General features: G+C 41.3%; 8 protein-coding genes and 1 long non-coding RNA gene across 47 annotated transcripts; 3 read left to right on the forward strand and 6 right to left on the reverse strand.

The window, feature by feature from the left end:
- Positions 1-7709: 7709 nt before the first annotated feature.
- PPFIA1 (PTPRF interacting protein alpha 1) lies at positions 7710-97617 on the forward strand. 14 transcript variants are annotated; one of them, XM_043548508.1, is made up of 32 exons: positions 7710-9264; positions 10728-10991; positions 35942-36043; positions 37427-37591; positions 40364-40438; positions 40948-41049; positions 41279-41500; positions 43018-43164; positions 45567-45701; positions 46617-46691; positions 47082-47165; positions 47823-47954; positions 50502-50564; positions 52224-52303; positions 52522-52672; positions 53600-53823; positions 55315-55549; positions 59200-59229; positions 60148-60299; positions 61090-61262; positions 61947-62040; positions 68923-69004; positions 69123-69323; positions 72029-72091; positions 72584-72610; positions 75337-75512; positions 75597-75694; positions 76923-77098; positions 77717-77785; positions 82081-82246; positions 83198-83268; positions 96080-97617. In XM_043548508.1, exons 2-31 carry the CDS (start codon positions 10728-10730, stop codon positions 83254-83256), a joined length of 3822 nt encoding a protein of 1273 aa, XP_043404443.1. In that variant the 5' UTR covers positions 7710-9264; the 3' UTR covers positions 83257-83268; positions 96080-97617. The 14 variants fall into 14 exon arrangements, 11 of the variants coding, with proteins under 11 accessions (XP_043404443.1, XP_043404437.1, XP_043404439.1 ...); XM_043548502.1 differs by lacking the exons at positions 46617-46691; positions 72584-72610 and adding an exon at positions 66074-66085 and having other exon boundaries at positions 7711-9264; XM_043548504.1 differs by lacking the exons at positions 46617-46691; positions 72029-72091 and adding an exon at positions 66074-66085 and having other exon boundaries at positions 7711-9264.
- Positions 97618-106436: 8819 nt separating this feature from the next.
- Positions 106437-142935, forward strand: CTTN (cortactin). Of its 5 annotated transcripts, XM_043548722.1 has the most exons (17): positions 106591-106724; positions 112458-112541; positions 114169-114242; positions 116623-116752; positions 122126-122236; positions 122961-123015; positions 123998-124108; positions 125054-125164; positions 125844-125954; positions 127221-127331; positions 129276-129331; positions 130650-130719; positions 135048-135196; positions 138399-138488; positions 139342-139531; positions 140616-140687; positions 141220-142935. In XM_043548722.1, the coding sequence occupies exons 1-17, from the start codon at positions 106626-106628 to the stop codon at positions 141354-141356; spliced, it is 1761 nt and encodes a 586-aa protein (XP_043404657.1). In that variant the 5' UTR covers positions 106591-106625; the 3' UTR covers positions 141357-142935. The 5 variants fall into 5 exon arrangements, with proteins under 5 accessions (XP_007068014.2, XP_043404655.1, XP_027685924.2 ...); XM_007067952.4 differs by lacking the exons at positions 106591-106724; positions 127221-127331 and adding an exon at positions 106437-106584; XM_027830123.3 differs by lacking the exon at positions 127221-127331 and having other exon boundaries at positions 106563-106724.
- Positions 142936-170339: 27404 nt separating this feature from the next.
- On the reverse strand, positions 170340-782399 carry SHANK2 (SH3 and multiple ankyrin repeat domains 2). 2 transcript variants are annotated; one of them, XM_043548746.1, is made up of 27 exons: positions 782033-782399; positions 733490-733553; positions 730195-730264; positions 727195-727283; positions 696278-696506; positions 669600-669803; positions 666471-666542; positions 665378-665486; positions 664930-665081; positions 663667-663834; positions 656000-656116; positions 644861-644938; positions 596388-596454; positions 518543-518852; positions 509992-510161; positions 485630-485743; positions 393230-393305; positions 365630-365712; positions 363906-364030; positions 219055-219190; positions 215752-215832; positions 215410-215418; positions 212447-212467; positions 194475-194605; positions 190227-190338; positions 185838-188247; positions 170340-174575 (listed from the first exon to the last, which is right to left on the reverse strand). In XM_043548746.1, the coding sequence occupies exons 5-27, from the start codon at positions 696479-696481 to the stop codon at positions 174002-174004; spliced, it is 5523 nt and encodes a 1840-aa protein (XP_043404681.1). In that variant the 5' UTR covers positions 696482-696506; positions 727195-727283; positions 730195-730264; positions 733490-733553; positions 782033-782399; the 3' UTR covers positions 170340-174001. The 2 variants fall into 2 exon arrangements, with proteins under 2 accessions (XP_043404681.1, XP_037755925.1); XM_037899997.2 differs by lacking the exon at positions 733490-733553.
- Positions 782400-878789: 96390 nt separating this feature from the next.
- LOC102931639 (actin, aortic smooth muscle) lies at positions 878790-899108 on the reverse strand. 3 transcript variants are annotated; one of them, XM_037899998.1, is made up of 9 exons: positions 898995-899108; positions 894052-894270; positions 891987-892115; positions 890347-890457; positions 886142-886226; positions 884047-884208; positions 883094-883285; positions 881362-881543; positions 878790-879066 (listed from the first exon to the last, which is right to left on the reverse strand). In XM_037899998.1, exons 2-9 carry the CDS (start codon positions 894178-894180, stop codon positions 878923-878925), a joined length of 1134 nt encoding a protein of 377 aa, XP_037755926.1. In that variant the 5' UTR covers positions 894181-894270; positions 898995-899108; the 3' UTR covers positions 878790-878922. The 3 variants fall into 3 exon arrangements, with proteins under 3 accessions (XP_037755926.1, XP_007068018.1, XP_043405974.1); XM_007067956.3 differs by having other exon boundaries at positions 894052-894228; positions 898995-899066; XM_043550039.1 differs by lacking the exon at positions 878790-879066 and having other exon boundaries at positions 881260-881543; positions 894052-894228; positions 898995-899066.
- A 5795-nt stretch (positions 899109-904903) lies between these two features.
- On the reverse strand, positions 904904-970431 carry LOC102938434 (golgin subfamily B member 1). 11 transcript variants are annotated; one of them, XM_043550049.1, is made up of 29 exons: positions 970181-970431; positions 964027-964084; positions 962449-962592; positions 961011-961160; positions 957696-957818; positions 956919-957086; positions 956303-956488; positions 954335-954457; positions 953976-954089; positions 950630-950951; positions 950134-950243; positions 949622-949739; positions 948754-948845; positions 947543-947693; positions 942844-942953; positions 942034-942124; positions 938354-938484; positions 935263-935372; positions 933694-933862; positions 931976-932080; positions 920822-931660; positions 920258-920409; positions 917407-917566; positions 914403-914555; positions 913491-913658; positions 909931-910028; positions 907532-907666; positions 906568-906682; positions 904904-905562 (listed from the first exon to the last, which is right to left on the reverse strand). In XM_043550049.1, exons 2-29 carry the CDS (start codon positions 964069-964071, stop codon positions 905404-905406), a joined length of 14541 nt encoding a protein of 4846 aa, XP_043405984.1. In that variant the 5' UTR covers positions 964072-964084; positions 970181-970431; the 3' UTR covers positions 904904-905403. The 11 variants fall into 11 exon arrangements, with proteins under 11 accessions (XP_043405984.1, XP_043405985.1, XP_043405981.1 ...); XM_043550050.1 differs by having other exon boundaries at positions 970136-970412; XM_043550046.1 differs by having other exon boundaries at positions 942001-942124; positions 970181-970377.
- Positions 970432-1018199: 47768 nt separating this feature from the next.
- Positions 1018200-1025995, reverse strand: CD59 (CD59 molecule (CD59 blood group)). Of its 3 annotated transcripts, none has more exons than XM_037900002.2 (4): positions 1025416-1025995; positions 1020776-1020859; positions 1020229-1020330; positions 1018200-1019250 (listed from the first exon to the last, which is right to left on the reverse strand). In XM_037900002.2, exons 2-4 carry the CDS (start codon positions 1020855-1020857, stop codon positions 1019054-1019056), a joined length of 381 nt encoding a protein of 126 aa, XP_037755930.1. In that variant the 5' UTR covers positions 1020858-1020859; positions 1025416-1025995; the 3' UTR covers positions 1018200-1019053. The 3 variants fall into 3 exon arrangements, with proteins under 3 accessions (XP_037755930.1, XP_043404902.1, XP_043404901.1); XM_043548967.1 differs by having other exon boundaries at positions 1025335-1025716; XM_043548966.1 differs by having other exon boundaries at positions 1025460-1025715.
- Positions 1025996-1042060: 16065 nt separating this feature from the next.
- Positions 1042061-1103604, reverse strand: FBXO3 (F-box protein 3). Of its 5 annotated transcripts, none has more exons than XR_005225455.2 (12): positions 1103472-1103604; positions 1101591-1101680; positions 1096896-1097059; positions 1088768-1088882; positions 1085965-1086169; positions 1082975-1083020; positions 1079815-1079899; positions 1077849-1077971; positions 1077213-1077328; positions 1075871-1076061; positions 1048682-1048759; positions 1042061-1042162 (listed from the first exon to the last, which is right to left on the reverse strand). XR_005225455.2 is itself a non-coding variant. In XM_037900004.2 (12 exons), the coding sequence occupies exons 1-11, from the start codon at positions 1103570-1103572 to the stop codon at positions 1074561-1074563; spliced, it is 1284 nt and encodes a 427-aa protein (XP_037755932.1). In that variant the 5' UTR covers positions 1103573-1103604; the 3' UTR covers positions 1067711-1067910; position 1074560. The 5 variants fall into 5 exon arrangements, 4 of the variants coding, with proteins under 4 accessions (XP_037755931.1, XP_037755932.1, XP_037755933.1 ...); XM_037900004.2 differs by lacking the exons at positions 1042061-1042162; positions 1048682-1048759 and adding exons at positions 1067711-1067910; positions 1074560-1074608; XM_037900003.2 differs by lacking the exons at positions 1042061-1042162; positions 1048682-1048759 and adding an exon at positions 1066803-1067910.
- Positions 1103509-1116423, forward strand: LOC119566414. Of its 2 annotated transcripts, XR_005225457.1 has the most exons (3): positions 1103509-1103646; positions 1111101-1111299; positions 1111588-1116423. It is a non-coding gene; the product is annotated as an uncharacterized LOC119566414 (long non-coding RNA). The 2 variants fall into 2 exon arrangements; XR_005225456.2 differs by lacking the exon at positions 1103509-1103646 and having other exon boundaries at positions 1109009-1111299.
- Positions 1116424-1118893: 2470 nt separating this feature from the next.
- LMO2 (LIM domain only 2) lies at positions 1118894-1130968 on the reverse strand. 2 transcript variants are annotated; one of them, XM_043548732.1, is made up of 4 exons: positions 1130889-1130968; positions 1126658-1126835; positions 1122594-1122809; positions 1118894-1119860 (listed from the first exon to the last, which is right to left on the reverse strand). In XM_043548732.1, exons 2-4 carry the CDS (start codon positions 1126696-1126698, stop codon positions 1119641-1119643), a joined length of 477 nt encoding a protein of 158 aa, XP_043404667.1. In that variant the 5' UTR covers positions 1126699-1126835; positions 1130889-1130968; the 3' UTR covers positions 1118894-1119640. The 2 variants fall into 2 exon arrangements, with proteins under 2 accessions (XP_043404667.1, XP_007068023.2); XM_007067961.4 differs by lacking the exon at positions 1130889-1130968 and having other exon boundaries at positions 1126658-1127643.
- Positions 1130969-1136023: the final 5055 nt, after the last annotated feature.

Here is a 1136023-nt window from a genome sequence, read left to right on the forward strand (position 1 = left end):
GGGGCTTTCTCTGAACAAGCAGTGGACCAGAGTTGAGAACCACTGGTTTAGGTGTTACAACTAGTAAATTTACAATCAGTCACAGAAATATAATGTTTAGGTTGCTGGTGTCCTTTGAAGCAAAACCAGAGGTGAAAGTAAGCCGGTACAGCGTACTGGCAAGAGTCAGTGCACCGTACCGGGGTGGATAGGCTTCCCCAGGAGCAATGTAAGGGGGCTGTGGCTCCCAGCAGCGGCTGGAGCCCCCGGCCCTTTAAATTGCTGCCAGAGCCCCACTGCCGGAGCCCTGGGGTGGCAGCGATTTAAAGGGCCCTAGGTGGTAGCGGCCACCGAGCCCTGGGCCCTTTAAATCGTCCCCGGAGCCCCGCCGCCACTTCCCCAGGGCTCCGGCAGGCTCCGGGGACAATTTAAAGGGCCCGGGTGGTAATGGCGGCCGGAGCCCCGTCACAGGAGCACTGCTGCCAGAGCCCTGGGGAAGCGGTGGCGGGACTCTGGGGATGATTTAAAGGGCCCAGGGCCCTTTAAACCGCTGCCAGAGCCCCTGGCTGCTGCTGTTACCCCGGGGAGGGGGAAAGAGGCACTTTCCGGTACAGGGTGGAGCGGTGCTGGCTATGACCTCCCCCAGCCTCGCCCGTCCTGCCTGAGGCCCCGCCCCTTCTGGGGGCCAGAGCCGGCCCCAGCCCAGCCCCGTACCAGTAAGTCCCTAGACTGACTTTCACCCCAGAGCAAAAACAACATATGTAGCCTGTCTGAAAATTGTTTAACTACTATGGTTACAACTAATGCCTAAACTCACTATAAAGGAGAATGATTAGGGAAAAGAAAATTTTGTGTAGTGTTGCTTGGCCCTGTTCAACAGCTACTGAGGTGGATACATTTTGGTGGTGTGTGAAGATTGTATGTCAGTTTGTGGACTTGATCCTGCAAAATCCTCCAAAGGGATCCACAGGGCTGGAGCCTTATTTCCTCAGTCCTGCTGAAGTCAACAGAACTCTACACAGGTGCAACATTTCACTCATGCAAATCCTTTTCACTTCATCGTGACTAACATACATGTAGACTAACTTCATGTATAAGTATTAAAATAATAACTTGCATTTCTACAACTCCTTTCATCCCAAAGGATTTCACAGCACTTTACAAATTTGGCCCAAATCTTGCAGGGAGTTCCATACAGGCTGACCCCTGCACCCTCTTGGGGCCTCATTGGTTTGAAGACTGAGTGGGCACAAGACTTCGCTTCCACAGAGCTCACTTTAAGGTCAGTGCCCAAATCTGTAAAGTGCTTTGGTATCCTTTGAGATGAATGGAGCAATAGGAATACCAGTTTTTTGGGGGGTTGATTTTTTTTTTTTTAATTAATGGATTTTATTAGTGCAAGGGCCTCATCTACACTATTGACATCAATACGAGTTTTGATTGACTTCAGTGCAGGCTGGATCAGGCTCTAAGAGAACATCATTGCATTTCTCTTCATTCTACTATTTTGGGCCCAAATCCTGCAAATACTTACACAGGTGGTTAACTTTAGTCCAATTAAAATTAATAAATCAAAAATGAGCAATAATGACTGAATCCAAAGCAATAAGCAGTTATAGCTTGATAACACAACTGTTTATTTCTGTCTTCTTTCATGTTCATTTTGGTTTATTTCTGCTACTAACACACTTTGCAATGTCTCCCAAACATTTGAGCATTTTGTTAGTTATTCAAGAACCATGGCACATTGGAGCTGTTTCTGAAATCCTACCTCTAGCCACTTCTTGTTTTATTGTTATTCTCAATTATCATTGCTGTCACATGCTTGTGCACGCATCTGGCCCTTCCAAAATGTAAATTTTAATTAAATGAAGAAAATGCATGTGACAAAGTAAATAAGAAATGGATCATTCTTCACATCCACTGTACAATCTTACCTCCCTCATTTATAATTGTTTGAATTTTTAAATTGTTTTTTTAAACTTCATGTTTTCAAAAGCTATTTGATTAACATTTATTAAAATTTCCTTCCTGATAGTCTAGTACATATTACTGAATTTTGGTGGATGCTTACTTTGAGTTAAATCAAAACTATTTATTTTAAAAATCTTCCCAGTTTGGAGATACTTTTGTGATTTATAATTGAGAGGGATAAGTAATAAGACCTCAGTCCTGAACTGAGAATCACACAAGCAAACCCCTAGGCAAAGGGCCCTTTATGTTCAGCAGGGCTGCACTTGGGACTGCCTATACAGTTCTCATTGCAGGAATGGGGACTACCGTTTTGAAAATATCGCAGGATTTTTAGCCATGCATGATTTCCTATCAAATAAAGGCTATAAGCTCATCCAATACCTTTGAAACTTTAGCCACAAATTTCTTTGTTCAATTTTGGGGGAAAAATTGGAAAAGAACATCTTTCATGCATATTAAGAGATCACCAGAAACCTGGGCTTTTTTTTTTTGCTCTAGCTAAATCAAATAAAATATATGATATTGATGTGTCCTTTTTTGTTGTTGTTTATTTTCCCTTGGCTTATACGACATGCATCCAGCTCAAAAATGCAATTCTTTAGTGGACCTGATTTTGACTTTATTTATACTAGTGTATATATCAGGAGCAACTCCAGAAAAATCAATGGAGTTACATCAGTGCAGAGCTGATATAAATGAAAGGTGAATAAGACCCTAGTTTCTGGAAATCTTGAATTCTATAGCCAAAGGGCTGACCTACATTTGAATGCACTTATCTTTATAAATGGACACTACCATTAATTCTGTCCTCTTGTCTGTAGGTTACCCTCAGGCTTCTTCTCCTCTTATTCCTTCTCCCTAAAGTGTGATCTTTCTTCTACCTACTTCAAGATACATCTTGTATAGCAAGGGCAGAGTCTAAGTCACATCTATCTATTAACAAAAGAATAATCAGTGCTGTTGGCAAACCTATTCTCTCTACCCATTCAATTCAGCAGGCTATGACTTTGAAATGTGTACAAAACGCATTTTCCTGATAAGTCAAAGTCATCTATACAAGACAAGGGGTAAATAAGGTACTTTAAGCTCAACTCAGAGGGGAAAAAGCTATGCATGCAATCTTTGATTTCCCAGTGGATCTTTTATGTAAGAGGGTGGCTTTGAGGCACAAAAAGAAAAATCTCAATACAACTGAACCACAGTGAACTATGTGGGCAGCAATTGAATTTAAGGCATAGATACCATTATATACTGCCATGAAAGAACAGCCCTTTTTGTCTGTTCAGATTCTGATTGCATGCTCTATATTATAGCTGACGGGTTGGGTTAAAACCTTTCCTCTGGACTCTTATACTGAAACAGGTGTCTGTTCTCATTGGACAGCTGAACCCAATGACCTTATTGTGTAAAACTAGGTAGGACTATAAGAGAAAGAGGGTGGTAGGAGTTGCTCTTTTGCTGAGCTTGATAAACACTGAGATCTAATTTACCATGTGACCAAGAAAAGAAGGCTTTTTCCTCTTCCTATTTCCCAACTTCTCTTGTTTCAACTTGATTATATGATTGTCTTGTGGTGAAACAGCTGAACAAGACATTTAACATGTGGGATTCATTGTGCTGATTACTTTTTCACTGACACAGAGAATGGCTCTATGTGGACATGGCTAAAAGTATAACAACATCTTATTATTCATTGAGATACACCCAACTACCAAGCCAGCTTGCTGATCTTGTGCAAAGAGAGGTGTAAAACTCCTTTGATTATAGGGAACTAAGGTGCCAAGGCTTTCTTCTCCTCATGCAATGCCTATTTATATGCTCTGGTTAAGTTTTTGGTATTTTTCTTGATATATTAGAGAGTGAATAGGAACACTAATCTGTAAAATATACTCTTTGTAAAAACATGAAAATAACTAGGACTTGCATTGTTTTTATATCCAATATACATTATAGGTATTGCGTACAGACTATAATATTACTTGATACAAAGGTTTCTAATTTTGGTCTTGATCCTGAAATCTGCTGCCCAGGAGCAGACACTTATGCCTATGTGGAGTCCAACTTAGCTCAGTGTGGTACAGCATGAGGGGCAGGGTTTCATGTGCATAGGTCTGATTGCAGGATCAGGGCCTAAGGTATTTCTACAGTGCACCTCTAACTGTTGTATTTAAGAGCTTCTGATACAAAAATCATGGCATATATGCTTCCCTCTACTCAATGTGTGAAAGAGAAGCAAACGGGATACCAATGGCAGATACAACTCAAAAAATATCAGGAGAAAGGAGTCAATTCTACATACTCCTCCTTTCCTAGAAGCCTCTGCACCCGTAAGTATCTGTGGAGCCAGGGATCTGTGGGACAGGGAGAATGATGGAACTGGGGTCATCTGGAATTGAGGGGAAGCTGATAAACAAAGTAGACAAAATGCTCCCTTCCAACATCAATAGACTGCTAGAGAGAGTTAATGTTGCTAGAAGCAGAATTAATTCTCTTCTGCAGCTCTAGCCTTTTCCAACAGGGAAGGTAGTATGAAGCCACAGAGGAGGAATCAGAGCAGTGTGGCTGACAACGTGGAGCAGGGAAACCTTCTTGCAACATTTATTAATAAAATAAAAAATTGGAAATAGAAAAATAAATCAGAAGCTAGAAATTGATAAGGAAAGCAAAGGGACGTAAGGAGAAATCTATGGCCTACAGCATTAAGGACAATAAGATGTTTACGTATATTAGGAACAAAAAGAATCCCAACAATGGTATTGGGACACTACTAGAAGGGAATGGTAGAATTAAAAATATTAAAGCAGAAAAGGCAGAAGTGTTCAGTAAATATTTCTGTTCCATATCTGAGGAAAAAACAGATGATGAAGTTCTCTCCATTCAACTAGCATCTCAAGAGAATGTGTGCAGCAACTAAAGTTAGACATGTTTAAATGAGACGGTTTGGATAACTTGCACCCAAGAGTTTTAAAAAGCTGCTGAGGAGATCGCTGGACCATTAATGCTGATGTATAATAAGTCTTTGAACACTGTGGAAGTTCCAATAGATTGGAATAAAGACAATGTTGTGCCAATATTTAAAAAGGATGACCTGGATAATTATAGATTTGTCAGTCCAAGGTTGATCCCAGGCAAGAAAATGGTGTGGCTGATATAGGACTCAATTAAAAAAGAATTAAAGGAGGGTAATATAATTAATGCCTATCAAGATGGGTTTATGGAAAATAAATGCTGGGAAACTAACTTAATATTTTTTGATGCAATTACAAAGTTGGTTGATAAAGGAAATAGCGTTGATTATACTTGGATTTCTGTAAGATGTTGGAGTTGGAACGGCAAAACATTTTGATTAAAAAATTAGAATAATTAAGCTGCGACATATTAAAAGTTGGATAACTAATAGGTCTCAAAGTGTAACTGTAAATGGGAAATCATCAGCGAGCAGGTGTCTCTAAGGGATCGGTTCTTGGTCCTATGGTGTTAAACATTTTTATCAATGATGTGGAAGAAAACATCAGATTATCACTGATATTGTTTGCAGATGACCCAAAAATTGAAGGAATGGTAAATAATGAAGAGGACACATCACTGATACTGGATCACTTGGTAAGCTGGGTGCAAGCAAACAATGTGTTTTAGTATGGCTAAATGTAAATATATACACCTCGGAACAAAGACTGTAGGCCAGACTTACATGATGGGGGACTCTATCCTGGGAAGCAGTGACTCTGAAAAAGATTTTGGGGTTGTGATAGCTGATCAGCTGAACACGAGCTCCCAGTGCAATGGTATAGCAGAGGCTAATGCAATCCTTGGATGTGTAAACAGGGGAATCTCAAGTAGGAGTAGTGAGTATTTTACCTCTGTATCTGGCACTAGGGTAACCACTGATGGAATGCTGTGTCTGGTTCGAGTCTCCACAATTCAAGAAGGATGTTGATAAATTGGAGAGGGTTCAGAGAACAGCCAGGACAATGATTAAAGGATTAGAAAACATTCCTCACTGTGATAGACTCAAGAAGCAAGAGAAGGTGACAGTCTATTGGGAACAAGTATTTAATAATGTGCTCTTCAGTTTAGCAGAGAAAGGTGTAACAGGATCAGATGGCTGGAAGTGGAAGCTAGACAAATTTAGACAGGAAATAAGGTAGGGGTGTGTGTGTATATATAATATATATAAATTTTTTTAAACGGAGAGGGTAATTAACCATTGGAACAGGGGTTTTGATAGATTCTCCATCACTGGCAATTTTAAAATCAAGATTAGATGTGTTTCTAAAAGATTTTAGAATTATTTGGGGGAAGTTCTATGGCCTATGTGATACAGGAGGTCAGATTAGATGATCACATTGATTTCCTACTGGCCTTGTAATCTATGGACCACTTCTTGTAGATGCTTGGACTCCAAGAGGGTAGGAGGAATGAAACAGTTAACAATGTTGACGTTTAAATGATCAGCATCTTCAGGTTTGTCTACCCAGCAACTAGACACCTTTGGCTGGCCTGTGCCAGCCAATGTGGGCTCATGGGGGTTGGGCTGTTTCATGGCGGTGTAGACTTCTGGGCTCAGCCAGGAGCCTGAACTCTGGGACCCACCCACCTTGTACGGTCCTACACTGATCCTGAGCCAGGAAGTCTACACAGCAATGTAACAGCCCCACAGCCTGAGGGCTGCAAGCCCAAGTCAGATGGCCTGGTCCACCACGGCAGGTGTCTAGTTGCTCTGGAAATATACCCTTTGAACCTCAGTCACATGAATTGGGCAGGTCATGCCCAATTGAACTATCGTTCAAGGCAGTCTGCAGTCACCAAGAGAACTCTGTTCATGTTTCTGAGGTTTTCTTCACAACTGTAACAGCTAGAGTCTTTGGGGCTTGTCTACACTAGAGAGTTGTCCCACTTTAACTGTTTTGGTATAGTCAAAGCAGTACACCTCCCACCCCCCGTGTACATGCACTAATGTAGGTATAAAGGTGCTTTATACCAGTATAGCTATTCCCATATAGGAAAGGGAATAAGTGCCATAAGTCACCTTTATATAACAAGGCAATACTTCATCCACACTAGGGATTTTATTGATTAAAAATTACCCCCTTAACTGATATAGTGATATTGGTACAATTTTAAGTGTAGGATGATCCTTATTATTTTAAATAAAAGCTAACAGTTTGGAGAACAAGGAGTAGCTGGGGGATTGCTGACATGGGTTTCGGCAGCCAGGCCTATGTCCAGCAGTGAACAGTACAGCGGACAGCAAGTGGGCAGCCTCAGGGCAGTGGCTCTAATGCCTAGCAGAGGGGCTCTCAAACTGGGGGCTGCGACCCCCTCAGGGGGTTGCGAGGTGTTAGCCTCCACCTTAAACCCCGTGTTGCCTCCAGCATTTATAATCTAAAATATATTAAAAGTGTTTTTAATTTATAAAGGGGGGGGTTGCACTCAGAGGCTTGCTATGTGAAAGGGGTCACCAGTACAAAAGTTTGAGAACTTGCCATGCACCGTGGCTGGAAGGAAGAAATCAGCGTTTGTCCCTGTATTGCACGAACAGGCGGCCTTGCCACACGCACAACACACACCTCAGTGTTGTTCACGCTCACTGCCCAGCCCCTCCCGTGGTGACTATGCTGCCTCCATCCTGAGCCCTCCCTACCACCGACTCTCTGGCTGAACAACCCTGGTCCCGCCCCAGCCGCGCAGGGCAGCAGCGCGGTTTGTGCACACAGCAGAGGCACGTCACTACTGAGCGCTCTAGGCCGGGCCGGGCTCCGCTAGGTGGGGGGAGGACGAGGAGAGTCTCGAACCGGCAGGCTCCCAGCGTGGCGCAGACCCGCAAAGGGGACAGCAGCTCCGTGAGCCCCTGGCGCCGCGCGGTGCATTGTGGGACCCGCACTGATTTGGGCCCGAGCCGCGGAGGGCGCCGGGAAGAGTGGCGGCGGGGGCTGAGGGAACGCGAGGCAGCGGCGGCGCTGGTACTAGTTGCGGTGGGTGCGGGGCCCGGCCGGCCGCTGTGAGGGGAGCCTGCCCACCCCAGCCGCCGCCGGGACACGGAGCGGCACCTACCCGGCCTCGGCCAGTCCCGCACCGGCCACCGTGGAGGTGGCGGCGGCGGCGGACGGAGCCGGGCCGGACCGGACCAGGAGAGATCCCAGCGCCGGGACAACCTCTGCCCCAGGGAGCCGGGAGAGAGAACAGCCCCCGGCGGCCGGGCCCCCTCTGCAACTTCAGCTCCCACCTCCGGGACCCGGGAAGCCCCAGCCCGACTCCTCGCTAAGGCTCTTGGGAGCCGAGACTACTCCAGCAGCTCAGGGGAGCGAGGCCTCCGGGAAAGGGGCCTTTCCCCAAGCCGGCGCTCCCCTGGGGCCTCCGGCAGGGGAAAAGCCGCCTATCTGCTCCCTAATCCACCCTCGCAACTCCTGAGGGGTTGGGGCCTCTGGGGAGAGGAGAACAACCCCAACACCGCAGGGACCTCGGCTCCAAACCATCGATCTCTTCCCCCAGTTAGTCTCTGGGCCCTGGGACCCGCCTTCCCCACCTGTGCCCCCCGCCTCTGGGATACCCTTTTGTTTAGTTTTTAGAGGGGACTGGTTACTGGGCTGGATCAGGACATCTCAGCGCCGGAGCCTCTTCTCAAGAGTCATTGGTGTGAGGGTAAGTGGAGGGAACAATAACCGAAAGTACAAATACCCCAACAGCCCCACCCCACTTTCAAAACAGCATCCAGCAGCACCCACCACTGGGATTATAAATGTGTGAGAGAAGACCCAGGAAACCGAGGGAAGGAAAGGATCCTACCGTTACTAATAGAGGGGGGAAAAGAGAGAGCTTTTCCAAATTCCCCACAAGAAGAGCTATCCCCTCTTTTCTTTCTATTTTTACTCTTTTGAATAGTGCCATTGTGACCTTAGAGGGATTTCTGAACCATGCACTGTTGAAGCTTGTTGCACCAGCAGGATAGAAGTGGCTTTGCCTTTGCACATGTTTCCCCCACCCGGGCTGTTGCAGGAACTGTGGGCCATCAGTAGAGAGAAGGGAAGCTGAGACTGGTTTCTTTGCACCCATTCTTTTTTGCCTTGGGGACTTCACTGGCCGGTTGAAACCATTGCTGCTCCTACTGGACTTATACTTTGCTCAGCAAGTTTATTTATCGTTTTGTGTGTGGGGTTGTTTAGTAAATGGACATTGTACCCAAGGTGGATGGCTGCTCTACAGTCTGAAAGGTGTTTTGGGATCACACAAAGCTGCTAAAAGAACAAGAAAGATCTGGTGTTGCTGGAATTTTGGGGGCTGTTTTCAAGCCATTTTGTTTCTTCGAACAAGGTAAATAAATTAGTGGTGTTTAAAATAAAGGGCCTCTGATGGTTTAACATGATATATATATTTTTTAAATAGTGAGACAGTATCTCTGAAATGCATTGTAAAATCTTTCTTCCCAAGAATGAGATCTTCAAATTAATTCTGAAATGTAAAGTTTATTCGTCAGATTTGGAGACAAATAAACTTTTACTGATGTAGATGTTCAGATGAAGTATGAAGTCTGTTTTCATTATATAGTAGTTGAAAGCATGGGGGGAGTGTGCAATGTACTTTTTCAGCCCCTATAAGAACATTGATTGCTTCACTGCTTGTATGTGTTTGCAAATAGATTATTATTCTTGTAAGCTTGTGAAGAAGGTTAAGGCACACTCTGTCCCAAGAATTCCTGAGGTCTTAGTGGCTCAGTGCTAATGCTGAATAACAGTGCTTTCTCGTTTCCATTGCATTTAAATTTGAGGAACAGAAATTTCTCCAAGTTCCGTTTCGAAATCATGATGGCTGAGCATTCAAAACGGGCTGTAGGGTTCTACTTAAATTGATGATTTTCCAAGTTTAAGCTCCTCTTGTAAGGCGTTGTTACTTTTTTCACCATTTATTAAGGATGATAGCACAAAAATACTCTCATATTTTTATTAAATTTCTGTGCCTCAGTCTGTTTTTCTTTACAGGTAACTTTTACTATTGGTATCTACAGTGATAGCCTATAATGTACTGCAGGCACATGTTGAAGCCTTGTTGGTTTTGTTTTAGTACTATTACCTGAGAGGTTTAATGTCCTTTCAGATCCTTAATTTGGTTTTAATTTCCCCTGGGCTAATCTGTCTGATTTTCCAGTTGCTGTATCCCGATACAGAAATGTGCTACTGCTAATTTTCTTGCAGCAAACTGCTACAGTAGAGATTGTATGGCCAGTATAACAAGATCAAAGTACTGGCTTTCTGTCATGAATTAATCCAGTTGTCTTGATGTCAGAATAGAGTTTCACGAGTTTGGGGGAACCATGTTTTGCTCTTTCCAAATAGCTGAGCAGTACAGTAGATGATTGGTTTAACTGTATCTTTTTTGTTGGCTGTGTGTGGCTTCAGTACTTTTTGAAGGTACTAGCTACAGTTTAAAAAGAAAAAAACATAAATCTCTTAGAAAATGAGGTCACAAGTAGTACTATAGAAATACAGTTTTGCAGGAAAATCACTAATATTTGTCAAAACTGAGTCTTCAATGAATTGGCTCATTGTACACTGCATCTCTGTAATAGTACATGACATAGCGGTAAACACCTAAGTTACGTCAGCCTCTAGTGTTGGTATCACTGGGGAAGCTAAATTGATGATGTATTGTGGATGCTAATTCTTCTTGGATAGGCAGGGTCATTGTGCATATTGGTTTACCGACATTTTGTTTGGACTTGTACTCTTTGCACTTTTCGGTTACTATTAATAACTTTACATTGAATCTTTTATTTCAAGATGATGTGTGAGGTGATGCCAACCATCAGCGAGGCAGAGATTCCCTCAGGGGGAAATGGAGGCCATAGTTCAGGCTCTCCTTTACAGTCGGATGCTGATTCCCATTTTGAGCAGTTAATGGTATCCATGTTGGAGGAAAGGGATCGACTTCTGGACACACTAAGAGAGACTCAAGAAACACTAGTATTGACCCAGGGCAAGCTACATGAAGTCAGTCATGAAAGAGATTCCTTGCAGAGACAGCTCAATACTGCACTTCCACAGGTATGGATGCTTTGAATGGCGGATATCTTTTAATAATCTTAGTGTTCGTTTTATTTTTTTATACTTTACAATGTGTGTGAATGAAATAAAATATTCCAGAGAGCACATATAGGTTGGTTGTTGGACGGAAAGTAGGCCTTTCTGGTGGCTTTTATTTAAGACCTAGGAGATTCTGTATGTATCTTTTAAACTACGTCTAACAAAAACTTTGAAAGGTTAGGTCTGATACTGTGTTAATGCGCACTGTGGTGCCATGGCGGAGCAGAAGTCTCAGAACACTGCAGAATTGACTTAGCTCAATAATTGCATGTTGGGGTTGGGTTTGTTTTTTTGCCTTCCACTGAAGTATTAGCTTTTCGCCTCTGTAGGGGAGGCAAATTACCAAAGAATTTGTATCATGTGTTGTGATATATAGGCATTGTAGTGTGTGGTCAGGAATGACTAGCAGTGTTTATGCACCTTACTGCTGCTTTTTATTTATTTATTTTTTTTGGGAACCCTGCTGCTCGGCTTTAGCTGCAACCCTGCAATAACCAGTGCCAGCAGCAGTTCTGGCTCCTGGGGGGGCACGGGGCTCCGCGTGCTGATCACCGGCTCTGCACTTCCATTGGCCGGGAACAGAGCAATGGGAGCTGGGGGGCACGGTGCCTGCGGGCAAGAGCCACACAGAGCTGCTTGCGTGCCTCCGACTAGGAGCTGGACCTGCTTCTGGCTGCTTCTGGGGTGCAGCGCGGTCCGCAGTGCCAGGACAGCCGCTGACCGGGAGCCGCCCGAGGTAAGCCCATGCCCCAGTCCTCTGCCCCAGCCCTGATCCCCATTTCCCCCCCCCCCCCCCCAAAAAAAAAACCCCAGATCCCCTCTTCCTGAAACCCAAACCCCTCATCCACAGCCCCACCCCAGAGCCTGCACCCCCAGCCCGGAGCCCCTCCCAGCCCTGCACCCCCAGCCCGGAGCCCCTCCCAGACCCTCCTATATAGTGAAACCCTCATTCCCAGCCCCACCGCACAACCCTCATCCCTGCACCCCAACCCTCTGCCCCAGCTCTGAGCCCTTCCCACGCTCCAAACCCCTCCTCCCCATTTTCTGCATCAACCATTTTCTTCAGCTGGCTTGCCAGAAAAAAAGTTTGAAAACCACTGCCCTAGTGAACCTATTATTATTATTTATTATTATTTTTTCAGTAGTCCATATGCATACTTCCCCTTTCCATATGTTCAGGTAATATTTAGGGTTGTTATACAGTAGAATGAACTGGTGTTTGTTTATGAACACTCCAGAGCTGTGTTTGTGTGAAAAAGAGATGCAAGATTGCTGGGGTAACTGTATTTGTAGTAGTAATGCATTTTGTTGTTGTACTCTGGTTTACTAATCAAGGCACTGAATCTGTGATTGGGTCTGCATGGGTTCATGCCACTTGTGCAGGTTCAATTGTAGGATCACAGTTCAGTCACTATTTGTTTACTTATTTATGGTACTGTTGCTAAATTCATAAAATTGTCTTGTAGTTTGTGCTCTGAACACAGTATTGTTTAAAAAAACACAAACAAATCCTACTTCTCAGACACATACCAGAGATAGCTAATATTCTTCTAGTACAGTAGTCCCATCAGTTACCAAAAGGCCTGTGTTAGCTAATGGAATGCTGTGACAAATATATAGGCTACTAAAATAAAGGAAGAAATATAAAAATGGTGGTTCAGTGCTTTTTTTAACTGTTTGGATGTGTTACCTATAGAACTCACTCTAACTGAAGTAGATTGACTGATACGTAGCCTTGGTCAACTTCACTCTCTGTTGCCCAGAGCAATGCTTCCTTCATAGGAGAACTAAGCTGCCTTTCCTCTTAACTTAACTGTAGACTATAACCATCAAATGTATTCTGAACTATTGGGTGCACTTAATGTATGAACAGTGTACGGAAGCTTTTGTAACTTTGCCAACACTACTGGTGGCTCAGGTTAGTGCTATATTAGACTTTAAGTTACATGAACACAAATATTTGCCACAAATAAAAGGGAAGAAATATAACTGGCATGCATAGCAACTTGTGCACAGGTGACAATTGCAGCATATGTTTTTTACACAAATTCTAGATGTTGCTAAAACAAACTTCATGCTAAGCAATATAGAAACAGATATTTCTGGATATCAGCTCTATTATTAAAAGGTGTGCTAATACATCCTATTTTTTGACTCACCGTCTTGCATGGTATAAAAACAATAGCGTTATGGCTTGGAATCATTTATCTTCTGTATTCATGGTAGTCTTGTTCAAAATTTCTTTATTTCAAAAAATCAAGTTTATGTAAGTCAGGAATAAGCACTGCATTGTGCGTATACATCTTTGAGCTTCTACATCTTTGGAATGCAGAGCCTGAATGAGGAGAAAAGCTGCTTATGGTTTTGGTTTGGTTCTAAGTTTTATTATGGTAACAGTATGTAGTATTTTATTTTAATTAAGACCTTGATCCACAATCTTTGCTGTACCATTTTGATTTCCACATTTTAGCACTTTTGGGGTGTAAATATTGATTGTGAGTGTTTGCAAATTATATTCAAGTGAGAGTTCAGGTGCAGTTGTGGTCGTAAAAAAAATTCAGGTAACTATCTATATAAACATCTCTCTCAAACCATATAGTGAACATAAATAATCCATTTTTGGTTTAATCACATTCATTGGGAGAACATGAACAGATATGTCAAATGAGATTCTTACAAAACAATGCTGAATATTTAATCTGAAGACAAACTTTTTAAGATCATAATTTACAGTGATTACTTATGTTGCAATGGCCAGGAATCAGTTGTCTCATCTTTATAATTATTGACATTTTTAGCAACAGTTGATTTTCTTTGTGTTGTCAAGGAGCATCCTGGATTTAAATAATCTAGAGTTTTATAGATTAGAAACAACATCTTTAATTACAGTCGGATATGATGAACACAAATATAATGTACTCTCTGTGGGAAGTACTATTAGTTAAGTGACATGTTTTGCAGCAGCTGAAGTTTCCTAAGGATCTTTGGATATAGCCCTATGTAGAGTTTGTGAAAACAATCCAGTCTTGGGGTGGCCCAGGCTGTACCTACTGCTGTAGCAAGGTCTGCATTTGATAGCATACCTTATGGCTATCAAATTTAAAAACAAAAGCTTTTGGTCACAGCTGCAAGTTAGTTATCCAGAAGCAACAGGAATCTCATAAGACTTTCCGATTTGTGCAAATGTTTTCATAGAACCTTGAGCTTGTTTGGTGGTTCTAGCAGGGGAGCGCAGCTACCGTAAACCCTTGACCGAAGAACTGTACTCCTCTATCTGGGAGGTCATCCTCTTCGACCGAGCGCGTGCCAAAACAGGCAAACTCCCTAAATCAAGGTGGTAAAAATAAACTGCTGATTCTTCCAATTGCTTCCCTCCATCAGCTAAACCTCATTGAAGCTGCAGTCTCTTAGGCACTGGGTAGATTTGTTTACAGCTTCATTGATTGATTGATTGATTTTTTTCACTAAGAGGGTGGTGAAACACTGGAATGCGTTACCTAGGGAGGTGGTAGAATCTCCTTCCTTACAGGTTTTTAAGGTCAGGCTTGACAAAGCCCTGGCTGGGATGATTTAACTGGGACTTGGTCCTGCTTTGAGCAGGGGGTTGGACTAGATGACCTTCTGGGGTCCCTTCCAACCCTGATATTCTATGATTCTATGATTCTATGATTGGGTTGAAGGAGATGTGGGAATCAGAATACTGTCTGCATATTGAGAATCACTACTGTTCATAGTGCCTCGCTAATTTTCCTAATGGTTCCCAGCTTTCCACGTAGAGCAGAAGGGGTGATGGAATGTAGCCTTGCAGGACCGTGTGTCAAACTACCTTCTGGGATCTCTGAGTAGACTTTGAGCTACTCCAGGCTCTGCTTGAGAACGTTCAGGACATCTGTATGTTACTTTAGTCTGTAGCATTTGGTTTGACTGCTCAGTTACCCTAATTTTAAATACATTTGTGAAAATCCTAAAGGGTTTATTTTAGTGGTTGCTTTTCTATTAAAAAGCGAAATCCATCTGTAACCAATAGATGAGCAGATGTTAATTGATCGTATATGACTGATGATATTGTGCCCTTATTAATTTTCAAATTGATTTATCATTCTTATTTAAACAGACCTGTTAGTTAAATTTGATTTTAAAGTGTTGAGCATTTTATGTTTGTGAATTAACTTCAATGTTATCCTGATGTGTTAAATCCTCAAATACAGATACATTTTTAAAAATAACCTGAAATTGTCCTCAGGCTTTGTTTTTCAAGTAATGTGTTAGGCAGTTTGTAAGTGGAAATTTTGGAGATAAACTAAATATTTGGATTGCTGTCTAGTGAGAAACTTTTAGAAGAGGCTTAGTTTAGATGCAGCTTTGAAAGGTGAGTAAGCCTTCCTTTTTATTTATTATTTCTTCTGAGGTGTTATGTAGAGGTTCCAGTTGGGATAAGGGCCCCAGTATGCTAGATCCTGTACAAATGCATAGGAAGATAGCCTGCAGGCTAAAATGAGAGGTAGCATGCTAAGTGTGTTGTAGGGGAGAGGGCTATGATTAAAGTATGCAGAGTCTTTTGATACATATTTTTGTGCATATTTATAAATAAATGTACTTCACATGCACCCAGTTTCTCCTCAGTTTAATTAGTTGTAATTACTTGTAAATATCATGGAATAACTGAGTTTTGCAGAGGGATTTGAATGAAGAGAGGCTAGTGGCTTAATGGATAAGTCATACAGAGAGTACCTGCACTGAATTAATATTTACATATTGGCACTGTGCTCAGGACTGTGCAAAACATATAAAGACAATTCCTGACTGAAGAGGAAAGATTTAATTATTTTACTCCATTCTGAATTAGCTCACTTCACTTTTAATATAATGTTGTGCTGGGAATGGTTGTCTGTTTAAGTTTAAATGATCCATCGTTAAACACGGAAGTTTAATTTTCCCCTGATTTTGAATGAAAACTTTTTCATTAAAAAATATTTATTTGGGGTGGAGCATTGACCCATCTTTTCCAGTACAATAGAATTTTAAAAGAGCGTTAAACGTATCCCACTCAAGAATGCTAAATGGAATGAATTCTTTCCCCCTTTTTCTTTGAAAAATGTTTTTCCACAGAAAGGCAAGTATTAGAGCCTTAGTACAAGTCATTGTCATGTGTTTGCAGGTTCAAGGTAAAAAAAAAAAGTACTAATTAATCATGTTAAGATGAATCAGTTTTCCAAGTTTATTATTTTTATTTTGTAAGCAGAGATTGATACCATTGCTGAAGCTTCAAAACAGTGACATGCCTGCATTGGTATTTTTTTTGCTTATGGTTTTTTTGGAATAAGGGATGTTTACTAAAAATTTAAATATTGGAATACGAGGAAACGAAATGTCTTAAATACAACTTTGAGGTAGTAAAAATACTTTCTAGAACAGCTTTCTTTCTGACCACTTGGCTACATAAGTAAACTTGCATGTAGAAACATGAACAACTTTGATTTATTGACTTGATTTTCAGTATAAAAGTAAATAAAAAATGTTCAAACAAAAATGTGAAGTTTTGTAGTTTTAGCAGTCTTAAGATCCACAGGACTCTGACTTGGCTTTCACAGCTCTGATAGTTTTTAAAGGAGAGAGAAACGTTTCACTCGTATCATGGGATTCAGTCTTTAAAAATTTTATGTTTGTGCGTGTGCTTTTTTGTATTTATTTATTTTTTAATTGTGTTTGTAAGATAGCTGGCAGTCTTTTAGAAAACTATTTTCAACAAAGGTATTTTTGTGTAAAAGTTTGCAAGTGTTTGAAAGGTTTTAAGTGAACAGACTTATTTTCTGTACTTTGTCCTGTCAGGCTTTTTTTACAGGTTGGATAAAAATCAATTATTTTTTAAAAAATCTGATTTTTTTTAACTTAACATATTTTAAATTTAAATTTTTTTTATTTTTTAATTAAAAAAAGTAAGGCATAAACTTATAATCTGTTAAACATTTACATTAAATACAACAATAATGTTAAGTAGTACATATTTTCTGCCAAGTTTTAAAGAAAAACTGCTGAACTTGTGGAACCCATGGGCCAAGAGTTGTGGAAGTGCTAAACCAGCTTTTGACAGCAGTAGCCTTCTCTGCAGGTACAGAGAGAATATTTTCTTCATTTCAGTTTATTCAACTGGTTCAGTTCAAAGGTAGTTCATTCAAAGTTGAGAAACCAATTGAGAGTTAAAACAAGCTTTTCTGCTCTCTCTGTCTTCCGAGGTATGAACAAAAACTAAGTGTGAGGGAATGAGAGCCCACTAGTTTTAAAACCTTGAAAGATATGGTGATCAGAAACAGTCTATTCACTATCTACTAAATACTTCTTTTGTTTAATAAATGTTAGTTTTAAATGCAAAACATGTTGTGATTTTTGACAAACACATTTTAACGTAGTTTTAAAATTTAAATGCTGTATTTGTGCACGTTTAAGTGGACTTACATTGCATCTGTATTGAGCATGTTACAAATTACAATTAAAATTATCTAGTAAAAAAGAAATACGTTATTCACCATTGTCTAATATTACAAAAAAGTAAAAAATAAGAATATGAATAATATATATAATTGCTTAATAGATACAGTGTAATCTCTTGGTTAGCAAAAAGTAGAAAACTTAGTGTAAAGGCTATATTTAGATGCAAATCAACACATTTTAATTGTTACCAACCAGTGAGAATCAGCCTTTCTTTAGGAAAGTAACTAAAAGTTACAAATGCAAAATACAATTAAAACCAATTATTTAAATCAGTGTTTCATTCTTGCTTATTTAAATCATGATTAAAATTGGTGATTTAAATCAATCCACCCTGCATTTTTTACCTGGTAAAAGCCAGTAAAGTGAAAATGTTGATTTTTAACTAAGACCATGCATATACGTACAATGCTGCAGTGGTGCAGCTGTACTGATACAGCTGCAACGCATCTGGTGAAGACGCTGTATGCCAAAGGGAGAGAGCTCTCCCGTCGGCATAAAAAACCCCCCTCTGCGAGCGAGATTATCCCGCTGACATAGCGCTATGCACATGAGCACTTATGTTGGTGTAACTTACGTTGCTTGGGAGGGTGATTTATTCACACCCGAGCGACGTAAGTTATGCTGACATGGGCTATAATGTAGACCAGTAGTTTTCAACCTTTTTGTGGGGGCCCAGTTGAAGAAAATTGTTGATGTCGGCAACCCAACAGAATGGGGGATGAGGGGTTTGAGGTGTGGGAGGGGCTCAGGGCTGGGGCAGAGGGTTGGGGTGCAGGGGTGAGGGCTGCAGGGTGGGGCTGGGAATGAGGGGTTCAGGGTGTGAGAGGGGGCTCTGGTCTGGGGAAGGGGGTTGGGGTACAGGAGGGGGTCAGGGCTCTGGGGTGGGGCTGGGGATGAGGGGTTTGGGGTGCAGGAAGGGGTTCCAGGTTTGAGGGGGGACTCAGGGTTGGGGCGTGGACTTACCTCAGGTGGCTCCTGGTCAGCGGCACAGTTGGGGTGCAGAGGCAGGCTTCCTGCCTGTCCTGGCGCCACAGACCGTGCTGCGCCCCAGCAGCAGGTCCGGCTCCTAGGCGGAGGCGTGCAAGCGGGTCGCACAACTCTCACCTGCAGGCACCGCACCCCCCTATTCCCATTGGCTGGTTCCCGGGGCGGGGGCAGTGTGCGGAGCCCCAGGGCTCCCCCTGCCTAGAAGCCGGACCCGCTGCTGGCCGTTTCCGGGCGCAGTGTCATGTCGGAGCAGGTAGGCACTTGCCTGCCTTAGCTGGGCAGCACCGCCGACAGGACTTTTAATGTCCTGATCAGTGGTGCTGACCGGAGTGACCCAGTGCCTGACATGCTGCAACCCAGTCCTGACCCGAAGTTTGAAAAATGCTGGTGTGGACAAAGCCTAAGTTTACAGAGAGTACTCCTGTATAGCATTGCAGTCTTAATCAGAAAATGTTATGTTTTGGGGTGTGTGGAGATCACTGGTGTTAGTTTTTTAAAAATAAAAAATTCATAAATGCAACATAAAGGTTTTGCAGTTATAAGTTGTCAGGAAGTGCAAATATTAATGTTCTTTCAGCAATGTTAATTTTGCTATGCTATGCATCCTGAATGTGTTCGGGTGGACTGATTTAAATTACCTTGATTTAAATCACCAAGTGGAAAGCCTCAGTTTAAATCTATTTTAATCAACTTTTCCATTTGTACTCCAGTTATTTTCTAAAGAAGGTGCATTCTCATGTTGATTTGAACAGAGCCGTTACCCTAGATTTGTACATTCCTTTGCTACCTTGGAGGGTACACTACATATACACATTTATTCAAGCAATTATGTAGCTTAATATTTTCAGATTTTTATTAATTTTACCTTTTTTGTCAAAGTGGTGAATGATATCTTACTTATTAGATCATTTACTTTTTGCTCATGATTTGTGTGAACTTGTATTAGGATGGTAATTAGAATTTAATTAAACACACAGAACAGCATATAAAATTTATTTTTATTAAACCAAACAATCTTAAATGTATAAACTTCTCTTCTCAAAGCACGTTTCATATTTCCAGTCAATGATTTATTAAAGGAACGGGGGATTACCTGGGGTGAGTGAAGTAAACTGGTTGTGATAGTTCCAGCTATTTTGTCATGATGTTCTTCACAAATTATCATCCAAATAGGTCATTTCAAATAGCTCAAAACAGTCAATCACTGAATTCCATCTTTTAGCTTGGGGAAGAATTAGTTGGGATCCTCCTGCTCCCTTCAGTGACTCTCAGAATCATTGAAATGCAAGACTAGAAGGGACCTCGATAGGTCATCTAGTTCAGTCCCCTGCATTGAGGCAGGACTAAGGATTTATCTACACTTGAAATGTCACAACAGGGGTAGTCAAATTTATTTTTTGTCAAGCTCCAGATTTCTTGGTCAAAGTATATTCAAGGTCCAGCCCCCCCTGCCAGCTTCCCAATCACCTGCCAGCTCCCCGCCTGCCCTGTCCAGAGAGTAAGGTGATCTTATTTCCCTAAATTGAAAATGTGACGCATGAGGCTGACCTGAGCCACCTGGCGTGGCTGCTTCCCCTCCTTTCCCCAAACTTTCCTTCGTGCCCCCAGATAAGCCAAGTAGCAAATATGGGGCAGCGGCAGGGAGAGGAATGGGTGTGTGCTGGGATCTGGGCAGCAGAGGGTGTGACTGTAGGGTGTGACTGTTGGAGTACTTTTGAGCTCAGAGACTGGAGGTGAAGCCATTGGACTATGATCCAGCTACCCTTTAGGCTCTGGGATAGCAGAGGGGCAGGAAGGAGGCTCCGGGTAGTGGGAGGGACCAAGGAGACTCCAGATAGCAGCCCTGGGGAGATGAGGGGAGGCCAGGATGTGGCAGAAGTTGGTGACTGGAGGTGGACTGGGAAGGGAAAGAGGCTGGTTGGGAGGTGGGGGAGGGGCCTGGAGAGGGCTCTGGGGACTGGCCCTGAAGGGGAGGGGGCTCTGGGGACCGCCCAGGGGTAGTGGGCTCCGGGGACTGCTCGGGAGTGGGGGGCACAAGACCGGAGGAGGGTGTGCTCAGGAGACAGGTTTGGACGGGAGGCTCTGGGGACTGCATGGAGCACAAGCATGGTTCAACATGGATTCAGCCCGTGCGCGGAAGTGGCCTGTAGTTGTAGCTAGTCGGGGTGGAGGCACAAATAAAAGATTCTGGGGGGTCACATTCCTCCTCCCCCAATTTTTTTGGATGTCCAGAAGCGAGGAAGCAGCACTCCCGCTGGCAGTGGCACTCTCCATGAGTTTGCTGAGAGGGAGGAAGCAGCAGGGTGACTGACTGAGCTCCTCCTCCCCCAGTTACATGGGGCTGCTTCGCCTTCTCTGTTGCTGGAGTCCCACGCATTGCCTTTCACCTGTAGATGGTCTGCAGAGCAGTCAGCACCCTACTCCAGCAGCAGGGAAGGGGAAAGGGTCCCATGTAGGAGGCGGGGAGGAGTTCAACTAACTGCCATGCTGCTTCCTCAGTCCCTATGCTATACAGGCACACTGAGAGCGCTGCTGCCAGGAGGAGTGCTGCCTCTCCGCTTCTGGGCATACCTTCCAGAGCCATCCAGAGCAATTTTTGGGTCGGGGGGGGAGACATCACCCAGCATGGCCTGCCCCTGTGGTCCATTGAAAAGCGTCTGGCAGTCCGTATTTGGACAGCAGTCCGTCTATTGATTACCCCCCTGCTACAGCATCATAGCTGCAGCACTTCAGTGTGGACACTACCTATGCTGACATTAGGGTTCTCCGGACACCATAGGTAATGCATCTCCCTGAGAGGAAGAAGCTGTTCAAGGTAAAATATAAAACAGATTTATTAACTACAGAAAGATAAATTTTAGGTAATTCTAGGTAGCGGGCATAGAGATCAAAGTTGCTTACATAAGACCTAAAAATAAATTTGTAGTGTAAATTCTATAGACTAAGCAAGATTTGAATCAAGCAGTTTTTCACCCTAAAAGATATTACTGGCAGCTCAAAGTTCTTAATACACAGGCTGTATTCCCATTCAGGCTGGGACCAATCTTCCCCACTTTAAAGTTTTTGTATTCCAGATGTTGAGATCGGGGAGGAGAGAGGCCAAGTGATGATGTCACTGTCCCTCTTTTATACTTTCTTCCAGGGGCTAGAAAGATTCTGGGTTCCCCTTAATGGGCCATGGTTGGTCCTGATGTAAGTGTGTCTTAGTAGATGCTCCTTTGCCCCTGAAAGGCTGGCTGTGGACGCGCACACACCCACACCCAAAACATCATAACTTCAGATACAATGGTAACACACACAATTCAACAGGTATTAATGTTCAACAAATCAAGACTTCTTAAATGATATCTCACAAGGCATATTTTGCACAAAACATAAAATCATATCACAGTGGTGAGCATGGGGCTTCCTGGGTGCTATTCTGAGGTACCAGAGTATCACAGAACTTTTTCACTTCCATGTTCTAATTTTTATAGACTGTTTTTCACTGTAACTGTTTTAGTGCTTGATGTAGTTATTTTTGTATATCTAGTTTTAAAAGCTGCTTTGGGCTGTTATGGATTCTTATTTTTAGGAAAAGTATTTTATGTGGTGATAACTGAGTCTTAGGCTTGTAAGTCTGGAGTTGTATTTTTGCAGGTTGGCAATCAAAGGTGGTTTTCAAAAAATCCACAGAAAATGCTGTGAAGACTACAAAGTTTTCATTTACACTCAGTTTTTCTCTTGGTGTTGTCTCACATGTTTATAGTTGCATACATCAGGCAGGCAAGTGTAACTAGAGATTTTTTTGTTCCCTTAGAGCAGTTTGTGCTAGCCTTCAAAATGTATTTTATGGGTGGGGTTCAACAATACCATCTTCTGAAACTTGAGACTTTTTTGTTCTATACTCCTCAATACAATTAGTTTTTGCATCCAAAGTAGGATGTGAAAATTCTAAGACGTAAATCACCATTTAGTTGTGCAATATCAATATGTCTCCATGGTCTAAGTAGGCTGTAGGAATTGGGAAAATACTTAGTACTGCTTGGTATAATTTGAGGTCAAATGTTTAGACAGCTGCACCCATTTTTCTTGTCTCATAGTTTAAAAGCTCATAAGCTTTATAATTGTTAATTACAAATTATTACGAACATTGTAATTACTATTGGAATTTCTGATCATGGTGGTAAAGGTGATTGATTCACTTGCAGAAGAGTGACGGTCACACTTTCAGAATGAGCTCTTTGGAGAAGGCTTCTAAACTCAGAGCCCTGATTGTCATTTACACTAACGCCTTGTCTGTGTATAGAGATTTTTTTATTCAGTGTAATCCAGGGGTTCTCGAACTGGGGGTCGGGACCCCTTAAGGGGTCGACAGGTTATTACATGGGGAGTTGTGAGCTGTCAGCCTCCACCCCAAACCCGGCTTTGCCTCCAACATTTATAATTGTGTTAAATATATTAAAGAAATGTTTTTAATTTATAAGGGAGGGTCGCACTCAGAGGCTTGCTATATGAAAGGGGTCACCAGTACAAAAGTTTGAGAACCACTGCTATAATCTAAGATATGAATTTACATCAATATAGTTATAACTATGGTTGACTTCAAAACTAAACTTTTTTTTTTAGCTTGTATAATAGATATTAAATTCTTAACTATGTTTTAAAGTAAGTATTAGTAATTTTGGGAGGAGAGGAATGCACTGGGGAAATTTTTGACATCTTTTTCTTAAATTACTTTATTAGATAACTGTACCAAAATGTCATGTACATATCTGTTATGAAGATGTTATCTTCATGTTTAGGACTGTGACATATAACAAATGAGAAATCAAATTACAGGCTTAAGATTGCTAAGATTCTTTTATATTAGCCAGGTTGGTTTAAAGCGTATTTTTCAAAATTACTTCTAACAAATTCTTGAACTTCCCAGTATATGTTTCAGTTCCCATAGCTATTAACCCTAGGGTACACTTACATTGTAGATCAACAAAATGAGAGATTTTACTTTACTTTGCACAGAGTGAATGCCAAGTTCTTAACTGGCAAATAAACTTGGATAACTAATATTACTTCCTGTATATAATATAGCATAAACATAAGTTATGGGTGCTTAAATTTTTTATTTTTAGTTCTCTCTCAAATGTTGGTAGACTTGTTACAGGTATCTGTCCTTATTGAGCACTACCTGCTTGAGCAAGTTTGGAATTATAAAACCACGCTGTTCGTCACTTGGCAAAAAAATTATATATGAGAGCACTGAGGGCGGGGGGAAATTCTTGTTGACGCTTGCCTAACGTGTGGCTTGGTTAACCTCCAACAGATGTTCCCAAAACACTCCCCTTAACTCAGTTTGAAAAATTTACTTTATAACTGATAGCCATAGCCCTAATTCTGCCAGCCAGAGGCAAAGATGAATGACTGTGTGGGTCAGGGCAGTGCCTCAGCTGCTTCTCACAGCTTTCACAAAAAGGAACATCATTCCATTGAAACTATTGTGCAGAATGTTTTGTGACCAGCATCTGTTTTTGCAAGAATATCTAGATTTGGTGTCAGTAAAATCTAGGTATTAAATACCCATGTAGTGACTAATTGTCTTATAAACGTTGAATTGCAGACACATCTTAACTGTATAGAAAGCCTAAAAATGTATTTAATACTAAAATGCCAGTTGGCAAGAATTCTACCATTATTTATTGATTTTGAATACAAAGTGTGCTTGGTAATTTACAAACAGAAACATACTTGTAAGTTCCGTTGGGCAAATTGCAATTCAGTAATGTTTGATTTCAGAGTATTTGATGTTTCAGTACACTTTGCTTTTGGTCAGTCCTGTAATGTGAGGTCCCAGCAGAAAAGCTGAATCCTCATTAAATTTTCACAAATGTAAATATACTGTAACCAGAGCCAGGCTTAGAATTTTGGGGACAGGAACCATACATACCATCCACTCTTGCCCCTCCACACAGACAGGCTCTCTCTTTTTCTCTATTATATCCCAGCATGTGTGGGATTCTAGTGGATCTCAGCCAGTTTTTTGTGGGGGAGAGGGAAAGAGTGGGGGAACGTTCTTAAGAAAACGTCTCAAAGATGTAATTGAAATTTAGATGGGTTTGCCTCATACCTTGTCAAACTGGTGGCACAGGATTTTTCTTTTTTAATTAAACTAAAAGTGTATCCTTTGCCATAATGGTGGTGAGGGATGGGGAAAAAGTAGGTGTGGGAGTTTCTTCACTGACATGAGCTCCATAGATAGTTGTAGCTTTAGGCATCTCTGAGAAGTCATGCAGTATCAGTTGCCAATCAAAACATGACTGGGGGATGGTGAAGAAGATTCTGAATGTTCTTATTGTGAAATCCTGGAAAGATTCTTTAGTCCCGAAGAGTGTTAGACTTCAATAATTTAAGGTGGTAATAAGAAATGCGCCTGTGTTCATGAGAGGTTTAGACCCAATGCCACTGAAGAGTGAAATGCAGAGCATTATAAGACTTTATTCCTATATTAACTACAAATATTCTTAGTTTGTATTTAATCTGCTGTAGTTTTGAGGAAAATTCTGTATTGGCTAGGACACCCACTAATGCTGTTTACCAGGTCACAATAGCTGTGTGTAATTCAATTAGAAGTCATACACTGCAAAATCATGATTTATACTTTTTTTAGCAATTAAATTTAGTATTTGCTTTTAAAAACATTTTTCTTTTTGTTCAGATTCAACAGGATATGTGGTTCATAATAAGTCTTTATGTGTGTACTGTAGGTACACTTTTAGTGGAAATATGCTGTCCAACCAAGAGCAGCTAAAGTAAAATACGTTTCATAATACAAGAAGTAACAATGGCAGCCATACGATGGAGGGATGATCGCTATCACCTGTTTATGAATAAATATTCAGGTGTCACTTCAAGTTGAGAAGAGTGCTCTTGTTTGTGATGATATTCTTGTTTGCTAGCTTTTGGCTGTAAGTTGCTGCCAGCATTTGAAAGTATTACTTTAAGAAGGCTGTTCAGTGAGGGAGAGCAAACTGAATAAGCCATTTTCAATCGAGCTTCAAATTTTCATTTGTTCACAAAGGATTAATACTGTTAGGAAATATTTGTTGTATCCAAATATTGGACATAGTTTAATCTTTGATATCTTTTTGGATAAATGAAGCTTCTGCTGTACAGTATTGTCCATTCAGATGAATATGAGGTCGTTGACCCTTGAGTCTGTCATTCTAGAAGATTTGAATTTGATTTGTTTTATAGGTGTAAAACAATGTAAGTTGTAGTGACTTTAGTGTGTGTGTAGCATAGTAACTTAAAAATATTCGCAAAAAGAAAAGGAGTACTTGTGGCACCTTAGAGACTAACTAATTTATTTGAGCATAAGCTTTCGTGAGCTACAGCATTCGGAGCATTATGCATCCGATGAAGTGAGCTGTAGCTCACGAAAGCTTATGCTCAAATAAATTAGTTAGTCTCTAAGGTGCCACAAGTACTCCTTTTCTTTTTGCAAATACAGACTAACATGGCTGCTACTCTGAAACTTAAAAATATTTGTGATTTAGTTGTGTTTGACATTAGAGGAAGTGTATAGAAACTATTTTCAGTCCTTTGCAATGTTTGCTTAAAGACGGAGGCTTGCCTTCTAATAAAAGAGCAGGATGAAAATAAGCTTGTATCCATCATATGAATGGATGTATCAGTAAAAGAAATTTTAAGTGTATTGGCAAGACAGCATATTCTGTGGGCTTTCCTAGTCACATGAGGAAGGGTCTAGTTCTTCTCCATCGATTTTTACTGCACATTAGAAGCAAGAGAGTTGAGTAATGTCTAGACATTACCCCCCACCTCCCTCCTAATTCCCCTTTAAAGTGTGGGGAGAGAGGAGGATTACAGTGAAGTGATTGTATTTATTCTATAACTTCTTTAGACCTATACTCAAAATATTGTACTTAAATTGAGCATTACATAAAGATATACAAGAAGGAAAAACATGAATTTCTAGAAAAACAAACTGCATCTTATGTGTCTTTATTAAATGCCTAAAAACTTCATTAATGCAGAGTTAAGTTTGCCCAGTGATGACTCTCATGTCTTTCTTGAATGTAGAGAGTGGCTAAACATAAACCTCTGAAAACCAGGAAATGAAGCATTAAGGTAATGCGCACTTAAATCTTTGAAAACCGGAAATAAAAAGTTAAGGCAAATGATGCCCCCACGGTGCAGTTGCAGCACTGCCCCGTTGAAACTGGCAATAGCTACTGCAAATTGTTTAGTAGGGCTAGTATGAAGCTAGCAAAGAAAGTGGTGGATTCTCCATCTCCTCAAGTCATGACTGGATGACTTTGAGAGACTTTACTCAAACACAAGGTACTAGGCTCAGTACAGTAGTAAATGGATGAATTTATCAGGCCTGTTATGTAGGAGGTCAGATTAGCTGATCTAACGGTCCGTTATAATCTCTGAAATCCATGAATCTGCAATAAGTAGACATGAGGAAGGACTAGGCAGGGGCGGGCAAACCTTTTGGCCTGAGGGCCACATCGGGTTTCCAAAATTGTATGGAGGGCCGGTTAGGGGAAGCTGTGCCTCCCGAAACAGCCAGGCATAGCCCGGCCCACGACCCCTGACGGCTCCCCCGGGACTCCTGGCCCATGCAGCCCCCCCCCCCCCCGTCTCCTGATGTCCCGTCCCCCCCGGGACCCCTGCCCCATCCATTCCTCCCTGTCCCCTGACCGCCCCCGGAGCCCCCGCCCCCTGACTGCCTTCTGCTGTCCCATCCAACCCCTCCTCTCTTTCCTGACTGCACACCCCGGGACCCCTGCTCCATCTAACCACCCCTTCTCCCTGACCGCCCCTGGAACCTCTGCCCCTGACTGCCCCCCGCCGCCCCATCCAACCCCCCTGTTCCCTGTCCTCTGATCGCCCTGACCCCTGCCCTCTCTCCAACCCCCCTGCTCCCTTACCGTGCTGCCTGGAGCACCGGTCGCTGGTGGCGCTGCAGCCACACTGCCCAGAGCACCAGGACAGGCAGCCATGCCACCCAGCTGGAGCCAGCCACACCACTGCGCAGCACAGAGCACTGGGCCCAGCAAGAGCTCGCAGCCCCGCCGCCCAGAGCATTGCGCCACCGGTGCAGTGAGCTGAGGTTGCGGGGGAGGGAGAACAGCGGGGCAGGGGGAACAGCAGGGAAGGGTCCTGGGGCTGGCCTCCCGGGCCAGCAGCTCAGGGACCGGGCAGGAGGGTCCCGCGGGCATGCCAGCTGTCTTCTTTGTTCGGTATAACTGAGAAGTGATGCAGGGATTAGCTGGAGCAGTCTGGGAGAGCTGTGACTGATATGAAGAAAGGTGCATGTGTACCTTGAGATTAAGTATGCCTCATTTCAATGATAAATTTGAAGGTTGTGTCAGTAGAGGAGCACAAGGGTATCTTCTTGCCATAAGGAATGTCAGCAGCCTGGTGGAAAACATGGCAGTGATCTCCAGGGTTTTGTGAATGGTAAGTGAAGGCAGTATCTCAGAAGGAATCTTCAGGGCACAAGTGAAGGGGCTGTGGGTGGGGTTGTATGGTGCAGGCACAGTGTTTAAGTGTAAGTAGATCCTGTTTGCCACACCTGGCCTAAAGTTTTGCCTTAACAAAGAGAAGATGTTAAACTTCTTTCTACAGATCTCAAGTGCTCTCTTCCCAAACCGTTCTGTAGCATCTTTAAGGATAAAGCGCTAAGGCTATGTCTCCCCTAGAGAGCTTACAGTGGCACAGTTGTATTGATGCAGCTGTGCTATTGTAAGATCTCTAGTGTAGCCACTCTGCTAGTGGGAGAGAGCTCTCCCGTCGATATAATTAATCCATCCAATCCATGCGGTGATAGCTGTGTTGGTGGGAGATGATCTCTCACCGTCATAATACTGTCCACACCACCGCTTATGTCTGTGTAAGTTATGTTGCTCTGGGGTGTTATTTCACATCCGAGTGACATAAGTTATACTGACATAAGTGGTAGTGTAGACATAGCCTAATATTCATAGCTCAAGGAGAGAAGTGTTAAATTTACATTGCAGGGGTGTCATTTACCTTTTTTCTTCATATCTTGGTTTTCAGAGGCTTCAGTTTAGCCACACACTACATTCTCGAAGGTCTCAAGGCAACACTGGGCAACCTTAAGTTTGTGTTAAAGTTTTGGGTAATTTAATTTCCTTGTTTTTAAAAAAAAAAAAAAAATTGTCAGGACCCAGTGTACCACAACGCAGCTCTCCCTCTCTTGCTTCTGGCTTTTTGGCAGCGATTACCCAGCCACAGGCTGCACTGGCCACATATAAGTCCATTTGCTGTGCCTGCATGATCTGCTTGTGTCCCATCTCTCTGCCTATCCAGCACAGTCTGGTTCTTGCTCTTGATTCAGCCTTCCCCACCATGAAGAGGTAGGCATCAGCACAGGATCTGCAGGTTTAGAAGCTGAGGAGATTGTGTAGGGTAGGGGTGGCCAGCCTGTGGCTCCGGAGCCACATGCGGCTCTTCAGAAGTTAATATGCGGCTCCTTGTATAGGCACCGACTCCGGGGCTGGAGATACAGGTGCCAACTTTCCAGTGTGCCGGCGGGAGGGTGCTTACTGCTCAACCCCTGGCTCTGCCACAGGCCCTGACCCCGACCCCACTCCACCCCTTCCCTCCCCTGAGCCTGCCATGCCCTTGCTCTGATCGGCTGCCAGTGGGCAGGAGGCGCTGGGAGCTGATGACATATTACTGTGGCTCTTTGGCAATGAACATTGGTAAATTCTGGCTCCTTCTTAGGCTCAGGTTGGCCACCCCTGGTGTAGGGACTAATATAGAGTCAGTGGAAATCTTCTGAAGTGGAGACAGACATGAGGGGGACATGTATGTTGGGTTATTGAAGAGACAGGTGAAGCTATTCCAATATCCTCTGCTGCTTAGCTCTGGCTCGGAATAATTAAAACAGCAATATATTAAAAGGGTTGCATTTTTAAAATGTTTGTAACTTTCTTCTCAACATTATTAGATCTGTCCTCAGAGGATTAAATATATAATTATTTTGAATGTCAGATGGAAAATTAAAACTGGTTTGCTTTTTAAAAGGTTGATAGTTTTAAAAAACATGTAAGCTGTTATCTAAATAGTTGCGTAAGACAACAATTTGCTTGATTTTTATTCAGGTGTTCCAAGTTGTATTCAACTTCGGGCTGAGAGGTAAAACTTCAAAAGTTTTTGTGAAAGATAAGTGATGAAGATAGGTATTGGAATGAAAAATAACTTTTGTAATTGTGTTATAGTCCTGTTGGTCCCAAAGGTTAGATAATTTTTCACAATATCTATTTAAATCCATTTTGTTGTTAAGAATTCTGTTTGAAGCTTTAAGTGGGATGTGTCAACCTCTTGGCTCATGTTAGTGGGTTTGACTGGTTTGTGACACAAGTAATTTACTACAACCTACTTGCTGCATTCCTATGTGCTTAATTATTGACTAATTTATCTTCAGTATTGAGAGATCTCAAAACAGGTTTTTATTTTAAATGTTTAAGGGGAAAAAAACTAGTTTGATATCCGCATTTCATTCTGAACTCTTCTATTCAGCTTTTTTTTTAAAAAAAATCTTTTTATTGTGCACATTTTAAAAAACCTTGAGATTAAGAAAAAAATTGAATGTAAACATGTTTCACTGTTTTCACCTGTAGATAGAACTGCTCACAGTGTAAAATTTTAATTTCAAAAAGAAAAAAGAGCCTACTCAGCTAATGGTTGAAGTCATATATTTCCTTCCTCAAAAATTATCTATTTTGAAATGTATTCTGCCTCCTAGGGTAAGAGTGTGTAAGTTTCTGTAAGTTCTTTTCTGAGAAACACATTTTGTTCTAATCACAAGTGAAACTCGCAAGATGAAATTGAAAAATAATGGCAAAAGTAGAGAGATTTACTGAAGTTCTCCCGTCAGCAATAGTGGAGATACTAAATTTTTCTCTCTTATAAAACCAGCAACAACATCATATGGAGGGAGTGTTGTTTTATCCTGGCATTGTAAAATTCTGTTGGATAGTGCTAAATAGAGATGTGTCTTTTTACACGAAAATGATAGCCTGAACAGCTATTTATGCAAATCTGGCATAAACTGCGTTTTATCGTTTACCACTTTGTCATGTGTTTTTGAGTTTAGTAGTGCAGATAGGTATGTTTGTTGCATTACGCATGTTTATTCAGACTATAATCCTAGTATTCTCTTTAATGTGCAAGGTGCAAAAACCAATTAACCTATATACTCTATTTGCATGTAGCTATACAGGCAGAACCAGACTTGTCAGTCACTGATAAGAGAGGGTGTGGCTAGCTACCCTGAATAGCCTGCCAGTTTTTCATTCTGCCTCTGACTATAAGAAGGTTTGGCAGACCTGTGGCTGCATAACAAAACAACTAACCAACTTTGGCCACACAAAACAACCAACCAACTTTGGCCATACATTTGCCTTCTGTAGCTGTATTTCTGGTTCTTTCTCAACAATGGGATTTAATGGCCTGTCTGCTGCTTAGACACTATTGGTGCATCCCCTCCTCTCCCACCATTGTGGAGTACAGTATGGGGGGGAAGGGGATAAAAGACAAGAAAATGGGGAAACCACTGTCTGCTCTACTCCACTTGTGGAATACCTAGATGGGGATCTTTGCATGTTCTGTGATCGGGATAGTTGCATTTCTCAGCAGTGATAGACATGGCAGGACATATTCATGAAGTTCCTCTCCCAAGCTAGAAGCAGCAAATCTGGACCCTGAACAGTAGGAACCTGGAGCAGGTTTCAGACCCCTCTCCCTGCATGACAGGGGAAAAAGGGATACAAGAGGACTCCTCTATGGAACAGGACAAATCTTCCTAGATGGCAGTTTGCATTAGTGTTACCATCTTTCAGGTTCCCAAAAAGAGGACACTGCTGGAGAGCATGGAGGGAGCTGAAAAGGGGGTTACAGTTTGTGGGAGTGCTGGAGGGGGTATATTCACCTCACTCTTGAGGTGGGAGATAGTGTGGTGTGGCTCCCTGTCACAGTGGCAGGGCAGCTGGCCCAGGCCCGGGATGCAACACCAGCTGTCTGTCAGCACCTCTGTGTCTCTTCCCCTCCCCAGAAGTCCTGGGAGCCCAGGCTCCCTGAGCTTCCTGGCTCTGCGAAAGCTTGATACAAAATGCGTTTGACTTTCTAAACAAAACTTTTGGAATTCCGATTCTTCAGGAAACTTCAACATTTCATTTATCTTTCTGTTCCAGACATTTTTTTTGGAAACTTGGAATTTCCTGTGGAATGAGAATTCCAGTTTCCAGCCAACTCTAATAGTTATAACTCAGCTATTCGAGAACTTCCTTTTTCTTCCCATGTTGTCATTTTAGTAATGGAATGAGGGAATGGTTGTGTGCTTTCTGTTTGGCGTTATTAATGAAGAACTTGTAAGGACACGTTTTGCTTTAGTAAGGTCTGCATCTTGGCAGCATTAGAAGGTTTTAATTTATGTAGGCAACTTAGAATGAACAACATTTGAAATACATCTTTGTGTTTTTGATTGTGTATTCCGTATTAGGTTTTCATTAAATGTATTAAACTGTCCTAATGAAGTTTTATCATCCTCCTGCTTGAAAATGGCAAAAGAATTTAATTGTCATGCAACAAGAGTAAAGACGTTTTGCTTTTCCTATTTTGTTAAAGGAGGACTCCCTTTTTCCTCAAACGGAGCAATCTTTTATGATTGACTTAAAAAAACCATTTGAACTTCACTCTCAGTAGTAATCTGAATTGTTTTTCCACTGTATAGTTTTTTGTTTTGTTTTGTTTTTTTTAGCAGGGAGGGTTCATGATAGTCATGGATTGTATGTCATTGATGACAGTGATACCACTATTGGTTTTTGTAGTGACTTTCAGCAGTCTAATGTGTCAGGAGTCCCAAGAGCATATGCCACAGAAGTTACTTTTTGTATTTTTTTTTCCAATCCCATGTATCTTTTGGATACAGTTTACAGAATGAAGCTTTGTCTACACTGCCAATTGAACGACAAAACATTTGTCATTCACAGATGCTTAAAAAAGGCCCTCCCCCACCCCGAAAGACACAAGTTTTGCTGCGGCAAGTGGCAGTGTAAACGTTGGCAGTGTAAAAGTGGCAGAAGCGCTCTCCTGTCGACAACGCGAACCCCGCCCACAAACAGCGTTTACACTGCCCGACGTGTCACTAAAAGGTGTGTTGTGTAGACAAAGCCTTGGGCTCTGAAACTTTTGTACATCAGCTTTGAGTCTGCCTGTTTTAGTTGCACATGTTAACATTAGTTAGTAGTGATGTTTTAGGTAGAGCTGAGGCGTCCTTTCAAAGGAATTTGTTTTCAGGCATGTCTAGCTGAACTCAAAGCAGCTTTGTATTAAAGCTTTAGACTTAGGGCTTGGCTACACTTGCAGATGTATAGCTCCGGGAGTTAAACCAGCCCTCGGAGACAGCAGCGGGGAGAGTGCTGCCATGTGTTCACACTGTCAGCTGCAAGCGCAGTGGCATGGCCGTATTTGCAGCACTTGCAGCGGCATTTGGAGTAGTGCATTGTGGACAGCTATCCCACAGAGCACCTCTTCCCATTCTGTACTGGTGCTGAGGCTTGTGGGAAGGGGGAGGAGGGTGCATGGCATCCTGGGTCCTGTCCCAATGCCCCATGATGGATCGCTTCCATCTACATTTGGTGCCATCTTTCAGTGTGTTTTGTACTGCACGCTCTGTCTTCCCTTTCGGTCTGCGGGAATGGATCCCAAACTGCTGAGGAATATGCTGATGGGTCTCGCCAGCACGTCATGAATTGCATTCAAGTTAATCCTTATGCTACAAAGTGACAGTGAGGAGTCTGACGATGATGTCGACACGCATAACGCATACGACACGAGATTACTTGTGGCATTCACGGACATGCTTACCGCCATGGAGCGCCGTTTTTGGGCTTGGGAAACAAGCACTGAGTGGTGGGATCACATTGTCATGCAAGTCTGGGATGACGAGGAGTGGCTGCAGAACTTTCAGATGAGGAAAGCCACTTTTATGTGACTCTGTGCTGAGCTCACCCCCACCCTGTGGCACAAGGAAATGAGATTGAGAGCTGCCCTGATGGTGGAGAAGCGCGTGGCGATGGCAATCTGGAAGCTGGCTACTCCAGACAGCTACCGATCGGTTGCTAACCAGTTCGGACTAGGCAAGTCTACTGTTGAAATTGTGTTGATGCAAGAGTGCAGGGCCATTAATCGCATCCTGCTCAGAAGAACTGTGACTCTGGGCAACGTGCGTGACATTGTGGATGGCTTTGCACAAATGGGTTTCCCTAACTGTGGAGGGGCGATAGATGGCACGCATATTCCAATTCTGGCACCAGACTCCCTAGCTTCTGAGTACATAAATCGGAAGGGGTATTTCTCGATGGTTCTCCAGGCTTTTGTGGATCACCGTGGGCGTTTCATGGACATTAACGTAGGTTGGTCTGGAGAGGTGCATGATGCACTCATCCTTCGGTACACAGGCCTTTTCTGGAAGCTGGGACTTTCTTCCCGGACCAGAAGATCATCGGAGGGGAAGTTGAAACGCCCATTGTGATCATTTGAGACCTTTAATGCCCTGGCTTATGAAAACATACACAGAGAGCCTTGACAGCAGCAAGGATCTGTTCAACAACAGGCAGAGTCAGTGCAGAATGACTGTGGAGTGTGCTTTTGGCCATTTTTGGTTGCTGGGGGCCCCTATACTCAACGCTGTCCCCACATTTTCCACGGGATGGGTTCGTCCTGGAAGATATCTCGCTGCTGAGGGTGACCTGGAAAGCAAGGGAGGGTCTTCCGCAACAATGTGGCTTCTGCCCTGGCCCTTATGTGGCTTGCCTGTATGCAGCAATGGTCCCCCCGCCCCTAATGGCACAGTGGCACGGACATGTTAGCCTTACTGGGACAAGGAGCACAGTAGCTCTGCCAAGGAACCTGCGCAAGTGGATTGCCCAGCTTCTGCAGGAGACCTTCAGTGAGATCACTGAGGCCGATTACCATGATGTGAGAGAGCACATCAACGCCCTATTCCACATCTAGGCATGCATGCAGCCCTAACCCTTCTTTCTGTAACGCTCCTCACGCCAACAGCCCGTACCCAACAACTCCCTTCTCAAAATAAAAGCTGCTTACCTCATCTGCTGTTTGTTCTTCCCCAAGCACTGTCCACTGCGACTGGTTACCTTCCTCCTGGTTTGAAAACAGCGCCTGGCTGCATGCATCTAGGGATACTAGGCCGTCCTCTGTCTCTGGGCCCCTCTCCTCCTCAGCACCCTCGCTTCCACTTTCTGCCTCCTGCCTTTTTGCACTCTGGGCTGCCATGGCCTCAGAAATGTCCATGGTGCTCTTCGGAGTGGAGGTGGGGTCGGCCCCAAATATCTCATCCAGCTCTTTGTAGAAATGGCAGGTCATGGGAGCAGCTCTGGAGCGGCAGTTTGCCTCCTGCGCTTTGTGGTGGGCATTCCGCAGCTCCTTCACTTTAACCCTGCACTGCAGTGCATCTTGGTCATGGCCCCTTTCTGTCATGGCCCTTGATATCTGCCTGTAGGTATCTTAATTCCTACAGCTGGAGCGCAGCTGGGACTGGACAGCTTCCTCCCCCCAAACACTGATGAGGTCCAGCACCTCGCCATTGCTCCATACTGGGGATTGCCTGGCGCGTGAAGGCATGGTCACCTGGAAAGCACGGCAAGCACTCCATGCCTTGCTGAGCAAACAGGAAGGGGACTTTCAAAATTCCCAGAAAATTTAAAGGGCGGGTCTGACAGTTGGTCACCTGAGGGCAGGACAGTAGAGTTCAAAGTTATGACCAGAGTGGCTAGAACAGGCATTGTAGGACACTTCCTGGAGGCTGATCAGAGCGTATTAATAGACCAGGTGTCCACACTGGCACCGTGGTGCTCCAGCTGGGGCGCAGCAAGCTCTATGGTGCTTGTGGAGGTGGATTACCAGGGGTGCTCCAGCCGCAGGGTCCGCGCGCTCTACCTGCCTTGCCAGTGTGGACTCCTCCGGAGTTAGGGCGCTTGGGGCTGATTTAATGCACTCCAACTTGCAAGTGTAGACAGGGCCTTAGTGTATGTGTAGACCTCAGTAAACAGTATATTTTGCTAGGCTTGAAAAGTTTTTAAGAAAAAAGGAAATAAAAGCACAGATAATTGAAGTGACTTGACTCATACCACACGAGATTATTCACATACTGAGGAGAATCCATGTCTCTTGACTCCCAGTCATGAGCCCTGTTTCCTGGAAAACATCACCCCTCTTCTAGCATCACCATCCCCTTCCTGGATAAACTTTTTCCTTAGATGTGTTGAATAAAAATAATTGATTACAACTTTACTGAACTACTTATTGTGGTAATAATTAATATAATTGGATTGCACACCGTTTACGATACTGATGTATTGTTGTTTGCTTTATTCCAGGAGTTTGCAGCACTTACTAAAGAGCTTAATGTATGCAGGGAACAGCTCCTTGAAAGGGAAGAAGAAATTGCTGAACTGAAAGCAGAAAGAAATAATACAAGGGTTAGTTACTTGTGTGATCTCTATTGATTATTGTCATCTGTGGCTGGCTTACCACCCGGAGCCGGTCTGTCCCTCTTTTTTGGCAGGCCCTTTAAATTTTTCTGTCTAGCTCCACCTGGAGTGGCTGCAATATTGTTTGTTTTAAAATGAAATTACCTCAAATACAAAACAGGTGTCTCTGCTGGTGTGCTGTATTCTAGGTCTCACCAACTCAGTACTTGCTCTCCTGGGTTGGGAGGAGAGGTCAGCAAGCACACAGTCCTTCCTGGATAATAACATCTGCTCTCAGTAAGAACAGGGAGCTTTCTCTGCTATCCCCTACCTACCTGGGTTTTGTCTTGTTTCGTTGGATGATTGATTGAGCGATTAGGAGACAGGGAGCTACAAATATCTATACTACAAAAGTCTTGGCTTCAGGCCTTTAAATAGTCTCTCCAAGACTGTCTTCTCCTGAGACCATTTCCTCTCTCCCCATGTCTGCCCCACTTCTCCGCAGGATCTTTGGTCTGTTGAGACTCTTGGAATGGGGAGACACTTGACTTCATCCCCCTCCAATTCCTCTTTTACTTAAAGGACCAGTAAACCCCATTAAACCATCATTAAGGAAAATATAATTAATTGGAGAATTGAACTTAATATTGAGATTCCCTTCAGACTGTGTATCATGCTCTTATACACCAACTTAAAACTCAAAGATAAAAATTTGTAAGTTCTTCTTTGAGTATTGTCCATATGGATTCTCGCTGCTGGTACAATTGTGCCTCATATAAGGAAGTGACAGTATAGCAGTGTCTTTTAGGGCTGTGAATGCACCCTGTGTATATTCCACCTAACGGCAGATAAAGGACTGCAGCTCTGACTGCCAGAGGGTTCCTTCATGATAAGGGATTCTGAATTAGCGTAAGACTCTGAAGTAGTGGAGTAGAAGTGCAGGTCATGGAGATCCACACAGTTCGTGCAACCATGGTTCGAGCAGTTGCTCTCCAACAACTTCTTCATATATTTCCTGTGTACAACCCAGTCCTGGTGATTAGAAAGCAGTTCCCAGACTTGAAACAGACTAGGACCTGAGAAGTCTTATCGAAGCAAAGATTAATATGAAGCTCTGTCAAACCTGGCATCTTACCTAGAGGCTAGGTCTGGGGAAGAATGCTGGGTAAAAGGGTGAACAGTGGTCCATGTTCCATTTTATTAACTTTATACAAAGATATCACTGAAATGTTAAAGGCAAACAAATTAATATATTTAACACTGAACTTTGACTCCTGGGTTGAAAGTTCTTAAATCAAACCTAATATTTTAGAAAGTAAAGTCATTCTAGTCTGATGTTCAAAACAGGTATAAACATCTTGTTCCTTATTTACTTTTTTGTTTTTATTTCAGCTGCTTTTAGAACATTTGGAATGTCTAGTCTCCAGACATGAGCGGTCCCTTAGAATGACTGTTGTAAAGAGACAGGCTCAGTCTCCAGCAGGAGTTTCTAGTGAAGTTGAAGTTCTTAAAGCACTAAAATCACTATTTGAACATCACAAAGCCCTTGATGAAAAGGTAACGAAGTGTGCCAACTAATGTTTTTCCTCCCTCTCCCCCCTCTTTAGTACGGTAGATGTGCTGTACTAAAGCAAAACCAGTGTAACTTACTATATTAACATACCAATGTAAGCTGCATTAGTGTAAAAAGCCCTACTTTGTGCTCATGCAACATATCTACATTAGGGGTTTTCACACTTATTTTCTTGTATTACAGTAACACATAAAAGGCATCATTGACTAGGTACTGTACACACGAAGTAGAAGACAATGGACAACAGGTGGTCACAACAAATAGATAGTGGGAGCACAGAGTAACAATGCTGAAGCTTATGCTCAAATAAATTTGTTAGTCTCTAAGGTGCCACAAGTCCTCCTTTTCTTAATGCTGACAGTTGTGGTTAGAGAAATAAGCAGCAGTTGCAGCATACCAGCTGTCTAACCATTGTCAAGTGTTTTGTAGTCGTCATGTATAGGTGAGTTTTAAGGAGAATAGTGTGGTGTGGCTATGTGGCTTTTGCAGGGTACTGTTCCCATGAAAAAGAATTGGCATGGGAGAAAACAAACATATATGCTGGAAAATTTGACACAGGCAATCAAGGCTGGCATCACTGATGGAGAGAAAATAGAGATCAGTCTGATCTGAGGCCACAATGGGCATTAAAAATGAAAACAAGTAGTTTGTACTTGATGCTGTGGGAAAGGGAAGCCAGTGAAATGATACAAACAAAATGGTGGTGTGGTTGAAACAACAAACCAGGAAGACTTTTTTTTTTCCCCCCAGCAAGAGTTTTAATGAATTTAAGAGGACAGAGACAGGTAAGCTGGCATTTATCAGTGTTGGAGGAGGAAATTAGGGATATGAGAGGCAAGAGAAAGGGAGATGTGATGGTTGTGGATGGCAGAGACATTTTTTATAAATAGGGTTTGGGTATTCCATTTGGACTGGAGAAAAAGGGTGAAAGGGAAGTTGCTGGAGGTGGTGATGATAGGGAAGGTTCAGGGAGGAGTCGGAGTCAGACAGAGTTGGGGTGGATGTTACCAGATGCAAACAGAAGAAGGCAAGAGAGGAAGCGGAGGTATGATTTGTGAGAGTAGGAGTGAGGAGGTGGTGGAATGGGACAGGAAGAACAGAAGAGTGAAAAGCTGATGGGAGTAACATAGGGAGAGGGTAGAATGGAAGGGGAGATGAAGTAGGGGAAGGGAGAGAAAAAGGGAGATAAATGCAATGCAGAGAAATGGTAAAGTTAGAGATGAGAGCAAAAAGTGTAGAGTGGTACCAGTAATCAACAGTGCAGTGTGGTTACAAGGAATCTACTGATTCCTACTGTCTCTGTTCCTAATCACGAATACAAAATCAAATGCTCAAGGGACAGTTACTTGTGTATGTAAGTAGTTAAATGAGAGAAATCAGTAGCAGTGTAGTGAGTGGCTCCGTACTTAAGGTGAACAATTACACCAGGCCTAGACAAGGCAGATCAAAGAAACAGTTAAGTGAACTAGTGAGTGAGTCGGTGAGGAGGTGATGATAATTACCGGTTCAGTCAGTGCAGTCAACAGGGAAAGCAAAAACGTGTTTTCATAGAATATCAAGGTTGGAAGGGACCTCAGGAGGTCATCTAGTTCAACCCCATGTTCAAAGCAGGACCAGTCCCCAATTTTTGCCCTGATCCCTAAATGGCCCCTCAAGGATTGAACTCACAACCCTGGGTTTAGCAGGTCAATGCACAAGCCACTGAGCTATCCCTCTTCCTTAATGTTGTGAAGTCGTGACACCTTTCTGTATGCTCTACTTGGTTGGAGTTTGAGTGTGCTGCTGCTTCTTGCTGCAAGAGCAGCGAAGATAGGATGGTGGCTGCTCTGGGGCTGGGGGAGTCATGCTGCATCTGGGGAAGATTTAAAGAATAAAATCTCTTCAAGGAGCTTATTTGCACTAGTGTTACACTTTTTTGTAAATTTTCTTAATGTAGAAAATTCATTCATTCTACCCCTTCGTCTGCACATGCTCTTCATTCTTCATAGCCTCACTTTCATCCCACTCTTCCTTTCACTGGTCCACACATCCTTTCCCTTACATTGACAGCATATGTGTGTAACAGAAGAAAATGAAAAAAGAAGGAAAGATAGTGAAGTAGGGCTAGAAAGGGAGGGACAGGGGAAAAACTCCTCTCTGCCCCCGCCAACCCTGGATTTGTTACACAGGAGGAAGCTGGTTAAAGAGGGAATCCTGGAGCTCCTCAGTTTACCTGTGCATTGGGCCTGCTACCATAGAGCTCAGCTGTGCAAATGGGCGCAGCTTAAGATAAACCCCACTCCCAACTAGCAGTTTGATTCCTAAATTTTGTGTCTGGTAAAACGCTTATTTCTTATAACTTGCAAATTCTATAAATTGAAATCATTAACTTCTCCTTAGATAATACAAACATTACAGGTCTTTGAGTATTCCTTACAAGGGGGAGGTATATTTTAAATACACAGAATTTAGTCTGGTTTTAAAAGGTGGCAGCAAGTGGAGTTCACCTGCCCAATGGAGAAGTTCTGACTCCTTGTTAGGTAAAGTGTCAGTCAAAAGTTTATCTTAAAATCTTAGTCAGTTTTCCAGAAGATCCTTTCTGTGATGCATGTTAAAACTTCAGAATTTGATGGTGTAAGTCATTGACACTGATGGAGCAATTAAGCATACTGAAATGGGAAGCCATACTGCTAGGCATATAACATTTTTGTCTTGTGTTCACAGTTGCTCAGTGCTAAGATAGCTATAAGATTGTTACTGATGACTTTATTTTTCAGGTAAGGGAAAGATTACGAGTAGCACTTGAAAGATGTAGTTTATTGGAAGAAGAACTAGGTACTACGCATAAAGAGGTAGGTCCCTATAGTAAAATAAAATTTGGGGGGATGTTTGGGTGGAAGAATTTATTCCATAGCATCAAATCAGTATTCTTCCAAATATTAGTATATACAGATGATTCTTAGTTATTTACTAGTAGTTTTTTGTTTAGTTAGATCCCAATTGGATGAGTTTGATTTCACCTTAGTTTTTGTTGATAGAAGTCTGTATAGGAACTATACATATGAGCTGATAATTCTGTCTCACAGATAGAATTTTTTCTGGTTTAAGACCAATGGCGGTAGCATAGCAGGCATGGAATAGGTTTTTAGCTGCCTGTATTACATCTTTGCCCATGCATACATGCATCAGTCTCTTCTTTAAAGCATTAATAATCTTCTAAAGATTAAATCAGTAAAATTCATTACTCCAAACTTACTCATTTGCTTCAAAGTGAGGTCATTGTACTATGTTAGCTATTGCTTATGTCATAAGTGAAATACAAAGTGAAATGTGCTACAGTTTTTTTTACTTTTGTTTTTAGTTAATGATTCTGAAAGAGCAAAACAATCAGAAAAGAACACTAACTGATGGGGTGCTGGATATAAATCATGATCAGGAAAATACACCAAGCACAAATGGGAAGGTAAGGTTGTTTAACACTGATGGATTTTTTTTGTCATGTATGGGTTGCAATATTTGTCCACTCTTAAGTATATAATTAAAGCACAAGGTAATTATTACAACTTTATTATTGGATAGACTGCACAAACTAACTTTAATTAGCTTTGTTATATTGAAGCAATATAGTATATTTCAAAGCTCCATGTAGTGTGGAAACTTAAGGTGGTGGTTTTTTTTTTTTAATGTAATAGAGATCTTCTGATGGTTCTTCAAGCCACGATGAAGACCTTGCTAAAGTTATAGAACTCCAAGAAATTATAGACAAGCAGACCAACGAGCAAGGCCAAATGAAGGAACGTCTCACTGCTCTTTCTAGCAGAGTGACAGAGCTGGAAGAAGATCTTGACACAGCTAGAAAAGATTTAATAAAATCAGAAGAAATGAATACAAAGTTGCAAAGAGATGTACGAGAGGTGAGGAATGAACTGTGAAAGTCTCAGTAGTTCCAGCTAAGCCAGACGCTACGTGGGTGTACTAAGCCCTTTCCCTCTTATGGCGATAGGTGCTTAAGTCTGGGGTTCATGGAGATGCTACCTCATTTTAGCAGTCCATGGAGGGAATCCACCACCTGGATTTAGGTGCCTAAATCCTGGATTTAGGCGCCTAAGTGCCTTTTTGGATCTGGGCCTAACTGCTTAGCTCATTCCTGAGTGCTAATTTTCTTGATGTTGTATCGTTCAATTGTGTATTCTCAAATTTGTTTCTATTAATTGTTTGCTAAAGTGATGGTTACTAATTAATTAGTAGAAACATTGACAATCTTGTAGGTGTCCTACATTCTGCCCTCTGGGCTGGAAGAAATGTATCTTGCTAATTGTCAGCTAGGGTCTAGACTTAGATCAAGGAAAATTTGGTGTTGCATATATGTAGCTACCCCAGGGGGAAAAAGATGTGGAATTTATCCATGCTTGCTTTAGAATAGATGTTCTACCAAAAATTCATGAATACACAAATACGATAAACATTGCTATCTCTGTAATCCTCTAAGAGCAAGGCTACTCTAGGAATAAGAATAAAATTTAGATACCCTAACTTTTGTCAATTCTTTTTTTCCTTAAGTTAACTATAACAAATTGTTTGAAAAATGCCTAATATCTACAGTATAAAACATTTCGTATTTTCAAAGATTTCAAAGTACAGAACATAATCCTCACAGTTTCTTTGATTTGTGGAACTTCGTGTAATAAGACCAACTGTTCTAAAGGTGATTTAAAGTGTACTTAAAAGAAGCTGGGAGATAACATTCAATGATATTTTTAAAATAAATTTTAGTCTGGAAATGTAAGCAGTGCTGTATACTATGCAAAAATAGACAATCTGGAAAAGATGTCAAAGCCTAACCCCAAATATTCAAACTTTAATGCCTAAAATTAGGCTCTTAAATCCATATCTAGCTACCTAAATAAAGATCCTGATTTTAAAGATACTGAGCTCCTGCAGCACATCTGAACTTTAGTGGGATTTAGGAGTACACAAAACCTTTGAAAATAGGACACTTTTTAAAAAATTTAATGGCTGAATATGAGTTTAAGAGCTGAATTTAAGGCTCCAAGTTAAAAAATTGAAGTGCGTTAAGTTCAGTCTAACATACTATAAGGAAAACTACTCTAATATTGTAATAATTCTGAGGTAAATAACAATTAAGCATTCTGTAACTCACTACTTGACTCTTTGCTAGTCCTTTTTTTTATTTTAAAGTGAGTGTGTAATTTAATAACACAATTTTTCTAAGTAAATATTTCAACACCTTATACTTTCTCATTCCTACAGCACAATCAGTAAGTATGTTTGATAATCTGGGCTAAAACAGTATCATAGAATTCTATGAGTCTATGATACTGTTTTAGCCCAGATTATTAAATAAATAATGCATAGCTTTTAGTGAATAAATGTAATTTCTTTATTCTGACAAATGTTTCTCATAACATAGGCCATGGCCCAAAAGGAAGACATGGAAGAGAGAATTACAACTCTTGAAAAACGCTACCTCGCTGCACAGCGTGAAGCTACATCTGTGCATGACCTCAATGATAAACTTGAAAATGAAATTGCTAATAAAGACTCCATGCACCGACAGGTAATAATTTTAATTAAAATAAAATATTAAGAAAATTCTGTTCAATATATTCCTGATGAAGATGGTAATATTTAAACTATAGTAGTACCCAGTGTGTGCTAAGGCACTTACTTTTTATATGAAGAAGATTACGATATTTTACGAGCAGTCATACTTTAAAAATAAGTCTAATGTGCTATGGTTACCTATGAAAGTCTGAGGTCAAAGTTAAGGTTGTATTTTAGATTGTTTTCTCTTTGAAGAATTAGAATTTTCCTTTTATCCTTATTGCCTCTGTGCATGCATGTCTCTAACTCAGTGATCCCCAAACTTTTCACATCGTGCCCCTATTTAGCCCTGCCCTCTTCCTCCTCTCTCCCTCCCCCCCACCCCTCCCCCGGGGAGCTGGGGCTGGAGCCATGGCCAGGTGCCAGGGAGTGAGCTGGAGGCAGGGCTGGGAGCAGAGCTGAGGCTGGAGCCGAGGCTGGGAGTGGCGCTGCAGCCAGGCCAGCAGCCAGAGGCCAAGGCTGGGGCCAGAGCTGAGGGCATAACTCGGCTGGGTGGTGCTTCCTTCCTGCCCTCTGTCGGGGCTGGCCTGGGCTCTGTCATGCCCCCCTGAATGTTTCTCAGTGTCCCCCTAGGGGGGCTCGCCCCACAGTTTGGGGACCACTGCTCTAACCTAGACTGAGCAAACCTGTGGGAGGCAATGGATATCATATCAGGAATCCCTTTGAATCTTAGCAGAGAGACAGCACAATAAGATGAGCAGCTGGCTGATGGCTCTAGCTAGGGGTCTAGGAAGGGAAGCAGTTAGGTGAGTGGGGCTACCTGGAAGAGAGGACAGAGTGAAGGAAAGTGGACTGCTTGGGGATTGAGAAAGTAGGTAGGGAGCAGGGGCTTGAATACAGAAGAAGCAGTGAAGTGCCTAAGCTTTGAAGTTTTACTATCTTTGATAGGAACTGTCATAAATATAAAGGGAAGGGTAAACCCCTTTGAAATCCCTCCTGGCCAGAGGAAAAATCCTCTCACCTGTAAAGGGTTAAGAAGCTAAAGGTAACCTCGCTGGCACCTGACCAAAATGACCAATGAGGAGACAAGATACTTTCAAAAGCTGGGAGGAGGGAGAAAAACAAAGGGTCTGTGTGTCTGTGTGCTGCTTTTGCCAGGGACAGAACAGGAATGGAGTCTTAGAACTTTTAGTAAGTAATCTAGCTAGGTATGTGTTAGATTATGATTTCTTTAAATGGCTGAGAAAAGAACTGTGCTGAATAGAATGACTATCCCTGTCTGTGTGTCTTTTTTGTAACTTAAGGTTTTGCCTAGAGGGATTCTCTATGTTTTGAATCTAATTCCCCTGTAAGGTATCTACCATCCTGATTTTACAGAGGTGATTCCTTTACTTCTATTAAAAGTCTTCTTGTAAGAAAACTGAATGTTTTTTCATTGTTCTAAGATCCAAGGGTTTGGGTCTGTGGTCACCTATGCAAATTGGTGAGGATTTTTACCAAACCTTCCCCAGGAAGTGGGGTGCAAGGGTTGGGAGGATTTTGGGGGGGAAAGACGTGTCCAAACGACGTTTCCCAGTAAACCCAGTTAAAGTTTGGTGGTGGCAGTGGAAATTCCAAGGGCAAAGGGTAAAATTAATTTGTGCCTTGGGGAAGTTTTAACCTAAGCTGGTAAAAGAAAGCTTAGGAGGTTTTCATGCAGGTCCCCACATCTGTACCCTAGAGTTCAGAGTCGGGGAGGAATCTTGACAGGAACCATTTCTGATTTTGAATAAATTTGATCCATCTCTTTCCTTTGACTTAAACAGAAACAGTTGCACCAAATAATGCTTATCACTTTCTTTCTTTCTTTTATTGAAAAAAGAAAACTGGTTTATGCTTGAGATTTTTGTGTACAACTAAATTAATTTAAACTTTGAAGGATTATAAGCCAGTCACTTAGCTAGAGGGAACAGAAGGAAACATTAAGTCATTTTTAACCTTAACTTCTAAAATACTGAACACATTTACTTTTAACTTTGCCAGAAAACTAAGTGTTAAATTTAGTGCTCATATAACTAATTTTACTTAAATAGCAAAGGAATTTGATCTCCTCTATAACTGCAAACCTCTGCATAACCTTAAAATTGGATCCATTAGTAGTGCCTTCATGATAGTGTGCATGCTGTGGTTGTGTTTATGAAGGAATTCAATTTTTAGTGCAGTGAAATAGCACTTTTATTTGACAAACTTAATTTTAAAAGTTAGTTTGGGAAGCTGCTTTTCTCCTTTTTGTATTTGGAAAGTACAATCAGTGCTGAAAAATTGTTTTCCATTAGTCTAATAAAGGAAGCTGTCTCTCTACTCCAGTATTTGATAAAGGAACAAGTAGCTACCATGTTAGTTGTAAATGGTGACTCTTGCATTCTCGATCTTTAGAGTGAAGATAAGAACAGACAGTTGCAAGAACGACTGGAACTGGCTGAGCAAAAGTTGCAGCAGACTTTGAGAAAAGCTGAGACTTTGCCTGAGGTGGAGGCTGAACTGGCACAGAGAGTTGCAGCACTTTCAAAGGTGGGACAGTAATTCACTGCATTGTGAGAGTGTCTTTTCTGTGGTCATTCCAACTATAGCAATTCTGTTCTCAGTCTTATTTTCACTGATTTTCCAAACAGAATCAGTAAAATGTTTTCTATATTCTGTGCTTTCTGTTTATTCATTCTTCTAATTATCTAGCATATGTTCAAAATATTTAAATTCTAATGACTTCCTCTTTCTGTATTTCTATTATTGGGAGTTTGCTGTAGCAGCTTTTGTATCAGCTTTGTGTGTTGCATTGTGAAAAGTGTTTCCTTTCCCTTTGCTGTTTGAATTTCTATTTTTGTTACTGTATAGAACTGCTTTAGTCGAGAAAGAATGTGCTGGGAGTCATTTAATACGATCAGCAACTTATGACTTGGCAGGGAAGAAGACAACTTCTTCCTTTTTTTTTTTTTTTTTTTTTTTAAATTAAGGCCATCTCTGCACTACAGCACTGCTGCTATGCCACAGTAGTGCCATCGTGTAAACAATTCCTACAGCAACAGAAGGGGTTTTTCCATCGCTGTAGGTAATCTACCTCTCTTACCAGCGGCAGGCAGATGAACGGAAGAATTCTTCTGTTGACCTAGCTGCATCGACACTGAAGGTTAGATGGGCATAGCTGTGGTGCTCAAGGGTGTGAACTTGTCACACCCTGGAGTAGCGTATCTGTTGACCTAACTTTTAGGTATAGGCCAGGCCTAAGCAAGGATTGAGCTGAAGATTTTAAGTAATGGGCCGTCAAATTTCAGCTTGCATTATATGTCCTTAAATTGCTGCAGGGAGAATAGCGGCTTATCGTGTGAAGTAATAGTATGTCTAGTAGCTATAAATGGACTTCTTGAGTGTCTTTAAAGTCTGTTTTCATTTTTTTTTTAAATCTTTCCTATCCCTTTATTGGCTTTGTAGTCTGACCCTTTGTCTTCTGGGAACTCTGCTGCTAAAGAGGCTAAACTGTTGGAACTTGCCTCCAAGTTTAGGAAGGTAGAATTTGTACACCGGTCCTTGTTTCTGCTTGCCGCTTTCTGCTTTTCATGATTACTAACATAGGCAATGGGGATGAGTGTAGAGAGGAAATCATGTGACGGGATTTATACATTATTGCATTGTTGGAAATATGAATGTAAATTTTCCTGGTGAGAAGTCCATTGTCAGCAATGGTTGAACCATGAAATTCTGGTGTGGGAGGATTAATTGATCATCATTTAACCTAATGAGGATTCTTAGGTTCTGGTAGTAAGCTGTTTTGCACTTCATATAGACAAAAATGGCAGTTTGCACGCAAAAGCATGTTATGCTTCCTGCTAGCACATCACTCTTCAGTACATTCTTAAAGACTTAAATACTAGTTCTAGTTTGTTTTCAAATTGACAGGCTGAGGAGAGACATGGCAACATTGAAGAACGGTTACGACAGATGGAAGCACAATTGGAGGAAAAGAATCAGGAATTGCAAAGGGTATTACAAAAATATTTTTTGGTATAGAAATCAACCTGAAAAGTAAAACTCTGATCCCTTGCATGGTAGCCTGTGGTTGAGCTGGGCCTTCCCTTCTTCTATGTCCCACCTCTAATGTGGTGCTAAAAGTTGCAGCGAGGTTGGGGGATTTATGATGATTGCTAGTTGTTGCTCTTAATTAAAGTTAGTGAACTTGATTGTGAGCTTTGAGTTTCCAGCTGAAATTTGAAATAAAATGTTGAAAAGTACCGGTCTACCACAATTTATTCTAATTAGATCTCCCTTCTCACAAAAAAAAGTCTTCTGTAGACATACTGAGTCAGCTGGCCTTGGAGTTGGCTCTGCAGGCTTTGAAATCGACTTAGTCACTATACTGTAAACTCACACTTGGAAGCCAGTGAATCTAGTACTTCTGATTATCTGAAGTTTTGGGTATCCCTGAAGGCCTTTGGATGATCAAGGTATCTGGATTAATTCTGAACCTTTGAGGAAAGTGTCTTTCATTGGAGAAAATAAGGAGTTTGGGTTTGGTGAGCCTTACAGTTTTAACAATCTGGAGATCTTTCTAAATGTCACTTTTTTTACAATGTTTTGTAGGACAGATAACTTCAACAGCTTTGAATTAATCATACTTTTAATGCTTCCTAAATAACTTAGGCTAGACACAGAGAGAAGATGAATGAAGAACATAATAAACGTTTATCAGATACTGTTGATAAACTTCTGTCTGAATCCAATGAAAGACTTCAGCTTCATCTCAAGGAAAGGATGGCTGCTCTGGAAGATAAGGTAGAAAATAATTTAATGTGATGATGAAAGTAGCTTAGAAGTTAATGAAATGTACAGCAATATGCTTGTTACACATTTTACAATACATATATAATTTAGTCTTGTAACTTTATTTGTTAAATAATGTATCTTTTATCATAAACAACTTCCATTTAGAGACACTATCAGCATGACTTTTTGAAAATAGCTGATTCTTAGAAAACTAAGCCAATTTATCAAGAGTGCTTTCTATGTCCTAAACTTAATTCTTAGGGGATGGGGAGGGGGATTCCTTTAATTTTTTTTAAAGGATTTTTATGCTTTCTATTGACGATTGGCGTTGTCCGTATAAACATGTTTGTTTTGGGTCATACAAGAAGTCTGTTGCAGAGTCAGGAACAGAACACAGATCTTGAGTCCCATTCTTCTCCTATATCGTTTTCCCTACTCCTCCTTTCCTGTCTAGTCCAACGTTTCCTGGATCATAGTGGTGATCCTGTCAGCTAGAGAAATATCATCTTTCCCTCACAGGAGAATGTCTACTTGACTATAAAAATGGTCACTGGACCAAGTGATCAGTTATTGCATGCTTCAGACGTCTGTCCAAGGTTCTGTTCTTTGCCCTCCTAATTCAGCTCCTCTTCCAGCTTGTGACATCTTGCAGCCTGCATGGACTTTCACTTATTGGCTTACTTTCATCTGTAGTACTTCAGAGATTCCTCTTTGAAGAAATGCAGTGATTCCTCCCAGTAGGATGAAAGAATCCTTAAAGGAAAACAAGGAAGTTCCTTCTGTGGTAGCATTTTCTCCTTTTGTTCAGTGATCATTTCAGTTTGCATTCTCCCATATTGAAGATGTAGATTCGAGTCTTTTGTAATACAGTGCTCACCTGGGAAAACTCTTCAGTAAAAGTTAAATGGCCCTTTCTTTAAAGACTTCAACACGTTGGCATATTTTATGATCCATCTGAACTTTCGGAGGCACTTGTTTTCACTGTGACAAGCAAGTGGTCTGTCTCCAGCACCCCAGCTGAGTTTCTGACAATACTGTTCCGGGGCTCTAGAGGCAGATGACTTCTTTGCTACAATCCCAAGAGAGCTGGGGTTTTGATTTCCTCTCTGCTTTTGTTCTCAAAGGGAACTGAGAAAAATCAGGCATGATTGACTAAAGCTCTGCTGTGGCCCTCTTGGCTAATTTTGGGAGCTAATGAATTAAGTGCTTAAAGTTAGGCTCCCTAAATCTGAAATATTTGGCCTCTGGCTTTGTAACATAGTGGGGAAGCAAGATTCAAAGCACTGACCTATTCCCACCACCAGCGAATATATTTTATGCGCTGTGTCACAGTGCCTGTATGTTTGACCTAACCATGATACAAAACCTCTTTCTGGAATAAGACTGAACTCTCTAAGTTTGAGATAATATTCATGAAGTAAAAAGACATTTTTAGATATACTTCACTGTTAGTATTAATGCTCAGAAAAGTACTGTTACTTTTCTGTATAAATGAATGATTAATAGGAAACCAACAAAAATGTATAATTGAATAGAATCTCATTTGTCTCTATCCAGGTCATTAAGCCTTTCTCCCCAGAATGTCCTATATTGTAGCTTACAGTGTTTCAAAACTGAATTAAGATGCAAACAATTAAAAACAAGAACTTTCAAGATAAGTGTGTAACAGGTTTGGGCGGGGGAGGAGAAAATGAGTCAAAAGGTTATAAACTTCCTAAAACAACTTCCCTTTTGCAGTGACAATGCCATTTTCATTATTATTGTTTACTACAGTCGCATACATTATTGGAGATCTTGTTCTTCAGCTGAAGGAAGCCAGATGCTTTGGTGGTGGTGATCTTTGTAGCTGACAGACAACTTTCGTAGTCTGAGTTGGGGAGTCAGTTTGAGCATGATCGTAGTAGCTAGTTATTGTATAAAATGTGTGTATTTATAGTACAGATATTGATAAACAGCCATATGATGACTATGCAAATCCCTGCACTCTTCTTAATGAGAACTATCAGAGTGCCGGAGTTTACAATACTGTATAGCTGACAAATTACTGTATGGTGGTAACTGTACCACAATCCTGATTTGATTGTCTGAGAGTCATCTTTTTCATTAAAATTATTTCTGCTACTTAGAATAACTTTGTCAAAAGGAAACTAGCAAACAGATAAAACCACTGTTTGTTAGTAGAGCCCTGCACAGATACAAAATTTGTATCATCCAATCCTCAATCCACAAAAATGGTCCGCAGATTTGCAGGGCTCTAATTATTAGTAGTAATTGTTTAGTGTTCTGGTAACTTTTATCACTAGTAATTTAATCATATAGAGGAGCACAGACCCAGGAGTCTGAATCTATTTTAATTGTATTAAAAAAAAAACAGTGGTATGCCCAACAAATAGTTTTCTTTAGTTAATAAATTAAGTAGCTATGAGTTAAAAGAGGTATTGCAGTTATGCCGTATGTAATGGACCTTTGTAATAGCTTTTCTTAATCACCCTTCAAAAATTGAAAGATCTACAATGATTAACAGTAACATAACTTGTGCAATAAATTTTATTTTAGAACTCTCTTCTTCGAGAAGTTGAAAATGCAAAGAAGCAAGTAGAGGATCTTCAACATGAAAAGGTATTATACAGATACATTTTGATTTGAGAAACTAACTGTTTCAGTGGGACATAGCTGGAATATGATATAAACTATACTAAAAAACTTTCTAGTTATAGCAGGTTGTGTAAAAATATTTAAACTTCCTTGGTTTCTTGCCTTGGTCTTGGTAATTTCTTGTGGCACAATTAGTACTGTTTATTGTAAAAGGTTGGTTGCCTCCTTTGGTTCAGAGGATTATTGTTGCAGCTTTTACAGGTGACTTAAGTTTTTCAGCAGAATTATCTATTTAATTTAATTCAGGTAAGTACAAACTAGGTGAAAACAAGAGGGCTGTATTGATGATTTACCAGGATTCTGAAGGCCCTGTCTAACTCATATTTTTTGCATAGCTTATGCATTGAGCAGTAAAAACACAAATAAAACTTTTCAGTGGCAAGTGCGTCTTAATGTATATTTTATAACGGAGGCATCCAGTGTACATTTTAAGAAGCTTGCTACTGAACAATATTGTAAAATTTGTACACTACTGTTTTAAAAACTACTTCAAAAATTATGGAGTGGGACAGGAGAAGCACCTATCATACTTGGCTGCTGTGTTGAGCTCTTGTCGGTCGGGGAAGGATTAAGCAGCTCAGAATCATCAGGAGCAGAGCTCTTTTCACGAAAGGTGTTGAAGATGTTTTGGAGGAGAGGAGTGGATTATACTTTCTGGGCATGGGGTCTCAGAATGCACAAAATTCCTTTAATTGTCTGGCCATCCCACTTCTTTCTAAATAATGTTGGGCACAACCTTTCATTGACTGTTTCCCAAAGTTGTGGTGATTCACATTGTGAGCAGCTATGGGAATGTCTGCTCTGACATCACAATACTTGTATGGCTTATTCAGCAATAATATGTACTATGTGTTCTAAAATACTTTGCTGTGAAGTGAGTTTCAGGTTGGCCAAGTTGCACAGGTTTTACATCAGTTATGCAGATTTAAAGAAACTAAGAGCTACAGGTTATATTAGTGTGTTCTGCAGGATGGGCTTTGAATATCTGTGGCATGGGACAAGAGTTCTCAACCTGGGAATTGCCACTCGCCATTGGCTATCTAGGTTCCTAATTTCACTCATATCAGTCTTCTGTTGAAGTGACTTATTCAATCATTCAGTTACTACTTACATATAAAGTTCTGGGAAGCATGAGGAGATCCTAGTTGCAAGTGGCTGGATTTAAGGTCCTGTTTTGTACAGAGCTTCAGCCATCCTCAGGCTGTCTTTACTAATTCAGTTTTCTCATTTACTCTAATCAGTGTTAGCCGGTCATTCACATGTGGATACATCTCTTATTCAGTTGTTTCAATTAAAAGAAAAAATCAGCATTAACCTTGCATAATTGAATGAGGCATCTCAATTACCACAGTACTTCCAATACTGCTCTCTGGTGTTTGGTAGATCAGTAGTGGTGATTTAATGGTTACCACTGTTAATATGGCAGAAGTCTTTTGAAGGTCTGCTTCACTGAGGAGTAGTTTTGAAGGCAATCCGTTGCATGGAACACATAATAGTGGAAATGAGCTCTATGGGCCTGGAAGATGTACACATTATTATTACTGTTTTTTTTTTAATGAATGTAATGGCAGAGCTCTTGTATGTTTGTTTCCTGATTTGTTTTTCTTGTTCTATTCTTTGCAGGATCAACTGGTACTAAATATAGAAGCAATGAGGGCTGAAAATGACCAAATGAGGATCAGAGCCACCTCTCTTCATCATAGGTACAAGCATTTAATGAGAATACTGTTTTGCTAGAGATTAAAATCAGCTTTGTTATATTTTGTTTTTCTATTATAATTTTAAACATGTTTCCTGAGTGTAGTAATGAATATTTCTATGCCAAAGTTACAATATTACTTTCAGTTTAAAAATTAAAACTGGAGGAGCAAGAATAGTCTTTTCCAAACATCTAAAGATTTAATCTATGTTCACGTTTTAGCCGACCACATTTGGGTAGTGTACCAGATTTCAGATATCCGATGACACCATTATCTGTGGCTGACAGTCATACGGATCCCTATACCACCTCATCAGTGTTAAGACGGCCCCAGAAAGGGCGTTTGGCAGCTCTACGTGATGAACCTTCAAAGGTAATGGAACATTATTACTTTGATAGCAAAATATGGTGGGATTCTTTTGATCTAATAGGCAATTGCAAGTTTGTAGGATAGAAGTACATAGTATGTGGCTGCTGCATAGTGTAGTCTTGTTAAATAATGACACTAGAGTTTTTCGCACTTATAATATTTATTGTTTATCATAGTATTTTTCCCAAAGTGGGCTACTTAGAGGTTTAAAAACTCTTCTTTTTCTTTAAGGGATTGACGTTTTTATTTTGTATACTAAAGTGTAGGTTTTTGCTAGATTGTGCTTTTTTTGTACACACTAGATTTCCTGTTTCACTAAAATACATAATTACCCGTACTTTTAATGTATGTTTTAATTATTATTTAATAACTGAAAAAGTAGGGATTTTGATACTGTGTTCGTTGTTAAAAAGTGTGATAGAAAATATAACTTTGAAACTGAAATATATCATCTGAAACAACCCAAATCCAGATTTTAATTTGTGTGCACATTCAAAGATGATGTAGTTTCAATTTAATAATCTAGCACGCTATCCATCATTTGGCAAGCAATCTCTCTGTACCTTTAAATACTTCAGTTTTGACAGGGCTCAGTTCCTAAATATACTGAGTTGTCCCTCAAACATATGATGGAATTTGGATTAATATTGTTGGCAAACCTTTGCAATATTGCATTAGAGTTGGGTGGGATATGCATAAGATTTCTATGACTTGAACCATTACTATAAGTCTGCAGTTTTCTAAAGAATTGGTTTTGTTTTTACTGTTTTCTAAATATTGCTTTCTTGATGGATACCTACAGCATGTAAGTGAGAACTTGTTGACTTTGTTTTTATATCTTTTTAGCTTCTTGAAAGTAATTAAATAGTAAAGGTTTTATATTGTTTTTCAATTAGATTGGGATTTCTAGTCTTTTTTTTTTTTAAACAGGTTCAAACGCTTAATGAACAGGATTGGGAACGTGCACAACAAGCAAGTGTGTTGGCAAATGTAGCACAAGCATTCGAGAGTGATGTTGATGTCTCGGATGGTGAAGATGACAGAGAGACTATATTCAGTTCAGTCGATCTTTTGTCACCTAGTGGTCAGGCTGATGCTCAGACTTTAGCCATGATGCTTCAAGAGCAATTGGATGCAATTAACAAAGAGATTAGGTATAGTTTCTGTTAATTACAATTATGATAAAATAAGCTTCTTTCATAGCAGAAATTAAATATCTTTCATTGATTTGTGTGTGGTTATGAGTAAGCCACACAACCTCTGTTTTATTTGAAAAAGAAAAAAATTAAAAAGTGGTTATGCTTGGCCAACTTTGTAAAATGCTTTTGATGCTGTATATATGGATGGACATTACCATATAAATGGTGGTGGTAGTAGCTGTTGCTGCTAATAGCAATTGAGTGCAAAACTTAATCATCATTTAAACTGCCATGCGATAAGTTTCTGGCTATTCTCCCATAAATTTTTCTGTAGTAACTACTACTATCGTAGTATTCTTCCAAGGGTGTTAGAGTGGATGATCTTCTGTACTGTGCAAGAGGTAAAATACCTAGGCACAGTGGAGTAATAATAGTAGAAAGGCTGGTTTCAGAGTAGCAGCCGCGTTAGTCTGTATCCGCAAAAAGAAAAGGAGTACTTGTGGCACCTTAGAGACTAACAAATTTATTTGAGCATAAGCTTTCGTGATCGACAGCTCACTTCATTGGATGCATCCGATGAAATGAGCTGTAGCTCACGAAAGCATCTGATGAAGTGAGCTGTAGCTCACGAAAGCTTATGCTCAAATAAATTTGTTAGTCTCTAAGGTGCCACAAGTACTCCGTTTTTTTTAAGTAGAAAGGCTGTAACTTCTTTGGATTTCCTTGTTTCTGTTTTTAAATAGTACCTTCAGTTTTCATTTTAATTATATTGTACTTACTAAATAATAGTTACCACATACTTTGAATATATAACACTTTCATATGAGATTCTTGAAGCATTTTACAAATAAGCTTCACAAAATTCTTGTGAAATAAGGAAGTGTTGACCTCTTTTTATAGATAGGGAAACTGAGGTATAGAGTGGTGTGATAACTTGCCCTTGCTTACAGAGGAAGTCTGGTGCTTTTGCCACAAGGCTAGCCTTCCTCTTAGACTATCTTTCAGTTTCTCAGTCCAAATGATATTTTTACAATATTACAGTATATTAAAATTCGTCCTTCTATACAACTCCCTGTGTTTGGATCCCTCTCCTTAATCTGTGCCTAAACACTCTTTTCAAGCTCTTCCTTTAAAATAAATTCTTCCGAAAGGCCTACATATTATTCTGCATTGTGAAGTTTTACTAATTTGACAGAACATAAAACACCTGAACTGCAATACTAACAAAACATCAATCACAGTACCTTTTGTCACCTCGTATTTCCTATTCTTTTTATATGTTGTCTGTCTGAATTGCAGCTGTCTTGTCTTTCCTGTCTGTAGAGGTTTAGTTTTCTAGAGTCCTACAAATAACCACACAGAACTTAAAACTGTTATTCAGCCAGCCCCATCACTTATCTCAGTGTAATTGAGTCTCACATTGCTTTTGCAAATATACTTATTTTACAGTGAATTGATCAACTTTAAAAAAAAGAAAATCACCTAGTCTTTAAACTTTTTTTTTAGATTGATACAAGAAGAAAAGGAAAATACGGAGCAGCGAGCAGAGGAAATTGAAAGTCGAGTTGGTAGCGGGAGTCTAGATAACAATGGACGATTTCGGTCAATGAACTCCATTCCCCTTCCTTTTATTGGTGGGTCCCTCGCTGGTTCCTCTCCTCCTGGCAGTGGCCGTTCCACACCAAGGCGGATTCCACATAGTCCAGCTCGGGAAGTGGACAGACTAGGTATCATGACACTAGTAAGTATCAGATTTTTTTTCTCTATAATAGAAAATATCTGCATTCTAAATAATAACCCCAGTAACCTTTGTCCTTTGAATCATTTTCCTTTATTGAATTTTTTTTACTTGTGTCCTTTCACCTCCAACATCAGGTTCAAACTGCTGGTCTTAACTTTCAAAAAGTCTCCAAGAGTTTGATGTCTCTTTGCTCTGCCCACATCTCTTACCTACGTTTTGTCTCCTCATCCTAGTCTTGCTCTGTGCTGCCGCCTGTGCCTGGGAGAACTTGGCCTTTTTCTTCCAAATCCTAGTGCAACAGCCATTTACCCCCTTCTTTCTTAAGTCTATTCAAATCATACATGTTTTATTGCTGCCTGTTGGTCGTAGTCCACATTTGTATTGAATGCTCAACAAATAAATAATTTTATATAAATATGTGAAACCAATAATCGTGAAGGTTAATGATTAAGTGTTATTTACATTTCAAATGTACATCTATGAAGTGAACTGAAATGAATCTATTTGAGCTAGCAATTTATAGAGGAAATGTTTTAAGCAAGTTCTAATCTAAATATTTTCTTTGCAGAAATTGACTCAAAAATGAGTTTCGCAGCTGTTTCCATGAAAAAATAGGTCAGAGTTTTTATTCCCAAGGCTTCCTCTCCCAATGCAGCATGACTTTTTTAAATCTAGTGTTAGTGAGCCAAAATAAGCTGCAAGTCCTGTACCAGCTAGAAATTGTCATGAATTTTTTTGTTCAATAGTAACTGAAACTGTAATTGATTTAAACTCCAAGATTTAAAGGAACTGACGAAATCACATGTGGTAATATTTAGCCGAGCTATTGGCTTATTCTATAACTGAATAATTTTTTGAAGTATGGTAATATAAAGATCCTAAACTTCCTCCAGAACTACAGTAGTGGAGATACTGGATTTTTATTAATGTGTATTGTGAATAATGGATTATTTTTTTACATTATTTTGTAGTTTCCTGATAAAAATCCGCTTTATTTATGAACATTAGCTAACATTAAACCTGTTAGCTTGCATTAAGCCCATGTCATTGTATCAAATGCTATCACAGAGATAGTACTGCTGCCTTGGTTCCCCCCCATCCCCGTCCCAGATTTATGAATGCAAGCTAGTTTAATCATGGTTTTAAAAATTCAGTGCTGTTACTTTTTTAGTTTAACTTAAAACTAGTGAATTAAAAGCTTGTAGCTGTCTTTAACAAGTACTGGCTGACACTATTTTTTTTCATTAGTGTTGATTTCGTGCAGTGGTGTCTTTTACTTTAGCCATCCCCAAATTAACTGGATATTGAGGACTGCATTAATCTATGATTTTATTCATTTTTCTATTCTGTTCACCTGTTCCTATAATGATTAAGATTTTCTTTACGAGGAATGGATGATGTCCTTGGCTGGTATTTAAATAGCACATTTAGACCCTGAATCCATGTATGTTTAATATTTGATGTACCTTTCAAGGTTATCTAATTTATTTTCTATTGATGGAAGTCTCAAGGGTAAACTAAGTCTATACTGTGATTTGATTAGCTTGTTCTTTCTTATCTGTCATGTTGGGGGGATGGGGGATGCCAGTAAGTCAAAAATTCTGGTTAACTAAGAAGGAGGGACTTTGGGTGCGGGAGAGGGCTCGGGCCTGGGGGTTGGGGCATGAGAGGGGGTGCAGGCTCTGGGAGGGAGGGAGTTTGGGTGTGGAGTGCGGGAGGAGTTTTGGGGCACCGGATCTGGGCGGCACTCACCTTGGTCTGTTCCGAAGCAGAAGCGCAGCCAGGCAGCTCTGCATGCTGCCTCCACCTGCAGCTCCATTGGCTACAGTCCTGGTCAATGGGAGCTGCGGAGCCAGCACTCAGAGTGGGACAGGGGCAGCGCACGGAGCCCCTGTGGCCGTTCTTCCATCTAGGAGCAGCAGGAATATGTCGCCACTTGCGAGGAGCCATCTGAGATGAGCGCCGTCTGGATCCGGCACTCCACAACCCCTCCTGTGCCCCAACCCCCTGTCCCGAGCCCCCTCCTGCACCCAAAGTCCCTCCCGTAGCCCTTCCTGAAATGTCAGTTTCTAGAGCTTTCCTGTTGGTAAAGTGCCGGATAACACAGCTTTTACTGTAGTAACATTGATAATCAAAACAGAAATATTTGAGTGAAGATTGAGCAAATCTTTACACATTTTCCTTGCTTGCTTACCTTTTGCATATTTTTAATCCAAGTAGACTTGGCAAGCCAGTCAATTGACCAGTCAAGTAATGTCAATCAGTGACCTTATAATTGACCGCGGCCAGTATTCTCAAATATTCCAACAAAAATACCCTGATGTATGTGGCAGCCTACTATTTTAATTGCATCATGGTGCCATCTACATTTTTATTATTTAATTTAATTGTGTTTTGCATTTTTCTGAATGAAAATAACTGATGTAATTTGTTTTTTGTAATTGGGCATAAGTATCTCCCCTATGCCTATTGGAGACGATAAAGTTGTACTTTTTTTTTCTTCCTGTTACTGTTCTAATATATTAGTACTCTAAAATATTTGTCAATTTTTGAATTAATTGTTAATATTTGACCGGTCAATTGACCAGTTATTTTTGGACCGAATGCCCAAACTTACCCTATCTTTTTAAACATTCTTTGTTTGTAATACAAAGTGCATTGAATTTTTGATACTCAAATTTTTTTTGCCTACAAGTCCTTTTTTAAAATACGTAGCCAAGTACAGTGTAAATCTGTTTCCTAAACTATATGAATGTAATTTTTTACCAGTATCAGTCTGATATGATTATGCTCTATGTACAACTTCAGTTAATGAACAATCTTTGATCTTTTGCTCTGCACACTGTTAAAGGTTGGGAATGTCTAAGAGGTGAGATTCAACAGATTTTGGTGAGGGTGGGGGAGAAGAAGTAGTGGTGATAGACTGGGCATATTCATTCCAACAACCTAAATGTAAGTTACCTCACAATACTGCTGCCAGAGTTCTGGATTTCATGATTAATACTGTAATGCATCTGCTTATATAAAGTGTAGAAAAGGGAACAAGATTCCAAACTGGTCAGAATGAAGAGTGTTTGAAATTCATAGGATCTAACTCAGACAACATAGAAATCTCAGTCCCTGCCTTGAGTACCTTTTGGTTTTGTGATCAAGGGATCTCCATGCATCTGAAGAAGTGGGTTTTTTATCCATGAAGGCTTATGCCCAAATAAAACTGTTAGTCTTTAAGGACTCCTCGTTGTTTTTGTGGATACAGACTAACACAGCTACCCCTCTGATACGTGTGATCAAGGGAGAGTCTTTGCCCAAGTATTCTCCTTATTTAAAAAAAAAAATGAAAACAAAATTTCATTTACTGGTTTTCTTGCTGAGAATGTTTTTTTTGTTTTCTTTTTTAATTTTGCCTTGTAGATATGGGTGAAATATTGTTATCCTCTAAAACTACTATTTAAGTATCTACGGTATTTCCATTATAAAGCTAGATTTTTCAACTATATGGTGGTCTAAATATTTTGTAGTTTTCTTCCATATATGTTCTGCTATATTCTCCCTAATGTGTTTTTGTCTCTGCTAATGCTTTGAGTTTGTGCTACAGAGTTTGCAATAAATCTGGTTTCCCTTAATTTCTTTTCTTTGCATGCATCTGTCAGCCTAGTGATTTAAGGAAACACCGTAGAAAGGTAAACTCTTTAGCCACTTAGTTACATTCTTTTGCTGTGTCATTTACAATAAAGTATGAGTGCAAATGAGATCCGTTGCAAGAGTTACATATTTGTGAATAATTGCAAATTATTTCATGTTCAGATTTAATCTCTGCTATTAAAATAATATTAAATTAATAAAAAATTATGGGAATAAAGAAATGAAAAGGAAGATGATCTGCTTTAGAGGAAGAAATAGTAATTTAGTTTGAAACACTTTTACCCCAAGTGTAAACAGTATGTTATCCATTTGCAGTAGCCATTCCTCTGTCTCTGTAAAGGCATACTTGCATTGAATTTTGAAGATTACCAGCACACAATTAAATTACTTAGTTTGAATTTCTGATCCTCATCACACTTGAAGGAACTTCATAAGTATTGACAAAGGGATTCCTGATTTCAAGAAGTTGTGATTAAATCTGGTAATCATCTAAGCCCATGACAGCTAGAACACCTTGTTTAAAACTCTTCTGGTTCCTCATAATTGGAGTTAGAGCAATGCTTTACGTGGCTTTACTGAAAGAACTAATAAGGGTCGGGTGTGTATATATTGTAATATTAGCATACTTAGTTTTAGGGAGTTGTTAAAGGGAATGTATACTTGCTTTGAGCCCTACTTGCTGGATAGGGAGGCAATGAATTCTATATAAGATTGCCACAGTCCGATTTCCAGCAGAAATATTAATTCAGCAACACTGGTTGTCTACAAAAGTAAGAGGAAGTTCAGAAGAATGAAAGAGTAGAAATGATGGCCCCAGAATAAAAGAGCTGGGAGAACCTTATCACTGTAAAGTGAAAAAATAATCAATACATTTTCTTTTAATTCTTTGTACAGTATTAATGTAGGATTCATGCTAAAAACTAAACCTTAAAGTTTTCATTCTTTTTTTCCTGTAGTCTCCAGTTTCTGGAGAAGAAGTACGAGATGACAAGACCACAATAAAATGTGAGACATCACCACCATCTTCGCCTCGATCTCTGCATTTGGATAGAGTCCATAAAGGAGCTTTGCATACACTGAGCCACGAAGACATCAGGGACATAAGAAAGTAAGTAAGCAAGATGGCAGAAAATATGAGGGTAATATTCGGATAACGTAGCTAAGGTTCAGATTTTTAAAAAGCTGATTGACTACAAAGTTGTTGTTCAAATCATGCAAGTTTTAAGAAATTGATTTTTAAAACTTCTGAAAAGTCAAAGTAAATGGAAAAGTCAGAATAATTTGTCAGTTGATTTGCTAAAGTTAATCTGTATAAGCAGTCCCCTTAGCACATTCATTAATGGCAGCTGGTTTTCTATGGGGAAGTTTTCAGGTACTAGCAGTTTGCCTTTCTTTTTATCACTTTATGTAAAAAGCATATTATAGAGAAGAAACGTAGATGAAGGGAAGCTGGATTTTTAATTTATTATGCAACTCATTTCCAGATCTATGGCTTAAATTCAACCTATGATCATCTGAACTTGGCAGGGAATCTGACATCTAGTGGATTGTAATATACATAACAAAAGATATACAAATAACCTGCAGTTGCTTGACATAGGTCAGTCACCCTAATAAGATATCTTAATAAGAAAAGGGGTAAAGTGTTGAGATATTGGATGTTGTCCGGTATTTTTATTTATGCTCCATTTAATCTTTTGATACATCTTCTTGTGATGCTTTTCACATCTTTTGTAACGAGAAATGTTTTAAAACTGGAAATTAATTTGCTGAGGTAACTTGACAGTCTTAATCAGCTTCCAACAAAACCTCAAATTGCCATAAAAAATGTATTGTGCTGAAAGCAGGGATTATTTTATGTGTATTCTTTTACAAACTAAAAAGTTTTTTCTCTAAAGTTCTACAGGTTCTCAAGATGGGCAAGTAAGCAACCCCAGTAGCAGTAATAGTAGCCAGGATTCCCTTCACAAAGCCCCTAAAAAGAAGGGGATCAAATCTTCCATAGGTCGCTTGTTTGGTAAGAAAGAAAAGGGTCGACCTGGACAAACCAGCAAAGAATCATTGGGACAAGGTTGGTTTGTTGTCTTCTAACTTGTGTATTATCAACAGTATAAAAGGAAGGAAAGACTTAGGCCATATCTACACTTACTGGGGATTGATGCTGCTGCAATGGATGCAATGGGGGTTGATTGAGCGCGTCTAGTGAAGACCTGCTAAATTGACCACAGAGCACTCTCCGGTTGACTCTAGTACTCCACTAGAACGAGAGGAGTAAGATAAGTGGACGAGAGAGCATCTCCTGTTGACGCAGCGCGGTGTTATTCACTTAGTTGAAGTATCGTAACTTAGGTCGACTTGCTGCGATAGTGTAGACAAGGCCTTAGTTTCATGGTATACATTTTTAATGTGTTTTTCTAAGTAATGTTTGTTTTAGATTCTAGGTGCATGACACGTGGAGTGCGGAGAGAATAAAGATATTCTGAAATGCTTGTTCATGTCTCATATTCAAGTACTATATGCTTTAGTGTATCTCTGGGGAAAAAAGGGCTATCTTTTTAATTTCTTCTCCTGATCACATCTGATTAATAAAATGAGTTACCAATAGAAACATAATTGGACAATTACTGCTGATTAGTACATTAGAAAGTACTAATTACTTTGTTCCGGAATATGATAGTTATGCTGGTTTATACCAATAAATTCAAGGTAAAATACAAAAAATATGTCACTAAGTACCTTGCTTTATTCCTTGTAGTTGGCTTGGCAGAAACAGACAATTCTTCTCAAGATGCCTTAGGACTCAGCAAACTTGGGGGACAGGCAGAAAAAAATAGAAAACTACAGAAAAAGTAAGTTATCAAATATGTAATTTAGGGGAAATGAATAATTTGTGTTTAAAGGAAAAATTTCAAAGATTATGCCTGTTGCAGGAACAAGCCTCATTAAGTTTTGCAGATTTATTTTTTACATACATCTCTAATATAGTGTGTTTAAAAATGAGTTGTGGTCTTGGCAAACCTGATGTGATGGCATTTAGCACTGAAATCATTACGGTAAAAAATGATAAATGAATTTTGGAAAAGTAAAAATGGACTTAGTAAAAAGGTTTCTTGAAACAGAGATGGTCATTTTTATATTCCTGTTCTTGAGGTTTGTTCCTTCTGTAAATTGCTGGCAAGAGTCCAACAAGTGTCTTTGGCTGCCAGCTGAGAGCCACATAGTGCAAGCCTCCCTTCTTGGAACATTAGGGATCCCTAGTGTGTCCAGTAGCTAGTTCTTTTTAACAGTTGACTATGAAGCAGTTTCCTTTTTTCATTTTGTCTGCTCACTAAATTTATTACTCAAGATTTTTCTGTTTCCTCTTGTCTTTTCTCATGGCTTTTTTTTTTTTTTTTTTTTTTTTTTTTTGGCACATTAGTTTGCTGAACACTTACTTGTCAGTCTTTGGGTATATCTACACTTTGAGCTCGATGTGTAATTTCCAGGGTAAGGAGACATACCCATGCTAGCTCTGTTTGCATAGCATGTTAAAAACAGAAGTGGGAAGCGTGGCTGCCTTGAGTAGAATCTCCTCTGAGATGCTAGGTATGTATTGGGGCAGCTAGCCCATCCCACTGCTCTCGCCACCCTGGCTAAACTTCTGTTTTTAGATAATTTAGAGCTAACATAGTTATGTCTTCTTGAGCTGGAGATTGCACATCCAGTTCGAAGTATAGATGTGCTCTTTTAAGTGACATGTTTTAAAGAGCAGTAATTTTTTGCCTGTTTCTGGAATCTTTCCAATAAGAATTAAGGTGCAAAAAAATTTCTGCTTTGTCTACCATTTAAAGATGTACTGCATTTTGTGGTGTTGCCAAATGAACCAGGCAGCAGAGAGGTAGCAAAGTCCATGAGTGCAGAAGGCAGATGAGATCTTTCATGGTGGTAATCTGTGACTTCATATTTAACTGGCAGAATAGAATACCATTGAAAACTTGAACAGGTAGGCAGAATTAGGATTTCATTGGGTCCTTCCCACTCACCCTCTTAATAAGATACTAGTTGGCTGTCATTATGTTGTGCATTATAAAAACAAGAACATATATTTTTTATACATCTATAGTATTACTGTTTTTAATCCACCCAACTATTGTTTTCCTCTGTGTCAGAAACTAAGCTAAATTGATTTGAGGTCAATTATGGATGTCTTGCTTCATCTTCAGGAAGATTAGGTCGTAAATGTGCAAGAAGCAAGCACATCAGAGTTTCCCTTTTAAATGAAAATGACTCCTAAAGTGCTGAAAATATGCTCTTAAATTCAGTAGCAAATAAAATAAATGTATGGTTAATTGCCAAGAAAATTGGTAACATTTTTATTTGAAAACTTCAATATTGGTAATCTATTTTGACTGTAATGACACAATGAACTGTTGCTCCTGAAATTGCTGATACGTGGAATCCCACCTTGTGACTAAATTCTGTTCTAAAGATTTTGATAGTTTATGGAGTTTTCAGATACTACCTCTACTTTCTTGAAAGAGAAATGTTAGCCTAGCTATATCACCAGCAGCACCTATTACCATAGCTTTTTGTCTTTGCTCCCCCCCCCCCCCCCCCCCCCCCCCGCCCCTGGAAAATGTTCTTGATTCTCAATGCTGGGTAAAAAAATTCACATTTTGCAAAAATAAGACCCAGCAAAAACATTCACATGCAATTCTGGCTGGCTTCCACCAACTCAAAAGCTACTTCTTGCAGGTGAAAAATAATCATTTTGCTTTGAAAATTAATATGCACTTGCTTCCTGGACTGCCTTTCCAAATTTTGTTACCACTGCTGGAAACTACATTCAGATCATTGGCTGTTCTCCATTTACTGAGTTATTTTGAAAATATTTACCTGCATTTGCAAGTATGATACAAGCATAATCTAACTAATCCTTTAAACAACCCCATGATGTTTATCAGGTATTACATATCAAGTTATAATTTACAAATGACAAATCATAATTGGAAATTGTGGCTTTCCCAAGATCAAAATATAGGATTTCATAAACTCTGATTCCCAGTCCTGTACACTCAGTCCTGTCCACATATGTGCTTACTGATCAATATGATGGGGTTTTCATAGTTAATTTCAAAATGCAAAGAGTATTACCCAAAAGGCATAGGTTGTCATTAAAGCCTTGTTATGCTGGTGGAAATATGTAGCAAAAATGTACATTTTCTTTAATTTTACTGTCCCACAGGACAGAGTGTAGGACTCTTCAACCTGTATGAGTTGGGGTCTAACATAGGATTGCCAGTTGTCCAGTTTTCGACTGGAATGCCTGGTCGAAAAGGGATCCTGGCAGCTCCGGTCAGCAGTGCTGACCGGGCTGTTAAAAATCTGGTTAGCGAGGCTAAGGCAGATGCCTGGCTCCGCACGGCTCCCAGAAGTGGCCGGCATTTCCCTCCAGCTCGTAGGCGGATCTGTAGCCACGGGGGCTCCGCGCGCTGCCACCCCGCCCCCCCCCCCGGCGCTGGTTCCGCAGCTCCCATTTGCCGTGGTTGCGGAGCTGCCTGGCTGCACATCCACCTAGAAGCCGGAGGAAAATGCCAGCTAATTCTGGGAGCCACCTGAGATAAGCGCCACTCGAAGCCCGCACCCCAGCCCTGAGCTCCTTTCCGTACCCAAACTCCCTCCCAGAGCCTGCACCCCCTGCTGGACCGCCCCAGCCCTGAGCCCCCTCCCACACCCAAACTCCCTCCCTGAGCCCACACCCCAACCACCTACCCCAACCCTGAGCCCCTCCTGCACCCAAACTCCCTCCCAGAGTCCGCACCTTCTCCCACACTCTGAATCCCTCGGCCCCAGCCCCCCCCTTTGTACACCCCAAACCCCTCATCCTTGGCCCTGCACCAGAGCTCACACCCTCAGTTGGAGCTCTCCCCACATCCCAACCCTCAGCCTGGAGCCTCCCCTTCACCCTGAACCCCTCATTTCTGGCTCCACCCTGGAGCGCACACACCCAGCCCCACTCTCCTACACCCCAACCTCCTGCCCCAGCCCAGAGCCCCCCCTCATACCCTGCACGCCTCATTTCTGGTCCCAACCCAGAGCCCACACCCCTAGCCAGAGCTCTGACCCCCTCCTGCACTCCAACCCTCTGCCCAACCTAGTGAAATTGAGTGAGTGAGCGAGGGTGGGGGAGAGCGAGAGAGGTGGGATGGAGTGAGTGGCGGGGCAGGGTCTCAGGGGCGGGGCAAGGGTCTTCAGTTTTCTGCAGTCAGAAAGTTGGTAACCCTAATCTAGCATTCTTCAAATTACAGTACTATACTTTTATCAGTGTATTCCAAAAACTTGCCAAAGTGCACTGAACACGGGAAGCACAAATATGTTAGAAATAACTAGAGAGGATCCATCGCCACCTCAGTGGGAGTAATCATAAACATGAAAAGGATAGTGTCAGAGCAAATTCTCAAGGCTAACCGCTCATTTTCAAAAACATGTACACAGTGAAGAGTATCTGAGTGACTCAGTAAGATTCCATACGCTATGTTGCAAATCAATATTCTGGTAGCTTTTATGAAAAGGATTAAGAATTTCACACTTCTCTGAAACCTAATGTAAAAAGTAACTGTAGCAGCAGTGACTAAAAAGCTACTTTGTGCTTATTTTATGTATCACTTCATATCTTTTTGTTTTGTTTCTGTATACACAATCTCAAACATGTTTGCAACAGGCATTGTTACCGTTTTATTTGAAGTCTCTATTAACAATCTTATGTTTAAAGAACTGAATTACAGTATTACATTATTTCATTCTGTTTGTTTCTATATTTGTGTTACGAGTTCAGTTTAATTATAGTTTTACATTTTTCCTTCATTGTTTTATTTCCTTATTATTTACCATTTGATGTGGTAGTGCAAAATCAGGGTAAGTTTATATTTAATTTATTAGGATTGTTGTGGATGTGTGAGAAATTTGTTTGGAAACTTTCTCTGATTTTAATGATGTATTAGAAGCCCTAATTGTTCAGCAAATTAAATGCATGTTTTTACAAGAGGTGATGTTTCTATATTAGGCAGTGAAATGTTCTGTTGAAGCATTTATAGTGAAAGCCTATTAACGGTATTTGTTAAGGCATTGACAAAAACAAAGCCGTTTATCTTACACTGCATGCTGTGAGTGTACATAATGTGAATTTCGGTACTTCATTTAAATGATAAAAATATACGACCTAACAATTTTAACTCTGTTTTGGAAAGCTGTTTAATAGTACTAAATTTTTCAGTGTTGCTGTAGCATTGCTGTGGTTGTCCATTTGCAAGGTTGACTGTTGTGCTTTATTCCATGAGATAACGTCATGCTTTTTCTTGCTTAACCTACATTGCTTTTAATTGTGTTGCATGTGTCACCTCTCCATTCTGTGAATGACACCAGTCTCGTTACCCTTTTTAGCATCTTCACCACTACAGTGTTAATGCTTTTTCATACTGTACAAGTAACGAAATGATACAAGATTATTGGAAATTGATTCCTTGCATGGGAAATAGAATTTTGTCATTTCCTGGAATTTTTTCTTTTGACCTTACCCCCTAAAATTTGCAAACCCATATGTAAAATTGAGTGTACACAGTTGATGGGACATGGGTCATGGATTATGTGGGAGTAGGGAACAGGATGTATCCCTTAACTGTTCAATTCCAGTTTAAAAAAAAAAAAAAAGATATAGAATTTCTTAACAATGTAAATCGTTTTGGACTATTAGCTGGACTTCATTAAAACATAATTTTAGCTTTAACTTTTTTGTTTGTTGGTTTTGTTTGCAAATAATTATTTTAAATAATTTCTAAAACCAAGATTTTATCACAAAATAAGAAAATAACCTGTCAGTTTTAGGTGTTCATTTTCTGGATGAGTACTTGTTTTTTGCTTGCAAAGTTATTCTCAACCTTATTACTATCGTCTAGTTGGGACTTCAGTTGAGCATTAAATCATTCACCTACAAAAAACTATAGGAGAAACAATACAATCAATGATCTGTCTGTTGATCGCCTACGACTGGCTAATTTCTCATAGTCTTGACACTTCAATATATATGAATAAAATATAAGGCTTTTCTGTACCCTGACCGTAATTATTACATTGCAGAGCCGTAGTTCTACTAAAGTAATCTTGTGGCTGTAGCATTCTAAGGCTTCTGAATTTTGACAATTCCTTAAGACAAGAATCATTCAATATTATAGGTCTAGAGATGTGGACATTGTTCACTTTTGATGAACACCTATTGACTTAAATGGAAAGAGATCATGAGTATGTAGCCAAGGATACAGTATCTTGTTACTGCATATATATTTTTAATGGAATACTGTACCAGAGATGGAGCTGGATTAGTAAAAGTTTTTGGTGACTGTTGTATTTAAAAAATTCGTGGAAATTCATTCGTGAGAATAACTGGTCCAAATTTATAAGCTGGATAAACAGTGGGGAAGAAGAAAAAGCAAAATTGAAATATGTTACAAAATTCATCAAATTAGCTAGCTCTAACTTTGGCTGTTTAAAAATATACTGCCAATGTACAAAATCATGCTGTCAGTCTAAATTTATTTTTTGTTGAATTTTTCACTCTTACCTTTAATTAAATATAACATGCAAATACTGTTCCCATGGTATAAATGCCACATAATGCAAGTTCTCATTTGCCTGTTTACTTGGGTCTAATTGTGACAAAAGCAAGTTTTGACCACCGTCTTTGGGACCTCTTCAACGGCCTTTGTAGTGCGTACAATAACTACATGCATACTGTAATGCAAACAGTTGGGATTGTACTGTCCATACTCTAGCCTTAGTCTTTTTTCATTACAAGCAGGCAAATCCTGGTAGCTTAATGGACAAAACTGAACTTCAAAAGTCCTTACATAAATTCCATCTGGTGCAGAATGCCGTTGCTTAGGATGTCTGAATTTATTTCCTTGTTGTGGGTTTCAACAGTGTTGATTATGATTTCTTTAATTTAGAAGCCATTGAAGAGTCCCTGTCCAGTAATATTTTTTTAATGCTGTGTATCTGTATTAGAATCCAAAAAGCCAAACATAATTTTAGTCCAAGTTCTTTTTTTCAGATCTATGAGTGAGACTGTATAAGCTTTATTCTCCCTTGGGAGGATGAGGAGGTATAAATAAGTGGGGAAGAGAGAGGTTGGGGAGTATGTCAGATATTTTATAGAAAACCGAGTGAAACTTTTTCAGTTAGTGTTTACAGAGGGTTCCTGTGACAAAGAAATATGTTGTAATAGTTGTAAAGTATATTTATTCACTGAATAATAGCAAAATTGCTACATAAGCAGTAAGTGATGTCCATTTTAACCAGTCTCTCACCAGCGTAGATTGATGGTTTTCAACCTTTTCTATCAGATCTTCTTGAAATCCTCCTCCAAATTACATGGGACTCCCCTCTCACTTAGCAATATGGTAAGGGCAGGATGAACACAACCATTTGGCGCATGTTTGCAAACACCTGGCACAGAGCATTTTCTAGTTCCAAAAAAGCAAGACTTAGCATTTCTGCTGTACTGAAATTTTACCCTGATCATGCCATGCCGCATTTGCTATGGCCCTGTCCTCTTTTCAGGTATCTTAGTGTCTGTAAGATTGTTAAAGGAGAAAAGCTGGATGAAGGAAACAAAATACCAGTGTTAAATAAACGAAACATAGAGTTAAATTACTATTTCAATATTACTCTTCATTTAATGACTGTTTCTATAATTTTAGACATGAATTGCTTGAGGAAGCTAGAAGGCAAGGTCTGCCTTTTGCACAATGGGATGGCCCTACTGTGGTGGTGTGGCTAGAAGTAAGTGATCCCATTTTAAAACGTAGGGTACCTATACTTGTAGCATTTTTAGTAACTTGAAGATTTGAAGAAACATATATTTACATATATTACTGACATATTATTTTCTATTTGCCAGTTATGGGTAGGGATGCCAGCATGGTATGTGGCTGCTTGCCGAGCAAATGTGAAAAGCGGGGCCATCATGTCTGCCTTGTCTGATACGGAAATACAGCGTGAAATTGGAATTAGTAATCCTCTGCACAGGTTGAAACTGAGGCTTGCCATTCAAGAGATCATGTCACTAACAAGTCCATCTGCCCCTCCTACATCAAGAACGGTAAGAAAAAAATTGGAAGTAACTTAAGCTAGTGGGAGGGAAATTACTTCTAAAACAGCATCAGATATTTTTTTCTCTGCTCTGTTAAATACAGAAATTTCTTCAGCAGATTCCAGAATTCTAATGTAAGAATATCTGAGTGGGAAATTTTGAGTTTTTAAGAGAAATTTTCAGAAATGTACCTTAAATTGCTAAGGACCAAAGTTTAAAAAGAGGAGACTTCTAGTTTCCAAAAAACTCACGTGGAATAACTATCATATTAGCTTATAATAGCTCTTACTTTACTGCCAAAAACATTAATATTGTAAAGCGGACACTGTATGCTATTGAAAAAGTTGAATGAAGATGTCTACTGATTTTTTTGTTTAGGGAAAGATTAGCTTTTTTTCATTTCAATATGACGGTCTATTTTAAATGAGGGAAATATTAAGAATAGGTATAATTTGCCAGGTGTATATTGAATCATTTTTTGATTAAGGAATATAACATACATATATGTAACTGTTGTAAATTAAAGGAAGAGTTCATTTTAGAATTTGTAAAAGATTGAGTAAGTTGCTATCAGAGAGAAATTAATTTAGCCGAACGGGTGATAGGAATTCTGAGCAATGGCAGCATCTCAGTATTATTGATCATTAAGTCTGCGAGTCTGTCATGGAGGTCATGAAATCCGTGACCCCCGTGACTTCTGCAGTGGCTGGTGCTGGCCGATCTGGGCAGCAACTGAGCCAGAAGCAGCAGTTTGGGTGTATGGGAGGGGGCTGGGGCAGGGAGGTATGTATGGGGGAAGTGCACCCACCTCGGGGTGAGGGGCTCTCCGGCTCCCACTGACATTGCTCTACAGCTCCTAGGCAACAGAGGGGCCGGGGGCCTCCATGCTGCCCAAGCCTGCAGCTCCCATTAGCTGCAGTTCCCAGCCAATGGGAGCTGCAGCAGCCGGCGCTTGTGGTGGGAGCAGCATGTGGAGCTGGGTAGGGAGCCCCTGTCAACCCCCCCTTGGCCCTCCCCCACAGCAGCAGCAGGGGTCCCACTCCTGGGCCGCACACTGCCCCCCATTTTAGTCCAGGTATTTTTAGTGAAAGTTATGAACAGATCACAGGCCGTGAATTTTTGTTTACTGCGCGTGACCTGTCCATGACTTTTACTAAAAATACCGTGACTAAAATGTAGCCTTATTGATCATGAACCGTGACTATTGCCATGAGAAACTGTCTGTGATTTTATGGGCTCCATGTGGGCATAGTGGTCCACCTGCACGTAGCCAGTGGCAGTATTGGGGCTTGTGATTGGCACGTTCCATATATGCTCTGAATTTTGCTGGAGAACTGCCATGGTTTAAAAACATTTGAGTTACTTTTTCATAATTTAAAGTATTTCTATAATTGCATGAGACATTTCAGTAAAAGGAGAGGGTTGAATTGATATAATTGTATTCTGTCATGTACTGTTACTAAGAGGCGCACTGACTCCTCTTGGAAAATACTGGAAAAAATCCTGGGTAAAGGATATTCTGGTGATTTATTCTCATTCCCCTTTTTATGTTGCTAGAGATATTGTACAAAAACAAACTTCTTGTTGTTGCTGATTATTTATTTATTTGCTTTTAATCTGAAGTCAAAGAATTTTGACAGATCATTATGCCGTAAAGGGCTAAATTCAGAAAGGAATAAGCAGCAGACAAAATATATTAATGTAAATGTTAGTAACTTAGGAGGAAAAAAAAGGGAAAAATTCTCCAGAAAATAAATCCGTATAGTTAGTTTTAAATACTATGGCTTTTTAAGTACTATATTTTTTTCATACCTTTTCCATAAGTTAGCAATGTTTCGTAACGTAGAATGTCTTTTCTATTAGGGAATGGGTTCTTTTGGTACTTCCTTACTTAGTGGGTTTATGCAGATGTGGAAAAATTTGTTCCAATAATAATAAAAAGTCATCTTTGTTTATATAACCAAAATCAGATTCTCAAATTATAATTATGCTAAATCTTACATAGGTCTCATCCTGCATTCATATTGCACCCAATGGTCTATTTACTTAAATGGGAGTTATGTGGATCTTTGTCTGCATGAGTATTCTGACTACCATGTAGGAAAATATTTCTGGAAATATTTGAGGCTTGAACAGAGAGCAAGTGGCTATTGCAGAAACTGCTAATAAGTACTGGTAATAATTTTAGCAAAATGCATATGACATTTAGTAGATTAGTATCACTTCTCATGAAAATAGTGACTTAACAAAAAAATCAAGAATACTTTCAAGTGTGCAGAATTACAAAAATGTTTAATAAAATTAAAATTGCAGTTGTGTTAGAATGTTGTCCAGAAGTACATGTAACACACCAAAGGAAAATTTGTAGTTAAGAACAAATAGCTTATAAAAGGGACATTATTAAAATGAGTATTTTAGAATTTTGTTCAACATTACAGTTCTTGTCATAGTTGATTTGTTAATCACATCAGTGTAAACTGTTTCACACACTTTGTAATTGTTAAATAATCTTTGAAGGGAGATGCCCCATGTCAGTGCACCTTTATGCTACATTATCATTTTAAATAAATTTGTACTTCAGACTTTAGAAACCATTGCTTTTGCCCATGCCTGCTCCTTATTTGTACCTATTGCTTTTATATTCTGCAACCTTTCCTCTTTGTTACTGCTTTCCTTTCATTGGATGTGATTGGTTCACTGTGGGGTCATATTAGACTACGGGAAATGTCTGGGTAACACATGAAGAAATGGAAAATCTTACAGCCACGCCACAAACGGTTAGTTACAGCACTACACTTCTGTTCCTTATAGTGCTTTTCCCACTTTTTGATTGCTTGAATCATGTGCCTTTTAGTCTTTCAAAGAATGAAAGTATTAAAAAAAGCTCAAGTATTTGGATTATGGCTTCCTTTAGTTACTAACCCTATATGAAACTATAATTCACACTTTACTCTTTTTTTCCCCCTTGGGGACAAAAAAAATCAACAGTGATTTTTATTGAAGGCAGACTAACTGTATTGTGTGTACAGCCAAATTAATTTATTTGTACATAAATTTCTTCTTTACAGAAAACCCAATCAGTACAAGCATTTTCCTATTTCCATTAAATTTTATATTGTTTTTAAATGCATGGTGCTTGCATTCTTTAGATTTTTAGCATGCCATAAAGATACTGCATCTGCTTTACATCTTTAACTTTGCTCTTAATACTAAACTTATAAATACTAATATTTGTGTGTTCTTTTGCTTTTCTAACCACATAACATCAGGAAGATGAGGAGGGAAGCTGGGCTCAGGTTGGAGATTTTATGTAATTTATTATACAGTATATGTAAAGCAACACAATGCAATTAGAGCATGAATGATAATCTTTGTTTTCCTCTGAGAATGTTTTGATCTAAATTTGTAGACACTATTACTAATCTTATAAACTGGCAATGTGTTTCTCAGACTGTATTTTATAGTTCACTCATTTTAAAATTTGCTAGCACATCATGAACAAATTTGAAAAAACACATTTTGTTTAGAAGAAGTTAAGTCTGTCATAATACAGTGGGCACTGCACAAGTGTCTAAATAAAAATTTGTTTTTCTTTCCTCTTAATTTCCAAGGCTGTTTAACATAACAGGAATATTCAAAAGCCCTGCTTATTGTTTGTTACTTAAACAATTTGTCCTCTATGACATTATAACAAGTTAATGTGAAAGCTGTTCTCTCTTAAACTGTGGTCTGTGACTTTTTTGGGCTGAGCAGCAGAACAGATCAAATGGTTAGAGAATTGGTTTAATACCAAATAACTCCTTATTGCATCTAAAGCCTGGAGTGCTATGGAGATGCTGGCTCTGTGTCAGGCCAATGGTTCAAAGAAAATATCTGCCTTTATGGAAGACTCTACTACAGTCTCACCATTATCATGATCACTGGCCAACTTCTATTATCATAGAGATGCTATGTCCAGGCACAGTGTGTTTTTTGTGTCACCAGTAGAGTCCTGCTTGCACAGTTGTTCAGCCTTAGAGCTGTAGTAAATCCCATTTGTAGTCTCAACTAATGTGATGGAGTCTGTCCAGGTGTGTGTGTGAGAGAATATAATATATAGAAAAAAGGATAAAAAGTAAAATAACAGAGAGCTTCTTTAACCCAATATCTTTGAACTATACAACTTCGTTTCCTCTCTGGCCTCCGGCACAGTCCTGTTACGGAAAGTATAATTTCTTCTTCGAGTGCTTGCTCATGTCAGTTCCATCCTAGATGTGCGCGCACACCATGTGCATAGTTGCTGGAGATTTGTCGCTTAGTGGTATCCTTAGGGCTGGCCTTAGTGCCCCCTGGAGTCCCATGCACATGCACCGGTATAAGGGGCACCGCTGGATCTGCACCCTCTCAGTTCCTTCTTCCCGCCAGTGACGGTTGCTTGGAACAGTCGTCTTCTTCTTGCAAGGCTTCCCTAACAGAGGTCTGTATCAAGCAGAACATTTTTCTGCCTGTCTTCTTTCTGAAGCCTCACAGCACTGCTCTGGAACAGAGGCTTCACACATTAGACGTAGTGGCCTTCTATATCGAAGGGACTAAACTCTTCCGCAAGACTATGCAGCTTTTTGTAGCTGTGGTGGACAAGATGAAAAAACTACCAGTGTCTTCCCAAAGAATCTCATCCTGGATAACCGCCTGCATCTGAGCAGGCGAAGATTCTGCCTCTAGCTATCATGACAGTTCATTCCACAAGAGCCCAGGCTTCATCAGCAGCATTTCTCATGCAGTTACCAATCTAGGACATCTGCAGGGCTGTGACATGGTCGTCGGTTCATACCTTCCCGTCCCACTATGCCATCACCCAACAGGCCTGTCACAATGCCAGTTTCGGGAGAGCGGTGTTGCAGTCGGCATGTCTGTAAACTCCAAGCCCACCTCCAGGGATACTGTTTGTGAGTCACCTAGCATGGAATTGACATAAGCAAGCACTCAAAGAAAAAACTATTACTAACCTTCCGTAACTGTTGTTCTTTGAGATCTGTTGTTCATGTCCATTCCATGATTCGCCCTCCTTACTACTCTGTCAGAGTTACTGGCAAGAAGGAACTGAGAGAGTATGGAGCCAGTGGCACCCCTTATACTGATGCACGTGCGCAGGGCTCCAAGGGATGCTAGAGGCGGCCCTATGGCTACCACTGAGGGAAAAAACTCCAGTAACTGTACACATGGTATGCGCACCCCTAGCATGGAATGGACATGAGCAACACATTTCAAAGAACGACAGTTATGAAAGGTTAGTAACTGTTTTATTAAAACCCCTTTGAACTACTTTTCCAGCTAGTTCATTGGCAGAATAATTGTCATTTGAGCTCAAAGCTTAATGGGAATCAGACACCTAACTGCACTTTGAAAATCTCCCCCAGAGCTTGTCATTCAAAGGCCAGGAGTCTTCAAAATAGGGAATAGCAGTTACAGCTATGAGCCCAGAAAAAGGGTTTTTGTTTTTTTTTCCACCAGTATCGGATCCCCAAAACTCCTGTTAATATTCAAAAGTGTGCAGTGAATTTGGCTGTCTGAATGGGGAGAGTATAGGATAATAAAATAAATTGCACCAATTCAGAAAAAAAATTCAGTTTTTTTTCATGAGACATGGTGTGTTCAGTATCTCATCAAAGTTATGTTATATTGTTATGGTGTCAAACTGATGTATTGAAGGGGTCTGAATTTGAGCAACATGTAAAAAGTCATCAAAATTTGATATAAAAATTAATGGAAATTTTACTTATTCTGAACGTTTTTATATTCCCTTTTTTTTAAAAAAAAGCATCCTTTTCCAATGAAAAGATTAAATGTAAAGTGGCAAACTTCAGCTCAACGCTTTCATTAGTGTGTTTTTCCCCAAGTAAAAAGGACCAGTTAAAAAATGGAAGGCAAGGCAACTTTTAAAAATATTTTTTACTAATGTGAAGTTTAGGGAAATAAATTTAGTGTTTCTTTGCCTTTTGATATGAGAAAATCACACTGAATAATTCTTACTTTTTAAAAACAGACTCTAGCATACGGTGATATGAACCATGAGTGGATTGGCAATGAGTGGCTCCCCAGTTTGGGACTCCCTCAATACCGCAGCTACTTCATGGAATGTCTTGTTGATGCTAGAATGCTAGATCACTTGACTAAGAAAGATCTCCGTGGACAACTTAAAATGGTTGACAGTTTTCACAGGTAAATAAATTTAAAGAAGTCTTCATCATACTCTTGATTAAGTGTTCTAGCTTATCCCTAAATATGTTTTTATTTTCCCAACAGAAACAGTTTCCAGTGTGGTATTATGTGTTTGCGAAAATTAAATTATGACCGAAAAGAACTGGAAAGAAGAAGAGAAGAAAGCCAGAATGAAATAAAAGGTTAACTATTTCTGTCTTGGCTTCCCCTTAGATTTTAAAATCTTCCCAGTAAGATGCCTCAAAATTGCATTACTTTAAAATTAAGTCAGTTACTTTAAATTGGAAAAGGATTATTTCATGGTGTCGTAAAAGTGCCATATGGAAGCAACCTATTAGTAGGGCCCTGTGTAGTCTACAATTCTGTAGCTACAGAGTATGCCACAGAACCCACTGTAGAACAATCGTGCTCTGAAATGAGCTTTCATTTAATTTTTTTTCTAACCCTTATTGTTCTGAAGAAAATTTTCCAAGTGTGAACCAAAGAAACTGTTTTATTTAAAAAGCATCTCTGAGATGACAGTTGTCCCCGTTTTTTCAGTAACTCTGAAGCCTACTGTTATGTGATAGTTCGTGAATATTAACCATTTTGTTACTGTGTGGTGTTTTTGGTTGGTTTTTTTTTTTAAATTAAAAACATACAGTTAATCTCTGGATACTGAAGAGGGGATGGAGGTAGTGGGGAAGCAGGAGTAGGAATTCAAGCCCGCACCTTGCCTCCTGCATTCCCAGGAAAGATCAAGTGCAGTAGTAAACTATAAGGAAAATCACTGTTTTTAAAGAACTGAAATAACCTATCAAAATATAGAATTGCCCCTGCTCTCCAAGGATAGGAATGTCTAACCATTAAAGGGGTTTGTGGGATGGAAAGAGCTTCTCCACCCACATAAGTGCCAGGCTAAAGGTGCAGTCCATGCAGTCTAAGGAGCACAAGAACTGCTCCATCCATACTTTCTCACAGGCAGGGAGGAGGGTGGGCTATATGCCCCACTTCTTCACACCCACCCATAAAGCAGGACAGCGTAAAATGCAGCAAATGAAGAGATGTGGCAATGAGCACTGTCTCCCTTTGCTCTGTGGAGCACAGGAAGGAATTCTGTATTGTCAATAAAAACATCTGCTGCATATTGAAAATTTAGAGACCGCATAAAATGAATATCAAATTAAATAACCCAAATATTTTATACATATGGAAGTGACCTTATTTATATTGATACTTATTAAAGCAGATTTCTTCCTCTGAACTCTCTGAGACTAGTTGGCTTCATATCACCCCTTGCTGTGTGGCCTGTGCCTAAATGACACAACTGAGCCCTATGCCAATGCGATATAGAAGAAACAAGACTTGTAGTTATTTGTATAGACATTTTGTTATGCAGTTTTATATAGCATATTTGTTTTTCCTCTTTAGATGTTCTTGTATGGAGCAATGACAGAATGATCCGCTGGGTGCTGTCAATCGGTCTTAAAGAATATGCAAATAACCTTATAGAAAGTGGAGTTCATGGTGCACTTGTGGCCTTAGAGGAAACTTTTGATTTCAATGCATTCGCTCTATTATTACAAATACCTACTCAGAACACACAGGTAATAACTTCATGTCTGCTGATTTTTTTCCCTAGCCATTTTAATAAACCATATGGTCATACAATCTAATTTTATGTAAGCAAGTAATTGTTTTAGTCAACTGTAGAAATTTTAAAAATTGAATGTTATCTATAGTGTGTCTTCTACCATACACTTGGAAACATATCACAATAAAACTTAAAATTTTCCATAATCTCTACCATGTGTTCTAATTTAATGTATTTGTGTTTAAACAGGTTTGTTTTCTCACAGCACATCTTCTCCTATAAATTGGCTTATCCTTTATTATCACTTATTTGTCTCTGGTAATACCCACAGTGTGCTAGGTGCTCTGTAAATACAAAGAAAAGGTGCTGTTTTCACTGTGAATTCATTAATTTTGCATCTGATATCACGAATTTTCATGACAGATATAAGATTGACTGCACTGAAATCCCCCTTTAAATGTGTGATTGCAACTTTGCAAGTACTAAATTAGTGCTGTATTACTGTGATAATAGGGTTGCCATATACTCTTTTTATAATGTGTACATCGGAATATTTTTTTAAATGTACTATAGATGCTTGTGGCTTGTTAGCCTTTCAAGACTCACTTTAATGTTTTTATTTTTAATTTAGGGTCGTGCTGTTTTGGAGAGGGAATTTAATAACCTTCTTGTTATGGGCACTGACAGGAGATTTGATGAAGTGAGTTGATTTATTGGTCTGTTTTAATTTGCATTAAGAATCCTGATCTCTGATCAACCTATTAAAATGAAGGAATTTGAATTGGATAGTCTCTTTTAAACTATTACTATACAGAGAATGGTTTTTAAAAAGTGGAAGCCTTAACTTGAATTTTCTTACCTTTGAGTTACGGTATGTATTTTGTGTGTATTAAGCTTATATTTAGACAGAATTATTCTGAACGTCAATGTGTGAGGTGTTCAGCAAATTTGTGTTGCCTATAACTTTAACCATAGTTAGTGCCAGAGATTGCCTTTTTGTCTGAGTCTCTCTCTCTTCCTAAAATATAAGAAAGTAACAGACTACTGACACTCACTTAATAAGGCATAGTATATATAGGTGTTGTGTAAGCATGTAGCTCTGCCAACGTACCTAGCCTTAATCTACAGCAATCCTTCTGTTCTAATTCTGGTCCACTCTTGAGCACACTACTAGTAGGCTGTTGGCTTTATAACTTGTAAAATGTAAACTAAAATAAAATTACCAAATTCTCGTATACTTTATATCCTTATCCAGCTTATGATCTGAATGCATTTTTAAAGCAAGAACATTTTAGTTCTGAAGCAATGTAGGTGCAAATAGGTGTTTATCATTGCTGCTTACTACTCAAATGGGTTAGTAAATTTTACTGAATCATGATGCTGTAGTTATTTGTATTCAGAAGTGATGTTTATTTTCAGGTGCTTATAAAACATGGACATAGAGTAGAAAGTCACAGTTGTTAAATGAAAATTTAGAAGTGATACTGTAATATTATGGAAGCTGGAAAATAAAAACAGTAGCGATAAGGTGAAAGACAAGTTTTTTATTCTTCAAGTGGCACCAGTGGGGGATTAAATATTCAAGGGCTTGTGTTGATTTGAACTTTGGTGCTGCTGATGTAGCCAGATGTGCAGTGCAAAGTGCATCGTAGGCAGACTACAGATTGGTTGCCTGCTGAGGTGAAGAAAGAACAAGTGTACTTTTATGATGGAACTTACTGTCCAGTGACAGAACTTATAAAGTGGTCTTATGAACATTTGAAACATCTCAGAGGAAGTGGATTTCCCCAGCACATATGTAGCAATGTTTATTTAGCACTCTTATCAAGAGAAATAGGATGTTGTTCCGATGACTTTCAGTGCAGAGATGCATGAAAATCACCAGAATGCCCTTCAGAGGCCATGCATGACCTTTGAGGTAGGAGGAAAAAAGTTACTTGCTCAGTGAGAGAGAGAGCTAGTCCCAGGAAAGCTACATCTATTATTGCTCACTTTGGTTTTTGGTGTTCTTTTCTAGTGCTGTTTTTAGCAAGTGGGACCCATCTGATTTTCATCTAAATAGTTCAGCATCATTCTGTGTTACATGAGCTGCTTTTTTCCAGTGCACAGTACTTTAGGTAGCTTATGACTTGCCATTTTTTTACTGGAGTGGATAGTGAGAGTGGGTGAAACTGGAACTGTCTGCCTTCTTTACAAAGAACAATTTAAAGCAGAACTTCCTTCTTCTGAAGGCTGCACCCCATGCCACTCCTTTTCACAAGTCCACCCAATCAGCTGTTTGTGTTTTCCCCTCTTTTTAATGCCCAGTTATCCAATCTATATAGATCTTTTTTTCCAAGAAATGTTTTTAAGCTGTTGCCTTTTCAGTTAGCAAGTGCATGTAAGCATGGCTTGGAGCCCATGCTATAAGGCAGTGCTTTTGTGAGATCAATTAAGTAGGATAGTGTCTGTTCCATACTTTGGATATGAGACTAATGGAAAGCCTCCCAAGTGTTGCAGTAGTGGTAATGACAGTTCAATAAGTGGCACTTACTCTGTTTCAGTACTTAACTGATGCCTCCACATAGTGCCTGGGGGATTGGTGCTGGAGGTGCCCATTTTCCAGAAGAGAGTTAAGACCTAGAGTTTTTCCATTTGCAGTTATTAAAGATATATGGTACTTTTTGAAAGTAGTGACATTAAACCCTAGTTTCCCAGCCAGATTCCAACTTGCATAGTAATACATTGTATAGTATTCATGCAGAATTTCCTACCAGAGACAGCTACATGTCACTAATAGCCTAGTGATCCTTTTTTAATCTTTCAGGCAAGCTGGGATCATTCATAATGAAAGCTTCATGTAAATATTTTTAATGAAAGCTTCATGTAAATATTTTTCTTCCTCCAACTACTTAGAAGACCTATTTAAAGTAAATTCCAGAAGACATATTAGGAAATTGAAGAATTCATTTTTTGAGATTTTTGTGGTGCAATTCTAAGCCTTTGTCTACACTGTATACGTCTGGCAGCGTCATGCAGTATACATGTAGCTGCATAGTGCAGCCAAAACCAGGCTGCATCCATGCTGTGGTGTGTAGCTACTAGTCCATGAAAGGTCTGGCAGAGGGGAGAGAGCAGGGCTTTCCCCCTTGCCTCTCCCCTGCTAGAGCCTTTCCCTTTCTCTGTTGTGGGGAAAGGTTCTAGAAATGGGGAGCTGCTGGAATCTTTTCTGTGGCAAAGAAAGACTTGGCCATTGGAGGCAGCAGGAAAAGGATGAACCTTTCCCAGCTGCCTCCTCCTGCCAGAGCCTTCTCCTGGCTGGGGGAGTCTCTTCCTGCAGAGGGCAAAGGCTCCCGCAGCAGGACACTATAATAATAAAAATAGCAGTGTAGATGGGGAGGGGTGGCTTGAGTGAGTAGAAAGCACGTAGGGTATGTACTCACAAACATACCCACACCCTTCAGGCACGTCTTTACTCTGGTTGCCTAAGCTATGCCACACCAGCTACACTGCCGTTTATACCTGTGCTGGGGGGGCTATGCAGATATGTACTCTACATACCATCGAAAGAAGTCTGTAATGTAGATGTACTTAGGAGGTGGAAGAAGTACTTACGGCGGCCATAAGACACCCTTGTGCTCTCTGATCTAGTGCTGATCCAGGGTCCCTACCATAATTTAGACAACACCATGGGCGGACTGGCAAGGGGGTGTCTAACTTGCCTCCCCAAGCTGCACTATAGGCTGCAGCACTGCCTAGTTGGAATCTCTGCCTTACTCTGTGTTGCAGCCCCACCCTGACATGCCCCTTCTACCCTCAGCTTACCCTCTAAACTACGGCTTGCAAGGAGGGTTATTGGAAAGTACCTTTACCGCTATCTTCCATGGTGACTGTACCAGAAAATCTTCCCACAATATAAAAAGGAGCTTTTAGGGCACTTTTGTGCCGCTCCAGCCTTTTTATGCAGCACAAGGGCCAGAGCAAATCGTGGGGGTCTTGCTTTAGGAAATGATATTTGCATCCATTTAATTCTAAATCCTAAAGAAATTGAGCTAAATATTTTTAGATAAAAATAGATGTTCAAAATGTTTAATCAGATCATTTGTAGTGGATTGTAAACAAAAAGAAAAGGAGTACTTGTGGCACCTTAGAGACTAACCAGTTTATTTGAGCATAAGCTTTCAAAGCTTATGCTCAAATAAATTGGTTAGTCTCTAAGGTGCCACAAGTACTCCTTTTCTTTTTGCGAATACAGACTAACACGGCTGTTACTCTGAAACCTCTAAATATAAACAATCCATGGATATGTATGCACATAAACATACAAGGCTTTTTTCTACGGGATATTGTATTTCTCGGGCAGGGCTCCAGCTGTCTTGGTTAGTAGGTCCAGTGTCACTCTTGTGAATTAAAAAACATCATTTTTTAAGCTGTACACTACTACAGAGTAGGGGGAAGGGGAGGAAATAGTTCAGTTTGAGGATGCACTCTGTTCCACATAGCCCTATTAAAAGGTTCCAAATCACTTAAAAATGAAACAATACATAGGTTAGGGAGGTACTGTAGTACTGTACTATTGGAGTTTTGTACTGTTTTCGTTCACTAGTCAGTCGTTTCCTCTAATCTTTTGTGCCATAGTGCTATATTTCAATATAGATATTCCGGCAAAAGTGGAATTTAAAAGGGCAAGGGGATTATTTAAAGTAATTTATACCCGGTTGTTAATGTTCCCAAAATATGTGTTCTCTTGTCTTCTCTTATAACTCTTCCATTTACTTCTCACTACTAGATTATATGGCATTTGTGCATTATCTTAAATCCTAAATCACAAATATACCCTAATGTGCAGTTAAGTTAAAGATAGGCAGCCAGATCTTTTTTTCCAAGAAATACTAAGTATCTTGACTCGTATAGATGCTTGGAGTTGTGGGGAAAGGTATTGACCCCGCTCTAATTTTAATTTATGGTAAATAATCCTGTTTTTAGAATTACTAATGATACTAATCAATCTGACAGGATGATGATAAAAGCTTTAGACGAGCACCTTCATGGAGAAAGAAGTTTAGACCAAAGGACATAAAAGGCTTAGCTGCTGGATCTGCAGAGACTCTTCCTGCAAACTTCAGAGTTACCGCCTCAATGTCTTCACCTTCTATGCAGCCAAAGAAGATGCAAATTGATGGTACAAAAACTACTTTGCTATTTTTAAGCATGAACTTTTTTGCCTGAGGTTGTAAATTAATTAAGTAGCCAGAATATTTTAATTTTAATCTGCATAAAAGCATCTGCCTTGTGCATGTTTATATATGTAAAACTTTTTATTTCAAATATAAGTTTATTTTTGTAGTAACTTGTGTGAGCTTTCTACCAGATATATGGTTCCTTTTCAGGTTTTTTTCCTCTAGGAACAGACTAGAAGTTCTTTTTATTTAGGAAATACTTTTTCTATATCTCGGACTATGGAAATAAGATGAATATCAGTGCTTGCCACATGGAAAATGTTGTTGGTGATGGAATGTACCAGGCAATTACAGTTTGAGAACATCCTTTGGGCAAATTTGGACCAAAGGTCCTTGATAGTGTACCTATTTTGTTTGAACACTTTAACTAAATACATGAAGTTTAAGAAGAACCCCAATATATTACACAAATATTAAGAATGTTAGTGGGATGCTTAAAATTGTAAATATTACTCTCACTAGTGTAAAATATCTAGTCCAGGAGTTCTCTGCACCGTATAATGTTTAATTTGATTTAAATGTAAAATATTAAACATTCACATTCTAAAAAGTCAAGTTTTCTTCTCCATGTGCAATCAAAAGCTGAGAGAAATCTTAGAAAGAAGAATATTAATAGTTGTACTTCTAGACATGATTCACTTCTGCCATTTACAGTGCCCTAGCTTGCATGAGTATTGTTTTGTTGGGAATTTTTTGTAAAGCTAAGCACTGAAACTAGAACTAGTAAATAGATGAACTTAAGGTTATTTTAAATTCTGCTTTTCTAATTTATTGTAACCTTAGTTGAGTGTGTACAGTAGCTGTAATCACATTGCTGTGTGATTTTTTTTTTTTTTTGAAGACTAACTGCATGCTGTGTTCTGCATGTCTTCCTTCTATGATTGTTGAAACAGGCAATGTATCAGGAACACAAAGGCTGGATTCCACTACAGTAAGGACTTACTCCTGTTAAAGGCATCTGTTGGTGAGTAAAAAAGATAGGTATAGCAGGAAAATAGGCCACTTTGTAAAATATACATTTTAAAGTTTAAACCAAATCCAAAAACTTAATATCTAAATGTAAAAAAAAAAAAGGAAAACCAACCAGTTTAAAATATAAATACTACACTGAGAATTTTAAGGTAGTTCCTTCTAGCTAAGGCTGTCAACCTTTACATAATATAATCCTAATTATAAAGTTAATTTGCAAAGGAAAATAATTGGTCTTTTCTTTTTTGCTCCTTTATGATATATTTTTTTAAAAGGCATGAAAGGGTTTTTCTGCAAAAAGTGTTGGATTTTTGGTCATCTTTACATTAGGAATTCAGGCATTATCTACTTCGATTTTCCTCAAGGACTTCACAGGGTCATCTGGTAGTCCTAGCTGGATTATGAAATCTCAGACACCCAGAAAGTGAAACCTACATTGAGAGGGAGAAGTGAGTAGTTTTCATTCACACTGGGCAGAGTACTGTTGCTCTAGTTTCAGGGCGAAAAGAAGTGAGAGGCTGGAGAGGGAATAGCCAACTAGAGAGGGTCAAGGGAGTTTAGTATGGGGTGTCATGGCTCAAGGCTATCTGCACTTCTTACCCCTTCCTTGGCCTCTCAGTGCACTCCCTCAGGTGTGAAGCCTGTTGCCTTCATCTGTTCTTGGATGGAATCCCACATTTCGCCCACTCTTAGACCTGGCCCAGGACTCTTGTATGAACCAGGATTGCTCAGCAGGTCTGACTAGGTTTGGCTACCTGTGGTGGTTCTTCGAGGAGTATCCCTGTTGGAGCTCCACTTTAGGCGATTGTGAGCCCCAGTGCTTGTAATCAGAGATTTGTAGGAGCAGTGCCTGGTTGGGTTGCACATGCGCTTTCCCTGTCTTGCGCCGCTTCAGGCAGTTACATAGAACTGTGCGACCAACCCCTCCTCAGTTCTTCCTCTACCGCCCTCGGCTTCAGATGGAGCACTTAGCAGTGCCTCTCTGCTTTAGAATAGTTACTGTACTTATTTAGTTAATAGTTTTTTGTTAGCTAGCTTTATAGTTACTTCTCCTTCACTGTTTTTCTTCTTTTCTAAAAATAAAAACAAAACTTTTTTCTCTTATAGGAAATTAAGTTTCAGTTATTAGATGCCCTTTTAGAATAGCTTAGTTACTCCACATTTTCAAATGCTGGAAACACCTGCTACCTCCGATCCATTCAGAGACCGTCTGACCCCATTCCACCTAGCCTGGCAGATCATCACGTCAGACAAATGGGTATTAGAGATCGTTGAGACTGGCTATTCCATCCCATTTACCTTCATTCCCCATACCCACCCTCCCTCCTAACCGTCTTCAGAGACCTCTCTCACAAACATCTATTGTGACAGGAGGTAAACCATCTCATATGCCTAGGCACAATAGAGCCACTACCAACACAACACAGTGGGAGGGGATTCTACTCACATTATTTTCTAACCCAGAAAAAATCTGGAGGTTGGAGGCCTAATCTCGATTTAAGAAGATTCAACAAATTCATGAAGACCCAACACTTCAGGATGGTCACGTTAGCAACCATAATTCCAGCACTGGAAAGAGGGGACTGGTTCTTAGCCCTTGACCTGCAGAACACACACTTCATATAACAATACATCCCTCACAGAAGAGGTTCCTCAGGTTTTTTTAGGAATAAACCATTTTCAGTAGAAAGTACTGCCCTTTGGACTGTCCACTTCCCCAAGTGTATTTTCAAAAGTTCTCACGGTGGTGGCGGCGGCTCACCTCCGCAGACAAGGGGTCATAATATTCCCCTATTTGGATGATTGCTTACTCAAAGCAGTGACTCAACAAGGAGCAGTGAAAGCTACTCAAAACACAGTAGCTGTTTTCACATGTCTAGGCCTACAAATAAACACACAGAAATCAATGTTCACATCTGTGCAGAGACTGGAGTTCATCGGGGCCTACCTCGACTATCCAGAAGCTACAGCTTTGCTACCCTGACACTGATTTATGACTTTACTGAACCTAAGCTCCACAACACCAAACAGTCCCCAGACATCAGCCAGGATCTGCCTCCAACTGTTGGGCCACATGCCCAACAATGTTCGTGAAATATGCCAGTCTCCTCATTCGAGGCCTGCAGGCCTGACTCCAGACAGTGTATGTTCCACACAGACACAACCTAAACAAACATCTCATGATGCCAACCAAAGTAAAAAAACTCTCTATATTTGTGGACCCAACCAAATGATGGCTGCACAGAACCCTCCAACAATAATAATAAATACAGATGCTTCCTCACTAGGTTGGGGAGCACACTTGCGCAATCGTAAGGTTCAAGGCTGCTGGTCCCATTGGAATTCATTCTACATATAAACTTACTGGAGCTGTGGGCAGTTCACAATGCATGTTCCCATTTCCTACCTATGATCAAGGACAGAACTATAAATATCCTCACAGACAACGTTGCTTGCCTGTTTTATATAAACTGACAAGAAGAGGGAGGCACGGTCACAATCCCTGTGCACAGAAGCCATGCTATTATGGAATTGGTGCATCAGTCACAACATCGACATCTCTGCTTCCTGCCTCCCAGGATGCCAAAACATCACAGCAGGTGCATTAAGCAGAAAATTTTCCCAGGACAACGAGTGGGAAATGAACCTGGAATACTACAGAATATATTCAAATGGGGGGTTCCCAACTATAGACCTTATTGTGACGATCCAAAATGCCAAGTACCCGCACTTCTGCTCCAGAGCACGATTGGGATCCCATTCCCTGGGCGATGCTTTTCTCATCAAATGGGATGAACCCCTAGTATATACCTTTCCTCCAACCCCTCTTCTATCCTGGGTGATACACAAGATCAGGACACTAGAGTCCTCTTGAAAGCCCCCCTGTGGCCGACAAATTTGGCTTCCTTACCTCTTAAAGATGGCTGTGTGCCCACCCCATACGCTTCCTCTTCTGCCTCATCTCATCTCTGTCTCAGGATGCAGGCCAGGCCCTCCACCCAAACCTGGCAAGATTCCACCTCAAGGAAGTAAAGGACATTCTCTTAACAATTTCCATCCCACCATCAACCTCAGCCTGGACCAGGCCACACAAGAGATCCACTTCCTGGACACTATGGTGCTAATAAGCGATGGTCACATAAACACCACCCTATACCGGAAACCTACTGACCGCTTTACTTACCTACATGCCTCCAGCTTTCATCCAGACCACACCACACGATCCATTGTCTACAGCCAAGCTCTACGATACAACCGCATTTGCTCCAACCCCTCAGACAGAGACAAACACCTACAAGATCTCTCTCAAGCATTCTTACAATACCCACCTGCTGAAGTGAAGAAACAGATTGACAGAGTCAGAAGAGTACCCAGAAGTTACCTACTACAGGACAGGCCCAACAAAGAAAATAACAGAACGCCACCTTCAGCCCCCAACTAAAACCTCTCCAACGCATCATCAAGGATCTACAACCTATCTGAAAGATGACCCATCACTCTCACAGATCTTGGGAGACAGGCCCCCCCCAACCTGAAGCAAATACTCACCAGCAACGACACAACAAAACACTAACCCAGGAACCTATCCTTGCAACAAAGCCTGTTGCCAACTTTGTCCACATGTCTATTCAGGGGACGCCATCATAGGGCCTAATCACATCAACCACACTATCAGAGGCTCGTTCACCTGCACATCTACCAATGTGATATATGCCATCATGTGCCAGCAATGCCCCTCTGCCATGTACATTGGCCAAACTGGACAGTCTCTATGTAAAAGAATAAATGGACACAAATCAGGCGTCAAGAATTATAACATTCAAAAACCAGTCGGAGAACACTTCAATCTCTTTTGGTTACTCGATTACAGACCTAAAAGTGGCAATTCTTCAACAAAAAAACCGTCAAAAACAGACTCCAACGAGAGACTGCTGAATTGGAATTAATTTGCAAACTGGATACAATTAACTTAGGCTTGAATAAAGACTGGGAGTGGATGCGTCATTACCCAAGGTAAAACTATTTCCCCTTGTTTATTTCCCCTCCTACTGTTCTTGGAAAGTGCTGAAAATGGCCCACCTTGATTATCACTACAAAAGGTTTCCACTCCCCGCCCCCGCTCTCCTGCTGGTAATAGCTCACCTTAAGTGATCACTCTTGTTACAGTCTGTATGGTAACACCCATTGTTTCATGTTCCCTGTATATAAAATCTCCCCACTATATTCCACCGTATGCATCCGATGAAGTGAGCTGTAGCTCACGAAAGCTTATGCTCTAATAAATTTGTTAGTCTCTCAGGTGCCACAAGTACTCCTTTTCTTTTTACAGATACAGACTAACATGGTTGCTACTCTGAAACTTCTTAAACAGTTGTTGTAGACCAACTATACAACATACATACCTGCACAAATGGAGACGATTCAATACATGGTGCCAAAATGGATAAATCATGGTGGTTTCCTCTCTTCTACTACTGGTACTGGACTATATATTGGAACTTAAACAAATCGGCCTCGCCATGAGGTCGATCAGAGTACACCTCACAGCCATCACTGCATTCCACCACAAGGTGGATGAGTTCTCGATCTTTGCTCACCCAATCACCAAGTGTTTTCTCAAGGGCCTTCATAACATTTACTCAGAAATACAAGCCCCTACTCCATCATGGGACCTCAATCTGGTGTTACAGGGCCTTACTGGACCCCCATTTGAACCACTCGTGATCTGTTCACTACTTCACCTTTCAGTGAAAGTGGCTTTCCTCTTGACCATCACATCTGCCAGGTGAGTAGGGAAATTGGGAGCCCTTATGGCATCTCCTCCCCCATACACAACATTCTTTGAGTGCTTGCTCATCTCAATTCCATTCTAGGTGTGTGCGTGCGTGCCCTTGTGCACACTCATCAGAGACTTTTGCCTTAGCGGTATCCATAGGGTTGGCTGTGGCACTTCCTTGAGTGCCGTGCTCATGCATCGGTATATCAGGTGCTGGCGATCCTGTGCCCTCTCAGTTTCTTCTTACCGCCTGTGATGGTTGGTCAGAGTGCCTTGGCTTGCATTCCAAGAGTGTTAGCCGTTCTTTCAGTCCATTGTTCTGTCTCCTTTGTAGTTAGGTTTTTTTAGGTACTTTGTTTGACCAGTAAGTTAAGTGTTCGATAGTTTTAGTAGTTAGAGTCCCGGCTGGGACTTCGCTGCAGAGTGGGGCATGCCCCATTCCCCAGGCTTTAAGCCATGGTCATCATGTACCCGGCCAATGCCCATTAGTGACCCGCACAATAGCTGTTTGAAATATCAGGGAGAATCACGTAGAAAACACCAGTGCAAGATCGGCAAGAACTTTCACCCTGAAACTCAAAGGGAGTGGGATATCCACTTGAGGGCCCTCCTTGCGCTTCATCTTGCTTTGGAGCCCTTCCGGTCAGACTCCATGCCTAGCACTTCAGTGTTAGCGCATAGTGCACCACCGGCACCGGAACCCGCCTGTCACCATGCCCCTTCCCCAGTTCCCAAGAAGCGGCTGAAGCTGAAGGGCCTGTTGGCACCACAGGATAAGGGGGCTTCAGGGAAAGGACCTTTGTTAGGCCACATGCTGACCCCGGAGCTACACAGGGGAACTTCTGTGGCCAGACCCCCATTCCAGCCAGGGATCCTGACCCCTTGTAGGGCTACCTGTGCCCGAGGCAGCCCTAGCGGCCAACAACCAAGTACAGTAACTCCGCACTTAGTCGTCCCGGTTAATGTTGTTGTTTCATTGTTATGTTGCTGATCAATTAGAGAACATGCTTGTTTAAACTTGCGCAGTGTTCCCTTATAAAGTTGTTTGGCAGCTGCTTGCTTTGTTCACTGCTTGCAGAAAGAGCAGCCCGTTGGAGCTAGCTGGTGGGGGCTTGGAACCAGGGTGGACCGGCAGCCTCCCTGTCAGCTCCCCACACCCCTAAGTTCCCTATGCGGCAGCCGCCCAATCAATTGCCGGGCAGTTCAGCTGTCCCTCTCCCCACTGCCATGTGCTGCTCCTGCCCTCTGCCTTGGAGCTGCTCCCCAGAGCCTCCTGCTTGCTGTGCAGAGGTGGGAGAAAGAGGGGTGCTAATGTCAGGGTGTCCCCCCCACAACTTTACCCCCTTTCCACAGAGCCGGGGGGGGGGGGGGCACGACAGGGCTCAGGATGAAGGGAGCTTGCTGGCAGCAGCTGCTGTCCCAACTTGCTAATCTACTGGCTGTAGCCCATGAAAGCTTATGCTCAAATTTGTTAGTCTCTGAGGTGCCACAAGTACTCCTGTTCTTTTTTGCGGATACAGACTAACATGGCTGCTACTCTGAAACCTGTCATTAAAAAGGCAATGTACTTAGAGTGGCGTCAGCATACTTAAAGGGGCAATGCTCGTCCGTCTCTCTCTCAAACACATTGTGTGTCTCTCTCTCTCTCTGTCATGCTGTCTCCCCTTCCTCCATTCATGCTGCCTTGTAGAGTGTCAGGCTATATTAACAGTGTGTTAACCCTGGAGGGCTCAGCCGAGTGCTAGTTCGTTATTTAGCAGTAAGGCATTCCCTGGGAAATATTCCACCCTCTGATTTGACCACCTCAACTAAGCTTCACAACCATCATTCCTGTGTACAGTATTAAATTGTTTGTTTAAAATTTATACTGTGTGTGTGTGCGCATATATGTGTGTATATATATACAGTGTCTTTTGTCTGGCGAAAAAATTTTCCCTGGAATCTAACCCCTCTTCCCCATTTATATTAATTCTTATGGGGAAATTGGATTTGCTTAACATGGTTTCACTTAAAGTTGCATTTTTCAGGAACATAACTACAACGTTAAGTGAGGAGTTACTGTAGGCCAGCTGGCACTGCAGACGCCAAACCAGGTGATGGACCCAGTTAAGGCCCAGACCTCTAAGGGCTAGCCTGTTATGGATCTCCTTCCAAAGCAGTGTAGTGTCCCCAGTCCCTGGACTGCAGGCGTTGATCCCCATCACTGCAGCCTTGGACTCTGGCGCTGCAGCCTCGATCTCTGGGTGGAAGACCCAGGTCTCTAACACCAAGGTCACCACCTACAAGGTACGGGATGCCCAAGTCACAACTCCAATCCCCGTACCCACGATACCACTGAACCTCCCGCCAGAGATCACCGCAGCACAGATTCCCATTGCCTAGCGGTCCCCCCAGCATCAATCCCTCTTGGTGCAGATCATTTTTGGTCATGGTACCATGCTTCAGGGCAGGCACCGTTCCTCGCCTTGTCCTTACCAGTCGCCAACAGACTTCTACAGCTTCTTCTAGACAGGTATCTACGGTTCTGCCCTGGTCAACAGAAGGGCAATGGTTGGAGCCAAAGGGAGAGTTCAACTTCTCACCTAGGAGAGGCAAATCGCCAACGGCCCGCAAGACGGGCATGGCCCTGGAGGCAGTAGCATGGTAGCAAGGGCAGTGGCCAGCCCTGTGGCAGTATTGGAGCCCATGTGGTGTATCCGTCATGCTGGTTCCGTATTCCCACCATTCCTCTCAGGCCGCATTGGACAAACTGGTGATGGCTGTGCAAGAGGCAGCATGGTGCTGAGTCTGATGCAAGAGCGGTGCAGCAGGTCTCAATGGCCAACAAGCCATCCCTGGACAGGCAAGTGGAAGCCGCCCCTCCCCCTGTGGTGCAGTCATCCTCTTCGTCTCCGGACTAGGTGGTGGCGGGCCCCTCGCAAGCAAGCAGCCCCCCTGATAATTTTAAGAAGCACCAGGCACTGCTCAAAAGGGTGGCTGCTAACCTGAACCTGGAGGTTGAGGAGCTAGTGGAGGAGTCCAATGACCTCTTCAGTGTCATACCCTCCTTCCACTCCGGCCTGGGTCGCATTGCCTGTCCACCCAGGGGTCCTGAAAATTGCCAAGTTGGTGTGGCAGACCCCCTCTTCCATTCTGCCTATCTCCAAGAAAGCAGAAAAGAAATATGTTCCTGCAAAGAGATTTGAATACCTGTATACCAACACTTCTGCAGGGTCCCCGGTAGCGTCAGCACCCCCAAAAATAAAGACACCAAAAGACTAGCCTTATTTAGCAGAAAAGTTTATTCAACAGCCAGCCTGAAATTTTGGGTATCTATCAGGCCTTGCTAGGCGGGTACAATTTCAACTTGTGGGACTCCATCAGCAAATTCAAGGAGGGCCTTCCACAGGACAAAGCCCAGGAGTTTGCCGCCAGTGGATGAGGGCAAAGCGGTGGCGAGAAGCATCCTCCAGATGGCCTAGGATGCTACAGACTTGGCGGTCATGAGGTGCAGCTCCTGGTTACAGTCCTCTGGGCTGTCCCAGGAGATGCAGACTACTCTCTATGATCTCCCATTTGAGGGAGCAGGGCTCTTCTTGGAGCTGACCAGTGCATGGCTCTAGGTCCTTAAGACTTCCATGCCACCCTCTGGTCCTTGGGCTTGCACACCCCTCAACAGGCTAGAAAGCCATTCCGGCTGCTGTCTCGCTCGTAGGGTGTCCCCCAGCCCAGCTTCTACAGAAAGAAGGAGAAAGACAAGGGGTTTAAGTGACATCACCCTTGGTCTTCCTGCTCCTCTGCCCAGCAAGGCCCCTCTCGAGATCAGGGCAGCCAGAAGCAGACGATTTGAGGATGCGCCTGAGGATGGCACCCCAGCCACTGCCTAGGATCCACTCCCCCGCTTTTTCCTCGACTGTCTACATCCCTTCCAGTCGGCCTGGTCAAAGCTGACCTTGGACCGTTGAGTGCTCAACACAATTTCTTTGGGCTACACCTTGCAATTCATGGCCGACCCTCCCTTCCGCCCCACTTCGGGGACCCTTCTCACTAGCAACTACTAGTGCAAGAGGTAGAGAACCTTCTGCATCTGGGGGTGGTGGAGGAGGTCCGTCCAGACATGAGGGAAAGGGTTCTATTCCCGTTATTTCCTAATACCGAAAGCAAAAGGAGGCCTCAGACCCATTCTAGACCTGCGATACCTCAACAAGTCCCTCAAGAAGTTAAAGTTCTAGCCTCCATTATCCCCTCCCTTGATCCGGGAGACTGGTACTCCACTCTCGACTTAAAGGGCGCATATTTCCATTTTCTTGGGGTACAGGCGTTTCCTCCATTTTTGTTGGGCCACTGCCATTTTCAATTCACGGCACTGCCCCTCGGCCTCTCCTCAGCACTGAGAGTGTTCACAAAGTGTATAGTGGCCACTTACCTAAGGCACAAAGGCATGCAGATTTACCTGTACCTCCACGACTGGTTAATAAAAGGCTGATACTGAGATCAGGTACGGCATCATCTCAACCTGGTTTGCTCCATCTGTTGCGACCTGGGGCTATTGATAAACAAGACAGTCAACCTTAGTCCTGACGCAGCGCAGAGAGTTCATTGGAGCGGTCCTTGACTCTACCCAGGCCGGGGCTTTCCTTCCGAGGCCATGGCAGACCTGATCTCATGCTCACCCTCAGACAAGCTCACCCTCTCACCAACACATGCCTACAGCTGTTGGGCCCCATGGCAACCTGTACTTGCGTGGTTCAGCACGCGCGACTCCACTTCAGGCCACTGCAGACATGGTTGGTGTCAGTCTAAATCCCCAACAGACACAGCGTGGACCGTGTAGTCAAGGTCCTGGACCACACTGGGTCGTTACTAGCATGATGGCAAAAGCCTGCATTTAGTGGTGGAGTGAGTCCTGTTCACAGCTGCCGCCCCCGCCCTCCCCCCCCCCGCACCGCTGTCGGTGACCCTTGTCTCCGATGCTTTGGACCTGGGATGGAGAGCCCACCTAGGCAATCTCAGTACTCAAGGTCACTGGTCTCGCCTCAATTGTTCACCACACATCAATGTCAGGGAGCTCAGAGTGGTGCGGTTGGCCTGCCTTCCTACCTCACCTGAAGAACAGGGTGGTCCAGGTCCTAATGGACAATACAGCGGCTATGTTCCATATCAAAAGCAAGGCGGAGCCAGGTTGTCTGCCCTTTGCTGGGAAGCCCTCAAGTTATGGGACTTTTGTGTGCAACACAACATCCATCTTGTAGCCACGCACCCTCCCAGGGCCAGGAGCGATTTGGTGGATCACCTCAGCAGGACCTTCTCGTCTCACCACGAGTGGTCTCTCCATCCAGAGGTGGTCAGCATCATCTTCCGCAGGTGTGGTACTCCCCCGGTGGACCTGTTTGCATCCAGGCACAACAGGAAATGCCACATCTTCTTCTGCTTTCGGGGGTCTGGCAGAGGCTCTTAATTGGACGCTTTTCTGCTCCTGTGGTCGGGGGCTCTAATGTATGCCTTTCCCCCAATTCCACTGATCCACAGAGTCCTCGTGAAGATCAAGCAGAACACAGCAAAGGTGATCCTCATAGCACTGACTTGACCTCAGTAAGCTGCTGGACCTCTTGGTGGCAGCTCTGTTTTGGCTACTGCTCTGGCCGAATCTGCTGTCACAAAATCCCGGCGCCCTCTTGCACCTGAACCTGGCAGCATTGCACCTGATGGCTTGGCTGCTGCATGGCTAAGTACAGAGGAGCAGGAGTGCTTGGCCGGAGTCCAGCAAGTCTTGCTGGGCACCAGAAAGCTCTCCACTAGAGTGACTTACACGGCCAAGTGAAGGCAGTTTATGTACTGGTCCTCAAATAAAGGTATTCCACCTGAGCTGGCTTCGCTGCAGTTAATCCTGTACTACCTTCTGCACCTCAAGCTCCTTCCTCAACAATGTCCCCATTATGGACATCTGCAAAGCAGCAACCTGGGCGTCAGCCCATACGTTCACACAACATTATGCCATAGAGCAGCATTCATCATCAGATGCTCTATTCAGACTTATGGTTTTATCATCCGCCATGACTGTCATCCAAAGTCCCTGCCTTCCACTGAACGGCACTGCTCTACAGTCACCTAAAGTGAAGCACCCACAGGGACACTCCTCAAAGAAGAAGAGGTTACCCTGTGCAGTAACTGAGCTTCTTCAAGATGGTTGTCCCTGTGGGTGCTCCTCTACCCTCTCTCTTCTCCAGGACTTCAGAGTTTTCGCACTAGAGTCTCTGCAGTAGAGAAGGAACTGGTGGGTGGGGGTGGGGTTGGTCACACGGCACTATGTAATCACCTGAGGTAGCATGAGATGAGGACAGTGCACGTGCGACCCAAACAGGCATTTCTACTACAAATCTTCAATTACAAGCGCAGGGGCGCAAAGTCACCTAAAGTGGAGCACCCACAGGGACATCCATCTCTAAGAACCTCAGTTACTGCACAGGGTGAGTGACATCTTCTTTCCTTTGGAAGCTGAGATCAGTGGAGAATACAGTGACCCAATGGAGCATTGTTTAACCTTAATAGTAGGATCACAGGATAAGATAAAAGGATTTTTAACACAATAACCAGTCTGTACATACATCTATCTTACCTAAAGACTTAGGTTGGCCTATCTTATTCCAGAGACCCCCATCCTCTCGGGACTGGGCTTCAGTCTGCTTCCCAACAGTGTCTGCCTACTCCTGTCCTTTTTATCCTTCCAAATAGTTTTGTTTCAGTTTTCCCACTTTGGGGGTTCCTCCCCTTTATAAGCGTGGACACTCCCCACTCTGTGCCATGCCAGACTGAATTCATCATGGTCTTCAAAGTGAAAGATGCCTTTCATTGTCCTTAAGTTACAGTAAATGGGGCTGCCTGAAGCTGTTGTTACCTGCATGTATGCAGGAAAGGAAACCTCATGTAATCCTGTATCAAACACACTGAGAAATAGATGGAACATATAATATTCATAAAGTATTACAGGTAGCTCCAAATACTTCACATAGTGTGGGGGAAGATTTGAAGGGGGCACATGAGAGAACCAGAGGGATGGGGCTGTGACATGGGGGAACTTGAAAATGAGCCAGATCAGGGTATGGCTGGGTATAGATGGGGAAGCAGGTGGGGAGAATTTATGTAATAAATACTTATGTAAATGACTTAGTACATATTCATATAATATGCAAAATAGGACAGGGCATCATTTTTCATATTCTCTAGTTTTCCAAATTCACAGCCTTAATAGGTAGATGGGCATAAGATGCCCTTTTAACTGTACCTCAGAAGATCCTACAACAAGGTGGGAAGGAGCCTCTATGTTAGGTTACATCATATACATCTCAAAAATCGATCTCTGTTACTTCTTAAAGAACAGGCAGAAATTCCGAAGTTGTCTGATTTAAGTCTGTCACTTGCAAGCGAAAATCATGTTTCTGTAGTGGTGCTTAAAATATTTTTATCGTCTATATTCCTAGTTAAATTCAACGTTCGCTCCAGGGAACTTGGTGCTGATAAGCTTTCATAGCAATCGGTCAATTTCCTAGTATAGTTGGAGCTTCAAAGTCTGTAGCCTTTAATATATAAAAGTACTCTAAAAGAGCTCTGTAGTATAAAATGCTGAGAAAGAAAGCTCCTGCAGGTGAAGGGCAATTTAAATGAGCTGGATCCATCCCTGTATAAATCAGGTAGATACTTTAAAAACATTTCTTTGTGAATGTTAAAGCTCTTAACTCTAATTGCCTTAATATTGTTGTTGTTTTTAATATATATTACACAGTAAGATCATCCAGAAAAAAAAAAGTTAATCTCTTATTGGGAATTGAAGGTATTTGACCTTTGGCCTCAAGCTTCATATTGCAACTGAAACATATATTGGGACCAATAGAACTCTATACTTCACAAAATGGTAGTAATCTATTAAATACATGCTACAACAATGAGCTGTTTAGCTGAGAAACTTGGAATGTAATGTATGTTTGCTTTTTTATATATATATATAACATAAATCCTGAGACACTGTATAACAGATTTCTTTTTTATTTTGCAGTTTACCCACACTATTTCTACCGGTGATATGCAGCATTTTGAACTCAAAGACCATATTTTAGAAATCAGTGGAATCTTTAATTTGTTAATACTTGTTAAATGGACACTTTGAGATATTTTATTACAGAGTTTTTAATTAGCAAACAAATTCATGAGTACCATAGAGAAAATATTTTAGAATTAAATGTTTCTTATATTTAAGTAAACCTATGTGACTTCATTTATATAGTTACTTACCATTTCCATCTGTATTCAGTCTATAAATCAAATCCTTGCTGATTTTATCCGTAATTTTAGTCTTTCCAACTGAATGTACTGTAATGCTTGTAAGTATATGTCCCTATAAGCAATATAGGGCTTTTGTAAATTATGCAGTTATTGTAATTATCATTGGGTTTTTTAATAATGAAATTGAAGGTGAAAAGGATTTTCCTGTCTTTGTAAAAGTATCATGACACCAAGCAGTATATATTTTGTCTTTTGGAAATATTAGCTAGTTCTAAACATGAAATAAACCAGCCTTTTTCAGATAAGCATTCAGATAAACGTTTTAGTAAGCAGGTCTAATAGATTATTTTTATTTCTGTTGATAGTTGTACCTTTTTTACAAAGAAAATTTGTCAGGGTGAATTTGTCTTCATTTAATGCTTTAGTACATTTTTAAAACGGGGGAACATAATAACACTATGGAACATGTTTTAGAATTGGTTAACTCCTTCATAACTTCCAGTCTGCTGTATTTGTATAGCATGTCTTTACAATGACTGAACATAAGCCATAAACTGAGAAATGTTTTCTCTCAGCCAAGGAAGAAAGACTTCATAATAGCTCCTGGTAGTAATCCACAGGCCACAAAAAGTGCTTTCCTCCCATATCCTTTTGATTAAAAACATTTGTGGAAAGGCACTGATGCAACTATTCTTAGCGGACCAATCATGAAGCACTGCAGTCTAATATAAAAAAAAATAGTAAAAGATGAAGCCACAGTATGCTGAAGAATAAAGTAGTGCAACTTCTAATAAAGGCCTTATTTTTCTTAAGTCATCTTTTTGCATTCATTTGTAAACTTGTTCTAAAAATTGTCCAGATTTTTTAAAATTTTTGATGGTTGTAGCCATTTCAGGCTTTGCGTAGAAAATGTATCATTGAATGGCACATTAAAAAGCCAGTAAGAAATCTGTTCAGATCATGGTGCATTATTTATTATGCAACAGCATATATAGCATGTCTTTTTTTTTCCTTGTTTGGTTTCTTCTTTTTAGTTTACTTGTACAACTGAAATTCATTGTTACTGTTTTGTGTTTTTTTCTAATCTTTTTTGTGTACTTCTGATTATTGAACGAAGTATGTACAGCCTAAGTACTTTGAACTATTTTTACCACAGTATTATTTATTGCTTTCTTTCAGTAAAGTTCTGAAGCATTTTTCCACTGCCAATAAAATGCTATTGAAAAAACTAAGATGTAATCGTATGCAAAAATGAATCTATTTTTTGTGGTGAATGCTGGAGAGTTGTCAATAAAGCATCTTAACAATTGATTGCTGCTATAGATCTCGCTTCAAATGAAGACATGACTGATTCTTTCAGCAGATAACTGATGTTCACTATGGCTTCAATTCAATTTTCTGATGGAGGTCAAAGTTCACATTTGATCCGTTATATTATTCAATTTAATATGTTGATTTTATTTAGGTCTGTCGATTAATCGCAGTTAACTCACGCGATTAACAGCTGTTTTAATTGCACTGTTAATAGAATACCAATTGAAATTAAATATTTTTGGATGTTTTTCTACATTTTCAAATATATTGATTTCAGTTACAATACAGAATACAAGGTGTACAGTGCTCATTATATTTTTATTACAAATATTTGCAAGGTAAAAATGATAAAAGAAATCATATTTTTCAGTTCACCCCATACAAGTACTGTAATGCAATCTCTTTATTGTGAAAGTGTAACTTACAAATGTAGATTTTTTTCTTATATAACTGCACTCAAAAACAAAACAATGTAAAACTTTAGAGCCTACAAGTCGGCCCAGTCCTACTTCTTATTCAGCCAATTGTGAAGACAGACAAGTTTGTTGACACTTAGGGGAGATAATGCTGCCCGCTTCTTATTTACAGTGTCCCCTGAAAGTGAGAACAGGCACTTTCACATCGCACTTTTGTAGCCAGCATTGCAAGGTATTTACGTGCCAGATATGCTAAACATTCGTATGCCCCTTCGTGCTTCGGCCACCATTCCAGAGGACATGCTTCCATGCTGATGAAACTTGTTAAAAAAAAAATGCGTTAATTAAATGTTGACTGAACTTCTTGGGGGAGAATAGTATGTCTCTTGCTCTGTTTTACCTGCATTCTGCCATGTATTTCATATTATAGCAGTCTCAGATGATGACCCAGCACATGATGTTCATTTTAAGAACACTTTCACTGCAGATTTGACAAAACGCAAAGAAGGTACCAAAGTGAGGTTTCTAAAGACAGCAACAGCACTCAACCCAATCGGAATCGGAAGTGACTTCCAAAATCTGAGAGGGATGAGATGTGGAACATGCTTTCAAAAGTCTTAAAAGAGCAACACTCTGATGCCAAAACTACAGAACCCGAACCACCAAAAAAGAAAATCAAACTTCTGCTGGTGACATCTGACTCAGATGATGAAAGTGAACATGCATCGATCTGCACTGCTTTGGATCGTCATCGAGCAGAACCTGTCATCAACATGGATGAATGTCCTCAGGAATGGTGGTTGAAGATGAAGGGACATATGAATCTTTAGCGTATCTGGCACATAAATATCTTGCGATGCCGACTACAACAGTGCCATGCAAACGTCTGTTCTCACTTTCAGGTAACATAAACAAGAAGCATGCAGCATTATCTCCCTTAAATGTAAACTAACTTTTGTCTGAGTGACTGGCTGAACAAGAAGTAGGACTGAGTGGACTTTTAGGCTCAAAGTTTTACATTGTTTTATTTTTGAATGCAATTTTTTATACATAATTCTACATTTGTAAGTTCAACTTTCATGATAGAGATTGTACTACAGTACTTGTATGAGATGAAATGAAAAATACTATTTTTACAGCACAAATATTTGTAATAAAAATAAATATAAAGTTAGCACTGTACACTTTGTATTCTGTTATGTAATTGAAATCAATATATTTTAAAATGTAGGAAATATCCAAAAATATTTAAATAAATGGTATTCTATTTTTAATTGTGCAGTTAATCACAATTTTTTTTAATAGTTTGATAGCCCTAATTTTATTGTTTCAACTGATGTCTGGAAAGTAATTCAATAATGTTTAAGGTATATCCTTCCACTTCACATCTGAGTAAATTAAACACTCAATGTCTTATTTTGCGTAGAGGAAAAAAGGTTAATGTTCTTTTCATTAGTTTGAGTAAGTTCAAAGATTTCTGGCCATTAGAAAGCTATAAGTACAAACTGCCCCTGTTAATATATTATTCTCATAGTCTGAATTTTGAATATCGGAATGTTTAGAGGAAAATACATATTTGAGTAGTACAAGCATAAGCTAAGCCACTCTAAGAGAACCACACTTGGACTTGCACCAGTTTAAACGGGTTTTCAAATCAGTGCAGCTTGTGTGTAGACAAACCTTTACCTTTCTGTAGTTCATTTTTCAGTGATGAGATGTTTCAACTTGTCCTCCAGGTCAACAGCTTCATGTTCAATGTGATATGAGGAATGGAGAAATCTTGTGAGTGATGTTTTAAAATACAATCACATAACACTTTGCAGTTTGCCTTTACTTGCATAAATGAGCTTCCCTTCAATCATTTTGTAGGTCAGCCTGGATACATTTCTAATTGCAGAGAATAATTTTCTCGCTAGCAAGAGATGAAACTAAAAGAAAAAGAAAAAAACTCTCCCTCTCCCTTTGCCTTGCCTCCAGTTGAAAAGTTTGCTGTCCTAAAGCTGTAAAGATTTTTCAGCACTGAAATGAGGGAAGCTGTCCATAGTTAAAAATGTCTAGTAGAACATCTTGGAAGTGGGGAAATACTGGGGAATAGTCTCCCATAGAATGTGCTGAGAACATTTTTGCATGGGGTAGTCAAAATGACAAATGCTACTTTATGTAAAATGAGGAACAATTAGGAATTGGTAGGGAAATTGAGTAGAAGGCCAAATAGAAAAGTGGTAATGCTACTGATTTTTTTTATTGTATTAACTTTTTAACAAATCTTTAATATAATTTTAATTAAAATTTGACCACCTCTCTCTACCACCAAAGAAAAACATAACAGCAATATGCCATTCTTAACTTTATGTAGGAACACTTCTTGGAGTGTTAAAGTAGATAAATCTCAGCCTGAATTTTAAATAAAGTAGATTATATATTTAAAAGTTTTGTGTATGTCATTATGCAAAGTGCCAAATGTATTCCAGATGCTTGCGTCACAACAGCTGCAGTAAAAGTGAAAAGTTTGTGCATATGACCAAGAAGCGAGCACTTCATTAGGTGATTTAAGAAAAATGATAGTCAACTGGGAAAACTTTAAAGAAGTAATTTTTTTGGAGATTTTAAGAGCAGGAACAGTCTCGCATACAGAAAACACAATTTACCCAGTTCAATCTCCTCTCCCTTCTTACCTTCTCCTATAGTTTATATTTATAAATAAAAACCCTTTGAAAGAAGGGTGACAAGCATTTTTTACTGCTGCTGGGCCTGTAGGCTGTATAAATTTATTAGTCTGAAAGTTGTATGATCAGAGATCCCTGTTTAAAACACCTAATAAATTTATATGACAGAATAAACTTGGATTAAACTGCGGATCTCTCAAGGCATCTAGATAGACTTATGTGTAGTGCTGGGAGGAGCTGGTGGTCGTGGTACATGTAGGTACCAATGACATAGGGAAGGATAGGAGAGAGTCCTGGAGGCCAAATTTAGGCTGCTGGGAAAGAGACTGAAATCCAGGACCTTTATCGTGGCATTCTCAGAAATGCTTCCAGTTTCACACGCAGGGCCAGATAGGCAAGCAGAGCTTCAGAGTCTCAATGTGTGGATGAAATGATGGTGTAGAGAGGAGGGGTTTAGATTTATTAGGAACTGGGGAAACTTTTGGGATAGGGAGAGCCCATACAGGAACGATGGGCTCCACCTAAACCAAAGTGGATCTAGACTGCTGGCACTTAACATTAAAAAGGTTGCAGAGCAGTTTTTAAACTAAGAGATGGGGGAAAGCCGATTGTTGCAGAGGAGCACGTGGATTGCCTGCAGATCGAGGGACGTGATCGTTCCCCTCTATTCGACATTGGTGAGGCCTCATATGGAGTACTGTGTCTAGTTTTGGGCCCCACGCTACAAGAAGGATGTGGAAAAATTGGAAAACGTCCAGCAGAGGGCAACAAAAATTATTAGGGGACTGGAACACATGACTTATGAGGAGAGGCTGAGGGAACTGGAATTGTTTAGTCTGCGGAAGAGAAGAATGAGGGGGGATTTGATAGCTGTTTTCAACTACCTGAAAGGGGGTTCCAAAGAGGATGGTTCTAGACTGTTCTCAGTGGTAGCAGATGACAGAACAAGGAGTAGTGGTCTCAAGTTGCAGTGGGGGAGGTTTAGGTTGGATATTAGGAAAAACTTTTCACTAGGAGGGTGGTGAAACACTGGAATGTGTTACCTAGGGAGGTGGCGGAATCTCCTTCCTTCAAAGTTTTAAGGTCAGGCTTGACAAAGCCCTGGTTGGGATGATTTAGTTGGGGGTTGGTCCTGCTTTGAGTTGGACTAGATGACCTCCTGAGGTCCCTTCCAACCCTGATATTCTATGATTGGACAGAGACTTCTCTTAAAGGAGAGTCTATTGATAGAGATTCTCTGTTTTAGTCAGGAGGAGAGGATGGAAGAGGATAAAGTAATGGCCAGATCAGATGAGAAACATTCACATAAAAAAGAATCTGACACATCAGAAAAGGGCAGACAAATAAACAGTGACAAGTTTTTAAAGTGCTTGTACATAAATGCTAGAAGTCTAAATAATAAGATGGGTGAACTAGTGCCTCGTTTTAAAGGAGGATATTGATATAAGAGGCATCTCAGAAACCTGGTTGAGTGAGAACAATCAATGGGACATAATCGTTCCGGGGTACAAAATATATCGGAAGGACAGAACAGGTTGTGCGGGGGTTGGGGGGGAGTGGCACTATCTGTGAAAGAAAATGTAGAATCAAATGAAATAAAAATCTTAAATGAATCCACATGTTCCATAGAATCTCTATGGATAGTAATTCCATGCTCTAATAAGAATATAACAGTAGGGATCTATTATCAACCACCTGACCAGGATTGTAATGATGAAATGCTAAGGGAGAGTAGAGAGGCTATCAAAGAACTCAATACTAGTAGGGGATTTCAATTATCCCCATATTGACTGGTACATGTCACCTCAGGACAAAATGCAGAGACAAAATTTCTCGATACTTTCAATGACTGCTTCTTGGAGCAGCTGGTACTGGAACCCACAAGGGGAGAGGCAACTCTCAATTTAGTCCTGAGTGGAGCGTGGGAACTGGTCCAAGAGGTAACAATAACAGGACTGCTTGGAAATAGTGACCATAATATAATAACATTTAACATTCCTGTGGTGGGAAGAACACCTCAACAGCCCAACGCTGTGGCCTTTAATTTCAAAAGGGGGAACTATGCAAAAATGAGGAGGTTAGTTAAACAGAAATTAAAAGGTACAGTGACTAGAGTGAAATCCCTGCAAGCTGCATGGACACTTTTCAAAGACACCATAATAGAGGCTCAACTTAAATGTATACCCCCAAATTAAAAAACACAGTAAAAGAGCTAAAAAAGAATCACTGTGGCTTAACAACCATGTAAAAGAAGCAGTGAGAGACAAAAAGGCATCTTTTAAAAAGTGGAAGTCAAATCCTAGTGAGGTAAATAGAAAGGAGCATAAACACTGCCAAATTAAGTGTAAAAATGTAATAAGAAAAGCCAAAAAGGAGTTTGAAGAACAGCTAGCCAAAAACTCGAAAGGTAATAACAAAATGTTTAAGTACAGCAGAAGCAGGAAGCCTGCTAAACAACCCGTGGGGCCCCCTTGGACAATCGAGATACAAAAGGAGCACTTAAAAGACGATAAAGTCATCGCAGTGAAGCAAAGAATTCCTTTAGTTTCTGTCTTCATGGCTGAGGCTGTTATGGAGATTCCCAAACCTGAGCCATCTTTTGAAGGTGACAAAGCTGAGGAATTGTCACAGATTGAAGTGTCAATAGAGGAGGTTTTGGAATTAATTGAGAAACTTAACAGTAACAAGTCACTGGGACGAGATGGCATTCACCCAAGAGTTCTGAAAGAACTCAAATGTGAAATTGTGGAACTATTAACTATGGTTTATAACCTGTCCTTTAAATCAGCTTCTGTACCCGATGACTGGAAGATAGCTAATGTAATGCCAATATTTTAAAAGGGCTCTAGAAATGATCCCAGCAATTACAGACCAGTAAGTCTAACAGCAATACTGGGCAAATTAGTTGAAACCATGATAAAGAATAAAATTGTCAGACACATAGAAGAACATAAATTGTTGGGCAAAAGTCAACACGATTTCTGTAAAGGGAAATCATGTCTTACTAATCTATTAGAGTTCTTTGAAGGGGTCAACAAACGTGGACAAGGGGGATCCAGTGAACATAGTGTACTTAGATTTCCAGAAAGGCTTTGACAAGGTCCCTCACCAAAGGCTCTTACGTAAATTAAGTTGTCATGGGATAAGAGGGAAGATCCTTTCATGCATTGAGAACTGGTTAAAAGACAGGGAACAAAGGGTAGTAATGGTCAATTTTCAGAATGGAAAGGGGTAACTAGTGGTGTTCCCCAAGAGTCAGTCCTAGGACCAATCCTATTCAACTTATTCATAAATGATCTGGAGAAAGAGGTAAACAAAGTTTGCAGAGGTGGCAAAGTTTGCAGATGATACGAAACTGCTCAAGATAGTCAAGACCAAAGCAGACTGTGAAGAACTTCAAAAAGATCTCACAAAACTAAGTGATTGGGGATGAATGGCAAATTAAATTTAATGTGGATAAATGTAAAGCAATGCACATTGGAAAAAATAACCCCAATTATACATACAATATGATGGGGGCTAATTTAGCTACAACTAATCAGGAGAAAGATCTTGGAGTCATTGTGGATAGTTCTCTGAAGATGACCACACAGTGTGCAGCGGTAGTCAAAAAAACAAACGGGATGTTAGGAATCATTTAAAAAGGGATAGAGAATAAGACAGAGAATATCTTCTTGCCCTTATATAAATCTATGGTATGCCCACATCTTGAATACTGCGTACAGATATGGTCCCCTTATCTCAAAAAAGATATACTGGCATTAGAAAAGGTTCAGAAAAGGGCAACTAAAATGATTAGGGGTTTGGGTCCCATAGGAGGAGAGATTAAAGAGGCTAGGACTTTTCAGCTTGAAAAAGAGGAGACTAAGGGGGGCTATGACAGAGGTATATAAAATCATGAGTGGTGTGGAGAAAGTGAATAAGGAAAAGTTATTTACTTGTTCCCATTATACAAGAACTAGGGAGCCACCAAATGAAATTAATGGGCAGTAGGTTTAAAACAAATAAAAGGAAGTTCTTCACACAGCGCACAGTCAACCAGTGGAACTCCTTGCCTGAGGAGGTTGTGAAGGTTAGGAATATAACGGGGTTTAAAAGAGAACTGGATAAATTCATGGAGGCTAAGTCCATTAATGGCTATTAGCCAGGATAGGTAAGGAATGGTGGCCCTAGCCTGTGTCAGAGGGTGGAGATAGATGGCAGGAGAAAAATCATTACCTGTTTGGTTCACTCCCTCTGGGGCACCTGGCACTGGCCACTGTCGGTAGACAAGAATCATAGAATATCAGGGTTGGAAGGGCCCTCAGGAGGTCATCTAGTCCAACCCCCTGCTCAAAGCAGGACCAGTCCCCAACTAAATCATCCCAGGCAGGACTTTGTCAAGCCTTACCTTGACCTCCAGGATACTGGGCTGGATGGAAGTCCGTGGAAAGCACTTCAAATAACTTTTTTTTTTTTTTTTTACCACCCATGTAATTGAAATTCATTTTCAAATATTGTATTGATAGATTCATGTAGCACTCAGATTTGCAAGTCTAGTTCATTTGGAAAGAGAGACTTTTATCTTTCCTCTTTATTATTTGGCAGGAGGGATGTGTTTTACATTAGAAATTCACTTCCTGTCTGCCTCCTGTTTTTTCTGAGACTATGAACTATAGCATGACTACATAACCACATCAAGCAAGTAAAATCACCATATCAATTGAGGTTGAGCAATTTTTACTCAGACTTTAAACCAGTAGCATTTATTTAATTCAGATGGCCAATTGACCTGTCGGGGAAGGGAGACGGAAGAGGGAATTTTAATTGAAGTGCTTGTTGAATCTTTATGAAAGAGATGAAAAGTCATATACATCAGAGCTCTCCAACAAGTCCTTCCACAAAATCAGGAAGGACAGGATGTGACGTTCGAAAGTACTAAAGTACCTACCGTCCTCCCCAAAAACTAACCCACCTTCTCTCCAGGGAAGAAGCAAAAAAAAAAAAAAAAAAAGTCTATCAATCCGTTATTTTCCAATAACGGTCCTCTATAAAGCAAGGTTTAAAATTGGAATAAAGTGTTTTTAATGAGACATTTAGATTATCCATATTTAATGCCCCTTATTCAAATTATAACATCCCTGCCTCAAGGTAACTTTTTGATTTCATTGGGTCCTTTGTTCGGTTAAATTCACGCTAACCAATATTGTTGCAATGGGGTGGGGGCGATACTCTGTAGAGTTATCACGTTTTATCCTTTGGCAAAAAAGTCCCCACTTTTTGCTTATTTTATTGTATTTTATAGCCGTTTAATAGGCGTCTCGATGTTCGTGTTTTCCGTAGGTCTCATCGCCACAGTATGTATCTAAGCGCTCCCCCGGAATTTGCAATCCTTCGAGACTGGTACTTTCATGTGGCTCATTCAGGTTCTCCCAGTTTGACAAGCCTGACTCGTTGAAATAAGCAATAAAAATAATGTTGAAATGAGCTCCGCAGAGCAGCAGCAGGAAGGCGCAGCACCAGAGAACTGCGTAGGATGCATGGATAATGGGCTCTGGAAAGCTGCCGGAGGGTCAGAGAGAGTGGGAAGCGCAATGGAGACGGTGGGTTTCCCGGAGTGCGGTCGAGGGAGCAGCTCCGAGCCCAGAAGCAACGATTCTGGCGCAGACAAAGGGATCCGGGAAGCTGCCGGGCGGCAAGCCGACAGGGGCACTCGGGTAGCGCGGCTCGGGCCGCAGGCGGAACCCCAGCAGCCCCGGAGCTTGTGCCGCCATACCCCCCTCCTGACGTGCGATGGAAGAACAGGAAATGGGAGTCTGGGAGAAACGGAAATTGCAACAGCAGCCGAGCTAGGAAGCAGCAGCTGCAGAAGCTGTGCAGTCGGGAAGTGAGCTGGGAACAAAGTAAGTGGCATGGGCGCAATCCCCGGGGCAAAAAGCTGGGGATGAGGAGGAGACATTTGCTTTTCTGTATTCTCCCCTTTCCCCCGGGGGACGCTGCGGCCGCCTTCATCTCTGTGCCAGTTGTTTTGCTCTTCAAAGCGGTGGGTGTCAAAAGGAAGTCAGGCCACCCCACCCCCTCTTTTTGGGGGGGGGGGGACGACAACCGACCCGGGGTTGGTTCACCACGTCTCTCCCTTTTAGCCCCAGTAAAGCTAGCGGGAGCTAGTCTTAGGCTTGCCCTGGCTTGAGTGGGGGGCGGGGCTGGACGACTGTGGCTGCTGAAGGTGTGGGGTTAGAGGAGGCTGCGCCCGAGCTGTACTTTCTCTTACGGGCTAACCCCCCCCCCCCCGCCCAGGTGAGCACCACGGTTTTGACCGAGCTGCGGCTCTGTGCCGCGGTCTGAGCGGGGGGAGGCTTAGGGTGGGGGCAGGATACTGGCTGCCCCAGAGGGGTGTTAATGACTTGGTCTGCAGCACTCCCCCCTGATACGCACTGTGCAGCTACATGACTAACTTTCTTTGTTTTCTCTCTCCCCCCCCTTATCCCGTCCTCCTGAACTGTGGCTGTTTAACCACGGCCTTCAGCTAGTCCCCCCCTCTCCCTGGGACATGCGAGTGAGTGTGTGTGGGGAGGGCGGGGGGGGGGGGGGTTGGTATGTGTGTGAACTAGGCAGTTTGAGCTTTTTCCTGGGTCTCTCTTTCTGAGATGTGGAAGTGGACTTCTCTGGGATACTGGGTGGGTGCAACAGAGCTCTTCATTCTTTCCCTGGGTTTACCCGTTTGAGACTGGGGGCAAGGTTTCCACTCTGTGCCTGGGAGGCTTGTGGTAGCTGTCCATGTTACTGTCTAAAAGCCAGTCATCCCCTACTGAATCTGTGATTAAATGCAGATGGGTGTGACTGATTCCAGGGCCTACAGCAGCTGTCTCTGTATAAGACTTCAGGAGGGAACGGGGTGTCTTTCTGTAATCAGACAAATGAAGAACAAAGCATCATTAAGCGCAGCTGACTCCTAATTCGTTTGCCTTTGGAAGGAGTCACTGTCATCTGGGAAAAAAGAAAAGGAGGACTTGTGGCACCTTAGAGACTAACAAATTTACGGCTGCTACTCTGAAACCTGTCATCTGGGATTAATTTTAAGTCTGGTTTTTAACATGACCTCTGGTGATGAAAGATTCTTCATGTGTCTCACTCACAGGTTATTTCTGTGTGTGACAACCTCATTCATTCAAACTGTCAAAGCTTGATAGCCCTGCAGGCCTGACAGTCTTTCAGTGTCTATCCGGGGTAGAAAACTGGTTATATCCTGAATGAGACAGTAAATAATTAGTGCAATACACTTCTTTTTCATTGGCTTTCTTGGTGCTTTCCAGTAGGACTTCCACAATTGGGTACTGTGATGGATTTGGAGCTACTCAGTAATATTCATAGGTATTGTATGTTGATCTTGTTATTGGGATGCTTACCGTGTGACTATATTGGGTTAACTCAGTAAAGAGCTGTGTGAAGAAATAGGTAGGTAGAATACTGAATGAAGGTAGGCACTTCTCAGCAAACAGAAGGGACAGTGCCAAAACTGCTAGCTTTGATTATTTTTGCCTCCTCCAGCCTACAAAACTGGTTTTGACCAGATGCATTGGGAACACCGATTAGAACAAAGAAGCTCTGACAGGATTGAAAAGAGTCCCTTTCTCAAGAGAGGGCCAGTAGTTAAACTGTTCAGGGGAACCAGACCAAGACACACAACTGCCCCTGGCTGTGTCTGGAGACTTTATGCCTTTCTAGGTTCTAGGAGGGTGGTAAGCTGGATGTGCATCTATTGCCATTTTAAAATCCCATTTTTCTTCTAATGCTTTGGTCTGTTTTGAAGAAAGCTGTGTGATCACTGGTCACAGGCTTCCAAAGGTGCCTGCACTCAGTTGGGCCTGCAGGTTAATAATGGTGGATACACAGGCCTCAGTTCCCAGAGAGGTGTGGGAGAATTGCAAAATTCCTCTTGAGATAGGCAAAGGCAGGAGGCCTAACATCTGAATGGGTGCACTCTGAGAGATCACAAAGGGAAAAGAGGTGCAGTTAGCCCTTTCATTTTGACAGGTACCCATCCATTATTTTGACTCCAACAAGCACCTCTAGATATAGCATTGCTGACCGAGTTAATTGACTGGCACCTCCCTCTTGTTCAGGGAACCTGTTCTTAGCCCGTTGTGGGAGAAGGGAGCTTGAATTCCTCTACTTCCAAATATGCTCTGTGGAAAACTCTGTGGCTGGTGATTCGTCAACATAATAAAGGACAGAAATGGCCTGATAAATTAAAAGCATATATTTAGTCTCTGTGTGTTTTGAACTGCAGTTCCCTTTTTCCAGAAATTTGACCATATGAGTCAGTGACTCCTGGATACAGTATGGATCATGTTTCTCTGTAGTCTAGTTGGAAAGAGATCTGCCAGAGCAGCAATTACTGAGGAAACCTATTATGGTGGGGTTGCAAATTATACCTAGTAGAAAATGTATCTGATTTTAATTATTATTGCTATATCTTTATAGTTACCCTAACAGAACTCTGGTTGGGGGACAGAGGGGGGAGCGGATGGACATTTGTTATAGTATAGTCTCGGACCAGGATTTTTTAAAATACTGTTTATAAAAAGTCCTTCAGCTTCCAGTCTTTCTTGATTACCACTTTTAACAAGTTTGAGGAGGAAACAAATACATTCAGAGTTAGGCTTGAATATTGCTAAACTCAGAATTGATATTATCTTGTAACTTGTAGGCTGCAGTGCAAACACTGAACAGCCATGTAATTCACAAAAGCCAGTTTATTTGTTGGGGAGCTGCCTAAGATAGCCAATGGGAAATGCTGACCAGAGGGGTCGGTGCTAAGCCCCACACTTCTCACAGAGATAAGTACCTAAGTCCAGGCTGCAGGGAGGGGCCTACCTGTACATGACAATCCACGAATGGATACCACCACCTGGAGTCAGATGGCTTAGGTGCCTAAGGTGTTTCTTGTGGAGAATGAGTTAGGCACCTGCCTCTCTTCCAGCAAAATGGCTTGAGGAGGAAGTGGTGTGGTGCTGATCTTTTAATTTTTAGCCTAGTGATTAGAGCACTCATCTTGGATGTTGGAGATCCAGGTTCATTTCCTGTCCTCCCTTCCCCCCAGAGAGGAGGAGAGAATTTGAACCAGGGGCTCCCTCTGTTCTGTTGAAGCAGTTCCACTGTGGATAAATAATGAAAGAGTGGTTGGAGCGTGGGATTTGGATCCAGAGTCTCCCACCTCCCAGGTGAGCACCCTAACCACTGGACTACAGTGTTACTTGTATTCTTTCTCTCTAGCTCAATGAGAACAATCATCATGAGAGACTGAGGGACCCCTACATAGTTCAGTGGCTAGCACGTGTTCCTGAGAGGTAGGAGACCGCTGTTCAAATACTTTCTCCTGCTCTGTTAGCAAAAGGAGAGTTGAGCCTGGGTCTCCCACATCCCAGGGGAGTGCTCTAACCACTGGACTAAAAGTTATAAGGTCCTCCTCAATTTTGAATGGGATCAAATCTGGCAGGCTCCCTCTGGACACACCTGTTGTAGTGGGCCCTTGCACACAGCTTAGGTGGCCTGTCTTCCCCGGTTCATGAATTGCCCTAGGGGTTAGGTGAAAGATAGGTGACCAGATGCCTAGAGGTTGTGTACTGCTGCCTGAGGCAGAAATATAGGCATCAAGTAAGTTTAGGTGCCTATACAGTTCGGTGGGAGTTTTGTGGATTGCATGGACGTAGGTGCTTGAGTCTGGGGTTTAGGCACCAAAATACTTTTTTGGATCCCTCCCTAAGTGACTGACAGAAATGGAAGAATAGTGTAATCGCATGTAAAAGCACATACTTGGAACATTTATGTATATATTAAAATATATATATAGCTGGCACTGCAGAAGCCCTCCTGTCGACAGAGCACTGTTTACACTTGGGGTTAGGTCAATGTAACTGCATCACTCAGGGGTGTAGGAAAATCCAACATAAGTTTGTAGTATAGATCAAGCCTCAGTCTTTCTAGCAGAACAGAAGCAATTATGTTCCCTGTCCTAAGGCACTTACAATCAAACAACATCAGACAGTGCAGTCCAACAGAAACACCAAGTGGAGGTTCAGTGTTAAAATGGTTGAGACTCAAAAATGTGCGTGGCTAAAAGAGTTGCTTTGAATGAAGGCTGGCAGATTTTAGAGGGGAGGGAATTTCTGGTATATGGGGTGGCATGGAAAAAGGCACAACGTTGAATGGGAGAATATACTAAAGATAAGAGCATAAATGCAGAAAACCTAGTATTTAAATTAAAAAACTTGAAAATATTGAATTTTAGAGAGTGAGTGGTTTAACAAATGTTTTGTCCTTAATTTTTATAGAAACTGGAGATGGGGAGGTATATAAGGTTATCATGCCTTTTTGTCTTCTCCGCTCCTATTCTTTTTAAGGCCTCCCTAGAGATTACTCCATAGTTTTCTACCTCAGGGCTGTCTATATTTACAGTGGTGCAGTGGTGCAACTGCACCACTGTCGTGCTTAGTGAAGATACTACCTATGCCTAGATACTGCACCTATGTCTAGAGCCCTGCATGGATACACGAATGTGTATCCACATCCGATCCATAGATATCCACAGATAATTTTTGCGGATATCCGCATCCATGGATTTGCAGGGCTCTACGCTGGGGTCCAGGCTGAGGCTCCAAGGCGTCCTCCCTACAGGAGCCTGGTTGGGGAGAGCCTCATGGGCAGCTGTGGAGCACCCATACAGAGTTGCAGACACTCCACGTGCCCTCAGCCGGGCGGGGAACCTTGGGGGCAGGGACACGGCTGGGGCTGCTCTCATCATGGGCAGGTGGAGGGTCTGCCACAGCTTCCTGGCTGGGCTCCATGCTTGTCCGGCAGGGGGGAGTGGGCAGACCTGTGGAGTTGCCCAGGGCAGGTAGCGGCTCCCCACAGCTGCCCGCCCAGCTCTTACCGTGGCCAGGCTGCGGTTCCGAGCCGTTCCCCATCCCTGGCCGGAGCTGAGTTGGGGAGAGCCACGTGGGCAGCTGTGGGGAGCTGCGGCGGACTTAAGGGGATTTTTTCCTTCTGCTTTATACTGAAACATTATGCAAACAGAGTAATAATATGTGTACATATTTTTAATCAATGAATATCTTTAAAAATGTAGTATGTGTGCTATTATTGCCTGAAAGTGGACAAATGCCTTCTAAATCAAAATGGTATTCAAACATTTTAAATTGTTCAGATTGTTTTCATAATACTTGATATCTGAATCTCATTAATGTAAAACATGAAAGGAACCTACAGAATATAGCATTTAGCAATTGCTGTGCTCATCATTACTAAAGGCTAGAAAAAATATTACTTTTAAGACATAAGTACACATATAGTATCTGAGTTTTAATAGCTTTTTGTGAAGCAAACTTTAATGAGAAGACCCATTTGAACAGAGCTCATCAATGGTTTATCACATGTTACTAATAAATGAAGTAAGCCCACACATTTTGACTCTTACCAGAAGAAACTTCCTCATTCTCTTTGAAAGAATGCCAGTTATTATTTCTGGCCTTTTTTTAATGCCAATAGAAAAACCACAGGGAGCTATCAGTCTGGTTTGCAAATGCAACTGGACAACTGATACTATTAGTAACCACATCTGCTGTCACTGCCAATATTACGAATGTTGTTTAGTTAAATAATTTACTTCTCTAGTATATTCGAAATATTGGACTAGTCCTTAATCAACCCAGTCATAATGTGAAATGAATTTAAATGTAACTCCAGTGTGACAGTACTTCATTTGATGGTGTTTCAGATGTGGAAGGCTACTGCAGGTCATGCCATTTCAGTCAACCAGAGTGATGGAGCTGATGACTGGGAGACAGATCCTGATTTTGAGGTACAGTAACTCCTCGCTTAACGTTGTAGTTATGTTCCTGAAAAATGTGACTTTAAGCGAAACTATGTTAAGCGAATCCAATTTCCCCATAAGAATTAATGTAAAGGGAGGAGGGAGGGTTTAGGTTCCAGGGAAAAAATTTTTACCAGACAAAAGACTATATTATATATATGTATACACAGTATAAGTTTTAAACAAACAATTTAATACTGTACACAGCAATGATGATTGTGACGCTTGGTTAGGGTGACCAGATGTCCCGATTTTTAGTTCTTTGTCCCACGGCCTGATATTGCGGCTTTGGCCACTCCGGCCGCTTTTTTTTATTTTTTTTGGTTCGGCAACTCGGCTCCGGCCGCTTTTTTTTTTTCTTCCCCCATGTGTCCTGATATTTTGTCCATTTCATCTGGTCACCCTAAGCTTGGTTGAGATGGTGAAGTCAGAGGATGGAAGAGGATGGGATATTTCTTACAGGGAATGCCTTACTGGTAAGTGATGAACTAGCACTTGGCTGAGCCCTCAAGGGTTAACACATTGTTGTTAATGTAGCCTCATACTCTACAAGGCAGCACAGATGGAGGGAGGGGAGACAGCATGGCAGACAGAGACACACACCCTGTGTGAGAGAGAGAGGGAGAGATGCACATTGCCCCTTTAAGTACTCTGACCCCACTCTAAGTACATTCCCTTTTAAACTAGATCAGGAAGTTGAGACAGCAGCTGCTGCCTACAAGCTCCCTGTCCTGAGCCCTGTCATTCCGCCCTGCTCTATGGAGATGGGGTAAGCAGGGTGCAGGAGCAGGGGGGGAACATTAGCGCCCCCCCCACCCCAGCAAGCAGGAGACTCCAGGGAGCAGCTCCAAGGCAGAGGGCAGGAGCAGCACATGACAGTATGGGGAGGGACGGCTGCGGAAGTTGATAGCCTGTTGATAGCCTGCTGGGCGGCTGCCACACAGAGAACTTAGGGGAGCAGGGAGCTGACAGGGAGGCTGCCAGTCCATCCTGGTTCCAAGCCCCCACCAGCTAGCTCCAACAGGCTGCTTTTTCTGCAAGCAGTGGACAAAGCAGGCGGCTGCCAAACAACCTTATAAGGGAGCATTGCACAACTTTAAACAAGCATGCTCTCTAATTGATCAGCAGCAAAACAGTGTTAACCAGGACAACTTTAAGTGAGGAGTTACTGTATGGTTCTCAAACTTTATTATTTAAGCACTAACGATGCTATATGATGAAGATAGTTCCTGCTCTGAAGAGCTATATCTAAGCAAGATATGAAGTGTAGATGGGAAATATTTGGCAGCCTGTACGAGAAAATAAGTAGTATCCTTCTGTGTGCGTGTGATTGATTAAATTGCTTTATTTAGGTGGGCATTGAAGGAAAAGGAGAAGGGTTTAAATGAAGACTTTGTAATGATTTTGAACTGGGAGTGTGTTCTATTCATTGACGATGACAGAAAAGACAGGGAGGTGGTTGTAGTAGAAACAGGTGAATGCGGCAATGAGGTTGTTAACTAATCTTTCTTGTTTCAGTGGCATGAGAGAACCTTAAGGCCTTCAAAGTGCTGAAACTCTGAAATCTTGGGTTAAAGTCTAATAGTTTTTAACTTATTTTACATGTCTTTGACAGAATGATGTGAGTGAGAAAGAACAGCGCTGGGGTGCTAAAACTGTGCAAGGATCTGGACATCAAGAACACATCAAGTAAACTAGCTCTTCTTGATTCCTTTGTGACTGTTAATGTAGGCAATTTTTGATAAGTTCAGATCCTTAGTAACTTACATCCTGATGGATAAAATACAAGAGGCTCTCTATAGAGCATTGGTTACACAAATCCTTTCCAAAGTTGCTAGTCCTTTATGGCTCCCAGCATCTCTAGTTGTAAAATAAGATAAGAATTGATGTTATAGTGTTTTCTTCATTGGAAACATGATTCTTCTTGCCTCCTTTGTGACTGCAGGCACCTAAAAAGTCTTGCTTTCTGGCTACAGGTTGTACAATTGCTCTTTGTAATATTCACAGTTACACACTGGTGCTCAGCTGTGCTCAGGTGAAAAGATGTATATCACCATATGGCATGGACATTTTTGGGGCAGGTGGTACACATAGCTCCATTTCCTGGGGATAGGTTTAGGCTCTATATTCCTAGAATTGGCTTAAAAAATTGTCAGCCTAATTTCTAAAAATTCTGGCATGCCAAAATATATTGTAACAATTTTAGCCTCTATCTGAAAGGAAAATGCATGTGTCACAATGGACCATCAGCTCACGAGCTTGTTTAAATGGTAAGGTGCCTTTACAACCAAATTCTCAATCTCGTACTTCTTAACAAGGCATGCTTGAAATTTTAGTCTCAAAACTGACTTCTGCTTTTGAAAGCTGAAGAGTGTTCTAGCTCTTCCTTCTATCTTACATATTCATAGGGCACTAGTCACTGCAGTATGTAGGTGCCCATTGTTTGCTGAAGGAGTAAAAGGTCGCAAATGCTGAAAATAGGGAATTATTTTTAATAGTTAAATGGCCTACTTTGAGCAGAAAACATCTGCTCAATGTGCAGCAGTAGTGAAAAAAGCTAACAATGTTTGGAACCATTAGGAAAGGGATAGATCGTAAGACAGAAAATATCATAATGCCACTATATAAATACATGCTATGCCCACACATTGAATGCTGCATACAGTTCTGGTTGCCTCTTCTCAAAAAACTGAAATTGGAAAAGGTACAGAGAAGGACAACAAAAGTGGGGTATGGAACAGCTTCCATGTGAGAAGAGAATAAAAAGACTGGGACCATTCAGCTTGGAAAAGAGATGACTAAGGAGGGGACAGTATGACAGGGGTCTCTACAGTCGTGACTGGTGTGGAGAAAGTGAATAAGGAAGTGTTGTTTACCCCTTCACATAACACAAGAATCAGAGGTCACTCAATTAAATTAATAGGCAGCAGGTTTAAGAGAAACAAAAGGAAATACACCTTCATAAAATGCACAGTCAGCTTGGGGAACTCATTGCTGGGATGTTGTGAAGGCCAGAACTATAACTATTAGCTAAGATGATAAGCGATGCAACCTCACGGTCTGGGTATCCTAAGCCTCTAACTGACTAAAGCCGGGAGTGGACAACAGGGGATGGATCACTTGATAATTGCCCTGTTCTGTTCATTCCCTTTGAAGCATCTGGCACTGGCCACTGTTGGAAGACTGGATACAGGGATAGATGGACTGTTGGTCTGACCCAGTACAGCAATTCTTGTGTACTTTAGGGATCAGTTTTACTCTCTGGAGTACATTGCTGATATTTACAGGCTAAATATACAGCAATTATGCTTTAGGCAGCTTTAAACTCATATGAGAAGTGTCAAGCACAGATCATTGGTTTTCCCTCTACATCCAGCCTCTTTTCCTATTTCCAGAGAGAGAGCTTGGCGGAGGGGAAAGGAAATCAACCTATTTTCAGTTCCTCCTTATTTTATATTAGAGTAATGTCCAAAAGCCTCAACTGGGATTAGGACCCCATTGCAGTAGGTATTGTACAAATGCACTGGAAGAGATGGTCCCTGCCATGAAAAGCTTACAGTCTTTTTTTTCCCCCTCTCCCCCCACACAAAAAAAACCCCACACTAGGGGAGAACTAACAAGAAAGGAGGGGGAAGGGAGGAGGGGAAGAGAGAATGCTACAGTGATGAGGGTCATATAAATACCTAGATAGGGTAAACAAAAAAAAATCATATTTGGTAACTAGGTAATCAACTTTTCAGGATTAATATCAAATAGCAAACTACTCTTCCCTGTTATAGCCCCAATGCAGGATGGTAGATCTTTTTAAAAACAGATTTCACAATGAAATGAATGTCAAAGTTCTTAAAACCAGACTTGAAGTGCTTGGTGTACTGAAGGGTTAAAAAAAAATAATAATTAAATACATATTGTACACTTACCAGCATTTATCTTCTAATCCTAAAGTTAAGATCAGGTTTTTGGGTGCAAAATTAGCACATCAAGTAGAAAGTCTTGTCTCTGAGGAAGTCTTAACGTTAACCATGTCTATAAAATTTATTATATAACTACCAGATTCTCTGTTTTAAAGCATTCACCAACTGAGAGAGAATGTGTTCCAAGAACACCAGAGCCTCAAGGAGAAAGAGCTTGAAACAGGACCAAAAGCTTCCCGTGGCTATGGAGGGAAGTTTGGTGTGGAACAAGACCGTATGGATAAAGTAAGTGTAAAATGTCTTCTCAGGAGATGTATTGCGGATGGGTCTGATAATGCAAGCCTTACTCACCTAAGTAAATGCCATTGTAGTCAGTGGGGTGGGATGGGATTATTTTTGTGAATTAGGTGTGTCTATATAAAAGTTTTGCTGATTTAATTATATCAGTACAGTAAAAGTTGCAAACTCCCTAGTGTATATGCAGTTATATCTGTATAAAAGTGTTCATACTGCTATAGATTATTCCAGTTTGGGAATCAAAATAACTTATGGCAGTATAAACCATCTTTATTCTGGTATAACTGTGTCTGCTCTAGGGCTTTTGCTGATGTAACTGTCAGCAAAATTATCACTCCACTAACGCTAGTTATACTTGTAAAACCTTTCTGTAGATCTAGGCTCTGTGTGATCAGGTCCTGTGTCTCATTTTACTCAAGGGAGTTAATGGGTCATCTGTGAGTGACAAAGGGAAGCCTTTTTGAGAACTGATGCATTGGTGTTCCACACCTCTTCCTGGTCTTGTGATTTTTAGATCTGGTCTGCTTGCTCGTGTCATGTGCTCATTAGTAAGGCTAAGATTTAGTCATGGGTAATTTTAGTAAAAATCATGGACAGGTCACAGGCAATAAACAAAAATTCATAGCCATGTGGTCTTTCTCCTCCTGTAAATGTGTAGGTTTCTAAAGATACTCTTCTAAATTAAGAAAGCACCTAGATATGAATAAATCCATTTTCTATTTAATTTGCTGCATCAGTTCTTTGTGTACTTGAGACTGCCTAAGAATGAATGAATAAATATATGTATTTATATTTTCTTGAATTAGAAGCTAGCACTCACTTCAAAAAAGTATGAAAAAATGAGCAGCGAGAAATAACCCAGATACCCAGAAAATGGCTTTGTATTTTAGGCAGATTGCAACTATCATCTTTGAAATATAAACTATTGAGTCAATGTTTAAAACCACTGTCAACATCAGTGCAAAGTATAAATACTAATGATCCTTAGGTTTTTTTTTTTAAAATAACTGCATGCTTACTGATGGTATTAACATTAAAAGATGCTGACTAGAAGTTGTTCTAGTTGCTCATCTGCCCCCATTAGTTATCCAACTTGTAATATCATTGCAGCACAATACTGTACTATAAGAAAATTAGAGCTAAAATATTGAGGCCTAAATAAGATTACATTTTAGTTTCTTGCTTAATTAACTTTGTGGGTACCTAACAAGATGGCTTCCAAGATACTCCATTACCTGTTAATCATATCCAACAGATTTTGGTTTGTTTGTAGGCAGGGCCCTATTGTTTCACAGAACTTTGCTATATAACCCTCTGTACCCTTAAAACAGGCTAAGAGAATTATTGGATTAAGTTATTAAGTCTACCTTGTGGACTCCAAGCTCTCTCATGCTGGCTACTTATGCCTCCCCTCATCCATTTAGGATTCTAACTGAATGCATTAAATAAACAAATGCTAAGACTGCTTCTAAGTGGATGGGGTGGGGGGGAATGGAGTTAATAACAAATATTGCAGATAGTGCTGTATTTGTAACACTTAATTTCGTTCTTTTACAGAAAGTTTTAACTGTCTGGATGTCTGCCCCATCAGTACTCATGATGGTACAAACAGGTCTTTAAAATGATACCACAATACCATACAATTATTTATCCTTTAAAAGATCAGTCCTTTCCTTTCCAAGAGCATCTACCTAGCTCTTCACTGCAGGCGAAATCCTGTTTCCTTTTAACTCAATGGGAGCTTAACCATTGACTTCAGTGGGCCAGGATTTTGCCCTGAAGTCTAAGTGTCATAAGTTTGATGTGTACCTAACTGATCACTTGCATAACTGCATGGGTCAGAGCTCCAGGATTAATTAAAATCTACCAGAGTACTGCTTCACCACTGGTTTCCAGGGGAGCTAGGTTTTTTTAAATCAATCTTTTGAATATTTTAAATATACAGAGATACATCTTTGAGTACTTGACACTTGGTGTTTAGTTATGGAATAGGAAGAGACACTTTCCATTCTGATTTGGTGCCATGGAAGAAGATAAAACAGATAGTGTACAGATTTAATTAGTTGAATTTGATAAAGCAGGAAGAAAAACATCTAGCTAAACATACAGTTTAAGACTTTCAAAACAGTGCAGTGGGATTTAGCCACCGATCTTCCACAAAGTTATTGAAAGGTGTGTGAATAAATTATCTGTACTGCTTTGAACATTTTTTTCCATCCCCTTAAAAAAATCATTAATGTCACTGAAAACTGGCCACCACACGTTATCAACAAGCTACATGAAAGAGACATACTGGGTTGGTCAGAATTATAAAGAAGTATCTAACCTACATATAAATCAGAGTTGACATGCAGAATTTGGCAACATCTTTATTATATTCAGATTCATAATTTCCACATTTTGTAAGTGGACAATTGCTTCAGAATATTATGTTCAGCAAAGCTTCACCTCTCTGTTTTGAGAATATAATTCTTTGCAGCTGGAGGTATTTTGAAAACTCACCTTTTGCTTAGCTAGCCAAGGCTTCTGGTGACCTTGTGCTCATTTAAAAAAGAGTCCAGTTTTATGTTTTATGCCAATACTGAACTGCTCATTTCACAAGGATTTCAACTTGGGACACTCTTATTAGTGGCTCTCTGAATCAGCAGCAAACTTCCCAAAGCAAGGCTGATTGCAAAATTCAGTCTATTGGATTCTGGTATGGGCTGTGCATGTCTCATTTTTGTATTGTATTATCAGTCATCTTGACTCATGGAAGCAACTTGGGTAAGTGTTAAGAAATGTATATGTGTTTCAGTGATAACATGTTCCCATACAATTTTCAGGCCAGTTGCCCGAACGCTTCTCTGGACAGAGTAGATGGTAGAAGTTTGAGCTCAGGTGGCTCATTTAATAAGATATTCGAGAATTCCAGTATGGAACTACACCTAACATCTTCCTATTGAATGTCTTGTATCAGGGATGGTCAGCTGAATTTAAAATTCCAGTGTACTCCATGTATGTCTGCCAAAGATATTAAAGCAATACTGTATTCTACAGAGAAAGATGCTGATTTGGGAATCAAGGTTTTTAGTCTTTTTTGCATATCCCAGTAGGCTGAGAATGAAAAATAAGCATTCCTCAATGGCCAAATGTTCAGTGCAGATTGTTCTCAAAACCATCAAAAACTAAAGCACAAGTATTATATAGCTGCCAGGGTTCTGCTGATATAAGGTTATGTTCACTTGAATCAAAACCAATTCTCTACCTCCCCCCACTCATCTACAGATCCATGGGTACAGAGGGGCCTGATGCAGCGGAACCATTGCCATTCCACTGCATTGGACAATATGCTGTGAGCCAGAGCTAGAGATCTATGCCACAGAACTCAGCTCCTCAATCTTTGGCAGAGCCATGTGCAGCAGACTTTTCATTCATGGAGAGGAGTTGTGGAAGGGCTGTGGCAGCAGCTCCAGCCATTAGATTGGACTAATAATTGCAGAGCCCTCTCACTCAGCATAGGCACACTTGTCACATTTTCCAGTGTCTGACCAAATTATTCAGTTTGGACACAGAGTGCAGAGTTTGGGGGTTATACTAGTACTATATTAGTGCAAATTTGAAGCTTTATCAGTAGCTAGAGTAAGATGCACTTTCTAGTGTGTAATTTCATACCATCTTGTCTTATTTGAAGATTACTTCCGGCTCCTTTGTAATTCAGTGTGACATAATTGTACTTTTAGATGTTATGCCTGGCTCATGTTCCAGTGACTGATTGGAACAGAAGGGAGGGGAAAAAAAAACATTAAGCCGTGAAATGGTCATGAAACCAGACTTTGGAAAAGCTGTTGACTGATAAGAGATGTAATGTGCTTTGTACTGTCACTGGCCATTTTATACTGTATAACAGTGATAACTTGAAAAGCAAATGGTGGGGAAGTGGTAAGAGTCATCTCTTTATTCTGATATAGACTTTGGGAAAGAAAGAACGTCTAGCAGCTTCCTGTAGCATACTTAACTGAAATATTCATGGAAACGATAGCCCTAGCAGGAAGGTGTTTACAGCCATAACTCTAGCTTTCTGTACCATAAAACAGAAATGTGCCAATGATCATGGGAACCAACTTCAATTATATTAGTTTTAATGTTTACTCCAGTAATCAAATACCTTTCAACAATTAGCTGCCTACTTTTCTACTGCAATGGAAATTATTTTGATTTTACTTCAGTGATCACCATTAGTCTTTTAGCAGATATCTGTTCTCTGTTTGAAATTGTCTCCTTGCAAAGAGAGGAATTTGTGATAACTGTGTGTTGTTTGTAAATAGAGTCGGATTACTTTTCTCTCTCTCTCTGGTTTAAAAAATTCCTTGCCAAAGTGTAATGAAGTGATTGTGGAATAAAGTGAAATAAGCATAGTGTTCCTAGAAACACATTTTGTTGTTCAAGTTGCATGGGGCTCAAATAGTAAACTAGTGATCTGAGGCAGCTAATGACATTTGACTAGAATTAACATAGTATATGAGAGAGTACATTTTCTATCTGCGTAACTTTTGGATCAATGGATGGTGTTATCTTCCAGAACTGTCATTCCTGTTTTCCTAAATTAATGATTATTTCTTTTAGGCTATGAGAATTCTTGTTTTTTGTTTGTTTGTTTTTAATTTAATACCACATCATAGCCTATATTAGAATAATTTTCTTGCTATCCAATGATAAATTTAATGTCTGGTGGATGTGAATGCTGCATTCAGTCTAGGCACCCTTTGATGTTAGCCTTTTGCTTTAAACTTGCAGAATTCTACTAAGTTTCTTTTGTCCAAGAAGTATCTTGTGTTTAAGTTTGTAGTGATGATTTTTCTACTGTGTATGGTCGATAGCTGCATACACCATTATCACTCCTTGTATTTTATTGGAAGTGAGGGCTCCCTTGGATCACGGCAATAGGATTTGATTCAATATCTTTCCTTTTACCACCTCTGTAGTTTATAAATTTAATTTATAAATCCTGAGTAAAAACACACACACACCCACCCACCCACCCAGTATATAGTCAGTGCTGCCAGACTCTTTCCTGGGATTTTGATCACTTTCTTTCCTAGGACTATATTGACAACTTGGTGACACAATCCTACAGATTCTTATTCTATTCCTATGAGAAATCTTTACGTGGGTATTTTGCAGAATTGGACCCTTAACATGCATGGCTTTCACTGTGCAACTGCTACTAATGCTGACAAGTTGCATGTCTAAAGAGCCACATAAATTATAAACAGGCCTCTAGGTGGTGCCTAGTCTTTTGTTTTCAGACTTACTAAGTGTAGTGTGTTACCATTTTTGTTAGATGCAGTAATCCATTTTTGGATTTCTAACTTCTTTCAGTCAGCTGTTGGCCATGAATATCAATCTAAGCTTTCTAAACACTGCTCCCAAGTGGACTCAGTAAGAGGTTTTGGAGGCAAGTTTGGAGTACAAATGGATAGAGTTGACCAGGTAAGTAATTTCCTACAGTACTGCAGTTACTTACAGCAGTTGCGTTCATCAGTTTATATAAGGTATTGGTTTTATCACGCTAAAAACTGCTACTGCTAGGTGTAAACATCGCTGTCCCTCATTTTTAGCACTGCACTCTGTGCATATCAGTAAATTGGCTTTGGTTATTATGGATATTAATACTTTCTTAAGAAGCAAAAATTCTTCCCCCACAATTAAGTTGGAGGATGGCCCGATTTGAAAGAAAAGATTAAAAACTTGCCAGTTAGCCAAGCTACATAAGTTTATGTGAACGGAAAGATGAACCCCAAGTAGTGAAGGAATTTAGCATGGTTTGGGGTGCCTAGCAAACTGAACCACTAGGCTGACTATCAAAGTGGGGAAACTTTCCAAGACTGGTACAATAACCTCCCACTGACAGTGGTGGAAGCTCCATTGTACTGAATCACTAAACCTGACAAGACCCTAATGTACTTCAGGGAACAATCTGCTTTGGCAGTGGCTGAGAAAGATAGCTTAATGGATCTGTTCTTCTCTAATGTTTTGAGGATTTTGGCCCAGAAATCTAAACAGACACTTATGCTCCAGAACCAAGAGGCTTAGAGCATCACTAAGCTCTGATTTCTTTTATGCTGAGTATTTTTCTGTTGAAGCAGACTATTGTGCTACTAATGTTGGACATTTTTTTTTAGAAATGCTTATAACTGTATTATTTCTCCTACAGTCTGCTGTGGGTTTTGAATACCAGGGGAAAACAGAGAAGCATGCCTCTCAAAAAGGTAACGTGTTGAGGTGAATGTGTGTATGTAAATAAATAACTTTTATCAATATTAGCTCCTTGTTGTAAGACTGTACTACAATAGCATGTATATGAAACTGTTGAGGAAACACCGTTTGTAAGGTGCCTAGCACAATGGGGCCTCAACCTGCATTGTCAGCTATCCAGTTATTCTGTGTCCAAAATGATTTACTACTCTCTTGTAGTAAGTGGACTCAAAAACTACTCGATTGGCCTTAACAAAATGAAATACTCTGTTTGTCTTCAAGGGTCTTGTCCTTTGTTCCCCACCCCCAAAATATTTTAGACTGGGCTCCCTGGAGAGGCCACTGCTCCCTAGATTTCAGCCACCTGTTCCTGGTGAAGATAAACCCCCAGGGGCAGCTTTAACTTATGCCAGTTCCCACAAGGACTATATGCTAGTGGAGAATGGGCCATAGCAGAGCCTTGCTATTCTGTGCCCCGTCCTTCTCCTTGTAGTGATGATCTTCACCACAAGCCCTCTCCTGCCTCCATGACAGGAAGTGGAGGGGTAAGATCATACTAATGTTTAAAAAAATGCTAGAAATCAAAATAAGAGTATAGGCTTGCATTTAATCTCTTGCTGGTGGGGAGGGGATTTTAATATGGTTAATATTAATGGAATAAATGGTTCCTGTGTTTTGGACAACTATCAGTGAAAGGGCAGACTAAACCCTAGCAGAACCCATGAATGGTTCCACTAGCTTAATTTAAACACAGAATTACCTTAGGCAGAAGTTTTAACAGCATCCAGATTTACAAATAGGGAACACTGACACATACATGTGACATCATGAGCCGTAATACTATGCTAAATTCTGCTTGTTGTGTTTGTACATTTTATTTTGTGGGCTAGTAGCTATTTTGAAACTGAGATATTATGCTGGATTTCTGCATTGCAACATTGACAACGACACATGGTGAGTTCATTTGTTTGATTGTGCTTTGTTCTCTGGACTCAGATTACTCAAGTGGTTTTGGTGGTAAATATGGAGTGCAGGCCGACAGAGTAGACAAGAGTGCAGTGGGCTTCGATTACCAGGGTAAAACAGAGAAGCATGAATCTCAGAAAGGTTAGTCAACATACATGTTTTTGTTCTATTTTTGATGTGATGCGGGTGCATTTACCAGGAACAGTCTTGTAAACTATTTCATTTTGGTAAATATTGATAAATTTTTTTGTATCGTTATGTACACTAGATAAGTCATAAAGGTTACTGAAAACTTTTTCTTCTTGAAGGAGAACTTTAAACCATATACTTTAGTTTAACTAACACAAGGCGAGGTCAAGTTTCAATTACATTGTAACCAGAGCTGATCAACAGCCTTTTTGCAGAAAAAAATAACTTCTGGGAACTTTGAAATTTTTTGACCAATCTAATATTAAACCCTTAAACGCTCAAACACAGCCGTGAGGTATTTCTAACAAAATCACCTGATACTTAAAATGTAAATTTTACTAATATGAAGGTAACACTTAGGGATTTCTAGAGTTAATATAGTGTTGTTATAGCTGGTAAAAAAAAAAAAAATGTTTGTTTGTTTGTTTAAAAAAATTTTTTGAAATTTTTCAGCAAACAAAGGGACACCTATTTTTCTCAAAATCTTCCCATTTTCTGACCAGTGCTAAATAATGTATTTGCATCACATTATCACGTGAAGTAATAAAAAAGACAACCATACTGCTCTTGATGTATCCTTAGAATTCCATTGTAATTTCACTGTTTCAATGCCTAGTTACAACTGAACTCTTTGAAAGATTAAAGTTACTCACATCGTTCAGTGCTTTGGCTAGCTTTTACACTGCTGTTTTGTTTTCTCCTGCTTAAGGGGAAAATGTTAGGTGATACGTTCTGAAGAATTTAAGACTTAATATCCTGGATCTAGATTAGCCAGGGAGGTCAGTATTCTTCTAATACATAATTTAAAACAAGTGGCTATGGTTAAAGCAGTCTTGTCTTTATAGTGTCTTGTTACTGTACATTTGTAAATAAAACTGTGTTTACTCCTGTCTCCAGATTATTCCAGAGGCTTTGGTGGTAAATATGGAGTTGACAAGGACAAAGTGGACAAAAGTGCAGTTGGCTTTGAATATCAAGGCAAAACAGAGAAACACGAATCACAGAAAGGTTTTTATTAAATTTTATTAAATAAAAGTTTGCATGGGTTGAGTCTAACACTCTTAAGTAAGGGTGAGAATTTCAAAGCTGGGAGGTCTACTGGTAAAATATCAGCATTCTTGCCAGTGAGACTTTTTTTAAACTAGAAAGTATGTAATTGCAAAATCCATCCCCAGTCTTGCAATCTGATCCATATGGGAGGACTTTGATATGCATGTGGAGTTTCACAGACGTCAATAGGACACGATGGTCTTCAGATGCAGATCAGATTGCATGACTGGGACCTTTGTAACTAATAAACAGCAATAATAATGATATCTGGATAAAGAACCATATCATAATATGTTTTTTGGTAGTGTAGGGATGGTGTGCTGCATGCACACAATTGTCCTTCTCTTACCTGCCATGTAGCTATTCTGTGAATGTTGAGACACTTACTACAGGGTAAATCAGAGTATAGTGTGGGTGGGCTATTCTGCACTTTCTGACTTACATTAGTTTTTCGGATAGCTGTTTCCCCCATTCCCCATTAAAGAGATGACTTGGCAGGGGAAAATGGACCATGAAAATAATTCAGTACCATTAATGAAATACTAGGGGATAAAGTCCCATCTATAATATCACTATTTTGTTCAAAATGTTATCTGTAACAATCACACTAATGGCTTGTGGAATTTTATGTACATAGATTATGTGAAAGGATTTGGAGGCAAGTTTGGTGTACAGACAGACAGACAGGACAAATGTGCACTTGGTTGGGATCATCAGGAGAAAGTGCAACTGCACGAATCCCAGAAAGGTATATTTGAGTTAAACTTCTTAACTACACTATTAACACACTTCTGGTTCATGTTACAGTTTATTTTCTCTGCAGCTCTGGTAAAACTGTTTCATAGTAACATGGTAGTTGCTTCTCCATGTTTGAAATGTTACTGTGTTGCAGTTGGTGGAATGTCTTTACAACCCTTTAACAAATCATGACTGGTATTGAGTGCCACTGAAAATATTGACTCAGAGTGCTGGGAGATACGTTGAAATAGCCTTATGAATCTGCACTTAGCTTGGATTCTTGATTTTTTTTCAGTGAAATTCTGGAAGCCAGCCTGTCAGAATTGACTGCTATCTTATGTAAACTGCCAGTTCATATTCATGGACAAATTCTGCTCACTGTACTCAAACTATTTTCCTCTTCCTTGCCCTGTCTCCCCTCCTACACCTCCAGGAGGTAGAAACTCAGCATCAGTGATTCTGACCTCTTCCTTCTCATCCAGATTTTCATGGCCTCCATGAAGATGGGAAGGTCTGCAGCCATAGTCTTTTCCACAGTGGATCAGTCTGTGCTGCCCCCATGCTGAAAGGGGATCTCATCTTTTCCCTTTGCCACTTCCTGTGGTATTTCCTGTGAGAAGGGATGATCTGTGCCCTCATCTTAGCACCTTACATCAAAATGGCTGTGCCAGAACAGCTATCAATGAATGGAACAGTTCTGAACACAGATTTTTTTTTTTTCTTCCCTGCAGAGCAGTAGCAAGAATATTCCTTATTTCTGACGGTGCCAAATAGGAATAACTTTAGGATTTTTTCCTCCTGATCTGTATTCCTTTCAAAGCAGGGCTATAAAGTACAAATGGTGATGGTATCCATGAAATAAACTTAATTTGCTCCTAAATGTTGTCCTACTCACATATTATATTTTTCTTTTGAGTACCTATGAATACACACACAATCTGATCATGAACATATTTTAATATCCGAGTGCATGTTTACAGTATAAGCAGTTGTGCAGAGAAGTGTTGTCTGCAGTATTGGAAGAGCTGCAAAATACAGCTAAGAACATGGAATTGTCTCTCTTATATTCCTGTTAATATTAAGTGGAGCTGGCCTCTTCCTAATCCCAAGTGGAATTATTCACATTCTGAATATACGCTTAAAAATGAGTGTTCAGATTCTTCTAAAAGTACTCCTGATTCATCAGAATTGCTGCTGACGGTTATGTTTTTTTATTGTTTCTAACTAAACTTACCTGTTTCTTTTTCCCCTCCTTTATTACATGTGGCTTTTTCAGATTATAAGAGTGGTTTTGGAGGGAAATTCCATGTTCAAACAGAGAGGCAGGACCCATCTGCTGTGGGGCTTGAATACAAGGAGAAACTAGTGAAGCATGAGTCTCAACAAGGCACAGTCTCCAGTTGTAACTTTCCTAGTGCAGTCGCTTCTAACACAGACTTAAATAGTCATGTAAAAAGACTGATGTTTGCCATAAGTAATCTAAAGAAGACATTCTCTTAAATTTCTATCCCCATGTTATCTAGCAACATCAAGCTATTTCCTTAAAAAGAGATGTTAAACATGATCTCATAACAAGCCTATGTTAAGGATATGGGTTCATAAAATTCCAAATGCTGCAGCTAATAAAATAGAAACAGATTTCCAATATTTAGTTCACGGCTCTACACCAGCATTCAATCACACCAGCTTAAAAGTCCAAATGTAACCCTTTGCCTTAGTTGAAATACACATCTACCCCAATATAACACGAATTTGGATATAACGCAGCAAAGCAGCGCTCTGGGGGGCGGGGCTGCGCGCTCGGGCAGATCAGCGTGTCAGCATGCCTACCGACACTCTGCTCTGAGTGGTGTGTTAAGGATGCCAGGCCTGGGCCAAGGGGTTGAATAAGGGGCAGAGGGTCTTTGGGGGGCAGTCAGGGGACAGGGAGCAGGGGGGTTGGGTAGGGGTGGGGTCCAGGGGTGATTAGGGACGGGGGCATCTCGGGAGGGGGCGTTCAGGGGACAAGGAGCGGGCGGGCTTAGATAGGGGGTGGAGTGGTTAGGGGCAGGGGGGTCTCTAGAGGGGGCAGTCGGGGGACAAGGAGCGGGGGTGTTGGATGGGTCAGGGGTTCTGAGGGGTCAGTCAGGGGGCGGGAAGTGACAGTTAATTAGGGGAATGCTCAAGGCCAAAGCAAGTTCGATATAACACAGTTTCACCTATAACACGGTAAGATTTTTTGGCTCCCGAGGACCGCGTTCTATCGGGGTAGAGGTGTAGTAGTAAAGTATAGCATGTTATAAAGCTGCCTTTGTTCATTGTGAGATAATTCAGGTAAGAACTACAAGTTCTATTTTCTGCTGACATCTTAAAAGAGAAGCCTGATAGTGTAGAGTCTTTTGGAAACCCTAAATCAGAATAGTATAATTGCAATTTATGAAGGTGGTTAATAAAGCCATGCATTTATTCTGATTGACAATACACACTAAAGAGGAAGATAGCTTGCCTGCTATTTCTAACAGCAGCCAATATTTTACGTACTGTCGTGATCTAGTTCCAAACATTTGAAGTCTAGGATAGCTTTAGGAGGAGTTCAAATATACACACACAAAGTCACTGATTAGTGGACCCTATATTTTGGGAATGGGAGCAAAGGAAGAAGTTGTAAGTCAGTTTTCCAAGGCACTCTTCGAGCACTCTTCATTTACATGGTAACTGTTCGTTTTTCAAATAAGGCAAAAGGGAACTACATGACACATTCCCATTGCAGATACATGGAACACCTGTCTTAATTTTGCATGAACCTTGGATCAATACTGAAATAGCAGAAAACGTGAATTTGGCAGCCGTGTGTCTTTACTTGATCAATTCAATGAATGCCATGCAAATAAAAAATATTTCAGTGACACTTGTGCCCTGACAAGTGTTACTGCAAACTTGATAGCACACTACTCTGAACAAAGGAAAATAACTTGGGTAATATGACCTATACTACAGGAAATAACAGTTAGTACTGTGAAAGACTGTGGTCTAGAAGTGGTGCGTTGTGAGGGGCCATCCCTTATTTTTTGCTTGGTTCCTGTCAACATAGCAATTATTAGCTTAACTTTCACTAAAAGAATGTGAAAAGCATGCACATAGTTCACGACATCTTTCTTGCCTGCTGGTATATGAAGAGGCTTCTGTAGATAGATATGTTTATATATATTCTGATTTGCATCAAAAACAAGTTGTATTTTCTTTGGAATTCTGCATGTAGCTGCTTTTTGAAATGGCCATTTGCATTTAACAGACCTTAAAAAAGGGAAAAGATTAAACCTGCCTACTGTGACCTCTTTATCCTGTTTTTTAGATTATTCAAAAGGGTTTGGTGGAAAGTATGGAGTACAAAAGGATCGAATGGATAAGGTAAATTGTTTGAAATGATCATGAATTCAGTAGTCTGGCTATTGGTTTAAAATTCCATCATTATTAGTGAGGCTGCATTTGTAGTGCTCAGATCTCTATACTTGTATCCTGCTTAGGGAATTCTCCTCTCCAATTCTTTATGGTATATAGCTTTCATCTGAGGATCTCAAAGCATTTTACAAAGGTGATTATTGGTGATTATTGTGATTTTTACAAAGGCCATTATATACAGGGGGGAAATTAAAACACAGGGCTTAAGTGATAGTGAAATTCCCACTCAGAGAGGAGCAGAATTAAGAAATATAACCCTGAAATCTAGCTGGCCAGTCTTCTCTTCTAACCACCAGACAGTACCTCATCTTACACCTTGTGAATGTCCTCTCAACTAATTAAAAATAGTTGGCTCTGTGTTTACCTCATTTGTCCATTTATAATTTAAAGGGATGTTGCTATGTTTCATCATCCTGCTGCAGTAAATAGCACACCGAACTGTTTGACTAGTCATTTACCCACTCCACAAACTAAAAGTAGCTCTGTCTAATACACCCCGGATAGAATTTCATCAGAACCCACAATTCTAACTTCAGTCTTTTATGTAAACTTTCAAAAATACTGCTTTATTTCACAAGTTTAAAAGATGAAGGTCTGTATACAGACCTGCTTACCACAGTAAATAAACCTATCTGTTAACTTACAGAAGTATCAAAGCTTCAAACTCTTCTACTTTATCAGTGTATTGTCTTACCCATGATTCCAAACATCAGGAAATCTTTAACTGAGGGAACTCTTTAATTTATTTAGTTATTTTTATTGCCTGATTTAAACACCTATCTCAAAACTACCTCTCTGTTTAGGGTTTGCTTTTAGTTATTTTTTATGTTTTTGGCTGGATGTTTTATCTTGGTAGAAATCCTTCTGTTATACAGACTGAAAGATTATTTTGTATTCAGAACAACAAGCATTCAGCAAATTTCCCTGTCTCCTACTCTTATGATTCATCAATATATAAATGAGATTAATCAGTAATAAAATTAGTGTTAATAGGAATCTAGTGTGACGTGTCTCTGAATGAAGGTTAGCCCTAAATAGTGTGGTGTATTGAAAGAATTAATTCCCTTTTTCATGTTTTAGTCCCAAAAATGTAGTGGGCTTTAAAAATAATAATAATAATTAATAAACCTTGGAGGTGGAAGTCCTGATTTAGAATGTTGCAGCAGAAGATCATGCAGGTGTGTGCTGCCTTGTTTACTGAATGAGCATGTGATGAGAGAACTGGTGCTGCTTTGTGTAGTAGTTGATACTTTCTCATTTCTGGTAGAATGCATCGACTTTTGAAGATATTGAGAAACTGTCATCAACTTATCAGAAGACCAAGCCAGTAGAAGCTGGTAAGATTATATTCTTGATTACAGAATCCCTTTTTTATGTTTCTCTCATGGGCTGTAGAAGGTGGGTCACCTTACTCTGGCACCCCTAAGGTTATTTCACCCCCTTTGGTACCAATGAGTAAGAATCCAGGCTTCCTTTTTGTGACCTTGGCAGGTCAGTAGCACCCACATATGCCTTATTTTACTCATTGACTGTAGAGTCTCCTCTCTGAGTGACAGGTGACACTCATTTCCCCCCTCAGTATTAACATTTGAGTCCAAATTAGAGTTGCATTTAAACAATACATTGTTTCTTTGTGAGGGAGAAAAAACAGTACCAAGAAACTAAAAAGCATCTCCTTGATTCTCACACAGGCTGAGACTGTGCTAAGCTTTTCTAGAATGGGCTAGACAACTTAGGCTTTGTCTACATGAGAAAATTGTACTGATTAAATTAGTTTAGAAATGGACTTAATTAAATTCGGTGCAACATCTTGTGAAGATGTTCTGTTTCAGTTTGAAAGTCATTTATATCAACGTAGGTTATGTTAGCTAAGTTTGGTTTCTAAACTGACTTAAACCAGCACAACTTTCTCATCTAGACAAGGCCTTACAAAGATCAAAGGTAAGTAATGTTGATGTTGCATGTCATTTCATGTTAGCTAATTGCTTTTCTCCTTCCCCCTCTCCAAATCTTCTGGAAGGCTGTCTAGGAGAGCCTTTCTTTCTCTCTAAAGAAGGCACTTTCTTGCATAGAAATATTGGCCTGAATAAATATTGACTGGCTTTACTTAGCAATCTTATTTGCTTTCCACAAACACTGGGTTGAGTTAATTTTAGTTCTCAAAGTATCACAAATACTACTACTCCTGAAGGAATTCTGCACCAAAAGTTTAAGAATTCGGCACACGATATTTTAAAATTCTACAAAATTCTGCACATTTTATTTGTCAGAATAACACAATATTTTCAATTATTTGCTGACAAGTGTTTTGAAATAAATTACCAAAATAATTGAAAATGATGTGATTATGTTGTTGTTTTTTATTGTGTTGTTTTGACGAATAAAATGTGCAGAATTTTTAATTTTTGGTGCAGAATTCCCTCAAGAGTACCAGGGTTCTGTGTGGTGCAATCTGGATGCAGACAGCTTGGTGGGACGTGTGTGTGTGTGTGTGTGTGTGCGTGTGTGTGGAATCTGGATGCACAGGAGCTTGCGGGGGTGGGGAGGGTCTGGGTGCCAGGGCAATGGGACTCTGCAGGGGAGTCCAGGTGAAAGTGGTTAGGGTGCAGCGGGGCAGTGTCTGGGTGTGGGGGAATCAGTGGGAGGTCTGGGTGCTGGGAGAGTGGGGATTGGTGGGGTGGGGGTCAAGGTGCAGCTGGTTGGGGCTCAGTGGGGTGGAGGTCTGGGAGTGGGGGGCTCCGGATGCAGGGAGTGAGGCTCGGGGGGATTTGGGGTGGGTTCGAGGGGGGGGGACCCTGATGCAAGGGGTGAGGCTGAGGAGCAATGGGGCCAGGAAGTTGGGGAGGGGGTCACTTTATGGGAAGCCGCTACCCCTGTGCATCTGGACCCCCCAGCACCCATAACCCCGCCCCGCACCCATAACCCCCACCCCACAGAGCCTCACCCCCTGCACCCAACCCCCTCCTCCCACAGTGCAGAGCTTCCTGCAGTTGGGGGAGGTTTCTGGGGGTTGATTTGATTCAGCCCCGGCTGCTCAGTGAGGGGGCAGGGAGGAACTCAGTCTCCATTGTCCTGCCCCACCCCCGTGGTGACTTACCTCTCCCTGCGCTGCTTCAGGTGCCCGAATAGACACACCTGCACTGCCAGGGAGGGGTGAATGAGCACTAGTGCAACCTCTCTTTGCTCCCCCACAGAAACCATTTTTCTGTGGGGAAGCAAAGAGAATCTGTGCGGGGACACGTTACTGAGCACGCGCAGTGGTGCAGAATTCCCCAGGAATAATTAAATACACTCACACCAGAATTGTTTGCACAGCCACCTTGACAGCACTCCAAGTAGGGAACAAACAGAGCATTGTGACAAAAGGGTCCAGTTGCACTAGGCAAAATTCACCCCTGTGCATTGGGCCAGAACAAAGGCTTTGTACTGCCTGAGTCCTGCTAAGGTCCTCAGAAGTCTCTGGGCCTGATCCTGCAAGCCTGTTGTGCACGTGGAACACCCATTAAATGCAAACAGAGGTGGTTTGCGGGACTGGGCCTTATGCTTTGAATGAATCTTGGAACAGGGAATATTTCTTTTCCTTCACATGTTAGGGGAGGGAGAAGAAAGGGCAGAGGAGTGTGGTTAAGATGTATTTTGACTATTGGCAGTGTAGCTGCTGAGATACCATGTCTGGGCTGTGTCTGTCTGCCAAGACTTTGAAATATGACAAAAAGCTAAGTGCTGAACCAAGTTGTTGTAGAAGAAGGGCTTGTAGTAACTGAGCTTAAAGAATCTTAAGAACTGATACTTAGATGTAAACAGCTCTCTTAAAAAGCTTTAGTACTGATGGTACTATACTTCTGTGTCAGGTTTCTTTAGTGAAATCTTCCTTTTTTTTAGCATTGTTAGCATATGTTTGGGGTGGCAAGAGAACGAATCGCACATCAGCTCCCAAAGACACATTGAATTTATACCAAGAGGATGTTGCTACAGTGTATGTCAATTAATTGGCCAAAAGATACGAAGCTCTACACTCAACTCAGTGGCATTTGTTAGTATGTCTGTAATACAGTAACTTTGGAATGCCACATCCCAGGAATCTTAAGTGCCTCCTGCTACTAGTTACATCAGGGGAGGGCAAACTACGGCCTGCGAGCCGGAGCCGGCCCCTCAGGGCTTTCAGTCCGGCCCGTGGGATTGTCAGCCCCGTGGCACAGCGGAGCTAAGGCAGGCTCCCTGCCTGTCCTAGCCCCGCGCCACTCTCGGAAGCAGCCAGCACCATGTCCCTGCAGCCCCTGGTGTAAGGGGGGGCAGAGGGCTCCATGCGCTGCTCTCGCCTGCAGGCACCGCCCCCCATGGCTCTCATTGGCTGAGAATGGGGAACCACAGTTAGTGGGAGCTTCGGGGGTGGTACCCATAGATGAGGGCAGCATGCGGCAGAGCTGCCTGCCACCCCCAGGAACCGCTGCCGGGCATGCTGGTCACTTCCAGGAGCAGTGCGGGGCCAAGGCAGGCAGGGAGCCTGCCTTAGCCCCGCTGTGTGCCGCTGCCACCCCAGAGCCACGTGCGGTAAGCAGCACCGGGCTGCACCCCACACCCCGAACCCCTTCTGCACCTGCACCCCAACCCCCTGCCCTGAGCCCTCTGCTGCACCCCAATCCCTTTCCCTGAGCCCCTTCCCACACCGCCTCCTTTAACCCCAACCCCCTGCCCTGAGCCTCCTGCTGCACCCCTCCTGCACCCCAACCCCCTTGCCCTGAGCCTCTTCCTGCACACCACATCCCCTCCCACACTCCCTCTCAACTCCCTTCCCCAGCCCTACATTCCTGGCCCTGGATATAATTTCGCCACCCAGATGTGGCCCTCGGGCCAAAAAGTTTGCCCACCCCTGATCTGCAGATATCAGAGGCAGCCGCTCTACTTGCTGCATGGGGAGAGTGTAGCCTGGACTCTAACAGAAATAAGAAAAGAGCCTAACAGAAAGGATTTGGGGACAGGAAGCACAACGGTCCAGAGAAATGGGGCTGCACTGGTGAGGGAAGCAGGGAGTGGTGGGAGCAGGGGAGTGGACCAGGTGGCGGGAGGAAGCAGGGACCTGGAAAGGACTTAGGGCCAGTGAGGAAGCAGGCACCTGGAGGAAGGAAGGGGAGCAGACTTGGCAATTTGGGGGAGCAGGAACCCATAATGGGATGGAGAGTAGGGGTGATGAGGAAAGCAGGAATTGGGTGGGTTGGCATGGACGTGGGGACCCAGAGTCAGAGGAAATGGAGATGGGGAAGGAAAAATGGGGCCCTCAGAGAGGGGAACATGGACCTGGAATGGGTGCCCTGGGGAAATGGGGACCTGACAGGGGTATGGTGGGGGGAATGATGACCTGGCAGGACACTGAGCCCCTCCCATGGTGGGTGAGAGAAGAATGGGATCCAATGGTATGAGGGAGTGAAACATGGGTGACACAGAGCCCCTGCCATGAGGTAAGGGTAGGGGGACTTGCAGGGATTCCCATCAATAGAGAAGGATGGCACACGGGAAGCCCTCATGAAGTGTGTGTTCCCCCACTATGAAATCTGGCTGTAAACTGACTCCAGTATGGCACCTTGCAGAGATTCTGTCCAAGTAGAACACTTTTTTCTGTTTTTCATTTTGATCTTAAATTTTTTTTAAAATATTTGTAATGTTACAGTGAATAATAAAACAAGCAACATCCGAGCTAACTTTGAAAATCTAGCCAAGGAAAAGGAACAGGAAGACAGAAGGAAAGCAGAAGCTGAGAGAGCACAAAGAATGGCCCAGGAGAAACAAGAACAGGAGGAGGCGAGAAGGAAACTAGAAGTAAGTAAGATTCAGAGCCCTTCTGGGCAAACTCTGGTGGTTTCTGAGTGTGGAGTAGGAGAGGAGAAGGGTATATCCTCTAGAAAACATGCTCCTTTCTTTCTCTTGCTAGACTTGGACATTTAAGTATCCTGGTGCTAGCACTTCACCTGGGAGCCAGGGCCCCTTTCTAGCAAACTGCACCTCCAGACACACAGCTGGACTCCCACAAGAGCTATAAAAGTAACCTCTGAGTAGCTAATGGAATCCTAGAACTGTAAATGGAGATAATGTTGCTTAACCTCGACATGCTTCATAGAACACAGTGATGCTGGAAATGTGCATGGTTTTTAATTTTGAATAACTAAGTTCTACTTAGTAGTCATGACTGTCCCCTATTAATGAGACTGGATGGTTTGAGTGTTAGCAATAAATGTTCTTTCACATCGAGGTCACTGGCTGAAATCCAGGCAAGGTTGATAGTTGCCATTCCTGGGAAATGCGTTGGTGATCTCAGTCTTGTCTCTTAGGGGACAGGGCGCCATGTTACACATATAACCATCCTTGTTAACAATTTCAACAGACGCCAAGGATTGAATGGGTCTAGAGAATGAACTACCATCTCATCTCTGTGGGGTATTGTGAGTTAGACTGAGGGAACCTTGCACAGTTTCCCATAGACTGAGGTCATCTGCCTCCAAGATGGTCAGTGTAGCCCTGCATAGATTTAAAACCTCTAAAAATTGGCGTGTTACATTCTGTGTGGAAGAGAGATTTAAAATACCACAAAATAAATTCATTTATTGTTACATAACCCAAGCTATGTCTAAACAAAGAAACATACAACTAGTGTACGTATAGTCAAATACAATAATAGCAGATAGGCTCGTTAATTCACAATTGAACAGCTGATTTTTTGCAGTATAGGTTTCGTAGGGCATGAATGCGAATTCTCCCACTCCTGTGTCTCCAGTCAGAGGGTGGTCTCTCCATCTAGACTGCTTCAGCTAATTACCTCACTGCTTTTGTTGGTTACATGAGATTTGTTTTGTTTTCCCTCTCATGCTTCTTTCACTTCTAGTTAGGATGGTGTTCAGGAAGCTTTTCTTTAAATGCTGTGTTGAATCAGCCAATTTCTAACAATTGTTAGTCTCAAATGCTAGAAGTTGCTTTCTAATCCAAGCTTCATGTAGAGCAATTTATGGTGGCAGAAACCCAGCTCTGGGCTGCTTGGCAAGACCATATTTTAAGCATCTTAATGTTATATGGAAAAGCAATTACACTGTTGGCATCTAAACTACAGTCTGAGAAGCACATAGCCATTTTAAAGAACATTATAATTCAATCTGTACTTAGATTTCTGAGGCTGCTAACTTAGGTTGAAAGTATTTAATGCTATTTTTAAACAGAGAATTTCACTTATTTTACACTTGTACCAATTTAAAGTAGTATAATGCTTGGCACTTTTCCAGTGCTTTTCATCCAAAGAACATAAAGCCTTTTTCAAAGGTGGATGAATATCAGTGTCTCCACTTCATTTTTAGAGGTAAGGAAACCGAGGCACTCAGTTTAAATAGCTTACCCAAAATCACACAGTCAATGGCAGAGCTAGGACTGGGAATCTGTGAAACCTTTCTTTTGGGCTACACTGCAAGAAGTCTATCTAATGCTACAAAATATTATGTATAAAATAATAATTACAGAACTTAAAGGTGAACTGTAAACAATTTTTTTTCCATTATTTTGCTTCTTAGTAATGCATAAAGAACACCTCTAACTTTTCTCAACTTTTTTTTTTTTTGCTTGCTTGCTTCATCTACACATCATACATTTCAGGTCTTGGATTCCCTATTGCTATAGAACTCCCTGAGAAGACTCTCCAAGATACTAAAACCTGAGCAATTGCAAAGAAAGGGGAGACTTGTTCACACTGGGACAGATTTTCATAAGAGCGCAGCACCAGTGTGTTGAGTTCTTCAATCTGGGCCAATGTTCAAGACTCTTGTCCTTGTGTGTTGGTTATACTTGTTTAACTCAGCCTCTTGACAAACAATGAGGAGCAAAGGTTTCTGTATAAGCCTTTTAGCTGTAGGCTGGGATTTCTACAGAAGGTCTTACAGGGAAGACTGGGCTTGATAGTCCTAATTTTTTCTAAAAAGTTGAAAAACACAGTATTTTCCTGTCTTTACCCTTCCTTTTTTTTAAATTGTGAAAAATGCCCTGTTTTTATCATAAGGGAGCCATAAAAAGAAAAGATATTGGCTGTGTCCCTGCAAAGAGCACATACTTCTATTCTCGGAGTACTGCATGCTCCTGAAAATGTCTGTTACATTAGTGAGAAGAATTAAACATAGGGCAGACATGTTAATTTCTGTTGCTGAATGGCACAGGCAGTTACTCCTGAGTATTGCAGATAAAGAGGCAAATACTAACTAGCTGGCAATGCCTAACTTTTTAAAATCACGGTAATATTAACCTTTCTGTATTTTAATATCCTACCTCGGTCCAAAATTAACCCAAAAGATTCATGCATCCTTTTGCCTGAAGATTGCACCTGAATCAGGGGCAATATAACATGCAGTGGACTGTGTGGAGCTCCAAATTGTTGCATCCTGTGTGGCAGAATGCGGTGGTAGTGTTGCTTTTGTTTACACCATGTGGAAACCTTATGGAAGTTCAGGCCACAGCATTGTAGCAAATTTAGTTCTGTCCTAGCTATTCAAAGCCTGTTGCCTTGTCAGCTGGTTAACATGCCAGGAAAAGCTTAAAAGTTTGTTTCCCATCAAAAATGACATGTCAGTTTTATAACTAGAACATGTGGTATCAAGTTCCCTACACTTGAATTAAAATGCAGTTTGAAGCCCAGTTCATGGATTTTAAAATACTGAATACAAATAACCTACAGATCCTATGCAAATATTCCAAAGAGCAGAATCAGGTGCTCGCTTTACATTCTACACATAACCTATATAAATTACTCTTTTTCTTCTAATCCGCCCTGTTTATTCACACACCTTATGGCCAGTCTAAACAAAACACGCAGGTTTAATTATGCAGTTAGTTAGATGCTGTGTTTTCAAGTAAAAAAAACCCATCCTTTGTCACCAGTCCTTCTAGAGTTAAAGAGCACGCTGATCATTGCACCCACACTGCTGTTACTTCACTATCCTGAAGTCACTGTTCAAAGTTATCCTGAATTTAATCACTTTTCTTTTTGATAAAGGAACAAGCGAAAGCCAAAAAACAAACTCCACCTCCATCTCCCACCCCACAGCCAGCTGATGAGAAGCTGCCCTCAAGCCCAGTTTATGAGGTTAGTTAAAATCACAATTAGTAGCTTGTCCTAAACACATCTCAGTAGTGAATAGGCTTTATATTTGTGGGTAATTTTTATGGCTTTGCTATAAAGTTATGATGTCCAGTAAAGTGGTAAGCTGCCTTCTTGTAGGAAGTTCTATTTAATGGGTCATGGCGTTTGGGTTTTAAAGCTAGATGTGTCAATGTAGGGAGATATATAGGTAGCCTTGTATCCATTCTCTCCTGTTGAAATATTAATAAGGGGTTAATGTGGGAAATGGAGTACTTACAACAATTAATGTTAGGGTTCAGCCTTAAAGGGTGAAATTGAAATAAAGTGAGAGATGTTTATTCTTCCTAGTATTAAAATGTGATTGTTTTTGTTGTAAATAAGAAAAATATAAATGCAAGCAAAAAAGTGTCTAATTTTGAGAAATAGACTTGTCTTGTATCATAAACCACCATTTATTAGCAATATAACAATATTTACACAATGGACCTGTTGACATTAGACACACGTGTCTGCTTAGTTGTAATGCACTTGTTGTAATGGTATCTAGAGATTTAAAGGTATCGTGTCACTAGTTCCTGGAATCATAACAGTGATGGCAGACTAACCTGATATCTGTAGAATAGCTGAGCTGTTCTGTTGGATTCTAATCATACTTAGGGTGACCTCAAGACAATCCTGCACATGTACATATTGTTGTCGTGTAGTATTGAATATTGCCATTTTCAAAGGAAATGTTCTCACTAGTTTGAATTCTAGTGCTGAATGCAGTACCTAGGAACTTCTCTTCTGCACTATTGATGTCATGCTTGAGGGGCTGCTTATCTGACCTTGACAAGTTTCATCTTTGTTTTTCTAGGATGCAGCTTCATATGAGTCAGATGCAACCTACAAGAATTCCAGTACAATATATTCAACTGTACATGAGCCAGAATCCAGCTACAAAGCTGAAGAGTCAGACTACCAAGAAGCAGTCAGTCAGCGGGAGTCAGAATATGACCCAGAGACAGTCTATGAAGTGGCAGGGGCAGGAGACCTCTATCAAGCAGGTAGAGTGCTCTTATTTCTGAGTTGGTACCTTCAAATGGTAGGTAGTGAGTCAGTGAATAATTGTGCTAATATGTCCCTGTCACTGGTTTGGGCAGCAACATAATCTAAGTTGTTAACATTTTAATTTTTAATTTAAATGTGCTGATATCAAATTAAAGGGGCAATATGGCAAAGAAGAACATTGACCTGCCTTTATAATGAGTGGGCCTTATTTCCAATGCTGAAAATAAATAAGATTCATGATTTAATGTTGAACTAACTATAAGGCAAACTAGTGACTGCTTTTAGCTGAAGTTTAGAGAGAGCCATCCTCTTGCTTCTACATATGTCATGTAACACAAATTGGATTTGGAAAAAAATACAAAGGTGAACTTCAAATAAAGGCTTATTTTAGCTAGTGCTGGCCAGCCATCTTGAAAATCCTACTAACAAATAATTGCCTTTAGAATTAAGCAACAGACGCATCTTTTAACCTTTGCAGTCTGGGACATTAAGCCTAGAAAGTTAAATCTGCTGGTCGGGAGAGTAGAGATTGGAAGGGTGTGTTCCTGTTTCATCATGTAACTTCGGGGGTGGGGGTGATATAAGGTGTGCAGGATAGTACTTTTTTCATCTTGTAAATGTATTGTTGTTTTTCTCAAAATTTCTTCATAAACTAATTCAAAGCTGCCTGTCTCTTACCCTCTCACCAAGGCCATGCGAGAATGAAATTTCTCTTCAAAGTTTGTCCCTGGATCTAGTCACATTTTATAGACCTTTTCCTGAACTAAAGCTGTGGGGCTTCATTTCTACCCTCTCATGCTCCTTTCTATAACAGCCTCCCCATCCATCTCAATTTCTAATTTGTTATAAAAATATCAAAGAAACCAATCAAAACCTATGCCAATATTGCCAAAATTGTGCCTCTTCTGGGTGCACACTGACACAGTTGGCTAGTTTTTTTCCTTACTTCAATCTGTGGCCCAAATTACAATGGGGATGTGGAAGATGGGTGCCAGATTACACTTTCATAAATGAGGGCTCTATCTATACATAGTGTGGTTTTAGTTCTCTAATGTGTCTGTCTTTTCTAACACTCTTTAGAAGAAAATACTTATGATGAATATGAAAATGAACTTGGAATTACAGCCATTGCCCTTTACGATTATCAGGCTGGTAAGCGCGGGTCTTGTTCTCTTTAATTTTGTAACCTATGAATAACTTTCTGTCTAGTGTAATATTAGCATAATACATATCCTCCACCCAGAATACATTAAGCCCAGCTCTAGCAGTTAGATATTAAGTGACTGCCAGGGCTGAAGAGTAACATGAATATTACGGTTATAGAAAGTTTTCCTTGGTGTGATGGGTAGCAGTCACTATACAAGATTAACAGCATACCCAATTTATAATAGATAAGAATTGAATGTTCTCCTTTTAGGATGAAAGCTGCCACTAAAAACAAGTAAGAGGGAGTCTGTTGCTCAGAGAAATCTTTTGATTATCACATTTTCTATCCTGTTTTAAATGTCCTTGTTTGGCGCATTGGAGAGAGGAAGGTAGCTAACATTACTAAGGCTCCTCTGTGAATAACTCCCTTTTAAATCACTTAATGCTACTAAAAATACCATTACGTAGGAAAAAGCTGACCACAGTAAAACTTCACGTGAGAGTACTGAACACATTGCCTCTTCCACTCTTTTCTCAGCGGGCGATGATGAGATTTCCTTCGATCCAGATGACATCATCACGAACATAGAAATGATTGATGACGGCTGGTGGAGGGGAGTGTGCAAAGGCAGATATGGGCTTTTCCCAGCCAATTATGTTGAGCTGAGGCAATAAAGAATATTGTCAACCGATTATGCCTTAATGCCATAGTCATTAAACCTGATTTAATACACTACAAATCATGATGCTTTTTTGAGGATGGAGGGGTATATACATATTGCTTTTATATTTAATACTTTGCTCATGCTTTTTAAAATGTTTATGCCACAGAATTCGCTAATATATTATAACTCTTATGTTCCCCACCAAGGTCCCTGGTAACGGTTCTTACGTATTTTGAAATATTTTTCCTTATTCTTTGCCAAATTAGTGATTGGCATTAAATGCCATTTCAAGGACTCTTAGCTGCCTGTCATAAGAATGCATGTTTCACTCATACCTGTAAGTGAACAGAATTACCTAGTGATTAAGTCTAGTTAGTCTTCCACTAAATGTTGTCAGCTAAAGATCATGGCTATGCAGGTAATTTGCATTTCCACTTAAGAAGGAGTACACCTGTATTTCCATATATAGTGTATGGATAAGGGAAGAGAAGGACTTGAAAGTTTACAGTTAATGACAACTACCTAACTTTGAATATTGGCCAATGGTTAGAAATATATTGATGCTATGAAGGAAACAGTCCAGTTATTCGTTATTTCATTTTAAAGTGAGGTCTCTTGGCTCAAACATGGACTTTCTCGTGCTACCACTTTTGTCTTTTCCCCTATGGACATCTTAGCACTAGCTCTTGCTAATCGCTTCGTTCTCTCCCCCCTCCCGAAAAACCCTTTTAAAGTTGTTACAGAAATGCTTGCAAAATTCCAGTGTTGACTCACCCAGGGACGTGCTTGGTCTTTTCAAGGAACCCCAAACCGGCATCCAAACCAGTACCCCACTACCTACAGTAACAGTCTCACTGCTTTAAAGATTAAAAGGCAGTACAATGTTGCTATATTGCATTGTATGTACAAATATATTTTTGCTCATACAATGAAACAGGCAGGCTTGCAGTTCAGTAAGACAGTTATAACTGGATTTCAGTCAAGAAATGTTAATACAAATAGCATGAAACCATTCCAGATAGTCTCCACTTCTGATCCACACAAAAACAACTGTCCTCTTTATATTTCAGCAGAAACTGCCAGTAACATTTGTCCCTAATGATGGAGTTAATCCTGTTTTTTGCCAAAACAGAAGTTGAAGTTCTTGTCACTTTTAAAAATTGGTTTATTTCACCACGAAAGTTGGTGTCCCTACCAAAGATAGTAAGTTCCAGCTAATAATGCATATGTTAAATGTGTATATTGTCTGTATCCACCTTCTCATAAAAATGAGAATGGCAGTGTGGAACTGGCACATTTGGACCAGTGGAGAACAGAAAATTTTTGTATAAAATGGCACAGTGTATCTAGGAAGAAGGTATCATGTGGAAACCAAATCTTGGGTGATTGGGACAATCTTTAATGAATGTCATGTATGTCATATGACTATATTTTTTTTCTCTCCCATGGTTTCATTTCTTTGTCGTATTTCATTAATAGATTGGGTTGGGTTTTATACGCAGTTTATTTTATCCAATTTTGCATAGAACACCACATAGGAGATATGATTTTTTGTAAATTAAATATTCAAATAAACTTTTTGAACCATTTTCATGGGATACTTTTGTATTTTAAAGCTGATGTTTCAAGAATGTTGAGGTTTCAGTTCAGAGATTCTCTTGGTTCACTCATCTGGTCACCTTCACCATATCTGCTTCCATGTCAATCAGACCCTTAACACCATGAATAATGAGTATTTCCAGTGGACACTGCTATGTGGTGACCAGTTATTGCAGTGATAGGTACCTTTCTGAATGAGTGTCCCAGCAGCGCTCTGCTGAACTTTCTGAACACTTCCCTAACACGCAGATCCACTGGCTAGCCTCCTGTTCCTGCCCCCATGTGGAAACATTTAGATTTTAAAAAAGGGGGTTATGGGCCAGAGTTTCAAAAAGAGCTTAGCTCTCATTTAGGCACTTCAGTGAAGTGAGCTGACTCCCCTGCCCAAAACAAACACATGCAGTATGCCACAGCTCCCTTCAGAGAATGAGAGGTGCGGAGAACAATGGGAGCTACAGGATACTATGGTTTTTTGAACATTTGACTCCCCTAACTGTGTTTTGTGAGGGAGAAAAAAGCTGTACATAACTGGCTCCTAAGAAAACCAGCTGCTGCATGGGTCATAAAACTTTACCTTCATAGCCCTGCTATTCAAGGTCCTGAAGCATTAGCTTCTCCACTATTTTTTTGATACAAAGCTAAAGCAAGTTGCATATCTGTGTTGTAGAAACCACCTTGGAAGAAGCTGGATGGGAGTAGGTTGTAGCTGTCCAAGGAGACAGCCAGGCCTTCTGGCATCTGGGTGGAAATTGTAGATGGCTTGGGATTTTGTGTCCAAAGAGGTAGCTGAGCCTTCTGGTACTGGGGAAGAAGATACATGTTCTCCTTTTTTCCCCCTTCCCTCATGTGGACAGGGTCATAGGTGACATAAAATTCTGGGGGGCAACTTGAATTCCAAGTTCCCCATCGCACTAACCCTTCACTAGCTAGTAACTAGGTACCCCCACTGCTCTTCCCTTCACTGTGAGACCTGGATCACCTGAAAATGAGTAAGTATGCTAGGTGCATGTTGTTGGAAAAAATGATCATAACTGGAAAGAGATCCTTGTTAACTGCTACTAGGGTTTGGCACTAACATCCACTTGAGATTAATGAGGCTGATACATATCTCAGAGCTTGTGGCTGTCCGCAGACAGAGGTAGGTAACACTGCATTGCTTTACATTTAGTTCATACTTTGAAGGTTTTCTTTGTAACTCAAAGAAAAAATAAGTTCCTAACCCTTTATCTTAAATTCTGTTGCACATTTAGGGGAGGGGGCAATGGGACTCTGCAGCTGGGAACTTGCCCAATATAGGGGTCTCTGCGTATACCAGATATATTAATTTAAGCACTCTTGCTTTTAAAATAATTTGGACAGACACATAAGCAGCATTAAAGAATAAATATACATGACAATTACTTCAGACATTCAACAACAGCTGATGCCTGGTGTGGAAATCTAGGCTTGCAGTGTCAAGGGTTAATTTTTATATCAGTGAAAGTATAATAGTGTCATAGGATGACTGGCCCTTTAAGGGGGGTTAGAGCTGAGATGCACCTGTGCCAGAGAAGCTTGCCTCCACAGGTGGAGGAAATGAATTCACTGTGGGGAGGGAATGCAGTGGCTAAGAGCTGGCCTGCTTGGAAAAACAGGAGCAGTCTGTGGCTCTCAGAGAGGGAAGAATCAAACAGAGGGACTACAAGCAAAGAAGCCCTGTGGGTCAGCATTCTAGAATGTGTAGGAGCATAGCTAGGAGTACAGGAAGAGGCCCTGGAAAGGCTACAGGGATCGAAAGCCCAGGCCAGTTGTGTAGGGTTCACAAGGCTGGGAATCCATAGAAGAGAATGGGTGTGGGCTCCCCTTATGGTGCCACCCTGTGAGGGGGGTGCAATGACTCCCAGCCATTAAGGAGAGGACTGAGCTGTTGGTTGTTGCTACCTTTCTACCAAGCAAGATGAGGCAGTGACCTGTGCCAAGAAGGGGAGGATAAAGAGACTGAGCAGAGCCCAGGAGGGGCTAGAGCTTCACCCAGAGGCAGGGCAGAGGTAGAGAAGGAGACAGACCCTCAGAAAACATGGCTGTGCCCAGCTTAAGGCTGGGACAGAAGACTGGTTTTGTGTTTGTTTGGACTTTGGTACTCTGGAAGAGTCTGAATTGGCTGGAGGGCTGAGTTACCTCAGCAACTGAACAGTGCAGAAGGTGAGAGGAGATGATAAACTGAGACCGCAGTTGGGCCTGGAGCCAGACCAGGGAGGCTCCAGTTATGTGTAGAACAGAAACAGTGTCTGCAAACTTTAGTCTGTGTTGGTTCTAAAAGCCCCTTCATGCATGATGGCAGTAATTGTGTGCTGCTGTGTGGGTAGGTGCCCCTGCAGCAGAGGACTTTCATGCTAACTGATCGACACTCTCTCAACAGTGGTAGAACTGATAAAGTGGGAAGTAATAATTTTATTAAGATAATCTTGAAATAAGAAACGGTACAGAGTTCAAGTATAGAAGTTTCTGGTTGTCAGGGGATAAGGTACAGATTATCAAGGGGTGCAAAATTTGATTTAGGAGCTGGTGGAGCAAGGGTCACATAATAATCTGCAATCTCCCCGACTGGGGGAAAAGTTTAACCGGTCAGAGTACAGACATCGAGATATGGGGTAAGTTATCCACACAACGGCTATGTTCAGTATGCTGGGTATAGTGAGTGAATACGGGGGTGGGGATGGGTCTACCCTCATTTGGTGGGGTTTAATGTTCAGTGGGTTTACGTTTCCAGTTCATACGGTCCGATGGGGAAGGCCTCTCGGTCTCTTTCCCACAGTGTGTGCACAACGTCGTACCGGCTCAGTCCTCCTGGTGCTGTCGGTGGCCGGTGATGTGCTCGATGTAGATGTCCCTGGACCATCGGATGGTGTCCGAGACCATGAGGCGCAATACATAAAGAAGAAAGCCAAGTGCTTGGCTTATGTCCTCAGAAGTGACACATTGTTAGTCAAAAGGGAGGTAAAGAAGGATCCATCTAACAGGAAATTGGGGAGATTATGTTAACGGGATGCTATCAATTTAAATCATGCCTCAGCTTGATTTTGTTTTTTGTTTTTCAATCTGAATGTTAAAAGACACCTAAGATCATTGTAACTGAAAATTTAGAGAATATTTTTTTCTTGTTTTGTTTCATGTATTTGACAGCACTTTTGAGTGGTTAGTTCTAGGGCTTTCCCTGTGCAGTCAGTTTTCCCTTTTTTGTAAGTTTTTCACAATCTACTCAGGAATTACTTTTTTTTTTTTTTAAACTAAAAATATAAATTTAAAATTTAAAAATTGTCAGGGAGACTTCGGAACAAACACAGCATCTGAAACTACCATACTTCTGACTTTGGTAAGGAAACTTTGACTAGACTGCCAGTTGGCTGGTATCTTCTGAGACTTCTAAAAAGGGTAGTAATTTGCATGAAGTAATTTTCCCCTTTAAATGGAAGTAAATAAGGGGCCAACTATGGAGGGAAAAGCCCTGAAGGCAAAGATTAAATTATCCTCTGCAGAAACTTACATCTTACAGTTTTATATGTGATGTGTATATAACCTCAGTTTTAGGCATTTGACAATAAAAATAACTACTGCAATGCTACTGTCTCCTGATCTAGAGAATGGAACTCTCTCATGTAACTCCCTCTATAGTGGAGATGAGATTATACCTAATTTGTTAATTTAACAGCTTCCCAGTATCTTAGAATAGGTGACACTTTCCATACATAAATACAAGAATTTCCAACTGCAAATTCACAAGAAATCTGTGGTCTTGCCAACTAGCCCAATCTTAGGAAGATAAGAGGTGCCTTAGAAGTAGTCTATATTTGTTACGGCTGTAATGGTGCAGCAAAGTTTTGCAGTACTATTTTTTTGATTATGTGCTTTTTTTCATTAAATATTTATATTCTGGTAGCACCCATAGATGCTGTGTGCCCATGTTATTGTTGCCTTCAAGGTATTTTCAGGCCTTAGAATAGCAAGATAGTTGATTCTTGTTCATAAGTAGTACTTGCACTCATGAGCAATCTGCAACAATACTCTTGTAAGAACTATCCAAGTGTAAAAGTTACCCTAGTGGGTAACTTACAGGAGCAGGAAACAGGACTATTCGGTTCTCTCACTAGCTCTGTCATTGATTCACTGTATGACTTTGGGCAAGTCCTTTAATTTCTCTTTGCTCCCAGTTACCCACTCTGTAAAATGAATAGAAATAATACTTAATTCATAGGCATGCTATGAGGTTCAATTGATGTTTAAGATCCTCCAGTAGACGGTGCTCTGGTAGCATTAAATATTTGTATGCAGTATCCAAACATTTGGTTATTGAATCTTTTAAATGTTAATATTTGTTTATTTACAATATGATTAAATGTGTAATAAAAATGCTCCATAAAACATTTAGACTTTCCCCTTCCCTGTGTCTGTAAAACAGTTAGTAGCAGTGATGCGAAGAACATCATCTGAAGGGCAGTTATGTGGGAGGTGGAGAAATATTCAAAGAATGTGAAACATCCCTGATAAATGCACTTGCATTTGTACAGCAGGAGCTGTGATCATCTGTTGTGCTGTGTATTTTCTTTCCCATTACTTCCTGACTATGTGTTGAAGCCATAGGCGCCGACTCCATGGGTGCTCTGGGGCTGGCGCACCCATGGGGAAAAATTAGTGAGTGCTCTGTACCCACCGGCAGCCAAGCTCTCCCCCGCCCCGCCCCACCTTCTCCTCCCCGCCTTGAGTGGGCCGTGTGCCCACTCCTCCGCCTACCTCCCAGTGTTTCCCGCCTGGCCACACCAAACAGATGTTTGCATGCTCTGGGAGGAGCAGGAATGTGGTGAGCTCAGGGGAGGAGGCAGGGCCAGGGCAGGGATTTGGGGAAGGAGTTGGAATAGGGGCAGGGAGGGGGCGGAGTTGGGGTGGGGACTTTGGGGAAGGGGTTGGAATGGGGGCAGGGAAGCGGTGGGAAGGGGCGGGGCCTCATGGAAGAGGTAGAGTGAGGGAGGGGCTGGAGCAGAGCTGGGATCGAGCTCCCATGGAAATGAGGGGAAGTCGGCGCCTATGGTTGAAGCAATGTGATTCTAACTTACTTATGGTTTCCCTGCGTATTGCTATGAAATAGTTAAGCAAGTGTATACAAGATTTCATGTTACATGTTCTCAGCTGGTAGAAATAGTTATTTTGTGTATGGTAGATCTGAAGAGCTTGTCACACTTTGTGCCTGAGGATTCTCTCCTCTTAACTGCAGGCAATCCTGATGCCTTCAGGGAGCCCTCTGACATTCTCATCCATCAGATAAAATGTCCTAAATAGGACTGAGTAGCCCTGTCCCTTCCTGCTAGTTTGATAGCAATTAAACTATCCAGATATTTCAGAGAGAGAGAGAGAGAGAGAGCTCTTGGCTAAGGTGAAGACTCTAGCAAGGGTGTCTTTTTAATTTAAAAGGTACTGTAGGTAATGCTTTAACTATATATACAAAGAGGCCGATGAAGATGCAATCCACAATACGTAGCTAGGAGGGTTAGTTAGTATATCAGAGTTGTTTTAAGAGCCTAGCAAATCTTTATCAATGTATTTATAGACTGCATTTTCTAAAACCTCTCCGTAAGCTGCTGCTTTACTTTTAGTTTGCCCAGATGGCAGGCTTAAGAGGATGGTGAAGGATGCTTTTGCATTCAATTTGTTTTACATAAAGCCTTGAAGCTGTGGAATATTGTGCTAGATTTTTATATGCAATGGGTCTTTTCCTGCTGTTTTACATTGTGACCGGACTCCCCATAGTGGGGATAAACCCAACAATGCAGTTTGTGACAATTAACTAGAAACAATGAGTGAAGGAAATTACAGTCTGTAGTATCATGGCAGTTGCTCTGAATGCGAGATTTTGCTTCAGCAGAGTGACATGAATCATCCTTTTATGATATCAGGTAAAGGGCATAAAGAGAGCCTGCATGTGGGTCTCAGTAAAATCTCACATTATATACAGTACCAGGAAATAGTGCCCATCGCTGGTATTATCCAAAGCTTGAAAGACTTGCAGCACTAGTCTCAAGATACTTCAGGTCTCCATCATGTCAATTGGAGCTGTTTTTAGATACCAAAGTAAGAGGTGCCTCAGATTAAATAGTCGTATTCGAAGAACACTTTTGCAAACACAGGATTTATGAGCAAGCCCACATATTTCAAGCCACAAATATAAAATCTCCTAGAAGACTTTAACCTATCAGAATAACAGCAAGAAGGTGGGAGTGTGGAAAATATGAAACAGTATGACTGTCAGCGAAACCATGAAACAAAGGACTAATGACAAAGCTTTTTTCCTATATAATGTACTAGGCATGATTGTAAACCTGACCCCAGCAACTGTCATTTTCTGGATCATCTAGAGCAGGCAGAGCAAAGGAGAGGGTCATTAACACATGAACAATGAGTCATTTCACTATGATAGAGCGCTCAGGGTACGTTTCATTTCATATAGTTAGCATTTACCCTTTTACTTAGAGACTGCAAGTGTTAATAAGCATCATACAACTTTCAGACAAAAGTACAAATAATTAGTGTATATTTTACGATACTCAAAGTAAAGGATATTTGAAGGATTATCCTTATCTGCAATATTATGTTATACTGAGAAGAAAAGTTTATTAAATTTAGGGGAGGATTTTGTGTGTGTGTGTGAGATGTATGTATACATGTGTATAACCATGCATTCTTAATGGTACTATTGGCCTCTCACATTATGTCACATTGGGCAAAATGTTTGTAGGATGGTTTACAAATAACAGTCATAACATTGCTTCTTGCCTTAGAGATTGAGGCAGTGATGGGCAAATGTTTTGTTGTTGCCACATAAGGAGGAAAACCCCCAAAGTCAGTCTAAATTTGTAATGCAAAGGAAGGGAGTAGTATCCTGAAAGTCTCCCAAATGCAGAATTCAAATTGATGACAATGTGGTCTATTGAGGGCCTTCTGAAGGAAAAGGGATGGCATTGCCTTGAGTTGTGTTGAGAGTACCTCCAAAGAAAGTTGCAAACAAACAATAGAGCTTTCAGCAATGGCTGATTGTAATGATTAACTTTTAAAGGTCAGCTGGAATCAGGCAAAATTCATGAACAATTATTCTCACTTACATGTAAGCTTCCAGTATACTTAATGGTCTGCTAGTTTATCATCCATGGTAGGTTGGGATAATGAAAATAGGAGACTCACTGCCACAGTCAGAAGATACAGTGATCTCTCCTGTGTAAGCGAATTGTGTTTTCTCATAGACTCTCTCTAAACCTTTCCCTTTAGGTCAGGGTTTAAACAAACCATAGAAATGTAGGGCTGGAAGGGACCTCAAGAAGTCATTCAATCCAGCCCCCTGTGCTGAGGCTGGACCAAGTAAACTTAGACTTAGAGAACTAAACCTAGAAGTGGTGACCTTTCAGATTTAAGATAACTATAGACCTGGTGGCTTCCAAATGAGAGGTGACGGCAAAGAGTCTGCTTCCTCCTGTCTATCATCCCTCATTCTTTGCCTGTCCCACACAAGATGAGAAGTAAGATTATCATGTAGGCATGTATTTGGGGGGATTCATTTCCTTCTCTGTGTAGCTGAAGGTGAGGAATCGAAACTGGTTGCAAAAGATGCTTAGATGTGTGCCTGACTAGTATCACCAGTTCAGCTGCCCAACCATCTCCCTACTCTTGGACCACTTGTGAGAGCTGATGGGTAACGCATTCTGTAGAGTCAGGAGAACAAGTTTTAGCCACCATGTTGCCCCTGACATACCGAATAATCTCAGACTTGTAACAGCCTCTTTCTGCCTGTTTCCCCTTTACAAAATGGAAATAATATTTACCTTTGGGAGTGGGGGGGAAAAGGGTGCAGGTGGGATTTCAAGGCTTAATATGCCAGTGTTTGTAAAGCATTTAAGAGTTTTGGATGTTAGTACAATCTACTGTTAAAATATTAGAGAAGCCCAAAATAGCAAACAAGTTATTTGTTGTGCTAATCTATCAACCTCATCAGTTTTTTTATCCCCAAAAAACTCACTCAAACAAATCACCAGCCCTATGTTAATATTGATAGTACAGGGCTAGAACTAGAACAGTGCTAAGATAAGGATTCAATTTAATTGTTTCTTTTAAATATTGCACGATACCTACATGAACCAAAGCCTCAAGGCAAATTGTATGATTGCCTAATCTGTATTTCCTATCCAAAGTGGGTAAATGTAATCCTAAAATATTTTATTCATTGATATTCCCACTAGTCTGTGTCTAGCAGTAAAGTTAGCACTGACCAATTATTGGTGCTTTTAAAGTGAATGGTGAAATAGATTCCACTTCAAAAATATCAGTGATTGGAGAAAGAAAGCAGCAAGTGTTCAAATACTGCAGGATGGGGAAGTGTTATGAACTAGAGATTACAGCTCAGGGCTAAGAATCAGGAGGAGGCTGGGTTCCATTTCTGCCTCTGACACTGATTCACCCTGCGACCCTGAGGCATTCACTTCACCCTTTGGTTAAATAGGGATCATGAAATTGTCCTTTCTATCTCTTACTACTTGCCCACATCTTAGCATCCCAGTTCTGAAAATGGCCTTTCACCAGAGAGAGCACATATTCACTAGTAGTCACTGTGTCTCTGTGGGTCACAAATGAGAATATTAAATTCAGGACAAGCTGCTGGGAAAAATGGGCAGACATCCCCCCTCAAAATCAGTGGTTATTCTTCCATGAGATATAGCAATCCAGCAACAAAAGTAAACTTCTGTCTCACCACACTGGCTAACAAGAAGTCAGAAATGCAGCCTCTTTAGGTATTCCAGTCCTGGATTCAACACCCAGACACTAGACTTAATGATAAGTGGTTATTAAAAAACAATTTCATCAAACAAAAGGGTTCTTCTGATCCTAAAGGACCAGCCACATTCCCAGGTCAATATATAACTCAGTTCTTACCCAATAATCACGCTGTTGCCAATCCTTCAATATCTAATATCTAAAGGTTTATTTATAAAAAGGAAAGAAAGGTGAGAGTTAAAATTGGTTAAAGGTATCAAATACATACAATAATTGCAAAGTTCTTGGATCAGGCTTGTAGCAGTGATGGAATAAACTGCTGGCTTATCAAGTGTCTGGTTGCTTCCAAATCATTGGAAGATCCTCAGTCCCTTGGTTAGAATCCTCCCATCAGTATAAGTTCATAGTCCAGAAGTCTGAGCAGGAAAGAGGTTAAATGGAGATGTTTCCAGGGCCTTTTATAGGTTCTGCCAAGTAAAGGGAAACCCACTGTTCTAGTTTGTGGAAAATTACAGGTAACAAGATGGTGTTTGGAGTCACATGGGCAAGTCACATGTCCATGCATGCTTTGCTTAGTTGTAGCAGAGGCCATTACCCATACTCTAGTTAGAATGTTCACATGAAAGTCCATCAGCTGTGGATGGTCATCTTCCATGGTCCATTGTGAGTTGTATTCCTTGATGGGCCATTTAACTTGAACAGTTCCTTCTCGATGTGCTGTCTAAATACCTTGTTGGCGTTACCATAGGAGCAAACATTTGAAAGATAGGTATAGAGTTAATATTAATAACTTCAGGTACAAAAATGATACATACATGCAAATAGTATAATCATATTCAGCAAATCATAACTTTTCTATAGACGTCTTGCATGACATGTTTTGTACAAGATTTGTTGCAGTTATCTATATAACAGTGGTAGCAACAATGATCTCCATAGTCATATTTTAATCAGATAATGTCACGCTAGTACTAAAATGTAATTGATGTACTGTGTCAATAGATGTAGCACCACAATATGGTAAAGGGGAGGTAAAGACAGAGAGTAGTCAGATGCAGATAATGGGACTTTCATCATGTACTAGTCTTTAAATAATGGTTTCATGTGAGGGGAAGTGGAGAGGTTGTCTCAACTGTCCATACTCCTTCTAGTATGGTTTCAGATAGAGGTATTGCTGTCATGGGATTTTGCATGTGTTCTGATGTATGAATTAAGACATTTTCCCCAAGAATTTGAATAGTTTTTTCCATACCACCCCCTGACTCAAACTATGCAATTGCTACTCCATTGTGGAATGGAAACACTATCTGGACACCAGCATGCCCTCAGCTAGGAGGCTGCTGCAAGATAGACTTCCCTCAATCCTTCTGCTCTAATGCTTCTCTACCACTGTAGGACTGGGAATTCCCAAGCCCATATTTAGTTCAGTATTGTACCAATTTGTGCAACTTTACATAGATAAGTTGTCCCACTGGCATCAATGGGATTATTCACCCACATAAAATTATCCATGTGTAAGTGACTTCATTGCTTTACTCTTGTCCCTATTCCATGGGTAATGGTTCTTTACTGCTGAGCTCCGTGGCAGGTTCAAACACGAGAACTATTTAGGGCTCACTTGGGTTCAAAGTTCATTTACTTTGCACTTTGAATAAATAACTTTCCTCAGAACATCTACTGTATATTCTCCACAATGTACTCCTAGACTAACCTGACCTTCCTGGGCGTCAGAATGTGCAATGTGGGCCAAATTCAGAGCATGTGGCTCATGATCATTAGTCTAAAAGCCATAATTACAGGAGACTGGGGGCAACAAGATGGCTGTTTCTTGCATGTTACCACTTATTTAATAAGAATACGTCTTAAGTGGGTTGCAAGTATAAGAGATTAATTAAAAATTAAGCTATTTGGGGAATTAATGTTAAAGCCTGAAGCTGACGGAATGATATTGTCCTGCAAGAATCTACGATAATACTGTAGAACTGTAAAGAGAGTTATTAGAGTTCCCCAGGCTCAGCATAAATTGGTATATGAACAGTTTGTTAATGGAGTCTACACTGTAAACGACTGCTTAGGACTGAGTGAGATTGGAGATACTGTACTTGTTAATGTGTGGGACTGTGCTGTCATCTGATTAGGTCTGAAGCTGCATTATACAAATCGGTGGTTACATTCATTTAACTTATTCATGATGATTATGGTTGGCAGTGACTATTATTGATTGAAAAATAAATTCTATTACTAAAGCCTTACTTTCAGATGGTGATAGCTTTGAGAAACATTAATCTTTTGGACTGAAATATTCCTGTAAGATTTATCCCAGGTGTAACATTGCAGGAAGCAGAGCCACAGAGTACATCTAAACTAACATTTTTCTCAGAGAAGCTAAGATGAAACTTAGTGAACTGTCATCTGGTTTCCCTCTGATTCACATTTTAGTTTAGACATGGTCCCCAAACTGTGGGGGGTGCTCCCCTAGGGGGGCTTGGAGAATGTTCAGGGAGGCACGGAGGGGCTCTCGCCAGCCCCCCCGGGGGGTAGGAAGGGCGTGCCACCCAGTCCCACCCCCAGCTCCACTCCTGGCCTCGGCCCTGCTCCCAGCCTCAGCCTCAGCCCCCAGCCTGGGCTCTGCTCCTCGCTCTGGCCCCAGACCTGCCCCCAGATGCGGCCCCAGCTGTGGCCCCATTACCCTGTCCACATCCCCTCCACCTCCTGAGTGCGGCCCCACTCCCAGTCCTGGTTCCAAGGGGGAGGAAGCACAGGGACTGGGATAAGGGGGTGGGGGGGGCGCAACCCTGAAAAGTTTGGGGACTACTGTTTTAGTTTATGTAAACCTGCTGGATGAATGCCATTCTATCTAATATGGGAAAACTACTTGCTAGTCATTCAGCTTGTCAGAGACATCCTCTTTTCCCGCTCTGTGGTGAACTCCAGACTACCAGAAAAGAAGGAAGCAAAGACTAGTAAAAGGCACCAGTTATAAGAACAAACTCTTCCACCCTCTTCTAGGTAAGTTTTAAAACCATCAACTCCCAACCCGAACAGGACACGGGAGGATACAGGATGGGAAAAGAGGAAGAACAACAAACCCAAATTGCTAGTGAGTCATTTCCCTTATCATTTATTTATCCCCTGTTGTCTCCCATCCCGTGAACAAATTCCAGACTACAGGCATAGGTAACCAGGTACTCATTCCTAAGAAGCAGCTTGGAAAACTTAAGGAGTTAAGTTTCCCTCTGCTGTCTTTGTCCATCTGGAAAATTGAGATGAAACATAGCTCAGAAGGAAGCAACGTTACAAGCAGATTATGAGAATCTTGCACAGACAGAAAGTAGGCAGTATTGCAGGCCAAGGGAGTATGTAGCATTATGAGAAGGGGACAAAAAAGTTGGAAGGAAAACTAGCACTGAAGAGAGGAGACAGATGCTACCTGAGGACAAAGATATGCCAAGTTTTTTTTATTGAGCTACATAGGGTCTAGCACTCATTATTTGGTGAGGGCAGTTGAAGTCCCAAGGTCCAGCAATTTCTTTTCTGGAGGGGTGGGAGAGATGCTGTCTCAGTCTATGACAGCAGTTCCTGGGAAGCTGAATTCATGTAATATAGACTGTCTTTCAGGGAGCTTGCTGGGTTAACCAGAAGGTCCAACGCTCATGTGAGAGTCACAAACCAGGGAGCCGTGTTCACAGTTGCTGGGACATGACAGAAAGCAAATAAAATAAGATCTAGCAGCAAGCGTGCCCTGTTCTAGGTTAGCAGCAGCAGCTTCTGCTAACCAGAGCCACTTGCAGTAGAACCTCCCAGCCAGGATCAAGATGAAGGAACCTAAAAGCCTGCACAGAGGCTAGTGGTGCCTGTCGGCCAGTGTGCTTTCCCCTGGAACTCTGTGTTGGGGAGGGAGACCCTTTCTTTATTCAGATTCCGCTAGGGAAAACCTGAGGATGGGGTGGGAAAAAGAAAGGGGGAAAGAGAGCCCCAGCAAGGGTCTTCTATATATTTAGCTGAGTGAAGAAGGAAGAGGGAAGGAATGAGACAGCAGTAGAAACTGAAGGAGCAGCAAGAAAAGGTGCAGAGTCAGGCTGCAGAATCTGAGAGAGAGCTGGAGGTGGTGGTGGTAGCAGCGACACGGAATGAATACATCCGATGAAGTGAGCTGTAGCTCACGAAAGCTTATACACAAATAAATGTGTTAGTCTCTAAGGTGCCACAAGTCCTCCTTTTCCTTTTACAGGTCCCAAAAACGTCATGAGCATTAACACCACTACCAGAGGAGCCTGGTTGGCTGGAATCTATTTGGTGGGGGTGGAAGGGATAAAGGGTTTGAGAAGAAGAATCCTATGCCTCCAGAAGCAAGGAGGGAAGGATCACGTACAACGTGCATGCAGTCCGGTCAAAGTTTCTCTCTGAAAATGTTCCTGCCACTGGGCCTGCACAACTGCACAACCTCAAGATTCTTTATGTACTGGGAATCTGTACTGTTTTCAGTTGGCAAGCGTGTTCTCTCCGTGTGCCGGCCTGGCTCTGTGCAGATAGACAACCCAGCAGACCATGATGGTATTCTCAGAAAGACCACAGTTTATTGCCTTCAAGATTAGGGTGACCAGATGAAATGGAGAAAAAAAAGTGGCCGGAGTTGCCGAAGCAAAAAACAAACAACAACAAAAAAGGCTGGAGCGGCCAAAGCCGCAATATCGGGACAAATGGCATCCCGACTGTGCATCGGTCATTTTAAGTGAAAGTAGTGGTTTCTGTGGTGTTTGTTCTACCTGTTTCTCCAGATTTTTTATTACACTTGTTGGAAAAAATACCTTTCATATACGACTTTTTTTGCGCATTGAAAATGCTTTCGTAGTTCTTCTAAGATTTACATGGGTAGTCTCAGTCTATTGCTGACATCTAGACTCTGTTGGAGCATGTGGCAGTCTTTGCTCAATATACCTAATAGTGGGCTGCTCTTGTAAAACTGACAGATCCCAGTAGTCTGTGGGCAGGATTGAACCTGGGACCACTGGAGCTTAATGCATGAGCCTCTACTGTATGAGCTAAAAGCCATATCCTTTGTAGCTAAGGCTGTAGAGCTGACTCATTAATCTCTCTCTTTAAGTGGTCTCAGTGCCACTAGATGGAACAGAACATCGCACCCAGAAGATGTATGGGTTACACTCTTTTTTTATTTTACTTTTTATTCAGCCCCATTGCAAATTTTATTACTTTCTCATTGTAATCTAAAGAGTGTCTAATTGCTAAACACATCCCCTTTCTTATCCATCTCCTAGGAGACAGGAATCTGTTTGTGACATTCGCCTCTGGCATTATCTGGACCGGTGATCTGCTAGGCCACTCCAATCCTTGACTCTGGGAGCCAGTCTTACCCTGCTCTGCTGTGAGAACCCCCACTTCTGGGCTGTTCACGCACAGCCTCTGGCATGTAAGCTGCTCCAAGCTACTTGCAAGCAAATGACACTAGCCAATATCTCCAGTCCCAGAAACAACCCTAGGAACCTCCATCTTGCAGTGTCCAGTTATGCCTGCTGGACGCTGCAAGCTTATATAAGTTTGTCAATTTAACAAAGAAATTGATATGTACCAGGCTTGTTATCCCAAGGGGAGCCCGTGACATGCTTCAAACCAAATGCACTGCTTCAGGTAGAACAAACAAACAGAGTTATTAAGTATAAAGATAGATTTTAAGTGATTATAAGTCAAAGCATAACAAGTCAGATTTGATCAAATGAAATAAAAGCAGAATGCACTCTAAGCTGATCTTAACACTTTTCAATGTACTTACAAACATAGATGCTTCTCAACACAGGCTGGCTGGTTGCTCTTCAGCTAGGCTCTCCCCTTTGATCAGTGGTTCAGTTGATTGGTGGTGGTGGTGGTGGTGTATGTAGATGGAAGAGAGAGAGCATGGCAAAATCTCTCTTCCCTTTTATCATGTCCTTTTTTTCCTTCCGGCTTTGCACCCACCCGCACCTCAGAGTCAGGTGAGCATTACCTCATCGCAGTTCCAAACTGCTCAGACTCCCTCCAACAGATTCTTTTGTTGCTGCCTAAGCCAGTGTCCATTGTTCCTGTGAGGCAGGGCTGGGTTTGTCCCATCCATGCCCTGACGAGGTGTGAACTGCCTCTCTGTTCTTGAAGAGTTTTTGCATGGGCTTGCTTTAAGCCAGTGGTTCTCAATCTTTTGTACGGGTGACCCTTTTCACATAGGAAGCCTCTGAGTGCGACCCCCGCTTATAAATTAAAAACATGTTTTTATATATTTAACACCATTATAAATGCTGGAGGCAAAGTGGGGTTTGGGGTGGAGGCTGACAGCTCGTGACTCCCCCCCCGCCCATGTAATAACCTCGCGACCCCCTGAGGGGTCCCGGACCCCAGTTTGAGAATCCCTGCTTCAAGCCACGAGGATACATTTTCAGCCTCATAACTATATAAATTAAATTATAACCTTATTTTAACATCCCTATAACACCAATGCTCAGTGCATTATGAGCTTTCCGAAGACAGCCAACATGACAAACTTTGCATTGGATACCACACAATCATTTTATGTTCAGCATTCAAGCACTGGGGGTATGGGATGAGAGAACAGTGCAACATTCAGGCTTTATTCCTTCTTCCACATATGCTGTGCTCTCTCACCAAGTATTTCCCGAAAGTAGAGTTCTCTAAGGATAAGTCTGCAACTGGGGCTGGAGGCAAAATTTCCAGCTTGGGTAGACGATCAGCGCTAGCACATGTACAAGCTAGCATGCTAAAAACAGAAGTGTAGCTATAGTGCTGTGAGCAGCTGGATGGGCTAGGGGCCCTGAGTAGTTACCTAGGGTTTCAGATGGGTATGTAGTGGGCTAGCCTGTCTCCGACTCTCACTGCTGTGACTCAGTCAGCGCTAACCTGGGTATATCTACCCAAGCTGGAAATTAGACCTGCAACTCCAGGGTCAGCATATCCAAAGTTCATCTGCATACTATAATCATACTTAATACTCTCTATTGGGAAGCTACTTATAACAACAGAGGGATGCGCCAGCCCTGTCCCCCTGTGCTAGCAGCAGGGAGAGGGCTGGCATAGGCGCTGCTGTGGAAGTTCTGTGCCACTCAGGGAATCTTCCTGTGCCCAGATGGCTGGTGTTAGGGCTGAGTTCTGCCAGCAAGCCATTGTAGGCTTGCCAATGTACCAGAGGACCAAAGCTAGGATTCTTTAGATGGCAGAACAATTCCTACTTTGTTTTCAATATGTTTTATTGGCTTAAGCACTCTAATTTTCCCCTTTCAGGATCAGACCTCTGAGAACTAGCGTTGTGATTTTTATTGGCCGTGCTCTTGGCTGATATCACACTGGACCAATATTTTTGGACCCTTCTACAGTGATGTATAGCGTTTTTATATACATGATACAGGAAAACTTGTCAGATATTTTCTGGGATCTTGGGCAGTAGTACTTGCCAACATATTAAAACAAAACAGGAACATGAGCCTACTAATAGTTTAGAAATAAAACTTTACTAACATGAAATCTCGAAGACAGGCTCATGGTACAGTATGTTTGGAGAGTGATATACATCACTAAATGTTAAGGGACATTTCCATTGCAAAGCCTATTCTCCGGACTCCTGATTCTGATGTCACTTCAGTTCTACCTTGGAGTAATTAATTTGATAGAAATGGAATTACCCTTGGTTTATACTTGAGTAAGTAAGAAGCAATTCAAGCCCCAGCTGTTTATATGTTCACCTTTTTAGTTTGTTTAATGCAGACCCTACTAGACATGGATACGCTCTAGAATGTTATTGCAATGAAGCCGTTAGTATTAATAGTATAAAATACAGCAGTGTTCATTTTGAAAGGACTTTACACACATTAGAATTTGTTCTGCTGTCACTGTCCTTAATTGCACCGATGCAGAGGGGGAACATTAAAATATCAGTGTAGAACTTTAATATGTATGCACAGAAGAGAGAGCATCCCTATGGAAATGCAAAGACAGCTCTGCGCTAGCATGCGTACCCAGCAATCTGTAAGGCTAAGCAAAAAAAGGCACACTTTCAGACTGGAATTCAAGGGGGAGGGCCAAGTTGGACCAGCAGCGATACTTGTATTTATATGAAAAATGCCAGTTTTATCTAACGATGGGCCCCCTCCAACAGTACAGTACCTCCTAGGAGCATGCTGGGACACTGGTGTTAACACTGAGACAGAGACTAGGCTGACAACTGAACTACAGCCATTTATTGCAGCAATTAAGTTTGCCTTAGAAGTCTTTAAATACCCACTAGACCTGAGCTTTATATGCAGATCAAAAAGTCATGCTCCCTCCAACTTTCTTGGCCACTTCACGGCTTCGTGTATAGGTCTGCCATGAGCACAGGATACATATCCCTGAAGTTTGCCCTGTTCCATGCTTTGAACCAGTTTTGTGGCTTTCTGCACATTGAGTCCATGAACATAGGGGGTGGTAGCATGACTGATTGATTGGCACCTAAAAATCTTTACTGTGGAATGATGTATGTGTACGAGAGAGATTATGATGTGGAATATGGAATGGTTGGGCTCTTATAATGGAAGATAATAGTGAAGCTACTAGGATAGTGTGGAATTTATGGTTTTTGTAAGGCTTGGCTAATATTCTCAACCCTCCACCCCACTGCTTGCTGTGGGGTAGGGAGGTTTGGCTAGACTCACAAAATCTAGATTCCTGGTTAGCACTGGAACAGCAATAATCCCTTCTTGATAGCCTCATCCATGGGCAAGGCTTGGGCAGAGCTCAGGGAGAGGCCCTTAGTTGCCACCCTTCTCACCACCAAAGCTTGACTGGTCCACTCAGGGGCCACAAGGTACTTCACTAGCCCTGGAGCCAGCCTGTTATAAGAGCTGATGCAGCTTACATTGCTCCTGCAAGACATGGGTCAGCATTGTCACCCTTTAGTCTCTGCCCCACAATATATTTCCTTTGTGAGTTGTTTTTTTCCCCTGTCTCAGAGAGGTTGGGAGATTAGGGGCAAGTCATGTATCGATAGTTGTTAGCACTATGGCAGGTGCCCAGTTAAGGTTAATTTAGGTGGGGCGGGGGGGAGAGATTGTCACCGAAGTACCAGGCATTGGCCGTATACCATCAGGCTGGGTCCTTGCTATGTATTGCAGGCATAGATGTTTGGTACAGAAAGACGTACCCTTTCTTTAAACCTCATCTCTTGTATGAGAAAAAGGCACTGGGGCAAGGGTGGTGCTGATCCCTGGGTTAATTTTACAGGACGCTTCTCTTAAGGATTGGTGTTTGGAAACTATAGTGGACTCTTCTTGGGTAGTTTCTTCGGGAAGGAGCTGCATGACTGTCCTCCATTAATTTGGTTAGATAAAGTTGCAGCTGTAGCTTTTTCCATGACTCTATATGGAGCATCTTATGCTCTAGAATATCTGGGCTAAATGCAAGCAAACTTCATATAGCCAAAGCGTAGCCTTGCTGTTGAAGAAAGCCTGTGGACTTTACGTAGTGTTTTTACCATTGGTAATAGTTCTTGAGTTGACTCAACCTCTTATTGCTGAATGCAGGTAGAATGGATGGCCAAATTTTATATATAATAAACATTCAAAGCATTGATTCCAAACTATTGTTGGCTATAGAGCATGCAAACCATGAAATTTAGGTGATTAAATATACATAACCCTTTGTATGGCAGAAATTATATTCAATACTTCTTGCCTATGTGTCTCTAGAATGAGGCTGCTCCAAGCCATGTGCACAAACATTCCCCTTTTGTATTTTACATTAGTGACAAGGTATAGACACTTCTTTGTTACAGCAGATAACTCTGCATGGAATATATCCTCCCATATATAGTGGTTGTAACATGTGACACAGTAGTTAATGTTGTGGGCTGTGATTTTTGTTGGCCAGCACATGTCATAGCAGAGATGTGCCTGCTGCTCTCAGTGAAGCTCAGGGAATAATTTGTTGCTGACAGTTTCTAAGAACCCTCTTTATTCCCAGAGGTCTGTAAATGTTTGGTAGAACACACTTTTGTTCACAGCTTAATCACATTGTTGGTAGTTTGTTTTTCTAAGCATGCTCTCATTTATTAAACCCAGGCCACGATGTATGCAATAACAACTCTTGAAATACTAGTTCAAGAGGGACACGCCTGTTCAAGAAAAAAAAAAAAAGCACAGTTCATACGACGAATGCAAGTAACCTTTAAACAGTACAGTCATTGTTATAAATGTCCAAGCTATTGGCATTTACTTAAACACTGCATACTCTTTAATACATCTCTCAAACTTTGTGTCAAATACACACATTGATGTTTAGCTATTGTTAAAGTTACTTATGTCCGAACACATGCTGTATACACAATATATTATGCATTATGTAATGACAGTGCAATTCTTGAAAATCTGAGTACTTCAGGAGGATTTAACTCGAGTACTTGGTTTACAAAGGGATCTGATTTATAGACCTAGTCCTTAGGGCTAAAAGGAAATTTGCTGTGGTGGCCTCACACCTCTAACCTTATGATTGCTATTTCTTGGTCTCAAAGGTGAAATCTATTGCCTATGGTAGACCTACTGTAGTTAAGGCCCTGCATACTTTGAGGCATGAGGGTTGTACATTTTGTGGTAAAGCCCCTGGATTCTGAAGTATGCTGAAAATTGTCCATTTCCTTTAAATGTTTAAAATTGAGGTATTTAAGTATAAAAGTGAGCAATATAAACAAAACAGGGCCCTTTTATTTTCCTATTACAGTCTATTAATTTTGTTAACTTCAGCTTTCAGTGTAGTTTTGGCAACCCATAACTTCAACAGAAGTTGTCAAAATAGAGTTGGAAGCTCTGGGAGATTGTCAAAAGCCACAACTGTCCTCTACTACTCAGGAAAGCAAAGCAGTAGTTTTGGGTTCAGATGTTAAAATGAGCAGCAGTGCTATAGTTAATACTTGCTATTTACACTGACACATTTTACGTTTGAGTTAATACCCCAATAAGGCTGTCCAAACCCTCCACATGTGTTGTTTCAGGCACAATATCAGTGCCTCGGTTTACATTGATTTGAGGTTTTCAAGATTTTCTTCACAACCACAAGCAAGCAAAAACCTTTTGTAAAATGAAATCTTGGATGCTGAAGCATAGTTCTTCAGCCAAGGGTGGATTCTAGGGCAAACTGTGCAGCTGTGAAATCTCAAACTATGTGGGCCCCAGCTTATAATGCTCTTGACTCATAACTGCTAGGGTCTTACCTCAAACTCGATGGCTTAGATCCATCCTGCAGTTCCTGTTCCACAGAGGTTTATTTTGAGTTCTGGTTTCAGCATGTGCATGAAAGTGTTCTTTGCTGTGTTCTATTCTGTGGACTGTGCTATGGCCTCCTCAAGCAAGTCACCACTAGGGTGCTCAAGTCACAAGAGGAAGTCACCACTAGGGTGCTCAAGGGGCACACTTGGGGCGGGGACGGACGGACGACACTCCAAAGTGCATCTTCTGAATGCAACATTGTCTTCTTTAGCCTATGAAGATAAAGTACTAACAAACTTGTTCTCTATCTGGATAAACTACAGCTGCATCTGTTTTAGGCATTGAGCGCTATCTCCATAAAGGGCCCATAGGACTCAGTGTTTTAACACCTAATCTTTAGGCAACGTACTGCCTAATTGAATCCACAGCCCTGAGTTAGGAGCCAAGATCCGTGTACTACACAGGGGGAAGAGGATGGGATCTACAACAGCCAGAAAGCTGAATAGGGAACAACCTAAAGTAGCCAGTAGGAAATGGTAAGGGGCAGGGCCCTAAATCCTACCCCTGAAAGGAGTTTGGTGCCTAACTCTGGGCTGGATAGAGGCACCTCCCCCTCCTCAGGATTCACAGCCATGAACCCACTCCCTGTCAGTTTTCCTTTTTTTTAAAAAAAGGTAGCAGTGCCCAGTTGGGACTTTGAACTTGAATTTCCCACATCCTGGGGGAGTGTTCTAACCACTGGCCGAGCAGATAAGAAGGGCAGCAAGCGCCCCACCACCACCCTCCTCGGTTTTGCAGAAGGGCCATTCTCATAGATGTGTTTAAGGCAGCCTCAGGGTGTGTCTACCAGAGCAGGTCCTGCAGGCAAGATAGGTAAGGAAAACCATACTGTGAATAATGACAGGTTTCAGAGTAGCAGCCGTGTTAGTCTGTAACCGCAAAAAGAAAAGGAGGACTTGTGGCACCTTACAGACTAACAAATTTATTTGAGCATAAGTTTTCGTGAGCTACAGCTCACTTCAGCGGATGCATTCAGTGGAAAATACAGTGGGGAGATTTATATACACAGAGAACATGAAACAAGGGGTGTTACCATACACATTGTAACAAAAGAGTGATCACTTAAGGTGAGCTATTACCAGCAAGGGAGGGGGAGGGGGAAATAAACCTTTTGTAGTGACAATCAAGGTGGGCCATTTCCAGCAGTTGACAAGAACGAATCCCCTCCCTCCCCCCACTGTTCCTCAGATGTTCTTGTCAACTGCTAGAAATGGCCCACCTTGATTATCACCACAAAAGGTTTTTTTTTTTTTTTCCTCTCCTGCTGGTAATAGCTCACCTTAAGTGATCTCTCTGGTTACAGTGTGTATGGTAACACCCATTGTTTCATGTTCTCTGTGTATATAAATCTCCCCACTGTATTTTCCACTGAATGCATCTGACGAAGTGATGCTCACAAAAGTGATGAAGTAGCTCACAAAAGCTCATGCTCAAATAAATTTGTTAGTCTCTAAGGTGCCACCACTACTCCTTTTCTTCATACGGTGAATGGCACCAGCGCTGAGGCATCACATAGGGTGCTGGGCTGCTCAGTGGTGCATGTCCACAGCAGAAATTCGGCACTTTACCAGTACGAATGTAGGCATCAACAATGTCAGAAGGCAGCAACTGAGCAGGGGTTTCTGTGATGAGTGGTAGCTAAATGGTGTAGTTAGGTGCCTAAAGGTTCAGTTAAGCACCTAAATTCCCCTAATGACTCTAGCCCTTATTTGCTAAAGAAATACTAGATATATTCTTCAGCAAACACCACAGAAGAGAGAGAGAGAAATTTAAAAAAAAAAAAAATCCTGGATTTAGATTTTCCTCATCTAATTTAGTGACTAAGGGAACAAATAACACTTTTGCTTTTTTGAAGTCATGGGTATACTTATGCATCTAGGTCATCAGGCTACCGGACAGCACATAAATTGCTATTCTATTTGTAATATTACAACTTACTTATGTTTCAGCAGTTGTCTCTTCACTTTGAAGTTGTAAAAGGTTCATGGCAAAAATATTTTACAGATGGTCTTGATGACACTTTAAAGGTTTCCTAATTCCTCTCCATAATAGTGTAGCAATATAAGAAACTATCTAAGTCCAGAGATGATGGACTAGAAAGGTTATAGTCCATGTGTCTAGCTCTGAAAGTGCATTGCTCATCATTATAAAATCATAGGATTGGAAGGGACCTTGAAAGGTCATCTATTCCAGTCCCTGCACTCATGGCAGGACTAAGTATTATCTAGATCATCCCTGACTGATGTTTGCTGAACCTGCTCTTAAGTCTACAACTTCTCTAGGCAATTTATGCTAGTGCTTGCCACCCTGACAGGAAGTTTTTCCCAATGTCCAATCTAAACTGCCCTTGCTGCAATTTAAGCCCATTGCTTCTTGTCCTAGTTGCAGAGGTTAAGAAGAACTGTTTTTCTCACTCCTCCTTGAAACAAACTTTTATGTACTTGAAAATTATTGTGTCCTGTGACAGGATCCCTGGCAAGCAAGCAAGCAGAGAGCAGGGTACTGCTGTGTCCCATTAACTCTCCAGCCTGGGCTGTCTCTTACAATGCTTTGATAGTGACAAGCATCAAACTCTTCCAGGCACAGTTATCACCCAGCCCAATAGCAAATGGAGCCCCCACCACACATCTGGATTGTATGAATGCTCCCTGAGCCACTCATGAATCACACAGAAAGGCACCAGGCAATTCCCCCCCGAGTTCCCAAGCCTTGCATCTCAGAACTGTAATGTCTTGCCCTGGTCAGAAGCCTGACCAGTAGCCATATAAGTTTATTACCTTTCCACCCCTCCCTGTGTTGAGCTTATAAACTGAGCTGAGATTTTCCAAGCACTTCAACCAAAACATTGTTTTAGGTGAAATAAAATCTTTCTGTAGTTAATAAATCTGTTTTAAAGTGATTATAAATGGTAGGCACGAAAGGTCAGAGATAGTTACCAAAAAAATAAAAGGTAAGCATACAGTCTAAATCTTATTACAGTAGGCAGTATTGGGATCAAGCAGTTTTCTCACCTCACCGAATGTTACAGTTCTTAAAAACTTCAACTGAGGAGACTGATCCCAGGCTTATAAGGGTAAGCCTGCGTATTATCTTCCCTGTGTTCATGTTGCTTCCAGCATAGATGGGAGAGGAGAAAGGCAAAAGCATGATGCCACTGTCTATTTTATATCCTCAATCCATGTGCCTGGAAAACATTAGCCCAGACATGTTCCTGGTGGGCTTTGCTGAGTCACAGGGTTGAGCAATCCCCCATTATGTGGTGTGTGTCTTACAGAATTGTAAATCCCTTGCTAACAACTCCTCAGCCGAATAATGGGTGTGGAGCACCACCCTTGTCGTCACTGGGGAACTAGCAGTTGAGCCTCTCAAACTTCCAACATATTTCAGTAACAGCCATGCAGCAAAATCTCAACTTCATGCCTACTAACGGTATACATATTTGGATGGAACAATGGGTTTCAGTAGATCATGACTTTTTCATATGATATCTTACATGGCATGCTTTGTAATAAATATAATTATACAACAGGGATGAATATGGGGATTTGCTTTGAGGTTCAGAGTACCACCTGTCTTCCAGACTAAACAAATTTTTTTCAGTCTTCCCTCATACGTCACGTTTTCTAGACCTTTAATCATTTTTGTTGCTTATCTGAACTTTCTCCACGTCTTTCCTGAAATGTGGCACCCAGAACTGGACACAACACTCCAGTTGGGGCCTAATCAGCAAGGAATAGAGTGGAAGAATTACTTCTCACGTCTTGCTTACAACACTCCTGATAATACAGCTCAGGATGAGGTTTGCTTTTTTTGCAATAGTGTTGACTCATATTTAGCTTGTGATCCCCCAGATCTCTTTCTGCAGTACTCCTTCCTAGGCAGTCATTTCCCATTTTGTATGCGTAGAGCTGATTGTTCCTTCCCAAGTGAAGTACTTTGTATTTGTCCCTATGGAATTTTATCCTATTTACTTTATACCATTAGTCCAGCTCATTTTGAATTTTAATCCTATTCTCTAAAGCATTTGCCCCCCCTTCCCCCCTCAGCTTGGTATCATCCGCAAAACACTTCACCTTTCTGTGCTTCAATCTCTGCACCTGCAGCGAACACTTACCAACATTTCTAGAGTGGTTAGAGCTTCTCAGAGCAAAGTATTATTGTGTTGGTAAAGTATTACATTTGAATGAAAGAGAACAGGCAACAGTTTTGGAATGTTGCTTATACACAGTGATTCCACCCTTCCCTGCATAGAGGAAAGGTAGCTGATTACATTGTTGTAACAAAATGGATAGTGGATAGGAGATGTGGCCTTACCGGAGTAATGGTAAGAAAGTATTATTTTAGCAAGATGCATTTAAATATATACCTCTAGTTTGTCTATTTAGAAATCTGATTAAAATTATTTTGAGGTGTTCTGATAAACTGGCAACAGCAAAGAAGCACAATTTCTAATTCTATACTAGTCTCCTTTGCATCTGGAAGTCAACTCCCCTCACCCAGCTCATGTGAGAAAAGTTCATCAGTTCTCTAACCTTCTGGTGATGGATCTGAGACTGCTACCTTGACTTGTCATGAATCTATTTACATTATCAATATTAATTTAGAAATAGCCATGATGCGGTCACACCAAGCCTATAATTTTCTTCAGGCTCATCCTTAAAAGAGAACATACCTATGCATCTCAGTGGAAAAAAAAAGTTTTCAGAAGTTTGTTCAAGGGGAAGAGAATTAACTGAAGCCTGAGATCTGGCAGATAGCCAACATCTCACCTCAGTTCTTATATAAGGAAGTTTAAATAGACAATTTAAGGTTATGGAAAGGCGTGAGTGGAAAAACTAGTTCTTTAAAATACTAATGTTATTAAGTACAGCTTGAGATTTCTCTACAGTGGCTGTTGTAGAATCTCGGAAGGTAAAAGCAGTATAGTAGGCTGAGCATTTATACCAGTACATTTTAATAAATATAGTGCTGTTCTCCAACTCACACATTAACTTCTAAACCTAACCAGGAAACTTCAAGTTAGAAATCCATACTCACACTCTTTAGAGTTAGGCCTGCATACACTGTCGGTTAAAAAAAATCCAACCACAGTTCTGTATCCACATTTTGGGAAATGACCACCAGCCATTACGATCTACTGAACTAGCTCCCCCACTCAAAACACCCTGAACTTTAGGGCATTTGCAATCTGGATTTGAAAATTCTGGCTTATCTTTAACATTTTAATGAAACTTTTTTAGTGGTCCAAGATTTTCAGTGTGGTAGGCAAAATCTATTTTCATCTTTTGTCACCCTAACAGAAACATGCCTACTAAAGTTGAAGGGGCAGTACAAAGATGCAATCTGAAAAACACATGTTGCAATTCCTTAAACGCTGCTTATTTTCTGAAAAAATGTGACAATAATTCAGCCTTATTCTTTGACTTATGTAGTTGGCCCAACATGCAGTTGTCAGATTCATTTTGATGAATTTCTGTTGAAAGAATGCGTATATTAATTATATTTTAAAGCCAAATAAATAAAGGTTTTAAAACATTCTGTGCCTATATAAAAACCATGGCCCTCAAAGACCACTAGATGTCAGCATAAAACATTAACATAATTAAAAGCAAAAGCTTATTTGTTCTAGTTATTGTATCTGTTACCTTGCAATCAAAATACAGTACACTAAACTAAATAATTACATTCTAAGTGTATGTTCTAGTAATACATTTGTTAATGGAAATTAACAAACACAATCTGATTTCAATTTTCTTTATTTTATTTAGTTTAACTTAAATGACTGTGATTAAGTCATATAGTCTCATGATCAAGAGAAGGCCCCAGAATATCATCTAGATCTTAACATTTCAGTTTTTTTAACCATTTTTAGTTGTGCATTGATAGGGACTTCTCAGTTCAGAAAACAAGGCACTCTAACTATTTTATCAGCTACGACAATACATGGATGATAAAAATGTTCCTTTCCTCTAAGTACATCATTTGAATACAACATGGTTTTATGCAGATCAGATTCAAAACATCCAAGGCACACACTTGTTTTCCTTTGCGTGTGTTTTGAAGCATCATTGAGTTAGGATTTCCGATAACCATACTGTTCCAGATTAGTTGCACTGGACAGTATTTTGTTGTGGTCTTGGACATAAAACTGTGAAGACTGTGAAGACTGTGAAATGCAGAAACATGTTACAGGAACAAGAGAAAAAAAAACCACCAATATAATTTGGATAATAATATAAATTATTAAATATTCTGCTCTCAGAAAACTGGTTGTATAACCACCTTGATTCCCACATAGAATTAGCAGTTCCACAGCATGCTATAGTTGTGTATTACACAACTATTTTTTATGATTAATTTGATCATGTACTGACATGTATACCGACAGATACAAAGATATTCTGTATAACTGAATTATTAAAATACCTGAAATAAAACAAAGCTGTTGATATTAGAATAATATGTAGGAAAACAGGAAATAAATCCAAAAAAAGTAGAAGAAATAGATCATCATCCCAGGAAAAAAAAGAAAGTATTAGATATAAAACAGAATGACTGCCGTTAAAATATTTATTTCAATATCTAAAAAAAATTCTTCAAGTTACAATTAAAGATAGAAGAAGAATGTGGAGCCCAATTTATCCAAAGTACTAATGAAGTCTGGTGGTAGTGTCTATCACAAGAGGTCTGAACTCTGGATAAGGACTGCTGCTGCTTTTTCTTCACTGTTTGTAATGTGGCTCTCTCCTACAAAAACCCTGTTAGAATTTCACCAGATTGCTAGGTCGGCCAACAATTCAAATGTCTTGCATAATCAGCTACCCTTATTTGATAACACCAAAATAAAGACCGACCTCAAGTCCAGAAAAATGATCAGCTGAAATCACTTCCAAGCCAAAAAAAAAAAATTCCATCACTTAACGCAAAAAGAAAAGGAGTACTAGTGGCACCTTAGAGACTAACCAATAAATTGGTTAGTCTCTAAGGTGCCACTAGTACTCCTTTTCTTTTTGCGAATACAGACTAACACGGCTGCTACTCTGAAACCCATCACTTAACAAAATTCTTTACTTTTCAAATCTTATATGTGAATCTGAAATTCAAAACCTATTTGGTTTCAGCATTAAAAACCTTTAACTAAAAGATAAACCAAAGCAAACTCCCCCCCCCCAATATTTGATAAACCCATTTTCTCTCTAGCTATATGCAGTTAAAGCATTTTCTGCTGTTTCAATAACGTTACATTAGATTGTAAGTTTGGCAACTTTTTAACAAAAATTCAGACAGCTTTCACTGTTTGCAATCAGAACCACAACCTTAGTGCAATATTATATTTATTTCTTACAGGAATTTTGGTTGCCATACAAGAGTATTAAGGATCGGGGAAAGTGCAAGTTACAGGAGCTTGATTTTTAATCAATTCGAAATAAGAGGAATTAAAGCACAAAAATTACAGCAACATAGATAACGTGAACACAAATTGTTACACAAACTATATTGAGAAACATTAATATCTAGAAAAGAAAAGAAAAAATGTAATGGAAAAATTATCAATATTTGTGGCTTACACACAATCATTGCCAGATCAACTGGGTAATGCTTGTTTAAGAACTCAGAAAATCACTATTTTTATTAACTTAAGTACCACAAATAATTAGCTTTTGTGATATGTAAATTTTGTAAATCAACAGTCACATCTAGTCATTTTATAATATATGAATTAAACTTAAAATGTTCCCAGACACTCAGGGAAAGGAGCCTGCAGTTATACACAATTTACATCTTGTGTGATTTTGGTATTGTATACACAAATATTACAGAAACTAGGCATGTAAATGCAATTTATTTAAATTACAGTATATAAACAAAAGTTGATCCTAAAACCTGGAATATCATAACATGTTTCATAGATCTCTAACATTTTCTTCTCCACTATCATAGTAGCGTGAAATAATAGGGCCATTCCCCCACCCCCATATTTCCAAAACTGATGAAAATACTAGGAGTTATATCTGTTACTATTGCTTTCTGTAGCAAAGTCATCAAACAGAGCTAGAGACCAATTCATCTTGGCAGAGGTGTATTTTATTGGTAAAAGTAGATCCTTTCAGGCCCTGTTACCCTTTAGATCATAAGACACAATGTAAAAATAAACTATTTCATTAGCTCTTTAGTGTTTTTAATCTCTGTTCTACTAATTATACTGTACCTATTCTTTAAGTGCCTGAAAAGATACATAAGCAAGAAACAACACTTGTTTAAGAAAGGGATTACCATCAACTGTAATTTACTTGTGTATGTCAGCACTCATTAAACCTAAATTCAACAATAAGATTGTGATTAAAAAGCAGCTTAAAAGTCATCTTCTACATTTTCTTTTACTACCGTATTATCTAATGTATTTTCTGGCACATATTATAGAGGTAATACCAACTGTAGTCAAAGAAACAAAAAGGAGCATGGCATTAGTGGTTTATTTACTGAATTCTGTAATATCACCAAATGGAAGACAATGATGGCTGAATTACCATTTTTACACTTTTTATAGTATTTGATGGCCTTAAGGTGCCATTATTGAATATCAGAATGAAAATGTCATTCTTTGCAACAATAGCCATGTAACTATGGAAAAACTCAGTACTCTTGAAAGTAAAATGCCTCAATATTTGATTTTTATTACAAGGTTACTTGGAACTTTCAAATACAAATATAGACCTGCAAAGGGTGTAATAACAGATGTTAAGTCAAAAGATTTGTTCCATAAAGGGGGCAGGAGGTTGAATAGTTGCTTTGCTAATGCATTGTTAATTGTGTAATTACTTTTGAAGAAGTATTCATCCTCCTTTGAAGAAGTTCTAGGAAAAATAGAAAATATAACACAGCTCTGCTGGTTCAGATGCATCCAAATGAGGTTGATTTAAAAAGGTCAAGACTTATTATTCCACAGAAATAGTATTAAACCACAAAAGTGTTTTTTTTTGTATTTTATTTTGTATTTTTTTTTTTTTTTTTAGTTTTTAACATTCTAGCACTGAAGTGGCACAAAGGCTGCCCAGTAGACCAGCCACTTATTTTCTTAAAATATTGTGCTTATAAACTATCTGTACAACTATTTAAACTTGCAGTAAAGAAAGGTATTTAAATTGCTAAACTTTATGTACTTGTTCTAGGGCTGTTGCAGACCTAATTAGACACTTGATTGTGAGAAGAAAAAAAAATTATAATTAGAGATCGGCTGGACCATACCAAGGGAAAAAAAAAATCAGGAACCTTCCAAAAGATGGGAGAACCTGATGGTATGGTAGGTTGAGAGTCTGGCTGTCCATACATGATGTGCCTACCTTGAACAGGTTGAATGTTCAGAAAGCAAGACCCACAAAACTCCTACAGAAATTAATAGAGGTGTTAATTATAAAAGGGGTCAGATAGAGAAAATTGTTAACTTTAAAAAAAAAAAAAAAAAATCAAATCTGCCAAAATGGTGTATCCCCAGGACGCACAGAGAGTGCAGAACCAGTCAACGATCAACCCCAAAGTGGGGCCAATTGTCTGTAATACTGATGAGGGCTTGATGGATCACTCTCTGGACCCTGCCACTAATAATTTCTGATTACAGTAAAGAAGTCACTAGAGAGTGATGGGAAGCTTTCTGCTCCTTTAGGCATTGACTATGCTTCCTCTGCCAACAGCCCAACCCAGACTAACCAGGAAACGGAAATGGGGAACCAAGTCCATAAATCTGGACCTCTCTGTTTTCCTGGCCCTTTGGAACACTTGCATTCTAGGACACCACATGTCCCCTCCCTTGTTAACATTTACCCTTTAAATATTTTTTTAAACTGTAGATGATCACCTGCTGAAACATTTTTATTTCTACAAACAGGCCTTATCCTGCTCCCAGTTAAGTCAGTGGTAATGCTCCCACAAACTTCCATGGAAGCAATATCCTGTCTTCTATCCCAGTTTTTCAGAGTTGTTGAGCACTTGCAACTCAATGAATTAAGCAGGATCTGTGGGGGCTCAGCATGTTTGAAAAATCTGACTATAAAAGTCTAAAGATGCACATGGACACAGTATAGCTAACACTCGTCACAACCACATTTTAATCTGCTCAGATAGTCAATGTTAGGCCTCATTAGCAGTTTATCTGGCTGCCAAATGGGGGTGTCTGGTTCAAACTAGCCTCATTTCTTTGTATCTCAGAGAATGCTCTTCCAGTCTATACATAGTTTCCACATTCTACTTATCACGTCAGTACACCATGTTTAAAACCTGTTCTGCTACCTTGGAATTGTGCTAAATATAAACGCAGAAATAAAGAAATACCTAAGTAAAGCAGAACAGTTACCTTTGAACAAGAGTCTCCAACAGCACTATCAGCTTCACTGCCAACAAACCAAAGATCTACACTGGATCAAAATGACATTGTGAAAGAGGGGGTGAAGTAATGCATCTGCTATTTATTGATTAAAAACAGGTAAAAAAAAAAAAGTCAAGCATGTGAGGATCTATTTAAAAAAGCCAAAAAGGGAAAAAAGTTGAGATTCCATGACAAGAGTGTCAAGAACAGATTACCCTGGATGGTAGGGGAGAGGTGTATATAAAGTAAGGTGTTTTCTGCTCAAAAATGAAATGCTTGTGGTTTTAAACCAAAAGAAAAAACGTACACGTTCTGGGTCCAGCTGAAGGGCATCATAAATGGATAGGTAATATTTCAAAGTTAACAATTATCTTTTGTCTCTATCTCCACCCCACACCTCCCCACCCCCACCTTTGAAATAAAATAGCCCCATTAATTTCATTTACTTGGGTTTAAGCTTGGGCACTAAACATACAGTCTGCATTACTGAGTACCAGCAGCTAAATTAAACCTTTTCTTCTTTTGCTGGCACTCACAGACAGCCAAGACATTTTGCGTATTTCAGTACCAGCCCATCTCTATTTATAACAGAAGTCTGAGAGGCAAGAGTAGCCATTTTTATCTGTCCAGTAGCTGTTTCAAAGCTCTTTCTATATTCATTCTGTGCCCAACTCTAGTCACTCCAAGGTCTATCAAGTCTTCCTTCTGAAGGTTTGGTAAATGGGTGCCATCTATTTCATTGTCCATGAAGGTCTCTTTATGTTCACCTAAGTTTAGACTTTCCAACCAATCTGCCACATCTGGTTTAGTCCACAGGTGGACAGGCTTAGTTGTAAAAGGCTTATTTGAGATTGGCTGTTGCAATATTGAGGGAGAAGGAGACCTGCTGCGACCTGTGTTCAAGCCAAATAAGTCCCCAGAAGGAGGCTGGCTGGGTAGGCTAAATACATCAGAAAGAGTTGGAGAAGGAGATGAAGCTGAAGCAGCAGGTGTCAGAGGAGCAGGCATGATGTCTTTGTTAATCTCTGTTGGTGAAACCACAGGGCTTGGAGCATGTCTCACTCCTGATGTCCTACTGTCATAGTCTGGGGACCTGCTCTGCAATGTGATGGGCTGGCTGGGTCCAGGCCGGACTGTAAAAGTGATGGTTGTACTTCGTGTACCTGAGACAGTACTCATTACTTCTGTGCTCCTGAAATTAAAAACAGAAAACATCCAGAAACGTCAGCAACTGAAGGAAGGATTTTTCTTACCAACAAGAGAAAAAAGTGGCTTTGGAGTAACAAAAATGAAGTTGTTTTTTTTTTTTGGGGGGACAGATCTCACACATGAACGTACTTTTTGTAACAAGGTCAGGTTAAGGCACAAGCACCAAGAAGTTTCCACAGTTCTTTCCCACAAAACAAACCCAACTCTCTATGATCAATGGTAAGCCATATCATCATTATAAATTAAAATCTTGCCTATGAGACGTTTAAAAAAATCCAGAGAACATGTTAAATTTACATTTTCTGCCCTCTCCACGATCTCTATAAAGTAATACAAAATTAAATGAGAAACTTAATGTTACAAACACAAGGACTCTTCGGGTATGAGTTCTAGATATGTAACTAGGGCATGAAGTTTAGCTCTGAATATGAACACCCCTCAAATACTAGGAGTGGTTGGTTTTGGTTTGGTCCCCTCTCTGATTAAGTCAGGATTTAAATCTCACACAGTGAAATAGGGTAGCTTAAAAAATGCAGAGCTTAAACATGAATTTGAAACTTACTTGAAGCATGTTATTTACTTTAGCTTTGAACTTAAAAATATCAAATGACGAGTTAATTTTAGTGCCTATTTTGATTCCTATTCACTTATATAAAAAGTTTCCTGAATCTCTTCAAATGATCCCTGCAGAGACCACCTCTTGGAGAGAAAGTTTAGTTTAGTCTTTAAGTGTCCACTAAAGCCTTTGCTGACATTGCCTAGTGAAGGTGCCAATAATTTATATGGATATGGGTACAGGGGATTGGCATCACCAATCTTTTGGTGGAGATTATGACTTTTGTTTATGTTTATGAAAACTACTGACCTGGGCAGCATTTGAACTACCTACCGGTAAAAAGCTCTTTATCCCTTTACAAATATCTTGGGCCATCCAGTCATTGTTTTTTGGAAAATTTGCTTCCAATATTTTTTGACAACAAACAGGCAACCCATCATAAGTGTGACGAGAGTACCAATCAACCAACAGCAAACCCAATTTATGTTTTAATAGTCAGTTCTTCTTTCCTCCCACAATGTTGCCACTTTCGGTTTCCCTAATCAGATTTTTTTTCCCCATGGCAAATGACTATCTGTTCCTCATGATGAAAAACTTTCCAGTTATAATTAGATGATCAAGGTGGACATCTCAGGCCTTAAAAATCTATGAATCTATTTTCCTTTGTGTTAAAATGACAAATAAAATAGTTTTTCAGTTTTAATTTATTTGGCACAGCTCCAGTTACTGTGGGTCAAATTTTGTAAGATGCTAGGTGCCTTCAACTCCCTTTGACTAGAAGGAGAATTGAGGGTGCTCAGAGTTTTGACAGCTCAGTCACTTGAACAGCAAGTGTCTAATAAAAATATGGCCTGCCTATTTTTTTGTGAACAATGCGGGGATGTCTATTTGTGCCCTGGAAAATGTTTTAAATGACGTGTGAAGTGATGCAGTTCCAAATTTATACAATCTGGCTACCATGAAAATGGTTAAATTTAATCTGACTGTTTCATCAACTGGTATTCTACAGGCATATTAATTTTGAGCCAATAGTTCATAAAGATGTTCAAATACAAAACACCTGTACTAGCAGTATACACTATTTCAATTATATTCACTGTGATGACATCTAAAGGTCAGATAAATCAGATTTATCTGAAAAACTCAGAGTAACACAACATATCAATTCTTAGCAGGGCCTGATCCTGCAAAGCCTTATTTTTTGAGTAATTTGTATGCACACAAGCAGTACTAATTTCACACACACCATTTCACAGGTTCAAAGGGAACAGGCAAAATCTTTTAAGGCTTGCAGGGTCAGTCCTTTAGTTACTCCAAAAGTATAGTAGGAGCCATAGTTTCAGAATTTAGCTATTATTGCACAGTATTGTAATTTGACCAAGAAAGGTAAAAATCTGCAAGGTTTTCAGTACCTTCTTGTGAGTTTCTTGTATCCTAATGGCTCTCAGCACCTTGCAGCATTGAGCCCAAACAAACAGCACTAGCAGATTGTAAGACATATATAATAGGAAAGAAATCAGTGAACCAAGAGAAGTAAATAACTTTACTAATTTTAACTTAGAACTAAGTGGCCACACTCAAATTCCTCAATAAGGCTAGACATCATTTGAAGACCATGGTAGTTTTGCTATGAAAAAGAAGGATTGCACTCTATGGCCATGATTTACATAAACGGCCTAATCCACTAGCATGTGAAAACCTCTCCATATGCCTCCACCTACTGTGTGTCTTTGATTTAAATTTCCTATACTATTATAAAAAAAAACCCAACACAGTTTGACTATTAATCCACGTGCATCACAGTGGTGTCAAGGGTCCCCATTGTGCTAGGCACTGATATTTTCCTGTTGCATAGCAGTGATATAACTGACAACATTGGGTTCCATCTCCCATTTCAAAACGTACAGTCACTGCACATAAATTACTGCTGTAATGGACTCCAAGTATATGTTTGTTCAGAAAATCATTACTGTATCTTTTACATGGAAACTGCATTATGCAGTATGTTCTTATCATAAATATTTATACTATTTCTATGGCACTGTCTGATAGATGGGACAAATCTGTTTTTGTTGATTAATGAAAGACATTAGCAGCTCTATCTCAAACAAACATACTGTAATGATAACATTTACACTTTTATAGCACCTTCATTCCAAGAAACCCAGAACACCCCACTAACATTAATGAATTTAACTTTACAATTGCAAGCCTCCTCTGAGGTAGCTGTTAACATCATTGGATGGATGGGACAATAGACACAGAAGTTCTGTGACTCAACCAAGGTCACATAAGAAGTCTGTGGCACAGCCAGAAATAGAACTCTCCTCCTTTCCTCATTCCTAGTCCTGTGCCTTAAATCACACAACCCTCCTTTGGCTGTCCTTACATGCCATGCCAATCATTGCATTAAAACATGTGCTATACAGAAATCTATATAGCTTCTTCAGCATACTCTGTCATAACATGAGACCATCGTACTTTTGTGTAAGAAAAAAATTGAGTAACTCCCATTCTGCCGATGTTTTGTTATTCCTTTTCTATGGCAACTATTTTATTCTAGACTCTTTGAATTCATTTTCTTTCCTTTCATTTCTGTTTTTTAAAAAGTTATATATGAAAGACTACATATCGGTTCTCTACTGTTGTGTGGCTCATCGTTAAGACAGGAAGGTCAGCAAAACGGTAGCAAATGGATTCATATATTCTAGTTGGTGAATATAAAGGTGTGAGTGTTTGATCATATTATAGTAGTGATATGAATGTTCTCCTGCCTAAAACCAAATTTCTTTATAAATTACAGACTGAACTCTTGCCCTCCCTTACTTGCATACTTGAAAAGGTAAAGAACATGATTATTTTAAATAAATCTATCCCTGTTAAGAATCAGCAAATGACAATATTTTGGTGTAGACATTCACTTGTGCGTGATTGCACTGGTTGCAATGCATATTACACTGTCTCATATTACATCATAATATATAAAGTACTGTGTCACAATGGTGTATTTCCCAAGTGATAAAACAGTCCATGTGGCTTGCAAACAAGAAATCTTACTAGCTAATTCTGAATCATATTTGCATGATTTAAAATTAAAAATATAAGGGTGTATTTAACAGAGATTCAGTGGCCGACAGCATGCTGTAGTGTATTCTATGGCTCCCTTGCGGGAAGGGGGAGAGGGGGAAAACAAAACCCTGCATTATGCTCTCATCAGAGCTATTTTTATATAGTGACTTGCCTAAAGGCCTGCTGTCTATGACAAAGCTTTTCCACCTTCTTTTAGAAAAAAAAATCTTAGCGAAAGAAAGAGCCAATAATATATAAATAGCAATACAGTACGAAATAAGGTTATTCAAGCCCTAACTTGTGGCAACAAAAATTTTCTTTAACCACAAATGTTTGTATTTTACTTAAGTTCAGCACAATAGACAAACTGAAAAGCTATTTGCCAGAATCTGTTTGCTAGAGCGATCAGAAGAGGCCCTTGGGTCCCATTGTGAGGTGGTTTATGGGAGGAAGGAAGTGAGGCAGGATCACGAATCCTGGTCCTGGGGCTGGTGAAGATAAGGGACAGTGTGCGGGTTGGTAGGGCACAGACTATTTTGCTGAGTAGTTAGTTCAGTGTTAGCTAGGAAGGATTGGGAAATGATCTGTGAAGGGAAGTCTCTGTTCAGGGGATATGGTTTCAGTGGGAGCAAAATCAGATGCAACTTCATTTTGTCAAAGTCTGAACAAAACTGATCTGTGGCCAAATAACTCATTTATCACTGGGGTTTATTCAGTTGGTTCAATAATGAAGCAGACTCATGTGAAAATGGTAAAGCAAAGCAAGAGGATACTATGAGGCTATGTGGCTGCGTGTGAAAAAGCTTGTTGAATCATCATCTGGGATCAATGTAGTGAGTGGGTTTTGCTGTTGAACTGTCCTACGCTGTCCCAGGTGAATGATTGCTTTGGAGAAACTCTGTATGATCTGACAAATTTTGTGAATTAAAATATTGCAGAAACATTGGTAGTTAACTCATTTTGCAAACATAAAGAAGTCACCCACTAGCGAAGAGTGAAAAAAAGAGAGCTTTATCCAATAGAATAATAGTATGTAAACAACACATAAAACCCTCACAAACACACCAGCAAAGCTCTGAGCACACCACATATTTGAAAATCAGGCCACTTATTTAGGCACCTAAATATGGATTTAGGAACCAATTTAAGAATTTAGGAACCAATTTGCTGAAATCTTTCTCCATGAAAAAGGTGGCTTTAATCTCAGTTTGAAATCAGATCCAGTTCTGTAAATTAGTGGTATTAGAATGGCTACCATTTCTGGATTAGGATAAACTAATCCCAACTGCAGTTAGGAACAAAGTTAACACTAAAAATGTGATACCAATGAGTGAAAATTAAAGAAAAGAGAAGGAACAACATAGAATACTCTATGCTTTTTGTCATCACTTACTTCACAGCACTTCAGCATGACACTCTTCTGTTAACAGCAGTCATGGGAGCAAATAAAAATGACAAAATGGAATGACTAAAACATGCAAAATAACATACAAAAGCAAGAGATCCTGTGAAACTGGCTGACAGACAATTAATGAGATGAACTGAAACTAATGGACACAATAGTAACCGAAAAAAAATCACTGGTGGTTTGTATGTTTAGAATAGTCACAAGAAGATGATGGTGTTGAGTTAAAGCTGCAGTCACCTTATAACCAAATGCACTGATATTTACTATGCATAACTCGCTACTGAATTTAACTCTGCCTTACCTGGCTGCCATATAATTATGTCACTTCTCTAGGTAAATATTATAAAAAATTGAGACAGGTAAGAAAACATTTATAACAACAAGTTCATTTACAAAAAATCATACCAACACACTACTGTTTTTTTCTCCCTTTAGGGCTCAGTCCTGCAAGCTGCCTAAGCACTTTTGACTCCCATTGTTTTCAATGCAAGTTGAAGGCACTTAGCACCACCACACAGAATGAGGCCCACTGCTAACATAATAAACATCAAAACATTTAATGAAACAGAACCATATAAGAATTACATCCTGAATAAATAACCATTTCTGTCTAAAGCACTGTGATTTGGTAACAGTGGTGATAGTAAACTACAATAACTATCATTACTATTTATTCCTTATTAGCATGTTGAATCAGACTGGTGCAATTAAGGAAACTCATGGTGAATGATGCCCTTTTCACCTTGGGCTGTTCTGCTGCTTTTTTCTTCCGCTTTGGAGCCACTTGGTTTATTTGGTGTTAATCACACTGACATTATTCACTGGATCCTCCAGGTTGGATCATTATGTTGCTAAGCAACTACTTGGTTCACAGAGTACACAGTAATCTGTTAAAGTGGTTAAAAACCCCTGATTTATTCTCCTATTTTGCTTTATCAGATCCATATAGAAGCCTGTAGGTTTTAAAATGAATTTATAGAACTGCTAACATTAGCTCCCAACATTATGGGAAAAATATAACTCCTTCGCTGCTACAATGAAGATTTATTTTCCAAATAACTGCTAAGTTTTTTTTTAATAGATGAACCTAAATCAAAATCCCTGAGGCTGAATATATCCAGCTATTATTAAAACCTCTTTTTTTATATTGGGCTCAAATAGAATCCCCATGAATGACAAAGCCTAACCTTTTTGGGGAGAGCAGGGTGGAGAGGGGGAGGATGAAAAGGGAGGCAGTGAGAATCAGATATCCAGACTTGGGGTGTAAGAACTTAGGTAATGTAGGAAGATATATTAGACAGACTCTATATAACATTTTGCAATTAGGATTGGTCTCCAAAACTGCCTGAACTAGATGGTTGGCAGGAACTAGGGGTGGGGCTACAGGCCAGATTCAAACACAGATCAAATCCCCTCTCTAGTTAGTTATCATTTCTTCTTTTTGCAGTGTAATTTAAGCAAATGCATCCTTTGGATTTCTCATCTCTTTCTTCCTGCCTTTGCGCACAAATTAGGTAATTCAGTTGAGACACAAGTAGACTTTCTAGCTAAATGATTCTCAATATTAACATACGTTCAGTGTCCCAGGGCCATCACAACAACACACAAGAATTATTAGCATGGCAAGGTATGAAGAAAGAAAGGTCTTGGTTCCTTCTACTTGCTTAATAATTGAGGGTGAAATTCTGCTCATTACTGTACAATAAAATCTCTGTAGTCCTCATTTACCAGAAAACACACAGAGGTCATATTTCATTATTCTCTTTGACTAACGCTCACAAATTATCTATAATTTAATGCATCTATGATACCTTAAAATTTTGATCAGGACCATGAAATGATATAATCACCATGACTGAGCTACAGTTATGACAGCTACAAAGCATCATATAATTGGAAGTAAGCCTTACAGTTAAAGCATCTGTTGCTCGCTGTGCAGAAATCATTTTAGTAACGTTTAGGAATGCTACATAGGCTGTAATTTTGTACATTTCACATGAACAATGTATGTTCTAATTTCATCAGGCATCTGGTGCCGAGTGTTGTGAGCATAACCCAAGCTAACCTGTGAACAATGCTTGTATGTGTACCACTGCTTCTCTTTGGATAGGCCTACTAAAATGTCTATCAGTTTCCTTTGGCAGAGCTAACTGAGCTGTTCCTTTAATTCAATACGATTTCTGCATTTCTGAGGTAAGTTTCTTAGTTCTCTTTCTAATACTACTTTGCAGAGAGAAAGGCAGCAACCCCTATATTTAGCTTGCCCAATGCTTTTGTATATTAAAAAGAATTCTAATGCCTTGAGGGCTTTAAAATTTGGCAGGAGGATAGTCCAAAGTATGTTGGAACTTAGCAAATAGTTCTGTTTATCATGCACAAATAGAAAAAACAATCTTGAACTTATTCAGTCGTAGTTGGGATAGGACTAAAAGCAGTCACTGAAGTCAGCATGTTTGACCGAATACACAGGGTGAAACAGATCTGCTGAGTAAGGCAGTGATGCTTTTAAACAGGCAGTTTCTGGAGAAGAACTACAAATTTAAAGTGGAAAGTTCTAGACATTAACATGCATGCTAGGGCCAGTTTCAAGTTAATGCCAGGATGGAGAGCTAGGCACTCTGTCCACTCCCATGAGTTTGCCATTAGCATCTCACGCCCTCTCCTCTTCCTCCTCTCCACCCCATCCAGGAATTTGTCATCCATTCTTGCCCCTAGACAGAGCACAGAGGAAGTTAAGCAGAAAAAAGACCTAAAGAGTCCAATCCTACTGCAGTCATTGGCAAGGCTCTCAGACCTCATTGGGAGCAGATCAGGCCTGAAATGCAGAGTCCTGTGCATATTAAGCAGCAGAAAGCTTTCCTGATATTTCACTTTCAGCTCAATCTTATTACTTCAGTTATATACTCTCCTACCTCCCCCTTGTAAACACACTAAAGAATTCCTTTCACCATTGATTTTTACATCCTTTAAATAGTTGTAGACCATCTCTTGCCCCCATTTCCTCAATCTCTGCTTAGCCAATAAATAATTATTTAGCTCTTTTAAGTCTTTTCTCATACATCAATCATCCAGCTCCTCAACTCCCTTTTTTCTGCTTATCTTTAAATATCTCATGTGTGTCTACACCTTTCTGATACTGAATTAAACAAACAAAACCTTTTCCCTCCCCAAATATTCAAGAGGCATTCTACTAGAATTATAGAAAGAGTGAAATCCTTGTTTGGTGAGGTGATGCATCTTTATATGCAGACCAACACTTTATAGGCCTCCTTTTTTTTTTTTTAAACTGTTATGTCACATTGTCAACACATGTCTGATTTGCTGTCTGCTATACAACCTAGGTCTTCCAGCATTACTCCTTCCCTGCATTCTCTGTCCCTAATATATGTTTGGGATTATTTTTCCACAGAATAATTAGCTTGCTGTCAATTTCTCCCCCCAGTAAATGCAGCGCTTAATTTTGACTCATTAAAGAGTTCAGTGAAATTAAGAGTTCTGATTATTTCAGAATAGGAAGGAATGGAAAAGCATGTGCTAGTTATTTGCCACACAATATTTGGAAATAAACAGGAATGTTCAGTTCCACTGTAACCTGGAAAAGAACTCCTAAATATGACAGAATTAAATAAGATTAGGCATATAAAGCCAGGTATACTAGCTGTTTAATGTGACTTTAGACACAGAAAAGCAAGAACTGCACACATTTAAAAAACAACCCTGCAGTCATGAAGGTAACAGAAAGAGACTATACAGTCTGGTCTTGTCATCTATGATTCGGCAACGTTCTGTTTTACGGGATTACCTAAGGCATCCTCAGTTCAGTTTCTGCTCCACCTTTGGCAAAAGACCATCTGCCTTAAGCAACCAAGATATGTTGGTCAATTTGTACAAATTTCATTGAAATGGTCTTTTTTGTATTAAGGCCTCTCAAGTGCATTAGACAACCCACCTTATGTTCTCTGTTTATGTCAAGCACAACTGAAAGGCATTCCACTCCCCTGGAATTTTTTACCCATATCTTCAGTCTAGGAATGCTGTATGATCCTTCATACCTTCCTTTATGGCCACCAGTTCAACAGCTTATATCCAGTGGGAAAGAACAAACTTTAACTACTATCCTCTAAGGCTTGAGATAATACTGAGAGATCATTTGGTATTAAAAAAGGCCACTCTTTCTATAATGCCAAACATCTCCCTGATGTACCCAAAGAGTGGGAGCCATGTTGTGTTTCTTCTTTTGGGGCTACTGCCTACTCAGCACAGTAATTCTTGGGGGGAATGATTTGGATAGTAACTTTAATATATAGTGGCATTACATTTTTGCACATATGCTCCAAACAAAAATAGATTTCCACATGGCAGATCATATCAAGCAATTAACAACACTGCAGACAAAGATGGGCTTGCAGGTCAGCAGCCACTCCTAAACTCTGCATAATGCCAAACCTCTTCATACCACAAAGAGGATACCATATTTTCTTAAAATATACAGGTCAAGCCCTATTATTCAAATCTCTTGTAGGACAGTGGTAACATTCAGAAAACTGGAGTTAAAGATAAACAATTTTTTTAACCCAAATCTAGGATTTAGAGGAATATATCCACTTTTCAGATGTGTGGCCTACCTATAGTTACTTTAGCAAAATATAAACACTTTTCCATTTACCTGCAGGCCTCTGCACATGCCTGTCATCAAGGATTATTGTACCCCTGTTCTTCCAGCTCATTTTTAATGACAATTTTTGTGTTCAGTGTAATACAATATACATTTAAAAGTGCAAGGATATAAGATATCCTGTGGGATCTCTTCGTAGGACTTTTGTAGTTATTCTTTGGAAACCAATTCCATAAAAAATGCATGAGCTAGGCTGCAAAAGGAGTGCTGATCTAGAAACTTTTCTAGCTCCCTGAAATTTTCTTTCACAGATTGTTCAGTAAACAAATACGTGCAATTGAAATATAAATAAAAAAACCTGAAAACAGTAAATATACCAGGTGATTTACAAGGATATTGCATACAGGGGTTATTTAAATCAACAATTTAGTGGTAACAATGTGATTTCAATAAAAAGCTTCATGAAATTGCTTTGTGGATCATGTCTTGTCATACTATAAGGATTAAATTTAATGTTGCTGATTAACTGAGTTATCTAACTAAATCAAATAATGTTATGTTGAGTGCGTGAAAAAAGACTTAAGTGAAAACTGATATTTTATCAACCTCAATCAGTTATGGAATGGAATAAAAATTTCAATATAATTATAATTGTTGAGTAAAACTGCAAGAACTCTGTTGTATAAATATTATTGTAAAAGAAAAACCACACCAGTTCTTAAACATAAACCTAAATAATTCACATCAAAATAATGGATACTCTGTCTCTCAAAGGGATAGCAATTGAGAGAACTCATGTAGGAATGTAGATAAGGTAGTCTTGGTGCTTGTTTACACAGTGGGGCAATGCAAACACTACTGGGTGTGATTTTTAAACAGTGTTAATGTGTTGCACATTAATTCAACTATGTAGACCCTTCTGGTGCGGACTAAAAATTCCCTACTGCACCTTAACATAGTACTGTTTTGAGCAGCACTACATTAAAGGACATTAGGGAACTTTTAGTATGCATCTGCAGAATCTATGAACCAATTAACGTGCAACACATTAGTGCATATTGCTGCTCCATGTACACAAGCCCTTCAAGTTAGTGTCCACAAAAACAGAACTTAAAATGGAAACAACTAATTATAAACTTCCCGCTGGTTTCTGCTTCTTGCTTTTGCTGTTTACTGAACCTTCCTCGAAAGGAACTTCCACAGAAACCTAAAATTTGTGTGTTAAAGGCGTGATATTCTAGCAAAGGGAATTACAATAGAGCTAACTGTAACTGGTAGCTAGGGATAGCCTTATTGGCCAATGTGGTGGGTTTTTTTTTTAGAAGCCTCAGAAAGTGGGCTCATTTTTCCAATGAAAATATACATTACTTTCATAAGTACTCATTATTTTATACTGGAAATTAGCAGAATAAGAAGGGTGAAAATTGTCAATTATATAGTGTATTTATATCTTAGGGTGATCTTTTAATGTTAACAAAATTCCTATGGTGGAGCCTGCTTATGTAAATTCTCAAAAGCATACCCTTGTTTAAGAAACTGAGTAATTACATCTTGAAAGAAGTATAGATCTTGTTTTAATTCTTTTAGTTTCATTTACCTTGTACTGAGACTTGCAGTTTTTGTTCCAGAAGGCGACTCCAACCCTTCCCCTGGCTTTGAGGATTTCTCTCTGTTCATTTGTTGTAGTATTGAGTTCAATTCACTAATAACATTAGCCTTTGGGCCTGAGAGAATTGGGCTTTTTACCTCAGTTACATCACCCCATAGCTTGGAGGTCCTTTGCTGTAAAACTTTAGCTGTACTGGGCTGTGCACTGATAGGAGGTGGGGGTGGAGCAGGTGGAGGGATAACAAAGCTATCTACAGTTTCTTCAATTAGAGCATCTTTGTAAAGTGCATTGCTTTTGTTGATTATGGGCTTCATTTTTGGCTTAGGAGGTACTGGGGGTTTGTCCACCAGAAACGTTTGCCCATCTGCATAGACTGTACAGGTATCCAAGTTCTCACCACCTTCAGAGGATAAGGTAGAGATGCTGGACACTGTTGAGATAGTGCTGGTTGTCTCTAAGTGATGGTCACTACTAGATCGACTGTCTACCTCCTCAATCCCAGAGTCAGTGACATGATCAAAACTTTCAGGGGGTGGCAGAAATGAGGCAGGCAAACAGTTTGAAAGACCCACTTGTTTTTTACTGTCTAAAGAATTCGTGGATTGGTTGGGGTTAAATGAAGCAGATGTAGGTGTTCCATTTTTTCTTTGCTTAAGTAAGTCCGTTAGAGCAGAACCTGGAGCTAAACGGTCATCGGGGATATCAAAACTGTTAGCAAATTCTAAGGGAGGAGGTAATGGCTCAGTAAAAATAAATTCTTCATCAATATCAATAGATGCTAAAGGGGGTGGAGGGATGCGAAATGGCAAAATGACAGGGTCATCAACAGAGCTAGCTGCTACAATAGTTTTGCAGGGAGATGCAGGTGGCTCAGGTGTAGCAGATACATTCAACCCACTTTCTGCTTCTTCACTATCTTCTGGCATCTCCGATGGAGAATTGTCTGGATTCATTTCCATTTCAACTCTCTTCTCATCATCTTCAAGGGTGTCATCAGACTTTGCTGCATCCACAGTATGAACCATTAGTAAACCAGCTGACTTCTGCTGTGACGTATCCATAATATTTATCAGCATGTTTTTCTTTTCTTCAGGCTTCTTCTCTTTCCCCATATCTGTTTCATATTTGTTTTCAGTCTCCTGCCTTCTCAGTGGGCCACGTGTATTTTGCCTGGTAACAGCAGCAGTCACAGGAAATGTTGTTTCAATATTAGATCTCAGCTTTGTATCAATATAAAGTGGTTTATTAAGGTCTGCTTTACCAGTTTCTCCTTTGCCTGGAGTTTGTTGCGTTTGTTCTTTCATGGCTCTATCTCTTGCAGAGAGCGCGAGTGCTAGAGGTGAGTTTGGATCTAATAGCTTTCCTGTGAGTGGATGAACATAATTATCCGAACTGGACACATTAACGGTCTGAGTTGCAACCATATCGTTTTCAGTACCTTTTTTTATGGATGAAGAGTTTAATGTCCTTTCATCACTTTCATTGCTAGGTTCACTGCTATTAAAAAGATTTTCAGATTCTCTAGGTGCAGGAACCGGAGAAGGTGACATAACTTGCCTAAAACTATCTTCATTACTAAACATGTCCTCATCAGTAAATTTAGATTGCCTCATACGTGGTATTGGGGGCAACAGGCCAACATCCTCATCTCCCAAATCTGTAGAAAGGAAAGCTGGAGAATTACGCCTAGCTTCTAATCTCTTTTCCCTGTCCCTCACTGCTCCAGCAATGGCCGCTGCAAATGGACTACTGACGTTTAAATTATCATCAGGTCTGAGCTGTCCAGGCTGCTCTGAAGACTGAGGGTCAATCTCCATACTGCTTCCTTGGCTACTTTTCCCACTACTGCTGGTAGATGGTTCTTTCACAATAATTGTTGGAATTGGAATAGAACAGGTCTTTTCTGGACTATCCTCAACATTAGACTGTTTCACTAGCATTCCCTTCCGCCTTGCTGGTTTGGCTGGCACGTAAACTGCTTTGCTTGCTATTTTCCCAACTTCAGAATATGGGTTTTCTGGCATCTGACCCCTCTTGTTTCTGAAGTTTGCCTGCAACGCAGCATTCCTACTATACAAGTCCTCAGAATCTAGAGAATAACGGTCCAGTTCTCTTCTGTAATACATCCCTTTGTCCCTCATTATTGTTCCCATATGTTCAGATCTACCTGAAGAAACCTTTGAACCTGAATTCTGATTAAATGCAGGTTTAATTGTTCCATAGCTTCTTGATGTTGGAGATTTGGGAGAGTTATAAAGGGAGGGAGAAGGAGGTGGTGGTGAAGGGGGTAGAGACTGTGGTGGAGGGGGGATATCTTCAGAAGTGTCTGGCATGGATAGACTTCTGGTAAATTTCAACATAGGAGGAGCCAAAAATTGACGTTCTTCCTCTGTTATTCCTAAGAAAATGAATAAAGGGAAAACTTTAAAAATCTGCAGTATAATTAAATACAGTGTTATATTATTTCCACTAAAGATATGACCCTAAGGGAATGTCTACACAGCCCGCAGGAGCGAGCCTCCCAGCCCAGGTCAACAGATTTGGGCTAGCAGGGCTCATGCTACTGCACTAAAAATAGCTGTGTAGACAGCATTTTGAAATTGTGGCTTGGGGTGGAGCGCAGGCTCTGAAGCCCACCCTTCCCCCCTCTGTAAGCTTCAGAGTTAGAGCAACAACTTCAAAGCACTGTTTATACAGCTATTTTTAGAGTACTAGGGTGAGCCCTGCTAGCCCAAGTTTGTTGACCTGAGTAGGTAGGCTTGCTTCTGTGGGCTGTCTAGACATACCCAAAGATGCTACAGCAATTTTGCATGGCATGGAGCAGATCTGAAATAATACAACATGGCTGGCTTGTTGATTCCTGCTCATTAAAAGTTCTCTAATTGTTGAATTTCCATAAAGCCATATGGTAGTATTAAAGAGGAGTGAAACAGCAACAAAACTGAACCGTTTCAGAGTAGCAGCCGTGTTAGTCTGTATCCGCAAAAAGAAAAGGAGTACTTTTGACACCTTAGAGTCTCTAAGGTGCCAAAAGTACTCCTTTTCTTAAAGCTGAACTGATTACTGATTGTAGGCAAATGCTTTTGTTTGATGTACCTTCGGAGCCAATATATTACTCTTCAAAAGAAAGTGAAAGTATGAAAAAAAGACAAAAACTACTCAAAGCAACATTAAAGATTCTGTATGAGTGTGAGGTAATTGCATAGAAGGGAATTTTCTCTGAAATGTATCAAGAAGGGAAGGCATTCTTATACAGAGAAACTGTGTTTCTGACTCTAGCAATCCAGAAACACACAAAGTAATGCTATGCTTACACAGCAAGTACAATATTAAAGCATTTCTGGGAATTTTGCCTGTATTGTTTTAGTAAAAGGAATATAGAGAACCATCAATATTACATAAAAAGTGACATTTTAATTTTGGATAACATTTTTCAAATGCAATTAAGTGATGTAGGAGCCTAAGTCCCCTTTTCAAAAGTGTTTTAGGCACTTAGGAACCTCTTAAGTCCCTTAGATGTTTTAGAGAATGTTAACCGCTGGTACAGAGGGTCTCAACCTATTTACTATTGTGGGCCGCATATGCAGCTCTCTCTGTTATATGGGCCACATCCACACAGTATATACACTACCTTAATGGCCCTGAGGGTGTCATATGGGCCACAGCTGTGTGCTGATTGGGCTGCAGGCAGCCCAGAGGTTCAGAACCACAGCTCTATGTAATAAAAGTAATTTATGATTTTACTCAAAGAGGATGGCATTTTGTATAAAAGGTGGCTATGCCATAAGACAATATCTGGATATATTGTGTGTATTTTGCTGAACAGCTTTACACAAGCACAATGCTTATAATTAGTTCAGAAATACCTTGAGTAAAGTAGATCAATTTTAACAGCAAATGCACCAAAAACTAAGTTTTCCCCCCTCCTCCCAGTAAAGAAAAAGGATCACTTTGAATTTAAAAAGTGAGCTTATTTTATACATTTGACCAGTAGGATGCATATCACACCTTGCATAGCACATGATGGTATTTTCATGTCAATAAAAACATCTGGATGACTCTTAGCTATAGTTGATTTATGACAATAGATCTTCCTCGATTCTTTTTCTTTGCACTTTCAAAATTCTGGCCTTCCTTGTTAAAGGCAATTTTCCATAGCCATTACAACCCCACAACACTTGCCTAAAGTGATCAAAGCAACACATGGAAGTTGTACTAGTTTTCAGGCAAACTGATTTGGTTTTTGAGCTTTGAATCAGAACTAATGACTCAATTAAGTTGAAGAAAAATGGAGTCAAAATGTTTTAAGCAAGAACAGAAGTTAATAAAAGGTGCCAAATGAATGCATGTGTAGAATTTACATGAGAAAAATTTTACCTATAGATTTTTGTCTTCTCATTGTACCCCGAGGTATACCTAGAAAAAGACCTTGAGGAGTCCCAGGTACAGTAGGTGGCATCACAGCAATACCCTGTCTATCGTACATGGACTACGAAACAAAACAAAAACGTTATGTACAAAAGGGCAATGTTAGAGAGAGACACCATGAGAAAAATAATTCATCTCCTGTTCCACATACTACTATGTTGTTCATCTTAAATAGTCAGTGGTCAAATAAAATTATCTATTCTTCTAGCACATTTTAAGGGTAAATTTGAAGGTATCACAAGCAATCGCATTTCTGTTTATCTCCCTCCTAAAAACATTGCCACAAACTGCACCGCTGTTCAAGTCACCCTGCACCTACATCTGGGTTCCAATATTTTGACATAGAAGAGAGACCTTAAATTTTCTAGGTGTAGTGTGTTAAATACTCAGAGTTCTAAATCTGCTTATACTACACAGACGAGTAGCCCCACTGATTTCAAATGAAATTATTTGTGAGACTCAGAATTTGGTCCTAAACTTATATTTTGATTTTATGAAGTTGAAGAGTTTTGAGGAGGAAATTATAGTTGAATAGCATGGTTTAGCATGATCATCAGGAACAGAACAGAACAGGATCTCAGCATTTCAGAAATAGTGTTTTTATGGAAAGATGTGTGTCTTCTTCAAGTGGCCTCACCATTGAATCAGAAATATTCGAGATCAAGTAGACAGAATTAGTGACAGCAGTTTCCTACCTAGGCTTATTCTGGGCCTAGATGCTTGTAGGGTATTCATTACAGCCAGAGCGGGGAGTGCTGCCAACAGTTAAGGCTACCTGTTTATAACTGCCAACTTTAACCATCTGGGATGAACTTTCCTATGCTAGCTGTCTGACTCGTTCTGAAATTTTATTTTATTTTTTTTAAAAGGAAGTTTCAGCTACTACGGTTCAGTTATTTTCAAGAACAAGGATAGGGGAAAATACATAGTTTTGCCCATGTTAAAAAAATGTTCAACTATATAATTAGGAAGCTCCAGGTCCTCCATGCTTTGCAGAAGGGACTTGAAGTTTGGCAGGGGGACACCCTGGTGTCAGCGATGCACCTTGTGCTGTCTCTCTGAAACTCCACACAAATTTGGCCAAGTTCTCCAAACACTGTAGTTTGCAGATGCTCAGTAGAGACTTGTTAGAGCTTGGCAGTTACTGAACAGTCTCCCATATTTCGTGTGCACTGCCATGCTCCAGTTCAGGGGCTGAGAAGGACTTTCCCTGCAATTGCTCCTTACTGCTGCCTGGGGCCCATTGTGGTGCCGAATATGGAAAATGGGAGCAGGAAAACTGTCCTTCAGTCTTAATGCTCCCCCTGCTTGCAGGCAGGCAAGTGATGAGAAGGAAGAAGCTGCCTGACTGGAATGCAGAGGGGGAGGAATAGGGGAAGTGCTGTTACAGGAGGAAGGAGGGGAGGAGCCATGGGACTCCGGTGGGAGGGGGCAGGAGCAGGATCAGTTGGGTGAGTAGGACAGAGCAGGAAGGGGCAAGAAAGAGAGGTTATGATTTTTAAAATATAATTATGCAATAAATTGACAATTAAAAAATAGAGATACATCAGGTGGCTGTTATCAAACAGTTGAAGGAGAGACAGAAAGCCATCTTATTTTCCAGTCAGCGTGGAATACATGCAGATCAACAGAAGAAATTAGTCCTTGTAAAATAGATTGTGGGCACATCTCAGAACATGGAATAATCAGTAGTCTTCCCCTTTCTCATTAGTGTTTAGCCCGCTTCTAGGGCACCCCTGATCCTCAAGGGGTAAAGCCCCTTAATTCTTCCCTCATCTCTCAATGGGCCTGGGTTCTTTGCACTTGGTGCCTTCACCTGGGCTCCAGCCCAGTGAAAAACTAACAGACATTTGGCATTACAATGTATAGTTACAGGGAATCTAGGACCAGACAAACTATAAGGATATACAACACGTTATTCCTGGAAAAAGATAGGGGTAAATTGAGGATGGCCTCAAGCCCCAGCTGTCTCCAAGCGCAGGGAAGGCCTACTGGACTCAGCTAGCAGTCAGCCCTCCAAGGCGGAGTGGAGTCTTAGGGCTCAGTCTCTTCTTTGTGGAGCTGGGTTCTCCAGATCAACCCCCCTAGTTAAGACACACAAAATGGCATCTCTCTCTGTGCTGCAGAGAACAACTCCAGTACTGCTTCCCCTTTGGCTACTGTACCCTGACTCCTTTAAACTGGCTCTGGTAATCATTTGTTGTTCACCAAACCCTTGAGGAGGAAGGATAAGGGGCTCTATTATTTTTGGGATCAGGAGGGGGGCTATGTTAGCATGGCAGCTGAACACCTTCCCAAAAAATGATTGTCTGCAACTCACTAAAAGACATTGCTGCTTATCCTAAATCTGTACCCCCCGATCTGTCTAACAACGTACAGGTTGTCCTCCAAGAGCCTCATAATGAATTTGTGATTTTTATCCTCACAATACACTTTTGAGTTAGGGAAGTACTATTATCCCTATTTTACAGATGGGGAACTTAAGTAGAGAGATACTAGGGCTCAGATCCACAAAGATATTTCAGCACCTAACTCTCCTTGAGAATCTAGGCTTAAGTGACTTGCCTAATGACTAGGGACCGAATGGCTAGGCAGCAGTTCTGCGGAAAAGGACTTAGGGGTGACAGTGGACGAGAAGCTGGATATGAGTCAGCAGTGTGCCCTTGTTGCCAAGAAGGCCAATGGCATTTTGGGATGTATAAGTAGGGGCATAGCGAGCAGATCGAGGGACGTGATCGTTCCCCTCTATTCGACACTGGTGAGGCCTCATCTGGAGTACTGTGTCCAGTTTTGGGCCCCACACTACAAGAAGGATGTGGATAAATTGGAGAGAGTCCAGCGAAGGGCAACAAAAATGATTAGGGGTCTAGAGCACATGACTTATGAGGAGAGGCTGAGGGAGCTGGGATTGTTTAGTCTGCAGAAGAGAAGAATGAGGGGGGATTTGATAGCTGCTTTCAACTACCTGAAAGGGGGTTCCAAAGAGGATGGCTCTAGACTGTTCTCAATGGTAGCAGATGACAGAACGAGGAGTAATGGTCTCAAGTTGCAATGGGGGAGGTTTAGATTGGATATTAGGAAAAACTTTTTCACTAAGAGGGTGGTGAAACACTGGAATGCGTTACCTAGGGAGGTGGTAGAATCTCCTTCCTTAGAGGTTTTTAAGGTCAGGCTTGACAAAGCCCTGGCTGGGATGATTTAACTGGGACTTGGTCCTGCTTCGAGCAGGGGGTTGGACTAGATGACCTTCTGGGGTCCCTTCCAACCCTGATATTCTATGATTCTAAGGTCACATAAGAAGTCTTCGGCTGAATCAAGAACTGAACCATGGTCTCTTAAGTCCCAGTCCAGTGCCCCATCCTTCCTACCTGTAGACGTCACAAACCTACTTATTTTCTACAATACTGCTGATATAATTCAGAACACTTTGGGATTCCTTCCTCTGCAGCTGACAAGAGCGAAGCGTATGAATAAGGATTGGTGCTACTTCAGTGGGAAACAAATGCAGCTAGACAGTAGGGAAAAAATTATTTTTTCCTCATAAGACTTTACAACCAGTGGAAGCAAACTCAGATCTGAGGGTGTCTACATTTGGAACTGGGAGCGTAATTCCCAGATGAAGGAGAAACACCCAAGCTAGCTCTGATCAAGCTAGTGCTCTAAAAATTGAGCGTGGCCACAGAGGAACAAGCACCCAGAAGCGCTAGCTGCCCCAAGTGTGTGCCTACCATCTCCGATTGGTTTGTACTCGGGGCACCTAGCACTCTATTTTTAAGGCATTAACTCAATCAGCGCTAGTGTGGGTGTCTTTTCTTCAACTAGTAATTACACGCACTAACTAGTTTTCCAGGATATAGCATTTCAGTCGTTAGTGCTTTTTATAGCATTATTGCTATCTCCTCCCCTTATAAATTACTCAACTTTATCTAGTCAAAACCAAAACAATCAATGTTGTTGGGAGTAAATAAACCCAGTAATGAAACAAGGGTTCATGTTAGGATTATTGTCAATGACGAAGCTTAGAATGGTGATAAAGAATAACCATAATGATTAACTACATTTATAAACCCCCCATTGCTGGTGTATACATAACAGCATGGCAACTAGTGGGTATAAAAAGACTGGACTTACTAAAGCAGTACTAACTAGAACCACAGCTTCATAAGTGAAAGCAAGAATTTAGGAACCACCACGTACATTCATATCTGTAGTTGAAGGAAAGCATCTACTGGAAGGCCGCGGTTTAATCGTTGCCACTCTTGAGTCCACAGTTACATTGTCTGTAATTCTTGATGGCTTGGAAACTGGTACAATTTCATCCACTTTATCTGTAACATAAAAGTATTCACTAAAATAAATATAATTTGTCCAAAGACTGAAAATCTAAATATTGCAAGGTCAAAGGAAGAGTTTTACTTTTCAAAAAAATGCAAAGAAAAAGGGTGGATTTTTTTTTTTTGGCATTTTAACAAGGCAATGCTTGAGCATCAAAAGTCGTGCAAGCCGAGCACTTATTTATTGCTGCTGCGTAACATGCATGCTTTAGTTTTAAGCCTGCATGCATTTAATGTTTACTTAGTGTGACTCGAAAAACAATCCTCTTCTTCAAACCTTCAAAATGTGAAGGGAGAATATCTATATAGAAACGGAAAGAAGACCTTTAGAGATAATGAACCCATAGAGCACTGTTTCACATAGCGATAAGCAGACAGTACTTAGTCACCAGAATTTCAGTGATATTTTGGACAACAACAAGTACTTCAAAAGTGCTCTTTGTGTCTATTCTTCTTCTCCAGTAATTACTTTCTAATCTATTCATCATGTCAGTCTATTAGACAATATAACTTAGCATTATTGGAAACTGCTCCATGTCTCTCTGTTTAATTAAACTTTAAATGTGCTTTATATTAGTTTTGGTTAAAACTATCATATATTTGTGGTCAGAAATGGGCCCAATAGGCAAAGTTCCAATCTGGATCAAAACTTTCCCAACGCTGGGGAACAGTGGTTCAGAACTGGGATTTTGATTTAGCATGCTATATAGTGATAGGAACCATCTGTGAACATGTGAGATCCCTCAAAGTTCAGGAGTCTTTGGACCCAGGCCCAGCTCCAGTTGTGACTATAAACCAAATGCAGCAGTAATACTATTGAATATATTTAGCACTAATATAACGCCTTAAGTCCAAGGATCTCAAATCACTATGCAATCAACCATAGTCTTACAATTCCCTTATTACAGGTTGGGAAATTGAGGCACAGAGTAATTAAGTTACTTGCCTAAGGCCACTGAGTCATTCAATCTCTGAACTTGGACTAGAATCCAAAACTTATACTCTAACCAATAGCCTTCCGCACTGCCCCTTTCACCCTATCTTTTGTCCCTGTGAACTCTCAGACTGCCAACTGGCACTATATGTACTACCCCCAGGCTGGTAGTCATGCTAAGCTAGGATGGCATTTTTCTTTTTAATTTCTCTAAAGCAATAGGGCACCAGTCACGCAACCTATGTGTATTCTCAGAAATAATGTACTAGAATGAACCAGAAGTGATTCCTTAGCCTGGCAGCTCCTCTTGTCTTAGGCTTCCACAACTTAAAATTTTTACAAGCATTAGTCAAGCCACACCTTACTTTTCAGGAGTTAAGTATGGTATGTCTTTGTATGGTATGGTAAGGTTTGATAATTTAGTTTAGGAGAAAATAAAACTAGCGCATTAGGTTATTACTGACTTAAAAACAGTTGGAAGTCTAGAAGTGGCACCACTATGCAAAGTATCAAATTTGAGCTTGATCCCTCACTGGAAAAACAGCTACGCTCAGACTCTAGGAGTGTGGTAAGGGACAGGAAGTAGGCAAGAGGAAGAAAGATTTGTCTCTCCCTAACCAGCAGCTCTGGCTGGTGCAGAAATGGAAGAATTACATTCAGCCTTCTCTGGTTGGGAAGACACTTGTTTTGGGAGAGGAGACTTTTGGAGCACTGGGTGACAGGGAGAGAGCAGGAGAGAAACAGCTGCTAGAATTATTAAGTTGAACATTGTAGGTGGTTGGCTTACTCGGAAGTGTTACTGTCTGCTTTCCACTGGAATTAGTATTACATTTTTTGTTTGCTTTATTTATTTTCATATAATAGACCATCCAGGGGGAGGAGGAAAAAAAAACACGCTTAAAACCTTCACAAGCAAATAAAATAAACATTAAAAAAAAATCACATTCCATATGGTCTTAACAGTAATTCAAACTGCGCACTTTTCAGAAGAAAATACCTGTAACCTTCTGATGGGCAAAAGGTATCAGAAAACCATGGATTTAGCCTTAAGCATTTGAGCTACACAGAAAAAAAATATTGCTAGATTGCAGAATCAAGTTTAGGGGTATCTACCATTGATTGTAACAAGGGCATGGGAATTTCATGTTACATCTCTCCAGCCCTTTATATGATCCCAGAAGACCAAACACTTGTTCTTGGGATCCAGACAGAGGGGTGTTTTGGGGACTGAAGCCCTAGACACCCAAAATTTGTAAATAACAAATATACCATATAAAAACGTATTCCCTTTATTTTGAACAGACACATAACCATACACCTATTCAGACAACAAAAAAACTACAGGGAAAGAATGATGAGGCTATGACAGACACTTGAAAAGCATGGAAATATTCATTTAGGGGATGAAACATACATACTCTCCAACTGTACTGATTTTGCAAGACAATACTGGAAGTCAGATCTTAGTATTTGACCTGACCACAATATCAGTTTGTACAGATTTCCTAACAAAATCTGATATTGCTACCACATCAGCTTGTGGGGAACTTTATTCTTTGTGATTTTACAGCTTTAATGTTGTCAGCTCCTCAGTCCTTCTCACCCTATAGCTGCTCCCATTCAAATTGTATTTGGTTCCTTTCCAGTCATAGCTGAGAACAGCTGAAGCAAGTTGGAGTGGGGAGGGAGAAGTTGATATGATTAAGTTGTTTTACAAAAAAAGTCTTTTTAGGGGCTTCTTGCACCTAGCAGTGGTTCTAACTGCAGTACAGGCAGTGTTGCTAATGCTGCCCAACTTGTCCTTTTGCACTGCTGTCTTTGATCAGAGCACAAATGTAGAACAGTAAGATGGCATTTTAAAACTAGAACAAAAATTTTGAAGCTTCCAAAGCAGCTAGGGTGTATGTGGGATGAAGTAAAAGTCATCCAAAATGGCAGCAGCTACATGGCGGGTCCTGCAGAATATACAAGAATCTTAATATATGGCCCCCACATTCCACCACGCTTTTAAAGTGACAGCACTATGTAAATAAATACATTTTCATTATAATATTAGATATGTGCTACCTACGTCAAGAGTCAACTGGCCTTTTCTTGACTTGTGTAATTCCACAATAAACTCATCCAAAAGAAATAAAAAGTAGATATTTAGGACAAATTTTTCAAAGGGCTGTGCCCTTAAAATAGGTTGTTCATGTCCGCAGTAGTAGTGCGCAAGCCATGTTTGGGCCAGTAATGCATCTTCAAAAGGCAGCACACTGGAACACTTTTTGTCAACTTTGCTAGTGGACTTCTCCTCCCCCATCTCCTTTTTTGTGTTTTGACATATTTTTGTAATATGTATTCTTGCACCACTAAGAGGGGCTCTCACATGATGTTACTGGAAATGTATTTATTTATGAGGCTACCTATATAAACAAACAAAATTTAGAAGAGGCACAGATGGGGTGCAAATGAAATGCAGGTGCAAGAATTTACACCTGGCATGAGTGGTGTGTTGGCGGCATGGCCAAGAAAGTGGACCAAAATGGAATTCTTAAAGGGTGAGCGCCCGCATGCAGTTGGTCATAGGAGAAATATTTTGAACTAGAAAATGTATCTGCAACATGCCTACACCAGGGGTCAGCCCACACCAGTGACATTTCATCATTAACCCAGTCATTTAGCAAAATGCAGCCACAAGCAAAACAAACTGTTATGAGGAGCAGTTTGTGGCTAGTTTGTAGAATAGTAAAATGTTTCCTGCTCACATTTTGACCAACTTCAGTCTCAGAGAAGGGGAAAGGGAAGAGGAGTATCCACTGGCTCAGCAGCCAGAGCACAGCCCAAATGCATCCACAGGACAGGATTTTTAGGCCAAAGATTAACGTCCAACATTTGTCAGAGGAGAAATTCAGTATGCTTGACAATCAAACTCTCCTGAATTTTAATGAAAACTTACATGGGGATCTGGAGAGTCAAACACAGGTGCCATGCTACACCTGTGATAGTTACAGACACCACTGCTCAAGGGGCTCTTGATAACTGGAACCTTTCAGAGGACCACAGAGATATCACAAGTATAAGCCAGTCTGATGCCTCTGCATGCATGCAGCAATTTCTGAGTGCCACTGTATTAAATTTCCCAGAGAGAGGCAGCACCAACAGTCATAAAATAATTGTCTTCCAAAGTGCATTTTCTGTATGTCCTGTGTGCTACTGATCGCACCTATATTCTGCTCAGGGCACCTCCCCTCAGGAAATTAGATGGCCTAACGGGACGAGGAGGAGTTCCATTCTATCAGTGTGCAGGTCATTTGTGATGCAAAAGTTTAATCACAGAGGTAGTAGCACAGTGCCCAACAGCATGTCATGACTCTTACATTCTCAGGAGGTCTGGCTGCCAGGTAAGTAGCATTGTTATGTTTAAATTAATATCTGTGATATTACTAGGGATGGTGTCCCCTCAATAATATATTTATTTGTTGAAGAAAATCGTATTTATCCCATAAAGACATGGCGAATGACTCCTGTTCCAAATTCCCTGACTCTCTCAGAGGAAAATTATTATGCTGCCCACCCATCAAGCCACCAGATGCATCGAAGAAGGAACTCTGAAAATGAGAGTCAGGTGCCCAGTGGCACATTACTGTACAGGCCCCACAATATACCATATAATCCTGGCAAGACTGCATATTACACAACATAGCCAAGAGATGTGGATTAGCTCCACCTGAAGGGCTAGAGATTGACCTTGTCAGACCCACAGAGGATAAGAATGATCATGATCCAAAAAGGCACTTCCAGGCTAACCCCAACACCTCAGGCCAGCATGCCAGAAACACCAGGCAAAGACTGATTGAACACAGTTTCTGAGGCTAGTATTGCCAAGACCCGTATACTTACCACCAAGTCCATAATGCTTGCTCAGAGGGGATGGAGGTAATGGAGAAAAAAAAACTCAAAAAACAGCTGCCTCAAGAAATGACTTGTATTTGTAAGAAAAGCAATGAATGCCTGGCACAGTGTAAAAAAATGCTCTCATGAGGCTAAAGTGAAAGAACAGAGGCAAATGTTCTTCAAATACCAGCAGCACACATTGTTAACAATGCAAATATAAACTACAAAATGTTAGACTAATCTAGTCAGCCAGAATACAATGTTAGCCAAAATGTAGAAATGGTTGAGTTCTGCCACTCATGGCCTTATGGCTAAGAATTAAAAGGACAGGCACATAAAAAAACCCTAAAAATCCTATCGTTATTGTGATTATTTTTTCTTCCCTCCCCCTTTTGCCTGGCGTGTAGGCATGGGCAACGAGGCCCTCTCAGTTATGGCTCTCTGCAGCCGGCCACTGCGACGAGGCACAGTGGCCTGTGGTGGTTCTCGAGAGACACTTGTTCCTTGATCCCCTGGTAAGTATACAGTGGAGGCTGCCACTGCATCCTCACCAGTCCATGTTGAGGCACTGGTTAACTCAACATGGGGGGTGGCTCTTTGGGAGATACGTGTTTCAAGGACCTGCGTCCTTGGCTGTTTGAGGAAAGCTAAAATCTCAGACAGGTAGTTATGGATGGCTCTTGTGGATGTAGCCACAATGCCTAGCTGCAGCTCCATGCGGCCCATGGACTGTGACATGAGACCCATGGACTGTGCATGCTCCCTCTTGATATTTTCCAGCAGCTGCACAATCCTACTGTTGGTTTCCATCAACAGCCTTTCCCCCTCTGTTAGGTGGGGCTGCCCTCTCCAACCCTGATCCCTAGGGACAGGCTGAACACCATGGTGCTCTTCATTCATTTCATCATTCCCCTCCTCCTCCTCAGGAGAGTCACTTTCAAACTGAGGAGTCCTACTGAGTGACTGATCCCCAGGAGACTGTATGTCCATTGTACACTCTGGAGTCCGCTCTGGTGTTTGAAATCCCTCAAAATCTTCCCCAACGTTGCTGTGCGTTTCAGATGACGACAATGGCCACTGCCAACTCTCTGTAGTTCTGGCTGGTGAATCTTCGTCGGAAGCAGGCTCTGAAGATTCCTGTTCTTGTTCAGGCGTGGAGGGTGAGCTCGCTCTCTGACGTCTGGGTTGCCCCGAGCATCCAGGAACCTCCCCATCTTGTTCCCCAGTGACATCTGGCAATCAAATAGAGGAGCAACAACCACTGTATCTGAGGCCAGGAAGATGGAGGAATCTACATGCATTGGACAACACATAGAAAGAAGCCAATTGGGAAAACCACAGTGTTTGTGTTTGGGCAAACAGAAGGGCAGACTAAAGTTTAGTGGCTGAACTGGGTATGTGGCAGTTGAAGTTACTAACCACTTTATATACGTGCACATTGTCCTGCACCCATAACACACACAACTGTGCTGGATCCCACGGCATAACTACCAATACACCTCATTGTGATTGTGACAGAAAGTGTCAGTGAACCTCTCAAAAAGCTCACCTATGAATTGCAGTGGTGTCACAGTCAGAAATCCCTGTGATCAGCTCAGGGTCAATTGTCCAATTGAGTCTCCTGTGGTGTCAGATGTGCTCCACCACTGGCCTGTGTGGTAGCCCTTTGCTGTTCTGAAGCACTGCTGGCTATCTTCTCTTTTGTCCGACGTTTCATATCACCCCTCCACCCCCAGTGTTTTGGGCCCCCCCCAATCATAGCTGTAGAGCAACTGTTGTTGCCAACAACATTTATCCTGTGGGCAATGGCCTCCCAAGCCTTATCTTTTCTGTATGCATTATTTTCTCAGTGCTTTCTCCAAACAGTATGTGATCCTATTTGAGGACATTGCTCACCAGGATTTTTTTTTTCCCATATAAGATAACCTTCATTTTGCTCTCTCCTGGCTGTGTCTTCCCTTGCCTGAGGACATTTGGTGGAAATGTGCAAGTGCTTCCCTGTGCACAATTTAATATGGAAGGAGGAGTGGTTAATTATGCTATTGAAGAGGACATTGCAAATGTGCTTAATCTAAATCCACCCATATATAAAAATATACTCCCACCAACTGAAAATGACTAGACTTTTTGCACGCACATCAATCATCGGCTCTCATTACCGTATGATCTACTCAGCACCATTTCTGAATTGTTCACATTTGTGGCTAGAACCCTCACCCTATTTATGCTTGAAACAAATAAATAATGAGTATCACATGTTTTGGGGAGACAATTTGACTGTAAGAAATCTATCTGGGGCTGTTCAGCTAATACAATACAATAATTCAGCCCAAAGAGCCTGCATTTTTCACTCAGGCAAGGGATATGTGGAAGAACCACTGTAAGACTATCACATCTAAGTAACAGCAGCTGCTGATCATCACTAACTGGTTGCTCTGTAGTGTTGGTGCTAGGATGTGAGGAATGGTGATTCCACGTCATATCTACGCCCTGGCACTACAATCTAGGAAAATGTTGCTCTTTAAGGACTACATTCTGCTCTTTGATACACACCATGTGCTGCTCTTAAGAACTTCAGCTGGAGTTGTGCATTTCTGTCTGATGGGTGCTTTTGAGGTCAGGTTAATCATTTTTGTTAATGGGCTTATTGTTTGTTCAGGAGTTCCTGGGATGATTTTTATATATATTTTTGTTCTTGGTTTTTAGGACCCCTTCTCAGAGACCCAAGGATCCATCCCTCTATCAGCACATTTATACACTGATCCCTGTCTGTCTAGATCGTCATTAGGGTCCTCATCACTCACTATCTGAATGCCTTGAGTATTATATTTATCTAAAGGGCTACTTACAGTTAATGATTTAATATAATTATTTAATGTGATTAATTTTTGTGCTGGATATTATTTGTGCATTTAATATATTCACTACTTTAAAGTATTCACATTCAAAGTATTCACATTCGGTCTGTGTCTGATTGGACTGTCCAGTTGCATGTTTTATGGAAAGTGAGGATGAGATCGTATTTGTAAAAAGGTATGAGCTCCTTATGGAAATGAATATTAGGGACAAGTTGTCATGCAATCATTGGCTGTGCCACTGCACGAAAATTTTGAAAGGGACTTTGACATTATCCCTCTGGAATACCTGTTGCCTTTGCAATTCTATTTTCTCTAACACAGCCACAGCTGTTACCTTTGTTGCCAAGTATCTTTTAGCAGCTACAGTGTAGGACCATGAAATTAATTCTCAACACTTCTCTAATAGAGTAGACATGCAAAAACAGGGGACTTCTTTTTACCACACAAAGCAAACACACATTCCAGCTAATTTGTATGGAATCAGAGAGATAAAGGGAATATATATTCCAGTTGTGCCATTGGTCATACAAAATGTGTCATTCTTTTGATATATCATCAGAAACTTCCCCATATTTGAATACTCCATTCTCCTGACAAACACTTTGAACAGAGCCCTCCTAATGATGGTAAATAACAGAGTCAAATTTTTTTTAAAAAAAAAAGAGCAAAAACTGAAAAAAACTAATTTGTGAATATTTTTGTCAACATCACTTAATTTAGTTTGATGGGAGGGGCGCGTTATTTTTGTTGTTTACACATATTTGGGCACCTGTCAGATATTTATGAAAGTGTCCGTGACCCTGGAAAGTTTCACAAATATTAGCACAAGTGGTTATTTCTCTAAAAACAGAATTATGAAAGCTTACAATTTGTCATTCTCCTACTTAAATATTTTCTGTCTCCAAGTCAGGGAGCTGAAACGGTATCATCTGGCAAAGCATTATCATCACCACACAAATGACAAATATCCTAAGCAAACAGTTTGTGAATAACTAATGGGCTGATAGTTATTAAAACTATTGGCGAATACATATGAATAATGAATACATTCACAGATACTGGGATAGGTTTGCTAACTAGCCACTAATGAAAAAGGGACTAAATTCATAAAGCATTCAACCAACTCAAATAACTATGTTCTTGTAAGCTTTATTAAATATTGGCATGGGCCATGGGTGCATCACAGGCATAGCCTTACACATACTTTCATTCACTGCAGGGCAATCATGGAAACTTTAGCTCAGGGTCAAGAGCTCATGCCACAGTGTCGAAGGTATCAGTTTCTGCCCAAGAAATCCTTTCCTTGATGACTAAAGGTTGCCCTGATTCAGACTGGAACTCGTTAATATAATGGCACCAGCTGCTATATTGGAACTGTGAAAGTGGTGTGTCAGCTACCATAGTGGAAATGGAAAATTTGGTTTCCCTAGAAACTGTACTGCTCAGCTGGAGGAATGGATGGCCAAGTGGCTCACTGCCCTGACAACTGGTGACAGGAGGATTAAAATCAAAGTTAAACTGTTACCTAAACTAACTGCCTCAACCCTACCTCCTGGCAATGGGTTGACTCTTCACAAGCAACAGTAAATATGCCAGGTCATTGGTGCAACAGAGACCATAAATGTCTAACAAAATGTGAATCAACAAACCGATTCTGTTCTTAATTGGCTTAAACAACATTTCTCTTTTTTTAAAAGAAGTTTTAAACATAGTGGGCACGAGCACCATGTTGTGGCTGCCCAAGATGCGATGCCAATGGCAAGGGAAATGTGAGGAACTGTCCAGACTCCTTCTGACCTCAATGATAATTTGCATCTAATCAAACAATGCCTGTACCCACATAAGACAGCTTGGCAGCCTGCTTGATCACAGTGGTGCATAAGACTGCACAGTTGAACACCTGGCTTACACTTCTCACAAAGTCATTTTATTTCCTCGCAGCATACAAATACCTTAAGGGGTGAAGCAACAAGTTTTGATGGTCTCATGAATTGTGGACTCCTTCCACGTCCCTGATCCCACCTTGCCCTGACACAATGAGACTTTAGCCACAGCCCAATTTGTCCAGTAGGGAAATAAGACAGGTGTGCGCACATGATGAGTGGGGAAGATAACAAGGATCTGGGAGTTTAGGGCCCATTGCCCTTTTAAGTTTAATGTTTGGTCACACAGTATGCACCTGTTTTCCAAAATCAAAATGGCCTTTTCAGATCTCTGGGGGATGGTTTCTGCTTCAGCCTATTGATTCTATTGCATTTATCACCAGACGTGACTATTTCTTCAAGCTGGCCTGTGCATAGTGACTAATGAGCCAGTATTAGAGGCCTCTCTCTCCTCTGTGTTGTCAAATGAGTCCTCTGTTTCTCTGGCGAAAGACAAGACTGACTGATTATGTGCACACTGTACTGACACTTTCATGTGCCTGTTGCACTTGATCAGTCTTTTCTGATGTGGTAGCTTATGCAGTGTTGTAACTTCTTCTGAGGGCCAGAGTGACACATTTCTCATGTGTCTGTTCATTATTTTGTGTTTTCTCATTCCCTGCTCTGTATATAGCAAACTACATATCCTGGATGATGCATGCAGGACATCTACTAAATAGTGCTAGGAGGCAGGACTACACCAGGTTTCTGGAGGCATGGATAAGGTCATGGTGTTGGAGTACTGCTTTGTAGTGCTGGCTCCTTGCACCATGAAAGGCGTTGTCCCACTTGCATGGTATCAGTCCTTCCAGTTTGCCAGTAAACATATTTAGAATGCTGGAGATTGTTTACATTGTGTTTTCTGGTTTGTAATCCAAAGAGAACTGCAAGGCCTACCCAGCTGTAGGGATAGCAGGCCAAGAACAGAGCACAGGCTACACTGGGCATTGGACAGCAGACAGACTCTAGGGACAGCAGAAGTATTTAATTACTTTTTGTTCATCTGAGATAATTTGAGAGACTTAAGCCTGTGTTGTGCCTTACCTGCCACTTGGACTGGCAGTGGATCCCTCCCCTGAAGTGTGCTGCTCTTTAAGAATCCCTCCTTTTCAAATCCCACAATTTCTTTTTCACCTCTGCTACTGGATCGTTGCCATTTCCATTATCTTTAGTTTTCCCCACAAATGGAGTTGTTGGACTTGAGTTGTGGGGCAGCGTCTTCCTGCTGACAGGTAGGTGGAGATGTTCCTTGGGCACAACAAGTGTAGCTAGGAGCTCAACAACAGCTGTAATGCAGTTGAGGAGCTTCCTGGGACCTGCCACTGCTGCTCTGGACCTGGGCCTCTGCCTGTATCTGCATCATGCCTCCTGTTGCAGGTGCATTTTTCAAACTGCTTAGGTACCAAGGTGATAGGTGCCTTGTAAATACCTAAGATAGATACAGACAGAAACTGTGCCAGGCACAATCAATTATACAAAACTTAATGCAATGCCAATTGCATCTTCATACTGTGGTTTCACCCACCTTTTCTAGCATCCACATTCAAAGATTTTGCATGTACATTTTTCTTTTGAAAACTGATGGCCATCCAGGGCACCCATCCCTCCCGCACTTTCAAGCTTTTGAAACCTTAGTCCTTTATTTATTTAAAGCACACAAATTCTTGATTCCCTGCCTGATCTAAATGTAAGATTGCAAAGTTCATCTCAGTTTCACTACTTTCACAACCACAAACAATAAATATATGCTTCCTTTTTTCTTGTCATGAATCTGCAAAAAGCACTTATTTGTCTTTGTCAAATGGCAACGGGACAAATGTACCTTATTATCTACCTCCTCCCTTGGAACAACTAGATGCATCTAGATAGTACTGGAACCAAAGGTATAATCAGTTATGCACAGGTATTGGAATGCATGTGTATTTTTAAAATCGGTTTGTCAACAGTGTGCATTTATTTTTTGTCAGAAATTTAACAGCTTTTGTGCAGTTATTTTTGGTTTATGGAGAATTTTCATTGTTTTTAGCATAGAGATCAGAATCAGAAGTGAGTACAAATTAGGTAAGCGAACTACAAGGGGTCTAGGCCAACATTTACAAGCTTGCAAGCTTAAAGTTAGGCATCTAATTAAGTAGATGGCTGGACCATGATGGGCTGAATACCTGCAATCCCATTGTGTGCCCTGTAGATGTTCATCACCTCTGAAAAATCAGGCCATTCACTTATGTAGGTGTCTATAGATAGAATTACATGACTAACTTTAGGCAGTCATGTTGGATATTGTTAGCCTTCGTTACCTGTACGAGTATGACTGGGTGGACAAAATTAGCTCAAAAGAAGAAAATTTAGCAAGGAAGACTGAAGTATTGCCAGCTCTTTAGTGCACGGGGTGATAACATAGAGATGGCCCCAGCCAAAACCCTGGTTCTGAAATGCCACCCTGAAGGGTAAAATCCAGATCCAAATTTTCAACTTGGGATTCTCGCTTGTTTATATTGCTTTCTTATCACAATCAAAATCTGCCAAATAAATGCTTTTTAAATAGAAGAATAAAATAATGCAAAGGTTTTAAAACACTGAATAGGTTAAGTGACTAGTCTATGTTAGATTCAAATGGCCTCTACAGTGTCTTTTTAAAAAAGATATCTGTGCCAAAAAAATTATATATAATAAAATATTTGCAGTTTTCCATTCAAAGTTAGGCCAATGTTCATAGATAACATAATAATTTTAAATTGCTCCATGGTGGAGAATTTGCCACAGTGGACATATATATTAAATCAGGAGCAAATGTGGACCACCGACTTGCAAGATGCTCCACGTGGTCACAGGGCTCCACTCAAACAGCAGTTTGCAGGATCACACCCTAGTTATAATACCAGATTCAAACAAACATTTACCGTGGTGAAAATACGATGCAGAAAATTTAACTTCAGCGGCTAGTAAAAGGAGAAAGTAATGCGGGCTTTGACAACATAGTTCCAAATAAGCTACAGTTTCTAAACAGCATGAAAGCAAAGACAAACCATCTAGAAAAAGTTTCCTTTTAAGAAAATTGGATAGAAATACAATGTGTTTGTTTTGAGATACCTCCCATTATACTGGAAGACCAAGAAAAAGATAAAATATCTAAAAATAAATATTAAAACATAAAAACTGTTTGCTGGTAACAACAGATTAACATATAAATCATTCACCTTAATATCTATAAACATCAAAACATGATACATAAGAGTGTTTGGCATATATCTATTCACAATTAAGAGGAATCTAGGCTATTTTTCCAAGCAGGCTTTATATGTACTTTTATGACTCAGTATTTTCACCCCAGTGCATATAGATCATGTTTGCATATTATGAACATATCATAACCTTAAAAGATAATTCTAAGAGAGGCAGACACAGACAAGTGCTATTTTTGGTATCTTAAAATTCTTATTATAGGCCCAATTTTCAAGCACCATCTCTTTAACAGTATGTCCAATATCCGAGAAGCACAAAGGCATTTAAAATGTGCCTAAAGCCTTAAAATTCAACCTACCTTACAAGGAGTTTCCTACCTTGCAAGAGGAATGGTCATTGTGTATCACTGGGTCCCTGTATACAAAATAAAAACAAGAACAGAAAATAAAAACAAAAGACCATTCCCCATCCTGCAAGTCAGGTGGGATTTTAAGGACTGAGAACAGAAAATGGCATTTGAATGTCCTGTTTAAGAGACAGCATTTGAAAACTGGGCTCAGTTGGGTAAAAAAAGAAAAAGAAAAAATAAGATGGATAGAAAGAAAAGAAATTAAGTCATTTTTGCAATCTTTTATCCTGTGAGACGTACTTTTCACACCAAGGAAAGAAAATCAAACCACCACGAGTTATCCAAAACATTTATTTTAAGCTTTATAAGAAGTTAATGAACATGGAATAATGAACAATTGAAGAAAAAAGGGAAATGGCAAGAAAAAAGGTTTTTTGGGTGAGATGCAGGAGATTGTCGTGCATCTCCCTGGTTCCTGAAAGAGAGAGAGAACATATTAAAAAAATTGAAAACTTTTATATTTATGCAATTGTATTACACTGGAAACATTCCTGCCTTTTATTTTTTTTTACTACTCATAAATAACCCATTGCTCTGAATGCAGTACTACATATTTAGCTGACGATGACTCATAAGAGTTCTCTTCTAACAAATGCCAGAGCATTCCCATTCACATGGGCCCAAATGCCACAAAAACATGTTTCCTTTGAACACTTACGATTTCTTTTCCAGCTTTTCCCACAAACTGTTGTCTTATTTGGATAGTTAGGAAACCTTCTTCAATTGCTGTTCTGTGGCAAAGAAAAACAACTAAGTACCTGTTATGAAAGGGCTTCATGTTTAGGAATAATCAGATTAATGCAGTTTAAAGTAATAAAAATTCATAATAATAATAATAATTAATACTGATTGCAACTGACAGCTGTATGTTTATGTGGAGACCTAAAAAACCTCATTTCTATTCACTACAGTCAGTGTTTTCAAGAGTGACAATTTTATGTGCCCAACTTTAGACACAGACCCTGACTTTCAGAAGCATCCAGCAATCACTGTTTACCTATTGACTTCAGATGAAATTGCCAGAGTTTGTTTCTGAAAAGTCAGACTTAAAGCATTTACAGCTGGGCACCCAAAATTATGGATACTTGAACGTGTAAGCTAAGTCTTTTCTCTCCCCAATACTCTAACTCCAAATACTTCTCTTTTTAATATTTTAAGATATCATAGCTATGGCAAATATGTGGGCCAGATTCTATTCTCTGCTACACTGGTGTGAATCCACAGTAAATTCTCTCAAGTCTAAATAATCACTTTTAGCTACATCAGTATAAATGAGAGCAGAACATCTATAATCACAAAAATAAGAGAGGCATACAAGTTCTAAAATCTGTCATCAAAAAGCATTACTGCATGTCCTTGTAATGGTAACAATTCAAAGATTCGTTATCATTACTTGTGACTACAATATCAATTAACACTTCCAATAAGTAGCAAAAATATATTACTTACAAGAACATTCTACAGGTACTCTTCATTAAACCTGGAGCTGCAGTGCCATTTTTTTCTTATCTTTCAAATGTAGTGTCTGGTGAAGGTCTGGAAAACCTTTTTCCTATTTACAATCAATGTTGGTAGCGGAAGTTATCAAAGGAGTTGCAGAAGGGGTGTTATTTCCATTTTATTTCTGCAGACAAATCTCGGTCATATATTCCACCACGTTGAAATTAAAAATGGTTTCTGAATCCAGGGACTTCTGTGCATGATTTCTTCAAACAGGGTAACTTTTTTGTTTCAACCTTAATATAGCATTCACATATTTATTTGCTCTGTGATTTCATTGTTTCAGATGCCATTAAGGTGTGCCACCTTTGAAACAATGGACAACAGTAATGGAATGGAGTATGAATGTTTGTTGGAGGACAGAGCCAATAATATTCATTTTGAATGCTATTAACTGATATTTTTCTCGTAAATAAATACTATTACTTGATGCCAGATACCCGACAGACTTCTGTGCTGATGATTATTATATACCTGCAAGATTGTACCAGCATGTAATCTGGCCAAAAGTAGGGAGAATCCTACATCTACATTTATACCTTAAGTCCAATAAACAAAAATAAATGTTTTCTTTTTGAATTGGATACTAAAAGGATACCTTCTAAAAGTTTACAGCCATCACTAACCCAGTATTTTGTAATCCAAATTTGTTTTCCTCTCATCTAATCCATACTTTGTTGTATTACTGTCTTTGGTAGGCTCAGCAAAAATGGAATTATATCTGTGTTATCTCCAATTCTTAGTTTCTCTCTTGGCCTTTTAAATTTCTCTACTCCAGCTAAAACAGCTAATCCTTGCTTTTCTCTGCAGAGGCCCTAAAAAATCTGAAGTTGCTTGATAAATCAAATCCATTCTTTGCTAGAAAATCATGAGATCTTTGGACCTTTTTGGATGTAGAGCATACATCATAATCAAAAACTTAATTAAAATTAAATAGTCAAAATACTAATTGAAGATAAATTAAAAGCAGCTTTTCACAAGCCACATGAGTTCCACCTATTTATTTTTTAATGACTAGAGTTCAAGATTCTCTTAATTCTTTTAAATATAAATTGCAAATTTCCAACATTATTTGTATGACTACTGAAATAAAATGACAAATTATGGTGGGGAAAAACGTATCACTTAGAGTTCTATGTCATTTGATTAGTGGCTTGGAAAGATGACTTTTTAGCTAATATTTTATTAATTTTTGTCATGAGGTAATAAATGAAGTGCAATATTATGAAGATTTTCTTCCCCAAATAGCCAATTAAACAATTTTGTTTACAAATATACCATAAGTTAAATAAATTCATTTTTACTTTTTAAATTTGTTTCTCCTCTTTACTTATTTTAATTTACTGCATGAAATTTTTATTTGATCTTCCCCAAGACTGATGGGGGCACCTGCACACACCCTAACTGTGGCTTTAAAACATGATGCTGCAACATAAAAAGATTTGTTAGCTAACAGACTGCTATGTCTCACTCATTCACTAATTCTTTACCTACAAGCAACAAAAGAAAAAAACAGAAAGGATTCTTACTTTAAAAAAAGTGTGTTTTGAAATCTGATGCTGTCCCTCTGTAGTGGGCAATTGTGGTGAGCAGAAAACCTCAGTGCAGCAGACTTAGTATTGTTGAGGTTTCAGTGGTCTGTGATATGACAACTTGAGTAGAAGCTAGAATAATGCCTAGGTAATTTTTTTTCTTTGAGGTTATATGACAAAGTTTTTATTACCTAACTGGAACTTTTATGTATGGATGTTAAATGGTATCCCCGATCTGAAGAGAAGTACCAACAGCCGATATACCCTTCCCCTCAACCAAACCAAAAACAAGCACACTCTCAAAAAAGTCTCCTCCCTGTCACCTATAACTAGGAAACATTAATTTTATCGAGTTATCCTACAAAAATGAATGTAAAAATTCTTGATAGTCATATAATGAAAATATATTTGTTGCTATAAAAATCTTATGTCAGAAAACCAATAACTGTTTATTCCTTCATATTCTGAAGAGACAGTTTCTAAGTAATCTTGCTTTGAGCAATAAATGTACCAGCAGTTGATCTTGCTAGCAGCAGAAAACAGTTCCAACATAATGAGAGATCAGGAAAGATTAAAAAAAAGCAAAAATGAAGAAAAAGAAAACAACTAATTTACTCTGTATTATCCTAACAAGATATAGAAGAAATAGTTCTCTACTGAAGAGGCATGCTACCCACAAATAAGCTTCTCTATCAGCAATCTTAACTTTCCTTCCACTGATTAGAACTATACTGAAGTATCACACAGAGGCTCAGTCAGAATTGAGGCCCTCCCTTAGGCAAGGTGCTATGCAGACACGTAAAGACACAGGCCCTGCCCAAAAGAGCTTACAGTCTATGAAAGTAAGTGATATACAAAGGGTGAGGAAAGGAGGATACAGCTAAACACAAACAAACTTGTATATACATATGTATATTTACATTCTGGTAAAATATTAAAGGTCAATCTATCTGCCCCTCCACCTGGCCATCATTAAGTGGATGACTGCTGTATAGAAATCCCAGCAAATGTGGGTCTCAAGGAGAGATTTAAATGAGAAGAGGGTAGTGGCCTTATGGATCAATTCAGGGAGGGCATTCCATGCATACGGGACAGTGTGGAAGATGTTATATTAAAAACAAATTGTGCAGAGCAGCATTTCTCCAGGTCAGAGTTTAAGCTGTGTGTGAAGTCCCTATTTCCTGAGACAGTGTGATTATGTGAGTAACATCTGGCCATTAGGAGGGCAAGTGAAATCACTCATGTAGGACTACACTGATATCATGTTACTTGCCACTGTTTCTCAGTGATTGCCAGTTAGCACAGTAACTCTGAGGGGAGGATATGGAAGGGTTTGGGAAAAAATCTGAGACAGAAGAAAAATGGGGGTGGACGGAGAAGAGAACACAAAGGAAGAAATGAGGGAAATATTTTCAAATGTGTTCTTCTGACTGAAAGTTAGTTCTTTATGTGTTTGCAAGTTATTAGCTAAACAACTAAAAACATATACAATATTTAATGTACGTTTGACACCATAAAATAAACTGGACCATATGCCAACATTTATAGTTATGCTATTATCTTTCACTATGGAAAGGTGAGAAACAGATTAAACAAGAGACAAAATGCTTCCCCTTACCCTTCTTCTTCCGTACTGAAGCTTGGAAACAGAAAGGGAATGAATTGTAAATCAATTCTGAAGGTAAGCCCATTTTAAATGCTAAATTCTTGACTGATTTTTGAACACAAACATTTTTCTTCTATTCTTAAGAGGTCAGTCTCTCCATGCTAACTGTGGATTGTGCATGTATTTTTCAAACCACTTTAAACAAACATCTTGGCATAGCCCAGTTTATCAGGGTTTATACTTTGACTATATAGAAAATTACTGAGTTATAAAACTTAGATACCTCGGCTATGCAGTGTGAGATTTATTTTTTAAAATTAAAAATAATCAATTTGGGCACTTTTATGATATATAAATGGGCTATGAAAATAGGGCATTTAACATCATTGCGGTTCGGAAGTGGAATGAATTGTAGATACATTTTATATGCCATTAGTTAATACTTTGGATTAATTTCTTTGTAGGATAACAGTAACTGCCATTGGTTAGCAGTAGATGGGACACCCATGCACTATTATGGAGAACAGAGTAAAATATGTCAATACAAGCAGAAATAGAAGGGGTTTGGAGACAGGCAACAAAAGTGATGGGAGAGACTTCCATATGGAGAGGTTGAAAAGATTAGGACTACCTAGATTAGAGAGGGGACAGGATAGAGATATACAGTATAATGAATGATATAAAAGGAAGGGAATTCCTTTTTACCCTTTCTTGCTATAGAATAACAAGGGAACATTCAATGAAATTAAAAGGCAACACATTTAAAACTGATAAAAGAAAATACATTTGTACATAGCACATAAGTAGTGGAAACTCTTTGCTACAAGACATCATTGAGACTGAGTTTACTAGATTTAGATGAACAATGGATGTTGTCATTATTCACATATATAAATCTAGTATAAATACACACACCCTCTCTCATACTTCAGGACATAAACCAACCTCTTTTTAATGGGGAGTAATAAGAACTTTTCTGTATGAGCATCTTATTTCATTATTGTACACTATAAGGTTTCGTGTACCTCCTGTTTATAGCCACAGCTAGTGACAGTACATTAAACTAGGCAGACCACTGATTTTATCTAGAATGGCAGCCCCTATGTTCCTTGGGCTGGTGAATGTTAATATCATGGACATGACGACTGTAATCTTGTAGGCACAGAAGAATTTATGCAGTGCTCTGCAGCCTTTTAGGGGATAATGAACCTCCGGATTGAGTTTAAATAGTATTCTTTGGACCAAGAAAGCCTTGAAAATGGAGCGTTTGTTTAGTCCCATCAGGATGGAAGTGTAGGGAAAGACATGCTTCAAAAAAAAGAAAGTGCAGGTAGCTTACTGATTCTCAAAATAGTTTCTGATTGGGATGCCAATAGCCATAAAGCCTCCACTGTATGGAGCTAATGAATACCACCTGGGATAAGTAGGGCTAGGACTGAAGAATGCTCCACCTTTGGGTAGAGAACACCTCCAGCTACACAACAACGTTTTGAGCCAGTTAAAGCACTGTTCCTTCCTGAAGTCGTTCTTTCCAGTCCTCCTTTGCTAGAAGGATGGTATGATTCCCCTGCTCACATACACATACTTGGGATTGCTGTCACTGAGCAAGTGCGAGTATAAACAGCAGTGTATTGTAGTGGCAATGGAGACACGGCTTAGCCGTACTGAGTATGTACCTATGGGGTTCAGGAGGGCTTGTACTTTGCACAGTTAAGTCGTGGCTTCACTGCGGCTACCTGTGCTACTGCAGCAAATATTGATATTTATACTTGTGCTAGGTTGAGAAGAGCTAGCACAAGCACATGAGTGAGAACAGGGGAACTCACACCCCTATCTCATAGTGTAGATGTACAGAAGAACTGTAAAGAGGGAGAATTATAGGAGTCTCCTCAGGCTCCATAGTGACATGGAAGATTTTGGTGGTGGGCGGGTAGGAGGGCTGCCTAAATAATATTTTGCTTATAGCAGATTTGCATGATAAACCAGAATGGTTTAAAATTAAACAAAATTTTAACACTCTATGAAAGAAAAAAGTCTCACATTTTAAACCCTGGAGGAAAAATATTTATAATTAACAGATAATAAAAACTTACATTCAAAAAGGTTAGGACAAAAAATAATCAAAGCTATGAAAATCTGAGATTTGTACCATCACCATACTAGCCTAAACTAATAGATGTTTTTGCTTGGTTGTAATGTGACCCAAAATAGTTAGGGCCCTATTCAGTACCTCTTTCTTGGTCAGAACTTCCACTTAAAGACAGTGAGAGTTTTCATCCCTTAAGGGATGGATAGTGTTCTTCCTTCCACAGAATGTTAGTGCTTTCGAACGTATCACCTTTATTGTATTAATGTGGCTAATTATCTACAAGACTTGACTCCTTTCATCTGAATGAATGTTAATTAATGCCGAAAATAAAATGATTATGAAACCTGTATTGTTAAACTCATGCAGGATCATAGTAAGGAAAGAAGAGACCTAAGAGATGATCAAGTCTATTACTCTGTAAGTGAGTGATATAGTTCCTTTATATAATACACATCAGATATTTATCCTAGCCAGATAGCTTTATCTAAACATACATTTATTTTTGTCTTTTGCAAATACTGTCAGATCATAACATATTTGATAGTCTAGGCTGCTGAAGTACCACTTTTCTCCTGACCCAACAGGAAAAAAAAATATTCCTTTCTTCCCGTCAGAAATCCCAAGCAGTTATACAAATCTACAATATACACCCTACTGCTGGGACACCTACATTTACATCACTTAGAATTAGTGAGTCAAAGACTAAATGCTCATCACTTTGTATTGCTAAAAGTTAACGGAATATTATATTAAGTTTGTGTTCAGACAGAAGAGTCAAAGTGATATTAATATATACACATTTTCAGATTAGAGAGTCTAAGTTGCAGTTGCAGGTGTACTGCTTTAACAACTGTCAACTTTTCAACAATGGCTTCTGGCAACTTACCTTTATCCACTAATGAGAGGCCACAGAAATTTAAAATAAAACAATATTAGATGAACTGAAAGATTAAAAAGCAAGCTAATAAAATATGATACAGCATTACTGTGCCAATCTTTGATGATGCATAAAAAAATGTATCAACATTCTCTTGCAGAGCAGTAAAGGCACACATTTAAAAAAAAAATCACTCATGCACATCATGCATAGTTTGATCTCTCCAGAGATGCAGCATTCCTGAAACTTTTCTATATCATGTACTATCCAGGGTGCAGTTCCTTTAAAATAATTTTAAGTTTTCTTTACATCTCCATTATCTCAGCATGCTTGTTAAAAACACTTTCTTACCAAGCTCTTCAAGCTCTGAGGTCATTGACTTAGACCGCAAGGTCAACGCAGTGGTTGGAGCTCGCTTTGGAGGTGGTGGGGCTTTGCATTAAATAGAAGGATATACAGTATAAGTAAATATACATCTCCAAAGCATAGTATATTCACATATACACTTTTTAGATTCAACCAAAGATCATCACATGGAATACACATTTTTATTAGATTTTAAAAATCTATCTCCAATATATTCATTATAGGAATATCAAATACACGTACACACTAATTTCTTTGGGGGCAGGAAACAAAACACTCAGTATGCTTTGTGAAGGGCCAGAAGCTTTTCATGGATTGTATTTCTAACCATTTCTGGCTTTCCTACTGGTTAGTCAAAAAAATCAGCAGGCTTATAATGATATATAGCAGAAATCTTTAAGCTAAGTGTTTATACACCCGTATTTTTTTAAATGTACCTAATACATTGTGTATGGACACATAAAAAATAACTTTAAAAAGAGTCTACCTCACAATCATTTATGTCATCCTTTCAGGCAGTAGCCCAGGGACACAGATATACTTTACGCTATGTCCTGAAGGTCAGCTCAGGCTCTGAAGAAAATGAATTCCAGCTTTCAGTAACCTCCTCTGAAGATACATAAATCAGAGCGCACAAGCTAATCTCAGTGGTCATGATAGGAAAAGAGGTGGTTCCTCAGGTAGCTAGGAGCCAAGTCATGTAGGTCTTTAAAGATTAATGCAAACATCTGGTTTGTACCTATAGGCCAGTGCACAGTCTTTGGAACAGTGATGTAAAGTTAACACTGCTAGAGAAGTAGTAGAGCATTAGATTTTTTGCACCACATATAGCTTCCAAGTGCTTTTCAAGGAGTGCTGCACTGTAGAACAAATTAAAATAACCCTCTCTGGAAGTTATAAAAGAGAGTCATATGTCATAGAGAAATGGTCTTCCATCATGACAAATGTAGATAGGAAAACTGGGGACTTCTGGGACACCAGGAGCAATCAAGGATCCTGAAGTATCCCAAAACTATGAAGCACCTTAACAAAGAGTAAGCAAACAAATCAGGGAGACAGACAAAATTCATGCCATACTCTCTAGGTACACAAGCATCCCCTCCATCCTATCTGAATTAAGGCTCATTCACTTTGCTGTTATCCAAGCTTCTGTCAGTTAGACACTGGGAAAGTAAAGAAATAGCATTGTCCAGACTCCATGATAAATATGCAGCTGTGTCATGAATATACTAATTGCACAACAGGCCAAACTGCCTCGCTGTCTCCCCCAGTGGCCTTGCAGATACATTGAACAAGAGGAATGAAAACAAATCTGTTGAGAAGTCTGTACAAGAGAGAGATGTTTAATCATCACCTGACCCTTTGTCCATCACCAGGAGGAGATCTTCAGCTACAGAGACCTGGATAGTCTCTGTACAATTCCCAAACCAAGACCATGGTTGACAGGGATCAAAGAAATCTGTGATCTCCAAGTGATTCGAGTGTTGCCTTGTCATCACTTTCTAAATAATCTTGCCCCCCAAAAGGGGGATTATAAAGATGTTAATTTGCAAAAAGTCAACATCAAGAGAAAGTTCATTGAGTAGAGGACTGCTTGGCTTGAGAAAAGCTAGCAATCTGTCCTTCTGTAGGGAAGCGTCAACATTCACAAATTTACAAGTTCCCTTTATTTATGGGCAGAAAACATAACCTATGTCAGTATAAAGAAATGCTAGGTGTGTCTGGAACATGTAGCAGTAAGATAAAACAATTCTATCAATACAATTGTTAAAAATAAATGAAGAAAGAGTAGTTGGGTAAGATTTATTTGGGCTCAGTATATTTTCTTCTTTTTAGGTATTCTAATTTTTAAAAATCTAAATTCCCAGTGGATTATTAAAAAGCAAGGTAAACAGAGTGCAGTTCTTCAAAAGGCATGTCTTTGAACAGAAATGCATGTAGTAGGACTGTTATTCATTTATTCAATCCCTCCCATTCAAAGACTAGTGCAGGCATGACTAAAGTCTGGCCCACAGAATTCAACAGTGTTGATGAGGTATGGGGGGAGAGCTGATCTTTAATACGTAGGATTACCTCAGGGAGACCTCAGCTGTCAGGTCACGCTGATCAGTATGGAACATCCATGTTAGGAACAGAGAAGTTAGTGTGTGTGTCACTGTTGTATGGACGAGGAGGTCAGCAACAATATTCTCTGATTAATACAAATTATGTGCATTCAGTGGCTCCTAACAAGTTGCTACTGCAGTTCCTGGTTGAACAAACTTTGGGTACACTTAATCAAGTGCAATTAAAAAGTTATTTTGGGGAGATTCAATACCAAAAAAAGTAAGAATACAAAGAACTGTCACATCTCTTATGGTATAGTCTAATTTCAGTACATGGATTGCCGCACATCAGTCCCCATTAAAACTAAAGAGTTACAATAAATTCATGATTTGTGTTAACTCTTTAGCTTTAATGGGAATAAATGGGGTGCTTTTAGGTGAAAAAGCTCCTATTTGGTACGAAGATACTACATTCTGAAAGTAATTTTGCTATGTTTGAAGTTACACCAAGTCACCCTAAAATATCTGCTCTCTTACTGAAGCAGAAGCTTCTCCCTTCTCCAGAGGTGGTAAGGGAGGTGAGCACAACACCCTTTCCTCTGCTATAAGCTGAGGGAGAGAGATCCCCTTCTTCTTGGCTAGAGTGGTGATAGCTCCCCATCCAGTTTCAATCTATTTTAACCAGTGAGCATCTCAAAATGTATTGCTTTCTTATTAACATGTCAAGCTAAATATTTTAGTGCTTCATTTTCTTATTTTCACAGATGCAGTATTTTCAAACGCACTCAACATTAAAATTCTCATGGGACTTTAATAGGAGCAGAACTAGATTCGGGCCCAAGTCCAAGCAGGTTTTAAAATCCCAGCCTTTTTGCCTAGAGCTTTGAGTAAGGGACAGATTTTTTTTTCATCTCCCTCAAATACTCTAACATGTTAAAAAGTCTGAATATAAATTCTTAAAAGCACATTGCAGAATGATCTAGGAAGATGGACTTCAACAATGAACATGACAACAATGAACTATATCTTGTTTGACGCAGATATACCTATAAATGAAGTCTGGCTTTTTCTTCAGCAAATGTAAATAGCTTGTAGATTACATAGAAGAATGCTGTTGCATATTTAAGATAAGGAATATATAATATAACAGTAACTAAAATAATGTAAATAGTCTCTAGCCTACATCTTGTTTTTCTTAAGAGCAGTACCAGAACAAATTCAGGCAGCAAAGAAAAAAATGTACCTTTCTTTCTAGCTGTATCATCTGGATCAAGATTTCTGGTTACTGTAACAACCTTAAGAACTAGATGATTACCCCCTTGTCGAATCATGTTCACCACCTGCCTGTGGCCAACTTTCACTACATTCTCATTGTTAACCTACAAGGGAAAAAAAAAGACCTTATTTTAGATAATTAGGAAAAAAAATTCTTTCAATTTTAAAAATGGGGGGGAGCAGCACAGGAAATTACAGAATTTCTATATTTTTAAATAAGGAAAATCCATTACAAAAATGGAAGTCAACTGACATTGCAACAGGAAAAATATAAACTAGATCTTAAAATAGATGCATGATTCCTTTATTTCCATGGTTATCCATGAAGCCCTTCTCTGTACCTGTTCCAGTTTGAATTCATCCTTCTTAAACATGGGAGACCAGAACTGCACACAGTATTCCAGGTGAGGTCTCACCAGTGCCTTATATAACGGTACTAAAACCTCCTTATCCCTACTGGAAACACCTCTCCTGATGCATCCCAAGACGACATTAGCTTTTTTCACAGCCATATCACATTGGCAGCTCATAGTCATCCTATGATCAACCAATACTCCAAGGTCCTTTTCCTCCTCCGTTACTTCTAGTTGATGCGTCCCTAGCTTATAACTAAAATTCTTGTTATTAATCCCTAAATGGGTGAAATTCTGTGGCCTGCGTTGTGCAGGAGGTCAGACTAGATGATCATAATGGTCCCTTCTGACCTATGAATCTATGAATCTATGAAATCAGAAGGAAGAAATTTGGGTTAGTTCAGAGTTAAATGTCACATCACTTTTTTTTTTCCTCTATAGAGTACAAGAGGCAAAAATATTGATTTTCTTAAGTTGACTATACTTCTACATTACCTGCAAATATTTATGTCTACTGTTTTTTCTTTCATATGCCCAACAGGATATTTAGAGGGTTTTCATTTCTGTTCAGATCCAGGAAATAATTCAATGTCACCCTTTTGAAGAATTCTGACACTTAACAGGCTCTTATTTTATGCTCTTCTCTATTTGCTTTTCAGTGCTCTGCCCTTTCCCCAGCTCTGCGTGAGCCCAAAGTAACACAGGCAATGACAGCAGGGCTAGCACAATCCAAAAGCATTCTCACAGAAAAGGAGAGAACAGTAAGTTAGCTATTGTGTAACCCTAACCTATTACAATGGCACATAGTCCGTGGACATGAGCTATAGTTCAGGCTCTGCCGCTGTGTATGTGACCTTGGACAAGTCATTTTGCCTACTCTGTGCCTCAGTTTCTCTCCTTGTAAAACAGAGGATATAGAATGCTTATCTTTGGAAAGAACTTTGAGATCTTTGGATGAGAAGTGCAATATTAGTGTAAAATATTATTATATTGGAAAACTATTGGATCTCTGATATTGGAATAAACCTTTGAGATTTATATTTAGGTCACCGTGTTCTATGGCTAGCTGACTATACTGAGTGCCACTGATTGAGCCTGGAACTGTCATTAATGAAACTGTTCAAAAATTATTCAGAATGTCAAATGGCACAATAAATATTTTCACTGAGCTTAATAATTAATGAAGCAAGACATTTTACTTAACATCTTTTACAAAATCACCACCAGAAAATACAATATACTACTGAACTACCACTCATGTGGCATCCAAGATACGTTACACATGGAGTCATGCATCAACATTGTCAATATTTTAACTGAAGGAAGGTGCTTTCCATCTGATATCCTTTAGCTACTTTGACCACTGTGATAGAACGTCTCAAACAATGGCACAGCTTGAGTTCACTTCTACATATGGCCAAATGGCAATATGCTCTAGACACTATTTTTTTTTTTTACTGTTGTCCGTATCCACTGATTTTCCCCCACCCCTTAAACTTGCCTAATACCAAATAGCAATTTTTATACTCCAAGACAAGATGCAATTGGAGTACTATTAAGTCCTACACTATTTAAGTTACTTCAGCTTGCTCATTAACTTGAAGGTGAGCAGTTGAACTCTTATTATTACTACTTACGTCAAGCAATATAGGAAGAAACTACGTCACACTGGTGTTGGAAAGTATGTGCACAGAGAGCCCTTTCTGCCTCCTTTACCATGCTGTTTGAGCAGTATTTAGGTGATGAACTGAGTAAGGACCCACAAATCATTCAGGACATCACAAAAATAGAAGTTGCCTGACTGGATCAGATCTCAAGTCCTTCTAGTCCACTATCATCTCTCCAATAAAGGCAAGCACCAGATGCTTTGAAAAAAAGGGCAAGAACCTCACAGGTGGCAGATCTGGGACAACCTGCCTCCACCATTAGATATCTTTACTAGTTAGAGATTGATCTAAGATATGCGTACACCCTCCAAAATGTTATCATTAAATATTCTATCTACTGTGTTATCCACTTGAATTTTGCCAAGTTCTTGGACTCAGTGACTTCTTGTGGCAATATGTTCACAAGCTAATTATGAATTTATCACCTTTTAATATAACTGAATATCCCGTTGTTCTTGTGTTGTGAGACTGGAAAAATAGAAGTTTCTGATCTATTTCCTCTATACCATGTATCATTTTATGTACTTTTAACATGTCACCTCTTACTCGTCTCCTTTCTAATCTAACAATCCCAATCTTTTCAATGTCTTTTTCTTATGAGAGTGTTTTCATGCCCCTAAACTCTCTCACATTTCTCTGAATCTTCTCTAAGTCTGTAATGTCCTTTTGGGGATTGGGTGACCAGTTCTGCACACAGTATTCCAGATGAGGCTGCATCCCTAATTTATTTAGCTGGATAGAAAAATAGGGTCATCTTCCCTGGGTTCACCAAACAAGAACAAAATGCTGTTTTTTCTGACCATTTTGATTTATTTCTGTAGTACATAGTCCTGGAGTCTCCGTATTGTCATTCTGTGTGGCTTTGTGCAACGTAAACAGTCTAGCTTGACCCATCTTAAAAATTAATGGCACCATCTTTAGTTTACATTAGCATTAGAAAAATGATGATGTTGACTTGAATCTTGTGTGATTCTTAATTGTTTCTAAGTTATAACGTTGACATCAAGCACCAAGACTATTTTTCCTGCTAATTGCAATTTCAGGCTGAGAAGATAGCCAGTAAGAGATCCTTAAAACAGAAACAGTTTACAGTATTCATCAGCAGATGGAGACAGGCAGATGTGGTAAATGAGGCAAAACTGCAGACTCCTATATGCATGTACATTTTGTAATTATCATAAACAGATGGACATTCAAGTCCTAGTAGAATTTATACAGAAACAAATGCCAATTCTTAAAAATACAAATCAGGATAGATGAAAATCGATAGTTTAAAAAAATCAGATTTATTAATTGCAGTTAAATACAGGTTTATTAAAAACATTTAAGATTATATTTGAAATTGACAACCTATGTTAAGATATAAGCTCGTTATAAAATATTAAAATACAAAATACAAAAATATTAAGCAGTATGTGTTTGCTGCCAAGTCCACAGGATTACGTTAATGCGAACTAGGCACTTTTCAGTTCATGCTAGCAGGGTGTACACAGGGCAGTTATAACCTAACACTTAAGTGTGTCCTGCAACTCAGACTCCTGTAATCTGCACTACAGAGCTGTGTAGACAAGCCCAAAACCCACCAAAGTTGAACCACATAATATACAGTTGACATCCCTTGTGGAAGTATCATACCAAAATTTAGTCTTGTAGCACTAAACTTTAGGAAGGATGATTTTAACAACGGCAAGATTATAGACTTCTAGAAAGAGACATTCTAAAAACGTTAAAATGATTTACTGGCAAGCGAAACCTTAAATTAGATTGAATAAATGAAGACTCGGTACACCACTTCTCACTTTTTATCCAGAATATAGATTCACAGAATTTAAGGCCAGAAGGGATCATCAGATCATCTAATCCAAGGGTCGGCAACCTTTCAGAAGTGGGTAACCTTTTCTCCTTCTATAAGATGTCATGTCTGACAAAAGAACATAAATGGTCAATGATGCCAGCCTGAGATATTCCAGTGACACCATTTAACACACACAAATATCAAACAAGCTTTTAAAAAAATTATTTAAGGAAAATATCTGACTTCATTTATATGTAGGTGTTAAGAAACATTCATAAAAATCTCTCATTTTTCAAAGCAAACTAAAAGTTACATTAAAAAAGGTCTGACATTAATAAACTCTCTGAAAGACTGAGCATCCATCACTACTAATCACAGGGAAGTTTAGAGCAAAATTCCCCATTCAAAGTTATTGTGATTTGGAGGACAAATAAAAAGGAGGCCCATTCCGCATTGTCAAAAAACCCAAACCAACCAAAATAAAAAACCCCCAAACCAAAACAGAAACACACTCCTGAATTTTTCAGACATTAAATGAAGTAAGATGCACGCACTTTGATGAAAATATATTTTTGGTAAGGGGCCAGTCAGGGAACCATTGTAGCCAAAAGTTCCAAAGCAGTGGTCAACTTGGGTGCCCCTAATACTGTGTGTGCTCATACAGCTGTCTTTTCACTTTACATGAGCAAAGGTAGGTGTAAATACACACACTGAAAATCCAGCCCTATAACATGGTGACTGGTGGGTTCCCTCACTTAGGTGGTGGAGGGTCAAAACTGAATAGCTATAATTGAGATGCTGGCTGCAGTATAATTAATATATATATATATATATATATATATATATATATATATATACATACACACACACACATACACACACACACACACACATTTTAAAGAGATGACTGAAGGAACATGACAAAAGTGGCTATAAAATTCCTTACAACTTCCTAGCATCTGGTATTGGCTGATGTGTCTGAGACTGGGTATTAATTTAGCTACACCACTGGCATCTGGTAGGTCAACTCTTGAGTTCCTAAATATATTTTATGAAACAAAATGAATGTTTTACTTTCTAAGAAGCTCCCATTATTAAACAATTCAACAAGCCAATTCCTCCACTACAGAACACAAGTATTTCTAATTAGAATCTATATGTTGCATTTACTTTTTTTGAAAAATGTGGAGTTATTTCTTTTAAAAAAAGTCAAAGTCAGTACTGATTAGAATAACCCCCTCCCCCAATGTTTTCAGAAAAAAGTCAGAGTTACAATAAATCAACCGAATATTAATCAAACATGTGCACACTTTGCTATAAAAAGTGATAAATGGCACCATCTGTTGGCATATCATTATGTGCAATGATGTTATTTAACATTTGGAGCAGGAACACATTTATACAAGGCATATTTTTCAAAAACTGTCCCAGATTCAATCTATAATTGAATGGGTACAATGGGTTTGTTAAAGAGGCACAGATACAGGACATTAAAAAGCTGTTGAAACAAAAAGATTTTTATTACAATAAAAATGTTGAAAGGAGGTATGAGGGTACTTTGCTTCTAGAAAGCAATGGAAGTATATCGTGTGGTTAAACCATAGCAGAACCAACCAGCTGGTGTCTCACATCCATTAGCACCATCACCACCCTACTGGGGAGACCTTGTATTATAAAGAAAGGGCAATTAATGACAAAACTCCATTGACTTCTGCAGGTACAAATAATTTGGTGATGGTGCTTCTTTGCTTCAATATTAAAGCCTTTGCAATGAATAATCTCAGATGACTACTGCATTTCTCCAACTTGTTCTTTAAAATCTGACTGAAGAAGGTAATTGTTATAATCAATGAAGTACTTAAATGTATATTTCACCTGTGCCAATTCCTTTTATGGCATAGAAACTCTAGAAGAGTGGATTTAAATATGGATCTTGGTATTAAACGTAATTATGTTATCTGAAATATAACAAACGTGTTTTTTTTCTTGAAGTTTCACTTGTTTAAAAAAATCCTATATAAAAATGATTATGTTTTCAAACTCAGTGTATTTGTTGGCTGTGGATTTTGTACAAAAAATTAAGCAATAGTCATGAGGCAAAGTACTTTTGGGTTTATGAAAGACAAACATATTATTTTGAATTTGTATATATTAGTATTGATTTCAAATTTGCACAATCAACATGTGGGTTCTCCAGAGGAGAAGACTACGATTGGATATGAAAGCTTTGGCTTTTAACAATGATTGACGACAATAATTGGAGAAGATGCAGATGATAGTTTGATGGACTGCTGTAAGACACTGTTCAACAACAGCTGTAAAACCAGACACATACATTGCAACAAATTAATTTCACTAATAGAAAAATAAAACCATGCATTTCCATAGGAATGTAATATGTATATGGCCATGTATCACCTACCATTAAGGCATCCATCCTACTGTATCATTTTGGGCATACCTCTGCTCTCAAGTACACAGTGAAAAGTCAACCTAAACTTAAAATTTAGAAAAGAAAGGGATATGTACAGTGGTGCCCCTTACATTTGTAATTTGCTTTAGATAAGTAAAGTACTGGAGGGGAAGTGGAGGATCAAAACACACGATGGTGCTATGGACTAGCCGCTCTATGATGGGTATGCTCATAGGTGAGTGCCTTAACCACTAGGCTATCCGATGTTCCCAGGTGGGTCTTTCTCAATCTCTCCTGTTGAAGCTGGTCCACTTTGTATAACATTCTTGTGTAGTCACCAGGCCAGAGAGAGAGAAAGAAAATGACTCTAGAGACTGGTGGTTCAGGCACTCACCTGGGAAGTGGGATAACCCAGGCGATATCCCCCAGCTCCATGAATAATTCCTTTTACAAAGCGGAACACTTCAACAGGAAAGACAGAGTTCCAACCCATTGCCTGGTGGTTAGTGCACTCACTTGTGGGTGGGGAGATGTAGATTCAAGTCCCCCCTCCAGAGTGAGGATTCAAACATGCATCTCCCACATCCCAGCAGAATGCCTTAACTACTGGGTATAAGTGGGCAACACCACCATCGCCATTTTGTGAATATAGCCCTCCCTTTCCTTTCCTTTTTTAAAAATACCCAAAATGAAGTGTTCCATTCAACAGAAATAAATGTTTTCAGTTTGCCAAAAAAAAATTTATTTTGGTTCAACTCAAACCAAATTAAAAAAAAATATTCAGAACTGCCAGCTAACTGAAAAATCAGTAATTTGCACAGCTCTAGTAAGGACAACATTATGTAGGGCCTTCTAAGGGACAGCAGCCTGAATATGCAGCAATAAAAGGGGGAGCCAATGGTCAGATTTTAGCCATGGCAGTGAGGCAGATTCTAATGACAACCACAAAAAGAATGATCCAGTTATTTAATTATAACCATCAGATGCAACAACTGCACACAACACTGAAAATTACTGCAATGCCTAAAAGCTGAATCTACTTCAGAAAGGAGGTCAAATATGGAATTGTCCCAAAGAATTCTGTACAGCCAATTTTTGTGGATTTAATATTAAACAAACACACACACACGTTTTCCTTGCCCCAAATGTGGCTTTTTCATGCTATGTACTCTTCATGCTAGATGGGGAGATTTGATTATCACTAAATATACATCATCCCACACAAAGTAGCTCCATTAGAGCACCATTATTTTCCCCTTTCCAAAAAGATTAGGTTATAAACAGACTTGCCAAGATCTGAATAGTGCTACTGGATTTACGTGCGTATGTAGAGTTGAGAAGGAGAAAAAGTACAATGATAAAAAGATGTGGGCTTTTCATAAAACCATGTTTTAATGGATCTCCTGTAGGTGCTGATGTGGATTTTCTTGACATGGCCAGTAGGAATTCATTCCAAGAGGTATTACTGTGATATAGGGAATTATGAAATGTGCTAGTAAAAAAAATTCTTTATAATTTATGTCAGCAGATGTATTAAATGGAAACATTCACCACAGCAGCCTTCCTGTAGGAATATGCAAAAGGAAAGACACCAGTAGAGAGAGATGGTTAAAGATTTCTTCGCTTTTTTTAAAAAAAATCCATTTAAGTTAATTCCCTCCATGCATCATAACAAGAACAGCCTTATTTGCCAACAAATACATACACTTGCCTTCACCAGGAATTGATCCTTAACTTTTTCTGCTGAGAGAATGGCCAGAAAAATAGATCAGCCATTTGCAAAAGCACTGATGTTAGCAGACCTCAGTCCTCCCTCTTATGGTGTTATCTGCTACTAGTGCCTAGAGTCAGACCTAAATGTAAACCTGCTGCCGTTCCCATATTTCCCAGCCCAAAATCATCAACCTATTTGAAACAGTGAAAAACAAAATTGTGGATTCACATAGGTCCACAAATACCTCCCTACACACTTTAAAATATTTTAGCACCTATGCACATACTTAAAACAGACTAAACACAAATATTACAAAATGTGATCGCCACTCGCTTCTCCACTACCAGTGCAGCTCTCACTGTGTTGGATGGCTGAGGCAAGCTTGGCAGACAGATCCAGGAATGTGGCCTGTCACATCTGAAAGGTCTACAGCCACTGCTCATCGTCCCAAACCTGCATTATGATGCACTCCCACCAGCAGTGCTCATTTCTCGGGCCCCTAAGTTGTCCTCCACCACCTTCAGCTGCTCAATGAATGCCACCAAAAACCTTGAATTGGTTCTCACTATGTCCCACTGCAAACTGACCACCAGGAAATCATCATGTTCCCCATGGTTCTTCTTGCAGCTCTGCAAAATATCAGAGAATCGTGTGTCCTGTGTTTGCAACTCTCATGACAATAGTGCAGAGCTGTCCAGGCTCTATGCCTCTGTCAGAGATGGCAGACAACAAGTAGTCTCACAAGTGGGTTTGTAGGAAATTGAAAAGGTGAAAAAATTATGGGATAGAGAATGCTGCACTATGGGAAGTTGACTTTTTGCTCCCAGTCACCCCGAAAGACTTATTTCAGCCCCACCACGCATTGCCAAAACTTTCCAGACGATAGTATGCTTGATGGTGATGGGCTGCACACTTGGATACTTACCGATGGTGCACTGCACATTGACACAAGCACTCCTGGTGATTACACACAGTACTGATGCAAGGAGCTAAGTACACACGTACACAAGCGCTATGCTAACTATGGTGCCTGTATGCTGACACAACTTGTGTCAGCAAAACTTTGTAGTGTAGACATGACCTTATTTTGTTAGTCATTTTCATGCAACCCTTAGGAAAGATTGATACAGTGAATAAACTAGTGAATAAGTTAGATATTTTCCACTTGGTGGAACATTTTATTTAAACATGTATGTATGTTGCATACATACACATACAGTCATGTGTACACATGCATACATTCGTGTGTGTTGGAGTGAGATATATAATGGCCTCTCTTTTTTTTAAGAAAGAGCCCTGTTCTTTGCAGTATGGATATTAGAATCTGTTTGGATTCACTTTGTGGTCATTCATTCAGATAATTCCTGAGACAACTACCCACCCTTTTGGCACATGTAAATTTATAACAGCAGCACCAGATCCGGTTGAAATATTGAAAAAAGGTTTAAGACACAAATGTATTTGAGGAGAGCTAAGGGGGATAAAGGGAGTTAGTTTCTATGTGTAACAGGGAAGTTTTTATGGGAGAGTAGAGATCTTCTTTTGAAATTTCCTGGCCGGATTGCATAATTTTCCAAAGATCTCAGGATACATACTGAAAAGTATATCAACCCTAATGGAAGAATCCTATAGAATGCAATAGAAAATGACAGCTTTTCTGTAATCTTCTTTTCACCATCCTTTAGAATGCAGTAGAGATTTTTCTTGATGCATAATTCTATGGGACAGTTGTACAAAACTTCAGAGGTCTCCAAGTTGTTAGAGAAATGTCATCCCTATTAAATTCTCAATCCTAATTTCCATAAGGAAACCAACAAAAATAGGTAAATCAGTGACTTAAGAATTACACTTCTGTGTGTACACTTGGAGATAGAATAATTTAGAAAATCCAGTATTGGACCTAGTTCCATCTACAGCTTTTTCTGATTATCAGCACAAATCAGTGAGGGAGGAAACATATACAGACTAATACATTTTAAAAATCTCATCTTCTCATTCAACGGTTGCTCTTAACCCTGATGTTAAAAGCAGCTTCTTCTCCGTGTTCAGTTTAGGAGAAAATGGGATCAATATTTTAGGACACATGGGCAATCAGAATAATGAAGTACCTCCTTGTCCAACATTTTCTTTAGGACTAAAGTTCTAAGAACATTTTTCTCTAAAGAATTTACATTTTCTGTATATTCAAATGAAAAAAAGGTATTCCTTATAAATCCATCTTTAGAGAACATGTAATGGAAATACACCCAAGTCAACAGACTCCTCTGCTTCCTGATTCCCAGTGGGTTATTATTTTGTCTCATAAAAAAGAATTTCCACGTAACACAAAACACCATTTTAATAGTATTGCTGCTGTGCAGCCAGGTGCAGAACCTGTTGTGTTACATTACAGGCCTGCCAAGTTGGAAGAAGGTACTTGTATGAACTATGACAGACATGGAGGTTGCCTGTCTACTGCCTGTGCCAGGGGCAGCTGCAAGACTCTTGGCATTTATTTTAGCCAGAGAGTAACTGGAAGCTGTGGTAAGTAAAGAAAACCATCATGAGATAAACACACTGAAGACCTAAGCACCACTCAGTAACTTGGAGACATCCCCATTAAACAGAATTACTGTCTCCATTAAGTAGTACTCATTGCTATTATGAATCACTGGATTTAAGTCACGCTTCCTAGGATATGTCACAATTAAGCACATCTCAGGGTATGTCTACACTACGAAATTAGGTCGATTTTATAGAAGTTGATTTTTAGAAACTGATTTTTCCAGTCGATTGCATATGTCCACACCAAGTGCATTAAATCGGCGGAGTGTGTCCTCACTACCGTGGCTAGCATCAACTTAAAGAGTGGTGCACTGTGGGTAGCTATCCCACAGTTCCCGCAGTCTCTGCTGCCCATTGGAATACTGGGTTATGCTCCCAATGCCTGATGGGGCAAAAACATTGTCGCAGGTGGTTTTGGGTACATCATCAGGCCCCCCTTCCTCCCTCCGTGAAAGCAACGGCAGACAATCGTTTCGCGCCTTTTTTCCTGGGTTACTCATGCAGGCGCCATACCACGGCAAGCATGGAGCCTGCTCAGCTCACTGTCACCGTATGTCTCCTGGGTGCTGCTGGCAGACGTGGTGCTACATTGCTACACAGCAGCAGCTCCTTGCCTTCGCGGCAGATGGTGCAGTACAACTGATAGTCATCGTACGTCTCCTGGGTGCTCCTGAAAGATGCGGTACTGCATTGCTACACAGCAGCAGCTCCTTGCCTTCACAGCAGATGGTGCAGTAGGACTGATTGCCATCGTACATCTCCTGGGTGCTCCTGGCAGACCTCGGTGAGGTCGATCAGGGGCGCCTGGACAGACATGGCTATCCTCCTCTTAGAGCACCGAATGGGAGCCAGAGATTCCAGGTCATTCTCTTCTTTAAGTTTCATCTCATGGAGATTCAGTCCTGTCTGGAATATCACATGAGCTGGAGGCTTCTGCCTCAGGTTGCTCTCCCAGCCGGCAGCACTGCACGGTGGCACCTACCCCAGCCTACCCCTTGCTCTCATGGCTCATGAAGCCTGGACATAGTAAGGAGCAGTTCAACTATAGGCTGAGCAAGTGCAGAATGGTGGTAGGATGTGCCTTTGGACATTTAAAAGCTCTCTGGTGCTGGTTACTGACTAGGTCAGACCTCAGCGCAACCAACATTCCCATTCCCCCTGCGTTCTTGGGCGTCTGGGTGAGGCCGCTATGGAACATGGGGAGGAGGGTAGGTGGTTATACGGTGGATGGAGTGGGGGGTCTGTGCTCGTTGGTTTTCCTGTGCCTCCAACAGACACTTCATCATGTCAGTTTGCTCCCCCATTAGTCTCAGCATCACCTCCTGCCTCCGCAATTCGCGCTCCCTTAATTCTCTCCTGGCCTCTGCCACTGAATGCCTGCATGGTCACCTGTGCTGCTGAGTTTGCCACGCTGAACAAACAGGAAATGAAATTCAAAAGTTCCTGGGGGTTTTCAAAAGTACTGGATAGTGCATCGGAGTTCAAAGTGCTGTCCAGAGTGGTCACAATGGAGAACTCTGGGATAGCTCCTGGAGGCCAATACCCTCAATTTGCGTCCGCACTACCCCAAATTCGACGCAGCAAGGTCGATTTTCGCTCTACTCCCCTCGTTAGAGAGGAGTACAAAAGTCGATTTTAAGAGCCCTTTTGGTCGACGGAACAGGATTGGTTGTGTGGATGCAGTCATTTTTAAATCGACCTAACGTGGCTAAATTCGACCTAACCCCGTAGTGTAGGCCAGGCCCCAGTGGAATATACTGTTATCAGTGGAATTGTACGTTGGATGAATTTGGCCAATCATTTTCACATGGTAACTTGAGAGAAAGATTCCATATTTTTGTAAGATGTGAGAAAAAAAATTCTATTGCTGTATAATCCATTACAGTATTTCACAGAAAACGACAACCCCCCCAAAAAACAAAAGCCTCCAAAACACAACAGAACAAAACCTACCACCACACACATCAAATAGTTTTTTATTCCTGTGAACACTTCAAAATGGTACGGTGACTGATTGGTACAGTAAAAGCTGTGTTACGTGGCACTTTACAAACTGGAAAGCTCTAAAAACCAGCATTTTTGATAGGTTTGCCAGGTATCCGGATCTGGGCAGCAGTCACCTTGGTCGGCTCCCCGTAAGCAGCGACATGACCCTGCTGCTCTTAGGCAGAGGTGCAGCCAGGCAGCTCTGCGTGCTGTCCCCACCCCACCCAGAGCACTGGCGCAGCAGCTCCCATTGGCCGGGAACCGCAGCCAATGGGAGCTGCGGGGGCAGCACCTGCAGGCAGAGGCAGTGTGCAGAGCCGCCTGGCCGTGCCTCCACCTAGGAGCAGCAGAAACATGTTCCTACTTGCGGGGAGCCACCCGAGGTGAGCAATGCCCAGATCTGGCACCCCAAAACCCTTCCCTAACTCCAACCCCCTACCCCAAGCCCCCTCCCGCACCCAAACTCCCTCCCTCCATTGGTAAGTATAACTCTTAGTTAACTGGAATATTTGATTAGCCAGCACCTCCTATTCCCCCAACATGCCGGATAACACTTTTACTGTATATGCCTGTACAAATCCGGATCAAAATTGTGAATTTTACTTGATACTGTAACCACTGTGTTGAAGTAGGTGTCTTACATTCTGAGCATGTAATCGACTGCAGAGAGCTGTCAAGAAGAGATCAAGGCAGTTTATTGTGTACCTTCATGAATAGACAAACACAAGAGTCATCAATGGCAACTGTCTTCCCAATCGAAGGGAACCCCACTGTCACAATGGTCTTGCTAAAAAGAGTGGCCAGGCTGAAGGAAACTGGTTTTCCCTGTTTGGAGTCCAGGAGGGCAGCGATTTTCCAGCTAAATACCTGATTGGGGCTCTAAAGCTGGTCGATCACATGACAAAGTGGGCAGAAACCTAAAGGCAAGATCAGCTGCAAGCTCTCTCGCTGTCACCAGCTGAACACTGTCAGGCAACAGAAGGATGGCATGAGATGGAGGGGCATACTGACCTGACACATGGACTGGGCATAAGGACTTACAAGAAGAGATGAGCATAGACTCAGGGGAGAAAGTATACAGGTTATTGTTGTTTTAAATCTGCATCTCTTGAATGCTGAGAGAGGAAGGACTTGTCTACACATGAAAGTTATTCTAGAATAAAGCAGGTGTGAATTTAAAGTGGAATAGCTATTCCAGAATAATTCCATGTAAACAAGTCTTAAAAGTTACCTACCCCTCTGATGATTAAACGTTATTGTGGTTTTAGTAACTACCCTGCAATGCCTCTATTCCTTACTTTAACTCTAGCACCAAGTGACAGGTAAAGAATAAACCAGAGTATCCATAGAATCACACAATCTCAGAAATGTAGGGCTGGAAGAAACCTCCAGAGGTCATCTGGGCTAGCCCCTTCGCTGTGGCAGGATAGTGTATTCCTAGACCACTCCTAACAGGCGTTTGTCCAACCTGCTTTTAAATGATGGGGATTCTGCAACCTCCTAAGGAAGCCTACTCCAGATCCTAACTACCCTTATTTTTTCCTAATATCTAAGCTAAATCTCCCTTACTGCACATTAAGCCCATTATCTGTTGTCTTGAAAGCACATGGGTTCCAAAGGCTGGGTCAGATTACAACAGACAGGTAACTGTCCACTAGCAGGACAGCCAGGTCTGTAATAGGCACAAGTTAGAAAAAAAATTAGCACTGTACAATATCAATAAAACACACATTAAATGGCTTAATAACTGCCAAATGACAGATCTCAAGAAGTAGTAACCAATGTGGAATCCTCACTGAATGGGGGTATTTCTGTTGGTGTACTGCAGTGATTAGTACTAGGCCCAATGCTATTCAACATTTTCAGCAATGATCTGGAACTACGTATAAAATTACTGCTGATGAACTTTGCAGATGACAACAGTTTGATAGAATGGTAAATAATTACGAGGACCACGCAGTCATACACTGTGATCCGGCTTGTTTGGTAAGATGGAGCCATTCAAATATCTAGGAATGAGGAATGCAAGCCATACGTATAGAATGTAGGACTGCATTCTGGAAAGCAGTGACTCTGAAAAGAATCTAAAGGTCACAGTGGACAAGTACTGCGAATGAACTCCCAGTGTGATGCAGTGGCAAAATGGGCTAATGTGATCCTTGAATATGTAAATAGAGAAGTGGTGAGTACAAGTAGGGATGTGATATTCCTTCCAGAGCATTGGTGAGATGGAAATTGTATATGGTGTCCAGTTCTGGTGTCCACATTTTGAAACAGATATTGGAAAAATTGAAGAGGATGCAAAAAGGGCCACAAAAATAATTCAAGGACTGGAGAAAATGGCTTACAGTGAGATCTTAAAGAGCTCACTATGTTTAGTTTATCAAAAAGACGACAGAGGTGACTTGATTGCAGTGTACAAGTATCTTCAGAAAGAAAACACACTGGGTATTAAAGAGCTCTATTCCCACAGAGAAAGGCATAACAAGAATCCATGGCTGGAAGCTGAAGCCAGACAAATTCAAATTGTAAATAAGGCACAATTTAACAGCGATTAACCATGATTAACAAAGTCCTAAGGGGAGGGGTGGATTTTTCATCTCTTGAGATCTTCAAATCAGCATTCCAATCCAAAAAGATATATCCTTTTGCTAAACACAAGTTATCGATACCTCAATACAGGGGTAACTAGTTGAAATTTAAGGGCCTGTGATATAGGGGTCAGACAGTAGATCTTATGGTTCTTTCTGACCTTAAGATCTGTGGGGTAAAGAAGGCTATTATGAGAGTTCTCACCTGGCTACTGTTGTCAAGAAACCCATTTTGTTGGTATGCTCACTATAACATCATGTTTGCAGATTTATAAATTCTGTTGATATTTTCTGTTAGGATATAGATATTCAGGCCTGTCTGTAAAGGCCTGTACTTTAAGAATTTAGGGGTATTCTTATTACTTGGCTAGTTAGAGGTATAAAAGAAAGAATCAAAATCACTGTCTGCTGGTGTAAGGGCCGTCTCTTACTGTGACAGTTTGAGGCCCTGTGCTTAGGCTAAGGCCTTTGGCTAAGCAGCAGAGGCAGCCATAAGCCAGGAAGCGAACAGTCACATCCTCACATTCCAAACTAGCCACATTGAAAGAAGGTGCTATTGGGCTGTTAGGAATACAATCCTGTCCTGAATACAATCCTGTCCTGATAATTCCTATCACCTCCAAAGAAAGGGAAGTGCCTAGAAAATGTAAAAGGAAACTTAGTTTGATAGCATCCTGTCTGGCAAGAACTCACTTATCAATAGCTGGGATGTGAAATCCTCACTTCTGTATTGTTTTGTCATTAGAGTTCCCACTTTGCTATTGTTTGTCTGTATAATCTCTGTCTGGTTCTGTGATTGTTCCTGTCTGCTGTATAATTAATTTTGCTGGGTGTAAACTAATTAAGGTGGTGGGATATAATTGGTTACATAATCATGTTACAATATGTTAGGATTGGTTAGTTAAATTTCAGGAAAAGGATTGGTTAAGGTATAGCTAAGCAGAACTCAAGTTTTACTATATAATCTGTAGTCAATGAGGAAGTGAGGGGGCGTGGGTGGGTGGGAGGGAGGGGGCGTGGGTGGGAGATGGGAACAGGGAATGGGGGTAAGGAAATTGGAATCATGTTTTGCTAAAGGGGGAGATGGGAACAGGGAATGGGAGTGGGGAAACTGGAATCCTGTTTTGCTAAGGGCAGGAATGGGAACAGGGACACAGGTGTAAGGCTCTGTGGTGTCAGAGCTGGGAAGGAGGATACTAAGGAAGGAAACTGGAATCATGCTTGCTGGAAGTTCACCCCAATAAACATCGAATTGTTTGCACCTTTGGACTTCGGGTATTGTTGCTCTCTGTTCATGCGAGAAGGACCAGGGAAGTGAGTGGGTGAAGGAATAAGCCCCCTAACATCTTGGTGCCGTGACTGACTCGGATGCATCGCATTGGATAGGTGAGTGGCAGCCTGTAAGTCCCCCTCCCCAACAGTCCGCGCAGCTGCTTGGAGGGGGTATCGTGAACTCTCGTGATGGTAGTTGCGGGTTCTGGCAAGCCAGGGTAAAGGATTTTTTGGATAAATGGATAAGGAAGAACCAGGACCCATACCAGGTGCAGGGGTCAACCTGGGATGAGATTAAAAAGGAAGTGTTAGGGGACCCAGAGGTATGGGGGGTGGCTGAGGAGCCCACCCTCCTTGGTATATGGGTAGTGGAAGAAGGTCCCTGCCCATGGGGACTGAATGCCTTCCAGGGAAAGGAGGCACTTCAGTCTGCTTGTGAGAGGTTTGAAGTAAGGGCAGCATTATGGGAAGCTGCCAGGAATCTTTCAAGTTTGGTGCTGCTTCAGCAGGGGCTGCTGAAGGGTTGTAAATTAGTTAGGGGTAGTGAAAGATGATTTGGCACAAAAGGGTTTATAGTCAAAAGCAGAGTTAACAGACCACCTTTAGAGACTGGATCTGGGACTTGGTCCTGGGGGAATGGAAAAAAAAAAAAGTTTCAAAGTGCAACCTGCCTTTCCACTCTTTTGTTTTTCTGAAGTTTTAATGGAGGGTACTTTGGATACTTATGTGAGATGTCAAGAGGGAAGTTTTTGTTTAATGATAAAACCCAGTTATATAAATGTAACTGTATGTGCAACTCTGTGCAGTCACATTGGATGGAAGCTTGGTAATTAAATTATCCAAGGGGGTCAGGTCGAGTGGCTACTACCACCACTATGCTTCTGTCCCCAGAAGCCTTTACAGCTATTCTGAGGGAAAATGGGCCCTTTTCCCACAGAAATGGTCTATAGGGGACTGCTGCAGGCAGCAGGCAGAGAGAGAATCTGATCAAAATTATTTGACTTTTGGGTAATGTAATCAAAATCAATAAAGGATGTAAGGGGTTTCTATTGGAACTTAACTTGGCTGCCCCTGGTTGTGTCTAGTTGTACAAGATGGAAGTGTAATTGGGGTACAGTTGTGTAAAAGAGTAATCACAGTGCAAGAAATGTTAGGCAAAAGAGAATTTTGTGTGGTAAAAGAAAAGGAAAAGGGGAGGAATGATGGGAGCACTGAGCCTTGGGGTGGCTCTGGGGGATCAGATTGTTGCTTTGGTGGGTGTGCATGAAAACTCTGTGGGCATAGGGGAGGCAGTTACACCTTGTATAAAATTAATTTGGCTAATATAATGTTATGGAGGTTAAACTATATGGAAGGAATGTGCATATTCCCAGGACATGTGTGGTCTATATTGGAGAAGGGGTAAAAGAAATGCAAATAAAACATGGTATTTAATTAAAATCCTATTAGGGCTCCAAAAGGAGCCACAATAGGTTGTGCTTTCTTTTTCAGATCTGTGTGTTTTGGAGCAGGAGATGAAAGTGGAAAGTAATCAGAACTCTAGTGGAAGTGGAATGCTTCCCTTTTAAGACAGTGTCTGAGCTGCTAACAGCTTTGGATCCAGAAGCAAGCTAGTAAGCCTCTGTGTGTAAATGCAAATTACCTAGCTGATGGGCACAAAGGAGCTGCAAATAATGAATACATCTGGTCAGCAAACAAGCTACTAGAAGACTATGGCAACACATTTCCTCCAGGAAAGGGAGGTGAAAAAACAAGTAAAGCCTGAAAATAAGGGATAGGTTAACCTTAAGGGGTGTGTGTGTGTACAGTGCTAGAATCTGAAGCTGTGTCTCGGCTATTACCTGAGAATAAACTTAAAGCTTGGTACAGCAGAGAAACTATTGCAAACTTGGTCTGTTATACAAGAGGGGAAACTGAGGTACACCATCTCATGAATTTCATAAATGACCAGTGAGTGAGGTAATTCACTAGCCTGACTATAGAACAAAATAAGGACAGCCTGGAGGTAATTCTTCTGTTTTTCCTGCAATTAGCAAGGAAATTTGTAAAAGAAAGTGGTATTATTATTAAGCAATAATCTGTCCCCACCAGGGGGGTGGAAATTGTTTCTTTTGTTTTTCAGACACTCTACAAGCAAGCTGGCGCCAGCGGAAGAATAACTCAGAATACCATGGATCTATGTTTTGTGTTGTTTGTCTGTGGTGTCTGTCTTGTTGCTAGCATTGTTGTGTTTTAATGAACAGAAAAATCTCATGATGTGGGTGGGGGATGGCTTCAAAAGGCTGACCTTGGAGGGGAAGATGTGTATGGGAATACAAAATGCTCAACTAGGAGGCCAGCACCTGTGTAATAGCTACCGTGGTACCTGGAAATGGAATGGCAACTAAGGTGGCCCCCACAAGCCCTATGGAACCAATGAGAAGGGGAGGAGCTCACTGGGAATCAATGGAGGGGTGTGTAAAATAGTGTAAATCAACAGAAGATGTTTGGATGTGCCCCTCTCCTGTGACTATAGAGGAGCCTATGCAAGGGGTGGACAATTGGGTGTACTGTGTATAAGGTGTTTTGCTGGGAATGTACATATTACTGGGGGCACAATTACACCAGCCCATAACCAAACTACACACATCTACATGCTGCTATATGGACTTTGGTGCACAAATGGATCTGTGAATCTTATTGCTGTGAATAAGCCAGGGCTTACTGCCTGATTCCACACCAAGTGGTCAAGCTGGTTTGGACAATATCCCATTTCTCTATGAACATTCAATGGACTTATGATATGGACAAAAGCAAGCAAAACCTCCAGGGGCAATTTGTTGCAACTGCCAGCAACTGGACACATAAGATCATGACCCCGTCGAAGGAGGAGAGGCAGTGTTTTGGGGGTGTCTCGAATGTTGGACCATACTGCAGTGGTCAGGACTCAGTGCTGCTGTGGATTTTGTATTGTTAACTGTACTTGTGTTACGTTGCATAGGGAGATAACCTATAAGGAATGTAATAAGCCCTCCAAACCCTACAGTGTACTAGACAACCCGGACTCAACCTTCTCGGGCCCACTATAATGGGAAGTCTGGAACACTAACTGGAATAGGTGTGGTATGCCCGTACGAGAGAAGGTGCAGGGCACTATACTACACAAGGGGCAGTGGGACAAATGGAATATCGACACCTTCCACCTTGATGCCTGGCCCTATCAGGAAATGTGTCGCCATATGTCCTATGCTTTTCCAGGGATACCTGGGCAGGAGGATCCCAAAAGAAAAAAGAAAAAAAAGGGGTGGAGTGTTAGGATATAGATATTCAGGCCTGTCTGTAAAGGCCTGTACTTTAAGAATTTAGGGGTATTCTTATTACTTGGCTAGTTAGAGGTATAAAAGAAAGAATCAAAATCACTGTCTGCTGGTGTAAGGGCCGTCTCTTACTGTGACAGTTTGAGGCCCTGTGCTTAGGCTAAGGCCTTTGGCTAAGCAGCAGAGGCAGCCATAAGCCAGGAAGCGAACAGTCACATCCTCACATTCCAAACTAGCCACATTGAAAGAAGGTGCTATTGGGCTGTTAGGAATACAATCCTGTCCTGAATACAATCCTGTCCTGATAATTCCTATCACCTCCAAAGAAAGGGAAGTGCCTAGAAAATGTAAAAGGAAACTTAGTTTGATAGCATCCTGTCTGGCAAGAACTCACTTATCAATAGCTGGGATGTGAAATCCTCACTTCTGTATTGTTTTGTCATTAGAGTTCCCACTTTGCTATTGTTTGTCTGTATAATCTCTGTCTGGTTCTGTGATTGTTCCTGTCTGCTGTATAATTAATTTTGCTGGGTGTAAACTAATTAAGGTGGTGGGATATAATTGGTTACATAATCATGTTACAATATGTTAGGATTGGTTAGTTAAATTTCAGGAAAAGGATTGGTTAAGGTATAGCTAAGCAGAACTCAAGTTTTACTATATAATCTGTAGTCAATGAGGAAGTGAGGGGGCGTGGGTGGGTGGGAGGGAGGGGGCGTGGGTGGGAGATGGGAACAGGGAATGGGGGTAAGGAAATTGGAATCATGTTTTGCTAAAGGGGGAGATGGGAACAGGGAATGGGAGTGGGGAAACTGGAATCCTGTTTTGCTAAGGGCAGGAATGGGAACAGGGACACAGGTGTAAGGCTCTGTGGTGTCAGAGCTGGGAAGGAGGATACTAAGGAAGGAAACTGGAATCATGCTTGCTGGAAGTTCACCCCAATAAACATCGAATTGTTTGCACCTTTGGACTTCGGGTATTGTTGCTCTCTGTTCATGCGAGAAGGACCAGGGAAGTGAGTGGGTGAAGGAATAAGCCCCCTAACATTTTCAATTGTATCTAGTGACAAATAGCTTAAATCAGGTTAGCTCTTGAGTGGCTGAACAACATATTTTAGCTTACTTTGTTGTAGTACTTGATTGCATTACTTGATATGTGCTTGCCTGATGTATTTGAGCTGAGTTTTTACCTCAGGGCAGATTAGCCTTCTGTTAAGTTTGCTTTTGGTTTATGCAAAAATAATTATACAAAACACAGGAAAAATAATTAAATATTTTGGTATATTCAGATACCCTTTTTTGGTAAATGCTCCAAATGTTTATTAAAATTTGAAGGTGAGCACAGCAGAGAATCTGTATCTTAATGTTTACATTATAAACACAAAACCTACAATTAATCTGTGCCTAGATTCTATGATGAAACACTATAAATACCTAACCTATACATAAATATAAATAGCTATTTAGAGCTCACCTGTCTACGATAGCTAGAAGAATGCATGTTAATATGTTACTGCTTAATCTCTGCCCTGATCTTTTTAGGGTCAGCGCATAGTCTAAGGTGTGTGGAAGAGTTGCTGATGTTGAGGAGATTTGTTGGGAAGTACACCAACATCTGGAACATTTTTGTAGGTAATACGTTGTGTCGAAGACTTTCTGCTATGTAATAATACCTCCTGCACCTCCATCGAATAGGTTTGACCCAAGAAGGAGCCATGCTTTGAGGCGGAGAATCGCCAGGTCAGGATGTAGGGTACGTCCTCTGTTCTAATAGAGGAGGTATGGAGTGACTGGAAGAGAGATTGGCAGGCACATCATGAGCTGTGGCAGGTAAGGGTACCATGTCTGTCTCTACCAAGTACGAGCGATCAGAATGACACGTGCTCCATCTCTTTTTATTTTCAGCAAGGCTTTCGATAGTAGGCGAAAAGGAGGAAAGGCATAAAGGTCCCTGTCCCGGGGAGGAGAAAAGCATTGCTTAGGGAGTGTTGTCTTATCCCTGCTCTGGAACAGTAGCATGGACATTTCTTGCTCATGTAAGTGGCGAACAAGTCTGTGGTCAGCATTCCCCACTGCCTGAATAGATCGTGAAGTACTACTGGGTCTAGTTCCCACTCCTGGTCATTGGGAATTTGTGACTGAGACTGTCCACCATTGAGTTGTGTGTGCCTGAGAGGTAGGCTGCTGACAGCGTGATGATGTGGGAGATACACCAGTTCCATAGTCTCATTGCTTCTGCACGGGGGAGAGGGGGGAGGGTGACCAAGCTCCCCCTTCTCAATTTTTGCAGAACATGCAGGCTACGTTATCTGTTAGGACTCTGTGTGATCGTTGGATCAGCAGAAGGAAGTGGGCGAAGGCGTTCCTGGCTGCCTTTAGCTTGAGGAGGTTGTTGTGAAGGCATATCTCCACAGGTGACCATTTGCCTTGCGTCATAAGGCCATTTAGATGTGCACCCCACCCCATGAGCGATGCATCGGTGGTGAGAAGCAATGACAGAGGGTTTTGTGAGATGGGGATCTCTTTGCAAATGTTGGTTGGGTCTCTCCACCAGTCTAGGGAGATTTTGACCCTGGTGGGTAGTCACAGGGGTTTGTCTAGTCTGTCCCTGTTTGGTCTGTAAACTGAGCTGAACCACATCTGAAGGCACTGCATTTAAAACCTGGCATGTGGTTTTACCGCTGTAGTGCTGCCACGTGCCCCAAGAGTTATAGGCAGTGTCTGGCTGATACTTGTGGGCTCTTTTGAATGGTCTCCGTGAGCGTGGCCAGAGACGAATCTGTGGTGAGACAGGAGAGCGCTGGTCTTTAAAAGAGTCAAGGTCAGCGCCTATGTATTCCAGGCACTATACTGGAGTGAGCGTTGATTTCTGGGCACTGATCAGTAGGCCCAATTCTGTAAACAAATGAATTGCAGCTCTGGAGACTCAGTAAGCCTCTTGGAGAGGCCGGGTCTGAGGAGGCAATCATCCAGATAAGGGTAAATCATGACCTCCTGGGAGCATAAGAGAGTGGCCACCACTGAGAGAACCTTGGAAAATAGTCTCAGGGCCAATGATAGCCCAAAGGGGAGCACCCTGTACCGGTAGTGGTCTTGTCCCAGAGTAAATCTGAGAAATCATCTGAGTCGGTAGGACTGAGATATGAAAATAGGCATCCTGAAGGTCGAGGTGTGACAAAGTGGGACTGCTCTTAATGTTTCCTCTGAATACTGTAGGGGTGCCTCAGTTTCTCCTATGCATTTCTTAAGTCTCTAGGTGTGCAATAAGGGGGTGTAATTGTTGCAGAGCAAAGGGCCAGTGTACATAAATGGCTGACACTCTGTCTCCTGGCAACTGATGGCCTGGGCCCTTCCCCCCTGCAAGGTGATAGCTAAAGGGTTGGAGAACAAAGGAATCAGGTGACCTCTTGGCCCGGGAAAGGGACAAAGCCCAGAGGAGGAGGGGCTGGAGGGCGAGTCAGTTTGGGGCTGGCTAGGGATATGGAGTGAAGCGCAGACGTGGTTGTCTGGCTCACTGCCCCCCAAAATGGACCCAGCTGAGGGGTCCTATTCTCTCTACCTACAAGCTCTGTTTTAGACCATGTTCCTGTCATCCAATAAACCTCTGTTTTACTGGCTGACTGAGAGTCACATCTCACTGTGAAGTTGGGGTGCAGGACCCTCTGGCTTCCCTAGGAGCCCCGCCTGGGCGGACTCGCTGTGGGAAGCACACAGAGGGGCAGAGGATGCTGAATGATTCAAGGTCAGACCCAGGAAGGTGGAATCTGTGTGAGCTTCTTGCCCTGAAGACAGTCTGCTCACAGAGAGGAGACTTCACCAGAGTCCTGATTGGCTTCGTAGGGAGCAATTCCAGAGCATTGCCCGGGGACTCTGTGACATGAGGGCTCAAAACCAGTCTCCCTGTTCCAACGCTGGAATGATCATTGCTAAATTGACCATCTTGAATTTTTGAGCCTTGACAAACTTGTTGAGAGCACTGAGGTCTAGTATGGGTCTCCAACCTCCCTTCCTCTTGGGTATTAGGAAATAATGAGAGCAGAACCCTTTGTCTTATAGATGTTGAGGTACTGGTTCTATGGCTCCTAACTAGAGGAGACAAACTACCTGCTGTCATAGTAAACTCTCATGAGAAGGGTCTCTGAAGAGGGACAGGAAAGAGTGTTGTTGAGGGGGCAGGGAGATAAAATGGAGAGAGTACCATTGCGAATTATCTCTAAGACCCATTAGATCTGAGGTTATGTGCTTCCAGGTGCTGTGGAATGCTGCCAAATGGGAACCAAATGGGTGGGTGGCGGTGGTTAGTTGTAGCAGTTGTGGGGAGAGGTCTATCGGCACCTCAACCAACATGTCAAAATTGGTGTTTGGACATGAATGGCTGGGGTGAGGAAGATTGCGGGCCAGATGGTTTATGTCTTGAAAATTTAGTTTGTATAAAGCCTGGTTAAGTGATAAGTATTATTAAGAATTGGTATAAATCATGCCATACACAGATAGGTCTTTGCTCAATCTGGACCTTGTTTTTAAAATATTTTCTTGACCCACCGCTATGTTAAAAAGTTCTGTATCCAAGTGAAAATTGTATCCAAGTGAAAATCGGTAGAACAACGACAAAATGATATAGGACTGGGACTCAGCAGAACTGCATGTTAATCCCAGCTCTGACCTTTACTCACTGTGCGGCTTTGTGCAGATCATTTCAACTCTGTGTTTCAGTTTATCCATCTTTAAAATAGGGAAAATATTGGTAACTCGCTGTGGTTTAGTTTGGCTCAATCTATGAATGTGAACAACTTTGATATATTTAAACAGAAGTCACTGCATATTATAAAAGATCCAATTGCAGACAAAATTCTGATATCTTTACTTATCTTACTCCACAAGTAAAGCCACTGATTTGCATGGGTGTATTCATGGAATGAATACCTATTCAGTGTGGGTTAGAATATCAAAATCTGTCTGGGACCTTGTTAATCTACACTCCTAAAAACACAGAAAACTGGACTCTTTCCCCAAAGATTAAACAGTGGAAGCTCTAGTGAGGTCCCTCATATATTAACATTTCATTTTTACACAATGCTGTATACTAGTAAATATAACGTAATGCAATATACTAGCAAATGCAATAAAATATCAATGGAAACTAAAACAACTGACAAAATAAAGAACAAACCTTTTGGAACACTTTTTTAAGTTGTTTTTGTTTGCTCTATTGTTAAGTCACAAAATCTAAAAATTCACAATGGGTCTTCTAGTCATTATTTCAAACTGACAAAGTTCTATTGTACTTAATATTCATGCAGAATGGCCCTTTATCATCTCAAGTAACAGTACAGATGCTAGAGAATGATTTATTTTGGGTTACTAAACAACAGTATTAGAAGTATGAAGGAAACAATCCCCAAAACATGTGTGTCATAATGGGTAAATGTTCACACCAAACCTTCCATTAGGTTGGATTTTATTTGTGAAAAATTAAATGTAGAATTTTAGTCTTATGTGATATGATGACTCATAGAACATGAGTGCTGGCCTTTAAAGTGGCCACAGCTACCCTCTGACCGAATGCTTGTCCTGGGGCAATATCCTTGCAAGCAAAAATAAAATACACAGTCAAGCAACTTGTTTGCTTTATGCATTGCTTCAAGTCTGTGTGCTTGCAACACCTCACTTTCAAAAATGGGTCTTAGGAGCATTTCAAAATTTTACCCAAAATGCTCAGAAGCCTTTGTGCTCCACTGTTTGCCAGTGTCACAACTTGTCTTAATTTCTTATCATGGGAGAAAGGACAGTGGAATGTTGGGTCCTTGACCAAAAGAATATGGAGACTATCCGAGGCATTTTTATTTGGAAAAAAAAAAGCCAAAGTTCTCTGTGCTCTGCCATACACATGACACACCCACACATGGTCCTGCTTTACTAGTCCCCTTACACTTATGAAGGCACCATGACAAATAGTAGACTGACAGCAGTCTTTTTGTTTTGTGTTTGTACAGAGCCTAGCACAATGAGGTCCTGGTCTCTGACTGGGATCCCTAGGCACTACTTCAATATAAATACATAATCATAATTTGGGATTTTCCAAATATACAGTCCCATTCCTGACTGCAAATAAATCAAGTAATTAGTATTTGTAGAGATCATTCCTTCCAATGTAACTCTACCAATAAGAATGTATTCCTTATAAAACAGATACAATTTTGTCCAGAGAAAGAGAGGCAAATGCAGGCAAAAGGTCCAACTGAAACTAGGTGCCTACCCACTGGGTAAAACTGTAAATATCCAGGAGCAACAATTTTTGAACAATAGGCTTACAAAAATAAAAACCTCGATCAGGTCATATATACCATCTCACATTCTGTCCAAAAGGCCAGATTTAAATATCTCCAAAACTTTGAAGAATTTCTAATCTCTACTAGAAAAACACCTTTTCTAAATCTATAGAGAGATAATCTGGAGGAAAAAAAAAAACACATGTAGGCTCAGCCTAACCTATTAGCTTCCAAGCCAGGAAAAGCTGTTGTATACCAAATCAAGCAGCTTAGCACAATCATAGACCAAGTGAGGTGGAAAAGGTTCAGGAGTAGTCTTGGCTTCATAGTTCCTAAGCCATTTGAAAAAACTCAGTGTTAAAGAGCAAGGATCACTAAAAGATATTACAAAAAGGATGAAAAATGAGATGTCCTGCTTGGGTTAAACCGGGGGCGGGGGAGGGGAGGAGAGGAAGAAGGGGAGTTTGAAGAGATGGTCTTTCAATTAAAGGGTGACTTCTGCTTCCCAGAGGAAGGCAGCTAAATCAGCTAAATCACCATGATGTCCATAGGAGGGGAGAAGATGTGGTTCCAGAATTCAGGGAGATGCGATGAGGGAGTATCTTGAATTCATGTGAAAGCAGAAACTTGCAATTAAAGGGAGCGCCAGAGAGAGAGAAAAAACATGGCTAGCAGTTCATCAAATCTTCTACATTAAACGACAGCCATAGCACTTGAATTAAGGAGCACTATGAAAGAGCTTTTGTCCTAACTCCATTCTGACAGCTGTCAGCTGCAAGGATGACAAAGCTGGGCCATATCTGGACTTTTTTCTCCAGATATGAGCACTGCTTCCACAGCTGTGTGCACCAGAAGACGCTCTGACCTCACAATCCATGAGTACTGCACCAAAACAAGTAATTGGCTTCTACCATTCTTTTTATGCAAATTAACAGTACTTCAACACATCTGTGGGACATTATAAAGCTATTCTTTCCATACAGAGAATAAATGACTAGATGTTCTGAGAGAACTAGTCTGCTGATTTCAGTTCCCTCCCTCCCTCTCCTTACACTAACCACTAGGTTAGCCACTAACTGTTACACACTTTGTTGCTTCTGTAGGCTAAGCTCACTGCACATACAAGAGGCTCCTTGCATTCCTTTATTCCTACCCCCTCAAGCTTCCTATGTGCTCATCCCACCTCCTCCCCATTTCAAGGACTCCCATCCTGCAACCCCCATCCTGTGTACTGCCCCATCTGCTCAGGCCAGTGTCCCTCATTCTCCCCCACCATATCAGAGGCTTTGCGGGTCCCCTCATTCCCTCCTCTGACATGTGCCAGAAGCTCCAGGTGTCCGCACCCCTAATTGTTCCCTCCGATCCCTCCCGCAACACCAGAGGATGTGCGTGATTCCCTCTCCAATCGCTCCTTCCCCCATAACAGTGTTATTTCTTTCCTTCTGGGAGATAAATCATTTAGGGTGTCAACATTTTAAAAACTCTGTTGGGGACAATGGGAAGAGCTGAGATGTGTGTGGTGGGGTTTTGGTATGCTGGGAGGTGTTAATAGCTGCCCTCATCCAGTTCTTTGATATATAAAAAATTACAGACCTGACGGAAGCTGATGGATCTGCTATCCAGATGTCAGGCGCCCTGAGCGTCCCTGTAGTGGGGCGCCTGCCCCACTCCATGAGGAAAAGGACTAGAACAGGCCAGAGAGGCTGCACAGACCACCAGCCAATCAGCAAGGGCCTGTGGAGAGCCAATCAGGACCGGGCTGGGTCCTATACAAAGGCTGCCTAGCAGAGGAGAGGGAGTCTCTCCCTGACTAGCAAAGGAGGACAGGCTCATGAGGTAAGGAGGTAGCACCTTGGACAGAGCAGTGCTGGGCAGGCTCGGGGGGAACAGAGGAGAGCTCCAGCCTGGTTACCTGCTAGGCTGCGGCCCCTGCTAGAAAGGGCCGAGAAGGTGCACAGGGCCAAAGGGGAAGTGGCCCAGGTAAACTAGGCGGACAAGAGGGGAGCGAAGGAGGGCAGAGAGAGGCTGCTGCTAGAGGGTCCCTGGGTTGGGACCCAGAGTAGCGGGTGGGCCTGGGTACCCCCCCTTTCCTCCTTGCACTGCACCTGGCCACAGAGGAGTGTGGCCGAGACAGACTGCAACTTGCCCGAGGTGAGGGGCTAGATTTTGGTGCTGTGGTTGGCCACTGAGGCAGGTGCTAGCCGAAGGACTGTCGTTATTCCCCCTCCCCCACGGAAGGGGGTGAGACTGGAGTAGTGGGCACTGCCGGAGCGCAGTGTCCTGAAGAGGACGCCGCCGAGTGGGGAGCAACGTGGATTCTGAACCAGCGGAGCAGAGGACGGGCAAGAGGGCGCTCCACAGCTGACAAGAGCTAATTCCCGGAGCAGCCAGCAGGAGGTGCCAGCGGTGGTGAGTCCTGACCCCGTCACAGTCCCCCATTTCACCCTTCTGAGTTTTCTGACTTTCACCAAAAACTGATAGGGTTCGTCCATTAATGCTTGGAAAATTCCCTGTTTGGAATTGATTGGATACAGCATTCAAAAGTTATTATGTTACAGACCATCAACAGAGAAATGCCATCAAGTTGAGTGTAAGGCCTAGCTTCACTCAGCCAATTACCTCACACAACCTAATTTGTAGAGGGATAGGTTAGTCCTGGCTCTTCCAGTTTAGAGAGATACATTTATAGTGTTTCTATTCTGAAGATGCCAGAGCTCCAAAGAGCCTTTGCACTGCCTCCCAGTGCCTAACTATGACACTGACAACTCTTCCCTTACTCTTTATGAGGAGTTCAAGTCTGCTACCCTCCCTTGCACTTCCTCTTCCACATATCCATTTCTCCAGCAACAGATCTTTCTCCTGCTCAGCAAAGAAATCAGGAAGCCTGAAAGTTTAAGTTTTCATAGTTGCTGAGGATGTGACGTCTCTCATTCACTATTCTTGCAATTTGTATTTAAAAATCAACTTTAATTATGATTAGGGGGTTTGGGACTGAAACTAATGTTGTCACAGGGAAACATTCTGGACAGATTTTTATTTAACTGAACATGCATGTGCCACTTGTGTTCTGACATGCAAGCAGCTATCACATGTAATCCATACACAGCTGCATATTCATTATTCTGCTCACTGCTGGGAAATTAGTAATGAGCTGAAAATGAACTAGAAACCAGTGATTCAGTATTTAGCAGTTTTTTTTTTTTTTTTTTTTTTTTTTTTTTAGCATAAAGTGATACTTTTCTCCAAAAAACGTTCACATAATTCTCCCTTAAATTCTGATTGTCATGTCATCTATTGTTCTATCCATAGAGGGCTTGATTCTGCAATTTTTACTCATGTTAAATAGTACCTTAGCTCCACAAGTACTGTAGCTCACTGTTTGCAGTGGATTCATGCTTGGGTAAGGATGGCAGAATCAGGTCGGTGAAGTGTACACTCAGTTTCCCACATAAGAATAAGAAATTCCTTTTTAAAATATCAGTCTTATTTTATGGATTCACCTTTTACTGTAACAAAAATACAGGAATTTCAATTCATACCTTAAAATAACCCAAAGTTTATTTTGAAAATGGCAACTTTATGAAAGAAAAACACAGCCATCCAGAGCTGTGATGGATGAAGTCTCCTTTGTTTGATAGCAATAAGCAGTAAGACTCTTAGCTCAGTGCCTGGGACAATTATGGATGTCTGTGCAATCTATAAATTGAAATTGAAATAACAGATAACAGATTAAATAGATTAAATCTGAAATAACAGATTTTGCTGAGTTACATATTCATAAAATGTACTTATGTATCTAGCAGTGAACAAGAAATAAAAGGCTACTGTGCATGATAGGAGCATCTAACACAAATCTTCTCTCCTGGTTAATTTTGTTTCTATCCTGGTTAACTTTGTTTTCAGAGTGACCAAATCTAACCCAATGCAACAGAGGATAGTACATATTACTATCGAGAAGTTATTTTTATTTATATATAATAGAGAGAAGAAAACAGCAAAAAATCCTTTGACACTTGCCCTGCCTATGGAGTAAACAAGAGTGAAAGCTTCCCAAATGTAAGATTTTGACATGTAGGTATCTATGAAATGTGTTTCAGAGTGGTAGCTGTGTTAGTCTGTTTCAGCAAAAAGAATGAGGAGTACTTGTGGTACCTTAAAGACTAACAAATTTATTTGGGCATAATCTTTTGTGGGCTAAACCCACTTAATACTCCTCGGGTTTTTTTTATGAAATGTGTGTTCAAGGAAGAAAACTATAATATACTGTACTATATAAAATATGCTATTTTACTGGCTATGATCAATGACTTAGGAAATGTTATCCAGTCTCCTCCAATCTGATGTCAAATTTATCTTCTAACTTGTTGGAAACATTTTATATCCAAACAGTAAATCAATTCTAGAAAAGGAGCAGTGCCACCTTGCTAGGTGTTTACTACACATCTATCCCCCACAATAGAGATAACTATATTAAATTCTTTTAAAAATTAAGTATATTGGCACTTACTGTGCATTGAGCTCAGCCTGAAATTGGAGTTGCACCATTTTGTGATTGCATATGCCACTTAAGACAGTGTTTCCAAGAGGGCTGCAGGAAGGGTCTAGTTGGGTCATGCATGCCCTGGCTGTACTTACCACCACCCTCACTTTCACTTCCCCTGGGCAGCAGCATGGGGAGTGGGATCCAGGCAGCAGAGCGAAGGAAGTGCATTCAGGGCGCACACAGTTGGGACCAGCTGCTGATCATATCTGGGCAGCATGGAGGAAGCGGCCAGAGCCAGCAAGGGGATGGGCAGCAGGCTGGGGCTGCAGGAGGGGGCAGGGCTTGAAGAATGAGAGCAAGGAGACTTGGGGGAGATGGGATGGGAGAGCGCGCAAGCAGGGGCTTTGCAGACCAGGCTGGGCAAGGGAGGGGGCTGGAGGATTGAGACAGGGAGGAGAGAGAGGAAACAGGGGCCGGGGGACCCACCCACTTTAAATAGCACTCTGCAGCCCTGTATGACAGCTTCTAGAAAGCAAGCAACAGTATACAAGTAATGGTTGGTCCCCCCACCCCAAAAAACAAAATGCAGTTTATAGGTCACCTTAGCAAAATGCTAGGGAACCAGAACTTAAGATGTTAAAAACCACTGAATGCAGTTAGTGGAAATATTGTGGCTATAATGTTTAAAACATGTGGGAAAACCTCTTGCCTCAAAGAAGTTGAAGGCGAAACTCTTCCACTGACATAGTGCTGTCTATAAGAGGCATTAGGTCCATATAACTACATCGCTCATAGGTGTAGATTTTTTTTTACATTCATGAGCAACATAGTTCTACCAATATAGGTCGGTAGTGTTGATCCGGTCTCACTGGCTGATATAGGAGCATAACTGACTGGCTCGTAAAAGAATCATTACCCTTCTTAGCTAGAAAGGTAATGTCCTCAAGAACATATTGGGTCAGACCAATGGTCCATCTAGCCCAGTATCTTGTCTTCCGACAGTGGCCATTGCCAGGTGCTTCAGAGGGAATGAACAGAACAGACGATCATCAATGATCCATTGTGCCGCCCATTCCCAGCTTCTGGCAAACACAGGCTAAGGACATTTCAGAGCATGGTTTTGCATCCCTGCCCATCCTGGCTAATAGCCATTGATAGATCTAACCTCCATGAACTTATCTAGTTCTTTTTTGAACCCTATTAGAGTCTTGGCCTTCACAACAACCTCTGGCAAAGAGATCTGTGGGTTGACTGCACATTGTGTGAAGAAACACTTCCTTTTGTTTGTTCTAAACCTGCTGCCTGTTAATTTAATTTGGTGACCACTGAGTTATGTGAAGGATTAAACAACATTTCCTTATTCACTTTCTCCACGCCAGTCATGATTTTATAGACCACTACCATATCCTCCCCTAGTCATCTTTTTTCCAAGCTGAAAAGTCTCAGTCTTATTAATCTCTCCTCATATGGAAGCTGTTCCATAAACCTAATCATTTTTGTTGCCCTTTTCTGTACATTTTCCAATTCCAACATATCTTTTTTGACATGGGGCAACCAGATCTGCACACAGTATTCAAGATGTGGGCATACCATAGATTTATATATAGGCAATATAATATTTTCTGTCTTATTATCTATCCCTTTCCTAATGATTCCCAACATTCTGTTGGCTTTTTTGACTGCCGCTGCACACTCAGCAGATGTTTTCAGAGAATTATACACAATGATTAACATCTCTTTCCTGAGTGGTAACAGCTAATTTAGACGCCATCATTTCACATGTATAGTTGGGATTATGTTTTCCAATGTGCATTACTTTGCACTTATCAACATTGAATTTCGTCTGCCATATTGCTGCCCAGTCACCCAATTTTGTGAGATCCTTTTGTAACTTTTCACAGTCTGCTTTGAACTTAAATATCTTTAGTAGTTGAATGAATGTGAAACACAGAAAATTGGAAGGATCGTTCAGGTTGCAAACAAAGACATGGATTAACTTTCTCCCTCTTGAAAACAGGATCTAGGTGAATTAACATTTCACTTCAATGCAGCATTGGGAAACTATCATGTATTTTACCTTCCTTGCTTGCATGATTCCAAAACTGAACTATGTATGCGTGATTTTTTTTTTTTAAAACATCTATTATCACAGGATCATAGAAATAGAGGGTTGGAAGAGACTTCAAGAGGTCAAATAGTTCATTCCTGTGCACTGACACAGGACCAAGTATATCTAGACCATCCTTGACAAGTGTTTGGATAATCTACTCTGAAAAATCTGCAATGATGCAATGAAAAATCTGCAATGATCAGAATGATGCAATGAAAAATCTGCAATTTCCACAACCTCCCTTAGAAACATATTCCAATACTTACCTATTCTTACAGTTAAATAGTTTTCCCTAATGTTTAACCAAAATATTCCTTGCTGCAGATTAAATCAATTACTTCTCCTCCTACCTTCCGCTGACATGGAGAACAATTGATCACCATCCTCTTTAAATGAGCCTCTAAGATATCTGAAGAATGTTATAAGGTCCCCCCTTCAGTCTTCTTGTCTCATGAATAAACTTGCCCAAGCTTTTTAACCTGTCCTCATAAGTCAGGTTTTCTAAACCTTTTATCATTTTTGTTGCTCTTCTCTGGACTCTCTCCAATGTGAACCCACAAAGAGAGAACACAAATGAAACTGCTGAATTGCCAGGTAAGCAAACAGACTCAACCATACCCTGCTGTTTGGTCAAAAATGCAATCTGAGGAGTTCAAAAATAAAAATTACTGGTTTTTTGCTTTGGGTGGTAAATTTGGGTGCCCAGTATGTCATGACATTTCTGATTTGAATCTGCATTCTGCAAGAGGGGTTAACATCTCTCTAAGCTCAATTGAGCTGCAAAGTGCAAAAGCAGCAGCCATTAAAGGGGAAAGTTTAAAATGCTTGCTGCGTCGTGGGTTCATTAAAGAACTATTATTCAAAGTGTTGATCTGCTTTTGTAGTGATGGCGCAAATGTGACATTATGAGTCAAAGCTGGTGTTGGAAAACTACTACAAATGGATTTACCTAACATGATATTATGGCATTGCCTCAACCATAGACTGGACTTGCTGTTGATGAAGCTTTAGAAGTCACCGGAGGTACAAATGACTAAGGCTTTTTTGGATGCATTATATTCATTGTACGGTCAATCACCAAAAAACTCTCATGAACTGAGTGCTCATGCCAATGAATTACACATTGTCCTTTAAAAAAAAATAGGCTAAGTGTTCAATTTAAGGTGGATGGTGTCAACGTGGAAAGCAGTCAGTGCAGTCTGGCAAACGTACTCTGCTTTGGCAAAACACTTCGAGGAGGCCTCACAAAACTGGTTGAGAGTCGGAAGTGAGCGTCTTAAATTTCAAGGACTACACTCAAAGTTGTGTTCTGTAAATTTTATTAGAAACCTTTCTTTAATGCTGGATGTGCTGACAGAACTGAAGAACTTGTCTGAGATGTTACAAGAGAAATGACCATTCCAAAAGCAGACAACTTAATGAAAATATACATCAAGAGAATCGAAAGTCTAAAAAACAGACCCAGGAGTTCACTCTGAACAAGCCCAGAAGGCTGAACAATCCATGATGTTCAAAAACAGCAAACTAAACAGCGCTGGAAAAAGCCCCAGAATCAACTCATCTCAATTAATTCAAGCAGTCGTTGACAACATGAGGAAAAAACTATTCACAACTGCCTCAAACAAAGCAGATCAAAGCACATGAAGAAAGGGCTTCTGATTATAAGAACTTAACGATTTCAGTTTTGAATCCAGAAAAATGGCAAGAGAATCCAGAGAATCCCCACTTTGGAGAAAAGGAAATAAGAGCATTGGCTGATCAACTGAGAATCAATCAACAGGAAACACACTTGGGATTTGTGGAATTCAAGGCTTCTGAAGGAAAACACATACCTGGAATGTTTAAAAAACTCGTCCTTGCAGTGGACACCCTTGCTGCAAGCAATGCTGACTGCGAAAGAGGATTCAGTGTGATGAATAGTATCATTACAGTGAAATGGACTGCACTTACCACTTATGTAGCGGACTCGCTATTCATTTCACGTATGGGACCTCCTTATACTCAGTGGAATCTGATGCCATGTGTGAAATTGTGGCTTGGAAAGGGCCGACGTGCAGCACATTCATCTCAAGGCATGGCATTATGAGAACAGGGACAGCAGCGAGATCAGCTGTACAGGCCAATGCGGGAGTTTCTATAAGGTTACTTCAGGCTTTTATTCCAATATTGAAGTTTTATTCTAGAGTATTGGTAGCAGCTTTAAGGTACGTCCACACAGCCAACGTTAAAGCGCTGTCACGGCACAGCTTTAACGTCGGCTGTGTAGGCATACCCTTAAAGCTACTACCAATAGTCTAAAATAAAACTAGTAGACAGCTATGTATCGAAGTCATGCAAAGGGATCCATTAAGTTAAGTGTGTAGGTGGGAAGGGGGGTTGCGACACGACTGTACCGGTACGGAATTTAAATTACTTTCAGTCCTGCATTTCTTATATACAACACTCCTGTTAATACATCTCAGAATAATATTAGCTTTTTAGCAACTGCTTCACTTTGGACTCATATTCACTTTGTGTCCACTCTAACCCCGAGATCCTTTTCAGCAGTACTTCAACTTAACCATTCACTGCTCCCCATTCAGTAGTTGTACATTTGATTTTTTTCTTCCTAAGTGAAATACTTAGCACTTGTCTTTATTGAATTTCATCTTGTTGATTTCAGACCAATTCTCCAATTTCTCAAGGTCGTTCTGAATTCTAATCCTGTCCTCCAAAGTGCTTGCAACCCTTCCCAGCTTGGCACCCTCTGCAAATTTTATAAGCATAGATTCCACTCCATTATTCAAGTCACTAATGAAAACATTGAATAGCACCAGGCCCAAGACAGATTCCCCCAGTGGTCCCACTATATTACCTTCCACATCCTGTTTAACAAACTGGTTGAAAAACCATACTCAGAGTAGTTATCAACGGTTGTCCAGCCATTTTAGAGTAACTTTATCTAGAAAACATTTTTCTAGTTTGCTTAGGAGAATGTCATTTGGGACACTGTCAAAAGCCTTACTAAAATGCAGATATCACTTCTAAAGCTTTCCCCCATCCAGTAGGTCAGTAACCCTGTCAAAGAAGGAAATTAGGTTGGTTTGACGTGATTTGGTCTTGACAAATCCATGCTGGCTATTACTTATAACCCTATTATACTTGAGGTGCTTACACACTGATTGTTTAATAATATGTTCCAGTATCTTTCCAGTTATCGAAGTTAGGCTAACTGGTCTATAAGTCCCTACTTCCTCTTTGCTCCTCTTTTTAAAGATAGATACTATGTTTGCCTTTCTCCAGTTGTCTGGGACCTCACCGTCCTCTAGGAGTTCTCAAAGATAATTGCTAATGGCTCTAACATTATTTTAGCTAGTTCCTTAAGTATCCTAGGGGGAATTTAATCAGGCCCTGCTAACTTGAAGTCATCTAACCGTATAAATATTCTTTAACCTGTTCTATCCCTATTTTGGCTTGTGTTCCTTTTTGTTCTTAATATTAATTGTGTTAAGTATCTGGTCACAATTAATTTTTTTAGTGAAGTCTGAAGCAAAATAGGCATTAAACACCTCAGCCTTCTTGATGCCATCTGTTATTAGCTGTCTTTCTCCACTAAGTAGAGGACCTACACTTTTCTTAGTTTTTATGTTCTTCAGAGTCTCCGTTTAAATATCATCATGTTTGATTCATGCTCATGATCAAGAGATCACAAACTCCAGGATGAACGGGTCATCTATGAAGCCTTCTGACTTGAACAGTGTTACTCAATGTGGGCTGCGGAAAACATGCCAACTATTTTTTTTACTTTTGCTCTTCATACTACCATTATTTTTTAAACCAAGCATCACTTCTTTAAAAAGGCATATTAGTTTACTCTCACTTATAAATGTTAGGCAGCCTGCCACTGAAGAAGCTTTGAGCTACCTCACTGCCTAGCATTCATATTGCTGGCCCCTAGGTTAGCACAGAGCACCTAACCCGAAGCACACAAAATTGGATTTATGTATTTTTGTCTCACCCCAGGGTTATCACTTAATTTAACAAGAAAAGAAGATGAATTTTATTTGACGTAACTGCAGCCCATCTGGAGGCTTGCAGGAGATCTAACATGGCCCAGGGCTAGGATTTAAAACTGTATGACGACAACTACTAAAAAAAATAAAAAATCCTCACTGAGCCGTATATAGTTTTAGAACTATTTCTCTTGTAGATGCCATTTACTGGCTAAACAATCTCCTGGTATTATAACCACCACATCTCTAAATTATAGTTACCCATTTTTACCTTTCCACTGTCATAACAGAAATATGTCTGAAAGAGAGAAAGAATAATCTAACTGAGACAGGCATTTTGAGGAATTTCACTTATTTTTATTAGTGGCCAAAGCGAGTAAAACTGCTCTGCCTTTGTCTGGTCTTTTACATGTGAATAAGGATGACTCATGCAAGTCTAAAATAAACAAACCATTTTAGAATGTGCCTTGACAATAGTAATTTGTTATATCTTTATAGTCCTATCACATTTGAAATTACTCTATTTCTAACATAGTAACATGCACCTATACGACATTCATAGTTGACAAACTGTTCTCTTTAGATTTTACCTTTAGTGGGTCACTTCTAATTTAACATTTACAATTTGATCTTTTTTTAAATGAAGATAATCCATACTAGTCATATAAGGGGTCAGCAATTTTTAAGATGCCGAATGGGTCCGATCATGCATCCATTCTGTATGACACCTGTGGGTAATGAAAAAATACTGGAAGAGCTTGGTTTTCTGATATGCCACTAACTGTGGAAAAAATTGGTTGAGTGTTCACAAACAGAATGAAATGCAATTGAATGAAGCTGAACCAAGTAACCTCTCATTGTTATTCAGAAGAACCACTACTATGGGATAAAGGAAGATAAAGAACAGTTTTTAGTAAATGAAAAGAAGATACAGTATGTGCTGTACACTAATAGTTCATATTTAGCTAAATAAGGTCCTTGGTCTGTAAATATACACAACAAAATTCTATATCAAATTCCTCACCTCCCACATTGGACTAGTTCATAACCTGATCACAATTTCTGGACTGGTCCCTAACTTTAAATGGACTGAACCAACCATGGGCAAAGATGACGTTTTAAAAAGTGATATATGATCTTGGTATGTGAAACACATTACTTGTATGTGGACTGTTTTGATATAAAAAGGAAACATTTGCATATTCTTATGCATCAAAATATATGATTATGTTGGTTAAAAGCCAAAATTTATATATTTTACTTACACACACACACTTTACATATGAATTTTCTATGGTTTTACTACACTGGGAAAATTGATACAATACCTGTCCTTGCTCTCTCCTATAATCTGGAAAAGTTCACAACCAGATCTAAACATTTTAGTTTCGGCTCCATCTGTAGTTTTCACATTTTGGGCCCAAAATTCACATTTTAAATACTGCTAAGGCACCAAATATTAAGTTATCTCACAGCTTGGTAGAAGGTGACAAAGTAAACAAAGTAAAAGTAAAAAAAAATCAGTGAGTTAATGGGCCATGAATGGTGGATAGCAAAATGTTTATTCCCTCTCCATGGAGGTACACTCGTCTCCTCAATCTGCAAACGTCGACTTGAAAAGAAAGCTACAATTGAGAAGATGACTAGTCAGTTTGAGAATTCATTTTAGAGAACAGATATTGAGTAACTGGGTCCTACTGGCCTTCTGGAGGTTTTTCGCAAGTCCTCTGTAGGGGAAGTGTGTTCACTGATGATATCAATCTGGCCAAAGGCTGCCTAAAAGTGAGTTGACTAAAAAAAAAACCAAACAAAAAACAGATGTCCCTGATGTTAATGTCAGCCACAAGAAGTTTTAAAAGTTTCAACTTAAATTTAAATGTTTCCACTAATAAAACCCCTTCTAGTGGCTGGGAAAGGAAAATTATTAGAAGTAGTCATTTAGAAGTAAAAAATACCCACATAAAAAGGAAGCATGGCCACAAACCAAAGTTCTGGAGAAAAAAGGGGGGTGGGTTAGGAGCATGAAGCCCCACTATCCTTTAACGCATTTTGAAGGTATGAGGGAACTCTGAATACAAAGTAAACTAGCTGGGTGGGGAGGACTAAATGTCCTCAAACTTGTTTAAAAAAAATGTATTTAAACCATAGAAAAGTTCAGGCAGGTGTTTTCGGACAATGCCAGCAAATCCCAGACTTCAAATTTTCAGTATGGCCAAAAAGACAGGGTTTTTAGAGCTAAATAAGACTTTCCAGTTTTTGCATGTGGCTTTGATTCAAATTTAATTTGTATGTTGAACTAAATTTAAGTAAGTATGATAGTAAGGGCTTTTCTTATTTAGACCTTAATACAGTGCCACACAGCTGTTTGGCTTAAAACTGCTACATAAAAAAAAAAAAATCTGGATGCTGATGTGGGTTAACCATTTTATTTATTTATTTTTAACAGTGGCAGAAGGGGGGCAGAGAAGAGTTAGTGGAAGAGAAGAAAAATCGTCTACATGCTCAGCACTTGTATAACATTTGCTTACAAACCCTACAGGACAGTTACCATGCCACTTTTTCCCCTCGACACAGATTCACTGTTACTTCCCTGAATAGGTGGTTGGGATTAGATAGACACAGCTAGTGTGGGGCTCTCAAGGTCTTCCTCTAACACTTGCATGCCTCTTGGGGTATGTCTACACTACCCGCCAGATAAGCGGGCAGCGATCGATCCAGCAGGGGTTATCGCGTCTAGTCTAAATCAACGCCTGAGCGCTCTCCCGTCGACTCCTGTACTCTAGCGCCGTGAGAGGTGCAGCCAGAGTCGACAGGGGAGTGGCAGCCATCAATTCACTGTAGTGAAGACACCACGGTGAGTAGGTTAAGTACGTCGACTTCAGCTAAGTTGCGTAACTTAGATCAATTCTCTCCCGTCCCCCACCCAGTGTAGACCAGGGCTTGATTCTTCTTTTGCTCTACAAAAGTCTATTACTTTTTCCTGTTTGTTTCCATGGGAGAAAGAAAGAACACATTATTCTGTGCCAAACACCAAGTCATCTTGCCTTTCTTGAGGGACAGTGTTTTACTCATTACTAAGGTGACGCGAGTCACAGCAGTAGCAATAGTTTATGATCATGCCTCTTTAACTCAGTCTTGGTTCACGGAAGCGGAGAAATTAAATTGTGCCATTAACTCCCTCTTCTGTGCCTTTATTTATATTAAGTTCAAGAGGTTTGCTCCAGAATAGTCATCCATACCATGGATTGGGAAAAGGAGACTAAGAAGGTAAGAAGAAAAGGAGGACTTGTGGCACCTTAGAGACTAACAAATTTATTTGAGCATAAGCTTGTGTGAGCTACAGCTCACTTCATCGGATACATTCAGTGGAAAATACAGTGGGGAGATTTATACACACAGAGAACATGAAACAATGGGTGTTACCATACACACTGTAACGAGAGTGATCAGGTAAGGTGAGCTATTACCAGCAGGAGAGTGGCAGGGGGGAACCTTTTGTAGTGATAATCAAGGTGGGCCATTTCCAGCAGTTGACAGGAATGTCTGAGGAACAGTGGAGGGTAGTGGGGGGGAATAAACATGGGGAAATAATTTTACTTTGTGTAATGACCCATTCCACTCCCAGTCTTTATTCAAGCCTAAGTTAATTGTATCCAGTTTTCAAATTAATTCCAATTCAGCAGTCTCTCACTGGAGTCTGTTTTTGAAGTTTTTTTTTTGAAGTATTGCCACTTTTAGGTCTGTAATCGAGTGACCAAAGAGATTGAAGTGTTCTCCAACTGGTTTTTGAATGTTATAATTCTTGACGTCTGATTTGTGAAGGACGACCCATCACTCTCACAGATCTTGGGAGACAGTCCAGTCCTTGCTTACAGACAGCCCCCCAACCTGAAGCAAATACTCACCAGCAACCACACAACAGAACCACTAACCCAAGAACCTATTCTTGCAACAAAGCCTGTTGCCAACTGTGTCCACTTATCTATTCAGGGGACACCATCATAGGGCCATCACATCAGCCACACTATCAGAGGCTTGTTCACCTGCACATCTACCAATGTGATATATGCCATCATGTGCCAGCAATGCCCCTCCGTTATGTACATTGGCCAAACATTGGTCTCTACGTAAAAGAATAAATGGACACAAATCAGACGTCAAGAACTATAACATTCAAAAACCAGTCGGAGAACACTTCAATCTCTTTGGTCACTCGATTACAGACCTAAAAGTTGCAATTCTTCAACAAAAAAAACTTCAAAAACAGACTCCAACGAGAGACTGCTGAATTGGAATTAATTTGCAAACTGGATACAATTAACTTAGGCTTGAATAAAGACTGGGAGTGGATCTGTCATTGCCCAAGGTGAAACTATTTCCCCTTGTTTATTTCCCCTCCTACTGTTCTTGTCAACTGCTGGAAATGGCCCACCTTGATTATCACTACAAAAGGTTTCTGCCCCCCTCCCCCGCCCTCCTGCTGTTAATAGTTTACCTTACCTGATCACTCTCGTTACAGTGTTCTCTGTGTATATAAATCTCCCCACTGTATTTTCCACTGAATGCATCCGATGAAGTCAGCTGTAGCTCACGAAAGCTTATGCTCAAATAAATTTGTTAGTCTCTAAGGTGCCACAAGTCCTCCTTTTCTTTTTGCGGATACAGACTAACACGGCTGCTACTCTGAAACGTAGGAAGGTAAGAAACATTCTTGTACCATAGTGCATATTCTGAGCAGGATCTGATATGATTAAAAGGAGAAATTCTTTACTAAATAAATGGGCTGTGAGTAGTGGCTAGTATAATCTTACACCAAACTCCTCTATCAGCACACGTACATTTATATCAGCACATATACACCCACATCCTGCAGGTTAATTTTAGACAGAGTTAGAATGTTCTTTAGGGTTTCAAATTAGTAGTATAAAATTTAGAAACTGGTTTACAGTCTTTCAATAAGCATTTCAAATCTGGTCCGTTACAAATGTAATTTTTTTCAACAAGATGGCAGTGTATGAAGGAGGCTCAGAAACGCCTATTTTGATGAAAAATGAATTTTAAAATGAAATTTACAGTTTTAAATGATTTATAAAAAGTCTAAATGATTTATAAAGTCCTGTTTCATGGTGCCCTGAAAGCCTAGCTAAGGAATGTAATGGCAGAAAATGCTAATTCATTATGCTGCCCTCAGAATATAGGCCAGGTATAAATATCATGTAAATTTCCCTTTAAATTAGTGAAATGCTCTATTTACATTATTATACATTGAATAAAAATTTAGTTTTACTTTGTTAAAAAAAGAAAACAAAAAGCTTGTTTATTTTAATTTAATTAAGAATAAAAAGGTAGGATGACCATACAGGTGACCTATAGGGTGACAATATGGCCCATTTTTTCTGGGACAGTCCCTGTCCCGGCCATCCCGACTTTTCCGGCAAAAGTGGGCAGTTGTCCTGTTTGCTCTTGCCGAGTTGATCAGTTTGCAAGAACAAATGGGACAATTTTTCAGTTTTGACAAAAAAAGTGGGGTGAGGAAGAACGTGCGTCAGCCGGCGAGTGACGATTCCAGTCCCGTGTGGGAGGGAGGCAGGGCTCAGGTAGGGACAGGCAGGGTTTGGGTGAGCAGTGATGCCAGCCTCAGCCTTGCGCAAGGTGCAAGCAGGGCTTGGGCAACACAGAGACGCCAGCCCTAGCCCCATGCTGGGGGATGGGCCTTGGGTGAGCAACTCGGGCCAGTACCATGCAGTGCACCATTTTTCCTTCGGGAAATATGGTCACCCTAACTTCCTACTCCCTCAAGAGTACACCATGTCCCCATATGGACAGGGCCCTGGCTATACTCCCCTACGCCATCTAGGTGGCCAGCTACATCACACAAAGGCGTGCACAGAAAGAAGGAGGCAGAACTTCCTCACGACTACTTTAATACTAAGTAAACACTTCCCAATGTCTTGTCTCAGAGTCCTAGAGGTTTGCTTAACGGGCTGATTAATTCAGTTTTCCCCTGCTCCAGAAATTGGAGGGCAATGATTTTTTGAGTCCTGTATAACGAAAACAAGTACCCCTAAATGAGTGTGCATGTGGGGGGAAGGGGTGAAGAGAGAAGAACAAAATAAAGGGCAATTTATTTTAGAAGATGCGGAGGAAAGGGGTAATTTAGGTGTGTGAGCAGGATATTAAGGTACAGCATGAATCAGCAAAAGCTGCTATACTGTTTTCCTTTCAAACAAACCATCTTTTTGACAGAGGCTGCACAGCACATTTATGCACAACAGAAATGCTAACTATCTGGAGGCATCAGAATTAGTGGAAATAATATAAAGTCAGGTAGTAAGAAAAAGGTCCAGGCTACATAAATATCTAGAGAAATACATATGCATTTTTGCTCAGATTCAATGTGGTGAACTCTGCTTAAAACCCCTCCTTCCAATCAATAGCTTTATTAAGAGACGCAGATGAAACAGGGTGCACAGTACTTGACCTCCACAGCACAGCTAACGAGGTTCTCAGTACATAAGTGATATTTAACTGGCTCTATATGCTACTGTCAGGAGGACCCCAGTATTGAACCCTAGTCCACAGAGCCCTAGATGGCGCCTCTAGCCTCCACACAATGATGGTACACTGATGCATTACTCCTGACCACGAGTCTTAATGCTTAAGGTCAGCACCCCCTCAGCAGCAACGCCCCAGACCCTCAATTAGCTGGACAGACCGCATTCTCATTAGCTACCTGGACAATATAAAGATCCCCAACAGGAGGAGGAAGCTGTCTGAACAACAGATCATTGCCTGCTGGTAGCCTTGCCTTGTTACTTTCGCATAATCTTACCTTGCCACTCTACTGTCTTCTTTGACCCTGACCTGCTGCCTTGTCTGACCCTACTTCACTTGGCCCTGCCTTACCACCCTGCTGCGTCACCCAACCCTTATCTCCCTAACCCACTGATCGAGCCCCTTGGATTTTATCTCCCAGCTACTGATCCCTGTAACTAGTTCAACCATTGCTCTGGATTGCTTCTGATACCGTTTGACCTCCTGGGTACCATGCATACTTGGCCACTGCTCTGGACTGCCTCTAGCCTGCTTCAGCCATCAGGAGTTACAACTACATATAAAATATCAGCTTTTTATTTCAGCTGAATTAAACATTGTTACACAGTTTATAGTGTAGGCAGAATGGCTTCTCTTTAGTGACCACATGCATCTTAGGATATCCTGTGAACACAACAGAATGCGTACATAGGAAAAAGTTACTAAGAATGATAAACAATATGATTGTTTCAATTAGAATTATTTGGATCACTCCAGCTACTAGAGTAGATAGCAACCCATAAACATTTAGGGAAGAAAAACAATATTTACTCACCCCAATTGGCCACAATTATCTTCATAAAAATGTTCATGATGTTAGTGACCAACTTAATATATCAATGCCTCTTTTGTCTCTAGCTTTCTGCTTTAGTCTTCTTCTCTGTCACTTTGCTTTTTGAGTCTCCTTTCCATTGCTCCAAGGAAGAGGAGATGTCAGAGAGCACTGAGCATTGCACACTTAACATGCCCATGAATACAGTAGTATGATGCCTATTATCACAGGTATCGTGATAATGGGTGTTGTGTGGCTGTTTAAAGCTACTCTCTTCACCTTCATTATTTCATAAATCCAATGCAATGGATTACTCCCAGGTCACAAGTATACCTGGAAATTGGCATCAATGGCAGCCCAGTCATGCTGCCACTGCTCATCGTACTGAAGTGCTAGGTTTTCCATTTTCAAGCGCAAACAGTTCTCGACGCAAATGATTTATTTTAGATAAAAGAAAACAGTAAACCAAAAAGCAAAAAGGTTGGAACTCCCTGAGAAGATATTCTCATACCTACTGTGCTAGCTGGTTGCTGCAATGCTGAGAATAAAATGGCTGACAGTGGCAAAGTTCTTAGGAATTTAGAAGTATAATACACAGAAAAGGGCAGTACATTTCACTGCTACAGATGGGCTACAACTCAATCAACACTCAGTGCAAGGATAATGGGTCACAAAATAGCTCCTTATTGTTTCAATGCATCGTGCACTGGGAAGTGTTTGAAAAGAAGCAAAATATAACAACTCAATTTTTGAACCAAACTGTAGTTTAGTCTGACTACTAGTTTCACACACACAGTTTTGCCTAGTGCAGTCCCGAGAGCCCAACCAGAACGAGTCTATAGCCTGACCTGCTCCCTTCTTCCTTTGCCCGGGAATTCATATTAAAGGAGAAAATCCTATATCTCAGGGATCGGCAACCTTTGGCACGCAGCCCGCCAGGGAAATCTGCTGGCGGGCCGGGATGGTTTGTTTACCTACAGAGTCTGCAGGTTCAGCCGATTGCAGCTCCCACTGCCTGCGGTTCGCCGCTCCAGGCCAGTGGGGGCTGTGGGAAGCAGTGTGGGCCGAGGGATGGGCCACTCCCAGGTTGCCGATCCCTGCTATATCTTAAAACTCCCTATTTTGATACAGTTATGGACTCGGTGTGTGGTATAGTAACACACCCAAGATCTAAGTTACTAATAGGGTACAGAAGTTATTTTCATTCAAATCATTTGTCAAGTGGATGTTGCCTGCTGTGACCAACGAATAGCTAAATCTTTTCACAGTTTGCCATCACTCACTGGGGCTGAACAGCAACAATGTTATGAGATGTCTTACTCAAGTTTTTTAACAGATTATTTTGATAGCACACCGTCATTCTTCCTTGCTCCTAACAAGTACAATTTGCCACTGAATAGTTTATAGTAATTGAGTTTTTCATTCACCCAAGAAAGTGAACTTCCATTTTGATTTTGTGACAGCTGAATCACACCATCTAACAAACAGTCAAATCCTAAGATTTTTCTTCCAAATACCTCACACCTACCGGTAATAATTCACATCTCTTCGAATACAGGGTCTTTGCTAGAGTATTTTCATACCAAATAGGTTCTGACTTATACAGCCCTAGAACCTGCACATGTATGCAAAGTTTACACTGTTCAGTTGGCACAGTCTACGCACAGGGATGTGTTCAGCTGAGAAGCAGGTTGACATGTAAAAGCTCTACCATTCCGATTGCTATGCCAGCTGTGATACTAAATAAAAGCGATGACTCTTCAGGGGAGTAGAAGCAATGTTTAGCCTTTACTCAAATCTACATTATTCAGGATGATACATTGACAAAATGCACCAAATTTCATCCTCAAGTATTCCAAGCTTTAAATTTCTGTAGTGAGCGGAGAGATTTGGGCAAGGTTCTAAGCAAACAGAAATTTCTTTCCTACCAAATTGCAAGCCCTGGCTCTGGCCAGCTGCTTTAACCAAGGAAATTGCTAGTAGTCAACAGTGGGACTCTTTAAAAGGGATTCTGTAAATAAAAAGGGACTCACTTGTTTAAACATGCAAGACAGATGTGATCTGTACTCTTGATAGCATAAGCAAAAGAACAAAACTTGCTCTGGCCTGGGAAGCACAGCACGGGCATTGGGGTTATTTATGAATCCCACACTAAATTATATTGCCATGGTGTCAAGGTGGATAGAAAAGATCTGAAATTGAGGAAAAGAGAGAAACAAGTGGACATAATGCACAAGATATTAATCTCAAGTCTGTTTCTCCACAATGGGTAAAATTCACCCTAGCACTGGGGAACTGCACAAGTCTCTATACTCCACATATGCCCTTAAGGTAAAGTTTAGGTGGTACATATAGCCTCATGAAGTCCCTCTGTGTTGGAATATATTCACTCAAGGTGCACACACAGTTCCCATTACTACTTTCAGCATGGATGGATACTGAAACAGGAAAAGGAGCAGCAAAGTTTGGATTTCACACAACTCCAGAAAATAGATGGGTTCAACCCTTCAGCCAGTCACCAATTTCTCACACAGAAACCATCCCAACTGCTGTTGTCTCTGTGTGTCTTAGTGCTTGCCCAAACATATGAAGAACATAGGCAAAAAGACGACAGAAAAACTCAGGGGAAGCTGAAGTATAGAAAGATTTCTGCCTCTGTATTCAAGTGTCTGTTCAGACGGAGTTTCTGCCATTCTGTCCTCTTTCCAGCTGCTCCGGTGCTCCTCTGAGAGATCAGATGCATGAGCAGCAAAGTGAATTATATACAGTGGAGCAGTAAAATCCCATGGGCCTCAGAAAAGGTTGTGGTTTCGCCCCACAGAAGGCTTTTTTCACAGAAAGTTTTTTCCCCCACCCTATGACTTGTTAAATTGTGGAGGGAGGCCACCACCAACTTTCACACTTTTCCCACTTCACTAATTGGTAGGGTAACCATATTTCCCAAAGGGAAAAAGGGACACCACATAGGGCTGGCCCGAGCTCTCCCCACCTCCTGCAGGGCTGGCCCGAGCCACTCACTCAAGCCCCCCTCCCTGTGTGGGGGGCAGGCAGGGCTTGGGCGAGCAGCAACACACATACTAGATAGGGTGACCATATTTCCCAAAGGCTGGGGCTGGTGTTGCTGCTCACCCGAGCCCTGCCTGCCCCCCTGCACAGGGCTGATTGTTGCTGCTTGCCCAAGCCCTGCTTCCCCTCACTGTTTGGGGCTGGCATCACTGCTTGCTCCCCACACATGTTCCTCCACACCCCACTTTTTTGACAAAAGTGGGCATTTGTCTGGTTTGCTCTTGCTAACTAATAAACTTGGCAAGAACAAAATGGGACAAATGCCCACTTCTGCCAAAAAAAGGAGGACAGCCAGGACAGGTCTTAAAAAAGGGACTGTCCCGGCCAATGACCCCTGTCCCCTGCATTCCAACTCCAACCTCCTTTTCAAAATGTTTTCTGTAACTTTACCTCCCTCTATGCCCGGACGGGTAAAATGTATACGAAACTCTGTTTGGTGTTGAACAAATATGAGGTGATGAGCATTCCAATAAGTGCCCATCTAAACCTAAAAGGAAGGGAAGAGGCTGGAGTGAAAAGTTCTGACTGTTTTAAAGCAGCTTTTAATCTTTACAACATGATCTTTACTGATTGGCCTGTGGTGTCTATTGCTGTAGCATCTAGGTACTTAGCTACAAGATAAAAAAGCTCACTGAAAACTATCCACAATGGGCAACACTAAGGAAAATGTTTGTGGCTACAGAAACCTTAGCAGGAATACAATTTGTGATGAATAAAAAGAAGTTTGTTAAACTCTGGCTCTGAAGCACCACCAATGGAGAAAAACCCCTCAGTTTCAGAAGCTCTCTCTCTCTTTACCTTTAACTATCTGGCCCTTAACACACATAACCTGTCATGGCATAGAAAACCCAACTGTCAGTCCTGGACAACTCAGCACAGGGAGCTGTCAGCTAGAGCCTCCCAGCTGACGTTTAATAATGTGACAGGGTACAGGATGACTGGCGGTCTCTCGGATACAAGAATAAAAGATATTCAAAGCTTGGGAAGATCCCACACACTTTGAATACCACCAGCAAAGAAGAGGAAACCAGTGCTGAGACTGGCGCACGTGTTTTGTTGAAAGTGGCTTGTCTCGTTGGGGAAAGGAGCAGCCCTGTTATGTGTAATGGCTGGATAGACTTCATAAGGCAGCCCTAAGCAGTTACATTAGTCTATTCTGGAGGTGACAAAAGATTGGATGACTGCTGTGAGGTCCCAGTTGAAGAGTAGTTGCAATTTCCTGAGTAAGCACAGATGATGAAAGGCCCAACACGCTACTGCCGCTGTCTGAGACTGCAGAATAGGATATGGATCCAATAGCATGCACTAGCTTTTGCATCGGAAGACCTGGATTGAAATCCTAGGTGAAACAGTATGCTCTCATTATAGCCTTCTCTAATCCAATTTCCTGGTGTGTTCCCCTCCACATCAGTAATCCAAGTTTTGATACTTCCTTTGATACATCTACTGAGTAATCATGATATTGTCACTCGTGTTTCCTCTCCCCCCACACCTCCAATACTCCCTCCTGTCTGTTTTTAACCCTTACTTGCAGTGTTAAATCAAATCAAGACTGACCTTTCTTCTGGACATGGCCCATGTTCTTTGGGAAAAGCCTAACACATATTTGGGGGCTAGGTAGGGGGGTGGGTAGAAAGAGTCCCTTAGGGCCAGTTAGGTGTCTACGAAGTTTTAAAAATCCCACTAGGTGCCTATCTGCATCTTTAGGTGCCCTGAATACCTTTAAAAATCTGGCCCTGAACACATACAACCTGTTATGACTTGTGAACTAGTGCGTTGTGCTCGACAGGAAGGGGACTGGAACAGCAAAGGTGCAGCAAGCTGCAGATAAAGGGGTTATGGCAGAGCAGCGTAGAGGAAGCATGCAAAGCATGTCTGCATCATCATGCCTTCCTCAAAACCCACAGCTGTTAGTCAAATTCAGTTAGAAATTAAAATAATAATGAAATGAAGTATAGCAATTTCTGTGCTTGGCAAAAGCAATTCTGCAGAGAAACAGTTTATCAAGAGCCAAAAATACCTGTGCTTGGGTCCTATGGTGCCAAGAAGGGATGTGAAGAAAAAATGTTTCTTTTTTTTGTTTATGTAAAAGTCTCAGAGAGCAAGTGATACTGTTGCAAAGGATGTGTGTGGGCGTTGCTGCCAGGATCTCTTTGTTTGGGATCAATTGGGTGCTTGCTGCTCTATAATATACAGAACTCAAACACTGCAGAAGCAAGCAAGCAAACTGTACCCAAAATATGGTAAATTTATTTATATTCCTATTTACTAACTAATGTTACAGTTGGGTATTTATTTCCCACTATATAGCAGAATATGCATGAGGAAGAAAAGGGGATTTAAAATGTTTTTTAAAAAGCTGTTCTTAACTCATGGTAGCTTTGGGGAAAAAAAGCTTCAAACATTCCGTTGTGATGCAGTTCAGGGCCATGAATGCATATTTTTTTCTACTAAACCACTCTTTGCAGGCAATGGAGTAACAATGGATACTTTGGATAAAGGAACCTCATCTATTTTATATGGTCTTGTAGCTGTCACACTACGTGAATGGGGTGCTGGTTTTAACAGCTGTATTATTTTCAGTCTCTTGAAGGCTTTTTGGGATTAATCATGAGGTAATTTTTATGCTAAAAATTACAACACCCGGACTTTTGTTTCCTCCTCTTTCGTATTATAACTTAATCTGCTACATAGGGAATTCTCCATTTAACAAGTACAGGAGCTTCAAGGTCAGCGCTTAAGATCAACATTTTAAATCCGGGGTGCCTAGATGCAAGGAGCCTGATTTTCAAAGGCACTGAACAACCAGGGTCCCACTAAAGTCCAAAGGAGCGGCAAGTGCTTTGAAAAATCAGGACGCTTTTAATTTTACTAATTTGATTCGTTTTAGGCATTAAAGTTTGCAAATGTTGGCCCCAGCCACCATCATATTTGATTTAGTTTAGTGACAAAAGGTTTGAGATCAGAGTAAATTAGTAATAACCTGTTTACCATGTTCATTATTTTAAGAAAGGAAGCACTTAGTCTAAAGAGAAATATAGGACAGAAGTTAATATTGCAAACAGCTATTGGAAACTCCCACAGTACTGAATATTTACTATTTTATAGTGGTGTTGTAGCCATGTTGGTGCCAGGATATGGAGACACACAAGGTGGGTGAGGTAATACCTTTTACTGAACCAACTTCTGTTGGTGAAAGAGACAAGCTTTCGAGCTCCACAGACTTGTACCTGTGATGGCTGGTGTTTGATGGAAGCATTGCCTAGTTGTTAGAGGGTCGATTCCTCCTTAATGCAGAAGGGAGTTGGTAGGGGAGCCCAGGCCCTCCCACTCCACTAGCCCCTGGCCCAGTGAGGGTTACCAAAGGCAAGGCACCCAAGAGTGCCTTACAGCTACCCTCCCAACCCCCACTTTATCGTCCAAGCTTTGCAGTCTGTAGTGAAAGTACTGAAAAAAGGGTATTAACTGAACCTTTAGTCTGGGCCTAGCAGGTAGGCTCCTCTTTCCCCAGAGGAACTGGCACAGTATCCCTTCTAAGGAGCTACCAGGGCCGGTCCTTCTCCCTGGCTTGTCAGTCCCTTTCTGAGCTGTCTGGCTTCCTTTTAAGTTCCACCTCCATCCGGGGCAAGCTCTGAAGGTATGGCTGGGCAGGGTCATCTGGGACCAGAGTTGCTCTGTAATCCCCTCAGTCCTAGTGCAGAGTTTATAAAACCCCATCACAGTGCCCCTCAATAGGTATTGTACTCACCTCCCTGTTTGACATGCTGTCCACCGCTCCTTTTTCAGCATGGTCTGACATACCTGCTAGCATATTTTGAAACTGTATTCTACTCTACCACCTAAACTTCTGCCAGGAACAATGTCACTTCCTTACATAAACACTTGCGTGACCTCACTGATGAAAAAGTTCATTTCACTCAGTGAGGTCTACTCTAGTTCTGGTCAGCTAATCAATACAGAAGCAGAATACATGGCATACTGGAATGAAAAATACACCCTGCTGCTAAATATACCCCCAATTTCTTTTGGCCTTGACATTAACACTGCTGCTAAGTTGGCTCATTCTGCATCAAATGATCCTGGTGAATTCACTATGGATGAAATCCACTGAGCTGTAAAGCAGTTTAAGGAAAACAAGGCATCAGGAATCTGTGGCAGGAAGCTGTTAAAAAGCACTGGACCACCTATTCTTTTGTGGCTGCAGATGCTGTTCAATATCATCTGGAGAGCAGAGCTGGTCCCACCTGATTGGCAAAAAGGCATTATTTTATGGCTTTGAAAATGTAAAGGCAGCAAGTGAGACTGTTGTAACTATTGCAGCATTACTCTTCTATTCATTCTGGGGAAAGTTTTTGCTTCTGTCATGCTAGCCTGAGCCACGGATATCTTAAGGATAAAGAGAAGACTGCAACAAGCTGTCTTCACTCCTGGAGTAAATCTTCACCATGCGCCCTTATCAAGAAGATTTCAAGCATCCCATTCACATTGCATTTGTGGATATCAAAGCTGCATTTGACTACGTTGATGGGGATTTGCTTTGGCCAATCTTGAAACTTGCAGGTCTTCCTGACAAGCTCTGTAAAATGCTCTGTCTCTTATGAGATGACTTCTCAAGTTGCATTCTTGTAAATGGGAAAAAAACCACATTCTTCCGAATTAGGCCGGGTGTTCAACAACGACACGTTGCTGCTCGAAAAACGTTCAGTGCTGTCATAGATAACATGCTTGATCAGACGCTACATAAATGCATTTTAGGCATATGCCTTGATAAGAACCTTACCAATATAGATTTTGCTGATGACATAAAGCTAATTGTTGAATCAATGGACAAGCTGGTTGTGGCACTTAAAGCCCTGGAAAGCTCAGTGGCAAGAGTTGGTCTGAAAATCATTTGCGGTAAAATCAAAATTTTTCCAAGCTGGTGATTTTGAACATGTTACAAACTCTAGCAAAATCTTAGTGGACGACCACTCAGTCAAGACAGTCAGTGATTTCGCTGACCTAAGCTTGAAGCCAGCACAGCAAAAATGTTGTCAGTAATGGGCTGCCTCCCCAAGAATGTCTTTTGCAAACTGAACACCCTGATAATTAGAAAGATGGAGATGAGACTATGTAATAGTTTGGCGGTCAGTATTTTGACCTATGGGACTGAAACATGGCTCCTTTCTGTCAGATTGAAAAGTTTTTGTACACCAGTCAGATGAAGCATCTTTGAATGTTCGAAAACATCACATGGTACAAATTCAAACTGAACGAAGAATTCTGCTTCCTAACTAAACAGGTCCCACTCACTCAAACTGTCACTCAATGCTCTTTAAATTGGGATGGTCATCTGCTCCAAATGCCTACCAATTTCCCTGCAAGAATAATCTCTAACTTTGACCCAATGAAAGGATGATAATTTGAAGAGACCCTCCAGAAGACCTAAAACATGATGGCGGAATGGTGTGCCTGTACCTCACAGGCATCATACCCCATAGCACATCAGATTTGATTCAGGACAGAATATCATGAAGGTGCATAAAACATGTACAGATTCCTCTACACAGTCCAAGTGACAGCATGAGAACAAATGCTCACGTCCCATTCTCCTGTTATCTTTTTATTTTGCTTTGCCCTTTTACCACTTCTCCTTTATTTCTACTTTTGATTTTGTAAATCTTGACATATTACAATTTTTATATAGTAATATCTGTGGGCAGCAATACTTATTAATTGTCCTTCTGTTAATCTTGTTCAAAACTTCAGTAAAAAAACCAACAAACTGTGCTATTGAAAACATTACACAGCACTAATGAGAACTGGATCACAACAGCAGCTGGCAAAATAATCCTCTACAATCAAAACTTTCCATTTAGCTTTCTGTTTGAAGTTCAAAGCAAATGTAGCCATTTTGCTTTATTTTAACTTCAAACTGAAATTACCAAACTGAAATTACCTTAGTTTGCATGATAGCTAAGAAAAGATTAAGCAGCATACAGTATCTGTGATTTGATTTAGTGGGTTCCTGAGAGTTATGTCAAGTTTAGATAATCTGTAACCCATCAAATTAGAAACACAGATTCCCATTATATTCTCTCTCTTTTAATTCAAAAGGAACCATGTTGGTGCCAGTAAATTTTCCAAGAAATATGTATGACACCAGGGGGGAAAAAAGGTATGTCCCAATATAGAAGTCTATTCTCAAAGAGGGGTGCAGCCTTTTGACAACATAGTTAATGAATTTTTCTTTTACCACAGACTCAGAGCTAAAAGTTACAAATTCAAGTTAAATACCGTACAATTTGTAAAAGTGACACAAACCGGTTTCTGATGCAATGTACCAATTCCTTGTTCTGAAAGATCCATTGAATGGATGGAATGACATTAAAATCATTCAATTATTTAATGAATGAAAGCAGATTGCGTGGTGTTCCAGGGGTATAGGGACCAAAAATGTAGGGACTGATCCTGTACCACTGAAGTCAACTGGATTATGCCATTGTCTTCAACAGGAGCTATTACTCTTTAAAATTACTCTTTGCATATCTTAGTGTTTATGGGATCAAAATATAATTTTAAAGAAACAGTACCTGTTCCCCAAGGAGCATACAATCTGGTATAGACAGAACTATTTAGACACACAGTACAATGAGATATGAGCATGATGAATCTTAGGTGGTAGTAAAATCATGCAGAATAAATTTTTTAAACATCTTTGTGGAAGAAATGGATTTGAAAGAGCAATGGGAGGTCATCTGGCGCATGAGACTAGGTCAGCATGGATGACGAAACAGATGATAGCTGGAAGAGAATATGAGAGAGAGTAGCAGAAGGGAAAACTTGGGGAGAGAGAACGAAGTGAGAGCCTTCAGGTACAGAACCTCCAAGGTATGCCAAGACACTTGAACTCTACAGGGAAGGCAAGGAGAAGTCAACGAAGGATTCTGATTTAGTAGAGTAATATAGTATGAATTGCAGAAGAAAAGTGTGATTTTGGACACAGCATTTTCATAGAAAGTTATTGGTGGGAAGAGTATAAGGGAAACAAGGTTTTAGAGATATAAAGCAAGAACCAACAAGAGTAGGAGACAGTCAGGACCACAAAAGAAAGAGCAGTTGAATAAGATATTGAGGTTGCAAGTGAATGTAATGGGAAGGACACCAAAATTTTCAAAGGTGATGAAGAAAGGAAGATATGGAAAGATATGGAGTTCACCCAGGTGAGAGAGGACAGAAAGATTATAGCAGGTAAAAACTTGACCAGAGGAATAGAATTGTTTAGAGGAAAAGAAGCTAGGCATACAGTCAAGATTCCGCAACTCAAAGCAATCTCTCTCTCTATCTCACAGCAGATGTAGCGCATTGCAATAGAAAATTTGTTTTCAAAGGATGTGACCCATAGGACACAGGCTAAACTACATGCTTCTTTGTAATTGCACCATACATATTTTAGATATCATTTAGAAAAATATAAAACCTAGCTGAATCACAACACTGCCATAATAAAAAGTATATTTAATTGGAAGGCGATTCAACCACTAAAAATCTCTCTTTCTTGAAAATGACTTCAGCAAATGTTATAAACTAATTCTGACTGCCACCATAAACACTGATCTTTCTTTATACTCTAAACAAAGAAGCCAGAAAGGAACTGTGAAATGAGGCATAGCTGGATTGACAGTTCCCTAACGTTCACTACTATGCATGAAAGACATTACAGACTGCACTAGTTTGTTAAATTGATTAAACAATGTTCTTGACTCGATATATTTAAGTTAAAATTCCTCCTGAATAGGTGGTAACTTTTTTTTTTAAAATTAGTTTTAAAACTGGAACTCAATATTCCTCAACTAAATTCACTATGCAGAGCAATAAATCTCTTGCAGGACTACTGGAATTTTCAATGTCATAACTGTCTGTTAATTTAATTTATTAATGTATGAACATTTTTGTTTTAATATACTACACCGGCTGCAATATATTGTAATGTCAAAAAATGTTACCTTATCAAGATCTAATATACAAAGCACAAGTATTAACAGCAAGTTAATCCATATATTGAAAAACACTGAGATTTCCTAATCTTGAGAGATGAAAAGGACTACTTTATAACTAGACTGAAACCATATCCATTTCCCTGGTGTCTGAGTACCTTCCAAACTTAAAGATGACTAGCTTTGGCTAGGCAATTCTTTTTTTCTTCCTCAGACAAGTTATAGGTGTTCTTTATTTTTTATTAGCATAAATAAAACTAACATGTTATGGTGTTGTCATGTGGGATAGCAAGGCCTAAGCAGTCAATTCTGCAAGTAGATAGTCGTCTCTTTCTTGCAAGCACAGAACTTTAAAAATGTCTGCAACACACAGTGCTGTCACTTCATAAGAGCGGTAGATGCACATGCTCTGGTGCCACTTGCTCCATTACAGCTGCCTAGTCACGCCACGCAATTTGTTGTCATTCACAATTCTTTTAGACCTTAAAGAAAATCATATGTGGGTTTTGTTTGTTTTTAGTTAAAAGATAGCAATGAAATTGGCATCGGCTGAATGTAAGAATGTCAGCAAATATTTTAAATCTGCTTCAGTCTCAGAACACAATCTCAAAGCGGCTTATAAATCTTCATTTTCCCATGAAAGAGTATTTCAGCATCACTTCAAGTGTATCTTCTAAAAGTACCTGTAGGTGCTGGCTGAAAATGGCAGCTGCAAGCAACTGTGTATGACCATTTTTTAAATTTTAAAAGCATTTTTTCATCTGAAAAAGAAAACATCACTTTTGAACATAGGACATATTTTAAGGTATTTAAATTTTAATTTTATCGGGGGGGGGGGGGGAGGGGGGAGGAAAGACTTCCAAGCTTCAAAGGCTGCCAGCCATAGAGACTCCAGTCAGCGAAGATATTCCAAAATAGAAGATGAAATTTTCAGCTTCTATAGAAATCTGCAAAACCCTGCAGTTTGTCCCATATTGAGGAGTTATTTTCTAGCAATAGTGAACAAGTAGTGGTCCTCACTGCCACCAAAATGAGAGTTCCAGCAGTTTTCGATAAAAACCCATCTCTCCAAAAATTAAAGCTATGTGTTTAGGGTTGCCAACTTTCTACTCTCACAAAACCGAACACCCTTGCCCTGCCCCTTCTCTGAGGCCCCACCTGCTCCTCACTCGATCCCCCTGCTCTCCCCACCCTCACTCACTTGGTCATTTTCACTGGGCTGGCTCAGGAGGTTGGGGTGCGGGAGGGGGTAAGGGCTCCAGCTGGGGGTGCAGGCTCTGGTGTGAGGCAGGGGATTTGGGGTGCAGGAGGGGACTCTGGGCTGGGGCTGAGGGGTTCAGAGTGTGGGAGGGGGCTCTGGGCCAAGGCAGGGGGGTGAGGTGTGGGGGGGTGAGGGTGCAGACTCTAGAGTAGGGCTGGGGATGGGGTGCAGGAGGGTGCTCCGGGCTGGGACCAAGGGGTTCAGAAGGCAGGAGGGAGATCAGGGCTGGGGCAAGGGGTTGGGGTGTGGGAGGGGGTGAGAGGTGCAGGCTCCAGGCGGCGCTTACCTCAAGCAGCTCCCGCAACGTCCCCCCTTCTGGTTCCTACATGGAGGCGCGTCCAGGTGGGTCTGTGCGCAACCACATCCGCAGGTGCTGTCCCTGCAGCTCCCATTGGCCGTGGTTCCTGGCCAATGGGAATTGCGGAGCCAGTGCTTGGGGCCAGGGCAGAGTGCAGAGCCCTATGCATAGGGGCCAGAGGGGGGACATGCAGCTGCTTCTGGGAGCTGCGCGGAGCCACAGCATCAGGGAACCTGCCTTAGCCCACTGCGCCACCAACCAGACTTTTAATGGCCTGGCCAGTGGTGCTGACCGGAGCCGCCAGGGTCCCTTTTCAACTGGGCGTTCTGGTCAAAAACCGGACACCTGGCAACCCTGTATGTGCTGTTTATTATATACAGACTGCTGAAAAGTCTCAGAAGAGCTTACATTTCCCTCCCAAAAATCCATAAATTTCCACACAATGGGTTATAACAAGCTGAGTGACTTTTCTCAGAAATCAGACATTAGAATGGCCACTAGCAGGTTGTGCCAGCCAGACCACACAGATATTCTATGGCTAGTAGCTGTCTCTCCTCTGCTCCTTTCTGTCTGAAGGTAGGCTTTGGAATTCTTCAAAGCACCAACTCCCCATATACCTTCTGTAGGAGTATAATATAATATCCTTTTATTATATCCTCCTCATTCAAGCTCCTGACATTACAATGGGGGTACTTAAAATACTTCTCCCAATTTCAAAGTTTGAGATGTTTCCTATACATATAATGGGGGATACAGGTAGAACTAATAAAAATGTTCAAGTAGTTAGAAACTTAGGGCATGTCAGTTTTATTGCTAACATTTCTAAATCTTGATATGAAATATGTATTAGTGTGTCATACTGTGATGTCCAAAGCAACGACAAGTGCTTCACTATCTTATCTGGCCCTGCTGGAAGTTTTCAACAAGTCCACTTTAGTTCAGCACGTAAAACTTCGAAGGAAAAACCTTTGAGAAGGGCAGTCAATCATCTACCCACTGCTATTTCGTGACTAGTGCTTTGGCAGAGGATCAGACAGGCCTAAGAATTAGTAGAATTAGGAGAACCTGCTGAATATTTTGTGCCATCAATCAGAAGGATTTTTTGGAAAAGCAGTTACTGGCTGTAGGTAATTTGCACAAGCTGGATTGTACCTCTTGAGCTAACATAACGCCTGCCAGCAAAAATATATTTAAGGTACATTACATCTTATCTGTTAGGTACTTGCAATCCACCTAATGCTATTATTAGATTTATACAACAATATTTTAGAGCTATATGTATTCAAAGAACAAGTGTATTTTTATATGAGCTGCCAGTAATGATGTAATGACCTACAGAAATCATCCAACTAATAATATCTAGTTTTAGCCACCATTTAAATAGAGGTTTGATTTTTAAAAAAAAAGTATATAAAAATATAAATGACGTTCCCATCTTCCCTTTCCTTCCTATGCCACAAAGGGGAAGCCTTCTTTGAGCGATAGCTCTTTGAGTCACAGACTCTCTCTATTTGTATAGCAACTATCACATAGGGCCCAGATTCTGACTGGGACTACTATGGGCCTTCAATCTTGAGAGCAGCAATTTGGAGAAAAATTCTCTGGGGGGCAGACTTTGTTGTTGTTGTTGGACCAGGCATCCTGCTCATCAGTTTATATGTCCAAAAATAATCTTGTGTAGTCACTCAAACTCTTCTTCAAAAACCCTACACCTGACCAAAGTTGCAAAACACACAAACAGAAAATAATAATTCTGTTACTTTACAAATATGACAAAAAGAGAAATTGTTGTATACTGAGCTAAGATCAATGGTTGGGACTCTGAAAGTTGCACAAAGAATAACTTTCTCTGTCAAGCCCCTTCTTCCCAGCTTGGTATCTTTAACTGCAAACTTTATAAGTGTACTCTCTATGCCATTATCAATTCACTGCATGTTGGGTTTATTTTTAAATGAAACTAAAAGCCTTAATCCCTTTTGGGTTCTAAATTGCCATCAGCTGTAAAATATTTTGCTGAATTTTTGCATTGCCAGCAGGATTTCTCTAAGGCTTAGGGCCCTAGGTTGTGGTCAAATGACTCAACTACTCACCTATACAGAAAAAATGAACATTTTGCCACTTGGCTTACTCAGGTGTCTAACCCACACCACCAACCTGGAAGATGGGAAAGCAGCTTATGTCTCACATTTAAGAAATAAAAGGATCATCCCTTGGAACAGGAAGCTTCAGAATGGATTTCCAACATAAAACAAGCAACTTTTGTTTGAATTTCTCATAGGCTGATTCTGAAAAGGATTCAGATTAAGTGAAAATTTCATGTCTTATAAATAACACAATTCGTCCATTTACTTCAAGCTTGTGTTGGAAAAAAGTAACATTTAATCTGAAAATTCACAGAGTTCTGAAGCATCTTTGGAAACAGAAGTTTTTATCTTAAAAAGAAAGGATCAATAAACATTGCCTTAAGTACCCTCCTCTGCCCCCGATCCCCCAAAAATAAAGTTATGACTAAAATTGACACAATTAGCTATGAAAAATCATTAAGGTCATCTGAAGATCCGAAATAGGAGAGAAACTTTGAATTCCTTTGTTGAGTGCCACAACAGAAGTCTTCTTCCTGAGTGAGCTAATACATTCCAGGTAGGTGCAAAATAGCAGCTGTGATGTTACCTATATTGCCCTCAGTTAAATGGATGCATCTCTCACTGAAGTCGGTGGATGAATTGCCCTAAAAATGGGACCTAAGTCTGCATTGAATAGAAAACTACAGTGTGGCCTATTTCTTTGAATAAACTAGATTGTCTCACTGAAGGTTATTTACTTTTTAATTTTTAGCGGTGAATAACTGCTAACAACTTAGCACTGCAAATGAATGACACAGATTTGCTATATGTCAGCTAATTAAATAGACAGTTTATTTTACTGCTCCACACAGCTATGAGGTTCACACAAACATATCTGGGCTCAGGTCCCAGAGAGAATCTTGTGACTTAATACAGGAAGGATAGTTGCGAGATCAGGATAGAGGAGAAATACTAAACGGACATGGATTCTACTACCAGCACCTCTTGGGAGATTTTTGACCAACTCACTAAACGTTAGGTTGTCGTCACCATTCTAGTACCATATACCTCAAATAATCTCACTAGGTTCAGTATGACTACTTGAAAAATAAGGTACTACTCAACATGAGTAAGAATGGCAGAATATGGCCCTTATTCTCTCTGTGCCTCAGTTCCTGGTGACAGTACTTCCCTTCCTGGCAATAGTGTTTTTTGAAACTAAATCAATTTAAACTAGTAAGGTACTCAGATATTACTTGATGAGTGCAGTAGGAAAGCCTATATTTAAGTTAATTTATATATGTTATAAATATAAAATGTAAATAATTTTATATAAATGTAAATAATTTAGAGACTGGAAAAATGGAAGAGCTATTAAAGAAAAAGAACCACTTATTTTCCGACAGCTGGTGCACCACCAGTCTGCCACCAAATCTGCTTTGAAGGCCATTCACCATACTAAGACTTATTAAAATTAATGATGTTACTGAATAACTACCAGAATGCTGCATTCTTATAGATGATTCTGCAGATAATCTACTATAAGAAAAGGAGGGCCAACTAGTCATAAGGGACATAGACATCAATTTACCATTTATCCATATGTAAACAAATATCTGCCAATGTGTCACTCATCAGAGAGGAGAGAGATAATAGCTGAGATAAACACTTTTCAATGCTCCTTTAATTTCAGTTATCGTCACAGCTCATTAAGTCAAGAGAACATCAGTTCATTTGCTTTTTATTTTACAGAACTAGGACATATACTACACTTTCCATATCAAGTGCACACAAATATTTTTCCACCATGTATTCTAGTCAGAGAGTTAAAAGAAAATAATTTCTTAACATTTTAATAAAAATGTTAATTTAGGCAAATAGATCGGTACCGGTCTTTATTATATAAGAAATAAGGAGAGCTAGTGGTGCCCAATGACAAGAAATTCTAAGGTTGAAACTGCTTCTACAAAAAGATATTTGAAAGCCTGATAAAGTGTGATCATGGGACAAAAAAAATTACCAGTAACCCCCAATTCTTGTCATGCATGCAACCAATTCAGCTCCTTTACTGTGATGAATTTCCAATAATAGATTGGGCCAAATGCCTAACGTTAGGTCAACAAACAGCAATGTGGTATAGTGAATATGTTAATGAACTATGCTTAATATTCTAAATTAGGAGGGGAAAAAAAGCCAGTATGAAAAGAACAGGAAAAGAATCAAGTCTCATGGAATAGAGAGAGGTAACTAAACATGGGAATTCACTCATTATACCATGGTAATATGTACAAAATAGAATTAGGGTGAAATCCTGGCTCTGCTAAAGTCAGCAGGAGTTTTGATATTGACTTCAATGGAGGCAGGATTCCAATCTTAGCTTTTTCAAAGGCAGCAAACTAAAATACTTTTATAAGCTTAGTAGGGCACAAATATTATTCAACTACAGCACTATTAAAAATATGAGAAACTAAGATCATTTGGCCAAGGAAAGATGCTTTGTTTCATCACATACAACTGTGTATCCAGTGATGGGTTAATAACATTTTAAATACAGAATCCCACAAAAGTTTCCCTTTCAACCGGTGATAAACCCCATGCCACAGGGATGTATTCATTCAGACAGAAGGGAGTGAAGGAGGAACTGGGAAATAATTTTTCTGAAGATTTAACAAAGGACTTCCAGGACCTCTGCCCTTCTGAGCTCCCTTAAGCACATCAGTGGGCATGTTACACTTTTTGATGGGTATTAGATCTATGGTTTATGTAGAAAAGGCTCCTATAAGAAAAGGGAGGGATACAGCTTCAGCCATGAATGCAAAATGTGTCTGAGGAAGTGGGAACGGGTTCATGTTCTTATTAACTGCAGTACGACAACCAAAAATAGTAAAATGGAAAAGATAATTGGGACGAAAAGCAGCAGCATTCAGCAAACAGGTTAAACTTCAATTAATTGGGAGCATTTATGGAAATTACTAGGACATTTTGCAGATGAGGATAAAGCAGCACATGCACTAGTGGGATTTACTACATGCTTTTTAAGATGCCTTTAGAGGCCTGCAAATAGTTATTTTTTCAGCAATTTGAAATCTGTTCAATGAGATGCCAGGAATCATCACAGAAAATATTTCAAAAGGAGGCTAAGTAGGATATTCTGAGAGAGGGTTGGTTGTAGATCTTCATTCAGGAATTGGTTGGGCACAGTATCTAAAAAAAATCCCAACCCTTAATAGCTATTAGTAAACCCTTATTCCTTATTTGTCAGGATAATGCTATGTTAAATTATTTAAAAGACTCATCACTATTTACCATGGATTACTTGTACATACAATATTCAAGTGCAATAATAACCTGACATGCAATTACTACTGCCTAAGTGCCTGATACAAAGCCCAATGATGTCAGTGGGAATGTTGAAAGCTAATTTCCAGAGGACAGTGACAAAAATATTGTCTCTACAATAAAAATGATAAGACTCTTCACGTGGTGGACACTCTTGTGACATTTGGGGGCTGAAGGAAAACAGAAGAACTTTCTACCATCGTCTCCTTAAGCTTGGCCAAGGTGTTGTTTTAGTATGGAAATGGTTAGCAAAAAGGGTAAGTTAAGGATCTTTTCCTAAAGTACCTGAATATGAACTCATGCCCCTCCTGATTATTGCTGTAGAAGTGGCAGGATTGTGCTGTGATATTCAGTACAAAATATGTGCCCAAGGGAAGGTTTCAAAAGGTCTAGACATTATGGAATAAAAGGTTCTTAAAAAGATATCCTGCAAGACATTGGGGTGAAATCTTGGCACTATTGAAGTCAGTGGCAAAACTCCCATTGACTTTAAGGGGGCCAGGATTTCCCTCCAGGAGTATCGTCTGTGCCAGATGCATTTAATTACAGAGTGGAAAACAAGCAGCCAGGGTCAAGAATTACTACATACTAAGAGGGAAGAGGAAACAGGCTAAATTTTAAAGCACAACTACACAAGTCACCTGATCCATTGAGGATTGCTACAAAAAAGATCTACATCATTAATAGAAGCATCTAGGCATTTTAACCTTATTCTGTATTCATTCAGGATCTTGTAGAATACTAGTCCTGGTAACACTATTCTTAAAATAGTTAACCACATGTAATTTACATGGAGAAGAGAAAGAAACAGAAGACTAACTCCTACCCGACTCACTTTCCTAACTCCCTACTCATTGTGGATGAACACAAGTTTCAGATCTCACTCACAGCAGAGACCAAAGGGTGGTTAAAGAATAACCAACGCTCTTGTTTTGGGACTGGATTTAGGAATCCTTGGGTATTAAGACAGGATAGGATCATTAATTCCTTAGTTAGTGCAAGTAGCTCTCAGTATTAAAGAAGGGCTACCTTCTCTTCAACCCTGGGAGGCAAAACGAATAGAAGAGTTAGACTTCTCTTGAATATCCAGTTCCACAGCTACAGGGTGATTTAACTCCTGAAAAGCAGACACACCATCTGGGGGAGAAGAAACGTTGGTAGACATAACATACCGCAGGCAGTGGCTGGACACACTGGAGCAGAATATTTTTTCAACTCTGAGTCTTAGGAGTTAGGAAATCCTGTAAGAGAAAAGGAGAATACTCAGTTGAATCCTTGGGGAGTGTCAGTAAATACCCCCCTAGCAGGCTCAAACTGAAGTGGGAAGAAAGGGGATCTTCCTTTCACATGTATGTGCCTGAGAAACAGCTGCCGTGGAGAATATAACTAGCAGAGATAGACAGGCTCTTAAGCTAAGACCAGCCTGGTTGGGATCTGTGCATGGTCGGACTTGACCACAATGTGCCAAGACGGACAAAACCCTTGGGGGTAGATGTTACACAGATGATGCTGAATGAGCAGGGGGATCAGGTACCAAACGATTTTATAAATATAACTCTTAAGATGATGAATTCTCACCGGAGCTGGTTGAAACAGTTATTGCAAAACAGTTCATTACTTGGATATTACCCTTTTCCCTGTTCATCAATTGTCAGTGATGTGAACAAGTTCTTGCATAATTTTTCCCTATTGCTTGCCCAGCTTTAATTCTCATCCTTTTGGGTGGCTTAGAGCAGAAGGAAGCCATAATTTAGGACTGCATTCTTTTCGTAAGAAGTGGAACCACACCTCATCCTAATTACCACGTCCACCAGTGGAGCTGTTGGAGCAGAGTATCATTTCTGTGAAGATGAAGAAGATCCTTATGGCACAGGGAAGAAAATTTGATAGGGTACAGGGTCACTACCTGGTCTTCAATAAATCAATGGGTTAACCTGAGTTTCCAGTTTCCCTCTCCTTGCACTGGTGCTCAGGGGAATGGCTATTTGTTAGCTGCTAAGGAGTGAGTGGAGGAGAATGCTAAACAGAAGGTTTGAGTTTTCCATTTCCTTTTCTTTTTATATTAACTTATTTTCCTTTCTTGCCATATCATTCTCCCTTGATGAAAGAGTCTTGTTGATCCCTCCATATCATCTGCTTGGTCATTCTACAATCTTATTGGAATGAAGGAGAAGCATGCACAACAGCATGACTGGAAGGATTTAATGAAGGGAGATTGTCTGTACAAAGTAGCAGATGGGGCTGAAAACTTGAGTTTTCATTTTCTGGTAAACGGGAAAGAAGCATCCTTAAATTCCCATTTAGATAGGATTGCAAAACTTTCTCCCGAAAATACAGAAGACAATGGTGCTGAAAATAGCCTGGGCCAATCAAGTCTCAGAGTTGGCGTAACAAGGCAGTATCTTGAGGCAACCAGAAATGAGAAAGCAACTCGAGCCACAAGCCATGGAAAATGCCTTGAAATCAGACTGCGAAATATTCCTCAAACACAACGAGGGGAAGGTTTTACAAACATATCACAGAATCCATGAACACTGTATAAGCCTAATACTAGGAGTACAACCCTGATTAACCAAAACGTTTTGTTGTGCGCCCCAGGGTTGTGCTGAGCTTTCCTGCCAAGCCCCTATTTGATAGTTTCATCGTGCTTAGGACATCCAGCAAACCTTTAATGCTCTCCAGGCCAACCAAACCTGGAACATTCGCCTATCCAGAAAGCCAACTAGCATTACAAAAGTTTGCCAACAGCAAACTATCCACTGAGCACCAAGCTCAGAGGACCCAGGCTGCACTAGAGCCAGCTGGATGGGGTAAGCCAGTTGGCATGATCTAAAATCAGAGGCATGAGCCCCAGGCTTAAAGTCGATGCTCCAGAGTTAACAGACAGCTTCAGTTTCCAATGGCTTAGCTTTTCTGAGCCCTCAGTTATCTGAAAAATTTGGTTACCCCAAGACCTTTGATAATTGAGCTACCTAAATCTGAAAGGGTATCAGCCTGGTAAGAAAACAGTTGTTCCAAAGAGAAGGACCCTCAGCTGACCCCCTCCCCCACCACCTAACCAACAAACAAGAACTGAGGGGACTAGCCCATTGTGCGCCATATTCACAAAGCTTCATTCTCTCACACACACCATACACAGTCTCTGCACTGTGCTTCTCAGGTCTGGGGTCCATGTAGCCCAGCATGGATCAACAAAAAAGGGGAAGCAATTGTTAATACTTCTATATAATGCTGGAGATGAATCTTTACACAAATATAAAGATATGGTTCCTGCCCTTGGGAGCATATTATCTAAGTTAATTACTACGTGACAAGATGCATGGAAGATGGAAGACAAAAAGGCAGGGCAAAAGGGAACTATATTCACGACAAGATGAAAATGCCTGTTCTTACAAGGGCAGTATCTTGTTAGTGCATTGGGTTGGTTGGTAGAGTAGATTTCTGGGTGTACAGAATTAGACAAGACATGACAGGGCTAAGGGAAATAATAGGAAAAATGCACAGATGTGTTTGTTGAAGAAGAATTCTAACAGGATGACAGGAAGTGGAATTAGAGCACATGGCCCAAACAGTGGAGCAGAGATGTATAGAACTTTGAAGGTGAAGTCAAGGAGATTAAAACATGATGGCTAGGAGGGTAATATGGCTAAGAGAGGAAGAGGCATAATTAAGAGAAATTTTGGATAGGTTGTTGAAATGCTTGGATCACATCTCTCAAATGTCCCTCATCCCAAGGGATGTCACTCATTTTTGTTCTGAAGTTATTCAAGTCCCACAACAAATTTGGTGTCTCCTGGTTTTTGCTGAAAGTTATTTATCAGAAATAAAGAATCATGAAACTATGGTGCCATTTATAAATGGTTTATAACTTGTTAATAAGTATTATAGGCTTGATAAAGACATCACTAGCATAAGTCAGAAAGGGTTATAAGACTAGCAGAAGGTGTTATAGATGGTTATAAGCAACCTGTTGGACTAACAATTGAACAAACCATGTACTAAAACCTCTATTAACCATTTATTAACACTTTATAAATGGATGCTTTCTTCTTCCACTCATTTGGGTGTTTGGCATACATTGTGTGCTACATTTGGATTTTTGCAGGTTGAAAGGTTGGATAACAGAGAGTTAAATGTCCAGAGAGAAGGTGGATTATTATTTGTTTAGCACTGACAAATGTGCTTAGCAATGTACACTACAAAAATCCCTACCCAAAAGAGCTTACAATGAAGTATGCAGTGGTTTCTATTTCATGAAGGAGAAATCTTAGCAGCAAAGAAGCCAGCCTCTTTCTGAAAAACCTTTTTATAAAAATACTTTATTACAAATGAAGTCTTGAAAGCATTTTTTACTTTTTAAAAAAAATATTTATTTTTGTTGCAATAAGCCGTGTAGGAATAACCCACATGCACAGACTTGTTGCACTTTAAGATAATTTTGTCATTGTAGTCCTAATCGGAGGAATAACTATGAAACATTAAAGGTAACTTTCAAAAAAAGATGATTTGGGGCAGGTGTCCCTTCTAATAGAAAGGAAAATAAGAGCCTGATACAGTATTAGCCTTTCGAGAGACAGAGAAAGAAATGGGATCTTGTTTTCCGACATTATATATATATATATATATATAAACAGCTGATCTGTTGGACACAGTGCAATCTGCACTACAACCAAGTTGATTAAGAAGAGGTACACAGATTATTTTAATTTATTCTAGTCATCTCAGAAAAAACTTAGTTTTAAGTGGCTTATAACAACCAAGTCTACCACCACAAAACTGTAGTAGCTTACCTAAGGAGATTAAATAAGGTACTGTCAAGGTTCCTTCCCCAGGGTACAGATGTGGGGACCTGCATGAAAGACCCTCTAAGCTTATTCTTACCAGTTCAGGTTAAAAACTTCCCCAAGATACAAACTTTGCCTTGTCCTTGAATCGTACGCTGCCACCACCAAGCATTTTAAACAAAGAACAGGGAAAGAGACCACTTGGAGACATCTTCCCCCAAAATATCCCCCACAAGCCCTACACCTCCTTTCCTGAGGAAGGCTTGATAAGAATCCTCACCAATTGGTACAGGTGAACACAGACCCAAACCCTTGGATCTTAAGAACAATGAAAAAATCAATCAAGTTCTTAAAAGAAGAATTTTAATTAAAGAAAAGGTAAAAGTATCACCTCTGTAAAATCAGGAGGGTCAATACCTTACAGGGTAATCAGATTCAAAACATAGAGAATCCCTGTAGGCAAAAACCTTAAGTTACAAAAAGACACAAAAACAGGAATATACATTCCATCCAGCACAGCTTATTTTACCAGCCATTAAACAAAAGGAAATTAACACATTTCTAGCTAGATTACTTACTAACTTAACAGGAGTTGTAAGGCTGCATTCCTGATCTGTTCCCGGCAAAAGCATCACACAGACAGACAGACAACCTTTGTTCCCCCACTACCCACGCTCCAGACTTGAAAGCATCTTGTCCCTTCATTGGTCATTTTGGGTCAGGTGCCAGCAAGGTTACCTTAGCTTCTTAACCCTTTACAGGTGAAAGAGTTTTGCCTCTGGCCAGGAGGGATTTTATACAGAAAGGTGGTTACCCTTCTCTTTATATTTATGACCGGTACAAAACAAGTTTTTCAACACTATAATGGCATATTGTTATTGCGCTCTGAACAGATGCAGTTATTTGATGCATCCCCTGGCAAGGATATACAAAATAGTGCGATAAACTACTATAAGGTCACCTCATTATTAATACTTAGCATTTTGATTTATTTAGACTTAAAATAAAAAACATAAGTCTATCCAAGGCATTAAGAATCCCAAGAAATCATTAACAATTCAATACAATAAAATCCCAGCAGCATTAAATTAATCATTTCAGCAGCAACTTAGCCAGACACCTACGGAAACTTCTTTCCAACCCTTTATTGTTAGAGGAAACACACACTCAGTCCTCTTCAAAAACCCTGTCAAACAGGGTTTTAAATCTTCAAAGTGCTGAGCAAACCACACATCCATGTGAAGTAGTGATATAGATGGAAAAAGACAGATGTTACATGATTTGTCCAAGCTATCACTATAGTGAGGCAGTGACAGGGCCAGTATTACAACTTAGGAGCTCCCGACATCTATGCACTTGCTTAATCCACTACACAAGCGGGGCTGACAAGAAACCACCGTTCTAAAATTCGTCCTAGAACATTTGGTTTTAGGTTTAGAAAGTAAGAGAATTTGGCAGCAAGAAGGAAATTAAGAAGTAAAATCAAGAGAAGCAATGCCACTAGTCAGGTTACTTGAATGTCTAGAACAGATGGAAATCAGGTGTCTTTCCAAAGTTACATTAATAATATTTAGCAAATGAAATTTCTGAATTTACAATGCAGTAGCAAGGCTATGAAAGGATAACACTGACTTAAGAATCTTATTTTAAGAGAACAGATTTTTTTCCCCATTTACTAATGAACTCTTTGGCTATTAAAACGAAAAGAATTTTTAATATCCAATTTAACTTAAACTCTTTATGCTGCGTCCTTACTCTTTTGATTTCCCTCAGCTTGTGCAATGCAAAAAAATCAACAGTCTGGTCCTCCTTTTCTTACAGTTAATTCCACTTTCAGGTGCAGAAATGAAAGGAAGCCACAGCTGCTGCTGAATGTGTGGGTTTTTTTTTAAAAAAACCACAAAAACATTGTACATTGTGGATTTTTTTTAAAAATAGTGGAAAAATGTCCTAGCTTGACACACCAAAAAGGCAGTGCGTGTGTGGGGTGATGGGGAGATGGCAACTGCAATATGGCAACTGAGATTTGTGCATGGATCTAAATAAGTGGTGCTGGTACTATTTTCAGTGAAGGAACCCTGACATTGGAATTAATTACCTCCCTCAGTCTAGCAGAGCCCAAGTCTGCTGACCTTCAGTGCACTCTGCAATGATGAACTGGTTTTCCTAGACATTTGAGAACGTGGTGGGTATTAAGAGCTCCTTGTAAAGGGCTTTATTGGTCCTTCAGAATCCAGGATCTATGCTAAATGTTTTTGCATGGCACCTACTAGCACCTTATCTATTAACCACACACACACACAGAGCACTCCTGTAATAATGGGATTGAATGGGTTTAATAGGAGTAGGAAATTATTAATCCTGAAGAGTCTGTGGGTAGAAGAGTCTACTGTTATTGTCTAGTCTGTAATTTTAAGTATCATCTTTTTATAATACATTGTTTTGTATGTCTGTCTGGAGAGCATAGTATTGGACCATTGAAAAAAGTGCTTTTATTGAATTGTTAGCTCTGTGAGGCATGTGAAGATAATGGGAAAAACAGGGTGACTGAGCGATGTAAAACCACTATGAGGGAACACACTAGAGAAAAAGCAACAGGGGAGAAGAGTCTTATCTGGGGGTTCACATCAAAAGGTGCATTTCAAAGGTATACTGGACTATAAAAGGAAGGACAATGCACCCCTTTTTTATTCTTCACTGAGGAAGCAAAAAGGACAGTGTTTTTTTGTATTCATGAAAGCTGAAATCTGGCCCTACGGGCTAGTGATACTGGGAGCTTGCATTAGCTAAGAACTCACTTTAGACCAGGATTTTAGCTTGTTATAATTAAAATTTAGACTCTAAGAAGCATTTACAACTTTTGTTATACATGTAACTTCTTGTTCTTATTACCCTTGCTCATGATCTCTTAAATCTTTGCCTTTGTTAATAAACTTAGATTTGTTTTCACTATAACTCAAAGTGCTGTGTTGTTACATTGGAGATGATACTCAGCTGAATGAAACAAGCTGGTGTGTGTATTCTAGTCCATCAGAAGTAGTGAACCTGGTAATTACTGTGTCTAGAGACAGGGGATGGACACTACAGGCTGACGCTTCAGAGGAGTTTGGGGACTGAAGTACACCAAATGTTTACCTGTAAGGCAAAGTAGGAATGGCAGAGCTCAGAAGAGAGTGCTTGAGTGGCTGACAGTGTCAGGGAGCTGACACCGAGCTACCACAAGTGTGTGTGTGGGGGGGGTGTCACTGAGGTGTGTGTGTGTGGGGGTGTAACACAGTGACTTGCAGTCCTAGAGAGCCTGAGAAAGTGTCATAATTGTCTTAAAGTGGCACCTTTACTTTCCAAAATACTGCAAGTGTGACTTTTATACAAGTATTCTTGGGCCCATGACCTTGCTGAGTTCAACTCAAAATTTGTTTTTCATTGAGAAACTATAAACAATGAACCTAAAGATGAATCAGTTAGGATGATATATTGGCACCTGCCTTCTGAACACTACATTCTGATTTTCATGTGCAAGTGAGTTAGGGTAAAAGGCTTAGGTATGGACAATGTTACACAATATATTAAGTAACCAAAATTTCAGCATACAATTGTACTGAGGCCAAATTATGTTCTATGAATTTTCTAATGTGAATGATAGATATATAAAATCAATCTCCCATGATTGTTTCTCTGATAAATATGCACTGCACTGCACCTGAAAGAAAGTTGCATTGCCACGTTTCTTTAATACAAAGCCAAAAACATAGGTTATAAGCGCAGAGGTCACCATAAAAAGGCAATAGCAGCATTTCATATTTCTAAGTCTAGTTAGACTATTTTATATATCTATTCAACATCAGAATAATCTAGAAGGACATGATGCTCTTTTATCCTGTAATGTATTTAGAATATTGAAACCTCAAGTGAATTAAAGTACCATGATTTAAATTAGCAAAAGAAAGGAAAGAAAGGAACGAAGGTCAGAATAAACACATATCGGCAATCGCTATTGCACAGTTCCGCACAGGTTGTATGGTAGATAGTACACAATTAGTACCTCTTTGAAGGTCACATCAAAGTTTATGCAAATGTACACATATAGGGAGTAAAGCAGGCCAAGAAAAAACCTAATGTCCAACTTAAACTGCCCTTGCTTCAATTTAAGCCCATTGCTTCTTGTCCTATCCTCAGAGGTTAACTAGAACAATTATTTCTCCCTCCTTCTTGTAATAACCTTTTATGTACTTGAAAACTGTTATGGCCCCTTTAAGTCATCTCTTCTCTAGACCAAACAAACCCAATTTTTTAAAAATCTTCCTTCATAGGTCATATTTTCTAGACCTTTAATCATTATTGATTTTCATTTTATTTACTTCAGACCACTTCTCCAGATTGTCCAGATTATTTTGAATTTTAATCCTATCCTGAAAAGCACTTGCAACCCCTCCCAGGTTTGTATCTGCAAACTTTATACATGAATACGCTTTCACTTATAATTATACAGCGTATATGCATTCCTGTGTGTTCAGAGGGATATTTTTTGCAATCCACCAATTTTTAAAATAAAAATACTTATGAAGCACAAATTCAGTTAGATTAGGTCTGGTTTAATAGCATGCAATAAATAGTACACTTGCCAACCCCCCCCCGCCCTATCCCATCTCACTATAAATGGGGTTTGCCAGATCAGCAAAGCTTTTGGCGGCGGGGGGGGGGGGGGGTACACATTCCATGCACATTTGGGAACCAAAATAATTAAGTATGTTTCTATTTAGGACCTGGTCTTCCAGTCCTCAGACAGACAGAACTCTCACTAAATTTAGTGGGCCTTTTGCCTGAGAAGATGTAACATTCCTTTCCACACCAAGGCTTGTCAGCAGGCTTTGGACCTGGCTCTTTAGAACGAAGAGCACAGTTCTTGCCAGTGAGCTAAACTACCTCCATTACTGGGTAGCTGTAGTAGGGTCTTATACTCTATGGACTAGCCACAAAAGGGAGACACAGCACATCTAGCTAGCATGTCACATGAAGGACTATAGGACTGTGCCCCTAAGGCAAGTTCCTGCATTTATGAGGTAGTCTTAATAAGTACTGCCAATTCTTGCTGTGATATGACTAGAAACTCAAAACTAAAAAAACCCAAAGCAAAAACAAAACAAAAAAACATTGTCAAGAGTTGCCCCCTAATGACTTATTTAAAACAATTAAGATTTTAACCCAGTCTAGTGAATATATAAGAAATGTTAAAAAGGGGTAAGATTAACTGCTTTTTCCTATATTCAGCATCTTATTTACTTAAGAAGCAAAACAGCATGAATGTAGCATGCAATTTAAAATAATTCTAGCTCTTGCAATGTTTTTTATATTTTGTGTTCAGGCTATCTTAATACTGGGCTGTTTGATATTACAGCAAGTCACAAATTAGAATGAACCAGTATGATTTTGTAATCCTTTTACATGCAGTGCATTTTGTTGTATGTATGAACTGAGATTAGGCTGAAGCACTAGCCACACTGACGTTTGTTTTAACTTACACTTTATTGTACAATGTAGAACACATGGACTGTTTCCACCCCCTCCACAACAGGTAATAATTAATGTTATTTTGTCCCTTTAAATAGTACATTTGAATTTGCATTAATGAAAATACATTTCAGATTTTTTTTTTTTTACATGTTGGTATTTATTTAGCATCAAGACCAATTCAGGCATATCAGGACCCTGGCAGACTCTCCTGATAGAAGCTACCCTATATAATTACTTCTCCTATGAGCCGCTTATTATTCAAACTGTAGGGACAGGGTGAGGTACTTAGCACTTGCCTGGGAGAAATCGGAAGTTCCTAGTTTGGAGAGTGGGCGTTGGGCCTTAAAGAAGCAAATGAGTACATATTCCCTCTCCTTCCATGCAAACATCCCCTTCTCCCATGGTTGGCCTTACCATTAGCCGAACAGAGGCGGCTGCATCAGGTACCAGACTGTGGTGGGTTGCCACTAGGACCCAGAATGTAGAAAATTGTGTCTGCTGCTGCTGGTGCTCACTGCTCTAGATGCACACAGATGGTGGAGTGATATGCCAGAGGAAGGAGGGCACAAGAGACATAACAGGCAGGCAGGAGAAAAGGTGAGAGGGAATAACAGAAAGCAGCAGGAGCTGCAGGGAGAGAGATGAGGAGGAGCATCTTATGTACCTCTCTAGCACCCCGAGGAACCTGGACTGATTAACACCAGCTTCTCAGGGAGCTTCCTGTTTCCTGCTGCTTTCCTGAACCCACTTGAGGAGAACAGGCACTGAACTGAAGTAGTAGGAGCCAGTTAGGCCCTTAAGAGGCTGATATCTTCCCTCCCTCAGGCCCTGCTACCAGTCTGCTTATTTGTCCCCTTCAATTGAGTGTTGAGAGCCACTATAGATGGCACAAAACAGCAGTCATAAGTAAAAGAAGAAAACTCCCCTCTGGGGCAGCATTCAGAAAAAGAAAGCAAGCAAAGGAAGCTTTTCTATCTAAGCAGGAAGGAGCTCTCCTGAGATACATAGGACACAAATGTTCACGGTGAGCCTTCCGGCCCCAGTGAGGATGTGTCAAGGATGTGGTGAGGAGATGCCTGATCTTCCAGTTAGTCAGAGTGCACGTGACCTGGCAGTTACTGCAGCAGCCATATCTCCATCTCAAATGGATGTAACCATGCACATTCCTGAAGAAAAGCGTAGATCAGAGAAGAGTGTGGTGGAGGCGCAAGAAACAGCTGCTGCTGCGGAGTTTAGTTCCATAAGTCTAGATGATCCAGGACTGTGGACCCACTTGAGCAGTAGCCTGAAGGACTTCCTTGTACTGCATGGGCCACAGCAAGTGAAAAACTTCATGTTCCCCAAAGACAGACAATGAAAATAGAAGTTTCCATCCAACACATTACTGGCGTGAAATCCCCAATGGTGACAAAGTGGAGAGGCCATGGCTTATGTACTCAAAAACCCAGAATGCTGCATACTGTTTTTGTTGCAAATTCTTCCAGTCTAATGTTCCAGCTACGTTGGGTTCTACAGGAACAGAGGACTGGAAAAATCGGGCTAGAAATCTGGCATGCCATGAAAAGGCAGGAAATCACCAGAGAGCATTCCATAGGTGGAAGAGCTTGAGATGAGACTAAGGTTAAAGGCCACCATAAATGATCAGCATCAAGAGAAGACTGCCTCAGAGTCTCTTTACTGGCACAATGTTCTGAACAGGCTCATTGCCATTGTGAGAGTGCTTGCTACCCAAAACCTAGCACTGCCTGGCACTTCAGATCAGCTGTATGTGCCAAACAATGGAAACTTCCTTAAAATTGTGGAGCTGATGGCTGAGTCTGATGCTGTACTCCATGAGCATCGAAGAAGAGTCACCACCCAAGAAATGTATACACCCCACCTACCTTGGAATCACACAGTTACTGGCAACAAAAGTCAAACAGAAGATGGTGGCAGATCTGAAGTCAGCAAGATATTATTGTGTTATTCTGGACTGCACACCTGACATCAGCCACACGGAACAAATGACTTGAATGGTGCGTTTTGTAACAACAAACAGCAACAACAGAACCTAGTGAAAATGTCCCCGCAATGGAGACGGTCAGAGAACATTTTCTAGAATTTATTGACATTGATGATACTACAGGAGCTGGTATGACAAATGTGCTTCTTAAAAAAACTGGAAGGTACGGGAATTGCGGTAGCTGACATGAGGGGTCAGGGCTACGATAATGGTGCCAACATGAGAGGAAAGAACAGAGGCGTGCAGACACGGATCTGAGAGTTAAACCCTAGAGCTTTTTTTGTCCCATGCAGTTCTCATTCACTGAAGTTGGTGGTCAGTGATACAGCATCAGCTTCTAGTGAAGCTGCTGAATTTTTTAATGTGTTCAAAGCACATGTGTATTTTTCTCTGCATCAACTCATCGGTGGCAAGTTTTGAAGCTATATCTGAGAACATCCTCTCTGACACTGAAACCACTGAGTGCCACACGATGGGAAAGTCGAGTGGAGGCGATACAGCCTATCAAACACGAAATTGGGAAGATAGACGATGCCATAGTTGCCATTATGGAGGATAATGCTATGACAGGAATTGTTTGTGGGAGAACAGTGGCAGAGGGAAATGGAATCACCAGAAACATACATAACTTCAGATTTCTGTGTGGCTTAGTGTTGTGGCCTGATATACTGTTTGAAATAAATGTTGTACGCAAGAGACTCCAAGGTGTTGACCTTGATATATGTGGAGCAATGGAACAACTGGACAAAGCAATGTCATACCTACAGTCTTACCGGTCAGAGGAGGGATTTCAAAACATTTTGAAGAGCACACAGAAGTTGGCAGAAGAACTTCACACTGAAGCTATATTCCCCACCCATTCAAGAATACAAGAGTCACCAAAGACGACGACATTTTGATTACGAGGCATGGGATAATCCCATAAGAGACCCCAAACAACAATTCAAAGTTGAATTCTTTAACCAAGTGCTAGATTGTCCAATACAGTCAGTTGAAGAATGTTTCATGCAGCTCAAGGAATACAGCAGTATATTTGGGATGTTGTATGATATTCCAAAACTCATCACTAAACCTGAAGACCACCTACACCAGCAATGCAGGGCACTAGAGACTGACACATGATGACATGCGCGATATTGATGCAAGTGATTTAGGAGATGAACTGAAAGCCCTTTCAAGATACATTTCAGCAGGATCAACTCCAAAGGCTGTTCTGGAATATACGTGTACAACTAAGAGGATCACCCTCTTTCCAAATGCTTTTGTTGCTCTGCGCATACTTCTAACACTTCCTGGATCAGTTGCCAGTGGAGAACGCAGCTTCTCCAAGCTGAAGTTAATAAAAACACATCTACGCTCCAGAATGATACAGGAGAGGCTGGTCTGCCTTGCAACCATCTCAGTAGAGCATGAGCTGGCCTAGACTGTGGACCTTCAGCAGGAAGTGGTTCAAATCTTTGCAAGCAAGAAGGCACAGAAAGCACCACTTTGATTATTCAAACAGATAAAAATGCCAGCGTTTACTATGCAGACAAGAAAAGTTACATTTGTTGTTCAGGCATTTGAAAGTTAAAGTGTTACTTAAAATTTTTGAACAAGGCATTTTAAGTTGTTAGTTCTCCTTTATTGGGGTAGGTAGCAGAGGAGTAGAACAGGAAGAAGGCAGAATTGAGACCTTTCGAAGTTTTGGCCCAAGCGAGGGGACATGGGGGCATCACTTGAGCTCCTTGCCTCAGGTGCCAAAATGTTGTGGGCCGGCCCTGCCTTCTCCTCATGTCTCACTGTGTGTCATTCATGCCACTGAAGTCCTGCACACACTTTATCAGACCTAGAGGACTTCATTCAGTTCTACAAGGCTCAGCAGAACAGTCTAAACCAGGTAGCGAGGAGTTGAGCAGGCACAGAACAGTGTGTCTCATCCTCTTAAGGTCCCTCCCAACCTGGCACCTCTACAACCTGTTGAAACTAGCCCTCAAACATATTAGAAAAAACAATTTGATTAAGTTACATGCTTAAAATAAAAGTAAATTGTTGTCAATGGATTCCTCTTCAGCCAGAACACACACATTCCTCTATCTGCTTCATCTTTTGATTAATGCTGATCTGTTCTGTCAGGAAAATTTATTCATGATGACTCTCTCCTCTTACAGACTATCCTTAAATATAATTTTCTCTCTACAAAACCCCCTCACAGTTCATTATGAAGTAGGAGAAGACAAACATTGAAAACTCATTGCAAAAAATTAAACTTCTGTGGTGGAAAAAAATATCATGCTTTGGCTGCCAACCAGAGACCCCTAAGCCCTTCATGTGGACTTGCGCAGATGATCAGAGGAGAGTAGTTGTTGAAAAGCTGTTCCCCCCAGCACTGCTACTGCTGACACTTCCTAGCCTTCCAAGGGCTGACCAGAGGAGAGAGGAAGGAAAGAGAACGTTTTAAGCATTTACATTTATTTACTTAGAATGACGTCACTGATGCTTGGTGGTATTTTTGTTTTGAAAAATTTGGCTTTGCATATCAGATACTGTCTGTAAGGTTGCTAAAAATCCTCCCTCAAATGCCATGGTGATGGGCACAGTATAAACATACTGAACAGTTTATTGTTTAGTGGGATGAGTAACTATTTTTTCTGCGCCAAGGAGAACATTGTTAACATAGGATAAGAAGATTCTCTTCTGTGAATGCGATTGTTGTTCCTTCTCAACAGGAACAGCCTCTTGGGGCAAATGAATGCTCCAAACTATGCCAAGTGCCTCTAGACTTTTTTAATTTGAATGAGGAGACGGGTCCAGCACTGAATTAGCTAGGGATCAGGAAGTGAGCAAAAGAGGTATAAGACCCAGGCTGGGTCTTACACCAAGAACATCTCAGCCAAAAAAGGAAATCTAGACCCATGTGTTTTAGATTGTGTATAGTTAATTAGTTTCTGTACCTGTGTTACTAACCTTAAAGAGATAGTTTAAAAAAATCCAATTATGCTTTGCAGTAGGTTTGCTCTGTGGTTAATTTGTGCATTTCTTTCAGCTTGGACACTTAAATCAAAAGTGTATTTTGCTTCTGTGTCTAATTCATTTCACTTACAGTTCCCCAGTTTTGCAATGTCTTGGTTTCAAATGCTGCATGGGAAATGTTTATTTAAAATCTAGCTTTCTTTGCAATTTAGAAAAAATATAATGCAAACCTTTTATAAACCATACAAAGTTTTTTTACTAAGTTAAATTTTAGCCCAAATTTGTGTAGTAAATTTAATTTATTTTATTTCATGAAAACCAGAAATATAAAAGAAGAACTGGAGATCTCTCTTTTGGAGCCTATTCCATCTCATTGGTTGATACAAAGAGCAGTCTGAAGTTTTAACATCCTAAAATGGTTTATTTGTTTATTCCTGTACACTAGTTGGCACCAACTACTGTTCAGATATTCTAGCTGCTAGCCACAAAAATTTGATTTATTTTAGCTTTACACACGCCCTGGAATTTAATTACCTTACTGCTTTCTTTTAAATCTTCTATTTTGCCTTGTAAAATGCTTTACATTTGCATTTTCTTACATTATGATGTCATGTATTCAAGTTATTTTACTTATTATGTACTTGTTATAGTGTTTAAAAGACTTTAATTGAAATTCTAAAGTCTGGGCCTAATGATGGACTTCCAAGACTGGTTTAAAAGAAAAACACAAAAATGGGGGTCATCTTGAGACAAGAATGTCAGGACAAGATATTTGTGATGGATAGAATTCTTATCAAGAACAGACATAACTATGACCATTATAACAAATATATTTCTTAAAAGAACTGATCCTGCTCAGCATACCCAACTGAAGTAGCAAATAGACACTCATGATAACTTGTGTCATCTTTTTAGTCACAAAGTTGGGCAACGTGCCACAAATTGAATACTTCTTCTCGTTCCCTTTTCTAGATGCAAACAAGCTTTTGAAAAAAGAGATATTAAAGTCTATATCTTATTTCAATACAAGACTAAGCCTATAATAAGTCCTTTTACAAAGAGCCTATAAATTAAACAAGAAATCTTCTTAGATTGAGTATATTTAAATTTAAATTAAGAAAATGTGGAAAGACTTCAGTGTGAGTATTCTGCCCCGGGATCCTTCCTAAATAAAACACAAAGGGACTTTTAGCTTAAAAAGTTTGACTGATTTCAACTGCTGCAGAGAGGAGAAAGGCACTTTTTCTGAGGTAACCAGGATTCAACACGTTTATCTTAAATTACACCTGGAAATGAACCAGTGCCACTCAGAAACATCTGAGAAACCATAGAACAACCCAAATTTATTATACCAACAGTGATACCCTGGTGTAGCAACTGTTTGTGCATGCTGACTTTCATATGATAAACTCTGCATATTGCCATATAAAGGAATTAGTTTATTGATAACGACACTGGGGGTCTTCACTAAGTATGAATAGAGGATATCTAACATCCCCTGTGTGCGTGGGTGTGATAGACAATGAAGGTGGATTCTTTCTTTGCGATCATGTCCAAAAAAGCTGAAAATAACTGTACCATAAACTTTAAAGACAAACACCACAACAAAAGCCAAATAACCTTCAATCATATAGCATTCCAACCAATAAAAATTTCAGTGTTAAGTAGAATTACATTCAAGATATCTAGTAATGGGTTTTACAGGCCTATAGCTTCTTTTTGTGGAAAGTTCTTTAAAATTATACTTGGTGAGCCGAGTTAACATACTGTAACTGAAAAAAGTTTTAAGTATACTGTTGTTGATTTAACAGTGTAATGGACTGTTGCCAAGAATGGAAGCTGTATTCAATTAGCTTACAAACATATGTCTCAAAGTGTTTAGAAGTGTGGGGGTGCCATTAAATCTGCTAAAATTGTTTTGCAGATGGAATCTGATTAGCGTGCATCTCTGTCACATAATTATGTCCAACAGTATTTTTGCTCATGAGGAGAGGAAAAAAAAGAAAAAAGCTAAGACGACAGAACCTGAAAACTATGTACTTTGCTCTGTTGGGATGTGTTGTATTAATTTAGAGGGAATATCTGGGTCCAAAGATGTTAACATAACCCAGTCACTGTTCAACATATAATAGTGTTAAACCAGGTACGGGGTTTGGTATGCAAACGCTTCAGCTAGCTTAGTACTATGACAAGCATGTTATTAAAAATCCTTTAGTAACAGAGCAGAGAAGGAGGAAAAACAGTTAAAGCATTTAATGTAAAGTATTACGTAAGGCTTTAATTTTAACATTTCTTGTTCCCGTTCCCTTTAGCTGGAGAGAGAGTCTTTAGAAGGAAAATACCCCTGTTTGACAGTCTCTTATCAAAGATGGTAATAACTATCCTTTTGGGTAAAAGAGAACTTAGTTGAGATGGGCTGGATGGGGTGGATCACATGATGATTACCTGTTCTGTTCATTTCCTCTGAAGCATCTGGCATTAGCCACTGTCGGCAGACAGGATACTGGGCTAGATGGACCATTGGTCTTACCCAGTATGACCATTCTTGTTCATGTTCTTATGTTCGTACATGCTTTTTACAGTTCAATTCACAATTCAGAGTAAATTTGTAGGCTCTATTATAACAGATGCAAAGTTGATGATAAAAAGTAGACTTGAACTCATGGTATAAATTTATATAAACCTGGCTTCTCACCTGTAATGTACAGTGGAGAACACTAACAGTACTATAGCAACAAGTCACCAGTTCCCTGATGATATTGATCTAAGAGTTTTAAAAAACTTAAGAATGGAATGACTAAATTGCCAAAAAATATGCGCACATTAAAATTTGGTAGTATGCCAGAGCACCAGAGGGTAGCAGATGTGGTACCTAGCTTTAAAAGTTCAAGAGGTGATCCCAGGCAATACAGTCCAGTATAACTTCAGTAGCAGGAAAACTTGTTAAAACAATTAAAAGTACATGTATAAAAGATATCATAAATATATATGATATGATCAAGTAAACCAGCATGGCTGTAAAGGAAAATAATGAAACAAATAATTGGAGATGATTGTATTAAATGAGAACCACTTGACATAACTTATTTGGACTCCCAAAAACCTTATGACAAATCCCTCATGAGGGGCTATTAAGGAAATTAAGTTACAGGGCAAGACGTAAAGTACTGTCATGGATTAGATACTATCTAAGACACACACAAAAAAAAGAAGGAGTAAGTTATCCATTTTCAATATAGTAAAAAGTTTAACATTGTGGTGCTCCAAGGACCCATAATGGGACTGGTGATGTTTAATATATTTATAGTGGCCTGGAAAAGGGAATGAATAGCAAAGTAGCAAAATCCACAGATGACAAAGATTTTTAGTTAGTCAAGTAGTGAAGGCTGTGGAATTTCAAACGGGACCTAAGCAAGGAAAGTGAATGGGCAGTCCTCTAGTAGATGAAATTAAACATGGCCAACATGTTTCAGAAGCGCGTAAGTGAGTGATGAGTACAAGTTCCATTGAAAGTCAACTGATTTGTGCTCCCAAGTCAAGAAGGTATTTTTGAAAATCCCTGTAGGTCTTGCCTTGTATTTGTAAGTTATAGCATGAACTATTTATACATATTACTGAATTCTAAATTCATTGGGAGCCACTCTGGGAAAGAGAGACTTGCTCATCATTATGCCCAACTCAAGACAAGCTTTCATTACAGTGCAGCAGTAGTCAAAAAGCCAAACAAAATGTTGGAATTAGAGTAGGTTTAATAAAAAGGCAAAACAACGTTATGCTTAGTATAGTATGTAAAGGTAGTAAACGTATATGGCTGTTCAGAAGATCTAGATCAGGGGTGGGCAAACTTTTTGGCCCGAGGGCCATATCTGGGAATAGAAATTGTATGGCGGGCCATAAATACTCTCAAAATTGGGGTTGGGATGCAGGAGGAGATGAGGGCTCTGGCTGGGGGTGTGTGCTTCAGGGTGGGGCCAGAAATGAGTTCAGGGTATGGGAGGGGGCATTTGGGCTGGGGGGAGGAAATGAGGGCTCCAGCTGGAGTGGGGCTGGTGATGAGGAGTTTGGGGTGTAAGAGGGTGCTCCAGGCTGGGACCGAGGGGTTCGGAGGGCGGGAGGGGGATCAGGGCTGGGGCAGGGGGTTGGAGGCTCTAGGCTGCGCTTACCTTAAGTGGCTCCGGGAAACAGTGGCCATGTCCCCACTTAGGCTCCTACGCGGAGTCACAGCCAGGCGGCTCTGCATGCTGCCCCATCCGCAGGCGCCACACCTTCAGCTCCCATTGGCTGCACTTCCTGGCCAATGGGAGCTGCGGGGGCGGTAGCACTTGGGGCGGGGGCAGCGTGCAGCCCCCTGGCTTTCCCTACACATAGAAGCCAGAGTGGGGCCATACCGCTGCTTCCGCAAGCGGTGTGGATCGGGCCCTGACCCTGATCCCCAGCTGGAGCAGCAGAGTGGGGCCATGCTGCTGCTTCTGGGAGCCATGTGGAGCAGCGCCCGACCCTGCTCTCCGGCTGGAGTGGGGCGAGCCCCAGACCCTGCTCCCCAGCAGAAGCTCGAGGGCCGGCTTAAAACGGCTGGATCTGGCCTACAGGCCGTAGTTTGCCCACCCTGATCTAGATTATATATAGAGGTCTAGATCTGATTGCACATGCGCGTGTACACACACACACACACACACACGTGTGAAATATACATCTCATGCTTAATTGTATAAGTCAATCATTGACATGTGTTAGGAAAAAATTTCCTCTGAATGCAATGGCGTTTCTGGCATTTCCTCTGAGACATTACATACTAGCTACTACTGGACACTGGCCAATACTGAGACATCTAATCATGTTATGGATGGAAAAGCAGCGCTGCAAAAATAATACATTAAAATAAAGATTTTTTTTATGACAGTATTACTTTACACGAAATTAGGCCCTGATCCAATGCTCATTGAATAAAATTTTTTTCCACCAACTTCAATGTATGTTAGCTCAGGCCAATGTATGTTAGCTCAGGCCAAGTAGAGCTTATATATTAAACAAAAAAATTATTTCCAAAAAGAGATAAGAAAAAGCTGAATCATATTGATTGGTCTTGTAATTACATTAGAGATATATTTGCGTGTCCAATTTGGACCCTAAATTATGTTTTGCAAAATCAAGAATTTACAAATTACATTAGAAACATCTTTAGAACAGTAGTATATATTATTTTAATTTTACAGTGTTTCTACTGAAGTCTTGATTTTTTATTACTTTTATATTCTGTACATATATTTTACAGACAAAAAGCTTTGTTAAATGTATAGTATTAAGGATGCAAAGTCAAGCACGCAAAAGTTAGGAAATGCCAGAATTAAGATTGCCTTTGTGCATCTGCATTATGACACAGTCTAACTATACGATCACATACTAATTTTTCCACAGGGTTCCTGCCTTATTCAGTGCAGAGTATTACCCTGCTCGGAGGATGAAGTAGGTAGTAAAGGTAGTTTGTGTAGCAAAGGAGGTTGTTGTCTGTAGGACCCCTGTTTATTTGTTATTGAAGTTGGAAAGCGTGTAGTACATAGAATCGTAGGACCAAAAGGGACCTCGAGAGGTCATCTAGTCCAGTCTGCTGCACTCATGGCAGCACTAAGTATTATCTAGACCATCCCTGATAGGTATTTGTCTAACCAGCTCATAAATATCTCCAATGATGGAAATTCCACAATCTCCCTAGGCAATTTATTCCAGTGCTTAACCACCGTGACAGTTAGGAAGTTTTTCCTAATATCCAACCTAAACCTCCCTTGCTGCAATCTTAGCTCATTCCTTCTTGTCCTATCCTCAGAAGTTAAGAAAAACAATTCTTCTCCCTCCACCTTGTAACAACCTTTGAGGCAGGAGACTGCAGGAAGAGAAAAGACAAACAGTTAAGGCAGTTGAATGCTGCCCCACAGAGTTGGAATTCTGACCCTGCCTCTGCCACAGGGCTCCTGTGTGATCCTGGGCAAATCAATTAAACCAAACTTATCAGTGTCACTTAATGTGTGTTCCTCATTTTCTGGATGCCTGACCTGTGACTCTTGGGTCTGATTTGTAGAACAGCTGAGCACTCACAGCTGCAACTGAAGTCAATAGGAGTTGTGAATGTATAAAGTACTATATAATGCTAGGTACTCTGAAAAATCAACTCTTACACATCTCAAACAGGGCACCCAAAATCAGTGTATACTTTTGACTTTAATCTCTGGTTCCTTAGTTCCCCATCTGTGAAATGGGTATAATACCACCCCACCACCACATTACAGAGATCTTGAAGATATATTAATGTCAGCGAAGCATTCAAATGAGTGCCATAAAAAGCCGATAAGGAAATTAGTAATTTCATCTTCACAGCAGCGTTTGAAAAGTGTGCAGTAAAGAAAGTATGGTGCTGCTCATTGAACAATGAGGGAAAAACAAAATATTGAATAGCTGCACATTAAATGAGTACAGTCCTTCCCATGCACTGAATGAGACACTGTTCCTATGGAAAAAATAGCATGTGTTCACATAATTAAAGGACTATCACAATTAAGGCGATGTTTTTGTCATGAATATTATTAGTAAAAAAGTCAGGGACAGGTCACAGGCAAGAAACAAAAAAATCATGGAAGCCATGACCTGTCCCTGACTTTTACTAAAAACATCCCTGACAAAACAGGGAGGGAGGAGGATCTAGCACCCTGCCCCTCCCCCGCCTGCAGCAGCTGGGAACTGCAGGGTCCCCTGCCACTGCCGGTTGGGGAGTTGTGGGGGGCCCCCTTCCAGCAGCCGCTGAGGAGCTCTGGGATCCCTCTACCATAGCCAGAGGCAGCTGGGAGCTGGGAGGGGGAGGGACGGTGGCCCCTCGTGGTGGCTGAGCAGCTGCAGGGGTCCCTGTCAGCAGCATTGGCTGGGGAGCTGTGGGGGCCCCCCGCAGCCGCTGAGCAGCTCCAGGGTCCCTCAGGGGTCCTCGGTGGTGCTGGCAGCTGGTCAATTGCAGAGGTCTCCCACAACCCAAGGAGGCTGGGCTGCTGCAGAGGTCCCCTGCTGCTGGCTTCTGCAGGTGTTACTGAGCATGTTCAGTTCATGTACGCATGATCAGTACACCTTAAGTAGCACATTCAGTCAGATAGTTTTTCACACTACAGGGCAGCTGGTCAGCTGTGGGGGCCCCCAATGTCACAGAGGTTGGTGGAAATCGCGGATTCCGTGACATATCGTAACCTTAATCATAATGTATTCACACAACGAGGCTGCATTAAGGTTACAAATGCAAGCGTAATTCTGGCATTTCTCAACTTTTGAATGCTTGACTTCACAAGCTTAACAATGGTCTTGGTGAGTCGCTATCTACAGGGGGATGGCACATGCACAGACCAATCACAAATAGGAGCTGTGAAGGGATGGAGCATGCTCCGTCAGAATAGAGAGAGTTGACTCGGCAAATGAAATTAAAAAACTGATGAAATTAAAAAAAAGTCTCCACTAAACATGTATGAACTGTGATTTTTCAAAGACTTATAACAGTCAAATTTGGGTGGATTTTCATTGGCATGGCAAGAGGCACCATGGTGACATAAAAGCCACCCCCCTTTCCAAATTTCTAGTCTCTGCTCCCAAGCTTAGGGTTGCTAGACCTTTCTAAGAAAAGATTACCAGAATTTTTTAACACGGACAAAACATCATACTATTTCCTAGACTTATTCTTGGAAATGAGTGAATAGTTTGGCTGAAATCTTTCAAAAGCAATCAGCCTGAAGCAGACACCTGGTATTAAAAAAGTTCAGCCCAAATAGTTAGATTCTGGCAAAGTTATAAAAGTGTCTAAAACCAGGGTCTTATAATGTGATGTGTAGGCAAGCTTAACAATAGATAGTGCTACCAACCCCACCTATAAATAATTATAACATCTTGTTTTATTTTTTAAAAGAAACATTCTACTGCAGTGATGGTTACCCAACGTTGTACCAATGCATTAGTGCATGAAAATGTCACTGTGAAATTTACTAGGAACCATTTTCCTCATCCAAGCTGCAAAAATGGCGAAAAAGGGAGAGAGAGTTAGACAATTACATTCTTAATTAAATTACAAGTAGAATGCAACTACATTTATAGAAATCAAAACTGTGTTTTTAGTGCCAAAAGGTAAATAAAATATCTTTTAGGAACAAATGTAACTTGACTGAGTTTAAGGCCTCTCCTTCATCCACGTACAAAGTAATAAACAGCACAACCCCTTTTCAGAGTATATGTAGCATCTTGAATGGACACAGAACTTTACATGTTTGGTGTTTTCATTTTACCCCCATTTATGTAGCACTTATTACTCTATCATGGTTTAATTTGGAAAGATAACTGCATGGCTGCTCAAGCAGTAAATTTAAGAGTAAATGGATTCTTGGCTGCTGATGGCCCAGTTTCTGCTTGTTTCCATAGAAACCAGCGTAGGAATGGTAAAAATAAGAACGCTTTTGAAATGCTACTTTAAAAATAAAGGAACCTTTTCCCTTAACTTCTTTACACTTGCTGAACCTCTGTTTCCATGCAAACGGGATCTGAGTGGCCCCCAGTTTAAAGTTTTTTCCTCCCTTTCTGACTCTATTTCAACAAAAACTCTGAATGGAGAATTCCCACTTAAAGATGGTAGTTGCTGGCTAAAAGCTACAAGTGCTGAATTACAAAGTTTGGGAACCCATAGCATCTGCAATACTTGGGGAAAACAGAAGGAGAAAAATGTCATATGGATTTTTTTTTTTAATTCTTCCCCCTCCCCACATCACCCTGTGAGGGGCATAATGATCTCCAAGAGGACAAGTTAGCTAATGAATTTGGACGTGTGCCCATATAGAGTTTTCACTGTTGAGATTCTTCAGTTAATAAATGCCTGTCATGACACTTACGCATAGTAAGGAATGCATGCTCTCACTATAGAAGAGATCCTTCATGGACAAAGGGAAGCAGTGAGCTTGGTCTTCAAAAAACATTTTAGCCCTCAAAACAGGGGCAATTTTTCCAACACTGTGACTTGGCAGGTGGGGACTCACTAAGATTTTGTAGTAAATAACTGACATTAGGACTATAAAGTCTTTGAGACAGGAACCACCTCTCATTCTTATCACTGTAAAGCACTAGGAGTACCTACACTAGAATATAAATTGCCAGTTAGAAGCACCTAAGATGACAGGCCCAGAGGGTCTCACATTCACCACTGATTTTCCAGGTTCTCTGGCCCAACCCCCACAGCTGAACAAACACAGGACCCAACTTGTGGCTTAGATAGAAATGTAGGAGGCACAGAAACTATTCCCAGTCTTTAACTTACCATGTTACAGACCCCTAGGTCTGGTGAGTCTCCAAATCATCATAATCATGATGTTCAGCTAATTCACCTTACAGACCAGTGCGGGTTGATTGGAGCATATAAAGTTGTTTTCATTCATTCCTCCTCAGCAGCTCCCCCTTCATGGTAGTTCCCATATAGATGGAGTCCAAAATGTCTCATTCCTGTCCTCTGCTATTTAATGTATGTATGAGGACACAAGAGAAGATGGACTTCCGGTACCAGCAAAAAGCTGATGACACCCAGCTCCTGCGTTCTTTCACATGGGCAGTCATTCAGCTGTCTGAGCGTCAGGCAGATATAACCATCTGTCTGAGAAGGCCTGGAGGAACAAGTATGAACTACAAGGAGGGCAACAAGTATGCATTACGACTCCACAGCAAAATCATGAGAAATGAACAAAACACCCTGAAGAGAAGGTATAGGAAAAAATTGGATTTGTGAATTGAATATCAAGTAAATGCTGATTATTTGCAATCACTGGGGAACCACAAGATGAGGCTTCTTTCAGGAATTTACATGCCTCTGACTTTTCTGCCTCTATAAACGAATTAGATTTAGAAACACATTTTCCAGTAATTAAGTTTATAAAGTGGCTTGCATGAAAGATGCGATCAAATTGGCTGAAGGAGAATCCTGAACCCATGAAACTACCTCCCAATGAATGCTACCTTTGTAGTGCCTCTGAGACCAGACTGCAAGACTAATATGCAGAATACGTTTGTTTTTTTTTTTTAAAGTCAATTCTCCATAGAATTTACCTAAAACAGAATGAATAAAAGCTTGAAACTTGCAACTAAAAGTATTAAAAAAAGTTGGTTCTGCAGTTTCTTATGTTTAATATTGAAGTTAATATGAGCAGGTGAAAAAAGAAAATCAAAACCTACTCTCTGAAGTGTATTTTAGCCATTATGCTATCTGCAACTCTTTGGTCTGTTGAGAGACAGTATAATTTACAACAACTTGTGTTTCAGCATACCAAGGTGTGTACATATTGAGAAGTACATGCACACTTCGCATCTTAATTAAGGGGAAAAGAATTTGTAAAGAGCGGCCTTTGGGTATTTGATTTACATAATGCCTTAGGTACCTTGCATTTAAAATGTATAAAGACAAAGGAATGAACCGACATCAAAGGCTAAGGGGATGAGGTATAGGGAAAGAGAATAGTTAAGTGACAAAAACATAAGGACTAGATGACCTCCTGAGGTCCCTTCCAACCCTGATATTCTAGGATTCTAAGGAAAGAAGTTAAAGCAGGAGGTGTATTACAAATGACTTGACAGGCTTCCATACAACCAAACTTGTACAATATTTTGTACTAAATAAAAACAGAAGTGTATATACTTATGAAAATACTCAAAGCACTATTATAAACACTAATAATTATTCCTAACAGCCTCTACTGTGAAATGGGTAAATATTTTTATTTTCTATTTTACAGATATGGGTAACAGAGACAGATTAAATGTCCACTTGGGATGGTGACAGACCTCCTAATGCTCTAGGAACACAACTGATTCAGGAGTACTGGGTTCTGACCCTCATTTTCTCATGGACTTTGTGTATCCTTGCGCATAATAATGAACTTCTAAGTCTCAGTTTTACAAGTTAGGGCAATAATAGTTGTGAGGCCCCACTAAACAATGTTTGTGTATTGCTACTGTGGAAGACTGGAACACCATCTCTGTCCCAGAACCATATTTAAGGTCACTTTGAAATACTGATAAATTGCAAATATGGACAAAGTATGGTCAGCACATCTTTTACAACAGCGTGAAAACAGCAGAGAGAGTTTTAGTTCTTCCAAAGAAAGAGATAAACCTCTCCTCCTGAGGATGGTTAACTAACAAGCTAATAATCCATTCACCTTAATGCTTTAGTTTAATACAAGCATGGATAAGATCAAAGAAAATTATTCTGATCAATGCATAAGCAAGGATAGATTAGGCAGTGTCAACGTGTGAGGCCTGAAAAGTGTCTGGGTGGCGTTTGAAGATCTGATATTTTTATTGTTTTACTTTTTAGAATCTTGACAATAGCTGCATGGAATTTTTGTCTAGATCTCCTGCATGCTTGTTCACCTGTGTGATAATTAGAGGACAAATGGACACTCCCATCACAACCAGTGGGGAACCACAGTTGCTCTACTTCATGATGTGGAACCTTCCCTGAGGAGGAAATGGCAGGTTGAGGAGAGTTGAGGTTAGTGTGATTGCCTCACTGCTAGGGAGTGGAAAGACAGAAAGGGGCCAGAGGCACAGAACCCGATCCATGTATGCAGATCTACATCCTCCGAAGTCCAGAGCCACCTGATTTCCCCTTCTGTTTGACAAAGGAGAGATCTCCATACAGAGAATCCCCATCACACACAGACTCAGGATACACGATGAAGACCAAATCTTGGGAAGATGTTAAAAAGTAAAATTCTACCCTGGACCACGAACATGCATGTGAAATTTTAGGTTTAGTTTTGACAGAGAACTCTAGCTCATTCAATAAATTTGGGCTTTATAATGGAAAATTAACTTCCACCTTGATTATAGAAAAGCTAGTCTCCGTAGTTGATAAGCACCCTCTTTAAGAAAGAAAATGAAAACTTAAAAAAAATACAGCTGTTCCAAAAACCAAATGAACAAAACAAACAAGTCAAACACCACCTTCCAAAATGCCGGCCATAGACTATACTTATATTTTCCCTTCTGCTCTCGCATGACGAGGAGTAAGGAAATTGAAGATTGCAAATGCCATTCTTCCACTCATGACCCCATTCCTGGGCATTGCAAGATTACATGTGTGTCAATATGCCATAACCTAAACCATCTGAGAATATTTTTGCAGCCTTTCCTAATCAACCATACTCTTTGGTTATATTTTCAATTTCTTTAAACAGAAAGGTGTTTTATTTTAAAGCAACCCTCAGCAGCTATTTAAAGCTGCAGACATCAGCTCCAAACCAAGAGAAAATGTCAGCTTTTATTGTAGTTTCTGAGTCTGCACAAAATACACGTTACAAGGCTGTACCGTACTTAACAAGAATGCAAAGCTGAATGTTCCATAAAGGTACACTACCAAAAAGTAAAACAAAACAAACAATCAAATGACCAAAAATATTTACCTTCTATAGAGAGGCAAAAGAGGATGCTACCTGCTTTTTTCCACCTCATTTACAAACATGCTGTTGAAGCCTTTTGCATGTACTAGATTACATTATGGAGTTATTCTAAAATTTTGGAAAAACAAACAGGCCAGAACTTGCAAGGAATGACAGCTTACCATTCTTAGTACATCCCCATACCCAAATGCACAAATAAGAAGTTCTTTAAAGATGCCAGGTCACTAGGGCCGGCCCACAACATTTTGGCACCTGAGGCAGGGAGCTCAAATGACGCCCCCATATCCCCTCGCTTGGGCCAAAACTTCAAAAGGTCTCAATTCTGCCTTCTTCCTGTTCTACTCCTCTCATACTCTCCTTAACTTTCAAATGCCTGAACAACAAATGTAACTTTTCTTGTCTGCATAGTAAATACTGGCATTTTTATCTGTTTGAATAATCAAAGTGGTGCTTTCTGTGCCTTCTTGCTTGCAAAGATTTGAACCACTTCCTGCTGAAGGTCCACAGTCTGGGCCAGCTCATGCTCTACTGAGATGATTGCAAGGCAGACCAGCCTCTCCTGTATCATTCTGGAGCGTAGATGTGTTTTTATTAACTTCAGCTTGGAGAAGCTGCGTTCTCCACTGGCAACTGATCCAGGAAGTGTTAGAAGTATGCGCAGAGCAACAAAAGCATTTGGAAAGAGGGTGATCCTCTTAGTTGTACACGTATATTCCAGAACAGCCTTTGGAGTTGATCCTGCTGAAATGTATCTTGAAAGGGCTTTCAGTTCATCTCCTAAATCACTTGCATCAATATCGCGCATGTCATCATGTGTCAGTCTCTAGTGCCCTGCATTGCTGGTGTAGGTGGTCTTCAGGTTTAGTGATGAGTTTTGGAATATCATACAACATCCCAAATATACTGCTGTATTCCTTGAGCTGCATGAAACATTCTTCAACTGACTGTATTGGACAATCAAGCACTTGGTTAAAGAATTCAACTTTGAATTGTTGTTTGGGGTCTCTTATGGGATTATCCCATGCCTCGTAATCAAAATGTCGTCGTCTTTGGTGACTCTTGTATTCTTGAATGGGTGGGGAATATAGCTTCAGTGTGAAGTTCCTCTGTCAACTTCTGTGTGCTCTTCAAAACGTTTTGAAATCCCTCCTCTGACCGGTAAGACTGTAGGTATGACATTGCTTTGTCCAGTTGTTCCATTGCTCCACATATATCAAGGTCAACACCTTGGAGTCTCTTGCGTACAACATTTATTTCAAACAGTATATCAGGCCACAACACTAAGCCACACAGAAATCTGAAGTTATGTATGTTTCTGGTGATTCCATTTCCCTCTGCCACTGTTCTCCCACAAACAATTCCTGTCATAGCATTATCCTCCATAATGGCAACTATGGCATCGTCTATCTTCCCAATTTCGTGTTTGATAGGCTGTATCGCCTCCACTCGACTTTCCCATCGTGTGGCACTCAGTGGTTTCAGTGTCAGAGAGGATGTTCCCAGATATAGCTTCAAAACTCGCCACCGATGAGTTGATGCAGAGAAAAATACACATGTGCTTTGAACACATTAAAAAATTCAGCAGCTTCACTAGAAGCTGATGCTGCATCACTGACCACCAACTTCAGTGAATGAGAACTGCATGGGACAAAAAAAGCTCTAGGGTTTAACTCTCAGACCGTGTCTGCACGCCTCTGTTCTTTCCTCTCATGTTGGCACCATTATCGTAGCCCTGACCCCTCATGTCAGCTACCGCAATTCCCGTACCTTCCAGTTTTTTTAAGAAGCACATTTGTCATACCAGCTCCTGTAGTATCATCAATGTCAATAAATTCTAGAAAATGTTCTCTGACCGTCTCCATTGCGGGGACATTTTCACTAGGTTCTGTTGTTGTTGTTGTTTGTTGTTACAAAACGCACCATTCAAGTCATTTGTTCCGTGTGGCTGATGTCAGGTGTGCAGTCCAGAATAACACAATAATATCTTGCTGACTTCAGATCTGCCACCATCTTCTGTTTGACTTTTGTTGCCAGTAACTGTGTGATTCCAAGGTAGGTGGGGTGTATACATTTCTTGGGTGGTGACTCTTCTTCGATGCTCATGGAGTACAGCATCAGACTCAGCCATCAGCTCCACAATTTTAAGGAAGTTTCCATTGTTTGGCGCATACAGCTGATCTGAAGTGCCAGGCAGTGCTAGGTTTTGGGTAGCAAGCACTCTCACAATGGCAATGAGCCTTTTCAGAACATTGTGCCAGTAAAGAGACTCTGAGGCAGTCTTCTCTTGATGCTGATCATCTATGGTGGCCTTTAACCTTAGTCTCATCTCAAGCTCTTCCACCTATGGAATGCTCTCTGGTGATTTCCTGCCTTCTCATGGCATGCCTGATTTCTAGCCCGATTTTTCCAGTCCTTTGTTCCTGTAGAACCCAACGTAGCTGGAACATTAGACTGGAAGAATTTGCAACAAAAACAGTATGCAGCATTCTGGGTTTTTGAGTACATAAGCCATGGCCTCTCCACTTTGTCACCATTGGGGATTTCACGCCAGTAATGTGTTGGATGGAAACTTCTATTTTCATTGTCTGTCTTTGGGGAACATGAAGTTTTTCACTTGCTGTGGCCCATGCAGTACAAGGAAGTCCTTCAGGCTACTGCTCAAGTGGGTCCACAGTCCTGGATCATCTAGACTTATGGAACTAAACTCCGCAGCAGCAGCTGTTTCTTGCGCCTCCACCACACTCTTCTCTGATCTACGCTTTTCTTCAGGAATGTGCATGGTTACATCCATTTGAGATGGAGATATGGCTGCTGCAGTAGCTGCCAGGTCACGTGCACTCTGACTAACTGGAAGATCAGGCATCTCCTCACCACATCCTTGACACATCCTCACTGGGGCCGGAAGGCTCACCGTGAACATTTGTGTCCTATGTATCTCAGGAGAGCTCCTTCCTGCTTAGATAGAAAAGCTTCCTTTGCTTGCTTTCTTTTTCTGAATGCTGCCCCAGAGGGGAGTTTTCTTCTTTCGCTCATGACTGCTGTTCTGTGCCATTTATAGTGGCTCTCAACACTCAATTGAAGGGGACAAATAGGCAGGCTGGTAGCAGGGCTTGAGGGAGGGAAGATATCAGCCTCTTAAGGGCCTAACTGGCTCCTACTACTTCAGTTGAGTGCCTGTTTTCCTCAAGTGGGTTCAGGAAAGCAGCAGGAAACAGGAAGCTCCCTGAGAAGCTGGTGTTAATCAGTCCAGGCTCCTCGGGGTGCTAGAGAGGTACATAAGAGGCTCCTCCTCATCTCTCTCCCTGCAGCTCCTGCTGCTTTCTGTTATTCCCTCTCACCTTTTCTCCTGCCTGTTATGTCTCTTGTGCCCTCCTTCCTCCGGCATATCACTCCACCATCTGTGTGCATCTAGAGCAGTGAGAATACAATACCAGCAGCAGACACAATTTTCTACACTCTGGGTCCCAGTGGCATGCCCCCGCCCCGGCACCTGATGCGGCCGCCTCAGGTTACGTCATGGTAAGGCCAGCCCTGCAGGTCACAAATGAACTAACTGTGGTCTACTCCAGTGTCTAAACATTGTCAATATTTCCCACTTTTAAGTTATATTTTTTAAAATAGGAAAAAAGAAGCTGTTTTAAAAATGCTTTTTGTTCCAATGACTTTCAGCCAGGCAAATAATATTTATAAAATATGTATTTGTTATCAAATTGAAACAGGGTTTACCAGCCTTAATATTTAGGAAGGAAAGCCTCCCGGGCCAGTGCTAACCCATTCTAGGTTTTCCTGCAACAATAGCTATAGCAAGTTCACTGAGGAAGAGGAATTGTTTTGGAGAAGCAGTCTGACATTTGTAAACAACTCAAGCTGCTGACTGGTTTTAGGCCACCAACCTGGAGTTCTCTTGGAACAGGCTGGAACATCCCCTCACCCCAAGCAGTGAATACCAAGACTGGCTCTGGGTAGTTCTCAACTAGTTTCTCGGTCTGAGGACTTGTCTACATGGGAAAATTTATTGGTGTAACTATACTACTATACTTATAGTGCTGTAATTATAATGGTATAACTCCCCATGTTATAGGGGACCCATTTCCAGAATAATGGAATGTCCACACAGAGAACATATGCTGATATATTTCCCCATGCAGACAGGCCCTGAGTTCCAAGGGAGCAGAGTTGCTAAGAAATATAGTCTTTCTTGTTGTCATGTTGCAAACCAAATCTAACCTAAGGCAAGGCATGTACCCAAATAAGGAAAGCCATATGGTTAGACTTGCTCTTAAGAGTATCTAGGAGACTGGATTTTTATTTTTCACATGTACACATATTCATAAGCACTACTGCAGGACAAGTTGGAAGAAAAAATATTTTGAATCCGTCCTTATGGTCAGATTTCATGGCCTTTATTTTCCATGTGTGGAACCCAACAGTTTTATTCTTTCAAAATACCCTCAATTAATTGTCCATATTTTACATATGTAGATATAGTAACTGATGTATGATTTAAGACTTCATAAGTATGTTCTGTAGACCATAGTTAAGGTTGTTTTAGGAATATATAAAAAAATAATTTTACATGTCATTCATATGATCATTTACTAACAATGGCGTGAGTAATTACCTAGTTGAATTACCTTAACTCAAAATTTTCACACTTTAAGAACTGGAGGGTTTTAGATTATAACATTTTATGTTCTTTACAAGTGTTGTTTACCGTAGCAACCTTAACTGTAAATTAGGTACTTATGAGGGGATATTCATTTCTCATTTATGTTAAACCATTTAATAAGGGTCCCCAGTATTTCATTTGGTGCAGTAACAGAGTTTTTTTTATACAGAGTATATTAAAAAAAAAAGTATTAAAAGGAGAAGAAACACTGTTGCCATAGCTATAATTTCTGCAGTCTGCAACCACCTCCACTCCCCATCCTCCTACTCTTTCAAACTGCTAGTATTCCCAACCTCTTGCTCTTTAGAAAGCCATATATTCAAATCCACCTGCACAACTGATTATGCATGTTTATAGGAGTTGAGCTGAAAGGGACTAATCCTAAATACTTAGTATAAAGAGACATGGCATACATTTGTATCTCTTCAGATTTAATAAGTCCAAAAACTTGAACTCCATGATTTACTTTGACTAAGAATTCCTTCAAAACCACCGGAGCCTATTAGTTTTTGTTAAATATACAGTGCCATCTGCAAAGAATAATTAATGTATTTAAAATACAACTGAAGATGTGTGGGGGGCAGTTGTTTTTGTTTGTTTTAAAAGACCTATATGTAAAACCCAAGAATAAGTCATCTGGTGATCTTTGTGTATGGAATGCTACAAACTATTGGTAATGTTAGAAACAGAAACCATGGGCACTTTTTTCTACTGTTAAAAAGAACACACAAGAGCATGTTTTTATAGAAATATGTATTTCATAGCATGCTTCTTCAAAACCAATTACGGTTATCTATAGATGGTAGATGTTCAATAAGGTTGACTGAGAAAGATAAACTTCTGAAAAATAAAATTAATTTAACTATCTCAAATAGTGGATTTGTGTGTGTTTATTCCCCCTTGATAACCGGACTCCAAACTGATTACAGTAAGAGTGGTGTGTAGTCTACATGCTATTAATCAAAAAAGACAACACCCCAAAGTGGAACACTCTCAACCTCTTATGCTAAAGGGACTGATGCTGCCACTTCCAGAGAATCTGTAAAGCTTCTACCTTCCTGTCTGCTCTTCATGTCATTACAGATGACTGAGCAACGGGGTAAGGGGGCACACGTACTCTAGGTCTTCGTATGCCACACTGAGAAAAAGCAAACATTGATCCATAAAAGGAGAAAATTTTGATAAAGGTGATAAGTAAATGCTACAGCTTAGTTTATAGTAGCACAGTCCTAAAAAGGAAACCCTACCCAACTCCTCTTTTCCCCCTCCAAAAAAAAAAAAAAAAAAAAAAAGGCATACAACATTTTGTACTGCCTAAATGCTATTTTACTCTGAAGAAAAAACAAGTCAATGAAACAGATACAAAGATCAATTTTTCTGCAAATAGTACTTTTGTATTTGATTTAAAAAGAAAAATATGAGGACAAAAGACACGCAAACACATTTTTAATGTCTCATACTCTGAAGAATTTCTATATCTATATATCTTACCCCAACATTGTCAAGGTAGGGTCTACCAGTAAAATGAAAGGTACTAGTTACAGCTGTTGTTTTTTAAACTTATTTTTTATTTGTGATATGCTACAAGAGGCTCTTTTGTGTCACATCCCCACTTCTATCAATTTCTCAGTAAGTGAAATGTATCCAATAGGTATGGTGAGTAATCCATTTTGCTGCTTACTGATCTTGGGTACTATGTTGGAGAGTCACACTGCATGTGTAAATTACATTAAACAAATACTCATGTCAGAACAAGACACTTGAAAGCAAGCAAGATCCTTAAAGATATACTTCTCCTCTTGGCATAGACATGCAGCTTACAATAATATGAATGCAAGTTACTTACATGTAATATAAGGAGAACTCCCTTAAACGCCTACTTAACTATGCATGTGAGTATTCCCATTGAAGTCAATGGAACTACTGATGTGCATAAAATTAAGCAGGTGCCTAAGTGTTATCAGGATTGGGGCCTTACCATGTTTAAGCTCAGTCTTTTTCTGTGCAGTAATATGCAGTCTGTAACCTTTCTTTGTGGTATAATAGTTTTATTTTTAAAATAATTAGAAGTTACAGATTCACAATTACTGGAATTTATACCAGAGACCATGTGTCACTTGGAAAGGAAATATTTAAAATAGCACATCTGCACATTTTTGTAGTGAATGGCAAGAACACCATAAAAAGGACTGAAAATCTCTTGGATGTGCTCTTTCTAGACATTAATACTTTAGAGACCCTGAGCTATCTCACTACAAAACTCACCAAAAGGCCTAATTCAACAACAAAAGATATATCCAGTTTCCTGTCTACATATGTTAATAGAATAAATAAATAAAAACACTTCTCAAAACCATTTACAAAAGAAAGAAAATATCTCCATTTCGTAGATGGGGAAACTCAGGCACAGTAAGATTAAGTGACTTGCCCAAGGACACATAGCAAGTCAGTACCAGAGACAGGGAGAACTAACAAAGGTCTCTTGACTCCCAATCCTTTGCTTTAATGACTAAGTCATAATGGCATATGAAATAATTTAGGAATTGAGTTTAGACATAAAAACTAGAAAAATATTTTGCACGTTTGTAAGCCCACTTTACATTTCACTTTAATACATTTACATGGGGCATAAGCCAGCACAGAAGTTGGCTCAGCAAGTCTTTTTTCCCTCTAAACGCTCTAGAATTATCTTTTTCTACTTTAGGTCATGGGTCAGTCAATAGTGGACCAGTTAGTTGTTCGTAGTCAAAAGTTATTGAAGAGGTAAGACAGGGACAGTGCAAAATTATTGTCAGTCACATGAGCCAGAGGGAGAATATTACACAAGATCTATGAAGACTGCATTTTCTCACTTAATACCTTGTAGCCTCCCATGATGCATACTGACATGAATTTCTACCTCGTTTGGATTCTTGCTACCTCCACTCTCCTAGCGTGCCATCAGGGAAGAAGCAGAGATCAGCTGTGGCATGATCAAGCTAACAGTCCCTTAAATTTAAATATCAGTGGAGGGCCCTCAGGTCGAGAACTCACTTCCCTCACTAGTCTGCCAGAGCCCAGCCAGTTGGTTATTCAGATACAGAATGGGGCTTTCCTCTTTCACACAGGCTTTTGCCGAACAGATTGTCTACAGGGGGTGGCAAAATGTAATAGTAAAATGGTATTCCGGATTCTGAATCCAGTTGCTGGGTGCTTTTATAAATTACTTACATAAATAAAACAAAAATATACTTGACTCAGTTAAGTCATGCAACTCAGTTCAAGCAGGTAATAGAATACACGTGGACATAAGTTTGGACTCATGAGGCAAAAATTCTCTTGAATGTCTATGGTATTAATGACTGGATAATACTATTTCTCTCAGTATTTGTTGCTGTTTTACAGGTTTCTCTCTTCTTCTAAAGTTAAGCAGAGTCCAACCAGTAAATTGATTTGGAACAGGCAATTGGGTGCTTCCATTATTAACTCAGTAGTGATAAAGTTTCAAATTAATCAGTCTGACCTATATTCAATAGCAACTTCGTAATAGTTTGACTACCTGCATATAATTGAAACTGTTAACGCAGTAATACATGATGAATATAATCCAAGACAGTTATTCTGAATTTCTGCAGTTTTTTTCATCTGGCTTTAGTATGTATGATGTACACAACATATTAATACAGTAGGCAACATGCTAGGATAGGATCTGAAGAGTGACATTAAAAAAAAGCCCTAAAACACAGCATGCCACACAGGTATCCAGTCTTCAGCTATTACAGTTATGTTTAAACCTTTGAAGTCTAAAGCCCTAGTCCTACACTGTTAAAGCCAATTAGAGTTTTGCCACTGAATTTAATGGTGTAGGATAGCACCCCATGATGTATTTATATTTTTTAAAAGAGCAATGTAACTTTTTAAAAACATCAGCACAAAGCAATATTCTCTTAAAAAGTTTTATCTGAAATTACTCTATGACCTAGATCATATTAAGTACTGAAATAACCAAATATGCTTTATAAAGATTATCTATGCAGTTCACATTTTAACGGACATTGCATATCACAAAAAATGTGCCCTTTCAGAATCATATGCTCTTTAGTTTCCTGTGTCTTCATTTAATGCAACACCAAATTAACAATTTAAGTGAAAGCTGAACTTGGCAACCACGGCTAACACTGTAATTAAAGCCGTGGCAGCAACCAGTAAAGGATTTTTTCTTTTTTTTAAATAGAAGGGTAATTTATCTCTAGAATGTTTTTTTTAATTTAAAAACTTCTAGTATATGCCTCTAGAGCTCATAGATAAACCAGCTACCTTGGAGATTATTTTAGGCACTACTGTACTGTCTTTAAACTTTGTTAAAAATGAGAGTTAGCTTTATAGGAGATGGAAAGAACTTTTAGGTACACTGCAGGGGAAAGGGGGAGGGAATTCAAGAAAAAAAAGGGAAAACCTTAGGTCCTCCGAGCAGCATATCATCTTACACAAACTGTTTAGGACTAATTAGTAATGTAATAAAACAAGGTAATCTAGATTAAACTACATTACATACAGCTCCAGTAAATAAAATGGACCTATGAGACAATGATTATGTAATAGTGAATTTTTTATTCAAGTGTGTTCTCCATTAAATCATTACTATATTGTGAATGTTGGTATCTTACAATTGGCTTGTCTACACAGGGACATCCAGGAAAATTAATCTGAATGAACTAAAAAGTGTGAATTTAAAGTGATTAGGTAAACCACATTAAATCTCTGTGTGGATACTCTTATTCAGAATGAAAGTAGGCTTAATTCGCTTTAGCTTAATTCGCTTTGGAAGTAAATTAAACTAAACTGAATTAAGGCCACTTTAATTCCAAATGAGGGTATTCATGACATATGCAAAAACAAAAAGGAGTATTTGTGGTACCTTAGAGACCCACCAATTTATTTGAGCATAAGCTTTCGTGAGCTACAGCTCACTTCATTGGATGCATTCACTGGAAAATACAGTGAGGAGATTTATACCCACACAGAACATGAAAAAATGGGGGGGGGGGGGGGGGGGAGAAAACCTTTTGTAGTGATAATCAAGGTGGGCCATTTCCAGCAGTTAACAAGAACGTCTGAGGAACAGCGGGGGGGGGGGGGGGGGGAGGAGGGGGTGAATAAACATGGGGAAATAGTTTTACTTTGTGTAATGACTCATCCACTTCCAGTCTCTATTCAAGCCTAAGTTAATTGTATCCAGTTTGCAAATTTAATTCCAATTCAGCGGTCTCTCGGAGTCTGGTTTTTGAAGTCTTTTTGTTGTAATATTGCAACTTTTAGGTCAGAGATCGAGTGACCAGAGAGATTGAAGTGTTCTCCGACTGGTTTATGAATGTTATAATTCTTGACATCTGATTTGTGTCCATTTATTCTTTAACGTAGAGACTGTCCAGTTTGACCAATGTACATTGCAGAGGGGCATTGCTGGCACATGATGGCATATATCACATTGGTAGATGTGCAGGTGAACAAGCCTCTGATAGTGTGGTTGATGTGACTAGGCCCTATGATGGTGTCCCCTGAATAGATATGTGGACACAGTTGGCAACGGGCTTTGTTGCAAGGATAGGTTCCTGGGTTAGTGGTTCTGTTGTGTGGTGTGTGGTTGCTGGTGAGTATTTGCTTCAGGTTGGGGGGCTGTCTGTAAGCAAGGACTGGCCTGTCTCCCAAGATTTGTGAGAATGATGGGTCATCCTTCAGGATAGGTTGTAGATCCTTGATGGTCCGTTGGAGAGGTTTTAGTTGGGGGCTGAAGGTGACGGCTAGTGGCGTTCTGTTATTTTCTTTGTTGGGCCTGTCCTGTAGTAGGTGACTTCTGGGTACTCTTCTGGCTCTGTCAATCTGTTTCTTCACTTCAGCAGGTGAGTATAGTAGTTGTAAGAATGCTTGATAGAGATCTTGTAGGTGTTTGTCTCTGTCTGAGGGGTTGGAGCAAATGCGGTTGTATCGCAGAGCTTGGCTGTAGACAAGGGATTGTGTGGTGTGGTCAGAGTGAAAGCTGGAGGCACGTAGGTAGGAATAGCTGTCAGTACGTTTCTGGTATAGGGTGGTGTTTATGTGACCATCGCTTATTAGCGCCGTAGTGTCCAGGAAGTGGATCTCTTGTGTGGACTGGTCCAGGCTGAGGTTGATGGTGGGATGGAAATTGTTGAAATCATGGTGGAATTCCTCAAGGGCTTCTTTTCCATGGGTCCAGACGATGAAGATGTCATCAATATAGCACAAGTAGAGTAGGGGCATTAGGGGATGAGAGCTGAGGAAGCTTTGTTCTAAGTCAGCCATAAAAATGTTAGTATACTGTGAAGCCATGCGGGTACCCATAGCAGTGCTGCTGATTTGAAGGTATACATTCTCCCCAAATGTGAAATAGTTATGGGTGAGGACAAAGTCACAAAGTTCAGCCACCAGGTTTGCTGTGACATTATCGGGGATACTGTTCCTGATGGCTTGTAGTCCATCTTTGTGTGGAATGTTGGTGTAGAGAGCTTCTACATCCATAGTGGTTAGGATGGTGTTTTCAGGAAGATGACCGATGGATTGTAGTTTCCTCAGGAAGTCAGTGGTGTCTCGAAGATAGCTGAGAGTGCTGGTAGCGTAGGACCTGAGGAGGGAGTCTACATAGCCAGACAATCCTGCTGTCAGGGTGCCAATGCCTGAGATGATGGGACGTCCTGGATTTCCAGGTTTATGTATCTTGGTAGCAGATAGAATACCTCAGGTCAGGGTTCCAGGGGTGTGTCTGTGCGGATTTGTTCTTGTGCTTTTTCAGGGAGTAGGTAACCCTCAGTGGGATCAGAGGGTAATAGCTTGTAGAAAGTGGTGTTGGAGAGCTGCCGAGCAGCCTCTTCTTTATATTCCGACCTATTCATGACGATGACAGCACCTCCTTTATCAGCCTTTTTGATTATGACGTCAGTTGTTTCTGAGGCTGTGGATGGCATTGTGTTCTGCACGGCTGAGGTTATGGGGCAAGTGATGCTGCTTTTCCACAATTTCAGCCCGTGTACGTCAGCGGAAGCACTCTATGTAGAAGTCCAGTCTGTTGTTTCGACCTTCAGGAGGAGTCCACCTAGAATCCTTTTTGTAGTCTGAGGAACATTACACAAAGTAAAACTATTTCCCCATGTTTATTCCCCTACCCCCCCCCCCCCCGCCACTGTTCCTCAGACGTTCTTGTTAACTGCTGGAAATGGCCCACCTTGATTATCACTACAAAAGGTTTTCTTTCCCCACCCAGCCCGCTCTCCTGCTGGTAATAGCTCATCTTAAGTGATCACTCTCCTTACAGTGTGTATAACACCACCCATTTTTTCATGTTGTGTGGGTATATAAATCTCCTCACTGTATTTTCCACTGAATGCATCCGATGAAGTGAGCTGTAGCTCAGGAAAGCTTATGCTCAAATAAATTGGTTAGTCTCTAAGGTGCCACAAGTCGTCCTTTTCTTTTTGCAAATACAGACTAACACGGCTGCTACTCTGAAACCTGCTCATGACATATGGTATCTAGTTATTTCAGATGAATTTTCCAGGATGTCTCCATGTAGCCAAACACATAAGATATATTTAATATTATTAGTAGGGAAATAAGGAGCTGTAGTGTGAGATATTTAAACCTGTGTGAAACATTTTTAGGGAAAAAAATTATATCAGCCTAGAATTGCCACAAAGGTTTTAGAACGTAGACTACATTTCAGGGATTTGCACAGCAGCAAGCTCTCTCTGCCATTGTCCTCACAGCTGCCGTCCTCTTCTCTTCCCTTCTCCATCCTGTCCAGGTCTTCCCAAAGGAATGCAAGGATGTGCAACCGCCTCCGCTTGTCTTTACAGGATCTTCAGGTTGCACACAGTGACTGTTAATGGAGGGGCCGGAGGAGGCATAGGCTGCCTGCAACTTTTACATCCATTTCACTAGGGACCAGCAGGACAAGAAAACTATATTTGGTACCTGAAACTGTACTGGTACTACCTGCACCATGAGCCTGGCAACTAAGGTGCCCCATAAAGCATTCAATTACACCCTGATGTTTCCCAAGCAATGTTGGGACATCTTGGGCCTAAAATTTCCTCTGCTCTTAGCAACAGGTTGTAGACTCCAGTTCACCCAGACCACTTTCTAGGATTTTAGGGAAATGCAGGTGCAGATGGCAACTATATCAGATAATCCTCCATCTCTCTTCATGGAAACAAAAAGCTATTGGTGGTCACTTCTCACCTCTACCGATCCTGAGAAAGATCGGTCACCTCTTCCATGAAGCAGAAAGCGGTGTGTATTGTGACGGGGCAAGGCCAGATGGCTATGGAAAAGTAGTGGGAGACAGATATATTAGCCCCAGGCTAAACAAATCCCTGTTACCAGGATAAGTAAATGGCAGTTGCTCCAGGTCAATTAAGACACCTGGGGCCAATTAAGATCTTTCCAGAAGGCAGGGAAGATAGCTAGGTTGATTGGGACACCTGAAGCCAGTTAGGGGCTGGCTGAAACTAGTTAAAAGCCTCCCAGTTAGTCAGTTGGGTGCATGTCAGGAGCTGTAGGATGAAGCTGTGCTGTTGGAGGAACTGAGAAGTACAAACCATTTCAGTTGCAAGGAAGGAGGCCCTGAGGTAACGGTGAAGTAGATATTGAGGAAGTGGGGGCTGCTGTGGGGAAGTGGGCCAGGGAATTGTATGCGTCCTATTTCCAAAAAGTCAGCTACCATAGCTGCTACTATTAGGGTCCCTGGGCTGGAGCCTGGAGTTGAGGGTAGGCCCGGGCTCCCCTCCCCGATTAATCACTGAGACTGGGAGACAACAGAGACTGTGCGAGGGAGGGTTGCTTCTCCTCACCTCCCTTGCTGGCTTATGATGAAAATGGCTCAGTAGGCTGTGACTGTTGCCTGTAGAAAGAGAGGGCTACATGGAGGGTCACAGTGAGCCTCTGAGGCTAGCAAAATCTGCCAGGAAGCATGGGACCCATGGAGACAAGGACTGAGCTTTGTCACAGTATGCTACAACCTACCAAACAGTCCTCCAGAAAGACTTTAATGTATGGTGAGGGAGCCCCTGGGACCTACTGGGAAAAGTGTCTCACTTGTATTTTCAAGTTTGTGGGAAACCAAAACCCCAAGCAAACTTAAAAACATTTTCAAAGGTGTGAGCTTTCACCCTTTTTTGGGTCTGCAAAGCCCATAGGAATTGCAATTGGCATATTTTGTTTATCTCATGGCAGTTGTTCAGCAGAAAGGAGGCTGAACTTGATACTTTCTCAAGAAAGGTGTTAGCTGTAATGGGCTGATAGCTCAACAAGCGATGCTTAGGTCCCATACTAAGCTCCCTCTCATGCACCAGTAGAACAATGTGATAAAATCCTTAGTGTAGATATGGCCCAAGAGGAAACAGTACTAGTAAAAACAGTGCTCTCACCCCTGGGAAAAGTCCCCTTATTTTCCTCTCTCTTTAAAATCACCTCACCTAGCTTCTGATTAGTTGGTGCCTTAGCCTGCTAAGGCTTTGCATATCTTGAGCTGCTTCCAATCTTCCTGCTACATAACAGGATTTAATTTTCCCAAATTTTAACTGTGAATTTTGGTCAATGCAAAGCTCATTATAAGATCATATGTGAAACAAATACAGGTCTGCCATCTACTTATAAAACGCCACAAATTGACAATCATAACATATGGTTTAAATCAGGGGTTCTCAAACTGGGGGTTGTGACCCTTCAGAGGGTCACAAGATTATTGTGTGTGGGGGGGGTGTCGCAAGCCATCAGCCTCCACCCCCAAACCCGGCTTCTCCTCCAGCATTTATAATAGCATTTAATATAAAAAAATGTTTTTAGTTTATAAGGGGGGGGTCACATTCAGAGGCTTGCTGTGTTAAAGGGGCCACCAATGCAAAAGTTTGAGAACCACTGGTTTAAATGAAAGTGTTAGTTGAATTTCTCTTTTGTGGAATAAATTAAGTTGTTAGCTTTTATACCTACTTTTATCTCTATAACAATGTGTTTGACAGTTTACAATTCCCTGCCCCAAGGAGTTTACAGTCTATTGTCCCATTAAAGTCAACTGAAAGATTCCTTTGGCTTCAATAAGAGTTGGACTGGGTTCTAAAAGAAGCGTAACAGTGAGTGATAGCAAAGCACTGGGTCAAGTGTATGGGAAGGACAAGGGCTACAACACTTAGATATGAGAGATACTTTTTTTCATACATATCTTGTTAGTTCTTTTGTTTAGATTTCAAGGACTGCCTCTTCCTATACAGTTGGAGAGTGCCTACCACCTACTGGGTGCTACTGGAGTACAGAAAGTAAAATGATTTATGAATACAGCTTATATTTACTTTTGTATTTTTAAACAATACATTTAATGCTTTGTAAGTACAACAGAGAAGCGGTCAGCTAGGGCCAAGTCAACACGGGAAGACAGTTTTTGTTTTAAAGAAAAAAAACCACAAGAAGGGGAGTGAAGCTCCTTGGCAGGCAGGATGAGAGGGGATATTCCAGGCATAAGAGTGGCATAAAAAACGGCATGGCATTGTAAGAGAAGACAAGGGGAATGATGAGACATGCTGACTGACAGATACTGCAGCCACATACAGTATCTTTGGTGACCATATTGTCTTAAGTTTATGTATCCCTGTGGGCCAGGGATTGTACACAATAGCGGGAGGGAAAGTTATCTCAGCTCCTCCAAAAACAATGGGTGATGTTGATGGTGAAGGTTGTAAACACCCCCTAGAGAGGTACCGTCCCCTGCATACACTGGTTCAAACTGGATTTTCCAGAGACCAATGGACAAATAAAGGACTTTTGGCACAAAAAGGTCATGTTTAAACTGACTTGGGGACCTTCTTTCTGATCCAACAAACAAACAGACAGGACCCTTTGTCCAAGGGCCCCAACCCTTGCAGAAGGGTTGGAAAGACTTTGGACTATTAGGGCTCCAAAAACTGCTGGTGACCTCTGGTAAGCTTTTAGCAGGTGTAAAGGAAGTTTTGTTTTATCTGTAATGTTTTAACCTTAAAAATAAATGTGCTTGCTTAGAAGGATGTGTGTGGTAACTTGTAACTGCTGGCAATACACTGTTTCTAGCCCTCAGAAAGAAAGCAAAGCACAGGTGCTGGCCTTTAGGCAGACTGGGTTGTTGGAGATATCATGGAGTAGGGCACAGGGCCCGTGCAGTTTTTAAAACACCAGTCAGGAGGGAGAGATGTGCGTCTGTGCCCCAGAGAGGAGACGCCTGCTATACAGAAACCTTAAGTGGGTGCCCTCAAAGGACCATAGAGGGGGAACCCAGGTGCTGTTACCTTGAAGCTGACACTGCATTTGCAGTGCAAGTGGGGAGAAGTGGAAGAGATTGGTGTCTGTGGGTCCCTTTTGTACAGTGAATGAGTATCTATTTTCATGAATTAGATTAAATTTGCACCGGTGAGACCTGTAGTTGGGTTTCCAAGCACAGCAGTTTATTTGGAAATTTCAGCTAGAACTTGCTTGCACTTAAAAGAATTTTCTAAATAGCAATTTTTCCACAAATGAGGTATCTGCATGGATGCTGATGTAACGAGATATGTAAGTATGATTCCAGCAATAGTTTTGCTCATCTACCAATTGTCCTAATGAAACAATTTGTAACTTTTTCACCAGCAGAAGGAATTAGTCAAAACTGAGTTCGTTGTAATAAGTGGTTTTGAATTCTGTGGGGACCTTGGGCTCTCTGTTTTCAAAACACACAGAGATAATCTGAAAACTCAATGGCTAGCATTAAAAGCTGTAACAGCTGTCTCATTCTTTTTTTCCTCTGAAAGTCTTACATCCTTGCTAGTGACACAGTGCAATGATTGTTGCTAGGAGGCTGTTGCTCTGAGTTACAACTCAACTAGCAATGGAAAATAGCACTGAGCATAGAATATTGGTCATAGCTCTATTAAGGAGACATTTTTACTTGTTGGCCAATCAGTATATTATTTCCCCACACTTGCAGTTTAAATGATTTATTTATTTAGTGACATATTTTACACAGTATTTTATTCTTGCTGATATATTTTCATGCATCATATTTAGTATGAAAGTTAGATTTAGATACACATTGTGATACTACACGGATAATTATCTGTACTGAATTTTACTTGGAATATATTTTACTATTTTTAAAGCACTTTATATTTTATGTACCACATTGCAAACTTCTATGACACACTGTCAGAAAGGAAAATATTCAATTTCCTCTTGCTTAAATAATATCAAAATGATTTATAAGTAGCTATATCTTGTCCATATCAAGACCGCAAAACAAGATAGTTTTGCTTCTTTCATACACTCTGCATGTCCTTTACACCAGGTAAAACATTTAAAGGTTTAAATTGGTGGCACCCATACCCTACTTCAAAAAGTTAAATATTTCCAGATGTGTCTCCTTGACATTTCTGAAGCTTTCACACACATACAGAGAGAGATTATTAGTTCAAAGTCAGGCCTTGCAGTACAGCCATAGGAACATAAGAATGGTCATACTAGGCCAAATCAATGGTCCATCTAACCCAGTATCCTGTCTTTCGACAGTGGCCAAATGCCAGGTGCTTTGGAGGGAATGAATAGAGCAGGCAATCATCAAGTGATCCACCCCGTCATCCACTCCCAACTTCTGGTAATCAGAAGCTGGGGATATGTACAGTATGGGTTGCATCCTGAACATCTTGGCTAAAAGCCATTGATGGGCGTATCCTCCATGAACTTATCTAATTTTTTTGAACACCACTATAGTTTTAGCCTTCTCAACATCCCAACAAGTTTTACAGGTTGACTGGGTGTTGTGAGAAGTAGTACTTCCTTTTGTTTTAAATCTGTTGCTTATTAGTTTCTGGTTCTTGTGTTATGTGAAAGAGTAAGTAACACTTCCTGATTCACTTTCTCCATACCATTCACAATTTTATAGACCGCTATCATATCCCCTCATTAGTTGTCTCTTCTCCAAGCTGAGAAGTCCCAGTCTTTTTAATCTCTCCTCATATAGAAGCTGCTCCATACCCCTAATCATTTTTGTTGCCCTTCTCTGTTCCTTTTCCAATTCTAATAAATCTTTTTTTGAGAGGGGGTGACCAGAACTGCACACAGTATTCAAGGTGTGGGTGTACCATGGATTTATATAGTGTCATTATATTTGCTGTATTATCTATCCCTTTCCTAATGGTTCCTAACATAGTTAGCTTTTTTCACTGCCATTGCACACTGAGCAGATGTTTTCAGAGACCTAATCACAATGACACCACAATCTCCTCCTTCAGTGGTAAAAGTGAATTTAGACCTGATCATTTCATATATATAGTTTGGATTATGTTTTCAAATGTGCAATACTATGCATTTACCAACATTGAATTTCATCTGCCCAGTTATGAGAGATCTCTTTGTTAATCTTCCCAGTCTGCTTTAGACTTAACTATGTTAAGTAATTTTGTATCATCTGCAAATTATGCCACCTCACTGTTTATCCCTTTTTCCAGATCATTATGAATATGTTGAACAGCACTGGTCCGAATAACAGATTCCCGAGGGACACACCGCTATTTACCTTTCTCCATGCTAAAAAGTGACCATTTATTCATACCCTTTGTTTCCTGTCTTTTAACCAGTTACTGATCCATGAGAGGAACTTTCCCTCTTATCCCATCGCTGCTTACTTTGCTTAAGAGCCTTTGGTGAGGGACCTAGTCAAACGCTTTCTGAAAGTCCAAGTACACAATATCCATGGGATCACCCTTGTCCATATTTGCTGACACCTCAAAGAATTTTAATAGATTGGTGAGCACGTTTACCCTTTTTTGACTCTTCCCCAAGAAAGCATGTTCATCTGTGTCTCTGATCATTCTGTTCTTTATGCCAGTTTCAACCAATTTACCTGGTATTGAAGTTAGGCTTACCAGCCTGTCATTGCCAGGATTGCCTACGAAGACTTTTTTATAACTTGGTATCTCATCAGTTATCGTCCAGTCATCTGGCACAGATGCTGATTTAAATGATATGTTAAATACCAGAGTTGTTAGAGCTGCAATTTCATAAATGAGTTCCTTCAGAACTTTTAGGTGGTAAGAAGGAGCCAAGTGGCAGTTTCAGTACTAAATGTTAAGGGTTAAAAACCTGATGATGCATGATGAAGGGGAGTTGCTAGGGTTGCCAACTTTCACCCGCACAAAACTAAACACCCTTGCCCACCCCTTGACCCATCCCTCCTCCGAGGCTCACCCCTTGCTCACTCTATTTGCCCTTCCTTCGCTTGCTCTCCCCACCCTCGCTCGCTCTTTTTCATGGGGCTTGGGGGTTGAGGTGCAGGAGGGAGTGAGGGCTTCGTCTGGGGGTGCAGGCTCTGGGATAAGATTAGAAATGAGGGTTCAAAGTGTAGGAGAAGGCTCCAGGCTGAGGCAGTGGTTTGAGATGCGAGAGTGGGTGAGGGCTCTGGCTGAGGATGACAGGTTTGGGGTGCAGGACGGGGCACTGGGCTCGGGCAGGGGGGGTTGGGATGCGTGAGGGGGTGAGGGTTCTGTCTGGGGGTGCAGACTCTGGGGAGGAGGGGTTCGGAGGGCTGGAGGGGGATCTGGGCTGGGGGTGCAGACTTTGGAGTGAGGCTGGGGATGAGGACTTTGGGGTGCAGGAGGGTGCTCTGTGCTGGGTTTGAGGGGTTCAGAGGGCGGGAGGGAGATCAGGGCTGGGGAAGAGGGTGGGGCACGGGGTGTCGGGGTGCAAGCTCTGGCTGGCGCTTACCTCAAGCAGCTCCCGGAAGCAACGGCATATCCCCGCCTCGGGCTCCTATGCAGAGGTGCGGCCAGGTGGCTCGGCGCACTGCCCTGTCTGCAGGCAACGCCCCCACAGCTCCCACTGGCCATGGTTCCCAGCCAATGGAAGCTGCTGAGCCAGTGCTAGGGGCAGCATGCAGAGCCCCCTGGTGCCCCTACACACTGGAGCCAGATGGGGGACATGCCGCTGCTTCTGGGAGCCGCACAGAGCCACAGCAGGCAGAGAGCCTGCCTTAGCCCCGCTGCTCCGCTGATTGGACTTTTAACAGCTTGGTCAGTGGTGCTGACTGGAGCCACTAGGGTCCCTTTTTGACCGGGCGTTCCGGTCGAAAACCAGAAACCTGGCAACCCTAGGCATTGCTACAGTTATACATAAACAGAATTTGGTTTTACCTTCTTAATTTAAAAAAGAAACCTAAAAAATTACTTACAAAAATGTGTTATTCAGGTACCAAAGTCAAGCACTTCAGAGAAAAATTGCTAGAGTTATGACTGCCTTAATAAATACAGCATTTTAGAAACTTCATTTTCATAATTATAGTTTAAACAAGGCATCCCACGAAAGCTTATGCTCCAATATGTCTGTTAGTCTATAACGTGCCACAGGACTCTTTGCCGCTTTTACAGATCCAGACTAACAAGGCTACCCCCGACAGTTTAAACAGACAATATATTCTTCCATTTCAGGTTCTGAATATCCAACTTACAAAAACATTTGTTCAATATGATTTTTTAGAATTATCAACTCTCCCATGGAGAATAAAGTGTTTAAACTACTATGATTATTTTTTTTTTTAAATGGGCATCTGAATACTGAATTTTTCCATTAAGCATCAGGAACAATTCTAAACAGCAGCACAAATATGCTACACATTCAGCAGCTGAATCGGAAGATCTTTAGACAGATAAGCAAGGGAAAAAAGCATCTCTCTCTCTCCTTTCAATTTTTTTTTTTAATAAATATTTTGGAGCATAACCTAGGGTTTTAACTTTGTAGACAGAGCAAAAATGATCTGTGACTCTAGTACACTTCTTTATTTGCTTTTATAGGTCATGCCTCAAACCTGTTTTAATTCTGGTAGTAATAACCAATGTTCTTTGCAGTTGCCACTACTTTGACAGCCGTTAAGTGAGTTGAGCGCCTCTTTAATCCACTGCTCAAATGGATATTTCTCAAAAAATAGAACAAATTACTATTAAGATTTTTGCTTTAATAATAAAGCATTACATGGACATTTCCTCGGCCACCCTATTGATATTACAGTAGCATCTAGAAGCCCCAACTGAGACTGAGCCCCCCTGGTTTTAGAAAAACATAGGTTTATCTAGACTAGGAGAACCCTATATTAATGTAATCTAGTTGTTCACTAAATCTGATGTAAACAAATTAGTAAGAGACAGTTCCCAACCTGAAAACCCTTAAAGTCTAAACAGACAAGATATGCAAAGGGTGGGAGAAAGGAAGTCTCATTATCCTCATTTTATGGATGGGGAACTTAAACACAGACTTCTTGTGTGACCTTGGGCAAGTCATTAATCTATGGTAGAGTTGGGAGTTGAACCCAAATCTTCCAAGTCCCAGTCCGTAGCCTTAACATCCTTCCTCTCTCTCAAAGTAGTCCTAGCCAGAGTATAACCATTGGAATAGGGGAATTGAAACAGAGATCATCAGATTGCACCTTTTCTTTTCCACTCACTCAATTTGCACATAATAGCCTTTGCAGTACCCAATCTGTACCTTCAGAGTATATATTTAAAATAGCAATTTTAAAAGCAAACTCCTTCATTATAAGACAGTTTCTAGCTAACACAGGGAAAAGCAATAACAAAACCAAAACTAAACCTAATTAAAATCGTAATTCAAAAAAGCTATTGCATTCAAAGACACCATTGCAGAACAATAACTGCAGATACCATGTAAACATATTAAATTGTATTGAACACAGTTGCTGTACTTCATTAAGAACCTATATGTATTGGCGATCAAAACCAAAGCAGAAAGCATTCTTGATCTACATTAAAAAAGGAAACTTGCATATTAGGAGAAAAAAATACACCACAGGGTGGCCGACTAAGGTCTTGCGAGGATAGGCACTTCAAACAATTGTCAAACACCTTTTGAAATCAAACACTCTCCAACCATGGAGCCAGCTAGTAAGAGAAACAGACTGACAGAATCAGGGACAGTGAATAAAAAGAACAGGGTACCTAAGGAGCTACTTCCCAGTGCTAACTCAAATTACAGTAGAGTACAGTACTGGACTAAGTTCTAAGTACTATTTGTAGTAACAATATTCCCACTCCTCAAGTGTTCAAAAATCACGAGTCAAGAAAAAAAAAGATTAAAAAAATGGTTTGAGTTCATTTATTTGCCTCCTGGCTTTTGGAGCTTTAGAGTTCACATTTTCAAACTTCTCTCTGCAACCATAAAGGCTATAAATTTTTTTAAAAAAAAATAAAAGCCAAGGTTCTTATATGGTGGTAACTGCAGGACTTAGGGCAACAAATACTATGAGACTTGTGATAAATAGCAAGAGCTAGGTGTGAACCTGGCAGACCAAGTCATGCTAGAGTGTATTCAGGTCAACTCGCTTGTGTATTAGTATAGATACAAGAAATTGTTAGATGTACAAGTGTGCATTGGGTGTTTAAACTTCATGAAAACTAATGGGATGTTATTTGCATTGTTTTCACTTATTTGTTCCTGTTACAATGTAATAGAAAACATTTACATTGTGTATACCCCTGTAACTAAATCATCCATCAGAGAAATCTTGTGAAATGCTAATGAAAGACTTAAGGACTTTAACAGAAAATGCTAATTTCAAAGCAAGTGGTCATTATGTATGATGAGGTCAAAAAACAAAGTGCATTCCTCACTTACCATCAAAGGAAAAGCCCAGTGGGTAGAGACACTGTCAGCTGGCTTTCTGTGTTAAACTATAAATATGGATTCAAAGAAAGATCCATTATCTCTGGACTGTTGGGATCTTATGGGGAAGTGTACCAGATGCAAAGCGGAGATCCTCAGACAGTCTGGGTACCCTGAAAGACTTTTGGAAAACTAGCAATTTATTACATGACTGCTAGCTCTTGGAATTACAAACTCTGACTCACCTGTTAATATATTTTACCTGCTTTAACTTCTCAATAACTCTCATTTCCTTTTCTTATCTAATAAACCTGTAGTTACTTTACTATAGAATTGGCTGCCAGTGTTGTCTTTGGTGTAAGACCTGGAGTACCAATTGATCTGGGGTAAGTAACCAGTCTCTTGGGACTGATGCAACCTGATGTGGTGTGATTTTTGGTTTAAGTCACCATTATCATTATTCAGTTTGTCTTGGTGACAAGATAGATTGGAGAGTCTAAGGGGACTGTCTGTGACTCCATGATAAGACTGGTACAGTAATCTAGGAGTTCACATTTGTTACTGGCTTGACAAAATCTAAATTATAGAACAGACCACTAGTTTGGGGTGTCTGCCCTGTTTTCAGATAGTCTGCACTGAGGTGTGCACTCACAGCGGTGAGCCACTCCAGACAGTGTACAGTCATGACAGGATTCATATGCCACAGGTCAATAGGGCTTAAAGATCATAACCTGATGCTATTAAAAGTTTTAATTTGTTATTGAGTGTTAAGGGTTAAAAATTAGTTACAGTGAATCAGTCAGTTATGTGAGGGTCTTGACACAAACGACCTTGAAAAATTACATAAAGAAAGGGGGTTATCCTGTAAGAAGAAAGCCTCAGATCAGGAACTGAGAACTTTGCTCATAAACTTTGACCAAAGAGTGGGGCCTGAGCATTGCTATGCCCCAGATGCTGCTGCAGCAGAACTGGTTCAACTGAGGCTCCTGGAAGCCGAGAAAGAACAACATGAGCATGAAGTAAGGTTGGGGTACTCTGGATCAAGAAGAAAGAAAGAAACCGATGAAACTGAGGATAGAGCCACTTGAGACAGTGCGACATGGGGAAGGCTGGGAGTGACCAGCAGAAGATGCAGCCCACTGTGCTAGTTATTTTAAATCAAGCATTTACCAAAGGTTTGAAAATGTTACAACGTTAAAAGAGAATGTAAAGAAACTAAATTCCGATTTTCTTCAAAAGGAGCAAATGTAGTAGTTAATTTGGCTGTTTTCTTCCCCTTCACAACACACTACACGCTGTAATCAAAGAACTCTCCCCCCACTTTTTTTTTTTTGGTAATAAAAGCAATGAATAAGAGGTGTGATGGCAAAACAAACTAACTTTACGTGCAATATCTATATACTTTTTTTAAAAAAAATAAATTTGAACATTTGCCATTACCAAGTCTCAGACTGTTTACGAGACAAACAAACAAACAAAAACCCAGATTAGATATTCATCTGAACTGACATTATTCTAAGCATACCTGTTTTAGTCATGATGTGGTTTTTGGATATCAAACCCATTTTTCTGCAATTATAGGAAAGAATACACCCCCTTCCCCTGTGTTTATAACTTGTACACTATTCTGCTGGACAGTATGTAATTAAAATCATCCAGCATCTTAGGAAGTTTAAATATAGAAAGTAAAAACATTATCATGTATGGTTTTCTGACCTATTCTATGGTTATAGATATTCACATGACAAAAAAACCACTGAAGTCACTATATTCAGGAGCAACAGCTGTAAACTATCACTGATATGATAACTTAACAGGTATGTACAGCTGCAATTGAAGGGATGATCGTCTAGTCTGACCTCCTGCACAATGCAGGCCACAGAATCTCACCCACCCACTCCTGTGATTAAACTCGATAAGTTTATGGAGGAGATGGTATGATGGGATAAAACGATTTTAGCAATTAACTGATCTTTAAATATTCACAGTAAATAGGCCCAATGGCCTTTGATGGGATGTTAGATGGGGTGGGATCTGAGTTACTACAGAGAATTCTTTCCCGGGTATCTGCCTGGTGAATCTTGCCCATATGCTCAGGCTTCAGCTGATTCCGCCTTCCTCTGTAGCATGGGGCACGGGTCACTTGCTGGAGGATTCTCTGCACCTTGAAATCTTTAAACCATGATTTGAGGACTTCAGTAGCTCAGACATAGGTGAGAGGTTTATCGCAGGAGTGGGTGGGTGAGATTTCGTGACCTGCATTGTGCAGGAGGTCAGACTAGATGATCATAATGGCCCCTTCTGACCTTAATATCTATGATATTCCAAGCCAGGAATTCTTTCCCCTGCTTCCCCTCCCACCCTACATGGACTGATGAAAAACAATCCCACACCATCCCTCTGTCAACTTATTTAGTCATTTGTGTATGTACAGGAAACAGCACAGATTTGTTTGTTCTGCCCAGCTCTCCTGTTCTCTTTTCACCTCAAGGCATCTCATTCAGGGAGTTCCTGGTTGGTGACTCATGAGTTTTTTTTTTCCTGCTGGTGGCTTTGGACTCTTACACCCATTTACTCTTCAACAAAACAATCTGTTTCTACATGTGTAGAAGCAGCAGCAGTGGAGGAGAAGCCAGTACTAGGTGAAATAAACCTCTCCGTGAACAACTTTCATGTGGTTGATAGGCCATACTTGGGCCTGCAAAAGCTGTTCTCTTATCTACCTTGTTGAACCCCTCTGGTAAGCCTCCATGGTCTCCCTCATACTCCAAGGGGCACATATGTCTACAATGAAATTTTGCCTGCTACATTAAGGGTTAGAGCATGCGGCACAGACAGCTGCAGCGGCACAGGAGCTAGCAAACAGAGCTGTGAGCAGGGGAGTTTGAAAGGGGAGTTTGTATTGCGGTGCTTGTTTGGGGTTTGTTTTTGCTGTGGGGGGTGGTGTTTTGGTGTGGTTTGTGTTTCCCAGATTAACAGGATTTAGGTGGGAAGGCAATGACAGATATAAGGCAGCAGTGGGAGTGACCCACGTCGTGGAAAACACACAAGATGACTGGATGTGGAAGCTGTGGTATGTACATGACCCTGGAGGGGGCACCTGGTAAGAGTTTTGTCTGTATGAAATGCCGTCTGATGGAGGAAAAGACCCAAGGTTTGGAGATGCAGGTGGAAAGTCTGGTTGAGTTTAGGAAGGGGTTTGAGCAGATTATGGAGCCAAGACATGAGGTATCTGAAGGGAAAAGCTCAGACTTGCAGATGGAAGCAGGGCTGGGGAATTCTGAGAGGAGACTGGGTGAGGAAAGTGGTCAGTGGAAGCATGTGACTAAAAGAACCAGGCAGAGGAAAAGACGGGCTAGTGAAGGAGAAGTAGAGCTCAAGAATAGGTTTGCAGAGTTGGAAAATGAAGAAGGGGTTCAGCAGGTAGTCACTGAAGATGGAAGGGCAAGGAAGAAGAGAAGAGCGGCTAGTCCTATAGGAAAAGGGGAAGAGTTAATGGAGACTACACCAAATATGAGCCCCAGGAGGATACAGGATGGGTTTAAGAGGATTACAAGGGAGAATAGGAATAGAAAGAACTTGCAGCCAGAGGGAACAGGGGATAGACTGGAGAATAGCACCGTCACTAGGAAAAGACAGATCTATGTGACTGGGGACTCTTTACTGAGAAGAATAGACAGGTCTGTAACAAGAGCTGATCCAGAGAATAGAAGGGTTTGCTGTCTTCCAGGTGCTAAGATACGGGATGTAGACCTGAGGTTGAAAAGGATCCTAAAGGGAGCGGGAAAGAATCCCCTAATTATCCTTCATGTGGGAACAGATGATACAGCTAGATTCTCGCTGGAAAGTATTAAGGGAGACTATGCTAGGCTGGGGAAGACGCTTAAGGAAATCGAGGCTCAGGTGATCTTTAGTGGGATTCTGCCTGTTCCTAGAGAAGGGCAACAAAGGTGTGACAAGATTATGACTATCAACAGATGGCTTAGGCAGTGGTGCTATAAGGAGGGCTTTGGGATGAATGGCCACTGAGAGGCATTCATGGACAGAGGACAGTTCTCTCGGGATGGACTTCATCTGAGTAGGGAAGGAAATAGACTTCTAGGATGGAGGCTGGCACAACTGATTAAGAGCTTTAAACTAGGAATTTGGGGGAGACGGTTGGGAGATGTCCAGGTAATCTCCACACCGGATTTTAACATTGAGAGGGAAGAAAACACAATAAGAAAGGATACAGCCGTGGGTAGGAGAATGGACATAAGTAGGAAGGGTAGTGTAGATACCAGTCTAATAGGTGATACTGGCGGTAGAATGTCTGTGCCTAATCGGGTAAAGAATGTGAGCAAAGCCAAACAGCAAAAATGAAAATGTTTGTACACCAATGCGAGGAGCCTATGTAACAAAATGGAGGAACTAGAGTTACTTGTGCAGGAAGTGAAACCAGATATTATAGGGATAACAGAAACATGGTGGAATAGTAGTCATGACTGGACTACAGGTATTGAAAGGTATGTGCTGTTTAGGAAAGACCGAAATAAAGGTAAAGGTGGTGGAGTAGCATTGTATATTAATGATGAGGTAGAATGTAAAGAAATAAGAAGTGATGGAATGGATAAGACAGAGTCCGTCTGGGCAAAAATTACATTGGGGAAGAAAACTATTAGAGCCTCCCCTGGAACAGTGCTTGGGGTGTGCTATATACTGCCGGGATCTAATTTGGATATGGATAGAGCCCTTTTTAATATTTTTAATAAAGTAAATACTAATGGAAACTGTGTGATCATGGGAGACTAACTTCCCAGATATAGACTGGGGGACGAGTGCTAGTAATAATAGGGCTCAGATTTTCCTAGATGCAATAGCTGATGGATTCCTTCATCAAGTAGTTGCTGAACCGACTAGAGGAGATGCCATTTTAGATTTAGTTTTGGTGAGTAGTGAGGACCTCATAGAAGAAATGGTTGTAGGGGATAATCTTGGTTCAAGTGATCATGAGCTAATTCAGTTCAAACTGAATGGAAGGATTAACAAAAATAAATCTGCATCTAGGGTTTTTGATTTCAAAAGGGCTGACTTTCAAAAAATCAAGGAAATTAGTTAGGGAAGTGGATTGGACTGAAGAATTTATGGATCTAAAAGTAGAGGCGGCCTGGGATTATTTTAAATCAAAGCTGCGGAAGCTATCGGAAGCCTGCATTCCAAGAAAGGGGAAAAAATTCATAGGCAGGAGTTGTAGACCAAGCTGGATGAGCAAGCATCTCAGAGAGGTGATTAAGAAAAAGCAGAAAGCATATAGGGAGTGGAAGAAGGGAGGGATCAGCAAGGAAAGCTACCTTATTGAGGTTAGAACATGTAGGGATAAAGTGAGACAGGCTAAAAGTCAAGTAGAGTTGGACCTTGCCAAGGGAATTAAAACCAATAGTAAAGGGTTCTATAGCCATATAAAAAGAAAACAAAGAAAGAAGAAGTGGGACCGCTAAACACTGAGGATGGAGTGGAGGTCAAGGATAATCTAGGCAGGCCCAATATCTAAACAAATACTTTGCCTCAGTCTTTAGTCTTATTAAAGAGGATCTTAGGGATAATGGTAGCATGACAAATGGGAATGAGGATATGGAGGTAGATATTACCATATCTGAGGTAGAAGAGAAACTCAAACAATTTAATGGGACTAAATCGGGGGGTCCAGATAATCTTCATCCAAGAATATTAAAGGAGTTGGCACATGAAATTGCAGGCCCATTAGCAAGAATTTTTAATGAATTTGTAAACTCAGGGGTTGTACCATATGATTGGAGAATTGCTAACATAGTTCCTATTTTTAAGAAAGGGGAAAAAAGTGATCCGGGTAACTAGGCCTGTTAGTTTGACATCTGTAGTATGCAAGGTCTTGGAAAAAATTTTGAAGGAGAAAGTAGTTAAGGACATTGAAGTCAATGGTAAATGGGACAAAATACAACATGCTTTTACAAAAGGTAGATCGTGCCAAACCAACCTGATCTCCTTCTTTGAGAAAGTTACAGATTTTTTTAGACAAAGGAAACGCAGTGGATCTAATTTACCTAGATTTCAGTAAGGCATTTGATACCGTGCCACATGGGGAATTATTAGTTAAATTGGGTAAGATGGGGATCAATAGGAAAATTGAAAGGTGGACAAGGAATTGGTTAAAGGGGAGACTACAAGGGGTCCTACTGAAAGGTGAACTGTCAGGCTGGAGGGAGGTTACCAGTGGAGTTCCTCAAGGATCAGTTTTGGGACCAATCTTATTTAATCTTTTTATTACTGACCTCGGCACAAAAAGTGGGAGTGTGCTAATAAAGTTTGCGGATGATACAAAGCTGGGAGATATTGCCAATTTAGAGAAGGACAGGGATATCCTACAGGAGGATCTGGATGACCTTGTAAACTGGAGTAATAGTAATAGAATGAAATTTAATAGTGAGAAGTGTAAGGTCATGCATTTAGGGATTAATAACAAGAAGTTTAGTTATAAGCTGGGGACGCATCAATTAGAAGTAACGGAGGAGGAGAAGGACCTGGGAGTATTGGTTGATCATAGGATGACTATGAGCCGCCAATGTGATAAGGCTGTGAAAAAAAGCTAATGTGGTCTTGGGCTGCATCAGGAGAGGTATTTCCAGTAGGGATAAGGAAGTTTTAGTACCGTTATACAAGGCACTGATGAGACCTCACCTGGAATACTGTGTGCAGTTCTGGTCTCCCAGGTTTAAGAAGGATGAATTCAAACTGGAACAGGTACAGAGAAGGGCTACTAGGATTATCTGAGGAATGGAAAACTTGTCTTATGAAAGGAGACTCAAGGAGCTTGGCTTGTTTAACCTAACTAAAAGAAGGTTGAGGGGAGATATGATTGCTCTCTATAAATATATCAGAGGGATAAATACTGGAGAGGGAGAGGAATTATTTAAGCTCAGTACCAATGTGGACACAAGAACAAATGGATATAAACTGGCCACCAGGAAGTTTAAACTTGAAATTAGACAAAGGTTTCTAAGCATCAGAGGAGTGAAGTTTTGGAATAGCTTTCCAAGGGAAGCAGTGGGGGCAAAAGATCTATCTGGCTTTAAGATTAAACTAGATAAGTTTATGGAGGAGATGGTATGATGGGATAACATGGTTTTGGTAATTAAATATTCATGGTAAATAGGCCCAATGGCCTGTGATGGGATATTAGATGGGGTGGGATCTGAGTTACCCAGGAAAGAATTTTCTGTAGTATCTGGCTGGTGAATCTTGCCCATATGCTCAGGGTTTAGCTGATCGCCATATTTGGGGTCGGGAAGGAATTTTCCTCCAGGGCAGATTGGAAGAGGCCCTGGAGGTTTTTCGCCTTCCTCTGTAGCATGGGGCACGGGTCACTTGCTGGAGGATTCTCTGCTCCTTGAAGTCTTTAAACCACGATTTGAGGACTTCAATAGCTCAGACATAGGTGAGAGGTTTTTTTGCAGGAGTGGTGGGTGAAATTCTGTGGCCTGCGTTGTGCAGGTGGTCAGACTAGATGATCATAATGGTCCCTTCTGACCTAAATATCTATGAATGGAAGACAAGCGAGCATCAGATGGTACGGCTGAGATTTTTGTCTCCTGAAATGAAAGAATTGCCTTCCAAGGCTGGGAACAACTGTGTGCTTTTAACTAATGCCACAGATGTACTTCTCACATTAATACTAAAAGGATCTTCAAAATAAACAAGGCATTTGTGATGTTAAACCCCATATTCTTCATGGAAATATGGTTATGATATGAATATGGTATAACTAAGATATACATTATGCAAGATGGGTCTTGCGAGGTATCATTGGAAAGGTTATAATTTACTGAATATGTTTATCCAGTTTGTATGCATGTATCATTTTTGTATGTGAAAGCTGAGAATATTGACCATGTCTCTATTTCAAATGTGCTATGTTGGATGAGGCCAAACAATGTTAGTGACTTATTGAAGAAAGGCAGACAAGCATAAGGATTACCCCAGGAACTGTGTGCTACAGAAACCTCTCAGAGACAGATCTACACAATGGGAACTGTTTGATCCAGATCACAGCAGAAAAGCTTTCCAGCAATTGGGGCAGTGGGGGCGGGGTGAGGGAGAGAGAGATAAAAGAGGGACAATGACAACATGTGGGGTTCTCACTCTCCCTACAACAACACACCTGAAAACAACTGAGGAACAAAGACTGAACTGTGGGAAGTGACAGCCCCAGGCTGAAAGGATTTTTAGCCTGTGTAAGAAAACCTGGGAAAGCCAAGGCAACTTAAGATACCTTAAGAATCTGCCAGCCTGTTTATCACTCAGGGTGAGAATTTGCTAATTTGTATCCTACCTATCTAGTGTGTTAAGCTTTGTTTACCTTAGTAAATAAACAAAAGCTGCAATCTGCTTTGTTCTGTTTGCTATCCCTTTAACCACTTAAAATCTACCTTTTGTAGTTAATAAATTTATTTTGTGGGATTATTAAACCCAGTTTATGTAATTTCTAACGGAAGGGGGCAAGAAGTCTGCACATCTCTTCACACTGAGGAAGAGGGCAGATTTTTATGAGCTTACGCTGTGCAGATTTGTCTATACAGTGCAAGACAGTATTATTTTGGGTTTATCTCCCAAAAGGGGTGTGCACGTGAGTGCTGGGGAAGTCCTCTCACACAGAGCTGACTTTAGTCTGTGGCTGCAGCTGAGTGTGGCCCTACCTGCGTGCACTGCAAGAGGCTGGAGAGCCTAATTCAGGAAAACAGGTAGTAGGAACCTAGGCTGGTGGAGCAGGAGAGGCTCAGTGAAATCGCAGTATAGCAGGTGGCATCCCAGAAGGAGGACCCAACCCATCACACCATTACTCCAGTATTTTGGGATCTAAGTTTGAATTAAACATAAGCATATTAAAAAGCAGCAGAGGAACTAGGTGTGAGTCAAAGCTGCAACCAGACCAGGGCTGCTCACTAAGCTGCACTGACTCATCCCCCAAGCAGAGCCTGCAGTGACTCATCCCTCAGGCATGCTGCAGCAGCCTATCCCAGGGTAGGCCCCGGTCACATGACTCCAAGGCACAGGTATTGCACCCTCACTGCCAGAGCTGCAAGTAAGTCTGTGCAACAGCACCACTCAGCTAGGAACCCTTTGCTGCCTTGCAGCATTACAGACTTCCTTGATCCTTCCCCAGCCCTGTTCCTGACCTACCCCATCACTGCACCCACTTCCTGATCCCCAGACCCTTGGACTGATTCCAGCCCAGCTCTGACCTTTGGCCTGCATCCACACTCCAACTATGATTCTGATTTGGCTTGTATATGGACTCTAACCCCGGTTTTGACCTGTCCCCGGAATTCAGTTTCAGCGCCGCTCTCAGCCCAGTCCTATGTCCAGCTTCAACCCTAGGTACTGGTTCCCAACCACTGCTTCAACCACCAGGCCTGACCACTTAGAGCCCAGACCCTGACAGTTTGCACACACACACACACACACACACACACACACACACACACACAGAGCCCAGATAGAGCACTGGGATGCTGTGCCACAGGAGATAGCATCCCTACTCCAGAACCAGGTTGCCCAGCTTAGTTAGAGAATGCCTCTCTCCTTGGGCCCTCCCATAGCAGCAGCCCTGGAGTGTGGTCTGAAAATCCCCCTGCCAGAGAGATTCAATGGCAACCACCACAAGTTTCAAGAGATTTATTAACCAGTGCTGCTTGCTGTTCTTGATGCAGCCATCCTTGCACTCAAACAATGAGGTGAAGGTGGGACTGATAACCAGTCTATTGTCTGGAGAAGCTCTAGAAGACTGTTTTGCCCCTCTTGGAAGGGCCCCACCCTTTGCCCAGTTCTGGACCAGAGTCCTTCAGGAGAGAACACTCAGACCACAGAGTGGAGGTACCAAAAATGTCCTCTACCTACACTGCAGAAAAAATGGTCACTTCACCCTAAAGTTTCTCCACAAACCCAGACCCACTATGCTGCCAGGAAACCACCCTATCCAGCCGTAGTAGAGGCATCACAGCTGGACATAACCAGGAGAGCAAGTTCCCCAAACAGATTCCCTCTGAAGTCCATATGTACCTCTGCACTGGCGGAGCCCTACCAACCACATCTGCAGATTCTCCTCTGCCTCCAGGCCCCAGCAACACCCAAAGTAACCTGAATCTCACTAGTACTGATCAACTCCAGGGTGTCCAGTACCTTTATAGATTTGGCCTTTGCTCATGCCAGCCATTTGCCAATCTGGAGAAAGCCTGTCCCACAGCAGGTAGAAACTACTGACACAGTACACTGTCCTCCAGGCCTGTTTCCTACGAGACAGCCCCTCTCCACCTCAAAATCTGGGACAACCAGCAAATTATGCAGTTCAACTTGATCCTTTTACTGCATTTTTGGATCATATTTGGCATTTCCTGGGTGGCATGGTTAAACTCCTGGTTCTGCCAGCCGTGGTGCCTAGTAAGGTCAAGGGGCGGGGGGGGGGGGGGGGGGGAGAAGAGACTAAACTGGCCCCTGGGAAAGCATCCTCCCTGCTTGGTACTATATCAGCATCAGGAGAGATGGGTTCTTTGTTTCTGACCAAATATATGTCTGGCTAAGTTACCTCAAGGATATGTCTGATAAAAAGAATGCAAGATGTCCTACCCCCACATCAACCCTACATCTGCCCTATAGGCCTCCAGCAAGAGGCAAAGATCCTTGTTGTGCGTATTTATCCTTCATCAGAACCCAAACTCAAGGCCCTAAAATTATTTGGATTAGAATCTGGCTAAGAACTTCCTCCAGCCCTCCAAGTCCCCAGCTGGAGCCCACATCCTGTTAGTTAAAAAAGGACAGAACACTGCACCTCTGTGTTGATCATCAGGCCTTCAGCAGTATTACTGTCAAGAACAAACACCCTCTCCTGCTGGTTAAAGAGCTTCTAGAATGGGTTAGCATAGCAAAGGTCTTTACCAAGCTCAACTTGCGCAGTGCATACAATTTGGTCTACATCTGAGAGGGCAATGAGTGGAAGACAGCCTTCCACTCCAGGTTTGGCCACCATGAGTAACTGGTTATGCCCTTGGACCACTCCAATGCCCTGGCTACATTCCAACATTTCATGAACAATATCTTCAAAGATGTCCTAGACCAGTTCATTGCGAAATACTTGAACATCCTCATCTTTTCAGAGCACCAGAATCTCTATGACCAGCACATCCAAAAACTGCTGGAACACGTCTGGAAAAAATGTCCTGTATACCAAACCGGAAAAACATGATTTCAGTTGCATCACTGTCAATTCCTGGATTGTGTCATCTCACCTGATGGGATCAGTATGGATCCACAGAAAGTTTCCACCATTGTAAACTACACCTTACTAAAGATCACCCATGATATGCAGTGTGTCCAGGGATTCATGAATATTTATTGGAGGTTCATCATGGTATTTTCCTGAGTAGTTGCCCAATTATCCAACTCCTCTGTAAGAATTCCATGTAATGGGCTTTTGAGCAACTAAAGAAGGCCCTCATCGCTGCACCTATATTGAGGTACCCAGACCTGTCCAAGCCTTTTGTTGTTAAAGCAGATGCTTCCGATTATGCCATTGGAGAGATATTGCCAGAGGTACAGGTGTCACCAAGCATTTTCCATCCACGTGCATTTTACTCCAGAAAGCTAACTCCCATCGAATGCAACTATGAAATCTATGACAAAGAGCAGCTAGTCACCAAGACTGCCTTTGAGGGGTGGCATCACTACTTGGAAGGCACGTTTTCTCCCATCTAGGTATTCATGGACCATAAAAATGGAGAACACCTGCAATCCATGAAGGCCCACAACCACTCCCAGATCCAACGATCCCTGCTCTTCTCTCTTTTAGAGATCTCACTACATTATTGGCCCAGAGGCTGCAATGGGAAGCCTGATGTGTTCTCCCGGAGTACCTTAATGGCAAGGAAGGACGATCAGACCCCACCACCTTTCTGAAGCCCCGCCATTTCACCCATGTGCAAGAGAACACAGACCTGTTAGCCTTCGTGAAATCCTCTCTACCAAGTTGCCAATTTGTGACTAAACAGATGTCTCCCAGTGCTAAGTCCGACCGAGGTATCTGTTAGAAATGGGGTACTTCTGTTCAGAGACCACATATGTGCCTGAAGGCCGATCCTGCCTGGCAGTTCTTTGACTGTTGCCATGACTCATCTCAGGCCAATCATTTTGGATGATATTTCTGGTTGCTCAGATTGCACACATCCATGAGATCTTATATCAACTGACATGAGGTATGTTGCCATACGAAGGTTCCCCACCCTAAGTCCCCTACCTACTCCTTCCTGACCCTCGGAATACATATCAATGGATTTTATTGTGGAGCTCCCTAACTCCCAGACCACCACCACTATATTCACAGTCAATGACCTCCTATCCAAGATGTCCCACTTTGTGCCCTGCCACAAGATCCCCACCACAGGAGTGACAGCCCTTTTCTTTGAACATGTTTTGAAGCTTCATGGGTTGCCCTCCAACATCATGTCAAATCATGGACCACAGTTTGACTCCCACTTTTCAGAGGAGCACTTTCACCCCTTAGACTTTGAACTACATCTCTCCACAGCCTTTCATTCCCAAACGGATGGACAGTCGGAATAGGTGAATCAAATTTTAGAACAGTAATGAAAAACTAAAATGTTTGTTTGCAAGCTGTCAGCTTCTGACTTAAGTTCTGTCATAAGATTATGTGAAGCCCTGATCTCATCTAAAGTATTAAAAACCTCAACCTGACTTCATAGCGGATGGATTGCCTGTACCATGGCTGACTATCTTGTCATGTCCAACTTTGACATTTTAATGTAATGCTACTAAGCTTTTTCAACACATCCTAATGACTAGTAGAAACAGAAAATGATATAAAATCTTTGAACAATTCTGAAAAATAGAACTGGGAGTACAACCATTGCAGCAGCTTTGCCAACAAGATTCAGTGAGTGGGCGGTACACTGGACAAAAGATGCATACTAATTTACCTACTGAATTTGATTTTGAACACCTTTATACGCTGCAACTATGCTAGCTTATTTGCAAGGGGCAAAACTATGACATCAGCCATATTTAAAAAAAAAAACAGACTTTTTTCAGCTTCTCTAAAATAATCTCCATAACACATCCCTCCTATTTTGGTACACACATCAATGAAATCTACAAAGCTCTCAACAACCTCTCTCTCTGTACAAGATACCTCTCCTCCTGAACAGAACAAATGCCTCAGATGTTGTGTGGAATGCAGTCAAACATAAGAGATGTATTTAGCTTTTCTAACCCTGTCAAAAATAGCCTGCCATACTTTTCTTGCACTCCTATTGCTAAATTTATTTTGAATTTGGTTTCATAAGTTTATCACCTTCCTGGTACCATCCTTATTAGCTTCCGCATGATCTCACAACACATTAACATACCTTGCAGGCAATTCAAGTAAATTCATTACCATTATGAGGACTGCCTAGTTTCTCATCTGAACCTCTCAAAGCCAAACAACTTTGACCTAAGCAAAATATCCAAGAGATAACACAAAATATTGTGCCATATGTCCTGCATCTGATAGCAGGTTTGAAAACCTTTGTTAGCTGTGCAAACCATTTCCAACTACTGTGTAAGCTCCATCCAGTGAATGATTGCCTCCATATGTTCCTTCTAACGTTCATGTTAGCTACTCACTCACTAAAGTGGAAAAAGTTTGTGAACCCAATTTTACAAAGGAAGATGAGGAATTTGGAAAAGTAAACAAGAGAAAAAGAACAAGGAGGCAAGAGTTGACCTGTACATCGATCAAGATTTCTGGCAAAATTCCCCATTAAGAGTTTTGACAAAGCGCTGCAATTTTAATACCTGCTTCCCTTCGCATTTGCAAGGAGCGGAACCATCCATAGATTGTTCACCAGGAAGATGGCTGAACTTTGCAGGGTTCAAGAAACTCTGTAAACCACTCACGTTTCTTCTTTTCCACAGGCCTGTTGCAGCTTGCGCTTTTGAGCACTATTCTTGTGCTTGTTGGTATTCATGGTGGAAATCACAGTTGACTAAAAATTCACCTACCAAGCTCTTCACTAATGAACTGCTAGGTTTGGAATGACTGCAGTAGCAGATGAAAGATCTAACTAATGCCTCCATGAAAAATTCAGAGAAATCAAGTGAAAAATCATAATCTCTCTGAAAATCAGAGCTATATCAGGGGAAACTAATAAGCCAGAGCTCAGGAATGCAGATGGGGTCAAGTGAAGGCAGCTGTTACAGAAAAGGCGAGGACCCCAGGGTGGGAGAAAAGAGCAAGAAGTAAACAGGGCCCTTTATGGGCTTCTGAGTGGACTAAGCCTGGTTCCACTGGAACCATTTGAACCCCCTTTGCACAGCCTTGACCAGGCTGCAAAGCTCTGATTCAGATAAAAAGTAACCATTAGGTTTAAGATAAATATTATTATGCATTTAAAATAAAGATACTGTCAAAACATACAATAAAAACAGAAGCATTCAGGGTTTCCTGAATGCCAATTTAAGAGCAGTTTTTAAGCCGGATTTCAGTAAGCCCATCTCTGCACAAAATGAAAATGATAAATTCTGAGGATGGGTGGGGAGAGAATGGGATCTTATTAATGTAGGATAATATTGTGCAAATGGAATACTACTCTGGCCAACTATTTTCCATCAGTTTCTTCTGGTAATTTCCTCCCCCCTTTTGATATTTGAGGCACTTTTTATAGCAGTGTGATAATTGGTTTCATCTGATTTATGATTAGATGGTCACTTTAATTTTGGTATCATCCTGTATATGGCTATTGCCCCTATTTTTAGGTATTTAATTTGTCGTATATTAATTGAGCTCTCCAAGTTGATGGATTTGCACCATTCTGACAATCTGAAGGTCAGCTCATGTTTAAGAGGGGACAACAAATAAATTTGCCATGTACAGCCATCTGAACATTGACCTCAAGCTATTTTGAACAACCAGCAATTGTGCTGAACTGTACTAAATTCTCTTTACCGAAAATTGCCAACAGAGCATTGTGACCTTTTTTTTATACCTGATTTGAATTCAAATCAATTACTGTAGAATTTAAGAGACTTCCATCCTCCACTGTATAACGAGCCTAGTAATAAACTGTTAAGGAATATTTTAAATAGGATTAGTAAAGTCTGTTGACACAGTCATTAAAGTTCAAAACGGAAGCTGGCCTAAACACAGCTTTTATATATAACCCCCTAGAAGGCAAGTTAAGTTATAAATAGTGATTTGTTTAGCCGTTAAATTATAAACAGGATTACCATGCAAATTGACATGCAACTGTGATCATTAATTATTGACTGCAGAGAAAAGAGAAATTTTAAAAGTACTATTCCTGATTACAAAAATCGTGCCAGTTGTCATAAATAATCTGTAAAATGTCATACCTTTCATATTCCCAGTTATTAAACACACAAAATTCATACATCCTGGAAGATTTAGGAGAATTATTTATGAGACATGAAAACATATAGATAAGTTATTGGTTCAAATCTAGCCAAGATCGGTAGTGACCAGTACCATACAGTAGCCTATATGAAATAGGCTGGTAACCTCAATCTAGTTCCCAATGAACAAATATCTACTCTTTTTTAAAAAAATAAAAAAATAAATAAAAAATAAAAGAAAGCACAATTGGCACTCTTGGTAGAAAAATAAAGTACAAAAACTGAAGACTGTGGCCTAGTGCACAGAGCACTGGACTGGGATACAGGAGATCTAGGTTCCAGCTCTGCCACTAGGGTGCAGGTGACCATGGGCAAGTCACTTCACTTCTGTGCCTCAGCTCCCTATCTATAAAATGGTAAGTCCTTTGTAAAGCACTATGAGATCTACTGATAAAAAGTGCTATTAGGTATTATTAATGTACATAGACACTGAACTACTTTTTGCCCAAGGACCCCTTTCCAAACATAGTTTAGACACATTGTCAAGGTCAATGTGTGTGATGTTTACATCATTGCGGCTTGTGTCACAACACTTCTGTGAATAGGTAAAGTGCTTTAGGTTGGGATTTTCAGTGCTGTTGAAGTGAGTTTAGACATCTTTCATTAGTTATAAGAAAAAATTAAAATTAATGGAAAATCCATCTGATCCCCCCCTAGACAGGTTTGAAAGTTCCAACCAGAGTCTCCAGACCTAACATTTGGGCCAAACAAGAAAAGAAAAGAAGATTAAAAAAATGAAAATAACTTCTGGAGACAAGTTAAAATTCACCATGTCATAGAAAAAAGAGGGTTTAAGGAGACATTTCATGCATAACCCATTTGTGGCTATATTAAAGACGACACCATGTGTATCTACGAATGTGCTGGTTTAAGGACAGCGTTTCAGCTGTATTTGAATTTCCTAGTATTTGCCAATTTATAGAAGATTTTTAATTTTAGATTTGACATTTTTGGAGAGTAAATGCACATAAGTGATTGCCTGACTCATTATATTAAAAGGTGTTGACTTTAATTGATGTGGACATGGAAACAATAAGACAGGCACATGACATTATACGGAAGTGTGGAGGCTGCAGGTTTATTTAACAAATACCTAACTGGGGCAAATTACCCCAAACTACTCAGCAGGGCTATTTCAGTGCAGATCTCAAACGGGCACCAGTGACCCCTGTTGCATTATTAACCAGATGATGAGGGTGAAGGCAGTTGCACTAAGGCCTGCTAAAGGAATCTGTCAAGATACCATAGTCCTGACCTCTCCTCACCAGAGGTAGAAGAGTCACAAGCTGTGCCAAACATTGAGGTATGCCACCTTACCATGCCATGCGAGTGCCCAGGACAAATGCTAGAACAACCCACTGGGATACAGAACTCCCAAATGAACCTTACTAAATCGGCAAACAACACTGGAGCCTAAAGTTGTGACAACCGTAATTTAACTAACAACTTCTCCCCCTCCCCACAACTAGACCTCTTGGATGCAGTGGTCCCACACAACAGCTCGCTAATTTTGTCACTGAGAAAAAGCCTTTCTAGACCTATAACTGGTGATCAGCCATTCCCGTCATCCCAGGATATCCAGGAAACCCGATATAAAGATGGGAAGAGGGGGGCTGAATCAGTGCGTCAGCAATGGCTCCCCATACCCTGGAATACTTCCCATACTTTCCTTTCACCCTCCCAAAGACAGAAGTCCGTAACACAGACCTGCATCACCTCCACTGCCTATTGGCAGTAGTGGTGGGTGGGAGATGCCCAAGTACCCAGACATGCCACTGGGTACCTACACAATGCCTACCCACACAATGAGGAAGGAGCAGGAAAAAGGGAAAACCACTAACTCTCAACAGGGGAAGAGGAGGAAGGTGGAAAAAGGAATAATGCTTCCAGGACAATACTATTGCCCACCCCTGAATGAAGAGGTCCACACAACTTCCAGTCTCACCACAGCCCAAACTTGGATAGCAGAGTAAGCATTTCTTAACATATTAAGCGATTTGAGGGATAGTTCTCAATTAATAGTGGGTTGTAGGACTAAAACACCCGCTTAGAGACAGAGTTTAACTTTGGATTTAAGGACACATTTCTATCTCCGACTAATATTTCTAGGACATTGCTTAGACCCATTACTCAGATGCTTTTTGTGAGTGATTATATATAGAGAAAATCCAAAAATATTTAGAACTCTCATAATAAACTTTCAGAAATACTTGCAACAAATATTTTGTACTCATTTAAAGAGAGCTGTTCTTGCATCTAGTAACTGAAATAAAGTCATAATGATCTGTTAAACTAACAGAGTTTTAAAAAAGAAAAGGAGTATTGTGGCTCCTTAGAGAATAAGTTGTCATTTTGTCCTGTCACGATCATTACAGAAATAAGGAAGATGAGTGTAAGTTTAAGCCCCAGGACTGAATAACTTACTTTGTTAGGGAACAGAACATGTTATAGAGTAAGTTAACCGAAGAAAAAGATTATGAGTGAGGCTTCACTTTTGTCAACAGTACAGACTGTAATTTCTGGAGAAATTAGGTATTACATTCCTATGTATTCATTAAAAAGCTTCCTGTGCTCTTACAGAATCTTATGCTACACAACTGCTTTAAAAGAACTGCTTATGACATGGGGAGATAATAAGGACAATAGGTAATAAATCTCTAGGATGCTATTCCAGAACTTCAGATGTTATCCCTTTTATGAATTTATGCTTCCGGGGCAAAACAGAGCTTGAACTTCACCTGTGTCTTGACATATTCTCAAGATGTTAGCCTAAATCAATAATACATGAGGATTAGCTATGTGGTCTCTGATATGAATCAGTACTAGTCTCACTACTTGCAGCTCTAGGGGAAAAATATTATATATTTCTGAGCACTCTGATACCAGCTACTTTCCATGAGCCAAATGATATTGCAAATGCATGCTCCATCTTAAGTTTTCTTCCACAATGAGTTATTCTATCTATAATTGTCATACTACTTTGACTGAGAGTTCCTTGTTTCAGCAACCAGCTGTGATACTGGATTAAGAACTAACACTTTCTGATATGGGCTGCTCTGAATGATTCTGTGTGTGTAGAAGCACATCCACCTTCCATATCTCCAACCCCTGGTGCCTGTGGGCTACCACATTTGAGTCTACAGATCTAGCCACAAAAATCCAGCAAAGAAAGATGCATTTAGCTACCTGATCTTTTCCTGTTAAGCTTTTGTTTGATGGAAATTTTCAAGAACAAAACCTTAGACCTATGATAGACCTACGATTGCAATTACTTGCCAGATTTCTCTGCACAGGCTAGTCAGCCCTTACAGACCTTGGGTTCCAAATCATCTCCAGCATCAAGACAAAAGGGAACCTGCTACTTGTCACAAAGGCTGTCTAGGAGTTCCAATTATCTCAAGGACACAAGGAGAAAGACAAACAGCTATGAGACTGCATTGGGAATGTTAACAGGCAAAAAGCAGCAACTGACTATATAAGGGAAACATGGCAGCTGACATCATGAATTTGCTGTCAAAAACAAAAAACTGAAAAATGAGAGAAATACTGTTTCTTCTGTAATCTTTTTCATTTACAATAATCTTTGGTGTTACTTTAACACTTGTAGGGAAAAACTTTTCAGACAGTAGGGTGGGATCTAAGCTCATGACCTTTAGTTTATTTTGCTGAGTTTTCCTGATACATCTGTGGTTCTGGAAAGTAAAAAAGGCAGAATCCCACATTCAGAAGGACAAAAGTTTTGGACATTTTCAGGAAAAAAAATGCACAGGTTATTCATTGAGGAAGATGAATAGCATTTGTAATCCCTGTGAAAACAGTTTTTTCTCACCATGTTCACCTCATAAACCTTGTTTTTCCAACAGTTATAACTCTGTCTCAACACCAGGTAAGAATGGTAAGTCATCAAGACTGATGAGCCAGATATTTTCTTTAAAACAATCTTGGATCAGGCCATCCAGTACAGGAATTAGGTCTTTAAAAGCTAAGAGGAGAAGCAGCTTCTCACGTGTGATTTGAAAAAAACTACAGTGGCAGTGTTTAAGCACTTCCATGGTCTAGTGTGGAAGCTAGATCCTTCTGTTAACAGACAACTGCTACATAAGTGCCCTTATTTAGATTGAAATGATGACAGTAGGAGAGAAGAAAGACTGCAACAAGTTTGCTGTTGGTTCTGAATCCCATATGTACAGTAGCATGGAAAAGGATCTTCTCCTGTGAATTTATTTATTTATTGAGAACACGTTAGAAATTAAATGCAAAAGAATGAGTAATTAAATTAAAGCAGTATTTTGTCCGCAATACTGAACTCAAAAGTAAAAAGACTCCAAAAAAAAGATGGTTGCTCTGACAACTTGCCCCCTGCAATTCTCCCTTTATCTGTTGTATTTTCTGCCTGTATCGGTTGTATTTTCTATCCCTCTTTCTCTTAAGAGTAATATTAATTAATGTTTATCAGCACACACAAGAGATTATATAAACTGCACAATGTGCATAGCAGGAAAACCTCAATAGTGCAAATTTCCTGACCTGAGTGACTGCAGTCTTAACATTACATTAATTCTAAGATTTTTATTCATTGAACACACTAGCATATTAACAAGCACTTTTCAGTAACAGGGAACTTACTAACCAAACTAGAAAAGGAGAAATTAAAAATGTCTAGACCATGTTAATATATGTGAGTTAACTGCAAAGGTGCTTCAATATTTGGATATTGATTTGACAGATATTTAGAAGGTGATCATATTCCTTGAAAAATAACTATTTTCGGATCAAGACTCCTGTAGTGCATGTTTTTCATATACCAAAGAACATCATTTCTAAATTCTAGACAGTCTTTAAGCTTGTAAAAAGAGATAACTAGGCATTCAATGCTTCACTACTGGAAGGCTTAGAATCTTTACATAGCCACAAAATCAATTGCCATTTTCAGAATAAGCATCACTGAGAAGACAGCTTACTAAACATAAAACATACTGCCAGCTGTATCATTCCCCAAGTACGGTGACAAGAGAAAGTCTTACCATAAAATGTTACCACCACCTGGGGGAAGGAGAAGAAACAACAACCCCCAAACCACATATTACAGTTGTGCTTCATCAGGGATAGAATGTTGGCCAATGTGAGTTTTGTTCATTTACTACACCTTTGATTGATATAGCTTCACCGGCTTCCTTCCCCTACAATTCCGCAACTTTGCAGCACCACCTTTTATTTATAGCATTTGTATGTACTTCATATTTTAGAAAAAATATAAATTAGTGCTATTTTTTATTTCTCAACCCATAAAGCTAGGCTTCCATGGTACCATGAGACCAAAGGTACAGGACTCAAGGAAATTTTACAAAATATATTTTATAAACTTCTGAAGTTTACTTAAAATAGCTTTCCTATACATAGTAAGGTCACTATTTTAAGGTCTAGCCTCAGAACTTAACAACTTAAGCATTAAGTCATTTAAAAGAGGGGATTCATAGATTTCTAAAGTAACAAAGACTCTATTCATAGCTGTGATTTACAGTGATATATCCACATTTAAACTTCAAAGACTGACTATCCATCCTACAATTTGATTTTTGAAAGGAAAATGTGACTAAAAGGCAAGAGAAATGGTTATTTATACACACAGAAATCTACAGTATAAGATAAAGACCTCAAACATACAAAAGCCAATACCATAAATTGGTCAATGGATTTTGAAATTCTTGTCAAAGAAACTTATGCAGTTATACCTTTGGTTCTGTATGTATGCATGCAGGTTGGTTCTCCTAGGGCAAGGCCACTACTCCAGAAGCTGATCAAAATGTGCCTTTGGCTTGGTTGTACTTCCTGCATATCCTTGGGAGACTAAAGCAACGTTAGTGCATAGTGATTCCGTATTGGCAACTTTGATGGTGCTTGTGACTAATTATTCTTCTGGCACGGGTACAATATGTATAGGAGGACTACATTGTAGTACCCTTATTCATAAAGAATAAATTCATAAAGAGTAACACCTAGTGGTTTCAACTACTCTTAGAGTAAGGCAGTATTCAACTTGCATAATATCACATCACAATCTGGCCCTTAAATTGCAAACGTTCCAGGACAGGGGCCATCTCTTAAACTGTGTTAGCACAGTGCCCAACAGATCCAGGTGCTAATCTTGACTGAAGCCTTTGGATGTTATAATAATTACTGACATTCTTTCAATCCCTTCTCTTCCCCAAGGAAGTACGTTTCCATATTTTACTTTATCATCAAGCAGGTATCTATGATATCTCAGGTATTTCAAGTAAATACGAGTAATGTCTGAGGTACTTTGGGACTATCCAACTCCACAATACAGCAAAGTCATGGCAGGATAAAGACATTTGCCATCGGTGACATATATAGCAATTTCCTGCATATCCTTGGGAGACCTTATTTAACTAAGTTTAAGTATCTTTGGGAGTCTGTTGTAGTAAATGCAAAATGCATGCATTTTTGTGGGCTGAAATTTCATGCAACCTCTCTAGGGGGAGATGTGATGTGAGGCCTCGGAGTTCACAAGACTATATTGAAAATGTGTCAGACAAGAACAGGCTTTTGGGAGTAAGTCTGAAGTGGATTTTCTGGGGAATACATAGGGAAAGGTTAATGCATATTCCCCCCACTTTCCCCAACAAGCCTTTTGAAGCTATGCCCTGAAAAGTGCATCACTACCTGCTGATTACCTGTTCCCAGAGACTAGATCAAAGGCCCCAGCTACATAAAGAAACAGATGAACTGCCCAGCCTGCACTCTGGTTCAGAATCAGAGACAGTTATGAACTTGTAACTATGAAGAAAAGCCAGCTGTGGGTTTTGAAGGGCTGACACCAACCAGAGCTTGAGGTTCAGTTTGGGTGACATTTGGTAAGCTTTTTAGCATGTGTAGGATCTTTTATTGTTTTTAAATGTTTTCTCTGTAATGCTTTCGCCTCAAGAATAAACGTGCTTGCTTAACAAAAGGTGTGTGGTAACTTGTGTCTGTGGGCAATTACACTGTTCATAGCCTCTAGAGAGAAAGCAAAGATACTGGCCTGTTTAGGCAGTCTGGCTTGCTGAGAATATCAGAGTCAGCAGGGAACTTTGCAGCCTGGAAAAACCCTGGTCCCAAGGTCACCAAAGAGAGGTGATGGCTGGGAGCCAGAAGCTTAAACTGGGTGCCCTGGTTGGACCATGGAGGAGGAATACTTGCCCTGAACCTGTGATACCAGCTTCTAGCTATCATCCGTTCTGAAGCACACTGGTTGCTTGGATGTCATTCCGGGCAATGGTTTTGTATGCCGGACAACAGCCAAATGATTTTGTCTGCCTTTCAGTTGTATTTTTAAGAGAGTTATTTGCTTAGGTTTGAATAACTGAGGTCTTGTGGGAAGTCAAGTCCTTGTTAATCTACCCATTTGCACCTGTGGTGAGGAAGCTAGTTTTTATTAATGTATTTTTAGGATCCAACAAAACTAGTGACTGATCTTTAGGGTCACAGTCAGTGAGCCTGAGTAGCATTCTCATCTATCATGTTACTCTGTGGGTATTCTGCTGAGAATGTGAGATGTTCATACTAGTAAATCTAGACATGCAATGTGGCGTAATGTCATTGCCTACAGGTAAAGTGCTTTGTTTGCAGTACTCAGAGAAGGGTCTTAATCAGGTGCCACTTTTCTGCACGGTTTCCTTGCAAATCCAGTGGACTCTGATGAACAATAGTTTCAACGTTGGGCTTCATGCAACTTCTAACACCATATAATGTTTAATAAGCTCTGAGGTGTCAGGTTTGTCAGGGAAGAAGGCAAAAACCTTCTCATTAACTGCAAAAATGCACAGCATGGTCCGAGTCTGTTCAGGTTTGTAAAAGCTGAGAAAACAGTGGGTATTCCCAAAGGCTAACACCAACATAAGCATAATCACTCCTATTTTATTCCTACAGTCACACCAATACCGGCTTGATACCAACACCTACATGATTTAAAAGTAAGAGAGGTGTAAACCCAAAATTTTCACAGAAAGTTTCTTATGGACTGTGACCAAAGGGAGGGGGTGTAGAAATTTTTATTCCATCTAGCATCAGGAATGTTGTACTCACAAAGTGTGTTACTGAGGCACCAGAGTCAGAGAGAATTGTGTGACTAATTAGTAATCAGGGATTTCCTAAAACCTCCAACTGCTGGTCAAACCAGAACCCATTTCAATTTTCTTTGAGCACAGACCTAGGAGACATTAGTGTCTGATCTATATGTTTGGAAATTAAACTATTGCTACGAGATACTGCATACACAGAGGTTCTTGCTAGCCTTCCAGTACCAGATTACTTTTTCAGTGCAATGTACTATGCATCCAGATAAGTCTCAAGACCATAATAGGACATCCCTTTTTAGAAAGTTTTCTAAAGGTTATCCTTTAAAAAAAAAAAAAAAAAAAAGAAAAGAAAAGGAGTACTTGTGGCACCTTAGAGACTAACAAATTTATTAGAGCATAAGCTTTCGTGGGCTACAGACCACTTCATCGGATGCATGGAATGGAACATATAGTAAGAACATACATACATACACACACACACACAGAAGGTGGAAGTTGCCATACAAACTGTAAGAGGCTAATTAATTAAGATGAGCTATTATCAGCAGGAGAAAAAAACTTTTGTAGTGATAATCAAGATGGCCCATTTAGACAGTTGACAAGAAAGTGTGAGGAAACTTAATTTAGGGAAATAAATTCAATATATGTGTAAAAAGAAAAGGAGTACTTGTGGCACCTTAGAGACTAACAAATTTATTTGAGCATAAGCTTTTGTGAGCTACAGCTCACTTCACGAAAGCTTATGCTCAAATAAATTGGTTAGTCTCTAATGTGCCACTATTACTCCTTTTCTTTTTGCGAATACAGACTAACACGGCTGCTACTCTGAAACCTGTTAATATGTGTAATGACTCAGCCATTACACATTAAAAGTTATTCTTCTAATTTACCAGTTCAGGTAAGGATTACAGTACAGTAGATTGTATGTAGCTCACCAGGACAAACCAAAGACTACACTGTCCAGCAACAGAACCCAGAATGTTCTACAATATGCACTGCCATTCTCTCAATATTCAAATGAAGGAGATTGCATCATAAAAAAAGACAGACAGCCAAGTTGGCAATGACAGAACTTACTGCAAAGTATTGTTTTAGGGTAGACTTTAGCCAGTCAGCTTTGAGTTTTTTAGCGGAACAAAGACAATGAAAACACAGAAATTTAACACAAGCCAGTATTAACCGTTTGCTTTACAATTTTTTCATTTAAACTTCTTTTCTGGCTTACATACTTCCTATTTTCCAGTGTTAACCAGAGCACAAGTCAAGAAAATACTAAAGAAGATTCTATACATTCTATAAAATAGCCCACAATAATTCCACAGAATTCTCTTTTCTCCATTGCTTACCTAGCCATTCGAATTTGGCTATGTAAACAACATCTGTGCAAACAGAGATTAACTTTACAAGAAAAAGAACAATGGATGTCCTGATAGAGGAGGGAAAAAGACTTAAGAGCACAAATTTCAGACACTCATCAAATAAGTGTAGGCCTCAGTAAACTCTAGTGGTTAGAATTCTGAATGCTGGAACTCATAACGTTTAGTAGAAAAAGAGACTGAATCAATCAGAATCTCTGATGCAAGGTTTATTTTAAAAATAGCCTTGGGCTACATCCCATAGACCACCTCTTTGTCTAAATTAAAGTCTCACACAGGGCACTGTAACCTGTCTTAATTAACGAGCTCCTGTAAAAGTAATGATGCTTTCATACATGCTACCCTGAGTACTCTACTGTGATTGCCACTAAATGCTTTGATGTGGCTGTTCAGTGAAACTCTGATGTTTCTTTGGGGCCCTCTCATAAACTGTAATCTTTGCGACAGGGCTGAAGAGAAACTGCCCCACGTGCACCCTTCATGTGAAAAAAGAGCTATGCTGTAAATATCACAGCTGTGAATGGTGCATAGAATTGGGGTGAAGGCACCTTCATTGACAACTTCATTTTCTCATTTTTCTGAGCAAAGACTCAAGTATACAAATGATATAACTGCTACTGATAACAACCCCATTTTCAGAGACTAAAAAACTAATGCAACAGAGAAAGTCAACAATAAAAACAGAAGGATAAACAGACTGAGGCCTATAATGAGCCATTTTATGTAAATCCTTCAGCATTTCTGAATCTACGCATTTCTTTTGGCTTTTTTGTGCAACAGGATAAAAAGTCATCTCCAACCTCATTCAGGGCTGAGATTATATACACTAAATTTGGGGTAATTCTATATTAGACTTCAATCTGACAGTTAAAGATCCATTGATCTAAAAAACAACAGTGGTTTCCTATGTTATGATCACTTGTACCTAATTACATTTAAGTAGTCTATAATCCTAGCCAGTAATATTATGTACGTACACACACACACGGTGCTTTAAAAAGAGGCCACTTCCCAAAGTTGAAAACGATTAACAAAATTGACAAGAAAGAAACATAAAACAGCATGAATGATTATTGGGAGCTGTTTCAAAATGTTCTACTAGATACTCAAACCATTTCCACTATCAAAAAAGGCTTCTTCTATTAAAAAACTATCCTGGTTAAAAATGGAAATGAAAGGAACAATAAACATTTTTTAAATTATTATATATCTCAAATGGGAAAAAGGGGAAGTTGATAGCAATGACTATAAATTAACCATAATAAATACAAATAATTGATAAGAAAAATGCAAACAACTCTATGGCCAGCATGATTAAGGACGAAAAGAAGGGATTTATAAAAAAAATTATCTAGAAATAGAATAGGTCCATTACTAGACAGCGATGAACTAAATGTTCAAATAATGCAGAAAAACAGCAGTAGTGTTATACAGTATAAAAATTTCTGTTCTGTATTTTGGAAAGAAGCTGGATGATGTAGTCACTACTCATTATCATAATAAAATACTTGCTATTCCAACAATAACTAGGCAGGATGTTAAACAGCAACAGCTAAGTTAAACATATTTAGATCTGAAGTACCAGATAACTTGCCCCCAAGAATTTTGTTTTTAAAGTTGATCAAGATGCTCTGTGAGCCACTGAGGTTGATTATTTAAGTAATCTTGGAATACTGGGGAAGTTCTGGAGGAATGGAAAGAAGCTAATATTGTGCCAATTTTTAAACTGTGCAAATGGAAGTTACAGGTAGTTATCAATTAGTTTGATGTGACCCGAGGCAAAAATGATGGAAGGGCTGATACAGGATTCAATCAAAATATTGAAGGCTGCAGCATAATTAATGCCAGTCAACAAAGTCTTATAGAAAATAGGTCTTGTTAAACAAACTTGACATCGTTTTTTGACAAGAGTTTGGTTGATAAAAGCAACTGCATTAATATAGTTAGACTTCTCTAAGCCATTTTTCTTAGTGCCATGTGACATGACTTTCTGAACATAAAATAAGCACTATTAAAAAAACCTAAACAGTGTAGCACATATTAAATGGACTAAAAACTGGCTGATAAGATTTAAAAAAAACAATTGTAAACTTGGAATGATCATCATTGGAATATTTTTAGTGGTTCCTCACAGGGGTCTGCTCTTCGCCCAATGCTAATCAATATTTTTATCAATGATATGCAAGTAAAGCTGGCAGATGACACAGAAGTTGTTGGAGAGATAAATTATAAGGATAGGTTAATTCCATACAATGATCTGGATCACTTAAACAACCTGTGGTTTAATACAGCAAAATGCAATGTACTTTCACAGAATGGTGGACTGTATTTTGGAGAGGACTGTTACTGAGAGGGACTTAGGGTTCATGGTGGACAGCTAGCTGAACATGATCTTCCAATGCAGCATGATGGCTAAGAAAGCTAGCATGATCCTTGGTTGTATATGCAGGGGAATACAGAATAAAGGGAGTGGGGAATAAGAGTAGGGAAAAAATTATTGCTACAGAATACAATATTAGAGAGACTGTTACTGGAATACTATGTCCAGTTCTCTTGTCCACACCTAAGAGAATATTGACAAAATGAAAAGGGTTCGGGAAAAAAAAATTTAAGAATTATTTAAGGTCTAATCTCCCTTACAGGGAGATACTAAAGAAATTCTATTTATGCTAAAGAAGGTGAAGAAATGATTTGATCATGATCTGTAAGTACCTACATGGGCAAAGATCTTTGATAGTAGAAAGCTCTTTAATTTTGCAAACAAAGTCATAACAAGATCCAATGGCTGGAAGGAGACAGACAAATTCAGACTAGAAGACAGACAAAATTTTAACAAGGAAGGTAATTAACCACTGGCACAACCTACCGAGGGATGTGAAGGATTCTCTGTCACTTAGCTACCTGACTCTTATTGATTTGAATGGAAGCTTGGCACTTAATTCCCTTTGAGGATCTGGGCTCTAGTCTTTAAATTAAGATTAGAATTTTTAAGTAATGCCATAGGTCAGCCAGAAGTTTTGTGGGCTTGAAATAGGTGAAATTCTATGGCCAAATGTTATATCGAATGTCAAGATAGATGATTGTAATGGTCCCTGCTGCTTTAAAATCTAAAACTAAATGTTATGAAGTTTTTTGGATATGAACATAGGGCCTGAACCTACAAAAAGTCACTCCTTCAAGTCGCTTCCTCCCACACATGAATGAAATCCCCCTCAGTGCAGAGGGACAGCATAAGGCTTTCCCACCACTTACATTCTCAAAATAAGGATTAAGTGGGATTTAAGACATTGTGTGGGCCTCCTGCACAAGGGTGAATTTCAGCCATATCTGTGGAAGAAAGCTAGTCATACTAGTACCTTTTCAGGATTAGGTTTGTAAACAACAGCTCTATTTAAAAATAAACTATTCTTAAAGTACACACAGCAGTAAGTACTACCTGCATGCACACAAAATATTTAATTACTATTTTTCCTAATTTACACAAATCTGATATTCCAATGCAGATATTAAAAATGAAGCTTCACTATACTTTTCAGAAAATGAAGATATGAATTACACTATCTAGGTTACAACAGTAAAAGCTTGCTAGTCAAATCAGTTTAATATTGCATTATTCTTGTATGCAGTTCTTATCCACCAAAGCTTAAAATGTACCATAAAGAAACAAAAGAACTTCTACTGCTAAACCTGTGACTCTAAAATCAGCTCTTTGATTATACAGCTTTTAAAATTTGATCAAAATGATTACTTCTTCTCTTTGTATCTACACTCAAAAGAATGGATATTCTGAGCTAATGTAAATATTAAATGAAGCCATATACAATAAAAATAAAATGATTTGCTTCCATTTCATCCATACTTAAATCACAAATTTATACCAAATAAATCTTCAATTAACAACTGAAGAAAAAGGCAAGAATGTGCTACAGACTCTTAAGTACCAACTAGATTATTAAAAGCAGAAAGGATTCCTATTACGATCTCTCAGTCTAGAAACCACTGTTCCATAAATCTAATATGGATTCCTTTCTATGTATCAATTCAGAATTGTTGGTTTTTTTCATAGTTACCCACTGAAATATTCACTTAATTTTAAATCTTTCTATCAAACCTTGAATTTTGCTTTCTTCTTTTTATAACAATAAAACACTAGATTGTTAGTTACCAACTTGGAATTCCAGTTAGGACTATAAAACAATCAGTACTCCAATAACAACGTTTCAGTCTGCCTGAAAATGCAAGTTTTTAACATCACTTAACAAAGAGGAACGAATAAAATCGTTTTAGTAAAACGTTCCAGACGTAGTTTCATTTTTATAGTAGGTATACTTTAGTTTAATGATGACATTGCCACTACAATGATGATGCATTATTAGATATATGTCTCACACATGCACATATGCACACTAGTTCAAATATTAATTGTTTTGGGGAAGTTTAGTGGCCTGCACTAAAGTCAAACTAGGAAAAAAAAAGTCAAACAGGAAGTCAAACTAGAGGACCACAGTGGTTCATACTGGCCTTAAAAATCTATACTTCTATGCTAAACCTTTGCAAAGTTGGCAATGTAATTATGCCTCGTTAAACTAGTTTTTAATTATACCCTAATTAAGAGTTCACGGGTTACATTTAAAAAAAATATGTGAGAGGCTATACCCTAGATGTATTGATAAAGAACTATACCTTATACAAATGAAAGGATCTATTTCTATTTGAAAATGAAGTTACTAAAAGAACAATTGCCACACATTTTCCTAAAAGTTCCCAGTAGCAAAAATAAGCCTATAAATACAGTATCCGAGAATCTTTGGATTAAGTATCAGTCAGTAAAATAAGAAGCTGTTTCAAATGTAAGGGAAAATTCTTGATGTTAATTTTGCTAAAATAGGAGAGACTAACAGCCATAAAAGAGAACTATTACACAAGCCAGATATGGGAACAAGGAAATAGCTTCCTAATGGCATCAGCATGAGTGAATTACACTAGATACTATATTTTGTGTTTCTATAGCATCTTCCATCTAAGGATCTCAGAGCACTATACATTAAGAAAATTAAACCTTGAAACCCTCCTATGAAGCAGATGTGGTGTGACCTATATTTTACACAGGGGAAACAAAGGCGGAGAGGTCAGGGTTAGGGGTCTTGGTCACCCAGCAAGTCAGTGAGAGGGTGAACAGAGAAGTACCTTGTTCTGACTCTTTCTTGCAAACATATTGATTTACAATCCTCCAACGTATACATAAAAGCAATTTTTTTCATGTTTATAAATATTTATACAATTTAATCAATGTATAAGTGCTGTAAAAATCCAATTGCTCAATATAATCATACTCATCAGGTCAGCTTGATCACTGAAGGTTTACTTGTGGAACTATGACTTAGCTATAAGTGCCAAGGAAAACTATCCAGACATCATTTGATGCCTTACTACATTAGTAATTTGCTCTATTCTTATTCATTTTTTCCACTTGGGCAGGTACTACAGTGTAATAATGCATACAGATATCAAAAATGTAAGAATAATTGAAAGGACAAGTTACACAGTATTCCTCTAATTATAAAAGCCAAATGGGAAACAAATTCCCTATCTGATGGATTATCAATGCTAACAAGAGTTATGTGAAATCTAGACTACCCAAGTGCTTATTAATGTGTACATTATAACCTCCAGCTCTTACCTGTTCTCAATCTGAAAGGTCATTCTTGCATTTTTCCTTCAATTTTATTTGTGGTATATCAGAAGAGGACCATTTCCAGCAGTTGACATGATCGTCTGAGGAACAGTGGGGGAGTCTGTTCCTCAGACATTCTTGTCAACTGCTGGAAATGGCCCACCTTGATCATCACTACAAAAGGTTCCCCCCGCCCCCGCTCTCCTGCTAGTATTAGCTCATCTTAACTGATCACTCTCCTTACAGCGTGTATGGTAACACCCATTGTTTCATGTTCTCTGTGTATATAACTCTCCCCACGGAATGCATCCAATGAAGTGAGCTGTAGCTCACAAAAGCTTATGCTCAAATTGGTTAGTCTCTAAAGGTGCCACAAGTACTCCTTTTCTTTTTGCGAATACAGACTAACACGGCTGCTACTCTGAAGTCTCCCTCTTCAAGCCAGTATTTAAATGCATGCTTTAAGTGCTTTACTGAACTGGGGTCTAGAAGTTGATTTAACTCATTATGAAGCTTTTTAAGAAACCAGAGTTATAGTTATAACTATAGTTATAGTTTTGTACAGTATTACTTATCCTACAGTTATTACACCTCTTCAAAATCTCCAAAGCAATTCTTTTAAGTCATTTTGTCAACCTGTTGTCTCCCTTTTAGGAAGTTAGCCATTGTTCATGATCAATCAAAGCTGCCTGTGAATAGCCCCTGTGAAAACTGACCACTTAAAGACAAAAAGTAAAGGAGTACTTGCGGCACCTTAGAGACTAACCAATTTATTTGAGCATAAGCTTTCGTGAGCTACAGCTCACACACGAAAGCTTATGCTCAAATAAATTGGTTAGTCTCTAAGGTGCCACAAGTACTCCTTTTCTTTTTGTGAATACAGACTAACACGGCTGTTACTCTGAAACCTGTCACTTAGAGAAAATTTTGTGCTGACACTTTTACAGATCTTTGAAAAAAGCACTCTAAATAGCAGGTTATCCTCCAAATGCCTAGCACTACCAGAATAAAATCTTAAAAACAAACTAGCTAAAGACCCATCACACCAGTAATTCTCATTTTTAAAGTATCTTTGCATGTTTAAGCATATAAATTGATATGCACTTACTACTGTAAATTAGAAGTCAATGATCTGCTAGGTTTCATAGCAGTTACATACCTCAAGTAAATATACAGTATATAAAATGTACTTAAAGCTCAGAGGGGCATATACATTTGTTGTGTATCCTGAAAAATCTATTCAGTCTATTCTTTCATGGATACATAGGGAGTTCTTGTGCATATTTGCATGACCATGGGAGTTACAAACTTAAATTGTCTTTACATTCAAGATAGACTAGAACCCTATATCTTTCATTTCATCTATGCAGAATTTGTTTTGTATTCCAACTTAAAAGTCTGACAAATACAAACGTACCTCTGAGAGGGGAAAAAAAGATAAGTCAGCACAGAAACACGAAACATCAGAAAGAAAATCTGAACACTAATACATATGCATATACTGTGTGAACAGTATTGTTTTTAGTTTGTAGATTCATGTTGCAAAACATATCTGGAAACATAGCATCAACTGTGCTGACAATATAACAAGTGATGTTCTATTTGAAACAAAAGTTGTTATGGAAGCATCCTCCAAACTATCATGGCCTGTGTTACAGCAATAAATCAGTCAAAAAACAAACAAACCAACCAACCACTCAGTACTTCTTGCTACTGGTCTTTAACAATCCTCTGCTATCTGGCCATATCTACCAAATATAAAATCTGGCATGGAGGCTTTTTTGTGGATGCAATTAAAGGACATAATGTAGTTTACCTTTTGTATAAAATTAATTCAGACATCAATAAAATCTCTTTACTGTCTAGAAATTAATTTGCATTTAGAATATGTTGTCACCAATAATTTATACTGTGCTATTGAAGTCCTTTCATTTATTCCCCACTGTTACCAGACACAAGATTGCAAAAAGGGGCTTAATATAAATGCTATAAAAATTAAGTTTAGCGACCCTTCAAAATATATTTTTTTTTAAAGTCACAGAATGAGTAGTCTATGCAACTACCCCAAATCAGAAGTAGAATCAACCACCAGGAGTTTCTCGCATGGTATATTTTCAAACTAAAACCAAAAGCTCCACCCGAAACATTTGAATCTCTGTGTTATTACTTTCCTAAAATGATGCATGAAACCAAAATACTATAGTTAATATAAAATATATTAGCAGCATCCTCTGCACTACTGGTCATAAGCATAATTTACAGTTCTTCAAGGTAAGTTTTTCAAAATAAAACACGGTTTTTCCCCCCATCAGAATTCACAATCAAATTCCATGTTTTCCTACCTCAATCAGGAAGTCTCCAGTTCTCAAGCCAGCTTGCCATGCTACTCCCCCTTCGTCCACAGATTCCAGGTACTGCAAAGCAGGAAAGGCTGGAGTTGGGGTGAACTCTTCAATAGGTGTATCAGCTTTGAAAATAAATGTCATATTACAAATAAATAACACAATATTTGCAAATATAATTTTACTGAAAAAAGACTATTTATCATTATGATTTATGTAAAAACATACTAGGTGCTGAAAGTAAACTAGGCCTCTGCCGCACAAATAATCTAGATACAGGCAATCCCTTGGCCTTGGTACTCTACAGTTCTCCATTTTTGAGAAGTATATTTCCTTTTATTGCCACATAAAGCAATCAAAATGTGCAATAATAGTTCAATTTTGATAGTGAATGTCAAGGCCTTTTGGAAATGTAGTATATGTTAAAATGCCCATCTCATTCTCTGAAAGAGCTGACTAACATGTTTTATGATCTATAGCTGTAAGGAAAAGTCTTACCAACATTAAATGAAAATGTAAAAATCAAGCTAAGTTATTCTTTATATTTATATGCATCTCAAAACATGAACAGAAGAGATATCAGTTTCTATAGTAGAGAAGGCACAGCAGCCCTAGTAGCAGCGCTGTATCAGAAAAGATTTAGGATTAGTAAGGGCACTGGATCTTTTACCTGAGGAACTCAGACTCTCGTGAGAGAGAGCATGAGTGTGACTGAGAAATACTTGGGCTTCCACAGAGGGTGTAACCTCTGTTTGCTGCATAGACAACTCATGCCAGTTATTCAACAAACTGATAAAGACATTGGCTTTCCTGGGGGTTCCCACACACATGCATTTAACTAGGACGACAGAATAAATCCTTTTACTGGTATTAAAACAAAGAGATCGTATTAATAATTTTAGTGAGGGAAGATAAAAAATGGTGTCCCCAGAATGAGGGTGTGGAATATCCTTCCTTACCACATGTGGGCAAGCCTTGGAGCCAGGCAGGGCAAGGGAGAACCCACAGAAAAACTGAGGGGGGGCAAGAGATGGGACATACCATCAATATATTTTTTAAAACATAAAAGGAGTAAAATTTACTGCCATTGAAGTTAAAAAGCAGAGCACTAAATGTAAGGCTTTACTCTTAAGAATCCTCTAAAAGTAGATTTTACTCTAAGAAAAAGGTTAACATTTTAACATAGGAAGAAAAGCAATTTTTAGAACACACTACAGGCCATGCAACATATGTGCAGCTTCTGAAGATATAAAAAAGGATCATATTTTCATACTAAAACTGTACCAATGTCACCTTGCACAAGGTCCACACCTATTTTAAGCAAAACCCTAACCTGCCTTTTCTATTTTCTATTCATAGACATAATTTTAATAGACTGACATTTGAAATACAGAAGGTAAGATTTTTTTTCTTCCTCTGAAGCAAGACACCTGTAGTTTAGCTTAGATAGATAACAGAATAGGTACATGGCAAAATGTTGCAACCACCCTGGAAATAAAAATAAAACTAAAACTTTCTTCCTCAAGAAAGATAATGAGACAGCTCTGTACAAAATCCAAACTGCTCAAACAGAAACCACTAAAATCCATCTGAGTAGCACAGCATACAGCAAACGCTGTTGTCTAGCAACCAAGTGCACCAAGAATAAATTCCTGTTTATTTAGAGATGTGTGTGTATATATATTTTTACACATGCACACAGACACACACAGAAAAATACATACCTTTTGCCCCTCTGAGCACAAATCCAAATCCTTCATTGTCTTTTTTCTGCAGGACCACTGCCTTTTCTTCTATAATGCAGTCACTGTAGAGAGAATTCCGAGGATAGCGACCATTATTACATCCCTTCATCACCACTGTAGTAGCTGCTCCTCCAGTGTGCAGGTTCATCATCATCACAGCCAGTTAATCAAATAATATTGCAGTAACCAAGCATGGGGAAACAAAACAAAAAAACAAACCAACAGCAAACAATGTGGGGGAAAGACAAAAGACAAAGCTTAATGGTAAAAGAGAACATGACAATGCAACTTAGAGGGAATGAAAAGGCAGAGAGAGGAGAGAAAGAGGAAGAAATCATGCATGGTGGTTTGTGTTCTATATGAATGACTGAATGGATGTGTGATCATGTCATCTGTGGGTTAGCTAGGATTCTAAAAGAAAAGAAAGTAGGTGAGCTGAATGACAATATCATTAATAAACTCCTCAATCATGGATGTACCAGATGCATCTTCTAGTGAAGCCAAAATGAAACCAACCAGAAGAAAAATGAGGCAGCATTTTAAAATTTAAATTAGATCTGTTTTCTGTATTAGCCAGCTAAAAAGGCACAAATATAGTCAGAAAGCTATGCCTTGCATCAAAAGCCCTTTTTCAATCCTATTGAATGTTGCATGCTGCAAGAATCCCACATGATCATCTGACAACCTACAATGCTAACAACGTGCAGCTGCCTTGGCGTCATCAAGCACAAATCTCCACAGCATCAAGAATCTGCATAACTGAAATAGTAACAAGGCAAGTGCAATCATGAAAACAAATTTTTTAAAAATATTTCCTATTCCTTGCAAAACAGATAAATGCTATAAAACAGGGAGATAGTGAAAAGGACTCTGTGCAGACAGTATTCACTTAAAGAAAATGTAGCTTTAAGATTCTTTATCACATTGTCAAAGAAAAAAGTAGACACTGGATGAAGAAAATGCAGATTTGCAAAATAAGCAAATACAAACAGGCTTAGCTTGGATATTTTTTAAAATGTGCAAGCCTAGCTACAAAGATTTAAGTGGCCTGAACTTTTTTCCTCACCTTTCTTTCATCAGTACAAGGTAATTAGAGTTAGGTTAATAAGAAGTGAATACAAGGTAAGAAAACCAAACAATTTTAAGCACAGCTATCAAATACAGATACTACTGCCCAATAAAAGCTGCATGACACTTTTTAAATAAGGACAAGGTTAGAGGTTAAATAACTAACCACAAACAAAATGTACTACGAAACATAATGCTGCAGGGCTTAAAACTACACTACTAGTAAAGATGGAAGTAAATATGAACTAGGAGTGAATTATAATTCTCTCTGTTCCATACATGCAGATCAACTTCAAAAAGGAGATGCTTGAAGGAGACTTGAAATTGGCTGTTACTGCTCACCTATAGAATCCAGTCACTAAGGCTTCTTTTGCAGAGGAGAAGAAAGCATTCATTATTGCAAGAGAGTCAAACTGTTTTGGTACTATTATAAAAAGAACCCAGAGAGGGATGAACTCTGATAAAGAAAAAATGGTGGGAACTGCATATTTAAAGCTCTGAATAGAGATGTATGATTGCATCATGACACTTAAAGGGTAGGTCTACATCACCCGCCGGATCGGCGGGTAGCGATCAATATATCGGGGGTCAATTTATCACGTCTAGTCTAGATGCGATAAATCGATCCCCGAGTGCTCTCCCATCGACTCCGGAACTCCAGCGCCACGAGAGGCGCAAGCGGAGTTGATGGGGGAGTGATGGCAGTCAACTCACCGCCATGAAGACACCATGGTAAGTCGATCTAGGTACGTCAACTTCAGCTACGCTATTCTCATAGCTGAAGTTGTGTACCTTACATTGACTCCCCCCCAGTGCAAACCAGGGCTAAAATACCCAGAACTAACACCAATGGACACTTCCAAACTCTAGCACATTCATATATTACAGACAGTTTCTTATAGCTCAGCTTCACTTTAAAGAAATCCATTTAACAAGCACTTCAGGTAGAATGATGATGAAGGTAAGTATCAGACGTGACATTTAGAACCCACCCTCTCTCCATTTTCGATCCCACCATCAATATTCCAGTGTCAAAGCAACTAGCTGAATTTCCCCAGAAGTAATGTTCTTTGCACTGTGGATAAGCTGTGTTGGTCCCAGGATATTAGAGATACAAGGTAGATGAAGTTAATATCTTTTATTTGACCAACTTCTATTGGTGAAAGACAAACTTCTGAGATACACTTCGGCTCTAGGAAAGGTACTCAGAGTGTCATAGCTAAATAAAAGGTGGAACAGGTTGTTTAGCATAAGTAGTTTATACGTATTTTAAAGAGACCATTCAAGGCTAAGTAGCCTGTTAATACCTCTGCAGCCAGACAGCAAAAAAGTGGGGTTAATGGGTTACAGATTGTTGTAATAACCCATATTAAAGACACTGGATTATGACTATTTACAATAATGTAAATCATGCGGTTACATTTTAAGAATACCCAAACATCAAGAAAGCAACAAAAAGATTTGAGAAAATGAATCTGTGGCCATTCCCTCCTCTACCCTGCAGGAAGGAGGGACTTGCCTTGACCTTATGGCTGTCAACTAGTGTCTCAGAACAGAAGTTAAAAGTGGGACAGAGTAGGCATAAATTGATGTTTTCACTGCTGCAGAGCCAGGAATCCAATAGCAGGCAGAATGAGCAAGGGAAGCTATCAATAGGCAACAAGCTCATTTTTTCATCCCCTAAAACGACAACATGTTTAAGCATAAGTTGTTTCTAATATAGTTTCCTTAGTTTATTTTGTCCCAACAGGATTCTTTTATCTAATATTATGCTGGGTGTACCATGCTGGAAGCCTGTTTACAGTTTACATGGGTCTAGCAGACTAAATGGTGCCCATCCCATAACTAGGTCAAATTATCATGGATCAAGCCACCTTGGTAGCACTCCCTCAATCCTGAAGGTGGTGTGAATACTTAGCTACAGGGTATTCGTATAAGGCCTTAACTACCAATGACGAGTAAGACACACACAGGGCTGGTCTCCAACAGATAAAAGGAACATTTTCCACAGGCTGTTTGAGTAGAAAATATGGCTCCACATGAGACTGAGTGGTCCTGGCTATGATGATGACTATACACCAAACTTCAGAAGGTAAAAAAATGTGAATTTAGGTTTGTCCTGTTTTGAACTGAAATTAAGGAACAGGCATTTAACAGAGGAATTCACAGGGTAATGTTAGTTTTTCCACTATTAGATTATGGCTGTCAGGTTAGTAGTACTAAATTGATCGGTTATTGCTGATACAGGGCATTAGTTACCTTACCACTGGACTGGTTAAACCTGACATACATTATATACAAGATGAAATGTAATTAGACCATCTGTTATAGAGTGCCGGCCATTGCTTTATATAACATTTTCCCCCCAAATGGGCGGTTTAACCTATGCCCCTTTACTCCCCCATAACAGTTTGTCAGCCCCTAACTTTGAACTATTATTGATTATTGAACTGGCAGAAAGAAAAAAAGGTTCCTAATTCTAAATCTGTTGGTGTTTGCTGGATTAGCAAAACAGACCACCACACCACTGAAAGAAAAGTTACTATATAAAACACACTCTTTTACATCTATGTAATGCCTTTTAAATCTGAACCATTTTGTGAGGTATGCAAAAATTAGGGATTCTTACAGACTGGGACACTGAGGAAGGGAGGTTAGGTGTTTTGCCCAAAGCAACAGAGAGAAATGCAAGTGGCTGCTTTGTACACATTTAATCTCTCCCAGGGTAGAGAAAAGCTAGCTTTTATCCATTCTAGAGGAGCTCTCAGCGTGGGTTCCCAGTTTCCATTCTTTTTAACGGTCCATGTAGGCAGCTACATTTGAATTCTAATACTGCTTGAGTAATGCAAGGAATCCCAAATTGCAGCTCACTGATATGACTGAGATTTGAGGCAATTCCTACAGTATATTTTATTGCAAGATACAATGAAATTCCAGGTTTCAGAGTAACAGCCGTGTGAGTCTGTATTTGCAAAAAGAAAAGGAGTACTTGTGGCACCTTAGAGACTAACCAATTTATTTGAGCATAAGCTTTCGTGAGCTACAGCTCACTTCATCGGATGCATACCGTGGAAAGTGTAGAAGATCTTATTATACTTGTGTATATAATAAGATCTTCTACACTTTCCACGGTATGCATCCGATGAAGTGAGCTGTAGCTCACGAAAGCTTATGCTCAAATAAATTGGTTAGTCTCTAAGGTGCCACAAGTACTCCTTTTCTTTTAATGAAATTCCAGTGAAGTACAGGTTCTGCCACTGCTGGGATGGGTCAATCTGTCTTACTATTTATAGGTATCTCCTTTACTGTAACAAGCTCTGGAATGAGAGGCTGATTCTAGTAATTAAGAACGTCAAGATTAATGAAGAGACGACATTTGATTGCTTGAATTTCCCTGGCCATTGATCATCCAGCTGTGCAATTCACTGTAGCAAAATGTAGAGATAGAATAATTTGTTGAGCGGCTATTAATTATTTTCAAGTGGCAAGAGTGCATTTGGCAGTATACAGAATAAGTGGGAAGATACACAAATGGTCCCTGTCCCAAAATGCTTACAATCCAAATAGAACCAGCCTGATATTGTGTTACACTTATCAAACTTTTAGTAGTCTCTCTGCAGGACTTCCCATGCAGAGACCTCTGATTGTGCTGATGCTTATTTAAAAGTACATGCTGATACTAAATTCTGGTTATTTATTTTGAAAAATAATTATATGATAGGCATGAGAACTACAGAAGCTTGGGAAATAGCATCTCAGGTTGCAATTTATTCTTTAACCTCTCTACTGTGTAGTCTTTATATGTATACTGCCCTCTTGACCTTAAGTATTGGATATGTTTTAGCATTATTATTTTTATTTCTATGAAGATTGTTTTTATTATTTTGCAGAATATATGTATGGCTGTTATGTATTTTTATTTCTTCTAGTACTATTTGCTTTTGCAAGGCAATTGCCATAAACCGAATAAAATCCAGCAGAAGCAAGTTTTATTAAAATATAAAGCATGACTAAGGTTTGTTTCCCCCCCATGTATCAAACACTTCACACATGGTTTCAACAGAATAAAAGTCTACTCTTGCTAAAACCATTTCAGTTTGTCATTTCTACAAGGAAGAAAGGGGGAGACAAATTCTAACTTATATTGAACTCTTCCTTTCATATAGGATAGCAGAAATCCTTTTGGTTGTTAAGAGCAAAATTTTTTAGGTGGCATTAAGAAAATTTAACTTAAGGATCTTTAACAGTGATCAATTTTCTGTATGGACAGTAGCAAATATTACTTTTCAAGACATGATTCCACTGAAGGAAAATGTAACCTTTTATCAGGATAAAAATATTGGGACACATTCAGGAAACTGGACTGAAAACCCTCCTCAGACACAAGAATAAACATCCCTACCACCATTTACAGGAGGACTAGACAGTAAAAAGTTGATGGTACACTAGTTGGAGTGTCGGAGAACGATGCGATGAAGGGAAAAAACTAATTGTTTTTTAAAGCTGTCCTTTGGTCTCTGCAATGACTGTAGTTGTGGAATTCATGGATTTGCAAAATAGAAACAAAAGGAGAATATCAGCTTTCATCTAAAAAAGTTTCTCCCCTTTTCCTTGCACAGATTAGTGATACTCTAGAAAAAAAACACAAAACCAATTATCTGTGTTCAGATTCTGCAATAGGTGATTGGGTGATGACCTAAACATTCCTCCACATACATGCAGTTTTTATGTAAAATGAGTCAATTTAAGTTTGGGGTATCTCACAAAGAACCCTCTTGTGAATCCTCTCCAAAAAGTCTCAGGGCTTGCTTTGTGTTTACTGTGGAACCTTGACGGAGAAGAATCGGTTTATTTTGAGGATGGCAAAAATTAGTTTGAAGACCCCTCCCACAAGAGCTAAGGGAGGCTTCATAAACTCATTTTCCAATAGCAACTATTTTCATTGGGTGATGAGTAAGAGTATCATCAAGGATGTAGGAGATAATCTGGCCTTGGAATTCTAAAGCTATCCCAACAAAACCAACTGTAATAATATATAGAAAACATGGAAAACACCAACAGCCGTCTCAACTTAAGAGTGATAAATAAAGCTAGAAAGATACTTTAATGTTAAAAGAAAGGATAACTGAGATATGTCTAAGGCCAGCCATTGGGTTTGATCCTGCCAGGTGCTTGCAAAGAACCTGCAACTTCCAGTGACCTTGTAAACTGGAGTAATAGAAATTGGATGAAATTTAGTAGTGCAAATTCATTCATTTGGGGACTAAGAATTTTTGCTATCAGCTTGGATCTTACCAGTTGGAAGTGACAGAGGAGGAGAAAGACCTGGGTGTATTGGGTGATCACAGGATGACTATGAGCCATCAATATGATATGGGCGTGAAAAAGGCTAATGCAGTCCTAGGCTGCATCAGGTGAGGTATTTCTAGTAGAGACAAGGAAGTGTTAGTACCATTATACAAGGCACTGGTGAGACCTCATCTGGAATATCGTGTGCAATTCTGGTCTCCCATGTTTAAAAAAAGATGAATTCAAACTGGAACAGATACAGAGAAGGGCTACTAGGATGATATGAGGAATGGAAAACTTACCTTATGAGAAGACACTCAAAGAGCTTGGCTTGTTTAGCCCAACCAAAAGAAGGTTGAGAGGAGATATGATTGCTCTCTATAAATACATCAGAAGGTTAAAGACTAGGGAGGGAGAGGAGTTATTTAAGTTAAGCACAAGAAAAAATGTCTATAAACTGGCCATCAACAAGTTTAGTCTCGAAATTACATTAAGGTTTCTAACCAGAGGAGTGAAGTTCCAGAACTGCCTTCCAAGGCGAGCAGCAGGAGGACACACACTTAACTGGCTTTTAGACTGAGCTTGGGGTCAGGAAGGAATTTCCCCCTGGATCAGATTTGCAGAGACCTTGAGGGGGGGGGAGTGTGGGAAGGCGGGCGGTTCACCTTCCCCTGCAGCATAGGGCACGGGTCATTTCCAGGTTTAAACTAGTGTAAATGGTGAATTCTCTGTAACTTGAAGCCTTTAAACCATGATTTGAGGACTTCAGTAACTCAGCCAGAGGTTAGAGGTCTATTTCAGGGCTGGGTGACGTTCTGTGGCCTGCAATGGATAGGAGGTCAGACTAGATCATCATGATGGTCTCTTCTGACCTTAAAGTCTATGAGTGATGCATCCCCGTACCAGTGCCCCTTGTGTGATGGCCTGGCTAGCCTTCTTTCAGCAGACACACTTTCAGTAGATTTTTTTCTTATTTTATTGAAAAACAAAACAAAACCACCCAACTATTTCCCCCTTTCTGACCTCTTGGTTTACTGTACCTTCCCCCCACTTTTTTTTTTTAAAACTGCACCTTCCCTGATGACTTCCTTTCCCATGCCCCAAAAACTCACCAAAAAGCCTCATGTTGATTAGAATAGAAACGGTGTCCACAGATATTCTGTGAGAAACCACTTGTGTTTTTGTAACTGAGCTGTTTCCTGAACTAGTCAGCTGCAGAAGTAGCGTGTATGTTAGGGATAAGTAAGGTAGTAGTGAGAAACAGCAGAATGCTTTCAGATTGCTGCTCACTGCTTTACCTATAGCAACATGCCCATCTTCTAGCTGTCTTGCCCCAAAAGTGTTTAATATTGCAACTACCCTGTTAGTATATATTCACTACTAGTCACCACAGCTTCTAAACACTGTACAGAGATTAAGTACTACAATAAGATGTCCAAGGAATGTCTCCTCTTCTTCCATATAGGAATATACATCAAACTTTTGGACAAGTAGAGGAACCAAGAGGGATTAGCTGAAGATTTTGGATATTTGTCACATACTAAAAAAAAAAAAAAAAAGACTTGCATTTTACTATAAATTACAACTTTAACAGCTTTTAAAAAACATTTGATGAACGTTGGTGAGCAGGGGAGGTTGTGCAATTGTTTCCAACCTTATGATTAGTAAATTTGCAAGGAAAATAAGATTAACCGTAGTGGTAGAAAGTGATCCTGTCTTTAAAGACTACATATTTTCACTAATTAATCTTTTAAAATACAGCAGGACAGCTCTCTCACTATAAAGTTTTCTAAAGAGAAACTTGGACTCTCTCTCCTTCATCTTTATGTCACTCAAAGTCGAACACATAAATTACACTGCTTTCCATAGAGAAAAAAAAGTGTAAATAAAATAAATGTCTCTCTCTTTCATTCTTGTAGTCATCTACGTCATAAACTAAGATTTATGTAATCCAGTTTGGGAGGGAGGACAGAGGAGAAGTTAATCAAATCTTTATCACAAGAATAAATTACCAGAGTTGTAATACCTTAAAAACAACAACCTGGAGTTGGTACATTCACATCTACTGAAGCCAGCCACCTGCAACAATTTGTTCAACTGTTCTTGCAGCCGAAATGGCTAACAGTTTGCGCCAGCCACTGAGGCAAAAATGATCAATGAAACCTTGTGACAAGGCCACCCTGGTATCCTACATGTTTGTGGCAAATGTAAAATTGGTGCATGGAACATTCAAACACTGTCTGAAATGGTTAAACTTGTCCTTGTTAAGCAGCTGAAGAGCCTGAGCTTCAATAGCTGCACCTTATCTGAAGTATGCTGGCAAAGAAGCAGTGAAAACAAAGTTGAGGACTCTATTTCTTTCTCAGATTGCCCCAATGGGTTGCTCCAGTAAAAGCTGGCTATTGTACTTTCACTTATTGTTCAGTGAGCATTGGAGAGTTGGCAGGTGAGTAATGAGCAACTCAGCAATATCCGATTCTGTACTGGCTGTGGGCATCTTACCATCATCACTGTGTATGGTCCCACCAACACCATGGCTAACAATGAAGCTGAAGGTTTTACCAGCAACTGCAGGTAGTCTTTAATGAAAGCTCAAGATAAGACATCATGACCCTGGGCAATTTTAAATGTACAGGTAAGAAAGGATTCCCAGAGTGGTTAAGTACAGTGGGGAACTTTGGTGCTGAGCAAAAGAACAAGGGGTAGTGACTGCCGGAATTTGAAGCTATCAAGGACATGATGATCATGGGCTCGCTCTTCCTTTACCTGAAAATTCACAAGCAGACTTGGTATAGACAAGTTGGTTTCACAAGGCTTGTGATCATGTTCTTGTCAGTAACAGTTGGCAGACACCAGTCATTGATGTATGAGTTTGCATATTTGCAGAACCTGACACTGACTCGTGACTCCTGCTGACAAAAGTGCACCTTTGACTTCAATGACAGCCAGTTAATGGGCTGAAGCTCTAATTAGAAATGAACTATCAAATGGCTTTCCATTCTGAACTTCTCAAAGTCACTGAAGAATTAGAGACTGCAGTCTCACTTCCTCTGTCATCTGTTGAGGAGTGGCATTATTTCAATACCTCAGTGCTGATAACTCCCAGCTTGGTACTGAATCCTTAGCCCTTCAAATATCAACCATTGATCACACCAGTTTGAGCACATTTGTCAAGAGCAAAAGGAACAGCTGAATGAGTTTAACACTGGAATGTTGTCTAGTCCCTAAACAAGAAAGATAAAGAATTCTGGTGGTCAACACAGATAGCCATGTTAGTACAGGCAGCTGCCAGGCACAATTTCAGCAGCCTCCATTCAACTTTGCACTGATTGTGGAGGAAGGTGGCACCATTTTGCCCAGTAAAGAATTGGGATGGTGGCATTAGCCAGCCTGCAAGATCACTAGCATCAATGGGAAGATCATTTTTAGATATTTCTCAATTGTCTGGTGCCTACTTTCCCTCTTCCCACTATAGTATAAGTGTGAGTTCCAATAAAGCCACTTTCCTTCAAGCAAGAAGGGATCTGGTTTGCCATCCATAAGTTGAAGTCCGGGAAGGCACCAGGAGTTTGTAATGATACCCCCAAATTGCTAAAGACAGTGACTACTATTTTTCCATCGTTGCATAGGCTGTGCTAGACCATCTGGCACACTAATATCATACCTGATGACTGGAAGGGCATTATTCTGTCTCTGTTCAAAATGGGCCACAAGGTCAAATGTAGCAACTATAAATGCATTGCGTTGTGTCACTCACAGGGGAAAAGTCTTTTCAAAAAAAGTGTATCACCGATTCAAGATGTTACCATGGAAGCAAAGGCCAGTCTAGTCAGTGTGGCTTTAGAACTGGGCCATTCCACTATTCACCAGATTTTTACCTTGAGACAGCTTTTCTGAGAAGATGGCTGAATTTAATAAGCTGTGCATAGCACTTTTAAAATAGGTTTTCATCAGGCCTTTGGTTCAGTGCATCAAGCAAACTTGTGGGATCATCTGATCAGGTGACTTGGCATCCCTGGGAAGATAGTGTTATTAATAGAAGAGCTGTTCCTCTCTCTACTGGGGAACAGAAAGTGGTGTTTGAATTAATGGTAGATATCCAGCACATTTTCCTATTTCCACAAGAGTTCAGCAAGGCTGTGTCATCACCATTGTTGCTCAGTATCAGCACTGACTGACTGACGGATAAGCTTGAAGAGGCAGTTGCTGGTGGCATTGAGTTGAACACCATTTTACTTGGAAACCTCAAAATACACCAGTGTAATTGCCTCACTGGTTCAGTTTGATAAATTACTGCAGTTGATGACTGATCTTACCAGGCAAAAGTTAGCATGCATTGATTTGGTTATCAATTCAGAAGAAAAACAAAAAATAAAATAAAAAAAACTCCACAACTAGTGTCCCCCCTCCCCCAGCCATTACCATTAAGCAGCCTCCAACTCTAGATTACAACCAACACAGTACAGTATTAACCTGCCCAGACACAATATCAAGCAGGTGGCAATTCTCAGATACTTGGTGCTGACATATTTGAATGGAAGACCAATGAATTACAAAATGCATTTATCAGAGACAGTGCTTGAGTATGTTCAAAAGATATGGACACTTTCATAGCAGCTGCCATCGTGTTATGGGTCCTTCAGTGGTGTCTCAGGAGAAGTAATTACATCAAGCTTCTTATGAAGCTGTGAATCTAAAGAACCACGGTTATATCAATGTTATTGTATCACAGTGAAACGTGGGCACTGCGAAACACTAAACAATGGATGATTGACATTTTTGATTCTCATGGGCTTTGTCAACTGTTCTTGTCCTGCCACTTCACACAGATCAGAAATGAGGATATTCTTTAGACTACCCCAGCAACTGCCTCCATCAGCTCTGGTCCAGTTTCAGCAGTTTTTCTGATACAGGGAATTACAAAGTACATTTACCAAAAGACAGCTGCTACACAGCTGACAATCAGATGGTTGCCAAAAGCTTTTGTCGCATAAGACCACCACCAATGACAGATACAAACTGAACATCCAGCCAGACCATCTGAAGGATTAAGCTAGTGTTGATACTGGTGGTGCTCAATGTGAAAAGAGGTAATATCTTTGTGATTTGCCTTGTTGATGAAGGAAGAGTATCAGCTGAATTGGACATTACTAATTTTGGTTTCTCCTCTCCTCCCCCCAATTACCATTGTTTATAAACCTCACTAACCTATGGTAAAGCAATGCAATGCTTTGTCCACCAAAATAGAAAGGAAAAGTATGGACAAAAGTATTCTGATCTATCAACTTTCACAAGATTTATTGCACATTAAAATTCTGATTTTATTTTTGTGACAAATATTCAACACAGGGCAAATTGAAGAAAATAATGTTGAAATTGTAAACCTATAGATATTCCTGATGTGAAAATTTATGCCTTACTTAAAAATATATACGGAAAAGGAGAAACCAGGACACAAAGTTCCCTCTTCTCTCCACTGAACAGTTGCTTCATTACGTGCAGTATCCTTATTACTCATAGGGCTCTAGTATCAATTCCTCTGAGTTTGGAGTTTGAACTGAAATATTTCTATTAAATGCTATCAACATCAGTTCTAGTGCCATACATGAAGCACAGCTATGAACCAAGGATGCAGTATAGGGGATGTCTAGTAGTACCCAATGTGATGGTTTTATTATACAGATCCCGATCCAGTGAAGAAGAGAGAGAATCCATCAATTCATACATATCACGCAAACAGTCAGACCATTGCAACTTTTAGCTACTACTCTCTATCTTGATTAGAACAGGTGGCCTACTGCTAGAAAACTAATTATCGATTGTCTGAGCTGTCCCACTTCCTGCACTGTCATCCTGAGCAAAGATGACGACTCCAAGAGCATAAAACCACCATATGGGGACCAACTGGTTTAAATAGACATGGGCACTTACCTGATCTACTTTTGATATTGGTATTTCTTCCTACCTGAAAACAGCTGCCTTCATAACCACTGTTGCTCTTGCCATTAAACCATGAGGAAAGGGGAATTTCTACTGAATCATCTTAACACACTAAAATAAGGATGATTATTAATATCTAGCTCTCATAGCACCAATAGATCTCAAAGCACTTTTACAAAGGAGGGCATCATCATTATTGCAATTTTACAGATAGTGTAACAGAGGACCAGAGAAAGAAATTACTTCCTCAAAGTTGCAGAGCAGAGGCAGGAATTGAACACAGATCTCCTGAGTCCCAGTCCAGTGTTCTATCCACTAGGTTAACTGGCATCAAAATTTTATTTTTACGAAGAGATCACATTTTTATATTTTATGTATAAACACAGTCCTAAAGAGGTTAATCCATTATGCTTGAGCGGCCATAAAGAAAACTAATCAAGGGGATTGTAACAGAGGTAACTAAAGAACACCACATTAGGGGTTGGTTTGGATTCTTATCAAACCCTTGTATCAGGAAACTTGGGGTGGAAAACTTCTAGGAACACATTCACTCAGGGTATAGATTGTGTATCTGCACTTCTGGTTCCAAGCAGTGTTGAAACTCAGGGCATGGAGGGCAGCTGCAAATATATTTGGGCTGAGGTTGTTTCCGAACATGACCAAAGTGTTGTGGGATCTGAGCAGAGGGTAAGGTGGGTTCCCCCACCAAAAAAAAAAAAACCAAACCAAACCCCCCAAAAATCACCCCAACATTTTGATCATCTTTGTTTGGCACAAGATCTTATTCAATTGCATCTCTCCAGAAGGCTACAAAAAGGATATGGCAGAACAGCAAGAAAACAATAAAATGCTTGTGAATTGGCAATTATAAGTGTGACTTACAATAAAAAGAAAAATAGGGGAAAACTCTGGTCTGGCATTGATGGAAAGCATGTGGATCTAACACACAGAAGAAATTACTCAAGCACTATTATGAAAATATTGCTCCTGTAAGAATGACAAATGACAAATCAGTGTCACCTTGGGTTATCTGTTGAGCCTGCTGTATAAGTTAGATATGCCGGGGATATAATCTAATTTGCACACCCCATCCATTAGACATTCTAAACAAGTTTCCACATTTTCATTTCCTACATCATTATTTTGGTTTGCTTTCCTTATGGAGATTCCCACTTTTCTGTCCATGCCTAACCCCTACTCCATCCTTCATTTATAATTTAAAATCTCCAAACACAGTGGGTGCATTTACCCAGGGTGATCACTTACCATGTGTGTCCCCTACAGTTTTCTTGTGTAACTTACAGCATTATAGCTCGCATGGGGTCTATTACAAACAAGCCCCTTGAAGTTGTTTGCCTGACCAGTTTACCCCCAGAAAATTGTTAATGCCACACATAGCTGAACTATAAGAACTTAAAAATGTAGTTCCTATTTCTTATTCCTAGTGAAAGGGATATGCCAGCCCAGCAAAACAAAAAGAGTTAAGATTGTTACCTTATTTAGACTAAAACATATATGCTTTATATAATGTTTGCTGTTGAAATGTATTGGGTTCCGCATTAAGAAAGATACGCAAAGGAAACTGAGACAGAGACCAATGCCAAAAATGTCAACTAATTTTGGGTGCTTGGATTCATTGTATAGCCTCAAGTCTGATTGTAATTTCATTCTTTAATAGTCTCCAGTATGCCCCGCTGTACGTTTATATTACAGAGGTAGGAAAAAAGATGCTGCATGCAAAATCACAGACCTGTCTTTTTACTTCCTATTTCAGCAGTTTCTCTGGATGCTCTCTACAATCATAAATGTAAAAAGCTCAGCCACAGTACCATGTATGACAGTGTAAGAGGTAATGTGCTTTAGCAACTGCAGAAGCTGTTTATTGGAAAACAAAATCATTTTCAAGTATTATAGACGCGGCATCTAGGGTGACCGCCTTTCCAAAATGTGAAAACAGGACTTGTGCAGAAGGCCCATCCCGCTCTGTGGCCCCGACTCCTGCTTCTCCTCTTCCCCCAAGGCTCCGCCCCTTGGCCAGGCCAGAAGGCGGAGCCAGGCCGTGGTAAGAGCTGCCCAGGGAGCCCAGGCCACTGTGGGGAGCTCTGGACTCTCCATCTGCCCTGGGTTGGGTGCTGGGATACGCAAAAGCAGCCTCCAACCTGTGTCCTTGCCCCCGGGGGCATGCCGCCCACAGCAGGTAGAGGGTCCACAGCTCCCGACAGTGGCTCAGGCTCTCCGGGTGGCTCTTACTACAGTACTACTCTGGCTTCTGGCCTGGCTGGGGCAGGGCATTGGAGGGAAGAGGAGAACAGGAGGCAGGGCCTCATGGCGGGGGCGGGGGGGGGGGGGGGGGAGAGGGGCACTAAGGCCCACCTCACCCCCCCCTCGCCCCTCCACCAGGAAGAGGCTGGTGTTGCCCCTGAGCCTCAGGCAGGTGCATTGTGGCACCACAGAGAATCTGGGACAAATGCTGTTGCACATCAAAAAGCAGCAGCTGGGATGAACATTCGCCGTCCCCTGACATTTATTCAGTTCTGAAACTTTGCCTCTGTATTCCCCCATTTACTGTGTTGCTATTGTTTGTTCATCCAGCATTGTCTCACCTCCCCACAACCCATACAAGTGCTACCTTTGAGTTGCCCACCTTCACTCTCCCTGTTCGTTATAATTCTCACCCATCTTTCACTTCTCCACATTTACCGACTCTCTTCTTACACACAGAATACTTTCAACTCCCTAAACTTAACTCTGGGTGTCTTCCCACCAAAATAACCCAGAGCTTTTAGAATAATAAAGTAAAGAAATAATAATAAAACAATTAAAGACAAGGAACTAACAGAATATATGCCTTATAACATCCTCTTCACTACGTTTGTATGCTTTGCCCCACCCATACACTGATTTGTCACTTTTTTATATTGTAAGCTTTCCCAAGTCTTTGTCTTTATAAGCATTGTGCTAGGCCCTGTACAAATGGTGCTCCAATCCCCAAAGGGGCCTTTGAGTCCCGATTAAGTTATATTACAACAGTAGAAGCAAGGGAGTAAAGCACTTCAGTTCAGAGATTTGTCATCTGGAGCAGCAGAGTAGAGATAATGTAAGCCTGAAAAAGGAAAGACCTGAAAAGGGAAGCATGTATGAGAGTGTCAGGTGATGTCTGGGGTGGGTTGGCTCTGTTTCCCAACAAATAGCTGGACATGAGGCAACTGGGAAAGCTAAGGTGGTGTTTATATTTTTTATTTTAACTGCTTAGCCATCTGGAAAAGGTTCTTAGTTTAAAAAGAGATTTGGAACTATTTTAGTTTCTTATTTATCTAGGAATGCGTTTCATCTCTTGCTGAGAAAGTGATTGAGAAACCAAGTTGGCTATTAAAGCACTTGGTCTTTTTCAAAGCAATTACTATTGAAACCACCATGATACATTATTTCATTTCACCAGAGTGCTGCTCTCTCTACTACTGTACTAGATCCTCCTTGCTCAGCTAGAGGGACAGATATGGCAAATGACTGGAGCACACAAGCTTTCATTTCCAGCTCCCTCAACATTACACAAAGTCTGCAGCAAGCAGGCCAGGTACCTTCTTAGCACAAGAAGAATGCCAAAAATAATGTTGTGAAGGACTACATAAAGTTACCTATATAAAACAAGTTGATAGCTATAAACTCTCTTTCCTATGGTTATCATTATTGCTACAGAATAGAGGAAAACTTCACAAGTAGTCGTCACAGATCTTAAATCTAGGCTACAATGGATAACATGACAAAAATTTGGCAAATTATCTTCTTACAATAAGCTAGTTACCAAATAGCACTGGATACTGCAAGTTGGGATTGATGCCTGTTAGCAAAGTTGTAACTTACACTTGCTACCTACACTAAATCCAATTTTATCAGTGGTAGAAGTCAGTTCTAGGAACTCAAATTTACCTCAAAATATTTAAAATAACCAAGTAATGGAAAGTAATACGACTATATCAAGTTTCTACAGAATCACTAAATCAAAATATTAATTATCCTGTCATAAGTTAGAGGAAGAATTTTGTTTAGAAGTTCTAGACCTTTCAGGGCCATTTTAAAAATTCAAGCTGTCTGAAGAGTTCTGGTTCTTTTAAATAATTTTATTACACAACTGTGTAAAAGCTACTTTAAGTGGCACTGAATGAAGATGCCACACACACACACACACGTGCACGCTTCAAGACATGAATAGCGACTTTGCAGCTCATGTTGAGGTCCCCAAAAGCGTGCTTCTACTCCCATGGAAAGGAATGGCAAAACTCCATTGGCTTCATTGGGAACATCAATAGTCCTGAAAATGTTTAGACTATCTGAATCACCCAAGTCTGCAAGATTTAGATGGAAAGACCTTCCATAGGAATTCAGAGATCCCAAAATAAGTGTTACCCTCTTAGCATAGGGACTCTGAAGCTCAAAGACCCATGGGTCGGTATAAGCAAGTTTGGATATTTATCTGATCCAAACCCAAATGCCAAACTTTTGGATGTACACCCTTCTAACTAAGACAGTTTTCAGACAGCTTTAACATATGCTGTGAGCCCTGGACCAAATCATGATCTAGTCCTAGCCTCAGAATCACTGTATGAGAATACAATGTACACAATATATGAAACAGCATATTTTTAGAACTAAATTTTACATCTTTGAATTGATCAGATATGACATCTTCATATTACAATTCAAATTAGGGCATCTAATAATCCAAGAAATCACATTGTGACACACAGTTCCAAATAAAAATCACTAATTGTAGCCCACAAAATGCAGACCAAGGCATAATCCATCTTAATTCCACAGAAGCAAGAGAATCACTCAAGAACCCGCAAAGAGCTAATTCAGTAACATGACTGAAATGCCACCATTCTCTTACACTGAATGAAGGATGAGTGACAAATCACGTGATGCCTCTACCAACTTTTCAACCATCTGTGGAGTGTATTGGTAATGTTCAGACAGGAGGATATTCTACAATGCAAAAGCATCTATGGCTGCATTACTTGTAATCTAAAAACGTAAAGATAACTTTCCCTTTAAAAAAAAAGACTAGTGTACTACAAATGAGTGAAACAATTCAGAACAAGCAGCCATGCCTCACTATTTAAACACTGAAGAACTGTCCCCCACCCCAAGGCATTTCACATGCTCTAACATTTTTTCCTCATTATAACTGCTGCTAACTACTTATTGTCCATGCTTTAGATGTACATGCATGCATAATGGCTAAGTCTATCTTAATCATTAAATTTCAGCACTAGCACACCAAAGGAAATTTTCTTCTGTATGAATAAATGCACATACACAAACTACAGTCACAAGCAGCCTTGATGATAAAAAGTGCCTAACATCTGCCAAACCAAATTCAACTGAAAGAATATGGAGGGAATCCCCAACTATATCATGATAGTGAGATAACCCATCTCTCCCCACCAAGGAGACAGAATGTCTAAAACCCAATGCCTGCAACCAAGAATCGTTTTAAAAATACCTTCATGCAACAAAAATATAAAATTGTCCCAGAAACAGAACAGAATAACAGATACACCCGAACTCGATTGTACTGCTTATATAGGTTACACTTAACATGAAAAATTCATAAAGAGGAATAGACATCATCTGACTGACAGATTTGACTAAAGGTATTCCCAGAAAAGCATACTGCTGGCTAATTACACTGCCAGCCTCTGCTTCACTATGCTCTAGACCTGGGGAACCCAGATGAGAGTGCAGAGTGCAAAACCTCTAAGATACTGATAGTGCCAATGCAATCCTGCAAATCTTATTAATAACCACTGACTATATTGCCAGTGATAGGTGTACATACTAAGGATATGTCTACACTACTAAATTAGGATGATCTTATAGAAGTCAATTTTTAGAAATCGATTTTATACAGTTGATTGTGTACGTCCCCACTAAGCGCATTAAGTCAGCGGAGTGTGTCCTCAATACCATGGCTAGCATCGACTCACGGAGGGGTGCACTGTGGGTAGCTATCCCACAGTTCCTGCAGTCTCCGCTGCCCATTGGAGTTCTGGGTTAAGCTCCCAATGTCTGATGGGGCAAAAACATTGTCAAGGGTGGTTTTGGGTTGTCAGTCGCCCCTCCTTCCCCCTGTGAAAGCAACAGCAGACAATTGTTTTGCGCCTTTTTTTCCTGGGTTATCCGTGCAGATGCCATACCACGGGAAGCATGGAGCCTGCTCATCTCACCGCTGCTGTTGTGAGCACTGTAAACACCTCACGCATTATCCTGAAGTATCTGCAGAACCGGGCTAAGAGAAGCCAGCATGAGGACGATTGTGATGAGGACATGGACACAGACGTTCCTGAAAGCATGGGCTGTGGTAATTGGGACATCATGGTAGCAGTGGGGCTGGTTGATACAGTGGAATGCCAATTCTGGGCCCGGCAAACAAACACAGACTGGTGGGACCACATAGTGTTGCGGATATCGGATGATTCACATTGGCTGCGAAACTTTTGGATGCATAAGTCCACTTTCCGTGAACTTTGAGAGTTACTTTCCCCCGCTCTGAAGCGCAGGAATACCAAGATGAGAGCTGCCCTGACAGTTCAGAAGCAAGTGGCAATAGCCCTGTGGAAGCTTGCAATGCCTGACTGCCACTGATCAGTCAGGAATCAATTTGGAGAGGGCAAGTCTACTGTGGGAACTGCTGTGATCCAAGTAGCCAGTGCAATCACTGACGTTCTGCTATCAAGGGCAGTGACTCTGGGAAATGTGCAGGTCATACTGGATGACTTTGCTGCAATGGGGTTCCTTAACTGTGGTGGGGTGACAGACAGTATGCATATCCCTATCTTGGCACCGGACCACGTTGCCAACCAGTAAGTAATCCACAAGGAATACTTCTCAATGGTGCTGCAAGCACTGGTGGATCAAAAGAGACGTTTCACTGACATCAACATGGGATGGCCGGGAAAGGTGCATGACGCTCGCATCTTTAGGACCTCCGGGCTGTTCGAGCAGTTGCAAGAAGGGTCTTACTTCCCAGACCAGAAAATTACCATTAAGGATGTTGAAATGCCAATAGTTATCCAGCCTACCCCTTGCTCCCATGGCTCAAGAAGCTGTACACAGACGGCCTGGACAGTAGTAAGGAGCAGTTCAACTATAGGCTGAGCAAGTTCAGAATGGCGGTAGAATGTGCCTTTGGACTTTAAAAGCTCGCTGGCACTGTTTGCTGACTAGGTTAGACCTCAGCGCAACCAACATTCCCATTGTTATTGCTGCTTACTCCATACTATCTGTGAGTAAGGGGGAGACGTTTATGGTGGGGTGAGAGATTGAGGCAAATTGCCTAGTGGCCAATTTTGAGCAGTCAGACACGAGGGCAATTAGAAGAGCACAGCTAGACATGCTGCGCATCAGAGGCTTTGAAAACCAGTTTCATGACTGGCCAGGCTACAGTGTGACAACTGTGTGTTTTTCTCCTTGCTGCAAACCCCCTTTGTTGATTTTAATTCCCTGTAAGCCAACCACCCTCCCCTCTTCAATCACAGCTGGCAAAGGAAATAAAGTAACTATTGTTTTGAAACCATGCATTCTCTCTTTATTAATTAAAAAAAAAAAGTGAGATAACTGACAAGGTAGCCCTGGTGGGGTGGGGTGCGGGAGGAGGAAAGGACAAGGTCACATTGCTTAATGTAGCCACACTACAAATCAAAACTGCCTTCTGTTGCTTGGGCCATCCTCTGGAGTGGAGTGGCTGGGTGCCTGGAGTCTCTGCCCGCGCGTTCTTGGGCATCTGGGTGAGGAGGATATGGAACTTTGGGAGGAGGGCAGGTGGTTATACAATGGATGCAATGGGGGTCTGTGCTCCTGTTGGCTTTCCTGCAGCTCCAACAGACGCTTCATCATGTCCGTTTGCTCTCCCATTAGCCTCAGCATCACCTCCTGTCTCTGCTCTTCGCACTCACTAAATGCTTTCCTGGCCTCTGCCACTGAATGCCTCCATGCATTAAGTTGTGCCCTATCAGTGCGGGAGGACTGCATGAGCTCGGAAAACATGTCATCGCGAGTGCGTTTTTTCCGCCTTCTAATCTGCGATAATCTCAGGGACGGAGATGATAGGAGGAGCATAGAAACATTTGCACCTGGAAAAAGGGAGAGTAAAATTTAAGATGGTACATTTCTGAGGACAAAAAGGGAGACTCTTTCACAGTGAATCAAACAATTCACAGCAGACAGCACATGTGCTTTAGGTACAAGGTCACGTTTTGCCTTTTATATTGAGCGCATGCCAGTATGGTGACACATCTCACACGGCTGGGCAACACAATTCGGTTTCCAGGCAGCCATTGTAAGCCTTTTGGTACATGGGGTTGGCTTCTTATGCCTTCATAACATGTGGGAATGGTTTCAAACTGCAGCACCATCCTCTCCCATAGCAAGCAATGCCGGTTGGGTTTCACATATAAAAGGAGGGGCTGTGGTTTTCGGGTGGATGTGCAGCACACACCTACCCCCACCCCGCTGCGTGGCTATTCTCTGGGATGATCCCCTCACCCCTCCCCCCGTCGCGTGGCTATTGTCTGGGATGATCCCTTTTAGCCAAGTGCAAACAACCCAGCATTAACGGGGTCCTTTTACTGTTCCCTTACAAAAATTCCCCTATTTCAACCAGGTGACCATGAATGATTTCACTCTCCTGAGGCTAACACAGAAAGATAAAGACCGAATGTTGCTTGAATGCGACCAAAACCCAGGACCATTTGCTGCCATGCTTTGTGCTGCAATGATTCCTGACTAATTGCTACTGGCTTGGCATGGTAAAGTGAACTACCGTGGAGGATGAAATAAGGCAGCCCTCCCCAGAAACCTTCCACAAAGGCTTTCAGAGTACCTCCAGGAGAGCTTTATGGAGATGCCCCTGGAGGATTCCCGCTCTATCCCCAGACTCATTAACAGACTCTTCCAGTAGCTGTACTGGCGGTGAATGCATCCCAATTCTTCAGGGCAAATCAAACATTAAAACACTATTGCTTTTAAACCCTGTACTGTAGTTGCAAATGTGCACTCACCAGAGCTGCCTCCTCCGCCTTCAGGGTCGGGGATCCCGCCTTGGGAGGGTATTGGCTCTAGGGTGATGAAAAGGTCCTGGCTGCCAGAGAGAAAGGATTCACCGCCTGCCTGCTGCGCATTCTCCTCCTCCTCCACAAAATCCTCCTCCCTATTACGTGAGACTCCCCCCTTGCAGGTGTCCACGGACAGTGGTAGTGGTAGGGTCCCCCCCTAGAATGCCATACAGCTGATCACAGAAGCAGCATGTCTGGGGCTCTGACCCAGAGCGACCGTTTTCCTCCTTTGTCTTTTGATAGGCTTGCCTGAGCTCCTTAACTTTCATGCGGCATGGCTGTGTGTCCCTGTTGCAGCTTCTCTCCACCATGCCCTGTGTGTTTTTGGCATATATATTAGCATTTCTTCTTTTTGATTGGAGTTTGGCCTGCACAGATTCTTCTCCCCATACAACAATCAGATCCAGTGTCTCCCTTTCGGTCCATGCTGGAGTTCGTTTGCAATTCTGGGGGGACTGCATGGTCACTTGTGCTGCTGAGCTCGCCATGCTGACCAAACAGGAAACGAAATTCAAAATTTCCCAGGGCTTTTACTGTGTACCTGGCTAGTGCATTGGAGTTCAAAGTGCTGTCTAGAGTGGTCACATTGGAGCACTCTGGGATAGCTCCTGGAGGCCCAATACCGTCGAATTGCGTCTGCACTACCCCAAATTCGACCTAGCAAGGTCAATTTTAGCACTACTCCCCTCGCCAGGGAGGAGTACAGAAATAGATTTTAAGAGCTCTTCAGGTCGACGGAACGGGGCTGGTTGTGTAGATGCATTCATTTTAAAAATTGACCTAACGCGGCTAAATTCGACCTAACCCCGTAGTATAGACCAGGGCTAAGTGAACTTCTGACACAAGTTCCTCCCTTTAGGGCCATGCATGGAGGGATGCTGGATTCACCACATAAATTAAATTAAAATGCACGGTTGCCACACTGCGATCAAGGAGAATGCCCTTTCTGACTCCCTGTCCAGCATCACTTATGGCCAGACCTCCCACAAAGGCATCCATCCAGTTTAAGCACCTGAGACAAGGCTATAGGGCTATGTCTACCCTGTAATTAAACATCTGCGGCTGGCCCATGTCAGCTGACTGACTCATGGGACTTGAGCTAAGGGATTGTTTAATTGCAGAGTAGATCATAGAATCATAGAATATCAGAATTGGAAGGGACCTCTGGAGGTCATCTAGTCCAACCCCCTGCCCAGAGCAGGCCCAATCCCCAACTAAATCATCCCAGCCAGGGCTTTGTCAAGCCTGACCTTAAAAACTTCTAAGGAAAGGGATTCCACCACCTCCCTAGGTAACGCATTCCAGTGTTTCACCACCCTCCTAGTGAAAAAGTTTTTCCTAATATCCAACCTAAACCTCCCCCACTGCAACTTGAGACCATTACTCCTTGTCCTGTCATCTGCTATCACTGAGAATAGTCTAGATCCATCCTCTAGATTGTTTTGGCTCTGGCTGCAGCAGGAGCTCTGGAACCCCGTGAGGGGGAAGGATCCCAGAGGTTGGGCTCCAGCCTGAGCCTAAGTGTCTACACAGCAATTAAACAGCACCTTTGCCCATGCCAGCTGACAGGGACCAGCTGTGGGTGTTTAACTGCAGTATAGACATACAAAATCAGCTTTGTCTCTTAGCGTAAATTGTTTTTCTTGTAGCATACACTTAATACAAGCATAAAGGATTACACCATTTGTAGTCACTGAAAAGTTAGAGCTCAAGATCACTGAAAGAGATCCCTCAATCACTGTGGGATGTAATATAACATTAAAATAATCCCATAACCATGGTAATCCAAGCTTCTGTATCATGTAAGAAACCTAAAATGCCAAGTGCTATGTATCACAGATACAGAATAAGGCACAGATGGTAGCATAACACTTCTGTTAGCCATCACTACAGCAGAGAGTGTGTGTGGGGTATACCTGCTTAACCTCACATGAAAAATCACTTGTCACATTTTGCAAATCATTTAGGTAGATTTGGATTGGTAAACATGGTGACATTATTCAGCATATATCCCCTTCCTCTTATAAACTATGAATCTGTCAGGGCACAATGGTACCTGACCTCTTCTTCACAGTTGAAAAGAGGTTTAATGAATCACAAAAACGTTTGCTTTACTAAACTTCACCTGTCTAAAATGAAAAATGCCACATTCAGGATGTTTGGTTCAAATACATCAGCCTATTAATATGAATGTTTAAATCATGTACTAACTTTTGCTCAGTGTTTTTTGCTCTGGTTAAAAAAAAAGGGAGGTGGGACTTTTACAGTAGAGTATTCAAGAAACTGAAAGGGACACATGTGAGAACCAGGTCACCTTTGAAAAAGAACTGAATCGGGAGTTAAATCAAAGTGCTTAGGATTCAATCCTGTCTTCCACAACAACCTGATTATCTTATAAAAGCAACAACTTTAATAAAGCAGCAATTACTTTGAAAATAACTAGTCATTGCACTATAGTCTTCCCTTACAGTGCCAGGATTCATGACAGAGAAAGTGATCAAAGCAAGGTACAAATCTGGAAATAGTTCATTGGGAACAAGACTGCTGTCAACAGAACATTACTCCAGAACTGTATTAGTTTGACATCTCTCTTCCTTTCAGTTATTCTTTTCCCTGTGGGGAGCTCCTAACTTGGGGACTAAATCTATTGGGCCTAGGCAAAAAATGTCTACGTTATGGGCCAGTTTTTAATACGGGCTCCTTTTCTGCACCCACAGATGACAGACAAAATTGATGTCATTGTTGAGATCAGAGGTGGACAAACTATGGCCTGTGGGCCAGATCCGGCCTACGAGCCGTTTTAAGCTGGCCCGTGAGCTCCCGCTGAGGTGTGGGGTCCGGGGCTTGCCCCTCTCTGGCGCTCCAGCCAGAGTGCTGCATCAGGGGCCACACCACATGGCTCAGCCCTGCTCCAGCACTCCAGCTGGGGCACTGGATCCGGGGCCGCACCACTTGGCTCCTGGAAGCAGCTGCATGGCCCTGCTCCAGCTCCTATGCGTGCCAGTGGGAGCTGCCGGGGCAGTACCTGAGGATGGGGCAGCGTGCAGAGCTGCCTGGCCGAACCTCCATACTGGAGAAGGGACATGCCACTGCTTCCGAGAACCGTTTGAGAAAAGCGCCGCTTGGAGCCTGCATCCCTGAGCCTCTCCCCATGCCCCAACCCACTGCCCCAGCCCTGAACCCCCTCTAGCTCGCCAAACCTTTCAATCCCAGACCCACCACAGAACCTGTACCCCTTCCCCAGCCCTGATCCCCCTCCTGACCTCCGAACCCCTCGGTCCCAGCCCAGAGCACCCTCCTACACCTCAAACTCCTCATCCCCAATCCTACCCTAGAGCCTGCCCCCACAACCAGAGCCCTCACCATTTCCCACATCCCAACCCCAATTTTGTGAATATTCATGGCCCGCCATACAATTTCTATTCCCAGATGTGGCCCTCAGGCCAAAAAGTTTACCCACCCCTGGTTTAGATGTACTGAATTTGCAACCAGTCAGCTGCTTAAGCATCTAGTTGTGCTTAGTGTTGCAGGTTCAAGGAAATTAGGTCTACTGAGGACCTATTTAAACCCTATACCTACTCCACTTTGCAGAACAGAAAAAGTAATGGGGGCATTCCTCCACTAAGTGCATGGGCTAAAGAAACAGTTTTGCCTTTGATGGAATTGTTCCATAATATACACAAAAACTAGTTTCTTGCATACAGGTGAAATTAACACACCTTATTCTTCAAGCTAATTCATTTTAAATAAACTAATGGCACAGTGTTTCTACATAATGTATTTTTAGTTTTATATAGAGAAAGTGTGTTTATTTCATATAGGTTAAGTGGATTCTTCAGTGTCTGTTGATAAGGCTTATTATAGTTCCCACAACTTTTTTTTCCTATTAGCTCAACCTCCATTTTTACAACCTGGTAGTCATTACTACACCTACTGGGTCCAGTTTGGTAACCTAGTACCTGGAGGAGAAAAAAACCTAAGCATCATTATTTTTCTTCCATACTTGAGCTAGCCTGGAAGAGCCCAGGAAAAACTTTGTCGTCTCCCTTCTCCTCCTAACATACCTCATTGTGAAGCCAGTGAAGTGATCTACATGAGAAATGCTCTAATATTTAATTCCTAATGGAGGGTAACATGACGACCCTTTCCTTCAATTCTCTCACCATATTTATTAAACCAATTGAGCAATGGAAACTTTTCCTCCACTTCTTCCTCAAATTAAGCTCTGCTCACCCACAGAAGTGTTGTACTAATAATTATTTTCAACAAATAGGACCAAATTTTCTGTTGGCAGAACTCGACTGAAGTCAGCGCAGTTATGCCAACAAAGAATGTGGCTCATTATTTAATGACAAACTTGGTTTGTCAAAAACTTAGTTCTATAGAATATTTCCTTTGACAAAACATAAGCATTTAGGAACTCTGAGAAAACATGCTTGTAGAACGGGGTGGGGTGGCTATAGCTCCTCGTTTTACCAGAACAGCTCCATTCCTTATAGATGAAATAGCCCCATCACTAGAGATTTACAGAGTAATAAAGGACCACACTCTTTAAACAAATCTATTATTGGGCACTTAACTAAATATTTAGCATCTCATACTACATCAAGGGAGTTGTAGTTTTATGTAGTTCACAGCGTACAGACTATGGAAGTCTATAGAATCATAGAATATCAGGGTTGGAAGGGACCTCAGGAGGTCATCTAGTCCAACCCCCTGCTCAAAGCAGGACCAATCCCCAATTAAATCATCCCAGCTAGAGCTTTGTCAAGCCTGACCTTAAAAACTTCTAAGGAAGGAGATTCTACCACCTCCCTTGGTAATGCATTCCAGTATTTCACCACCCTCCTAGTGAAAAAGTTTTTCCTAATATCCAACCTAAACCTCCCCTACTGCAACAGTCTACCTAGTATACTTTATCCTGTGCATCTTTGCAACCATGAGGGTGCAGTCCTGGTTCCTGTAAAAAGCCCCACTAATGGGCCTGATCACAAAGAAGCTATGTGAAGGTCCAAAATATGTTCCTCTCCAGCTAAATCAGAGTACCAAGGGTGCTGCTCTGTGACCTGCCACACACTGGCTATAGTAGACTGCAGCAGCAACATGCAGGGTGAGGTAGAAGGTCAATCCGCATAGTTGCATGTCCACCGATGATGTCACCAAAACATTATTCTATGTTCTCATGTGCAGTGGAATACCACTAGTCCCACTGCCTTTTCAGCAGCACATGCCTGCTGAGGGAGAGGAGGATGGGATCTTGGTGAATGGAAGTCTTAAAACAAAAACAAAAAAACACCTCACCACCAGTCACTTAACTAGCTTCATTAGGAATTGCAAAATTATCCACCAATCTTCAGGACAAGGATGCTAAGAAAGTTGTGTGTCATCTTATTTGCATGAAATTGTGTCTTCATTAAATTACAGCATTTCAGAATTTATGAATACACTGGTTTAGGCAGTACATATTTCTTGAAAAAATTAATCCTAATTAGATAGTCAGGACAGGAGAGTGGAGAACCTTCACACCAGGGGAAAAATAAACATTTTCAATATGCCACCATTATTATCCCAATGCTATGGTAAAAGATAAGATTGAGTTTCTGTGCTGCAAGATCACCCTCCCTGCCAGAAGTTGGTCATGCTCATGGTGTGTGGGGGAGGGGAAACCCTGTTTAAAAAACAAAAACAGATACTCAGCAGAAACAGCAAGAAAAAGAATCCCACAATATACAGTTAAATTGATTTCTACTCAATGTTGCTTCAGATGGAGAATCACCCCTTAAAACAACTAAATATGAGAACCTATTGCATGGCCCTCTTACCAGGGTTTGTGATCCTGTAACCAGATAGTGTTCCATTTACACTGCAAAGATCATCATCAAAGGCTCAATTCTGCAAAGCACTGGGTGTCTTGAACTCCACCGATTTCCGTGGCAGTTGGGAACACTTGGCCCCTTATGGAATAGGGCCTTAATTCTCCCTCTTTAGAGAGGCTGCAGCACTAAAGTAGATTCAGTTGCTCTGGCTGAGTTTTGAAGACCCAATTCCTACCTGAATAATATGTTAATATAATCCTATATTTACAAAAGATGTAAAGAGATTAGTTTTTTTAAGCATAAACCAAACTTCTGTAATCCGAATATTGCTAGCTAAAAGGAAGACATCTTACCTTAAAGCATCAAAGCTGTCATATGATCCAACCGTGTAGTGTCTAAACAATTTCTTTGTTCTATCCGTTCGAGTTTCTGCGTAAAGATGGAAGATACAAAACTTTTAATAATATTTCTATACTTACAGAAAGAAAAATAATCTAGTGCTCTTTTTATTTGTAATTTGAAAACAGATATTATTTTCTCTGTTTTATATTAATACAAACCACTGGAAGTACCTCAAAGTATGGTCTCAAGTGCTTCAGGTGAGAAAAATGTTAATTTTGCAAATGATAAAAATATAGATATTCCACATCACACACACACACCCCGAGTACAAAATTAACAGTAATTTTTCTTCGAGTGCATCACTTACAACAAATTCTCCTTACTTAGAAAGATCAGATGTTGCAAGTTACTTGACAAAGCTGTCTACATCACCACCTGGAAGCTCCTGACAACCAACCAATTTGATTTTACCCCTAGATTGGACTAAAAATACCAAACCCCTTTTTAGTAAATAAGTAAATAACATGCATGCAAAATAGTAATTTTGGACTTTGGGACCACAATCAAAACCATTTGAATAATTCATAACTAGCAGTAAGAAAATGGGGGCACAGGAAGAGGTGTGTGCTCTCATCCATCATTGCCAAGCAAATCACAAAAGAAAACAATGTCGGTGTGGAATTTGTACTCCCTTTACATCTATACAGGGGTAACACTGTTGGAATACAAAAGGACTCAAAAAGGGATGAAGTATAGCAATATACCTGCCAAAAAGCCATTTGAAAAAGAAGTCAGCCATGTTACAGCTTGGGAGACACTTCTGTGAAAAATATATAAACCCTACAGACGGGAATGACAGCATCAACCTCATCTCCACAAACTCTTTTTTCAAATAAATCCCCCTTCCACTTTTCCAGACCCTATTATCAGATTAACTTTGGTTTAATGTTGATAAAAGTTTAAGTAAAGGTTTAAATTTAGCATCACATATACAAAATAATGTGTAGTTGTTCTCTGAAGATGTACAGCAAAACCTATCAATAAAAAGGAGTTTTTAAAAAGTATATCAGGAACATCCTAACAATGGTATTGGTCCATTACTAGATGGAAATAGTAGAATCACCAACAATAATGCAGAAAAGATAAATGTTCAATAAATATTTCTGTTCTCTATTTGGGAAAAAGGTGAAATAGTCATATCTTAGGATACCACTTTCTCCATTCCACTAGTATCTCAGGGGGGATACTATACAGCAGCTCCTAAAGTCAGACATTTTAAAAAAAATCAGCAGGTCTGGATATCTTGCACTCCAGGGTTCTTAAAGAGCTGGCTTAGAAATTTGCTGGACCATTAATGTTGATGTTCAAAAAGTCTTGGGGCACTGCAGAAGTTCCAAAAGACTAGGGGAAAAAAAAGCTAATGTTGTGTCAATATTTAAAAAGAGTAAATGGGATGACCAAGGTAATTATAGGCCTGTCATTGATCCTGGGCAAGATAATGGAGTGGCTCATAAAAGACTCAATTCATAAAGACAGAAAGGAGGGTGGTAATAATTAATGCCAATCAACATGGGTTTATATCAGCCTAATTTGATACCTTTATGAGATTACAAGTAATAGTGTTGATGTAATATAGTTAAACTTCTGTAAGGCATTTGACTTGGTACCACACAACATTCTGATTTAAAAAATTGAATATAAAATTAATATGGCACACATTAAATGGATTAAAAACTGGCTAAATTACAGCTCTTCAAATATAATTGTAAATGGAGAATCAAGTGGGTGTGTTTCTAGTGGGGCCCTGGAGGGATCAATTCTTGACTATTTAACACTATCATCTATGACCTGGAAGAAAACAAAATCATCACTAAAAGTTTGCAGATGACACAAAAATTGAGGGAGTGGCACAAATAAAGAGAATGGGTCACTGACATAGGAGGGATCTGGATCACTTGGTAAGCTGGGCTCAAGCAAATATGCATTTTCATATGGCTAAATGTAAATGTATACACCTAGGAACAAAGAACATAGGCCATACTTACAGGATGTGGGACTCCATCCTGGGAAGCAGTGACTCAAAAACTTTTGGGGATTGTCAAGGTTCCTTCCCCACTCTGAACTCTAGGGTACAGATGTGGGGACCTACATGAAAGGCCCCCAAAGCTTATTTTTACCAGCTTAGGTTAAAAACTTCCCCAAGGTATAAACTTTGCCTTGTCCTTAAACTGCATGCTGTCACCACCAAGCATGTTAAACAAAGAATAGGGAAAGAGCCCACTTGGAGACTTCTTCCCCCAAAATATCCCCCCAGGCCCTACACTCCTTTTCCTGGGGAAGGCTTGATAAAAATCCTCACCAATTTTTACAGGTGAACACAGACCCAACCCTTGGATCTTAAGAACAATGAAAAATCAATCAGCTTCTTAAAAAAAGAATTTTAATTAAAGAAAAGGTAAAAGTATCACCTCTGTAAAATCAGGATGGTCAATACCTTACAGGGTAATCAGATTCAAAACACAGAGAATCCCTCTAGGCAAAACCTTAAATTACAAAAAGACACAAAAACAGGAATATACATTCCATCCAGCACAGCTTATTTTACCAGCCATTAAACAAAGGGAAATCTAACACATTTCTAGCTAGATTACTTACTAACAGGAGTTGTAAGGCTGCATTCCTGATCTGTTCCCGGCAAAAAAATCATCACAGACAGACGAACCCTTTGTTTTTCCCCCCCTTCCCAATTTGAAAGTATCTTGTCTCCTCATTGGTCATTTTGGTCAGGTGCCAGCGAGGTTATCTTAGCTTCTTAACCCTTTACAGGTGAAAGGGTTTTGCCTCTGGCCAGGAGGGATTTTATAGCACTGTATACAGAAAGGTGGTTACCCTTCCCTTTATATTTATGACAGGGATTGTGGTGGATGATCAGCTGCACACGAGCTCCTAGTGTGACACTGTGGCCAGAAGTGCTAATGCCATCCTTGCATGCGTAAACAGGGGAATCTTGAGTAGGAGTAGAGAGATCATTTTATCTCAGTGTTTGGGACTGGTGTGACTGCTGTTTGAATACTGTGTCCAAAAGAGTGCCACGAGAATGATTAAGGGATTAAAAAACATGCCTTACAGTGATAAACCAAATAGATTGAGCTCTTTGAGTCTAACAAAGATGGTCAAGGGATGATTTAATTACATCTATAAGTACCTACGTGGGGAACAAATATTTAGTAATAAGTTCTTCAATCTAGCAGAGAAAAGGTATACCATGATCCAGTGGCTAGAAGTTGAAGCTTGACAAATTCAAACGGGAAATAAAGCATACATTTTTAACAGAGAGGTTAATTTACCATTGGAATAATTTACCAAGGGTTGTGACTGATTCTACATCACTGACAATTTTTAATCAAGATAAGATGTTTTTCTGAAAAGATATGACATAGCAATCATTTTCTGCAAGATCTCTGGCCTGTGTTATACAGGACATGAGACTAGAGAATCAAAATGATCCCTTCTGGCCTTGGAATCTATCACCATTTGGGGATCTGAAATCACATGTGATCCAAAAGGAAATCTCATAGCTCAACGTTCTAAGTCAGGGATCCTGCAAAAGTATCAACAAGCCACACCTGCAGAAGAACTGCAGCAATCCCTAGTGCCTCCACCAGTTAGTTTCTTTCTAACTGAATGCAAGTCATAAAATATTCAAAAACTACCAAAATATGTAATTAAGAAGTTAGGAGACTCATCTTTGTGGAGAGGTATTGGGTAAGTGTTTGGCTGTTGCCATATTTATTTTCAGAAAGAACAAAAATATCTGTATGTAGTTAATTTTTTTTCTCCAAAATATTCACAACTCTTGGAAACTACATAACTTCCTAGGAGCTCTCTAAAATAAAACAAAATTTTAATGATCTAGAGAATGGGCAGCCTATTCTCCAGCCTCGTGCAGAACAATGGTAGCTGTTTTCTAAGCAATGAGAGTTTTTTTTTTTTTTTAAATGCGCTCCGCTCCAGAGGGCTGGGTCATTTGCTTCTGGATACAAAGGCCATTGTGATCGTCCACAGCCAACCAGCATAACCTACCAAAAATCATGTCATGGAATGATTGTCAAGATGACATTTTGAGATATCAGATTACAGAACAATTTTAGAGTATTCAGCATGGTTGTTATCCCCAGAATACATTGGGGTAGTTCCCAATTCCAAATAAGACATTATCTTGGACATGAAACACTTTTGGGTGATTTCCAGTCACTACAGTTTGGTTTGGGAAAATCCCTCAGGTTTCCCTAAAGTTGTCCCTAAAACTACCACCAAATTACAGTGATTTGATAATCTGTCACCCAAATTCAATACAAGAGTTTCTGTATAACTTGAGACCACCAAGTCCTCAGTGCTCGCAAAGGTTGCTTCATACAGCCCATAGTCCTGCAAGTTGACCACTAGATTATGTTTCCTTTTTAGGAAAGATTGTCCTTGATATTTGTGACCATTTATTGTACTTAGACTTGAGAAAACACTCTTTAGTCAGGTTTTATTTCTGTACCATATTTAAAATAGTCAAGGGCTAAACTTTGACCAAGCACTGTCAGCACTAATGCAGAAACTCCAATTCCTGGGAGCACTTACTAGGTGGATTAAGCTTTGATTTAAAAAAAGCTTTTCAAATTCAAACTATCCTAAAAGCTAAACAAGTAAACCTATACACAGCTGCCTCTGCATTTTGAAATGTAGCACACTTTTAAAAACAGAAAAAGGAATGAAATAGATTCTGTACACTGGTAGACCAGTTCACAAGATATGTATGAAAAGTAGGCCATAAAAAGAGATATGAAAAGTAGGCCATAAAGAGATATGAAAAGTTTCATATAAACAGATGGCCAGATTGTCCCCTTCCTGTGGAATGGTGACAGAGGAGAAAAACTCCATGGCTCTACAGTTCCCAACAAAATTGTTTTGTTGGGGCCTGGTGTTTGTCTCCTCCCAGGTCAACATGAGTTGGTGGTTCACCAGAAAACTCATAGATCTTACCAAAGCTATATGTATCACGCTCATCCCAACGGTCCTTTTACTTGTCTCTGAAACTGGAACCGACAGTGTGAAGAAGGCCTTACTGAAGAGGCCTATATTCACTTTTCAGTGGGATTCACCACTGGTTCCTGTGTGAGAGAGGAGGATGCAAGTAATACACGTCAGGCTCAACCATGGCCCAAAAAGTTAGCTGCATGATCTGGGGATGGAGATAGGGAGGAAAAGCCTTGAGGAAGATGCATTCCCCTTTCACAGAGGAAAAGCTGTGAGTTTAGCCTACAAAATCAACTGCCCAAAGCTATAAGGCTGGATTTGAAGTAGCTACACAATATTCAAGTGTATTGGTAATAAGCTACAGGTGTGTACCATCTGAACAAGACACTATTGTAAGGGATGTGTGATGGTTACGTATTATGTATTTGCCCCCAGGTGTACTTGTTAGCTTATGTAGTTGATTACCTGCAGTGACCTTGAAAATTTCCCCAAAGAACAACTTTGAAGTGACCCACCTATAACATGGCCTAGATACCAATGAGCAGATTTCTTTTGGAAATTGTACTGAACATCATAGAAAACACTAATTATATCAAAAGGTAGTGAGACTTCATGTGAAATCTATCCTTAGATCTCATTTACAATGTGTTACGAGCCTGTTTCAGAAGCCAATTTGAGAGAATAAAAATCAGAAAACAGGACAACACAGAAAATTTTGGTGCTCTCAATACTGTTAGTTGAGTCTCTTAAGGAGCCAGATGCTGCTGCTGCAGGAAACTGTTTTCTACAGCATGATATCGCTGTTCTATCAACATATCCAAAGCAGATGGGAGGAAATGCAAAATGCAGTAACAGATTACATTGTTTAACTACTCCAGTATGTGCAAACCAGCAGTCTATTGTTTTCATTTTTGTGCCTTCCAATAGTGTATTCACAAGGAATACTGAATTCCTAGGGGAAACATTTAGACTTACTAGTCTCCCATCCCAGAGTCCAGACACATGTTATGGACAAGGTGAACTCAATTTCCTGGGTGGATACGTCAGCCCTGAAGTTCTGTGGCACCCGTCCTCCCCTTACATATATCCCTGTTCACAATCCAGTCTACCCTATTAGCCAGCATCAACAAAATAACAATCCACAAAGAGAGAGAAGGAAGCAGTCACCACAATAAATTGGAGGCCCCCCAAAACACAGCTTCCTCTCCCTTCCGTACATGAATGAAAGGGATACAAAAAACCTATAAGTAGTTGCACAACAAACAATTGTTCTGGATTCAGGCCAGAATTTGGGGCAGAAATAGATTTAGTGGCACTGATGGATTACCCCATGCAGTCAATGGATGGAAGGCAGACATCCATTCTCATCCTCATGTACCTCTCTGAAGCATTAAACACCACCAATCATGAGACTCTGCTGTCCACCTAAGAGGTGCTGCAGGAATCCAGTGAACATGCTAAAATGATTCAAATCCTTCCTGGAGGGATGAGTCAAAGGGAAGGGAAGAGATGGGATAGGAAACTAGACCCTTCAGTTGTAGAATCCCACAAGGATCAGTTCTCACCAATCGTACTTAACTATATGCAGATGTAACCCACACACCTTCTGGGTGTGATGTTCTGTCCCATCTAGCGGCACCGAGACCACTTAGAGTAATGAGTCTGCTCTACAGCCTTAACTAACAGCCATATGGCTTTTAGCTCATGCAGTAGAGGCTCATGCACTAAGCTCCAGAAATCCCAGGTTCAATCCTGCCTGCCAATGACCGGGGTCTGTAGGTGTTACACAGGCACTAGGAGAACCACTAAGATGACGTGGAGTCAAGAGTGAGCAATATCCAGATGACACACAGTTCTACTTATCCTTCACCACATAAGAATACACTACCATAACCAAGATAGCCCTTTGCTCAGAGGTGATCAGCTCATGGATGAACAGCAGCTGGTTTAAGCGGAATCTCAGCAATACAGAAATTATGTTGGTAGACAGAGGAAAGTTAAAAGGTGTCTAAAGCTCCAGGATAAGGACAGTGGTCGACAACTCCATTCTTCAGGCACATTAGAAATGTCCACTGCAAGAGTAAAAGCTCCTCTGTGCAGGACGCAGAGCTTTCTTGAGGGTTGGTCCCAGTCTGTGGAGCAAACTTCCACAAGAACAAAGAACCATCTAAAGCCTCCTCACCTTCTAGTGCAAGGTGCACATTGATTGTTCTTTCTCTAATACAAGTAGTCAGAAGCATATACATATAAACAATAGAAACCTACCAAACCACAACACTGCACACATTCTTCACCTTGGGAAGGACATGAGAGAAAAACAAAACAAAACAAAAAACCACGACAGATGTTATTCATGTCTTCTGATGCACTTCTGGAAGGCTCTCAGATAGTATGGTGATAAGAGAAGTGTAATAGCCTGTATGGAATAAAATAACATGACAAATTTATGCCTAGTCCATTGAAGCCCATAGAGTTGCACCAAGAATGAGATCCTCATAATACAGGATAGATGTGGTACAAACTTAGATCAATTTAGCCCATATTTAGTAAAGGGGATATTTTACTGCTCAAGATAGATACCCCTGCAGTATAGAGACAAATGACAGTATGATGTCACTAGCATACAGGTTGAAAGAAATGAAGGTATTCATTGTGACGATATGTGGACTGAGAATTTTTTGGCCCACTTCCCACCCAATGAGAGGCAGTCCTTCAACTGGGGATACATGGATGTGGTTTCCACATGGATCTCCCACTATACTAGCCTGATCATTGGGCCAGAAGATTTCCTCCATAGCTGCCCCACCTCCATACCAAGAAGATACAGTCTTATTACTCACAGCAATGTTTGCCTAGGGAGCAAAGAATGATCTTATCCCTTAACTGGGATGTCCCTATGACACAGAGCAGCCAATGTCAGCCAAACTGGTCCTATTACAGTATTACATTTTTAATAGATTTCTACATTTTAAATGGTTTTGGAGTATAAAAAAAATAGTGAAAAAAATGCAGCATTTCCCTTTCTTTTCTTCCCCCTTCTCCTGTTAGCAGTGCATTTCAACAGCTGTGTGTTGGTTACCTAGGAAACTGCTGTGGGTTGATCATTGATTGGATATGTTGTCAGACTGCTTGCCAGAGTTGTGGGCAGAGTTTAGAGTGGCAGACATGTGCACGTGATGCATAAAGAAAGTAAATACTAGAAGACTTCATTTCTTTCTTGTGATATTAGAGACAACCCAAAGCATTAGATGCTTTATCCCCATTAATCAATGTGAGTTATTTGTAAAGTCAGGTTATATTACTAAACTATTTCATTTATGATTATAAGTGTCACCATGCTAGAGAGATTTTTAGGACTTCGGTTGTATGTTAACGAGCTAATTTATAGTAGGGGGAAATAGCTCTGCATGCTGTATGGAAGTGTTTCCCAAAAAACAAGCTAACATAGCCATTCCAAATTGCCACTCATGGAGTTATAATCCTTCTTTGTTGATTAGTTGGCCACAATAAATTCAATAGCTTAGTGCCGCCCCACTAAGCACATTTTTGCCCCTCATATGGGTATCTGGGATTTTTTTTTAGGTGTGATATGTAACCACAGACATTCCATACTTTGGGCCAGGTGCTGTGCATAGGTCTGTCAGAAAGCAAGTATCTGGCAGAGATAGGGAGCGAAGGCATCCACCACGCACTCTCTGTTCCCACTGCCAGAATAAAACTTTTGTGGAAAAGCCATATACTGTCCCAAAAGGAAGGACATTAGAGGGTGGTTCTTCAAAGTCAGAGGATGTGGACTGCATTGTTGTTGTTCTTAGTCCAACAATGGACCCTGAACAACATGCAGGGGGCAGGAACAATTTATGCAGGGACATAGGATCTGTTCAGATACCAGTCATAATATGGATACTGATTTTGCAGCACGTACACATGTTCATTTTGGGAACCTTGCCTACTTAAACCATAATTTACCCTAGAGGCATATCACTCTTCATGGCACAACACAGTATTTTTTCAATTTCCCACAAAATATGTACACATGCCTATCATTTCCCCGCCCCCCCCTGCGGTAAGCATAAGAAACCCTTTTAGGCCGAAAGGAAAAATGTTACCAATATAGGTATAATTCGGACTGAAGCAGTGTTGCTCCTGCTATAGTGAAATGGGGAGTAAAGACAGCTAGCAGATTTGATAAAGGCCAGAAGTCATGCCTCAGTTCTCTACCCAGTTGTAGCTTTTAAAGCTTTCGGCCAGGCTTACAGTGGAAACTTTTGCCAATGTAGCAATGTTGGTTAGGGGAGTGATTTTTGCAACATTTCTAAACTGACAAAAATCCCATTGTAGACATCCCATCATAGAAGTGCTTTTGCCTGTATAGTTTATTTTGCTTGGGGAACCAATATAAGCGATACAGGCAAATGCATTTTTAGGTCAGTATAAGCTGTGGTTACACTAAGAGGGTTATGCCAGTAAAGCTATACCAGCAAAAAACTTAAGTGTAGGCTAAGCCTCAGAGGTTCACACCCAAGGCCTAAATTGGACCATCAATGCAGAATGGTCTGATCATGCATCTCTTCCACAATATCTTCAAAGCAACTAATCACGTAAACATTGCAGGATGATGCCCTTCCAATATGAGGTCTTCAGAAGCAGGTCCAGAACTTCCCTTTGTCCTACACAGTATTTGGTGCAGTTTTGAAGCTAAAAACAAAACAAATTAGTTCTGTAGGCAACTTTCATCGTGAGCAGAACCTGTCTAAGGTACAGAGACTAAAATGTACCCCCAAGTTATGCTATTTAGGAACCAAAACCTGCAGTTAGGTACAATGCAAGGTGATGGCTAATATCAGAAGAAACAAGGATTATCTTGAGTACTTTTTTGTGCAAATTTGAAGAAATAGCATTATGACCTCTTTTGGGGGGGGTAAGATTCACTATGATTACTGATAGGAGATGGTAAGGATACTAACGAGAGATAGTAAGAGCTCAGGAATAAAGTAATTTCTTTTTAAACAAAATTAAAGGTGGTCTTTGTTGACCACTGCAAAATCCTTTTAAGAGTAAGAGGGGAGGAAAAAAAAGACTTGCTTAATTCTAAACAGATTTTAATTTTATTGAAATTTTAGTGTTCACCTCTCTTGGGCTCTCACAGCCTAAGACCAGTTCTTCTTTAGACAGAAAAACGACAAATTTTTTAAAAGTATTTGAAGTTTTTTCTTTTGAAATAGGCACAAAATGCTTGAAATAAAACTACTTCCTTGCAGTAGTGATTCCCTGGTTCTTCTGGAATTATGGATTTTAAATAAAAGACCATTGGTAGTACAATTTTGCAGCCTAGATGGTGATTATTAGGACAAAGATTACTAGGATTATGGTGAATTGTCTTAGTCACAGAAGATACTGAAAGGGATGATCAAATTTAGTGAATCATGGAGTTTGCAAAGGAAATCTTACACATACCATCTTATTACAAGGTAACATAAATTAGAGTTATGAAAAGGGCATCATCAGCCTGGAACAATGGTAGAGAACAGTGGTTCAAAATCTCTAGCCCATGGACCACCAGTGGTCCGCTGATCCCGTAGTGTTAATTGAAAACTATTAGTGCACTTAACTCTCTTGCAAGCAGAGCTGGACATGCACAAATTTCTCCATCACATGAAGATTTCAAGAATTCCTTGTTAGGACAAAACAGAGACCTTTCAAATTTTAGGTGTAAAACCAGAGACCACTCTCCCCCACATCCTCCCCAGAATAATCTGGAGGTTAAGAGATTCGCCTAATTTCTAGAGAGAGCGCCGAGATGGAGACAGACACATGGAATAGTCTGTTGGTTCACGCTCTCACCTGGGATGTAGGAGACTCAGATTCAAGTCCCTGCTCTGAATCAGTGAGGGCCTAAACCACCAGGCTATTCTGTGGCTCAGTCTTGGTCTTTCCACAAAAATTCCATCCTGGACCTGAGCAACCTTCCCAATGAAAGCTTTGTCAAAACTGATAGGTTTCCATGAAAAGTTTTGGTTTTGACCAATTGATATTATTGACAAAAAACGGTTTACAAAATTGGCTCTAATTGGAAGAAAGCCAAAAGTAAATACTTGCCTAATATTTTTCCATATAAGCAATTGTTATAGCATTAGCTTCTCTTCTTCCAGTAATGTTCTATGTTTCAAAAGAAAGATTACATAGCTGAGACCATCAAATTAATGCTGTATGTAACAAGATTGACACCATTTTACTATTCTGTTAACTCTGTTTCCACAGGTTTTGGTTTTTAATGTGTTTTTGTTTTTATTGGTTTTTGGTTTTTTATTTAACGTCACCTGCATGCATTTACTTATGAAGAAATAAATGCAAGTATGCAAACATCAAAGATGGAACAAGTCTCTGAGATGGATAGTGTTTTCTCACAAGGCCTTTCCTGTCTTCGGCAAACTAGTATTGACTCATTTGCAAACCAGAAAAGGGACAGAAGGGTTTGCTTTTGGGTGGCTCTGAACCAGCTTACTTTGCTGAGCACTCACAGAGGGTGGCATTTGCTCCTCTTTCCTGAGGGCTCCCTCCTGTGGGTTTCTGTATTCTGTCTTGTTAAGAGGGGCGATACATGCATGGAGGTCATTGGTTAGGGAGGAAGCATATGTTGTAGTATCCCCAGCAGGCTGGAGTCTCCGCTGAGTCAGCTGGAAGAATCGATTATATTATCCATGTAAGGAGAGATTCGGGCATGAATGAGCACTGGCTGGCTTTAATTCAGCCTACATAAGACTGAGGTGATGTTGGTTGGTTGGTTGGTTGGAGAAAGAAACTAGAGACATGGCAAGGGTAAATTCTGCTTCCTTTGACTGAAGATTATTATAATCTTTTAGCCTTCAGGGTATGCTGCAGGCTCTCTTGCCCGGGAATGAATGCATTTTGGGTACTGATTTCTCTGGGATTCTAGGGATTATGTGGGGAGTTGATTCATTGGTATTATATCTATGTCACTGATGAGTAATTTAACTTGATCTGGGGGAAGCTATCCAGTCTGATTACTAATTTAGTATATTTTTAAAATGATGCTTGAAGGTGCCAAGAGCATTGGATGGGTGCTTTTATTATAGTTTGTAAAAATCAAAAGTAAATTTCAATAGTAAAACATCTCCCTGTTGAGTTCAAATCCTAAAAAAGAGCCTTGAATCGCAACATCCATAATCATGAGCTATTGTAATTTTATCAGACCCCCCATTATATCAACCAATTCCAAAGTGGGGAAAAACCCCCCGAAACAAAACAAGTAGAAACAAAATTAATCTCACAGAAACATATCAAGAGCCTAATTCTGAGATGATCAGCACTCAACTCCCATCCTATTTACATGATCAGGCCTAAAGTTAAAACGTAATCCCAAATACATTTTGCTAAAGCTTTTTATAAAGTTATGACAGTTGGATGAGCAATTTGTAACAAATAATTTATTTCAATCAGTTTTCACCCTCTGTTCTTAGCTGTCTGTCAACATATTGCAACATCCTCAAATGTATTCATTTTTTTAAGTTATGCAGTGAGGATACATCTTGAACCTGGGAAGTCCCAAAGTAGGCTGCACGCCAGTACTTTCATTGTGCTCTAGCAATTTCCACATGGGACATTACTGGTGTAATACAGAGAACCTGGTATAATACAGATTTGCAGCATAGTTTGCTATGCAGTAACTTGCTGTGTAGACACGGAGTCAGAATACGCTGTTATTGTTAGAGTACCCACTGGTACAATGAGTTGCTAGAATATCTGTAGACTGCAAAACAATAAAGTGCAGACACAGTCAAGCAAAACTGATTTAAGAATAAATCCAAACAGTCACAAGATTTGTCATTACTTATAACTTCATACAGTGAAATGCTGACTAAGGCTCTGAGCCTGCAAATGCTTACACATGCCTAACTTCACCCACAAGTAGTTTTAGGACTTCCATGGGATTTGCATACTTAAATTAAGCACATGCATGTTTTCACAAGTGACCCCTTAAAGCCCCATTCCAGAATGTGAATAACTGGAGTAACATGGAACTACTGATGAGAGTCAAGCTACTCACTTGGTCAAGTCTTTGCAGGATTCAAACTAGAACAACTTCCAGCATGTATTTATATTCTTATTCATTACACCCAACATCAGTCTCATTCAGTTAACTGAATGCTGTTTTTCTAATTGTTACTTCCAGTCTCAAAACTGACTACAGATTTATTTATTTTTTTTTTCCTCCAAAAGACCAAAGCACAGCAGCGGGGATTCAGGCACCACGCCAGTTTAGGCCCACATGAAATGGAGTTAATATATTCCATCTCTGGAAAAGAGGAAGATGCCAGCTGCATCACTAAAACATTCCCAGCAAGTATGTTTAGGGAATGACACAGATGAGCACCACTTGCCCTATTCCAGTGAAAGATGATGCAAAGAGGAGGAGGAGGAGAAGATTAAAGATAGATAAGACAATGCTAGCAACAAACAATCCTTCAAATACTGACCAGATATAATCATTCCAGCATCTGCTTACACATTTACTCCCTCATAACAACCAACACTTTAGTGGTACCATTTTTATAAAGCCTGTTAACAAGAGGATATAATTCAGACACAAAAACCTGGCATGGACTCTCGCTATAGGATTTTTTTAAAAAAATCATGACTATTGTACTTACAGTACCAGATACCAATTTTAGTTACACTGTTAATTCAGAGTAACGCCATTTGCTACTTATTTTGGGGATCTACAACATGTATGCTGAATTCTCACGTATCTATAACAGTAGTTTTATTTAAAGTTTTAAAATATTTTTAATATAAAAGGATGACGCCACCTACTGGGTATGAATGAGTATGGGATGTGGGATGATGCAAGGTTCCTCCCGGTCCTTTTTCACCTCACCCATCCTCCACCCGCCTCGAACAATACTTAGCAGAAAAATGGAACCTTACAAAAGCTTGGCAGCTGTGTCCACAGCAACTGATCAGTTCTAAATTTGAATTGCCCTGCTATTTCCCCATCAGATATGCCCTGGAATACACTGAGCATCAGATTGAGAAACCTTGAGAATATTTTAAATGATATGCTGGGTCAGCCGAGCAGAAAACTTAGTTCCAGTGCTGAAGTGTACTGAAAAGGAAGAGAAGCCAGAGGTATGGAAAGCCTGTGTGGTACGAGAAGGAAGGAGATTAAGGTCACTTTAGAACCTAAAGCTAAATATCTCCTAAGGACAAGAATGTTTTTAAATTTGGATCACAAGCATCACTTTTATAGCCAGTACATCAAAATGCATTTTAGGATACCCTTAAAAAAAAAAAAACCAAGAAAAATGTCTATTTGAAAATGCTTATCAATATATTTCAAAATGGAAAGCTTAAAAAACAAACAGGATCTATATTTAAATAGCAAATTACAGATACCGTCAATGAAACAATGAAATTCAGTTAACTCAGTCTCATGTCACCCTACATTTTGTGCTCGTGTAGTTTAAAAGTCCAAATTTCACTTTTGATGGTACTATATATATCCATGTGCAGCAATATTATAGGGAGATGAGTTCAGAGAGATTATAGACTGCATCAGAATGCTGTGCGACATTTTATTGCCATTTCCCCAGGATAATTTATAAATTACATGGGGATTTTAATTTCAAGGTAATTAATTAATCTGAGCTGCTATTTCATTTTAACAGAACAATAGCATTGTGCAAACGTGTATGAAATCCAAGACGTCTTATGGAAGAAATTCTGTTCCTTAAAGCAATCTGTTCACTAGTACAGTACAAAACCTACTGTCTACTGCACCTGTGATACTCCTCAAGCTACACAAGGTACTGAGATGACCTACTTTATTTTGATGGGGGCAATTTATCCTAAAACATGTACAAATATGTATTACATGCTAATGTACAGATAAATGAACACAAAGCCTACTAACTGAAATGTAAACTGGATTTATGAGATTGTAGTGATCAGTTTAGAAAACTGGACTGGTATCCAGTCCAATGGAGAGATGGAATGGAGTTTGAAAGAAGTGACTAATTGAATATATTTCTAAATTAACGAAGGTAGATAATTGCCTTCACATCCCTAAATTAGAACAACATTCATTATAAGGACAAGTTCCTTTTAAAATTCTATGACCGGTTATCCCAAATATAAAAAAATTTAAAAAATGAAATTAAGCTTTCCATATATTTCTAAATCCTAGATGAACACATCTGGAATTGTACCTTTTCTTCTCACTTTATTTGCTAATTTCTCAATTATTCTTTAAAATGTGCTGTAAATTACAATATATTTTAGGTTTAAGAAGAAATAGACTATAGGCTAGGCACTAATAAGAATGTATGAAATTATGAGCACAAATGCAATACACCACATTATAGTTTAAAATTTTAAAATAGAATCCATATTTTCCAAGCACTGCTCCATATTGTAGTCTCATCTTTACATTTAAAAGCCACACAACGAGTTATTCATTTAAGTTACACAATACCTCCAAAATGAACTTTCTTCTTGAATCTTGAGTTCTCAGTCATAGTTTCTAACCTAGGTGTAACCATCTCACTAGAACGTGTTGTTCTTTTGCATCCCCATGACGAAACAAACACAATCCAGATAGTTACATTTCAAAATTTACTATTTCAGCTGTACACAAAAAGTTGCTCCAAAGTGCAAGATTAAAAGAGACAGAGAAAGAAAAAGGAAGCTTCTAAATTTTTAAATCCATAATGACGTTCACAGTAATTCTTACTCTTGTAAACAAGAATAATAATAAAAAAATCCAGCATCAACCAAAGAATCTGTTATTTTATACAAGTTGTAGGCTCAGAATCACAGCCCATATCCTTCTAGTTCCACACTGTACCAACAGATTTTTTTTTCCTGGTGCAGGTTTCCATGGAAATGCATCAGTCACTAATCTAAATAAGTGCGGGTGAAGGACGCCTGAAAACCTAGAGCAATTACGCATGCCATTAGAGAGGAAAAGAATATGATTCAACCCAGCTATTAGTAACATGGTACAGCTATCACGTCTATATTTTTGTTGTACTGCTCCAAACAAAACTGCTTTACTGTTTCTGAAAACTCACTCTTTTCTACTGTCTCTTCAAAAGTCCATATTAAAAGTATCTCAGGTAGTGAGTGTGTGCTAAATTCAGACCATTTCAGACGCAAAACACAACACTAATAGTTAATTAGCATGCATTTGTTTTACCATGGTTATTTATTTAAGCATGAATCCTTCCCTCCATAACTAAAAACAGAATATCTTTGACCAGCTATTCCTAGAAGAAATGGGAAGGTTGATGCTTTGATCTGCATTAAAGGGGTCTTAGTTCCCAAAGAACCCATTTAAATATAAAAATCTGGGTTGCATAGTGTTTCTCTACAGGATAGTTAATTATCACAATCAACAATGGGCAAGGGTTTGTATCCTTGTACACAAAATCCATGCAATTCAGTACCCAGCATATTTATGTTTGGTACAATGAACAGCAGTATGGGGTTCACAGTCTCCCATATCTGTGGCAGAGACTCAGAGAACTCTTAGCCCTACAATGACCTTCTACAATCACTTCCTTAAGGCTCACTTCTGCTGTCATGCAGAAGCCAAATGACAATGGACGGACAGTTGGCATGCTGAGACTGCTACATAGTATACTGAACCGTAATTTCTCTGTTGTCTTGTCCTCTTCCCTCCATCCCCATTTGTTTCTCTTCCAGCTATTGCTTCCTGTCATAGCCTAAGGAAGCTAGCAATTTGGGGAATGGGCTGCATTTTTATTACAGCACAATGTAGCCCTGGATAACAATGGGGATCACCAGATGATATTGCATGACAGTACAGTCAATTGCTTTGTCAGGAGGATGAAACTATTTAAAAAAAATATAGATGGTAGCACCCCCCATTAAGGTTGTCTGACTCTTCCCATTATAAGATCCAGTTTTCAGTTGCATATAACTTTGTCAAACATTAAACCATTTGGGCTGAAATTTTCCAAGCTGGAGGTCTGCCTCAGACTAAATATTTTTTGAAAGTTTCAGCCCAAGCTGTTCAGCCATTTCTGAGACCAAGGATAGGGGAATATACATTATTTTGCCCATGTTAAAAAGTTCTGGTGACCTTTTCTTTGAAAAGTTGCTGTTCAACGTGCCCAGTAGAAATTTCTTAGACTTTAGCAGCTAAAACCTCTGAAGATTCTATCCTCATTGAGCATGCACACCCTCTCACCCAGCTCATGGCTCCCAGTGCTGACCAGACTGCACATGCTCCATCTCCAAAAAACAATTTAGTATGCTTCACTGTAGCCCACAGCTGCAGTTGCAAAACCTGACTTTCCCTGGAATTGCTGCTCCCATCACATGCAACCTAAATTCTGACATTTTAAACTTTTTCTGAACTTAAGAGAACATTGTTAAACGTAGTTGTGCTAGCAGTGTGTTAGGTGCTGTTCAGACAAGAACATAGTGGTTACAGAACAGGACTGGGAGTCAGAATACGAGGGTTTTGTCCTGATTACATCACTGGCTTGATATGCGATTGTGGGGAAGTCACAACCATTTTGTGTCTGTTCTATTCACCTCACCACAAAAACACAAAAACAAAAAAACAACCACCCCACACACCAAACACACCCAGTAAAATATGTGATAATTCTTTTGTAAAACACTTTGGATAAAGACCACGGTAAATGGGAGAGAAGTAAGATGTAAACTAACTCCTGCTCCCAAAAGCTTACAATCCATACAAATAATTGGGTAGATAGCAAAAAGTGAAGACTGAGTAAAGCTTAGCATGTTTTGCCAAAGTCATGCATTTCCAGAGCCATTTTTGATTAATTGTTGGATTTTTGTGCTGGTCCTTTCAGGACTAAGGGGGAGTATATTAAAAGTTTGAAGGCAACAAAGTTTGCTTTCACTCCTTGTGCAAATACCAATTATTTTCAATCTGCCATTCCTTCAAAATTTTGCAATCCCAGGTCTTTCTGTATAGTCATATTTACCATTTTTGTGAATCACAACTACTAAGGGAAGAAGTATATTGAGAACACAGTAGGTGCATGGAATAACTGCCTACAGTCAGATCAAAGGTGACATTCAACATTTTTCTTTTCTCTGGACTATGCATGTGTTGGCATGGACTTCACTGGGTACAAGATCAGACCCCATCCCTCTGATTCAGGTCTCCACAAAGCTTGACATTTCTGTAACTCCCTTATTATTGATAATCCAGTTGCCTTCCATAAGGATTCATTTTTTGTCAATTGTGTTAAATTATTTTGCCTCCATTCCCTAGTTTTCCGAAAGTTTTAGTCCTCATTGGAAGCCTCTTCCCGCTCCCCCCACCAATAAACCGTGTCTAGTCACTCAAACTATGAGATCGTCTGATTGAATAAACTAAGTAGCATCAGGGCAGGGCAGTATTTGGACTGGAGATCACCATGGAAAACCCTAGTGGTACAGTAGGTTGTTTTGTTGATTCACTAAGAAATATGTTTAAATAAATTATTAAATCTTAAGGATGGTCCGGTTTATCGTTACCAGTACACCTGGATTAAATGCAACACAAAAAGGACCTGGCTGCTTCTGATCAATAAAGATACCACTGAACCTTCTGCAAGATTAGAGATGTATCAGTTTTGTATCCTGGCCAGATTACTAAAATTCAGTCCATATTTCAAGAGGATAATTTGCTTTTTTCTATCAAACTGCTGTGCACCATTAAACAACTGTCCCATTTCATCCAAAAAGCATAAGAAGTGGTGACTCAATTGATCCTATAAAAATGGAAAAACCTGGAAAAAGTAGAACAATTCCACTTTATCTAATTTGGTACAGGGACAGTTGATGGATTCACCAGAAAAAATGCATGTCACTGTGCAATGTGGTCTACGTATCTGTGAGCATCTATTGGTTTTAGATGTTGTCCAGTTTATGCCCTGAAAAGTAACATCCGAAAGCCTTTGCAATTAAATTCAGCTAATATATCTACAAATGTACAAAACAGACTGTCTCATTTGCAAAGTATACTGAGGTCATCTGGCTGAAAGACAACAGGAAATGCACCCTCATCAGCTTCAGAATTTTGGAAGACTGCAAGTCAACTGGACTTCACTATTCAGATAAAAGTTAACATAAACCTTTGAAAATTTCTAAGTACTGCTGGTTTTTTTGCAGACACAGACCAACATGGCTGCTACTCTGAAACCTCTTATAAAGTGGATTTTTTTCCCCCAAGCCTGTTACCTTACACTACATTTTCCAAAGCAGCATCAATACTGGACATTGTCAGAACTCCACACTGTTTCAGAGTCCAGTGCTACAAAAGGGATTTTCAAGGGAAGATACTTATACCTCCTCAGAGCTCTAGCTCTTCCAGAATCACTGTTTTGTACAGTTACAGTAAAATCTGCTTGATGGTCTCTCTCAGCAACCTGATCTAATACCTTGCTTCCTCTTCTCACTACTGTTCTTCACTGAGTTGGATGGTTAAAAAACTATTTTTCCCACAACAGTAAAATCCTCTTTGTAATCAACATACTTGTTCCCAGAATAAAGTTGCTCTTAAAATAGAATTTTCCATTTGCTAGCTCAGTCACCTAATAATCCAATATTTTTACATCTGCTAATTAAGTGCTAGCTATGCAAGAATATTTCATGTAACTCATTAGTAATATAAGATCTAAGAATAATAGTGTTTATTGCAACAACAGTGAACAATTACAAGATTTGAGATTATAAAGTAAATTGAATCCCAAGTGAAGAGAATGTAATGTTTTTCACATCCACGGAGAGCCACCATTTTACTCCAGTCAGAACAATGTTTATTTTAGATTAAACAAAAACCAAATAAGTACAAAAGTAAAGCCTCTAGGAGAAAGGCTAGGGTATCTGTATGTGTGCATATGCCTGCCCTCTACTATTTTGTGTCCATTTAAATGCAGACTATTAGTTTTCTGCGGACTTTTTAGAGATGAATATCACAGGACACACAATCACAACAGTTACATATATCACACAGAACATACCAGAATGCTGGAAAACCCAAAATTATATTTGTTATGACTCTTAACTATCACATTAATTAATCTTACAGAGAGTTTAGGATGAACAATTAAGAGGCATAAACCATAGACTTCCTCCTATTCTCCAGAGGCATTATTGGTGCCAAAGATTCCTGCCTCACCTCCCTGGTAGAACATGGCATCGCCTCCTCCTTTAAATCTCCAACTAAATATAGCTCTTCTAGCCTTCATTAATTTTTTCCCCCACATTCGATCCTATTCCATCGTCTCTTCCCACTCCATTTCTCTCCCCCGCCCTCATTTTATTACCTCCCTATGCTACCCTATTGTCTGCCCACTATGCCTGCACGCCTTTACTTGTGGGCCATTCCTTCTATCCTCAGGCCAGTGCTAATTTCTCTGTGCTTGGGAACTGGAAGAAAGTGTCAAGAATTGATCCTAGAGTGCAAGTTATTCTTCCTTCCAGAACCCATCAGCTGCCTGAGCCAGGGCCAGGGTGCTGAGAGAAGAGAAGAATGAAGACCCCAAAAAGCCACAGGGCAGATCCTCAGGGGGTGTAAGTTGTGATAGCACCTTACACTGACAATTCTTGGCTGCTCTGGGAACTCTTGCTTTTCCACCAAGTTTGAGTTAGGAGAACAGTAGAGATCGTTCCAAAGGAGTTACAGCAAGGCACAGTGTCATTTTGGGTTGGATTGTCACTCTTCTATAGCACTTTTGTCTTGTATTGACATAGATCTCTGTTCTTAGCGCTGTGTAAGTCACATGGATATAACTAATGTGTGCTGAAGCCTTGTACTGCTAATGTAAGTTACACACATAAAACATGGGTTGTACCTGTCATTGTGAACAGGTTACAGTATGAGTATTTTGTTTGGTATGCTGGAGTGTCATTCAGATTGCGAGCTCCACCAGTGAAGGTTCAGTTAGGGCCCTCATTTAGAGTCTATTGACCAAAACTAAGACTAAAGAATTCCTATGGCTAAAAACCATATTTTGAGTTATTTACAAATAGGAAAATTTTACAGAAAGCTTAGAGAGTTTAAGTGTTTAAGCTGTCTAATCAAATAGTAGGGTGAACAAAGCTGACCTTGCTTATTTCCTTTGTGGTACATTAAAAAGTAAGGTCTCCAAGCATCCCAAAGTCGTCATCATTCCTCAGAACAATCAAGTTACCATTGTTTCATAGCTTTGCATATAGGAAATGATTTTGTTGGTTATTGCCAGAGAAATCTTGCTAAAATCCTGAAATAAGTCTTGTTCATCACATCTACATTCTTGTACAACTGACCACTGGGCAGTGAAATACTGAACTAGCAGACAATCTGAGATATCCATTGCCTACAATATCTAATCCTCACTTGTGAGAAATTATTGAAAAGCAATTAATTTTCAGTTCATTTAATTAAGCTACGAGCTTTTTTGCACTCTTTTAGTAAGAGCATATTTTCTTTACTATTCTACGTAGCCTTAACACCAACAAAATTCCAATCACCATTAGATATCACACCCGTGTGTTTCAATGCTATCCCGAGTTAGGCTGGGCCAGGATGCTCAGGCTGCTGACAGTATCCTTGCCGGTCTGATAAATGGCTTCTGACGCTGTGTACTTGGACCTGATCTGAGCTACCAGTAGCCGTTTCATTGTTACATTAGTCTTTGGAGGTTTTTCTAGCTAAGTCATAGGGCTTTTGTTACATCTGTATGAAAACCCATTTTAGGTAAAACGGTTTGTAACTCGGTATACCATTCTGTTCACCATGCCCAAGGAAAACAGAAAACGGCTCCCTCTGCCATAAGCCTGTGGAGCCAACATACTATCAGACATTGAGAAATAAAAGCTTGTGTGTCACTAAAATGAGTGATTTTAATTTTGAATAAACATAGGAAGTGTATCAGTGGGGTAAAGAAGGTCACAGTAGAATGGCACTAAATCACCTTCAATATCATTTATCTGTCACAGCAGCCACTAATTTGTTAGTTACGTCATCCAAAAACATTAAATGACTTCTCTTTAGCTAATGAAGCCTTCAAAAGCCAGAAGAACCACCAGCATCAAAAACAAAATACATCACAAATGCTGGAGGGAAATTATGTATGGCATTAGGCCATCTCTCGCTAGTGCTAGACTGTCTATAAATTTAAAGTTTCTAATGCTTTGTCAAAAATAGTTTCAAAATGTCTAAAAATAAAAGGAAAAGGCCTTCCCAAAGTAAAGATTGTTTATAAGGACTTTGAAATCTTTATAGTACATGATGCCCCTGGGTGCATCACTGGCAGATTGTATAGCTATACCATTAACTGCTACTCACGTCAATATGGGTCACGCAAACAATGTTTTATGGTACAAAAGGTCCTTTGCATCATAGAATCATAGAATATCAGGGTTGGAAGGGACCCCAGAAGGTCATCTAGTCCAACCCCCTGCTCGAAGCAGGACCAATTCCCAGCATCATCAAATATGACAACTATAGGAATGCATGTAATAGATACTATTCAAATAGTACCCATGATATCATCTGTACCATTCTATTTGAGACATTCCCTATATTTAGGATGAAGAATTGCCTGAAGTCACAAAAGTCAAGGTTTTACACAGTGATCATCATACATGAAGTCACTACTACTACTACTACTACTAGGAGGAATAAGAGGCAATTCATATTCAAATAAATAAAATAAAATAAATAAATCTACCTTAGTGTGACCCAAGAACCTCTTAGCGCCAACTAGGCAAGGGGCACAGAGTGGGTGCATAGGGGCTAAAGGGATCTCTTGGGTCCTACATGTACATTCTAGTTCATCAAAAGAATGTCATGTGAGGTCTCAAACAAGAGCCAGTGTCACAATAGTCATCAATACTGCAAAATGAATGTATGCATGTTGTGCAATTTTTTTTTTTAAAATTACACACACAGAAAATTATGTTCTTAAATCTGTCTAGGAACTGATTACCACCAAAGCTGAAAAACATGTTCTCTGGCAGACAAAACAATTTATCTGGCTGTTTACATGTAAATTAAGTACTCTGTGATTCCTGAGGCAGAGAGTCCAGCCTTCCAGGTACGGCTTGGAAGGAGAGGAAGATACTGCACCTGGATTAAATGTGGGCTTCTCCCAAGCAGTAAAGGCAATATTGAGGCTTGTCACTGACCGAGAATGAACACAGGCAGGAGGCACAGATCTTGGACCCCAGCATCTTCAGCATAATCCAATACCCAGGTGTGTGTGCTGAGGTGGAGAACCAGTGAAAACAGAGTCCCCAGAATCTCTTAATTCCTAAAACTGCTACTAACACTAAAAACTACAACAAAAACAAAAAAAGACTATGTACAATTCTAAAAAGTGTCCTCTTTTCTCTCGCTGACACAAAGAGCTCCAAAATCGGATCATGCGGCAGTGAGAAGGAACTGAGGGTGTGGATAGGGCAGACCGACCTTGATCACTTCAGATGAAACCATGAGATGGAGCAAGGGCACATATATGGACCAACAGACACTACTCCTTTCAAAATTCTCTGGCTCCAGATTCATGGCTTACGCATAGTACCCTCAGTGGAATACTATAGGAACCATCACTCAAAGAAGAATTCAGAATTAACTCTCTGAAATCTGATCCTTTAAAAATAAAAAGCATAATATTTTAGCCTGCATGAAAGCCATTTCATCTGATTGCTCTCTATGCATTGGAATAAGATTAAAGAGAATGAACCATGTAACAGTTCTTAAATTGTGTAAATCTTTAGAATTCTTCTTTTGACCTTCAAAAGTGATCTAACTGGATGAACAACAATTATGTTTAAATATGCATTGTAGGACCTGCAATGTAATGGATTAATCATCACTCAAAATACCTTTTACAGGAATGTACTAGACAAATTTTGACTGAGATCTGAAGACCTAAGATATGGGAGAGAAAATGCATGTAACTATTTTTAAGTGTGCCATTCTGATGTATCCTGAAGTTAGTTTTATAAGGGACAAGTAGTTAACACAACAGAGTAAAACAAGACTTTAAAAACTGCCTTACGGTATGTGTGTCATATCCGAGATAGATGGCAGGGATGAGAGGAGTAGAACTGGACTCACGATTCATACTGAATAGTTTAGACACAAATTCAACCTTGTATGTAGAGCTGGGAGAAAAACGGATTTTGTGGTTCACTGGCAGTTCTGAAAAAAAATTGTCCATCTCCAACTGAATCCAAAAATTGTGAAATAGATCTTGGTGAATTTAAGAAATTTGGGTTGAATGATGTGTTTCGTTTGACCCAGAACATTGTTTCAGGTATTTTTAAAAGGCTACTTTCACAAAACAGCTGGGGGAGAAGGTGGTGGTTGTCTCTTTATAACTTTTAGCCCAGCTCTTAGGGTGCTCATCTGGGATGTATGTTATTCATAGCTGCAATCCATAGTCATTCATAATGACAATGAAGAGTCACTGGGCCAGGAAGAGAGTAAGGAAAAGAATGAAAGTGACTATAGCCTCGTGATGAGACTTACTCAGGATGAGACAACCATTTTATATAAATAGTCATTGGACTTGAACTTGGAACAGCTTCAAAACAAGAGGAAGTTTGAGATCAGAATATCCCATAGCTCAGTGTTCTGGGCACCCTCCTCCAGTGTGCAAGACCCCAGTTCAAATCCTTTCTCCACATCAGACAAAGAGGGGCTAGGAATTAAAACTGGGTCTCTCACATGCCAGGTGAGTGACTCAACTGCTTGAATAGAGGCTCTAAGGAGGGCACCTGAACTTCTTCCATTATGAGCATGGCATCTAACTCTTCCGCTCCCACACCTCCCCAAAAATTTGGCCAAAACTATGTATGTCAAAATTGTAAACGGTTTCAAGTCAACCCAAAGTGCACTTTTCAGTCAATCAGCTATTCAACTGAAAAATTTTGCCCAGGTCTACTTTTTTGTTCAGGAGTTTCTATTTGCAATTGCTCTAGAACTGTGAGACACCTTACTGCAGGTTTCGGCTCTGTGTACTCCACAGAGAGCCGGACCCAAGTTTCATGGCAAGGTCCCTGGATTCTGTGGAACACTGTTGAAAATTCTGCAGCAGATTCAAATCGCTTAAAAAAAAAAAAAAACAACAAAAAACAAAAAACAATGAAGTTTATATTGAATTTAAAAATGAAAATAAATATAATCACACAGAACATCCCTACAGTTATTTATATTGATATTAAACAATATTGTTGCTGGTGCTACAATTTCAATTTTAATACGCTACATTTTTCTTTTTGACAATGCCTAAACTGTCACATTGGCAGTTAAATCCAAAACTAACTAGTATGAAGAGACAATTCAAACCATTCAAGAGCTACAGTTTCAGTCTGTATGTTTACTCAGGAAGACAGCATCACATTTACACTCTTATGTTTTCAAGGTTCTGTCTGCAACATGAAAGATAAAAATGTAGTTTTCGTTAATTTTACTTTTTTGTTCTAATGAAAAGATTGCCGTACAATTGTGCTTCAGGATCAAATTCCACCACTCTGAAATGCATAGGGCCTTGCATACATGTTATAGTTAGAACTATTCCCTGCCCATGTGCACAGTTGACTTATGTCAGATTCACAGTTGACTTATGTCAGATTGTAAGGCCAAGAGGGACCACTGTGATCTTCTAGTCTGACATCCTGTATAACACATGCCACAGAGCTTCTACAAAACGATTCCTCGAGTACATCTGTTAGAAAAAACATCCAATCTTGATTTTTAAATTGCCAGAAGAGACTGCACTACAACCCTTGGTAAAAGTGTTCCATGGTTAATTACCTTAAGTGTTAAAAAGTTATACCCTATTTCCAATCTGAATTTGTCTAACTTCTAGCCATTAGATCGTGTCATATCTTTCTCTGGTAGACTGAAGAGCCCATTATTAAATATGTGTTTCCCATATACATACTTCTAGACTGTAATCAAGTCACCCCTTAACCTTCTCTTTGTTAAACTAAAATAAATTGGTTTTCCTTGAGTCTACCGCCAATTTATCAACATGACTTACTGCTTCCTGTTTGGAGGACTTTTTTTTTTTTTTTTTTTTACACCACACACACACACACGTAGCTGAGGAGAAAGCAAGTATTAATGACTGCCAGATTCACATGCGACATAGAATCATAAAGGTTAGAAGGGAGCACAAAGGGAAATCAACTCTAGCCCCCTGCCAAGATGCAGGATTTATTGGGTCAAACATCCAAGACCATCCAGCCTCCTTTTGAAAACTTCCAGTGAACGAGCTTCCATGACCTCCCTACGCAGTCTGTTCCATTGTCCTACTGTTCTTACATTTCGGAAGTTTTATGAACCTTTATATTGGCACGCATAAAGCTCACACTTTCTGCAACTATTCTTGTACCAAAAAACCCCCAACCAACCAACCCACCCACAAGCGTTTCCAGAAAATAAATAAATAAATAAATAAATGGAGTGAAAAGTAATACAAATAGAATGAAAGTCATTCTAATGCATGTTGGCAAATACTTTGACAGTATTAGCCAAGCTCTAATGAAGATGCTTGGGACTGATCAGGAAGATAAAGACAATTGTCTTCATGTTCATTAGCTTTCTCCTATACTTAAAAAGTGAAATCATTTATACAGTTTGTGGTTTTTTAAAAAGAGAAATAAGGCTATACCTTTATTGCAGGGCCAACTTGCATTATTCAAGTTTATTCCTCGCAGGTTAGCCTAGCTCAGGTGTGAGTTGCCACACTACAAAATGAATACTAGAAGTGTACAGAATGATTGGGTTAGCTGCTAACAATCACCCTGTGCTGCTAACTCAAATTTAAGCTTATACCCACCCCGCCCCCCCAACAGGCCAGCAAACTTGAGTTAACTCCAGTGTGGTGGTGCTTTTAAGTGTTTCAGTGCAGAGAATAAGGGGCAACACTCAAATTAGCAGCGCAGTGAATTCAAGCCTAAAGAGATTTTAAAATGAGATCTGATGAAACAACTAATATTTCCTTAAGGTTGCTGGTCTAATCAGTCTTAGACTTCTATTCATATTCATTTTCAACGTTTGGTTTGGTGGGAAAGTCTGGCCCAAAGATGTCCTCAAGGAACATGCAAAATATGTAACTGTTTGACACCAGCTGGATGCTGTACCACATTTATAATATAATATAGACTATGCCGATAGGATTCCACTGTTTTAGCTGTACTGGCAAGAATGGTAGTAGTCAAAATATGCCATGGTATTCTGCCACATCAGTACAGCTTTCACCAGTGGGTGGTGTTGGAGAACTGTTTAAATTAATGGGGAATGAGTAATCTCTGTCAGCAAAAACACCCATGCTCAAAAAAAAAAAAAAAAAAAAAAAAAAAAGAGTGACCTGTAGAAAATGCTTATTAAATGCATTGTGAGACAGACACATTAATTGCTATCATCTTGACATATGAAAGTTCACTCGCTATCCTACTTGCAGTCTTGTTCTCTGTATGGCAGTGAAACCTCAATGGGAACTTCGTTAAACATAAATATGGCATAACATTCTATTTGGTGTTATGTGTAAGAATATTTTGAGACATTTAAGAGACTGTATTTACAAAGTATGGTTTTCACCCTGGACACGTGTTGAAAAACATCAATAATTTGAGTAGAAGATAGGTTTCAGAGTAGCAGCCGTATTAGTCTGCATTCGCAAAAAGAAAAGCAGGACTTGTGGCACCTTAGAGACTAACCAATTTATTTGAGCATAAGCTTTCGTGAGAAGTGAGCTCTAGCTCACGAAAGCTTATGCTCAGATAAATTGGTTAGTCTCTAAGGTGCCACTAGTAGTCCTTTTCTTTTTGAGTAGAAGAGCACCTCTAACACCTTTTTCTTTCATTGTGCAGCTGTGTATGTAGTTACCACACTTCCACTTGTGCAATGAGATCTGAATTCATAATCCCTAAACAGCACTGACAAATGATGGGACAGTTCAACCTTCTTAATACAGCTCCCCCATAATGACCTTTTGGTCTTTTTAATAGGAATTCTTGATTAAAGAGCATCATTTTATGCTGCTGTTTAGAGAACTCATTAAGTTTCTAGACATTCCCATGAATCTGTAGACAGTATCTGCTTTGGGATTCAGATACAGTCTGCTGCCTATCCAGCTACGACAGGCCCATTGCCAAGGTCCAGCGTAAACAAAAAGTCTGAGTAAAATGTTCAGTCCCTCTGTAGCTGCAATATGCAGAAAAGTATCAACTACTTTATCCCTCAAAAATCATTAACGGGGATTCTTATTTCTTCCATTCTTTTAAGATAGTATAGTATGTTGTGTTTAACTACCATTTTAGGGTTTTCCAGTTTATTGTGGTAGATTTTAGTATTTCAAAGTGTGCTTTCCTGAAATCCAAAACCCTTAATACTGCTACATGCCACAAACTCATTCCTTTTACTGTGCACTGAATTCAGGCAATTCATGGTCACTGGTTCTAAGGATCCTTCTTATCCTGAGTCAGTCCCTCCCTAAATAGAGAATCAAGACACAGGAGCACACACATTGTATTCTGTGCGGTCCATCACTCTGAATAGCCACAAAAACCCTTTTAGACTCAGAGCACCTGACAAATCCAAAAGAAAGGGCAGCCTGAATTTTGCTAGGATGAGAAAGAAATGGAGGTAGTTCAGAGCTCCATGGAGAAAGCAAATTTACCGATTAGAGAACAACATCATAAGATCAGAAACATGAATTAGCATATATTGTAGGGGTTTCAGAACATGTGCACACAGTATGTAAACTGCTTTGCTTTCCCTAATTTTGTTTTGCTATCCCTTTAAGTGGATTTGGGGAGTCTACGTGCTTCAGCTGAAGGGAGTGAGATGCCAAATCCGCATCTTTGTTGCTGGCTAGCATCTTGAAAATGTGGATTAAAAAGGAGTCCATCAGTAACAAATTTACATAATCTGTACTATGAGAATTTCTGACATCTTCTCAACCCAATTGCCTAAAACTAAGTGGTGGAGGGGTGGCAGTAGTAGCGCAAATATAGAACCAGAACTAAATTCCTCTATTGTCCCCCAAGCAGGGCAAAGAGAATATTTAGAAGACAATGACGAGAATGCTGGAGATGGTCATAAACCAGAAGCTTGTGGATTTATGGATCTGAAGTTTCAAGAGCTGCAGCTGAAACATCAGTGGTAGACAGGCAAAGCACATGTGTAAGATGAGAAACATCAAATTTCAATCTAATACCATATGGCTGATCCGTATTTAACCCCATCCTGGTTTAGAAAAGCGTATATAATGAGCAATGAAAAATAATTTACTTTACATTGATAAACTGTCTGATAAATTTGAAACTAATATCTAGTAATTGAACGAAGACTGGTGATGCGAAGATTCTTGCAATGAGAACTGAAGCATTAATCCCTGTTAACCATCAAGCAACTGATTACTTACAAGCACCTTTCATTAAAGTCTATTTTATCCTCAGACTCCTGGCTCAGTAAGTCCTTTCCTAGTTACCAAAGCCGCTTTTTCCAGCTAGTTGCAGAGATCAGCTTTGCATAAGTCGCATTTCTTCTAGTTCATCATAATGATGAAGGTTGTTTTTCGTTGGGGGTTTTTTTGGGGGGAGGGGGGCAAAAAATTCCATGTTGCCATTTTGGGTAGCCACCAACTGAAGATATATAATTTTCCTTTGAATCCTCTCTTTTATTAGGGAAAGACGTGACAGAAGCTTATGAGAATAATGAGTGATTAAGGGGAGATGGCATTTATTATAATGTGATTTGCAGATTAATCTTGTGGATAGAGCTACTAAAACAAAACAATAGAAGGCAAAAACGCTCATGAAGAGGATGATGAATGAGTATAAGGCATATCTGAACACATCTGGGAATAAGATATGTAACCAAGAGAAATGTAAGGACTGAGCTCTTCAAAAAACAAAAAGCACCTATTTAAATGCCATTTTAAAAGAATTATCTGTCAAACACGCTAGTCAATGTAATGCTATCAAACATAACACTGCAAACAAATTGTAAGAGGAGAGAAAGATTAAAATGTTATGAGGAGAAAAGGAAGGGAAAAGCAAAAACAAAGTTTGACAGCATAGAGGAAGACATGGTAAAAGGACAAAAAGAAAGGGAGGCAAGTAGAAAAGATTTAAACTGGAAAAGCCTCCATATTTTATAGCTTAACAGAAAATTGCCTAACACACTCTAAAGAAGCATTCATGTTGCAAGAAGGTTTTCCCTTGCTACAAGGTAATGTAAGATTCTACATCTAAATCAGGAAAACACCAATTTTGTAATGGCTTTAATGTTTATCCTTCCTCCCCTTCCTCTCCCCCACACACCCAGTTTTGTGGTTAAATCAGTATTAAGATATTTGCTTTAGTTACCATTTCCTTTTCACATCACTAGTGTTAGTTTAACATTCAATGAAATCATACATCTGTATCTTACTTTGTAATTTCAAAAGACCTCTGCTTTATTCTGTAGGAGAGAGAGAAAGCCACACAGTTTGCTCCGAGAAAACAGAGCTATAATGAGTATTTCTTAGCCAAAAAAGAACTAACAGTTTCATGAATGCATAATTAGAGAGCTCATGAAGTGGACTTCCCTACCCAGAAAGGCAGAGGAGTTAAATTAGTGGGAGGAGAGAAAAGGGCTCTTCAGCTTAGTGGAAAGTACAAATTACTGAAAAGAAGGGGGGGGGGGGGGGGGAAAAACCCTCAACACACCCTTCTTGGAGATTTTATAAATCAAGTCAATTTTTAACTTTATGCTTGCTTTGGATATCAGGAATGTCTGGATACTTTCAAGTGATTCAGGAAGACAGCCATCTTTCTCCCCCATCTTTCTGACCCACCATCATCACTGCAATCAAATGAAATTCTAAAACAAAAAATTATACAATTTCTGTACTTGCTTGGTTTGTGGAAGTGTGTGTGTTACTATGTCTAGTTTGGAGAGGAACAGAGATTAACAAAGCCTCCTTCCACCTTGATGTCAAAATTCTACATGGAATTCTTACAGTATGAGAGCAATTCATTTACATTACCACTACAATTCCAGCCACACACTCTCCTCATTCAAAGAGGCAAGGTGCTTGTGGAAATGAAAAAGAGCAACTACTACACTAAAGATTTTCTGCAAGGCTGACACCCAGAAGTTGGAAGAGCCCATTTGAAAGAAATAAAAAAAGTAAACTAACATTTATACAGTATCAAAACTATGAAATGCCTTTAATTACTACATGCATAATTAAAGACCCCCTGATTTTGCTGTCCAGACTGCAGAATAGAATAAGGTATGTTTATGGATACCATTCCAGTTTCTTGAAAGATGCTGCAAACCTAAGCCATTCATTTTTTATATTCAATATCAGTTTTCAGGGAACACGGATGACTGAGGCAGATAATCAGAATGGCAATGTCTGTATTCAGACTAAGGAGATGTCTCCATACAGGTGCAGAGGACTGCAACATGGCCACTCCTGATAAGTAATCAGACATTCATGAAATAGAATTTGTACATCATACATTTTCATCTAGGTGCTGCAACGGCTAGGCAAGCAAGCAGCTAGCTTGACATAACATTCTAGTTTTGTTTATACTGTAAATATTAAAATTTGAAAGCTGCTAATTGCTTATAGGAATAATTGGCTATGTATATTAGCAAACAGTGTTACCTATGTCCTCTCCTTTGCTTCAGGGTGTGTGTTTATGTTTTTACACCTCCTTTGTTTGCATCTTTTCTTAATTCAGATTGTAAAATCTTAGAGGCAGGAACTCTCTCTTACTGCAGCCCTAATCCTGCAGTCTGATTCATGCTGGTAGACCTCAATGGCTGTGCAATATCCCAATAAAGTCAATGGGACTCTGCCTGGGATCAGGGCCCCACACATGAATCAGCTGCATGTGGGGCCCTCGGGTGATGCAGGGGCCCATTGACTTTATTAGGATACTGCACAGGCAATAACGTTCTACTTACCAGTGCGGATCAGTTTATGGGACTAGGGCCCGTGTGTGAACAGCACTCAGCCCAATGCGGGACTCAATCTGATTGGCAACCCAAGACAGATACTGTAATAATATTGTTGGTTATTAATAGATGCAATTGAAATTTTGGATTTTATTCTTGTGAAGAAAAAAGTGTTTCTAATCTAGCTGTTCCCTTGATGCTCAAGTACTGTGCAAGCAGAATATGTATCATACAATTATCATTCATGTGAAGTGTCTGAAGCACAGTCTTCAGTGACAAGTCTCCATAGGAACAAAGCTGTAAGTGACATTGATACTGTTTAGGACATTTAAGCAGTTAGGATTAACATTTTTATCCTGTCTTCTACTGAATAAACATAGCAAAACAGAAAAGGTTTCATTTTAAAAAATTCAATATACAGTTTTACCTGACTGCTGTATTTCCCATTACAAATACAGTAATAAGAACAATGTTAATACCACTTCTTTTTGCATTTTTTTCTTTAAAAAAGGTACACACAGAACAGACAAAAGTAAATACAAAGGGAGTTCAACTAGCCTGCAGGAAGAAAAAGGAAGCAACCGTGGTACTTTGAATGGACAAAACCCTGTTGAGTTAGAAATTTCAAAATGAATTTTAGTGCCACTGTGAAAATTTTATCCTTCAATTTTAAAAGCCTGTTTTCCCCTCAAAGTTGAATCAATTTTAGAAGTTAAACACCTTTTAGAGGAAGATTCTCCTAAAGTCAATTGGCAAATGAGTGGTTTATATATAAAGATCTTGATTCTGAGCTAGATTCTTCACAACACTTCAGTTACACCTGACAGTTCACTACAATCGACAGATTGAATCTCCCTTGAACAAGAAAATCGTTAGGTGGTGCAGTACCTCAACAGTGGTTTCTTTTTCCACTCTCCTCACAGCTGCCAGCTTGGGTGGCAAAGACTTGGGGCCAGGGCTCCCCCAATGCCCTAATAATCCCTGGTCACCTTAATGGCTCCTTGGGGCTCTTGCAACCTATGACAGGTTACTGCACTCCCCTAGAGATCACACCAGCACAGAGCAGCCCCAACCTCTTGTGAGTGTGAAGAGAAACTTTTACAAGTGCTTCTCAGCCACAGCAAGAAGTCCTGGATCACTGTTTTATTTCAAATTAGAATTCCCCCACGTGTAACACCTCATCCAGTAACATTAAAAATGTATCATTGTGGCTTTAAATTTGTAAAGTATGTTTAACATTATGGAGAAGGAGTTCTTCCATCCCTACTTGCCCCAACCATACACCTGTGCTCCACTAATTTTGTGTGTATTAGAAGGTGTCTCTAATTTTTAGAAATTTACACTTTGTATACAGTTTGACCAAGGTTGTATAAAGTGGAGTCAGTATTTTTTCCTATTGTATGCAGCATTGATAGTTGTCGAGATATTTTCACAACCAAAATATGTAAATCATCTCATGAATGAAAGCACATCTAATGATTTATCCTGGTCTTGAAACTGAAGGCATGATACAGATTACATGCCCCCATCTGTACTTTATTGGCAGTAACTTAGACGAATAGTTGGTACAAATCAAATTCCATCATTTTCCTTGGGGGATCCATCATGTTATTTTGTATAAGAAGCACAGGAACGGACTCCATGGGTGCTCGTGGGCTCAAGCACCCACAGAAAAAAAAATATGGGGGTGTTCGGAACCCACCAGCCATAGTTTTGTACCTGAGGTCTGCTCACAGGGCACTCTCTAGCCCCAGACAAAGCTTGATAAGTTCTGTACAGCTAACAGCTTCTGCCCTTGGGGCAGGGAGTTTGTTTATAAACAGAGGCAGGGTGATTAAAACAACAAAAGGCTTGTCATTAAATTAAGGGATTGTTAGATGATCCTGAAAGCATTGTCAGGCACTCCAGTTAAAATATAGGAAACAAAGAGTAGGAACAAATGGTCCATTTTCAGAATGAAGAGAAGTAAAAGGTGGTGTCCCCCACAGGTCTGTACTTGGACCAGTGCTGTTCAACATACTCATAAATGATCTGGAAAAAGGGGCAAACAGTGAAGTGGCAAAATTTACAGATGATACAAAATTACTCAAGACAGTTATGCCCAAAGCTGACTGCAAACTGTTACAAAGGGATCTCACAAAAATGGATGATTTGGCAACAAAATGGCAGATGAAATTCAATGTTAAATGCAAAGTAATGCACGTGGCAAAAGATAATCCCAATTATACATACAAAATGATGGGGGTCTTAATTAACTGTTAAGAATCAAGAAAGAGATCTTGGAGTCATTTGCAGTACTCTGGAAGCACTATGCTTCCAGAGTACTGCAAATTTGTAAGACTCCTTCTCACTGTGCCTGTATCATCCTGAATTGCAGAACACTCATTTTCCAGCTTCATAGAATCATCGGACTGGAAGGGAGCCCGAGAGGTCATCTAGTCCAGTCCCCTGCACTCATGGCAGGACTAAGTATTATCTAGACCATCCCTGACAGGTGTTTGTCTAACCTACTCATAAAAATCTCCAATGATGGAGATTCCACAACCTCCCTAGGCAATTTATTTCAGTGCTTAACCACCCTGACAGTTAGGAATTTTTTTCCTAATGTCCAACCTAAACCTCCCTTGCTGCAATTTAAGCCCATTGCTTCTTGTCCTATCCTCAGAAGTTAAGAACAATAATTTTTCTCCCTTCTCCTTGTAAAAGCCTTTTATATACTTAAAAACTTATGTCCCCTCAAGTCGTCTCTTCTCCAGACTAAACAAATCAATTTTTTTTCCCAATCTTCCTTCATAGGTCATGTTTTCTAAACCTTTAACCTTTTTTGGTCATTTCTCTGGACTGTCTCCAAATTTGTCCACATCTTTCCTGAAATGGGGCACCCAGAACTGGACACAATACTCCAGTTGAGGCCTAATCAGCGCAGAATAGAGCGGAAGAATTACTTCTCACATCTTGCTTACAACACTCCTGCTAATACATCCCAGAATGATGTTTGCTTTTTTTGTGACAGCGTTACACTCTTGACTCATTTAGCTTGTGGGCCACAATGACCCCCAGATCCCTTTCCATAATACTCCTTCCTAGGCAGTCATTTCCCATTTTGTACATGTGCAACTGATTGTTCCTTCTTAAGTGGAGTACTTTGCATTTGTCCTTACTGAATTTCATCCTATGTACTTCAGACCATTTCTCCAGTTTATCCAGATCATTTTGAATTTTAATCCTATCCTCCAAAGTACTTGCAATACCTCCCAGCGTGGTAGCATCTGCAAACTTTATAAGTGTACTCTCTATGCCATTATCTAAATCATTGAAGATATTGAACAGAACTGGACCCAGAACTAATCCCTGCAGGACCCCACTCATTATGCTATTCCAGCATGATTGTTAACCCTGATAACTACTCTCTGGGAATGGTTTTCCAACCAGTTATGCACCCACCTTATAGTAGCTCCGTCTAGGTTGCATTTCCCTAGTTTGTTTATGAGAAGGTCATGTGAGACAGCAGTAAAGCTTTTGATAAAATCAAGATATACCACATCTACCACTTCCCCCCATCCACAAGTCTTGTTAGCCTGTCAAAGAAAGCTATCAGGTTGGTTTGACAAGATTTGTTCTTGACAAATCCATGCTAACTGTACTTATCACTTTATTATCTTCTAGATGTTTGCAAATTGATTGATTATTTGTTCCATTATCTTTCCGTGTACAGAAGTTAAGCTGACAGGTCTGTAATTCCCCGGGTTGTCCTTATTTCCCTTTTTATAGATTGGAAAAGGGGCAAATATAGTGCCAGTGTTCTGGAACCTGTTCTGTTCTCCCGCCCTACATGACTTTTCAAAGATAATTGCTAATGGCTCAGATATCTCCTCAGTCAGCTCCTTGAGTATTCTAGGATGTGTTTCATCAGGCTCTGGTGACTTGAAGACATCTAACTTGTCTAAGTAATTTTTAACTTCTTTTCTTATTTTAGCCTCTGATCCTACCTCATTTTTCACTGGCATTCACTATGTTAGATGTCCAAATCGCTACTAACCTTTTTGGTGAAAGCCGAAACAAGTAAGTCATTAACCACCTCTGTTTCCACATTTCCTGTTATTGTTTCCCTCTCCCCCCACTCACTGAGTAGACAAAAATTCTCTCCAGTTGTCAATAGGATAGACTCAACTGAATAATGTAGCTGTCCTTAACATGCATCAAGACCATACCAGGGAACTAGATGTAAAGAAGATTGCTGACAGTTATCCAGAAAGCTACAGTGAGACAAATGTCTTTAAACTGGGACGTTAGTGAAGACGGCTTGTAGGTGATTGCAATTATTTTAATATACTGTAGATCATGATAATGGAATTATGTAGTTCATAACAATTTAATCATTACTAAAATAGTAAAGATACCAATGATAGACACATTCAATAACTAGAATATGAAAAAGTGTATATAAATATGCTAAAAATAGCCCCCCCTAAAAAAACAAACAAACACACCTCTTCAAAAGCACCCACCAACAAAAACAAAAGTGAGCACCTATGATAAGAAGTGAACAGAAAATATCTATTCATCTTTATTTTCTTTATGTGGTTGAGGGGAGATTACTCAAATCAAGGGCCAAAGTTCTCCTTGCAGCTATTGTACAAGGGCTCAGACCTCCTTGTCATCATTAAATTTTCATGTGACTATTTGAAAGGAGAATTTGGCCCAAAGACTTAATCAGCCATCTCACAGAATGCCAAGACAACTGAAGAAAGTAGATCAGGAAAAAAACTACAGTAGAATCTCAGAGTTATGAACACCAGAGTTACGAACTGATTGGTCAACCACACACCTTATTTGGAACCAGAAGTATGCAATGAGGCAGCAGAAGAGAGAGGAAAAAAGCAACTATATTAAGTCAATGTTCAGTTGCAAACATTTTAATGAACCACCATAATGTTTTTTTCAGAGAGTTACAAACAACCTCCATTCCTGAAGTGTTTGTAACTCTAAGGTTCTACTGTATAAAGGGAGACCCTGAAGAAGACTAGGCTGTTGATTACTGGGAATTTTAATTACTTAAGCTACTGTTCAGAATACAGCAGACATTGCTGAACGTACAGAGGCTAACATGTTTCTAGCAGGAATACAAACTTGCATTCTTAAGCAGTTTAGCAGCCTATACAAGCACAGATTGTTCTGGATTGAATGCTAGAAAATGAGTCAAGAATTAAATAAAATTGGACACGAGAATACATTTTAAAAAATGTTGGCCCAAACCATCCCAACCAGTGGTAAATCCCTGAAAAGCTGTGTTGCTAATGACCAATCATGCTATAGATCAGGGGTGGGCAAACTTTTTGACCCGAGGGCCACGCCTGGGTGGGGAAATTGCATGCAGAGCCATGAATGTAGGGCTGGGGCAGGGGGTTGGGGTGTGGTGTGCAGGAAGGGGCTCAGGGCAGGGGGTTGGTGCAGGAGGGGGCTCAAGGCAGGGGGTTGGGCTGCAGGGTGTACGAGGAGTTCGGGGTGTGGGCTCTGGCCCAGTGCTGGTTTTCCATGGGGAAATATATCTCTAGAAACATCCATTAAGCTAATCTCTTGATCCCAAGAGAATGAGCCATATGGAGCAGCTTCTCCACTTACACGTCCCAGATCTCAAGCTAATCCCATTTCAAAACAAGGCCAAAACAAGCCAATTCCTAAAAGCCCCAACATTCTATGTGACTAGATCCCCCCGGCATGCAGTCTGGGACTGTGGTGGGCCCACTGTGCATCCGACTCTCCCCCACACTTACCTCTTGCCCCTGCTTTTCCCCCACTTGCCAGGAGCCAATTAAAAAAAAAAAAAAAAAAAAAAGCAGTGACAAGCTACAAGCCAAAAACTAGCCAACAAGCCACTCACAAGCCAATTAAGCCAAAACAAGCCCAATTTCTGGTTGGGGGTGTGTGTGTGTGTGTGTGTGGTTTCATCCTAACATGTCTCACTAATGAGGAGAGCTGCCAAAAACTGAACCACTGGTAATGGAGGCCATTTTTGAGTTCGGCTCTGAATAGCCTTGTTTCTGATCTCATCTTGCCACTTAAAGCAGCTCAAAAGATGCTGATAATTGAAAACATCCCTCCACAACTTGTCAACCTTCCTCAGAGTCCATATTGCACTGCCATACAGTAAAGTTCATAAAACTATGGGTCTACAAAGCCACAGCCTCATAGTAAGCTTGATGTTCCAAAGTCTCCACAGCAGTCATTGAAGGGCTCAGAATGCGGCAGATAAATGAGCATCCACATCTTTCAGACATCCTCCAGCACTATCTAGGACACTAACTATTTGACAGTTGCCATGTACTCGGAATCCAGCTGAACAGATTAACATTGAGCTGGTTGTAATCTAGAGTTGAAGGCTGCTTGATGATAATGGCCCTGAATAATGATAAAACCAATATGTGCTGCTCCTTGCTCAACCAAATCAGACATCAACTGCAGCAATCCACCCAACTGAGTCAGCAAGGCAATGCTATTTGTGTACTGCAGTTCTCAAAAGCAAAAATGGTATTCATGTCAGTGCCATGGACAGCTGCCTCTTGAAGCTTATCCATCAATCAATTATTGAACAATACTGGTGACAGGATGCAGCCTTGCCAAAACTCCCATGGAAATTGGAAATCGTGCCATACGTCTACTATTAACTGGAACACAATTTCTCTTTCATTATAGTGGTCTGCTGTCTGTAACACGGTCTTCCCAGGAACTCAGACTTGCCTCATCAGATCCCACAAGTTTGCTTGATGCACTGAATCAAAGGCCTGAGTGGCTTATTTAAATTCAGCCATCTTCTAAAATAGCTGTGTGAAGGTAAAGATCTGATAGATAGTGGAATGACCATGTCTAAAGCTGCACGGAGTATCCTGGCCTTTGCTGTGAAGTACATCATTGATTCAAGACAAACATGGAAATGAAGATTTTCCCTGGGATTGACAGAGGAATACATCTATAGTTGCTACATTCAAACTTACTGCCCTTTTTGAACGAAAGCAGACTAAACACCCTTCTTCCAGTCATCGAGGATGCTATTAGTGTGCCGAATGGGCCGAAAGAGCCTATGCAGCTGCAGTAAAACCAATACACTCACCTATCTTCAGCAACTGAGAGGTGATGTTACAAATGCCGATGCCTTCCCAGACTTCGGCGTATGGACCCCTTTGTGTTTGAAGGAAGGTGATACTACAGAACTTCCCACCTCACTTCAAGCAGAAGAGAGACAGTACACAGTGGAAAATCTTAAAATAATCTTCCCATCGATACGTTGATCTTGCAGACTCTGCCATCCTGATTCTTTACTGGACAAACTGGTCCAGTTACTGGCTACCATCTGCCACACACAAAAATTCACAAAATTGAATAGAGGCTGTTACACTGTCTGGAGTGGCTCACAACCATGAGTGCCCAGGTTCTGAGAGAGTGCCCTGAGATAGGTAGACACCCCAAACTGGTTGAATGTTCTATAATTAGATTTCACCAACCCAGGACAAAATGTGAACTCCCAAAGTACTACAATAGTCTTTTAATGGAGTCACAGACAGTCCCACTAGACACAGGACTATGTGATAAATGGTCATTTTAATATTTATTCTCTCTCTCACCCAGTCACTCACCCAGGTCAATTTACATCCTAGATCTCACACCGAAGACAAAGGCAGTAGCCAATTCTGTAGTAAACTAAAGACTTATTAGCCAAGAAAAAGGAATGAAAGAGTTACTGAGAGGTTTAAACAGGTAAAAAAAATATACATACAGGTGAGTCACAGTCTATACTTTCAGATGGTAGCAGAGATGTAGTAATCTGCCAGGTTTCCCAAAAAGTCTTTTAAGGCTATCCAGAATGACCCTGAGGAGCTCCATCTTGTTTGGTTATTCTGCCCTGTTGGAATTCAAGGAAAAATTCTTCATCTCTGGACTGCTTGTGTCCACACATATAGCTTATCACCACAGAAAAACAAGTTGACAGTTCAGCTACTCCTGTGCTTCTTCGATGACAGAGAGAAAGGGGGGGGGCATATTTAGGGGCTTTGCTCTCAGATCATCACACACAATGACCGCTTGCTTTGAAATGCACAAGAATTAGTGCTTTCCTGTTAAAGTTATTCATTTGCATTACAAGAGGCTTCTTACTTGTTTGATGGGTTATTTAATTACAGTGGTGTATACAACAGGTCTATGCACAAGTCCATGGGGCTTGATCTAATGCATTGGAGGGTGCTGAGGGAGTTGGCTGATGTGATTGTAGAGCCATTGGCCATTATCTTTGAAAACTCGTGGCATCGGGGGAGGTACCAGACGATTGAAAAAAGGCAAATATAGTGCCCATTTTTAAAAAAAAAAAGAGAAGGAGACTCCAGGGAACTACAGACTGGTCAGCCTTACCTCAAGGAATTCATTTTGAAGCACTTGGAGGAGAGGAAGAAGATTAGGAATACTCAACAAGGATTCACCAAGGGCAAGTCATGCCTGACCAACCTGATTGCCTTCTATGATGAGATAATTGGCTCTGTGGATATGGGGAAAGTGGTGGACGGGATATATCTTGACTTAGCAAAGCTTTTGATATGACCTCCCACGATACTCTTGCCAGAAAGTTAAAAAAGTATGGATTGGATGGACGGACTATAAAGGTGGATAGAAAGCTGGCTAGATCGTTGGGCTCAATGGGTAATGATCAACAGCTCGAGGTCTAGTTGGCATCCGGTATAAAATGGAGTGCCCCAGGGGTCTGTCCTGAGGCTGGTTTTGTTCAACATCTTCATGAATTAATTATCTGGATGATGGGATGGATTGCACCCTCAGCAAGTTTGCGGATGACACTAAATTGGCGGGAGAAGTAGATATGCTGGAGGGCAGGGATAGGGTCCAGAGTAACCTAGACAAATTGGAGGATTGGGCTAAAAGAAATCCGACGAGGTTCAACAAGGACAAGTGCAGAGTCCCGTACTTAGGATGGAAGAATCCCATGTACTGCTACAGGCTGGGGACCAACTGGTTAAGCGGCAGTTCTGCAGAAAAGGACCAGTGGATTACAGTGGACGAGAAGCTGGATATGAGTCAACAGTGTGCCCTTGTTGCCAAGAAGGCTAACAGCATATTGGGCTGCATTAGTAGGAGCACTGTCAGCAGATCAAGGGAAGTGATTTTCCCCCTCTATTCAACACTGGTGAGGCCATATCTGGAGTATTGCATCCAAATTTTGCCCCCCCCCCTCCGCCCCCATCACAGAAAGGATGTGGACATATTGGAGAGAGTCCAGCAGAGGACAACAGAAATGATTAGGGGGCTGGGGCACATGACTTATGAGGAGAGGCCGAGGGAACTGGAGTCTGCAGAAGAGAAGAGTGTGGGGGGAGGGGAAAATTTGATAGCAGCCTTCAACTACCTGAAGGGGGGTCCCAAAGAGGATGGAGCTAGGTTGTTCTCAGTGGTGGCAGATGACAGAACAAGGAGCAATGGCCTCAAGTTGCAGTGGGAGGGATCTAGGTTGGATATTAGGAAAAACTATTTCACTAGGACGGTGGTGAAGCACTGGAATGGGTTACCTAGGGAGGTGGTGAAATCTCCATCCTTAGAGGTTTTAAGGCCCGACTTGACAAAGCCCTGGCTGGGATGATTTAGTTGGGGTTGTTCCTGCTTTGAACAGGTGGTTGGGCAAGATGACCTGCTGAGGTCCCTTCCAACCCTAATCTTCTATGATTCTATAATTATTTGCTTTTACATTATAACAGAGTACAGATAAAGTAAAAAACAGCTCGAGCAGCATCCCATTAGTTTTCATGAAGTTTAGACACCAAATACATTCTTATACGTTTAACATTCACTTGTGTATTAGACTAGATCAGCGTGAATTGACCTGGCTTCCATCTGTAAGTCTGTCAGTTCTCAACTGATGCTTATGGTTTGGCCAGAGTTGACGCTTGGCTTACCAGCATCAGAGGCTACGGAATCATGCTTGCTGGGTGACTGTTCTGAAATGGGTACCTGAATCAACCCCCAAATTTTTTATCTTGCTTAAAAATGACTTAACATCTCAAAGTCAAACCCATTCATTCTTTTCTTTCCTCTTGAGAAATGCATCACTGAAGACTTGAACTGTAACCTCACTTTTTTCCTAGCTCCAACTGCTGTAGTCTCATTTTTCTTATTGTTGTCAGTGTCTCTTCACTGATCCCTGGCTGACACTTGAAGGGCTGAGGCCCCAGCAGAGGTGGTCAGCAATCAGCCCTTTTCTTCAGCTCCTGCAGGAAGCAGCACTATGTAGCCAGCTCTATAACCTCAAAAGGAGCACTGGTCCTGTTGAGTTCTGTATGGATAGGATGGCAGATTGAACTCTTTACATCACTCAGTTTTTTTTCTGAGCTAGAGATTTTATTGAGGAAGTCAGTAAATGCAGCCTTCACAACGTAACTCAGTGTTTCTGCCTAACTATCCACCTCATCTCCATACTTCTCTTCATCTCACCACACATTGAGCGCAGTTTCCTTCAGAACATTTCTAAGATTCAACTTTTCTCTCTGCCCACAAAGTAAGAAACCTGGTTCAGATCTCAATCCTTGCCTCGATTATGGTAAATCACCTGTATCTGTCTAACCTCTACAACACACTTATTGCTCCCCAGTCTTTACAGGCCATTTTGGAAACACAGGCACCAATGTTTTGTTCTTTACTTATTATTTTCCCCTGTTTTAGTCCCTCCACTGGCTCCCCCTTGTCATCAGGTTCAAATTTCTTGCTATTCACTTCAGGGCATAGCAAACTTCACCCCCTTACCTATTTGCCTTTATCTCTTATTGCATAACACCTCCACCCTGCTCCCTTTACTCCACCAGTAATGCCAGCCTGAAGGCCACATTATTTCGCATCTCTGTGCTTTTTTCCACCTTATGGCTGGAACACTTTCCTGAGCTGGTCCACAAAGACACTGACCTCTCCTTGTTTAAATACCTCAAAAGACCCACACTTTGAGATGTTTACAACAAACTAAATCAGCTATTAACTATGGTTTCACCGGATCTTATCAGTGAACTGCTCTTAGTTTGAAGGAAAAGGTTGATTGTGTCTTACCTAAAGAAGTGAGGGAAAAAGCCAGGGGAATCAACGATAGAGGAATAATGGCAAGTTAGAAATTGTTTTTAAAATAGGCGCATACCTTATTAGTAATATATATATATATATTAACTTGAATACCTATCATTAAGGCTAAGATTGTGTCATGGTTATTTTTAGTTAAAAAAAAAAAAGCCAGGGACAGGTCACAGGCAATAAACAAGCAAAAAAAAAAAAAAAAAAAAGTCAGAAGCTTGTAACCTATCCCTGGCTTTTACTAAAAACAACAAAATAGGGAGGAGGGGGTCCAGTATCTGCCATGGCTCGAAGGTGCAGGGGGCCCCCATCCTTTGCAGCATCTGAGAGCTCTGGAGCCCCCTGGGGCTGAAGCAGAAAATGTCACGGATGTCTCTGGAAGTCACGGATTCCATGACATAATCATAATCGATCTGATGACTGTTCTTTGGGGCAAGTGTGATGGGTTGGACCCCTTGGGTAAACACCTGATGTGCTAAGATACCACTGAATCTACCTGTTCTGCCAGCATGGGCCCCCTTTAACGTGTCTTGTTGAGCCAGGCTCTTAAAACCTCCTCTCTCACACACACACACACACACACACACACAGGCAGGGCCACACCCAGCTGCAGATCAGCTCTGGGAAGACTCAGTTTAAGGGACTTGCTCGAGCACTCAGATGTCCACCTCCCTTGGAGTACAGACCCAAAGATACTATATTCGTCTCTTCCTTCAATGTGGAAGAGGATATGCACAATTTCTCACCCCCCTCCCCAGTTAAAAATCACCCAAACTGGGATGTATTATAAACCAAAAATAAATGTATTAACTATAACAGGTGTATTTTAAGTAGTGAAGAAGGTAGCAGACAGAACAAGGCAGATTACTAAGGCTGTGTCTACACTGCCAATTGAATGGACAAAACTTGTCATTCACAGGTGCTTAAAAAAAGCCCACACAAAAGAATGTTTTGCCGCAACAAGTAGCAGTGTAAATGGCTCGTCGGTAGGAGCACTCTCCTGTCAACAACACAAACCCCTCTTGCAGCGGGTGGAAGTATTTTGTCAGAAAAAAGTGCTGACAAACAGTGTACACACTGCCCGACTTTTAGCGACACAGCCGCTTTGACACGGCCGTGTTGCTAAAAGCTGTGTAATGTAGACAAAGCTCTACATAAGAGCTCTCCCAGCGCTCTTAACAACCACCCCCCCCCCCCAAAAAAAAAAAAAACAACCCCACCACCTCAATGAGGGGCGTAGCTCCCAGTGCCAGGGTACTGTTTACACTGGCGCTTTACAGCGCTGCAACTTGCTGTTCTCGGGGAGGGGAGGAGGGTTCACACACCTGAGTGATGAAGTTGCAGTGCTGTTAATTGCCAGTGTAGACAAGCCCTTAGTTGTTTCCAGCAGTCATCCTGGGTGGGGTAGCAGGGAAGAACTGACGACCTGAATTGCCTCACTCCCTACCCTTAAATAGGATTTGCATAAGGTGGGAGTCCCTTGTTTCCCTAGTTTGACCCCCCCCCTTCCCTTACAGTGGAAAGTTACAGGAAGTCCCAGGTAATGTTTAAGTATCAGGTGACAAGACCACCTGACTCTGTAGGGCTCTTGTAGCCATTCTTCACAGGCTGACCCACAGGTTTATAGGAAGACTAAGCTCTATTACAGTCCATTGTCCTTGTTAATGGGCCATCCGCCCTGTCTGGCTTTTCCATTGTTGTACCTGAAGTGCTAGCAGTGGGCGTCACCCAAAGTAGCAAAGTTGAAATACAGATACATAAGTCAATATTCCTAATTTCAGATACAGAAATGATACATGCATGCAAATAGGATAATCGTATTCAGTAAATCGTAACCTTTCCAATGATCTCTCACATGAGCCATCTTGCATAAAGTATCTCAGTTATGTCATTCATATCATAAGCACATTTTCATAAAGAACACGGAATGACACATCACAGCAAGGATGGAGTCTTTTATGTTTGAAAAACTAACATTTTGAGTGCTACCACAGATAAACACAAGTTGTTAGACTAGTGAATTGTGTTAGTCAAACACATACACTAAATAATGTTAGAGAAATGATTACACAGTATTCTAAGAAAATAAATGAATTTTTGCTTTTTATGTGCATCTCTGCTGATGCAGCATTTCAGAATTTAGCTGAAAATTCTGGGATTTGGGATTATGTAAGCCATGACACTGGTTTGTGTGACTTATCTGGAAAATCCTTGCAAATAGTAAGGTGAAGCAGAGCGTCATGAGGGAAATTGAGTACTTGTGGCACCTTAGAGACTAACCAATTTATTTGAGCATAAGCTTTCGTGAGCTACAGCTCACTTCATCCGAGTGAGCTGTAGCTCACGAAAGCTTATGCTCAAATAAATTGGTTAGTTTCTAAGGTGCCACAAGTACTCCTTTTCTTTTTGCGAATACAGACTAACATGGCTGTTACAATTTCCCTCATGCCAGGTTTCAGAGTTAGTTTCAGGTAAGAAACTGGATGGAACCAGGGGGATTGACAGCAAAGAAAAAAAAAAGACAGAAGTAGACAGATAAAAGCAAATTTTAACAGGATAAATACAAATGTATTAGTTTAGGTTGGTTATTGTGATTTATGCATGAGAATGTTTTAATTAGGAGTTTAGGATAGGTACACAGATAACTTGGTTAACTGAGTCTGCATGCAGTTACAGAACGAGGGATAAAAAGATAGGTGACTGGATAAGACAAAGGGGAAGAAGAGTCAAATATAGCAGAAACAAGAGATTTGAAGAGTCACCCTGTCTCAGGAGAGGTAATCCGATCAATTTTCTTTCTGGCCTTCTCTGTTTTTTCATGCATATGTAATTCGTAAGTGATAATAGCATTGTCTTACATCATACCAAAATAAGCGATAAAAGAAAGAGAAGAAGGTTACTCACCCTGTGTAGTACTGGGGTTCTTTGAGATGTGTCCCCTTTGGGGTGTTTCACTTTTGGAGTTGGTGCATCCCTGTGCCTTTGAAAGGATTTCATCTGCAGTGTCTGCCCAGGTCGTGCATGCACAGTCCCCATTTCGCAGTGCCATTGACACCTCATCTACTGCACGCATGACTGAACCCCCTCAGTTCCTTCTCTACTGAAGTAGTACAGATTTGAACTCTGAAGTAGAGGGGAGGAGGGTGGGTAGCGGAACACACATCTCAAAGAACCCCAGTTACTACACAGGGTGAGTAACCTTCTCTTCTTCAATTGATGTCCCTGTGGGTGCTACATTTTAGGTGACTGAAGAGCAGTGCCCAAAGTTGGATGGAAGGGGCTTCGGAGTTGCACGAGTGAGGATAACACTTAGTCCTAGCAGTGCATTGGAGCCTGAGTTCTGGGAAATCGCACAGTGTTCTACGAATGTGTGTCCAGATGCCCAGCTGTCAGCTTTACATATATCTATGATTGGAACATTGTTTAGGAAGGCTACTGAAGTCGCTATCAATCTGGCAGAATAAGTTCTGATCCCAGATCGGGGTTGCAGGTTTTTTGTTGGTAGCAGAGGTGAATGTACCCTGAGATCCATTTTGATAGTCCCTGTGTGCAGACCACAGAGCCTTTAGAATATTCCATGGTGGAAATGTAAAGCCTTGGTGATTTTCTGAAAGGGTTAGTTCTGTCAAGGTAAAATGCTAATACATGTCTGACGTCCGGGGTATGTAGTCCTCTGCACTGCCATGAGGATTAGGAAAGAATGTTGGGAGATAAATTAGCTGATTTAGGTGGAAGGATGAAGATATTTTAGTTATAAATTTTGGATCTGATCTTAGAGTAACCTTGTCCTTGAAGAAAACGGCATAAGGTGGGTGGCCCATGAGCGCTCCTAGCTTACCCACATGGTGGGCCAATGTAATAGATACCAAGAATGCCACCTTCATTGACAGATGTGTCAGAGAGCATGTCACTAAGGGTTTGAACGGGGGCCTGGTAAGGCACCATAACACCAGGTTCAGGTCCCATGATGGCATGCATCATGTACTTTGAGGTAAACATTCTGAATGCCCATAAGGAAATGTTTGGTAATCGGGCGCACAAACAGCAATGTCCCGTTGATCTTGTGGTGGAAGACCGTGGTAGCTGCTAGATGTACTTTGATCAAACTAATGGATAGTCCAGACTGTTTTCGTTCCAAGATGTGGTCCATTATCAAGGGCAGAAGTGCAGAAACTGTGGAAATGTGTTTGCCTTGGCACCATATGGAGAATCTCTTCCATTTTTGAAGGTAAGTATTGCGCGTGATTGTTTTTCTATTGTTCAGTAATGTGTTTCAAACTGTTAGTCATAATGGAACCACGTAGGAGCTGCACTTTCAGGTGAAGTCTCCTCAGGTTCGGATGGTGAACCTGTGTGGTGTCCCATGAGAGAAGGGTCCAGCTAGAGTGTGTTGAGCACATACCAACATCCACATCAGGTAAGAGTACCAAGTCTGTCTCCATAGGTGCTGAATCTAGGGGTACTGCAGCATTCCTTGACTTGAAATGGTTTTCATTATATACAGAATTTACAGTTGGGTTCAATGACTCACAGTACCCCCGCTATAAAAATTGTTCCAGCACCCCTGTTTGGGCCATGTTGGGGCTATCAAGAGTTTTGCCTTCTCAATACGTATTTAGTGTATCACCCTTGATAGAGGTGTTGGTGGGAATGAATATAGAAGTGGTACTTCCCATTTTAGGAGGAAGTCATCCCCTAACGATTGGGATCCCGGACCTGCTCATGAGCAAAACTGTGGACTATTTGCAGTTCTGCCATGTTGCAGAGAGGTTGATGGATGGGTGGAACCATTGTTGGAATATGTTCTGCAAGACCACATTGTTTAGTTTCCATTCATGATCGCAATAAAAATCCCTGCTTAGAGTGTCCACTGTAGTACTCTGACAGCATGGAAGGTAAGAAGCTGAGATGTAGATATTTTGTCTGATGCACCAATTCCATAGTTTCATGGCTTCAGTGCCTACGGAGTGGGATCAGGCTTCTCCCTGTTTTATGGAGAGCATGCAAGCAATGTTGTCGGTCATTACTCTAAATGTTCTTGTTCAATGGCAGGAAGTGGAGACATGCATTGCGAACTGCTCACTTTAATAGGTTTATGTGCAATCATGTGAGGGAGACCGCCTGCCCTGAATTGTATAGTGTTGGAGATGGGCACCCCAACCTATCAAGGTGGCATCAATTGTGAGTATCATGGAGGGTGGATCCTGAGTGAAAGGGATCCCCATGCACACATTGTTGGGTTGTGTCCACCAACGTAGAGAGTCTCGGACTGGGTGGCATCATAGAATATCAGGGTTGGAAGGGACCTCAGGAGGTCATTTAGTCCAACCCCCTGCTCAAAGCAGGACCAATCCCCAATTAAGTCATCCCAGCCAGGGCTTTGTCAAGCCTGACCTTAAAAACTTCTAAGGAAGGAGATTCTACCACCTCCCTTGGTAATGCATTCTAGTGTTTCACCACCCTCCTAGTGAAAAAGTTTTTCCTAATATCCAACCTAAACCTCCCCCACTGCAACTTGAGACCATTACTCCTTGTCCTGTCCTCTTCTACCACTGAGAATAGTCTAGAACCATCCTCTCTGGAACCACCTCTCAGGTAGTTGAAAGCAGCTATCAAATCCTCCCTCATTCTTCTCTTCTGCAGACTAAACAATCCCAGTTCCCTCAGCCTCTCCGCATAAGTCATGTGTTCCAGACGCCTAATCATTTTTGTTGCCCTTCGCTGGACTCTCTCCAATTTATCCACATCCTTCTTGTAGTGTGGGGCCCAAAACTGGACACAGTACTCCAGATGAGGCCTCACCAATGTCGAATAGAGGGGGACGATCACATCCCTCGATCTGCTCACTATGCCCCTACTTATACATCCCAAAATGCCATTGGCCTTCTTGGCAACAAGGGCACACTGCTGACTCATATCCAGCTTCTCGTCCACTGTCACCCCTAGGTCCTTTTCCGCAGAACTGCTGCCTAGCCATTCGGTCCCTAGTCTGTAGCAGTGCATTGGGTTCTTCCATCCTAAGTGCAGGACCCTGCACTTATCCTTATTGAACCTCATCAGATTTCTTTTGGCCCAATCCTCCAATTTGTCTAGGTCCTTCTGTATCCTATCCCTGCCCTCCAGCATATCTACCACTCCTCCTAGTTTAGTATCATCTGCAAATTTGCTGAGAGTGCAATCCACACCATCCTCTAGATCATTTATGAAGATATTGAACAAAACCGGCCCCAGGGGCACTCCACTTGACACCGGCTGCCAACTAGATATGGAGCCATTGATCACCACCCGTTGAGCCCGACAATCTAGCCAACTTTCTACCCACCTTATAGTGCATTCATCCAGCCCATACTTCTTTAACTTGCTGACAAGAATACTGTGGGAGACCGTGTCAAAAGCTTTGCTAAAGTCAAGAAACAATACATCCACTGCTTTCCCTTCATCCACAGAACCAGTAATCTCATCATAGAAGGCGATTAGATTAGTCAGGCATGACCTTCCCTTGGTGAATCCATGCTGACTGTTCCTGATCACTTTCCTCTCATGTAAGTGCTTCAGGATTGATTCTTTGAGGACCTGCTCCATGATTTTTCCGGGGACTGAGGTGAGGCTGACTGGCCTGTAGTTCCCAGGATCCTCCTCCTTCCCTTTTTTAAAGATGGGCACTACATTAGCCTTTTTCCAGTCATCCGTGACTTCCCCCATTCACCACGAGTTTTCAAAGATAATGGCCCATGGCTCTGCAATCACAGCCGCCAATTCCTTCAGCACTCTCGGATGCAACTCGTCCGGCCCCATGGACTTGTGCACATCCAGCTTTTCTAAATAGTCCCTAACCACCTCTTTCTCCACAGAGGGCTGGCCATCTACTCCCCATGCTGTGATGCCCAGCGCAGCAGTCTGGGAGCTGACCTTGTTAGTGAAGACAGAGGCAAAAAAAGCATTGAGTACATTAGCTTTTTCCACATCCTCTGTCACTAGGTTGCCTCCCTCATTCAGTAAGGGGCCCACACTTTCCTTGGCTTTCTTCTTGTTGCCAACATACCTGAAGAAACCCTTCTTGTTACTCTTGACATCTCTTGCTAGCTGCAGCTCCAGGTGCGATTTGGCCCTCCCGATTTCATTCCTACATGCCCGAGCAATATTTTTATACTCTTCCCTGGTCATATGTCCAGCCTTCCACTTCTTGTAAGCTTCCTTTTTATGTTTAAGATCCGCTAGGATTTCACCATTAAGCCAAGCTGGTCGCCTGCCATATTTACTATTCTTTCGACTCATCGGGATAGTTTGTCCCTGTAACCTCAACAGGGATTTCTTGAAATACAGCCAGCTCTCCTGGACTCCTTTCCCCTTCATGTTAGTCCCCCAGGGGATCCTACCCATCCGTTCCCTGAAGGAGTCGAAGTCTGCTTTCCTGAAGTCCAGGGTCCGTATCCTGCTGCTTACCTTTCTTCCCTGTGTCAGGATCCTGAACTCAACCAACTCATGGTCACTGCCTCCCAAATTCCCATCCACTTTTGCTTCCCCCACTAATTCTTCCCGGTTTGTGAGCAGCAGGTCAAGAAGAGCTCCCCCCCTAGTTGGCTCCTCTAGCACTTGCACCAGGAAATTGTCCCCTATGCTTTCCAAAAACTTCCTGGATTGTCTATGCACTGCTGTATTGCTCTCCCAGCAGATATCAGAAAAATTAAAGTCACCCATGAGAACCAGGGCGTGCGATCTAGGAGCTTCTGCGAGTTGCCGGAAGAAAGCCTCATCCACCTCATCCCCCTGGTCCGGTGGTCTATAACAGACTCCCACCACTACATCACTCTTGTTGCTCACACTTCTAAACTTAATCCAGAGACACTCAGGTTTTTCTGCAGTTTCGTACCGGAGCTCTGAGCAGTCATACTGCTCCCTTACATACAGTGCTACTCCCCCACCTTTTCTGCCCTGCCTGTCCTTCCTGAACAGTTTATAACCATCCATGACAGTACTCCAGTCACGTGAGTTATCCCACCAAGTCTCTGTTATTCCAATCACGTCATAATTCCTTGACATCACCAGGACCTCCAGTTCTCCCTGTTTGTTTCCAAGGCTTTGTGCATTTGTATAAGCACTTGAGATAACCTGCTGGTTGCCCCTCATTCTCAGTATGAGGCAGGAGCCCTCCCCTCACAGATGTTTCTGCCTGTGCTTCCTCCCGGTATCCCGCTTTCCCACTTACCTCAGGGCTTTGGTCTCCTTCCCCTGGTGAACCTAGTTTAAAGCCCTCCTCACTAGGTTAGCCATCCTGCTCGCAAAGATGCTCTTCCCTCTCTTCGTAAGGTGGAGCCCAGCACTCTGCCCAGCACTCCTCCTCCATGGAACACCATCCCATGGTCAAAGAATCCAAAGCCTTCTATCCGACACCACCTGCGTAGCCATTCGTTGACTTCCACGATTCGATGGTCCCTACCCAGGCCTTTTCCTTCCAGAGGGAGGATGGACGAGAACACCACTTGCGCCTCAAACTCCTTTATCCTTCTTCCCAGAGCCACGTAGTCCGCAGTGATCTGCTCAAGGTCATTCTTGGCAGTATCACTGGTGCCCACGTGGAGAAGCAGGAAGATGTCTTTTTAGGCCATGTTTATGTGGTGTATAGATGGTTCTGACCCAGTGCATGTGAAGATGTGCATATTGTACCAAGAAGGTGGTTGCAGACATGTGGCCCAAAAAGCTGGAGATAGATGCATGCCAATATATGTGGACTGTTCATTACCGAAGAGATGAAGTTGGTCACAGTTGCAGTAAATTTTTCCCCCTGTAGCCCCCATCAGGTCAGCTGTGGAGCCTTCCTGACACCCAATATAGGACCCTTCCGACCTGGCCCCTCCTCAGTTCCTTCTTGCTGGCTACTCTGACAGAAGCGTAAGGAGGATGGGTATTGGAAAGGACGTGAACACCACATCTCAAAAGAACAGTTACTCACCTTCTTGTAACCATTTATTCTTTGAGGGCTTGTTCAAGTCTATTCCAATCAGGTGACTCCCAAGCTCTACCCTGGAAGTGGGGTCAGAGTCAAGGAATCGCTGATTGGAGTGCCGCTCTGCTGAAAGCTGTATCATCTCTAGCGTGCTGTGTGATGGCATAACGAGAGGTGAATGTATGCCCGGAGGATCAAGTAGCTGCCCTGCAGATTTCCTGTATCAGGACCTGGGCCAGAAACGCAGCTGATGAGGCCTGTGCTCTTGTGGAATTAGCCTTAAGAGGTGGGGCTGGGACCTTGGTCAGCTCATAACATGTGCTGATAGAGGCCATGACCCGATAATCTTTGAGATGAGACCCGGAGTCCTTTCATGCGGTCTGCCGCTGCCACAAACAGCTGGTTCGACCTCCTGAATGGCTTTGTGTGCTCAATGTAGAATGCAAACACCTGAACATCCAGTGAGTGCTGCCTTTGCTCTTGGGCACTGTTGTGTGGCTTGAGATAGCGAAGACACTTTTCTATGTGTCTTCGCTAGTATGGAATTGTGAAACTACCTTAGGGAGAAAGGCTGAGTGAGGTCTGAGTTGTACTTTGTCCTTGTGAAAGACTGTGTAGGGTGGGTCAGAGGTAAGGGCCTTTAACTCCAACACCCTCCTGGCTGACGTGATGGTGATCAGGAAGGCTACCTTCCATGACAGGTAGAGAAGGGAACAAGTCGCCATTAATCTGGAGAGGACCAGGTTAAGGTCCCATGTCGGAATAGACTGTCTAGCCTGAGGATATTGCCATTCCAAGCCCTTAAGGAAACGTCGTACCATGAGGTTAGCAAATATGGAGCATACAGACGTGTCCAGATGGAACGCTGAGGTATCTGCAAGGTGTACCTTGATGGATGATGCTGCCAGGACTTGTTGGTTGGGTGAGTGAAGAAGGTACTCCAGGTTGAGTGGTATAGATGCCTGGAGTTTAGGAGTGTGATGTTGGACACACCAGAAAGTGCACCTTTTCCCACTTGGCCAGATAAGTGGCCCTGGTGGATGGTTTTCTGCTGCCGAGCAGGACCTTTTTCTTACTGGTTCTGAGCACATGAGCTCCATTGGGTTTAGACATGAAGCTTCCAAGCCATCAGATGGAGGGACTGGAGGTCTGGGTGGTGAAGGCGACTGGGGTCTTGCGTGATCAGACTGGGGTAGAGTGGTAACACAATAGGAGTGTCCACTGACAATTCCAAAAGTGTGGTGTACCAATGCTGGGGCTGGCAGAATTACTACAGCTCTGTCTCTGTGGATTTTCAGCAGTACTCTGTGCATGAGTGGGAATGGTGGTGAGGCATACATGAGACACAGTCTCCCCAGGGGAGCAGAATGCATCCAAGATAGAACCCTGGCTGCATTTCTGAAACGAACAGAACATTGCCACCCGGAGCAACAGGAGGTGCCCAAACAGACCAACCTGGGGAAACCCCCACTTTTGGAAGATTGAATACATGACATTCAGATGGCTGGCCCACTCATGATTGTGAAATGATCTGCTGATTTGGTCTGCTAGTTAGTTCAGCACACCTGGGAGATTGTTCACTAGGAGACATTCTGAGTGGCTATGCAGAACTCCCATAGCTGAAGAGCCTCCCGACACGGGGGGGGAGGGAGGGGAACGAGTGGTCTCCACCCTGCTTGTTGATGTAAAACGTGGCCGTGGTGTCCATTATTACCCACACACACTAGCCTAGAAGCTGGAATTGGCATGCTAGCCATACTGCTCTGAGCTCTGATATTGGTATGTCTGGAGCTCTCCCAGATGCACCCCCTAACCCAGAGTTGATGCGTCCATTACTAGGGACAAGGTGGGTTGGGAGCTGTTTAAGGGGACTCCCTTGCAGACTGTGTGAGGTCGAGCCACCACTGGAGGGACTCTAGTGCTTGGTCTGGCACTGTGACCACAGATTCCAGGCTGTTGCGCCCCGGGCGGTATATAGACGCAAGCCATGCTTGAAGTGGTCTGAACCTCAGTCTGGCATGCCAGACCAGGTAAGCACAGGCTGCCATATGGCCGAGGAGACTCCGGCATCCCCTCGTGGTAGTGGTCGGTTACCGTCTGAGGCTTTGGAGAAGGTCTGTCATGGTCTGAAATTGGGTCTCTGGCAGGAGTGCCCTTTCCTATACCGAGTCCAGCACTGCACTGATGAATTCTATTCTTTGAGTCGGTGACAAGGTTGACTTGTCCACAATGAGAAGGAGACCCAGCCTCTTGAAAGTCGCTCTGACTAGTCGGACTTGAGACTCCACCTGCACCTGTCTCCTGTGGTGGAAGGCTGCTATGGCCGACATACACTTGGTGAACACTTGGGGGGGGGGGGAGGAGGGGCTGTTGACAGACCAAAGGGAAAGACCGTGAACTGATAGCATTTTTGGCTAGTTACAAACTGAAGAACTAATCTGTCCGTGGGCTGAATAGCTATGTGAAAGTACGTGTCTCATGTCAAGGGCAGCATACCAGCCTCCTGGATCCAAGAAAGGAATAATAGTGCTCAGGGAGACCATGCGGAACTTCAACTTCACCATGAACCTGTTGAGCCTGCGCAGGTCTAGAATGGGTCTGAGCGCAGCACCGGGACTCCGAATGGTGCCCCCTTTCTGGTGCCAGGGATCGGTGACCTGGCGATGCAGGCTGGCACATCATTTTTGGCTTGCCATGGGATGGTAGTGCCCTCGTTGTTGCTCTGCGCTGGTCAGAGAGTCTGAGACCTCATGCCATCATGGTAATGAGGTCCCGCATGGCCTCAAAGGTGTCTGGAGTGGACGGCGGCCCCACCTCCTCCACCATGTGGACTGGGTAGTCCAACAGTCCCGGGCTCAATGGTACTCCTTGAGCGTCTGAAGTTCCTGGAGCCGACTCCAAGAGTCTTGGGGCCGGGTGTTCCTCTCTGGGATGTGCCCCCGTTTGCCGAGACCACACAGCGGGGTCTTACAGGAGATCCACCTCTTCCCTGCTTGGCATGCTGCTTTTGTGGTGCCAGAGAGTGACTGGTGCTGCGCAGTTCCCACAGCTTTAGGCATGGGGGAAATTGGCAGTGCTGCGAGTCTCTGTGCTCGGAGATTTTCCGCAGTGCCGATTCTGTCACCAATGCTAGCATACTACTGCTGTGCCAAGGCAGGCTGTGGTTTAAGAGCTATCTCCATAATTAGCGGTTTCAACCTGAAATCCCACTCCTTTTTGGTCCTTGGTCAAAAACCCTTGCAAATCCTGCACCTGTTGGCTTGGTGAGCCTCCCCCAGATACTTTAAACAAGCATCATGGGGGTCACCTGTTGGCATGGGCTTATTACAGGACTTGAACCCTAGGGATCAAGGCATGCCCCAAGGTCCCCAAGAGGAAAGGTTGGGCTGGAGGGGAAACCCCTCACTCCTAACAGAACTACTAGTAACTAATAAAACTAGAACTATAAACTACTAAGGTAAACTACACTAGAAAGCTAGGGAAGCGAGCAGAACTTGTAAGCAAGCCACTCGCAGTTCTGACAACAGTTGCAGGCGGTAAGAAGGAACTGAGGAGGGGCTGGGGCAGCAGGGACATGTATTGAGTGCCATGAAGGCGCCACTCCATGGGACTCCACAGCTGACCCAACGGGGGCTGTTTGGGGAAAAATTTCAGGCAGTTATGCACACAGCACACACACACTCCTACCTGATTGGAATCAACGTGAACAAGCACTTGAAGAAGAATTGCTGCTTCCTGGAGGACAACTGAGATGCTGATGATTGTGGCCAAGGAGGTCGGCATCTCTGGGCCTTTGTCTCATATAGGTGCTGATGTGGGGCAAATGGGGCAGATCTGTTGCATTAGTGAGGCCAATATCTGGTTTGCCTTCTCCTGTTTGCAGGCTTGTAAATACCCAGTGTATGGAGTGTCGCTCGGGAATCTTTCATGGTATGGAGGACTTAGTCTGTCTTTGTGGCAAATGTTTTCTGCCTGTAGAATGGGAGGTCCTCTACAGTAGACTGATTCTCCCTGTGGAAGCCTAAAGAAGAGAGCCATGATGCCTGGCGCATGACCACCATAGTGGCTGTAGAGCTTGCTGCTGTGTCAGCCATGTCTAAGGATATATGAGGGATTTAAATGGTCCCTTTTGTCATAGTTAATGAAGTCCTGGGATAGCGTTAATAAAGTCCACACATTGAGTAGTTGCTGTGGTCATATTTTGCTAAGAGGGCCATGTAACTGGCAACCAGGAACTGCTGGGCTGCTGAGAAATAGACTTGGTAGCCTAAAAGGTTTAGCTGTTTGCAGTCTTTGTCATTAGGTGTCGACCTGTATTATTGTTGTCTACCAAGCTCGTTGACGGTGTCAACTACTAGAGAATTTGGAGCCAGGTGGGAAAATAGGCAGTCTACACTTTGAGGATATGTAACTTTTGTCAGCCCTCTTACAGGCAGGTAGCATGGTGGTCGGGGTCTGCCAACCTGTTTTGGCTGGCTCCATTAGCGCATCGATTGGGAGCGCTATTTTGGAAGCCAAGGCGGTTTGGAGGATATCCAACTGTTTAAGTTGGGCTTCCAAGACTTCCTAAAGAGCGATCTCTAGAGTGTCCACTACCCATTTGAAGAGCTCCTAAAACTGTTTAAAGTCATCATTGGCTATGGGTGGAGGAGGCATGATGGCCTTCTCTGGGGAAGAGGAGATGTTGGCAGGGGGTGCAGTGTCTTGTGCTAGATCCTCCTCCCATTCCTCAAAGGAGTTCTCAGCTGTTTCCAATTGTGCAGGGCACTGATAGTGGTGGTGTGGATCTAATCCCCTCCCTGTACGGGCTATGGAGCTTGCTGTGATGCCTTCCATAAGTGGCCCAGGGGTCTCAGTAAGGCCAGTATGTTGGGAATGGCGTAGGTGGGCCCATCCATGGATGGCCATACCATGAGCGTATGCATTTTCCATAATAATGCCTCAGTCATAGGGGCCCAGGGGTTGGCATTAGCTGGGCAGAGGAAGAGCGTCTTGAAGAGAAAACAGTCTCTTCCTCATCAGTGTCCTCCTCACTGGACAGAAGAGGGGCTGGTGGTGAATCAGACATTTCCGGTACAGCATGCACCAGAGAGCCCTTGGTGCTGAAGAGTGGGGATTCCAGCATCAAAGAAATTAATAAGTCCTTATGATGAAGAAAGTGTTGCGGTGCTGGTGGTTTTGGTGCCATGGTCAGCACCACTGATAAAGTTGTCAGCACTGATGGCTGCGGTTGTCAGTGCAACAACGGGTGGGTGGGTAGCGGGACAGGCTGTGGTGGCATAGTCTGTGGTCAATGTCTGGGCGCCACTTCTTTAAGTGTTGTTGATGGTGCGGTGGAGGTAGGCTTGCTCTTTCCTCAACTCTGAACCAGCATGCCTGTGGTCAGCAGAGGCAGCAGTGTGGTTGGTACAGAGGAAAGAGACCGAGTCAGAGCTATTTCTTTTTGGTCGGCTCTGTCTGAGGCAAAGTCGCTGCTCTTTTCCTCATTGACTTTTCTGAGGAAGGAGCCTTCCTCTGCGATGAGGGTGAGCTCTTTGGGCACCCTTGTCCAGAGGGAATCTGCTGGCTGGGATTTGAAGCTGGACGCAGGGACTTTTCCTTGAGAACAAGCTTGAGACATAAGTCTGTCGCTTCTAGTGCAAGCCTTTAGGTTGCTGCAGTGGGCACATTTCTGCGGGATGTGTGACTCACCCAGACAGCGGATGCAGTGAAAGCAGCCATTTGACACCAGCATGGCATCCTGACATGAAAGGCTGTACCTAAAGCTGGATGAGCCAGGCATAACAGAGATAACTATGGTTCACCGTAAGGGTAAGCCCTAACTAATATAAGGGCAGGAAATGTAAGGGATAGAGTAATGGGGAAGAGAGGGTAAGTACCTACTAAGGAACTAAACTACTCAAACTATTTCAACACTAAACAAGTTAACTCTGTGACACTGCGGAGAACTCTGTCTCAGGCCGAGGATGGTTGAAAAGGAACTGAGGTCGGGTTGTGCGCACACTCGATGACTCGCCAATGGCACCGCAAGATGGGGACTATGCATGCACGACTTGGATGAACACTGCTGCTGAAATTCTCTGATCAAAGGTGCGGGAATGTACCAACACCAGATGTGGAGCATCCACCGGAACATCACTCGAAGAATGACAGAAATGAAACAAGGTCCACATATTCAAATTACAGCATCCTAACCTACATTCTTCTGCAAACAAAAAATAAAGGAGGACTAAATCAAAGCAGATCTAAATTATGAGGCCTTCAGAAAACAACTTGTCAAAAAAGAAACTACAGAATAAACCACATCATGAACTCTCAGGCAAACACAAACATCCCAAATTCTCATTTTAAAATTTTCTTCAATTTTATTTTAAAAATTAATGTTAAAACCCACTTCAAATCAAAATGAAACATTTTAGGTCCAACAAAATGTTCTGCTTAATCAAAAACAATTTTTTTTTCCAGAACTGCCAGAAAACCCGGGGTGGGGGTGGGGGGGCAGCTATTTGCACACAGTCTCCCTTAAACAGTGGCAGTCAGTCATCCTATCGCATTTATCCGAGTTCAATTATAAGTTTCTTAACATCAAGTACCATCTCTCTCTGGATTTTACAAAGTGCCATAAAGACATTTTCAAGGCTACATAAAAAAAAATACTAAGAACACATTACAGTATTTCAGAAGTATACAAGACCCGCACCCTTAAATACACTATTTAGGATGGCAGACATAGTAAACAAGTGCAGCTAAGCAGCCGCTTCCATGGACTTATAAGACCACCCTAAGACTGAATGCACTGTGTAGTTTTTTACAACTGGCAAAGCAACTATAATTTCTGCCTTAGGGGGGAAAAAAAAAAAAAATCTTTAAATCCCAAGAGAATTCAGAGTACGTCCCAGAAGAGAAAAAGCATCAAGATTTAGATCTAACCTAGAACCTTCATAGGCCAGATATTTGTGCACTGCAAAGTGATAGCTCTCTAATGATATTCCTAAAGGTTTATTTCATCCTGTTCTGCCAAGTAGCAGAACTCTAAAACTAGCTTCATGTTTTTAAGCTGCCCCAAATATTCTGTCATTGAGAAAGCTTTCAATTGGTCAGCTCTGCACTGGCTCACAGGGAAAAAACGTGCAGTGTCTGGGATTTAAGTGTCTCTTGTCTTATCAGAGCAGAAAAGAAAGTAGGGTTTGTTTGTTTTTTTTTAAAACAGTAATTATGCACAAGTTGCTCTTCTCACAGCTGGAAACTTAAGCCCCTGCTTTCAAAGCATAGCTGTGTGTGTCATGTCACATGCTCAGGATGATGAAGCAATTTGTTTCCAGCTTAGCTCAGCCACATTTACTCTTCATTGGGATACCTTTCAATTAGGGCCCATTACCCTAATTAACCCCAGCCATACTTCTGTGTAGAAACCCTACTGTGTAGAAGTTAGGGCAACAATATACTTTAGTTCTCCTGCTTGGTAAAACTTTTTATGGTGTCTACACCTGGTTACATTAGTCTTTCATTTGAAAAATAAAATAAATTTGAACAGCTACCTGAACTGTTCTCCAGAATGGAACAAGAAATAATCTATGAAATTATAGGTGGGGCTACCACATATTTGTATTATATATGTATGTATTAAAATTGCCCAATACGTCCCATTCTAAGACCCTGTTTTAAGTTGCTTTGACAAACTAGAATGGTTTGGGGTGAATTCTCTGTGTTCGGTGTCTATCTCAGGCTGAATTATTTTGGAAGTTCAGCCATTTCAGAGAATGAGGCTGAGGGGGAAATGCAGTTTTTCCCCACATTAAACTCTTTTGGTGATCTTTCCTTTGAAGTGTTCTAATGCCCCTATGCCTTGGAGAAGGAATTGAGATTTTATATGGGGTGGTCTGTATCTTACCTGTCCCTGTGAAAATCCACACCAAAAAATTGGCCATTTTACAAGACTATGTAAAGTCACAGTTCATACATGCTCAGTAGAGACTTGCTAGAGCTTTGTAGATAAATTTCCTGAAGATTACATCCATACTGGGCACCTCCAGCCAAGAGCGGAACAGGACTTTTCCTGCAATTGCAACTCTGGACTTTCCTGCAATTGAAATCTGTCTTGTACTCTCAATGACATCCTACTGGGCCCCAGCATGGAGGGGCAAGCAGAGGGGACAAGAGTTGAACCAGATGGGATGGGGACAGTAGATTGGGACTGGAGGCTGGCAGAAATTTGGGGGTGGAAGAAAGAGCAACTGGGACTGGGAACCAGTTGGGTGGGAAAAGGGTAGAGATTACTGTGATTGACTAAGCAGAGACACCAGAATAAGGAATCCATGCTGAGGCTGAATTACAGGTGAGGACAACCTTTCTATTACATTTCATTGAAGCTACCAAATCGTCCCTAAGAAGCTAACTATACAGAGTGGTAAACCACTTCATCAATCTCAAGTGCCTATAGCCTGCATCAGTATCAAGCACCAGCAGTGACAATGAATTATCAACCTACTTCAGTAAGAAGATCATTCCCTTTTGGGAAACCTTCTCCAAATGGCACATATACTGCATATAGTCACTAACCAACAGCTTACCTGTATTCCCAGAGTTCAATGCATTTACTCATCAAGAAGTTCTAAGGGAGTCTCAATTCAAAACTTGTGAATTTGACTTATGCCCTTCTTGGCTTGTGAAATCATCATGAGCAACTTGCATCACCCAATGCCTCATTCATTGACAGAGAAAAGGACAATTCCATCTAGCATGCAATAGTCCGACCAACCCTGAAGAAGCCTACCCCGGATACATCAGTTATAGCTGACCACCACCTGGTGTTAAACCTCTCATTTCTGAGCAAACGACAAGCTCACTTAATAGAAGCTAATATTTGGCCCCTAACTCAACACAATCTGCATTCAGGCCAGGACATGGAACTGCAACTACTTTAGTCAGGAATGAGCACCTCTTGTCCATGAATAGAGGACAGACCTCCCCTCTGACCCTCCTGGAACTGTGCAGCATTCGAGACAGTCAACCTTAAGATACTTAAGTTACTGCTCTCTCATCTGAGAGGTGTGGCAGGTGTCCAGTATAACACACTAAAATAGTGTGTCCCTCCCAGAGAGATGCACCCAATGAGTAGTGACGGGATACTGCACCTACACCACTAGACCCCTCGCTACAATAAGAGAAAAGCTTGTCTGTGTGGCAGACAGAACTGCTTTTTTTTTTTGGAGAACCAATCCAAGACACTGACAACTGCTACAGGAACTAAGGGCTATAATAAACTTTCACCACCTTCTGCTCTAAACAAAGGCACATTTCTTTGCCCTTCCCTTCTCCAACATAAATACAGTAGAACCTCAGAGTTATGAACACCTCAGGAATAGAGGTTTTGTAATTCTGAAATATTTGTAACTGTGAACAAAAAGTTATGATTTTCAAAAGTTTACAAATGAACATTGACTTAATACAACTTTGAAACTTTACTATGCCGAAGAAAAATGCTGCTTTCCCTTTATTTTTTTAGTAATTTACATTTAACTCAGTACTGCACTGCATTTGCTTTTTTGTGCGTGTCTGCTGCTGCCTAATTGTACACTTCCAATTCCAAATGAGGTGTGTGATTGACTGGTCAGTGCTTAACTCTGAGGTTCTACTATACATAGGAACAGGTATATTTAAAAAAAGAAAAACCGCATGCCCCTCCACACACACACACACACACACACACACACAAAAATCACCCTACCAAAACAAGACACTCCACTGCACTCAATTCAGCCACTAAGGAGAGATGAGAGAACACATACATGAAAGATGTCAGTCACATTAAGGGCCAGATTTCCAATTAGACACAGTAGGCACGCAGTAGGGGCACTGGCATTCTCGGGGCCAGTTTAGTTTAATTTTTTATGGAAAAAACCCATAAAGGTCAGTTGTAGGCAAGGGAGGGCACTAAAGATGCTGCGCCTAGGGGCACGTAAGGTGTAAATCTGGCCCTGGTCACATTGCTTAATTCAATACTGGAAGGCTCACAGAATCGAGGGTGATGAGTGCAGTATTAAGAACCTATACAGAATAAAATCAGTGGAGGGAGGACACTGAAATAGGTGAAGGGCAAGGAAAGTGGGACTGGGAGCCAGTGGAGATGGGAAACATGGGCAGACAACTGGAGGGAGAGAGACAAATTAAAATGGAGCCAGGAGGAAGGGGAAGAAAACACACTAGCTGGGCAAGCAGACAGGGATGTGACACCTGAAGAATGGTGACTGGCTAGTGAGCAGAATGGTACTGGGACAAGAAGCCTGGGGGGTGGGGAAAGTTAAGACTGGGAAACAGGCTGGAGGAGATGGAGCAGAAGGGGTCAGGTTTGGGGGGTAGAGGGGAATGGGCAAGAGAGTGTCTGGGCTCACCCGAGCACACCCCTACAGAGCCTGGCACAGAACCTAAGATTCCAGAGTCTCACTTTTCCTCTGCTGTCAGCAAAAAGTCTGTAAAACCCTTGGGCAAAGCATCCATCCCCTCTCTAGTACCGGTCCACATAGTGGATGACAGCCTATTATTTTGCTATGGGGGTAGGGGAAGGGGAGAAAATAGTATGATCATACAGGTAAAGACTGTCATAACGCAAGCTCACTAGAGGGGCAAATTAAGGTTGCATGGGCAACCTTAAATCTGGCACTCTAACTTTTGAATGCTTGACTTTGCAAACATAATAGTGTTCTTTTAATATGTGGGGTGGTGGTGGCACAGGGATGTAAGATACAATAGAGAACTTCCAGCTTCAGGACTTACAAATTAGAATGCACTGTAGCATACAGAAACAGACTGGTTCAGGTGAAACAAACTTGTAGTTTTCTTTGTAATACACACACACAGTTTTTTTATTCTGCAGAATCTCAAAGTGCTTTAAGCAAACAATTGATAGGTGAAATACTTCATAAAGTTTATTCTATCACTGAAGACCAGCAACATTTGGTGCAAACATAGCAAACAACTATTTAGGTCTGCATGACAATGCTACGCAACAGTGTAGAATATCTAGAATAGCATGAAATACTATGTAAAATTGAAATTTCAAAGGGGTGGGATGGAAGGAATTTAAGTTACAGGATATTGTTACTCTGATTGGTTGTCTTAAATATCCCATGGCATTTCCAATTAGGACACCAGCTTTACATCTAATCTGAATTATAACGCCTTCAGTAAAAACTATGAGGAGTCCTTGTGGAACCTTAGAGACTAACACATTTATTTGGGCATAAACTTTCATGGGCTATACATGGAGTGGAAAATACAGGAGCAGGTATAAATACATGAAAAGATGGGAGTTGCCTTACCAAGCGTGAGGTCAGTCTAACAAGACAATTCAATTAACAGTAGGATACCAAGGGAGGAAAAGTAACTTTTGTAGTGGTAAGGAGAGTGGCTCATTTCAAACTGTTGACAAGAAGGTCCTATATTGACTGAGAGGGAATCAGTGCCACCTTCTGAATCACCAAAACCATCCAGAAATAGTCATCAGGAAAAGATGAAGGTTACCTATAAACAGGAGTTCCTTGGGAATAGCCTGTGCTTATTCTATTTGTGGGAATACATAGAGGTCCCTCGGAAAAAAAACTGGGCCCTGCATTGTCAGATTCTCCTTTTAAGAGTGACAGCTATCTTTTCAGGAAGCATTTATGTGGCCCCTGCTGAAGGTGGCATCTTGACATTAACAGTCTTGCCTGTTACCCATAAGTTTAAAAACTATCAAATTAGAAGGTTGCAATGAAGTAATTCTGGAGGTATCTAAAGTCCTCAGTTTTTCTCCAAGTCAAGCTGGATTCAGATGTGTGGACATTACAGAAAATGCACTAGCTACACCTCCTCCCAGTACCGAATAAAGATCAAGTATGCATACTGCTTCATTTAGATCTGTCAGCTGTCTCCTGAGGCCACTAGTCATGAGGTTTAGATACATCTGGAGTTACTAGCAGGGATTTTATGGAGAAACTTAAGTGGCTCCATTTTATCCTGAAAGTCCCATAAATTAGAGTTGAGCAATTGCTCATTTCCCCCCCGCCCCCACCAAGTACTATGCCGGAAACTACAAGTCTATCTTGCCCTATGTGGCAGTAAGCCACACGCGTGAGAAGTAAGGGGTACAGTACCTTAAATAGGCTGACATCACCTAGCCATGAGTGCAAATGAGTAACAGCGTCCATCTGATATAGCCTTCATCAAAGCTCCGATCTAGACAAATCAGGTAACTGTGGTAGGCTAGAGGAATGCAACTGTAATATGCAGCAGAGATTACATTAGTCACCAATCGAAAGAACTGGTGTTTGCTACTCAAGTTTCTAGTATAAGGTTGTGGCGGGGGTCTCGTTAGATTATTGCCTGCACTTCAGTGCAGGCAAGAAGCTGGAGCCTCAACTACATTTTCCCATTAATGAAGTCTGATTGCAAACATCATAAAGCACACTGTCTGGGCCCTGGTCACTTTAAATGTATTCTACTATACAGCACTGTGGGTAATACCAGGGTCATTCAAAAATTTAAGTTAAGCAGCAATATGCTCCACTGGCCATTAAGTAGAACTTCACACAGAGCACATTATGCCAGTATTATGTACCCTAAGCCAGTTTATTTCAGGATGGATCTTAAGTTCTTGGTTTTGACCTAACAAGCACTATGGTATAGTTTGGGACCTAGCTGCTTGAGCAACTGCCTCTCCCTATTTGATAATGCCACAGGTGTGATCATTTGAGGAGCTGAGATAACACCAGCTTGATTAACAAAACGGGGACCAGTGGCAAAGCATCTCCAAGAAGGTGTGTTAATATTTTTTTTCCCCACTGCCTTCCCTGACCACAGAGAGGGGCAAGTGAGCATGTTGATTGACCTCCTGAACACAGCTTTCTTGGAACTTTGCCAAGTGGGTGGGCTGAAGGACATTTCATGTTGGTTGGTTTCAGTTTTGTTGCCTTGGAAGGCCTCTTCATTTTATCTGGAATGTTTATCATTATGCTTTTATATTTGTGCAGATACCTAGAGCTGTGGGGTCAACACTTGTAAAGAAGCATGAAAATAAAGCATTTACACAGGCACATCTACATTAACCTATAAGCCAACAGAATCATCCCTACACAGAAAAAAGAGTATTAATGAACTCTAAAATACAGCTGATTATGTCCAAGTCAGACTGCAAGAACATGAATGTGCAATACTTCAAACAGTCTTTACTCCCCATATGTGCAATTAAGATCAGGTAATTAAAACACTGCCTCCCCTACCCCAGAAGGGCAATCCCACAGAGGATAAGTTAATCAATCATGTTGTAATTCCTCTCCAGCCAACATTAAAAATGCAATATGTAGAATTTTACTTCGAAATTTTTTAATTTAAATTTAATTCTTATACTTACACATGAAGACAGTGAACTGAAATGCTGTGGAATAGGTAGACTCCTTTTTAGGCATTACTGATTTTTTCCTTAAACTTCCGCTCCCAAACAATGCCATCTAGTGACCATCTACTGAACAGAACTGCATCACTGATTTTAACTGTTATGAAAGATGTTATAATATACAATACTTACTAGATTTTCCAAATCTTTTATTTTACATAGACAGGATAAAGGTCTTTTGATTAACCTGTAGACTGGGACTAAGACCATCTGGTCTGAGTATTTGTAGCTCTGCCACAGACTTCCTAGGTGAACTTGTGTTAATTACTTTGTCTCTCTCTCAGATCCCCTAGCCACAAAAAGGAGATAATACTTCCCTATCTCATAGGATATTCGGAGCACAAATCCATAAAGACTTAAGGCCATTACAAGTATCTAGAGATGGAAGTTCTGGTCCATACCTGCAACGCTGGGAATGCAAACAGATCCCAAAATGTTCATACAGAGAATTTTGGATACTGACCAATAGAAGGCATTATTTTAATATACAAAGCTATACGTATGATGCATCTAGGCATATGCACAGTATTTCACATAAAACAGTAGGAACTTCAAGATTCAAAACCAAGAGATTTTTCACACAGACGCAGCTTCTTTGACACAGGCAAAAGTTAGAAGAAAAAACAAAACTATGCAATCTTGCACCATGTCCTAAAGAACCTAACAAATTTTATTTCTGTTAGTACAGTGGAATGGCTCAATTTATAATTTAAGTGAATATCTTTCAACAAGATGCCCAAGCCCAATTCCAGAAAGGACTTCCATAAAGATGCTAATAATACTGCTGGCATAGGAAAACACTGGATTTTAGGATTTTAAAGAAGACTGATTATTCTTTAAACAGGGTTTAATTCACAATCCCTTAAGGTTAGTTACCTTCATTTAAAAAAAAAAAAAGTAATTAGCTGTTTAATAGGTCTGTTGAGTATGATATTTTGTGCACTTTAAAATGCAGTTATTTACAGAACAATAAACCTGCAAACTTACTGCAATTCAAAAAAAAAAAAACACAAAAAAAAACAAAAAACCAACCAACCAAACAAAAACCCTCCACATTTTGCACTGTACTGCATCCAATTCCAAGAAGGATCCATTTTGGACAGGGACTGTTAGATATATCAGCTGCAAAGGGTAGGGAAGAAATGATGGGCTTGTCATTAATGCTTCCTACTAGGAGACCAGAATCTTTTCCCCAAATCTGCCACAAACTCATTATATGACTTCAGGCAAGTCATTTCATCTCTCCATGCTGTACTCTCTCTTGCTATAAAATGGGGACCATATTTGCCTAATCCACAAGGGGGTAGGACCTGTTGAATTCCTTAATGAACTTTAAGAGTGTCATATGCAATGTGCTACACAAATAAATACAGACTGCGCTATAAAAAAATATTGTAACAGCAGGTTCTTATACTCTGCTATCTTCAAAGATTAAAAACAGTCTAAGAAATTGGTCCAAAGCAAAACTGGCCAGGCAAGATTCCAGCACAAGAGATTATATTTTTCTTTATTAAAAATAAAACTTAATGAATTGGTTGACTAGGTCAACAGTAAGTATAGGGTGAGCATGGAGTTTCAGAAAGATAAAATTTACTATTTTGGGGCACTTTGAACAGGTGCTTAGATACTATGGTGACAAGGGTGACAAAATACCTAAATTGATGTTGTCCTAAAGGTGAGAAAAGGAAAAAAAAAATCTATGCAACTATTCATACACTGCAGATATGATCTATAAAACTCAATTATTTAACCACACTTTAGAAAATTAATGCTTTCATTTAAGTCATCTAGAACATAACTAAATATCCACCCTGCTTTACACCTATGCTTCACAATTGACAGGAGAGCTTTTAGGTTTTTGGATTTCCACTAAAACTAACTGAAGCAGGGTATCAGATGAGATGAAATAGTAGTCCAACTCCAGCCTAAGGTATCTCAATTCTAAGAGTTTAAAGGTCTTCTAAAAAACTACTACTCATGTATTGGTACAAGAACACATATTAGTATGGAAACCTATTTTCTTAGACTAAATGACAAGAGCCCCCATACTGACATGTTACAGAATGATTCTATGGTCTTACTAATTGTCAAGCAATTGTCATTCATTCATTCCATATATATCAACCATCAGATGTCATTTTCTTTTTTGGTGAAGGAAAGGAATTTGTGGAGCTTGATGGAGTTAATATCCATTTAAAATCATAGAGTACATATGAATCAGAAATATATTTTAATTCACATGCTCTTATAACTTTGTAGCAGTGACTTACATTCTTGCTAAAGACTTTGCCATAAAAATAATAGAACTGAGTCTCATTCTGGAATAATTAGTATTCCAGGGTTTGTTTTTTAAAAAAAAGTTTTGGAAATAAGTTAGGATATTGCTCCCCTCTCTATGAATTTAAACAACAACCAAAAAACCCACAACTTCTTAGAAACAATAACCTGCATATGCAACTTCCAATAATACAAGAGTAAGAACAACTTATTTGGTCCTCAAATAAAAGCAACGCAGAGTGGTTTGTATTTGGTGATTACCCCCATTATACTTCCAAAACCACTAGAATTGAGTTAAGTTTGGGGTGCTTGACTTTGCAACCATAATCGTGTTCTTTTAATGTTGTTGTAGGTGTAATTTTATTTGTATTACGGTAACACATGGATGTCCCAACAGAGGAAGCTCTTCAGAGTTAAACTGGCAAAACAGACAAAGGAAACACCATCATTCATTTAATAAACTTGAAGTCCATTCTCAAATCAACTATTTAAATCAGTAGCTATTACAGAAGATCAGTTTTTTTCCCCAAAGCTGAACACTTTACTTACATGTATGAAAGCTAAATGCCTTTCATTTTTATAAAACTAAAAAAACAAAAACAAAAAACCACCAAAAAACAAACTACACCTCAACACCTACCTGTCATGTATTACCATGAAGACCTAAACTGAAAGGACTACATTTTTCAAGTGTGATTTGTGATTCTGAATGCCTCGCATTTTTGAGTGACCAAGCTGAGACACCTTAAAGGGACCCAATTTTGTGAGGGCAGGTGTCAGTAACAATTTCTTGTTTAAAAAAACAAAACAAAACAAAACAAAACAAAACACCATCTCCCAGCAGACTCCAAAACAGTTTGAATGTTGCCATGTAAATTATATAAAAGAGCATGGTCTCCCTAATGAACTAACCTTAATTAGTATCAATAGAACTCAGGCAGGGAATACACTACATAGCTTTGATGAATGACTGAAAAATGCAAAGATACATACAGACAAGACTCCCTGAATGTACATCTATCCTTATAGAGTAGAAATCAAGATAGCTAACAGACACTTTTGTATTCAGCACGATGCTGATTTGTATCTCTCATAAATAAGCAGCAGGGTAACTTGAAGACTCTTCATGTTTAATAATGTACTTAACCTGCAGGATCATTCATGAGATATTTATGCTTAACGATTCATCTTAAAAGGCTTCTATAGTATTTGCATATTTTGTACCATGACAAACTAAGTAACCAAAAACAACTTAAAGATATAGAAGACCTTAAATACTACTGACCAATAGATCTTAACTATCAGTTTGGAACTAAAGAGTACTTGGTTTTGCCTTATATGTCAACCAATCATACAGACCAGTCTGGAGTAACTGATAATCAGCTCTTTACTGGGTCTTTTTATTGAATTAATTCAAATTTAAGCAGATCACAGCAAAAAAAACCAAACCACCAAAATAACTGCGCCCCACACACACTCCCCGCCCCCCCCCCCCAAAAAAAAAAAAAAAAAAAAGGCTGAACAAATTGAAGTCAGTCACTGGTAAACGATAGGATGTTCCTGTGTTTGTTTACAGTTCCTTTTGCAAATGCATTCTTTTGCCGTTTTTGTTTTAATTGCATCCCTTTAAGGCACTGTATTTCAGGAAAATTAATGGTATAAGAACCCCCCGCACTGTCTAAATCACATGCGGCTGTATTCTTAACAGAATCACAACAATTGTACAACTAATGGCAGCATCTATTTCAAGATCAATTTAATCTGAAAAATTGAAGAATTTTGTATTCCAAAGCAACTTCCCATATGTTATAGTTTTTATGCACAATCCCAAAGTTTTTTTTTTGAAAAGAAAATACAATTAAAGTAAATACCATGTACTCTAATAACACAATGATGCAGCTTTACTAGTTTAAAATAGTTTCTCTCTCCGCACAGGCAGACCCCTTCACAGAGCTCCAATGACCTATGCAGATCTAGTTGCATGATTCAGGTCTAATATTTATGTTAATTAATTCTCCAAACCAAGATGGGGGGCGGGGAGAATAGCGTAGTACATCTCTAAAGTTACTGTTTTTCTACTTCAGTGCGACAAGAGCTGTATGTTTAGACAATGGTGATTATATACCAAAAAGACTACACAAAATGTTATCAGATATTTAACATATCAAACTACTAGCCTCCAAAACCTGTTCTAGGTTTTGAGTTACAGAAAAGCGAAGTAACTTTAAGCACAATTATATTGTCACTATAAATTAGCATTTATACTTATTCATATTTCTCTCTAAGAATGATTTAGAGATAAAACTTGCCATTTTAAAAGAATCAGTGCAGTGTTTTGCATATAGAGCTACATAGGTATTTTTTTAAGTTAACTACAATTACAAAACCTAAAATTTAAGCATACACTTACAGAACAAAGGCAGTCACAGACAGTTTGTATACAAAGGCATAGGACTCAGAACATAGGCAACCACCCTGGTTACTCTGCTTCTAAGATGTATCCCTTTTCTCACAATCATCATCATGGGTTGATTATTTTTCTTTTTAAGATTAGCTCCTTGGGACAGGGACTGCGTTTGGCTATACTGATATTGGTACAGCACCTAGCAGTACTGAAATATAAATGAAAACAAAAAGTTCTAAATAAGAACTTTTTGAAGTTTTAGTCTTCTTTCAGGTGAGCATATGTGCACCAGTAATCTCCCCCCCCGAGACAGCCCTCTCAGGACTGATCTGCATTAGGAACCCTAACAGTACCGCTCCACTCTTTTAAAGAAACTCATACAGATTACTTGGGAAAATTAACACAGCCTGGGGAGAAACTGTATTCTAGGATTTGTACAGAGCCTCTGTTGAAATATCTCCACACCCCAACAGAGCTTCATGGTTTAAGGGTGGGCTGGATGGCTCAGTCTGCAAGGTTCAATCCCCCCCCCTCCCCCAAAAAACCACAAAAATCAGAAAGAAAACATAGAAAAGGAGCTTTAAGTTTTACTCCATCAGCTAGATGGAAAAAGGTGACCCAGTTCTAGGTTTGTAACATATTCCTTAGGCCCCAGTCATTCACTTCCAGAAAAAGTCATTCTTTTTATCACAAGAGAAAAATGAATCATTACACCACCAAAAGAACATTTCCCCTAGTGCTGTTTAAAATACAAGCTAAGCCCCTTAACTTGCTCTCTGTAAATGAAGCAAAAATGAGATAAGAAACAAAAAAACAGTTTACCTGTTTGGTCCATCTTTCTTACTAGCAGAAAGCAGTTCTCTTACTCAAATCTTCTTTCAGACACCATGCCCTACGCAAAGGCTCCTGGCCATTTACTCTCAGGCTCTGCTAGTTTTCTAAATTGTTATAACTGCTTGACCTTTAAAGTGGTGAGTGAGGAATGAGAGTAATATATCTCCTCAGCATCCTTGTTTCACATTTTGTGGAAAACAGTTGTTCAAAATAAAGAAACAAAGACAAGGATGTTACTTTGCATACTAGCTTCTCTACTAATAGTGGCTAGCTGTTTTATGGCTAACTGAAAACAGGTGAATAATTTAAAGCTTGGGTCTTATTAAGCACTAGGTGCCATTTTAAAACTGAATTAGAAGACAATTCTCAACCAATTTAGTTTTAGTATTGACCAGAGAAGAGTGAGGTTCAGTGGAAGAGCTTGGAAAAAGCTGAAAAGCATTACAATAGATTGATTAATGGCAACAGAGTGATTAATGACTAGAACTGGCCCATAGTGACTTGACATTAGTTCATTTTGCTTTTTATAGTTAGATTTTTATTTCATAGCTATGGATCAGATCCATAAAGGTATTTAGGCTATTAACTTTCATTATGGGCTTATATGCCATTAATCTATGTTGCTGGGAAGTCATGTAACTCTTGACAGTAAATAAGTGTTTCAGACAAGTCTCAGGACCTTCAGTAACCAGCTAAATCCCTCCAACCATAAGTTCCTTGTCTCAACAGGCTTTCTTTCTACACATTGCATTCTCCTGCTAGCTTTTCTCCCAACCTGGCCCCAATCCACGAAGGAACCTAGGTGCCTAAACTCCAGATTTAGACATCTATTTCCCAGTTTTAGGCACCACTGAGACCCACAACCCCCCCCCCCCCCACTCAGCTGCTGCATGCTAACCCTGTAGGTGGTTAAACTCAGATGGTGTCTAAATTTTTGCTGTTAAAGTTCCCTAGGCACCTGAATATCTGCCTCTGGGCATATATACAATACTTCACTCTAGGCCTAAAGCACCAGCATGATCCTCAAACCAAGTGGTGGTACTGCCACCTCACTCATAACTTTTAGCCAAGCAGTTAGAACATTGAGCCTGTATGTGGGTGAGCACCCTAACCACTGGGGTAAAATGTATAAGGTAGGCACTATCACTTTGGCATTGCTTGCAAGAATGGCTTAGTCATCTAGCCCATCTGACTCCAAGAAAGGTATTCCAACCTGTGGGTCACAACCAGAGATGGGGGAGGGGAATTAGGACATACTCCTTTCATTGGCATCTCCCATTGGTTAGTTTAAGCAGCTCCTCCAATAGCACACTGGTTCTTGTGGATCCCACTCTTAGGCACCTATCTTGCCCCAGGCATTTTACAGGGAGCCTATGCACCTAACTCAGCACTTTTGGATCCCATTGTTGTGCCAGTGATTTTCTAGGCACCTAAAAGTTGGGTGTTAAAATGCCTAAGTCTCTTTGTGGATCTGAGCCCCGATCACATCAACAATTAACTAGAGCTGACCTCCGACATCTGAGAACACATTGTTTATATGCTTCAATCAGTAGGAAATTTTCAAATGCTAGCATCTCTATTCTTATTTTCTCTATCCAAACTTTTCCCCTTACAGCTTCCATCTTTATGCTTATTCACAATTTGCACCTTCTCTTTGGAGCAGCCACTTCACAGCAAGTCCTGTCTTCACAATTACATATGAAATCGTTCCCTAAATCCACGTGGTTCTTATGAAGAATAAATCCTAGCAACACTGTATCTCATGGCCATTTTATTCACTAGAAAATAGTCATTCGTGCCTTAGGCTACAGACTCTTCAGAGTATGGATTGTGATTTTCATTGAATCTTCCCTGTTGTAAAGTGCCTTGGCAGGTTATATATGAAAAGTATTGTTTCTTTTATCCAAAGGTCTCCAGGAGTATCACCCCTGTGCAGAGGGCCAGCACAATCCCTTACCTTATTTAGAGGGCTTAAATAGGATTTATGTATAGGCTTTGTGCTGGCTCTCTGAACAAGCATGCATTTCATGTATAGGGTTTTACACCTAAGAGTCAGAATGTATTTATTGGGTTAATACATGATTGTCAAGTGCTAGACGGCCTGATGGCATTGAGATGCCAGGTGGGGAAAAGTTCTTTCTTGGGCTCTAACTGATTAGCCCAGGAGGGAAAGCTTTTCAGATTGAAAACAGAAGTTGATGTTTCATGTACCTTTCCTTTTTTTGTTTTGTTTTTGTTTTAATAGTTTAATACATAAACACCAGGTCATATACAAAGTTATATCACAACAGGAGTATTTAACAGTGAAGTCAAACAAAGTAACAACAGAGAACGGAGGAAAGCATTATAAGGGTTGGCAAGACCCTTACAGTGATATAGTTAAGATTCCAAGCCTTATGTCTGCTTTATTATTTTGATTTTCATTAGCAATTAAGTAGCTGAGGACTTGGCCCTGATCTGGCAAATACTCATGCCCATAAGTTTATGACCATGAGTTGAATGTTTGAAGCATTGGAACCTTACAATCTAATAAATAAAATAAAATATTTTAAACAAGTTATGCTGTTGCCAATAGCTGGCTGAGATTTAAGCTCTCATAAGGAGGATATAGCAATTGGCATCTACACATTTTGTGCCAGCTGCTCACCAGGTTGCATCATCCTTATGTTTCCTGTCTTTGTGGGATGAGTTTTATATTTTAGAGCAACAGGTGGTGGGTTTTTTTAATTATGAACTGTTAATTTAGCTTTTCTTCTTGTATCTTTTCCACTTCAGGCCCCAGTTCAGAACAACACTTAAGCATGTGCTAAGTCCCATTGACTTGACATTCTTAGGGTTTAGACGTGTTTCAGTGCTTTGCTGAATTAGGGCTTCAGAGAGGACACATATTATTAAAGCACAGGGAGTTAGAAAGTCTGAGTTTTATTTTTGGCTCTACTACTTCATCAGTGTCTGACTTTGAGCCTGGCTCTTCTACATGCTCAGCTCCATGCCTCGGTTTCTCCAGTTGTAACAATAACTTTTGCAAAGACCTCTGAGAAAATTGAGATGGAAATTAAATACAAGATAAAAATACAAAATATTATCTTTACTAAAGAGCAGGCCTAGCAGATAAACATCACAAAAATATGTCTGATATATAGTTTCTGCCAAACTTAGAGAAAGACTTGGGAGCTGAGATAGGAATCTCCTGAAACAAATATATGCAGATAGAAATATCAGCGGCAACATAGTTCAGGGACTTGCCTTGCTGAAGGCCCAATTCCTCTTAAGGGGGAAGGAGATGTGTAGGTACTAACTGAACTACTTCTGGGAAAATAGTTCAGGGGTCTGGCTGGGATTTGGGACCCTGCTAAATCAGGATATGGATATGTGGGGGGCCCAAAGAGGGCTTAAAAAAACAGTCATCCTAGTCATGTATTTGTTAAATGTGTACTGCTCATATAGGTTGCAGCCCCTTACCCCCTTCAACGTTAAATATCTAGCATGATTTCTCTATAACTACATTCCCATCATTCACAGTGGCATGTGAGTCATTGGCATTCATTATGATGACACATTGAGTTGACTATGACTATAAACAGCAAGACCAGAAATTGAAAAATATATTTTCATTATCAGTAAGACTAAATTCTAAATCAGCTTCTGAATGCATCTATTTATCCACCACCCAAACCCCTTCTTCAGTTCATAGCTATTTCATGGAAGTGCTGTGTTTGAACTGAGGGAACAAGTTCGCTGTGCAAATAGTCTGCAGATTATGTATTTACTCTATCTAGTGTGTAACATTTTAACATTTATTAAAACACCTATTCTTCCTCTTAAATGAATCCTTGGTATTGGGGGGAACTAATGTCATAGAATCACAGAATATCAGGGTTGGAAGGGACCTCAGGAGGTCATCTAGTCCAACCCCCTGCTCCAAGCAGGACCGATCCCCGATTTAAATCATCCCAGCCAGGGTTTTGTCAAGCCTGACCTTAAAAACTTCAAAGGAAGGAGATTCCACCACCTCCCTAGGTAACGCATTCCAGCGTTTCACCACCCTCCTAGTGAAAAAGTTTTTCCTAATATCCAACCTAAGTTTCCCCCACTGCAACTTGAGACCATTACTCCTTGTTCTGTCATCTGCTACCACGGAGAACAGTCTAGAGCCATCCTCTTTGGAACCCCCTTTCAGGTAGTTGAAAGCAGCTATCAAATCCCCCCTCATTCTTCTCTTCCGTAGACTAAACATCCCCAGTTCCCTCAGCCTCTTCTCATAACTCATGTGTTCCAGTCCCCTAATCATTTTTGTTGCCCTCCGCTGGACTCTTTCCAATTTTTCCACATCCTTCTTCTAGTGTGGGGCCCAAAACTGGACACAGTACTCCAGATGAGGCCTCACCAGTGTCGAATAGAGGGGAACGATCACGTCCCTTGATCTGCTGGCAATGCCCCTACTTATATATCCCATAATGCCATTGGCCTTCTTGGCAAGAAGGGTACACTGTTGACTCATATCCAGCTTCTCGTCCACTGAAACCCCTAGGTCCTTTTCCGCAGAACTGCTGCCTAGCCATTCGGTCCCTAGTCTGTAGCGGTGCATCGGATTCTTCCGTCCTAAGTGCAGGACTCTGCACTTGTCCTTGTTGAACCTCATCAGATTTCTTTTGGCCAAATCCTCCAACTTCTCTAGGTCCCGCTGTATCCTATCCCTACCCTCCAGCATATCTACCTCTCCTCCCAATTTAGTGTCATCTGCTAACTTGCTGAGGGTGCAATCCACACCATCCTCCAGATCATTTATGAAGATATTGAACAAAACCGGCCCCAGGACCGACCCTTGGGGCACTCCGCTTGATACCGGCTGCCAACTAGACATGGAGCCATTGATCACTACCCGTTGAGCCCGACAATCTAGCCAGCTTTCTATCCACCTTATAGTCCATTCATCCAGCCCATACTTCTTTAACTTGCTGGCAAGAATACTGTGGGAGACAGTGTCAAAAGCTTTGCTAAAGTCAAGGAACAACACGTCCACTGCTTTCCCTTCATCCACAGAACCAGTTATCTCATCATAGAAGGCAATTAGATTAGTCAGGCATGACTTGCCCTTGGTGAATCCATGCTGACTGTTCCTGATCACTTTCCTCTTCTCTAAGTGCTTCAGAATTGATTCCTTGAGGACCTGCTCCATGATTTTTCCAGGGACTGAGGTGAGGCTGACTGGCCTGTAGTTCCCAGGATCCTCCTTCTTCCCTTTTTAAAAGATGGGCACTACATTAGCCTTTTTCCAGTCGTCCGGGACTTCCCCCGATCACCATGAGTTTTCAAAGATAATGGCCAATGTCAAAACCAAGGCTACAAAGTACCATGTTCAAGTTCTTTGTACTACATTATCAGACACACAAATGTGTCCAATATCATAACCGTACATTTATACACTGGTCATGTATTTTACATAACATCATAAAAATGAGCAGTTATATGACTGTATAATGCAACATTCAACTAGTTGGTACACGAAAGAGAATAAAGTTCTGCCTTTGGGGGCTTTCTGTTAATCTTTACTCCACAAACTGTAGATCTGTTTGTTTGTTTTTGTTTTTTAAATTACTACTTCACTCATTTTTACAAGAAATTATGTAAATATAATACAGAGGGAAGAATACACTATATTACGTTTGATAAACTATTGTTGTGTTGTATAGGGAATTACCACTACTCCTTTTATTACTGCCAGGAGTTATATCAATAATTTCTAACCTAAAACACCGAAAATCTCTTAAATCTCCTCCTCTTTTTGGATTAGGTATGGTTCTCTTGTTCTGCATAACATTTGATTAACGGGAGCTACAAGCGTGAGCCGAGGCTGAATGGATTCAGTTATCTTTCCTGTAACTGATCAAATTATTTGTTGCAAATGAATGACCAGACAAATGTAACTCTGTTTTCTGTTGGTAAATTGTTCACAAAATCATTGTGATTTCTCCAACCATATTTGGTATTTCCTGCATAGTTTATGTGTTGGCAAATTATACCCTTTGCATATTTGCCGTATATGACTCCATTCTCTGACAGGATTCCTCTTCTGGATTATTCTTTCTAAATAGGAGAAAAATGAATGGCAAATAGTCTTGTTCATGTACAAATTCCCTTGTTCACACATACCAATAAGGCTAATCCTATAGTCCCTGATTCAAAGCCAATGAAAGTCAATGGGAGTTGTTCAAATAACTTCAGTTTAATATGGATCAGACCCATAAACACAGCCAATTCCCCAAACTTCTGTGCAAACAAAATTCTGTTTATGTGAATGGTTATGGTCAAACTCAACAGCTAATTGAAATTCAAACAAATGTTCATGAATACGGTTTTGGAAATTTTCACTAAGCTCTAGTTTTTACTGAAACACAAATAAGAACTTGTCCACGGCTTGAAAAATAAGACTATCAATTTTGATTTGATATTATTTTTGACTATTTAAGAATATACTCAAGCATACCATTTTAATAATTCTTCTAGAAAACTAAATTTCAGAGGTAAAATTAGGCCTCAATCCTATAATGAAGTCCATGGAGTTCAGAGGGCAGAGCTCTAGCTATATGATTTTCAGTTCAGAATGAGAGCCTTAACTGGTGTGTAAACAAATACCAAACATAATATAAGTTTTTTTCATGACCCAAAATAAATTTGCTCATTTTCATGATATTGTTATTGTAACGCTGACAGACCCCGGTCGTCAGCGAGCAGGACTGAACAGGGAACCTCTGGAACTTAGTGCATGAGCCTCTACTGCATGAGTTAAAAGCCAACTGGCTGTTAGCTAAAGCTGTAGAACAGATTCATTTTATCTCTCTCTCTAACTGGTCTCAGTGCCACTAGATGGGACACAACACCACACCCAGGAGGTGTGTGGGTTACACTATGATCAGTCATTGTCAACTAAAATATTCTCAACTAGTTCTCCTGATATTGATAGATCACTTACCCAGAAGGAAGAGCAAATGTATTTTCTGCTGTCTTTGGTTATAGGCAGGTGTTGATGCAAAGGCCAAGGACAGATTCTCAAATCATTTTAAGATCTGAGGCTGCAGCCAAAAACCAGCAGAGTGGGAATGTCCAGTCACTGCTATCCAGGCCCATTTTCTTATAGTACTCTTATAACTCTGCTCCTTCTGTGAGCAGATGCCCTAACACCTTCTTTAAATTCACAAAGATTACGTCTCACAGAATTAGTCAGTATTTTGAAAGTGTTTTCTTTTAAATGCAGCCTCTACTGTTATCAAGCCTTTTATTTTGGATGACTCAGATGGCTGAAAGAAGATAAAGAAACAAATGTTTTGCCTAGAATTAGAAAAACTCAGAAGAAAATGAGGCACTGATTTATGAACATGTCAAAGTAATCATCACTCTGGGATTTGTCCTGCTATACTCTAATAATGTATTCTACTGACATTGTCCACTGAACTAACTAATTGCCTAAGAAGTGTTAGGCTACATAGTTTCAAGACACAGGATACCTAGTACTTATAATTTAGTCAACACTTGTTTATAAATAGAATGGTTTTAATAGAAGTTCTATTCCCATATAAATACCATTTGAATAGGCATGTATATGAAAGTGAAATATGGTTAAGCAAATCATAAAAGGACAAATTCTGGGGCTTTTTCAGGATAAAAACCACTATAATTTTAAATAAACGGTTCATGTAAAGACCAGTTAAGATCCAATTACAATGTCTTGTGAGAGATCTGTATTCGTGAAAAAAGGAATTATTAGACTAGACAAATTTGAGAGACTGATAGCAAAATAAATGTTCATCATCCTTTCCTAAATACTCCAAAATCCGAGAAGAGTGTTTGGCTATCATAGATGATGGAGTATGTCAAATAATTAAAAAAAGAATACAGGCTAAAATTAGCATTTTTAAGTACTGAAGTGATATGGAGTAATATCTTTGAGTAACAAGGTTTGAATACAATAAACCTTCCTAATATGGACATAAAAACCTGCTTCTCTATCCCCAATCTCTGAGCAAAGATTTAATAAGAATTCATTATTTTTACATAATATGGTACATTTGCTTACTAGTTCAGTATGAAATTTTAAACACAATGAAATTGAACTGAAACATAATGTTAAAAATAAATATGCAAAGTAAATTTAGTGATATGTTATCCTTGCTATTTTAGGCCCCGATCCTGCAAAGACATTTGTACTTGATTAATGTTATGCACATTGACTTTAATGGGACTACTCACAGGGGCTAATCCTCAGCTGGTATAAACTGTCATGGCTCCATTACATACCCCAGAGTGTGTAAAGTTACTTCTGTACACATGATTTTGCAGGTTTGAGGCCTTATTCTGTTGGAATCACTCGTTTCCTAATGTAAAAATGTTGCCATTCACAATAGGGTGTCACCATCATGAATGAGAAATTAACAAGCTTCTCCTTGCTGATAGCTTAACAAGGAGATTTACAAAGACCTGAAACTCAAAAAAAGAGTCCTACAAAAAATGAAAACTAGGTCAAGTTACAAAGGATGAGTATAAAAAAAAAAGTGGCATTTGTAACTGTGTTGGACCCAGGATATTAGACAGACAAGGTGGATGAGGTAAAAACGTTTGTCGGATCAACTTCTGTTGGTGAGAGAGACAAGATTCTGAGCTTATACAGGGTTCTTCTTCAGGTCTGGAAAATGAACTCAGAATGTCACAGACAACTACAAATTGGAACAGATTATTTAGCATAAGTAGTTAACTCATATGTTAAGGGACCATTGGACGTGTAGTGGCCCATTAACACTCCTCCAGTCACAGGATGAAAAAGAAAGGCCGGGGACAGGTTTAGTGGGTTACAGATTGTTGTAATAAGACATAAATCCGGCATCTCTATTCAGCCCATGATTTTAATGTCTAGCAAAGTTAGACATGCCTATCACAACATGCGGCACACCTCATCCAGTGCACTAAATGCCCCAGTAACAACTACGTGGGTGATACAAGAAAAGCACTATGCTCTTAAATGAACTTGCATGGAAAAATGATAAAAGACAGAAACACCCTATCACGTGTGGGTGAAGGCTTTTTGCAAAGCAATTACTCTACATCTAACATCTTAGTCCTCATCCTCAATGGAAACTTGAACCACTCCTTCAATCGATGAGCCTGGAAGCTTGAATTCATAACTTTGCTAGACACGAAAAAATCATGGCGTGAATAAAGACAATGAATTTATGGCTTATTACAACAATCTACAACCCACAAAACATCCCCCCAACCTTTCTCCCAACCCCTATTACTGAAGAGATGTTAACTGCCACTTCACCTTGAATAGTCCCTTGAAATTTGTTTTATCAATTTATGGTAAACAATCTGTTCCATCTTGTATTTAGCTGTGACACTCTGAGTACATTCCCCAGACTTAAAGAAGAGGTCTGTATAAGCTCAAAAGCTTGTCTCTCTCACCAACAGAAGTTGGTCCAATAAAAGATATTATCTCACTTATCCTCTCTCTATCAAAAAAACCCAAACAAACAAACAAAACCCAAACACAAGCACGTAGGGACAAAATTAGAAAGCCAAAGTACAAAATGAGATTAAACTTGCTAGGGACACAAAGAGTAAGAAGAAAACATTTTACAAAAGAGCAAGAAGACAACCAAGGAAAGAGTATGCCCATTACCCAATGAGGAGGGAAAGACAATAGCAGAAAACACAGCAATGGCTGAAGTGTTAAATGCCTTTTTTGTTTCAGTTTAAACCAGAAAGGTTAGCAGTGATTGGATGACTAACATAGTACACATCAGTGTAAATGCGGTAGAATCTGAGGCTAAAATAGGCAAAAAAAAAGTTAAGAATTAGGGCTTGTCTACGCTTATCAGGGTCCAACAAGTGGCGATCGATGCATCGACAGTCAATTTAGTGGGTCTACTGAAGACCCGCTAAATCAACCGCATATCGCTCTCCCATCAACTCCTGTACTCCACTGGATCAAGAAGAGTAGGGGGAGTCGATGGGAGAGCGTAGTGTGGACTCCACAGTTTGTGGATCTAAGCTATGTCAATTTGAGTTACGCTATTCACATAGGCTAGACATATATCAGTATAACTATGTTGCTCAGGGGTGTGAAAAATCCATACCCCTGAGTGCTGTAGTTATACCAGCCTAACCCCCCACATAGAAAGTGCTATGTTGATGGGAGAGCTTCTCCTGCCAACATAGCTTCTGCCTCTCAGGGAGGTGGATTGAGTACCTCCTGACAGGAGAAGCTCTCCCGTCGGTGGAGTAGTGTCTTCACTAAAGGTTTACTAAGACTTCTGATACTGTCTCATGTGACCTTATCATTAGTAAACTAGGGAAATGTAGCCTAGGTGAACCCACTATAAAGTGGGTGCACAACTGGTTGGAAAACCATACTCAGTAATTATCAATGGTTCACAGTCACAGTGGAAGGGCATATCAAGTGAGTCCTGCAGGGATCTGTTCTGGGTCCATTTCTCTTCAATATCTTCATAAATGATTTGGATAATGGGATAGAGAATACACTTACAAAGTTTGCAGACGATACCAAGCTGGGAGGGATTGAAAGCACTTTGGAGGACAGTATTAGAATTCAAAATGTCTTGACAAACTGGAGAAATGGTGTGAAATAAATAGGATGAAATTCAATAAGGACAAATGCAAAGTACTTCACTTAGGAAGGATTAAGCAATTGCACAAATACAAAATGGGGAATGACCACCTAGGAAGGAGTACTACAGAAAAGGATCCCTTTCAGTCCTATAGTTCTATGATTCTACAATCAGAACATGTTCTTCTGTAATTTATTTGTTTTACAAATTAGCACAAGTTAGACCAACGGAGACATTAGCAGCACAATCAATTATTATATGAAAAATCTGTTTGAGAGTGGGATTATTGCTTTATTGATTTAGTTTAAAATGTTTATATGCTTTGAAGACATAATGGTAAAATTTTATTCCTAGATTGTTCACGCAGTGCATAACAGTGATAGTGCTCTTAAACTCTGATTTAGCCTGAAGCATCTTGTAGCAGGCCAGAAACTGAAGCCTTAACTCCTCACAGGCCTACCTCACCCTATGATACATCACCCTCTCTGCTTCATATCTTCTTGGCTGTTCTAAGCAACAGTTCAGAAGGCAGTTATATATATATACACACACACACTTGTGTGATGTTGTATGATTAAAATATGACAATGTTTATCATTGTTGCTACCACAGTTATAATTGCAACAAATTTTATATGAAGTATGTATGTAAGGTATCAATGGAAAATTTACAATCAAATATGATTATCCTGTTTGTATGCATGCATCATCTTTGTATATAAAGTTATGAATATTGATTGTGTATGAGTATTTCAAATGTGTTTGCTCCTGAAGTAACACGCAGAAGGTAATTTTCATCCAAAATGGCCAGCACATTGTGAACGGACTATTCAAGTTGATGGCCCATTAAAGGGGACACAGCTTTTAACAGACCACAGAAGAAGCCTGTCCTCGCCCAATGGGCCTTCCTGTGGACGTTTTAACCAGAATATGAGTAATGGCTGTTCCTATGACTTATCAAAGCATGCAAGGGCATGTGACTTGATCTGGACTCCATCCTGAGTCTGTAATTTTCCACAAACTAAGACTGAGAGCATCCCTCCACATGGAACAAGATATTAAAAAACCCTGGAAGCATCTCCATTTTGCCTCTTTCCGTCTCTGATCTCTGGACTATGGACTTGCACTAAAAAGAGCATTCCAATCAATGGGCTGAGGACATTCTAATCTTTTGGAAGTTACCAAAGACTTTACAAGCCAGCAGTTTATGCCATCACTGCTTCAAACCTGATATAAGAACTCTGCAGTTGTTGTATGTATTTGGTTCCTTTAATCATTTTAACTCTCCTCTTTCTTTTCTCTTATAAATAAACCTTTAGATATAAAGGATTGACAACAGTGTGGTTATTGGGTAAGATCTGAGTTATATATTGACCTGGCTATGTGGTTGGTCTCTTAAGATTAGAAGAACCCTTTGTTTGATTAAACTGATTTTAAATAACCACTCATCATTAAGTCTAGTGTCCGGGTGGTGAAACAAGGGCTGGGATACCTATGGAGACTGCATTTCTAACTTCTTGTTAACCAGCATGGTGAGACAGAAGTTTACTTTTGTTACTGGATTGGTATATCATATGGAAGAATAACCAGGAGTTTGGGGTGGGTCTGGTCCGTTTATCCTGAATCTGGTATTCTCAGCTGTGACCCACTGAGGCACGATGACATTACGTCACCCTCATACCTTCTTCGTTGTTCTAAGCAGCAGCTCAGAAGGCAGTTTTACATATTTTATGTGTATGCTTGCTATCTGCATTTTTGCTGCCATGACCAGATGATCCCACACTTTAAAGATTACTTTTGCAAATTAGATAAAATGGGAAGATTAATGGAAAATGCCAAAGCCCAGGATTAATAGGAGCATGAAAATAGCACAACTGCATTTGGATTTTCTGAGACACTGAAGAGTTTGTACTCTTCTATACAGAAGCTTGGTGGACATACAGAAAAGGGGCATGGAAAGAAAGAATCATGGAAGGGAAGACGCATGCTTACATGACTGACTCACCACTGCAAAAATCCCAGCTCTATTTGAAAAGTATAATGTCCAAAGGGTAGCCTATTCTTTGATTTTGTTTTTATATTTCTCCTTAGTTCATATTTATTTTTAGTTTATTTCAGTTCTTTAGGGAATTGTACTGCCCTTTTTCAGCTGATTAGAGACATTCCTAAGTGGCTCTTAGCAACCGTGAAAATCAGAGCGAAAAGGTTGAAGTGCATGTCAGCTGAGAAGTAGGGACAGCCCAAAAATTATACAAATAAAAATGTACAGAGTTAAAAGATATAATTGACATAAAAATTCAGATGTATGCTTAAAAACAAAATTTACGGGCCTAAATTTTGCTTCTCAGAAGCCACAGGCTTAGGTTCGTTTGGGTTTTTTTCCTTCTAAATAAGACTTAATCCTCACATAATTCTATGCTGTTCAGGGGAATTGGATGGATTAGGAGATTATTCAGGGAAAACAGAAACTTCAAACTTCTAGGTTACACCTATGAACTTAACTCAGGTCATTAGTGAAAGAAAACCAGTGTACTTTGAGGCATGTTAAGTAAACTGTGGAAAACAGGTTGACGGTCTCAGTTCATCTTGCAGTGGACAGGTTTTACCTTACAAATATTACCATCATAACAGACACTTTTGTTAAGTTTCACTAGAAAGACGAGTGACTGAATAAATGTGGATACTTTTCTCACCTGTACAGACTCGCTCAGTCAGAGATGATTACATTGGCAGGGTTGAGTGGGAAGCATACACTGTTCAATGTTTTATCTGGTGGGTAAGTAAACTGAGGGTTTGCATTACCTATACCGTCAACCCAGTTCACAAGCAGTGAATTCACTAGAAACCCTTTCCCAAACTGCTGTTTATTATCATAGAGAAAACAACTGCTTTGTCGAGCTAGGCTAAGATGCAAAAACTTACTGTTGTAGGTTCATTCATTAAACTCTCATTACTTGAGGCAAAGATGGAGTTGATACTACAGTCTCAGCTACAGAGGGTTGTCAGAACTGCTTGAACATTAGTGCACTGAGCTACTAAATCAGCTGCTTTTTTGTTGACTAGCTTGCCAACACACCTCCAATCTAGTCCCCTTACCCACATCACTGCTCCTAGTCTACCCAGATATGAAAGAATGAAAGATTTTTTTCCATGTTCTAATGTAGGACAGTTCTAAGTTAACACCAATAGTTTGTGTAAATGTGGTTTAAATTATATTCTAAGCTTTTTTTTTTCAAGTCACAAGACTGGTGTACAGTATCCTTGCATAAGATTACTGTGTATAGTGCTTGACATCCACATATAGTATTGCAAGTGCACATTTTGCTTCTGGTACCATTTAATATCCTTATGTAGAACAGACCTTTATATACAGATAAAATTGTTTTCAGGACCTTCATAGAAAAAACTCACCACTATTTAATAAACTACCAAAGGTCATATAATACTAAGTAATTTATATACCAAAGGGTCATATACTTTATTGCTTCTGTTGGCCAGGTTCATTGCTCCACCTGTTCTACCGTTCCATCCCGCTCTATTTCAATGATTCCCTTCAAATCCCACCCCCTTCCCTCATGACAGGGGCTCTTGGTGCCCCCCATCTCCTCCTATACCCATACCAGGACCCCCATTCGACCTCCATGCCAGGAGCTCTGTGTTCCCCCTTCCTCCCATGCCAGGGGCTCTGAATCTGTCCCTACTCCCCCGAGCTCTCCCAATTCCTCCTTTTCCCCCATCCCAAGGTCCCCCAATCCTCCCTGCCAGGGGTTGTGTGTGCCCCCCCCTCATTCCAGAAGAACTGTGTGCCCCCTAATTTCCCCTTTTCCCTCATTCTTATTTTTTCTTTCCATCTAGGCCTATTTGGTCTTCAAGTATGTGATGGATGCACAAAGGGGATCCATCTAGTAAACTAAAAGGGCCTCTACCCCCTCAGCCCCCCTCCACCCCCCCATTCAGAGGGGAAGGACCAGAAAAAAAAAGAGATCAACTGATTCCAGGGACAACACATGAAAAAATAGGGATGGGAGTGAGGGACATAGATTTACACTCAGGGTACCAGAGGGGGACACCAAACAGACCCACTGGGGACAGCACCCACTCCTAGAAAGAGCCCAGAGAGTTAGTGGATGGCACCCAGAGAAACTCCGCCTGGACACATGAATGGACAAGTCCACTGTCCCAGTTGCATGAACCTACCCCCACCCCACCCCCAATCTAACCCCTTCCTCCTTAATTGATACATGGCCAATTTGGCCAGTATCAGGAGAAGGTTGATGAGGGGGTCCCGTGACTTCATGTGGCCATGGATATGGAGTATACGAGATAAATCTTCAGCATGTCAACATTTTATATTGTATTGGGATTAAGGGCAGAGCTGACCTGTGGGGTGTTTTTATGATGGAAAATATTAATGACTCACATCAATCATTTCTTTGATCTTTAGACAATTACAGAGATGGTTGAAGCTCATGCTGTGTCTGCTAACCAGAGGCAAGGGGGTCTGTGTCTCCCCATTTCCAGTTTACAACAGAATTAATAGGGTTCTTCCCACTGATGCCTAGAACATGAGATGAAGGACAAATCTGAATTTTCATTTTAAAAACATTTTCCAGGTCTCATGATAGTGAAAAACCGTCTAAAAACATGACTCAAGTGTAACCAATGCAGTGACATCTGCCTAAGTGTGCAGATAGTCCGAGCCGATAGCTCTATGAGGGATGAACTGCCTCATGCATCTCAATGGGGTATAAATTTCAAGACCCACTGTTCTGGGGACCCTCACCAGAACCATGGGCCATAGCGCAGGGAGGGAATAACTGGGAAGAGCTATGTCATGGTGTGCATAGAACCTCAGATTGTTTTAATCTGGGCGAGAGTCACTGAGGACAGTTCTTGCACTGGGGCAGACCTCCAGCTATGGTACATGAGAGAGAGAAAAAAGAGTCACAGGCAGCATTGGGGGTTTCACAATGCCAAGTCCACTCCTATGGAAGAGTCTCAATAGTAATATGGCTGCCCAAGGTGTGAACATGTTGTCTGTAGGAGGGAGATTTTATATCAGCATGGCAAGAATGATCTGCCCATACCATTTTATTGAGAATGTAATGTTTAATTGCAGTTTGTTTTTCCACAAATCAGCTCTCTTTCGCTCATTTGTGGCATGCCAATGACCAGCTATTATTAAACATTATTATCTAAATTTAATGGAGAAGGCAGGTTGTTGGGATATTTTAAGGTTAAGTATAACAATAAACCACTGGTGTGCTGGCATGGTATCAGGGAGTAGGCAGCGGCACACACTATTCCTTCGCTTAATAAATGAAGTGTTACCCCTTTCCCCTCCCTTCTCCTTGTTAAGAATTAATAAGTGTTGCAGCTGCATAAAAAATGTGGGGATCTAAAGGATAAGGAAGGGTAAAGAAGTGTTATCTCTTCTGCCCCTCCTTTCCCAGCTATATAAGCAAGCCCTGGGTCACGGTTCCTTCCTCCCGCCCCTGAGAACTGCAAATTAAGGGAGATTTATGGCAACAAATTGTTGCAAAGAAATGTATTTTCAAAGTAAAAATGCTTGTATGACATGTGTAATGCTGCAAACAATGGAAAGGGGTGGGCATACCAACAGTATGGGTGTTCCTATTACTTAGTAAGGGTTTTGGGGGTGTTGTAACGTATGTAGGCGTTACATATTAACTTAAATAAAAAGAGTGTGATGTAATTAATCCAGTGCTTACTGGACAACTGGGTCCAGGAGAACAAGTACCGCAATAAAGAAACTCATCTACTCAAATCCGCCTCTGGGTCAGCCTGCTCCTTCTTCTAACACAAGTTACTTGAAGAAATGTTCTGAGATCCCATTTATAGAAAATGCTATGAAAAAAATCAGTTACTGTGCTAGTGGATGAAAAAAAGACTGCTGAATTCTGCAGTGCAATATGGGACACCGTGAGAATCTTTTTTTTCTAAAGAACTGGCATGAAATCTCTGCTACTTTGCACAGTCTATGGTGTGAGTTCTCACAACTTGTGCAGGTTTGTGACACTTCATAGCTGATGTCCTTTAAACAGTCCCAGAAAATAGAATTAATGTAATCCTTTCACCAAGTAATCCTCTCACCATGCTTATTAACTTTTTTCCTATCTGATTTTTGCATTTTTACTTTAAGGGAGTATTGACTGAGTTCTGCCTGTAAAGCAGTCAGCTTACACTGCATTTGTTTCATGTGCAGAAAGGAAAGGAAATAACTGCATATGATAATTAAGTCATCAACTGCTTTCAATACTTACCATACCCTACCATACTTTAGTAATCATACTGTTCTAACATATCACATTTTTCTGATGCATCACTGGTGGCCCCTCATGTCCTTACTGATTCAATACTAAGAATAATTCCAACATATAGTGTTTTACACAATGAAGTATTACACAGTGAAGTATTTGTTCATTCAGACTCCAAGAGGGTGAGTTTGTTTTCAAAATTACCTACAAAACCCACATGTGAGTGCACAACTTCACAGGGAATTATAGAAAATTTGTCCATTATGTTTATCAAATTATTTTTCCATTCCCAAAGAGAAAAGTGTATATTTAAAGATTATTTATTGCCAAAAATACTGCAAACAATTCTGGTCATTCATGTTCAAGAAACATGAATTCAAACTGGAACAAGTGCAAAGAAGGTCTACTGGAATGATCAGGGGAACAGAGAGCCTAAAAGAACTTGGATTGTTTAGCTTTGCAAAACAAAGGCTGACGGGATATGATTGCACTCTATAAACACATCAGGAGGTAAATATAAAGGAGGGAGAAGAGCTAGTTAAGTTAAAGGACAATGTTGGCACAAAAATAAATGGTATAAACAGGCTATTAACAAATTTAGGTTGGAAATCAGAAGAAGGTTTTTAATCAATAAAGGAGTGAGGTTCTGAAACACCCTCCCAACAGGAATAATGGAGGCAAACCACCTAACTAATTTTAAGATGGTACTTAATAAATTTATTAACAGGATTAATATAACTGTGATAAGAGGGTATTGGATTCAATGACCCAGGGGGTTCCTTCCAGTCTTATGTCCTATGTCATATCATCAGTGCAGTAGATAAACAAAGACAATGTATCTGCCCTGAAAGAACTTACAATCAAAAAGAGAGAAAAAACAGGATGAACCAGGAAGTGTAAAGATGGGGACAGCATAGGCACCAATACTTCAACTGCATACTCACAGATGGACTCCTGAACCCACATGGGGTGACTTCAGCAGGTTCTGCAAGGCCATAGAGGTCCACCCACATAGATCCAGTTGCAAGACTAGAACCTTAGGGCTAGATCTACAAAGGGGACTTAAATAAGCAGCATTTCAACGCTGAATCTAGATGCTCTTCTGCCTAGTAGAATCCACAGCCCCAAGTTAGACTCCTAGGCTCGCTATACAATGCATGGGCAGAGTTAGGCACCTAACAATGGGATTCATAAAAGCCGGCAGGCTGAACAGGAAGCCACCTAAACTAGCCAGCAGAAAATGCCAAGGAGAGGGGTAACGGGCCATGAGCAGCCAGACCTAGTAGTTGGAGTGAGAGTCTACAGTCATGAGACAGGAGTTAAGATTCTTCTGGGTCAGAATACCAGGAGGCCAGAAGCAGCAGACAAACTGGAGATCAAAATCACAAGTCAGATGCCTGGAAATCAGGGTGGGGGCACAGGCAGGGCAGAGTGGAGACCAGTTGTTTGAACAGCTTCCTGTTCCTGCTGCTGGCTTAAGTAGGGCCAGTGGGCCAATCACCCACTCCGGAACTCCACCTGTTGGACCTCAGGGATGGACCCTCACACTGGGTCCTAGGTAAACAATTACCAGCGGGCTGCCAGATGGAGGATTGGAATGCGGCCTCTCACATAAATCCTGTTGGCCTGGGTTTGAGACCTGTGGATCATTACAAGAGGTTGTCCCTCAAAGGGAGTTAGGCATCCTAAATCTGGGCTAGAGAGAGGCACCTATCTTTGCTCAGGATTCACAGCTATGAGCCCTCTCTTGGAGTTAGGTGCCTAAAATCAGGTCAATCCTTTCTCAAGAGAAGTGGTGGTGATGGTACTACCACTGCCCTTATACTCTATAGATAAGGATAAGATTTTGTCATGGAAGTCACAGATTCCATGCCTTTCAGAGACCTCTGTGGCAGCTTCAGCCCTGGTAGTGGCAGGACTGTAGATATCAGCCAGCAGGGGCTCCAAGCCACCAGATACCACTGGCCCTGGGGTCCCTGCAGCTCTCGAGCTATGGCAGCAGCGGGTGCTGAAGCCCTCCCGCCCTCCACAGTGGGGCTTGGGCTCTTATTCTCCCCCCCAGGCCACCCTACACTACCCTACCCGTGGGTCTTGGACTTCAGTTCTCTCCCTATCAGTCCCACACACACACACACATTATTTTAGTAAAAGTCACAGACAGGTTGTGGGCTTCTGTAAATTTTTGTTTATTGCCCACAACCTGTCAGTTATTTCTACTAAAAATAACCAAGACAAAATCTTAACCTTACTTATAGCTCCATGGCTAGAGCAATCACCCCAGATGTGAGAGACCCAGGTTCAAATCCCCACTCTGCCTGATTTGGAGCAGGGATTAGAACCCAGATTACTTATCTCCCCAGTGACTACCCTAGGCAATAGGGTATTCTGGCATCAGTCTTTCCTGTTCAATCTTTTGCATTTTGTACAAAATATTTAAATATTAATTGGAGCAGGAACTAGAACCTGCAAGCCACTGTGCTTTAAAGTCATTCCCACTCACACTCACTCTCTGGCTCAATGAATATTTAAGTATTCATACTGAAGCCTTCGGAGGAGGTGGGCTTCAGAGCCCATTTTAAAGTGCTGTCCACACAACTATTTTTAGAGTGCTAGTACAAGCCTGCTTGCCCAACTCTATCAGGGCTGCCCGGCGGGGGGAGTGGCGCAAGTGGGGCAATTTGCCCCAGGCCCCGGGCCCCACAACGGCCCCCACGAGAGTTTTCAGGGGCACTTTGGCGGCGGGGGGGTCCTTCAGTGCCGCTGAACACACCCAGAGTGAAGGACCCGCCGCCACTTCTTCTGCTCCGGGTCTTCAGCGGCAATTTGGCAGCAGGGGTCCTTCCGCTCCATGTCTTTGGCGAAGTGCCCTGAAGACCCAGAGCGGAAGGACCCCCGCTGCCAAAGACCCCAGGCCCCCTGAATCCCCTGGGCATCCCTGACCTCTATCATCCCGGGCTGGGAGCTTTACTGCTGCAGGCTGTGTAGACATATCCTAACTCCTATCCCTGATTCCTCATCCCACCACTTCCTTTACATAGTAAAATAATCAAATCCTACAATACCCCCAGTTTTTCAGCATTCATTAATTCTTTAACAGTATGGCTCAGCATTTCCTTCTCAAGCCTATTCTGTCTACACAAAGGTCATACTTGAACACAAATTATGCATGGGCAGACTATAGTCATCTGTGAAACACTGATACTTTTTGCATGAATGCCAGTACAAAAATTATATTGTAATGTCTTTCTATCCTCAAGAAGTTCTTAATTCACATATCAATCATCTAACTCACCTTAATAGCTCATTTAGACCATTCCATTGTATCCAGTCCATACTTCTAGATATCATTAATATACTCTGGAAGTTGTTATAATTCACAGTGAGTTCTCAGTCTGAATATATGAGCATGTCCACATTCCCTTAAAAATAGGGAAAGTAGCTATGGTGCATTAGGTGCATTATTCTTTAAATAAATATTGTAGCCAATTTATTTTTGATTCATGAATGCTGTAATACCTGGAACCATAAACTGTGGTTAAATAAAATTGTCTTTGCTTTATTTATGGCACAGCCACACAGTAATGGAGAACTCAGCTCTCTGTGCCATGGTTAATAGCAGTACAGCAACACTTTTAAGTGGCCTTTGTGCTATGTACGTGGAGTAAACCTTAGAGACATTCAAAAGAGTATCATTTTTCAAAAGCTGCAGTTGAACACAGTAACAAATGTATTACAGTTCTCATCCTGCACTGAGATGACCATGGGCACAGGTCTGCCCATGCAAAGCTCATTGCAGAATCTGCACCTAAATGTGTTCGTTTCTTGCCAAACATCATTGCATATAATAATAATACTGGTTTTAATTTTCAAAAACATTATCCAGCATTTGAAACCTGCAAACTACTAATTTTTTTTTAGATTACTGTATTTAAAAAAATATAGTACTCACTCCACCTATCCCTAGATTTTTTTAGTTCTATCACTAACTCTTTGCAAACTAGGGTTTATGAAGAAGATCTTTTAGACCCTTAATTATAACTGCATCCTCAAAAATTTATGAAAGGCTCAAAGTAGTGAACAGATTTTTTTATTATTATAATAAATGGCATTTTAACACATATTTTGTCACTATCCCAATTTGGGAGGCCAACAGTCAAATTTTCTTCAAGTGCTTAATCAACCAGTGAGATACTTTACACACACTATTAGAAAATAAAACTACAACACAGTGCCTTAAAAAATGTCTATAGTCATTTTCTCCCTGAGAGCTATACCAGTACTTTACAGTAGAGTGCTTTCTGAAAAAGATTGTTTGGCTTGGACAAAGACCAGGAAAGTTTGATCAATAAATACATCTTCACTGATCTTTATTTTTTTTCAATCCAGTGCTCAGCCTTATTTAATACTTCAATTTCCAGTGTTGCACAATAAGGCCATGTAATATATTCTAATTTAGGCCACCTCAGTGCTCAACTAGACACATTTCATTTGTTACTGTGCAAATTATTGTTGAATTGTATCCACTTACCTGGTTTGCTTTCGTTTGGTTTACACTGCACTTCCTCAACACAGTCTGCGGGAAACCATCCAACAAGTCCTCGGGTGCTGCCTTCCCAGAATCCACCTTCACCAATGCTTAAAACTAAATACAAAAGAGAAAGACAAATGGAACATTAACTTTTTCACCACTTTTCCTCTGGAATAAACTTAAATTCTAAGATTATTTAAACAATGGCACACCCATGAAAATGAACATAGCACAATAAGCCAATTTCTGCTTCCCAAAACATCTGCACAGAATCACCTGCATAGGTGATTCTCAGGTATTACTACTGGAGATGGAAGCAGGGAGCCTACTGTTGAAACAGAGCTCAAGGTGCACATATGACTCCCAATGCCCCACCACGATCCTTTAAATATACTACTGTATTTCTGCAATACTGATGTTATAAATCATAAATCTCAGCAACAGGAAAGAATGAGAACTGAAGATGCTAAACCAATAACAGGCTCAGATTCTTGGTAAACTGGGTCTCAGAATTTATTTTTTTAATTATTCATAAATGTTATACTTCCTAAGGAAAAAGGAGATAGTATTTACATTATATAGTAATGAGTTCTTTAAGATGCATAGTCTCTATGGATGCACCACGTCAGGATGGTCTCTTGATTGGAGATTTTTGTCAGCAGTGTCCACAGGTCCACACCTGTGCCCTACACATCCCTGAGCTCCAGTGTGAGGGTAAATAGGGAAGGGCAAACTTGCTGCTACTCCAGTTCCTTCTGAACCTTAAATTCCAGAGTCAAAGATCCCAAAGCAAAGGGGAAGGAGAGCGGGTAGTGGAGCACCCTTAAGGACAACACACCTCAAAGAACGCCAGTTACTGTACAAGGAAAGTAAACTCTCCTTCTTTGAGTAATTGTCCCTATGGGTGCTCCACGTTAGGAGATTTCCGAGCAGTACCTCAAATACAGACGAGGGTGTTGAGGAGATTAATTCAGTGCAGCCTTGCCAATGTTCAAGATAGGTACACTCTTGGATAAAACTATGGAGGTAAGTTAAGTGGTGAAGTGGCCATTTGTACTAGGTGGGTGACAACCCACCAGAGGTCTCATAATTGCCAGCATGCATCCCGACATCCCATTTTGATACACTTTTGGAGGACACTGGATGCCTTTTCATTCTTTCCACAAAATAATTAGTCTGGGAGAAGCCCTAAAGGGTTTAGTCCTATCAAGGTAGAATCAGAGTATGGAGACTGGCTTCCTCTCCTAAGAAGTTTGGGGTAAAAAATTGGTAGTTGAATGTCCTGACTGATTTGGAAATCTGATAAGATCTTAGGTAGGAAGTGAGAATGGGGATGTAAAGTCACCTTAACCCAATAGAACACCATGTATGGTGAATCAGCCATTAGCATTCCTAGTTCTCCTACCCATCTGGCCGAAGTGATGGTTATGCGGAATGAGGTCTTGAAGCACAAATGAAGAAAGTAACAGGTCCCCAAAAAGTTCCTCGAGGCACTGAGGACTAAGCTGAGGTCCCCAAGTGGAGTAGGTTCTTTGAGATGTGGAAACAGGTTGAATAGAATGAATCTTGCAGCAGTAGGGTGAGTGACAACTCACCCTCAATCGGACAGTGGAACACTGTAATGGCAGCTAAGTGAACCTTAACTGAAGTCAGTGATAGAACCATGATTTTTAAATTTAGCATGTAATTGAAAATATGTGTGAGGAGAGACTCAAGAGGAGATTATGGATCATTGGACAAATCAGCCTCAGAAACTATTCCACTTCTCTAGGCGAGTTTTCCTTGTGGCAGGTTTTCAGCTTTCCAGCAGCATTATTTGGACCTCTAGACACCAATCTCCTTCTATGTCACAGTGTTGTCAAGGAGCCAGCCCTTTAGGTGGAGAGACAAGATGTTGGGGTGAGTCTTGGTGCCGGATTCCTGGGTCAGGAGGTCTGCTGTCAGAGGAAGGCAAAGAGCCCATCGCAGGAATTTGTTGGCCAAACCTATGTTGGCCATGACAGTGTTCTAAGGATGGACACTCCTCTCTCATTTCAGCTTGTTCAGGAACTTAAGGAGTAATGGCACTAGGGACTAAGCATACAGCCAGACACAAGGCCAAGAGGAGCATCTCCCAGTGACTTGGAAGCATGCCCTCCCCTCAAGCAGAAGTGCCGGCACTTTCTATTGAACAGTATCACAAAGAGATCTATCTTTGAGGAGCCCCTGGTGAGACAAATGTCCTGAAATACTGCGTTGTTCAGATGCCAGGCGTGGTCTTCAAGGAAAACCCTGCTCAGGGAGTCAGCTGCAGTGTTCTGTAACCGCAGTAGGTGAACCTTTGAGATTTCTATGATGTGAGATATGCACTAATTCCACTGAGGCAAGGTGGGCATAGGGGGTGTGTGTACTGCTGGGAAGGGAGACCCAGAGTGTGGGGCTACTGCTGGGGGAAGAACCAGAGGTAAGGGGCACCGGGGTCCAGGAGGGACATGGGCCTAAGGCAGGCAAGATACCGGCCAGCAGAGGACTCTCTAAGAGCTGGAATTGAGCTAATTCCCGAGGCAACCAGCAGGACGTGCTGTGCTGGTGAGCGTCGAGCTGCTACATGTGCAAATTAAGGTGGACATCAGAGAAAACCTGTCCATAGGCAAGTACTTTCTGGCAAGTGTGGAGTTCAGAGTGGCTCCAACAGATTCTATTCATTGTACAGGTGTGAAAGGAGATTGCTCTGTGCTGAGTTGGAGGCCCAGAGTGTGGAACAGGGATAGGGCCTTGTTGGTTGTGAACTATACCTTGAGAAAGGAGCAAGATCCAGTTGCTGAGACAGGGGAAGACAAGTATTCCCATCTGATGAAGATGGACTGCAATGGCTGATAGGACTTTTGTCAAGATCCTCAGGTCAGTTGAAAGGGCAAAGGTCAGGACATGGATAGTGGTCTTTGCCAATGATGAATCATGGGATGTATCTGTAGAAAGGCTGCATAGCTATACGAAAATATGCATCCTGGAGGTCAAGGGCAATGAACCAGTCCCCTAGATCCCAAAATGGAATTATTGCTGCCAAGGTTACCATCCTGAACCACTGACTGTGGACAAAGATGTTTAAAATCCTGAGATCCAGAATCGGTCTCCATCCTCCTTTTCTCTTGGGAACCATAAAGTAGAACCCTTTTCCAATGAAGTACAGGAGAGAATGCAACTCCTGATGTAAGAGACCCTTGTGAGAAGGGTCCCAGAAGAGGAGTGTAGAAGGGGTGTAAGAGGGAGGGATGGAGCTGAACTGGATGGAATTGAAACTACCTCTAGGTTTCATCTGTCAGAGGTGATGAGCTCCCAGGAAGGAGAAAATGGGAGAGGCAGACTCCATAATGTTGATGAAGGATGGATTGGTGCATCAAAGGATCCGGGTTGGTGTGACCCTCAACCAATGCATCAAAAACGGTCACTTAGAAGAAGCCATTGACTGATGTCACTGTGGAGGTTGGCCCCTTCTTAGGAAATCTGACCTGTTTCTGGGTGGTTCAGTCTATTTCATGGAGGTTTGGTAGTAGACAGAGGGAGACTGTTGAGCTGTTTGTGACTGACTGTATTTTCTCTTTGTTGCAGGTATATAGATGCCAAGAGATTGCAAAATTGCCCTGTCTTTGAGAGAGTGGAGGGATCAAGCCGTGACAACACTGAAGAGCTTAACCTTTCAAACAGAAGATCCTCCATGGTATTTTGTACTTCCCTAGGCAGGCCAGAGAATTGTAGCCACTACACAACACAGCACATGACTACAGCAGTTGCTATAGAACTCAAAACTCTGTCCTCTGCATCAAGTGAAGCCTGAAAGAAAGTCTAAGTGATCATCTGGGCTTCTCATCTGGTGATGAGAGCTTGAAATGTCTCCCTCCACTCTTGAGACAAGTGATCAACAAAATGAGAGAATTTCAAGTAATTTGTGAAGTCATATTTCGCCATCAAGGCCTGATAGTTAATAACTGGGAATTGTAGAGTGGCTGAAGAATAATTCTTACAACTGAGAAAGTCCAGGCACCTAAGCTCCTTGTTGGAGAGGGTTGATCTAGACCAATACTGTCCATTTCTTTTGTTGACAGAATTGATGACCAAAGAGTTAAGGTTAGCCTGTTTGGAAGTAGGTGGGATGGTGGCTGGTGTTTGCCACACCGTGTTGGCTAGTGACAATAAGGCATCATTGATAGATAATGCAATCGTGACTTGAGGAGTGATCTGGAGGATGTCCAGCAAGGAATGTTGAGGTTCTTGCATGTCCTCCAAGGGAATCTGCAAGGGCTCTGCAATTCTGAATGGCCTTGAAGTCATCTGTGCAGGATGGCAAGGTGCACATAACTGACTCATCTGGTGAGAAGGTGGATTTACTGGATGGTAGTGACTCCTCTACGCCTAGCTCTTGCTCTTCTAGAGGTTCCTCCTGAGGAAGAGGGTCAAGAACCATCAGTGGCTATTGGTCTTGAAGGGTCCTCTTACACAGCAGTACCGTTTAGAACTGTTTGCCATAGGGGACTCAAGGATTCCAGAAAGCCCATTGCGATGGGGCATAACCAAAAGGGATAGGACCCAAGGGTGCTCCTGCCAGGGCTGATGAATCAGATGTATACTGCGGGGGGTCCCATTCTCAGGATGGTATCTCAAGGGAGGAAGGCTGGAAGAGGAAGGTGATGGAATCCTGGACGGATGCAAGGAAACATCCTTTCCTATGTCTAGTGAAGGAGCTACAGATGTCAGTACCAGGGGCTGAGGAGAGAGTGGTAACCACTTTGGTATTGGGGGTTGAGTCTTCATGAGATGATGTGGTAGCACCAGAGGATAGGCTGGCTCCAAAGCGAATGTTGGTACCTACAGGAAAACTTTCAGCAGAGGGAATTCATATTTTTCCAGGATATGAAGATCTGCATGGGAGAGGAACCAGAATGATGCTGGTGACTCTGGGTACTGTTCCTTGGGATTAAGCATGTTGAGCAATATTGGGGATGGTAGTGATGAGCGATCTGTGCACTCCTTGCCGTGACACTATGAGGACAGTACAGAGATGATTCAAGTCCTTGTTTTTCAATGAGTCCATGCATTTTAAAGAATCCAATTCCCGTATCAACACTGGTGACACCCAGCGTTGCTTGCTGGTAGACTTCTTGGAACTGGAAGTCTTTTTGGGTGATACCAAAGTATCAATACCGCAGGAGGTAGGAGTCTCAGCATTACCCACACTGAGATATGCAACCTCCTTGTTCCTGGCTTTAAGAGTGACCTTTCCCCTCTTCTGGGCTCCCTCTCTAGGAAATAGGGCTTCTTCATATTAGAGAATTTCAAAAACTCCGAAGGCTCTCCATATGTTCTTTGCTTACCAGAGGCAAGGCTGACACAGTCACCAGAGCATTCTGAGCTGTTGACGCCAATGTCTCAGACCCTGCCAGTCTCAGGGAACACTCCATAAGTAGCAGTTTCAATCTGTTCTCCCTCAACTTTCTGGATCTGCTTTTGAAGCCAGATCAGATCTTGTACTTAGAGGGGATGTGAGACTCTCCAAAGCAGAGAAGCCAGGTGAATGTCCGTCACTGAAGGGGAAGGACATGTGGCAGGTCTGGCTGGGTGCGAAAGCCAGGATCTTTGGCACAATCCAGTAAAGTCCACAGACAGACACCAAAGTAGGCCCCAATTGAAAATAAGGTGGGGGACACCCCCAAAAGGACAAACTGTGTACTAAAACTAAACAAAGCACACTACAATAACAAGAGAAATACAAATGAGATAAGGGATGAATGTGCTATGTAGTAGACCCTGACACTCCAGCTCAAACTGTAGGTGGCTGAGAACGAAGTGGAGTGGCTGTAAGTTTGCCTCTCCCTATGTAGCCTGGTACTAAAACACGAAGTGCAGGGCACAGGTGCATACCCACAGACACGAATGACAAAAATCTCCAATTGAGAGTGCATTGGTATATGCACATACCTTATACAGAGCACCCTGGGGACAATAATTTGAAGAGCACAATACTTTATTTAACAGTTAACTCCAGAGACTTGGAATCTGGGTCAAGTAATATGAATTTCATGGTGTAAGCATATAATGAATACTCGCATATCCCAAAGCTAATATACACAATGGGGGTACCTTTTGAAACACTCTGCTGATTTTCACAGTGGAAGAAAATGACAATGGGGAGTGAATGAACTTCTTCTAAGAGGAGGAAAAGATTTACTTTGCATAGGTGATCATCTTGAAATTGCTCTTATCTCTTAGCAAAGATTGTGACAGAGGACTTCAGAACAACAGTATAAATACAGTACTATTATCAAACATTTAGAGTAAATGAATTTCAATAATTAAAATAACTAAAATATATTTTTCCAACTCTGATGTTTAGAGAAGCTCAGATAAATCACTGTACATTTAGTACCTCTCTAAAATAAGAAGCCTGAGATATTCCAAAGAAAAAATTAATACAAGGTTGTGTAGACATTTTAAACAAAAATAGCAAAACCAATGCCAAATACTTAAAATAGACAATTAATTTGATCTCCCTCTCACACACACAAAACTCCTTGTGAAAAATAATGAAACTTTAAAACTATAATGCTGTTTCTGATTGCAACTGCATTTTGCAAAAGTGCAGCTCTACTGAGTTCAGAGGAGTTGAATTTCAACTTGATTTACACTGATGTAAGTGACATGAAGAATCAAGCCCATGCATGGCAGGAAATGTAGTACTTTCTTTAATACTAACAGGAATTCCAGTTGTCACACCCGAGAAGGCCAGTATAAAATTATATATGGTATTAATGTTTACCTAGATTTAAGGCAGTAATGCAATAGTAGCTATTTCTGATACTACTTATCAATGTCTATTAAAATAAAAATACTTGATAGGAAAATGTTCCTCATCTGTCAATTCTATTTCTTTTAAAGTTTAGATATATAGACCTTACAGAATGAACATTTCAAATGTCATGCTAAAAAGTAAAAAGTACAAACTTAAGCCCACAATCCAGCAACTGGATCCCCAAGCACAGACCCCTGAATCTATATAGAGGAAGGGTGGGCAAACTTTTTGGCCCAAGGGCCACATTGGGATGTGAAACTGTATGGAGGGTTGGTTAGGGAAGGCTGTGCCCCCCAAACAGCTTGGCCCCAGCCCCCTATCCGCCCCCTGACTGCCCCCCTCAGAACCCCCGACTCATCCAACCCGCCCTGCTCCTTGTCCCCTGACCACCCCCTTCCAGGACCCCCCGCCCCAAACCGCCCCCTATCCAACTCCCCCTGTTCCCCGACCCCTGACCGCCCTGAACTTCCACCCCATCCAACCGCTCCCTGTCCCCTGACTGCCCCCCGGAACCCCCCCTACCCAATCTGTTTGCCACCGCTGCCCCCTTACCATGCCGCTCAGAGCAGCAGGAGCTTGCAGCCCCGCTGCCTGCGTGGCGGCGTAGCTGCAGGGGAGGAGGGACAGCAGGGGAGGGGCCGGGGTCAAGCCTCCCTGGCCAGGAGCTCAAGGTCCGGGCAGGATGGTCCCACGGGCCGGATGTGGCCCGTGGGCGATAGTTTGCCCACCTCTGATATAGCGCCCTAAAGGAAACAATTAAGCATCTGTACGACTTTATATACACGAGTAGTCCTACATATACTTAAGTATTTGCAGGATCTGGGTTTAGGGCCCTCATCTGACTGAGCACCCTCAGCTCCCACTGAAGACAATGAATATGTATGAACTTTTGCTCAGGCTATATACAATATACAGTTAGAGATTGACTAAATTTCAATGCATTTTTTTAATCTTCCTAAAAGCCATAGATATTTTGTGTGCATAAACAATCCCAGGTCTGTGTTTAAAAGGGAGGGAAAGTGAAACCATACTCATGTTTTAAAGATATTAACAGAAGAAACTCAGTATCACTGTGTGGACCGTTTATAAAGAAAAAAACTAAACAATTTATGCTGATATATCCCACTTGCTCTTGGAAATAATTACAGCATGTGCATATAACAAATAAAAGTCTGAGGAATCTCTTCCCAGCTGTATAAAATATATTTACAATTCCTATAATAAAAAATATTCAATCTTATGTGACTAGCTCAACAGACAAGAGGCAGAGATCTCCACCTGAGCTACTACCTCTCATCTGATAAAACACCGGGGGAGATTCTGCTTTTAGTTATACTGATGAAAATCCAGAACAGTAGAGAGAACTGAGGAAATCTCCATATATACGTCAGTGTAACAAAGCAGAATCTGATTCATGGTCTTTAATCTTCATAAAAACAGGGTGTATAAAAACAGGGTGTATGTCTTTACATGTGAAGGGACAGATGAAACTTTATTAATAAGAGATACAGATATTATATTTATTTTATGATTGAGTACAAGTTACTATTGTAGATCAATTTAATTTTATTTTTTTCCAAAAAAGGTGGAAGCTAGCCTGGGATTCCAGTCAGATGGAAGAGATAATGAAATGTATGAAAATGCAGGACTCTTGTTGCAAATAATTATTTTTTGTATAGATAGTTCTGAGCACTTAATCTCAAACTGATTTCATTTTACTAACTGACAGGAAGGAGAACGTAGACTGCCAAGCAATTGAGAAAGACTGGCTCCTTCCCCTAGCTAGTATTTATTAATGTAAGTCAGGACTGTGGTACTACGCCCCCATATTCTTCATAGAGATATTGTTATGATATGATTATGGCATAACTATGATGTATTTTATGCAAGATTACGCATGTGAGATATCATTGGAAAGGTTATGATTTACCGAATATAATTATCCTATTTGTATGCATGTATGATTTCTGTATCTAAAGTTAGAAATACTGTCTATGCATCTATTACAAATGTGTTTACACCTGGGGAATGCCCACTAGACAGAATGCAATCAGCCCAGATGGCCGGTTGGGAAGGGTCATTACGGAAAGCAATAGGTCTTTGAAGTTGCTAATCTCCTACCTTCCAGGGAAGCCTTCCTGGGGATGCTGCAAACAGCGTCTGAGTTATGGCTGCAGGACCATGTGACCAAGTCACCTGGTCTGGACTCCATGATGATATGAGTGTTTTTCCACTGACCAGGGGTGGGAATCACACTGGGAGACAACGGATTCCCGCCATATGCAAAAACTATTTAAGAAAGGGGAGTGACATCATCATGGCTCGTTCATCATTGGCTCACCACCCAAGAAAGAAGACTGCTGGAAACTCCTGAAAACAAAAAGACTGGACTAGGGGAGAAGGGCTGAGCCCAGACAAGAGGGTTGTCTGGCCTGTGAAAGAAATATCTGGAGTTTTAAGCTACAAGCAAATGCAGCGTGCCTTCAAGAATCTCTGCAATCTGCCTAATACAACATTTAGGGTGAGAATTTGCAACTTATAACCAGTTTATTTAGTATATTAAGCTTAGATTGCATGTTTGTTTTATTTGCTGGGTAATCTGCTTTGATCTCTTTCCTATCCCTTATAATCACTTAAAATCTATCGTCTGTAAGTTAATAAACTTGTTTTGTTTTATCTAAAACCAGTGTGTGTGTGGAAATCATAACCTGGAGCAGAAAGCTGTGTATATCCCTCTCCACATTGAGGGAGAGGGCAAATTTCATGAGCTTACGCTCTACAGTTCTCTGGGCAGCGCAAGATCGTACAATTTTGGGTTTACTCTCTAGAGGGGGAGTGTACTTGAGTATTGGGCAATTCCTTAGCTGAGCCTTCCCATGCAGAGCTGATCTCAGCATCTGTATGTATAGCTGCAGCTGGATGTGCCCATACCTGTATGCGTGCTGGTAAAGTGCAGTCTGAAGCCTGAGGGAGGGCTTGGCTGGCTTGCCTCAACAATACAGTGTAAAGGGAACCCAGGCTGGTGGATCAGGCAGGCTCAGTGGCACCCAAGTCCCAACTGGCACCCCAAAAGGGGTAGGGGAGAACCCATCACAAGGACTATTACTCTGATGCTTTGAATTACATAGATCCTTCTGTTTCTACATAGAATTTATATTTTGGTTTGTTATAAGTCAGGTGGGTATTTCACACCCACAGGGAAAGTTTGACATGTTCATGCTAGTAGCAGCTGAAAATGGCCAGTCCATCCTCATCAAGGTGGAAAAAGGCATGTTTCTTTGAGTCCACAGATGAATTCAAGGTAAAGCGTGACTCTTAAATGCCACAAGTAGATTTCTAAGAATCCCACTTTGGATCATCATTAAATGAACGTTTAAAGTGTTATCAACTACTAAATGAGGGGAGTTTGGCAGAACTATATGTAGGATGCTTGCTTGAAAATATGGTGTCTGTGAGAAGGAGCTAAGGTGGTAGGTAGCATATTGGGTAGAATGTATTAGTCTTTACAGTTCTGGGTATTTGGTTTTAAATGTGGTTAAGTATCACAAATAAAAATAGGCTAACTGGCTTCTTGGCCCTCCTACTAAAGAAGCATGGTATCATTGGTCCCTGATCAGGAGATAGTTGGGAGTGGTGGGATAGCAAACCCAACAGTGCTTTTCATTAAACTAGAAAAAAATTTAAGTCTTCATTTCTTCACTATGTTGAAACCTTTCCAAACTAGGCAGAAAACCATGTAAGGCCTTATAGATCTAGTCTCTCCAAAAGTACAAAACTCAGACTCTGCTCATCCAGGAAGCCTTATACTAAAACTTTTTCTTGGATAATCTGCCTTCCTGATTTATTACTTTTAATGGGTAATAATAAACACAGGGGTTAATTGGTTACATGGATGGAGTCCTGGTTTTTAATTCTTGGAGCTAGATGGAATTCTAATTAATTGCGGGGTGGGTGTAGAAAAACACTCTTTTGACAGAACTTTTCAAAGTTAAGTCTTCATTTAATTTGAGTTCCAGGTGACTAATAAGCCCCACAAGAATACTCATCTGGACATAGGCAGTATGTATAATAGGCCAGGGAAGGTGTAGCCTGCCCCTGGAAGAGCTGCAGCCACCAGATGCCAGTTGCAGGGTTTGCACAGAAAGTTTTCTGCTTATTATTATGCCCCATGCAGGTTTCAGGGCAGCTGAGCAGCCAGTAAGTGCTACTCAGCTTCCTGGGTTCATCAGTAATCTCCCTCCAGGGAGAACCCAGGAAGCTGAGTAGCACATACTGCCTCCTCAGCCGCCCTGGAACCTGCATGGAGTAAATAAAAAGCTCAGTTTCTTCCTAAAGAGACGAGCTTTTACCTCACAGTGCCCTTGGGGTCTCAGGAGGGAAGGTGCAGCTGGCCCGTGGCTCCTCCAGCTGCGTGTATGTGTGTGTGGAGGTCTTGTGGCTCCTGCCATGGGGGGGCTTGGGAAGAAGGGATGGGGGGGTCTAGCCTCCCCAAAGGGGGGCTCCACCTGCTGCCCATGCACCTGGATGAGGAAATAGCCTTGCCATCTAAGACCCCAGAGCAGGAGAAACTCCTTTTTGCCAGTCCCTAACTCACACAACTAACTCCTTAGGTTACAATGGCAACTTCCTACTCTCCTAAGCAGACCCAAAATTCAAAGCATGAAGGAACAATGAGAATGTTCAATCTATTTTTGAATACAACTAAGTAAACAGAATGAGGCTATTAACAAGTGTTTTGGAGCACGATATTTCTCTTCATCTGAAGTTGATCCTAAGTCATAGATCTTACCTACTACATAATTAAGGTCAACACAAGTTAGTTTGACTTTGTTCTAGTTTTTCAAGTCCTATTTTCTAATTTTAGATTGTATTTTGCTCCCATCCAATCCTCTCCCTTTCCTACTTGTTACTGTCAGAAACCCTCCCTCCCTGTTGCTGATGTTGAAGAGGATATGCCATGTAAGCAGATCCTTTTGACTATATGAAGCAGCATCAAAAAGATGTTATGGTGTTATTAGAGAGCAGTGGGACAAGTCTGGAGTGCCAGCCAGCAGGCGGTCAGGGAGCAAGTATCTTCAGCCCTGCAGACATTCAGGGGAGTTGGGAAGAAGCAAACCCAGTCTCCTCAAAGATTGCTAGGTCCCTGAGACTCCAAGACAAGGAGTAGAAATGTTTCTTGGGTGGAGGTGAGCAAATAATTGATCATTCAGTGGACAAACTGGGGGGTGGGGTGGGGTTATTTAGAACAGAAATTGATTTTTTTCAGCTTTGCACAGAAAAAAAACAAAGTTTTGTTCACTGAAATTTTTTTGCCCAGCTCTAATCCTGAGGAAATCTGCAAGTACTTTGTCTGTTAAATCAGCCTGTCTGAGTTCTCCTGAGTTCTTATTACTGAAAAGTAGTTTTTCCCTATCTGCCATCAGGAGGGGACCACTCTTAATGGCCCCACTTTATACTAGAGACTGGGGCGGTAGATCCACTTTTATGAATTATAGAAGAGTTGCATGGTGCCTGGCAAGACAGATTCCAACAACAGAACCAAGGGCCAGTGTGGAAAAGATAAGGCAGTGAGGGAGTTCAATGGAATCGGGGAGCTCAGGAATTCTAAATTGGCCAGCTTTTTGTGAACTTCTCTCCCCAGGATCACTCTCATGGTGCTACTGTTTGCTTTGAGCCTCCGCAGGAAGTCAGATGAGGGTTACAGTTGCCTATGACTGTGTCTAGAATATATCTACAGTATATTGTAGCACAGTGATTTACATCTTGTAACTAAGTACTACTGCCTTGGCCGTTCACCAGCACCAGATCACTAGACTCATACCATATATTCTGATTATAATCTTTCTGCTAAAGTGGGTAGTATGAAACCATCTGTTAAAAAACAAAAAAACACTAGCTCCAATTTTAAGTATATTGCCATAGGTTGTCCCTTGGCTGAGGCACCCTCCTGCGGCATGACAGGTGCACCCCCCCTCAGTTTCCTCATGAAAGGAACAGTCTCAGATACATAGTCTTTGGCCATAATTTATTTGTGTACACTAGTGCAGTAGTTGCCTCAAAACCCTTGTAATAAAACTACTCTAAACAAACCCTCAGTAAACATAAAGGCACAACAGGTTTTCCATTCCACTCTGTTGGAACAGATGCCTCCAGGTCAAGAGTCAATAGCACCACTCTGTTCCCACTTCTATTTGCCTCTACTCCAGGGTACCACTCTCCAGGCCATCCATGAGAGACTAGTCTCGTGACTCTTACCACGGCCCCAGCTCAGGTCTCCAGTAAAAGAGACCTCCCCACAGTTCTACCCCTGGTCACAGAATGAGTCTCCAGGATCAACCCCTTCTTCTAGGAACACAGATAAAAAAAAACCTACTCCTCCACCTTAAGGGCCCTGCCTTCTTTCTGAACTCATTGGATACTATTCACATTTGTTGCCTACACTCCCCCTAAGCCTCCTTCCTAAATACTCCCAGCCATCTTACTGACCTTGAACACTGCAAAGATGAAAGAAAGGTGGTTTAAATAGCCAGCTGGTGATTCCCTTGGCATAAGGGAATGCTTGGGTGGTACAGCTTGGCTGGTTTTATACCACTAGCTTAGTTCACAAAGCTCAGTGGGTGCTTCAAAGGTCTCGGTGGGAGGGAGCTGTTAATGTTAGTACAAATTAAAGCACTCACCCCCACCCTCCTCCCACCCCGCAATAGCCATGTGTTGTTACAACTACAGCTGGGAAAATATCCGATTTTTTTGTTTACTGGCAGTTTCACAAAATGTGTGTGTGTTGGGGGTGGGGGGGAGCTGAATAAAAAAACTGACAATTTTCAGCCAATAGAAAAAAAAATCTGTTTTGGGTCAAACAAATGGATCCAGAACAGTGATTTCCCACTGGCAGCCTCCTTTATAATTTTAAGGCAAGCAGCCAAGAACACAGAAGACCTATGCTCACTTCCTCCCTCTCCCTGTTACAGAGAAGGGATTTGAACTTGAATCATCTCCTACATTGTGACCTACCCACTGGACTATGGGATAGTCTGGGACAGGTCTCCCTCAAGAGCTCCTGCTGAAGCTGTTCCAATTGTTATAAATAATTAAATAATTGAAGCACAACTTGAACATGGGTCTTCTACCCCACCCCAGGTCAGGTCCCTAAACACCAGGTTACAGAGTCATTCTCATTCTCTGGTCCAATGACTATTTTTATTGTCATTCATAGTAGTAATTCATAATCATTCATAAAGTGTCAAATTCACAAATAGCTTTGGATCAACCAAAACTGAATTTTTCCTATGAATAAACTATTCCTCTGAAAATTTCATCCAGCTCTAGTTTCAATGTTCTGAGATATTAGTTAGCAAGGGTACAACTTTCTCTGTCATTTTCTAGTATAGTTGACTTGTGAATGAGTAAGTTAGCTTGTAACAAGTCACAATTATTCTTATCAGGGATTTCAGTTAAAGTAAAGTAAATAAAGTAAACACCTCAGGAATAGAGGTTGTTCATAACTCTGAAATGTTCATAACTCTGAACAAAATGTTATGGTTGTTCTTTCAAAAGTTTACAACTGAACATTGAGTTAATACAGCTTTGAAATTTTACTATGGAGAAGAAAAATGTTGCTTTCCTTTTATTTTTTAGTAGTTTACATTTAACACAGTACTGCACGGTATTTGCCTTGTTTTGTGTGTGTGTGTCTGCTGCTGCCTGATTGTGTACTTCTGGTTCCAGATGAGGTGTGTGGTTGACTGGTCAGTTCGTAACTTTGGCGTTCGTAACTCTGAGGTTCTACTGTATTCTACTTTTAAGGTTTGCTTATCCAATAGTTTAACACTCTGATTACTGAATTTACTCATGCAGAGTAGGAAAATTACTGTTGAAAAACAAAACAGCTTTTCTGTAGTTCTTCTCTTGTCAATATTTTATTTACTATTCTAATTTGTGCAAAAGCCCAGGACCCCAACTTTCTTTTTGTCTAGAGGTATTGTCTGTCAGTAATTTCTTCAGACCCAGTAGGGGTTCAATAATCTTTTTCTTCTCAAGCTGAGTTATAAGATGGATTTCACTATAGATGAATATGTTTGTTACATGCTTGGGTTGCCCAGTTGGCTGAGGTCACACTGAACCAGAAGTAGTTAAGCACTGATCAGAATTTCTAGTGCTAAAAACTACTGACATTCTAGTTATCATATGGACCTGAATCACCACCACCACATACTCAAAGACTCCAAGTGAGATCAAAGCCTTATTATGCTAGGTGCTGTATAAACACAGCTGGAGACAGTCACTGTCCAGAAGAACTTGCAATCTATATCAGAGGAGACAAACAAAAAACAAAACAAGTGCTGGAGCATATTTGAGCTATTTAAGGGCATTCCATGCCTGGGGCCTGACTGCAAGGTGCTGAACACTATGAACTCCAGCTGAAGCCAATGGGAGCTCAGAGTACTCAGCACCTTGCAGGATTAGAAAAGAATGTACAGCCCATACACTTTTGCTGATTTTTAAAATGTAGCTTTGTCATAAACATACAGCTAAGGGTAGCATAAAATCCCTCCTTTACCTGTAAGGGAAGAAGATCCTTTCAAATCTGTGGGGGGAAGTTTTGTTTGTGTGGTCTTTTGTTGTTCTCTCTGGGACAGAGAGAGACCAGGGCAGAAAAAAAAAAACTATCCTAAAACCCTACCTGAAATAAGCATCTAGATTAAAAAAATTGTAAGTAAAGCAAAGAAATGCGTTAGATTATCTTTTGTTTTAGCTTGTGAATTTTCCCTATGCTAAGAGGGAGGTTTATTCCTGTTTTTTTGTAACTTTAAAGTTTTGTCTAGAGGGGAATCCGGGATATTTTAAATCTTATTACTCTGTAAAATTACCTTCCATCCTGATTTTACAGAGGTGCTTCTTTTACTTTTGTCTTTATAATAAAGTTCTGTTTTTAAGAATCTGATTGGTTTTTAGTGTCCTAAAAACCCAAGGGTCTGGTCTGGTCCTATTTGGTTGGTATATGAGTCTCAAGCCTCCCCAGGAAAGGGGGTAAAGGGGCTTGGGGGGATATTTTGGGGGAAACAGGAACTCCAAGTGGTCCTTTTCCTGAATCTTTGTCTAGCTCACTTGGTGGTGGCAGAAGTACCATCCAAGGACAAGGAAGGATTTGTGCAGGGTGTATTTTCTTTATTTTTTCCTATGAATTTATTTGGCAGTGCCTCCACCCCCCTCACTCCTTCCTGGCAGGGTCACCAGGGCAGCTTGGGAGAAAAATTCTAACCACAGGGTAGTCCCCACTTACTTGCCAGATAGTTGGAGACTTCCAAAAAATAACACAAACACATACAGTATATTCAACACAATAATTATATTAAACAGGAGACAAATATAACATTACAGGGTAAAACACTATTTTTAGGTTCACCGGTGCCTACGCTGCTAATACCTGTGACTTTCCCCAGTCACTTGACTTAATGTAGCAAATGTAAGATTAGTGTCCAGTTGGAACGCGTACTTTGCTGGGGCCCTTGATGACCTATGACCACAAAATTCTTCTCTGCAGTGGTTTAGCAGTGTGGCTGACTGGGTTCAGTACAGCCCAAAGGACTCACAAGTGGGAGAAGGTGGTAAATCCCTCCACAGGTTTAATATGCATCAGGTTATAAAATCCCCAAACCCTTACTCTCTGGCTTGAGGACACAGTTCAGGAAGTAGGGGGTCCCCAAAACAAATTTCCTGACTGACTAACTAAAAGATGGTGCACTCAGAAACTACATGAATGATCCTCAGGTTCAGAGATATCTCTGGACTCCTCAGTCACTACAGAGGGGCTGATCTCTGCTGGCAGAGATCCTCCTGAGGCAGGAATCAGGCTTCTTCAGGCCCAGGATTTCCCCTCACCACAAAGGGGTGCAAGGCTCAAGGTACAGATTACACAACTGTACTAAAATCCAAACTGTAGTCTCCTAGCCCAGTGTCCACACACACACACACACACACACAGAGCAGGCAGCAGCCCTGAACTAGCAGGCAGAGCAGAGCTGACCATGTGGTGACTGGTCTCACCTAGGGAGCTGGAGGGCTAACTCAGCCTGGCTGGGGAAGTTTCCCAGCAAAACTACAAACTCGGGAAGTTTCCCAGCAAAACTCTACAAAATCATCAGTGGAGAAGGAAAAGCCCAGCTGAGGGATCTTGCTTTCAGGTCCCTAGAGGCCAGTTTTCAGGGGGAACCTTGCATGCAGGCCTGGGACTTACCAGCTCCCCACACAGCCAGTACTGCCCTTGCCCTGGCAGACTCTGAGTTTGACTTGGCTCCCCCTCCCTACCAGGGGCAGTGTGCCTCTCCCTGAGCTGCCAGCAGACAGAGCCCCAGGAATCTAGGTAATCTCCTTGGGGCTTACAAGTGGTTAGATAAATCCTATGTGAAGGAGATCCATAAGTGAGCTAAGCAAGGTCACTGGCAAAGGACAATTCACACTCCCCACAGTTTCATAGCTTGTTTAAGATCATGTGCTTTCATAAAGAATTTTTGTTTAGTGTATTTTTCAGTCACCAGAAATGGTCTCTCTCTCCATCATGCAGAGTGCTACCCGCCACTAGTATCTGTTACCATTTAGAAACAAAATATAACAGCATAGACTTGAGTCACTGGTAGCCCTATGCAGGATACCCATATGTTACTGCATTGCCTTATTTTTGTGATACAGAAAACTACAAGTTCTTCACCAACAAAAGACAAGGAGCTTTGGGAGACATCAATCTCTCTCTAAGATTCATGGTTCTGTAAATAGATGCTGCTGAATTTTGAAGCATTTTTAATAGATAAAAAATACAGTGGTGGTAATAGTAATTAACGTATTTTGCATCGGCTATATTATCTAGGTTAGATATAAACATATGTGTGATTTACAAATATACTGTGATGGATTTTTAAACAAACTGAAGAAAACAATAGAAAATACTGAAGGAAATAATTCTCCATTGCAGAAGGCAATAGATATTTTCCGTAACAAACCTCTATGATATTACCTGGCCAAATAGAAATATCAGGTTTATTTTTATAAGTTAGACATAGCTCTTTTTGTATCATGAGTGGCAGACACACAAATGATGTCAGTGTGTATGACTAATGGGTAAAAAATAAAGCGGATATTTTTATCTAGGCTCTGCAACGTCCTATTAATACACCACACTGTATTTAGTTTAAGTTTTCACTTGAACCTGGCCCACACACAGCTTTCTCTGAACACTTCCAGTCCCAGACACTTTGATCTATTGTCATTCATGCATTTCTTAGCAAAAGAAAATGATACCTCACTGCTAGGTACTTTATGATAAAGTAACTGGATATATAATAAACAGACTTTGCACTTACATAGGGTTCACAATCTGAAGATCACAAAGTTCTTTGCAAAGGTCAGTAAATAAGCAGTATAGTGCCATTTTATAGAAAGAGAAACTGAGGTACAGAGCAGTAAAGAGATTTCCTCAAGCCCACACAGTGGCAGGGTCAGGAATAGAATCCAGGTCTTCTATTTTCCAGTCACATGCTCCAATAAAAATCCATGCTGCCACCCTATCAAATTATTCAGAAAGGACAAACCAACTTTGGGAAAAAACACCTCACTCAGAAATTACCAGTTATCCTTACTGAAGACCTTTCAGTTCAGAAATGTACCCCCTCCCTCTGCAGCTTTTCCAACTGTTCTCTTCTTATTCCTTTAAATTAATCTATACGAGTCACTCCCAGCCAATCCCACTCCTCTGCATGTTGTTCTCTCTCTGTCCCTGAGTTAATTGTCCTTGCTCCCAGCTTTCATTGTAGTTCTTATCATGGGATGTTAGGGTTTCAAGCAAGTCTGAAAAATGTATCCTGCAGCACAGAGGCACACAGTGCATTCTGAAGACACTTTGATTACTGGAAGTCCCAAGGAATCCTAAAGTAAATATTCTAATTTCAATATTTTACACTGAACACACACCACAAAATCATAAAGTTATAGATTATGTTTTTCTCTGTTTATATGTTGTTATTTATCTTGATTTCAGATACATAAAAAGCACATACCCTAAGTTTTACATGCCTCATGTAAAAATAAAAAGTCACACAAACAGATCATACATCCTAAATTTATTTGCAAAAAGTGTCAATGAACTGTTTTTGTGTGTGCTGAGTGACAGCTCTGTACTGCAGAAATTGCATTTAATTTTAGTTTTATTTAAATTTTAATTAAGTTTTATGAGTAAACTGTTATGCCATTGTCTGAAAATATGGCCTACTATTTTGTACAGTGTCTGAAGCAGCTGGTCACTTTTTCAACTCAATAACAATAGTATGGCGGGGCCTTCAGTTATAGGGAAAACTATGTATGTTCTTTTGTTGTCCAAGCTTGTGAAGGCCTTACAGCCAGCTTGATATTTGTTTTTATGTATGCATGCATGCAGGTCACGTGTTAACTTTTGAACACCATATTGGATCAATTCCAAAATGTCAGGGAATGTTCTAGGCATCAAAGGACAGAATCATTTTGATTTTGGGAGAATTTGGAAAACCGAAAGGGGAAAAACGGGGGACAAATAGAGCGCCTTCTATCTGACTGGCACAGCCACAGCTTCAAGTAATTCCTCCAAGCACCTCTGCAATAGTCTATAGATCAAATAACTGGTTGATGACACCCACTAACACCTTCCAGCATAGAGGCACCCCTCAGCTCATCCTCCACTTCACCTTGAATGGTCTCTTAGAAAATGTGTTAACTTCTTATGCTACACCATCTTGTGGCTTATAGCTGTGACATTCTGAATACCTTTCCCAGACTCTGAAGAAGAGCTCAAAAACTTGTCTCTTTCACCAATGGAAGTTGGTCCAGTGAAAGATATTACAGAGACAAGGTGGGTGAGGTAATCAATTTCTCAATAGTTTATCATGCATAGGCATGGCTGGACATGAGTAATTGAACATGGTGGAGGCATCATTTCTTGGAAAACAGAATTAGGGAGGTAACTAGGCTGAAAATGAAATGTTGGTGCTAAGATAAATAAATGGGTCGGTAAGCCAAAAGAAGATATCTGAGCAAGGTAAGATAAGAGGGGCATCACACAGGTAACCATTTACTTAAGATCAAGATAAGTTAAGTCGGGAAGGTAAAGATGAGGTAAAGAGCAAATCATACATGGACCAGAGCATGCTGTATAGGAACTGGTTCCTACAAAGTAACCAAGCCAATCAAAAAAACACATGATGCAGTGTATAGTAAAGGCAATGTAATGCGTAAATGTGTATTTGAAAAGAGATTTTCTGAGTAACTTTGTACGTGTAGCATACCCCTACAGCTACCTCCTATGCTAGAATATGATCAACTCAGCATAGCTTTACCATATGCCAAATAAGGGAACCTGAGTGATGAGACTGGAATCTGAGTTCTTGGGGAACCAAGTGGAAGGGGTTTCAGGGGAACCCCAACAACATGTTGACACCCTAAATGACTTATTACCCAGACAGAAAGAAGTATAATGGAAGACTGGGAAGAAGTAATGGGGGGCATGAACACAGCCCATGGCATGGGGGTGGGAGACTGGAGGACGCTTAATGGGTGAGGGGGGAAGGGGAGACACACAGAACCCCTAGTCAGAGGGAAGGCTGGGGAAAATCCCTGGCACAAAAGGGAATGGAGGTAAGTGGGAATGCGAGTACACACAGAGCTACTGGAATGGGGGACAAACAGAACCTCTAATGGGGAGAGGTTGTAGGGAGCCTCTGCAAAAAGAGGGGGTGGGATGGGAGGGTGGTACACAGGTAGCTTGTGAGGTGGTGGAAATGGAGGGATGCAAGGAGCCCCTGGTGTATGCAATAATCTTGGCCTACACAAGTGTGCAAACTCCTAATGTTGTTCTGTCATTTTTCTTGCAACTTCATCACCTTGCAGTGAGGGGTTGAGAGAGAGGGTCTGGGGTCTGTTGATGTACATTTCATAGCAAGGGAAAATAGGTAATGAGAATTTATATTGAGGAAAATCCATTATGCTTGAAAGGCAGAGGCCCTGATACAAACTGAAAACAGGTATCCTGAAAGCACAATATATCATCCATTGCCAAAACAATGGACATGCAAATAAAAGTTCACTCACCTTGGCTGGCGAGTATGGTTAAGGAAAATTGCAAACTGATCTGAGAGCCATAAACTCAACTTAGAGCCATAAAGATGTGGCGAGAAGAAAGTATTATCAGAGTGAGTGGGAAAAATAATCACTGCATGGGAATCCAAGTCTTTCATTTTCTCCAGACAGTACAGCTGATCAATCACTTAACACTGTGGAGAGGAACACTAACACCTCAGAGCTGCCCTGGATCATGGGACTTGATAAGGACATGCAGAGGAGACAAGAGGAGGATTTCAGGTGACCAGCACATATCCAGAGAGAGAAAAAATACCTAAGGCTTTGTCTACACTGGCAAGTGAAAGACAAAACTTTTGTCATTCAGAGGTGTTAAAAAAGCATCCCACAGAAAGCAAAAGTTCTCTCGATGACAAGTGCTGGTGTGAACAGCATTTCGACAATGCTAACGCCGCTTGTTGGGGTTGGAAGTTTTTTGCCTGCAGGAGAGCTCTCTCCTGCCGACAAACAGTGGCTACACTGAGCGTCTTTTAGTGGCACAACTGTAGCGGCACAGCCATGTCGCTAAACGCTGGGTAGTGTAGTCATAGCCTAAGAGATATAAGATTTCCTCTATTTTATTGTAACTAAAGAAAGCCTGATCTAGTACACTTCTCAGAAGCTAAACTGCCAGATATTCAGTCAAATTGTTTGTGCTCCACCGTCATTAATCCCAGTTTTTAACAAGGTCTTGCTTTGACATGATTATTTGATTGGTAGAATGTAAATTGGGTAATTTTATGGATACAGCCCTAAAGAGACAAGAACCCCTTGACCTTCAAGCAGAGGCAGTGATGGTAAGGAGTTTCTGGAGCCCAAATCGAAGTCTTAGCCAAATTGGCATATACAGAAGGCATATCATTTAGAGCTGTGGTCAGGCTCACGTAAGGGGAGAAGGCTAAAGATTAAGGAAGAGGGGAAGACTAAAGATTAAGGAGGAGAGCCAAACTATCAGGCCACAGGTAGCAGAAATGTCTGTCTAAACTCACAGGGTCATGTGTCCCTTAGCCAATAGTAAAGCTCCAACAGTGTTACTGACAGCCATCTTGATGAAAATTTTCTAAAATGTTAAGTTCTAACCACTTCCACTTTAAATTTTTGTTTCTGTTGAAAATATTTAAACTTTTTAATTGTGCTGTTTCCCATGTATTTATGCTAAGTCCTAATTTATGCTCTCCAGTATTTCCATCATGTTTAATAATCAGAACAAGAAGGAAATGCTACAGTAATGACTTTATTAAGATCAAATATTCATAATCACTTGGGGGTGGGAGTGTGGTGCACCCTAAATGTCCTGAGGTTTCTCTATTTTAAACCACAAAGGATCATGAAACCATGGTCCAAAGGGTTGTTTGGCAAATGGGGATAACTGGAGTGCATTGTCCTCAGGTGCTCCTCACACCCCACATAGACATCTTAAAACGTCCTTTCCTAATATGCCCCTTGTGCTGTTGGCCATTGGGAACTCCCCCACGCCGGAGTATCCCTAGTAGGAGATTTGGAGGCCGTATCCACTCCCTTTGCCCTAAAAGGGAAGGGAGTACAGTAGAGCCTCAGAGTTACAGATACCTGGGGAATGGAAGATGTCTGTAACTCTGAAATGTTCCGTAACTCTGAAGAAGAGATTACGGACTTCAGCCATGGGGGCAGAGTAGGGGATTGGGGAAGAAGCCGCAGGGCGGGGGGGGGGCGGGAAGGGGAGGGGCAGGGCTCCGAGTCGGGGTGGGGGGGTTGAAGCACCCACAGGAAAAAAATAGTGGGTGTTCAGCACCCACTGGCAGACCCATCGATCAGCTTCTCCCTCTGCCCCCAGTGCCTCCCGCCTGCCAGTGGGCTTTGCCGATCAGCTCCTCCCCCGCACTCCCAGTGTCTGCTGCGATCAGCTGTTCAGCGGCAAACAGGAGGTGTTGAGGGGGAGGGGGAGGAGCAGGGACAGGAAGAGGTGGGGGAGGGGCGGAATGTGGGTGGGAAGGGTCAGGGTCCAGCATCCCCAGGGAAATCCCAAATTCGGCGCCTCCATCTGTAACTCTGATGTTCTTATCTTTGAGGTTCTATTGTAGAATGATACAGAGAATCTGCCCCTATGTCTTAATGATTAATGGTTAATAATCTGAGAGGTGGGGGAATCAAACATAGACCAGCTAAAATGATCATGTAGATAGGTACTACTGACAGCCTACACAGTGATGCAAGTTTTCATCTGTGGGCCAGATGGGAAAGGTGTGTGTGTGTTTCCTGCCTGTCTACCCACATTTTAACCTTTACCAACTTCACCAATCTGGCACTATACTACTATCCAGGAGGGCAAGAACAATGGCTTCTTTCAATCTGCCGTCAATGCAGCCCTTCGTCTCCACAAACTGAGCATGTCACATCTGGGATGCATCTGCTGTCTTGAAAAGTAACACTAAGACTATGTCTACACTGCCCTGCAGTTCAGACTACAGGGCTGCAAACAGCAGTGCACACCGAAGTGCTGTGCTGTAGCTTCCCTGTGTGGACACTGCAGGTGCGAACTGAAGGGTTACTATTCTCATTAACATAGTCCTCTTCTAGGAACCTTTTAGTTTACGGTGTCCACACAGGGTACTTACAGCACAGCACTTTGGTGCGCACAGCTGTTCGCAGCCCTGCAGTCTGAACTGCAGGACAGTGTAGACATAAGTTAGATCCTGACTTGGATCATGTTCTTGGCTTTCAAGCAAACTAGTAGCCATTAATTTCCCTTTTATCTTAAAAGGTATTTCCCCCCCCCCAGCACTATTTAAAGTGCCCCCCCCACTCATGTCATGGTAGAACAGCCAGGAAAAATTTAAGTGTCACATGACCCAGTATATCCTTCTTCCAGAGACTCAGAGAGAGACAAAAGAAAAAGCTTCTGGGAACTGCAGTCCATGCTGGGCAAGGGAATTGCTTTGTTTTCATGTTACAAGTTTTTTGTTTAAACCAATAAATTGTGCCCTGAGGTAAGGTCTGAATCAGACTCAGGCACAGCATTCCTTCCTTCCTGGGTTGATGAGATAGCCCACCATCTTACAACGTCCTTAAAACTCAACATTTGCTCCTCTGCAATAACTGCAGTTCTGTACCTCCTACTCTAAGTATAGGAAGATACCATTGTTACTGCAGGTACTTTTGAATTTCAATGGCACCCACTGCATAAATTGTTTATAACAAAAATGGTAGTTGAATACATTTTGGTTACAAAATATAACTAAGTCCACAAATTATTAGCAAAATCTGGTGTAAAGAAATACTGGAGTGAAAATAATAGATCTATTAACATATGAGCTAAAATAAATTATTCTATTATAGATGAGAAAATGTAGGGCTTTAAAAACAAGATCTGTGTATAATCAGAAAAAAATGCTATGGTTACTCAGGAACTAATGGAGAAAAGGCTAACCTTTTATCCTATCCCCTTTGTGCAGATGAATCTCTCCTTCTCCTTGAGGTTGATATGGCTTGACGACAATAAAAAGTCTTCCAGGTACAGCACTGTAAAGTTTGCGTTTTGGACCCTGATAATCCAAGGCAGCGATAGCATCCTTGTTGGCACTGGGATTATAACCGGCACTGGGGATTGCAATGAAACAGCATTAGTTTATAATTTAAAATAGACATTAATATGGTTGTGTTCTCATGACACAACAGAACATATTTAGCGGGGAGAATATGCAATAAGTATGCAGTTTGCAATAAGGTAGCTATTACTGGAAAAACAAAACTAGTTTGTTAGTCTAGCCCAGTGGTTCCCAAACTTGTTCCGCCGCTTGTGCAGGGAACGCCCCTGGCAGGCTGGGCCAGTTTGTTTACCGGCCGCGTCCACAGGTTCGGCCGATCACAGCTCCCAGTGGCTGCGGTTTGCTGTGCCTGGCCAATGGGAGCTGCTTGCCGACACTGCTTCCAGCAGCTCCCATTGGCCTGGAGCAGCAAACCGCGGCCACTGGGAGCTGCGATTAGCCGAACCTGTGGACGCGGCCGGTAAACAAACCAGCCCAGCCCTCCAGCGACTTTCCCTACACAAGCGGCAGAACAAGTTTGGGAACCACTGGTCTAGACACAGTATTTTTTTAGATAATCTTTGAAGTGGAAAAGGTCAACTAATGACAGTTTTGTTAAAACAAAATGTGAAAAGACAATAACTGAGACAACCATGCAGTTTTCCAGCCCTTCAGCTAATTTAATTTACACACTTTATAGATTATATATCTATCTATATATATATACACACTCATCATATTGCTGCAAAAGAAACAAGTAGAACACTTTAGACCACTAAAATCTACAATTAATGCTGTGATTGGGTGTGTTCACAATAGTTCTATAGGAATACTCATCATTCACGGGCCTGAACCAAAACCACAACTCTGAATGTGCCCAAAGATGCATCATGTCTTTTGTGTTTGATACAGTATAATTTCAGAGGAAGTTTCTTATCAGTGATCAAAAGATGAACACCTACCTACTTGTTTTGAATAAGGAAGAATTCATTGATAAAGGGTGGAAAATAAAGAAGCTTGGTGCTAGATCACATCACCACAAAGGCATTTCCTTTAGGAAATCAAATATTACAATAGTTGAGAAACGATGTCTGGTGCCAGGGAGGAAATGGTAAAATTCAAGTGTGGGTAGAAGAATCTTAAAAGGCATCATAAAAAAGGTGGACCATGCTACAGTTCCACTGCTAAGGATAAATGCAAGGAACAAGAAGCCTTACGTGGAAATGCTGAAAATAGAATATATGCAAAGGAAACAAGAATACACAGAAATAATCAGTGTTTGCAGTGAAAAGATAAGGGCAGGGGAAAAAACAGAATGAGTTAATACTTGCGTAATTGCTTGGGATGAGAAGGATGGGTTTTTTATTTGGTTTAGTGAGTAAGATATCCTTTTAAACAAAAAAACACCATTATGGCAAGGAAGAGCAAGCAGGATTTTTGTCTGAGCTAGTATATATAGATAATTCAGAAAACTTCACTGGCGAGCTCAGCCTAAGGGGAACAAAGTGAACTTTCACAAATATATTTTTGGTGTAAAGAAGACAAAGTGAAAGTAGGCATTCTAATGTATGAGGGAAACAAATATCAATGATGATTAACAGTCTTTAACAAACAGGGAGGGGAGAGAATAATCCACTAGGAAAGAATGAAGACTGTGTCAACAAAGCTGTTGACAAAAAGTAAAAAAGGGAAACTTGGAAGAAGTTTAACATAATGGAACTTCTGAATAAGGAAGGGTTTGCCCCACCCACCCAAATCAATTTCACTGCAGTAAACCACACATTATCAGGAGCCTTTGATCTCAGACTTGATCATTTTCTAGATTTATTTTTCCTTCTTTTCTTTTAGTGCCAAGGACTGATGCCAATAAAGACAGACTCCACTTAATGTTTCAAGTGGCTGTGCAGGCTGGAGGTCTGTTGGTGAAAGCTCACTAGGCTGTGGCAGCTGCTTAAAGTGAAAGAGGTAGTGGTAACCCTAGGTCTCACTAGCCATCTCCTTCTATTCATCTCCACTAATCTCTATGCTTATATAACGAGTGTCCTTGGCCTAAACAGCACCTCCTAATTGCCTGGACTAAGCAGGTTTGCCACCCTGTCCTGACCAGATCAGCCATCCTGTGCAAGTTACAGCCCTGCAATATACACAAAGCAGGTATTCTTATACACTCAACATTGGCATGGGATGGTATAGAGGATTTCTAATCTGGTAGAGTATAAATCCTCCAAACCTTATGAGTTAGGACATGAACCATCATCACTTCTGTGATTTAAGAGTCCCCTTTCCTACTGAGAGAGTGGATCTCCCTTAACCCTATTGCTAGGACCAAGTACTACAGATGCTGCTTCCTTTAATCTTAGCTGGCATCTTCCATTCCAATAAATCCCAGTTTAATCGTGAAGGCTGGTTAGTATTTCAAGAAAAATACCAGACGGATGAAATAGGTCAGGACAATTGTACATAAGGTCACATCCTAGCCTCTTATGTCATACCTATCAAAAGATTCAACCTCCCTTCTTCGCGGGGGAGGGGAGGGAGTAAGGCTTTTCTATTTTTTTTTCTTCGTTTTCATAGACTGATTTTCTTGTGAATACTTCCCATTTCAATCACTATCACAGGCATCCTCCCCTCACTGATGGGATGTATAAACTCCTTGCATACAGAGGGAGAGGAAGGTGTTAATGTAGATCCAAGAAGAGGAAGAAAGTGGAGCAGCTGGGTTTAATCACAACTGTAAACAGGCATGGCTTTCAGATAACGGGGAGATGAAAGCTGTTCCTGAGAAAGGGAAGAACTCTTCAAAAAGCTCACTCAGGAGCAAGAGGTGCTCACTATGGAGCCACAGAAAGATTGATTTATGGAAAATGTATGTTTACTGGGGGACTGGCTGGAGCAAGCTACTCACTTTCATTCCTTTTTGCTTTCTTTGGTTTAGGTTGCAGAAAGCCACAAAAAACTTTCATTGAATTGACTGGGGCTTTTTGGACTAAAGCGAGGGACAGTTTTATGTGAACCACTAGCAAATCGCAAGGGGAGAGAACAAAGATTACCCTTCAAGCTCAAAGTAAAGGCTTGGTGACACTTCAAGGAAGAGAATTGGTGGAGGGAGTCCTGTGCTTGCCCCCATTCATAACTGCACAACATCTCTGTGGTAACTACAGCAATGGCTGTGTAACCCACACACCTTCTGGGTGTGGTATTCTGTCCCATTTAGTGGCACCGAGACCACTGTGAGAGAGAGAGAGAGCGCAATTAATGAGTCTGCTCTACAGCTTTAGCTAAGCGCCAGTTGACTTTTAGCTCATGCACTAAATTCCAGAGATCCCCGGTTCAATCCCACCCGCCGACAACTGGGGTCTGTTGGTGTTACAGTGGCACAGAACATTAGCAAAAAGAAAAGGAGTACTTGTGGCACCTTAGAGACTAACCAATTTATTTGAGCATAAGCTTTCGTGAGCTACAGCTCACTTCATCGGATGCATACTGTGGAAACTGCAGAAGACATTATATACACAGAGATCATGAAACAATACCTCCTCCCACCCCACTCTCCTGCTGGTAATAGCTTATCTAAAGTGATCACTCTCCTTACAATGTGTATGATAATCAAGTTGGGCCATTTCCAGCACAAATCCAGGTTTTCTCACCCCCCCCACCCCCAAAACACACACACACAAACTCACTCTCCTGCTGGTAATAGCTTATCCAAAGTGACCACTCTCCCTACAATGTGTATGAAAATCGAGGTGGGCCATTTCCAGCACAAATCCAGGTTTTCTCATCCCCCCACCCCCATACACACACAAACTCACTCTCCTGCTGGTAATAGCTCATCCAAAGTGACCACTCTCCCTACAATGTGCATGATAATCAAGGTGGGCCATTTCCAGCACAAATCCAGGTTTTCTCACCCCCCCCCACACACACAAACTCACTCTCCTGCTGGTAATAGCTCATCCAAAGTGACCACTCTCCCTACAATGTGCATGATAATCAAGGTGGGCCATTTCCAGCACAAATCCAGGTTTTCTCACCCCCCCCCCCCACACACAAACTCACTCTCCTGCTGGTAATAGCTCATCCAAAGTGACCACTCTCCCTACAATGTGTATGAAAATCGAGGTGGGCTATTTCCAGCACAAATCCAGGTTTTCTCACCCCCCCCCCCAAAACACACACACACAAACTCACTCTCCTGCTGGTAATAGCTCATCCAAACTGACCACTCTCCTTACAATGTGTATGATAATCAAGGTGGGCCATTTCCAGCATAAATCCAAGTTTAACCAGAACATCTGGGGGGGGGGGGGTAGGAAAGAACAAGGGGAAATAGGCTACCTTGCATAATGACTTAGCCACTCCCAGTCTCTATTTAAGCCTAAATTAATAGTATCCAATTTGCAAATGAATTCCAATTCAGCAGTTTCTCGCTGGAGTCTGGATTTGAAGTTTTTTTGTTGTAAGATAGCGACCTTCATGTCTGTAATTGCGTGACCAGAGAGATTGAAGTGTTCTCCGACTGGTTTATGAATGTTATAATTCTTGACATCTGATTTGTGTCCATTTATTCTTTTACGTAGAGACTGTCCAGTCTGACCAATGTACATGACAGAGGGGCATTGCTGGCACATGATGGCATATATCACATTGGTGGATGTGCAGGTGAACGAGCCTCTGATAGTGTGGCTGATGTTATTAGGCCCTGTCATGGTGTCCCCTGAATAGATATGTGGGCACAGTTGGCAACGGGCTTTGTTGCAAGGATAGGTTCCTGGGTTAGTGGTTCTGTTGTGTGGTATGTGGTTGCTGGTGAGTATTTGCTTCAGGTTGGGGGGCTGTCTGTAGGCAAGGACTGGCCTGTCTCCCAAGATTTGTGAGAGTGTTGGGTCATCCTTCAGGATAGGTTGTAGATCCTTAATAATGCGTTGGAGGGGTTTTAGTTAGGGGCTGAAGGTGACAGTTAGTGGCGTTCTGTTATTTCTTTGTTAGGCCTGTCCTGTAGTAGGTGACTTCTGGGAACTCTTCTGCTCTATCAATCTGTTTCTTCACTTCTGCAGGTGGGTATTGTAGTTGTAAGAATGCTTGATAGAGCTCTTGTAGGTGTTTGTCTCTGTCTGAGGGGTTGGAGCAAATGCGGTTGCATCGCAGAGCTTGGCTGTAGACGATGGATCGTGTGGTGTGGTCAGGGTGAAAGCTGGAGGCATGTAGGTAGGAACAGCGGTCAGTAGGCTTCCGGTATAGGGTGGTGTTTACGTGACCATCGTTTATTAGCACTGTAGCGTCCAGGAAGTGGATCTCTTGTGTGGACTGGACCAGGCTGAGGTTGATGGTGGGATGGAAATTGTTGAAATCATGGTGGAATTCCTCAAGGGCTTCTTTTCCATGGGTCCAGATGATGAAGATGTCATCAATATAGCACAAGTAGAGTAGGGGCATTAGGGGACGAGAGCTGAGGAAGCGTTGTTCTAAATCAGCCATAAAAATGTTGGCATACTGTGGGCCAATGCGGGTACCCATAGCAGTGCCGCTGATCTGAAGGTATACAAGGTATAAATGGCCCACCTTGATTATCATACACATTGTAAGGAGAGTGGTCAGTTTGGATGAGCTATTACCAGCAGGAGAGTGAGTTTGTGTGTGTGTGTTTTGGGGGTGGGGGGGGTGAGAAAACCTGGATTTGTGCTGGAAATGGCCCAACTTGATTATCATACACATTGTAAGGAGAGTGATCACTTTAGATAAGCTATTACCAGCAGGAGAGTGGGGTGGGAGGAGGTATTGTTTCATGATCTCTGTGTATATAATATCTTCTGCAGTTTCCACAGTATGCATCCGATGAAGTGAGCTGTAGCTCACGAAAGCTTATGCTCAAATAAATTGGTTAGTCTCTAAGGTGCCACAAGTACTCCTTTTCTTTTTGCGAATACAGACTAACACGGCTGTTACTCTGAAACAGAACATTAGGAAAGTGTTTCAGTGGTCTTCAACAAATTTAGAAGCTGGAAATAAGAGCTAGCACCATGTGACCAACCAGCTTTCTGTGGACCACCAGCAGATGCACTGGAGACACTGGGGATGTATATTCATAGGTTATATCACATGGCACTGTTCCTATTCTATGTTTGGATGGGTGTGCAAATAGTTTCAGTACAATTACTTACACATGGAGGACTTAGCATTTGGTTTCCACAAATTTTCCGGCATGAAATTGGCTTCCATTAACATTTGTGCTGGTGAAACTCACTCAAGCATTCACAGACAGTGAGAATAGAAGAGGGATGAGAGCAGCCAAAGCAATTTCATTTAAAAAAATTAATTAATATTCACAGAAAGTTTTTGCATTATTTGGCCAGCTCCATAAATCAACAAATTATATTCCAGGAACCTAGAGATATTATTCTAGTAACATTGTATATTCTAATTAGAAGCCAAGTTTTAAAATAGTTTTTAGCTAGATCGTCCTTTGGAGAAAGCAAAACACATTCCCTCTAACTGGAAGGAACAAAGAGGAGGGTCCCCGGCCTGCAAAGACAATTTAACAGGTGGACCCCTGCATCTATGCAGAATCCTAGTGTAGTCTCCAGATAGATACAAGGATCTGTCCACGTGGTTCTCTATGCAGGAGTGAGGCCTAAGGTAATAATTGAATGACTTTGCACAGTTACTACAATATACAACATTGGAACACTTTGCTATATTGGATCAGACCACTGGCCTATGAAGTTCAGAATCCTATCTCATGAAGTGGTCAATGCCATATGTGATTTAAGCAAAACTGTTGTGAATTTTCTAGATTGCAACATTAGACATCTCTGGTGGTATTGCTAATACCACCAGCAGAAAACATGTGTTAGCTGGGTGCCCATAACTGAAGAGGGGGAGAAGAAAAAAAGGAGCAAAGTAAGGGAAGAAAGTAATAGGAAAATAACTTCAGCCAAATTCTCTTTTGCTCTAATGACTACAAATTTAGATATAAATCTATTATACATAATATCAAAGTGACACCCAACAGTAGCCAACACTGCTACTTGACAATATTCATTTTCTTTTTTCATATTGAGATCAGGAAATATGACAGAGAAAGCCCATTATTTTGAATGACAATAGAATTAAGTTTATTGGATCAATGTATTTAAATTCTATTTAAGTCTCTCACTCTCCCCCTAACTTAAACTGTAATTATCCCTTTATAGGGCAGCATTTTGGTGAGTATTGACATTCTTTAAAAGATAAAGCATTCACACCTAATCTATCAATTTTGTTCTATTAAAATGTATGCCAGCATCCACCTTTCTCCAATAAAGCAAGACTTCTCATCCAGTGGGCACAGCCCATAGGTAGGCACCCACTTGGTCACACTCACTAGTCAAAAGGGAAAAAATAAAGCAGCAAAATCCTCAAGTGTTAGGGCCCTGCAGAAAGTAGGAACGGGAGAAGATGCTTGCTTCCTACCACCACCGCCTCCAGCTGCTGCCCCTCCCCAGCTCTTCCCCCACCAACCCCGCTAACCAGCCACACAGGAATTCCTCAGACCTCCACTTTTTCTTCCTTCTTGCATACTGCTCAGCTCCAGATCAGTGGAAATGGGACTTCAAGAGGCTGTGGAGTTGAGTATGTTGCCTCTAACTGGCCTTGAATGCTGTCTGGGAAGGGGGTTGGAAGAAAGCAATTGACTCAGGTTCCATCAACAACCTGATGGACAACAGTCCCCCTCGCCCAACTGTAGAGTAAGCAGACTACAGCCATAAGAGATAGTTTGGTCCCTACTACCTCAGAGAGTCTCTCTTTTCCCATGATTTATTAGAGCTATTACAACCATACAAGACTCTCAAGCTACTTGCATCTAGAGCTCTGTGAAGAAATGATTTTTCAATTCATTGGCTGAACCAAAATATAGAAAACAAAAAATTGTTTTGAGTCAACCGGAAACAAAAATTTTAAATTTCAAACTTTTTGGTAAACCGAAAAAGTAAAACAATGTTTGTTCTGGATGAAATGTTTCATTTTGTTTTTGAGTTTAACCTTTTAAAAACAAAATCAAAATTCAAAACAAAAGATCATTCGGAACTGAAAAAAATCAGAATATTACATTTTGAAAGTGTCTGAAAAACTGTCTCCAGATCTACTAACACCCTGCTTGAAACAGGAGGGGAGTGGTAGAGGACACCAAAGCATGATTTGGTAACCTTCAGATCATACTGCTAGGTTTATCTATTTACGCAGACTTTGTGAGGAAATGGATGGAGTGGATAAGAGTATCTGCAAGCAATGGTTAGAGGTGTTGGCAAGTTCAGCTTTTGGACATTGCTCCAATGCATATGATTTTATTCAAATGTTCACATCTACCCTGGCCCCAAGATGGACATTTATAATAAATCTGTATTCATGAATATCATGGTCAGTGTGTCAATAAAATGGTATATTTCATGCTGTAGGAATATTGAAAAAGATCACCTGATGTGCCTATGTTGCTGTCTTTTTGCATCCTCTCCTACCCTGTTCAATGATGGTGACCGACTCCGAGAGGATGGGGTATAACTCCCAACAGCTTTTACAGTTCCATTAGGATTATTCTGCATCTGTTGAAGTAGGTGAGGTGAAAGGCTGCGGTGTGAAGAAGCAGAAGATGAAGCTGAACAGTCAGGAATGTTGTTGATGTTCAGATTGTTATCGCTGTTGGAACGAAGTAAGACACGAGGTGCTGCCAAGGTGCTTTGGGGCCTCCGCCTCCTGTTTGAATAGGTAGGAGCCTCTCTAAATGGCACTGTATTAAGAGGGGGAGGGGAAAAACAATTATGGTAATCACATCTGATTTGATCATTTATGCATATTTATCACTCCTTAAAAAGATTCAACAACATATGGCACCTTTTTCGGGTGCTTAGAGTAAAAGAGAAAAACTATCTTCACTGATTATCTAATCAAGCTAAATAACAGAATTATATTTAAAATGTAATTAAAACTGAAAACCACTTTCATATGCAACATACTTTGACTTACTGGTTGTAATACATAGTTAAGCCCCACAATACTGGAAACATCAATGAATAGTAATGGCAAACATCTATTTTTTGCCAAGCTTTCATCAACACTATTTGCCCTCTCTCTCAAGCTTTCTTTGAAGCCTAACACAAGTTCATGGACTTGAACTGATCCACAGAAACTTCTTCTTTCATGCTGTATCTTTTGGGTTCCTTTTTCCTATAGAGACCTAAACTGAGAGAGAGAGAATTTGGTTCCATTGTCAGTTCAGGAGTAGCCTGGAAATCTTTAATGTTAGCGGTCACCTTATCTCCATCTGCTAGGTTAAAAATTCAGGACAGATTCTTCTTCTCTTAGAACTCTTACACTGACATAATCCCTAGGTGTCTGTTTTTCTAATCTAGGCATTTCTATTGCACCTATTATTGTATATAGAGCAGAGAGTGCAGTATCCTGAGGTAATATGCTCACTTCAGCTCCCACAAGCATTCACTGGAGAATATACCAAGACATATCTAAACATAGCAATAAATCATTTAACTAATTTTTTTTAGTAGAAAAATATACAAATCAGGAACCTGATCCTGCAAATGCTACTAGAAAAGCACTGCAATTATGGGACAATTTATATTAGTAAACACTATGCCCCAAGACTCTCCATTTCTCAAAGTAATGGGTTCTTTAGCCTCAAATACAGTTTAAAGAGACTTTTCTAATAAAAGGCATCTTATAAACACCCTAGATCTGATCGTTCTTCCTACTATTTCATAAACTAATAGACGTCTAACCCTGAAAACCCTTATTTATTTTAGTTCTTATTTATGAAAAATAAGCCCGTTAACTTCAGTGGGACTCAGAGGGTTTGTAGGATTGAATCCAGAGTTCACAAATTTAAATCTGCAAAGTAATAATAATGATATCACAAATAAAAGGCAGCCTGTAATAATTCAGAAGACTATGCAGACTGTAATTTTCAAAAATTATATAATATTTCAGTTAGGAAAGAAACCCCAGATAATATTTTGCGTGTATACAATGTCATTCATCTTGAAGGATAACTAAGTACACAATCAAAACTTTAAAAGCATAAGCTTATATAAAATAGAACAAATATGTCATACTATACAAACACACACATATTAATATAGATATTAGCATACATAGAAATCACTTCATCCTCCCCTAATATACAGCCATCCCTGGGGTGAAGCACAACAAGTGCTTAAGATAACAGAGCAATGTTTCACACAATTTTAGGACAGGAAATGAAGAATATTTTAAACAATTGTAACCGCAGCTTAAAGAATGAAGTTCCTCAAAAAAATGTCACCAGAATTCTTGACTGACAAGTGATTCTGAAGAGGATCATAAAATGACACAGTATAGCAAACAGTCAAAATTCCAGGTAGTTGAAACTCTCATTTAGGTTAAACTTTCTCTTATAAATATTAACAAAAAAGATACATATAGAGAACAGGATTTGAAATTGATATTAAATTCTACTGTATTTTATTTGAAGCAAAAATTAAATAATAGTGATCTTTACCAACAAGGCTGTTAAGAAGGATGAGACTTAAGAGAGTGCTAAGTTTATGATGGAAATGGCAAAAATCTACAGAACCTATGAGAGAGGGGGATTTTTCAAGTATATCATAATGCCCACTTATAAAAAAAAAAAAATGCATTTAGAAGAAAGTCAATGGAATTGTGCTCCTAACTCCACTTAGGTGCTTTTGAATGTATGACACAATGCTTCTAAAAGATTCAGCTCAAGGCCAACCCAAACGTCTTAAAAAAAATTCAGAACACAATCTTCCATAGTGAGTGTGTCTGAATCTTCTGCAAAAAGGTACAATTTCTTTTTCAATTTTTATTCATTGCCACTTTAGAATACTTTCTGGGAAATAGAATACTTTCTGTTATCTTGCCATGCTACATGTAGTGTGTGATATGGATGTACAGTTTGTATATAGCTGTGCTTGGGACATTTAGCATATTTCTTACTAACAATGCCACTGAAGAGAGGCAGATTGTGAATAAGATCTTATGGGTTAAAATAAGGTAAAATATTTTCTTTTAATAAAGATTATACAAAATAATGTGGATACAATAGGTACAGGCTTGCCTATTTATATCCAATTGAAGTCAATGGGAGTTTTGCATTTGGCTTCGAACAGGACCAAGATGTGGCCCCTAGAATTATTTGTTAGTTCACAAAATGGACAGGATGAAGACTCCACACGAAGATTTTGAATGCTCATAGTTAAGCTCATGAAAAATTAGAATCTATCTACTGAGGGTTTATTGTAAAAAAAGTTGAAAGGTTTGGGGGGAGGAGGTTTAATAGTTCTGAATATTGCGGAGATATCAGAGGACTAATTGACAGAATGGGATGAGTATTTCTGAGCACATTTACATTGATAAGTTTGAGAAGAATGAAAAATGTTCGTACCACTCCAAATAAAAAACATTTATATATTTCCCAGGTTTCATGTAAAATTATCTTTGCCCAATGAATACTTCAAAAAAAGGATTTTAATAATCACTTTGGAATTAACATTTGGTTTGATATCAATTTTATATTCTTAAAGAAATAGCTGCAAGTAAAATTAGTCTTTACTTTTTGAATTAAAGACTAACGTTTTCTTTGTGAAGGTAATAAAGGGAAAATTATCAAAGCCACAATTAGGATTTTTTTAGGCACATATCTATGCAGAAAGAGTTAAAAAATAACCTCTTTCATGCCCAAAATGATTAATATTCCAACCAACTGTTTTTTCCCCGGCAATCTGCAAACTGTAAGTGGGTGGATATTTTCTTAGCTGCCTCTTACATGGCAATATTTATATTATTTTCACAATAAAAAATAACTACACCACAAAATAATGAAACAAATGTGCATGCTTTAAACTCTGTTGGACTAATTTTTATTGTTAGTTAATTATTTTACAGATCTTATAGATTCTTATTGCAAAGGTTGTTTGGAGAAACAAATAATATAAAATGACATGAAAACATCTCAACGAATTCCATGCTTTTAGTTTCAAATCAAGTAATTACTGTACCTTTATATCAAACCTAAAAATTAAACAATACTTTCCTTCCAGCTGTCAGAATTTTATATCTAACAATCCATACTTATGAGTGGGCAATTAAGGAGCTTACAGTGATAATATTGACCGAGGAAATCCTCATTCATCTTCAGATGGATTTCTTAGAAAACAGAACATTTTCTATATCTACCTAAGTTTAAGAAAAAACTAATATGAATAAGTCAGGTATCAACTAGATCTAAAAATTAGTTGCCTAAATGGATACTCTGACACACAAGAATTTTGAAAAAAGAAATGGCAAGAACTGATTAATTATACAATAAGTAAGCAGATCATATTAAAGGTATACAAGAAAAATATCAGTTCTCAAACATCAAATGTTCTGAGTTCATTGCTTACCTTCTTTCTTTGTTAAGGCATTTAACAAAGACTTCATTTTCTCTTACTTTAGCAGCAATCCCCTCATTACATAACCTTTTCTAGGAAGAAAGAGGGAAAAAACTACCCAGTTTCTATGTGTTTAAACTGCCTGCACCCTGACATAAGCAGCAGGTTTCTGGGCACCGTGTAATTGCAAGCATAGCTGGGCATGCAGTACCCAGCGTTCTGGTGACAAAGCCCACCCCACATTCTGTCTGTCAGCTGGGAACCAACTGTGCGTAGACTGGAGCTGCTCAAAAAAAAAAATCTTGCTATCTTTCACAGTATTAGTCATGTGAACACCACCACCATAGTCTTTCAGACGTTACTCTGCTTTTGTAATCATTACATTTATGAACAAGCAAACACAGGACTGAAGGAAGGAGAAGCAGTGCAGGCTAAGAGGGGACAAAATTTATATTTGGAAAGGGAGGAGGGGAATCATTCATGGAAAGATACTTCATATCAGCATTTCAACAACTAGAACTTGTGAAGGGAAAATCCTGAAAGAAATGGGAGCTACTGAATAAGTGTGCTTAGCTTTTAAACTTGCATAGCTGAATCTCAATGTTCAGATACTTTCTATGCTTTTTGATATTTGTTTGCTTGTCTTTTGCAATGCTGTCCAGAGTCAGAGTCAATTTGAGAGTGCATGTGCATCTAACAATAAGCAAGCTTCACACCGTGCCTACATTAAAAATTTAGACAAACTGCCACTAAACGGCATATCTGAACATGACCCATATTCCAGTTTGAAAAGGATGAGAAGCAAGCACCAATTATTTTCCACTCCCCCTCTATTATGATAATTACACTGAAATAAAATAGATTTTTTTTTGTACAAGGGGAAAACACATTAAAAGGCAACCCCAGCTACTTTATCGAATTCTATGCAGATGACAATAAATAAATTCTTTAACCATTGCAACTTTTCAAAGGTTTTATTTATGGAAAATGTCTATGGATACCAGTGAAAGCCAGTGCAAACATCCTTACAGAGGAAGAACAAACAACCAGAAAGTTGAAGATTACCTTTTTGAAAACACTACAAATAGGAAGTGGGACTTAGGCATTCACAAACGAATGCTTAGCTGTTGCACAATTCCATTTTGGATATATTTATAAATATTTCAGCAATGCAGTATACAGCTTCTAAGGAGTAAGATTTACAAAGACTAACCCAAACTTAAACATCATACAGCATAAACCTAAACGGCGTACTAATAATTACTCCATTGCAGCATTCTCCGCTGATTGTTAGGATAAGATCCGCAGTTAAACGCTAGATCTTTGTGTTGGTAAGACCACTGCTCCATCAACTAAAAGAGGGAGAGGGATCACATGGATTACTTAGTTGGATTTTACTTCCATATGCCTGATACACCATCTATAAAATAACTCACAATGTAAAGAAAAGTACTTATTTATGCTTGATAATTAACAGTTTAGAATCATTTAACATTTCAATGTTCACGTAGCTATAACTGTTAATGAAAAAATACTCTTACAAAGTGGTATGTGAGGATAAAAATTCAGCCCACTAATTTAAAACAAAATACTCAATAGGTGGAAAATATACAAAGGAAACTGGGACAAGAGTATATATTAAGTTAAATGAATGGATTTGACACTGGTTCACAGATTTGCATAGAAAATCTATGGGCACAGGAATGGTCTTTTTGACAATCTAAACCATGCATAGCTTTCTGTAGAATAAGCTTGGACTCTTATTCATAAACTTATAAATATATGCATTTTATTACGCCCTCATGGTGAGAATTAAAACAGCGTCCAGAATAAGAACTCCCACATCAGAACTTGACATAGCCACTAATACGAATGCATCAGCGTCTGCACATTAGAAAGATATTCCTGCTATTTCAACTTAATCTCACTGATTACCTTTTAGAGTTGGGATTTGGAAAGAGACTACTATTATCAATACTACTTTGAATTTCTATAATGTCTTCCAACCAAGGCTAGCCAATAGCTTCCCAAGCATTAATAAATTTAGCAACAATAAATCTGTGTATTATCCCCATTTTACAGATGAGTAAAAGGAGACCAGAAGCTGATCCTGTGCTCACTTGCTGAGATGAAGTCAAGAGAAGACATTTGTGATATCTGGATTCTGGGCTACTGTAGGGACCAAGATGGCCCCTAGCATAAATTAGATCAGCTCCAAGAGCATCTCTAACATGTAGCAGTTTCCTCAGAGCTTCTTATTGGCTGTCCCACAGCCAAGAATCCCTGTAGCATTGAGCAGTAAGGGTATGCCTCTAGACCAGTGGTCTCCAAAGTGGGATGCGTGCACCCCAGGGGGTGCGCAAGACGATCCCTGGGGGTGCGTAGCAGGAAGTGCGCTGCCGGCACGCCTGTGGCAGCTCTTCTACATAACAGCTCTTCCTTTTTTTTCTTCGGCGGCACGCCTGCAGCAATTTTTTCTTTTTTCCTGGAGGTGTGCAATCAAAAAAGTTTGGAGACCACTACTCTAGACCAGGGGCTGTGAGGGAGGGTAGTTTCTCAATCCTACATTGCTGCTGGGCTAGGGAAATGCTTCCCAGGCTTGTTGTGGATACTTTATGCAGCATATAAAGCCTAGGCCCAGAATGAGCTTCAGATAGCTTAAGAGAACTGCCCAAAGTCACACAGGAAATGAATGGAACGAAGGCCTCCCGCTGTCCAGTTCCGTGCCTTAATCACTACCAGCTAAATAAAAAAAATGTAAAGGCTAAACAGCCTGGATTTACCAATACCATGGATTCTCAGACTTGCTCATCTGTCCCTAAGAAGGGCAAGGTAATAGACTAAAAAAAAACTAGTAGTACCCTTCAGAAACTCTGAATTCCAAATTCCTATTGTGCATGCCTAATATGGGGGTTAGCTACAAAACTTGGGGACCCATTTGCAGGATGAGGACCTTAACTGTCCTTTGTTCAATCCAGCCTCAGTCCATCACTGCTCAAGAGATCCTTTCAGATTTAAAGGCAAATTTTGATACTTTAATACTGAACTACGAATGCACTTTAGCCTTGAGATCATCTTTTTGCTACTTGGTGATTATAGTGCCTACCATAATGGGGTCTACATCTCTGACTGGGCCTCCAGTTACTACCACAACACACATAAAAATAAATAAAGTGTGCTACCAAGAATGCAAAGTATGGCATAATTATGTAACTGAAATTAGTTGATAGAGTGAAATGCTACAGGTGTAAACCACACAAAAATGAAAGATACATTCTCATGGTTCTCAGATACAAAAATTAACAATTTTAAAGAAAAACTTTCTCCAATTCAAATAAAAGTCATTGATCCCTGCCACACAGGATTGCCAGGAATCCAGTTTTCAAACAGAACACCGGGTCAAAAAGGGATCCTGGTGGCTCTAGTCAGCACTGCTGACCAGACTGGTCGGCGGGGCTAGGGCACGCTCCCTGCCTCCGCGCGGCTCCCGGAAGCGGCGGCATGTCCCCCCTCTGGCTCCTAGGCTCAGGAGCAGCCAGGGAGCTCCGTGTGCTGCCCCCGCCCTGAGCTCTGGCTCCCCAGCTCCCATTGGCTGGGAACCACGGCCAATGGGAGCTGCAGCGGTGGCGCCTGCGGACAGGACAGCGCACGGAACCGCCTGGCCATGCTGCCACCTAGGAGCCGGAGGGGAATGATGGCCACTTCCAGGAGCTGCCTGAGGTAAGCACCACCCAGAACCTGCACCCCTCACCCCCTTCCAAGCCTCAACCCTCTGTCCCAGCTCTGAGCCCCCTCCCACACCCAAACTCCCTCCCAGAGCCCACACCCCACACCCCTTGCTGCAGCCCAACCCCCTACCCCAGCCCTGACCCCCTCCCACACTCCGAACCCCTCAGCCCCAGCCCATAGGCCCCTCTGCATCTGAAACCCCTGCCCCAAACCAGAGCTCCCTCCCACACTCAGAACCCCTAATTTCTGGCCCCACCCTGAAGCCCTCACCCCCTCCTACACTCTAACCTCCTGTCCCAGTCTGGTGAAAATAAGTGAGTGAGCAAGGGTGGGGGAGAGCGAGCAATGGAGTGAGGGAGGATGGAGTGAGGGGGCAGGGCCTCTGAGAATGGGCAGGGCAGGGAAGGGGTGGTGCAAGGGTGTTCAGTTTTCTGCAATCAGAAAGTTGGCCACTCTACTACCACACTAAGAAGATAGCAAAAGCTACGGAATATCCTGCACCTCATCTGGATAATATCTCTAACATAGCCACAATAGTGAAGAAGTTACTCACCTTGTGCAGTAACGATGGTTCTTCAAGATGTGCCCGCCTATAGGTGCTCCACTGTAGGTGTGCTTGCATCTTGGCACTGCTGATCAGAGAACTTTGGTAGTAGTGTCCATTAGGCCCGCACATGTGCTGTCTCTCCTCCTACCTTGCCACAAGGAGAACCAGTGCACATGGGATAACCTTCCTCAGTTCCTTGTCTACCACAGAGCCATAAACAAGAACTCCAAAGGGGGAGGTTGGGTTGTGGAGCATCCATAGGGACACACATCTCGAACCATTGTTACTGCACAAGGTGAGTAACTTCTTCTTTGCGTAATGTCCCTATGGGTGCTCCACTGTAGGTGACTCCCAAGCAGTAACCACACAGGAGGGCTGGGGCTTCAGAGTCAGGTCAGTTACAGATGACAATACTGTGGAGCCAAAGATGGCATCAGAGGTGGAGTCCCCAGTAATCGCATAATGTTCTGCAAAGGTGTGGACTGACACTCAAGTTGTTGCTCTACAGATTTCTGAAATAGGGACATTCTTGAGGAAGGTGACGGATGAGGAGATTGACCTCATGGAGTGCATGCAAATAGCATCTGGAGGTGTCATGTTGCAAACCTGAAAACGTTGTTTAATGCAGTTCGAGACCCATCTGGAGCATCTCTGGGCTGATATTGCTGAGCCCTTAGATCTCTCTGCAGTAGATAGGAAAAACGTAGGAGATCTCCTAAAAGCTGCTACCATCAGCACGGAGACACTCAAAGTCCAGTACCCATGGCTCACAAAGATCTGGAGAGGCGGGTACCATTGACATGCCTAAGGACCTGATGGGCACAGGCACCAAGCAAACAATACTGATGGAAAAAGATAGGAACAGAGAACACTCCAGTAAGAAGATGCTGCTGGTATGCACTGTACCTTTGGCACCGTCATCAGTGCCCCATCCAGCACTGGAGAGTTCAGTGCAGGCAAGATCCCTGACTCCCTTTGTACTGCCAATGGCATCAGGTCGGTTGTCACTGCCGGAATTCCAGCACTCAAGAGCACTAAAGTATCTTGTATAACAGTCTCCCCTATTTGGCACTGGAACTTGGGTACCAAGTCTGCTCCAAGAGCAGGAATCTTCTCTGGTACTCTGCCATGCACCTCCACTTTCTAGTGGAGAATCAGATAGCGAGCCAGAGTAGTTCATTTCCCACTCCTCCTCCCATGCTCCCTATGATGCCTAATATCGAGAGGCTCCTCAGGTATACCCTCAACCTGCCCATCCACCACCATGGTACGGCCAGCTATAGCAGGGCAAGAGAGAAGAATCAGAGCCATTACCGTACCGGCCATGTAGGACCATGAGTTGGTTTAAGGCAACAAGTCAGAGGGGCAGAACAAAAACAAATACTTGCCTGAAAGAAAGTGAGAAAGCCCTCTTTCAGGCACAGCTCCCTCCCTTTCATCTCTCTGGTCCTAGTGTTCTCCACTGCCATTCTCCAGTGCCACTCCACTTTCCCTTCCTGACTGCAGCACAGTCTCTCTGCTGTGACCTCCAGTAGATTTTGTCTTGAATAGCTGTTTAAAATTTAGCTCCCTCTAAGCAGACTAGTTACTAACTCAAGTCAGTACATTCAGCCCTGGTCTACACTGGGGGTGGGGAGATCGATCTAAGTAACACAACTTCTGCTATGTGAATAATGTAGCTGAAGTTGATGTACTTAGACCTACTCACCGCGGTGTCTTCACTACGGTGAGTCGACTGATGACGCTCCCCCATCAACTCCGCCTGCGCCTCTCGTGGCGGTGGAATACAGGAGTCGACGGGAGAGCACTCACAGGTCAATTTATCGCATTGAGACTAGATGCGATAAATCGACCCCCGCTGGATCGATCACTGCCTGCCGATCTGGTGGGTAGTGTAGACATACCCTCAGTCACCCAGCCTAGAGATCTAGTATCTCAATTTTGTTTTCCAGTGGATAAGATAGGTTACCCCATCTCCCTGAAGTCTTCTCACTGACTTATGTGGACTGAGGGAGAAAAGCAAGACTCTTAAAGAAAACACACTGGCTCTTTCTTCAAATTGTCTTTGGTTGAGAGCAGGAGCAGTGAAGGGAAAACGAGAGAAAAAAAACAACAAGCCATGAGTGGATGGCTCATGAATGGAGGATTAATTAGTGGCTCTGGGTATCTGCAGTGAACTGACCATGGGTGGATGAAAGGGGAAACATGAGAACAAGTAATATAGTCTCTGAGGGGAAGGAAAACTAGGGTCAAACTAACAGGGGGAAATATACTGGTGGCATGAAGGATGAATAAGAAAAGACAGAAGGGGGAAATTGATGGGGGATTGTGGAAAAGGGAAGAAAAGACTGAGGGAAACTCAAACACAGAAAAATGAAAAAAGGAGGGAGAACAAGTCAGCTATCTCCTGAGTTCCTCTTATGGCCTCAGGTCATTTTGTAGGGCCCCTGCTTCAGTTTCCCCACTTTTCAGGAATCTCTGATTATCAAAACAATCTCTTCTCAAATTAAGCAATCCCCCTCCTTGAGGATGGATTCATTTACATAACAAAATGTACAGAACAAAAAGTTCTCAAATCCCCTCAAGTCTATGCTCCCAGTCTTCCTGCTGACAGTCTCCCAGGCCTTCTCTTCCTAAAGCCCTTTCCCCTGAAAACTCAGGATTCCCTGCTACAGCTACTCACCCTCAGCAGACTCCATAAACAAAGTGTTTATCTCCCCCTTCTCATTCCTGCTGCTCTTTACAGGAGAACCAGCTCCTCTTTACCCAGCTGGTTCTACTAATTAAACCCCATACCTCATCCCAGCTGTGGCAGGCAGGGCTAATTGTACAAGGCTAGCCAGCTCCAGGCCTCCAGCCTTTAAAGGGGCAAATCACCCTGTCACAAAACCCTTCAGGAGAAAAGTTTGAAGGGAAAAGGGAAAAACTAAACCGACATGTACAGTCCAAAGAATATAAAAGGAACGAAAGGATATTAAAAGTGCACAGGGAGAGTTTTTAAAAGTTATCACAATGGACATTTTAAAAGCTAAGTGTTACACTAAATCAGTAATGAAAGTAAATGGGATAGACTGGACAGAGAAGCGGGAGGAAGGGAGCACATGCTGCAGCTCACCTATGGCAGAAAAATGCCTAGGTCTGGGACTGTCACACACACACACTTCTAACAATGGTCAAACAAGTTAACTGACTTCCATAAAGAGAAGTTTCACTGTGAAATGTGGGAGGAAACAAAACAGGTGCCTTATATATATTACATATGAATTACCTCATGTTGCATGATGGTATCTACTTCAAAAATAATACTCATGGCTGGGAAAGAACAAATCCCATAACTGATATTTCTCCATGCTCATATCTGGGCACGAAAGGTATTTTTGGACAGAAAAGTGACTATAGTACAATGACTCCATGTCACTCAACCTCTGCTTCCCATGCGAGAAACCTGTTCATTACTTAGTCGTTTCTAATGACTCTAGTGACCAATAGCTCTACAAAATCAACACAGTGATGGAAAAGGGAGGGAGGGTAGATTCTATTCTGGCTCATCCATCAACACAACTGTGAACTAAATTTAAAGAGAGGGATTAAATTCTCAGTTACACCTCTGCAGTCTATCTGAAGACAATGAGTGTGTAACTACTGGAGACAGAATTTAAAGAAAGTAGGGTTACAGAGGTGTAACAGGGAATATCCTTGGCTAACAGAATCCCTTACTGGTAAGGCTGCATCAGGCAGAAAGACTCCAGCAGGACTCTCTGATCCCAGCCTGTGTTAGCAGGTATGGTAGACAGAAAAAACAATTATTTGAATTGCATACTAAACATCTTTGATATGAAGTCACTGACAGGCATAAGCATGTAATCCCACAATGTCATTTTTACACTTCAGTTCACGTGCTCCTTAAGAATGATGATTAAGTGAATCAATAATTCTTATCCCTTCTCTCCCAAAGTAACCAGCTAAGGCCTGATTTTCAAACCCTACGTAAGTATACATTTTGCATATGCAATCACATGGACCCACTTTCTAATGTACTAACATATGTAAATCCCTGATAGAGAGAAACAAAGCATCTATCCCTTTCAAATCTCTTATGGATGTCTGTCTGCCTAGGAGTATATGCAAATGAGCTGTTTGCATGAGAACTTTCAGTGGTGAGCGTGCAGAGTAGGCACAAATGAATGACTACCTAGGGCTGAAAAATCAAGCCCTATAATTAAAGCTGATAAAAAAATGTTGGAATGATTTTCCAACAAAACTGCCCTTTTAGAAAAACCTCCTGTGTGATGGGTGAATGTCCACATGGACATACGTATCCTTCCTGTTGAGAGCTGCGAACTACATACCTCCCTCAAGGGAAGGGATTATAGATGTTGGTGTAACTATCCAGAACTTCAGCTTTCAAATAAAAGATGTTGAGTTGCAGAAGGTCCAGGGTGAGTCTCCACTCTCCATCTTTTTTTGGGATTACAAAAGACGAGGAGCAGAACCCCCTTCCGTGATACTGAGTCTGGCATGCTCTATAGCCCATTGGTATAAAAGGAATTCTGCTTCCCATTGAAGAATTATTGCATGAGAGTTGTCCCCAAAGCGGTGTTTGTGAGGTGGCAAGGAGAGAAACTCTATGGAGTATCCCTGGTGGATAATCTCCAGAATCCAGCTGTCCATAGTGAACTTGTTCCAGCTGTGGGCAAAGAGTGTAAAATGATGATAGGGGATGGAGTGATTGGCCTCAGTGGTGGTTCGTGGGTCCTGACCAATATGTCAAAAGTGGCTCTTGGTTGGTGGTTGAGGGAGAGTAGAGGCTGTGGCAGTAGAGGAGGTTAAGAAGCAAGGCCTCTGATCTTCTGGTGTTTGCAAGGAGGCTCAACAGTGAGCTGATAAATAAGATGCATGAAGACAGGGTGCTCTCTGTCTATATGATTGCCTCTGGTGCTTCCTCCTGGGCACCAGAGTACAAATCACAAGTAATGCAGAGTTGATCTCAAGTCCTTTAATGAGTGCAGAGACTCATGCATTTTCTCATTGAAGAGATTCAACTCACCAAAAGGGAGGTCCTGTATGGTGTTCTGGATCTCCCTTAGAAACCCTGATGATTGCAGCCAGGAATCCCTCCTCATGATCAGACCAGTGGCCAAACTTCTGGAAGCCATGTCTGTCACACCTCTTGCAGCCTGGAGGGCTACTTTTGCCCCTAGCTTCCCCTCATCTAGAAGAGACTGAAATTAGGTCCTGTCTTCTCTGGGAAGCTTGTCTGTGAAGTCCACAAGCCTGGAATAGTTATTAAAATCATATTTTGCTAACAACGCTTGATAGTTAGCGACACAAAATTGCAGGCCTGCAGAGGAGAATATCTTCCTCTACAGATGGTCCAATCTCTTAGCCCTGCTCTACACTAGGACTTTAGGTCGAATTTAGCAGCGTTAAATCGATGTAAACCTGCACCTGTCCACACAATGAAGCCCTTCATTTCGACTTAAAGGGCTCTTAAAATCGATTTCCTTATTCCATAGCTACCCACAGTGCAACGCTCCGGAAGTCGACTCTAGCCTCGATACTGTGGAAGCACTCCGCCGAGTTAATGCACTTAATGCACTTAGAGCATTTTCTGTGGGGACACACACACTTGAATATATAAAACCCATTTCTAAAAAACCGACTTCTATAAATTCGACCTAATTTCGTAGTGTAGACATACCCTTAGAGACTTTATCTGCCAGGGTGGCCCTTTGATAGTGTGACCAAGCCCTTTCAACAGCTGCCTAAACCAACAGCGAGTCAGGGGAAGGATGGGAGAACAAGAATTCAGCCCCTTTAGTAGGAATAATATATTGTCTCTTGGCCCTTTTTGGTGTAGGGGCACAGGATGCCAAAGCATGCCATACCATGCCAGCCAGATCTAGTATGGCCTCATTGATTGGCAGGGACACCTTACTCGGTCCCGAGGCCGAAAGATGCCAGAAGCCAGCGATGAGGATCTTGGATCTCCTCTAATGGGATCTGTAGGTCAGTGGCAACTTTTTGTAACAGCTCCTGGTACTGGGGGTGGTCATCTGGCAGTGAAGGAGAACGAGTGATCGCCTCATCTGGGGATGAAGCAGAAGTGCCCGTCAGAACCATTGGCACCTGCAGATCTACTTCCACCTCCTCCTCCTCGTACACCAAAGGAACTGGCTGGTGAGAGAGGAGCGAGTACGACTCTTGAAGGTCAAGACGACTGCCATAAGGATTCCACAGATCCCAATAAGGGTAGAAAGAAGGATCAGTTGGTTGAGGAGGACCCCAAGGAAATTGGTAACAGCTGTCCCGGGAGGGGAAGGGGGTCATACCCATCAGAATGACAAGTGTAACCTCTCAACTGGCTATTGAGGCTCAACTGCCTGCACAGAGATAAAGGTGTGGCCATCTCCTCTAATTCATCTGACTCAGAGTTCTGCTCCATTGGTAGTGGTGGTGCCATCAGTACCAGGGCACTCTGCCAGATGGTTGGAAGTGAGACAGCTCTTGGGACAGTGCTGTAGACTATTTCTCCAGAGTAAGGACATCTCTCAGGAGGGCCAGGCCAGAAAGAAGCAGAGACTGTGGATAAGGAAGCAATATATCTTCCCATGTTATATAATACTTGGTACACTGCAGGGTCCGAGGGGTTCCCGCAGTTAAGTCTGATGGATCCTGTGCATGTGCAGTGACCAGCTGGTCTTCAGATAGACAAGACAGTATTGATGATGGGTCCAGATCGGCACTCGCAGATGGAACCAGTGAATATCTGTGCTTACACTTCAATATAAGGTGACTGATGGAACCAGCCACTCATCCTTTTTACTCATCTTGCCCTCCATTCTGGGGGTCTTTATTGGAGCTGGTTCCTTAGGTTCCATACACGATGTCTCATCTGATCTGGACAGGTTTGAGGAAGAAGTGCATTTCTTATGGATAGTCCTCAAGGGGGATCTGTCCTTGCGCCCATGAAAGCACCCTCCACTCTCATGGGAAGCCCTGGAAGCACAGTCCTTGGGCTTAGATATCGAGGGCTCCACTCCAAGGCACATGCTTGGAGGGGCACTGCTGGTCAGTTGAGGCCGATGTACAGGGTGGTTTTCCTGGACCAGATTGGAGAGGGGCCTCACCCTTCTCCACCAGGTGTTTCCATACGCAAAACTCCTGGGCTATTTGAATCCTAGATGGAAAGGAGCGACACTTCACAGAGATATGTGCCCTAACCAGGTAGTACAGGCAGTGTTGATTGTTCATCACTGATGAAGAAGGATCGAGGGCAGGAGATGCAATACTTGAATCCAGGAATCTGGGCATATTCCCAGAGCTGGGGAGGGGTTCCCCAAATGGGAAGAAAGAAACACTCTATACTATACTAAAAATGTTAACTACTAACTACAGATTTACTAATATAGCTACTTACAAATGTTTTATTCATAAATTATGGAACCATGGTGGGTAGAGTCCCCCCACCCCATGACTAGAGCCCCGAGCCCCCCCGCCTGGAGGAGCCCCAAGCCCCTCCTGCACTCCCTGTGGGCTGGAGCCCTGAGCCCCTCACACCCAGAGGAGCCTCCCACACCCCCATGTCCTGGAGGAGCCCCCCGCTCTCTTCCCCCACTACAGAGGATCCCCGAGATGGCTGGAGCTGCCCCAGCCACACCACGCCTCCTTCCTGAGCCCCCAAGTCGTCCTGCGGGAAAAGCTCTTGTCTCTTCCCAAAGAACCTGAGCTTTTGATATCTGCCCTGCAGGTTTCGGGGAGGCTGAGGAGGTGGCATGTGCTGGAGTTCAGAGAGATTACTGATGAACCCAGGAAGCTGAGTAGCACATACCATCTCCTCAGCTGCCCCGGAGCCTGCATGATGCATAATAATAAGCAAAAACTTCCCCATTCAAACCACCAAAATCCGCAACTTGGAGTCCGGTGGCAGGAGCTTAGCCTCCCCATGACTATTATACCTGCCCCCTATGTAAGGGACAAAAGTGAAGGAGAACACAATTCTGACTCAGGCCATGTGGCAGTAAGAAGGAACTGGAGAGGCATCAACCAGCACTGCCTCTTATACCCTTGGTTGGGAGCACAAGGAGAGCCACTGTGAATGTATGGGCCAACGGACACTACTTTGAAGAATTTCTGGACTCGGGTACATGGTGCACATGCATACCCATACGTGGAAGACACAAAGGGACCATCACTTGAAGAAGAATCTGCTGTTCCCTCCTAGTTTTCATCCAAGAGAAAGGAAACTCAAAGGGCACATCAGCAAGCATGATTTTTTTTTAAAAGCAATAGGTTAGGCTCCAAAGTGCCTCACCATTCTTCCTGCTATTAAGACATTTGGTATTAAAAAGAACCTGAGATTTTGCTGTCTTTGTTATTGCTTAAAATAACAGCATTTTAAATTACATTAATAGGCTACATTTCTCCATCTCAAAAATAACTGTTAATGATTCATACTTTTATAAATAACAGGGGATTAAAAAAGGAATCTTGCAGTGTTAACATGGGGTTATCTTTGTACAAATATGTAGGTGTTTGTAGTATTTGTAATATTCTCAGCAGTCAATTCCATTGAGAGAGAGGAAGGCCTGCTCACTAAGATTTGTACGGTAGATTAATAATTGAAGCAATATTAGCAATACTATGCCTAGCTCTAGTAAAAGGCATTGTAATTTGCATTTCACAATGTTCCACAATGTTCCCCTTGCTATCAGACAGAGTGCTGAGTAGATACAAGAAAGGATTTTTTTTAAGTTACCCTGCCTTTCATTTTGGCCTGCCAAGCCTCTGGTTGGAGATTTGCATTTACAACAGCATATAGGAGATTATTTTATGATAAGAACATGAAAAAACATTCTTCTGTTTACATCATTTGAGTAAGTAAGAGTAGGTAAAAGATTAATTAGCAACTACTAGAATAAACTAGACCTATGCATAAAACCCATTAACAATAACTGATTTTGTATACACATCATTTTGGAAGTATTACCACTTACTTTATTCTTACATTTTCCTAGCAGTGATGGAGGCATTTAGCCACATGATTTCCATTAATTCAATAGAAAATGCATGGCTAAATTCAATGCACTACTGTGAAAAGTAATTAGAAATCTTATTTGCCAGTCACACCCCAAAAACATCATGGGTTCTGGAATAAAAAATTGAACTTCTGCGTTCTAATTGCAAAAAATCTGTTCATCAGACTAAGTCTTGTGCATACAAGACTACACTGAAGTTCAGAGATTGGGAAATGCATGTCCAAGTAAAAGAAGCGGAGATCACATAAAGAAGAGAAATTGCATTAATGAGTAAGTTGCACATTCTTCCCTACTAAACCATCTCATTTCTTTTCTTCTAAGAAAAATCTAGATGTACATGTTCTAGATATTTTGGGATAGCATTATATCATGCAATTGGATTGGTAATCACATACTAATGCTAGTAGCCTTTATTCACACAATCCCATTGTAGTAAGAATGATTTACATGACTTGTGATTTGGCACTATACATCTAGGACCAATTTACAGGCACAACTCCAAGTGAAGTCAGTGAGTTGTGCCTGTCTATTTAAGGGCAGAACTGGGATCCCCAGAGGTAACAGAGCCATAAGCAATAAACAGCACAGCTTTATAAACACCACAGTTTGTTAGACAAATTATTGCTCTTTTAATGAAGTTACAAAACCAGTCAATATAGATAAAGCAGATGAGGTATCATGAAATCTGTATTTCAGATTATGTATTGCATTTGAAAATTTCAATTGCAAACTGAATTCCAACTGGTTTTACTATTCATTTAGATTTGTATAGAAAAGTAAAGCGAAAGAGAGGACTCAGTCCTCTGCTGTACCCAGTAGCCACTGAGGGCAGTTTAGTGGGAAAATCACAAGATCCATTCGTGGGTCCCCAATCCTGAACTGGTCAGTGGCTGGTTTAGCCTTCAGCACACTTTAGAGTAGCTAGAGAGCTGCTCTAAATGCAACGGTCCACAGCTCCCAAGGCACTTTCTACCTACCAGCGACCGCTGGAGCTCAGTGGTGCATTGGCTACATGTACTCTCCTCAAAACACCTGTGGCATGTCTCCACCAGGTGCCAGGAAGGGGATTGCATAAGAGTTATTTATGCTGGTGTGGGGCCAAGGGATGGAGCATAGTTTAGAATTTATCCCCCAGTGGACCAAAAACTGGCTGCAGGGTTGTAAAACAGAGAATGTATACACAGCAATGCACTGAGTTGTGGAAGTCTTGTTTAATGAAGTATTAAGGAGATTGGTCTTCTGTCATGACTGATTTAACAGCCTCATTCTTGTTGGAAAGAGGGAGCGAACAGCACAGTAATGAAACTTACAGATGCTCCTAAATCACACAAACGTCTGCAGCAGGGACCATGCAAGCACCTAGCATATCATGGGAGCTACCCAAAGCAAATAATAAAATAGAGGATATACAAACACCAGTGAGGACTAAGAAATAATACCAAGGGCAATACAGGGATTAGAGGTATGGGCATAAAATACAGAGAACTTAAGGGTGAACATATGCAAGTTAATAAATCTGGGAACTATCTGAAACACTGATATGCTACGGAGACCACTGTCGTAGAATATTGCTAAAAGATATTCAGGCATGACAGTGGCCAGCATATTGGAGATACAAGTTTGCAGTGCAACATGCAGCCAAGAAAGCAAAGTAACTTGGTTTGCATACACATCATATTCAGAAATAAAGTGGTAACAGGCAACTTGGTTCCAGGCACTTAATTACCAGGAAGATATTGTCAAATCAGAGTGTTCAAAAAGAAAAGATACATAATTAAGGGGACGAAGGACTAATTTAAGATACTAGGCAAGTTTTAAGAGTAAACACTGTGGGCACTATCCAAATGCCATTGAAGTTCACAGAATTTTGCCAGTGACTTAATTGGATCTTATTGCAGTTTTCCTAAGTGATGGTTAAGGAGAGAAAGACACATGGGTGAAATCCTGGCCTATTGAAGTCACTGAGAGTTTTGTCACTGAGTTAAGTGGAAACAGAATTTCACCCAGTAAATCTGGAAATATTTGAAGAACACAAAAACCAAGGGAAAAAAATGAATTATTTAAAGAGATACAAAGAGGCATGATTACGAATAACTGGATGAATTGCAAGCACAGATTGTACACAAACAGGGAAAGCACAACTAGCTTCTCCTCCTCCTCCCATGCCCCACAAACCTCTCACACAGTTAAAGTACTCATGTCCTCCTGAGTGCATAAACCACTCTCTGACCCGGGCATGCAAGCCACTTCTAAAATGTCATGAAGGAGGAAGGGCTACTCCACACCAGTCACCACAGCATAAAGATAGCTATCTAAAGATAGTGTCACCGGTGGAGTCTCTCTGCAACCCCATGAAGTTCAGAAGGCACTGTGCCATCTAGAACTCTGCCTAGGGTGGTGCAGTTTCTCACTACCACCAATGCTGGACTGTGCCTTAATAGTATTTCCTAGCCTTATGAAATAATACTCAGGAAAATTGCTTTGATAGTGAGATCTATTAAGAATGTGGAATAATCTCTCAGTGGAAAGTGGTGGAAGGCTCTGTGCTTGGGACATTTAAAACAAGAACAGACAAAACTCTAAAACATGCTGTATGGAATAATCCTGCACTAGCCGGGGCAAGGACAGGGTGTCAGGGACCACGGGTGTCAAACCCTGGTCCCCAAGGCTCTTAGGTGCCAGTAAATTCTGAACTGTCATCCACTAACAATTACCAGAACTAGAAGCTGAACTCTGACAGAGGAGTCCAGTCTTGGGATCTGATTGCCCTGATTGGCTCCCTGCTTGTCTTTAAACTAAGCACAGGAACAGGAAGTTGTCCCTACAACTCGGTTTCCCGTGCTTAGGACAGCTTCCCTTGCACTACCTGCTGCTACTGCCTGACTCTGACCTCCAGGTAACCTGCCCCTGTCTGTGACCTGACACCTATCTGTTTGCCCTCTGCCATATCTCAGATTCCAATCTCCTAGTATCTGACCTGGTCTGACTCCCAACTCCCCCTCTGACCACTAGGTCAGACCACCTGCAGCCCAGTCATGACTACAGGGTGACCTAATTGTCTTTCCATCTAATTCTACAAGTATTGCATTATTAATATTTTAAATCCACCCTGTGTGGGGGCTCAGAATCTTAGTTAAATGCTGGTACTTGACCAGTGTCCTACTCTCTCACTGTTTAAAGTACCTGGGCAGGATACTCAGTTGGACCAAATATGGTAAACTGAAGGCTGAAGAGTACAGAAGAACAGGACCTTTAGTATTTAAAGTTTTTTTCAAAGCTACTTGTATGAGATTGTGATCATTAATGGTACAAAAATGCATAGCCTTTTCCCAAAGTGTCCTATATATTGTTAATGGTAAATAACATCGAAGACTAAGCACTGATGATCTCTGCATCATCTTGTTATTCAGTTTCAATGCAGATTTTATTTTAGGAACTGATTAATTAAGCCCTAGCATCTGATTTTAACCTTCAACTGTTTTTTTTACAGGGCTGAGCTGGCAGTACCATTATTGTTCTGCACTTTTCTGGCATCAGTAAAAGAGGTAGCAAGGCCTGAAATATGAACTGAAGTCAAACCTTAAATGTTAGTAACCTCTCTGACCACCCCTCTTGAAGCACTCGTTTCCTCTTGTTTCCTAGACATGTGTTATGGAATCTAGGAGACTTGAGACGACATTATTGCCTCTTACAAGCTAATTACTTTTCATTTATCAATATATTTAATTTTCAGTCTCTACTTATTTGTGGGGGCCCACCAGTGACACACATAGGGTAGGTCTACACAATGCACAACAGCAAGTCTCGGAGCCCAGGTCAACCCACTCGGGCTCATGCTATGGTGCTAAAAATACCAGTGTAGATGGGCTCCAGCCTGAGTGGGAACATCTACAGTGCAATGTTTAGCTCAATAGCATGACCCCTGTGAGCTGCAGTCAGTTGACCTGGACTCAGACTTATTGCTTCAGGGCAGTAGTTCTCAAACTTTAGCAACCCAAGGACCCGCATTTTGATTTAAATTTTTTCAGGGACCACCCCATTCAGCCCTTGCCCTGCACCCTTCTGCAGGTGGGGGTGTAGGATGCAAGCTCCGGGAGGGGACTTGGGATGTGGGCTCTGGGAGGGAGTTTTGGGTGCAGGATGGAACGTGGGGTGTGTGCTCTGGGAGGGAGTTTGGGTGTGGGAGGGGGTCAGGGGTGCGGGCTCTGGGCTAGAGCCGTGGGTTGGGGTGCAACGGGCACATCCCTCTGGCAGAGGCTCCAAGGCGGGGGGACCAGGGGATCTCCGTGTGCTGCCCCTTCCCGCAGGCACTGCCCCCACGGCTCCCACTGGCTGCAGTTCCTGGCCAATGGGAGCTGTGGAGTCAGCACTCGGGCTGGGGGCAGCGTGCGGAGACCCCCTGCCACCCCTCACCAGGGGCCACAGGAACACGCTTCTGAGAGCAGCATGGAGCCAGGGAAGGTAGGAAGCCTGTCTTAGCCCCACTGCGCTGCTGGACTTTTAGCATGCAGAGGCGCTGAGAGGGAGGCAAAGGAGTTGAGGAAGGAGGGGGAGGAGTTGATCAGCGGGGCCTGGGGACCCCCAGGGATCCATGGACCCCAGTTTGAGAAACATTGCTGGGGGGGGGGTTGTTTGTTTTTGCAATGCAGATGTACCCTTAGAACCCTGTCCTTTGTTTTTGTCTGTTTTTATTACAGCAGAAAAGGTCATTTCTCTAGCAGTGATGTAATTCAGTATGGAGGCAGTATGTATTGTCCTGAATCCATTCCAAGAACTACTCTTTGTTTCAGAAAGTGGAGGAAGTAACCAGGGGAACAGCCATTTTAGACTTGGTTCTGACCAACAGGGAGGAGTTGGTTGTGAATCTGAAGATGGAAGGCAATTTGGGTGAAAGTGATCATGAAATGACAGATTTCATTATTCTAAGGAAAGGACCAAGTGAGAGTAGCAGAATAAGGACAATGGACTTCAAAAAAGCAGACTCTAGAAATTGGAACTGGTAGGTAAGGTCCCATGGGAACAAAATCTAACAGATAAAGGACTTCAAGAGAGATGCCAGTTTCAAATTGGGCCAATATTAAAGGCACAAACTATCCCAGTGCAAAAGAACAAAGGAAAAATAGAAGAAGAAGAAGAAAAAGATAGGAAGAAGAGAGCAAAATAGCTCCATCCATTCTTTAATCACCTGAAAATCTAAAAGGAATCCTACAAAAAGTGAAAACATGGAAAAATTGCTAAGGAGGAGTACAAATGAGCATTAAAGCACCTAAGGACAAAATCAGAAAGGTTAAGGCACAAAATGAGTTACAACAAGCAAGAGACATGAAAGGCAATAAGAAGAGGTTCTTGAAATATGCTAGGAGCAAGATAAAGCTGAAGAAAAGTGTAGGTCCTCTCCTTAGTGGAGAGGACATCAAAAATGCTGAAATGTTTTGTGCCTATTTTGTTTCAGTCTTCACAGAAAAGACTAATGTCTTTTCAACACAGTTAACATTACCAGCAAGGGGGAAGGAATGCAAACCAAAACGGGTGGGGTGCGGAAACAGGTTAAAGAATATTTAGATACGGTAGATGTATTCAAGTCAGCAGCCAGCAGGGAATCCATCCTAGGGTACTTACATAACTAACTGAAGCAATCTCAGAACTATTAGCAATTATCTTCAAAAACTCATGGAGGACAGGTGAGGTCCATGAGGACTGGAGAATGGCAAAGATATCTATCTTCAAAAAGGGGAACAAAGAGGACCCTGGAAATTAGACACCAGTCAGCCTAACTTCACTACCAGGAAAGAAACGGGAACAAATTATTAAACAATCAATTTGTAAGCACCCAGAGCAGTGATTCTCAACCAGGGGTACATGTACCCCTGGGGGTACTTAGAAGTCTTCCAGGGACTACATCAACTCATCTAGATATTTGCCTAATTTTACAACAGGCTACATAAAAAGCACTAACGAAGTCATTACAAACTAAAATTTCATACAGAAAATGACTTGTTTATACTGCTCTATATACTATACATTGAAATGTTAGTACGATATTTATATTCCAATTGATTTATTTTATAATTATATTGTAAAAATGAGAACATAAGTAATTTTATTAGTGGTAGTAGGCTGTGACACTTTTGTATTTTTATGTCTGATTTTGTAAGCAAGTAGCTTTTAAGTGAGGTGAAACTTGGAGGTACGCAAGAAAAATCAGACTCCTGAAAGGGGTACAGTAGTCTGCAAAGGTTGAGAACCATTGACCTGGAGGATAATAGGTCTAAGGAATAGTCAATATGGATTTGTCATGAACAAATCATGCCAAACCAACCTAACTTTCTTTTGACAGGGTTATTTGCCTAGTGGATAGGGGGAGGCAATAGACCTTATATATTTAATAAAGCTTTTGATACAGTCCCATATGACATTCTCATAAGCAAACTAGGGATACGTGTTCTAGATAAAAATTACTATCAGGTGTGTGCCCAACTGGTTGAAAGACAGTACTCAAAGACAGGTTTCAGAGTAGCAGCCGTGTTAGTCTGTATTCACAAAAAGAAAAGGCGTACTTGTGGCACCTTTAGTCTCTAAGGTGCCACAAGTACTCCTTTTCTTGGTACTCAAAGAGTAGCTATCGATGGTTCACGGTCAAAATGGGAGGGCATATCTAATGAGGTTCTGCAGGGGGCAGTACTTGGTCCAGTACTATTCCACATTTTCATTAATAACTTGGATAATGGAATGGAGAGTATGCTTTACAAAATTAGTGGATGACACCAAGTTGTGAGTGGTTGCAAGCACTTTGGAGGACTGGATTAGAATTCAAAATGACCTTGACAAATTAGAGAACTGGTCTGAAATCAACAAGATGAAGTTCAATAAAGGCAAGGGAGGAAAAAATCAAATGCACAAATACAAAACAAATAACTAGCTAGGTGGTACTACTGCTGGAAAGGATCTGGTGGTTATAGTGGGTCACAAACTCACTATGAGTCAACAATGTGATACTGTTGCAAAAAAGGCTAATATCACTTTGGGGTATATTAATAGGAGTGTGGTATTTAAGACATGGGAAGTAACTGTCCCATTCTATTTGGCACTGGTAAGGTCTCAGCTGGAATATTGTGTCCAATTCTGGGTTCCATACTTTAGGAGAGATGTGGACAAGTTGGAGGGAGTCCAGAGGAGATCAACAAAAATAATAAAAGGTTTAGAAAACCTGACCTATGAGGAAAGCTTAAAAAAACTGGGCATGTTTAGTCTTGCAAAAAGACTGAGGGGGGATGTCACAACAGTCTTCAAATATGTTAAGGTCTGTTATACAGAGGATAGTCATCAATTGTTCTCCCTGTCCAATGAGGGTAGGAAAAGTAGTAATGGGCTTTATCTGCAGCAAAGGAGATTTAGAAAGTTCTTCCTAATAGCTAATCTATCTATAAGGGTAGTGAAGCTGTGGAATAGGCTGTGGAATAGGCTTCCAAGGGAATTTGTGGAATTCCCATCTTTGGAGGTTTTTAAGAACAAGTCAGGCAAACACCTGTCAGGGATGGTCTAGGTTTGCTTGGTTCTGGCTCAGTGTGGAGGGCTGGACTTTCATGACCTCTCAAGATCCCTTGGAGCCCTGCATTTCCCTGATTCTATCTAGTGTAACAGATTGATTTGACATTACAGAACCAAAATCTGTTAGAATAACCTAATTTTAATATCTAACAATCATATAGTACTTTTCATCCCAGAGGATCTCAAAGCATTTTAAATTTAAACTGATAATTAAAACTTTGGAGGGATCATTTTGTCTGCCACAGAAAATCATAACATTTGGAGTAATGCTGGAAAGCTGTATAACAGAGTACAGCAATCACAACAGATGAGTATGGAAACTGAATTATAATATTTCAGCCAATTGAAACAATGTCTCAAATGTAATGAATCACAACATTTGAGTTTGGGTTTGGATAAGACACTGGGGTTAACATGGCATCTCTGGGTGCTATGGGAATTTTCAAGGCTCAGATTCTGTGGTTAGGATCTTGATTTGACATCTCACCCAAAGACCACAACACAATGGCCTCTGACACCATTCTGGGGTATTGAATGAGTAGTCACTATTGATTTGCAAGGAAAGGTACCATTTAGTGAACTCCCAATAGCACTTCCAACAGTAATTCGACATTTCTTGAACGTCTCCTATCTGAGTATTCTTCCAATCTGTTCCTGTTTAATTCGAGATTTGATGTTGAATTTAACATATGATGATACCACTACAGTCTATCAGAAAATTCAGAAGGACTTTACGAAAGGAACATTCTCAGAAGAAATATGTTTGTTTTCCATCTTATTTAAAGGGTGATTTATCCCTCTGGTTAGTTTGGTGTGTTTGGTTTGGATTGTATTCTTAGTCTGAGGGGGAGATGTTCTTTGTAATCTTGGCATCTTTGTAATCTCACCCTCTTGAGGGAGGGCTCCAGCTGGAGGTGTGAGCTCCAGGATGGGGCCAGAAAAGAGGGGTTCAGGTTGTGGGAGGGGGCTCCAGGCTGGGGCAGGGGGTTGGGGTGCAGGAGGGGGTGAGAGCTCTGGGATGAGGCCAGAAATGAGGGGTTCAGGGTGTGGGAGGGGGCTCCAGGTTGAGGCAGGGGGTTGGAGTGCAGGGAGGGTGAGGGCTCCAGGGGAGGGAGCCCTGGGGAGGGGATGGGGATGAGGTGTTTGAGGTACAGGAGGGGGCTCCAGGCTGGGACCAAGAGGTTCAGGGTGTGGAGGCGGCTCCAGGTTGGGGCAAGGGGTTGGAGTGAGGGGTGTGAGGGCTCCGGCTGGGGATGAGGAGTTTGGGGTTCAGGAGGGGGCTCCGGCCTGGGGCCAAGGGGTTCTGAGTGTGGGAGCAGGTTCTGAGCTGGGGTAGGTGGTTGGGGCATGGGAGGGGGCTCGGGTGTGGGAGGGGGCTCATGCCTGGGACAGGAGGTTGGGGTGCAGGAGCGGGGTCAGGGTATGGGCTCTGGGCGGTGCTTACTTTGGACGGCTCCCCAGAAACAGCGACATGTCCCTCAGCTCCGAGACAAAGGCGCGGCCAGGTGCCTCTGTGCGGTGCGCACTGTCTCTACCCGCAGGCACTGCCCCCACAGCTGCGGAACTGGTGCTCGGGGCGGGGGCAGTGCATGGAGTCCCTTGCCACACCTCCGTCTAGAAGCTGAGGGACATGTTGCTGCTTCTAGGGAGCTGTGTGGAGCAAGGTAAGGAGTCTACCTTAGCCCCGCTGTGCCGCCGACTGGACTTTTAACGACCCGGTCAGGACCGCAGGGTCCCTTTTCTACCAGGTGTTCCGGTTGAAAACTGGACACCTGGCAACCCTATTAGAAAAATAAAATTGAAGGTAATCCCATGATCTGAGTAGTGCTGGTTTCAGTACTTGTTGGCTGAAGCCATGCAGAGGAGAAAACAAGTAATATCTAGAGTCTGTTTAGTTATATAGCACTTCTGATCCCAAGCTTCGGGGAAAGATGACAGAAAGGTAATCTACCAGAGAGAAATAAGAATTGCTTGGTATGAAGGGTGGGTTCTAAATATAATAGAGACAGATAAACCACAACAAAAAACTAGCAAACAATGGTTGGTCCCAAGAGAGAACAAATAATTGCACTAACAAGAAGCATTAAAAGAAGAGGAGTACTTGTGGCACCTTAGAGACTAACAAATTTATTTGAGCATACTCCTTTTCTTTTTGCGGATACAGACGAACACGGCTGCTACTCTGAAACCTGTCATTGAAAGAAGAGACATCCTACCACTAGAAGCAGGATCAAGAGGAGGGAAATAGTGATCTGGAGACAGGCTTTACTGTGACAAATAGACTCAAAAGAACAAAAAAGTGAGAAAAGACAGTTCCAAAGGATTGGCTAAGAGAGAAAAAGCACATTTCTTAGAAATACCTATAGAAAAACAAATCATGATAAGAAAATTGTGAGAAGAGGAATGACAGAATCAAACAGGAAGTTAGCGACTAATATGAGAAGAGATAGAGATAGGACTAGTTCAGGCAATATCGTTCAGTGTTTGAGAATTTTTAAGTGAGTGGAGATAAGAGAAGGGAGATGTAAGTAGTGACATAAAGCAAATATTAGGTGTCACTGGGCAGTTATGAACTGGATGAAGACAGACCATCATAGATAGCACTGAAGAAGTTGAGGCATGAGCATGTAGTTTGAGTTGTGTCTTTGAGCCACTTGGCGTGGCATGGTCTGCTGACCTAGAGAGCCTACTCTCCACACTAGAATATTCAAACAGGGTTTTAAATAGTACGATCAGGGCTTTATCCAGCATGGTTTTGAGTGTCCTCAACTCTCTAATCATTTGGTCAGCACGTTGCAGGACCAAGTCCGTAGAAAGATAACCATAACAAGAGGAGGATGACCCAGAGTGCATAAAATAAAAGCTGCAGAGGCAGATGGAAGGTTGGTTACAGAAGAGGATAGAAAAGAAAGAAAATTAACTCAGAAAGGATAACAAAACAAGCAATGAAAGTATCAACCTAGCTCTCAGTTCTTTGAGAGACTGAAGACGACAAGATAATGGGCAACAATATTAGAATTAAATGCATGGACTGAGAGAATGGACAAAGAAGGGTTTCGTACCACGAAGAAAGATAAATGGAATATAAAGGAGATTGAAACTAACGAAGAAAAAGGCATATATCCTCAATAGGAATATGGTCTGAATACTGAAAATATACAGAATCTGCAATAATGTTGGATCCTCTGTCTTTAACAGTAGTATAAAAAAAGTGAAAAATGCAGTGATGCATATAAGCGATGCTGCACTAAGAATATTGAATAATTTCTAGCCACCCTTATAAACAGAACTGTAGAAATAAGGAACTGATAGATTTTAATTGTTCAAGGTTGAGAAATATATATATATTTTAGAAAAATTAATTAAGACTGGACTGACTTGCTGTAAGGAAAAGCTATTAAGGGAAGAGAACAGACATTACAAACCTATTTGATCTTGTGTTTTATTCAAGAACAAGCACTTTTTTCCTAATTCAAAGAATGATTAAGTATTAGTGAAGGGTTTGTGTATAATTTTATTCACATTAAAATAAGAATTAGTTGATGTTCACAGTAAGAACTAAGAACATTACTTAGCTTTTTTAAAAAAAACACCATAGGAGCAATCAACACAAAATATTGTGGTGGCCACTGCTAAGTAAGTGATGGTGAATTTACTAGTTACAGCATATTTTCTAGCTTCATCCTGTATGGTACCTAAAACGCCTTTGGGCCACATCTATATCAATGAGAGGTATGGGCCTACATGTTTTTGAAAATCCCACTATCTGCATCTTTAGGCACCCAAAATGCCTTTTGAAATCTGTCCCTTGGTTTACAGATTACTGACATGGCCTTGCAGTGGTGGGGATAGGGCCAGTAAGTAGTCTCACCTATCCTTGTGTAGGCTATATTTTGTGTGGCCAGATTGGAGCCGCTGTGCTCAAGAATGGCAAGAGCAGCTACCAAGTTGCTTCCCCAGGACCACTCACTGAAAGGCAGTAGGCAAAGACATGGCTCAGACCCACAATTGATTTTCCACGCCACACAACCAAGGAGCTCCCAGAGGCCACAACTCAACTTTATATTCATATCACCAACTCTGAATAGTTAATGGCAGTAGTGTTAAAAGAAGTTACTATGCACAGTTCTAAAAATTGACACAATAGTTTTCAAATTCAAATATTTTCCCTGGTTTTCAAAGATCATTTAACTGAATTATTCTGAAGTCCCTGGAACAAACTGGATGTACTCCTTTCACATTTTTTAAATCAATGCTAACAATCCACAATATTGCATCATACTGTGTGCTTCTTTAAAAATTACCAGCCTTCAGTTTATTTCAAAGGGACTGCACTTTTTCTTCATCTGTATTTAAAAGCAGCTGCACATAAGCTTGCCTGGCTAAACAAATATGTCTAATTTGTGTAGTGTTCTAGGACAGTTGGAAAGAAAAGCACAATTAAATTGCAGTAGTGGAAAATATCCATGTCATCATATACTTGCCTTTTTATTTTTCAAAAAATAACTTATGAATAGAAATTTATCAACATTTATCCTGCAAATTAACATTTTCTGTCCAAAAGATGCTGCTTTATCCTTGGTTTGAAAATCTTAACTTCATCTATCATGAAGTCAATTCTGAAAAGTCATCATCATAGAATTTTGTGAACCATAGCAACCACTTGGTTTTCCCAAGGAATCACAATACTTTGATATTGTTGGACAACACCTTTCTCTGTCTGGCTTCTTAATGCATTAAATGAAACCATTTGAAAACCAAAGCTAATATCAAAGTTTAAACTGCATTCCACTGAGGTCTATAGCCACATCTGAGGCAAACAAAGTGCCAGCCTTAGGATTTTCTAAAAAAAAAATTTTTTCCTTCATGACAAAGCCTTAATCTGCTAACAAAATAACATTTAAAAGGTTAACTTTAAAATGACAGATTCAAGTTATTATAGATGCATTTATACAGTTATATTTATACATCTGGTGATAAATCCAGGACACTTGCATGCCTAATGAGGGAAAAAGCTGGAAAGCTATAATGCTCAAAGAGACCTAATGGAGAAATTAGATATGAATTTACAATGCATTAAGATATAAACAAAAAATCAAATGACTGAGCATGGAAGTTATGTTATCCTATTATGCAGTTCTAGAAAGTTCTAGAAAGACAATACCTGGAATACTTCAACTCATTTCTTGACACCTCACTACCAGCTGGATGTTGATAAACTGGTTATGTTTCAAGAAAAGCTATATCAATCCTTTCATCCCTCTAATAATTTTTTTTCGAAGTTTGTCTAAGCCACTGGTTGTCAAACTGTGGTCCTCAGTGCAGTTGGTGATGGTTTCTGTGTAGCTGAATGTTCACAGGGTGCTGGTTTCTCTACCGATTTCCAGCTCCTAAATCACCTTTAAGAAACTCGAACTACATTAAACAATTTACTAAAGTTATTTTTCCATGCAAGCAATTGCTGTAGATTCCACAGGGATGTTACGTGACTGTAAATGGGAGGAAAGAGCAGAGATAGACTTACACTAAGCAGTAAACTGCCACCAAATAAAAAGAAAAGGGACCATGACAAATGATCACAAGATAAACCAAGGATAAAATCCTGGATCCACTGAAGTCAATAAAAGTTTTGCCATTGATGTTAGTGGGACCAGGATTTTGCCCCAAGTATATTGTAAAGACCTAACATGCATGAGGACTTTTAAATATATTTTTAAGTTTGGCATGGCAAGATATGTGTGTTGCCAATAAAATATTATTGAATTGAACCATGACAGTGAGAGAGATTATAATGTGGAATAATCTCCCAAGGCAAATGGTGGAAGCCCAACTTTGACATTGAAAAGTAAACTGGATAAATCACAAAGAAATATACTGTAGGGAACAATGCTAGGCTGACAAAAGGTGATCACACAAACTATTGTACTGCCTCAGCCCTTTTGCCAACTCTAATTTCTATGACTATTTTTGTTTAACAAAAGATGGAGGAAGTTACACTAAGGCAAAGCCTTGAGTCTTTATGAATGATTAGGAAAGCTGATAGCAAGTAAATTTCAGCTACTACAATTTAACTTTCTCAAATTACACTCTTTTTGAGACAACATATAGGAAAATTTGTTAGTCTCTAAGGTGTCACAAGTACTCGTTTTCTTTTTGCGAATACAGACTAACACAGCTGCTACTCTGAAACCTGTCATATAGGAAAAGGAGTAGGAATCTACTTGTTCTCATGTGCAAATGCAATAAATCTGTTGGTTAGCTTTTACAGAAGGAAAAACCCCACAATTGGAACAGTGTTTATTTCAATGATGATGCAATGTGATGGGTGCACTGTGTAATGTCAGATAACATCACATGATGTGTCCTGATCTAACCCTTCTATACAAAATGAGAGGCCCCTGCAAATACAGATTTCTGTTTCAAAGTTCTTAGCTGGGTTATTTAAAAATTGCCATTTGCCTTCAATAACTAAGATTTTCAATTAGCTAACCTTAGTATGGGCAGCTGTTCAGATCATTTGCAATAAAGCTGTATCCTACAAAAAAAAAGTCACCTTCCCTTAGTTCCTGAGAGGATCATCATTTCTTATTTAATTTAAGTACATCTATCCACTTACTGAGCTGTATTCTGGAGGGGTGTGTGCAAAGGTGACTTTAAGCCATGTTTGTGCAAATCAATCCTGTGACTGCCCTAAAGCTACTCTAATTTGTGCAGATTTCCCCCAAAGAGCTGTTCCAGCAGTCAGGGGGATCACCACAGTATGGGGATACTGGCCCGTAGCCATGCCTCCTGTGGTTGGAAGCATGGGCCTAGGAGTCACTACAGGGAGAGCTCCCTGGGCCAGTAAGCCACTTTTTGAATAGCACAAAGCAATTGGAGGTGAGAAGCCTGAATTACCAGGAGCACCAAGGATCTGGCTCATTATATTTTGCATCACTCTCTGTTTTCACTATTCAAAAGCTTACCCTAAAAAGTGCATTGCGTAATTTTCTCTTTTGTTGAAGGTAGGTTTATAAGAATGAACTCAGTTCTCAGCACCATTTTTACAGAATGGAATGTGATATTCTCTACTGTGTGTTTATGAACACTTTATCAGACAAAGATAAAATAGGATTAGGGACCCATGGGGTTTTAAAATTTCTCATTAAGCAATTGTCATGACAGATTCTGACAAGAGCAGAAAATGTCACAAAACTAATCAGTTCTCAAGACAATCCCCAGATTCTAATAAAAACAGAACATGGTACGTCTATACATTTTCATTACAAAGACTGTAATAAGGATAGAAAATGCTGCACAATTGAAATCCTGACAATCTATAATCCCAGCTACTCTACAGGTTGACAAAAACAGCATCTATGAAGCACTACAGCATAACTTTTAAATTGAGACTAACTAATAAAACACCAAAAATATGTTGGCAAAGTTCTTATGTTGTGGGTAAAACCAGCAAAAGCCATGACATTTAAAGTTAAAAACAACAATTTAATGTGGGAGGGAAGACACAAACTGGGGGCATGAATTAAGACAGACAGACTGGCCCAGATCCTTGGCTGCAGTCAATAAGTGTAAAGTGCAGCCAGGGGAAGGGTGACTTAAAGTCACAAAGGTGGCTTAAAGTCACTTTGGTGCTCTCCTATCCTGGGCTAGCTGTCAAGACTCCAGGCATAAATTGAAGGGTTGTCTACATGGAGAAGTTGACTAGAATAGCTATTGAGGAATAAACTACTCTGCAATAGCTATTTCAGAATAGCTCCCTGTGTGGACACTTTTTCTACTCTGGAATAAAGATAACTTTATTCTGGAATAAATTAGCACACTTCCAAAGAGGAGTAGTTATTCTGGAATAAGATCATTTTTACTGCTATTCCAGAATAGAGTGTTCACCCAGGGATAGCTATTCCAGTCAATTTCCCCATATAGACAAGCCTTAAAACAGCTTAAAGGATGCTTTCAATTATACCATCTGGTGTATATCTAGGGTTAAGTAGTAACCACAGCTACTTTCTCACAGACCACACGTCCTTCATTGGCAGCAATGCTAGAGAGGTTGCATATTAACTGTCATTCCACTGGGGTGTCTCCTTAAACTGCGGTGATCCTCCCAGGGCTGGATATGCTTCCTAAAATACTCTTTGCAATGCCTATATGGTACAAGGAGGTCCTAGTGAAGGGAAGAATGTGGGGCATCATATATAGTTTTACAGCTTCTGATTTTGGCTGATTTAAACCATATTTATTATCTTATTCAATGCACACACACAAAAAATACTGTTAATGAGACATTATGGTTGCACAGTTAAGCACTGAATCATTATATGCCAGATTTAAGGATGAATGCACTCTACCTGCTGTGAATACCCATTACAACACAGGGCCTGATTTTGATCGTACTTACGCCCAGTGTGAATCAGGACTAATTTCATGGTGGTCATCTCCCCACCTTCCATTACCACAACTTGAGTGTAGCCAGCTGTAAGTGCAAAGCCAGAAACCAAAAAGGACACTCCTATGGTTATGAAACAACTCCTCGTGAAATCTAATAGATCGTCAACTGCGTGCACATTGAAGTCATTAAGTACTATAAGCCTAGGCAAATCAAATGCTACCACAGTGAGGAAATGAGTCACTCCCAAGTGTTTTTCAGCACCGATGTCCTATGCATAAAGTAGGATAAGTGTTTACTCTCGGAGGGAGATACATCAACAGTAATTGATTATTTCAATATTTATTTTAATAGCCTATAGAATCATAGAAATGTAGGCCTAGAAGGGACGTCAACAGGTTATAAAGTCCAGTCTTCTGCACTGAGTCAGGAACATGTACCCCCAGACTATCTCTGATAGGTATTTGTCTAACTTGTTCTTAAAAACCTTCAGTGATGGGGATTCCACAATCTCCCTTAGAAGCCTTCTCCAGCAGTTAACCATTCTTATAATTAGAAAGTTTTTCCCAATATCTGACCTAAATCTCTCTTGCTGCAGATTAAACAGTTACATCTCGTCCTTCAGTGTACACGGAAAACAACTGATGACTGTTCTCTTTATATGAGTCCTTGCCATACTTGAAGACTGTTATCAGGTTCCCCCTTCAGTCTTCTTTTTAGAAGACTAAAGATGCCCAATTTTTCTTTTAAGCTTTCTTCATAGGTCAGGTTTTTCAAACCATGTCTCTTTGCTCTCTTCTAGGCTCTCTCCAATATATCCACATCTTTCCTAAAATGTGGCACCCAGAACGGGACACAGTACTCCAGCTGAGGCCTCACCAGTGCCAAGAAGAGTGGGACAATTACCTCCCATGTTTAACATACAATACTCCTGTTAACACATCCCAGAATTACATTAGCTTTTTTCACAACTGCATTACACTGTTAACTCATATTCAATTTGTGATTCACTATACCCCTCAGATCCTTTTTAGCAGTACTGCTGCCTAACCAGTTATTCCCCATTTTGTAGCTGTACATTTGATTTTTCCTCCGTAAGTGTAGTACTTCTTGCTTATCTCTACTGAATTTTATCTTGTTGATTTCAGACCAATTCTCGAATTTGTTCAGGTCATTTTGAATTTAATATTATTAGAATATATTATTTTTTGTATTACTATGTCTCTCATATAGATATGTACCTTGGTCCTGCCTTAGCCCAGGAGCAGGACTTCATGAACTCCTGAGGTCCTTTCCAGCCCTACATTTCTATGATTATTCATACCAACATCACAAATAATCCCAACAAGGCCAACTGAAGAACCTACTATATTCCAAGAAATTCAGGATGATGATTACTGATTATGGAAGTTTTCCATAAAAACTGAATGTCTGTGCATTAAGTTTTCCATAAAAACTGAATGAACTGTGCATTAAGTTAGTATCTCCAGAATAATCTAGCCCATGATTTTGGATTTGTCATCTACCATGCATCCTCAATAGGCTGACAAAATCCATGCATTATACGGTTTACATAGCTCAATTGTTTTACCTGTGTAATTTAAGTGCACTAGTTATGCAATTTGTATAAAGAAAAAAGTAAAGCTTTATATTTTTTTCCCATAGCTCACTCGAAGTAAATGAAAACATCTGAATAAAATATTACTGGATTATTCAATGGCATGGAAATTAGTGTTTTAGTTTGCAGACAAGAAGCAGTAACGTTTAGGTGAAGGTTACGTTTTACTTTTAAAATAGATGCCTCAAATTTCATGCCAGCATTTTATTGATGACAGTTGGTTCAAACCAAAAGTCCTATTTACTTCCCTAGGTACTTCCTATGAGATTATAAAATGCCAAATTATAGTGGAAACATTCCTGTGAAATGAAGAAATGCAAAATCATGATATGTGGCAATCAATCTCTGATATGTAAGATCCCCCTTGTCACCCTCACAGACCAGTTTTCTGACAAATAAAAAGGAATTTCAGAACAAAAATCTAAATAGCAAATACAATATATCAGTTACAGGGAGAAAAATAGGATGGTGACAAATAACAAAAGCAGTCTGGCATCAACAACGCACAATTAAGAGTTAAAGATGGAATAGTAGCTCAGAAAAAACTAAGACATGGTTCATATCGCTGGCCAAATATGAGCTCCTTTGAATAGTTGAAACCACCTCCGCCTCACAATTATCACCACTCCAACTGCTCATTTTCTCCCAACACACCACATCCCCCTTCACTGATGTCTTGTCACTCACCGCAGAATTTTTCCAGGCGTGGAGTCTCTACTGAACACTGAAATATAGTAGATACAGAGCACCACTGAAATAGAGCCATTTCAGGATGGACAATAGCAGCCAACTGGCACAGAGCATTCCAATGAGAAAAATGGGAACTTGTAGCAAATCGATTAGGGGTAAATCTTTATGATATGCAAAGCATCAGGGGATTTTTTTTAATGTCCACACAATCTAGATTGGAGCTCTGCTTTTAAGATCTCTTCTGGAAGGAAACTGTTATTTACCCAACAAGGACCACATGGTTGACTTGACCCTACAAGGATTTGAACCTTTGATTTCCTGAGGGTTTCTGTATTTCAAATATGTTTTCACCACTAAGCTAATCCCCCTTGTACCTGCTTTATTTATATGAATCTCTTGGTATTTATATGCACCAGAAAAATAAATGACTTTGTAAGATTTTAAGACCACAAACAGACATGTTGGATCCACAATGGATTTCAAATATTACTTTCACATAGGGCTGTCGATTAATTGCAGTTAACTCACGCGATTAACTAAAAAAAAATGAATCATACTAAATAAGTTAATCGTGATTAATCGCAGTTTTAATCTCACTCTTAAATCATACCAATACCAATTGAAATTTATTAAATATTTTGAATGTTTTTCTATATATTTAAATATACAGATAGCTAAACATTCATATGCCCCTTCATGGTTCGGCCACCATTCCAGAGGACATGCTTCCATGCTAATGATGCTTGTTAAAAAAAAAATGTGTTAATAAAATTTGTGACTGAACTCCTTGAGGACGGTGGGGAGTCAGGTGGGCAGAATTGTATGTCTCCTGCTCTGTTTTACCTGCATCCTGCCATATATTTCATGTTATTCCAGTCTCGGATGATGACCCAGCATGATGTTCGCTTTAAGAACACTTTCACTACAGATTTGAGAAAACATAAAGAAGGTATCAGTATGAAATTTTGAAAGATAGCTATAGCACTCGACCCAAGGTTTAAAAATCTGAAGTGCCTTCCAAAATCTGAGGGGGATAAGGTGTGGAGCATGCTTTCAGAAGTTTTAAAAGAGCAACACCCCAATGCGGAAACTATAAATCCCGAACCACCAAAAAAGAAAATCAACCTTCTGCTGGTGAAATCTGATTCAGATGATGAAAATGACCATGCATCTGTTTGCTCTGCTTTGGATCTTTATTGAACAGAACCTGTCATCAGCATGGATGCATGTCCTCTGGAATGGTGGTTGAAGCATGAAGGGACAAATGAATCTTTAGCACATCTGGCACGTAAATATCTTGCGACATGGACTACAACAGTGCTATGCAAACACCTGTTCTCATTTTCAGGTGACATCGTAAACAAGCCAGCAGCACTGTCTCCTGCAAATGTAAACAAACTTGTTTGTCTGAGTGATTGGCTGAACAAGAAGTAGGACTGAGTGGACTTGTAGGCTCCAAAGTTTTACATTGTTTTATTTTTGAATGCAGTTTTTTGTTAATACAAAATTCTACATTTGTAAGATCAACTTTCACAATAAAGAGATTGCACTACAGCACTTGTATTAGGCGAATTGAAAAATACTATTTCTTTTGTTTTTTACAGTACAAATATTTGTAATGAAAAATAAATATAAAGAGAGCACGGTTCACTTTGTATTCTGTGTTGTAACTGAAATCAATATATTCAAAAATATTTAAATAAATGGTATTCCATTATTAACAATGCGATTAATCACATGATTAATCGTAATTAATTTTTTTAATTGCTTGACAGCCCTATTTCATATAATAATTTTAGCATCACTACCATGTTACACATATCTCATCAGCATTTGTTAAGGCAACTAATTATCCATCTAAGTTGAGTACCTGCAGAGTACTGACTAGAGCAGTCAGGAGGGCATTACAGTAATAACAAAGAGGAGGGTGGAAAGAGGAAATAAATGATGCTTCAGTGAGCACAAAATCATGATGCTGAGAACAAAATTAATCAAGACAACAAAGAACACAAAGAGAAAAAATTATTCAATTGCCTGTACACCAATGCTAGGAGCCTGTATAACAAACAAGAGGAAATGGAATTTCTCATTTATGCTCAATCTTGCTGATATTACTGAAATCTAGTGCGATGATTCTCATGACTGGAATGTTAAAATCAATGGTTATACCCAAATTGGCAATGGGGAGTGACAATCTATGTCAAAAATACCAAGACAATGATCTGGAATGTTTATGGATAGATAAAGATAAAGCACAAGATGGGATACCGACCACCTACCACACTAGAGAACAGAATGAATAACTCCTTAAGTGGCTATCTATAGAGCCCTGTAAATCTGCGGATATCCACTTTAAATTGACAGACCATGTTTGTGGATCGGATGCAGATAAAAATTTTGTATCCGCGCAGGGCTCTACCTATCTCTAATGTATAGGGGGAAAAGGCTATGTGATCATGGGGGACTTCAGTCTGAGTGACACATGCTGGAGGTCACATGCCGCCTAAAACATCCTCAGAATTTCTTAATATTAAAGATGACAATTTCCCATCTCAGAAAACATTGCATCCAACATGGGGAAATTCTATATTAGACTTCTATATTAGACCCAAGGAGCTCACTCTATTCACTTTAAAAGAAGGCAGCTCAGGGGAGACTTGATCATAGTTTATAATTACATAAGGACGAAGAATTTGATAATTGGTTCTTCACTCTAGAACAGACAAAGATAGAGCAAGATCCAAAGCTGGAAGTTCAGGCTAGAACAAATTCAGACTGGAAATGAGGCACAATTTTTAAAAACAGTGAGAGTAATTAACTGCTGGAACAACGTACCAAGAATTATGATAGATTTTCCATCACTGGCAAACTTTAAATCAAGATTGCATGTTTTTCTAAAAGGTATGCTCTAGTTCAAAGGAATTCTAGTTCAAGAGGAATTAATTCAGGGAAGACTTATGGCCTGTGTTATACAGGAGGTCAGACTACATGATCCAATGGACCCTTCTGACTTTATTTATTATCTATGATTTTATAGTTTTTGCAGCTCATACCAAGATACCTGGTAGTCATGTTTTATACATTTCCTCAAATAAATTCAGAATTTGCTATGTCTGTCTCTCAATGTATATTCTCAATATATATTCTCAATAAAACTGTAATTATCTTAAACCAAACCTACATATGATGTTCAAAAAGAAAATCTTCAGTACTATTAAACATAGAGGTTCTCATTCTGATCTCACTTAAGCTCATTTCAGAGCAGTGTAGCTCCATTGAATTCAGTGAAGTTACTTGTGATTTACATCGCAGAGAGAACAGAGTAAGATTGCAGGCTCTTCATCAGAATATAACTCATCTATTCATGTATTCAGCTGTGCACAAGTAAGGCATCTCCTGCTTTGGGACTGGTCTGGTTAAGTTAGTCTGGTTTTTTTACATATCTATTCACTTCCAGCCACATGATAGGCAAGCAACCTGCTGAGTGTTCTTTAATACTGTTTTTGTGTATCTTGCTTGAACAGGACATTGGCTGTAGCTTATAAGGAAATTACATGAATGCAGCACCTATGTTATTAGTTTAAAAAGTTTCAGAGTAACAGCCGAGTTAGTCTGTATTCGCAAAAAGAAAAGGAGTACTTGTGGCACCTTAGAGACTAACCAATTTATTTGAGCATAAGCTTTCGTGAGCTACAGCTTACATAAAGCTTATGCTCAAATAAATTGGTTAGTCTGTAAGGTGCCACAAGTACTCCTTTTCTAGTTGAAAAAGGCTGATGTGTTTGTATATTGTTTTTTTGAGTAGCCTCATTGACTAAAACAACTTATTAAAACATTGATTTTTTGATGGGTCTACTCAGGTGAATGATAAGTATAAATGTGATTGATGGTTTGCAGGAGTGGGCCTTATGTCTGCATTGATATTTAAGGGCCAGATCTTTGGCACTGCTCCAGCAGCCCTGTAGCCTGCTCAGTCAGCCCTTAGAGCTCTCTCCCTGCCCAGCAAAATCTTCAGGTGGCAAGAGTCAGCTTGGTGGTTCCTACATCATTCCCCATCTCAGCTGTCAGCATACGGGGTGTGTATCTGGGGAAAAGAGAGTGTGGCCAAGGCAACCTACGCAATTTGGGACTCTGAGTATGCTCTAGCTTATGTGAGGAACTTGGGCCACCTTTCCCGAGCCTTTTGTCTTGTGCCAAGGACAGTTCAACTAGAACAGGGACTCAGGCCCTCTGTGGTTTACATATGTGTTTTGATGGCTCTTACTGTTTTCATCTCTCTCTCTAAGTTTCCCACAGTAAAATATGAAGCTTAATGAATCTAAAGACTATTTTATAGACTATTTTAAAAAAGAAAAAGAAAAAACTCATCTAAAAAAGAATAGCACTGAACCATATTCTTAAATTTAACTGAAATTTAGCTGTATTCATTAACGGTCATTATGAAGCAAGAGGTCTATATTTGTAACATGTCAGTTTGTACTGGAGTGGTTTTATAAAGTGCCCTGCTGTAATCTATTAGAACTAGTCTCAAGGCTAACGTCACTGTGACTTGTTGTTTCAACAGAACTGGCAGCAGAACTACCTTGGCATCCAAAAACCAGTGCCAACCAGAAAAAGAGATTTTTTTTTAAATAATTTTAAATTTCAGATTTGGCCTAATACCTTTGGGAGATAGGTTTGTGTTTTAAGTGTATATTATAGGTACAGCTGGTTACTTTAAAACAAACCCCTCATGCAAATTTCTTACTCTTAACTCATTCCAATTCATTTTCACTATCTTACTAGGAAGATTTAATTCATAAAAGAACTTCTGATATTGATTGTCTGAAAACATAAACGTTTAATTTTTGCTTGGTTTACCCATGCTTTGAATATAAGAAGTATTTCTTAGTCAGATTACATAAAGTACAGACCATCAGTTGGTAGGAATACATTTATTGGATTTTGTCCCTTTCTTTTTCTCAAATGGAAAAACATCCCTCTCTGGGTCAGAAAGCAGTTATATCAACATAATCCACATTAATTTCATGGAGTTCAATAGGTTTAGTCCAGATTTACACTAGTGAAACTGAACTCAGTTTGGCCTGTGTTACTACGTTTAGAAGCCAAAAAAGGTGCTTAATCAACTGAAAAAGGAGGAGCCATGTCTCATAGGTGCAATACATTGCCTCCTCTTGACCCTCACCAGTGATGAAATCCAGCTGCTGAATCCCCAGGTATTTTAAGCCCCTAGAGTCTGAACAGAGTCCAGGCATTTTAGGGCCTGTTTTAGGGCCTCTTGGAACACTCTTGGGGAGCAGATCTTGCACCTCATCCTGAGAGTTGCAACCAAATGGCCCCCTGCCCAGCACCTAGAACGCCTTAATCTCACCCTATATCTTAAACACTCCCTCCCCCAGAACTCCAGCCTTGAGGTATTCTGGGTCCACAGTTTACCTCTTCAAGATGCAGGTGGTAGGTGTAGGTTATAAAACATACAGACACTTTGTGCAGAATTCTAAGACGATTTCTTTAATCACATGAGATATACACAGCTCTATATATAAATAATAAACCCGACACACATCTTCCTGCCTCAGTTTCTTCACCACTCCAGAGTACTCTTGGGCTGGGGCAGAGTCATCTGGAGCATCCAGAGACCTTCCACTGCGGCATATGGCTTGTGTTCTGTAACATGGAGCTTTCTCTAGCCCAGCTAAGCTTTTCTGACCGTGGCCAGTCCATCCCCCCGATCCTTTCTCCTTCCCCTACACTTCCTGTGTGTCTCTATATCTCTACTTCATATGTCCCACCAACACCTCTGTCTCTTAGTCCTGGTGACTTTCCACTCTCACCACTTTCCTCTTTCTTCAGACATATAGGAGGAAGTATCTTCTCCTAAGGTACAACGAAACGATTGTCATTCAGGTGCTACCACCTGAAGAAGCTGCCGTTGAATTCTAACAATCCGCCATTGTACCTGTTCTGGCAGGGATACTGAACAGCCCTGCCAACAATGGCAGAATCCACATAGATGCAGATAGAGGCATTCATAATACAACAATTTCAAAATAACAACTTCACAATTTCAACCACATTTCATAAATTATATAGACAGATTTCCCAAAATCATCACACTGTGGTTGAGAGATTAAAATTATACTTAGTTAAGGGTGAGGGGGGGAAATATTCACTATTTTGAAAAAGGGAAAAGCATGCAGGGTATATCAATCCCTTGGTACCTATAATACACAGACTGGTCATTTGCATCATACGGATATTATTCTACAGTGTTCAAAACAAAGAGCTATCACCATAACAACCACTGCATCACATAACACACAGATACTGTTCTTAGAAACATCACTCAACACTGTTGATTTTAAAATAAAATTTGTATCATTCTTTTTACTTTGGTTTTTATAATTATTTCGGCCAAGGAAGAGATGTAAACTTCAAAAAGCAATATTCAGTGACACTCTTCTAGGTGATGATTCCATGATATTTTCATCAAGAAAAATATGAAAATGAAAACAACACAAGAAAAAACAATCCTATTATGCTTTTGTATGGTCAAAAAGCTGCCATGATGTATCCTTCCATCAAGATAAAAACACCTGGATATTAACATTTACCAACTCTTTCGGACAGCACTTCTACAGTATGCACATTCTCTACTGAAACACACCTGCTAAGATCATACAGAAACTATGAGACATAGAATCTTAGAATATCAGGCTTGGAAGGGACCTCAGGAGGTCATCTAGTCCAACCCCCTGCTCAAAGCAGGACCAATCCACGACTAAATCATCCCAGCCAGGGCTTTGTCAAGCCTGATCTTAAAAACCTCAAAGGAAGGAGATTCCACCACCTCCCTAGGTAACGCATTCCAGTGCTTCACCACCCTCAAAGTGAAAAAGTTTTTCCTAATATCCAACCTAAACCTCCCCCACTGCAACTTGAAACCATTAACTCCTTGTTCTGTCATCTGCTACCACTGAGAACAGTCTAGAGCCATCCTCTTTGGAACCCCCCTTCAGGTAGTTGGAAAGCAGTTTGAAATCCCACCTCATTCTTCTCTTCCTTCAGATTAAACAATCCCAGTTTCCTCAGCCTCTCCTCATAAGTCATGTGTTTCAGTCCCCTAATCATTTTTTGTTGCCCGCCGCTGGACACTTTCCAATTTTTTCCACATCCTTCGTGTAGTGTAGGACCCAAAACTGGACATAGTACTCCAGATGAGGCCTCACCAATGTTGAATAGAGGGGAACGATCATGTCCCTCGATCTGCTGGCAATGCCCCTACTTATTACAGCCCAAAATGCCACTGGCCCTTCTTGGCAACAAGGGCACACTGTTGACTCATATCCAGCTTCTCGTCCACTGTAACCCCTAGGTCCTTTTCTGCAGGGACTGCTGCCTAGCCATTTTGGTCCCTAGTCTGTAGCGGTGGCATTGGATTCTTCCGTCCTAAGTGCAGGACTCTGCACTTGTCCTTGCTGAATCTCATCAGATTTCTTTTGGCCAAATCCTCTAATTTGTCTCGGTCCCCTCTATATCCTATCCCTACCCTCCAGCGTATCTACCTCTCCTCCCAGTTTAGTGTCATCTGCAAACTTGCTGAGGGTTGCAGTCCACGCCACCCTCCAGATCATTAATGAAGATATTGAACAAAACCGGCCCCAGGGACAGACCCTTGGGGCACTCCGCTTTGATACCAACTGCCAACTAGACATTGAGCCATTGATCACTACCCGTTGAGTCTGACGATCTAGGCCAGCTTTCTATCCACCTTATAGTCCATTCATCCAGCCCATATTTCTTTAACTTGCTGGCAAGAATACTGTGGGAGACCATATCAAAAGCTTTGCTAAAGTCAAGGAATAATACGTCCACTGCTTTCCCCTCATCCACAGAGCCAGTTAATCTCATCATAGAAGGCAATTAGATTAGTCAGGCATGACTTGCTCTGGTGGATCCATGCTGACTGTTCCTGATCACTTTCCTCTTCTCTAAGTGCTTCAGAATTGATTCCTTGAGGACCTGCTCCATGATTTTTCCGGGGACTGAGGTGAGGCTGACTGGCCTGTAGTTCCCCAGATCCTCCTTCTTCCCTTTTTAAAGATGGGCACTACATTAGCCTTTTCCAGTCGTCCGGGACTTCCCCCGATCACCATGAGTTTTCCAAAGATAATGGCCAATGGCTCTGCAATCACATCCGCCAACTCCTTTTAGCACTCTCGGATGCAGCGCATCTGGCCCCATGGACTTGTGCTCATCCAGCTTTTCTAAATAGTCTCAAACCACTTCTTTATATAGATGTATATAGTTAAGATTCTGCCCTACCCCTGTGCTCTGGAGGAGGGTACGTGTTGCTACTCTGCAGCTGCGGTTGACAGTAGGAATTCTGATGCAACCATTAGGGGTGCATTAGGGGAAACTCTGCCACCTGTGGAGATGGAGCAGTTTGCTTTCCACTCTGTATCTAGCTATATCTACTGGTACAGAAGGTGATGGGTGAGCCCTGGCTTTGCCCTTCCTTCCCCTCCCTTCCCTACCAATGTAACTTGTACATCTGGGGCCTGATCCATTAACGCTAATGCAAAGACTCATTGGATTTCAGTGGGCTTTGGATTAAGTCCATTCACATAAACTAGCCAGAATCTGATGCCATTTTATTAAACACAGCCCCAGTGAAGTCAATGGAGCTGACTTCAATAGTGAGCTAACCCCATGTTTTTGTCAAGGAAGAGATTCCTTTTCCCCAAATATTTTTCTTGCTTTTCGAGGTTCTCATTCTCAGGTAAAGAAAAATATATAGTTTTCTTAACTGTTGAATATCATGTCTATACGTTTTTGTTGCCATTCGTGAGTAATGGATACTATTAGAATAATATTGCTATCACTGTAGAAATTTCATACAGGGGACACTATGCACCACTTTCAGCTACATGCTACAGTGAAAAGCAAGCTGCACCTACGCTGCAGCGTGTAGCTAGATGGGTCAGTGGAAAGCTCTGGCAGGGGGGAAGCAGTGGGGAAAGGTTTCTGCAGCCCCCTATTGCCAGAGCCTTTCCCCACTGCTGGAGTCTTTCCCTGAGGCAAGAAAGGTCTCTAGGAGCACGGAAACTCGCAGGACCCTTTCCCTGCGCCAGAGTCTTTACCTCCAGTGAGGAAAAACTCTATAGCAGCAGGGAACTGGCAGAGCCTTTCCCCGCTGCCAGAGCCTTTCCCCACTGCCTCCCCACTGCCACAGCCTTTCCTCACTGTCAGAGTCTTGTCCTGAAGCAGGGGAAGGCTCCAGCAGCTGGGAGGGAGCAGGACACCACCCAGCAGTGTAGATGAGGAGGCAGGTCTTGGGCGAGTTGAGAGCCATGTAGAGCTACTCAAGTATATAATCACATCCTTCAGTCATGTCTGTATTATCCGCGCCTAGGGTGTGCCTCACAATCTATGTTGCTACTTAAACCCATGCTATGGGGCTACCTGAGTACATACTCTATAAGAGGCAGTGTAGCAGGGCGGTCACCCTGCTCTGGCCCTGAAAGGGTTAAAGCCCACCCTGGGAGAGGGCTGGGGCTGCGAGAAAAGGCTAGGCTGATTGGGAAGGCAGCCACAGTTGGGGCCACGCCCCAATCAGGCCACAGCTGGCCGAAAAAAGGGCTGTGAGCCAGGAGCTAAGAAAGAGACTCTCTCTCTCTCGCTTTTGAGAGAGGGGGGACTGGCTGCCTGGGAGAAAAGGGTATCTGGGGTGAAGCAGTGCTGGGGGAAGGCAAAGGGAGCTGGGGAGCTCCAGCCTGGTAAACCCCCAGGCTGCAGGCCTTGGTAAAGGCCCAGAAAGTTACTGGGGCTGCAGAGGGGCAGCCTGGGAATAGGCAGAGGCAGTTGGTCCTAACCCCTTGCCAATGATGAGTGGCCATTACACTGCAGTCTGTCCCAGTGAGCGGGGGTTAGATGATGACTGGCAGTAGCCACTGAGGCAAGGTGGGTTTAGAGGATTGGGGGTTCCCTTGGGAGAGGAGACCCAGAGTGTGTGGGGGTATTGCTGGGGCAGAACCCCAGGGTAAAGGGCACTGGGGTCCAGGAGGGACAGGGGGCCAGTGGCAGGTGAGACACCAGCGGGCAGAGGGCACTCTGTAAGCTGGAAAAGAGCTAATTCCCAGACGACCAGCAGGAGGCTCTGTGCCAGTGAGTCATCACTTCGCTACATGCAGAAAGCAGCATGCAGTGTAGCTGTAGCCACAGCGGTCCATAATTTAAACCAGGGCATGCCTTTTTTGGTTTGAACATCAGTTACATTATATTATGACACACATGAGGGGACATACAGAGAAAAGCTAACATTACTGAATATTATGTGCCATCATGGAGGAGTGTACAGTGCTGTTTTATAGAGTTCAAAGCCCTCGCCTAGTCTCCTTACATAACAAAGCACATGCTGTACTAGAAACCAGCTAATACCAATTCACTTTCATGTAATCAGAATAAAAAATGTTAGCTTCATTTCTTAGATTTCTGCCCATCTTTTATGATTAACATCACTACAATGATATTGTAGAAACATTGCCTCACTATTATTTTTTTAATAAACTTGGGGAACAGAACTATGAAGGTAAAACAAACAAACAACTTTATCTTAAATGTATACAAAAGAACATGACTAGTACTGCCACAAACCATAGGGGTTTGACTGAACTCTTGGAACTTATGAACAACAATCATTTTTAGCTATTTTTAATTCCTGGGTCCTAAAAGAATAGTCTGAGAATGCTTGAAATTCAGCAGTCAGTGGCTCCAACATAAAACCAATAGCACTCACTGGAATTGCTGGTAATTCATTACTTCTCCTAATGTAACTTTGTTTTGGACTCAGATTAAACTGTTACCCATTGTTTGCATCCCACTACCATTATTTGTTATAAAACAGTGGTCACATCATCTGCTAACAGTTACAACATAGTACTACATGATATACCATAACACTTACGCTTAAAATAATGCCAGTGTATCTCAAATACTGATGTATGATAACCATTTGAAAAATTATGACATTTTAAAGCTACAGTTGTATATGCGGTAGCACTACAAACTCTGGTGTATTGCGAACTGCATTAGAATTGCAAACTGTCTCTTTAAGATTAAATAAAATGATAGCTCTAGAGGAAAAGTAAAGGTAGCTTTGAACTAATGCAGTCTGGGAAAGAGCCTTCACCCTAGGGGTCAGATTCTCAGCTGGTATAAAATGTCATAACTCCATTGACCTCAGCTGAGCTGTGACTGATTTATGCAAGTTGAGGATCTGGGCCCAGAAGTCTGGGACAAGTCAGAGTGCTATCCGGGTAAGAAAAACGTCAAGTTTCCCTGCCTGAAATGCAAAGATAACAAGTTGAGGAGAGGGCTGAATGGCATCTGACACAACAACATTGAGCTGATAATTGAAGGAAAAGGTAACTGAACAAGCTGAGTGGGCATGGCTAGTTGAAAGGTAGGAGAGGAGAAGATGCGCAGAGTCTTCGGAGAAGTGGTCAGGAGACCAGTGGGAAATGCACTCTGAGCATGCCTGAGGTGCTGTCCCATTGGTGGTCTGATCAGAGGTTCAGGTGACTGGGGGAGAGAAACAGATTGGGCCTGGGTTTATCAAATACAGTCAGTTAACTCAAAGGCAATTCTTTTTGCTAGAAAGGCAAGCAACTGTTTAATTTTCCACCCAAACCCAGTGTAGGACTGTAAACCAGAGTAGACTGTTAAACCAGAGAGCTGACAGTCCCGGACCCCCATTAAATTAAATTAGCCCCCCCCCCGTTTTTAATTTATAAGGGGAGGTCACTCTCAAGGCTTGCTGCGTGAAAGAGCTCACCAATACAAAAAGTTTGAAAAGCACTGCAGTGTAATTGACTTTCAGAGCCTTGCACACTAGCAGCAGCAGAGGATGAGGGATTCAGGACACAGTTTGGACTTGATCAGAAGAGGGAGAATACAGCAGGCAAGGAAATAGAAAGGAGAGTTCTGTGGAAAATTTTGATTATTTGCTGCTGGTGCAAAGCACTGTTTGATTTGATTTTAGGAAGATGGTCTCTCTCTGATATTTTGCTACAGACTTTAATGGCTACAGCCAGTAGCAAGCAGTTTAATTGGCAAAATAATCCTTGATTTACACACAAGCTAACTATTTTAACATGTTTTTATAGAAGCTATATACATACACATGTACTGGGTTGTTTTTTTTTTTTTAAAAGAAGAATTTCTGCAATACATCAGGCCATCCTCTTTGGATTTTTGGTTACAAAAATGCAGCCAGGATAAGCAGAAACCTACTATCCTGGCCAAAGAAGTGTAAAAACACATAGCACTGAAGAGACTGCTAAAAATATGAGAAATGTATCAACAAATTTCAGCATTAATAGAAATCTAAATATCCCCATGTTTCAGTTCATAAAGAAGAAACTGGTTTGTGTAATTAATGTTCAGAAAAACATGGGAAACTTTCTGATGAGGCCAGTCCTTTTGTTAGTGAATCAATTTAGAAATTATCTAAATTTAAAAGCAAATGGACATTATCCATAATATTATTTAAGTACTAGGGGTCAGCTCCATAGCTGGTGTAAGCTGATATAGTGCTACTGAAGTCAATGGAGCGACACCAATTTATACCAACCAAGGAGTTGTCTCTAGAACTTTTACTTGATTTTTCAATTAATTATTACATAGCCTCAGTACAGATTCATTGTCAGTCCTGTGGTTGCAAAGCGATTTTAGGTTGGGTTTTCAACAGTGCTCAGTATTGCCCTTTCTTTTATTGAATCTGACAGAACTTTTAACATTGACTTCAAATGGGAGCAGACCAGCACACTGAGTGTTTGTTAAAAATCCGAACCTTAATTTTATAGCAAAGTGAGGACACAACTAAACCTTGGAGACCAACTGAGAGATGAACACATTGAAAACACAAGAACAAAAAGTGAGAAACCCTAGCAAAATAAACAAAAACAGAACAAGCCAAATCTGTAAGAATGCCTTTAGACAATCACAGTAGTAACTGTGTTTCATTTTAATTTACTTGAGAGATTGAGTCCACAAACGAAGTATCAGAACCACCATATTTTCTTATTGACTACCAAATTTGAAGTCTTAGCTGTCTGTGGACAAATTATCCAAATTTATTTTCCCTCGTCTCACTAATGAAGGTCTTCAGATTGCCCGTTTTCTTGCTTATAAGTGTCAAGTAATACTGAAGGGCTGATCATTTTCCTGAAAATTATGTAAATTTTTCAAAGAGGAAAATATTTGCATGAGACCCAGGAAACAAAAGATTGGAATGAAGCATGAGGTAAGGGCTAAGGGTGTCTATTTGCTGCCAAGAACACCTTCACAATTTGGGTGGAAAAAAATAAAAGGGAGAAAATCCCTGTCAAGAGACTGATCTATCTGTTTTGCACTATTCAGAGTCATTATTGGGAGACTGATGACATTGTATGCCTGCCAAGTCTGAAGAACCCAAACACATCCCTTTTCAGGCAGTAGAAACCAAAGCAAGTTAGTTCCATTTTTCATGCTTATCTGGCTTGTCAAACAGTCTAGCTACCTTTATGCTGCTGGGACCAACGGAGCAAATATTTTCTATCTAAAAGCTGGGGTTCTTTGTCTTCATTCCTATCAATGAAGAGGCAGGGCAGGGCTCTCTTATTTCCCTAACTGCTTTTTATTTTTTAGTTTAAATAAGTCTTTGGCCCAATGGACTTATTACCTTCCTCTCACTGTCTGACTGAATTAAAACAACCACTAAGCACAATACGTTTGAGGTCTCAGCACCTTTACAAATCTTTTCAAATAAGTCAGGGTGAGATTTGGGGATGATTCCACCCCTGCAGTTGGAAATCAAACTTCTTGAGCCTATAAGCTGCTCCACCTCAGCATGCCCAAAGACTGGCCAATATGTAATGTACAGTGGTCATGCTAGATAAGGCAAAATGCCCTATTCAAGGGCAGTAGAGTGGCTGATGAAAACATAATGTTGCACTCTATGGTAATCTTAAAACTGAACTGGACAAAGCAATTGAGAACTGTACAGAAAAATCCTGCCCTGATAGGGGAATGGACTAGAGACCTTGCCACTCTCTACAGCTGCAAAGCCCAGAACACTTTGTGAAATTCCATTGGCCACAAGCTCAAAGGCCTCTTTTGGATGAATCAGTTCCATAGTGTGTTTGAGCTGGATGGTATTATGATAAACAACTTCCTAATAGGTAGCTTTATAATATGATAATATACTTATGTATAGGAGAATATCTAGGAACTTGGAAGAACTCTATTTTCAGGAAGTGCTTAATGAGAGAGGACAAAAGAAATGGAAAAAGGAATAAAGCCTAAATGTTGAATTGTCTTGGCTCTCTCTGTTCTTGTGTTTGAACACTAAACAGTGGAAGAAGTGAATCAGCTCCTGCATGTATGTGAAATCAGAAACGAAGAACATTGCAAAGAAAAAACAAACAAACAAAATAAAGAGAAAAAAATAATCATGGCAGCATACTAGATTCCTATCCACTAGCAGATGGACATGTATTTAGCAATTGGACATTCTTTAAATCACAATAGAAAAGCTTGAAATAGCAACAGGATTGCTGGATAAAAAGGGAAACAAAATATGAACAGCCATAGCTGTAAGTAGGGTTGCCAGGTGTCCGGTTTTCGACCGGAACACCCAGTCGAAAAGGGATCCTGGCAGCTCTGGTCAGCACCGCTGATGGGGCCATTAAAAGTCCGATTGGCGGCGCAGTGGGGTTAAGGCAGGATCCCTGCCTGCCATGGCTCTGCGCAGCTCCCGGAAGCAGTGGCATGTCCCCGCTCCAGCTCCTAAGCATAGGGGCAGTCAGGGGGCTCCGAAAGCTGCTCCCACCCCAAGCGCTGACTCTGCAGCTCCCATTGGACGCCTGCCCCAGCCCTGATCCCCCTCCCGTCCTCTGAACCACTTGGTCCCAGCCCTGATCCCCCTCCTGCACCCCAAACCCCTCAGCCCCAGCCTTACCCCAGAGCTCGCATTTCCAGCCAGAGCCCCCACTGCCCCCTCCCCCAGCATTCCAACCCTGATCCCCCCTCCCACCCTCCAAACCCCTCGGTTCCAGCCCGGAGTATGCTCCTGCATCCCAAGCCCCTCATTCCCAGCCCCACTCCAGAGCTTGCACCCCCAGCCAAAGCCCTCACCTCCCCTTTTCCCCAGTCCTCTGCCCCATCCTGGAGCCCTCTCACACACCCTGAAACCCTCATTTCTGGCCCTGCCCCCTCCCATACTCTGAATTCACTGGCTCCACCCCCCAGCCTGGAGCTCCCTCCTGCACTCCAAACCCCTCATCCCTGGCCCCAACCCAGAGCCCGCACCCCTAGCCAGAGCCCTCACTCCTCCTGCATCCCAACCCACTGCCTCAGCCTGGAGCCTCCTCCCACACCCTGAACTCCTAATTTCTGGCTCCACCCCAGAGTGTGCACCCCCAGCCAGAGCCCTCACCCCCTCTCGCACCCCAACACCCTGAGCCAGCCCAGTGAAAATGAGTCAGTGAGTGAGTGAGGAGGGGATGGAGTGAGCAGGGGCGCGGCCTCAGAGAAGGGGTGGGGCAGGGGTGGGGCCTTGGAGGAGGGGCATGGCAAGGTGCGTGGAAAGGGTGTTCAGTTTTGTGTGACTAGAAAGTTGACAACCTTAGCTGTAAGGTGCAAAGGCTGGCACATGCCCCAACAGAAGCAGGAGGACCGATGTAAAATCCTAGAAGCACTACAAAAGCATTTTCAATCCGTAATAACAATTATATACAAAAGATATTTTTCAGTATTGCCAAAATTGTTGACCCATGCAATTATCAAATCTTAAAAGATGAACTCATTCATGATAGATTAGTAATAGGGACAAAAGTTGTAGGAGCTCAAATAATAAAGCTCAGAGACTGCACATTGCCTCTTCCAAGAGCTATAGACATGTACAAAAGCTACTAGTGAAGACGCTCGCATCTAAATGCAGAGCACATGTGGAGTAGACACAGATATAATTCACCAAGTAGAGCAGGGAAACAAGGAAAAATACACCAAAATTTGTGCAAAGGCAAATGCACAAATAAAAAGCAAAGGAGATAAGTAAAATGCAAACAAAGACCTGTAGGGACTGTGGAGAAAAACATGATAATGGAAGATGCCCTGCATATGGAGCCATATGTAATAACTGTGGCAAGAGAAATCATTATGCAAATGTCTGCAGACAATAAAAACAAACAACCAAACCAAAATGAACCATACTGAGGAAGTAAACAGTGACTCAGAATGAAAATTTGCACATACTGTATGAGACATTAATGCAGTGTACAACTATAAAAAATAAATGGTTTGTAAAACTCAAACTCATACCATATCCAAAGACAAGGCAGAAGTACACAAACAAAAAGGAAACTGAATGCCAAACTGAAAGTGGGGCATCAGTGAATATGCTAGGCTACAAAGACTTCCTCAGCATTATACAAGAGAAGAAGGTGAAATTGCAACAAAGCAAAGCTAAATTAATATTATATGATGGCAAAAATCACAATACTAGTAGGACAATTTAAATGTAAAAGAAAACACCAAATAAAAGCATAGAGGCTGAAATCTCAGGTAAAACAGAAGCCACTGCTACCAGTAACAAAGTGAATGCACGACTCTAATGACACAAAACCTAGGACAAATGATTCATACAACCTACCTCACCAAGCTCATCATCAGAAGCAAACTCTCCACAGATTAGGACACACCAACTCAAATCAGCACCGGATCCTGCCAAACAAGAGATGTGGACATATCTCCACTGTTATGATGATCTACAACCCTCACAACACACCTTTCAAGATCCATTCGTCCTACACATACGTATCACAACATGTAGTGTACCCAATCTAGTGCATCAAATGCTCCCAACAACACCTATCTGGGTGAAACGAGACAATCACTATGCTCTGGAATGTACTCACCACACGGAACAATGATAAAAGACAAAAAAGACCTTATTGCCCATGGTTGAACACTTTTCACAAAGCTAAGGTGACCACATTTCCCTACGCTGAATATGGGACACCTGGTAAAATTAATCAGTCAACCTGATGTTAATTTGAATGTTTGTATTGCATAGTTCTCATTGATTGCCATTGAACTTGCTTGAATACAGGACACCTGGTAAAATTAATCATATTCAAGCAAGTTCAATGGCAATCAATGAGAACTATGCAGTACAAACATTCAAATTAACATCAGGTTGACTGAGCCCCTGTTAAAAAGAAATATTGTGTAGTTAGATTCTTTTTTCTATCTTCTTATCTTTAAGGCTTTAGGGTTCACAAGGGAAGAGGTGACACACACACTCCCGTACTCCTCTCTCACATGCGGGAGTGACTGACCAATCCAACCCTCCCTGCCCGAGGCTCTCCACGCTCCGTGCCTGGCTGGGCCCCCGGGATGGACCCGCCTCTCCTGATACCTGGCACCATGTCTTCCCGAGGCAACATGTGGGGAGGGACGCAGGGTCACATGACCCCGTCCCCAGATTTCTGCCAGGGTTCACATCAGAACGTAGCCAGCCACAGTCTTTCGGCACTGTGTGGGAGGGGAGGGGAGGGGAGAGGCGGAAAGGCATGGGAGCTACTTCTAGCCGTGGGGTGCGGGGAGGGAATACCTGGCCTGTGTCTTTGTAGCACTTATCTCTTCTCTCCCCACTGTGTGGCTGGAAGCAGCTTGTCCCTTCCTGCCCACACAGTGTTCAAAGACAGCTAACACCTCCAGGATGCTGCTGGCCACCAACATAAGCCAGCACGGGCAGGAACGGGTTAAGCCCTAAGGATGCATTGTGCACCAGGGCCCAGGGAAGAGGGTGCTAAGCCTCTGCCCCAGGGCTGCTGTGGAGCCGGCATGGTTGCGGTGGGAACAGGCTGGAAATCGCTTCCTCCCCGCCACTCCAGAACTTAGCTGAGGTGCAGAGAGGCTTCCCCGTGCCAGTGTTTTGTGGGGCTTTAGCACATGCATGGCTTGGCTCCTCCTGGCCAGCGCCCAGGCTGGAGGGTGTTGGGCTTTCCTGGGGCACCAACCCAGCCAGAGGCAGTGGAGGAAGGAAGGCACCTGTCAGCCAGGCTGTTGGTGAGCTGAGCATTCCGACCAGGGGCTGGTTCTCCGCAAGGCGGGGGGAGTGGGATGTGCCCTGCCAGGGGCAATATGAAGGAGCAGCGGGGCTAGGGGAGGGGCAAAGGAGCAAAGCAGGGAGAGGACAGTGAGAGGTGGAGCACATAAAGGGCTGATGGGTGGGCAGCAGAGGTGACACATAACCGGCCACTGCCTGGTGCCTGCCTTCACTCACCAGACACCTCAGATTGCAGCGCGCAGCCTGCACCAGTCAGAAATGGGACTGGAGCAGGACCCTGCTAGCCAACAGCCGGCATGCAGAGCGGGCTGCGCTGAGGGACCAGCAGGGGGAGCGGGTGATCCTGCGCACTGCATCTATGCCCCGCCAATAGCCTTGCACACCCACCCCCATCGTTGGTCCCTTTACCTCCCTCACTCACCACTGGTGGGTAGGCGGCTGGCGAGCAGGGATTGGGCCAGCAGCAGAATCCACCACTACTGATGGTGGGGAGAAAGAAAATACATGACAATTTGCCCTTTTTTAAGAAAAAGTCGGGATACCTGCAGGAGGGCTTAAATACGGGACTATCCCTTTAAAACGGGACGTCTGGTCACCCTAAACAAAGCAATAGCTCCATATCTGATCTCTCAGTCCTCATCTGTAAAGGAAATCTGCACAACACATTCAAAAGACAAGCCTGGTATATACATAACTCTGCTGGACACTAAAAACCATGGACTTCACAAACACACTTATTTTATGGCTCATTACAACAATTTGTAATGCACCCTACTGCCTGTTAACCCTTAGTTGCTCACTTCATTTTAAGTGGTCTTCTACAGCGCGTGAACACCTTATGCTTAACGATCTGTTCCGCCTTATATTTATCTTGGACATATTTGTTATCTTCTCCAGACCTGAGAAAGAGTTCTATGAAGTTCAAACACTTGTTCATTCCACCAACAGAAGTTGGTCCAATAAAAGATAATACCTCACCTATCTTGTCTCTCTGATTCATACAATAGGCAGACAAGGAAAACAAAAAGCGTAAGAGAAGACAATTCACTGTGGCATCTGCTAAAAGATTGCTATGATGTTTTTGAAGGACAGGGTTGTCTTCCAGGCATGTTATATCTGGAAATCAATAAAATTATTCAGCCAGTACCTTGCTTGCAGACTATCCATTGCATTAAGAAAAAAATAATGGAAGCAATAAAGCAAATGAAAAAAGAAGTAATCATTGTTAAATCATAGAGCTCACAAGCTAGATAAGGAGAATCGTAACCTCTGTGAAGCCTGGTAAGCTGTGCATTTTCATAGACCCAAGCAATTTAAACAAATCATTAAAAAGAGTTCACTACCAAATGACTAGAACTGAATTTTTTTACCTTACTTGAGAATACGTTGGTAACATTACTTGACTTGCCAAAAGCAAAAATATTCTCAGTACTTGATGTTTTGAGGGATAAAGGTATTAATTTAAGGCCAGAATCAAAGGGCTCTGAAACTTTAACAAATGACCTTTAGCCCCAGATGAGGGTGCTTTACCCTTGTTGCTATTTTTAAAAGAAAAAACAGCGTTATAATTTTATGGGCTTTATTACAAATTAATAAAAGTAAACTTAAAAGTAAGTAAACTTTAAACCAAAACTACTTATTACAACTCTTACCAGACTAAGAATTAAGCAGCACAATTAGGTAATCATATTTATAATTGGAATTGCATTAATAAATCAATTTGACAATAACATGGAATGGAATCAACACCAAATTATTAGGTGAGCACAACCAATACTTAAATGATGAAGTTAATGTAACATATGAATAATTCTTATTTAACCCTGGAAACTTAAGAAGATGAAGTTTGCTTCTCAGCCCTATGAAGCAATAACCAGATTCCATCAAAGTTACCTCTTTGACTCCTATAGTGAACTCTTTTCCCACCTAATCTATATTTCTATAATGCAAACCATAATTTCCCTTTTGAGGATGAAGGGGAAGTTACTCACCTTGCAGTAAGTGAAATTCTTCGAGATGTGTCCCCCTGTGGGTGCTCCACTCTAGGTGTCAGTGAGTCCCAGCACCATTGATCGGAGATTTTTGGTAGCAGTGCCTGGTCGGGATGCAGGTGCTCAGTTGGTATCTCCCGTCTCGCTGGAATCTTCCTGAGCACCTGCGTCCCGCACCCCCCCCGAGTTCCTTCTCTACCATGGAGCAATTATACTAGCACTCCAAAGTAGAGGGGAGGAGGGTGGGGAGTGGAGCACCCACAGGGACACACATTTTGAAGTACTTCAGCTACTGCAAGGTGAGTAACTTCCCCTTCTTCTTCTTCTTCTTCAAGTGCTGTCCCTGTGGGTGCTCCACTCTAGGTGAATGTGTAGCAGGACCCACTATGGTCGGTGGGACTTTGGAGATGCAGCAGTGAGTACTGTAGAGAGTACTGTATGGCCTACTATGGTGTCTGCCATGGTATCTTGCGTGATAGCATGGTGTTTGGCAAACTTGTGTTCAGATGACCATGTCGCCGCTCTACAGATGTCAGAAATGGGTACGTTATGTAGGAAGGCAATGGATGTTGACATAGCTCAAGTGGAATGAGTTCTAATGCCATCGGGCGGTTGAATATTTTGAATACGATAAGAGGATCTGATGCAGTCAGAGATCCACCTGGACAGACATTGTTTAGAGACAGCCGTACCTTTCGATCTTTCGGTGATGGAGACAAAGATTCGTGGAGATTTACAAAATGGCTTAGTCCTGTCTAAGTAAAAGGCAATTGCTCGCCTGACATCGAGAGTATGTAGGGATGCTTCGTGTAGAGTCTTGTGAGGTTTGGGATAAAAAGTAGGCAAGTATATCGGTTGGTTAAGGTGAAAGGTGGATACCACCTTAGGGAAAAATTTAGGATGTGGTCTCAGAGTGACTTTGTCTTTGGAGAAGATTGTGTAGAGAGGATGGGCCATCAGGGCACTTATTTCACCTACTCTCCTTGCTGATGTTATTGCAACTAAGAAAGCTACCTTCATGGAAATATGGAGAAGAGAGGAGGTAGCCAAAGGCTCAAATGGAGGTTTCATGAGAGCGTGAAGAACGAGGTTAAGATTCCATGTAGCTGCCATTGGGTAAATTTCAGGGTAGAGATTTTGCAGGCCTGTGAGAAATCGTTTTATGGTGGGGTGGGTAAAGAGTGAATAACCTTCTAACAGGTCATGGAAGGTGGTGAGCACCACCAGGTGTACTTTGATGGGGCTGAGCGAAAGTCCATCCTATTTTAGTCTCAGGAGGTAGTCTAGAATGTTAGGGACGGTCACCATATTGGGCGTTAACTGATTACGTGAGCACCAGAGGACGAATCGCTTCCACTTCTGCAGGTAAGTTTTACGAGTGGAGTCTTTTCTACTGTGCAGAAGGACGTATCGGACTTGCTCGAACCAGGCGAGTTCATGGGTTTGGAACCATGAAGGAACCAGGCTGTCAGGTGGAGCTTTTGGAGCTGGGGGTGAAGTACCTGTCCGTTGGGAAAGGAGATCTGGCCTGTTGGGGAGAGCCCGTGGATGATGGGAGGACATGCGGACTAGGTAAGGATACCACGTCTGTCTCAGCCAAGCCGGGGCAATAAGGATGACCCGGGCCTTGTCGTCTACGATCTTCCAAAGAACCCTGTGTAGCAGAGGAATTGGTGGAAAAGCGCAGAGGAGAGAGTTGTTCCACGGGATGAGGAACGCATCTCCTAGGGATGCAGTCCTGAGTCCCACTCTGGAGCAAAACAGCCAACATGTGGGATGCAGTTCCCTTTCGTGTTCTGTTGAGAAGTGTCTGCTGAGTGTGTCGGCAGTAGTGTTGTGGCAGCCTAGTGGGTAGGAAGTGATGATTTGTATTTGATGTTGTGTGCACCAATTCCATAGTTGGATGGCTTCCATGCAAAGGGAATGTGATCGGGCTCCCCCTTGCCTGTTGATGTAGTACATACATGCTATGTTGTCTGTTAAGACCCGAATAGATTTGTTCTTTATGAGGGGAAGAAAGTGAAGGCATGCTCGCCTCACAGCTCTGAGCTCTAAGAGATTTATGTGTAGGTGCGTCTCTGATGCGGACCACTGGCCTTGTGTCCCCCTAGATGCGCTCTCCAGCCGATTAGGGAAGCGTCCATGGTGAGCATGAGCACTGGGGATTGCTGCTGGAAGGAAACCCCCGTGCAGAGGTCTTGTCCTCCAATGTAGGGAAGCTAGAACATTGGGAGAAGGAGTTAGCAGCATCCCTAAGGTGTGTCTGTTGGGTTGAAATTGTAATTGAGCCAGCCCTGAAGACATCTCATGTGTAGCCTGGCATACTGGACCACGAAGGTGGTGGCTGCCATGTGACCAAGGAGCTGTAGACAGATTCTTGCCTGTGTCCTGGGACGAATTCAGAGTGTGCGTATGAGCTGCGTGATAGCGAGGAATCTGTGCTATGGGAGCGAGGCCCTGCTCTGGATTGAGTCGAGATGAACTCCGATGAACTCGATCTGTTGTGTAGGTGTCAGGGTGGATTTTTGGATGTTTATTTGGAGGTCTAGGCTGTGAAAGAGGGAGATGGTGAAACGGGTAGCTTGAAGTGTCTTGCCATAGGAGTTGCTTTGATGAGGCAATCGTCCAGGCAGGGGAAAAGCATGATCCCATGTTTGTGGACGTAAGCCATGACCATGGCTAGAATTTTGGAAAAGACTCTCGGCGCTGTGGAGAGGCCAAAAGGAAGAACTCTGTATTGAAAATGGTCATGACCAATTGTGAATCTTAGGAAGCATCTGTGAGCTGGATGAATTGATATATGAAAATAATCGTCCTATAAGTCGAAGGCTGCGAACCAGTCCCCTTGATCCAGTGCAGGAATTATTGTGCCCAGCGCGACCATCTTGAATTTTTGTATCCTCATGAATTTGTTCAGTCGGTGTAGATCCAGTATAGGCCTCCATCCCCCGTTCTTTTTCTGGGTCAGGAAGTAATGGGAGTAGAATCCTTTCCCTCAATGTTGCATCGGCACAGGTTCCAACTGCGCCTCGCTGGAGAAGGTGAGCCACTTCTACGCGAGGTAGGTGCTCATGAGAGGGGTCCCTGAAGAGGGACGGGGAAGGGGGAAGGGTAGGAGGATAAGATTTGAATGGGATAGAGTAACCGGACTGAACTATTTCGAGGAACTATTTCGTAATACACTGCCAGGCATGTTGGAAACTCTGGCAGCGGTGGCCAAATGGGCAAGTAGGCTGTGGAATCAAGAGGTGGTCATGCAGACCCTTGACCAACGTTTCAAAATTGTTGTTTTTTTCCCGGATGGGTGGGAGGTGGTTGCTTGAGCTGGATTTATCTGCGCTTAGGGGGTCTAGAGTGATTCCTGTGTATGTCATATGGTTTGGGTTGAGGCCGATAATATTGTTGTGTGCATGGTCTTTGGTAAGGTTGGGTATTGTTGTCTCCTGGGAAGAGATGGGTGAATACCCATGGTGCGCAGTATCGCTCTAGAATCTTTCATAGTGTGAAGTAGTTCATCGTTTTTTTTTGGAAAACAGTTTGTCTTTATCAAAGGGGAGGTCCTCCACTTTGGTCTGCAGATCTTTAGGGATGCCAGATGCAGAAAGCCACGAAGATCTGCACATAACCACAGCAGTTACAGTAGTACGGGCTGCTGTGTCTGCCGTGTCTAAAGGGGCTTTTAGCGCTGTTCTGGAAATCAATTGGCCCTTGCTCAGAATTGATTTAAAGTCCGCTCTCCGATCCTCTGGAATGTAGGAGGCAAATTCAAAAAGTTTATTGTAGTTATCTAAGTCGTAGCTGGCGAGGAGTGCAGAGTAGTTTGCAATCCTGAATTGTAGAGAGGAGGACGTGTAAACCTTGCATCTGAAGACGTCAAGGCGTTTAAGGTCCTTGTCTTGTGGGGTGGGCCGATATTGTGGCTGTTTCGTCCTTTGTGCGACTGCACCCATGACAAGAGAGTTCGGTTGTGGGTGATCCTTAGCATGAACATAGTATTTACGTTCGGCCTTTCTGCAGGTAGGTAATAAAGAAGCTGGAGTTTGCCAGAGTGTGTCAGCTGGTTCCAGGAGAGCTTCATTTATAGGGAGTGCGATCTTTGAGGGTGCAGAGGGTTGAAGGATTCTGAGGAGTTTGTGTCATGTCTCCTGATCCTCTTCTAGGGGGATGTCTTGACTGAGTGCCACCCTCTTGAAAAGCTCTTGAAATTGTTTACAGTCATCCACATTCTGTGAAGGCAGGGGGGAGAGGGCTCTGTTTGGAGCAGATGGAGAATTAGGGGTCAGTGAGTAGGGATATGGTTCGTAGCTCACATTCTCAGGAGGGGGTTCAGGTACTCTAGAAGTGGACGGAGCTGGAGATCGAGGCACAGAAGCAAGTAGTGGTTTCGTGGAAGAGGTCTGAGGATGAGTGGTAGGAGGATGTGGCCAAGGGTACCACTGGGGCCAAGGCAAAGAGTAGGAGAACCCACGTGCCGTCCATGGGGGGGCAAAGTAGGAAAACTGAGGCTGGTAGCTGAGGCCCGTAAGAGGGTCTGGTGGAGGAGGAGAGGCAGGTGGGGAGAACTCTGCCTGCTGCTGTATATCGGGTTCGCTGTCAGTGAAGGTAGCCAGTTCAGGTGGTGAGAGCAGCGGTTCGAAGAGTGAGCCCTGTGTATCCAGGAGCGGAGAGTTAAGCTCAGGTGGCACTGATAGATCACATTCAGTGAGGAACTGCTGCTCCTGCTCCCTGGGCTGCGCTGAGCCTGGACTGTGCTCTAGCGCATTAGCATTGGAAAGTGAAAGTGACAGCGGTGCCGCGGGTCTGTTAGAAGTGCCCTGCAGGGGGTCCACTGCTGGTGCCGGGCCAGGAGGCAGGATTGGTGCCGACATTCTTCCCAGCACCGGGGAAGAGCACGCAGCCGGCACCGCAACTATTTTTAGCGCTGAGGTGCTCAGGGCAGCGGAGACCTTCCTGCCTCTGCAGTCTGTGGGAGCCGCGGCTGAGGCTTTAGAAAGGGCTGAGGAGCCTGCCTGTGGTGCTGTCAGCACAGAGGGTAAGGATCTCGCGGGAGACCCTTGTTGGAGTCTCTCCCTTGAGACTGCTGTGCTTCTGGCCTCTGCTCCAGAGAGGGTGAAGCAGCACTTCCCACTGGTTCGGATCTGGCCAGGGCGCGTGTAGGAGCGGGTTTAACTGTCCCCATCTCCAAAGGGGGCTGCAGGGATTTTTCCATCAGACGCATTTTAAGTTGCAGGTCCCTGTCACGCCGAGCCCTTGACTTGAGGCTCATACAGTGGAGGCACTTTGCAGGGATGTGGGTTTTCCCGAGGCAGTTCACACAATGTGAGTGCCCTTCAGACTGTGGCATGGAGTCCTGACAGGAAACACACTTTTTGAATCCTGAAGCCCCTGGCATTGTGAACTAGAAATGACAGGGGAGAGTGTCTCAGCAGGAGTAAAGCCTGAAGCGAAAAACATTTTTTTTAAACTAAGTAACTAACTATGTAACTACACTAAAAGAAGGGAAACAACTGGGATGTAACTAATAGCTATTTCTATATTCTTTGATACTTTTTTCCAACAGAGACCAGGGAAGAGAAGTAGCACTGCCCCAAGTCCCGTCCTCAGCCAGGGACGGTTGAGAAGGAACTGAGGGGGGTGCGGGACGCAGGCACTCAGGAAGATTCCAATGAGATGGGAGATGCCAACTGGGAGCCTGCGTCCCGACCAGGCACTGCTACCAAAAATCTCCGATCAATAGCGCTAGGATGCACCGACACCTAGAGTGGAGCACCCACAGGGACAGCACTCGAAGAAGAAGTAGTATTATGCAGAAACTCTTCTACAACCCAGGGTGACATGAAGCAATTAAGGTAGGATTTACTTTAAATTAGTATGAGTGCATGCTGTCTGACATGAACACACATATGCATTCTCTCTCATTTACATGTTTAAAGGTGTTAAAGAAAATTCAGTAACACAGATGGTAAGCATCCATGCCAGGTATACTATAAAAAGATAAACAAAAATGAAAAAGGTTACTTAGAGCAGAGGTTCCCAAACTTTTTTTGCTGGACTCACTTTCTACATTGGAGTCGCATTACAAGCCCCACCCTCAACCCAACTCCTGTCCATCCGGGGCAGAAAGTGAATCACCAAAGGGAACAGACAGCTCATACCCAGGGCATGAGAAGGACCCAGCTGGCTCTGTCCCTGGAGGAATACATGGCAGCGTGATGCAGAGCAGAACCAAGCTCCCCACCCTTCATCCCCCTTGCTCCAGGGCTTCTTGCTCTGAAAGGCTCCAGAGGGTTTAAAATATGTGGGGCTCCAGCTTGCCACGTGAGTGGGCCAGGGCAGGGCAGTTGTGGTGAGAGCACACAGGGAGTCTCTCAGCACTCAGGGAGAAGAAGAGAGGGAGAGCAGTAGGCTGCTGCCAGGGTGGGGCTGGGCTACGTGTGACGGGGCTGTGCTCCTCACTTCCCTCCAACCACTAGGGACTCCCTGCACACTCTCCCCACTGTCTCACTGCCCTGGCCCAGACACCATCTGGCCACAACCCCACACCCTATCTTGCACCCCCCGATAACCTTGTCGCACCCCCCACAATTTGAAAACCAGTGACTTCAAGGAAAAGGTTGGCTTTTTAGCTTGCTGATCTTTGGAGAATCAGAGTCAATCTGCATTTCAGTAGACAGGTGATGTCATCTCTGGTCTTGGTCCTTGTGATGGGGTATACAAACTTCACACTGGGCAACAAGGGGTTAAGCAGTCCTTCTTGGTGGTGTTGTGGCCCAGGAGGAGAATCTTTAAACCTTGAAGGCAGTGATTCCCATTTGCTATACCCAATGGCACCTCCCTGGAGATCTTCTGAGCAAATTAGGAGATCACAAGTCTTGTACCAAATAACATGGTCCAATCCAGGTTGAGGGTGGGATAATTTATTCTTTGGCCTCTCTAAAAAGACCCATCTCCTACTGGCAATCTACGTAAAAGAATAGATGACCCTCCGAAAACATGAAAAACATGGATCAGGAGATGATTTTGTGGATGTGGGTTTGCCCCTTCCTCCATGGGGGTGTAGTTGATGAAGTTCCTCTCATCTTCTATACATTCCAAACATATATTCAATAACCTAATGATCTATTATGGTTCCTTACATCACTCATAATTTCCTTATATCACTCATAATTTCATTCTCCCAACACTTTTAAACATATAAGGGTCTTTTTATTAGTAAAGAATTGGGGAACTAGCAATAGTTTCACTTACTCTGACGGACTGAAAGGCTATCTCAAAGCCAAAGGAGCTGTCTTGGGTTTATTAAATATAAACCTTACCTGAGCTAAGAGCAAACTGAAGTTGATACATTTGGTCCATATCAGGGCCATTTACCTCATAATGCAAAAGATAAATATTGACAAGTGTTACTGAATAAGGAAAGCAGCTACTTCTTCACATGCTGGATGCCAGCAAGCTGAGTCAGATCACTGATAATGCCATTTGGGGTCATACCTGCAGTGGAACAATATCGACACTGCCAATAAGACATACTAACAAAACTCTCAAGGATCAGCATGGCTGATGACATTCAGGTATCTGGACATGAGACAATATGGCAGACGTTATGGCAAATCATGACCACAATCCCAGCTAGTTCCTAGAAGACTCAGGGAAGTAAATCTAAAACTGAGTAAAAACAATATGAAATTGCAATTGACTGTAGTACCATACATGAGAAACTTGTACTCCAAGAGTTAGGACCCAACTCCAAAAACATAAAAACAATACAGCAGATGCCCATACCTAAAGACATTAAATTAGTTTAGAGACTGTCAGGATTTGTATCTTACACAATTTTTTCCAAGGCTCTCAGATGTGTGGAAATTCCTGAAGTGACTACCAGACAAAGATACAGTATGGACAATATGATGCAACCATCACACATATCAAGGAACTGGTGACCAACTATCCCATCCTGAAATACCATTTTGTGAACAAAGAGGCAACCATATAATGTGATGCCTGTGAGACAGGGCTTGGGGCATCACTCCTATAAAAGGGACTGCCAGTAGTTAGTCAAGATCACTAACTCTCTTTGTTCACACAGTGATATTTTAGTATGAGATAATTTGCCTTCGCTTGATGTATCACATCTAAAATTTAGTCTGTATGCTCTTCAGGGCCAAGACTGTACCTTACTTTGTATTTTAGGCACTATAAATAATGTTAAATAAATATGCCACATAATTATTTGACAGCTGTTCATTTAAAAAGCTCTTATTTCATGGTGTTTCATATACAGTTTGACAATAAATGGTTTGCACCAAAAATTATATTCCTTTAATAGATATTCATTTACAAGCCAATTTTCAATAGCATTGTATTATGTGTAATACCGGAAGTTTGTTCTTTAAAGGAGATTATTCATTAAATATTATTTTTGAGAGGACTCCTCCACTAACAAATATTCTTTTATATGAACTAAATTTGTAAGTAAATTTGTAATCTGCAAGTAACTGGCCCAAATAAATAAAAAAAAAAGGGTTCCTTTGTATTTTAAACGCTAAGCATTTCACCTACTTAACAGCAAAAATAACCAGGTATAGCAGCAAAATTAGTATGTATGGGTGTTAAAAAGGAAGGGTACAAGCTTCTGATCTAATATAAACATAGTGGAGCAAGGGAGACAGGCAGAGTAGGGGAGTCACTGACTAACTGAGGGCAAGGAGGGAATATATCGGTATTGTGACAAAGCTCTGTCCTTGCCTCCGTGGGTCCCGCGTTTCCTGGTGGATTTCGCTAGCCTCAGAGACTCACTGTGACCCTGCATGTAACCCTTCTCTCTCTAGAGACAAGGGTCACAGTCTACTGAGCCATTTTCATCATAAGCCAGCGAGGGAGGTGAGGAGAAATTATCCTTTCTTGCACAGTCCCTGTTGTCTCCCAGTCTCAGTGATTAATCAGGGGGCAAAGGTGGTGGTGGGGAGCCCGGGCCCACCCTCTACTCCGGGCTCCAGCCCAGGGACCCTAATAGTAGCAGCTATGGTAGCTGACCTTTTAGAAACATGACATGTACAATTCCCTGGGCTACTTCCCCCACAGCAGCCCTCACTTCCTCAAGCTCCACTTCACCCTTACCTCAGGGCCTCCTTCCTTGTGCCTGATATGGTGTGTACTACTCAGCCTCTCCAACAGCGCAACTTCCTCCCACAGCTCCTGACATGCACACCCACCTGACTAACTGGGAGGCTTTTAACTAGTTTCAGCCAGCCCCTGATTGGCTTCAGGTGTCCCAATCAACCTAGCCTTCTCCCTGCCTTCTGGAAAGTTCTTAATTGGCCCCAGGTGTCTTAATTGACCTGGAGCAGCTGCCATTTCACTTATCCTGGCAGAAGGGATTTGTTTAGCCTGGAGCTAATATATCTATCTCCTACTACTTTTCTATAGCCATCTGGCCTTGCCCCATCACAGTATGCAAAGAGATAATAATAGCAACCAGGGTACTTAAGTGACTGCTTTAAATGCCATTTGAATCTAATTTATCTATAAGGAAAATATTTGTTTTTCTGCCTGACACAAAATACGTTATTTTATGAGGTAGGGCAGCCATATCATGAAATGGTATCAATTTTTAAAACCACATCCATCTAAAGGCCTGCTCTAAATTTAATAAGACGACAAGTGACTTTCCATTGGCCTGAATGGGAGTTGGATTGGACACTAAGTAATTCCAGTAATGTGAATATTAAAGGCCAGAGAAAGACTCATTGGTACATCAAAGCCTGTCCCTGATAAATTCATGAGTTAAAAGCCTAGACCCTGACTCTACAAAGATATGCTATAAGTAGACCCCGTGAGTTCAATGGGAGTACTCAGAGTGCATAAATGTAAGCATGTGAACAAGTTTTAATATTCTTCACCCCACTAATATTGAATTAATATATTTTTCCTTTTGTCTTGCTCTACATTTACTTCTCTTACTGACTTTGGTAATTTCTTTCGTTTTCCTTCCAACTTCTTTATCAAGAAATTTGTCCTGATTGTCTTTTATTTCAGTGTCCTTATTCAACTTCTCTCACCTCTTGCTCCCATTGTAAATGGGAGAGTAAAGCCCTGGAACCTGCACACAACTTTCCATCTCTGGAAATTTTTTAATCAAGATTGGATGTTTCTCTAAAATATATACTTTAGTTCAGAGGTGGGCAAACTACGGCCCATGGGCCGGATTCGGCCTGCCAGCCATTTTAAGCTGGCCCTCAAGCTCCCTCTGGGGAACAGGGTCTGGGGCTTGTCCTGCTCCGGCGCTCCAGCCGGGGAGCAGGGTCAAGGGCCACTTCATGTGGCTCCCAGAAGCAGCAGCATGGCCCCCCTCCAGCTCCTACATGTTTCAATGGCCCCACTCCAATGGCCCCCTCCGGTGCTCCAATGGGAGCTGCAGAGGCAGTGCCTGCAGATGGGGCAGTGTGCAGAGCCACCTGGCTGCACCTCTGCACAGGAGCTAGAGAAGGAACATGCCGCTGCTTCCGGGAGCCGCTTGAGGTAAGCGCCACCTGCAGCCTGCATCCATGAGCCTCTCCCCACACCCCAACCCCCTTTCCCCAGCCCTGATCCCCCTCCCACCCTCCTAAATCCCTCATCCCCAGCCTCACCTCAGAGCCCGCACCCCCAGCCAGAGCCTGCACCCCTTCCTGCACCCCAAGCCCCTTCCCCAGCCCTGATCCCCCTCCCACCCTCCAAACCACTCAGTCCCAGCCCAGAGCACCATTCTACACCCCAAACTCCTGATCTCCAGCCCCACCGCAGAGCCCGCACTGCACTCCTCCACCCCAGCCTGGAGCCCCCTCCTGCACCCTGAACTCCGAATTTCTGGCCCCACCCCGGAGCCTGCACCCCCACCAAAGCCCTCATCCCCTCCCACACCCCAACCCCAATTTTGTGAGCATTCATAGCCCATTATACAATTTCTATCCCCAGGTGAACCTCGGGCCAAAAAGTTTTCCCACCCCTGCTTTAGTTCAAACAGAAATTAATTCAAGGAACTCCTATTCCCTGTGTTATGTAGAAGATCAGATTAGATGATCACACTGGTCCCTGCAGCATTTATAAGCTATGAAGCTGCATTAAAGGCCATTGCATTCCTACTGGTAGTTAGTGAAACCTCTCTCCATCCACTAACTTTCCTCCACAGCATTCCCCCCGCCCCCTCCACACACACACTTTTCTTACTTGTTTTGTTGTAGGAAACTTCAAGTTTAAATAATCTTGAACAGAATTCAGGTCCTAAATTAATGTAAAACAAACACAAACCCACCTTCTTTTACACCACCTCAATTTAAGCTACTCAGCCCAATTCAAGTTTTCCCTATGAAAATAACTGGGTTTACACTTGTTTCTCGATTTCATGTGAGATTTTCAATCTCACAGGAAATCACTACAGAATATGTAACAGTACAAAACAATCCACATCTAGAAAAGTCATATCCTGCCACATGTCTATCATAATCCTGAATTTCCCTGCTCCTAACCTTGTGTTTTTTCTTGTACACAGTGAAGTCAATGTAGCTTCAATGGAGAAGGATCAGGCACCTTATTCTGAGTGCCTGAGTCTGCAAGGTACTGAACTCCTCTAGAGACGTGTTGACTGCCTTCAACTCCCATTGATTTAAATGGGAGTTTAGGGTCCTTGGCACCTCACAGGATTAGGCATTAGGTTCAAATTCACTCAAGTACTTTTTCAGCTGTAAAAATAGAAGTTTACTAATGCAGAGGCTTTGTGATGATCCTTGGAATTTCACCCCTTACTGAGCAGCCTAAAATCTTCACAAAACGTGTTTCAACTTAGCTTAATACTACTTTCAAAAATCTGGTCCTGGTCATCTTCTAATAGTTTAACTCTAATTATCTGTTTAGTTGCAATGGCAGAGTCGTTTTAAGCATTTAATTGCCACCTTTAGAGGATAATGTATCCCAACCACTTACCTTCTTTTTTTGTGAAACAAGAACTTAATCTATGTCTTTAATAATATCAGTTTCACATATGACTTACTATGTTTTCCATTTTTGTCTCTCATTGGTTATTACCAATTTCTTCTCATATGTTGGCTTGATATATACTTAAATCATATCTTTTCCTTTATTATACTTAAGCTTAATTTTTTTATTCATACTGCATGTGTTACTAAATTGCAACACAGATCTTTGTATATTCAAAAACTTTGTATTTAGTAGCTTATATTTGTTGTATGTATTGACCCCAGAATGTCAGCCCACTGTACCTTACGCTGTAGGTCCTGATTCTGTAATCAGGTCCATGCAGGAGAATCATTGCACCAGTTGAAGTCAATGGGAACAGGAGTCTGGCCAAAAAGATGAGATTGCAAGACCAGACCATAATGTTCTGAATTCTATTGCATTTATTCAGAGTTCAATATTTTATCATTTCCTTTCTTACTTTCATTTTAGATTTGAGAATAAGCCTAGCAAATCATAAGCAATAATTATGTACTATGTAATTTGGGACACACTGTACTCCAATTTCACATTATATCAGTTCGAAGGATAAAAAAGTCTTAACTATAATTAATCTATTATCAATATGCAACTTTGATATATTTTAATATGCACAAGAACTAAACTAAATTTAAAACAAAGATCAGCCAGAAATATACAGTTTCTGAAAATAATGTTTATGTTTCAAAATTGATGTAAATTGTGTATCTAATACATGTCTATGTGCTAGCATACACAGAGAAAAACCTTACTTATGATCAAAGGGACAAGGAAACTACTGTATCTTATTCAAAGTCTGATTCTAGTAGGTAAGACAGGTACACTAACAGATAACAAACAACCAATTTTCCAATTTGATCACTTATATACAGTCTGACAAAACATGTCAAATGAATTGCTCTATTCCTTAGTATAATTTGATAATATCTGACAAGTGATGGCAACAATCAGTTTATTTCCTATTTTAATCAACAGCTTATTTTGATGAGAACCAAATTTAGACAATATTAATGTGAAGTTTTCCTATGGCTATTAGCAATGAATATTCATTTATGGTAGGGGCTAACAGACTACAACTACAAAAGATGAGGAGTATCTACAGTACAATATATAGCATATATTTTAAATGGTGAATGATAAAGATCTCAATGTCCTGCCTTTATATTTATTTTAATAACATTGTGCTTTTCCATGAGAAAATACCTTATAGCATATGAAACAGGTTAAGATTAATCATACATCTGAAATGCCAGATGAACATGGTTATATCACACACTTGCATCTCTTCTGGTTCTATTAAATAACATGATTTTTATGTCTTTTGATATACTGTCCCTTTTCTTTTTGATTTTATTGGTTTAAATATGTTTTTTTCATAACTGGCTTAGACAATATGCTGCAGGAATCTGATCTGTAAAAATTAAACTGCTAAATGGCTCTTAAAAATAAACAAACAGAATATGTATTGGACCTGATAGTACTTAATTTAAATATTTGCAACTGAAGAGCCAACAATATTGACCTCAATTACTCTGATCTAATTAAAGAAAATAGGTTAGAAAAGCAAGTTTATCATGAATAAACATAATATCATTGCTATTTAAAAACAGTTATTCTGTTTATTTAACAACAAAATGCATGTTTCATCTTAAACAGTGTATTTACTGCCACAATGCTAATAAAAACAAATTATTTTTCTTAGGGATAACAAGTGTTGTTGTTTTAATTCTAAAGCAATTGTCCTATACTAAATACGTATATTTTAAAGAATAAGCTTAATATATTAGCAGACTTTTGGCATTCACAAAAATTATTAAATTACAAAAAAAAAATCTGTTTTAAAAAACCCACAAACCATCACACATACACATCTCTGCATAATTATAGAGGAATACAGGAACTCAGACTTGAAGCCTAGCAACAGTATCCAAGTATTAGTTAGTCTGCTAATCAACTACCAAAAACCTCACACACCAGCTCAATGGGTTTCATATTAAAAAAAAACAAAGAAACAAAAAAAAAACACAAAAAACCCTCTTGCTTCTATCATCAGACCTGCTAGAGGACAAGATGTACGGTATAAACAAACCTTGTTCACTTGAAGAAGAACAACCCATGTCATTTAATCCATCTGATAATTCATCTCATCACAAAGAGCCAAGGCAAAAAAAGAGAGAGATTTAAAAATAGGTTATCCGAGTCAAATGATTATCAGTTTGCAACATATTTAATATCTGCATAACTGTATCTAATGAGAGCTTCAGGACTTCTATATATATTATTGTTGGTTTTTTGTATCTCCATCCTATAGAAGCCATAGTAAATGCTGTGTAGCAAATGCTTTCTAAACCTCCTGTGCTCATTTACTTGCAGACAGCTGTAAGCTGGATGAAAACAATCAGGGATTAACTTTTCTATTCATCACATCTTTTAATACATTACTTTCCCTTAGCTGGGAAAATAAATAAATAAAATAAGACAGTACAACTAATTAAAGGACGAATGAAAATGGGTGTAAATCTGTAACATATAACTGCTGTGCAGTTCATGAAGATTGTATAGTACAACAGATGTAATGTCTCTTTCAAAATAGAGAAAAAAGATGGAACTGTATAAGCGCAGAGCTGCAAGATATTTCTGGATTCCAAGGAGTTTCAAAATATGTAATCATTAAAATAAGGTGTTTTAATATGTTTATCATCCCTGGAAAAGCTCATCAGGGAGCATCTTGGATTAGAGTAAATTGAGTCATGTACTGAGTGTTATGAGGCTTTTACCTCATAATAACAACTTTTCTTGCCTTACAAAAATACTTTTAACTTGTTTCAGACACAGTTACTTCAGAACAATAATTGACATAAGAATTTTTATTTACCCTTTGGACATCTGTAAAATGAAAAAAAAAGAGTCTGTTGTTTAGAACCTTGTTTAGCAAGAAATACAATGATATGAGAATTTACTTTTAATCCCTCAGTGTTAACCTTTCCCCCCTCCCCTCTGAATTCTCGCTATCTTACACAGGATTAGGTTTTCCAAAATGGCACCCGCTCTTGTTAGAAGCAAGACTGCTCTGAACATCCCTTTTCAATACCAGTGAGTTACTTATGGTACAAGAGTTATTTTCAAGAGTCTTTTTTGTGTCTGAAAACTGGTAGGGTCCAACCTAAGAAATATATAGCAGTTTTTGATCTGGTAGGTAATTGTTCCCCTGTCGGTGACTGCCACAGAAAAGTCATCAAGTTACAGCATATACTAACGGGGATGCAGAGTTACTTAAGCTTAATTGACAACAGGTGGTAGGAAAAGCAGCAAGGTATCTCCATTAAGCAAAAGAAAAATCTAATGATCTGAGCAGCAAAGGCCTGGGTGAACAAGCCCACAAACTGTTCAGACTTTTTAATGGGATAGCATAGCTAAGGGGTTTTATATAGGAAGCTCTAGGGATCCTACAAAGGGGCTCCATGGAACTCCAACTGTCACATGTAGGGACACCATTGTTTTCACACAACATGGAAACTGAGGCAGAATTTGGTCTTCTGACTCCTTCTCATCTCTGGATTACCAATAATAGCTGTAAGTAGAGGGTCTGATATTGCAACCTTCACTTAAGCCAAACTGCCCTGGAAATGAAGTGGAATTTTGCTTGAATAAGGGCTGTAGTGCTGGACCCACAGAATGAAAGCTGACGCCATCTTTGTAGGAAAAGAAAAAAAAGCAATCCAGCTTCATATTAGTCATTTTCTACTGGATTGGAAAATGCCTATAAACTCCATCAGTAACAGGGCATTTTCTTAGCATTGCTCGTTGGGACTGGTCCAGACCCATGAAGAGCCCTTTGCAAAGCCATTAATTGGGCTCTCCCTCTTGACTGAAAGGTCCAAGGTTTGGTGTGTGATTTCCTATCCTACCCCACTCTAAAAGTCTATGAAATGTTAGGTGGTGGGAAGGGAATAGGATAGGGGAACAGGTAACGAACCCAGAAGTAAGGTGTTTGTGTTTGCTTTTGTAATGTATTAGGAGAATAGTGACTGAGATTTCCTTTTTAATAGGAGGAGAGATCTGCAATGTGCGCCAACTCTTACTACTATAAAAGCAGCAATATCCTGACTTTCTAGTGGACTCAAGTTATAATCACTGCTATGGAACAAAGCAGCTCATTCTTTACAACATGTTATACAGGACCATGAATGGTAGACAGCACGCTACAGGTCCTAGGTCTCCATGATTGCAGGTTTGGCAGCATTACCTGACACAGCCCTGTGACTATTACTGATATAGTACAAGACTACCACTTAATGACTTCTGTGTGGAATGTACATGTGTTTTCCAATTTCTATTGCAATAGCCTGGGGCAGCAAAATGGTCTAAGAGGAACATTAATTAGTAAATGTAAAAACAGAAGATGGACCCATTGACTGGGCCCTTCTCCAAAGATTACAGGTCACAAGTGATTAATAATTTTGCACGTTTGAAATGCCTCAGTTTTAGAAATACAAAAACTTGTTTCTGTCAGGATAAAAGAAAACCTGCTCATAAAGTTATTGAAATTAGGTCCAATCTCCCATTTCCTGTCATGAGTAAATAATTAAAATAGACCATCCCTAAAATGGCACAACTGAGAAAGAGAAGGGTTGACTTTTAATACAAATCTTAATTGCCATTTGCATTAGCTAGATGCCTATTAAGTTTTGATTTAAGGAAGTATCAAAAGCCACACAGAGTCTATCAAGACTACCAAGAGTTAGACGATTGCTGGCTTTGTTCTTCAAAAAAATAAAGGCTTGGATTTGTTCCAGTGCCTATTTTGTAGTTGGAGAATCCTGTCATATATTCCATGCAGCCAGCCAGTGTTCAATTTCCATCTCTCACTTGCCACCTGCAGAGAAAAGTTCTGAAATACATGAAGTATAAATCCTGTATCCATAAATACTGAAGTCGTTTTCTTCCTATAAGCAGACATGATTTGTTGTTTCTCTGTTTTGTTTTGTCATCTTAAGATAATGCACATATATTTTTCACAGGCTTTAAAACTAACGGCTCATTCCACATTAATGGTTCCTTTCCTTTCCTTTCCCTTTTTTTTTAACAGCAAAACAAAAATGTATGAGATTGGTAATAATTCGATTGTGTTGGTAGGTTAAGTACTTTTGTCTGCTTCCTATAACCACTAAACTCCATATCCTCCAACCATTCAAAAATCTTCCATTGGGCAAGAACATAACATAAAAACGGCCATACTGGGTCAGACCAATGGTCCATCTAGCCCAGTGTCCTGTCTTCCAAGGGACCTGAAGCCAGGTGCTTCAGAGGGAATGAACAGAACAGGTAATCAACAAATGATCCACCCCGTCGCCCATTCCCATCTTAGAATCATAGAATATCAGGCTTGGAAGGGACCTCAGGAGGTCATCTAGTCCAACCCCCTGCTCAAAGCAGGACCAATCCACAACTAAATCATCCCAGCCGGGGCTTTGTCAAGCCTGAAATTAAAAACCTCAAAGGAAGGAGATTCCACCACCTCCCTAGGTAACGCATTCCAATGCTTCACCACCCTCAAAGTGAAAAAGTTTTTCCTAATATCCAACCTAAACCTCCCCCACTGCAACTTGAGACCATTATTCCTTGTTCTGTCATCTGCTACCACTGAGAACAGTCTAGAGCCATCCTCTTTGGACCCCCCTTTCAGGTAGTTGAAAGCAGCTATCAAATCCCCCCTCATTCTTCTCTTCTGCAGACTAAACAATCCCAGTTCCCTCAGCCTCTCCTCATAAGTCATGTGTTCCAGTCTCCTAATCATCTTTGTTGCTCTCCGCTGGACACTTTCCAATTTTTCCACATCCTTCTTGTAGTGTGGGTCCCAAAACTGGATGCAGTATTCCAGATGAGGCCTCACCAATGTTGAATAGAGGGGAATGATCACGTCCCTCGAGCTGCTGACAATGCCCCTACTTATACAGCCCAAAATGCCATTGGCCTTCTTGGCAACAAGGGCACACTGTTGACTCATATCCAGCTTCTCGTCCACTGTAACCCCTAGGTCCTTTTCTGCAGGACTGCTGCCTAGCCATTTGGTCCCTAGTCTCTAGCGGTGCATGGGATTCTTCTATCCTAAGTGCAGGACTCTGCACTTGTCCTTGTTGAACCTCATCAGATTTCTTTTGGCCCAATCCTCTAGTTTGTCTAGGTCCCTCTGCATCCTATCCCTACCCTCCAGTGTATCTACTTCTCCTCCAAGTTTAGTATCATCTGCTAACTTGCTGAGGGTGCAGTCCACGCCATCCTCCAGATCATTAATGAAGATATTGAACAAAACCAGCCACAGGACCGACCCTTGGGGCACTCCGCTTGATACCAGCTGCCAACTAGACATGGAGCCTTTGATCACTACCCGTTGAGCCTGACGATCTAGCTAGCTTTCTATCCACCTTATAGTCCATTCATCCAGCCCATACTTCTTTAACTTGCTGGCAAGAATACTGTGGGAGACCGTATCAAAAGCTTTGCTAAAATCAAGGAATAATACGTCCACTGCTTTCCCCTCATCCACAGAGCCAGTTATCTCATCATAGAAGGCAATTAGATTAGTCAGGCATGACTTGCTCTTGGTGGATCCATGCTGACTGTTCCTGATCACTTCCCTCTCCTCTAAGTGCTTCAGAATTGATTCCTTGAGGACCTGCTGCATGAGGTGAGGCTGACTGGCCTGTTGTTCCCCGGATCCTGCTTCTTCCCTTTTTTAAAGCTTCTGGCAAACAGAGGCTTAGGACACCATCCCTGCCCATCCTGGCTAATAGCCATTGATGGACCTATCCTCCATGAATCCTCCATGTCCAACGGACACTCACTGCAAGGTTGCTTAGATTCCTAAATTTTCCCAAGTTTGGATGATAGGCATCCACCTTAATGAAGAATTGTTGTTACATAGGTATAAAATGTGTTTTAATAATCTTGCTCAATTTCAGGAACTTCTCTAAAACAGAGGACATTTTTCAGGGGATGTCAAATAATAAACTTCCTTAAAAGACCTCCTAATCTGAATCATCCCTCTTATCTTCATCAGGACATTGGATTGAAACTTATTCTTACAACCACTCCTCAGCTGTCTGATGGTCATTTTTTCCATCGTGAAGCCTCCTGACTTTAAAAAGGAGCATTACTCATATGGAAATATGTCTGACCTCAGCCAAAAGATAGATGAAGATAATGGGTAATAACACACACAGTATAAACAAAGGTCAAGTTGGTGAAGTTTAAACACCAGCACTGCTCTATACGTTCAGCATCACAGAAGCTCCATTCTCATTCCTAATTTCAGTTTTTTCACTCAGTATCCTGCTTTGTCCACATTGTGGAACTATTCCAGAAATATACATTTTTGTGACTTCATTATTAAAAAATAACGTTAAAAATGTTAAAGGAAAAATACCTCAGTTAAATCAAAGTTAATGTGAAGAAATTCAAACAAGTAATGCTTACTCTTTATCACAACCACCACCATCATACCTATCCATCTATAGCCAGCACTGTAGTACCAAGATGCCTCACAAGCATTGATGAATTTATCTTCACAACACCCACATGAGGAAATGAAGCATCACTATCTCCATTTTACAGAAGAGGAATAAAGGCATTGAGGGAGGTTAAGAGTGACTTTCCCAAGGTCACAAAGAAAGTCTGTGCCACAGCCAGGAATTACGCTCACATCTCCTGAATCCTGCTCAAGTGCCTAAGCCACAAGACGATCCTTCCTTCCCTGGACTAAGTCTCATCCAGCTACTTTTCAACTACATTCCGTTTTCCCTCATATACTCAGACAACTGGGAAACAACACTGTCCATCCTTGATGAGAAAATAATGTGTAGCTGAGCATTAATCACATATTGAGGACATTGCAGCAATGGAGTCATGGGCTGCGTGTAGGTGGATCCCTTTTCAGTAATGGGGCCTTTGCCCAGTAATTAATAATTTATACTCTGCTTTTTCTTGATTTCTTTCTTGCACTGTGTACAATTTTTTTAAAACAAAAGAATAAACTATGTGCAGAAAAATGTAATACTTCTTTGTGTACAGAAGAATTGGACAAAACCACAATATTAAAAAGCAACACTGCAGGAATAAATTGGAACATTTGGATTAGCCCTATTGACTGCTTTCATTTTAACATCTACAAAGTTGTAGAACCATCAAAAACCAGTTGTAAGCACAGGGTAATAAGATGACATGCTCATTAGGGATAGGCAATTGGTTCATTTTCAGCAACTGCTTGACCTCATCAGCTTGACATTTTCAAACCAGCACTGGTTGTAAATGCAGAAAGAAGAAAAAGAAACTAAATGAAGGGAGCTGTTTTCAGTGTACTACCATGTTAAGTATAAGGCTACTTAGAAGGCTTAAGTTTTATGCAACTCTCTTCAGTTTTGTCCAATAACCACACATCTTGGAAAAAATAAACAAAGAATATCACATGAGATTAAAACTCAAGATATCTGATCTAATGTTCAACTGCAAGCAATAAGCACAGAGAGCCACTCAGAAAGGGGGTTGTAAAGATGGCTTTAATCCACATTTGTATTCCGCAATCCTCAGCGGGATATGAGCTGTGCCAGTGCCCCAGCATAAATGAGGCTTTGTCAACACACAGTCTTGCACTAGTTAGTTAAACCAGTGCAAGTGATTGTGTGGACACTCTTATTTCAGTATGAGTGGCTTTTTTGCTTTAGCTTGAACCTGTTTCTGACTAATGAACTAAACTGAAATAAACCTGGTATAAACTGAAATAAGAGTCTCCAAACAGTCCTTTGAATCAGTTTATCTAAGTCAGAGGTTCTCAAACTGGGGGTTGGGACCCCTCAGGGGGTTGCGAGGTTATTACATGGGGGGTCACGAGCTGTCAGCCTCCACCCCAAACCCCGCTTTGCCTCCAGCATTTATAATGGTGTTAAATATATTTAAAAGTGTTTTTAATTTATAAGGGGGGATCGCACTCAGAGGCTTGCTATGTGAAAAGGGTCACCGGTACAAAAGTTTGAGAACCACTGATCTAAGTAAGCTTAAAATCCCATTTTAAATGAAATCCATGCAACTTTATATGTAGGCAATCTCTTCAAGCAGCTTCAAGGCTGTTCTAAAGCAGCTTCTCAAAGTTTGGGTCGCGACCCAGTACTGGGTCACAGCATGTAAGGCACTGGATCGCTCCAGTCAGCACCACTGACCGGGATGTTAAAAATCCCATTGGCGGTGCTGCCCAGCTAAGGCAGGCTAGTGCCTACCTGTTCTGACACCGCACTGCACCTTGGAAGCAGCCAGCAGGGGGTCCGGCTTCTAGGCTCCCATTGGTCAGTGCCTGAGCCCCAGCCCAGAGCCCAGCCCAAAGCCTGCACCCCCAGCCCAGAGCCCTGACCCCCTCCCACACCCCAACACCCTGCCCCAGCCCTAAGCCCCGCCCAGACCTGGAGCCCCGCATTCCCCCCCCCCACCCCGTAGCCCTCACCCCCGCACTCCAACCCTCTGCCCTAGCCCTGAGCCCCCCCACACACACCCCAAACCCCTCATCCCCACCTCCATTGGGTCACAGGCATCAACAATTTTCTTCAACTGGGTCCCCAGAAATTTTTTTGAAAACCACTGATCTAAAGTATGTATACCCTGAGGGGCTATCACAGGGGATTGACCCACACATCATCCTTTCCTTTTAGCCACCCTTTACTTGCTGCAGTTAGGGGGCATGGCATATGAGAGGAAGTGCCATGCACGTCCTACCCAGTGGAGGATTTCTGTGTTGAGGTGATCCTCCTGTGATCAGCTATATCAGCTTTAGCACTGCTTTGCACTGGTGACACAGTGCACAGCAGCCTTGATGAAGGAGAGAATCTGGCCCTCTCTGGCGCGCGCGCGTGTGTGTGTGTGTGTGTGTTTAATCTCTCCAAAACAAATCACACCTACTCAGAACACACCTATGATCCAATAGGGGTATTTATATCCAATTTTCTAAAACAAAGTACTCTCTGAAAAACAATTTGGCCTTTTTCCTATTTCTTCACGTTTTAGAAAATGGAAAAAAACTTAGAATATTTCTCTGTATCAACCGCACAGTCAGCCTTCTGATTATATTTCACATAAAACCAGATTTAACTGTTCCTTATAGGATTTATATCTGGATTTAAAGATTTCCAATCAACATTTCATAAAGCTTTTCATTGTCACTATTTTGTAAATATTTTAACTTACCAATATCTGTTTCCTTGTGATTTTTGATATATTCAGCCAGCTCAAAATTTCCTGCTATTATGGCCACCTAAAAGATTGTAAAATAGTTCAAATTAATATGTGCTGAGAGTCATACACCATGCAAATATATATGTTACATTATACAGAGATAGATATTGGTACACACAACATACATTTATTGTTCCATATAACAAAATGGGATAAAGTGCATTTACTTTGCATCTCTGACCCTCTCTCCTCCATGCACATATTATTATATTTATGTTAATTTGCTGAAAAATACAAAGAAATAGGAATCGTGTATCACAGACACAGACAAAGCAGGGTCTGCTGCAATGGGAACAGAGGAAAAAATGGAGCCCAGAGAGGAAATGGAGCCCAGAGAAAATGGAGCCCATTTCAACCCAGAACTGTGAAAGGGAGACCCATCATTATGGGGGTACTAGGACCCAGGTGATGTCTCTCCTCCTCTTCCACTTGGGCTTGGGAGAAAGCTGCAAAGAGGAGCCAGACAGTCACTACAGCCAACAGGAGCAGAAGCAGCCAAGCAAGGACCTTTCGTCCTTTGAAGAACTTTCTCCAGTTTTGACTGGACTTTCTCTGTCCTGTGCTGATTGGCTGTTTGCTCCAACCCTCTCCATCTCCCTCTGCCTCACACTCTCTTCATCTCAGCATCATTCCTCTTCCCCACTTGCCTGCCCCCTAGACCACCTTCCCTTCAATGTCCCCTCTCCCTTCCCTTTAGCTGATCCCTTTTATTAAACTCACCCAAAAAACAAAAATAAATAAAACATCATGTAACTAACATGACGTTTGCCATCATCACATTGGTGTCTCTGGTTGAGTGTTATAGTCCCTTCCCCCACCATGTATCTGTCTTCTCTATTTAGATTGTAAGATATTCAGGGAAAGGACATCTTTTTTGTTTTCTCTTTGTACAGTGCCTAGCACAATGTGGTCATGGACCATGACTAGCACGCCTCGGCACTATTGTACTACAAATAATAAATAATCTTAATAACAACAACAATAAACTATCTCATTAAACCATATTCACTTTACATATTAAAAAAAAAACCTTCTGAGGGGGCTTACGAGATTGATAAATGAATAGGGACCCTTTCATGTCTAGTGCCAGTTCCAGTTATTTCACATGCAGATGAATTTTTCATTGCTGAGATGAGGAGCATCTGTGGAATTCTGAACCCAGAAATTTAAGATTATTGTTCCTATCTCCCTTCCCTGAGAAGAGAAGCAGGGATTGCAACGGGGAAATGAGAGAGGGCCATAGAAGCAGTATTACCAGCCACAAACAATCAAATATCATGTATCAGACACCAAACCATTAGATTGCATTAAAATCATGATATTTTAAAATATGTACATATTTTAATAAACACAATAACTCCTTGCTTAACATTGTAGTTATCTTCCTGAATAATGCTACTTTAAGTGAAACGATGTTAAGCGAATCCAATTTCCTCATAAGAATTAATGTAAATAGGGGGTTTAGGTTCCAGGGAAATTTTTTCCCCAGACAAAATACTATATTTTTATCTATATATTCACAGTATAAGTTTTAAACAAACCATTTAATACCGTACACAGCAATTATGATTGTGACACTTGGTTGAGGTGGTGAAGTCAGAGGGTGGAAGAAGGTGGGATATTTCCCAGGGAATGCCTTACTGCTAAATGATGAACTAGCACTCTGCTGAGCCCTCAAGGGTTAACCCATTGTTGTTAATGTAGCCTCACACTCTACAAGGCAGCAGGAATGGAGGGAGGGGAAACATCATGGCAGAGAGAGACAGAGGCACACACAATGTGCGTGAAAGCGAGACAGAGAGACAAGCATTGCCCCTTTAAGTAGGCTGACCCCACTCTAAGTACATTGCCTTTTTAAGTAGATCAGCAAGTTGAGACAGCAGCCACTGCCAGCACGCTCCCCCATCCTGCCCTGTCCTGTCATGTGTCCCCCCACCCCCGCTCTGTGGAGATGGGGTAAAAGAGTAAGGGGGGTAGGGGGACACCTTGACATTAGCAGCCCTCATTTCCCTCTCCCCCGCAGCCATTTGCACAAAAAGCAGGAGGCTCCCAGGAGCAGCTCCAAGGCAAAGGACAAGAGCAGCACACCACAGTTGGGAGAGGGATGGCTGAACTGCCTGGCAAGCTGCACAGGGAACTCAGGAAAGCTGATAGGGGGCTGCTGGTTCACCCTGGTTCCAAGCCCCACCAGCTAGCTCCAATGGGCTGCTCTTTCTGCAAGAAGTGGACAAAGCAGGCGGCTGCCAAACAACATTATAAAGGAGCCTTGCGCAACTTTAAACGACCATGTTCTCTAACTGATCAGCAATGAAACAACTTTAACCGGGACAACTTTAAGTGAGGAGTTACTGTATATGAAAATAATAAATAATTTGTTTTTTTACCTGCCTGGTAACTGTTAAGCCTTTTGGGGACACCACCCACTCTAAATTCAACATTAAGGGTATTTCTACTCTGCAATTAAAAACCAGCTGACTCAGGCTCAGGGGGCTTGGGCTAAGGGTCTGTTTAACTGTATTGCAGAAATTCGGGGCCCTACCACCTCAAAAAGCACTAGAGCCGGGGCTCCAGCCCAAGCCCAAATGTCTGTATTGCAATTAAAACAGACCCTTAGCCCAAGTCCACCGAGTGCACTGACTAAATAATGCGAGTATCTCCATTGTCTATGTGCAGGAGTACTCACTCACACTTTTGTAAACCTTTTCCCTTTCCCCACTCTTGCCCCCAATATTTTTTCACCTTCCAGGGTTCTCACTGCCTCTTTATATCAGTGAGAACCACCCTTTTTCCAGACAGCTGCCTGGCTTCTCTCCTATTGGGAACAATGGGAGGTAGTGGCCATCTTTCTTAAGAGCAGTAAAAACTGCCACATGTATTGGCTGTAAAGAAAAGATGGGGGAAACCTGTGGCCTCAGGCCTATTACAACAATGAGAACAGGTGGCCATTTTGAAACAGGAGAACACTTTGGAAATTTACTGCTAAGGGAGAAGAGTTTATTCACTAGCTCTGCTACCTCATAAAATGCTAGGTGATGAAGTAAATACATGTTTTTTAAAAAAAGTATCTGAGATGTTCTCAGAGTGTGAGATGTATAAAGTTTGGAGTTTGTGTAGGCAGTGATTGTTTTAGGTATTGTACCAAAAAAAGGTGAGACTCAGCAGAACAAATTTTGTAAAGTGCCCACTTTTAAAAATTACACTCAAAGTAATTAATAATTTATTTAAAACCCCTCAGAAAAGTTACTCACAGATTATGTCTATAAATTTGAAGAAGATACTCTGTATTGTGTATAGAAAACAGTTTGAATTCCTACTGTAAATTAAAAACTCACTGTAACCTAATCAACACCTCCATATACGTAAATGTAAAATAATTGCATCTATTTTCTATAATTTTAGATCAGCTCAAATTATTTGTACAGTATTCATCATTCTGCTATTAGTGCAGTCTCAAGCATCTGCACCATATGTTTGGGCCTCAAGGTGAACATGCAACCATGTATCCTACTTTAACTTTGGAAAAAGTCTCATTAATACTTATGAATACGGTTGTTTGCAGCAAAGATGGGTGAACTGTTTCAGAAAAAATAAAAAGTGGTTGCCTCCTTTTCCTCAACTCTCCTCAGCTCCCAACATATATAGCCATGGCTGCTTTGCTGAGAGATTCCTGAAGGCCTGAAACTGCCTCTCCATTACTATCCTCCCTCCCAACCCGAAACATACAAATCTCTTTGAAGATTCAGTTATGAGAACAGAAGTTTTGATTATCTTTGTGGTGGTCCCAGCATAAAAACATTATGCAATAATTACCTTTTTATCACAGGCACTGACTTCTCTTTTTTGCCGGCGGGTGCTCCAACCCCACTCTACCCCAAGGCTCCGCTCCCACTCGGCCTCTTCCCCTGAGGCCCCGCCCCTACTCCGCCTCTATCCCTGCTCTGCCTCTTCCCGAGACCCCCCACCTGCCGCTTCCTCCTCTCTGGCCCTTCCCCTGAGCCTCCCACTCCTTTCCCCACCCTCTTCATCCCCCTCGCCCACTGCTCACTTCTCTCCACCCCCACCCGCCGTTTGCTCCTCTCCGCTCTCTCCCTCGAGGAATCCCCTGCCCACTGCTCTCCTCTGCCCCTCCCCCGAGACCCCCTACATGCCCACCTGCTGCTCGCTCCTCTCTGCCCCCTCCTCCGAGTACCTCCCTCCCGATTCTCTCTCCTTTCTGCTTCCCCCGCCTTAAGGGTGAATGACGGGAAGAGGGGGTGGAGAGGAGTGAGCAGCAGGGGCCTCAGGCGAGAGGACTAGTGGGGATGAGACCTCAGGGTGGAGTGCAGGTGGGGCTACAGTCTGTGTGCGCTGAGCACCCCCCTTTTTTTTGTTCATGGGTGCATGAGTCCTGGAGCACTCACAGACTTAGCACCAGTGCTATTTATCATGGTTTAAGAGAGTTCAGTCTACGCAATTTGGGGTCTAACCTGCACTAGCTGGTCATTAATTGACAAATTGAAGTCCTCTAAACAAGCCACTATTGCTTAAATATCTCACAATAACAAATACATTTCCAATATACCCCTTTTACTAGAGCACCAAATAAAGCCCAAAAGGGAAAAGGTTGTACATGCTGCCTGCCATGTTCACATCATAAACATTTCAAATGTTTTCTTCTTTTTAGTCTTCACTTTCCTCTGTAAATTATTTCATAGTCACTTAAAAGTATATTGTCCACTGTAAAAGCTTGATGTAATAATTATGATTTCTTACAGGAAACACATTTCTTACTTAGATTTTAAACTCTTTTGGGCAGGTACCATCTTTTTGTTCTGTATTTATATTGTGCCTAGCACAATCCAGTTCTGGTCCATGACTAGGGCTCCTGGGCACTATGGTAACACAAATAATAAATAATAACTTTTCAGAATATTATTAAGCCAGAAGATATTGAGGATGTTTAAATAAGTGAACAGCAGCCAAGCATAAATGAAAGCATAAAAGCAAACCACAAATGCTCTAAGTGAAATTAGACAAGAATATGTATGTTAACTATATATACATATATTTACAAACACACAACAGCTCTACAGATGTATTTTAAAATTGATTATCAGCAAACAGTGCAACATATACATTTTTCCCACTAAAATAACTCTGCCCACAATGTAAAATAGTACAATGCAAAACATTTACTGGGGATAAATGTGTAATTATTTTTCTTTTCACAATTTCAATATTAGGGAAACTCTGCACCTTGATACTTTCAGGTTGCGCAAAGTTGATGAATTACTAAGAGTAGAATTTATTGCTATGAGTCATTAACAATGGGTCAGACCAGTTCCCATTACTATCGGATTGCAGTCCAAGGAGTACAGAAGAAGAACTGCATCATAACCTTCCTGGACCCCTATCAATTCATGTGAGGAATCTGTTCTGGAAGAAGGCATTAGGGGTTGGGAGTGGTATGTGTGCTGTGTATCGTCATCCAGAAACCAGAATCTGCTGAAAACTTAACACTCTCTAAAGCCATGTCAACTTTTTTGCACCCCCTTTCTATGGTTTTAGGAAAGTTTTCAGGAGAGGATATCCTGTCAGGAGAAGGAAGCCTTTTGGCACAGCAGGTGTTGGGGTGGAAGAAAGCTACAGTCAGCCAGGAGACAGTGCAGAGACACAGGGCCTCCATGCAGACAGTGCTGGCCTCCAGTATATCTCACAAGATTCACATTGCTCTTGTGAGATCTCCATGTTTTTGAGATACACACCCCCTATTCAGTCCATGGGACTAGGGGCTGAGATGGCCACTGCAAATCCCATCCCCCTTTTCCCAACAGAACAGTCTGGGGGTCAGGTTTTCCTCCCCGTGTGCATATTTCCCTGTAAAGGAACAATGTGGACCAAAAGCAATATTTCAGAAAAGATTAATGGCCCTTTTTGCTAGACTCAAAAGGATTTAACTCTTCCATAAAGGTAGGGGGCATTTACATGCTTTATTCCCTCAGGATAAAACTCACTATCGGCGAAGGGCCTGAATCAGACCCTCCATTTTGCAGAACCCTATGATAAGTTTGCACAAGGGGGACTCAGTTCTCCCTACAAGCTGAGGAAAGTAGGTGTCTCCTTTGCAGGGGAAGGTTTTTTTAATCTAATTACCCAACGTAAGACAGGAGTACCTAGTTTTCCAGTGCCCTACCCCTTGTGTTGTCATTTACAACAATGCCCAAGTGGGTGCCCAGTGCTACCAAACAGGTGCAGAGCAACAGAGAATCAGGTCCACTATGTCCTCATTGCAATTTCTAATGAGGGCCTGAGGACTTTCAGACAATTAGCCATTATATCTAGCTTTAAAAAAAAATCCCATTTTCCTACATCTCTTGATTGAACTGCATATGGATTGAAAATCTGAACTTTATGAATGCCTAGAAGAATGCTGTGCAATTACCTCTGCAACTGCATTTATGATTGGTACTGGTTGGAGGGCACAAGTATGTCTGTATTCTGAACTACAACTAAAAGAAACTAAATTGACCTTTTGTATAAAAAAGGAAGCTTAAATCAACAGGAGCAACTGCATTCTTTATAACCTGCCATGTGTCCAAGGTGTTTCTAAGACACTTATCACTTTGCTATATAAAATAACTTAGCCATGCTGCAGGACATTAACGGAGATTCATTATTATTTTTCATTTTTATTGTCAATGCATTGTCCCCATTGGCTTATTCTTAAAATACCCTAAATAAACAAATCATATTAGTTCCTTAGTATCAGCAGCCAAGTTTTCCTGCCAAGTTATGCGCTCAAATAGAATGCACTGGACATGGCAACAGGCTAAGGTGACTCAAGCTGATTAACTCCCAGACAAGAAGTTTAGCTTCATTACATACTGCTCACATCAGTGAAACTACCATGGGCAAACTATTCTTACTGTGTGTTCTCAGGATGGAGCAGCTTTGACTAAAGTGAGCAATAATTATTATGGAGAAGAGCTGGCTGGAGAATTTCATAAAATTCAAAATGTATATGAAAAATGGGGGGGGGGGAATCCACAGATTTTTTTCACTATTTTTCAACCAACTCTATAATGCAGTATTATAAAATCATACTCATTGTCACTGCCTGTGGTATATGGACTGTTCTCTGTACGAAGCTGATGGGCACTATAGAAACCTTAGCATGCTAAATAGAGAGATAGTAAACCATATCACTGTTACAATGGAAACTCTGCTTGTTTTCTTTTTGTAATAATTTAGGACAAGATTTGGATACCTGTACTCAGCGGGCTTGTGGTGCAAGCTGCTGCTCAAGATGAGTAAGGGTATCAGAATGTGGCCCTTATCAACGAATATCCCATTATTTTAAAGTGTAACCCATGAGTACTAAGGTGCTGTAGACTCTATGAGCCTAACAGTAAAGCTGTGCAACTACAGCAGAACCTCAGAGTTATGAACACCAGAGTTCAAACTGACCGGTAAACCATACACCTCATTTTTGAACCAGAAGTACACAATCAGGCAGCAGCAGAGACCAAAAAAAAAAAAAAAAAGGTAAATATAGTGTTAAATGTAAATTATTTTTTAAAAAAAGGGAAAGTTTAAAAAAAGGTTTGACAATATAAAGAAACTGTTTCGTTTAAATTAAGATGGTTAAAAGTAGCATTTTCTTTCTGCATAGTAAAGTTTCAAAGCCGTATTAAGTCAACGTTCAGTTGCAAACTTTTGAAAGAACCACCATAACGTTTTGTTCAGAGTTATAAACATTTCAGAGTTATGAAGAACCTCCATTCCCGAGATAGTTGTAACTATAAAGCTCTGTTGTACCATATATTTTAGTTCGCACTATACTGGCAGGATTGATTCACATGGGTTCATGCCTTATGACGTGCTTAGAGTTTGGGGAGTTTCTTTATGTTATAAGCCAGCGACAAGATTTTTATTCAGCACTACCACGTATTAACATGCTCAATTCAAATGGGGAATTCAGAAGAGAAATGCAACTGTATTAATGAGCAGACATGTTACTGAAATGACAGAATCTTTGATCCACAGCAGTAAATCTCAAAATGTACATGCAAATATGCTGTTTGACTGGTAAACGTGTTTTATTACTCAAATGAGAGATATTTATATTAAATAGCTAAAAGACAAACAATAGTTGAGGGAATTATTTCTGTGTTTGCTGTTGAACCCATCATTCATCCTGCTTTAATATCCTTCAGGGTGACTACAACACTATATCAAATACTAACAGCAAAAAATTAAGAAAAATGTATCAATTTTTTAAAAGAGCATGTAAAAGTAAATAAAGTACAAGATATTGCATAGCACAACATCATTGTACTTTACTGCATTGAACTTGGTGGGTGAGGTGGAGCGGGCGGGAGGAAGGAAAGGCAAATTTTAAAAATCCAATGGTGCAAAATTATGTTGGTTAAATTTTTAAAATTCTAAGCCAGCTAAGGACAATAACACAGAGTGCTTTCTCCACCAACCTTTTTCTTGAATCAAAAATTGTATGTATTCTGAGCAGCATTCTTGTAATGAAGAAAGGTTGTAATGGACTACAGCAAAGTACATTATTAAGCTTTTATGATGCATCAATGTATTGCAAGCTATCAAAGGAAGAAGACCCTATGTGGTCAATTTTAAAACTAAGCTCCTATTTAAAACAGATTAATGTTGATGGAAAGACTCCCATTGATTTAAATAGCAGCTGCACCAGCCCCTAATGTACATATAATTACATTTAATTCTATTTCTTTACATTTTAGGAAAACTCATTGATTAGGATTTTCCTGGAAAGCAGTGGAGTTTGATTAATTTACATTTTAAACAGATTGATAACTGAGTTCCCGTGGGATGGAATTTCTAAGAATACTGCTACTTGAGAGCAAGGCAGAGTGTAAGATTTTTAATTTAGAGTTGTTTTTTAAAAACATACCAAAGGAGAGCATTTCTCTACAATGAAAAAATGTTGCATTCCTAACATAAAACTGAAAAGAGACTAATTTGCAGAGGTGCAGTTACTTGGCCAAAGGTGGAAGTTTCTTCTTTATCTTAAGAAATTAGTGTATGTCCTAATGCATATGGACACCAAAAGTATCACGTGAACTTTCCTTGATGTGAGATGTTACTGTGAGCTTGTTGGCACTTCCAAGATGAGATTTCTTGCTCCAGGTTCTGTCATGCTGAGTCATGTACTGTAGCTGTTTTGTACTGCATATACAGTGATCCCATTAAAATTCAGGTTCTTTTTCATTACGAGTGAATATCTTTTTGTTTAGTACTTTTGTCCACAAGTAAGGTGTCTCAAGTCACATCCTTAAGTCCTTACATCAATTTATTCTATTAAACTTGCATCACTTCATTTATAATTGCTTGTTCATTAAAAAAAAATTCTCTGTCATTTCAACTAAAAGTTCTGTTTCTTTGCCGACATAGTGGATCAAACTATCGAAAGTCAAGTAACTCTTAGGTTATGTCTACATTTGACCTAGGTGGTGTGATTTCCAGCTCTCCTAGACATACCTGTGTTAGCTCTACTTGAGCTAGTGCGCTAAAAAGAGCAGTGTAGCAGAGGTAGCACAAGTGGTTGCTCAGGCTAGACACTGAAGTACGCACCCAGAGGGTCTGGGTTAGTTTGTACTCTAAGCTGCCGCCTGTGCTACCCTGGTCACATTGATATTTTTAGGTGCTCACTCGAGCAGAGCTATAGACGGTATGTCTACGTGGACAGGAAATCACACCATCCAGGTCAAATGTAGGTGTAGCCTTAGTTTCTATGGACTCTTTCCATCGGAGGTCTATCTGATACAGTGTGTCTCTAGGTTTTTATAGTGGCACCAGTCAGTGTAATATGTGAGCAGCATAGTATCCAAAGTGAATTATTTTTCCTCCATTCCACCAGAGTGTGCTGTACATTCACACCCTGGCTTGCCTCGCACAAAGTCCCCATGCAGGCAAACCCTCACTTTTTAAAAAATGTCAGCAATAAACATAATAAAAATACAGGCCACAATCTTGTAAAGATCTATGTGTGTGCTTAATTTTGCATTCTAACTTCAGTGGGATTACTCACAGTGGGACTACCAACAGTGAAAGAGGCGGAGTCTTAAACCGTAAAAAGAATAAGGGGTTAATCCACACAGATGGAGGCTTCTATTTCTGTGATGCTCTGTCCATACACCTTTTCCCTAAAAAGAGTGTTAAAAGTATGGAGTCATTGAAATAGATATTTGAGATACATGCTGCAAGCCCCTGCTGGCATCCTGATGCACCAAGCCTTTGCGTTAATGATTCTTTGCTTAAGGCACCTGAGTGCAGAATTTAGCTAATTATAACTGTCAGAGTATTGTGACAGGGTCGGGCCAGATGGCTATAGGAGAGTAATAGAAGGCAGATATATTAGCCCCAGGCTAAGTAGGTCCCTTTTCCCTGGCTAAGGTAACAGGGAAGGTTCCAGAACAATCAGGAACCTTCTGGAGACAATTAAGACAGGCTGATTAGAACACCTGCACCCAATCAAGAAGCTGCTAGAATCAATTAAGGCAGGCTAATCAGAGCACCTGGGTTTTAAAAAGGAGCTCACTTCAGTTTGTGGTGTGCGTGTGAGGAGTTGGGAGCAAGAGGCACTAGGAGCTGAGAGTAAGAACACGGACTGTTGGAGGACTGAGGTGTACAAGCATTATCAGACACCAGGAGGAAGATCCTATGGTGAGGATAAAGAAGGTGTTGGGAGGAGGCCATTGGGAAGTAGCCGAGGGAGTTGTAGCTGTCGCACAGCTGTTCCAGGAGGCCCTCTAGACAGCTTCATTCCACAGGGCCCTGGGCTGGAACCTGGAGTAGAGGGCAGGCCCGGGTTCCCCCCAAAATCCTCCCAACTCCTGGTCAGACACAGGAGGAGTCGACCTGGACTCTGAATTCAGAAAAACGGCCAAGCTGAGGGCTACCGTGAAGCTCCAAGGCGAGCAAATAAGCCAATAAGCACAAGACCCACCAAGGTAGAGCAGGAACTTTGTCACAGTATATAAAGCAAGAGTGTGATCAGAATGGATTCTTGATGTGCTTTGTTAGAAATAAAACTTGTTACAATGACCCTATTGTCTCACTTACTGTCTCAGAGGCAGGTCCCTTTCAAATATAACTGTTTAAAATGTCTTACTATTTCTAATGCCAAGCAATCCCAGCTGGATTTTCACCAGTTTTGAGAGGAAGGGAATGATTTTAACTGACACTTGGCTAGTTGATGTGGATGGTAACTAAGTGATAACTCAGCACGTGACTTTAAAAGGTTTTGATTAGTCTGGGAAAGGTTAAGACACAGAGAGTCTTAAAATTTGAAAGGAGTGTCCAGGAAGAAGCAACAAATACAAAAATGTTGCTACTGGGTTTGAATACAGAGCTGTTTTTCTGATGTTGCTGCTTCTACTGTTTGTAACCACCCTTATTCAATGCAATAGCCCAGGGGTGGCTAAAGTGTGGCTCGTGAGCCACATTCAGCTCTTTTAACGTTAAAGTATGGCTCACATAGCCCGCCCATTCGCCATCTACTAGACTTGAGGGGGAGCTTGGAACCTCTGCCTTGCAGCAGGTGGTGGGTAGGGGCTTCTGCCCATGGCGAGGCGGGGGGTTCCTCGGGCTTCCGTCCAGTGGGGAGGGAGGTCTCGGGGCTCCTGCCCTGCGGGGAGCACCTGCTAGGGCTCGGGGTTTCAGCAGGAGCAGGGCTGAAGCCCCAAGCCCTGTCAGGAGCCTCCCACAAGGCTGAAGCCCTGAGTCTGTCAGACGCCTACTGCAGGGCTGAAGCCCCCACAGGTATGCCCCGGCTCTTGAACTTCTGAATACTGTCATATGGGGCTCAGAGTGTCAATAAGTTTGGCCACCCCTACAGTAGCCTCATTGTGTCCTTGAGATCCATGCATAGAGGGACTCTCTGCACACTGAGATTTTTCTACTGCAAGGAGCTGCTTCCATAATACCATTTCCTGCTCTGAATCCCACAAAGGCTTCTTTGTAAATCTGGAGCTCATTCTGATAGAAGTTGATGGAGACTGGAGAGGAAGAGGAAGAAGCAGGTAGAGCCCATTTGGATGCACATCATCCTCCTTCCCAAGCCCCATGGAGAAACCCTGGAGAAGATAATAATACAGCCAAAGTATGTTATCTTTTCCAATAAGCTTTTTTGCTAGGCGTCCCATGAGCTATCATGGAGGGAGAAGGGCCAGACTCTATTAGCACAACTCCAATGGAACCACACTGCCAGGGATTTTTTTTTCGGTGGGGGGGCGGGGGGGGGGGGGAAGAAGAGGGGTGACATTGCCAAGAGGCCAGAGTCAGTAAAAAGGCACAAAGACACTCATGTAGATGAGACTTGGCCTCCTGGGAACCACATCCGCCCCTGAGGATCCACCACATTACAACCCACAGAAGACTAGACTATTATGTGTCACAGGCAGAGAATAGGAGGAACCAAGGTGCACCAGCGTCTGAGCCTCTTGCAAAGGCAGGGAAATGATAAACTGAGATATACCCAGATAATCTTGGCAATTGACCTGTATGTACACATTGCAAAGGAAGGTGAAAAACACCCAAGGTCACTGACAATCTGACCTGGAGAAAAATTCCTTCTCAACCCCACATAAGGTGATCAGTTAGACCCTGAGCACATGAGCAAGAACTAGCCAGCCAAGCATCAAAGAGAGATTATGCTTGATCCCACCTCAGAGCCCTGGCCATCCCCATCCAATGTCTCCAGCTGCGGCCAACCATGACGTTCAGAAGAAGATCAAACTTCCCTCGCAACTTCAGACAAAACCAAGAATAAGAGATGAGCCTTAAAGATACTGTGACCACAAGATACTTTGAGAAACTGCCTTCTTCAATAAGCAATCTTTGGGCCTAAGCCTCCTGGCTAAGGCAGGCAGTAAACACAGTCTAGGCTCTTACTCCCTGGATGGGGCAGAGCAACAAGCAGTCTTTCACCTGAGCCTTCTGGCTAAGGCAGGCAGTAAACACAGTCATGGGGATTGCAGCCTTCTGGTTGGGGCAAGCCACAAATAAGGCACAGACCTTCAGGCCCAGGGTGAGTAGCATACCATCTCATGGTTCGGTTGGTGGCAGGGAGGTAGGGGGACCTAGGGCCACCCTACTTCACCAGGTCCCAGCGCAGGACCCCGACAATAGTGGGGGATCATGCCGAAACACGATGACTCATATTGCAACAGCTCAACCCCTTGGCTACTTCCTACTACAATCTATTGGTGTGGCTCCATAGTCTGCAGGTCCTCAGTCTCCACAGGGTATGTGACAGATGGCAGTCCCAGCAACTCTTCCCCACTCTTGGTCTCCTCTAGGGGCAGGGTGCCGCATGGCTCAGGGTCTGGTCCAGAGTCCTGCAGTGGGCTAGAGACATTTGCTTCTTTCACCAGCTCCAGCCCAACTGAGCTAAAGGGCCAGCCTCAGATACTTCCTGTCCCTCCCCTCTGCTTCCTGCATGGGAGGGGGCGGAGTTAGCTTGGTTCCACCCACCAGAGAGAGTGTAGTCCTCTGTCTCAGGCTTGGAGGGAGGCCACTCTGTGTCACTACACAGGCAAATCCTGAACAGAAACTCAATTCACCAGGAAAGCTGGATTTCCAGACAAAGAACCTTGCACAAGCATGGAAGGAAAAACTGAGTCTGTATAGAGAGTTGACTACGGAGGATGAAGGTAAGAAAATAAAGCTAGAGCTTTTTTACTATCTTATTGAGGGGAAAGGATGAGAAGTGAGTGAGACACTGTTGCCAGAAATAATTTCTGAAACACTGGAACAGCTGCTAAAGGTGTTTAATGAGTTCTGTGACTCCAGACAGAATGCGACTGTAAAGAGTCTGGATTTTGACCTGAAACCAAGAAGCAGAAGAAGGAAAGGAAAGTCACTTATTGTGTACAATAACAGGACTTTGAAATATGTTTTCCATATGCACATTCCACTGATGGTACACATGCACCTCAAGTGATAGAGATCAAAGTGTTTTTGGCCAGCAGTACCCATAGAGTGCCCATGCACTCTTCAGTCCTCATACTCTGCTGCGAGGATATAAAAGAGCAAGGCATACCTGCAGCCATTCAGTTCCTTCTCACCACAGAACCCTTTAGAGAAGAACTCTGAGGCAATGAGGATGGAAGGGCAAATTGGTGGAATATGCATATGGACAATACATCTTGAAGAATTATAGTTACTGTAATGATAAGTAACCTTCCTTTCTCCTTCAAGTGAGTGTCCATAAGCTCATTCCACTGAAGATGACTCACAAGAATTTATCATATCAAGGAGGGGGAAGCTCGGAGTAATTAACGAAATAATGATTGAAGGGCAGCTTTGCTGAATGCAGCATCAGATCTACAGGCTTAGGGCATAATGTCGAGCAAAACATGTGGCTCGATGCCTTACGAATGTCTGATATTGTTAAGTTTCTGAGGGTTTGTCTACACTGAAAAGTTACGACAGCATAGCATAGGAAAAATCCACACCCCTGAGGGATGTAGTTAAGCCAACCTAACCCCCAGTGTAGACAACACTAGGTCGATGGAAGAATTCTACTACCTCTCAGGGAGGTAGAATACCTGCAAAAATGGGAGAACCCCTTCTGTCACTGTAGTAACTGTCTACACTGAAGCACCACAGTGGCACAGCTGCAGTGCTGCTGCTGTAGCATTTTAAATGTAGATATAGCCTGAGTGTTGATGCTGATGTCACTTGCGCTCTGGTGTAGTGTATCCTAATTGTGGCTGGAGGGTCACTTTGGCCACCTCATAACATGTTTTAATGCAGTCAGAAATCTAACTGGATAGTCTTTGTACTGAAACAGCAGAGGCTTTCATTCTTTCTGCACTAGAGACAAACAACCTCAGCAATGTTCTGAAAGGTTTTGTTCTATTCTGGTAGGCCAAGGCTCTCTTTACATCCAAAGTATGTAACATTGCCTCAGATTTGGATGTATGATGTTTTGGAAAAAATACTGGTAGATGTATTGGTTGATTGAGATGGAATTCTATGACTGCCTTTGGAAGGAACTTACGATGTGTTCTCACTGGTACCTTATATATGGTTTTCAGCCATTATTAGTGATTGAACCTCTCATGTTCTTCTGGCCAAAGTCATAGCTACCAAAATCACCATTTTCATTGACAGGTGCAGTAGGGAAGAGGAGGCCATGGGCTCAAAGGGTGGCCCCATGAGGGTTGTGAGCACTAGGTTCAAGTCCCATGGGAGACTCTGTTCTGTGATGGAGGGATTTTTTAAGAATCTATTCACCATTAGGTAAGCAAAGACCATATAATCCTTCACTGGCAAGTCCTGAGCTGAGATCACTTCCAGGTGCACTTTGACCTGACAAGCTGACAGATGGATTCTGAGTTCTAATGAGTTGCCAAGAATTTGTGGGATTGAAGAGAAAAGAGGGATCAATTACTTCCATTGGCACTAATAAGAGAATCTCATCCATTTTGATCGGTAAGTTTGTCTTGCTGAGTCTTTCCTACTGTTTATCAAATCCTCCCTGTGATGGGGTATACAAACCTCACACAGGAAAACAAGGGGTTAAGGAGCTGCTCTGGGCTCAACCAGACCCACCCCACCACACGTGGAAGAGATGCACAGACTGAAGGAGGAGTTAAAAGGGAGGAGACCAGCTCAATTGTGGGCAGAGCAGTGAAGGGAAAGGACCTCTACCTTGTAGCTACTGAAAAAAGGGCTGAGGGGAGGCATGATATCTCCCTCAACAGCTGCATTAGGTCCCTCCCTGAGGTAGGGAGCATGTGCATCTGTTATACTCAGAGTAGGAGGTATTCCCCCTTCTCATGTACTACCCAGTTTATTTGTGTTGATTCCCTGGGTTACGGACTACTCCTGAAGGGGAGAGATTTGGAACTGACCTGGCCAGAGGACCAAGGCATGAGAGGAGGCAGCTGCTGCCCCAAGATGGAGAGAGCTTCCATGCCATGCCTGGCTGTGAAGAGGTGCCAAATGGTGAGCTGACCTCCTTCACAGCCTCCTGTAGTAGGCTGAGAACTTTAGACAATAGTAGGGTGGTAGGATGTAGCCCACGGAGGGAAACCTTATAGCGCTCCTGGATGTCAGACCTTTGTGTCACCCTCACAGAGCTTTGGGCCTGAGTCTAGTGGAGAGGTAGGGCCCAGGCTCCCCTACCAAAGCCCCCATCCTGCATGTTGAAGGGCCTAAGTCCTGACCATTAAGCAACATTCCCCATGAGCAAAGATCATCACACTCCCTAATTGGGGAAAAGCAGGGCTGCTCTACTGATGACATCCATTCAGCCTCCATGCAGTGAAGTTCAGGAACGTCAGATTTGGGCATAGGATCAGTCCTTTGTTCTGAGACAGTAGCTCTGGAAGCAGAGGTAGTGTCCTGGGCTGGGATACTGACAGATTCAACAGATCTGTGAATCAGAACTGTCTGGGCCATGCTGCAGCTTCAAGGATTAGTTTGGCTGAGTCTTGTTTAAGTTTGTGGAGCACTCTTGGAATTAATGGGGCTGTAAGCTAAATTTACATCAGACTTCCTGACCACAGAGCCAGAAATGCATCCACTATGGACTGCAGACTCATCCGTCCTCTTGAGTAGAATCTCTGACATTCACAGTTAATATCCCACTCATGGTTTGGGAGAAAGTGCCTGCTGAGATTGTCTGCTCGTCCAGTCCAGTCCATATAGGTGTATTGGCACTAGGTATATTTTATGGTTGACATACTAATTCCAGATTCTGACAGTCTCCTGGCAGAGTGGAGAGGAATTGGTTCTACCCTACTTGTTGATGTAGAATATCTAGTTGTGTTGTCAATCATGATTTGGATGGACTTTCCTGATATTAAATAAAAGGACTTGTAGAATTGTGGAATATTTTCCTGCTGTAAGATGCAGGGACTTCCTCTATTACTCTGAGGAAGACTTCTTGTCATTATAGATCCTCATAAAAAGGGACAGGGAAAAGGAGTTGGGAATAAACATTGCAGAAAATTGGATGGAATAATCATGGGTAATCACATCCATGGTCTATTGGTTGATGATGATAAGGGACCATGCACGCCTGAAATGAGCTAAGCAATTCCCAAATGGGAGGTTGTTGATTTCCAGAGTCACTGGATATAGGACACATATTTCAACTATCCCATCAAAATTAAATGTTTCTGGGACAATGAAGACTTGGAGGTTTGAGGTGGAGAAGTAGGCTATCTCCTGTTGTGGAAATGCTGTCATTTTCTAGGTCGTTCTGAAGACTTCTGGTGGTAAATGTATGGCTGAATGAAGGGGTATTGCTGTTTCATTTGCTTCCTCTTAGGAGCTGGTGTGTAGAGTCTGAGGGAATGCAAGGTGGCTCATGAGTCCTTCAGCTTGTGGAGGTCCTTGTCAGTTTTAGAGCTGAATAATTCAACTCCTTCAAAGGGCAGATCTTCCGCCGTGGTTTGTATTTCTCTGGGGAAACCCAATCTCTGAAGCCATGAGGCCCAGCACATAACATTAGCCATTGCTATTGATCTGGCAGCCATATCCAGCACATCCAAAGCCATCTGGAGACTTGTCCTGGCTACAAGCTCACCCTCAGTAACCAGTGGTGTGAAGTCTTTCCAAGTGTCACTGAGAAACTGCTGGCCTTTGCTGACAGTCTTCCCATGTATGGAAAAGCCATATCTGGCCAATATGGCCTGATAATTGGCTACATGGAACTGTAGACTTGCAGAGGAACAGGTTTTTCAGCCAAATAAATATAGTCTCTTTGACTCATTGTCAGTCAGTGTGGACCTATACTGTCTTTTCTGTCATTCACCACCATAACTACAAGGGATGATGGGGTCATGGTGCATATAAAAGAATTTTGCTCTCTTAGAAGGCACTTGCTCTTTTTTATCTGTCCTGAGAGATGTAGGCGGTGTCAAGGCAGGTGTCTGCCATGTGGTTATGGTCTGATTCCATGATGTCCTCGTTAAAAGGGAGGATAGAGGAGCACGCAGCACAGACACAGGAAAATGTTATGAACTGCTAAGTGATATCCATTATCTGATCTCCTCTTATGTGAAAAAATAGACCTTAAAACTGATTTCAGTGGTACAGATTACTCTATTATTTGGAATAATGGGAAGCAGTCTTCCTTCCTAATTTCTCTTCAGTTGATGAAAGGGGAAAAAAAAGTACTTACAAGGTACTAACTGGACTCTCATGCAACTTCAGAAACCTTTTACGATAATGTCTGTTTATTTATTCAATAAAAACAAAAATAGATCTGGGGCTCAATTCCTTTAGGAAATATATTCTTTTGTAACATCTTAGTGAAATATGACAATTTGACAGCTACTATACTAGGCACAAAAGCACAAATTGCACTTAGGATTTTTCAATTAAGCTTAAGGACATAGAAATAAATAAGAGGGAAAGCTTAAATCTCTTTCTAAATCAGTCAATGCAAATACTATAGCTATATAGCTTAAAAATATATACTAGGGAACTTCTAGATTCGGTATTTTATTATTCACTTTCAGAAATCAAAGGGTGTAATCAAAAGGTATAGTATTTTGTAAATGTACTTATTGCACTTGTGACTTGGCTTTTAGCTTACAACATTGTAAAATACAGATTCAGGGTGCAAATTGCTAAAGTAAAGTGGTGTAGTAGAATACACTGAAATGTTTAGTTTTCTAGTGCTTCTGTTACATATTCTCATAGCATAGTTCATTGGCATTGTTATAAGATACATATGGTTCAAATAGACTTACATATGTTTCCTTTGAAAACGTCTGCATGGACACCAACTCCAAGACTTTCTATACAAAGTAATCAATTGTTGAGTCAAGGTCTAACACATCTAACTAGAAAAATAAGGGCAAAGGGAAACCTGTAGCTTTATAATATTTTGTATACATAATTTATGCATTACCCTTTTGTGGTTCATGTTGAAAATCTACGTTTCATGGTCTAGGATGTCAGAATCCCAATAATAAATATATTATTGATTTAAAAGAAATTGAGGTTTTTGCAAGTTATTTCAGGTATGCCACCATTTGTAAGTTTTAACAAAACTCATCAGAACAAGAAGTATCTAGACTTTCACTACTTTGCCATTCCATTTTTCTCTTCTATACAGCAGTTGATAGATGTTTACATTAAGTACAGCAATAATCCTAATGTATGTTTAATTTCTGCACCAGAACATTAAAGAGGTGGCTGTTTTTGCAGAACCACTTTACCAGTAATGTAAAAGAGCATAACTAGAAAATTCTACTTAGCATTTTCAGTATCAAACAGCTTGTATTATTGGGAAAAAGTCTAATTATATAAAGTAATACAAACAAAATATATATTTGAAAAGCATTTAACTTTATACTAATATTCCTATCATCCAGCAGATGGCAAATTATGAATGACCATTGTCCCTTTTGATCTCTTCTAGAAGCATACTTAAAAAAAAAAAAAAAAACCCAAGCTCTATCTTTTTTTTACTTCTACTTTTCTATCTCTGTTCTCTGCTGCACCTTGCTCCATTGGATTGTGGGGTTACATTTACCTTTTGGATGCTATCTGCTTAGATCAAAATTTCATCTTCATTTCTTGGTAATAGAGGGCATAATAATGATATCTTCCTTTAAATAGTCCTTTGAAAATAATTTCTTCACCACTGAAAATTTCTTCTCAAAAAGCATACTGCTGCTATTCCCAAATTTGCCAGCACATGTTAGCATACTGTGTACAAAAATCTCTTAGCAACCATACCTTACTGTCTAACATTTTCCTTCTTCCAGCTATGATTCATGGTGCCATCTGGAGCCAGATATTGACAGGCAGTAATCCTAAAATAGCCATTATACATTTGTTCAACAACTAGTTTTAGCATCTGCAAGTATAAATTATGGGAAAGGACCAATATTTCTTTGAGACTCTTCACCATTCTCTTGATTATTATAATATTGTTTAGATAAAGGTCTGCCTTGCTCACTTTGCATTTCAATGAAGATCAGTGTACTTTTATTTGTTTATATTGCAGTAGCACCCAAAAGCCCATTATGCTACTTGCTATCCAAACACATAAGACATTGAGTTTAATGTATAAGAATCTAATTCTGGCTCCTTTACCCATGCTCAGCAGCGATTTGCTCTGTAAGCTGTCTCAGAAATCAATTTTTAAAAAGCGCAACACACTTGAAATAATAAAAACGTAGGACCAAGCCCCACTGAAGTCCCCTACAGGGGACTATTTGCATGAGTAAGGAAAAGAGAATTTAGCCCTAAAGTTGAATTATGTACTCAATATTGACACACATCATTATGTTTGGAGAGAGTATCTCAGTTTGCTCTGGTCTAGGTAGGGTAAGCAGGGTTCAGTCCTTAGTAGTATGTAACTTTAGCGCCATCGTGGCCAAGATGGCGTAAAAAATGTGCAAAAAATTCTTTATGAACCTGCAGTAATAGCCACAGAATCCCAGAAATGACTGTAATTCCTTGAGAGTCGTGTCCTCGGCCAGGTAGTTACCACCTTCACCGGGTTCGTAGCTATACCACCTGCAGACACTATGCGTCCCACATACCGCACAGATGTCTGGCAGAAGATGCACTTGTCTAAGGATAACTTGAGGCCAGCCTCTTCCAAATGATCCAGGACTTTGCACAGCTGAATCTCATTTTCTTCTAAAGTGAGCCCAAATACAACTATGTCATCCAGATACACCAGACACTCTAACAGGTACATGTCCCCTACCACCCTTTCCATGAGTCGCTGAAACATGGCTGGTGCCCCAGAGACTCCCTGGGGCATGTGATTAAATTGGTAAAACCCCAAGGGGCAGATGAACACTGTCTTCTCCCATTCCTCTGGGACCTGATAGTATCCACTGCAGAGATCAAGGACAGAGCTGCCGTTCAGGCTACCCAAGATATCATACACCCAGGACATTGTGCATTGGCCAGGGATTGTCTGCAGGTTCAGAGCGCGATGGTTGACCCACATGCACCTTACCACTTCTCTTTCGTACTACAATGATCGGTAACGCGTAGGGCCTCCTGGATTCCTCAATGATACCTGCATGAACCAGCTCCTGTAGGTGCTGCCTCACATCTTCGATATCAGCGGGGGCTAATTGTCTTGACCTCTCTCAAAAAGGCCGACCATCCTGCATTCAGATATGGTGCTGCACATCGTGAGCATACCCAACATCCCACTTGCGCATAGAGAAAACAGCCTTCCTTTTCACTAACTTCTCACAGAGGTGGTCCTTGCACTCGGCAGAAATGGGGGAATCCCCAAACTGGAAACTATCCCTCCCATAAGGTCTAGCCTTGATCTCTTGAGGTGGGGGGCCCCTTACTCACTGGTATGCGGCTTTACATAAACAGTGGATTGGCAGCTCCTGCAGATAGTTGTTCCTGACCATCTCACGGCTCTTCTGTACCAATCTCTGGAACAGGTTTGCATTTGTCCCTAGGATTAAAGGTGCATACTCTGTTCCCTCTGGATCTGGGCAGACCAGCACCAATGTTTCTATTTCTTGGTTTATCCCTGCAACGTCCTTTGAAACTGGACATTCAACAGGATAGATCTGCAATAAGGGCAGAAGTCACAGCATGGGAGGCAGGTGGAGCTCCCCTTTGGGGCGGCTACCTCCCGGCTCTGCACACCACCACCACCCACACCCTCCCCACGGCCGGAGCCCTGACACCCCCTCCCGCCCCCCGTGGTTGGGAACCACCTCCCCGTGGCCAGAACCACAAGCCCCACCACAAGGACTGGCTGAAGGCCCGAACCTTCCCCCTCTCCCTCCTGGCCTGGAGGAGCCCCAGACTGGCTGAAGCCCTGAGCCTCCCCGTACACCCTTGCCCAGAGAAGCATCGAGCTGGCCGAAGCCCCAATCCTTCCTTCCCCCCTCCCACCTGTCTGGAGGAGCCCCGGGCTGGCTGAAGCCTCAAGCCTCCCTCCTCCCCGTCCAGAGGAGCCCCAGGTTAGCCAAAGCCCTTAGTGCCCCCATGCAGGTTCCGGGGCAGCTGAAGAGGCAGTATGTGCCCCCTCAGCTGCCCCAGAACCTGCATGGGGCATAATAAAGCAAAAACTTCACCGCCAAACCCTGAACTGGGGGTTCAGCGGCTGCAGCAGCACTTGGGGAGGCAGAGCCTCCCCTGGCCTATTATAGCCGCCGCCATGAGTCACAGCCAATTCCCCAAACTGTCAGGCCGGACAGAGGATGCAAGGGTAAATGCCGCAGGTGTTCTCCATAGTAAGATTCATAAAGTTGTGACCTGTGAGCCGCTGTCCAGCAATGCCTCACACAATTGTCCTTCTATACAAATGGGTATTACAGCCTGTGGTCCTACTAGCCCATCTGGGTAACTTCTGCTTGTGGTTCTTGCTGGGGAGCCTTGAAATTTCTGGGTCTTGGGTTGCTCCTTCCCCAAGCCCCCCTTGGCATTTCCCTGAAGCTCCCTAATGGTTTGCTGCAATCTCCGAGATACCCTTGCATGCTCTGTTTTCTTTTGGCAGTCAACAGCACAGTGCCCATCTCTCCCACAGTTGTAACAGAAACCTCAGAGGCTATCACCCCTCCTACTACTTTCCCCTCTTGCAGAGGGCACAGTATGTCCCTGAGCCTTCACCATGGCCACTTCTCAGGTCAAATCTCTCAGCACCGCTGCCACTGATGGGGCCTCTTCTGTCTCTCCGAGCACTGTGGTGGTGTAACTCCCTGCCTTCTTTGGCTACACCACTGTGTTAACTTTCAAAAATTGCTCCTCCTCTTCCTGTAATTCTTGAATGAGATTGTGGAAGGGGGGTGGGGTTTGGGCCCACTCCCTCAGCTGCAGTTGCCACAACATCAACCCATCTTGTCAAGTGCCCCCAAGAATCTGGTCCAACCTAGTGGAATCAATGCACTTGGTGGCGATTCCTTCCTTCCGTACTACCTGCTGTAGCAAATCCTCTAGTCTCCTGATGAAATCTGACAACCGTTCGTGAGGCTCCTGATAGGTATGGAGGAAACGATAATACAGGTCTTCACAGCTATCAGTAGCACCATAGACACTCTCAAGAGTGGCTAAATAGTTTTGCACCATTGCAGCTGGTTGGGAGACTTTCAGGGCTCGGACAATTCGCATGGCAGCTCCCCTCAGACTCTCGAGCACACGTTTCCGCTTCTCAGCATCAGAGCATTCCCACTCTTAGACAAGGGGCATCGCAAAATCCCTCCAGGTCTCAAAATCATCCTCCTGAGAGGATATGGGTGATACCCCCGAGAAAGAACGTAACTGCTTGTATGATGTACTTTCATATGCCAGATTCAATGCATCTTTGAGGGTGTTCCCCAGGTCTTTGGCCCACTCCACCAGGCTGGGTGCTGCAGGTGTTGAAGCCCCTCCTAATGCCAAAATTAATTCCTCTTGCGTCCGCTTCTCATCCACCATCAGAGCTTGCAGTTTCTGCGCTAATGAATCCACTTCAAGTGACACAGGCACACAAGTAGGTGACCACTCTCACCCCAGAATTGTCCAGAAGTTGCCTCCTACTTGCACCTCTTGGGGACCCTTATCAAGATCTGCTTTCTTGGAGTGAGTACAGGGTGCCACCATGCCGTTCACTTCGCGGCTGTAAATACGGGTATGGACCTTCATGCTCCCCAGTATTCTCGGTGCATCTAGGTGCTCCTCAATTTCATTGGGTTCCATCTCTTCCGGGAACCCTGCCACCAGCACAGCCTTGGTTACTGAGAGTCGTGCCCCTCGGCACAGGTCTTCTAATAATCCCCTCTTCATTTTTATTTTATTTTTTTTACTGAGAATAAAGTCACTCAGGTGTTTCTTTGCTCTGTGAAGGAGCACCCAGGGTGTGCAAAATAGGTGTGCATGTGTGTACTGCTATTGCAAGTCCCCATGCAGGTCACCAAGTGTAACTTTAGCACCATCGTGGCCAAGATGGAGTCTGCTCTGCGGGCAGCTCCGGCCAAGAGAAGGTGAGTGCAGGAATGCAGCAGGGAAAATCCCTTCCACCCCAGGGACACCTGTTCCAAACTCCCCAGAGTGCGCACACGCACACCAGAAGAGTACAATTAATATAGGAAAGGGAAATATTTATTTACAGAGGGATGAATAGAGAAAAACAACAGAGGAAATATAAGGGGAGCAGTAAAACAAGGCTGCATTCAACACAAGGCACAAAAAACCAAGTGGTTGGGCAGACACGGAGCAATGTGTCTGCACACAGAGTTCAGGAGTCCTGGGCAAAGTTCCAGTCCAGTGGTGAGTCTTGGGTGCTCCTGGTCATCTTTGGCGCCAGTAAACTTTCCCCAACAAACCACTCCAGTGCCCTCTTCTGCTGCTCTCTGCAAAGCCACACAGAGAGACAACCTCCCCACTTAACTAGCTAACAGCCTCGCTCCTTATTCCCAATGCAAAGTCACGGCCCCATACAACCCAGTACTCACGGCCTCATACAACTCCGGGCAGATGTGATACTGGGTCCATCTCCGGTATGTCATTCTTGGGTGATTCCTCCCTTGCACAGTGCTCCTCCTGGCTCCTGTCCTGGGGTATCACCGGTCAGCTGCTCAGTCTCTCCCAGGGTTCGGGCAGGTTCTCAGCTGCTTCACTCTGTAAGAGCCTGCTAGCTGCAGCCCTTCTGTCTGCAGCTCCAGACACACATACGCTGTCACTCTCCCCTCTCTCTCTCTCCCCATCCTCCCAACAGCACTTCCTCCTTCTGGAACAATTAGCACTTCCCCCATCACGAAAAAGATTTAAGGAGGCCAAGCTCTCTGAACCCCAAGGGGATACGGACCCTGGACTTCAGGAAAGCAGACTTCGACTCCCTCAGGGAACAGATGGCCAGGATCCCCTGGGGGACTAACATGAAGGGGAAGGGAGTCCAGGAGAGCTGGCTGTATTTCAAGGAATCCCTGTTGAGGTTACAGGGACAAACCATCCCGATGAGTCGAAAGAATAGTAAATATGGCAGGCGACCAGCTTGGCTTAATGGTGAAATCCTAGCGGATCTTAAACATAAAAAAGAAGCTTACAAGAAGTGGAAGGTTGGACATATGACCAGGGAAGAGTATAAAAATATTGCTCGGGCATGTAGGAAAGATATCAGGAGGGCCAAATCGCACCTGGAGCTGCAGCTAGCAAGAGATGTCAAGAGTAACAAGAAGGGTTTCTTCAGGTATGTTGGCAACAAGAAGAAAGCCAAGGAAAGTGTGGGCCCCTTACTGAATGAGGGAGGCAACCTAGTGACAGAGGATGTGGAAAAAGCTAATGTACTCAATGCTTTTTTTGCCTCTGTTTTCACTAACAAGGTCAGCTCCCAGACTGCTGCGCTGGGCATCACAAAATGGGGAAGAGATGGCCAGCCCTCTGTAGAGATAGAGGTGGTTAGGGACTATTTAGAAAAGCTGGACGTGCACAAGTCCATGGGGCCGGACGAATTGCATCCGAGAGTGCTGAAGGAATTGGCGGCTGTGATTGCAGAGCCCTTGGCCATTATCTTTGAAAACTCGTGGCGAACGGGGGAAGTCCCGGATGACTGGAAAAAGGCTAATGTAGTGCCCATCTTTAAAAAAGGGAAGAAGGAGGATCCTGGGAACTACAGGCCAGTCAGCCTCACCTCAGTCCCTGGAAAAATCATGGAGCAGGTCCTCAAAGAATCAATCCTGAAGCACTTAGAGGAGAGGAAAGTGATCAGGAACAGTCAGCATGGATTCACCAAGGGAAGGTCATGCCTGACTAATCTAATCGCCTTTTATGATGAGATTACTGGTTCTGTGGATGAAGGGAAAGCAGTGGATGTATTGTTTCTTGACTTTAGCAAAGCTTTTGACACGGTCTCCCACAGCATTCTTGTCAGCAAGTTAAGGAAGTATGGGCTGGATGAATGCACTATAAGGTGGGTAGAAAGCTGGCTAGATTGTCGGGCTCAACGGGTAGTGATCAATGGCTCCATGTCTAGTTGGCAGCCGGTGTCAAGTGGAGTGCCCCAGGGGTCGGTCCTGGGGCCGGTTTTGTTCAATATCTTCATAAATGATCTGGAGGATGGTGTGGATTGCACTCTCAGCAAATTTGCGGATGATACTAAACTGGGAGGAGTGGTAGATACGCTGGAGGGGAGGGATAGGATACAGAAGGACCTAGACAAATTGGAGGATTGGGCCAAAAGAAATCTGATGAGGTTCAATAAGGATAAGTGCAGGGTCCTGCACTTAGGACGGAAGAACCCAATGCACCGCTACAGACTAGGGACCGAATGGCTAGGAAGCAGTTCTGCGGAAAAGGACCTAGGGGTGACAGTGGACGAGAAGCTGGATATGAGTCAGCAGTGTGCCCTTGTTGCCAAGAAGGCCAATGGCATTTTGGGATGTATAAGTAGGGGCATAGCGAGCAGATCGAGGGACGTGATCGTTCCCCTCTATTCGACACTGGTGAGGCCTCATCTGGAGTACTGTGTCCAGTTTTGGGCCCCACACTACAAGAAGGATGTGGATAAATTGGAAAGAGTCCAGCGAAGGGCAACAAAAATGATTAGGGGTCTAGAGCACATGACTTATGAGGAGAGGCTGAGGGAGCTGGGATTGTTTAGTCTGCAGAAGAGAAGAATGAGGGGGGATTTGATAGCTGCTTTCAACTACCTGAAAGGGGGTTCCAAAGAGGATGGCTCTAGACTGTTCTCAATGGTAGCAGATGACAGAACGAGGAGTAATGGTCTCAAGTTGCAATGGGGGAGGTTTAGATTGGATATTAGGAAAAACTTTTTCACTAAGAGGGTGGTGAAACACTGGAATGCGTTACCTAGGGAGGTGGTGGAATCTCCTTCCTTACAGGTTTTTAAGGTCAGGCTTGACAAAGCCCTGGCTGGGATGATTTAACTGGGACTTGGTCCTGCTTTGAGCAGGGGGTTGGACTAGATGACCTTCTGGGGTCCCTTCCAACCCTGATATTCTATGATTCTATGATTCTATAAGTACAAAATACAACTAACTAGTAAGAGTATCTCTAAAATTTACCGTACAGAGTTAAATAATAAAAAGCAGCAGTATATGGTATGAATTACATACTTAAAGCAGCAAATCAACATTGTGGGCCTGATCCAAAGCTCACTGATGTCAGTGAGAATCATTCATTGACTACAATGGACTTTGGATCAGACACTGTGTTGTGAATTCATTACAGCATTCTAAGATAGATAACAGATGGAGAAATTAAGAGGCATAGTCTAGGGGAGAAACTGGGTAATTCATTGGATGAGAAGTGCAGGAGTCAGAGGTCATAAAATGCACAAAGTGCATTTCATCAGTAAAATAACTTGTGGAAAATAGGATGGTAATAAGTCACAGGTATGGGAGTGTATGGAACATGGGCAAAACAACATCAGTAAGAGGGCAAGCATGTTGGCCTACCCAGCTTGCAGAGATAAGAAAGCAGTTCCCACATACAGCACGATCACAGGGAGCCTAACCCAGCAGAGAGCGTAAAGAGAACACAAAATCCACAGTTGAAATAATGGTCTTGGAGGGGCTGCAGAGACATCCTGCATTCTACCCATGAATTGGGGGATAAATTATATCCATCCCACCCCCAGGGACATCTTTGCACAAAATCCATTTACTGAGTTTTAGGGCAGAAGAAAAGGAGATCTCTTCTACAGTGAAAATATATCATATCTATAGCCAAAAACATTATTAAACATATCAATTACATATTACATAGAGAATCTGCTTCCTAATTTTCAGTGCTATAGTGTTAAAATAGATTAATATTAATTAGGGCTGTCATCCAATTAAAAAAATTAACGGCATGATTAAAAAAATTCATTGTGCTGTTAATAATAGAATACCACTTATATAAATATTTTTGGATGTTTTCTTCATTTTCAAATATATTGATTTCAATTACAACACAGAATACACAATATACAGTGCTCACTTTATATTTATTTTTATTACAAATATTTGCACTGTAAAAAACAAAATAAATATTTTTTCAATTCACCTAATACAAGTACTGTAGTGCAATCTCTGTATCATGAAAGTTGAACTTACAAATGTAGAATTATGTACAAAAAATAACTGCATTCAAAAATAAAACAGTGTAAAACTAGAGCCTACAAGTCCACTCAGTCCTACTTCAGCTAATCGCTCAGACAAACAAGTTTGGTTACAATTTGCAGGAGATAATGCTGCCCGCTTCTTGTTTACAATGTCACCTGAAAGTGAGAATAGTTTGTATGGCACTGTTGTAGCTGGTGTCACAAGATATTTACGTGCCACATGGGCTAAAGATTCATATGACCCTTCATGCTTCAACCACCATTCCAGAGGACATGCGTTCATGCTGATGACAGGTGCTGCTCGATAACGATCCAATGCAGTGTGGACCGACGCATGTTCATTTTCATCATCTGAGTCACATGCCACCAGCAGAAGGATGATTTTCTTTTTTGGTGGTTCGGGTACTGTAGTTTCCACATCGGAGTGTTGCTCTTTTAAAACTTCTGAAAGCATGCTCCACACCTTGTCCCTCTCAGATTTTGGACAGCACTTCAGATTCTTAAACCTTGGGTCGAGTGCTGTAGCTATCTTTAGAAATCTCACATTGTTACCTTCTTTGAGTTTTGCTGTGAACTCTGTGAAATCTGCTGTGAAAGTGTTCTTAAAACGAACATAGAATCATAGAAGTGTAGGACTGGAAGGGACCTCAGTAGGTCATCTAATCCAAACCCCTGCACTCAAGGCAGAACTAACTAATAACAAGACCATTCCTGACAGGTGTTTGTCTAACCTGTTCTTAAAAACCTCCAATGATGGAGATTCTACAACCTCCCTCTCGTCTCCAAACTAAACAAGCCCATTTTTTTTCAATCTTTCCCAACAGGTCATGTTTTCTAGACCTTTAATAATTTTTGCTGCTCTCCTCTGGACTTTCTCCAATCTGTCCATCTCTTTCCTGATGTGTGAGCACCCAGAACTGGACACAGTATTCCAGTTGAGGCCTAATCAGTGTGGAGTAAAGTGGAAGAATTACTTTTCGTGTCTTGCTTACAACACTCCTGCTGATATATCCCAGAATGATATTTGCTTTTTTTTGCAACAGTGTTACACTGTTGACTCAAAGTCAGTGAACTATAATCCCCAGATCCTTTTCTCCAGTACTCCTTCTTAGGCAGTCATATCCCATTTTGTATATGTGCAATTGATTGTTCCTTCCTAAGTGGAGTACTTTGTATTTTCCCTTATTGAATTTCATTCAATTTATATCAGACCATTTCTCCAGTTTGTCCACGTCATTCTGAATTTTAATCTTATCCTCAAAAGCATTTGCAACCACTGTTCCCTCTAAGCTGTGCGCGCATGCGCGTGCACACAGATTCTAAACCCTGCACACACGGGGAAACACCGCGCACACATTTGTCTCACATCCTGACTGCACATTGGTCGGGACACCTGCTTATTATCACCACCAAAGTCCCGGGGCTGGCGTGACAGTGCTTCCTGGAGGAGCTCCCAGTGGCCCGCCCGCCCGCCGGCAGGAGCCAGCTGTGCGGGCAGCTCCCTCCTGCCCAATCAGAGCTGCGGGGGCGGGGCTTGTAGGTGCCCCCTCGACTTGACCAGATCCAACCTTAAGAGCCAGAAGGACCTGCTGACTCTTAGGGTCTCTGTGTGCTGCCAGCGCCTGCAAGCCCTGCTCCACAGCTCCGGCAGCTCCCATTGGCGCTTTTCCTGGCCAATGGGAGCCACGGAGCTCACGCTTGTGGCAGGCACAGCACATGGAGAGTGGAGACCCCCGCCCCTCGCCGCTCTGACCCTAGGAACCAGAGACCTCCCAGCAAGGCTGGTGAGTGCGGCCAGGGAAGGGGACAGGGTGTGGTGGAGTGAGCGTCTGGGAGGTGTGCGGGGGGTGCTGGGCAATGGGGGAGGTTTGTGTGTTTTGGGGTGCTGGGCAGTGGGGGAGATCTGTGTGTGTCAGGGCAGTGGGGGGTCTGTGTGGGGCATTGTTTAGTTGTGGTGGTGGGGCTGTGGGGGCACTGGGAGGGAGGAGAAATCTGTGTGTATTGGGAAACTAGCGAGTGGGAGGTTCTGTGTGGGGTGCTGCGCAGCTGTGGTGGGGCTGTGGGCAATGGGGGGGTGCTGGGCAGGTGTGGTGGTGTGCACAGCACTGTGCATTTGTGTCAAATGTGGAGGGTTGTGGGGGGGCTCTGGGCATAGTGGGTTCAGGGGGTGCAGAGCAAGGGAGCTCTCTTCTCCTCCCCCCACCGCCCACTTGCCCAATGTGTCCTGGTATTTCACTCTTGCGATCTGGTCACCCTATTTACGGGCGACTTTTGACATTGTTCACCTGCCATCTATCAACACAGCCAGATTCTACTAGCTGGCAAGGGGGGTGAAGGGAAAGGAGGGCAATGAATCGTACCCCTCCCTGCCAGCATTTCGAACGTGGAACGTTGATCACGTCTGGACGGTCAGGACCCACACATCTCCTTGTAGTCTGTTCATTTGGCTGTGTACAAACTCAAGTACATGCAAATAAGTCAGAATGCCTGGCCGTAGTTGCTAAGGAACTGCATAGATTTCCCAGAAATGAACAAAGGTAAGTGTTATTTTCGTGATTGAAATCTTTCAAAGGCATTGGACTTCATCCGTTTACTCATGATGTTTTACCATTTTCCCGTGTTTTTTTGCCACAGATACATGGATGTGATCGGAGCTATGCACAAACTTCCGATATCCTGATCTGAATGATCTCCCATTTGCCCTTTTGTCGAATCACTCTGTTAAGCACATTGAAATAGTAGCCATCTAATAAAAGTATTAATTTTAAATAAACCAATCTGGTAAAAAATCAATCCCAAAATGTCACTGTCTAGAGGTCTAAAGCGTAAAAGAACAGCGACTTCATTTAAATCTGGATGGCTGGATGAGACTATAGAGACGGTTACACTGAAGTCACATAGTGTAATGCCTGTTAAACTTTGTGAAATATTCACATCTGATGAGGACAATGGAGTGGTTTGTGTATACTGTCGAGATGCCGGAGCTCCGGAAGAATTTTCAACAGGAAGAATGTGGAACGATGTATGGAAGTTGGATTTCTTAAAGTGTCATCTGTCAAATAAATCTCATATAGATGGTGTAACAAAACTTAGAAACAAAAACCTTTCCTCACGGAGCAGATTGCTTAGCATGATTCTTGAAAGTCCAGCTGAAAAGCAAAGGAGGCAAATTAATCTTGAACCCAAGCGCTAAAACCCAGAAGAAATCAAGGTACTTATTGACAATGTGTTGTTGGTTATTAAAATGAACAGCTCAATGCTTTCTGTTCAGGATATTAATTATCATATGGAAAAGTATGTGCGCATACCAGTGAGCTGGAGAAGTAAAAATTATACTTTTGAATTTCTTGAAATTATCAACTGCATTGTCCAAAATGACCTCATGCATGAAAAAGCATCGGCAATGTTTCATACTCTAGCTGTTGATGAAAGCACTGATATATCCATTAACAGATACTTGATACTCTACTTTAAATATAGATCCATAAATTCTGCAGACTATAAAACTTCGTTTGGTGGACTATTACGATTGCAAGAATGTGATGCTGTTAAATAGTGTCTGCAATCAAAGAGTTTTATAAAAAACAGCAACTTGATCTAATGAAAATGGTGATGTTTGCATCTGATGGTGCCTCTGTGATGTTGGGCAAACTCAGTGGCGTGGCAGCTCAGCTGAAACATGATATTCCACACTTGGTCCAGCAACATTGTGTTGCACACCAGGAAGATGAGGGGATTTCCGATGCATGGAAAGAGGTCAAGCTGATAAGAGACATCAAAACCTTAATGAGAACTGTCTACACGGTGTTCTGTCGGTCATCCAGGAGAAAATGCAAATTTCAGGAAATAGTGGATGCTTGTGAATGCGACTCAATGGCTTTCAGGCCACTCAATGAAGTGCACTAGTTATCTAGGCACTTTGCACTTCCAGCAATTATTCACAACTATAATCCTCTTCTGGAATATTTTGAGCAAGACAAAGATACTGATCCAGTTTCTAAACACTGCCACAAAAAGCTGAATACCATGGAATACCGAATAACATTAGAACTTTTGAATGAGGCTGGCTTCGCTATCCACGATGCTCCAGAAATGGGGCCTTACACCTCTTGAAGCATTTCACCTTGCCCACGGTAAACTGAACAAGATCAGAAGACAGTACCTTGGAGATTCAGTCTTATGGAATGACAAAGTTAAGGCTCCCTTAGATATGAGCTCTCAAGAAAATAATTAAATTGATACCAGTTCCATAATAACTTTCATAAACATGTTGTGTGCACATTTGGCAGACAGGTTTCCAGAGGATGAAGTTCAGGAGTGGTCCACTTTTGATTGTGCAGCAATAGTTAAGTGTGACTTCAATTTTGGAATTCATCAGGTCAAATCCCTATGTTCAAAATACAAAGACTTTCTTGCTGAAGAGATTGTTATAGTCAGTCAATACAATGACTTCAAGTTTGCAGTGGCCGAAAGAATCAAAAGCCAGTTGGTTTTAAGTTTCCTGGATATCATACCATTTGCTCACCAGAACGAACAGTTTCGGGATCTTGCAAAGTTGATGGATATTGGAGGTACATTCCTAGCATCAAGTGCAGACTGTGAGAGTGGCTTTAGCTTAATGAACACTCTAAAAAACAAACTACAGAATCGTTTACAAGTCGATCATTTGGACATGCTGATGTGCATTAAGAGTTACCAGCTGGATGGAGGACTGATAGATCTGAGTTTATATTGAATGGGCAGATGAAAAAGATCACAGGGAAAAACAGTAAGGTTAGTTTAGCAGTCTTTGACATTTCAAACAATAAGGAAATTAAAATGCATTTGTAATTACATATCCTATTCTTGGCTGATAATCATTTATTGATTTTTTTAGGAAAATTTTAAATTTAAAACACAAACTTTTGTTTTTCTTATTTTACTTATGATGTGTCTATCTGAAAACCCATATAAATTGACACAAATTGCAAATTAAAACTTTTTAAATGTATAAGCATTTTACTCGCTTGGGCACATTTGCCTCATGGAGCACACATTTGAACTCTGCTTCAAAAATTTGCACAGAAGAAATTTTTTGCACACACAGCCTGTCAAAAATTAGAGGGAACATTGCTTGCAACCACTCCCCAGCTTGGTTATGTGCTGGGTCATCATCCGAGACTGCCATAACATGAAATATATGGCAGAATCGGGGTAAAACAGAACAGGAGATATACAATTCTCCTCTAAGGAGTTCAGTCACAAATTTAATTAATGCATTTTTTTTTAACGAGTGTCATCAGCATCCAAGCATGTCCTCTGGAATGGTGGCTGAAGCATGAAGGGGCATATAAATGTTTAGCATACCTGGCACTTAAATAACTTGCAATGCTGGCTACAAAAGTGCCAGGCCAACGCCTGTTCTCACTTTCAGGTGACATTGTAAGTAAGAAGCAGGCAGCAGTATCTCCTGTAAATGTAAACAAACCTGTTTGTCTTAGTGATTGGCTGAACAAGAAGTAGGACTGAGTGGACCTGTAGGCTCTAAAGTTTTACATTGTTTTGTTTTTGAGTGCAGTTATGTAACACTACAGTACTTGTATGAGGTGAATTGAAAAATAAGATTTCTTTTGTTTATCATTTTTACAGTGCAAATATTTGTAATCAATAATAATAATATAAAGCAAGCACTATACACTTTGTATTCTGTGTTGCACTAGAAATCAATATATTTGAAAATGTAGAAAAACTTCCAAAAATATTTACTAAATTTCAATTGGTATTCTATTGTTTAACAGTGCAATTAATCACAATTAATTTTTTTAATTGAATGAGTTAACTGTGATTAATGGACAGCCTTAATATTAATAAATATATTTAAATAAAATAAATTAGAATATATAAAGAGCTAGAAGGTAATCGGAGCATTATATTAATAAATATATTTAAATAAAATAAATTAGAATATATAAAGAGCTAGAAGGTAATCGGAGCATTATAGCTCAAAACACATAGTAACATAAGATATGACAGAGCAATTCTGGCCCCAGTGAAGTCAATGAGAATTTTACCATTGCTATCACTGGAACTAGAACTTTACCCTGAATAGGTATTTTTGCAACATATTTTACAGAATATATCGCTATTAAAGTTTGATTCCTATGTATTCAGCATGCCACACATTTAAGATATATTAACAAATGGTGCAGGCCAAGCATAATACACCATTTTATGTATTTTCATTGCTGAAATGCAGTTTGTATTGACAACAGATTTTCCTGCAATCGTGGAAATCTGTGAAGGGCTCTCGGTATCCAAGCAGTGGTACTGGGATTGACTAGCATAATGCATGTAAGTGACAGTTAGGAGAAGGCTACTGTATTATACGACCACATTTTATTTGTTTGTTGGATGTTTGTACCCTGCAGTGTTTTCTTAGTGAGGCTTTGTTCTGATGTGATTGCCTTTTTGGGCAGCCACACCCATTTTCCAGAGGCCTTAATGTTGTTTAAAAAGAAGAATTTGTTGTATTTTACACTGTTCCTTCTTGAAAACCCACAACTTATGTTCTGAAAACATATTTAAATATTTTATTAAAGCTAATGTTAAAAAATTATATAATATATACGTTGAGAAACCAGTGTCTGTACATCTGGATATAGTGCTTAGATTATCCACAAATACAAAGTTTGTTTTTAAAGTCATAAGATACATATAGTGCATAATCAGCAGTAACCCAAATTTAGGTGAGTAACTTTAAGGATACAGTTTAGATATTAGCATCCGAGTATTTGGATACATCACTCATGAAAAGTTATACAGGGAGTTAGTTGTAGAAAGCAAATATAGGAATGAGTATAGATTGTCCCTCAGTAATTGAGCATTTAGGGTAGATTTCCAAATGGACAAATATAATTCATGAGGAAAGTATTTCAGTTACTTTCCCCACTGCACTTCTACTACTCTCATAAATAAGCCATGACTGAATACTGTCTCAAGATTAAACTGAGCCTGCATGGAAGAATATAAAAAATGTAAGCCTTAAATAAATCATTTCTAAATCATCTCACTCACTGGGCTCTAAAATACAAACTTCCCTCAGAGGACAAGAGGACCTGCTGTGATGTAAGAAGCATCTTGCCAGCAATTATTAAACTAAAAACATGGACAAATAGATTAAAGTCATCATGAAACAAGAAAGGAGGCCAAAAAAAAAAAAAAAAAAAAAAAAGGTCATTAGGGACAACAAACCAAATTCATCCCTGGCAGAACTCCACTGATTTATATAGAGCAGTTTTTAGTTGAGAAGCAGGATTTCTTGTTAGGCTTACCTACTTTATATCAAATTATATTTAAGCCTCTTCCTTCCCTCACTCCAAGCATGTGAAAACCTAACGTCTTTCACTTGTTAAAGACAGGAACTTGCACTTCTTTCCTTTTTGCTAGCTTACAAATGCCACCTAGCGAGGAATTCACAAGCCAGATGCATTTCTGAAATCCCTTAGTTTTGTTTTAATAATTAATATGAGAAAGGAAGAGCAAATTCTGTAATGTGTACATTTAGAATTACAGTCTCATTCCACGGCAACATCCAGTACAAACTGGAAAGATCTATCAACAGCTAGTTATTACATAATCCTTATTACTGCTAGATGGTTGAGCAGTAATTTTAAGGGAGGATTAATTGAAACTAGATAATGCCTGGCTGCAACATCAGATGAAACACATAAGAGACAGAGCCAATAATAAAATAGATTTGACTTAATGTTTCTATTTTTCCCTTCCTGTGAATGCTATGCTAAATCAGAACACCATCAAATGCAATTTGATTCAGCAGAATTGTTGTAGAAAAATGTAAGAATGATACAGAATTTCTGCTACATTACACTTACTCTGAAATTATTTAACTGTGGAGCAATCACAGCCAAGCAAACCTGGGAGGTTGCAGTGCGTTAATGCACAAGACTTTTGCCCCTAAACCGAAGTTTAAGCTCCAGAAAGGTCAGAAGTGGTTATATTTTCACAAATAGACCCTTTTGCCAATGTTTTTTGGACCAAATGCTTACAACTGCTATTAACTCAGCAGTTTTCAACCAGGGGTCCGTGGCCCCCCTGGGGGTCCATTAGCAGGTTTCAGCGGGTCTGCCAAGCAGGGCTGGTGTTAGCCTTTATGGGGCCCAGGGCAGAAAACCCAAGCCTGAGCCCAAGCCCTGCTGTGCTAGGATGAAGCCAAAGCCTGAGCAACTTAGCTTTACAGGGCACCCTGTGGCGTGGGGCTCTGGGCAATTGCCCCGCTTGCTACCCCTTAATAGTGGCCCAAACTTTTATATGCCGAAAAACAGTTGTGGCACAGGTGGGCCATGAAGTTTTTATAGCATATTTGTGGGGTCCTCAGAAACAAAAAGATTGAGAACCTCTGCTCTACCTCAGAAGTACTGTGTGTTCAAGGGATCCTGATTCTGCAGACACTTACTGTACACTGTGTAGTCACATAGCTTGAAAAGTTCTTTGAGATTCCTTGGAATTAAATGCACCATAACATATCTAACAAGATACTTACTATTATTATTATATAAATTTAGTGGATTCATCCCAATCTACATTTGTTACGTTGCCAAAGTTTAACCATTTAGTGGAGAAAATTGTATATGATCATGTAATTAAAGATTGTATCATAATGGATATGCACAAGGGAATCAAATTAAAATTGTACAGGCACACTTAATTCTGGCATTTCCTAACTTTTGAGTGCCTTACTTTACAACCTTAATGTTGTTTTAACATAATGTTTTGTTTGGTTTGTTTTTGTACGTAATTTTACTAAATACATAAACAGATTGGCTCCTGGCTTCTTCAATTTCAGTCTGTCTCCCATGCAGTAGTGCTGTATTTTGGAACACCTGAGCCACTCTGGGTTTAACGGGGAGAGGGTGAGTTAGAGAGAAAGTTCTCCAAGAGTTTCCATAGCATAGACATAGGTTGAGAGAGAGTCTTACAGACACCTCTTCACCCATTTATAATCCCATAACATGTAACCAGGGCAACTGTTTCCTCAGAAAAACATTATTAGGACAGCTTTGAATGTATTTTAGCTGTCTTTAATGTGAAAAATGTTTTGTCTTTTCAAGCTAAATCACACTATTTACTTTTACTCTTCATTTTACCCTCTCATCTGTCTGCTTCTCTCAAATGGAAACAAGGTCAGCACCAGGGGACCAGCCAGCTCCCCACAGACCACCACTGACTCAAATTGCTTTAATAATTTCAACCCCATATGGTTTTCAAATGTACAGTAGGAAAGTGGGTCCCACTTTAGTTTTATTAGCAAAGTGAAATAAAGAGATGGGACCAAATCAAAACTCTGGATCTGAAACCATCCCCCTGGCCTATGGGCTGTTCAAAACCCAACAATCACAAAAGGCTCCTTTACTTACTACAAGCCAAGCCACTACCCTGGATCTGCACACCTCCAAACTCTGGGGTGTTGTAATTCTGATCCACATTTGGCGGCTTGAGCCCACCATCTGGAGAAATATTTGGTAAGGTCTTATGGAATTACACGGTCTGTTGGCATCCTCATGAACTGAGCTCTATGCCACCCCACAGGCCATCCTCTACACCTATTTTTAAATCTTTTACTAACACAGCATATACTTCACTATGCTATATCCATATATCCTCTGTAATCAATTTCTGCCCCCCCCTCCAAAGTTGTACTTACTGACTTACTGGCTTTGCTTTCTTATCGTCTTTAGGGGCCAATACTTTTAAGTTAAAATATTCAAATCTCTCTCTTGTCTAGGTGTTACTTCTTAATTCCATTTCTTCTTAACCCATGTAACTATTAGTAACAAATTCTGCACGTACACATCAATTCTGTTGTACAGGTGTGTGGTTGCAGTGGAGAGGGAAAGAAATATGGGATTCCATGAGGAAGGTCTGCACCCTCTGTGCACCACGAAGCTGTACTATACTGGGATTCTCTGCATCCTAATACACTGTGGAGTGTTTTGAGGTATTTTGGAATGGCTGAGGGAGGGAAGTGGCATGGCCAGTGAATCAAAAGACTAGACCCCCAAAGAGGAGGAGGAGGAACTAGAACCATTGGGGATACAACCCCTGAATCTGTAGTAGTAGCTGCACAGTATCAATGCTGCTGCTCCATGACCTCAGTGGGAAAGGTTACTGCCTGTATTCTCCCCAATACATCCAGCTGTACATTACACTAAGATTTGATCCTTGATAATGATACTTTATGCTTATGTAATGAGAAACAGTTAACTATTGTTCTGTCAACACTGCAAATTCAAGCATGGCAGGGAATCTGCTTACAACACAGTTGTCCCCTAACTCAGTTACCAACATTGTTCCAGTTTCTAGTGTCAAATGGACCTCAGTGTTTCGTGAGCTTTTTGTGTGTGGCTCTTCTATATTCTGAGGTATAATTGCATTTGTCAAGATGTTTTGCCCACTATAATAGGCTCCACTTGGGCTCTTCAAAGATAAATGTGGCAAAATGGCATGTTCTCTGCTTCAAACTTTTTTACCAGAAAAAAGCACGTGTCCCCTATATCAATAGCACTGCTAAATTGTTGCATGAAATACAACAGTTTTAGTGATGAGAAAAAATGTCAGTTATTCCTCATTCTTATTTGAGTATATCATCATCACACTTAATTTCATATTTCTTTCATAAGAAAACAATGGTAGATGTTCATACATTTGGGTTGTGTATGTGTGTGTGTGTTTAAGATAAATCAATATTCTGATCTGGTTTGACTTGTAAGTAGTTACAAATGGGACAGAAAATTCCTTTTGATGCCTCCATGTAAGGGTTTTAATAGGATCATCTCTAGAAATTCTTCTTACCATCTCCATTGCTATTTTTCTTTCTACTTAATTGCGTCTTCTGACGGAACAATCTCACCAACTCTGCATTTGAGTTTCATGTATTGCTTCCTCCATCTCTATTCATTCAGACTCTTTGAAAATGATTTATGGGAATCTGCCCTCCGTTTTGGCACAGCAGGCTGAAAGCTTGAAAAGAATGTTATTCCAGTCTGTGGATTTTCTGCATAGCTGCGTAATCAGTGGAGACCCTTTGTCAAGTAATTAACACATACAAGAAACAATGTTTTGTTTTAATATGACATGTCAAATTTCAAATATTAGTGGGCTACTTTGTATTAAAGTAAGTCTGTCACAGGTTTAGGGCCTGATCCAAAGCCCATTCAAATTTTTCCTTTAATTCCAATGAATTTTGGATCAGGTTTCCCCAGGCTATGTCCTGTGCCATGTTATTTGGCTGGGTGAAGAGGAAGAGGTGTGGAAGGCAAATCCTTGCATCAATTATCTACTCTCAAAGCTATAAAAGCACAAACAGAAAATCTGATGGTAAGAAGCTATAATGTGTATCCATAGAAACTCCAAAGCAAGCAAAATTAATTCTGTTCTTCCATCTTTAACACTCCTGTAACTGTACTTAGTTCTTTGAAATATCTGAAATAGGTCTGTGATGTTACATACACATACACTAGTATGTGTATGAGAGTCAATTCCTAAGGGCAATATTCTTCCTAACTGTGGACTTTCTTGAATTTGTAACTAATTTTAAATCAGATTATTAGTATTACTTCATCAGTGTTAATATCTTATTTTCTCAGTAGAAAAACCCAGTCAAACATTCCAGTACAAATGCATGACAGTCACAATCTGCCCTATGTTTACAAAGTAGACTGCTGAACTGCTAAAATTTATTTTCTCAATCACAAATTGTGGTTTAAACTAATACAAGATACAATTCTTACACCTTTATTCTCATGTAAATGCGTAATATAAACTCTCCATATTTCATGCAACTTTTTTAAGCCTCAATACCTTGACAACTTGGCTTGTTTGTGGGCATAAAATGTCAGAATCAGACTGCAAATATAGGACAGAGGTACACTGGATTGTAAACTCTTCTGGTCAGGAACTGTATCCTATCCTCCATTTCAACAGTGAAAAATCACTATGAGGCTCTTACCCTCATTGCGACCTATTAGCATTAGGATAGTACTAAATTTTAAAAAATGAACCAAAAACGTATAGAACAAATGTTATAGTTTTACACAAACCAGGGCAAAAGCAGGATCTTTTTGATAGGTTAACTAAGGACAGCATGCATCATGGCAAGACATCTGTAAATATTGTCATGGATACGCTGGAATGTGCGGGGACAAATTTTCCACGCAGGCACTTTAGTAAAAGGGTTACACCTCAGGGATGGGAATGTCAAAAACTTAGCTAGATCACATTCCCTTGTCAAGTTAATTAACATGCTCCATTAGTATTGCAATTACATAATCTACATAGAGAGGAAGCACTTCTATTTTACATGTGTAAAGGTATATCTTAAGGGAATGGACAGATGTTCATAATTTAAAATTGGCCTTATATTTTCATGCTTTCAAAAATAAATCAGAGAAAGAAGACTGTCTGTGGGTAAGACTCATTACCCCCCTTCTTTAAAAAAAAAAAATCACTCAACGAGACAATTTATAAAATTCAAAATATCCAAAATAACTTAGCAAAATAAAGGTTAGGCTTAGGGAAGCCTTTAAAGCAAACTGTCCATGTTGGATAATCAGAGAGGATATCCATAAGGTTAAAGTTATATCCTCACTTTAATGCAGTTTCAAACTCCCATTCATGCTAATGGGGATTAGGCATGTCCAGTCCAACTCAAAGGGGAATTGTATAGATAATTCATTTATTTTTGTGATGTGCTTGGATACTACAATGATAAGCACCATAGAAAAGCTCCTGAGGAAATTAATAATTGTGTCTTCACATCAGTATTTGAATAAGGGGGACAGTAAATAAGGCCTGGGACCACACACTGAGCCACACAGAGAAAACAAAATATTAAATATGTGCTCACTATGGGAGTAATGTCCATCCTGCCTTCTGAATTCCTCCTTCATGATGTCTGGGCATAGGAGAGACAGCTTCCCTGCTCTCAGTTCTAGTACCTGAACGCTTCTGAGCACAGAGAAGCTAGGAGCAGAAATTGCAGAAAGTCCAGCTTTGCCCCTGTAACCCTCGACTGAGGCATGCACCATTACGGTGTGGGGATGGTGCATGCACACTCTGATCAGCGATGATGGAATTTTCTGAGATTTTAGAAGCTAAAATCAAAAATGTTTCTACTGAGACACGTGCAAACTGCTTTTTTCTCCCCCAAAGGCCTACATAACTTCCCCAAATTATGAAAATTTTCACAATGATGGGAAAAGGCACATACCTGCCACAAAGGCCACACCTCTGTTAAACTTCAAGTCCCTGCTCCAGGGCATGGGAGCACTGGAGCATTTTGACGTGGGCAAAACATATTTTTCCCTAGCTCCATGTTCTGAAATGACTCAACCATTTTGGCTGAAGGTTTCCAAAAATAATTAATCATGAGGCAGAAATCTGGCATGGAAAAAAATTCAGTACAAACAGTTGAATTTTGGCAAAGTTATAAGTAATTAAAAATAGGTCCGTATAATGAGAAGTGTCGGGCAACTTTAATAATAGGCAGTGTTATCAGCCACTGCTGACACTACTATTTCTCCTGAAGTCTGTACAGTACAAGCAAATTAAGTACTCATGTTGACTCACGCTGCACCCTCAAAGACAGCTCTTCCCTTTGTATTGGACCTAGAATGTATCCCCAAGATAGTTCTTACGTATAGTTAAATAGTGGGATTTTAAGCATACTGGCAAGTTATAAAGTTCTGCATGTTCTTACCCTTACAGATGTTTTTCCATCTAATACTGCACTGGATTTGCTTATGTAATACAACCCATCGGAAAACATATGCAATATTTGTATGGGGTTATTGTCCATTTTAAAAAACTAAGATTGTTGCCTGACAAGATGCACATCTGTCAGCTTCAAATTGCACCACAAAACTTCAGTAGCTCACATATACTGCAAAACACTGATGCTCCTGAACTACTAATAGATTCATAGATACTAAGGTCAGAAGGGACCATTATGATCATCTAGTCTGACCTCCTGCACAACGCAGGCCACAGAATTTCACCCACCCACTCCTGTGAAAAACCTCTCACCTATGTCTGAGCTATTGAAGTCCTCAAATCGTGGTTTAAAGACTTCAAGGAACAGAGAATCCTCCAGCAAGTGACCCGTGGCCCATGCTACAGAGGAAGGCAAAAAACCTCCAGGGCCTCTTCCAATCTGCCCTGGAGGAAAATTCCTTCCCGATCCCAAATATGGCGATCAGCTAAACCCTGAGCACATGGGCAAGATTCACCAGCCAGATACTACAGAAAATTTATTGTAATATGTGGAAGAGATTATTTTAGAAATAAATCTAACAGCATAAAATGGGGCGGCGGGGGGAGATCAGGTGTGTGGTGGATGATTGATCATGGCAGGATTACTGTAGATTCTCTAAAACAGTGGTTCTCAAAGACGGTCCGCCGCTTTTTCAGGGAAAGCCCCTGGCACACCGGACCGGTTTGTTTACCTGCCACGTCCGCAGGTTCAGCTGATCGTGGCTCCCACTGGCCGCAGTTCGCTGCTCCAGGCCAATGGGGGCTGCGGGAAGTGGCGTGGGCCAAGGGACATGCTGGCCGCCCTTCCCGCAGCCCCCATTGGCCTGGAGCGGCAAACAGCGGCCAGTGGGAGCCGGAATCGGCCGAACCTGCAGACGCGGCAGGTAAACAAACCGGTCCGGCACACCAGGGGCTTTCCCTGAACAAGTGGCGGATCGGCTTTGAGAACCACAGCTCTAAAAGATCTTGCATAAAACTGGTGGAAATAACAGATTGATCTCATAACACAGAAAGAAGGATGCTGCAATATTCAAAGACTCGCTCTAAGGGTTTTCCCTCATGCTCACATGAGAGCAGCACTGCAGCTGCTTATTAGGCCTTCCGACAGTCCCATGATCCCCCTCGTCCCTCCTGATTCTAGCCACAGCTGAAGACAACACCACTTATCCCCTCTTCCATTCAGTCACTGGAGCAGGAAGACCACCCCAACCTCTTCTTTTCTCCACAAATCAGGCAGAAGAGAGATGATTCTATCTCTTTTTATCTACAACCAACTAGAGAGAATGTAATCCTAAAACAGCAATTATGTTAGATAACAGAAAGGCAACTAAGGATCTAGTCCTGCAAATTCTTACTCAGATTAACAAAGCAGCTTCCATGAGTAAAGTTTACTTCCAGGAGTAAGGGTTTGCAGGATCAAGTCCCCAAAAACTGAGGAATGTTTCTTTTGTTTCCTGTTTTTTATTTTAATGTGAAGCTAAAGTCGTAGCCCAGATAGGAATGAAATCACATCATGACACTCTTATAGGTGGCACACAAGTTGGCACCCAAAATACAATTTTGTTTCTCAATTTTTATTAAAAAATAAATAAATGAAGTTTAGACAGACTTTTAAAACCACCCACAAAATTCAGGAAGTGTTTAGATACTTTAAGGAAAAGGTCAGTCTTCATATTGGACATTTGAAGGTAGCTATTCCTCGAGAAAGACTAATTTCTTTTGACTTTAAGAAAATATAAATAAGCTATAACTGAGATGACATGGTTGAAAATTGCTAACGAGCATGTGCAGTAGCTATAGTGCACATCATTATGGACATACAAGAAGTTTCAGTGTTCAGTTCTGCTGATTACATGAATAAACATTGTTAGTATGCAAAATCCTATTAACTCAAGGGGATTTCGCATAATTTTGTAACAGTTCCATTTGTGCTGTCTGATCGACTGGGTCAACAAAATAAAGACAGATGGTAGTGTATTAATTCTAATGCTTCTTTATTGCAATGCTGCCATTACAGTTTCCTCTGCTGCATTCACAGCAACTAAAGCTTCCCCAGTTTAACATTCTCCATAACTAAAAAATGATACACCACCTAGTGAAATCCATGAATATCTACACTGGACATAGGACCATGACATTGTATTCATTTAGGATATGTCTATACTCCAATTAAATACCCGCGGCTGTTCCATGTCAAATGACTCAGACTCTGGCTAGGTGGCTGTTTAATTATGGTGTAGGCGTTTGGGCTCAGGCTGGAGCCCGAGCTCTGGGACCTTCCCCCCTCATAGGGGAAAGGGGTGAGCCTGAACACCCTCACCACAATTAAACAGCCCCTTAGCTTGAGCCCTGCGAGCCCAAGTCAGCTGACATGGGCCAGCTGCATGTTTTTAATTGCAGTGCAGACATACCCATACAGAACCAGCAGCTTTATAAAGAATAAAGTGCTCCAGTAGAGTAAAATGAATTGAATGCATTAGTCCTCACTGCCTTAGGAAAAGGGACCCCCCAAAAAATAAAAAACCCAATCCACACAAATAATATAAATGACCGCATACCATACATAGGGATTGTTGTCCCACAATAATGGGGTATGAGTCACTAGCCAGCTATGCAGCAGCACTTCTCCTGAGGCTTCCAGCTGCCACTTACTAACCTGCTATGCCTGTGCTTCCAGCATGGTTTGGCTCATCTGACCCTTCCAATCATTAGGAGCCTGACAACCACCAACAGTGGATTTTACACAGACGTATACATTTGCCGAGTTGTCCTTTTCCTAGTTTTCTGAGAAGGACACAAAGAGACAGACTACTGCTGTGATTAATAGAAAAGGAGAAAAAACAAACAAAGGATGTCCGACCTTTCACGCCTCATTTATATCGTGTTTACTCACACCACATGAAATTTCAGAACAAGAAAGAAAACTGATTCTCAAAGGAAATAAAGCAATCAAAAAATCTAACATCTCTTACAGACACAGACCACACTGGCACATACCCTGCTCCTTAAGAGAGAATGGATGTTTCCAATTTTGTTACTTCCATCAGTTTTCTTAATCCATCTCTGGATAGGAAGCCTGAATCGTTATGTTGGCCTCCCACCCTGTCTTACTTGAAACCATTACGTTGTAGTGCTTAACAGCACCTAGTAACTTGTGCATTTGTCTCACATTTCATTATGCCATGTCATACTGGGTGGTGATCTATTACAAGTGTGAACCTGGTATCTAAGAGATAATACTGTAATGCACTATTTCCCAAAGCATGGGACATGTTCCCAAGTTTGAGCAATGAACTGGCCAGAGTTGCATAGTTGCATGTTCTCCAGAGTCTCAGCTTTCATGTTAAAAAAAATAGTTAGTCTCAAGCTGTTATGGTGGTTTGGAAAACCTTCAGGGTGAAGCAAGTGCAACCAATGCAGGAGGCATCTGCCTGAGTTTTCAGAGAACCTTTAATGTTAGCTCAGAGGTACAACTGGTTCCATTCATGTTCATTGGAGCTAACTCAGATGCCAATTATGATACATTTAAACATCAACATTACTTTACTCCACTATTCAAAGCATGTAAGAAAGGATAGGAAGTACTATATTATGAGCTCTATTCCAGTGTTATCTGAAGTGGCCTGAGGGCATGGTATAAAAGATATATGAATTAAAATAAGGAAGCCTTTAATACCACATAGCAGAGTTGAAAAGGGGTGCAATTGCTTTCATTTTCCTGAAAGGGGGCTCATTTTGGGAAATACTACCTTAACGCTTCCAGTGCCCACTTCACAATAAGACATTTTTCAATCATACTGTACCATTGCTTTCCATACAACTTTCTACTTATAGAATTGAATGTTCTTCTCTTTCCCACTCTTGGTACAAGACAGCTCTCAATCCTGTCTCTGACACATCAGTTTGCATTATGAATGGTTTATTAAAGTCCAGACTAATTAACACAGGTTCTGAAAAAGGGTCTTCTTCAGGGTATCTAAAGGTCCCTGACATTCCCTTGGCCAGATTACTTTTTTTTCCTTTCAGATTTCTTAACTGAGCTGTAATATGAGAAAACTGTGGAATGAACTTCTGGCAAATCTTGGCTAATCCCATGAAAGATTTCACTTTCTTCTTGGTGGTAGAGATGGCAGCCTCTGCTTTTACCATTGATACTTCAACTTTTACTTCCTCATTCCTAGTATCTTTGATTTCTGGCTTCAGGGCTGCCTAGTACATGTTGCTGGGGATTAATAATCAACCCGGGTTAGATATGCCACAAACTGACATGACTCTCCAAAGGGAAAATAAAAGCAAAAAATCCAAACAATCTCTTAAAGAGGCATATGACACTGTCACATATCAATAGTTTTTGGACCCATTGTTAATTGAAATTGTTTAAACTGTGTCTGCCACTTGGCACTAGAATACCAGACACTAGAGCCATGGGGGGCCAGATTGATAGAGGAGATTTAGCAAATTAGCAGCATCCCCTCCAGATGCAGTGACTGGACTTGCTATTTGTGTACATCCTTCATGGTACAGCATCCAAGACTCAAACCTAGACCCCTGTGGCTTATAGACAGCAACTCTATCAGACCACAAAAAAAGCTTGTCTCTGGCTATGTCAGTAGAACCACAGCACAGCTTGTCTCAGCTGGGCATCACTTGTTGCATGTCTTACACACCATACCTGAGTTTGTCACTAAACAAGGCATTAACAACACTAGTACATCAGCTGTTTTGAGTTCTGTATTCAATAGCTTGTACAACTGCTACCCTTATTGGTAGTCCCACTAGAGGAGCCATTCTGATATTCGGACTACAAATTGACCCTAATTGTGAGCTCAACTGTAAGAGGTGAGTGAAAGTTCATAAAATGTCACAACAACCTATAACAATAAATCTTGTGGGGAAAAGGCGTGGAAAGGAGACAATCTGAATTAGTCCAAACAAAAAAGGCCTACTGATATAATTCAAGGACTCTGTTAAGATTATGCCTGGTAAACAAAAACAGTGTGAGACCAGAAATCAATAAACCAAAATTGATGTGTCAGAAATTAGGCCTAACTGGTGAATAAAAAAATGAGGGGACAGGCTATTCCACCCATTACTCCCTTTGGGGGTTCTCGTTCCCATTACTCCCTTGGGGGAAAAAGCTGCCTACCACAATGCTGACTGACTGAAAGACGAGAGAAGGGGAAGGAGACAGCTTCACTTTCATGGATGCCACCCCCATGTCACTTAGGACCTCAGACCTTTTTATCCTTATGTCCTGACATGGCCAGACCAAAGAGAGGGAGTTAGATGACATCACCAGCGGCTCTGGCTAAATTCCAAATAACATCTGGGATGTGAAACTGTCATTCCCCCCTCCCAAACACATATACCTCCTGTGTTCTTTTCCTTCCCCACCTTATTTCTTTCTCTTTCCTATCCATCCCCTTTTATCATCTGTCCAGTAAGATTATTTTGCAACACTGCTGTAAAGCCTATGACCAGAAAGAGGCAGCTAAATTCAATGCCCCAAACAGCCCAATGCTTGTACAATTTTGTCAAGTCTCAGAGTGGCTGATAAGACCATGTATAGTGCCTATGTTTCTCCAGCCGTGAGGCTGCAAATGAGAATCAACATCAAAGACAGAAGCTGGATATTCTCTCTTAGCTATTTTTTCTCTCCTCCTTTTCTGTATGTTTCTCTTGTTTTCTTCTAGGAAACAGGATCGGACTTTAATAGCAACAACAGCAGCTCCAGCCCATCTTAACTAATTTCTTCTCCTTTCCACAAAAAATACAAGTTATTACCATCTAAGACACTGTCAAACATGGAGGTTTTACTTCTAAAAACTCTCTATAGCTAAAGAGAAAGAGACCAAAGAATGTTGTTAAAATGAAAGCCTTGCTTAATAATTTACATTTCAAACTCTTTAACTGTCTCGCCCCCCCCCCTCCGTTTCTTTAATAAAAGGTTAAAAGGATTTTTAATAATGTATTTGCCATGGTACTAAGCAGGCTGAGGTCTCTGTATACCAAACCCTGAGCGTTGTTTAAAACTGTCTGATGTTGGACCGTGACTGGGTTATGTTAACACCTTTAATTCATTGGGCACATATATTCCATCTGAATTAATACAACAGGACAAAGACTAAATTTCTCAGTCTCCTTAAAATGATTCATTCGTGAACTGGGATGAAGCTCGTTGGTAAGGTGGTGAGGGGAAGGTTTAATCACCTGTACTGTATCTGTTCCATTATGAAAATGGTGGTTGATATGTTTTTAAAGTACTAGGTACATATTAAAATGATGGTCCAAAGCCACAAAGTTTGCATCTGAATCTGAATGTCCTGAAGCTTCAGAGTTTTTGCATCAGGGATTTCTTTTCCAGACCCACTTAAAATATCATGGTCTCAAATTTTACTGCAGCAATAACTGGGTTATTCGTCTGTTTCCATCTTACAATGAAATCCCCACTGGTACCCCATGCAGAAGGCCAGCACAAGTTCAATATGTCATATAAATCAAAACAGGGTTTAAGAATACATAGGCCTTTTGCAGATCCTCTGCACAACGGCAAATTTCATCCTTATAGTCTTTTTTTTTTTTTTACCTGAAACGAAGACTGGCTGTTATAATTCTTTAACTCCTTGTTGGCTCCTCGGAACAACAGAACTCTTGCACAGCTGTCCTGCAAATTAGAGAAGGAGGAACTCATTAATTATAATCTTTAATCACTAAAAATAGGCTTCAAATTATAAGATTTGGTGGTTATTTGGCATATGTTTTTGAACATAAAACAATAAGTCAACAGCCCAAGAAATATGAAACTCTGTTCCAGTAAAAGGATTTAGTTGATTAAAATAATTTTAATTTTCAATACAGTTGGAAAATTCTTAAATACTGTAGTTATGGGCAAGGTTCAATTTTTCAATGTACTGGAAACAGCATAAGAATGGCCATACTGGGTCAGACCAAAGGTCCATCTAGCCCAGTATCCTGTCTTCCGACAGTGGCTAATGACAGGTACTTCAGAGGGAATGAACAGAACAGGTAATCATCAAGCTATCCATCCCCTGTCACCCATTCCCAGCTTCTGGCAAAGAGAGGCTAGGGACACCATCCTAGCCGTGTAAGCAAGTGTAAGTAACAACTAAGGGGACTGCAGTACTTATTGAGATTTAAATACCTTGTTAACAATTCAGAAAAATATATTACAAAAATTACATCAAGTTATTAAACAAATCAGATTTTACAGCAAAATTAGTGTTTTCAAATTAAACTTTGTACATTAAAGGTCTTTGCTCATGTTGATACCTTCCAGCCAGTGGGGACTGTTCAAGGAATAAATTATTGTGTTATATGATCAAGGGTACCACAACCTGGACCTAAATAATTAATATAGACATCCACTAATCAGAGAGGACAGTTTATTACCTCAATTTTACTTTGATTTATCAGCATATATCTCAAGCAAAGCAGTTAGCAGTTTTCAATGCAACAGTATATTTAATACAAGTTTTTTTCAAAGAAACTTTTTTTGAGCTGCTCATACTATAACAAAGCCAGTCCTCCATACACAAATAACAATACCACAACACAAAACTAATATACCCTGACCTCCTCCCCAAATGATGAGAGACCAGATTACATGAGATCAGGTTCTGGTACAGAGTATGTAGTTGAAATCCTATCAGTATATTTTTTTAGTTGAATACACTGTATTGCAGTAAGACACTAGTCTGTACTGTTGTAAAATATTACTGATAATAACCTCATAGAAATTTTTCTATAGATCTGACATTTTTCAGCGCACTTGACTTTTTCTTGATTCATATATAGTATTCTATTTCCACATGTCGTCTTTAATGTTCATCTCGGGACCTGTGCTTAACCAGTCCACAATTCAGAATGTTTTTATGTTTTCTTGTCAGGTATGTTTCTATTAGCTCAGCTAATCCTGATTCACAGACAGGTGTACATACAGAAATTGTCCTTAAAAGTAATTTTCCTCATTCTGCTTTCCGATATACTGAGCCAGATCCTTGGTCCTGGTAAATCCCTTGTACTGCCCCCTTCAGCACAAAGAGGACTTATATAGTTGTCCTAAATGGCCCCTGGGTGCCCCTGGGATCAGGGTTCCATCAAGATAGATAACATAAAGCCCCTTTTGCCCACTACTCCCTGTTCTGCTTGACAGGGTAAATCAAGCAGTTTGGCTCTGCATTTCTAGTCAGGATTCTAGCACCTGTCACAGAGAGGTAATTTAATATTTTTAAAAGGGATAGGATGCTAGACAATATAGTTATATATAGGGCTCTACCAAATTCATGGTCCATGTTGGTCAATTTCATAGTCATAGGATTTTAAAAATCATAAATTTCATGATTTCAGCTATTTAAATCTGAAATGTCATGGTGTTGTAATTATAGGAATCATGACCCAAAAAAGAGTCGTGGGGTGGTCACAAGGTTATTGTAGGTGGGGTTGCGGTACTGCTACCCTTACTTTGCTGCTGCTGGCGGCGGCGCTGCCTTCAGAGCTGGGCAGCTGGAGAGCGGTGGCTGCTGGTCAGGAGCCCAGCTCTGAAGGCAAAGCCACCGCTTGCAGCAGCGCAGAAGTAAGGATGGCACGGTATGGTATTGCCACCCTTACTTCTGTGCTGCCGCTGGTGGGGTGCTGCCTTCAGAGATGGACACCTGGCCAACAGCCACCCCTCTCTGGCCACCCAGCTCTGAACGCAGTGCAGAAGTGAGGGTGACAATACCGTGAACCCCCTAAAACAACCTTGCGACCCCCCTGCAACTCCCTTTTGGGTTGGGACCCCTAATTTGAGAAACACTGGTCTCCCCCATGAAATCTGTATAGTATAGGGTAAAAGAACACAAGAGACCAGATTTCACAGTCCATGACGCGTTTTTCATGGCTGTGAATTTTGGTAGGGCCCTAGTTATATAGCAGGGGTGGCCAACTTGAGCCTGAGAACGAGCCAGAATTTATCAATATACATTGCCAAAGAGCCACAGTAATACGTCAGCAGCCCCCTCATCAGCTCCACGCCGCCCCCCACCCCGGTCCCAGCGTCTCCCACCCACCCCACAGATCAGCGCTTCCCCCTCCATCCCTGCACCTCCTGATCAGCTGCTTCGTGGCATGCAGGAGGCTCTGGGGGGGGAGGTGGAGGAGCGAAGGCATGGCAGGCTCAGGGGCGGGAAGGGGTGGAGTGGGGGCGGGGCCTGTGGCAGAGCCAGGGGTTGAGCAGTGAGCAGCCCCCGGCACATTGGAAAGTTGGCGCCTGTAGCTCCAGCCCCAGAGTCGGTGCCTATACAAGGATCCGCATCTTAACTTCTGAAGAGCCACAGGTGGCTTCAGAGCCACAGGTTGGCCACTCCTGTTATATAATATTTCCTACCTGTGCTAGGAACTGCATCAAACCAACAGCTCAGGAGAGCACTTTACAGTGCTAAACAGGGACAGGCAAGGAAGAGAGTCTGTCCGTCTGTCTGTATCTATCTATCTATAATTAATTCATGGGACCATAATGTTTTTCCAAAGATTTTACATATTACTAATCAGCCAAGGGAAAATTCACGTGCTATAGCCTAAAGAGAGATCTAAAGATTTAAATAATGTTGATAGGGCTTTTGTTCTAGCATGCCAATAAGTGACCCCTATTTCAAATTCATACCAGATGATCCTAGGCTGGCGCAATGCATGTAATATTCACTATGTCCATATGTTCTACCGAGAAAAAATGGGAAGGCTGGATTGCAAGCTTGCATATTAAAGTTCCAAATTTCCCAACTCGGTCCACAATTTGTTCATTAAGGTATTGTGTGTTCTGAAACTCACAGTATTTATAAACTGATCATAATTTAATTTTCAGAGTACCTAAATTCACATTTATTTTATAATTTATTTGTCTTTCATAAATCACAAAATGGTTCTGAAAATACATTTCCCCTTCTCCACCCCTCTCTTTTTGCAGTTCCTATCCAAACGTTCAAATATTATGGTTTGTTTCAAGGGTTTTGTAAATTTAGTATGGGCAATGAATATGTGTACTAAGCTTCAGCTCACAAGGAGTTTTATAATCACAAAATATTGGGATTTAGGATGTTTTATACAATGTGAGAGACTCTGCCAATGGTATAATGTGCAGGACAAAATTGCAACACTTTACAGGCCTTTTTTGCTTAAATTTCAGTTAATATATTGGCTACATTTTGCAATTAAATACATTGGGATTCTACAATAGTTATTTCATTCCTTTGAAAATTTTGGACGTGATTTACAAATGTAATACAACTGTTGTGTTTTCTGCAACACCACAATATAATTGTATTCCTAGTGCCTTATCAATAGAGCTAATCAAAAAATTTCCATCAAAATGTACCATGAAAATGGTATTTTTCCCTAAAATGAAATTTTTCCCAGAATATGTTTGTTATGGTAGAATTTTTTTATAAAAAGATTTTTTTTTCCAGTTTGCCCCCTTTCTCTTCCTTTCCCCCCTCTTTTTATTTTTTCCCATTCAGTGAAAAGAGAGATGAAAAGGAAGGGGATGGGGAAGGATTAGAAAACATTTCTTATAGCAAAGAGCTGAATCTATTTAGCTAATACAGAGAAGGTTAAAAAGGATTTGATTAGCCTATAAGTATCTACCAGGGGAACAAATATTTAATGACGAGCTCTTCAATCTAGCAGAGAAAAGTATATCCAACTGCTGGAAGCTGAAGCTAGGTTAAATTCACACTGTATATAGGGTAAAAATGTTAATGTTGAGGTTAATTAACCACTGGAACAATTTACCAAGAGTCACGGTAGATTCTCCATCACTAGCAATTTATAAATCAAGATTGGATGTTTTTCTAAAAGATATTCTCTAAGAATTTTTTTAGAGAAGTTCTATGGCCAGTGTTTTAGAGGAGGTCAGCTTAGATGATCACAATGATCCTTTCTGGCCTTGGAAATCTATGTAGAACTGAAAACCTAAAACATTTTCAGATTTTAGGGGTTTTTTTAAGTATTCATGGGACAATTCCCATTAAAAACTATTTGCATTTTTCCACCAGCTCAGTTTATCAGTTCAAAAAAAGTCTACATCACATATTTAAGATTCTTCCTACCAATGCTACAATTCTGGCTTTTGACAAAGTGCAGTATTGACAGTTTAATAACCTTTGATATTTACCATTTAATGCAGTTTATTTATGATACATAAAATAAACATGAAGCAGCTTTTTAGCCTTCAGGGGTTTAAGTGAATTTTATAAAGATGTGTGGGCTGTCAGCAGATTAGATTTGTTGCCTAAAATCAAATATCTATTAGTTGATTTCATAGTAGCTCAGTAAGTAAAACAAATTCAATAGGTTGTATTTTAAAGGAATGTACATATCATACTTGCATAATTTATAAAATATAGACTAATAATTTCATTGAGAGACCAGGAGCTGTAAAGTGACTTTAAAACAAAATCATATTTAGGTCATCATTTAATTGGCATCCAGGAAGGGGAAATTACTGACTGATGAGAGTATTTCCCAGCAACTCAAATTGGGTTTAAAACAAAATCAAATGGGTAATGACTCCACCTACTGGAATTACAGGGTAAAAAGGACACTGTCACCCATCCTATCCTCCCCATCCACCTCCCTCCCCTTTGCCATAAGATAAGGCATCCTTTAACAGAAGGAACAAAGGAATGGTTTAGTAGAGATCTGTAACAATTACTTACTGGTTCTAACAACAACACTGCCAGTAAATAATTATTCATTTTCACACATCCCTGATCAGCCAGCCCAGGAAACAGGGAACATGTGGGTTATAACAGTGAAATCACAGGATGCAAGGTTCCAGTAAAAGATCCAGAAGGAGAACGTCTTGGCTCAGAAATGTCCACTAAAGCTACGATATGCAAGGATTGCAATGTGTGGTAAAGGTTTGTGAACTATAGTATGTGAAGTTTCAATATAAGTTTTTTGTCCTCTTTAATGTTCCACAAAAGTCCATCTGGTGTCAATGGGCCTTCCTTGTTAGCCACGACATAACACCTTTTGTTGGAGAGCAGCACTTTACACTAGTTAATGTCTCTCTCCTCTCTGGTGATTTACAGAGGCTTACAATACAAATGCTTAAATATTCCCTTGCAACATGGGACACAGATGCTATAAGTGAGATGAATGCATGCAGCAACCCACAAGCATTCAAAGTCTAAACACTAAACGCATTCTTATGTTAAATTATTCCAAAAATCATCTCTTTTGAAAAAATCAAGATATTTTAGAAATACTAAAGGAAGTGAGGAAATCTGCTTTGACAAGTCTTTTTCAATCAAGATGGTAATTAATTAAGAAGCAGATGCTTTAACAGATGTTTTACTAGTTACAATCATGCCTCATTACTTGTGTTTTTCTAATGCAATGTAGCATTCCATGCACAGTGTCCTAATATGGTTTTAATACATACAGTGCTGGAATGTTATAAAATGACCCAGTGTGAAAGTAAAAGCACAAAGCCCTGTTTGCCTTATACTTAGGAGTAGTCCCATTGAGCTCTCAAAGTTACTCACTTCAATAAAGCAAGAAGGTTTTGCCTTTGAATTTGCATATCCAAATATGCAAAACAATAGGCTGTAAGGGGGGAAGCATATCTACTAGTAGCAGCTCATTGGTATGACTGCAACTCAAACCTAATGCAGCCAAACTTCACACCCAATAGAGGACTAGATTGAGAGTTTACTCTCAGTCCTGAGAAAGTGTGATGCTCCAGTAGCAGCTCTGGAAAGAATCATAGAAGACTCCCGAGGTCTCGTCCAAGAACTTCAGCTTGGACATCCCTCTGACTTCCAACCCCTCTCAAGATCTTGGCAAAATAGGCTACATCATTACCAAAAGCACCAAACTTGTCCCCACGTCCAGTTAGCTCTGCTTGCTGATGCATGGAGGGCTATGCCAACTCCCCACTTCTCCCTATGCACTTGCATGCAAGGCAAGAGAATCAGACACTCAACTTCTGCTCTCTGCCTAATGTCTGGATTCAAGTCTAGAGTAGGCCCTGCACAGCCAACTCAGAGTGATGGATGGCATCTTAAACCCTTTTACTCCCATGCATAGCCACTCACCGTAGTCTGGCCCATAATTATTAAAAGAAGATTTGTCCAAAATAATTGCAGATATAAAGAGCTATATTTTAAGAGCTACAGCTCTGTGTTTCTTGCATCCTTTTATTTAGTTTATCTGCTCAGGGTCAAATTCTACCATCTACAACTCATGCAGTCCTTTTTCCAGATGTAAGGGCAAAGGGCAAAGTTTGTGAAGGCAAAGTTGACCCCAGGGCGGATAAAAATTAATGATTTTTAAAAAAAATAAATTAAAAAAAATCAGATTTTTTAATTTAAATCGGATTTTTTTTTGATAAAATGCTTTTTGAGGAAAAAAACCTATCTATCTTAATTAATTAGTCTCTCACAGTTTGTATGGCAACTTCCACCTTCTCTGTATGTATATATATATCTTCTTACTATATGTTCCATTCTATGCATCCAATAAAGTGGGCTGTAGCCCAAGAAAGCTTATGCTCTAATAAATTTGTTAGTCTCTAAGGTGCCACAAGTACTCCTGTTCTTTTTGCGGATACAGACTAACACGGCTGCTACTCTGAAACCTATTTAAAGATAGTTTTAATTAAGATACATTATAGCTCAAAGATATCATCATCGAATAGGGATTATAAATGCTGATTCTATAGTATGGGACAATATATTCATGTAATGTTTAAGAAAAGTTTTGTAAATGAGTTCCAGTAGTTCATGGATTAGGGACCCAATCTTATGGGGCTCCAGGGGTTTCTGTATAGATTATTTAGGTTAATCGTTCTATCTACGCAATGGGACTCAGTGCTCAGTCTAGAAGATACCATCAGAGATGCTTAGTTTTGCTGTTCTCAAGCTGTGGATTTGTGTCGCCAGAGATAACATGCTTGTTAACAGCAAAAGTGTTTTTAAATAACTAAATAATATAAGGAGGTGAGAAATGACAGACCTCAACCCTATTGTCCGTCTGCAAATTTGTGTACACAGAGTCAATCCCTTACCTCTCTCTAAAAGTGCAAAGTTTCAAAAAGTTCAATGAGTAGAAGATTGCTGGGGGCGGAAAAGATCTGGACAAGGAGAAGAAGTCTGGAGCAAATGTGAGAAGGGAGGGACAGGCAGTAGAAACAAAAGTAAAACTGTTTGAGCAGCACAGTCCAGAAGTCCTGAGGTTTTTCTGAGTATAGCCTTCATTGATTTACCATTCTCTCACTAGAAGGGAAAACCTATAATGGCAGCAGGCCATAAAAGAGACCCAGTCTGAGAATATTTTAATGCAGTTCCTCTACCTGTGGGTAAGACAGGCATGCGTGCAAAATGCAAACAGTGCAACAAAGAAATGCAAGGCCTGGTTGACGGCATGAAACAACATCATGCCTTCTCAGGAGGAAGCTGCGTTGAAGATGATGAAAAGAACATGTCTGAACATGCAGGATCTTCAGGTTGGTAAACTTTTTTTATTTCATACTTCTTTCTTTCCTGTCTTCCTTCTGGACTATACTTGAATTCTCATGTTTGAGCAAAAATATAGTTGTTACACTGTGGTACTATCATTTTAGATGCAGCTGTGATAAAAAAATAAAGAGCTGAAACAGGCAGATCTTCCTTTTACAATTTCACCTTTAAAGTAGCACTGAGTGTTAGTGAATGCAATGAGTAATACTAAACGAGCAGTATGGTAATAATAATTAAATAACTGCACTGACTTATTTTGTTTATGAGAATCCATCCTCAACATAAAGGATTCTGAAGACTATCCACCTTCAAGATCACTACCATTTTCTATAGTTTCAGAGTTATCTGCCAATGATAGCGTTTCAGTCACATCCTGTATGTCACATAGCCACAGTATATCACCTGTATCAAAAAGAAAAAAAAACTCCATCATCCAGAAACAACCACAGATAAGTTTGTGATAAGAACCAGCAGATTACAAAAAGAGGTAATGGATGAAAAAATTGCCTGGTTTGTTTATGCAAAAACTCTCCTTTCCGTATGATTAAGAACCCACACTTCATTAACACAGTTAAGTCATTAAGACCAGGATACAGTATACCCAACAGAGCAGATGTCGCAGGCAAACTGCTGGATAAAGTGTATGAAAGAGAAAATGAGCAGTGTGCAAAAGATCTAGAGGCTAAAATTGTTAACCTGAGTCTTGATGGGTGGAGCAATGTCCACAGTGTTCCTGTTGTATGTGCTTGTGTGACAACAGAAGAAGGGAATGTCTTCCTTACAGAAACAATTGATACATCAGAAAATGCACACACAGCAGAATACTTACAAGACGTAGCAGTAAAAGCTAAACAAACTGTGAAAAAAAATTCAGATGTCTAGTATGCAGCTTGGTCACAGACACTGCTGCAAATGTATCGAAGATGAGAAGAAATTTAGAAGAGAGTGAAGAGAGTCTCAAGCTAATAACCTATGGTTGCAGTGCTCATTTGATGCACCTCCTAGCCAAAGACTTCAGTGTTCCAGAAATAAAGGCTAATGTTGTTGAAATTGCAAAATACTTCCGTAACAACCACTTTGCAGAAGCTGCTCTGAGAAAAGTGGGAAGAACCAAGCTAACTCTCCCACAAGACATGCGATGGAACTCAGTAGTGGACTGTTTTGAGCACTGTATCACGAACTGGCCTAATCTGATGACAGTTTGTGAACAAAATCATGAAAAAAATAGATGGCACCGTCACAGCCAAAGTTCTCAGCATTGGGCTTAAGAGAAATGTTGAACACATGCTGAGTACCCTGAAGCCTATTTCTGTAGCCTTGAAGAAAATGCAGGGAAATAGCTCTTTTATTGCTGACGCTGTTGAAATTTGGAAGGAACTGAGTGAGATCTTAAAAAGAGAAATATGCAATGACAGAGTTAAATTACAAGCATTAAAAAAAACAACGGGACAAGCACTATCTCCAGCTCATTTTCTTGCAAATATTCTCAATATTCAGTACCAGGGTCAAACCTTAACTGCTGAAGAAGAGGAGTTGGCTATGACCCTGACATCCAGCAATCATCCCTCCATAATGCTAACTACAATAACTTCAGAGCTAAGGGTGAACCATTCAAGAAATACAGGAACTCCTCACTTAACATTGTAGTTATGTTCCTGAAAAATGCGACTTTAAGTGAAAAGATGTTAAGTGAATCCAATTTCCCCATAAGAATTAATGTAAATAGGGGGGTTAGGTTCCAGGGAAATTTTTTTTTTGCCAGACAAAAGGCATTATACACATTTTAAACAATTTTAAACAAGCAATTTAATACTACAATCATTGCTGAGTATGAAGCTTGGTTGAGGTGGTGGAGTCAGAGGGTGGAAGAGGGTGGATTGTCCGGCTGCTCCTCTTTGCTGAACTTTCTGAACTCAAAAAAACACACCTAGAGATTGTTGTTTTACTTTCCTTTTTTTTTTTTCTTGGTAAATTTCTTTATAGCAAGTCATTAGATGACCAACTCCCCTAATCACTTTGGAGCTGCGTTCTCTGGTAAGATCGTCATCACTCAGGATTTGTAACCCAGCTTCAATCATTTGAAAGCACAATAGGATTTTAAAAGGACAATTTTTTTTTTTTGGCTGCTTGGAAAGCAGGGAGGTTTTTTTTTTAAGCTGTGAGCAGCTGGAGTTTTTTTTTTTTCTCTGCCTGAGGGCAGGGTAGTTAACTTCCCGCAGGGGAATTCACAAGTGGCAGTCAAATTTCAATGGGTTGGTTCTTCTACTTCTTGGCCCTCTTCTTCCATTGCTCTCGTCACCTCGAGTTGCATCAGATCTTCATTGGTTAGCTCTTCTCCGTGTGATTGCAAAAGTTGTGTAACATCAGCTTCTCCCACCTCATCAAAACCTTTCTTGGCCAAGCAGAGGATATCTTTCTTCATAGCGGGGACAACATCTTTAAATCCTATTAAGTCACTGGAGACAATGAGGCAGGCAAGGAGGCTGTAGATGCTGTAGGCTAGGAGAAGCACTTTGCGCAGCAGCAGCTTCCCCTACTCGGCAAGCACCAGGGGCGGGGGGCTCAACCCTCAGCCCGCCCACTCCACCCCTTCCCTCAAGCCGCCACCCTTGACCCGCCTGTTCTCCACCCCACACCTCATCCTCCTTTACTTCGCAGGCTGCTTCCTCGCTCCTCCTTCCCCTCCCTCCCTCCTGAACGCTGCAAGCCAGCTGATTGCCGTGGGCAGGAGGCAGGGGAGGGAGGGAGAGCCTGCTCTCCAAGTCCTCACTCCTACCCCCTCCTTCCTGCCTCCTAAACGCGGCAAGCCAGCTGATTGCCGCAGGCAGGAGGCGGGGCGGGGAGGAGCGCAGGGAGACTGCCTGCTATGGAGAAAGCAGGCAGCCAAATAACGTAAGAGTGGAGCATTGCTCAACTTTAAACGCGCATGTTCCCTAATTGATCAGCAACGTAACAACGTTGATCAGGATGACTTTAAGCGAGGAGTTCCTGTATATGTTTGCTGATGATGTTTTAAAGAAAGTCACACCAGTGAACTGGTGGAAGTCACTTTGGAATGAAAATTGTTTCATAAATGCAAGATTTTCCACAGGAAGAAAATTTCAGTTCCAGTTCTACTCTACTTCGTACATTTCATGAAAGATTTTTTTAAAAAAACTCCCAAAAAAGACACAGAAATACAAAGCTATAGAAGAATGATAACTAACCTGGTTATAAAGGGCACAAATATGCAATGCTGTATTTCCTGAGGCATTCTGTGCTCCCATATCTGCTCCATAAAAAAGTAAGTGTTCTAAATGCTGGACATGTCCATATCGGCAAGCCTACAAAGACATAAATTTAACATTTTGATTACTATATAGTCTTCCCGTATCGGGTAAATATCCCAATTACACATTTCTTCATCCAAGAATATGCTACATCCTTATGGCCTAATTCTCAGTTATTCTGTATGATTCTAGAGTACCAGTAGGAACACCAAGAGACATCACCTCCATCATTCCCGTCCTTTATTTCTCCATCCTAAGGTCCACCTTGTAATAACCCTCCTTTCAGTACAGCAGCATTTGGTACAGTTCTGGCCCTCCCAAGAGAGTGCTTCTATATCTGATGAAGCCAGTCATTACCAAGTGACACATTTCCTTCTCCAATAGCTGAGACTGCTGTCTCTGCAGTGTTGCTATGTTTACCACAGGAAGGGTTCAGGACTCACACTTGGATGCTGTGCACAGCAGCTGACACTAGGTGCCTGGGTTGGCTCCAAAAAAAAACCACTTTAAAATGGAAGTAAGATTTGAAATGAAAATAATATTTGATATAGTAAATATGAAATTGAGCAAGTTAAGGGTCTGATCCACCTCCCATTGAAGTCAATGGAAAAAACTCCCACTAGCTTCAATAGAGGCCTAATTGGGGCATAAGGCCCAGATCTTGTAAAAAACGTATACATGTGCTCGAGTTTGCACATTAAAGTGGAAATCAATGGGAGTCTTTATGTGCATAAAGTTAAACGTGTGCTTAAGAATTTGGAGGATAACAGTCTAAGATACAATAAAATAAAGAGTTCCAAATTATGTACCTACCAACATGTGCTTGTTACTCCTATTAATGCAGTGGGAACTATATACAACAGAACCAAGACAAAATATTCATTTACCTGCAAAAATTATTATTAGAAACCATGAGCCCGTAAATTAGCATGCTGCATATTTGACTGAAAAACATTTATTTTCTGTTTATAGACACTAGAGTAGAAAATCAAGCTTTTTTTGGAAAGGTGACACTAGATTGCACTGAAGATGATCTGATTTCTGAACACTGCTTTTAAAGAGTGAAGATATATTGGGGAATTCAATTAGCCAAAGTATTGTAAGTCAATGATTTTTCACAACATTGTTTCCTTCTGAGTATCTTCCTCTGATCTGTGAGCACAAGAGCTACAAGAGTGTACTTCAGAAATATGTATTATATAAAGAAGAGTCAAAATCATTACAAAACATAACTCAGTAAAAGATGATTGAGATTCAACAATAACTGCAGAGGTCCTGCATACAGAGGGTCTGACTTTGATCCAAAGAGAGAAAACCTGTGAATTATTTGGCCAGACACACTGCCCAAATTTCAAATACTGAATAGGTGGAATTAATTGTTCATTGAATGAGACCATGAATTAATCTGGTGAACAATTTTCATTAATGAATAAATCTGAGGGGAAAAAAATCAGTATTTCTATCTATCAATCTTAGTGACTTATCTGGCTCCCACTACCATAGTACATAAATGTCTCAGAATCTTTAATGTACTGATTCTCTTCCCTGTGAGGTAGGGAAGTGCTATTATCCCCATTTTACAGATGGGGAACTGAGGATAATTAACCTGTCCCACATCACTCCTATGGCAGAGCAGGGAGTGAAGCCAGGTTTTCCAAGTCCCAGGCTAGTGCCCTAACTAGTGGACCATTATTCTTGTCTCTGGTCACAGACCATTCACAAGCAGAAGGGGGGGGACGGGACAATATTTGTTAAATAGTTTACTCATTATGAATTATTTGCCCAAGTAGAGAGGGAAAAAACAGATTCAATGAAAATAGAACAGGAAAGATTTATTCTAAAAGCCATCAGAAAGATATTATTCACCAAGGAGCAAATGGAACAGCCATATAGGATGCCCAAATCTATCACTGCAAAATGATAATGTATATTTGTGTTCACAAGTACAGTTTAGATTAGAAGAGACAGATACTGAGTTCCAGAATTCAGATGCCTGCATTTCCAATAGTCAGCCAGCTAGTCAGTGCAGGCATGCAAAGGACTAAAATGTTGGAATCTCAGGTTTCTAATCCCATTTTTTCTATTGACTCACTACATGACCCTGGGCAAATCACTCCATCTCTGGGCTAAAATCATCCCTGAAACAAGGGGACAGCTCCCATTTAAGTAACCAGAAAATATGACTGTTCATGCTAGAGCTGAATTTAGCCCTTTGTGTCTGTCTGCTAATCAGTAAAATGAGGCTAATAATGCTACCCTACCTGTAAGTGTTTCCATGGACTGCTGTGGCTCCCTCTGATGTCACGTAATGGTGTGCAGGAGTCTTTGCCTCTAGCACCCCCTGTTGATCTGCTGTTTGGCACTGTGATTTGCCTGTTCTGTCCACAGTTTATCCTTCCAGCTAAATTGTGTCTAATCCAGACCTCTTCTGAGGTAATAAAAGTCCAACTAAGTACATCATCTCATCTAGATATTTGCCTAGTTTTACAACAGGGCTACATAAAAAGCACTAACAAAGTCAGTGAGGTGTGAGGTTTTTTGCAGGAGTGGGTGGGTGAAATTCTGTGGCCTGCGTTGTGCAGGAGGTCAGACTAGATGATCATAATGGTCCCTTGTGACCTAAATATCTATGAATCTATGAATCAGTACAAACTAAAATTTCATACAGACAATAACTTGTTTATATTGCTCTATATACTATACACTGAAAGGTAAGTCTAAAAGTCTAAATGTCCCAATGAAGAGATCCTTTCACCCTTCTCAGGCTACTCCTCAACCTGCCCTCTGGTGTCAGTCCTCAGCCCCTCCCCACCTCAGCTCAACAGTCCTTGTGCTGGGAAGAGGGTTATGCCCTTCCTTAGGGCTAGTAGAGGAAACCCAGCCTTACCCTCTGGTCTGGTTGCCAACCCAGAGACCCCATGTTAAGCAGCTAGGTCTGTTCTTTTAGATGTGCTGCTGTTTCCCTGGGCTACTTGCTACCTCCAAACCCCTTGTGCTGTTTCCCAGGAGCCTGTGGTTAATACAGCCTCTCCTCTGGTTCCCAGACCTCTCAGGCTTCTCCCTAGGTCCTCCCAGCTCCTTGTTCCTCCCCTGGAACACCGACCCACAGTGCTGCCTCCATGGGCCTTTCCCCCTTTCCAGGAGCCAAAACAGGGACTAACTCCATCCTTGGGGTCCTCTTCAACTTGCCTTCAGCAGGCTCTACCCAGAGAGAGTGAGAACTCTATCTCCTGTCTCGTGGGTTTCCTTTCTCCTGAGTTCTCTCCTCTCTCTATGTAGTCTTCCCTGACCCTTTCACAGCTGGGGTTTCTAAGGATAATTAAGCTGTCAGATCATGATCAAATGATGGATAGTTGCTATATCACAAGCAGGGCTTAGCCCATCTCCCCTTAAAAGGCCACCCAGCCTGTGACACTACCTCTACGGGGTTCTGTGAAAATTAATCACTAGGGCCCAGATCCACAAAAGTATTGGGGGTTACAATGTTCATCATTGTGATGCCTAACTTTTAGGCACCTAAAAAATCACTGGAACTAAAATGGGAGCCACAAAGCCTGAATTAGGTGCATAGGTTCCCTATACAATGTATGCGGAGAGATAGGCACCTAAGAATATGATCCACAAAAGCCAGCATGCTAGGCAGAGAGCAGCCTTAACTAGCCAATGGGAGATGCTCATGAGAGAGATGTGCTAAACCGCACCGTTCTCACAGAGTTAGGTGCTTAAGTTTGGGCTTCAGGAGACACCTATCTCTGCTTGCAATCCACAACTGGGAACCCCTCTCCTGGAGGTGAGTGGCTTAGGTGTCTATGCTGTTTCTTGCAAGATGAGTTAGGAACCTTCTTAACTCCACACAAAAGAGAAGGAGGAAATGCCACCTCTCTTATAACTTTTAGATCAGTGGTTAGAGCACCCAGCCAGGATGTGAGAGACCCAGGTTCAGTTTCCACTCTCTGCCTGATGGGGAGAAAAAATTTGAACAGGGGTCTCCCACCCACCCCCCAGCAGAGTGATCTAACCACTGTGCTATCAGATATTCTGATGCAGGTCTGCCTCAAGTTCTCCTGTTGAAGCTGTTCCCCTTTCCATAAATAATTAATTAGTCATTGGAGCAAGAGGCCTGGACCTCTCTCTCTCTCTTTCTCTGGATAAATACTAAAATAGTAATTGGGAGTTAAAGTGGAACAGCTTCAACAGGAGAGACTATGGCAGTCCCACAACAGAATATTTCATAGTCCAGTAGTTAGGGCACTCACCTGAGAGGGGGAGACCCCAGTGCAAATCCTTTCTCCCCACCAGGCAGAGAAGGGAATTGAACCTAGGTTTCCCACATTGCAGATGAGTGTTCTACCACTAAAAGATATAAGGGAGGCAGCACCAAATCAGTTTTTGATGGGGTCTGATCCAGTGGGTGCACTGAGTGCATGCCTACTGGATCAGGCCCTGCAGGTGAGATAGGCATTCCCCCCTATCATCCCATGGTTGTGAATCCTGCTGGAGCTTAGGCAGGAGATAGGTATCCCGATGACTAGAGGGAGGCAGTAGTGCCCATGCAAAGAGGCAGAAACATTGGTGCCTAGGGAACTTGTACAGTGAACATTTATGCACCAAGTGAATTTAGGATTGGATGGCAGCTGAGCAGTTTTGTGGATTGCAGTGGCTACTGGGACTGGGACTTAGGTGCCCAAATTAGGTACTTAATACCTTTGTGAATCTGGGCCTAAATGACTGTTCTAGTAAATAAGTAGAAACCAAGCTGTGATTAATGACTTCTTTACTATCCTAAGTCACTTCACATCTCTCAGAAATGATAATAGATGGGATAGCTTTATACTGCCATCTTTCACATGTCAGAGAGGGGTACTGACATTGTTGCTTTCTGAGCATGGATTGCTCAATTAACCCATAATCCAGATTTAAATTTCCTTGATTTATCTAGGATTAAATCCCAGAAGATGGTTTTGGACAACACAGCCCCTTTTCAGTGAGAGAAATAATTACTATAAATGTATTAAGTTGGGTTTTCATACAGAGAGGATTCTTCTTTGTACTTCCAGAGATTGCAGGTGAGACCATTCTTTGAAAGAAAAGTTCCTCCCCATCACTGTCACCTAGACTTCTGAGGGAATTAAAGAAACACTTACCTACCTCCAATTCACCCCCCCCAAACCAACTATAATGGTGATTAAACCCCTTTTACTTACTTCCTAATAGAAATGGACCCAAACAAATAACCAAGATACGAACACCCTGGAACACTGAAAAAGCTTTGATCCAAGTCCAAATGTTGCAACTCAGACCCACCTCCTACTAAGAAAAGAATTGTGTACTAAGAAAACTATGATGAAGGAAAAGTGGGAATCCTTCTTAGGTCAGAAAACTTGATTTGACATCCTAGGATATTTGCCCACGAACACATAGGCAGATATACCAGACCAATTCATTTTAGCAGTAACCAAGAAACTAATCCATACAGAAGACAGACTGAGAAAATAATTGCAGCAAACATGGGAAACTGTTGGAATTTTCAAATATACTAGTGTAGTGAGATGCTTCTGATGCATATCAGAAGAGGCTTCTACAGTATCTCTGATACATTTCCATGGAAATCTTACTGCCTTTTTTTTTTTTTTTAACTGTAATTCTCTCCAAAACGTTATCCCCAGGCCACTGGTAATTCTGCATCTAAACCTTCCAAGAGTCCAAACTGGCAAGGTGGTGAGTGCCATCAGATCCAATTAATCTCAGTGAGAGGTAAATATGCTCAAGAACTCAGAGAATCAGGTATCAAGTGTGAAATTCAGCCCTGTGGAGAGGTTCAACAAAAGGCCTATGTACCGTTTACAGCACTTCATCCAAGTTCCAGAGCATACTGAGGAAAGAAATTTTTGCTATAGTTTTTGCGCGTGCACACATGCGCCCACACACACAGAGCTTCCTTTGTTTCTTGTCTCACAACTTTAACGATACAAAATGACCCAATATCTGATGCCATAAAACAATCTGTGTGCAGCAATCCTTCCAATCCTTTTGCCTAGAGCAGTGGTTCTCCAACTGTGGATCAGGACCCCAAAGTGGGTCATGACCCCATCTTAATGGGGTAGTTGGGGCTGATGTTAGACTTCCTGGGGTCCAGGGCCCAAGCTGGAGGCCCACCACCCGGGGCCCAAGACCGAGGCCCACTACCCAGGGCCTGAGACCGAGGGCTTCAGCCCTGGGTGGCAGGGCTCAGGTTACAGCCCGGCCCCGCCTGGGGCTAAAGCCCTTGGGTTTGAGCTTCGGACCCCCCACCCGGGGTCAGGGGATTTGGGATGGCTCAGTCTTCGGTCCGCCCTCCTGGGGTCGTGTAGTAATTTTTGTTGTCAGAAGAGGGCCATGGTGCAATGAAGTTTGAGAGCCACTGGCCTAGAGACTAGACCCTCCTACAGGGAAACACCAGCAATGCCAGATGTTATCAGTTTTATGCTGATCTCCTGTAAGCTACATACCTCCTTCTCTTAATACAGTGACTGTACTTAGAATGCCACAACCCACTGCTTCATTTCATGTACTTTAAGCACACTGCTGCTAAATCCCTTATTTGAAGGTCTTAGAGGAAATTCAGACCTATTAGGAGAACACATAGGAGAAGAGGCCTAAGAAAAAACAAGTCTCAGACAAAAAGCATCTTACCAAATCATATGGATTTCTATGAAGAAAGAGATACATAGGCTTCTGGAATACAGAGACAGGATGCCTATCATTTCCCAAAGAAAGACTCCTGGTTGTTATTGCAAAGCTGAACAAGCTATACCTGAAAAATAATCATGGTACACCATTGTCTAGTTCAAGAGATCACCAGAACCCTAGGGCATACTGAGATTAAACAAGGCCCTAAATCACTCTCTTACGTGGACCAGGTGACAGCAAATGTATCTACCTACGAAATATTGAACACTACTTGAGCACAGCAGTCAGGGAGACCCAGTTATGGAGAAATGGGAAATGTCACTTGAAACTTTTTATCTAGAAGAGAGGAAGCAAAACTCAAATTTTGAACTGGTTAGAGCGAACCAGTGAGAAAAATCCTTCAGTACAGCACACTAAAGGATTCCAGATTCAGGACTTGTGTCCACATATTCATTATATTACCACCAATAACTAAGGTCAAGATATTTCTGGTATAAAGGAACAAGCAGCATGACCAAGAAAATAGAAAGTGGCATCTGAAAAAGAAAGATCTGGCAATATTTTTGCAGTGGGGCATTCCTAACAGAATGCTTCAATGCAGACTTCCAAGAGTCCACTAAAGGGATGTGCAATACCAGCCAGCTGGAGCAGTAATTTGTGCAACTATGTCCATAGAAACTGTGAAGCTTGACTACTGCAAAACTCTAGTAGACAGGATATTCACTTCACTAACAGCAAATTCCATGGTACTAAACAAAACAAAAGAAGAAGAAATCCCTGCATATATAAATTAAATACCTTCCAATAAAAGATTTTACAGAGTCCCACACAATACGCAAAATCCTGGAAAAGCGATCTGTTGAGCAGGCATATTTCCTGACCTCGCAGTCCCACAGCTGTAAATATAAAATCTAATGAAGAGTAATCTTTCATACCTGATGAATCTCTTGCCATCCATTTTCGTCTTTGCAGCTGACTGTAGCATGTTCATGAAGTAAAAGTTCACAACAATAAGGGTCTCCTCCTACTACTGCGGTGTGGTATAGTGGTGTCAATCCACAGCTGTCCTTGTAGTTAGGAGATGCTCCAAGCTCTAAAAGGGTCTACAAGTAATTATAAATGGTGAACATGTCTGAGCAAATAACTGAAGGGCTCTCTGTATATTTATACCTTTCCAAAGTGCTGTTTAGGAGGTGGCATTTTTTGTTCCTGTTCTACAAGCTGGCTGAATGGGCTGAAGTACAGACAGCCTCAGAAGAGCTGTGGCACAGTGCCAAAGGTCCATGGTAATTCAGGCAATTGGTGCACTCTGTGAAGTCCTAGAGTTGGTACTCAGGGGATCTGCAGGTGACAGAATGAGTAGCAAAGACTGCCCACTACCCATCCTGTTATCGAGTTGAAAAATTGGGTGTTTTAATAAAGTTGTGGCTTTTGGCCACTCTTCAATTGCAGCGTGCCTTACCAAAAACATTGTGTAATTTGAAATCATGTCCAGAAGGAAGTAATGGAATTTCATAAACACAAGATTTAATCTAGAATGTCAAAATAATCAACAATACCAGTTAGAGCAGGACGAAAAAACAAAGGGGCCAGTATTAAAAAGATAAAATGTATGATTCATGCTATTGGCATTCACTTTCAAAGACAGATAAACAGCATTTCCTGCAGACAGATCTTACATTATTTATCAGTGCACAAGGTTAAGGCCATGTCTACACTACCACTTATGTCAGCAAAATTTATATCACTCGGGGTGAAAAAAACACACCCCTCAGAGACACAAGTTTCACCAGCATAAGTGATAGTGTGCACAGCGCTATGTCAGTGGGAGAGCTTCTCCTGCCACGTAGTTACCAACGCTCATTGAGGGTGGTTCAATTATGTCGACCAGAGAGCTCTCTCTCATCAGCATAGAGCGGTTACATGAGGGATCTTACAGCGGCGCAACTGCATTGATACAGATGTGCCACTGTAAGGTCTCTAGTGTTAACATAAATTATGTTTCAGAAGTGATGGTGAAACAGACGCTTCTGAAATGAAAGGGCCCTTTGTTGAAAGTCAAAAGCCTAGGGTAAATACTTAAGCAACCACAAATTAAAAGATCCATTAAGGACAATATGATAATTAACTCCAAAGCATATTCCTTTATATATTGTTCTGTATAAAATAATGCATAATGTGGCTCTGAGAGAATTTACCTTGAGGGTTACTTGGTTCTTGGCTCTAGCTGCTTTGTGCAGAGCTGTCATTCCATCTTTGGCTCTGAAATCTAAATGTGCCCCTCCATTTTTCAGAGTTTTAATCACTTCTACAGTATTATCATGCTGAGCTGCCAAAGTTAGAGGAGTTTCTAAAGACAAAAAGAATATAATGTGTGAGAAAAATACAAGCAACTTTAACCAAAAAATGTATTTACAAATATTTCAAAAATATTTTAATTGTTAGATTTTAAGTATAAAACAGATGAAACACTGCCTTAGGAATAGCATAAACTATCAACTTACCTCCTTCATATATTGGAACTATAGGTTTTGCTAAGACCGAGCCTTTAAAGGGCAATAGATTCAGCGGGTAGAATTTGGTTTTGTTTATACAGTAAAACCAGAATGTGTACCACTTTATGCGTTGATTTCATTAATCTCTTACCTCCACTCTCTAGGTCATGGTAGTTGGGGTCCAGTCCCCGATCCAACATCTTTGTGATTTTTTCCACTGAGAGATGGTGAACATGATCCATAAACTTTCTCAAATTAGCCTGAAAGAAAGAGTGACGACTGAAAAGTCCTCAGATCGTACGAAGAATATTCCAGTTACGACTAAGATCTTCAGCTGGTATAATCTCCATAGCTCCATTGACCTTAATAGAACAGTGCCAATTTACACTAGTTGAGGATCTCTGGCCCTAAAATGGTACTCAATCAGAGCATAGATTCTATGGAATGCAATGGTCAAAATTAAAAACAAGAATATGCTGCTTACAACATTCAGGAAAAAAATTACTAGAAGTCCTATTCATAAAGAAATCAGACTGATAAGATGGAGATCATAATTAATCCGACCTGTAAGGGTCTCTGAAGATATGTATGTCAGTATTTATAAAACTGGTGATGTACTGAAAACTTGCTGGGTTTATATAAAGTTCATATAAAATTACTTGTAAATTTATGGCAAAGTCAAACATAGGAAATATACTGTTAGAAAAATTCTCAAATTGTAGTCACTGGACCACTAGCCACTCATGGACGTTTACTGGTGGTCTGCAGACTGCTCAGTTGGTCACCCGAAGCAGATCTCCCCCTAATTTTCCAGTGCTAAATTACATACTTTTCTAAATATTACTTTTCCACTTAAGCAGTTGCCTTAGTTGTTGCAAAGATGCTTCACATTCTCCAGTCAGTTGTGGGAGGGGAGGCATCCACAAGACAACTTCTGTTTAGATGTGGTCTATATGAAGAAGTCTGAGAATCCCTGGTGTATTGAATATAAAATCCAAGTCCTTCAGGCTTTACTCACATAAGCAGTTTCTTGACTTCAGTGGGACTATTCACATGAACAGATATCTGCAAGTTCAATGCTACAACTATCCAGGCTGCACTCTGTATGTGTTTTTTAGACTGTCATTAGAATCAAAGGATTCTAATCAGAGGGTCATTGTGCATCTGATGTTAGTACTTTTCCTGCCAGATACTATCTTTCAGAAAATGGATGCTCTCCCTTATCACCAGTAAATTGGACATACCTTTGTATGAAGCTTGGCCAGCTGTTTTTCATCAAGATTTAATTGCTTATACACTCTCTTCTTGTACCGAAACTGATAGGGAAACAAATAGATTAAGTCAAAATTTCATATTTTATTTAATAGTGAAAAAGATCAGAAATTATCAGAATGTGGCATCTGTTAACAGTCATGTAGATTTGGGCAAACTTCAAAAAAGGGCTTGGGAGTACAGTTTAAATAAACAAATAATTAAATAAACCCCAAAATGTTAGAATGCTTGGAATCATACTATTGAAATTCTACAATCCTTATAAGCCAACTTTATACTTGGTATAAGTATCCAGAAGTCAATGAAATTACATGAGGAATGAGTTTGGCCCCTTGAATCTACACAAATAAACTGGAAATACCATGTGAAGAGCTTTCCCTAAAGACATTTCAGCACTTTCACTTCCAGCCTCAGACAGAAAAAGGAATTGCAGAGGTATGTGAAAATTTAAAACATGCATTAAAAAAAAAAAAAAATCAGCAGAACATTTCTGAATCCTTACTCATAGGAGTAGTTCTGTGGATGTTAATGATACATCTGCTGTGAGTAAGGATTACTCATGTGCATAAGGGTTACAGGACTGGCTTTGGTCCAGCTGAGGCCAGTTCTTATTCTGTTCTGACCAGTTTGCCTATTGCTAGAGGCAGACAGATCAGCTGAAAATTCATGGGGTCACCATTACACCATGATATATATTTACCACTGCTCTAGCACACCACAATTTATAGTTCATTAGAATGCTAAATGGCTCTTCTGTGATTAATTGACTTTCGTGTAAAATGTATTTTTAAACATAGATTTCACCCCCACCTCTCTTCTCACAAGGCTAGATGGTGGTATTTATGACTCCTCCCTGTAAGGGGGCAGTGTGGAGCTGCAGTACCCCCGGACGAGTGGTGGGGAGATTGTGCTCCTTGCCCATTGTGGTGCATAATCTATTCCATCCTAATGAATGAAGTACACTGTTTGCTCTGGTCCGCTGGCCTCACTCTGTACAACAGTGCAGGAGGGTCATGCCATGATCCAGGCAGTGTGAGTGCCTCAAAACAATAAGCTTTTGCATGACGTGCAATGTTGAGGAAGCGTCTTGTGTACCACTACACAAGGTCCCTTCACTATCTGGCCCATAATCTTTCTTGATTATGTCTGAAGTTCAAAGCCCCCTCTCCCCCCCCCCTTTTTTTTTTAAAAAAATATTAGCTTTTCAGGGTATTTCTGTCTCTTTGTGTTCATTAAGATTCTACTGTAACTACTGTTCATGCTCTCAACATGCTACAGTTTTCTCTGAACTGGTAAATACATGTTGTGAATAGAGACAAAAACAGATCTTTGTTTACTAGGTAGAATTCAAAGAGTGCCATGTATTTTTTGGATCGGGCCTGAATATCAGCTTTTCGGGCAGAACACTTTCATCCGTTACATGCCATGTACTTGAATACTGCAGAGAAAAAGGATCCTTTCCCCATTTATTGCACATAGAGGAATTCTGCTGACAAGTCCTCTACTGTTAAAACAGTACTGTAACAAGTGCACTGGGGAAAACAGTAGACTTAAATATAGTGAGTATTTACTTTGGTCAGGGTTATAGCACAAACATCAGTGACTGACCCTCAGAATTCAACTGGTAGAGTAAGTAGGGCTCTGAACTCTTACTTCCATTAGTTTTACACCAGTGTAAATCTACTGATGTCAGACCTGCAAATTTCACTTATTTTTCCTGTCTACTATAGTTTTTTGGCCTTTCCTAGAGAGAAAGTTGAGCAATTACTGACTCAGTGTAGGAAGTATTACATATAAAATCAGAGAGTAATTTATGTGAGCTAGGGAATAGCCTAAATATAAAAACATTTCCAGATAATCTCCCGTTTCCCTAATTTTACTCAAAATTTAGATTACTCATACTAAGGGCTTGTCTGAGCAGTGAGGTAATGCACACTACTGGCAGGGATGGGAGGGTGATTTCTAAAACACACTGACGTGTAGTGGCATAATTGGTCCATGTAGAGCCTGCTAGTGTCCACTCAAGGTTCCCTAGGGCAGTGTTTTTGAAATGGTGGGTCCCACTCTGGGAGTTGTGACACACTCAGGTTTGTCCCATATGCCAGGTTGCAATACCCACACCTGGGAGTCAAGCCAGCACCACAGGACAGGGGCTGTCATTGCAGGGTAAGTGTAGGGCGTCCTTCCTCTCCAATCCCCCGTCCCCAGGTTCTCCCCTCCACATTAGGCCCATCATCCTCTAGAACTTTCCTACAATTCTCTGCTGGATCGGGACCCACCATATAGGAAACATTGCACTAGGGAATTTTTAATGTGCACCAGCAGGCTCTACATGGACCAATTAATGTGAATTCTGGATTTCACATGGCCCTTGCTATATGGTGTGCTACACAGTCATTTTTTCAACTAAAAATCCCAGTGTATCAATAATGAGCAGAATAGGTCAAGCAACGGGTTACTTGTTCTTTCATCTGGGAGAAACCATCAGCCCTCCCAGTCCTCTCACTCATCAGAGGGTGCCAGGATTTATATAGTCCCTTTTCCCAGAATGTCTTGCTTTATCTCAAGACTACACCTGGCTGTCCAGGAATGACATTTCCCAGCAGCCCATCATTGCTAAGGGGAAAGAAAAGTTCCAGCATGCCCTACAACTGGAACTGCAGTCTGGTCCTTAAAACATAGTTTAGCACCTTAGATTTCTCCATCAAATCATAAAAAGTGTTACCCTGAAATGTCTTTCTGTCAATCAGTGATCATGACTCTTGTTCTACTGGTATGCCTCCTGAGGAAAACCCTGGAACAGAGTAGTGCTGGCCCCACAGGTTTCTAGCATTAAAGGGCTGGTACATCCCACCACAGAAAGTCATTGAGCCTGATCCTTAACTTTTATGTGAGTAATACATAAAATACCCCCGCTGAAATAAACAGCATTACTTGTGTGAGCAAGGCTTCAAGGTCAGCCCTTTGAACACTACTTCTTGAGCATAATTCACATCCATTTAGAAACCTCAAATAAGATTTACTATATATACATATCATACCATAAATAAAAATGTTTCAGATAGTAAAGCTTTAAAATTTTTACAGTTGTATTAAAATACCTCTAAGGAAGGAACACCTTTATTCACTGGTTGTGGATATTCCCTAAGGAGTCGTTCCTCATCCAAAAATTTCCCATCTCTCCCGTTGCTGGCAGGCTGAAACAGCCCATAATTCAGGACATCTTTCAAACTCTGATTCAAAGTGCACAAAATTCGTTGTTTTGCTACCCACACTGAAGCTTCAGGATTAAATCTAATGCATTTCTGTAAAGCCAAATAAAATAACATGTTACAAAACTTATGAGAGATTTATAAAGATCATTCTAAAGTAACAAAAAGCCACATAAGTAATATTGTGAGAGCCTGCAAAGAGTGCACAGAAATTAAATACAAATGCAATATAATATACACTTGCATATAAAGCAGAAAATTTTGCTCAGCCACAAGGCAAAATATTCCACAATACTTGGTATCTTTCATTTTCAGGCACATGTTCACAATACCTTATCCAACTTTTTCTAGACAAAGAGGAAGAGAAGAAAGCATATAACTTGAGCTCAAAATGAATGAGATCAGCTATAACAAATTAAACGAATAAACTGGTACTTGTCTGCATTTCCTTGCAAAAGAAGCTGAAAATCTACATTTAATTAAATTCTAAGACAAAGAACTGCATTAACAAGGAGATTAGATTTCAGACATCTGTTCCTTAACAACATCAAACACAGAGGTGCTATAAAAACATAGGGCATCCTGAGTTCTTTCTCAGACTTTATAAATCATATCTTCTTTCACAGATCATGTGCGAGTACGCAACATCTCTTGGTACAACCCAGGGAAGGCAGGCTAATGGGACTTCAAGCACCCTTTCGATTTTTATTTTGTTTGGTGACCCGTGTAGCCTCCCGCATAATTTACGTTTAAATTACACCAGCCTGTCCTCAGCTGCCTTTCTGTGGCCGCAGTGATATGTGCAGTGGGCCCATCCTCTCACCTTGATATGCCCCTCCCTCCTTCTGCACTGGGCTTGCAAAGAGTATGGCATAGGGCTGCTATGTCAGTCTCTCTCCTGGACAATTACAGACTGTTCTGGTCCCCTTATGTTTCCCCAGCAGCATACAGGGGCTGCTCTGGGGCCAAAAGAAGTACCCCCAACCCCAATAATATTTCAAATACAAGAAAAAAATCAAAATACACTTAGCCGCCTTAACTATGACCACAATATGAACTCAGCTTTTCAATATGTCATTAATTTCTGTTTAGATCATTTCTGAAGATCTCTATGTTCTTAACAATTATATTCTTCAACTTGCATTTCTATATGTAGATATTAAGAACGGAACAGTACAGAAAAATACAAATTGACACCTTACAGGAAAAGGAAATGCTTTTTTAAATCTGATGTATCAACTTAATTTACAGCTTTCTATAGTACTCATCTTTGCAGCATCTATAGGTTACATATTTTGTAAATTCTCTAGAGATAAATCACTCATATGTAAAAAACTAATCACTATGAATTTATTAATGATAAACATGTCAATACTTGACAAGATACCATGCAGTTCTGAAAGCATGAACCTCTGATTTCATACATTTAACCAAATCATTCAAATGGCTAAATCAAGTGCAAAATTTACCACTTTATGGGTTTATATGGCAATGTTTTTTTTCTAAATCAGTTTCTCCATTTGGGGGAAATAGTCCCATTAGTGCAAAACATTCTTGGATCCTGAGAGGCATGAAGGACTTTCAATTCTCCATTAATTTCACTGGGCATTGCAGGTGCTCAGCTGGTCATCAGCATATCTCAAGATTTTGCCCCATAGAAATAGGAGTTACTAGCAGCGTCTGGCCCTGTATATTATTTGTGTGGCAAGCTGACCTGCTCACAAATTCCAATTTAGGGGATTGCAATCAATGTTTGGCTCTGATTCTGCCAATTATTTCTCAAATTAAAGATCAGTTGACACTGATGATTAGGTATCCTCTATTCATCTTTGTTGCCTGGCAAGAAATGTTCTAGCTAAGCTGCCACGATAGCATCACACAATCACCCATTTGCTGAAGGAATATGGTAGGCTTATGAATACTAGCTTAAATCCAGCTCTACGATGCTTTTTTCATGCGTGGATCATTGGGGATCACATCTCAATTTATTTCTCTTTGAGACTGGTACGAACTGCAGTTTTTTGGGAAGTGCTTCAAATACTTATCCGGGCTACTGTTAGGATACATTAGGAAATTATAGGGGTCAGGGAACGTGGGGGGCAAGGAGAGAGAATGTTGTGCTCAGGAAAATAGTGGGAGAAGAAGGGACATGGTTACTAGGCTAACTATACTGTTGTCCCTTTTGGGGGTCTGTGAGTGCATCCACCACAGGTGTCAGGCTGCAGGCCTCTACCTCTCCTGGAGTGAAATTCCACATTTTGCCCACTCTCAGCTCAGGACCTTGGTTACAGCCCCCTGGTACCAACCACGACTAATTCAGCAGGTCCATCTGGGATTGGACCCTGCAAGGGTTTCTCTTTTGGAATCTGTGACAGCATACGTACACAGTGATACAGTAACAGCCTCTTCAGAACAAACCATGATTTATTTTGACTAATGGTAGACAGCACTTAGAGGAGTAGGTTTAAAACAGAAGCCTGCATCCATATTCCTTTACCTAAACTCTATCTCAATCCATAGCTCAGGCAGGTCTGGCTTATTCCCCATTTCTGAGTTGGGAGGAACACCTCCACACTGTTTACAGCCTTCTCCCTCTGTCTCTGAGTGTCTCAGTTAGACTGACACATTTCTCAGCTCATCCCCCCAAAACCATCCTTTTCTAGGGTCTTTTAGGGCTTACATCCTCTTTTGATCTCAGGTTTATCCTAGATGGAGCTAGCTAGATGAATTCTCCCACCAACTCATAGACTCGTAGATATTAAGGTCAGAAGGGACCATTATGATCATCTAGTCTGACCTCCTGCACAATGCAGGCCACAGAATCTCACCCACCGACTCCTGCAATAAACCTCTCACCTTTGTCTGAGCTATTGAAGTCCTCAAATCATGGTTTGAGCCCAGTCACTGTTATCTTAACTCTTTTGAAGCTACTTATGTGAGGGTGAGTTATCTCTGTCGTTGTGTCACCCTTCCTACTAGGTACTGTAACAACCTCCTTATATGTTCCTTTGATTTAGCTCTATACATTCAATCAGGCAGCATACAAAATTGAACAGGGAAACTAAGTCACGCACAATATTCATAAAAGATATTACAGACATTTTTCCAGATTGTAACAGGGGTCCTGGAAGGCAGACTCCAGGATACAGGCTGCTCTCTCTCTAATCTTTATGTTGGTGAGTTCCTCCTCTCCGACCATCACCTTATTTCTTTCAGCATCATTCATCAGCCCCCTCCCCCCCGCGCCCCAAACCCTGTCACTCAGCTTTTCCTGACCTCCAGTCCATCAGCATTGCTCTCAGCCCTCTTCTCTCTTCCCTTTCTTTCATCAATATGATTGTTGATTCTCTCCATGCTTGACTTTTTTGTCCCTCTGTCCCATCTCAAGGTCCCCCCATCAACCCCCAGACCTGTCTCCTCCTCCAACAATCACTTCCTCAGCTCCTGCTCTCACATGGCAGAGCATCTCTGGAAGAAATCACATGACCAGTCCAACTTCCTCCGCTACAAATTCATTCTCTCCACATTCTTTTCTTCCATTTTCCTTGCTGAACAACTCTTACTTCTCCTACAGAAACCCATTTCTGCAATCCCAGTCACCTATATGCCATATATCCAACTCGCTTCTCAACCCTCCGCTCCTCCTGACTCTACTACTCTCTCTGCACAGGATCTCACAGATTTCTTCCAAGAGAAAATTGACAAAATACATCTCCCTTTCCTCTTGCCTTGCCTTTCCTTCCTCCTTCCCCTCCTATTACTCTCTCCTCCTTCTTCCCGTCACAAATACAGAAATTTATCAGCTTCTCTTTTTCTCTAACCCCTTCATATGCCCTGGTAACCCCATCCCAGCCCATTCCTTGCACCCAGCCGCATTCCCTGTTATTCTTCTCCTTAACCTCTCACTCTTCTCTGGCTTTTCCCCTTCACAATACAAGCATGCTTTTGTCTTTTCCTTCTTAAAAAAACCCACCATTATTTAGCCTACTTTCCTCTCCAAATACTGCCCTCATCACTCTTCTCCCCCTCATCTCTCAAATCGTTGAACATTCTGTTTATAATTGTCTGGAGTTCTTTTCCTCCCATTCCATCCTGGACCCTCTCCAATTGAGCTTCTGCCCCTTGTTCCCCACTGAATCCACTTCGCCTAAGTCTCTAATGACCTCTTCCTAGCCAGAGCTCAGAACCACTACTCCATCCTCATCCTCCTTGACCTGTCAACCACCTTCAATGCCACTGACAATACAATGTTTCTTCTTTGTGAAATCTTCGTCCTCCCTTGACTTCTGTAACTCTGTCCTCTCCTGGTTCTCATCTGACCTCTCTAATCGCTCCTTCAGCATGTCCTTTGGAAGATCCTCCTTATTCCCTCTCCAGCTTTCTGTGGGGGTTCCACAGGACTCTGTCCTTGGTTCCTTTCTCTTTTCCCGCTACACCTTATCTCTGTGTAATCTCATCTGTAAACACATGTTCAGCTACCATCTCTATGCTGCTGACTCACCGACCTGCCTAGTCCACTGCTTCAACCATATCAATCTCTCCACTAGCTCCTTCTTCTCTAATCCTATCAAATTTAAGCTGTTTGTCTTCACTTTCAAGGCACTTCATGGCCTATCCTCCTCTATAATTTCTCAGTCAGTATCAAAATATCAACTCTGGCTGCCAATCAGCCTCTGATGCCAGCCTCTATTGGCCACTTGTTAAATTTTCAAATGAGCACTTCTCATTTTCAAATGAGCACATTCAAACGATGCTGCTCTTCATGTCTGGGAACATCTACAAAGCTATCTCATTATCCTCCTTCAAACCTTCCTCTGCTATGATGCCTAGAAAAAACTTGACAATGGTTAGGCCACTGGTGTGCTGAAACCACTGCCTATCATGCTGACCAATATTGTCTCCTTGTTTCCTTGTACTCCCTTATCTGTCTGTATTCATCTGTTGTTTCATCTTATACTTAAAATGTAAGCTCTTTGGGGAAGGGACCATCTTTTTGTCCTCTGTTTGTACAGCACCTGACACAGCGGGGTCCTGGTCTGTGACTGGGTGTCCTATGCACTATGGTAAATACAAATAATAAATAATAACAAGAACATGACTAAGAGGAAATGGAGACAGAAGGTGGTTGGCGGGTGAGATGATAAAAAGACAAGGAGGGGAAAGTGGGGTCAGTTGAAGGCGAAGGAGGCAGGACTGATAGGAAAGGAAGATGGGGAGGGCAGAAAATAGCATCTCCCACAATATATAGGTTGGGCAAGGATAAGTGGACCCCGCATCTGAGAAGCCAGTGGGGAGACACATTTATCCATGTCCATTTAAGGTTGAATTTTCAACCCGAAATGATCATACAGAAATGGAGGGAAGTTGAATTTTCCCCAAACACAGACTCTGACATTGGTAGACCTGCCTGCTCTTGCCAAGGCTGTAGGCGTCAGCTGAGCACAGATAAATTCATTTCTGTAAACCAGTCCAGGTCACCTACATATTAGTATTGTTCAAGATAGGTGTTAGACTTGTAAGGATGCGTTTAGTCTCTATGAAGTGACTGTAAGTTGCTCTATGTATTAATCTTACATGTAATGTCTGTAACCCATGCTATAAGGTAACATGTAAGCTTTGCTTTAAAACTATACAAATGCCTGATCTGAATTTGTGAGCCCAGGAAGGAGGAATGGTTCTCCCGCTCATCAAGAAAGACTAACAAAACTAAGTGGGCCATTGTGAAACATCACAATATGAAGACTAAGGGTATGTCTACACTGACAAGCTTCTGCACCACAAATTGTACCACTTTTATTAAAATGCCGGAATTAAACCACTGTTGCGTGTCCACACTGTGTTCCTTGTGACACTGGAGTGCGTCCACATTAGCAGCTCTTGCAACGGCAAAGACAGCAGTGCATTGTGGTAGTTATCCCACTGTGCAACTGGCCGCAGGGTGCTTTGGGAAGGGTTTGCAGTGCCTCATGGGACAGGCACGGTGTCACATGATGCAGGTTCCCCAATCCCATAGTTCCATGGGCATCCTCTTACATTGCCAGCTGCTTTTCAACTGAAGCGGGCAGGGAGTGCGTGACAGGGAGTGTGTGTGTGTATGGGGGGGGAGGAGAGACAGTGTGTTTTGGGGGACAGAGAGTGTGTCAGCATGCTGTCTTGTAAATTCAGACAGCGGCAGGAAGCAATCAGTCCTGAGGCAGGGGGAGGGGGATAACACAACATCAGCCCCTGCCTCCGTTCCTGGGCTCTCTGCTCAGCAATCTCTCTCTCTCTCACACACACACACACACACACACACATCTGCCTCTGTGTTCAACAGCATGAGCATTCCACATTAATGGTTTGCTTTGTGTCCTGGAGCAGATCAGCACAGCACTCAAGAGCTGTCAGAAACGGTGCTTTGAAAGGGGAGGGGTGCATGTCTCCAGGGCAGCCGAGCTCAAAACAATGAGCAGAGCAGTCACTTGAGGCATTATGGGACAACTCCGGAGGCCAATTACAGCACAGAAAGCAATCAAGTGTTCACACTGGCAATAGAGTGCTGGAGCCTCTGCACAAATAGCCTTACAACTCTTGTCAAGGTGGGTTTTTTGCAGCGCTGCAACTGAGGAGTTTCTGCGCGCAAAGTGGCTTGGCAGTGTGTACACGTCTGCAGTTTGAGAGCAAAAAGCTGCTTTACTGTGCAGAAACTTGCCAGTGTAGACAAGCCCTGGGTTAATGGCCCTCTCACACCCATGAAGGTGCTATGTACAAGGAAGCTCATGCCATGAGTTTGAATTCTGGAAGAAGGAAATAAAGATAGCTGACAGGAAAATTCTTCATCTCTGCTGTATGGTCTCTCACAGGAGGTAGGAAACAAAAGCACAGATCCCCAGGGCATTCAGTGCTGACAGATACTACAACTCTGCCACTTGTGGAACTATATACTGTAATTCATTTGTGTATATATGTTGCCTGTTTTAACCTGTAAATAACGCTCTCATTTCTTTTTCCTAGTTAATAAATCCTTAGTTAACAATCCTTAGTTAATGGCTATAAGCATGGTCTTCAGTGTGAGATTTGAGATACAAACTGACCTGGGGTAAATGACTGGTCTCTTGGGACTAGAAAGAACCTGAATCTTTTGTGATCATTTGTGTATGTTAACCACTATCATTAAGTCCAGCTTGCATGGGTGGCAAGGTAGACTGGAGTTCTCAAGAGGACCGTCTGTGACTCCATGGTAAGACAGTTATAGTGCTTCAGGAGTTCAAATTTGTATACTGAGTTGGTGAATTCTAATTATAGGACATACAACCAGTTTGGGGAGTCTGCCCTGCTTTTTGATCGTTTGCTCTGAGGTTGGCACTCACAGTCGCGAGCCACTGCAGACAATGTGACACAGACCAAGAAAAAAGTGATATATTATTCATCATAATTTTTAAGTCAATATCAAGATTATAGTTTTTGGATGGGAGTGTCTCAACATTTTGAATTATTGGGACTTGTAACAATGCCAACTTTGAGTCTACAGAGCAGATCCATGTGTAACCCTTATTCCATGAAGGTAGCTAGTTGATGTCTATGAAGGGCCTTGGTGGTATTGATCTGGTTTTTAGTGTCACCTATTTACTAGTAACTGGATATGATATAACCAATTAGTGCTTCCAGTTCTCAACGAGGTTGTGAATACAACCAGCACCACTCTGAATCTAAGAACAATTCCAGGATGACATATCGCTTATACCAAAAAAAATGAGTAAGATTACTCCTCAACACTTCAAACATCCTACAACCCTCATTCCCCCAGCTCCCTGAGGCCTTAGAATGTGCCCTTGGCATTCCTACTAGAACATACATGCTTCAACTATGATTTTTGACAGTTCTACATTCAAATGGATCCAGGTTGGCAGACAGGTGTAGCTAGAAGGTGCAGTGAGACAGGAAACAATTTTAAATAGAAGCAGTGGTTAAAACTTTATGGGGACAGCAAACTGAGGCCTGGTCTACACTACAAGTTTATGTGGGATTTGGCAGCATTAAATCAAATTAACCCTGCACCCGTCCACACAACTAAGCCATTTTTTCTTTTTACATAAAGGGCTCTTAAAACCGATTTCTGTACTCCTCCCCAACGAGGGGATTAGCACTGAAATCGACATCACCGTTTTGAATTAGGGTTAGTGTGTACGCAATTCGAAGGTATTGGCCTCCGGGAGCTATCCCACAGTGCACCATTGTGACCGCTCTGGACAGCACTCTGAACTCAGATGCACTGGCCAGGTGTACAGAAAAAGCCCCGGGAATTTTTGAATCTCATTTTCTGTTTGACCAGGTGAGCTCATCAGCACAGGTGACCATGCAGTCCCAGAATCGCAAAAGAGTTCCAGCATGGACCGAACGGGAGGTACTGGATCTGATCGCTGTATGGGGAGAGGAATCCGTGCTATCAGAACTACGTTCCAAAAGACGAAATGCCAAAACATTTCAAAAAATCTCCGAGGCCATGAGGGACAGAGGCTACATCAGGGATGTAACACAGTGCCGCGTGAAACTTAAGGAGCTCAGACAAGCGTACCAAAAAAATCAAAGAATCAAACGGACGCTCCGGCACAGAGCCCAGACATGCCGCTTCTACGCTGAGCTGCATGCAATTCTAGGGGGGGCCACCACCACTACCCAACCCCTGTCCGTGGACTCCGATGATGGGGTACTTTCCGCCATGGCTGAGGATTTTGTGGACAGAGAAGATGAGGAGGACGAGGACGAGCTTGAGGAGAGCACACAGCACACCGTTCTCCCCGACAGCCAGGATCTTTTTATCACCCTGACTGAAATACCCTCCCAACCCAACAAAGCCAGAGAAGGGACCTCTGGTGAGTGTACCTTTTTAAATATAATACATGTTTATAAAAGCAAGCGTTTTTTAATGATTAAGTAGCCCTGAGGACTTGGGATGCATTTGTGGCCAGTACAGCTACTGGAAAAGTCTGTTAATGTGTCTGGGGATGGAGCGGAAATCCTCCAGGGACATCTCCATGAAGCTCTCCTGGAGGTACTCTAAAAGCCTTTGCAGAAGGTTTCTGGGGAGAGCAGCCTTATTCCATCCTCCATGGTAGGACACTTTACCACGCCATGCTAGTAGCAAGTAATCTGGTATCATTGCATGACAAAGCCTGGCAGCGTATGGTCCCAGTGTTTGCTGGCATTCAAGCAACATCCGTTCTTTATCTCTCTGTGTTATCCTCAGGAGAGTGATATCGTTCATGGTAACCTGGTTGAAATAGGGGAATTTAATTAAGGGGCCATTCAGAGGTGGCCGTTCCTACTGGGCTGTTTGCCTGTGGCTGAAAAGAAATCCTCCCTGCAGTTAGCCACGCAGTGTGGGGGGAGAGGGGGCATTTGCACTGAGCTGTTCGCGTTTGGCTAGCAGGGATCTTCCCTGATACCAGCCACGCAGTGCGGGGAGGGGTAAAGCGATCATCCCAAAGAATTGGATTGGTGGTGGGGGGGGTTTAGTTTGGTTTCTGCTGCTGCACGTTAACAGGAAAACCGCAGCACTAAATGGCCAACTCAAGTGCTTTGCTTGGTATGGGAGAGGAGGGCGCTGCTGTTATAAAGGTTGCAGAAGCCAAAAGACTATGGCTTATCATGGTCGCCTGCAAGCCGAATTCTGTTGCCCGGCACTGCGTGTGTGATCTCTAACACCAAAGCCACAGGCACTCAATATAAGATGTAAAATGTGACCTTGTACCAAAATCATATGTGCTATGTAACGTGAATAGTGTTGTTCACCGTGAAAGAGTATAGTCATTGTTCTGTAAAATGTACCTTTTAAAATACTTCACTCCCTTTTTTTCCTCCAGCAGCTGCAAGTGTTTCAAGCCTCCCTCCTCTGTTCGAAAGGCCATCTCAGATAAGGCGGTGAAAAAAACGCATGTGCAATGCAATGTTCTCTGAGCTCACGCAGTCGTCCAGCACTGACAGAGCTCAGCAGAATGTGTGGAGGGACGCAATAGCAGAGTACAGGAAAGCGGCCGATGAACGTGAGGAGAGCTGTTCAACTATAGGCTGAGCAAGTGCAGGATGGTGGTAGAGTGTGCATTTGGACGTTTAAAGGGTCGCTGGCGCAGTTTACTGACTCGCTCAGACCTCAGCGAAACCAATATTCCCACTGTTATTGTTGCTTGCTGTGTGCTCCACAATCTCTGTGAGAGTAAGGGGGAGACGTTTATGGCAGGGTGGGAGGTTGATGCAAATTGCCTGGCAGCTGAATACGCGCAGCCAGACACCAGGGCCCTCTACCACCGTTCTGCACTTGCTCAGCCTATAGTTGAACAGCTCCTGACTACTGTCCAGGGTGCCTGTGTACGGCTTCATGAGCCAAGGCATTAAGGGGTAGGCTGGGTCCCCAGAGATAACTATAGGCATTTCAACATCCCCAACAGTTATTTTCTGGTCTGGGAAGTAAATCCCTTCCTGCAGCCGTTTAAACAGACCAGAGTTCCTGAAGACGTGAGCATCATGAACCTTTCCCAGTCATCCCACGTTGATGTTGGTGAAACATCCCCTGTGATCCACCAGTGCTTGCAGCAACATTGAAAAGTACCCCTTGCGGTTTATGTACTGGCTGCCCTGGTGGTCCGGTCCCAAGATAGGGATATGCGTTCCGTCTATAGCCCCACCACAGTTAGGGAATCCCATTGCAGCAAAGCCATCTAGTATGACCTGCAGTTTTCCCATAGTCACTACCTTTGATAGGAGCAGCTCAATGATTACGTTGGCTACTTGCATCACAGCAACCCCCACAGTAGATCTGCCCACTCCAAATTGATTACCGACTGACTGGTAGCTGTGTGGCGTTGCAAGCTTCCACAAGGCTATTGCCACTCGCTTGTGAACTGTGAGGGCTGCTCTCATCTTGGTTTTCTTGTGCTTCAGGGCAGGGGAAAGCAAGTCATAAAGTTCCATGAAAGTGCCCTTACGCATGCAAAAGTTTTGGAGCCACTGGGAATCATCCCAAACCTGCAACACTATGCGGTCCCACCACTCTGTGCTTGTTTCCCAGGCCCAGAATCGGGGTTCCACGGCATGAGCCTGACCCAGTAACACCATGATCTCCAAATTGCTGGGGACCGCGGTTTTAGAAAAATCTGTGTTCATGTACTCATCACCGCGCTTCTATCACCTCCTCGCCTGGTTTTTCAGGTTCTGGTTCTGCATAAACTGCATGATAATGCACGAGGTTTTTACAATGGTCATAACTGCTGCGGTGAGCTGAACGGGCTCCACGCTTGCTGTGCTATGGCGTCTGCTCAGGCAATCCAGGGAAAAGGGCATTAAATGATTGTCTGCTGTTGCTTTCACGGGGGGAGGGAGACATTTACCCATAACCACCTGCGACAAATTTTTGCCCCATCAGGCATTGGGAGATCAGCCCAGAATTCCAGTGGGCAGCGGGGACTGCGGGAACTGTGTGTGACCAAGTTCCTCCTTTGCCTTTGTGGGTCCTGCGCTTATTGGTGGATTTGCTCGCCTCAGAGGTTCACAGCAGCCCTCAGTTTGGCCACGTTCGTGGCGCAAATCTGCCATTCACTCAGTTAGCCTCGTCACTGGTCAGCACAGGGAAAAGGAAGAAGAACAATCCCAACAGTCTCGGCTGATCCACCTAATGGATCAGGGAACAGGCCAGAGACCTTCCCCTCTGGTAGAACCCACAGTCCAGGGCAACTCCTCCGGTATCAAGTAGGGAGTTGGGGGAATGGAGGAATGGGGGGAACCCGGGCCCACCCTCTACTTCAGGTTCCAGCCCAGGACCCTGTGGATTGCAGCTGTTTACAGTGGCTCCCGTAACAGCTGAGTGACAGCTACAACTCCCTGGGGTACTTCCCCATGGCCTCCTCCCAACACCTTCTTTATTCTCACCACAGGACCTTCCTCCTGATGTCTGATAATGCTTATACTTCTCAGACTTCCAGTAGTACGCCTTCTCAGTCTCAGCTTCTTGCACCTCTTGCTCTCAGCTCCTCGCACGCACACCACAAACTGAAGTGAGCTCCTTTTTAAACACAGGTGCCTTGATTAGCCTGCCTTAATTGATTCTAGCAGCTTCTTGATTGGCTGCAGGTGTTCTAATCAGCCTGTCTGCCTTAATTGTTTCTAGAAAGTTCCTGATTGCTCTGGAACCTTCCCTCTTACCTTACCCAGGGAAAAGGGACCTACTTAACCTGGGGCTAATATATCTGCCTTCTATCACTCTCCTGTAGCCATCTGGCCTGACCCTGTCACATGTGGGATAGCTACCTACAGTGCGCTGCTCGGAATGTCAATGCTTGCCACGGTACTGTGGATGCACACCGCCAAATTAATGTGCTTAGTGTGGATGCATGCACTCAACTTTATATAATCTGTTCCCAAAAATTGACTTCTGTAAAATCGGAGTACTTTCATAGTGTAGACATGGCCTGAGTGTTTCTTATAAAATACAGTCTAACACAGAGATCCTAAGCTGAAGTTTCAGGTCATATGAGATCTGCATAAAGCAACTGCAGACCCAAAGCTTCTCTAAACCTAAACAGAGGGCTGTCTCAGGAGCAGGAACACTCTCATTCCACCAAAGGCAACTCACTTCAACTCCTCACACGTGCTAACAGAATTCACTGTCCGAGTTGAACCTTTCTCTTCAACAGGCCAGGCAAAGCTTCTTTGACTGGATCAGAACAAGGAACACCAGACAGCTTATGCTATGGAACCTTTCACAAACCTTTTCTTTTTCACTTCCAGGGGAGTGTGTATTGGTGGAAGGGCCAGCAGGATCAATGCAAAAGATTGCAAAGAGCTCTTTGAGCACTACCAGACTCTGTTCCCTTACCTTCCACAAAACTGTTCTGCTACCTTACTCAGCTCCCACCCCACTTCCCACTCAATATTGCTTTGCTTCAGGAAAGGGCAGGGACAATAGGTTGCGAGAGCAAGTTTCCATTTTCAGTGAATACTTTGTACTGGAGCAGAGAACTTCGCAGTTTAGGTAAGCACTTTACAGTGTTTTTCACACTTCAATGCAGGGCACACATGAAAGAGGCAGAGAGTGGATTTAAAATATAACACATTATAGGATATATCATTATTCACACAGAAATCTGTAGCCATCCCATGGGAAACTGGTGTTATTTCACTGCTTGAACACTGGCACCAGAAATTATAAAATGATTAAACTAAGAACATATGAACATAAGAATGACCATACTGGGTCAGACCATGTTCCATCTAGCCCAGGATCCTGTCTTCCGAAAGTGGCCAATGCCAGGTGCTTCAGAGGGAATGAAGAGGCAATCACTGAGTAATCTATCCCCTGTCATCCATTCCCAGCTTTTGGTAAACAGAAGCTAGGGACAATCAGAGCATGTTGTTGCATCCCTCACCATCCTGGCTAATAGCCATTAATGGACCTATCCTCCATGAACTAATCAATGTTATGGAAAATCCAAGGTGTGCGGAAGAAATTGACTATACACTAGTTCAAGCTTCTTGCTTTTATTTATTGTTGTCTCTCACATTTTGGGTCTTAATCTCACATCTGGGTTTTGAAAGTGTAATAGTTGTTTGTACAGAGGGATTTTGTTCATGGCATTATTATAGAACAAATAGCATTTGATCTTATATGCACAATCACTTGTTTAGTGGTAGTATCTTCTAGTAAGGCTATCTCAGGGAACTGAGAATAATATAGCCTAGGAGAAGTGCATATTTTTTTCCCAGCCAACAAAAGGAAATTTTTGCTGTGCCACCGATCTAGACTGTTCTCAGTGGTAGCAGATGACAGAACAAGGAATGATGATCTCAAGTTGCAGTGGGGGAGGTTTAGGTTGGATATTAGGAAAAACTTTTTTTCACTAGGAGGGTGGTGAAACACTGGAATGTGTTACCTAGGGAGGTGGTGGAATCTCCTTCCTTAGAGGTTTTTAAGATCAGGCTTGACAAAGCCCTGGCTGCGTTCTATTTAGTTGGTGTTGGTCCTGCTTTGAGCAGGGGGTTGGACTAGATGACCTCCTGAAGTCCCTTCCAATCCTGATATTCTATGATTCTATGAGCTCTTTCACTTGATTTGGCCTGTATTATTGGCATATATGACAAGCCTTAACAACTTCTTCAATGCCTGTTCATTTGAGACCAGCATAAAATGTCTCTTGTCCTGCTTTTGAATCCCTTTCATATCTATATTGTACTCTTTTGAGAGCATCCCTATCCCATGGAAGATGTCCTCAAACTCTTCCTCAATTACAGTAGTCCCCTACTCCTTTAAAGAGTGCACCCTTTTGATGAGACCACGGGCTTGACTTGGTTATAAACCAATAATGGGATCTCTTTTCCTGGGTACTATTATGAAGTGTAACTGTAATATGGGGCTTTTGTCTGTTAGCGCATCTGTTGTGGAGCGATGGGGAACTACACCAAGCTGGGTTCATCCCCCTCATGCCATCATACCCAATTCTGCATTTGTTAAGTCCTTGTCATGACCCAAAAACGTAGCTTTTTCCCAGGGTCACACTGTGTTCACAGGCTACTGCTTGGCATTCATGCTTTTTGCCTCTCTCTCTCTCTCTGTTCTTGTCTTTTACAAACTTTTCTCTTCTGCCTTCCTGCACACATAATCTCAGACCCAAAATGTTACTCTGCCAAAAGCTCCTAGGCAGGTTCATCCACTCCTTTTGTCTTGGATGTGGACTTATGCTTACAGTTCTGTTAACAGAAGGGTGAGTTCATACCTATCCATCTCAATGAGGTTTTAACTTTCCCCGAGTTCGCTGCAGGACAGTGAGCTCTCTGACAGTGGCAGAGTAACTGGATGAGCTCTTCAGTTCTAATCATCTTAGGCCTGGTCTCCACTAAGAATTTAGGGCAGGTCTACACTACAAACTTGCATCTGGTGAAGACGCTCTAAGCTGATGGGAGAGAAGCCTCCCATCAGCTTAACAACTCCACCTCCTGAGAGACAGTAGCTACGTCAGTGGAAAGCCCTGCGGTCTACACAGGGGGATCAAGATCGGTATAACTACGTCGCTCAGGGGTGTGGATTTTTCATACCGAAGTAAGTGTGTAGTGTAGACCTGGCCCTCCATCGGTATAGCGATGTCTCTCAGAGGTGTGAAAAATCCACACATACCCCTGAGAGACGTAGCGATACCAACCTAACCCCTGGTATAGACAGCACGAGGTCGATGGAGGTGGATTACCTGCACTAACGGGAGAATCCCTCCTGTCAGTGTAGGTAGTGTCTACACTGTAGCGTTTTAAGTGTAGACGTTCCATTAGGTCACATCTAAACTATAGCCCTGTACTGGTATAACTACCTCACGCAGGGATGTGAAAAATCCACCCCTCCAAACAATGTAGTTATACTAACTTAACCTGCCCCCCCCGCAACACCACCACCACCACGTAGACAGCACTATGTCAATGGGAGAGCTTCTCCCATTGACATGGCTACCACCTCTCGGGGAGGTGGATTAACTACACCGATGGGAGAAGCTCTCCCGTCTGCGTAGGAGCGTCTTCACTTATGTGCTTCAGCAGTGCAGCTGTGCCAATACAGTGTTTTAAGTGTAGACCTGCCCTTAGTCCAGCTCTACTTGCTAAGATAAAAACATTTGATTTAACAGAAAGAATGGCATTAGAGAAGTAATATCCACCTTCTCAACTATGGCTCACATAGTAAATTATGTAGAAATCAGGGCGGGGGGAGGCTGCACTGGGAATATTATTTTAATTCATGTTCCAGCTATAAATTATTAAACTAATATCTAAAAGAGGACTCCACAGGATTTTTGTGAATGATCAAACATCCTGTTGAAAGGAAGAGGGAGTACTACACTCCTCATCCACTCCTAGGCATGACTGCAATAAATAATGATAACCATGCAAATATAAACTTCAGTCACACTGCATAGTTCTCAGCAGGAACACAGCAAAACAGGTCACACTGGCAAAAGGTTTTAGCCTGATCTGGGGAAGTTGTACATTAAAAAAGAGAAACAGGAAAAGATGCAGGGAATATGATGTTTTACAAAGAGGAATGACATCAGATGTTGGGTAAAACGAGATACTTTACTATTCCAGAACCTTGGCTCCAGGGTTACCACATTTCTAATTGTTCATAACTGGACCATGAGGCCCAGCCCTTCTCTGCCTCTTCCCCCAATGCCCCATCCCTGCTCTGCCTCTTTCTTTGAGGCCCCACCTGCTTCCTCCACCTCTTCCTCCAAGTCCCTGCCCCAGCTCCCCTTTTCCCCCAAGGCCTCGCCTCCGTCACTCACTTCTCTTCCCTCCTCCCCTGTCGCTCACTGAATCGTCTCCACCTCCCTCCTCCCCTACCTAGGCTCCCTCTGCTCTGGGGCTGGCATGGAAGATGCTGCAGACTGACAGGAGCCTGGCTGCAGGTAGGAGACAGGACTGGCTAAGCAGGAGCTAGCATAGGTTAATGACCTAGCATCTCCCCTCGCCTTGCAGTATCTGGATTTTTGATGTCCGGTCGGTACATCTGACTGGACACTGCCAGGTCTTCTTTTCAACCTGATTTTTGGTCAAAAACCAGGCACCATGTCTTCTCTGTGAAAGTTCTGGAGAGTATTATAGATACTAACTGCCTCTCACATAGGACACATTGTATTCAGACTGCTCTTAATTTATGGCTCAAATAAGTAAGACTTACCGGTAATTATGCTTTACAGTTCTTTTACATCACAGATTTTCAAACCTTATTCTCTATAAAATAAAGCTAGTTTTCCATATAAGGAATTTTCTAGGTTCCACTGTGATTGTGTTTAACAATGTGAAGCTGCTTCCTATTTAAAATAGTTTCCAATTAACTTTTCCCTTTTCTAAAATGGTTTTCACTTCTCTGTCCCTTATCAACCCTCTTTCTAATCTGCAATAACCACTTCCTTCCACAAGGGCTCACCCCAGAACAAATCCTGCTTGCACTCTTGTCTTTTCTGCTATGAGAGAAGGTGGGTGAGGGAATATCTTCCATTGGATCACCTTCTATTGGTGAGAGAGACAAGTTTTTGAGCCACACAGAGCTCTTCTTCAAGTCTGGGAAAGGAACTGCCGGTGTCACAGCAAAATGCAAGGTTGAATAGATTGTCCTCATAAGTAGTTACCACATATTATAAGGGACCATTCAAGGTAAAGCAGCCCATTAACACCTTTTCTGCTTCTGGCTGGCTAATAGATGACTTAGGCCTTGTCTACACTACGAAGTTTTGTTCGCAAAAGTTATGCCGCTTTAATTAAAGTTCTTTCATTAAAATCGCTGTTGCGTGTCCACATTGTGCTCCTTGCGTCAGCAAGTGCATCCACACTAGCAGCTCTTGCATCGACACAGAGAGCAGTGCACTGTGGTAGCTATTCCCACTGTGCAACTGGGGCAGGGTGCTTTGGGAAGGTGTTTGCAATGCCTCATGGGGCAGGTACAGCATCACATGATACAGGTTTCTCAATCCCATCATTCGGGGAGCATCCTAGTAGATTGTCAGCTACTTTTTCAACTGAAGTGTGTGGGGGAGGGAGAGGAGAGTGGTGTGTCTGTGGCAGGAGAGACAGCAGGCTGACCGACCTATCCTGAGGAAGGAGGGGGACACCCCCACCCCACGTCAGCCCCCCTCTCCCGAAGCAGCCCGCTCTGCCTGCCTGCCTATGGTTCTGTGATTCCCTCCAAGTTCTCCCACAACCTCCTCAGCTGCCGGGAGTGGCATCCTGCACAGCTCTGTGAGCTCTCCATGCTGAGGAACATCAAAAAGCAGCACAGCAATCTTTCTTCCCTCCCTCCCCTTTCCCCCTCGCCCCCACTTCAGGCTGCTGCTGTGTTCCCAGTTCAGGGCAGACCAGACGCATTCCACTCTAATTATTTGCTCTTTGTTCCCCAAAGGGAGGAGCATGCTCAGTTGTCAGATACTTCCTGGAAGCTTTGAAAGGGAAGCGGCACATGCCTGCAGGGCAGCAGAGATCAAAACACTGAGCAGAGCAGTCATGGCAGGCATTGTGGGATACTGGCGGAAGCCAGTTCTGTCGACAAAACAAACAGCAGTGTGTACACTTAGGTTTTGTCGCTTTAACTTTGCAGCAAAAGGCTTTATGCCTCTCGTTGAGGTGGTTTTATTTTTGACGGCAAAACAACAGAGTTTTGCTGCCAAAAGTAGCTTTGTAGTGTGGACATCTCCCCTGTTTTGTCGGCAAAATGCAGCTTTTGCCAAGAAAACTTTGTAGCGTAGACAAGGCCTTAATCTCTGTTGTCCAACCTCTCACAACATTTGCAGCACTATTTCAATCTCTCTGGGCTTGTCTTCACATACTGCGCTACAGTGGCTCTTCTCGTCAGCATAGTTAATCAACCTCCCAATGAGGTGCTAGGTACGTCTGCAAGAGAAGCTCTCGGACTGACATAGCACTGTCTATACACGGGTTTATATCGCTGTAACTACATCGCTCAGGGGTGTGGATTTTTCACCTGAGCAAGGTAGTTATACCAATATAGGTATGTAGTATAGACCTGGCCTATAACTAAATGCCTACAAATGCCACAGTCTTCTGGCACCTTCTTCTCCAAGTTCCTATTGCCATTTTCAGCCTCTCACATTAGAATACCCCATACCCAACCCAACTACCCCATAGGAGCCAAATTCTGCCCTCAGTGCATCTTTCCAGCCCCATTCAGAATCTTTAGTTCATAGTTTAGTTGACAAAAATGTTCTTTTAAAAGACATTTTTAAGAAGAATCAAAGAACAACAAAAATATTAAGGGCACCTTGTACAGACAAATATTTGGCTTGATGCGTAATCGTTTACTGTTATTTATTTAGCATTTACAAAGTGCTCAGCCCTGGGCACAATGCAGAGGAATAACCATTCCTGTTCCAAGGAGGCCACAATCTTTCACATCCTAACAATCTTACAACCACAACCTGATCCGAATGTCCATTTTTAAGCACACGTAAATAATAAGCAAGCTAGCTAGAGAAAGGATCATCTCGTGAAGAGGTTGCCGATCTTTCTGACATGAAAAATTGAGGTTTACAAAACTAGTAAAACCAGAGGAGAGAACTTTTAGATCACAAGAGAGCAGCATCTGTAGCTCCTATACCATAAAAAAAAAAAAAGATTTCCAACAATAAGAAAAAGAAAGCAGGGGTTTGCTCTAAATTTTACATAGTGTGTAATAAAAACATAAGCAAGAAGCACCTGAGAAGCATAACTGGTGCTGAACCTTCCAAGGGCATTTTAGTATGTGCAAGTCGGTAATGAATACGATTCATGAAAAACACACTGAACAAATGCTTAACCATGCACTTAAGGGTAAAACTAGTTCCTTCCTCTGGGGACGTTCTGCAGGCATTAATAATGGAGGGGATGTAGAAGGGAAGACAAAGCATGAGGGGACAGAATGTGGTTGGGTCCAAGTTGGAAACGTGTCAGAGGAGAATCTTCTATGCAGATCTTTCTGTTCCCCACTCCCCACATAGGGATGGTTCTGCGGCAGAGGCCACAGAGGTTCCATATCTCAGGCCGAGGCGTATTCTTGTCCTTTACATCCTCTAAAACATCTGCCCAGCACTTGGCTGGGCACTGTGCTCTGCATTCATCCCCATGCACATGAAAGTTACACACAATACATGACTAATAATAGACTATCTAGAATTATTAAGTGAATGAATTCAACTTAGAATCTAGTTTCTGCTTGAGGAAATGAAAGGCAGTTCTGAGGGCAGACTGAAGACTCTACCTTCCAATCACTACACTGAAACACTTACTGCCATTTCTAAGAGTTTGAGGAAAGAGAGCAAACTGCAGTTCAGAGATATAGAATATAGCTTCAAGTAGTGAAAAGCTCGATGATTTTTTTTTTACGACAGCAAGTTTGAAAGAGAGGCAAACTTAAGAAGCTGAGGAACAAAGTTTGATTTTCGTTATAAAAATAAGTCAAGTTTGACCGGTGTCTTGAATGGTCTCTGCAGACCTCATGCTCATTCTCAGGCCAATACTCTGTTGCCAGCCCATTTGATGTAAGGTGATATTTGAACACGCTTGCAATTACCCTTTCCCCCAGCCCCATCAGCTGTTCCATGGAATGGTCTTGGAGGTAATAACCTTTTTGGTAGGGGTAAAGGGACAATAGGTCAATACGTGATACAAAGAAGGATGCACCAAGATGCCCTAGACCATTCACCATTAAAACCAGAAAATAAAAGTGATTTAACTCCAAAAGAGTCATCAGGAGAAATATGTATGCAAATAAGTATACATTTACATCTTTATATCACAATGATTGTGCAGTCACAACAGTTATAACTGAGAAATTGCAATACAATGTGTACTGTAATTCCCTGATTTCACACACAGATCCACAACTTTCAAAGATTTTTGAAAAGTTTAAGAGAAATCTTATTGAGTTGTTTTTGAGTTATGGGGTAGTGAATAAACTAAAACACTTAAAAGAAAATTTCACTACTTTTTTTTTTTTTTTTTTGGTAAAACCACGGCTACTGAAAGAGAGGTGAAATTTGAAACTTGACATATTCACAAAAACTCAGAGACACGGTCCTCATTAGAGATGAGTCTTTGTGTGTTTTGAAATATATCTATCCATTAGTTAACCAAAACATACCCTTTTGAAAACTATATACTGAGATTGCACCACAGAAAAAAGACCTTAAGACCAAGATTTTCTTTTTAAGAGGGGAGTGGGGGTTGGGAACTTAGGTTCCTACATCCATAGTTAGGCACCTATATTTATGGGCTGATTTTTCAAAAAAGTGTAAAGCACATAGTGAAATTAATGCTCAACACTTTTGAAAACTAGGTCACCTGTTTAAATGCCTTAATATGGATTTAAAGTTCTGGCCTATTTCTACTCATGTTTACTTAAGAATGTACTGTGCATGCAAGCACAGCTAGTTAAGCACCACTTGTGGATTCAGTGAACTTATAAGTGACTTTTGTAAGTACTGCAGTTTGAGTAATTTGGAATTTTTAATTATTCATTGTTCTTAAAATACCAAGGAAATTAAATGTAAAAATCGGTGTGAGAGCAACTTTAAAGGCACACTGTTAAAATCACAAATTGTCAGGAAACACAAAAGCAAAGGATCTCATAAAATATTAATTTGACCACACTCATTATGTATACTATTGTCTAGTCACCTCTTTCATGTTAAATATGTCTCTTATGGCCATTTTAAACACAGCTCTAAGTCAAGTCACATGGCTGCACCATGAGTCAGGCAGGGACACAATCTCTGCTGCTGTCCCTTCACTTAAGAGGGTGCAAACTCTTTCCTGGGAAAAGAGGCCTGATCCTACTTGCTTCCCATTCTTTAAGGGTTACCTGCATCCCAGGATACTAACAGGAAATACTCCCCATAGTCAAGAAAATGCAAAAACTGTAATTACTATTATTTATTTCTACTGCAATAATATCTAGAGAGGTCTTGAGCAGGTTGGAGACCTCATTGTGCTAAACACTGCCCAGACACATAGTAAATGACAATCCTGCCTCAAAGAGATTACAACTCAGCCCTGCTTCTACACAAAGGGCTTAAGGGCAACCGGGGAGATTCTTCACAGCTTTCCTTCCATTATACACTCACTCAAAGGCCAAATACAGTTTGGCCCGTTGCATTACACTATTTTTCTCATAAAATATCTACTCGAAAATATACAGGAAGTACAACATGGCTGAGTTAATGTGGCTCTTGGACCCCTACATTTTGCATTCCTGGCTTCTTCTTACTCTGCCTGTGCAACCAAACTAAACAGCTTTTTGTAATAATTGTGCTGTTTATGTGTAAACTATGTTGAAGCAGTCTGTGCCCTCCATTTCCTTGGTACAAGAAATGATTTCAGAAATTATTTCATATACTTAGTTTAATGCCTTTTCTTGGTGTGAACACAATCTTCACTTGCTGTAATGTGTGCTACACACATGCAGTAAGGATAACATATTCCTCAAATAACAGACACAATGAACAGAGACAACAAGAAATGACTATATTACCATAAATAGATAAATAAAGAACTAATGCAGCAGTTGAAAAATAGAACTACTTATAAGCTTCAAAAAGAAAAGGAGTACTTGTGGCACCTTAGTCTCTAAGGTGCCACAAGTACTCCTTTTCTTTCTGTGAATACAGACTAACATGGCTGCTACTCTGAAACTTATAAGCTTCAGTGAGTTTGCTGAAGCCTTTTCAAGGCTTACAATATTTATGCTGCTGCAGCTGACAAAAATGTTAGAGTTCCAGGTCAGAATAAAAGCATAGGAAGGTAAAATTCACAGAGCTGGTGAAAATGTACAGGTTTTTGTACAGTAACACATCTTTCCCTATGATGTTCAATGTTTGATCTAACATGCACAATGAAATAAAAGTGATGAACACACAGTCACTGTAGAAGGAGGATAAGCCTTTGTTAAAAATAGAAAATCAGCCATTTACTCAAAGTACTGAAATTAGCTTTTTTTGAAAAACTGATTTAGTCTGAACCTCGATTCTGAAATGATAGTCAAGAACCAAAACACAAAAGTAATTTGATGCAATTTTGTTCTCCTTTGATTAAGCAGTATAATTTTAAAACATCTTTTCTAGAGTAATTGTAATTATATAGGGAGTGTGGGAGAAGATTGTGTTTGGCTTATAGCTAAAATACAGAACTGGAGATTTGAAATCTATTCCTGGCTCAGCCACAGCCTTTAAGTGTAACCTAGGACACTTCACTTAACCTTTCTAAGTCTCAGTTTCTGGCCAGTAAAATGGAAACAATAATGCAGTCCTACCATCACAGTGGTATTGAATATATTGGGCTTACTTTTGATCTCACTGCCAGTGTACATCTGGAGTTACAGTTGTTTGGAAAATTGGGTTTATTTTTATGTACATTTTTGATGAAAAGGAGAAAAAAATGCATTTGTGTTGGAAAAACAAAAACCCAAACCCGGAACATTTTGGAGGGGTTTTTTCCCTACAAAAACATGAACATTTTGAGGAAAGCAGATACTTTCTGCTGAAATTATTGTTTAATCGAAAACCCAATCTTCTGTTGAAAAAAAAGTTTTGATGGACATTTTTCAACCAGCCCGAATCTGGAGTAATTGAAAGCTGCATCTGGTTTATTAATGTTTGTAAAGTGTTTTGAGATGGGTAGGACTAGAAGTAGAGAGTGTTGTCAAATAGCTTTATTACTGTTACATATCAGAAATAATTCATGAACTGAGAGTTCTTCAACTCAGCTAGTATCTTTCTAGCACTCTTTAAGAGCAAAGGAGCACTGATAAATGGAATTCAAATCCTTTAGTAATACTACAGTTGTCTATTGAGAACTGAAATGTGTGGGAGATGGATATGGCATGGACAAAATAAAAAAGCTAAATTAAATCTATGACAACAAAGTAACAGCAAAGCAAAGCAGTTGCACCTCATCAACACCTTTATATAAGCCTTTGAAATGTCACTGCTAAATAAAGCACAATACTCAGTTTCCACCATTCACATGAAGAGGATTTTGTGTTGTAACGAAGCTATTAGCAGGCAATGCAGTTCTGTGAAGCCAGCAAAATGGCCCATATTCACAAAATCCATTTTCGGTCCAGAGTTAACAAATTTAAACATTTTGAAGTGGGCAGGACAGTAGGGCTATGCTCAGGTGTAGGAATCTACCTGCTCAGATCAGATCAAAGTTCTGGGGCCTAAGTCATTAAACAATAAAAATCAAGAACCATGCTGCAAAGCACCAGTACAATTAAGGTATAACAATAATTAAGCGTAAAACTGACTTGAGGTAGCCATTTTAATCAAAAGATGGGCTGGTGGGAGCAGGAATGGAGTTCTAGTCATGCCAAGGTAGACTCTAAAAACCACAGTGGAGGACTTTATTGCAAGCCATAAGAATAAATATTTTTACATATGATCCATTTAAGTGTCAAACACAACAGGAATTCCTTCTGCCAAATCCACAACAAAAGTCTGCAGGCTCAATACAACCAAGTTCCAGAGTAAAACAGCAAAACCACCCTGATTCTCCTCAACTCCTGCTTCTTCTTAGAGAACCTCCTTTTCTTATTCAAGACCCAACACCCCACAGCACTTCCCCTTCTTAGAACCCAATCATTAAACAGTATACAACCTAATCCTGTACCATACAAGTCAATGGGAGTTCTGCCACTGACTTCAGTGGGAACCAGAGTAGGGGATGGTTGCATGTTTAAAGTAGTGTTCTAGAAAGCCAGAGGATTTGGGCGCAGTTCTCAACTCCACCACAGATTTATGTGACCTTGGGCTGAAATTTTAAAAAGAGCTCAGGGTCCATCATTAGGGCCAGACTTTCAGAATAACCTGGCCACAAATGTCACCAGAGGAACGGCTGGGTGCTGAACACTTCCAAAAATCTGGCCTTTATTTAGGTACCTAAAGTGGTTTGGCAGTGATGGGGTGCATATAAGTACTTAGATTAGAGCTGAGTGAAATTTTTGGACAAAACTTTATTTTTCCAAAAAATGCACCCTCAGGTGGGCTATTTTTTTCAAAATGTATTTCCATTTTATTTTTTAAAAAGGTTAAAAAAACTCAAATAAAATGAAATGTTTCATTTCCAGTTTGAACAAGTTTGACGTGAAGCAACATTTTTTTGACTTTTTCATTTTGCTAAAAAATTTTAGTTTCAGGTTGACCGGAAGCAAATAATTTTTTTTTTCCAATTTTTTTTGGTTGGGTACACACTACAGCTTCAGTTGGTGTAAGTTATGTCGCTCAGGGGTGTGAAAAAGTTACATCGACCTAAGCGCTGGTGTGGACCATGCTATGTCAGTGGGAGAGCTGCTACTGCCACTCACGGAGGCTGGAGTGATTAAGTCAACGGGAGAGCTCTCTCCCAACGGTTTAGAGCGTTTGCACTAGAAGCACTACAGCAGCGCAGCTGCATCTCTAGTGCAGTCATAGCCTAAGAGCCTTCCTCTATCAAGAAGAGAGAGTTAACCCCTCCCTGTCAGCTTCCAGACTAGGACGGCCAAGTGCCCAGTTTCAACTGGAAAGTCCGATCGAAAAGGGCACCTCATCCGATCTACTGACTGGACAACAAAAATCTGGTTATTATAGGTAGTGAAGGTGCCGGGTCATGACTCTCACCAGCCCCTACTCAGCCAGGGCCGTCTCCTAGCTATGTCGGCCAGCTGCAGCTCCCAGCCGCAGCTCCACAGGTGAGTCCCTTCCGAACTGGGAGGGAGGTGGGGGGAGGAAAGAGAAGAAGAGCAGCAAGTGATGTGGGGGAGGAAGAAGAGGAGCAAACAGGGGGCAGGGCCTGAACCTCAGGGGGAAGAGGTGGGCAAGGGAGGTTCTGGCACTCTGCTGAATGTCCAGTTTTTAAATATTAAACAAAGTTGGCAACCCTAGTCCAGACAAGACTTCTATAGTCTACTGCTTAATTTAAAAAAAAAAAAAAAAAAAAAAAAAGAAAGAAATAGTTTCAGCTTTTAACATGCATATACCATAAATGGCAGCATGAAATGACATAAATTCTGTTCTGCAGACGTGCTATCTATATAGTCATCATTGAAAATAAAAATAAATTTAAAAAGTGTGATGCCTACTGTCAATTATCAAAATGCTAATTTAGGAAACAGCACTCAAGAAGGCCCAAGATTATCCAGGGAATTAATCATAAACTAGGACAGCTCACAATCCCAGGTAAAGTCAATCATTAATTCCCAGGAAATTCTCCAAGATGAGATCATTATAGCTATTGTAACAGTTGGGGAGCAGGGAAGGGTGGGTATTTATGAAACCACAATGATCACAACCCCCCTAGGGGCCATGTTTTATGTTTCCCCTGCAGGTCACCTGTAAATAGCATGTGTACCCAGATGGGCAGCAGGAATGTGGGGTCCAGGCAGCCACTTCCCCAAGCTGAATGTGCTGAGGTGCAGGCATGATGGGAAGGATGGCAACAGCAGGAGAAATCTATCCCTACCTGTCTCCTTCTTTCTCTCTTTTTTTGGTAAGGTGGGGGGTAAGGTGGGGAAGAGATTTTGATGAGCTTCTCACCCTCACCTCAGGGTCCACAAGCTAACAAACAGTTCTCTACAGTGTCATGGGAAGAGAAAACGTAAAAGATGCTGAGGTGCCAGGCAGCTTTAGAGATGGCATCTGAATTCTGTTTTCAATCTGTGTTCCACTGTGGTTATAGTTCTCTAGCTCTTCTTGTTGTCAGCCGTTCACAAACCTTCTGAAACTTCCTTGGTCTGACCCGTCTTAAAAACATTTTAGACATAAGGTCACAGCTTTCATTAAGTACATATGTGAGACTGACTATATTGGCTGGGCTGCCTGTCAGTATAATCTCTTTAGGACAAACACCCATTCTGGTGTCTCACTTGGGTTGTAACTGTGGATGTCAAAACAAAATAGGACATCAGTCTTAAACACTATGAACATTTTAGCATAAGCCAGATCTTCAGGTGATAGAAATTGAAATACTCTATTGACTTCAATTTACCCACAACTGAGGATCTGGCCAAACATTTAAAAACCTTATAATGCAATTCCCCTTACCGTTTGCTGTAGGTCAGGTATTATAATTCGTATCACTAATGTGTTGCTCCTACTGTCTTCCATTCTGCTGCTTGGTTTCTCTGATGTAGCCCTGATAGTATCATAAATAGTTTCTTCTTTGGAGCTGTCTGATTCAGATTCAGCAGAATAATCTGAAAAGCTTTGTGCCATCTCATCTTCACTTGATGTTGGACTGCGAGGCATGTTCAGTTTCTCTTACTTCATATGGCTATCAACACAAAACACAAGACAAAGGCAAATTATAGGTAAAGTTTCAAACATGGTTCAGATTGAGGTTTTAGTGTATTTTTTAAGATAATGTACACTTAACAATAAAGTTATCTGTTTTCTCTTACCTCTTTTTCCCTCCCCCCATTTGTATGAGTTGGCAGAGTGCAATGGAAATAAATGTGGTTAGCAGTTCACTAAAGAAAGAGGGGCGGGGGGAAAGCGAGATGACCTTTCTTCCATGTCACACCCAATCTTCAAAAGGATCCAGAATAGATGACAAGAGTACCAGGCTTGATCCTAAATGGTAATGTTGTAAACTACATTTGGATTAAGTCTGTCTCGAGGGAGTAGTTTTCCCAGTACAAACAGTACTTTCAATAGAATAATGTAGATATAAAAAGAGCTTCCAAATTAAATTAATGCTAACAGAATGGTTGATGTATTGTGAGTCTTATTTGTACAAAATGTATGGATATGACTTCAAAAAAGCTACATTATTAAAAGAACAGAATGGTCTGACAGGCACAAACTATTCGAAATACAGGCAGTCCTTGACTTTACAATGTTCGACTTATGACGAACGGCACTTACAACGTTTCCGAATTGACACCCTGATTTGACTTATGACGATTGGTTTCAACTTTATGATGCTCAGTCCCTCAGTGGGGAGTATGTTGCGGTTCCGAGTTATGACATTGTGACTTACGATGCAATTTTCAGGAACCAATTGTGTCATAAGTCCAAGGATTGTCTGTACATTTCACTGATGAATTGTGGGGAGGTAGCAGGAAAATTGTCCAAAGAAAGGCTTTTTGGGTGAGACACATCAGTGTGGATATGGTGCAAATATGCAGACTATTTCATGGAAGTGAAGGACTGATCATACTACATGGAGCCAGACTTAGTGCATGCAGATATAGTGGATGCCTTGCCCCAGCCCTGTCAATGTCTATTCACACCAACACTATTGCAATCCTGGCTACAGCAAACCTCCAGTCATGCTAAACTGAATACAGATTTTTGTGATGTTGGCAAACATCTAGTATGGAGTAGGCTAAAACCAAACACATTTTCACTTGTAAACTAAGTAGCTTTGAACCGAGGTGTCTAGCTTTATATTTCTACAGCATCTTCATCAAAGGGTCTCATATGTAGAACTGGTAGAAAATTTTCTTTCAATCTTTTTTCAAACACACACCAATACCTTTTTTCCAAAATGGAAATGTTCATTTTCAGTTACATTTTTCAGATTTTCATTAAAAAATTGCTTTGTATTTTTTGCCAACCAAACACCAACATTTTTCAGTTTTCACTTGCCAAAAACCACAAATATTTTTTCAATGAAACCCCACAAACAAATCTAAGAAAATTTTCAACAAAAGATATTTTTTTTCATTTTCATCAATATTTTTCAAAGGGGGGAAAAATCATTTCCCAACCAGCTTTACTCACACTGTTAGGCAAGTACCATAGGCATTTTACAAAAGAGGCAAGCTAAGCACAGAAGGTTGATCAATTTGGTCAAAGTCATTCACAAAACAATTCAGTGGGAGAGCTTAGAACAGAATCCAGAAGTCATGACACCCCAGGCTGTCTACAACATGCTTTTCCTACCACAAATATTGGGTTAACTTCACTATACCATGAAGCTCTCAAGGGAGTAGATTTGTCAACAAAGACATCCCGGGGAAATCCTAAAATCCATATTTAAATTTGGCTCAGTTTACTCAGACAAACTCCCACTGACTTCAGTGGCAGTTTGCCTGAGCCAGGACTGAGTAAAAATTAAGATCTACCTTTGACCTGTGGACTTCAATGGATGCCCTAACTGTGTAAAGACCTCACTATTGGGCCCCAGTGTATTTGGTGAATGGGTAGAGAAATACTAGAAGAACATTTTACTATGGTGTTTCAGGATACAATCTGAGCCAAATATATTCAACAGTGCTGATTCTCCATTGCCCAGCACCTTGTGCAGTCAATTACACCAGTGCAATTTGAATGTGTGAAAGTAGAATGAATTATATTGAAATTATAATTCATTAAAGAAATGCTACTTGAAGGGTTTGTTGAAATATAGTTGTCAGGAAGAGAAACATTAAGGAGTGTGAGACAATGGGTCCTCAAACTAATTAACTTAGAGCTCCTACTGAGCTAGGAGATTGGTAAACGTTAGTATGCAAATAAGATATGTATGTATATTTGTCGGTTTCTGCTTCCTTTTGTCTCTTATGTTAAATTGGCTTTGGCTTAGCTGTATAAATAAGTTAGCTTGAGCCTTAGAGAGGGGCTCACATATCTGGGTGCATTGGCAAAGCGCTTTGCTAATAAACAGAGTGGTCTGACAAATTATGTTAGTCCTGAATCTGACTTTGACAATTTGGAGGTTCCACCGACATGGCAACCGTCTTCACTGGGGCCGTGTGACTCCTGACTGTTCTTAGGACGGCCGTGGCAAGCCGGCACCTGGGCATTTGGCCCGCATGGTCCTCCGCCAGAATGGAAGGGTGCATGACCTCAGGAAGTCTACACCATCGAACCTGTTGGTTCCCACTCTGTTCTGGTAGGGATCCCGGGATCTGACATCAGGAATCTGGTCAGGTAATTATTTCCGGTTTTTGTCCGGACTGAGGACTGTCTTGTCTCTGTGTCTATCCATCCTCCCTGTGGTGTGTTTGAGTCTGGGCGCCGTCTCCGTCCAGGGATCGGCTGACCAAAGGGTTCCTGTCCCCACGGTCTGAGTGAGTGAAATCTGCAGAATCGCAGCCGCACTGCGCCTTGGGTAAAACCCTTGGTGTGAAAGCAAGGGCGATTGAGGCAGTAGACTGTGGGCTCCTTTGTGTGTTGCACCGGGCATCGCTCTGACGAACCCGACTTTTCTTCTTGTGTGATTGGTGTGTAATGTCCTCCTGTATGGGTAACCAGACGTCTAAGTCGGGACAGTTCCCTAAAGGAACGCTGGCTCAGTTTATGTATTTTAGGAAGGGTCCGGACTCCTGTAAATTTCTGGAAAAATGATCTAGGCTAACTCAGGAGAATCCCAAAATTCAGTGGCCACTGTTAGGATCTTGGGACAAAGACCGAGTAGATGTCTTAAAAGACAAACTCAGCCAACCTAAAACTAAATTGGCAAAAGGAGAGGTTGATTGTTTCATGCAGTGGTGGGAAGAGGCAAATCATAGGTGGACAGAATCAAAACTTGCCTCTCTCAAAGATTCTGGCTTCTATCCCACCAGATGCAACTCATTTTACTGTTGTTTATTTGTGCTCTGCTTTTTTTCTGTCCCGGTTCACCCTGACTCCCAGTTCCTGTTTGCCTTTTCTTACAAGGGGCAACAGTACACATGGACCACACTGCCCCAGGGGTATACTGAAAGCCCATCATATTTTTCCCAAGCATTAGCCCGAGGCCTTGCTGACCTTGTTTTCCCGTCCAGGTCCACACTAGTCCAATATGTAGATGATCTACTCCTCTGTTCCCCTTCATTGTCTACCTCTGAAACTGACTCTTTAGTGCTCCTTACTGCCCTAGCAAATAAGGGTCACACAGCTTCTCGCTCTAAAGTACAGCTCTGTCAAGCTTCTGTCACATACCTTGGCTTTCGCCTCTCCCAGGGTTTCCGTGCACTTTCTCCCACCCACGTCCAAGCTATCCTTAGCTTTCCCCGACCCCGCTCCTCACGCCAGGTTCAGAAGTTTTTAGGCATGGCTGGATTTTGCAGACAATGGATTCCCCAATATGCCTCCCTTGCAAAACCTCTCCAGGAACTCACTCGATTCTCTGTGCCTGACCCCATGCCGTGGCCCCCTGAGGCCAATTCTGCCTTCGTTTCCCTCAAACAGGGTTTGGCTTCTGCCCCTGCCTTAGGGCTGCCTGACTATTCTAAGCCTTTTACCCTTTTCTGCCACGAGCAATCTGGGTGTGTACTTGGAGTTCTCACTTAGATGCATGGAGAAAAGAACCGCCCAGTGGCTTATTTCTCTGCCACTTTAGACCCTGTTGCCCAAGGCTTACCCCCCTGCCTGCGTGCTGTGGCTGCTGCAGCGCGTCTAGTCGAAATGTTTGATTCCCTTGTTCTCCGCTCTCCTCTTACCCTCCTGGTCCCTCACTGACCTCACCCTGCTCCAAGACTCTGCCCCAGAAACCGAGAAAGAATCCTGGGGTTGCCCAAGGTTGCTCTCTACATCCCGATTCTTTTTGGCGCTCACCTACTGGCGCCTTTGTAGCCCCCTTTTCACTCTACCCATCTCTGGCCGCCCTGCTACACGGTGTTTCGCATGTCGGAAAGGAGGGGATCGTCTCTGCTGTAACAAAGACAGGTTGGTGGGCCCCCCATTTTAGCTCTTTTGCAGCCCGCCACTGTGCAGCCTGTACCATTTGCCAAAGCCATAATATTGGTAAACCTGTAAAAGTGGCCCAGGGGTTCTGGGGTCTGCCTCAAGCACCGTTCTTGCATTGGCAACTTGATTTTGTACAAATGCCTAAGTGTCAACAATATGAATTTATATTGTTATGGTATGTTTATTCTCTGGTTGGATTGAAGCCTTTCCTTGTCGCAAGGCTGACTCACTGTCTGTTGCCAAATGTTTGTTAAATCATATTATTCCTGCCAAGGGAATTTCTGCTACTCTGTCCAGTGATCGGGCTACTCATCTTACTGGACAACTTGTTCAACACCTGGACTGTATATTGCATATCAAACCCCTGTTGCACTGTCCCTACCACCCACAGAGTGCAAGTGCAGTTGAAAGACGAAATGGTGTACTTAAGAATAAGCTTGCTAAAATTTGTGACTCTACAGGATTAAGCTGGCCAGTAGCCTTACCATTAACCCTTATGGACATGAGATCCACTCCATCCCAAAGCCATAAATTAAGTCCCTTTGAAATTGTTATGGGACGTCCTATGCTAGCTATGACTACCATTACTCCCGTTCCAGATTTGAACTTGACTCACAGTGCGCTCCTTCAGTATTGCAAGGGACTAATGCAAGCTGTAAGTCACTTCCACTCACAGGTTCGAGCCGCCTGGCCCACGGAACCCACCTCCGACGCTTGCCACAACCTCGAGCCAGATGATTGGGTCTACGTACGGCGCCATCATCGAAAGCACGCCTTGGAGCCCCGGTGGAAGGGTCCTCATCAGGTACTGCACAGATGGTTGTTAAACTATCTGGCATCGCAGCGTGGATACATGCTTCACAGTGTAAGAAGGCACCATCCCCAGAGAACCAATCATCACCTCAGGACAACGCAGAGTCAATTTTGACTCCAGAAGAAGATGTAGAGGAACAGTCTGCAATACCTTACAATCTACGCTCTCGTAAGGGTTGCCAGAAGCAGACGCTGTTCCTCGGCTGCTGGTATCTTACGGTCTGGGGAGACCACGATGACAATTCTTTTATCCAGCAGCAGGTGTGGATAGTTCAGACCCTTAATATTTCTAATTGCTGGGTCTGCAGCCACATCCCAGCCCACTCTCAAACTGGTGTTCCTGTCCTGGCTATCCCACTCAAGTCCCCAGACCTCACTGGAGGGCCTCGTCCGTTTAACAAAATATGGAACAGCAATGACACTTGGGAAGCAGTGGGAATAAATACATCTAAATGCATAAGTGTGGTGGAGGGAAAAGGTCATTGGTGTTGGGTGTGTAATGGGACAGGGCTGGATCTGGGGAAAAGCCGTTGCCTTCAGCATATTGTGGCCAATGGTGTATGGGATTATTCAAACAAAACTAAAAAGTGGCGGGCCGGGTATGGAGATCTGAAATTTTTCTCTACCTGGGATCAAACAGAGAAATCAATCTCATGTTCCCCCTACAGTAACCTTAGTGAAAACAATACAATCTTTCAATGTCATGCAAATATCACCACTCCTCGTAAGGAGAATTACCCTGTACCCTTTGGGGGATACTACTCCTCCTTTGCAAACACCTATATGACAAATGGGTGCAACCAACCCTTCCCAGCCTTAATAGGCCATCACTGGGTGTGTGGGACCAGAGCTTACACCGCACTACCAGCTAATTGGTCAGGAATCTGTTATCCTGCCTGACTCTTCCCACAATTCCGAGTGCTAGGAACCTTCCCTCGAGAACGCCTCCGCAATTTCAAGCAAAAAAGAAGGGACTTAACAGATGCCCAATGGTATGTAAATAACATAAGCCCTTTAACCTGGGAAGAGGCCATTGGCAGTTCCTTAATACCATTAGGGGGAGTAATACACCATGCAAAAAGGCTCCTAAGGTTACAAGCAGTAGTTGAAATAATGGCAAATGAAACCGGAGAAAGTTTAAGAGCCCTGGCCAAAGAAACAGGGGCAATCCGACAGATGGCCCTCCAAAACCGTCAGGCATTGGACGTAGTGCTGGTGGCAAAAGGAGGGACTTCTGCTCTCGTTGGAAAAGACTGCTGTGTGTATATACCAGACAACACCAATGAGGTAATAGATCGTGCTAGCCACTTAGAACAAATCGCATATCTTCCCCACGAAGTGCCAAGTTCTTTATGGAAGTGGCTAATTTCTCTGGCATAGAAAACTGGTTGTTTCAGGGAGCCCTAACTCTCCTGTTTGAAATCCTAATAATTTTTGTATGTTTTCAATTACTTTCCTGTTGTATCCAAAATTGTGTCAGGCATACTAAACAGATAGCTGCCCCAAACCAGAGTACTAAGTTGATGATTTTAAATATCACTGATGAACAAAGAGATAAAGAACGATTGATATGTGGAACCCAGTAATTGTTGGTCATTGCGTAGCTTGACCAAAAGGAGGGATTGTGAAAGTAGAATGAATTATACTGAAATTATAATTCATTAAAGAAATGGTACTTGAAGGGTTTGTTGAAATATAGTTGTCGGGAAGAGACAATGGGTCCTCAAACTAATTACTGAGCTAGGAGATTGGTAAACGTTAGTATGCAAATAAGATATGTATGTATATTTGTCAGTTTCTGCTTCCTTTTGTCTCTTATGTTAAATTGGCTTTGGCTTAGCTGTATAAATAAGTTAGCTTGAGCCTCAGAGAGAGGCTCACATATCTGGGTGTATTGGCAAAGCACTTTGCTAATAAACAGAGTGGTCTGACAAATTATGTGAGTCCTGAATCTGACTTTGACAAATGCAAAGGGGGTGTAAAAGGCTACCATTCTGATTTAACATTTTATGCTCACTTTACAAAGGAGCAAATGACTACACAAGAGACAGGGCAATGCAAAGTCAGGCCCAGTGCTTCCAATTTCATGGGAGATTAATGGCAAACATTGCAAAAGCACATCAAATAGTCTAACGTCACATCATCCTGTTATTGCTGGTCAAGGACAACTCCATTTGGTATCCAACCTTGGGCACCCAGTGTTACTACTCTCAGATATAAACCTCTAATTAATAATGAAGACTAAAACAGTAAATTCAAATATTTGAAAGCAAGCCAGTTTACAACTGTTTAATGCAAGAGTATTTACAAAAGAAAATTCTTGGGGGAATATTTTACTGCTTCAGTGAGCCGTAGATTAATGCGGCTTTCCAAAGTACCTTTCCAAAGTCAATAGAAAGAATAAACATTTCAATGGATTTCTTATTCATCCACTGATGCTAAATCATATGAAGCCAAAATATATTAGGTCAATACGTAGCAGAGAAAACAGATTAGCTGGTGACTGCTAGGAAAACACATTTTAAAAAAATATCACATTTTTTCATCTCTCCCTAAAAACCATTTCTGAGGGCAATATATGGACAGGATTATTCACCTTGTGCAGTAACTGGAGTTCTTTGAGAGGTGTCCCGCTCTGGGTATTCCACTTTAGGTGTGCATATGCCCCCGTGCCTTTGACCAGAGATTTTTGGTAGCAGTGCTCGTTCAGCCTGCACCCCACACATTCTTGTGCTCATGCCAAGGCTATATGGAGCTAGGTGGGTGAACCGCCCTCAGTTTTTCCCAACTGCAAAGTCCCCCAAGGGAGAGTCCGAAGCATAGGGGATGGAGGGCAGGTATGGATCACCCACAGGGACACACACCTAGAAGAACTCCAGTCACTACGTAAAGTGAGTAACTTCTTCTTCCAGTAGTACTTCTGTGGGTGCTCCACTTCAGGTGACTCCTGAGCAGTACTTCCCTAAGGAGGCAGGAGGTTCAGTGCAGAGTCGAATACAGAAAAGAGGACTGCATTGTGTACAGCAGCATCTGATCTTACCGGAGGCACCAAGGCATAGTGATTAGAAAAAGTATGAAGAGAGGACCAAGTTGCTGTTCTACAGATGTCTGAAATTGGTACATCCTTAAGTAAGGCTATAGATGTAGATAGTGATCTTGTGAATGTGCTATCACTCTCAAAAGGGGTTGAACATGAGTTCTTTTGTAACAGATGTTAGTGCGTCTGGAGATCCACTTTGATAACTTCTGTTTCAAAATTACCGAATCCCTGTTTCTGTACACAATGGATACAAGTGAATTAGGAGATCTTCTAAACAATTTGGTTCTATCTAGGTAAAAGGCTAATGACCTTCTGACATTTAGAGTATGGAATATGGCTTCTTGACTACTTTGATGTGTTTTTTGGGTGGGAAATGGGAGAGGAATGGTTTGATTAATATGAAATTCTCAGGACACCTTAGGTAAAAATCTTGGAACAGCTATAGTGACATTTTTCCTCTGGTGAATATGGTAAATGGGGGGTCTGGGTAGAAGTGATTGCTACCCGGAAGGCTGTCTTCATTGATAAATCTAATAGAGAAAATGCAGCTCTGACCCTGTATTCACATCCTACACACTATTGTAATAATTATGTATAAAATATGCCTTGTGAGGTATCATTTGAATACTAATAACTCACGGATCATTAATAGTCTTGTGTGATGCAAGTACACAGTATGTATTAAGATTAGCTGGTGACTATATGAATTATGGCTAAGAATTATGGCTATATGCTGAAATTAAGAATTTGAAGTGTGTTTAAACAAAGCATGTCAGGGGAGCTGGTAAACAGGTATGCCCTATACAAAGGAATATGTTTGCTTCTCTGACTACCCCAGTCATCAGGCAGAGACAATGAAGGTATATCTACATATCAGGTAAAGCTATCAAGCCAAGAGCATGCTCCAGCAGGAGAAAAAGTTTGGGTTTCACTTTTCAGAGACTACATTGCAAAGGTTTACTGATCTATAAAGACAGGGGGAGCTCGGTGTGGCCACGAGGATGTGTGGGGCACGGGAGCGGGCCAAATGAGCACCTCTCTCAAAAATCTCCAATCAAAGGCACAGGGCACAGGCACATCTGAAGTGGAGCACCCACAGGGACACCACTCAAAAAAGAATGCAGGAGAGTAGATTTAAGCTATCTTGTAGAGGGATGATAAATTACATCTAAACAGCACACAAAGGAAGAGCTGATCTGTTCAAACTTCCCAAGTTTTGCTGCATAAGTATTTTCACATAAAAACTACCTGCTAAAGAGCCATTGCTAGCACTGTAGAGGAGAATAACCACTTGAATCTCTGGCTCCCAGGAATCAAGCAATTAGGTTTAATAAAAAGTGAAGCCACAGCAAGAGTTCCTTGGACTGTCAACAAGGCAAATGGACAGGAAGCACCTGACTGTTTGGGTTCAGGTGTAGAGAAATGAACCAGGAGCAGGGAAAGGGGAGAGTGAAAAGCAGTGTCTACACTGGCAAAAAAAAAAATGAGAACTATAATTCCCCATTACTGCAGCTCCTGTGGTGGTAGCAAAGGGGAAAACAACAGTTTAGACAAGGTTCAGGAACAGTGTGACCTAACCAACAGAAGAGTTGTACTGATGAAGAATTACAGTTCCTAGAGTATGGTAGACCCAGCCAGAGGGTAAGAATACACTGAGTCCAAACTCATGTCCATTTGTGAAGTGAAATTCACAGACAATTCTGTTCAGCTTTGCTGTTTGGACTGTGAGCAGCATGAAACTGTAATTTGGTGCAGTTTTTAAATAAGTTAAAAGAGGTTTGATTTTATTGCTGTGGCTGAGATAAGGTTGGTAATTTAGCTGACAAAGCCCTGTTACATTTTTACAACTGTCTTGGTTTTGTCCCCATTACATTACAAAGGCTTTTCCATAAAGCATCATTATTATTATTCTTTTGTATTACAGTAGAACCCCAACTGAGATCAGGACCCTGTTGTGCTAAGTGCTGTATACACACATTGTAAGAGACAGTCTCTGCCCTGAAAAATCTTAAAATCTAAATACACAAGAAGACAAAGGGTGAGAAGAAAAGCAGAGTGGTGTGACTCGCCTTAGGTCACACAGAGGGCAGGTCAGTCACAGACCAGGGAACAGAATCCAGCTCTCCTTAATGCCCACTCCAGAGCCTTATTCACTGGACCACACATCTTAATTGGTCTTGCTTGCTGAAGGCTATTATATGGCCAAAATATGAATTATCTGTAGCTAATGTGGCTGCCTGGAATTCATTTTTTCTTTCTGGAAAAAATATAATCTTTGCACCTAGAATTATGAACAGTACAATATGACTGCATTTTGTGGTAATGTAATAATAATACTTAGCTCTTAGATAGTGCTTTTCATCAGTAGACATCAAAGCACTTCAAACTTTAAAGTATTTAACATCAAAACACCTCTGGAGGCAATGAAGTACTATTATCCCCACTTTACAGATGGAGAACAGAGGCATAGACTTGTCCAAAGTCACACAGGAAGTCTGTGGTACAGCAGGGAATTGAAGACAGGTTTCCCAAATACTAAACCTGTCCCCTAATCACTGGACAACGCTTCCTCTTAATAGCACATTAGTGGTTGTTTTTAATATAAAAAGGATTACATCAAGAAAAAATATATTTGAAAACATTAGGACTGTGGCACAAATCAATGAAAGCCAGGAAATTAAGTTTCACATATTATTGATGTGCTTCATTGAACAAAAAGAAGAGTGGTGAGAGAGATAAGAGAAAAGCACCAACCATAATTTGGAATCTCTTAGACTGTTTGGTTAGTGTTAAACCTTTTGTGTTTATTACTTTTGTTTTTTAAATGTCTCTTGATTATCTTTTTTTAAAATCTTTATGGATGGTTATGAAAGTTATGATATTTAAGTATCGGGGGGTAGTAGCCATGTTAGTCTGTATCCACAAAAACAACGAGGAGTCCGACAACACCTTAAAGACTAACAGATTTATTTGGGCATAAACTTTGCATAAAGTTTGCATAAAGATGCATCTGAAGAAGTGGGGTTTTTACCCATGAAAGCTTATGCAAGAAATGGGTTTTTTACCCATGAAAGCTTATGCCCAAATAAATCTGTTAGTCTTTAAGATGTCGTCGGACTACGCATTGTTTTTATGATATTTAATGGAATCTGAACAGCTCTGATACAAAACACATCTTGGGATGTGTATCATACTCATGTAATCAGGTATAGACATATATAATATAAATAGAATAGAATATACACACAAACATACCAAAGATACATCATACAAAGGAAATTCAAAAAACTTCAAACCATGGCAATATTAACAGTTATGTTATAATTTTTATTTGTCCTGAGAAAAGTTGAGCCTTCCCAACTCACCTCCTTCCAGTGTCTGTTCCTAAGTGCCTGATTTATGAACACTGACCAAAATCTCCCTCACACACACACCGGGGGGTTCTGGAACAATTTTTATAGTGGGGGTGCTGACAACCATTGAACCAAACTGTAAAGCCTGTATATAATGGAAACCACTTCAATCCAGGGGGGTGCTACCGCACCCACAGCACGCCTAGTTCCAGCACCTATGACACACAGAGACACATACAGTAGGAGGAAAGCTCTGTGAGGATTGCCTTACAGAAATTCCCTGACAGCATACCATGGTGGGGAGGAGAGGGATGAGTGAATAGTGCTCCCTAGTATCTGCCCCCAAAGCCAAAAATTTTGGCAGACAGTAGGAGGCAAACTGTACGGAGATCCTTCACCTTTGAAGCAGTTGTGGCATCCAGTTCCTTGACCTCTGATGCTACACAAATTCCCCATTAAAGGGGAAGGAAGGAACAGAGACTACAGTGAAAAGTTATATTCTCTTTTCTTACTAAGCTCTAAGGGCCAGTGAAGGAATGGCATGCATCCTTCTGGCTCAAACCAGACCCAACTTAAGGCCACCCACTCCCTGCAACGATCTATCGAGTCCCTGCCCCCTGCAGATCCTGGCTTCAAGGGGCACCCTCCACAGGGGCAGGGAAAGAATAATAGTGCTGTAGAGGTAGCTGATCTTCTCTCCTGCCCTTTCCACACAGAAGGTCCCTGTGCAGGTGTTGAGGCGACCCATTACATTAATTCCAAGTTTCTAGCATGCCACTAATAAAAATGAGCATTAAAGTCCTGATTCTGCATTACTTGACTTGAGTGATAGTTTTGGTTTTTCAAGGAATGCAGCCTAGCTCCATATGAACATCCACTTCAGAGCACTTAATTATTGATGAATTAATCCTATACTGTTAGTCTGGTAAATAAATAAACGTTAGACTCATTTTACAGATAGAGAACTGAGGCTCAAGGAGGGGAAGTAATTTGCCCAAGGCCAGAGAAGAAGTCAGTGTTAGAGCTGGGATTCAAACTCAGGAATTACAAGCTCCCAATCCTGACAAGAGCAGTGTGATTTTGATGCAAACATTCACTTTTGCAATAACATTTTTGTGCTGGAAGGGGACAATCTATCCAAACTACTACTTTCCGAACAGTTAAAAATGTACCTCTGGGAACTTCTCAGTTACAGAACCAGCATTGTTGTCAGGGGACAAACTGAACTGTGGGAAAAGTTTGCCATTTGAACAGTAGCAACTGGAGGTAAAAAAGGTATTTAATAATTAACTTTGAAGAAAGACAAACGGAAGTCTCCTTCCTGAATAGTCTCAGTCCTGAGAGAAAAGTAACAGGCAGCCTTTCTGCCAGTATCCTGAGGTGCGTACTTAGGCTCTGCAGATTTGTCACACACGCCCCATGTTAGAGAAGATCAGCTGGTACTTCTACAGTGACTGTTGATGCATTTAAAACAAGAAAATAATGCAGATGGATTTTAGGAGAGAGACTGTGGGGAATGGTCCCAATACATTCACACCTCTGCACACTGTGCAGAAGAAAGGCTAGTTAGAAGGAGGTTAGAATATGAGATCACTTTGCAGAAGTAGTTTCAGGCTTCCAGCTTGGTAAATTAACTGACGGAGGAGAAAAATCTATACTTTAAAAGTCCAGACAACCTGCTGAATGCAGATATTAAAGTTTGTTGATTATCAGAACAGATCTCATGATCAAAACAGTACAGTATGATGCAACCCATATATCGTGAATTTATATAGAAATACTCCGTTTATAATAAAATCTCAGTATGCTGCAATGTGCAAACTGAAATTATGATCATAGAGAAGTTCAGATAAAAAAGAAACTGATATATGAGTGGTAGGATACAGTCTTGCTCCAATAGTATGATTGTGCCAATAACCATATGCAGGTTATTATTAACAAAGTCTGACGGTGACTAAGGGCCTTATACAAAGCTCACTAAAGTCAGTGGAAATAATCCCATTACACCAGTTTTATCCTGGTATATATTCATTGAAGTTACACTGACATAAAATTGGTATGACAAAGTGGAGAAGAATCGGGTTCCAAATGTTCAACAAACAGCACCTGAACAGCGAGAACAATAGTAAAGAAATTTAAAAGTCAAATTTGTACACAGACATACACTAAATCATTATTATAGTATTGCTGGTATAAAAGAGAGATGAAAAGAAAACATGTACAATCTAGGATTTGCAATCAAGTGGACGGGAAATAAATCAATTTACATATCATAATTTTGTAACTTACCAACTAATAAGAAGGCTACATAAACTGCAAAGTATGAGAGCATATAACAAGATAATTCTAGATCCCAAAGCAAATTTGGGAAGGTTCTTAATACTATTAATTCAGAAGCTAACTCCTCTAGTAGTCTTCCCTCTTCAGGGGAATCTGATTGGTATAGTCTCAAAACCACAATCCATTCAAGTTCTCATTCTTGAGGATAAAATATCTGAGGCAGCAAAAGTCTTTCTACTTTGATGGATAAAGGCATGATGGATACAAATCGATGATTTTTTTGAGAAAAAAGTTCAGATTTTTTTAATTTAAATTGGATTTTTTTGATTTTGCTATTTAAATTATAATAAGTTTTTCTTTTTTAAAATAAACCTGTTTAAGATGAAATCTGAACATAGTACAAAATATGCCTTTAAGCCTTAAATTTATTATAATCTTTTAAAACATTTAAGTAAAATATAAATATGCTGAATCCATGAGACTAAAAAAAATTGAGTTAAAAGATGCTTTTCTCTATAAAGAAATAGATTTTTCCCTGATTCTAATTTTTCAGGTCAAGCTTTATAAATAGGACACAATAGGTCATGTACTATATTAAGGGCTCATTTTGTTTAATAAAAAAATTGTATGCTGTTTTTTGTGTTTAATTAAATTCCAGTTACTAGCGTAATACAGCTTGACACAAAGCATGAGCAAAAAGTTAATTATCTAGTAAATATGCAGTATATCATTCACCATTTTCTAGCATACTAAAAATATACAGTTAACAAGAATCTGAAAATACTGAGCTGTATAATTGCTTGCTTAAATGTAGATAGTTATAGTGCTGGCAATAGCTAGGAGAGTGAGTTTGTGTGTGGGGGGGGGGGGTGGTGAGAAAACCTGGATTTGTGCTGGAAATGACCCACCTTGATTATCATGCACATCGTAGGGGGAGTGGTCACTTCGGATGAGCTATTACCAGCAGGAGAGTGTGTGTGTGTGTGTGTATGGGGGTGGGGGAGTGAGAAAACCTGGATTTGTGCTGGAAATGGCCCACTTTGATTTTCATGCAGGTTGTAAGGAGAGTGGTCACTTTGGATAGGCTATTACCAGCAGGAGAGTGAGTTTGTGTGTGTGTGTGGTTTTTGGAGGGGGGTGAGGGGGTGAGAGAACCTGGATTTCTGCAGGAAATCGCCCACCTTGATTATCATACACATTGTGAAGACAGTGGTCACTTTTGATGGGCTATTACCAGCAAGAGAGTGAGTTTGTCTGTGGGGGGGCGGAGGGTGAGAAAACCTGGATTTGTGCTGGAAATGGCCCAACTTGATGATCACTTTAGATAAGCTATTACCAGCAGGAGAGTGGGGTGGGAGGAGGTATTGTTTCATGGTGTCTGTGTATATAATGTCTTCTGCGATTTCCACAGTATGCATCCGATGAAGTGAGCTGTAGCTCACGAAAGCTCATGCTCAAATAAATTGGTTAGTCTCTAAGGTGCCACAAGTCCTCCTTTTCTATTAACATAACTAGTTCCCAAAGCTAAGTATGGTAAAGGGGCCAAGTTCCAATATAACCGTGGCCAAATCCAAGATCTGAGTTATGTTAAAAGTCAAATTTGTACACAGACATTGTCAAGGTTCCTTCCCCACTCTGAACTCTAGGGTACAGATGAGGGGACCTGCATGAAAAACGCCCCTAAGCTTATTTTTACCAGCTTAGGTTAAAACTTCCCCAAGGTGCAAACTATTTTACCTTTTGTCCCTGGACTTTATTGCTGCCACCACCAAGTGTCTAACAAATATAACCGGGAAAGAGCCCATTTGGAAACGTCTTTCCCCCAAAAATCCCCCAAGCCCTACACCCACTTTCCTGGGGAAGGCTTGATAAAAATCCTCACCAATCTGCATAGGTGAACACAGATCCAAACCCTTGGATCTTAAGAACAATGAAAAAGCAATCAGGTTCTTAAAAGAAGAATTTTAATTGAAGAAAAAGTAAAAGAATCACCTCTGTAAAATCAGGATGGTAAATACCTTACAGGGTAATCAGATTCAAAACAGAGAATCCTTCTAGGCAAAACCTTAACTTACAAAAGTTACAAAAAAGACACAAAAACAGGAATATACAGTCCATTCAGCACAACTTATTTTATCAGCCATTTAAACAAAACAGAATCTAACGCATATCTAACTAGATTGCTTATTAACCCTTTACAGGAGTTCTGACCTGCATTCCTGCTCTGGTCCAGGCAAAAGCAACACACAGACAGAGAGAACCCTTTGTCCCCTCCAGCTTTGAAAGCATCTTGTCTCTTCATTGGTCATTTTGGTCAGGTGCCAGCGAGGTTATCTTTAGCTTCTTAACCCTTTACAGGTGAAAGGGTTTTTCCTCTGGCCGGGGGGATTTAAAGGTGGTTAGCCTTCCCTTTATATTTATGACAGACGTACACTAAATCACCTTAAAACATCACAGTTAATCAAAAAAAATTTAAAAAAAAAACCTTCAAAGGTTATTATTTGGAACCTAGAAATATATCTCACTTTTAATTTATAGCGCTGTTAACTCACCTGATAACATTTTACTTACAATCAACTAGCAAATAGCAGAATAATAAGTCAATTGTCTTTGGAAAAGTCCTCTTAATCATTCTTTGCACACACACAAAGTTTACTTTATGTCAACCTCTCACAGAAAGTCTACTGTTAGCAAAGATTTAAAATATTAGCGGGGTGCTGGGGGTGCGGCTGCACTCCCTGGCTTGAAGTGGTTTCCATCACACACAGGGTTTACAATTTTGTTAGATGGCTTTCAGCACCCCCACTATACAAATTGTTACAACACCACTGAATGTTGCAACATTTCATTCATCTGATTTTTGCAGAATCTGATTAATAGCTTTTTTCTCTTTTTTTCACCTCTTGAATTATTTTTCTGTAGCTACAGTTTAAATGATCTGTGCTTTTCAATTTATATTATGAGTTTGCATTTACATAGAAACAAGCAGTGTGAAACTAAGAGCATGGCTATACTGGAAACTTCAAAGTTACTGTCGCGGGAACACTCCCGCAGCAGAGTTTTGAATTGCAAGTGTGGTCGTGGTCCCCACGAGGGGATTAGCTCCCAGCTCTCGGAGCCTGTCTACACTAGCGCTTTAAAGAGCTCAGACTTGCTGCACTCAGGGCGGTGATTTTTCACACCCCTGAGCCAGCAAGTTAGAGCGCTATAAACTGTAAGTGTAGACAGCCCTAAGTGTACAACCAAGTTTGGAGGTGGTTTTAGGAATATGGAGGTTTTCCAGGAGGCATTTTGCCTTTGAGGCTAGGGAAACTCTACTCTGATAAACAGCACATCTTGTGTTTCTTGCTTAGAAACGCAGGGTACTGCTTTCAACATTTCACTCAATGAAACTCACTGTACCCCATCTTTTCAAAAGCAATTGAAATAATCTTAAAACATCACAGTTAATAAAAAAGCTTCAGATAAGAATAAAACCAAATAAAAATCGATGACCATAAAACAACTTGTGAATGCTGTGTGCCCTCATGCAGTCTCAATAAAAAAATTGTCTCAGTTTATTTATCTTGTAATTTTTATTCATATTATCTACGATACGCTTCAGCCTGCAATATTTGAAGTCCTTCAGTTTTGGCCTTCCTACCTTAAACATTATTGATGACTTGCAATAATCATTTCAAGATTCTTTAATGACAGGTTTCAGAGTAGCAGCCGTGTTGGTCTGTATCCGCAAAAAGAACAGGAGTACTTGTGGCACCTTAGAGACTAACAAATTTATTAGAGCATAAGCTTTTGTGGGCTACAGCCCACTTCATCGAATGCATAGAATGAAACATATAGTAAGAAGATATATATATACATACTGTGACAAAGTTCCTCCTCTACCTTGGTGGGTCTTGCGCTTATTGGCAGATCTGCTTGCCTTGGAGCTTCATGGCAGCCCTCAGTTTGGCCGTTTTTGTGAACCCACAATCCAGGTCAACTCCTCCTGTGTCTGACCAGGAGTTGGGAGGTTTGGGGGGAACCGGGCCTGCCCTCTACTCCGGGTTCCAGCCCAGAGCCCTGTGGAATGCAGCTGTCTAGAATGCCTCCTGGAACAGCTGTGTGACAGCTACAACTCCCTGGGCTACTTACCCATGGCCTCCTCCCAACACCTTCTTTATCCTCACCACAGGACCTTCCTCCTGGTGTCTGATAATGCTTGTACTCCTCAGTCCTCCAACAATATGCATTCTCACTCTCAGCTCCTAGTGCCTCTTGCTCCCAGCTCCTTACACACGCACCACAAACTGAAGTGAGCTCCTTTTTAAACCCAGGTGCCCTGATTAGCCTGCCTTAATTGATTCTAGCAGCTTCCTGATTGGCTGCAGGTGTTCTAATCAGCCTGTCTGTCTTAATTGTGTCCAGAAGGTTCATGATTGTTCTGGAACATTCCCTGTTACCTTAGCCAGGGAAAAGGGACCTACTTAACCTGGGGCTAATATATCTGCATTCTGTTAGTCTCCTGGAGCCATCTTGCCCGACCCTGTCACAATACAGAAAAGGTAGAAGTTGCCATACAAACTGTAAGAGGCTAATTAATTAAGATGAGCTATTATCAGTAGGAGAAAAAAACTTTTGTAGTGATAATCAAGATGGAACATTTAGACAGTTGACAAGAAGGTGTGAGGATACTTAACATGGGGAAATAGATTCAATATGTGTAATGACCCAGCCACTCCCAGTCTCTATTCAAACCCAGGTTAATGGTATCTAGTTTGCATATTAGTTCAAGCTCAGCAGTTTCTCGTTGGAGTCTGTTTTTGAAGCTTTTCTGTTGCAAAATTGCCACCCTTAAGTCTTTTACTGAGTGGCCATAGAGGTTGAAGTGTTCTCCTACCGGTTTTTGAATGTTATGATTCCTGATGTCAGATCTGTGTCCATTTATTCTTTTGCACAGAGACTGTCTGGTTTGGTCAATGTACATGGCAGAGGGGCATTGCTGGCACATGATGGCATATCTCACATTCTTTAAGACCTCCAGAAATTTGCCAGACTATTTTAGAAGGTTTTACTTAAGTATTTTGTTGACATACTGTGGTTTGTATAAGACATTACACTTTGTCATATTAAAGACCTGATCCTGCAAGCATTTTGCACAGGGAATTTCCACTGAAGTCAATTTTGGTCTTTCAGTTACTGAAAAAAAGAACAAAATCTTCCATGTAGGCTGATACGCTTCTTCACAAGACTGCTTAGTCTTATCTCTGACTGAGATAGTCAGTTTTGCAATTGATCTGGTGCATGACCTTAGGAGGTCATATCACCAACCTGTAAAATGGGAATAATACTTGCTTGATGAGTGAAAAGTACTACAAATGCTAGGCATTATTATTAATTTATTATAAAACAGTGCTTTCTGTGCTCACCCAGAACTACCTGTATTTATGTATTTATGTAACCACAAGTATTATGTCATAGTTTGCTATTCGAACTCCCACAAATCTGCATTTATTGCTCCAGTGTCCATTCCATTCTTTGCTTCTAACCTGCTGACTGTTCTCATTGGCTGCTAATGCTTTTTTAGCACTGTGTTACATAACTAAACAAACAATCCAAATAAATATTTTAAAAGGAGAGATGTGTGTTGAGGCACAGGGAATAACATCCTTCCACACCAAGTAGAATCCTTCTTTACCTTCTTCTTTGAGAGGACATAACCTAATACCTTCCATTATAATAATAATTCTTTGTATTTTTACAGTGCCTCTCATCCATAGATCTCAAAGCACTTTACAAACATCTAATTAAGCTTCAACACACGGGCTATGTATATTTGCCCAGTTCCTCACTACAGGCTCCAAGAAATGTTTTACAGACAAACAGATACAATACAGGCAAGAGCAACAGAATGCTCTTCCTACTGCCCCATCAATAGGCCCCACCTGGAGGGAACAGATTCTTTACTTTCCTGACTCATTCAGTCCTTAGCTTTTCTGCTGTGATGATCAATACAGCTGACAATAGGGGAAACTTGTCCACTAGAAACTGGATTGGGGCAACCAACTTATTTTACCTAGGCCACAAAACAACCATTTGTTTTTGTTTTGTGTTTTAAATATAAAAGAACAGTATGAAGGGAATTTCGAACCTCCATTTATTCACAAGCTACTGTATTTGTGTTGCGGTGTATTATGTATTTGGCTGGTTCCTTTATGATTCTCACCCATTAGATGATATCAAAATTATGACCTGATCCAGCAAGGTGATGCATGTCCTCCATTCCATTTGTCTTCAATGGGAGCTGAAGAGCTCTGTACCTTGCAGTGCTGGGTTCTGAAACATCTAGTTACATCATGTAACATCATGTTACAGAAAATGTTACATTTTGTAACATCCAGTTACAGAACTTTTAAAGTTCACTTACAGTAACTTTCATGATTTTTAAAGTACCTTGATTTCTAGGTGAGTTAAATTTTTGACTGATTAGTTATTCTTTCTGGCTCCACAAACCTAGGGCCTTCAAGTTATAGTACTTCTTACAGATATTATTTATGGAATGCTAGCAGTATGCTTTGCATTGTAAAGAACACAGAGGAAAATCAATGTGCTCATAGTCACAAGGAGCTTACAGCCTAAGGCTATGTCTACACTACACTACAATGTTGTTCAGGGGTGTGAATAAACCACCTCCTGAATGACATAAGTTACACCGACATAAGCGCTTGTGTGCACAGCATTACGCTGGCAGGAAAGACTGTCCTGTCAACACAGCTTCTGCCGCTTGCAGAGTGGTTTTTTTATGCTCTCTCTCATTAGCATTGAGCGTCTTCCCCAGACACGCTGCAGTGGCACAGCTGCACTGTACGTGTAGACATGCCCTAAGATGACCAGAAATTCAAATTAAAAAAAAAAATCCATTTGGTGACCAGAAGACAGATTTCTACTCAGTGCAGAGTTTGGTTTGGTTTGATTTTGTTTCAAAATTCAGGGGAGCATTTTAGCATGTGCTTAACTTTAAGCATGTTTACACAGTTAAGCACATGCTTAATTGTTCCTCTGAACAGCAATGAACTTAAGTGTGTAATTTTGTGTTTTCATGCATCAGAATCCAGGGGAGGGAGACTATTCAATGTACAAAGGTATAAAGACAAGTCTGGGAGAAGGATACAGAGGCAAGTGGCTTGTTCCATGCAAAGGAGCAAAGAGGGTGGAGGAGGAGATGAAATCAAATCTGTACATGCAGAGTTATCCAAGGCCTTAAAGACAGAGGAACGTGAAGCCGAAGGCAAGATGGAGCCAATGTAAAGATACAGCATAGAGAGTGATATAATCAAGGTAGTGAAAAAAATGACATTTTGCTCCTTTTGGCTTATACTATTTCTCTCTTTAAATCAAACTTCCTCTTTAGATAAACTATACTAAGTATTTATAAAGAGTAATTATAGTGAATCTTGTACTAAAGGCCACCTCCCTCTGGAAACCCAATGTCTTAAGTGCCTTCTTTTAAGTAAACATGCTTTCCAGCACATTTTGTTTGACCTTTAGTTAAAGGCCACCTGTTTTACACAATCAACTTTGGCTGGTCCCTTGGGTGGCCTCAAAGCAGGTTTCACCATGGTAGTTCGAGGTCTGTGTTCATTTCCATGGCAGTTTAGTTATGGTCTCTGATTTTCAGCCTCCATTTGCCAATAAACAAACAAAACAAACAGTGATATTCATAAGTAAATTCCTTTGAATGAGTCTAGCTCATATCTTCCAGGGATCTTAGGCATGTTTCTGTGCTATGCTCTAGAAATGTAACAGTGTTAACAAATTAGATGATATATGAAAATTACTGCATTTTGATTGATTGCATGAATTCCAATAAAGCTATTATTCATACACCCAAAGATAAAAGCGTAATAGTTTTTTTTCCCCCTGGACCTCCTAATGTATCTACCTTCTATAATGTTAGCTTCAAAAGAAAAATTGCACTTCTGAAATTAATGTCCACAACACAAAACTTTTCATATGTTTCTGCATCGAATTATATATATAGTGACTTTAGTACATTTGCAAATGCATTAACCTTCAACTCAAACAATATACACTTCTCTATTCAATACATTTTGATGTTTTAATCAACCTCCTTAGAAAATTCTTCAAAAGTTTAAAAAGACAAAGAATATAACACTTCTCAATTTATATACAGCTACCAATGTTTTATTTTGTTCATGAAAAGACCCCTAAGACAATGGATGCTTATAGTTTATCTACAAAACCCTGGACTGAAGATCTTAAAAGGTGCATAGCTATCAACATACAAAAGAGTTTGTGTTTTATTAACTCAATATGATTTTTTCCTCAGCTATTTAAAAGGAGAATCTTACTGTATGAATAGTTAGCTATTCACAGTTCTCTGTAAGTGAAGCTGAAGTAATACACTACTTTGATTTTAAAAGTGCCTTTTCCCTTCTTATTTATACAGTAATAGACAAAGTATAATTCTCTCTCTGGAAAAAGTTCATTTTCCCTTCATTACCTGCATAATGTAAGCATTTTCGGAAAGCAATATTATCTTCCAGCCTCTGTCTGTACTTGGCTACGTAAATATCAAAAAGACTTTAATATGTGGAAGGCAAAGGACACAAGAGAATTAAAAAAGATTTACAACAGGAGAGAAAAAAACCCAGAGCTTATTGAAGATATTGACCTCGAGTCCAGCTCCCTGGCGTGCAGAATAGCTCAGTTGCTTACTAATTTAGTGTTTGTGCTTAGTGTATCTGGTTTTTCCCCACCATCATTGTCCACAAGAAAAACATTTTTTGTGATACTTCAAATACAAAGGTAATTAAATTTTATTAGAGAAATGCTGTTTCTGCCTTGTTACATAGATCAGATCAAGGCACTTAACACAAGAAGATTCTCTTTTTTTCCAGCATATGGGTAAGATGATTCCATCATTTGTGGCTTGTTATATATTAAAGTTTTACCTGAACTGACTTCTTTGTGTTTTTGATTAGGTTCTTCTTTTATTTATTTGCTGCTTAGCCAAAAACATTGTTATTTCTTATCATTTACCATGTTTTGGTCCGAACAAGACTTTCCCATTTAGGACAAAGGAAACTTCAAAATGATGATCTATTTTTGCTTTGTAGGATTACAGATATCTTATGTATTAACTGGAACTGACCAGTAAAATTCAGATGAAAGATTTTTTGTTGAAATTTGCTGATTCATTGAAATCTAACCTATTTTTTCAGAGACACATGAATTTTAATAAGGTTTTTCTGAAATCCAGGTAGAGTTCCATCGGAAACCTGCCTGGTTTCTCGCCAGCTTTCCTACTTTGCTCCTTGATACCTGCTGGGTTTGCCTCATGACCAGGAACCCCAGGGCTTCCAAGATCTGTAGCAACCTGCATGTAGACTGCCCCAAACCCAGGGCTCTATTTCCTTTTCTGGATAATTTTGAATTGTTTTGTTTTCTTTCTGAGTTGCAACCAATCCAAATTTTGAAGTATAGAACTCCTCCACTCAGGCCCATCTATGTTAGTTAATAATAGAGATGTGTGGAGAAAGATAATTCTCATGCCAATTTCAAACCCAACCACGGCACCACTCAAAATATGGGTTAATTTGGATCATTATTATTAGGTGTATTGTAGTAATGCTTAGATGCCTCTACTGAGATCAAGACTATTTATACACACTGTACAAGGCTAGGGCTAGAATATGACCCTTCCACATTGCTCATGCAGGGAAGTAAGTTGACATCATGGGTGGCAGTGCATAAACTGCTGAGTCACTAATCCCCTTTCTACACAGTAAGGTGGACAAGAGTGAGGAGCCAGCCCTGTTCCCCCAACACATTGGTGAGCACTCCTGAACCAGCATGGAGGGGAAAATAGCTGTGCTATGAAAAAAGGCTGGCAGAGCTTACTTCCCCCTTTGAAGCAAGGGGAAAGCCACAACTAAATTGCAGCTCTGGGTACATCTACACTGGAAAAAAACAACAACGCAGCAGCAAGTCTCAGAGCCTCGGACAACTGACTCGGGCTCACGCTGTGAGGCCAAAAATAGCAGCATAGTCATTTGGAATTGGACTGGAGCTTCGGCTTTGAGACCCTTCTCCCTCGTTGGGTTTCAGAGCTCAGCTCTAGCCCAGGCCTGAATGTCTACACTATTATTTTTAGCCCCATAGCACAAGCCCCACGAGCTCTAGTCAGATGACCTGGGCTCTGAGACTCGCTGCTGTGGATTTTATTTATTTTTTTGTAGCGTAGACATGCAATTAGAGCCATAATTCAGTATTTGCTCTGCCCCTTACTTAAAGCAGATTGTGAGATTACAATCTAGCTCATAGTAAGGGACAGCCCCTGCCCCTAAGAGTTTACACTCTAAATATACAAGACAGACAAAGGTGGGAAAGAGGCAGAATTACTATCCCCATTTCACAGACGGCGACTAAGGCACAACAAGATTAAATGAGTTGCCCAAGGTCACCGAGGAAGTCTGTAGCAGCACTGGCCATTGAAACCAGATCTCCAGGATTTTGATTCAGGGCATAGAAAGATAACACTCCCATCTTTAAATGCTACCCAGCCAGGCAAGTTCCAACGCAGGTCCAAAAACACTGGTGAAATTAACAGAGTTTCTCTCTAGCTACCTAGATTTGCTTACTATCTTCAATAACCAGACTAAGCAATGTTCACTTTTTAGTAGAGAAAAGTAGTGAATGAGATTTATGTATATAGCTGGTTTGCAGACAAAATAGAGACCTAGAAAATAAAATAAAATGACACAAGTATTTACAAACAAAGCAGGATTTGCAACAAACTCTTTAAGCCTTCACTGGCTTAACTGCCAGATATAGTTTTGCATTTAACATTAAAAATAAATAACAGACCAGCTTGCACAATGATATTCCTTAGTGTTCCTTTAAGGATAATTCTCTCCTCTGCATTAGACAGAAACCACATGAACATGCCCAACCCAAGAACTGCAGAACTATCAGATCAGAGCACCAGACCTTTTCAGTGAGTTATAATAGCTTTGGCTCAGGGATTTAGATTATTCTGAACCATTCCTCCTCCATTGTAGCACACGGCAAAAAAAAGGTAACTCTATCCCATACTGCTGTCAGCCTACCATAAAGCTTCCAGGGTTTTGTCAACATGGTCAAGTTTTAGGTGACCGAACAGAAAACAAAAGCTGAAATTCTGCATGTGACAAAAGGTTTCAATGCAATTTAACTATGAAAGAAATATGTGGTTTAAGAGAGTCATTTTTCTTTCCTGCCGATAACACAAGAGCTAAACAAACAATAAAAACAATACTTAGCTCTTTATTTAGAACTTTACATCTGGAGATCCCAGTGCTTTTCAGAGGAAAAGAAATATAATCATCCCCATTTTACACATGGGGAAACTGACAAACAGAGAGGTGAAGTAATTCACCTGAAGTCGCACAACAGGGTGTTGGCACAACCAGGAATAAATATCAGCTTCCCTTGAACATAGTGGGCTGGATTCATAGCTGTGCCTCCAGGAGGTGTAGCACGTAAGACATAGCCCAGTGGAGTGGCAGGGACAATAGTAGCTTATGTGCCATCCTAATTTTGGGCTGCTCCAGGAGCCAAAAAATCCTTGAGGTAAGTTACAACAGCTCCAGGAAGCCCATCTCGGGTTATACTGCAGCCCAGAACCCCTACAGAACTAGGGTTGCCAACTTTCTAATCCCACAAAACCAAACACCCTAGCCCCACTCCTTCCCCAAGGCAACACATCCTGCTCCCCCCTTCCCCAAGGCCCTGTCCTGCCGCTCACTACATTCCCCCTCTCTCTGTGGCTCGCTCTCCCCCACCCTCACCATTTTCACAGGGCTGGGGTAGGGGGTTGGGGTCCAGAGGGGGTGAGGGCTCCATGGTGGGGCCAGGGATAAGGGGTTGGGGTGCAGGAGGGGGCTCCAGGCTGGGGGGTGGGACAGAGGGGTTCAGGGTGTGTGAGGGGGCTCTGGGCTGGTGGTTGGGGTATGGTGAAGGCTCCGTCTGGGGGTGCAGGCTCTGGGGTGATGGGTCTATTTAGACTTTTTATTTTTTGTATTTATAACTCAGCAACACAGGAGACTGACAGGAGAACTTGAGGGACAGGTGTAGGATAAGAAATATTTTTTACTCATGTATTTATTTGTAATTGACTAGATTTCATGTTGATGGTACCCCTTTAAAGCCTGATTAGGTGAATTCATTACCATTTGTGATTTCATGAAAGAACACTTAGGAAATTCAAACAAGTGAAATTATAACAGGCTAATCAAGGAATGCAAAGGGAATATAAAAGTCCTTGAAAAATCTTGATTGAATCATGATCTAAAATATTCTTAACAACGGGTCACACAAATTAAGCAAAATCAGACTCCAGGACTACAGATGTAAGCCTTTACCAGCACAAACCTAATAACAGTTACAGAGATCTTTCTAAATCATATGTAAGTGATGAACATAGCTGATCATACAGGACCTTACACCCAGAAGCCTCTGTTATAACAGCTGTCATAAGAGTAAGCTGCATTAAGAAGAGATGCACTGACCAAGCAGTGATGCCTATGGATACTGTCCTTTTGAAGGGCATGGTTCCTTTAAGGTGCTCGGGGAGCGCAGAGACGGGCACCACACAACAGAACAATCAGGAGGAAATTCAGTGCACTGAAATACATGGCATTTCCTTTCCCCTAGACAGATTTCTTTCATGAAGGTGCAAATCCAGCCTATGATTTTTAACCTGATTCTGTCCCTTTTGTAGTGTCTCTTGTAGTAGAGAATAAACCTGGTTCAAATGATGATTCTCGTTACACATAGGCCCAGTAATTCTTCTCCCTGGCTCTCAAAACTTCCAGATTGACCAACACAAGCCTGAGCTACCTAGTGGCTCTGCACTCTAGATGAAATCCTGAGCCATTGAAGGTGAAGAGGTTTGCCATCAGGGTTAGAATATCTGGATGAGTGTTTATTTTAATATATATGACAGAAAGAAAGACTGAAGTTTTGCAAAAAGAAAAGGAGTACTTGTGGCACCTTAGAGACTAACAAATTTGTTAGTCTCTAAGGTGCCACAAGTACTCCTTTTCTTTTTGCGAATACAGACTAACACGGCTGCTACTCTGAAACCTGTGAAGTTTTGGGGATCAACCCAGACCAGTGCAGGGATGTGTCACCACCTACTCTGCAACTCTGCATGCCTTAAATGCTATGCTGCTGTGACTCATGGCCTATACACCAACTGCCACCATGCAGGTCACACCCTGGCTTCTACCACCCAGTTACTGTTTGCAGAGTGACACTAACACCACTGCCTCAGCCATGATTTTCCCCAGCACCATCTCCCTGCAGTGTCCAGCCCTCTCCTAGAACACTCACAGAAGTAAAGTTTTTTGCTCCTTTAAAGAGTCAATACAATACTGCTCATTAATTCATCTGAGGTTTGACAAACATTCTTATTTTAAGCACTGAATTGGTTTATAGTAAAAGTAAAACAAGTTTATTAAATAAAAAATAGATGTAAGTGAGTTCAGGTTCAAGGGATAAAGGCTTGGTCTACACTACCAACTTACGTTGGTATAATTGTTGGTGTAGATATCACTAGGTCGATGGGAGATCTTCTCCCGTTGCTATAGCTACCGCCTCTTGGGGAGGTGGAGTACCTACGTCAATGGGAGAAGCTCTCCTATCGGTGAAGGTAGCATCTTCACTAAGCGCTACAGCGGCACAGCTCCACCAGTGCAGCTGTGCCACTGCAGCGTTGTAAGTGTAGACAAGCCCAAAGATTAGAGGGTTACAAACAAACAGAAGTAAAAATACACTTTCTAATGGCTAAGACCTAACTTAACAAACTACTGTCTTTCTTCAAGGTAGTTTCCTCACCAATTTTCCTTTTCCAGCAAAGACTGCCTGGCTCTTAGCCAGGTTCCCCGTAGAGTCAAAAGCGCTGGTTTTCCATGTCTCCTGAGGTGTAAGATAACTTAGGGTTTCACTCCCCCTGCTATATAGGCCAGTAAACCTTTGAAATGTATTGTTCTTAAATGTATCCCCAGATAGAGTTCCTTTTTCCTGCTTGGTGTGGAACCATGCTGTCTGGTGTAGACTCCATGCGGTCTTCTCCCCATGGGTGATTTTTACACTGCAAATGACCACTTTCTGCAACCTCCGATACAAATGAATAGCCCACTGAATCTGGCCACTCCTGGTTTGAGGTGTTGGCCTCTTTTTTTTTTTTTTTTTTTTTTTTTTTTGGAGAAAACCTGTTTATCAACTCCCCCCTGAGATGCCTGGCTTAAACACATTATAGTATAATTCCATCACCTCTATATAATCCTTTGAGGGTTCACAGTACATACATCACACCAGAATATTAATGATCAGTGAGTTATTAGTTTTTTAATGACATATTATATGACACCTTTTACACACATTATAAAAATAGTGACTTGGGATACATTGAACTGGTCAGACCAACTGAAATTCACTGCTAGATACCAGGGACTTCTTGCCTTCTAGCACAGGGATCCTTTTTTAGGGTCACAATAACATAATGCAAATGTAGTCTTTATTATGTGCGGTTGGTATGGTATTTCATCTTAATGATGTAATAAAGCCCTCATGCACTCCCATAAAGTTTAAATTTTTAGATGAACAGAAAAATGTCTGAACATGGGCACAGAAGGAACGGAGGGTGTGACACTTGTATAATTTAGCCTAAGAAACTGGAATACACAGGAGTAAAATATATATCAGGGAATTTTCTAACACAATCTATGAACCACTTTCAGTAATGGAAGGTGAAAAAGAAGTGCAGTATGACTACGTAAAGGAACATTAGTGGTATTAAGAATTATTTTTATTATCTAAAAATGTATTTCATACACTGATAGGAGTTTTGCACATACCTATGATTCATTATAGATCAAATATCCTTATTTCACACTGGGTATATTTTTTACATAGTAAGTGCTATGGGGAAATAAAGACAGAATCTATGTCAAAGCCAGAGACTAAAATAACACATTAAGCCAAAACCCCAAGATGCCTTAACTAAAAGTGATCTGAAAGGAATTTTTCACTTCTTCTGTAATATTCAATAAAAGTAGAATACAGTTGTTCAGTTCTCCCTCTTCAACTAAAAAAAAAAACAAAAAAAAACGAAACAACTGTGACAAAGTTCCTCCTCTGCCTTGGTAGGTCCTGCGCTTTCTGGCGGATTTGCTCGCCTCAGAGATTCATGGCAGCCTTCAGTTTGGCCGCTTTTGCTACAGTCTCAAACCTGCCATTCACACAGCTAACCTCATCACTGGCCAGCATTGGGGGAACAGAGAACAATCTCTTGTCCCACCTAGTGGGTCAGGGACGGGCCAGATCCCAAATTAGACCTTCCCCTCTTGTGTCTCACAGACCAGGTCAACTCCTCCTGTGTCAGATAGGGAGTCAGAGGAATGGGGGGGAACACGGGCTCACCCTCTACACCAGGTTCCAGCACAGGGCCCTGTGGATAGCAGCTGTCCACAACGTCTCCTGTATCAGCTGCATGACAGCCACAACTCCCTGGGCTACTTTCCCATGGCCTCCCCCCAGCACCTTGTTTATCCTCACCGCAGGGCCTTCCTCCTGAAGTCTGAGAACACTTGTACTCCTCAGTCCTCCCGCAGCATGCCTTCTCACTCCCTGCTCCTTGCATGCCCCCCACTAACTGATGGGAGGTTCTTTTTAAACCAGGTGTCCTGATTAGCCTGCCTGCCATAATTGATTCTACTAAGTTCTTAATTGGCTCCAGGTGTCTTAATTAGCTTGCCTGTCTTAGTTGGTTCTAGCAGGTTCCTGATTGCTCTAGGGCAGCCCCTGCTCTGGTCAGTCAGTGAACAGAAAACTATTCATCCAGTGGCCAGTATATTTGCCTGCTACCAGACTCCTGCACCCAACTGCTCTGGGTCTGTCACACAACCTAAACTGGAAACACTACCTCAAATTGTCACCTATTCACCCCCACTACAGCATTTGAAGACTACAGCATTGTGCTTCCCTCACACTCAGGTCCCACCACTCCAGACTCCTGCCCGCCCAGAATCTTGTAGCCTGTCTTCTCACACAACCACAAAGAGCAACTTCATCACTCCCATCCTGAAACAAATCCACTGCCACCACATTCAGGGCAGAAGACAGTTTTAGTGTAACTCCAATGGAGCCAGTGAAGTTTCCCTAGCAAAGAATTTTGCTCCTGGTTTTTAAAACCTTAGGTGGACTTGCTCCAGCCTACCTTAAAGACCAGAGGCCTGTTCTGGCACTGCCACTGATTTTAAGCTGTTTTTTCTACTTCCTTCCTCTGCTTCTTTAGTGACATCCTCTTACTTGCCCCTTCCCACATATGGACCAATGTCAGTGTGCAAACCTTCTTCCTCTGCAGCCCCCAACATCTGCAACAGTCTCCTTCTAACTCCTCATTGACTTGCCATCAATTTTCAAAACTAATGTGAAAAACATAGCTTTCCTCCCTTACCTGTGCCTCCTTCTGCAAACGATTTTTCATTTTATCATTGTCTTTGTATTATTTGACTCCATAAAGGATATTGATATAGAAAGCCTGATCCTGCACCTATTGTAGTCAAAAGGAAACTTATCACAGCGATTCCATAATTCATGTGAAATACCCTATACAAAATAAAGTTATATTGTATTAAATACACCCAACTATGTTTACACAAAAGTAAATTATGACTAGCCCAATGATCCAGAAGACAATGCCACGTAAAAGATGCAACGCATCAGATCATGGACTCTAATTCCTCCAGCTATTCAAAGCTTAGAGCAACACAGCACTTAAGGAGAAGATTTATAGCCTATACCACACGTACCTGTACCTCTCCATTGCTTCTCATTATAAAGCAGCACGGCATGCTCATTTTTGACTGTCTGCTTTTCCCATTTGCAGTGATCATGAGTGCTATGAATGTGAATGGACAGGAATGAGAAAAGGCACCCCAGAATTAGAAAGTAAGCAAAAGCCTTACACCATTACATCCAGTAAACTTCAAACTGTGCTTCTGTCTATTTTTGCTGCTTATATACATCCAAATTACCTTCAGAGCAACCCCTGTACTTTGTGCCTCAGGCTTGATGGCTCAGCCATACACTGCTGAAGTCTTTCCACTCCCCCCAGAATATTTAGCACAGCTGAACAAATAATTAATAATGAATCTGAATTCATAATGAAATATTGCTTATTTTTCTCATTATGTCTGGAATTAGGCTGATTATTTCTGCTCACCCATCATGAGGTTCTCAAATCCATTGCATATTTGAAGATATATATACACCATATAGGTGGAGGTAGTATCCATGTGATACAGTAAATTATTTTAGTCTTGTGATAAATTGTGCATGTAAAACATATCACATACTAGTGGCCACATCACTGTCACACTAAGTCATCTTTCCTAGAGCTTGTATACACAATTTAGAAATTCACTTTCCATGAACATTTTTGCCAGCCAAATTTAATGATTCACATATTCACAGAAATAAATATGAGAAAGGCACGAAATTTGCCAAAGAGAATTAATTTTAAAATGTAAACAAATTTGCAAAAATGTTTTTGTATTATTACCACCACCTCTACTAATTTGCAGTCATATCTATCTTGTGTATTTATAGGCACCAAAACTGCAGTGTGTAGGCACCAATGCAATCAGCCAATACACCTATAAATGAGTAATGATTACTACAAGAAAATTTTTCAAAGAATAATTCTAAATCCTACCAGTTGTCAGCCTATAGTGCCAACAACAACATACCAGAAATAGGGCTATAGCAATATATCCACTCTTTCAAATGATCTTCTAGAAAGAGCTGTGAGTAGCACAATGCAAACAAGAAATATATTATATACTAAATGTATCCAGGTTCAAGAAAATGAGACCGAAGAGAGTTAGAACAAAGAACATTGAAAGAGGGATCTGTTGTGGTAGATAGCACCTCATAGATATTATACAGGAAAACTTGATTTAGAAATACAGAGAAATTAGCATTAGAGTCCAACAGACCAAATTCTGCTCTCAAATATATCATGAAATGATGTTGCATGCTTTAACTTGTCTGTCAGCTTTTCTGAAGCACTCATCACCCTAGTATCTAGGGCCCTGATTGTCAAAGTGCACAATTTTACCATTGTCTTCAATAGGAGCAGAAGCAGTGCCTACATGCTGTGCAAGGCAATTAAGGCAGAATTTGTCCTAATGTGAGTAGCCCACACAATTAAAAATGTTAAGAGTTAAATGTTGACGTAATTATCTAAAAATTATAAAAGTCCATAACACTGCAAAAGTCCTTTAAAACTACAAAAAGAAAAGAAAAGAAAAGAAAAGAAAAGAAAAGAAAAGAAAAGAAAAGAAAAGAAAAGAAAAAGGACTGACATTTTATTGTAGGTATAAATGGGGTTTATTTTAAAGATTTTTAATTATTGTCAGTACCATATTTTAGACACTGCATTTGGAAAAGTTTACATGTACCCATTAGTTCTTACTAATTAAAAGCCTAGCTAAACAGAATTTCCCACTTAGCAGGCTTTTGAGGTACTGTCTTCTCTGCTCTGTTTCTCCTCTTTCTGCGAGTCTCCAACCTTTCCTCCAAATTTTAAATCATTTAGTGTCACATTACACATCATACTATGCCCCTCTCCAGCATCTGTCTAATGCTAAACTATGTTTGAGAACATGGCAGATGTTCCTCCAGTGCTGTGGGGCCTTTATCATGACCCTGAGTTCCCAAGTGGCATTAACTGGCACAGGCTCCAGCAACATGAGATCAGCATTATCAGGGAATTCTCAGTAAAAGTCCCATCCTATAGGACTCGGTTCCTCTGACTGTCCAAATTAAATCTAATTTAAATTGTTGTCTTGTTTTGTTCTTACTTTTTTGATTTCTGAGTTAAAATTGAAGTTAGTTTGTTCTGTAATGGCTGCACTATGAGTCCGTGAAATAAATATATTTATAATATATAACAGATGAAATAGTCATAGGTAGGCATGGGAGGCATAGCTGCAAAGATTCCCTTAACTGTTTTAAAATATGTTCTCATTTGGAGAAGAAAGACATATATGTATAGAAACAAGAGGGGAACAAAGACAAACATAGGAAAGAGGAACATGGAAAAGAGACACAAAGAAGAAAAGTAAATGGGCAGGCTGGGAAGGCAGGCTGAACAGAAGATATCGAGGAGGATGGAATATGTATAGGAAAAGGGGATCCAGGGAACTTTCATGTGTAAAGTCAGTGGGGGCTCTGCACTGGCGCAGTAGTCCACCCATACAGACATTGCAAGACTGGGGTGTAAATGATCATTCATATTCAAATACAGAAGCCACTCAAATTCTTTACTAACCTCAACTTCAGCAGTGTACAATCAGTGTACGATTAACTCAGAAAAAAGACTAATTAGTTAAAAAATTTCAGTCATTTCCAAATAGTGGATAGCCCTTAAGCCCAGCTAGTAGGAAAGTTTAATGTTAGTTTACTCTTGTACTCTGTAATGTATACTTTAAAAGGTGGTGGTGGAAAATATATTTGAAGATATATTAAAACTTTTTTTCTTTTAGAGTTAGCCTGAGAATTGTTCTGCTATAGGACCAAATTTTGTGTGGATAACAAAACTAAGCAGGTGGAAACAAAGAGTACATTTCCACTAGGGTTTTATTTTTGTCAGAGGGATACTCCCAATCCAGTTTTATTAACTCTGCTGCTGCTGCATGCCTTGAAATCAATGCTGAGAATCTTAGTGTATAATAGAGGAAAGAAAACCACAGACATGAATAAACACCAATGATTTGTCTGAAATAGCAGCTGATTGACAAACTTACCGTTTAGCACAGACATGGAGAGCAGCTACATCAAGTTCATCAGAATCTAAATCTCTTTCATTTCAGCTTTCTGTAAAAGGTACAGAGAGGCACAAAGAATGACACAGAGAGAAAAAAATTCAGCAGCCAAAAGACCACTCCTACTTTCTAAGATCTGTTTATAAAACAGGATGATTCACAGCACAAGAGAGCTAATGGCATGTTATACTGTAAAACACTGAGACAACTGTATAGCAAACCACTCATCTCAAAAAATCACACCGAGTCCTAACATTTAAATATTACACACAAACTCTTAAGAGGGAGCCCTATCTTCATTTTGCGTCTGCTACAGCATCGAGTACATTCTTGCATATATTACAAAGTAACAACAGGTGGGTCGAGGAATTTGTATTCAGAAGTGGATTGAGATTAGATTGAGGTTTTGGTTCTAGACTGAGTCAGAGCTAGCAAACTCAGAATTGACAATGCTAAATTCTTGTGAGCTGTACTTGTGATACATGTGTGATACAAGATTTCAGCCCATTGTCACAGGTGCCGGAACTAGAGGTGCTGAGGGTGCTGCCACACACCCTCTCCTTTGAAGTGGCTTCCATCAATATAGGGTTTACAGTTTGGTTCAATGGCTCTCAGCATCGCCACTATAAAAACTGTTCCAGCATTCCTGCCCACTGGAACCAGGAAATAGGCTGTTTCTGATTTTGGACCTGGTCCTGCTCTCAGTTGCACCAATGTGTATCCAGAATAACTACAGAGGACCTGACCTCAGAGGAGTTTTGATACTGTAAAATCAGTGTGAAAGCAGAAACAGGCTATATATCTTTACACTGAGAAGAGATTTTCTGTCTTAGTGACAAATTGTTTCTTTAAAGCAACTTTTCTTCTACTGTAAATTGATCAATCCTTTCTGTGAATTCACAAAATCACTTTTTTTTAAGATGCAGAAAGCGTGAAGCAGCCTTTTACTTTTTCAGAAGATTTACAATTAAAAACAAAAACAAAAACCCAAACGCTAAACAGTGAATTGCTACTAGTCCCATTGATTTCAGTGGGACTACCTGCAAAATAAGGTGTGACTCAACATGATTAAGCGTGGTAGAATCTGGCCCTTAACAACTCCCCACTCCCCAGTGGTTAATTGCCTTAGGTAACTACACAAGAAAGTTCATTTAGATAAACTCAGTTTATGCAGTATTTTAAGGCATTTCCTACAGTAAATATAGTTTATACTACAGATAATGAGGCAACTTTCTCTGATTACTGCAGGTAAAATTAGATAGCTTTTTAGGAACAACACTGTAGTATATGAGATTCTAGTTTTATTATTATCTTTCTTTGCTCTAATGTAGTACTAGTAGACGGGAAAATCGGGCCAATTGTGCTGGGAAGGACAAACATATCTTGCTTTTGGGTACCTAGATGCTATGGGGTGAGGCACTCTATCCATGGATTGGCATACTAAGAGATCAGAAATGACACACATCAGAGACCCATTTCAGATGCAATGCACTCAGAGTTCCTATCATTTGCTAGCGGAAGTAGCATTGAGCCCAGTCTTGTTCCCAGGACAATCAGTGGTTTAGTCCTCCAGTGTAATCTGATGCAGCTGAACTTGTGTATTTCATGAGCCTCCTGAGAGCACACGGACTTAGAAATCTTGATTCCAATTTTACTTACACTAGTTCTATCCCAGTGCAACTACCTGGACTTCATTAGAGTTGCATCTGATTTACACAAACATAAATGAAATCAAAATTAGGCAGTCATGTTGCGCTTCTTATAGGTCTTACAGGTTGTGTGGTATTGTTATGTGCATGTTGGTAAATATATTTAAATAATTAACTACAAAAACAAATGTCATTACTTTTTAATTAAAATGCATCAAACTAACCTAAAATGTTTCATTCAGAAAATACTTACACATTCATTTAGAGCAATGTTTCCTGTGCAGCTTTTTCACATAAATATTTTATTTTAATACTGTTACACAACATCAGCATGAAAACAAATTAAGTAATGAACATATTTGCCACACTAGGCTAACATATTTTATACCATACAACAGTCAGCTGCAGTTCAGATGAAACCTAATAGATGTTAGAATAGATGTTTAGACCAAGAGGAATTGTGAGCTGCCACCATTTCAGGCAACAGAGTTGACTGTTCTAGGCAGAATTAGAACCCTCCATGTCAAACAGTTTTCACAGTGGGATGTAGAATGCATTAAATCATCTATGGAGGGAGGGAGGGAGGGATGGAAGGATTCAATCTACCTATGCAGAATTGAAAAGGAACTTACCAGTTACTGGGGCACCATGTTCCATAACACGCTTCAGATGGTTCAACTACGCAACTATGGTTCACCCGCACAACTAGACATACACTATTTTTGTAGTGTATGTCTTGTTAGGAAATTCCCACGCCACCTTAATCACATTGTCATAAACTAGGTGAGGAAGAATTACGCGGCTTCTCTTCAAATTCGCAAGGGTTTTTGTTTCCCTGATGTCAGTTCCTGTGCCAGGCCCTGGCTGCCAGGAGTAGCAACTGCAGGCAAAGTCCAGCTCTGCCCCAGCCTCCCTGGGCTGGAGCATGCCCAGTGCAGCTGAAATCTTTAGAGAATTTAGATGCCAAATTCTAACTAGTCTGAGCATGTGCAAATTGAGATTTTTCAAAGGTTTATAACTTGGCCAAATTTGGATAGGTTTCCAAGGGAACTGAAAACGACACATCCCTGATACCACGGCAATACCCCTCCCTTCTCCCAAATTTCAAGTACCTTCTCCAAAGCATGGAGGTACCAGAGCTTCTCAATGAAATGGTTGTAAGAATTTTTTTTTCAAACATTGGCAAGACAATGTATTTTCCCCTAACTTTGTTCTGAGAAATGGCTAAAGCATTTTAGCTGGAAATTTAAAAAAAAAATTAAAAAATCAGCTTGAGGCAGACACTCTCCATGGAAAATTTCAGCCTGAATTCAGACAAAATAATAAGTAAACAGGGTCTTATAATGAAAAATGTTACTCAACCTTAATTATAGGTGCCGCTAACAGTTCTGCCTATAATAAGTTCTAGTACATGGCTAACTTAGATTTCTAGGCATCACTATACCACAAATAATACATAAGGCTACCACTAGTTTTGTGTCATATTTGGCAAGTCTTTTAATCACTCTGCTTCATTTTCACCTAATGCAGACATTTTGAGGATTATTGGTACACACGTTACATATAAGAAGAGCTGTATAAATACAAAGTCTTGCTACTTTTTCATGTTCAGCTGCTATTGTACTTACACAAATAAAAGATGAAGGCAACTTTCAGCTTTTGTCCATGTGCAGGAAACTCCTTCACTTCACACTGAGAAGGCAAGAATGCAGGGATTTCATTATCTTACAAAGTTCAAACTCTTTTATTTACAAATTCACAGTGAGTCAACAGCAGGACTCTACTACGTTTATTTTGGCTGTAAAGTTGCTCTGCATAGTTGAACTTCACATCAGCCCTATGCTGGCATTCAGAATGCCAGAAGATAATGGAATCCTTTGTACTCTGAGGAAAAACATCCAGAGTGAAATTCACCTCTCTGCTGTGGGTCAGTACAAGCTCTACACACAACTTTACACCTCAGAACAGAGGTTAAGTAGGACCCACCAAAGAGAATCATCAAGAAATCCTCAGTAAATCAGAACCATTTGTATATCTATTATATATACACACATATTGGTAAACTACAGGAGTTACAGTCAAAATTTCTCAAATTGGGCAAGTTTTTAAAGTTAGGATTGTGTACATATTTGCATAAACCTAACTAGTGTGTGCAAATCCTAAATCCTTACATGCAAATTGGTGTATTTTCAAGTGCCCGTGACCAGTCATTCATTCAATTGACCGTATGCATATGCAAATCTCTCTTTTGTGGGCACACATGAGAAGTAAAGTAGCCTCAATTTGCTTTAGCTTAACTAAGGCCACTTTACTTCTCAATGAGAGTGTTCACACACGGGTTTAATGCACTTTAGTTAATACTAATACAAGCTAATACTTGATACCTTTGCTTAACACATATTAACTTTCCTGAGTGTCCCCAAGTAGACAAACACTTAGGGTTCTCTACAGCAGTGGTTCTCAAAGGCAGTCCGCTGCTTGTTCAGGGAAAGCCCCTGGCCCGCACATCCCTTCGCCCGCCCCGCTTACCGTAGCCCTCATTAGCCTGCAGCAGCAAACCGCGGCCAGTGGGAGCCGTGATCAGCCGAACCTGCAGACGCGGCAGGTAAACAAACCAGCCCGGTGCGCCAGGGGCTTTCCCTGAACAAGCAGTAGACCAGCTTTGAGAACCACTGCTCTACAGTACCCATCACCATAGTACAGTAACTCCTCACTTAACATTGTAGTTATGTCCCTGAAAAATGCAACTTTAAGTGAAACGATGTTAAGCGAATCCAATTTCCGCATAAGAATTAATGTAAATGGGGGGGTTAGGTTCCAGGGAAAAAATTTTCACCAGACAAGACTCTCTCTATATATATCTATATACAGAGAGAGAGAGAGGGAGGGAGAGTATAAGTTTTAAAACAAACAATTTAATACTGTACACAGCGGTGATGATTGTGAAGCTTGGTTGAGGTGGTGAAGTCAGAGGGTAGAAGAGGGTGGGATATTTCCCAAGGAATGCCTTACTGCTAAATGATGAAGTAGCACTCCGCTGAGCCCTCAAAGGTTAACCCATTGTTGTTAATGTAGCCTCACACTCTACAAGGCAGAATGGAGGGAGGGGAGACAGCATGGCAGACAGAGACACACACCCTGAGTGAGAGAGAGAGAGATGCGCATTGCCCCTTTAAGTACACTGACCCCACTCTAAGTAAACTGTTTTTTTAAGTAGATCAGCAAGTTGAGATAGCAGCTGCTGCTGCCTGGAAGCTCCCTCTGTCCTGAACCCTGTCATGTGTGTCCCCCCACTCCCATGGAGATGAGGTAAGTGGGGTGCAGGAGCAGGGGGAGGGGGACACCCTGACATTAGCCCCCATCTCTCACCCCACCTGTACAGCAAGTAGGAGGCTCCGGGGAGCAGCACAGGGCAGTGGGTGGAGGGATGGCTGAACTGTCGGCAATTGATAGCCTGCTGGGTGGCTGCCGCACAGGGAACTTAGGGGTGCACGGAGCTGACAGGGAGGCTGCCGATCCACCCTGGTTCCAAGCCCCCACCAGCTAGCTCCAACGGGCTGCTCTTCCTGCAACCAGTAGACAAAGCAAGCGGCTGCCAGATGTTATAAGGGAGCGTAGCACAACTTTAAACGAGCATGTTCCCTAATTGATCAGCAACGTAACAATGAAACAACGTTAACCAGGAAGACTTTAAGTGAGGAGTTACTGTATCTAATACCTGGTCTACACTCCAAAGATAGTTCAATTCAAGTCACTTTGTATTGACCTAATTGTGCATGAGTCTACACTCATATACGTATCTGGGCAACATAAGCACCCTGTTACAGCAACACAGTAATACCACCTCCCCAAACAACATTGAGCCGAAGTTAACCTATGGAGGTCGATGCTGTAATGGACCAGTGCATAGGCAGTCTGGCCTACTGGTCAGAGCTGGGCTGAGGTCTGCCTATGAGGGATGGTAGTCACTGGGCAGGAGCTGGATCAATCGTAAGGGCCAGATTCCATAAGCAAGAGTTAGGATCAGAGTCTGACCAGGGTCAGAGACCTAAGTCCAGAAACAGTGCCAGGTTGGAATCAGGAGGCAAGAGTCAGGGACAGAGTCAGGCTGGGTTCAGAGACTGGAGATCAGACACAGTATCAGGTTAGAATCAAGAGGCAGGAATCAGGATTGGAGTCAGGCTGGTGTCGGAGGCCAGAGATCAGGGTCTGGCGCTGCAGAAGGCTGAAGTCTGTGAGGTTGCTCAGTTAACTTCCTGGGGAAACCCCTGCTGTTAAAGAGGCCTGTCAGAGGGCCACATGTTACTGTCACTCTGGGTCTCTTGGGCAGCACTTCCTGCAGGCACCTACTCTCCATAGTGCTCCTTGGCTGTGCCTCTGTGTGGTTTCACCCTTTAAAACCTCTGCACAATTTTGAAATGTCTTTTCCTGGTTGCCCAACTTGGCCAGCAGACTTAGCAGCTCTCCATTATTGTGTGCAACTACCCAACCAACCAGGCCTGCTCCACACACTAGAAGCACTCCTCCCTGGAGTAGATGGGAAGTATTGGATCTCTTGGGCCTGTAGGGAGAAGATGATGTGCAGGCACAGCTAGAGAGCAGTTGCAGAAACATGGACATCTACCAAGAGATTGTGCAGGGAATGCAAGAGAAGGGGTATGACAGGGAACAGCAGCAGTGCCATATGAGAGCAAACCAACTGCGGCAGGCATATCCCAGGACCAGAGAGGCCAACAGTTGATCCAGTGCAGAGCTGCAGACCTACCGCTTTCACAAAGATCTGTATGCCATACTTGGCAGAGACCCCACCAGCATCCTGCAGAGCACCATGGATACGTCCAAGGAACTAAAGACACAGACCCCTGCCATGAACAGCGAGGAGGATGGGGAACATCTGATGGTGTATGGGGTCCAGCTATGGTGCAAGCCAGGACCTGTTTGAAACTGCACCACAGTCTAGCCAGTTCCACCAGCTGAGCCCAATGCAGGGGAAGGAACCTCAGCCAATGCATGAATTCATTTTCCATTACAATGTTTAAATGTCCAGATGGCATCCAACCCCAACTTAGAAGGGAACAGGTATCAACTTTTCATTCATTTACTCAGACTAGAAGAGGTAGCGGTACAACAGAGTTAGAGTTGCTATCTGCTTTTCATTCCCCTCACAGAATATCAGAGTTGGAAGGGACCTCAGGAGGTCATCTAGTCCAACCCCCTGCTCAAAGCAGGACCAATCCCCAACTAAATCATCCCAGCCAGGACTTTGTCAAGCCAGACCTTAAAAACCTCTGAGGAAGGAGAATCCACCTCCTCCCTACAGTACAGTTAGGCAGAGGGTTGGCAAGTGGAGCAGTTTGTTTATGTACACAGGGATGTCCCTTGAATCCTCCTGAGAGATCTTGATTAAGCTTTCTTGGCGGTACTCTGCAATCCTCTCCCAAAGGTCGCTAGAGATGGCAGTCTTATTTCTTCCTCTGTGGCACTTTCCCAACCAGTCTGCAATGACTTCAGCAGGCACCATTGCAGTAAACAGACTAGTGGCCTATGGGCTCTAGCCGCTTCAGGACACCAGCAGCAGCTGTGCTCTCTGTGCCTTTATTACCCTGAAGAACAACATATCAGCTAAAATCACCACTGCCTGTGGAAAATAGTGCCAATGCTCAGTGACTTTTTCCTATATACATGAAATGGGCTGAAATTTTATGGTTTCATGCAACTGCACAATTCCCTCCTCATTTTCTACCCTCTCCCGCATCCTCCCTGCTCCTGATGAGCCATACTCACCATGGCTGGGCCTGGAGAGGATAGTGTGTAGAGATACTCCACAGCTGAAGTGTCAATAGGCATGTCTTGTTTAAAACTTTACTGGGCAATCATTTTGGAGTTGGAAAACCCATGGGGCGAGGGGCACTGTCGTGCAGGTGTGCAGGGCCATTAATCATCTGCTGGTATACAAGACTGTGACTCTTGGCAATATGCAAGTCAGACTTGATGGATTTACAACAACAGAGTTTCCAAACTGCAGGAGGATGTTAGATGGCACGCATATCCCTATTCTGGTACTAGCCAATCTTGCCACAGAATACACCAACAGAAAGGGATACTTTTCTATGATTATGCAAGGATTGGTGGATTATCGAGTACACTTCACTGACATCAGTGTTGGTTGGTCAGGGAAGGTAGCAATCCAGTTTTGCAAGTATCCACAGTGAGATCAGCCCTCGCTTCTCAATTGCCAGAGAAGTTCTCATTCTGGTTTGCTGACACTGGGAGGGCTAGGGCAAGATTAGCACACAAATCCAGGAATGCGGCCTTTCACATAACCTGAATTACAATGGAATCCCACCAGTTAGTGCTGGTTTCTCATCAGAAGTGGCATTCCACCTTTTGCAGCTGCTCCGTGAATGCCACCAACAACCCTGAATTAGTTTTCACTATGTCCCACAGCAAACTGTCCTCCAATAAATCATCACTGTGACATCCTGCAGGGTGCAAACTGACCACTGAACTGCTGTGTCACCTTAATTCTCCAGCCCTGAATCTCTCTTACTCTGTTCTGCTACTGAAAAGCAGCCTCTCCAAGCACTGTTCACATGATTATTAGCATGTAAAAGCAACACCTGCAAATGCCTCAGTTTCAGCCTTGCAACCTAGAAACATGTATCTTAAACAGTTCAAGGCCCACCTTGGACAGTGTAAGCTCATTGTAAGTCCTTCATTTCATCAAAGGGTAATGAATAGGCAACAGCCTTTTTTAAACTGAGTAGAGATTCTCCAGATACTTCAACCAAAAGCACATTAGTTTATTAACTAGAGAAAAATAGATTTTGAGTGATTATACGTGATAAAGGCATACAAGTCGGATATGGTTATGAAAGAAATAAAAAATAAACACACACGCTATTTCCTAAACTTTACCAAGACTATTAGTTCTAAAAGCAAAACAGGTTATCTCAACATAAGCTGCAGTACATTTCACAGACTGGGAGTACTTGTGGCACCTTAGAGACTAACCAATTTATTTGAGCATGAGCTTTCGTGCTCAACAGCTCACGGCTGTTACTCTGAAACATTTCACAGACTGTCTGCTTCCAGCCTGGGACACTCTTCCCACTGTTCAATGATGCTTCTCTTTGTCTTCAAACCATCTAATATCCATGTGCCAAGGTAGCGGTGGAGAAGTGACGAGAGGCCTTTTTTCCTCCTTCTTATACCCCAATCCCTTGTGCTGGAAAAATCCTTGCTGGGTCATAGGGTTAGGCAGTCCCATTGCCTATGTGCTCTGCAAAGCGTCCTTCAGCTGAATTGTAAATTCTTGTTTCCACTTTCTGAGTACATGCTGTTAGCTCTGAGGCAACATGTAAATCCTTTGTTTAGAGTTGGCGGTTAATAGTTTGTAACACCTGTGGTCAGTCCTTTGTGTCTCTGAAGGGCTAGTCGGTGGGTGTTTCCCAGATTTACAAATATGTTTCAGTAACAAACATATAGCAAAATCTCCTAACTCCATGCACAGTGTTAATACACACATTTTAACAGGACAATGATGTACAGTAGAACATGAGTTTTCAAATGATACCTCACAAGGCATGCTTTGTACAAAATATATCATAACCATACAAAAGTGGCGAACATGGGGTACAGCTGGGGAACAGTGTGTCACAGTCATATCCCTCATTTCTGCAGTTCTTCCTGTAGCTCTGCAAATACTGCAGTATTGTTCATCCTGTGGTTGCAACACTCATGAAAATAGTGTGGGCTCCGTGCTTCTGTCTGAGATGGCTGACAGCGAAAAGTGCCCAATAGGTTTGTGGGATTTTTTAAAATGGTGCAAAAATTATGGATGGCATTATGGAATGGAGAAAGTTGCAGGATGGGAACTTGACCATTGGCTCCTAGTATCCCCTTCATGACTTTTTTTCTACCCCACCAAGCATTGACAAAATTTCCCAAAAAATAGTGTGTTGCATAATGGCAAGTTGCACACTAGGATAGCTACTCCTGGTGAATACACAGTGCTGACACAAGGAGAGAAGCATCGATGCATGCAGTGGAAAATACAGTGGGGAGATTTTATATACACAGAGAACATGAAACAATGGGTGTTACCATACACACTGTAACGATGAAGTAAGCTGTAGCTCACGAAAGCTTATGCTCAAATAAATTTCTTAGTCTCTAATGTGCCACAAGTCCTCCTTTTCTTTTTGCGGATACAGACTAACACGGCTGCTACTCTGAAAACTGGACTAAAGTAATTCACACTTTTGGTTTCACAGAAGTTACTAAAATATCCATGTATTAGGGTAGCAGCACTGACTGCTATTATAACAGTATGCCTATGTATGCTTGCTAGGGGATTAAGGCACTCTGCACCTTTCAGGATTAGGTTGTAAACCACCCATTATATTAGCCTGATTGCCAGTATCACAGGTGTTCCTTGCACAGCCAGCTCCCACTCATGTACATGTTTGTGTTCCACAACTTCCTGACCCCCAATGTAAGATTTTGAGTAACACGACAGTAGGATGGTACCAGGGTTTAGAGTGTTGCTAGTGTGATTGCGCATATTGTGGGTTCAACTACTACTTGGAAGAGATTTTTTTTAAATGGTTCATTTTCGTTTGTTTGGTTTTAGAGCAACATTATCAAGAGAATGAGGATCTTGAAATTTAATTAGGAAGAATCTTGAGATTTCGGTGAGAGAAATGTCTCTGGAGCAGAGAGGGGGGAGTCAGATTGGAGAGGCTCCAGGAGTTCATTTGAGGTGAGGAAGTTAATACAGCAGTTGCAGACAGTCTACTTACTGAGCTTAGAAGTGAAGGGAAGTAGGAAAATGGAGACAAGTAAACACAAGGGTAGGTATTTACTTAGGAAAGGGGAAACTTGGGTACATTGGTACTCAGAAGGGATAGAACTTCAGGTAGAGCTTTCTCAGTGTTAAATGTTAAAGCCATGGCTACAGTGAAGTCACGTATTAAAAGGAATCCTTTAGTTCTTGCCATGCTCTGGGATATTTTAGTCTTTTTTCTCGGCAATCTTAAAAAAATCATAGAAAATACAATAGAGAGATCCTTCATAGTGTGGCTAAAAATGTGGAACATGTGGTCACAGAGAATGGTCTTCAAAAATGTCTGATGCTTTGCTTCTGTAGCCTTCTCATTGGCTATGGGATCCAAATTCATTTTCAGCATGAGGGACAAGGCTTTAATTCAGCCCAAACACAGGCAGTACAAATACTTGCACTTATTTCATTTACAGTTAAGGCATGTGGAAAAAATGCACACCCTCATGTATCTAATCTAATTGATCTGACTGAAGACACTTAACAGGTACAGGAAAAGGTCAGCTCCAAAAATATAGCAGAAAGAGTCAAGTTACAGTAGGGCTAACCATTTACATGGCCAATTTGGAGTCAGACTATGAAGGTCATTCATATGGCAAAGAAAGGTAGGAGTGCACAAAGGGACTCACCCACACCCTGTTCATCTCCCTCTTCATTCACCCCAAGGGCACACATCAGCCCCAAAACGGGAGGAGAAGATGTAGTGCCAATGCTGAACCAGGAAACTTTGAGTCGGACATGACCTTTTCTCTGAGCTTCCCATGCAGCAGGATAGTTCCTTGTCACTTGCAAAGCAGTGCCTGCATTGCACAATCTACACTGTACAGAGGACAAAACAAGGACTTATTTTCCTCTCATAGAATTTGTGTGTGAGAGTTTCAGGCCATCAGTTCAGGCCATCAGTTGGAGGTTCTTTAAACTTGATCCTTGATTTTAATGGACCTTTCTCAACCTGCTTTTTTCCCTCCAAAATACTTTGCATGTTGTGTTTTTGATAGCTCTCACTGTACAGTTGATCAGTTTACAAACAAATGAATGTTCAGAATGTATTCATTCCATATTATGCAGAGTGCAAAAACTTTTGAGGGTGGTGTTTATAACAAATTCACTACCTTGCTTGAAATAATCTGATTTTTTGAGACTACCAGCCCAACTTGATTTAACTGGCTATCCAGACCTCTCACACACTGTCTGAGCCTAGGTAGGACATAGCAAGCTTTGTCTATTAGGTTGCTGGGGGCCTTGAGAAATCAAGAGGTACCGTACTGGAGATATGCCATCAGCCATCATATGTTAAATTGCCGTTGTGCAGTAATCTTGTTCAAGTAGCCCTGTGTAACTCCTAATATGAAGTGTCATTGCACTGCCTGACACCAGCGAGTTCCAAATTATGTGAAATACAATGGGACCCTTTAGGGCAATAGCTTTCTACATTTTTACTTTATAAATTAGGACATGAATTCACCGCACCTCACTCATCACTGTACTGTAAAGGACTATGTTTTTTGTAGCATAACCTTCATTAAAAAAGGTCCCTTTAGGGAAATGTTGAGAGAATTGGGAACAGGGGACCTGTAAGATATTTAAGTCACTAAGCAGAAGTCATGAGAGATGTGAACAATTGAATTGACAAATGACTGCATGAAGCAGAACATTATATGACCCACATAATAGGGATTCATGAGAACTCTGAATTTTCTTTCTTGATATGATCAAAATAAGAAGAGATTGCAGGAAGCACTATAATTTATAAATGAAAACCAGAAAATAATCTGTATCCATAAACTGCAATAAACCAAGCTGCAGAAAAAATATGAAGATATTTCACCTGGGACATTTATAATTTAAATCACAAATCCATTTTAAGTGGGCTAAAGCTCTTCCTAGATTCCAAGGCCAGAAAAGACCATTGTGATTATCTGCATTGACCATAGCACAGGCCATAGAAGCTCCCCAAAATAATTCCTAGAGCAGATTTTTTAGAAAAACATCGCATCTTGATTTTAAAATTGCCAGTGATGGCGAATCCACCATGACGCTAGGCAAATTGTTCCAATGGTTAATTACTCTCACCATTAAAACTTTACACCTTATTTCCAGTCTGAATTTGTCTAACTTCAGCTTCCAGCCATTGGATCATGTTATAAAACTTTCTCTGCTAGTCTGAAGAGACCATTATTAAATATTTGTTCCCCATGTAGATATTTATAGAATGTAATCAACTAACCCCTTACGCGATAGTTTGGGATTCACTCAGGCTAGTAACAGGTTCAGCCAACACCTGCCTTGGAACTCGGGGTGCCTTAAATGCTATGGGACTGTAGCTCAGAGCCTTGGCACCAGCAGCAAGTTACTCTTGGCAGGGGGACCTCAGCAACCCATCCAGCCCTGAATCCTCCCCAAAAGTGTTCCTCTGCAGTGCTCAGCCCCCCTTGCTGTAGCACTCACAAAACCTCAAATTTGCTGCTCCTTTAAAGAGACTGTACAGAGCAGCCTGATAGCTTAACTGCGGTTAACATACCCTCTTCTTCAAATACATAGCACTGAATGGGTTTATAGCAAGTCTAAGAAACAACATGCCTTTGCCTAAGACTGGCTGGGCTTCGGCACTGTCTGCCAAACACATTTGAGGAACATAATTCCAACACATCTGTACAGTTTTTTGTATGTTGACCACACATACATCACACAAGAATATTAATGATCAGTGAGTTAATAGTTTTCCAGTGATATATTACAAGACACCTTTTAAATCAATATCAAGACAACAGTACATGGGGTGCCCAGAGTTGGTCAGGCCAGCTGAGACTCACCGCTACAAACCCAGGAGCCCCTTGCCCTCTGCCATTGGGTTACACCTGGGAGGAGGGTCAGAATCTGGTGGGCAGCATGGGCCATTATAGCAGGGTAAGGGGGAGACAAGAGAGAACAGAGGGGGAAAATCAAATCCGTTTCTTAGATGTCTGTATACTAATGTGAGAAGTAGGGGAATAAGCAGGAAGAACCTGAAATGCTAGTAAATAAACACAACTATGACATAGTTGTTATTGCAGAGACTTGGTGGGATAATACACATGACTGGAATATTGGTATAGAAGAGTACAGCTTGCTCAGGAAGGACAGGCAGGGAAAGAAGGGGGCAAGTTTTGCCTTATATATTAAAAATGTATACACTTGGACTGAGGTTGAGAGGGGAATAGGAGACAGACTTGTTGAAAGTCTCTGGGTAAGGATAAAAGGGGTACAAAAACAAGAGTGATGTCATGGTAGGGGGTCTACTACAGACCACCTAACCAGGTAAGAAGAGGTGGATGAGGCTTCTTTTAAACAACTAACAAAATCATCCAAATCACAGGACTTGGTGGCAACTGGGAACTTCAGTTACCCAGACATCTGTTGGGAAAATAATACACCAGGGCACAGATTATCCAACATGTTCTTGGAATGTATTGAGACATTTTTTTATTTCAGAAGGTGGAGAAAACTCCTAGGGGAGAGGCTATTCTAGAACTGATTTTGACAAACAGGGAGAAACTGGTTGAGACAGTTCGAAGACAGCTTCGGTGAAAGTGATCATGAAATGGTAGAATTCATGATTCTAAGCAATGGTAGGAGCAAAAACAGCATAATAAAGATAACAGATTTCAAGAAAGCAAAGTATAGCAAACTCAAGAAGTTTGTAGGTAAGATCCCCTGGAAAGCAAGTCTAAGGGGAAAAACATTTCAAGAGAGTTGGCAGGTTTTCAAAGAGAAATTATTAAGGGTACAAGAGTAAACTATTCCACTGCATCGGAAAGATAAGAAATGGGGCAAGAGACCACCCTGGTTTAATCAGGAGATCTTCAATTATTTGAAACTCAAAAAAAAAAGGGGGAAATAGGTCAAATTACAAAGGATGAATATAAACAAATAACACTAGTATGTAGGGACAAAATTAGGAAGGCCAAGGCACAAAACAAGAGTAAACTAGCTAGACATAAAGGGTAACAAGAAAACATTCAACACATACATTAGAAGCAAGAGGAAGACCAAGGACAGGGTAGACCTGTTACTCAATGAAGCAGGGGACAGGACAATAACAGAAAATGTGGAAATGGCAGAAGTGCTAAATGACTTTTTTGTTTCAGTTTTTGAGAGATCTGGGCCCAGTGGATTTGATCTATTTCTTTAAGTCAATGTGAACAATAAAATTAAATTAAATTAAATTAAATTAAATTTTAAAAAAACACCCTTTTAGGAGTTTTCCCTCCAGTAAACGTGTCCAGATCCCCTGCTTTTCTATAAATTTTATATCTGGCACCGACAGTAGCATGGGTGGAATCTATAGATTCAATAAAGTTCTACGTTTCTAAAATCAGTCACTCTTACTCTCCAAAATGTAGTTTTGCGGGTTTCAATACTAAGTATTCTGAGCTCAAATACATTACTATATGAGGAATAATTCCATTCAATCCAGCTGCAGTACTCTTAGGCCATGTCTACACTAGTGAGCTTACAATGGCACAGCTGTACTGATGCAGCTGCACTGCTGTAAGATCATTCATGTAGCCACTCTGTGTCGGCACAAGAGAGCTCTCCCATCGACATGATAAAACCACCTCCCTGAGCAACGGTAGCTATGTCGGCGGGAGAAGCTCTCCCGCCAACATAGTGCTGTCTACACCGGCACGTCTGTCGGTGTAATTTACATTATGCAGGGTGTTTTTTCACACCCCTGAATGACATGAGTTATACCGACAAAAGTGGTAGTGTAGACATGACCCTAATTTACACCAGTGACACGCAGATCAGAATCTGACCCTGTATTTTCTTCTTCCTGATCCTAATAGGTTAAAAACTGGCTCAGTGATGGAAAGTAAAATTCTTCATTCCTGGCTTTATCCAAACATAAAATTACAACATAATCACAGTAATAAGTATTAGTACAAATTATGAGTAATCAGTGAGGAAAGAAAAATCTGTCATCCTCAGTTCATGCCTTATGATTATTTCATTCACTGTATAATGAAAAAATCATGTTAACTAATAAATATTAGATGATTTAAAAGTGGGAGCCCACCTTAGATGCTTGTGTTAATAGAGACATACACAGACCAATTCACCATAATTATTTTTCTAGGATGAAGTAAATGCTAAATTTTCTATTGCAAAATCTCCACCCCTTTGTTTTACCAGAAATATTTTATTTACTAGGGCCCAATCTTGCTTCCACTGAGTTTTGTCATTGACTTCAATGCCCTTGGATGCATGCAAGGAACTTCCACTGATTCAAATGGGAACTATCGCCTAGATCAGGGGTCTCAAACACGTGGCCTGTGGAGTTATTTCCTGCGGCCACCAAGCTCCCCTCCCCCATCCCCCCAGTGCACCGCATCCCCACTCCTCTGCCTACCTCCAGGTGCTTCCCAGGAGGGAGGGGGGAGGAGGAGCAGGGAGCCGCGCAATCAGGGGAGGAGGCAGAGGAGTGACAGGCGTGCTGATTTGGGGAAGGGGTTGGAATAGGGGCAGGGAGGGGGCAGAGTTGGGGTGGGGACTTTGGGAAGGGGTGGAGTGGGGCGGGGCCGGCAGCAGCTGGGGAGGGAGGATGTCAGTGTTGCGGCCCTCGGTCCAATGTACTAGTCCTCATTTGGCCCTTGTGGTGATTTGAATTTGAGATCCCTGGCCTAGATTCACAAAGGGACATTATGCAATGCTCAGCATTACAATGTCCATCTCCTATTTGCCCTGCCACCCAGTGGAATTCAAAGCCCCAAGTTCAATACCCAGGCTCCCCAAGCATTGTATGGGGAGAGTTAGGAGCCTAAGAAAAGGAATCACGGAAGCCAGAAAGCTGAGCAGGGTGCTAGCCAGAAGTGAAATGCAGAGGAAAGGGGAGAGGCTTGGGGCCCAGATCCTGAAAAAGTACTTAGATGCCTAATTCCCACTGATATGGGTCCTTAGGCACCTGACTCAGACACATAGGATAAATAATTAAATATTCACTGGGCAAGAGAATAAGTGAGAAAATGTCTCTATAGTCCAGTGGTTACGGCACTCACCTGGTACATAGAAAACCTGAGTTCAAGTCTTTGCTCCACATCAGGCAAAGCAGATATCAGAAAATAGGTCTCCCAGTGGAGTGATATTCTGGGGATACGGGCACACTCACCTGCCAAATTCCCAGCTACCTTTTGTGCGGAGGTAAGGCATGCTCTGAGCATGTCTACCAGATTGGGCACCACAGGTGAGATATGCAAGTGACTTGTTTGAGAATCCCACCATGCTAAGGCAGGGGTGAGGGTTGTGAGCTATGAGGCAGCATCAGGACACGCCTATTGATGGAAACTTAAGCACCTGGTGAATTTTAGATGCTTACAGAATTAGGCAGCAGCTGAGCAGTGGTTTTAAGAATGTCAGTGGTGCCTAAATATTGAATTTAAACACCTCACTGCTTCTCTAGGTGCCTAACTGCCTTTGGAGTCTATGTCTATATATCTGAAGCTAGATTGGACTCTGCGCTTCCAGGAAAATTCACCATGTAAATCAAAAATAAATGCTCAATGGCCAGGTATAAACTCGATGTTTTGTATTCTGACAAGAAATGGACCTAATTTTTTAACTATCTGCAGATTTTTTTTTTTTTTAAAATGTCAGTTTTATTAGTAATTAACTCCACAAAAAGAGACTCTGCACATCATGAAATTAAGCAGACCTGATTACTTTCTGGAGATCATGCAGCATTCCTTAGCCTTTGTAGTACTGAAGTACTCATGATAATTTACTTGATAAATTTCAAGAACAAAATATTAAATTTTTTAATGAATTCAGATTTTTTCTTTGTAATATGCATTAGTAAATTTATGTTACAGTAATAATTTAAATCAGCAACAGTTATAGCCCTCAGTACACCCTGAGGTTGATTAAATTACTTGAAATATACCATTTTATTTTATCTGGTGTTTCATTAAAACATTAGTTTAACAGGATAAAAATTAGTTATATTTCGCTACATTTAAAATATTAAGAGGTCATTGTAAAAATGTACTACAGTGTCCAGGGCCTCTGGTCTCTGCTACATTGGCCTAAGTCTGGAGTAAGTCAATGGAAATGCAATAGATTAAGGACCCAATCTGCACAACTACCAATATGATATATGCCATCATGTGCCAGCAATGCCCCTCTGCCATGTACATTGGCCAAACCAGACAGTCTCTATGCAAAAGAATAAATGGACACAAATCAGACATCAAGAACTGTAACATTCAAAAACCAGTCAGAGAACACTTCAACCTCCCTGGACACTCAATAACAGACTGAAAAGTGGCAATTCTTCAACAAAAAGACTTCAAAAACAGACTCTAACGAGAAACTGCTGAACTGGAATTAATTTGCAAACTGGACACCATCAAATTAGGCCTAAATAAAGACTGGGAGTGGATGAGTCACCACAAAAATTAAAAACTAATTTCCCCATGCTAATTTCCCCCTACTGTTACTCACACTTTCTTGTCAACTGTTTGAAATTGGCCACTGATTACCACTACAAAAGTGATTTTTTCCTCCTGTTGATAATAGCCCACTTTAATTGAATTATCTCATTAGAACTGATCCCCACTTGGTAAGGCAACTCCCATCTTTTCATGTACTGTGTATATATATCTTCCTACTGTATTTTCAGCTCCATGCATCTGATGAAGTGGGTTTAGCCCATGAAAGCTTATGCCCAAAGAAATTTGTTAGTCTCTAAAGTGCCACAACTACTCCTAATTGTTTTTGCTGATACAGACTAACACAGCTACCACTCTGAAACCTGATAGATGTTGTGGAGAACAAAGCTCAGCCCTCTAGATAACAGTAGGAAACAAAGATATGTTGTAACAAATCTATGGCTATCTACTACTTATTATTTTACTTTGTTGCATGCACAGTCAGAAATTCATAGCAGGAGCAGGATTAGATTTTATCTTTTCCTTTTCCAAAAACCCAGCCTCTTACACTTGTACTAAAGGATACTTTCTTGCAGCAGTTACCAGTATAAGATGTGTTATATACAGTTGAGCCATTCTAATTCTATCCCGTAGAAAGCAGTGTTGAAACATACACACTAACCAGATCATTACAGCATTAATGGAACAATATTTAAACTCCATTGCCAATTCCTATATTTCTCAGCCTGTTGTTTCCCAAATCTAGGAAGAAAACCAGAAATTACTACACTTGCATGTGGAAATATGTACGTACAGTACTAACCCATTTGCTGATGCCTTTAATTACCCAAATGCTAAACTTGATAGGCACAAGAGGAGTATGTGGTGGCTGAAAATTGATCCTAATGTTTTTATTCTGAGGACTCAAAATACACTAAGGCCTGATCCATGAGCTAGTTAATGTGTGTACAGCACTTTGAAACTATAAATTCAGATATTTCTAAAGTGCCAGTCACAATAGTATCTAAAGCCCTAATTCTGCAACGTAGTCAAGCATATGCATAACTTTAGGTATGTTAACTTCAATGGCAGTATTCACATGCTTACAGTTAAGCAAGTGTTAAAGTGCTTTTCTGGATCAGAGACAAACTGCAATAGTTAAGATTTCCAAATCATTGTCCAAAGGGCATCTGAGAGGATTCTGTTCCTCAGCCAGCTTCTAGAAAGTTATGCTTGCTTTAATTTGTGGGATGTGCAGGTGTTAGTTGCATATGCTCAGAAGTACACATCAGTATATTATCATTATCATGTAATCATTCTACCTATATTACTATCACCAAAGTTTTGCTCATTAAGGCCATGTCTACACTACACAGTTTTGTTGACAAAAGTCAGCTTTCATCAAGAAAGCAATGGAGGCATACACCAGTGGTGGGCAACCTGCAGCCCGTGGGCCGCATGTGGCCCATCAGGGTAATCCACTGGCGGGTCACAAGACAGTATGTACATTAACCATCTGCAGGCATGGCCACCCACAGCTCCCAGTGGTGATGGTTCACCGTTCCCAGCCAATGGGAGCTGCAGAAAGTGGTGGCCAGCACATCCCTGCAGCAGCAATGAATGATACAGCTGCTCAAAGACCTTGTCCTCAGCTGGCATAAATCACTATAGCTCCACTGATGTCCACAAAGCTATTCTGATTTACACCTGTAAGGCTCTGGCTTAGTATGTTTTACTTATCTACAGGTACCAAGTCTGCAGACTTAGGCTATGTCTACACTACAAAGTTAAGTTGACTTAAGTTACGTCAACAATCAACCGCTTTGCAAGTCCACACAACTCTTCTTGTGATGGCGGAGCATGTCCACAGTTGGTGCTCTTACATTGACAGAGAGAGCAGTGCACCATGGGTAGCTATCCCACTGTGCAACTCACGACCATCTGCCTCAGAGTGCTCTGGGAAGTGATTGCAGTACTTCATAGGGGTGGGCTCACCATCCCATGATGCAGTTTTCTCCGTCCCATCATTCTATGGGCTTCCAGCTATGTTTCATGCCACTTTTCAACAGCCCCTGTAAACTGTGTGCCTGCCATCTCTGTCTGAAAACATGGATCCTTCACTGCTCTCCAGTCTTGTGATGAGTGTTATGAACACAACACAGCTGATCCTGCAGTCTTTCATGACCGGCAAATCTGATAATGATACTGTGGTATCTGCCCTGCTGTATGCCATGGAAAGAAACCATTCAGGATTCCCTAACTGTGCAGGGCAATCGACAGCATGCATATCCCCATTTTGGCCCCAGACTACCTTGAGACAGATTACATCAACAGAAAGGGCTTCTTTTCTATAGTATTGAAAGCACGGTGGACCATTGGGGTCATTTCTCCAACATCAACGCGGGGTGGTCAGGGAAGGTGCATGACACACACATCTTCAGGAACACTGGCCTATATAGAAAGCTGCAAGCAGGGATTCTCTTTCCAGACTAGAAGATTCCAACTGAGGATGTGGAAATGCTAATTGTGATTCTGGGAGATCCAGCCTACCCCTTTCTTCTGTGGCTAATGAAGCCTTACACCAAAAACCTTGACTGCAGCAATGAGCACTTCAACAATAAGCTCAGCAGGTGCAGAATGAGCACTGAATGTGCCTTTGGCAGATTAAAGTGTTGCTGGTGCTGCCTTTTTGGCAGTCTAGACCTCAATTAAGAAAATATTCCCATGGTCATAGCAGCCTGCTGTGCTCTGAATAACATTTGTGAAGTTAAGGGGGAAAAGTTTCCGCAGGAGTGGAGTGTTGAGTTGGATCCGCTGGCAGCTGCTTTTGAGCAGCCAGGTACCAGGACTGTTAGAAGGGCTCAACAGGGGGCTATTTGAATCAGGGAGGCTTTGAAGGAGCGTTTTTTGGCAACGAGCCCCAGTAATCTGTCTTTCTATAATGCACTGAGCCAAGCATTGCTTTCTTGCACTGTAGTATAACCTTTGTAATGATTGCTGTGTGTGCATTAATTTTACTCTGTGAATGCAGCAATTGCCAATGTGCATGAATGTCAGCAGCAACAACCATGTGTAGGAGACAAATATTCATTTTCTTTCTATAAGTACATTTTTGTTCAACAGCTATACAAACATTTCTATTTTCTACAGGAGACGTAACAGTGAAGAACACTTTTTGAAATGAGACTCTCACAGCTTGGTGTATGCCTAGCTGTCATTGTGAAACATGTCCCTAGGTCATTGTGAAAGATATCTCTAGGGTGGAGGGCATGGGGTACTGCAACAGCCTGGGAACATGCGAGGAATATGTGGAGGGAGTTTGGGGATGGCATGGAAGGCAGTTCTGTATGGATTGCAAGGGGAAGCAAGCAAGGATGGATTCTGCCTGCAGCACAATCGGAGCCCTAGATTATCCAGCTGAGGATCTAGTCCAGAGGTGGGCAAACTACGGCCTGTGGGCCACATCGGGCCCATGGGACCTTCCTGCCCGGCCCCTGAACTCCCGGCCAGGGAAGCTAGCCCCTGGCCCCTCCCCCGCTGTCTTCCCTCCCCCACCGTCACGGCACTGTGCGGGCAGTGCGGCTTGCACCCACCCACCTCCCAGGCTTTCCAATAAGCCTGTCCTGCTGCTCTGAGCGGCATGGTAAACAGGCGGGGGAAGGGGGGGTTGGATAAGGGGCAGGAGGTCCCAGGGGGCAGTCTGGGGACAAGGAGCAGTTGGGGCAGAGGTTCAGGGGGGGTCAAGAGACAGGGAGCAGGGGGGGTGGATAGGGGGTGGGGTCCTCAGGGGCAGTTGGGGTGGGGGGGGGGTCCAACAGGGGGGTGGTCAGGGGACAAGGAGAAGGGAGGGTTGGATGGTTCAGTGGTTCTAAGCAGGGCAGTCAGGGGACGGGAAGTGGGAGGGGGAAGATGGGGGGGGCCAGGCTGTTTGTGGAGGCACAGCCTTCCCTACCCAGTGCTCCATACCATTTCGCAACCCCGATGTGGCCCTCAGTCCAAAAAGTTTGCCCACCCCTGATCTAGTCCATTGGGATCAAATTCATTCCCAGTATAACCCAATTGAGTCAATGGCATCACACCAGGGATGAATTTGGTCTTGATTTATTTGGCTTTCCCAGAAAGGATAGCTGATCTTCTGATGTGTAGTATTTCCTTAGCAGAGACATGCTACCAGAGAATTCTCTCATGGAATAGTTTGGCTATACATTAGAAAGTAGAATATTTACATTCCATATGTTATGAAATCTAGATTATTTAATAAAGGTTGATTATTAGATAAAATTGCTGGGGAAACCATGTGCACTGTTGTCCTAACTTTCAAATATGGGTCACATTGTCTTCTGTCATCTGGTTATTCCATTTACAATCTCAGCTTGTTCTCTTGCCCTCTGGCTACATCTTTTAAATGAGAGCGAGAGAGCACCTATCTTTCAAAAATGTATTAAATAAAATAGTTCAAATGTGTAAAAATTAGGTACCTATCCACATTATTATAACACACACAATCCTATTATATTTAGACAAAATCCAAATGCTATCTTAAAATAATTAGGTACCTATTTTTATACCCTTACAGAAGGAATCCAACTACTGTAGATCACTGAACTGGCAGGACAGAGCTTACACTGCTGTAGGAAAAAGCACCCTTCCATGCAGAAATAGCATATTTTAATGTGCCCTGAAGCAATATGTGAGCATGCAGCCTCAGTTAAGTGAATATCCATCTGCACAAAAAATTTATGCTCTATTTATAAGACCTTTATTCAGAGAAGTAGGATGTTTGGATACAAAATGTGATTTTGTGACAAAATCCACTGGGTTCTTATGATTTTTTTAAATTTTAAACAAAACTAACACACTGCACGCAGTAATCCTGGCATAGTATAAACTATTCGGGGTACACCAGAAAAAAAAAGTAACTGTCAACAAAAAAATGACTTGAAGAAGATCTCTGTGTGGCTCAAAAGCTTCTCTCACCAAAAGAAGTTGGTCCAATAAAAGATATTACCTCACCCACCTTGTCTCACCCAAAAATGAGGCATTTATTACTTCAGAGGGTAAGTTATACATCTACACAAATGGAAACATATTGTTATGCTGGAAGGTGTTAGTTACTGCCATGAAAGGGGTCTTTGCTCTACAGACAATTACAGACCTGGCTAACACTCTTGCAGGTGCTAGGCACTTGTCTTTCATGCAAAATGGAAGGGGCAATTAATGGCCCTTTACATAATGGGATCATTACAAACAACGGAAGTTAGTGCATAAGGCAGTGGGAGAGTGAGAGGTTTCCCTGGGTCTGGTTCCTAAGGCAGGGTCTAGGTCAGAGATCCCCAAACTGTGGGGCGCAACCCCCTAGTGGGGCATGGAGGAAAGTTTGGGGAGGCGCGGCTGGGGCCCAGGCCAGCCCCCATGGGGGACGGGAAGGGAGCATCACCCAGTCCTGCCCCCCGGGTCCCCAGCTGCCCCCTCAGTCCTGCCCTCAGCTGTTGCCCCAGCCTCGTTCCCGCCCCCAGCTGTTGCCCCGGCCTCGTCCCCCTTACCCCAGTCTGCATCTCCTCCCCCTCCCCACCCTGAGCTGCAACCCACTCCCAGACCTGGCTCCAGTGTGGGGCACAGACAGGGATAAGAGAGGGCGCAAAATAAAACATTTGGGGATCACTGGTCTAGGAGATTGTTTGGCAAGCTGTGTGCATTTGTGTGGCAGAAAACCAGCCCATAGGAAGAGAAGCAGTTATAAGTGTGGCCCCGAGGGAGAGCAGAGACAAAGTTCTTTGGGCACAGACCTGACTGGAGGGACAGGATTGGAAACTGCCTGCTTTTCTTTGTTCCTACTTTGTTGAGGGAAGCTATACTTGTGTACATTTTCAGTAAATACACAGGATTGCACCAAAGAACACCTGACTCAGATAATCAATTTCTCCTCCTAAGGGAAACAACCCTGCAAAGCCCTGAATATGGACTAACCATTCAGATGAAAAGAGGCAAGAATACAATAGGTAGCATGAAAAGCAAAACACCAATCTCCTTAATACTTGTGGTATTTTTAAAAGATCTACAACATAAAGCACTGGAAGTATATAGCAGGAGAACTTTATTTCATCCTAGATTTCACTATCTTCACTAGCTGATTACATCACAGACATCAGTTTCTTGTTCCATTGTTTGTATCACTTCATAACTCACCTTTCTTTCAGTAGTTTATGATTTGGCTGATAATCTTTATTCTTGTCTGAAACATACCAAGATCTCAGCTGAGAGGCAAATTATTTTGTAAAGCTCCCAATGAGAGTGAGGAATGTGAGGAGGAAGAAAAAGGAGAGAAGTAGTTTTTAAAGGGATTAGGGAAAGGACAACATGATCATCATTGGCAGCAGAGACAGGTCAGGTTAGCAGCAGTCTTTTTTGATAGACTGAAAGGGGATGCAGACAACTTACAGAGAGGGAATGCACAAATCAAGGCAAGAGATGACCAAGGCATGAGAAGAAAGATGTGGGGAAAGGAAAGAATGGATTTTAGAGCTTTTATGGAGAAAGAAACAATACAGACTGGAAAGAGCCTGGATGTAGTGAGGAGAAGAAGAGAAGGTAGAAGACAAAGAGGACACACAGAGTGCAAGACTGGTCATGGGGAAAAGGGTTTTGGGGAAAGACAATAAGCTCCATGTGTGGCCCAATTAGCACACAGCTCTGTATTCTGGTCTGGCAGGGGGCGGGGCTGGCTGAGGGAGAGTGTCTTGCAACCTGCACCAGCACTCCTACCAGCAGAGGGCTGGTGAGTGCCTCAGTAGGGCAAGGGGCAGGAGAGTAGGTCTGTGGGTGGGGTGGGGGGCTCTGGGAACTAGGGGTTTGCTCCCGGTTTTAGGTGGGGCTGCTCCTGGCCCACCTTCTTGGGTGCTCGCTGCTGGCCAGCTGGGCGTTCCACTCCTGGCCCAGTGCTGAGGGTCCCGGCTGTTGCCCGGCCCCACGTGGTGGCAGGGTCCTGATCCGAGTCCCTGCATCTGGGTCCCCGCTGCACGGTTCTGCGCTGCTGGTTCCCACTGTGCTGGCTGGCCCTGCACAGCAGCAGCCGAGTCTGGGTCCCCGCTGCGTTGCCCAGCCCCACATGGCAGGATTTGGGGGTTTTGTTCTTGAGAGAAAAATTGTAAGCAAGACCAAATTCCACTTTTAGTTACACAGTTGTCAGTCCTGAGTAACTCTTGAATTTAATGGGGTTACTTCGTTAAAATACCTAGATGGGTAGTAAGTGAGAGCAGAATTTGGCCCATGCCCAGACCTCCACTCCTGACTCTGCTCTGGGTGGGGGTGCTGGGCATAGGGGACTGTGGGTGGTTTTAGGGTGGGGAGGCGCTGTGGTTCTCAACCTGTGGCCCACGTAACACACTATGAGCCACATGTAGTTGACAACCACTGGTCTAAGCACTTACAGCATATAGATCACATGAATATCTCTCATGGCATATTATTACCAGAAATGCAAACAATAATATTAAACCCCAATTGTATTAGCACATCGTGATAATGCTCAGATGTTAATATTACTTAAGAATTAAATAGTTGTTTATTTGTGCTCATTTTCTATTGAATGGAAACATGATTTTGTGTTGCTTTTAGCTACTCTCCTGTGATTTAAGTCCTGTCTGAAGTGCAAATGTTTCTGAGTAACAGAGTCTTAAGTCAATATGATGCCAATAATGCACTGAGGTTTTGAAAGGAGTATTTTAGCAGAGGATGAAGTTCCTATTCTGACACTTAAAAACACAGTTATCGATATTTTGTAGATCCAACCAACACTTTCTTCAACAGAATGTCTTTGATTCAGCTTCCACTGAAGTCAATGGAAAGACTTCCAATTATTCCAGTGGAGGTTGTATTGCACAACATAAGCAGATCAGATGGAGACATTTTTTGACCAATATTTGCCTGTCTTCTTTTCTGGAAAGAATCAAGACCTACAAAGTTCGCAACTGGAGCCAAACATTCCCAAAATTCAAGTACTGTATGTTAAGATTTGAGGTTTTGATTTGGGCACAATTCTAGAAAATAGACTTAGAAGAAGATACAGAAAATTACAAAAAGTGCTCTTTTAAGTAGTCATATTTTTGTTGTAATTATAGAAACCTTCTACCAAAATAAAATATTTGATAGACTAAAAATAATTAACATTTCAGCTAAATCACAAGTGTGTAATTGCAGTGACCATAACAGATTCAAAACACGTTTTTAAATTCTAATGCTATATAAAAATAATTGAAATGTTGTCAGCCAATATCATACAGAGTCAGAGTTTAACACCAGAAGGGACCACCAGAAAATCTAGTCTGACCTCCTGCACATTGCAGGCCATTAAATACAACCCAGTTAACCCTGCATCAAGATCAAGAACCTGTATTAGACTAAAGCGTTACAGATCTCTGGAGATTAAACTACTGTGTGACACAGACAGAGAATAGAAGTGATGGAAGTCAACCAATGCCTGAGGCCCCAGCAATAGAAGGGAATTGATTTGGTGAAATACGCCCTGATCATCCTGGCACGTAACTCAGGCCTCCGTGCTGCAAGGTCCCTGCCAATCTGAGCTGGGGGAAAATTATGCCCCAGAAAGTATGATCAGATAGACCAGTGGTGGGCACCCACGGGCCGCACGCAGCCAGTCAGGGCAAGCCCCTGGCGGCCCCTCAGCAGATTACTGTGTCGGGCCGCAGGTTGCCCACCACTGAGCTAAACCCTGAGCATGTGAGCAAGACCCACCAGGAAGTATCTGAGAAAGAGAATACTCTGTATCCCCTCACATCACTAACCACCATACCAAGTGTCTCAGCTCCAGCCAGGGCCAACTCTAATGCTTCAGAGGAAGGCGTTAAAAAAATTAAGGGGAAAAAAATTTCTTCCAGAGCACAATCTGAAGCCCCAAAGCATGAAAGTGAGGATATAGGGCAGGAAGGGACCCACTGGGCCACTGAGTCCAGCCCTCCACCATTGCAGGCAATCATGTCATAAAATGCCACTGAAGTTGCTTCATTATGTCTTACAACTAATTAGGTTCTTTACCTCTCACAACTACTAGAGACTATTCCAAGTGAAGTATAAAAACAATGCGTCACACTACACCAAATCCAACAAAAGAACTCCTAGTAGATAAATGCCACTATCACATGCTGCTAACTCAGTGGCTCTGCCATCCCTTGAATAAGTCACCTCTTCTAATGAACCTTAGTGGAAGATGAATATGTATTTATGATGATTATTTAATTGGTGTTTTGCAAGTGACTATTTAATAGGCACATAAATATTAAAAATACTTTAAAATATACAGTTTTAATATCCTGTACATCCACTGTCATTTGTGGGTTATATTATTAGTTGTTCATAACTGTTCAGACTACCATCATTCTATTAGTGAAAACATTTATGAATGATGAACCTTTCAAGAATTTAAGCCTGAATGACTATTCAAGTGAAAATTCAAACAAGTGGTTTATTAGTCAGTTGTTTTCCTCCTTTTCCAGAAGTTTAAATAAGCCAGTGTATCGTGTGCCTTAAGAACCAATCACATACGCCAACTAGCATGGAGACGAAGTAAGCTGTTTATGAAAAATCCATAGGAAGATATTAGTTCACAAACTACCAGGTGAATAATTAAGAATAATAAATAAATACTTATTTAGAAGTCAGGACAGATTCACAACCAGGAAGACAAACAAAATACCTGGAGTAAATTGTTTGTGACAAAAAATTCAACTAGCTAGGTATACTACTTTGATATATACACACATGAACACAGAACTGGCAAAGGAGCTGGATTGACAATGAAGACCTCTTCAATACACAACTACAATGTGGGCAGAGCACTACATCCTCCCACAAACACAACCCGGTATATATCTCAGCCCTGGTATATATCTGGTATATATCTCAGCCCTGATCTGGCATGACCACAAAACTGGGCAAGAGTATAGTTCAGTCTTCACTCATTCTTTTTCCTCTCTATTGAGACCAATTGAGATGATAGCATTTGTGATGTGGACATATGTCTCCCTACAAACAGGATAATCAACATAGTCCAGACTGAAAAAGTGTTCTTTCAACAGATCCGCTCTCTACAGCTGGTATTTATTTAATGAGAGATTTGCAAAATTACTATGATTTCAATAAAGCAACTGTAAAAGCAAAGGCTGCTAAGAGGTAATGCAATGATGGTGTTTGCACAGAAAAAATAGTCTGTTCTTTAAATCTCCAATGTGTATCATATTGCAGTAAGTGATGATATGCAATCACATACCCCAGGACACAGTGAAATGCACACATTTTGGAATGAAATAAAAACCCCTTTCATCCACATTTCCCTAAACAAGAAACTTTGACAGACTGTGTGAGGGAAAAAGTGTCCTGAATATTACCAGAGGGGAATTTCAGATAGTAAGGTGAAAACAGTGAAACTGACCACACACAGAGTGATGTCAAAAGTACAAAGTTGCAAAAATAGAGAAACATACATATTTTCTCTCATCTCCTTTACTTTGATATCTTAGTTGTCATTTGTTATACCGCAGGGATATTTTCAAACAGGAATCATACGTTGTCCATCTCCACTGAGTCAACAATTAAGTGAACCAATGAAACAAACTGAAATGAACAATAAACTAAAAGGTTTCAGAGTAGCAGCCATGTTAGTCTGTATTCGCAAAAAGAAAAGGAGTACTTGTGGCACCTTAGAGACTAACAAATTTATTTGAGCATAAGCTTTCGTGAGCTACAGCTCACTTCATCAGATGCATGGAAAGCTTATGCTCAAATAAATTTGTTAGTCTCTAAGGTGCCACAAGTACTCCTTTTCTTTTTGCGAATAAACTAAAAGTTATCCATGGCAATTGGTGGGTGGACAGATGTGGGTTTGTGTTTTTACTTTAATTTTTGTAGTATTTCTCAGTAATGATCAAAAGCATCCTCAACTTCTAATCACAAAGGCCTCAATTCAGCAAACGCTTAAGCATGTGCTTAACTTTAAACACATGAGTAGCCCCATTGAAATCAATGGGGCAACTCATACTTAATTAAGCTTAAGTGTTCTGTTAAGTCCTAAATGCCCAATCCTAACATTCCTATGCAGACAACTCCGATCAACTGCAAAGGGAAAGTGAAGGGTGGGTCTTTGTTTCATCTCAAGGATCAGGCCTTAAATAAGGGGGGAGCCCACAACTCTTACTCACATTGACTGAACTGTTTGGTGTAAGAATTACTTCCATGGTACCCTCAGTGACATATGTGCAGTGCCATTGCTATGTTAGTGGAATTGCACAGGTGTAACTGACTGAAATGTTATCTTTCTGGTGATGGTGCTCACCAGGCACGGAATCTTTCTGCAAGTTCTGTTGGCTCTGCAGAGCTAAGAAGAGTAAAAAGCATTCAGACATATTGTTGTAGCGTAACTAAGTATATTTGACTCTTGACACACATAGAGGAGAGCTGTTGATTAAGGTGCTATTTTTACATAGGCAGAACTGAATCACACTTTGGCTGCATTTTCAGCAAGGTACTTACGTGCATGCTTATCTTTTAGCATGCAAATAATATCACTGATGCCAATGGGGCTACTCCCATGATTAAAGTGAAGCAAATGCTTAAGTACCTTGCTAAATCAGAGCTTTTAACAGGTTCATCCTTTCTCTCTTTTTATCATTTGCCACTTTTTATATTCTGGGATACAATTTTCTTTCTTTGGATGCACCCTATCTTTCATCTTCCATAGCTCACTGTCTCCCTCTTTTTTCTTTAAAGGAGAAGAAATTCAGATCAATGTTTCTCAAAACAAAAACTAAAAAAAAAGAGGAGATTCTGGATTTGTCCTGTACTTTTGGTGAACCTGAATTATTTTCTTTTAACCTATCTTCTGAAACTTAACCCTGGCCTACTGGACAAACATATGTCTGTATAACTCCATCGCTTAGGGGTGTGAAAAATCCAACTGAGTTACACCAGCTTAACCCCCAGTATAGACAGCGCTATGGCAATGGAAGGGTTTCTTCCGTCAACCAAGCTACTGCCTCTCGGGGAGCTGGAGTACTTATGTGGACAGGAGAAGCTCCTCCGTTGGCATAGGTGGCGTCTTCACTAAGCACTACAGCAGCAGCAGCACAGCTGCCCCGTGTAGACAAGCCCGTACTCAGCCTCACTTCCCTCACCAAGATCTCTTCACTGTGACAGTGAGTGCCTCTGCTTAAGGGTAGATAAGGATATAATTTACAGTGGGACACTGTAATTGTAATCATTGCTACCACTGACATTTAAAATAGTATTCAACTGTGGAATGCAGTTCAGCAAATGAGACCTGGGAAACTGCAGAAGGGTTAAAAAGTTTCTCCTGATAACAGAGAAAGTGGATGTGTATGCTCTGGATAAGAGCCAGGGTATGTTTTTCAGTTGCCATAACAAATTACATGAAATCTTTTATCTGTCAAATGAAATTTTGGTTGTAGTATCTTTTCGGGAGCAGTCTCAATAAAACCACAGTATCATTTGATTTGGTAGAATTAAAGGTCAGCAGAATTTCTCCTTTCCTTTTTTCTTTGAGCTGCAGCTTTGCTACATAAGTTCAACTGTATTATGTAATAATGATCTACATTGATGATGCCTGGTTTTGGGACGTTTGCCATAACTGTAGTTGTCAGAGATGGTGGATCCATTTCTAATCTTTAAAAGATTGCCACTGTTGCACTGAGAGAAAAGAGACTGTTATTATTTCACTTAATTGAATCATTTTTATCACACTGCTCTATTTTCACTGGTTCTGTCTGCCATTTATCAAAAGATTGAAAGTACTGTCTTTTGAACTGCTATGTTCTGTTCTCATGTTATAACTGTAGACTTGAGCAACTGGTGTTACAAAGAACTGAGATCAAATTAAAGAGGTCATCTGGAATCCTGAAGAATATGGTCAACGGTTGAGAACATCCAATTCTGATACAAGATTAGAAGTGATTATGCATATTTAAATGGCATTTCAGGTGGAAGATAAGTATTTGGAAAAACTAACCTTAAATAGACATGTGTGCTTTTCAGAATGTCCCCAGGAACTGACAATACCTGCAACCTTTCCATTCTTTCCTAAGATTAAACAGCTCTACCCAACAAATGCAGACAAGCTATCATGCATTCAGAACATTAATTGACCAAGTCCACCTAAAAATATTTATACAATGAATATAATGAAGCTATATATAGTATGATAATTCAATATAGCTGCTGGGAATTTGTCATACCCTAGGCTTTCTGAGGGGCTAAACCAAAGGATTATACCCATAATCATTCAGTCTATTAAACCAAGCAATCCATATTCAGAAATTAAGAGTGGGAAGTCACATTCTAATGCTCCAAACTACCAGTTCTCTGATGCTATGTGTCTTGGCAACAGTAAGAGGTGTCACATGTTATCTTAGCAAAGTGCTTCAGTATAAAAAACAAACAAATCTGGTTCCCCTGTTATATGTATCTGGGAAGAGTAAGGGAGAAACTCATAGTTAACAAGATTAGTTCAGCATCCATTATCAGTACCGAAAATTAATGGAAAACATTATTGCTCTACAGTATAGGAAAAATACATACCCTTTATACATTCTCAACATTGTAAACTATTTCCTGGCAATGTTTTAGGATGCCTTTTCAGTCAGAAGTGTCAAATAAAAAGACATTTTGGGCAAATTCACTCTTATGTAAGCAGGTGTAACTTTGCCATTTCCAAGGGTGTTGAACCCACTTATGACCTTTTGGCCCCTTTCATACTATTTTGGAAACGACAGATGGAAATATCCAGTACACAGGAAATCCATGGAGTGGGGATATATAAAATATCAACTTACTACAGCTAACTATTAATAGTTACATCAGCTACCTAAATATATTACTTCTACAGTTATGTGGCTGTTTCTCTACACACATGGTGACATTCAACTATGTCATATTTATGTATTTATTTATTTAAAACAAAATTTACAAATGATTTGGAATTATCAAGTTATGCACACAGTTTATGTAATCATGTCATCAAATTATTGTTCCATTCCCCAATTCCCTCTATAGCTTGTTACATGAACTTGTTACTCCTTGTTTCAAATTTGGGGGTGAGCTCTTCAGGACAGGACCAGTGTTTTCCTGTGGGCTTGTACAATAACCAGGACAATGGGGACACCATCCTGTTTGGGGGCTCCAAATGCTATTGCAATGCTAATATGCTTATAAAGTTCAGGGAAATGCATTAAAGATGAATGTTTTTGAAGATCTCTGCCTATTATTGGCTCAACCCTGTAAGATTCTGAGTGCCTGCTGCATGACACATGCACCCTGAACTCCCACTGAAGTTATTGGGACATAAGGGGACTCAATGCTTTGCAGGATTGCTACGAGAACAAGAGACTTCTTTTTAAGAAATCTGTGGTTATACATATCCTAGGTATGGCTGTGGACGGGGTTTCTGGAACCTCATACTAGCCAAATAAGTGGCCTGATCCCGAGAGATGGTGACCGTCCAAAAGTCCCACTAATATCAGCAGATGTTGTGGGGCTCAGCATCTCTCAGGGGCAAGCTCACAGCGAACCTTTTACCCATGCAAGGTTCCCTACTTCAGCACTTTCAGTACTATGTATCTTATCTGGCTGTTAAAATCAGAACAGGTGCCTAATCTGTTCTCCACAGAAGACTGACACCCTTAGCATCATAAGTGTGATGTCTCTTAATTTTTCTTAGCTCTACCAAACAATTTTGATAGCCCTTTTTGTCTTTGTAAAATATCTATTAGTAGATCACAATTTCCTGGAACTTCTTCTTCACAGTGGATGATATTTTTATTATTCTTTGGATTGATTTTGAATTTTCTGAATTTGAGGCTAGTTTTGCTAATTGTGGTAGGTCATAAGACACAGGTAATTGTTTTTGTTCTCCAAGTGGATAAGTGCACAAGCCCTTCTGAAACGGGCCTCAAAATTCACTTTCTACAGACATGAGTTATGTGACACTGGATCACTCAAATGTTTGCAGAAAATTAGCACAAAGGGCGTGAAAATGACAAATTCACTTAAATATCTGAATGGATAGTAAAAGAATTTTATGCATTATTCACCAAACACCAGCAACTGGTATTAAGGAAAAAATAATATTTGGGTGGAACTGCAGTACCAGTGGCTTAGAATTATTCATGCCATATTAAATATCCAAATTCTAATCATCACCATTACAGTCACCAGATTTATATTGGTCAGCAATATGATACATTTGACAAGTAAATATTGCAACACTTTGATGCAATTGCTGAAGCATTAATGTTTAGTTTCTTACATGAGCAAAAGGCCTTTATAATGTTGCCTTTTGAAGTGACATGTCACAACCAAGAAGCATGCCTATGACATGCCTTTCACTTCACTGAGATGCATGCCACATGCCATTAAAGGCTGCTACCCCCTCTTGCATTCTGCATAATTAATTTTCATTCTGTTGCGTTAGTTTGCACACGGTGTTCTGAAAGAGTTACCTAGAATGAGAATCATCATCAATATTATATGTCTCCAACGTTTTTTAACTCAAGTTGTTATTATTTATTTATTGAGTGTTTGGTACTTTACAAAAAATAAGAAGAGAATATTCCTGACCCAATTAGCTCAGTTTACAGTCTAGTTCAGATACACACAAAACACATAATACAAGTTATTGGCTAATTTTTCTTAACAAAGTTAAAGCCTTTAAAAAAGCTCAGTGTGTGAAAAGATATAACAGAACTGAGGCTTATGTGCTGATAATAATTTCATGGATGGATTAATTGAACTTAAAACTCAGTGGAAATGCTCTGATGTACAGTGAACCAGATCAAGTGGGATTGCAAAAAATGTTAAAAGAAGGAATCATTCCTATCTGATAATGCTAGAGGTAGTATGCTTAGATACTACATTGGCGGGAACCAGTTTTCTATCACATGCAATATTATGCTTGTCTGCATAAAAATATAAAGTATAAATAGACCATACAGACCAATCACTAACTTTTCTACAGACAATTAGAAGAGGAGGGTTATATACACCGTAACTAGATGACAAGATTTTCCTGTAGCCACCCATTGGTGGCAAATGTTGGAACCCTGCAACAGAAAACCAAAGACAAATTGCAAGAATTTGAACTCATGTAGTTTTGCCTTCCTGGGGGAATGTCTGGCCCTCTATCTGGAAATAAACAAGTTTCATTATAATCCTTTAAACTTTAGTCCATTACAATGGACAGGAGACGAAGTAATGCCGAACAAACAAATTATTGTGACAATAAATAAACTATACCAGGTAACTTCTTGTGTCAGTTTTTTTAAAGGTTAAACTAAAACTTTTCTTCCCTCCCAAATCCCACCTCAAAACAAAATATACAAAAAGTTTTACTTCAGGAATTGATTTTAAAAAAGGCTTCTGCCTGATAAAAGAAAAAATAGCCACCTGACATAAGATTAGTAATGTATATTGTTATTTGGATTCAAGAATATAATCACAATGCCTTGATCCAGTAGAAACCAAAGACACACCCTGAAAAGTACAATTTTTTTCTGCAGGGTGTAGGCTACCACATTCCCATGTGTGACAAAGCTCTGTCCTTGCCTCCATGAGTCCCGCGTTTCCTGGCGGATTTCACTAGCCTCAGAGGTTCACTGTGACCCTGCATGTAACCCTTCTCTCTCTAGAGACAAGGGTCACAGTCTACTGAGCCATTTTCATCATAAGCCAGCGAGGGAGGTAAGGAGAAGTTATCCTCAGTAATTATCAGAAGTTATCCTCAGTCTCAGTAATTAATCAGGGGGCAAAGGTTGGGGGGGGGAAGCCCAGGCCCACCCTCTACTCCGAGCTCCAGCCCAGGGACCCTAATAGTATCAGCTATGATAGCTGACCTTTTAGAAACATTACATGTACAATTCCCTGGGCTACTTCCCCCCACAGCAGCCCTCACTTCCTCAAGCTCCACTTCTCCTTTACCTCAGGGCCTCCTTCCTTGTGCCTGATATGGTGCGTACTACTCAGCCTCTCCAACAACGCAACTTCCTCCCACAGCTCCTGACATGCACACCCACCTGACTAACTGGGAGGCTTTTAAGTAGTTTCAGCCAGCTCCTGACTGGCTTCAGGTGTCCCAATCAACCTAGCATTCTCCCTGCCTTCTGAAAAGTTCTTAATTGGCCCCAGGTGTCTTAATTGACCTGGAGCGGCTGTCATTTCACTTATCCTGGTACCAGGGATTTGTTTAGCCTGGAGCTAATATATCTAGCTCCCACTACTTTTCTATAGCCATCTGGCCTTGCCCCGTCACACATGACATAGTCATGTGCAAGTTAAAGCTAACACAGTCTCATTTCAAGGTATCTGAAGGACAAGGTGTTACCAGGACAACATGAGAATGGGGAAAAGGATAGAGGAGGAAAAAGGAGAAAATAAGTAATTGTAGAAGATGTATGATTTTTATCTGACTGAATCTGTAGAGCTATAAAACAGCTCAAAGACTTAGCCATATCTTATAACCATATATACCAAACTGGAAGAAGAGAGAAATCTGCCACCTCGGGTATTTGAGACAGTCTATTCCAAATAGCACTTTAAAAACACTTCAGAGTGCCTCCTCTTGGCATAAATCAGTATGATTCTGTGAGCCAAATACACAGCTGGTGTAAATCATTGACATCAATGGAGCTGCACCAGCCTACATCAGCTGAGAATCTGGCTCTCATAGTCTAAGGAACTACTTTCATATTTTAGCAAATCCCTTTCACTGGTTTTGAAGTCTAAAATTTTCTTATCGCTTTATTCTGGGCATTCATTTTACAGATGACTGACAAGTTGAATGGCATTCATGCTGATACCAAGAATTATGCCATTTTCAAAACTTGAAAAGAATGACTGTAGAAGAGCAAAGGCCAGAATAGATAGCAGAATTTATCAAAAGCTAAATCTTTCTATGATAACATTTTTAAATATTTGTTTGGTGATAATGTTTACTATCAGAGTAAACATTTAGTGATGGCAACATGCTTGCTGATTCACTCACTAAGCATATTTTTCTACTGAAATGTTTTTCCACTGGAAGGAGAAATGTTTCATTCAGACTTGTTTTGCAGATGGTATTCCCAGCACTTTTAGAGATGTAGACTGGATAACAACTTCCCCACTGGTTGGGAAGTTGGCAGATACCACAAGATATCCAGACAAGGTTCTAATGGATGTTGGAAAGAAGCCTATGACCATGATACATGCTGGTTACCAATAACATAGGGAGGATTAGCAGTAGTTCTGGAAATTAAATTTACATTATATGGGGAAAGGATCATCTCTAGCACCTCGGTAGTAACTTCCTCTGAAAGGTTCTGGTTCCATAAATAGGTCCAACTACATGGATGAGAGCAGTGGGAGGGAGAAATTTCAGAGTTACAATGCATGGAAAAGAAAATGGTGTAAAGATAAAGGGCTTAAGTTCATTAGGGAATTTTGGGAGGAAGGAATAGCTTATGCAGAAGGGATAGGCTCGACCTTACCCAAAATGAAACCAGATGCTGGCATCAAAAATTAACACCACATGGCAGGATTATTTAAAATAGCAGCTAGGGGAGAGCCAACAAGAGCTGTTACTCTTTTCAGGTAATAAAGATAAGTTGTGTCAGAGATAGGTATCAAAACATTTGGTGCTGAAACCAACCAATAACTTAGTCAGCAAGAAGTCACCAGGACATAGATGTTATATAAACCAAGAGTTCTGAAATAACTTGAGAATGCAGTGGCTGAGTTAACAAATATATGCAGTCTCTCATTAAAATCAGCTAATCCGAATACTGAACAGTAACAATTTTTGTACCCTATATTTTAAAAAGGCATTAGAAGTTGTCCTAGAAAGTACAGATCATTAAGTCTTATTCAAAAAAGTTATTAAGGAAAAAGTAATAGGGTGAGAGGCAAAATACTTCCATGGATCAGAAATTGGCTAAGAGATTGAAAACAATAATAAATGTTTAATTTTTAACATGGCAAAAGGTTGGCAGTAGCCTCCGCCCATGGTTCTATACTCGGACCAATGTTGCTTAACAGATTTATTGGTGATCTGAAAGAGGGAAAGAAAAAAGATGTCACAAAATCTGCTGGTGACACAAAATTAAGACTGAGGGACTTCAGAGAGACCTATTAGGGCAGTACTGGGCAACCTGTGGCCCGCAGGCCACATGCGACCCATCAGGGTAATCCGCTAGAAGGCCTCCAGATAGTTTGTTTACATTTGCATGGCTGCTGGGAGCTGCGGGCAGCCGTGCAAATGTAAACAAACTGTCTGGTGGCCAGCTAGCGGATTACCCTGACGGGCCATGTGCAGTCCGCAGGCTGCTAACCACTGTATTAGAGCCACTGGAGGTAAATGGGTAGCATAGTGGTACATGAAATTCAGAGTTGACAATTGCAAGGTAATGCACCTTGGAAGGAATAATTTTAACTGCTTATACATATTCCCAAATTCTAAATTAGGTAATTACTCAATGGGAGAAAAAAATCTGGGCATCACTGTGGACACTTCAATCAAAACCTCAGCTCAATGCTCAACAGTGGTCAAAACAGTGAAAAAAATTTTAGTATATATAAAGAATAAGATAGAAAATATTGTTACAATATACAGCTTATAATTCAAAGTGTTACACTGTACTGCAATGCCAATCTGGCAATTTTTTAAAAATTCAGCAGTCAGTCTTGTTAAAAGAGGCAAATATTATTAAATTTAAATGATTGGTGACAACAAAGTTAGTGCATTTGTAAATAATGGCAGATACCCATGTCAAGTAGTTTAGTTTTAGCCATATTCACCTCGGTGCAAGAGGCATGTAAATTTCTACTTGGTGGTTAAAGATGAATGTTTTCTGTTGTATTGATCATATACCGTTGAGTACTGTAGCTGATTCATCATAATAGAATACTAATTAAAGCTTACAAATACACAATATGGGCTCCTCTTGGAAGACCCGGTAACTTCAGGTAAACTGAAACCAACATGCAGGTCAATATTTATTGATTTTTATTAAATCATAATTCATCTTGAAAAGTAATTAAGTCCAATACCCTACATGCAACAACTCATCGCTTTTAAAAATTAAAAGAGCATACTGTACTGTGAGCTGTAATGGTCTCCCAAGTTGTTTTCAGATGAATTAATTCTAGCATTCTAGATTAGATTTCCCCAGAGACAGTTTTGGTAAACTGTGACATAAAAACAATCAAATTTAAAACCTTGCTCTATTTCTTCTAATCAGCATCTTACACAAATAATAATGTTTTCCTGCCCAGAGAATAATGTACATCTAACTTCCTCTGTTAAAATTTAAAATATGAGCCATCCAGTTCAGAATACTGAATATCTTCAGGAAACTGATTCATACTTCATTAAAGTGTGTTAATGTAACAAAGTATATACTGTACATAAACTATATCTATAATTAGAGCATTAACCGATTTCTTCATTAAATGAATGCAATTTTAAAGCACTAAACAAAAAGCCACGAGTATAAATATTCTTACTTTAATTGGTTGCAAATGTGTCATGTAACTTTTGAGACCTAGAAAGCAGGATTGTTGTGTAGTATCCTAAGAGTGCCAGAATACTGATCCACTTCAGGTCCTAAAGTAATTTTCTCCAAATAAACTTAATTCCTTAAAATAAACCTGCCAGCCAAAGTAACTGTAATCTGAGGTGTCATCATAATTTCTAATGTGGATAAAATTCTCCTTCCATATTCCCGCATGTGCCTGTCCCACTCCTCCAAACACTGCCGCCCCCCATCAAGTCCAAGATAAGGAAGCTGCCATTTCAGCTTGAGCTCTTCAGTCCATTTCCCTAATGCTCCTCCTGACCCCATACACAGCCCCCACACAACCCGCCTAAACTCCCAACCCCATATTTCCCCCAGTCTCTTCTCCCCAACCCCATCCATGCCCAAGTCAGAGACTGAAACAGCATAGCTGAGAGTCAGTAATGGAACATTTTATAAAGGTTTAATAATTTTAAGTATTGTTCTGCATACATGTAAAAGCCACTCGGGTATAGCATAACTACAGGTAACAGGAAATGGTAGAGTTGAGAGACAGCAGTAGAGAGACAGAATACACATCTTGTCATCTTAAAGATATTTCTGAAGAGTCAGTTCTCTGAGCAAGTGTGTGGGAAGTCAGAGGTGGCTGGGAGGAGCTGGGGCAGCAGAGGTACTGGGGTGGAGTTAGGCTTGAAGGAAAAAGAGCAAAATTTCAAACCATAAATAGTTTACTTCAGCTGGGTGGGGAAAAAAAACAAAAACAGTCTTTAATTTAAAGTCTCTTTAAAGCAGGTAGCCAGCTCTGCAGCTTCTTCTTACTCTCTGACCCTGCCTCTTTGCTGGACTGGGCAGAACAGGAACACAGAGAGCAGCCTCTTCCTATCAAGGGTCATCTCTAGACTTCCACTTCCTCCTCTTTATAACCCTGTTCTAATTAGCCCCTAGTTAATCACTTCCTTGCCTACCTTGGGGAGAAGTATATACACATAGTTATAAGCTCTTTATATTATATATAGTCCTTGTAATTCCTCTCTAAGCACCTCTGCACCAAAACAAAAAAGCAAATAAAACAAAAACTACCACACTGAAAATTAGCCTCTCCTCAGCAAGGCCAAACAGCAAAAAAAGTGGAAATTCTTGATCAAGTCATTTTGGAGATACAGGGAATCAAATAATGTGAGTAAATGCTTCAAAAAGTCAGTAATGGTAATTTTTAAACACTGTGGGAAGATCCTCAGCCAGATCTTCTGGCATTTAACTGTAAATGTCCACTTGATTTTTTCCCCCCAGATTTCACAGAATTCTACCCTGCGATGACATGTGACAACTGAAATTTCAGGAGATTGGATTCTTTTTCATGATAAAGTCTGTATAATAGGAAACCAGCTTCAATTATAATAATTGTTGCTCCGTAATAAAGATGAGAACTTTTTCAGGTTCTCCTGTTCTAATAGCTTCCCACTAAAGCATTCATTCAAGAATCAAAGTCAATCCATCAAATGACAAAAAGAAAAATGAATCTAAACAGAATAACTGTATATAGTGAGAGATGGAGAACTGTTGAGCTGAATTAAAATATCTGTATTAACATCCTTTGATGTTCCATAACCAGTATTAATGTGTTCCTATAGGACACTGTCACAATTCTGAATCCTTGGAAGTACCTTAAGATGTAGAGCTTCTTAGTAACAGTTGCTATATAAAATATCAAAAGATAAAATTAAAAATATTAATTATGACCATTAGCCATACCTCCTAAGACCTTATATAATAATGGTCAACAAAAATATTTATATATCTTCCTTAAAGATCTAGGAACCTTGATTAACACATTCCCAGTTTTTGCAGAATGCATGCAGGATACAAATAGTCGGAACATTGCCTGCTATCTAGATGTTCTTCATTAAAAATACCATCTGGGTAAAATTTAGAACGAGCATCAATAATCCTATTGTGCAAAGAGTTGGATATTCTCAGCAACAAAACAAGCCATCAGCAATATACAGACAACTACACTTTATAGGTATGTTGTTAATGGTCAATCTTGGTGTTTCTGATAGGTACTGGACAAAAATTATTCAGGTACTACAGGAATGATAGTATTGTTGCATGTTCCAAAGTACCCCCACCTCCTCAGCATACTGAGGGAATGTCTTATAACAAAGCTGTTATGTTTTCTCTGGACTACAACCATGCTCTTCTTGTAACAAAACCTTGCATTTGTGTATTAGACGGATATTATGGGATGTGTGTTATGTGTTTACTATACATATGTGACTAGTCACAAATACACAGAGACAGTTATTTATTATCAGAAGTCTACACATAACGGTATAGGTTACAGATATTTATACACACTAAGTTAAATTCACTGGACCAAATTCTTCAGTCTGCCACATCAACTTCATGCTGGACATAACTGGACAGAAGTGGCTAGTAGAGAATTCTCACTGCACAAGGGAGCTATCATTAAGGCAACCCTAATTCCCTGTGTTGAGAGTGAGCGGGTGTACACTGGGTTGACTTGGGAGCAAGTTGGTGGCCGGAGGGAGTCAGGGAAGTTGTGTCATACTCAATCTTCCACTGGTGTAAGGTGTAGAGTTCCTCTACAGCAGCTCTAAAGTATGTTGGGGCAACATGGGAACCGGGGGCAGCAACGGGCTGCCTGATGGCCTCCTCCTTTCACTATATCTGAGTGGAGCCTGGACACAGATGAGAATCCAGTCCATTAATTTAAATGGAATTACACCGGGGAAATGAAGTCAGCTGACTCGGACTGAATGAAAAATTTCCAAGCATTACAATGGTCAACAAAACAGTCAAAAATAAAAATAAAAACCTAGGGGCACCAAATTTAATGAAGTGGGATATGAAGCTGCTTTTGAACTTTCTATGAAGTCTAGCATCAAAAATTAACAATTTACTGTGTATCACAATTGCTAAAATTAGCCCCCAACTTAAAATAAGGTTGACAAGAGCTGAGCACAATCCTGTCATTACAAAGGCATTTCTCTAATATTTTGTCTGGTATTGATAGTAATATGAATTCTTCTAAACTCACCAGAGTCTTTGATCATAGGTTACATTGTACCTAGAAGTTAGTGTGGAATCAGGGTGTGATGCAGTGCCACTTCCACACTGAACACAACATGACAAATTCAAAGGAAAACTTTAAAAGTCTGGTTCGTATTTCTGACTTAACAAAAAGTCTTTAAAGGAAAGGAATGTCTCCTAAAAGGATGCAAGTAGTCACCTATCTATTATGCCTTAATCAGCATCCCATGTCTCTAGCTTCAGCACTGTGTAAGTTGATTTTTTGAGAGCTTCCATAATGTTAGCAAAGAAACTAAACACATTATCAAATGGTAGCACAATTCAAACTGGAATTGAGGAGAGCAAATCAAAAAGGCATAACAGATGTAGCTGAATCTTTAAATCTCCCACAGAGTGATGAGGAGCATGGGGATTGAGTTTTCATTGGAAAGAGCTCCTCCCTCTAGGAGTTTTAAGTGTATAGCATTTGAAAGCATTTTTCCTTCCCCTTCTCTTTGGTCCTTTTTTGTTTGATTATTTTTCTTTTAGATATCCTACCTTATTTCAGGTGATTCAGGCATCTCTCAATACTCTAATACCCTTCCTGATATGTGAATTTGCTGTCCTGGAAAATGTGTGCCTGGTTGTGACTGACATGAGGCAATATTTCTCCTGAGATAGATTTTTCTGTCCTTTTTCTCCCCTTTATCTTTACCTCTCTCCTTCTCTAATACCTTCCTCCTTTTCTCTCTCTTAATTCATCCTATTTTCGTTCACTTCTCCTTTCCCTCTCAACTGAGCTCTTCTTACCCATCTTCACCATACAATCTCTTCCATTCTCTCCATTATTCCCTCCTCAGGAACTCTCTGGCCATTATTCTGGGCTGCATTCCTGCCCCTTTAATGCCAATCCTATAGCATAAAAGAGCCAGAAAGCAAATCTGATCATGTGGGAATTCCCACAGTGCAGGAGGAGTTCAAGAGTCATAGAGTCAACACAACAAATCCTACATAGCCTCTGCTCACAGCACCCAGAAAAAAAGACCTAGGGCAAGAGTGGACATTTTGGGGCATGAAGTGGGGGTCAGAGTGCACTGTAATCCAGCTATTCTGCACTGTAGGCTGGTCCCTTGTACAACTTTTCATTTAAGTGTAAGATCAGCCTTTGAGGCTACTCGACCTTAGTACAGGGTCCAAACTAGGCCTGCCAATCCTAGAATTGCAGAGGGGTTGTAAAGGTAAAATATCATTTAGCAAATCCCCAAATTAAATAGGTTGGTTAATATCACACAAAGAATGAATCTGACAATAATTGCCAAGTAAATTTCATTTCAACCCTAATTTCAGATTGTGTACGTTTTCACAGCTCCATTGACCTCAAGCTGAGGATTCGCACCCTAATATCCGAAGGGTGCAAACATAAAAGAGGGAGATACAATATTTAGTGGTTGAGGGGGGTTAAATAAAAGTAATGGGTACCATCCATATGGTTCATTGCCAGCCCTTAATAAACCAAATTACAATAAGGATGAAATTAATTTAAGAACATATGCTTAAGAGTGAGTTCTATTAATTACATGGAATAGTGTCCCAATGGAAGTGCCATTGCTTAAGTCTATTTCTGTTATTTTATTTGAAATGATAATTATTTTCTCATTCTCTGAACATTCAATAAAGATTTAGGTTACAGTTTTCAGAGTAGCAGCCGTGTTCGTCTGTATTCACAAAAAGAAAAGGAATACTTGTGGCACCTTAGAGACTAACAAATGTATTAGAGCATAAGCTTCTGTGAGCTACAGCTCACTTCATCGGATGCATTTTGACAGAGCCAGAAGCGTACCCAGAAGTCACCTACTACAGGACAGGTCCAACAAAGAAAATAAGAAAATAACAGAATGCCACTAGCCATCACCTTCAGCCCCCAACTAAAACCTCTCCAACGCATCATCAAGGATCTACAACCTATCCTGAAGGACGACCCATCACTCTCACAGATCTTGGGAGACAGGCCAGTCCTTGCTTACAGACAACCCCCCAACCTGAAGCAAATACTCACCAGCAACCACACACCACACAACAGAACCACTAACCCAGGAACCTATCCTTGCAACAAAGCCCGTTGCCAACTGTGTCCACATATATATTCAGGGTACACCATCATAGGGCCTAATCACATCAGCCACACTATCAGAGGCTTGTTCACCTGCACATCTACCAAAGTGATATATGCCATCTTGTGCCAGCAATGCCCCTCTGCCATGTACATTGGTCAGACTGGACAGTCTCTATGTAAAAGAATAAATGGACACAAATCAGACATCAAGAATTATAACATTCAAAAACCAGTTGGAGAACACTTCAATCTCTCTGGTCACTCGATTACAGACCTAAAAGTGGCAATACTTCAACAAAAAAACTTCAAAAACAGACTCCAACGACAGACTGCTGAATTGGCATTAATTTACAAACTGGATACAATTAACTTAGGCTTGAATAAAGACTGGGAGTGGATGGGTCATTACACAAAGTAAAACTATTTCCCCATGTTTATCCCTCCCCCCCACCCCCCACTGTTCCTCAGACGTTCTTGTCAACTGCTGGAAATGGCCCACCTTGATTATCACTACAAAACGTGCCCCACCCGCCCCACTCTCCTGCTGGTACTAACTCACCTTAAGTGATCTCTCTGGTTACAGTATGTATGGTAACACCCATTGTTTCATGTTCTGTGTGTATATAAATCTCCCCACTGTATTTTCCACTGAATGCATCTGATGAAGTGAGCTGTAGCTCACGAAAGCTTATGCTCTAATAAATTTGTTAGTCTCTAAGGTGCCACAAGTACTCCTTTTCTTTTTAGGTTACAGTGTAACATAGATAAATAGTGGTTCTTTTTATAATCAGGAGAAAGACAATGAAGATGATTCTCTATTGTACTCTGGTCCTGTCCAGCTCTCCATGTTTAATTTTTATTAATCGTTTTCAATTTTTTTCCAAATACTTTGATATGCCTGAGTGTTGAACATTAAAAAAAAAAATTTAACTACAGTGTTTCCAAGGGTTCTCTTTCAAAATAAATCCAGTTAGAGTAAATATTCCTTGTGTGTAATCAGAAGGACTTTATTCCCAAAAACATATTGTTGCAATGCCTTGCCGTGCTGATGTACAATAAGGGTCTTTCAGCATTTCCACTTCAAATCTGAAATTGCGGGAAGCACTACCTAAGCCAGAGGTGGGCAAACTACAGCCTGCAGGCCACATCCAGCCTGCGGGACCATCCTGCCTGGCCGCTGAGCTCCCGCTAGCCCCTGGCACCTCCCCCGCAGCCACGCCGCCATGCAGTCAGTGCGGCTTGTGCCCGCTCACCTCCCAGGCTTTCCAATAAGCGTGTCCTGTTGCTCTGAGTGGCCTGGTAAGGGGGTGGGGGGAGGGGAGGGGTTGGATAAGGGGCAGGAGGTCCCGGGGGGCAGCCAGGGGACAGGGGGCGGTTGGATGGGGTGGAGGTTTGGGGGTGGTCAGGAGTCAGGGAGCAGGGGGGGTTGGATAGGGGGTGCAGTCCTGGGGGAGCAGTTAGGGATGGTGGTCCCAGGAGGGGGCGGTCAGGGGACAAGGAGTGGGGGGGGTTGGATGGGTTGGGGGTCCCAGGGGTCCTGTCAGGGGCGGAGATGTGGATAGGGGTCGGGGCAGTCAGAGGACGGGGGCGTTGGATAGGGGGTGGGATCCCAGGGGGTGGTTAGGGGCAGGGGGTCCCGGGAGGGGGCGGTCAGGGGACAAGGAGCGGGGGATTGGATGGGTCAGGGGTTCTGAGGGGGGCAGTAAGGGGGCGGGAAGTGGGAGGGGGCGGATGGGGGTGGGCGTCAGGCTGTTTGTAGAGGCACAACCTTCCCTACCTGGCCCTCCATACCATTTTGCAACCCCGATGTGGCCCATGCAAGTGTGAAAATGAAGGCTGTGAGAGAACAACGCATTTTTACTCACAATCCACTAAGGTGAAAAAAAAAGCTGAGGGGAAACAGGTACTTTAGTCTGGTGTGCAGGTATAACACTGTGTCCAATATACAGCATGAGACAGTGAGTAACTGGCCCTGATCTCAGTCTCTACCAAGCACTGTTCTGAATCATGCTTGTGTGAGCCCCTGCACCTAGTACTTGAAGTAACTGAAAACCCTACATACGGCAGCTATGTGCATCATTTGTACATACTGGATTGCATTTATTCCCTGTACACATCTTCATGCTTGACCACGCATATCTCATTATAGGCACAAAGGTGTGCTCACATTGCTGAACATAATGCACATCTCCATACTCTGTGAAAGCCTCTCTGCACAGGAGCTGAGCAAATGCTGAAGAGTGACCATTAGCATATGGCAGGTTTCAGAGTAACAGCCGTGTTAGTCTGTATTCGCAAAAAGAAAAGGAGGACTTGTGGCACCTTAGAGACTAACCAATTTATTTGAGCATAAGCTTTCGTGAGCTACAGCTCACTTCATCGGATGCATACTGTGGAAAATACAGAAGATGTTTGTTTTTATACACACAAATCATGAAAAAATGGGTGTTTATCACCACAAAAGGTTTTCTCTCCCCCCACCCCACTCTCCTGCTGGTAATAGCTTATCTAAAGTGATCACTCTCCTTACAATGTGTGATGATGATCAAGGTGGGCCATTTCCAGCACAAATCCAGGTTTTCTCACCCCCCCCCACTGCCCCCGCCCCACACACACCCCAAACAAACCCACTCTCCTGTTAGTAATAGCTTATCTGAAGTGATCACTCTCCCTACAATGGGCTAGAAATGAGCAAGAACCTCATGAAAGAAAAAGAACCCTGGGTAACCCACTGGCAAAGTATGTGTCACATCCCCATACAGTGGCTCGTCCATATAGAGTATAACAGCTTACTTCTGCTGACAGTTATTCTTTGAGCTCAAGTAATAAAGATCTGTGCTGTGGAGCCAAAGGCCTTGGGTTCCAACTCTGCTGCTAACCAGCTGCCAGGGGCTCCATGTGCCCCCTATTTCTCCCTTCCAATTTTTGCAAAAAATCAATAGGGCTGTGCCCACTGATGACCAAAACTTAACCTGAAATTTTGGAATTGATCAGATCTGGCATTCAAAAGTTATCCCATTACATCAAAATGTTGTAATGCCATCAAGTTGAACATAAGGTCTTGCAAGCTCAGGCAATAATCTGTATGCACGAAGAAGATGAAAGATGGTTACACAGGCAACAATAACTCTCACATTTCCTGATTTTTGAGGGCTTCAAGACATCAAGACATCAACCTTAATGTTCTTTTAATATAGATCTTTGTATGAAATACATATACTAATAACAAATAAATAAGTAATAAAAGCCATTGAAAACAATATTTGAAAGTGTTATAGAAAAGAAAATCAGACTGGCAGATACCCTATTTGAAAGAGGTCAGATTTGTTTTATTTTGTTCGTTTGTTTGTTTTGTAAAAACAAATACCACTTGTATTGTTTTCATGCACTATTTTTAAATTCAATGGAAACCATTTATTTAAAAACAAACATTCCTCTGCTGTATTTGCAATATTAGTAACCCAGCGTTATGCTGAGATATAAGAACCTGGAAGAGATATTGATTCGAAAATGACCATAAACACATTTGAAACTGACTGTTTCCATTTTCTAAACTGAAAAATGCACAAAGTAAACAGCATAGAGTCTAGAAAGTAAATTAGATGTTTAAAGTTCTTTTGGCTTTATGTATTTCAGGTGCTCTTTGGAAGACAGGCAGAGAAATTAGTTTCTTTAAAAAAAGATTTTTAATATGACAGTGTTCTTTCTAAAGTAAATGAAATGCAAATTATTATGCATATATTTACATTTTTATTAGGACAAGATTGATAAGCTAGAGAAAGAGCAACAGTCACGGTACACATTTTAGCACTCACGTTTCAGGTCTGTTAGAGATCTGAACAACCTAATGTGGGAAACCTGCAAAAGTCAGAAATAAATACTAAACGCCACTCACCGCTCCTATCCTTGTCAAGGATTCAACACTAGCTAGGTTGCAAATGTTATTAGTTTTTGTAAAAACTTTAGTTTGATAGGAAATGCACATAATTATACTGTATCTCTGACTAAGGAGTTACATTTACAGGAGGAGGGGACTTGTGAAACACTCATCATCAGACACTCCAGTGTCATTCTGTCCCATCCACAAAAGCAATGAAAAGCAAAATCTGCCACTGAAACTGAAGCAGGAAACTTGATATGGCACCATCGCATTGGAAGTCTTACATAATTCACTTGCCCCTCTTCAGAATGCTCTTCACCTGTCTGAAAGGTGACATAACTTCCTCCTCCCACGTCTACCCCTTGCAACTCCTTTGTGCAGAGAAACTGCCATGAACACACCTTACCTGGGATACATCTTAAATCCTCAGGGTAGTAGCTCAGGGGAGTCAGTGCAAGGAGGCAAAAAGGGATTATGAAAAGCAAAGTGCTCAGAGAGTACAGTGTGACCTCCAGTTGCACAACGAGAGAGACCAATGAGCCTGAGCCAGGATCTCAGCCAGCCAGACCAGACTCCTCCCCTAACTAAGCTCACACAGCACAGCCAAGTAAAAGATAAGAGGGAGATGGAGGGATGAAGCCAAGAGGGAAGTGGAACTATTTCTGAAGTTGGAGCAGGGAGGATACTACCTCTGGGAAAGGAGGAGACAAGAGGAGGAAACAGAAGGGTGAGGGGCATAAGCTGGAAGGAGAGAGAAAAAGGAAGGATGATGCTGGAGGAACAAAAGTTGGGGCAGAAGGAGAGAAGTGGTGGGCAAACTACAGTCCATGGGCCAGATCCAACCCATGAGCCATTTTAAGCCGGCCTGTGAGCTCCCGCTGGGGAGCATGGTCTAGAGCTTGCCCTGCTCCGGCGCTCCAGCCGGGGCACATGGTCAGAGGCCACTCCATGCAGCTCCCAGAAGCTGCGGCATGGCCCTGCTCAGACTCCTACACACTCCAATGGCCCCCTCCAGTGCTCCAATGTGAGCTGCAGGGGCGGTGCCAGCGGACGGGGCAGCATGCAGAGCCGCCTGGCTGTACATCTGTGTAGGAGCCAGAGAAGGGACATGCCGCTGCTTCTGGGAGCCACTTGAGGTAAGTGCTGCTTGGAGCTTGCACCCCTGAGCCTCTCCCCACAGCCAAAGCCCTGCCCCAGTCCTGATCCCCCTCCTGCCCTCCAAACCGCTCGATCCCAGCCTGGATCACCCTCCTGCACCCCAAACCGCTCATCCTGAGCCCCATCCCAGAGCCCACACCCCCAGCCAGAACCTGCACCCCTTCCCACACCCCAACCCCCTGCTCCAGCCTGGAGTCCCCCTCCCGCACCCGGAACTCCTCATTTATGGCCCCACCCTGGAACTCGCACCCCCAACCAGAACCCTCACCCCAACCCCAATTTGTGAGCATCCATGGCCCACCATACAATTTCAATTCCCAGATGTGGCCCTCAGGCCAAAAAGTTTGCCCACCCCTGACCTAGAGGAAAGGAAGAAGAGAAGACAGGGCTGCAATTAGCCTTTTCTGGACCCGAGGGAAGCAAGACTGTTATGCGATAGGCAAAGGGGCCTGATCTGAGGAGCTGTCCCAGCACTAGACAGAATAGTGCAAATAATTTGTCAGATGCTTCTGATACCTCCCCATATGCTTTTAGCTCTAGCACATGGGGAAGGTGCACAGGATAAACCCTAGATGTCTACCCACAATTAAAATTGGCCTGCTTTTCAAACGTGCTGTGCACCTATAGTGTCCATTAGCTTCCTTCCTCAGCAGCACCTATGAAAATCAGGCGAATTTTATGTAGGTGTCAATATGGATCTAGACGGCTAATTTTAGGCACTCAGGTTTGAAAATTGTGGCCATCATAATTTAAATAGAGCTGTAGTCTAAGCATATTATAAACCAGTTTTGTGTTGCCCATATGGGTAGAAAAAAAAATATTTCTATTACAGTGTTGCTTAAATGTCCCAACAAATATCAGAACCCTCTTGTGCATTGGCCATACAAACGCACTGTAAGAGATAGTTTCTGCCCTGAAATATTTTGACTCTAAATAGACAAAGCAGATAAAGGGTAGAGGAAACATATTATACCGATTTGATAGATGGGGGAACTGAGCTACAAAAAAGTATTGCAAAACCAAATTAGGGAGGAGCCCAGATACTTCACTGCTGAACCAGGTTTCAGCCTAGATATCTATCAAGGGCTTAGAATTATTTTTGTGTTTCTTTGTTTTTAATAGAAATCAAGAGGAGCCACACTATTACACAGCTAGATCACAATCATGACTCACAACTGTGTTTAAATAGTTTTGGTTTTTTTTTTAAAGCACTGACAGGGCTGTTTGACTGTGGGAGGAGAACTAAATAGATACAAGAAACATAGGCAAAAGAGAAGGAAAGAAAAACCCAAAAAATAATGGAAGCAAGAACTTTTACAGGAAAAGTTATCTGAGATATGGTTCGTGTGTGTTTATTTATTTACTATTAGAGATATTGTTGTTGCTGCTGCTTTACAGAGTAGGGCCCCAAGCCTGCAAACACTTATTCATTTGTTTAATCTTATGTATGTGTATAGCCCAGCTGAAGTCAATGGGACTGCTTGTGTTCTTCAAGTTAAGAGCATGCCGAAGGGCCTTAAGGAAGAAATGGTTTTTTTGGACAATCCATGTCCAATTCCTTCTTTCCTCTCATTCTCTCTATATTTTTCTCCCATTCATTTCACTTCTGTCTTCTTATCTCCTTCTTTACAAGGGATTGAGATGTGGTTCATTAATATTTTCCTCTCCGCCTTGCACGCACTGCTGTCCCCAAAGCTCTACCAGACCCACCTCACACAAACTCCCACACAGCTCTTGAACCCCAATCTCTACCACACTCTGACTTCACCTACCTCCACACTGCTCAGTCCATAAGTTTTCCCAGCCTACACTCTTCACAGTCCTTGAACTTCACAAGCCCTCAAAATGTGTCTTCCACCATCCCCTTCAGCTCACAATCCCTAAATTTTACCTAATACTGCTCGCGTCCCACAAACACAGACAAATCTGTCACCACTCTCCTATTTGCCACAGAGGGTAGGAATGTGTTTCCAAGCCAAATTCCAGCATCTTCCCCTGCTAGCCAAATTCCTGATCTCATTCTGGATCCCTAGACTGTGGGGCTAAATTCTGCTCTTACTACCCATCTAGGTATTTTAACTAAGTAACTCCATTAAATTCAAGAGTTACTCAGGACTGACAACTGTGTAACTAAAAGTGGAATTTGGCCCTGCTTACAATTTTTTCTCTCAAGAACAAAAACCCAGCTGCGAGCTTACTTTTCTAATGTTACTGCCAATGAAGGACTGACTTTGAAACTCCCACGAGTTTGTCACTGTAGTTCCATAACTCCTTGGTGCAATGTGCAACAGCTGGGCTGCAAAGGCCAGTTTCACTGTCCACTTAAACCGGCGCCACCTGGCGTTGCATTGTCCAAGAGCAAAAACCGCACATTCAGCACTACTCCTCTCCGCAGGCAGGGCATTTCACGAGTTCCTCTCTCACACTCATTCCGGTTTATAATTCTACATTTAATCTTCAGTGGATGGGGCGGGTAATAATCAAATGCAAACAGTGATACAGAAGTAGGAGAGTTGGTTAGATCTCTGACAATCAGATGAGTCTTAGTTTTCAGCCCCGCACAGCATGGCTAGGCAGGAGTTCCAGATGATGTTTATAGGTCTGTGCAGTTATGCTGGTAAAGCAGAGAAGTGCTGTGGCACCTGATACCCACTCCCCTTTTGTGCAAACATCCTGCTTCAATAGACCTCACAAAGCGGATGCTTTTCAGCAGGCGGCGAAAGAGGGGTGTGAAAGCTTTGCCCCTTTACCTGCTGGCTGTAGCAGTGACTAGAAGAGCTTCAGCACACCAAGCAGGTTGTGCTGATTTAGAGCAGGGAATGAATACCCGCTATAATGAATTAATTCATTCATACATTTTACAAAGGCAAAAGCCCCACCCATTTCTTACTTTGTATCAGTTCCAAGGGCGCTAGCTGCCGCCCCTCACACTGAAAGAGATCAATGGTTGACCCAGAGTGTGTGAAGCAATTCCCCGGACAGACGCTTATAGGAAAGAGAGAGAGGTGCCGCTTGAAGTTTCACAGCGGGCAAGGGGCTGCGCAAATACAAGGCACGGGAGCTAGAGGGCTTTGATTCCCCTTCCAGCCCGCAGAAGTGTTTGCTCAGCCCTGGGCACAGAGACCCCAGCCCGCCTTTTCCTACTGCCTGGGGGTAGTTAGCACGCGCTTACCTGTGGTCGGCACGCCCGGGCTCCGCTCACCACCCCCGCGGGCGGGTGGGTTTGCTCCCTTCTCTCTGGGGTTTGTAATCCGGCATGTCGGTCACTGGGGAGACGCTAAAGTTGTGGGGGAAGGAAGGCGCGTCTCCGGCTGGCGAAGCGCTTCCCAACTTCCAGGGAGCATCTGGGGGCGGGCAGCGGGGCTGGACGCTGCACACACACACGCTCTGCAAATGGATGTAATGTGACAAGCGAGGAGCGGCTTCCGTCTCCGTGCCCCCTGGAGGGCAGAGAGCTCTGCTCCCGCCTCACTTCCCGCAGCTAACCCCAGGCACAGGGAGAGCCTCTTCACAGCCGCCCTTTCCCTCAGGCCCGCGGCGCAGAGCTGCTCACTTCCCCCAGCCCCTCGCGCCACTGGAAGGACTTGGGAGGCGGAGGCAGCGCCTGGCTGAGTCTCCTTCCCTCAGCCGGGGGCGGCTCGCTGCCTGACACCGGACAGCGCGTCCCTGGGGGAGCTCGCTGGCAGGGAGAGGTGGGCGAGCCCGTGCCATGGCCCCCGGCCGGGCTTCTCGGAGCCTGCAGCTCGGCAGGCACAAGTTGGGGGTAGGAGGAAGCCTCCCTCCCTAGGAGGTGGGATCTGCCAGAATATACAGTGTCCCTCCCCACCCCCCAGTTCTGGCTGGAAGTTAATATTCCAGCAGGTTTTGTGGCAGAGCAAGAATTTTGCCTCACGAGGTAAAAACACAAACTACATGGACATCTGCAGAAACACAGCTCTAGAGGGCAACCCAGCCCTTAATTAGGGGGGAATTGACTTAGGGGGCAATGCCTATGCCTGTTGGCCCATCTAGGGATGGGGCAGGGGTTGTGATTACACCAAGACCATCTTCTCAGCCTAACTCTCTATCAGGGGGGTCTTCTGAGATACCAGGAGACCAGGGGGAGAGGAGAGTCTTTGCTGTCCTGTGCCTTCCCTAGTGGGAGGGCAGCCTGTGGCCCTTGTGTTTGTGCTCTCAGAAGCCAGCAGCGCCCCATGGACTCCCCCTAAGCAGCACCCAGCTGCTGGTCACACCAAGCAGAGTACCAAAAGTCTGGACCCCCTTGCCTCGCAGGTGCCCTGGGGGAGGCCCTGCATTTGGTGAGCAGGGACAGTGCACTGTATCACAACAAACGGGTAGAGTTAAGATTGCAAGGGTGGCATCTGATGTATCTTATTCTTAACTCTTCCTTTCCTGGGTTTCAGAGGTTAAAGTTTAACCACTCTCCACTTTCTGGAAGGGCAGAAGGCGCCACTGGGAAATTTCTCACTGTGTTTGGGAGCATTTAATTTCCTTGTTATGCTTTCTATCAACAATTTCTCAGCATCCCTATGCACCACGGCCCAGCTCTCCACCTGCACTGACTCTGGTTCCTTGGCAGTGATTACCCAGCCACAGAATGCACTGGCCACATGTTAGTCCCTTCACTGCCTCTGCATGATCTCCTTATACTCATCTCTCTGCATGTCCAACACAGCCTTGTTCTTCCTCTTCAGCTCTCCCTGCCATGGAGAGGCAAGCACTGGCACAGGCCCCACAGGTTGAAGAGCTGGGGAAAGAATGCAGGGGCTGGCATGGACACAGAGGGCACATTTTTGAAGGGGGGGGCAGCATGGATTTGGGCATATCGGGGGGGGACAGAGATAAAGCCACCCCAAAATCCCTCACTGCACAGTTCTGACCACCTCCTTTTCATGGCACTCTTCAGTGCACTGTTCCAACAGTGCCATCTCCCTCATCGTTGCTCTGACACTGGTATTCCTTCTATCTCTAACACTCTCCAGCTCCTCTATCGTTCCTGCCATCATGTCTACTGTCCTGACCCTCCCGCTGCTCCAAGACCCCCGCCTTCTGAGTGCGCGTGCACACACACACACACACCCCCGCAGCTCCACCCTCCCACTTACTACTCTATGCCCCTTTTAAAGTTGGAGGCTCTATGGGAACAGGGGAAAGTAGTGGGATTGTGAAGAATGTATGCACCAGCTGGAGGCAAAAAGGGGAAAGACAGTAGAGATGCAGAATTCCTGTTCTAGGCCTAGTTTGTGGCTCTACACATCCATTTGCGGTGTAGAAAGCTTCAAGAGATGTTGTGACAATCTGTACCTCTATGTTCAGACCTTTTTATAGTATTATGATAAATCTTGTACAAAGTATGCCTTGTGAAAAACTCATAATTTGTTGATCATTATTGTCCTGATAAAATATGTGTGGTGTATGTATGTATGTAAAGTTATAAGATTCTACTGTATGATATTACTAAAAGCAGCCACAAACCAGGTCCTCAGAGACAAAAGGTTAGTTAACACCTCAGCCAGTGGCCAACAAAATCAAATGGAACATCACTTGGTTAGGTGACCATTCTTTGGCAGGAAATAGAGTGTGAGAAAGACATTTACACCTTGGCAAAGAAACAGCTGGAGGTTCCCATCCCCAAAACTCCTCCACTCCCTCTGCCATCCACCCCCATGTCCCCCTCTCAGCCTCCCGCCCACCATTGCCCTCCCTCAAATCCCCTAGCTCAACGCCCTCCAATCCCTCACCCTCAAATCCCCTGGCCCAAATCACCATAATTCCTCATCCTCTTCTTATTCCTCTCTCTTATCACTATGACAATCAGCGTCCAGACATCCCAAGAGGAGAACAGGGGGTATGATCCCCTCAAAATAAGCAATTGAATCAACTGGTTGCGTACAATATTATTGTGCATAAAATATGTCAAGTAAGGTCTTTAATGAAAGCTTGTAATGTTCTGAATTTGGTGGTCATGAGATATGTATTCAGACTGTGATTATGAAATTATGTATTTACGTAGGCACAAAAATGTGCTCATAAATTTGTGCTGTAACATTTAGTTCCACCTCACAAGAAGAAAGTGGTCAGACAGGCAGGACAGGGCAAAGCTGCCTCCCCACCCAGATGAGACTAGCTTCAAGCACTTAGCACTGTATAAACCCAAGAAAAGACAAATGATGGACCATTAAAGTTAATGGAAAGACACTGAAACTGAAAAAACAAATCCCAGTCTTAGGAAGGAGTTTTCCCCACTCTGAAAACCCATGAGTCACCATACCAGGTGAAAAGGGGATGGGGGAAGCCTTTTAAAAGCATGTTTGTGGCTGAGGTTTTTTAGCCATAAACTGAGGGCCAACACTAAGGCAGAGTGCTGTCCATGAAAGGCTCAGTCCCCTCTATGATAGGGAGCACACTGGGAAACTGTTCAAAGAAAATAGGTAACTTGTACTAGAAAGGGAAATTTAGCTAATATAGAAGTGCAAAGCATCTTTATGTTTATTTTCTGTGTAACTTGTATGTGTTTGCTTCCCTTGCTAGTTCATCTCTGATGAATCACCTGTGATTTTTCTACTAAATACACCTTTTGTTTATTTTTATCCCCATCAGGTCTCTATTATGCAAACTGTATAGAGCATGTGTGCCAAAATGAACTGATAACTGGGTGCAGGTTTCACTCCTTCAGAGAGTGAGGAACCACAGGGGAAAAGTTTCAGAGTAACAGCCGTGTTAGTCTGTATTCGTAAAAAGAAAAGGAGTACTTGTGGCACCTTAGAGACTAACCAGTTTATTTGAGCATGAGCTTTCGTGAGCTACAGCTCACTTCATCGGATGCATAGCATATCGTGGAAACTGCAGAAGACATTATATACACACAGAGACCATGAAACAAAACTTCCTCCCACCTCACTCCCCCGCTGGCAACAGCTTATCTAAAGTGATCCTCAAGTAGAGCCATTTCCAGCACAAATCCAGGTTTTCTCACCCTTTCCCCCCCCACACACACACACACACATACAAAAATGTAACTTTTTCAGCAGTGCTTCCCCATGCCTTACACTAGCGGAAATGCCAAACTACTGAGATCAGTTGGGAGATAATTAGAGCTATAGTTTAAGCCCCAGGTGTGTGCAAAAAGAAGTTAGAAGAATGAACATTTTGTAATATGCTATTTTAGGGGGGGCTGTATATCTCAGGAACCCCTTGCTGAGATGACCCCATGTGTGGAACTGTGACACTGCCCAGCATTTCAACGAAACACATCAAATTTCAAGATGATTTGAGTAAGCATACAGGTTTTAGAATAGTCCATCTTTAAACAAAAAATGATGCTCAACCAAAAAGATGGCACAGCTGGTGCTCTGGCATATTATGGCTCCACTAAGCCATTGTATGAAATGTAAGTAGAATAAACTATATGTAAATTGCCTTAAATATTCATTTCTATAATATTTTAGAAGTTTACAAAACCACTTTGTACAGTTTTTAAAATATTTACTGTTACAGCATTCAAATATTTTTTAAACAAGGAATTTCAATTTTTGAAATAAGGAATATTCTGCACCACATTAAGGGTGAAGATACATCAAATCCATTAATATTTATGAATATGGGGCTGTATGCACTGAAAATGGATTTCAGTGCACAAAGTGTTATGTGCATAGATTTATTAACTGACAGACTTTCACAAAGAAATTTCTAGCCACTGGTCATGTTCCTTGGAGTTGTATAGAAGAGTCTTCCTTCTGCATACATCCTAAAGGGGTGGGGGAGTTATGCTTGACCCTCTCAATTGCCTTTTGGAAATGAGATGGCGCTTGAAAGGTTATCAGGACATTCCTAAATAAGCAAACAGAAAAAGGTGAATCTGGTTCGGATGGGAGGTTCTTACTTAATCCTAACTGGTCCCTAGTTTGTGCTCTTTAAATTTTAAAACATCTGAACATTTGTTCTTCCTGTTGATAAGAAACTGCTTTGCTGATTTGCCCTTTTCATAACCCTAGGGATAGTACTGAAAATAGGGCAGTTATGTTCATGGAGTAAAGTTCCATAATCCCATCTTTTTCAAATAAAACTCTGAAAACTATGGGTTTAAAAAAAAAAAAGGCAACTCAAGAGTATTTCAGTTCTTTTTATGGTGAAAAATTTGAATGTACTGTTGTTCATTATAACCAGAACAAAAAATACAAAGAGAAACTGTTTATATCCGTGGTAAAAGCAGATAAATAAGGGCTCAGGGAGTGACCTCAAATGCTTTTATATCAATAATATCAACAGATCAGCACAGCCAGTCCATGCATTTGGGAAGTTATTTTGCTTTCATTCTGCTCAGGTAACAGTTAAGGGTTTTGCATTAGAGTGAAAGTGTGTTGAAGCTGGTGTACGTATTGCTTTTGGGTAGATGTTTGAGACAAAAGCAAAAGGTTTATGAAGCGTTGGCAAGCATTGTGAAGATGGAAAGAAATGCACAAGTCTTTCTACTTAACTTCTTATTTCCATGCTTTTAAGGTTTTTGGATGGAGTCTGTCCACAGGCTTAACTGTCACTAAATGTAGTTTTTGTTTGCTAGTTTCTAGAGGGTGGGGGTTTTATACCGCTTTGGCATACTTCAGTGATTAGCTTCTCACAGTCAGGGAGAAAGGGAGCAGCACCTGCCAGAGAACTGGAGGGAGCAACTAAGGTGCTCCTGACTAGGTCACAACTTCTCATAATTTTCAGTAGGTTGCACATGTTTCAGTAAATTCTGTCTAGAATATTTTACCCCTATTTAAAAGTTACTTAATGTAAGGGGAACCCTCCATGTTTAGCAGTAATGACACAACCTCTCAGCTGGAGGAAACTGCCATAAAGGAAATACATACAAAGGAAATGTATACACAGTATGCATCCGATGAAGTGAGCTGTAGCTCACGAAAGCTTATGCTCAAATAAATTGGTTAGTCTCTAAGGTGCCACAAGTACTCCTTTTCTTTTTGCGAATACAGACTAACACGGCTGTTACTCTGAAACCTGCCATAAAGGAGTTTCTGTAGCCACTTACTGAAACACTTCATAGCCTCTCATGGACTTCTGAAAATGGGAAACAGGAGCAATACAGCAGCATGGTGTGTGTGCCATCATTCCACCAACAGATCTGCCTATTGCATTCCCCTTTCCCTGCCAATAGGAAGAATACCACTCAATCGGCAATCATGACAATGTGGGGCACCAGCAAGAATGATGGCCTACAACGGGGACTGAATCAATGACCTCCACAGCTAAAAAATTATGCATCTTTTGATCTTGTGCTAAAGAGCCAGGCTCACTAGCTCACATTTGTCACAGACTCACATCTGCTGTGGATTGGGCACAGTAGGGGACACAACACAGACAAAAGTTATAACAAACAAAATGGGTGACAAATGATTGAAATATGAATTGTGGATTTTTGGGGATTCACACCATAATTTACAGATTATCATAAGCATAGCATAGCATAAAACACTGTTTTAAAGAGGTCATCTCACTGTGCCAGTCCCATGCAATCATACTATCCCACTCCATAGATCACCCACAGGGGTTTGAATGCCTTGACCTTCAGATCCATAGGCCCTTACTATTTGAGCTACAAGAGTAACTGCAAATAGCTTTCTAGACCAGCTGTTGGAGAACAACTTGTGTAACCCACTAAAAAAGTTTGTGTCAACTGTTAATTAATCAAGCATAGAATATAGGTGATCAGGACGCTTGAAGAAAGAGTAAAGGTTTCAGGCTAGGGACCCAGGAAACCATGTGTTCCAGTGGACACAGCACAAAATTGGGAGTCAGCAAACCTGAGTTCTATTCCTGATTCTTTTATGATCCTGTTGGGTAAACTTGAGCAAATCACTTAATCTATTTGTGACAATTTCTGTAAAATAGAGATGATATTTACTTTCTTTTAGTAACTAACTTTGAGATTTATGGATAATGGCTGGGATTTATAAAGGAGTTTATGGGAGCTAAGCACTGAAATCCTAACTCCTACATGCTTATGCGCCTTTGAAAATCTCTGCTAAAAAGAATTATAACCAAGTTTTACTATTATTATGAGGTATTTTCCTGCTTCCATCTCTTGTGACTCTCCAAAATTTTCCAAGTCAAAGTTTCTTGCTTGGCTGGATGCTTGGACCCCTTTGGGTATGTCTATACAGGGATAAAAAAACCGCGGCTGGCCTAGGTCAGCTGACTCAGGCTCGTGTGATGTGGGGGCTGAAAAATCACTTTGTAGACATTTGGACTCAGGCTGGACCCCGAGCTCTGGGACCCTGTGAGAGTGGAGGGTTCCAACCCTAGCCCAAATGTCTACACAGCGATTTTTAGCCCCTCAGCCTGAGCCCAGCGAGCCTGAGTCAGCTGACCCAGGCCAGCTGCAGCTGTGCTGTGGGTCTTGTATCTCTATGTAGATATACCCCTTTTGATCCCATCTTTTCAGGGCTCTGTGTACATCTTTCCAGGTCTGCATCTTGTTTTCTCTATTCACAGCAGTGTCCTATTGGCTGGCTTTAAGGTAAACCTGGTAAAGTGGAACAAATGCTGGAATATTTGCTGTGATTGTGAAAGACCTTCTCCAGCAGTACAGTAAAACCTTGAAAGCTAATGAAAGCCATTAAAAGCATCAGTTACACAAAGATCTGGAAGTGCTGTAAAATGTTTCAGTACTTCCTGATAGAATATAATAAGATTATTGTGTCCTTTGAAAGAATATGCCATTTAAAACTACTCTGCAGCAATATTTATTAAGGATCTATGGAGTCTATGATTAAAAAAAAAATCCTAAATTAACAGCTGACAAGAAAATAAACCTGTTCCGTTTCCACTCTAGTTGAATTATTATAGAGCCATTCAGTAGAACAAAAACAAACCCCCTCTTCACTTAGCCTTCACCAGTCATGTTTAAGGAGATTAATTCTACAGACAAAAGGTAATACAAAAGTCAAAAGAAAACATCAAACTGTAAATGAACTGACTTTCCTCACCCTGGAGCTTGAAATATCTTTTCTCCTTTCCCTTAAAAAACTCAGTAATATATAATTTGCCTGTTCCGGTTTAATGGTTAACCCATCCTAACTTCAAGGTACATGAATAAAAATACAATTATGCAATATTTTTACTTAAATAGTTTTGCTGTAGTTAGCACCTCAGAGGCACTCTACCTAGTTTCTGAGTTTTCAGATCAGCTTACATTACTACATTTACAATGATCACTATAGCTGTTCTAGTTTACCACAGATAAGCAACAACTAAAGTAGAATCAGCTTAGCAATGTATAAACTGGCCCAAGGATATCTTAGGATCAAAGATGACTGGGTTAGAAAGTAGCTTCTACATTATTTAATCCTTCCCACACCAGTGGGATAGGACCATACTTCAGATTATATTAAATACACGCATGTTAAAACAAAGTGATATACACTAGGTACGCTGCATGATTGCATGTAGAAATAGTTCATTTGATTTACAGCTACCTCTGGTTAAATCTAACCTTTCGGAAACAATCTAATTTAGATTCTAAAGACAATTAACTATTTCATCTTACTACTATTTATAAAAACTAGTGGGCTTAAGCAGCCAAAATATCCATTGAAATCGGTAAGAGTAAACTAAACATAGTTTCCATTTAACTCCATGGGGGTGTATAAGGAGTACAGTTTCAGACACAGTGTATGTAAATTTAGTAAAGACAAACATTCCAGTTTTAGCAACACAATTTGAAAAAGAAATATAGACATTTAAAATGTCTGAGGAATATTGCTGGGTGCCATGTTTATTGTCTCAATGCAAGATAAGTTTTTTGGAGCTGCCTGCCCTGTAAAGCCAACCTGGTTTCTTTCCATCTGTCACTTCATTGCCAGAAGTAAAGATTCTTCAGGCCAAATTAGTCCCACATTATACCTGTGCAACTCAACTTTCTTCAAATTAGGCCCTCAGTACCAGCCCATTGTACCTGATTATAGTTAGTGCTCAATCCACTAAATGGGAGTATTATTATTGACTTCAGTTTGTATTAGATTGGATCCTTGCCATTGATGTAGAAGAAGGAGCAGCTTTCAGTTCATATTTTGTTAGCTGTGCTGTCTCTACACAGTTAGTAGAAGTAAAAAGCAATAAAAAAACCTAAACATTTTTGTCATTTAAATCAGGAGATTTGATTCTGAAAATACAAAAAGATATATTGAAAAAGAAGGAATTACCACTTCCAGTCTGCCAGTAGCCTGTATCTGAAAGTGGCTAGAAACAGGTGCTTCAAAAGTGTAAGATGGTAGGCAACTCTGAATAACCTGCCCACGGGAAAGTTTCTTCCTAGCTCAGTTAATGGTTGATTTATGTCCCTATAGTGGTTGGTCAATCAGCAGGCCTCCTGGTTTGGGCCTCTGACCTCAGTCTTTATTTCAGTTCAGTAAGTCCTTTGCTTTCTGGATGAGGTCCTTACTGGACTGGCCTCGATGGTAACCCTTCCCTGCCCTTCTAGGGGCCAGAAATTGCAACCCTGGGGTGCGTTGGGGGATCCAGACTCCTCCCACTCCTCTGGGTCCCAGCCCAGGACCCTGAAAATGTAGAAGCATGCAATAGCCTGGGTTTGGCCCACTCTTGCTCATGTTCCCTGGGCCACTTCCTCTCATCCTTCATCTCATCCTCTCATCTCAGTTTGGGGTATGGCCACAAGTGAGTTACAGTCCTTGCCTAGAATCCCCACGGTTTAGGGCCAAGGCCTGTGACACTCAAGTGCCCTTGCCCTTAGTTCAACTCATAATTAAGGTTGAAATTTATTGCCATTCAATTTCATTGAATGTTCTTTTGGTTCCTGTATTACAAGAAAGGGTAAACAGGAATGTCCAACTTATTTTATACCATTCATTCTTTTGTCTACACATCTCCTTTCTAAAGCAAACAGTCCTTCCCTTTTCATCCTCTACTCATACAAAGTCTCCCCCACCGCCCCCATGCATTTAGTTATTATTGTCACCTATCTCAGGACTGCTTCTAGTTCTATGTTTTTAATAGATGGGGTAATCCGATCTGAATGTAGAATTAAAAGTGAGGGCATATTGTTAAAACTAAAGATTAAAATGTAATCTGTACACTTTTAGAAAGAATAAGCAGCATACATTAACTTTATTATTTACCAAAGAGTGGATCATACTTAATTGTTGACCACAAAACCATAGTTAAATGTGAAAACTTCTCTCTTTTAGAGGACAAATTTCAATTGAACAAATTTCTTGCAAATTTCTTTTTAAAGTTAGTAAATATTTAATAAGGGAGCTATCTTTACTCAGAGCTTCATAAAGTTACTGTTTATCTTACACATCTCTATGTAAAAATTATGAAAACACCAATTATAGATGTCTTCAGAATATCAAATCTACACTATAACCCTATTCATAACAAATATGAAATTTCCAAGGACAAAGCAAAATATTTTGTTCATCTGAACAACAAAACATACATTTCATATTTCATTAGCACTGTAAAAGCAATTTTTTTAAAGTCCAGGTGACTTACAAAAATAAGAGCTATGGGCATTATTCAGTAGCAAATATTTTTGGTCACATATGCTGTGGAAACTGCAGTGATAATCGTCTAATCATCTCCCCACAAAAGCATATGCTGCCTATATCAGTCAGACAAATTTTTATTAAATATAGTCCTATCACAGCATCTTAGTCTAACATTACATTAAGAGACTATGCTAAAAATGAAAAAGGTTTTATGCAATGTAAAAATTATATTACCTGTGTGAAAAGGCTCTTGACACTGATGTCCTTAACTTCACATTGTACTAGTGAACAAGTAGAATGTAGGCAATCATAACACACACTTTTTTCACGCTGCCTAAGCCAGGATGACTTAACCCTGACTTAGGAAAGACCACTTCTAGGAATAAATGGTCAGTTCAGTCTCCATGGCTTACTCCAAATTTGGTCTCTGATTGAATCTTTCAGACAGGGTGACAAAGCGATCCATGATAGTATTTTTCGGCTAAATCCACAAAGGGACGTAAGTGTGCTGCCAGTCAGGGAATTCACAGCCCTGAGTTAGGTGCCCAGACTCCCTACACAATGCACAGGGTTAGACACCTGAAAATGGGATTCCCAGGAGTCAGCAACTGAGCATAGAGCTAGTAGGAAATGCTGAGGAGAGCACAGGCAGTAATGTAGGTCAAGACCTTGCCCTTCAAGCGAATTAGGCACCTAAATCTGGGCCGGCGAGAGAGGCCTATCTCTGAATTCAGTAGAGCAGCTGATATGGGTTGCAACTAATAAAGAATGAAAGGAGGGTAATATGATTAATGCTAAAGAGACAATTAGGATCCTAAATCCCTTTGTGGATTAAGCCCTTTGTTATTTAGACTATTCACTAGTTGATTCAAAAAAGCTTAAGCATGTGATTAATTTTAAATATGTGTTTATTTCACCCTTATCCAACAAAGCATTTAAGAACGCGTACATCCCATTGACTTTCAAAGGTCCAAACTGTGTTTTGTATTAAGCAAATGTTTAAATGTTTTGCTGAACCAGGGCCTATAAGATCTGGACTAAGATCACCAAATTCATTAGATGCTGACTATTGAATAATTGTCTGTGAGAAAAACGGTTCACATACAAATACACAGCTTGGTCCTGCTCCCATTGGAAAAGAATGGCAAAACTCCCAGTGCAAGATCTCATCTTCCCCCCTTTCTCTCCCCTTTCCCCCGCCCCCCCGATCTGGCTCCTTTACACATAATAAAAAGGCTGGAGTGGCATAAAGGGGCTTAAAAGCCCTGGATCCAGCCACTGGAGAATTCCCTGGGTTTAGGAAACAAGGGGGAGAATGGTTAAGTTGTCTTCTGAGGACGCTCCCACCAGCCCTTGCACAGAGTGCATGCTGTGCAGATCTCAGGGTGGAAAGAGCATGTGGGGGTAAGGCTGCACACAAAGTGCTGGGGAGATTCCAGGCAGTGCTGTAACCAATACACAGCCAGGGACAGGCTGCCATAACTTAGGTCAGTGGTTTTCAAACAGCAGGTCGCAACCCAATACTGGGTTACGGAACGTAAGACACTGGGTCGTGGCGGCTCTGGTCAGCACCGCCAACCGGGCCGTTAAAAGTCCCATCGGCGGTGCTGCCTGGCTAAGGCCGGATAGTTCCTACCTGTTCTGACACCACGCTGTGCCTCAGAAGCGGCCAGCAGCAGGTCCGGATCCTAGGCAGAGGGCCCATGGGGCTCCATGCGCTGCCCCTTCCCTAAGCACCAGCTCCGCAATCCAGCTGGGGGGACGGTGCCTGCGGGCAAGAGCCATGTAGAGCCTCTTGCAGGCCTTCACCTAGGACCCAGACCTGCTGCTGCCACTTGTAGGGCACAGAGCAGTCCGTGGTGCCAGGACAGGCAGGAAGCCTCCCTTAGCACCCCCACTGCACCGCTGACTGGGAGCCGCCCGAGGTAAGCTCGCATCCCAATCCCAATCCCAAACCCCTCATCCCCAGCCCCACCCCAGAGCCTTCACCCCCAGCCCAGAGCCCTGACCCCCTCCCGCACCCAAACCCCTTCCCCCAGCCCAGAGCCCCTCCCACACCCTGAACCCCTCATTCCCAGCCCCACCCTGCAGCCCTCACCCCCACACCCCAACCTTGGCCCCAGCCCTGAGCCCCTCCCAAACCCCAAACCTCTCGTCCCCAGCTCCAGTGGGTTGCAGGCATCAACAATTTTCTTCAACTGGGTCGCCAGAAACAAGGTTTGAAAACCACTGCCTTGGGTTCTCTAACTTAGGGTCTGTCAGTGTTACATGGAGCAGCCCAAGATCAGGAGAGTGCAAAGGTGGTTTGAACTATGATACTTCTCTGCCCTGGGCTGAGAGTTCTGTGATCTCTCTCTAAGGAGCACAGCACAACCTCTCACTCTTTAGGTATGTCTACATTGCAATTAAACACCCATGGCTGGCCCATGTCAGCTGACACAGGCTCATGGGTCTTGGGTTATGGAGCTGTAAAACTGCAGTGTAGACATTGGTGCTCAGGTTGGAGCCTGGGCTCTGGGACCCTCCACCCTCAGGGAGTCCCAGAGCTCAGGCTCCAGCCCAAACCCAAATGTCCACACCAGTTTTACATCCCCATAGTCCAAGCCTAAGTCAGCAGACATGGGCCAGCTACACGTGTTTAGTTGCACTATAGATATAACCCTTTGTGATTTCAATGGAAGCAGGATGGGCACTTTAGTAGTGACTTGTGTTATCTTCCCCACCAGTACAATGTGAAGTTTGTCATGTTAACAATGTCATTTTTTTCCTCAGATGAAAAATGATAATCCTGGCGGTGCCATGAGAATACACTTGTGTAATTCATGTTATATCCAGGCAATCTGGGAAGACAACATATGTCACTACAAAATAACATCCTCCACCATGGGCCAAAATGTTTAAATGGTTATAGGTGAATATACTGCACACCTATATAATTATGTTATATTGGCTGCCAGGCTGCAAAGTTGGGATCTCTATGAGGATTAAGGTAGGGAGAAACTTTTCACCAAGGCCTCATAGCAACATCAGAACAACTCAGAGTGTGTCAGGTTTCAGAGTGGTAGCCGTGTTAGTCTGTATCAGCAAAAATAACGAGGAGTCCTTGTGGCACCTTAGAAACTAACAAATTTATTTGGGCATAAACTTTCATGGGTTAGAACCCACTTCATCAGATGCCTGGGTGAAAATACAGGAGCAGGTATAAATACATGAAAGGATGTCATGTGTGTGTCATTGACCAATCCTCCTCCTCCCGGAGAAGGAGGAGGCTATAATCTATTCAAATGGCCTGCACTCCTCCTGTGTCCTTGCCCATCCTCACACCTCCTCCTGCATCCTGGGGCATAGGGAGTCCCCCTAATATGCACAGAGGCCCTGATCAAGCAAAACAGTTAAACTTGTGCTTAAGTCCATTCCTACCAGAAAAGCATTTAAGCATCTCCCTAACTTTAAGAACATGCTTAATTGGACCCAGGTGCAGAACTGCATGGGTTCCCCACATTCTGTCCCCTTGCTTTTTCAGTAATCTCCTAGGTCATGGTCATGCGTGGCCACAGATGATGTGGCTGGATTTGGTCCTTTATGCATGCAATATATACAATGTAATGAAAGTAGTTTATATTTAACTATTTTGAAAGTGGATTTCTCTCTGCAGACAATACCCTCGTGGAGAACTGAGTGTGCTGACCGCTATCACTTCCAGTTCAGCTCACTGATGCTCTAAAAATCAAACTTCACTTTTCATTTAAAAAAAAAAGCAAGTTGTAAATCAGAGGTTTGCAGCCAACTGTAGGGGACTAATACATATATAAGGGAGGAAAAGCAACAATCTTCACCTAGTATTTTAACTAGAATTGTCATTATTGAAATGATTAGTATTTGGTAAATCTAGGGGGGAAGTACCCCAAAAAATTAAACATCAAATATATTTATCTTTAAAAATCCTTTGTTTCTGGCCAATCTGCAGTAGGAAAGACTATCATGACATGCACGCTGATGAAAACCATTTTCTGAGTTATTAAAAGCACTGATTTTACCTTGGGGCACAGCTATCTTTACTACTTGGTTTGACTGTATTGCACTTGGCTTGTATAAATTGTAGCAATACCTAAAAAGCATAATCTGTGCTAATTTTGATGTCTGATCATAAATTAGTTTTTAATTTATTTTTAACTATGGAATAGGCAACGGCTAATTATGTTGGCGTCAAAATTATTCCACCTTTATTCCAAACTTAATTGTAGGATTTTTTAGATTCAAAGACATTTGAAGGTCCAACTCTCTCCTAAATCAGAGATGTTGCAACATATGTGATCTGGGATATAGGATAAAAGCAAGCTATAAATACTCTTAAGATATGATCCCACAACTCATGTTAACTTAGCAACTATCAGGATAAGGCCCATAGCATGGAAATGAAAGAACATTAATGCCATATTCTGGGTAAGATAAGAATGCCTGTAAAACCTCTGAACTATCCGTGGAGAATAATTAATCCCCATAGGGTTGCCTGGGGTAGTCATATTAAAAGGCATGAACCACGTCCATGACCCCCAGATCCTACCTTGGGATTCTATCTCTAAGGATATGATTGCAGAACACCTGAAAAGGGTAAACTTTACAGGTTTTAGGGGATGGCAAGAAAGCTGATTCCACCAACTCCTGAATGATTCCCTTCTTAGCAGCAGCTTTTTGGACAAGTGTCTATGTGTAGCTCAAGGCCTGAATTTCCCTCTGTGTGATAAAGTAAAATACGGTCAGATAAATTATTCATATAAAACAAAGACTACCTATGGCCAGCAGCTAGACCCTATCAAATTGCAGTCTTTTCAATTCTCACAAATTAAGCAAGACCGGATCAGATTACTACTGAAATAGGAGTTCTCAAGGAAAAAGGTCAATGGTGCAGGAAATTGCATTAGTAAGTCAGCAGACAGGTCTCCTCCCCTTAACTCAGTATGCAACCTGTGCCACAACACTGTGTTATAGGTACCTTGCTGCAGAAGGTGCCATCTTTTAGATGGGCCATAAACTAAGAATCTGATTGTTTTTTATCATAAAAGTTTCCTTTGCACTTGTTGTAAGAGTAGTTGTGAAATAAGCAAATAATTCATAACATTAATATCATATCTCTTTCTGTTCATGATCAAATTACAAAATCCTCAAATTATGTTTCAACATTATTCACAAATTATTTTCTAATTTTTGAATGTGAAACATACTATTTGAAAAAAAGTACGTTGCCATAATGGTGTATGTATTCAAATGTTAGGCAATGGTTTGGTTAGTATTCTCAATCACATCTTGGGTATATGGAATTTCTAACTCTCAGGTAACCATTTATCCTTGTTTTGTCATTTTTTTAAATGAATCTTTCCTTTTTGAAATGTCTCAGACTATTTACTCATTCTGTATATGCATTTGTGTAGTGCATATACAGAATGGGATAAAACTAGAGCTATTGACTTTATATGGTCAAAATATAAACTTGAAAGTATGGAATTAAATGAGCAAATGTGACACAGTTCCCTCATTGCTCATGGCATCACCTTCTGGCCTTCCTGGGGATTAACTCTGCCAGGTGCTGTGCCCTCCTCAACAGTCTCTCTACCTGTCTTCTTTTCATAGTCTGCAGCCTCTCTTGCTCTCGATGCTGCAGCTTCTGGTCCATGGCTTGGCCCTATGGCCAGGTCACTAATTCCTCCCCTTCCGGGGAAATCATAGTCCATCTAGACAACATCTTTAATGTCCTGTGCCACTACCCAGTGGCTGGTAGGGGAAACCAGGCCTGCCCTCTACACCAGGTTCTAGCCCAGGGACCCTGTAACATGCAGCCAAGACCAGTACCATCTTAGCCCTTGCTGCTGTTTCCCTGAGCATCTTCCTACACACCTGGCTCCCCACTTTCTGCTCTCAGAGAATAACTGCAACCTACCTTCTGCACTCAGCACCTGGGCTTTATACAGGCCCCTTCTGGTCCTGCTCAGCTGAGCTTGCTTCTAAATTGGTGGCCACCTTGTAGCCTACATCTCTCCCCTACTTGCTGCTTAATTGGTTAATTAGGACTGCCTGGCCTAATTTACTCCCTCAGGGGACAGTGTGAGGAATACATCCCATCACAGCAAGTCTATGTAAAACAAGCCTTTGTGTAAACCCTGATTCACAGGTCTACTTCTATTCTTTAAAAAAACAAAACAAAACACATAAGCATGTGCTTAAATCTATTGATTTTAAATGTACTTAAGTACATGCTTCAAATCAAGCACTTGCTTAAGCACCTTGCTAAACAGGGATGGACTTCAGTATATGCTTAAATGCTTTGCTGAATTCAGGCCATGCTATGGTCATGAGACTAAGCATTGTGTACTTCTGGATGTGTTCTGATCAAATAGGTAAACGGGCATTATGACAATTTCCCAAGATACCCAGAAAAGGAATTTTTTAATATCAAAACTGTTTTTTTATACTTTCAGAATTATACCCTTGAAACTAGAGAGATACTTCTATTGAATGCAGTCTTATTTTCTTATGAGGATGCAGCTAATCAGCTGTAGGCTGTCCTGCTTCTAACTCAGGCAACAAGCCACTTGCCTCTTTAGCAGATGTTCTCCTTTTTATGCCAATGGGAACCTTTACTGACTATTTTTGCTGTTATGATTTTACATACAAAAACTCAATGCTCAAGATCAGGAATAAAATGTTTTTAACCATTTAATAGTGTTGGAAATGTCCTTATGAGCAAAAATATTATGGTAGCCTGAGGTATTTGCTGTTAAACAATGACATCATTGTAAGGCAAATTAATCCCCAATTTAATCAGTTAAACAGGGGATAAATCTGAACTCATGTCTTCTAAGAAAATAAGAACTTCAGTGGAGTTTGTTGCTAAAGACAGAGTTAATGGTAACAGTGAAAGCAATGGGTCCCTCTTGATCTCAATCCTAATGGGTGATTCATGATGGATAGAGGCTTTTTATCCTTGTCTCTATCCGGGTCTGCCATCATCACAGATTATGTTACTCCATCAAAGGAAGGTAAGCTTATGGATAAAATAGCCTCCTACTATGCAAAAATTTAAATGTTTATTAGTGGCCAAGCAAGGCACCTCATTAATTAAGCTTCATGATACCTGTCAAGTAGGGTCATTTTCCATATGAATATATTAGGGTACAGAGAGGTTAAGTGACTTGTCCAAAGTCAGGAGTCAGTGACTGAGGGGAGAAATTCAACCCTGGAGTCCTGATTCCCATTCCCCTGCACTAGCCCCTAGACTATGCTCCGTTCTTAACCGAGTCTTATGTTTATGAAATTGGGTAAAAACCACCATATATTAAGAAACCCTAGATTTTATTCCCATTCTACTTTTTGTAAAATGTACACTATGTTTAAAAATTTGTGAAAAACCTGTGAATTCTATTGCATTAGTTTTACTGAGGCAAGAAAACATTCGATCCTAACTCTAACTTTCTGCTGTGTTTCATAATTGGCTAGGTGTATTATGGCTTGTTTTCTTCCTCTGAAGTATCTGTATAGACCATTGCAGGAGGTTACAAGTTACGGGAATAAGTGCACCTTTATCTATCAAAGGTGCTCCTATGAGTCAATTACCATAATATCTGAGCACCTCACAATATTTAATGTGTTTATCTTCCCCAACACATTGGTGAGGTACATAAGAACTATTATCTCTATTTTACAGATGGAGAACTGAGGTAGTGAGAGATTAAGTGACTTGCCCAAAGTCTCACAGAAAGTTTGTTGTCAAGCAGGGACTGGAACCCCAGTCTTCTCAAGTCCTAAGCTATTGCCTAACTGCTGGACTATCCTTCCTCTCCTGATTGGTTTTAGTCTGTTAGTTCATAGTTTTCTGAATTTCAGGTTTGGCATTTCTTTTATAAAAACTTCATTAAAACTTTAAAAGTCTTCTCCCCCACCACTCGCAAATGTCTTTTTTGGGAGGGAGGGGCGCGGATAGGGGAGAGAAAGAGCACTCATCTATATCAATGAATTTTAAAATGTAGCTACTACTGCAATAAAAAGCATACAACAACCTTTATCTATGTTGTTTACTCTTTAAAAAACAGCACCAGTTCTGATAGCTGACCCTAAACCTAATGCATGCTCCATTTGTGTAATGTAAAATGTATTGTACAGTTTTAGAACCTATTCTACTCTCATCTCAACATTTAGTGTTAATTATCTCACTTTCAAATCTAGTTGATAAAGAATTTCCCCAAAAGTGTATATTTCAGCAAATTATTCCATAATAAAGTGATATTGAAAAGAAATCATCTTTCTTCACAGTCTGAAATACAATGCAAATAAAAACACAGACATCTTGTGAACAGGTTTGCAAACAGCTTGTCACAGTGAAAAATTATAATCACTTTGACATGAACATTCTAGTTTCGTTTATTATTGAACCATAATTCTACCAAAGGGAGTTCATTTGTGTGAATTATAAAACTCATATCGGCTGTTCTCTTCTTATAATTTACCCTTGAGGTTTGCATACAGTTTTATTTTAAAGAAGAAATGAAAAATATTTCTGCATCTAACCAGTTTTGGATAAAAACATTCCACCTTAGTTTTAAAAGCACTTTAAAGAGGTAAATGTTGTTACAGCAAAAATATTATATGACAATGATACAATAAGCTATTATTCAGCTGTCTCCAGTATGTATGTATGTGTATAAATCTTACTGAAGTCAATGGATGTTTTAATTAAAATATCAGGCGTTATGACCAAATTTTCAGAGATGGTGAACACCCAAAATCTACTTTGGCTACAATAACAGTTACAGATGTTCATCACCTCTGATAATCAAGCTAATAACTTTTAAAACATTCCAGTATTCCAGTATTGAAGAGTATTTTTATATACCCATGAGAGCAAGTTACTGTAACTATTAATTTATAGCCATTTTTTTACATGTTGGGTGAACATGTGAAAGTCAGGTCACTTTTGCTGCTGAAGATGAAAATCATACCCTGAAAGATCAAATGAACGGCAGAATTGCTGGCCCAAGCCCTTCACGCCTTGATGGTTTTCTCTCCACACTCAGAAAGACCATCAGGTAATGGATTTAACCTTTATGTCAATGAAAAATTACAGATCAGCCTACCAAAGATAAGTTACAATAAAGTCATGTGCGTCCTCTTTCCCCTTCACTTATTGTCATAAGTATTACATCTAATTTCCTTGACTACAGTCTCACTTTGCAAAATGGGAATTTGAGTTATTCAGCCAAGTAGAAGGCATTTAAAGGGAGCAAAGTTATGACTCTTCACAAAGCAAAGTAGTCATTCTGAAATTCAGGTCCTGCTCCCAAACTGCCCATTGACTTCTATTACTTGAGATATTGTTCTACCTCCAACCTCTTCTACTTCTTGCTATTAACAACAGGTTGAGACAGCTGAAGCAGTGAAAAATTCTTCCCCTTGCAATCGGTATATTTCAAGGTGTGGAGTAATCAGAGAAAAAGTCAAGTCACTCAGGGAGTATTTACACTGAGGCTGGGGGGTGTGGTTTCCAGTGCAGGGAGACAGGCTTAGGCTAGCATTGAGGGAGCTAGCATGCTAAAAATAGCAGTGTGGATGTTGCACTGCAGCACAAGCAGCAGCTCAAGCTAGCCACCTAAACTCGGACCCAGGGGGCCAGGTGCGCTTGGACTCTGGCGCCTAGCTCGAGCTGCCGACAGTGCTGAAACATCTACACTGCTACTTTTATTTTGCTAACTCCAGCACAGCTAGCACAAGCCTGTCTAGCTGTGCTGGGAATCAAGCTAAGATCCAGTTGAAGTGTAGACATACCTCCCATTTATTTGTAGACTTGTTTCATGCAGCTATGACACAGTGTTTCACAGGCAATTCAAACATCTCCTGCAAATACAAATATGTGTAGATCACATTACCAGATCCTACGGAAGCTCTTTGTAGACACGATAGGATTGAAATTGAACGCTGGATCTGGATTCCCAAACTTTGGGAACAAGTGGATTGAGATCCAAAGTTTGCAGCTTGGGCCTCATCTCTGGATGTAGGGCTGGGAGGACTGAATTCTGGGCAGAATGTAAAGCAGTGGGAAACTGAACATCTCAGGAATTCCAGGGCTCAAAATAAGAAGCCACTATGGACTGCCCCTGCCTCCATGCTCATAAAGGCCTCTATATTGGCCAAAGATTTTTTTAAAAGGAAATTCTTAAATTAAACCCAAGGCTATCATCTCAGTTCTCTTTATCAATTATTTCTACGGATTGAGTAGCAGACCCATATCTTCAGAAAAAGAATTTCTGAAGTTACCATTATGTGGTTTTATCTATCGCATGTATGAAAAGCTAGTTTGTTTCAAATAGTAACAAACTGAGTTCAAACAGTAATTTTCAAACCCAAAGAAAGTGTGCATTTTCCCTGCTGATTCTGAAAATGTCACCTGTGTTTCAGAACTATTAATTTATAAAACCAGATATCACAAGCTCCAGCTTCTATATGTGAATGTGATAAATCTAACCTCTCTTGTAGTTTAACAATAGTTGAAAGCAATCATTCAGAGTGGTTAAAGATGTGATACCATGCCCTACTGCAGAATGCAAGACTACTGTAAGGTTCAACAACTTCTCTACAGATTCAGATTATTTTTACATTCAAACTCTCATTATTTTTCTTTGTCTTAAAGGTTTTTACTAGGGGACAATTTCTCGTATATCAGACATTAAATCTGATCCCTTTATACCCTTCCCTTCTGTGTTTTTGTATGTGTGTGTGTGTGTGCACTAAGTGTTGAAAATATTTGCTTTAAGCCAGTATCCCTGTTTGAGCCCACAGCAATAGCAAGCCTAGCAGGATGTGGCAGAAGAGTCGTTAGCAATACAGTAGGTGGTACTCTTCCTGGCAAGTGTGCTAAGAAGAATATATGAAATGAAAAGTAAAACACAAAATACCATGTAGACTCCCATAGCACTTTTTCAAACATAGGAATATTTTGGCCAATCTCCAATTTTAATAATTACATTTTGACTCCTAAAATTCCCCCTAGGTTCAGTTGGATACAATTGTCTTCATGTCCAGTCCTAAACTTTTGGGCTACAGACAAAAGGTGCTTAACTGATACTTATGTACACAAACTATCACAAAACACTCTGAAATTCTTCCAAAGCAAAGATGGCATTGTTTATATATTTAAAAAAAACCCTAAGATGATTATTAAAGATGAGCCCAAGACACAAACTAGATCTGGCTCTGAATTTTTCCGAAGTCTGGGTTGCACAGATCTATGGTTTGTGGCCATGTAAACAGGACCAGGTTTGAAGTTTGGATCCAGACTTTTCAGTCAAGCCTAACTGCAATTATTATTGTAACAATGTGGAACTGGACAATCCCTTCATTTATATGATGCCAGTTTGCAAAGTGATTAGCACAGAATTCTGACTTCATACTTCAGGAGGAGAAGATGGGCTGACAAAACATAAATGAATATCTGAAACTACAGTAAATAGAACTGCTTTTTTTCTTAGTTGTTTCTCTGTCAAATTCCATTTCAAAACTGTTTTATCCAGGATATTTTCCTACATAATAAAAAATAATGGATTAAGATGATGAGGTTTAATAGCAAATAAAGTTTAAGATTATGGCAAGTTTGTCTTAGAAAAATATGTTTACACTTATGTATCATTTGCTTCTATTACAAGGGAACTTTAGCTGCATATTCAGCTCATATATTGTTGGCCTCTGAAAGACAGGATATGTGTACATGGTAATCATGGGGTATGATTGCAGCTCATGTAGCCATACCTGAGCTATCTTCAATCTAGCTATCTTGGGTAGTGAAACGTGCACTTCAGTATGGGCCAGCTGCCCAAATAATGAGCCACGATCCTGGGTGGGCCTGTACAGCCTACACTGAATTGTGTGCTGCCACAGCTTCATTGGTCCAATACCCCAGACTAGCTAGGTTAGAGTTAGCTCAGGTTTGTGTACACAAACTGCAATCACACCCTCTGACTGTAATATAGGCATACCTATAGAAGACAAGGCCGGCCCCTTCCAAATTATTCCTAATTCTTTTACACTATACATACCTTTTCGTAAATGATTGTGCCACCCTTACTCAGGGTGAACAGGACTTTACTAAGGTAGTCCCATTGAAATCAGTGGGACTGTGTGTGTATAGTAAGGTACTATTCATTGTGTGTTAAGGGTGGCACAATTGGGCTCTTTAGGAGGCAACACTGAAGTTTGGGTGAGCAGTGAAATCAAGTGATGTGACAGTGAGTGATGAAGGCTCTGCAAAATGAGCGTGGATCCCATAACAGTTCATTTCCAGACCGTCTAATGACTGAGTTTTTAAAAAGGGTGTTGATTTTTTGGAAAGAATATCTAATATTTTGGGATGCTATCTGGGTTACATTAAAACACATTTCAATTTTAACTCTAACAAATTCATTTATTCATGACTTTGCCTATTTTGTTGGGGGCAGGGGGCGGTTGTAACAAGTACCTGAAGTTCAAATTGGTTGGTGTGTGAAGTCTGGAGGAGGAACAGCTCTATTTTAACAGATTTTATAAGGCAGAGAGTTATACTTGGGAGGAAAGAGAAGACAGTGGCTGCTGAAAATGAATAGAGCAGATGGGGAGACTTTTGTATACAAGGAAAGCTTTAAATATTTATCACTAGGATACAACCTATATCCTCATGGTTTGCTGTGCGTCTCCATTCCTTCTCTCTTGCCTCCTTTCCATGCTTCCTCTATGTTCCTGGGACTCCACTGCCCCAACCCTCTCCCCTCAGTTCTGAGGCCAGGGAACAGATCATCTTCCACATGCTCCCAAGTCCCTTGGAACCTAGTCCATGTTTCTCCCAGGCATCTGCTCCCCCTCTATTCCACTTCCCAGACTTCTGTCATGTCAGACTTCCCTGCTCTCCTCATTCCTCCCACAACCCATACCACTCAGGCTCAGCCCAGCAGCTGGAATCAGGCAATCAATTTATACATACTGTATTTTATAACATAAACAAAGCGCTCTATACATGAACTCACTGGGTGAAATCCTGGGTTCCTTGATGTCAATGGGAGTTTTGCCATTGATTTCACTGGAGCCAGGATTTCACGCTTTACATCTCTTAAAATTCCTTCAGATACTATTACAAAAAACACTAAAAGTTACTTCTTCTCAATAAGGCCAACAAAAATCAAACAAAATGTGTAGTTTCTAGAATTTAGAGATACCATGAGACAAACAAGCATTAATCTTTTTTCAAAAAGTAAATTGCAGCTACATTTTCAAAATAGCATAACTTTAGAATTCTGATTTTTACTATGCTTCCCAGAAAAACTTTAACCTGGCATGCAAAATATCAGAAAGATTGGTTTCTTTCCAGAAATATTGGGGGAGGAAAATGGAGCCTACGATAGGGAGCTAGCTTCAGCTTTAACTATGGAATTTCTTCATAATACAGTTATTTTTGTTATTTCTTCATAATACAGTAAAGTATAAGAGCTGTATCAAAAAATGGATAGCAGGGCAACATATAAATGCAATGGGCTCTTAATCTTAATTTTAGTATTATGCACTTTGATTTACCATTACAGTTAAATCACTTTATAAAAATACAATGCCTATATTTAACCTTTTCAGAGGTGCCAGATATAGCAATTATTTGTTGACATATTCCAGCGTAGTCCAGTATGTTTTAGCAGTCTTTTCATCTGACTGGTTTGAATGGCTGTTCTACTTAAAACAGAGGCACATGCACAAAGTCCAGTAGCAATGGAGGGCTTAATTAGTTCCTCTAACATATAAAGTAATACAGAATAAACCCATTTAGCTTTCCATGTTGACAAGGCACAAATTCGCTCTGTTGTAACCTCATCAACTCTGTGGGATTACACCAAGGATGAATTTGGTGCAATATCCTAAGACCTAATAACCCTTTCCTTAGTATGATTAAGACCAACTTGAACACTGAAAAAAAATTCCTACGTTACTTACAAGTAATAATACTTTACCCTTCTGTAGTATCTTTCTACTGAGACACTCAAGGCACTTTCCAACTAGTAATTAAGCCTACTCCACCCTGCGAACTACATAAGCATCATACCCATTTCAGAGAGTGATAAACTATAGACAGCCAAATTCCCATTTGATAGCTGCTAGATTAAGAACTGGTTTCAGAGTAACAGCCGTGTTAGTCTGTATTCGCAAAAAGAAAAGGAGTACTTGTGGCACCTTAGAGACTAACCAATTTATTTGAGCATGAACTTTCGTGAGCTACAGCTCACTTCATCGGATGCATCCGATGAAGTGAGCTGTAGCTCACGAAAGCTCATGCTCAAATAAATTGGTTAGTCTCTAAGGTGCCACAAGTACTCCTTTTCTTTTTTAGATTAAGAACTGGAAAATTTGACCTCGAGAGGTTAATGACCTAATTTTCATCCACAGATCCCATTGGCTTGAATGGGAGCTGTGAGTATTCAGAGCCTCTAAAAAAAAATCAGTCTATTTTAGTGACTTACTGATGGACTCAGAATAAGTTAGTGACTAAGCAGGAAATGAAAGAATTCTGGAAACCTGATTTTACAGCCTCCTGTCACTAGACCATGTCGTTTGAACTGCTGCCTTTACTTGAATCCTATCCAATGGAATATGCCAGGTCTGTGGGGACTCTTGTCTTTTATAGCATATTTCCACCCTGACTTGATAAGAATGAATTAGCTGTGGATTCCTGAATGCCAATAGAATTACAGGCAGGTGTGGGGAAGAAGGGCAGGGTCTCTTCACATTAGTGAGTGTGGTGCATGGCTAGAAAGGGTTAAACATCCTGCTAAATAAATAACCCTCAAAAGATTTGTGGGACGATAATGTTTGTGTTTTTGTGTATTTACATATATATGAGTAGGGTCGACAATGTAATCAACAGTCCCTGTCCATGTTGTATTCTGTCAATTCCGAGATCAAAAGAACATCTTGGCATTTAAATGAATTGTAAACAGGGGTTATCTCTGTATTTCCTCTCTCTTTGAAATGTATAGCAAATCATCTGTGAATCGTGGAGGAACAAGCAAATTGCCTTATGTTAATTCGTATAGCTAAGTACTGGTGATGGACCTCCTTCAAAGTCATCCTAATTACCTTTTGTTCCCCAGAGGAACTCCCAACTTGTCAAAGAGGACATGAAATTGTATAAAAGATCCTTGGGTCCTGATTCTGTCATCTCAGATCTGCTTAAGCTTCATCGGGGGAAGTTTGAGTCACAAGACTGAGGTCCCAGTTATGCTGGTACGCCCTGAATATGAGATTTGGACATTGGACTATAACCAACTAACTGAATTCTAAAGGAACTCTTTGCAACTTCAAAGCTCACCATCTCTGCTATGAATCTGAACCTCAATGGGTTGAACTCATGTCTGGATGTATATTGATCTTTTAACCATACTCTCTTTTGTTTTTTAATAAATTTTAGTTTAGTTAATAAGAATTGGCCAGAGTGTGTATTTGGGTAAGATCTGAAACATTCATTAACCTAGGAAGTAATGTGTCCGATCCTTTGGGATTGGTAGAACCTTTTCTTTTATATGATGAAATAAGATTTACAGAAATTTTCAGCATATTTGACCGAGGTACCTGGATGGAGGCCTGAGACTGGATCACTTTAAGGGAACTGTGTTGTTTGGACTTCTGAGTAACCCGTAAGGTAATAAAGACGCTGTTTTATGCTGGTTTGGTAAATCTAAGTATTGGAATAGCCACCAGCTTTTTGGGGATTGTCTTCCCCATTCTTTGCAGTTCACCCTAATTGAGTGACCTGAGCTGGCCCCCTCTGGGACCCTGGTCACAATGAGAGACTACAGGTGAAAAGTCATTTATTTTCCAACTGCAGTCTAAAATCAGGTTGTGCATCATATCAAACAAAATGGCTGCTAAGGACCTGATGACCCACTGCAAACCTAATCTGAGAAAATTACCTATAAAACAAGAACCCCAATACATATTTACACACACACACACACACAGTATCAAGCAAGGTCGTACTGTAACTGCCCAGCAAAGTAATGTGCAGCTGTATGTGGCTTGTCTGAGTTTCAATAATCTCCTTAATCAAGAGACCCATAAAGGTGTAATATAAGCAGAGAACTGAATAATGAGAGTGAATAGAAAGAGAAAGAAACAAAATACTAAACTCTGTTTATGGGCTAATTTAAAGTACTAAACTGTCTCTCTAGAAAGGTTTCAGAGTGCTACAGGGAAGCATTTGTCTTTTTTGTGATACATTTAAAACAGGATCCTAGTTAGACCAACTTGTTACACAGCAAGACTTTTTCATTTTCACCCTGTCAGTCAGTCATAATGAGCCACATTCTGGGCTCTGTCATGGTCTTCTAAGTACACACTCCATATAATCGTGCTCACCAGCTTACTTCAGGCATATAGTAGTTATATAAGTACATGCACAGTCAATAACACTTTGAAATAATGGACCATATTTGTCAATGAAGCCAGTGAAGTTACCCTGGAATAGCATTTGGGTCATTAACTCAAAGACATAGGAAGCTTCTTTACTAAGTAAACGCTTTAAACCCAGAATATTTTGATTCATATACTCCTCTCAGGACACACATATATAGCTCTCATTAACATTAAGTTGACTTGCACCATTATAAAAATTTACATCAGATAGAGAATACTCCCCTTAATATTTAATGCAGTGCATGCTGGCTCCAAAAAGGCCAGTTTATCTATAGATTAGATCGTGTGACTGGAAGTCACATGCTACTGACTCCGCATGTCCCAGGCAAATTACTGCTTCTCTCTCGCATCCAATGAAGCGAGCTGTAGCTCACGAAAGCTTATGCTCAAATAAATTTGTTAGTCTCTAAGGTGCCACAAGTACTCCTTTTCTTTTTGCGAATACAGACTAACACAGCTGCTACTCTGAAACCTGCTTCTCTCTGTATCAATTTCCCTATCTGTAAAATTGAGATAATAATGCTTCCACCTATCTCCCCTAACTGTTATGAATAAAGATGCTCCGAAACTACAAAGTGTAGCTCCAGATCTGAACTTCCCCAAAGTTTGGGGTATGTTAGCCCTGGAGTTTGAACACCTCTCTAGTTCTCTTGATTTGATGCTTAATTCATACGGACCCCAGTTCAGCAGTCTATAAAGTCTTTAAGCACATGATTAGATTCTTTGATGAATAGGGATGGATTTTAGGATGTTTTTAAGTAAGTTGCTGAATCAGGGCCTTGTGCTTATAGTTTGAAATCCTGAAATGAAACAGACACTAGAAGTGTTAAGTATTATTTTTATAATACACATATCCAGTCTTCTAATTAGAGCAAGTAAAAAATCTTATTTCAAAACTTTTTTTCTGACAGAAAATCGTGTTTTTCCTAAATAAAAATTTTTGTGGGAAATTTTCATTTCATTCAAAATGTTCTTGTTGGTTGATGCAAAAAACCAAAACCTCAGATTTGTATTTCAAAATTGAATATTTTTCAAGAAAAAGCTGAATTTCTTTTGTTTCCAGTATTGTTTTTTTAATTTTAGTTTAAAAAAAATCACAGAAAATGTTGAAACATTTGAATTAAAAAAATCCTGAAAAGTCAAGTGGCATTTTTCAGCCAGGTCCAATTCTAGCTTTTGGAAAGTGTATCAAGCTACCATGGAGGGGCATTCAGGATGCAGAGAGAGTGAGAGAGTCTATTGATGCTACAGAAGGTAGTCAAAAATCCTTTCTACCCAAGTTGCTTCTTCTCTTGATTTAAATTCATTTCACAGTGAGAGCATTCTATAGTCATATATTTTAATCTACTCATGTTTAGTTTACTTTTAACAGCCTAGGAACAAAAAAGTTGATACTGCATCAGCAAATATGCAGAATCCCAAGAAAAAACAGAAAATTATGTTAACAATATTTGGACCACAAGCATTCTTTGGGAATGACAAATAAAGGAAAAGTGTTTGACTAGGTTTACTATAAACTGAGTCCCTAAACAGAGTCTAATAAAAGTATTGGAGAATAATGAGAATATAAACTGTGTTGCAACTACTGGAATGTAAGGGAAGAGGTAATGATTGTGTTTGTTTCAATGAAAGGGTAGGATTCTTGGGCCGAAGTCTCAACTGTACCACAGCAGCGCTTAGTGCAGCTCGGGAAGAGACATTTAGTTAAATCTTAAGGCTGGCTGTGGCCAAAGTGACCTTCAGTTCAAGTCAGAGCAGCCTAAAGTTTACAGCCTAATTCTGATCTGATTTACACCATTGTAACTCAGGAGTTCCTGCCAATATAATGTTGCCAACTCTCACACTGTTATCTTAGCCTTGTGATATTTTGTGGGAAGGTAGTTTGTCTTTTAGGGCTGCTTTAAATTTCACATGATCTTGTGAGTCCTGGCTTCCAACTTGAGAATTTTCCATTATTCAGAACGGTTATTCCCTCTCATTACTTTCAAAGGGGCTAAAAAGTCAAGCTGATTCAGTGAAGATGGCTGCCATTCCTTACAGCCTGTGTGTGTAGAAGTGAGACTGTCCTAATAAAGATAGCCCACCCCCATTGTTTCCCATAGTACTGAAGCCAGGCTGCCCTAGGGGATGATAGCTGCCAGAGGACTGAGGAGAGTGCAAGGGAATGTGGGATGGCAGGAGGAAACGTAAAGGTGTGTAGGGGGATGGTGGGGAGTAGAAGATGATCGAGGAAAGATGGGAATGAGGAGTGCAGAAAAATGTGCATTGCAGAGAGGGACCCTAGGGAGTTGCAGGAATATGCTGGGTGGCAGAGGAAAAATGTGAACTGTACAGTTCTGTAAAAGGGAAAATGAGGGGAAGCATGAAGTGAGAATGGGATTGTGGGAAGAGACATGATGGGCTACAGAGGGAGGCATGGAAAGGAGAGAGACAGGTTAGTGACAGGGGGAAGGGATGGAGTGGGGGAAAATGGCAACTCTCCGATCCTAGGGAATAGGAGAGGGAAAGTGGAGTCTCTTCGCTGAGCAGCCAGTGGGAAGGTTAGTGTTTTTGCATGTACAGTCCAGATGGAATTTTGAATCACAAAAACACTTCAGTGGTGGGTGGCTACTTCTAATCTTTTCCAGAAGGCAAATAAAAAAACATTTTTTTTTAAATGTCCATCTCATTTATTGGAATCTGATGTTTGGGATTTAGAGCCAGACCTTCAGCTGATGTAAACTGGTGTACCTCCATTAAAGTTGTCATCTGAGGATGTGGCACATAGTATTTTAAGAGCACAATAAGCCTGATTCACCATTGTTACTTTAATTTTATAATGGTGGAACTCCATTGCACAGTTATGGAACAGGAGTAATGCAGTGGAGAAAGAGGCCCAATGGATTGGCCTTTTGACTTGTTTTGGGGATGAGAATGTGAAATGTATTGCACTAGTGTACACGCTCTCACATTTGGAAATGTACAGTTTGATTTATAACATCTAAAGCCATTTTCATAAATATATAATCTTAAAGCTAAATTATTTCACTGTGACATTAGCTTTAAAGTACAATGCCACTGTTTGACCCCATATATACAGTGCACTTAGGCTGGATAGTAAGCATGTAAGAGTAAAAGTGTAATTCTACTTTAATGTTCCTTTTATAAAATATTCATAAGCACTTCCTAACTCATTCAGTTTTTATTAGCTTGAGAACATTTATACAATTAAACATAGGAATCTACAATTTACCATACCAGGTCAGGCCAATGGACCATGTAATCTGATTTTCCATCTCCAGTTGTGGCTAGTACCTTGATGTAAAATCCCCATATTGCACTTGGCCAACTAAACAAGACTGAGAGTCTCCCCAGACTCACGCATGTCATCATTGTATACCCTGATGCATGAGACTTATTACCCTAAGTATCTTTGATAGAAGGTGGTAGCTGTGTTAGTGGACCTGAAGTTGTAGAGCCCTTTTAAGAATCCAGTTCCTGTATTTGACTCTATGGTCTGCTGTGAAATTTCACAGGTTGATTACATATTATGCAAAGTAATATTTCATCTTACTTCCTCTGTTTCCCTAATAGCCTAACGACCTGTTCGGTGCCTAAGGGCTTGTCTACACTGGCAATTTACAGCACTGAAACTTTCTGGCTCAGGGGTGTGAAAAAACTTTGTTATGGCACAATGAGTATTACTTCTCGGAGCATGACTGAAAGTTGTCTATTCTTTACTATACGAATGTAGTATATCTGTTCTAGGAGGAATAGTCCACCTCTGCCAAGAGCATGAGTTCATTATAGACACATTGGGCCTGATTATCAGTTAAGCTAAGGCTCCTTTTATTCCGTTCTGGCTGCATAAGGGGGCATTAACGAGGCCAGAAAAGGGTCTGAGGTGGCACAGACCTTGCATAATAGTTCTATTCCAGCTTCTTTTCCATCCCACCCACTCAGGTAAATCTGTCCTTTTAAAGTTCATCACTGTGTTATCCCTTTTTAAACTGTACTACGATCACTACTTATGCTGTTGCTTCCTATATATTTAATAATACAGTCATGTCCTCCCTTGTAAGTGCCATCACAAGGTGCCCTGTAAAGCAGTGGGGTTAAGGTACCAGTCCAATCACTTTGCAAAGCAGCTTTGCAGCCAAGTGGTTCATAGTGGCATATATCTATATCTATTTTAAAGCACTACATTTTTATTATTAGAATTGGATGCATAATGCAGAAAGATCTTTCATGAATATTCATCCCCATTTTCAAATTAATGCATGCTCATGCCTCTGGCATGTTTGTTTTGTGCAAAGAGCTGGGCAATCAAATTTTCATGGCAAAAAATTTCATGGAAGAAGAGTTTTGAAGTCACATGCATGAATATTCATGAAAACCAAACTGAAAAATGTGTACAGGCAAATATTTGCACCACAAGTGCTTGCACCCTCCCCTCAGCCAAGAAGCAGAAATTTCACATGATTTATCTGGCTAATGACATCTAAATAGCAACTCACATTTTGAAAATTCATAGAGTTTTAAAAGCTATTAATTAACACATTCAAACAACAAAGAAAATTGAGGGAATCACAATCTCCTCACAGTTTTTCCATAAATGGAAGAGGGGAGTAAATTCACTAAAGAATTTTACCCTGATCTAACTATTATGTTGTCAGAATGTGCAACTTCTTTAATCTTTTAACATATGGTTCTCAGTTCTTTAACATGACTCTACTCTGGGATCCTGCAATGTATTTCTACAGTTATATTGCATTTCCTCTTTCCTAAAATTTATGATCAAGTAGATTTCCCCCATCACTGATTATCCCTCCAATTAAAACTGCTAAATTGCACCATCCTTTAAAAATCACAAGAGATTGCTTGAAATCCAGCACAAGCTAATCTATCTTCAGTTTTCCATTACAAAATTGTGGACCTAGTTCTAATACCTGTCTCCTTCTATATCAAATTCAGTCTCCTCACCCTCATTTTTACGGTTTTGCAGTGTGCCACCTCTGTCTGCATTGTATTACTTGGAATTATGAGAAAATATTACCTCTGTCTCTTTAAAGGCAGACAATGAGCACTGGGCAGGATTCAAATCGATACCTCCAGGCAGGACAATTAATATGCAAAAAGAATTTTTGTTAGGCTAGAACAAAGAGCAGTTGGACCTTTGGAATGGGGAATGTTAATATAGGAAATAAAATATGAAAAGGTGGGGCTCAGGGACATTTTAAGTTGCAAAAAAAGAGGACATGAAAAACATGAACCATCTTATATTAACCAGAGCACTGAATACAAAGAAGGTATCTGGGAAACATCCAATGGACATTTCACAGGCTTTTCAGGGAATACATCGATCTGTGCGTAGCAAGCAGGTCGCAGGGGACAGAAAAAAGTAGCTTGGAAAACTTTAATTGAGAAATCCCAGGGAGAAAAGAGGAGATAACAGCTACCTGGAAACTAGGGATTGTCTCTCTGACAGGTAGCCCAGCCAAATGGTCAGAGGAGAGAAAGGGAAAAGTTGGAACAGAGAAGATAATTTTCTAGAAATAGAAGATTTTGCTTGATCATTTAACCCAAAGGGCCCCTACCTATCGAGATGAGCTTTTGCGGAGTTTCAGACTAGATAGATTAAAACACAAGAAATATGATGTTGAAATGATTCTCTCTGTTCGTAATCGCTCTTGTTTTACTATCATTCTTTCAGGTGGTTTTTAGACTGCTTGAGAATTTGATACCTTCTCCATAACCATGGTGGGGTCCAATACTGACTTTTCAAAATGTGTGGCGGCTTCAGGCATGATAGTTTTCATTTGATTCGAAATTTCATTCAGGTTGTTCTCCTCTGTCACCTTAGGCAATGCCTCAATCCCATTCTGAAGAGAAGTCAAGTAATTTTTTTAATTCTGGACAAGTCTAGACATCGTGGATCTGCCGAACATCTTATATTTTTAAGTTTTATGTTTATATTTGAGGCTAACAGTTGATGGTCTGACCCACAGTTTGCACTTGGAAAGGTCTTTTTGTCCATTGAAGGCTTAATCTTCCATGTCCCTGTATCATTACCTAGGGAATGTGGTTCTGTGTTACACTGTCAGGAGGCCTTCATGTATGTAAATATCTAGGGTGTTGGGTGAAGATGGTGTTTGTAGTGACCAGATGATTAAAGCAGCAGAATTTGACTAAATGCTTTGCTCTCTCATTTTGTACCAAGACATTGTTTCCCATTACTTCTTTATGATAGCTTCAGTTCCAACATTTCCATACAGTTCTCCAATTACAAGGGTAATGTCTTTCCTCGTTTTTAATAAGTGTCTCTTCAAACTGGTCATAGAACTCAATCATGGTGGCATCAGCTGCTGTTGTAAGGGCATAAACCTGTATGATTAACATATTAATTGTCTTCACTCAAAAGCAAATATGAATGATTCTATCATTGATTGAATTGCATCCAAGCACACTCTTTGAAGTCTCCTTAGATAAGATAAATGCAACCCTGTTTTCTCCCATTTTGTTGGATTCTGAGTAGTACACAACCTACCCATCCACCATCATGAAAGGACCTACCATTCTACTGAAGCTCTAAGATTCCACAGCTTCCCTTCATAGATACTCCTCACATTCCATGTTCCTACTTTGATGATTCATGTATAAAGGTTCAGGTCATTCTTTTCCTTGGTGTAAACATCAGGCACTGTACTTCCTGAAGGATTTTGTGCAGCACTTTCATAATCGCTACTGGTACTCTTAATGGCCAGAACCTCCTCCCCAGTATAATTTTGTCACACCTTCTGGCCTGGGTGTGGAGGGGGGGGAAAATATCACCTTTGTTCTGAGAAGGTGTTTAAGCTGATGCAGAGTGAAAGTGGTGTGGAGACAAGGAACTGAGCAGATAGAGTCAAAGGCAGGCTAGATAAGACATGAGTGAACATAAGGGCAAATTGCGAGGAACTTGAGAATTCTAAAGGGAGTAATAATACAAAAGATATGTTCACAGTGGTCAGACTCCTTACGAAAAAGGTTTCCCCAAGACCAAGCATAATAAAAGATCATGATGGCAGAGTTCTTACTGAAGGTGATGATATCAAATGCAGACTCTGCCAGTCTGCGTGCCTCATCAGAGCCACTTGCAATACAGAACAACAGAAAAGAGTATGGAACTGGAGCCATCAATCCTGTGAGAGGAAGTGGTGTTGATGCCATTATGAAATGAAGCCTGGGAAAGTGCTGAGGCAGATAACGTACCAGCAGAATTGCTAGAAGTGATTGGTGATGGTGGTGTTGATCTCATGTGGAAAATGTGCAGTGAATGACAAGAAATGTGCAGTGAATGACTAGAAATTGGCTAGGTGATTGGACAAAGAGAATCTTGCTGCTCTTACCAAGGAAAGGGGATATAACTGAGTGCAGTAACTATCTTACCCTCACCCTGATATTGCACACCTATAAAGTGCTGCTCAGGATCGCATGAAGTGAATGACAGAAGCAGAAGTAGCGCCATAACAAGTTTGTTTCAGAAAGAGACGAGGCACACATAAGCATATCACCAATCATGAAAAATGTAGGGAGTATAATCACCCATCGATTATGTGTTTCATTGACTACCTCCGACTTAGATGCAAATAGCAGCGGTCATAGCACATGGTTTTCCATTTGGACGGATGTGAGACAAGGATGCATTCTGTCCCCAAGTCTTTTCAGCAAGTATGCACAATTTATTATGAGACAAGCCCTGGAAGTGACAAAGTAGAAGCAGCTGGGATTTCCATTGATGAACACCTCGTAACCGACCTCAGATACAATGCTCTTTCCTGCAACGTTGATGCATGCAACGAATGTTGGAGTCTGTAAAAACAGTGAGGAATATGGACTATCTCAGAATATGGTGAAAATGAAATGCCTGTATGTTGACGCGCCCAACAACAAGATGCAAATGGCCATTACAATTAATGGTCAAGCTGTAGAGGCAGTAGAGGAATTTAATTATGTGGGATTGTATATAGCCAACCAAGGAGACTGCGCCAAAGAAATCAGAAGATGATTAGGGATGCTCACTCAGCCACGGCCTTCCTTACAAAAGCATGGAAAAACATGACATCTCAAAATATATGTAAGTTCGAATGGTGAAAAGCTTAATTTTTTCCATAGCACCTTATGGCTGTGAATCCTGGGAAACTAATGCTGCTGACAAGAACAAGACTGAAACCTTTGAGATGCGGTGATGGCAAAGACTGCGATGTATCACTGTGATGCAATACACCCCTGTATTCACACCCTACACCCTATTGTAATCTTTGAACTAGGTATGCCTTGTAAGGTATCATTTGAAAACTCATACTTTGCTCGTCAGTACTGTCTTGATCAAATATGTGTGGCAACATTAGATGTGATGTGATAAGATTTCCCTCTATGGTGTTATTAACACATAGTCCAAACCCCACAGCTCTTTTCTTTCTCAATACCTGCCTCTCTTGTTCTTTATTTGTGATACTTTAAGACCTCATCTTCTTGCATTTGTCTATAAAGCACAATGCACACCCCATGGTGTTATAGAATCAGATAATAATATATGTACTGTTAAAGATTCTGCCTCAAACCTGCAAAAACTAAGAAATTCAGATAGTAAATTGGAGCTACGTTAAGCCCCTCTCATACTGTGCAGCTCTGAAGCTATTTAATAGCAAACGCTGCATTCATTTTCTTCTAAGTATTCAACTTGCTTTGCTTTCAGATTGTTGCCTTTCATTATAAGATAACTGAATCCCTTCACCATCATTTTTCTCTCTTGAAATTATGTCCAGACAAATATTTCTGTATAGCGAGGGGTCTAAATTCAGTAGACGTAATTCCATTGTAGCCAGTGAAGTTGCTTATTGACAGCGCTCTTTGAAGTGTCTATTTTTTATCTGTATCAGCTTGTCCATCTGAGATATGGTAACACACCCAGTTGCTGTGCTGTGTATCACACATCCCTGGCTAATTCTAGCCTATTTAATTGAGCATTTCTGAATGTTCTCCCCAGCCTTTCCATGTCTTGTTATGAATTATGTTGGTCACATCATTAAAACCTATTTTGTCCAAAGGTGGCAGATATAGACGTAGAAACAAAACAATAAATTAACAGCATTTATGGGGCTGGAAGTACTGAAATTTTAAAAAGAAAAGCAGATCCTGCTGTCAGGGTGCCAATGCCTGAGATGATGGGGCATCCAGGATTTCCAGGTTTATGGATCTTGAGTAGCAGATAGAATACTCCAGGTCTGGGTTCCAGGGGTGTGTCTGTGCAGATTTGTTCTTGTGCTTTTTCAGGGAGTTTCTTGAGCAAATGCTGTAGTTTCTTTTGGTAACTCAGTGGGATCAGAGGGTAATGGCTTGTAGAAAGTGGTGTTGGAGTGCTGCCTAGCAGCCTCTTGTTCATATTCCGACCTATTCATGGTGACGACAGCACCTCCTTTGTCAGCCTTTTTAATAATAATGTCAGAGTTGTTTCTGAGGTTGTGGATGGCATTGTGTTCTGCACGGCTGAGGTTACGGGGCAAGTGATGCTGCTTTTCCACAATTTCAGCCCGTGCACGTCGGCGGAAGCACTCTATGTAGAAGTCCAGTCTGTTGTTTTGACCTTCAGGAGGAGTCCACCCAGAATCCTTCTTTTTGTAGTCTTGGTAGGAAGGTCTCTATGGGTTAGTATGTTGTTCAGAGGTTTGTTGGAAATATTCCTTGAGTCGGAGACGTCGAAAATAGGATTCTAGGTCACCACAGAACTGTATCATGTTCGTGGGGGTAAAGGGGCAGAAGGAGAGGCCCCGAGATAGGACAGATTCTTCTGCTGGGCTAAGAGTATAATTGAATCATAGAATCATAGAATATCAGGGTTGGAAGGGACCTCAGGAAGTCATCTAGTCCAACCCCCTGCTCAAAGCAGGACCAATTCCCAATCAAATCATCCCAGCCAGGGTTTTGTCAAGCCTGACCTTAAAAACTTCCAAGGAAGGAGATTCTACCACCTCCCTAGGTAACGCATTCCAGTGTTTCACCACCCTCCTAGTGAAAAAGTTTTTCCTAATATCCAACCTAAACCTCCCCCACTGCAACTTGAGACCATTACTCCTTGTCCTGTCCTCTTCTACCACTGAGAATAGTCTAGAACCATCCTCTCTGGAACCACCTCTCAGGTAGTTGAAAGCAGCTATCAAATCCCCCCTCATTCTTCTCTTCTGCAGACTAAACAATCCCAGTTCCCTCAGCCTCTGCTCATAAGTCATGTGTTCCAGACCCCTAATCATTTTGTTGCCCTTCGCTGGACTCTCTCCAATTTATCCAAGTCCTTCTTGTAGTGTGGGGCCCAAAACTGGACACAGTACTCCAGATGAGGCCTCACCAATGTCGAATAGAGGGGAACGATCACGTCCCTCGATCTGCTCGCTATGCCCCTACTTATACATCCCAAAATGCCATTGGCCTTCTTGGCAACAAGGGCACACTGCTGACTCATATCCAGCTTCTCGTCCACTGTAACCCCTAGGTCCTTTTCCGCAGAACTGCTGCCTAGCCATTCGGTCCCTAGTCTGTAGCTGTGCATTGGGTTCTTCCGTCCTAAGTGCAGGACCCTGCACTTATCCTTATTGAACCTCATCAGGTTTCTTTTGGCCCAATCCTCCAATTTGTCTAGGTCCCTCTGTATCCTATCCCTGCCCTCCAGCGTATCTACCACTCCTCCCAGTTTAGTATCATCCGCAAATTTGCTGAGAGTGCAATCCACACCATCCTCCAGATCATTTATGAAGATATTGAACAAAACCAGCCCTAGGACCGACCCTTGGGGCACTCCGCTAGATACCGGCTGCCAACTAGACATGGAGCCATTGATCACTACCCATTGAGCCCGACAATCTAGCCAACTTTCTACCCACCTTATAGTGCATTCATCCAGCCCATACTTCTTTAACTTGCTGGATAATTGGATAGATTAATAATATTGCTGGGTGGGTTAAGGGAACCACTGTTGCATGTAGTAGTTTAGATAGTTTAGTGTCCTTTTTCTTTTGTAGAGAAGCAAAGTGTATGTTGTAAATGGCTCACCTTAAATGATCACTCTCACACAGAGCTGAGCCTAAGGAATCAAACTAACCCACGAACTTTCTTTGGTGTTCAGTGTTACAGAGTTTTTATATTTCTTGCCTTAAACCACTCAAAGGGGTTGACACACCCCTGGCCTTATCACCTAGCTCAGGATCTAACAAAACAAAACAAAAAAGGCCTTTTTTAGCTGGGGTAGATATCTGAAATTTTGTTTTTATCTATTGGGTCTTGTGTACCATTCTCCACTTTTGGGTATTATAACAGGAGCAAAGATACTGTGACCTAGTGGTTAGGGCACTGAACTGAGACTCAGGAGATATGGCTTCAGTCTGCAGCTCCACCACTGGTTTGCTATGTGACCTGGGCAAGTCGCTTCCCCACTTTGTCCCTTAATTTCCCCATCTGTAAAGGATAGTTGATCTCCTTTGTAAAGTGCTATATAAGAGGTAGGTATTATTGTTATTTTTAAGTGGTAGATTTTTAAACAGCCATTTTAAATAGATTTAATTCAATATGGGTACATTGTTGTCTACATACCATCACTGAGGATTTACCGTAGGTTACATTTAATATCAGGAAATTAACAGAGTAGTAGAAAGATATAAAATGAAATATTTCACACAGATTATTGCTTGTGCTTTCATAATTTAATGTTTGTTTTACAATTACTCATTTCTACATGGAGCATCCCATGTCATTAAATAATTAGGTTAAATTACATTTTGCTTGTTTTTAAGATCAGCTAAGAGTAAAACCTAACAGTGTTTGTTTCAAGTTTTACAGTTATGCTTGTGAGTGTTGGAATGCCTGTTTTTTGCACTATCATTAAAATAGATAATAAAATCCTATTTACCGTGGGGTACAGTTCAAGACCTTTAAGTAGCTGCTACTCCCGAATCTACTATAAAATTGCAAATAATATCTATTGTTGCAGTAATTTATACTGATATAGAAAAAGCTACTGATTATCTGGGTTCACCTCTGTGAGACTCAGAACACAAAAAAGTCTGCTTTGCTTTTTCTGTAATCATTATACTTACTGTTATATACTCCAATAAATGGCATGTTGTCTTTTTAAAAAAGCACAACTAAAGGTTTACATTATTTTCAGTTTGCAACCAACTTTTTACTAGACTGTTTTGTTGAAAATTTTAAGGCACTCACTCAGGCTGCTCTAATTCTTATGTGACATTCTTCAAAATATCAAAATGATGTGATGTGCCTGGTTGTCCCTGATTGTCAGTAGACAAGGGGGCATTATGGATCATTTTAAGGTAATCTTAAAATATAGGCCTATATCCTGCCCTCATTTATACCCATGCAAGCTCACTGATGTCAGCTGAGTCACATGAGTGTAACTCAGGGTAGAATATGGCTCCTGTAACTATGCAAAGGCTACATCTACACTGTGAGGGTGCCCCCCATAAAGCTTTATGGAAATATGCTTATGAATGTATATATATATGACATAACTGGAATATGTTTTATGCTACATATTCCAGGTAATATATCTCTGTAGAGGTTATGAGCTACTGAATCTATTAATCCTATTTGTATGCATGTATCATTTTTGTATTCAAAGTTATGAATATTGGCTGTATACTTGTCTGATTCTAAGTAGGTTTCAGTGAAGCAGCTGGTCAGTTTCCTGAGAAAAGACTATTCTCAGTAAGTGCCCAATCAAGAAGCCCTTAAGCCAACTTGGAGATGCCAATCCACATTGAGCTTTCCCAGGAATGTGGCTTGGCTGGTAAGGAACTCAGTCGTGCATGGACATGTGACTTGCCCAGGTGACTCCAAAACTCTATTTTGTAGCTGGACTTTGCATAGGAGAGAGGAGGGGGTCTCCACCCACAAGAGAAAGTCTATTTGAGACCCTTCCATTTTGTCTTCAGCTGGCTAAAGAGAGAGCCTCTCCACCAACAAAGATACCTGAAAGAAACTGGAACAAAGGACAGTAACTACAGGGGGGTGAGTGATTCCTGGACCCAGACTAGAAGAAAACTAGTCTGTAAAAGAAAGCTTACTGGAACTGGTGAGGTTTTATCTGTATTCAGTTTGATTAGATATAGACTTGCGTGTTTTATTTTATTTTGCTTGGTAATTCATTTAGTTCTGTCTGTTACTACTTGGAACCACTTAAATCCTACTTTACGTATTTAATAAAATCACTTTTTACTTATTAATTAACCCAGAGTATGTATTAATATTTTGGGGGAAAACAGCTGTGCATCTCTCTCTATTAGTATTATAGAGTGTGAACAATTTATGAGTTTACTCTGTATAAGCTTTATACAGGGTAAAACAGATTTATTTAGGGTTTGGACTCCATTGGGAGTTGGGCATCTGAGTTTTAAAGGCAGGAATACTTCTTAAATTGCTTTCAATTAAGCCTACAACTGTTAGGGGATGTGGTTCAGACCTGAGTCTGGGCTAGCAGCAGGCTAGTGGGTCTGGCTCTAACCAGGCAGGGCACTGAAGTCCTAAGCTGACAGGGCAGGAAAGCAGGAGCAGAAGTAGTCTTGGTACATCAGGTGGCAGTCCCAAGGGGGTTTCTGTGATCCAAACCGTCACATACACAACAAGCTAGAGGTGTGATTTCCCCAGCTCATGTACACATACATCACAGTAGCTTGATGAGAGCTGGCGTGAGCATAAATAGTAGCATAGCTGTGATAACATGAGCAGTGGCACCAGCGGCCAGGCTTGCACTTGGCATGGCTAAACACTCCTGCAAATGGTGACTACATACTTGGGACAGCTAAGCGGTGCCTCCGCTGCCCATGCTACTGCAGTGACACTACTATTTATACTCACACTAGCTCCATCGAGCAACCACGAGTATTTGTACTGGAGCAGGGGAATCACACCCCTAGCTCTTAGCCTAAATAGAGCCAGAGATGTGTATGATACCTGCTACAGCTTCTGAAATTAGTAAAGCTTTTAACAGTGCTAGAAATTAACAATCAGCCATGAGGCCAGAGTGAATTTATGTGAACTGGCATAGATGACCCTAGACTGGTTGCAGCATACTGGATTACCTTAGGCTCTGACAACAGATAAACCCCATTTTATAGTACATCATCATAGTACTTGCATTTGAGCAGTCACTGTACTTAGCAATCCTGTCCATTTTGCATTACAATCTTAAAACAGAACGTGGACTTTTCCATATTTCATGTGTGTGTTTTCTATGTACTGGAACACGCAGTTTCCAGTAGTTCTTAATTACTTAAACGTTTTATAAATTTCTCTTGCAAAAGGTCCTCCTCCTTCATGCCTAAAGAGTGCTTCCATAGGCTGCCATAGCTCAATTATACATCTTTCATCAGCCCTTTGGAAGAATCTTTTGCACATTAATATGAAATCAAAGAGCTCTGGGTTTCATGTTCATAATGATTAAGATGTCTGATGTTATTTTAAATTAATAAGAAACTCCTTTGTTGCTTAGAAAACAAAAGAAATCCTCCATCCACCCAACAGCTAACAGTTGATGCAGACAGTCAAGTGTAACTGTGACAGCTGGTAAATGAAAATAAGCTGGTACTTGAGTATTCTTTCTCTCTGCATCTTGGGTCAGGGAGATCTACTGGAAGGCAAAGTCCAACTTTTAAAACAATTACCATGAACATCATTAAGAAATTCTTTTTGCAGTGCAGAGAGACAATATCTATGACCATGATTCAGATTATGCAGATGTGCACCAGCTGTGTCATGATTAAGAACTCCACCACAGTCTTCCCTATAATCTTTTTCACAACAAACAGCAAAGCCTTTGTGCTTTTCTAGCTTCTTACAACATTAAATAATTAAGGAGCTCAACTTCCCCATCCCCCATAAAACAGATTATGTATAGCCATCACTTCATGCACACCACTTCTCTGGTGTGAAGTAGCTATTCAGCAGGCCAAAACAGTGTTCCCCAACAGCATTGGACAAGTGAACAAGAATATGGAAACTAATTGAAAATGCAGGCAAACCTGGGTAGATAGAATGCAGTTACACCAATTATGATTTAGGAAGAATGTCAAGGCAGACACCCCTGTTGTTACAAAAGATGTCATGAGATTTTTAATGACCACAAGTGGTCAAAACTTCAGTATGAGGTCTTGTCCAAAAGATAATGGCATTAGCAACAGCACAATGCACCGGCTTGATTTAAAGAACGTGTACCACCATCATTTCCCACAGCACCTTGGATATGTCTTCTATCCAGATGCTGACCTTGCACTACAGAGATACATCTGTGAGACCTGAAAGCATCACAACATAGGGTTGTGTTCCTCCTATTTACTTAAAGTCAGTTTAAATATTGAACTAAAAAAGTGGTGTCTAAAATATCTTTCTTCGATTAAGGGATGACTCAATGCCTATTGACGTCAATGGGCATTTGATCAGGCACTCTCTCTCCCTCTTATAAGCTTGCAAACTCTCCAAATAAAAGCCAATTATATTGAAAATCTGTATACGACTCTCTCTTAGCCCAAAAGAGATTTTTAACCAAGATATTTTCAGGAGTTTATAAAGTTGTCCCAAGGTAAAAGCTATCAAATCCTTAATTATGGCTGTACCACTAACCCAACTAGGTGAAGCAGATGTCTCATATGGACAGATGGTCTTGTGATTAAGGCACTGGACCTCGAATCTGGAGACCAATTCCCAGCTCTTTAAAGAATTTCTATGTGACCTTGGGTAAATTACTTAGTCAGTCTGATCTGATTCTGCAAACACACACATGCAGAACTTTACTACTGTAAGTAGCCCTCTTGATTTCAGTGGAAGTAATCATGGTAGTAAAGTTAAGCATGTAACTAACTGTTTGTAGGCTCAGAGCCCCTGTGTTTCAGTTCCCCATCAATAAAATGGGAATAACACTTTCCCACTTCAAGGGGTGTTTTAAGGACAAATTCATTAATGATTGTGAGATGCTCAGATACCATGGTAAAGACCATCGAGGTACCAAAGATTTATTCTCCATCACTATTAACAGGTCAGGTAAATAGTTAATTCATTGGAGATGTTCTCACACAGAAGGGGAAATGGAAATTATTTACTACTGGTGGCTCCAGACCAAAAATGGAACTGAACAGCTTAATGGGAAACATATCATTTCAGAAAGGATCACTGAATGGCTACCAGAGGGAGCAGGGGAAGAAAACAAGAAAGTGATGAAATAATTATAATATACGAGTGCATTATTGCTTTGATCTGACTGATATAACTCAGCATTTCTAAATCATTTAGATGTTAAGTGGCAGATGTGCATGCCTGCTGCTCACTAGAGAAAGCCCAACTGCTTTTTGTGAATTTAGCTTTGGGAGGAAAAGTGTCCCAATTTCATTCTGCATTCAGGGACAGGTAGCGCAGACCAATTAATCACAATAGCTCTCTTGAACAGTCTCACCTTCTTTTGTCTTTGAAGAGTGACACAAAATAAAAATGGGTCATCACTGCATTGGCAGAAGACTAAGTTTGGTATCATATCCTTGAAAAGCTGTTATACTTACAAAGCAGACATAAGGGGAGACACACAGAAAAGGGGTTAGGGGGCTGGGAAGGATCATTGCAATAATGACAATTAATTTGGTTCTTTGTAAGCACCATTAAAATGCTTCAGTGACAACGGCACTGATACATTTCAACTATGCAGATTTTGGAAGAATGATGGAATTTCTGGGTAAAATGAAAAAGAAAAGATGGACAAGTGCTCTGAGATAGATTAACACACTGTGTACCCAAGAGCTGTAATTATCATCCGCAATACAAAAACATGGTTACTCACCTTTTGTAACTGTTGTTCTTCAAGATGTGTTGCTCATATCTATTCCAGTTAGGTGTGTGCACACACCGTGTGCACGGCTGTCAGACACTTTTCCCTAGCAGCTACCCGTCGGGCCGCATTGTTCCTAGATTGGTGGATGATGGCGTAATGCAATGTGAAAGTACGCACAGAAGGCCACGTTGCAGCCCTGCAGATTTCCTGGAGAGGTACTTGGGCTAGAAAGTCTGCCAACAGGGCCTGTGCCCTCGTGGAGTGAGCTATGATGGCAGGCAGAGGAACCTTTGCCAAGTCATAACAGGTGCGGATACAAGCTGTGATCCAGGAGGAGATCTGCTGGGAAGAGACTGGCAATCCCTTCATCTGCTCTGCTATAGCAAGGAACAACTGGGTTGTCTTTCGGAACGGCTTTGTGTGCTCGATATAGAAAGCGAGTGCTCTCCTAACATCCAGTGAGTGCAGCTGTTGTTCTTGAGGGCTGTTGTGTGGCTTTGGATAAAAGCCTGTCAGGAAGATGTCCTGGCTAATATGAAAGCTTGGGAAGGAAAGCTGGATGAGGTCTAAGTTGTACCTTGTCTTTATGAAAAATCATGTATGGGGGCTCAGAGGTGTGGGCCCGCAGCTCAGACACACGTCTTGCCAAGGTGATAGCCACCAGAAAAGCTACGTTCCCAGAGAGGTAGAGGAGTGAACAAGAAGCTAAAGGCTCAAAGAAAGGGCCCATGAAGCAGGATAGGACTAGGTTAAAGTCCCAGGCCGAGATCAGGGGCTTCATCAGGGGATGTATCTTCTCCAGGCCTTTCAGAAAACGTCCCACAATGGGGTGAGTGAACACCAAACACCCAGAATCGCCTGGATGAAAGACCGAGATGGCCAAGAGGTGGACCTTGAGGGAACCAAACACCAGACGCTGGTCCTTTAGGTACAGAAGATAGTCCAGGATACAAGGAATGGGAGCCTCGAGCAGGAGCACCTGCCTTTGGGCGCACCAGCTGGAGAACCTCTTCCATTTTGCCCTGTATGTGGCTCTAGTAGACGGCTTGCGGCTTTCTAGAAGTACCTGCCTCACCAGATCCAAACAGGTGAGCTCTGCCTGATTCAGCCACAGATTCCTCAGGCCGTGAGGTGGAGAGACTGAAGGTCTGGGTGAAGGAGGCAACCGTGGTCCTGTGTAATGAGGTCGGGAGTGAGAGGTAGCCATATCGGTGACACGATCGACAAGTCCATGACGGTGGGGTACAAGCACTGGCGAGGCCAGGCTGGGGCCACCAAAATATGTCCGCCTTGTCCCTGGGGATTTTGAGAAGCACTTTGTGGATCAGTGGGAATGGCGGGAAGGCGTATAGCAGCTGCCCGGACCATGGAATCATGAATGTGTCTGCGACCGTGCCTGGGCTATGGCTCCTGAAGGAGCAAAAGGTTGGGCACTTCCTGTTGGCCTGTGTGGCGAACAGGTCGATTTGGGGAAATCCCCAACTGCGGAAGATGGAGTGGATGATGTCCATGCGAATTGACCACTCGTGTGTGAGGAAACGTCTGCTCAGGTTGTCTGCCAGCACATTCTGAATGCTCAGCAGGTATGAAGCCTGGAGGAGAATGGAGTGGGCTAGGCAAAATTCCCACAGTAGGAGGGCTTCCTGACAGAGAGGAGAGGAGCGGGCTCCGCCCTGCTTGATTATATAAAACATAGACATGGTGTTGTCCATCAGTACCACTAGGGAGTGGCCCTGCAAGCAAGTCAGAAAAGCTTGGCAGGCGAGGCAGATCGCCCTGAGTTCTTTGACGTGGATATGTAGAGCCAGCTCCTCTACTTGCCCATAGGTCCTGAGTTGTCAGGCTTCCTAGATGCACTCCCCAGCCCAACACGGACGCGTCTGTGACTAAGGTCAAGGTAGGTTGTGGCGAGCAGCTCTGAGGGTCGGGGCTATGGGACCAGTGCTGTGAGTTGGACCCATGCCGGGAGTCAGACCGGCACGGGTCATAGGCACGGTGCCAGGACTCGGAGCATCATCGAGACTCTGAACTGCGTGGAGATCCAGGTCGGGGGCAGACGGACCCAACATGGCAGGCTTGCCTCTAGATGATGTCATGCTCTGAGGGAGTGGAGACTTATCCCTCATAGTGGGAGACTTAGGTGCTGTCATCTCGATGAGCCCCTAGTGGCTTCAAAGGTGTCCAGGGTGGACGGCATCATAACTTCCCCCACATGCAGCTGTGGCGAGTCCAGGAGAGTAGGGCTTCCTGAAGACACAGGGACCCATGGTGGCTGTGCGCAGCCCGAGGGTCTGCCGGCCATAGGCCCATCCCCTGCACCGTCTCCTTCCGGGGGTGCAGTAGCCGTAGCAACCCACTGGGGGGATTTCCCTTTGGCATGTTTCTTGCGGGCAGCTGGGGGATGAGAGCGGTGCCAGGGAGAATGCTTCTGGGGTCCGGGGGACCAGCAGCTCCTAAGCTGGCATGCCAAGTCCTTTCTCGGTACCACAGATGGCACAGCTGGAGGAGCGCTCTGCACCGAGGCGCTCGGAGCCGGGTCCTGCTGCAGACAGAGGGCTGACTCCATGAGGAGTTGCTTTAGGCATATGTCCCTCTCCTTCCTGGTGCAAGGCTTGAAAGCCTTGCAGATCTTACACTTGTCCAATTGATGGGCTTCTCCCAGGATTCATGGGGGTCACCGGTGGGTATAGGCTTAGCACAGGAACTACAGGGTTTGAAGCACTGAGACGGCATGCCCCGAGACCCTGCGGGACGTGTATTGGAGGGCAAGCCCCCCCAACCTGCTAAGTAGTTAAACTACAATTAACAACTAACTAAGAACTATTAACTAACAATGAGTAACTATATACAGAGATTAACGGAAGAGCTAGGGATTAGTGGGACACTTGCAAGCAAGAGACCACTGTTCCAACAACCACCACTGGCGGAAAGAAGGAACTGAAAGGGGGTCGGGCCAGCAGGGTTGTATATAAAGCACCATACCGGCACCACTCCAGGGGGCTCCACAGCTGGACTGATAGGAAGCTGCTAGGGAAAAGTTTCCGACAGCCATTCACGTGGCATGCACACACACATAACTGGAATAGATATGAGCAAGCACTCGAAGAAGAATGGGGAATAAAAGGAGGATGGCACTGATGAAGAGTGGGTCAAAATTATGAGAATTCAAAGGTATACACAAGGCAGAAGCAACTAAGTAAAGAGGAGAAAATATTTACAGAAAAATATTAAGTGTAGAACAATTGGTACAAAAAAAGCAAAGGTAGGGAATGGAAGAAATACTTTATAAGAGGTTCAAGTTTTACTTTAAATCAGGGGTGGCCAACCTGAGCCTGAGAAGGAGCCAGAATTTACCAATGTAAATAGTAATACGTCAACAACCCCACATCAGCTCTCCCCAGCTCCCAGCACCTCCCGCCCACCGGCAGTCCTGCCAATCAGCGCTTCCCCCTCCCTGCCCGCACCTCCCAATCAGCTATTTTGTGGCATGCTGGAGGCTCTGGGGAGGGGGGGGAGCAAGGACACAGAGGCTCAGGGGAGGGTGCGAGAAGGGGTGGAGTGGGGGTAGGGCCTGTGGCAGAGCCAGGGGTTGAGCAATGAGCACCCCCCAGCACATTGGAAAGTTGGCACCTGTAGCTCCAGCCCTGGATTTGGTGCCTATACAAGGAGCTGCATATTAACTTCTGAAGAGCCGCATGTGGCTCCAGAGCCACAGTTTGGCCACCCCTGGTTTAAATGAATCCTTTATCTGAGTGCTCAGAATAGAGGATGTGAGGATAGATGCCACACAAACACAAACTTCTTTAGGGGGTAAAAGGAAAATACTGAAAGAAGGAACACATAAAGCAGATGGGCAAGAAATGACAATGACTGACAATTAGAAACTCCTGTAATGTATGGAAGCCATAAGCAAAGTGCTTCAGGGTAGGGGTGGGTGAAATTTTTCAGATGAATAGTTTATTCACCAAGAAATGCAGTTCCCATTGACCCAAAATATTCACAAATTTGACAGGAAAAGTTTCTGACATTCAAAAATGGTTGGAAGAGAAAGAGGTGATGATGGTGGGGCCACTGCCTCTTTCCCAAATCCCAATAACCTTTAGCCCAGTGGTTAGGGCACTTACCTGAAATGTGAGAGAATCAGGAACAAATCCCAATAGCGGCAATGTAGGAAACAGTGCAGGGAAACAGTGACAAGAAGTGGGACAGTGCAGACTTTATCTGCTGGTTGTAGGGTCTCTGGGTTTCCCCACCAGCCTCTGGGAAGTAGCAGCATTGACAGGCAGCAAATCAGAAGACTGCTTGGGATGGATGGTAAACAAAACACCCAGAAGGGGAAACTACAATGACCTGGCCAGAAGGCAAAGCCATGAAGCGGGAACAGTCAAATCCTGACAGACAGAGAGAGACATGGAGAGAGCACTTGCAGAAACGGGTGTCAGACTGGCAGAGCTAATCCCCAGCTGTGGCCACAAGAAGGCGTGCCACAGTGGTGCGTAGAGCACTCTGTTACAGGGTCCCAGAGGAAATTCAGAAAACCAAGGATCTGCAAGCATAATTTCAATAATAAGACATAGATGGAAAACCTAGTACAGAATAGATATTGGTGGTGACCGCCTAGAAAATTATAGCTAAGTGGCAGACAGTGAGCATGGATTTACCCACAGAGGTCATGTCTGAAGGCACTTTATGGAAGAAGAAACAGATTAGATTTCACACAGAAAAACTGTGGATATAATTTTCCTACACTGCAGGAAACTATTTTGATAGAGTAAGAAGCCAGAAGTTAATCATGACCGGGGAACACCACAGAGGGATATAATTCAGCCTATAAGATGGAGAAGGAATAAGATGTAAGAGATCTTACATTACAGAACACCAAGAGAGAAGGATCTGGTAGCACTGGATGATATAATTAAACATTACCAAATACTGGGAAACATGAAAAAAAAAAGAAAAGTCTGAGATGCATATAAAGTTACATTGGATTTAGACAGTCCAAGGCCAGAAGGGACTACTGTGGTCACCTAGTCTGACCTCCCATATAACACAGGCCATAGAACTTCCCCAAAATAATTCCTAGAGCAGATCTTTTAGAAAAACATCCAGTACCAAATTTAAAAATTGCCAGTGATGGAGAATCCACCACAACTTTGGTAAAGTCTTCCAATGATTAATTACCTCCACTGTAAAAAATGTATCCCTGATTTCCAGTTTGAATTTATCTAGCTTCAATTTCAAGTCACTTGATCACATTAGATCTTTCTCTAGAATAGATCGATGAGTCCATTGTCAAATATTTGTTCCCCAGGTAGGTATTTACAGACTGTAATCAAGTCACTCCTTAACCTTCTCTTTGTTAAGCTAAATAGATTCAGTTCTTAAGGCAGGTTTTCTAATCCTTTAATCATTTTTGTTGCTCTTCTCAGAACAACACATTTGGATACTGTGTCCAATTTATCATATTCTTTACGAAGCACGGACACCAGAACTGGACACAATATACTAATAGTGGCATTTTTCTAATCTGCACAGAGGGAGAGTTCCTAGAAGTTTCCTATCACACACAAAATTAAAGCATCACAGTTTCATAGCTTATAACAGTATTCTACATGGGAGCAGCAAGTTATGTTTGAGATTCTGGGTCAGCTTCTGTTCTCTGGTTTCCAATGGAGCTACTTCTAATTCAGTTACCCCTGATTCACACTGCAGTAACTCAGATCTGAATCTGAGCCAACATTCACAGTTCCGGTTACGCGAAAAAAAGGAAAACCTAAAGGCAGAAGGGGTTCACAGGAGGATAACTGAAATAACAGGCCTTAACAATCCTAAATCGTTAAAGAAAGACAGTTAAACATGCTGTGGAAAAGAGACAAGTAAGAGAGAACCTCACTGAGATATGCAAAGTTCTTAAGGGAATAGAAATGATAAATGCTAGAAGGGAGGGATCAGCAAGGAAAGCTACCTTATTGAGGTGAGAACATGTAGGGATAAAGTGAGACAGGCTAAAAGTCAAGTAGAGTTGGACCTTGCAAAGGGAATTAAAACCAATAGTAAAAGGTTCTATAGCCATATAAATAGGAAGAAAACAAAGAAAGAGGAAGTGGGACCGCTAAACACTGAGGATGGAGTGGAGGTCAAGGATAATCTAGGCATGGCCCAATATCTAAACAAATACTTTGCCTCAGTCTTTAATAAAACTAAAGAGGATCTTAGGGATAATGGTAGCATGACAAATGGGAATGAGCATATGGAGGCAGATATTACCATATCTGAGGTAGAAGAGAAACTTAAACAGCTTAATGGGACTAAATCGGGGGGCCCAGATAATCTTCATCCAAGAATATTAAAGGAATTGGCACATGAAATTGCAAGCCCATTAGCAAGAATTTTTAATGAATCTGTAAACTCAGAGGTTGTACCGTATGATTGGAGAATTGCTAACACAGTTCCTATTTTTAAGAAAGGGGAAAAAAGTGATCCGGGTAACTATAGGCCTGTTAGTTTGACATCTGTAGTATGCAAGGTCTTGGAAAAAATTTTGAAGGAGAAGGTAGCTAAGGACATTGAAGTCAATGGTAAAAGGGACAAAATACAACATGGTTTTACAAAAGGTAGATCGTGCCAAACCAACCTGATCTCCTTCTTTGAGAAAGTTACAGATTTTTTAGATGAAGGAAACGCAGTGGATCTAATTTACCTAGATTTCAGTAAGGCGTTTGATACCGTGCCACATGAGGAATTATTAGTTAAATTGGGTAAGATGGGGATCAATAGGAAAATTGAAAGGTGGATAAGGAATTGGTTAAAGGGGAGACTACAACGGGTCCTACTGAAAGGTGAACTGTCAGGCTGGAGGGAGGTTACCAGTGGAGTTCCTCAAGGATCAGTTTTGGGACCAATCTTATTTAATCTTTTTATTACTGACCTCGGCACAAAAAGTGGGAGTGTGCTAATAAAGTTTGCGGATGATACAAAGCTGGGAGGTATTGCCAATTTAGAGAAGGACAGGGATATCCTACAGGAGGATCTGGATGACCTTGTAAACTGGAGTAATAGTAATAGGATGAAATTTAATAGTGAGAAGTGTAAGGTCATGCATTTAGGGATTAATAACAAGAATTTTAGTTATAAGCTGGGGACGCATCAATTAGAAGTAACGGAGGAGAAGAAGGACCTTGGAGTATTGGTTGATCATAGGATGACTATGAGCCGCCAATGTGATATGGCTGTGAAAAAAGCTAATGCGTTCTTGGGATGCATTAGGAGAGGTATTTCCAGTAAGGATAAGGAGGTTTTAGTACCGTTATAACAAGGCACTGATGAGACCTCATCTGGAATACTGTGTGCAATTCTGGTCTCCTATGTTTAAGAAAGATGAATTCAAACTGGAACAGGTGCAGAGAAGGGCTACTCGGATGATCCAAGGAATGGAAAACTTGTCTTATGAAAGGAGACTCAGGGAGCTTGGCTTGTTTAGCCTAACTAAAAGAAGGTTGAGGGGAGATATGATTGCTCTGTATAAATATATCAGAGGGATAAATACCGGAGAGAGAGAGGAATTATTTAAGCTCAGTACCAATGTGGACACAAGAACAAATGGATATAAACTGGCCACCAGGAAATTTAGACTAGAAATTAGACGAAGGTTTCTAACCATCAGAGGAGTGAAGTTTTCGAACAGCCTTCCAAGGGAAGCAGTGGGGGCAAAAGATCCATCTGACTTTAAGATTAAACTCGATAAGTTTATGGAGGAGATGGTATGATGGGATAACATGGTTTTAGTAATTAAATATTCATGGTAAATAGGCCCAATGGCCTGTGATGGGATATTAGATGGGGTGGGATCTGAGTTACCCAGGAAAGAATTTTCTGTAGTATCTGGCTGATGAATTTTGCCCATATGCTCAGGGTTTAGCTGATCGCCATATTTGGGGTCGGGAAGGAATTTTCCTCCAGGGCAGATTGGAAGAGGCCCTGGAGGTTTTTCGCCTTCTTCTGTAGCATGGGGCACGGGTCACTTGCTGGAGGATTCTCTGCTCCTTGAAGTCTTTAAACCACGATTTGAGGACTTCAATAGCACAGACATAGGTGAGAGGTTTTTTGCAGGAGTGGTGGGTGAAATTCTGTGGCCTGCGTTGTGCAGGAGGTCAGACTAGATGATCATAATTGTCCCTTCTGACCTAAATATCTATGAATCTATGAATGGCAATTTAATAAAGGGGTAAGCAGGCATAATTAATTGATTAATGTCTGTATTAGTTAATGAAGGTGAAAAGTTTTATGTACTAAGCAGTGTTACTACAATAAACAAAGGAAAGGCAGCAAACATATTTATGCATTTTTGTTTCCAATACACACATTAATCTCTGACAAAATTACCAAGAGGAAAATGGACAAAAAATGTATATTCTGTTGAGAGTAAACAAATATTTGGAGCAGAAAATTAATGTGGGACAAAACATCTGACGAGGGGATAAGACAGGCCCAGGTCTGACACAAGCCTGTTACTGATTTCAGACCAAATGAAGTCTTGGCAGCAATATGGTCTGGGAAAGGAGGAGATTGATATAAAAAGCTCAGAACAGGATGTGTTGTCAGATTTTTTCAGGCAAAGGGCCAGCAAGGAGCTTTGGAAGAGACTGCAGTAGGTGTCTCTCAACCAACTGACAGACCCCAAACAGAGGAAGCAAGAGTAACTCGTGGGTCCTTCTGCACCTACCAAGCCCTAGAAACCTGCTCAGCCTCTCCAAGGAAAGTAGGAAAAAAGGGCAAGAGGAGGAAGGTTTAAACAAACCTGCAGTAGAGAGCTGGTGACCTTTCTTTCACTCCAGGGGACAGTGGGGAAAGGATCTGTTTTTATGTGTTTTTTTATGAAGTTGCTACAGGACCTGGGACACAGAATAGGGACTGAGCATACCAGTCCCCTTGAAGGCAGAGCATGGATGAACTTCCCAGCCCAGTCTTGTGGGCTGAGCTTTCATTTACCTTAGAAGGGAAGGAGTTATTTAGTATGAGAAATGTATTTATTTATTATTGGGGTTACATGGGGAAATCAAAATCAGCCTTATAATGGGTCTGATTGGGATTGTCAAAGAATCCAGGCACCCAAGTCTCACTGAAATACATTGGGACCTAATTCCTGTAGGATCCTTGAAAAATTCAAGCCATTGCACCTCTCAAGACACTATCATCTCTCTATCATAAACCACCTACACAGCCTTGGATCTTAGCTCCAGAAACACAGGCCACTGCCCCTGGAGTGAAAGAAAGATCTTTGTTTTCAACTATAGAAATACCCTTAATTATTCTTAAGAACAGTCAGCCAAATCAAAAGCAGTATGTTCACACAAACAGATAGTGCCCACTTTCACTGTCACTAAAGTCAATAGCAAACTCCCATTGACATCCATGTATGCAGGATTGGGCCCCAAACTATTCAACACAGTAACTGTTGTTAATTTTGCTTAATTATAACCTATTTTCTTCAGATTAACCAGTGCACTATTCTTGGAGACTCACTTGTTTGTAAGGTTTGAAACTGAGTAACAAGCTGCTTTGGAGGTAGAGGGGGACAAAGAAATGCTAGACAAAAGTCAGCATCTCAAATTGGGGTAATTTTAAAATCATTTGTAACTCAAGAACTGTTTAATTTTATTCAAACTTTGCAGAAATATTTTCCTTTGCCTTCAAAATAAATGTGCCAATTTTCAGGACAAATCAGCTTTCCTGACTCACAGTGACAGGGATTCTGCTTTGTTTTTTAAATAATGGAAGTTATTTGTAATGGTGGAGAAACTATTGCCCTCACTGTAGTTAATACTAATGAGAGCAATGGCATCTTTCAGCAAAAAGACCTCTCAAATGTGAAATAGTTAAAGACCAAATCCCTAAAACAAGGAAGGTAGAGAAAAGCAAATTTTGTATTTTCCTAACGAGATTCACACATTCGAGTTCATAGGGAGTTTTATTGGATCAAGACAACTGCCACAAAAATTACTAAAGTGGATACACTTTAAAAGCCTTAGAGCTGAAGTATATTACTTAATTACAAGCAATAGATTTCTTTAAAGAGACCACTAGCTTAATCTGGAAAAGTGAAGAAAAAAAATGTTTTCATGAATCTCAGTTTTAAAAGTTATCTGGAGCTTACTTTTCTCTCTCCATGAGAAATTCTGATTGCAAAAAACAATTTTGAAGAGTAATTTTTCCTCCCAGGTCATTGAAATTCAGAATATTACTTATAACAAAGTCAATTTTGAAAACAGCTTTGCTCAGCAAGACTAGAATAATTTTCTCCGCCTAATAATAATTGTACTTAAGTCTGCTGTGATATGTCTCTTTGGTATAAATACACCGGTAATAGACTTAAGTACAATTATACTTTGTGGAATTTATTTTGATGAGGTTTTTTTAAGTGCTCATAACAATTAATCTTGACAAATTAAAGCAGTTCTTTAAATGTGTACATCTGTATGCAAGGAACACACATGCAGGCATTCAAAGCAAACAGTCTGGGATTTAAAGGTGAATGGCAATGCAAAGAAAATGAAGTGCTGTTTTATTCCTTTGTGCTCCTTACAAAGATATGACGTGGCTTCAAACATTCTCTTTCCCCCAAAATAAAAGCTGTTTCTTGGAAGTTTAGCAGCTAAAATTTCAGCTGTGATATCAGACTTCTGGTTCTCCAAAAACTGTTAGAATTCTCTAGGAGGAAGAGGGAAGTCATGACCTTTGATTTCTATTGTACAAATAGATAAAAATTATTCGGGGGGCATGGAGGAGGGGGAATGAAAGTTTGAGCCCCTCTTTATAAGACAAAAAGGAATAGTGAAAGAAAAAATTCCTCCCCTTTGCAATTCTCCTTTAACTGTCAAATTCCCTGGGTTGCTGAAGTGTGAACCTTCATGACACATTTCAGAGAAGCAGCCGTGTTAGTCTGTATTCGCAAAAAGAAAAGGACCACTAGTGGCACCTTAGAGACTAACCAATTTATTTGAGCATAAGTATCTGATGAAGTGAGCTGTAGCTCACGAAAGCTTATGCTCAAATAAATTGGTTAATCTCTGAGGTGCCACTAGTACTCCTTTTCTTTTTGCTTCATGACACAGTTCAGATTGACAGTACAGAGAAAAATCTTTTCTAATCTACAGAGCAATAGCATTGAGTGACATCTTTCACCAGGTGCTAAAAGGCAGCGTCTAGAGCTACAGTGAGCTGAGTTCCGATTGCAGGGCTTCATTCGTCATTTTGAAGAGTGTACATTATAGGTTGTTGGGCATTCCAGGCAGATTGGCACAGGTTTGGATGACGTCAGGGAAAAGAACATAGGAATAGGAGGGACCTCCTAAGTCATCAAGTCCAGTCCCCTGCGACTGCAGGCAACCCCATCATATAATCCCATCCATAAATTTAACAAGCTTTATCTTAAAGATAATTAGGTTGTTTGACCCCATTACTCCTAGTGGAAGGCTGTTCTGGTACTGCATTCTGCTGATGGTTAGAAATCATCTTCTAATTCCCAACCTAAATTTATTCATGGCCAATTTATGTCCATCTGCTCTTATGCCCACATTGTCCTTTATCTCAAATAGTTGGCTTCCCTCCTTGGTGTTTAATCCCCGATGTATTTATTGAAAGCAACCATATTCCCTCTCAGACTTCATTTTGCTAGACTAAACAAGCCAAGCTCTTTTAGTCTCTTCTCATAAAATAGGTTTCAGAGTAGCAGCTCTAACAAGGAAGGTAGAGAAAAGCAAATTTTATATTTTCCTAACGAGATTCACACATTCGAGTTCATAGGGAGTTTTATTGGATCAAGACAACTGCCACAAAAATTACTAAATTGGTACTAAATATTAGTCTGTATTCACAAAAAGAAAAGGAATACTTGTGGCACCTTAGCGACTAACAAATTTATTAGAGCATAAGCTTTCGTGAGCTACAGCTCACTTCATCGGATGCATTCAGTGGAAAATATCATGGGGAGATTTATATACACAGAGAACATGAAACAATGGGTGTTACCATACACACTAACGAGAGTGATCACTTAAGGTGAGCTATTACCAGCAGGAGAGCGGGGGGCGGAGGGGGACGTTTTGTAGTGATAATCAAGGTGGGCCATTTCCAGCAGTTGACAAGAACGCCTGAGGAACAGTGGGGGGTGGGGGGGAGGGATAAACATGGGGAAATAGTTTTACTTTGGGTAATGACCCATCCACTCCCCGTCTCTATTCAAGCCTAAGTTAATTGTATCCAGTTTGCAAATTAATGCCAATTCAGCAGTCTCTCGTTGGAGTCTGTTTTTGAAGTTTTTTTGTTGAAGAATTGCCACTTTTAGGTCTGTAATCGAGTGACCAAAGAGATTGAAGTGTTCTCCAACTGGTTTTTGAATGTTGTAATTCTTGACATCTGATTTGTGTCCATTTATTCTTTTACATAGAGACTGTCCAGTTTGACCAATGTACATGGCAGAGGGGCATTGCTGGCACATGATGGCGTATATCACATTGCTAGATGTGCGGGTGAACGAGCCTCTGATAGTGTGCTTGATGTGATTAGGCCTGTGTTTGATGTGATTAGGCCCTATGATGGTGTCCCCTGAATAGATATGTGGACACAGTTGACAGACGGCTTTGTTGCAAGGATAGGTTCCTGGGTTAGTGGTTCTGCTGTGTGGTGTGTGGTTGCTGGTGAGTATTTGCTTCAGGTTGGGGGGTTGTCTGTAAGCAAGGACTGGCCTGTCTCCCAAGATCTGTGAGAGTGGTGGGTCGTCCTTCAGGATAGGGTGTAGATCGTTGATGATGCGTTGGAGAGGTTTTAGTTGGGGGCTGAAGGTGATGGCTAGTGGCATTCTGTTATTTTCTTTGTTGGACCTGTCCTGTAGTAGGTGACTTCTGGGTACTCTTCTGGCTCTGTCAATCTGTTTCTTCACTTCAGCAGGTGTGTATTGTAGTTGTAAGAACGCTTGATAGAGATCTTGTAGGTGTTTGTCTCTGTCTGAGGGGTTGGAGCAAATGCGGTTGTATCATAGAGCTTGGCTGTAGACTTTGGATTGTGTGGTGTGGTCTGGATGAAAGCTGGAGGCATGTAGGTAGGAATAGCGGTTAGTAGGTTTCCGATATAGGGTGGTGTTTATGTGACCATCGCTTGTTAGCACCATAGTGTCCAGGAAGTGGATCTCTTGTGTGGACTGGTCCAGGCTGAGGTTGATGGTGGGATGGAAACTGTTGAAATCATGGTGGAATTCCTCAAGGGCTATTTTTCCATGGGTCCAGATGATGAAGATGTCATCAATGTAGCGCCAGTAGAGTAGGGGCATTAGGGGACGAGAGCTGAGGAAGCGTTGTTCTAAGTCAGACATAAAAAAGTTGGCATATTGTGGGGCGATGTGGGTACCCATAGCAGTGTCGCTGATTTGAAGGTATACATTGTCCCCAAATGTGAAATAGTTATGGCTGAGGACAAAGTCACAAAGTTCAGCCACCAGGTTTGCCGTGACATTATAGGGGATAGTGTTCCTGACGGCTTGTAGTCCATCTTAGTGTGGAATGTTGGTGTAGCTCTTTTAGTTTCCTCTCATAAAATAGGCTCTCCATTCCCTGATCATCCTAGTAGTTCTTCTGTGCACCTGTGCCAGTTTGAATTCATCTTTGTTGAATGAGTGACCTGAATTGTACACAGTATTCTGGATGAAATCTTATCAGTGCCTTGTACCATGGCATTAACACTTGTCTTTCTCTCCTCACATGATACACCCCTGGATCATATTTGCCTCCTTCCCCCCACCATATCACATTGGTGGCTCATAGTCATCCTGTGGTTGACTAATATACCCCAGACTTTTTCCTACTGTCATTTTTAACGGAAGACACCCTTCCCCTCCCCTCCCCCGGTTTATAGCAGACAGTCTTGTTATTAGTGTGAGAGTATGACCTGACCCTTCATAGTATTAAATTTCATCCTATTTCTATTACTCTCTTCCTGAAGGTCATCTAATTCTTCTTGAATAATACTCCCAGCCTCCTCAATTTTTTGTCATCAGCAAATTTCAATTAATACACTCCCTCATCTTGTGCCATGGTCTTTAATGAAATATTAATGAGATCAAACCCAAGCCTGATCTTTGAGGAATTCTCCTAGTAACCAACCCTACAGCTGGATAGGGCTCCTTTCAACTCGTCATATCCCCGTTAGCCAGTTCTTTACCGAACTTACAATTTTTGTACTAATGCCCGCTTTCTCCAGTTTCCTATGTAATACCATGTCAAACACTTTACTGAAGTCCAGATAGATTAGCTCTGTTTCATGTCCATGAACTAAGAAATCAGTTATCTTATGAAAGACAGATATTAGGTTATTCTGGCACAATGTATCTTTGTTGGTAAACCCATGTTGCTTTTTATCTCATTTTCCATTTACCTCCATGTCTTTAATTATTCTTTCTTTCAAAATTTGTTCTAAAGCCTCTCATACTACGGAGATCAGGCTAACAGGGCTATAGTTTCCCAGACCACTCCCCCCTCCTCCTCAACTGTAGGTACTATATTAGCTATTCTCCAATCATATAGTACCACTCCTGATTTACTAAAAACCCTTGCTACTGCACTTGCAATATCAAGTGCCAGTTCTTTTACCATTCTGGGATAGAGATTATGCAGCCCCCCTGACCTCAGTGCTTCAGCCATCCTACCTTTGTCTCCAGGTTCTAAATTATCATCCTAACTGACTGAGGCAGAGTATTCATTTAATTTTGGGTCATACCTAGATTATTCTTAATCTTTAACCCATCCTCGCTGCATAGCAGCCTCACTACGTTTCTGTTATTTTAGGGTTGCTCCTGAGAGATGCTGAGCACCCTCTATTCCCATTGAAGTCAGCTCTCCGGATCGGGTCATTAGTGAACAGAAACTGTCAGATCAAAAACAAACACCCAGAAACAGAATGTGATAGTGTCAAGGAACGATGTGATAAGGGATGAAAGATCTGAACTGTGGTGGGTCAGAGGAACATCTCTCTCATTGTACACAGAAAGACTACTGTAAGCCAGGATGTGCATGTGCCAATGTCTGTGAGAACACAGGAAACCTAGGGGAACAAGGGAATTCTTATATTACTTAAATGAATCTTGTGGTTTTGCCATTAGCCAGGAAAAAAACAACTATTCAGCTAAATCCAATAAAGAGTTATCAGGAAGATTTTTAAGTGACACATCCTGAATAAGCAATGAATGAGCATTTGTTATTTATTTGAGAAATGTTTAACCACAGTAACTGATGTACACTAAAGAGTATTATATACCAGCATGAGGTGATCTCTGTACCCCTCACTCACCTAGGGCATCATCCAAAGACCATTGACTTTAATAGGCTTTGGAATAAGCCCAGAGGGCAATAAAATAAGTGGATTGGGCCAGACTGTGACGATGTGAAGCAGCAGGGAGGGGGGAGTGTTGACCTGGGAATGTGCCCTGGGGACGGGAGACCTGAGAGCCTGTCACCTGAGCCAGGAGGGGGAGGGGGAGGTAACACCTCTGCCCAGGAATGTGGACGGAGGCTGCAGCAGGGAACCTGCTCGGTGGGTTTAGTTTTTCAGGTTGGGGCTGGGTGGAGGAACACAGGGAACCCCAGGGCTGGGGTCTAAGCTCCCTGCTCCCCCAGAAGGACTTCACTGAGGGGTCCTGGGTGTACCCACAAGCTCTGTTTTGGACTGTGTTCCTGTTGTCCAATAAACCTTCTGTTTTACTGGCTGGCTGAGAGTCTCAGTGAATCCCAGGAAGAGGGGTGCAGGGCCTGGACTCCCCCACACTCCGTGACAACTGGTGGGAGCGGTGGGATGTACTGCACCCCGTGAACGGCGCTTCCTGCAGTAAGTGACTGGGGAACAGTAAAACGAAGGGGGATTGACGGGGACCAGGTGTGCTGAAGATTCAGAGAGAGACGGTTTCAGGGGGCGGTTAACCCCTGGGAGTATGTGACCAGAGAGAAGGACTTTTGCAGTAACAGGGTCCCCCGGGGGATTGCAGCGAGCGGTCCCAGGGGCGGAGGAGTTTGCAGCTCGACCCTGGCAAAGAGGTGGTGACCTCAAGAAGGACTGGCACACTAGGGGCTTTTCCTGGAAACCGTGGACAGCTGCCCGGCCTGCGAGTGGCCAGCAGGGAGATGTACGCTAAACGCCTTAAGAGCGACCTGGTGGAGCTGTGCAGGCAGAGGGGGCTGCGCATCGGGAGGTCCACCAAGGAACAGCTGATTGCCCAGCTGGAGGAGAGGGATCGCTTGGATGACCCGATCCCTGTCCCTGAGGGAAGCCGCCCGGCGGACCCAGCGTGGGCCCTGGGGCCTGACCAGGCTGGGAGGGGTCAGACTGCTGCCCAGGACACCCCGAGACCCTTCCTACCTATGCCTGGGGGAGGGGTTGGGGGAAGCCCAGAGAATACCGAGGGCACCCTGACCCCAGCAGCCAGCAGGGGATCCTCCCGGCGGAGCTCCCCGTCCCTGGAGCGGATGCGGCTGGAATGGGAGAGGGAGAGGAAAATGAGGGAGCTGGAGGATCATGAAAAACAACGTCAACATGAGGAGAAACAACGTCAACATGAGCAGGAGGAGAAGGAGAGGGAGCGTCAGGAGAAGGAGAGGGAGCGTCAGGAGAAGGAGAAACAACGTCAACGTGAGCAGGAGGAGAAGGAGAAACAACGTCAACATGAGCAGGAGGAGAAGGAGAGGGAGCGTCAGGAGAAGGAGAGGGAGCGTCAGGAGAAGGAGAGGGAACGTCAACATGAGCAGCAGGAGAAGGAGAAACAAAGACAGCATGAACTGGAGCTGGCCAGGCTGAGGAGCAGTGGGGCCCCGGCTGCGGTGAGTGAGGGGGGACCCAAGACTGCAAGGAGCTTTGATAAGTGCTTCCTGGCCCAGCGGAAGGAGGGGGAGGACATAGACAGCTTCCTGACGGCCTTTGAGAATGCCTGCGAGCTGCACAGGGTTGACCCTGCAGACAGGCTCCAGTTCCTCACCCCCTTACTGGACCCCAAAGCCGTAGAGGTGTACAGCCGGATGACAGGGGCAGAGGCAGGGGACTATGAACTGTTCAAACAGGCCCTGCTCCGTGAGTTTGGGCTGACCCCCGAGATGTACCGGAGAAGGTTCCGGGGTCAGCGTAAAACGCCTGAGGTCACCTACCTACAACTGGTCAACAGGATGCAGGGATATGCCCGCAAGTGGACAGCGGGGGCCCAAACTAAAGAGGACCTGCTTGACCTGTTCGTACTGGAGCACCTGTATGAACAGTGCCCTTCCGACCTGAGGCTGTGGCTGGTGGACAAAAAGCTCGCGAACCCCCAGCACGCAGGGCAGCTGGCCGACGAGTTTGTGAACAGTCGGTCAGGGGGTAGCCGGGAGGAATCCCAAAAGAACAGGCCCCCCCCGATGCAGAGAGAGAGTCACCATGGGGCCTCCCAGCGGGGAAATAGGGAGAACCCCCTCCAAAGGGGAACGCCTGGTGTCGGGCCCCTCCGACCCGCTCGAGGGGACCAACGTGACCTGAGCTGCTATCACTGTGGCCAGAGAGGCCACGTACGGGCCCAGTGCCCCGGGCTCAGGGACAAACTGAGCAGACCCAACCTACCCAGGGTTAACTGGGTAGGGACCCAGCTGGACGAGGGGCAGACGACCCAGGAAATGGGGGCTACCAGTTTGCCACCTGCTCAGGAGGGAAGAGTACCCCCAGCCAGCCCCGCCAGAGGGCCGGATGCTCCGGACTCAGGGTGCTCAGTTTACAGGGTGGGCGCGGGGCTGTCCCTCCGGAGAGAGTGCCTTGTTCCCCTGGAGGTGGATGGGAGGAAGGTCAATGGATACTGGGATACGGGCGCGGAGGTGACGCTGGCCCGGCCCGAGGTGGTGGCCCCAGATCGGGTGGTGCCCAACACCTACCTGACCCTGACGGGGGTGGGCGGGACCCCATTTAAGGTGCCCGTGGCAAGGGTACACCTGAAATGGGGGGCCAAGGAGGGCCCCAAGGATGTGGGGGTACACCACCATTTGCCCACTGAAGTTTTGATGGGGGGGGACCTAGAGGACTGGCCAAGCGACCCCCAGACCGCCCTGGTTGTGACCCGTAGCCAGAGCCGGCGAGGGGCACTGCGACCTGACCCTGGGGAGGGTACCACACTGGAGGCGCGAGACCCTACTCGGGTGGGGAGGGAGCGCCGAGGGGCACGGCTCAGAGAGGCTGAGGCCTCAGACCTGGCCACGGAGGGGGAACCGGGCCCCATCCCTTCCCCAGCCGCTGAGTTCCAGGCCGAGTTGAGGAAAGATCCCTCCTTGCAGAAGCTCAGGGACCTGGCCGACCTCAGTGAGGGACGGACCATGAGGAGAGGCTGCCAGGAGAGGTTCCTGTGGGAGAAGGGGTTCCTGTACCGAGAATGGGCTCCCCCAGGGGAAGGGGAGTCCTGTGGGGTCAGGAGGCAGCTGGTGGTCCCCCAGAAGTATCGCCGCAAGCTCCTGTCCCTGGCCCATGACATCCCCCTCGCAGGGCACCAGGGAATCCGGCGCACCCGGCAGAGGTTGCTACAGAACTTTTACTGGCCCGGGGTCTTTACCACCGTCCGGCAGTATTGCCGATCCTGTGACCCCTGTCAGAGGGTGGGGAAGGCCCGGGACAAGGGGAAAGCGGCGTTGAGACCTTTGCCCATCATAGAGGAGCCTTTCCAGAAGGTGGCCATGGACATCGTGGGGCCTCTCAGCAAGACGACCCGGTCGGGGAAGAAATACATTCTGGTGGTGGTAGATTTCGCCACCCGCTACCCCGAGGCAGTGCCCTTAGCTTCCATTGAAGCAGACACCGTGGCAGATGCGCTCCTGACCATTTTCAGCCGAGTGGGGTTCCCCAGGGTAGTCTTGACAGACCAAGGCTCCAACTTCATGTCGGCCCTGCTCCGGTGCTTGTGGGAGAAATGTGGGGTCCGGCACGACTGGGCCTCAGCGTATCACCCCCAGTCCAATGGGCTGGTGGAGAGGTTTAACGGGACGCTAAAGATGATGCTGAAAACCTTTATGAACCAGCACCCGCAGGATTGGGACAAGTACTTACCTCACCTGCTGTTCGCGTACAGGGAGGTGCCCCAGGAGTCTACCGGATTTTCACCTTTCGAACTGTTATATGGAAGGAGGGTGAGGGGCCCCCTGGACCTGATGAGAGACGAGTGGGAGGGGAAGGCCACTCCCGATGGAGAGTCAGTGGTGGAGTATGTCCTGACCTTCCGAGAGAGACTGGCTGAACTCATGGGCCTGGCCAGGGAGAATCTGGCCAGAGCCCAGAGGAAGCAGAAGGTCTGGTATGACCGCACGGCGCGGGCCCGTGCCTACGCCACCGGGGATCAGGTGATGGTTCTCATCCCCGTGAGAAAGAACAAACTACAGGCCGCCTGGGAGGGCCCGTTCAAGGTCGTCAAGCAGCTGAATGAGGTAAACTATGTGGTGGAGCTGTCGAACCGGGCCCACCACCGCCGGGTGTACCATGTGAATATGATGAAGCCATATTATGCCAGGGGGAATGTGGTGTTAGCTGTGTGTGGTCAGTGGGAGGAGCAGGGAGATGACCCTTTAGTAGATCTGTTCCCTGGGACCAGAGCTGGTTCCCCCCTGGAAACAATTCCCCTCTCGGATCAGCTCACCCCTGCCCAGCAAGCTGAGGTCAGGGGGGTGCTGCATCCGTACCGACAGCTGTTTTCCAACCAGCCTGGACGCACTAATCTGACTGTCCACCGGGTGCAGACAGGGTCGCACCCGCCGATAAGATGCTCCCCCTTCCGAGTCACAGGGAAAACTGCTCAGGACCTGGAAAGAGAGGTCCGGGACATGCTGGCTTTGGGGGTGATCCAGCCATCGGCCAGCCCTTGGGCCTCGCCGGTGGTGCTGGTCCCCAAAAAAGATGGGTCAGTCCGGTTCTGTGTGGACTATCGGAAGCTCAATGCCATCACTGTATCGGATGCCTACCCCATGCCCAGGCCGGACGAGCTCCTAGACAAGCTGGGAGGAGCTCGGTACCTTACCACCATGGACCTTACAAAGGGCTACTGGCAAGTGCCGCTGGATGCAGATGCCCGGCTGAAATCGGCCTTTATCACCCCTCTGGGGCTCTATGAGTTTCTGACCCTGCCTTTCGGCCTCAAGGGAGCGCCGGCCACCTTCCAGCGCCTGGTGGACCAGCTCCTGAGGGGGATGGAGAGTTTTGCCGTGGCGTATATTGACGACATCTGTGTCTTTAGCCAGACCTGGGAGGACCACGTGTCCCAGGTTAGACAAGTGCTGGACCGACTCCAGGGGGCTGGGCTGACTGTCAAAGCGGAGAAGTGCAAGGTGGGGATGGCTGAAGTATCTTACCTGGGCCATCGGGTGGGGAGCGGCCGCCTAAAGCCGGAACCGGCCAAGGTGGAGGTGATCAGAGACTGGCCCGCTCCCCACACCAAAAAGCAGGTCCAAGCCTTTATTGGGATGGCAGGATACTACCGAAGATTTGTGCCCCACTTTAGCGCCATAGCCACCCCCATCACTGAGCTATGCAAGAAGGGGAAGCCAGACAAGGTGGTCTGGACCGAGCAGTGCCAGGAGGCTTTCCGGGCGCTGAAGGAGGCTCTGGTCAGTGGCCCAGTTCTAGCAAACCCAGACTTTGACAAGCCCTTTGTGGTGTTCACCGACGCCTCCGACACGGGACTGGGGGCGGTGTTAATGCAGGAGGATGAAAAGGGGGAGAGACACCCCATCGTGTACCTGAGCAAGAAGTTGCTACCCCGGGAGCAACACTACGCGGCCATCGAGAAGGAGTGCCTGGCCATGGTGTGGGCCCTCAAGAAGCTAGAGCCCTATCTCTTCGGGCGACACTTCACCGTGTACACCGACCACTCTCCCCTGACCTGGCTGCACCAGATGAAAGGAGCCAACGCCAAGCTCCTGAGGTGGAGCCTGCTCCTGCAGGATTACGACATGGACGTGGTCCACGTGAAGGGAAGTGCCAACCTGATAGCGGATGCGCTGTCCCGGAGAGGGGGCCCCGAACTTCCCCAGGTCACTGGTCACAGTGACCCCGCTCAGCTCAGTCTCGAAGGGGGGAGAGATGTGACGATGTGAAGCAGCAGGGAGCGGGGAGTGTTGACCTGGGAATGTGCCCTGGGGACGGGAGACCTGAGAGCCTGTCACCTGAGCCAGGAGGGGGAGGGGGAGGTAACACCTCTGCCCAGGAATGTGGACGGAGGCTGCAGCAGGGAACCTGCTCGGTGGGTTTAGTTTTTCAGGTTGGGGCTGGGTGGAGGAACACAGGGAACCCCAGGGCTGGGGTCTAAGCTCCCTGCTCCCCCAGAAGGACTTCACTGAGGGGTCCTGGGTGTACCCACAAGCTCTGTTTTGGACTGTGTTCCTGTTGTCCAATAAACCTTCTGTTTTACTGGCTGGCTGAGAGTCTCAGTGAATCCCAGGAAGAGGGGTGCAGGGCCTGGACTCCCCCACACTCCGTGACACAGACCATAAGCAGTTTCTTATCTCACCCAAACAGACAATGTGAACATGCTCTAATAATAGCCTATATTTTTATAGCACTGTTCATTGCTGACCTACAAACAGTACTCTATTCCTCGCTTTCTAGTTTATCTAATAACTGACCTTCTCTCTCTCTCTCTCTCATTGCTGTGGGTGCAATAGCCTTCTTCTCTCAGCTTCTGCTACTTGGAGTGGTCTACATAACATCTATTGGCATAGCGTTTGTACTTCACATGAGTATTACTCCTCCAGTCACTGAGATATCTCAATATCTTTCATGGTGACACTGAAGACAGACATTTCTTCAAAATGACATAGGGCATGTCTACACTTACCTCCAGAGCGCTCAATCCAGCGGGGGTTGATTTATCGCATCTTGACACGATAAATCGACTGCCGAGCGCTCTCTTGTCGACTCTGGTACTCCACCGGAGTGAGAAGCGTACACGGAGTCGACGGGGGAGCATCAGCAGTCGACCTACCGCAGTGAAGACACCACAGTAAGTAGCTCTAAGTACGTCAACTTCAGCTACGCTATTTTCGTAGCTGAAGTTGAGTAACTTAGACCAACTTCGCTCGCCCCCCCGCCCCGAGACCAGGCCTTATTAATGACAGAACGTTCAAGTGATTTCCCATGGAAAGTCAATGCGGTTCCTCAGAGGAGGCAAGGTAATAGTCATCTACATCATACATGGGACAGACTTAAATAATATAATAGTAAAGACCCCATTAGGGATCCCATCATTGCTACTACTGGTGTAACTGTACCAGTAGTTGTTTAATAATGGGAAATTTTAGAAAGTTAGTTTAGACGAGTCTTTGGGGTGTGTCTATAATGGGAAAGTATATAAACATTTTTCAGTACCAATGCAGCTCTACAGATGCTATCAAGAGTGGAAGTTGTAATGTAGACAGGCCTTGGATGTTTTTACTGCTTTTTTTGACTAACTGCAGTTTCAGATAGGCTTGTCTGCATGAGGACAGAGATTCACCTCCTAACTGGGTCTGTAAATGCTAAGATCTCCTTGCAGGTATCTATTCTACTGTTGTTAAGCATATTTCTACTACTGTAAAATGTTATTTCTTCTATGGCCTTATATAATAAGTCTATTTTAATGTTTACTAGGAATTTGAGCCTATATCTGGAACATTATGAGGTACAAAGTAGTAGCCACCAACTGGAGTTCCATGCCTAGTTCTTGCATGGGGAATGCTTTCACACAGACTTATATTATCACTGAGTTAACACTGGGGTTGTAAGTCAGTGCAGAATTCAGCCCAGAGTGTTCAGTAATAAATAGCCCTAAAGCAGAGGTCCACTCAGTCCAAGGAAAATCACTCTCACTAATTTGTTTTCAAAACTTTACCTTCTCTTACTCTGTTCATGTCCTGTATTTCATCCAGATTCTCTCTCAGCTCCTTGTTTACAGGAAGTTCTTGAGTTTCCCAGTTGAGATCAGCCTAATAGCTCCTAACTGAGGTGCTCTAGCATGAATCCATTTCTTTCAATCAAGTGCCTTAACTGGAGACATTACTGTCCACTCAGGTGTAAGAAAGAGGATCGATTAGCATAGCAGGGAATTAAGTGCTTGAATGCTGGCTTTGGTACAAGTCTGCTGTCCCCTGAGAAGTAATGAAGCACATAGTTTTTGTTTGATTATTGTTGTTTTTATCTCCTCTGTCTGCCTGCCATGCTGCATGAGGCTTAAACCCAGTGTCAGCTTGTCATCCAAATGCAAACTATGCCAATGAACCATGACTATTGAGTGGAGGTTTGGGAGTTGGGTGAGAAGAGAAGCTGCCATGGAGTAACAAAGGAAGAGGGATGTTTTCTATAGAAGTCAAACTTCAGAAAAACTAGGGATCCTTTCATTCTGCTGGCAGATATCACTTCCACCATAGGCAAGAGTCCTCCAGGTTTCAAAGTTACTGCTTGGAAAAAGCTTGTATATGTAACCACTTTCTCTTCATTTGGCACACGTAACATAGACCACTCCCTTCTCCACAATAACAATCATATCAGAGACAATGTCAGCTGCCCATCCCTGTAGAGAGCAACACAGGAGTGTTGTGGGTGTTGCAGGCAGTACAATGTTGCAAGCAGATACTCAAAGGTGACTTGGAAAGGACTTTTGAAAAACTGAGCTTGTGACTTTTTTTTCTTCTTTATGACCTAAAAGGAGAGCCTGAGAGGAGTGTTGTCCAAAATCCCTTTTCTCCTTCCCCTCCCAGATTTTCTTTTACCTTGCAAACATCAGGAATGGCAAATCTGCTCTTCCCTGGCTTTGCTAGAGTGGCTGTACACTGTGATCTCTCATACCTTAATTGAAGGGTGAAAGGTGGCTGAATCATTATCAACTACATGCTTTGTTCAGAACACTCAGTGTAAAATAAATAGCTGTGGATGAAAATCAACTAAAAGCAAAGCTTTAAAGTCAGTCTCAAACTTCCCCCCTCTGTCTTGTGAGTCCAGTAGTCACTAGTTTTCCAGTTGCCATAGGCCTTTCCTATACTACTAATCTGGGGGAAATTTCCCACTGGTGGATTACTGGTGCCTCTCCACCTGTGCTAGCAAATGTGGGAACACTAGCGTAGACAGGGCACTGCTGTGTTTACCACTGTGTCAGTAATTTTACTGCAGGTTTGTAAAAGCCTACAGTGGTGAAGAGAGACTTCACACATCTTCTCAAATCATAATAATTAATAATAGTGTATTTATTTAGTGCATAGCTGAATATACTGTGCAACAGAATAAAATAAAGTAGTAAAATAAAAAAAAACAGTAGAATGCCATCCACATAAAACCCAATGAAAAACAACAAACAAAAAGGAAAGAGCCCAAACAAGCAAAGGGAATGAGTAAGGATACGATTTAGTCATGGAGGTCATGGATTCTGTGACTTTACTGGGCCTCCATGATTTCAGCTTCCGCTGTCAGCAGTGGGGGCGGAACTGGGGCTGTGCGTCCTCAACCCACGGCTTCAGACAGAACTGGGGCTGTGTGTCTCTCCCCCGCTACTCCCTGTCATTTCAGTCTGAACCGGGGTTATGTGCCTCGCATGCTGCTCTCTACAGCTTCATCCAGGGTTGTGTGCTCCTCTTGCAGCTGTGGCAGGAGCCTGGGCTGTGTGCCCCACCCCCACAGATGCAGTCAGGGCTGGAGCCGGGGCTGTGCACCCCATGGTTGCAGCCGGAGCTGGGGTTGTGTGCCCCCAGCCCACGGCTTCAGCCAGGGCTGGAGCCAGGGTTGTGCACCCCACCAAGTGGCGGTGGGGCTAGGGCTGTCTTTCCCACCACCACCACCACCCCCTCATGGGGCTCCAGTTGTCATTCTCCCCCGGTTACTTTTAATAAAAGTCAGGACAGGTCATGGCTCCCGTGAATTTTTGTTTGTTGCCTGCGACCTGTCCGTGACTTTTACTAAAAATAACTGTAAATAAGGTTAAAATCTTAACCTTCGGAATGAGTGATTGAAAGACAAGGTGATAAGCATAGGGCCACTATAAAACACCATTAGGGTGCACGTGAAATGAGACAGATTTCAAAGGTGTGTGAGTTTTCTGTCATGACCACTTAACTCATTGAAAGCACCCATAGAAACAGTAGCCTTAGCCATGATATATGGGAATGACGTGTGTCACTCCAGAGCTTCAACTTTTGTTAGTCAGTGATAGCTCTGCGTTGGTGTAACTCTGTGATATTGCATAAATATAGATCCTCAGGCTTCTGAGAAGGAAAATCTGTCAATGGATGAGTCATCTCATTTATTGTAATTCATCATAACTATTTTAACTGTTGTATTTTTAGAACCAATTGAAGCTCCTGATGTCCTTTATGGCTTCCCCTGGAATAATCTTCATTATTCCTTTCCTCTTGTACAGCCTGTGTTACCAGCACAAAGATGACAGTAACATCATCTTTTGTACACCTAGTAATGGGAATCAAAAAGTCTCACACCCCTATGTCACCTGTGTGAATCCATTCCAGGATGATAGAATATGAAAGCTTTTCACCATCTGACAACCAGTCGTTGGACAAATTGAAATGCTACTTTTCAGTTTTGTAGCGCCTTCCATCAAGTACTGTTCAGTGCTTTACAATCCCTAATTTTAGCCTTAGATACCCCTGTGAGGTAGATATTATCACCACTTTACAGAGTAGGAAACTGAGAGAGTAGGTAATTTGAGCAAGGTCATATTGCCAGTCAATGGCTGTGAGAAGAATAGACTATACGTCCCCTGACTCCTAGTCTTGTACTTTAAGAGCAATGATTCACTTCTTGAGTTGGTGAATCAATGCCACAGATCTCCATCTTACAAATACCACCATCAGCATGTGCACAAAAGTTAAGGGTGTCTATTGACTGAATGACCCTCTAGAGGTGATCCCTCCAGGTTAGCAGGGAGGCACATTGGTGAGGTGAGTGCCTATCCCTCCTATTTAAACAGAAGTCTTCTGCTTCCAGGATCATCAATCTGGCATCTTTCACCAACACAACATTCACTTTTGAAATCTTGCTAAGGAAATGAGTAGGAGGAAGGAGAATATTATCATGGAATAAGTGTGATCATTCATTTCCTTAGCAGTTACAGTTACTATGAAGTATTCCACGTAGGGACGAATTGAACTCCAATTACTGCAGAGCCCAGCTTCCAGTCACCACCGTTACCCTGCATTCCTTCCTTCCAAGGTTTATACCTCCAGACAATTCCCCATTTGATTAGCAGGATGGAGAAGATTTTTGCACTTCAGCCACCAGAGTTGTAACAGCTGATAAAACAGCTTGCCTAACATCTCATTGTGAGTGATCATGTAATCAGGACAGCAGATGCCCGCCCCTCAAGAAGGAGGACAGCTCAGCTGTGCAGCCCTATATAAACTAACATCTTTCTTCATGCCAAACTCTCAGAGGTCTTAAAAAAATTAAAGAACTGTTCCCAGTTTATATCTGTCCTATTGCCAAATCAGGAAGCTCTAAGGCAGCAAGCCACACTCCCTTACACTTTCCTATTATGTGCTCAGTTGTTTCTTCTATTACTATGTTATCCAGAACAGGCTATGGAATAGACACCCTGTATGATGGCACCAGGCAGCACAGGGTGTGTTATTCATTCTGGATATGCCTGGATCCAGTGGCCTGAATAAAGAATCCCCGTTATATGAATCACACCAAGTCTTACTCTTTTCTCCCATGGGGTACATTATATTTATACGTCTGGGTGGATAGTGAGCGTTGAGGTTTGGTACCACATGTTAGAGACACAAAACCCACATGTGGAGGCATAGTCCCCTGTAGTTCAGTGCTCCCCTCTGCCATGTAGGAACCCTGAAAACCCTGGTTTGCAAATGTCACCAGGGGAGAGCTATGGCCAAAAGTCACTAATAGGGCCTCAATAAAAGTTTGTCTTGTAAATCTTTCACAACCAGGTGTGTGACAACACACTCCACAGTATTTGCTTTTTAAATTTCAAGTCCTTCTATTTTCCACTAGGGATGCATGCCAGGGCCACACTGAGATTCCAGAGAAGAGATGCTTATACCACAAAGACTGTTGCTGATTTAAGTAAATATATTTGGCTAAGTTCAATAACAGATTTCACTTTGTAGAAACAAATTTACTGAGAAGGTTGGAAAGAAACTTCTATGAGTGGGTAATTCCATAACTGTCCACTGTGGGATTTCTCACACCTTTCCCTGAAGAGTCTGATACAAGCCGCTGTCAGAGACAAGATGCTAGACTAGATAGACCATTAATCTGACCTACAATTATGTTCCTATGCTATGAAATCTTAAACTGCAATTCTACTCTGAAAAATGACTGTACAGTCTGAGGGCTGAATCCTGCTGTCCTTACCAAACTAAAGTCTCACTGAAGTCACTGGCATTTTTCCTCAAATAAGAAATGAGAAAGATTTTGGCCTTGGAGCATTTATAATGGAAGATATAGAAAGTCAGTTTGTCTGTTATGCCAATATTGTGTAAGTGTGACACCTACTGGTAGGCAGTGAAGATTAAAACGTATCAAACAATTTCAGTGCATTGCTATCATTGTAATGGTCTAGGACTGTACATTTACATAACCGCTTGCCCATACATTCAGCAATTATTACACTTTACAAAAGCATCAGAAGACATTGCAACAAACCTTAGCTAAAGAACTTTGCTTCGTGCTAACCTTATAGGGTCAGAAAGCTGACATACCAAATCCATGACAGATTCTTTCATCAGAGACAAAACTATTCATTGAAAAATAGAATTTAAAATAATAGTGATGCCCTGTCCCTTTAAGTGTTCAGCTGGCTCTGTATTTCTCCCCTGCCTAATGCAAAGCCTCACTTTCATATTAGTTGCAATTTTGCAGCTAGAACAATAAAGCCACCACAGGAGACAGCTGGGTTTCCATCAGCTCCCTCTGCATCTGTCTCTCTCCTCTTCTGCTGGCTCCAGAAATATAACAAATAGATGCCTCATAAATATTTCCATTTCTATTTCTTTCACAATTTCCTGAAGCCACTAAAATATTTAAATTTCATAATAGCATTTCATCTATAGCTAAGGCAGTTAGGGTAACTTACTTACATTTTTTAACAGAGTAGAAGTGGCATGATGACTTGTTATATAACATTGTGCATGTGGCATAATGGTTTGCCACTTGGCTACTATAGGATCTGATCATGCAAGAATCTATGCACTAGTTCAAACAGGAATTATTTGGGGGAAATATTATGGCCTGAGTTATGCAGGTCAAACTAGATGATCACAGTGGTCTCTTTTGGCCTTAGAATCTATGAAAGATTCTGATGGGGAAAATGAGGCAAAGCAAAAGGCAGCCATGGGAGGAATGGTCTTGTGGTTAGAGAATAGGCCGAGTCACATAATGCTGTGGGGTTCTAGTCCCAGCTTTGCCACAGATTTCCTGTCTGACCTTAGACAAAAAACAGAACCTTTCTGTTCCTCAGTTATAAAATGGGGATTAATAATACTACACTGAAAGGGTGTTATGAGGAGTAATTTATTAATATTTGGAAAAGGGCTATGAGATCCTCACATGAAAGATATTATTGACATGCAAAGTACTTGCCTAAGGTCACAGAGAGAGTTAGTGCTGGATTGGGGAGTATAACCCAAGAGGTCCTAGCTCCCAATGCAGTACTCAGTCCACATGTGTTTGAACAGTACACACCTGGAATTCTAAAAGGTAATCCTCTGGTGTTGGGGGAAGCCTAGTCTAGCCAATTTTTTGGGACCTAGCATAACAATTTTCCTATTATCCCTTTCAAGGAGCCATAATTGAAAAACTTTAAGTCTTTCACACTTTTACAAATGCATAAAGATTGGTATCCTATTCCTAATACATAGCATAGTTGTCAACAATAAACTGCTTGCCTAGACACAAGCCAGCTTCAGGAGTTGATGCATAGTACTGTTCTGCTATCTGTCATGAATGACCTTTAGCTATGAACCGAAGGCCTGCATCATTCTTCATATTGTTAGTGCCCCTCAACTCTTTTGATGCTATTTCAGATGACATTTACTTATTCTGTGCAGTCACATATGCCAGACTCTGAAGTAAAATTTTAATTGGATGTGATCAAATGTAAGCTGTCATTCATGTTGGTCTCATGAGGATAAATTGTTGTTCTTGCTTGTTTTCTTCTGAAAATAATTTATGGAAGGACTGTCTTTTAAAGTAGTATTTTCTAGGTTCAGTTTTCAACACTTCTGCGTTCATTACCTCCCTACATTGTCTGCTTCCTCAGAAATAGTCACATCGACATTCATGAAGGCAAATCCTCTCACAAACTGGTTTTGTTCCTTTTTCATACTCATACAGCAACCATATGCAGAATGACCTTTATTTTAGACTAAGAAAGAACCAGGGGGAAAGTTCCATGGGAAAGCAAAGTGTGTGCATCTCCTTTTTAACATGCTGTGTCAACTCTGCCTTAAAAAAATAGCCGTTGCCCCTGAAGACAGCAGATTCCTTAAAAATTTAAAGACAGTCACAGAAAACAAAAATCACAAGCTAGTGAACAGAAGCAGCAAACAGGGGAGGTTTGCGAAGGAGTTCTCCAGGTGAAGGAAGAGCAACTATGTGACCCTGGGGGTCAGTTTGTCGTCTGTTTGTTTGTTGCCGTGTGCCTGCTTGTTTGAAGTTTATAGTGTGGTCTGTATGGGGGTCTGTGTGCTGAACCTAGCAACCTGGTAGGCAAGAGTTAGAGCTTCCTTGTCTGCCATCCTTTGGTCCCTAATGCCTTTAGAATCGCTTGGCAACAAGGTGGAGCTAGCTCAGGGAGAACGGGGGTTTAAAAAGCAAGCCTGTAAGCGATCTGAGGATCTAGCAAACTGGGGAGTTTTGCAGGGGAGTTTAGAGAGGGAGCGTGAGAACCAGATACATCTAATAAACATTCTCTAAACTTTGGCCAATAACTCACCCCTCGCTCCTGCAAAAAACACACACGCAAAGAACAAAAAAAAAACAAACCCTGCAAGAGTACAAATAATGCAGGCAGAAGTCGAGCAGCAGAGTTGGGGCTCTCCAGTTTATTGCACTGAATGCAACATGTATGATTACCTGCCTTGTGGGCAGGTAGCATGTGTGTGCATTCAGTACAAGCAACACATGGCCCTCAGAGACTAAGGTTGGGTTCTTGAGACCAGAGTGGCTGAACTGGAGGAGCTAAGCGAGACAATGAGGTACACCAAGGAAACTTTCAGGGACACAATACAGTGGCTCCATTCCCAATCTGACAGCTTCAGTGGTGTTGAGGAAGATGAAAGCCTTGAAAAGGGGAACATCAAGCTGGAGGTGGAGAGAAATGACCCCACAGTTGACACCCTTCTTCCAGATGTCATGGTACCCTTTTGCACAGAGTATACCTCTCTGTGGGAGGGGATACCTGTTATTTGAAAGAGACAGGCAATAGTAATGGGGGGTTCAATTGTTAGAAATATAGATAGTTGGGTTTGTCATGACTGGGAGAGCCACATGGTGAATTGCCTGCTGGGTGCAAAGGTTACAGACCTGCTGACACATCTAGAGAGGCTTATGTGCAGTGCTGGGGAGGCGTCGGTTGTTGTGGTAAGTACCAGTGACACAGGGAAAGATAGGAGAGAGGTCCTGGAGACCAAATTTAGGCTGCTAGTTAAGAGATAAAAGACCAGAACTTCCATGGAAGCATTCTTGGAAATGCTTCCTCTTCTTGACAGGCAGAACTTCAGGGTGTCAATGCATGGACAAGACAATGGTGTTGGGAGGAGGGATTTAGGTTTATTAGGAACTGGGGAACCTTTTTGGAAAGGAGGAGCCTAGACAGAAAGGATGGGTTCCACCTTAACTAAACTGGAACCAGATTGCTGGCATGTAAAATTTAAAAGGTCATACATGAGTTTTTAAACTAAGGGCTGGGAGAAACCTTACAGGTGTGGAAAGCATATGGTTTTGACAGACATATCCCTTAGGGAAGGATTTATTAAAGGGGATACTCTATATCCTAGTAAAGAGGAGAGGATAGAAGTTGATAAAGTACAGGTAGGAACTGAAGAGAAACAGTCAAATGAAAAAGACTCCCATTCAATCACATTACGTAAAGCAGACAACTAAACATCGGTAAATTGTATACAAATGCAAGTAGTCTAAATACGAAGACAGATGAACTTGAGTGCCTGGTATTAAATGAAGATATTGATAGGCATCACAGAAACTTGCTGGAATGAAGATAATCAATGGACATGGTAATAGCAGGGTACAAAATACACAGGAATGACAGAGTGGCTTGCGCTGATGGGGGAATGGTACTGTATGTGAGACAAAGCATAGAGTCAAATATAGTACTAATCTTAAATGAATCAAACATATCTCTCTAGAAATAGAGAAATAGATGGATAGAAATTCCATGCTTGTATAATAAGCGTATAGCAGTAGGAATATATTACAAACCACCTGACCAGGATGGTGACGGTGATTGTGATGCTTAGGGAGATTAGAGATGCACAAAAACTGAAAACCCAGTAATAATGGGGGATTTCAAGCATCCCCATATTGACTGGAAACATGTTACCTCAGGATGGAATGTAGAGATAAAATTTCTAGACACCATTAATGACTGCTTCTTGGAGCAGCTAGTCCTGGAACCTACAAGGAGAGAGGCAGTTCTTGAATTAGTTCGAAATGGCACACATGATCAGGTCCAAGAGGTGAATACAGCTGAACCACTTGGTAACAGCAACTGTAATGTAATAAAATTTATCATCATTGTAGGGGTGAAAATACGAAAGAAACTCACCATAATAGCATTTAATTTCAAAAGGGGAACTACCCAAAAATGAGGAGGTTAAACAGAAATTAAAAGGAAAAGAAACAAGAGTGAAATACCTGCAAGCTGCATTGACATTTTTTAAAAACCACCATAATAGAGATTCAAACTGTATGAATACCCCAAATTCAAAACAAAACAAAAAAACAGTAAGTAGTCCAAAAACTTCCACCATGGCTAAACAGAGTAAAAGAGGCGGTTAGAGACAAAAAGACATCTTTTAAAAAATCGAAGTCAAATCCTACTAAGGAAAACAGAAAAGAATATAAACTCTGGCAAGTCAAGTGTAAAAGTATAATCAAGCAGGTCAAAAAAAGAATTTGAAGACCAATTAGAAAAAAAGACAAAAATAACTAGAAAAAAAATACAACAGAAACAGGAAACCTGCCAAACAATCAGTGGAGCCACTGGTTAACAATGTGCTAAAGGAGCACTCCAAGAAGACAAACCCTTTGCAGAGAAGCTAAAGGAGTCCTTTGCATGGGTCTTCACTGCAGGGGATGTGAGGGAGATTCCTATACCTGAGCTGTTCTTTTTAGGTGACAAATCTGAGGAACTGCCTCATATTGAGGCATCAATAAAGTAGGGTTTGGAATAAATTGATAAATTAAACAGTAATAAGTCACCAGGGCCAGATGGTATTCATCCAAGAGTTTTGAAGGAACTCAGATATGAAATTGCAGAACTACTAACTGTGGTATGTAACCTATTACTTAAATCAGCTCTCTACCAGATGACTGGAAGATAGCTAATATAACGCCAATTTTTTAAAAAGGCTCCAGAGATGATCCTGGCAATTATAGGCTGGTAAGCCTAACTTCAGTACCAGGCAAATTGGTTAAAACTGTAATAAAGAATTGAATGATCAGAAACATGGATGAACACAATATGTTAGGAAAGAGCCAACATGGCTTTTGTAAAGGAAAACCATGCTTCACCAATCTATTAGAATTCTCTGAGGGGGGTCAACAAACATGTGGACAAGGATGATCCAGTGGATATAGTGTACTTGGACTTTCAGAAAGCCTTTGACAAGGCCCCACACCAAAGGCTCATAAACAGGCATGGGATAAGAGGAAAGGTCCTCTCATGGATCAGTAACTGCTTAAAAGATAGGAAACAAAGGGTAGGAATAAATGGTTGTATTCACCATTTATTCACCGTGGAAAGAGGTATATAGTGTGGTCCCCCAAGGATCTGTACTGGGTCCAGTGCTGTACAACATATTCATAAATAATCTGGAAAAGAGGGTAAATAGTGAGGCGGCAAAGGTTGTAGATGATACAAAATTACTCAGCATACTTAACTCCAAAGCTGACTGCAAAGAGTTGCAACGGGATCTCATGTGACTGGGCAACGAAATGGCAGATGAAATTCAGTGTGGTTAAATACAGAGTAATGCACAATGGAAAACATAATCCCAACTACATATACAAAACGGAGGGGTCTAATTTAGCTGTTACCATTCCAGAAAGAGATCTTGAAATCATTGTGGAGAATTCTCTGAAAACATCTGCTCAATGCGCAGCAGCAGTCAAAAACAAAAAACAAAAACAAAACAAAACAGAAAAAGCCAGCAGAATGTTAGGAGCCATTAGGAAAGGGATAGATAAGAAGACAGAAAATATCATATTACCATCATATAACTCCATGGTATGCCCACACCTTGAATACTGTATGCAGATCTAGTCACTCCATCTCAAAAAAGATGTATTAGAATTGGAAAAAGTACAGAGAAGGGCAACAAAAATTGGTAGTATAGAACAGCTTCCATATGAGGAGAGATTAAAAAGACTGGGACCTTTCAGCTTGGAAAAAAGATGACTAAAGGGGGACATGATAGAGGTCTACAATATCATGACTGGTGTGAAGAAGTGAAGAAGGAAGTGTTATTTACCCCTTCACATAACACATGAACAAGGGGTCATTCAACGAAATTGATAGCCAGAAGGTTTAAAACAAACATAAGGAAGTACTTCTTCACACAATGCACAGTTGCTGGAACTCATTGCCAGGGGATATTGTGAAGGTCAAAAGTATAACTGGATTTAAAAAAGAATTAGGCAAGTTCGTGGAGGATGGGTCCATCAATGGCTATTAGCCAAGTTGGCCAGGGATGTAACCCCATGCTCCAGGTGTCCCTAAACCGATGACTACCAGAAGCTGGGATTAGATGACAGGGGATGGATCACTTGATAATTTGCCCTGTTCTGTTCATTCCCTCTGAAGCACCTGGCACTGGCCACTGTCAGAAGACAGGATATTGGGCCAGGTGGTTCATTGGTGTGACCCAGTATGGCCATTCTCATTTTCTCATATACTTGCATACATTGAACTTGCTAGAATTCTGTATGCCCATCAAAGCAAACCATGTTACCAACTCTTTTTAAATGAAGGAAACATATACCCCATGAGAGAATAGCAAAATGTCATGAGACAAAATACATTTAGAGAAAGATAAGACCAAACTTTGAAATTACATCTTAAATCAACACAGTAATTTACCTGATTTAATAAATGAATGCACTTTAGGACTAGACTGAAGTGCCTCTCTAGGATTGTTTGGGCTGACTAAGTCAACACAACACTAAAACAATGCATTAGCAAACATAAGATCCCTATTAGGAGAGATTCAGATTATCCCCTAGCAATATATTTTCCTTCCAACATGAAGCATCTTGCTGACTATTTATTAATACTAGGTGGGATAAGATTTGACTACATTACAAAGAATAATTGGCAAGAAACCACCTGAAGCCCTTTCAATCATCACTGTAAGATATTCTAGGCAGAAACTGAAAGCATTAAACTGGAGATGTGTTCAGAGAACCCATTATTTATTTAATAGACCTGGGCACAAATCTATAACACAAATCTGCAAAATGCAGTTCCTGAAACAGATCAGACAGGGAGCATTTAAACTCATTTAAGTACATACTAGCAAGACTTGCCTTTTCATAGACCAAATCCTGTTCCTATGGAAGTCAAAGGGACATTGATTTTAACAGCAGCAATATCTGACTCAATGTGTAAATCCATAATATTGTAATTAAGAGGAGGGCCCAAGCCACAAAAACCAATTCCAAGCTCCAATTCAGATCCATGGTTTTGGTTTGGCCAGCTGGAGGGCTGTCTGTGCAGTTTGGATCCAGACATGGCTCAATTTCCCCAGAGCATCCTCATCTGTTTGACAATGGTTCTGTTTTATATACACACCCCAAGGAACATTCAGATGCTATTCACCTGCATACACTTTGATGCTATGGGCTTGGATTTTATGACCAGGGCCCCTGTTCAGTGCCGCCTGCACAGACTCCCTAGTAGGTATGATAAGTTACACAATAGGTGTGGCTTGATAACCCTGACCCAAAGGGACTTCTGAAGGCTTACAAGAGGAAATTCAGAGCACTGTATAACAGTTGTGCCTTATTTATCCACTTCTTTTCCTGCACACATAAAGATGACCTGGATTTTGTCTATATTTATATATTTATATAAATATATTTATATATTTGTCTACACTAATTCCTTCAGATAACTTGCCTTGTACATTATATTTACATTAGTTCATTAGTTCATATACATCATATAATTTTAAGCTTTTTGGGGAAGAGACTGGTTGTTCTGTTTTGGTACAGCACTTAACACCATGAAGTCCTAGTCCATGACTAGGACTCTTAGGTGCTTTAGTAATAATAATAACTACTACTAATAATAATATTAAGTAATAATAACAACCGGTCCAGGACATACAATATTGGTCTGAGCTTGTTCCCATTGAAATCAATGGCAAAACTAAATCAGGTCCTATAAATTTTGGAAAATCATGTCAGTTAATAGAAAGATTAACCATGTGTCACATGCTCAGAATTTCCTCTCTTTTTAAAAACAGGATATATATTATGGTGCACTAATGGCACTAAAACCATGGGTGGCGCATATCGTAGGCTGGGCGAGGCTATGCCTCCTTAAACAGCCCAGGGTGACCTCACCCACGTTCTGCATGGAAGGCCCGCTTCCTGCTTGCTCTTTTCCCTTGGCCCCAGCCCAGGTAGGCTGGTTGCTCCTCTTCAGGGAAGTTTGCTGGGGCTGAGGCTAGGGTGGCTGTGGCCAGCCTGCGGCTGGGACTTGGGGCGCCTGGGGCTGCCCAGTGCTGGGGGCCCCCCGGGTGCTGGGGTTGCGCCGCTCGGCGCTCAGGACAGGCTGGGGGTGCTGGGGATGGAGGGGGGGCAGCCTCCTGAGCGTGACTAAAACCACATGACTAAAACCAAACTCAAATCCACAAAACCAAGAAATACAGACTAAAACCACATATCTACCTATATCACTTTCCCTCAAATAAATGCTTCTCAAAATAAATCAACCAATCAATCCTACTGAATCATAATCACCAAGAACATCCCAAAGAACCTTAACTCTTTAAGCAAAAGAAAAAGCATTTAAAAATAAATTAATGCAAATATCTGGAACAAGAAACAATACAAAATAACGCATAAGAGATCAACCTACCCATACTGCTAAAATGCATCACTGATCTCTGTCTCAAAACAATTCACCAAAAATATGGTACATTACAAACGTGGAATCACAATGCATGGCATACACTATCTGGTCCTTTACAAACAGAATGTCCCAGTACATCACTGAATGCAAACATGACCATTTCTGCAATAATCACAAAAAGTGCGGAGCTCATAAAAAGGCCAAAATATAAAATCTTCACCATAAATAATATACTGCACTGAAAAATCAAAACCACAGGCAGTCCACATTCATGAGCTGAAGATCTAGATCTTTAACAATGACATTTCAAAATATTATAACATTCACAGTTAATCTATTTCCACATACATTATACACAGATTTTTCATTTGACACACATGCAAATTAAATGTATCTTTAAAAACTAAGGAGTATATAGTATATCCATCAGAAAATAATTACTAATGACAATGTATTCCAGTTCACAATTCTAACATTTCAAACACACCTTTGTAATAACTGGTTAAGGTTACTAAGGGGACATAAAGCTAGACCCCAAATCATAAACAGGAGGAAATAAACATTGACACAGGAACATTGGCATCAGAGGGATGAGTTAAGGTTATCTGGGTGTGATCTTGATAACCAAGGCTGAGCTGGATGGGGAAAGGATGGTATATATGTGAGCATTTAAGAGTATATACATGTGAGGAGGTGACATATGTAGGCATGTGCTTTATACTGTATTTCCTGGTACATGCAGTTTTGAAATTGTCATTATTGATTCCTAGCACCCTTAACTGATGTCCATGAAAAGTTTTTTTAAAAAAAATGTGATGTATTTTACATTGTAAACCAAAATCTAGTGTTTCTATTCAGACCTCCTCCCAAACCGATTCCTGTACTTTATAAACTCTTTTCAGTCTCTGTGCCTTGCTTCATTTACACAGCAGCACTGGTGGTTGTCTAGGAAACCCATCTTGTCTTTTTCCCTGCATCAGGCCTCTGGTAATGAAAGAAATCCCTTTGCATTCTTGGGTCATGTCAGGCTAATTCAGCTCTCTCTTTATGTGTGAGCCAGGCAGCTGATTTAGTGCGTGATTTGCAATGGAAAATGCTCTTTATGAGACTACCAGGATGAAAAAACTGCCATAAGGGAAACATTCCTCGCAGACTATTACAGTGGCTAGCGAGACAGGAATGTGTGGGATCTGTATTCAGAGAGTACTGCTCCTTCCTACTTCCACTGAAGTCAATGTCAAAACACCCATTTATGTTAATGAAAGCTCGAGCCAGCCCAGGAAGTACTAGTCTCTGTTAAGTAAGATGAAATCTGCAGAACCTTTTCCCACCAACTTCAACAGGATTAGCTAGGATGAAGATTGCAAGAGAGGGCCCCTGGTCTCATTTACTACACAAGAAAAATGTAATCTCCACTGAAGATACTTATCTAGCATTTACAAAGGGCTCTTTATCCTGAAAGCCCTCTAAAAACATTAACCAATTAATCCTCCCACTCCCCTTGTGAGCTAGGTGAGTATTATCCCCATTGTACAGATGGCAGAAAGATTAAGTAACTCACCCAAGGCAACAGAGGGAGGCACAGCGTGAGAGTCAGGATTAGAAAATGTTAACTTAATGTAGCCTGGCTAAACTGCCTATCATCAGTTATTCATTATTCTAGATACAGAAAAGAAATGGCAATTCAATACTTTTCCCCTAATGCTAACCCACAGACAAGTCATCTTTTCTGGGGAAGGTTTCGCTCATGAGTCTTGCCAATCAATCAAAATCTAGCCAATTAGTGACTTTTGTTTCAAAACCCAGCACCAATGTCCTGTTTAAGGAATATTTAAGGAATATTCTCTATTGCTTTGTAGCAGTATATGAATACACCATTGCTGAAATGAATTAATATTCAAAGTGATGCATTTAATTACGTGCATACCCTTTATTCTTGCACATCCACTACCAAGCATTAGAGTAGTGACTCTCAACCAGTGTTCCCTCTAATTTTCCCCACACATGTGCAGAATGAATTTTGTTACGTGCCCCAATATGGAGGTGATGTGTGACACATCACCTCCATATTGGTGCACGTAACAAAATTCATGTGGTGGGGGTGGTGCCAAGGTGTTCAGAGTGTGGGAGGGGGTTCAGGGCTGGGGCAGAGGGTTGGGGTGCAGGGGTGTGAGGGCTCCAGATGGGGGTATGGGCTCTGGGGTGGGGCTAGGGATGAGGGGCTCAGGGTTGGGTGGGGGGATGAGGGCTCCAGCTGGGAGTGGGGGTGCAGGCTGCCCCGGGGCTAGGGAAAGGAGAGAGAGGACTTCCTCCAGCTCTCTCTCCCCGCAGCAGCACCAGGGCTCGGGGGGAAGAGGCGCCTCTCCCCGCCACGGCAGCTCCAAGGCTGGGGCCACAGGATAGGCACCTATCCTCCAGCCGAGGGCAGGTCAGGAGCCGAGGGCAGATCCAGGCCGGGCCTGGGTTCGGGCTGGGGGAGGGGCACCTGTCCCCTGTCTGTGGCAGCTTGGGGGCTGGGCTAGGTTCGGTCCCAGGGAGGCCCTGGACAGGTGCCTGTCCCCTGGCCACAGCAGACTGGGGGTCGGGCTAGGTTTGGGCCGGGGGAGGGGCACCTCTCCTCTGGCGTGGCAGGTCCAGGCCAGGGCTGGGTTTGGGTCTGAGGAGGGGCGCCCCTCCCATGGCTGTGGCAGGTCCGCTGGGGCTGAGTTCCCTGAGCGCCTGCATGGCCCTTAATATGCTGCTGCGTGGCCACACGGCTGCACAGCTTACAGGGAATTTAGCTCTCAATCTTTCCAGACTATTGTTGCCCTTTCTGATTTGTCTTGTGTAACCCCAATTTTCACCTCTCTTAAAAACTACTTGCTTACAAAATCATAAAAAGACAAAAGTGTCACAGCACACTACTACTGAAAAATTGCTTACATTCTCATTTTTACCTTATGCAGGCAGTCCTTGACTTAACGACGTTTGACTTACAACGAATGGCACTTATGATGCTTCTGAATTGACACCCTGATTTGACTTACAACATTTGTTTTTTTGACTTTACGACGCTTGGTCCCGCAGTGGAATGGATTGCAGTTCCGAGTTACGGCATTTTGACTTACAATGCAATTTTCAGGAACAAATTGTGTCGTAAGCTGAGGACTGCCTGTAATTATAAAATAAATCAACTGGAACATAAATATTGTACTGACAGCTTGCAGTATAAACAAGTCATTGTCTGTATGAAATTTTAGTTTGTACTGACTTTGCTAGTGTATTTTATGTAGCCCATTGTAAAATGAGGCAAATAACCAGATGAGTTGATGAAAAACCTGTGTGTACTCCCAGAGGTACACGTACCCGTGGTTGAGAACCACTGCATTAGAGCACTGATATTTACATTAAGCCATTGTAACAACTTCATCCTTTTCCCCTTCAGGACAGTTCAGAAGTGCTGGTTTGCCTCTTTTATAAACTTAACACGGGCAGTAAGTATTGCCAGCTCCAAGCCTTCAAAAGTCTGGGCTCCAAGCCTTCAAAAGCATGAGAGTGGCTTAAAAATACTAAATTTGGGGCTTCTCTGTTCTGAGCCTTGAGACTGCACTCAGGTCACCTTTTCAAATATTCCCCCACAACCATGAGGGGCAAAAATTTACTTTTTTTTTTAGAAAAAAGCTGAGATACCACAAAATCACTTGACTGAAGGGGCTTGACGAAAACCACCAAATACCATGAGAGAGTTGGTAATACTGCACTAGGGTCATGGCCAGGAAGAACATGAGAGCAAAGGCTGGGCTTAAGTAGCTTGTGTGGCAAAGAAATTAAATGACTGGAAACATAGGGTACGAGTACACAGCCCGCAGCACAAGTCTCCCAGCCTGGGCGGGCAGACTTGGGCTATTGCATTAAAAATAGCTGTGTAGACAGAGCTTTGAAGTTGTGGCTCAGGCTAGCGATTAGGCGCTAAAGCCCACCCCCTCCCTCAGCTCCAGAGCCCAAGCTCCAGCCTGAGCCACAATGTCTATACAGCTATTTTTGGTGCGCTAACATGAGCCCTACAAGCCCATCTGTTTACCCACGCTGGGAGGCTTGCTGCCATGGGTTGTGTACACATACACATACAGCACTTTAGTGATCAGGCTGGGGTGTATCACTGGCCTCTACCATGTAGAGTCAGACCTTCTCAGCTGTGTGCCATACATACTGATAGCTAAGGCTGCGAGTCTGTCACAGAGGTCATGGATTCTATGATTTTCTGGGACCCCGTGACTTCTGCAGCGGCCGGTGTGACTGACCCCCCAGGCTGCCAGAGCAACTCTGGTGGCCCCCGGGCCAGTCGCACCAGCCGCTGCTGGGGCAATCTTGGGCCATTGTGCCCTCCCCTGAGCTGTGTGCCCCCCGCTCAAGCACCAACAGTGGTCCTGGGCCACACGGCCCCTCCCCTCCAAGCACCAGCAGCGGTCCTGGGCCGTGTGCCACTTCCCCCTCCCCAGCACCCTTAGTGCCCCCGGGCCACCCCCTGCTCCAGAGCACCCCTGGTGCCTCCGGGTCACCCCCTGCCTAAGAGCACCTGTGGCACCCCTGAAGCCCCCCTCCTCCGAGCACCCAAGATTTAGTCAGGGGTACGTAGAACAAGTCGTAGACAGGTCATGGGCTGTGAATTTTTGTTTACTGCCTGTGACCTGTCCATGATTTTAACTAAAAATACCCATGACTAAATCTTGGCCTTACTGTTAGCTAAAGGAAACTTTCAAGTGACTTTGGGGCAGGAGTATGCCTAGGTTTTATCCCCATGGTCACCACATGTGAAGTTGCTGTGGTATGCGACATAATGTCAATAATTATATAGTAGCTGATAATGGATTTGTTTGTTGTGGGGTGTATCAAAACTCACTGTCTTGGAGCGCTCCCTCATATCACAGTGGGGTGTTGACATAGATGTGTCTCAGGTTCCCCGCCATTTTCCATGACTTTGCCCAGCCACCAATGCCTTCCAGGCTGCTTCAGTGACCTAGCTCTCCAGGTAAGCCATGTTTAGTCTCACTTCCTTCTAGAGTACCCAAGTTCATAGCAAACGAAACAAAGTCCCAATTTCGAACTGGACCCAACTCCTTTCCAAGGGATCTGCCTTCTCTCCTCTAATTCAAACACTCTTCTGCCCACCCTCTAGACTCAGCTTTCGCCCATCCCGGACTTCTTTCTCTCTCTCTCTCTCTCTCTCTCTCTCTTCATCCTCTCCTGAGCATTTTTGGGTTGCTTCCCACTCCTTGCATAGCAACCACTCCCAGGCCTTCCTAGCTGTAGTCTTCCCATAGGCCTCTGCCTGCCTTAGTACTCTCCTCTGGCTCCTTGCAGCCTTCTGCTCTGCTCTGCTCTGCTCTCCAGCCAGCCTCCACTTCTGGGCTTCTTTCCTCTGACATCTAGCACCCAGCACAGGTGTAGCAAGACAGGGCTAATTGAATAGGGCTGACTGGACCAAGGTCTCTGGCTCTTAAAGGAGCAGACCAACCTGTTACAGAGGGTTTTCCTCCCCTAACCAGTGGAGGTTCCCGTGTTTGATTTGTCTGAGTTAGGACTGGCTGAAATTCGTCTCCTGTGCAACTGAGGAAAGGTAAAGCCCTATGACAAGCTGTATGATAAATCAGGGCCCCTCCCCCAGAGTCTAACAGCTGCTTCCTTTGTCTTTTCAGGTGCAGTGAATGAAATAGGCAGGGAGAGAGATTAGGGTGTTTGTCCCTCCTTTTTGTAGTTTTAGTCCCCCTCTTGCAAAACATTTCTAACTGAGACCCAGGAGACAAAGACTCTATATGAAAAGCTATTTCCTGCTGGCTTTTCCACCTGTTTCAACTTCCTTTGTCTTCCCTTCCTGCTTGATGACTCTGTTACTGCTTACATGCCAATTAAACAGAGCACACAATTCTTTGTTTAGGACAAACCTGTTTGCCAACTTCTAATTAGGCAGAGCTGTGGGGTTTGGAACACGTGTTAATAACACCATACCGGGGAATCCTTTTACTTCACATTTTTACAGTGTGGCCCCACACTTATTTTACCAGGACAATGCTGACCAGCAAATTAGGATGACACCTAATTTTAAATGACACCTCACAAAGCATATTTTGTAGAAACATTATTACAATGGTGTGTAGTGTGTGAACACTGGGATATATTCTATCTCAATATGAATGAGCAATTACAGCCCCAGGTAATGAGCCTTTGCTGGCAGAACGCACAGCCTCACTCCTCACATAAAGTTCTTATCATTGCCTCACACTCTCTCTATCTTTGAAGGAAAGGTTCACCAAATCCCTTCCATGATAAGTCATAAAAACGTAAAGGACCAATTCATCCCCAGTATAAGGCCATTGATTTCAAGGACTTCCTCCAGGAATGATTTGCTTCCATAATCTTTATACATTTCTGTCTCTTCCCTCTTATTTCTGTGTACACAGTACACGGCAAATGCAATTTTCTTTTTGACTGACACATCTGTAATCTCGTGTGTACCATCCATGAAGATGATCAATAATCATTTAAACCTAAAGGTCGTTATTGCTCCAGTATTTTTTATTTCTCCTTTATCTATTTTTCCATGTAATTTGGTGTTCCCCAGGTGCTCATGTTTTTATTTTTATAAAATGATGGGGTCTAAGTTAGCTGTTACCACTTAAGAAAGATCTTGGAATCCTAATGGAGAATTTTCTGAAAACGTCTGCTCAGTGTGCAGTGGCAGTCAAAAAAGTGAACAGAATGTTAGGACCATTAGGAAAGGGATAGATAACAAGACAGAAAATATCATAATGTCAATATATACATCCATGTTACACCCACACCTTTAATACTGTTTGCAGTTCTGGTCGCTCCAGCTTAAAAAAAAATCATATTTGGAAAAAGTACAAAAAAGAGCAAGAAAAATTATTGGGGGTATGGAACAGCTTCCATATGAGGAGAGGTTAAAAAGACAGGGACCATTCAGTTTGGAAAAAAGATGACTACTGAGGGCACATGATAGAGGTCTATAAAATCATAAACGGTATGGCAAAAAAGTGTTATTTACCTCTTCACATAACACAAGAATCATGGGTCACTCAATGAAATTAATAGGCAGGATGTTTAAAACAAACATAAGGAAGTGATTAAAACAAAAATTTTAGATTAAAGATTAAAGTTTAAAACAAACATAAGGGATGTTGTGAAGGCCAGAACTATAACTGGGTTCAAAAAATAATTAGATAAGTTAATGGAGGATAGGTCCATCAATGCTCAGGGATGCAACCTCATGCTCTGGATGTCCCTAAACCTCCAACTGCCAGATGCTGGGACTGGATGACGTGGGATGGATCACTCGATAGTTACCCTGATCTGTTAATTCCCTCTGAAGCTATTTCTGGTACTGACCACTGTCAGAAAACAGTATACTGGCTAGATCTACCATTAGTCTGACCAAGTAAGGTCATGCTTAGGTTCTTATTTCTATTACTTTAAAAAAAAATTCTTCTTCTCTTCTCTTTTTTCTCTCTGGTTCCTTGAATTCTCTAACTTCACTGCCTTTACAATTTGAAGGGGGGGCCCAGGTGTCAGCAAAGCCCTAGTGCTGGGTTCACCAGTTTCTTAACTTATGGTTCCAAAAAGATGATACTTTGCCAAAAATACAGCCCAATTAATTTGGGAGTGGAGTCAGGGAAAACCCAGGCAAATAAAATAATTGAAAAACGTTATCTGTACTTTTTAAGAGAGCATGAGAAATCAGTGACAACAAATAATTCACTCTGGATCACAAATCATTTTAGTGAAGACAGGAAAGTATTGTTGAGCTGAAACAAAATTTTTAAGTGCAGAGCTACAGCTGACAGGTTTCATAAATTACTATTTTGAAAGAAAGGCATTAATGTTTAAATATTACAGGTATAACAGGCATAGTCCACTGAAGGCACTGGAGCTACACTGATTTACACCAGTTGAGGATCCGGCCCTATGTATTAATAAAGATTTCCCCCTGCATATTACTGTCACAGAAAGAAACATGAGCCCCTTGAGGAGAAATGTCGATTTTAAAATATTATGATTTGCTGGGCAGACTTTCTGCTTTTGGATGAAAAAAAACAAACCATAACTGGTTATTAGAATCTTGCTGGGGGCTGGGAAGGGGAGGTTGTTTGTTTTGTTTTTGTTTTATTTAAATGTCATATTATTTAACATGTTTCCAGGAAAGAAACTTCAAGAATGTTGATGAATGCCTATTCTATCATATGGCTATTAAAATCTGTACTTGCTTTGGAGAGACAGTTGGAGCTATGAGGTCCAGGAACTTGGCAAACATCAATGTTCATGAAATAGAGCTCCTTGTAGAATCAGAAAAGTAAGAGCAATTTGCTAGGTCCATGAAAAATTGGTCCCTACCAAGCTAAAATAGAATTAAAAACTGGTTTTCTTGTATTTGTTTCATCACAGTTCAGTTTCGTTGTCACACCTGGGAAACCAGCCTGCAGTTTATTAACATTAAATCTATTACTCATTGTAGTTTGTGTTGTTCTCTCATTTCTTCAACAACCCTAAGGAACTGGGTGAAGATGCATTAAATTCTTTCTAGTTTTCTGCTGCCTAGGATAATCTTTCTAATACACGAGGCCTTTTCTCTCTCTCTGCATTTTTAGGTTCTCTTCAAAGACTAGGAGGCAAATCATTTAACAACAATCTGAGATAATTCAAAGGATCAAAGCAACACATGTACAAGTACAGCTGCTAATACAGTAGAAAATGCTAAGGCTCCCCTGTGTTCAGAGTGGGTTGTATTTAATTTGTGCACGTAGCTCCACTGAACATTTTCTGTATCACCAAGGATGGGTGAATTTGGCTACTTTGCAGCTCAACAAAATATTAATATCTTACATTTACATAGTGCCTTTCATTACCACAATCACTTCACATACTATGAGCCACATCCTGAAGTCCTTATTCACTCAAAACTCTCACTGAATCAATTAGGATTTTACCTGAATATGAACTGAGACAGGTCTTCAGCATATGTTCTTACACCTGAGGTTCTCAAACCCTGTGGGCAGTGGACCACTGACAGAGCTAGATCATCACAAGGCTGGCTCATTAAAAGACAGCTAACAATACATTAAATACTTTCCTAATTAATTCTCCACGTAAGAAACTGCTGTAGTTAGGACAGGAAGAAAGGCTAACCACTGGGAGAGGTGGGTTCAAGTCCCTGCTGCCTGTGTGCCCTTGGACAAGTCACTTAACTTCTCTATGCCTCAGTTCATTATCTGTAAAATGGAAGTAATCGTACTTTCCTCATTCACAAGGGTGTGTTGAGAGGACAAACTGCATTAAAGACTATGAAGCACTCAGATGCTAATGTAAAGGGGCCATAATAGGTACCTAAGATAGAGAGAGATGGTGTATTACCATGAATGGCAGGAGAGATGGTCTACGTGATCAAAAATGGGAAGGGGGGCTGTCTTTGAGACAAGCACTCTCTTAAAATGTGGTCTGCAGCTCTCTACATTTAAAAGAATCACACGTTACCTCTAGGCTGCGGGGAACAAGTAGACAAATAGCTAACATGCTCTATAAATTCCCTGCTCTTTACATTTAAAATAATCACACTTCACCTCTGGGACACAGGAAGCAAGCAGACAAATGGCTGCCTACAATGCTGTACAGCTAGGGTGAGTAGGAAGGTGAACTTCTGTCCAGGAACACTGGGTCAAACCCTACTCGTTAGTAGTGCCTTGGAACCTCTACAGCAGGGGTCGGCAACCTTTCAGAAGTGGTGTGCCGAGTCTTCATTTATTCACTCTAATTTAAGGTTTCACGTGCCACTAATACATTTTAACATTTTTAGACGGTCTCTTTCTATAAGTCTATAATATATAAACTATTGTTGTATGTAAAGTAAATAAGGTTTTTAAAATGTTTAAGAAGCTTCATTTAAAATTAAATTAAAATGCAGAGCCCCCCAGACTGGTGGCCAGGACCCGGGCAGTGTGAGTGCCACTGAAAATCAGCTCGCGTGTGCCATAGGTTGCCTACCCCTGCTCTATGGTCTATGTAGAGCAGAGAAAACCTGAGTTCTTAAGATCTCCTCCAAAAGAGTGCACACCAGCTAGGTCACCCTCTGTAACAGCTTCAACAAATCTTTAGAATCTGTGCAACAGCATGGGATGAGGCCGGGGGGAGGGTCAGTCTGGAGGGAAATTACAGGCAAAGGGATCAGGGCACTAGGGCTAGGGAGCATGGAAAGGGCAGTTACAAATGAGCATACTCTCCTCTGTGTGACACTATATTGCTGTTTCCTAAAGGCCACTGTACACACCTGCAGAGGCGTCCTGGCAGTCCTTGGACTCACGACACAATTGGGTCCTGAAAATTGTGTTGTAAGTCAAAACGCCATAACTCGGAACTGCAATCCATGCCATTGTGGGACCGAGCATTGTGAAGTCAAAACCAATTGTCATAAGTCGAATCAGGGTGTCAATTCAGAAACATAAGTGCCATTCGTCATAGGTCAAATGTCGTAAAGTCCAGGCCTGCCTGTATATAGTATATTGATTGAGCACTGGGTAGTATCCATATAAGAAGATTCCAGAATTGTTGCCTTTCTGTATGGCACTCTGAAGCCTAAAATGTGTGTTGAGACAGTGTGAAGCAATGGAAACATCTACAAGCATCTTTGAGGACTCTTTTTGTCTAGACTATCACCAGGTTCAATCATCTTGGGGTTTCACAGTCTGTTACCATCGGATTTTTAAGTTCTCAGTCATTTTTGGCTTTTTTTTAAACACATGACTTTATGAATTACACCTGTGAGACAGCATGGGCTTTCAGCTACTAGTACAGCAATAGGAAGTAACTGCCATGAGTGAAGGTTGAAAATACCTCCTCAGTACCTAGTCATGGAAATGATATGACTTTGAGAGAAGCCATGCCTTCTTCCCTTACATTGCTCTGTCAGCACAAAGACGTGGTTAGCTGGTCAGGGAACGTAATTTTGTTGCAGAGCATCTATTTTACTCCTTAAAAGCCAGAACAATAAGGATGATGATCGCTTACCACCACCAGCACAACAGCAAAGTCTGACATTGGACTCTACAACCGGAACAGCCACAAACCCTCTTCCAAAGGTGATCCACTTCCTCCATGTCACATCAGTCCTCATTCAGGTGGGGAAGTCTGACATAGCCTCTATAATACAGGTACCTCAGTATGTTTTTACTCTAATGTCTCCCCCGAGTAGGTAAGCTTGGTGTATATGCCTTCATAGACACTGAGTCATCCATAGCCTATCAACAAAAGTATTTATTTTACTGAGATCTAGAAGAACAAGATTAAGTTGCACAACAACAAAAGAATGAATAAAGCAGAGTGCCCACAGCTGATTATATAAGACTATTTCTACCCTGTGGTCCTGTCTTATATTTCTTCAAAAGATGATGCTCCACCTTTGGAGCCTCCAGTGGGTTTGAAAGCTGATGTTATATTTTAGAAACAATAGGGCCAATTAAAAATGCAAATGACCTTTGCCAATATCCCCTTTTGTAGAGCACAGTGATTTTTACTATGTCATCAAGGTCCTATCCTATTAATCAGGCTATTACCAATCTGATTTCTGCACTACACTCTACCTACCACGTGAAACTCCTTTGATGGTGTTGCAGCCTCACAGGTTTACCATGAGTCTTATAATATTTGGTATTTTTCTTAAAGTTCCAGCTCCTGGTGTAGTAAGATCGCAGCTAACATTCTTTTTCCCTTTTAAGGAGAGGCTTAGAGTGCTCATGGTTGGAAGAAGAAGAAAAAAAAAAAGAGAAACCATGACCAGAGTGATACAGCAGGTAAATTAAAAATATCAAATGTTTTGTTTTATTAAAAATATAATTATTTTTAACCCATTGGTATGATTTTTGGGAACTGACTCATGATCTCTGAAAGCTTGGGGTTGGTAATACTGTTGACATCACTGGAACCCAAATAGCGTAGCAATTGAGATTGCTGAGTGACATTTGCACAGGTATAACTGAGGACAGATTTCAGAGGTTACATGGGTATAGAGACACTGTTGGAGTAAAAAGATACATGAGGTGTATTGTGGAAGAGGTTTTGCAGCCAGTGCTGAGTCACCCACTTAGGGGTTGGGAAATCCCCACCTGCTGCATTCTGATGTCCACAAGCCCCTGTGGAGAGCTAAAGCAAGGCTTAAATGGGGCTGAAGGCAATTTCATCCCAAGGGTTTGCCAAAATGGTTTTATTTTTTATCAGTATTTGCTCATTGCACATGATTAATTCTCTTTTAAAAATGCATCTGAATTTTGAATAAGATTGCACACGTGGATTGTTAGGAATGTATTCAGAACATAATTGAGCGCCTTCCAATTGAAAATAGAATCAGCTGCAGGATGCAGATTCCTATTCTGAGCATTGAGAACTCAAGCAGTAGCCTCAGCTGGCCAGATGAATATGCCAGAAAAGGATTTTGAATAGAATTTTGTTTGGCAGAAGAAAGAAAAAAGAAAACCCAAAGGAGTGTTCCAATTATCTGCACAATAACTGCAATTGCATTCACAGATGCTGTACTTCAAGAAATTGCTATCTACATTTAAAAACAATAAATACAGTATACACATGAATTTTCTTTTTAAAATATTTTTGCATAGTTGTGCTCATTAAAGGACACTCAGCCTGCCTCAGGCTAAACAGTGGAAAGAAGTTTGAAAAAGATTTCTGGAGCTCTAACCCAATTGTTAATACTGTAAGATCAACCCAGAAAACATGGAGTAACTTTTCATACAAATTAATGACACAGAAGCACCTGCACAAATATTGATATCCTTCATGGGTTGGAACCTAACTACCTGAGAGGCCACTCATCTTTGTGGGTGGGTTCAGTGTGGGACACTCAAGATAACAAGCCTTACATTTAAATACTAGTGGTATTCTCAATAGTGGGCTCTCAGCTCTTCTGTTTCAGGTGTACAACAGAACCAGAGTCAGTTGATCTTTATGGTTCAGGACAAGGGTCCATATATTTTTTTCACTGAGGGGAAGGCAGGGCATGAGGGAATTTTTAATCTGGGGAAAATATAACTGGGCTGAAGCATGTCAGAAGGCTTTTAATAAACAAAAAATTAAATATAGGCAATTTCCAAAAGTATATCTGCTTTTATGAGACAAATGTGTATCAGATACATGAATTTTCCTAAGTAGCTCTAAAAGCAAAATTTTCAGATTTAAAAAAAAAAAAAAAAAAAACACACTAAATCAAGTTCTTTTTGTCTCATTTTCAATGGTTAAATTCCATTAAAAGGCACACTGTCTCTGGTAAAAACCATATACTTACCTAGTTAAATAGCACTGACAGATTACCAAAACAGAGTATTTTTAAAAATTGAGAGGCTGTTGGTTTCCTTTTTGGATTGCTTAGATGAAGAATATATAGAAGTCAGTTTCACTTTTATTTCTAGTGAATTCCACCTTCAAGTTCCAGCACAGTGGCACAGTGCTTCAATGTTTGTGTTGTAAATTGGGCAAGGGAATGAACCAAAAAAATTCCTTCCACTGGACTATATACAAACATATATGGAAACACTTCTACTGATTTTAGGTTGGGTAACAGGTTATCTTTACAAAACCAAATTTTTTTGCTACATTTTGACCAGACAGTGTCCCTTTGCTGACTGTTTCTTCTATTTAAGTTTCATTTTAGTCAGTCATTTTCAAAAACCTTATTATGAGGCAGCATAGTATGCTCAATCATTTTTCATCAGTCACACACATCATGCTAAAATAACAATGTAACTTGACTGGTACATCCTGACTTGTTTTGTGGCAACACCACATTAGCCAGGATACTTGACCCCTTTACTGCTTTGGGGCTCTCAGAGTATGACCTGTAAAAATGAGTTTGTGGAATTTTTGCTCAGATTAATGGGATGTGAGTACGCACAGAAGGGAGATGTACAAGGAGTTGGGGAAGATTTTTTAAAAAGCATGAACAGTTAAGGAAACCCTTTAAAAACATCAAAACCAGGGTAAATGTGGCATTTTTATTAACAAACCTGATTATATTCTATTTCACCATTACAAGGATTTGTAAAAATAAATACACACCACTAATCTGAGAACCTAAGAATATCCCCACAAACATCACTCGCTGCAAGATGTACTGGTTAAAGATTATTTTGTATTGCCTAGAGAGATAAGATCAATTTCAAGAGCTGTTATATAAGAAGGCTGCTATTCTCAATCCACATTATATCAGTTTGTCAGCATCTTGAGTAAGTGGTGATATAAAGCTAGACCAAGCCATTAAGCTTATGGTAAAATTTATTTTGAAGATTCTCAGTGATTCTTACAAATATTTATATTTGTTTGGAAAATACAGTTACTGACAATTAGAATTTATGCTGCCATTCAAAACTAGGAACAAGACAAGGATTAATATTTTTGCCTGCCACTGACTCACTGGTCTTTCAGCTCCCATTCTCAGAGAGCAGTATTTGGGTGAAGAAGTGAGTTTGCATAGGGCTAGAATTAGCAGCTAACAGAATTAAATAACTTCTTTAAAACATTCATAAAGTTCTTTCTCAAAAGGCTGTGGATGTTCTTACTATCAATGATAATGAACTAAAATGAAGTTCTACATACATTTAGTTTGTCTCTGAAAAATACATTAAGGGAACAATCACATTATCTGATATCAGGATCAGTTAACGATACTTTCCTAGAACACTAGTTTTGTTATGAAATAAGCCCCATGCAACAGAAACTTTTTCTCTATTAGAAACATGAACATAAATACGGATTTCAATTCATGGAGCAAAGGCAAACACCTAGCATTTTGCATTAATTACTAATCAGTCCCTCAAGAGTATTTGTCATCACCTTTTAATTTCTTGTCCAGATGCACAGAGGAGCTGGAAATGGCATGGACAAACACACAGCATGCAGATGGATGATCAAATGTCAACCAAAAATGCTGGTTCCGTTCAATGGGCAAACAGTTCACTGGCAGTACCCAAGAAAAACAAATGGGGCAGCAGCAGCACTTGATACGAACTGCTGAGCTTGACATCAGTTAATCACTTCTTGCTTACGTGCTGTGTTCCAGGGCAATGTCTGTTATGTTGTCTCTGAAGGGAACAGGAATTATTTATATCATCCTCTATTTTTTTCATACTTTAAAAATGTTGTCTTGAAATAAACCTTTGGTCATTTTACCTCGAAGAAAAAACCTGGCTTCTATAAAAGCTGGCCATTAAAAAATGTACTCCTTCCCCAGAGCACAGGCCACATAAACAGGCTGTGAGCTGAGGAAGTATGCATTGAATCCATTTCCCTGGCCATAGAAAATCAACACGCTACACAGATGGTGTGTTTTTCCCCTCCTTGAAAGAAAGGAGCTATCTTTGCTGACAAATCCTCTTTCTAGCTGTGAATGAAGGATTTAGGAAGTACCAGTGCAGAGTGCAGTGACATCAGTGAGAGAGAGATCATTGTCCAGTTGTTAGATCGCTCGACTGGGTGTCGAGAATCCTGGATTATATTCCAGACTCTGCCCTTGGAAGACCTTGTCCAATCACTCTTCCTCTCTCTGCCACGCTTTCTCAATCTAGGAACAGGTATAATACTTACCTAGCATACCTCATAGTGAGTGAACTCGGAAGGCCTGGTATTAAAGTCATGAAGTCAAAGGGAGGCTTTCCTAAGGAGTGCAGAATCAGGTCCATATGTCAAATAAGTTTGTTTGGCACTTGAAACATAGCAAGGAGGGTACAAACGCTTTCATCAGTTTCAAGGACAGCACATTACAGTACACTGAGCCATTTGGAAGTACAGGCAAATGTTTTTTTATAGAAATTGTGAAACTTTTGTTAGTTTAATTTTAAAATTGCTTATCTTGAATACTTAGTTGGAATTTAACAAAGCAATTTTCATGACCTAATTAAATTAAAATAGACTGTTATGACTACTTATTAGTATATGTTTATACTAATTGGTTACTATATAATTAATGTAAATCACTTTAGCATGGATAATTACACTTTTATTGATCCATTAAACCAGAAGAGTTTGATAACACATTTGAAAGGCTTGTTATTTACTTAGTATTAATTTCTTTGGCATAAAAAGGACAGTGATAGCAAGTTAATTAAAATCAATTAACTGATTAAAAAAAGACATTTAAGCAGAACAATGTATGACAGGTAAATTAATCTGGTACATGTAATTACAGCACCAAAGCACTACAGTTTGTTGACACTTGTGGCTGATAGCATGGGTTCCTGCCACACAATCATGGGAAGCAAAGGAAAAGATTATATGCAACTTCTGCACAAAGGACTTTGCACTTTAGGACCCATCTAAATTTGCTGTGTCTGCCACTTTCTCACTGTGGGGAAATTCATCCCTATACAGAGGGACAGCAAAAAAGCTATGCACCACATAATACTCAAATAAGGCTTACAGGGTGCATAGACTTTGTGATGGGTCTCTGCACAAGGGGAGAATTTCAACCTATATGAGATTGGAGAAATCATTTAATTTTTGTGCAGTTCAGATTCTCCATTAGTAAAAGAGGGTAATACTACTGATCAGCACCACAGCAATTTTGTGAGGCTTAACTTGTGAATGTTTGTAAAATGCTCTGAGATTCATGAAGGAAAATTTCTACAGAATTGATTGTTTTATTGCTATAATTACTCTTGGAAGGCATCTGTCAATTGCATGTTAAATTACAGTGTCTTTTCCTCATTCAAAAACAAGACAAACAATATACTAATCAGCATGATAACCATTTATTGTGTTTTAATAAGCGGTGGAAGGAAATCTAAAGCATGTACTGCCCACAAGGGGGGATGTGGTGTAGAGAACCACTGTTACTTATCATTGATGGCACATCATGAGCGTACTCAAAAGCATTTGCGATGGACAATAGAAGGACCAGCTTCCTCATATTCATCTTTGCTGATCCACATTTGCTGGAAGGTAGACAGAGAAGCCAAGATCGAGCCCCCAATCCAGACGGAGTACTTACGTTCTGGTGGTGCGATCATCTAGAAGGGGAGAGAAGTATAACATTTTACGAGCAGAGTAATGAGTAGCTCACACAACAACATCTCGTCTGTGCAAATTTACTAGGTCAAAGCCAGTTCTCCATTACAGCAGTGCAATACCATTGAAATAAAACATCCAACAGCTAAAAAGCCAGTCATCTCTTCAGCCTTGCAGCTGCAGTCAGAATTATTTCAATGTAACAATTTGGCTCCTGACTATATGGGCCAGATCCTGAGAGGAAGCCAATGGAGTGGCACATACTCAGCATTATTCTGAATCAGACCTGAAGATGGTAATGAAAAACGGGCAAGGACCAAAACAGTCAGCTATCTGCAGATTGCCAGGGGTTTTTAGTAACTTGATCCACATTGAAGCCAAGAAAGTGCTCATCAGCTGTTTATTACATGTTATCTAGATGAAAAACAACCACTTGCTATGCATGTACCTGGGTGTCATAGAATCATAGAATATCAGGGTTGGAAGGGACCTCAGGAGGTCATCTAGTGCAGCCCCCTGCTCAAAGCAGGACCAATCCCCAGTTTTTGCCCCAGATCCCAAATGGCCCCCTCAAGGATTGAACTCACAACCCTGTGTCCCAGCTAAAATCCCTAGATGGCCTTTTCATTAAGGTGTGTTGTAGTGCATTAACGTTCTTTGGATGCATGTGGGCCAATATACTTAACTAACTGACTTTCAAGTAAGTTGAGATTGCACAGAACCTCACAGGATTGGGCCCCATATACTTTTAGATTTTCAAAAATGATTGTGTTTGGGTGCCCAATTTGAGACACTTTAAAGGGGTCTCAGAGGGCAGGTGCTCAGCACTTTTGGAAAATCAGGCCCTAATAAGGTGTCTCCAGTTGGGCCCCCCCAAATCACTAGTAACTTTTGAAAATCTTGGCCCTAGTTGTTCATTAAGATTTAAATGAGATGCATATTTAATTAGATTAAGGCTAGAGAGTTGTGCTGCTAGTTGTAATTATTCCTATTTCATGAGAAAGTTACCAGAAAAGTTTGATTTAATGAGTGTTTGATTTGGGCAGCATCTTGTGGGGGGTTTTGTTGCTGTTTAACAAACCCAGAGTTGGTCCCCAGAGCTTTAATATCTGAGAATAATTTTTGGCACCCTCACCCAAGTCAAAGTTAATTGCTCATCTCTTCTCAGTGTGATCTAGTAGACATGGACCTGGACTTACTGCTTGACCTGGGTTCAATTCACAGCTCCGCCCCTGAGCTGCTGTGTTACCATGGGCAAGTTTCTTCACTTCTATGTGCCCCTATTTCCCCTCCCACCAGTTATCTGTCTTGTCTATTTAGATTGTACATTCTTTGGGGCACGTAGCGGAAAAGTCTGATGACAGCTGGCCTAGTGGCCTCATGGTTTCTGCCAATCCGGTCATCCCAGAGGGAGCTCAGACTGCAGCCTCAATCACCCCTCATGCTCCAATTGCTCCTCCAGAGATGGGTCACTACAAAGGAGTGGGTGGAGGGGTGGGGAACAGTGCAAGATAGAGGAACCTGGGCCTACCTATGCCATCAAGTCCTGACCCAGGGCCCTAGCGGTTTATTAAAGTGTCCAGCCCTGTTACTGAGCTACCTCAAATTATGTTTTCCCCTGGGTCATTTCCTTCTAGTCTGGAGTTCCTCAGTTGGAGGCACGGTCACTGGCTTAGCAGACTCTCTTTGGTCTCTTAGCATATGTCTACACAGCAATTAGACACCCACAGCTGGCCCATGTCAGCTGACTTAGTCTCATCGGGCTTGTGCTAAGGGGCTGTTTAATTGTGGTGCAGACATTCAGGCTCGGGCTGCAGCCCGAGCTCTGGGAGCCTCCCATCTGATACGGTCCTAGACCCCAATCCTCCTTTGGTTTTTGCAGCTCCATCCTCTCCTGGTTCTCCTTCTACCTCTTTGGTTGTTTATTCACAGTCTCTCTTTTGATGGGTTCTCTCTTCTCCTATTTCAATTTCCATTAGAGTCACAGAGGGCTCCGTTGTTGGCTCCCTCTTTACACTGTCTTTAGGAGACCTCATTCACTCACACAGTTTCAATTACCATTTTTATGCCAATATCTGACAAATCAGTCTCTGAATCCTGAGTGACATTGATAAAATAAGGAAGAAAGGTTAGATGACTTGCCCAAGGTCACAAAAATCCATGGCACAGCCAGGAACAGAATCAGCTGCAGTAGCTTCCAGCCTTCTGTTCTAAGCACTACACACTTGTTCTCTTGTGGTCTGATTTCTTAACAAAAGAAACTCGAAAAAAAAATCTGTATAAAGTGCTAGGATTACCTTAATCTTCATAGTACTTGGAGCCAAAGCTGTGATCTCTTTCTGCATGCGATCACCAATACCAGGGTACATTGTTGTTCCCCCAGAGAGCACATTATTAGCATAGAGATCCTTACGGATGTCAATATCACATTTCATAATGCTGTTATAAGTGGTTTCATGAACACCTGCAGATTCCATTCCTGTTTGAAAATAATATTTTAATACATTACATGCATATGTTTAGCAATCCATTTCACCTATTTCTTTACTACTGTCAACATGGAAGGATGACTCATACAGATCAGGGTCAATGGTCCCTAAACATACTGTATTTGCTGACATAGCCCCCTTAAGAAAATTCCAGGAACAAGCTATGAGATGCTGGAAGGGGGGGGTGGGGGAGAGATAAAGATAAGTGCAATTTTTTACCTTCCCTGTCAACTCCAGGTGGGAACAGGATTTCAAATGGCAGACATAAAATAGACTTGAAAAGAAGAAAGATTCTCTCCTACTGTGTTCTAATGCTTGGGATTTAGATTGCCTCAAGCATAAATTGATGCCATTATTTAGCAAACAAAAAAAAGAGCAGTTTGAGCTGTTCCCACAATAGTCTGCTGTTCCTGTGGTCAAGTATATTGGTATTAGAAAGAAGTAAGACCCACTCCCAACTCCAGCTGGATAAAACAATTCTTATAAGCCAGTTTGAATAACTAGGTAACATGAAAACACAGTAAAGCCCACTTATGGTGGTGATATCTTTCCCCCAGAAGAGACACAAGGAGTTTCCCTGTGACAGAGTACAATTTACACAAAATCATGCTTTCAAATAATTCAGAACTCTCATTCTGACACAGACTTGTGTGCCCAAGAACTGCTAGGCACCAGTGGTGGTTCTGCTACTGTGTATCCTCAAATCCCTTAACCTTTCCACATCCCAGTTTCCACATCTATAAAACAGAATTTCCACAGAGGCCTGCTCCTGCTCCAGGACAGGGGCTCAGACACCGAGATGGGCGCTATACAGGTGCTTCAATGGACAGACTTGTAGATAGAAATCAGTGAGAGTTTTACCACTTCCAGGGAAGCAGGACTGAACTGACTAAGGGCCAGTCCTGCTGTCATTACTCAGTCCTCGTTGCTGAAGTCAATGGAAGGAAAGCTTGAACTACCATACACTGAAGGTGGATTTTGACTCTACAAAGGGTTGTAGATAAACTACTGGAAAATAATAATACATGGGTTTTATACTCTATAGCTTGCTGAGCTGAAGACTAGGGAACTGATTGTGGAGCAGAGGCAGCATCTGGATGAGAAATATTTTTTCTTACATTCTCAGATATTTATCTCACTTAGCACTAATGTACAGCTGTACTGATATCAATCAGTCTGAACTGGAAGCAGTATCTTCTCATGGTACTAAAGTACTGGCTGGTAGGCTTTGGTCTTAGTCTGGTGAACTGATACAGGTATTTGACACAAACATGAAAAATCACTGTCTTAGAACCCTGGTACTTTCTAGCCTGATAGGCAAATTAATATATAGCAAAACCACCAGATCTGTCTACATTCTCCAAAGAGTAACCTCCCCATATATCAGAGGGGCTGAGCAAACCCAACTCCTGATGGAGTCAATAGAAGCTACAGGTTCTCAGGACATAAAAGTATCTATATTTTAATGTTTCCCTTACAGTTAAACACAACATTATTTTCCAGTTCAGCCAAGCCCTTTGCAAACACCGCCCAGGCCCACCTATGAATGAAGGTTGGAAGAGAGTTTCTGGGCATCGGAATCTTTCATTCCCAATGGTGATGACTTGCCCATCAGGAAGTTCATAACTCTTCTCGAGAGAAGAGGAAGAAGCAGCTGTTGCCATTTCATTTTCAAAATCCAAAGCCACGTAGCAAAGCTTCTCCTTTATGTCCCGCACAATCTCACGCTCCGCTACAAACACCCAACAAAAAGAAGAAAGAAATGTTATTTTAAAAAAAGGATCACATTAATTATATCTTTTATCAACATTCAATATGGCAGCCAGAAGACACACTCGGGACAGATTCCATCACACGTGGTGTGTGTGCGCGCACATGTGTGTGCATGCGTGCAGGGATGCAGTAGAGTCTAGTGGATTAATCACAGACTTGTGACATAGGGACTGTTGGGCTCTAGTTGTAGTTCTGACATTGACCAATGTCAGGGCTCTAGTTGTAGTTCTGACATTGCCCAATGTGTGGCCTCCAGGAAATTGCTTAACATTTCCATGCCCCAGTTTCCCCATCTGTAAAATCATGCTGATTGTGTCATACTTCCTTCTAGGGGTACTGTGCAGATTAATTCATGTTTGTGCCACCAAACCTCCAACAAACATCACTAGCCAAAACACAATAGTAAAAATATTGCCATATACTAGTTCCCCTTGGGAGCAAAATGGCTGTGACAACACATGGACAAAAAAAAACAACAGAAAAAAAGAACAGCTTATTTATGTTGTACACTTCCTACTCAGCCTGCAAAGCACCAGCATTCTGGACCTTAGAGATGGAAGACGCCCACTAGCTCACACTGTCTATGTCTCTGGCCTATCGAGGGTTGTACCTTGCAATGCAGCTTTGGTGTAGCAAATCACATACACACTGGCAGTCCAATATGACACCAAAAAGAGTTAGTGTGCCCATGTAAGTTGCATATGGAAGGCATCTTATTACCAGTGGTGACGAAAGAATAGCCTCTTTCTGTGAGAATTTTCATGAGATAATCGGTGAGGTCTCTCCCTGCCAGGTCCAGCCTCATGATGGCATGGGGCAAAGCGTAACCCTCATAGATGGGTACATTGTGTGTGACACCATCCCCAGAGTCCAGAACGATTCCTGGGAAAGAAAAGGAAAAGCTTGGCATTCTCAGCCAACACAGAACCCACAACTTCTGCACATTCTAAAGAGAAAGCTGAAACAATAATAAAAGGACTTTTTAGGAGATGTTCATATGATAACCCCTTTTGTCTTCATTATAAGTGGAGCTCTGCTTGTGTGTGGTGGAAATTGTTAGCATGCACGAAGAAGCAACTGCCTTTGGCAAAAGCATGAAGCACTCTGCAATTGTACTGTATTGTTCTCTCTCAACTGATGCGAATGATAATGATGTTACATTTATACAGAGCTCTTCATCTCAAAAGACTCAGAGCACTATATGGACTAAAAATGATGTAAAATTGAACACAGAGATCATCTCATCAACAATTAAAATACAGCCTCCTCAGGGTTGAACACAGCAACTGTTTAACAGTGCAGTGCACTGCACTGTGTAGCGTTGCTGCACTTTAGGGCAGGAAGTGAAGAACATCTTTTCCATTGAAAAGTGGATGAAAGTTTCCAATATTAAATACACACAGAATGGAGCCTTTTAAAGGAATCAACAATTTGCCACAAAGGTTGATTCTCATAAACGGGTGATCTCTTTTCACAAACTAGACACGGGCTGGGCAAACTTTTTGGCCCAAGGGCCACATCTGGGAATTGAAATTGTATGGCGGGCCATAAATGCTCACAACATTGGGGTTGGCGTGCAGGAGGGGGTGAGGGCTCTGGTTTGAGTACGGGCTTCGGGGTGGAGCCAGAAATGAGTTCGGGGTGTGGGAGGGGGCTCCAGACTGGAGATTGGGGTGCGGGCTCCGGGGTGGGGCTGGGGATGAGTAGTTTGGGGTACTCCAGTCTGGGATCGAGGGGTTCAGAGGGTGGGAGGGGGATCAGGGCTGGGACAGGGGGTTGGGGAATGGGGAGGGTCTCGGAGTGCAGGCTCTGGACGGCGCTTACCTCAAGCAGCTCCCAAAAGCAGCAGCATGTCCCTTCCCCGGCTCCTATGTGGAGGCGTGGCCAGGTGGCTCTGCACTCTGCTCTGTCTGTAGGCACTGCCCCTGCAGCTCCCATTGGCTGCGGTTCCCAGCCAATGGGAGCTGTGGGGTCAATGCTTGGGGTGGGGGCAACATGCAGAGCAGAGCCCCCGGCTGTCCCTAGGCATAGGAGCTGGAGGGGGGCCAGGCCGCTGCTTCCCCAGCTGGAGGGCCGGAGCAGGGCAAGCTCCAGACCCCAGTTCCCAGCAGGAGCTTGAGTACCGGATTTACATGGCTGGTGGGCCGGATCCTGCCCACAGGCTGTAGTTTACGCACCCCTGAACTAGACTGAGGCACCAGGCTGTAAAGCCAGATGGTATTTTCAATTTTTTTCAAAATGTACCAAGGCCTCAGTGTTCCTGAAATATAATTTATGGCCTTAATACTTGATCAGGTATTAAATGGTTGTCATGAGGGATTTCTCTGCTAATGCTAATTATCTCTTCACAGCAGACTCTGAGTTAGATAATTGACAAGTATAATGTTTAAACAGGATATTTTCTTATAATGATTCAATAGTATTCTTTTGTCAGGAACATGTTTAATGGTAAAGATAACATGGAAATAAATAAAGTGGGGATTTGGAACATGAGTTGGTTAAGTGTTTGCTTCTTTTATCTGATGTGCAGTTAAGTGGAGTCTCAAATTATATCGTCTTTCTCTAATATAAACATAGGTTATAGGCTCCTCAGAGAAATTCTCCTATACATGAATAGGTAGAGGGCTAGTAGTTTTGGAACAGAAAGAGAAGAGTTCTATTCTTGTAATGGCCAGGGGCATGATATGCTTGTACAGTATAGGGCAAGCATGCAGTTCCTAGATGGCTATAGATTCTTGACAGAACATATATAGTGTGTCTATATCAGCATACATGAGAGAGACAGACAGTAAGACTGACACCCACAGAAACTCACCAGTGGTTCGACCAGATGCATATAGAGATAGAACTGCCTGAATTGCTACATACATAGCAGGTACATTGAATGTCTCAAACATGATCTGCAATTAAGAGTTTACGAATCTTTAGGCTATACAATCAGGAGCATTTGAAGAGACAATAAGTCTTTCCTTAACTTATAGATCACTTGCTAGTGCAGATTTATACCCAGATAACTCATCTCCCCAACAAACTACTAAAATTAATTTCATCCATTCACTGCTGTGTAAACAAAATTCTGTGTCAACCCAAAGGAAAAAAATAACCGTAACATGTATATTTTATCACTTTAAAATATATTCAGATTATAAATAGGATTTAGAACACAATGTAAATAATACGTGTTTGAACTTAAAAGTTAATTATTGTTGTGTCAAGCATTTTCAGCTGGAAAGAAATATTATTTAATGATGTACTTTTCCCAGTAATATTACTCTTCACATAAATAAGATACATCTTGTTGGTAAAGTTCACCCACTAGTCTAAAACAAAAAGGAAAATAAATTACATACATTTTATATTGTTTCTCTTGCATTTTAATGTTCCTTTTGTATTTAAAAGTCTGGGTTTGGGATTTTGTTTTTTTTTTTAACCATTAAACCCTATGCATCTGCCCTCATCCTGGTGTCAAAGCACCATTAAAAATATCACAAATTTCCTTTGCTTTCCACACTTGTTTCTCAAGAACTTGCAATAGCAAAGAGTTATAAACAATATACACTTCTATGGCCACTTCCTCTGATGATTTTAAAGCTCTATTAAGCTGCACATCATCCCAGTGAAGTGGGTGTTGTTATATACAATTTATGGATAGGGAAACTCAGGCAAAGAATGGGGAACTAACTTTCCCAAACTCACAAATGTAATTGTAGCCATGTTGGTCCCAGGATATTAAAGAAACAAGGTGGGTGAGGTAATATCTTTTAGTGGACAACTTCTCTTGGTGAAAGAGACAAGCTCTGTGGATCTCGAAAGCTTGTCTTTCTCACCAACAGACGCTGGTCCATTAAAATATATTACCTCACCCACCTTCTCTCTCCAAACTGACAAAAGAAGTTAGGGGCATAATGGGAATGGAACCCAGGAGTCCTGACTCCTAGTCCCTGCTCTAATCACTAAACAAGAATGACTCACTGTCTACCTCCCCACTCTGATAAAACCTTCCCAGCTGCCACCACCTCCCCTGAGGTATTAGACCCCGAGGCCCCCGAGACAAATGATACCATTTCTTCAAACACTGGCAAAGAATGTCCCTAAAGCAATGCACTTACCATCCCTTTCCTACAAACTGAGAGCACCTCCTCCTTTATTAGCTACACTTGCAGTGTTCTTGAGTTCTCTCCTGATCCAGTTTTACCGGGGGGGGGGGGGGGAGCACACTGTACTTTGCTTAGGGTTTGATCCAAAGTTCAATTAAATCAACTGAGTCTTCCAACTGATCTCACTAGGATTTGGCTTAGGCCCATATTGGGCCCTATTCAGTGTGGCAGGCACACGGAGATGTAAACCACACTTCCATCTCTGCGGTAACCTAGCCCCTTGCCCTGGAGGAGGATTAGAGGGAAACACAGGTGAAGTTCTCCTATAAGTACCTATAGCAGACATACCCATTGCTATAGTATCAGAGAACCTTCTATGTTCCAGGGCAGATCTTCAAAGGCATAAATGACACTTAGGTACCTAATGTGCCATTTGCATCTTAGAAACTATGCGTCTATGTACATACCACAGGTTCTCCCTCAGGTTTGCACCAGGTGGAGCATCTTTAGTTTCCAACTGGCCTCGCTAGGATCTCTGCTAGTGAAGGCTGTTTGGGGCAAGCACTGATAACATGGGTGCATCCCTTTCCCAGTCAGTGCTTCCCATGCTCCTGAGAGCAATTTGTCCCCCCTAGTGTAGGGAATGTTATGGCCACTTTTCATCATTACAACTTCCCTCCTGAACTTGCATCTACACCAGTGGGAGCCAATGAAGACAGATGGGTTAAATTTAGACTCTTGATTTCATATGTTAGCATCTCTGCAAAGAGACTACGGTTTAAGAAAAAGGACTTGTTCCTTTCAATGACACACTATATTTTAATTACTGGCATTTCATTTCCAATTAATGACTTAATGTAATAAGTGATAATCTTTTTTTTTATTTTAAAATTGAATTTATTATCACTGCATAATGGCAGACACACACTACCTTGTCTTGCTGTGAAAGCAACAATTGTCTGGTTGTTGAAAGCAGCTATCTTCATCATGTGCTTTGCAATACCCCTTTCTTTGTATTGCCCCCCAGTAAGGGGCTCATCTCAGTTCTTATTGCTTAATTAACTCATTTACATTGTCATTACACACATAAGGGTCATATTAAATGCATACCAAAAATGTGCATGAAGGGAAATGCAAATCCATGTCAATTTTTTCTTGGTGCTGAGCATGTATATATCTATAATATATAGATATATATATAGTACTATAGTATATATAGTATATAGTACTGTTTATACATATATACATATGTATAGTACTGTTTATACATATGTATATATGTATAAACAGTACTATAATTGTGTTTAGTACTGGTGACTCCACACTCCAATTTTTGAGGGAAGCAGTATGGCCTTCTGGATGGAGTGGTGCTCTAGAAGACACAGACCCCTGAGTTCTAGATCAGGCTCTGACGCCAATCTGCTAGATGGCCTGGGAGGCATGTCATACAACAGAAAAATTTTCAGAAGTGCCATCTAAGTTTGGATGCCTCTAGACCTATTAAATCCCCAAACTGGCAGGGAGAGTCCCATTTTTGAACACTCTGTCCCTGGTTCCTGAGACGCTGTTTCATCGATACCACTGCAGAGTTGCAGGCAAGATACCCTAGGCTGTGTGTCAATGCTTAGAGCCTAGTCCCCAACACCCACATTTACCATATGGCTGGAGTAATGCCTCACCCAATATGTAGGGTATCGCTCCAGCCACATGGCAGTGGGCAGATAGGTTGGGAATCATGCAGGGGGCAGGATTAGAGGGAGTAGAGGGAGAATTTGAAGCAAGAGCTAGAGAAAAAGTAGAGAAAATCATGGTTTGATGTGGAGCCAAGGAATGGATTTGGTTGGAAGGGAATTAATGCAAACAACATACTGCATATTCAAATATGAATATTAACTCATTACATCATGTGGATGTGTGTGTGATGACTGCCGTCTTGGCCAACACCGGGGATTGAACTGGAGACCTCCAGCAGAGTTAAAGGTTTAAGTCTCTACAGTCCCAGCTACAGAGTCTGGCTCTTTAACTCCAGTTGTAGCAGACTCACGTCATCTGTGGAGATGGGGAAACACAAATCATGCACTAAGCAGTGAATTACATATTTCCTCTGGATGGAGAAAGCTCAACCTGAGTGCATAAGGCCTAAAGCAATTTGAATCCTAGGCAAGTCCCCACTTACATGACAGCTGCATCTTCTCTGGTACATTGGGGTTTGACCTGACAACCCGCAGAGGAGAAAGCAATGAGTCTCTACAGCTGGAGCTAAAGAGCCAAACTCTATAGAGGGATCAATAACAAACTCACATCCTCTGTGATTTGGACGCAGAATGACACATAACACACCAACCAGCTGATTACACAAATTCTCCAGATGTCCAGTCCTACATCCTTAACAAGTACATGCTTCAGTTTCTACGTGCCCAAAACCAGACACTTAAAGGTCTGAGTTTCAGAAGTGCTGAGCACTCACAACTCCTGCTGAAGGCAACAAGAGGTTCGACATCCCAGCCCTACTGAATATCAGACTACAGTTGTCCAGAGCCAGGCATCTAAAATGAGAGACTATTTTGAGAATGTGGGGCCTAACCTCCTTGCCTCACATTCCCCAGGAGAAAAATGGGACAATGCAACAAACCACCCTTGTGAGGGAAGATCACTTAGGGTTTGTAAGGCACTTGAGAAATATGAATCACTTCCAAACGTAATAAGTAAACATTTTCTTCTTATCCACAGAAGAGGAACAGCATAGGCAGCAGAAAAACAAGCTTTTCCACATGTCCCAACCAATGGCCATTGATCCTATCATGGAGGCACTCCCTACAGGAAGAAGGGGGAAGTAGCGTATCTAGGACCGTTTAACTTTTGGCTCCTATGCTGAAACAACCCGTGCAGCACAGCATTAACACAACAATATCCAAATTGTTACCTGAGTCATTTTTTCCCTGTTAGCCTTAGGATTTAAGGGGGCCTCAGTCAGCAGCACAGGATGCTCTTCTGGGGCAACACGAAGTTCATTATAGAAAGAGTGATGCCAAATCTAAAATGAAAAGACAGTTTAGGGCAACATTTTGCTGACTGCTTCCTTTCTTGGTGGGTCAAAGTTGTGTTGAAAGAGGCATTTGTCATTTCAAATACAGTTTCAATGAATTTTAAATATACTTGCACAAAAACATATGCAGGACAGGACAAATTTTGCTGTTATTTTGAGCTGAAATCAATGGGTTTGCAGGAGTATAACAGAGTAGATCTGGGGCCAAATTCTATACCATAGAATCTTTTTACTTGGGATACCACAGATAGGCAGCCTATCATCCTTATTAAGTGGCTGTGCCCATTAAAATCCAGATGCAGTAGCCGACTTAAGAATTGGACAGTTATATGAGGGAAGGAATTCTTCATTCCAGACTGCAAAGCTGCTCCATGGCTTCTATGGTAGCCTAAGTGTCCCCATCCATGGGGATCACGAGTCCTAGCTCATGTAGGCTCTATAAATGAAGTCCAACGATTTCCATCATCTTTGAAAATCAGATGACTAAACCTGGACCTGAACTTAGAATTGAATTGTCATTAATTCTACAGTAACTGGAGTTTATTTGCCACATAATCCGTAAAGCACTTTGAGATCCCTCATGGTGGACAGTGCTATCTATATTTAGCAATGCAAGCTTTGACAGTCCTTCAAGGCTTTGGTGACCCTTGTCTCTCCAATGTGTTCTCCAGCAGCACAGCTCAATATCTGTGCCCACTTTAGGACCTTCCTTTAATGGATACTCCATGGAAGAGTTATAAAGCCCATTAGATAAATGCCAGGAAAATCTTACTTGATAGGAAATAAAGAAGCATTATCACCTTGGGATATTTATGGCTAAACTGGAGTCCTCAACAGAAAAACGTTCTATAGGGAATAAACCTGTGCTCAGAGGCCAGTGTGGGATTTAAGAACAATTTCCATCTTTTCTGCTCTAATATTTGGAATTCCCCAATATATTTTGCCTACATCATCCGAAGCACTGAGAGAGCAACATATAAATACAAGGCAAAGACATCCTTTTGTGTTTTCTTGCCTGTGAGGCCAGGAGAAAGGATTGGTCCTTTCTGTCTTCTATTTTTGTGTTTCTAGGTTAAGGAAGAATGTTTTAAGGTTTCTTCATTTGGATTCTGGGATCCCAATCTAAAACTTTTACTTTGACCAAATTCCAATAGATGTAAAAAAGCAGCTTTGTCTAAGTTAGGACTTCAAAACTGGTCCCAGCACTCTGTAAATGCAGCAGATAAAGTCAGTGTATTTCTAGATCACACTATCAAAGCTGAGGAATAATTTTATATGCACTACTTGGAAAAATTAAAAAGCCTCAGCAACCTATGACCGCCTTATTATTGCCAAGACAAGACCAATCACCACCTTGACTGTTCCACTAATGTATTGTACAACCTTCCCCATAAGTTCTTTGTGTCTGTTCTTTTATGGAGGCAGGGATTGTGCCTTCTTTCTGCCACACATTGTGGGTGCTTCCCAAACAAAATTAATAATGCCTCAGACAAAATGAAATGAAGAAAAACACTCACCTTTTCCATGTCATCCCAGTTAGTGATGATCCCATGCTCAATGGGGTACTTCAGTGTCAGGATCCCTCTTTTACTCTGGGCTTCATCCCCAACGTAACTGTCTTTTTGACCCATTCCTACCATAACACCCTGGAAAATGTAGTTGTCAAAAAATTAGTTTTGTATTGTGTATTTTAAAGGGACACATCTTGAAAAAAAATCACATTTTTGTCTGAAAATGTTGTACCTACTGTAGTTATCATCCTTAGTTATTGCAAAAAGCTATAACTGAAAAGCCAGAGAGGAAAGAATATTTCTCTATTTTCCACTTTTTCTGTGTGCATTTGGCAGTGCTTTGTGTAAAGTCAGTTTCATCATTACCCCTGTTTCTCTCTTGTTGAAAAGGCCCTTATCCACACACCAAGAGAGATGAAACATTTATACAACATATTTAAAAGGAAGTTTTTAGAAATACTTTCAGACATATTATTTACATGGGGCTGTATCCAACCCTGGATAGTCTTTTTGAATTTGTCTTGATTGTAATAGCCACTGTATCTTATTTGCCTAAGGTAATGTGAACAGCATATTTGGGACAATATTATTCAACTGCCATCAAAATCTGTTCCATGTGTAGCTGGATATTCATTAATTTCATGATTTAGGAAATGTACTCATTGAGCTGCATGCATTTGTGTAACTTAAAACTACATGCTAACTCTAATGATTAATAAAACTCAGTGTGCAAGACAAATAGCTAAATAATATACCATGTTTTGTGCATACGGTATTGCAGGTTTTCAGTCATCATGTTTTACTTATAGCTACCAAGACACATTTTAGTTTTCAGGAATCTAACATCCTGACCTTGAATTCCATGCATTCTTTTACTGAAATAAGTAAACCACTTTTGACAAGTAGAAGAATATATTCTACATTTTGTGGCAAGCACTCAATTTTGAAAATTATTAAATTGTTGCAAATACAGATATTTTCTTTTAAAATATATAGAGAGGACATTTAAGCAGTTAAAAGAAGCTGCTAGCCACAAAATTACGCTTATCAGCCCTGCTCGGATTGATAAAGGGATGTTATTAAGGACTTTAATTGGAAACTTAATTGTCTCTACCAGTGCTTAATGCAACGATAAATGGACCTTACCTCTACTATAAATTTGGTTGCTAGTAGTATTTATGGTCTCCCAGCAATATATTTTTTTTATGCTAATAGTCCTCTATCAGCTAAGGATCATTAGTTGTTTACCCTCATAGAAGGTTCACTAGTCACCGAATCTAGGATTTAAGGTCCCAGGGTTCAGACAGTTTTATAATGGGAGGCAAAAAAAGGACTATCAACGTCATGTTAAATAACAATGGTAAATTGTGAGATTAGATGGATCTTTCGTTTACTGACTGGCAGGTATGCAGTTTTATAAAGCTGAAAATATTTACAATGAAATTTTGAAGAGATCACTTCAAGAGATCACTTTGAAGAGATCACCACTCTTCATAACATTGAAGCACCAGTTGCAGTTTCACTCGTGCACATGAATACCATTGAAAGGGCCACCAGAATTCTCCTGCAGACCAATAATTGACTTTACAGCCCAGCAATACCTTTTCCAGAGAACTGGCAAAAACATTCCAACAAGGGCAAGATAGCTTAGTCCCATAAAACCATACAACTCAAATCTTCAGTTTCTAAACGCACCAGTGTCCCATGGAAACTTGTGAAAGTTTGGTCTCCCTTAGAACTGGATCATTGGAGAGGAGGGATCTCAGACAAGTCTGAAAAACTTTGGTCTAACTTTTTAGAAAACTTTGATTAATTCCTAGTGGATGAAAACCAAGATATGTCTTTCCTTTTCCTTCCCTGCCCCCTTGCCTTCCTTTCCTTTCCCATTCCGTAAGTTATTGTCTTTTTTTTTTCTGTTCTCCCTGATTTTGAGGGAAAAAACATGAATACAATAATTTTTTTACAAAAGAACTACAGGCTCAGACCTACATTATGCTTATATCATACCTAACACAGTTTTCAAGGGCAGTAAAAGAGAAATAAAACCTTTGTCCTTTTGGAACAAACTGACCTGGTGTCGAGGACGTCCAACGATCGATGGAAAAACAGCCCTTGGCGCATCATCCCCTGCAAATCCAGCTTTGCAAAGCCCAGAGCCATTATCACATACAAGAGCAGTGGTTTCATCTTCATCACACATTGTATCTCACAGCTCTAGGCTGTAGCAACAGCAACTTACTGCAGGTGGCTGGGGGCAGAAGCAGCTCTTGATCATTTAGAAATTACATTGCTGTAAAAGAGAGTCTTGAAAAATAATCCTAAACAGTGAAGACTACCCTAAGATCCCAATCTAGCAAAGCACTTAAGCATATGCTTAATTTTCAGCAAGAGTAGGTCCCATTGAAGCTAATGGAACTACTCATGCTTAAAGTTAAACATATATTGAAGAGGTTTGCTAGACCTTTTTCCCCCCATCCAAAAGGCAAACCTTTATTTCACATGACCTCTAAAGCAAGAATCCAGAGACATCTTGGTGTTATTGAATGACCATTAGCCACATTCAGTCAAGGCAGAAATGTTCATCTCTCCCCGGCTATGCCAGGGCTGAATTAGCTATTCTAGATGATCCACTTTTCCTGGTACTTGGATAGTTAAGACTGAATTCATTTTTTTCATATTTTATATATATATATATAAAATCAACAGAGAGGAAAAAATCTCTTTCAAATGCTAGTACTTCAGATCAGCATGGCTCTATGGAAACCATAGAGGAGGGTTGTTTGTAACAGGTAATAACTGCATTCAAACAGATTACTCTGAGACGCTGTTTTGGGAGATTTTTTAGCACTAAATTGCAAGTGACAGTGTCAAAGTAACATGATCAATTGTACTAAACACCATTTATGTGGTCTACAAACATATCGCAAATTCCCCTTCTCCCCCAGCGTGTAAGAGCCAATTTGAGAAATGAATGACTAAAAATAATCCTCCCACAAAGTCGCAGGAAAGCGTTTGCTGTGTGTTTTTAAATGGCAGCTGCTCTGTTATGTTAAGTGCTTGCTACAGGAACTATTCTATATTTGTAAATGGTGAATTCCTTATCAACGGGGCTATTCTAAGAAGTGGCGTGGGACATAACTGGCTCAACTAGCCAAAAACAACTTGACTCCAGCAGCTCGCCAACACATCGGGTGAAATCCTGGCCCCATTAAAATCAATGGCACAACCCCATTGATTTCACTGGAGCCTCGATTTCATCTATAGACTTCTGTTTGGGAATCTCTCAAGTTTACTTTTCAGACCGGGCATTCCCCTCCATTTACCACAGGCAGAAAGAGTAGAAAGAATATGCTTCTCCCTCCATGGCAACTCACAGAAGCCCTATACCTCCACTCAGGTTAGAGTAGTGAGATTCAAGGAACAACACTACCCTGGCTCTCTACTAACAGTCGAACAAAAATAAATGCTACTCAGAATGACTAACTCCCAAGCTACATCTGCACCCTCTCTGACATGGTGGATCTTTGGCAGGCATGGACAGCGAAGCCAATGCCAGCATGACCTCTCGGGGAACCATGGTGCCATGAAGCAGCCCCTCTGTGGAGCAGAAGCATCCTTTCCCCAAGATTTCTGCAGTCCCAAGGGCTAGCTGGCCATGCACCAGGCCCTTTCCATGGCCCTCAAACCTGTTCACCAGAAGGGAATGTTTGTTTTAAAGTTTGAACTCCATGAGTTTCCTGGGCTCTCCATCCCTTCCTGCTGTGTTTTATGAAGCAGGGATGCAATCAATACATTAATTAATAAATTGGAGGCCAATCAGAAAAGAGTTAGATTTCTGAGAAATGGGGATGCTAAAATTGAATAAATTACTCAAGCCATGAAAGTTTAACAGGGTTTCCCTGCAGCTGACAGAACAGGATCAGTACATTAAATTTCTTGATTCTTTTCTTCACAAGTCGTCATGACGACAACATAGCAGCACCAGCATAAAAGTCACTACCCAACCTTTTCTGTGAGGCCTGACGAGAATGTAAAGAACTAATAAGATTTTACTTGCCTGTTTCCTTCCTCCCTCTTCCCCACCCCAAAATACACCCCTGTGAGCAAATAAAATTTTGAAAGGGTGATATTGATAAAACTAAATATAAGACTGGTCAAAAAAACATTTGCAAGAAATGGGATCATGATGCAAAGATATGAATTTTAAAATGTCATAAGATAAAAGGAAAATCGTTTTAACTTTTATTGACTTATCTGTATCCAAAAATTCCTTTCCTCTGTTCATTAGTGAATGGGATCATTCGATCACTTGATTGTTAACTGTACTGAATACATTCACTTAGGAATGTATTTAATTACTACTCCTAGTATTGTCTTCTTTCTGAACAGCCAGTTACACTGACTTTGATTGCTGCTTACTGTCTTCAGAAACCATGAGGACGGTATTTGATAGTATGTATTGAAAAACTCATTCATTGACATGACTCCAACAATATAAAGATTGGTCCAGATTTTGATTTTTCCTACATAGGTGTAAATCTGGAGTCAGAACAAGTGACATTTTAAAGCACACAGCAATGGAATTACCTTAGGTTTGCACTGGTGGATATGTGATAAGTTGTGATTCTCAAAGCCTAAAACTGGGGAAACCCTTTCACAAGTCCAGCTCTGCCAAAAGTCTCTGCTAGCCCATGCTGCTTTAGGCAGAGATGCAGAGGACATACTGCTGGATTTGCTGTGCAATATCTTAGTAGTGAAACACACATGGCTCCTATTCATACATATGCTATGTATCTTTTGTCCATAAAACTGTCAGATTAAGTGCATTAATATTTAAAAACTAGATAAACCAGTGTGTTCAAATAACATCACAGAAAAAACTCAAGACAACTCTGAGTTACTCTTGTAAATACTGACTGTGGATCAAATTATGTCCTCAGTTACTAATGCTCAGCTCCCAAGTAATTGGGCTTACTGTGTAAATATAACCGATGGCAGAATTTGGCCCTTTATCTTCAGTCAGAAAGCTATGCTTTGCTTATTATTTCAGGATTATAAGGCCCCAAACGCTAAAGCATTCAACACTTAGGGCACATTTGTCTAGCCTGCAGTGGAGAGCCTCTCAGCCTGGGTTAACACCAGACTTGGGCTAGCGGGGCTTGAGCTAGCACTCCAAAAAATAGCTGCACAAACAATGCTTTGAAGCTACAGCTCAGGTTCTGAAACACCCCCCATCCCGTAGTTCCGTAGGCTTACGGTGCGTCACTTTCAGGATACTTCCAAGATGGAGTCATGCCTGCATCTTTCTTTTTGCTGAACCTACAGAAGCATTAACAATTAGCTCCTTTCCACAAAAGCAGCTCTTTGGATATCTGCTGTAGGTATTCAGAACAGGAAGGAGAATTTCCAGAAATTAGCTGGATTGCAATTTTATTTCCAATCTTAGGTCGCTTACAAAAAATGCTACTAACGATGTCCACTAAAATACTGGGATAATTTAGGAGGAAATTGGTTTAATGGTCTTCTGAGAAAGTTATGAAAAGAGAGTGTGCTGATTACAACTTAGGGATCCCAAGGTATACTTTTATTCTTATCGTTTTTACCTTCTTCATCCAACGAAAAAAAAAGATTTTAAACATGGCTGCTGCTTAAGCCAATACTTCTCTTGTAAACGTTTGCTTCAGGAGTTTTATATTTAGACCATAAAAACAATTTAGCTCAGGGCTGAAATGTTGCAAGATATATTTGAGCTTTGAGAGGTTGTGTGGGTTTTTTTTTCTTTTTTAATAAAACCAACAAAGGAACAAAAACAGGAAGATTTGCCTTGGCTTAAACATGAATTTTCTGGCTCTTGCATCTCACTTTTATTTTTGTTTTGTTTTGTTCTGCATTGAGTATTTCACTTGCTATTCTTTACTCTTCATTCATAAAACAGGGGGTAAGTCTTCTAGGACACTATTAAGTATTTCAATACCTTACTTGATATAATTTGAAACTAAATAACAAATTCTGACCAACATTTTTAACCAGTTATATGACTGGTATTTTGTACCTGTACAGTAACATAAGAAAGGGACGGGGGTTTTATGACTGCCTTAAAGTTAACTTAGCAGGTGAAGGATGGAGCTTTTGCTCTCTTCCCACAATGTGATACTGAAAAATCCACTGCAGGTTAGTTAACAGTTTCAGCACTATTTTGTAATGTTTGCTCAATGTATATGAGCATTAAGAGACAGAGCATTAAGTGCCTTTATTCCTGAACCAAATCCCATTAAAACACAATGGAAAACTTTGCATTGATTCCTTGGATTCCAATGTGGTCCTTATCCAGCCAGAAAACACTAGTAAGGTTCTAAATCTACTGCAGTTCAGTCCTAAATAAATCTTTCTGGAAGGTATGTGCAGTTTCACCATCCATACAAATGGACTCCCATATGGATTAGGAGTACATAATTCCATTCATATCTAATTCAAATCTTCAATATTAAAAATGTATATGACATTAAAGTCTTGTTAGTATATACACACAAAAACCCACTCATCTCTCTCAAACTTGCAAAATTAAATTAAGTACTGAAAAGGTCTTGTATTACTAAGACATTATTACTTTTACAAAAGATGCAGCACATTTACAGTTGTACTATGAAATGTCAAATAACTGCAAGCAACAGAACACAAAGTTCATTTTGTGCTCTGTTATCCTTCCTTTTTTTATTTTGGTTGCTCACTAACTGGCAGCTCAGTTTATATGCACCAGTTCTTCCAAGTCACAAAGGAAGTGAAGTTCTATGGCACACTACTTTTTAATAATTCTGAGGCTCAGCACATAATAGCTATGGGGTTACATCTTGATCCTTAAGGAATAGCCCTTTTGGGATTACTTGCATGACTGAGACAAGCAAGATCTAGCCCATAGTTTACAAAGGAGCAAGAGCTTCAGGTACCTTTGAGATCCTAGACCTGTAGCGTTAAATCATCAAATACAATGTGAAATTATCTCAGGGCAATACTTACCCAAGAGAACAGGAGATGGTGAGGATTTGTAAAAGCTCCTTTGTAAAAGTGAAATGATCTCACCTTCTATTACATTTATATCAGCTTGAGGAATGGAGTTCGCAGAATACCTACATCTGTCAAGCCATTTTTGGAAACATTTGTTTTCAGCTTGTGCTTATCAAAGTGTCAGCTTAAAGGACGGGATAAATTAGGGCAGAATTTCTGACAACCCTGGATTCTTTCCCACTAAGTTGTTCACTACGTTATGGTTAATAGTAAACTTTTCCCCCACTAAAATACAAAAAAAGAACCTCTCACACAACAGTTGAATAAGGCTGAAATAATCCGTACAGCCATTGCTGTCATTGAAAAGCTTTTTGCTTCATTACACCACAAATAACTAAAAATAGCCTACTCTCATTCTCTTACCAGCCACCTAGAAGCTGCCACTGGTTAAAGGAAAAGTTCTTACCATGTACAGTACTGGTGTTTCAACTGTACACGTTATCTGTTTTTGTAGTACAGAGACAGAAAATAGCCAGCTTATCTTGGTGCTTGGATGACTCTATACCTGAAAATGGGGGTTGAATCAGCAACAAGTCACCCAACTGAGTGATAACTATTTTACATCTAAAGAGGGTTATTATATACAGTGTGTCTATCACAAAAGGGCTGTGACGTTCTTGAACTTTTATAAGATCACGAAATGCTGAATCCAAATAGAAAATAAACAAACAGTCTTGGTCAAAATCCAAGAAATAAAGACCCATTAAAGGGAATAAGCAATAGCTTTGTTGGCTAACGCACTTACAATAGTTGCTATTAAGGAGTCAACACTTACCTACAGTAGTAATTCTGCATTATTTCCCTATTCTCCAAAAAGGAAATAACTAAAGCAGCATCTCAGACACTACTGGGGATGAATGTTGACTTTGTAAATATCAAGATCTGAACAACTGTCCTACTCCACCCTGAATGTAGCCATGTGACTATGTAGCAGAATTCAAGTACAAGATTCCTTCAACCCACAGTCGATGATTCACTTCAGTTCATGTGACATATGTTCTAACAATCAGCTTTGTATCTGCCACATCCCTGTCGCCATTAAACTCTTTCCATTTCAAAACTCACCAGGTGTTCAATTTTCTTCTCTGTCTAGAAGTGCCTCTCTAGAAGAGGAAGAAAGGCTATTCACATGTGTTCGTATGTATCCCTTTGCCTGATTATGTAACCTTTCCTGATCTCTGAACAGCTGTTACTGTGCAGTCAGACTGACTTCTAAACTGTTCATCCATCATTCCCTTTTTCTTTCACGGACAGGGGAACAGCAGTCATTTTCAAACTTCCAGATGACATTCCGCCACTTACACAGATCCTTTTCTACAAAAGGATCACAGCATTTTGCAAACATCTAGTTTTATGTCCTCCCTCTAATTTTGTGTCAGTCATTAAGTATATCCCCGTTTTACAAATAGACAAAACTGAAACAGACAGTACAAGCAATTGTTATGCAAGGTCACAGAGGAAGTGGCAGAGTGAAGAAGTGAATTCATGTGTCCTGAATCTCAGTCTCAAGTTCCAAACAAGGTCCCTATTTGTTTTAACATACGAAATAGGAAACCATTTCAAATCAGCCATATAGTGAACGACACAATACCCATCCATCTCCTCCTTCCTTCCTTGTCTTCAAAACAATGGGCACAATTCTGTAACCATTTACACTGGTATAAATCAGGAGCCATTCCATCGAACGCAGCAAAGGTACAGCAGTGTAAAAACTGGTAAAATGAATCAGAATCAGGCCCACTATTTGACGCCATTTGAATCCTAACACCACATTTTACAAACACTTCTGAATAGATAATCGGTCAAATTCTCAGTTGTTATAATTCAGCAAAGCTCCACTAAGAGTAGTGGAGCTACGGCCTTTTATATGGTGAAAGCTTAAACTGAACAGTACTCAAGCGCTATCAAGGAGTGTGGTGTGGAATAACCTCAGGTCCAACAATAATTTCATGACTGCTGTGCACTCACAGCATACTGCATTTCTGAAGACGATTAGGAAAGCCACTCAGTTCAGTTATGTCACCTGGACAGTTCTGCTTGTCTATAAAGTATTGCTAAATCAAAAGTAATTTAGACAAATGGTTTTAAATGGGGATTCTCACAGCAAAAAGCTGAAAGCAAGTTGAAGACAAGAGCATTACAGCTACACAGGCCAAATTTGACTGTGAATCCTGGGTATTGCAAAGTCCAGACTAGTTGAGAGATTTTTATGAAATCTTGCATGCATGCAGATCTTTTATCAACTAGATGATACACTTTCTTGTGTTGGCACCTACAAAGATGGGTTAGCCATTTAATGACAAAGTTAAAACAACAACAACACACAATTAAGTACAACCTGGCCTTTTTCCTAGGATTTCTAAACCCACATATGCATGGGAGTGCCAAACTTGGAAAGGAGGATCAAGTAAGTCCTAAATGTATCTCAGTCAACTTGACCATTTAACAGGTTTCAGAGTAGCAGCTGTGCTAGTCTGTATTCGCAAAAAGAAAACGAGGACTTGAAGTGAGCTGTAGCTCACGAAAGCTTATGCTCAAATAAATTTATTAGTCTCTAAGGTGCTACAAGTACTCCTTTTCTTTTGACCACTTAAGTATCACTGTGTCACAGAGGCTCATTTGTAGCTCACTACTCTGATCAGTAACTCGTCAGGCCTGACACACTCATTATAGGTATCTAAAAGATGTCATGTCATTGGAAAACTCACTAATCATTAATATTCTTGCATGACGTATGTACGCAATGGGTATTGTGAGTTATGGATATATGGTAGAACTACGACTAAAATGTGTTTAAACCAGGCATATCAGGGGCAGCTAGTAAACAAGTCTGCCCTAGACAAAGGAGTAAGTCTGCTTCTCTGAGCAGTCCGGACATCGGGCAAAGACAATGAAGGTCTATTTACATATTAGGTAAACAAAGCTATCAGGTTAGCAAGCATGGGAGGAGACAGCTTGGCATCTACACTCAGCAGGAGAGAGAAGCCTGGTCTCCATTTTACTTTTCAAAATATACATTGACTTATAAAGACAGAGAGCTGAACCTCAAAGTGATAAACAATAGAATCAACTGACTTATACAATATTATTGTATTATAAAAGTGCACTGATCCTTTATGAAACCTTATGACACACTACTGATTAATAATGTGAACTGTATGTACTAACTCTACGTAAGGGATGATGAATGCTTATTAATATTATGCTTTACAGTCTTTTACCCAAAGGGAGAAACTGGTCTCTCGGAGACAGGAGGGAATGTCACGTCATCTGATGCATGGAGTGGGTTTAGCCCACGAAAGCTTATGCCCAAATAAATTTGCTAGTCTCTAAAGTGCCACAAGGACTCCTCATTGTTTTTGCTGATACAGACTAACACGGCTACCACCCTGAAACCTGTCATGTCATCTGTCTCCAAAGAAATTAAGCAAGGTGTGATCAAAACAGTGGAAGCCCAATTTACATATAAATTAGCAGGGCTATGGGAAGACCACAAGGGAAGAAGAGCATGAGGTTATCCTTCCTCTTGAAGCAAGGTCAATGAACTTTGAGAGAGATGCTTTTCAAAGGTTTACTGAACTATACAGAGACGGGCAGAGAACCCCCAAGTTATCTATCATTAGACCAACATAAGGCAACAGAGCTCTTGCAAGCTGAGGAAGATGGGTCCTTTAATGGGGGTGGGAGGAGTTTTAAAACTCTGGAAATGGAATATAGGTAAGAAGCCTATACAGATATTTCATTTAGTAAGACAAGGGAAGCCAGCACCTTGTATTTCTGTGGAAGATCCTAACTGAGGGAAAGCCAGGGGTGGGAAGAAGGAAGATTGGTGAGAGGGTGAGAGAGAGGGAGAGAAACCATCTTAAACAAACCCTGTACCTTGCTGGATTAAGCTTTAGACTTTTAGATGTGCTTTTTCACTTCTACTTGCTTGTAACCTTCTCTACTTCTATTTCTTGGCATCACTTAACCTATGTCCTAGTGTTAATAAATTTGTTTTATTTTTACTATGCAGTGGAGTGTTTACAAGGAAGGGTGCATCTGACCCAGTTGTAAGTTAGAAAGCTACAATGTGCTTTTGTCTCTTTAAAGGAATAAGCAAACTATTATTTCTCTGAGCTGTCCAGGAGAGGGCTGCACACTGCAGAGCCCATGGTTTTGGGAACACTGGGGACTGGGAGTGTGTTGGGGTCACTGCTAATATTAACCAAGTCTGGTAAGACATGAGCATGTTTGTGATAACTGCTGACAGGCTGTTGGATTCAAAGTGTTGAGTCAGGTGTACAGTATACAGAGCATGAAGTGCATGCTGGTTGTGTGTCCCCCCCCACAGGCAGGGAGCAGAAGCATTTTGGGGCACTCATGGTTGTAATACAGTGACACAATCTCTCACTGGTCTGAACTGCACTCCAGAATGTGACAAATCACACAGTTAGAGCTCACTTAGACAGCCTTCCCCAACTGCAAGCACTCCTCTGTGATCCTTAGGAGGAAAGTTAAGGTGACCACAATTTACTCCTTTTTAACAACGTCATTTGATCAGCTAACCTTTTTCTAATGTGGCTCTTTTAATGGGAATCACGTCTTTAACATAGCTCTTCTGGATCAGATAAATATTTGTGTATGGCAAAAAGCATGGCCTCAGCTAATTAGTTTTCTGGCTTTCACTGAAACTTTAACCTGTATTGCTACTCTGAAACCTGTATTGTGTGTCATATGTAATTAGAGTGCATACAAACACAAATATAATTGCTATCACTATCAAGCTGGTTGAAATTGCACCAATATCGTATTCTGGCTCTAATTAAAAATGATTCTATAAATAATGTATGGAGCAAGCAGCATAATGTATCTGATGAAAAGATAAGAACATTTAATGAACTGAAGAAAAACGGCCAAAAAAGTAGCAGGACAGCAGCCTTTGGTGGTAAAACTTGAAGAAAAAGAATCATATTTGCCAAAAAAGAAATTAATCTGATTTTGATGGGTCACCCAGTGTTTAAAAAACTACATCTCCAAGACTTTAACATCCAGCATGGAATACTACATTAAAGGACTTTTGTGATCCCAGCTAAAGCCTCAACTGATATTAATGTCCCATTTACATTTCTCATACACAGGAACCTGTTCTTTGCAAAAAACAGGTTCAGAAAGTGAACTACTCTGCTACAGATAATGTGTTACAGCTTAAATCACTGGTAAAATAATGCAAAACTCCATTACATAGTAATCATCAGGTCACAGCATTAGCAGTCTCTCCTTCACAAAAAAATAAATATATTTTTGGACTCAGAAAATTTCACTCAACTTCAGTGTACATTATAACAAAGCATGCATATTTTTATACAAGATGCTTCATTATGCTCATACAGGAAACAGCTGAAAGTATGTCGCCGCACCACTCACTTGAAAATGTATTATGTGCTTCTCACTTAACTGAATTAGAAGAAATGTTTTGAAATGTGTGCATGAACACAACCTATTTATCGAAAGATTTAAGAGAACATAAGAAAACTTCAAAAGCCAGGAATCCAGAGCCCTACAGGGATGCGACTCCTAAGTGTGCAGTGGAGCCTGATCCTGACTGGGGGTGCCAGAAGCTAGTATAACAAGCAAAAAATAATAGTAATTCAGCTAACTGAGATAGGTTAGAGCAACTGCCATTTGAAGTGATGTGATCTGGCCAAAAGCAAAGGAGGAATGTCTTAATTTTGATTCTATATTCAAACTCCTAATGTCAAAGTTCTCCTTGTTGTTGCTGTCAGCCTTTTCTCGTTAATATAATTACAAAATTGTGCATCCTGTTAGCAATAACACAGACAATTAGAGGTATTTACTCTTCACACACCCACAGAGCAGAGTTCAGTTCTTAAAGTTTTATTTCCAGTAGAGAAACCCACAATGAATCCAGCTTTTTTCTTTTATTGCACTCTGTAAAGCTTCTTTACAAGAAGCTAATAAACAGTAATAGTTGATATTCCTTTAAAATTTATAGTGTAATTTTCTTAAAATAAAATTTATATAGAAAAGATACCATTTACAACCCAATTCAATAGTATTCAATTATTATATATTCCCAAACAATATAATGCAGCAGTTTCTTTATAGGTTGCACTGAAGGGGAATATCTTCTCTTTAGCAAATATAATATTCCATTGTTAATGAGCAATTCAAGTCAACTTTGGAGTAACCGTGATATACAGAAACTTCTTACAAGAAGCTCAAAATGCACATATTGTAATGAGGATATATACAACTGTGTCCAGTGCATAGTTTAACAACAGCATGTGAAAAGTCCATTATCTTGAGTTGGCACACCATTATCTAAAAGAAAATAATTTACCCAGCAATTGCGATGCATTTAGAGAATGCCAGTGAGGCACAGAAAAACAACAACATGTAGTGTCACCAAGTATGTGAGGAATAAATAGCGGGATTTTGCTCTGGAGGTCAGCAGCTTGGAGCAGTAAAGGCTTCGCCCTCGAAGCCATCTTTTGAAAGAAAGGGCTCCTCCTTTCATCTGTAGGAAACAAACAACTTCAAATAAATAATCATCAGAAAAGATGCAAGAGAAGCTCTCATTATACTGTAGATTTGTGAAGTACTGTAATCCTTCCAACTGGGTCTGCACACATGGCATTAAAATAAGGGATTCGTGGGGAAAAGAATGGAGCAGTTACAAAAGATAAGGGGGGGGAGGGGAAAGAGGCTACAGGATGAGTGTAATATTTAATTACATACACAGAGCAGAGATATAGACAAAATTATATGCACACACACAATTTATATAATACATGTAAATATCCAATATGCAGCCAAAATATACATAAACGGTATACATTTTATTTAATTGACGTTTGCATGAAAGTACAGGTTACCATCCATAACACAGCATAACACTGAAAGGTAAAGTCAAACATACTGTTTTATTTTCAATATTTTACTGACATTTTGAACGTACACATATGCATCTCTCCAGAGTATGCCCATCACCATGATCTCTGGGCACTATAAAAGATGTATCTTAGATGTTTGATTTTTAGTACAGAGGGAGATGCTGGCCGATTTCGGATGTTTGATTCAAAGATATATTCAGTAAATTCATTACATTCCCACAAACCTGTAATATTTCTCTTCTAGTTCATCCCTTGAAAAGACTACCTCCAGATACACATATTTACAACAGCAATCTTTCACCTGGGAATGTTTACACATACAATGGGCAGATCCTCAGCTAGAATAAATGAAGCCAAAGGAGCTATGATGATTTGTACCAGCTCAGGATCTGGCCCAATGTGTTTAGTTGTTTGCAGTTTTACTCTTTTATTATTCATTTCAGCGCACATGTAGTTTACTGCTCCATTCTTTTGGGTTATTTATTAAAAATATGATTTAATTAAAAGAATTTGAAGAGAAAAGAGTTCCCTGTTCTCTCAGCCATTTGCGACTGGAGGTGTACAATGTGAGCACCCATTTTTAGGCAACTTACGACTCAGAATTTCTTCAAGGTTACACATTTCCTTACCTTACGTACAACAATATGTTCGCTAGGATTGATGATCAAAGCCTCTCTTTCCTCATCAGACTCCATCTGAACAGTGTATTCTCTAGGTACAGACCTGTAACTACTCATTTCAAGTCTAGAGAAAAGAAATTGAAAAGGCAGGGGGAAAAATTACTGAGTTATCTACTCTTTAGAAATACCATTATCAATTATCATCTACCTACGGAAACATTCTTTTGTACAGCTCAACTAGTGCTTACTGCTTTTGGTAAAGACAACAAAAGGAAACTATTTGTCGTGTCTTTTTCAGTTTCTCTTTTTGATTCTGGATGTTTTACTTATTCATACTAACCCTAACTTTCTTTTCTTCTCTCTAGCTGATTATTTAGTACTTCTCAAATTAGGATGGTGATTTTATTTATTTGGAATTAATATATGGCTATATCTCTCTGAGTGTATGTATAAAATCTGTTATATGTGGAATACTCTGCTAATTCAAGGGGAGAAAACATTACTGACTAGTGAGTTCAGCTAGGAAATTGGTAGACATTTTTTAATTTAGATCAGCACAAAGACCCAGCAATTTGCGGTAGAAGTTTTCACTGCTGTCAAACTGGTTCTGTGCCTAGCCACGAAAATCCAACATTTTTCATCACTAACATCACTAAAAAACAGTGGCAAACAACAAATAAAAACTTCAAGCTAAAATTTTTAGACACACTAGACACTCAGTATTAACATCAGCCACAGTAACTCAGAAGGAAAATTCTTACATTCTTCCAAGAGGAAAAAACCTGCAATTGGTCATTTAGGCCCTGATTACAATTAGATCCATAGGAATGAATCTCTGTGCCCATGTGGAGCTCCCCCGCCTGCTGATTTCAAAGACATTCCCTGCGAACATAAGGGTTTGCTGCATGGCTCCAATTGTATGGTCGGCTCATATGGTCTGAAAAGGGAAAAATATTGTGCAAGCATCTCCAACCTTTTACATTGTTCCTCAGTGAGTCTTAAGGCATCTTCTGCAGCTTCTCTCCTACTCCTTTCTTCTGACAGCGTTTCTGTCAGTTGCAACAGGGCCTGTTGTACTGAATCATACTGCTGCTGTGTCTCTGCAAGCCTATGGCAAATGCAAATACTAAATCAATTTAAGCACAGAAAGGAAGATTAAATTTCCTAATCATCTTTTTATGTAATTTACTTGTCTCTATTACAGCAGTTCAGGTATGCTAACTAGAGATTGCATTTTTCAGAAAAATATTTCACAAGTCTCGGCTTACCCAAAACTAATCACAAATTCATGTTGAGTTTGCTGAATAGTTTCAAGCAACCAAAACACTCAAAATGTTTCTGTAACGTTAAAATATTTTGTTCTGACCAGACTCAAAATTTCTCTTTCTGATTTCACGTATTTTGACAAAAGCAAAGGAGGACTAGAGTCAAAGTGGCTGGGAAGTGGTTCTTTCATAAGGCAATTCAGTCACTGGGCCAGGGAAAAAGAGTGGGAATGACTCTATAGCACACTGGTTAGGGCACTCTCTAAAGAAGTGGGAGAGCCAGGTTCATGTCCCTGCTCCAATGACTAATTATTTATGAACAGTGGAACAACTTCCACAGGAGAGACTGAGAAAGACTCACACGAGAATATCCCACAGTCCAGTGGCTAGGCACTCTCCTGTGACCCAACTGCAAATCCCTTGTCCACTATCAGGCAAAGGGAGGAATCAAGCCTGGGTTTCTCTTACATCCCAAGAAAGATTCCTAACCACTGGCCTAAAGATTACAAAGGAGGACTCCTCCTCCTCCTCATTTCCCTAGCCTTTCCGTGAATCTAGTTCTCATTAGCTCGTCAAAATCCCCAAAATTGAACCAAAATGCTCAGTTTTGACCTGATTCAAAAAAAAAAAAATTGTTTTAATTTCCCAGAAATTTCAAAAATTTCCTTTTCAGTTTGACCTGGGGTAAAAAACAACAACACAAAACAAAAAAAAAACCCAAAACATTTTGTACATTTTTTGGAATTACCAACTAACTGAAAAATCCATTATTGCCCAGCTGTAATACTGACTCGGAGTCAGAGTCAAGTCACTCATAACATGAGTACGACAGGTCTGATTTTAAAAATAAAATATCACCAAATATACCTCAATTTTTTTTTTCACATTTAAGACTGTTAATTCAATTACACTCTTAATAATTCCTATTTCTTATATACGCTTATCAGTAGATCTCAAAGTGCTTATAATTATAATTCAAAATGATCTAGACAAACTGGAGAAATGGTCTGAAACAAATAGAATGAAATTCAATAAGGACAAATGCAAAGTACTCCACTTAGGAAGGAACAATCAGTTGCGCACGTACAAAATGAGAAATGACTGCCTAGGAGGGAGTACTGAGGAAAGGGATCTGGGAGTCACAGCGGACCACAAGCTAAGTATGAGTTAACAGTGTAACACTGTTGCAAAAAAAGCAATCATTCTGTATGAGTATTGTAAGCAAGACATGCAAAGTAATTTTTCCACTCTATTCCACTCTTATTAGGCCTCAAGTAGAGTAGTGTGTCCAGTTTTGGGCACCACATTTCAGGAAAGATGTGGACAAACTGGAGAAAGTCCAGAGAAGAGCAACAAAAATGATTAAAGATCTAGAAAACATGACCTATGAGGGAAGATTGAAAAAATTGGGTTTGTTTAGTCTGGAAAAGAGTAGACTGATAAGGGACATGCTAACAGTTTTCAAGTACATAAAGGTTATTACAAGGAGGAGGGAGAAAAAATTGTTCTTCTTAACCTCTGAGGATAGGACAAGAAGCAGTGGGCTTAAATTGCAGCAAGGGAGGTTTAGGTTGGACATTAGGAAAAATTTGGTGGTTAAGCACTGGAATAAATTGCCTACAGAGACTGTGGAATTTCTATCATTGAAGGTTTATAAGAGCAGGTTAGACAAACACCTGTTTGGGAATGGTCTAGATAATAATGAGACCTGGGGACTGGACTAGATGACCTCTCAAGGTCCCTCTAGTCCTATGATTCACAATCTTTTTAATGTAATTATCCTAAACATCCCTGTGACATAGGGAATCATTATTATCCTCATTTTGCAGATGGAGAACAAGGCACAGAGGTGGCAAGGTCACACAGGAAGTCTGTGGCGGAGAAGCAAATTGAACCTGGGTCTCCCATATCCTAGGTCAGCATCCTAACCACTGGACCATCCTTCCTCTCTGATAAATTCATTGTAAACATTCCCTTTCTTAAACATCAATTTTATCTTCCAAAAACAGCCTTGCACAGAAACAGGAGTGTGAAGCAGTAGAGCAGAAGTAGCATTGGCATAAACAAGAAAAAAAACCCATCATAAATTGATGTCATCAATCCTGACCTTTTTCTGAGTTCATTTAGTTCCATATTGTCTATTTCAACAATAACCGCAGCTCTCTCTTGCGGAGCTCCTGGGGGAACTTCTGCTCTAGTTTCAGCCTAGAAAATATAAAATATTAAAATAATACTTTTAAAAAATAAGAACCTGATGACCATGTTTCCAGTTACAAAATCTGTTCTGCCAGTTGAAAAAAATTAGTTCCACAACTTAGTGGTGTTTGTATCTGATATCAATCCTCAAATTCTGGGGTTACAACATCCCAAATGTACACACAAACCGAGTCTTTTCTTTGCTGCCAGGAGGACATTTCCTATGCAAGCCACAAGACTCAAAGATTCCATGACCTCCATTTGCACATTTATTGTTTAGCCTCCGGGGATTTCTGCATGTGAATAAATAAATGGGGTGAGTGAGCAGGCTGAACACTTCTACAAAACAGAGAGAAAGTCTTAAAACAACCCCCAAAGAAAGGCCTTCAGTGAGCAGGGGATCAGCAGCACACTGCAGACACACAAAAGGACAGACATGATGGGTTTACACTAAGGGATCCCTACCAATAAACCAGCAAGGTAGTGCAGGATGACTAGTTAAAAAAAAAAAAAAAAAAAAAAAAAAAAAAGATGGTGGTAAGGCACCCTTCAAAGCTTTAAGGCAATGTTTGTTAAGAACAGGAAAGCAGGAGAACTGAAACGTTGTAAGTGCGAAAGAGGCCTACGGGTACAGATGGCAAAGTGTTCACTGTTCTATAACAGCAACTCCTACCAGGTCTGACAATCTCACTACACCTAGCACACTGCTTTCATAGCAGTTGTCTATAAAGAGTATCATTTGAGATCTTAAATAAAGCCAAGATCACAATGGTCATTAATATCGGTGTGAGATTCATGTACAAATACATGTAAGAAGTTATATGTGCACGTGGACATCTACAGACACACACAAGAGAAAATATACTTCTAAATCACACACACACACAAAATAGGTTTGTAAAAATGTGTGAATCAAGGAAAAGTTTACGAACAGGTTTCTTCCACACAAAACATGTATATTCACCTGCCTGCCTCAGTTCACAAGTAAATTAAGCATTGTAAGTCAATACAAAGGAAGCCCCATTTGCATACAATGTCAACATGAGGACATGAAACCAACATGGAGTCAGCAAACTAGAGAATGAACCACAGGGGATCATCCTTACTCTGGGGACAAAAGCAATGGACTTTGGGGGATATAAGGAGAAGGAAAAAGGATACCATTTGCTCCTTCACCGAGGAAACAAAGACGAACAGAGCTTTTTTGCATTCACGAAAGAAGGTTCCCAGCCATATTGGTTGGAAACACTGGGAGACTGCTTTAGGTGAGAACAGACTTCTTTAGACAGACGGTTAACCTGTTAAAGTTAAGTTTAGTTCTAGAAAGCATATATTGATTTGTTTTATATGTAACCTGTTTCCGTTATTATCCTTACTCGCGCTCTCTAAATCTTAGCTTTTTATAATAAACTTATGATTGTTTTCATTATAAATATATCTCACCGCTGTGATGTTCACGAGCTGATCCTCAGTTGACAAACAAGCCACTGTGTACTCTAGCCCCTTGAGATAGCAACCTGGTAATTTCTGTGAGTGTCCAGGGTTAAGGGCTGGATACTGCAGGAAATGCTCTGAGCACCAGAGGTTGGTGTGTGCCTATCCCTAGCCAGCACAGAGACAGCAAGGTCTGTGGAGACCTGGAAGTCAGTGCTTGTGTTGCCAAAGAATGTTAGTTTCAAGGAGCTGAGCTACAGCAGGCACAGACAAGACCACTTCATGCTAAAGGCTGGTAGTGGGGAGTTGCCTCACAACCGTGGGTACCCTTGAATGTCCCAATATATATATGTATGCAAAAGATGACAAAGGGTACCAACATGTTGATCAAAAAAGAAATTTAAAAGGCTGGCTCTGCAAATGTCGTTCAGTTAGCACAAAACAGACCTGACTTTTCATAATTTCCATAAGCATTACCCTTAACATCTTACAAAGGTGACAAAGCTAGAGCCCCAGACATCATTATCCAATTATCTACTTTTGTCACATCCCAATGCAAAATGAAGGCCTAATCAGAATGCCAAAGGGACTGATCAGAAATGGCATGTCACACTGCTCAAAAACACATTAGCACATTCATAGGTAAGTTTAGCCAAAGTTGGCTATGATAGTGCTCATTCTAAGATCAATCTTAGATGATCCATGATATGATACAAGTGCAATAGAGGCTAAGTGTATGACTCCTTCAACATTGCTTTTATCAACATCATCTCCACCACTTTCCCACACAGGTCACCTATTTGGCAGCTAGCTTTTCAGGGGACTTGCTGCAGCCTGCTCTTTAAATGAGATAAAAATCATAGGATCCATTCCTTTAAACACTCCAGAGACAGAACTTGCATTGGTTTAAAAAAAAAAAAAAAATTGTCTGTAGCATGGAAACAGTTTACAATTATGAAGACAAGTAAATCTGTGAACCCTAACAAGAGAAATCAAGTTCCAGTGACAGTAAGTAAAGCTGCATATCGCTACAAAAACAAGAGCGCTATTTTCCTTACCTCATAACTGAAACATGAACCAGCAAAAATACCAATACGATATGAGCGGTTTACATCATATTAAACACTACAGCAGGCGCATCGGGTTTTGGAAATTGTATGGAAGGCTGGTTAGGGGAGGGGGTCGTAGCCCAACCCCCACCTCCTATCCGCCACCCCCCCCCCCCCCGGGACTCCTGCCCCATCCAACCCCCCCGACTGCACCCGGACCTCCACCCCATCCAACCCCTCTTCTCATTTCTGACTGCCCCCCTGGAACCCCTGCCCCATCCAACAACCCCTTCTCCCTGTCCCCTGACCACCCCATCCAACCCATCCTCTCATTCCTTACTGCCCCCCCCCGGGGCCACTGCTCCATCCAACCACCTCTTCTCCCTGTCCTCTGACTGCCCTCTACTGCCCCATCCAACCCCCACTCCTTCCTGACTGCCCCCCTGGGACCTCTGCCCCCATTCAACCCCCTGTTCCCGCCCCGACCCATATCCACACCCCTGCCCTCTGACCACCACCCCAAACTCCCCTGCCCTCTATCCAACCCCTCCACAGCCCGCTCCCTTCCCGCCTACTGTGCTGCCTGGAGCACTGGTGGCTGGCGGCACTACAGCCACACCGCCCGGCTGGAGCGGGGCCACTCCGCTGCCACCACCATGCAGCACAGAGCACTGGGGCAGGCCGGGCTCTGCAGCTGCACTGCCCCAGGAGCTCACAGCCCTGCCACCCAGAGCATTGCACTGGTGGCGGAGCGAGGTGAGGCTGTGGGGGAGGGAGAACAGCAGGGGAGAGGCCCAGGGACAGCCTCCCGGCGCAGGAGTTCAGGGGCCAGGCAGGAGGGTCCCGCAGGCCATGTGGCCCATGGGCAGTAGTTTGCCCACCTCTGCATTAGAGGAGAAGTAGGAAAGATCACAACCTTTTAAAATCAGGAGTTGGGTCATGAGACTAAAAAGATAGAGAGAAAAAAACCTTACTATGTTCACTTTACCTGAGCAGTATCTTGGAAGGAACTAACTTGCACTGTCTGGTATTCCCTTTCAAGTCTGAAATAACGATTTTGCAGATCAGTGTAACGCAGCTGATTCTCTCTTAGAGTCTGGGATACTGTCTTCAATTGGGCAGACAATACAGCATTCTCTTCTACTGAATGGATTACCTGAAACAATTCAGCCTTTCAAAACAAAGCTAAGAATTCTCTCTCTAAAGAGATATACTGTAGAGATGAGATTTATAGTTAAGAGCAATTGTACATAGGCTGAAAAACGTGCATCAACAGACAGTGTGATGGCAAAGACACAGGTTGACAATTTTCAAAAGAAAACAAAGGAAAGATTTTAAAGGGATCCTTTTCCAAAGATCATCTATAAACATACATGTACAAATAGAGTTTTGCTCACAAAATGGTGCAAGATAGAAAACTTCACACACAACTGCTTGTGTATACATGTTTGCCTGATTTATAATTGCAACTGGATTTACCTGCTGATTTTATGGATGCATTTTTAAGGTACTTTGAAAATTTGACACAATATGGCTCAAATTTACATCCATCGTACTAAGTGTGGAGGAATTTCCACTGATCCCGTCTTAACTGTAGTCTTTTTTGCTTTGAATGTGATACAGTTTTTTTGCTGCAACTTCTGCATTGCAAACTGTGGGGTCAAGTGGACCTGTCTCAGTCAAACAACAGGTATAGTTCAAAGATATTCTAGATTTTTAGCTTATCAGTTCCACTCTGAGCCAATTATGTTGTGTGATCTAATGTTGTAGCAATATAAACACACAGTATACAAATTAAATATGTCCTCTTCCCAGATTCAGGTAGATGAAAATATTTCTATATTAACATTAGCTATGCTCCACATTTATCCAGAGGAGTCACAACTATCTCCTTCCCTACCTTTGAGTTCATCTGCTGGAAACGCAGCTCCCTCTGGTGCATCTCCTGAAGACAGCGTTGCAGTTCATTCTGAAGCTGGCTCCTTTCAGCTAAAAGATGTTTCACTTGCTCAGGACTGTTCGTACTTCCGACCAGAGTGGCTGTTTCTAATGGCTTAAACACCACCCAAAAAGTCAAGGTTAAATCTACAGAAATTGATAATGATATATAATCCATTGTTTTAACACACATTTTAAATCAGTGATGTCTACAGTCCCATTATTATTTCTCTTTCACAAGCCTGTCCCAAGTTTCCAATGAAAACTGTTTTTATTTACATAAACCAGTGGTCCCCAAACTGTGGGGCACCCCCCCTCTACCCCCGCAAGGGGGCCCAGGCCAACCCCACGGGGGGTTGGGAGGAGTGGGCATGGAGGGAGTGCCACCCAGCCCCGCTCTGCCCCCAGCTCCATTCTGGCCCCACCCCCAGTGACAGCTCTGCTCCTGGCCCCAGCCACAGCTCCAACCACAGCCCCAGCTGTGGCCTTCAGCCCCACTCCTGACCACAGCCCCAGCCCTGACCATGGCTCTGCTCTCGGGTGTGGCGCAGACAGGTTCTATTACGTGTAAGGAGGGGTTCAACACAAAAATGTTTGGGGAACACTGACATAAACTAACATCCCACTGGTGTTTCCAATCCACCCATTGCGACACTGAGAAGATGAAGAGAAAATGACACTAAACAAATGAGACTAACTTCACTGATTTTAAGTGTCTAAGTGAAGCAAAACGCAGAATATGAACGAAAGCATTTTTAAAGTTCTATCCGTTTTTAGTAACACTGATAAAGAAAGGTGGTTATTTTGGAAGTATGCATTTAAAGCAGATAGTATCCCTTTACAAAAATACACCATCACTCATTACACCGTATCACAGAAGTTGAGCCGTGTCCATCTCTATTTGGCCTGCTAGTCTACAATCCTATCCAACTCCAACAATGAAGGGCAGTGTCCTACCTTTCATTTCTAGTACCAGTTTTACATATATAATCATACAATAGGCCTTCTACCACTTCCTTCAAGATACTATTCCAGACTCCAGCAATCATCACTGTTAGAATGTTTTTCATATTACTCATTATTTGATGATCGGAAATGGTTAGCATACAATAGTCTTAATCTTGGCTACTAACTCTTATTGTCATTAGCCAAATTAGAAGGTTAACCTACTCCAACTTTCCTTTGGGTCAGAAACATCAAAGATGACATTAGGTTAAAAATCACACTTTTCCTTAGATCGTTATTGTTCATACACAAGATCTGAGGAACAGAAGAATTACCAGACTAGATGAGATCCGTGGTCCATCTAGTTCTGTATTCTGTCTGCAACAGCAGTCACTACCAGATACTTCAGAGGAAGGTGTAAGAGACTTTGCATTGGACACATGTGGGATAATTTTCCCCTCACAACTGGTCTCTGCCTGATTTCCAACAATTAGAGATTGGCTTACACCCTGAAACATGAGGTTTAATATCCCTTCCAACATTTGTTAATATTTATAGCTCTAGATGTTCTTGTAATCCATATAAATGACCAATCCCTTTTGGAATTTTGCTAAGTATTTTGGCCTCAATAACAGAGTGTAGCAATGAGTTTCTCAACTTAACTGAATTTTGTGTGAAACAGAATTTGCCACCTTTCAATTTCACTGGATGTCCCCTTGTTCTTGGGGCATGAGAAGAGAGAACAGAAGCTCCTGATTTACTTCTGTATACCATTCATTATTTTATATACTTTTATCATGTTCCCTCCTATTTGTTTCTTTTCTTATGCAAACAATCTCATTCTTCTCAATCTCTCTTCCTAAGAGCAACGCCTTTGATCATTACTATCACCCTCTTTAGCTCTGCAACATCCTTTATGAGATGGGGTGACCAGTACTGCACATGATATTCCAGATGAGGCCACAGACCACTGATTTATATAAAGATATGGTAATATTTTCACTATCATTCTCCATCTCCTTCCTTATGCATCCTAGCATCTTGTTAGTTTTTCTGTCCTCAACAGCCCAATGAGCAGAGCTCTTAATTGAGCTGTTCACAATGACAACCAGGTTATTCTTGATTTGATACAGTTAATTCAGAATCCTATAAGGTGGAAAACTAATTTCATATTTTCTCTCCAATGTGCATTATTTTGCATTTATCAGCACAGAACTTCATCTGCCATTGTGTCGCCCATTCACCTAATTTGGTTAGCTCCCTCTGAAGTTTCTCTCTGGACTGGTCTAAATAACCTTCGTATAATCTGCAAATTTTGCTACCTTCCCGCCTCACTCCCCTTTCTAGATCGTTAATAAAGACATTAAGTAACACTGGACCTCACACAGAACTTTGAACCACCCCACTGTTAATGTTTGGCCAAGATAAAAATTAACCATTTATTACTAACTCTTTGTTTTCTGTTTCTTCGCCAGTTTTTGACCCATGACAATACTTTGCTTCTTACCACATGACTATTTATTATTTATATTATTGTAGCACTTAGGAGCCTCGTCATGGACCAAGACCCCATTGTGCTAGGTGTGTATAAACACTTCGTTTTTTTAGTAGACTTTTGTGAGGTACCCTGTCAAAGACTTTTTTACAGTCTAATTTTGTCAATTAGTTTTCCTTTATCCACTGCTTTACTGAGACATTCAAAGAACTCTTACAAATTAACAAGATATGATTTTCCTTTGCTTAAACCATGAAACCCAATATATCATGATCTCCAGACATTTTACTATTCTATTTTTAATGACTGATTCAACCAGGTACAGATGTTAGGCTTATTGATCTGTAAATCCCTGGATCACCCCTTGAGCTTTATTTAAATATACATACAATACTTGCTATCCTCCAATGCTCTGACTTCACAGTTTGTCAGTTCTCTTTCTAGAAATAGCTTTCAAGATTAAAAATATTAATTGACCAAGTGCTTTTGTTTGTTTGATTTTTTTAAAAAATTTGGTTTGGTTTACCTTGATTGGGTAATTGCTACCAATGGACACAGATTCCTTAACAATCACTTCATGCTGTAATTTCTGTAATTCTGCAATCTGCCGGTCCTTGTCTGCAACAGCCATCTGGTACTGATTTCGTAGCGCTTGGGACTCTGTCAGCAGGAGGTTTTTTTCCATTCTGAACACAAAATATTAAATGAGCTGTTAATTATTACGTACTGAATAAAAGTTAATGTGAAGAATGAAGCTGGCCTCACTGATTTTGAAAAACTCCATGTTGTGCACACACTCACAGATCAGTAGCTGAAAATCCACATCCATGCTCCATCTCTTCAAAGACTTCTGCTGTTAGAAAGCCTAGAGCACAAGGCAAGGAAAAACATACTGCACATACTTTGCTGACAAGGTGAGAGATAGTGATGCTGGCAGATCAGGTGTCAGTTCAAGCCATGGCCCCAGGCCTCTCTGAACACTTAGAAATGCACAGCTGGAAACCAGTCTTGCTTACCTGTGTGTTAGCACTATCAAAATAGATATTAAATGCTAAGTTGATAAGCAGATGTTTAGACTTTATAAAATGATTGCAGGATGCTGCATATACTGATCTCACTTATAACCTCTCTAGCCCATGGTGTAGTTATATTGAGTATTTGCACTGTAATCCTCTGTAATTGTATAATGTAATAAACAGGAAAAGAATAATTAAGGTAAAGGGCTCATCTTGCATACTACATGACCCAATAAAGCCAAATGAGGTATTGTGTAGCATCAAAGGAGAGAAAAGCCCTGTTGGTTGCATTCCTAATTACCTCCAGGAATGAGAGACTTACACATGAACTCATCCCATCAGTTTAGACTCTGGAATGGAGGGAATAAAAATCTTTGACAAGGAGAAACTGAATCTTTTATGCTGTCTGGGGCAAAGATTTCTAAAAATAAGCAAAGCGTCCCATGCTGCTTGGCATGGGTTAGCCCTGAAAGACATTTTGAATTGACAAATTACTACAACTTTACCACGTTTTGAATCATAGACAAACTCATTTCTGTATAGATGCTTGCTTGCACCTGTAACTAACTCTTTCATTTCTTTTTCCTAGTTAATAAACCTTTAGTTAGTTTATCACAAGACTGGCTACAAGCATAGTCTTTGGTGTGAGATCTAAGGTACAGATTTACCTGGAGTAGGTGACTGGTCTCTTGGGACTGGGAACAAACTAAGCATTTTGTGATCTTTGGTGTAAATGACCATTTATCACACTGTCCAGCCTGCCTGGGTGGCAAGATGGACTGGAGTGTCCGAAGGGATTGTTTATGACTCCATTATAAGACTATTCTTGTACTTTGGGAGTTCATGTTTGTTACTGGGTTGGTGATATCTAATTATCGAACATACAACCAGTTTGGGGCACCTGCCCTGCTTTTTGACAGTCTTCCCTAAGATTGGCACTTTTGGTCATGAACCTCTCCATACAGCACGACAGACATAATGAAGGCATCTACTAAACTTTAAATGTACTGAAATCCTCATGACCTGGATAACTTTCATACAGACTCAAATCACTTTACTAAGGAAACAAATTGTATCTCTGGGCAACACTGCTATGCATGACAGTGTCATGGACGACATCAGGGGAGTGCAAACCCTTCCCACTTAAGATTGAAAGTCATTTGTGAGCTATGTAAGGGAACTGGTGGGCAGGTTACTTTGGAATGCTCTTCATTCACATCACCCAGTGGTTAAATCTCATTGCTAGAATTAGGTTTGATATAGATTCATGTCTGTTGGCGAGTATTTACTAGTACCAAAGTGGGGTTGGGCCTCAGCTTGTCAGCAACAGGAGAACTCCAATCTCAAGGAAAGAAACTATTTCTTATAAAAACACTGAGATCCTTTATTTGAACCAAAATATCATTAAGATGAGATGGCTTCCAATAACCGCTGGGAAATGCACTAGGTCACTGCATACCAGTCTCAGATACAGAGTGCAAATGGCTTCTGCTGAAATGAACCATCCCAATCCATTTCTCACATCCAATTGTATGGATGAGTTTTAGCCAGTTAGAGACAGAAAAAAACCCTGTGAATTTCAACATGTCCTTTCCCACAGGCTTGAACTAGAAATACACCCTGACCGGCATCCTAACAAACATTCAGATCCAGTGGGGTGCCTCCTGAGGGGTGCTAACCATTTAAAAAATTCCCTCTGGTTTCTATCCAGGTGAAGGGCACTCAGTTCCCAAAGGATCAGGTCCAAAGTTTACATATACCCATGTAGTGCCAAAAAGTTTTCCAAAAGTTTGAGATGTGAACAAAATTCAAGGGAACCCCTGCTGCAGCATGGATTCAGCTCAAATCTGAACCTGGGCTGACTTTCAGTATTACCATGACTCGAGCTGAGCAGTTTGCACAGCTTACAAACCTTCCAACACCTCAAGCCATCTTACAAGAGCAGCTACTGTTTGTGGGAAATGCATCTTTTGCATAGAAATGATTAATGGTTAATCTTCTAGGGAGAAATATACCTAGTAAAGACATTAATTACAGAGACCCAAAGTAAAATTTTACATCTCAAAGCCACCAAACAAGACAGAAAATTCAGCTCCCAAGTAGGCCCATTAGAGTCCTTTATGTTGAGCAAGATTTCACGATATAAAGGAACGAAGTTGATGAGGAGCAAAAGAAAACGGCGCAGAAATAGAATGTTACACGTAATGGAAACCATTCTATAGCAATTTTTGGTGAACTATAAACCTTTTTTGTTTCTTTGTCAGGTAATTGCATAGGGCTGTTTCATTTTGTCTACTGTATCCTACTAAAGATTATTTTACGTAAGCAATGTATACTTTTTGTTCAATCCAATATTTGTACCTTAATCCAGCTAGTTCATTCTGGTATGATGATATCTGTATCTCAGTTTCCTCTTGGAAGGCTTTCGTCTGATGCAAGGCTCTCTCGAGGTCATCTACCTTAGTCTTTAGTTTCGCTATCTCAACAGATGCAAGGCTAGCTCCTTCTTTAGCCTACGTGAAAAACAGGTTTGGTAAACAAGAATAAAATCTTAATGATAGAAAAATCCCTATTAGTACCAAAACTGTATTTGTAAAAGCATGGCTTCCTCTCATTCCTCTCTTGTTTGTACTCGTCCCTGTTGTCTAAGATACCAGTCTGATTCTAATTGTACTTCCCTTGTTCAACCTGCATTTTTCTTAATATTTTGCTAAATTAGTAAATTAAAACTTCACAAGTCTCCAAAAGAGAGACTAACTCCTTGCATTTTTCTTTGAACTTTACATCACACATCTAATCAAAGTTTACCAGTCACTTCCTATCCATCTGAAGTATTTCCAAATTGCTCTTAAGATAATTTATCTCATTGATGCTGTCAGAGGCAATGGGAAATGAAGCCATGCCCTGTTTAGCTTCATGAACTACCTTTGACTTGCTGAGCTCCTGCAGCAATCTGTCTCTGTCATCCTGAAGACTAGCCATGGACTTGGAAAAGGCATCAATCTGCTGAACATAATTCCCACACTCTGAAGAGAGCCTGGTAATCTCAAATTCTTGGGTGGTTAATGTCTTGCACAAATTTTCTATTTCATCAGTGAACTGATCAAGAGTGATCTTATTTTCAGCATCAATAAGCACTGGGTTCAAAAAAGCATGTTCTTTGAGTACAGTGAAGAGATTTGATTTAAAATAATTCAGGTCAGCTTCAAGTTCATCTGCTCTTTTTTTTTCAGACTTGAGTTCAGATGTGTATTTACTCTGAAGTACCTTGAAATCCTCTATTAATCTGTCTCTATCATCTTGCAAAGCAGTCATAGCTTTTCCAAAGGACTCATTTTGGGATCTCAATTTTTTATTCTGAAATTGTGCTTCTAATAGCCTCTTCTCTGAAGATGCATCAGCTTCCTTCCACAGGAAGTTAGCATCGTGTTCAAATGCTGTCATACTGAATTTATCTTCTACATCTTTTGTATTTTTGCCTACTACATTCTGGACTTCTTGAAACTTATCCTGAAGTTTTTCACAAGGTTGTACACGAGCCTTGAAATCTTTATTCTGATTATGTTGCCCGCTCCCCCTAGTTTGTGGTTTCTCTCCAGATTCAGAAACTAGCTTCTCTTTGTTTATTGATGCAATTAGAAACTCTAAGTCTTTAACTTTGGAAGTTAATTTTTGATTTTCATGTTCTAAAGATTCTGTACTCTCCTTTTGCAATTTATTAGTCAGCTGCATTTCTTTGATTTGTTTTTGAAGATCCATTTTTTCCTGTTCAAGGTTCTTAATGCTATCCAATTGCTGTTTAAGCAACTCTTTCAACTGATGATCTTTCAGTGACAAAACTTGGTTAAGATCTTCCCTGTACTTTATTAGTTGTGCACTTTGCATTGCATTTTCAGAATGAAGATCATCTATCCGATTCAAAAGTTTTCTTAATTGTTGTTTCAGGGCACCGTTCTCACTAGCACCGTTCACTAATAGACTGTCTTTCTGACTTAAAACATGTTGGTGACGATGCTCCAGATCTTTGTATTTAGAAAAGAGATCATCTCTGTCATACTGGAGAGATGACATTGATTTTTTAAAGGCATCAATTTCACTGGCAATCTCAACCTTATCTTGAATTGCTTTGTCTGCTTTCATCTGCAGATTTTTCAATTCATTTTCCATCCTCTGACAGGCTTCATTAGATTGTTCTCTCTCCTTTTGCAGAGACCTTATCTGCTGTTCATACTCATGAATCTGTTTTCTGTGCTGAGTCTGTATCTGAGTTAGATATCCAGAAATCTCCCCACCCTTAGAAGAAATCAGTAGAGAAATTTCTGTATCTTTGTTGTTCAGCATTACCTTCATTTGCTGAGAAATGGCAATCTGTTTTTCCAACTCTGCATGGGTCTTCTCCTTTTCAAATAGAAGTTGTTGTAATTCCTGTTCTTTTCTAGCAAAATTACTTTCTAACGCTTTTATCTCTCTTCCTGCATCACTACTATTCTCTATAAGATGATTAAGAGAATTATTTTCTTTAAGCAGTGCTTGCAAAGTTTCTTCTTTTGACTGAAGAGCAATCTCCAATTCTTGTTGTCTGTTGATAAGAGTCACATTTTCTTCCTTTAGTCTACACAGCTCACTGTAGTGTTGTGTATCTACAGATTTTTGCCACAAGTGCATTTCATTCTTGGATTCTTCTAACATGGAATATTTAATCTTCAGTTCCTGTATCTGAGCCACTTTGTCCTTCATTTCTTCTTGTAAGGACATTATTTTCTTACTACTGTCATCCATCTGTTTCTCTTTATTTTGAATAACCTCTTTGAACTGTATTTCCCAGGTTTTCATTTCACCAATTACCCTGTCCCGGTCATTTTGAAGAGAGGACATACATTTTGTAAAAGCTGCTAATCTGGCCAAAGTTGCATTCAAATCAGCTTGAAGTTTCTTGTTTTGAGAGTCCTTAATGTTGATTTCCTCTTGCAACTGATGAAGCTCACTAACAGCCCTGTCTTTCTCCCTCTGAAGAACATTATGTCTTTCCTCAAGGTTCAACCATTCTCTTTTGTGAACTGTTTTCAGTTGCTCCAGGCCAAGCTCTAATTCTTTCTCACATTCTCTCCTTTGAATTTGTAGTTGGTCTTCTTTCTTCTTAAGTTCTCTTTTCCCACTTAAATTCTCAGCTGTAAGCCTCTCCAGTTCACTCTTTGAATCATCCAGCAAAGCTTTTTGGGAAGAAAGCTTTTCATTCAGATTGCGTATTTCTTCATTTGACTTGGCGAGCTTTTCTGTGGTATTATTTAAATCTTTTTCAAATTTTTCACTCTTTGACTGTGATAATTTCACAGATCTTTGCAAGTCCAGAATCAGTTCCTGGAATTTAATAGAATCTTTTTGCAACTGGTTAATTTCTTGCTGCTTTTCCTTTAAGAGTTCTTGCAATTCTTTGGTTTTGTTTTTTGTACCACTATTGTTCCTCTCGGCACATTTCACTTTCTCCTCAAATACTTTTACAAGATGCAACTGTTGTTCCTCTTTTTCCCTAATCACACTGCATTTCTCTGCCTTTAAGTCTTCCAACTGTTGAATCAGCAAACTGTTTTGTAACTGTGCAGATTTCAGCCTGTCTGTCAGCTGATCCATGTTTTTTATATGGTTGAGCAACTCTGTCTCCAGAAATTCTCTCTCATTTTTTACTTTGTAAGAAGTTTCTTGCACATTTTCAAGTTCTTCCTGTAGAAGACACTTGTCATCTTCTAAAATCTTAACTCTCTCATTTAAACTAACAATTTCTTGTTTAAGACTTCTAGATTCATTTTCTAACTTTGATAGACAGTTGTTTTTCTGGTCCAAAAATTCTTCAGTTTCTTTAACTCTTTCTGAAATCAATTCTCTCTCCTGCTCTAGGATGCGCATATTTCTCTCTTTTACTGAAATATCATCATTTAACAAAGCAATCTGCTTTAATAATGATTCTCTTTCATTTAATACATCGCTGATTTTAGACTGCATATCAGTCTGGGACACTTCCATTTGAACTTGCAGGTTTTCCAAAGCTAATTTAGTTACATTCATGTCATTATGAAGGACCTCATTTTCATTCTCAGTTTTCTCTAAAGCCTGCTTTAAGTTTTCAGAAGTGTGTTTCAATTGCTCATTTTCCTCCATTAGCTGCTTGCTCTGCAGAGCAGCTTCATGAAGACGATGCTGGTGTTCTTCCATCCTTGACGCATATTTACGTGTCTGCCTTTCTGCTTCACTCTGTAGTTCATCAATTTCCAATTGTTTGGATTCAGCAAATCGTTTCAATTGGTCCTTTATATCTTTGTTTTCATTAATGACTTCTTGAAGCTGTTTCTCAAGCTCATATTTTTCAGATTCCCTTTCACTGAATCTGTGAATAGCTTCTTGCTTTTCTTTTCTAGTGACATCAATAACCTGCCTCATTTCTGCTACTTTGCTACTGATATTCTCATAGGCTTGCAGAAGTGACTCATATTCTTGCTTTAATTCATTATGTTTAGCTTTCCATCCTGTTAATTCAACTGTCTGAGAATCTTTTAAGGTATTGAGTTGGAAAGAAAAAGCCTCTTTCTCCTGAACTATAGTCTCCATGGTAGATTTAAGACTTTCACATGCAGCAGTTAGGTTTTCATTTTCAGTTAACAGTCTAGCATTTTCAGAAACAAGGGTCTCATCACACAATGAAGAAATAGTATCTGAGTTTTGTTTTTCTCTGCCAAGTTCAGACAACAAGCATTCCAGGGTATATGCTTTATTGGTCAGTTCTTCTTTTTCTAACATTATTCTGTCAATCTGATCTTTCAAAAATTTGTTTTCTTTCAGGGCTTCCTTGCGTGATATTAGGGCTGCCTGGAGCTTTCTTTGTAGACGTTCTCTGGACTTTTCATCGACAGCATTCTTTTGCTCTTGTGGTTGAAACTCATCCACATTTGTATTTTTCTCCATCTGCTCTGGAGTTGTTTTTGTTTGTTTCTGAATTTGATATTTTGTTCCTTCTATTAGCTTAGCTCTCCCAGAATGATCATGTTCCAGTGACTGAGTACAGATGTCTCTGTCTTGTAATCTCCCTTGGAGCAAATTAATTTCTGAATGTGACTGTAGCAGTTCCTTGTCAGTGGCATTTTCATCTTTAACTTTCTTGTATAATACCATAGTATTGCTAACTTCAGAAGCTTCTACAGCCTTCTCACGTAGCATACTTAACTCCATCAACAGTTCTTTGTTTTCTTTGCTGAAATGTTTTAATTCCTTTTTCATATTGAGTAATTCTTCATTGGATTTCTCCAAACTGTTGATGAACTCCTCTCTCTCCATCTTCATGTCTTCAAAGGCCATTTTAAAATGTTTGGCTTCTTCCTGGCTTTCCTGTAAACTGAGCTGTAACTGCACAGCTTCTTTCCGTATTTCCTTTTCCTGATCAAACTTATCTTTGAAATCCATTAGAGTACAATGCAGTTCCTTAATTTCCTCATTCTTTTCTGCAACTTGCATATTGGCTTGTTGAAGATCAACCTTCAATTTTTCAGATTCCTTCTGGATAGTCTTGCAATCCTCTACACTCTTTTTAATTACAGTTTCCTTCTCATTATTCATGCGTTCAATCATAGTTTTAAGGTCCATTACCTCAGTCTCAGATTTTTCCAACTTTTCTCGCAGTTGACCTATCTCTACGTACAGGCTGTCTTTGTGTTGCTCATAGTGCTGTTCCAGCTGACTCATACAATTCTTCAAGTCTACCATTTCTTCTGTTTTCTCACCAAGTTCAACTGATGTCTCTCTCAACTCATCCTTTAATGTTTTTGTTTCTTCACAAAGTTTTGCATAGTCATTACTTAGTTTCTCTAACTCACTGTCTTTCATTGTCATTTCAAACACTGCCTGTTCTGATTCTCCTAACACATCTTGAACCTCATATTTTTGTTCATCTGATTCCAACTTGTTTTGGACAATAGTTTCTTGTTCTTGAAGTGCTGCTACATGAGACTCCAACTCTTTTTGTAGAGAGTATATTAGCAACTGATTACAATCAAATTCTTTACACTTTCTTTGATGAACTTCCTGGAGTGCTCTGTGTTCGTTTTTGAGGAGTTCAAAGTCTTTAGTTTGTTCATCAAATTCTGCTACAAGTTTAGCATATTCTCTCTTTTCTCTCTGTAATTTCTTAATATTTTCTTTCCAGGTTAAAAGTGATGCCTGAAGTTTCTTTTGAAGGATTTCTTTATCTCCTTCTAATTGACCTGGCTGACTAACTTCATTATTGAAATCCACAGAATTATTACCAATGTCCCCAGCATAAGATTCTACCAAATCAGTATCTTTCAATAATTCCTCCTCGCCTACAATTTCAGCCTTGAGATTTTCAAGAGTTGCAAGAAGTTGAGAACGTTCCTCTCCATATTGTCTCTCTTTCTCACTAAGTACAGACTGCATGTGAGCAAGCATAGAGTCCTTTTCCTGCATGGACTTTAGATTTTGCTCAGATACTCTTTCTTTTTCAGCAAGGATATCTTTTAACTTTGCAACTATGTCCTCAAGCTGCTCCAAACTGGTTACTTTGGCAGAAAAACTTTCATTCACGTTATTTATCTTGGAATCTTTCTCAAACAGCTGTTGCTTCAGAGTTTCAAGATGGGACTCAAGATCTTTATTTTGTGTTTCAACAAGTTTCAACTGATGTGTTAACTCATCAACCCTCTTCAATAATTCCTCTGTTTTTTTATGCTCTTTTTCTATTTCTTCCTGTTCAGTCCTTTCAAGTTTTCCAATTTTTTGCATTAGGTCTTTTCTTATTATCAATGCAGCTTGAAGCTTCTTTTTCAGGATCTCTTTTTCCTTAACTAGTTTCTCAAGATTAAACTGCAGCTGCTCTTTTTCACTCATTAAGTCTTTAAATGCAGTTTCTTTGTTGCTTAATTTAACCTGATTATGTTGCAGTTCTGTCTTACAATCTTCAAGTTGCTGGGATACTCTATTAATATTTTCTACTGAATTACTCTGAAAAGCTTCCAGATGCTGTAGTTTGGTGTCTAATATACTTCGCTCTTCAGAAAACTTCTTCATTTCATTAGACATGGATTCCACGATTTGAGCAACAAAACAATCCTTTTCTTTCAGCTGCTGATTTAGAGCAGAAATTATATCGTTCTGCTGGTCAGTCTGTGAAGTTAAATTTTCTACACTCAGGTCTTTTTTCTCCATTTCTTCTAGGAGACTCACTATTTTTTTACCTTCGATGTTCAACTTCTCATGACTGATTTGGAGTTCTTTTTCTGATTTATGTAGCTTCTCTTGAAGCAATTTAACTTCCTTTTTCATTTCTGCTAATAATTTTTCTCTTTCTTCCACAAGAGACTGTTGTTTATACAACGTGTCTTTGACAGTGGCCATTTCTTTTGACAGACATTCAATTTCAGAATGACAGGTATTCTTCACCTTTTCAAGATCATTCTGCAACAGCTCCTTTTCTTTCTCTATCGAATGCATACTTTTTAACTGATCTTTTATAATCTCCATTTCTTTCTCCTTTTCTAAAAGAAGCAGTTGAAATTCCTGTCCTTCCGTTTCTTTGCTCAGAATAGTGGATACCACGGCAGAGAATTCTTCCAGTTTAGTTTTACTACTACTAACCTGCTGACCAACATCTGAAGTCTCTGCATCCTTTTCTTTGAAGAAGTGTCTACTACTGAGTAATGCAGATAGGCTTTCAGTTAGCTCCTCTTTTATAACATCAAGTTCTTGTTGTAAAGACTGGATTTTACCATCCTTTGGTTTCATTTCACTTTCTAAACTGCTCAGCTGCTCTTTAAGAATGGAATTTTGCTGAGTTGCCCTATCAAATTCTGTTACCCACTTGTTTTCTGACTCAATTAAACTTTGTTCTAACTTTTCAATTTTAAGCTTTAATTCAGAGACTTCTTCACCCTTCACACTAACCTGCAGCTGTAACTGCTCTTTTTCATTCTTCATCTTCAGTTTGACAGCATCTATCTGCATTCTTGAGTAATTCTCAGTGACTTCTAGTTTTTCATGAATTTCTTGTAGTTCTTCTGTTTTTTGCTGTAACTGATTTTGGTATGCAGTAAGTTCTTTGTTTTCTACAGTAAACTTATCAATAGTCTCTTGTAAGAGAATTTTCTCCTTTGCTAAAGAATCCACCTGTTGCTGCAATCTCTCTATTACAAGAGCGCTGTCACGGCAGTCTTGAGAGGATTTGGAACGTACATTGTTCAGCTCAGACTTTAAATGTTCAATATTTTTAGACTGTTCAGTGCATTGCATATAGAGAGTCTGTAAAGTTAATTCTTTTTGCTGTGTATCTTGTTTCCATATAGTTATTTGGTCCTGTGCTTTCTGGTGTTCACGTTTTACAGAGTCCAGTTCAACTGTCAGAGAATCAATTTTCTTCTGGTTAATAGCAAAATTGTCATCTTTTTCCTGCAAAACACTAGAAAGGCTTTTCACAGCTGCAGCACTTTTCTCTAGTTCCTCTCTAAGCATCTCTATCTCATTAGTAAGAGCACAAACGTTGCTCTCTGCCAGCTGTATACTGACATCTTTTTCGTTTAACGAATTAAGTAGCCCAGCTATAACTTCCTCCTTCTTACTAAGTGATACATTAAGTGTGTTTCTTTGCTCGTACTGAGCTGCAATTTTTTCCTGCAGAGATAAGAAAGCATTTTCTTTTTCCTGTGCCAGTTCTTTGGACTTCTGTATTTCTTGTGTCAGTTCATGCATCTGACTCTGAAGCTGAGAAACTAACTGTATCTTCTTTTCATCTTCACTAGCTTTGTCACTTAGCTTTTTGAGGAGGCTTGTTTTTTCTACAAGAGAAGATTCTTTTTCTAGCATGGACTGGCTAATATCATTTATTACTTTCTTCTGATCATTTATCTCTTTTTCTAGTTTTAGTGTGGCTTCTTCCAGATCTGTAGCCTGGTTCTTTAAGACCTCACATTCTCTCTCTTTGTCATGAAGATCTGTCTTCAATTTATCATTGACTAATATGGCATTATTGACAGCCAATTCCTTCTCTAGAACAATTGTTTTTAACTGTTCTGCTTCAGAGGTCAAAGACTCAAACTGTTTTTGCTGCATACAGGAAGACTCCTGTATTTCAGAAATGTGTGCTTTCAAATTAACATATTCATCTATCTTTTGCTTTAAAAACTCATCTTTCTGTATAACTGACTGATTCAATTCTGCTGTTTTTTCCATCATATTTTTAAGCTGACACTGAAGGTCAGAAATTATCTCCATATTCTCAGACAGTTGAAATCTAAGCAAATCAGATTCCTCAGATTTATCTTTAAACAACTTTAAATCTTGGGCTTGCTTCTTAAATTCATTTTCTTTTTCTTGTGCTGCCTGTCTAAGCTGACTGGTTTCAGAGCTCAAAGCTTGTACCTGGTTTTGCAAATCTGAAATTATTTTCAAATGCTGCCCTTCTCCTGCCACTTTCTTTTCTTTCATTTGCTGAATCAAAGCTTCCTTCTCAGAAAGGAGAGCTTCTTTTTCCTCAACACCAATTTTTAATTTTTTATTTTCAATGGTTAGGCTATCAATTTGGTGCTTCAAAGCTAAAATATTATAATCTTGCTGAGACATGTGTGAAGTCAAGGCAGTTATTTCATCTGACTTTTTCATTACTGCAGCATTAACTGTTTCAACATCTACTTTCAATTTTTCATTTTCTAGGTTTAGTATGTGTGCTTGGTGCTTAACTAACACAATTTCTGACTGGTGCTGCGTCAACTGAGACTGAAGATCAGCACATTCGCTTGACTTTTTGCTGCATATAACTGAAATGTCTTCCTTTTCATGTTTTAGCACATCTCCTTCTTTCCTTAGTAGTTCTACTTGGTTATTTAACATTGCACTTTTTTCAGTTTTCTCAGCAACCTGCTTATGCAGATTCTCAAGCTCTACATCTTGATTTTTTATAGTAAGAGCTCTCTCTTCCAGTGACTGAGATAACTTTATATTTGCCTCCTTAAGCTTTCGAACTTCATTCTGTAACTTTTCCATATCAACTTTATTTTCCTCTACTTGCTTACGTAAGGAAACATTATGAAGGATTTGTTCTTCTTTAGCTTCAGAATCCACAGTTATGTCTTGAATTTGTTTCTGTAATAATAATATTTTTTCCTCACTCTGGCTGAGCTGTTGGAGTAGCGTGTTACATTCAGTCAGCTTATTATTTAGTATTTCTTCTTTTTCTACTTCTCTGCCTTCAGCATCCTTCAACTGAATGACGAATGATTGTATTTGTTCATGTAACTGTTGTGTCAGCTCCCTGCTTTCAGATAGCTGATTGGTTAGCACATTGCATTCCTTTGTTTTCTCTAGCAGCTGCTCTGTAACTGAATTTTCTTTTTGCTCTACAAGTGTTGAAAGTTGCTCAACCTTTTTCATTAACACTTCTTTATCATAATTTAGCTCTGAAAGTGTTTTTTGGTACTCTGTTTGACTGACAGATATCTTATTCTCCATCTCTGCTACAGCCTTGTTTCTCTTCAACAGCTCACACTCCTTCATGTCCAATAGTTTGGACAAACTCTCATTTTCACTGACTAATTGTTGCTTTTCTTTTTCCACAGCATCTATGATATTTCTCAGATCTTCATTTCCTTTTATTTGCTCTGACAAATCTTTTTCTTTCCCCTCAAGAGCTGCTTGCAACTGCTTATTAATTAAAATAATTGTTTGTGTCTCTGCTTCCATCTTACTAACTATTTCTCGTCTTTCAGTTACGTGGTTCTTAAGTTCTTCAAATTGCATCTCTTTGGCTTTCAGATCTCCAATTAATTTATGTTTAGTCTCTTCACTTTGCTGCTCAACAATCTGAAGTTTTTGTTCTAACGATGTAATCGTCTCTAGTTTCTCTTGTAAAACATTTTTAACTGTTTCTTGATGTTCAGTATGTTCCGCAAGCTGTGTGGATAACTTAGCCAATTCTTCATCTTTAGTTGCAGCTTCCAAAACTAGTTTGTTGTATAAATCTTTAACTGATTTTAACTCCTTCTCAAAACTCTGTTCTTTGTTCTCCTTTTCTTTAAGCAAACTCTTAAGTTTCTCCTTTATAGAGCTGTTTTCATCAAGCTGGGATTTCAAATATTTAGTTTCTTCCCTGTGTTTTGCCTCAGTTTCTTGTAGTTTTTCCAAAGTTTTATTAATTTGTTCTTTCAACAAAGTAATCTGTGACTCACACTCCATGAGCTTGTTATGGTATGTAATCCTGTTGGACTTGATTTCAGAACGTAGATCCTTAATTGTTATGCTGTTCTCACTGATTTGCCTTATCAACTCCTCATTTTCTTTTGTTTTAGCTTCAGTCTGGCTTTTAGATTTCTCCAGTTCCAACCCCATTATATTAGTCTGCTCAGAAAGTACAGAAATCTTCATGCTTGTATCTCTTATATCAGCTGTTTGAACTTCTTTGAGTAAGTGGGTTTCCCTTTCAGCCTTCGTCAATGCTTCTTCCATCTCTCGTATTTCTTCTTCTTTACACTGGATCTGGTGTTTTAGAATGACAATCTGTTCAGAATACTCAGTCATATTGGAAGAGAGGGCAGACACTTCTTTGTCTTTTTCCACTAGTACTTCCTTGAGGTTGTCAATTTCTCTTTCACGTCGCTGGAGGTCTTGAATTAGTTGAGATCTCTCCTCTAAATGGTTTGTGTTCAATCTGTCAAGTTCTTCATTTGTCTGGGCAAGTTCAAGTTGCATCAATTCTACCATGGCATCTTGTTTCAAGGTCTAAACATCAAGAAAACAATGTTACAAAATATGCTATAACTTTCACTTAAACCATTTTAGAGGAAACTGCTCTCCCGCTTATGAGACCAGTACCCAAAGCTAAGTAATCAGTCTCATTTAACAATGCTTTATCATTATACAGGTTTTTAGTTCGAGTAACAAATTAACTACGGGTTATTTTAGAATGACTTTCATATTCAAAAAAGTTTAAATGGTGAGCACTTTTAACTCTTACATATTCTGCTAGACAATTATAATAGATCAAGCCAAACTAAGCACATGTAAAACAATTTCCACATCACTTTAACGAGTTACCTTTTCTTTAAATGTGGCAACTTTTCCTGTTAGATCACTGACAGCTATTTTCTGTTCTGTGCACTCCACTTCGTATGCATTGTACTTCTTCAAGACTTCCTCCAGCTGAACATAAAAGAAAATTTTCACTGAGATATGTAATTACACAAAAGAAATAATGCCTGCATGTCTGTAAATTACAATCCTGAATTTAAGTTTACATAATTCTGATTTATGAAGAAACTGATAAACAGTCTACACACAGGGACCTTTTATAATTGACCAATGAGACACAGATTTGTACGGATAAAGCACAGCAACTGTATAATGAGTCACAGCAACATCAGACAACAGTTCAGCACAAGTAAGTAAGTAATACCACATTCAACTGAAAGTGCAGAAGTTTCTAAATAGAAAAAATGACAATAGTATTATTGGAATATGACCAGGAAGCCAAGGTAAACACCCAAAATTTTGGTCATTTACATCTCATCCAAAAAACATCAAAACAAAATTTATTCACAAGAACACAAATTATTATCCAAAAGGAACGTAAAATGGGATAGGATTAGATGGGTCAGGGAATCAGTAACGAGATATTGAGCCCATCACCTCCAAGTCACCAGTTTCAAGATGGCTGAGGTAATCTGAAGTTACTACCATCTGTGAAAGGGCACACCCTCACATTGAGAGAGGGGACTAAAAAGCTTCACTCGGCCTGTTCAACACCAACAAGGAGCACCTGCAATGCTTCTTCTGCCGGGTAGGTTGGGGAGGGTGGGTAGCTTAAAAGGGAAAACCTGCCACAGAAAGGGGCAGTGAACAGGTAGAAGGCTGCCCCAACTCAACAACCGAGTTGTTGTTCAGGCCCACTGAAAGGGAGACAGCAACAAGCCTCACTGTTCCCAAAGCTACAGGACACAGACTCAGAGCAGCACGCACCACGAAGAGGGGGACCCTGGGTAGACTAAGCTCAAGGGGCTGACCCAGGAAGACTGCCTGAGTTCCAGTTCATCCTTGCTTCTTTTCAATTTCCCATGGCCTGCCCTCTCCCATATGGGAAGAAAGAGAGCAAATGACTTTTCTTTTCTGTTTGCTTCAGGAACACCTTGGGCATTTGCCATGGGGGGAAAGAAAAACAGTCCAAGGACCTGAAGAGGAGTCTGGAGGGGAACCCTACCCCTATACCATCCAACAGATACTCAATGGCCTTTCTGAAATGAACTGACAAGTCTCAGTCCAGCTCCAAGTGAGCAGATGCCAAAATCACAACTAGCATCCATGTTAGCAGCCTCAACTAAGAAACCAAAGTTGAATAGGCAGGGAGATTTAACTATTTTACTTCCCCCATATGAAGAAGGAGCTTCGGAATAGGTGGAGTGTATTGAGATGGCAATCTTGGGAAGACTGCCATATCACTTCCCAGAATGTATGCATCCAATATATCATTAATAAAAAGGTTCGGGTTGCTAGTGTTGTCACTCCTGTACATTTTTTAGATATTGACGTTTACTTCAAATTGTAAAACACATTTTAAAAAAAGGCTTAAAACTTGCATTCAGTTAGGAAATTTTTACCCAATATAACAGGATTATATTTTCTTTCATTATATCTATTAATTCTTTGCAAGACGTTTACAAAAAACATTAGATTCCAAAGCAAAAGAAGGCTGCCTGAATTTAAATTCAACATTGTTCCAAAAGTATTATGTTCAGTGCCTTATCATGTGTTCAGCTTACCTTCTGTTCAGTTTGCACAAGCTTTTCACCAAGTTCCTTGTTCACAAGATCTTTTTCTTGAAGTAACTTCCTCAAATTTTCCATCTGTTCCAGTTTTTCTGTTGTACTCAACAGCTTTTGTTCCTTCTCCGCAAGTGAAGTTTCAAGGAAGCTTTTTCTATCACTTAATCTAGCAAGAAAATATTTATTCAGAACTCTAATACTCAATGTTCATTTAATTAAGTAGTATTTGAAAACAGAGCACGTTATTTTCCAGTCTTAACTTTCTAAAGCCAATGTATAATTTTTAGGGCTATCAAGAGATTAAAAAAATTAATCGAGCTGTTAAACAATAGAATACCATTTATTTAAATATTTTTGGATGTTTTCTACATTGTCAAGTATATTTATTTCAATTACAGCACAATACAAAGTGTACAGTAATCACTTTATATTTTTTTGATTAAAAATATTTGCATTGTAAAAAAGAAATCGTATTTTTCAATTCACCTAATACAAGTATTGTAGTGTAATCTCTTTATCATGAAAGTTGAACGTACAAATGTAGAATTATGTACAAAAAAACTACATTCAAAAATAAAACACTGCTATAACATGAAATACATGGCAGAACGTGAGTAAAACAGAGCAGGAGACATACAATTCTCCCCCAAGGAGTTCAGTCACAAATTTAATTAACGCATTATTTTTTTAACGAGTGTCATCACCATGGAAGCATGTCGCCTGGAACAGTGGCCAAAGCATGAAGAGGCATATGAATCTTTAGTGCATCTGGCATGTAAATATCTTGCAACACCAGCCACAACAGTGCCATGCGAACACCTGTTCTCATTTCAGATGACATTGTTATTAAGAAGTGTGCAGCATTATCTCCCATAAATGTAAACAAACTTGTTTATCTTAATGATTGGCTGAACAAGAAGTAGGACTGAGTGGACTTGTAGGCGCTAAAGTTTTACATTGTTTTGTTTTTGAGTGCAGTTATGTAACAAAAAAAACCCTACATTTTTAAGTTGCACTTTCATGATAAAGAAATTGCACGACAGTACTTGTACGAGGTGAACTGAAATATACTATTTCTTTTGTTTATCATTTTTACAGCGCGAATATTTGTAACCAAAAATATAAAGTGAGCACTTTACAGTTTGTATTCTGTGTTGTAACTGAAATTGATATATTTGATATATCTGCATATAGAAAAACATCAACAATATTTAATAAATTGGTAGTCTATTGTTTAACAGTGCAATTAATCGCGATTCATTTTTTAATCACGGTTAATTTTTTTGAGTTAATCACGTGAGTTAACTGTGATTAATCAACAGCCCTAAAAATTTTCTAACTACAATTTACATTTCTATGAATTCACTAAATGTACACTTCAATAAAAATAACCAAATCCAGAAATAATCTGATTTTACTATTATAGTGGAAATCAAGACTTATTTTCAAGCTTTCTGAAAGTATTATATTCTTTATGTTTCACTGCAACTGTAAATGTAAAGCTGCAAAGAGACATGTATAATTGCAACTGGTCCTGTACTGAATGTTTTTAAAAAATTGTTTTACCCTTTAAGCTGCTCATTCAAACTGGAAACAAGCACTTGGTGCTTTTCTGCATCTCGCATTTGTTGGGTACGCAGTTGACTGAGTTGGGTCTGCAAACGTTCATTTTCACTCTGCAACAAACCAATGGTGAATATGATTACAGCTCACAAATCCAGAATGGCAATAAAATAGACATCTTGAAAATCTGCCCCATAGCATTTCACATTCTACACACTGTAAAGACTACTGTTCTAGCATATTAGTGATTACCAATTCAGGTCTGAAATATTACTGGTTCAAACAGTAGATGTTACTCACCTTTGAGAGGTTTCTCCCTTAGTTATTCCATCATAACATGAAACTCAAGAGACTCTAAACACTTTACACAAAAAGAAGAACAAACACACATACTCGTACTGTGTGAAAGCAGCTTACTTTTCTGTGCTTGCCTTCACTGCATTGTTAGCTTGAGGTATAACTCACGTTTTGCCCCAACCCGATTCCTGTCCACACCCAAAATCTCTAGATCAAGTAAAGTGGTGCTTTAAGGGGTGAGTTAGTTGACCCATAAGGGAGTTGGCTGGTTGAAGCTTGAGTGCTGATGATGCTAGTAATAAAATGGGAATTCAGCAGCTGGAGTTACTACTCATCAGCTGCTAATTAACAATTTTGTGGTGCCAGTCAAGTCACTCTGGGTAGCTGGAGTGTTGTTTCAGAGTGGCTGCTCTCATTCCTTTCTCACTCAAAGCTGACTAACTTGAATGGAGTAACTCTAATGTAATTACTAAAACTAACTGTTGCAGTGAAGACAAGTTCTAAAAGGAGAACACCAGAGACAGCTCATTGGTTGAAAACATTTTCCATGTTGGTTTGAACACAGTAATGAATTCAAACTGCTTCTCTGCAGATCTTTTTAAACTTTTGTTGTTGCTCTGATCAAAGGCAACCAGCAATCTGCAGTAGACTGCAAAATAATCTGTGGAAGGAGGCGAAAAGAAAAATAAAGCAAGCTCCATTGACACAGTTTATAACACAGTATAACTCCGTTACTCTAGCCAACTTCACTGCACCAGTTCATGAGTAAAACTGCAAAACAAAAAACAAACAGAAAAAAAAAACAACCCAGCAACCACAACCAAAAGCAACACACACAAATCCAAATCACCAACAAGAGTTGGCAGGACAAACAATATGGCAAACCTGTCAACTCTAGGGAAAATATGCTATCACTTTGGAGTGGGCAGAACACACCTGTACAGCCCTCAATGGCTGCCCTTCTTCCTCTACACCAAATGTTACCTGTATTGAAAGGCTTTGTTACAAGATTCTTAAATATTAACATAAGGTTGTCTGCCTCTTAATATATACAACTTAATTGTGAAAAAAAAACAAAACAGTAATTTAATATATGCATTTTACTAGGTAAAGAAACAATTAGATATATACTACAACTGTGGAGTTTTAGGGAGAAGTTAGTCATGTCATTTTGAAAGCTTCAAAAATTGTGAAACAAAATAATTTATGGACCAGGAAACTTTTAAAACATCTGTTTGTATTGAAAGTTTTTAATTTATTATTTCATTTGGTGTCTTCATGGATTGATTTTGGGAGGTTTCTAGAAACAGTCATTAATAAGTGAAACAATGATTGTGATTTAAAAAAAAAAAAAAAAAAGCAAGCAGTTACCGTAACAACCCAAATACCATACCATATTAAAAAAGGGTAATAGAGACATTAGCTGCTAAGAAACTCCCTTTATACTTTGAAGGTGTAATTTATTGTGACTTCAATCTTTTTGGGGTGAAATCCTGACATCACTGAAGTCCATGCAACTTTTGCCAGTGAATTAAATGGGCCAGTATCTCTCTGTAGGCTGGTAGCTAAACATCAGAAGCATACTCACACCCAGGTTTTCAACTACATGAAGGGATAACTACACCCTTTTGTGGAGTAGACAAATTAAAATCCTTACACAGCAAAGTTATGGGTTTTTTAAAATTTGATACTACCAACCATTTTACCAAGGCAGGGAATAATACAGATCAACTACTCTGTACAGGACATAGTAACAGGTTTCAGAGTAGCAGCCGTGTTAGTCTGTATTCGCAAAAAGAAAAGGAGTACTTGTGGCACCTTAGAGACTAACAAATTTATTTTATAAATAATAAATAAATTTGTTAGTCTCTATGGTGCCACAAGTACTCCTTTTCTTTTTTAGGACATAGTAAGTTACTCAAGTGTCAAAAGTGAATGTTCAAATTATTCTCCATAGTGTCCTCCTATTTTTTAGATTTCCATGTGTATTTACTTCACACCCTATTTGCCTGCCATCTGCTATATCATCTTGGTTTACACGTGTCTTCTGCTTGCAACTCTCATAAATATGGGGGTTGCTCTATCACTTTTGCAGCTTCCATCTAGAAACACTCTCTCCTCCCTTCACCTACAGGCCCTTCCCTTATTAAATGTGACTTCAATAATTTCATTTTGTTTTTAGCCTTTAACTTCTCTGACTATGAAGTGTTATGCAACCTCCTTTAGACTATGAGAAAATGATATAGTGTTGATATTAGAAGTGATATTAAAGATAAGTAGTTATTAGGGCTTGATTCCTCACTCACACTAGAATAAGCCAGAAGTAACTACTAAAATGCAGATGTAGAGTAAGTGAAAATACATTTGTGTCCGTGACAAAAGAATCAAGTTCTTGACCTCTGAAACAGGCCCTATACTGTTGATGACAAAAATGATATTGAATTTCAACATGTTGCTGCCACTAGCTACAGGCGTCTAAACATTATTTTTTTTACTGAATAATTATTTTCAAAGATATTTTTCTGTTTTTGCAGGGTAAGAAATGTGTGTGACTTTTCCTTGCAGTGAGCAAAATGGGTGCAGTTTTCCACTGTTCAATACCACACAATATAGTAGGAGTACATCGTACTGTAATATTACCCACACAATATTTTTGAAGTACAAAAATATACTGTAGAATCTTTTGCTAATCTTTATTTTTGCTTTACTAGAGACTATTTTCATCCAAATATGAAGAGAACACTAAATGATTCTCCCTACATCAGCTTCGGCTCCTAACACAAATATAAAAGATCACCTGAAGGGATTCCATTCTGCCTTGAAGCTGTAATCTGTCTTCCAAGTCCTGACAACGTTCCTCCAGGAATAGAATTTGTTCCTGTAGTTGATTTCTTTCCAATTCCAACTCTTCAACTACTGTCCGCAAACCTACACAGTTTCAAAGGAAAAATATCTATTTCAAGAACGGTTCCAAACAACGTGTTTCACATGTAGATAATTGTCAGATAACAGAAGTCTAGCAACTACCCACACCATTATTGGCTTAACTTTCACAGGTGTGGAGCACCTGCAGGTCCTGGATTTCAGTGGGAATTTTATGGATGCTCAGCACCTCTGAAAAACAGGTCATCATATTTATAAAGGATTTAACGATCAAATATTCCCTGAACTTTTCAAGTAATGGGATTAAGTTCACAGTTCAAGATCCCCTATAAAAATTAGCAAAGTTATCTTGCTTTGGACAAACAAAGGGCCAAATCCTGTGAATGTCTGTGAACTGAATAATTTTACTCAAATGAGTAAAGTTGTTTGTTTGCAGCATCCAGCTCTAAGCACCATTAACCTATACCAATTGAAGTGGACTATCAAAAGCTGGGAGCTCATCTGTTCAACAGAATATAGCAATTCTATTTTAAAGCAGACCTGACAAAGGAATATTCACTGGGTACGCTGACTTTGCAAAGACTAAAATTAGCTATCCTGTACAAGGACCATGCTCATATTTGTTAGATGTAGTGTAGCTGCAGCTGTGTCAGTCCCAGGATGTTAGAGAGACAAGGTGGGTGAGGCAATACCTTTTATTTTCAGCCCAGTAAAAGATATCACCTCACCAACCTTGCATCTGGAATTCTCACATTTGGAAGTTTTGCCTTATGGAGAGTGGGGTGGGAATGATGAGTGGCTGAGCCAATCCATGCTAGACAGGAAAACACAGTAAACGATAACTGACATGTGGCGTCTTCAAACCATTGCACAGTGCTCTAGGAGGATAGAGACTGCAGCCCTTGTGCACCGGTATATTATTAGCCAGACAAAGCCATATGATGGTTTAAGAAATGCTTTGGGAGTTCAGAAGGCAACACCTTCCAGATAGGACTGACATCAGCATAGGTCAATTTTACAGACTAACATGCTGTAATAATAAAAAATTTAAGTTAATTTAAATAAAAAAATTGAAACAAGTATAGGTTTTTTTTAAAGTAAACCTATTTAAAATTAAATGTGAAATTGACAATCTATTAAAATAATTCAAATTAAATACAAAAATAATATTAAGCAGTACATGGTTTGCTGCCAACCGTTAAAAGTCAAATCACTGAACTGCTGGAAGTCATTGAATAAGCATCTGGAATCAGAATTTGCGGAAGTCTTAAACCAGCTTTTACAGCAGCCACTCTTCATTTCAATTTATTCAACCAGTTCAGTTCAATGACCAGTTCATTCAGAGTTAAGAAACTAGAACAATCAGTTAAATTCACTAACTACAGATAAGACTTCCTTTGTTTACTAAATCAGTTAGTGTTAAATGTAAAACATGTTCTGATAAACTTTTTACTGATCAATAAGTTTATGTATCCATCACTTAAGGTAGTCCTATTTAATTAAAAAGTTTTAAATGCTGTTTTTGTGCATTTTAAATCAAATTTGAATTTCCATTCAAATAGATCAACTCACATCACAAGTAAAAAATTAATCATCTTCTAACATAAAAATGTAAAAATTAAGAATTTGTATAAATGTAAGGTAAGCTACATAACCAGTTAAATAAATATGTATAAATATAGTATATCCTCCTGATTCGCAAAAACACCGAATTTAATGTACAGACTATATTTAGCTGCAAATCACTATTTTTAATGGTTATCAACTAACGAGATTCAACCTTTCTATAGGAAAATAAAGTACACATGCAAAGCACAATTAAATCAATTATTTAAATCAAGGTTTCCTGCTTGCTGATTTTAATAACCATTAAATTGGTGATTAAATCACTGATTTAAATCAATGCATTCTGCAGCCAAACTAAGACACTGGGACAAAATCGTTTCTAGTCTTACACCAATTAAGTAAAACTGTCAATCAAACTATATTTCCTTCCATTTCTATCACATTTCTTCAGGTCAAGTTTCATTCTAGTTGAGAAGCATCAGGGTTTCACATCTACATATTCCTTATGCTATTCTTGTTCAATTATCTCCTCGATAAACACAAAGCAGCCAGTTCTGATGGCACAGATTATTAGCTTCTTCAAAAAAGTTTTACCTAAGAGTGCCATATGAAAAAATAGATGCTTTTTAAATGGATCAATCAGCTAACAAAACAAAACTCTGGATTGACGGTTCACTACAAACAGGTCAGGATTCAGAATTAAAGATAATAATCATGTAATTAAGAGGTATTAGGCAAATAAAGATGGATCTTTCACTATTACACTGTATCTACATAATATTTTTAAATGATAAAGAGGGCATATATGGCTCCAAAGCCACCAGCAAGGATGATGACAATGGACATTTCACAGTACAACTGAGTTATCTGCTCAACATTTGTGTGTTGCAGTAGTTAATACACACATTTGTACTCACAACTTCTGGTCTAAACCAGTACCTGCTGTAAAAGGCTGTTGATTTTAAATCAGGGCTATTTAAAACTGTAAGTATCTGTCCCAAACACTAAAAACGCCTTCATTTTCCTACCACGTTTCCAGTTCCCTACCCAACAACCTTGCAAGCTTCTACTCGGAATGCCAAAGCAAAAATCAGCTGACTTGTGAGAACACCACACAAAAATGGCTGCAATTTTCTTCAATAGTTGAGATTTTCAATTAAAACTTTATCTGTCAAATTAAAAAAAAAAATCCTATATTTCAAAAAATTTCAAAACCCAAGATACTCTGTGTGTGTAAATGTTTGAAAACTATTCTTCTAAACTGAATATTCCATTACTTATGATAGCTGTAAATTTATTTTGATACGAGATTATTTTTCACCTAATCTAAATTATTATTTTGAGAAAGATGTAGATGAAAGGGTGAATGTAATGTTTCTAACAAACGTGTCCTGGGACTATACATTTACTTTGCAGTAGACCCTTGCAAAACAGCACTAAGAAATGCCAGCAACAGTTCTTGATTTTTTATCATAACTAAAGAAACACTTGGAACACATGGACTTGACTGATAAACTGCCAATAAAATACAACTACTATCTTTCACAGATATAAAAATAGAGGAAGAAATAATGCACATACATATACACATCAGCATTTAATCTTAAAACTAAAATGACACAGAAGTGGAATATAATGGTTTGGTTGGAAAACAAGATTATATAAAGTGGAGCCACTTCAACAAGAACAAGACTAATAAACTTAAAAATATATATATAATCTTACCATACTGGACAATACATTTTGATGGGGACAAGGATTGGGAGAGTTCCAGGTGTTAAACCATGACTGTGCTCTAGTTCTGAACCAAAACTAGACAGTTCATCCAGCACGCACATGCTTCAAAATGAAATGGAAAAAAATGCAAGCCAAAAAAAAATTCAACAAAGATTAGAATACACCACAAAATGGGTTGTTAGTTAAATTTGAAAAACAAAAACAAACAAAATACAGATGCTGTGCATGCTTTAATAAACGGTCTAGCGGTTATCACACCTGCATTAGGAGAAGCATACTCTGGCCACCAACCTCCCATGTTCTCTCCTTCAGCTGAATCAGTGCTATCCAAGGTGACATTCAGCTCTTGAAAGCATTGTTTTCTATCAAAGCTGTATTCCTCCTACACACAGGACGTGAAAGCAGAGATCAATAAAAAAAGACGTACTTAAGATACACACACAGTTGTCAAAAGGGACAGTTGCAATTAAAATTATATGACTGACTTCTGTATTAAGGCCGAACTCTGCTAATGAATCTAAGTTTGAGATATCAAAGGTAATTAAATATAGAATTTTTTTTTCTGTAAAATGTGAGCATGATATTGATGTCTCCTAACCCTACATACACATTAATAGATAAAGATCACAAACATCTATAAGAAACAACATAAATGATTACCCCAAGGGACACCAGAATTAATTGATGCTCTTTAGAGATCATCCCACTGACAAGAAAAATAAGTAAAAGTTGTTCTTAAGCTGAAAACAGCCCTGATTCACTAAGGTATTTAAATGCTGGCTTAACTTGCAGCATGTGTGTTGTTCCATGGGAAATTTCTTAATGACTTTAGAATAACACACATGTAAATTTCATAACCTAAAGAGAAACCTATGATGCTACTAGAATTTACCTGTATCCTTTATGGCTATATACACCTTTGTTTTGTTTACCTCTGTAAACCCTTCTTTGCCTCCTGTCCTTCAGTTATATTTTTGTAACTGTATCTTACTTTCAGCTGTAAAGCACCATGCATATTTATAGTGCCATATAAATAACAGAATTACTAATGTCCCTGATTAACATATAGGTAAAATGTGTTTCTTATTTCTACCAACCTACCTGATGTTTCCCGCTGGCCTGGTTGCTCTTTCTTCTTGCCTGCTGCAGCCTGCCAGTTCTTTGAACTGTAGTCAGTTCCTCCTCCAGTTCCTGCTGCCCTGAGACTATGGCTGGATCAGAGCAGCCAGGAAAGAACCAGTCATCCTCAATCAGTTTTGTGCCACAGGAAAGCAATTACATTTACACATGACACACATACTACATACAAAGAGATCAGTGACAGACTGAAGTCCCTATGAATGACTGACAGGAATAAGATTATCGGAGCAATCCATAGCATTCACCTTGTGATTTCCCTCAACAATGTTACACAGAATGTAAGAATAATTTTCATATAATTCTTTCAGAAGTCTATTGAAGTATGATTTTACTTCTTCAGAAGCATTTTAGAAAGACTGAAAAATAAAAAAGAGGGATTTATATTTTGACACTACAACAAATATGCAGCCAATTAAATTGCCAAATTACAATTCAGTTCAATCTGCCAGGTTAAAATACAACTAATTTGTACGATAAAGACATCAGCTGAAATTGCTGTACTTTTGTACAGCTGAACAATCACATGCATTTTTATGGAAATGGAATGCTTCTTGCTTGTATCTTTAATTTTAGTGTGAGCTACAATGCCAGATAATTTGAGGAAGTCACAAGCATGTGTTACACTGCAAACTGGCATCAAATCATCTTATCAGACATTAATAATATGATTCTTGGTAAAACAAATATAGAATCAGTTGTAAATAACACACCTGAATAAATTCAGAATATGAAAGCTTAAATATGCATCCTGTCCAGTGTTAGAAATGATTTTTCCATTTTAAGTACATTCCCATCTGTTTTGTGATATGACAAAACGTGTGATAGGTTGGGGAATAGATGTTTCATGCAAAGCAGATGAAACAGCATGAAGAAATAAAGATAAAGGTGGCTCCATACTTTAATCACTGCAGAGGCCATATCTACTCTCAGATTCAACACTCAACAAATTAATCCAATTCAAAGTAAACTCTCCCCACAGTCCATGATGTTCATAGAAAAACTTACATCCATGCATTAATGAAGTAAGAAATGGATCAAATTCATTCCTAGTGTAACACTGGGCCAGGTGGATTCCCACTGGAATGCCCCTGACTTAACCCAAGTTACAGTACCCAATACCCATAAAATTTATTTTTGTCACATTTATCTGTTGCATGTTGTTAGGAATTCTTTTTGCTTTTTTCCCTCAATGACAGAATTAATGGAAAACTACAAGGTAATAAAAGATCCAATTATTGCAACTCTACAATACTAGGAAGAATTAAATTACTTTTTTAAAAAAAGTATTTTGTATGGGAAACTACTGAGTTAAAATTCACATATTTTTACAATATTTCCTTACCTACATTACATCCACCACTTTAAACTAATAAAACTAAAAAGATCTGTTAGACACCTAGTTTAGTGTGGGAGCTTGTTTTTGTATGTTTTGCCATTTATTTTGGTTGTTTACTTCTTGCATTTTACTTAATTTGGAGAGCAAAAATAAACTAGTCATTTTCACTTTTGCTTTTAATCATGTTTTGGTTTTATGCATTACAACAATAATTCAGGGTTGAGTTGCAAACACTGCTTGGGAATCTTCATTTGATTTTATTTAAACATGGTTTCCACTAGAATTAAAAAAAAATAAAAAAAAATATGCAAGCTTTTCTTAGGTTTTGTAAAAGTGAAAAATTCTCATACCCATACTCACATTGAGTTGTACCTTTCTTTGCAACTAGTCCCATTGAAGTCAATGGAACCATTTGTGAAGCAAGATGCTATTCAAAGTGAGTATCAGAATTTGCTCTTTACTTTTGTAAAAAAACAAACAAATGTTTTTTTACGTAAACTTGACAGTGTCCCAATAATTTGGCAATGCAAAGAGGGAATGAAAAAAAATAATTAGGGCTGTCAATTAAGTTTTGCACTGTTTTGTTTTTGAGAGCAGTTATGTAACAAAAAAATCTACACTTGTAAGTTGCACTTTCAGGATAAAGAGATTGCACTAAAGTACTTGTATGAGGTTAATTGAAAAATACTATCTCTTTTGTTTATCATTTTTAGAGTGAAAATATTTGTAATCAAAAATAATATAAAGTGAGCACTGTACACTTTGTATTCTGTGTTGTAACTGAATTCAATACATTTGAAAACGTAGAAAATCATCCAAAAATATGTAATACATTTCAGTTGGTATACTATTGTTTAACATGCTACTAAAATTGCAATTAATCACGCTTAATTTTTTTATCACAATTATTTTTTTTTAGTTAACCACGTAAGTTAACTGCGATTAATAGACAGCCCTACTTATCACTTAAGAAATTATATCAATAGCAAAATTACTAATGACTTTCCCCATTACAAAGCACCAGAAATTGGAGGATTTTAGAGCTATCAGGTAAATTGTATAATTTTATTACAACATTTCTGGTTAATTTAACAACTATATTAACAATTGTTGTTAATAGTTTTCTAAAGTCAGATTATGTCGCATTGAAAATCTGATCTGCAATTACTTCTAATAGAAAAGCTGATCGTTTCAGCCTCATGATTTGATCTTGCAAACATTTATATACAATTTTCCTCGCACAGAGACACTGTCATTAATAGAACTATGAATAATATGAGCATAGTTACTTGCATAAGTGTTCAGCCTGCATCAGTATTCTAATATTAAGCATCATAATGATCTCAAATCTGCAACTGGATCCAACAGCATGGAGCTCTATACTCATGCAGCTCCCCACTGCACCTAATACAGGGGTTTATGCTAGTACACCCTATTACAAGACAGGGGCCTAAAATGGCAACCTCCAGCGAAAGCCACCATAGTCCCATTCTCTGGAGTTACCAATGCAGTGACAAGGATCTCTGCAAAGGGCTTTGAAAGATACTATTCAAATATATAGTCATATTTAGTAAACATTTATTCCAAGTTTTGTCCTTTGGTGGAGGGAATATTCAAGGTGTGGGGTGTTTTTTTGTTTTACATAAAACAAAACAAAAAAACCCACCAACCTATTCCCATTAGAATTTTTTTACGTAATCTCTAAAAAAAGAGAGAGGTCAGAATTTGATTCTTAGCTATTTATGAAAATTAATCACTGCAAGTTGTGCAGTTTTTCTTTAAACTAGGTTACAAGGTAAATATGGAGTCAGCTATTAACACAAAGGAGAATGAAGAAAGATGATTCTGTTAATATAAACAAAGAAATAGGCACTGCAAGAGGAAAACAAGTTTAAAAACCAGCATTTGTTACATGTATTATTAAAAACCACATACCACCAACAGCAGCTGTTATAAGGTACTGTTGGCGATTTCCTCCAAAGAAAGGTCTACAGAGGAAAACAGCAACAGTACATTACAGGTTGTCACGGCTGGAACCTGCATGCACAAAACTGATGGGAAACTATGTTCTCAGTGGCTGACCAAATCGCAGTGTAGGGTAGGAGTGGAGGGGGAAGGGACGTTGAGGGCTCATCAGGTGTAACGGCAGAAAAAAAGAAACAGAAAGGTCATGCATATCCCAAGGGGGAAAAACTGCAAAATTAAACACTAACTGGACACGGATGAAGTTTTACAACTGTTAATATTATTGCATAAGGACCTGTTGACAACACTCATGAGATAAGTAGTACTTAAAATTAAGAGGGTTTATTATCTTCTCAATGCCCAACGAGTTACGTGTATAAATCTCTCACAGAGAAGAGAAATAGCTCTTAAAGATTTTGGGACTTACAGAATCAACTTTTTTGATATCCATCAGCTGAGTCTCAAAAACATTTAAGCTACAGATTAACAAAAGCCTATGCAAATTAATTAACTGGATTTATTTTATTTATAGATGGTGCACATTAACCTTTGTGCCTTCAATCCGCATTCTGATACTGAAGAGGAAAGATGTTAAGGTAAACTGCCATGGGGGAAGGAGGGGAATAAAAATTAGTCTGAAATCTAATACGTAGACTTTTTCATAAGTTTGATTTTTCAAACAGAAAAGACTTTAAAAAATTTTTTTACCATCATTGGTGACCATAAAAATCTCAGATCACCTGTAATGTTGGTTTTGATATATTTAACATTTTAAACTAGCAATCTGTTGCCAGTTCCATTTGTCTGGTCAGTATCAATGGCATATTTGTTAGTACATCTCAAAATCTTTTTAAAATCTTGCTGGTTATTGACATTTACAGAGAAGCTCCGAATTTCATGTATATTTTGCCAAAGCATAACCTTTGATCCCATCACCAAATTTTAAACAATGCTACAACTCCTCACATCTTCTCCTCTAATTTGAGGCAAGCAGCCGCCATTTTCATCGATAACTCAAATGCAGACATTAAGCTTCTGAAACAAATCCAATAAATGACCCCAAAGATAAGAAGCTCAGATTGCAAAAGCTAACAGAATAAAACATCCACCAATAAACATGATGTAAAGTGATGAATGTATGAAACAGATAGAGTCAAGGAAACAATCCAACATACAAACTGAATTACAGTAACCAAAAAATTCTGCTAACTTCACTAGCTGCATAGATCTCACTTGACTACAGAAGTGAGACATGGAGGAAAGATCTCAATTTTGTCTGAACTGCACAAACACAGCAGATTTGTAATACCTGCTATGCTGGCATAACGATCTAGTTTCATCTTAAATACTTCAATTCACCTTCTCTCTCTTCTTCAATCTGTGCCATCCTCAGGGCTATGGCAGATTTCTCCTCTCTGACTTGGTCATGCACCTCCTCTGATTCTGGTACAATCTCCTGCCACTCCAAAAGCTGACTCTGAAACTCATCCACACTGCCCGATTCACTGGCCTACAAGAGAAGGTGGACATGAAAATAACTTTTACCAAAATAAACGTAAGAGTTAGATTGTAAACTATTCAGGAACAGAAGTTTCACCTCTGCGCTTCACATACAGCTTTACATAAACAATAAATACAACTAAGACCAACAAATAAAGTAGATAATTTTCTTTAACATTAAAGACCACGTGAACAGAAGACCTTGCAAGTTGATCGTTAAAAAAAAAAGCGCCAAAGCTGCTTGTCAGTGGTGGTCAAAGGTTGTTTTTTTTTGTTTTACTGAAAAGTTTTTTCAACAAAAATGGCTTATTGACCAGAACAAACATTTCCATTGAAAGACTTCATTGTGGTCAAAATTGCTCACTTTTTGAAATTAAACATTTTCTTTTCTTTTTTTTTTTTTTTTAAAAACAGGAAAAATACACTCACACCTTTTTCCCCCCTAAATCACACACAGTAAAAAAAGTGAAGGTTTTTTGTTCCCTCACCAAAATAAAGTTTATGGGGAAAATATTTAAAAATAGTTTCAAAATTTTGCCATTAAAATTTTAGAACAAAAAAATTAATTTCCTTTGAATTTTTTGCAAAATACAGTTATGTTTTTCAGCCTGCTCTGCTGGTTGTACAGATACCAGGATTAACAAACAATATCCATCATTCTCAGGGGCTATTTAGCAGACATGTCTAAAGTACCCCCTCCCTCTCACTTTTATGTCTGAATCTATATATCTGTGATGGAAAGAAGATTTATTAGTTGATTATATCAATTTGTTTTTTACATTAAATAGCACTGTGCTGACATCTCTTGAGTTATCTGTAATTAGATGAACACTAAACTGTTGAAAATTACATGGATTTTCTACATATGCAGGAACTCAATAGCACTTTCAAAACAATTTAAAACCTAGAGGCTTTTTAGCTGAATGAATCATAACTGGGGTCTCAATTCTGTATGCTAGTAAATTTAATTTTAACTCAAATTCAAGTTTCCAATAATACTGTTACGAAGGCTACAGTTAGCACTGTGAAGCTAATCAACAATTCACATGAATCAACTTTGAATAGAAAACCTGTGAAGCTGCCCTCTTTGTAACTTGTTCGAGATCAGCCTGCAATTTTCGCTGCTGCTCTTCGTAGACTTCCAGCTTGGCCAGCAGTTCTTCTGCAAAAACAAATGAATTGGCTTCATTATTTGATGCCAAAATAACATGGTAAACCAGCAAATACCTAAAGAAAGAGTAGAAGCCCAAACTGAGACCACAGAATCATTTGGCTTAGAAGATATCAATGATGGGCTTTGCAGTCTATCTCCCTACAAAATTAACTCAGATTATTATTAATACTGTCAATGTTTTAAATCTACATCAGTGACACTCAAAACTACAAAGGGAAGCACTATTATCCCCATTTTATAGCTGGGGAACTGAGGCACAGAGATATAAAGTGAATTGCCCAATGTCAAACTGGAGCAGAGCTGGAATCTAAACTCAGATCTCCTGAATCCATGTTCAGTGCCTTGTCTACATCACAGAAAACCACAGAACAGTTTGCTTCAGTGATACTTTCTGCTCAGAGAGGCCAACTCCAAAAGTGTGTGTGTGTCAAGGACTCAGGTATAATACACAGGCGGTACTTAGGGGGGAAGCTTACACAGTAAGTATCTGAAATATATGTCGCTGTATCCCTTGCTGCTATTCTGAATTTCATTAAGAAAATTTAATTTTGTAATCTCTGTAGAATAAAGCAGAATAAATAAACAAACTGCCATTATGCAGTGTATTTCAATTTTAAAGCTGCCAAGTTGTCTTCCTTTGAAACGTTACCATAACAAAGACAAGAAAACTCATTGTCTTTATTTTATTACAAGTCATCAGTTCAAAATCCAAGATGACAGAGTAAAACAAAAAAAACAGTACTATCGCTTCATTGATTATTTACCATTTTGAGTTCGGAGTTCAGAAAACGCTTTCAGTTTTGACTGTAGTTCTTTCTTTTCAATTTCTAATTCTGAGATACAGTTGTTTAAGGCAGATATGTCATCATTCTTTGATGATAACTATAAAGAGAAACATTGTTAATTTCCGTGAAATGTACTGAAATGCCAAAATCAAGATAAAAAACAAAGCTAATACAATAATTTCTTTAACTTTTTTTTAAATAAGATTTTGAGTAACAATATTTCTAAAATAGTCAAGTGCAATAGGTTACTGAAAACTGGTAGACCTTTTCCTTTGTGTTTAAGTTACAGACTATTACACTACTTATTAGAACATTCCCTTGTACAAACGTTTTGAATTCAGGAACAGTCCTTTTCTATTCATATTTTAGGTATTTTCTAGAACCCCACTTAGTGGACCTTTTACACTACATTTTAGTTTTTTAACCAAATCTACAATCACAACCCATTGTAAAATAGGCATATAATGTTAAATTAAAAATGTTACATGTACACTTTTCAGTTCATCCTCCAGCTGTTTGATTTTTGATTTAGACCAAGCCTTCATTTTAAGGAATTTAGCTTCAGATTTGCTGGCCTCTTCTGTTTTCAACTTCACTTGAGCTAGCAAACAAAGACAACAATCATCATTTAGAATTCTAGTAAAAGGATCAATGTAATTACAAAATATATTTCAGGATTTGGCATGTTCTATTTACTCGGCTACGCCTGCAAAAATGTCTGTGCTGTAGTCATATCTAGTAGGGAAAAGAGATTGCTTAAAAATGCTAGGCCAAATTTAGATGTAATGTAATGAATGTATCAAGTTTATTTTTAGGGTCCTCTTCTACATAGCATCTAAGAATCTCCCAAGTAATTAAAACAACAACTCCTCCACTAAAGTCAGTGAAGCTGTACCCAGTTTATACTAGGTCTGAATTTGGCACACAGTATACAGTGGAGTGACAAGGAAGCTTTTCAAATATAAAAGTTACGCTTTGATGCAATACCTTCTAGCTGTTCCATCTTTTGTTCAGTTACAGTATCTACATCTATAGCTTGTTCTGAGTTACTCTGTCCATTATTTCTTAATTCTGCCACTTGTTTCTGAAGCTGCAGCAGGGCTTGGTCTTTCTCTTGCAGCTCAGTTTCATGCTTCTCTTGGATCTCATGCACTTCAGCATTATGTTTCTCCTGGACCTTCATCATTTCAAGTTCATGTTTCTCCATCATGTCTCTTAGCTGGGCTCTCATTACATGTTTCTCAGCATCCAGTTTAGATTGGAGGTTCTCCTTCTCTGATTGAAGACGTTTCAAGTTTTCATTAATTTCCTGTATTAAAAAAGAAAATTGTTTCAGATTTTCTAGATATACCCCTATCTGCTCCTCTGCACATGCAACACACTTTAAAAAGATCACTCTCAGGGCTGGTCAACTGGCAGCATAAGGCTCTGTCACATATCTCTAAGGTCTGAACTCCCTAGCAATAGCCTGAAGATACACTGGAGGGTGTGCACTGCTCTAGTGCTAACTACATCCTGACTGGTTCCGTAGGAGGAAATGTCCCTTTATAAATAAGAAAGGGAAAAAAAAAAGGGAAAAGGTCGTCTGGAAAAACCACATATCATACGCTGCTGAGTTCTGAAGACCAAAAATAAAAGAAGTTGACAATACCTGGCTACAGTCCCCTTCTAAAGTTCTTACTCAGGAAAATAGAGATAGGAAAAGTCTAAGGGTACGTCTTCACTACCCGCTAGATCGGCGGGTAGCGATCGATCTATCAGGGATCGATTTATCGCATCTCATCTAGACGTGATAAATCGATCCCTGAATCGACGCCGGTACTCCACCTCGGCAGGAGGAGTAAGCGGAGTCGATGGGGGAGCCACCGTGGTCGACTCGCCACCATGAGGACAGCCAGGTAACTCGAACTAAGATGCTTTGACTTCAGCTACGCGAATAGCGTAGCAGAACTTGCGTATCTTAGTTCGAACCCCCCCCAGTGTAGCCCAGGCCTAAGTCATTTATAACCCACCCGTCTGGTCTTTCCCCCACATTATCTAGTCCAGGGGTTATCAAACTTCATTGCACCGCGACCCCCTTCTGATAACAAAAATTACTACATGACCCCAGGAGGGGGGGACCGAAGCCTAAGCCCATCCAAGTCCGGGAAAACGGGGGGGGGGGGAAGGGGAGGAGGGCGGGAAGAGGAAAAATGCCGCCCCAGCGGGTGGGGGGGGCACTTGTAACCTGAGCCCCGCCGCCCAGGGTGGTGGGCCTTGGGCCCTGGGCTCCAGCAAGTCTAAAGCCAGCCCTGGCAATCCCATTAAAACAGAGTTGCGACCCACTTTGAAGTCCCAACCCCCAGTTTGAGAACTGCTTTCTCATTTTGTTTTTAGTAGTTTCACATTAGCTGCCTGAGGCAGAGCAAGACTGCAGAATATATTTATAAATGAATAGCCAGCACAAATTAGACACCTATATAAAAACAAGTACTTTTGTAATGAGCTCTAGACTATGCACCGTCCGGTAGTCCTTGATCTAGAATGTTTGGGACAGGAAACTAACAGCCCATTGTGTATATCTGAGAATTAGGAAAGCAAATAGGATAGCATGAATGGAAAGCAAGATGGAAAAGTTAACTTGCTTAAGATGAAATAATCACTGGTGGAAACCTTCACACGCACCCAACTCTTGGCCCCCCCAGTGATTATTCCATCTTAAACTGCTGAAATTTTCCATCAGAGATATAGCAGACAACGCAGTCAGTGTGTATCAAAATCACAAGGGAGATCCTGGCATACATACCCAATGATAATTTTGATTACCAGAGTAGAAACTGCTAGAAAAAATATCTTTCTTAGATAATAATAGTCCATCAAGTGCTCTCGGTGCATGTAGATTCAATGAAGGATGTGTATCTGTATTCATGACTCTGGAAAGTCCTTAGAAGATGCCGTTCCAATAATTATGCAGTTGGTAACAAAAGTATAAAGCATGCGAAAGATTGACAGCTTTCTGCCTGCATCAACAGCATTCACTTTAGTCTGTTAAAGAACACTTTAAATAAATGTTCTGCAGTCCCCAACAAGTATTTTAATCTAGAAAATTTTCAGATGTAAGTAGGTAAGTGGTGTTTTCCCAGCTCTCTTCTTGTGTATGCAAATATTTTCCCCAGGTTTCTTTAAATGCCATGAGATTATACTGGTATTCAACAAGCTTTACGGTGATTTGTTAAACAGAACTGCAGCACACTGACTCCATAAAATATTATCAAGTATAAGCCTTTTTTTTAAAAATTATGTTAAAACTAAAAAATACTCCATGAAGTATTCCATAAGGTGAAAACTTCAAAATAGAAACAATGACAAAGGGTTAGTCAGTTTCCGTTCCTGTTCCACAAACCTTGAAATTGCAATAGGGAGAAATTTTATTTGATTAATTATATAGCAGCAGTAATCAAGCCACATTTTTCAATCTACATCTGGCCAATTCTGACCTTGCTATGATGATCCATATTTGTGTCACCTCAGGATCAATCTACTGCAACACATTCTATATCCTCAAAACCATTGAAACTGATGGAAAGTGTGGCAGCCCACCTAATTAAGTGAAATTTCCTGGAAAAAGCACTTAGCCCAGTGCTCCAGGACTTGCACTAGCTGCTCCTATTGGTTTCTGGATAAAATTTAAGGTGTTGGTTTTGGCCTGCGATAATCTTACCTAACTTTCCTGTCCCCACCCCATGATGTTTGTTTCTATTGCAGTAGCACTCAACGGCCCCAGTCAGGGTCTGGGTTCCTTTCTAGGAGGAGGCACTGTATATACACAAAGAAAGACAAAGTATCTTTTCCTTGGAAAGCCTACAATCTAGTTTGCTATTATAGTTGCAAACAAGAGAAAAGCTCAAGCTGGAATCCTTTCCCTTTAAAAGAGGGCTGCTAACTGGGCATTCTGATGGAGAGGCCCTCAGTTTTGCAATTCACTCCTCCCTCTTTGACCTGAAATAACCCCAATCTGTTGACTTTAAGGGCATACTGTAAAACCCTCCTCTTCTTCCAGGCTTCTGAGGGGATAGGGGCAAGCTAAGGGCTGGTGTTTGTGAGTGGGATGGAGTATTTGGGGGAGGAAGGATGAAGGAAGGGCTGATTTTTTGTTATATTTTCAGCTTGTTATTTTCTGGTTTGTATTTATACTTGTTGGTACAAATGATTACTGTGTTTTTAACAAATGGAACCCACATAAAGTGTGCCTGCCCATTGCTGTATGTATAAATCAGAATAAATAAAATCAAAGAACTTGGTTTTTAATTCATTAATTGACTAGACTATAAACACTCCATGTACAGTTCCTTACTTTCAGCAGCTGGTCCTTGCCATCCAGTTCTTTCTGCAGCATGACTATCACCTGTGTCCTACCCAGCATGACTTCCTCCTTTTCATGTAGCTTCTGCTTCAACGCCTTTAGTAACTAGCCAGGGAAATAAAGGAATTACATTTTACAGGAAAGAAAAAAAAGAAATATATTTCCTTTTTTATACATATATTTCTTTTTTTTCTATATATAAAGAGGCATTTCTTCCATCTTCCCAAAATATCACTTGAGCTGTTCCTCACAGAAGTGCATTACCTATAACCTGCATTTTCTTCCTTGCCTATACTCCTGCAGAGCTGCCCAAATCAAAGCAAGTCAGTTAGTTCCCATTGCCAGCATACCTGTTCTAGATCAGCACTGGCATCAGATTTAGCAATTAATTTAAAGAGCTCTTGCTCATGTTTCTGGGCTTGTCCAACCAGTTCCTTTTCCTTTTCCTGGATAATATTCTGAAACATGCGTATCTGAAAACAAATGATAAAAACTAAGTTTGAAACAACATCTAAAGTACACATACATGCATGACAGCATCATTAAAAAAAATACTACCAATACTACCAGTACTAGTATTGACCATTCCAAGGACCAGATTCCATTCTCAGTTACACCAGTGTAAATCTAGCATTAGTAAGGGTAGAATTTTGCCCCGAGGGTATATCACAGTGTAGTGAATGACCATTACAAATATAATGAAAGTATCTGCTTTTGTTTGGCCTCACACATCTTGACCCTCTTGCCTTGGTTGTTTCCCTTACGATTGTTTAATCTTTCACCTCTACACATGCCTGACCACATATACACATGCCTGACCTTTAGCCACTTCTATCCTGGCTCTCCCAACCCTTCCCAAATTGAAGCCATGTAGGACAGCTACCTCCCTCTTAACTACTTGTTTTACATTTCCAAACTTGTCTTTCCTGGTTACCTCACAAGTTTTGTCAGGAATAGATACAAAACCACAGCGGCCTAACCGTTAATGAATATTTTAAAAAAAACATTTTCTTTTTAAGATGAACAGTCACGTTACCTCCAGTGTCCCAGCTAGATTTTTATTTGAATAATTACATTCTGCGTCTTCAGAAAGGAGAGTGGGGTGGGAGGAGGTATTGTTTCATGGTGTCTGTGTATATAATGTCTTCTGCGATTTCCACAGTATGCATCCCATGAAGTGAGCTGTAGCTCACGAAAGCTCATGCTCAAATAAATTGGTTAGTCTCTAAGGTGCCACAAGTCCTCCTTTTCTTTTTGCGAATACAGACTAACACGGCTGTTACTCTGAAACCTGTCAGAATACCTTCTGTAATTTCACCTGGATATATTATTCCTAATTTCCTGTCCCAAAATGATTAGCGGTGCTGCAGGCCATTAAACGGCTGCAGTGACCTCTGTGGTGAAAATCAGCATTTCTGATGTGGGTAAATTAATATATAAATATAGTCCGTAAAGCACTTTGGGAGTACTGGGATGGAAAATACTTTACCAATATAAGGGCTTAATCTTGGAGGTGCTCAGCAAACTCATCTCCTACAGAAATCAGCGAGCTGATCTCAGTGGGAGTTGAAGGTATTCAGCACCATACAGGAATGGACACAATTGTTACTACTACTTGAATACTGATTTGCTCTTTCACTTTCACATCTTTAAGGCACTTCAAGACTCTCTTGCCCATTCTCCCCTTAGTTAATCAGCTGTCTCAGTTCTAGCTAAGTTCTTTTATAACTCTATGCAGCTCCTTTAGCAGCTGAACAAGAAAGCTGCTTTGATCAAATGAAGCAGGAAAAAAAGCACTAGTTTTATTTAATTGTGCTCAAGGTACTTCAAAGAACAAATAAAAAGGGGAGTCCCTGCTCTGAATAGCTAGTTTTAGACATGCCTTTAGGCTAGGGTCTAAACAACTAAAAGAAGGGATGACAAAGAGGACAAGGGTTACAGTAATAGGATGACACTATTTGTCATGACGTACACATTTTGGTGGTAAATTTTGGGAGGGCAGGCAAAGAGGGACAAGTAGCTTTTCGATTTTAGCTCAGTTCAACTCATATCATCATCATCGTTATCCATTAGATTTCCTCTTCCCAGCATGTTTAAATCCCCATTCATTTCAGTGACACAAGCCACCCACAGAACACTAAAAACTGTTTTCTAATTCACTGTTACATAAGCTCTAATTACCATCTAGATCACTGTTGAAGGGATCTTCAAAAAAATCGAGAACTGCAGATGTAAGTTAATTGTTGAGATATAGTGGTAACTGGCACATCCACTGTATCAACTCTAAACACCAATGAATTTACAATTTGTTCACCTACATTTTCTATATACATGGCTTCTCTTTCCTGGAAGTGATCTCTCTCTTTGCTCTGAAGGTTTTTAAGACTCTCAATCTGTTCCTGGAGTAGGCTACATCTTTCTTCGCTATCTTCAACCTTCTTGGTAAGGCTCTGAACTAGAATCTGCATGCTCTGCAGTGAAGACTCTTTCACAGACAGCTGATTCTTTGGAGTGCAAGATATAAGACAATTAGAGAAATGTAACCTGGGCTAAAAATAAATGACAGCATCGTGAATTCATTAGCCTCTACAAAGCTAAAGCTAGCTTAGATTTAGATTTCAACTTTTGTTTTATGTTGTCAGTGAAATTTGCTAGCTCATTCCAAAATATTACTAAGAATTATTTCAAGATGTTTTTGCAAGTTGGACTGGAAAAAAGTTATGTACAAATAAAAATTCATCAACTTAACTGGAACTCATCAGAATAGGACTTTTATTCATCTAAGCAATGGTGCAAGACATAGGGGTATGCTCCCTAGTATAATGGAACAGGATCCTTTGACTCTCGCATCTGGGGGTGGAGGAAAACCCATATAGGTCTATGCAGATTCGCCACTTCAGATGCCATTAACATAAACATATACTAACGGTATACCTTTAATTCTTCACTAGGGGTAAATGTTTCTTTGGCAACGTTGCTTGAGTCACATGCTAGCTGCAAATCAATGATATAGGCTTCTTTTTCAGCTAGTTTCTTTTCCTTCTCTGCAAGCATGGCATCCATTTCAGCCCCTCGCTGATGCTGGGCCTCCAATTCGGCAATCTGGGAATGAAAAGATAGCTATACTTGTAACTTACAGGTCTATCACCCACCCTCTTCCAGGTTACTGAGACCATGAAAGTCAAGTTTCTGACATGATCAAATTTTGACTGCAATGGTATAAATATTGAGCCTGGTATTGGCCCTATTAGCCATGCAATTTCTGCACAATCAGCATTCCTGCAGCTCTCCATAGCCAACGGAAATGTTCACAGACAAGGCCTCTGTACAGCACAGCTACAGTCTGGGGAAAGCCATCACTTGTTTACATTTACTCCCGTTGTTGCCAAAAAAAAAATAGGCCACAAAGAAAACAGAAGTCAGGCGGCATTTTGAGACAAAATCAGAGAGTTGGCAAGCTACCATTATCCCTATTCACAGCGCTCCCAATTCCAACTATTTGTAAACTACAGCAACAACAAATTTAAGGCCTGACTCCTCACCAATAAAAGGAATGGCAAAACTTCCATTTCCTTCAATGGGGCAGGATCTGGCATTTAGCCTCTACTGATATCTTTACAGGCTATTTTCACAACACATCTGTTCAGTCTTTAAAAGTAATTCTACACTGAGTAGATGAAAACCCCTCGTTAACATCACATAAGATCCTACCTTTTTTTGTAGTTCTTCATTTGTGTGTGTGTTCTGGAATTCTAGTTCTTCAACCCTCCTTCTAAGTACTAATAATTTCCCACGGTTAGCTGCAGCATTTTCCTGGTCACCATCTCTAGATACCTATATGGAAAGAGAGAGATTTTAGCCTCTAAAGGCAAAATAAAAGATTTCCACAACTCCTCTAATTCAGACAATACTGGAAGGCAAATTGTCATTCTACTTATGAAATACTACTGCACATTTCAGAGTTCCTCTCAGGACCCCCGTATTTTTAATGTTCCAACAAAATACTAAACAAAGAAGCCACAGAATTTATGTCAAGTCTGTGCAAAACCTTCAAAATTTAAAGTATATCATGCTGACCACATATGCTGGATGGACATGCATTATCCTGTAAAAAAAAAAAAAAAAAAAAAAAAAAGTCCACACATTTCTCCTGGCAAGCACAACCCACATAGCGAGAAAATGAAAGGGATGGAGAGAAGGGGAAAGGGGTTATTTTTTAGAGTATATATCAAACTATCCTGAACTGAAACATTACTACCTGGAATTCTGTTAAAAAAAAATGTACTAGATAACAAATTTGTATAAATTATTTACAATTTACAATCACAAAACGTGCATCTACAAATCTGACAACCTAATTACATGCTTTCCAAGCAAGGACCAGTGATCTTCATCACAGATCACAACTGTATTAGTAAGTTAACTGTTAAATTACCAACCACCATATGCTTTGGAAGACATGCATAAAATCTATTAGCCCTTTAAAATTATGTCCAATATCAGCACAGTTTTCTAAAACAAAAAAACTATAAAGATTAAAGTATTAATCAATTCTTTTACAAGCTGCATGTACAATTGTACTAATGTGTCAAACATCATGCTGTTTTAAAGAAATACTGATATTTTCAAAAACATTTTTAAACCCGTTTATGATAAAACTTCAATTACTGAAATGAAAGATTCTTATCTATTTTAATTTGCCATTTGTATATTTTTCACATTTGGCCTTGGATAATAAAAACTGACTAGTCCCCTTCACTTTTGCAAGTAGTTATTTTTAGGGCTGTCAATTAATTACAGTTAACTCACATGATTAACTCAAAAAATGAATCACAATTAATTGCACTGTTAAACAATAAAATACCAATTTAAATTTATTAAATATTTTGGATGTTTTCTACATTTGCACATATATTAGTTTCTAAAACATAGAATACAGAGTGTACAGCACTCACTTTATATTATTTTTTATTACAAATATTTGCACTGTAAAAATGATAAACAAAATAAATAGTATTTTTCAATTCACCTCATATAAGTACTGTAGTGCAATCTCTTTATCCTGAAAGTATAACTTACAAATGTAGATTTTTTTTTTTTTTTGCTATGTAACTGCACTCAAAAACAAAACAATGTAAAACTTTAGAGCAGCGGTTCTCAAACTTCATTGCACCGTGACCCCCTTCTGACAACAAAAATTACTACACAACCCCAGGAGGGGGGACCAAAGCCTGAACCTGCCTGAGCCCTGCCACTCCGGGTGGGAGGGCCAAAGCCCAAGCCCCACCGCCCCAGTCTGGGGGGCCCAAAGCCCCAGCAAGTGTAATGCCAGCCCTGGCAACCCCATTAAAATGGGGTCATCATCATCTCTGGGATCCCAAACCACAGTTTAAGAACCGTGGCTTTATAGCCTAACAAGTCCACTCAGCCCTACTTCCTGTACAGCCAATCGCTAAGACAAACAAGTTAGTTTACATTTATAGGAGATATTGCTGCCTGCTTCTTATTTACAATGCCACCTAAAAGTGAGAACAGGCATTCGCATGGCGTTTTTGTAGCCAGTGTTGTAATGTATTTAAGTGCCAGATATGCTAAACATTTGTATGTCCCTTCATGCTTCGACCACCATGTTTCCATGCTGATGATGTTCGTTAAAAAAATAGTGTGTTAATTAAATTTGTGACTGAACTCCTTGGGGAAGAATAGTATGTCTCCTGCTCTGTTTTATCCGCATTCTGCCATATATTTCCTGTTATAGCAGTCTCGGATGCTGACCCACCACATGTTTGTTTTAAGAACACTTTCACAGCAGATTTGACAAAACGCAAAGAAGGTACTAATGTGAGATTTCTAAAAACAGCTATAGCACTCGACCCAAGATTTAAGAATCTGAAGTGCCTTCCAATATCTGAGAGGGACGAGGTGCGGAGCATGCTTTCAGAAGTTTTAAAAGAGCAACACTCCAATGCGAAAACTACAGAACCTGAACTACCAAAAAAGAATATCAATCTTCTGCTGATGGCATCTGACTCAGATGATAAAAATGAACATGTCAGTCCCCTCTGTTTTGGATCTTTATTGAGCAAAACCCATCATCAGCATGGACACGTCCTCTGGAATGGTGGTTGAAGCCTGAAGGGACATATGAATCTTTAGCGTATCTGGCACATAAATATCGTGCTATGCCAGCTACAACAGTGCCTTGTGAATGCCTGTTCTCACTTTCAGGTGACACTGTAAACAAGACACGGGCAACATCATCTCCTGCAAATTGTAACCAAACTTGTTTGTCTAAGCAATTGGGCTGAATGGACTTGTAGGCTCTAAAATTTTACATTGTTTTGTTTTTGAATGCAGGGGGTTTTCTGTACATATTTGTAAGTTCAACTTTCATGATAGAGAGATTGCATTACAGTACTTGTATTAGGTGAACTGAAAAATACTATTTCTTTTGTTTTTTTAAGGTACAAATATTTCTAATAAAAAATAAATGTAAAGTGAGCACTGTACACTTTGTATTCTATGTTGTAACTGAAATCAATATATTTGAAAATGTGAATAATATTGAAATAAATGGTATTCTATTATTAACAGCGTGATTAATCACAATTAATGTTTTAATTGCACGATTAATCGCAATTAATTTTTTTAAATGCTTGACAGCTCTAGTTACTTTCTAACCAGTTTCCTTTTCTAGTTCTCATGTGTTAGCAAGATGGAGGAAAACGTGGGGTGCAAACATCCAAAGGGAATCATTATTCCTTTAAAAATAGTTTCCATTACATTTTGAATGGAATGTCCATGGAAACACTTCTTAACTTTTGTAAAAAGCTATAAAAAAGTGGATGGGTGGATGAATATACAAGATGGATAGAAAACACACACATACATACACACAAAGCCTTAATTTGACCCAACTAGTTCATCTCAGATCCTGGATTTTAAAATCAGGTCCACCCATGCAGATCTGATTACAGGATCGTGGTAAACTGAAGTCTAACTTTAAAAGTGGAAGGACAAACTCACTCTCTTTTTTTGCTCTGCTTTTTTCTCTTGTCCTTCTGATCCTGATAATTGCTTCTTAAGTTCTTCCAGTTGTGAGGTCAGTGATGTTACCTTGGCTTTGTTCTGCAGCTTTACTTTTGAAAGCTTGGCTTCAGAAGCTTCTTTTTCTTCCTACCAACATCAGAGTATATATATATATATAACATCATAAATCTAAAACACTTACCAAGAACTCCTACCTCCACAAGGACATTTTAACTTCCTGCCCAGAAGCCCTGCAACTATAAAGCAGTTGGATAAAATTCCTTTCATTACTGCAAAGTGTCTGCACTGGGCTACTATGATACTCACAGGTATTGAAACTTAAGGGGCAGCGTCACACTAAAAATTATATATTAAAGAAATTTTCCTTTCCTTTCTTAGTAATACTACTTCAAGGCCTAAACCTTCAAAAGTACATAGTGATTTGGAGTGCCTTAATTTTCAGATGCCTGACTGCAGACACCTAAATGGCCCTATTTTTGTAAGGCAGGTGACTCAGCTTACCCTATCTCAGCTTTTTACTCAGCTGGGACAATGTAACTGGGATGAGGTGCTCCACTTCCTTGATGACAAACTAAATACTACACTGATATTATGAATGCTGGTCACTTGATCATTTGTGCCTCTGGTCAGCTACATTTAGATTCACAACACTGCAGTGGAATGTTTCATTAAAAATAGTTTGGTTTGATTTGCTTTAACAAAAAAATATTTGTTCAATATTAGGTTTTGTATAAGGCCATCTTTTGAAACTTATTTTTAGACTAACATGAAAATGTCCCATTAAAACAGAAGGGTGAAAACATATCTTTCAAGAACTCACTACAAATATGAGCTCTAATCAAAGAAGTTAATGGTGAAAATCCCTCAACAGTCTATAGGGCATCTAGTATAAATTCCTTCCATTTACTGTGGCCAAAAATCAAGGGTGACATGCAGTACCATAACGAATACAGAAATTATGATTGAAAGAAATTTGGAGGGAAAAGTAATTTTTTTATCTAAAGCAGCTCAGTCTGGGATAAGTCTGCATTCTAACCAAATGCGAAACAATATTTTGGACAATATTAACCTAAAAGGAGGAAAAAGTCCCTGTCCAGCTTTGCACAACCTTCAGTTTGCAACTGATAATAGTCCCCCACATTTATCAAGAGCATCTGTTCTTTCTTGGAGATTGCCTATGTAATACTCAAAGCTGGTTACAATTCTGGAAACAGGAGGTAAATTGGTAGGAAGCTGTAATGTATCCCCATGGACCTGCAAACTGTGATCACTGCTTCCTTAGTCCCTAATATTGATATAACTGACTCTTAAGCCTGTTTTTAGGAAAACAGCTTATTCACCCAAGAAAACATGACTGCAGTTCATTTTCTTCTGTAGCTGAACAGTCAGTCACATTGATGTGTACACACAGTACCTTTAACCGATGATCTCTATTCCGAAGTTCATTATCCTTCTCTCTGATAAGTTCTTTGAGCTGCGTTACCAGCTGTTCAGTACGTGTCAGCTGTTCAGTCAAATCAGCCACCGACATGTTTGCTGCATCTTGCGAGCCATGAGCCTACAGACATTAAGTATACTTTTGATCAGACAAAATGGTGCAGACAGAGCTGGCTGTGCACAAATCACAGTCATCCGCTTTTCAGCCAACCCAATCAAATTTAGGCAGAGGGTAGTATTTTTAAAACTTAAACATACTGTCTAGACAGCTTCAGGATAATTTGTCAAATATGAGTTACAGAAGCAGCACTGAAATGAAACCCTGGTAACTGAAATCTCTGTAACACAGATTGTTCCCTTCAGTGCAAATTAAACTGTACTACAATACAGTGGGGACACTATGCTGTTATAACCTGACATGATAAAGAAACCCCTGTTTGTTCTTCCCCTTCCATTACTCTATGTGTGGCTGTCTTTACATTCTGAACTCCTTGGAGCAGAGACTGCCCCTTTTTGTCTGCCTGGAAAGCAGCTAGCACATTGTAGGTGCCACCATAAACAATAAAATCTCTCATTTCCAGTCAATTCCACTGCAAAATTAGAAGCCACCTCAACTGAAGCGTGATCACTTGCCAAAAGAAGGCTTGGCGGCAGAAATCTAGGCTCTGGGTGGAACGCATGCACCTGTCAGGACAAGGCTCAAGGGAGAGTTCTTGAAAATATCCAAGGAATCCACACCACCCTACCCTTTTAAAACAACAGAACAAGCTGAAAAACTTAAAAAAAGTAAGGGGAGAAAAGAGGCATTTCTCCTCCCTCTCACCACAAAAAATTGTTTAAAAAAAAAAAAAAAGAGTTGGCACAAAATTACAGCACTAGTTACTTTACAAATCCATTTGTGTTGTTTTTAGAAACTTTTCTTGTATAGAGGGATGAGAAGTGATACACAGAGATTTTTACCCATTACTAGAAGAGATTAATAGTTTCACTGAATGTTGCCTAATTTTAGATACCTGGCAGTAGTTTCAGCAGAAGAAAGAAAAACTCTTCCCATTACAAGCTATAAGATTCGTACCATTAAATAAAATAATCTTGAAAATGGCAAAAATAATCCAAAGCCCCAAGAGTCATGCATTTTAAATCTAATATTGATGGTTAAATAGTCAGCATGATTTTAATTCTTGAGGTTCTCTGCTGGTGTTAATGCAACTAATGATATATACAGCCAAGTGCTAGCCTGCAAAAAGGGATTAATTTAATGTTTACATGGCTTCTGCTGATCTTTTCTTAACTCAAGATGAACACGTCGAAAGTGAGCAGTGTAGTTGTGGCTAGACTCTGAGGATTAAAGCTAATTGGACTGGGAGCATTGAAGCCACCATTACCTTTAGTAACTATCTTAGAAGAACAGGTTAAGCAAGTTAAACAACAGCCCTTGCAAAAAAGCAAATACTTATTACCACATCTTGAACTGAAATTTTTAAAATTCACAAGTTTTTTTAAAAAGTCAGCACTTACAAAGTTTTTGCTTTGTTTTGTTTTTTAAAATACTTACTACTGCTTTAGGGGATGAATCATCTCCAGTGCCCCATTTCCACATAGTTTCAAGATGGCTGTGAGAAGGAATAAGGAAATACAATTATATTGCAATGAATATCAGTACCACTTAGAAAACTATATACATAACAGACTTGTTTTCTGGTATTTTTTTCTCCAGACCTTTCAGTTCAAGATAATTCCAGCTAATTTAATATTGTTTAAAAAAAAAAAAAAAAAAAACCATTTGCTGAAACCTGATAGGAACTTTGACACCCAAGTCACATCACGAGTTGCTATTGATTATGAAGAAAGTGCTGTTTAATTATTTTGTACATTATGTTACTTCTGCAGACAGGGAAACCGCCGTAAAGTACCAACATTATCATTCCAAATATTTTTGGAAATTAAACTGAAAAAGACAATCTTAAAAATGTAAGTGCCTTAAAGTACTTTTTTGGCACTAGTGCTATTTCCACCTACAAATAAAAGGTACAGACTGTACTCAGTTTGCTATCATATAACCTGACCTTAGACTCATGCTGTATTTGCCTCTGCAGTATGACAAATATTATTCCAATTCATATTTCTACAGAATGAACAGATTGCTGTGCACAAAAAATAAAGACATTGTGGCTTTCTGCGACCTCCATGACTTCTGCAGGGGCCAGTGTGGCTTACCCCAGGCTGGCCACACAGCTGGCTCGGGGGCCAGCTGTTCAGGTGGACCCTGGGGACAGCCACAGCAGTCGCTGCTCCAGCCGGCCGGAAAAACCACAGCCCCAGGCAGCGGTCCCCGGCTGGCCAGAACAGCTGCAGTCCACGGCTAGCCAGCCGGCACAACCACTGTCTGCAGCCCTCAGGAGCTGGTGCCGCTGGCCCCTTGTACCCTCCTATCATGGACAGGTCACGGTCCATGAATTTTTTTTTTTTTGCCCATGACCTGTCCATGACTTTTACTAAAAATACCCATGACTAACTAAATCGTAGCCTTGACTATGGCACATCACACTGTACAACAACTGATCATCTCCTACTCATATGCCTAAGGGCCTAAATCTTGAGAAGGGCACTAACTAGGAATTGCAGGTGCTCAGCACCTCTCTGGTTCAGACCTAAACACAAGCTTTCAAAGAGCCTGATACCCACATTATAAGTAATTTTTAAATTTAGTAGCCAACTTAATAGGATGCAGCTTTGGGGCTCCTCTATTTCAAACATTTCAAGGCCTTTGAAATGTTTCTCCCCTTGATGCAGGAGTTACTCACACTAATGGCTCTGCCACACATTGCAAGAACAGGCCTTCCTGAATTTAATCACATCTTTCTAAAGCAAGTTTCCTATCAGATCCATTTTGTCAGCATGTACATGAAAGCTAATCCCACAGTACAGGCAGCTCAAATGTAAACTTATATGTACCGCAGTACTAAGAACGTCTGGCTCATCTGACAGAATTTAGTTAACTCTTCAAGAGAGGCCTGTGCTATAATTTATCACATTTGGTTTGATGGCCTGCATTAAGAATACTACACACATCTTGCTGTACTTCTGACTTTGGCCAGTCTTCAAGTTGCAACAACAAATGAGAAGCCAAACAGCATCTGTTCAGTCACCTGTCCCACAAGCAACACTTTTCAATGGAATGTAATTTGCCTTTTCAAATCTGCATGTATAGGTTTCAGTAAAAGCACAGCAGAACAGCTGTGCTTCTGAATTCAGCAGATCAGTTTATTAAAAATGCTGGCACATACTTTATCTGAAAGGAAATGAAGAATGAGAGCACAGACTGTTATTAAAGCTGAGCATTTACCACTGCTGAGCTAGAAGCAGGGATCAGAGTGTTATGCAGGAAACATAACAGTCTCTTCTGGCTTTAAAAACCTATGAATCACAGAGGGACCTGGATGTGGATATCGTTACTTTTTTCTTTTTTTAAACTCTCCTTCCTGCATCCCTCTTGAGTCACAAGACCCAATTTTGCCATCAATAATACCTATGCATTCCTAGTAAAATGAAAGGGTATAATGAAGGCAGAATCTGGTTCAGTGTAGCTTGGGGCTGTGTGTAAATTTTTTGTACTTGTAAATGCTTTAGAACCCAACAAACATTAGCTGATGCAGCAAGTTTAATTCACTACATACCACATCCCCTTGGACACCCTGACCAATACTTTTGACATATTATTTACATTACGGATGTTAATTAAGGAGCTTTCAGGAAGGGCAAGCGTACCAAAAACAAGTTGGGCAGCACACCTGCATTGGACTCTCTTTACCTATCAAGTCAACTGGGAGATACTGATGGGAGTTGTTTTTCTTAAATCAGCCAGAAGAAATGGTTTTTAGGAGTATAAGCATCAAGTTTATAAGAACTGAACCCTTAGGAATCAAATCCTGGCAAACACAACTCAATTCTTTCTCCTTCCAAAGAAGTTAAATGGAGCTCCACTTCGTTTACCATGCGTGCATTTTTCAGATGTGAACTTAACCAGCAAATGCCTGTCTGCTACGTAGAACATTAATTATCTATAGGCCCCAATGTTCTTAATGACCATTCCTGAAGTTATGAAAGTTCTGATTTCCTCTCTCTTTCCATATCAATTCCAAACTCCTCACACTCATTTTCAAATCTCTGCACAGCCCCAGTACAGCATCCATCTCAGTCCTTATTGCCTCACCTCATGCACTCTGCTTTGACAACATCTTTGTTTTAACAGCACTATGTACCAATTTCCACTGTGCCAGGAAAACCTCTTCTCCACCATGGAAAATTGGGGAAAGCCCGCAAAACCTTAACAGATGTTGGGAGAAACTACAGAGGCCCTGTGCCTCCGTACAGCCTCTGGGACATCATGTTGGTCTCCACTGAGCCATGGAAGCAGTACGGCCCGAATTGAGTGGTTACTGTAATACACCACGAAAGGGAGGAGCAGAAATGATTGCTAACGAGGGTCCCACTCCTACAAACACTCACGTGCTGTACGCATGTGGATAGTGTCGCTTATGTATTTGTAAAATTGCCCCAACCCTAAATATCACTTACAGAAATAGCTTTATATGCATGAGTAGTCATTTAATTGTCCTCAAGGGGCTGTCAGGGAATTATGTGCTTCTCTCTGACCCTCTTCCATAAGTATGGGGATGGCAAAGAAGGATGCCCTAAAAGGTACTTCTTTCTACCCCAACCCTAGATGTGAATGGTAGTTCTCCCCATTCACCAGTGAGGGCAAAGGGGCACACTATGTACAATGGTGGAATTTGTAAGACCGACCCTACTAAGTGGTTTTTAATGTAAAATATCCTTTATTTTGTACTTGATATGTGTAAATTTAGGGGGAAATATACACTTTTAATAGTTTGTTCATTGCCATAGCATTATCTTGCTTCCATCCTCTCTACATTCAGTGAATCCTAAATTTGATGTTGCCTGCTTGGGCAGTTATTCCTCCACTTTGTGTCTGATGCCAAAAAAACTATGTTAAAAGACAACATTGTGGTTGAGAATAAAAGTGAAGTCAGCAAACTCAAGGTTATGAAACCTACAGCAAAAGGTAACTCAGATATTTGTGTGTATGGTGCATTCTACATTACTGAGTACCTTCTTTTATTTCTTACATTAACACACATGGAGTAATTAAACACATGTATTTGAGCGTGTAGGGCACCAGAAACACAGCACGTTTCCATACATCTGGAGCTCCATCCTTAAATATGCTCAGTTAATGGAAAGCTGTGCTGTATGTTTGTTATGAAACAAATGTTATCTGTAAGTCAAGATTTCTCCACAAATACCAAATGGCTTTTGTCCTCATTGAGAATGGTCATGGAAAATCAGATGCTCAAAAAAAACTGGACACTATATTAAAAACACTACAAAATTGTCTTTAATGTATTAAAACTAATACCTAATATTAAAACTAATAGGGTGTCAGACTGAACAGTTCAACCTTAGGCTAAGAACAAACAAAAGCAGTCAACCTAAGGGTATTTAAGTTTTCAGTCCCAGAACACAAGCTTATGAAGAGAAACAGTGATGTTTTAATCTCAAGTTATTTTTGACTGTTTTGCATAACTTTTACTATTCTGAAAGAAGGGTCATAAACTAGGAATGACAAGTAGGCTGACTATTTGTAAATAGGGGAGATAATTATTCAAACTGGTCCTTTTGGCCTACACATGTTTATCTGACTTCAAGCCTACTACAAGTTGCAAGTACACCCTAAATAAATATAACTGAAAAATTAGAAAACACTTTGTTCGCAGTATGAAGTTTAAAGCACTTGGTAGTTAGTTTCATTACTTCTCCTCTATAGTAACTTCACTTTCATTGTCCACACAGGATTTTCACAAAGCAGCAGGGAAGAAAGACCTTTTTCAAAAAATAAGAAAATATAACTGTAAAGCTACAGTGGAATTCAGGTGGGTGTGAAGTGCCTGGAATTATATGTAACTTTTACTTTCTTGTCTTTTAAACCCTTGGCAAAGTTCCATGTTGAAGTGTCCCTTTAATTAAAAATAGAAACATATTGAGTGGACACCAGAGCATGTGAATAGAAATACATTTTTCTAACTTCTCCCATTTTCACCCTGGCTTCCCCTTAAGTTTTCCATGACAAAGATGTAGCCTTAATTATAATTCTGGAGTGTGTGTATGGTATGAGAGAACAAAATCCTCAAACGGGCACCACTCCACTCTATAATCTGAAAGCCAACTATCTCCACTCATCTATAAATTCTTCTTTAGATCCTCAGCTTCCACTAGAAAGAACACAGATTTGGTGTTTTTTCTGCTTTCTCCGATTTCTTTTTGTGTGACTAACAAATCACACTTGCAAAGACTTGAATTTAGTCCAATTTCTGCACTGTTTAAAGCCATTACCGGACAGACTCTGAGACTCTCCAACATATGCAGCTTTATAATTTACTTAAGTTTTAATCTAAGAGAAATTCCACTTGCCGTCTCCTTTCCCTCAATATCTCCAATGCTTCCTTCCCCCATGCTACACTGGGCATGCCCTTTTTTGTGAGATGCCCCAGGAATGCAGATGCAATGGATTACACATCTTTCCTGAATATTTCCTGTTCAATCATGACTACACCACAGTCCTGGGAGCCCACTGCAGCTCTAGCCTGAGCCTATAACCAAGGCAACAGCTACACTACAGTGGCCCTCCTTTCCCAACCGGGTTTCCCCTTCCCCAATGGCGGTGTGAACCCAGGGCGTACTGAAGTCACGTGTCCCAGCACTGGCCAGTCTCTTGCCCTGCCAGGGCGCCACGGAGCAACGCAACAAGAGCGTCCCGAGTTATCATCAGGATCCAGGAGACTAGCGGGCACCGCCGAGTGCTGCCGCCGGCCCAGCCACTAAGTCCTTGGGGGCGGACGGGGCCTGGCTGCAGACAATGGGAGCCCGATCTCCGTCCCTCCCCGCAGGCCGGGCCGGACCCGGCTGAGGAGGAGTCACCCCCCGCCCCAGCTGCGCCCAGGCCGGTCAGGGACCCGATGCCGCTCACCTGCGAGCCGCACCGAGGGGGGGGGGAATCCGGGCCCCGCTCACCTGCGAGCCGCACCGAGGGGGAGGGGAAATCCGGGCCCCGCTCACCTGCGAGCCGCACCGGGGGGGGAGGGGGAGAATCCGGGCCCCGCTCACCTGCGAGCCGCACCGGGGGGGGAGGGGGAGAATCCGGGCCCCGCTCACCTGCGAGCCGCACCGGGGGGGGGGGGGGAGAATCCGGGCCCCGCTCACCTGCGAGCCGCACCGGGGGGGGAGGGGGAGAATCCGGGCCCCGCTCACCTGCGAGCCGCACCGGGGGGGGAGGGGGAGAATCCGGGCCCCGCTCACCTGCGAGCCGCACCGGGGGGGGGGAGGGGAATCCGGGCCCCGCTCACCTGCGAGCCGCACCGGGGGGGGGGGGGAAATCCGGGCCCCGCTCACCTGCGAGCCGCACCGGGGGGGGGGGGGAGGGGAATCCGGGCCCCGCTCACCTGCGAGCCGCACCGGGGGGGGGGAGGGGAATCCGGGCCCCGCTCACCTGCGAGCCGCACCGGGGGGGGGGGGAGGGGAATCCGGGCCCCGCTCACCTGCGAGCCGCACCGGGGGGGGAGGGGGAGAATCCGGGCCCCGCTCACCTGCGAGCCGCACCGGGGGGGGCGGGGAATCCGGGCCCCGCTCACCTGCGAGCCGCACCGGGGGGGGCGGGGCGGGGCCGGGCCACGAGGGTATCCGGGGAGGGGGAGCGCGCCCTAGGGGCGGCGGTGCCGGCTGCAGCAGCGGGGGCTCCGGCTCCTCCTCTTCGGCCCGGCCCAGGTGCTGCAGGGACAACAACCCGCCACCATCCCGGCGTCAGCAGCACCACGGCCGGGCATACGTCAGCGCGTCGTCGCCTCCCAGAGCGCAGCCAATGGCGAGACGCCCCCGCTCGCAGTCGCGTCATCGCCCCCTGGAGAGCGCGCGGGGGAGGGGAGCTGCCGGAGGTGGAGCCTCCGCCAGGTGGGCGGGGCTTGTACAAAGGGCCGGGGGAGCTGTCCAGGGGCGAAGGGAAGTGGGTGCGGGTGTTCCTACCTTTGTGTGAAGGGAGGGGAAAGTCAAGTGTCGTTTCCTCTGGGGGGTTCAAGGCTCGGCATCCCTGACCCCATATCCAGGGCATGTCATGGGGCTTGCAGGGGTCGCGCTTGCCCTTGCTGAGCAGATGTTCCTCACACAGACTCTAGTCCCAGCACTGTGTCACCGTAAGTGCCTGTTCCACCTTCTGTGCCTCAGTTTCCCCATCAATCAAACAGGGATAACAATCCCTTTACAAGATCCTGGAGGTCCTCCTCACCAGCAAGGCCGGCTGTGTCTCAGCGCCTTGTGGGCCTGTGTATCTGGACCCATCTTTTTATTTATATAATAGCACTTACATATGCCCCATGTGCAATCAGTACAAAGCTGACAGGATTCCTGATCACTTAGTTCAGCCACCCAAACACCTTTTCACAGATACGTAGGCATATGGGCCTGGTGCTGACTTCATTCCCACTGACTTTAACAGGAGTGGTCAGCACTTCTGAAGAATGAACCCTGTATATTTTAACTGTAGGCAAAGCACCTGGCTGGATTTGGACCTATGCTTCCAGGGAGATTAGTTTACTGCAGATATGATGCTTAGATCTTTTAAATTAAACCCTCAGGCAAAACAAACAAACAAACACCTAAAGGAAGGAGCTGTTGCACAATCAAAGTGAAAAATTTCCTCTCAAAAAGGAAAAAACACATAAAAAAAGCAACGTTAGGAGAAATGGTCACGAGAGGTAAAGATGATTTATGCAGATTTAACAGTTTAAACAAGGCAAAAGCGCCATCTTCTGGCATATAAATGTATTTAATCCTCTGCATGCATCCGATGAAGTGGGTTTTAGCCCACGAAAGCTTATGCCCAAATAAATTTCTTAGTCTCTAAAGTGCCACAAGTACTCCTCGTTTTTTTTTTTACGTAAAAAAGTATGTTAGATAGCAAAACTCTTCCTTACTGCTAAAATACTTGCTGAATATCCTATAGAGTGGGTACTGCTTTTGGTGAATACACATTGTAAGGAGAGTGATCACTTTAGATAAGCTATTACCAGCAGGAGAGTGGGGTGGGGGGAGAGAAAACCTTTTGTAGTGATAAACACCCATTTTTTCATGGTTTGTGTGTATAAAAACGTCTTCTGTATTTTCCACAGTATGCATCCGATGAAGTGAGCTGTAGCTCACGAAAGCTTATGCTCAAATAAATTGGTTAGTCTCTAAGGTGCCACAAGTACTCCTTTTCTTTTTGCGAATACAGACTAACACGGCTGTTACTCTGAAACCTATGGTGAAGTAGTTTTCTTTACTGTATACACAATTTTCCATTAACCTGAAGTGCAATTTGTACAATGCTATCCATACAAACAATTTGGGACTTTTCATTCCACTTCACTACAGAACTAAAAGAAACCTAGGGCTGCAGACTTCACAAGGTTATCTAATCCATCCCCCTGTAATAAGACAGGACCAAGTATACGAAGAACATCCTTGACACACGTTTGTCTAGCCTGTTCTTAAAAGCCTCAAATGATGAAGATTCCACACCCTCCCTTGGTAACCTGTTCCAGTACTAAATATTCTTATAGTTAGAGATTTTTTCCTAATATCTAACTTAAATCTTCCCTGCTTCAGATTTAAGCTGTTTACTTCTTGTGATACTTCCAGTAGGAGGGAGGACAATTGAACACATTCCTCTTTATAACAGCCCTTAACGTATTTGAAGACTGTTATCAGGTTCCCCCTCAGTTTTCTTTTCTCAAAACTAAATTTACCCGGTTTTTTTAACCTTTTCTCTCTACGTCAGGTTTTCTTTTATCATTTTTGTTGCTCTTCTCTGGACTCTCTCCAATTTGTCCACAGCTTTCTTAAAATGTGGTGTCCAAAAGTGAATACAATACTTCTGCTCAGGTCTCTCCAGTGCTGAGTAGAGTGGGACAATTACCTCCTTTATTTTACAAAGGACTGACCTGTTAATACACCCTCATCTGCCTTTTTCTCAACTGCATCACATTGACTCATATTCAATTTGTGACCCACTAGAACTCCCAGGACCCTTTTCAGCAGTCCAAGCACCTAGCCATTATTCCCCATTTTGTAGTTGTGCTTTTGATTTTTCCTTTCTAATTGTAGTATTTTGCAATTGCTGTTATTGAATTTCAACTTGTTGATTTCAGACCAATTCTCCAATTTATCATGGTCATTTAGAATTCTAATCCTTCCTCCACAGTGCTTGCAACCCTTCCCAGTTTGGTGTCGTCCACAAATTTTATAAGCATACTCTCCACTCCATTATCTAAGTTATTAATGAAAATATTGAATAGTACCAGACCCAGGAAAGACTCCCTGCAGAATCTCACTAGATACAGTGAATCATTGATAACTATGTTTTGAGTACAGTCTTTCAACCAGTTATTCATCCACCTTATAGTAATTTCATATAGACCATATTTCCGTAGATTGTTTACGAGAATTCATGTGGCAAAGTGTCAAAAGACCAGACCTCGCTTACAGACAGCCCCCCAGCTTGAAGAAAATACTCTCCAGCAACCACACACCACACAACAAAAACACTAACCCAGGAACCTATCCTTGCAACAAAGCCCAATGCCAACTCTGTCCACATATTTATTCAAGTGACACCATCATAGGACCTAATCACATTAGCCATGCCATCAGGGGCTCGTTCACCTGCACATCTACCAATGTGATATATGCCATCATGTGCCAGCAATGCCCCTCTGCCATGTACATTGGCCAAACTGGACAGTCTCTATGCAAAAGAATAAATGGACACAAATCTGACATCAGGAATCATAACATTCAAAAACCAGTAGGAGAACACTTCAGCCTCTCTGACCACTCAGTAAAAGATTTAAGGGTGGCAATTTTGCAACAGAAACGCTTAAAAACAGACTCCAGTGAGAAACTGCTGAGCTTGAATTAATATGCAAACTAGATACCATTAACTGGGTTTGAATAGAGACTGGGAGTGGCTGCGTCATTACACATATTGAATCTATTTCCCTATGTTAAGTATCCTCACACCTTCTTGTCAACTGTCTAAATGGGCCATCTTGATTATCACTACAAAAGTTTTTTTATCCTGCTAATAATAGCTCATCTTAATTAATTAGCCTCTTACAGTTTGTATGGCAACTTCCACCTTCTCTGTATGTGTGTATATATATATATATATCTTCTTACTATATGTTCCATGCTATGCATCCGATGAAGTGGGCTGTAGCCCACGAAAGCTAATGCTCTAATAAATTTGTTAGCCTCTAAGGTGCCACAAGTACTCCTGTTCTTTTTTGAAGATAAATCATATTTATTTGTTTCCCCTTATCCATTAGACCAAAAACTCTGTCAAAGAGTGAAAATAGATTGGTTTGGCGTTATTTGTTCTTGACAAATATCTGCTGGCTATTCTTTATAACCCTACTAAACTCTAGGTGATTACAAATTGATTGTTTAATGATTTGTTTCAGTATCTTCCCAGGCATTGACATTAGGTTGACTGGTCTCTAATTCCCTAGGTCCTCTTTGTTCTCCATTTTAAAGATATGAACTATGTTTGCCCGTCTCCAGTCCTCTGGGACCTCACTCTTACTCCACAAGTTCTCAAAGATAATCGCTAATCGTTCAGAGATTGTTTCATATAGCTACTTAAGTACCCTAGGTGATGGTCAGGCCCTGCTAACTTGAATATATCTAACTTATCTAAATATTCTTTAGCCTATTTTTCTCCTGTTCTGGTTTATGTTTCTTCCCCCTTATTGTTAATATTGTGTTAAGCATCAGGTCACAATTAACTTTTTCAGAGGAGACTGAAGGAAAATAGGCATTAAACACCACAGGCTTTTTGATGTCATCTTTCCCTGATAAATAGTGGACCTATGCTTTCCTTTCTTTTGGTCATAATGTATTTTGTAGAACCTCTTCTTATTACATTTTATGTCCCTTGCTAAATATAATTCATTTTGTGCCTTAGCCTTTCTGATTTTGTCCCTTCAAGTTTGTCCTATTCTTTTGTATTCATCCTTATCAATTTGTCCATGTTTCCACTTTTTTTAGGATTTCTTTCTGATTTTCAAGTCATTGTGTCCTGAAGGAGCCATATTGGCTTCTTATTATTCTTTCTTTCTTTCCTTTAATTGGGATAGTTTGCTGTTGTGCCTTTAATATTATCTGTCTGAAAAATTGCTGGCTCTCCTGAACTCCTTTTCTTCTTCGATTTTCCTCCCATGGGACCTGATCTATTAGTTGTCTGAGTCTGGTAAAGTCGGCTTTTTAAAAGTCCATTGTCCTTAATTTGCTGCTGTCATTCTTTCCTTTCCTTAGAACCATGGAGCCTATTATTTTATGAATGCTTTCACCCAACTTGCCTTCAACGTTCAGATTTACAACAAATTCCTCCCTTTTAGTCAGAATCAAGTCTAAAATGGCTCCTCCTGGTTATTTCCTCCACGAGCTGAAACAAGAAGTTGTCCCCAACACATTCCAAGAACTTATGGGAGATTTTGTGTTTTGCTGTATTACTTTTCCAGCAGATATCTGGGTATTTAAAGTCCCTCATTACTACCAGGTCTTGTGTTTTGGATATGTCTATTATTTGTGCTAGAAACGCCTAATTCACCTTTTCCTCCTGATTTACTGAGCTACTGTAGCCCCTACCATGATATTGCCTCCCTTTTTTGTTTGATTTTCCTTTTTTGTCTTCACCCAGAGACAGAGTATAAATAGAGTTTCACTACAGTTGTGTTCAGTACAGGCATGTTCCACGGTATTTATACTTTCACATATGCATCTGCTGGAAAAAATGATTTTTATAAACTGAAGCTGTATTTCCTGCCTCTAGATATTGCTTAGTACCTTCAGGTTTCTATCTATCTGGTCTCACAAAACTTGCTCTGATTTCCCCTGGTTTATGCCTTAACTTTTCTTTTCCTATAATGTATATTACATTTGGTTCTAACAGCATGTGTTCCGGTGATTGTGCTTATGGAAGGCCAGGAGGATAATTTACAAGTGAAACAGTTTGGTGGAATTTCACTAATTTTGGGTGCAGAAGAAAAATAAAAGATAAAGGAAATGAGACAGATGTAGCAAATACTTTTTCATAAGGAAAACCAGCCATTCAAAAAAATGGCAGGCAATCAACATGGAGGGAACACATATGTAGAAACACAAAAAGATTCAAAGTGAAGCAAGAGCTTGGATATGTTAGTGATAATTGGTGGCTTCCTGGCATATTTATAATTTCCATATCGTTTGTTTCAATATATGACTTCAGTGGGAGAATTAGGGGCACAAAAATATAGGGTTGGGCTCCAAGTGAGTAAATTTTTTTTAGATCTCTAATGGATATAGTCCTGTATATTTTGAAATTGAGATAAAACTGTTTCTCCATCTTTCATTTAAGCTAAAGAAAAAGCAGACTGTGAGATATTCTATTTAAGAATCCATTGTGCTTTATTTTACTGTTCTCCAAACAGACATATTCAACTTCCTATTAAGAATTCTGGGTACCAATTTCTTGTATGAAGAAATGTTATAATTAGAGCTATCGTTAGAGGGTATTCAAAACATAATGTACATATTTTACTACATTACCCAAAAGATATCCTTAATTATCCAAAACCTGAATGTATTCAATTTACGTGCTCAGATACAACAAGGATGAGGGCAATACAAGTAGGTAGGTAGATAGAATAACCTCTGTATGCAACTCTTTGAATATTCTCCTTCTTAATATTGAGGTTACCTAATATGTCAGCTCAGCAATGGGGTGGGGAGGAAACATGCCCTAACACTGACCACCAATGAACAAAAATAAATAAATATAAGAAAAAGTCATGACATCCCTTTCCCACACATGACTCTCCAACAATTCTCATGTTTGTTGAGGTCACGGGAGGGAATGGGATGGAGCCTTGTGCCTCCCTCCCATTTTTTCAATCCCACATATTGATAAATTATATACTGTACCAAACACTGCAACGTGACATGAAAATGGTTTCATCCTTTGTTTCTGAGTGAATAAAAGATTTGCAGTGCAAGGACTATTTGTTCCCTAATGTGTAAAATTATAACAGGCTTCCTCTCTGGCTTGACAAGGTAAATCACATATAATATGTACACTGGAGTTGATGTTCTGATATCTCTTTTGTTTTTATTTTTGTTCTTTTGCAATTGCATCACAGATCACCTCGCTTTTCTTCTGTTGTCTAGTTACAGTATTTTCAGCACCAAGTTATCTTTTTGTGCTCCTTCAATAAACTCATTCAGTGAAAGTTTTCTTGTACAAATAAAGAAAATTGACGTATTGATAGTTTGATCAAATTGATTTAAGCTTCTATGCAAAGATCTAAATTACACCTTATATTAAAACACTATGTTTACATGCAGACATGTTTTCCTTGGAGTCTGGAGACTAACGGGGCTCTTACATCAATGTAAAGCAGGAGTAACTCCATCAAAATCAATGGAGTTACTTACATCAGTGTAAAACTGGCATAAGATCAGATCAAGCCCTGGGTTTTTATTGATTGTCAAAATTTTATATACTTTCTCCAAAATAATTCCCAGAGGATGTCGTTCTAGCAAATCCATAGGACTACTCCTGTGTGCCAAGGTTGCAGAATAAGATTCTAAAATTGTATTGAATATTATGCAACACAGTTAAAATCTTTTGCTTTTTATTTGCCCCCTAAGCTCAGAGTGAATTTAGACAGCATTGAGGTAAAAACTGGCAATAGACACCTGTGCCCTGACTACACAAGCACTCCTGCTATTGCTACTTCTGAGTGGTAGTAAAACAATTGGCAATTTTTCTATAAAAGTCTATTGCAAGCAACAAGGCCACCATGTCTTTTGTATTGCTGAAAGCAGCGGCATTATTGGTGAAGTTTCCTATGGACAAGCCATCCTTACCTAAATGGCACTAAATAATTAATGTTTGATTTTCAAAGCACTGAGTAAATTGAAAAGTGGTTGCACGGTCACAGTCTGTGTTGAGTTAGGATCTTACAGCTAATAAATCACTTTCCCCATGGTGGTGTGAAAACCATCCACTGTGTGGGGAGAAGAAATATTTTCCACTTCTTAGGCACAACAATCTTGATTTTCAGGTTGCTGTTCAATGTTCTGCATTTTGAATGCAAATTCAGACCAAGCATAAGCCAATACAATCCCCATGGAAACTTTTAGGCCAAATGCTGAAATGGTGAAAATAATAGTGAAATTGCACATTGAGTCTAAATTCTACTTCCATTTACACTGGCCAGTGGAGTCACTTTGGACTGATGCTAGCATAACAGAGAGCAGAATTTGGCTCCAAGTATAAGTAGACTGGGAAACAGATATAAGTGGTAAAGTAGTTCAGTTTGGAGCAGTTTGGTATCTTAGCCCTCATCCTTCACATGCTTTTGCAAATACTTAATTTTACTACTGTGACTAGTCCCACTAAAGTCAATGGGACTATTCATGGTAGTAAAGTTAAGCACATACATAAGTGTTTCAGGGAGGGGGTCTTAATTGGTGCGTAAAATGAGTGTAAAGGCAAAGTGAAAAGAGACTGCAGTGGAAAGAGCAACTGTCTGAGACATGTCGTAAAATAGAATTAGGGCTGAATCCTGAGAGCCCTGGCTCCACAACCTGTATTCTAGCCATTTAATACTTTTCTATGTTGCAAGTGAGAAGCAGATATTGTTGCTATGTTTAAAAAAAAAATCCCATGCAATCAAGTTATGCCAGTGTTATACATTTAACAAACACTGGTCTATATGAACTTTTTGTTGTTGTTACAAATGTATAAGGAATAACCATGACAAATATTTGTCTGCATTGTCCTCTTAACTACTAAAATAATTTATCTGAAATGTTGTAATCTATAATCGCCAGTTGCCCTGTTCAATGCTGATTTAGTAGCCTCTGAGGCCAGCATGCAAGTTGTACTGTCTTTTCAGACCAAACAAGACTGGTCGAGCTGCCCCAAAATATCAGTTGACTGTCTAAAATCCCACATTACTGTATATTATCAATAGAGTATATTACTCCAGGGACAACACAACACGCATGTGTGTGTGTCTGTACATGCATGAAGCTGTGTTACTACACCTTGGGAGATCCCCAGGGAAAAAAATATATTTACCATCTCCATTGTCATCAATTAGTTGAAATACACTTCATTGGGGTTAAAAGCTGGATATCCATATTCCTTGTCCATCTTTGTCTGACACTGTAAATACTTTGACAAGAAGACAGGTCTGCTATTTTTTTAAAGTATTTATGACAGTGATTAATGCCTTTAGAGTGTGTGTGGGAAGGACAATATATTTGAGCTACACCTACTAGAACTCAAACAACTCGCTCTTTTTAAAGGAGCTCAGTATATTCCCTGAGGTCCAGTACAGGATGAATACAACGCACATCAGGATGTGTTTCAGGAAACAAACATTTACTTCCATGCAGTTCTGTGAAGAGTGTATTACCTGACCTTGGTTTATATAATTAACCTCCATAAATTAGCAAAAGAAATAACTTCCTACAGCGTCTTATGCTGCATACTGTGCCTCAGTTCTCTCTCCGTAAAAGGGGAATAAAAGTACTTGTGTACATACCTCACAATAGTTTTGTGAGGATAAATGCATTAAAAGATTCTGAAACGCTCATATATCACAGGGATGGGGGCTATACATATACCCCAAATAGTGGTAATGTAGCAAGCAGTTAAAACGTTGAAGAGCACTGAAGTGGGAAATAATTAAGGGACTAATACTCCACTCCCAAAAAGCTCTATTAACTTCAGTGGAGTTTTGGAGACTCCAGGACAGCTGGAGACGCAGGTCCTTTCAGGATCATGCCTTTGCTTGTATGTCAATTAGCTTTGAAGAAGGCCAGACAGCTCATGAGAAACATGGCACAAATTCAGAACTGGTTCTGTTCTTCCAATTTAAGAAGCATGGGCCAATTCTGCTTTCATTTGCATCCGTGCAACAGAGCTTCCTTAAGTAGAGCTGGTCAGTTTGTTTATCATTGAAAAAAAAAATTAAAAACCTAACGTTTCATTTTTTCAAAACTGCTCTTTTTTCCATTTCTCTCTCTTTTTAAACTTTCACATTGGAAAAGTGAAAAAAGTAGAGAAAGTGTTCCAATTCTTTCATATTTTTAAGGTTTATTTAAACTTTTCACACTGCCAGTGGAAAAGGGGGAGTTTTTGGTTGTGTGGGGTTTTTTTTGTTTTTTTTTTAAGGAAATGGGGTTTTTCCTCCATTTTCTCTCACTTCTTTTTTCCTTTTCACCACCAACTTTTTCAAGTAGGAAAAAGTAGAAAGATGAGTATGGGGTTTTTTTCCTCATTTTCTCTAACTTTATTTTAATCTTGGTTTCCTTTGAAAAAAGGGTAGACAAGTTAAAATTGAGAAAAGTAGGCATCTTCCCACTATTTCAAAACAAAAATCTTCCTAATTATCAATAAGATTTTTTTTTCAAAAACCATTAATTTATTACTAAAAACGTTTGTGATGAAACCCCATTTTCAGTTAAAAAAAAAATTCAACCAGTCTTAACTGTAAAGGAGTACAAGACATGGCTCTAACTATGGTTGCTTAATATATAAAAATGGAGGCTAAACGTTTTGGAAAGAAGGCTTGAGAGCATTATACAGCAATAAACTACAACCTGGTCTTTAGGATAGGATTTTTTTTAATGGAAATTACTTATTCACTTTACATCAAAAATGTTTACAGTGATTCTTCTGTGTCCGACTGATTCTTACTTCTGTAGTTTTCCTTATTTCTTCCTTATGAAGATAGCCATTCCACTGTGTCATATACTTTGAATGACCACTTCAGTCTGTGCTCAAACTTGTCCCTTAATGGTATAGTTAAGACTGCTACCTACTCCAAAAAGTTGATGATATTATCCTGAAAACAAAGAAAGAAAACCATATTTCTGCTATTCCTGTTGTGAAACCTTTTAAAATATTTAGGAGAACAGCTTTCAGGTAATGCAGCAAGGTTCTTTCATATCCATGTAATCTAATCTATGAATTTTATATATGCAGTTTTGCTGTAGCCATGTCAATCCCAGGATATCAGAGAGACAAGGTGGGTGATGTAAAATCTTTTATTGGACCAACTTCTGTTGGTGAAAGACTAAGAGACAAAGTTCTTCTTCATCTTGAAAGCTTGTCTCTTTCACCAACAGATACTGTTCCAATAAAAGATATTACATCACCCACCTTGTCTTTCTAGGTATTTCTAAGACACCTGTTGTTATGGTATTTAAACTCCATACATAATTCAAAACAGAATGTTCATTGTAAGAGAAATTCATCCCATTTCTGTCAAAATACTGAAATACATGTCTACAAGTACTGTCTGCATATTCAGCTGCTTCATTTTGGCCAGGGTTTCCAAAGAATTGTTTGAATTTATTGCTGGGACATTTCAAAACAAGTTTCCTGTGCATTTCCTTCAACTTTACCACATCAATTCCTTTCATGTTACAACTTTAATACTGCCATTACTTGGAAGGATTGGATAAATTGATATTCTTCTTTTGCCATGATGAATTGTGTTCCTTTGCTTTTACCTGGAAAAATAGGAAGATGCTTATAGTAAAAATAATTCAACAAGCCAGCCAGGATTTTTCTTAGTGAATTGCAGCAGCTTTATACCTGCACTATTAGAGACTATGCATTTCACTGTTAGTTTTCTAATCCAATCATAACAGTTTTCTTGTTGCGTACAACTGAGTAAGAACCTTTTTCCTGCTGTGAACAATAGATTGCATTATGAAAATGTGTTTTATTGAAGTCTAAGAATTACACTCAGTATGAGCTAGCAAACAGGCGATCCCAAACAGGGAAGTTTGAGAGGGGGAGAAGGAGATCCCCCTGCTGAATGAACAAGGTGTGAATACTAACCTTGGGGTGAGTGAGTTTGTTTGGCTGTTTGTATTTTTCTCTCTCTTTCAGGTTATTTTAGTTATTTCAGTAACAGGGTCGGTTGGGATTGTGTGTCTGGGGACTGTCTGAGCCTTTGTTTTCTGGATCATCCTTGATCAGCCTCAATCAGCCTTGTGATCACCCTCCCCCGTGTGATTAATGGGGGCGTAGGGCTGACCTAGGAGAGAAGACCTTAAAAGCCAGAGGCTAAGCAATCAAGAGACCGCAAACAGGAGAGTTTGAGGGGAGTTTGTGGGAGGAAGACGGTAATATAATTGCTATGGTTAGGAAGGGGCATATTGCCAGTGCCTACACTGCTCCTGTCTCCTCCACCTGTGCCTGTATCCAGACAGATAACCTAACCCTGGCTGCCTCTACCCAGATCCTGGTGTGAATTTGCAGAGACTGTAGCCTCAATTTCCCACTCTCAGAAAGCTAGGCTGGGGTGTCCATCCAATGTGAAAGGTGCATGCTGGTGGAATCTCTCAGGAAGCAGGTGGGAGAGCTACAGGAGGAGGTGGCTAGGCTGAGGAGCATTCGTGCCCACAAGGAATTCCTCAAGAATATTCACATGGAAACATCCAAGGCTGAGGAAACTATCCAGCTACAGAGGATTGCTGTCACACCACCGGGGGAGGAGTATATGTCTCTGTCACAGGGAGGACACTGGCCGATGGTTATTTCTGGCAGCAGGCAGTGTTCTACTCGTGCTCCCAACGCACCCACCATGGTGATTGTAAACCCGATATGTTGCCTGGCAACAAGTGATGAGGAATAACCCCCAAAGATGGAGGAGGAGAAGCCATGTACCCACAAGGCTGGGAGGATTGCAGCCACCACTCCCAGGAGGAAACATAGGGTAGTGGTGTTTGGTGACTCTTCTGATGGGGACAGAGGCACCCATCTGTGGCCCTGATATGGCATCCCAAGCAGTATGCTGCCTGCCAGGGGCCCATATCAGAGATGTTATGGAGGGATTGTCAAGGATCATTCGGCCCTCCGACTACTACTCCATGCTACTCATCCATGTGGGCACTAATGATACTGCAAGATATGACTCTCAGCAGATCAGAAGTGACTACAGGGCTCTGGGAGTAAGGGTGAAGGAGTTGGGAGCGCAAGTGGTGTTCTCCTTGATCCTTCCAGTCAAGGAGAGGGGCCCAGGCAGAGACAGATGCATCCTGGAGGTGAATGCCTGGCTGCGAAGATGGTGTCACCAGGAGGGCTTTGGCTTCCTTGACCACAGGATGCTGTTCCAGGAAGAAGGACTGCTAAGCAGAGATGGGGTCCACCTATTGAGGAATGGGAAGAGCATATTTGGATACAGACTGGCTAACCTAGTGAAGAGGGTTTTAAATTAGGTTTGAAGGGGGCAGGTGACTAAAGCCCACAGGTAAGTCAAAAATATGGAGACCTCGGAGAAGGGTCGGAATATGGGGGTGTGGGAGCATGGGCTGTTATAGCAGGGATGGGGAATCAATCAGTATCTTAGATGTCTGTATACTAAAGCGAGAAGTATGGGGAATAAGAAGGAAGAACTCAAAATGCTAGTAAATAAACACAACTGTGACATTTTTGTCCTCACAGAGACTTGGTGGGATAATACGCATGACTGGAATATTGTTATAGAAGGGTACAGCTTGCTCAGGAAGAACAGGCAGATAAAAAAGGGAGGAGGTGTTTACCTATATATTAAAAATGTGTACACTTGGACTGAGGTTGAGATGGAAATAGGAAACAGACTCGTTGAAAATCTCTTGGTAAGGATAAAAGGGATAATAAAAACAAAGGTGATGTCATGGTAGGGGGTCTACTACAGACCACCAAACCAGGAAGAAGAGGTGGATGAGGCTTTTTTTAAACAACTAACATAATCATCCAAAGCACAGGACTTGGTGGTGATGGGGGACTTCAACTACTCAGACATGTGTTGGGAAAACAACACAGCAGGGCACAGATTATCCAACAAATTCTTGGAATGTATTGGAGACCATTTTTTATTTTTTAGAAGGTGAAGAAAGCTACTAGGGTGTTAGTTTGTTAGTCTTTATTATTTCAGGATTTCAGGACCCTACTTCCAAAAGACTGCGGGGAGCTAACAGAAGTCTCCCAAGATTCCCTCAGTATAGCCCATCTATCAGAGCTTATCTGAACTAATCCCAGAGACCACAACTTAAACAATCGATTCTTTATTAACTAGGGAATTAGGAATAGGATAGGCAAGAAGGGAATGGGGAGGGAGGATTAATAATACTGAACAGATTTTATAACCCTGCACTCTTTCACACAGAGATTACAAAAGGGTAAATGATGGCTGCTCTATACCGCGTCCAGATGCTGCTGCTGCTGAGACCAGGATCGACGGATGACTCACCAGACTACGATCAAGTCTGGAACAGAACATGACTACTGTACCGGAGAATGACAATGAGGAATCAGGTAAGAGGCCTAACTAACTTCTCACCCTAACCCCTTTTGCAACGTCCTGTCTGTGAGTAAGAGCCCTAGCTACTCGAAGTAGAAACCCCGTGGATGGAGGTATGCTTCCCTTAAAACAAAACAATAAACCAGATCATTTCCCACACAATTAGAGTTGAGCTGTTATCTATGCAGATAACTGGTGTCAGATTTCTTTCCAAGCCACAACTCTGGAGAGAACCTCCTCCCTTCTCTCTAAGGTAAGAGCAGAGGAAGAACCCTTTCCCGCTCTTTCCCACCCTATATGATCCCTCCCAGTGCCTAGCAACAAGCCACTAGATTTCCCGCCTTTTCTCTTCTAAGGGAACAAGAAGGCTGTCTAACATGGTGGACAGCTTGTCCTTTACAAACCAAAATGGCGGACAATAAACAAAACCACATTAAACACCATTACCAAGTATCATGTCATAATTTGATTGGGGTGGAACTCACAAGGAGAAAGGCTGTCCTGGATTTGATTTTGACAAATAGGGAGGAACTGGTTGAGAATTTGAAAGTGGAAGGCAGCTTGGGTGAAGGTGATCTTGAAATGGTAGAATTCATGATTCTAAGGAATGGTAGGAGGGAATAAAGCACAATAAAGACAATGGATTTCAAGAAGGCAGACTTTAGCAAACTCAGGGAGTTGGTAGGTAAGATCCCATGGGAAGCAAATCTACGGGGAAAACCAATTGAAGACAGTTGGCAGTTTTTCAGAGACATTATTAAGGGCACGAGAGCAAACTATCCCACTGCATAGGAAAGATAGGAAGTATGGCAAGAGGCCACCCTAGGTTAACCAGGAGATCTTCAGTTACCTTAAAAAAAAAAGTCCTACAAAAAAGTGGAAACTAGGTCAAATTACACAGGATGAATATAAACAAACAACAAGTATGTAGGGACAGAATTAGAAAGGCCAAGGCACAAAACAAGATCAAACTAGCTAGAGACATAAAGGGTAACAAGAAAACATTCTACAAATACATTAGAAGCAAGAGGAAGACCAAGGACAGGGTAAATCTGTTACTCAATGGGCGTGCGGGGGGGGGAACAATAACAGAAAATGTGGAAGTGGCAGAAGTGCGAAATGACTTTTTTGTTTCAGTTTTAACCAAAAAGGTTAGTAGCGAATGGAGATCTAACAGTGAATGCCAGTGAAAATGTGGTAGGATCAGAGGCTAAAATAGGGAAAGAACAAGTTAAAAATTACTTTGACAAATTACATGTCTCTAAGCCACCAGGGCCTGATGAAATGCATCCTAGAATACTCAAGGAGCTGACTGAGGAGATATCTGAGCCATTAGCGATTATCTTTGAAAAGTCATGGAAGATGGGAAAGATTCCAAAAGACTGGAAAAGGGCAAATATTGTACCAATCTATAAAAAGGGAAATAAGGACAACCCAAGGAATTACAAACCAGTCACCTTAACTTCTGTACCTGGAAAGATAATGGCGCAAATAATTAAGCAATCAATTCGCAAACATCTAGAAGATATTAAGGTGATAAGTAACAGTCAGCATGGATTTGTCAAGAACAAATCATGTCAAACCAACCTGATAGCTTTCTTTGACAGGGTAACAAGCCTGGTGGCTAGGGGGAAGTGGTAGACATGGTATATCTTGACTTTAGTAAAGCTTTTGATCCTGTCTCGCATGACCATCTCATAAACTAGAGAAATGCAACCTAGATGGAGCTACAGTGGGTGCAAAACTGGTTGGAAACCCATTCCCAGAGAGTAGTTATCAGTGGTTCACAGTCATGCTGGAGGGGCATAACAAGTGGGGTCCCGCAGAAGTGGGGTCTGTTCTGTGTCTAGTTCTGTTCAATATCTTCATCAATGATTTAGATAATGGCATAGAGAGTACACTTATAAAGTTTGAGGACGATACTAAGCTGGGAGGGGTGCAAGTGTTTTGGAGGACAGGATTAAAATTCAAAATGATCTGGACAAAATGGAGGAATGGTCTGAAGTAAATAGGATGAAACTCAATCAGGACAAATGCAAAGTACTCCATTTAGGAAGGAACAATTGGGTGCACACATACAAAATGGGAAGTGACTGCCTAGGAAGGAGTACTGCTGAAAGGGATCTGGGGGTCAGGGTGGATCACAGGCTAAATATGAGTCAACAGTGTAACACTGTTGCAAAAGAAAAAAAAAGTGAACATCATTCTGGGATGTATTAGCAGGAGTGTTGTAAGCAAGACACGAGAAGTAATTCTTCCACTCTACTATGTACTGATTAGGCCTTAACTGGAGTATTGTGTCCAGTTCTGGACGCCACATTTCAGGAAAGATGTGGACAAACTGGAGAAAGTCCAGAGAAGAGCAACAAAAGTGATAAAAGGTCTAGAAAACATGACCTATGAAAAAAGATTGAAAATATTGGGTTTGTTGTTTAATCTGGAAAAGAGAAGACAGAGAGGGGACATGATAACAGTTTTCAGGTACGTAAAAGGTTGTTACAAGGAGGAGGGAGAAGAATTGTTCTTCTTAACCTCTGAGGCTATGACAAGAAGAAATGGGCTTAAATTGCACCAAGGGAGGTTTAGGTTGGACATTAGGAAAAACTTCCTAACTGTCAGGGTGGTTAAGTACTGGACTACATTGCCTAGAGAGGTCATGGAATTTCCATCATTGGAGATTTTTAAGAGCAGATTAGCCAAACACCTGTCAGGGATGGTCCAGATAATACTTAGTTCTGCCATGAGTGCAGGGGACTGGACTAGATGATCTCTCGAGGTCCCTTCCAGTCCTATGATGGTTACATAAAACTTAGCTAACTGCTAGGATCTCCTTACAATGTATATTTTTTCATGGTCTGTGTGTATATATAAAATCTGCTCACTGTATTTTTCACTTTATGCATCCGATGAAGTGAGCTGTAGCTCACGAAAGCTTATGCTCAAATGAATTGGTTAGTCTCTAAGGTGCCACAAGTACTCCTTTTCTTTTTGCGAATACAGACTAACACGGCTGCTACTCTGAAACCAGGATTTAAATGGGAACTCTTGTCAAATTATCAGTTGTTTGGAGGATCCTTGAGATTGTATAGGTTGAGCTAAGGGTAGAATTTAGACCAATGTAAAATAAAATCAGACTCTGGTTTATTATGTTTATTTTTTTACCTTCCCTTTTTAGAACTACATGCCAAATTTACTTTCATACTTTATTTACTGACATTTTGCATATTCAGCATTGTTCCCTGTAGCACCTTGATGTTTTGTTGGAAAGCAAAGACCCAGTCGGACCCTGGCTAATTTAAGAGTTCCTTCAAGATCATAATTCAAGATAGTATACTGCGGTTCACAATTCCTTACTCTCAGCATAGAATATAACAGCAGAGTGATCAGAATTTTATTTTTACTCTAAAGAATTAAGTTATTGCCAATAAAGCAACTCTGGATGTTTTGGAGAGAGAAAAGTTGGGGCTTGTGAGTTATATCATCCATTGCTCCATTTCACGAAATAACAGTGGGTTTAGCATATAACCATTAAAGGACTGACTCATTCCTCTCTTGCTCTCAATCCCCCAGAATTTAAACTCACTTACAACCATAACAATTTATAGTCGGCACATAGTGCCAAGAAATAGGAAGTTAAAACAGACTGATGAAACTTTGCCAAGATCATCATGATTCAGTTTTTATAGGAGATAAATAAGAGTAGTATAAGGTCCTACCACCAATCAACTCCCTAACCCCGCCTCTTGACCCCTTAAACCCTGCCCACCTGTCACCGGAAGTTCTGCCCCATGGGGGTATTACTTCCGTGGTCAAGGTGGACACATGACCAGAAGCAAGGTGTGTCATGTGACCCCTCTAAGCACTCCTCCCACTGCCCTCTACCAATCAGGATGGATTTCACCCTTGTAGGACCACCCCGAGAGGAGATTTGACCAATTAGGGGGAGTTCCGGGGTGGGGTGACCCATCTGGAAGCGGTTTGTGTGACCCCTCTAAGAACTCCTCCCACCTCCCTCTACCAAACAGGAGGTTTCAGTCATTGGGGACCACCCCAAGAGGAGATTTGACCAATCGAGAGAGGAGGGGAGTTCTGGGGCGGGGTAACCTATCTGGAAGTGGTTCATGTGACCCCTCTAAGAACTCCTCCCATCACCCTCTACCAACTGCGATGGATTTCACTGCATAGGACTGTTCCGAGAGCAGATTTGACCAAAATAGGGCAGGTTCTGGGATGGTATGAACTGTCCAGAAGAGGGCCGTGTGATCCCTCTAAGAACTACTCCCAGCACCCTCTGCCAATCAGAGCACAGCACCATCACCCCATTAGTCCCAGTGCCGGGCAGAAGAGGCCATCTTTTACCAAGAACACATGTGTTAGAAACTGTGGAAACATGGACTCCTTCACCACCCGCGCGAGAACTTTAGACTTTGTTTTAGCCGCGAGCACCTTTGGACTTGTGTGGAGAAAGCGCTACATCAGTGACAGTTCCAATGAGGGCCCTTTGACTCAACCATTGATGGATACGCAGGAACCCGACCCCGAAACCCAAACCCTCGTGAGGCACCCCAATGAGTGTGACGGCCTCTCATTGTCCACCCCTCTGGAGGTGAAAGGCGATCGTGGCTTGGAGGAATCACCAGCGGACAAGGTGAATGGAAAAGACGTCGCTCAGGTAAATGAATGATTAAGAAGTGATGGTTGAGGATAGGGTGTAATGGGGTTAGGAACCAACCCGGGATTGCGTAAATCTAAAAACAAGCAGTGGGGTGCTTACACTGTTTCTTTTCTGAAAATCTTTCAACAGCTCGATGATGCCTTTCTAGAGGCCTTTGAGAACTTATACATCGGTAGCCCAGTGGGAGTAAATATATCATGCATCAGCTGTTTTTGCTCATGTCTAAGACATAGATCTCAAGAGGAAAATCCAGAAAAGGACAAAATGGAAGAATGAACCAGCTCAGACTCCCTTATGGTAGGGGTCATGGCGTCCATTTTTACAGGCAGCTGTAAAAGGTTGTGTTAAACCAGGCGATTAATAAAACTTATTTAAATGTATCAATATGAATGTGTTTCCCTCTATATTCATGTTAGTAAAAGACGGTACCAGTAACAGTCATGTCTACACAGACGGCTCTGTTAAAGAAAATATATTGTACCCCTGCGGAAGCTGGGAGCTTCGGCGAGGTGAACCCTCTTTTTCAAGTGGCCAAAAAGCATAGTAAACTTTAAATAGAAGACAGGTAACAGTGTTGCTTTCAGACCAGGATGCTTAAACTTTACACAAACCTGCTCGAATATGTTTTAAAAGAAACAACACCATTGTTTCAGATGTGGATGCGCAATGGCAGGCAGATTTGGTGGATATGCACCGGTTCTCCAAACACAACAGCGGTTTTAAGTACATCTTAACAGTGCAAGATATTCTATCCAAATATGCCTGGGCCTTAGGCCTAAAAGACCTAGAAGATGAGTGGTGAGATATCCAAGGCCTTTAAAGCTACTTTCAGTGAAGGTCACATGCCTCAAAAATTACAAACCGATCAGGGGAAAGAATTTTTAAACAAACCTTTAAGCAGATTGTTAAAATGGCATGGAGTCCACCATTTTGTTACTAATAATGAAGTCAAAGCAGGGGTTATGGAGTGATTTAAAAGAACTTTAAAAACTCGGATGTGGAGATATTTTGCTGCCCATAACGACTTTCGCTACATTGACATGTTACCTGACTTTATAAAGAGTTACAACCAGAGCTTTCACAGAACCATACATACCAGACCCGCTGATGCTAACCCTTCAAATTCTTTGAAGGTATGGAAAACGGTTTACGGAGATGGTTTTAAAATAAAACCAGTTGTTGCCCCTTTTAGAAAAGGCGACCATGTGAGACTATCTAAAACCAAAGGAGCTTTTGAAAAAGGTTATGAACAGACATTTACCAATGAGATATTCATAGTGGATAAAGCCTTAACCAGGGACCAGAGACCTGTATACCGATTAAAAGATTACAAGATGAGACAGTTACTCTATCTTTTTACCCTGAAGAATTACAAAAAGTAAACCCCAAAAGAGACAGAATTTACAGGATTGAAAAAGTTCTAGCGAGAGAGAAAAATGAGTGATGGCGGGGTTTACATTACTTTGCCCAGCAATGCCAGCTCTTCAGTTTTTCCCCAAAACACCAGCTCCAACTTTACATTATGGCTAATTAAGCCCTTGGATCTCCCGGGTGCCTGGGAGATGCGGTTAGTGGAAATACAATACCCGCACAGCTGGAACACTATCAACGAAGACACCCCTTTCGAAATCACTTTGGGAGATATGACATGGAATTTCATCCTATGACGAGGTTATTACTAGACCATACCCGAATTACTGGATCATATGAACAGCACAGTGTCTCATCATCCCAGACCGCCTAAGGTGGTCATGAACTACGACTCTATGGCTAGAAAAGTTAGACTCAAATCTGCTGATTTTACGTATATGTTTTCTACCGGCGGGGAGCTAGCTAACATTCTGGGTTTGGGCCCCAAGCGCAGCATCCAAAAATTCCCCTTCTCGGCAGACATCACAGGAGGTTTCAACTCCTTGTATCTGTACATGGATATCATAGAACACCAGTTTGTGGGGGACTTTTCTGTTGCCATGTTATGCTGCGTCCCTGTCCGAGGAAGGAATGAGTTTGTCACCATCACCTATGATAAACCTCATTATGTCCCTGTCAGTAAACACCACATTGAACCATCACCATTGAAATAAAGACAGATCAGAACAGACGCGTCTCATTTTGCTTCGACAAGGTGATTGTCAAGCTGCACCTGCATCCGCGGAGAGAGCGAGGTTTCTAAAAAACAAAACACTATTATGGCGATCCTAAAAAATTACAGTGACCCCACCATCTAGAGGAACTATTACAAAGCCCAGGCTGGATACACCCTTCCTGCATATCCTGGGGCCCCCATGATGTACGGGACTGGTGTGGGTGGAATATTTCATAGCCTCTTTCGAAAAGCCATACCGCTTTTGAGGAGGGGGCTAGAGGTTATTAAACCCCATGTAAAAACTGCAGCTCAAAACATAGCTAAAGACATGGTAGGTCATGTCTCCCGCGCTGTTCTGGAGAAGGTGGAGAATACAGCTTCACAGGAGGGATCGGGGCTGATGTACATTAAAAGGAGGAAGAGAAAGAGAAATGCGTCATACCCGTGACGCTCAGGTTCCCCGAAACCCTTTAAAAGAAGGGCTTTGACGCACAGGGCCAGCCATAAGCGAAAGTCCAAGAGGAAGCCTGGGCGAAAGAGGAGACGCTCTCTGCCTGGTAAAAGAGATATATTTTAATCAACATGGCTTTTGTTCACTGTGGGTCTGACAAGTGTACCGAATCCGAACTAGACTTGTTCCAAAGAGCCCCTACACAGACCAGCATCAAGAAAAGCATCTACCTCAAGGTGCCACCTCTATCGGCCGTTACGGAGTCTGCCCCCATTGACTTTTTTATAGCAGGGAATGGCATAGATTATATGGATTTAAACAACATGCTGCTGTACCTGTGTTGCAAGATTGTAAAAGGAGATGGAACTGAACTCCCTGGGGATACTGAGGTGGGCCTGGTGAATTACCCCTTGGCCTCTATTTTCAGTCAGTTGGATATCACACTGGGAGACCACCTCATAAGCCAAAGCAACAACTGTTACCCTTACAGGGCCTTTATAGAATCAGTGCTCAGTTACAGCAATGATGCCCTTGCCACGCAATTTTCCACCGGCCTGTTTTACAAAGACAACACAAAGAAATGGAGTTGGATGGAGGAAATCTAGGGTTTGTGAGGTGTGCAAAGCAGATGGCCCAGAGCAGGATGGTAGAACTGCTGGGTCATCTACACAGCAACCTGTTTTTTCAAGAAAAACTTTTGTTGAATGGAGTGGATATGAAAATTAAACTGACACGCAGTAAAGATGCCTTCTGTTTAATGGGCAGTGTGGCCGAAGGCTTTAAACTGCGTATTGTATCAGCATCCCTTTTTGTGAAGAAAGTACAGGGTGTCCCCGAGTGTCTGTCTGGGGCACGCGGAGGCCCTGCTTACCGCTAATGCTAAATACCCCATGGACCATGTGGGAATGAAAGTGTTTACCCAAAATGCTTGTCCTACGCTTTGTGGATAATGATGCCTTTCGCGGAAGTTATGCTAAAAATCCCTTTCATTTTAAACATTACGATATTAATTTTGTGGCCTTTTATGTGGATGGTGAAGAGATACCAACCAAACCTCTGCAACCAGACTTTGAGGCAGGATGCTGCGTGAGAGAATACATGAATCTGGTACAGATGACTGGTAAACACAGGAAAGATCGTTCTCTGTTAATCGACCATGAGGAGTTTGCACAGGGTTACACCTTGATTGCCTTTGACCTGTCTCCTGCCCAGGAATGTGCCTATCACTATTCCCTGGTTAAAACCAGGAACCTGAGAGCAGAAATAAGCTTTGGGAAGGCTTTAACGGTCACCATCAATATTATCGTTTATGGGGTTTTTGACAACGTCATAGAGATAAATCAGAGGAGAAACGTTCTGTTTGACTACATGTGAACATGGAGACCATGCAGCTCTCACGTGTCTTATCAACGAACCCTTACACGAAAAAGAATTTCTTAGATGTGTTCCCTTGCGATTGGCTCCCTGGAGGCAAGCTGTTTCAGAGACCCCTAGGTTTGGTGGTCAACATGCATCCACAAAACCAAGTGGGTGAACACTGGCTCGCCTTGTATCCGGCGGAGCGTAACCGTGGAGAGTTTTTTTTACTTATATGGGCACCCCCTCAAACAATGTGGTCTTTCCTAAAAGCATTATGAAATTTTTAAACAAAAATGCCACAGACGTTGTGTTTCACAATAGACAATTACAAGACCCTCGCTCCGTCGCCTGCGGCTATCATTGCGTGTTTTTCTTACATCATTGTAGCAAGGGTTAATCTTTTGACTAGATTTTAAAATTGTATTCCAATGACTTAGTGCAAAATGACCGGATGAATTTTGTAAAAAGTCAATTTAAATTCTTGGGCATGCCTAGCCTTGCTCAAAACACGTTTCAACAAGCCCAGTCATGTGTATCTTGCAATATTTTCATAGCCATGTTACCCAATAAAGCACCCCAAGTGAGGGGTTTAAAGACAATTGATGTTTGGTGGAATTTTTGTTCTTTTAAAAAAAAATGACCAATTTAAAAAAAAAATCTGTGTACTTTTTCTGATGTATAGAAATGTTTTATTTAAAGCAAAACATTACCAGTTTTAAAAATTTTAGAATGTGAAAAACTGTTACACACTAAGTCATTCGGATCTTTTAGACAATTTTCATTTTTTAGACTGCAAAAAAGGGGTCACGGTTTCTCGATCCACCCCGGTGTCAGCAGTCGAGGCCTTCAGGCATTCCAAAAGATCTCTGTTAGCCACGTTGCCCATGACGAAAGATGGTACGTTCAATTCCGCCATGGCATTCATAAACACATCCCATCCTTTAGGTACATGTCTGCTAGGAACAGAGCATGTCTGGGTGTCGGCCCTGACTAAGTTGAGCATGTTAGAACCATTAACCACAGAGCCTTTGTACACAAAGCCCCTTTATTGTTTCATGAAGAGATATTTTTATCCTGGCCCAGCTTATTTAGCAATACTAATGCATTTTTCTTATAACGCTTATTCACGTTATCCATCATCTCCTGAGCAACAGAGTCCAAGGTCTTTGGTGTTTCTGGGGGTTTGGCAGTCACACTCTGTTCCTGTTCCGATAGAAACAGACTTATTTTCCGTTTATCGCTCTGCTTCACGTACGTTAGGTACCTTTGAAGGACGGCGTTGTAAAGTTTAGCCTTTTCCTATTCAGCCAAGTCAGTTCTTTGAAGAACAGACTTCATTTCAGCATGCAGTAAGCGAGTTGCGGTCGTTCTGATATTTTCCTCTGCCGGAGAGGAAGCCCTTAATTACTCCAATTGGTGGCTGGGCACCAGGTACATTTTTTCTGCATACTCCATTATCGGTAAGTCAAAAGACCCGTTATCAGAGGGATAGCAAAACTAAACAGAGGTCCTGCAAACCCCCCAGACTGCTTCACCAGATGCTTCTTTCTTTTAAGTGAAACCCTTTTATTACACAAAGTTTTTATAAGTGTGCATCTCTTTTTCAGCATGCGCACTTGATTCTGTATCAAAGGTACGTTTCCTTTTAAGGTATTGAGCGCTATTTCTGAGATGGCCTCTACTAAATCGTCAGAGGCCAAACACAGTATAGCCCTCCTCTGCTGCGGGGATGATTTGCTAAGTAATTTTAAAAGGACCAGGTTTCTCTTCACACAGCTAGACATGTTTTCGGTCAGCAACCCCGGCTGTTAAAAAGGGGCCTGCCAATAATTCTTCTCTTTTTATACCCAGCTGTTATTCTTTTCAAAGAATAAACTGCCGGCCAGTCTGGAGGGAAAAGACCAGTTCTTAGTCTGTAAGCTTCTGGTGTGGAAGCATTTAAATCCACCACCAGGTAGCCATAAGGTCTTTTGGTAGCATCCTCAAAAGCTTCTAGAAAGAATTGAGCTTTGCCGGGGTACATTTGCTGAGCAAGCGTAGTGATTTGTAATTTATCCCTGGGGGTTTTGGACAGAACCATGTACTTTGTGTTTAGGTTAATTGTGCGACTCTTTTTTCCCTGACAAAATATGTTTTGAACTATATACACAATGCTCAGGTTTCGGTGATGCCCATACTTAGTAAAGCCTTTCTCGATTTCATCGCTTTCACAAGCAGAGTTCATCAGATCGTCTATGATAATCATATTTACTTTATTGGTAGGAAACAAACGGTTATCGTCAAAAGCATCAGGCATCCCCTCCACAAAATTGATAAAGGGATATTTACAGAGCAGTTTCTTATACAAAGATTGCCAACAACTGTAACACCACACAATATTCTCAGGCATAACAGACAATGTTTGTTTGGCATTATCCAACACATTTTTTATAAAGTAACTTTTCCCACAGTTGCTAGGCCCCAAGAGAATTGCAGAAAAGGGGTGTTTCCACCTCGTATCCATTTTTAAAAGCCGAAGGGCAGGGTTTTAAACTCTTCTCCTAGGACCCTCTTGTTGTAAATGACTTTCTGCGTTTTCTTAAGGGTTTTTGTCTCTATTTTCCACTGATTTTTGTTCCTTACGATAGAGGGCTGCTGCACCTCCAACTTTTTTGAGGTGTTTTCTCACAGGCCCACGCAATAGTCCAGAACTAGATCTTTCAAACTCTTAAACTTGATCTTTTCACAGTTTGCTATGTTCAGGGTAATACCCTTGACTTTCATACAGGCCTTTCCTCCAGACAGCTTATACCCATATGTTTTCAGGCCTGCCAACACAAACTCGGTGATGTGTTGATCTGGCGGGCTCTCGCTCGTGAGGTCCCCTAAATAATCCCCCAGAGGGGGATTCCAGTCACCCTCCCTTTTCACAAATATCACCGAGTCAGTGTCGTGGTACAGGCACCGCTCTTGCAACCTCTCTAGGAGGTTGTATAATTCTAAGCAGGAATAAGCGGTGGTGAAACAGGCTATGAAGACTTTGGTATTGCCAGAGACAAAAGTACCGGTCTTTTGCATTCTTCAAAGACACGCATGCTGTTTCTTCATCAGTAAACTCGCAGGATGAAACCTTGTAATTGGGGGAAAACAGGTACTGAAAGAGTTCATCAGGGTCTCTCACAATGCTGGTGTTGGGTAGGTTTGTTCTTTGGCCGAATTTACCTCACAGAGAACTTTAAAACAGTTTAGTGATTTGGCGTTTAGTGGGGTTTGACCTGATCTCGTGTTGTTGTAAACGCACGCCTTCTTTCTGGTAGAAATCGTTAACGTACTTATTCTGTTTTTCTTCGTCTGTGCACCAGCTGGCATACCCTGAAGCCTCTTGTTTCTGGTGGAGGTGTAATTTTATGTACTGTGAAAAGAGTTCATCAGATTTTTCATTAAAATGCCAGATTTCATAGATTTTAGCCACCGTGTACCCCTTCGTTATGGCAGCGTTCAATTCCACCGTGCACCAAGTCCCCAGGATGGCCTTCTCTTCATCAATATGGGTGCATGTCTCCCGCTGCTTGGTTTCTGCACAGGTTTAGCACAGTGGGAACATAAGCTTGCCACTCACTCTGACAGGTAACAATGGGGAAAAAAAAGAGGCCTCACGGGGGGTACACTTTAACTTTTGCAATTCCAAAATAATTTGCAAGGGGTCCAAATTTGTCATAAACTATATCGGGGTGTCTGATAGGGTATTCTTTGGTTTTGTTTATGAAAGGGTACAGGCTGGTAAAATCATAATAGTGCATTTCTTCCCCAGGGTTAGGTTTGTAATACAGGTGGATAGCATTTGTCCTCCCCCCAAAAAGAGCATCCCTAGGCATGAGAGGCTGGGGCAACTGGGCTCGGTTTAAAAAAATCTGCGAGCTCCCTGTCTGTTTCTGTCATCACCTCCCACTCGTGCTCCCAGAGAGTCCTCATTACAAAACCAAGTCTTTTCAGATAGTCGGTCTTGAGCTGCGTCTTGTAATAAAGAAACCCAAAAGTTGTCCCTGTCATAGTATTTTGTGCTTTTTCACAGTAACAGGTGACACAGCCATGGAAAAAACTCCTGTTAAACTCAAAGGCCAAGCATACCCCGTTAACAGTAGCATAACCGTCTAAAAAGTAGGGGCCTACCTGTAGTTCCCCACCCTGTAAAGCATGCCGTATCTGTATATTTTCTTTGTGAGAGGTATACAACAGCCACTGAATAGATGGGGTCGAATATCTCTTTTTCTGCCTGTGATAGTTATCTGGAGGGAGAAGAGTTACCGTGTTAGGCTCCAAAAACATAAACCTGTACACAGCCATGCAGACAGATGCCATCGTTATGTACCAGAATGGATCTATACACAGTTTTATCTCAGTGAATTTACCAGGTTTTGTCTACTATATCCCCCATCTCCATCATTTTCATAATCTCTTTTCTGTATAGGATACAAGCCTGTCTCAAAATGTTGACATCCTGCTGGCAGTAATACACGAGCTCTTTCTGCAAGTCAAACATCTCATATCTGTGGTCCCGATACCAGTTAAGAAACTCTGCTTTCTCCCTGGGCATCATGATTTCTACACCATAGTGCTCCACACCGGGCATAGACCCCACGTAATTTTGATTTTCTAAAGTGTTTAAAAAAATGTGGAAAGTATCCTTTGCACCCTTCAAACCCCATTGCCTGCGGGAGCTTGCTAAGCTTCATGGGCAAGAAGTTTAAAGAGTCTATAAAACGAATGCCCAAGGCCTTAACTTCAACACACATTAGTTTACTACCCTGAGTGATCAGTTCTATGCACATATTTTCCTTCAGTAACTGTCTAACGATGAAGTACGCATCATAACCTTTGGAATTGCAAGCTAGGAACTTGTAGTCCTAGAACTTTTTGCCAGTAAAGGTCTTAAACATAGAAAGACACTCATTGCCCTTAAATTCCCAGGATTTTTCCGGCTTTAGGGACATAGCAAAAATGTAATTGGGCTTGTGCAACCCAGTCTCCTGCATGCATTCAAAATCATAAATATATATATACACTTTTCTGATGATTCGAGCTTTCTAATGCTGTCCATAAAACAGAGGTGGCTGTCTACATCACCAGTGATCAAACCCTGACACTGCTTACAGCGCCTCCCTTTACACTTGTGCCGCTTGTCCACATAAGACTGACACTTATCACACAAAATTTTAGACAGGCATTCGACTTGTTTTTTCGATGCACAGTTGTCATAAATATAAAGGGAAGGGTAAACACCTTTAAAATCCCTCCTGGCCAGAGGAAAAACCCTTTCACCTGTAAAGGGTTAAGAAGCTAGGATAACCTCGCTGGCGCCTGTCCAAAATGACCAATGAGGAGACAAGATACTTTCAAAAGCTGGGGGGAGGGAGAACAAAGCCTCTCTCTCTGTCTGTGTGATGCTTTTGCTGGGGACAGAACAGGAATGGAGTCTTAGAACTTAGTAAGTAATCTAGCTAGATATGCGTTAGATTCTGATTCCTTTAAATGGCTGAGAAAATAAGCTGTGCTGAATGGAATGTAGATTCCTGTTTTTGTGTCTTTTTGTAACTTAAGGTTTTGCCTAGAGGGATTCTCTGTGTTTTGAATCTAATTACCCTGTAAGGTATTTACCATCCTGATTTTACCGAGGTGATTCTTTTTACTTTTTTCTTCTATTAAAATTCTTCTTTTAAGAATCTGATTGCTTTTTCATTGTTCTTAAGATCCAAGGGTTTGGGTCTGTGTTCACCTATGCAAATTGGTGAGGATTTTTATCAAGCCTTCCCCAGGAAAGGGGGTGTAAGGGTTGGGAGGATTTTGGGGGGAAAGACGTTTCCAAACGGGCTCTTTCCCAATTATATACTTGTTAGACGTTTGGTGGTGGCAGCGATAAAGTCCAAGGGCAAAAGGTAAAATAGTTTGTACCTTGGGGAAGTTTTAACCTTAGCTGGTAAAAGTAAGCTTAGGAGGTTTTCATGCAGGTCCCCACATCTGCACCCTAGAGTTCAGAGTGGGGAAGGAACCTTGACAACAGTCGACGTGCCTGTCTAAACACTCTTTGGACCAACAATACAGTCTACAGCTAGGACACCTCAGCTGCACGCCCACACTGTCTGAGCACGTTATGCTCAAACAAAGGCGGCAACGGTATCTGCAAGAGTGGTTGTGACTGTACATCGTGTGGCAAAACTCACAATAACTTTTTGCACCAAACAACTTTTTCACATCCAGAACCCCATAGTAATGCTCATCGTGCAACAGGATGAAAAAAGTCTTGGGGTACACTGGGCCCCCTGTTTTAAAAAAGCCCCATCCACCTTTTGCCACATACAGCATCACCTGTATGTTGACTCCTAAATGCTGTTCAAACGTTGCTACGACACTGAACAGAACCTTTTTTTGATCTGACCACCCCAATTTCTTATGCAACTTTCTTGCCCCTGCTAATAATTCTGCATCCATAGGTTTACGGTTGGACGTGACGGCCAAGAGCCCCCCGTAAAACACAGATTGGTACCAGTGTAAATCAGGTCTACTAAACACCGTCTCTTTTTATGGATTATTTGACTACTGAAGATAGAATTTAAAACTCTATGAGCACTCCCACCCGTTTTTTACAAATGTCACAATGAGGCACAACATCCCATAGACATGCAACTCTCTATTGCTCTGTTGCAGCTTTGAGGTCTGATTTAAGAAAGTCTCAGCAGACAGCTCATCCCTAGTTCTTCTGACCGAAAACAAAGGGTTACTTAAATTTCAGCTCTCTAAACATAACTGAACATAATCATTAGGGCCTACCCTACCATCAACATCGAGAACTAACTGTATCCCCCTATGTATGGCTTCAACAACCTGCTGAGCTGAATTTATTTGCTCAAGATTGACAAAATGAAATTCCTCACAATACGCTGACCCCCTAAATCTAGGTAATTCCCGTTGCCAACTTCTCACTTTCTCCATATAGACCTCTGCATTTTCAGGGTTACTTGGGGATTTCTCTGCGGGACCATCAGCGGCATCTTCGAGAGTCAGATTCCGAGGGGCCTCTGTGAGAGTCATCAAGAGTAGACGGGGACCCGTCCAGAGAGCCCTCTGGGGAATTTTCTAAAACAGACTCTGCGTGAGAGTCGGGTTCTGCCTCCCCATTTTCAGACAAGCCAGTTTGAGAACCTCCAGGAGGGGGCATCTCTTTTTGTTTTGTTTTTCCTCGTTACCTCTTTAGCCTTTTTTAAAATTTTTACAGCGACCCTGGCCTGGAACTTTTTGGCAGCCATCTGTTTATCCCCCAAGTGCTGTCCCCCCTTTTGTTTACACCTGAGCTGATGTGTACCCTTGAGGGTGCCCTTTTTACCCAGGCCCCTTTCCACGGCTAGTCATACCTGCTCAGAGCCACCTTTTGGAAAAATTTAAGTATTTTTCAAAAAAAGTCACCCGCCAGAGCTTTTGCATCTTTGATGTGGTTTCCAGCCCTCCTTTCTTTTAGACCTCTGAGGATACAGCAACCACCAGTATTCTGAAGGAAGCATCATATTTTCCCAAAATCTTTTTAGAATACCGTTCTTTTAGAACCACCTAGGATACAGCGTCCATCAGTTTTCTGAATTAAGCATCATACTTTTCCTAAATACTAGAATATGGGGGAGCTGTGATGAGCTTATCATGTTGGGAGAACGGTTTGTCAGTCCTTAGTTTTTTATTCACAACTTTAGAGTGCGTGCTCCGGGTTTGCGAATGTGGGCATTTTCGCTCACAGTTTTCTCAGGGCTTGGGGCAGTGGTGGCTGCTGAGGAACTGCGGTTGTGTTTGTGTGGTTGGTTTTTACCAGAGTCTTTTGTTTTGTCCTTGGGTTTGACGTATATGAGGTTTGGACTGCCCTGATGCTTCATCTGCACTCTTGTGCTGCTTTGCGTTAGCATTGTTAAAGGTCTCAAAGCAGATTCCTGGTTCTTTGGTGGTTCTGGTGGAGGTGTCCTTGTAGCTCTGACTACAGCATTGTCAGGAAAGCTGCCCATACCTATGAGGGGGGGGAAAAAACATTTTACAAAATTGAAGGTTTCAGAGTAACAGCCGTGTTAGTCTGTATTCGTAAAAAGAAAAGGAGTACTTGTGGCACCTTAGAGACTAACCAGTTTATTTGAGCATGAGCTTTCGTGAGCTACAGCTCACTTCATCGGATGCATAGCATATCGTGGAAACTGCAGAAGACATTATATACACACAGAGACCATGAAACAAAACTTCCTCCCACCCCACTCTCCTGCTGGTAACAGCTTATCTAAAGTGATCATCAAGTAGGGCCATTTCCAGCACAAATCCAGGTTTTCTCACCCTTCCCCCCCCCCCAACACACACACACACACACACACAAACTCACTCTCCTGCTGGTAATAGCCCATCCCTCTTTGAAACCTCTCTTTATAATGCGCATGATAATCAAGGTGGGTCATTTCCAGCACTAATCCAGGTTCTCACCCCCCCCCCACCCCCCTCCAAAAACCACACACACAAACTCACTCTCCTGCTGGCAATAGCTCATCTTACAATGTGCACAGCAATAATCCAAGTTTAACCAGAACGTCTTGGGGGGGGGTTTGTAGGAAAAAAACAAGGGGAGATAGGCTACCTTGCATAATGACTTAGCCACTCCCAGTCTCTATTCAAGCCCAAGTCATTATGCAAGGTAGCCTATCTCCCCTTGTTTTTTTCCTACAAACCCCCCCCCAAGACGTTCTGGTTAAACTTGGATTATTGCTGTGCACATTGTAAGATGAGCTATTGCCAGCAGGAGAGTGAGTTTGTGTGTGTGGTTTTTGGAGGGAGGTGTGGGGGGGGGGGTGAGAAAACCTGGATTAGTGCTGGAAATGACCCACCTTGATTATCATGCGCATTATAAAGAGAGGTTTCAAAGAGGGATGGGCTATTACCAGCAGGAGAGTGAGTTTGTATGTGTGTGTGTGTGTGTTGGGGGGTGGGGGGAAAAGGGTGAGAAAACCTGGATTTGTGCTGGAAATGGCCCTACTTGATGATCACTTTAGATAAGCTGTTACCAGCAGGAGAGTGGGGTGGGAGGAAGTTTTGTTTCATGGTCTCTGTGTGTATATAATGTCTTCTGCAGTTTCCACGATATGCTATGCATCCGATGAAGTGAGCTGTAGCTCACAAAAGCTCATGCTCAAATAAACTGGTTAGTCTCTAAGGTGCCACAAGTACTCCTTTTCTTTTTACAAAATTGAACTTTACCATCTTTCTCACCCACACCTATGTATTTACATAAAATACAAAACCTCATAAAACAACCAAACCAATAAGCAAAATATATTTACTGGGCTTCATCCATCCATCAGTCACTCATGCTGGCGAATTTTCCTTTTCAGCTGTCTCTTTTTTTTTTCTTTTGAGCTTGTTTACCCTCTGGTCTAAGGATCTCTCATGTTTTGACTGTACTGTGGAGCAAACAACATTATTATAAAACACATGAAACTGTCTTGTAAACTTAAAAAATAAAATATTCATTAGGGTGTTTTTCTATTTAAAAAGTCACAGCTTTACAACAAAATAATCCATTTCAGGCTGTACAACAAACATAGGTTTTGAATTTATTTCTACCACTTAGAAAAACAAAACAAAACAAAAAAACCCACAAACATTTTTTAAAAATATATCTCATTTTGCAGAATAAAAAACAAACTGCTTTGAAAATCCATTTTAAAACACATTTTGCACAGAAACCCTTGTTAGTTTGAAACACACCATTACCATCAGTTTTCAGCCATATACTTTAAAAAAACAACAACCCAGCAATGTACTTTAAAACACACGTACCAGCAGTTTAAAACACCAACAGTTTGCAACCAAATACTTTTCAATAAACCCACATGTATTTAAAAGACATATGGTTGTTCTGTTCCCTCCCCCCCACCGTGTGTTTGGGCCTTCAGGTTAAAGAACAAGCAAAAATGTTAGTTAGTATTACCCCCAAATTCATCAAACCCCTATAAACAAACAACCCATTTTAAAAGCACAGCACATTTGCACAGTAAAAAATCCTATTAGTTTAAAACAAACAGTTTGCAACCAAATACTTTTTAAAAACCCACACCTATGTCTTGCACAGACCCCTATCTATCTCTCTCTCTCTCACACACACACACAAAGTCACACACACACAAACAGCAGCTTTATAAACACACCAAACCAAGTTTGCAACCAAATACTTTTAAAAAACCCACCTATGTTTTACACAAACTCAGACACACACACACATACATACCAGCAGTTTAAAGCACCAATAGTTTTCAACCAAATACTTTTCAATAAACCCACATGCATTTGGGGTATCTGCTCTCCCTTCTAACTCACAAGTACTAGAAGTGCCAGTGTCTCACTGTATCCAGCAGTTTTCCTCTGTTCCCAGTGGAGTCCTATACCACAGCTATTTCCAGAGACTCACCACTCCTAGCAGATCCTGGGCTACAGATCTTTTATTTGTGCCTCAGTTTCCCTGCTTTCAATGGCTTTCTAGCCCCCAGCATTTCCTAGCTGTACCACCAGTCTTCCCTTCTCCCAGCAGATTCTGGGCCACAGCTCCTCTTAGTGGTTTAAGGATGAGCTCTCTGTCTACCCTCACCAGGGAAACTGAGTCAGTACTGTGTGTATCAGTGGTACAGCTGAGTCTGGCCATAGTGCGCTTATACCTGAGCCCTCAGGCTTTTATCCTGTTACATCGTTATAGAAAATAACACATAAAGAAAAATAACTTCATGCAGTCAGAATCCCATTAATGTGCATAATGACTCAGGCTACTGGCAGAGTGATGGGGTCCCTCACACCCACATTGGTTTGCTTGCTAGCCCACTGCATGGGCACACCCTTATGTCTTTCCTCCTGGGTCCCATAGGCATGATTTATTTGACCCTCTTTGCCTGTTCAGGCTGCCTGTGTTTATCCTGGTCAGCATGCTTCTCTTGCTCCTGCTCTGCCACCTCACTCTGCTACCTGGCCTCCAGCTCAATCCTTCTCTCCATCCCTAGCACCCTTTTCCACTCAAGCCACCATAGCTCTGGGCCTCTCACCATTGCCATTACCCCTGTGAGATGGTCTGGGGAACCGTCCGCTTGGCCTCCTTCTGGCTCCTGGTTTAGGGCAAGTGCCACGGTTGAGTGCAGCATGGCCACCGGCTCCAATTTCTTCTGCTCAGCTGCTTATAGATCTCAGTGTGCACACAACTCTAACTGCTTCTTGGTGAGCTTACGTTTCTTTGCTCAACTGCCTTTTCTGCTGCTTTCTTCATCTGATACTCTCTTTTGTTCTATTTCCTTTACCCAAACTAAACAAACAGAAAATAATAAACTGTAATTTTGTACTTTGCTTCTACCTTTTTGAATCCTTTAAGGTCTGTTTTATAAGTGATTGGAGTGTGACCCTCAGTTCACTGATGCTGGGGTGCAACTCCTGTAACTACACCACTGATGTTTCAGGGATCACTCAGGCTGATAAGGGGTTCTGTCACTGCCTGCCTTGTAACTGTGGATGCCTTCATGCTATGTTGCTATGGCTCAGAGCCTTGACACCAGTAGCCAGCCCACAAACATAAAGATCTCACCTGAGCGTCCACCAGCCTAGTTATTCCTGTAAAATGGCATGGCCATCCCTCTGCGTCTGCCTCTGAGGAGGCCACACCTCCTTGCAGTCTGATCTACGGGGTAATCTCAAAAGTGGGGGGGAGAGGGAATTATTGGCAGTCTCAACCCTCAAGCAGGACAGGGCAGCAAACAGGGCTCTGGCCTGTAAACAAGACAGAGCTGTGGGAGTCTATAAGATCAGGCCCTCAAGCGAGGGAGGGATGGCTCTGGCCTGTAGTCAAGCAGAGCAGTAGTGGTCTTTAATCCCAAAGCAGTCTAGGGGCACAGGCAGGGGTGAGCAGGCCGGCTCTAGGCACCAGCAAAGCAAGCACGTGCTTGGGGCGGCACAATTCCAGGGGCAGCATTCCAGCCACCCCTTTTTTTTTCTTTTTTTTGCTTGGGCAGTTGCACTCTTGGAACTTGCGGTGGCAAATTTTTTGCTTGGGGTGTCAAAAAACCTAGAGCCAACCCTGGGGGTGAGCACCCTAAGGAGGTGGTGGGGTGGCAGGGGTCAGGGGACACAGGTCCACCCAACTCCACTATGTCCCAGCCCAAGGCTCTAACAGTGGCAGAGTGGTCTGCCACTGAGTCAGCAGGGATTCCAGCCACAACACACTGATTGTGTTTGGGATAGCACTAAGCCAGACGATCATCTGCCTCCTGTGGGCTATTTCCTACTCTTCCCCGGCAGGTACCTCAGTGTGGTGGGTGTCCAGTATCTCCCCAGGGTAGATGGCCAGCAGCAGCTCCTCAGCATCATGGTCAACCAGCAGCACCAACCACTTGGGTGTGTCCTCAGAATGGCTGGGGTCAGCTTCAGGCTCAAACAGCCAGCAAGATGCATCTGTCTCCAGTAGCAGCTCCCTCCCAACTGAGCTGCAGGGTCTGGGTTTTATACTTCCCCTTCAGGTCCCACTCCTCTGCTTCCAGCAGGTGGGGCAAGGGCTACCTGGTTCCACGCACCAGCTGGTGTGCTGTGACCATCCCGCCCCATCTACCTCTGAGGAAGGCCACACTGCCTTGCTACATTCCTTATAGGGCAACACCACATCCGGTCCTGTATCTCCCCAAATCCGTCTTTCCCAAGCTCTTAATTCTGAAGCACTCAGACTTTTCCCCTCTGGTTCATCACCCCTCAAAGGTATGAAACCAGCCCCAAGTTATCAGTTCACTTTGGCACAAATACTCCACGTAGTTTGCACAACAGAAACCTGCTTGTGAATAAAAAGAAACAAAAAGTTTATTTAATAGAAACATAACAGATTTAAAGATTAAATAATAAGGGAATGCAAACACATACAAGTTACGCAGAAAATAAAAGTAAAGATGCAACTTCAAGCTTTACAATTCTATATTATATAAATTCCCTTTTCTAAAACAAGTTATCTATTGCCCTTAAACAGTTTCCCAGTGTGCCCCGTGTCATAGAGGGGATCCAGCATTTTACTGACAGCTTCCCACTTAGAGGCTGCCCCTCAGTGTCTAGTTCACCTTCACTTCAAATCCCTTCTCTTTTAGGGGTTTGCAGGTCTTTTTCTTACTCTTATACTATGGTGATTCATCACTACTCAGAGAGGGCAAAATTCCCTCTTGACTTGGTAGCTGGGATATCTCAATCTCTTCCTATAAACTGTAATGGTCCATCATTTATCTTTTCCCGGGTTGCACCATAGATCAGAGGTTCTCAAACTGTGATCTGTGGACCACCAGTGGTCCGCAAGCTCCATTCAAGTGGTCCATGGATAGTTCCCTCTTAGGTGCGCGCCTGGGCGGCCGCACACAAGAGCATGAAAGGCCACCCACCTAATTAGTGGAGTTGCGCAGATGTGGCTCCACTAATTAGGTGCCTGGACCCTGGAGAAGACGCATATGTAAGGTGAGGTGGTGGCCTTGGGAGGAATAGGGTGTAGGTGGGAGGGGGGTGTGGGGTGAGAAGAGGGGGTGGGGGGAATTTGGGATGTGCAGGGCTGCGGCAGCCAGAGAAAGAGGAGACTTTCCCCAGCTCCAGGGCTGCGGCTGCAGGGGAGAGACGGCCCTCCTTCCCAGCCCCAGCTTGGGGGCTGCTGTGGCGGGGGAGAAACTCTTCTCCTTCCCAGCCCCAGTTTGGGGGCTGCCATGGCAGGGGAGAGAGGGCACATCCATTGCATTAGAAAGGTAAGACTACTGATATTAAAATATGAGTTGTGTGCTTTTATTTGTAGAACCAAAAAACATTAATTATTATTAAGGTTGTTTTATACAGCACTTTTATCCAAGCACTTTACAATAGTTAGCTAATGGTACAAACAACATTTGCAAAGATCATTAAGTGGTCCGCCGAGTTCCTCAGGAATTTTCAAGTGGTCCGTGAAAAAAAAAGTTTGAGAACCACTGCCATAAATCATTACTTGCATCTTGTTTGTGTAAACACAAGGCTTGGGAGGAGCCCCTCCCTGCTGTGAGGTGTATTTGAAATTGTAGTACAGCACATGAGCATAACAATCGGTATTCATAAATACACAGATTCATTACCACAATCTGTATACGTATCTCATAATGACCTTCAAGTTCAGAACATTACACGCTTTCATAAAAGACCTTATTCAGTATTTTTATACACAATAACAGTGTATACAACAAGTTGATTCAACTGCTTACTCTTTGGGGTACAGCCCCTGTCCTCTCCTGTTGGGGTGTCTGGACTCTTATTGTCATATCTCATCAATTGCTTAAGTAATTTTTGGAATGTGTATTGTCTTGTGTATGCAGTTTTGTTATGCAGAGCAAGACAATGAGTTACAACATTTGGGACTGCACATTCACTCTGAAGAATCTTTTTAAAGAAGAAAAAAAATCCAGTCAAATCCCCTTAGTTAAATCCCACACACTCTGGGTTGATGCTAGCAATTTAGTGTACTTGAATGGCAGGCCAATCTGCTAGTCTCTAGAGTTTTAGCCAAAAAACATCCACAAACACACAGCTGATTTCAGATTTAAAGTTCATCCTATTCTTGGAATATGTGCGGGTTGCAAACCCAAATTATACTTTATAGCTCTCTGCATTTCTGAATAGACTTACCATGGCAACAAACTCCTATTACTTACTAGGCTCAGCAAAGCCAATGGCTCAGAACTGGGCAGAACTTTGTTATCCAAGAAACCTGGATTTGCTTACCCCTTGAGTGAAAGGTGCTGCTCATTCCACCAACTGTATTTGCAGTACAGTACAAGGAAAATGTTTATCATATTTGCCTACATTATTTTTTTCTACAACAAACCAAGTGTATTTTATACCCACCAACTGCATAGATTGTTATAGGCAGAGCACGTAGTATTGCCTATAGTTACAGTCCCCTGACACTGTCCATTCAAAAAGCCTGTTTTCAGTTGTGTATAACTTTGCCAAATTTTAACTGTTACATGGACAACCTTAATTCTGTCATTTCCTAGCTTTTAAATACTTGACTTTGTACCCTTAGCATTGTTTTAATGAGGCTTTTTGTGTGCAATTCCCTAGATTATTAAAAAGCAAACTAAAAAAACAACCCCAGAAATTCCATCATGTGGAACCATATTGATTCCTATATGGTTCATCAGCAGGTTGAGAACCTTTAGATCTACCACACAGACTTCTGCTACTACAGGCAGCAGGAGAAGATTGTTATGCTTTACATGGGCTAACCGCCAGAGGGAGACAAGGCACATAGGGGGAAAGGAGTCCAGGAGAGCTGGCTGTATTTTAAAGAAGCCTTATTGAGGGCACAGGAACAAACCATCCCGATGTGCAGAAAGAACAGCAAAACTGGCAGGCAATCATCTTGGCTTAACAGAGAAATCTTCGGTGAGCTTAAACACAAAAAGTAAGCTTACAAGAAGTGGAAACTTGGACAGATGACTAGGGAGGAGTATAAAAATATTGCTCAAGCATGCAAGCGTGTAATCAGGAAGGCCAAAGCACAATTGGAGTTGCAGCTAGCAAGGGATGTGAAGGGTAACAAGAAAGGTTTCTACAGGTGTGTTAGTAATAAGAAGAAGGTCATGGAAAGTGTGGGACCCTTACTGAATGGGGGAGGAAACCTAGTGACAGATGATGTGGAAAAAGCTGAAGTACTCAATGCTTTTTTTGCCTCGGTCTTCACAGACAAGGTCAGCTCCCAGACTGCTGCACTGGGCAGCACAGTATGGGGAAGAGGTGAGCAGCCCTCAGTGGTGAAAGAACAGGTTAAAGACTATTTAGAAAACTTGGACATGCACAAGTCCATGGGGCAGGATGCAATGCATCCGAGGGTGCTGAGGGAGTTGGCTGATGTGATTGCAGAGCCATTGGCCATTATCTTTGAAAACTCGTGGTGATCAGGGGACGTCCCGGACGATTGGAAAAAGGCAAATATAGTGCCGATCTTTTAAAAAGGGAAGAAGAATAATCTGGGGAACTACAGACCAGTCAGCCTCACTTCAGTCCCCCGCAAAATCATGGAGCAGGTCCTCAAGGAATCCATTTTGAAGCATTTGGAGGAGAAAAAGGTGATCAGGAACAGTCAACATGGATTCACCAAGGGCAAGTCATGCCTGACCAACCTGATTCCCTTCTATGATGAAATAACTGGCTCTGTGGATGAGGGGAAAGGGGTGGACATGACATACCTTGACTTTAGCAAAGCTTTTGATATTGTCTCCCACAGTATTCTTGCCAGCAAGTTAAAGAAGTATAGATTGGATGAATGGACTATAAGGTGGATAGAAAGCTGGCTAGATCGTCGGGCTCAACGGGTAGTGATCAACAGCTCGATGTCTAGTTGGCAGCCAGTATCAAGTGGAGTGCCCCAAGGGTCTGTCCTGCAGCTGGTTTTGTTCAGCATCTTCATTAATGAGCTGGATGATGGGATGGATTGCACCCTCAGCATGTTTGCAGATTACACTAAACTGGAGGGAGAAGTAGATAAGCTGGAGGGTAGGGATAGGGTCCAGAGTGACCTAGACAAATTGGAAGATTGGGCCAAAATAAATCTGAGGAGCTTCAACAAGGACAAATGCAGAGTCCTGTACTTAGGACAGAAGAATCCTATGCACTGCTACAGGCTGAGGACTGACTGGCTAAGCGGCAATTCTTCAGAAAAGTACCTGGGGATTACAGTGGACAAAAAGCTGGATATGAGTCAGCAGTGTGCCCTTGTTGCCAAGAAGGCTAACAGCATATTGGGCTGCATTAGTAGGAACATTGCCACAGATCGAGGGAAGTGATTATTCCCCTCTATTTGGCACTAGTGAGGTCACATCTGGAGTATAGTGTCCAGTTTTGGGCCCCCCACTGCAGAAGGATGTGGAAAAATTGGAGAGAGTCCAGCGGAGGGCAAAGAAAATGATTAGGGTGCTAGGGCACATGACTTATGAGGAGAGGCTGAGGGAACTTGGCTTATTTAGTCTGCAGAAGAGAAGAGTGAGGGGGAATTTGATAGCAGTCTTCAACTATCTGAAGGGGAGTTCCAAAGAGGATGTTCTCAGTGGTGGCAGATGACAGAACAAGGAGTGATGGTCTCAAGTTGCAGTGGCGGAGGTCTACGTTGAATATTACAAAAAACTATTTCACTAGGAAGGTGGTGATGCACTGGAATGGGTTACCTAGTAGGTGGTGGAATCTCTATCCTTAGAGGTTTTTAAGGCCCAGCTTGACAAAGCTCTGGCTGGGATGATTTAGTTGGGGTTGATCCTGCTTTGAGCAGGGGGGTTGACTAGATGACCTCCTGAGGTCTCTTCCAACCCGAATCTTCGATGATTCTATGATAGTTTGCCATTGGGTTTCTCAACTCTTTTGTGACAGCAGAGGAATGATAGTCTTGGGTTGTATTCCATGTCTGAGGGCAGTCTACGCTAGTGATTACAGGACCGTCTGCCACTACCCCCTCCCTCAGTTCCACATCCCATTCTTTACACTCACGTCGCGGCTCCTCAACCCAGTGCATTCCAGTGTGGCTCCTTCCAGCAGATAGGAACTGGAGCACGTTCAATCATTCTGTGGAAGTGGCACATGTGTGGTTGAGTTGGAAAATAGAAGCTATGATGGGGGTGATGGTGCATGCTCCAGTACAGGCAGAATCTTTGGAAACTTTTATTTGTAAAAGTCTTGCAAACCTTTAGTGAGCATGTGCAAATGGAGATTTTTCAGAGACCCATAATGGCCAAATTTGGATAAAATTTTCATAGGGCTAGCAAAAGGCACATCCCTATGCGATGTTCTGTACCTCAGGGGAATACCCTTCACCCCCATATTCAGCCTTATAATATGATTGTGTAGTATCCAATGCAAAGTTTGTCATGTCAGGTGTCTTCAGAAGGCTCACGATGCACTGAGTATTATTGTTATAGTAATGTTATAGGTTGTAATTTCATGTATATAGTTACGAGGCTGAAAATGTGTCCTCACGGCTTAAGAGAAGTCCAGACAAAAACTCTCCAAGAGCAGAGGGGCAGTTCACACCTGATCAGGGCATGTATGGGACAAACCTAGCCCAGCCTCACAGGAACAAAGGACACAGGTACAGGCAGCAATAAAGGATCTGTTGGACTGTCGAGTGAGTCGCCCCCCTTCATTTGGTCAGTTTGGGACTGCGATGAGGTAATGCTCACCTGACTCTCAAGCGGGGTGAACAGCCCAGGAGTGAGGGTTCTCACAGCAGAGCAAGGTAAGGCTGGCTCCCAGCGTGAAGGATTGGAGTGACCTAGCAGATCACCAGTCCAGATAACACCAGAGGGGAACGTCACACCCTGGCAACAGGGCAACTGCCCCATTCAAATTTGAAGTCCTTACTCCAAAGCATGGAGGAACTACAGCTTCTCAATCAAACAGTTGTAAAAAAAAAATGTACATGGACAAAACACCATCTTTTCCCTAATCTCATTCTGGGAAATGGCTGAACCATTTTTTGCTGAAATATTCAAAAGAAACATTCAGCCTGTTGCAGATACCCCCGCATGGAAAATTTCAGCCCAAATGCTTAAAGTTTGGCAAAGATGCATGCACATGAAAATAGGTTTTTATAATGGGAAGTATTGGGCAGCTTTAACTATAGATGGCAGTACCTGCAATGTCTATAATTAAAAAAAAGTCACATGAACATCTGGCTCTGTATTCATTAGTATCAGTGAGACATTTTTCTCTGTTATTCCAGTTTTACCCTATTAATGGGGTAGCAAAGGCATAACTGAGAACAGCATTTGGCCTGATTTCTCAGAAATTGCTCTTTTTTTTTTTAAATTCAGCACAGAGTAAGCAATGCTTACATGGACAGTCCCACTGCAGCTATTTTGCAGCATAGCAGCAATGTATTTAGTCATCTATTTCCATTTTCTCTTGCTGTTGCCAAGATTGTGCAGGATCATAGGCAGGAAACTGTGCCTCTGCAAAGCATGAACAAGAAGACCATATTCTACCACTGGTTTCTACGGAAAAATAGAAGGGAATTCCATCTGCTGCTCTACGGTAAGATATGACCCAGTGTTAAATTGCCACCCAGATGGAAAAGTAGTGAGGAAGAACTAGACTTTGTACACTGTAATGAGCAGAAATTAAGTAATATCCCATTAAATAGTTTGGGTGCCCTCTTGTAGGCATCCCCACTGTCTATTGCTGAAACCAACAGAATCCTAGCTGAGTAGCTGTGCATACAGGCAGGTAGGACAGTCTGTATGATCGTATGAGGTAGTAAATGCCATCATTTGGTGCTCAGCTGTGTCCAGATGATTTCCTCATATTCCTAATGGTGTGTCAAGAGCAAAGATACTGTACGAGAAGGCAACAGCCAAAGTAAAGCAAAGTGTAACAAAAAACCCGATGTAGCCTGACTGGTTGAGTTGTGGAGCTTAACCACCACTTTTCTGCTTTGATAAATAATATCAATGGAATAATTTTCTTCACAAGGGTTTCAATGGAGTTATACCAAATAATGAAGTAATGAAATGTTAGTGTGAGAATGTGTGGGCTAGACACTTAGTTACAGGGACTCCTCACAGGAAAGGAATTTATGTCAGAACAATCTGACTAAGCAAAGGTTCCTATTACATGAGCTGTGATTTAGACCAGTGATACTCAGACTACAGCTCATGATCCACATGGGGCTCTTTAATGAGTCCTCTGGGCTCTTTGAAGCACATGATATTAAAACACTGTGTGATTTAATTATTAACCAATCTAAGTTATTAACCAATCAAGAAGCTTTTACTATGTTACTAACCAATTAAGTTATCAACTTGCACTAAGTTATTAACTTATTTCCTGTGAGAATTATATGTGTAATGCTGCAGAGGAAGGCGAACGCCACCCCCAGGGTCTCAGCCAATCTGACCTAGGGAGAAATTCCTTCCCAACCTCAGATATGGTGATTACTTAGACCCTGAACATGTGCGCATGACTCACCAGGGAGATACCTGGGAAATAATTCTCTGTAGTAACTCAGAGCCCGTCCCATCTTCAGTAGCTGGGGATTTTTGCTACTGGCGGTTACCGATGGGCTACATACCATTGTAGGCACTCCTGTCATACTATCTACTCCATAAACTTATCAATCTCAGTCTTGAAGCCAGTTACGTTTTTTGCCCCTACTGCTTCCTGTGGAAGGCTGTTCCAGAACTTCATTCCTGTGATGGCTAGAAACCTTTGCCTAATTTTGAACCTAAACTTGTTGATGGCCAGTTTATAGCCATTTTTTCTTGTGTCCGCATTGGCACTTAAATAACTCCTCTCCCTCCCTGGTATTTATCCCGCTGAAGTATTTATAGAGAGCAATCATATCTCTCCTCATCCTTCTTTTGGTTAGGCTAAACAAGCTAAAATCATTGAGTCTCCTCTCATAAGGTAAGTTTTCCATTCCTCGGATCATCCTAGTAGCTCTTCTCTGCACCTGTTCCAGTTTGAATTCATCTTTCTTAAACATAGGAGACCAGAATTGCACACAGTATTCCAGATGAGGTCTCATCAGTGCCTTGTATAATGGTACTAACACTTCCTTGTCTCTACTAGAAATACCTCACCTGATGCTGCCTAGGACTGCATTAGCCTTTTTCATGGCCGCATCACATTGATGGCTCATAGTCATCCTGTGATCAACCAATACACCCAGGTCTTTCTCCTCCTCTTGTCACTTCCAATTGGTAAGTCCCCAGCTGATAGCAAAAATTCCTATAGTTAGTGCCTAAATGCATGACCCTGCACTTTGCACTATTAAATTTCATCCCTTTCACCGTGCCTCCATGGGTCACAACTGAGAATACCAAATTCAGGGCAAACTGCTGAGAAATAGGGCAGAGAAATAGGACACACCCCAAAACTGGTTATTCTCCCATAAGATACACCAAACCAGCAACAAAAGTAAACTTCTCTTTCACCACACTGGCTAACAAGAAGTCAGAAAAGCAGTCTCCTTAGGCATTCCAGTCGTGGATTCAACACCCAGACACTAGACTTAAAGATAAGTGGTTATTTAAAACCAATTTCATCAAATAAAAGGGTTCTTCTGATCCTAAAGGACCAGCCACATACCCACATCAATATATAACTCAGATCTTACCCAATAATCATACTGTTGCCAATCCTTCAGTATCTAATATCTAAAGGTTTATTTATTAAAAGAAAAAGAAAAAGAAAGAAAGGTAGGTGAGGGTTAAAACTGGTTAAAGGAATCAAATACATAAAACAGTTGCAAAGTTCTTGGATTAGGCTTGTAGCAGTGATGGAATAAACTGCTGGCTTGTTAATTCTCTGGTTGCTTCCAAATCATTGGTAAGTCCCCAGTCCTTTGGTTAGAATGCTCCCATTATTATAAGTTCATAGTCCAGAGGATTGAGCAGGAAAGAGGCAAAATGGAGATGTTTCCAAGGTCTTTTTATAGCTTCTGCCAAGTGAAGGGAAACCCATTGTTCTCACTGTGGAAAATTACAAGTAACAAGATGGTGTTTGGAGTCACATGGGCAAGTCACATGTCCATGCATGCTTAGTTGTAGCAGAGGCCATATTCCATATTCACAGGAAAGACCATGAAGTGTAGATAGGTGCTCCATTGTGAGTTAAGTGTTCTTTGATGGACCATTCAACTTGAATAGTTCCTTCACAATGTCCTGGCTAAATACCTTGTGGGTGCTATCACAGGAGCAATCATTTGAAATACAGGTACAGAGTTAATATTCATAACTTCAGATACAAAAATTATGCATGCATTCAAATAGCATAATCATATTCAGCAAATTATAACTTTTCCATAGACACCTTACTTGACATACTTTGTACAAGATTTGTTGCAATTATATAACTGTGGGAACAACAATGATCTACATGGTAATATTTTAATCAGATAATGTCACAATCCCCTTTCTATTACTGCAGTTTACAAGGTCATCCAGATCTTCTTTTATGAGATTCCAGTCCTTGTCCATACTGGCTATACCTCCCAATGTTGTGTCATCCGCAAATTTTATTAGCACACTCTCACTTTTTGTGCCACGGTCAGTTAAATAAGATTGGTCCCAAGACCGATCCCTGAGGAACTCCACTAATAAGCTCCCTCCAGCCTGACAGTTCAGCTTTCAGTATGATCCATTGTAGTCAGTAACCAGTTCCTTATCCACCTTTCAATTCTTATATTAATCCCCATCTTCACCAATTTAATAATTTCCCATATGGAACTGTATTAAATGCCTTACTGAAATCCAGGTAGATTAGATCTATTGCATTTCCTTTGTCTAAAAAATCAGTTATCGTCTCAAAGGAGATCAGGTTGGTCTGGCACAATCTACCTTTTGTAAAATCTTGTATTTTATCCCAATTACCATTCACCTCTGTGTCCTTAACTACTTTCTCTTCAAAATTTGTTCCAAGACCTTGCATAGACTTGAGGTCAAACTAACAGGCCTGTAGTTTCCTAGATCACTTTTTGTTCCCTTTCTTAAAAATAAAAACTATATTAGCAATTCTCCAGTCATAGGGTATGACCTCCCAAGTTTACAGATTCATTAAAAATTCTTGCTATTTGTATTCTTGCTACTTGTATTCTTCCAGTACAATTTAAAACAAACAAAAAGGAAGTATTTCTTCACCCTATGCACAGTCAAGCTGTGGAACTCTTTGCCAGAGGATGTGAAGGCCAAGCCTAGTAGGGTTCAAAAAGGAACTAGATAAATTCATGGAGGATAGGTCCTTCAATGGCTGTTAGCCAGAATGGACAGGGATGGTGTCCCTAGCCTCTGTTTGTCAGAAGCTGGGAATGGGTGATAGATCACTTGATAATTACCTGTTTTGTTCAGTCCTTCTGGGGCACCTGGCAGCGGCCACTGTCAGAAGACAGGATATTGGGCTAGATGGACCTTTGGTCTGACCCAGTATGGCCATTCTTATGTTCTTGCAATTCCATGTGCCAGTTCCTTTAATATTCTTGGATGAGGATTATCCAGCCCCCCCCCTTCCCCCATTTAATCCCATTAAACTGTTTGAATTTGACTTCTACCTCAGATGTGGGAATTTCTACCTCCATATCCTTGCTACTATTAGCCACCCTGCCACTACCTATAAGCTCTTGATTAGCCTCATTAAAAACGGAGGCAAATTATTTGTTTAGGTGTTGGGCCATGCCTACATAATTTTTAATCTCCACCCCATCATCAGCGCTTAGTGGTCCCACTTATTTTCTTTCAGAGTAACAGCTGTGTTAGTCTGTATTCGCAAAAAGAAAAGGAGTACTTGTGGCACCTTAGAGACTAACCAATTTATCTGAGCATAAGCTTTGTGTGTATAAAAGATCTTCTACACTTTCCACAGTATGCATCCGATGAAGTGAGCTGTAGCTCACGAAAGCTTATGCTCAAATAAATTGGTTAGTCTCTAAGGTGCCACAAGTACTCCTTTTCTTTTTACTTATTTTCTTCTTATTTATACAGCTATAGAACCTTTACTATGGGTTTAATTCCCTTTGCAAGGTTCAACTCTGCTGGGCTTTTGGCAGTTCTCACTTTATCCCTACACTTTCTGACCTCCCTGCTGATCCCTTCCATCTCCCATTCCTTGTAGGGTTTCTGCTTTTGCTTAATCACCGGTTTGAGATGCTTTGCTCATCCAGCTTGGTCTGCTACCCTTCCCTATGAATTTTTTCCCCTTGCTTGGGATGAAGGCTTCAGATAGCTTCTGCACCTTTGACTAAGTAATTCCAAGCCTCCCCCACATTTAGATCTTGAGTTCTTTGGTCCAGTCCACTTCCCTAATTCCCTTCATTTATTAAAAAGTTAGCTCTTTTGAAATCAAGGACCCTTGTTGCAGATCTATTTTTGTTTATCCTTCCATTTAAACTGAATTAACTCATGATCACTCAAACCAAAGTTGTTCTCTACAGCCAGTTCTTCTCTGAGGTCCTCATTACTCACCAATACCAAATCTAAAATGGCCCTTTATGAGTAGCATTTGTCCACCAATCTATATCTGGGAAGTTAAAAGTCTCACAAAAATCACATAATTCCCAGTAGTATTTATTTCATTAAAAACATTAAAGAGCATTTGGTTTTTCTTCCCTCCATGTTGCAGTTTACATTTGTCTTCACTGAATTTCATTTGGTTGTCTATAGTCCAGTTCCCCAGTTTATCAAGATTCCTTTGAATTTGAGCTCTATCCTCCAAAGTGTTTGCAAACCTGTCCTCCCTCCCCACAGCTTTGTGTCATCTGCAAATTTGATCAGGATGCTCTCTATTCCTACATCCAGGTCATTAATAAAGATGTGAAAATAATACCAGACCCAGAACAGATCCCTGTGGAACCCCACTTGAGACCTCTGACCAATCTGACATCCTTCCATTCATAGTGACTCATTGTTTGTGGTTGTTTAACCAATTATGTATCCATTTAATAGTACCTCCACTGAGACCGTATTTCTCCAGCTTACTTATAGAATGTCACATAGGACTATGGCAAAAGCCTTGCTAAATTCAAGGTATATTATGTCTCTCATATTCCCCCTATCCACTAAACCAGTTACTATGTCAAAGAACGGTTTCAGAGTAGCAGCCGTGTTAGTCTGTATTCGCAAAAGGAAAAGGAGTACTTGTGGCACCTTAGAGACTAACAAATTTATTTGAGCATAAGCTTTCGTGAGCTACAGCTCACTTCATCGGAATGCATCCGATGAAGTGAATTTGTTAGTCTCCAAGGTGCCACAAGTATTCCTTTTCTTTTTATGTCAAAGAAGGAAATTAAACTGGTTTGGCTAGATTTGTTCTTAGTAAATGCATGCTGGCGCCTCGTGATCACCCCTTCATCCTCCACGGATCTGCCACACTGCTCCAGTAGCTTCCCAGGTATTGAGGGCAGGCTGAGGGAGCTGTCGTTCACCAACTCCTCCTTTTTCCTCTCTTTAAAGATAGGCACGTTAGCCCTTCCCCAGTCCTCCAGGACCTCTCCTGTCATCCATGAATTTGCAAATATTGCCCGTGGTGCCAATATTTCTTCAGCTAATTCCTCCAGCAGCCTGGGGTGAATACATGAAGCCCTGCTGGCTTGAACAGGAGAAGAGCAGTACTATCACCCTAGGCCTCTCTTAATGCAACTCAAAATTGGTTTCGGTTTTTTTTGCAACAGTATTACAAGATGATGCATTTCATTGTAGCAAGAGTTCTTATGAATGAAATGATGCAGGAGTCCTAGCACACAAGGAAAACACCCAGCTTCTGCTGGACAGCTACCCAGGCCAGTGGGCTAGGGAGGGGAAATGTAGTATAGCTGCAGTCATTAAGTCTATGAATCATCTTATCTACAGGCTAAAAACCTAGCATTGTGGACTGGTATGCAAGTTGTAACATGGACTGTGGTAGTGATAAGGAAACTTGTGCAGGTGGCCCATGTATTACCTTGGGTTGAGAAAGTTCCCTTCCTTTATATAAGCCCCCTGCACAAGTCTTGACATTTCTGTAGGGCACTACAATTCTCACATTTGGTAAATAAATCAGCCACAGCTCATATTTTATCACCACACATTACTGCTGAATCTGAATGATCACAGAAGTTACAGAATGGTTTAAGTGTAGAAATCACTTGGAAGGGAAAAAAAAACAAAACAACTTGTGATCAATAAGGAAAATCATGGTGCCTTTACAATCTGTTCAAAGACACAGTAGCCAAGATGAAGGGTAGTTGGCAGCATAGGAAACTCTAGATGGCACAGATTAAAGATCTCAAGGATCCAAAAAAAGGACATTGGTAGTTCACTTCACCCCTTCTCTAAGTGTATTTACAATACTTCTAAGAAAGGAGAAGAGTAGACACTACAGAAGTTCTGCAGGAATAAGAGAGGGACTGCAAATATCACCCCAGTCTGAGTCACTACGCTTTACAACAAAACAGACTGTCAAGAGTCATTTCATGTATAAGCATGCAGTGCATTAGCTACAAAACAGTACAAATACAATTTTGGCAGCTATAAGTGTTATACAAAAAAGCAACCATAACTTCTAATATGGTGAGTTAGGTCCATTTGTTAAACATATTTTCAAGCAGAAACAATTACATAAGAAAATAAAGGAAAAGCTGCTGATCAATACCAACAATAGTCTTACTGACTTAAAAAAGTGGCTTACACCTTTGAAGGGCTAGGTAACATTGCCACAACTGGAGTGTAAAGGACAAACTCAGATCAGAGATGTGAAACTCACTGTAAGCAAGAGAAAGAATTTACTCCAGATAACACAGAGAAGTATAACTTCTATCAAGAACCTGCAGTTATCTACCACTGTAGATGTACTTTCCCTACATTTTAACATATAGCTTTTCCAAAAAAACTGTTTTTTTTCTAAGTCTGCTTTCTCAAACAACACAACTGTGCTAGGCGCAAAAATTGTCTACAATAGACAGCATGTTTATATGAATGATTTCTAAATCAGTAGGTATTTAGGAAAACAAAATTATCCTTTTTCCCCTCCATCTTAAGCGCCGAGTATCCAGATCATGGTCATTATGGTAGCGATGCTGAAGACTGTTGTACTAATCATTGTGGTTGGACTCCTGTTACACAGGTCTTTTTGGCAACATCTGAAATTAAAGCTGTCAAACTTGTAATCCTCTTTAATTTGGTTGACGTTGCAGCTGGAATATGTATAGCAATCAGAGAGTGTCTTTTCACCTTTAAAAAAAAAAAATTAAAAAGTTATGCAAAATTACTAGCTTCCCTGTAGAGAAAACCGTTTCACAAGGGTATTCAAAGATACATTAGATATTCATAGGGATTTCCCCACCTTGGTTTGTGTTATAATAGAATGCTCTTGTGAGCTGTTTGGGACATAGCAGGTAGAGATGAATCCAAATCAGAACTTATATAAGAATCTGAATTTCACACCTGGACTCATTTCACTAGATGGAACGAACGAACGAACGAACTCACACACACACACCCACCCCTTCCCTGAGTTTTGTAGCTCTGGGTCATTTCTCATCCCAAGCACTGCAATCTGCAGGCAAACGGCTCTTATGTATTACAATATAAAACCAGCACCAGTGCCCAACCTGGCCAAATGGGATCAGCTATGAAATTTAGGTCCTAGTTCCTGGAATGCTGGTTTGTACTTATCTCTACCTGGAATGCAAAGCAGGGGACAATGCTGGCAGGCATAGAGTAGAAGCCTAAATTCAGTTTCCAAATTGGACTGTACTGAAAATGAAAGTGCTGCGTACTTCTCAGTCATGGCATAAAGAAGCAACGTATACCCCAACCCTAAGTCAGTGAACTGGAGACTGTTGGCCTCCCAGCTGGCAGTGCGATTTCCTCCTTTTACAAGTTTCCCCACACACCCACCAGTCAGGCAACAGAGCAGTTTGTTGGCTGCCTAACTGCACAATGGGATCTCTTTTTAAACTATAAAACTATGTCCCCACAGTTGTGTTGGAACATCCATAGTTGTAACAGTTCAAACTGTATTAATGCACACAATCCTACATAAAGCTGAAGGCGCCAACAAGGACTTCAGTAAGAGTACTTCAGATGGACATTCATACAGACTGTGGAAATAAAACCTATTTGATTACATTGGAATAATTAAAATTGAATGAATATAGATTCACTATATTTATTTTAAGTCTACAACATTTGGGATCCTAAACATACCAGTTTTAAGCCATAGGCAAGAATCTAAGCCACTTCCGCAGGTAATATTGGTCTTACATGGCACAGCAGTAAGTGGACATTTGTAACACTTCAGCATATATCCTGAGAGAGAGAGAGAGAGAGAGAGAGAGAGAGAGAAGCCAGTTACTAAGTAATAAACTTTCTTCTTGTACATCTGATGTTCTGAAATAAGTAATTTTTCAAGATTATTGTTAGGTCAAAACAGTTATAAATTCCTGAACCATAACCTCATGATAATCTGGTTTAAGTACTGCAACTTTTAGGTCAAACCACCTAATGCTTTAGTATTCTGAGTTTGACTTAGGGGAAGTCAAACTCAGCTCCTAATGCATCCACAAGAGTCCAGGGAGATAGATTTACATAACTGTACTGCTTCCTGCTCCAAACAGCCTGAGTTGCAGCAGTTGGCAGGGACTTCCCTCAGGACCATCTATACCTGCATATTTGCACAGCAGCAGCGTAGCTACTTGGGTCTGATGCTAGGCTCATAATTTTCCCTTTAACGTAGGCACTCCAGGATACCTACCGGAACTGCAAAACACAGCCATAATAATGAAGACAGTGAGCAGGACACGGTTTGTTTTGTTCCGATTCATGTTTCTTCCCATATCTGGAAGAAAGAGCACAATCATGAGTTAGGATTACACTCCTTAGCTCGAAATGATTTAATGTCAGGAAAAGATCTACAAAACCATCCATTATAACAGCAATAGGACTTGGAGATTCGAGATGGGGACCAAGGTGCCAAAGTGGAGATAGTGATGCTCCCATACCTCACTGAGATGTTGGGGGAATAAATTCAATAATGTGTGCGAGGCACTGGATATTACAGTGATGTGGGCTATACAAGATACCTATGATAGTATTGTCAAGGGTCCTGAATGTTTGTTCTAATTATGTGGCCCCCCATGAGAGGTACAGATTCTACAGAATCCCAGCTCTCATTAATAAAAAGTTAGTTTATCCCAGAATGACCAGATGTCCTGATTTTATAGGGACTGTCCTGATATTAGGGGTATCTTACATAGGACCCTATTCCTCCCCCCCTCCATTCCTGATTTTTTACACTTGCTATCAGGCTGTGAAGAAAACATTCAAAATGTGAACCACGCGCAAACCAAAGCAATTAAGTCTACCAAGGACTGCAGCCACCCTGTCATGGCAAGTTTTCCATCTCCATTCATTTCACTGAATTCTAAAGCTTAATGATGATAGTTAACATTGATACTTAAAGTATTTCACTCCTGATCATTTTAGCAGAAGTGCAAGTGGGTAGGCGCAAAGCTCATAGGGGGAGACTGGAAGTTGCAGAAGGGAAAGGAGGGTGAAGAAAGGAGAAGAGACACAGAAAGGAAGATGGAGAAGGAATAAAGATAATGAAAGGATAGAAACAGCAGTGGTCCTAAAGGGCAGCATGTTTGCCATCACTCAGTTGTGAGGCAGCAATAAGGCACCTAAACAGTAAAATATAGTAACTAGAAAGTTAGCTACTACACAAGAGCCATATCCTACTGTAGTAGGCCTGGCTGCTTCCCTGAGCACTCTCTGGTGGCCTTAGAGTCAGTCTGCGGTGCTCTGCTTTTGTTTTTCCTTTTCCCCTTAATATACTCAAACACACTTTATCCATTTCCATCCCTTCTTGGGTTCTGCTTTATTAACTTAACCTTCAACACTGATTCCCTTTACTTTTGTATTGGACATCACTTAACTACTCTGTATCTCAGCTTCCCCGACTGTAAAATGGGGACAATCTCTACCACTCAGGGGAGGGATGTTTTTGGGGTTAACAAACAGTTACTAAGGAGCTTTACTTCCTACATATTATTTTATTTGACAACTGGCATACAGCAGGTAACTAGGAAATGAACACAGATCATTCTGTTGCTATGGGACAGGCCACATTTTACTGACTTCTCTGTCCTTTGTGAGGCACCGAAATCAAAAATAAAAGACTTGCAGCACATTCCTGCCTGCCAGCAGACCTCCAACTTCTTATACACTAAGAACAGCAGCATTTATACAGCAGTAGCCTTTGGACTTCTATCACTTTAGCCTTCGTAATGTCACGTTAAAGTCTATGAAAAGATGACGGATCCTCTAAGGACAGAATGGGCCATTTTGATCATCTAGTGCATAACACAAGCTACAGAATTTTACCCAGTAATTAGTGTAGTGGAGATAATTATTCTTCCTCACCTGCCTCTCTCTACTGCTTGGAGGAAAGGGAGAGGGGGTGGAGGACTCAAAGCTGAAGCAGAACCATCTCCTCCCACACCAGCTAGCCATCAGCACTCCTTGTTCTGTGGTACACCTCCCCAGAATGTGGTGCAGCAAAAGGGGAAGTGCTGGCTCTGTTGTCAAGTCCAGTAACTTGTAGTTAAACTACAGCATCTGCATTTAAGGAATCCAAATGACCACTTCCCTTAGTAATTCATTCCAGCGGTTGATGACTTTCATTTAAGAAGTTGTGTCATTTTGAATTTTTTCCACTTCAGATTTCTTGTCACTGGATTTTGTTAGGCTTTTTGTCTGCTACATTAAGGAGCCCCTTCATATAGTCTCCTTGTGTAGAAACTTGCAGACTATGATAAAGTCAAAACTTAACCTTCTCTTTGATGAGATAAACAGACTGAATTTCTGAAGACTCTCATTGTAAGATGTGTTTTCCAGAACTCATTTTTTCTAGTTCTTCTCTGATCTAATTTTTCAATGCTCTTCTTGAAGTGTGGAGAGCAGAACTAGATGCAGTCACCCAGTAATGGTCTCACCATGTCCTATATAGAGATGCTATCTCCCTATTCTTGCTTGATAATCCTTGGATGTGTAAAGAGAGAACTTGGTTAACCCTTCCGCCCACTGCATCACATTGGGACCTCACAGTCACTTAGTCATCTACAATGATTCCTGAGTTCTTTTCACAGAATCACAGCTTTGTGGGATAGTCCCCCATCTTTTAAGTATGGCCTACATTCTTTATCCCTACACACATGACGTCTCACTTGGCAATACTTCAAACATGTTCGATTGTGCCCAGTTTACTGAGTGATCCAGACGGCAGGCTCTCCGAGACCAACTGTTGTTACTTTCCACCCACTAACATTGTGTGTCTGCTATCAGTTAGTTCAATTTAAATGGATTTTTTTTTTAAAAAAAAAGACTTAATTTTGTATAATATTATTTTTTAAAAATCGGTGTCACACAAGTCAAATGCCGTACAGAAATCCAAGTAAAAAACGTCAGTTACCTTTATCAACCACACTCAATCTTGTCAAAAAAATGTGATTCTTTCACAAGACATTTTCCATGAAACATGCTGATTGGCATTACTTATATTTTTGGCCTCTAATTCCTTATTGGCACAGTTCAATATAAGCCCTTCTATTATTTTACCTGGGCTCAATATAAGACTAACCAGCCTGTAATTAGCTTGAGTTATTTTTAAATGGAAAACAAAATATTGGCACCACACTGGCCTTCTTCCAGTCCTGTGAAATTTTACCAAGATCTATTAAAAATTAATACCTGTGGTCTGGAATCAACTCCATCAAAACTTTTGAATGCAAGTTGTTGGGAGCTGCTAATTTTAGCATCAACTAACTTTAGTTAAGATGCTGTTTAATATCCTTCTTTGTTGCAGCTAGATACATCATTCAGCATTAGCCCAAATACAAAACAGAAATATGAATTGAACAATTCTGCCAGTGTCATTTCATAAGTCTCTGAAGGGTTGGTTCAGTAAAAAAGAAACCAGCCGTCTAAATTCATCCCTGGTGAACTCCCCTGAATCAACAGTCACACAAGGACTCAATACATCTAGGCATATGCAATGGGAAAGTCAGACATATTTAAGCAATTGACAGTCAACAGCAAAAGATTCCTGGCTTTCAGAAGCCTCAGATTTGAATGGCATTCACAGCTGCCCTGGTTTAATGTTCTTTGGCCAATTCGACACAACTATCAGTATGAACTGGCTCTCTCTTCACACAACTCCCTCTTTTCAAGCACATATCTTCTGAAGTTTCCTGGACTTTATATTGGTTTAGGATAATGGCAAAATAAAAATAAGCCTAAGTCACTTGACATGCCCTACATGTCTTCAAACTCTATAAATAGTGGGCAGGATGAGCTGGTATACAGCTCTTGGGCTTGATTCCATAATTATCTGCTCAAGCGACTGTGATTAATTTTAATGGCACTATCCTGAGAGCAAGAAACTCCAGAGCATTCTAAGCGTGGAAGAATCCTGTACAAGTCTGACTGGCAAGTCCTACTTATCGTCGCTGCTCTTTGACCACCTGACATGCATTTAAGTGTTCTGCTAGCTTTCCGCTCTCAAGCCGCCTAGCACAGGCTTTTAAAGCTTGCTTAACATTTCTTGTTCTTCCTCTGTGCTGCAACACACTGGAGGGGAAAACAGAATAGTGTTTGCAGCCCTCCCTCCTTCAGCTGCTTTGTGCCCACTACTTATCTAGGAAGCCTAGGCACAATGCCTGAGGCTGCTAATACATCATTACTGCTGGGGCAGAACTGGGGGGGCAGTGTTATAAACCCTATAGCGGCCAAGTACAGCACATATATTATAAACAACAAGAGAGGCTACCGTCCTGGGTGCCAAGTCATGGCTCACCACAGAATTCCTATTTAAGAATCATCACAACCACGCCCTTCTCGCCATCCAGGGGGGTTGCATGTGATTGCCGGACACAAAGGAAGAGCTGGAAAGTTTGCCTGCCTAGGGCACTGCGTGAATCCTGCCGTTAAAGGAGCCAGCCCTTGAGGCAGCCTTTCGGGGGGGAAATAAGTTCTGCAGCCTAGGCCCCGCGGTTTCCTTTCTCGCCCGTCAGGCCCTAAAGGGTGACCCACGCCTGTTGCAGAGGCGCCCGGAGACCCCGCGAAGGCGCGTACCCTGCGGGCGGGAAAGAGGCGGCCGGGACCAGCGTACTGCACACTTTTCCCCCCTTCCCTCCCCTCCCCTACGTGTCTGCCACCGCAGTGCTTAGGCAGGCGGAGGGTCGCTGGGCACCGCGCGGCCCGGGAGGGAAACGCGGCCTCTGCCCCAAGCGGTTAAAATTCAAGAGCCCTCGCCTGACAGCAAGCCACGTCCTCTGTCCCCCGCAGCAGACACCCCGCGGGCAAGCGGCCCCCCGCCCTCCTTCTCCTGCTCACCGGCTGTCAGCACGGGCCCGCCGAGCGCTCTTCCAGGGGGTTACGCAGCAGCCCAATGGCCTCCGCTCCCGGCCGAGCTGAAGGGAAAGCAGGCAGGTCTGCTGCGCAGGGGCGGCTCCCGGCTTTTCTTGTCGCCTTCGTCTCCGCGGTGTGGAAGGGCGCCAGCCGGCTGCGGATGGGTGGGGCTTGTCTACACTGACAATTTATAGCGCTGCGAAGAAACACGCCGGGGAGCGCTGCAAGTTTCAACGCTGTAATGCGCCCGTGTAAACGGCGCCCCGGTGCTGGGAGCTAGGCCCTCCGCGGAGGTGGGTTTTTAGTTGCCAGTGTAGACTAGCTGCTCAATCCCCAGAGCTCAGCGGTGGCAATGATTAGCTGGGTGATAAGAGGGGGCCTGAGCATGAAATTCTGCAGGTGGGCAGCTGGAGGCTAAGCTAATGCCAGCTTCTTCGGGTGCTAATGTTATCTTGGTCCCTAAGGCATCTTGCACAGTCTTTTATGGGCCTGATTTGCTAGTAAGGCTATTTTTCCTCCCCTACAGAAAAGGAATTCATGCTCTTCCTTTCTGGAACCACATCCTGCCATGAGGAATAACAGTTACGTAATTCCTGCTGTGGCAGTTTCTAAAAAGCGTTCCTTTGCCATTTGGCAGGGATCACAAGATTTGGACTAGATTGCTTTGGATTTCGCTATACTAAGAATGGATGTTGAGGGTGGAGACAATTGTATATGCTCCAGGGACCCTGCTTGTAATGGAGAAGGAACATCATTTAAAATTTAAGCATTTATCAAACGGATTTGCATTCTCTCTGAAAGCAGCAAGAGAGATAATTCAAGTAGACCCACCCTTATTGTGGAAGTAGAAGCTAAGAAAGTAGAGGAAGCAATAATAAAACAAAACAAGGGTGAGGCTAGGCAAGGTTGTGAACCTTTCTACCAGACTACTGTGCCCCTTGCAGGAGTCATATTTGTCTTGTGTACCCCCAAGTTTCACCTCATTTAAAAACTACTTGCATACAAAATCAGACCTAAAAGTATAAAAGTGTCACAGCACACTATTACTGAAAAATTGCTTACTTTCTCCTTTTGTCTGTATGAAAATGAAAATGTACTGACTTCACTAGTGCTTTTTTTGTAGCCTGTTGTAAAACTAGGCAAATATCTAGCTGAGTTGTACCCCCTAGAGCAGTGCTTCTCAAGCTGTCTGATGTGGGGGACCAGCAATTTCTTTTTCCCATGTGCACGCAGACCGGCAGCCGAAGGCTTGCGGACTGGCACCGGTCCGCGGACCACCACTTTGAGTGGAACTGCCCAAAAAGACCTCTGTGTACCCCCAGGGGTACACATACTCCTGGTTGATACCCGCTGGGCTAGAGCTTTTGGAAATGGAGGTAGATGGAGTAAAGATTTTTGCAAAAAGAAATCTAGCCAAGTGTAAATAAAAGTGGGAGAACAAATATGCAGAACCAAAAGAGAGCTCTGAAATGAAGACAGGCAGGATTGTCGTAAGATAAATGTAACCCTTCTGCCCGTCAGAGTTGGCAGCAACAAGGGCTGGGTTCAGTATCTAGGGGTTCCATTCCAATACACAATGCAAAACCGGCTCGAGCCCCCACCCAGTGACCTAGGACAACTATATACCACCCCCACTGGCGCCTCCAAGAGGCAATACTTCCCCTCTCGCAAGCACAGAGTCTGAGTGTAGCAAAAGCCTTTTAATAACAGAGAGAAACAATGTGGCATTATGTTGGCTTTGGTCTAGCACTTCTGTTCTGCCTGGCTGCCCTCTCGTGGCCCATCTCATAAGGGGTGCCTACCAATTCCCCCACAGGGAGCAAAAGGTTTCTATGCATCATCTTTATTTGCCCTGGACCCTCTTCAGGTTTGATCTTGTAGACCGGCAGATCTCCCAGTTTTTCCATCACCAGGTAAGGTATTGCCTTCCATGTGTCAGCTATCTTGTGTTTGCCAGCAATACCCAAATTTCGCAGCAGGACTCTGTCTCCCGGCTGGAGCGCCTGCGAACGCACTCTAGCATCATATCGATGTTTGTTGCGGTCTGCGTCTTCCGAGCCGCAGAGGTAGCTAAGTGATAAGCATCCCGCAGCTTTTCTCTTAGTTGGGATACATATTGCTGATGAGTTTCATAGCTGTCTCCTTCCTCTGATACACCAAAGCACAAGTCTATGGGTAATCTTGGTTCTCGCCCAAACATCAAGAAATATGGGGTGACTCCCATAGCATCGTTCTTTGTGGCATTGTAGGCATGCACCAGAAATGCGACATGTTGGCTCCAGGTTGCCTTCTGCTCCGGTCGCAAAGTTCCCAACATAGCTAATAGGGTTTGGTTGAACCTCTCTGGTTGAGGATCACCTTGAGGGTGATAAGGCGTTGTCCTAGACTTTTTAATTCCTGCTATCTTCAGCACCTCCTTCGGAAGGTGACTCTCAAAATCCTGCCCCTGATCAGAGTGTATCCGAGCTGGGAATCCATAGACTGAGAAATATTTGTCCCACAATACTCAAGCACGGTGGTGGCCCTCTGATCACGTGTGGGATATGCCTGCGCATACCGTGTAAAATGGTCAGTCACTACTAGAATGTTCCCAACATTCCTCTTGTCTGCCTCTAAAGAGAAGAAATCAATGCATACCAGTTCCAAAGGTTTGTTGCTGGTGATGTTCTTGAGATATGCAGCCCTCGTGGGCAGAATTTTCCTTTGAACACATCGAGCGCAAGTCTCACATTTCCTGGGAACATCTTCAGCCATCCGGGCCAATAGAACCTACTAAGAATAAGTTCCAGGGTCCTCTCCATCCCTAAATGTCCAAAGTCATCATGTAGGGCCCTCGTGGCCAGGGCTCTGTACTCTTTGGCAGCACTAGTTGTGCTCGTTGCTTTTGTAAAGTGTCGGTGGTCATTCGGTGTAGCACTCCCTGAATCAGTTTTAGTTTGGTCCATTCTCTCAATAGTAGTTTACCCTCTGGGTTAGGTGGGACAACCGCAGCTGGGTTTCGCCCCTCCCTTTTGGCAAGTAGTGTATCACGAATGTCAATATCTTGCAGCTGGGCTTCTTGCCAGTCAGCCGCATTGAGCATGGGCAAGGGAGATTGGTCCAATGCAATATAGTTCACTGAAGCAGAAGGCACGCATTCAGGGGGCAGGCCCAAAGCTTCTGCGACACATCCATGAAGGCTCTCATGGGCCTCTGGCTCTCGGCGACTCACACTGCAAATAGCTCTCACTCCATCCGTGGGTATCACAGCAACTTCTGGTGCCTGCGGACGCCTGGACAATGCATCTGCATCTACATTGCTTCTCCCTGATCGATATTGAATGCTGAACTCATAGCTAGCCAAGGCGGCCACCCATCTCTGCCCTGTAGCATCCAGCTTAGCACTTGTTAACACATAAGTCAGTGGATTGTTGTCTGTCCACACCTGGAACTGAGCACCATACAAGTAGTCTTGAAATTTCTCAGTGATGGCCCATTTCAAGGCCAAGAATTCCAGCTTGTGGGTGGGATAGCGAGTTTCACTATCAGACAATCCTCGGCTGGCAAAGGCTACAGGTTTACGTTTGCCTTCCACTTCCTGGTACAGGACTGCTCCCAGACCCTCCAAACTGGCATCAGTATGCAGGATAAACGGTTTGCTTGGGTCAGCAAAGACTAGGACTGGAGCATGAGTTAGGCAAGTAATGATTTCTCGAAAAGCCCTTTCACATCTCTCATCCCACCGTGGCCCAAATGGTTCGAAGGGGCCATAGTGTCTCTGCATAGGAGGCTTTGGGGACCTCCCCTTATTCTTCGTCTTAGATTTGTTCTTGCTGGCCTGGTATCCCCTGGTAAGATCATTCAGAGGCTTTACAATCGTAGCATAGTTTTTCACAAATCTGCGGTAGTAGCCACTAAATCCAAGAAAGGTCTTGAGTTCTCTGTAGTTACTTGGACATGGCCATGTAGTGAGTGCTTCTATTTTATCAGGATCAGTACTCACACCCTCTTGGGACACGATGTGACCCACATACTTCACTGAGGTTCTGCAGAACTGGCATTTGTCAACTGAAAGCTTCAGACCATAATCCTCCAACCTATCAAGCACTTTAAGAAGTCTTTCTTCATGCTCCTCTAAGGTTCTTCCAAAACACAATCAGGTCGTCCAAATAAACTAACACTTGCAGTAAATTCATGTCTCCCACAACTTTCTCCATGAGATGTTGAAATGTGGCAGGTGCTCCAGAAATCCCTTGGGGGATGCGTTCGAACTGATAAAACCCTAATGGGCAGATGAAGGCTGTCTTCTCCTTATCTTCTTCTCCCAGAGGGATCTGGTAGTATCCACTTCGAAGATCCAACACAGAGAACCACTGGCTTCCCAGCAAACAGTCTAAGGCATCTTGGACTCGAGGCATAGTGTACTGGTCAACCACAGTACGGCTGTTTAGGGTGTGGTAATCAATACACATTCAGATTTTCCCATTCTTTTTACGGACCACCACAATGGGTGAGGCGTATGGGCTGCGGGACTCTGTAATGATGCCAGCTCCTGAAGATGATGGCACACATCTGCCATCTCAGAAAGAGCAATCTTCCTAGATCTCTCCCTGAAAGGTCAAGAGTCATGTAGTCTGATATTGTGCTCTACTCCTTTTGCACATCCCACATCCCACTCATGCAGTGAGAACACTTTGGATCTTTCACAAAGTTTCTTCCTCAGGCGATCTTTCCACTCCTCGGACTCTGGTGAATCTCCAAAGTCAAACTTTGCTGGGTCTATTGTCGGAACTTGAGTTTCACACTGGGGTTTTACAATTGACTCAAGCTCAAAGAGGTCTGCTATCTTTTGTCCTTGCTTCACAACAACATCACGACTCATTTCATTAGCAATCAGTATAGTCACCCTTTCTTGAGCTTCAGCAGGTAGGGTTATGACTCCACTGGGGACGAGCACTCCTTCAGGGAGCTCTCCTCCCATCAGCTGCTCTATCATTGCTAATGTCCCTTTACTGCCTTTCAACCAGGTACTCATGACAAGCACTTCTTGCTCCGTCCTTGCAGGCACTACTAAGGGGGTCGTGCCCGCGTACTTCAGTGCCCGAATCGGTAGCTCAGATGTGTCCCTTTTAGTGCTCTCAGTTTTCCTGTAGGCTTCAGCACAAAGCATATGGATCATCAGGGTATTCAGGTATTGGTCCCCAGCCTGCCTTCTGGAGTAATCCGCGATTACCTTGAAGAGACTGGAGTTGGTCCCTATCAGCACAGACACATCAGAGGTCCCTTTAGGGTCAGGGCATATTAAGGCTGCTGTGTCTACCTCTTCTCTTACCCCAGCAACCTCCTCTGGGAATTCCAGGTGCACTATGACATACCCTTGATAGGGGTATTCATCCATGCCGAGGCCACACAGACCAAGGCCAGTTAGTGGCTGTATAGACAGGTGCCTGAGCATCTGTTGGTAGAATGACTGAAATATAATAGTCACTTGAGATCCAGTGTCAAGCACTGCTTTACACTCCACCCCTTCAATCCTCACCGTGACCTTTGCTCGAGGCCCTATCAGTCCTGCGGGGATCACAGCTGGACAGTCTTTTCTGGGGGAATCTTCAAATCCTGCAGGCCTGGGTGGTCCCCGTCCCCAGACCCTCTGGCAGCTCCCGGATCTCTCCCAACTGATCCTCAGCTTTCCATATACTAAAGAGGGGTTTTCTTCATTACGGCACTTGGCAGCATTGTGTCTATCCTGACCACATCGGTAGCAGAAGAATTGTCCTTTCCCCCTTCACCTGGGTGGGATGGTGGCTCTAAGTGCAGGCTTCTCAATCGCCACAGTTTGAGGCTCCTTATTCCTGGAAGTCTTAACTCGGTCAGTGGTGCTTTGCAGCTCAGCTATCTGTTCCGTCAGGACCTGCATTTGTTGGGCAAGTTCCTCTCTGGTGCTCGCCATCAGTACACTGGCTGTTTGCAGTGTTGTTGTGCTGGCTGGCTCCGATGTTTGGACTTCCCAAAACTCACTGGCAGCCTGCCTTTCTTCCTCCTCTCTGACCTCTTTTATCAGCTGGGAGTAACTTGGGGGATGTTCCTGTCGTTCTCTTAGCTGGAGATGAAGTAGAATCGGGTTCTGATACTGAGTTCCTCTTACAATTTGAGCCAGTCTGGTCTGATCCATCTGCTCAGCAGTCACTGCTCCCCTCATGACAGCTCTCTGAAGCAGTCTCTCCAGTCTCTGTATGTGGGCTGAAGCCTTCTCGCCCCTTTGCTGTCGGGAATTAAGAAACTTACAGTAGCTGTCTTCAGGGCCCTCTACACTCCCAAAGGTGTGTTCAAGGGCCTCTAGGCAGTCGTTCACACTGACCCCAGGGTCAATGAGCTTCAGGGTGCAAATCACATCTAATGCTGGCCCTCCAAGGCTCTCTATTAGGCATCTTCGCTTTTCTGCATCTGGTACGGCCCACTCTTGCAGCATTTCAGTGGTATGCTCTAACCAGGGTTCAAACTCCTCTTCCCCAGCAAATAACCTTAACTTACAACAAGAGTTTGACACAGCATGGGACAACACAATCTTTTCCAATGTTTGCCCCAGTGCTTTTGTACAATCATTGGCAGAGGCGGCAGACTCTGAGCTAGAAGCTGCTGAGCCAGGGACCAACAAACCTGACATATTAGCCATTATACAAACAGCAATTTCCTCAAAATATAAACACAAACAAAACAAAATATAAATTGTTTCCCAATGTAGTGGATCACTCAACAGGTGCTTGCGAGGGATACTGACCCAGGGATCCCAGACGAGCCCCCCAAAATGTAACCCTTCTGCCCTTCAGAGTTGGCAGCAACAAGGGCCGGGGTTCAGTATCTAGGGGTTCCATTCCAATACACAATGCAAAACCAGCTCGAGCCCCCACCCAGTGACCTGGGACAACTATATACCACCCCCGCTGGGCGCCTCCAAGAGGCAATACTTCCCCTCTCGCAAGCACAGAGTCTGAGTGTAGCAAAAGCCTTTTAATAACAGAGAGAAACAATGTGGCATTATGTTGGGGAAACACCACCAACAGGATTCATAACACAACCCATGAGCAAAAAATCCACCCCAAGCAAATTGGGGCATGTCCTTTCCCTTTGTTTTTTGAGTCCAGTAACCCAAAATCACCCAAAGTCCCAAAAGTCCAACAACCAAAAGTCTCTGTCCCTGGTCAGTGCAGCCCCAGAGTTCAAAAGTTTATCTGCAGAGTTTTACCTCCCAACCTGGAAGGAGATTGGGGGGGGGGCACGTTAAGGGGCACTTTACGTGGTCCAAAGCCGATTGCCCCACCTCTCCATGGGGCTCCGCTCCGCTCCACCAACCATCCCACGAATCGCTCCACTCTGCCAGCCGCCCCCATGAGCTGCTCCAGGCATCCCACAAACTGCTCCACTCCACCAGCCGCCCCACGAACTGCTCTGCTCCAAGAGCTGCTCTGCTCTGCCAGCCGTCCCGCAAACTGCTCCGCAATAGATCTTCAGGCTCCCCCACTACTTAACACAACACTCAGTGATTTCAGCTCTTAGTAAGTTTAGCTCTTTTGTGATTTCAACTTGTAGTAGGGGAGCTTCAGTGCTGGTGCACCATTGGCCCAAAATGAATTCAGCTCAGCAGCCTGTAACTAGACTCCTAATGGAATCAAAATTAGCTCTGATATTCCACAGTGGAGAGAGGAGAAAGTGCAATTAGCATGTAAGGCCCTCACCAGGAGACCCCTACCACCAGGTATTAATATCTGTCCCCAGCCTCTCTCCATTCACTGGGTTTTGGAACGCATGACCCTTGCCTAGCGAGTGCTGCTTAGTTGATGGAGAGTCCCTCCATCATAACAAAAGGCCAAGTACAGTTCCTCTGTCCTTGATTCACATAATCAGGATAATAACAGTTTATTCCTGCCCCAATAACAGAGAAACTGGGGTTCCTACAGCAGCCAAAGTGACCATGTAGGCGGGGTGGGTGTGCCTATGCAAATGAGATCAGCCCCTGAAGTTCTTTTCCACAACCCACCATGACTCGGCACCAGATGTCAGGGTAGAGCTCATCCTGACTCTGCTTACATCAATAAGCGGTCACTGGGGGCTGTGTGGTAAAGTATGAGAGTGGCAAAGCTAGAATCAGGAACAAGACAATTCAGAGACAGCACCATAAAAGGAAAAAAAATTAACACTATTTCTTTAATGTAGCCCTGTCTCTAGGGCAGGGGTAGGCAAACTTTTTGGCCCAAGGGAAACATCGGTGTTGCGAATCTAATTACACACAATGTGCCTGTATTCCTAACAGAAGAGAGCACTTAATGAAATAGGACTTATCTTTCATAGAGACCTAGTGGGAAGTATAAGCAGAAAAAAATATGGTCCTGATCTTCAGATGGTGTGAATTGCCATTCCTCTATCTAAGTGGATGTAGTTTATCCAATTTACACCAGCTAAAAATCTACATCTAAATGTTTATCTTTTCTTCTACAGATTAAAAGTAAAGCATCCAAAAGTCATGGTCATAAGAGTTGCTACAGTGCAGGCTGTTTTTCTAGCCACTATGATTAGATTCTTGTTGCAAATATCAGTTTGACAGCAATGGGATCTAAAGTTGTAACAATTACAAATTCTCTTTTTTTTTTTTTTTTGGATGTTGCATCAGTGGTGTACTATGGATTTATAGAGTGGCATTATGATATTTACTGTCTTATCTATCCCTTTCCTAGCTTTTTTTACTGCTGCTGCACATTCCCCATGTTGTGAATTGCTCTGGGGCGTAAGTGGGAGATAGGTGTCCAGCAGTCTAAAGTGAAGCAGCAGTGTGCATGCCCAGATGCAGAAATCGAGGTGGCAGTACTAAGTATACCTAGATTATCACTGAGAGTTGTTTGTCTAACCTGCATAAAAACCACCACTCGCAGGGATTTCACAGCCTCCCATGGAAGCCTGTTCCAGTGCTTAACAATCATTATAGTTAAGTTTTTCTTAATAGCTAACCTAAATCTCCCTTGCTGCAGAATAAGCTGATTACATCTTGTCCTACCTTCAGCGGACATGGAGAACAATTGATGACCGTCCTGTTTATAACAGCCCTTAACACAGTGGTCTCCAACCTTTTTAAGCACAAGATCACTTTTGAATTTAAGTGCAACTGTGACATTCCCCTCTGGTGTTATCTGGACCAGTGATCTGCAAGGCCACTCCAATCCTTGACTCTGGGACCAGACTTACCCTGCGCTGCTGTGAGAACCCCCACTCCTGGACCGTTCGCACACAGCCTCTGGCATGTAAGCTGCTCCCAGCTACTTGTAACCGAATGACACTAGCCAATATCTCCGGTCCCAGACGCAACCCTAGGAACCTCCATCTTGCAGTGTCCAGTTATGCCTGCTGGACGCTGCAAGATTATATGAGTTAATCAGTTTAACAAAGAAATTGATATGTACCAGGCTTGTTCTCCCAAAGGGAGCCTCTGACACACCTCAAACCAAACGCACTGCTTCAGGTAGAATAAACAAACAGATTTATTAACTATAAAGATAGATTTTAAGTGATTATAAGTCAAAGCATAACAAGCCAGAGTGGTTACCAAAATAAAATAAAATATAAGCATGCAGTCCAAACTCTCAACCTATAAGACTGGGCAGCAACTAGATTAAGCAGTTTTTCTCACCCCACTGGATATTGCAGTCCTTAATACACAGGTTTGTTCCTTAAAGCTGGGCCAATCTCCTGTGTTGGAGTCTTGTCTTCTTCTCGGGGTCTTGGTTGCTTGAAGCATAGGTGGGAGCAGGAGAAGGGTCCAATATGTGTCCACTCTGCCTGTTTTATACTCTCAGTCCATGTGCTGGTAGAACACAAGTCCAGGCATGTCTGGAGGGCATTGCTGAGTCTCTCCAAGCAAGGCTGAGCAATTTCCCTGGTGTGGCCTCATGCAGGTGAGTCATTGAATTGTAGCTCCCTTGCTGGACAATGGCCGTTGATGGGCTATTTGACACCCCGCCCAGGCATTGGTTACTTTCCTTGCTGTTGCCTCTGGGGAGCTAATATCTGGCTGCTTCCCCAACTTACAGCATGCTTTAGTGACCACCATACAACACAATTTTCATAACTTCATATGCATTGATATACATATGGATAGAGAAATGACTTTGAGCAGATCATAACCTTTCCCCTGATACCTTAAAAGGCATGCTTTATATGTGAGAGCACGATTATATGAATATGAAGAATATGGGGGTTATAATACACTCCCCCAAGGTACAGAATATCACAGCAACCCAGTATCTACCGCAAATAAAATGTAGAAATAACAGTAATCGCACAAACCCAAACACCCTTAGCCTGCCCTTTGCCCCACTCCTTCTCTTAGGCCCGGCCTCTGCCCCGCCCATTCTCCAAGGCCCCACCCTGCTCACTCCATCCTCCCTCCCTCTGTCGCTCGCTCTCCCTCACCCTGGACTCCGGCCACTAGGTCGCACTACCCCGCTTGCGAGGGCGATTGTATAGACTCCAGCCACTAGGCCACACTACCCCGTGAGAGGGATTGTATATACTCTGGCCATTAGGCCGCACTGCTCCAATGCGGGGAGCGATTTGTATGGACCATGGCCATTGGGCCACACTGCCCTGACGCTTGGGGTGAGTTACATGGACTCCGGCCGCTAGGCCGCACTACCCCAACCAAGGAGTGATTGTGTGGAGGGAGGCCATTAGGCCGCAGCTGGCCGCCCACAGAGAAATGGGCGCGTGAACTTGTGAGTGGCAAGGTTCCGACACCGCATCCCACCCCTGCCACAAAGGGGCGGTGTGGTGCCAGGCCCGCCACAGGGGGATATGATAGAGGTCTATAAAATCATGACTGGTGTGGAGAAAGTAAATAAGGAAGTGTTATTTACTCCTCATAACACAAGAATTAGGGGTCATCAAATGAAATTAATAGGCAGCAGGTTTAATACAAACAAAAGGAAGTATTTCTTCACACAAATGTACAGTCAACCGGTGGAACTCTTTGCCAAAGGATGTTATGAAGAGTTCAAAACAGAACTAGATAAGTTCCTGGAGGATAGATCCATCAATGGCTATTAGCTAGGATGGGCAGGGATGCAAAACCATGCTCTGAAGTGTCCCTAGCCTCTGTTTGCCAGAAACTGGGAATGGGCGACAGGAATGGATCGCATGATGATTACCTGTTCTTTTCATTCCCTCTAAAGCCCCTGGCATTGACCACTGTCGGAAGACAGGATGCTGGGCTAGATGGACCATTGGTCTGACCCAGTATGGCTGTTCTTAAATGGCTCTAAGGCCAGATGGTTCAAATGGGGAAGTGTGCGGTGTATGTAGCTATATTACACTTCAGTTTTCTGTGTGGTATACTTTTAAATGTAAAATGAATCCCTGCCTGTGTTGTGAGGCAGTGCAAAATGGCTATCACACAGCAAAAGCTTCCTCTCATGGAGATCCTGGCAGCCACATCCGGGTCACCAGGTTCAGCCAAATTCAGAGAGACACGAAGATATAAACATGAAGCGGGATTATATTGTAGGTCTTACCTGAGGGTTAATTTACATAAACAACCCAGATCCACAGTAGACACTATACCAACTGTTGTGTCAGCCCAAAGTAGACTGCATACAGTGTCTCTAAACCTCTGAGTAGTTCAGGCCAGAGCCCAATAGACAGAGGATCTCTCAGCCCAGGCAGATTTTGCTCCTCCCTGGAACCAAGGGCTCCTTCTGTAGCCCAAACTATTGCATTTTAAAGACCTGCTTTGCTAATGAGGCCCAGCTGTCAGTTCCTGCCTTCAGGCCTGATTTTGGGGGTACAGAGCAAGAATAAGAGACCAAGTATTTTTTCTCCTTTATTAAGAAAGTAAGTAACTCCTTCCTCTCGGAGGGGAGAAGGTGCAGCTCACAGGGCAGAAGGTGGAATTCCTACTATGGGAGTTAATAAGAGCATTCCTGTTTCCACTGCTCTGGCATCACAAGATTTGAACTCGAACCCCTTCTATTTGGCTTTTCTTTGCTGGGAGCAGACAATGCACTTAAAGCAGACCGTTTCTGCTCCAGGCACTGTGCTTATTAAGGGTGAGGAAAACTGTTTACATTTTAAAAAGTTATATCATGGAATTACATTCACTCTGGAAGCAGGAAGATAATAAAAATCAAGTGAGGGTAGGGCCTTGGAACAGAGGCTGATGATGGCATGACTTTTCTAAATGGAAATCCAGCCACATTTCCTCCTTTTGGAGCAAAAAAATTATGCAGAAGCAGAAAACAGCTCTAAGAAGGATGAAAGGCAGGGTTGTTCCAAGAGAAGCAAGATAATTAGAGGCTTTATGGCATATTTTATAGATTCCATCTCAATTTCCTTGAAGTCCAATATGCTCCTTGTGTTGCTAAATGGAAACTAATGAAATGGCTGCTAATTAACACAATAGCAACAATTAACAAAAAGTGATGTTACCTGAATCAGTATGATTTGAAACCAGAGTATTCAGCATCAAAGAGCAAAAAATTAGATTAGGAACTAATAAAGAACAGAGGGAGTATCTGGCTCAGAAAGTCAATGATTCATATTCCCAGCACAGCTAACAGCTCTGGAAACACTAATTGATTGTATGTAGCCTTCACTCCCAGATAGACTGCCTTGTGATTTATTTAAGGTTTCTCATTTCCCAACATAGGATTCTTTCCTAACTGTAACAAGCATTCTGGTAAATAACCATACTTATCTCAGAGTTTTGTTTATTTTTGTCCTTTTTTAGTAATCAAAAATCACCATCATCACTCACGTTCTGAGTGATCAGATAAATTCCAGAATATCTTAATAGCTGGAATCATTTTGATCAAATGAAACTAAAACCAAACTGTTCTATGTTCTACAAGATGGTGTCTTCATCTACCTATAGTTATGGCAGCAAAGCAGAAGTATACTGGTCACCATGGGAGACTCTGGATACCACAGACCAAGGATCTCAGGAATAGAAATGTCTTTGGTAATTGACTCCCCTCTTCCCCAAGGCAAGTAGGATAGTACACCCCTAAGGAAGCAGGGGAAGATTTGATATTACCGAGTACAGATTAAGAGGGACCCCAAATATAGTTAAAGCACCAAGGTCTATCCCCATCACTTAGTGATCCAATACAGTTGGCAGCAAAATCAAGGCTGTGTCAAAAGCCTTTTTTCCATGTACAGAAAGAGCATTTTTCATGCAATACAGTATATGTTTTATTAGCGGCAATAATAATAAAATATTGGTAGTTATAAATGTTGCACAAAGAAGGTCTACAAGTCTATTTCTGAAACATCCACATTTGGAAGCCCATAGAGTTAGTTGCATTTGCTGAATCTGTTTCCAGGCAGAAACTAATTAAAGCATATCCATACTGGAAATTTTGCTAGGTGTGCCCTTTTAAACTCAACTGTTTTTTAGACAAAAATATCAGGCTAAGGCCAGAAAGTTGCATACAACTCTGAATATACAAAGTTGTTTTCTGTGCAAAGGACCTGCTCAGCTCAAATCTTTATTATGAAAGCCACCATAAGCAGAATATAAAATATACACAAGATGCTGTAGCAGCAACTACATGTACCTGCATGCTCACAGAACTCTACAGAGGGGCAGGGCATTCCTTACTTACTTAAAATGCACCCTCAATTTAATTTTTACTGGCTTCATAATTCATTTGCAAAACATAGCTAAACATATTTCAGCAAGAACTAGGATTTGAACTATATTAATAAGATCATAAGAAATTTTACTTCTAAACAACAGCAGGAGAATTCACTGGCTGAAGGATAATAAAACATATTGGAGAAGAGAGAAAAACATAATTGCAAATTCATAGAACATCAAGAAATTACAATTTTCTAGCATTTAATATGTATTTTTCCATGTTTTTTCCATATACAGCTTTTTCTAAAAGATGGTATTTTCCTTCAAATGTGGCATCACAGAATGTTCTACCTCTCTCTGACTGATAACACACAATGTGCCCCTTTTTCCAGACAGCTGTTGACAGTAATTTATCCGAGAGAGAGCACTTTGTGAAGCAGGATTTATAAATCAGAGGGCAACACTCCACCACCCCATAGTTAGAGAACTGGGAAAATATTTAGCAATACAAACAGAAAAAAAAATATGTTTATCTTTTTATCTCCAGATTAAAAGCAGAGCATCCAGATCATGGTCATCACAGTCGCAATGCTGAAGGTTGTTTTACTAACCACTGTGACTGGACTCTTGTTGCAAAAGTCCTTTTGACAGCAGTGGAAATCAAAGTTGTCAGCACCAAAATCATCAGCAATCTCATTCATGTTGCATCGGGAGTGTTTCCAGCAGGCATAGGTTTTCAAATCAGCTTTTAATAAAAAAAAAAAAAAAAGTAAAAAGTAAAAAAGAGAGTTAGAAGCAGAATACCATACTGTTTGCTTCTCTGTAGAAAGAAGCAGAATCACTGCCCTGGTCTGAGCATGCCCAGTTCTTGTCATTCAAACTACTTTCAACGTGTTCTTCTCTGAACACACACTATCAACATGCTGGTGGGAGCACAATATGTGAGGCGATAACGTGCTTGTCGTCAGCTCAGTATTAAATTGAGATATAACTCAAGTATTCCCTCTAACTTAATGTCTACACACAAATATCGAGCTCAACTGAAATAGTGCTTTAAACTCGAGCTAGTTGGCCCATCAGGGATCTGGGTTGAATCTCAAGTGCTACTGTTTCTCAAGCTAATAATGCAGTGGGGATGCAGTTATGGCCAACAGCTTGAGTTAGCACAACTCATAAGCTACACAGAGTGATTGGGTTAGCAGCTGAAGTGTTCTTTCAAAGAGAAACCTGGAATGAACTATTCATTGCTGGATAATGCCCAGTTTGTGCTCAGTTCTCATCACAGAGTCTACAGTTTAATGAAAACACTTCATAGAATAGTGTCCTTTTCTAGTTGTGCCAGTGAAGTTTCCTTCATGCTCATGGATTCACGAGCTTGCAGCTTCAATACATTTTGACAGTGACAGAACTGGGGGCATTTAAAGATCCCCCATTATCACAAGACACCATAGCCAATCCCTATTTTGGAGACGAAGAATGAAATGGGGGTGAGGAAGAGGGAGTGTGTGTGGTGGAATCTAAAGATAGTAGAAACATATTTCAGTCTGGCAGGAGTTAGGTGTTGTCTACATGAGAAAGCTGCACTAATTTAAAAAGGTGAGATGTTCAACTGATGCAAAAGGATACATGGAAACTCTGTATAGTATTGGTTTAAGAATGGCTTATTTCAATTTTAGTTTTGTTAAATGAATACAAAAGTTTCCACACAGTCTTTTGCATCAGTTTAACTGAATCAATTTAAAATTTCACTTTCAGTTAAAATAATGCAACTCTCTCATGTAGACAAGCCCTCAGTTAAAGGCTCCATTTACAGCTCACCATATGATCTCCCAGCCATTCTTCTAGGAATCCCAACCTACAAATTGCAAGAGGCAAAGCCACCATTTGGTTTGGTTTGGGCAGTGTGGGATCTCTGACAAGGTAGGTTGTTTACCCCAACAATTCTGTCCCTTTAAAAAGTTAGGCGTGGAATAAATCCAGGTCCAAAAGAAACTTCTAGTCACTGGCTTCCTTTAGTTTATGCTTAAAGAAATAACAAAACTCTAGGCTAGCTTGCTTCAATCAAGCCCACAGCGATAGCTCACTTACTGAGTATATAGTTCTATACAGTCTGGCCAGCTGCTTCAGTTCTGCGCTTCTTTCTCAGAAAGAACATTCTCTCTCTCAACAGTCCTCTCTCTTCTGAAGGAATATCATTTATAAGAGCTCAAATCCATGCCAACTGAACCACTTACTGCTTCTCAGTACCTCTTAGCATTTCCTTACTACTAGGAAGTATAAGCCATATAATGGAAAATATATGATTAAGACCAGAAAACAGATTTTCCTCCTATGAGGTTTCCTACAGTTCCTCATTCCTTGCTATTCCTTTGCTGTTTCTTAGAAAAGGTGAAGAATAAGTGCAATGTTTATGTCATCCACACTTGGCATTCAACACATGGAAAAACCTTGTTCCTCCAGGCAGATTCATGTTTTCAGGTCAATAACTCCTATGATAGATTATATATATTTGGCTTTTTACTATTCTGCAATAATAAAGCATGCACCCAATGTTCTGGGTGCTCATGACAATCTTTGAAAGAGATAAGTGGATATGACATTCTGGGGTCAGAAAAATTGGTTCATTTTTTGAAATATGCTTTGATTGTTCTGATTTTTTCAACCATAAGTTTATTTTAAGTGAAGTATATTTATGCTGAGAACAAATTACGTGAAGTGCACTTTATCCACTACAGTCTTATGCTGCCTTGCTGTTAATTCATTCACTTGGACTACTTCAATTTGACTTTTTTATGTACCTGGATATATGACAAATGTTGTATATCAGATACACACACCACCAGTTATCTTCATCAGGTGCTCAAAAAAACAAAATGTACTGATGATCATTCTCAGCATGTAATTCAAATGGAATTTCAACCTGAACTATATTAACAAACTGGAGTTGGACATTTCCAGACTGGAAATGCACAGACTTTGAATGAGTTAATTTTTCTGTATTTATTTTATTCTGTGGGATAGTATACATACCAAACCTGATCTGTAAGCAACTATCATCTCCATGGGTGCAAGTAGCATTGGTTGAACACAATGAAGGACTATTTGCACAGATGTAACATTTCAGGGCATATCCTAAACAAGAAAATAATATTTTATCATTACATAGGAACCAGCAGCTTTCCTAATACAAATTCAAAATGCTCATAATGAAGGACTTTTCAATATCTGTTAGACCAAACCATTTCAAATACTCAAATAAAAAAAACCAACACTATTCTTCTTTAAGGACTGCAAGATCCTCTTAGGCCGCAAATTATTTATGAGTCTCTTAATTTATCAACCCAAGTTCAGGGAAACAGCAGCTGCATTTAAATAAAGCAAATTGGGACTGCGTCCAACTGCTGCAATGCACAGACTGAGCCTTAAGCTTTACTACCTCAGGGATATTAACCTGAGTTTCCTACATCTTTGTTTTACTGGTGACATTGATGCAGAACTGCTTATCCTTTTAATCAGGCTCTTTGTCCTTTCCCTCTCATTGCTTCTTGCCCCACCCCTCAACCCTTCTTTCTTTCCATCATTTTACCTCTTCTGTTCCATGAACTGACTCTCTTCCTACTTTTTTCCCCTGTCCTGAACTATGCGTGTTCTCAAAAATCTTCAACACCATGCTGGTGACATCTTTTCCTAATCCTGACTGCTAGCACACTCCCTTCCTATCATTAACCTCCTTGTATCTCATGCTCTAATTTCTTATTCCTCCCCCCCCCCCCCCCCACTCATCTCTGTTCTCATAAATCTTCAACATTCTAGAATATCTGTCCTAATCCTAACCACTAGCATCCACCTCCCTCATCTTCCCACATCATTAACTTCCTTGTCTCTTATGCTCTTTTTTCGTTTACCCTTCTTGCTCCCATCTCATTCTATGTTCCCACTGAAATATATGCTACTGATTTTTTTCAAAGAAGCAAATATGTGTCTGTCCATCGCTGCCTCCTGCTAAATGTAATATCAGACTTGCTCAAATGTGTGTGATCCCATCTTTAGGCTGTACCCTAAAACAGCTATAACCCCTCATACTATGACAAAAATGAATGTTTCTAGTTACCATTTTAAAACTAGAAAAAAATAGATGATAATGACAAATCCTTTTTTGAAAATCTTGGTTCAAGTGCATTTGTTTGTGTATAACAAGTGTGCTTCAGGTGAAACCTTCTTTGAAACAGACCAATTTTCCCCAATCCTTGCATGAATCCTTGAGCAAAGCCACGGAGAGAAGGAACTGTGAGACAGCAGTAGCCGATATTTGTTACACATGTAATTGAAGAAGGCCAGTCTATCATCTTGCATTATATCTTTAATTTTTGTTAATCCTTTTGCTATCGAAATCATTTTAAGCATGGAGTAGGCCTTAATCCTGAGGCACGGATTATCCATAGTGGTACAAGAAGGATCTTGTGTGACAAGCAAGATTGTTTTTTAATTCCATATAAGTTGCATGATAAGCCTATTTATTTGAGCAAAGAGCAAGGGGGAGATCTTGAAAGGTAACAGACTAAGGATAAAAGTCATTCTTGGGCAAATATTCATTTTGGCTATTTCTGTTCTCCCTGATAAGGACAGAGGGAGGGGACACCACTTTTCCATGTCCTTGGAAATTTATTTTAACATATAGTTTGTAAAAACAATTTTGGGAGAATTAGGACAAATTTAACACCTGAATAAGTGATTTCCTTGCACATTTGAAATGCAAAATGCTGAAACTGAGAAGAATCCGGTCTTTTGGATATATCCATTGTTTGTGATTTATTCCAGTTAATGCAAAAACCAGAGATCTTTCAAAAAATATCAACTACATTCAATAGTACAAAAATGCCATCAGCATATAAACTGGTTTAGTATTCTTTCCTGTTTATAGTCATACCTTCCATAACTAAGTGCTGACGTATATACATTGCCAGTGGTTCGAGAGAGAGATTAAAAAGGAGGGGCAAGAGGAGACAGTCCTGTCATATGTCTTTTTATAGTTGAAATGTGGGAGAAATAATTCCATTAGTTGATAGTGAAACAAGGGGAGAGTTGTGTAATACACTGACCCAATTCAGGAATATTGGTCAAAATCCAAATTTTTTAGAACAGCCATTAGATGAGGCCATTCAACCCTATCAATGGCTTTCTCTGCACCTAGAGATAAGGCGATATGTGGGGAAAATCTGACATCTGAGGTTGCTAGATCAAATGAGCTATTTTTTCTTGTATTATCAGCAGCCAGTCTTCCTTCAATGAAACCCACCTGATCTGTGTGTATAACTGATGGGATGATAGTGTTCAGTTGTGTTGCTAAAATTTTTACAATTATTGTGCTATCTGTGTTCAACAGAGATATGGGGTGGAAGTTACCACAGTTGCAACCACCTCTGTTCTTCTTAATATTAAAGTAGTTCTCATGTCATGAGACATGGTTCCTTTTTGGAATGTTTCAGTGAAGACCTTTGAAAAAAATAGAAGATACCGGATTATAAAATGTTTTGTAGAAATCTGACAGAAAGCCATCCATCCCAGGGGCCTTGCCAGAATTCATATTTTTATAACATGTTTGATTTCTTGTGATAGCTTTGTCCATATGTGATCTTGCACTCCATAATGTTTTATGGAAATATGTTTATGAGTGTGAATATAATGTAACTGGAATATGCTTTATGCAAAAGGTCTCTTGTGTGTTCATCCTATTTGTATGAATGTATCATTCTTGTATCTGAAACTAGGAATATGAAGTATGGCTCTGAGGTCCTATTGTAATTATGCAAAGTGTGGGCCATTGATGGTGGTTTAGAATCTTGATGGCTCCCATTGACTAGGACAATTGGTTGTAAATGGCTCTGTTTACTTGCAAGCCTTCCTGTGAGCCAGCCCAGGAAGAACGGAGGCTGGGGTCTCACAGGACATGTGACCATGTCACATGATGCTGGAATCCATCTTAATTCTGGTACTTTTCCATTTAGAAGGAGGGGTGGGGATCCAGAGAGATAAAAGACTCCCGCCTTGGGCCAAAGCTATAAAAGGGGGTGGAACAGGACAAAGGGGGCTGCCAGTCATGAGAAAACCCCTAGTTACCACCTGAGCTGGAACTAACAAGAACTGCAGCAAGAGAAAGAATTGGGCCCAGACTAGGAAGGAGTCTAGTTTGTGAAAGAAGCTTATTGGAACATCTCAGAGGGTGAGATATTACCTGTATCAGTTTCTTAATGTATTAGGCTTAGACTTGCATGTTTTTGCTTTATTTTGCTTGGTAACTTACTTTGTTCTGTCTGTTATTACTTAAATCCTACTTTTTATACTTAATAAAATCACTTTTGTTTATTAATTAACCCAGAGTAAGTGATTAATACCTGGGGGAGCAAACAACTGTGCATATCTCTATCAGTGTTATAGAGGGTGGACAATTTATGAGTTTACCCTGTATAAGCTTTATACAGAGTAAATGGCTTTATTTGGGGTTTGGATCCCACTGGGAACTGGGTGTCGGGTGCTGGAGATAGGTGACCTGCTGAGCAGTTTTTGGTTAAAGACTGCAGCTTTGGGGCTCAGAGGTAAATTCAGCACGTCAGGTGACAGACCCAAGGGGGTCTCTGTGACTGAACCCATCACACTATAAACAAAACTTAACTTAGGGTATTAAAAGGTAGGCCTTCAGTAAAATGATCAAATGTATTAGAGTTAAATTAGTTGTCTGATTTATATAAAGTTTGATAGAATTGCTTAAATTAATTATTTATATAGAAATCATAGAAGTGTAGGACTGGAAGAGACCACAACACGTCATCTAGTCCAGTCCCCTGCACTCAAGGCAGGACTATACATTAACTAGACCATTCCTGATAGGTGTTTCTCTAACCTGTTCTTAAAAACCTCCAATGATGGAGATTCCACAACCTTCCTAGGCAATTTGTTCCAGTGCTTACCTACCCTGACAAGAAGTTTTTCCGAATGTCCAACCTAAACCTCCCTTGCTGCAATTTAAGCCCCTTACTTCTTGTCCTATCCTCAGAGGTTAACGAGAACAATTTTTCACCCTCCTTGCAGCAAGCTTTTACATACTTGAAAACTGTTATGGCCCCCCTCAGTCTTCTTTTCTTCAAATTAAACAAACCCATTTTTTCAGTCTTTCCTCATATTTTCTAGACCTTTAATCATTTTTGTTGTTTTCCTCTGGACTTTCTCCAATTTGTCCATATTTTTCCTGAAATGTGGTGCCCAGAACTGGACACAATACTCCAGCTGAGATTTATCAGTGCAGAGTAGAGTGGAAGAATTACTTCTTGTGTCTTGCTTACAACACTCCTTCTGATACATCCCAGAATGATGTTCACTTTTTTTGCAGTAGTGTTACACTGTTGACTCATATTTAGCTTGTGATCCAACATAACATCCAGGTCCCTTTCCACAGTACTCCTTCCTAGGCAGTCATTTCCCATTTTGTACTCCTAAGTGGAGTACTTTGCTTTTGTCTTCATTTAATTTCATCCTAGTTACCTCAGATCATTTCTTCAGTTTGTCCAGATCCTTTTGAATTTTAATCTTATCTTCCAAAGCACTTGAAACCAGCTTTGTATGGTCTGCAAACTTTATAAGTGTACTCTCAATGCCATTATCTAAATCATTTATGAAGATATTGAACAGAACCAAACCCAGGACCAATTTGCCCTTCCAGCTTAATTGTGAACCACTGATAACTACTCTATGGGAACGCTTTTCCAACCTGTTATGCACCCACCTTATAGTAGCTCCACCTAGGCTATATTTCCCTAGTTTGCTTATGAGAAAGTCATGCAAGACAGGAAAAAGAGAAATCCCGTGGCTTTTGTACACAAGGATTTCAGCTTTTCTGGCACCATTCATTAACGTTACTTTATCATTGAACTTCAGCAGCTTAAAGATGATGGGTTTGGGCTTGTCAGACTCTCATTGTCTAGTACCAGGCCTTTGATGAGCTCTTTCAGTATCTAATGGGGGCAGCTGTCCGTCCAATTTAAGTATGTCAGGGAGCAGTTTCTGAAGAAAGCTGATAATATCCTTCTCCTCTAGACCCTCAGCAATGCCCAAGAGGCAAAGGTTGTGTCTGTGAGAGCCGTAGGGCTTGTCTACATTTCCTGCTGGATCAATGGGCAGCAATCAATCCAGCAGGGGTTATCACATCGCCAAGCACTCTCCCGTCAACTCCGGTACTCCACCAGGGCAAGAGGCGCAGGCGGAGTTGATGGGAGAGGGTCAGCCGTCAACTTACCGCAGTGAAGACACTGCGGTAGAGTAGATCTAAGTATGTCGACTTCAGCTACGCTATTCACATAGCTGAAGTTGCGTAATTTAGATCGATCCCTCCCCTAGTGTAGACCAGACCTTAGTCATCCTATTTTTCTTCCAGTTTCTCTAGTCTAAGCTTTAAGGAGAAAGTTCCTTCTTTAATTTTCCTGGTTTCAATGGCAGTTTTTTGTATCTCATTTTCCATGTGAGTTATATGGGGTTTTACATCACATGTATCTTTAGAGAGGCCACGAATATCTTTTGAGATTGAATCCAGTCTATCTGTGAGGAATTCTTTCGGTGCTGTAATATTCTAGGCTAGGTCCTGCTGTGGCCGTGTAGTCTCTCCTTTCAGTTGCTTAAGTGATTCAGGCCTAGGTCTTTTGTTGTCTCTCATTTCTCCATTGGCATCCATATTCAACAGTTTGAAATTTATCCATGGGATTAATTTAAACTTTAGGACAGAAACTTATTGCCAATTTTCCAGGAAAGTAATGATTAGAGATGAATTGATATGTTTTGAGTGAGGAGGTCTGAGACTGGGCAGCCATCCTCCTCACAGGTACCATGTGACCCGCTGCTCCCTCCCCACCCCCAAATCCTTCTTGGGGAACAAAACAAAACAAAAGCCAAAACCCAAATTTCCTTTCCATAAGCTGTCAAAGGAAAAGAGGGAAAATCAAGCAAGAAGGAAAAGGATGGGGAGGGCTAAGAAGACTGGAGCAAGAAAAGTGCAAGTCCTACCCTCTTTAAAAATAACCCATACCCAGTTCACACACTGAGACAGACAACTATGAAAAGCCTCTTTTAAAAATAAGTTTAAAATTTTTTAAACTCACAATTAAGATTTTTAAATAAAAATTTAATCTTGACCTCCCCAATGAATGATCCATGAGATTTCTTTAGCAAATTTTGCCACACCATCCTCCTGAAGGCAACATTGTAGTTGTCTACACATCTGAAAACTTATCCTATGAAAATTTTAAATCTGCTTCTACTAAATATTTCCAGTTTTTATCCCTTTGTCCCCTGGCTACCTTCTGCTGATACTATATCAATGAAACAGAATATTTTGTTCCTATACTGCTATGGGACGTTCACTGTATGCCTGCATTCTTGCTTCAGCTTGAAAACATTCTGTTACAGAAATCTAACTCCACCCCTGAACCTGCCCTCACCGCAGAAAGTGACACTGAAATGCTGTACATTTATATAAACTGCACTGCTTCCCCCCCAATTTGTGTCTATAATGACAAATTCTATCCATCACCACACCGTGCACCTGTTTAATGTGACATTGGTATGTATGTAAGAAAAGTGTTAACGCAGAACCTCCAGGACACCTACCAGAACTGCAATAAGCAATCAGAACAATGAAGACAGTGAACAGGATACAATTCATTTTGTTCATGTTTCTTCCAGAATCTGGAAGCAAGAATAAATGAAAAATGGTTACATATTCCTTAGTTTATAATATTTAAAACCAGAGAAAGTTTTGATTAAAAAAGAGTAAGGTCTAGTAGTCTGAACACATGCATCAGGAGTCAGGAACTCCCAGATTCTAATCTTGATCCCAACAGACTATTTCTATGGCATTGGGTAAATCACATAACTTCTATGTGCTCAGGTTTCCTCATCTGTCAAATGGGGATAATACTCACCTACCTTACAGAAGGGACGTAATGAAGGGTAATTCACTGGTATTTGATACAAAGCTTATTGATATCAGAAGGCTTTGGACAAGTCCCTTAATGTTTGCAAAGTACTTAAGATATCGCATCTGCAAAGAATTATTGGATACTACATATGGATGTGGCAGCTATCTAGGAAAGGAACACTAGATCACAGTGTCACCATGAGGCAGCTCACAGACATGCCTGATTTACTGATTTCTGTTCTCTGTGTTTTCTATTTTTTGTTTATTTTTCTATGCTTAATAGCCCACCCAACCCATACTAGACTTTTCTGTTGGAGCACAATGCAATTCTTTTTTGTAGCACAACTCTCCCTACCTCTTTGTCTCAAGCTGTTATACTCGAACAGCCAAAGTCACAGAGCAGAAGCCCAGGCACTTCTTTAGGAGCATATATCATCTTTTCTAAACGCACAATTTCATAAACAGGCTTTTAAGGCTCAGTACAATACCCAAAAAACAAAAGTGGGAATCTGGGGGCAGCTGCACAAATCTATCCCTGGGGAAACTTTGCCAAAACCAATGGAGTTATAGCACAGATGAACTTGGCACAGTATATCCAGGCATCTGCAAAGGGCAAACCAGAGACATAATTTTGCAATTAGAATCATATATTTTATGACCCTCCATGTCCTTTCATCCCTCCTACAAGAAGATTGTCAAACTCCCTCCATTTGAGTGAGTGTTTAATTAAAGTCTTGTAACTAGATTCCTACTGTACACACTAAGGATATTTACACACATAAAAAAATTAAATTAAAAAAATGCATTTGTGCAATATTAAGACTGCACAGTTAAAAAAAATACAAATGTGAGAAAGTAAAAAGGCAAGGTTCCAGTATCAGTATCTAGGCCATACTACACATACACTGTTTTCTATTCCTGTTTTGCGGGGCACATATATAAATCATAAGTTACATACCATAAAGACTACAGAAAATGAAATACAGTGTGGCCAAGGTAATGTCTCTACTGTAATCTTAATTTTGGATTTTGTGACTTTTTGTGATTTGAAACTGCAACATAAAAGTTGTATTAATGCAGATTTTTTGCATTTAATAATTTAAGTGGACGTATAATTCTCTTGATTGAAAGTAAAAAGAAAAGGAGTACTTGTGGCACCTTAGAGACTAACAAATTTATTTAAGCATAAGCTTTCGTGAGCTACAGCTCACTTCATCGGAATGCATGCAGTGGAAATGCATATATCAGCTTATGCTCAAATAAATTTGTTAGTCTCTAAGGTGCCACAAGTACTCCTTTTCTTTTTGCGGATACAGACTAACACGGCTGCTACTCTGAAACCTGTCATTATGCAAGGCACTTGATTGAAAGTGTAGTCCACATAGCTAGTATTAGCACTTATTTTATTCAGCAGTAATGCAAGGAACCTACAGGCCTGTATACTGTAAGATATTGGCTTCGGCAGTTCGCATAAGGCTTGAGGCCTATGAACTTTGGCATAGATAAATGTCCCAGTGGTCACGCCTAAGTTTTGGGGAACTGGGAATAGGGTGTTTAAGGGGAAGTTTGTCCATAACAACCCCAGGAACATGAGCTAACATCAGCTTTTGGATATTTTAGGATAGGCACATCTGCAGATGTCTGATCACAAGAGTGCCATGGCAATGGACTGACATATATGATAATAAGGTGGGATCATTAATATACTAACCTTTAGGAGAAGGGCACTCCAACATTAGTAGGGTGAGGAAATACAAATAAAGAAGAGGGGAGAAACCTACTGAATATACATTAGACAAAGTGGTGTCAGCGTAACATATTATAAAAGCTGTATCCCAGCCTTTGTATGGGGGGAGACAGATGTAGCCCTTGAATGATGGCCACTGGAGATCATGAGGAAGGTGATGGTGATGAGGAAGATAATGGCCTACATTTCCGGTTGTTTTGCAAGGGACAGTGTGAGTATATGGATGTTCAGATGTACATTCTATATTACCTCTATCTACCATACTGGGTTATAGTGTTTGTGACTTTGCGAAATGTATTAATAAACTATTGTAAATACAGAAAGGCTCCTAAAGTGTGAGTGTTGCATAGGGGTTCCCAACTAAACAGTAATTTTAATAATATGGGGCCTGATCTTTGGACAAGAACCTCTCAAACCTCAGAGTTTCTTAAGTAATCAATATAATTAATACACAGTCCATAGATCGAGCTACAAAGGATCTAGGATTTAGATACAGTATGTAATATTTAGTTATGTTACATAGCAGCTCCTATATCAGATTAGTCCAGAGATCTATTTGTTCAGAAACGGGATGCTAGACAGCAGCCAATACCACATGTCTATGAAAAGGTATAAAAAACCGTTTTATGAACACAATTATGTAATAGCCTATTTCAGAGGAAATTTCTTCCTAAACCCATGGAGCTGGTGGCTGGCTTAAGTCCTAAAACGTGGCGGGTTTGTAGCCCTTATAAAGCTATCATATCTAGTACAATTGTAGATATGCTTCTTACATATATTAAATAAATGTCTTTTTGGAATCCTACTAAACTTTTGCCCTCAGCGGTCTGGTGCCAGTCAGTTCCGCAGGTGTACTAGGAACTGTACACTACAATAAATTCAGTAAAACAACCAAACACAAAAACAAACAAAACAATGTTGAGCTTCCCTAAAAATGTGCAGTAGAATCTGTTCCCCTCTAAGAGGGAACGCATAGAAACACAAAGATAGGGTTTCTTTGAAAATGTCAGATGTAATCTATCAAAGCCAGCCATGCATTATTTTTGAGCTGGAAGAATTGACTTTTAAAAGACTGTCTTGATCTTGAATATCTATTGAGGATAGCAACATGTCACAAAACACTAACATCCCTTGTTCTCCTAGGTCTCAGTTTCAGAAATCACTGTCATAGAGAAGAAGCCAAAAAAAGAGTTTTCTAAATCTAAATCTTTGGTCAAAAATTATGCATGAGTCACAAATCTTAAAAGCAGAAAAAAAAAGGCACAGAAGACAATATAATCAGGAGAAAAGAAAAACAAGGGCTTATTTCAGACTGTTGCAACAAACACTGTGCCAAGTGATACATAACCATGCACTTCCTTTCCAGACAGCAATACTGTACTAAAATCACAGTCTTGCAGTAAAAACTAAGGAGCATTTTATTTTTCCATTTTCTAAAAAATGTAAATACATTTTAAAAAACCCATTAAAATGCCATATACGTTATTTTACAAAACGCAAAATTGAAAGATCGTTTTGTACAGAAGCACCTTTGTTAGTGCGTTCTGAAAGTCTGCCATCAGCAGTTGCTCTACAAAATTAAAACAAAGATACTGGAAAACTATCCATTTCACTAAAAAATTCCAACTACTTGGATTTAGGGCTTGGCTACACTTGCAAGTTAGAGCACTTTAAGGCAGCCCCAGGCACCCTAGCTCCTGAGATGTCCACACTGGCAAGGCATGTAGAGCACCTGGACTCTGCAGCTGGAGCACTTCTGGTAATCCACCTCCACGAGAAGTATAAAGCTTGCTGTGCCCCAGCTGAAAGGCCCGCGTCAGTGTGGACGAGGTGTTGCATTACTGCACTGTGATTAGCCTCCAGAAACATCTCATAATCCCCTGAAGTCAAGTGGCCACTCTTCTCATTGTTTTGAACTCTGCTGCAGGCATGGGGATACCCCTTTCAAAGCTCCGTTTCTGACAGCTGGAATGCTTATCTGCTCCGGGACAAAGCAAACCATTAGTGTGGAATGCTGCTGTTGTGAGTGTGTGGGGGGGGAGGGGGTCTGCTGCTGTCTGAACTTACTCTCTGCCCCTCAAAACACACTGTCTCTCCCCGCACATACACACAGCACACTCCCTGTCACTCTCCACCCCCCCGCCCCATTTGAAAAGCACGTTACAGCCATTTGCACACTGGGATAGCTACCACAATGCACTGCTCTTTGTGGCGTTGCAAGAGCTGCTAATGTGGCCATGCTAGTGCGCTTGCAAACACTGCTGCGGTCTCCGAAGGCTGGTTTAACTCCCAGCTCTCTACATCTGAAAGTGTAGCATGCCCTTAGTAGATGTTCTCTCTCCATAGCAAACAAAAAACAAACACACAAACAAACAGGACATCTGACAAATCTGTTTATTTATTCCTTCTTAAGTGTGTTGTCAAGTGGCTGCAGCAAGAGCATATTCAATACAAGCTTTGCATATAGTGTCACAAGCTTCTTAGTCAAAGTCACAACAGGAAAAAATCAGTAGCTTGACAAAGAAATTATGCTTTTAAATATGGTGAAAGTAGAGAACTGGGAATCAGTACCCTTTGGTGATAGCCTCTGCACTGCCAGTGACTCACTGTTTGACCCTGGACAAGTCACTTTAGAATGATTGCCCTTAAGCTCTCTAAGGAGGGGTCTATTCTCTGCTCTGTTATGAATTCCTGGCTTCTGATAGCCCTAATAGCTGTCTCAGGTGTAGGGAGGGACTCCTTCCACCTCATTCCAAGAGAGACACTGCTATTTTCTGCTGAATAGGGGCAGGAGATTTCCCCTTCCCCACAGCTGCTTTTTTACCCTCACAGTTCACTTCTGAGACAAGAGCTATATTCCTTTTTGCTAGGGTTATTACATTAACACAGTCCATAGTACTTTGGTAATGATATGTTGTCTGTATCCAATCAACACATCTGCTGCAATGCTATCCAGTATGCCAACATTTAGAGTACCTTTTATATCTTCCCATTCCTGTTCTATTTAAGCTCAAGGCACAGTAATTTCAAATTTTCCTAATGCAAGGAGTCTTACATTTTTTCCAGGGAGGATACCAGCTTCCCTAACCAGATTTGTTCTGACCAGAGAAATCTGGGCACCAGTAGCTCACCAGCCTTGGCAGATTTGCCATTAGCCTTGGCATCTTCGATAAACTCTTTAACAATCTCCAATGAATCAGACCTTACAAAATTCACTGGGGCCCCTTCAGGGAGCCTCCTGGTTCCCAAGTCTAAGGCAGCAGGTGCATTAACTTGGGGTGACAGGGGTTTGTATCTGGATTCCCCTGGCTTAGGGCAATCTTTTCTCATGTGCTTAGTGCAGCCATATGAGTAACACTTTCTTGGACTGTCCTCCTGTGATTGAGGCCTGTAATTATGATTACCCAGAGGGGATCAGTTGTGGGGACTCTCCACCACTCTTGCTTTTGTCAGGGATAAGACAGAGCCTCTCTCTCTTTACCCTGGGCTTCTGATCTTCTCTCTGGGGTTTGCATTCACTGGATGCTCTGGCTTGTACATAGGAAAAAGCAAAATTTGCTGCCTCTTGTTCCGTGCTAAGGGATTTATCCCAAATGGCCACCTTGATTTTTTTGAGCATATATTCAGGAAATGTTCCTTTGCAAAGAGGTCAAATAACGGGTCACAATTCTCTACCGCTTTTCCCTTTTGCCCACTTTTTTCACTGAATCACATATTTTATACACATATTTGCTAGGATTCATCTTATGCTTTTTGAGATTCCTGAATTTTAATACACTTCAAGGGTGATTTGAAACTTTGCAAACCAGTTTTTGAAAATCCACCATATTTCAAAGCATCTCCCATCTCCATCTCACTAAACATATGCAACACTTCTCCTGAGAGCTCTGAGATAAGCAGGAGAACCCTCTTATCTTTGGGAATCTTATACAATTTGCAAATTCTTTCAAAAGTGGTGAGATATTCTTCAACACCGTCTGTTTCTCTGTATGTAGGGGACAGTTTGCCCCAGTCGAGTGACCTTTGGGGAGGACTGATCACTGCTTGAGGGTTTTCAATCTCTCCTGCACCTTGGGTTCATGCTCCCTCACCTCATGCTTCTGCTTCTTAGCTCCATGGCTCACTGATGGTCAGTCGTTTCTACTACCTTTTCTGCTTCTCAGCTTTCAGGGCTCTCTGGCGGACTGCTTCTTCCTCTCTCTGGGGCTGCACGTTTTCCATCCTCCAGTTCCATTTATTATTCCTTCTCTGCTATTTCTAGGTTTTTGGTTAGGTCTGCTCTCTGCGAAGTCTGTATCTCCATCTCAGCCAGTGAGAGTTACATGGCTGTCTCACTGAGAGCTGTGTCTTTGCCGTCATGTTCTTTCGGTGGTCTATTATGTTTACTCATCTTACACCTTCTTTTGCTCTATTTCTCTTACCCGAAATAAACAAACAAAACAAAACAATAAACTAACCTTTTTTTTGGTTCCCAACCTTCTCCCTTGTGAATCTCTCAGAATCTAATTTTTCAGTGCTTGGATTGTGATTCTTCGCTAACCAGACAACTGTGTGTAAATCCTTGCCATGACTACACCAACGTGATGCTCCCCAGGGGTAACCAGGGTTGTGAGGCATCTCACCACTACCTGCCCTTAGTGTGAAGCAGTCTTGTCTGTGCCTGCTGTGGATCAGCTCCCTGAAACCAACAGCCTCTGGCCGCACAAGCACTGTCTTCCAGGGCTCCACAGACCTTGCCATTTCGGTATAAGCTAGTACCAAGTACACCAACCCCTGAGTCCTTGGAGCACTCCCTGCAAAATCCAGTCCCAGTCACTACTAGGCACTCACAATAACTGCCAAGTAAGCTACCTCCAAAGAGACAGTGTACACACAGCTTGACTAGTACAAGGTCCTTTATAACATTACAGCACTGAAATACATGTACAGTAAAAACAAGCATAAATTTATTCACAAAGATTAAGATTTAAGAGATACTGAAAAAGGATAATGAGTGGAAACAGAACTGGTTACACATGAAACAAAACATAAAATAAAGTGCTAGGTCTACACTTATGAATGGTTACCATTCTTATTTAATAAAGTAGATCTTCTCCGAAGGATTCAGTGTCTTTGACAGAGCAGCTGGTTTTCATGAATATCCACACGCCCTAATAGGGAATTCCTCAGCAAATGGATACCAACATGGCTTTTTGCTTCTCCTTACATTTCCCATAATTCAGTCTTTTCACCCCAGAGTCAAGAGAACAGCTCCCCCCCCCCCACTCCCCGCCAGCATTGTTTGTTCTCCAATGTGTTGGCTGCAAGTTGTCTTCATATCCTCATGTTGACTTGAAATGCAAACGCTTACTGTACATATGAACCCAGGCAGACATGTGAATATACATTCCTCTGTCTGCCAAAACCAGTTTTTCACCTCTGCTGAGGAGGAACACCTTGATACGAACAATAAGCATATATTTTCAGTACATATACGTCTTCTTAAATATAATCAGTACATACATTTCACAATAATATGAACGATCAGCATGATCTTGACTTTCCTTTAAGATCTCAAACAACATTCTTTATAGATAAATATTATGAAAACAAAGTGTTAGATGTAGTGAGTTTGTCAAGCCTGATAAGAGTTGCTGTTACAGAACAGTAAACCCTTTTCCAGTTGGCATCAAGGCGTTCTTAGGGCCACAATAACTACATAGGTTTTCTATTTAAAGCAGCCGATCACTGACTGGTCCCTATTTGTTTGTCTGCATACAGTGCAAAGCCCTAAGAAGGTTTTCAGATAGGTATCCTGAAAAAAATCAAAGGACCTGTCTTTCAGCACAATAATTTCTGTAAGAAGAATGATTCAAAATTGCTGAGGGGAGTGGGGGAAGAGAGAGAAGAGACACCTCCCAAAAGAAAAAGTCCTAGATTACAAGCTCCCCCAGTTTGGCCATAGAGAAACCGATAGCCCTGAGCATTCTTCTCAGCAGCAGCATGACCCTCCCTTTGTTTATATCAGTGGCTGCCATCTGTCACTCACAGAGCTCTAAATTGTGGCCCTCAAGAGTACCTATCAAGAAAACGCTGTACCTGATAAATGAAGAGCTGTTCCCTCAATGCACACTGTGATTTTTTTTAACTGAAATGTTTGACTCAGTCTCATCACTACAGCAAGGAGGTAAAGGGCTTACCTTCTGGGCTGTGGGAGCCCCAAGGATGGCAATACAGGAGCTTGACTGGCTGAGTCTGAGCCTGAGCCTAAGAAAGTGCATAGTGAAGGACTGCTCCCCTCCACACACAGCTTCCCAAGGCAGTGCAGGTCAGGGAGAATGGAACACACACATATATAGATAAAGATCATAAGCTGAGAACCAGCAACTAATTAGGATTCCATGTGTCTCTGCCGCAGCCCTGATGAGAGCAGTCTCATGGCTGCTCTAACTTGTACCAGCTGCCTGTGGACCATAGGCTACCAGGGGACAATGCATATTAGTCTTTTTCCTCCCACAGAGGGGACTTGTACATGGTTTCCGCTCCCTTTGTGCCAACAGCTTCATCTGCCATTTGTCATAAGTATCTGGGGAAAAGTAACGAGCTTCTGCGTTGTCTGTCATAGTCTGGGGATATTTTCCTTTAAGCCTAACCCCCCACCACCACCACCTTCCAGAAAATCATTGCTCTGCCAGGAAACTGGCAAGACCATTAGCACAGTGGGAACAGTATCAGGGAAACCCAAAGTCCCAAAGAAATTAATTCGCTTTTTTACCACACCAGACCCCATCACAGTGTGATAGTGCTGCTGACACTGCCTTCTCACTACTCAGCTCAGAGATAGGCCAGATTCTACAGAGACATAGCACAGCACAGGACTGAGCCAATGCTTCATCGGTGTCAGGCAGGAAAATATGGAGTAAGAGACCCAGTGGTGGGACTCAGATTGTTCTCCCTCCTACCACACGAATAACTGGAGAGAGCCCTGCTCAGCCATAAATACCCACCCACAATCCAGCCAACCCCTCCTACTACTTCAGTGGTCCCCAAACTTTTCAGGGTCAGGCCCTGCCCCTTACCCATGTCCACACACCCTGGGAGCTGGGGCCAGGAGCAGGGCTGTGGCTCGGGGGCTAATGGGGCCACAACTGGGGTTGAGTTTGGAGCCAAGGCCAGGAGCGGAGCCCTGTCAGAGGCTGAGGCTGGGGGTAGAGGCCAGGAGTGGAGCCGAGTGGCAGGGAGCTGAGCTGCGGGTAGAACAGGGCTGGGTAGTGCTCCCTCCCCGCCTGGCCTGCACCCCACCATGCCCCCTGGAAGTTCCTCCATATCCCCATAGTGGGGGAGGGGGGTATGACCCACAATTTGGGGACCTCTGTACGACATCAAGAGTGGGAGTACCCAGTGCTTAATTTCTGCCATGGCTTGCCAAGGCTGATCTCCAGCACCTGTAGGCTTGGCAGTTCATAGCTAGAGCCCTGTGCGGATACCCGCTTTATATCCACAGATGCAGATATCTGCGGTTATAAAGCAGATATCTGAGGAACAGCAGGACTCTTCCGGGAACAGCAGTGGCAAAAGCAGCCTCACATCCAGGAGCCAGCACCCTGCGCAGGCAGCTCCTCTGGCATGGCTATACCACTCCCAGCCCTGCCCACTGGGGCGGGCACTAGGCTCAACAACAGCTGTCCCTGGTTGTGCTAGTCCAGGAGTGTGCAAGCCGCTGAGCCTGGTACTCACCCCAGTGGGCGGGGCTGGGGGCAGTAGAGCCACACCAGAGGAGCTGCCTATGCAGGTCACTGGCTCCTGTGAGTGGCAGCCTGAGTGTGGCTGCTTTCACCTGCCGTTCCTGGTAGAGCCCTGCAGCTCCTCAGATATCCACTTTATATCCGCACATATAAATCTGGTTTCCGCGCAGGGCTCTATCCATAGCCCTGGCACCTCTGGGCTTGCTGCATCAGTTATGAATGTAAAAAAATTTCATTACAAATTAAGCACTGGGAGTATCTCCCCCTCTGTCAGTTCAAGGGGACCCCAAATCGCATACAACTGTGTCTGAATCACTCCTTTATGCCTCAGAAGAGAGACTGTAGAATGGGACAGAAAAGGCACTGAAATGAGTGTGAAGATGAGAGAGGAGATGGGGTGATGGATTGGGAAGGGGTGGAGGAGAAGGGAGAACAGTGGAATGAGGGTGGAAGGTGAAGGAAGGGGCTGGGGGAGGAGAAAGTGGGGTGATAGGGGTCTGGGTGGGGAACAGGGAGGACAGTGGAATGAGGGTGAAGGGGAGGGATGGGGTTGGGGAAGGAGGAAGTGGGGTGACAGAGGGGCTGGGTGGGGAACAGGGAGGACAGTGGAATGAGGGTGAAGGTGAGGGAAGGGGCTGGGGAGGAGGATGTGGGGTGATAGAGAGCCTGGGTGGGGAACGGGGGGACAGTGGAATGAGGGTGAAGGTGAGGGAAGGGGCTCGGGGAAGATGGAAGTGGGGTGACAGAGGGGCTGGGTGAGGAACAGGGGGGACAGTGGAATGAGGGTGAAGTTCAGGGAAAGTGTGGCTAGCTTGAAGGGAGGTGGATGAGGCAGGGAGCCAGGCTCCATGTCCGCTCCCCTGCAGCGGAGGTAGCTTTTCCCTCATGCGGGTCTCACTCTTCAGCCCCTCCCCACAGAGAACTTTCTTCAAGGGCCCTTGTTCCCCGCGCAGGCCCAAGGCGCCCCTCCGCAGCCCCGGTTAGCCACAGACCCCAGCGGGAAGCAGGTCCTCCCCGCCGCAGCGCCTCTGCGGCACGCGCGCTGCACCTCCCCACCGCCTCACCCCTCTGCAGAGCGGGGGAGGCTGAGGGGAGGGAGGAGTCCGCAATCTATCCCTCCCTTGGAAAGGGGGCTTAGGCCCTCCAGAAGCGGGGAATAAATATGAGCAGGTTGCCGGCTCAGCAGCAAAAGGGAAAAGTGAGGGGGAGGCTCTGCTCCAGCAATAAAACAGCCTCTTCCTCTGCACTGGGGGGAGAGCAATCCATGCCCCCGGTGGCAGAGGGGAATAAGGAGAGCAGATCTTGTGCGTTGATGCAGCAACCCCCTACCCCCATCCCGCAATCCAGCGCTCTAGCCGGCATGCATCTCCTGAGAGCGCTGGTCGCCGCAGTTCCTCCGCACTACAGTACGCTCCAATAGCCTCCTACCTGCTCTGAGCTTGCACCTGTTCAGCTCCCCGCTCACTCTGCCTCCCTGCTAGATTCACGTCTTGTGGCGAAAGCTCTCCCAAGCCAGCCCCTTCTAGCTCCGTCAGCAGCACTCAGCTTCCCTGTTGGCTTTTGTTCTGACATGGGGAAAGTGGGATGAGAGGGAGAGGAGCAGAAAGCCCACCCTTTAGTTCCCCACACTCGCGTCGCATGGTAAGTCACTCCGCAGTGTGTGAGATCAGGAACTGTGCTCTCCCTCTCTTTTGTAATGGTTTGCATTAGAGCTTGCTAAGTAGAGTCGTGTTTATGTTATTTAAGCGAGGTTATCTTTCCCCCTCTATATGAAACAAACAGGGTACGCCGCTATTTGGTTCAGTGAATAGTTCTGATCCCTTTATGTGATTTCCTCAATCCTTGCCACCTATTTCCAGGCTGTCAATGAGTCTTAGGGAATATTTTTTTTCACCTCCTCTGCCTCTTGTAATTTGCACCTGCACTCGAGAAGTGGTATTTTGACTTTGGGCTGGGGTTGCAGCCCCTCTAGAAGCTCCTGCTCTGCCCTGGGACTATTCCGTTTACTCACATTCAGCATCTTGGTTAAGGAGCTGAAAAAGTGAACAGCAAATACACGAAGTTCATAGATGATGTTAGTACATCTGAAAGGTGAGGGGGAAAATCCTAACGGTTGAGAGATTCCTGTAGAGGATATAATGGAGTAGTTCTCAATCAGGGGTACAGGTATCCCTAAGGGTACACAGAGCCAGAGGTCTCCAGGGGGTACATCAACTCACCTAGATATTTGCCTAGTGTAACAGGCTACATAAAAAGCACGAGCAAAGTCAGTACAAACTAATATTTCATACAGAATGAAATGTTTATACTGCTCTATCTACACTACACAAGGAAATGTAAGTACAATATTTATATTCCAATTTACTTTATAATTATATGGTAAAAAATCTGTATTTTTATGTCTGACTTTGAAAGCAACTAGTTTTTAAGTGAGGTGAAACTTGGGGGTATGCAAGACAAATCAGAATCCTGAAAGGGGTATAAGCTGGAAAGGTTGAGAGCCATTCAACATAATGAACAAGTTAGCCATCTACAAGTGTAGACATCAAGGCTGGAGATGTAGCCTAGTACACAAGGATATAACTACAAGTAATAGGATGAAATTAAGCTATAAAAATTTAGGCTGATAGTGTACCCAAGAAAAGTACCCCAAGAAAAGTAGTGGAATCCCATAAATTGGAATTTGCTGCGCAAAAAACTAGAACAATTACTTGCTCAAAACTTCTTTAAACACAGAATTAAAAGTTGACCACGCAGTGCCCTGTACCCTTCCACAACACTGAATTCCAGTATCCCAGCGTAACATTAGTCAATGTCAACATTAGCCAGTGTTTAGAATAGGGCTGTGTTAGGGGTCCCGTTCCTGATGCTCAGCAACTTCTTCCATCATGCGGACATTGATGAGAGTTGCAGCTACCTGCTTTTATTTGGTCACACTCAGTCCCATTAGTAAGGAAGCAGTGGTGCTGGAACATTTTTGGAACCACTTCCCCGCTTTCCCCTGGGTGCTTGACACCCACTCGGCCCCCAGCCCCACCCCAACTCTGCCCCCATTCCAACCCCTTCCCCAAATCCCCACCCCGGCCCCACCTCCTCCCCAAGCCCACCAGGTTCTGGCTCCTCCTCCCCCCCCCCCCCCAGCAGGGTGCCAAACAGCTGTCTGGCTGCAGCTGGGAGGAAGGGCTGGGAGGTAGGCAGAGAAGCGGGGACAAGGCATGCTCAGGGGAGGAGGAGAAGGAGGAGGGGCAGGGGGGGTGAGGGGAGTTTGGCTACCAGTGGGTGTTTCCCCATGCGTACTCCAGCCCCAGAGCACCCACAGAGTTGGCGCCTATTGACTGTCTCCCAGAGCGGGGGACCCGGACAGGGGTAAGGGGGCTGAGGCTGTGGCCACAGCTAGGGGCAGGCATGGACCCAGGAGCAGAGCCCCTGCCACAGGACCAGGCATGGGGCCCTGAAGCAGAGGTCTGGGAGCAAGGGGTGTAGCCAGGTGTGGGGCCCCAGGCATGGGGCCAGTGGACACAACCCGAGCCCCAGGTGCCCGAGAGCAAAGTCCTACGTGGAAGGACATGAGCAAAGCCCTGAGCACGGAGCCAGTGTCTGGGGAGCAGGGCCCAGGACAGGACCCAAGCCAGGGATGGCAAGTTGTATGGGCCCGTAGAGCCCAGGCTCCGGCAAATGCAGGGCTGGGGTGGGGGGCTGGCTCCACCAATGTTCAGGGCTGGGTCTCTCCTCCGGCCCACCTGCTGCCCCCAAGCATCCCTGCCTGTCCTGGGCAGCGGGCAGCTATCTCTGCACTGCGCTCTCTCACCAGCCACTGGGGGCTACAAGGGAGCAGCACTGGGGGCAGGCTAAGGCAGCTGCAGCACTGGAGGAGGTGAGGAGGAACATGACAGCACCCCTACCCCGCAGGTGACTCGCGTTGACTCCGAGGAGGGAGGGAGGGAGGGGAGGGCTTATCCTGGCTAGACCTCCTGAGCAGCAGGCACGGGGGGCTTGGGTAAGTATCATGTCCTTCTCCCTAGCCCCCAGCTCCAGGACAGCCGGCCTGCTGCACCCCCAAACTCTTCATCCCCAGCCCTGCACCCAAACCCACACCCAGCACCCCAAACCCTTGTCCCAGCCCAGAGCCTGCACGCAGCACCCAAACTCCCTCCCAAAGCCTGCACTCCTCCTGCACCCCAACCCCCGACTGTAGCCCAGCCCCCCTTCCAGAGCCTGCACTCAAAGCCCCTCCTGCACCCAATTCCCAAACTCCCACCCAGAGCTCACAGCCTTAGGCGGGGCAGGAGGGGAGGGGGGCAGGACTTGGAGCCGTTCTGGGTACCACCAAAAATTATACAAACCTGCTTCCCCTGAGTGGAGCCCCCGGCCTGGGGCCAGAGGCCCTGCATAAAACCTGGGGGTGCTGCAGTACCCCCTGCACTCCTTCCCATGGCTATGGGAAGGGGGTCAGGAGCATGGTTACTCTGTGTTAACACTAATGCTTACTCCAGTCTTTCCTCTTCCCCCTAAGTAATGCTGTTTTCCTAGAGGATATTTCAAAAGAAAATTCTGAGTATGCACATAGATTTTAGTGCATTTTGAAGTATCAGTTCAAACCATAAGATCTGCTCCCAGTAAAATTTCTAGGAGTCCCTGCTGAATGCATGCAGATAGCAACTACTGTGTGCCACACTCCCGCAGAAAGCTGCTAACTTCCCAATAGCATATTGTGTCCCTAAAATGTACATCAATTCAATCCCAGGGTTAAAAATACAAACATTCTACAACTCAAGCTTCAGAGTATTTGTGGATAGAATTCCAGTCATATATAATGGGAACTATATTATTCCCTTTATCATTCACTGTTCTGAATACCAAATCCTAACCATTCGGGCAAACAACTAACAACTGCATGACCACATATCCTCACCTATATCAAAAGGCATTCATACTCCAAACCTTTTACTGTAAATGTCATGCCTCTGTTAAGGTCACCTTATCGATCTAATAATGCAGAAGTTAGAGAGAGAACTGAAGAACTATCATTTAACTGACAGAAGGAACACCCCACATATTAGCAGGCTGCATTAGTAGGAGCATTGCCAGCAGATAGAGGGAAGTGATTATTCCCCTTTATTTGGCACTGGTGAGACCACATCTGGAGTATTACATGTTTTGGGCCCCCTACTACAGAAAGAATGTGGACAAATTGGAGAGAGTCCAGTGGAGAGCAACAAAAATGATTAGGGGGCTGGGGCACATGATTTATGAGGAGAATCTGAGGACACTGGGATTATTTAGTCTGCAAAAGAAAAGAGCAGGGGGGATTTGATAACAGCCTTCAACTACCTGAAGGGGTATTTCAAAGAGAATGGAGCTAGGCTATGCTCAGTGGTGGCAGATGACAGAACAAGGAGGAATGGTCTCAAGTTGCAGTGGGGGAGATCTAGGTTGGACATTAGGGAAAACTATTTCAGTAGGAAGGTGATGAAGCATTGGAATGGTTACCTAGGGAGGTGGTGGAACCTCCCTCTTTAGAGGTTTTTAAGGCCCGGCTTGACAAAGCCCTGGCTGGGATGATTGTGTTGGGATTGGTCCTGCTTTGACTAGACAATCTCATGAGGTCTCTTCAAACCCTAATCTTCTATGATGTCCAGCTATCCATAGTAAACACGTGTAGCCAGTCTACCATGCAAGTAAATCTATGCTTTAGTATTCTGCACGACATTCAGTGGCTCATGACACATTCTACATAGAACACTTATCTACCTAGGCCGATACACAAGGGATAAGGTGGGGCTTACAGCAGATGCTTCAGCAAGGTGGTTAGAGAGACACCAGGTTGAGCAACTAATACAATAAAGTTTTTCTTCCTCACCTTAACTGACATTCCATTAATAGCCTAAAGCAGAAGTTTAGAGTTCTGCAATTTTATCCTAGATGTAGTATAATTGCACAAGCTATTTTTATTCATGTATCTACTCCACTTGTGAGCCATACCAAGATCTGTGCTTTAAGACACTGTAGAAGAACGTCCCCTGAGTTTGTTAGACATTGATTATTCAAAGTGTTTCCTTTTAGTCGTATTCCCTTTCACACATCTCCTTGTTTTCATAGAACGTAGCCTTCCTCCTAATATTTACTCCTTAGCACTAGGACTCAGAGGATTGCCAGATATAACACCTCCAGTTATCTTTTCACAAATTCAATATATTGCATTTTTCTGTCTGCTTGTAAATAGCTGAACATAGCTCAAGCTTTTTAGCATAAAGCAGAATTAAAAGTTTTGTAAGTGAGCAATTCATTGCCAATATGTGGAAGTAGGACATGTATGAAGATTGATGTTAATACACAAGTGGTGCAGTTTTCCCTTAAGAGTATATTTGCACAGGACACATAGCCAATCATTCATATAGCATGTAAGAAACCAGCTTCTGAGGTAAGGAAAGAAGAGCAACATAAAAACAAACAGATGGTATGAATCAGTAGCTAAAACAGAAGTGGTAGAACTTGATGAGCAGATGAATTACCCCTATAACCAGGCTTCAGCTGTAGAGCAGAGAACATCAAGAACATGATGCTTTAGCAAGAGCCCCCTTTGCACAAGCTATGGAAATTTGCAGTTTAAATTAGAAAAAGAAGCAAATCCATTTAGACTGGTGTCCTCAATTGAGCCATTGTATCCATCTACAATTTCTGTTCACCACAGAGTTTTATGTTTATTTCTCTTTGTATGGTAAGTACCAGTAGTTTTGGGTACACAGAGAAGAGTGATGTTTGGTTTTCCACTAAAATCACATTTGGAAAAAAAAAAAAGCTATATGTAAAAGCAGGGCTTAAACCAAATGTGGTCACTGCTTTTTCACATATGAATTTTAGTTAAAGTGTTTCCCAAACTAGCTCTCTCCTAAAACACAATCCTCTTCCTCCAGTCCCACTCATACCAGGTCTTTTCCTCTTACCCTAAGCACATCACCATAATAGAGGAAACTGAGTCAGGGAAGACTACAAACCTATAGACCACAATCTAGAGAATCGGATATAATTTTATTCAGGTGCTTATGTCAAAGTAAACACTGACAATGTGGCTTTTAGTGAGACAAGGTGAATGAGGTAGTATCTTTTACAAGCTTGCTTCCCAGAACTGAAGAAAAGCTCTGTATAAGCTCAAAAGCTTGTCTCTCACACAAACAGAAGTCAGGCCAATAATAGGTATTACCTCACCCACCTTGTGTATCTAATATCCTGAGACCAACACAGCTACAACACTGCATACAATTGTGGTTTTTGTCCTTCCAGCCATTTACAAGCATGAGACACAATGACCTTTCCAATTATTACTATTTAATACCTTATCTACTTAAAGACATTTTGCAAAAATTGTCCCCAACCCCCATTCAACTCTACCAGATAGCAATGCAGGCAACAGCCTACCTAGTTAGAGCTTCCAATATTCAGTCTCAGTGGGATTTTTTGAAAAAGTTCTTAGTCTTAAGACTTGAGATTGAACACATGCAGCTGGCTGTGGGGCCACCTGAGTGGCTGGCTGCAGAGCCGTTCCAGCAGCAGCTGGTGTGGCTGAACCCGGCTGGACAGCCACACTGGCTGCTGCAGAAGTCACGGCACCAATGACTTCCACGACCCCCACAACAGACACAGAGCCATAATCATCAGTAAGACAGTGGTACTTTCTGCCCTTAAAGAATATTAGAATCTTTTCATTTTAATACTACAGATTTGTGGTTGTGCTGAAAGTTACTAGTCTCTAATCTTTTGTTAACTAATTATTTTTTAAAAAAACCTTTTGTATTTAGTTGAAATAGGAATCAAGGCTCTCACATTATAGTATTTTCTTTTCACTCAGTATTTAGAAGGTTCAGTAAAAACAACAAGTGAGCAGTTTCAAGTATTCCAATTGTTATACAGTTCATTAGAATTATCCATTACGGGCAGAGCTCTGCAGACCTAGGTAGTTATGTCTCTCATCCACTTCCATAGACATTTTTCCTGAGCAATACAGGATTTAATCCAGTAACGTTTCCCGGTTCTACTTAATTTGGTCTTGGGAAAACCTCCCTGACGTGAAGACAATAAACCTACGAGTGAATCTAATGGCACCAAAATCATGTAAAGGAAACAGCGGCCACGATCTATAATAGCTGCAGCCAACCATTACTCAAGGAGATATCCAGCAAATGAGATTTCAGTTGGGTCCACCAGTGCCAGATACTTTCTGTCCAAGCTGGAGGGAATTTGCTGTGGTAAGTGTGAAGAAGGGCAGCCAACTACAATGTGGCATCAGTTGCAACTTTTAATTCCTTGCTCTACTCTTAGCAAGAGGAATAGTTCCAAGCAACATTTAGAACAATGGAGGCAATATATTTATTTTAATAGCAGTGGAAACAAAATAAAACGATAGAACAAACAAATGTTTCTTTAAATATAAGGCTTTTAGACATCTGTGTACTGCTAAGCCCCAATTGTGAATCAAGCATAATTACAAAAATTCATATAGGATTCAGGAAAACATATGATAATACTTAGTCTTACACATAAAATTTGTGTCACTTACCACAAAGTCAGACAGCAAACAGCATATAAAGGAAAAAAAAATCACAGTATTTACAAATTTGTACTATGTAATAAACTGAGAAATTGCTGGTTAGTAAACAGCAGATTATGAATTATACTACATCCCAAAAGGCATGTATCTGTGATCATCAGATATTTATTATAAACTAAGCTGAAAGACAGATTGTCTGAAAAATAAAGTTTGTTTCATTTCAAACTTACACACTCAGTCACCAGAATTTTATGGTATCTGTATATTAATATAAAAATGTACAGGAGCACCTGATCCAACCCAATGGGGTTACACAGGCCTAACTGCAAATTCCATTCATTCATAGCAGAAATTAACAATTGGAAGTCAGTGTGAAAGGCCATTATATACCTTTTTGCAAACTCCTCTGTCTGTTGCTAAGTTTTAAATGCTTGTATAAAAACAAATCCCCATACCATGTTTGTAATATGATCATAAATAGGAAATAGTTTAAAAATGTAAGATATGATTTCCTCAGACTGTCAAGCTGGTTTTGCACTTCAGAAAAAAAGTGAACAAAAAAACCCCACAAAACCCTTCCCCCCGCCCTCAAAAAAAAATCCTTACAGTCCAATCAGATGAAAGTTAGAACTAGCACCAATATTCATGCTAGTTGTCCTGCTGTGGAAAAGAAACAATTCATTTACAATATTCAGAAACTGTCTTATGTAGTAGCCCCAGAAAGTTTAACTTCTCTAACCAACAGTTTTTTTGTTTTGTTTTTTAAAAGAAGTACAATCAGGTATGACGTGGACAGCGTCCAGAAGGGGCAGGAATATCCAAGACTCTACGTCTGTCTTCATATTCATCAGTATCTGTTGAGTCTTCATCTTCATCCATAGCATATTCATTATGATTAGTTTCCTATAAACAAGACACCCCCATGTTTAACTAAGTACTTAATTGCCTCCTAAATCTCACTCTGATCAAGTGCTAACAATGTAACAAAAAAATTAAAATCAAGATGTCATTTACATCACATTTAAAGTCAGTCTCAGATAAAGACTAATTACTATAAATATTAAAATACTGTTATATCAGATTTGTTTTCATGTATCAATTTCATAAAATTTAATCTACATGGCAATTATATTTATAATCTGTTTAAACTTTTATTCATAAACTAAGTAGACCAGTGAGATCAGAATCTGACTCACTAACTGTTGGAATGGTGTTGAATTATTATAAATTACTGTGGTTGACGTGAGTTTGGTAAAGCTTGGTAAGTCTGAATTTGCTGAAGAATTCTGGGAGTGGGTTTTTTCCCTGGCACCAGACAGGCTGTATGAAAGTTTACTGATAGTGCTAACATTACACTTGGACACTGACACAATTATGTACTTTGGATGTTTAACCAGGGTCTCTGTGTATTTGTGCTGATGTAAAAAAAAAATCACTGTGGTCATGGTTAGTTATGTTTACCAAACAAATCACACAAAAAACATGAAAATGGTGAACGTAGAACTAACTGAGATGGGTTAACTAATCCTGTAAAACAGCACAACCACAAGAGCTAACCCAAAAAATAATTAATAAATTTAAAAAAGTAAAATTTAAGCCAGCCTTTAGTCTGTTCACGTTATCCCCTTTAAAAATATTAATCAGAAAAACAAGTTATAAAAGACCGAAAGGGCATATTTCAGGAACATGTAACTTCTTTAAAAAAGGGGTATAAGAATTGGATAATATTATATGCACCTTTCTTCACCCCAATTAACATCTGAAAAGGCTTGTAACAGACCAAGTGTTTAAAAAACCCAACACCCCCCCAAAAAATAAAGGCCTTCATCTAGAACTGGTAGCTATACCTGCTTTGTTTGTTAATCAGGGCTATGTCTACACTACCACGGTAAGTTGACCTACACTACACAACTCCAGCTACGTGAATAACGTAGCTGAAGTCAACGTACTTTAGGTCGAGTTACTGCGGGGTCTACAGGAAAAAAATCTCTCGTTTACTTACCTTATTCTTCTGGTCAGGGGTAGAGTACAGGGGTCGACTGGAGAGCGATCTGCTGTTGATTTGGCGGTTCTTTACTAGACCCGCTAAACTGACCACCAGTGGATCAATCTCAGTCCTGGTCTACACTACGAGTTTAGGTCGAATTTAGCAGCATTAGATCAATTTAACCCTGCACCAATCCACACAACAGCCATTTTTGTCGACTTAATGGGCTCTTAAAATCAATTTCTGTACTCCTCCCCGATGAGGGGATTAGCGCTGAAATCAACATCGCCAGGTCAAATTTGGGTTAGGGTGGACGCAATTCGACAGTATTGGACTCCGGGAGCTATCCCCCAGTGCTTCATTGTGACCACTCTGGACAGCACTCTCAACTCAGATGCACTGGCCAGGTAGACAGGAAAAGCCCTGTGAACTTTTGAATTTCATTTCCTGTTTGGCCAGCATGGCAAGCTGATCAGCACAGGTGACCGTGCAGATCTCCTCAGCAGAGGTGACCATGGAGTCCCAGAATCGCAAAAGAGCTCCAGCATGGACCGAACGGGAGGTACTGGATCTGACTGCTGTTTAGGGAGACGAATCCGTGCTACCAGAACTCCGTTCCAAAAGACGAAATGCCAAAATATTTGAAAAAGATTTCCAAGGGCATGAAGGACCGAGGCTACAACAGGGACCCACAGCAGTGCCGCGTGAAACTTAAGGAGCTCAGGCAAGCCTACCAAAAAACCCAAGAGGCAAACGCCTGCTCGGGGTCAGAGCCCCAGATATGCCGCTTCTATAAGCGGCTGCATGCAATTCTAGGCAGTTCTCCTACAACTACCCCACACCTGTACATGGACACCTGCAAGGGAGTTTCACACAACAGGGATGAGGAAGATGAGGAGGAGGAGGAGGCTGAAGACAGCGCACACCAGGCAAGTGGATAAACTGTTCTCCCCGACAGCCAGGAACTGTTTATCACCCTGGAGCCAATATCCTCCAACCCTCCCAACCCGGGCTCCCAGACCTTGAAGGCAGAGAAGGCACCTCTGGTGAGCATACCTTTGTAAATATAATACACAGTTTAAAAGCAAGCATTTAAGTGATTAATTTGCCCTGAAGACTTGGGATGCATTCGCAGCCAGTACAGCTACTGGAAAAGTCTGTTAACGTGTCTGGGGATGGAGCGGAAATCCTCCAGGGACATCTCAATGAAGTTGTCCTGGAGGTACTCCCAAAGCCTTTGCAAAAGGTTTCTGGGGAGGGCAGCCTTATTGCATCCTCCGTTGTAGGACCCTTTACCACAGCAGGCCAGTAGCACGTAGTCTGGAATCATTGCATAAGAAAGCATGGCAGCGTGTGGTCCCGGTGTTTGCTGGCATTCAAGCAACATCTGTTCTTTATCTCTCTGTGTTATCCTCAGGAGTGTGATATCATTAATGGTCACCTGGTTGAAATAGGGGAATTTTATTAAGGGGACATTCAGAGGTGGCCGTTCCTGCTGGGCTGTTTGCCTGTGGCTGAAAAAAATCATCTCCGCTGTTAGCCATGCAGTGGGGCAGAGGGATGAAGCAATCATCCCAGAGAATTGGGTGGGGAAGGGGGAGTTAGTTGGGTTTCTGCTGCACATTAATCCGAAAACATCAGCCCCTCCTTTTAAATTGCTCATGTGTCTTTTTAAATTTTAATCTCCCTTTTTTTCCTCCCGCAGCTGAAAATGTTTCAACACTGTGACTAGCATCTCCGTCCCAGAGGCTAGTGCAGATAAGGCAGCAAAAAAAATGCACTTCCGATGAAATGTTCTCTGAGTTCACGCAGTCCACCCAAACTGAAAGAGCCCAGCAGAATGCGTGGAGGCAGACAGTGGTAGAGTCCAGGAAAGCACAAAATGAACGCGAGGACAGGAGGGACATGCGAGAGAACAAGTGGCAGGATCAAGAGGAAAGGTGGCGGGATACAATGCCGAGGCTACTGGAGGATCAAACTGATATGCTCCAGCGTATGGTTGAGGTGCAGGAAAGGCACAGACCCCCCACTGCAGCCCCTGTGTAAGCAACCACCCTCCTCCCCAAGTTCCATAGCCTCCTCACCCAGACACCCAAGAACGTGGCGGGGGGGGGGGTTGGGAGGCACCCCCCGGGCACCCAACCACTCCAACCCAGAGGACTGCCCAAGCAACAGAAGGCTGGCATTCATTCAATAAGCTTTGAAGTGCAGTGTAGCCTTGTCCTTCCCTCCTCCCCCACCCCACCCGGGCTACCTTGGCAGTTATCCCTCTATTTGTGTGATGAATTAATAAAGAATGCATGAATTTGAAACAACAATGACTTTATTGCCTCTTCAAGAGGTGACTGAAGGGGGGAGGGGAAGGCGTTTGGCTTACAGGGAAGTACAGTGAACCAAGGGGGCAGGTTTTCATCAAGGAGAAACAAACAGAACTGTCACACCGTAGCCTGGTCAGCCATGAAAGTGGTTTTCAAAGCTTCTCTGATGCGCAGCGCGCCCTGCTGTGCTCTTCTAACCACCTTGGTGTCCGGCTCCATGTAATCAGCAGCCAGGCGATTTGCCTCCCCGCCATAAACATCTCCCCCTTACTCTCACAGATATTGTGGAGCGCACAGCAAGCAGTAACAACAATGGGAATATTGGTTTCACTAAAGTCTAACCGACTCTGTAAACTGCACCAGCGTGCTTTTAAACGTCCAAATGCACATTCTTCCACCATTCTGCACTTGCTCAGCCTATAGTTGAACAGCTCCTGACTACTGTCCAGGGTGCCTGTGTACAGCTTCATGAGCCATGGCATTAAGGGGTAGGCTGGATCCCCAAGGATAACTATAGGCATTTCAACATCCCACATGGTTATTTTCTGGTCTGCAAAGTAAGTCCCTTGCTGCAGCTGTTCATATAGACCAGATTTCAGAGTAACAGCCGCGTTAGTCTGTATTCGCAAAAAGAAAAGGAGTACTTGTGGCACCTTAGAGACTAACCAATTTATTTGAGCATAAGCTTTCGTGAGCTACAGCTCACTTCATCGGGTGCATACTGTGGAAAGTATAAAAAGATCTTCTACACTTTCCACAGTATGCACCCGATGAAGTGAGCTGTAGCTCACGAAAGCTTATGCTCAAATAAATTGGTTAGTCTCTAAGGTGCCACAAGTACTCCTTTTCTTTATGCAGACCAGAGTTCCTGAAGATGCAAGCGTCATGTACTTTTCCCGGCTATCCCACGTTGATGTTGGTAAAACGTCCCTTGTGATCCACCAGTGCTTGCAGCACCACTGAAAAGTACCTCTTTCGGTTTATGTACTGGCTTGCTTGGTGATCTGGTCCCAAGATAGGGATATGCGTTCCATCTATCGCCCCACACAGTTAGGGAATCCCATTGCAGCAAAGCCATCCATTATGACCTGCACATTTCCCGGAGTCACTACCCTTGATAGCAGCAGCTCAGTGATTGCGCTGGCTACTTGAATCACAGCAGCCCCCACGTAGATTTGTCCACTCCAAATTGATTCCTGACTGACCAGTAGCGGTCTGGAGTTGCAAGCTTCGAGAGGACTATTGCCATTCACTTGTGAGCTGTGAGGGCTGCTCTCATCTTGGTATTCTTGCGCTTCAGGGCAGGGGAAAGCAAGTCACAAAGTTCCATGAAAGTGCCTTACACATGCGAAAGTTTCGCAGCCACTGGGAATCTTCCCAGACCTGCAACATTATGCCGTCCCACTAGTCTGTGCTTGTTTCCCGGGCCCAGAATCAGCGTTCCATGGCATGAGCCTTCCCCATTGCCACCAGGATGGCCAAATTGCCGGGCTTTGAGAGAAGTCTGTGTCCATGTCCTCATCACACTCGTCACTGCGCTGCCATCACTTCCTCGCCTGTTTTTGTGGATTTTGGTTCTGCATATACTGCATGCTAATGCGCGAGGTGTTTACAAAGCTCATAACTGCCACAGTGATCTGAGCGGGCTCCATGTTTGCCGTGGTATGGTGTCTGCAGGAGAGCAGAGTTGCAGGGGAAGCGGTGGTTGGATGACCAGTTTTGCAAACCTACTGGACCATCTGCTGCCAGGACACAACAGCTGAGCGGGCTGCATGCTTGCCGTGGTATGGAGAGACAAGAGCAGCCGAGCAGAGTTGCAGCAGAAGCAGCCCTGCGAGACCACCAGGAGAGCAGAGCAGCAGCGGTGGAGGATGATGGTCATATAGAGGACCTGCGAGGTGGATTCATAGCATCAGGAGAGCAGAGTGGCAGTGGAAGCAGTCGTTCGATGACGATGGTTTGCAAACCTATTGCACTGTCTGCTGAAAGCAGTACGGCGCCCGCACAGAAAAAAAGGCATGAAACAATTGTCTGCCATTGCTTTCACAGAGGGAGGGGCAACTGACGACACATACCCAAAACCAACCGCGACAAATGTTTTTGCCCCATCAGGCATTGGAAGCTTAACCCAGAATTCCAATGGACAGTGGAGACTGCAGGATAGCTACCCACAGTGCAACGCTCCGAAAGTTGATGCTAGCGTCAGTACCGTGGACACACTCCGCCAACTTAATGCACTTAGTGGGGACACACGCAATCGACTGTATAAAAGCACTTTCTAAAAAACCAGACTTCTATAAATTCGACCTAATTTCGTAGTGTAGACATACCCTCAGAACGTCGATCCCAGCTGTAGTGAAGACCTGCCCCAGGATACTGTGTAGGGCCAACATAGTTACTAAGGGTTTATGCTTGAAAAATTAAGGCTTATTAAAAAAAAGCATGGTATAACCTTTGACGACTTTCTGAAATTCTTTTAAATAAATAGCTTTGCATTAAAAACAAGAACAAAAAACTAAATCTGGGTTTTACTGGCACTAATACTGTAAAATCTTCCCAGCTATGGGCCAATAAAAATCCCAGCTCTTCACTAACTATTGAATTCAATTAGTTCTTTCAGATTTACAAGTATGTAACAGAGCAGAATTTAAGCCACTAGGTCTGAATTTGAGTCAATACGCTAAAATATCAAAGTACCGCTCAACTTTAATATACAATAATCCTCTGCTAAGCATCTGTATCAGAGGCAGAGTAATAAAATTACCAAATCAAATGCAAGTGATTTCTGCAACCTGTGGAACAGAAGAGAGGTCTAGGTTTAAATAAAGGGAACCAAAGGAAAGAGGGGGGAAAAGCAATGTATCTGTTACAAGTGTGACCTCTGTTGGCAGTTTGCATTCACTGTTACCAGCCTAAACCAGTGCTAGTTTCCCAAAATATCTTTTTAAAAATGTAATTTCCTAATCACATCACTTGAGCGCCCATATTCCTCTTTAGCATTGCCCTGCCCATGGATGCCAGTGTAATTAGCAGCTTCATTTCCCCTCTTACGGAATCGGTTGACTCTGGGCTCTTTTTACTTATTTGTCAATCCAGTTTTGTTTTGCTGCTCTGCGTTTTGCAAGGCCTTCTGCTTCCTTTGAGTGTTTACCTACAGGGCTTGAAAAACATTAAACACCCTAAATTCCATCTGAACTACCTAGACATAGAACAGTTTACAAATTTTATCAAGTCAATTTACACTTACGTCAAAACAAGCTAACAAAACTGCCCAGATTCACCAGCTGCTTCCAAACCTTAAAAATAGATAATCATTTAATAAATTGCTGTTCTGTTGAATTTTTGGAGTTGATGCAGGAGTTACTGGGTGAAATTCCATGGCCTACGTTGTGCAGGGTAGACTAGATGAACATTAAGGTCCCTTTTGACCTTAAAATCAATCAGCTTAAAAGGCCTGTTTAGCACACGTATGGAAACTTCTCTCCTATCGAGAAAAGCAGAGACATTCTTCTGATGTAGAAGGCAGCAAATTACAATCAGGTAACACCAAGACAGAAACAGCTCAAATATGTAACAATTTAGATTTATAAATAAGGGCGTATCCATCCAATTTCACAGTTACAAAGGTGCCAATGTCACAAGTTACAAAAACATAAATCTAAGTCACCTGCAGAACAAACAACTCTGTTCTCCCTCCAAAGCCCAACACTGCAATAGCCTGCATAAATGGATGTGCCTGGAAGCATGCCCCGAAAGTCCACAGACATGAGCTATTTCAGACCCCTAGGCTAGAACGCGCAGGTAGAAGCCATTTCAGAATAGCAGACCCCTCATGGACGAATTACTAGTCTACTCTCATTGTCAAGATGATTGAAGTTCAGCATCTCCATCCACTGAAACTGTAACAGAGTGGAGGGGGAAAGGTGGCCCATCAAACAGGAAGGACCCAACCCATTAAGGGATTCATGGATAAAAATTAAACATTTTAGCTTCAAGCCATCTTTGATTCAAAATGCAAATTATAACTCCAGTGACATATGCTGCACCTAACAAGCACATGCTTAACAGACAGACCACTACTCCACTCAAATTTTTGGATTGACTAAGTAAAGCCCCACATGGCGTGTACGCAGTAATCCAAGCATGAGGTGACATTAACATTTAATCATAAATGATAGTTAGATTCAGTTAATCTATTTTGTTATATTCTCTTGGCTACACAATCACCCAAAGAACTCAGAGGAATTCAAATTAGGGGACAGGATTTCAGTGGGAGGCAGGGGGCAGGAGACGTCTCTCTCTAGATCTATCTCCGGATTTTGTAATTGTTGTTCTTGTCCTTCCCTCTTGTAGGGAATTGTCTATATTATACTACTAAGAAATAAAATAAAATTATAAAACTGGAAAAAGTGTCATGATTATGGAGTCTGGTAAGACCTTTATCTAGAGAACGTATATTATACTATTCTATTAGAGCTAATTTCATTCATGTTTTCTGCAAAAAGGCTAGGGATAAAAGCCGAGCACAAATGACAATACCAACTGTATCTCAGCTTACCATGCGTGCTGTAGACACCTTGAATGTTGGGCATACCATATGAAATCTGGGAATTATGACGTTAAAGAACTTGTCCTTATAGTAGAGACAATGGAAGGTATAGTATCCTTCCATGTATCCTGAAGTAGTGGAGAAGGTAGTACAGCTGGTATATTCGTAAACTCGACCTGGGCTGATTATTGGAAATTCTCCTGCAGATACAAAAAACAACAAAGAACCATTGGGAGTTCTGAATTTAAGTATAAATAGTGTATACTTTCCTCTTGCAATATAGTTAATTTCTATAGACATTAAGTTCAGCTAGAGTTCTGCTGGAATACACAGCTAGTAACAGAAGTTTAAGTGCTTGTGTAACTGTACTATACGAATAAAAGGGGGGGAAAAAAAAAAAAAGAGGTGAGCTTGTTGTAACAAATCCTGTTTTAATGAACATTCTAGTGACTAGTATCAGAGGGGTAGCCGTGTTAGTCTGGATCTGTAAAAGCAGCAAAGAGTCCTGTGGCACCTTACAGACTAACAGATGTACTGGAACATAAGCTTTCGTGGGTGAATACCCACTTCGTCGGATACATGTCATTCTAGTGACGAGTTATCTTTGCATCACTTTCAGTCACAAGTGAATAGCAGTTTTTTAGAGAATATTGTTCACTAAATCAGAAGTGCCTAACTTGCTGAACAGGAGTCACTATAACAAGCTCGAAGGACAAGAATGCCCAAACAACAACATGTGTGTGTGTCTGTGTGTGTGTGCGGGGGGGTCTTTAAAAAAAAAAAAACCCGAACTATTGCTACAAATCATTTCTAAATACAAAAAAAAAACTTAAGTCTTCTGACATGCACTTATGCTGTTAACCCTAATACATAGATAAAAACAGATGGCATTAGAGACTTCAGGATTATTAATATTTATTTGTATTATCAAAGTACTTAGGAGCCCCACTCATGGACCAGGACCCCAATGTGCTAGGTGCTGTACAGAAAGACAATTCCAGTCCCAAAGAGCTTACAATCTAAGTAATTAAAAAATCTTTAAATGGTTTGACTACTTATACTAATATTAACTACTGTATATTAATATACAAATTTGCCCAACAATTTAAAATAGTTAACCAAAAATTATATTCCTTAAGATCCTTTAAAATTGAAGTGAATGGTATCTCTTTCACTTACACACAATGCAATATGAGAAAGTGGAACAGAATGCATGTTTGCTAAAAGAAGAGAATAGCCACCATCTTGCATCATTACTGAGAATGGCTCCGCCAGAAGTTACAGAATTTTCACATTAATCACTGGAATGCTCTGAATACAAAAATGAAACTCAAACTCTCAGTTTACATACCAACAACTCCAGGACCCTGAACTTCTTCTACATCACCTTTGGCATTGGTTATTCTCCAGTACCGACTGTCCAACTGACAAGCCTTTTCAGGGAGAGCATCTTTGGACATCTCAATTCTATGAGCCAAATCAAATATATTTTTTGCATAGAAATGAATTACTTGTCTAAAAACCACTATAAAATATTTAAAATACTATTTCTATACTCCCTACTGCTTAGAGAAAGTGGTATGTTCTAATGACCAGTATACAGATACAAGTAGGAACACCAGAGTACTAATCCCAGCTTTATTATTCCTCTTAATTACCTACCTCTCCTTAACTCATGACAAATATTGTGACAAATGTTTCACGTTTGCAAAGTGATATGTGCTATATATTGTTAGTGAAAAGAAACTCCTCAATAAAGTACAAGATGACCCATTCCAAGTTTTAAAACAGTCAAATAGTCGTTTTATTTAAAATGATATTAAAATAATTATATTGCATGCTGTACACCAAGCTCCATATGTATACGATATCTAAATTTCACCACACTTCTGAGTACTGTGCATACACATGCAACAGTCATGAGGCTTGAACTCCAGACAGAAGACTCTCCTGTTATCAGGAAAGACAGCCCATTTGCTATTCTCACCTGATTCTGTAAGTGAAGAAGTAATGAGGTGGATGTACAGAACTGAGTTCAGGTAGAAAAGATGTGGAGACTGAAACAGTAATATCTCCTGTTGTGGCCACACACTCCTTATCATGAACATACCTGTGCAACAGAAACATACAAAAGAAATTTCCAACTCTTTATTATGATGTAACCCAATTCCATGGGTTCAATACAGATGCTAAAAGGATATTTTTGAAGAATAAGTTTCCACATGCTATACTAATAGTATTTGGATAATTAAACCCAAAATGAAAAAAAAAATAGTTATTGTGTGTGACTATTAGCCCTAAATGAAACTAGACATTCTTTAGTCTTTGTGAATGCACTAGTACAACAGTGCAATGCTTGCCTTAAACTATGAAGGCAGACTTTAGAAATGTCTTCATGCAATTCTTCATATTCGGTTGTGTACAAATCTATTTTGGAGATACAAAATTTAGTTCTTACAGCATCCCATTAATCTTAAAAGGGGCTATTATACACCAGTGGCTTTCAACCTTTCGAGACTACAGTACCCCTTTCAAGAGTCTGATTTGTCTTACATACCCCCAAGTTTCACCTCACTTAGAAAAACAAAAAAGCGTCACAGCGCACTATTACTGAAAACAAAAAATTATTACTTTTTCATTTTTACCATATAATTATAAAATAAATCAATTAGAATATAAATATTGTACTTACATTTCAGTGTATAGTACATAATATACACGCCCCCTTTTACCCCCAACCGTGCGCACGCCCGCCCTCTGCCCCGCTCCAGGAGCCGGACTGTGACTCCGTGGAGGGCGGGGGGCCACAGACAGAGGTAAGGGGGCCAAGGCTGGGGACACAGCTGGGGGTGGGGCCGTGGCCAGGAGTGGGGCTGTGGTCAGGGGCCAAAGTGTGTGTGTGGCGGGGGGGGGGGGGGGGGGGGGGGGGGGCGGCGCGTGCGCGCAGGAACAGAACCGTGCCAAGGATGGGGCCGTCGCCAGGAGTCGGAGACACTGGTGGGGGCATGACTGGAACACAGTGGGGGGCAGGGAGGGGCTGAGTGGCGCTCCCTCCCCACCCCTGTGGAGGCTGGCCCAGGTCCCACCACGCACCCTCCACGCCCAGACCTTTCTCCACAGCCCCCTAGGGGGTTGTGCCCCACACTTCCGGAACCTCTGATATAGAGCACTATAAACAAGTCATTATCCATATGAAATTTAGTCTGTACTGACTGCTAGTGTTTTTTATGTAGCCTGTGGTAAAACTAGGCAAATATCTAGATGAGTTGACGTACCCCCTTATGTGTACCCCTGGTTGAGAACTACTGTTATACACAACCAGGATAAAAACAAAAACATCTAGAGAAGTGCACTTGGAGCTTCAAGGTAAATCCATCTCCAAATCTTGTTTGTTTAGAGTATCATAATACATATATTCAATACAATATTTGAATGAATGGTAGATAGACCATATCAATGAAAGAATCCCTTATTTAAAATAGCAAATGTCATTTGTTTACCAGTTTTGTTGTAGCTGTTTTGGCCTCAGGATATTAGAGACAAGGTGAGTGAGGTAATATCTTATGGGACCAACTTCTGTTGGTGGGAGACAAGCTTTTGAGCTATGCAGAACTGCTCTTCAATAAAGTCCTACACAATCTGCAGCTGCATCTTTCTCACTAGCCCTCTCATTTTGCACCTCAAGTTCTAGGCAGGCGGATGGGTTAGAGCTGGTATTAATTACAGTCCCTTCAGTGTGATGCTACTAGTTCTAATATTCCTGGTAACAAAACAGGATTAGTTTAAGCCTTTTGATTCTGCAGCTATATCTCTCTTTCTCCATCCCCACCCATTAACCCTCACGCCACACATCCACACCCAGCTGTCTGGAAAAAAAAAAATCAGCATTTAAAGAAAAGATTGATTTTCTCTGCCTTGTAATTATGCTGCACTACAGATCAAAGTCACGATACCTGAAAATCTGGTCCCTGATGATGGGATAGCCACCTGTTACGACATTGTTTACATAAGATGTGAACCATTCCAAATAAGAAGTACCTAGATGCCAAAGAGGGAAAGTTTTACAAGAGCTGGTACTCTTATAATTAAGCCAGTTATAATATTAAACTTTCTTGTTAACACAGGCAATATAAAAGCTAGTAGGCCTTAATATAAACAAATTCCCAGACCTCTGTAGCTGAGTAACTCATTCCTCATCCTGCTCTATTCAAAACACTGAACTCTGCTTTTGCTGGGAACCTAATTGTGGCTTAAATGGTTTGCTTGTCATCCTCCACTCACTGTGTCACAGCTAAAATGAGACTGTATACTCTTCAGGCCAGGAACCATGGCTTTCTATTTACATTGTGAAGTACCTCGCCCAATTCTGGATGCTTTTATACTTCAACTGCCTTTTAGACCTTTACTGGTACTGCTATGATTTAAGGAGGTGATGTTGGCTTTACAAGTAATGTAATTACTATACCTATTTCGTAGGCACTATACTCCACACTTAATCCAATATACTATTTGCTAAAGCTGGTAGGTCTATTACTGGACCTACAAGCTTGGTTTTGTTTTGTAGGTATCTGCACATATATATAGGTAAGGTATTAAAATTTCTAAGAAATCTAGAAAATTGTGTGAGTTTCTGTACTCCCAAGAACAAAGCTGGAAAGTAGGGTGGAAGCATGTGCAACAGGCACAACTGTTACCACCACAAGCTCAGAGCTCTGGATTTATAGGTCACCCAATATAGAAACTGAGATTTTCAAAAACCTGCAGTCATCACTTTGAGAGCAGCTGGATTTATCAGGATCAGTAGAAAATTAATTATTGGGCAGATTCAACCTTGACAGAGTCCCTTTAATGAACAAAGTCCTCAAAGACAAGACATTATCCTCTATAAGTGAAATAAGCTATAGGTAATTCAATTAATTCAAGGAACATATTATGGGTTTTAGTAATGGAAGATCAATAGTTCTTTAAATTTTGGTTTATATTATTGATGTGAAATGTTTATTTTTAAGTTAATGATTTAATAATATTCTATTTCTCCCAAGCTACACAGGGTTGCTATGGCACAAAGCAATAATTAACATAATTTACTCATCTCTTGTTCCTAATTTTGCCCTAAAAAGCCATTTAATTATTTGTACTGTCCTGCCATCTTTGGGGCTCCTCTGTTACTTAGTAGTCTCCAATAATTTCTCTTCTCCATTTTCCTTCTTCTATCACCCACCCAATCATCTTCAACATTTTGAAATGCTAGAGTTTGGGGTGCACACTGACTATACTGATTCACTCTGCAGTTTGAACACTTGGTTTTTAGATGAAAGTAGGAAATACTTAGCAGATTCTCATCTTCTCATCTATGGAATGTGTTGTGCCAGCATACTTGTCCACACAACTGGAAGTCATTGTTTCAATAAGGACAAGGCCAACCCAAAGTAATAATTAACATTAGATCACCGCAGTCACTATCTCTAAAACAAATCTCCCTCACAAATTGCAAATAATTAGAATAGTACTTTGAAATCTTCAGATGAAAGGTGTTGTAGAAGTTCAAAGCACGAGACAGTAAACCTCAACACTCTTGTGAGGAAGAAGACAGTGATTTCATCACCCAGCACTGCAATACAGCTACCTCTGGGGTGGAATAAGCGACGGATTTTCCAATACACAGCCACTGCAAGTCCAAAATTGCAGGACTAGAAAGTCTTAGTAAGAGTTTCTCTCTCTTCTACTTTTACCCACAAGTGAAAGCATTATAGCATGGCCCAGTGGGGCTGTTACTCATCATTGGTGTTGCAACAGAAACAACCTGTGATGCAGGTTAGCACAGATTATGCATATTAATGGAAGTCTAAATTAAGGCACTGTTTTCACTCAACAGGAAAGCAGTTCAGTTAGTTGAAGGCTTCCATAGCCAATATCTAGCCCTATCAAATTCACGGTCCATTTTGGTCAATTTCATGATCATAGGGTTTTTTTTAAATTGTAAATTTCATGATTCATGGGGGCCCAGCTGTGAAGGCAGAACTGCCGCCAGCAGCAGTGCAGAAGTAAGGATGGCATGATATAGTATTGCCACCCTTACTTCTGTGCTGCTGCTGCTGGGGCACTGCCTTCAGAGCTGGACGCCTGACCAGCAGCTTCTGCTCTCCGGCCATCCAACTTTGAAGGCAGTGCAGAAGTAAGGGTAGCAATACCACAATCCCCCTATAATAACCTTGTGACATCTCCCCAACCCAATTTTGGGTCAGGACCTGTAGTTTGAGAAACGCTGGTCTCCCCTGTGAAATCTGTATAGTAGGATAAAAGTACACATACAGATTTCACAGGGGAGACCAGATTTCACAGTCCGTGACGCATTTTTCATGGCCACAAATTTGGTAAGGCCCTACCAATAGCCTTCAGTAGAAAAGGGAGGTGTGGGGCGGAAGATGAGAGAAACTTCCTACTACAGTCCCAGCCCATGTCAACATAACATCACAAGGATTCTATAGTCATCAAGTAACGACTCTGAAATCTTCTTCTCTCCTCCTTTATGCTTTGAACAATGCAGTTACAGAGAGAACCTGAAAAATCCAGGAACATTTTCCTTTTCAGGTATGGTTACATTTAGAAGAATGTTTCACTGGGAAGCACAATATATCCTGCAACCTGTGATATGGTTGCAAAGGCTACTAAAAAATCCTTCTCCCAGGCTACACTTCATGGTGTTTTTGAACCACCTGTCTCCATCAGCTCCTCTGATGGTTACTCTAAAGGTGGCTATATATTTTGTCAGACTGACCAGTGTGTTGAATAACTCAAAAACAGAGGTGTGACAAGCATTAATAGGGAAATAAAACTGTTTTAGAACTTATTTCAGTTAATTGTTCAAGTTTCAATACTGGTTATAGGTTTCTTAGGAGTAAGAATACACGTACAAGTTTAGTGCTTACTCTGTGAAGGTCAAAATGTTCTGCACACGTACTAACCAGCTCACAGCATATGTATATTATTTATTAATATATGCAACTTAAGACAGAATGAAATGGTTAGATATACTGGCATCTATAAACGAGGTATTTTTTGCATGAATCCCCCCACCATCACACACACACACCCCCCTCAACATGCTCTTACCTGTAATGAACATATCAATAGCAGATGGATTACGGGCCATCTGATCCTAGAAAAGGAACAAATATTAAATGTGTATACTGAAAAGCAGACTGATGTTTTTTCTTGACATCCTAAATACCTGGATATTTTTCTAGTATTATCTAGGCCCAAATCTAGCTTCTTCATCAGATTTTCAAATCACTATTTAAGACACAAATGTCTGTCCCATGTGTCTATGTGCCAAGTTGAGCATTCAAACACACAATCGGGACATTCCACTAAGGTGATCACATTGGAAAATTAGACTTCATGCATCATTTAAAAAAAAAAAAAAAAAAAAGAAACAGCCTTAGAATAATCTGAAAACTAACTCCACCTCATTTTTAGAACTCCCATCTTGACATTCCTTCCTACCAAAGGGTCTGTATTGTCTCCAGAGGAACAAAATATTAACATTTAAATGCCTTCAATTTCTCATAATATAGTCCAGGCAAAATAGACATTTAGCATAACATAAAGGTGTACAAGATTTTTCTCCAATCCCCCCCATCAATGTCAGGTGACTAGAACTCCCATTGCTACACATGAGGAAAATAACTAGGAATCCAGCAGGGTAAGGTTCTATAATAAAGTCTGTTACTTGAGAGTTCCAAACTCCCAACATCTTTCTTTAGGAATTTGTGCTGAATGCCCTGGACAGCTAGAATTAGGTCAGTAGTTTCAACAACTGCTTTTCAAGGGGTTTTAGCTTAATTCCAATTCAAAATTAAGACTCAGACTGTAGCCAAGGTATCTGTTGTTGTTGCTTGTCATTACAGTTTTACTGTGATGCCAAGTAATATGTACTGCAATAATTTTAGTAGTGAGAATAATGAAGAATAGTTTAATCTTGCTTTTGAGCGTTTCAGACTTAACCTTGGTGTATGTTTTTAAAATGCACAGTTTAGAAAATAATGCACAACCTGACCAGGTAGGAAGTTGTAACAGAAATATACTAAAAGTTAACTTATAATTGCTACTGCTGTAAACTCAACCTCGAATAGGGAAGTCAAGCTGAGTTCACTCTGTGCATTTTCCACAGAGAGTACTAAACTCCAGTTGTAGATTTTGTAAATAATTTTATTGGTGACAGTGGACAAGCTGCACTGGCTCAGCAATGCTAACTAGAGTAGAAAAAAATATATTTTTATCAATAAAATAGAAAGATAGCAGATCCACTTATTAAAGAGAGAACTTAATCCCTTTTCTGACTATACTTGCACTTTAATCCACGAAAGAGACAAAGCTGTTCAGGAATTGAGGGCTTGATTCCCCCCCACACACTAATGAGACTGAGGGCTTGTCTACGCTACAGCGCGGGGTCGATCTAAGACACACAACTTCAGCTACGTGAATAGCGTAGCTAAAGTCAACGTACTCAGATCTACTTACCGTGGTGTCTTCACTGCGATAAATCGACAGCTGATGCTCTCCCGTAGACTCCGCTTGCGCTTCTAGTTCTGGTGGAGTACCGGAATCGATGGGAGAGCACGCAGTGGTCGATTTATCGCATGATAAATCGACCCCCGTTGGATCAATCGCTGGCCGCCGATCTGGCGGGTAGTGTAGACAAGCCCTGAGGAGTAAACTCCACTGAAAATCAATGAAATTATACCAGTGCAAGTGAGAGCAACCAGACTCTGATATTAGGGTGTTGCTATCGCTATAGTATCTGAAACAATTTTATAAAGCTTTAATAAGATTTAAATCGTTTTTCTGTTCTTTCACTGTAGAGTAAGCATTAAATATTTCCCAAAAAGATCATACCCCATTTTTTCTTTGTTTTGCTCTTTCTAAAAAAGAAACCTATAACTCACTGCTAAACCCAGAGTCCCCCACCATGCAAAACAAAGCTTAACAATGAAAAAGTGTGACTTGCTGAAACAGACTGGGACAAATTCATGGCTGCCATAATTCTACCAGATTAGAGCAGGAATAAATTTGACCCATTATGTCTTAAAATCTGCATAGAAGTTGGCTACAATCATTGCTACTGGGGGAATTCTGCACCAAAAAATTAAAAATTCTGTGCACATTTTAAAATTCTGCAAAATTCTACAAATTTTGTTGGTCAAAATAATACTACATAAATCACAAGTTTCAATTATTTTGGTAATTTATTTCAAATACCTGTCAGCAAGTATGTCTAACGATACAGACATACAAAAATTCGCCCGGGAGTAAAGAGTTAAAGAAACCCCTATGACAACCCAGTTCCTGTTTCTCTGCCTCTTCCCCTCCCCAGAGCCCAGTCAAGGGGGCGGACACCCGAAACCTCTCCCCCACAAAGCCCAATTGTGGGGCCCCCCAAACCGCAGCCAATACACCCAAACCTCCTCCTCCTCAGAGCCCAACCACGCCCTCCCCATCAGTCCAGATACCCCACCTCACCCCCAGCTGCAGAGTCCCCCCCAGAGCCCAGGGATCCAGAGGGAGAAACAGCCTGATGCTCCATTCCACATTTGCACACAGTTTCCTGCACTCTGCCTTCTCCTTCCCTCAGGGCATGCTAGGAACTCTCTAGCTCTCTTCCCCCAGCAGTGTCTTCTATCTGCAAGCTGGGCTCTGCCAAGTCCACTGACCCCTAGCAGAGGCTAGCAGCACTGCAGCCCACTTCTTGTGTGTGTGTGTGGGGGGGGGGGGGGGGGGGCGGGGATTCTGCATGCACAATGTTAATTTCTGCAAAATTCCGCACTGCGCAGTGTCACAGAATTCCCCCAGGAGTAACTGCATTACACACTAAGGTCACTGTTGTGTTAAATATTCTGCTTGGGTAATTTTGGTGTACACCTGAGGGCAACTCAAAGACAGCATCATTTTTATTTACTAGTTAAAAAGCTCTCAGTCATAGTATAAAGAGCATATACTCATTAAACTGTGCACACTATATATTTCACTTCTAATAAACATGCAAAGGACAAATGCCAGTTTTTTCAAAAAGATACATTTATAAACAAACATTTCTTCCTTACTGGACATTGGTAGAAGATCTCATATTTATTACGACCCTCCACACACTCCAGTGCCATGTATTGACTCAGGCCAGTGTGAATACAAAAGGTGAGAGGAAGACATTGTTTCAAACCAAGACGCTGTTGAAATCCTCCAGCTGCTGTGTCAATATCCAATAAATCCTCAGAACGATAGTGATTGGATAGTGCCATACTTCCCATCAACCTTAGAAGGACCAACAAGAACAAAAATAGAAACAATGAACACTTGATTAACAATGCAAAGATAGCTTTTACCTTTTACTCAATGAATAACTCCTCCTTCTGAGGTCTAATTCTGCCATCACTACTAGGCATAAAACTTATACCCAGAGAAGCCTGAATTGTAATATTTTCAAAAGAATCAGGTCCTCAATTCATAACACCAGCCTTACTGATTTTTTTTTTTTTTTTTTTTGCGGGGTGGGTTTAACAAATATTGTCTTGCTCATTTTCCAAGCTTAGCACAGGAAGAAAGGGGATTCTTGGCCATTCTGGTGACTGCCAATTGCCTCACAAGTTAAAGCAGCCTCAGGCCATCTGTTCACCATTGAAATAGCATAATAGGGCAGCTTCCCAAGGCAGAAACTGGGACTATATTTTGCACTTCAAGTTTTGCATCAACTCCTTTCAGTACTAAAACGAATATTCATGAATACTTGGTTTCTATAGGCCAAGAAATTGTCAACTTTAGTAACAAATATTTGACAAGACACATTCTGTTACCTAGATTAATTCACAAAATGAGTTGAGACTGAAGCCAGATATAAGAAGTTAATAAAATTAAACAACTCTGCTCATCCCTTAAGAATAGTTACAGAAACAAGTCAGCAATTATTAACAGATACATATTTATGGATCTTCACTTAGGGTTTACATAGCCTTGAAAATTATTCAGTTACATTTGGAAGGAAAAGAAAACCCCCATGAAGCATGCTTCTCTTTTTCATCAGTAGAACCTGTGAAAAACATTTCACATTGAGCTGGCCAATCTGCCATAGGTTATAAACGCACACTAAATCCAAAAAAGCACACACCTGAAACAATGAAAACTTTGACATGCAGGTGTTAAACACCACAAAAGTTTGCAGATTGCAGCATTCTGATTATTGTTTTCTGGCACAATTTGACTGACATCCTGCAGTAGCTCTATACGTACAAATATTTCCAATACAGTTGGGCTGGTGAGAGATGCGTTTGTTGGAAGACATTGGAAAGAGTTTTAATTCTAATGCAATGTAACTGGTGGGCAGAAAGGAGGGAGAATCACACAGTGCCTAGTTCAAGTTATATGTTTTAGAGCTAAGAACAAAATAAAACAAAGAAGTCAAGAGAGCTTTCAGACTTTTAGCTTGCTTTAAAAAAAACAGGGAAAGGGTTAGTAGGATAAAAAAGTAAACTGTCTCAGCATGAAGCCCTAGTTACTCCAAAGCATTGCAAAAGCAGGACACTCTTTATGTGGCAGGTAAACAGATTTGGAAATTCCTGAAGTGTAAAAAACAACACTGATCAGATCCTTCAAGAAATGTTTTTATGTCTTTCACTATTTTCTCTCAAAATGTGCAGTTTGGATACATTAGTAATATTAAGCCAGGATTTAATAGGCCTTGAGGGTCATACTAGGATAGCATTTCCAGAAGTTTTTACCATTTCCTGACCAATTCCATTATATCAGTGCCTGGCACTTGGCTTTTTTGTTAAATCACTTACTTGCCCACAGAGGGGAGATTTTCAAAGGGGAACAAGGCATGTCACTCCCATTGCCTAATTCCCTTTTGAAAATTTCTTCTAGAATACCTACTTGTAAAAGGTTCAAGTCATCCTCAGGAACATGCAGAATTGACTGGTTACTTCTTACACACCTGGAGCTAGGGTTGGGAGTAAAAGATACCAAAAAAGGCTCCAGCTGCCACCCAGTGAGAAGTTAGAGGTGCCACAAACATGCAAATGCCAGCTCAAAACACACACATACACCTCAAATCCCCATCATTTTCTATCAACATACCATTCTTGGCAGTATTTCTACCACTCATGTCACTTTCCCTCAAATACAGCCCAGTGTGCTAAACATGAGAGGCTTGAAGGTGCACTGTTTCTGTGTCTGGACAATATGCAATAATGTTTAATCACTTGCTTAGGACATCAAGAACTGTCAGTTTTACATTTCAGGGAAACGTCATCTTTTCAGTAATAAGGAAAATTTAAAAAATATTTCTCTTTTGTAGGGTGCAAAATTTCTATTCTATCCTTTTGCTTTTCCAGTGGTTCCACCTCTCCCACTTAAGACTATTCTTGGATTGCCAGGTCTGGAAATTAGTTCCCTGACCATTTTATCACATTTTGCAAATTCTGGTTACAAAATAGGTTAATTCTGCCCTCGATTACAACACAGAACGTACAGAGTAACTCTGTAAACATGGGTGAATTGAGGACCGTAAATATCCAGGGCTAAAATTTTGCTGATTATCAAAGGTAAAACTTTCAAAAAGCATTAAAGTCCCATTTTCAAAAGTGACTTGGGCATTTAGGATCCTAGCTCCATTGGCAAGGCACTTAGATGCCTAGGTCCCAATGCTAAGGCACTGCTAACAATGGGACATAGGTTCTTGTGAAGATTTTACCCAAAGAACATAACAGCTAACTTCTATACTGTATATAATATTTTGGATAGCCTGCTTAGCAGGCATTCCAATCCTCACTCCATGTCTCAGTTTAACTGAACTGGCCACCATGAAGAAATAGAAATAATTAAATAATGGAATTGATAGTAGGTTTAACTCCTTACCCAGGAACAACTAGTTTCTGTCCATTATGAATACGAAATGAACATCGATAATCATCAGGGAGTTTGCAGCCTATTTGTGATTCCACAGCATCTAGGTCTTCCTCCTGCACACTATCTGCAAACACATTAAAAACAATTTTTGTTTAGGTGGTAGCTTCAGACAACAGAAACAAGAACTGTCACTTCAGAAATCATCTCAATAAATTGCTTAAAGTACTTGCCTTTGTGTAAACCCCTCTTAAAATTCAATTGGATTATGCCTGATAAAAATTGGTGGATCTCTTAAGACAACTAGAGACAAATGATGCTTTCATTTACACAGTTGCAACCCTTTTGGCTTCAATGCAACCTAAATCATTTCACTGGAGCTGCACTGCTGTATGTCAGAGCAGAATTTGGCCTGACTGTTTAAGTTTTTCAGTGTATATAAATCTCCCCACTGTATTTTCCACTGAATGCATCCGATGAAGTGAGCTATAGTTCATGAAAGCTTATTCTCAAATAAATTTGTTTGTCTATGCTAGAATGGCAACAACAAATGTACAATGAATTGGGGAAAAAAAATGGGTTCATTTTAAAGCCCCTCTAGTCACCACCAGAACCCAAGTTTCAACTGCATTTGATATTACAAAAGTGCAGTGAATTAAAAAAAACAAAAACACAAAACAAAAAAAACAACACTTTTGTATTAGGTGCAGTATTATTTGACATTTAGTGCAAAAGGAAAACAAAAATACAAATAATGATCTGGCTCAATCATCCAAGAGTCCAGAAATTCAGAATTTAGGTTTCAGAGTAACAGCCGTGTTAGTCTGTATTCGTAAAAAGAAAAGGAGTACTTGTGGCACCTTAGAGACTAACCAGTTTATTTGAGCATCCGATGAAGTGAGCTGTAGCTCACGAAAGCTCATGCTCAAATAAACTGGTTAGTCTCTAAGGTGCCACAAGTACTCCTTTTCTTTTTAGAATTTAGGTTATTACTTTCCTTACGCATCCCATTGTGACTCTCTCAATTCAAAAGTAGGATTTTTGATCACTTACTGTTAGGCACAAAAGAGAAAATAAGGACAGCATTATCTTAACTAGTACATCTTAGAACATTCAAAATTCAGATTATTATTTGTACTACCATCTCCTCCTTCAAGCAAACAGCAAGTTTATTACTTGGTACTAACCCCAATAGTATGCTAGTGTGTGTTAGGTAACAGAGAATACCAGTATATCACAAATTTCAGAACAAGGGTTACTCATATAGCAGTAGTCTGTTTTTGCCCTCTAAGAGATCTCAACAATACAAATTTATCAGAAGTAGGTGTTGCTTCAAGAGACGCACGTCAGGGTGAGTTTCAATAGCACTGGTTGGAGAAACAAAGTGATGCACCCTGAGACCTTCCCTAAAAGAAAAGAAACATCGCCCCCCAACACTAGAAGTTAGTTGATGGAGTCCTGACTCAGCCACTCTCAGCCAACCAAGTTGTAGCTCTACTTGCTACCATAAAAGAAGGTTCTGTGCAGATTTTCTTTTTTGATCATTACCATAGAATTTAGAATTTTTCACTAAAGGAGGAGATGGCCACATTACATTTCCAGCAAAAAAAACAATACAAAAGCCAATCTTGGAGATGCTTCTATTACTCTAAATTTCTGATATGGTGTCTCTTTTGGGATCTCAAAAGAAATCTGCTCTTCCCATTATATAAAACTGTGATAACATTGCACATAGTGAACGTTTCTCATGATTTCCTAGGGCTAGCCAACTACTCTCTCAATAGAGATATTCCATTTAATTTCAGTAGAGTTGCTCCTGAATTTGGCCGTATGTTTATATAAGTAACTTTAAAGTTATTGGGCTCAATCCAGGGACAACAGGATGAAATTCTATAGCCACTGTTATACAAGAGGTCAGACTATGTGATCTAATTGTCCTTTCTGGCTTTAAAAATCTATTACTGAATTAAAGCATATTTAGAAAATTAAGGTACCCAAAACGCAACATTTAATAGTCATTGTAAGTAGTTACGAACCTGTTTTCCAAATATTTCTAATAAAAAAATCACAACCTAGTAATCACCAAGAGTAACCCCCCGAGGGGAAATCTCTCTGCAGGAGCAGGAATTTCTTCTCTGCTTCTGAGCTTTGCTGTTCCACACCCCATCTTGAGCCAACAGCTCAGCACAGCTTCTGGTCAGTTTCACACAGAAGACTGAAACAAGCTTGAGGTGGTCTTAGTTCTTTTGGATTTATATGGAATAGGACCAAATAGATACCCACAAACCTGCTTGGGTCATTTTATGTTACAAAATAATAAGAAGCCCTTAAAAATATTTAAAATCAATTCAATTTGGCTTATAGATTCTGATGTTACAAGCAAACTTTCATAATAAGACAAAGTTAATATGAGGCTACAGACTGATTTTTTTTTTTTAAAAGAGAATTTTAGCTCAAAGCCACTTGATTAAGTATTTGTCATGCAGAGATGTTTTCAATTAGGTCTTCAAAACAAACTTATGAATATAAGAGAAATATAGGACACAAAGGAACACTGAGAAGTTACGAAGTCCAGCCCCCAACACTGAGACAGGACCAAGTATACCTAGACCATCCCTGACAGGTGTTCGTCCACCTGTTCTTCAAAATCTCTAATGATGGGGATTCCACAGCCTCCCATGGAAGCCTATTCCAGAGCTTAGCTAGCCTTACAGTTAGAACGTTTTTCCTAATATTTAACCTAAATTTCTCACTGCAGATTAAGCCCATTACTACTTCTCCTGCCTTCAGTGGACAAGGAGAACAATTGATCATGATCATCTTGATAACAGCCCTTAATATATTTGAAGACCGTTATCAGGTCCTCCCCCCCGTCTTCTTTTCTTAGACTAACCATGCCCAGTTTTTAACCTTTCCTCAAAGGTCAGGTTTCCTAAACCTTTTATCAGTTTTATTGCTCTCCTCTGGATTCTAATATGTCCACATGTTTCCTAAAGTGTGGCACCCAGAAGTGGACACAGTACTCTAGCTGGGGACTCACCAGTGCTGAGTAGAACAAGACAATCACCTCCTGGGCCTTACATACAACACCTCACACCACAGAAGATTTGCCTTTTTTACAACTGCACCGCATTGTTGACTCATTCAATTTGTGATCCATTAGAACCCCCAGATCCTTTTCAGCAGTACTACCACCCAACCATTTAATTCCCATTTTGTAATTGTGCATTTGAATTTTCCTCTTTAAGTGTAATTCTGTAAAGACAAGTGAAAAGTGTTTCATCTTGTTGATTTCAGACCAATTCTTTAATTTGTCAAGGTTGTTTTGAATTCTAATCCTGCTCTCCAAAGCGCTTGCAACCCCACACAACTTGGTGTCATGCGTAAGTTTTATAAGCGGACTCTCAACTCTATTATCCAAGTCTTGAAATGAAAATATTAAAAATACAGTCACACTATTATGACATCTGGACAGGCATTAAAACAATACCCCTATTTAATTACAAGATAGGTGCAGTATAGGCAAAAGCTGTAAGGTTTCCACACTGTATGGCATCTTTTATTCAATAAGAAGGCAGTTACATTTTCACAATAATTCAATCTTTGGCCCCTTTGCTGAGGCTGCCAACAAATATAGCGCTTTGTGCAACCTGGACATTCATCCTATGGAAATTAGGCTGGGACAAACACACACCATGTTTAACGTAGGCCAACAGCCACAAGGTAGTATTTACTATTGGTGAATGTAGTGACCAGGGAGGGATTTGAACCAGACACCTAGCTGTGAAAAACTAGCCAGATACAAGAAAACCCACACACCACAAAAAGTAGTTAACATGGAGTTAAGATTGCAGGACCTCAACCCTATGTTAGGTGCTAACGTGGCCCCTATTACTGCAGTATGCAAGTTTCTTGATCTTCAATGTACTCATACTCAACACCTCTGAGGTAGGAAGTGCTATTATCCTCATTTTACAGATTAGGAAATGTCACAGAGACACACTAAGTGACTTGTCCAATGTCACACAGGGAGCATGTGGCATAGTAGGGAATTGAGCCCAGGTTGTCTTCTGAGTCTCAGACTAGCAGCCTAGCCATCCCTTCCTCTACAATACCCTGAGCTCTTGTTCTTCTAGAAGATGAGAGTTTGGCTGTGATTTTCAAAGGAGCCTAAGAGAATGAGGCAGCCAAGTTCCCTTAGGCTCCTTTGAGCATCCCAGCCTAGATTGCTAAAATTCAAACATTACAAAACAAAGACATGTAGAGTTAAGAATATTAACATAGAAAAAACATGATACAAATATTAGAAAACCAGGAAATACAGAGTGACACTTCCCACACAATAGCCATGCAACCTTAACTTAGGCCTTTCGATCCCTGCCCCAAGGATTCACTGAGGGAAATTATAATACCTCACCCCTATCTCAGCCTTTTTGAAACCTGAGCTCGGCTACCAGGCTACAAGTGCTCCCCAAGTTAACAGTGCTGCAGAGAGCACAGTGAGGGGTCTGCAGGAGTGTATGAACAGCAGTGCCAATTGGGTGTTGAGGAAGTAGCCAGGTTTTGTCACTGCTCTGGAATCTGTGCTGCCTATCAACAGTTTCCTAGCTGAATTTACGACGTTTGTTTTACCAATGACACTTAGTGGGCCTGACTACTTGAAAAATGACCCCCTTGCTCTCCACCTCCCCATGATAACTCTTAAAAACACTTATGCCAATTTAATAGGGAGGGGGCTACTAGCATCAGGTCACTCTTGTGGAGGGGCTCAACTTTGAACCTTGCTTCATGTCTTGGTTCACTTGACCTTGGATTGAAGGCCTTCAGGACAGGAAATGGACCCACATGTTCTCAGACTTGTCCAAGAAGTTTGGGAATTCAGTGAGGAACAGAGGGAATAACAGGACCACATCTAAGATTGGGGATAATCTTTTTTTGGAGTTCAGTTTGATAGAAGTTGGTACTTTTGCTTATAAAGTGCACCTAGATTATGAAGGTGCCACAAGTACTCCTTTTCTTTTTCGAATACAGACTAACACGGCTGTTACTCTGAAACCTGTCATTATGCAAGGCACTGCATTTAGCCGTATGGAGTGGAAATCTATCAACTGCATGAAAAAACTTGTACAGATACAGACAGACATCATCTTCCTTTCCAAATGCAAACAGATGGACATCGTACCAAAAGGACTGAAGGTAAAAAATCCATTACAATCTACATACCACACAGACTATGCTGACAGCTTGTGCCACACGCTCTCAAAGAAACTGCGGAATCACCTGATCAACATCCTCTACAGCAAACGGGGAAAGATTAAGAATGAGCTCTCAAAAATGGATACTCTCATAAAAAACCAACCTTCCGCACAAACTTCCTCGTGGCTGGACTTTACTAAAACTAGACAAGCCATTTACAACACACACTTTGCTTCTCTACAAAAGAAAAAGGACACTAAACTTTCTAAACTACTACATGCCACAAGGGGCCACAGCAATGGTTCCCTCAACCCACCCAGCAATATTGTTAACCGATCCAACTATACTCTCAGCCCAGCAGAAGCAGCTGTCCTATCTCGGGGCCTCTCCTTCTGCCCCTCCACCCCCACGAACATGATACAGTTCTGTGGTGACCTAGAATCCTATTTTCGACGTCTCCGACTCAAGGAATACTTCCAACATAACTCTGAACAACATACTAATCCACAGAGACCTCCCTCCCAATACTACAAAAAGGATTCTAGGTGGACTCCTCCTGAAGGTCGAAACAGCAGACTGGACTTCTACATAGAGTGCTTCCGCCGATGTGCACGGGCTGAAATTGTGGAAAAGCAGCATCACTTGCCCCATGACCTCAGCTGTGCAGAACACAATGCCATCCACAGCCTCAGAAACAACTCTGACATCATAATCAAAAAGGCTGACAAAGAAGGTGCTGTTGTCATCATGACTAGGTTGGAATATGAACAAGAGGCTGCTCGGCAGCTCTCCAACACCACTTTCTACAAGCCATTACCCTCTGATCCCACTGAGAGTTACCAAAAGAAACTACAGCATTTGCTCAAGAAACTCCCTGAAAAAAGCACAAGATCAAATCCGCACAGACACACCCCTGGAACCCCGACCTGGGATATTCTATCTACTACCCAAGATCCATAAACCTGGAAATCCTGGGCACCCCATCATCTCAGGCATTGGCACCCTGACAGCAGGATTGTCTGGCTATGTAGACTCCCTCCTCAGGCCCTACGCAACCAGCACTCCCAGCTACCTTCGAGACACCACTGACTTCCTGAGGAAACTACAATCCATCGGTGATCTTCCTGATAATAACCATCCTGGCCACTGTGGATGTAGAAGCCCTCTACACCAACATTCCACACAAAGATGGACTACAAGCCGTCAAGAACACTATCCCCGATAATGTCATGGCTAACCTGGTGGCCGAACTTTGAGACTTTGTCCTTACCCATAACTATTTTACATTTGGGGACAATGTATACCTTCAGATCAGCGGCACTGCTATGGGTACCCGAATGGCCCCACAGTATGCCAACATTTTTATGGCTGACTTAGAACAACGCTTCCTCAGCTCTCGTCCCCTAACGCCCCTACTCTACTTGCGCTATACTGATGACATCATCATCTGGACCCATGGAAAGGAAGCCCTTGAGGAATTCCACCATGATTTCAACAATTTCCATCCCACCATCAACCTCAGCCTCGTCCAGTCCACACAAGAGATCCACTTCCTGGACACTACAGTGCTAATAAACAATGGTCACATAAACACCACCCTATACCGGAAACCTACTGACCGCTATTCCTACCTACATGCCTCCAGCTTTCACCCTGACCACACCACACGATCCATCGTCTACAGCCAAGCTCTGCGATACAACCACATTTGCTCAACCCCTCAGACAGAGACAAACACCTACAAGATCTCTATCAAGCATTCTTACAACTACAATACCCACCTGCGGAAGTGAAGAAACAGATTGATAGAGCCAGAAGAGTTCCCAGAAGTCACTTACTACAGGACAGGCCTAACAAAGAAAATAACAGAACGCCACTAGCCGTCACCTTCAGCCCCCAACTAAAACCCCTCCAATGCATTATTAAGGATCTACAACCTATCCTGAAGGATGACCCAACACTCTCTCAAATCTTGGGAGACAGGCCAGTCCTTGCCTACAGACAGCCCCCCCAACCTGAAGCAATTACTCACCAGCAACCACATACCACACAGCAGAACCACTAACCCAGGAACCTATCCTTGCAACAAAGCCCGTTGCCAACTGTGCCCACACATCTATTCAGGGGACACCATCACAGGGCCTAATAACATCAGCCACACTATCAGAGGCTCGTTCACCTGCACATCCACCAATGTGATATATGCCATCATGTGCCAGCAATGCCCCTCTGCCATGTACATTGGTCAAACTGGACAGTCTCTATGTAAAAGAATAAATGGACACAAATCAGATGTCAAGAATTATAACATTCATAAACCAGTCGGAGAACACTTCAATCTCTCTGGTCACGCAATCACAGACATGAAGGTCGCTATCTTACAGCAAAAAAACTTCAAATCCAGACTCCAGCGAGAAACTGCTGAATTGGAATTCATTTGCAAATTGGATACTATTAACTTAGGCTTGAATAGAGACTGGGAGTGGCTAAGTCATTATGCAAGGTAACCTATTTCCCTTTGTTTTTTCCTACCCCCCCCCCCACCCCCTCGACGTTCTTGTTAAACCCTGGATTTGTGCTGGAAATGGCCCACCTTGATTATCATACACATTGTAAGGAGAGTGATCACTTTAGATAAGCTATTGCCAGCAGGAGAGTGGGGGGGGGGGGGGGGGAGTTATTTTTTCATGGTTTGTGTGTATAAAAGATCTTCTATACTTTCTACAGTATGCATCCGATGAAGTGAGCTGTAGCTCACGAAAGCTTATGCTCAAATAAATTGGTTAGTCTCTAAGGTGCCACAAGTACTCCTTTTCTTTTTGCGAATATAGACTAACACGGCTGTTACTCTGAAACCTAGATTATGCAGTGGTTGTAAAACTTTAAAAAAAACTATACAAATATATCTTGGCTTTAAAAAACAAAAATAATGTTTATACAATACCTTTCAAAGAACCAATCATCCGGGGACACCTCTGTCCCAAGTACCTCTCTAGATCATCCCAGGCTTTTTTAAGTGTAGCATAATATTGAATATACCTTCCTAAATCAGAGTAAATACTTATGAAGATAGCCTTCCAGCTCTGATTTCTCCGAGTCTTCTCTGCGCTGAATAGACAAGAATAAAAATACGATAAGTTTCTAGTCTAGAAAATTCACCTTAAAAACAATATGTTATTGCTTAGGCAGTTAGGGTTCTCCTAAGTAATATGGTAACATTAGGTTATAACAGTGTACATAGATACACTTCAGTCCTATGAAGGTACAGATGCTCAACTAATTCATGGAACTATTCAAATTTTTAATTTCCTTTGGAAGTAACTACACTTCAGCCAGTCATCTTTTCCAGGGAAAATTCAGATATGCTATTTCTTTAGAGGACTATATGCCATTATTAAACTCAGGAACTTGCAGAAAACTAAATCAGATCAATTTAACTTACATGTGCAGAGGGCATTTAAGTTAAAAATAATTCCAACCCTGCAGTCCTCTCTCAATTTTGCCTAAATAAGGACTATGGGACCAGAAACCTGGTCACAAAACATAGAGGTGACAATTAAAATAAAGATTTCATGTGTAGATGAGATTTTATTTTCCAAAGAGCACCTCCTGCAATAAAAAAAAACAAACGCACGCTCATTATAAATTGAGACAAATAGCAGGGGATTCAGCTTTTATTCATTTGTAGATCAGCAATGAACATTTTGGCATTTAAGTCACAAATAAACTCAGTCTTCAGAGAGTTTACAATCTAAAAAACAGAAGACGGGACATATTAAGACAAACAGAAGGTAATAACTTGGAAGGTTTATTAATTGTTATCAATTCATTCTTGTAAACATCATAAAAGAAAAGTCTTTGAAAGGAGATGAGTGAGGAAAAGGTGGTGGGAGCACGGTTAGGGAAAGCATGTGGCCTTATTTAAGTTTTCAAAATAGTTCCCATAAAAATCAGACTTGAAGAACGACCGTGAATCAAAGTAAGTAACAGTGAAAATGAACTCTCAAAATAATTATCTCTTTAGACCTTTTTATTCAAGGACGGAAGTTTAAGATCGGACCAGCACGCCAGGCACTGCCATATAGGAGGCTCAGATACAATGATATGTCCCATCCACCAATGCTGAGTGTTGAAAGTTCTGCCAGGATTGAATGGTCCTGAGCTGCTAGAGGGCTGGAACCAGTGGCAGATTAACACACAGTCCCATGGGACCCATGTCCAGGGACCCTGGCCAATTTGGGGGCGCCTGCAGGGGCACTGGAACCTGTAGAGAGAGGGGTGTGGGTGTGGGTGTGTGGAGACATGATGACACAGGGCCCTGTCCCGGCCAGATGCTGGAGCCGGGCTGTGGTAAGAACTGTTCAGGAAGCCTGGGCTGCTGTGGGGAGCCTCAGACCCTGCACCTGCCCTGGGTGGAGGGCCGGGATGCCCGAGAGCAGCCCCAGACCCATGTACCTGAACCCCAGGTGCACCACCCAGGGCAGATGGAGAATCCAGGCTCCCTAGGTGGTTCTTACCACTGCCAGACTCTGGCTTCAGGCCTGGCCAGGGCCTTGGAAAGGGAAGAGGAGCAGGGGGCAGAGCCACAATTCCAGGTGAGTGGGAGCTAAGGCCAATCTCAGCCCTGAACCGGGAAGAGGTTGGCACTACTAGCAGGGGCTGTACTTCCCAGCTGAGGAGCTGATGAACACCTTATCAGCTCCCTTGCTGTGAAGCGCAGCCCCTGCTGCTCTGCACCTGCCCGAGGCTACTACACCCATGTTAAAAAGTGGGCAAGCATGGCTCTCACACTTTTAGAAGGGGGGAGGGCCATGGCCCCGCTGGTCCTCTCTGGTTCCGGCCCTCTTAGCTCCGCCAGGGTGTTGGGGGCCCAAATGTTCTTTGTGCCCAGGGCCACAATAAATCTTAATCCGCCTCTGGCTGGAACTGTTGACTGACCAATTGAGGAGCAAAACTAGTTAGCTCTCTTAAGAGAGTTCTTAGTCAAAAGGATGCTGTGACAGGTTTCCCCCTGGGGTGCCATCTGGAATTAGGGTTCAACTGAGTCCTCCAACCCACCAGCCTGGGCTCCCTCTCAGACTGTCCTGCTGTGACAAGCTGTAGACCACTCCCAGTCCTACACTCCCACCAGCATTCACACAGGCAGGGACACAGCCAGCTGCAGTTACATGCAGGCTGAACAGTCACTGCATGAACCAACAATAGAGAGGCTACAGCCAAAATAATCCCAGCTTCCCAGCCTAGGACCCCAGAGCTGTACCGCCCGAACTCTGGACCATATGAATGCATTACTGGGTTCGCCCTTCCCTCAATGTGGAGGGGAACATGCAACATGCTTGTGTTAACCAAGTTGAGATTTTTCACCAGACGCTTCACTTAAAGACACACTGGTTTAGATTAAAACATAAAATAAGTTTATTAACTACAAGATGACATATTTTAAGTGATTATAAGCAATAGCAAACAGATCAAAGTGGATTACCTAACAAAAACAAAATTGCACATTAAGCCTAAAATACTATAAAGACTTGATATGATCAGCAATTTCTCACCCTGATGATATAAGCAGGCTTGCAGATTCTCAAGGCACATGCTGCACTTGTTTTGAACCTTGGGCTCCCCAAGTTGTTTCATATGGTGGGAACCCTTTGTTTCAAAAACAGTTCCCAACCCAGCATGTGGAAAAATACAGGTACCCAAAATGGAGAATAGTGTCATGTGGTCTGGTCACATGCTTTTGCATGCCCTTCTAAGTCATAAAAGCCATTACTCACAGAATGTTTGCAGCATTCTCAGGAAGGCTCACCAGGTGGGAGATAAGCTTCTCTTAAGACTTACTGTTTTTCCTAATGGCCCATTACCCTGAATGGGCCCTTCACAACCAGCTATCTAGACTGGAAGCATCTTGCCTAGTGGGTGTCACCCTAGTGTAACTACATTTGAAATACAGATACATAGTAAACAGTCATAACTTCATATACAAAAATGATACATGCATTCAAATAGGATAACTGTATTCAAAAAATCATAACTTTTCCAATGACACCTCACGACTCATCTTGTACAAACTGCATCATAATTATATCATAATTGTACTCCCATGATGAATATGCGGTGTAGTGTTACAGATGCCATCTTGGTAGAAGCTGAGGGGGAGGACTGGCAATACTGGGTATGCATGAAGGGAAACAGCAAGAAAATTCTCCATTTTGTATATTTCCACTAAGTTGCTTTTAGGCTGTTCTATTCAAAAATGGGCAGTTTCTTGTCTCTCATTCAGCCTTCAGATGTGGAAATAACAGGTTAGTTATATTTTAGAGGGAAGGCCATTTCCAAATACTACAAAGCATGTAAAATGCTAGGAAATGCTTTTGCATTTACCGATTCTTAGTCTGAATGAGAACGTGTAAATAGAATACAATATCTATTTGAAAAATGGAAATATTCACAGTCATTTTATTTTCACAGATTGCAAGTAAAGTGACAGTGACCGTAATTTTATGATGTGTGCCCTCCATTCCCCATGTTCACCCACTCCATGTGTCATCATTTGTTGAGTTTTGCCTACATTTACGTCCCAATCTCATTAGAGTCTCTGCCCTCTGCAGCATTTCAATTAAGTCAGTGGATTATTATCCATGCAAAGCATTTGCAGGATCATGGTCTTAGTTTCTAAGTTCTTTGGAACATGGACATCATTACTGTGGCTGCGAGTCTGTCACGGACATCACAGCTTGCATGACTTTCCATGACTTCTGCAGTGGCTGGTGCTGGCCCAGGGGCTGCCTGAGCCAGGCAGCCCCTGGGACAGCAGCAGCAGTTTGGGTGTGGGAAAAGAGGCTCAGGACTAGGGGCAGGGGTTTGGGAGGTGTGGGGGTGCGCTTACCTGGGGTGGGGGGCACCCCTGCAGTCTCCACACTGCCCACGCACGCAGACCCTGCTCCCACTGGGCGCTGCCCTGGCCTAGCCCCTGCCTATGCCACCTAGGAGGTGCAGGGATGGAGCTGATAGGAAGACCCGCCACCATTCCCCCAGCATCAGCAGGGGTCCCGGGTCATCTCTCCCAGCATCCGCAGGGCCCCCAGACCACCCCGCCTGAGCACCCCCACCCAAGTTTTAGTCACAGTGGGTATTTTTAGTAAAAATCATGGACAGGTCATGGGCCATGAATTTTTGTTTATGGCCTGTGACCTGCCCATGATTTTTACTAAAAATACCCGTGACTAAAACATAGCTTTAATCATCATTTGTCTGAAAAGCACCACACAAAATTGTGGCACTGTATAAAAATTACCTGAATTGCTCCCTGAATCCATCTCAAGTAGGAAGCCAAGGCATTCCTACAGAAGAGGCCAAATCCACCATGTAACATAGAAGTAACAATCTTAAACAAATCTCTGGGAGTATCTTTGAGAGCTGACATTAACTTTGTTCAGTTGATATCAGAGTACAGCTTATCTCACAACTTCTGTTAATATTGGATCTACAAAGCATCAAAGACCACAAGAGGCTATGAAGCATTTTGCAATGTTATTCTGAAAGATCCTATGCAAAAATAGCACTGTTAACAAAATGAGCTGGTTAAAAAACTGCTCCAAACTAAAATTTTTGTTCATAAGAAAAGAGTGCCCATACTTACTCAGATAAAAGCCAGTATTTCCTGCAGTGTCTTTTCCACAATGGATCATGACTTGATAGCTGGTTTAATCTTCGACTTACATAGCAGCAGCTATAAATACAAGTCAGTGTTAAGTCTGATTACAAAAGTAGTAAAATAACGAAGGACAAATGCAAGTCAAGGTATTAACATATTTAAGATTATATGTCATGAAATGAACGTTAAAGGTATAAAATTTTAACAAGTTTTAACTTCATTTTTAGGGAGTGCAAAGAGTTTTAAATGTAATACAATTGTCATTAAAACATGTTGTAACAAGACTGTCTTGTCCACATAAGCAAACAGAAGAAAATAAATGTTATAAACCATGTTACAGAACCACATTTTTAAATCCTGGTAGATACCCAACCAAGAACAGGGTTTTCTAAAATGGTTTATGACATTTGAGGGGGGGCTGCACCCCCTCCAGCCACAAAACAGTATTATGTTTGAGATAGCTGTTTGCACACTAAGTCATTTTTTCCCCCAATTTTACTTTGTTATGAAGTTTCCTCAGCTTTGGGAAATTAGCCCTTTTGAAGCACCAACTATACATATCACTGGATAGACCTATCCTCTGTTTGCCCATATTGAATCAGGTCATGATCACTAGTTCCTAGACAAGTATCAACTTCCAGGCAAGTGATGGATACATTGATTCATCTTTATCCACTACAATGATGTCCAAAATAAAATTACCTCAAAAGTTATCTATACTTTTTAGAAACTAATGATATTTTACTACTGGCAGTGTAAGACCTCTAGCACACATCTCCCAAACTGAAGTTTCCCATAACCCCACAATTTCTTTTCCCACACATAACAGACGTGTGTGTAAGAAGTTAATCATCCTGTTCTCTCAGGGATTTGTAACACCCCTGGCCAGTGCTCCTTCCACTGATCCATATGTATTCAACATCCTGAGTGAAAGTTAACAGGTAATGGGATCTTTAAAGTATAGTGCCATCCCCAACCTGTTATCCACTCTATCCTTCGGAAAAGAGGTTATAATCAGCAATTTTAACATCCATTATATGGTTATCCCTCCAGGATTCAGTAATTAGAGATACAAGGTGGGTGAAATGGGTCCAATAAAAGATATTACCTTAACCACCTTGTCCCTCTAACAGCCTGGGACCAACACAGCTACAGCAACACGGTGTACAGATTTCAATAAGTGTCACTTAAGTCAAGTTTCTGCTCATAAGAATGTCCAGGATTTCTTGCCTGGTACACAAACTCGAAACGTCTTCTCTGTACACGGTTTGCCACCCCAACTCAATGTGCTCACAGCACTGCCCAGCCTGAACTTGCACGAAACGTTTCCCTACAGCGTCCCGGGAGGCTGGAGTTGGGAGAGCAAGGTTGGAGCACAGGTGCGCAGAGGGCTGGACAGCAACCCAGTGCGGCTGTTCTGAAGCCGGGGCGGGGCGGGGCGTGGGGGGGAAGCACCTGGCCCGGCGCGGGTCGCCCCGCAGCAGCACAGGACGGGACAGGGGGCGCTGCCGCGCCGCGCACACACGCTGGGGCGCCGGCAGCGGAGAACACACTTGTTGACGCCTCACTAAGGGATCGCAAAATCCACTTGCTGCGCTACCCTACGCCCCTCCCCCGTCCCGGGGCCCCCTCCGCCTGCCCGGCGATGAGCCGCACAGGCGCCGAGAGAGCACCCCGCTCCCCGGCAAGCCGCCCACGCCCCCCGGGGCCGCTACCGCCGGCCAAGGCGCGTCGGCGCCCGGGACACGCCGCGCCAGGGGCGCCGCCCCAGCCCCGCAGCAGAGGGCAGGTGGCGGCGAAGGAGCGTCTGGCCCCCAGCCTGCGGCCCGCAGCTCAGAGGCGCCCAGCCCCGGGGTCCCGCCCTACCTCAGGAGGTCCCGGTAGTCCAGGAAGCTCAGGATGAGCAGCAGCGGGTCGGTGGGCAGCAGCTCCAGGCTCAGGGGCTCCGGCTCCACGGACGCCGCCATCTTGAAAGGCCTCCCTCCCTCCGCGCCCGACCGGGCCTGCTGCTGCTGCCCGGGGAGCCCCGCCCCTCACGCCGGTTTGTTATCAAACGCCGGGGAGGGCTGGTAGGAGGAAGCTCTTAAAGGGGCCGCGCCTAACCCTGGAGCGCAGAGCGCCCTTCAGGCCAGCGGGGGCCCTGCAGGCCCGGCGGAGACTCCAAGGTGGGGGGCGGGGGTCCGGCGGGGGGGTCCCGACCCACACGCCCCATCCGTGGGCTGAGTCTTAAGTGCTGCTGGAACAATGTTTATGGTGGGGGCGCTGAAAACCATTGAGCCAAACCGTAAACCCTGCATATGCTGGAAACCACTTCAAGCCAGGGGGTGCTGCCACACCCCCAGCGCTCCTAGTTTCAGCACCTGGCTTGCCCCATGGGTTGGCCCTTCTGGGGAGCTGCAGTCACAAGATTGGGCCCTTGCTTGTGGGGCGTCCTACCAGACATGTCAAGTCTCACTCATTGGGTGTGATGGTGAGAGTCACTCTACATTGTCAAATATATTGATTTCAATTACAACACAGAATACAAAGTGTACAGTGCTCACTTTATATTTTTATTACAAATATTTGCACTGTAAAAACAAAAGAAATAGTGTTTTTCAATTCACCTAATACAAGTACAGTAATGCAATTGCTTTATTTTGGAGATGGGTGGTGGTGGTTGGGGACTCTCTCCTCAGGGGGACTGAGTCATCTATCTGCCGCCCCGACCGGGAAAACCGAGAAGTCTGCTGCTTGCCAGGAGCTAGGATTCACGATGTGACGGAGAGACTGCCGAGACTCATCAAGCCCTCGGATCGCTACCCCTTCCTGCTTCTCCATATGGGCACCAATGATACTACCAAGAATGACCTTGAGCGGATCACTGCAGACTACATGGCTCTGGGAAGAAGGATAAAGGAGTTTGAGGCGCAAGTGGTCTTCTCGTCCATCCTCCCCGTGGAAGGAAAAGGCCTGGGTAGAGACCGTCGAATCGTGGAAGTCAACGAATGGCTACGCAGGTGATGTTGGAGAGAAGGCTTTGGATTCTTTGACCATGGGATGCTGTTCCAAGAAGGAGGAGTGCTAGGCACAGACGGGCTCCACCTAACGAAGAGAGGGAAGAGCATCTTCACAAGCAGGCTGGCTAACCTAGTGAGGAGGGCTTTAAACTAGGTTCACCGGGGGAAGGAGACCAAAGCCCTGAGGTAAGTGGGGAAGTGGGATACCGGGAGGAAGCACGAGCAGGAGCGCACGAGGGGGCAGGGCTCCTGCCTCATACTGAGAAAGAGGGACGATCAGCAAGTTACCTCAAGTGCCTATACACAAATGCAAGAAGCCTGGGAAACAAAGCAGGGAGAACTGGAAGTCCTGGCACAGTCAAGGAATTATGATGTGATTGGAATAACAGAGACTTGGTGGGATAACTCACATGACTGGAGTACTGTCATGGATGGATATAAACTGTTCAGGAAGGACAGGCAGGGCAGAAAAGGTGGGGGAGTTGCACTGTGTGTAAGGGAGCAGTATGACTGCTCAGAGCTCAAGTATGAAACTGCAGAAAAACCTGAGTGTCTCCGGATTAAGTTTAGAAGTGTGAGCAATAAGGGTGATGTCGTGGTGGGAGTCTGCTACAGAGCACCGGACCAGGGGGATGAGGTGGACGAGGCTTTCTTCCGGCAATTCACGGAAATTACTAGATCGCAGGCCCTGGTTCTCATGGGAGACTTCAATCACCCTGATATCTGCTGAGAGAGCAATATAGCGGTGCACAGACAATCCAGGAAGTTTTTGGAAAATGTAGGGGACAATTTCCTGGTGCAAGTGCTAGAGGAACCAACTAGGGGCAGAGCTCTTCTTGACCTGCTGCTCACAAACCAGGAAGAATTAGTAGGGGAAGCAAAAGTGGATGGGAACCTGGGAGGCAGTGACCATGAGATGGTCGAGTTCAGGATCCTGACACAGGGAAGAAAGGAGAGCAGCAGAATACAGACCCTGGACTTCAGAAAAGCGGACTTTGACTCCCTCAGGGACCTGATGGGCAGGATTCCCTGGGAGAATAACATGAGGGGGAAAGGAGTCCAGGAGAGCTGGCTGTATTTTAAAGAATCCATATTGAGGTTACAGGGACAAACCATCCCGATGTGTAGAAAAAATAGTAAATATGGCAGGCGACCAGCTTGGCTTAACAGTGAAATCCTTGCTGATCTTAAACACAAAAAAGAAGCTTACAAGAAGTGGAAGATTGGACAAATGACCAGGGAACAGTATAAAAATATTGCTCGGGGATGCAGGAGTGAAATCAGGAAGGCCAAATTACACCTGGAGGTGCAGCTAGCAAGAGATGTTAAGAGTAACAAGAAGGGTTTCTTCAGGTATGTTAGCAACAAGAAGAAAGTCAAGGAAAGCATGGGCCCCTTATTGAATGAGGGAGGCAGCCTAGTGACAGAGGATGTGGAAAAAGCTAATGTACCCAAAGCTTTTTTTCCTCTGTCTTCACGAACAAGGTCAGCTCCCAGATTACTGCACTGGGCAGCACAGCATGGGGAGGAGGTGACCAGCCCTCTGTGGAGAAGGAAGTGGTTCGGGACTATATAGAAAAGCTGGACGAGCACAAATCCATGGGGCTGGATGCGCTGCATCTGAGAGTGCTAAAAGGAGTTGGCGGATGTGATTGCAGAGTCATTGGCCATTATCTTTGAAAACTCATGGTGATCGGGGGAAGTCCCGAACAACTGGAAAAAAGGCTAATGTAGCACCCATCTTTAAAAAAGGGAAGAAGAAGGATCCTGGGAACTACAGGCCAGTCAGCCTCACCTCAGTCCCTGGAAAAATCATGGAGCAGGTCCTCAAGGAATCAATTCTGAAGCACTTAGAGGAGAGGAAAGTGATGAGGAACAGTCAGCATGGATTCACAAAGGGCAAGTGATGCCTGACTAATCTAATTGCCTTCTATGATGAGATAACTGACTCTGTGGATGAGGGGAAAGCAGTGGACATGTTATTCCTTGACTTTAGCAAAGCTTTTGACACGGTCTCTCACAGTATTCTTGCCAGCAAGTTAAAGAAGTATGGGCTGGATGAATGAACTATAAGGTGGATAGAAAGTTGGCTAGATTGTCGGGCTCAGTGGGTAGTGATCAACGGCTCCATGTCTAGTTGGCAGCCGGTATCAAGTGGAGTGCCCCAAGGGTTGCTCCTCGGGCCTGTTTTGTTCAATATCTTCATAAATGATCTGGAGGATGGTGTGGATTGCACCCTCAGCAAGTTTGCAGATGACACTAAACTGGGAGGAGAGGTAGATACGCTGGAGGGTAGGGATAGGATATAGAGGGACCTAGACAAATTAGAGGACTGGGCCAAAAGAAATCTGATGAGGTTCAACAAGGACAAGTGCAGAGTCCTGCACTTAGGACAGAAGAATCCCATGCACCGCTACAGACTAAGGACCAAATGGCTCGGCAGCAGTTCTGCAGAAAAGGACCTAGGGGTTACAGTGGACAAAAAGCTGGATATGAGTCAACAGTGTGCCCTTGTTGCCAAGAAGGCAAATGGCATTTTGGGATGTATATGTACGGGCATTGCCAGCAGATCGAGGGACGTGATCGTTCCCCTCTTTTCGACATTGGTGAGGCCTCATCTGGAGTACTGTGTCCAGTTTTGGGCCCCACACTACAAGAAGGATGTGGAAAAATTGGAAAGAGTCCAGCGGAGGGCAACAAAAATGATTAGGGGACTGGAACACATGACTTATGAGGAGAGGCTGAGGGAACTGGGATTGTTTAGTCTGCGGAAGAGAAGAATGAGGGGGGGTTTGATAGCTGCTTTCAACAACCTGAAAGGGTGTTCCAAAGAGAATGGATCTAGGCTGTTCTCAGCGGTAGCTGATGACAGAACAAGGAGTAATGGTCTCAAGTTGCAGTGGGGGAGGTTTAGGTTGGATATTAGGAAAAACTTTTTCACTAGGCGGGTGGTGAAACACTGGACTGCCTTACCTAGGGAGGTGGTGGAATCTCCTTCCTTAGATATTTTTAAGGTCAGGCTTGACAAAGCCCTGGCTGGGATGATTTAGTTGGGGATTGGTCCTGCTTTGAGAAGGGGGTTGGACTAGATGACCTCCTGAGGTCCCTTCCAACCCTGATATTCTATGATTCTATGAAAGTTGAACTTAAAAATATAGAATTATGTACAAAAAACCTGCATTTAAAAATAAAACAATGTAAAACTTTAGAACCTACAAGTCCACTCAGTCCTACTTCTTGTTCAGCCAGTCGCTCAGACAAACAGGTTTGGATACAATTTGCAGGATATAATGCTTCCCGCTTCTTGTTTACAATGTCACCTGAAAGTGAGAACAGGTATTCACATGGCACTGTTGTAGCCAGCATCACAAGATATTTACATGCCAGATGCGCGAGAGATCCATATGTCCCTTCATGCTTCAACCACCATTTCAGAGGACATGCGTCCATGCTGATGGTCCATAATGATCCAAAGCAGAGCAGACCGACGCATGTTCGTTTTCATCATCTGAGTCAGATACCACCAGCAGAAGGTTGATTTCTTTTTTGGTGATTCGGGTTCTGTAGTTTCCGCATCAGAGTGTTGCTCTTTTAAGATTTCTGAAAGCATGCTCCACACCTCATCCCTCTCAGCTTTTGGATGGCACTTCAGATTCTTAAACCTTGGGTCAAAAATAGCTGTAGCTATTTTTAGAAATCTCACACTGGTACCTTCTTTGTGTTTTGTTAAATCTGCTGTGAAAGTGTTCTTAAAATGAACATGTCCTGGGTCAACATCTGAGACTGCTATTACATGAAATATATGGCAGAATGCGGGTAAAACACAGAGCAAGAGACATACAATTCTCCCCCAAGGAGTTCAGTCACAAGTTTAATTAACACATTATTTTTTTAGTGAGCATCATCAGGATGGAAGCATGTCCTCTGAAATGGTGGCCGAAGCATAAAGGGGCGTACGAATGTTTAGCATATCTGGCATGTAAATACCTTGCAATGCTGGCTACAAAAGTGCCAGGCAAAAGCCTGTTCTCACTTTCAGGTAACATTGTAAATAAGAAGCAGGCAGCAGTATCTCCTGTAAATGTAAACGAGCTTGTTTGTTTTAGCAGTTGGCTGAACAAGAAGCAGGACTGAGTGGACTTGTAGGCTCTAAAGTTTTACATTGTTTTGTTTTTGAGTGCAGTCATGTAACAAAAAAACTTCTACATTTGTAAGTTACACTTTCACGGTAAAGCTATTGCACTACAGTACTTGTCTGAGGTGAATTGAAAAATACTATTATTTATTTTTATCATTTTTACAGTGCAAATATTTGTAATAAAAATAATAATATAAAGTGAGCACTATACACTTTATATTCTGTGTTGTAATAGAAATCAGTATATTTGAAAATGTAAAGAAATATGCAAAAATATTTAATAAATTTCAATTGGTATTCTATTGTTTAACAGTGCGATTAATCGCAATTAATTTTTTTGAGTTAATCCTGTGAGTTAACTGTGATTAATTGACAGCCCTAATTAAAATCCACTAATTTGCACTGCTTATAGAATTCTCACATGCCCTAGATTTTAGTATGAATTAGGACATTTATGCAATATTAAGCAGTGTACATTTTAAAACTATTAAGAGCTGGTTGGATTAAAAATCTGGGCAATTGGATTTCATCAAAGACCAAAGATGAGAGTCCCTGTCTTAACCAATGACCTAACACACTTCCTGTAAAGTGTCACAATTGGCCTTGAATCTCACTCTTTAGGGATGTAAATTTAACTCTTAAGGACAGCCAACCCTTGGCATCTCTGCCTGGCAGAGCCTCCCAGGCCAGACATGCCCGCCGTCATTGCATCTCAGTCCCATCCAGTTGGCACCCCACTAATGAGGTTCCTGCCATGAGGCCACTAATGGTTCCTGCCATTCGGGGCAAGGCGCACACAAGGGAAGGAAAGGGGTGATAGGAACAGGGCAGGGGAGAAGAGGGTAACAATGGCAGATGTGGAGTGACACTGAGCTGAAAGAGACTGTGAGGGAGAGGGAGAGTTGGAGCAAACAGCTAATCAGTACAGGAGAAAGAAATCCAGTTAAAACTGAAGAAAGTTCTGCAAATATCCAGAAGTCCCTGTTTTGGCTGCTACTGGTCCTACGCATCTCTGATTTACACTTGTTTTACGCTGGTGTAACCCCATTTACTTCAATGGAGATAACTCCTATTCATACTGGTGCAAGTGAAAAGAGAATCAAGTCACTTTTGTACTCAGGATAAAAGACATCAGAACTTCGGATAACCAGGAGTTACAGATAACTGGTGTTCAGATTATCAAAGTTGGACTCCTCCACATTAAATTGTGTTTTGCTTTTAAGGGACAGGGTAATTAAGCCTCCCACCCCTCCAAAAATTAAAATGTATAATAAATTGATCTCTCTTGGACTACCCCAGCCAGTGAGCATGCATAATCATAAATATTAGTAGGATCAGACCCACTGAAGTGCTCATCACCTCCAAGAACAGGCTCCAAATAAGAGCACCAAGCCACTGACGTTGCTTCATAGCATTATTCCTATATTTAGCACACCCACAAGAGTTACCTTTAGAAATGTAGTAGAGCGGATCCCATGCAAGACAGTCCTCAACATGAATATTTTTCAACCTTTCTCAGGTCTGCTATTTGACTGTAGGTCGCATTGGGCAGTTATCCATGATTAGAATCCACTGGGTTTGAAATGATAATAAGAGAAATCAATAGTACACCTCCAAATTCATGAATTAAATAAATTAAATTAAAGTGATGAAATTGTGCAAGATTGGAAACAAATTACAAATATAACATATTTTAGAATTTTTAAATGTGTATATCTTCCACATTATGTAAGAACCAAATTTCCTTCTCTAAGTTTTAAAAACATTGTGACTACTAGATATTGTAGTCATAATAACCAAAATAAATTTATAATTCTGTAGTCCCATGCAACCAAGGATCTCAAAGCATTTACAAGCAGTGAATGAAGTCTCATAACTATCCTGTGAGGTAGATAAATATGATTATGCCAGTTTTGCAGAAGGGGAAAAGAGGTGAGAGGTTTTTCGCAGGAGTGGGTGGGTGAGATTTTGTGGCCTGCGTTATGCAGGAGGTCAGACTAGATGATTATAATGGTCCCTTCTGACGTTAGTATCTACGAATCTATGAATCTATGACTAGTGTGACTGCATTTGAGAAAACTATAACACAGTGTGCATCCACACTAGCCATCTATTTGCAGTCACCCAGTGCATCATAATCCACAGCATTCTCCGAAAGTGTCACAGGGGGTGTGAATTGTTGCACCTAACTCACATAGGTGCTGGGACTACGGGTATGGGGGGTGCTGCAGCACCCCCTGACTTGAAGTGGTTTCCATTATTTACAGTTTACAGTTTTGTTCAATGGTTCTCAGCACCCCCACTATAAAAAGCTTCCAAGAGTCAGTGCATAATAACTGTGGTCTATATTATTTGCAGTTCTCACATTTTTGGTTCCTTCCAATGCATGATTCTGTCCAGCACAAGGATCCACACATGCACCCAAAAGAACAAGAAATAAGCCCTGGTATGATCTCATGCTGCCAATATAGATGCCATGGCAGAGAGTCACCAACCTCCCTCTGAAGCCCTCAACTTTGGGCCTGGAAACCCAAATTATTATGAAGAGCTCAAGGAGGTAAGAAGTTTGATGTCCTGTCCATGCATGCATTCAGTAATTTTATCAATTTAATTTCCTTGCTATTCTATCTGCTCTCTTTTTTGTTGTTTATTTTGTAGGGCAGAGTTCCCTATATATATTTATTCATGCTTACTTATGCTTGTTTCACTGTTCACATTTGAATTTATTGTATTTGTATTAAAATAATTAGTTATAAGGCATTTTGGACAATGGAATCCATCTTTTAAAATGAAGTCCAGTTTTGGTTGTTTACAACTCACTTTTTCGCACCTTTTCATTTGGCAGGAAACAGGGTTTGCTGCAGAAACTGCCTCTGAGGAGACTGGATCAAACCGGTCTGGACTAGAACTTTCGCGACACAGAAGGCATAAAAGGGCTGCACACCCTATCAGGGGGGCTGTCCGTCTGAGAGGCAGCTAGTGACTGTCACGTTTGCGCGGGCATCGAGGACTTCCTTCCCACCGATCTGGGTATCTTCCACCTGAATCCACTTACCTGGTTCCTGGTTCCAGTGATTGCCAACACCAGTGGTCTCCTAGTTCCTGGTTCCAACACAGTGAACGCCCTGAGCTCCAAAAATAACCCAGGGTTTACTTATTTTTTATGGAGCATGCGTAATGTACTAGGTATTGTACAAAACATAGAGAAAAACAGGGTCCTTGCATTCAGGAGCTTACATATTAATTAGTCAAATAATGCTGAACAAAAACATAATACACTGGTTAATCAGTGAGTAGCCTCATCTGAGAGCAATGCACATATCTTTTTTTTTTAATATGCATATTTGTCTTCATTGGACTAACATTGACAAGAGTCGTGAAAGACATTTCAAATGACATTCTGCACAAGAAAGTTATTTGCATACTCAATTTGGGTCAAGGAAACAATAATGAACCCTTAGGAATATTTATAATTTTATTTTAGTTACAGCATTTGTCACTTTGGGTGATTTATGGTGCTAATAGGATGATAGGGTCCACAGTGTCTGTCAGCTGTAAAAGGCCTCCATTAAAAGCAAGGCTTAAAGCAGTGTCATTTTCATGATCTCTTGGAGAGTGCTTGGGCTAGATTTATGCATGAATTTAGTACTGGATTGAAAGTCCTGGAGAATGACGGTCCTTTTTTTATCCAGTGAACAGGTGCAGTGACCTTCACTGGCTCATTATTGTGCTTCCTCTCTGACCCAAGGGGACCAATTGTTCAAGCAAGCTTGCAACTTACTTTTCACGTACACTTATTCTTTGCTGCAGTTTTCAACAAGGGTACCAATTAGTCCCAAATGGGATGATATTTTTTGGAGATTCAGACACCTGTCCAGTGGGAACAAGCCTGAGCCCACCTAACAGTCGTCAGACAGTGAAAACTTCAGGTTACTCACAGCTTGGGCTGGATTTGAAAAGGTGACATAGAGCTAAAGGGCTCCAGAGCCCATTAACAATCCCCTAAGTCATTCATTCCCACTGAGGGCTCCTCTTTTGAAGTTCCCAGGGGCACTCATATGACCTCTGTTTATCTCCTCTCGTAAAAACTCTTATCTGTCTTACACAGACCTCGCCACTTTTCCTAGTAGTACTCAAAACAGTTATTACAATGTAAACAAACTGTGCATGCTGGTACTCATTCTCAGTTCCCTTATCAACTGAACAGCATGCTCCTCATACACATATTGGGTCAAATTTACCCGTCATCTAACTCCAGGGATTTCAGGGAAGATATCTCTGGGCTCATTTGCTCACTCACCTCCTGAGCATACATAAAATATAACAACAGTATTGTAAACCACATGTCTACGTGGCCCTTCAGACTACAAGAGTGTGAAAAGCAGCACACATTAATACGCTGTAATTTAGGTGGAAACTAAAAGATAGCTAGTTCACATTAACATAGTCCTCTTGAAACAGGACTATGTGACTTTTAGTCTGTGTCCACATGTGGTAGTTACAGTGCAGCATGCAAGTGCACACTGTAGTTCACACCCCTATAGTCTATACTGTGGTGCTGTTGTCTAGACATAGAAATAGAATTCCCCCTTGATCTGATGTGTCCTTGTTTTGATGAACCTTGCTATCCATCTTAGACATTTTAAGGAGCTATCACCTTAGTGGTATCTAAGCACCACTACATGCAGCTCTCTGATTACTGAGGGATCCCGACTGGCAGGAGGCCAGTTGTCTCACTTCCATTTTGGAATGTTCCATTTTAATTAGGATAATCATTCTTTTTTTAAAAAAGGTAAACAAAATAACTGAATCTCAAAGTACTGGGAGGTTAGAAGCTTTGTTGAAATACATTGGTAATGATATATGGTGTGAAGGGCAGAATGTAATACTGAATGGGAACAAACTCACCCCATACTAAAGTCAGGGGACTGTATAAATCAAAACATTAGGGACTAAAGTTGAGAGCTAAACTCCCCAGCAGGACTTTTGTATGGCTTCTTGCCAGCCAGGGGAAAGGTGCCTGCTCAGCTGAGATGCTGGAAGAGAGGTTAGCTAAAGCTACTGGAAGGGCTATGCCAAAGGAACTACCTGCTCCAACAGATACAGACCAGAGCCCAGTCTGCTAATACTAAGCAGGGGAAAAAGTTCTTCTCGCTACTGACACCATATGTCATAGAGACCAGCTCTCTGAGTTGCCTTTATAAAAAAAAACAGATGCTAACTATAAATTATACCATAAGGGTTTTATCCTACAATAAAGTGATGATCACTGTCACTTCCTGAACTATGCTACTTCTTCTGCAGTTGCCTTTTTTAAAAAATCCTGCTTCTTGTGCCTCAGCTTCCAATTGGTTAACCTGCTGCACCTGTGCTTCCAGCAGGGCGTGGCTAATCTGGCCCATGCAGTCATTAGTAGCCTGGCAATCGTCTACGGTAGCTTTTACACAGGAGTAATGTTTTTGCTATTTTATGTTTTAGACAGAAAGCTGAAGGATTAAAAAAAGAAAGCAAAAGCCTGGCCTGCCTTTCATATTACATTCACCTTTTTCACTCACAAACTAACCGCACAAAACAAGAAGGAGAACTGAATGTGGTAGAACAAAGGTCCCTATCCACTGATTCTAGTAGCTATGTTACAACATCCCCATTGCTGGGCACCTACATGTAACTAAAATCCCTAGGGCTAACTTCATCCCTCATTATTAACTTCAAGTGAGCTACACCAAGAATAAATCTGACCAGTATAACAAAGTCTCAGGGTACATTAGGAATCCAGTGGATATAGAGACTGTTTTGTTTTTTCATAAAAACAATTGATTGTTTTTTGTTGAAAAACCAAACACATTTTGGCTGAAAACCAAAAATTTGGGTTTAATTTTTTAACATGAAGTGCTTTCAGCATAAAAACTTGTTTAGTCAAAAACCCACTTTTCCATTGAAAAACAGTTTATATAGAAAATGTTTGTCCAGCTCTCGTACTGAGTAAAGTCTGAGATGGAGTCTTTAGCAGCAGTGTCTATTTCAGCTGTTTCACACTCCTGGCTAGGAACACAGATTAACGGTTTGTAAGCATTACAACAAACAATGAATACATGACTACAATTAAGTGGTGGGGGGGAATCAAGTAGTACATATAATCATAAAAAATCACATAAAATTGGTCTGTTTATTCTAGCAGAAGGGGGTTCTCTAATTCACGATATGGGTGCCAGAACCCTTAAATTTCAGCACTTCTCTCAGCCATATCACTTTAAAGGCAACGAACTGTCTTATACAAGAAGTGTATCATGAGAAGTCCACGTATTCTCACAGAGATTTAGTCTTTAAGTCAGCTAACACTTATGCATGTGTTTAACTTTACATACTATTAGTTCCACTGAAGTCAATGGTTTTTATCAAGTGCCTGTCATGCTGGTATCTGAGCATGTATTATTAATAATTTTTATATTTAATTTGCTAAAAGCCTCCATTAAAAACGTTTGGAGGTCCTTGGATGGACTGTGTCACAGACATGCAATGTACTTTTATTAAATGACACTGTCAGAGCTTTTCTGGTTTATTAGGTACCTTTCACAGAGACACCTTCTCATTAGGCTGGAACAGAACAGCTCCCAGCAGGATGACACAGCCTGTTTATCATTAGTCTTAAATTTATATCTGCTTACCATTCATCTATTTGATACTACCTTTGAATCATAATTTAATGACCTTATCTTAAATGTTCTCTGATACAGTGTCTCAATCTCTCTTTTTTATATCTTTGTGTAGTTTCTTTTTTTGTCATGGAACAGAAGGTTGGATGAATTGTTCCAGTGTCCATTAAAATTTCCATTGCCTGCTGTGCAGTGTCTTCTAGGAAGGAGATGAACCTGCTGCAAATGAAATCAGTTGAGGCTGCATTGTATTTATAGAGCAGCAGAAATCTTTGTAGATTATTTTTTCCAAGAATCATGAATCTCCTTCAGTGTTACAAGTCACTGTAATCAATTAATAGGAGTAATATTTTCATTTTCAATTAAAATACAGGCCATGCACAGTCTGTGTGCATCTTAGCAGATGTTTAAAAGCATTGGCTCTCAGAGGTGAAATGTTACCTTATATCTGATGGGGGTGGTGAGAGGGTGTTTCAGGAGCAGAAAGACATGTTAAAGTGCAGCACTTCAGACTGTCTTCTTTTCTGAATTTACAGCATTAGACTGGCAGCTGTATAAATGAATGATAGACTGCAATGTTCTTTTCCAAGCAGGCTATGAAATGAGGGAGCCTTCAGTTTTGTGCTGATGTGTCCAGAATTCAAATAATTTGTTTCTTGGGTATAATGACAATTGGAAGCACGGTATTACCTTGAGAAAAGAGATGGGAGAGACAGCTGCAGTACCCTGTACTCATGAAAGATATTGCATTAGCAACTGCTTCCCAATTACTCTTTCCACTGAAAACTCTATTATGCTGGGCTCTTATTGCCTTTATTCAAGGGCACAAAATTAAAAAGTGATATTGCTGGCACTACTCTCATCTTCCTACCATGACATTGAATAATTGGACAATGAAAGAAAATGTTGAATGATGCTGATATTAAACACATATAAAGGACAATGCATCTGAACATCAGCTGATGAAGTAACGTCCACATTATTATGCATTCCCTTCTACTACTTTAAAATAAATTGTTTTTATTTTTGTTGTTGGTGATGGAACATTTTCTTTTCCTGTAATTGCTGGAGAGATGCCCTGTTTTAAGGAATATACTTGTGAAAGGGATGTGTGTGAGATGCTTCTCAAGTTAACACCCTCACTGTATTGGTCCTTTCTGTTAAAGGAGTAGGACATCTACTGCCTTTTTCACATGGATCTAGGGAATCAAATTCACTAATGACTCCAGGGTGGTGTAAGTTACACTTTGCTGAGTCAAAAAACTGGTGTAAATTGTGAAGGATAACTTGCATCAATTTGGCATACATTGGGCGAGCAAAATGAGTGTAATCTACACACAGAGGGGGAAGAAGTGGGGAGTTTAGAAGCAAAAAGGAACTGTTAGGAATGTGTACAATTAGGTTTCTTGTAGGGTCAGGTGGGGTGGAACATGCATTATTTTACACGTTACAGTTGCTTTTTAATTACCTCCTCTCACTCCTTCCCTCCCCCAACACACACATGCATACTCCTTGCTCCATGGTGTGTAAGGACATATTGACATGGGAAAGTTTTACCAGTTATATTGGTATGGGTATAAACATACATTTATACCACTATAACCCCCTTATTCTGGTTTAAGAGAGTCTTTTTACAATTTAGCTTAAACCTTTTCCCAGGTGACAAGCTAAACCAAAAAACTGACCTTATATGAGAATAAATGTCCACAGAGGGGGGTAGGGAGGAAGGGTTGTGTTATATTATAACTATATCTAACTAAATTCATATTTTAGGTTATACTGAAAGATCTTTCCCCTGTTAACAAGAAACTTTACAAAAGTCAGTAAGTGTTATTATCCCTGTTTTACAGATAGGAAGTTTAGGATGATGTAAATATTCCACCGAATATTTAAGTGACTTGCCAAAAGTCATACACAAAATCACTCTCAGAGGTGGAAACAGAATACAGATCTTCTGACTACCAGAACCTGTTGTAAACACTAAAACCACATCATTTCCATGGACAATTGAAATCATTATTCAACATCAATCTATTCAATATCAATCTAGCTAGTAATAAAATTATTTATATTAGTATTTCAGACAAACATCTATATGAGACAGGATCTCTGAAATTAGTCCTCCTTTTTAAGGGATGCCCAATGTATGAGTCAAACTCACAAATTATACACCATTAAATGAGTAGGAAATAATTATCAAAGCTTTCACTTGTTTGGAGATCATTATCTCGATGCTGCTTTCACCACACTGATCAGTTTTATACTGATGTAACGCCATGAACTTCAATGGAATTATTCATCCTGGATTTACATCATCCTAAATGAGATCTGAATCCACTCAGTACCTCTTTTGTAGCAATACAGAGAAGCCAAAAACACAGTGCTTATTTCTGTCAAAGTGAATCTAACTTTGTTACGTGTTTCTGCTAATGTAGTCATAACTGTCAACCAAGGTTCTTAAGTAGCAACAATCTACAGCCTAATGAAAACACATGGAAACCAGTCAGGGGTCCCTCAGCCAGCAGGTAAGTCTGACACACCAAAGGTCCAGAATGCCTAGTGCTTACTGCTCTGTACTATCGTGCAGAAGATGCTCTTTCCTATGTAGTCTTCTTTGCTATAGGTCACTGATCGGCAAATACAGCAGGGGACAGCCTTATCGTTTGTAGCTAGCAGCCTTACCTCTATCTTGCCATGGACTAGTAGAAGATGATCATCTCACGGTAGAGATGCTGACCATAGGCGGTGCCAAGCACTCCCCAGCCTATTAGGAAGCAGTGTCAGTAGAATGCGTGGACGAAAGGAGAAGAATATTAAGGCCTAGATTCTCAGCTTTGCTCAGTATTTGCTAGGTGCTGCTGAGGGTGTCAGGAGGTCACAGCTGTGGCTCCCTGTTCCGGAGGCTGGTTCTATGCCTGCTATGCCCTGAGCATAGTGTAAAGCAGTGTTAGGGCTGCTAAAAGCACAGCTGCTGTTTATGGCCCCCAGGCCAATGCACCAGCTGAGAATATTTGGACCACGGTAGCACTCTCTGGCCACATTGTCTCTCTTCTTCCATGTCCTCATTATGGTCCTTATTCTTGGATCCCCAGTTCTGTGGCTACAGGGAGATCTGCTAGCTTACTGCCCCCCCAATACCACTGGCTATATCAAAGAAAAGAATATAAATTGTAAAACTGTAAATCTAGGGGTCAGTGACAGCATGTGGTGAATGGTAATAGCTCTGCTGAAAACCATCAGACAGGCAAATGCACCATGCGTCGAGAGCCTTGGACTCACTTAGTTACACTCTAGTATTGACCTGGGTTCTTATGTCACTGCCTGAGACTGGAGCACATCCCTTTGGAATATGCCCTTGAGCAGATTGATAAGAATCAGCTGTGCACCAAATAAAGCCAAATGCAGCCATGGTGCAAATAAATGAAATAAATAATACCAATGCAAAAGCAAACTCAAGTCCAAACAGTTGTACATTATTGAAAGAAATAACAACACTCAAACCTTCTGTTGTTTTTATTAAAGCATTCAGGTTCTTACTACACACAACAAATAGTTTATTGATATAATCTAAATTAATAAAATAGTTGAACAACTCTTTAGATTTATATTTGTATAGAAATGATCTGTGGAGCATCTCACCTTCAAACAGTGCTGCTTGAAAACAGCTATTCATCAGAATTTATGGAAAGAATTGTTTGGGGCTAGATGTTGCACTTTTCATTCTCAGGGGAGAGGGGGAGATTTCCATGCAAAAGAACCATTTTCTCTCCTGCACAAAGCTTAAAGCTTTGGAGACTCTGACTGACTCTTCATCTCCTGTGTCCTTCCTTATGTCTACATTGGAAACTATTGTCTAAACAGAGTAACTAGAAAAGATGGGAAGAAAAATCAATTGCACAATCCTAGTCTGCGAGTGTCAAAGTCATAATGTCTCTTTACACAACAAGTCGTTACTGCATTTCCAGTTATGAGAATCCATTATCACAATGTATTTGTTCCCCAACTCTCGCCTACATGGCTGATAATGTCAGTTATTGTCAATACGCCTTTGCTAATAGAAGTCAGCCTATTTGCTATTGCTTGTAGTTTAGATTCTATGTAGCACTGTCTGAAAAGGGCCTATGCTGTGATCTTTCCCCTCCCAGTTTAGACAAAGCACATAGTTTGAGTGATTATCTCCTCATTGCAGCTATGCATTTGTGCCACCCATAAGATACCTCTTGATGACTATGAGGCATGTCCTGGCTATATCATCCCATTTATCTTAGTCCACTCATAGATGTCCTGCTCACACACTATGTCTGAGTTGATGAGGAGGTATCTGTCTCCGACACAAAAATGTTTCTGGCAAGCAGCACATTTGAAGCATTCCAGGTGATATACTTTGTCCTTCACTCGCATAGTCATCTCATAGGCCCGGATTCGCTTGTCACAGGAAGCACAAAGGCCATCTTGGCCAAAGAGTCTAAAACAACAACAACAAAGAGTTATGCAAAGTTTCCTTGGAGAAAAGGCAGGGTAGGGGGAAAGAGAGAGAGAACTGAAACAAAGAAGTGCACAACATCGGCTTTTTGCCACATTTAACATTGCACTGTAAGATATATAGAAGTTTAAACATTTGCTTGATGAAATCCAATGAGCAGGGACACTCAAAACTTTCCAGCATCAGTGGCATCCAGCAGTGGTGACCTGCCAAGAACCCAAGGGCGTCACCTATTTTTTAAAAGAATATCCTTGTTTGTTGTGATCAAAGTAAGAGTCTAATTCTGAAAGGCAATGAACAACTTCAATGGGATTTGAACCTCTCTAGATCAGACCATGAATTCAAACCACCCTAATACTTTCTTTCCACTCTTAATACTTGATTTCACTTGTATCTTTCCTAATCAATCAATAGAAATTACCTGCTGATTGATAAACCTTGCCATTGCTCAGTTTTGTCCCCACTATGCTGCAGGCTATGTTTTAGGATTCTGTAGGGTATCTGAGATTCTTTTAAATTCAAATATCAGAGGGGTAGCTGTGTTAGTCTGTATCCACAAAAACAACGAGGAGTCCAGTGGCCCCTTAAAGGCTAGCAGATTTGTTTGGGCATAAGCTTCTGTGGGTTTTTTACCCACGAAAGTTTATGCCCAAATAAATCTGTTAGTCTTTAAGGGGCCACTGGACTTCTCATTGTTTTTAAACTCAAATGTTTCTCTACTCATGAAAGCACTCCTGCTGGGTTTCAGCAGCTGGACTCTATGACCCTCTAGAAATCCATTTTAGCCCGAAGGATTTTATGATCTGGATTGCTCTTTAAGTCATATTAAGAAACCTTATTGAGACCATAATTATTGGGTTGTCTATTGAAAGGACCCTTTAACGTATGCACAACATGTTTATCCCTCTCACAAATGCACTACTTTCAGCTGGAACACTATGACCTATTCAGCTGTGTGTCATAATGTAATGTCATCCTCTACTGTAGGCTGCAGCTTGCAGAGTTTAAAAACCCTATAATTAATACATAAACAGAAAACATCTTATTATTTTTAATAAGGGAGAAATTCAGAAATATTATTTGTCTGAAATATTTGCTTGTGTGTTTAAGTTCTCTGCTTTGCTGCATTAATTTTAGAACTAGTGAGTCCATTTCCCATATTTTTACTATGTTTATCATAGGCTGTGCCTGCTTCAAGTAACCTACTAGGTTTGAAAGACAAAAAACCTATTAGACTCAGATCTCTGAAGGAAAAAGAAATAATTTCTCTTGTCCACCAGGAGATGTCGCTGTTCACTTCTGCCTAATGAAAGTAATACTAATATTTTATAAAGGTTGTGAAATGCTTCATTTCTGAAAACAGGCAGTCTCATTATACAGAAAACACATTAATTTTGTTCCCATGGCCTGTTATTCTTCCATTAAAAAGTTAATAAATATTTGGCAAGTGCACATGGGACTGGATTAATGTTAGAATGTTTCATATAATGGAGATGTACAGTTTAAGCCATTATTGGGGCCCAACCTCCAGTCTCTAGCAAAACTCCCATTGGAAAAGCTATGGGATAAATTTACTAGGAACTCTACTCTCTCCCCCTCCCAATTACCTACACTCTTAAAGGAAGTTTTGTGTAAGGAATATCAGGTTCAATATAAAACTAGACCCTAAAAAGCTGGGGGAGGGGGGTAAATGTGGAGTTCCTACTTATTCCATGCCACCAGCTCCTAGAGCACAAAGAATACATTATAACAAATGATGTAGAAGGAGAAATACACTTTAATTGTAATAAAGAACACACAGGTTCTTTGTTATCAAGGTATTGAGAAATAATATATTAAACTTTAACTCATCTGCTTTGTCAAAATTTATAAGTAGAAAGATGGGCAAGGATCTACTAATGCAAAAATTGTAACAGGTGCTCTTATAGGATCAGATTCAGGAAGACACTAAAGCAAATGCTTAAATCCATTCTATTCAGGACAATGCTTAGGCATGTGCTTTTAACTTTATGCACATGCTTAAATTACATTGATTTCAAGTTCTCCTGAACTGGGCCATAATTATTATAATAAATGTAAACAGCACCATGCCTTTCAGCCTGAAGGGTCCTAGAGAACTTTAAAAACTGATGCTCAAACCACAGTTATTGCAAGCAAAACACCCCTCTTCCCAAACATTGAGAGTAGCAAAGCAAAACATCTCTTCCCAAGTGGTATTATTGTAGTGTTGAAGAGGGAATTTGGCTAGGCACCAGGATACCTTGTTCTTACAAAAGTGGCAGAAGATCTTTCATATGTACTCATCCTTTAGGCCTCTGTTACTACATACATTGCATCAGAAAGGCAACACCTGCAGAAGTACAACTCCTCTAAAACCATGCTGGGGCATTGGCTCATTACTAACTCAGAGGGAAGAGTGGCACTTACTGACTCTTCAGCACCTACTCAAGGTGTCCTCATGCAAGTGCTAACACAGCTCAGCTCTGCTTAGCTTCCCAGATCAGCAAGCACACTTAGCAAAAGGTGGTGCAACCACTGTGACTACCCTCACAATTTATATTTTAGGAATAAATTATTCAGTATAATCTCATCATGGATTCTTATGCTGCAACATCATTAGGGATCCTAGCTTCATTCTAAATACCTCAATAAATCTGAATTTACAGAAAGCAAGCAAGTTAGGAGAGGCTAGTATAGGGTAGGAAGGCTCTGTACCTGAGATAGTCCCTCCTGCAGAGTTTCCTGCCCAGTTTATAGTACAATCGTCTCCCCACCTCTCCAAGCCGGCATCCACATAAGTCACAGCTGAGGCAGTCCTCGTGCCAGTACTGATCGATGGCTTTCAGGAAATAACGGTCCCCAATGTTCTGCTGACAACCTCCACATGTCAGCAGTGAAGGGGGGATTTGGAGCACTTCATCCACTGGTTCCCTGAGAGAATGAAACAATTGTTGGAGAAGGGAAAGCCCTTTAAACTCAACCAAACAAGCAAAAAACCAAACCAGCTGCCTAATTAGAATAGGAATTATTGCCAGATTATTCTCCCATTGAAATCAATGGCAGCCCCCTTCACCTCCTTTTTATCAATGGGAGCAGGAGTAGGCTTTTTTCATTTGTTTTAAAAACAGAACAGCCTAATATTTAGGAAATCACCTAAGGTGGCTAAAACATTGTTAATTCTTTGTTTCTTCTTGTGCAAAGACTGCGGTGCAAACATGACAATCTGTACAACACCGCTAGCTGTTCATTGCAGTAAACACATTTAACATGTTGTAAATGAATTGTCTGTATATGTGTACTACTGCCCTCTACTGAAGAGAATAAAAATGTCCCAACTATAAGTCATAGTCACCACACTGCTATAAAATAAGCAAGATTGTAAAAATGAATAAATACAACAGGCGAGACTCTGGCCCCATGGAATTCAATGGAAGTTTTGCTCTTGACTTCAGTGGTGCCAGAATTTCACCCAACCTTACTACAATACTTTTTTCCTCCTGGTCAACGCAACCAAGAGCCTGATTCTGATCTCACTTACACTGGTTTTACACCTGTATAACTGCACTGACTTCAAGGAGTTACTCCTGATTTATACACATGTGGATGAGAGGAGACTCAGGTCCCAAAACCGTATTGTGGTAGTACCTTAAGGGTTTTTTTTGGAGCAAATATTCATCCACAGTATTTTGTTCCTATACCAGTCTGACATCTCATCATTTTTAAACAAGAAAAAGAAGGAATGGATCTACTAATACAGGGGATGAAGCCATAATTTTCTGCAAATACACTTTAAGAAAGTCTCACTGTTGCCTGTTCGCATCACTTTGCAAGTTCTGCCAGAAACACTACTGGCAAAACATTAAAAGAATGACCTATGGGCTTAATCCTGTAAGGTGCTGAGTACCCTGGCCTTGATCCAGCAAAGCACGTAGGGCCTTATGCAATGCTCATTGAAGTCACTGGAAATATGACTCCACTGGATTAGACCCTTAAGCACATGCTTAATTTTAAGCATGTGACTCGTCACATTGAATTCAACTACTCAGATGCACATGTTTAAGTGCATTCCTGAATCAGAGCCAGAGCCCTCAACAGCTGGTAGAATCTAGCCCAGTATTGTTAAGTACCTTATTCAGTTACCGAAATCACAATCTGTGGACAATTTGCTTTTATTACATGCTGCAACTGGACTGGTGAGGGCAGAATGTAACTACACTGCCAGAAGGAAATCTGGCTGTTTAGCATTTTCAACAGGCCAGGGAAACGAACATTTTTCTACCACCTTCACTTATTGGAGAAAATAGTTTCCTAGTCAAAAGTTACTTTCTTCAGTGTCTGAAAAATGTACAGTGCTCCAGAACTTCCATCCTAACAACTGCAGTTCTTACTTAGGCAAAACTCCCTCTGACTTCACAATTCAGTCATAAGATAGCATCTGCTCTTATGCACTTCCATTTTCACTCTTCACAGTTTATATAGCTGTGTCCTAACATTCTTATGACTTGCAGTCCACACCTGCCAGCCCACTATTGCCAGTAAAGTCAATGGGAGTTTCTACATGCAAAGGATCTGACTCTAGAATTTCAAAGCATATACAAGCAGTCCTCAGACTTACGACACAATTGGTTCCTTAAAATTGGGTCGTAAGTCGGAACGTCGTAACTCGGAACCACAATCTACTCCATTGAGGGACTGAGCATTGTAAACTCAAAACCTACAGTCATAAGTCGAATCAGGGTGTCAATGTAGAACCACCGTAAGTGCCGTTTGTTGTAACTCGAACGTCGTAAAGTCAAGGACTGCCTGTACCTCTGTGCCCTGTGCTTTTCATGCCGTGCTACTCATAATACCATCCAAGCACATATATAACTATAAAGGAATGCATGATGTTTCTGTGAGGCTGGCTTGAAAACATCAATGCACTAAACAACACACATAAGCCAAATAATATAAACAGGGCATTATACCCATAGAACAAAGCACTGTGTTTAGCTGCAGTAAATCTTACAGGTCCACATGAATATTTTAGGGATATGAGGAGATAAGGAAGCAGCTTTTCCACAATAAATGCATCCCTTCTTTTGGGAGTTCAGATGTTCACATACATGCACCAATATCAGGAACCATGAGTTAGTTATTTCAAAGCCCAAGTCAGATACTACAGTCTTACACTCTGGCAGATGATCTCTTGAGCTGCTTTCCAGCCCTGCTGGAACCTATGATTCTATGTTTATTTTTAATAGAATTTCTGTTTCATGCATTTGCTTTTTTATGTGCTTGGATTTCATACCCAGCAGTTATTCACTACAACATAAAGTAGGTAAATAAATAAATAAATATTGCTACTACTTTGTAGTTGAAACCTTTAAAAAAGGTACCTAGAAGGTTAAATTACAATTCCTTAAAAATCAATGGGAAATGAGAAAAATGGTAACAAATGCAAAATGTCTGATATGACATATTAACTGCCTTGGACCATGTGTGAGTTATGTTTTACACGTATTAGATTAGGGCTTCAGAAGACAACATTCTTAATGACTTACAGGAAACAAAGCCCAAATTAATTAAATTTATAGGGGGAAATAATATTTTAAGTTTTACATTGAAAACCAGGATTTTACAAGTGTTTTTTTCTCTGTAATATCACAGTGCCTCTGAGACACAGACAAGTGTAATGTGCCTAATGCTGCTCTTGAGATGTACAGCCCTGGAATTCAGTGAAATGACACCACACATTATGGAGCTGAGTTAACACTCCTCTTGCAACTAAGTGCCTGCATGTGCTTGGTGTATGAATGGATGGCTCCAGGAAATCTACTGAAAGAGCCAAATCATAATGCTACCATCAATTACTGAATTTATGTAACCTCATCCACAAAGGTGGCAAATGAGAACAAATTTCTCCTCCCGTGCCCTCTGTGTATCAATTCTTTATATATTTGTGGTCCATGTACAGAACCCCTACCTCTCACACACCACCATTATAATCTTTTGAAAGTTTCAAACTGTGTAGTATGAAAATGTGGAAGTTGTATACCATCAGATAACAGCTCTGACCTTTCAGTCTAGTCAGCTGGTTGGGCAGATTAAACATGGAGCAGAGACTGAAAATAAGTTAAGCTTTGGAAAGTATTATGCACCCGGTATCTCTGTATTATTTTCATCAGCATCACTGAATCTCAAGAAGTGGGGAGGGGGGAATGCACTGATGCTAAGGGTTGTTAGATTTTTTTCAAACAGGAGGTTTATTCTGGCAGGTTTTTCACAAAACCTGAGAAATCTGAAGAATTTATATTCTTGTTTCAACTCAAAATGGGGAACTGGATGTCTCTGGGCTGGTGCTGCCATCCACATGAGTAGCACACTGATATCCACAGAGGTTGCCTAGTTCAGCACCAGCTCAATGAAATCTACTAAACCTCCCCATTACATTACATGCACCAAAGTGACACACTACCAAATCCACCCAGGTTGTAATATTACAATGGCAGCAGGGTTTGGAAGGGGATAGGGGTTGCTCTGGACTTTGTGGCATGCAGGGATATTATTTTGAAGGTAAAAGCAGCCCTAGTATATTTCTGAACCACCTTTTACCAGAAAGAGATCTCCAAAGCATCTCCCTAGAACTGGTGCTTACACAAAATAAAAATAAATAAATAATAACAACAACAACAAATGACTCTTGAAGCTCATAAAGTCCTTTTCAAGCCCATTTGTTGGAGAAGCTCAATATCCATCAAAACACAGAGAGGGGTTAGGAATGAAAAAAGGCCACTTACTCGGAAGGATCGAGGCTTTTCCTCTCGATGGCTGATGACATTGGCAGGGCTTGTTCCTTTGTAGTGTGTCTGTGGTAGGATCTGCCCCCTCTGCCCCTACAAAGGCTATCTGCTCCTGATGCCTTTTCACCAGCTGAGTTTCCCCTCCACCCCCCAATGACATTCACAGGATTTCCTCCTGCAACACCAAAGAGAGAAAGAAATATGGGCTGTTGCTGCTGCTGGGTTATGTCTCCGCAAAGCTGACCCTTAGGATCTAACCTCCCATCCTTGCAATGCTCCTCCTGTTTGCTGCGTGGCTGGGCAGCCCCAGCTGCTGCTGCTGTTCAGATCACTGATGGAAATAGACTGTCTCCGCTGTCACTGCTGCTTACCCTGGAGTCCCCTTTGCTTTGCTTATGCTTTCTGCCTGGACAGCTCTGTACATGCTCTAGACTGAGATAGGTGCATATGCCGCAGATGCAGAGATCAGCATCATCCTTATTATTATTTAGCTCAGCCCCGAGTCTCTGGTTTCATTTCCTTTTTCCTGATCACGATTCAAATACAATAGAAGGAAATCACACTTAAAGAGACAGCTGCCCATTTCTTAACTGGACTCCTGGGGATTTAGCAATACAAACAGCAGCATCACGACTGAGTTGGCTTCTTAAAGGGCCAGTAGCACCCTCGCCACAGAGTCCGTGCTGGGGAGCTGACTTTGCATTTTCACAACCCAGTGCAATTTAAGATTACGATATAGTTTTGCAGCAAGCGAACAAACAGATATGCAGCCTGAAAACGATCTTCTGGGCGTGTATCAAGTACCCAGTACTATTTTTACTAGCACCTTAACCACATATATCACCAAAAGGACTCTAGGGTAATGGTATCTTTCTCTCTCCCTCTCGCTGTGTGTGTGTTCAGTGCTTTGAGGTCCAAGAATAAAAAGCATTATGTAAGAACTAAATATTACTATTATTCTCTACCTAGCTGTGAGCCAGCTAGGTCCAACTCAGCTAGGTCTCTGTCTCTTTTATTCTATGGTTTGATAGTCATCAGGAATCAGCACAATTGATCCTCACCTAGTTCATGATGGGTAATATAGCAAATGTATACCTTATTGCTGTTTGCTGCTAATTAGCTAGAAAAGCTCTGGAGTGAGAGGTTATTGATCTGTAATTAATCATATAAACACTAGAGATGGGAACCTATGTGACCATTTCAGCTATCTTCCCACCCCTTGGCAGTCTTCACCCATTACTCTCCCTCAAGGCAGGATGGTTCTCTGCAGTGCATCCTGGAGAGGATGATTTACACCAGTAAAATTAAACCTACTACTGCAATTATAGCATTTTGCCTTCCTCTGAAGCATTAGGTACTGGGCACTGCTGGAGGCAGGGCACTGGATTAGATGGACCATCTGCTCCAGTAATTGCGATGTAAAAGATCAGAAATAACATATGAGTGAAGAATGAGAGAAATAGTTCACTTATATATTGATTCCCATTTCAGGAATATATTTGGCCTATTTTTATTACCCCAGTCTCATTTTATTAACCCCTTGATCCAGTTCTTTGGTCAATGGGGCAATAACAACTCAAAAACATTAAGGGTCTGATCCAAAATCCAGTGAAGTCAGCTGAAAGACTCCTGTGGACTTCAAGGGGGGTTGGATCAGGCCCTAAGAAATCTCTGAAGCCATCTTTGATCATTAGGAAACACCCATCCATTTTATTTAAATATAATGTGTCCAATACACTTTAAACTTACAGTATGATAGTCACATTCATAATCCAACATTTTTAACTAAAGGAAAAAGCACTTAGTCTTCATCCGCAGGATGGAATGGTGTGATAAATATTTCATGTCAGATAAATTAACTCTATGATCAGGAGCAAAAAGTAAACCTTCCAGAAAGAGAGAATAATTAAACTGCCGGGACTTTACTAAGATGGCTTGAAGGATTAGTAACTGAATTTTAAGGGGGACCAAGAATAAATGTAAGGACTTGCTTTTTAAAACTTTAATTAAAAAAAAAAAGTAAAGCACCAAGGGTTCAATCCTACCAGGAATGGAGCACAGCTATAAGGCCACTGTCTGATCTCCAGTCAGACCAGCTCAGGCCAGGCCTGGAGCTGGCTACTAAACAGAGAGGACTCAGTGAAGTTAATGAGACACCCAACCTGCTTAAAGTGAAGCATGTGCTTAGAGGCTTGGCTGGACTGGGCAAGAGTGCTCAGCACCCTGCAGGACCAAACTGAAAGAAATGTAACATTTTACAATAAATATATTGATCCAAATTTTGGCCTCAGTTAACTTTGTGCAATTACTAGATCCTTAATAAAATGCCAGAGTCAGTGGGGTTGCACAGCAGTAACTGAGCATGGAATTTAGCCCACTGTATCTTCTTATTCTCTACATACTATTGTGCATTTGCACCTGCCTGCATTATGTCCAGCAGTAGGTCATACAACTTTGTAGCTTAATTTTTTTTAATAAAGCATGGATTGGTTGTGAAAATAACCTTATCACTGCATGTGTGAAGTAAAATGTTCTAGATGGGATTGCTCTCAAGGACAGTCAATATTCAAAGTTCTAGCTCCAAAAATCTTTTTCTTTTTTTTTTTCTAATAAATATTATTTATTTATTTAAAAAACCCACAACAGTGCACATATTTACAGGAAGAGCCTATTGGACACAGTCCAGCCGAGGAGAAAAATCACTCAGCGCAAATCTAACAATGGGTAGACAACTTTTGAAAGAAACATTTAGCGTTCAATCCTGCTAGGAATGGAGCACTGCTGTGAGGCCACTGACGTCGGTCAACCACCTCAGGCCAGGCCTGAAGCTGGCCTCCAAGCAGAGAAGGCTCATTGAAGTAAATTGGACACCTACTGTGCTTAAAGTTAAGCACGTGCTTAAAGGTTTTGCTGGACTAGGCAGGAGTACTCAGCACCCTGCAGGATCAAACCTTTAACCAATAAGAACCTCTCCCATCTGGAAATGGCTGAATAAGGTTCAAAGCATCTGGTTAATTAGGCTAAGAAGCTGAAGCAGGCTGTATATGCATTTTAGGTACAGGGTTTGACTTAGGCTTTCAAGATCCTGGGCAAAATGCCTAAAGAAGGTGATATGCTCAGTTGCTTAAGTAGACAGCCTGTGAAAGTGCTGATGGTGTTACATGATTCTTCCAGATACCACCTATGTGCAAGTCTGAGGAAAAGCATGATGACCACCAGAAGAAGAAGCAAAAAGAAAAGGAGTACTTGTGGCACCTTAGAGACTAACCAATTTATTTGAGCATAAGCTTTCGTGAGCTACAGCTCACGATGCATCCGATGAAGTGAGCTGTAGCTCACGAAAGCTTATGCTCAAATAAATTGGTTAGTCTCTAAGGTGCCACAAGTACTCCTTTTCTTTTTGCGAATACAGACTAACACAGCTGTTACTCTGAAAGCAGAAGAAGAAGCTCTCTCAATCTCCCTATTCTCCATGGAGATAAGATGCCAGCAGGAGGTAGGGTGGAGAGAACTGGATACAGAGGAAAAAGCAGATCACTTTGCTGGTGTGGAAGATAACAAATGTTCGTTTCACTGTGCTTAGTGAGAGAGTGCTGCTTGAACTCAATCTAGTTAAACAAACAGTAATCAGGAAATACTGCATGAGGATTAAAGTTGTCATGGTACCTTAAATAGGCTGCACCACAAAGACACAAGGTAACATTAGGCTCCATATGGCAGGTGCAATTTCAAACCAAACCAAAAGAAGGTCACTTTGCAGGCAGCACAGTGGCTGAAGACAAAGGCAAACTGTCAGGAAGAAGTATCCTGCATTGGTGGGCATGCACCAGACTGCAGGATTTGTCTGAGTGGAATTTCCATGAACAGTGCTTAATTTGTGCCAGGGCTTGCCAGGGCTGAGCCCCGGCACCTCTAGGCTTGGCAGTTCATAGTCCTAGCACCTATGGGCTTGCTGCATCAGTTATGAAAGTAAAAATATTGCTTGAGTCCTGGCACCTCTTTCATTACAAATTAAGCACAGCCCATAAGCATCTAAAATAAGTGCCTTCCCCTAAACTTTCAGTGGCTGGATTCAACACCAAATCCCAGTGGATTAACTGACTGAAAGCTGAATAAGGAAGTTCTCACCATCCTAATTAAGAACTGGTTTTCTAGCAGCTCTATTAGGGTGAGGAAAATGCACATAGCAAAGTAATGGATTTTGTGAGACAACTCAATTTTTCCTGACCAGGTTTGTAGACAATAGATACTGATTCTGATGAGAAGGACAGTACTCTAGTGGGCAGAGCAAGAGACTGGGAATCAGGATGGGCTTTTTGCACCATTTGGGCAAGTCATTTAACTAATTGTGCCTCAGTTTCCCCATCTGTAAAATGCTTATCTCCCTCAATGGAATGCAAGTTTAATTAATTCATTTTTCTCTCCTTATGAGGAATGCTACAAAAGTACAGAGTGCTATTAATTGCTAGAGCCTGCAGTGCCTATGTTTCCTGCATGGGGACTAAAAGACAAGTATTATTTATAGTGTAATCTTTTCTTGTCATTGTACCTTTCTCTAGGAGGCCATGTTTTCCAGTGGTGTTTAACACAGCTTTTCATAATCATGGACCGCTTGGAAATCATGAGCAATGAGTGTTGGTTTCAATTAACTTTCATTAAGATGGATGATCCTGTAGACTTGCTCTTGAAGCAAGGCCTAGATCAAATCCAACATTGCTGATTGTATTTATCATGCAGAACATGTGCACTAAAGGGCTGTGAATAAATTGGCTGGCTATGTCAGCATATTTCTCAATGAGAGCATTTTATATAATGTTTCACAGCTCCTATGGAAAGTGTCATCCAAGCAAAGAGCTAAATTAGTGCATTTCCAAAGAACTGCACCCCCGTTGGAATCTGGGGAGCCGTCATTATCCTTGCTTTTGATCTCTCCTTATGCGAGGACTCCCTCTTGTACTATCAGAGCTCAGTCCAGCCAGACCTTAGCATTATTTTAAGGCTGACTATAGCTGAGCATTTCCCATAGATTGCATTGATAATGTGGAACCATTTCAGATCACACCTGTTTATAGACACAAAGGCCAAGAACTAATTTTGTTTCTTTCAACTATAATGGATGAAAATCATTTTGCTTTTTACCTTAAAGTGCAGTTAATGAACCATTAACACAAGAATAGAATCTCATTGACTGTGTGGTGGGTTAGTTGCTAGCCCTCCAGCTATTAGGCCAGAAAGGTTTGGAATCAAAACCATGTCTAGTGGTTAGAGCAAGACTCCAGGCTTCTATTCTTGATTCTGCCACTGTTTCACAATGTGACCTTCGGCAAATCTCCTCACCTTTTGTGCCTCAGTTTCCCCATCTGCAAAGGGGGGAATAAGGGCTTGTATATGTGGTGAGTTACTGAATGGCAAGCCAGGATCTAAATCTACCACACACAGCTTGCTACACAGTAATTCACTGTATGGACGTTGCTACAACTCACTGAAAGTTCCGGACTTCAGTTTAGCATGTGCGGAAAGCTTGTGCACTATAGGTTTACACCCTGGCTTGCTGTGCAGTAATTCACCATGTAGAGAACTCCTTAGATGTATCTGCTTCACATGCGCTGTGTGATAATGATTGTACGGTCCTTGCAGATGCATGGATGAAGGTCCTATAAAAGTGTAAAGCTGCCACTACGGTGCAAGCTGCCATGTGAGAAGTGCAAGCCTTCTGCTAGGAGATTTAACTGAGGTACTTTGTGTCCACCTGTAGTGTCAATTAAAGAACTCAGTTCACTTTATGAAAACTATATGTGACCTACTGCTGAACACATATTGGCAACTCCATTACAGTACTATCCCATTACATTGCAAAGTGCTGATTTGGGATACCTCAAAGGTGAAAGGCAACATACAAAAACATATTCTTTTCCTTTTTTCATTTGCTACCTTTTCAAGGATCTGGAAAGCTCTTTTATCCAATAACTTTGTCTATGTGCACTGCATCTTTCGAAGTGCTGTTTCTTTTATATGCAGGACTCTACACCTTTAAAAAGAGCTAGCTGCTATCATTCTTTTTAAGTTTTCTAGGGATGGAGATGGTGATAGGATGTTAGGGAGGTTTCTCTGAGTGAGGAGAGCAGGATCTAGCCTTAATGGCTTTTGAAACTCTTGGTAAATCATGTATTCAGAGGACTTGAAAAGTCCTGGCCAAGGACACACTTGTCTTTTTTTCAGGATCAACCTTTTCCTTCAACTGAAGAAAACAATGAAGTCTGCAGTTTGGGTGAGGATTGCCCTGGGATTGTGGAGTCTAGACTTTCAGATAAGATGATAAAGTGCAGAAAGAAGACCTAGTGACTAAATGTTTTGCCTTATTTCTTTCAACAGGCAACAAAGATGAAATCAGCCTGCTTTTACAGCCAAAAGAAAGCTTCCATGGCAGGTCACACCACTGATGATGAAAATTAAGTTATAGGCAGCCGGATGAAAGGATGTTTCACTGGAGAAATGTGTAAAGGGTTTTTTTTTCCCCTCTCTTCCTCCCTCTTTTTTTATTGATTTCTCTCGCTCCCATCAAGACTTTGCTGCCTTGCGCACAAGCACAATCCAATTACGTAAGCGCCTTTCTCCACAAGGCTATTGCTCTTCGAAGTCATCCTTTCAAGTAATTTGCACTTTTCCTGTGGTAAGTACTTTCACTCACTTTCTCATGTGCCACTGCCCAGGCACGTGAGTCACAGGGTATGGCTACACTGCAATCAAGAGGTCTGATTGCAGCACTTGTAGACATACATGAGCTAGCTTTGATCTAGCCCCTGTGGGTACATACAGACTCTTGCATACAATTACACCATTAGGGTGTGGACGGAGAGGAGCACTTTCTGGCTAATGGGCACAAAGCTCTTATTTTAGTATTAAGGGTCTGATCCTAAGCCTATTGGAGTCAAGGGATAGATACCCATGGACTACATGGGCTTGGAATCAAGCCTTAAAAGAATTATTGCCCTTAGAAAATGACCACTAAGTGTGAATACAAAATAGTTGGTCTTTCCCAGGTGGAAGGCCCAAGGGAATTATTGGGCAACAAGAAAGTCTGTAGTTCAGTGTCCCCAGGGAAGACTCTGTCTATTATAATGATCATCTTTAGTACTTATATGGTGGTTTTCATCTTCCAATTGCATTACAAACAATAGCATAATTTGTGTGCAAGTAGCCTACATGGTTTCACATTGCTATTTGCCAGGCTGTTTAGTAAAAAGACAGATTTGTAAGATTATCCCTGGCATTAGCTGGCACACACAGTGCCCAGTGCATCCATTAATAGATGGAGTCTCCTGGTAGACGCAGTTGCCTTGGCATCACTATTAGATGCATTAATCCTGGCACCACCTGACAATATACACCATTATCTCTAACATCACCTAGGACTTACACTGACCTTGTTGTCACCTTCCGCAGGGTTTCCATTCTTATTTTTAATTACTTGTGAGCACTTAAATACCGTGGTGATGGGTGCCATAGCACAGAGCTGCAGATAGATTAGGTACATAGCAGCACTAATCTCATCACCACCAGATCTACATGGGCATCTGGTATCACAAGGAGGCTGTATGGCCTAGTGGCTAGAACATAGTGGGTAGAAAACCTGGGTTCTATTCCTGGTGATGCCACTGGCCTGCTGGGTGACTTGGGCCAAGTCACTTCCCCTCTGTGTGTCTCGGTTTCCTGATCTGTACAGTGGGGGTAATGATACCAACCTCCTTTGTGAAGCTCTTTGAGATCTATTGATGAAAAGTGCTAAATAAGAACTAACTGTTATTATTGAGGGGTCTCTGAAGAGTAGCATAGGTGAGTGCCCTGCCGGTAACACAAACAGCAGCACAGAGAAACAAAGTTCACATCTTGGAGCTCAGCATTTGCACCGTTCCTTAATCTCTCAAGCCCTGTCACTCTCCCTCCATAGTCCCTATATATATATTCACCCACTATCCATCTAACCCCTTGTTATGCTGCACCCCCGGGTGCAGCTTTATCTTCAGGCCACTGCACTGTAGCCCTTTATCCTCACCCGCACACATTATCCCACAAGCCTACTTTCAACTGATCTTGTAACACTTCTTAACAGGACAGAAATCTCCTCCCCAGGGAATGTGTGATGCATCATTTGAGTTATTTTTTGTACATAACGAGGTTGTGTTGCAGGCATTCCAGTCACCTAATTATTATCCTTGACCTTGGGAAAAAAAATCTGAGTGCATTTAACAACAATCCCAGTGAGCTGAGGCAGCTTTGCAATTACGTTGCATAATGTTGTCACGCAAAGGAGGTTGCCAGGGAGATAATGGTAAACACCAGCCTCAGTTCTGTCGGAAAAATAATTGGAGTCATCTCCCTTTGTGGCTGGTGCAGAGGAGCAAATTGGATGGGTAAATTTTCAGTTACTGTAGACATCAGCAGCAACACCGCACTTCACCATTGACCAGATCATTAGTCCCCTTTAAATGCTATGGCCATAAATTGTCTGGCTTCCCATCAGTACACACAAGAGTCCATGTAAGCATCATTGCAGTGTGAAGCCTGAAAGCTGACTGCACTATAACCTTTATTTTTTTTCATGCTGTTATTACATCTCCTCTGATTATTTACAATGGTCCTATCAAACTGCTGCATTTGCCAGTGAATCCATCACTTCTGACAACTCCACAGATAATACAATCCTGGTAGTCTTGTAAATAAGGGGCTAAATTCTCCTTTCAGTTACACTGGTCCAATCCCATTGCCTTCACAGGGGTCACACAGAGTAATCAAGTGAAGAATTCAGCTTCTGGCAATTCCCTGTTATTCTACCTCCTTGCTTTCTGCACTAATTGCTGCTATACAACATCTGTTTCATCTCAAAAGGGCCTCTACAGCGGTTGTCGGTACCACCTCTGCTTTGCTAGCATATAAAGATGCTTAAATGAATGTAGAAGAGCTGGGATGCTTTGAGGCTCTCTGGCAGGATTGTTAGGTACTTTCCTCCCCATTGTTGGTCACCAAACAGTATCTGTATTTGTTCCTCCTCCGCCCTCCCCATTATTCATAGAAGTGCTCCCTTGAAATGTGTTGTTTTCTGAATGGACATTGTAGCACTGGAAAGTCTGGTTAGCATGGGGCAGTTATGAGGGAGCTAGTTTCAGGGCTGATGTGAGTTATACAGCTATATCCAGAGGTGCCCACAGATATTTCAGCAAGTATTTCGGTTCTTGCCTATGTTTCAATCAGACACCTCACTCTGCAATGAATTAGGGTCTGAACATTCCCGGCTAAATTCTGCTCTCAGTGACACCCATGAAATCCCGTGGTAACAAAGCACCAAATCTGGCCCGAACAGATATA

Source organism: Chelonia mydas, chromosome 6, assembly GCF_015237465.2.
Source record: "Chelonia mydas isolate rCheMyd1 chromosome 6, rCheMyd1.pri.v2, whole genome shotgun sequence".
Taxonomy (NCBI): domain Eukaryota; kingdom Metazoa; phylum Chordata; order Testudines; family Cheloniidae; genus Chelonia; species Chelonia mydas.

Excerpts from the sequence above, each read along its gene's own strand:
- LOC102931639 (XM_037899998.1), bottom strand. The coding sequence starts at position 894,180 with ATGTGTGATGAAGATGAAACCACTGCTCTTGTATGTGATAATGGCTCT. Across the intron at positions 892,116-894,051 it reads TTGGACGTCCTCGACACCAG|GGTGTTATGGTAGGAATGGG; the intron begins GTCAGTTTGTTC and ends TACATTTTCCAG. Across the intron at positions 884,209-886,141 it reads TGCATCTGGTCGAACCACTG|GAATCGTTCTGGACTCTGGG; the intron begins GTGAGTTTCTGT and ends TTTCTTTCCCAG.
- FBXO3 (XM_037900003.2), bottom strand. The coding sequence starts at position 1,103,572 with ATGGCGGCGTCCGTGGAGCCGGAGCCCCTGAGCCTGGAGCTGCTGCCC. Across the intron at positions 1,101,681-1,103,471 it reads GACTACCGGGACCTCCTGAG|CTGCTGCTATGTAAGTCGAA; the intron begins GTAGGGCGGGAC and ends TTGTATTTATAG. Across the intron at positions 1,083,021-1,085,964 it reads AGATCTTCTACCAATGTCCA|GATCAGATGGCCCGTAATCC; the intron begins GTAAGGAAGAAA and ends TTCCTTTTCTAG.
- SHANK2 (XM_037899997.2), bottom strand. The coding sequence starts at position 696,481 with ATGCCTCGCAGTCCAACATCAAGTGAAGATGAGATGGCACAAAGCTTT. Across the intron at positions 669,804-696,277 it reads TACCTGACCTACAGCAAACG|AAATGCATTAGATTTAATCC; the intron begins GTAAGGGGAATT and ends TTGGCTTTACAG. Across the intron at positions 190,339-194,474 it reads CTTCAACTACAGATATGAAT|TCCATGTACGATAGACAGGG; the intron begins GTACGTGGTGGT and ends TTTGTTTCGTAG.
- PPFIA1 (XM_043548508.1), top strand. The coding sequence starts at position 10,728 with ATGATGTGTGAGGTGATGCCAACCATCAGCGAGGCAGAGATTCCCTCA. Across the intron at positions 50,565-52,223 it reads AGGATCTTCAACATGAAAAG|GATCAACTGGTACTAAATAT; the intron begins GTATTATACAGA and ends TATTCTTTGCAG. Across the intron at positions 72,092-72,583 it reads TTACAGCCACGCCACAAACG|GAAGATGAGGAGGGAAGCTG; the intron begins GTTAGTTACAGC and ends ACATAACATCAG.
- CTTN (XM_043548722.1), top strand. The coding sequence starts at position 106,626 with ATGAGGAGGAGACATTTGCTTTTCTGTATTCTCCCCTTTCCCCCGGGG. Across the intron at positions 106,725-112,457 it reads TTGTTTTGCTCTTCAAAGCG|ATGTGGAAGGCTACTGCAGG; the intron begins GTGGGTGTCAAA and ends ATGGTGTTTCAG. Across the intron at positions 139,532-140,615 it reads AGGAGACCTCTATCAAGCAG|AAGAAAATACTTATGATGAA; the intron begins GTAGAGTGCTCT and ends AACACTCTTTAG.
- CD59 (XM_037900002.2), bottom strand. The coding sequence starts at position 1,020,857 with ATGGGAAGAAACATGAATCGGAACAAAACAAACCGTGTCCTGCTCACT. Across the intron at positions 1,020,331-1,020,775 it reads GGCTGTGTTTTGCAGTTCCG|GATATATGCTGAAGTGTTAC; the intron begins GTAGGTATCCTG and ends TCTCTCTCTCAG. Across the intron at positions 1,019,251-1,020,228 it reads TTGCCTATGGCTTAAAACTG|GTGAAAAGACACTCTCTGAT; the intron begins GTATGTTTAGGA and ends TTTTTTTTAAAG.
- LMO2 (XM_043548732.1), bottom strand. The coding sequence starts at position 1,126,698 with ATGTCATCAGCCATCGAGAGGAAAAGCCTCGATCCTTCCGA. Across the intron at positions 1,122,810-1,126,657 it reads AAAAGCCTCGATCCTTCCGA|GGAACCAGTGGATGAAGTGC; the intron begins GTAAGTGGCCTT and ends TCATTCTCTCAG. Across the intron at positions 1,119,861-1,122,593 it reads TGCAGGAGGGACTATCTCAG|ACTCTTTGGCCAAGATGGCC; the intron begins GTACAGAGCCTT and ends TTGTTGTTTTAG.
- LOC102938434 (XM_043550040.1), bottom strand. The coding sequence starts at position 964,071 with ATGTGGAAATGGGGCACTGGAGATGATTCATCCCCTAAAGCAGTA. Across the intron at positions 949,740-950,127 it reads ATGAACTGAAAAGTGTACAT|TTATCATCAAAGAATGATGA; the intron begins GTAACATTTTTA and ends TTCTCTTTATAG. Across the intron at positions 906,683-907,531 it reads ACTGAGGAACAATGTAAAAG|ACTTGAAATGAGTAGTTACA; the intron begins GTTGGAGATGCT and ends TCTTTTCTCTAG.